This window comes from Lygodium microphyllum, chromosome 19 (assembly GCF_053477565.2).
Source record: "Lygodium microphyllum isolate KBCC chromosome 19, Lygodium_microphyllum_v1.1.10, whole genome shotgun sequence".
Taxonomy (NCBI): Eukaryota; Viridiplantae; Streptophyta; class Polypodiopsida; order Schizaeales; family Lygodiaceae; genus Lygodium; species Lygodium microphyllum.
This window is the reverse complement of record NC_141153.1, coordinates 129,219,074-130,372,506: the sequence shown is the minus strand read 5'-3', so window position 1 is coordinate 130,372,506 and position 1,153,433 is coordinate 129,219,074. Positions and strand designations below refer to the sequence as shown.

The 1,153,433-nt window shown below is 40.9% G+C and overlaps 1 protein-coding gene and 3 pseudogenes across 1 annotated transcript; 3 read left to right on the top strand and 1 right to left on the bottom strand.

Annotated features, from left to right (window-relative positions):
- The first annotated feature begins 283,977 nt into the window (after nucleotides 1-283,977).
- LOC148020379 (cytochrome P450 704C1 pseudogene) lies at nucleotides 283,978-285,127 on the top strand (annotated as a pseudogene).
- Nucleotides 285,128-349,730: 64,603 nt separating this feature from the next.
- Nucleotides 349,731-350,880, top strand: LOC148020378 (cytochrome P450 704C1 pseudogene; annotated as a pseudogene).
- Nucleotides 350,881-960,885: 610,005 nt separating this feature from the next.
- LOC148020377 (cytochrome P450 704B1 pseudogene) lies at nucleotides 960,886-962,089 on the bottom strand (annotated as a pseudogene).
- Nucleotides 962,090-1,039,477: 77,388 nt separating this feature from the next.
- LOC148020376 (cytochrome P450 704B1-like) lies at nucleotides 1,039,478-1,043,281 on the top strand. The gene is made up of 6 exons (XM_087699686.1): nucleotides 1,039,478-1,040,227; nucleotides 1,040,394-1,040,636; nucleotides 1,040,758-1,041,075; nucleotides 1,041,488-1,041,868; nucleotides 1,042,574-1,042,777; nucleotides 1,043,093-1,043,281. The coding sequence occupies exons 1-6, from the start codon at nucleotides 1,039,775-1,039,777 to the stop codon at nucleotides 1,043,279-1,043,281; spliced, it is 1,788 nt and encodes a 595-aa protein (XP_087555812.1). The 5' UTR covers nucleotides 1,039,478-1,039,774.
- The last annotated feature ends 110,152 nt before the right edge of the window (nucleotides 1,043,282-1,153,433 follow it).

The window sequence follows — 1,153,433 nt, the reverse complement described above, 5'->3', positions numbered from 1 at the left end:
CAGGTAGATTCAAGGAGAGGAGTAGACGGAAGAGAAGGGGTTTGAAGAGATTGAAGATGTAGAAGAATACTCCCAAAAAGAATTAGAAAATATAGAAGAATACTAACAGAGATCAAGCCTGTCAATTTCTTTCAGCATTATGAGAAAATTCAACTCTAATAGACAAACACATGTACAAAATAATACCTTCCTCTATGTTGCTCAGATCACTAATCTGATGCTTCCAATGACTTTGAAAGGGGGGTTAAATACCAGGACACCTCGCCAGAATCTTGCCAGATCACTCCTTCATCTCCCACTTTTGGAGTGTTGCTCACTGCCTGAAAACAGCGATTGCGTGTCGCACGATTTCGCTAGTCTCTTTTTTTACATAAAATCCTCTCAAATTGGCTGAAAACTACATGCTTTCTTTTACATGTTCTCCTAATCTAGAAGTTATCTATAGTTTTATGGATTTTTACAAGAGATAATATCTAGAATATCAAAAAATGACTAAAAACTTGTCCAAATAAATCTAATATTTTGAACCATGGACACTAATCCTAATGCCTTAAGTAGCATTGGCTCTCTAAATCCAAAAGGAAGCCTCACTTTAGATTTTTTAACACGGTGTGCACGTAGCGGCACGACAATGACATCATTATTAGAGAGAGTTATGGAATTACTTAGAGTGGAGCAAATTTTTTTGGATGAAGTTATGGGATTACTTACTTAGAATGGAGCACAATTAATGCACATGAATTACTTATTTCTAGGTGCTTCATTAGCACGGTACTCAATTAGTACATGAATAAATTATTTCATGTAGTTCATTTAGCATTGAATTATTTTACTTTTTAGGTGCTCTCTAATGCAAAGATATTGTATGTAGATAAAAATGACAATAGAGTCCCACTTGCTAGTACATATTATGAAGTCCCACTTGCTAGTACATAGAGTCCCACTTGCTAGTACATATTATGAAGTGGTGGCTGTAGGTTCAATGCATAGCAGGTGGATATCCTTTTTGGAGTGCTTCATGAAAACCTTGAAAGGCTTTGTGTGACATTGTGCTCTCCTCTAGAGGGTAACATGGCTGAAGGCTGTGGCTACTGTCAAAGGCCTTGGTACATATTTTTGAGGGGATTGTGATAGCGAATAGATGGACCCTCAAGGATGATAATAGACTAAGTGGAGACGTGGTAGTTGAAAATAGAATAGATAAGCGGATGGATGGAACAATGGAGAGGAAGATGAATCATTTTTCTGTATTGTAGCATTCAATAGAAATTACATGGTACAATAGACAAAATTTGAGCTAGGAGTAGAGAATACACACCAAGTATGAGAAGAAAAGAAATTTCTTTAATTTCAATTGAATGGATACAAAGATAGCCTTGTCCACATATGGGCCACCTGTGGGCTTCCATTGTGAAGCTTAGATGGAAATCCACATAGATGATAGGTGAAGAGCTTAAGGGTAGGTGAACAAACTTTGACTGGGTGAAAGATGGATTGGCCATGGCTTTGGAGGAGTCTTTCTTCTATAGCATGTAAAGGTAGTCTAGTTAGCTTGTCCACCCATACTATGAACATTTCCTAGTCAACTAAGGAATAATCCAAGGAATATTCTCTTTATTGTTGGGTTTGGGGTGTTGCCCTTAGATCCTCATCAAGAGGAGTGCTGTAATGAATGAAGCTGAGAGGAGAGAGAAGAAAGAACTAAAGAGAGAAAAAGAGAGCAAGAAGAAGAGAAAGGAGGACTAGAAGAGGAGAGAGAAAGACAAAAGAGGGAGGAAAAAGAAGGAGGAAGCCATGGAAGTTGAAGATGAAGATGAAGAGTATGTTCTTGATAATAATTGGTTATCCTAAATTGGGACTCTTACACATTATATACCTCGGTCAGTTTGACTGGGTGTCTAACCCATGGTTTCTATGTATCCCACTCATTACAATCCATTCCCACTTTGAAGGTTTTTTCCCTAAAAAACAAAGAGAACTGGAGGGAATTCATGGGTGGGCTTAGGGAGTGGGGTGTGGAGTACTACTGTGAGCCACATTACAATGAAAATGGATGGATAAAGACTAGGGATATCATGTTTTCCATGATAGGCTTGCTAAGGTAAAATTGTCATAACTTTTAATAGGCTACTCCAATTGGGACATGTAGTATGTCGAAACGAAGCTTATGACAAGTACTTTTAGCCACTAGGTAGGATGCACATTCCTAAGATTTGGGCAGGTACAAAATTTCTATAAAAGAGTGTGTAGTCTACATGTAGGGGGTGGTCAAATGGGGGCATAATTGGCTAGTCTTTAGCCCCTCTTTGAGGTGGGGAAACTCATTGACAATGGTGGCTAGTCTTTAGCCCCTCTTTGAGGTGGGGAAACTCATTGACAATGGTGGCTAGGTGCCACGAGGCTTCTTCCAAGGGTATGCCTTGCCATTTGATGAGGTAATCCTTAGTGGATTGAGATCTTAAGTGCTTATCTCATTGCCCAATGATTGCCTCAGGGATATACTGAATGATACCTTTTTTATCTATGGGGGAAAGTTCTTCCACATAGTCTAGTAAGATGCCAATGAAGGGTTTCAGCAACTAGTTAACATGAAACACATTGTGTATTTTGGTGGTAGGGGGAAGCTCTAATTGGTAGGCCAAGTCACCAACTCTCTTTAGGATCTGATATGGGCCATAGAAGTAGTGGGCCAGCTTGTTATTATTACCCTCTTTGAGAGTGGAGTAGCGAGACTTAGGAACTTTCAAGAGGACTACTTCCTCTTCCTAGAGTTCGAAATGCCTTCTTTTCTCATGAGCATCGGGTTTAATGTGAGTTTGTGACTTTTGAAGATTCACTTTGCAATGCTAAAATAGGGCTCCATGTGATCCAACTCCGCTTGACTTTGAGGGTTGATCTTATCATTGAATAAGACTATAGGGAGAGGGACCTTATACCCATATAATGCCTCAAAAGGGGAAACCCAATGCTAGAGTGGGTGGAGATATTATAGGCAAACTCAGCCAAGTGAAGCCAAGTATCCCATCTGTGTTGTACATCATGGCAAAAGTGCCACAAATATGTCTCAAGACATTTTTTTACTATTTTAGTATGGCCATTAGTCTGAGGGTGTATGCAATGGATGGAGAAAGCTTGGTACCCATAGATGTGAAAACTCTGTGCCAAAATTTTCTCATTTCAATCACTCAACCACTAATTTATTAACAAAACTACGAGTGCTACCACTATCCACAAGGATGAAGACATGCTTTCCATGGATACTACCTTGAATGCGCAGGGTGTTGGGGCTCCGAGAACCTGTCCAAGCATCTGAGGAGATGGAGCAAAGGGAAGTGGTGGTCAGGTGGGATGTTAGATCAAGTATTAGGGATGGACAACTTCTTAGATCAAAAGGAAACCCATCCTCTGGGTCATAGAACTGCTCCTCATCCATTTCCTCAACATGCTCCTCATGGTGAGCGGGTAGGTCATCCTCATCATTGTGCCAATATTCAATGACATACATGCTACTAACCTTGACCTTAGTTGTCTTGTAAGGGCACTTGCAGGTATGGTTGGTAGTGTACTAGTCTCCACATTTAAAGCATAGGCTTTTTTCCTTCCATTCCTTCACAACATCTGATGGAATGAAATGTTGGCTACTAGAGCCATGGCAAGGTAGTGCAGTGGACTGTTTATTTTTTGCATACTTACTCTCAGCATTAGAGCCAAATGTTGTCCCAAAAGTGCCCTATTTTCTTTTAGCATGGAAGATGGGGTAAGTGGGTATATTGGGGCTATTAGTAGGCATAGAATTGCCAAGAAAATCACTTCCATATTATGGGGCTAATCTTGAAGGCGTACAGGGTTGTCCATAACCTTGTTGAAAATTTTCATTCTTACAGTACTTCCTTGCATATCTCTCAACCAATTTAATTGCTTCAAATAGGGTGGTAGGCTTTTGGGCCATGACATCTTCCAATAGACTGGATTCCAACCCATATATATACTTATGAAATTTTGCATCATTTCTAATGCCCTCCACATACATGGTCAAGTTCATAAACTTATTTGTGTACTCATGCACAATTCGAGTACATTGGTCAAGAGTGTACCATCGTCTTGCCAACTGCTCTTTTTTCACAAGGGACACAAATACTTAAATCATATGCATTTTAAAGTCTTGCCAATCAATGAACTAATGATTCTCTTGATTGATATATCACTACCATGTGTGGGAAAATCCTTCCAGGTGGAGAGAGGCAAAGATAATTTTCTGATCATTACTATGGGGATAGATATTGAAGTAGGACTTCAGCTTGGATATCCATTCCTCCAAGTTTTATGGTGAGGGGGATTGCCAATTGTACTTAGTGAGAAGAATCTTGTCATGAAAACTATGAGGTCCTTCTTGCCCATGAAACCCTTAATGTCCATACATCCCATGATGTCCATACATACCTTGCTACCTATAGATACCATGTGGTGCATTTATCCCATGATGCCCATTATAGCCATGAGGACCTTCAAAGGGTGTTATACTTCCATAGTGATACATTTCAAGTGGTCAACCACTGATTTATTAACAAAACTACGAGTCCTACCACTATCCACAAGGATGAAGACATGCTTTCCATGGATACTACCTTGAATGCGCAGGGTGTTGAAATGAAATGTTGGCTACTAGAGCCATGGGAAGGTAGTGCAGTGGACTGTTTATTTTTTGCATACTTACTCTCAGCATTAGAGCCAAATGTTGGCCCAAAAGTGCCCTATTTTCTTTTAGCATGGAAGATGGGGTAAGTGGGTATATTGGGGCTATTAGTAGGCATAGAATTTCCAAGAAAATCACTTCCATATTATGGGGCTAATCTTGAAGCCGTACAGGGTTGTCCATAACCTTGTTGAAAATTTTCATTCTTACAGTACTTCCTTGCATATTTCTTAACCAATTTAATTGCTTCAAATAGGATGGTAGGCTTTTGGGCCATGACATCTTCCAATAGACTAGATTCCAACCCATATATATACTTATGAAATTTGACATCATTGCTAATGCCCTCCACATACATGGTCAAGTTCATAAACTTATTTGTGTACTCATGCACAGTGAGAGTACATTGGTCAAGAGTGTACCATCGTCTTTCCAACTGCTCTTTTTTCACAAGGGACACAAATACTTGAACCATATGCATTTTAAAGTCTTTCCAATCAACAAACTAATGATTATCTTGATTGATATATCACTAACATGTGTGAGAAAATCCTTCTAGGTGGAGAGAGGCAAAGATAATTTTCTGATCATTACTGCGGGGATAGATATTGAAGTAGGACTCCAACTTGGATATCCATTCCTCCAAGTTTGATGGTGAGGGGGATTGCCAATTGTACTTAGTGAGAAGAATCTTGTCATGCAAACCATGAGGGCCTTCTTGCCCATGAAACCCTTAATGTCCATACATCCCATGATGTCCATACATACCTTGCTACCTATAGATACCATATGGTGCATTTATCCCATGATGCCCATTATAGCCATGAGGACCTTCAAAGGGTGTTATACTTCCATAGTGATATATTTCAAGTGGTCAACCACTGATTTATTAACAAAACTATGAGTGATACCACTATCCACAAGGATGAAGACATGCTTTCCATGGATACTACCTTGAATGCGTAGGGTGTTGGGGCTCCGAGAACCCGTCCAAGCATCCAAGGAGATGGAGCAAAGAGAAGTGGTGGTGGGGTGGGATGTTTGATCAAGTATCAAGGATGGAAAAATTATTAGGTCAAAAGGAAACCCATCCTCCGGGTCATAGAACTGCTCCTCATCCATATCCTCAACATGCTCAACATGGTGAGCGGGTAGGTCATCCTCATCATTGTGCTAATATTCAATGACATACATGCTACTAACCTTGACCTTAGCTCTCTTGTAAGGGCACTTTCAGGCATGGTTGGTAATGTACTTATCCCCACATTTAAAGCATAGGCCTTTTTCCTTCTATTCCTTCACAACATCTAATGAAATGAAATGTTGGCTACTAGATCCATGCGAAGGTAATGCAATGGACTGTTTATTTTTAGCATACTTACTCTCACCATTAGAGCCAAATGTTGTCCCAAAAGTGCTCTATTTTCTTTCAGGATGAAAGATGGGGTAAGTGGGTATAATGGGGCTATTAGTAGGCATAGAATTTCCCAAAAATTCACTTCCATATTATGGGGCTTATCTTGAATGGATACGGGGTTGTCCATAACCTTGTTGAAAATCTTCATTCTTATGGTACTTCCTTGCATATCTCTCAACCAATTCAATTGCTTCAAATAGGGTGGTAGGCTTTTGGGCCATGATATCTTTCGATAGACTGGATTCCAACCCATATATATACTTATAAAATTTGGCATCATTGCTAATGCCCTCCACATACATGGTCAAGTTCATAAACTTATTTGTGTACTCACGCACAGTGAGAATACATTGGTCAAGAGTGTACCATCGTCTTGCGAACTACTCTTTTCCCGCAAGGGACACAAATACTTGAACCATATGCATTTTAAAGTGTTCCCAATCAATGAACTAATGATTCTCCTGATTGATATATCACTAGCATGTGTGGGAAAATCCTTCTAGGTGAAGAAAGGAAAATATACTTTTCTGATCATTACTGCAGGGATAGATATGGAAGTAGGACTCCAACTTGGACATCCATTCCTCCAAGTTTGATGGTGAGGGGGATTGCCCATTGTACTTAGTGAGAAGAATCTTGTCACGCAAAATCATAAGGGCCTTGTTGCCCATGAAACCCTTAATGTCCATACATCCCATGATGTCCATAGATACCTTGCTACCCATACATACCATGTGGTGCATTTATTCCATGTTGCCCATTATTGCCATGAGGACCTTCAAGGGATGGTGTTTTTCCATAGGGACACATTTCAACTGGTCAACCACTTATTTATTAACAAAACTATGAGTGCTACCACTATCCACAAGGATGAAGACATGCTTTCCATGGATAATACCTTGAATGTGTAGGGTGTTGGGGCTCTTAGAACCCATCTAAGCAACCAAGGAGATGGAGCAAAGGGAAGTGGTGGTTGGGTGGGATGTGAGATCAAGTATTTGGGATGCACAATTGCTTAGGTAAAAAGAAAACCTATCCTCCGGGTCATAGAACTGCTCCTCATCCATATTCTCAACATGCTCCACATGGTCAGCAGGTAGTTCATCCTCATCATTGTGCTAATATTCAATGACATACATGGTATGAACCTTCATCTTAGATCTCTTGTAAGGGCACTTGCAAGCATGGTCGGTAGTATACTTATCCCCACATTTAAAGCATAGGCCTTTTTCCTTCCGTTCCTTCACAACATTTGGTGAAATGAAATGTTGGCCACTAGAGCCATGGGAAGGTAATGTAATGGACTATTTATTTTCAGCATACTTACTCTCGACATTAGAGCCAAATGTTGTCCCAAAAGTACCCTATTTTCTTTCAGCATGGAAGATGGGGTAAGTGGGTATTTTGGGGCTGTTAGTATGCATAAAATTGCCAAGAGAACCACTTCCATATTATGGGGCTAATCTTGAACTGGTACAAGGGTATCCATAACCTTGTTGAAAACTTTCATTCTTACAGTACTTCCTTGCATATCTCTCAACAAATTCAATTGCTTAAAAAATGTCGGTAGGCTTTTGGACTGTGACATCTTCTGATAGACTCGATTCCAACCCATATATATACTTATGCAATTTGGCATCATCGCTAATGCTCTCCACATACATGGTCAAGTTCATAAACTTATTTGTGTACACATGCATAGTGAGAGTACATTGGTCAAGAGTGTACCATCGTCTTGCCAGCCACTCGTTTTCCACATGGGACACAAATACTTGAACCATATGCATTTTTAAGTATTCCCAATCAATGAACTAATGATTCTCTTGATTGATATATCACTACCATTGTGGGAAAATCCTTCCAGGTGGAGAGAGGCAAAGATAATTTTTTGATCATTAGTGTGGAGATAGATATTGAAGTAGGACTCCAACTTGGACATCCATTCCTCCAAGTCTGATGGTGAGGGGGATTGCCCATTGTACTTAGTGAGGAGAATCTTGTCATGCAAATCATGAGGGCCTTGTTGCCCATGAAATCCTTAATGTCCATACATCCCATGATGTCCATAGATACCTTGCCACCCATACATACCATGTGGTGCATTTATCCCATGATGCCCATTATAGCCATGAGGTCCTTCAAGGGGTGGTGTACTTCCGTAGGGATACATTTCAACCAGTCAACCATTGAATTATTTGCAAAATTGCGAGTGCTACCACTATCCACAAGGATGAAGACATGCTTTCCATGGATACTACCTTGAATGCACAGGGTGTTGGGGCTCTGAGAACCCATCCAATCATCCAAGGAGATGGAGCAAAGGGAAGTGGTGGTCGTGTGGGATGTCAAATCAAGTATCTAAGATATATTCTCTATATATAACGTGATGAGGGGGATTGCCCATTGTACTTAGTGAGGAGAATCTTATCACCAAATCATGAGGGCCTTGTTTCCCATGAATCCCTAATGTCCATACATCCCATGAGGTCCATAGATACCTTGCTACCCGTACATACCATGTGGTGCATTTATCCCATACTGCCCATTATAGCCATGTTGCCCATTATTTTTGTGCTGGTCATTACTACCATACTGTGTATGATGGGGATGATTCATATACGTTCCATTGGGACTCCTAGGGAGAGTGGGGGAGCCTATACCAATGGTAGGATAGGGCCTCAGTGGGGGGTTGGCTACATTGTTGATGGGGGAGCTCAACATGAGCTCGCATGCACATGAGAGGGTTCACCAACCTTATAGGTAGAAGGGGAAATTTATTTAGCTCCAAGGATGCCCTGTGGGTGATGTAGTGGCTCTAGTGGTGGTGGCCGTCTAGATTAGCACTTGCATTCATTTTCTTTTTCTTGGGATGAAGCTGTATCTAGCTAAGCAACAAGAGTGGTGAGTTGCTCCAAGGTTTGTTGGGTTTCTGAGTTTGATAGGGAAATTTTCGCAATTGCTTCATCAAACTTGGACATCATTTGGCAGTGGTTGGAGACCATGTCATTATGCCTTTCTATGTGAAGAAGCTCATGCTAACATAAGATGTGGTTGAGCAAGTTTTAGGGATATGTACCATGCATTTTCTCATGCATATCACCATGGTAATCTTGTGCCAAGATCCATTCATCATTCATGGAGGTCGTGGAATCTCTAATATCCCTCTCGAGTTCTTCATGGGCCTTGCTCTTTTGCCTTTCTAGCCAACCATCTGGATGTAGTCCATAAGACCCACTGCCAGTAAATGGGGTGTAGCTTTTGATAGGAAACTCTGTTTTGTGAGGATTTTGATTTAGATCGGAGGGGACAAAGCCTTCTTAAAGATGAACTATTCATTTTTGTGACAAAAAATGATCAGAATATTCTATAATAGGATTTTTGTGTCTTTGTCCTGGAGTGGTCTGTACCTTGTCCACAGTGACTCTAGTGCACAAAAATAGCATAACTTTCAAACCGTTGCTCTGATTTGGGTGATTTTTTATTCAAATTGGAGGTGACAAAGTCTTATTCATGATAAGCTAGGGTTTACTCCCAAATGCAATGCAAAATTTTCTGCAATTGGATCTTTATGACTGTCCTGCTTGATTGTGACAAAAAAACATTGTGTGTCCCTTAATGTAAAAAGCACAATATGAATGGCTCATATACTGAGGGACCTTAGCAACAACATGAATAAAATCTTGAGCATACCGATCAATATCCCAAGCATAATTTCATGTCCATTTGCTTTGTCATCACTGCATAAGTGAAGCTTATTGCCATACATCTCTTCTAACTGCATACACTTCAAATGTCATACATAGGTACCATCAGCATTGAAAGGGTGTCCAAGGGGGATCATTTCATTGGGAGAGGTAGTGGTCATGGGAGAGTACCTACATCTGCATACAAGTATCGGTCTTTGGATCCAAATTCAGATCATAGGGAGGTGGATAAAGTTTCCCCTAAGCTGGGTATACATTGCTTAGCATTGGCCTTTTTCCTCAATCGGAGTATACATGGCAGATATTTTTATTAAGCAATCATCATGAGATGCATTAGAAAGGAAACATTGGGTTGTTTCATGAGATGCAAGGATGAACAAGATCTTGGATAGGAATTACCTTCGCAGTCTAGTGACTCATTGGGCGGGGCTACTATTTACCCATTTACAAAGGTCTATTACTCACTTTGAGACTTATCCAAGGCACACAAGATAAAGATGGGTTAGTGTCAGCAATTACAATTGATTTAAGATTATTTATGATGCATTAGGAAGCAAACCTAATATTGATTTTAGTGGACATATGCATACAATGAGGGATTGAGCTAGTAAATCCTATGCAATCTTTAATCTCTCCAACAAAAGGATTTAGCTTAGCAAGTGAATAAATATGAGAGATTAAGATCAGATTGACATACCTCTTCTGTGTTTGGGAAAGATGGTTGAAGCATAATCCATCATGATACCAATTGCTCCATCAAGCAAGCCTGATTGGTTGGAGCACTCCAATGGATGAAGACTTCAAGCATTCAAATGCTTCCACTGATGATGGGGGCTCCCGTGTTTGTTGCATTGAGCTTGAACTTCAAAGATGGAAAGCTTCAAGATGGAGCTTTCATGGTTTCCCACAAGAATCCCATGCATGCTGAGCTCCATGTTGTCAATCCGGTTAGAAGGAGGCAAAAGGGGTGAGAGATCTCTTGAGGTCTAAGCTTCTAGAGGTTGTGGGATGAATCACGAGCTTGGGTTGAGCTTTAATGGCTGTCCTTCCTCAGTGTATAGCAGAATGCTTCATTAAGAAGTAGGCCACGATGAGGGGGGTTCAAGTATACCCAAAGGGGGGGTTGCATGCCCAGGGATCCCTGAACTAAAGCCGCTAGCAAGTAGGGAAGGAGGAAGGCTTGAGGAATAGGTAGCAATCAACTGAGCACAAAATGCGCCTCATTTTGCAAGCTGTTACCTACTATCCACCTGGGCTATTGCTTGGCCACTAAGGTACTTGCTAGGTGGAGAATCACCCTAGGGAGCTTGTGGAGGAGCTAGATGTTGAGGCTGAAGTCTGGTTGCAACAATAGGAGAAAGTGATTTGGGGCAGTAGTCCACCATGGAAGCTTCCAGAAGAAGAGAGAGAAGGAGGGTTGAGGCAAAAAGTAACTAGGGTTTTTTCCTCTTCTAACTCGTGGGTCTCTAAACTTGGCCTAGAACCCCTAAAATTTACATGAAAAGAAGTGGCAACCTACTAGTTTAGCCAATTTACCTCCAGACATATCTGAGTCTCTAGCCATAATTATGGTCCTTCCTATTATACATGTACTTGTAACGTGAGTAACTATAGGGATTTGGGATTGGAAAAGGGAGAAAGGGAAAAGAAGAAAATGACCAAAGCCTGATGTTTTGATACCACTTGTAATGAATGAAGCTGAGAGGAGAGAGGAGAAAGAATTGAAGAGAGAGAAAGAGAGCAAGAAGAAGACAAAGGAAGACTAAAAAAGGAGAGATAAAGACAAAAAAGGGGGGAGAAAGAAGAGAAAGCTATGGAAGCTGAATATGAAGGTGAAGAGTATGTTCTTGATAATAACTAGTTTCCCTCAACTGGGACTCTTACACCTTATATACCCCAGTCAGTGTGACAGGGTGTCTAATCCCTAGTATGTATCGTGCTCATTATAGCTGCTGTTGGCCCACCTAAGACCCCCCCAGCTAGCTGGATCTGCTTTGGTGGTCCCATGGATCCCAAAATAGGGGTCCTTAATAGCTCCTACACCTTAAAACTTGATGCATTGTGCATCAAATTGCTACCAACATTACTAATCTATCTAATCTAAAGACTAGATCCACAAACATCACCTTTTTTCCACCCAATCACATAGACCTAATCTGATATGCGGGTCATGCCCAACCAATATCTACGCTTACACACATAGCTTCTCCTCATAATGAGGACCTTACAACTTAGAGCACCATGGATCATTAGTGGCACCTTATGGGGGTGGGACATTGAGCATATCTAACACATGCATCAATGAAGATGTGGCTTTATAGGTACGAGGTTATTAATAGGCAACAAGGGGTAGTGTAGTTAGAATTTTAGTATAATACATATTAATGACTTTTTCGATATCCTAAGGCCTTGGAGGAGTTGCTACGATCATGCTTGGGAGGTGGTTGCATGACCCGTTGACAAGACCATCACATGAAAGTGAGATAGTCACAAGGGAGGAGTGGGAGTTCTCTAGGGGATGTAGTCCAAAAGTATACATGTGTTTTTTTCATTGTTGTATCCAATAAGTGTAAGTGAAAACTAATGTGAAAGTTTTAATATACACTACAAAGTCTACACCATGGCACAATGTTGCATGGAATATGCGTGGGAGTTCGTGACTGTTGCTCGCCCCTGCAAACAGGGACGCTTTGCAAGATAGAAGCCCTCCTTCATGAGAATCGCTTGTTGCAAGAACACTATGTAAGAAAATTTTCAAGAAGAAGTAGAGTAAGGAAAAGATCTCTTATTAAGATTCAAGATGCTTCTTCAAAGATTCAAGAAGCCTCTACAAAGATGCAAGAAGCCTCTACAAAGAATCAAGAAGCATTAGACGGAATAGGATCACACAAGACCTCCACTTTTACAAGAAGCTTCTCATCAAGATTCGAGAAGTTTTTTATACAAGGAATAGGATAGCCTTAAGACTCATATGTTGAGTTTTCTAAATACTCAGACGTTGAGTTTTGCTTTCCAAGGCATAAAGCTTTTATGCCTTTAGCTTTCCTTAAAAGCTAAAAGCTTTAACATTGAGGCCAAAGTTAAAAGCTTTAAGGATTTAATAGCTTAAAAGCTATTAAAGTCAACATTTTAAAATGCCTTCTTTCTTAAAAGACCATCTTTCTCGCGTTTTGAATGTCACCGTTCTGCGTAAATCAACAGTGGATCTACTAACTTCAATACATGATGATGCGCCATGTAGTTCTTCATCAACGAATGTCAAATCTCCTTGCGATTTGGATCCAGATTATGTCAGAATTTTCTACCATGATCCTTATTAGGTCCCCGTTTTGCCTGAATACCATCACCATACGAACCATTATTGCATGTGTATCCTTTCCAAAGCATGTATAGGGAGCGGCCCATCATCATTGATAATCACCATCCTTTCCCACGTGTCAAAGTGCCGCCTTGCTTCGAATAATGTTCGTCATCCTTCTTAACATTATGCCACCCGCTCTGTGGAATATGCCACCAAGAAAGGGATACTCAAGCTTTCATTTTGTTACTCACATATTGTTTGTTAGTCATTACCACCGCATGAAAAAGGAATCAAATAGTCTCGTAGCCAATATTCATATCTTGTGGTATATTCTTGAACTAAAGCTGCAAAAAGTGTTGAGGGATGCTCTAGCAAATTTTCTGGGCTATCCTATTTCTATAGCAAACCTTCCTCCATAACCATAACCTTGTCAACTGTCCATCATAGTTGGGATCCTATGTGCAATGCTTATTACTATACTTATTCTGAAACTCCTCCCTTAATATTCTCTACAACACTTCATATGTTTGTGCTTCTACGAATGCAGTGGACTCATCTAGAAAAAAAATCTGAATCTTTTTTAACAAAGCCCGGCTGTCCAAGACACAAGAGCTACCTCTGCCCCACACTCCAATTCTCCCCATCGTCAACCACTGCAGTACAAAATGAGAGTACTCCTGGCAGTCATTGGCTACTGCATCTAACTTGTCATTACTTGACTCAACAATATTAGCCACTTGACATTTTCTTAAGGCCTCCCAAATTTCCTCTTATGTATGGACACCTAAGGGGTCTATATTTGTTCTTATAGTACCTTCAAACAACACAGGATCTTGAGGAAATATCCCTAACCTTGATCTTAAATCATGGAGTCCCACATAAAAGTAATGTTGACTTCGTCAAAAGTGATTATCCCACTAGCAGGTTTGACAATACTAAAGAGAACTTGAATCAATGTTGATTTTCCACTCCCAGTTCTTCCTACAACACCCACTACAAGGAAAGAGAGGTATAGCGACGGCGGGTAGCGACACAGGAATAGCGGCGTTGCTATTTGCGTTGCATTTGCGACGCAAATAGCGACGCCCCAAAATATCTTCATTTTTAGCTATCATGTCATAAGTTTTTAGCTCCCTTTTTATATGACATAAATATTTTCTTTCAACCTTAGTCATGGCCGGAAGAGACTTATAACAGGCCATACTATTGGATGTATATATATACAAATTTGCTAGAGACACAATTTTTGTAGCATAAGGAGGTTCAATATTTTTACATGACGCACTACCATAGCCTCCTTTCATAGTAATGCAGCCCGAAAACCTTTGAATTCTCGGGCATTAGGAGGCACAGGATAATCACACAGTCGATCTCTGTTTCAATGATGGTTAACACACACAGTAAGAAATTGGATAGCTCGTTCATTATCCTTGCTTCGGATTCGAGCATAGGAAGAACCATCATCAAGAGATTTTGTTTCTGAGTGGGCTTCAGAAATGTAAGGTTTCCCAAGAATGATAGGGTAACTACAAGAGTCTTGAACAAAAAAGTGAAAATTGTATTTTATGTCTCCAATACTTACTTGCACATTAGGACATGTAGCATATACCTCTCCAGAAGAGTTGTTTGCAGCTCTCATTCTCCATCCTAGATCAACATCAATGGGCCATCTACCACTTTCATAGAGACTCCTTGCCATGACGTTTATCTTCGAGCCATGGTCTAAGAGTGCAATACATGGTGTTTCTTTTTCTCCAACTTTGACGACTATCTCCATTGTTGCTCTTGCCCAATGCATACGGGAGTAGTGACTACTTGAAATGAACCGAGCCTCTTCCTCCTCATGCATGTGCTATAGAGGGCCTTCTTTTTGAGAGGTGGACTGTCCAACTGGTTTGGACTAGCCAACCATTACATTTTCAGCTTTCACTTCTTTAATTTTTGCATTCATGTTTTCTTTATCTTCAGCTTCAATTGTTGCAATTAATTCTTTAACTACTTCAAGATGAATTCCTTGTGAAGTCAGCTTCTCTTCATCCGTGCATAGAGACCCAAGAGGAACACCAAGGAAAAAGGAATTATCTTGCAAGAAAATCTATCTTGTAACATCAACAAGCTTTTATTTCATTCTTTTGATCATCAAAACAAAGAAAACAACAATTCTTCATGCAGCATCATAGTAGATTTCTCCCACGAATTTGATAGAATCAACATAATCTTCAACATCTTCATAGAATCCATCAATATAACAAAGAACACAAAAGAATACACCATCTTTAAATGGAAATCAATCACATATTAATCATCTCCAATGTCTTCATAGTTCTCTCTCTCAATCTCTCATATACAGTTACACTGTTTTGATAGAATTGGCTATCTCTGGCTCTCTCTCTCTCTCTCTCTCCATCAATAGTATATAATATCCTCACTAGAATACTCTCTTAATAACCCTCAATAATCCTTCTTAGGTCATGGATGCAACTCCCAAGAGGTATGTCTAATATGAAGAGTCACTAGAGCCACTATAGTGTCTTTTCACAGCTCACTACTGTCATTGTCACTTAGTCTTCTCTTCAATCTTCAACAACTGCGTCTTCCACTTGTTTTAGCTCTTTTGAACTTAGATTCATCCTTTCCAAAGGTTAGAAAAATTTCCCAAAGTCACACATACATCCTATAGGACACTTACAGAAGGTCTATAGAACAGTTATAGTATAGTACCAAAGCAGCTACAGTACAGTTATAGTATAGAGACAGAGGCTCTACAGAAGGTTACAAAAGGTCGTCAGAATCTCATAACTCATACTCAAATCATTTCAAAATATAAAAAACTATTCAATAAGCTTTCAAAAGATCTCAATCTTCATAAATCATCAATCCATGCTTTATACAAAAGACAACCAGAACAAAACATAAGCTATACAAAAGGTATACAGAACCAATCAAAAGCTCAACAGAACCTCATAGAGCTTCATATCTCTACTAAAAATCATCATAAACTTCCAAAACTAATCAATACCATTCAAAACACTCTCAAATACTTCCTTTAACATCCATACATCACTCTAAATCCATAAAAAATCAATCACTCAGACCTCAAAAATAACAAAAATCAATAAAAAATTCAGTCTTTTTCCACTCTCAACATATCCCCACACTTAGAAAGGAAGCGTCCTCGCAACCTAAGGAAAAGAAGAATATAAGTTCACTAAAGAGCTCAATTTTATCTTCCATCAGATCTTCAATAATCTCTCCAAACCACGACCCCAACTTATCACCTGTATCTTTAGAAAAAACTACTAAAGGAAAACTCCCATTATTCAATAACTCATATGATTAATCATTTAAAAACCATAACAAATTTGTAAAGGATATGAGAGGTTCTCTTCAGCTTTTCACCATAGGCTTTTTATCCACCATCAATCTTTTGAAAAGAGCTCTCGAACAAGTTATTCTCAATCAGCACGAACTCATCACATACAATTATTACAACACACACACACACACAAACACTAACACAACCATCTGAATGACACCTCCAAAAAGAGATATATATCATTAAGAATCATCCAAGATACATTGCAAAGGCATCAATGAAGATGATCCCTTTTGAAGGCTTGGTGGTTTCGAAAGCGATCCATGGAGAAGGATTCATCTACAAATGTCTTTGGAGGATTTTCAAAGAATTGCAAGCAGCACATCCTTTCTAGCAAAACAAGGTATCTGCTAGGTAGACATAGGGCATGAAAATACAAGACATCCAACTGGTGGGAGTCAATGTTCACATTGATATTCATACAAAGTTTTGGAATGGTCTTTTGATCATTATGGGAATGCCTATTCATGTATGCTAGATACCAAGCAAAATGAGTTGTCAATCTCATCGAAGGATCTAGAGATAGTGAATATTGGTGAGCAAAATGAAGGTAGTTCTGGTATGCTTGACTAAAAGTTGTCCAATCCCCTGGAATTACTAGCTAGTTTATTAGGGGTCCAATAAGAGAATCAGTCGAGCTCCATCCTCTTCATCTAGGAATCTGCTGATCAAACCCTTCATATTCACTAACCAATTGAAGGGGTTGAGAAATAGAAGTGGCAGGAGAGAGAAGTGAAATAAATAAAAGTGGATGAAGAGATAGGTAGGAAAAATCATAAAAGGAGGAATGAGTTAAAGAAGGAGTGGCTGAAAATTTTAGGGAATCAGTTAGAAAAGGTGTTAATTGATAAACAGGAAAGGTAGAACGTACATGGATAGATGGAGAAGGGCATGGTGGAGAAGGGGAAAAAAATCTATCTTCGATAAAAGAGCAATATGTAAATATGGAAATTTGAGGAAAAGATTGAGGTTGGAAAAGAAGGGGTAAGATTGCTGTTGAATTGGTTTGATAAAGGGAAAGATAGGTATCATAACGATGAGCCATTTGTTGGTAGTACAATAGGCCAGGAACAGAGGGACCTAAGACAGATCTTCTCTGATAGGCATCAAAAAAAGTTGAATCAAATGGATGGTTTTTGGAAAGGTGAGCTAAGAGATCCACCCTCGGTTGGTTAGTGCTCTGTACATAGGTAGAAGCTGTGTTCTGACGTTTCAGGACCACAGAATCAATCATGGAGTGCTAGAAATTATCAGGGCAAGTAGCCACTTTTGAAGAGTAACTCTAGAATATGTCATCTATTCGCAACTCCAAATAGTTGACATACAAAAAAGCTTGTAAAACCACGTCTCCCACATACCAGGCCATATCTACTTCATCTGGAATTAACAAATCTCCCCGTAGATACATATATGACAGCAACATGGTATCTATCGTCACAGAATCTTCAAACACCATACGGACCACTTCTGTCAATAACTCAGGAGACCAAGCCTCACTCCAACCATCCTATGGAAGAGGAAGATCCATCATTGAAAGCTTCATGTAAAAGGCCAACTTCTGCAATTGATAGTGGACAAAGAAAGAATGGTCTGGAGGAACATATTCCTGGAAATGCTCAAATGTAGACCATAGCAGATCCATCCTGGACTACAATCTTTCCACTTTATCTTGGAATAAAGGACACAAGGTAGCTTGTCTCTGGAGAATTGCCAAGTCCTGCTTTGAGAGAGAAGGGATCAGGGGAACATTAGAGCTTCGAGGAACAGACTGTGACTATGCCATTTGGTCTTGCAACTGCTTGATTTGGGACGCTTGTGATTCCACTGTGTTATGAGCAGTCTGTAAGGCTGAGAGTTTTGCATCTAAAAGAGTTTGAAACTCTTGATCTTCTTTAGACATCCTCTCCTTCTCCTCTGAGACTTTAGTGACCTCTCATTGAGCCTCTGTTACTAAATCTTCAAAGAAGATATCTCTTCTCTTTGGGTCTCAATCAGTTGGGTTTGTTGTTCCATCTGCTTAAATAGATCTGCTAGTGTGTCTTTAGCAGAGGCTAACTTTGATGTTGCCTTATGCAACTGGTCTTTGGATTGCATTAGTTTTTCATAAAAGGAAGCATATAGCTGTTGAATACAAGCTGTCACACTGAAAGTTCAATTGAACTCTGAATGTCTTTATAGAGGAATGGAATGGCATCTCCTGACACTAGACTATTCAGTGAAGGGACTGATATGTCCAAGGAACCCTCTCTATGTGCTCTGAACAGGTTGTTACATGTGAGATAAGCAGGAAGGTCACTGCCAGATGTAGCAGGAATTGTGACTGAAGGAAGAACGGAAGGAGCTTTATCTGCCACCCGCTTCAAGCGTTTTCGTTGAATGACCAAGGGAGAAGGAGAATCCAGATCCTCTATATCAATAGGTTCTGACTCTTCTGAAGGTGGAGGGGGAGGTACTGGATCAGATGGAGGAGGTGGTAGCACACCCTTCTTTAGGCCTGAGTATGTCAAGAAAGCATACAGGTAGGAACCATAGGTGATATTTGTGACATTTTCTCTGGTTACTTTGACGAAATGTTGATCCATTTTTGTGAGTAGGTAAGTGCTCCAATCAGTAGTAGCTACTCCTTTTAACACCATCCTAGAAGCTATGAAGAGCTCTTTGGACAAGTAATGGGATGGTGTTTTGGCAGGCATAAACCTGTCTTGGAGGAACTGGCAGACCAACTTCCACAGAGGATCAGTGATCATGGAAAAAGAGACTCCTGAAGTGTTGATCAATTTCTTGACATCCAGAATTTCCTTGGTCTGCTTCTGTAACAACTTCAAAATCTCATCGTTGGAGAATAGTTGTCTAGCTGTAACAAAGGGCTCTCCTTTGTAGGGAAGAGACAAAGCCTTCCCTAACCCTCGCGGTGTCAATGTCATGGAAGTACCATGGACTTGTCCCGACTTCTTGCTGTATGAGGCAAGGAACTCATCACACATGGATGGATCTTCTGGAATCAAGGGGAATGAGGCAGCCACAAAAGTCGTGAGTCTTGCCTTCGCTATAGGCTCAAAAGTTAGTAGTGAAGAGTAATCCCTACTAACCAGTGGGACATACTGGATAGGGGGAGGAGCGGGAGGCGCCATTCAGATGGAAAACACACACACCACAAACACAGACAATCACAAAGAATGCCTGCAAAACAATCAAAATGCTATAAAAAAGAAATAAATCAAAAAGGACATACATACAGACATAGATATAACTAACCCATTTACCACCCCAGACAATACACATCCTAGAAGAAATTCAGCATGACCTCTACACATATGCAACCAAAAACTTCATGCAATGCAACAAACAAGCACCCAAAATCCCTGTATTAGGCAAGAAAGAAAGAACTACACACCGTTCCCATAATCGTAACACATAGACAAATCAGAATACCATAAAAATGTACCTCAAGACTTGACCATAACCTTGACCATCAGTGTCAACTAAAAGACTTTTACGCACCCATCCCACGAAGCGGGTTTATTAAAAAAAGGAAAAAAGTGCAGTGAGGGGGAATTATTTTAATGAAGGGTTCATATTAAGAAATTATTAACAATGGGTGACATTTTATTAGGTTATAAACCTTAATAAGAAAACGACGGTTTCTTCTTAAAAATTTTAATTACAAATTATTATGGTGAAACGGTGCTTTATCACAACTTGGACTACGATTCCTAGACTGGGTCTCTAAATGCAAATTCCTTAATTAAAAATTAATAGTAATGTGGAGCGCTTTTTTGCCAGCGCATGCTATTTAGTGCGACTGGTTCATTTTTATTACAAATTAAGGTACCTCTTAAGTGCATGTAGCGCGTGCAAAGTGAACGGTTGGTTGATTTTTAAAATTATTAAATTGTGTGTTTAGCGTGAATGCGCGTGGAAAATGTGGGTGAATAAATAGTTCATTTTAGCAATTAAGTGGGATTAAGGGAATAATGAAAATGAATAAAGCTCATAAAATAAATACTTGGTAGGGGTGTGTATGCAATGGCCTGAAGGCACACGGAGGAGTCCCCCAAAAGCAATGAATCCAGTCAAACAAACAATCAAAGACCACTGAGACTTATCAAAAAAGAAAACACCTTAGTGTGTTTGTTGATTTTTAATGTATTTGTAATTTGTTATTTTGTATTCTGTTTCTTGTGTATTGATTGTTTGGTTTGGTTGATTTGTTTTATTATTTGTTTTTGATTTGCTTTTTTTAAATGATTGTTTGTGTTTTTTTAATAATGATAATAATAATTAAATTAAGATATATAGCACATGGATATGTGATGAAGGGAAAAAATAAAATTTGAGAAATGTAGAAAATGTCAACAATTTAGGTTAATTCAACCAGGATTTTTAGAGGATTTGTAGGATTGAAAATGAATTTTTATGATGATTTTCGTGCTTTAAAAAAATATTTTGGCCTTTTATGAAAATATTTTGTAAGTGAAAAATTAGTAGAAAAAGGGCAGAGGGATGTGTGAAATTTTTGAGATTTTCTTGAATTTATTTCTGTATTTTTACTAATTTTAAATGAATTTCATCCATTTTTCAAGTAATGTTGAATGAATTTCAAAATTAAAATTTTCTACAATTTAGTTGGTTTAATTTCCACCTGACAAATATTTCAAAAATTTGCAAAAATATGGGAAAATTTTTAGAAAATTTTTGGTAATTTTTTTGAATTTAAATAAATTTTTAAAATTAACTAAATCAATTAAATGATGTAAATCAGGTTAGTTGGTTAAGTGAGGTCAAGTTAAGTCAACTAGGTCAAGTTAGTCTAAGTAAGTCAATTAAGTCAGGGTAAGTCAAGTCTGATCTAGTTAGGTTAGTCAGGGTTGATTAGGTTAGTCTAAGTTAGTCTAGGCTAGGTAGGTCAATTAGGTTAGTGTAAGTTAGTTAGTCAAGTCCTAACTAACCAAGATTTAGTTAGTAAAGGTGGAAACTAACTAGGGGTTAAGTTAGTGGGGGTAACTAACTGGGGTCAATTAACTAGGGTCAACGAACCCTAGGTTAGGGTAGTGGGGGATGGAACTAACTTGAGTTAGGTTAGTCATACTAACTACAGTTAGGTTAGTTAGGACTAACCCTAGTTAGGTTAGTTGGGATCTAACTACAGTTAGGTTAGTTGGGACTAATCCTAGTTAGGTTAGTTGCTAACTCTAGGTAGGTTAGGTTAATTGTAGTGGGGTTAGGGTAACTAAAGGGGGGTTTAGTAACTAAAGTTAGATTAATGTAACTAAAGTTAGGTTAGTTTAACTTAAGGTAGGTTAGTTTAACTAACCTGGCAGTTAGGTGGGGGGGGGGGGAGGTGGAGGAGGAGGTGGAGGAGGGGGAGGTGGCAGAGGGGGAAGAGGAGGAGGAATGTGGTGGTGGTGGAGGAGGGGGAGGGCGATGCTGCAGGAAGAGGTGGCGGCGAGGGAGCGCGTGGTGGCGGTGGCGGGGCGTCCAAGGCGGTAGACGAGGGAGCAGTAGGGCGATGGTGGGGCGGCCAAGGCGGTAGACGAGGGAGCAGTAGGGCGATGGTGGGGCGGCCAAGGTGGCAGACGAGGGAGCAACATGGCGATGGTGGGGCCGTGATCGACAGGGGGGAGAAAAAAGGAGGAGAAGGATGGAAGAGAAGGAAGAGGAGGAAGAAGAGGAGGGAGAGGAAGAGGATGGAGAAGAGGGGAGGATGGAAGAGAAGGAAGAGGAGGAAGAAGAGGGGAGGAGGAAGAGGCAAGCACGCGGGATCTAAACGGCCACAAGTATGTTTTTTTTTTCTCTCTCTTTCTTTTGTTTTGTTTATTTTTTCTTTTTCTTTTCTTTTTTCTTTGTTTGTGTGTCTTTCTTTTTTTCTTCTCTTTCTCTCGTTTTTTTTTTTGTGTTCTTGCAATGATGAAAACCTATTGTTGTTTCTTGTTTTTTTAAAAATTATTTTTTAAATATTATTTTTAAATTTTTATTTTTTATTTTTTAAATGTATTATTATGATTATATAGTTGAGTGGTTGTTTTTCGTGTTTTTGTTTTTTCTTGCTTCTTCGTATGGTAGCCGGGTTGTTTGTTTTTTCTTTTTCTTGTTTGAGGTAGGGTTTTTTTTTTCTTGCTATGTTGGTTGTTTTTTTTAAATGAAAAAAGAAAAAGAAAAATAAATAAAATAAAATAAAAATGGAAAATAGAGAGGCAAGGAACACACCCCCCGGCCCGCGCGCATGCGCAGAGTGCGCAAAACAATGTGTCCGACAACCCTATTACAAGAAAACACAGTTCCGATCGAGATAGGATGCGTTCATATGGAAATAACCCAAAAAATAGGCCTAAAAAGGGACTTGAAAATTAATACGGGAAGAACCGTGCATTGGAATAGTAGGTGGTAAAAAGGAAAAATGTCCAAAAAAAGGAATTCACAAGACTAATGCATCAAAACTCAGTTTAATGGGGAAAATTAGGAAGGGTTCACATGAAAAAACTATGAAAAATACATTAAAAACGCTCGAAAAAATTAATAACTAAAAATCCGGCAGACGAAAGAGGGGGGAGGGAAAAGGAAAAAGTGGGAGAAAGGTTGGCAGGGCACGGTGTTAAATAAAATTGGAATTCCGGTAAAAATAGGGTAGGTTCACATGGAAAAATGTAAAAAATAGGCACAAAAAAGGCCCCAAAACTCGAAAAAATTAATAACGGATGAACCATGTAGCAGAAGGACACGGAGTAAAAAGGAAAAATTCCAAGGGGAAGAGTTAAGATAGGGCTGGTGCATCAGATCAAGGTTCTGAAGCAATAATGATGCCAAGGGTGTTTCCACCTTTTCTTGGAACGAGGCCTGCTATGACAGGGAATTTCTTTCTTTTCTCCCGTAATAGTTTTGTTGTTTTTTTTCTTTTTCTTTTTCTTTTTTTTCCTTGTTTTTATTTGTTTGTTTGTTTATTTTTTTTCTTTTTTTTCTTTTGGTGAAAAAGAGAATGGTAGAAATACCATATGTTAGGACCAACCTCGCCACCGTTGTTAGATCAGACGAGAAGAGAACAATGTCGGGTTAAGATGTTTCTACGAGGGGGTAGTAGAATGAGACAGCCTCATGAGGAGAATCATAATGGCTATCAGAAGCACGACAAAAAGGACAGTGTAATGCCCAAAAGGAAAGGGGTAGGTCGACCGTGATTGTCAAGATCTCCAGGGAAGGAAATACTTTTTCAGGTGATAGCCATTGATGAGGAAAGGATCATCAGAGGCATCAACGGTTTGCACCTGAACTGAACTGTTAAGATTGACGACCAGTATTTTGTACGGGCCCATCCACCGTTGTTGAAGCTTGCTAGGAAACTTGCCAAATCTTGAATTGTAGGCTAGAACAAGATCACCTTCTTTGAACTCATTGTGCTTGATAAAACTATCATGATAGGCCTTGTGTCGTGCTTGAGTGGTTTCCATGCACTGTAGGGCCATCCGCCGTATCTCATCCAAGCATTCCAATTGTAGGAGACGGCGTTGCAGTGACTCGTCATCTCCCAAGCGTTTAACTGCCACCTGCAAAGAGGGCAATTCCAGCTCAACAGGAAAGACAGCTTCTATACCATACACTAGCTGGAAAGGGGTCTGTCCTGTTGCTGCCTTATGGAAGGTTCTATATGCCCAGAGGGCCTCTGTAAGTCGATTGTCCCAGTCGCGACAATGTGCGACAATCGTTCTTGTCAGAATCGAGCAAAGGATGCGATTGGTGACTTCAACTTGGCCATTGGCTCTGGGGTAATAGGGAGTGGACTTGCGATGGCAGATATTATACAGTTTCATCAACTCCTCCATAATTTTGTTAAGGAAATGAGTACCTCTGTCACTTACCAGCTCGAGGGGACTGCCAAAACGGGTGATAATATTCTCGTGCATGAACAGGGCTATGCTATTACCATCATTCCGCTTCAAGGATTTAGCTTCACACCACTTTCTGACATAATCCATACACACTAAGATATATCTGTTCTACTTTCGTCTTGTGGGTGGATCAATGGGACCCACAAAATCAATCCCCCACTTCTCGAATGGCTTTAGAGAAAGAACGGGTTGTAGTGGCATGGCACTTGTTTTAGTGGGCTTCCCCATTCACTAACAAGCATCACATCTCTTACAGTAATCATATGCATCCTTGTGGAGGGTCGGCCACTAGTATCCTGCTAATAGAGCCTTCCTGGCTATCGCTTCTCCTGCGAAGTGTCCACCACATGCTTTCAATACTATGCCGATTTCATCCCGTGCAACACATCTTCGTAGCACTTCATCTTTGCCTTTCTTGTACAGTGTACCGCCTAGCAAAGTGTAGGGAGCTGATTCTAACAGAAGCTTCTTCTTCTCATGGCCTGAGATGCCAGGAGGATACTGTTGAGTTGCCAAGAGGTTGGTTATGTCTACATACTAGGAAGTAACTATTTCAACTAGAAACAAAGAAGCATCAGGAAGGTCTGGATCATCCTTTTCCTCTTCTTCTGTTTGAGAGATCCGTGACAGATGATCGGCTAAGATATGGGAACGGCCAAGCTTAGTGACCACTTTAAAGTCGAACTTGTAGAGGTTCATTTTGTCATATTTTGATGTATGAAAAGCGATAAATCACAAACTTTGACAAGGAGATAGGGCAAACTGAGGCTAAACCTCATGCTTTGCCACTACCATACATCCACAAATAATCATTATATTTTCCTTATTTTTGTGAAGCGTATTTCTATTTTTTCCCTTATTTTTTCCATTTTCTTGATTTATTTGTTAATAAAATATGCTATTTTTTATTTTTCTTGTTACAATCAATTTAGCTAACAGAGCCTTCGTGGCTGTCGCTTCTCCTGCAAAGTGTCCACCACATGGTTTGTCATGGCATGCTTTCAATACTATGTCGATTTCGTCCCCTGTAACACATCTTCGCAGCACTTCATCTTTACCTTTCTTGTATAGTGCACTGCCTAGCAAAGTGTAGGGGGCTGATTCTAACAGAAGCTTCTTCTTCTCATGGCCTGAGATGCTAGGAGGATACTGTTGAGTTGCCAAGAGGTTGGCTATGTCTGCATACTAGGGAGTAACTGTTTCAACTAGAAACAAAGAAGCATCAGGAAGGTCTGGATCATCATTTTCCTCTTCTATTTGAGGGATCCGTGACAGATGATTAGCTTTGTTATGGGAACATCCCAGCTTAGTGACCACTCCAAAGTCGAACTCTTGGAATAGGAGCAACCATCTCATCAGTCGCCCTTTAACATCTGCTTTGTTCATCAAGAAGGACAAGGCTTCATGATCCACATAGAACTTGAAATGTATTGACAATAAATAGTGTCGAAACTTCTCCAGTGCAAACACCATTGCCAAGCACTCAAGCTCAGTCACTGTATAGTTCTATTCCCTATCAGTGACCTTTCGGCTTGCATAATAGATTGGTTGATCTAATTTAGAGAGGCCCTTTTGACATAGGACAACACCTAGCCCTTCAACTGATGCATCTGTGTGCACATGGAACTCCTTCGTCCAATCAAGAGGTTGTAAAATAGGTGCTTGGATAAGGCACTATTTTAGGGTATTAAAGGCTTCTTCACAGTTATCACTCCAAAGAAAATCTGCCTCTTTCCTTAGGAGTTTGTGCAGAGGAGCTGCCTTGGTTGCAAAATGTGCAATAAATCTTCTGTAGTAGCCCACATGGCCAAGAAATCCTCTCAATTGCTTGAGGTTTGTTGGTGCTATTAAGGCGGTAATCTTTTCAATCTTTGCCGGGTCTATTGCAATCTGATGGGACCTCAAATGGACCAACACTGGCTATGGCACTAGCCGGACCTCATGCTCATAACAGACAAACACACCCACACGGCCTCGCGGGCGAGGAGCGTCTATCTGCTGCTAAAGGACGAACTATCCTAAAGCCTAATCTATGCGTTTATAGTTTTGTAGTCAAATGTTTCTCTTTCTATAAACTCCACAGAGGGAGAACCCATACACATTGGCAATAAATGGCACGATAATCACATACATGGGAGGCAATCTCTCGGTGGAATCACCGCGGCCCCACTGTAGCTCTCCTACATCGTAGGGATTGGCCCCTTGATGCGCTGCTCAACATATAGAACAAACGAACAAACTCCAATCTTTCATTTTTAAAGTATTTCAGGAGATACCACGTGTCCTTACCAAATAATCCCCCAAGAAACAAACGTTTATCCTACGGCTTAGGTTGCCTTTCCACACTCAAGCATGGGTCATCATCATCGAAAATAGGTGTTATGCATCTAGTCCATTGCATTCTGATACCATGGTTGACATGCACATGCAAAAGTGGATGATCCTGAAGTGCTCAAACATAATTTTTAATCAATAACGTGCTGTGCACAACCATGCCTTCCAATGCTCATTCACTAACTCGTTGCGACGATGTAAGGATAGCACCGAGACAACACTCGTGCTACTATCCTCTTAATTAAAATACAACAAAATTTATATCATGATATGCATCAGAAAATCCGCAACAATCAGCATGCAAAACACACCATTCAAACATCACAACCCCCCTACGTTTAGGTATTGCTTTCATTGCATAGGTGTGGAGGTTCATTTTGTCATGTTTTGATGTATGAAAAGCGATAAATCACAAACTTTGATAAGGAGATAGGGCAAACTGAGGCTAAACCTCATGCTTTTCCACTACCATACATCCTCAAATAATCATTATATTTTTCTTATTTTTGTGAAGCGTATTTCTATTTTTCCCCTTATTTTTTTTATTTTTTGATTTATTTGCCAATAAAATATGCTATTTTTTTATTTTTCTTGTTACAATCACTTTAACGTACTAACATTCAATTTATTTTTCATTTTTCCCCCATAGGAATACATTTCACCCATCCAAAACGACAAAACTATCATTTTACCGCTTTAAAATCGCATTTCGGGTTTTATGGGAATTAAATAGCGCATGTAAATCATTGCCAAATCAAAATTTTCTGATAAACAGTAATTAATCATAATACAACCAGCACTCAAACAAATTTTCATTAGATAAGAACATCATTACCATCATAAAAAACCAAAAACTCTTTATTTTCTTCATAAAAATTGTCATACCATGGCTTTTCGAAACCCGAGACACATTAAATGACTGTGTGACTAGCAGACGGAGCCTCCATTACTCTCAATCCAATGGTGCACATCAATCTTCAGCATCTCCATCAATCTCTATTACTGTTTCCTTCAATCTCCCTCCCGATTCCTCCTTCAAGATAGTGCGCCATAGAGAGGAGAGAGAGGGAGAAGAGAGAAATACTAGATTCTGATATTTCCATTCAGTCAGCCATATCTCGTGTGAAGGGCGGCGATAGGATCAGGGAAGAAGGAGAATTTGCCTGCCATGATCTGTTAGATAGGTTGCTTTAATGCTCCATTTCGATTTGTGGGGGGGGGAGGGGGCAATTTTTTCGCGCCGTTGCTGATCATGGCGTGCTGCCGCCTGCCACGATAAAAAATGAGGGAGGGGGGGTGCCTCCTCCCAAAGGGCACCCCCTCTTTGCCTTAATTTTTGTTCACCTTTTCAAATTTGGCCAATTTTTGGCCTCTTCCACGTTCGGGCTCCGATTTGACCTTTGAAAAATCCTGCGCGTACGTCTCGGGGTCCCTCACTGACTGGTAGCTCCTGGAATCTTGCATGGTAGTCGAAAAAATTATAAAAAATCCACAAGTATCGCTCGAGCGCCTTTTAAAAACCGTCTTTCACTTGGTTCTTAAAATCGTCCTAGCTGCAGCCGCCACCTTTGATGTTGAAGATTGTTCCCCTAAATTCCAAAATTTTTGGCAAATTTTAGGCACATTCCGGGCTCAAAACTCCGCTCTCATTGGCAACCACGAGATAGGGCGACTCAGCGTCGAATCCCACAACAGATCTGCACAAAACAACCAAAAGAAGCATCAAGCTGATACAAAATAGATACATATTAAAACACATCACAATGCTCACCCTACCCCTGACAAAACCAAGGCATGAAATTCACGAGGAGTAGACCTAGCATAATCTGATAGAAGGTGATGCGAGGAGGCATATTTCACGGTGGATTCCATGAGGTTTTACGATGGATTCTGTAAACTTTGTTGAGACCATGGCTCATACACAAAGTGGATTCTTTGTGCGAGAAGTTGATGCGGACGCCTATCCTTTTCGGGCATTTCATTAATTTAGTGTGTACATGGGTGATTCCATAGCGGATGATTCCAACGCCTCAATAAATAGGTATCCAACGCCTCAATAAATAAATATCCAACGCCAACAAAAGACAAAATATAGGCGCCATGCCTAAGGTATTCTTCTTCTCCAAGACATTTTCTCACAGTCATCAACAGATAAGCCCATATCTTTCATAAAGCTTAAAATCTTGAGTTTAAAGCTTAGAAAGCTTAATAAGAAGCTTATAAAGCTTCAAATTTTTAAAACAGCGGCAGGGCGGCATGCATCCGTAAAAATCGGCGCAGAAAATACCCCCCTCCCCCCCAAAAAATCGTCTTTTGTTGGCAGACTAGCCATAAGCTAAGTTACCCAAGTTTCAAATCACACAAGGCTTCAAAGTTCATCAAGTTTCGTAAGTTCTGCAACTCCGTAAGTCCAGCAAGTCACCAGAAGTCAGAACTGACTTGTGCCCAAAACTCCCATAAGGACTGTTCCTGCGCAGAAGCACCGAACTACAAAGTTGTTCCCTAGAAGACTCTGTTCGCATACGTAGACTTGCTGAACTAGTTTCAGCACACACAGAAGGTCAAAACGAAGATTTTACAAAGATTTCAAATCTCAGAGTTGCCAAAGACGAAGACCATGAAAGCCAAACAAAAATATATAAGCCTTGTATACCCGATCTTGAGCTACGCTCATCCCGCTAATTGGATTTTGAGAGTGTGAGGTCTTTTGAAGTTTTGCAGGATGACAGAACAAAATATGGATGATTTAATGGCTGAAGGCGATCTTTCCTGAACCTACGGTGGAACAAAAGTTGGATTTAATTATGATGCAGTTGGACGAAGAACGAAGAGGCCGATAAGCATTGCAAGTTCAATTGGCCAATTTACAAAGATCGACTACCGACAAAGAGGAACCACAACCTAAAGATCTTATCCGACGAACCATCGATGCGACTCTCGAAGCTCAATCCATCCGCAAAGAAACAAAGATAAGTAAAAGAAATTTCAAATTCCGTACTTTCAATGGCACTTGAGATGGAAAAACTGTTCTTGCATTCATCAGTCAGTTTGATGATTATTTTCATGAGGAAACGTACGCTGAAAAAGATAAAATCAAGTGTGTCACTAATCATTTAGTGGATAGAGCATCTCTTTGGTGGATTGTGGTTCGTAAGAGCATAGATTGTCCCACTACCTGGGAGAGTTTCAAGAAGAAGTTTATGTAGAATTTCATTCCTCCACAATTTCATGAAAAAATCATAAAGTAATGGGACCTTCTTCAGCAAAGAGATCGTGAGCCTATTTCTCAGTACACCGAACGCTTTTGGAATGCCTTACTTCAATTATGCATGCTTGAAGACGTACCTGAAGCGACTCACAAGCGCAAGTATATGTCTGGATTACTTGGGCATTACTACGCTGAAGTCAATATGTTCAAGCCTGCAACTCTTGAAGATGCAATTTCTTTAGCTCATGACACTGAAGACAAGCTTCGAGGAAGAGACAAGTGTCCACAACAAATTCAAGCAAATGGTAACTATGGTTCTAAGCAATTCAATTTAAATTTTAGAAGATTCAACCAAAGTCGATTTCCTTCATCATCTTTCTGTAAGTCTTGGACAAAACCACCTGCTTTGCCATCGAATACCAATCAAAACCCTAAGCCATCTTCACAGCCAAATCCTAATATTCCTAGACTTTCTACCATTGCAAACAATGTATCTAAAGCCAAACCTATAGTGTGTTACAAATGCTATCAACCTGGACATCTAGCAGCCAATTGCCAATCGAAGAAGCCACCTGTCCATATCAACTATATTGGAGCAATGGAAGATGAAGAACATGAGGAAATGCCCGACCTTACGGAAGATGAGGACGACATTACTACTCCTTTGGATACTTTACCAGGTATGCCAACTCCACATTCTTTGTTGAGAATGAAATGTTTAGTGCATGGAAAAGAAAAGATTATTTTGCATGATGATGGTAGTACACATGATTTTATTTCTGCAAAGTTAGTGAAAGAATTGAAATTGCAAACTGTCCCTACGCATTATCGTATTAAAGCAGCATTCTTAGGCACAAGGTATAATGGAACACAAGAGGTGCATGATCTAGAAATTCAAATTGGTGAATACACTGAAAGAAGGAATTTTCTAGTTGTATCATTACAGTCCAGTGATATTATTTTAGGTATGCCTTGGCGTCATCAGCATAATCCTGATATAGATTATTCCACGCATTCAATTAATATTCATTTTCAAGGAAAAAACATTACATTGTATGGTATGCACGCATCTAATGCTTTTCCACTGCTGACTCATACTCAAGCTAAACGTGCATTACGCAAAAGTAATAAATCTTATCTAATTTGGGTGAATGAACTGTAAGCTAAAGAAAAACATATGCACCCTAGGCATAAAGAATTCATTGCACAATTTAAAGATTGTTTTGCTAAAGATCTACACCTGGACTACCTCCTTCACGTCCTGAAGACCACAAAATAGATTTAATTCGTGGTACACAACCATCTTGTAAAGCACCATATAGGCATAACCAGATAGAGCAAAAAGAAATTCAAAATCAAGTTGAGGAATTATTAAATAGAGGATTGATTAGACCTAGTAGTTCTCCATTTGGTGCACCTGTTTTGTTGGTAAAGAAGAAGAATAATACTTATCGTATGTGCATTGATTATCGTGCCCTAAATAAGATTACTGTAAAGAATAGATATCCAATTTCTAGGGTCGATGATCTTATGGATAAACTACAAGGTTCTGCCATATTTAGTAAAATAGATCTTAAATCTGGTTATCATCAGGTGAGATTAGATAAATCTGACATATTCAAGACTGCATTTAGAACACAATTTGGTCATAATGAATTTTTAGTGATGCCTTTTGGATTAACTAACGCACCTGCTACATTTAGTAGAATGATGAATCACACATTTTTGAAATATCAGCATTGTGTTATAGTATTCTTTGATGATATCTTGGTATTCAATAAAAATGAGAAAGAGCATTATGAACATCTGTCTTTGGTTTTCAAGTTGTTGAAAGATAATTAATTGTATGCTAATTCGGAAAAGAGTGAGTTCTTTCAAACAAAAAATATTGAATATTTAGGTCATATTGTGTCATCAGAAGGTATTAAGATTGACCCTAAGAAGATAGAAGCAATATTGAACTGGCCAATACCTAAAAATATGCATGAGTTACGTTCTTTTCCAGGTCTTGCTAGTTTTTACAGAAAATTTGTGCGAAATTTTTCATTACTTGCTTTGCCTTTGACTAAAATTTTAAAGAAAGGTATTGTTTATCATTGGTCTGATAATCAACAGAAATCTTTTGATTTATTGAAACATGCATTAACCCATGCTCCTGTATTACAACTACCTGATTTTAATAGAACATTCTTTTTAGTAGTTACTGATGCTAGCGGATTTGGAATAGGAGCTGTACTTATGCAAGATAATCATCCCATAGCCTATTCTAGTTGTAAATTGAAATCCTCCGAACTTAAATATTCCACATATGATAAAGAATTATTAGCTGTTGTACAAGCTTTAAAACAATGGAAACATTACTTAATGGGTTCTGAGTTTAAAATTAAAACTGATCAACAAAGTATCAGACATTTACTTAGTCAACCCCAAATATCTGACCGACATATCAAATGGGCATCTTTTATTCAGAGTTTTCATCCCCTTATCCAATATCAACCAGGTAAAGAAAATGTAGTGGCCGATGCATTAAGTAGAAGACCGACCATTCATAATATCTCTGTTATATCATTTGATTCTTAAGATACTTATCATCAGGACATTACTTTTCATGCTGATTGGAATAAATTAGTTGGAAATAACTGGATTCCTATTGATTCACTGTCTTACAATGATGGATTCATGTTTTATGAAAAGAGATTATGTGTTATAGTTCCATTTAGATCTTTTGTTTTGAATGAGATTCATTGTCCTCCATATCAAGGTCATAGAGGTATCATATCTACTTTACGTACATTGACTGAAGATTTTTATTGGCCACATATGGACATTGATATATCTAACTTTGTTTCTGAATGTTTGGTTTGTCAAAGAGTTAATAGACATCATGGTAAACAGTGTGGTTTACTTATGCCTTTATCTATTTCATCAAGACCATGGGAACAGATTTCTATGGATTTTATTACTGGTTTACCTAACACTAAAGCTAACCATGATATGATTTGGACTGTAGTAGACAGGTTTAGTAAACAAGCATATTTCATTCCATGTAAGAAAACTTTAACAGCATCTCAGGCAGCACAATTGTTTTTGAAAACTGTTTTCACTAATCATGGATTACCAAAAGTTATTATTTCTGACCGTGATTCTAGATTTTGTAACAACTTTTGGATTACTTTGTTTGCTAACCTAGGAACAAAGATTGACTTCTCATCTGCATTTCATCCTGAAACTAATGGACAAACACAAGCCACTAACAATACTATTTTAGATCTTTTACGTGCTTACACTATTTCTAAACCACAGACATGGGACACACATTTGCATTTACTGCAGTTTGCATATAACAATACACCACACACATCTACAAAGAAAGCATGGTTTGAAGTGATTTATGGTTATAGATTATCTACACCTGTTGCATCTTTATCAAATAGAATTTAGAGTGCTGATGATATTGCTAATATGCACACTACTATTTTTGATGAGGTTAAAGACATGATTGCCAAAGCCCAGCAATCGTATACAAAACAAGCCAATAAGAAAAGACAGGCCATGAATTTCAAAGTTGATGATTATGTTTGGTTGAGAATAGAAAAACGTAGATTACAAAGTGTAGATAAACACCTAGTTGTGAAATTAGCACCTAGATTCTATGGACCATTTAAGATCATTCACAAAATCAATGACAATGCATTCAAGTTAGAACTACCACCTCACTGGAAAATTCACAACACATTTCACATTAGTTTATTACGACCTTTAGAGGCCAATTACCTGTACACCCTGTTTATGAAAACCCACCTTTGTTAGATGAAGAGACTGAAATACTTGAACCTGAAGCTATCATAGATACTGACTTTATGACCACTAGAACTGGCCATAGATATTCTAGATATTTGGTCAAGTTTAAAAACCATCTTGTTGAAGAAGCCCAATGGATGCATGCTAGAGAACTAAATGCTTTCCCCACTCTGTTAGCTCCACATTGAGCTAATAGCAATTGAGGAAAATTGCTATCCCACCCCGAGGGTATGATGCCAGGAGGCATATTTCACGGTGGATTCCATGCCATGGTGGATGCCGTGAGGTTTTATGGTGGATTCCGTAAACTTTGTTGACCGGGGCTCATACACAAAGTGGATTCTTTGTGCAAGAAGTTGATGGGGACGCCTATCCTTTTTGGACGTTTCATTAATTTAGTGTGTACATGGGTGATTCCATAGCGGGTGATTCTGAAAAATACATATTAAATTAATAAACGTTTATGAGTTTAGAGTGCGCACTCGTGATAAATTAAGGTTAGGATTGATTTCTAACCAGTTGATTTATTTATGTAGTTGAAGACTGCTAGGTATTCACTTTTGTCGGTTTAATTGTATTATTTTACTAACGATTGTGAATGCTTCAGTTGATGTGTAGAGATAGTAGTAGTGGCAGAGGAAAGCATTGGAGGATAGCGTGTATTCGAGTTATCACTTATATTTTGATGGGCGCATACCTTAGGCATGGCGCCTATATTTTGTCGCCCCTATTTATTGAGGCATTGGATATTTATTTATTATTTTGTATGCGCATGGGCGCACGATTATGATATTTGTATTTGGACATTGTATTGGGTATGCGTGACTCTTTGGGCACCCGCCCATTAGCTTTATTTCTATTTTATGCTAAAGCAAACTCAAAAGCCAAAAGCGTACTATTTTGTAATTTGGGCTATTATTTGAGCTTGAAGATGATTAATACATAAAATACATGCTTTGTGGAGCGCTCACACAAGGCATGGGGGGAGATTGCACCCAATTGGTCTCTTGTTCATGTCGTGCATGCTTTCTATCTTGAGTTTTGTGCAAAAAGTAGAGTTCTTTTGTTCTTGGGGACCTTTCGGCGTTCACTACGCAAGCATACAGTATCCGATCTGTGCACCAGAAGGTCCAAAGCTAGTTACTAACCGACTGCTCCAACACGGCCAAACTAAAAAGAACTATCAAAGAGGTCGCCCTAAGTGGTAGTCTGAACTACCTACCTAACTAAGGATAACACACCCAAAAAGCTCCTACTAGGTGAGGACTCGTATAGCCTAATCATCAATAATTATTTTCGTTTAGCACATTTCTTCTTTTAGGCTTTTATTATTCCATACTCGGGCGTGTAAAAAGGAGGGAGCTGAGTGTAGTGACCCAAGGAGAATAGGGCATCGGCCTCGGGTCCTGTCTCGGTATCCAAGAACCTACCAAGCCCTTGCGAGGCGACACTTAATCCTTTTCTGACGCTCACTTTTATTTTCGCAGAAGCCTTCCTCAATTCCTTTTTTTCCAGCGAGACGCCATCCCTGGGAAGACAAGGCATCGGCCCTGGGTCTGACTCGTCCCCAGGAACCTACCAGGCTTTCGCAAGGCGATGATCAACTCCTTCTAAAATTTCCTTTTGTTATTCTTGTATAGGGGTTAGAACCCCTTTTTACACACCTTTGTATATATTTATTTTTGTTGAGATATTCGGGGGTTTTTTTGCCTTTTCTTCTCTCTATCATCATCATTTTTTTCCTCGGACAGGCTTCTCTAACTGCCTCACAACTAACAAGAACTCCTAGAATGGCTGCTTAGCAGGCTAGCAGAACAGGGTCACTAGAACTGCCTTCTAAAACAAGTCTTCCGATGCCTGGCAATGTCTTTACAGGAGGCAATGACTACTCATCCCTCCCTTAGACAGACCTAACCTAAACCTGGGACTTCATGCCTTGGACGCCGGTCCCCAACAAGAAAAGAAAATACCCTACAAGTACACAGCCACATATAGCATAAAAACACGGTACTCGTAAAGGAGAGATATCACCTGGATAGGGCCATGAGAAGCTTCTGCATGACATAGGCTCCTTCCAAGCTCTTCTTTGAACTTGTCTAGCACAGGACTAAAACAAGAAACCATTAACTGCACCTGTACTAAACAAATGACTGGCCCTCTTGGCCTAATGAAATAAAGCATTTCACTACAAAAACTGATTGGCCCTCTTGGCCTAATGAGATAAAGCACTAAAACCTTGCAAAATTGGCCCTCTTGGCCTAACGAGATCAAACAGAATAGCACCCACACATCCCTCCCCGAAATAGTACAGATATACAGTAATATGCTCCTTTCCAATGGAGGAAAAATAGGGCTCACAACCCTAAGCTAAATGCATAAGATTATGACCCATCCTTCTTGCATATATAGCAAGAGGCGTACGCATAACATGTTGTCTAATCAACCTATGGGTCCAGGATAACAATGGTAGATGGGTCTCGGCTACTCTTTGCATCACCCATATCAACCATCACCTACCATATATTGCATGCTCTGATAACATTCCCCACAAGCGACCGGGTCCTGTCTCATTATTGATAGCAATATCCAAACTATGACCATAGTTGAAGAAAATGTCTTCTTCATAAGCAAGGTTTGCCAGTGAATCCGCAAACTGATTCCAGTAATGTGGAATCACCTGAAGAGACTGATGCCAGGAGGCATATTCCACGGTGGATTCCGTGAGGTTTTACGGTGGATTCTGTAAACTTAGATGACCGGGGCTCATACGCAAAGAGGATTCTTTGTGCGAGAAGTTGATGGGGACGCCTGTCCTTTTCGGGCGTTTCATTAATTTAGTGTGTACATGGGTGATTCCATAGCGGGCGATTCCGCAAAATGCATATTAAATTAATAAACGTTTATGAGTTTAGAGTGCGCACTCGTAATAAATTAAGGTTAGGATTTATCTCTAACCAGTTGATTTATTTATGTAGCTGAAGACTGCTAGGTATTCACTTTTGTCGGTTTAATTGTGTTATTTTACTAACGATTGTGAATGCTTCAGTTGATGTGTAGAGATAGCAGCAGTGGCGGAGGAAAGCATTGGAGTCTAGCGGGTTTTCGACCTTTGGACTATATTTTGATAGGCGCCACGCCTATATTTTGTTATGTCTATAGAGACATTGATTATTTATTATTATTTTGTATGCGCTTATGCGCCTGGATATGTTATTTTTATTTGGACATTGAGATTGGGCGTGCCAGACACTATGGGCACCGTCCATTAGCTTTATTTTCTTATTTTTGGTAGAAAGCAAACTCAAAAGCTAAAAGCTTGTCATATTTTTGTAATTGGGCTATTTTTGAGCATAAAGATTGGAAATATACATTAAATACATGCTTTGTGAAGCGCTCACACAAGGCATGGGGGAGATTCAACCCAATTTGTCTCTTGTCTCATGTCGTGCTTGCTTTTACATTGGTTTTTGTGCTAAAAAGTAGAGTACTTTGTTCTTGGGGACCTTTGGGAATTCACTACGTGAGCTACCTGCGTCCGATCTACGCACCAGTGGTATCAGAGCGGAGCAGAGATCAAGGGCTTCCAATCGCTACCAATCTCGGGCGAAGGCGGAGCTCCAGGAACAAACGGCCTCTACAGTCAATCTCGTCGCGAACCGTCGATACAGGCAGACTTCTGGCGATCAAGAACCCCTATTTCCACTGTCAGATCGCGAAGGACCACTCTCTGTCGGCGAAGGACCACTCATCAATTCTCTTCATCAAGTCGTGATAAACAGTAAGAAGCCATATCTCTATCTTCAAAAAAGCTTAGTGTAAAAGCTTAATACAAAGCTTAAGAAGCTTAAAAAGCTTCTAATCATCAAATCGATCAAGAAGTGGAGCTCCGAAAATCAGGCGCAGTCAAAACGCCCCCCCCCCCCCACGATCAGAAAACGGCGCCTTCTTTTTCTTCTTAAGCTTATTAGCTTAAGCTTAACTAATTAAGCTTAAGTCCTTCCATACTCTGCAAGTCAGTGAAGGCAAATAAGTCTGCAAACTCCGGGTCTCGCACACCAGAAGACAAGTTCAGTAAGTCACTTGGAATCAAGTCCTACAAGTTCTGCAAATCGGCTAAGTTCAGCAAGTCAAAAACCCTGCAAGTCTGTTAAGTCTGCAACTCTGCAAGTCAGACTAAATCAGAACTGACTATTGCCTAAAACTCCTAGAAGACTTGTTCGTTTGCAAAAACTCTGAACTGGAAAGTTGTTCGCAGCAAGCTGTTTTACCTATCTACAAGTTTGTTGAAGTACTTTCAGCAAACGGAGACAGAAATATTTCAGAATTTCTGAAAATTGAAGAAGAAAATACCCAAAAATACATAGCCTTGTAACCCCAAATTTGAGCTACGCTCATCCCGCTAACTGATTTTGAGTGAGAAAGGTTTGTTGAGTTTTACAGGATGACTACCCCACATATGGATGATCCTATGGCTGAAGATGACCTACCCGAGCCTACCATGGAGCAAAAGCTGGATCTTATCATGTTACAATTGGACGAAGAGCGAAGAGCTAGGCAAGCCTTGCAAGCGCAATTGACAAAGCTACAAGGAGCATCCACTGATAAAGAAGAACCTCCATCTGAAGATTTGATTCGCCGTACCATCGACGCCACTCTTGAAGCACAAACCATTCGCAAGGAATCCAAGATAAGTAAACGAAGTTTCAAGTTTCGCACTTTCAATGGCATAAGAGAAGGAAAGACTGTTTTATCATTCATTAGCCAGTTTGATGACTATTTCCATGAGGAAACTTATCCTGAGAAAGATAAAATCAAGTGTGTTACTAATCATCTAATAGATAGAGCATCACTTTGGTGGACTGTAGTCCGCAAGAGTATAGAATGTCCTGCTACATGGGAAGATTTTAAGAAGAAGTTCATGCAAAATTTTCTACCACCGCAATTTCATGAGAAGGCTATCAAGCAATGGGATTTACTTCAACAGCGCGACCGTGAGCCTATTCCACAGTATACAGAGCGTTTTTGGAATGCACTCCTACAGCTACGCATGCTTGAAGACGTACCAGAGACGACACATAAGCGGAAGTACATGTCTGGACTTCTTAGACATTACTACGCTGAGGTGAATATGTTCAAGCCTGTTACCCTTGAAGATGCCATCTCCTTAGCTCACGACACTGAAGATAAGTTACGTGGAAGAGATCGACGACCACAATCATTCCAAGCAAACGGTAATTATGGATCTAAACAATTCAATTCAAATTTTAGAAGGTTTAATCCAGGTCATTTCTCATCACCATCTTTCCGCAAGAATTGGCCTAAACCACCTGCATTACCATCCACTGTCAATCCAAATCCTAAGCCTATTCCACAAGCAAATTCAAATATACCCAGACTCCCAGCCATTGCAAATAATGTGACCAAAGCCAAGCCCATCGTATGCTACAAGTGTCACCAGCCAGGCCATCTCACAGCAAATTGTCATTCAAAGAAGCCATCAGCACATATCAACTACCTTGGAGCTATGGACGAAGAAGAGCATGAGGATATGCCGGATTTCACTGAAGAAGAAGATGATCCTACTACTACTTCCGACACTTTACCAGGTATGCCTACTTTACATTCATTGTTGACTATGAAATGTATGGTACATGGAAAAGAAAGAATTATATTGCATGATGACGGTAGTACGCATGATTTTATTTCAGCAAAATTAGTAAAGGAATTGAAATTGCATACAGTACCTACGCATTATCGCATAAAAGCTGCATTTTTAGGTACTAGGTACAATGGCACACAAGAAGTTCAAGATTTAGAAATTCAAATTGGTCCATATATTGAAAGAAGAAATTTCTTAGTTGTCCCATTACAATCTAGCGACATTATTCTAGGAATGCCATGGAGACACCAACATAATCCCAATATAGATTATTCCACACACACAATGAATATTAATTTTCAAGGAAAATCTATTACATTATTTGGTATGCATGCATCTCATATGTTTCCACTGCTTTCGCATACTCAAGCAAAACGTGCACTACGCAAGAATACTAAATCATATCTCATTTGGGTGAATGAATTGCACGCAAAAGAAACTCATATGCACCCTAGACATAAGGAATTTCTTGCATATTTTAAGGACTGTTTTGCAGAAGACCTACCACCAGGTTTACCTCCATCACGTCCAGAAGACCATAAGATTGACCTAATACCTGGCACACAACCACCTTGCAAAGCCCCATATAGGCACAATCAAATAGAGCAAAAAGAAATCCAGACTCAAGTAGAAGAATTACTAAATAGAGGTTTAATTCGACCTAGCAGTTCTCCATTCGGTGCACCTGTGCTCTTAGTCAAGAAAAAGAATAATACTTATCGGATGTGTATTGACTACCGAGCATTAAACAAGATCACTGTAAAGAATAGGTATCCTATACCTAGAGTTGACGACCTTATGGATAAACTGCAAGGATCTTCTATATTTAGTAAAATTGACCTTAAATCTGGATATCATCAGGTGAGGTTAGATAGATCCGACATATTTAAGACTGCATTCAGGACACAGTTTGGCCATTACGAATTCTTAGTTATGCCATTCGGATTAACTAATGCACCTGCTACTTTTAGTAGAATGATGAACCGTATTTTTCTAAAATATCAGTATTGTGTGATTGTTTTCTTTGATGATATTTTAGTGTTCAGTCAAAGTGAAAAAGAGCATTATGAGCATTTATCATTAGTTTTTCAATTACTGAAAGAAAATCAATTGTTTGCAAATCCTGACAAGAGTGAATTCTTTAAGACAGAAATAGAATATCTAGGTCATATTGTATCAAAAGAAGGAATAAAAGTTGATCCTAAGAAAATTGACGCAATATTGCATTGGCCTATTCCTAAAAATGTACATGAATTACGCTCATTCCTTGGTCTTGCTAGTTTCTATAGGAAGTTTGTACGTAATTTCTCATTACTTGCTTTACCACTGACCAAACTTCTTAAGAAAGGTATTGTTTATCAATGGACTGAAAACCAGCAGAAATCCTTTGATTTACTTAAACGTGCATTGACCAATGCCCCTGTTCTACAATTGCCTGACTTTAACAGACCATTCTTTTTAGTTGTGACCGATGCTAGCGGATCAGGAATAGGAGCCGTGCTAATGCAAGACAACCATCCAATAGCATATTCTAGTTCTAAGCTGAAACCCTCTGAGCTTAAATATTCCACTTATGACAAGGAACTCTTAGCAGTTGTACAAGCATTGAAACAATGGAAGCATTATTTAATGGGTTCAGAATTCATGATAAAGACCGACCAGCAAAGCATTAGACATCTACTTAGCCAACCCCAAATTTCTGACCGCCATATCAAATGGGCTTCATTCATTCAAAGTTTCCATCCTATCATTCAATACCAACCTGGAAAAGAAAATGTAGTTGCCGATGCATTGAGTAGAAGACCTGCAATTCATAACATTTCTATCATATCTTTTGATTCTTTAATTGCTATAAAAGACACATATCACCAGGATATTACTTTTCATTCTGATTGGCAAAAATTAGTTCAAAATAATTTCATTCATGTTGATTCATTGTCATATAATGATGGATTTATGTTCTTTGAAAAGAGACTGTGTGTTACTATTCCATTCCGATCTTTTGTTTTGAATGAAATTCATTGTTCCCCATATCAAGGTCATAGAGGTATCATTTCTACATTACGCATGTTAACTGAAGATTTTTATTGGCCGCATATGGATGCAGATGTGTCTAATTTTGTTTCTGAATGTTTGATTTGTCAAAGAATAAAAAGACATCATGGTAAACAGTATGGGTTATTAATGCCTTTATCTATTCCATCTAAACCTTGGGAACATATATCTATGGATTTCATTACTGGCTTACCAAATACTAAATCTAACCATGACATGATTTGGACAATTGTAGATAGATTTAGTAAGCAAGCATATTTCATTGCATGTAAGAAAACTTTAACAGCATCACAAGCAGCACAGTTATTTTTGAAAACTGTTTTTACTAACCATGGATTGCCGAAAGTGATTATTTCAGATAGAGATTCTAGATTTTGTAATAATTTCTGGATTACACTGTTTGCAAATCTAGGCACAAAGATTGATTTCTCATCTGCATTTCATCCAGAAACAAATGGACAAACAGAAGCCATAAATAGCACTATTTTAGATCTTTTACGTGCATACACTATCTCTAAACCTCACACATGGGATACTCATTTACATTTATTACAGTTTTCTTACAATAATACACCGCACACATCTACAAAGAAAGCACCTTTTGAAGTTATTTATGGATATAGATTATCTACACCTGTTGCCTCTTTGTCTAATAGAATACAAAGTGCCGATGATATTGCTGTTATGCATAACACTATTTTTGATGAAGTCAAGGATATGATTGCTAAAGCCCAACAATCATATACCAAACAAGCCAACAAGAAAAGACAAGCCATGAATTTCAAAATTGATGATTATGTCTGGCTTAGAATAGAAAAGCGTAGACTGCAAAGTGTAGATAGACATCCAGTTGTTAAATTAGCCCCTAGATTCTACGGACCATTTAGAATCATTCATAAGATTAATGACAATGCATTCAAGTTAGAATTGCCATCTCATTGGAAAATTCATAATACATTTCATATTAGTTTATTGAGACCATTTAGAGGACAATTACCTATCCACCCTGTCTATGAAAATCCACCTTTACTAGAAGAAGAGACTGAAATACTTGAACCAGAAGCCATTATAGACACTGACTACATGACCACTAGAACTGGCCGAAGGTATTCTAGATATCTCGTAAAATTTAAGAACCATCCTGTAGAAGAAGCACAATGGATGCACGCTAGAGACCTAAATGCTTTCCCCACTCTGCTAGCTCCACATTGAGCTAATAGCAATTGAGGTCAATTGCTATCCCACCCCGGGGGTATGATGCCAGGAGGCATATTCCACGGTGGATTCCGTGAGGTTTTACGGTGGATTCCGTAAACTTAGATGACCGGGGCTCATACGCAAAGAGGATTCTTTGTGCGAGAAGTTGATGGGGACGCCTGTCCTTTTCGGGCGTTTGATTAATTTAGTGTGTACATGGGTGATTCCATAGCGGGTGATTCCGCAAAATGCATATTAAATTAATAAACGTTTATGAGTTTAGAGTGCGCACTCGTAATAAATTAAGGTTAGGATTTATCTCTAACCAGTTGATTTATTTATGTAGCTGAAGACTGCTAGGTATTCACTTTTGTCGGTTTAATTGTGTTATTTTACTAACGATTGTGAATGCTTCAGTTGATGTGTAGAGATAGCAGCAGTGGCGGAGGAAAGCATTGGAGTCTAGCGGGTTTTCGACCTTTGGACTATATTTTGATAGGCGCCACGCCTATATTTTGTTATGTCTATAGAGACATTGATTATTTATTATTATTTTGTATGCGCTTATGCGCCTGGATATGTTATTTTTATTTGGACATTGAGATTGGGCGTGCCAGACACTATGGGCACCGTCCATTAGCTTTATTTTCTTATTTTTGGTAGAAAGCAAACTCAAAAGCTAAAAGCTTGTCATATTTTTGTAATTGGGCTATTTTTGAGCATAAAGATTGGAAATATACATTAAATACATGCTTTGTGAAGCGCTCACACAAGGCATGGGGGAGATTCAACCCAATTTGTCTCTTGTCTCATGTCGTGCTTGCTTTTACATTGGTTTTTGTGCTAAAAAGTAGAGTACTTTGTTCTTGGGGACCTTTGGGAATTCACTACGTGAGCTACCTGCGTCCGATCTGCGCACCAGAGACACTCTCTCAAACTCCTCAAGTAGGGTCATGGCAGTTCGATGATACATACAAAGGATGGGATTCCGCACTGTGTATGTCCCATCTAGCTGACTCAAGATCAATTGGGAATCCCCTTTTACTAACAACCGCCGAATACCACCTTGCTTGGCAATATACAGTCCATAATCAAGGCTTTATACTCTGCCATGTTGTTAGTGAATCCTACCCCGAGATAAGCGGCTAACTTCATCGTAACTCTACGTCGGGGATCTTGGATTACTACTCCAACACTCCCTTTTTTATTAGGGCTCCTGGACGCTCCGTTAGAATATAATGTGTACGTCCGCAATGGGTTTACATAGCCTGCCATCACGAACTCCTCTATTCGTAATTATGATAGTCAAAATTTAGCATGTTTAGAGGATGAACTGACGGCTCCATCCCACCTTCTTCATTAAACTCAACAGGGATACTTGTCAACATTCGTAAGCAGTGATGGCAAAAGACTTTGATCTCCCACACAAAGGTTCCGTTTTCTTACTCAATCACTTTGTATCCATTGCTCCACCAGATAAGTTTCCCCTGATGGTATCTCTGATCTAGATATGGGTGCTCCAAATAAGGAATTAACCGCCCCATCAACCAGCTTTAAGCTCTTTTGCAGGTCTCAAATCAGCCCTAGCATGCAATGCATTTTTCCGTGTTAGCATACTTAGAAATAATAAGGTTTAATATTATTAAGATTAATCTTATTTTTAAATTCTACTCCCTGCAGATCAGCTAGTAGAGCTGTAGACCTATTTTTCCCTATCCTGACAATCTTGTAGGGACCATTCCATCTAGGTTCCAGCTTCCCTCAAAACAGCTCCCTACGCGCATCGTAGTATAGAACTAATTGCCCTTTTTTAAAGGTATACTTCTTTGCTTTAAGGTCGTGCAACTGCTTCATCTGACGTTTAGCTACCTCTTGGTGTAATAAGCTCTACAATTTCAGCTCATCCAGGTGGGCTATGGTCGTGAAACATTCAAAGAGTGCATCCTCGTCTCCCAAAGAGTGGTTAATTGCAAACGGTATGTTGGCAACTCGATTTCGAGGGGTAACACACACTCTTTCCCATAAACTAATTTAAATGGAGTATGGCCGGTAGCTCGCTTGAACGTTGTATTTTGTACGCCCATATTGCCACATACAACTTCCTGTCCCAGTCTCGTTTCTTCTCCGAGACTATTTTAGATAAGATATCCACAAGATGCTTATTAGTACTTTCGACTTGTCCGTTGGCTTACGGATTATAGGGGGTCGTTATTTTGTGCTTGATTTGCCAAGCTTTAGTTAGGTTTTTGATCACTTTATTCAAAAAAGGGGTTCCACGGTCCGACACTAGTTACTTCGGGAGACCGAAATGGAATATAATTTGCTCTAAGAGAAAACTTGCAGTCTCTTTTGCATTGTCGTGCCTCGTTGCCCGTGCTTCTGACCATTTTGTAAAATAATCAGTTGCTACTAGAATGTACCTCTTCTGAGTAGTAGACGATGGGGTGATAGGACCCACAAAGTCAATGCCCCACTTCTCAAATGGAAGGATAGCCATGATAGGCGTAAGTGGGCGTCTCCTATTTTCTTTGCTGTCATGTCTTTGACAGGTATCACATATCTTAACGTACTCAAAGGAATCTTGGAAGATGGACGGCCACCAATATCCAGCTCTCAAAGCTTTCTGTGCCATCAACCATCCAGCAAAATGCCCTCCACATGCAGAGTCATGGTACTCTTCCAAGATAAAAGGAACCTCGTCAGGCATCACACATCAGTGATAGATATCATCAACATCCTGTCGATATAGTGTTCGTGCGATCAAGGAAAACTTCAAAGCCTGTTGTTTGATTTTCCTCTTTTCAGATTTTGATAAACCAGCTCCAGTCTCTCCAAAAGGATTCCACAATACCCTGCAACCTCGGGGGTGACTCTTAATCTAATAATCGAGCTCCTGCAAAGTTATTAACCACTTTGCCAGATGATCAGGCAGTTGTAGATTGTTCATAAGCAATTTAAGCCCTTCTGCCTTCGTATAGAAAACTACCTTCTCATAGAGGATGTAGTGCCTAAATTTTTTAGTCGCAAAGACCATTGCAAGGCACAACTTCTCCATGTAGGTGTAGTTAATTTCTGATATGCCCAATTTTCGACTAGCAAAAGCTATCGGATGATATCACTTTTCCTCCCAGATTTGGGCTAAACAGCATAGCTGAAACTATGCATGGTGGCTGTTGAAAATATGTAAAATACCTCGCCTCTTTTAGGTGCTTTTAAAACTGGTGCTTTTACTGGCTCCTGTTTCACATCCTCGAAAGCTACCTTACAAGGGTCGCTCCATACAAATAGACAGCTAAAGGACAATAAGTTCATTAGTGGCAACGTCCTTTCTGCCAAGGCATTTATAAACCTCCGATAGTACCCTATCGATGATAGAAAGCTATGTACCTCTTTCGCAGTGCGTGGTGGACTCATAGCGACTATAACCTTGATCTTTTCAGGGTCAGTTGCGATCCCTACTAAACTGACCACATGGCCTAGCAATAGCCCATAAGGCACTCCAAAGACACACTTCCGTGGGTTAAGAGCAATACAAAATCGTCTGCAGCACTCAAAACACTTTCTTAAGATAATCAACATCCTTTCCCTTACAGTGGCTGCCCCCAGGTCATCAATAAATACTTTCAACTCATCTGGGGAGATGTCACCAAAGGTCTTGTCTGCTGTTCATTGCCAAGATCTAGGTGCATTGCACAATCCAAAGGCCATCACATGGTATGCAAAAGTACCAAAGACAGTAATGAAAGTCGTTTTCAACTTGTCCTCTTCTGCAATTGCCATCTAGTTGTATCCTGCAAAGCAATCCATAAACTAATATATTTCCCTATCCGCTAATTGATCCAAAAGTTGGTCAATAAATGGCAACGGGTAGTAATCCTTAACCGTCTACTTATTCAGCTCTCTAAAATCTACACATAGTTAGATCTGGTTGTTTTTCTTCTTCCTGATGACAACTGGTGAACACCATTCTGTGTGCTGTATAAGGAAGATTAAACCAGCTTTCCATAACTTCTGTAACTCCTCAAATAGCCCGTCCCTCAATTCAAAAGGCATAGGCCTTACTTCCTGATGCACAGGACGACTGCCTTCTTTTATAGGAATAGTATGAACAGCCAGGCTAGGAGGAATGCCTCTCAGCTTGTCATAACTCCAAGAAAAGACGTCGCGGAATTCTTGAATCAAGGACACATAGTCCTCCCTTTCTGCTGAAATGAGCGTGGAACCTAATTTAATTGGCCGCGAATCATTCGGCGTGCCAAGGTCCAACTCAATCACATCCGCGTCTCTTATTCTTTCTTGAGGCTCTATCGGCTCATTTAGAGTTATCACATAAATATCCTCTGTAGTGGACCTCTCTTTAGATTCATCGCTGGATGATGTCTCACTACCAGATGGATCATCTACTGTTTCTAATTCAGTAGAGGATAAAGGAGCTCTCTCACTTTGAGGAGACTCAGGGTAAGCATCGACTATTACTCGATTAGCACCTCCACCTAGAACCACTCGACCGATGGGTATATCGACTTGACAGTTTATTCGTAAGATCCAATGCCTGCCTAACAAGACTCGATAGCTAGGATGTCCTGCAAATCTTATCACCTTGAAGTCCAAGAAGCATTGTACACTTGCAACTGTAACATGGACTTTAGTAATGCAACCTTCTGGTTGCCTTAGACTATCATCAGCCATTCTAAGAAGGGTGGAGCCATCTTTTTGGATGCCTAGACCCAACCTCTCCATCAACTCTGAACTCATGATATTGACAAGGGACCCAGTGTCCACGATAGCATGCTCCACTAATATTCCATCCACGTATGCTCGAATCTTAGGGCAATTCTTTTCAACATGATCAAACCAATCTTCCCCTACTCATGCTATGCCCAAAGGTTCTACAATATACCCAATACACAGGATCTTCTTGAATTCCTTGCGTACGCATGGATATAATTTAATCAACTGTAAGAGGTCTACATCTGGTTTGAATTTGCAAAGAGAACTTGCTAAATCAAAATCATGATAGGTAGCCAAAGCTCTCTTTTCTCGCCAAACCATTCTTTCTTTTGGTCTCAAGGCCGGCTTTGGTGCTTCTTTTTTAGCTCTTGCCTTCTTTCTTGGCACTTCCTCATCCTTCTTAGGATCGATTTTTTTGTCAACAGGCCTTAGAGGTCCACCTTCCACGCCAGGATTCAGGACTTGCGTCCCCTTATCCCCTTGCTTAGGGTTTTCCCCGACCGGTTTTGCATTATGTTTATCACCCTCTTTAGCCTTTTGGCCTCTTGTCACGGCTCGTAGGTTAGAGGTTTCAGCGCCATTGATGCGTACAGCCTTGATAAGGCTGACTCCATTGCCTTGTGGCAACTCCTCTACAGTGGTCTTTCCCCTTTGCAGTATTTGTCTTGGTCCATGATTTTGCTAGAGGTTACTACCTTGCGCTCTATGATTAACTCGACCTGGCTATTTACTCCCTTGTTGGAGGGAACTAATCTTACTCCAACAGGTAGCGGCTAAGTGGCCTGACTTCCCACAAATATCACATTTAACATTTGGACAGTTTCTAGGGAAATGTTATCCGATGCTTTTGAATCTCTTTCGGCAGTTGGGAGATAGCATCAGCAACTATCGAAATGTTAAGTTTGGTTTAAAAGTGTCTAGGTCTTTGACCAAGTCATAATCTTTGATAGGATCCACAGGCTTTTCCAGCCTGCTGGGGGAAGGGGGCTACACCCATTTTCCTCTTTCTTCTAATAATTGCAACATCGGTACTTCTTCTGTTTTAGGAAGTGCTTTTGTATCATCTATCTCCTGGGCCTCTGGTCCTGTCTCTGGGACTGTCTCTGTAACTCTCTGTGGCACTGTAGTGCTCTGTACTGCACTATTTTGTTTTGTACTGCCATGTCCCTTTGTAGGTAGGTTGAACTTCACAATCTTGGCAGGAGAGTCATTTTCATTTTGAACTACTGGTTCCTTCTTCTTGGTGTGCGTAACAGCGGCAACTTCCAACTTGACCAAATTGGAGGCATGCTCTTGTACCTTTTGTTGGCTATCAGTGGAATTGGCCTTTCCAGGGGCTGGACTGGGATAGTCCTTTGCAGTGTGGCCTTCTCCTTTGCATCGACTACATAAGGGCCTGTAATCCATAGGTCATCTAGGGTTTGGACAATTCGAGGATATGTGTCCCTTTTCTCCGCACTTATAACATTCCACCTCTGATCTCTGACCACCGCCAGATTGTCGTCCTCTATAACTTTGAGAGGGAAACCCCCTTGGATCAAAATTAGGACCCAATTCCCTAGGCTTTGGTCCAATATCCTATGTTGTCATTTTAGATTCTAGCAAGTTGAATCTTGCATTTTCATCCTTCTGTCTTTGTTCATGCATCTCTTTCAGAGAGCAAATATCCTCTGTATGGTTCTTCTGCAAACAATAGGAACAAAAGGCTCTAGAAATGGTTGGTTTCTGGGTACATTCAGTGGCTAAATATTCCGCTTGATGACACTTTCCACACCATGTATTAGAGCTCATCACATCTCTTCCAGCTCTCATAGGAGTGGATATATTTGTATTATTCTCCAGAAGCTCTTTCTTGATACTTGCAACTAAGTTGGATAAGTAGTCCTTTAGATTTTCACCTCCTAAAGTGCTTGTAGTAGGGTTTTGGGAAGCGTCTGTAATTACTGCATAAACTGGTTGGGTCGATCCAGAAGGTCCTCTGTTTTGGCTCTAATTTAGAGCTTCCGTTGAGACTTGGGGTTGTTGATTCCATTTGGTAGGGTTCCATTGTTGTTGAGTTGCCATTGGAGAAACTGTTTGAGGCCACTGTTGTTGTGTTTGAACCATCATTTGAGGCACTATTGTCTGCGGTGACCACACTAGATTAGGTGCATTATACTGAGGCACTGTTTGCATCTAGGGATAGGGGTAGGGAACTTTCCTTGGGACTACATTTGGTGGGTATACCATTCCTGGCATGGGAGGAGGTAAGACTCCTCTTCCTGGAGTCATTGACAGTCTTGCTTCAACTTTGTCATACAATCTTGCACCTTCCACTGCAGCTTGCAGATTGACTGGTCTTCTCAATTCTACAAACTTGCGAACTTTTGGTTGTAGGGCCCTTAGAAATAGTCCTTTCTGGATACCTTCATCCAAGTGATGGTTAGTCCATCTCTTCAGGATGGATTCCATTCGCAAGACATAAGCTTCTACTCTTTCTCCAGAGGGCTGACTTAGGTTCATGAACTCCTCTTGCATCCGCTCTTCAAAACCTTCACGTTTGAATTTAGTGAGGAAGGCCAACTTCAGGTTGTCCCATGTGCCAAAAGTTCCTACTGCTTGTCTCTCATACCACTGAAACACCACACCCTTGAAAGTGGTGGGGAAGATTGCTAACCAATGCTCAGGGGTTCTCGCACTGTTAGCTACACATGCTACCATAAATTCTGCTACATGAAGATCAGGGTCTTCATTGTACTCTCCCTTAAAAACTGGCAATGGGACTACATTTGCTGGCCTGTCATCAATATTTCCAGGACGAATCTAACTAGGAAGGGGACCTTGAGTCACCATGGGGACTTCTGTAAAGAGTGCTTTTAAGGCATCAAAGGAGGCTTTTGCTACGAGCTAGTGCTCATCTTTGGTTTTTGTCTTCTCTCTTCTCACGTACCTTTGGACTCATTCTAACGCTTGCCTCTTTATTGCGTCATTCATCAGGGGGTTGGTTTCAACTAGTTGGTTTGGACTCAACAGGATAGTATCAGAGGAGGCTTCAGTCTCTGAGGGATTCTCTGGCCAATATCTCCTCTACTTCCTTCTTTTCAACATCTCTGAATTCAGCTTTCAAACCACTACAAAGGGGAAGATATTCTATTCTAAAAGTATCAAAACTCATTTTTCTTAAGATCGTTGTTGCGTCATTATTATAATATCAGATTCTGAGAGTTTCAACAGTGTATGTTGTGAAAAACACTCTGTCTACCAACTTCCAGTGGGTTGCTAATTGGAAAAACAGAAGATTATTAGTGCACCAAGCATCCCATGTATCTTGCTGTTGAGCATCCACAAACAAATTCCAACTCTTTTTCTTCTTGTCTTCGTGAACCTCCACAGACCACAACTCCTAAAGCTTCTTCACAATCTCCCACTTGATGATGTCTGGAAACTTCTCAATGAATGCCAAATCTTCCATGGATGGTCATTCTCTTTGTTTCTGCTCTTCAGTTTGTCCCCAAACAGTTTACCATCAAGATGCAAGTTTCTGTTGCTTCAACAGGAAGAGGAAACAGTCCACCACATAGAGCATGCATCATGATGGTGATATGTTTCCGCCATTGTGGGATGAACTTCTTGTTGAAAGTGGTTTTGATTATGATAAATTTCAAGTCTTAAGTGGAAGAAGGAACTTTACAAATATCCATTGAATTCTCCTCTTCTTGACAATGCCATTTCCTTCATTTTCAGCCTCTTCTGGTGCTTGTTGATGGCAAGTTTCCCCGGATGCGCACCAAAAACATGGAGCCCCAAGAGGAACACCAAGGAAAAGGGAATTCTCTTGTAAGAAAAACTATCTTGTAACATCAATAAGCTTTTATTTCATTCTTTTGATCATCAAAACAAAGAAAACAACAATTCTTCACGCAACATCATAGTAGATTTCTCCCACGGATTTGATAGAATCAACCATAATCTTCAACATCTTCATAGAATCCATCAATATAACAAAGAATACAAAAGAATACACCATCTTTGAATGGAAATCAATCACATATTATTCATCTTCAATGTCTTCATAGTTCTCTCTCTCAATCTCTCATATACAGTTACACTGTTTTGATAGAATTGGCTATCTCTGGCTCTCTCTCTCTCTCTCCATCAATAGTACATCATATCCTCACTACAATACTCTCTTAATAAACCTCAATAATCCTTCTTAGGTCTGGATGAACCTCCTAAGAGGTATGTCTGATATGAAGAGTCACCAGAGCCACTACAGTGTCTTTTCATAGCTCAGTATTGTCACAGTCACTTAGTCTTCTCTTCAGTCTTCAGCAGCTGCGTCTTCCACTTGTTTTAGCTCTTTTGAACTTAGATTCATCCTTTCCAAAGGTTAGAAAAATTTCCCAAAATCACACATACATTCTACAGAACACTTACAGAAGGTCTACAGAACAGTTACAGTACAATACCAAAGTAGCTACAGTACAGTTACAGCACAGAGACAGAGGCTCTATAGAAGGTCTACAGAAGGTTACAGAAGGTCATCAGAACCTCATAACTCATACTCAAATCATTCCAAACTATCAAAAACTATTCAATAAGCTTTCAAAAGATCTCAATCCTCATCAATCATCAATCCATGCTTCATACAGAAGACAATCAGAACAAAATAGAAGCTATAAAGAAGATATACAGAACTAATCAGAAGCTCAACAGAACCTCATAGAGCTTCATATCTCTACTAAAAATCATCATAAACTTCCAAAACATAATCAATACCATCCAAAACAGTCTCAAATACTTCCTTTAACAACCATACATCACTCTAAATCCATCAAAAATCAATCATTCAGACCTCAAAAACAACAAAAATCAGTCAAAAATTCAGTCTTTTTCCACTCTCAACACTGCACAAAAACTTGAAGAACTTGCAAAAAAGCATGCACTGTTTCTTCAGCTTCATCACCAACATATTGTCTTTTCCTTTTGATTACATTAATAATTACATTATGGAATTCACATTTGGCAATTCCAAGAATTTTGCCTAAGGTGAATTCAATTTTGCTTCCTAGAATTCGTTCTTCTAGGACTCGTTTGAGATTGGTTGGAGATTCAATGTCAGACTGCAATTTGTAGCCTAGCTACTTTCCTTTCTTATTTCCTTCGGTCTTCTTTGTTTGTGGTGCATCTTCCATCTCTTGACCTGGGGTTATATTTTTAGCAAGCTTTGGTTGTTCAGGCGATCTTCTAGTTACCCGTTTTAGAGGGCCAAAAGAGAAAGGCCCTAGTTCATCTTCTCTTTTCTTCAATCAAGAGTTCTTTATGATTGACATCAACCAAGTGTGCAAAGGCGGAAAAAGAATCTACCGGTTCTTTCCAACCAGTTATTCCTCGAATGCACTGACTGGCGTTAGCCAAATATTCTTTGGCTGCTTTACCACATTCCATTTGATCTAGTGTATACATCCATACTTTAGATTGCACATTAGCTTTACATGTTTTCAAACTTGATTTAGTTGGCTCAATTTGCAATCCATAGGTAGTTGCATCAATTGCTGCATAGGCATTCTTTATAGCTAAATCCTCTAATCTTTTCTTCATTCCACCATTGCCAAAATTTGGCTCCAGTGGAAGACCAGTTTCGGGTGCATAGATTTTTTCATCTTTCTAAAAGACGAGCTTCTGTGCTTCAGCCTCACGGAAGGCAGAACACTTCCTCTTGTCATGTTGTTGGCTGTCGTACCAAATACATTGCCTCTTAAAGCCTTCTCTCATGGGTCTTTGAGTTGATGATCTTCCTCGTTCTTCAACTTTGACATCTAGCTTCTCTACTTTGGAATTAATTTCTGTAAGATTCAAATGAAGGTCACACATGCTTATAATAAGTTCATCCATGACATCATTTTTAGAAGGAACACAAGAAGAAAGAGTTGGTTGATTAGTCAAAGGAATAAGGGATTTTGAAGGTGGAATAAGCTCCATCAATGGAGTTGTTGAAGTTGAAGTAGAACCCAATCTTAGTTGCATCCGCTCTCTTCGAGCAATCCATGTTAACTGCATCATTAACATCTGTCCATGTATTCTTGAATCCTAATTCGGAGGTAGCATCTTCTAGGCAATCAGCAAGCTTTTCTTGTAGAATGGGATCTGCAGCCTTAAGGAATAATTCAATCTTCTGACCTTCCATACTTTCTTGGTCTTAAGTATCAAGTTGTCCAAATTTACTTTCAAATTCATGGTATAGAGCTGTTGCAGCTAAACCTTTGTTGGGTTTTTCAACCCATTCAGTGAAACTTTTCTTCGTCATAAGGCCAGAGTCTTCTAAGAAGAATTCTTCGCGTAGGGCTTTTTTGAATGCAAGACAATCCACATCTTGTTGGAAAAGACCATGGATTCTTTCTTGAACACCATGCTTGGCTAGTCTGGCAAGAAAAGGCTCATTGCATGTTGCGATACACCAAAGAAGAGCATTTTCTCAACATATAAATGAATAAAAATAGAGACATTTTGACCATTAAATTGTTTTAATTCATGCCCAACTTCTTCTAGGGCCTTGATAGCTGTGGAATCAATCTTCTCTTCTTATTGCCTTTGTTGTTGTTGTAACATTTGGATTTGTTGTTGCTGAGTCTATTGCAGTATGCGCACCAATTGTTGTATAGTATCTCCTGAAGAATCCCCCATCTTGGAGTTGGAGGGGGGGTGTGAGGGGGGGAGAAAGTGATAATGGTTCCAAAAGGCATGAGAAGGGCCTTGGGAGATTTTTTTTGAACACAAGGAGAGGGGGGTGAAAGGGGGCTTGTTAAGCCCTTTGGAAGCTTCCCCCCAGGAAGCTTCCAAAAATTTCCCACGTGAGAGGGGAAACTTAATAGCGACAGCAGCGTGACGGTGGTGGGGCCTGCGACGGTAGGTAGTGGGCTGGGAAGACTGGCAGCGGACGGTAGAGTCAGACCGGCAGCAGACGGTAGAGTCAGACCGGCAGGAGACGGTAGAGTCAGGCGGCTGGTTCACGTTTTGCTGTAGCTCTTGGACATCCTTCCCTCTCTCAAGGCCTTCCCTTCTCACAGCCCGCTGAATTTCAGAATGCCCCCCTCTCACCTCACGATGCCTACAAAGAGCCGTCCCCCTACCTTAATCACAGTTGCCTCGTTGGGTTAAAGGTCACCACAAGGGTTTGGCAAGAGAAGAATGTATGGGGGTTCAAGAGCTTAAACTCCAGCGATGGTAGAGATAAGAGAAGGGTTGAAGGTTTCAAGCCAAGTTCTTGAAGATAAGTGATAACATGGTGAAGGTAGATTCAAGGAGAGGAGTAGACAGAAGAGAAGGGGTTCAAAGATATTGAAGATGTAGAAAAATACTTCAAAAAAGAATTAGAAAATATAGAAGAATACTAACAGAGATGAAGCATGTCAGTTTCTTTCAGCATTATGAGAAAATATAACTCTAATAGACAAAAACGTGTATAATACCTTCCTTTATACTGCTCAGATTGCCAATCTGATCCTTCTAATGGCTCCAAAAGGGGGGTTAAATACTAGGGCACCTGACCAGAATCCTGCCAGATCACTCCTTCTTCATCTCCCACTTTTGGAGTGCTATTCACTGCCTGAAAATAGTGATCGCGCGTCACACGATTTTGCTAATCTCTCTTTTTTAATAAAATCCTCTCAAATTAGCTGAAAGCTACATGCTTTCTTTTACATGTCATCCTAATCTAGAAGTTGTCTATAGTTTTGTAGAACTTTTTACAAGAGATAATATCTAGAATATTAAAAATTGACTAAAATCTAATATTTTTGAACCATGGATACTAAAACTAATGTCTAAAATGGCATTGGCTCTCTAAATCTAGAAGGAAGCCACACTCTAGATTTTTTTACACGGTGTGCGCGTAGCGGCACAACAACGTGCCACAACACCAACTGCAAAGGCTATATCTGGATGAGTAGCTATAATGGCATACATAAGACTACCCATTGCAGATGTATAGGGAATCTTGTCCATCTCGGCCCTCTACTCATGTGTATGTGGACAATCAGCATGTGATACCTTCACATAAGAAGGCAATGGACAACCAATAGACTTCACATCCTGCATGTAGAAGCGCTCAAGGACTTTATGAATGTACTCCCTCTATGACAAGTAGAGGAGTCCTTGATGCCTATCACATATAATGCACATACCAAGTATGTGAGAGGCCTATCCTAGATCCTTCATCTCAAAGGTCTTCTTGAGTTAAGCCTTAAGAGCATTTAGCTCATCATGAGCTTTCCCTACTATTAGCATGTCATCCACATAGAGAACCAAAATAAGCAAAGATCCATCACGAGCTTTCTTCATGCACAAGCACAGATCCATAGCACTACGGGTGTAGCCTTGTGACTGCATAAAAGCATCTAACTTATGGTACCATTCCCTAGGTGCCTGCTTCAAACCATAAAGACCTTTCTTCAACTTGCACACTAGGTACTCCATGCCAGGCTCTACAAAGCCTTTAGGCTGCTCCATGTAAATCTCTCATGCAAGTCTCCATGTAAGAAATCCATTTTGACATCCATCTAGTACAAGTCCAACTCAAGATGTGCAACCAAAGCCAAGACTAAGCGCAGGGTAGTTATCTTAACCACTGGAGAGAAGACCTCATCAAAGTCAATGCCATGCTTATGCTTAAAACCCTTTGCTACCAATCTACCCTTGTATGCCGGCTTGGGGTGTCCAGGGGTACTTTTCAGCTTGTACACCCACTTGCATGGTAAAGCCTTCTTACCACTAAGCAATGAAACCAAATCCCAAGTCTCATTCTTATGCAAGGTGTTTATCTCAGATTGCATAGCTCTCTCCCATGAGTGACTGTCACCCTTGCACATAGCCTCATCATAAGTGAAAGGCTCTCCTGTATCTGTAACCAATACATAATGCATCGAGGGCTAAAATTTTTCAGGGGGCATCTATCTCTAATAGAATGCCACACTGTAGGCTTTGTTGCCTGTCAACATTCTATCCAATACCTTGGCCATGAGTACCTGCTACTACTGCAAGCTGTCCAGCTGGCGGTATGGGAGCTCATGGCTCCTCCTGAAATATAACCCTGTATATCTCCACTATCTTCTAAGGCTACCTATGCATCTTGTATTATGGAAGACTACATCATGGTTGCAGATGACTTTCCATGCCTGTAGATCCCATAGATGGTAATCCATCTCTCCTGCATCTACATAGCCAAGTAATATGCATTTAACACTCTTAGGATCCAACTTGTTACACTTGTCCTTGGGCACATGGCAAAATGCCTCACATCCAAAGACACTTAAATGTGCATAAGAGAGAGGCTTTCCTATCCATACCTTCTCTGTAATTTGGAAATCAATGGCATTACAGGGCAATATATTAATGATATGCACAACAGTCGTAACTGCTTCAGCCCAAAAGTGCCGGGGTAGGTCTGCATGGCTAAGCATACTAGGAACCCTCTCCTAGATGGTCCTATTCATCTACTTAGCCCTACCATTGTGGGGAGGGGGGTAGGGGGCAGTCAAATAATGCTTAATACCCCTCTCATTCACATAGTTTCTCCAAAGCAGGTGAGACATACTCACCCCCATTATCTGCTCTTAGGCATTTAGCCTATGCCCAAACAGGTTTTCTGCCAAAGCAAGCCATCTCTGAAAAAATGCCAATATATCAGACTTTTGCTTTATGGGATAAGTCTATACTTTATGTTAAAAATCATCTATGAAAGTAATAAAATACTTCGCACCACCCATAGATTCACAGGGCATGGGTCCACAGACATTAGAATGAACCAAAGCCAAGGGCTCACTCATGCATGACATACCATACTTTTTATGCATAGACCTAGTCTACCTGCCATGAAAACAATGATCACAAGAATCAAAATGCGAATAGTCAAGGGACGGTAAGTACTGCAAACCAGAAAGCATTTTCATTCCCTTAGTGGACATGTGCCCCAAACGGGCATGCCAAAGAGATAAATGGGGTAAAGACCCTATAGACAAAGCATGATCAACTATAGATCCAAAAACAACTAAGCTGTTCAGAAACATGGCAGACCAAGAGCTGTCTCGAACACCGTCAGGCCGCTCTATTAGATCTACTTTGGCGTGATCTGATACTTCAGTTTTGAGCAGACAAGGTCAACACTCCAGAATTGGGCCAGACCGAGGGAGTGGTTTAGGGAGATGCTGCAGAGATCCGGATGTAGTGAGCCCACAGTCGGCTCGATATACAAGTGCTACTCCTCAATCTCATGGCGATTCGAGAGAGTGTGGCTCAAGTGGTTGCTGTGGAGGCATGAACGTGGTGTCTTATCGTTCTGCTAGAGTTGCGTCACCTCCGGGATTTGTTACACCTGTGGAAATGTCTACTCCACTCACTCCAGCCTTTGCTTAGTTGTCCATAGGTGGTACCCCTATGGGTGTTACTCCAATAGATACTACCTGAGTCGGTACACCAGATGTACAGGGGTCTCCTGGATATGCCCAGGAGCGTGGTCGTAGGTGGGAGAGGACGCATCTTAGGCATACCCCAGAGGGGTATGCCTACCTTGTGGATGATAGGTCAGGAGCCATCATCATGAATGATGAGGGGAGGAGGGTGATGGATCGCATGAGAGAGTTGTGCCAATAAGTTTTTCCGCATAATGTTTTGGATCATTGGAAGAACATACAGGAGGGGAGCAAGGACTACATAATAGCATCCTTGCATGAGGAGTTTCTGGTACCAGCCGCAATAGATAGGTTTTCTACGCTGGATGATGGAGTGCATGCATGCATATATGTCACACAGACGATCGGACGCACGCAAGGCACTCAAGAGTGGGGCTTCAAAGCGCGAGTGACTAGATGTGAACGACTAGCACCGACTTAGGGAGGAGGCTACAGATTCTCTAGGACGTTGGAGATAGCAGTGCGAGGCGGTGTCAAAGAGATCGTGCAAGAGCTGCAGAACACGGGGTTCAGGGCACAGCAATGGAAGAGGCTAACAAGAAGATCTCAAATATTGGAAGTCAAAGTACACTATATTTCTTGTCAAAATGAGTTACATGAAGCTCATGTTTAGAAAAATCTGAACATATTCAGTTTCCTGTTTGTGAAGAGATCTTTGCAAAGAATGCATCTAGAACCATATCCATAACCATTATAAGAGATAGGAGGATTAATGAAGGCTGAAGTTCCGTAGTCCAGATTGACATACAAGTAAGATCCTAGAAGTAAAATCTGATTCCTGTACCCAATGCTGTAACCAGGATAATGGCAAAAACTGAGAGGATGATGATTAAAGCCAGCTTAAGCTGACCCTGCACCATAGGTAGACACACCTATTTTTGTATATGGGCCCCTCTCAGAGATGAAGAAGCACTTTATAGTTGATTAATGCCACTTGTATTACCCAGATCTTTCTCTGCTTCACCAACTCTAAGAATGTTCTCAAGTCTCTCCAAACATACAGTTATGATACGAGGGTCTGCACAATTCTGAAGATCACACAAAGGTTTGATGCAGCCTTGACTCACAAGGTACTTGATTTGATCATGCGATCCACCAGATGTTGCATTTGATATAGCCCATGCAGCCTCTTTCTTGATCTCAAACTCAGCATTTACCAATACTGATATTAAAGGAGGTATTACATTCGCATCAATTACAGCCTGAATTTGCTCCTTGTTCCCTGCAGTTATGTTTGATATGGTCCAGCATGCTTCTTTCTTGATGCTCTTCTTATGGTTTTGTGTAAGAAGGTTAAGCAAGCAGGGTAGCACTTGGTGGTTGATGATAAACTGAGTTTGTGCATCATCTCTGTCGGCAGTCGCCAGAAGCACTTCAATCATCCAAACATCAGGATCAACAGCTCTGAGTTCACGCACCAATTCAACAATCCCAATCGCCACTCCACTAAATGCTCCATCTTTGTCTCGGCGTTGTAGTTCTTCTAATTTACGTGCTGCCTAAATTCGCCGCTCCTTAATCGAGACGACAAATAGTCGCCCAATTCGTGATCATGTCCACTCTCCATCTATCGCTCACACCTCGTCGATCAGCAACTCCAGATGCTCTCAGTCGAATCTTCGAATGCGGGGATTGAGTGCGATCATGCCACCAAGAAGTTGATTCATTCTCCTCACGAACCAGGAAGCCGCAAAACAATCTGTGTCTCTGTATCACGCCTTCCTCCTCATCGTGCACTCTCGTTTTTCCTCTGTTAAACCATGTTTGCCTTGCTGTTTGACCTGCAACCCCTACTATTCCTGGTTTCCAAAAACCAGCCCGCCTCTCTGATTCAGAGTGCCCAAGGAGACGTTTTCGGATTGTGTAGCCGAGGACATGAATACCCTGTTCCGATCATAATGCTCGCACTAAGAGAGCCTCTTGAAGGCAAAAGCAACTCTTCAAAGATGGAATGACATGGCCCCCAAAACTCCAGCGTCTCTGTTCTGTTCTGTCCTCTCCTCCCCCCCCCCTTGTCTGCTCAGAAAGCGAAAAGGAAGGGCCTTCCCCATTCCAATTCAGGCGTAGCCCGCCACTTTACCTTTTTCAAAAATATACCTCTTTCTCTTTTCTTAGCTTTTTCTTTCCTTAGAACTTCTTGCCTTTTGGATCCCTTAGAGAACATGTGCTTCACACGTCTTTAGGTGTTAGTAAAGATTAGGGTGACGACAATACATATCATCCCATTATTCCACATATCTCAGTCCAGAGAATTCTCATAGCTTAGACTTGCTTAGGACTGTGCAGAGGGCAGTACCAGGAACATAGCCTCCTAGAACAATAATAGAGATGCATCACCATGATAAATCACCAATACAACCCAGCCCTCTCTTACAGTGTCAATGAGCTTGCATACACCATGACCTTTGCCTCAGCTCTTGCCTCACGCACACAATAAAAATAGCCCTGTTTACAAGAGCAGAAGATTTAGGAGTCCATTCCTAATGATTTCTTGGATCCAAAGTGCAGGAAATATATACATTGGCTGCGGATTACTAAAATGCATCACACAAACAATAAATCACACGCAGAAATTAACACAAATGCACAACAAAAATGGAGGTGTTCACGGCTCAGATGCGCAGCAACACGACAGCGGCGAGGGCATGACTAGAGGCCGGAGTGGTCCATCATCTTGGGAGTGGCGGCCACAGGACATATCTGGAGGACTTTGTAAGTTTTTCTTTTGTTTTTCTTGCTTATTTCTTTGTAATATCCTTTGTACTGACAATCGTGTTTCTAATAGTTGTATTTTGTTTTCTTTGCAGCACTCCATTACAAATCGCGATCTCACCGGCCTTGAGACTCAATATGCAAAGAGGCACAGTCTCACTGCATTGATCGACCAATTGTATGGACGCCGTGGCCCTGTAAGTCACTCACCTTTCTTGTCCATAGTTACCATGTTTAATTAGAATGCATTATTGTATGGTGGACTAATGTGTAGTTGTTTCTTTTTTTGTAGAGTCTGTTTGATGCTTCTTTGCGGCAGGATGAGGTTTCAGATGGCGATGATCTATGGCTCTCCCTTGGATCCCTGGAGCTTACACATCCTTCTTTTTTGGTCATGTGATCTGTGTAGTCATTTTCTATGTAGTAGTAGTATCTTGCCATGATTGTACCGGTCACTTTCATTATGCGATCATGTATTTATTTCATGTACTAGTGTTATGATTTAAGTACACTTTGTCTTTATTTATATGAGCATTGTACACATTTCTAAAACTATTTTGTATGTCCCAAATAAAGCACACAGCTGCCTTGCCACAAAATTTTTTTCCTCATGTTACCGTCGCTATATTAGTGTCGAAAATTTACTGCATGCGTCACTATTAGCGTCGCAAAATGTGTCTCAAAGCGTTGTTATCAATGTCGTTATTTGCATCGGTATCAGTGTCTCATTTGCAACGTTGATACCGACGTAAACAGCGACACTAATAATGATGCTAATACCGACTGTTCTAGGGCATCGCCAATAACAACGATTTTTGCGACGATGGGGGAAAATTTCTTTATTAGCATTTTTGTCGCTTTTAACGTTGGTATAAGGCCTATATCTTGTAGTGAATGTCTTCTTGCAATAGGTGATGTGCGGCCAACATTTCACATTCTTGTGTCCTCCTTCCACTATAGTAGCCATGCTTGCTTCCTTTGCACTGTTGAGGCATCCCCCTTCATCCCCTAAGGACAATCGAATGTTGTATAGGACGAGGTGCCTTATACTTATGCAAAAAAGGTCCAACGAATAATCGCAAAAGACATTCTTGCCATTTAAACATCATATTGGGGAATATGGGAATTTCCCATAAGTTTGGGACAAGTGGTCAAATCTTTGGTTTTATTGTAACTTGAACACTATAACTCCAAATCGAGAGCTCTATAGCTCAATAGATTCCATTTTTCAAGTGCTTTCCAATGATAGGTCACATCATATGGTTTTGAGAAACTTATGGGCATATTATCCGGGTGCCACATTTTTGGTATTCAAAGAACGGGAATTGGGAGATTCCCAAACTCACTAATATTGTGTTTTTAGGGGATTACTAATGCCCTTGCCACACCATATCACAAGCAGGCCCTAGCCAGAGAAAGATTGACTTTAAATCTCATATTTCTTAGCTCAAGCAATGTGTCTAGGCTCAAAAGCGCCCTACTCCACTAATCCTAGTACTGTGAACTGCTATCTCAATAGTCCCTAGAGACACCCTAGCCTCCACCCTCACCTCTACCTAAGAACTTATCATTTCTATGGAGTTCTTCCCAAAGATTTCCTTGCATTGCCTCAAATATGTGGCAAAAGGTCTCCCAATACCACCAATTGCAGCAAAGTAGGTGCAATCCTTGCAAAGTGAAGTGCAGTAGTAGATGTGGCAAGACAACCAAGTTATTAGGGTTTAGGTTTAGTAGCAGTAGGAGGAGCTTTGTGAGTAGTGGCAGTGTTTCTATACCTATCATAAAGCCCACCAGTTGGATTGGTTGCTTGACTCCCTCTAGGACCAGTACCAACGAGCCATAGTGGAGTCTAGGGCTTGCATACTTGCTTCTATACAAACATATGGGATACTTGGAAAATTGCAAAGTGGAGATTTTAGGCTACCCTCTTGGAACCTTTCTTCCAATGGTCACCTCTATTGCGTTTGTGGACAATGATATTGATGTGGATGCCTAGTTGTAACCTTTGATCTAGCGAGTCCTCTCGACTCTTGCCCCTATTAACCATTATGCCACAACACCATCTATGTCCATCCCTATTGCCTCTCCTTTTGCCACTAGGCAGCCATGCTCTAGGAGCATGTTGTAACCTCCACCCCAACCCACATTCCCCAAGGTGTGCCCATGGAGCTTGACAAGATGCTATGGCACGAGTCTAGCAGCCCCTTCTCCCACTTGGGTTACCATAGATGTTGCAACTTGAGGCAAAGGGGACATCAAGCCCCTTCTCATCCCTAGAGTCCAATGACTCAAAGAGAGAAAGCATGCCTTACAAACACCTTTGCATGACCTTGAAACCATTTAGAGTCCAGATATAGTTGGCAAAGGGAAGACCATCATCAAAGAGGAGGTAATTCCCCTCAGTGATGATGAGAGTCACCCTACAAGCCATGTTGAATTTCCCACTGGCACTTCCTCTCAAGATCCCAAATGGCTAATGCTCATGGAGCACTATAAGGCTCTTGGGATAAGGCATGAGAATGTGTTGAAGTCTTGCAAAGTGACCATCACACCAACTCCCGTGGTTGATGTGTATGTCGAGGTCAAGTACCTCATGAAGCATATCCTACAAGCAATTCATGGATCGGGACCATACATTGAGGACACATACCTTGTGACCTAATCCCAAATCCCATACCCAAGCTTAGGTAGCTCTACTCTTTCCACAATCAAGAAAAAGTGTACCTTAATGGAGAAGTCCAAGGAGGATGCCAAATACCTGTTGAGATATCGAGCTCCACTCGTGATACGCCAGGGTGACCGTTGTGTATTTATGTCACCGACTTGTCAGTTGCAGACGTGGTTGGTACACCGCCCATGAATAATAGCTACATGATAGCTATCCTTATCTACTCTAGTTCGTGGCTCAGTTAGTATGCCACCTTAGTTAGTTGAGTTTGGTTTGAGACCCATATAGAGGGTTCTTCTATTTCTTTGTACTAGAGTTCTTTTGGCTTACACAACTAAGAAGAGGAAAACTGTTTTCAGCCTCCACCCTTGTGTGTCTTCCCCCATTGTGCAAGCAAGAAAGCTTCAAGCGAGACTCCTTCCTTCTCTCCCACAATCTTAACATGGTATCAGAGCCTTGTTCGTGGTAAGGAGCTCAAGAAAGCAAGCCAAGCTCGCGGTGGTCTGGTAAGAGGAGCAGTGTTGCTTTCATTTTCTGTTTTGGGAGCAGATCTCTGCAGGTAGCACAGCTGGAAAGTGCAGGAGTGCATTGTCTCAGGTTGAGACGCCCTTCGCGGTGAAGCAAGAGGGCAGTATATGCTGCGGGAGAGGGATTTAGCCCTTGGCGACCTTGTTTTTTTGATTTGAGGCCATTTCGGGGCCTGTTTTGGAGGCGGAAGTTTTCTGCACGCACTCAGGAAAAGGCCCAGTTTTATGCTGTGCAGCCACTGTTCTACAGGTCGGTGAATAGTTACTGTAAAAATTGCATTGTATGCTTGTGCGCAGAGACATTGGGAGTTACAGAATCATCCCTGTTGCCTGTTGATGCAAAATCGTCACTAGGAAGTGACTGTGTGGTCAAATACCACTTTCGCCAGTCTTGCAGATTTTCCCTTGTGAGGGTGAAGCTGTGTTCTTTGCAGTGACAGAATTTTTTGCAGTGTTCTGTAATGGCATCTGATTCTCTTTCACAGATTGTCACTGAAAAGCTTGACAAGAACAACTTCCAAGCATGGAAGTTTAGAATGACAAATTTCCTTATGGGAAAAGGATATTGGGAATTTGTTGCAGGAAATGAAGAAGAACCAGTTCTTCCTGATGTTCCCAATCAACAGCAAATGCAGGCATTTAAAGCATGGCATGAGAGAGCCAGGAAAGTTATGTATTGGCTGTCTATCAGCATTTCAGACTCTATGATTGTGCATATTCAGGATGCAAGTACGCCAAAGGAGGCATGGGATACTTTGTCAAAAATGTATAGCACAAATACGCAAGCCAGGAAAATGCAGCTCAAGCAAGAGTTGCACAATGTGCAAAGAGAAAATATGAGCATCAACGACTACCACATGAAGGTGAAGAAGATTGCAGATGCACTTGCTTCCATTGGGTCACCAGTGGAAGATGATGATTTAGTTTTTGTGACCTTGAATGGTCTAGGAAAGGATTATGCACAGTTTCGGACATCCATTTCAGTTCGTGAAAGATTTCCTGATTTTGAGGAGCAAAGAAATGGTGGTGCATCTTCTTCAGGAGGAACTTCAAAAGAAGCTGTCTTCTACTCAAATGCTGGAAGAGGTAGAGGCAGAGGTAGAGGAGGCCGATATGGAGGCCGTGGTAGAAATCAGAATATGCAGCAAACTCAAGAAAACCAGTCCTATGGAGGAGGACGTGGTAACTCTAGAGGCAGGGGGAGCCAAACAGGTCGTAGTGGATGGCAAAGAGGCCAAAATGCAAACAGCAACGTTGAATGCTACTATTGTGGTAAAATGGGTCATATGGCTAAAGACTGCTATAAAAAGCAAAATGACATCATGAATGGAAAACTGCAACAAGGAAATTATCCATCCTCTAGTAGACAGGGTGATGACAGAAATGAGCATCTGTTTATGGTGCAGCACATGAACAACTCTGTGACAAATGCTAAAGAAAGCAATGATGTATGGTATGTTGACTCAGGTGCATCAAACCACATGGCAGGTCATGCAGAATGGATGGAGGATGCAAGGAAAATGGAAAAACCAGGATTTGTGGAGACTGGTGATGATACTGCACATCCTATTGTGCAGATTGGAAAAATTCCCTTGTCTATGTAGGATGGGAAAAAGAAATACCTGTCCGATGTATTTCATGTCCCGAATATCACCAAGAATCTGGTTTCTGTTGGTCAAATGGTTGAACAGGGCTTGCAGGTCAGATTTAATCCTCATGGATGCTTTGTTGAGGATATGAAAAATAAAGGTCGCTTGATAGCAAAAGGAAAGAAGAAGGGTAGAATGTTAACATTGGATGCACACATATCTGAATTGAGTGCAGCAATGTTTGCACATGGGACCGGTGTAGTTGCAGATATTGATATCTGGCATAAACGCATTGGTCATGTTAATGTACAGTGACTTAAATCAATGCAGGCCCAAAATATTGTTGCAGGTTTGCCGAAATTCAAGGTTGCAGAAATGCATAAGGTATGTGAAGCCTGTCAATTTGGAAAACAGGCAAGGAAACCATTTCCTAGACATGTTCAAGAGAGTAAGAAGCCATTGGAATTAATCCACTCTGATGTGTGGACAACTAAAGCTGCATCTCTTGGAGGCTGTCATTATTTTGTCAGTTTTATTGATGACTATAGCAGAAATGTTTGGGTGTATTTTATGAAAAAGAAAAGTAAAAAATTTGGGCATTTCAAAACTCTTAAAGCTATGGTTGAAAACAAAACAGGCTTGCAGAGAAAATGCTTAAGGTCAGATGGAGGGGGAGAGTACCTCTCAAATGAGTTTGCAAGGTTCCTGCAGGAGCATGGCATAAAGCAGCAATATTCATGCAGTCATACCCCACAACAAAATGGAATTGTAGAAAGGAAAAACAGGCATATTGGAGAGGTATCTCGTGCCATGCTCAATGAAAAAGACTTGCCAGATTTTTATTGGGCTGAAGCAGTTGCTACAGCAGTCTACATAATGAACAGGACTCCCACTGCAGCAATACATGGAATGACTCCAGAGGAGAGGTATACTGGTAGGAAACCAGATATTTCTCATTTGAAAATTTTTGGTTGCATTGCCTATGTACATGTGCCAGATGAGTTGAGATCCAAGTTGGATCCAAAAGCTGAGAAGTGCATCTTTATTGGTTACTCTCTGCAGCAAAAAGGGTATAGATGCTATAACCCTTCTACTCGTAAGTTTACAGTGAGCAGAGATGTTCTTTTTTATGAGATGAGTAGCTGGTATAAACCAGTAAATGTGATTGATGATGTAGATGCACAAAAAGGTAATGCTGCACAGAATTCACAGCAGTAGTCACAAAATATTAGTGGACCTGGAGTGTCCTCTAGCAGTGGTTCACATTCTTCGCCATGGACAGGCAGATTGAGATCAGGAGAATCTTCTCAAAGTAATGCAGATAGTGGTATGCATGTATCACGAAAAGGAAAAGAGAAGGTTGATCAGCCCATGTTTGATGTGAATGTAGGTCACTCTTATGTGGATGGTGAATCCAGTGGCTGAGAACAGAGCATTGATGATGAGTTGGGTATTCCTTCTATTGTTACACCTGGAGTAAGGAAGAACAGGGATGTTTTGAGAGCACCTGGGAGTGAACCTACTTTGCACAGGTCTACGAGAGCTAGGTATCCTGTGGATAGGCTCAAATATGATGGATTTATAGCCATTCACTATGCATATATGGTTAAAGTGATACAGGAACCAGAACCCACTTCTTTTGAGGAAGCCATGGGAAAAGAAAAATGGGAGAAAGCCATGGATGAAGAAATGGATGCCTTGGAAGCTAATGCTACATGGGAATTGGTACATTTGCCTAAAGGTAAAAATGCACTTGGCTGTAAGTGGGTTTATAAGGTGAAGCACAATGCAGATGGTTCTGTGAACTGATACAAGGCAAGATTAGTAGTCAAGGGGTATGCACAAACATATGGTATTGACTATGAAGAAACATTCAGTCCGGTTGCAAGGATGGCAACCGTAAGAGCGGTCATTGCTATGGCTGCATCAAAGGGATGGTCTTTACATCAGATGGATGTAAAGAATGCCTTCTTGCATGGTGATTTGCAAGAAGAGGTCTATATGGAGCAGTCACCAGGTTATGTGCATGCTGTTCATCCTGAGTTTGTTTGCAGGTTGAAGAAAGCCTTGTATGGCTTGAAGCAAGCACCTAGGGCATGGTCTGACAAGATAGGACAGTATCTTGTCACTATTGGCTTTCAGATTTCCAAGGCAGATTTATCACTTTATGTGAGAAAAACAGAGAAAGGTATTATGCTACTTGTCATTTATGTTGATGATTTGATTATGACAGGTGACAGTGATGAAGATATCCTTCATGTAAAAATGCTATTGAAGCAGAAGTTTGAGATGAAGGATTTGGGAGAGCTGCGTTATTTCTTGGGCATTGAGGTGATTAGATCACCAAGTGGGATATAGCTCTTGCAGAGGCAGTATGGATTGGACATGCTGTCCAAATATGGGATGACAGGCTGTAAGCCTATTTCAGTTCCTTTGGAGCAGAATGTGAAGCTGAGCACAGATGCAGGTGAGCTTCTAGAAGACCCTACTATGTACAGACGCATAGTAGGAAGTTTGATTTATATGACTATTACCAGGCCAGATTTGAGCTATGCTGTTGGATTGGTAAGTCAGTTTATGCAGGCTCCAAGGAAACCACATTTGGATGCGGCTAGACGCATACTCAGGTATGTGAAGTCCACATTGCAGTATGGACTATTTTATGAGACTGGGGTTCAGATACAGTTGCATGGATACACTGATGCTGATTGGGCTGGTAGTATTTCTGATAGACGATCTACCAGTGGATATGTGTTCTCTTTTGGGAGTGCTGCAGTCACTTGGAGCAGCAAGAAACAGCCTACAGTTGCCTTGTCGAGCACAGAGGCTGAGTACAGGGGTGCAGCAATGGCTGCATGTGAGGTAGCTTGGTTGCATAAGCTACTTTATGATATGCATCAGTCTACAGATGGACGAGTTGTCATTTATTGTGACAACATGAGTAGTATACACTTGGCAAATAACCCAGTCTATCATGCTAGAACAAAGCAAATTGAGGTGCATTATCACTATGTGCGAGAGAGGGTTTTACTAGGTCTTATTGATCTAGTTTATGTCAGCACAGAGGATCAGGTAGCTGACATTTTTACGAAGGCATTGGGCGCAGAGAAGCTGCGCAAGTTCAGAGACCTGCTTGGTGTGCAGGAATTGGGATTGAGCTGGAGGGGGAGTGTTGAGATATCGAGCTCCACTCATGATACGCCAGGGTGACCGTTGTGTATTTATGTCACCGACTTGTCAGTTGCAGACGCGGTTGGTACACCGCCCATGAATAATAGCTACATGATAGCTATCCTTATCTACTCTAGTTCGTGGCTCAGTTAGTATGCCACCTTAGTTAGTTGAGTTTGGTTTGAGACCCATATAGAGGGTTCTTCTATTTCTTTGTACTAGAGTTCTTTTGGCTTACACAACTGAGAAGAGGAAAACTGTTTTCAGCCTCCACCCTTGTGTGTCTTCCCCCATTGTGCAAGCAAGAAAGCTTCAAGCGAGACTCCTTCCTTCTCTCCCACAATCTTAACAATACCAACATATAGAGACAAAGAAACCACTCAATACATAGAAGAAGAAGAGGTAGTAAATGCCATGAAGCTCCGTGCCGAACTGTATCAATTGAAGGGGAGAGTGATGTAGTCAAAAGTCCAGGTATTCGAGAGTATGATGCACATATACTTCCCCCAAGATGCTATGGGCTAGTAGGATGAATGAATTGAAACCTTGACGCGATAGCTCACAATATCAAGGATGGAGTGTAATTAGCTTTAACAAGATGCATGGCTTAATGCATATTACCTGGAAATCCTAGCAATCAAACTCTATGATCACCAAATCTTGTCACCTTTGCACTAGGTCCGCATGGACCTCTAGCTTTAGCACAATAGCCTCCATTACTCCCCACTCGTGGCACTCCCTCCAATTCCTCCTTGCCCATGCTGCATCCAATTTCACCCTCCATATCCAAAACTATATATTCCACCCACTTCACCACTACTGGCTCAACTAGACCTTATACCCAAACCCATGCCCATATCCCTTGACCCACACAAGATGTGCCCTTCTTGAAAAGACAAAGGTGCCATCAAAGAATGACACATGTGGGCTTGATTTCTCTATGCATGTTGTGTGTTAGGCTAGGACAATTAGCAACTCAAAATAGCATTTATGGAAAGGTAGTCAAAAGAGGTCATCAAATTTGATGGCAGTGGTGTAGTAATGCAAGGTGGTGGATTGGTTGAGAATTATAACATAAAGACTTTATGGTAGTATGGGTATTGCAAGATATAACAGGATTGAGAAAGAAGTGTTATGACTTAAAGAATTTATGGTAGTTTGGGTATTGCAAGCCATAAAAGGATCGAGAAAGAAGTGTTATGCCCTTCTCCTCCCCTATCTTCTGTATTCACTCTTTTGACTTCTCTAGTCATCTTTATGTAGACTCTCCCTTGGTTACCTTGAGCCTATCCCTCTACTCTTAACTTTGCACCTCTTTTCCTTACTCTTTACTTCCTCCTTTGATCCATTCCTAACCTTTTACCCTAATGAACACTTTGTAATCCTTTACTACTGTTGAGATGGCAAGCTCCACAAGTGTAGACATTGATGATCAACCACCTAGCTAGATGTCTATACTTAGCATGCCGTTGGTTATTATGATCCTCACATAGCCACTTACTTATCACTTATTATATTTAGTTTGTTGCACCTACCTACATCTAGTATAGTTATAGTACCAGTCAATTAGTATAGTTAGTTATGCACTGTTTGACTTAATATGCCACTTTTCTTTATGTTGTGTCTTATCTATACCTTGTATACATTGAATTGTGTGAGAGAGAAGAAGAAAAACTAGCAAGAAAACATTTTTGCCTCCATCTCCCTTCTCGTTGTCGTAGATTTCGTGTAAGGGCTGCTGAACACGGAGTTCAAGTTGCAACAAGAAAAGAGGCTAACAAGAAGAATTGCCTCATTTGATTCCACGATTTCCTGCACTTTTCTTGGAGATCATTATTGAAATTATCAACTTCATAATGTCCTTTGGCATCAGTTTTTCATATTTTTCTGTCACACATACAACATGCATACAAACTGAAACACACACAAACACAAACACACAAGTGGAGTATGTACATTGGATGCAGGTATTGAAAGGGCGGATTATCTTAATGCATCAATCACACACAATGAATCACACGCAAAAAGATAACAAAATTCACAACAAAAATGGAGGTGTTTATGGCTCGGATGCGCAGTAGCACGACATCGTGTTCTCGAGTGAGCCTCCTCTTTTGTGTATGGTATGTTTTGGGTGTACCAACTCAAGTAAGTCCCTCCACCATGCGATTCTTGACATGGTATCAAAGCGGCACCACAAAGAGAGGCTAGCTTTAAAGGTTGTAGTGAAGGATAATAAGTAAGGATTTGAGCATGCAAGCAATGGGTAAAAAGCTCTCCCATTCTTCCACTCTTTCTCTTGGAAAGTGCATGTGGATGCACTGAAAGCAGGGATATAGCGAAAATGTTAGACTACTGTGAGATCTAGATTTGATGTATGAGTAGAGCACTGCATATTCTATAGATAAGTCGTAGAGAGTCTTGCCGTCGCTTTTTTAAGTTATTTGAGGCCATTTTGGACCTCATTTTAGACCTACAAGGTTGCAAACAACAGTTTCAAGATATACTACTTTTTTGGCTATCTGAGGTTGTTTTATGCATCATTTTAGACTTATAAGGTTGCAAACAGTAGTTTCAAGATATATTGTAATTTTGATTGTGTTGATTGAAAGTGGTTGTATAGGTTACCGATATCAAATTTGTAAGTTCTGAGGTATTTGCCAAGAAGCAAACATAAGTGTTATCTACAAATATGTTACAAATTACATGTATTGTTAAGTAGTCAATGAAAAGAGCTTCTTGGTGTATTGATGTGTACTTGCTATGAAAAGTTGCAAAAGAATTGCTTTTTGTTTCATATCAAATTTGTGATAATGGTAAAGAATAATGAAAACCCCATCATTGAGAAGTTGGACAATAACAATTATCCATCATAAAATTTTCATGTGATGAACTTCCTTATTGGGAAAGGCCTTTATCAGTTCATTTCAAGTGACAAAAAAAAGAGTTAGATTTGAGTAATCCTGCGAGACTACAGATGAGATAAAGGTGTGAAAGGAATGGAATGGAAGGGACAAAAATGTGATGTATTGGCTATCTGTAGTTATTCACAATACTATGCTAGGGCATATCGGAATACAAAAATTTCGCTTGTAGCTTGGGCAATTTTTGAGAACATGTTTGTAGTTAATACAAAGGCACAGAAGATTTAAATCAAGCAAGAGAGTTGAATACTTTGAAGAAAGGGAAAATGTCTATCAATGAGCGGGGAATTCACTATATGTATACCCTCTATATCACATGCATTCAAGGTCTATTTATAAATATTCTTATTTTTTTAAAAAAATCTTAATAAAATATAACCATTTTCTATTCAATTTGTAAGTAATCCATTTATATGGAATCATTCTCTATGTAAAAAATGTGTAAAAATAGTATTTTAAAAATTCCTTATGCTGAATGCATGTGATACATATGTATATTTATGATTGATGTTGTTGGGAGATGCTTTGGCAAAAATTGATGTAATGCTTGATAATGATGATTTTATTTCATCTACCTTGGGTAGCCTTAATAATGAGATGGCCTAGAAATCATTTGTCACTTTTGTATATGTATGAAAGCCATTTCTAGATTTTTATGAGTTGATCTCTCTCATGATCACCGAAGAGATCAGTATGCATGGTGAATCATCTAAAAGAAGTGGTGATTAGGTCCAAGCATTTTACTCAAGTTTAGGAAGGGGACATGAAAAATCCTCTTTAAGAGACCGTGGTATGGACGTACTATTGAAAACCAACAAAACATGTTAAAATAGCAATTCAATGAAATGCATGTTTTAGGAGGCCGTGGAAACTTTAGAGGTAGGGGGAGCTCTAGAGGAAGAGATGAATGTGGAAGAATAGAGATTTTGGCGATTATGGTATGGTTTATAATTATTGTGGCAAAAGGAGTCATATTGCAACCCATTGGTTTGCAAAGAAGGATGATATCCACAATGAAAAATTATAGCAAGGAAACTTTACATTGTCCTCACATCAGAATGAAGACAAAAATGAGTGCATGTTTGTTATGCAGCATATAATGAATGCTATTATAAGAAAGGGAACACATGATGATGTATGGTTTATTAATTTAGGTGTATCTAATCACATGACCAATCATACTGAATGGTTATTTATAAAATCTAGGTTATGTGCAGATGGATGATGATTCATGCCACCCAATTTTACACATTGGAAAGCTTCCCTTGTCCTTGCATGATGGCCAGACAAAGAGTCCATCAAATGTAGTATATATGCCATCAATCACAAAGAATTTAGTGTATGTTAGCCAAATGGTAGTGCAAGGGTTGCATGTTTTATTTAATACAAAAGGTTATTTTGTAAAAGACTTTAATTATAAGTGTAGATTGTTTGCAAAAGGAAGTAGAGTTGGCCATATATTCACTTTAGATGCTAGAATTCTTACTATGAATATTGATATGGATACTAAAGGCAAAGCAGTAGTTGCAGACATTGAAATATGGCACAAACATATTAGACATGCTAATGTGTAAAGACTGAAATTAATACAGTCCAAAGGATTGGTAACATGATTGCCTACTTTAAGAGTTGCAAAATTTTATAAAGTGTCTGAAGTATATTAGTTTGGTAACCAGGCAAGATAGGCTTTTTTACATGACACAGATATGAGCAGAACTATACTTGATGTTATGCATAAAGATGTTTTGGGGCCTACACGACACAATCTCTTGGTTGCAACAATGACTTTGTCACATTTATTGATAATTGTGCAAGAAAGCTATGGGTATATTTCATGAAGAAAAAGAGTGATGCATTTGAGTACTTCAAAACTTTCAAGGTTGCTATTGAAATAGAAACATGCTTGAAAGTTAAAGCGGAAAAGTACCTCTCTAATGAGTTTAGTGACTTTTTGAGGTCTCGTGGGATAAAGAGATAATTTACTTGCATGTATGCCTCACAACAAAATGGATTTGTAGAAAGGAAAAATAGACATATTGTAGAAGTTGCATGGGCATATAGGGGTGGTTGAAAAGAATATGCAAAAATACTTTCAGTTTGAGGTTGTTCATAGTACTATCTATATTATAAATAGAACTTCCACATCTATAGTTCATGCGATGACTCGCAAAGAATACTTTATAAGTAAGAAATCCAATGTTTGGCTATATTGCATGTGTTCATGTGTCAGATGAGCTATAAAATAAGCTTAATCCAAAGACTAAAACATACATATCTATTGGATACTCTTTAGAGCAAAAAGAGTATCGTTATTATAACCCCATAAAGGTGAGTTCAGAGTGAGCAGCAGTGATGCTATTTTTTATGAGATGAGCAATTGGTATGCATCTAGTGGTGATGCATTGGATTATGATGATCATCATGATAGTGGTATTCAAAAAGAAAAGAAAAAATGATAGAGCCTTAGTGGACTAGAAACATCGTTCGATACTACATCTGTAGTTAGTCCCTGGTCTAGAGACTAAGGAGTAGCCCCACATCTTCAAGTGTATCTACAAGTGATGTAGGTAAAGACAAAGAGAAGAAGAAAGTGACAGATGGTAATGATGCATCTACTAGTCATTTTGGATTTGATGGAGATCCAAATGGTTTAGAGAGTTTTGAAAGTTTGGTATTTTTTCAGTCAGGACACCATGTGTAGAGAGAGCATATGGAAATACAAAGGCTTCACTGAGAGATAGATCTAGTCGTATGCTATCGCACAGAATATGTGTAGGAGTTCCTAAAAGTCACTCATTGTAGAGACGTTATACGAGATCGGAGTAAAGGATTATGAAGAGTACTCAACTCAAGGCAAATACATGGAGTAAGAAGAATGGTTAGGATACACATTCAATCAAATACATATGTGGGAAAGGTAAGACGAAGTGGAAATACAAGGAATACAATCTTCACAATACATCATTTCAACTTAGATGAGCTTGATCATGTTTAGGTATGAAGAGTTCATGACAAGGTTAATATGAGAAACGAAGGAGAGATTAGGATTAGCAATGCTCCAAATAAAGAAATGGAGTTGGTGGATCAAGGTAACCCTTGCATAGATCCTATGAACTTTCACAAGGAACTTTAGACACTAAACTAGATGGTAGATAACCTTATATCTAGTAAATACACAATTTTTTCTAGTTAGTAACTAGGGTTTTTTAAATTGGAACTAGGTTTTCAATTTTACTAGATAGATGTGAAGCTATAACTAGTAAAATAAGTGTCTATATGGTAAAGCTAGGCAACCGTTGTGTATTTATGTCACCGACTTGTCAGTTGCAGACGCGGTTGGTACACCGCCCATGAATAATAGTTACATGATAGCTATCCTTATCTACTCTAGTTCGTGGCTCAGTTAGTATGCCACCTTAGTTAGTTGAGTTTGGTTTGAGACCCATATATAGGGTTCTTCTATTTCTTTGTACTTGAGTTCTTTTGGCTTACACAACTAAGAAGAGGAAAACTGTTTTCAGCCTCCACCCTTGTGTGTATTCCCCCATTGTGCAAGCAAGAAAGCTTCAAGTGAGACTCCTTCCTTCTCTCCCACAATCTTGACATGGTATCAGAGCCTTGTTCGTGGTAAGGAGCTCAAGAAAGCAAGCCAAGCTCGCGGTGGTCTGGTAAGAGGAGCAGTGTTGCTTTCATTTTCTGTTTTGGGAGCAGATCTTTGCAGGTAGCACAGCCGGAAATTGCAGGAGTGCATTGTCTCAGGTTGAGACGCCCTTCGCGGTGAAGCAAGAGGGCAGTATATGCTGCGGGTAAGGGCTTTAGCCCTTGGCGACCCTGTTTTTTTGATTTGAGGCCATTTCGGGGCCTGTTTTGGAGGCGGAAGTTTTCTGCACTCACTCAGGAAAAGGCCCAGTTTTATGCTGTGCGACCACTAGAAATTGCATTGTATGCATGTGCGCACAAACATTGGGAGTTACAGAATCATCCCTGTTGCCTGTTGATGCAAAATCGTCACTAGGAAGTGACTGTGTGGTCAAATACCACTTTCGTCAATTTTGCAGATTTGCCCTTGTGAGGCTGAAGCTGTGTTCTTTGCAGTGACAGAATTTTTTGCAGTGTTCTGTAATGGCATTTGATTCTCTTTCACAGATTGTCACTGAAAAGCTTGACAAGAACAACTTCCAAGCATGGAAGTTTAGAATGACAAATTTCCTTATGGGAAAAGGATATTGGGAATTTGTTGCAGGAAATGAAGAAGAACCAGTTCTTCCTGATGTTCCCAATCAACAGCAAATGCAGGCATTCAAAACATGGCATGAGAGAGCCAGGAAAGTTATGTATTGGCTGTCTATCAGTATTTCAGACTCTATGATTGTGCATATTCAGGATGCAAGTACGCCAAAGGAGGCATGGGATACTTTATCAAAAATGTATAGCATAAATACGCAAGCCAGGAAAATGCAGCTCAAGCAAGAGTTGCATAATGTGCAAAGAGAAAGTATGAGCATCAACGACTACCACATGAAGGTGAAGAAGATTGCAGATGCACTTGCTTTCATTGGGTCGCCAGTGGAAGATGATGATTTAGTTTCCGTGACCTTGAATGGTCTAGGAAAGGATTATGCACAGTTCCGAACATCCATTTCTGTCCGTGAAAGATTTCCTGATTTTGAGGAGTTGATTGCTCTTCTAATTTCTGAGGAGCAGAGAAATGGTGGTGCATCTTCTTCAGGAGGAACTTTAAAAGAAGCTGTCTTCTACTCAAATGCTGGAAGAGGTAGAGGCAGAGGTAGAGGAGGCCGATTTGGAGGCCGTGGTAGAAATCAGAATATGCAGCAAACTCAAGAAAACCAGTCCTATGGAGGAGGACGTGGTAACTCTAGAGGCAGGGGGAGCCAAAGAGGTCGTGGTGGATGGCAAAGAGGCCAAAATGCAAACAGTAATGTTGAATGCTACTACTGTGGTAAAATGGGTCATATGGCTAAAGACTGCTATAAAAAGCAGAATGACATCATGAATGGAAAACTGCAACAAGGGAATTATGCATCTTCTAGTAGACAGGGTGATGAGAGAAATGAGCACTTGTTTATGGTGCAGCACATGAACAATTCTGTGACAAGTGCAGAAGAAAGCAATGATGTATGGTATGTTGACTCAGGTGCATCAAACCACATGACAGGTCATGCAGAATGGATGGAAGATGCAAGAAAAATGGAAAAACCAGGATTTGTGGAGACTAGTGATGATACTGCACATCCTATTGTGCAGATTGGAAAAATTCCCTTGTCTATGCAGGATGGGAAAAAGAAATACCTGTCCGATGTATTTCATGTCCCGAATATCACCAAGAATCTGGTTTCTGTTGGTCAAATGGTTGAACAGGGCTTGCAGGTCAGATTTAATCCTCATGGATGCTTTGTTGAGGATATGAAAAATAAAGGTCGCTTGATAGCAAAAGGAAAGAAGAAGGGCAGAATGTTTACATTGGATGCAGACATGTCTGAATTGAGTGCAGCAATGTTTGCACATGGGACTGGTGTAGTTGCAGATATTGATATTTGGCATAAACGCATTGGTCATGTTAATGTACAGCGACTTAAATCAATGCAGGCCCAAAATATTGTTGCAGGATTGCCAAAATTCAAGGTTGCAGAAATGCATAAGGTATGCGAAGCCTGTCAGTTTGGAAAACAGGCAAGGAAACCATTTCCTAGACATGTTCAAGAGAGTGAGAAGCCATTGGAATTAATCCACTCTGATGTGTGGACTACTAAAGCTGCATCTCTTGGAGGCTGTCATTATTTTGTCACTTTTATTGATGACTATAGCAGAAAAGTTTGGGTGTATTTTATGAAAAAGAAAAGTGAAGTTTTTGGGCATTTCAAAACCCTTAAAGCTATGGCTGAAAAAGAAATAAGTCTGCAAATAAAATGCCTAAGGTCAGATGGAGGGGGAGAGTACCTCTCAAATGAGTTTGCAAAGTTCTTGCAGGAGCATGGCATAAAGCAGCAATATTCATGCAGTTATACCCCACAACAAAATGGAATTGCAGAAAGGAAAAACAGGCATATTGGAGAGGTATCTCGTGCCATGCTCAATGAAAAAGACTTGCCAGATTCTTATTGGGCTGAAGCAGTTGCTACAGCAGTCTACATAATGAACAGGACTCCCACTGCAGCAATACATGGAATGACTCCAGAGGAGAGGTATACTGGTAGGAAACCAGATATTTCTCATTTGAAAATTTTTGGTTGCATTGCCTATGTACATGTGCCAGATGAGTTGAGATCCAAGTTGGATCCAAAAGCTGAGAAGTGCATCTTTATTGGTTACTCTCTGCAGCAAAAAGGGTATAGATGCTATAACCCTTCTACTCGTAAGTTTACAGTGAGCAGAGATGTTATTTTTTATGAGATGAGTAGCTGGTATAAACCAGTAAATGTGATTGATGATGTAGATGCACAAAATGGTAATGCTGCACAAAATTCACAGCAGCAGTCACAAAATATTAGTGGACCTGGAGCGTCCTCTAGTAGTGGTTCACATTCTTCACCATGGACAGGCAGATTGAGATCAAGAGAATCTTCTCAAAGTAATGCAGATAGTGGTATGCAGGTATCACGAAAAGGAAAAGAGAAGGTTGATCAGTCCATGTTTGATGTGAATGCAGGTCACTCTTATGTGGATGGTGAATCCAGTGGCTCAGAACAGAGCATTGATGATGAGTTGGGTATTCCTTCTATTGTTACACCTGGAGTAAGGAAGAACAGGGATGTTTTGAGAGCACCTGGGAGTGAACCTACTTTGCGCAGGTCTACGAGAGCTAGGTATCCTGTGGATAGGCTGAAATATGATGGATTTATAGCCATTCACTATGCATATATGGTTAAAGTGATACAGGAACCAGAACCCACTTCTTTTGAGGAAGCCATGGGAAAAGAAAAATGGGAGAAAGCCATGGATGAAGAAATGGATGCCTTGGAAGCAAATGCTACATGGGAATTGGTACCTTTGCCTAAAGGTAAAAATGCAATTGGCTGTAAGTGGGTTTATAAGGTGAAGCACAATGCAGATGGTTCTGTGAATAGATACAAGGCAAGATTAGTAGTCAAGGGGTATGCACAAACATATGGCATTGACTATGAAGAAACATTCAGTCCGGTTGCAAGGATGGCAACCGTAAGAGCAGTCATTGCTATGGCTGCATCAAAGGGATGGTCTTTACATCAGATGGATGTAAAGAATGCCTTCTTGCATGGTGATTTGCAAGAAGAGGTCTATATGGAGCAGCCACCAGGTTATGTGCATGCTGTTCATCCTGAGTTTGTTTGCAGGTTGAAGAAAGCCTTGTATGGCTTGAAGCAAGCACCTAGAGCATGGTCTGACAAGATAGGACAGTATCTTGTCACTATTGGCTTTCAGATTTCCAAGGCAGATTTCTCACTTTATGTGAGAAAAACAAAGAAAGGTATTATGCTACTTGTCATTTATGTTGATGATTTGATTATGACAGGTGACAGTGATGAAGATATTCTTCATGTGAAAATGCTATTGAAGCAGAAGTTTGAGATGAAGGATTTGGGAGAGCTGCGTTATTTCTTGGGCATTGAGGTGATTAGATCACCAAGTGGGATTCAGCTCTTGCAGAGGCAGTATGGATTGGACATGCTGTCCAAATATGGGATGACAGGCTGTAAGCCTATTTCAGTTCCTTGGGAGCAGAATGTGAAGCTGAGCACAGATGCAGGTGAGCTTCTAGAAGACCCTACTATGTACACACGCATAGTAGGAAGTTTGATTTATATGACTATTACCAGGCCAGATTTGAGCTATGCTATTGGATTGGTAAGTCAGTTTATGCAGGCTCCAAGGAAACCACATTTAGATGCGGCTAGACGCATACTCAGGTATGTGAAGTCCACATTGCAGTATGGACTATTTTATGAGACTGGGGTTCAGATACAGTTGCATGGATACACTGATGCTGATTGGGCTGGTAGTATTTCTGATAGACGATCTACCAGTGGATATGTGTTCTCTTTTGGGAGTGCTGCAGTCACTTGGAGCAGCAAGAAACAGCCTACAGTTGCCTTGTCAAGCACAGAGGCTGAGTACAGGGGTGCAGCAATGGCTGCATGTGAGGTAGCTTGGTTGCATAAGCTACTTTATGATATGCATCAGTCTACAGATGGACCAATTGTCATTTATTGTGACAACATGAGTAGTATACACTTGGCAAATAACCCAGTCTATCATGCTAGAACAAAGCACATTGAGGTGCATTATCACTATGTGCGAGAGAGGGTTTTACTAGGTCTTATTGATCTAGTTTATGTCAGCACAGAGGATGAGGTAGCTGACATATTCACGAAGGCATTGGGCGCAGAGAAGCTGCGCAAGTTCAGAGACCTGCTTGGTGTGCAGGAATTGGGATTGAGCTGGAGGGGGAGTGTTGAGATATCGAGCTCCACTCATGATACGCCAGGGTGACCGTTGTGTATTTATATCACCGACTTGTCAGTTGCAGACGTGGTTGGTACACCGCCCATGAATAATAGCTACATGATAGCTATCCTTATCTACTCTAGTTCGTGGCTCAGTTAGTATGCCACCTTAGTTAGTTGAGTTTGGTTTGAGACCCATATATAGGGTTCTTCTATTTCTTTGTACTTGAGTTCTTTTGGCTTACACAACTAAGAAGAGGAAAACTGTTTTCAGCCTCCACCCTTGTGTGTATTCCCCCATTGTGCAAGCAAGAAAGCTTCAAGTGAGACTCCTTCCTTCTGTCCCACAATCTTGACATAACATAGTCATGCTTATATAGTCATGTTAAGTAATACACGTCACAATCGATAGGCCTAACCATCAACCATGTAGTCAATCTCAAATAAGACAATGTCGATACACACTTGTAATGGATATGTTTGTATGTATCCAAAATGTACATGTGCTGTAAGATACATTTGTGCATTTTGATAACTTTTAATTCTTACTCACATAACACAAATAGTTTACATATCCACAAATAAAATATCATTTTTATCAATATAAATATTTCCTTGTGACATTAAAACAAAGAAGAATCTCATTCAATTCAACTCAATGCCATGGCTCTAAATCTTGAAATTCCCCTAAAATCCCCCCTTGAAGTGTGGGATATACTTAGCATCCATACAAGCACAAATAGTTATCAAAATTTATTTGAGCCCTTACAAACAAGAAGCATATCCATCCATTAGCAAAATAGAAATAGTTCAAATTGTAATAGCCTTTTGGTTAAATGAAAGACATAGAACCTCTTGAGTATGTGGAAACTTGAAGAGGGGAACTCCCAATAGATAGTCATGGCACATGGTTAATTAACTAGGGTAGCTGTATTAAGTTCATTAAAAAAGCAACATTTCCTATCAACATGTGGCATATACTCCCACTTTCATGCATGTAGCATATTCAAGGGGTGAACAAGGAGTAAGAGATGATGGAACACATAGCACAAACATAAAGCAATAGAAGCAAGACAATGGGATGGAGATGGATTATGCTAACATTGTCATTGCTAGCATGAACATGGAAGAGCTAGACAAGAAGATGTGGGGTGACAAAAAATATTTCAATGAGAATTAAAAGAGAGTCACAATAGAATTTGGGGAGCAAGTGCTATGTGCATGAGTGGTATCCTTGTTTCCATGCATCCGGCAAAGCAATGCTAAGTATTCTCTATGCAACATGTACATGTATTTTAAGGGAATGTCCCCCTTGAGGATGAGATTGCTAGATTGCTTTGGCTCATCTATGGATCAAAGTGGTGCTCGCATTGTTTTGCTTGCCATTAGACTTCTTTTGGGTCTTGCTTTCATCTAAAGCAAAAAGAGATTGGGTTTTGGGTTCACTTGTTTGGCTTAAGGTGAGCCTTCTTTACATGCTTCCATGGCATTATGATTTTATTCCTGAGGAGGTCTTGCAAATTGAATGCCTAATATGGGCTAGTTTTCATGGACTTCCTACTTTGCAAGATGGAGAAGTTAATGTGCTAGGTGGAGCGCTCTGTATAATACCAACTAGTGGAGCAAGTGGCCTCTCGTACTTTGGGATAAGAGGAAGAAGATCCTTGAGATGCTCTCGCTTTTTTATCCTAATGGGATTGAGTTGTTGGTCGATGTCAAATTCTCCCTCTTCTTGGACACATGCTTCAAATACAAAGAAGATAGGTGCTTTGCAAAGGAATGCCCAAAAAGGAATTGAGATAAGAATAAGCAAAGGAGAAAATAGTGGAGATAAGGAAAAACTTCAAAAGAAGCAAAAAGGGAAAAACATAGGTTGAGAAGGGTAAATTCAAAGAAACAAACAAGCCTCAAAAGGAGGAACCTAAGGAGCAACCTAATCATCAGTCGTGATCCTAGAGATGCTGAAGTTAAAGCGGGATGGAAACAAATAATTTCAACCACCAAATTCTTTGAAGTCTAATGGAGGTAAGAAATAAAAGCTTTCCCTTTAAAAGCTTCTTGCAAATGTTTTATTGACAAGGCTATTTTGCTATTTTGGATTATGGAGGTTCGAACAAATATATAATGTTAATTAGCTGGCTCACTATGATCTCTTAGACTGTGAGGTGCCTAGGAAGTCCATCCAAGAAGGATGTGTTTAGTAGGAGAAAGAAATGGAAGCCCCTCTCTCTTTCAACACCTCCTTTCTAGAAAGGGAAGGATTCAACCTATAGCGGAAGGATACTTAGAAACAAACCAACAATCCAATGGCTAATCCAACATAGAACTAGATGAGATCCATAGCTATTATAACTGAGATTACCAAGATGTATGTCAAAGATCAATTCCTTGTGTCGGGGCATGCCTTTCAACAGTTACTTGATTGATCCATTGATCCTATACGCTCAGTCACCTGCTCCCTTTCTGAAGCATATATTGACTTTAAGACCTGTGAACTCAGTTTTGTTTCCATTAATACACAAGTAAATATTTGTCCTTATGTATTTATTTTTGTAGCATGGTTTATGTTGGTGTATTTTCTAATCCCTTCTTTTGTTTTGCAGCTTTCATTGGAGTTTGATTGCTATTAATGGCAGACATGGAGGAAGTGCGAGTCGGTAAGAAGTCAGTGGATCACCGTGTCCTCGATGTTCTTTACCTGGATTCGTTAGATAAGGCAGATGCAAACCTGAAAACAAAAAGTTAAGAAACTTTTGAGGTGCTTCCCTGCAACTGCACACATTGGCAAGCGAAAGTGGCTGCATCAGGATGTGCCACTACAGGATTTGGGATCGATTGATTGTGGGTGGTTTACGCTTTATTGTATTATGGAGATTCTGTATTCAGGCGGCATGGATTCGGTTTGCTGTTTGGCTTTTTACCTGTGTTATTTTGCATTTAATGCCATGTGATGTACTGGAAATGCGGTGAGAGTTGTAAACTGATAGCATCAGCGATGCATGCTGGGCCGAACTGCAATTGAGTTGATGCCTTTGTTTCAAAGCAGCAGTCCGACTCTTTCCGAAAGAGTTGTTTTTGCTCTGCTTGAGTTGACACCTTCCCAACCTGAGTCAGGCTAAGCCCCTCTATCCTACGTTTCCAACCCTTAATCCATTCATGGTTAGATGTTTTCATTGAAGCTACTTTTGTAAGGTGATTTCAACCTAGTTCAGTGTTGTGCATGGATTAGCAATGTGGGATGAAAATAGTAGCAATGCCTAGAATGGTTATGTTTCAATTTGCGAGAGTGATTGATCCATCAGCTAGTACATTTTATAGCTCTTAGTGGGTTGAGGGTGTCGGAGCACAGATTTGACTCTTTTTGTACTAAAGGTATGTACTTAATTTAGTGCTTAAAGCTTTGACATCATAGCTGCAATAACTGCTTTCATTTAACTCTTTTTATAAGTGACGTTTTATTGCATACATTTTATGAGCAAGGTATCATAGCATCACATGGCACACCAATGGGCCATAGTTGTACTACCCTTACAACTTAGCAACTAGCTCACAACATACCCATTGACACGTAATTAGGCCATGTATCATGTACACATACTCACAAATACATAGTTACAAGTAGCACTCCATGTTTCTAACTAGAATTTTGAGGTTGATTTATTTTAATATTATTCCTAGTTATAGTTGATTCTAGTTTTCTCTACATGATTGTAGTTTTCTCTACATGATTGGGATGAGAGTTAAGCCTAATGTTCTATGAAACCTAAGCATATAGTACACCATATAGTGCTAGAATGTATGTTAGTCAACTAGAATCATTGTATAGTGTAGTGGCTAAGGACAATGAGATCATTGATATAAATGCAATCCATGAGAATGAGACATTACTTGTGACTTGTGAAATCATGACAGGTAACATTGGATAAGTACAAAGCTATTTACAACTCTATGGAAGCATTGGGTGATTAAATCACCATGGTGGAAGCTCATCAATCAAACATGGCACCATCCTGTCTAAGATCACTCTATACACATTCATAGAGAAGGAAATGGAGTGTCTTCTTAGAGTGAAAGCATAGTCTAAAACCCCTTCCTCAAGATTTTACACTAATAGACAAGCTCAAAGTTTTTCAACAGTTACACGATCACCAAATTTGAGTAGGGTAGGGTAGATAAAACCATGGATTATAGAGTGGTTTATGAAGTCCCTATTAATATATTTGATAGCAAAATGATAACTGAGAAGTATGTGCAACTAAAGGAATCAAAATGTGCTCGTCATAAAAACATCTTTTGTATAATGATCCATTGCAAATGTAATTCTTATTCGAAAATTGTCTACGAAGCAATGTAAAAAAAATGTGTAGTCTAAAGGCTCACATTAAAAAAATGTTAAAAGGGAAAGAGAGGTCAACACCTTTTGTCTCATGCTAAAATCAGAGGCCCTTTAGACCTTAGTCTATGTATACATTTTGAATTTTATAATATTATGAAAATGAGACTTATCGGGTGATTTGAGGAGGTGGGAGGTTGATGTGGTTAGAATATCTTTCTTCCTTTATCTTTTTCTTTCACGCTTCATTTCCCTCTCTCCCATTTTGGCACAACACTTGCCTTCTTGTTCTTGTCTCTTTCTCTTATAATTCATGCTCATTTTTATGGAGAGTGAGGAAGAAGAAGAGGGTGAGGATGGTTTGGATCTCTCAAATTTTTTGTGTTTCATCTCTTGTGTATTTGGAGGATATGGTTTCATGGTGAGGAGAGCTTTCTTGCAGGTTTTCATGGCCAACAATATATTTGCAGTCTCTACTTGGCTGGTTCGAGCTCCTCTCTATGCCGTGGCAGGGTGCAGTTCATTTGGTGCATTGGCCAGGAAAGAGGCGATCATGGAGCTTGCAAGAGGATTTGTAAAGTGGGGTGTGAAGATAGTTTGATGATCATCCATTACTAGAGTATACAAGGTTGATGAAGATGTCAAATAATTTCAAGGTGTGGTTCTTCACACATGGTGTCCTCTTTCACACTATCCTTCCCCGTGCTCCCTCTTGGGAAACCATATAAATGTGGCATGTTACTAATTTTGCTGGCATCACGGCCCAATAAACCCTAGCACATCCCAAACATCTCTTGATTTTCCCTTGCTCCATTCCAGAGGACTAATGTACATATCACTCTTCATTGTTGGAACCTAGAAAGGGCCGCCTTTCTCTCTTACTATGTGCTTTCTTTGAGCCGCACACCATGCCTCTGTGGCACCCGAATCCTTCCATTGCATTATTCGATCATATAGGTGGTTTTCAATCACTTCTCGAAGCGTAGCAGGATCAAAAACCTCCAGAGAAGGATTGGATTGGGAGGGGCGGTTCTTAGAATTCTTGAAAGCTCACCTTTTGCGTCCCATGGAGGAATCCTTATCTTTCATGAAACATTATCATAATCGGCCTTATATTTTTGCCTTATCCTCAAAGTTTAATTGAGAAATGAACATTAATATAAAACCATTTAATCTAAATAAACCATTTCCTCTATAATGCCTTGTTCGTATGGGTGGCTTTTATCTTCCTTATGCCCTTTCATCTCACTCAATATCAATTTCTATGCCCACTCTCATAACACAAGAGATTGCTTCTCTACTTTTTAGTTTTATTTTCAATAAAACCTACCCCTTTTTCCTTTTCAAATCTATCGGGTGGAAAACTTCATTGCAATAGCTTTTGTGAGGGTATGCACTACGGTTATAACTTTTTCGGGCTTTAATGAGCTTCATGATGTGGTTGTCATTTAATCCTTGGTTGAGTGTGTTGCTGTTTTTGTTTGCAACATTGTTGAAGAGCCCTATCTTTTGGGTTTTACTTGTGGTTTTATTTGGTGTGCTTGTAGACCTAGGCTCCCCATCCTAGTTGTGCTTTTTCTATTGGGTGCTATCTTTTTTCTCTATCCAATGGCAATTCAACGATAATGAAGACAAAGAATATCAAAGATGAAGATGAAGATTTTTCCAAGTGCTGATCATGGTTCTTCTCTAATTTGTTTGCGGGGACGCTTCACACATAAGTGTGGGAGGAATGATAACTGAGAAATATGTGCAAATAAAGGCACCAAAATGTGCTTGTCATAGAAACATATTTTGTATAATGATCCATTGCAAATGTAATTCTTATCCAAAAATTATCTATGAAGCAATATAAAAACAATGTGTAGTTTAAAGGCTCACATTAAACAAATGTTGAAAGGAAAAGAAAGGTCAACACCTTTTGTCTCATGCTAAAATGAGAGGCCCTTTAGACCTTAGTCTATGTATACATTTTGAATTTCATAACATCAAGAAAAGGAGACTTGTCGGGTGATTTGAGGAGGTGGAAGGTTGAGGTGGTTAGAATATCTCTCTTGCTTTATCATCTCCTTTCACATTTCATTTCTCTCTCTTCCATTTTGGCACAACACTTGCCTTCTTTTTCTTGTCTATTTCTCTTATGCTTCATGCTCATTTTTATAGAGAGTAAGGAAGAAGAGGGTGAGGATGGTTTGGATTTCTCAATTCCTTGTGTTTCATCTCTCTTGTGTGTTTGGAGGATATGGTTTCATGGTGAGAAAGATAGTTTTCTTGCAAGTTTTTATGGCCAACAATGTGTTTTCAACCTGTACTTGACCGGTTCGAGCTTCTCTTTGTGCTGTGGCAAGGTGCTATTCACAAAAGCATGACAAAGAAATTCCTCAAGATATGCTAAACTACCCATTATTAGAAAAAGTTTTATATGAAGGAGACCTTCACATTTCTAGTGAATTGGGGGAACTAACAATAGTTCCTTACATCCTCATATCATTGAACATTTTGTATATAAACTAGCTCTAATAGATGTGCTAGCGAAACTGTAGTAGTATAATGCAAGCATCTATTCATGGTTCTTCTACCAAAATGCAACTAGAAACCATCAAATACACATGTGGTACCCACATAGATAAATAACCTTATAATGCATTAGCCTTATAACATAGAGGTTAATTAGAGGTTGTTTGATGTGTATTTGTGATTAGTGGGAACTAGAATGTAATAGATATTGAGCTAACTTGATAACATTAACCATATTAGATGAGAAAGTTTTGTTGTTTTAGTGTCTCATGATGTATCCAATTCCATTTACATTTAGTTGAATGCCATCAATGTTGCATTACACAAGAAAAGCCCAAAACATAGTTATTTACTAGCCATAGTTGTTAGCTCATTTTGCTGATGCTTTCCTTAGAAAGCCAAGTGTTTTTATTTTTTGAATTGGCATTGGATTGTGCATGATTTTTTGATCTACTAGCCTCACAGGCTAACATGAACTTGATTGTTCATGAAGCAGATCTCATGTAAACCAATAAACATCTTTGTTTGCCGATATACTTTTAGTGTGTTAACCCACTCATCAAGGGATGATTTCTAGTAGATATCTATAGACCTACTAGATTAATGGGATTATATCTAAGCTGGGTTGAGTGTGGTTCGGTTTTGATAGGTGTGTGAGTTCAAACTCTAAACTTCACTTCTCTGATTGTATTATAAAGATCTATTCAGTGTGTAGACTAAGTAGATTTTCTATGAGCTTCACATTTCATTGTAAAGATATTTGATATAGATTGTGGAGGAAGCATGTGATGACTCAATTAAATCTAGCTTCATGTTTCTAGACATTTTTTAATGGAGTCAAGTTGGTTTCTTTCAATACATCCTTCACCTATGACTACTTACCACCTCAATCCATGGATCAAAACTTCAATGCTACCAACTATAGAAAATGGGATTCTAGCTTGAACATACCATGACTACCTATGGAGGCTTTGTATGGTGAGGGCTCATGGTATATATGTGATCTTTAATGATGTCTCTATCCTAAATAAAGTCCTCCATTTTAGAACAACATTCCAACAATTGGTTCTTACTATTGACCTTACATAAATGTTAGATTTAATATTTAAATTTTCCATCTCGAAGTCCTTGCAAATGTATGGTATTTTAATGAAAACAAGGAGTATAGACCAATACCCTAATAATTGGTGGTTAATGGTGATCTTAGATTAAATCTTAGAGTAGATGCTTCAGCCCCCCATCTCCTAGTCCTTCCAAATGTGTGTAATTCAAAGAAGACAAGTATAGCCTAAAAATTAGAAAATCATATTTTCTAGTTGTTTACAAGTTGGGGTATGACAATTCTACAAAAACACATTTGTTTGGTAGACCATTTTCTCAATCACTTACATAAAAATGTTTTTTTTTCCATGAGGCAACTAGTTGTAAAGTAATGGTGTCCTAGTAGGTCAGCTAAGCAAAGCCTTTCTTTGAGAAGAGAGCATTGATGCTCTAAGTGTTACATTACCATGGATATTTCTCACTTTTTGTCTCATAAGCAATCATAGGTACTAGTTATCTAAGGAGGAGATACATGGTGAAGGTGTAATAGATAGAAATTTTCTCAATATTAAGGAGCTAGTTGATATGAGGAAATACTACTCGTGAGTTAATACTAGGATCCATAAAGGATGATGGGGGTTGTAAAGAACAAGGTTCATAATAAACAAGCTAAATATAAATGTGGATATTTGTACGAGATAACATGTTTTCCATTATTCAATAGAACCATTTTCATGTGATCAAGTTTTTGTATGTTCAATATTATCTAGTGTTCTATGAAATTATTTGGATATGAATACAAGGTCAATATTTATATCAATATCGTTACTAACAATACTAAATAAAAATGTATTTTTGGTGATAAATCCCAAGCTTGGGAATTCAAGTACTTTTGTTTGCATATAATTAACTAGAATGATAACCGTTTTTCATAGGCTATATTAGTCAATGTTGCATTTTAGCTAGTCAGCATATTATTCATGGATTTCTATTGGCAAAAAAATTAGGGCTTACTAACTTATACTTTGTGATTTACTTTATTCATATTATTCTCCTTCCATTAACATAGTTGAATTTTATTTCATTCCATGGTTTTACTGCTTGAGCATGCACCTTTGTCAAGGGCATGTGAATAATAGGATTTGGAGATGTGTCCATTCTTATAGTTACTCTACCTCTGCTCACAAATTGGTCTTGGGTTGGTGCATTGGGCCAAGATGTTTTCATTCATCTTTACAACCCACACTTTTCCAATCACACAAATTTACAAGAACACACATAAAAAGCAAGGAAACTCAACATTATTTGAGGTTTGACACTTTAAAGTTACACTTTAGAGGTCTTTAAGACATCCCCAAGGTGCCATCCTGTAGTGCATTTCCTATGGCTTGCCTCATTTAGAACTTTTCTGACAATTTTGTATTTGTCCAAAAGTTAGGATGTCTATGTGATTAAAGAATGCCTTTTAGATGTCACGAATTTTATGCAAATGGTTTTTTAGACTTTTGTGTAAGTTGGAAAATGGTTTTATAGACTATTATGCAAAATTTGGGACATCTTTCATGGATTAAGAAGCGCCTTTGGTGTATTTAGTAAAATAAAAAGTGTGGTAAGGGTGGACTTAGATAAGTTTATCTTTGAGTTAATTCTATAGTTTTTTAAGAGCATCCACTATTACATTATTAAAATGTTTTAGTGCTCGTGGTGAAGAGATTGTAAAGAACAACTATTAGCTCATGGAGAATGTTGAAGGATTTTTGTTTGATTTTTGAAATACATTATTGACTAATGTGATATTTTCTTCATTTGTGGACATCAAAATGTTGTTTTTTAAATATCATTCTTAATCACATGATCTTTGCAAAGTTAGTCAACACTCTATTCATATTGGTGAAGTTTTGAATAGTATTTCACTTGAATCTTAATCAATCCGAGCTTAGGCATACTTTGGAAGAGCTACATATCCAAAAAAAAAAAACATTCTCTATTATAGAAGTATAATGGCTAGCACGTTGAGTACGATTAGAAACTATATGTTTTTAGGTAGAGAGATTTACCTAATGATAAATATTTTTGCATAATTATATTTTCTCAAAAAACACGTATTTTTGTACTCTTACTTGTAATATTTTAGTACTATTGAATTTGATTCTTACATAATTTAACACAAGTATTTTTCTATACGATAATTTGTAGCTAAGGAGTTATAGCTTTCTGTAAACTATGATATAATTGTCTACTTATATAGCAAAGTCTTAACAACTTGGCATAAAGAATAATAAGACTTAATGAAATCATAAAATGAACCATATTTGTCATAATATACTATAAGATTTACACTCCAATTAAATATCTAGGCATGGCTTGCTTCAAGTTTCATATTTAAGTCCTAGGCTTGTCCCAATCTATGTCTACATTGAGCATGGAGTTTAAGTCCCATGTCCTCATGGCTTGGCACTAAAGGGACACCATAATTAGTGTAGACATGCATTTGACTTAAGTGGCATTCTATTTTTTAAATAAGTCTCATAGAAAGTATTTATCAAATTGAATATAATTATTTTTTATTTAGATAAAAAATCACGTCATTTTTCAAAGTTTAAGATAAAAATTTCTTACATATTCTATACCATGAAATTAAATATAGATTCTTAAAGTGAACTCTCATATAGCATAAAAATATAATTCCTTAGTCTACTATACCAAAAAATGTGCCAAACTTGCACAAATTTTAAAACTAGTTGAAACTTCAAATTTTGCAAAAATTTACAAAACTACCCTACAAAAAACTTGCAAGTGCAAAATGGGGGTCAAAATAGTGAGCAATCATTTGAGGCTTATCTATGCGACTTAACACTCTCACACTCACCATATTTTGTCTCAATTTGAGAAAGTGATTGAACATGTACATGTAGCCTTGCCTAGATAAGGACCCTAGGAAGAAATGTAGCAAGCTATTGTACATATGACCTTTCCTACCTTTTCAATCTCTAGGAATTCCTGAAACCCTTTTTTGCTTCTTAGGATCTACTATTAACCCCAAGTCAAGAAGGCGGAAAAATGAATGAAAAAGCGAAAAAAGGATGGAAAAAGAGCAAAGACACACACGAGGCCTCTAAAGCTAAGCTGGGGCCAAAAGTGTAATTTTAAATGAAAGGTGCCTCAAAAAACTCCAAAAACTTGTGTAAAAGAGCCCCAGGCTCCCTCCTATGTCAAGTGTAAAATATTAGATGAGTGTAGACTAGAGACGTAAGGCTAGAAGAGGAAATAGAGAAAGGACCTTGCCACAATGGCCGGTCATGTAAGAAAAGGGATGGGTGCCCATGGGATTTTAGGGCTTATATATAATGTTCAAAAAGTGAATGGAAGCTCATTCTTTTGTGTGTGGCTAACAAGAGTTCTCTTCTTCTTCTCTTCTTCTCTTCTCCTTGCTTGTGTGTGCTCTTGAGAGAGGGAGTGTGAGAGTGTGAGAGAGTGAGTGTGTGTGGGAGTGAGGGATCAAGAGGGTGAAGCTCTTCACCATCTTCTCTTCTCTTCTCTTATGCATGAGGTTATGGTGGATGGAGCTTGGAGATGGAGGAGGCTTGAGGATGCTTGAGCTAGCATCTAGGATCGTGGAGCTACTGATGTGTGTGAGGGAGGAGGCAACTCGATTGACATGGAGGTAAGCTCACTACACTCTAAGGATCCACAGTGCGTCAGCTAGGTGAGAGATAGCCATTCGTGCTCGGATTGGAACACTTGAAATAATAAGGGATACGTGCGTCTTGGTGGTTGAGCGTGAGCTCCCATATTTTGGTTCCGTTTTGTCGAGACAAACGGATTCAAGCTTGAGCGCTTGCGCGCCTCATATCAAGCATCGAAGTAAGGGATTCATCCCCAAAACGGAGCTTGAGATAGGTAGGAAGTTTGGGTGTTTTGATCTTGGAAACATGTAAGTATTTTGGGTTAGTTACGTAGTTTGATGATTGGAAAACATGGAGAAATCATTTCAGTTTGTTGCTTTCGATTCTTGTTGTATTTAGCGTAGGATAGGATTAGGAAATCGAATTGGGAAAGGGTAGGGTTTACTGTTGCAAAACATGGCATAAATCATGCAAAAAATGACAAAAAGCTTGCTTGGGATGCTTAATGTCAGCAAGTGAGTGATTGGGAGTGTCAAAACCTTACCCAGGAAGGGGTTTAAGAGCCAAGAGGCCAAGGGAGAGCTCATTTGCAACCATTGCAGTGAGGGAGAGAGAGAGAGAGCCCCCACAAAGATTTGATTTGATCTCGTAATCAGAGAGCCTACTACTCACCTCAGGTATACCAATCACTTCCTTTGGCACCCTAGTTCGGATCTCGAAGTTTGTGTTTGGAGTGATTGTCTAAATCGTGAGATTTGATCGAAATCCTCGTCGCACTGCATTCATCGCGCCGCATTCAGCCCGTCCAAGTGGCCATTTCTGGGCCGAGTCCCAGAATTGGCCCTCCTTGTCATTCGGTCCACTCGACCCGAAAACCCTAATCAACCCTCGGCCCAAAGTCTACTCGGCTCATCTGAGTGACAGCACTCGGCCCTCTGCCCAAGAGCCAATTCGGCCCACTCGATTCGGATGCCCACCCCTCAGCCTGTCCGAGCAGTCCACGCAAAACTCGGCCCTCAGATAAACCTGATTTGGCCCTTGGTTCGTGTGCCTCGTCCCGTCCGAGTAGACTCACTCGGCCCGTCCAAATGACCCTGTCTGAGTCGTCCATTCAGCCCTCGGCCCCTGCAATTCGGACAAGTTGGGCCGAGTATGAATTTGTCTCAAATTTTCAAAAATTTGACCTGACTCGGCTAGAGCTTAGCAACACAAACTGTCGCAAGTCCTCATGACGCTCAAAACTTGATTCTAGCACACGGAATAGACAAAATCGTAAGGCGCAGCTGCTTAACAGCTTGAGTGAGTTATCGCAAGACCTAGAGACCTAGAGGCAACCCGCTGAGGCATAAAATCCTGATTGGACAAAAAAAAAAATGAGCAAGGCAATGTAATAGAAAAAAAACCCTAAACCCCATCAAGACGGCCAGATAATTGATCAACTGAGCTTATCAGGCCCAAAACGAATTGATCAACTGAGCCTATCAGGCCCAAAACGAAGTGAGAGTGTGTAAGATGCTTAGAGATTGTTAGCCGCACTCACCTTGAATTTTTACACTTGAAGTACACTTAAGAAAAACTGAAAGCTTGATTGAAAACAAGTGCACTAGAAAGAACACACACATTAAGTAGAGATAAATTGAGGATTGTGTTTAATAAGTCAAGGAACTCACTCAGATAAACCACTCAAGGATTCCACCAATAGGAGAGGACCCAAAGATGTAGACAAACCATCAACACGCAGAGTAGGACCAAGCAAGCGGCACCAACGAAGTGGATTTGACAAACCTACTCAACCTGATCGATAGCTTGGTAGAGCACGAGAACGCGACTATGGCAAAAGAAAGCTCAAACAGCAGGTCTAACGAGGAACTCGACTTACACGTCTTCCGAGAGGCTATTCAACAGCTGGTCAGGAGCTACGATGTGCATGCTCGGTATGAGCACTGCGGTAGGATAGCAGATACTATCATTGCAGAATTAGAAGAAGAGAGAAAGCTAGCCCACAAGGCATTGCAAAGCATAGTCGAATACAATAGAGACAAGCAGGCTAGGAGCCAAAGGCAAAGCACGGAGTTGCATGAGGTGCAGCAGGTGTTGAACTTAGCCGGTAGAAACTGAACGGATCACGAGAGAGCCCTAGATGGAGACTTAATGCTGAGCAAGCTTCTCATGAAGTGACTCCTAGACAACACTATTGTAGAGCAAAGTGCCGTAGCATTGGCGACATCACTATTGGCAGGATTAGGAGCAACCCAAGGCTTTAAGAGCCAGTCTAAAATCCCAATAGTTGCAAAGCAGCGTGACAAGTACCAACCCCACGATGACCCATACAGCTTTGTAGAGTAGTTCAAGCAAGTCTGCGAAGCCAACGGCCTTAGCGACCTGACTCAGCGCTCGCAAGCATTTGGCCTCTACTTAGGTGACAAGGGTAGGACTTGGTATACAAGCTTAGATGCCGTAGAGCGAGCCAACTTCAATGGCCTCAAGAATCTCTTCATCAAGAGATTTACTGAGTCTGGATACTCCGACAATCTGCTAGTATGACTGATGAATGTCAAGCAGAAAGAGGAGGACATTCGCGATTACATAACCCACGTGAGGAGTCTCTTCAAGAGAATCCCTACGGGCGAACGATCGACTGAAAGAGCAGTTTCAACGGTATTCATCAGCGCAATTCGAAACAAGGAATTGTATAAGGCTTTGGAAGGCAACTTGAGGTTGCAGCAAGACGTGCTAGCTAGGGTTTTTGAGGAAGGCATCAGAGTTGACGATCAGCTGAAAGAGCGGAGCTCCAGGAGCTCAAACTTAGAAGAAACCAACTTGTGAAGTTCAGAAATAGCGTCAGCCTCTAGTGAACGATTAGACCCATCATCCCAAGATAAGGGGAAAGCCACTGAGACAAAACCAAGACTTGGCTGATGTCAAGATGGAGATAGCCAAGCTGCAAGAGCAACCATATAGCCAGCCTTACCTAGCGAAAAGGCCGCAGTCACTCTTTGAAAGGGGAGCCCCATTGGCCCTTCCTGCACCTAATGACATTAAGTCGGTTGCTCCTAGGATGGACATAAACCCTACACGCATACCTAGACCGCCCGGTCCCTACATGACCCATCCACCGAGTGACACTCCAATCTACTACGTGGAAGAGACAAATGAGGAAGAGACTTACGTATACCCTTATGTCTCTCAGGACAACGAGGGAAACACAGTCCTTATGGACTATCGACCAATACTGGTGATGGCATTAGGGAGAGGACGAGGTAGATGCTTAGGAGGGTAGACGCAGGATCCAATCATCTGTTGGACTTGTGGTCACCCAGGTCATGTCTCATCACGCTGCCTTGAGAGAGATCAGCAGAATAGAGACAAAGCTGACCTAAGGTACATTGAGTGCGGAATTATCCATCTCTTCATCGATTGCCCAAAGCGAAAACCTTCTTCAATTTCAGCCAATGTATCATCTATCCCATTGGGGATGTTTGGTGTTGAGAACCTTGATGGGAAGGCCACACCTATCCCATTGCGGGTCATGACCCATGCCTAGACGAAGCAGGCCGGCATATCACTGCCAGGACCTAGCAATGTCGATGCATCCTCGATAGGGAAGAAGAGTCGTAGGCAGAGAAAGAAGAGGTTGGAAGCTAAGATTGCACTGAAAACTGATAGTGCTACAACTCTGCGTGTTGGAAAGAAGGTCACATATGCAGAGATAGAAACTTCAGCCCCTAAGATAGTCGAAAAGGAAAGTGCCAAGGTAGGGGAATACACGCATCCAAAGCGCCAGCTAGAGGCCATAGAGCAAGTAAATGATTGGGTGAAAGAGGCCCAAGAGCACTTAAGGGACGTTGAGCCCATCCTAGAGGACGAGATAGATGATCTCCCCAGCATAAGCATGCCAGTCTCACCCCCTCGACCAAAGTCAGGAGATGCAACCGCACCACAAGCAACACTGCTTAGGCCAAGCCTTGATGCTGTAGGACCATAAATCAGTCACGGTCATTAGCCAAGACAATCCAGTTTAGGAGAGAGACAAGCAGCCAACGACCTCCTTACCACGTTAGTGACTACCCCTGTGATCTTAAGCCTGGGAGACTTGCTTAAGCAGCATCCCACCCTTTGGAAAGACCTAAAGCGGTGGGTTGAGGGGTCATGAGAACAAGCTGCTGATATGCACAACCATGACGCACAAACACAAATACCGAGTCTAATACTGCACTCTGTACCAAAATCCTTGCACATTAATGCTTTCTGGGAAGGCATCGAGATGCAGTATTACAAGTCCTAGCCCTAGGCGACATGATGAGAAAGGGGATCGTAGACACGGGAGTTGGGGTTAGTGTGCTGAGCCATGCAGTACTTCAGACTTGGGAAAACCCACCTGTCGAGACCGCTTGATTTAATGTCACATTAGAAAACGGCATGAGAGTGAAGCCATTTGGGGTACTTAAAAACTGGCCAGTGAAAATCACGTGTCCAGTTCTCTGTTGACTTTATAGTCATGAAGGGAGTAGACTACGATATCCTAATATGCCGACCCTGGATGCACAATGCCAAAGTTATCGAAGATTGGGGTAATAGCTTGATCTTCCTCAGCAATAGAATGGAAGCTGTGAGGGTAGAGTTGGACACTTGGAAGACCTCACCAGTCAACTTGGATGCCATCTCCGCGATGCTCAAAGCTAACGCTCAAGCCAAGAAGTCTTATGGTCCCTTGACCAAGTATATCCCATGCCTAGAGGATGAGTGAGATTGGATGCATGTCCTTGCTACAGTCGACCTGCCGTTCTCAGATCAGGAGGCATATGAGCAAGCCATCAAGATGATGGGCAAGTCTAACAGCACGCCCTCCGTACCAGTTTGCATGATGGCAGGAACCCTTCGTGGGAGACCTAAGCCCGTCGCCTTCCAAGTGCCAAACAACAAAGGAGAACTCCAGGAGATTTTGGAATACTTAACAGAAAAGCTAGCTGACAATCCAGCAACAAACTTGAAACCACTCTAGGACCTCTTAGACGAATCCAAGAGGCAATGGACCAGGGTGTATGACTTAAACCTCATGTACAACTGGTCCCTAGTCTCTGATCAATGACAAGAGATATACCAAGCCCTAGGAGATGACGAGCAGTTTGACACAGAGGACTCTAATGACGAGTACGAAGATTGCCAATCCTTCAATGATGAAAGTGAGGCTGAGATAGATACTTTAGAATATGACACAGAGGACTCTAATGACGAGTACGAAGACTGCCAATCCTTCAATGACAAAAGTGAGGGTGAGATAGATACTTTAGAATATGACACTGAGGGACACGAAATAGAACAAATACGGGCAGACTCCAAGCCACAGAAAAAGAGTGTCTTCAGGATAGAGCGAGGGGTCATGCGCATGGATTGTGATCGCGCCTGGTTAGAACACATAGGAGCCATAGAATTTGAGCAAGCAAACCTAGCCCAACTAGGAACGACAGCAGTGCTTAGGAGAGAATCACCATCTGCACTGCGACCACTAGGGGAGACCACCTCTTCTAGCAAAGACGGCTAGTTCGACTCTAAGTCAGAGGTAAGTTCGAATAGTGACCCAGAAATTCCTAGGTCGCCCAAGACTTGAAGCACCACAGGGGACCTACTCCTCCATCTGAGGCATAGACGATTAAAGAAGGAAAGGGCGAAACAATCAAGGGACACATGAACAGACGAATAGCAAAAAATGCGGGACCTCCCTAAAAGATTTACGAAATTTAAGAAAGGAGATAGGGTAGTGATCCTGTTGGGTTCCAAATGGCAACGGCAAACGAGCGAACCAATTGAGGGACCAGCCAAGGTCAAGGAGGTGAACCTAGCCCAGGAAGGGGAGATAGCCCAACCAGCCTTCATTGCCGATGACTTGACTGAGCAAGAAGAAACGTGTCTTGTCGCTCTCTTGTGAGAGTACATAGACGTATTCGCTTGGTCCTTGGAAGAGCTTAAAGGGGTAGATCTGAGTGTAGTGACTCATAATATACCCATGATACCAGACACAACACCAGTGAAGCAGCGACCGTACCCTATGAATCCAAAACACACTCATGCTGTCAAGGAAGAGATTGATAAGCTAATGAGAGCGGGATTCATTTACGAAATTGAGCACACGGATTGGGTATCACCCATAGTCATCGTGATGAAGAAAAACGGAAAAATCAGAGTGTGCAGCAATTACAAGAAGGTAAACAGTGCTATTAAGAGGGACAATTACCCATTGCTGTACACCGAGCACATGCTTGAAAGAGTGGCGGGCAAGGAGGCCTACAGTTTTCTGGATGGCTTCTTAGGATACAATCAGGTGCAAGTGCATCCTGTCGACAGGCATAAGACTGCCTTCGCCACTCAATGGGGCATCTTTGCTTACATAGTTATGCCTTTCGGGTTGACTAATGCCCCTGCCACTTTCCAATGCCTCATGTGCACCATATTTAAAGACATGCTTCGCAAAGAGTTGGAAGTCTTTGTCGATGACCTCTACGTTCACTCGACCTGGATGAAACACTTATACAAAATCCAAGCAGTCTTTGAGCGGTGTCGCCTATATTGTCTCTCCTTGAACCCCTTAAAATGCTAGTTTTGGGTGAAGCATGGATGCATCCTCCTAGGCCACATGGCGTCGAAGAACGGCATTGCCACTCACTTCTCAAAAGTCAGGGTTATTGTTGACCTTCCACCCCCAAGCAACTATAAGGGAGTCCAATGCTTCTTAGGCCATACGGGATACTATCGACGGTTTGTGTTGAATTACGTATTGATGGCCAGACCTTTATACAAGCTGTTGATTGTCTTTGAATGGACTGAAGTATGCCAACAAGCATATGAAGAGTTGAAGAAGGCTCTAACCACAACACCAATTCTACGAGCCCTAGATTGGACAGTTACCTTCCATGTGTGTATCGATGCTTCTAAATTTGCTGTGGGGGTAGTGTTGTGCCAACCTCGTGAGAACAACCTAGACTATCCAATGAGCTTTGCTAGCAGACAACTCACTAAGACGGAAATGAACTACTTGACGATAGAAAGAGAGGGCTTGGCCATGGTGTTTGTTGTGAAGAAGTTCTGACATTATCTATTGGCTACACCCTTTACCTTTTTTGTAGACCATCAAGCCTTGCTATATCTAGTGAATAAACCTTGTGTTATAGGACGCATAGCTTGGTGGATCCTTCTACTTTTGGATTTTGACTTCTCCGTGGTTGTACGGAAGGGAAAACAACACTAGATGGCTGACCATATGTCACACATCCCCACCACAGGAGAAGCCACTGGAAAAGGCATTGCCAATGAATTTCCAGACGCCCATCTCTTTAACCTTTCCAACAAGAGAGATTTATTTAAGGCCGATCTAATGCCATATTAGACAGATGACATAGTCCAAGTGCTTGAGCATGGACTACCTGAGTGATCGATAGAGAAGGCAAGACTTAGACGACTCATTCTCAAGATCCAACCTACCAATTGTGATAGCAGGCCAGCTGTATTGCCTAGGGCGAGATGGATTGCTGTGCAGATGCCTGTGCGAGCATGAGATGCACAATATGCTCTCAGAGGCACATAGTAGAATTGCTCGTGGACACTTTAGTGGAGACACGACGGCTCGCAAGGTGTTGTAGTCTTAACTATGGTGGCCAATGCTATTTCATGATGGAGCACGATTTGTTAAGAATTGTGATGAGTGTTAGCAGAAAAATGTCCCGATTCGCAAGGATAAAATGGAGTTGACCCTAATCATTGCATGACAACCCTTCGAAAAATGGATAATCGACTTCATAGGACCCATCAGCCTTACTGCACAGTATTCGCAGGCTAAGTACATAATTGTGGCCACAGAATACGTAAAAAAAATGGGTAGAGGTGAGAGGAACATGAAAGAATGATGCTTGAACAACTGCCAAGTTCTTGTGGGAGCAGGTAATCTCACAATTTGACTTCCCCATAGAACTAGTGAGTGACCAGGGCACACACTTCATCAGTGAAGTGATAGCGCATCTCCTATCCACCTTACTAATTATCCATCAAAAATCCTCTCCATACTATTTTCAAGCAAACGGCCAGGCTGAATCCACGAGTAAGATTCTTGTCAACATCCTAACCAAGGTAGTCTCTACCTCGTGCAATGACTGGGATAACAAGCTGATGGTAGCCTTGTGGGCTTACCGCACCAGCTTGTAATTGTCAGCCAGACCCCCTTTAGGCTGACCTACAGAACCGAAGTAATTCTCCCTGCAGAATTATTCGTGCTTAGCCTGAAAATCGCACTTCAGGAACGATGGGAAGGAAAGGAGGCATGTACGCAATGTCTAGTTGAACTTGAACACCTCTCGGAGAATCGCCTTCTAGCCACTCATGTGCTCATATGTGAGAAGGCATGATGCAAGAGCTGGTTTGATAAGCACGTCAAGCAGCGTGACTTCGAATAGGGCGACTTAGTGCTCCTATACTTAGTTAAGGGGCATAAGCAAAAAATGAAGTTTAGAGGTCTTGGACCTTTCAAAGTTCGTGCAATCAGCCGAATGGGCAACGTCGAGCTCGAGACTCTAGACGATGAGGGAATAGGCTTCTTCAATGGCAGTCGTGTCAAGAAGTACTACCCTCCCACGCATCCTTTGCATGAGCCACCAATGTTGGAATTGCATGTCAAAGTACAAGTAGCCACAATCACTGAAATCTATGATGAGGATGAGGAAGCCATAGAGCCGGCATACCTGCACATCACGGTCACTGCCAAGCGAACATGTGCCTTCAATGCCTTGATCAATGAGGGAGCAGACTTCAATGTCTTGACTCACGATCATTCGACCCAACTTGGCAAACCTCCATTATAGCCCACTAATGCCAAATTAAGCCCATATGGCGGCCGCTCATACGGACTTCTCGGCAAGTGTAGAGCCGCCATTTCTATTGAGTTTGAGACTGTACCAATGATCTTCTATGTGTTGCCAAACGCTAAAGACACAGGCATGGAGTCGTTGCTAGGGCGAAGTTGCAGTGCATCCACCTCGCCATAGGCAGTGTTCGCATTGTTATAGTTTTCAGCAAGGGCTCTGTGACCTCATCACACTCCCCAAGGCCACCAGTAGAAGTATTAGCAGCCAAATCTAAGGAGGGGGTAGTGCTCAGCCCCCACCACCCACCAATTTTGAAGAACCAGTGCTCATAGCAGCAAAATCTAAGGCCCAATAGCCTAGGTTCCAGTGGAAGCCTAAACAGCTACAACCACCAACTAGGAGTTGACGCACACATCCTCATAAGACCCGAAACTCTAAACCTAGGAAACCAAGGCACAGTCACAGAAATCGACGCATGATCAAGCAAAGATGGGTCCCTAAAGCCCTCTTGCACGTGCAAGGCTACTATGAGGGAAATGGCAGGATATGGATCCCTAAAGCCCACACGGTCAAAGGCACCACTCGTACGCCACCCTCAAGCTTGATCACCCCATGTCCCATAGAACCTCAAAACCATATGCTGTAGCGCTTTCCAGACCCACATCCATCAAGTTCATTCACGCCCATGCCCAAGAGAGTCAAACAAGCCTATCGGCCCAAACGACAGACATTGTCACATGAGCCATCACCCCACTAGAGCCAATCTGACTACAATGATCCATTCTGAAAGCAGGAGTCCATCGGATGTAGCTACTACTTCCCCAGCCCTAATCTAGGAGGTCCAACTATAATCTCAAGAACACTCGCAATCGCAACTATTGATTGTCAAAGGCTCTAGTTCTATCAAACCCTAACCACCAGCACGTCTTAAACCCTCCTATGAGCGAAAATCATTTTTGACATTGGCCTCAGATCTAGCCAAAGATACGGGGGATGACATGGTTGATTACATTACATGACTAGATGCCACTTTCAGAGAGCTAGCTCTGAGCTATGACTGCTTGGACTTAGGCCTGTTGCCCGAACCCTTTGCAACCAAAGTTTGTACAATGCCTTGTTCTTGGGAGATGTTTGAACTTGCCTTTGCAAAAGCAGCTAACTCCACTGCTGAATTGCTCAATAGTGAGATCTCCAAAAAGCAAGCCCTCAAATAGCGCCTCATCACATCATATGATCACCAAACCACTTCTACCATCATTGACCAAAAAATTGCAAAATTATCAAAACTTGCTGATACTGAATCCCCGTTCTTGAGGCACTGGTACACTCTTAGGTTGCAATGGGCAATTGAAGGGTGCCAAGTCATGAAAAATGCTGAGCAGAGCCGCGCAATCAAAATAGCGGAGTACGACCCCACTTACGTCGCACCAACCTTGTATAGAGTGTTAACCATTATTTGTGGCCGACCCATGGAAGAGCATATCAAAGGACACCCTTACCTCGATCACCTATTGACTGAGGAAGAGTTGCATATTGCTAGCCCCGTCGCTTTTGGTGACTTTCTAACAGATGTTCTTACTTACATCACGCACGTGAGCATTCAACCTTTTGATCTAGACCGCAAAGCTCAGTTAGAGTACAACCCCAATTTCTACACTTGGTTCCTATGCCGGTAACTCCTATACCCATTGCAGAATGCCCTCGACCTCCTAACCTTTAATCCTCGAAATGATTCTTCTCAAGCTGGAAGGGGAGGGGGGTGAGGTGAATCAAATTAAAACCAAGGAAAATCAAGAAAAACACACAAACATGTAAAAAATGAGCGAGGTAGGAAAAATGGCATGAGAACTTTGAAATAAAGGGCAAAAATTTAAAGTCTGAAGGGAAGATTCTACATTGGATTAGATTTTAATGCTTTCATTCAATAAACATATAGAGTCTTTCTTTTTAATTATGACTTTTCTAGCAAATTATTATTTTGAAAGCACTAATGGAAACTTGGGATCATAACAGGGACAAAAAATGTCGCAGCAAGACCGCGCTCACCGACTTCTGTTCACGGAGGAGGAAAGAACGCAATACCACATCACCCTTGAAAGCTGTGCCTACAACCTGCTCAAGTTCCGAACCATTCATAACATAGAGGGTGTGGTGGCCAAGGAGGAAGTAACCAAGAGAGTCATCAAGTAGTGCAACCTCACCAAGTACCTTGAGAAATTAGTGCAAGAGACTAACCACATGAAGTGTGTGGAGTTTCTCAGGACATACGACCCTGACCATGAGTGCAGCATCGTGACGGTGGGAAGGGGAGAAAATGCGAAACATGTATAGGTTCACTTAAACCCAGCCTTAGTGGAGAAGGCATTGGGATTGGAGCCGAGGATAGAGAAAAAGAAGAAGAGGGATGTGTATGCCATGCTGAAAATGAAAAGGGAGGATGTGCTAACTAATGACGGCATTAGCATCCAAGACATTCCTGATGCGAAAGCTAGACTACAAGCGAAGCTAGTGCACACGCTCTTCTCCAGCCGCGCTACAACTCTTTAATGCATCAAATTAGCATGCTTGTGCTGGAGAATGTAGGAGTTCACACCTTGCATGAAGTCGATTGGAACGGATATGTACGCAAAACCATTAATCAGGCAGCTAAAGCACTAGCTTTAGGAAGTACACCAACAGGTGGGGAGTCTCCAGCTTCAAAGGCCACAGAAAGAAGGAAGGCCTCGCCCAAGGCCTCATTCATTGGATATGGAGCATTTTGATTGTGCTCATCCAGGAGGCAATGAAGGAGACACAAGGTGCACAAGAAGGAGAAGGAGAAACGCCTGACAGGTCACCCCCTCACCAGGACTAAGAGAGGTCTAGTGACAGGTCTAAGAGTGATAAGGAAGGGCAGGAACAAGAAGAACAATTGGACAAAAATTAGGCCAAGAAAACCAAGAAGAAGACGACACAAAAGAAAATAAGCAGGATGAAGGCCGCAAGAAGGAGAAAGAGGATTTGGAGAAGGCAAAAAGATCAGTATACCTCAAGGAAGTCGAGGAGAGGGAGAAGAAGAAGAAACAGGAGGAAGAAAAGGCAAAGGAAGAAGTCAACAAGGCTAAAAATGTGTCGAAATAGGAGGCCGAGAAGAGGAAAAGGAAAGAAAAAGAAGAAAAAGAGAAATTGGAGGAAGAGTGTAGGAAAATTGAAGAAGAAAGGCAAAGAAGAGTTGTTAAGGAAGAATAGGAACTGAGAAGGAAGGAGGAGGACTTGGCCGAAGCTACTTGCCGGTCAATCAAGTAGCAGAGCAGGGCCGATGATTTGGGAGCCTTGAGCTCGCTGAGGGAAGAAGGGCCTGGTTCTAGCATGCAGGTACCAGAAATCACACCGCCCACTGTCCTTGAAGGCAAAGGCAAGGCCCTTATCCACCCTATCCCTACCCTCATGGTGCCTCCCACCAAACCAACCACCCTCACCCCTAGTATCCCCACCAGCATAGAGGTTTGCAACTTCGTGGAATCGATGCAGTATTTAAACAAATGGCCCAGAGAAAGAGCATGGAGACCATGGCCACGGGGCAAAAGAGATCAACTGCAGAAGCTGAGTCGAGACAGGACCAAAAACGTCAGAAAGTGGAGACCTTGACCACTCCAATCCACACAACAGTGACGCCGCCAGTCAATTACGATGAGTACGTCGCTGAGCTGCTCTCCCAACTGCAGAAGGCTAACGAGGAAAATAAGATAGTTGTGGCTGAGTTGGTGGCGTAAAAGAAGTTGGTAGCTGCATTCCAACTTGAAAAGACCCGCATAATAGCCATGTAGCAAAGAGATATCTCCAATGTCAAACAGGAATTGAAGGCCAAAGAGGACATGGAGGAGAACTATAAGCAGCGCGTGGAGGATGAAAATCAAGAATTGGTGCATTTGCAGAGAGAGTATAAGCTCCTCCTGATGCAACATGGGGAATTGAAGGCAAAAACTGCCAACATTGAGCAAGATGGAGAAATTGAATGCCAAAGAAGAAGAGAGAAAGAAGAAGATGGATTAGCAACAAAAGGAGATCGAGTCTATGACCGATCAGCTACACTTGGGAAAGAAAGAGCAAGAGAACATGAGAAAGAAACTGAAAGACCAAGATTAGAAGCTCGTAACCCTGGTACAGAAGCAGGGAGAGAGGATGGAAGAGATAAACAAGAGAGCAAAGGAATGGGTAGTGCAGAACGAAAAGAGGGTGAAGACACTAGCATGGCACCTCGCTCTAGTAGAGAAAGAAAAGATCTTCGTAGAGAGCAAAGCGGAAGCCGCCCTGACAACCTTCAATGCCCAGAAAAAGGCCTTTATTGACACACTAATGGACACCACCCACCTGGAAGAAGGAAAGTCATTGGGGGTGGTACAGAAAAAACTCAGTATTGCAAATAGAGCTCTAGACGCAGGGTTGTAGATGCCACCCCAACTTGTGCATATTAGGCTGAGCCTAGAAGAGAAACAAAAATACTTGCTATTGGCCGGCCTAACCCCCTAGGAAATTGACGCAATGAGCTTCGCAGAAGGAGCACAACAAGGAGACCAGCAGGGGGAGGAGGCTGAGCTTGAATTCGATATGGGGAGATTCAGAGAAGAGGTGATCCCACAACCCCCCTCGTCGCATTCCCAAGAGCAACAACAGGTTGATCCATCTGCAGAGAGATAAGCCGCACTCAGGAAAAGACGAAGAAAGTTAGTCAAAGAAACCAGGAAGCAACTAAGGGCCAAACCAGTCGTGCAGCCATCGGCACCCCTCCCACCATGCCCTGATGACATTCCTGCTAGATTCCACGCAAAGCTGGTGATTTGGGAGTGGCAAGAAAGAGAAAAAGACCTATTCACCTTCAGCTTCCTCACGCCCAATAGCATGCGGAGGGTCTTACCGCTCAAGGTGATGTAGGAGGTGATCGCGACTGGCAGCCAACTAGAATAGAAGTGGCTGGAGGAAAGGGAGAAGACCCCCACTCTTTGGGGAAATGAAGAAGCTGAGTTTTGGCAAAACAAGGTGTTTGAAGTACTACATACCGTACAGGGATATAACTGCCAACCCCTATGGAGGAGGCGGGTGTGGGACATCAGCATGCTCACCTGGATGGCTTTTTGCAACACCCTACCCTACGAGAGGAACAACCCTACATTCATGGCGTACCCTCGTAGGGTAGGTGTGGATTTTGATGCCACCCTCCATGGACGTTATGATTTTCCTATCATCTACAACTCTAATGCTGTCTCCTTTGAACATGCCCTCCTTTTCAACTCCGGAAGCTTGGATGACTCCATGATGCGTTTTCTCATGGATTTCTCTTCATGCCCTGATCCAGCTTTTGTAACTACATGTAATTATCTTAGGTTACTTAAGTTATTACTTAAGCAGGACCTGACTCCACAAGAACGTGGCTTGCCTCCCCTCTACTTTGACCCTAACGCCATTGACAGCTGTGCCATGGCAAGTCTGATGATGAGGGCTAGTCTCCTCCCCTCTTTTTGCTTAGCTCTCCTAGAAGATATGAACGACAGCCAGTTCACTAGATGTAATCATCCTTTCCTCTCCACCACCTCCCTCCACGTTCGCATGAATTTGAAAGGATACATGTAAAGCTATCAAATTTTGAGCGAATCCATCCGACCCCCTTCTCCGCCTAATTTAGACGAGGAGAATTAGGCACTGGTTGTCATTCTACTAGTGTAACACTATTATATTATTATTTTATTTAAAAAAATTATGAAAGGAAAAGCAAGAAGAACATTACACACGGACTGGACAAAACAACTCACTTACAGAAGCACTTAGTATTACATAAAGCACAATCATTGCACCTAGGGGTCCTCAAGTTAGGCATGCCTGGTGGCTTTGGTCGGCTGGCTCTGCTCCTAACCCCCTAGCCCTTTTTGCTCCCCCCTTCACGCTTAGGGCCCATTAAGGGCAGGACATACCTAGGGAGGTAACACTCGCCTCTGGTTAGACCTATCACCCTAAGCTACTTACACCGCACCTCCCTTTGCACAAATGGGGTCCTCAAGTGTGGGACATCACCCAGGCTAGCTTGTGGTTAGACCCAACTCCCCATTCCACCATCACTAGCAGAATGCACTACACAATAAGATAGACACCCCCCTTAGGTAGAGCACCGCACCTTTTCCTTTCAGGCATCACAAAGGCAACAAACCATTGACTTTCGAAGGCCCCCGTCATCCACTTGCTATCCATTTGTCTTCTCCAGCAAACCTCATTACCAAGCTTCCACAAGCACCCGAGTTTACATGTGGCCCTACCCTCACACGACTACTTTGCCAACTGCCTATCAAACCCCAACAACACCCAAAAGTGCCATGGGACTGGCATCTATCTCTTAGAGGGGGTAATGTTAGCCCCAAGTTAAGAAAACGTAAAAATGAATGAAAAAGTGGAAAGAGGATGGAAAAAGAGCAAAGACACGCAGGCGGCCTCTAAAGCTAAGCTAGGGCCAAAAGCGTAATTTTAAAAGAAAGGCGCCTCAAAAGACTCCAAAAACTTGTGTAAAAGAGCGCCATGCTCCCTCCTGTGTCAAGTGTAAAATATTAGACGGGTGTAGACTAGAGACATAAGGATAGAAGAGGAAATAGAGAAGTGACCTTGCTACAACGGCCGGTTATGTAAAAAAAGGGATGGGTGCCCATGGGATTTTAGGGCTTGTATATAAAGTTCAAAAGTGAATGGAAGCTCATTCTTTTGTGTGTGGCTAACAAGAGTTCTCTTCTTCTTCTCTTCTTCTCTTCTCCTTGCTTGTGTCTGCTCTTTAGAGAGGGAGTGTGAGAGTGTGAGAGAGTGAGTGTGTGTGGGAGTGAGGGATCAAGAGGGTGAAGCTCTTCACCATCTCCTCTTCTCTTCGTCTCTTCTCTTCTCTTACACGTGCGGCTATGGTGGATAGAGCTTGGAGATGGAGGAGGCTTGAGGATGCTTGAGCTAGCATCTAGGATCGTGGAGCTACCGGCGTGTGCGAGGGAGGAGGAAACTCGATCGGCATGGAGGTAAGCTCACTACACTCTTAGGACCGACGGCATGTCGGCTAGGTGAGAGATAGCCATTAGTTCTCGACTTGGAATGCTTGAAACAATAAGCGATCCATGGGTCTTGGCAGTTGAGTGTGAGCTCCCACATCTACCACTATGCTAAAAGATAAGGGACGTGTGCTCCTTCATGTTGTGGCTTCCTCTCTCTCTCTCTCTCTCTCTCTCTATATATATATATATATATATATATATATATAAGAAGGTAAATCTCCCTCTCTCTCTCACTCTCAAACTAGGCCTTGAATGTAATGATAGTAAGTATTTACATATACTTAAACACCCCAAGAAGTATATTAGCACAAGAAAGGTAATCATACATTGCATTGTTACCTACCCTAGTGAGGGGCTAGAGAGGTAATGTTTAGTCATTTTTTGGATATCTATTTCAAGATGTGCTTCTCAAATTCCATGGAATATATGGACTTAGCCAATCAAGTAGCTTGTGGCTCTAACTCACAGGCAAAGCATTCAACTTCATCCATAAGGATCAACCTAGAGATTCCTAAATAATTTTTAGGTTTCTTAACAACACTCTAGGATTAAGTCTAGAGTGATACTAAGATGGTTTCTAAGACACAAATTTGAGAATAGTCATCATTCAACTCTATTTTCCTAACTACTTGAGAAGCCACCCAACTAATTAGGTCTGTTGGGGTAAATGCCAATATGGAAGGCTGCCAAACGTTCTATTGGTTCAACTTGTTAGGTATATGGATACTCAGGAAAAACCAAATTCCCAATACAAAACAAGTAAATTGGATTGATAAAATACTTTTGAAAAGGTGTAGATATAAGCTACTCAATGAAATATGCTCCATGAAAGAGGAGGAGATAAGAGATACATGTTGGAACATTGGAAAAAGAGAAATAGTAAGATGTAATGTGATTTCACAAATAAAAGGATATGTAAAACATACAAGGATTTCATGTTTAATTGAAAATATGGATATGGATGCTATTGCCACTAGATGGATCTCCAACATGATTGGCAATATGATACTAAGTTGGAATGCTAGTGACCCTAACTTCCAACAAGATTGCAATGTTAAGAAAATTCAAGCATGGGATGCATTATATATAGTCTAAGTAAGAGTTGCAGAATGTAAGTCCAATAGGAGCATCACTATGTCTATATTATGGGCTAACAAGATGGGGTATATAGATATTTCTAATGGATATAATTCTACCACTTCAATGGCATGACACAAAGTATAGGTCCTTCAAAGTAATTTTGCATGTATGTCTCATGTATACTCTACAATTGATTTGAGTGAAGATGAGATAATTCAAGGAGAACAATTAGAAAATGGTGTTTATGGTGGTGTTTTCAAATTGAAGGTTGTAGAAGTAGAATGATTTGATCACAATAAGATGTATGTAGGAAAATGCTATAAAGGAAAAGACTACACAAGGCAATTAGAGCAATGAAGAGATATAGTGATGCAAATCAAACATCGAGTACTAGTATGGGTGGTTTTAGCTATTGTAGAAGAGCCTTTATGGACCATCACACCATTTTTTAATGGTATATATATTTTAAGTTTCGTGGCTCAAATTTATTCATCTCGTGGGTGACTCACAAGATTGTTTCATACTTGGGGTACATGCAAAAGAATATGTGATGAAGAAACTCAATTGAGAAATAATGAGATAGTGCAAATAAATATATCTTGCAAATGTATCATGTCAATTATGCATGCATTAATTTTAGAAATGTGTCATTTGCACAAAGTAAGATGGTTACACACTGATTTATATCCTAGTAATATTGTGTTAAATTTTGTTGGTGATGTTTGTTGTGTGGGGATTATAGATTCGAGGGAAGAGCCTTGGATTTCTTGGAGAGAAAAAAAGTGTCTTCTAAGCAACATCAAGAGCATACTAATGATGACAAAGTGTATGTAAAAGAATTAGAACAATGTATACTAGACCATGCATGGAAAAAATGGTTAGCCCTTGAACTACAAGGTACCACATTGAAGGGTTGCTATAGCCCATAAATTGATGCTTATGCACTCTATTTAATACTATGATAGCTTGGTTACTTCTATGAATATGCTTCCGAATACTTTGATGTAGCTAAAGTATCTCTCCATCCTTGACATTGATTAAATATCTATTTGATGTTATTAAAGATCAAATGATGAATGCAAATTCATCAAAAGAAGTTTCATTTGATGAGATAAATGAGCATATTTATAAGTACCATGGTATGAATGGTGAATTGGCTATGCGTCCCTTAGAAGAAATAGAGCCAAGATTTATCTAAATACCTATTTATGTAATCAATGCCATATCACATGTCTTGTAACTCATTTTACTTGATGATCTATAAATATAATCCTTTTGAAAGCCTTTAGATACTAGAAGATGAACCCTTTATTTTGTACGTTTTATTTGAAAATGATGCTGCTATCTTTTTTGAATTTTTATAGGTAACCTGAATTTTTTAGTTTCACTTTGATCATATTAGGATTTTTCAATGAAATATCATTAGATGAAATATTGAAGCATAAGTTTACTCTTTTAAGATTTAGTTAGCTATGTAGATATAATTTTCAAGAAAAATAATTTTGAGATGGATATATTCTTATAAGGCTAATTTTCTCAAAGGTTTTGAAATGTACCATATGTATTGTCTCATATTTTTTATCATGGTATAGATTTAGCATTTTTAAGTCTTTTCTAGTTGGCAAATGTGAGACAATAATGACCAATCTAGTACATATAAAAAGTGAAACATAGATGACTAGACTAGCACATATAAGAAGCTATTAATAAATATATCTTGACATTTACATCCTAGCCATTCAATTGACTTAGAGTGCCTATTAAGTAAATAGAACAATTAGAAACTTTTGTTTTTCCATCCAATCGACTCATGTTTTAATAACACTTATAGGTTTGGTATTTGGGTTTCATGGGACAGTTTCACAAGATTCAAGATTCTCATTGATATTCGAGAAGATTTAGGACTTGTGAGATTGGGAAAGGAAGGGTCTAAACCTATTTCTTCTTAAATTCACAAACATATTGAGGGTGACGAGCTTATAGACGGATCTTTTGAGTTCATAAAGGATAACTATGTCATTAAGAAATGAGAAGAGGAGAAGTGGACTATGGGTGATAACTTTTGAGTTCATACTAAAAGGGATGCTAATATCACAAATCAACTTCCTCCATCAAATAAGAGATGATGTTTAGAACAAGTTAGAGAGGAATAAAATGCACTCAAAGCAATCATGCATCCAAGCTCAAGAGTAGGTTGTCAAGTCCAATCATTTTGGAGACTTTGAAACAATAATGTAGTAGAGTAAGAATAAAGTTAGAATAATCAATAATCCTAAGGGATGATAGGCTTGAGCTACACGGTAAAGATGTAAATGGAAAACATTGAATTCGAATTTGGTGTAATGAATGCAACTCACTGTATGGCAAATACACATTGGAAGGGAAGCATGCTGCATTTTCAACTTCATGACAACACACATTTTGGAAGGTAAATGACACAAAAAAAATTATCTTATGTTTTGAGGGCTTAAAAATGTGGATATAGAATATACAACAATGGAGCAACAATGGAATGGAATGAAAGAGATAGAGGCCTAAATAGAAAAGTTGAATTCTTACATGGAGAAACACTAAGGCATTCTTTTTCCCTCTTTTTTCAAATTTATAAAAAAAATTCTCTTTAAAAAAATGTATTAGATGAGGTTCTTTGATGTCAAACTTACTATATAGTATAAATTTACTTTTCATGTAGGTCAATGGAGCTACATTGCATGGCTTCAAAGACAAAAGCTTTGCTCATGTAAGGTGCAAGTATGATGATACATGGTTACATTTGTGTCCTTCAAGGTTCGATTTATATACCTTTTTGATTGAATGCACGAAGTCAATCTTGCATACAAATGCATTTTTGAAGGTGGAAAAATCTAATCCATTACATATAGGCTAACATGGACGTAGTTGAAAGGAAATGATGCATGATCTAAATAAAAAATATCTTAGCAAAAGTTTATTTTCTACAAATGGGTAAAGCCCAACCAATCCATTAACTTGGTCTTTTGATACCCACGAAGACAATAGAAATCCATTTATAAGTTTAAACTTGTTATGCTGTGGTTTATGGAGTCACATTTTTAAAGTAAACAAGGAGAAAATCAATGTGAAACCATTCTTAGATGATTAATGTGGTGGAAAACTTTGGTTCATAGAGCCTTTTACTAGGGTGCATCCGGATTATGAAAAGACATGCTTTCAAATAGATGGTTGATTTTTTCATGTTGATTTTCTGCATATTTCAATGAATAGAAAAAAATTCATAAACTTCACTTGTAGTCATTATAAAAGTATATACAAGCTTACTAACTTTAGAATGAGAATATAGATAGAGAAGTTAGTACAAGAGAAGAGAGGAAATAAGGGAATAGGATTTGGCAGAAGATTAGACTATCTTACTAAACACGAGCTTAGGCAAACAAAACTTGTTTTGCCAAATGACATGTAAGACATTACTCTCAAGTTATGAATGAGTAATTCTCAGCTTGCAGTTCTCTCGATGAAAATAAGGAGCTTGCATAAATCCAATATGGAGTCTATAAATTGAAAATATATTAAGATATTTTGTAACAATATAGTAGAAGCCCATAGATTGGGAAAATTTGGTGGAAATCTTGCTCTATAGGACTTCTTATAGAGGATACAACAAGAAATCAACATGGTAGGGTCAAAGGAGGGTCACTGATATAGTGCAAATACAAAAGCTTTATTTGAGGTTGCAAAGATGTCAGGTGGACCAGGGTTGCATGAATCCCTCATTCCTAATGTAAATGGGTCTTCACACTCAAGGACAAAGAGAGGCCATCCACAAGCCAGCCACTTGATCCTTGGGAGACACGTGTATATTTTTGGTATTATTATTGAAATATATCAAAAGGAAAAAGGAAAACATAACATTATAGGAAACATTCCTTTTACTTTGAAGAAGATGAGACTACCATAAAGAAGTGGATAAGGTAAACATACTTCAATATTTGTTCCTTTTCCTTGCAAAAAGCATTCTCAGTCAACTTTTCAAATTTTATAACATTTACTATTTTCATCGTAGGTGGAATCATAACAGTGGAGATAGTAAGCCTAGCATGCATGTGAGCATTGCTATTGGTGGCTGCCTTGCATTCAAGACAACTATGACATAATATATGAGTGGATTTGAATTCAATGTGCAAAGGGTCATTTGTAGTGGGTCATCACTTAAGGCAATAGCAGCGGTCATGCCCTAATTGAGAGAAACTCTAAAAATATTTATACTTATAAGGCTATGGGATGGGTGAATTGTAAGGTAAGTTACGAGATGATTCCATGGTAGCGTGTTTTGTATTATGCCTTTGAATCGATCACATATATCTTGCATTTTGCAATGTAGTTGGCTTGTCTTATTGTGGATTTGGAGAAGAAGTTTGGCATTTCTAAAAATGTGTTTCCTTTCCAAGTTCTGATCATTTGAAGAATTAAGGATTCCTTGTTCTATGTCAAGAGTGTTGGTGGATTGAGCTATGGAAGTACTATACCACTTGATCCTTCATCACTCGTAGTATCTACTAGCTAGTTTGGACCATGGTCGTTCTACTTTATGAATTTTTGGGTCATTGTGGAGAGGTTTGATTTCATAGTATGTTGAGGAGAATTAGTGATGGCTAGGAGATCGTCTAATACTTTTGCTAGCAGAAGGATTTCTCTTCTTTATGGAAAGTAGAATAGAAAAAGAAAGTTAGAATTCCTAGGTTTTGCTCATATATTGAGTATCATGAGCAAAGACTATACCTTTTTGTGATTTCAATGACATGCAAGTGCATAGTGTATAATTGGGCTTTCCATCCTTGAGAACACTTGTGAATGCTTAAAACAACTTGTAGCGCTTTTAACTAAGCAAGTCAACAATGATTGTGGTACATTTTACTTTTTTTTCTCTTGAGCTTTAGCCTCTCATGTTCCTTGTATCTCAGCTCTTTCTTTCCACAAGTCCTTGTGCTCTCTCTTTTGGTTTAGTATCCTCACCTGAGCCTCACCTTTAGGTTCACTTGCACAGAACAATGTGTGTATGTGCAATGGTGCGATATGACCTATATGTCCTAGATCTATATGTATGTGGATGTGAGATGCAAGGAAAATGTGTAGGTACATGAATCTTAGGATGGATGCATAGGTTAGCATGTGTGTGTGTAGCTACCAATGCCGAAGTGTGCACGTTGGGTTATTTGGACTCTAGGTCTTGTGTCAATTATCTAGTAGGAAACCTTCCATTTTCATATTCCCACCAATGATATCAATGAAATTCACCATACCAAGTGTCAATACACCCATTCTTTGTTCTCATTGATTTGTACTTGCATCCACAATATCACTCAATATTCATCCTATGTTACTCAGCAATGCCAAGCATGCAAAATGATGCTAAATTTATTATTGCTTCTTCACTTCCTCCAAGGTCTTTAAGAGGTGGACACATAGTGCCACAATATCACTACAAGATATAGGCCTTATATCGACGTTTAAAGCGACAAAGATGCAAACAATAAAATTTGCCCCCGTCATCGCAAAAAGCGTCATTATTGGTGATGCCATAGAACAATCGGTATTGGCGTCGCTATCAGCGTCGCAAAATGCTGATAGCGACGCCAATACTGACACTGATAGCGACCGTCTGCGACTCCTATAACGACGCTTATAGCGACGCAAGCAGTAAAATTTGCGACGCTAATAGCGACGGTAAAACATGTTTTTTTTTTTTGTGGCAAGGCAGCTCTGTGCTTTATGAGAGCCATACAAAATAGTTTCTGCACTACTGTGTACAATGTGCTTGCAAACAAAAACAATGTATACTGAAATCATAAAACTGATACATGAAATAAATACATGATCGCATAAAAAGCGATTGGTACAATCATGACAGGATATCACTAATCATAGAAAGTGTCTACATAGATCAGACGACTCAAAAATAAAGGTGTGTGAGCTCTAGCGATCTAAAGGCGAGCTACGCATCCTCATCCCCCGAAAGCTCGTCCCGCTACAAAGGAGCATCGAATGGACTCTGCAGAAAAAGAAACATGTAACGTGTCCACTAGTATCATCTAGGACATGTCTTAGCAATACATTGGAAAGGATGTCTAGAAAGCTCCGCCGGGCACTCCCGTGAAATGTTACGGGGTTTGTGATCTAGGGCTTTCCGCATCTGCCACGTAGTGTAAGTATTTCAGCCATTCCCACTTAGGATCGACTTGAATTAGGATTTTCCTGATTGGTCATTTCCTAACAGCAACTAGCGTCAGACCCAAGCGAACTACTTTACGCAGAAACGCCAGGTCCGAAGTGGATTCACGCTGCACTTGGTTCAAGGAGAATGGGAAATGAGATGGATGCGAAGCTTAACCTCTCTGCCATAAGGCATACTCCCATTCCGTTCCCCTAAAACAACGTAAATTGGGTTAAATCATAAGTCTAGGTCAACGCTTTTGTTGTTCGTGTCCTTTGACGATCATCCTGCTATTCCTCGTAATTTGAGAAAAGTTCCCGGCCAACCGGGACCACCCATCCGTAGGATGGACCTATGGCCCATCCTCTGCACTTTCCTCGGGTTGTTTTAGTTATTTAATTGTCTACCACATTAGTTGGACATGTATACCCAGCTTTTTTAATTGACCCGTTAGGCACTGGTTCCCTCACGTAATCTTATCACTTGACATAGAAAAACAATATTAGACAAGTTCCTTATTAACAGGCCATCATATTTATCTTCGAAATACAAAGAGTCCAGCCCGTAGGCTTATCCACAACGGTCCGAAGGCTATCCAGTAATCCACAGGGATCATTAATCCAAGTTTCCGCCCGTAGACTAGTATGCCGTGTCGTGCTGCTGTGCATCCGAGCCGTAAACACCTCCATTTCTGTTGTGCATTTGTGACATCTTTTCATGCGTGTTTCATTGTGTTTGATTGCTGCGCTATCTTTCCGTCCTTTTCTGTTCCCGCATCCAATGTACATACTCCACTTGTGTGTTTGTGTATGTGTGCGTGTTGTGTGTGTCAAAAAAATATGAAAAACTGATGCCAAATAATATAATCATGCTGTCAATTTCAATGAAGAACTCCAAGAAAAGTGCAGGAAAGCGTGGAATCAAAGGAAGCCATGTAGAAGCAGACATTTAAGCTATGAAGACAAAGGTTGCACGTGAACAAGATCCAACTCTATTCATGGGGGAAAAGCGTGCATTCTTGGCCCTACAGCTGACACTCGCCATCGTGACTTCACAAAGAGCTTGCTTTTTTTTGATGCGCTATATTGGGGATGAGGAGTTTTTCCTAGGGCTGTTTTTGTTGGGACCAAAAGGCAGCTGTTCATGGAGGGGTGGAAGCCATGTCGATCACTTGAGATTCAAGCAGCAGAAAAAGCCTCCCTCCTCGTAATGGGTGGTCCTAAGCCTTGCGTCCTCTTCGCTTAGTCCTTCGTCTAGCCTCGACTAGCCGAATACGTCGATGAAGTGCGCTTTACAGAACCTATCATTATTTGTGCCTGTGAATTCCTGGAACTGCATACATCATCCCTTTGCCCCACACTTTCCCTTAGGACTGCGACGCTGGTTTGAAGTTTTGTGTCGAGACATGAAAGGGGGGAATAGCTCACCAAGAAGCGAGACCACAGACAGGATTCATAGGGGGATGACATCAAGGCTTTCTTAGGATCTGAAGGCCCTGACACGACATGGAACTGTTAGATATGATCAATGCCCCACCCTCATTAGGTGCTACCAATGATCCATGGTGCTCAAAGTTGTAAGGCCCCCATTATGAGGAGAAGCCAAATGTGAGCCCGGACATTGGTTGAGTCCTGACTTGTATATCAGATGAGGTCTATGTGACCGGATGGCAAAAAGGTGACTGTTGTGGGTCTAATCTTTGGGTTAGACGGAGTGGTTAAGCTGGTAGCAACTCGAGGCACATTGCATTGAGTTGCGTGGTAAGGGAGTTAAAAGGGGCCCCTATTGTGGGGTCCGGGGGCCGCGGAAGCGGCCCCTGGCTGGGGGGTCCCAGGGGGGCCAGCGGCCCCCCTGGCGGGGGTCCGGGGGCAGCGCCCCCGGCCCGATGGTAAAGGGAATATTCCCTGGAATATTCCCTGGCCGACTAGTGGAGGCTCATATGGTAGGTCGGTCAGCAGGCCGACCTAACGACCTTCGCGGGCTATAAAAGCTAAACCCCTTCGCAGCCATCTTACACTCATCTTTCACCCAGTCAGAGTTGTTGTTCCAGCTAGCCTTAAGCTCTTCACCTATCTTCTGTCTAGATCGCCATCTAAGCTTCATTCATTGGAAGCGCACGGGTGGACAGAGCCATCTTTGTATCAGTTGTTTGGAGTTAAAGAATTTTACTGATTCTCCTCTTATCTGTTGTGTACTCTCTATCTCTTTCTCAGATTCTGTTCGCTGCGCCGTGTAATATTTTACATGGTATCAGAGCCCAGGGGGCTCTAGAGATCGGAGAGCGTGCAAGAGGCAAAGGCTTCAACAGCAAAGAGAAACGATGTCGACTCCAGGAAGCAGTTCTGGCGCATCAGGAAGCGGTGCAGGAGGTGGTGCTGCTGTACCGGCTATTCAAACACTGAGGATTCGTCCACCAACCTTCAGCGAAGGCAAGTTAGATGGTACAAACTACACCTTGTGGAAGTTCAAAATTACTACTATCCTTGATTCTTATGAGCTTCTGGAGACTGTGCTGGGGACTGACGCAGAACCACAGCCTACCCCCGACCCATCAAATCCTAGTGTGATGATTCCTCCGAATGCAGATCTTCTACGAGCTTGGAAACGAAGGAATGCAGATGCATTGTGTGCCTTAGTTACAAGCTGTTCTGACAGTGTTTTGACTCTGATTCAGCATACAACCAAAGCGTCAGAGGCTTGGAATGTACTAAGGAGTCAGTATGAAACACGAAACCAAACAAGGATTCAAAACTTGGAGAATCAACTAGCAGCGGAGAAGTTTGCTGAAGGAGAGACGGTTGAAGCATTCATCACTCGGATTAAGAATCTGCGCGACCAGATGGCTGGCGCTGGGATACAAAAGACTAGCGAAGAGCTAGCTCGGAGGTGTCTTCGGATTTGTCCACAAAAGTTTGATGGACTAGTAACTGCCCTTAATACTCAGGTGAGACCTCAAGCTTTGACTTTTGAGGAGTTTTGTGCATTATTAATGGAGGAGGAGTTAAGGCTGAAAGCCCGAGAAGGAAGCAACAATGGAGATGCTGCATTCTCTGCCAATGCAAAAGGCAAAGGTGTTTCCTCCACCAAAAATGATGGTGACAAAAAGAAAAAGGGCGGCAAGAAGAAGTTTCAAGGAGAGTGCTTCTACTGTAAGAAGAAAGGACATGCAATTGCAGATTGTCGTGTCAAGAAGGCAGATGAAAAGAATGGTACCCTTAAAACTAAAGGGAAAGAGACAGCCAATACGGCTGAAGCAGAGTTGGAATTATTCATGGCGACCATTGAGGAAGTGTGCTCCTCGGCGCAAGAAGAATCTACCACTGACTCTTGGGTGTTGGATAGTGGGGCCTCCCGTCACATGACCAACAAGAAAGGTCTATACAGTTCTATGCAGCCTCTACAAGAATCCATCACTGTGACGGTTGGAAATGATGCTAAATGCCCTGCTGCGGGCACAGGTACTATTTCTTTTGTTGCTGCAAATGGTGAAGTCAAAAAGCTTTCAAATGTGTTGTATGTTCCCGAAATCAGGAGAAATCTCTTATCAGTTGCTGCCATAACTGATCTTGGTCATGAAGTGAGGTTCAAGAAGACAGGTGCAGAAATTATTGATAGTGCTGGCACAATTGTTGGCAAAGGAGAAAGAAGGAACAACCTGTATGAGCTAAGTGCTCTTACAGCCACCGCTGGAGTGGGCACAAGTAAGCTTTGGCATGAAAGGTTTGGACACATCGGATTTGCAGTATTGAAGGAGATGCAAAAGCAAGGTATGGTTGCTCACCTACCTACAATAACTGAATTGAAGGAACCATGTGAAGCTTGTATGATGGGCAAGCAACAGAGAAAGGCATTTCCACAAGAAAGCAAGAATAGAGCACATGCTCCTCTAGAGTTGGTGCATGCTGACTTGTGTGGTAAGATGCCTACACAGGCCTTGGGGGGATCTTCTTATTTTATGTTGATTGTCGACGACTACAGTAGGAAGATGTGGGTGTACTTCCTTCGTGATAAGGCTCAAGCTTTTGGTAAGTTTAAAGAATGGCTAATACTTGTTGAGAATGAAACAGGGAAAAGTGTGAAGAAATTTAGAACAGATGGTGGTGGTGAGTTCAACTCAAAGGAGTTTGAAGGCTTTTGCAAGAGCAAAGGGATCAAGCGCCAATTGACGACGCCTCACACACCTCAGCAGAATGGTGTTGTGGAACGCAGGAATCGTACCATTGTGGAGATGGCAAGATGCATGCTAAAGGGCAAGGGATTGCCTAACCATTTTTGGGCTGAAGCTGTTAATACTGCAGTCTACATTCTAAATCGGAGCTACACAAAGGCTCTCAAGGGAAAAACACCTCATGAGGCTTACACTGGTAAGAAACCATCTGTTTCACATTTCAGAATTTTTGGATGTGAATGTTATGCACATGTTCCAGATGAGAAGAGAAACAAGTTACAACCAAAAAGCAGAAAATGTATCTTCTTGGGTTATAGTGATGAGCAGAAGGCTTACAAGTTATATGACCAAGAGGCAAAGAAGATCATCGCGAGCCGTGATGTGGTGTTCAAGGAGGAGCCGCATACAGTGGAGGAGGAGAAGGCAAGGTCTTCCACTTTATCATCAAGCGAAGAAGTAGTCCACTATGAACCTGTCCCGAGAGCTATCCCTATCCTTAAGGAGGAGGAAGCATCATCTTCAGATGATGAGGAAAAAGTTCACCAACCTGACATCACCCCACCGGAAAAGCCATTGCCGCGCTGGGTGAAGCAGCTCTATGACCACAATAATCCTATGCCTGCATCTGTTGAGGAGAAGGCAGACGGACCAAGGAGGTCTCAGAGAATAGAGGAGCAAAGGAGGGCTTCTGCTCACATAGTCAACATGGCCTTGATGGTTGAGATTATGAGAGAAGTAAAGGAGCCAACTGACTTAGAAGAAGCACTTGCAGATCCATCATGGAAGGCTGCTATGCAGGCGGAGTATGACAGCATAATGAAGAATGACACTTGGGAGCTAGTGGATCGGCCAGCAAAGCGGAAGATTATTGGCACCAAGTGGATCTGGAAGGTAAAGTACAAGGCTGATGGTACCTTAGAAAAGTACAAAGCTAGACTGGTTGCCCAAGGATTTTCACAAGTTGAAGGGTTTGATTTTCAAGAGTCATTTGCCCCAACTGCCAGAATGACCACTATTCGCACGGTACTTGCAGTGGCTGCCCACAAGAAGTGGCCAGTGTACCAAATGGATGTTAAGTCAGCGTTCTTAAATGGTGACCTCAAGGAGGAGGTGTACGTGGCTCAGCCACCAGGGTTTGAGGCCCCCCATTCTGAGAACAAAGTGTGTAAACTAAAGAAGGCATTGTATGGGCTGAAACAAGCCCCCAGAGCATGGTACCAGCGGATAGATAGGTTCTTTTTAAACCTAAACTTCAAAAGATGTGCCTCAGATGCTAACTTGTATGTTTACAGGGATGGTAAAAAGTCTGTAGTGATTGTCCTATATGTGGACGACCTTCTTATTACAGGTGACTATGAAGATATGATCAACCAAACTCGAAAGGCTTTGAGTTTTGAGTTTGAAATGACAGACTTGGGCTTGCTGCACTATTGTTTGGGGATTGAAGTCTGGCAAGAGCCAGGAAAGATCTTCATCTCTCAGAAGAAGTATGCATGGGAGATCTTGAAGGCATTTGGCATGACCGAGTGCAAGGAGATAGCTACACCTATGGAGGTGAATGTAAAGTTATCCGTTGAGGATACATCAGCACTAGCAGACATTGGGAGGTATAGGAGGTTGGTCGGCAGTCTAATCTACTTGTGTAACACCAGACCAGATATCAGTTTTGCTGTTGGTGTTTTGAGCAGGTTCTCAAACAAACCTCATGAGAGTCATTGGAATGCTGGGATGCGGGTGCTCAGATACTTGAAGAAAACTCTTGACTATGGTATCACATACAGTTTCGGAACTTCTCTTGTGGGGAACTGTGACTCAGATTGGGCAGGAGACATTGATTCCAGGAAGTCAGTTTCTGGTTATTGTTTCTCTTTGGGTTCAGGAATTTTCTCTTGGATTAGTAAGAAGCAACCAACAGTGGCATTGTCTTCTACCGAAGCAGAGTACAAGGCAGCTTGTTTTGCTGCATGTGAGGCCGTATGGTTGAGAAGGATTCTATGGCATATGGGAGTGCAGGATGAAGAACCAACTGTGCTGAGATGTGACAATCAGAGTTGCATCGCCATTGCCAAAAATCCAGTGTTTCATGCACGCACCAAACATATAGAGATCCAGTATCACTATGTGCGTGATTTGATGGAGGATGGGATAGTGGAATTGGTCTACTGTCCAACAGAGGAGAATGGAGCAGATATCTTCACCAAAGCACTTACGAAGGATCTGCTTCAAGTTCATCTTCAGAGACTCGGCATTGGGCCGAGGAGATAGTTCACCTATGGGTGGACATTGAGGGGGGGTGTTAGATATGATCAATGCCCCACCCTCATTAGGTGCTACCAATGATCCATGGTGCTCAAAGTTGTAAGGCCCCCATTATGAGGAGAAGCCAAATGTGAGCCCGGACATTGGTTGAGTCCTGACTTGTATATCAGATGAGGTCTATGTGACCGGATGGCAAAAAGGTGACTGTTGTGGGTCTAATCTTTGGGTTAGACGGAGTGGTTAAGCTGGTAGCAACTCGAGGCACATTGCATTGAGTTGCGTGGTAAGGGAGTTAAAAGGGGCCCCTATTGTGGGGTCCGGGGGCCGCGGAAGCGGCCCCTGGCTGGGGGGTCCCAGGGGGGCCAGCGGCCCCCCTGGCGGGGGTCCGGGGGCAGCGCCCCCGGCCCGATGGTAAAGGGAATATTCCCTGGAATATTCCCTGGCCGACTAGTGGAGGCTCATATGGTAGGTCGGTCAGCAGGCCGACCTAACGACCTTCGCGGGCTATAAAAGCTAAACCCCTTCGCAGCCATCTTACACTCATCTTTCACCCAGTCAGAGTTGTTGTTCCAGCTAGCCTTAAGCTCTTCACCTATCTTCTGTCTAGATCGCCATCTAAGCTTCATTCATTGGAAGCGCACGGGTGGACAGAGCCATCTTTGTATCAGTTGTTTGGAGTTAAAGAATTTTACTGATTCTCCTCTTATCTGTTGTGTACTCTCTATCTCTTTCTCAGATTCTGTTCGCTGCGCCGTGTAATATTTTACAGGAACTTCGAAACAACACCTGCCGAAAGCCAGCAAAATGCGCGTACAGCCAACGAACAGAAAATAGGAAGTGAGGCGGAGCCTCGGCCCTCTGCATAAGTTGGACAACGTTCAACCAAGAAGAAATCGAAGAAGCCACACAAGGACGGGGTTTCAATACCGGATACTGATCCGCTTCTGGATGCCAATGACAATACGGAAGAAAGAGATCCTATGAACTCTAGGACAGTATACGCAGGTGGAATACCATACTACTCTTTTGAGGATGACAAACTGTAGTTGGGGAATAGTGCAAAAGCTATGTCACCTAAATCCAGCCAACACGGCTGTTTGCTTGTATCGGAACTATGATTCCATTGTTCGTCGCATAATTCTTCACAGCGTGCCTGAATCTCAGCTCCTGAAGCCATGCAAAAGGGGAAGCTTTTCTTGGGGGCTTGCTTGCCAGATTGGTGGAGCTCTTCAAAAGTGCGAGACCGAGCTCTGATATAGGAAAAATTTCAAATTCCAGTCCGACGGAACATGTTCATGGCAGGTCACTAGATTTCTTCTTCATGGCACCTGAGCTGTTGGATTGGGACGGAACATGCCCAAATCTGAAGTGCAAGTTTATGGGGAAGCTTGTATTGCTGTGGAGAAGATCTACTCTCCAAATTGTGCAGACATAATGTCAGATAAGCAAAGGAGCTGAACTTGCTAGTCTTCTTGGATATACATGGAGATTACAAGCTATTTTTCTAAGGCAATGTGCCTATAACTGCAGCTTCTTATCAAGAGTAGTTGGCAGCTTCTTTGTTGTAATTCGTTTGGCAAGCAATATAGTGATCTTTGGTATAAAAAAATTAAGATCTTCTTGTTAGCCTCGTGCCTTGTAGCATCTTGAACCCCGTGTTCAGCAGCTCTTGCACGAACTCCACGACATTTTTGGTGAACCCGACGTGCAAGTGCTGCGTCGATTTCTAGCAAAATGGGAGACTCGCAAGAAGAGATGATGGACGAGAATGTCATGAAGCATCTGTTTGAGTTGTTTACATCCTATATGCAGCAGCAAGCACACGGAAACGCGATAGTGATGCCATGGATGCCTTGAAGGCTGTCCAATAGGAGATGAAGCAGTTCAACGGCCAACAAGTTTCAACTTACCTGCATTTGTATGAAGAAAAGATGAAGTTTTTTGGGGTTTCTCAAGACGTTTGGAGCCGCTACTTCTTGCGGGTCGTGGTTCCCGCGCTTGAGGTCCGAATTTCAGAAATTCAAGGAACACATGCTGGTTGGACAGAGTTTAAGAAGGCATTAAAAGATGAATATTTCTCAGAGGATACAGGTCTTATGAACCGCAGGAATTTCTTAGCATGGGTTTCTATGCCTAATAAGGGACTTTCAGTTACCGCCCTTCTGTGAGAGTTCGAGAGCCGCTATGATCAGTTGGATGGGACTGAGCAGCAAGCTTTGGAGATGCAGAAGGTGGAATTATTTTTACAAGATGCTGATGCTGATTCACAGGAAAAGTTGGATTATCTTTTGGAAGATCAAGCTACAGATTCAGGCTTAAAGACTGAGTGAAGACATGTCATTGATGCTGTGAATGCGCTTGTTAAGAAGCAACGCAGGAGAGTACGATTGCATCGTAATACAGGATCTGCTTCTGAAAAATCCTTGGAGACCTCTACTTCTATCCCTGCTGCAAGTTCTATGCCTAAGCCTACTCTTGTTGTAAATCCATCAGTTCATGCTGCTCCAGTGCCCTTTTCAGTAGATGATCTTATTAAAGGCTTGACAGATTTGACAATAGAGGCAGTCAAAGCTGAAGTTGGGAAGTTAAAAGAGCAACTTATGCCAGTATCTGCTGTAGCACCTGCTCCAACGACTGCTTTCCCAGTTGGCCAAAGAAAAGGGAGACGATGTATTTGGTGCGATAGTACAGAGCACAAACACTGCAGAGATTGTGATGCTTTTCAGGAAGCGCGTAAGAAGAACGTAGTGTTTTGGGGACAAAATGGGAAGATATGGCTGACAGAGACTGGTTCTCCTCTTGACACAAACTTTGGTAAGGGAGGCATGAAGAAGCTCGTTGATGATATGGCTGCGCGATCAGCTTATGTGAGTGCTAGAGGAGATGCTTCAGCTTATGGAGTCCAGCTTCAACAGAAATCAGATGGAGACTCTGCCTTATGGTCCTCTGCCTTAGAGATAGCGAGAAGAGGGAAAGTTCAGGCATCCACTATGACTTGTGTGGGTTCCAACATCCGTGGAGAAACGGGATGGGATTCTCCTGTTGACAGGTATTTTATTTTTTCTTATATGGCGAAAACACAGGGTTTAGATGCCATGGTTTAGGAAAATAGAAGAAGAGATGAGGAGGGTCTCAGCACCTCCAAAAAGACTAGAGGGGGTGACTTTGTTTCACCACCTGCTACAGCTCTACCTATGACGAGTTCTCCAGCACAATCAGGTCTTGAACAACCTATGGCAGACAAACAGATGAAAGAAAAGAGTCAACCAAGAAAGGAGCCAGGATTCAAGCTCTTGTCAGACCTTGACATGCAGATGAATATGAGTAAGATTTTTCATAAAAGAATTCTAAATAGTGAAGTCACTTTTACTGTTGGTGAAGCTCTTGGGATTGCTAGAAGAGAAATACAGGATCAGATGTAGGATCTTTTGCGGAGGAAATGACATGCAGTTGAAGGACCTACTTTAAAGGGATTATGGCATGGAGCTCTTGGGGAAGAGCAAGATGATGCAGTGATGGTTGAGAATGTCTCTGTCAACCCGCAGTTGGAGAAAATAGTTCAGCCTATGCAGTATGAGGATGATGACACCCCTATCCTCATTCTTCGCAGCCATTTTTCACGTAGTCATTGGGCTAGAGCAACCACTGAGACGGTGGTAAGGATTGGAGAGAAACAGATTCCTTTGGTCGCTTTAGTCGATCATGGTTCCGAGATTAATTTTATTACTCGAGGTGTTTATGAGAGTGGCAAGTGGCCTATGGATGCAGAGCATGGTTGGCGCATGAGAGCAGCCAATAATACTTTTGGTGATATGTATGCTGCTTGTCCGAGCATCAGAATTTCTATTAGCAATGTTGAAGAGGATTATCATTGCTTTGTTCAAGATTCTTGCTCTTATCCGATTATTCTTGGACAGCCTTTCATTATAGAAGGAAGAATGGAGACAAAAGTGATGGATGACGGCTCAGCCTATGCATGGATACGCAGTAAGGATGGTATGCGAGCTATTCAGTTTATGACTGTTGGAGTAAATCATCCGAGAAACAGGGACTCCTTGCGTGAGGCACCACTACTTGCGAAGGAGTTGGATTTTCATTAGGTATCGCTGTCTTGCGAGACGCCAGTGGTACAGAGTGGAGAAAAGAGGAGATCTCACCTCCTGGCAGCCAGTCTTTCTCCACTAATTTTTTTGGTTTTTCTTCAGATACTTCAGTGAGTTATCAGAAAATTTCAGATTTGTCTAGAGCTGCCAGGTAGTACATTGGTCGTAAGGAGAAAGAGTTGAAGACTGCAGGTATTTTGCAAGCAGAAGAGCATGTGGATGGGCTGTATGATGGAATATCTTATGCAGATACTTTGTCTTAGATGGAAAATATGCTGAAAACTGATGTATGTAAGGGTTCAAGGATCATACCTATGCAAACCTTGGATATGTATCAGGAAATTTCTGATTTTATGCTGAAGACAGAGTCAGAGGCTGAGAAAACTCAGCAAACCGAGTCTATGGCTGATCTTGATCAGCTTTCAGAGTCTATGGCTGATCTTGATCAGCTTTCAGAGTCAAACCTTTCAGCCAGCAGAGTTAAATGCTGAAATAGTTTAGCATACAGAGTATGAGGCTGTATCTTGGCAGTCCACAGAGCAGAGGGCTGAAACCTTTCAGCCAACAGAGTTTAATGCTGAAGAATTTCAGCATACAGAGTTTCAGGCTGCACCCACGTAGTCCATAGACTAAAGGGCTGAAATCTTTCAGCCAACAGAGTTGAGAGTTGCTGAAAAATTGTAGAAATTGCAGCAAAGAAGAGAGTGCCTGACTGATGCCAAGGTTGACACGAAGTATAAAACAGTTGATAAGAAGGTTAAGCCAGTTGCAGGGCCGCTTCCTCCTGATAGTGATGAGCAGATGGAAAAAGCTATGAAGCAGCCTATGTTGAGAGATCCTGCAAATATTGGCCATGAATTTTCAGCTGAAACTCTTGCAGAATTGAAGATTGGAAATGATGATTTCTTGCTTCCAGTGGAAAAGGAATGTTTTAGAGAGATGCTTGGACGACATGGTAAGGCATTTGCTTTCTTTCCTCATGAAATTGGCTGCATTAGTCCCGAATTGGTTGCGCCTATGGTCATCTTCACCATTCCTCATGTGCCATGGAATATACATCATATACCTGTGCCTAGAGTACACTTGCCAAAGCTGATAGAGTTGCTGAATGAGAAGATTAAGATGGGGATTTTGGAACCCTCTTCTGTGCCCTATTCTAACAAGTGGTTTACTGTTCCAAAGAAGAATGGAACCTTGAGATTTATTCAGGATATGTAGCCCATGATTAGAGTGACAATCAGGAAGTGGGAACAGGACCAGTTGTGGATGAGTTTGCCGAGGCTTTTGCAGGACGAGCCATCTATTCCCTAGGTGACTTGTATTCTGGTGATGACTAGTTTCATCTTGCCTTGGAAAGCAGGGATATTACCACTATTCGGACACCTATTGGTCTTGTGAGGATGTGTACCTTGCCTCAAGGTGCCACCAACTCAGTTGCTCATATGATGAATGCTATGTATAAAGTTTTGCGAGACTATATTCCGTAGTATACCATGCCTTTCTTAGATGATGTGCCTATTAAAGGCTGTGCAGAAGAAGAAAATAATGAGAGTCTTGATTTGCGAGGATGTAGACAGTTTGTGGCTGAACACTTGGTTGCTTGTGAGCAAATATTGACACGATTAGAGGAGGTGAATTTGATTATTTCAGGGCTGAAATCTGTCTTTGGTGTTAATGAAGTCATCACAGTTGGGCATATGGTTGGTTATTATGGCAGGAAGCCTTCACCTGCAAAGGTGGATGCCATAAGCAGGATTGCAGAGTATTTCTCGACTACTTCAGAGGTGCGGAGATTTGTGGGAGCTTGTGTATTTTACATGATTTGGATTCCTCATTTTGCTCACATAGCAGATGTTCTCTATCAGCTGCTTCGAAAGAGGCAGAAGTTTCATTGGGATGAGAAGCATTCGAAAGCCATGTGTAAACTCAAGAAGCTGTTGCAGTCAGCTCCTACTCTTCGCAAGGCGGATTATCAGTGTGGATGGCCAATCATGTTGACAGTTGATACCAACCCTATTGGCATAGGTTGGGCAGTGGGACAGGATGATGCTGATGGGAATAGATATGCAATCCGCTTTGGAGATAAAGTTCTTAATGAGCGGCAGAGAAGATATCCGCAGATTAAAAGAGAGTTGTGGGGAGTAGTCACTGCACTGAAGTGTGATACAGAGTATTTTATTGGTGCTCCAGTTGTTGTGGAAACAGATTGCTTGCCTTTGCTTGGCATGATTACTAGCTGTTCAACTAAAGATATAGCGATGCTTCGGTGGATTGCCTGCATCAAATCATTGAATCCAGAATTTTGACACATAGCAGGAAAAGATAATCCAGTGCTGACATGCTGTCTAGAGCGAGATATGAGGATGAGGAGTCGTTGCTTGCAAAAGATGATGCAGCTTCTGTCTTTGTTCGTGATTGTCATGTATCTACTGTTGAAGCCTTTATTGAAGAACTCTATGTTGGCGAGTGGCTACAAGTTGGTCAGTATCTGAGTTCATTGACTTGAAGAGCTGATTGGACAGATGATGCATTCAAGAAAATCAAAAGAAAGGCTTATGGGTATTTCTTGAAAGATGGTTTTCTTTGGAGGCACCCAAAGAAGAGAGGCGGCCTACCCTTGAGAGTAGTTTATGAGGCAGCGACGCACATATAGATTATGCGAGAGTTTCATGAGAGTTCTTGGGCTAGACACAGAGGTGTGTGGGCTACCTATGAGAAAATCAAAGAAAGATACTAGTGGAAAGGGATGTATAAGGATGTTTCCCACTTTGTGGAGACTTGCAGGGACGGTCAGCTCTACTCTTTAGTGCGGCATCGTGATGAGTTGCATCCGACCTATCCGCTATGTATGCATTATAAGTGGGTGGTTGACTTGGTTACTTTGCCAGTGGGACTTTGGCAGATTAGATATCTTGTCTTGGCCAGGGAGGATCTTACAAACTATGTTGAAGGCAGATCTTTGTGGACGAAGACCACCACTACAGTATGTAAATTATTGTTGAAAGAAATATTTTGCAGGTATAGATGTATAGGCCAGATTACTGCTGATCGTAGAGAGCTAGATGCACATGAAGCTAGAGAATTTTTCTTACGGCTTGAGATTAAGTTGGCTCTTACTACTGCCTATAATCCAGAGGGGAATGGCAAGAGCGAAAGAGGGCATCCACCGATAGTTAAGGCATTGGCAAAAGCTTGTAGAGGTCGGATTGGAGATTGGCCGAGATTACTACCTTTTGCGTTGTGGGCAGACCACTCTACACATAGCGTGACTATTGGATATATGCCTGCAGAGTTGATGTATGGGCAAAAACCTATCATGCCTATTGAAATTTGTGCTCTCACGTGCAGTGATCTTCCTTGGCATGAGAATTTATCAAGAGAGGAGCTTCTAGCTCTTCGGATTCGTCAACTAGAGAGAAGGGCAGAAGATGCGCAGCTAGCAGTTGATCGTTTGAAGGCAGCTCGACTCAGAAACAAGGACAGGTTTGATTTGAGGCATCGCTTGCAGTCTAGAGCCATAAAAGAGGGAGATTGGGTTCTAGTCTACGACAGTAGCCTAGAGAATCAGCATAGCAGCATGAGAAAAATGGTTCAAAGATGGTCTGGACCGTATGAGGTGAAACAGGTTTTTGACAATGCTACCTATGAGTTGGCTGAATTGGATGGGACGATATTGAGGGTGCCCATTGCTGGAAAACGAGTCAAGATTTTCAAGACAAGAGAAGATGAAGAGTACGCACTTGAAGCATTGGCAGAAGAAGAGCAGTCAGAAGAAATTCTAGCAGAAGAAGTAGAGAATATTGATGATGTAGCTGATGGAGAAACAGGTCTATCAGAAGCTGATGAAGAACTGGACGTGTTTGTGGACTTAGATGATCATGGATAATTGGCTCATCCGGAGACTGCGCAGGTTTAGAGGGGGTGGATGTCATGCTGCTGCGCATCCAAGCCGTAAACACCTCCATTTTTGTTGTGCATTTGTGATACCTTTTCATGTGTGTTTCATTGTGTTTGATTGCTACGTTATCTTTCGTTCTTTTCTGTTCCCGCATCCAATGTACATACTCCACTTGTGTGTTTGGGTTTGCGTGTGTTTGTGTTTGTGTGCGTGTTGTGTGTGTCAAAAAAATATGAAAAACTGATGCCAAATAATATAATCATGCTGTCAATTTCAATGAAGAACTCCAAGAAAAGTGCAGGAAAGTGTGGAATCAAAGGAAGCCATGTAGAAGCCGACATTTAAGCTATGAAGACAAAGGTTGCACGTGAACAAGATCCAACTCTATTCATGGGGGAAAAGCATGCATTCTTGGCCCTACAGCTGACACTCGCCATCGTGACTTCACAAAGAGCTTGCTTTTTTTTAATGCGCTATATTGGAGGTGAGGAGTTTTTCGTGGGGCTGTTTTTGTTGGGACCGACGGGCAGCTGTTCACGGGGGGAGGGGAAGCCATGTCGATCACTTGAGATTCAAGCAGCAGAAAAAGCCTCCCTCCTCGTAATGGGTGGTCCTAAGCCCTGCGTCCTCTTCGCTCAGTCCTTCATCCATCCTCGACTAGGCAAATACATCGATGAAGTGCGCTTTACAGAACCTGTCATTATTTGTGCTTGTGAATTCCTGGAACTGCATACATCATCCCTTTGCCCCACACTTTCCCTTAGGACTGCGACGCTGGTTTGAAGTTTTGTGTTGAGACATGAAAGGGGGGAATAGCTTGCCAAGAAGCGAGACCAGACAGGATTCATAGGGGGATGACATCAAGGCTTTCTTAGGATCTGAAGGCCTTGACACGACGTGGAACTTCGAAACAGCACCTGCCAAAAGCCAGCAAAATGCGCGTATAGCCGACGAACAGAAAATAGGAAGTGAGGCGGAGTCTCGGCCCTCTGCACAAGTTGGACAACGTTCAACCAAGAAGAAATCGAAGAAGCCACACAAGGACAGGGTTTCAATACCGGATATTGATCCGCTTCTGGATGCCAATGACAATACAGAAGAAAGAGATCCTATGAACTCTAGGACAGTATACGCAGGTGGAATACCATACTACTCTTCCGAGGATGACAAACTGTAGTTGGGGAATAGTGCAAAAGCTACGTCACCTAAATCCAGCCAACACGGCTGTTTGCTTGTATCGGAACTATGATTCCATCGTTCGTCGCATAATTCTTCACAGCGTGTCTGAATCTCAGCTTCCTGAAGCCATGCAAAAGGGGAAGCTTTTCCTGGGGGCTTGCTTGCCAGATTGGTGAAGCTCTTCAAAAGTGCGAGATCGAGCTCTGATATAGGAAAAATTTCAAATTCTAGTCCGATGAAACATGTTCGTGGAAGGATAGCATATTTCTTCTTCATGGCACCTGAGCTGTTGGATTGGGACGGAACATGCCCAAATCTGAACTGCAAATTTATGAGGAAGCTTGTATTGCCGTGGAGAAGATCTACTCTCCAAATTGTGCAGACGTAATGTCAGATAAGCAAAGGAGCTGAACTTGCCAGTCTTCTTGGATATACATGGAGATTACAAGCTATTTTTCTAAGGAAATATGCCTATAACTACAGTTTCTTGTCAAGAGTAGTTGGCAGCTTCTTTGTTGTAACTCGTTTGGCAAGCAATATAGTGATCTTTGGCTAAAAAATTGAGATCTTCTTGTTAGCCTCATGCCTTGCAGCATCTTGAACCCTGTGTTCAACAGCTCTTGCATAAACTCCATGACAGCGGGCCTCGAGATCCAAACCCGAGTCACGTTAGCCTCTTGTGTAGGACCCGGAAGGCGAGGGATTTACGGCTAGAGCCCCCTTGGCACCCAAGAGTCCTCCTGCTGCAAGTAGCGCTCTACAGAGAGACCTCTCGCGGTGGGTTTGGTCCGAGTTCCCGGCGCGGTCAACAACCCCCTTGGTTAGGGTCAGGCAGGCAGTCAAGGGTAACTGAAGCTGCCTGATGCTAGGAGGCATATTCCACGGTGGATTCCGTGAGGTTTTACGGTGGATTCCGTAAACTTAGATGACCGGGGCTCATACACAAAGAGGATTCTTTGTGCGAAAAGTTGATGGGGACGCCTATCCTTTTCGGGCGTTTCATTAATTTAGTGTGTACATGGGTGATTCCATAGCGGGTGATTTCGCAAAATGCATATTAAATTAATAAACGTTTATGAGTTTAGAGTGCGCACTCATAATAAATTAAGGTTAGGATTTATTTCTAACCAGTTGATTTATTTATGTAGCTGAAGACTGCTAGGTATTCACTTTTGTCGGTTTAATTGTATTATTTTATTAACGATTGTGAATGCTTCAGTTAATGTGTAGAGATAGCAGCAGTGGCGGAGGAAAGTATTGGAGTCTAACGAGTATTAGACCTTTGGAATATATTTTGATAGGCGCCACGCCTATATTTTGTTATGTCTATTGAGACATTGATTATTGATTATTATTTTGTATGCGCCTATGCGCCCGGATATGTTATTTCTATTTGGACATTGAGATTGGGCGTGCCAAACTCTATGGGCACCGTCCATTAGCTTTATTTTCCTATTTTTGTAGAAAGTAAACTCAAAAGCTAAAAGCTTGTCATATTTTTGTAAATTGGGCTATTATTGAGCATGAAGATTGAAATATACATAAAAATACATACTTTGTGAAGCGCACACACAAGGCATAGGGGAGATTGAACCCAATTTGTCTCTTGCCTCTTGTCGTGCATGCTTTTACATTGTTTTTTGTGCAAAAAAGTAGAGTTCATTGTTCTTGGGGACCTTCCGGGATTCACTACGTGAGTATACTGCGTTCGATCTGCACACCAGTGGTATCAGAGCGGAGCAGAGATCAAGAGCTTCCAATCGCTACTAATCTCGGGCGAAGGCGGAGCTCCAGGAATGATCGGGCTCTACAGTCAATCTCATCGCGAACCGTCGATACAGGCAGACTTCTGGCGATCAAGAACCCCTGTTTCTACTGTCAGATCGCGAAGGACCAGGCTCTGCAGGCGGAGGACCACGCATCCACCTCCTTCATCAAGTCGTTGAAAACCAGAGATAAGCTTCATTGTTTTTATCATTATTTCTTGCAATAAGCTTAAGAGAAAGCTTAAGAAGCTTACTAAGCTTCAAAATTTCACGTCGATCTGCAAGAGGAGCTTCCGAAAATTCCGCGCGGACAAAAAAAAACGGCCCCCCCCACGAAAATCAGACGACTGAGTAATTAAGCTATTAAGTTTAATCTCCTTAAGTCAAAGCTAAATCACTGTAGTCACACAGGGCAAACAAGTCCATAAACTTCAGGTCTTGCACCTCAAAAGTCAAGTTCAGTAAGTCAATTGGAATCAAGTTCTGTAAGTTCTACAAGTCGGCCTAAGTTCAGCAAGTCAGCAATCCTGTAAGTCTGCTAAGTCTGCAACTCTGCAAGTCAGACTAGTCAACTGGAGTCAGAACTGACTAGTGCTTAAAACTCATAGAAGACTTGTTCCTATGCAAAAACTCTGAACTGGAAAGTTGTTCGTGGCAAGGTGTTCTACGTATCTACAAGTTCGTTGAAGTACTTTCAGCAAATGAAGACAGAAATATTGCAGTTTTTCTGAAAATAGACAAAGAAATACCCAAAAATACATAGCCTTGTAACCCCAAATTTGAGCTACGCTCATCCCGCTAACCTGATTTTGAGTGAGAAAGGTTTATTGAGTTTTACAGGATGACTACCCCACATATGGATGATCCTATGGCTGAAGACGACCTACCTGAGCCTTCCATGGAACAAAAGCTGGATCTAATCATGCTACAACTGGAAGAAGAGCGAAGGGCTAGGCAAGCATTGCAAGTGCAATTGACAAAACTACAAAGAGCATCCACCGACAAAGAAGAACCTCAAGCTGAAGATTTGATTCGACGTACCATCGACGCCACTCTTGAAGCACAAACCATTCGCAAGGAATCCAAGATAAGTAAACAAAGTTTCAAATTTCGCACTTTCAGTGGCATACAAGAAGGAAAGACTGTTTTATCATTCATTAGCCAGTTTGATGACTATTTCCATGAGGAAACTTATCCATAAAAAGATAAAATCAAGTGTGTTACTAATCATCTGATAGACAGAGCATCACTATGGTGGACTGTAGTCCGCAAGAGCATAGAATGTCCTGCTACTTGGGAAGATTTCAAGAAGAAGTTCATGCAGAATTTTCTTCCACCGCAATTTCATGAGAAGGCTATCAAGCAATGGGATTTACTTCAACAACGGGATCGTGAGCCTATTCCACAGTATACAGAGCGTTTTTGGAATACACTCCTACAGCTACACATGCTTGAAGACGTACCAGAGACGACACATAAGCGGAAGTATATGTCTGGACTTCTTGGACATTACTACGCTGAAGTGAACATGTTCAAGCCTGCTACCCTTGAAGATGCCATCTCCTTAGCTCACGACACTGAAGATAAGTTACACAGAAGAGATAGACGACCATAGCAATTCCAAGCCAACGGTAATTATGGATCTAAACAATTCAATTCCAATTTTAGAAGGTTTAATCCATGTCGTTTCTCATCACCATCTTTCCGCAAGAATTGGCCTAAACCACTTGCATTACCATCCACTGTCAATCCAAATCCAAAGCCTATTCCACAAGCAAATCCAAATGTATCTAGACTTCCAGCCATTGCAAATAATGTAACCAAAGCCAAGCCAATGGTATGCTATAAGTGTCACCAGCCAGGGCATCTCGCAGCAAATTGTCATTCAAAGAAGCCACCAGCACATATCAACTACCTTGGAGCCATGGATGAAGACGAGCGTGAGGATATGCCAGATTTCACTGAAGATGAGGATGATCCTACTACTACTTCCGACACTTTACCAGGTATGCCTACTCCACATTCATTATTAACTATGAAATGTAAGGTGCATGGAAAGGAAAGAACTATTTTGCATGATGACGGTAGTACTCATGACTTTATTTCAGCAAAATTGGTAAAGGAATTAAAATTACATACAGTACCTACGCATTATCGCATAAAAGCTGCATTTTTAGGCACTAGGTACAATGGCACACAAGAAGTACAAAATTTAGAGATTCAAATTGGTGCATACATTGAAAGACGAAATTTCTTAGTTGTCCCATTACAGTCAAGCGACATTATTTTAGGAATGCTTTGGAGACACCAGCATAATCCAAATATAGATTATTCCACACACACAATGAATATTAATTTTCAAGGAAAATCTATTACATTATATGGTATTCATGAATCTCATATTTTTCCACTGCTTTCGCATACTCAAGCAAAACATGCACTACGCAAGAATACTAAATCATATCTCATTTGGGTGAATGAATTGCACGCAAAGGAAAATCATATGCACCCTAGGCATAAGGAATTTCTTGCATATTTTAAGGACTGTTTTGCAGAAGACCCACCACCAGGTTTACCACCTTCACATCTAGAAGACCATAAGATTGATTTAATTCCTGGCACACAACCACCTTGCAAAGCACCATATAGGCACAATCAAATAGAGCAAAAAGAAATCCAGATTCAAGTTGAAGAATTACTAAATAGAGACTTAATTCGACCTAGCAGTTCCCCATTCGGTGCACCTGTACTCTTAGTCAAGAAAAAGAATAATACCTATCGTATGTGTATTGACTACCGAGCATTAAATAAGATCACTGTAAAGAATAGGTATCCTATACCTAGAGTTGATGACCTTATGGACAAACTGCAAGGATCTTCTATATTTAGTAAAATTGACCTTAAGTCTGGATATCATCAGGTGAGGCTAGATAGATCCGACATATTTAAGACTGCATTCAGAACACAGTTTGGCCATTACGAATTCTTAGTCATGCCATTCGGATTAACTAATGCACCTGCTACTTTCAGTAGAATGATGAACCGTATCTTTTTGAAATATCAGTATTGTGTGATTATTTTCTTTGATGATATTTTGGTGTTTAGTCAAAGTGAAAAAGAGCATTATGAGCATTTATCATTAGTTTTTCAATTACTGAAAGAAAATCAATTGTTTGCAAATTCTGAAAAGAGTGAATTCTTTAAGACAGAAATAGAATATTTAGGTCATATTGTATCAAAAGAATGAATTAAAGTTGATCCTAAGAAAATTAATGCAATATTGCATTGGCCTGTTCCTAAAAATGTACATGAATTACGCTCATTCCTTGGTCTTGCTAGTTTCTATAGGAAGTTTGTACGTAATTTTTCATTACTTGCTTTACCATTAACAAAACTTCTCAAGAAAGGAATTGTTTATCAATGGACTGAAACTCAGCAGAAATCCTTTGATTTACTGAAACGTGCATTAACCAATGCCCCTGTTTTACAATTGCCTGACTTTAACAAACCATTCTTTCTAGTTGTGACCGATGCTAGCGGATCAGGAATAGGAGCCGTACTAATGCAAGATAATCATCCAATAACATATTCTAGTTCTAAGCTGAAACCCTCTGAGCTGAAATATTCCACTTATGACAAAGAACTATTAGCAGTTGTACAAGCATTAAAACAGTGGAAGCATTATTTAATGGGTTCAGAATTCATGATAAAGACCGACCAACAAAGCATTAGACATCTACTTAGCCAACCCCAAATTTCTGACCGTCATATCAAATGGGCTTCCTTCATTCAAAGTTTTCATCCTATCATTCAATACCAACCTGGAAAAGAAAATGTAGTTGCTGATGCATTGAGTAGAAGACCTGCAATTCATAATATTTCTATCATATCTTTTGATTCTTTGATTGCTATGAAAGATACATATCACCAGGATATTGCTTTTCATTCCGATTGGCAAAAATTAGTTTAAAATAATTTCATTCCTGTTGATTCATTGTCATATAATGATGGATTTATGTTTTTTGAAAAGAGATTGTGTGTTACTATTCCATTCCGATCTTTTGTTTTGAATGAAATTCATTGTCCCCCATATCAAGGTCATAGAGGTATTATATCTACATTACGCATGTTAACTGAAGATTTTTATTGGTCGCATATGGATGCAGATGTATCTAATTTCGTTTTTGAATGTTTGATTTGTCAAAGAATAAAGAGACATCACGGTAAATAGAATGGATTATTAATGCCTTTGTCTATTCCATCTAACCCTTGGGAACATATTTCTATGGATTTCATTACTGGTTTACCAAATACTAAATCTAACCATGGCATGATTTGGACAATTGTAGATAGATTTAGTAAGCAAGCATATTTCATTGCATGTAAGAAAACTTTAACAGCATCACAAGCAGCACAGTTATTTTTGAAAACTGTTTTTACTAACCATGGATTGCCAAAAGTGATTATTTCCGATCGAGATTTTAGATTTTGTAATAATTTTTGGATTACACTGTTTGCAAATTTAGGAACAAAGATTGATTTCTCATCAGCATTTCATCCAGAAACAAATGGACAAACAGAAGCCACAAATAGCACCATTCTAGATCTTTTACGTGCATATACTATCTCTAAACCTCAAACATGGGACACTCATTTGCATTTATTACAGTTTGCATACAATAATACACCGCACACATCTACAAAGAAAGCACCTTTTGAAGTTATTTATGGATATAGATTATCTACCCCTGTTGCATCTTTGTCTAATAGAATTCAGAGTACTAATGATATTGCTACTATGCATAACAGTATTTTTGATGAGGTTAAGGATATGATTGCTAAAGCCCAACAATCATATACCAAACAAGCCAACAAGAAAAGACAAGACATGAATTTCAAAGTTGATGATTATGTTTGGCTTAGAATAGAAAAGCGTAGACTGCAAAGTGTAGATAGACATCCAGTTGTCAAATTAGCTCCTAGACTCTATGGACCATTTAGAATTATTCACAAGATTAATGATAATGCATTCAAGTTAGAATTGCCATCTCATTGGAAAATTCATAATACATTTCACATTAGTTTATTGAGACCATTTAGAGGCCAATTACCTATCCACCCTGTTTATGAAAACCCACCTTTATTAGAGGAAGAGACTGAAATACTTGAACCAGAAGCCATCATAGACAATGACTACATGACCACTAGAACTGGCCGAAGGTATTCTAGATATCTAGTAAAATTTAAGAACCATCCTGTAGAAGAAGCACAATGGATGCACGCTAGAGACTTAAATGCTTTTCCCACTCTGTTAGCTCCACATTGAGCTAATAGCAATTGAGGTCAATTGCTATCCCACCCCGGGGGTATGATGCCAGGAGGCATATTCCACAGTGGATTCCGTGAGGTTTTACGGTGGATTCCGTAAACTTAGATGACCGGGGCTCATACACAAAGAGGATTCTTTGTGCGAAAAGTTGATGGGGACGCCTGTCCTTTTCGGGCGTTTCATTAATTTAGTGTGTACATGGGTGATTCCATACCGGGTGATTTCGCAAAATGCATATTAAATTAATAAACATTTATGAGTTTAGAGTGCGCACTCATAATAAATTAAGGTTAGGATTTATTTCTAACCAGTTGATTTATTTATGTAGCTGAAGACTGCTAGGTATTCACTTTTGTCGGTTTAATTGTATTATTTTACTAATGATTGTGAATGCTTCAGTTGATGTGTAGAGATAGCAGCAGTGGCGAAGGAAAGTATTGGAGTCTAGCGAGTATTCGACCTTTGGACTATATTTTGATAGGCGCCACGCCTATATTTTGTTATGTCTATTGAGACATTGATTATTGATTATTATTTTGTATGCGCCTATGCGCCCGGATATGTTATTTCTATTTGGACATTGAGATTGGGCGTGCCAGACTCTATGGGCACCGTCCATTAGCTTTATTTTCCTATTTTTGTAGAAAGTAAACTCAAAAGCTAAAAGCTTGTCATATTTTTGTAAATTGGGCTATTATTGAGCATGAAGATTGAAATATATATAAAAATACATGCTTTGTGAAGCGCACACACAAGGCATGGGGGAGATTGAACCCAATTTGTCTCTTACCTCTTGTCGTGCATGCTTTTACATTGTTTTTTGTGCAAAAAAGTAGAGTTCATTGTTCTTGGGAACTTTCCGAGATTCACTACGTGAGCATACTGCGTCCGATCTGCGCACCACTGCCTCTCCCTTCAGGACTTCAACTTGAAGTATAGATATCCATTTATCTTTTAATTTATTGATCAAACAAAGCCAAACAGTGCTCTAAAATCTATAGCAAGCACAAATATTTCCATTGATCATTTTTGTTGTTGGCAAATTGCTAAGGAATGAATCCTTCCTTTGGAATGCATCCAGCACTCGATCCGGGATGACTTGCAACTTGGCAAGATTCCCTGTATCCTGGGTTAGGGGGTACCCTATTAACCCAACTTGGTCAAACCTTAAGTTTATTGGGTACTTCAGTTTCTGGTCTTTAATTTCCAATTAATCTTCATTACTCAAGAAGGATACCAAAGTATTCATCCTCTTGCAAGATAACTTCCGTAAGGATCCGCCATCCTTGTTGCGAGAATTTGGCCTTTTTCTTGTGATCCAATCACAAGACCATATGACTCCGTACTTGTTGTGCAAGTTTTGCATCATACTATGCGACAATGGAGTCACGAAACAATTTGTTTCAGGTTTTTTTTAAGACTGATGTCGTTAGACCTAGGGTTTCCAAGTTTCATCTTTGTAGTTCATTTTATGACTACAATTCACAATCTCTACATTCAGTGAATGGGAGCAAGTATTTAAGGCGTATGCGTTTCCTAGAATTTAACTTATTCTAAGAACGAGTAATCTGCGGCTTAGGTGTTTAGGTTTTATGCCAATTTGGTTAACTTTAGAAGATAATTTTGAGATTACTTCCACATGATTCATTGACTATGCGTAAATTGATTTTTCAATCCTTAACTTATCGATTTGAGGTCAGGCATAGGTTAGGTTAATTTCAACTAATCTTCCCTTTTCTTTGCGATAAAATTCATACTAAATAAGCAACCTTTTTCTTACTAATTTATGCAGTTAACAACGATAATTTCATAGAGTGTATGCATCGTAAGAGTCATTTCATGATTTGCACTTTCCATGATGATTCATTGCAAAAAAAAGTAGGGTTTAATAGTGCGAGATGCAGTTTTGTACCTTTAGGCTTAACCGAAGTATACTATTTTAATGGATAACAATCTAGCTCATAATTCATTTCAATGCATAAAGCTATTTGCTAGAAATACGTTTATGCTTTATTTATTTTGCATGTTCCATTAAATGTATTAGTGATTAAGTTCCTTCATCGTGAACAACTAGGACAAAATATATCCTATTTCTAACAATTAACCTTGCATGATTGAATTACAATGATATAAAATAAAAATTAAGAAGGAAAACCTGGGTTTGGGGTGAGATATCCACATGGATACCGGGAGATGACCCTCCCGCGGCTGCGCCTTGGACTTTCTTAGGAGGCATCGCAATTGTAGTTTTTCGAACGTGGAAGTAGCTTTACAACTCCTCCTTGGAATTCCACCGTCGCTACCTTGCCCTTCAACACTCTTCTTCTCTTTTTCTAGTGGGGGAAAAAAACCAAAGTCCCAAGGGTATTTTGAAAAGGGCAAGGAACGGCTAAGGGGTTTAACCATGAGGAAGTGGGGTTAATAAGACCTTTTTAGGCCTTAATTCTTTTGGAAGGGGAAGGGGTGTTTCAACATTCATGGAAAAGGGTTAAGGGCTTGTGATGGTTTAAATCACGGGGGTGAGGGATTTTAAAACTTAGAGAAAGGGGCTTATGAAATTTAAGCACGAGGGGGGTTCCAAAATGGCACAAGGGAAGGGGGCCAAAGGTTTTAAACACGGGGGGGGGGGGGGGGGGGGGGGGGGCGAAATGAGGGTGGGTTTTAAACACAAGGAAAAAGGCCTTATAGGTTAAACACGGGGGGGTAGGGGGGGGTAATAATAGGCACAATTAGGGCCCTTGGAGGGTTTTACGATACGGGGATGAAAGGGGTTTCAAGGGATAAAACATGGGGGGAAAAAAGAGGGTTCAAATCCCATAAGAGGAGCCTTAAAGGTTTAAATCATAGGTGTAATAATACAAAGGGTTTTAAAACCCACAAGAAGGGGGGTGGAAGGGCTAAGGGTTTTGAAGCCCATAAGAAAGGGCTCAAGGCTAAATCAGGGAGTAATAAAAGGTTTTTAGAAGGCACATAAAAGGGGGTGAAATGTTTTTGAAAGGCTTATCAGGGGGGTGAAAGGGGTTTATACGGCCCAAGACAAAGGGCTATTGAGTTTAGCACCGGGGGGGGGGGGGGTAGGGAGAATTTGGTAAGGCACAAGAAGGGATGAAAGGCCCCTAAGATAATTAAAACCGGAGGGGGGGGGGGGGGGTATGAGGGGGGGAGAAAGTGATAATGGTTCCAAAAGGCATGAGAAGGGCCTTGGGAGATTTTTTTGAACACAGGAAGCTTCCAAAGTTTCCCTATGTGAGGGGGGAAACTTAACGGCGATGGCAGCGTGATGGACAAGTGGCCGGGCCTGGGACGGTAGGTAGCGGGCTGGGAAGACCGGATGGTAGAGTCAGGCAGCTGGTTGACGTTGTGCAGCAACTCTTGGACATCCTTCCCTCTCTCAAGGCCTTCCCTTCTCACAGCCCACCGAATTTCAGAATGCCCCCCTCTCACCTCACGACGCATGCAGAGAGCCATCCCCCTACCTTAATCACAGCTGCCTCGTCTGTTTAAATAGGGGAGGGGAGGGGAGGGGGATCCTCCCTCCCCTAACGTGTCGATGCGCCATGGTAGCTGGAAGCACCGAGCTCCACCAAGGAGCTTTGTCATTCTTTCTATTCCCCTCCCCTTTCAGCACGACAATCGGCTGGGGAGGGAAATAATAAAAAATTTGCCATTATTTCTTTTAAATGAATTATCCCCATAATTATCCTACCCTTAAGAGGGTTTCCTATGTGAATGGTATTTTCATTCTTGATGTCCTCATCTTGAGATAAACTGGGGATATTGATGTGGCTGAGTGTGCCTTCATCTATCCAAGTGGCATCCTCTTCAGGATAATCCTTCCATTAACAAGGCATTCTCTCAGGGTTCTGGATCTTAATTGTCTCTCCCTAACATCTAAGATCCTATCAAGCCTTAGTTCAAGGACTCCTTGACTAGGCATTACAACTTGTTGATCGTCAAGTACATGGTTAGGATTAGGTACATACTTTTTCAATAGGCTAATGTGGAATACATTGTGAACCTTTAGGTTCTCAGGAAGTTGCAATTTATAAGCATTAGGTCCTAGGCATTTGAGGATTTTTTATGGCCCACAATACCTTGGACTTAGCTTCTTGCAATCTCCTAAGGATAGGGAACTCTTTTTAGGGCATACGCGAATGAAGACCATGTCTCCTTCTTCGAAGGCTCTATCTTGACGCTTCAAATCTGCGTATGCCTTTTGTCTATCCTTGGCCGCTTGGATGTCCTGTCTTATTGACTTTACTTGGTCATCGATCTCTTCCAACATCTGCCTTGAAGCTTCAACCCTTAAGGTTGGATCTGAAAAGTTTAGGGGACTTCGACAGTCATGACATAGAATGGTTGGAGAGGGGTCATCTGAATGCTTTGCTGGTAAGAAGCATTGTATGCAAATTCAACCAAAGATAGGTATTGAATCCACCTCTTCGGCTCACAACAACAGTATGCCCTAAGCATATCCTCGATGACTTGATTTACTCGCTCTGTTTGGCCATCCATTTGGGGATGGTAGGCAGTGCTAAAACAGAGTTGAGTCCCAATAGCTTCAAAGATAGCTCTCCAAAAGTGTGATGTGAAGAGAGAATCATGATCACTAATGATTCTCCTAGGTAAACCATGTAGCTTGAATATCTCCTTGATAGACAATCTTGCAATGTCTAAGGCTTTATAGTTTTTCTTTACTGGAATAAGGTGTGCAACCTTAGTAAGCATGTCAACCACAACCATGATGGAGTTGTATCCTCCCTGGACTTGGGGTAGTCCTATAACAAAATCCATACTGATGAATTCCCATTTCATTTGGGGGATGTCAAGCGGTTGCAGTTTCCCTGGCATCATGACATGTTCGGCTTTGATACGTTGGCAAGACAAACACTCGGTGATATATTTGAGAACGTCACCTTTGAATCTCTCCCAATGGTAGCTCTTCCTAACTACATTAAGAGTCTAGCATAGCCAGGATATCCTGCAAAAGGAGAATCATGAGCTTCCCACAATATCTTCTACTTAAGCTGGCTTGCTGGTATACACAGCCTTGTTCTATACTAGACAAGTCCATTATTGATAGAAAATTCATGATACTTAGCATGCAACTTTTGATTCTGATCCTTGATAGAGATTTCCCTTAGAATTGTTTGGTAGGTTGGATCGTGGCATGCTTCCTCTCTAGCTAACTCAAGTATAGGGTTATTTGGCATAGATACTTTTGTAGCTAGAGATCTAACTGTTGATGGATTCTGCAGGATTAGAGAATTAAGGAATGCCTTGTGACTGAGTGCATCAGCAACTACATTCTCTTTTCTTGGTCTGTACTTGATTTCAAAGGCATACTCCTCCAACACTTAAATCTACCGATGTTGCCTCATGTTGAGCTCGTTCTGGGTAAAGATCCATTTGAGACTCTTATGGTCAGTTACTAGAGTAAACTTATTACCCAACAGGTAGTGTCTCCAAAGCTTTAGAGCATGGATGACAGCTAGCAATTTGAGATCATGCATAGCATAATTCTTTTCATGACTCTTCAATTTCCTTAAAGAGAATGCTACTGGATGACCTTCCTGCATAAGTACACACCCCAAGGCAAGAATGCTAGCATGAGTTACTACCTCGAACTCCTTATTGAGATCTGGATCTTTTAGAATAGGGGCTGATACTAAACTTTGCTTCAATCTGTCAAAGCTATTTTGTTCGGGAGTTGACCATACAATGGAAGTTTGCTTCTTCAATAAGTCCGTTAGAGGTGCTGCAATTAAAGCATAGTTTTTGATGAAGACCCTATACCATCCTATCAATCCAAGAAAGCTGCGTATCTCTTTGACGGATGTTGGTATTGGCCACTCAAGAACATCTCTCGATGACCTTGGTTGGGTCCACTGAGATTCCTTCTGCTGATACTATGAATCCCAGATATTCAATCTAACATTTGAAGAATGCACACTTCTTTATTTTAGCATATAGCTTATGTGACCTCATTGTCTCAAGGACAATCCAAAGTTGGGGTTCATGATCTTCCTCCTGTTTAGAATAGAATAAAGTGTCGTCAAAGAAGACAAGCACGAAATCATCAAGATATGGCCTAAAGATATCTTGCATTAACCTGTTGAAGGTGGCAGGTGCATTCGTAAGCCCGAATGACATAACTAGGAACTCAAAGTGTCCATATCTTGTATTGAAGGTTGTCTTTGGGATATCTTCTTCCTTGATCCTTATCTAATAGTAACCTGACCTGAGATCAATCTTGGAGAAGATCTTCGCACCCTGAAGACGATCAAGAAGCTCATCTATTCTAGGAATAGGGTACTTGTTCTTGATTGTTGATTGATTCAACCCACGGTAATCAATACATAGTCGAAGTGTCCCATCTTTCTTTTTCTGAAATAGTACTGGAGCTCCCCACGGTGAACTGCTAGGCCGGATGTAGCCCTGATTTAGTAGTTGCTTGAGTTGTTCCTTCAGCTCAATTGATTTTGGTATGGACATTCTATAAGGTCTCTTTGCAATTGGTGCAGCTCCTGGTACTAACTTAATCTCATGATCCACTTCTCTTTGAGGTGGGAGTTTAGTCAACTCTTCAGGGAATACGTCCACGTATTCCTTTAGCCAAGAAGGTCCCTCATTAGACTCTTGCTTTTGATCTAACTTGTTGAGTTTGATCAAATAAACATGTAATCCTTTTCTGACTCCTTTTATGATTTGAGATACTTTGGCCAATTGGATTCTTGGCACTCCAGCCTCACCTTGATTGTGACTAATTCCCTTTCACAGTTTCAAAAGGAAACTTGACCCTTTCCACAGTGAATGTGAGCGTCGTTAGGCTTAAGACAATCCATTCCGAGAAGACACTCATGGATACCTAAATTCATGACTTTGAATTTGACCGAAGTCTTCTTTCCTTCCAGAAAGAATTCCACCTTAGTAGTTTGCCTGATACAAGTAACCTCACGACCATTTGACAATTCCACAAGTAGGGTAGGTGCTTCTACTATGGCTATTCCTAATCTTTTTGCACATGTTGGTGAGATGAAGGAATGTGTACTGCCACAATAAATCAAGGTCTTGAAACTTTTATCTTGATAGTCCGACGGTGTCTGAATCACCGAGGACTAGGGATTCAGCCCTTTCTTGTGAAGAGCGGCATGGACTGTCGCTCTTTCAAATTCTGCTTCCATGGTCGGATCTTCTTCTTCTTCTTCTTCTTCTTCTCACATTTGTCTATTGGCAATGCAGGCGGTTCTTCCTTTGCCTCGGGAAGCAGCTCCTTGACCACGGCGTGTTCCTTGGAAAGGCACTTGGTGATGTCCTCCACCAAGCTTGGGACATTGCCTTTTGAAGTGACGGGGCTCGTTGCAGTGGAAACAATGGAGGTTTCGGCCATTGCTTTGAGTAGGAACAAAGTTGTTGACATTGTTAGTCCTTTCTTTCTTTCTTTGCCCTTGATTATGACCTTGAACTCTCTTCATTTGAGGTCTGAATGCTCCTCTGTTCGGGTCATTATAAGACCGAGTTTTGTTACCCCTTGGTCTAGCTTGCACCTCCTGAATTATAGGCGCCGCTCGAATGAGTGCGTCCTGAAGATCTGATGGACACATAGATTCGAGAAGGATATTGATTGGTGGATTTAAACCCGCACAAAATTTGGACACCTGCTGTGTCATGTCCATCTGCAGTGCATACTTAAGAAGTGAGACAAATTTAGAGTAGTATGCATCAAGCGTAAGCCCCAGCTGTTTTAGCTTGTAGAACTCATTCATTTTCTGCGTGCGATAAGCAGGTGGTAAATATCTTCCTTGCACATCTTTCTTCAGCTTCTCCCAGGTAACGGATCCCTTTATGATCCCTTGATCCCTGCACCATTGCTTCCACCAAAGCCTGGCTTCGCCAGTGAGCTTTAGCTTGGCGAGCATAGCCTGATTGGCAGGTGCAGTACTAGTTGCTTCGAAGTAATCCTCCATGGATTCAATCCAAATTTCAGCATCAGCTTGGATGAATCTGCCTCTCCCGTCAAACTCGGGTGGCTTAATCTGCTTGAGAAGGAACTTCTTCTCCTGGATCACATCAGTACTTGATGTAGGAGGCGAATTAGGAGCCTGTACCTAGGGTTGCGCCTGAATAAAGGTTTTCTTAACATTATTATACGATAATCATCGTTGATTTATATTACATCTTCAATTCTGCTATCATGTAAACAATGTAGCTTCTTAACTTTTTATCAACTCTTATGCACAATCAGACATTGATAAAAAGAAGTCTTTATTTGTATTTATATGGCCATAGCCCTTTCGAATACAACATTTCTTGCAATGATAAGCCAACTGTTACATTTAGTTTGGGGAGAACAACATTGTATTACATTTATCTACAGGAACTGTATAATAGTAAGGTTTCGGGTCATGGATTTTCAGGAATGGGTAAGTCATTGGAAGTTCAGGATATCCTTTCCATTGGAATCCATACTTCTCCTGGCGGCCCAACACTTTAATCCTATCAGCGGGGATTATACGTATTACTTCCTCATATACATATGAGTTCATCTCAACCCTCCGACCTCAAATATGTAAAGTTGAGTTTACGTGAGCTTCTACAAAAATGAACAGCTTCACGACTTTCAGGTCTTCCAACCACTTGATCCTATTTAGGTTGGTTTGTAGATAAGCAAACCGGTGGGCGGCTATATAGTAGATTCTTGAAGCACCCCTCCATCTTCGTTTCATGTACAAAGGTGATGGATTATAGATCTGCTCCAGGATGTTCATCATCCCAATCCTTTGTCTATAAAGCAGAGAATGCATTGCAGTCATAAACATGACTCGAAATACCAAGAACTTGTTCCATGCTTTGTAATTCTGCAAGACAACATTGAAGGTAAGGAAATGTTTGGACAACAACATTTTCTTTACTTCATCTTATTAAGATTTCATAAAAACAATTCCGTTGTTGATCGGCTCTGATACCAATTGTAACGTATCCACTAGTATTATCCAGGACACGTCTTAGCAGTCTATCGGAAAGGATGTCTAGAAAGCTCCGCCCGACACTCCCATGGAATGTTACGGGATTTGCCATCTAGGGCTTTCCACGTCTGCCACGTAGCGGAAGTATTCCGGACGTTTTCACTTAGGATCGACCTGAATTAGGGTTTTCCTAATTGGTCATTTCCTAATAGCAACTAACGTCGGACCCAAGCGAACTACTTTACGCAGAAATGCTAGGTCCAAAGCGGATTCATGCTGCACTTGGTTCAAGGAGAATGGGAAACGAGAGGGATGCAAAGCTCAACCTCTCTGTCATAAGGCATAGTCCCATTCCGTTCCCCTAAAACAACGTAAATCGGGTTAAATCATAACTCTAGGTCAACACTTTTGTTGTTCTGTCCTTTGATGATCATCCCGTTGTTCCTCCTGATTTGAGAAAAGTTCCTGGCCAACCGGGACCAACCATCCGTAGGACGGACCTATGGCCCATCCTTCGTACTTTTCTCGGGTTGTTTTAGTTATTTAATTGTCTAACACATTAGTGGGACATGTATACCCAGCTTCTTTAATTAACCCGTTATGCACTGGTTCCTTCGTGTAATCTTATCACTTGACATAGAAAAACAATATCAGACAAGTTCCTTATTAACAGGTCATCATATTTATCTTTGAAATACAAAGACTCCAGCCCGTAGGCTTATCCAAAATCCGCTCGAAGGCTATCCAGTAATCCACATGGATCACTAATCCAAGTTTCCGCCTGTAGACTAGTATACGGGCCTCGAGATCCAATCCCGAGTCACGTTAGCCTCTTGTGCAGGACCCGGAAGGCGAGGGATTTACGGCCAGAGCCCGCTTGGCACCCAAGCGTCCTCTTGCTCCAAGTAGCGCTCAACGGAGAGACCTCTCGCGGCGGGTTCGGTCCACGTTCCCGGCACGGTCAACAACCCCCTTGGTTAGGGTTAGGCAGGCAGTCGGGGGTAACTGAAGGTGCCTCTCCCTTCACGACTTCAACTTGAAGTATAGATATCCATTTATCTTTTAATTTATTGATCAAACAAAGCCAAACAGTGCTCTAAAATCTATAGCAAGCACAAACTTTTCCACTGATCATTTTTGTTGTTGGCAAATTGCTAAGGAATGAATCCTTACTTTCGAATGCATCCAGCACTTGATCCGGGATGACTTGCAACTTGGCAAGATTCCCTGTATCCTAGGTTAGGGCGTACCCTATTAACCCAACTTGGTCAAACCTTAAGTTTATTGAGTACTTCAGTTTCTGGTCTTTAATTTCCAATTAATCTTCATTACTCAAGAAGGATACCAAAGTATTCATCCTCTTGCAAGATAACTTGCATAAGGATCCGCCATCCTTGTTGCGAGAATTTGGCCTTTTTCTTGTGATCCAATCACAAGACCATATGACTCCGTACTTGCTGTGCAAGTGTTGCATCGTACTATGCGACAATGGAGTCACGAAACAATCTGTTTCAGGTTTTTTTTTAGACTGACATCGTTAGACCTAGGGATTCCAAGTTTCATCTTTGTAAGATTCCTAGGGACAAACCCTAGTTCATTTTATGATTACAATTCACTGTCCCTACATTCAGTAAATGCAGGCAAGTATTGAAGGTATAGGCGTTTCTTGGAATTTAACTTATTCTGAACGAGTAATCCGCGGTTTAGGTGTTTAGGTTTTATGCCAATTTGGTTAACTTTAGAAGATAATTTCGAGATTACTTCCATATGATTCGTTGACTATGCGTAAATTGATTTTTCAATCCTTAACTTATCGATTTGAGGTCAGGCATAGGTTAAGTTAATTTCAACTAATCTTCCCTTTTCTTTGCGACAAAATTCATGCTAAATAAGCAACCTTTTTCTTGCTAATTTATGCAGTTAACAATGATAATTTCATAGAGTTTATGCATCGTAAGAGTCATTTCATGACTTGCACTTTCCATGATGATTCATTGCAAAAAAAAGTAGGGTTTAATAGTGCGAGATGCAGTTTTATACCTTTAGGCTTAACCGAAGTATACTATTTTAATGGGTAATAATCTAGCTCATAATTCATTTCAATGCATAAAGCTATTTGCTAGAAATACGTTTATGCCTTATTTATCTTGCATGTTCCATTAAATGTATTAGTGATTAAGTTCCTTCATCGTGAACAACTAGGACAAAATATATCCTATTTCTAACAATTAACCTTGCATGATTGAATTACAACGATATAAAATAAAAATTAAGAAGGAAAACCTGGGTTTGGGGTGAGATATCCACATGGATACTGGGAGATGACCCTCCCGCGGCTGTGCCTTGGACTTTCTTAGGAGGAATCGCAATTGTAGTTTTTCGAACGTGGAAGCAGCTTTACAACTCCTCCTTGGAATTCCACTGTCGCTCCCTTGCACTTCAACACTCTTCTTCTCTTTTTTGAGTGGGGGAAAAAAACCAAAGTCCCAAGGATATTTTGAAAAGGGCAAGGAACGGCTAAGGGGTTTAACCACAAGGAAGGGGGATTAATAAGACCTTTTAAGGCCTTAATTCTTTTGGAAGGGGAAGGGGTGTTTCAACATTCATGGAAAAGGGTTAAGGGCTTGTGATGGTTTAAAACACAGGGGTGAGGGGTTTTAAAAACTAGAGAAAAGTGGCTTATGATGTTTAAGCACGAGGGGGGTTCCAAAATGGCACAAGGGAAGGGGGCCAAAGGTTTTAAACACCCGAGGGGGGGGGGGGGATGAGGGTGGGTTTTAAACACAAGGAAAAAGGCCTTATAGGTTAAAAATGGGGGGGCGGGGGGAGGGGGGTAATAATAGGCACAATTAGGGCCTTTGGAGGGTTTTACGATATGGGGATGAAAGGGGTTTCAAGGGATAAAAGATGGGGGAAAAAAAGAGGGTTCAAAGCCCATAAGAGGGGCCTTAAAGGTTTAAATCACGGCTATAATAATACAAAGGGCTTTAAAACCCACAAGAAGGGGGATGGAAGGGCTAAGGGTTTTGAAGCCCATAAGAAAGGGCTCAAGGCTAAATCAGGGAGTAATAAAAGGTTTTTAGAAGGCACATAAAAGGGGGTGAAAGGTTTTTGAAAGTCTCATCAGGGTGGTGAAAGGGGTTTATACGGCCCAAGACAAAGGGCTATTGAGTTTAGCACCGGGGGGGAGGATAGGGAGAATTTGGTGAGGCACAAGAAGGGATGAAAGGCCCCTAAGATAATTAAAATTGGAGGGGGGGTGTGAGGGGGGGAGAAAGTGATAATGGTTCCAAAAGGCATGAGAAGGGCCTTGGGAGATTTTTTTTGAACACGAGGGGGGGGGGGGGGGGGTGAAAGGGGGCTTGTTAAGCCCTTTGGAAGCTTCCCCCCGAGGAAGCTTCCAAAATTTTCCCACGTGAGGGGGGAAACTTAACGGCGACGACGGCGTGACGGTGGCGGGGCCTGCGACGATAGGTAGCGGGCTGGGAAGACTGGCAGCGGATGGTAGAGTCTGACCGGCAGCAGACGGTAGAGTCAGGCGGCTGGTTCACGTTCTGCTACAGCTCTTGGACATCCTTCCCTCTCTCAAGGCCTTCCCTTCTCATAGCCCACCGAATTTCAGAATGCCCCCCTCTCACCTCACGACGCCTACAGAGCCGTCCCCCTACCTTAATCACAGTTGCCTCGTCTATTTAAATAGGGGAGGGGAGGGGGATCCTCCCTCCCCTAACGTGTCGATGCGCCATGGCAGCTGGAAGCACCGAGCTCCACGAAGGAGCTTTGTCATTCTTTCTATTCCCCTCCCCTTCCAGCACGACAGTCAACTGGAGAGGGGAATAATAAAAAAATTTGCCGTTATTTCTTTTAAAGGAATTATCCCCATAATTATCCTACCCTTAAGAGGGTTTCCTATGTGAATGGTATTTTCATTCTTTTTGGAGTTGTTACAAAACAACACATTAGTCGACCATATAATAATGCATTCAAATATCTCATGGTAACTATGGACAAGAAAGATGAGTGACTTACAAGGCCGCCGCATCTATACAATCGGTCGATCAATGCCCTGAGATCGTGCCTCTCTACATATCGAGTCTCAAGGCCACTCGGATTGCGATTTGTAATGGAGTGCTGCAAAGAAAACAAAATGCTAACTGTTAGAAACATGATTGTCAGTACAAAGAATATTTCAAAAAAATAAACAAGCAAAACAAAAGAAAAACTTACAAAGTCCTTCAAATATGTACTGTGGCCGCCACTCCCAAGATGATGGACCACTTCGGCCTCGAGTCGTGCCCTCGCCGCCTCACGCTACTGACTCCAACGTCCTGGAGAATCTGTAGCCTCCTCCCTCAGTCGCCGCCAGTCATCTGCATCTAACCACTCGGGCTTTGCAGCCCCATTCTTGATTGCCTTGCATACGGTGGATCGTCTATGTGACATGTATGCACACAAGCAATCCATCATCCAACCCGTAGAGAATCTATCTACTGCGGGTGGCACCGGAAACTCCTCGTGCAAGGATGCTACTATGTAGTCCTTACTCCCCTCCGATATGTTCTTCCAATGATCCAAGACGTTGTGCCAAAAAACTTATTGGCACAACTCTCTCATGCGAGGCATCACCCTGCTCCCCTCATCATTCATGATGATGGCTCCTGACCTACTATCGACTAGATATCCATAACCCCTAGGAGTCTAACTAACATGGGTCCTCTCCCATCTGCGTCCACGCTCTTGGGCATATCCAGGAGACCCCTGTGCATGCGGTGTACAGACGAGGGCAATATCTCTCGGAGTGGCATCCACAGGGGTGCCACCTGCTAACAGCTGTGCAAAAGCTAGAGTAACTGGAGTAGACGTTCCCACAAATGTGACAAATCCTGGAGGTGACGCAGCTCCAGCTGAATGACGAGACAGAGACAGTGCATTCGTGTCTCCACAGCATCCACTTGAGCCACGAGAGAAAGGAGTCGCACCTGTATCCCGTGTCGACCGCGGGCTCACTGCCTCTGTATCTCTCCAACATCCCCCTAATCCCGATGTACTCCCTCCCTCTGGCCCAAGTCGTGAGCGTTGAGATTTTCTGCTCGAAGCCGAAGCATCCGATAGCGCTGAAGAAGATCTAGCAGAGCACCCTGACGAAGATCGAGACAGCTCCTGGTCTGCCATCTCTCTGAATCTGGCGATCTGGTCTGGAGACATGCGTGCAAAGATTTCTTGTAACTCCTCATCGCTCATCCCTCCACTCATCCTGAAAATGTCACCTGCACAGAAAAAAATGATGTTAGAATAATCAATTTAAATCATACAAAGCACAGTAATATAAATCATTTAAAAAAAATCTCACTTAAAATGCATATCTTATGTACCCTTATAAGCGATTGGTCAACGAATTGAGTAAGTGGATGCTCCAAGTATGAAGTATCCTATGGTCCCATGTTAATCTCCTGACACAACTTCGCATACACTAGAAGGTCGATAGACATGTCACCATAAAAGAATGAGTTCGCCTCATTCTCAAAGAATTCTTGGACTCCTGTATTTCCATCATTGTTAGCCGATGTTGGCTCCAAGCTTTTGACGGCCTCCACCCCTTGCAATATCGACCCCTCTATTTGCATATTATCTTCATCTATGCTCGAAACATCGCTTTGATCATATACTCTCACACTTCGGGGAGTTGAAGGTATAACATACCACCATCGAGGTTATCGGGGGTTTGGATAGAAGATTACCTGCTCACAAACACATACAAGAGAGTTCAAACCATTGTGACATAAACCAGGTCGTAATACAATTAGCAAGTAAATGAGTCCATGCACCTGTTCACAATGGGCTGGCAACACAAAGGTGTCGCACAAATCCGTCCATTTTTTTGGGAATCTATTTCGAGAAATCCAGATGGACCTTGTCGAACTATTGCTCCAACTCCTCCAAGTACCACTTTGAACCACTGCACATTGAATAGTATCATGGAGAAGCTACGGTAATCCACCGTAACAATACTTTGCAAGTTCCCAAAATACTCCATCTCATCCACAATCGTGTTTGGATCCGTTACTCATCGCCGGCTCTCTTGCTTGAACCTTGCCATGATACCACAGTTCATTGTGGAGTACATTTTGTCAATACGCTCCACGCGAAAATGCCATCCGCGCGACCATGCTGTACTATATATTTTGTACTATACATTGAAACACTCAAATTAGATGTCGCATATAAAATTTAGATATGACAGATTCTAAACCCCTCATCACCTTTGGACTACATCCCCTCGAGAATTCCCACTCCTCCATTGAGACCTCTGTCCCTTCGTGAGACGCTGCAGTCAAAGCTCCATGCAACCATGACGTTGACATAAACCGCGGCATCTCCTCCATGCCTTCGGGATATCGAATTGGTCAATGATGCGCACTACGTCGGAATTCAGCTTGCGCTTCCTCTCGATCATGGCTAGCGATCTGGTACTTGGTGAGCCACGTCTCCATAGAGGCATGGTGCAACATACAAAAGTGATTCACCTTCTCTTCCATTGAGGCATCCATTCTTTTTTCTACCCCATTTCCAACCACCACATCTCCAGTCAGTCTATCATCATTCTTCAGCGACCATAGCATTTCACTGTCTATTTCCACCATTGGTAGCCATTGTGAAATATGCACTGGCGCCTCAGACACCAACCAACCTTCAGCCATGCTACATTCTGGCTGAGTTCGTTGTCGCACAAAGCCTTTCAGGGTTTTCATGAAGCACTCCAAGAAGAACATCCATCGCGTATAGACAGGTCCAACAATCTCCACTTCATCCACAAGATGCACAAGAAGGTGGATTTGTATCGTGAGCATGCTGGTGGATAGGTATTTCTCAAAGAGACAGACCGTCTCGACAGCTCCCCGCCTCGCGGACTCAATAGAGGACATCTTAATCTCCTTCTGTGAGATCCATTGCACCAAAGTCGACAACTTGTAAATGGCCTTGCGTATTTCTGGAGTAAGACATCCTGGGATCACGATCGGTAGTACAAACTGCCACAAACGAGAAAGCATTATGAATAATGGCTACATTCCAAATAGCAAAATGCCCACGCTAATTACAATCCATTCGTAGTACAAACCTGACATATCTTATGCCAGTCATGGGATTTTAGCCCTGATAATTGGTCATCTTTAGAAAATGCGGACCTGAGAGAACGCATCATACCTGTCAGAGTGCGGATAGACTTGATTAATGCGGACCTGAGAGAACGCATCATACCTGTCAGAGTGCGGATAGACTTGATTACTTGCTTCACAATGCGCTCTTCTTTAGTGGATAAAACCCAAGGAGCGCGAGGAAGCTGTACGCGACCATCAACACTCGACTGCAGCCAAAGCGTCTCCATCTTACCTACCTCCTTTAAATCCATTCGTGCCCCTATAGTGACTCTCTTTCTTGTGATGTGGTCTCGTAATAAGCTGCGCACATTCTTGAAAATATGCATGGGATCCAACAAGTGGTTGACATGTAAGTGGGTCCAATATGGCAACTCATAGAAAACTGAGAACCACCACATTCCATTTGGATGTGATTCCGCGTGGACCATTTTCAGCTCGTACCAGCTTGCGGCATTCATACGTGTTGGAGGTCGTCCAAGGAAACCTTCCCTGAGTTCATGATTCCCCGGCAAGAAAGTAGTGTGTCCTTGATATACCATCTTCTTCATGGTTTGTGACCTTCGGGAGTCTAATTGTGGCCCGTACAATGGACATGCATGATAACCTGAGGTAACCAGACTTGTTCCAACACCACGACCTAGTGAATACTTGATTGAATGAGATAAAATATAGATATTACCAGTGCGAGAACGGAGGCCTGCTCACCAGAGCACTCTCCCAATCCCGAAAAGTCATGCATCGTCCACATGAGAATGGCTTGAATATTGGCTGACCGCCGACCATCGCCCCTGCTCATATCTTGCACAGTGACCCCCTCCTCCCACAAAATGTTAAGCTCATCGACTAATGGATGAAGATACATGTCCATATTTTTTACTTTGTAGCGGCCTAGGACGAGCAAGCTAAGGAGATGTCCTTTCTTCGTAGAAAGCCATGGAGGGATATTGTAGTTGACAAGGACTATAGACCACACACTGTAAGAAGTTGAGCATAGACCGAATGGGTTCATGCCATCCATTGCGAGACCAAGCCGAAGATTCCTTGGCTCTTGGGAAAAGCCTGGGAAGGTAGAGTCAATGTGGCTCCATGCATGCGAATTCGTTGATATTCATTGAACTCGATTCGTGGACCTATTTTGCACATGCCACATTGTCAAGCTCGCCATGCCGGACGTACGAAACATGTGGTTTATGCGGGGGATACGTGGAAAGTGTCCGAGAACTTTTTGAGGGATGGTTTGCCCTTGCAAGTCCTATCGATACGTGTGAGCACTACACTTTGGACATGTCTCCATAGTCTCGTATTCTCCTTGAAACAGACAGCAATTGTTGATACATACATGGATGTTATTGTAGTCCATGCCAAGCTTCCGTAAAACATGTCGTGCATCATCACAAGACTCAGGCATGGTATTTGCAGGTGGTAATATATGATATTTCAATAACCTGAAAAAATCATAAAACATCTTGAAAAAACACAAATGTTTGTAATTATAGTGCCGATTTTTTTTTTCAATGAAGCGTATGTACAAGGTACCTGAACGACTCGGTCACACTTGTATTGCTCCACCTGTATTTTGCTTGCACACTTAAGAGTGCAAGCAGTGTCTTCAGCCGAGATACTCGGCACCCATCATATAATGGTATGGATGCTTCCTCTCTAAGCAGATTAGAAGTCTCCACATCCATGGGAATCAATGCATCGATCATTGCCTCTATCTCAGGCTCGAAGATTATAGGTCTGTCTAGAAGGTCGCTTGTCTCCTCTGGCATTGACGGTATAGATTGGCCTTGCGAGTTGTGGATTGGCTCCTACACTCCATCCATCGCATGCCCATGTACTCTTCTAATTGGCCGCAAAGGGTGCACTCCCCCTTGGGACGAGACATCACCTCCCTGGATAGAAAATTTGCTAGCAAGACCCAATCTTATTGTATATGGTATTCAATTAGCTTGCGAGTACAATGCATGATTGATATTAACTTCAAATTACCGTTTGCTGAAAATCCACAATCGCCTGATCAATGATCTCAGATTGAAACTCGCCAAATTATCGTACGTGTTTTATAGACAATCGGTGTTTTTGTCTAATTGCCAACTTGCATTGAGAGCAAGGACATGGGACACGTTGATTAAGATACGCCTCGTGATCTTGAACAACAGGACCTTCTTCATTTTCCATCTTGTCTACATTACAACAAACAATTTAATGACTTGTAATACAATTTGGGAAAACCCTTCACTCATTGTTTATTGGAGGTCACTTATGCTTCTCGAGATGTCTATTTGATGTGAGATCACTTGGGATGCTATGTCAATGTCTTGGCATGCTATTGGACTAATTTGAGCACTCATTTACTCAATTTTATAGAGGTTTTTACTTCTGTAATAAGTAGCGTTGAATGCTATTTTGTCAAAGAAACTTCATGCTTATTGCTTGTTGATGCTCATTGATTACTTTGCATGCTACACTAATGTCTATGGTTGATGCCATATACTTGGCCATGCTTCTAGAATGCACTTGGATTGAGATTGAAGCTTAGTCTCATTGAGTTTGATTTTCACTTCTCACATCAAGCATTAATTTAAGACACTTCATGCCTCTTATCATTGGATGATACAAGTGGCAATACACTTTAGAAAATGAGGCAATACATGTGGTTGTTTGCTATCTTACTTATAACATGGATTGCACTTTAGAAAATGAGGCAATACATGTGGTTGTTTGCTATCTTACTTATAACATGTAATGAAGTCTCAATTCTTATGAGATAAATTTTCAACCTCCACTTATATATTAAACTTAATGGAGTGTGAGAACAATGTAAACAGTAAATGAATACCACATCTAACATGTGATTGCATGTGGGTAAATCTTATCTCTATGTGAAGTAGTTCAATTTGTATAAATATAGGGGTATATTTCCATTTTATTACACATCACAATGAAAGTAGAACCCTCTAAGCTCCAATAAACCACAAGTTTTTGTATAGGGTTATCTCATATACAATGCTCTTATAGATTTTATGAGTTCTCATTTTCTTCACCTCTATTTAAGATATGGTTTCCAATGAAGCAATATTGGAGAGAGAATACATATAAATAAATAAAATGGAAATTATTACATACAAATTATATACAAAAATAAATAAAAAAGAGAGAGAATACACTCTCCCTCTCTCATTCCCTCTCTCTCTTCCTCTCTTTCTCTCTCATTTCCTCCCCCTCCCTCTCCCATTTCCTCCCTCTCCCTCTCTTTAATTTCACTCTCTTTCTCCCTCTCCCTCTCTCTCATTTGTTCTTCCTCTCACATTATATAAAAATTATACAAAAATTAAATAAATAAGAGAGAGAATACACTCTCCCTCTCTCTCGTTCTCTCATTTCATCCCCCCTCCCTCTTCCATTTCCTCCCTCTCACTCTCCCTTCCTCCCCCTCTCCCTCCCTCCCCCATTTCCTCCTTCTCCCTCTCCCTCTCTCAATATATATACACAAATTATAAAAGAAAAAGGGAGAGGGAGAGAGAGAATGCACTCTCCCTCCCTCTCCCTCTCTCATTTCCTCCCCATCCCTCTCCCTCTCCCTCTCCCTCTCCCTCTCTTTCTCTTTCTCTCCCTCTCTCGTTTCCTCCCCCTCCCTCTCCCTCTCCCTCTCTTTCTCTTTCTCTTTCTCTTTCTCTCCCTCTTTCTCCCTCTCTCTCGTTCTCTCATTTCATCCCCCTCCCTCTTCTATTTCCTCCCTCTCCGTCCCTCTCCCTCTCCGTCCCTCCCCCTCCCCCTCCCTCTCCCTCTCTTTCTCTCTCATTTCCTCTCCCTCTCTCAATATTCACAAATTATAAAAGAAAAAGGGAGAGGGAGGGAGAATGCACTCTCCCTCCCTCTCCCTCTCCCTCTCCCTCTCCCTCTCCCTCTCCCTCTCCCTCTCCCTCTCCCTCTCTTTCTCTTTCTTTCCCTCTCTCATTTCCTCCCCCTCCCCCTCCCTCTCCCTCTCTTTCTCTTTCTCTTCTCTTTATCTCCCTCTCTCTTTCTCTTTCTCTCGCTCCCTCTCCCTCTCCCTTTCTTTCTCTCTCATTTCCTCTCCTAAACAAGCAAAAGAGAAAGAGAATTAAACCCTAAAAAAGCAAAAGAAAGAGAGAATAGACTCACCAATGAGATATGGTGAGGGTTTGGCGGCTCCTCTTCGGGATGAAGGCTCCTCCTCTCCTTCGCGAATGGCGGCGGCGGCGGCGGCGGTAAGCCTTCTTCCTCTCCCTCTCTCACGACGGTCGCTGTCTCTCTCGCTCTTGCTCTCAAAACAGTAGATGAAAAAATGGAAAATAAACCCGCACTCAGTTTTGGCCTATTTTTTTTCCCTTTGGGACATCGCTATTTGCATCGCAAATGCAACGCAAATAGTGACACCGCTACCTGCATCGCTACGCGCCATCGCTATAGGTTTAAATCCTTGTAGTGTATCCAGCCTCTCCAAACTTGCTCATCCCTCGGATGGGCCATAAATATGTAGTCACTTAGATCAACTGCTCATATAATCATCAACTCACCAAACATGTGCGTAAGCAACCATCCACTTGGATCAAGCACCCAAGTCACAAATATCTTTCAACATGCATAGCAACCCTAATTTCTCCCACCTAGATCATAAGGCATTATGAGTGCCTGACATCCTTTAATCATCAAACCCTCTGCAAATAGATCTATGAACTCACTCGATTCTCTAAGATCAAATGGCAACTCTAGTCCCATTACAACATTGGACCATTCTTCCCAACTATATCCTAGCATCATATACATCTTTTTCACTTTTTTGTACATAATACTAAGCTTTGTGGGCTAAAACCATTAGCCTTTCACTCTTTGGACTACCTAGAATCTACCTTATACTCTATTGGCCGAGATGGCTTAGCTCTCAAGAACTTTGGTAATTGAAAATGATGAGCCATATTTTCTTTTTGCTAAAATACTTCTATTCTCAACTCAGTTTTCTTAGATTCCTCAACCTCTAGCTCTCTTTGTTGCATAAAAATTGCAATCATCAAATACATGTCTAGGGACTGCACTAGTACAACACTAGAACTACTCAAATCTTTAGGTTTTTGCATATTCTCATTCTGTATCACAATATCCACACAATTAAAACCATTATGCATAGCATCTATGTGCATATAATTGTGTAGAATACATGTCTCCTTGCATGCTTTCACTCTCTTAGATATGTATTGTGTGGTAATCTAGCTAGACATATTTGAAATCCTCTAACAAGAAACAAAAGTATCAACACAAAGTCCAACAAAGCTAGAATAAAAACTTCATTACCAAGAGGTGAGAACAGATCCCACTCCCTATGTAATATTTCCATTGTGAGAATATTTCTAAACCCACGTGATAGTCATGCAAGGGAATTCCAACATCCAAAAATACGCTGATGGTGTGATTTTCGAATTACATACTACGTATCTTGATCTCCACTTGCATAAACGAGTTAAAAGAAAAAGAAAAAAAAAACCGTTTAGTTACGTGGGAACCTCCTCCTAGAAAGCCAAAAGGATAAGCTTTAGAATAAGGGAATTTTTTTTATTATTTTCCCCTTTTTTCCCCCAGCGACTGTCGTGCTGGAGGGGAGGGGAATAGCAAGGATGACTAAACATCCTTGTTGGAGGTCGTAGAGGGAATAAGCCCATGCACGAACCGCGTGGGGGAGGGGAGGTACCTCTCCCTCTCCCATATAAACCCCTGTGGGGGGAAGGGAAGGATGGGAGAGAAAAAAAGAGAGACAGGTAGCCATCGCTCTGCTGAAACCACGAGTCGAGGAAGGGAACGAGTTCTGTTGGTTGCCGAGGAGATCAAGAGGGAGGAGGAAGCACTGCGTGAGGCCGCGTCATCCACCAAGAGTGGAGGGAGGAGACGCGAAACTCCTGGTAGGCTGCTGTGGAGCCAGGAGAGGTCGCCGCCATCTTCAGTCTCGTCCTTCGCCGCCTGTCTAAGTAGCCACCAGGCTGGGCCGACAGCTGCCAGTCGACGATTCGTCCTTTATTCCCCCCACGTGCCTTCGTAAACCCTCTAGAAGGCCCTTGGAAGCTTCCAAGGGGCCTTCTTAAGCCCCTTTCCCACACCTTTGCTTGTTTTCCCCCCCTTCCCGGGGTTTTAAATCCCCCCCCCTAAGCCCCTTATTCTCCCCCCCTCCCGGGGTTTTAAATCCCCCCCCCCCCCCCTAAGCCCCTTATTCTCCCCCCCCTTCCGGGGTTTTTAAATCCCCCCCTAAGCCCCTTATTCTCCCCCCCTCCCAGGGTTCTTAAATCCCCCCCCTAAGCCCCTTATTCTCCCCCCCCTCCAGGGGTTTTAAACCCCTGTAAGGCCTTGTTTTTCCCCCCCCCCTCCTGGTATAATTCCCCCCTAAGCCTTGTTCTTTTTCCCTCCAGATTTTAATCCCCCAAAAGTCCTTATTAACCACCCCCCCCCCCCCCCCCCCCCCCCCGGGTTTAAATTTTCCCCCCTAAGCCCCCTTGTTTCCCTTTCCGGTTTTAATTTTTCCCCTAAGCCCTTGTTCTGTTTTTTTTTTTCCCCCTCTTAGCTCTTTTCACACCCATAGGCCCACCTTGTCCTTAGGCTACCTTGCGGACTTCCATCCTCTTGCATTAATTCCTTCACTCACTTTTAAATCTTTTTGTGCAAGTGCTCTCATAGTTGAGCTTTGTGTTCTTAGTCTTATCAAACAAGTCGGTGTCCACACACTCCCATGTCCTAAAAATCCAATTCATCATCATGGCTTCGTATGGTATCCCGTAAGGAGGAAGAGTGGGGAAAAAGGAAAAAGAAAAGGAAGGAGAAAATGGTGGAATTCCAAGAAGAAAAAGGAAAAGGCTATCTCACATTCGAACTACGATGCCGCCGAAGAAAGTCCAAGGTGTAGCTGCGGGAGGGTCATCTCCCGGTATCCATGTGGATATCTCACCTCAAAGCCAGGTTTTTCTTCTTGATGTTAATTCGGTTTTAAGACAATCATGCAAAGAAAAATTGTTAAGGAAAGATATATTTGTTCGAGTTATTTTTAACGAAGGAGTTAGCTTATGAATGACAATGTATATAAATTAGCTTTCTTCCAATTGCATCAAGCATTATAAAATTATAGGCAAGATTAACCATTTACTATAGTAATATATTCCTAAAGTGTAGAAATTATATCTTGCACCATTAGTCTTATTCCTTTCGTAACGAATCATGGTAAAATGGCTAAGTTCATGGAAGGTTTCTTCGATGCTCAAATTACTAGGGAGTTATCTTTGCTAGTTGCACATCTTAGCAAGGCAACTGTTGTTATTTGGCATGAGTTCATCTTTAAAGAAAACAAAAGTTAAATGTTAGGAATTAACAAGTATAAAAATTAGATATACAAACTCATTTGGAAAGAAAATGTAATGGGAAATTGCTGGATGACACTCTATTAATACTTTTCCCCTACTATTTGAGGACATGAAACTAATAAAGTGTGTATACACTAGATTCTCAGCTAGGCCTTTTGTCCCAAGGAGTATTGTCGCCTTTTGTATCATCTTGGCATTTATGCTATATGCCAAATTAAACTGTATTGATCGGGAAAGTTAATTGTCACAAGGATAGTAAAACCATGACAAGACAAGTAAGATTACCTTCCACAAGCTAACCGAACCAATCTAAACATAGAAACATTCATACCCTAACACTTGACTACCTTCCCTACCGTAAGGACAATAATTTCATAAAGATAAGAAACTAGGGTTTGTCCCTAAATGAAGAAACCCTAGGCCTGACATACGTCAGCCTAAAGAATCTAAACAGATTATTCCATCGTAGGACTTGTGTAACAGGTATGAAATCATTTTGTGATTGATTCACAAGGAAAAAAAGAAAGAATACTTCCTTAGGAGTTTGCCATACAACTAGGTTGATTAATGGAAGTATTTGTGCTTACTAGAGATTTTAGGGCTCTGTTTGAATTATGAATTACAAATTAAACAAGTACCTATACTTCAGGTTAAAGGCCTGAAGGGAGAGGCAGCTTCAGTTACCCCGGACTGCCTGCCTGACCCTAACCAAGGGGGTTGTTGACCGCGCCGGGAACATGGACCGAACCCGCCGCGAGAGGTCTCTCTGTTGAGTTCTACTTGGAGCAGGAGGACGCTTGGTGCCAAAGGGGGCTCTGGCCGTAAATCCCTCGCCTTCCGGGTCCTGCACAAGAGGCTAACGTGACTCGCGATTGGATCTCGAGGCCCGCATACTAGTTGACGGGCGGAAGCTTGGAATAGTGATCCCTATTAGCCTTCGGGCTGATTATGGACAAGCCTACGGGCGGAACTTCTTGTAATTCAAAGATAAAATGATGAGATGTTAAAAGAACTTGCTTGATATTGTTTTTATATGTCAAATTAATGTGTTAGATAATTACATAACTAAAACAAACCGAGGAAAGTGTGGAGGATGGGCCATGGGTCCATCCTACGGTTGGGTGGTCCCGGTTAGCAGGGAACTTTTCTCAAAAATCTCGAAGAACAGCGGAATGATCATCATCATCAAAAAGAATAACGAGAACGATGACCTAGAGTTACGTCTTACCCGATTTATGTTGTTTAAGGGGAACGGAATGGGACTATGCCTTATGGCAGAGAGGTTGAGCTTTGCATCCCTCTCGTTTCCCATTCTCCTTGAACCAAGTGCAACGTGAATCCGCTTCGGACCTGGCGTTTCTGCGTAAAGTAGTTCGCTCAGTTCTGACGCTAGTTGCTGTTAGCTAGTGACCCATTAGGAAAACCCTAATTCCGGTCGATCCTAAGTGGGAATGGCCAGGATACTTCCGCTACATGGCAGACGCGGGAAGAGCTAGATCGCAGAACCCGTAACATTGCATGGGAGTGTCGGGCAGAGCTTTCTAGACATCCTTTCCGATGGACTGCTAAGACGTGTCCTGGATGATACTAGGGGACACGTTACACCCTACCACTACCATCTCATAGAAAAGTGGTATCTAATGAAAATTCCAAATCTACTATAGGTAGAGGAGCATCCTATAAAGAATCCCTATTAATAGGATGGTTTACACACACTACATGAATTGAATAGCCCTCATCCCATCTCTACTACAAACTTGTGCATAAGTAGAGCCATCATCCATCACTTTTGTCTCCATCCATGCCTTTGTAATAAATGGTTGACCTAATATGATTTCATATGAGCAAGTGTCATACACAAATAAATGAAAATCCTATTGTACATCATCTATAGATATCATGATATTTGAGCATGTTCATGCAACTCCCTTAATGTATTGTTCGCAGATCTCATCCACCAATCATGATCCATGTCAACTAGACACTTTTCACTCTCATAGAATTCGCACACAATTACAATAAATTGAGACCCATGGTTAAGAAAAGTAATACATGAAGTAGCATGCTCACCTATTTTGACTAGTATCTTTGTAGTGGTGCGAGCCCAATCATGCCTAGGAAAGTGATTCCAAGAAACAAGGACAGGTGTGTCATCATCCACATAATACACTGGCTAGGCATTCTTAACAACATCTGGACATACAATAGTGTTCTCCTCATGAGTCTCATCTTGTATCTCATGAAGAAATTCCTCAATCTATATTGTCTATCCTTCTACAATTTGCACTATTTTCCTCTTTCTCTTTATGATGTTTATGATCTCCTCATGAAATTTCCTCTTAGCTACTCCCAAGATTTTACAACGTCTGAACTCCATTTTACTATTTAAAATTGGATCTTCAAGCACTCTCTTAGGGTTTGTAGCATTTTTAATGCCTAAAAAAGACTTATAGCCAGGCTTTTTCTTGGGTAACACATCGTACTTCTTCTCCATCTCTATGCATCGTGCATAAACTACTAGGAACAGGCCTAGGAGAGAGAGTACTAGACTTAGCTCCTCTAGTCTCTTTGATATACTAGGAAAATTATCATCGCATCTCCTCTTCTCGTCAATAAGTACCTCAATTCCCTAGGTCTTTGCAAGGTATACATAGATAGAGTAAGTATCCATTGGTGCCTATGGTATGCAAAATTCCATAGTTTTAACTTACTCTATGGTCCACTCAGAATCTGCATACCATAGGCAGAAGCATGATCTATAGCCACATATGAGGCCTCCATAGCCATATCGTCAAGAGTCTCCTTCATTCCTTCTTTGCCAAAGCTCAATGTCATAGGCATACCAGTCTCTGTTAAGCATATGTTATTTTCGGGCTCCTAAAATACCGAATTCTTTCTCATTGCATCATTAAAAAAATCACAATGCTTGCATTGATGCTCAAGATTGTCACACTAAATACATATCCTAACTTTGTCCCTTCTCGGAGGCACTTGTGATTAAGGTCTTGCTCTTTCATGCATAGTAGATGGGCATGCAAACCTCAAACATCAAGCTTTAGATCTCTTAAATTTTACCTTATCTCATCCATACCATTGTTCCAAAGTGGAAAAGACATAGATGATAGTGGCATAATCACAGCTTCTAGTAGCATAGGCTTCAACATAGACATAAGTATAGAGACGGATGTAGGTATAGAAGTAGAAATAGACAAGAGAGATGTAGGCATAACTTGTGTAGGCATAGAGACAAGAGCCAAGCTTGGCATAGTAGAAGCCATAGAAATAGGAGAAAACTTAGGAGATACAATATCATTCTATATCTAGACTTTCACATATGTCACATTATCAAAGTAGTGACAATGTCCTTTGTATCCTACTAATCAGTCTTGAGATCCATAGGTTGTAATTTGTCTTTCTCAAGAGCTCTCCTAGTTCACTTGAAGCACTAGATCTATTGCCTCTAAGATTAATTCTACCTTCTTGGCTCTAAGGACACTTGAATTGTAATATCCATCTCATTAAGCCTAAATTTAAACTCCTACAGTACCTCTATCACCACCAAGCCCTTGTTTGGCTTGTGTATCCACTCACAAAAGATGTGCCTCATATCCATCCCAATATCTTCCAAGAAGTATTTTTCCTTCTTGGCTTTCTTGAAGGTAGGCTAAATAGGACTCACAACATAGAGCTTATTGATGCATGGCTTTAGGGAAGAAGTTACTACTATACAAAGTACTAGCTCATCATATCCATAGGCACACCATAGAAATCCATCTTTAATTCATAAAGCTTAAGATAGCCTAAAACATTATGACCAGTCTTCTTTACATATAGCTCTAGTGTAAATACTAATTTTATAATGATGTATATATGGAGGTCCTGAGATTTTGTTTGAACTCGCATTGGAATACCACTCATTCTTTATAGTGGATTATGAGAAGGTAATAGAGGAAATGTGAAATGATCTTCTCCATCCTTTGTTTAAATTATGTAGGATTTGAGTAAAGAATGAAGATAACACAAAACGTAAATATGAGAAATATCTTTGACTTCTAACACATTGATATAAGATGGCTCTATCCACCTATGTGATTCCATTGTAAATTTTAGGTGGAAATCTAGATAGATGATAAGTGAAGATCATAAGGCTAACTGAAATATACCTAATTAGGAAAATTATTGAGCACCATGAACCATTAATAGCATCTTATGAGTGTGGGACATTAAGCATATCCACCACTGTTTATCTCCTTCTTCATTTTATCTATCTTCTTTCCTTGGAATTTGAGTAGAAGTGGTGTGGGTTTTGGAAGAGAGTGTGATGATGGTGTGAGGGTCTATATTTCAATTTTGAGACCGCTAATGAGCCACACTCATGATAATGAGTGTAAGAGGAGATCAAATTCAAGAGGACTTACAGTTTCAAAAATGGTATAGTCTAATGGTGAGATATAACTATTTTGTGTAGATTGATATTCTTATCTACTATCTTATTGCTTCCATTGCTTGAGCGTAAGGGAGAGAGAGAGTGACAATGAGAGTTGGGTAAGAGACTAGTAAGGCAAAATCTTAATCCTAATTCTTTGCTTCAATCTCTCTTTCCCATCTTACTTATATAGCTTGAAGGGTAGGAGGTTAAGTGTGTGAGAGAATTTGAGAAAGAGAGGGTGAAAGAGCAATTGTGAGAGAGGATATTTTCCATCGTATTTATCATCTTTTTCTTATTCTCTTAGCATTATATTAGCAGAGATGAGGATTTTTCCATTCTCTTAACCTTCTTTGTCTTCTTATCTTAGCATTGGATCAATAGTTGTGAGGATCTTAAGAGGGTGAGGAAAGGACTTGAGTAGCAACATGTGGATCAAGAGAGCACCAACAATCCCCTCACACATCTTGAATGACTAAAAATGGAGAAAAAAATTGTGGATGAAGTTATGGGATTACTTACTTAGAATGAAGCGCAATTAATGCACATGAATTACTTATTTCTAGGTGCTTCATTAGCAAAGTTTTCAATTAGCACAATAATAAATTATTTTGTATAGTTCATTAGCACTAAGTTATTGTATTTTTTAGGTGCTCCATAATGCAAAGATATTATATGCATAAAAAAATGAAATTTATTTATTTGGATGTAACCTTTATGCAAGTCCTAAAGGAATAGATTATTAGTTTTGGAAACCTTGGAACTTAGAGACAAGAGTTAGAAACTAATACGCCAAAAGTATCATGTTAAAAAAATAAAGAAAGATGCCCAAAAAAGGATGTTTTTTCAATTAATTTTGAGCACAAAAAGATAATACAAAATCCATTAATATATGCATGGGAGAGTTACTCATCCATGCATGGAGGGAATTTGTACTCAATAATTGTGTCATGCACTCTTTCTCTATTTTTAATGGGTTTTTGATTTGTGAGCTTTCTCAATTAACTTCCTCTTATAACTTATGAGTTTTCACAATTTTCTTATATTGAAGTTTATTATGTTGTGAAGGACTAGAATATTGGTATCAAATCCAAGCTATTTGTGTGCACATCAATAGTATAAGGGAGGCATACAATGAGCTTGGTAAGAAACATCATCTCCATCATCAAGTATCAACCTTTTATTTGCAAGACAAACGCTTTGAACAATGGATAATGGTGGCTAATATAAAACTTGATCCTACTATTCTTCATGTTCTTTGCTTCAATATTTCAATAAAGGAACCTATCCAAAGAAATATTTTCACCTAGCATTCTATAAAAACACACAGATCTCGAAAAGCACTCGATTGGTGGTTTTGGCTATTAGAGGTGGTTTTCTTGAAGAGGAATATAGAGAACAATAAGCAACTATACATTTCTTAGTGCCGCCTCCAAACCACATTCATATTCTCCAATTGTTACTGATTCCGCTCCTCCCACCATTGATGGCTCTCATCATTTATTCAACCCCAAATTTGATTCCGCTCCTCCCACCATCGATGGCTCTCATCATTTATTCAACCCCAAATTTGATGGAACAATTTTTCTCAATGATAAAATATTAAGGTTTTTAAAAATAGATCTTAGTAAGCTTTAAAATAAAGCATGACGAAGATTTACAAAACTAATTTTTAAAAATTAAGCACAACCATTGTTTTTTAGAAAAGGGAGTACCTTAATAAAAACCTCTTTAATAAGCCTATCATAAATTTTGGGGCTCCTCTTCCCTTTAGATGTAGGCCTATAATAGCCCTTTGTAAGCCTATTTTCCTATGCAACATCCCTTAAAAATCAAACAAGATTATCAACAAGCACTGATTCACATTAAGCAAATTTGAAGTCTAATATTCTTTGAGGAGCTTGTTCACACAAAGGAATTATTAGTTGATTCTAAATTATTCTAAAACCTTGTTCTTATACAATGATTATTAACTTGAAATATCTTGGGACCTGCTAATATGGATGAAGGCAATATAGAATCTCTACTTTTGGAGATTTCTCTACAATTACAAATTGATATTATTCATCTTAATTTGATCAAATTTACAGTGAGTCTTCAAGAGTAAACAAAAAAATGCAACTACCCAAGATGAGATTGATCACATTGATCCTATCCTACGAAGTGTATTTGAAGCACAACAAGCTAAGAAGGATAAAAAAATCAATTGCAAACGTTTCAATTTTCTATATTTGATGGTAAAAGGGGGGCGTATTTGGTCTTTGTTGAGTGAGTTAGATGACTACATTATTGACGAATATTTTTTTGAAAAAGATAAAGTTAAGTGCCCTACAACTATTTGATAGACAAAGCATTTCTTTGAGGAAAGATCCTTTGTCATAATATCAATGGGCCAAATATGTGAAATGAATTTATGAAAAATATCAAGTCCACCTTAGTTAAATCTTCATGGAGAGTGAAATTGAGCTAATCCATCCTCGCAAGAAAGTGGTACCATGGCTACCTATATGAAAATATATTAACATCTCTTTTTTGAAACATGTTGGAAAAAGGTTCTTGAGAGCATGCTACAACATATATATGAAGATGATGACTTCAAGCTAGCTCGACCTGTGTCCTATTCCCAACAAGAAGAGTTCATGGGCATACTATACAAGGATCATCTAAGAAAATGCATCCTCCAGAAGGTGCTTCCTCTAGTGTGACTCCATTGGAGAAGAGATTAGGGACCAAGTAGACCTCCCTCAGATATTTGAGCCTAAGATGGAAGAATTGATTGAGGCATTACTACCCATGGATGTTGAGTCCTTTGATCCATTCATAGACAAGGCTTCCCTACCAATGTATGACATTGCTTGGTATCCTATCTAAAGACACTTCTTGCATGTCAAGATTGTGGGAGAGAAGGAAGGAGTCTCACTTGTAGCTTTCTTGCTTGCACAATGGGGGAATACACACAAGGGTGGAGGCTGAAAATAGTTTTTCTCTTCTTAGTTGTGGAAGCCAAAAGAACTCAAGTACAAAGAAATAGAAGAACCCTCTATATGGGTCTCAAACCAAACTCAACTAACTACGGTGGCATACTAACTGAGCCGAACTAGAGTAGATAAGGATAGCTATCATGTAGCTATTATTCATGGGCGGTGTACCAACCGCGTCTGCAACTGACAAGTCGGTGACATAAATACACAACGGTCACCCTGGTGTATCACGAGTAGAGCTCGATATCTCAACACTCCCCCTCGAGCTCAATCCCAATTCCTGCACACCAAGCAGGTCTCTGAACTTGCGCAGCTTCTCTGCGCCCAATGCCTTCGTGAATATGTCAGCTACCTGATCCTTTGTGCTGACATAAACTAGATCAATAAGACCTAGTAAAACCCTCTCTCGCACATAGTGATAATGCACCTCAATGTGCTTTGTTCTAGCATGATAGACTGGGTTATTTGCCAAGTGTATACTACTCATGTTGTCACAATAAATGACAACTGGCCCATCTGTAGACTGATGCATATCATAAAGTAGCTTATGCAACCAAGCTACCTCACATGCAGCCATTGCTGCACCCTTGTACTCAGCCTCTGTGCTCGACAAGGCAACTGTAGGCTGTTTCTTGCTGCTCCAAGTGACTGCAGCACTCCCAAAAGAGAACACATATCCACTGGTAGATCGTTTATCAGAAATACTACCAGCCCAATCAGCATCAGTGTATCCATGCAACTGTATCTGAACCCCAGTCTCATAAAATAGTCCATACTGCAATGTGGACTTCACATACCTGAGTATGCGTCTAGCCGCATCCAAATGTGGTTTCCTTGGAGCCTGCATAAACTGACTTACCAATCCAACAGCATAGCTCAAATCTGGCCTAGTAATAGTCATATAAATCAAACTTCCTACTATGCGTCTATACATAGTAGGGTCTTCTAGAAGCTCACCTGCATCTGTGCTTAGCTTCATATTCTGCTCCAAAGGAACTGAAATAGGCTTACAGCTTGTCATCCCATATTTGGACAGCATGTCCAATCCATACTGCCTCTGCAAGAGCTGTATCCCACTTGGTGATCTAATCACCTCAATGCCCAAGAAATAACGCAGCTCTCCCAAATCCTTCATCTCAAACTTCTGCTTCAATAGCATTTTCACATGAAGGATATCTTCATCACTGTCACCTGTCATAATCAAATCATCAACATAAATGACAAGTAGCATAATACCTTTCTCTGTTTTTCTCACATAAAGTGAGAAATCTGCCTTGGAAATCTGAAAGCCAATAGTGACAAGATACTGTCCTATCTTATCAGACCATGCTCTAGGTGCTTGCTTCAAGCCATACAAGGCTTTCTTCAACCTGCAAACAAACTCAGGATGAACAGCATGCACATAACCTGGTGGCTGCTCCATATAGACCTCTTCTTGCAAATCACCATGCAAGAAGGCATTCTTTACATCCATCTGATGTAAAGACCATCCCTTTGATGCAACCATAGCAATGACTACTCTTACGGTTGCCATCCTTGCAACCAGACTGAATGTTTCTTCATAGTCAATGCCATATGTTTGTGCATACCCCTTGACTACTAATCTTGCCTTGTATCTGTTCACAGAACCATCTGCATTGTGCTTCACCTTATAAACCCACTTACAGCCAATTGCATTTTTACCTTTAGGCAAAGGTACCAATTCCCATGTAGCATTTGCTTCCAAGGCATCCATTTCTTCATCCATGGCTTTCTCCCATTTTTCTTTTCCCATGGCTTGCTCAAAAGAAGTGGGTTCTGGTTCCTGTATCACTTTGACCATATATGCATAGTGAATGGCTGTAAATCCATCATATTTCAGCCTATCCACAGGATACCTAGCTCTCGTAGACCTGCGCAAAGTAGGTTCACTCCCAGGTGCTCTCAAAACATCCCTGGTCTTCCTTACTCCAGGTGTAACAATAGAAGGAATACCCAACTCATCATCAATGCTCTGTTCTGAGCCACTGGATTCACCATCCACATAAGAGTGACCTGCATTCACATCAAACATGGGCTAATCAACCTTCTCTTTTCCTTTTCGTGATACCTGCATACCACTATCTGCATTGCTTTGAGAAGATTCTCCTGATCTCAATCTGCCTGTCCATGGCGAAGAATGTGAACCACTGCTAGAGGACGCTCCAGGTCCACTAATATTTTGTGACTGCTGCTGTGAATTTTGTGCAGCATTACCATTTTGTGCATCTACATCATCAATCACATTTACTAGTTTATACCAGCTACTCATCTCATAAAAAACAACATCTCTGCTCACTGTAAACTTACGAGTAGAAGGGTTATAGCATCTATACCCTTTTTGCTGCAGAGAGTAACCAATAAAGATGCACTTCTCAGCTTTTGGATCCAACTTGGATCTTAGCTCATCTGGCACATGTACATAGGCAATGCAACCAAAAATTTTCAAATGAGAAATATCTGGTTTCCTACCAGTATACCTCTCCTCTGGAGTCATTCCATGTATTGCTGCAGTGGGAGTCCTGTTCATTATGTAGACTGCTGTAGCAATTGCTTCAGCCCAATAAAAATCTGGCAAGTCTTTTTCATTGAGCATGGCACGAGATACCTCTCCAATATGCCTGTTTTTCCTTTCTGCAATTCCATTTTGTTGTGGGGTATAACTGCATGAATATTGCTGCTTAATGCCATGCTCCTGCAAGAACTTTGCAAACTCATTTGAGAGGTACTCTCCCCCTCCATCTGACCTTAGGCATTTTATTTGCAGACCTGTTTCTTTTTCAGCCATAGCTTTAAGGGTTTTGAAATGCCCAAAAACTTCACTTTTCTTTTTCATAAAATACACCCAAACTTTTCTGCTATAGTCATCAATAAAAGTGACAAAATAATGATAGCCTCCAAGAGATGCAGCTTTAGTAGTCCACACATCAGAGTGGATTAATTCCAATGGCTTCTCACTCTCTTGAACATGTCTAGGAAATGGTTTCCTTGCCTGTTTTCCAAACTGACAGGCTTCACATACCTTATGCATTTCTGCAACCTTGAATTTGGGCAATCCTGCAACAATATTTTGGGCCTGCATTGATTTAAGTCGCTGTACATTAACATGACCAATGCGTTTATGCCAGATATCAATATCTGCAACTACACCGGTCCCATGTGCAAACATTGCTGCACTCAATTCAGACATGTCTGCATCCAACGTAAACATTCTGCCCTTCTTCTTTCCTTTTGCTATCAAGCGACCTTTATTTTTCATATCCTCAACAAAGCATCCATGAGGATTAAATCTGACCTGCAAGCCCTGTTCAACCATTTGACCAACAGAAACCAGATTCTTGGTGATATTCGGGACATGAAATACATCGGATAGGTATTTCTTTTTCCCATCCTGCATAGACAAAGGAATTTTTCCAATCTGCACAATAGGATGTGCAGTATCATCACCAGTCTCCACAAATCCTGGTTTTTCCATTTTCCTTGCATCCTCCATCCATTCTGCATGACCTGTCATGTGGTTTGATGCACCTGAGTCAACATACCATACATCATTGCTTTCTTCTGCACTTGTCACAGAATTGTTCATGTGCTGCACCATAAACAAATGCTCATTTCTGTCATCAGTCTGTCTACTAGAAGATGCATAATTCCCTTGTTGCAGTTTTCCATTCATAATGTCATTCTGCTTTTTATAGCAGTCTTTAGCCATATGACCCATTTTACCACAGTAGTAGCATTCAACATTACTGTTTGCATTTTGGCCTCTTTGCCGTCCACCACGACCTCTTTGGCTCCCCCTGCCTCTAGAGTTACCACGTCCTCCTCCATAGGACTGATTTTCTTGAGTTTGCTGCATATTCTGATTTCTACCACGGCCTCCAAATTGGCCTCCTCTACCTCTGCCTCTACCTCTTCCAGCATTTGAGTAGAAGACAGCTTCTTTTGAAGTTCCTCCTGAAGAAGATGCACCACCATTTCTCTGCTCCTCAGAAATTAGAAGAGCAATCAACTCCTCAAAGTCAGGAAATCTTTCACGAACGGAAATGGATTTCGAAACTGTGCATAATCCTTTCCTAAACCATTCAAGGTCACGGAAACTAAATCATCATCTTCCACTGGTGACCCAATGGAAGCAAGTGCATCTGCAATCTTCTTCACCTTCATGTGGTAGTCATTGATGCTCATATTTTCTCTTTGCACATTATGCAACTCTTGCTTGAGCTGCATTTTCCTGGCTTGTGTATTTGTGCTATACATTTTTGACAGAGTATCCCATGCCTCCTTTGGCGTACTTGCATCCTGAATATGCATAATCATAGAGTCTGAAATGCTGATAGACAGCCAGTACATAACTTTCCTGGCTCTCTCATGCCATGCTTTGAATGCCTGCATTTGCTGTTGATTGGGAACATCAGGAAGAACTGGTTCTTCTTCATTTCTTGCAACAAATTCCCAATATCCTTTTTCCATAAGGAAATTCGTCATTCTAAACTTCCATGCCTGGAAGTTGTTCTTGTCAAGCTTTTCAGTGACAATCTGTGAAAGAGAATCAGACGCCATTACAGAATACTGCAAGAAATTCTGTCACTACAAAAAAACACAGCTTCACCCTCACAAGGGCAAATCTGGAAAACTGGCGAAAGTGGTATTTGACCACACAGTCACTTCCTAGTGACGATTTTGCATAAACAGGAACCAAGGATGATTCTGAAACTCCCAATGTCTCTGCGCACAAGCATACGATGCAATTTCTACAGTAACTTTTCACCGACCTGTAGAACAGTGGCTGCACAGCATAAAACTGAGCCTTTTTCTGAGTGCGTGCAGAAAACTTCCGTCTGCAAAACAGGCCCCGAAATGGCCTCAAATCAAAAAAGCAAGGTCGCCGAGGGCTAAAGCCCTCGCCCGCAGCATATACTACCCTCTTGCTTCACCGCGAAGGGCGTCTCAACCTGAGACAATGCACTCCTGCAATTTCCGGCTGTGCTACCTGCAGAGATCTGCTCCCAAAACAGAAAATGAAAGCAACACTGCTCCTCTTACCAGACCACCGCGAGCTTGGCTTGCTTTCTTGAGCTCCTTACCACGAACAAGGCTCTGATACCATGTCAAGATTGTGGGAGAGAAGGAAGGAGTCTCACTTGTAGCTTTCTTGCTTGCACAATGGGGGAATACACACAAGGGTGGAGGCTGAAAACAGTTTTTCTCTTCTTAGTTGTGGAAGCCAAAAGAACTCAAGTACAAAGAAATAGAAAAACCCTCTATATGGGTCTCAAACCAAACTCAACTAACTACGGTGGCATACTAACTGAGCCACGAACTAGAGTAGATAAGGATAGCTATCATGTAGCTATTATTCATGGGCGGTGTACCAACCGCGTCTGCAACTGACAAGTCGGTGACATAAATACAGAACGGTCACCCTGGCGTATCACGAGTAGAGCTCGATATCTCAACATTGCACACTTGAGTATACAAAGCCAAAGAGCTTTGGCAAGGGTAACTAAGTTGCTCAACTATATAATATATCTATTTTTTATTCTATAAAAAATACACTAATTTCTTTCATATTTTTCAAATTTTTTTTTTTTAAATTATTGAAATGTCACATATCACTATTTTAAAATATGATACTATAGTCTCATGATGACACAAGGCAAGTGTTGCGTAAGCTAGACATAGATTACAATAGAATAGATGCATGTGACAATATTTGTGTGCTTTTTTGAGAAGGATACAAGTCCATGGCCACATGTGTAAGGTGTGGCGATAATAGGCATTGACAAGACTTGTAAGATCAAAAGGTCCCTAAAAAACTTCCAAGACACTTTTCACTTATGTAGCGTGTCCATCACATGTTTCAAATGTCAAACATGGCAAGGTTGACAACATGACATGTACAAAATAGATCGATGGATGGCATCTAATGTATACCAACAAACTTTGCAAGCATGATATTACATTGATTCCACATTTTTGGACTTTGCAAGAGAGAAAAGAAATATTCAATTTGATCTTGCTATGGCTAGCCTGAATACATTCAAATTGCGCTTGACCTCTTATAGTGTGTGGCCAATATTCCTTGTTAGGATGAATTTATACAAAGAAAGGATACATGATCCTTAGCTTTCTGATTTTTAGATACTATAAATTCAAGAATATACATGTCTATCTCTATCCGTTAGTTGATGAGCTTAAGATGTTGTGGAAGGAGGGAATTATACTAGAACACATGAGCAAGCATTCTAATAAGTGCTCCACTAATATAAGAGCTACTCTTATGTGGACCATATATGAATTTTTGGGTTTTAGATAATGCCTGGGTAAATGACTCTCCATCATCATTGATTTCTTTAATATCATAGTTTTATGTTCATGTTGACTAGATACATCGGTTGTTGCAAGGATGGATACCTCAGGTTACCATATATGTCTCATGTGTGGACCAAAGCTAGTAGACTCTAGAAGGTCTCAAATGATGAATATGCTAGTTTATTAAGGAAATAAAAAATTCTTAGTAGGATAATGGAGAAGAAGATGAATCTATATTGCACCACGCAGTAGAGATTACGTGATATAGTATACAAAATTTGAGTAAGGAGTAGAGAATACACACCAAGTATGAGAAGAATGGAAATTAATTTAATCTCATATGAATTGATACAAAAATGGCCTTTTCCACCTATGGGCTTTCATTGTGAAGCTTAGATGGATATCTAGAAAAAATATAGGCGAAGAGCTTAAGGATAGCTAAAAGAAAGCTTGATATTGGGTGAAAGATAGATTGACCATGGCTTTGGAGGAGTCTTCCTTCTATAGCATGTAAATGTAGTCTACTTAGCTTGTCCAACCATATTATAAACATCCCTAGTCAACCAACGATAATTTTAGGAAATATTTTATTTACTATCGGGTTAGGCATATTGCCCTTAGACCCTCACCAAGACGGTTGCTCATCCACTTGAGACCCCCCCCCCTCCCCCCCCACCAGGGGCCGCTTCCGCAGTCCCCATTGGACCCTAAAATAGGGATTCATAATAGGTCCCACACCTAAAAAATTAATGCATTTTGTGTGGAGTTACTACTAGCATAAATAATCTAACTTGAAGACTAGATCCACAAAAGTCACCTTTTTGCCATTCGCTCACATAGACCTCATCTGACATACAAGTCATGCCCACAACCAATATTTGTGCTCACACATGGCTTCTCCTTATAATGGGGGACTTATAACTTAGAGCAACATGGATTATCAATGGCACCTTATAAGGTTTGGACATTGAGCATATCTAACACATGCATCAATGGAGATGCGGTTTTATAGGTACAAGGTTGCTAGTAAGCAGCAAGAGCTAGCATAGTCAGTATTTTAGTATAATGCATATTAGTGACTTCTTCGATATCCTAACACTACAAGATATAGACCTTATAGCGATGTTTAAAGCGACGAAAATACAAACAACAAAATTTGCCCCCGTCATCGCAAAAAGCGTCGTTATTGACGACGCCATAGAATCGTCGCTATATGCGTCGCAAATAGCGACGGTTACAGAGAATTTGCGATGCTCATAGCGATGCCAATAGCGATGCGAGCAGTAAATTTGTGACGCAAATAGAGATGGTAACAGAGAATTTTTTTTTTTGTGGCAGGGCAGCAAGCTGCCCTGCCACATATAGCACTGTGTGTTGTATGAGAGCCATACAAAATAGTTTTTGCACTACTGCATACAAAGTGTTTGTAAACAAAAAGAATGTATACTGAAATCATAAAACTGATACATGAAATAAATACATGATCGCATAAAATGCGATTGGTACAATCATGAAACGATATCACTAATACATAGAAAATGTCTACATAGATCAGGCGACTAAAAACTAAAGGTGTGTGAGCTCTAAGGATCCAAGGGCGAGCTACAAATCCTCGTCCCCCGAAAGCTCATCCCGCTACAAAGGAGCATCAAATGGATTTTGCAAAAAAAGAAACAACATATCAATCCACCATACAATAATGCATTCAAATATCTCATGGTAACTACGGACAAGAAAGATGAGTGACTTATAGGGCCGCCGCGTCTATACAATCGGTCGATTAATGCCTTGAGACCGTGCCTCTCTGCACATCGAGTCTCAAGGCCTTGCGGATCGCGATTTGTAACGGAGTGCTGCAAAGAAAACAAAATGCTAACTGTTAGAAACATGATTGTCAGTACAAAGAATATCTCAAAAAAATAAATAAGCAAAAAAAAAGAGAAACTTACAAAGTTCTCCAAATATGTCTTGTGGCCGCCACTCCCAAGATGATGCACCGATCCGGCCTCGATTCGTGCCCTCGCCGCCTCCCGCTGCTGACTCCAACGTCCTGGCGAATTTGTAGCCTCCTCCCTCAGTTGGCGCCAGTTGTCTGCATCTAACCACTCGGGCTTTGGAGCCCCACTCTTGATTGCCTTGCGTGCGTCGGATCGTCTATGTGACATGTATGCATGTATGCAATCCATCATCCAGCCCGTAGAGAATCTATCTACTGCAGCTGGCACCGGAAACTCCTTGTGCAAGGATGCTACTATGTAGTCCTTGCTCCCCTCCGGTATGTTTCTCCAATGATCCAGGACGTTGTGCCGAAAAACTTGTTGGCACAACTCCCTCATGCGAGCCATCACCCTCCTCCCCTCATCATTCATGATGATGGCTCCTGACCTACTATCGACTAGGTATCCATAACCCCTAGGAGTCTGCCTAAGATGGGCCCTCTCCCATCTCCGTCCACGCTCGTGGGCATATCCAGGAGACCCCTGTACATCCGGTGTACTGACGGGGGTACCCTCTCTCGGAGTGCCACTCAAAGGGGTGCCACCAAAGGGGGTGCCACCAAAAGGAGTGCCACCAAAAGGTGTGCCATCTGCCGATGGTTGCGCAAAAGCCGGAGTAACTGGAGTGGACGTCCCCACAGGTATGACAAATCCTGGAGGTGACGCAGCTCCAACTGAACGACGAGACGGAGACACCACGTCCATGTCTCCACAACAGCACCCCCGTGATCCTCCTGCAGTCGCAGTCCCTCCCTCTGGCCCAAGTCGCGAGCGTCAAGATCGTCTGCTCGAAGCTGAAGCATCTGATCGCGCTGAAGCTGATCTAGCAAAGCGCCCTGACGAAGAACGAGACAGCTCCTGGTCTGCCATCTCTCTGAATCTCGCGAGCTAATCTGGAGACATGCGTGCCATCATGTCCTGAAACTCCTCATCGCTCATCCCTCGACTCATCCTGAAAATGTCGATACTTGCACAGATAAAAAATGATGTTAGAATAATCAATTTAAACTATACAAAGCACATTAATATAAATCATTTTTGAAAAATCTCTCTTAAAATGCATATCTTATCTACCTTTATGGAAGATCTAAACAACGAATTGAGTAATTCAATTCTCCAAGAATGAAGTATTCTATGGTCCCATGTTAATCTCTTGACACAACTCTGCATACACTGGAAGGTCGATAGACATGTCATCACAAAAGAACGAGTCTGCCTCGTTCTCAAAAAATTCTACGACTTCTGTATTTCCATCATTGTTAGCCGATGCAGGCTTCAAGCTTGTGGTGGCCTCCACCCCTTGTAATATCGACCTCTCTATTTGCATATTTTCTTCATCTATGCCTGGAACATCGCTTTGATCATATACTCTCGCACCTCGAGGATTTGAAGGTATAACATACCACCATCGAGGTTGTCGGGGGTTTGGATGGAAGATTACCTGTTCACAAACACTTACAAAGCGAGTTCAAACCATTGTGACATAAACCATGTTGTATTACAATTAGCAAGCAAATGACTATTTGCACCTGTTCACAATGGGCCGGCAACACAAAGGTGTCGCGCAAATCCGTCCATTTTTTTTCGGAATCTATTTCAAGAAATCCAGATGGACCTCATCGAACTGTTGCTCTAGCTCCTCCAAGTACCACTTTGAACCACTGCACATCAAATAGTATCATGGAGAAGCTACGGTAATCCACCGTAATAATACTTTGCAAGTTCCCAAAATACTCCATCTCATCCACAACCGTGTTCGAATCTGTTGCTCGTCGCCGGCTCTCTTGCTCAAACCTTGCCATGACACCACAGTCCATTGTGGAGCGCATTTTGTCAATACGCTCCACCCGAAAATGCCGTCCGCGCGACCACGCTGCACTATATATTTTGTATTGCACATTGAAACACTCAAATTAGATATAGCAAGCAAATTTAGATACGACACATTCTAAACCCCTCATTACCTTTGGACTACATCCCCTCGAGAACTCCCACTCCTCCATTGAGACCTCTATCCCTTCGCTGGATGCTGCGGTCAAGGCTCCATGCAACCATCGTGTTAACATAAACCATGGCATATCCTCCATGCCTTCGGGATATTGAATCGGTCGGTGACGCGTACTACATCGGAATTCAGCTCGCGCTTCCTCTCGATCTTGCCTTGCAATCTGGTACTTGGCGAGCCACGTCTCCATGGAGGCATGGTGCAACATACAAAAGCGATTCACCTTCTCTTCCATTGAGGCATCCATTCTTTTTTCTACCCCATTTCCAACCACCACATCTCCAGTCAGCCTATCATCGTCCTTCAGCATCCATAGCATTTCATTGTCTGGTTCCACCGTTGGTAGCCATTGTGAGATATGCACTAACGCCTCTGACACCAACCAACCTTCCGCCATGCTACCTTCTGGACGAGCTCGTTGTCGCACAAAGCCTTTCAGGGTTTTCATGAAGCTCTCCAGGAAGAACATCCATCGCGTATGGACAGGTCCAGCAATCTCCACTTCGTCCACAAGATGCACAAGAAGGTGAACTTGTATCGTGAGCATGCTAGTGGGCAGGTATTTCTCAAAGAGACAGACCGTCTCAACTGCTCCCCGCCTTGCGGATTCAATAGAGGACGTCTTAATCTCTTTCTGTGAGATCCATTACACCAAAGTCGACAACTTGTAAATGGCCCCGTGAATTTCTGGAGTAAGGCATCTCGCGATCGCGATCGGTAGGACAAACTGCCATAAATGAGAAAGCATTAAGAATAATGGTCACTTTTCAAATTTCAAAATGTCCACACTAATTAAAATCCATTTTGTTCACAAACCTGACATATCTTATACCAATCATGGGATTTTAGCCCAGACATTTGGTCATCTTTAGAAAATGTGGACCTGAGAGAACGCATCATACCCGTCGGAGTGCGGATAGACTTGATTACTTGCTTCACAATGCACTCTTCTTTGGTACACAAAACCTAGTGAGCGCGAGGAAGCTGCACTCCCCCTTCAGCACTCGACTGCGGCCAAAGCGCCTCCATCTTACCTACCTCCTTTAAATCCATTCGTGACCCTATAGTGTCTCTCTTTCCTGTGATGTGGTCCCATAGCAAGCTGCCCACATTTTTGAAAATATGCATGGGATCCAACAAGTGGTTGACCTGTAAGTGGGTCCAATATGGCAACTCATAGAAAACTGAGAACCGTCGCATTCCATTTGGATGTGATTCCGGGTTTACCATTTTTAGCTCATACCAGCTTGCAACGTTCATACATGCTGGAGGTCGTCCAAGAAAACCTTCCCTGAGTTCATGATCCTCCGGCAAGAAAGCGGCGTGTCCTTGATATACCATCTTCTTCATGGTTCGTAACCTTTGGGAGTCTAACTGTGGCCCACACAATGGATATGCATAATAACCTGAGGTAACCAGACCTGCAAGGTGATCCATGACCTAGTGAATACTTGATTGAATAAAATAAAATATAGATATTACCAGCGAGAACAAAGGTCTGCTCACTTGAGCACTCTCCCAATCCCGGAAAGTCATGCATCGTCCACATGAGAATGGCTCGAATGTTGGCTGACCGCCGACAATCGCGCCTGCTCATATCTTGCACCGTGACCCCCTCCTCCCACAAAATCTTAAGCTCATCGACTAATGGACGAAGATACACGTCCATATTTTTTACTTTTTAGCGGCCCAGGACGAGCAAGCTAAGGATGAGATGTCCTTTCTTCGTAGAAAGCTATGGAGGGATGTTGTAGTTGACAAGCATTATAGGCCACACTCTGTAAGAAGTCGAGCGCAGACCGAATGGGTTCACACCATCCATGGCGAGACCGAGCCGAAGATTCCTTGGCTCTCGCGCAAAGCCTGGGAAGGTAGAGTCAATATGGCTCCATGCGCGCGAATCTGCTGATATTCGTTGAACTCCATCCGTGGACCTATTCTGCACATGCCACGTTGTCAAGCTTGCCATGGCAGGCGTGCGAAACATGTGGTTTATGCGGGGGATGAGCGAAAAGTGTCTGAGAATTTTTTGAGGTATGGTTTGCCCTTGCAAGTCCTGTCGATACCTGTGAGCACCACACTTTGGACATGTCTCCATAGTCTCGTATTCATCTCGAAACAATATGCAGTCGTTGATACATGCATGGATGTTATTGTAGTCCATGCCAAGCTTCCATAAAACATGTCGTGCATCATCACGAGACTCAGGCATGGTATTTGCAGGTGGCAATATATGATATTTCAATAACCTGAAAAAAATCATAAAACACCTTGAAAAAACACAAATCTTTGCAATAATACTGTTAAAGAAAAAATCAATGAAGCCTGTGTGCAAGGTACCTGAATAACTCAGTCACACTCGTATCGCTCCAACCGTATTTTTCTTGCACACTTAAGAGTGCAAGCAATGTCTTCAACTGAGATACTCGGCACCCATCATATAATGGTATGGATGCTTCCTCTCTAAGCGGGTCAGATGTCTCAACATCCATGGGAATCAATGCATCGATCATTGCCTCCATCTCAGGCTCCAAGATTGTAGGCAAGTCGGGAAGGTTGTCTGTCTCCTCTGGCATTGACGGTATAGATGGGCCTTGCGAGTGGTCGATTGGCTCCTGCAATCCATCCATCGCACGTCCATGAACTCTTCTAATTGGCTGCAAAGGGTGCACTCCCCCTTGGGTCGAGACATCACCCCCCTGAATAGAAAATTTGCCAACAAGACCCAATCTTATTGTGTATGGTTTTCAATTAGCTTGAGAGTACAATGCATGAAAAATGCTAACTTCAAATTACTGTTTGCTGAAAATCCGCAATCGCCTGATCAATGATCTCAGATTGAAACTCTCCAAATCGTCATACGTGTTCTATAGACAATCGGCGTTTTCATCTAATTGCCAACTTGCATTGAGAGCAAGGACATGGGACACGCTGATTAAGATACGTCTCGCAGTCTTGAACAATAAGACCTTCTTCGTTTTCCATCTTATCTACATTATAGCAAACGAGGCTTAAATGGATAGCTTTATGGAGATGTATGTCAAGTTTCAAGTTGACCATAAATCTTGCATTGTATATAGTAGTTGAGAGATTTTCCGATGTTATATCTCGGCCTTGTATCATGCTCAAGGATTTGTTTGTCCCGGTAGATAATTATTTGTTATATCTCGGCTTTGAGTATAAGTAATCCATTTTAAAATTAATGCGCGCCATCTATGAAATTTTATAACTATAGTAATAAAATTTATTTCAATCAACTCTACTCATAGTCATAAGACTTGAGAGAAATTATCCTATACTCAATTTAAGGGTTTCTTCTTCTATAACAATACTTTTGGGTTCATTTTGATGAAGTACCTTAATGACCATTAGCTAGGGTATCATTTTCTTTTAGTCCTTCCGTTGACTAGTTGGCATGATTTCTAATTTGGCATGCCTATAAAGTTAATACAAAAACAATGAATTATGCATATCACAATTAGATCCCCTACTTGGACTTCATGAAGGAATTGACCATTTTTAAGCCATCTTAAAGAGTTACCAATGTACGTGGCCCATGGCAAAGCACATTGCATACCATTATCAATAAGTCTATTATCTTAAATTTCCTTCCCCTCCCTCTCCCTCTCGTTCTCTTTCTCTCCCTCTCTCATTTCCTTCCCCTCCCTCTCCCTCTCCCTCTCTTTCTCTTTTTCTCCCTCTCCTTCTCTATCTCTCTTTCTCTCTCATTTCCTAAACAAGCAAAAAATAAAGTGATTTAAACATCCTCCAAGCAAAAGGGAGAGGGAGAGATACAATGCACTCTCCCTCTCTTTCTCTTTCTATCCCTCTCTCATTTCCTTCCCCTCCCTCTCCCTCTCGCTCTCTTTCTCTCTCATTTCCTCTCCTAAACAAGCAAAAGGGAGAGGGAGAGAGAGAATGCACTCTCCCTCCTTCTCCCTCTCTTTCTCTTTCTCTCCCTCTCTCATTTCCTCCCCCTCCCTCTCCCTCTCCCTCTATTTCTCTTTCTCTTTCTCTTTCTCTTTCTCTTTCTCTTTCTCTCCCTCTCCCTCTCCCTCTCCCTCTCCCTCTCTTTCTCTATTACTCTCTCATTTCCTTCCCCTCCCTCTCTCTCTCTCCTAAACAAGCAAAAAAGAAAGTGATTCAAACAACAAACAACCAAACCCGTCGTGAGAGAGAGAATCCACACTCTCTCTCTCACCCTCTCCCTCTCCCTCTCCCTCTCGTTCTCTTTCTCTCCATCTCTCATTTCCTTCCCCTCCCTCTCCCTCTCCCTCTCTATCTCTCTTTCTCTCTCATTTCCTAAACAAGCAAAAAATAAAGTGATTTAAACATCCTCCAAGCAAAAGGGAGAGGGAGAGATACAATGCACTCTCCCTCTCTTTCTCTTTCTATCCCTCTCTCATTTCCTTCCCCTCCCTCTCCCTCTCGCTCTCTTTCTCTCTCATTTCCTCTCCTAAACAAGCAAAAAATAAAGTGATTTAAACATTAAACAAGAAAAAGGGAGAGGGAGAGAGAGAATGCACTCTCCCTCCTTCTCCCTCTCTTTCTCTTTTTCTCCCTCTCTCATTTCCTCCCCCTCCCTCTCCCTCTCCCTCTATTTCTATTTCTATTTCTCTTTCTCTTTCTCTCCCTCTCCCTCTCCCTCTCCCTCTCCCTCTCCCTCTCTTTCTCTCTTACTCTCTCGTTTCCTCTCCTAAACAAGCAAAAAAGAAAGTAATTTAAACATTAAACAAGCAAAAGGGAGAGAGAGAGAGAGAATGCACTCTCCCTCTCTTTCTCTTTCTCTCCCTCTCCCTCTCCCTCTCCCTCTCTTTCTCTCCCTCTCTCTCCCTCTCTAAGCAAAAGAGAACGATTTAAACCTTCAACAAGCAAAAGAAAGAGAGAGGGAGACTCACCAATGAGATATGGCGAGCATGGGGCGGCTTCTCTTTGCAATGAGGGCTCCTCCTCTCCTTCGCGAACAACGGCGGCGGCGGCGGCAGCAAGTCTCTTCCTCTTCTTCTCTCACAAAGCCTTCTCTCTCTCCCTCGCTCTCGCTCTCAAAGGTCAAAGCAAAAGAAATTAAAACGGCACTCGGGTTTCGGTCGCGTTTTTTTTCCTGCGGCGTCGCTATTGGCGCCGCTATTTGCAAATAGCGATGCCAATAGCGACGCCGATATCCGCCGTCACTAATCGGCGTCACTAATTACCCAATTCCTTGTAGTGTAAGACCTTGGAGGAGTTGCTACATTCATGCCTGTGAGGTGGTTGCACGATGCATTGACAAGAGCATCACATGAAGGTGAGGTAGTTAGAAGGAAGGAGTAAGAGTTCTCTAGGAGATGTAGTGTCCAAAGGTAAATGTGCATGTTTGTCATTGTTATATCCAATAAGTGTAAGTGAAAACTAACCCAAAATTTCCAATGTACACTATAAAGTATACAACATGTCTTGGTCGCATGACTGATACTTTTTAGTAGAGCACATGGATAAATTACTCTCAACGATGGATTATGTTGTCATGGCAAAGTTTGAGCAAGAAAGTCAATAGTAGGCCACATATTCAAATATTATAATGGATAAGATAGAGTATTTTTGATTGTTTGGATTCTTGGAGGTAGATTCTGAGAAGAAATGGAATGATTTCCCATACATGTTTATCTTTTCAAGTCATTGTGATCAGTTTTATGTCTCTTTCTTTTAAAATTTAGCAAATTAAAGTCCACAAATACCTTTAATCGGTGATTAGTTCTTAATTGATTCCATACAAGTTATCTTCTACCCTAACCCATAACAATCTCATTGATTGTATGTTGTGTTTACAACACCTCCAACAACTCAAGTAAATGATGAAAGCCATATTTCTACCATGGATAAGGAGAGTATAAAGGTAGGGAAGAAATAAATATAAGAATTGGAGAAGGAGGAGGGCTTGCAGCATGTGGAGAAAACAAGCTCGAGAAATCTAGCACAACTAGTGAAGGAGATGGGTATACAAGAATTCTTTGAGAGCAAATTAGACTCTTCTTTTTGTAGGGACCTCTATATAGAATTTCTAGTGGAGAAGATGAGTATACAATAATTCTTTGAGAGAAAATTAGACTCTTCTTTTTGTGGAGATCTCTATATAGACTTGCTAGTGTATATAACTATGCCAAGATGAAGTTATGGAGCCATAGAAGTGATTGTGGTTTTATGATAGTTTGTTGTAAGAGTCATTGCCCCCCTTGCTTATGTTGTTACTTATTTAGATAACTTCTACTTTATCGACAAGTGTATATAATATATTATTATTGTATTTCACTTTTACCTCTATAATTAATTATTTAATATCTATTCATCACAACTAAGAAACTTGATGAGATTTTTACATGCATATCTCAAGTCTAGATGGTGCATTTCAAAGATAGAGTAGATGGTGAGTTATCTTGGTTGATATCCTTGCATTATGCCTCGGTACACTCCAGTGCATCGATCTCTAATAAACATAGTCGATGCTCTAGATTAGTTGTAGAGAGAGGTGGCTTAGGTCTCCTCACTCAACTAATGGAGTTGGTGGCTTTGGTGGATTCTATGGAGAGATGGAGCCTTCATGACTCCCCTCATCATACTAGGATTTCTGGTTGGTCTCTTAGTACTTCTCTCTCCCATTAAGGTTTTTCGAAAGGGCATCCTTGGTAGTTATTGTGGAGATATAGATGTAGTGTCCCCTACCATTGATTGAGTGGATGGCCACTAATACTCATGTCTCCCATTGAGGTCTTGGGAAGGGTGGCTTTGGTAGTTTCTCTAGAGATATAGATGAAGTGTCGCCTACCATCGATTGAGTGGATTCCTATTGTCATCTCTATTGGCTACACTCATAGGCTTTGCCACTCATATGACACCATATATACATGGATCTCTTAGTTATGCTCAGTGTGAGAGAGGATATACACTAGATATGATATGTCTTGAAACACAATACATTGAAATATATAGTTTGACTACACACATCAACAAGCTCTATGGTCTAATATATCATGTCTCTTTTCATAGTATATCAAATTTTTAGTTCTTGCAATGCATTGTCTAACTTGGATTGATCTTTGGTTATGTTGGAGAGCTCTTGAATGATTGCTTTCATTGATATGAGCTCTAAGATGGTGATTGGTTGATCGAGCTTGGATTCTGTGAAGGCACTTCTGTCTCTTCGCATTACACTCCATATATTTTGTTTTCCTTCATTATATACAACTTATTTTTACACACTTTTTCCTTTCCTTGTATGCAGCTCACATTGAGTGATATTTATAGAGAGTTTATCATATTGTTGTTCTATCTTATCACTCATTGGAGTTTTATGTTAGTCATATTTACATTGTACTTTTCTAGATATTAAGTCAATGGATTACTTGTTTTTGGTAACATGCTTATAGTTTATTAAATCGTGATGCACAATATTTTAAAATTAATGGTATGCTTGACCGTAAATACAATATAGCACATGCAACCATTATCAGAGATTAGACTTGAATCTCTATAATTATCAGTATTTTACTGTAAGCATCGCTATTAATATCACTAAATATCAATAATTATAGCAAAAGACTCTAGTCGATCACTAATAATGATGGTTTTTGTGACATTTGGGAAAGTTATCCATACACTAAAAATGCCACTAGGAATATTGCTATAGGTCCTATATGTTGTGAACAACCAAGTTTAGAAGATAATGAAGGAGTAGCTCTTTCTCTTGTCACTGGAAGAAGTAATCTGATCTTATCCAAGAAGTAATTTTATGCCAAGAATGGAACATGGCTCCATCAAACATTCCTGACAACCCTCCACTCAATGAATATGGTACTCTCCGGATTTTTCCCTACCTTCACCCAAGAAGGATATAGTCCTCAAGTGAATCATCTAGAATCTAAAAAGGTGAGATATACAATCCGAATCCTAAATATGTATTGTTTGTTCTAGGGTTAGATAAACCACCATGTTTTGTTAATATTTGAGTCGACACATCGCGATACATAGAAATCCATGCAAGTTGATCTACATATCAAATTTCACCTGTTTAACCTTATTTCCAATGTTATTAATATATAATCTCAACATCAATGATGTATTATTATTATGATATCACAAATATGTAATCAAGTAATTGAGATCCTTGAGCATACAATTGGCATATCCTTAGCTAATGTTTAAACTAAGGGTACATTTGGAGTAGCCCATGCGTATGCTAGCCTGCACTTTAGTATATGCGTAGCATATTCTAAGCCTATGTCTAGTGTATGCCTATTATCATAAATCTATTTAGCATTTAGTCTAAGATATGGAGTTACATGTAACCTATTTAATGTCTTCCATGTATAGATGCAAACCCAACGCCTAAGATATATTATCATTGGATTGATTCTCCTCTATGGAGAATCTAGTGCTTGTTTAGACAATTTTTGTAAGGAACGATGGAGATTAATATCTTGACTTTAAGGGGAGGGGATCATCCTAAAGCGCTTGACATTCTCTTCCCATAGAGCAAGCCCCACTCACCTCTAAGATGCACATAATATTGATAATTTGTAAAGAAATATGTAAAATACATAGTCCATGTACTTACTAGAGTTAAAGAACTCAGATATTGAATTTAGGGGCTGTATATGATATATGATTATCTTCATTGCATATTTTATTTTCTAAATGAATAAAATGCTTTTGTTAGCTTTTATGGTTTCTTTGTAATAAAACAACTAGTCCAGGTATAGTATGATAGCAAACATGGACATCATCACTACTGAATGCTTTCTCTACCTAATCATGTCAGTATATGCATTAGTACTATTCTTTGCATGCTTTGGGATCTTTGTCAAAATAAGTTTCAATGCCTAGCAACTACTGAATGCTTTCTCTACCTACTCATGTCAGTATATGCATTAGTACTATTCTTTGCATGCTTTGGAATCTTTGTTAGAATAAGTTTCAATGCCTAGCAACAATTGCTTTGACATCTATTCCATATCTTATTCTAGCACAAATCTTGACATATAGAGATTGTAGGTAATATGAATGCATATGTTGATGGGAGACCCTAACATTTAAAAATATTTTTTAAATATTGTTGCATCTTATATTTTACTATGGTATGCCCTTCATATACTGTAGTGTTAGTTAGTACCTAATTGTTTTCAATGTCCTTGGTGTAAATTATAATAAAGCATGATTACATAAATTAATTAAAGTTGCACTCACTATGTTGTGCTCTCGACTTTACTTCATAGAATGAGTTGCTACTTTAACTTACTAAAATAAAATAAATTCTTCTTGTTTTGATAATTTTGATATAATAGATTGTTTATTATATTTAAGAAAATAGCAAATAGCACCATATGTGCATAGTACACATTTCAGCTCTTTGTCATTCATTACACAAGATGACTCCTTCTTATGAACATGCACTCCTATTGGTACTTAGTTGTACCAACTTTGATAGCTATGTATGCTATTGATACGTTGCACTTTTCATTTTCTCTATTGTAGGTATAGTTTAGAGCTTGGTTGGGTGTGCGTATCAATGTTGTTTGAGAGAGATGCAAGAGACTAGTATTTGGTCATTCAATCAACCACATGTGTTGTGATTATCAAGCAATGTGAGCATTTCATATTGGGTCTCATATTGAGACCACTCTTCAGAAAAACATTTTTGGTAGTAGATACCAAAACCTTTAACTCAAAAATTTGGAGGTATTTATAAATCAAATTACATGTATTTGTCATTTTCATAACTTAAAACTTTTAAAGATTTCAAGTTTTTAACCTTTTTCTTTAAAATATGAAGTTCTTTTTAAAAATTTTGCCATTTACTTTATATTAAACCTTAGTTTTCATGAGCATTGGTTGAGAGACAAGTGCCATCCTTAGACTTAGTACTTATGAGTACTTATGAGGGAGCTTAGTACCTTGATAATGATAGTGTCATCCTACAGTTTGTACTTTTTCTCTCTTTACATTCAAATTTTTAGTGCAATCTCTCTCTCTCTCTCTCTCTCTCTCTCTCTCTCTCTCTCTCTGTGGTGTTTACCTATGTGCTCGCATTGTCATTCTCTTATAATGTACTCTAAATAGCATTTAAGGATTCTCCTTACATACACCCTATCTACTCTCTTTGTCTCTCTATGCCTTCTTTATTCTATTGCACCCTCTCTTTACACTTTGTGTACCCTTTCTTTCTATACTTCTACATGCATACTCCCTATAATTTACTCTCTATCCTCAGAATCTATACATAGTAGTGCTTAATGTACACTTTACAGTGATGTTTAGGGTGGTGGCTTACTAGTTAATCCATGGATGTTTAGGGTTGTGGTTGGCTAGCTAATCCATGGATATGAGAAGCAAACAACATAGTAGATGTAAGCACATGCTTTAATCACAATTGAATGCTGATGGATGATATAGTCTCAAGTAGAGCCTCTAATTCTCCAAGCTTGTCCACATGAATTTGGTTGTTTTTTAGATTTATGGTCCAATGGAGGATGTGTTTGATGTTCACCATTCTTTTCTTTGCATACAAAGCCACCAAACTAGAATTACAATTGCATTGTAGTTTTGTACCAAAAAGCTTGTATCACTACAAGGATACATAGGCATAGAGACAACGCTTTCCAATGCAAAATAGCAGCGTTGCTATTAGTGTTGCATCGCATTTGTGATGCTAATAGTGACACAAATAGCGACAGTGCTCAGATGAAAAAATGCGGGCCGAAACTGATCGCGTTATTTTGCGCGAATAAACGAAAGAGAGAGTGAAAGGGAGAGCAAACTCCATCTTGCATTTGAGAGGGAGAGGGAGAGAAAGAGAGAAAGAGGAAGAAGGAAAGCTTCTCACTGCCGTCGCCGTTCATGAAGAAGAGAAAGAAGTGTATTGGGGGTGAAGAGGAGCGGCCGTGTATTGAGGGTGAAGAGGAGCGGCCGTCACGAAGAGGAGTCACCGAATCCATCCTCGGGCCTTTACGGTGAGTGCATTGTTCCTTCTTGCTTTGTTTTTTTTTTCTCTTTTTCTTTTACTTGTTTTTATTAAAAATCATGTGTATTGAGAGAGGGAGAGGAAATGAGAGAGGGAGAGGAAGAGAGAAAGGAAAATAAAGAAAGAGAGAGGGAGAAAACATTAAACATAATAAGGAAAGAGAGAAAGAGAGAGAGAGGGAGAGGGAGGGAGAGAGAGAAGAAAGGAGAGGTTGTTGTTATTGTTGTTGTTGTTTTATTTTTTATTTTTTAAAAAAATTATTTGTTGTTGTTGTGGTAGTCATAGTAGTAGTAGTAGTAGTAGTAGTAGTAGTAGTAGTAGTAGTAGTAGTAGTAATAGTAATAGTAGTGGTAGTGGTAGTGGTAGTGGTAGTTGTTGTTTAATTTCTTATTTTCTTGTTTGTTATTTTTGTGGTGGTAGTGGTAGTTTAATTTCTTGTTTTCTTGTTTGTGGTAGTGGTAGTTGTTGTTTAATTTCTTATTTTCTTATTTTTTGTTGTTGTGGTAGTTATAGTAGTAGTAGTGGTAGTGGTAGTGATAGTAGTAGTTGTTGCTTAATTTCTTCTCTTTTAGTTTGTTGTTGTTGTGGTAGTCGTAGTCGTGGTCGTAGTCATCGTAGTTGTGATTGTAGTAGTAGTACTAGTAGTAGTAATAGTAGTTTTCTTGTTTGTTATAGTAGTAGTAGTAGTAGTTTTTTTCTTTTATTGTTTATTGTTGTTTAGTTTTCTTGTTTGTTGTTGTTGTGGTTTTTTCTTCTTTTCTTGTTTATTGTTATTGTCATAGTAGTAGTAGTAGTTGTTGTTGTTATTGTTTTCATTCTTTTCTTATTTATTGTAGTGGTAGTGGTGGTGGTGGTGGTGGTGGTGGTGGTGGTGGTTATTGTAGTAGTGGTAGTAGTAGTAGTTTTTTCTTCTTTTCTTGTTTGTTGTTGTTGTTGTTGTAGTAGTAGTAGTTATTATTGTTGTTGATTTTTCTTCTATTCTTGTTTATTGTAGTGATAGTGGTAGTGGTAGTGGTAGTGAGAGAGAGTTGTTGTAGTAGTCGTAGTCATGGTCGTACTCGTGATTGTAGTAGTAGTATTAGTATTAGTAATAATAGATTTTTTGTTTGTTGTTGTAGTAGTAGTAGTAGTTTTTTTTTCTTTTCTTGTTTATTGTTGTTGTTTTTTTTTTTTGTAGTATTAGTAGTAGTAGTTTTTTTTCTTTTCTTGTTTATTGTTGTTTAGTTTTCTTGTTTTTTTTTTGTAGTAGTAGTTTTTTCTTCTTTTCTTGTTTGTTGTTATTGTAGTAGTAGTAGTAGCTGTTGTTGTTACTTTTTTTTATTTTCTTGTTTATTATAGTGGTAGTGGTAGTGGTAGTGGTAATCATAGTCGTGGTCGTAGACGTAGTCGTGGTTGTAGTAGTAGTAGTTGGTTTTCTTGTTTGTTGTTGTTGTAGAAGTAATAGTTTTTTTGTTTTCTTATTTATTGTTGTTTAGTTTTCTTATTTGTTGTTGTTGTTGTAGTAGTGGTAGTAGTAGTAGTTTTTTCTTCTTTTCTTATTTTTTTTGTAGTAGTAGTAGTAGTTATTGTTGTTGTTTTTTCTTCTTTTCTTATTTATTATAGTGGTAGTGGTAGTGGTAGTGGTAGTGGTAGAGAGAGAGAGATGTTTTATTAAAGGAAATCCTCTCCATACTATCTTCAAGCAAACGGCCAAGCCGAATCCACGAGTAAGATTCTTGTCAACGTCCTAACCAAGGTAGTCTCTGCCTTGTGCAATGATTGGGATAACAAGCTTATGGCAGCCTTGTGGGCTTACCGCACCAGCTTATAAAACGATTGTCAGCCAGACCCCGTTTAGGTTGACCTACGAAACCGAAGTAAATTTCCATGTAGAATTATTCGTGCTTAGCCTGAAAATCGCACTTCAGGAACGATGGGAAGGAAAGGAGGCATGTACGCAATGTCTAGTTGAACTTGAACGCCTCTCGGAGAATCGCCTTCTAGCCACTCATGCGCTCATATGTGAGAAGGCACGACGCAAGAGCTGGTTTGATAAGCATGCCAAGCAGCGTGACTTCGAATAGGGTGACTTAGTACTCCTATACTTAGTTAAGGGGTATAAGCAAAAAATGAAGTTTAGAAGTCTTGGACCTTTCAAAGTTCGTGCAATCAGCCGAATGGGCAACGTCGAGCTCGAGACTCTAGACGATGAGGGAATAGGCTTCTTCAATGGCAGTGGTGTCAAGAAGTACTACCCTCCCACACATCCTTTGCATGAGCCACCAATGTTGGAACTGCATGCCAAAGTACAAGTAGCCACAATCACTGAAATCTATGATGAGGATGAGGAAGCCATAGAGCCGACATACTTGCACATCACGGTCACTGCCAAGCGAACATGCGCCTTCAATGCCTTGATCGATGAGGGAGCAGACTTCAATGTCCTGACTCATGATCATTCGACCCAACTTGGCAAACCACCATTATAGCCCACTAATGCCAAATTAAGCCCATATGGCGGCCGCTCATATGCACTTCCCGACAAGTGGAGAGCCGCCGTTTCTATTGAGTCTGAGACTGTACCAATGATCTTCTACGTGTTGCAAAATGCTAAAGACGCAGGCACGGAGTCGTTGCTAGGGCAAACCTTCAAAAAGAAAACTCATTGCAACGTCGATTATGAGTTTCAGTGCATCCACCTCGCCATAGGCAGTGTTCGCATTGTTACAATTTTCAGTAAGGGCTCTACGACCTCATCACAGTCCACAAGGCCACCGGTAGAAGTATTGGCAGCCAAATCTAAGGAGGGGGGTAGTGCTCAGCCACCACCCACCAATTCTAAAGATTCGCTGCTCATAGCAGCAAAATCTAAGGCCCAATAGCCTAGGTTCCAATGGAAGCCTAAACAACTGCAACCGCCACCTAGGAGTTGATGCAGATATCCTCATAAGACCCGAAACTCTAAACCTAGGAAACCAAGGCACAGTCACAGAAATCGAGCATGATCAAGAAAAGATGGGTCCCTAAATTCCTCTTGCACGTGCAAGGCTACTATGAGGGAAATGGTAGGATATGGATCCCTAAAGCCCACACAGCCAAAGGCACCACTCGTATGCCACCCTCAAGCTTGATCACCCCAAGTCCCATAGAACCTCAAAACCATAAGCCGTAGCGCTTTCTAGACCCACATCCATTAAGCTCATTCACGCCCATGCCCAAGAGAGTCAAACAAGCCTATGGGCCCAAACGACAGACATCGTCACACGAGCCATCACCCGCTAGAGCCAATCTGACTACAATGATCCATTCTGAATGCAGGAGTCCATCGGATGTAGCTACTACTATCCCAGCCCTAATCTAGGAGGTCCAACTGCAATCTCAAGAACACCCGCAATCGCAACTATTCATTGTCAAAGGCTCTAGTGCTATCAAACCCTAACCACCATCATGTCTTAAACCCTCCTATGACCAAAAATCATTTTTGACATTGGCCTCAGATCTAGCCGAAGATACGGGGGATGACGTGGTTGATTGCATTAGATGACTAGATGCCACTTTCAGAGAGCTAGCTCTGAGCTACGACTGCTTGGACTTAGGCCTGTTGCCCGAACCCTTTGCAACCAAAGTTTGTACAATGCCTTGTTCTTGGGAGATATTTGAACTTGCCTTCACAAAAGCAGCTAACTCCGCTGGCTGAATTGCTCAATAGTGAGATCTCCAAAAAGGAAGCCCTCAAATAGTGCCTCATCATGTCATATGATCACCGAACCACTTCTGCCATCATTGACCAAAAAATTGCAGAATTATCAAAACTTGCTGATACTGAATCCCCGTTCTTGAGGCACTGGTACACTCTTAGGTTGCAATGGGCAGTTGAAGGGTGCCAAGTCATGACAAATGCTGAGCAGTGCCGCGCAATCAAAACAACGGAGTACAACCCCACTTATGTCGCACCAACCTCATATAGAGTGTTAACCACTCTTTGTGGCCGACCCATGGAAGAGCACATCAAAGGATACCCTTACCTCGATCACCTATTGACTGAGGAAGAGTTGCATATTGGTAGCCGCGTCGCTTCTGGAAACTTTCTAACAGATGTTCTCACTTACATCACACACGTGGGATTCAACCTTTTGATCTAGACTGCAAAGCTCAGTTAGAGTACAACCCTGATTTCTACACTTGGTTCCTATGCCGGTAACTCCTATACCCATTGCAGAATGCCCTTGACCTCCTAACCTTCAATCCTCGGAAGGATTCTTCTCGAGCTGGAAGGGAAGGGGGGTGAGGTGAATCAAATTAAAACCACGGAAAATCAAGAAAAACACATAAACATGTAAACAATGAGTGAGGTAGGAAAAATGGCACGAGAACTTTGAAATAAAGGGCAAAAATTTAAAGTCTAAAGGGAAGATTCTACATTGGATTAGATTTTAATGCTTTCATTCAATAAACATATAGAGTCTTTCTTTTTAATTATGACTCTTCTAGCAAATTATTATTTTGAAAGCACTAATGGAAACTTGGGATCATGACAGGAACAAAAAATGTCGCAGCAAGACCGCACCCACCGACTTCCGTTCACGGAGGAGGAAAGAACGCAATACCATATCATCCTTAAAAGCTGCATCGACAACCTGCTCAAGTTCCGAACCATTCATAACATAGAGGGTGTGGTGGCCAAGGAGGAAGCAGCCAAGAGAGTCATCAAGCAGTGCAACCTCACCAAGTACCTTGAGAAATTAGTGCAAGAGACTGACCACATGAAGTATGTGGAGTTTCTCAGGACATACGACCCTGACCATGAGTGCAACATCGTGACGGTGGGAAGGGGAGAAAATGCTAAACATGTATAGGTTCACTTAAACCCAGCCTTAGTGGAGAAGGCGTTGGGATTGGAGCCGAGGATAGAGAAAAAGAAGAAGAGGGATGTGTATGCCATGCTGAAAATGAAAAGGGAGGATGTGCTAACTAATGACGGCATCAACATCCAAGACATTCCTAATGCGAAAGCCAAACTACAAGCGAAGCTAGTGCATGCGCTCTTCTCCAGCCAGCGCTAAACTCTTTAATGCATCAAATCAGCATGCTTGTGCTGGAGAATGTAGCAGCTCACACCTTGCATGAAGTCGACTGGAACGGATATGTACGAAAAATCATTAACCAAGCAGCTAAAGCACTAGCTTTAGGAAGTACACTAGCAGGGTGGAGAGTCCCCAGCTTCCAAGGCCACACAAAGAAGGAAGGCCTCTCCCAAGGCCTCATTCATTGGCTATGGAAGCATTTTGACTGTACTCATCTAGGAGGCAATGAAGAGACACAAGGTGCACAAGAAGGAGAAGGAGAAACGCCTGACAAGTCACCCCCTCATCAGGACTAAGAGAGGTCTAGTGACAGGACCGAGAGTGATAAGGAAGGGCAAGAACAAGAAGAACAATTGGACAAAAATCAAACCAAGAAACCCAAGAAGAAGATGGCACAAAAGAAAATAAGCAGGATGAAGGCCGCAAAAAGGAGAAAGAGGATTTGGAGAAGGAAAAAAGATCAGAATACCTCAAGGAGGTCGAGGAGAGGGAGAATAAGAAGAAACAAGAGGAAGAAAAGGCAAAGAAAGAAGTCAACAAGGCTAAAATGTGTCGAAATAGGAGGTCGAGAAGAGGAAAAGGAAAGAAAAGGAAGAAAAAGAGAAATTGGAGGAAGAGTGTAGGAAAATTGAAGAAGAAAGGAAAAGAAGAGCTGCTGAGGAAGAATAGGAACTGAGAAGGAAGGAGGAGGACTTGGCCGAAGCTACACGCCGGTCAATCGAGCAGCAGAGTAGGGCCGATGATCTGGGAGCCTTGAGCCCGCTGAGGGAAGAAGGGCCTGGTTCCAGCATGTAGATACCAGAAATCACACCGCCCACTGTCCTTGAAGGCAAAGGCAAGGCCCTTATCCACCCTATCCCTACCCTCATGGTGCCTCCCACCAAACCAACCACCCTCACCCCTAGTATCCCCACCAGCGCAGAGGTCTCCAACTTCGTGGAATGGATGCAGTATTCTATTAATAAAGAAATGGCCCAGAGAAAGAGCATGGAGACCATGGCCACGGGGCAAAAGAGACCAGCCGCAGAAGCTGAGTCGAGATAGGACCAGAAATGTCAGAAAGTGGAGGCCCTGACCACTCCAATCCACACAACAATGACGCCACCAGCCAATTACAACGAGTACGTCGCCGAGTTGCTCTCCCAACTGTAGAAGGCTAAGGAGGAAAATAAGATAGCTGTGGTAGCTGAGTTGGTGGCGGAAAAGAAGTCGGTAGCTGCATTCAAACTCGAAAAGACCCGCACAATAGCCATGTAGCAAAGTGAGATCTCCAATGTCAAACATGAATTGAAGGCCAAAGAGGACATGGAGGAGAGCTATAGGGAGTGCATGGAGGATGAAAATCAAGAATTTGTGCATATGTAGAGAGAGTATAAGCTCCTCCTGATGCAACATGGGGAATTGAAGGCAAAAACTACAAACATCGAGCAAGATGGAGGAATTGAATACCAAAGAAGAAGAGAGAAAACAGAAGATGGAGTAGCAACAAAAGGAGATCGAGCCTATGACCGATCAGCTACACTTGGGAAAGAAAGAGCAAGAGAACATGAGCAAGAAACTGAAAGACCAAGATTAGAAGCTCGTAACCTTGGTACAGAAGCAGGGAGAGAGCATGGAAGAGATAAACAAGAGAGCAGAGGAATGGGCAGTGCAGAATGAAAAGAGGGTGATGACACTAGACGGCACCTCGCTCTGGTAGAGAAAGAAAAGATCCTCGTAGAGAGCAAAGTGAAAGCCGCCCTGACAACCTTCAATGCCCAGAAAAAGGCCTTCACTGACACACTAATGGACACCACCCGCCTAGAAGAAGGAGAGTCATTGGGGGTGGTACAAAAAAAACTCAGTATCGCAAATAGCGCTCTGGACACAGGGTTGCAGATGCCACCCCAACCTGCGCAGATTAGGCTGAGCCTAGAAGAGCAACAAAAATACCTGCTACTGGCCGGCCTAACCCCCCAGGAAGTTGACACAATGAGCTTTGAAGAAGGAGCACAACAAGGAGACCGGCAGGGGGAGGAGGCTGAGCTTAAATTCGATATGGGGAGATTTAGAGAAGAGGTGATCCCACAACTCCCCTCGTTGCATTTCCAAGAGCAACAACAGGTTGATCCATCTGTAGAGAGATAAGCCCCACTCAGGAAAAGACAGAGAAAGTTATTCAAAGAAACCAGGAAGCAACTAAGGGCCAAACCAGTCGTACAGCCATCCGCACCCCTCCGACCATGCCCTGATGACATTCCTGCTAGATTCCACGCAGAGCTGGTGATTTGGGAGCGGCAAGAAAGAGAAAAAGACCTATTCACCTTCAGCTTCCTCAGGCCCAATAACCTACAGAGGATCTTACCTCTCAAGGTGATGTAGGAGGTGATTGCGACTGGCAGCCAACTAGAACAGAAGTGGCTGGAGGAAAGGGAGAAGACCTCCACTCTTTCGGGAAATGAAGAAGTTGAGTTTTGGCAAAACAAGGTGTTTGAAGTACCACATACCGTACAGGGATATAACTTCCAACCCCTATGGAGGAGGCGGGTGTGCGACATCAGCATGCTCGCCTGGATGGATTTTTGCAACACCCTGCCCTACGAGAGGAACAACCCCACATTCATGGCATACCCTTGTAGGGTAGGTGTGGATTTTGATGCCACCCTCCATGGGCATTATGATTTTCCTATCATCTACAACTCTAATGCTGTCTCCTTTGAACATGCCCTCCTCTTCAACTCGGGAAGCTTGGATGACTCCATGACGCGCCTCATGGATTTCTCTTCATGCCCCGATCCAGTTTTTGTAAATACATGTAATTTTGTTAGGTTACTTAAGTTATTACTTAAGTAGGACCTGACTCCACAAGAACGTGGCTTGCCTCCCCTCTACTTTGACCCTAACGCCATCGACAGTTGTGCCATGGCAATCTGATGATGAGGGCTAGCCTCCTCCCCTCTTTTTTCCTAGCTCCCCTAGAAGATATGAACGATAGCCAGTTCACTAGATGTAATTATCCTTTCCTCTCCACCACCTCCCTCCATGTCTGCATGAATTTGAAAGGATACATGTAAAGCTATCAATTTTTGAGCGAATCCATCCGACCCCCTCCTCCACCTAATTCGGACGAGGAGAATTAGGCAATGGCTATCATTCTACTAGTGTAATACTATTGTATTATTATTTTATTTAAAAAAAATATGAAAGGAAAAGCAAGAAGAACATTACATACGGACTGGACAAAACAACTCACTTACAGAAGCACTTAGCATTACATAAAGCACGATCATTGCACCTAGGGGTCCTCAAGTTAGGCATGCCCGGTGGCTTTGGTTGACTTGCTCTGCTCCTAACCCCCTAGACCTTTTTGCTCCCCCACTTCACGCTTAGGGCCCATTAAGGACAGGACATACCTAGGGAGGTAACACTCACCTCTGGCTAGACCTATCACCCTAAGCTACTTGCACCGCACCTCCCTTTGCACAAATGGGATCCTCAAGTGTGGAACATTACCCAGGCTAGCTTGTGGTTAGACCCAACTCCCCATTCCACCAGCACTAGCACAATGCACTACACAATAAGGTAGACACCCCCCTTAGGTAGAGCACAGCACCATTTCCTTTCAGGCATCACAAAGGCAACAAACCATCGACTTTCGGAGGCCCTCGTCATCCACTTGCTATCCATTTGTCTTCTACAGCAAACCTCATTACCAAGCTTCCACAAGCACCCGAGTTTACATGTGGCCCTACCCTCACACGACTACTTTGCAACCTGCCTATTAAACCCCAACAACACCCAAAAGTGCCATGGGATTGGCACCTGTCTCTTAGAGGGGGGTAATGTTAGCCCCAAGTTAAGAAGGCGTAAAAATGAATGAAAAAGTGGAAAGAGCATGGAAAAAGAGCAAAGACACGCAGTCGGCCTCTAAAGCTAAGCTGGGGCCAAAAGCGTAATTTTAAAAGAAAAGCGTCTCAAAAAACTCCAAAAACTTGTGTAAAAGAGCACCATGCTCCCTCGTGTGTCAAGTATAAAATATTAGACGGGTGTAGACTAGATGCATAAGGTTAGAAGAGGAAATAGAGAAATGACCTTGCCACAACGGCCGGTTATGTAAAAAAAGGGATGGGTGCCCATGGGATTTTAGGGCTTGTATATAAATTTTAAAAGTGAATGGAAGCTCATTCTTTTGTGTGTGGCTAACAAGAGTTCTCTTCTTCTTCTCTTCTTCTCTTGTCCTTGCTTGTGTGTGCTCTTTAGAGAGGGAGTGTGAGAGTGTGAGAGAGTGAGTGTGTGTGGGAGTGAGGGATCAAGAGGGTGAAGCTCTTCACCATCTCCTCTTCTCTTCGTCTCTTCTCTTCTCTTGCACGTGCGGCTATGGTGGATGGAGCTTGGAGATGGAGGAGGCTTGAGGATGCTTAAGCTAGCATCTAGGATCGTGGAGCTACCAGCATGTGCGAGGGAGGAGGAAACTTGATCGGCATGGAGGTAAGCTCACTACACTCTTAGGACTGACGGCATGTTGGCTAGGTGAGAGATAGCCATTAGTGCTTGACTTGGAAGCTTGAAACAATAAGCGATCCATGGGTCTTGGCGGTTGAGTGTGAGCTCCCACATCTACCACTATGCTAAAAGATAAGGGACATGTGCTCCTTCATGTTGTGGCTTTCTCTCTAGCTATATATATATATATATATATATATATATATATATATATATATAAGAAGGTCAATCTCTCTCTCTCTCTCTCTCTCTCCCTCTCTCTCTCTCTCAAACTAGGCCTTGAATGTAATGATAGTAAGTATTTACATATACTTAAACACCCCAAGAAATATATTAGCACAAGAAAGGTAATCATACATTGCATCGTTACCTACCCTAGTGAGGGGCTAGAGAGGTAATGTTTAGTCATTTTTTGGATATCTATTTCAAGATGTGCTTCTCAAATTCCATGGAATATATGGACTTAGCCAATCAATTAGCTTGTGGCTCTACCTCATAGGCAAAGCATTCAACTTCATCCATAAGGATCAACCTAGAGATTCCTAAATACTTTTTAGGTTTCTTAACAACACTCTAGGATTAAGTCTAGAGTGATACTAAGATGGTTTCTAAGACACAAATTTGAGAATAATCATCATTCAACTCTATTTTCCTAACTACTTGAGAAGCCACCCAACTAATTAGGTATGTTGGGGTAAATGCCAATATGGAAGGCTGCCAAACGTTCTATTGGTTCAACTTGTTAGGTATATGGATACTCATGAAAAACCAAATATCCAATGCAAAACAAGTAAATTGGATTGATAAAATACATTTGAAAAGGTGTAGATATAAGCTACTCAATGAAATATGCTCCATGAAAGAGGAGATAAGAGATACATGTTGGAACATTGGAAAAAAAGAAATACTAAGATGTAATGTGATTTCACAAATAAAGGGATATGTAAAACATACAAGGATTTCATGTTTAATTGAAAATATGGATATGGATGCTATTGCCACTAGATGGATCTCCAACATGATTGGCAATATGATACTAAGTTGGAATGCTAGTGACCCTAACTTCCAACAAGATTGCAATGTTAAGAAAATTCAAGCATGGGATGCATTATATATAGTCTAAGAAACAGTTGCAGAATGTAAGTCCAATAGGAGCATCACTATGTCTATATTATGGGCTAACAAGATGGGGTATATAGATATTTCTATTGGATATAATTCTACCACTTCAATGGCATGACACAAAGTATAAGTCCTTCAAAGTAATTTTGCATGTATGTCTCATGCATACTCTACAATTGATTTGAGTGAAGATGAGATAAATCGAGGAGAACAATTAGAAAATGGTGTTTATGGTGGTGTTTTCAAATTGAAGGTTGTAGAAGTAGAATGATTTGATCACAATAAGATGTATGTATGAAAATGCTATAAAGGAAAAGACTACACAAGGCAATTAGAGCAATGAAGAGATATAGTGATGCAAATCAAACATCGAGTACTAGTATGGGTGGTTTTAGCTATTGTAGAAGAGCCTTTATGGACCATCACACCATTTTTTAATGGTATATATCTTTTAAGTTTCGTGGCTCAAATTTCTTCATCTCGTGGGTGACTCACAAGATTGTTTCATACTTGGGGTACATGCAAAAGAATATGTGATGAAGAAACTCAATTGAGAAATAATGAGATAGTGTAAATAAATATATCTTGCAAATGTATCATGTCAATTATGCATGCATTAATTTTAGAAATGTGTCATTTGCACAAAGTAAGATGGTTACACACTGATTTATATCCTAGTAATATTGTGTTAAATTTTGGTGGTGATGTTTGTTGTGTGGGGATTATAGATTCGAGGGAAGAGCCTTGGATTTCTTGGAGAGAAAAAAAGTGTCTTCTAAGCAACATTAAGAGCATTATAATGATGACAAAGTGTATGCAAAAGAATTAGAACAATGTATACTAGACCATGCATGGAAAAAATGGTTAGCCCTTGAACTACAAGGTACCACATTGAAGGGTTGCTATAGCCCATAAATTGATGCTTATGCACTCTATTTAATACTGTGATAGCTTGGTAACTTCTATGAATATGCTTCCGAATACTTTGATGTAACTAAAGTATCTCTCCATCCTTGACATTGATTAAATATCTATTTGATGTTATTAAAGATCAAATGATGAATGCAAATTTATCAAAAGAAGTTTCATTTGATGAGATAAATGAGCATATTTATAAGTAACATGGTATGAATGGTGAATTGGCTATGCGTCCCTTAGAAGAAATAGAGCCAAGCTTTATCTAAATACCTATTTATGTAATCAATGCCATATCACATGCCCTGTAACTCATTTTACTTGATGATCTATAAATATAATCCTTTTGAAAGCCTTTAGATACTAGAAGATGAACTCTTTATTTTGTACGTTTTATTTGAAAATGATGCTGCTATCTTTTTTGAATTTTTATAGGTAACCTGAATTTTTTAGTTTCACTTTGATCATATTAGGATTTTTCAATGAAATATCATTAGATGAAATATTGAAGTATAAGTTTACTCTTTTAAGATTTAGTTAGTTATGTAGTTATAATTTTCAAGAAAAATAATTTTGAGATGAATATATTCTTATAAGGCTCAAAACAACTTTCTTGGTTGATAGTTTTCTCAGAGGTTTTGAAATGTACCATATGTATTGTCTCATATTTTTTATCATGGTATAGATTTAGCATTTTTAAGTCTTTTCTAGTTGGCAAATGTGTGACAATAATGACCAATCTAGTACATATAGAAAGTGAAACATAGATGACTAGACTAGCACATATAAGAAGCTATTAATAAATATATCTTGACATTTACATCCTAGCCATTCAATTGACTTAGAGTGCCTATTAAGTAAACAGAACAATTAGAAACATTTGTTTTTCCATCCAATCGACTCATGTTTTAATAACACCCATAGGTTTGGTATTTGGGTTTCATGGGACAGTTTCACAAGATTCAAGTGATTCTCAGTGATATTCGAGAAGATTTAGGACTTGTGATATTGGGAAAGGAAGGGTTTGAACCTATTTCTTCTTAAATTCACAAACATATTGAGGGTGACTAGCTTATAGACGGATCTTTTGAGTTCATAAAGGATAACTATGTCATTAAGAAATGAGAAGAGGAGAAGTGGACTATGGGTGATAACTTTTGCGTTCATACTAAGAGGGATGCTAATATCACAAATGAACTTCTTCCATCAAATAAGAGACGATGTTTAGAACAAGTTAGAGAGGAATAAAATGCACTCAAAGCAATCATGCATCCAAGCTCAAGAGTAGGTTGTTAAGTCCAATCATTCTTGAGACTTTGAAACAATAATGCAGTAGAGTAAGAATAAAGTTAGAATAATCAATAATCCTAAGGGATGATAGGATTGAGCTGCATGGTAAAGATGTAAATGGAAAACATTGAGTTCGAATTTGGTGTAATGAATGCAACTCATTGTATGGAAAATACACATTGGAAGGGAAGCATGCTGCATTTTCAACTTCATGAAAACACACATTTTGGAAGGTAAATGACACAAAAAAAATTATCTTATGTTTTGAGGGCTTAAAAATGTGGATATAGAATATACAACAATGGAGCAACAATGGAATGGAATGAAAGAGATAGAGGCCTAAATAGAAAAGTTGAATTCTTACACGGAGAAACATTAAGTATTCTTTTTCCCTCTTTCTCCAATTTTATAAAAAAAAATCTCTTTAAAAAAATGTATTAGATGAGGTTCTTTGATGTCAAACTTACTATATAGTATAAATTTACTTTTCATGTAGGTCAATGGAGCTACATTGCATGGCTTCAAAGACAAAAGCTTTGCTCATGTAAGGTGCAAGTATGATGATACATGGTTACATTTGTGTCCTTCAAGGTTCGATTTATATACCATTTTGATTGAATGCACGAAGTCAATCTTGCAAAAAAATGCATTTTTGAAGGTGGAAAAATCTAATCCATTACATATAGGCTAACATGGACGTAGTTGAAAGGAAATGATGCATGATCTAAATAAAAAATATCTTAGCAATTTTTTATTTTCTATAAATGGGTAAAGCCCAACCAATCCATTAACCTGGTCTTTTGATAGCCATGAAGACAATAGAAATCCATTTATAAGTTTAAACTTGTTATGATGTGGTTTATGGAGTCACATTTTTAAAGTAAACAAGGAGAAAATCAATGTGAAACCATTCTTAGATGATCAATGTGGTGGAAAACTTTGGTTCATAGAGCCTTTTACTAGGGTGCATCCGGATTATGAAAAGACATGCTTTCAAATAGATGGTTGATTTTTTCATGTTGATTTTTTTGCATATTTCAATGAATAGAAAAAAATTCATAAACTTCACTTGTAGTCATTATAAAAGTAGATACAAGCTTACTAACTTTAGAATGAGAATATAGATAGAGAAGTTAGCACAAGAGAAGAGAGGAAATAAGGGAATAGGATTTGGTAGAAGATTAGACTATCTTACTAAACACGAGCTTAGGCAAACAAAACTTGTTTTGCCAAATGACATGTAAGACATTACTCTCAAGTTATGAATGAGTAACTCTCAGCTTGCAGTTCTCTCGATGAAAATAAGGAGCTTGCATAAATCCAATATGGAGTCTATAAATTGAAAATATATTAAGATATTTTGTAATAATATAGTAGAAGCCCATAGATTGGGAAAATTTGGTGGAAATCTTGCTCTATAGGACTTCTTATAGAGGATACAACAAGAAAGAAACATGGTAGGGTCAAAGGAGGGTCATTGATATAGTGCAAATACAAAAGCTTTATTTGAGGCTGCAAAGATGTCGGGTGGACCAAGGTTGCATGAATCCCTCATTCCTAATGTAAATGGGTCTTCACACTCAAGGACAAAGAGAGGCCATCCACAAGCCAGTCACTTGATCCTTGGGAGACACATGTATATTTTTGATATTATTATTGAAATATATCAAAAGGAAAAAGGAAAACATAACATTATAGGAAACATTCCTTTTACTTTGAAGAAGATGAGACTACCATAAAGAAGTGGATAAGGTAAACATACTTCAATATTTGTTCCTTTTCCTTGCAAAAAGCATTCTCAATCAACTTTTCAAATTTTATAACATTTACTATTTTCATCGTAGGTGGAATCATAACAGTGGAGATAGCAAGCCTAGCATGCATGTGAGCATTGCTATTGGTGGGTGCCTTGCATTCAAGACAACTATGACATAATATATGAGTGGATTTGAATTCAATGTGCAAAGGGTCATTTGTAGTGGGTCATCACTTAAGGCAATAGCAGCTGTCATGCCCTAATTGAGAGAAACTCTAAAAATATTTATACTTATAAGGCTATGGGATGGGTGAATTGTAAGGTAGGTTACGAGATGATTCCATGGTAGTGCATTTTTTATTATGCCTTTGAATCGATCACATATATCTTGCATTTTGCAATGTAGTTGGCTTGTCTTATTGTGGATTTGGAGAAGAAGTTTGGCATTTCTAAAAATGTGTTTCCTTTTTAAGTTTTGATCATTTGAAGAATTAAGGATTCCTTGTTCTATGTCAAGAGTGTTGGTGGATTGAGCTATGGAAGTACTATACCACTTAATCCTTCATCACTTGCAGTATCTACTAGCCAGTTTGGACCATGGTCGTTCTACTTTATGAATTTTTGGGTCATTGTGGAGAGGTTTGATTTCATAGTATGTTGAGGAGAATTAGTGATGGCTAGGAAATCGTCCAATACTTTTGCTAGCAGAAGGATTTCTCTTCTTTATGGAAAGTAGAATAGAAAAAGAAAGTTAGAATTCCTAGGTTTTGCTCATATATTGAGTATCATGAGCAAAGGATATACCTTTTTGTGATTTCAATGACATGCAAGTGCATATTGTACAATTGGGCTTTCCATCCTTGAGAACACTTGTGAATGCTTAAAACAACTTGTAGCGCTTTTAACTAAGCAAGTCAACAATGATTGTGGTACATTTTACTTTTTTTTCTCTTGAGCTTTAGCCTCTCATGTTCCTTGTATCTCAGCTCTTTCTTTCCACAAGTCCTTGTGCTCTCTCTTTTGGTTTAGTATCCTCACCTGAGTCTCACCTTTAGGTTCACTTGCACACAACAATGTGTGTATGTGCAATGGTGTGATATGACCTATATGTATATGGATGTGAGATGCAAGGAAAATGTGTAGGTACATGAGTGCATGTTGGGTTATTTGGACTCTAGGTCTTGTGTCAATTATCTAGTAGAAAACCTTTCATTTTCATATTTCCACCAATGATACCAATGAAATTCACCATACCAAGTGTCAGTACACCCATTCTTTGTTCTCATTGATTTGTACTTGCATCCACAATATCACTCAATATTCATCCTATGTTACTCAGCAATGCCAAGCATGCAAAATGATGTTAAATTTATTATTGCTTCGTCACTTTCTCCAAGGTCTTTAAGAGGTGGACACATAGTGCCACAATATCACTACAAGATATAGGCCTTATACCAACATTTAAAGCGATGAAAATGCAAACAACAAAATTTGCCCCCGTCATCACAAAAAAAGTCGTTATTGGCAATGCCATATAACAGTCAGTATTGGCGTCGCTATCAGCGTCGCAAAATGCCACGCTGATAGCGACGGTCTGCGATGCCTATAACGACACTAATAGCGACGCGAGCAGTAAAATTTGCGACGCTAATAGCGATGGTAACAGGGAAAAAAAAATTTGTGGCAGGGCAGCAAGTGCCCTGCCACATATAGCACTGTGTGCTTTATGAGAGCCATACAAAATAGTTTCTGCACTACTGTGTACAATGCGCTTGCAAACAAAAACAATGTATACTGAAATCATAAAACTAATACATGAAATAAATACATGATCGCATAAAAAGTGATTGGTATAATCATGATAGGATATCACTAATACATAGAAAATGTCTACATAGATCAGGCGACTCAAAAATAAAGGTGTGTGAGCTCCAGGGATCCAAGGGCGAGCTATGCATCCTCGTCCCCCGAAAGCTCGTCCTGCCGCAAAGGAGCATTGAACGGACTCTGCAGAAAAAGAAACAATACATCAGTCCACCATACAATAATGCATTCAAATATCTCATGGTAACTACAGACAAGAAAGATGAGTGACTTACAAGGCCGCCGCGTCTATACAATCGGTCGATCAATTCCCTGAGACCGTGCCTCTCTGCATATCGAGTCTCAAGGCCACTCGGATCTCGATTTGTAATGGAGTGCTGCAAAGAAAACAAAATGCTAACTGTTAGAAACATGATTGTCAGTACAAAGAATATTTTAAAAAAAATAAACACGAAAAACAAAAGAAAAACTTAAAAAGTCCTCCAAATATGTCCTGTGGCCGCCACTCCCAAGATGATGAACCACTCTGGCCTCGAGTCGTGCCCTCGCCGCCTCGCACTGCTGACTCCAACGTCCTGGAGAATCTGTAGCCTCCTCCCTCAGTCGGCGCCAGTCGTCTGCATCTAACCACTCGGGCTTTGCAACCCCACTCTTGATTGCCTTGCGTGCATTGGATCGTCTATGTGACATGTATGCACACATCCAATCCATCATCCAATTCGTAGAGAATCTATCTACTGCGGCTGGCATCGAAAACTCCTCGTGCAAGGATGCTACTATGTAGTCCTTGCTCCCCTCAGGTATGTTCTTCGAATGATCCAAGATGTTGTGCCGAAAAACTTGTTGCACAACTCTCTCATGCGAGCCATCACCCTCCTCCCCTCATCATTCATGATGATGGCTCCTGACCTACTATTGACTAGATATCCATAACCCCTAGGAGTCTATCTAAGATGGGTCCTCTTCTATCTGCATCCACACTCCTGGGCATATCGAGGAGACCCCTGTGCATGCGGTGTACCGACGGGGGTAATATCTCTCGGAGTGGCATCCACAGGGATGCCACCTGTATGCTGACGGCTGCGAAAAGCCAGAGTAACTGGAGAAGACATCCCCATAGGTGTGACAAATCCTAGAGGTGACGCAGCTCCAGCTGAATGATGAGATGGAGACACTATGTTTGTGTCTCCACAGCATCCATCTGAGCCACGAGAGCGAGGAGTCACACCTGTATCTCGTGTCGACCGCAGGCTCACTGCCTCTGTATCTCTATAGCATCCCCCTAATCCCGATGCACTCCCTCCCTCTAGCCCAAGTCGTGAGCATCGAGATCATCTACTCGAAGCCGAAACATCTAATCGCGCTGAAGCAAATCTAGTAGAGCGCCCTGACGAAGACCGAGACAGCTCCTGGTCTGCCTTCTCTCTGAATCTGGCAATCTGGTCTAGAGACATGCGTGCGAGGATGTCTTATAACTCCTCATCGCTCATCCCTCGACTCATCCTAAAAATATCACCTGCACAGATAAAAAATGATGTTAGAATAATCAATTTAAATCATACAAAGCACAGTAATATAAATCATTTAAAAAAATCTCACTTAAAATGCATATCTTATGTACCCTTATAAGCGATTGGTCAACGAATTGAGTAAGTGGATGTCCAAGTATGAAGTATCCTATGGTCCCATTTTAATCTCCTGACACAACTCCGCATACACTGGAAGGTTGATAGACATGTCACCACAAAAGAATGAGTTCGCCTAGTTCTCAAAGAATTCTCGGACTCCTGTATTTCCATCATTGTTAGCCGATGCTGGCTCCAAGCTTTTGACGGCCTCCACCCCTTGCAATATCGACCCCTCTATTTGCGTATTATCTTCATCTATGCTCGGAACATTGCTTTGATCATATACTCTCGCACTTCGGGGAGTTGAAGGTATAACATACCACCATCGAGGTTGTTGGGGGTTTGGATAGAAGATTACCTATTCACAAACACGTACAAGAGAGTTCAAACCATTGTGACATAAACTAGGTCGTAATACAATTAGCAAGCAAATGAGTCTATGCACCTGTTCACAATGGGCCGGCAACACAAAGGTGTTGCGAAAATCTGTCCATTTTTTTTTGGAATCTATTTCGAGAAATCCAGATGGACCTCGTCGAACTGTTGCTCCAGCTTCTCCAAGTACCACTTTGAACCACTGCACATCAAATAGTATTATGGAGAAGCTACGGTAATCCACCGTAACAATACTTTGCAAGTTCCCAAAATACTCCATCTCATCTACAACTGTGTTTGGATCCGTTGCTCATCGCCGTCTCTCTTGCTCGAACCTTGCCATGATACCACAGTCCATTGTGGAGCGCATTTTGTCAATACGCTCCACGCAAAAATGCCGTCCCCGCGACCACGCTGCACTATATATTTTGTATTGTACATTGAAACACTCAAATTAGATGTCGCATATAAAATTTAGATACAACAGATTCTAAACCCCTCATCACCTTTGGACTACATCCCCTCGAGAATTCCCACTCCTCCATTGAGACCTCTGTCCCTTCGCGAGACGCTGCGGTCAAAGCTCCATGCAACCATCGCGTTGACATAAACCGCGGCATCTTCTCCATGCCTTCGGGATATCGAATCAATTGATGACGTGTACTACGTCAGAATTCAGCTCGTGCTTCCTCTCGATATTACCTAGCAATCTAGTACTTGGCGAGCCACGTCTCCATAGAGGCATGGTGCAACATACAAAAGCGATTCACCTTCTCTTCCATTGAGGCATCCATTCTTTTTTCTACCCCATTTCCAACCACCACATCTCCAGTTAGTCTATCATCGTCCTTCAGTGACCATAGCATTTCATTGTCTGGTTCCACCATTGGTAGCCATTGTGAAATATGCACTAGTGCCTCAGACACCAACCAACCTTCGGCCATGCTACCTTCTTGCCGAGCTTGTTGCCGCATAAAGTCATTCAAGGTTTTCATGAAGCGCTCCAAGAAGAACATCCATCGCGTATGGACAGGTCCAGCAATCTCCACTTCATCCACAAGATGCACAAGAAGGTGGATTTGTATTGTGAGCATGCTGGTGGTCAGATATTTCTCAAAGAGACAGACCGTCTCCACTGCTCCGCGCCTCGTGGTGTCGAAGGGTTTCGAAAGCAATGTCGTAACTTCAGAAGTCCTTAATAAATTTCAGGATAAAAGATTAATCAAGCGTGACATTTACAACCCTATTCAACTTCAATAGCTTCAGCTTCATAAAGGAAACAAATTTTGATTCATAAATTGGCTGCTCAAAAGCTGAAGTCCTTCACGTCCCTTTGATATGCCCTCAACTTTTTTTTTACAGTCTCCTTTGGTAGAACTCTTTTCAATTTTTTAACTAGAACAAAGTCTGATTAGCCATAGCACATTCTTCAGAGATTTGGTAAACATTTTGATGAGCAAGCAGCATGATAGAACATTTATGTTTGCTGGTGGAAAGTATTAGGACTTCATGTGGTGCTGTGAACATCCTCAGTCCTTCCAGACATGTTCAAACAAGTGTAATGTCCATGTTGCAACATTGATTGTTACAATACATTCAGATCCTCTTAAGAATTGTCTTTTAATGTGACTGAAATCAGTGGCCTTTGTTTATACAAGAACTGAAGTCTCAAAGTGTTGTTTTTGATATTAATTCTTCAATGGCACTCTTGATGAGCTTAAAGAGAAGATACAGAGAGCACTTGATAGAAAGTCTGGACTGTTTTTGAGCAATAATCATCAATCAAAATCTCTCATTTTCTCTTGTCATGATGTCATTCACAAGAGAAAAATTTTGTGTCTTTAGATTCCAGAAAGAGGTGTAGAAATTTGTGCTGGTTCTCTGTCTTTTGCAACTCCAGTCCTTTGTCAAAAATTGTATGGGGGGGGAAAGAGCACCATTATCCTGAGTGTGGAGGAGAACGATCCCAAATTGGCAATTCTGCTTTGGTGCGAGAAAGGTTCATTCAACTCCACGAAGGCAATCAGTGGAAGCTTCATACGCAGTGAAGAAGATGCCAATTCTATCTCTCTCTCTCTATAAGTGCTATTTTGTGTATGAAAACGAGATATGCAGACAGCAGTCGGTGAACATTTTCTGCTTCTGATTGAATGGACGAATAACCAGATGAAATCTCTCTCTCTCTCTATAAGAAGCCCAGTCTTTTCGATGCTTCAGAGGTATAACGACATGGTCGATATGCAGACAAAGTCAGTGAATTTCTCTTTCCCCCATTCTCCGAAATCTCCCTTCTGTTACGCAAATGGTTTGAATTTGGGCTCCAGTGTTCCTTCTTTTTCGCCTCTGGTTCCACGCAAATGGTCCGAATTTGGGCTCCAATGTTGTCCTTCGTTTTCACCTCAGTCGAGTTTTTGTTTTTCTGGTTCCCTGAATCGCTTTCCTCAAGTGTTGATTATCTTCACCGAGATCAAAATAATCATGGGCTTTTTCTACAATTTTGCTGGCTGATCCTTCATCAAGATAGCCATGGCTCATCCAATCAGAACCCCCCTAGTGCTTTCCTCCTTGTCGACAGAGAATAACATCCCCCCATCTTCGTTGAATTTGCCTCCATCCTCATCTTCCCCTTTATACTGCAATAGGTACATCACTCCTCAGTCCGCGGCCATCTTTCACATACTTTTGCTTTGTTCTGTTCCTCCTCTTCGACTGTAGGTCATCGTTGTTGGCTTCCCTTCTACTACATCGATGCAATCACGATCAGATTTATTCATGATGGCAAAAGGCTTCGCAAGATATAGTGAAGCCGAGCTCTTTCACACACTACTAGATATGCGAGGGCTCCACATGATCCATGTCCTCCTCTCCTTCAGTCCAAGCCCACTGCTCCTCGAAGTCGCCCAGAAAACCAATCCCCTGTTGAGCCACAGAGTCCCTTCTATTTCCCTTCCTTCCGATTGAAAAAGCTCCCTCCCCTGTTTCTTCCTCCCTCGTCAATTTTCCCTCTCTCACGATTCAAAAAAAACTCTTCCTTTTTTTCCCCCAAAAAAAAACCTCTTTTTCCTTCCTTTTCGTTCCACACCAAATTAGCGTCCCTCAGATTTGGCCTCATATTTAGCACAGCACCAATCAACAGACCACCTACACTTCTCCCATGGATACATAACTTGTCCTTAGCACCAAAATTGTGTGCCAATAGGTGTTCTGCTGAGGCAATAAAGTCAGTAAACGTGTTCTTCTTTTTCAATAGCTTCCCGTCTTCATACCATTTTCTTCCCATCTCTCCCCCTCCGCGTATGTGTGCAACAGCATACACAAATCCTCTATCAATCAGCGCTAATCTATTTGATCGAAATTCTGGCTCAATTGGATACTCATATGATCCATATCCATACAAACAGCATGGAATCTGTACCATCTAGTTTCACAAGATCCTTCCTGTAGAGAATAGAAATTGGTAGTTTTGTTCTATCAACTGCCGTTGCCCATTCACGAGTTGTCACATAATTCATACATGTCCACAAGCATTTCACCAACAATAGAGTCTCTTTCTAGGCCCCTTAGGATGATCTCAGCATGTATCTCTTGGCCCATTGGGAATGCTCCTATACTGCCACAGCTTTCAAACAAACCCTTGGTCACAATCAAAGTGGTCCATGAGATTGCATCTCAAGTTACCAGTCTACCAAAATTCCTTATTCTTCTCTGTCTTCAGCATAGAATGAAAGAGCAAACATAACAACTAAATATGTACAAAGTATCAAATCACACACACGACTTTTAGGTGGTTTTCACACCTCAAATGCACAGCAATACGACAACAGATTCAATAGAGGACGCCTTAATTTCCTTCTGTGAGATCCATTGCACCAAAGTCGACAACTTGTAAATGGCCCCGCATATTTCTAGAGTAAGACATCCTGCGATCGCGATCGGTAGTACAAACTACCACAAATGAGAAAGCATTATAAATAATGTCTACATTCCAAATAGCAAAATGCCCACGCTAATTACAATCCATTCGTAGAACAAACCTGACATATCTTATGCCAGTCATGGGATTTTAGCCTTGATAATTGGTCATCTTTAGAAAATGCGGACCTGAGAGAATGCATCATACCTGTCGAAGTGCGAATAGACTTGATTACTTGTTTCACAATGTGCTCTTCTTTAGTGGACAAAACCCAAGGAGCGTGAGGAAGCTGCACGCGACCATCAGCACTCGACTGTGGCCAAAGCGCCTCCATCTGACCTACCTCCTTCAAATCCATTCGTGCCCCTATAGTGTCTCTCTTTCCTGTGATGTGGTCCCATAATAAGCTGCCCACATTCTTGAAAATATGCATGGGATCCAACAAGTGGTTGACATGTAAGTGGGTCCAATATGGCAACTCGTAGAAAAGTGAGAACCGCCGCATTCCATTTGGATGTGATTCCACGTGGACCATTTTCAGCTCGTACCAGCTTGTGGCATTCATACGTGTTGGAGGTCGTCCAAGGAAACCTTCCCTGAGTTCATGATCCTCCGACAAGAAAGTAGCGTGTCCTTGATATACCATCTTCTTCATGGTTCGTGACCTTCGGGAGTCCGCACAATGGACATGCATGATAACCTGAGGTAACCAAACATGTTCCAACACCACGATCTAGTGAATACTTGATTGAACAAGATAAAATATAGATATTACTAGCGAGAACGGAGGCCTGCTCACCTGAGCACTCTTCCAATCTCGAAAAGTCATGCATCATCCACATGAGAATGGCTCGAATATTGGCTAACCGCCGACCATCGCGCCTGCTCATATCTTGCACAGTGACCCCCCCCTCCCTCAAAATCTTAAGCTCATCGACTAATGGACGAAGATACACGTCCATATTTTTTACTTTGTAGCGGCCTGGGACGAGCATGCTAAGGAGATGTCCTTTCTTCATAGAAAGCCATGGAGGGATATTGTAGTTGACAAGGACTATAGGCCACACACTGTAAGAAGTTGAGTGCAGACGGAATGGGTTTACGTCATCCATTGCGAGACCGAGCCAAAGATTCCTTGGCTCTCGGGAAAAGCCTGAGAAGGTAGAGTCAATGTGGGTCCATGCACGCGAATCCGCTAATATTCGTTGAACTCCATCCGTGGACCTATTCTGCGCATGCCACATTGTCAAGCTCGCCATGCCGGACATACGAAACATGTGGTTTATGCAGGGGATAAGCGGAAAGTGTCTGAAAACTTTTTGAGGGATGGTTTGCCCTTGCAAGTCCTATCGATACCTATGAGCACCACACTTTGGACATGTCTTCATAGTCTCGTATTCTCCTCGAAACAGACAACAATCGTTTATACATGCATGGATGTTATTGTAGTCTATGCCAAGCTTGCGTACTAAAACATGTCGTGCATCATCATGAGACTCAGGCATGGTATTTGTAGGTGGTAATATATGATATTTCAATAACGTGGAAAAAATCATAAAACACCTTGAAAAAGCACAAATGTTTGTAATAATAGTGCCGAAAAAAATTCAATGAAGCGTATGTACAAGGTACCTGAATGACTCGGTCACACTCGTATCGCTCCACCCGTATTTTGCTTGCACACTTAAGAGTGCAAGCAGTGTCTTCAGCCAAGATACTCAGCACCCATCATATAATGGTATCGATGCTTCCTCTCCAAGTGGATCAAAAGTCTCGACATCCATGGGAATCAATGCATCGATCATTGCCTCCATCTCAGGCTCAAAGATTGTAGGTAGGTCTGGAAGGTTGCCTGTCTCCTCTAGCATTGACAGTATAGATTGGCCTTGCGAGTGGTGGATTGGCTCCTACACCCCATCCATCACATGCGCACGTACTCTTCTAATTGGCCGCCTTCTAATTGGCCGCAAAGGGTGCACTCCCCTTTGGGACGAGACATCACCCCCTGGATAGAAAATTTGCTAGCAAGACCCAATCTTATTGTATATGGTATTCAATTAGCTTGCGAGTACAATGCATGATTGATATGAACTTCAAATTATCGTTTGCTGAAAATCTCCAATCACCTAATCAATGATCTTAGATTGAAACTCGCCAAATGGTCGTACGTGTTTTATAGACAATCGGTGTTTTCGTTTAATTGCCAACTTGCATTGAGAGCAAGGACATGGGACACGCTGATTAAGATACGCCTCGCGATCTTGAACAATAGGACCTTCTTCATTTTCCATCTTGTCTACGTTACAACAAACAATTTAATGACTTGTAATACAATTTGGGAAAACCCTTCACTCATTGTTTATTGGAGGTCACTTATGCTTCTCGAGATGTCTATTTGATGTGAGATCACTTGGGATGCTATGTCAATGTCTTGGCATGCTATTGGACTAATTTGAGCACTCATTTACTCAATTTTATAGAGGTTTTCACTTCTGTAATAAGTAGGGTTGAATGCTATTTTATCAGAGAAACTTCATGCTTATTGCTTGTTGATGCTTATTGATTACTTTGCATGCTACACTAATGTCTATGGTTGATGCCATATACTTGGCCATGCTTCTAGAACGCACTTGTATGGAGATTGAAGCTTATTCTCATTGAGTTTGAGTGTCACTTCTCAGATCAAGCATTAATTCAAGACACTTCATGCCTCTTATCATTGGATGATACAAGTGGCAATACACTTTAGAAAATGATGCAATACATGTGGTTGTTTGCTATCTTACTTATAACATGGATTACACTTTAGAAAATGAGGCAATACATGTGGTTGTTTGCTATCTTACTTATAACATGTAACGAAGTCTCAATTCTTATGAGATAAATTTTCAACCTCCACTTATATATTAAACTTAATGGAGTGTGAGAACAATGTAAACAGTAAATGAATACCACATCTAACATGTGATTGCATGTGGGTAAATCTTATCTCTATGTGAAGTAGTTCAATTTGTATAAATATAGGGGTATATTTCCATTTTATTGCACATCACAATGAAAGTAGAACCCTATAAGCTCCAAGAAACCACAAGTTTTGGTATAGGATTATCTCATATACAATGCTCTTATAGATTTTATGAGTTCTCATTTTCTTCACCTCTATTTAAGATATGGTTTCCAATGAAGCGATATTAGAGAGAGAATACATACAAATAAATAAAATGGAAATTATTACATACAAACTATATACAAAAATAAATAAAAAAGAGAGAATAAACTCTCCCTCTCTCATTCCCTCTCTCCCTCTCTCTCTTCCTCTCTTTCTCTCTCATTTCCTCCCCCTCCCTCTCCCATTTCCTCCCTCTCCCTCTCTTTAATTTCACTCTCTTTCTCCCTCTCCCTCTCCCTCATTTCTTCTCCCTCTCACATTATATATAAATTATAAAAAAATTAAATAAATAAGAGAGAGAATACACTCTCCCTCTCTCTCGTTCTCTCATTTCATCCCCCTCCCTCTTCCATTTCATCCCTCTCACTCTCCCTTCCTCCCCCTCTCCCTCCCTCCCCCATTTCCTCCCTCTCCCTCTCCCTCTCTTTCTCTCTCATTTCCTCTCCCTCTCTCAATATATATACACAAATTATAAAAGAAAAAGGGAGAGGGAGAGAGAGAATGCACTCTCCCTCCCTCTCCCTTTCTCATTTCCTCCCTCTCCCTCTCCCTCTCCCTCTCTTTCTCTTTCTCTCCCTCTCTCGTTTCCTCCCCCCTCCCTCTCCCTCTCCCTCTCCCTCTCCCTCTCTTTCTCTTTCTCTTTCTCTTTCTCTTTCTCTTTCTCTTTCTCTCCCTCTCTCTCCCTCTCTCTCGTTCTCTCATTTCATCCCCCTCCCTCTTCCATTTCCTCCCTCTCTGTCTCTCTCCCTCTCCCTCCCTCCCCCTCCCTCTCCCTCTCCCTCTCTTTCTCTCTCATTTCCTCTCCCTCTCTCAATATATATACACAAATTATAAAAGCAAAAGGGAGAGGGAGAGAGAGAATGCACTCTCCCTCCCTCTCCCTCTCCCTCTCTTTCTCTTTCTCTTTCTCTTTCTCTTTCTCTCCCTCTCTCATTTCCTCCCCCTCCCTCTCCCTCTATTTCTCTTTCTCTTCTCTTTCTCTCCCTCTCTCTTTCTCTTTCTCTCCCTCCCTCTCCCTCTCCCTCTCTTTCTCTCCCTCCCTCTCCCTCTCCCTCTCTTTCTCTCTCATTTCCTCTCCTAAACAAGCAAAAGAGAAAGAGAATTAAACCCTAAACAAGCAAAAGAAGGAGAGAATAGACTCACCGATGAGATATGGCGAGGGTTTGGAGGCTCCTCTTCGGGATGAAGGCTCCTCCTCTCCTTCGTGAACGACGACAGTGGCGGTGGCGGCGACGGCGACAAGTCTTCTTCCTCTCCCTCTCTCACGACGGTCGCTCTCTCTCTCTCTCTTGCTCTCAAAATAGTAGACAAAAAAATGGGAAATAAACCGGCGCTCAGTTTCGGCCTGTTTTTTTTCCCTGTGGGGCGTCGCTATTTGCATCGAATGCGACATAAATAGTGATGCTGCTACCTGCGTTGCTATGCGCCATCTCTATAGGTTTAAATCCTTGTAGTGTATCCAGACTCTCCAAACTTGCTCATCCCTCGGATGGGCCACAAATATGTAGTCACTTAGATCAACTGTCCATATAATAATCAACTCACCAAACATGTGCATAAGCAACCATCCACTTGGATCAAGCACCCAAGTCACAAATATCTTTCAACATGCATAGCAACCCCAATTTCTCCCACCTAGATCATAAGGCATTATGAGTGCCTGACATCCTTTAATCATCAAACCCTCCGCAAATAGATCTATGAACTCACTCGATTCTCTAAGATCAAATGGTAACTCTAGTCCCATTACAACATTGGACCATTCTTCCCAACTATATCCTAGCATCATATACATCTTTTTCACTTTTTTATACACCATTTTTACCTATTTTCAACCACCCTGGTCTCTTTTTTATACTCTAAAAAGTTCAAGTCATGATGTATATGCATAATACTAAGCTTTGTGGGCTGAAACCATTAGCCTTTCACTCTCTGGACTACCTAGAATCTACCTTATACTCTATTGGCCGAGATGCCTTAGCTCTCAAGAACTTTGGTAGTTGAAAATGATCAGCCATATTTTCTTTTTGCTAAAATACTTCTATTCTCAACTCAGTTTTCTTAGATTCCTCAACCTCTAGCTCTCTTTGTTGCATAAAAATTGCAATCATCGAATATATGTCTAGGGACTGCACTAGTACAACACTAGAACTACTCAAATCTTTAGGTTTTTGCATATTCTCATTCTGTATCACAATATCCACACAATTAACACCATTACGCATAGCATCTATGTGCATATAATTGTGTAGAATACATGTCTCCTTGCATGCTTTCACTCTCTTAGATATGTATTGTGTGGTAATCCAGCTAGGCATATTTGAAATCCTCTAATAAGAAACAGAAGTATCAACACAAAGTCCAACAAAGCTAGAATAAAAACTTCATTACCAAGAGGTGAGAACAGATCCCACTCCCTACCACTGCCATCTCATAGAAAAGTGGTATCTAATAAAAATTCCAAATCTACTATAGGTAGAGGAGCATCCTATAAAGAATCCCTATTAATAGGATGGTTTACACACACTATATGAATTGAATAGCCCTCATCCCATCTCTACTACAAACTTGCACATAAGTAGAGCCATCATCCATCACTTTTGTCTCCATCCATGCCTTTGTAATAAATGGTTGACCTAATATGATTTCATATGAGCAAGTGTCATACACAAATAAATGAAAATCCTATTGTACATCATCTATAGATATCATGATATTTGAGCATGTTCATGCAACTCCCTTAATGTATTGTTGGTAGATCTCATCCACCAATCATGATCCACGTCAACTAGACACTTTTCACTCTCATAGAATTCGCACACAATTACAATAAATTGAAACCCATGGTTAAGAAAAGTAATACATGAAGTAGCGTGCTCACCTATTTTGACTAGTATCTTTGTAGTGGTGCGAGCCCAATCATGCCTAGGAAAGTGATTCCAAGAAACAAGGATAGGTGTGTCATCATCCACATAATACATTGGCTAGGCATTCTTAACAACATCTAGACATACAATAGTGTTCTCCTCATGAGTCTCATCTTGTATCTCATGAAGAAATTCCTCAATCTGGATTGTCTATCCTTCTACAATTTGCACTATTTTCCTCTTTCTCTTTATGATGTTTATGATCTCCTCATGAAATTTCCTCTTAGCTACTCCCAAGATTTTACCACGTCTGAACTCCATTTTACGGTTTAAAATTGGATCTTCAAGCACTCTCTTAGGGTTTCTAGCATTTTTAATGCCTGAAAAAGACTTATAGCCAGGCTTTTTCTTGGGTAACACATCGTACTTCTTCTCCATCTCTATGCATCGTGCATAAACTACTAGGAACTGGCCTAGGAGAGAGAGTACTAGACTTAGCTCCTCTAGTCTCTTTGATATACTAGGAGCATTATCATCGCATCTCCTCTTCTCGCCAATAGTATGTCTGATAGAAGATCTACCAGCGGATACATGTTCTCTCTTGGTAGTGCAGCAGTTGCTTGGAGCAACAAAAAGCAATCTACAGTTGCTTTCTCGAGTACAGAGGCTGAGTATAGAGGTGTTGTTGTTGCAGCATGTGAGGTAGTATGGCTGCAAAAGTTAATGGCTGATTTGGATGTGCAGATGGAAGGTCCAGTTGTCATTTATTGTGACAACATCAGCAGTATACAATTGGCTAGGAACCCTATGTTCCATGCCAGGACAAAACATATTGAGGTACACTATCACTTTGTGAGGGAGAAGGTACTAGCAGGTGAGATTGACTTGGTGTATGTCAGCACACAGGATCAGATAGCGAAGGCATTGGGTACAGAGAAGCTTCAAAAGTTTCGAAGCTTACTTGGAGTTGCAGAGATGCAGTTGAGCTTGAGGGGGAGTGTTAAGATGACAAGCTCAACACATGCGGACATTGATGGTGGACCGCCTAGTTAGATGGGTCCACACGTCTACACTTAGCACGTTGGTGGTCATTATGACTCTCACATGGCCATTTACTCATTACTTATTATATTCAGGTTGTCACACCTATTTACAGCAGCTGGCATAGTTATAGTGCGAGTCGACTAGTGTAGTCGGTTATGCATTGTTTGACTTAGTAGGCCACTTTCCTTTATGTTGTATCTTATCTATACTTTGTGTACATTGTAAAGTGTGTGGAAGAAGAAGAAGAAACCAGCAAGAAAACGTTTTGGCTTCAATCTCTCTTCTTGTCTCTTGAGTGAGCTTCTCCTCATGCATTGTGTGTGTGTTCGGCGCAGCATCTTGAGCAAGTCCCCCCACCACGCGATTCTTGACAATGAGGAGTATGTAGCTTTTGGCTAAAATTGAGACATGGGAATTGGTTGAGTTGTCTGAATGCAAAGTCCCCATTGGCTGCAAATGGGTGTACAAGGTTAAGTACAAGTCAGATGGTTCGTTAGAACGCTATAAGGCTAGGCTGGTTACAAAAGGGTATGCCCAACAATATGGCCTTTACTATGATGAGACTTTTAGTCCAGTGGCTAAAATGTCAAGAGTCAGAACTGTCATTGCTGTGGTAGTATGCAAAGGCTGGAAATTATAGTAAATGGATGTCAAGAATGCTTTCTTGAACAGTGATTTGGTTGAGGAAGTATATATGGAGCCTGAAGGCTATGTTCACCCAAACTTTCCTACACATGTATGTAAGCTAAATAAAAGGCTTTATAAGGACTGAAACATGCACCTAGAGCATGGAATGTTCGGATCAACAATTATTTATAGCAACATGAATGTAGATTGGGTGATGCAGATCATAGTCTGTTCATGAAGAAAATAGTTCATGGATATGTGTTTCTAGTGGTTTATATAGATGATCTTATCATCACTGGAGATGATGAAGAGGGCATTGCTATAATTAAATCATGTTTACATGCTGAATTCAGATTCAAAGACCTTGGTGAACTAGATTATTTTCTTGGGATTGAGGTAGTCTCTATGCCTCAAGGTATATGTTGCTACATAAGTAGTATGCTCATGACATGTTACAGAAGTATGGTATGGCTGAATGCAAGCCTATGGAGACAACTCTTAATTAGAATGTCAAGCTGCAGATTGATATTGGGAATGACATAGAGAATGTGACCATGTATTGGCAGATGGTGGGCAGCTTGATATACTTGACTATTACCAATCTTGACTTATGTTATGCAATGGGGATGATTATTCAGTTCATGCAAAAGCCTCACAAACCACATTTAGATGCAGTTAGGAGGATCATGAGATATGTAAAGGGTAGTAGAGATTATGGGTTGTTTTATGCATATGGAAAATCTCTTGACTTGAAAGAGTTTACTAATGTTGATTGGGCTGGTCATGCCTATGACAGAAGGTCAACCAGTGGTTATGCATTTGGATTAGACAACAATATGATTAGTTGGCGGAGTAGCAAACATCCTACTGTTGCATTGCCTAGTACATAAGCTGAGTACAGGGGAGCTGCCTTAGCGGCTTGCGAACCAGTTTGGTTGATGAAACTACTGAAAGACTTGGGAATATAGCCGAAAAGCAGAGTGAGATTGCATTGTGATAACCTCAATAGTGTTATGTTGGCTAGCAATACTATCTACCATGTTAGGTCCAAACGTATTGAGGTTCACTACCATTTCATCAGAGAAATTGTTCTTACAAGGCAGATTGACTTGATTCATGTGAAGACTAAAGACCAGGTAGCAGATATATTTACCAAGGCTCCTTATAAAGAAAAGTTCATATACTTTAGACAACTACTTGGATTTTGTTAGATGGTTTGAGCTTGAGGGGGAGTGTTAGAATATCAAGCTCCTGTTACTCTTCAGCTAGTCTATCTTTATGTGTATGACCGACATTAGCTGGATACAACTATACGCATGTGTGACATTCAATAAGTTGGTGTAGTCAGTGACTTAACCACAATAAGTCTTGGTTAGTCATACCTATGTGTGTAAGTCTCTTTCAGTTTGTATGATGGAAGAATAATGAAAGAAGAAAAACAATGATCTGAGGCTCATCTTCTGCTCCACTCTGTCTCTCTTCCTCTCTTCCAACAAGGGATGAGATAGAAGATTTTTGTATGTATAGGAGGATATTAGGAAGTTTGATTTACATGGCTATCACAAGGCCACACTTGAGCTATGATGTTGGCCTTGACAATCAATTTATCTGAATACCTAGAAAGCCTCATTCGGATGCAGTAGACATATATTGAAGTATGTAAAGTACACCTTGTATTATGGAATCTTTTATGAGGTAGGTAAGTATATATAGGTGTTTGGATACACAGATGAAGATTGGACTGGTAGCAAGTATGATAGAAGATCTACCAATGGATTCATATTCTCCCTTGGTAGTGCAACAATTATGTATGGCACTACAAAGTAACCTACAGTTACTTTATGAAGTAAAAAGGTTGAGAACACAGATGTTGTTATGGTAGCATGCGAGGTGGTATGGTTATAAAAGTTATTTGGTGATTTGGATATGTAGGGAGATGGTCCAATTGTCATTTACTGTGACAACATGAGCACCATAAGTTAGCCAGGAACTCGTTGTTCCATGCTAGGATAAAACACATTGAGGTGCATAACTTCTTTGTGAGAGATAAGGTAATTGTATGAGAGATTGACTTTATATATGCCAGCACACAGGTTCGGATAGCTAACATTTTCACAAAGGTATTGGGTGCAAAGAAGCATAAAATTTTTTGAAGTTCACTTCGAGTTGTAGAGATACAATTGAGCTTAAGGGGATTTTTGAGATGCCAAGCTCAACATGTGCAGGTATTGATGAAGGACCACTTGGTTATATTGGCCTGCATATCCACAATTAGCATGTCCATGGTCAATATGATCCTCACATAGCAACTAACTTATCACTTATTATATTTTGTTTGTTGCACCTACCTATATGTGGCATAGTTATAGTGCTAGTCGATTAGTATAGTCAGTTATGCACTGTTTGACTTAGTAGGCCACTTTTCTTTATGTTATATCTTATCTATACTTTGTGTACATTGTATTGTGTGTGAAAGAAGAAAAAAAAACTTGCAAGAATATTTTTTGGCCTCCATCTCTCTTTTTGTGCTCTTGAGTGAGCTTCCTCTTGTTGTATGGTGTGTTTGATACACAACAACTCAGGAAAGTCCCTTCCCCGTGCGATTTATGATAGATCATGCTAAAGGTTAAGATATGTGCTACAAGCTATAGGATGTACATATTTAGAGAAGGATGGATGTCATGTGATTCTATATCGAATGGTTCAATACTCTAGAGAAGTTTCATAGTGAGATTATCTTAGTCGTGCACCTCTAGGATTGATGTGTATATGTTTGTGTTGTATTTACATTAGTTCTGTAACGTGTCCACTAGTATCATCCAAGACACGTCTTAGCAGTCCATCGGAAAGGATGTCTAAAAAGCTCAGCCCGGCAGTCCCATGGAATGTGACGGGGTTTGCGATCTAGGGCTTTCCGCGTCTCCCACGTAGCAGAAATATTCCAGCCGTTTCCACTTAGGATCGACCTGAACTAGGGTTTTCCTGATTTGTCATTTTCTAACAGCAACTAGTGTCGGACCCAAGCGAACTACTTTACGTAGAAATGCCAGGTCGGAAGCAGATTCACGCTGCACTTGGTTCAAGGAGAATGGGAAACGAGAGGGATGCAAAGCTCAACCTCTCTGCCATAAGGCATAGTCCCATTCCATTCCCCTAAAACAACATAAATCGGGTTAAATCATCACTCTAGGTCAACGCTTTTGTTGTTCATGTCCTTTGACGATCATCCCGCTGTTTCTCATGATTTGAGAAAAGTTCCCGGCCAACCGGGACCACCCATTCATAGGACGGACCTATGGTCCATCCTCCGCACTTTCCTTGGATTGTTTTAGTTATTTAATTACCTAACACATTAGTTGGACAGGTAACAGCCAGCTTCTTTAATTAACCCGTTAGGCACTGGTTCCTTCACGTAATCTTATCACTTGACATAGAAAAACAATATCAAAAAAGTTTCTTATTAACATGTCATCTTATTTATTTTTGAAATACAAAGAGTCCAGCCCATAGACTTATCCACAAATCGCTTGAAGGCTATCCAGCAATCCACAAGGATTACTTATTCCAAGTTTCCACCCGTAGACTAGTATGCGGGCCTCGAGATCCAATCCTAAGTCACATTAGCCTCTTCTGCAGGACCCGGAAGGCGAGGGATTTATGGCCAGAGCCCCCCCTAGCACCCAAGCGTCCTACTGCTCCAAGTAGCGCTTAACGGAGAGACCTCTCACAGCGATCCACTATCCCGGCGCGGTCAACAACCCCCTTGGTTAGGGTGAGGTAGGCAGTCAGGGGTAACTGAAACTGCCTCTCCGTTCAAGACTTTAATCTGAAGTATAGATATCCATTTATCTTTTAATTCATTGATCAAACAAAGCCAAACAGTGCTCTAAAATCTATAGCATGCTCACACATTTCCATTGATCGTTTTTGTTGTTGGCAAATTGCTAAGGAATGAATTCTTCCTTTCGAATGCGTCCAGCACTCGATCCGAGATGACTTGCAACTTGGCAAGATCCCCTATATCTTGGGTTAGGGCGTACCCTATTAACCCAACTTGGTCAAACCTTGAGTTCATTGGTTACTTCAGTCAATCGGTTGGTCTTTAGTTTCTAAACAATCTTCCTTACTCAAGAAGGATACTAAAGTGTTCATCCTTTTGCAAGATAACTTGCGTAAGGATCCGCCAACCCGATTGCAAGACTTTGGCCATTCTCTTGTGATCCAATCACAAGATCATATGACTCCGCATTTGCTACGCAAGCGTCGCATAGAACTATGGAGTCACGAAACAATCTGTTTTAGATTCTTTAAGCTGACGTCGTTAAACCTAGGGTTTCCAAGCTTCATCTTTGTAAGATTTTCAAGGACAAACCCTAGTTCTTTTACGATTACAATTCATTGTCCCTACATTCAGGGAATGTGGGCAAGTATTTAAGGTATAGGCGTTTCTTGGAATTTAACTTATTTCCAACAAATATTTCGCAGCATAGGTATTTTTAAGTTTATATCAATTTGGTTAACTCTAGAAGATAATTTCGAGATTACTTCCACATGATTTGTTATCTATGTGTAAATTGATTTTTCAATCCTAAACTTTATTGATTTGAGGTTAGGTTGATTCCAAATAATCTTCCTACACTTTGCGAACAAAATTCATGCTAAACAAGTAACCTTTTACTTGATAATTTATGTTGTTAATAAACGATATTTACCTAGAGTTTATGCATCGTAAGAATCATTTCATGCTTGCACCTTTCATGATGATTCATTGCAAAGAGGATATGGATTTAATAATACGAGATGCAGTTTATACTTCTAAGTTTAATCGAAGTATGCTATTTCAATGGATAATAATCTAACTTATAATTCATTTCAATACATACAGCTAATTGCTAGGAATGTGTTTATACTTTCTTTAATTTGCATGTTCCATTAAAAGTATTGATGACTAAGTTCCTTCGACGTGAACAACTAGGACGAAAATATATCCTATTTCTAACAATTAACCTTGCAAGATTGAATTACAACAATATCGAATTATAATTTAGAAAGGAAAACCTGGGTTTGGGGTGAGATATCCACGTGGATACCGGGAGATGATCCTCCCGCGGTTGCGCCTTGGACTTTCTTAGGAGGCATTGCAATTGTAGTCGTCCGGACGTGGAAGCAGCTTTGCAACTCTTCTTTGGAATTCACCATTGCTCCCCTTGCACCGTCCGTCGAAAGTAGGCTCCCTCCTTGAAGTCGGGAATTCGAAAGGGTGTTTCAGAATCTTTTGCCGATAGGACCTTTAACACTCTTCTTCTCTTTTACAAGTGCGGAAAAAGGAACAAAAGGCCCAAGGTATTTTGCATAGGGCAAGGAACGGCCTAAGGGGTTTAACCATGGGAGAAATGGGGAGTAATCCTCAAGTCCAAGAGAAAGGGCTTAAGGAATTTTATTAAGCACGAGGTTTTCAAAGCCCACGTAAGCATGGGAAGGTTAAGGGGGAAAAAGCCTTATGAGCTTCAAACATGAGGGAGGGTCTTCGATATGTCACAAGGGAAAGGGAATAAGGGGATTTTTCACACGGGGGGGTTTTCAATATGTCACGAAAAGGGGCTTAAGGGTTTAGACACGGGGTTCCAACACCCATGAAAAAAAAAAGCTAAAGGTTTATAAAACACGGAGAGGGTGGGTTCCAAGGCCCAAGAGGAAGGGGCTTATAGTTAAATCACAGGGGGGGGGTTTCCAAAATACCATAGAAAGATCTTGTAGGGGTTAAAACTGGGGTTCCACCACCCATGGGAGAAGGGAAAATAATGCTTTAGACACGGGGGGTGAAAGGCTTTCGAAAGGCACAACAGGGGGTGAAAGGGGTTTATACAGCCCAAGACAAAGGGCTATTGAGTTTAGCACCGAGGGGGGGGGGTGTGAGGGGGGGAGGGTTTAACCCCAAGGGGGAAAAAGGGGCTAAGATGGCCCCCCCCTTTGGAAGCTTCTATGCTTCTTGACTTGCACGTGGGGGGGGCGGGGGTAATTAGGTCATGTGTTGGTGGTGACTCGGCGGTTGGTGGCAGCTCACAGAAATTTCCCCTCCTGACCGTCGCAGCGCCTCCGTCAGTAGTTCGGAGTCCTCCCTCCTCGCAGCAAAGCAGGTGACAGCCTCTACCTCGTCCTCCCCGATCTCTGCTCCCCGTCTGCTCAGGACGGTGTTGAGGTGGCCTTACTCCCTCCTCTTCGACAGCAGTGGTAGCGCCGACACTAGCAGCCCTCCTCCTTTGTGATAGGCGGCAGCAACGTCCTCTCAATCACTGCCCTTCCCTCTCATTTTCTTTTTCCCTGTAACCCTCCCTCCCCTCAATTATATAGGGGAGGGGATAAGTTCCTCCTCACCCTTGCATGTCCGCATGCATGGCATTACCACCTGCGAGCCCCCACCGAGGAGCTTCAGCATGGTTACTATTCCCCTCCCCTTCCAGCACGACAGTTGTCTGGGGAGGGGAATAATGAAAACAAATTTGCATTATCCTTAAAAAAAATGCTATCTCATTATCCATTACCTGAAAGGGTTAGTTCATGCAAAGAGAAATTTAGAACTTTACAAGTTCTAATAATCTTTCGTGAGAACCAAGTTCATTTTACATCTCTATTGCTATGAAAAGTGTTAAGTAATTGTCATGGGAAAAAAAATGGACATTACTAATGACATTAAATAAAATTTAATAGAAAGTTTTAGGGTCAATGACCTTTAGGCTACTTCCATGATTTGTACCATGTTTGTCAAGTAGCATGAGGTGCCTACAATGATACAAAAAGTGGCAGGGGCAAAAGCTCTTAGTGGCATGATCAATTAGGAAGAAATCAAGGGGAAAGTCTAGAGAAGAAGAGGGTGAAGCTCTTGATAAGTGTAAGAGGACTAATATGGAAGCTTTATGACTATCGTAAACCATTCCAAATGGAGAACACATAATGTCTACTGCTATTCATGAAGATATTTCTCTAATCTATAGAAATATCTCTAATCTACCTTGAATTTGTGTTTGAATATTATTCTTGGTTGTCTTGAATAGGGGGAGATTGAGGGTTACGTTGATGTTTCTTGATCTATGTTTATAGAAGATTGAGAGATTGAACCTTGGGCTATAAAAATGGTATCTTTGAATATGTAGAAGAGTGTATTATGCTTTGTATGGCGGCATGCATTGATACCAGATTGTTCTAATGCATGTATGGGCCTAATTTTGAGCTGCAATAGGTATATTATTTGATGCTTAATCTCATGTATACCAGACTCCAGTGCATATGGGCTTAATGTAATTTGGTCTGATTGAGCCATATCCTTAGTCTACTGTCTTTATATTGATTTGTATGTTGTACAAGGATTAAGCACAAGTCTTATGCAATAAATACACGCTTGAAATGTGTTTCTTATCAATTGGATTTTTGTTGCCTTCAAATTCTACAAATGTTCTTTTCTTTGTGCTGCAAACTCTTTCTACTACTTGAGTCCTAGCTACTTTTTACCATAAATGATAAATGCCTCGATAATATGTTTGTTAAATTATATTCTTGCCCTACTAGATATACTCTGTAGGTATTCTTACTATAAGTCTTTATGTAGAGTCAACAACATAAATACATTGTTCAATGTGTTGTAAAATGCACAATCAAATGATCTAGTAAGTATACTCTTGGACATGTTATGTAGCACTATTTTTTAAAAAACTCTAGGAGATTTCCAAGGAGTAATTGATTGTAATTTTAAGATTGTTTTCTATATATTTTGTAAATCAATCTATGTTTTTGAACTCATAATTGGTATGAACATAAGATAGTACTCAATCTATGTTTTTCAACTCATAATTGGTATGAACATAAGATAATACTAAAATTTGTATTTTTGTATTGTGAGGGTCTAGCTTATGCCTAATTCAATTTTTAATTTTCATTAGTTTGGTTGGGTTTTGTATAAAGATGGACCAACATGTACCCATGTACATCGTAGCAAGTGCAATTTTCCTTTACATCACAATCTATTAAACTTATAATGCAAGAATGTCCCAAACCTGACATCGAGCCTACATGGCAAGCATATAGCGTATCCCCAACTTGGTTTTTTTTAAAAGTTCATTTCAAAAGGTTCCCCCCCCTCAAAATGATGGATGTAATTGCAACAGACGTGTCAATTTTGCACCAACTTTTTTTGGGGTAGCTTATGGGAGGGGAAGAGTTTTTAATGCTAACATGATTTTCTGTTGTGTCTTCTTTCTATCACATGCACTGTTTCTTCAACTCTCGGGTTGAGCGACAAGGCTTAGAAGAAGAAGAAGGGGGTAATATTACCTCTCTTTCCTTCTCTCTCTCCCAACCTATGGCCTCCAACTCCTCTGCCTGTGCATGGTGTGAGAGGGAATGCAACGGACTAATGACACCTATATGTGGATGCAGGTGTGCTTGGCAGGAGAGAGAATGGACATCTTCATTTGGAAGTCTTATCCATTCGAGCTCAACGAAGCTCTTGGATGATAAGCCCGCGCCCCTGATGCTATTATGTGAGGCTTATTATAGAATGAAAAAACTTCATATAGGATTTGAATTTACGATTTTAATAGTAAGTGTATATATCTTTTATTATAGAAAAGAGAATGCATCAAGATAATGGGAACTTTTAGACCATTTGTGTGTATGAGACTTTGGTAATGATTTCTAGTTTGTACATCATCATCTACATAGGATAGCAACACCAACCATATAACCCATTGCACATTTGTTAAGCACTCATATTTTGATTCATGTTTGAGTAAATATCAATAAACTATTTTTTTAATATGTTTACAATGTGCACAATATGCATATAGTAGTTGATGGCTAGCTTGTAGTGCATATAGCTACAAAATCGCATTCCCTTATTCCCCCCTAAGCTGGAAAAAAAATTGTACGTAGTGAATTCACTATTGATATCCCCTCTCTTTGAATAAAGTTGAGATGAATGGATCTTATACTATAAATATCCTCCATCACATAAGCCTTATTCCCATCAAGTACAAATATGCATAATACTGGGGGTGCAAATAATGTTTTTTTAAGGAGAGGGCTATGAAAATACTTTAGACATTTTGAAAGTTTGAGCTCCCAAGTAGCCACTTGATTATTCACATGTGAACTATATCATTTTGGTTGTAGGATTTAGATCTTTTAGGATTCTCTCACAAGCACTTTGATATCTAAGCCTAGGTTCAAATGGGGTGGTAGAAGAAGAGTAGAAAGGGGCATACATTTTACATGCTTGGTGGGGTTTATTTGTAAAACATTACTGAACTTTCAGACCCACAAAGACTTGGACAATGCCTCCTCCCCCTCGGTACAAGCCTGTTCCACCCTACATTTTAGGTTGGATGTATAGACCCCAACCTTCTAACCAATAAGTGTAGATCGTTTGGGTTTTCTCATTGGATGGATATAGAAATGTGAGAATTGGATACACAAGATTTCGCCATCCCTTGTGAACAAGTTAGGTTGGAAAAGGTTGAACAATAGTGGCTGCATTTGAACCCACTCGAAACTTACCATCTAGAAAAAAATTGAACACATTGTTCAACTACATATTGGATATGCCTAGCATGATGATGAAGATGACCACTACAAACCTTACCATTACTATTTTTTTGGTGTAGGCATTGACAAAGGTGATTAAAGATTACCAACAAGTAAGTTAGTGAAGAGGATGGGGTTGGGCAATGTAGATGTTCTATTTCTTGCTATTTTCTTTTAATATATGTGAATTGCAATATTCCTATATTTTATGTATGGTATATTTATGTATGGAAAATGTGAGATTTAGGTGTCTCTCTCTCTCTCTCTCTCTCTCTCTCTCTCTCTCCTGCCTACTACTAAGTTTGAATCTACAACGTAACATTGGCTATAAGACTCTTACAATTAGGTAAACTAGCTCTCCCTCCCTTCCTCCAATCCCCCCACCTACCTCTCTCTCTCTCTCTCTCTCTCTCTCTCTCTTTCTCTCTCTCTCTCTCTCTCTCTCTCTCTCTCTCTCTCTCTCTCTCTCTCCCCTTTAGTAACTTAGGATTATTCTTTAAGAAGCAACTATTAGATTCAACCCTAAAATGATATCCATGTATGGAGGGAGTGTACTTGGATATGGACTCCTTTTGCTCTAGGCCAATGACCTACAATGTAATGATCTTCGGATGAAAAACCTCTCTTCTTGGATTTCTTCCTTCCCTTTGACAAATTTTCCATGTTAACTTCAAGTTTCCTCATGGAATTATAGTGTACACATGTTGTGGGTTCGGTCCACCTTCCCGGCGTGGTTAACAACCCCCTTGGTTAGGGTTAGGCAGGCAATCAGGGGTAACTGAAGCTGCCTCTCCCTTCAGGCCTTCAACCTGAAGCATTAGATATCTTTTCATCCTTTAATTCTTTGAGCAAACAAAGCAAACAGTGCTCTTAAAATTGTTACAAGCACAATCATTTCTATTGGTCGTTATTTTTGGCCAACTGCTAAGGAGTGAATCATTCTTTCCGAATGCATCCAACACTCGATCCGGGGTCAATTTTGACTTGGCAAGATCCCCAAGGGTTTGTCTATTAACCCTTATATCCTTGTGTTAGAGCCGTACCCTATCAACCCAACTTAACCAATACCTTAGGTTCTATTAGCAGTAAATATGTTATTCCAATTTACTGATTGGTCTTTTACTTCCAAGCAAATATCTAATCCCTGTATTCTTGGCAGTAAATATGTTATTCCAATTTACTGATTGGTCTTTTGCTTCCAAGCAAATATCTAATCCCTGTATTCTTGGTCACTTTACCCAAGAAAGGTACTATATCACGACGATTATTCATCCTCTTGCAAGATAACTTGCATAAGAATCTACCAATCTCATTCTGGGGAATTGGCCATTCCCTTGTGATCAAATCACAAGATCATGTGACTCTCCAACTTGTTGCACAAGTGTCGCATCAAACTATTAGACTATTCTACCCATCAACTATATGTCTTCTAATCACGGTATCATGATTAGATATAACAATCCATTCCTGATTTCATTAGGCTGAAATTGTCGGTCCTAGGGTTCTAAGTTCAAACCGAGTTTCATCTTTTTAACGAGAGACCCTTAGGGTAGAAACCCTAGATCGTCTCTTGCAAGTGCGTCTTATTATCCCTACATTCTGTGAATGTGGTCAAGTCTTTTAGGTTTAAGAGTTTCAGCTTTAGCAATAAGAGCGATTAGGTAATGTCCTCAATGTGCTAACCCTAGTTAGCTTTTTGGGATATGTTGCATTGAATTAACCCTTCCTAGATGAGTATCTCGTGGTTTTAGGCGTTTAGGTTTAAACCAATTTAACTTGTCTATTTTTTGAAGATAATTACGCTATCATTTCCGTAACCGCATGACTCATTACCTACGTATAAGTTGATTTACAAACCCTAACTTTTCGGGTTAAGGTCAAAGCATAGGATAAGTTATAGCATAATTCCAATTTATCATCCTATAACATGCAACATGATTCATGCTACTAAGCTTTAGGATTTTATGTTTAAACAAGCAGCCTTTTTCTACTTTCATTTTCGAATGAATTTGTCATATGCTGAACTTACATAACCTTTCATTGAATTGAGTTTTTAGGCCACTTGCCTAGAGTTAAATCTTCTTCATGTAGCCCTAGTAATTTCCTACGGTTGCTAGTAACTTTCTTTGAGAATCATTTCTAAAAAGATGTTCAATAATGCGATATGCGGTTTATTCCTTCCATGCTTAATCGAAGTGTACTATCATAATTCCGTTTTGTAAAAATGGACATTAATTAATCTAATTTCATTACTTTGCAATGCGTAAAAATGACTTGCTAGAAATGCATAGAAATCTTATGCTCACTTTATTTTGTTTGTTTTATTGAAAAATACTAATGACCACATCCCTCAATTGTGATCTATTAGCCAAAGTATTTTCAATCGAAAAAACATGCATCCTTATTCCTCAAATGATCCATGCATGATTGAAATATTACGACACTAATCAAATTTAGGAAGAGGAACCTGGACTTGTGGTGAAATATCCACATGGATGTTAGGAGACGATCCACCTACAGTTGCACCTTGTGCCTTCTTAGGAGGCATTGCGAATGCGGCCTTTCCATCTTGGATGCAGATTTATGATCTTGGCCGATCTTCTTCGAATGTGAAACTCCCTTTGTGAGACTAATTGCCCCGTCTTTCAGAGTCGGCTTTAGAAGGCTTTATAGGTTTCTCCTCCTTAAATTTGGCTAAAGAGGAACTTTTGGGGAACCTAAGGGGAAAAATGGTATTTGTGAAGGCCAATAGCAAGGGGGGTCCTAAGGGACCCCGAGGTTAAGATGAACCCTTGTGTAAGAACGCGAGGGGGAAAAAAACTTAATGGGGCTTATAAAAGCTTGGATGGGACAACACAGAAAAGGAACTTTGAAGGAGGCCACAAGAAAGGATTAAGGGGCTTTAAAGGAGGTCCACAAGAAAAGATTAAGGGCCTTTGAATTCCAGGGTTGGGGAAAACCCACGGGGAGGGTTTTAAATCCCGGGGAGGCAGTTTTAAAATCTTTCGAGGGTAAGGCTTATTAAAGCCATGGGAAGGGGCTTAATGACCTTTTACAAGCTTGGATGGGACTCCACGGGAAAAAGGGGGGAAGCAAGGGGTGTGAAGGACCTTTTAAAGGAAGGCTTTAAAGAGGCCACATGAAGGGGGGCTTCCTAGGAGGCTTTAGAAGCTTCCTAAGAAGCTTCTGGGAGTTGTCGTGGAGGCCCACATGGTGAGAGAGAAGGAGATGATTACTGGCAGCAGCAATGGACAGTGCCGAGGCGGCCTCAGCTTCAGGCGGTGGCGTTCTAGTGACAGCTCTGTTGGCGGTGTTTATGGATTTTCCCTCCACTCTTGATGGCAGCGTGATGGCCTTCCTTTTCTCTCTTCACAATCCCACCATCAGCATCTCGATGCCACCTCCTCTCTCAATGGTAGCGTTGGCAGTGTGTCGACCCCTTCTTTTTTTTCCTACTCTCCTTCCACAACTTTTATAGCTGAGGGGAGGGAATCCTTCCTGCCCCCACGTGGCCATAATGCATGGCCTTCTCCCTTCAGCAAGCTCCAGCAAAGCTTGCTCACCCTTGCTATTCCCTTCTCCTCCAACACGACAGTCGGCTGGAGGAGAGAGGGATAATTATTTTTTAAAAAAAATTGGCCATTCTTCCCCTATGCATTATCCTTTTGGCCTCCTAGGAGGCGGTTCATATGAAGAATGCCTGATTTTAGAAAATCGCGAATGTTACAAATAGAGCGGCCTGATGGTGTCCGAGAGAGCTCCTGGTCCGCCATATCTCTGAATCTCACCATATGATCTTGTAACGTTCTAAATTTTCTTCGCGTGAACTACCTCTTATAGGAAAGGGGGATAATGATATAGCATTTTTGAGAATTTCCTAAGGATAATGCAATTTTTTTTTTCTTATTCCCCTCCCCAACTGACTATCGTGCTGGAGAGGGAGGGGAATAGAATGCATGGGAAAAGCTCCCTGGTGGAGCTCGCTGGTCATAAACTGCCATCGCGCTGACACGTTAGGAGAGGGAGGATCCCCCTCCCCTCCCCTATTTAAATAGGAGGAGGCACTGCCATAGGGGGTAGCTGAATACGTGAGGGAGAGAAGAGAGGGGAGATTCTCTGAGTGCGTGTGGGAGAGAAGGGAGGAGGGACTCTGCGCTGGCCGCCCTGTGGCAAAGGGACGCAACACTGCGAAGACGAATCCCTGTCATTAAGCCAGAGATGGCGTCGCCTCTGCTGTGAGGCCACGCCCACCCGTCAGAACGCCGCCTTTGGCGTTGGCTTTGACTCCCCCCCCTCCTGCCACGTATACTAAAGAAGCTGTAGAAGCTTCTGAGGGGAAGCTTCTAAGGGGGCTTATAAGCCCCCTTTCCCCCCAAAAGAATTAAGGTCTTAAAGGTCTTATTACCTTTTTGCCCGTGTGTTTAATCCCTTAAACCCCTATCCCTTGGCTTTGGGATCACCCCCCCCCATGTTTTAAAAATTTCTTTTAGCCCCTTTCCTTGTGCCATTTTGGAACCCCCGTGTTTTAACCCTTAAAGCCCCTTCCCTTTGGGCTTGAAAACCCCCTCGTGTTTAAAGCTCATAAGCCTTGTTTTCCCCTTAGCCCTTCCCATGCTTCCCGTGGGCTTTGAAATCCCCATGTTTTATAAATTTCCTTAAGACTTTTGGACTTTGGGATTACTTCCCATTCTCCTCCCCCCCTCCGCCCCCCCCCCCCCCCCCCCCCCCCCCCCGTGGTTAAACCTCTTAGCCCACTCCTTGCCCTATGCAAAATACCCTTGGCTTTGTTCTTTTTTCCCACTCCTAAAAGAGAAGAAGAGTGTTGAAGGTTTTTTTTACACCTCCCTTTCCCCCCTCAAAAACCCTCATAAGGGATTCCACACCTTGTTATTCCCCGATCGTGTGAGTCCTTACAAAGGCCATTAAGCCTTCCCCATGGCTTAATGGGTCTTAGTCATGAAAGATTCTGAAACACCCCTTTCAAATTCCCGACTCCAAGGAGGAAGCCTTCTATAACTTCTTTCGACGGACGGTGCAATTTATTGCAAAAGAGAGCGACGGTGGAATTCCAAAGAGGAATTGTAAAGCTACTTCCACGTCCGAAAGACTACAATTGTGATGCCTCTTAAGAAAGTCCAAGTCATAGCCGCGGGAGGGTCGTCTCCCAGCATCCACGTGGATATCTCACCCCAAACCCAAGTTTTCCTTCCTAATTTTTAAATGTTGAAATTCAATCATGCAAGGTTAATTGTTGGAAATAGGATATATTTTTGTCCTAGATGCTCACAACAGAGGATCTTAGTCATCAATACTTTTAAATGAAACATGCAAATTAATGAAAGCATAAACGCATTTCTAGCAAATAGCTTTATGCATTGAAATAAATTATAAACTAGATTATTGTCCATTAAAATAGTATACTTCGTTTAAGCCTAGAAGTATAAACTACATATCATACTATTAACCCATATCCTCTTCGCAATGAATCATCATGGAAAGTGCAAGCATGAAAAGATTCTTACGATGCATAAACTCTAGGAATTATCGTTTGTCAACTACATAGATTATCAAGAAAAAGACTGCTTGTTTAGCATAAATGTTATTCGCAAGTTATAGGAAGATTAGTTGAAATTAACCTTATCTATGCCTGACCTTAAATAGACAAGTTAGGGTTGAAAGAGCAATTTATGCATAGACAACGAGTCATATGTTTATGAAATGATAACATAGCTATCTTCTAGAGTTAAACAAATTGGCATAAACCTAAAAACTGCAGAGTACTCATTTAGAGTGGGTTAAATTCCAATAAATTCACTAGGAATTAATAGTAACCTAATCGCTATGTATTGCTAAATTTGAAACTCCTATACCTTAAATACTTGCCCACATTCACTGAATCTAGGGACAGTGAAAATGTAATTGGAAAGTGAGCTAGGGTTTGTCCCTAAGAATCTTATAAGATGAAACTTGGAAACCCTAGGTCTAAAGACGTCAGCCTAGCAACCTGAAACAGATTGTTTCGTGACTCCATTGTCTCATAGTTCGATGCGACACTTGCACAACAAGTGCGGAGTCATATGATCTTGTGATTGGATCACAAGGGAATGACCAAGTTCTCGCAATGAAGTTGGTATGTCCTTACGCAAGTTATCTTGCAAGAGGATGAATAATCGTCCTAATTTAGTGGTCTTTCTTGAGTAAAGAAGATTGATTAGAAACTAAAGACTAGCCGATAAACTAAAGTAACCAATGAACTTAAGGTTTGACCAAGTTGGGTTAATAGGGTATGCCCTAACCTAGTATATAGGGGATCTTGCCAAGTTGCAAGTCATCCCGGATCGAGTGCTGGATGCATTCGAAAGGAAGGATTCATTCCTTAGCAGTTTGCCAACAAAAACGATCAATGGAAATGTTTTTGCTTGCTATAGATTTTAGAGTACTGTTTGGCTTTGTTTGATCAATGAATTAAAAGATAAATGGATATCTATACCTCAGGTTGAAGGCCTGAAGGGAGAGGCAGCTTCAATTACCCCTGACTGCTTGCCTGACCCTAACCAAGGGAGTTGTTAACCGCGCCAAGAAAGTGGACCGAACCCGCCGCGATAGGTCTCTCCGTTGAGCGCTACTTGGAGTAGGAGGACGCTTGGGTGCCAAGGGGGGGTCTGGCCGTAAATTCCTCGCCTTCGAGGCCTTGCATGAGAGGCTAAAGTGACTCGGGATTGGATCTCGAGGCCCGCATACTAGTCTACGGATGGAAACTTGGATTAGTGATCCCTGTGGATTTCTGGATAGCCTTCGGGCAGATTGTGGATAAGCCTACGGGCTGGACTCTTTGTATTTCAAAGATAAATATGATAACCTGTTTTAATAAGGATCTTATCTGACATTGTTTTTCTATGTCAAGTGATAAGATTACGTGAAGGAACCAGTGCCTAACGGGTTAATTAAAGAAGCTGGTTGTTACATGTCCAACTAATGTGTTAGGTAATTAAATAACTAAAACAACCCGAGGAAAGTGTGGAGGATGGTCCATAGGTCCGTCCTACGGATGGGTGGTCCCGGTGTTCAAATCACGATGGACAGCTGGAAGATTGTCAAAGAACACGAACAACAAGAGCGTTGACCTAGAGTTATATTTGAACCCGATTTACGCTATTTTAGGGGAATGGAATGGGACAATGCCTTATGGTAGAGAGGTTGAGCTTTGCATCCCTCTCGTTTCCCATTCTCCTTGAACCAAGTACAGCATGAATCAGCCTCGGACCTGGCATTTCTGCGTAAAGTAGTTTTCTTGGGTCTGACGCTAGTTTCTGTTAGAAAACAACCAATCCAGAAAACCCTAATTCAGGTCGATCCTAGGTGGGAATGACCGAAATACTTCCGCTACGTGGCAGACGCAGAAAGCCCTAGATCACAAACCCCGTAACATTCCATGGGAGTGCTAGGCGAAGCTTTCTAGACATCCTTTCCGATGGACTGCTAAGACGTGTCCTGAAAATACAAATGGACACGTTACAGATTTGGAGACATATGCATGAAGATATCCTACAGCTCCTCGTCGCTTATCCTGACGATCTAAATATCCACAAAGGTCACCTGCACAGATTAAAAAAATGATGGTAGCATAATCAATATAAATCATACAAAGCATGGTAATATAAATTTTTAAAAAATGATCTTACTTAACATGTAAATCTTATGTACCCTTATAAGCGATTCGTCAAGGAATTGAGTCGGTGGATGCTCCAAGTAGGAATTATCCTATGGTCCCATGTCAATCTCCTGACACAACTTCGCATACACTAGAAGGTTGATAGACATGTCACCACAAAGGATGGGCCCACCTCGTTCTCAAAGAATTCTTGGACTCCTGTATTTCCATCATTCTTATCCGATGCTGGCTCCTCTACATGCTCCAAGCTTTCGGTGGCCTCCACCCCTTGCAATATCGACCTCTCTATTTGCATATTGTCATCATCTATGCTTAGAACATTGCTTTGATCATATACTCTCGCACTTCAGGGAGCTCAAGGTATAACATACCACCATCGAGATTGTCGAAGGTTTGGATAGAAAATTACATGTTCACAATCACGTACAAGAGAGATTTAACTATTGTGACATGTACCATGTCGTAATACAATTAAAAAACACATGATTTCATGCACCTGTTCACAATTGAGAGGCAACACAAACGTGTTGCGCAAATCCATCCATTTTTTTTTGGAATCTATTTTAAGAAATTCAGATGGACCTCGTCGAATTGTTGCTCCAACTCCTTCAAGTACCACTTTGAACCAGTGCACATCGAATAGGATCACGGAGAAGCTACGGTAATCCACTGTGACAATACTTTGCAAGCTCCCAAAATACTCCATCTCATCTATAACCATGTTTGGATCTGTTGCTCGTCGTCGACTCTCTTGCTTGAACATTGCCATGATACCACAATCTGTTATGGAGAGTATTTTGTCAATACGTTCCACGCAGAAATGCCGTCCGCACAACCATGCTGCACTATATATTTTGTACTATACATTAAAACACTCAATTAGTTGTCACATATAAAATATAGATACGATAAACCCTAAACACATCATCACCTTTGGACTATATCCCCTTGAGAATTCCCACTCCTTGGTTGAGACCTCCGCTCCTTCGCGAGGCGCTATGGTCAAAGCTCCATGCGATCATTGTGTTGACATAAACCGCAGCATCTCCTCCATGCCCTCGGGATATCGAATCAGTCGATGGCACATACTACGTCAAAATTCAGATCGCGCTTCCTCTTGATCTTTCCTAGCTTGCTGATACCTAGTGAGCCACGTCTCCATAGAGGCACGGTGCACCATACAAAAGCGATTCACTTTCTTCTCCATTGCAACATCCATTCTTTTTTCTACCCCATTTTTAACCACCACATCTCCGGTCAATCTATCATCGTCCTTCAGCGACCATAGCACACTGTTGTTTGAATCCACCATTGGTAGCCATTGTGAAATATGCACTAGTGCCTCAAACACTAACCAACCCTCAGCCATGCTACCTTTTGGCCGAGCTCATTGTCGCACAAAGCCTTTCAAGGTTTTCATGAAGCACTCTAAGAAGAACATCCATCACGTATGGACATGTCCAACAATGTCCACTTCATCTACAAGATACATAAGAAGGTGGATTTGTATCGTGAGCATGCTGGTTTCCACCTTGTGGATTCAATAGAGTACGTTTTAATCTCCTTCTATGAGATCCATTGCACTAAAGTTGACAATCTGTAAATTGCCCCACATATTTCTGGAGTAAGGCATCTTGCGATCGCGATCGGTAGTACAAACTATAACAAATGAGAAACCATTATGAACAACGACTACACTCCAAATAGCAAAATATGCACGCAACTTACAATCCATTCGTAGTACAAACTTGACATATCTTATGCCAATCATGGGATTTTAGCTCTGATAATTGATCATCTTTAGAAAATGCAAACCTGAGAGAACATATCATACCTGTAGGAATGTGGATAGACTTGAATATTTGCTTCACAATGCGCTCTTCTTTAGTGGAAAAAACCCAAGGAGCACGAGGTCACTGCAAGCGACCATTAGCACTCGACTATGGTCAAAGCACCTCCATCTTGCCTACCTCCTTCAAATCCATTCGTGCCCCTATAGTATCTCTCTTTCATGTGATGTGGTCCCATAGCAAGCTGCCCACATTCTTGAAAATATACATGGGATCCAACGAGTGGTTGATCTGTAAGTGGGTCCAATATGGCAACTTATAGAAAATTGAGAACCGTCACATTTCATTTGGATGTGACTCCGTGTGGACCATTTTTAGCTCGTACTAGCTTTGGGCATTCATATGTGTTGCAGTTCATCCAAGAAAACCTTCCTTGAGTTCATAACCCTTTGGTAAGAAAGCGGTGTGCCCTTCATATACCATCTTCTTCATGGTTTGTGATCTTCAGGAGTCTAATTGTGGCTCGCATAATGGGCATGCATGATAACCTAAGGTAACCAGACATGTCCCAACACCTCTATCCAATGAATACAAACTTGAATGAGCAATGATAGATATTAACAACGAGAATGGAAGCCTACTTATCTGAGCACTCTTTGAATCCTGGAAAGTCATTCGTCCACATGAGAATAACTAGAATATTGGCGGACCGTCGATCATTATACTTGCTCATATCTTCCATGGTGACCCCTCCTTCCACAAAATCTTAAGCTCATCCACTAATGGACGAAGATACACGTCCATATTTTTTACTTTGTAGCGGCTGGGAACGAGTAAGCTAAGGATGAGATGTCCTTTCTTCGTAAAAAGCCATGGTGGGATATTGTAGTTGACAAGGACTATAGGCCACACACTGTAAGAAGTTGAGCGCAGACTGGATGGGTGTCATCCATAGCAAGACCGAGGCAAAAATTCCTTGGCTTCCAGGCGAAGCCTCCGAAGGTAGAGTCAATGTGGCTCCATGCGCGTGAATCTGCTGATATTCGTTGAACTCCATCTATGGATCTATCTTGCACATGCCATGTTGTCAAGCTCGCTAGTATGCCGTACATATGAAACATGTGGTTTATGTCGGGGATAAGCGAAAAGTATCTAAGAACTTTTTGAGGAATGGTTTGCCCTTGCAAGTCCTGTCGATACCTGTGAGCACCACACTTTGAACATGTCTCCATAGTCTCATATTCTCCATGCAACAGTATGCAATCGTTGATACATGCATGGATGCTGTTGTAGTCTATGTCAAGCTTTCGTAAAACATGTCATGCATCATCATGAGACTCAGGCATGGTATTTGCAAGTGGTAATATATGATACTTCAGTAACCTGAAAAAAAATCATAAAACACCTTAAAAAAGCACAAATGTTTTTAATGATAGTGCCGAAAAGAAATCAACGAAGCGTACTTACAAGGTACCTGAACAACTCGGTCACACTCACATCGCTCTACCCGTATTTTGCTTACACACTTAGGAGTGGAAGCAGTGTCTTCACGTGAGATACTCGACACCCATCATATAATGGTATGGATGCTTTCTCTCTAAGCGAATAAGAAGTTTCGATATCCATGGGCATCAATGCATCGATCATGGCCTCCATCTCACGCCCCAAGATTGTAGGTAAATCTGGAAGGCTGCCTGTCTCCTCTGGTATTGACAGTATAGATTGGGTAGTACCTTCCAAGGGGTGGATTGGCTCACTCCATGATCCATCGCATACACACGAACTCTTCTAACTGCCCGCAAAGGGTGCACTCCTCCTTGGGATGAGACAACACCTCCCTGTATAGAAAATTTTCCAGCCACACCCAATGTTTTTGTATATGGTATTCAATTAGCTTGCGAATACAATGCATGATTGATATACACTTTTCTTACCGTTTGCTCAAAATTTGAGATCGTCTGATCAATGATCTCAGATTGAAACTCGCCAAAGCGTCGTAGGTGTTCTATAGACAATCGACGTTTTCGTCTAATTGCCAGCTTACATTGAGAGCAAGGACATGGGACACGCTGATTAAGATACGCCTTGCGATCTTGAATATCAGGATCTTCATCATTTTTTATTTTTTCTATGTTACGACAAACAATTTGTTTTTGTTATATTTCTTTTTTTCTTTCTTAAATTGTTTGAGAAGGGATTTTCTCTCTTGTAACTCAGCAAAATTAACGTATGTAAAGTCTCCACCCACCCACAAATTAACGTATGTCGGAGTGTTTCTTGTATCATGGTATTGCACCGAACCTAATCGGACCTTGCCACCCGTCTCTCTTTGTTTTTTATCCATTCATTCTCTCCTCTCCTTCCATCTCTCTCTCTTTTTCTCTTTCTTTATTAGGTTGTATGTTTATTCCGTCTCTCTCTTTCCTTCTTTCTTTTTCTCTTTCTCTCTCTCTCTCTCATTTCCTTTAACAAAACGTCTCTCTCTCTCTACTACCAATTTCCTTTAACAAAATATATCTCTCTATCTCTACCACTACCACTACCACTATAATAAACAAGAAAAGAAGAAGAAAAAAAAAACAACAACAACTACCACTACTACTACTACTACTACTACTACTACTACAAACAAGAAAATAAGAAAAAACTACTACTACCACTACTACTACAACAACAACAACAACAAACAAGAAAACTAAAGAACAATAAACAAGAAAACAAAAAAAACTATTACTACTATTACTACTACAATAACAACAATAAACAAGAAAACTACCACTACTACTATAACCATGACTACGACGTCTACAACTACGACTACAACCACTACCACTACCACTACCACAAGAATAGAAGTAGTTATGTTTGATGTTTGAAGTAGTTTCCCTCTTTCCCTATTATGTTTGATGTTTTCTCCCTCTCTCTCTTGTTCCTTCTTTCCTTTTCTCTCTTCCTCTCCCTCTATCAATACACATGATTTTTAACAAAAATAAGTAAAATAAAAAGATAAAAAACAAAAAAAAAGCAAGAAGGAACAATGCACTCACCATAAAGGCCCGAGGATGGATTCGGTGGCTCCTCTTCGCGATGACGGCTCCTCTTCGCCCTCCGTACGCTTCCTCCTATTCTTCCCGAATGGCGGCGGTGGTGGTGAGAAGCTTTCCTTCTCCCTCTTTCTCTCTTTCTCTTTCTCTCCCTCTCCCTCTCAAATGGAAAAGAGAGTTCGCTCTCTCTTTCGTTTGTTCGCGCAAAATAACGCAGCCAGGTTTCAGCCTGCGTTTTTTCGTCTCAGCACCGTCGCTATTTGCGACGCCACTATTTTGCGTCGAAAAGCGCCATCGCTATGCTTTCATATCCTTGTAGTGCATGAAGCTTCCTTCTCTCCATCAGTGCCATGTAGCTATACAATAGTTGCCTCTCCTTATTGTTCTTGATGCTAAGACACAAGGAACTTTTAATCATTCCCTATCTAAGAAAAAAAGAGAATTCTCCATGGAATTTCCAAGTTAGAAATACATATAAGTAGGGAATGTAAAAAATAGGGAAAGTGAAACATTTTCAAGTTAGAGGAACTCAAGAATCATATAAGAGATTCCCTATGTAGGAAAATTTCCCTATGTAGAAAATATTTCGTGCATACAAAAAAGGTTTGGAGTTGATTCCCTAGTTATTCTAAAGTTAGAAATTTACCACTTTTCCTAGTCTGTGCATATTTCTGCATATATTAATTCCAAACTAGGAATTTTATAGGAAATTACTTAGGAAATTACAATAGTGAAAATGGGTGGTAAAGAATGTCAAACTATATTTGATAATAGTTACTATTTACTTCTTTAATAAAATAAGAGGTTTCCTAACCAAGCTAGGCACATATTCTAGGAAGGATATTCTAGCTATTACCACACCTCTGGAGGCATAATCTAAGATGCATGAGAGCTTTTAGGATCATGACATGTGAATCGAGAAAGGGGAAAATGCTTCAACAAACATTGTAATAATACTAAAATCCAAAAACAAGAGAACCCCATTGCTAGCCAACCCTAACAAGCTAGGCTTGGCAACTACAAGAAGAGCACTTCCAAGTTGTAGACCATGGTTCTTGATACAATTGTAGATATAAGTTCTCAGCATCATTCATCCTTCCTTCAAAAAGCCGAAAGAAATTATCATTCTTATCTCATTCCTCCTATTCTAGAGTTGATAAGTTGCAATTCTCTGGTACTTCACAACAATATACATCAACTATGTCATTCACAATAGCTTCATGAGCTTGCTCTTAACCTTTAGAAATGGAAATGTGTATAGCATCTTGAATGTCTTTATCTTTTTGCTTTAGCTCACAGTCATTGGTATACTTCATCAATATTTCAAGATGCATTTGAGCAAGAGCTTAAATTACTAGACATGATTGAGCAAATGTTACTTGGATTTCCTGCATTGCACATAAAAAGGAGTAAATAGACTAAAAGCATGTATTTTAGTATATATGAGAGCTAATAAATTGCTACTTCTTGGTTCAATTACCTTTAAAACTAGAAAATAACTTAGGTCCATCAATAATACAATAGTCTTTGAGTTGGAAGCTCAATCTAGAACATACACTTGGACTAAACTATTGGGATTCATCCATGCTGGTGCAAGAAATCAATATGATGCATGCCTTATAAACAATAGTTTCATTGTTAGAAACTCATCAAAAAATAAAATCACCACTATGAGTAGTGCATTTGGTTCTCAATCCTAAAGAACGAATTGTAAGGTTAATTGTTTTACAATCACTACTAGAAATGAATATTTCAAAGCCTGTATAGTAGACCACACCTTACCATGCCACAATATTCATCATTTTGAACATTAGGGATTTGTTGATCCCCCTTGTAGCCCTCTTCATTCTTCCAAAAACTAATACTAAAAGCCCTCAAAGTTCTCAGTTCTTGTTCAATCAAGCACTAATCGCATGCATTTAGCTCTATTGATAATTGAAAGATGTGTATAATTGTCCTTCATACATCTTCATCCTTAACTGGAGAATCATAAGGTTCTTGTGTAGGTGCTCTAAATGGAGCTAAATAAAGGACATTCAGAAAGGCTAGTTATACTATTACCTTTTTGTTATGTTAATATCATTAGAAGGAACTTTGCTATGGTGAATGGGCATGCAATTTGCATTACATGGAAAATGCAACAAATAAGGAAGCCTTGAGGATGATTCTTCACCTTTTATGCTTTTCTTGTGACCTAGAGAGAGTAGTTATTGCTACTATAAGATTACCACCTTACCCATCACACCTACTATAACTAGTTCTTGAGTGCAGCCATTGTATCTAGTGGAATCCCATTTGCATAGTAGCAAACCTTTCATCATCTTTCTGTAGGTCGTTCCATTAAACAAAAGCATTGAACATTTAGATCTTCCATGAATAACCATTCTATGAGGCATAGTCCTGATCCAATCTTTCTACAAGCTCCTTCTCAAAGTGACTTAGCGACCCAACTTACCACATCATGTATGTTTAAGGTCCTAATGCTTGCTACTTTTTGGGCAATAAACCTATACATAGCTACCCTTTAGGAAGGGTATCAAACAAAGATTGTTGGCTCCCCATGACTCGTTAATGATAAGATTGTTGGCTCCACATGGCTTATCAATGATAATCTCCACACTTATTTTTTCCTTGTGAAATGATCTTGGAAAAAATTATATCTATTAGCTTCCCTTTCCTTCCATCTGAACCCCAACAATTGGACACATCACATGTACAAATATCAATTTTTTATAGCAGCATAATTAACACATTTGCTATTAACACAATGCACCTAATCCATAGTGGCCACAAACGACAATGCCTAAAATGATGGTTCAACCACAACAACAATGGCTCAAACAATTCCTCGAATGGTGACTCAACAACACTGGAATCCCACGCACTGGAATCAACATCCCCAATTCTCAACAGGAGCTCTCAATCAGAACCAGAAAAAAGGACCTCTTGGATCAACCTGTAATATTTCCGCGTATTCGTACCGTAAATATTAACCTTCCGCATACCATGTAAACCCTGTGTAAAAGGTATCTCTTGCATTGAAATTATTGACCGCATAAGGTGTGAGCCGCGCGCGTGAAATAGGGTCCTCCGTTTTGGTAAATCAAGACCGGGAGGGCAAAACCGCAAGAACCGCAAAAACACCCTCTTGGGAAGGGCAATTTAATTAAATTAATGCAAATTTTTTTTTATATTTATCCCTTCCCCCAGCCGATGCATGGCTGGAGGAAAGGGAGTGTGGAGGGGAGGATGGCAAAGTGGGGGTTGCATGGGGAAGCTCTCCACGTGGGTGGAGACCCCCTTCCCCACCCCCAAGGCCTATAAAAACACCCCCCATCAAGGGGGTGTGTTTAGGAGGAGAGAGGGAAGGAAGAGGTTGTGAGAAGGAGACTGTGAGGGAGGTGAAGTCATCGCCGTGAAGAGGCCGCCAGTCCGCCGCGCTGTCGCCCAGCCAACGCCATCGCCGCCGCCAGCTGCTGTCGAACCGCCACGCCTCGAGCGCCACCACCATCCTGACCACGGCCAGTTCAGGCCGCCCGCCGGGCTGACCACGATCCACACGAGCTTCTGTGAAGCTCAGAAGCTTCTTTGGAAGCTTCTTTTAGAAGCTTCCAAAGGGGGCCTCCATAACCCCCTTTCCCACCACCGTCCCGAAATACCCTTCCCACCACAATTCCGAATAGGCCATTAACACCCCTTTCCCGGGAATCGAAGAGGGCCATAAGGATCCCACTAGACCGTCGGAAAAGATCCCGCAATAAGTCTTTTAAAGGCTCTTCACCCACAAGCGACCTACCGTTACAGAATCTTCCGCCTACGAGGAGAGGAAAAGGCCGGAAGGTTGCTCGTCAAGGCAAAACAATCCGTAGACGACGAAAGCGAATTCAGAAACCGAACCTACGAGTATGATGGCCCCGAAAAGATCCCAAGAGGCGACCGCGGGAGGCTCATCTCCGAATATACAAGTGGACATCTCCCCGACTCCACAAGTCCAGGTTCTTCCGTGTTAATTCCGCATAAGGAAATGATTAGGCGCACTTAGCCCATAAAAGGAAATAGCATTTTTCGCTTAAATTTCAAAGCATATGAAAATTGGAAGGGAATACATCTCTTGAGCGTTAGGTAAGATTGAAATTGTCATGAATTTGAACGATTAGAAGGTTAGATGCATGTAGTTTTGGTACCGTTTCAAGGTAGTGAGTCTAAACCTAGGCAAAGAAAGGGAATTTATAAGTGCATTATCTTCGTCCTAGACATGCTAGAAATAAGCGTATACTGCACATTAGGTAACATACTTCTCATAATGATTTCATAGGAAAAAGGTTAGCATCATAAGGTATCATTCGGAAAGAATTAATAGAGTACTAAAGTGTACGTATGGACTTGCAAGTAGCTTGTAAGATGGAATAAATTAACACTAGTTTTGCAAGAGTTAATCGACTACTTCGTAGCTAGGAGAATGTTATAAATTGCGTAGTCGTCATGTGAAAAATGTCATTCATTAAGAGCCGCAATTAGGAGTCAAAGCATAAGATGCCAAAGTGTAGACAACAAGGTTGTAAGTACGACTATTGATGTAAGACCTAGTAGGTCCTAGGCAAAGTTAGTAGCCAGATTATCGTGCACCAAGGAAAGATAAAGTTATCATGAACCATGCGATACGTACAGGCAATCAATCGCATGTCTACGCGAATTGGAGGAGTTATAACTATTGATCCCGTTAGATTTAGTTATTACCCTTAAAAGGATCATCCTTGTCGCAAGACAAACCTAGTTGAATTGACTAAGTAATCCAAACCACAAGGATTCGTATAGACATGACTGAGTCAATATGATAGGAATCCTAAGTGTTAACTAGGGTTTAGTGCAATAATGATTCGACCTAGCTTTAGACAAGAACCGTGAATCTAAAGATCTTACACACATTCACAAATGTCGAAGCAATTGGTTGTTCATGCATGAAATGATCTAAGGTTTTATCCTAAGGATCATGATGAAACTCCGATGAAGTTGCATATTTCTAGAACCACGGGCCAACCTAATTAGGAATGATTTGGAGGATACCCAATAAAACCCTGTTACCCGATGGAGGTAAACTCCGAGATCGAGAAACGCTTAGTAATGGATAGAAGGATTCCGTGGAATAGATGCAATAATTGTGCACAAAGCCGCAACATTGTATAGTCTTGGAATTTGTCCACAAGAGAGTTTTTGTCATCTCTCGAAAATGAGGTTGGCAAGTTATTGAAAGAATTTAACTTACAAGAGGATGTCTAATCATCCTGTTACTCACTTTTGGAATAATTTGCCAAGGAAAAGGAAAGTTAAGTACTTGCCTTGAAGCAAATGACCAGACTATAAACCAAAGCGACATGGTCGCTGGAACCTACCACAACTAAACACTAAAGTATGGGTAGGGTATGACCCTAACCCAAGAATGATAGGAATCTTGCCAAGTTGCAATTGATTCCGGAACGAATGCGGATTGCATTCAGAGGAAAGGAGTCATTCCTTAACAGTTTGCCAGCTAAAAGACCACTGAAATTGATTGTGCTTGTAACAGTTTAGAAAGGACTGTTTGCATTGTTTGCTCAATGAACTAAAGGATGAAAATATATCTAAAGCTTCAGGTTGGTGCCTGAGAGGCAGCTTCAGTTACCCCCGACTGCCTGCCTGACCCTAACCAAGGGGGTTGTGAACCGCGCCGGGAACGTGGACCGAACCCGCCGTGAGAGGTCTCTCCGTTGAGTTATGCTTGGAGCAGGAGGACGCTTGGGTGCCAGAGGGGGCTCTGGCTGTAAATCCCTCGCCTTCCGGGCCCTGCACAAGAGACTAACGTGACTCGGGATTGGATCTCGAGGCCCGCATACTAGTCTACGGGCGGAAACTTGGGATAGTAATCACAGGAAGGATTACTGGATAGCCTTCGGGCGGATTATGAAAGCGCCTACGGGCGGGAACTCCTTGTATTTCAAAGATAAAAGGATAAAATGATAACAAAGAAGTTGTTTGACATTGTTTTCTTTATGTCATGTGATAAGATTACGTGAAGGAACCAGTGCATAACAGGGTTAATCAAAGAAGCTGTTTGTATGTGTCAAACTAATGTGGTAGGTAATTACATAACTAAAACAAACCGAGGAAAGTGCAGAGGATGGACCATGGGTCCGTCCTACGGATGGGTGGTCCCGGTTAGCCGGGAACTTTTCTCAAAACCTTTGACGAATAGAAGGACGATCGTCATCACCGAAACAAGCAAAGAGAACAATGACTTGGAAGTACCGATTACCCGATTCAGGCTGTTTTAGGGGAACGGAATGGGACTATGCCTTTTGGCAGAGAGGTCGAGCCTTGCATCCCTCTCGTTTCCCATTCTCCTTGAACCAAGTGCAGCATGAATCCGCTTCAGACCGGGCGTTCTGCGTAAAGTAGTTCGATCAGGTCTGACGCTAGTCGCTGTTAGTAAATGACCAACAATTCCAGCCGATCCTAAGTGGGAAACGGCCAGGACGCTTCCGTTACGTGGCAGACGCGGAAAGTCCTAGATGACAAAACCCGCAACATTCCATGGGAGTGCCGGGTGGAGTTTTCTGGACAACCTTTCCGATGGACTGCTAAGACGTGTCCTAGAGGGTTCCAGTGGACACGTTACACAACCCAATCAATGTATGCAATAATTACAGAAGCTTCCCGAAACCCTACTACAAGTACTCCAGGAAGTGAAAATCTAAAGGACTACCTATCCAATTCAGTGGCATGTATCAAGAAAGAGCTTATGGATGTAATTACAGAGCAGCTCTACAGATGTTGAAGGCACACATACACATTCAACACCAATCACAAGTTGTCCCTTGTTGCATCTTAGACACACATGCCAATAAAGTAGTGAAGAAATTTTACCTGGAGTGGACTAACATGTGTAATAAAAAATCATATTAGATATTTATTGGTCTAATATCCTTTAAGTCATGAGGATAAGGAAGTTAAGAATCAACTTTTATGAAGAAGTAAACTACCCAATTGACTCGATCAAAATAGTTTCTCTAGATAATACAAAAAAGAAATCAATTTTAACTAAGTAATAGCAAGAAAAATAATTTGCAACTAATCCTTGTTAGAAGTTGATTGTTGTTGGTGCAAACCCTCAATGATGTTCAAAGAGAGAGGAAGAGACATACAAAGGCATAAAGCTACAACAAAGAGCAATATACTCTCATTATTTTATCATTCAAACATTATTCTCAACTAAGTAATTGAACAAAGGTCTAAGTCACACATAAAAAATGAACAAGGTCACTAAAACTGATCGTACTATTGATTGCCATTGAGTTTGATTGACTCAGTTATTACAATACACATGGATAATGACAAGTAGGATTACATCTTTTTAGATAAAGTCAGTCATGTCTATGATACTGATGAGCTTGAATCTCAATACTCCCCCTCAAACGTAAGCTAACTGGTATACTCCAAGTAGCTCTCTAAATAGAATAAACTTATCTCTAGCAAGTGCTTTGGTAAAGATATCAGCAGCTACCTATTCTTTTTTCTCACATGAAGTAGATCAATCCGTCCTACAAGTATCATTTCCTTGATGAAATGATAATGAACTTCTATGTGTTTGGATCTAGTATGATAGACGGGATTGCTAGCCAATATCACACTACTCATATCATCACAATGCAATGTGACTTTTCTATCTAACTATATACCCAAGTCATGTAGCAATTTCACTACTCCAGCCGATCATACTACTACCCAGGCCAAAAGCATACTCTTCCATTCTTCCACTCTTTCTCTTAGATAGTGCATATGGAGGCACTGAGAGGAAGACAGAGCAACAATCTCAGATCGCTATGAGATTTAGTATGCAAGTAGAACACTATGGGTGTTTTGGCCATTGAGGGTTGTTTTGGGCCTTGTTTTAGACCCACAAGGTCGTGGATAATAGTTTCAAGGTATATTGCAATTTTGATTGTATTGATCAAAATTTGGTGTACACGTTATAGATTTTGAATCTATAGGTTTTGAGGTATTTTTCTAGAAGCAAACATAAGTTTTATTTATAACAAGTTGCAAATTACATGTACTATTGAGGAGTGAGTGAAAAAGGCTACTTGGTATGTTATTGTATACTTGTTGTAAAATAGTGCAAAAGACTTGCTTATTGTTTTGTATCAATTTTGTGATAATGAAAAATAACAATGGAAACATCATCATTACAAACTATTAGTGAATTTGGAAAATTTCCACAAGTTTAGGACTCGTGGTCAAGACTTTCTCTTTGCTATAGGCATATCATTGCTCCAAACTTATTGTTCAATAGTTCAATAGATTCCACTTTTCATAAGCTTTCCAATGATGCGTCACATGAGGGAAAAATTAAATATATCTTTTTGGAGTTCCAATATTCTAAATAATGAAGAATGAGACTTGAAAGATTTCCAATTTCACTAAAATTGTATTTCATTGAGAAACTAGATAAAAATAACTATCGTGGAAGTTTCGTATGACACTCTCTTATTGAAAAAGGCCTCTAGTGTTTCTTTCAAGTGAAACGAACTCATAAAGGCTTGAAAATCATTTGTTACTTCTATATATGAATGAAAGTCATTTTCAGTCTTTGATGAGTTGGCCTTTCTCATGATCACTGAAGTCATCAACATGCAGGGTGAATCGTTTGAAAGATATGATGAACAAGTCCAAGCATTTTATTCAAGTTTGGGAAGGGGATATAGAATATCCTCTTCATCAAGAGGTCAAGGTATAGGAAGTGCTAGTTTTAACTGAAAAAACAAGTTAAATTAACAGTTTGATAAAATACTATTTTCAAGAGGCTTGCAAAATTTAGAGGTAGGGGGAGTTGTAGAAAAAGAGGTGGATAGCAAAATAGAGGTTCTAGCAATTCTGGTATTATTTATCATTATTATGGAAAAATGGGTCATATTGCAGTCCAATGTTATGCTAAAAAGAATGATATCCACAATGGTAAATTGCAGCAAAGAAAACCAAGCATCATCTTTAGGACAAAATGAAAACAAAAGTGAGCATCTATTTGTTATTCAGGTGCATCTAATCATATGGTCAACCATGGTAAATGATATGAAGAGATGTAGTATTTACAAAATCTAAGTTATGTGTAGATGGGTGATGATTCAAGCCATCTAATTTTACATACTGAAAATTTTTCCTTGTCCTTGCATAATGGTCACTACCATGTGCTCTCTCTACACCGAGCCTCTTGACTGAAGGAATACCAAGGTTGTCATCCAAACTCTGTAAACCACTGGAATCTCCATCAAACTCCAAATGACTAGCAAATGCATCATTACCATATGACACTTTCTTCTTTTCTTTGTCTCTACTTGCAGCACTTGTAGATACACATGAAGATGTTGAGCTACTTCTTAGTATCCTAGACAAAGGGATAGCTATAGATATAGTACCAAATAATGTTTTTGGTCCATTAAGGCTAATGTAAATATTACTTTTCTTTCTACACATAACTATCATGATAATCATTGTCATCTAATGCATCAATAATAGATGCATACACCATTCTCATCTCGTAAAAAATAACATCCCTACTCACTCTTTAAACTCACCTATGAGAGGTTTATAATAGTGATACCCTTTTTTCTTTAAAGAGTATCAAATAAAATAAACTTTTCAGCTTTTGGATCAAACTTCCATCTTATCTCGTTTATCCTATAAACATATGCAATACAATAAAAAACTTTCAAGTGTGACACATCATGCTTCTTGCTTGGAAAAGCATTCTTCAAGGGTCATTTTATGAATTACAACTATGGGAGTTCTATTCATAATACAAACAACATTATGAATAGTTTTAGACAAAAAATATTTTGTCAAATTTCTTTTGGCCCATGAATGCTTATGCAACTTCTATAATATATATATATATATATTCCCTTGTGTAACCTCATTTAGTTGTGGGTTATGCCTACAAGTAAACTATCTCTTTATTCCATGATACCTCAAAAAGTAAGTCATTGAACTCATTAGAGAGGTACTCACCCTTCCATCTAACCTCAAGCCACTAAACTTTCAAGCTTGTCTTTTTTTCAACAACAGCCTTGAAAGTTTTGAGGTGCTCAAACACATCACTCTTTTCCTTCATGAAATACACTCATAGTTTTCTAGAATAATCATCAATAAATGTAACAATATATTTATTGCCACCAAAAGATATGTTTTGTGTAGGATCCCAAATATCCGTATGCACAGCATTAAGTATATTTCTGCTTACATCTCTATAATGCAAAAAGTATTGTCTTGTCTGCTTACCAAATTGATATGTTTTATACATTTTATGAAATTCTGCAACTCTAAAAGTAGATAACCATGTAACCAATCCTTTGGACCACATTAATTTGAGCTTTTACATATTTTTATGTCCAATACATTTGTGTCATATTTCAATGTCTACAACAACTACTTTTCCTTTTCCATCCATAAGAGAAAGTCTAGTATCTAAAGTAAACATGCGACCAACTCTACTTTCTTTTGTGATCAACCTACAATTATTATTAATGTCTTCTACAAAACATTCTTTTGCATTAAATCAAACTTATAGCCCTTGCTCTACCCTCTAGCCAATAGATACTAAATTCTTTGTGATGGATAGCACATGTAATACATCTGACAGACTCTTTATTTGACCATTATCAAAGGATAATGATACTTTTTCAATGTGTAAAATTCAATGGCATGAATCATCACCCATCTATACAAAACCTAGATTTTGTAAATATTACATCTCTTCGTACCATTTAACATGGTTGATCATATGATTAGATACACCTAAATAAACATACCATATATTATCTTGTGTCCCTTTTCTTATAAAAATATTTATCATATGTTGCATAACAAATAGATGCTCACTTTTTTTTTCATTTTATCTTGAAGGCGATGCTTAGCTTTCTTTGCTATAATTTACCGTGTGGCCAATAAATACTAAATTCTTTTTTATGGATGGCACATGCTCTTCTTTGGACATACGCAAATGAAGACCATGTCTCCTTCCTCGAAGATTCTATCTTGACGCTTCAAATTCGTGTATGCCTTCTGTCTATCCTTGGTGGCTTGGATGTCCTGTCTTGTTGACTTTATTTGGTCATCCATCTCTTCCAACATCTGCCTTGAAGCTTCAACCCTTAAGGTTGGATCTGAGAAGTTTAGGGGACTTCGACAATCATGACCATACAATGCTTGAAAAAGGGGTCATCTGAATGCTTTGTTGGTAAGAAGCATTGTAGGCAAATTCAACCAAAGGCAAGTATTGAATCCACCTTTTTGGCTCATGACAACAGTGTGCCCTAAGCATATCCTCGATAACTTGATTGACTTGCTCTGTTTGACCATCGGTTTGGGGATGGTAAGCTATGTTAAAATACAGTTGAGTCTCAATAGCTTCAAAGATAGCTCTCCAGAAGCGTGATGTGAAGAGAGAATCATGATCACTAATGATTCTTCTGGGTAACCCATATAGCTTGAATATCTCCTTGATAAACAACCTTGCAATGTCTGAGGCTTTATAGTTTGTCTTTACTGGAATAAGGTGTGCAACCTTAGTAAGCATGTCAACCACAACCATGATGGAGTTGTATCCTCCTTGAACTTGGGGTAGGCCAGCAACAAAATCCATACTGATGAATTCCCATTTCATTTGGGGAATTTCAAGTGGTTGCAACTTGCCTGGCATCTTGACATGTTCGGCTTTGATACGTTGACAAGACAAACACTTGGTGACATATTTGAGAATGTCACCTTTAAGCCTCTTCCAATGGTAGCTCTTCCTTACTGCATTGAGAGTCTTGACATAGCCAGGATGTCCTGAGAATGGGGAATCATGAGCTTCCCACAATATCTTCTGCTTAAGTGACTGGCTTTCCGGTATACACAACCTCTTTCTATAGTAGGCAAGTCCACTATTGATAGAGAATTCATGAAACTTAGCCTGTAGCTTTTGGTCCTGGTCCTTGATAGAGATCTCCCTTATCATCTTTTGATAGGTTGGATCATGGCATGCTTCCTCTCTAGCTAACTCAAGTATTGGGTTGTTTGGCATGGATACCTTTGTGGCTAGAGATCTAGCTAATGATGGATTTTGCAAGATTAAAGAATTAAGGAATGCCTTGCGACTAAGTGCATCAGCAACTACATTCTCTTTTCCTGGTTGGTACTTGATTTCAAAGTCATACTCCTCCAGCACTTCAATCCACCGACGTTGCCTCATGTTGAGCTCGTTCTGGGTAAAGATCCACTTGAGACTCTTATGATCAGTCACTAGAGTAAACTTGTTACCCAACAAGTAGTGTCTCCAAAGCTTTAGAGCATGGATGATAGCTAACAATTCTAGATCATGGGTAGCATAATTCTTCTCATGACTCTTCAGTTTCCTTGAAGAGTATGCTACAGGATGACGTTCCTGCATGAGCACACATCCTAAGGCAAGTGCGCTAGCATCAGTTACTACCTCGAACTCCTTGCTGAGGTCTGGAAGTTTTAGGATAGGTGCTGATACCAAACTTTGCTTCAATTTATCAAAGCTGGTTTATTTGGGAGTTAACCATGCAATGGATGTTTGCTTCTTTATTAAGTCCGTCAGAGGTGCTGCAATCAAGACATAGTTTTTTATGAAGACCCTATACCATCCTATCAATCCAAGAAAACTGCGTGTTTCTTTGACAGTTGTTGTTATTGGCCATTCTAGCACATCTCTGACCTTGGCTGGGTCCACTGAGATTCCTTCTGCTGATACGATGAATCCCATATATTCAATCTGACGTTTGAAGAATGCACATTTCTTCATCTTAGCATACAGCTTATGTGACCTCATTAAATCAAGGACCAATCCGAAGTTGGGTCTCATGATCTTCCTCCTGTTTGGAATAGACCAAAGTGTCATCAAAGAAGACAAGCACGAAGTCATCAAGATATGGCCTAAAGATATCCTACATTAACCTGTTGAAGGTAGCAGCAGGCACATTCGTAAGCCCGAATGACATAATTAGGAACTCAAAGTGTCCATATCTTGTGTTGAAGGCTGTCTTTGGGATATCTTCTTCCTTGATCCTTATCTGATAGTAACCAGATCTGAGGTGAATCTTGGAAAAGATCTTCGCACCCTAGAGGCAATCAAGCTCATCTATTCTAGGAATAGGGTACTTATTCTTGACAGTTGATTGATTCAACCCTCTGTAATCAATACATAGTCGAAGCGTTCCATCTTTCTTTTTCTGGAACAGTACTGGAGCTCCCCATGGTGAACTACTAGGACGGATGTAGCTCTGATAATAGTTGCTTGAGTTGTTCCTTCAACTCAATTACTTCCAGTATGGACATTCTATACGGTCTCTTTGCAATTGGCGCAGCTCCTGGCACTAGTTGAGGCGGGAGTTCTGTCAACTCTTTAGGAAATACGTCCGCATATTCCTTTAGCCATGAAGGCCCTTCACTAGACTCTTGCTTCTGATCTAACTTGTCGAGCTTAATCAAGTAAACAAGTAGTCCCTTTTTGACTCCCTTTATAATCCGAGATGCCTTGGCCAATTGAATTTTTGGCACTCCAGCCTCACCTTGAGTTGAGACTAAATCCCCTTCAAGGTTTTGAAAGAAAATTTGGCCCTTTCCACAATGAATGTGGGCGTCATTAGGCTTAAGCTAATCCATTCCGAGTAGATACTCTTGGATACCTAGATTCATGACTCTGAATTTGACTGAAGTCGTCTTTTCTCCCAGAAAGAATTCTATCTTAGCAGTTTTCCTAGTTCAAGAAACCTCACGACCATTTGCCAATTCTACAAGCAAGATATGTGCTTCTATTGTGGCTATTCCTAATCTTTTTGCACAAGCTGGTGAGATAAAGGAATGTGTACTGCCACAATCAATTAAGGTCTTGAAACCTTTACCTTGATAGTTCGACGGTGTCTGAATCACCGAGAACTGGCGATTTGGCCCTTTCTTGTGAAGAGCGGCATGGACTATCACCCTTTCAAACTCTGCTTCCATGGTCGGATCTTCTTCTTCTTTGCACATTTGCCTATTGGCAACACAGGCGGTTCTTCCTCTGCCTCGGGTAGCGGCTCCCTGACCATGGCCAGTTCCTTGGAAAGATGCTTGGAGATGTCCTCCTCCAAGCTTGGGACATTGCCTCTTGAAATGATGGGCCTCATTGCAGTGGAAATAACAGAGGTTTTGGCCATCACTTTGAGTAGAAACAAAGTTGTTGACATTATTAGTTCTTGCTTTCTTTCTTTGTCCCTGATTTTGACCTTGAACCCTCTTCATTTGAGGCCTAAATGTTCCTCTGTTTAGGTCATTATAAGACCAAGTTTTATTACCTCTTGGTCTAGCCTGCACCTCCTGAATTATAGGGGCAGCTCGAATGAGTGCGTCCTGAAGATCTGAATGGCGCATAGATTTGAGACGGGTATTCACTGGTGGATTTAAACCAGCACAAAAGTTTGACACCTGCTGTGTCATGTCCATCTGTGGCGCATACTTAAGAAGTGAGACGAATTTAGAGTAGTATGTGTCAAGAGTGAGTCCCAGTTGTTTTAGCTCATAGAACTCATTCATTTTCTGCGTGTGATACGCAGATAGTAAGTATATTTCCTGCACGGCTTTCTTCAGCTTCTCCCAGGTAACGGATCCTTCCGCGATCCCTTGATCTGTGCACCATTGCTTCCACTAAAGCCTGGCTTCGCCGGTGAGCTTCAGCTTGGCGAGCCTAGCTTGGTTAGTGGGTGCAGTACCGACTGCTTCAAAGTAATCCTCCAAGGATTCAATCCAAATTTCAGCATCTGCTTTGATGGACCTGCATCTCCCGTCAAATTCAAACTTCTTCTCCTGGATTATAGCAATACTTGATGTAGGAGGCGAACTGGGATTCTATACCTGGGGTTGTGCGTGGACAAAGGTTTCTTAATGTTATTACTCGTTAATCCTTATGATTTATATTTCATCTCCATTTCAGCTATATCAACCAAGCAATATAACCACTTAACTTCTTATCAATTCTCATGCACAAATAGACATTGAAAAAAAGAAGTCTTATTGTATTTATATGGGCGTAGCCCTTTCGGAATACAACATTTCTTGGGATGATAGGGCAACTGTTTACATTTAGTTTGGGAAGAATAATGTTGTATTACATTTATCTACAGGAATTGGATAATAGTATGGTTTCGTGTCATGGATCTTCAGGAATCAGTAAGTCATTGAAAGATCAGGATACCCTTTCCTTTGGAACCCATTCTTCTCATGGTGCCCCAACACCTTGATCCTATTGGCGGGGATTACACGGGTTACTTCCTCATATACATATGAGTTCAGCTCAACCCTCCGACCTCAAATATGTAAAGTTGAGTTCACGTGAGCCTCCACAAAAATAAACAGCTTCATGACTTTCAGGTCTTCCAACCACTTGATCCTCTTTAGGTTGGTTTGAAGGTATGCAAACCGGTGGGCAGCTATATAGTAGATTCTTGAGGCACCCATCCATCTTTGTTCCATGTACAAAGGTGATGGATTATAAATACGCTCTAGGATGTTCATCATCCCAACCCTTTGCTGATAATATGGGAAATGCATCACAGTCACAAACATGACTCGAAACATTAGGAACCTGTTCCATGCTTCATAATTCTGCAAGACAGCATTGAAAGTAAGGAAATGTTCGAAACAATAACATTTGCTTTGCTTCATCTTATTAATATTTCATTAAAACAAATCCTTCATTGGATCGGCTCTGATACCAACTATAACGTGTCCACTTGTTATCTTCAGGACACGTCTTAGCAGTCCATCGAAAAGGATATCTAGAAAGCTTTGCCCGGCACTCCCATGGAATGTTATGGGGTTTGCGATCTAGGACTTTCCCCATCTGCTACGTAGCGGAAGTATTCCGGCCGTTCCCACTTAGGACCTCGACTTGAATTAGCGTTTTTTCTATTGGTCATTTCCTAACGGCAACTAGCGTCGAACCCGAGCGAACTACTTTACACAGAAACGCCAAGTCCGAAGCGGATTCACGCTACACTTGGTTCAAGGAGAATGGAAAACGAGAGGGATGCGAACCTCAACCTCTCTGCCATAAGGCATAGTCCCATTCCATTCCCCTAAAGCAGTGTAAATCGGGATCATTTATAACTTAGACTCTAGGTCAATGCCCTTTTCCTGTTCGTATCCTTTGAAACAATCTTCTCGATGTCCATCATGATTGAGAAAAGTTTCCGGCCAACTGGGACCACCCATCCATAGGACGGACCCATGGCCACATGCTCTGCACTCTCCTTAGGTTGTTTTAGTTATTTAATTACCTAACACATTTAATTGGACATGTATCAATCAGCTTCCTTAATTAGCCCGTTAGGCACTGGTTCCTTCACGTAATCATAGCACTTGACATAGAAAAGCAATGTCAAACAAGTTCATTTTCAATCAGCTATCATATTTATCTTTGAAATACATAAAGTCCAGCCTGTAAGCTTATCCATAGTTTGCCCGAAGGCTATCCAGCAATCCACAAGGATTACTAATCCAAGATTCGGCCCATAGACTAGTATGTGGGCCTCGAGATCCAATCCCAAGTCACGTTGGCAACTTGTGCAGGGCCTGGTAGGCGAGGGATTTACGGCCAGAGCCCCCTCTGGCACCCAAGCGTCCTCCTGCTCCAAGTAGCACTCAACAAAGAGACCTCTTGCGGCGGGTTCAGTCCACCTTCCCGGTGCCGTTAACAACCTCCTTGGTTAGGGTTAGGCAGGCAGTCAGGGGTAATTGAAGGTGCCTCTCCCTTCAGGCCTTCAACCTTAAGCATTAGATATCTTTTCATTCTTTAATTCTTTGAGTAAACAAAGCAAAACAGTGCTCTTAAAACTGTTACAAGCACAATCATTTCCTTTGGTCGTTATTTTTGGCCAACTGCTAAGGAGTGAATCCTTATTTCCGAATGCATTAGCACTCAATCCGGGGTAAATTTTGACTTGGCAATATCCCCAAGGGTTTGTTTATTAACCCTTATATCCTTAGGTTAAAGCCGTATTCCATTAACCCAACTTAACCAATACCTTAGGTTCTATTAGTAGTAAATATGTTATTCCAATTTAGTGATTGGTCTTTTGCTTCCAAGAAAATATCTAATCCCCATATTCTTGGTCACTTTACCCAAGAAAGGTACTATATCAAGACGATTATTCATTCTCTTGCAAGATAACTTGCGTAAGAATCTGTCAATCTCATTCCGAGGAATTAGTCATTCCCTTTTGATCAAATCACAAGATCATGCGACTCTGCAACTTGTTGCACAAGTGTCGCATCAAACTATGGGACTATTCTACCCATCTTGCTTCCTATAGAGCTGGAACTATCCAGCTTACGTGTTTTAGTAGCCGGTCGAGAGAAGAATCGAGATAAGAAGTTAGAGGAAAGGATCTTGGATCTAGAGAGGCTGGAGTTAGACAGAGAAGCAGCAGTCCAACACTATTCCATGCAAGAAGCTGAAGAGAGGAGAAAGACATTTAATAAGAAGCTGGCTAGCAAACACATAAGGAAAGGATCACTTGTGCTACGCTATGATAACTGCTTTGATAATAGAAAGGATGCTAAACTTGTATTCAAGTGTGAAGTTTCATTCATGGTCATAAGGAGATATCCAAATGGTAGCTATAATCTAGGTGACATGGATGGGAGAGTTCACAAGACAAGGGTAAATGGATGGCGATTGAAGCCTTATTTTCAAAGAAATATGCACACTTTGGAGTAGTCATTCAAGAAGAGCCACCAATGAGGGGGTGCAGTCCTCCCTGCTCTATTGGACCATCATTAGCAAGCTAGAGGCATGAATGCCTCTAGCCTAAGGGGAGGGCTAATGATCCAGAATTTTTACAAACCGGATTGCTACCACAAAACTTGGCCAAAACCCCTATCAAGAGCCTTACCATATCACTTTGGGTTTACTCTTCAAGCACTAGGTATGCTACATTGCTTCTCGATTATGATAACTCTAGCAAATGGGGGGAGCAAGTTCTTAGGAGGAATGTCAATGTAAAGGGTAAAGGGATGGTTATCTTAGTGAATATGGAAATGGATTACACCTAGGAGATGAGTGAGTGCATAGATTTTTCAAAGGACTAGCCTCCAACTACATATGGGTTCCACCTACATCACTAAGATTTGGAATTATCTATCATTATCATTAGAGGACACCTCACCCTAGTACACAAGTCAATATCCACATCATGGTATCATTTGGATCTTACACAAAAGCTTACAAGCATGGACCCATTATGTCACATGCTTATATATATTTATATATATATATAAGGAATTAAAGTCAAAGCAGCTTTTGGAAGCCGTTTTTTATAATCTCAATAACTCCCAAGGAAAAGCAAATTTCAAGAAAATTCTCATGATGCCCGATCGGTTTCGACCTGGTCTACAAAGTTTGAAAAATGTTTGGACTAAAAGCTGAAACCTATGGAGTAGAAGGAGATTGTGCTTGGACTGCCTAAGTTCAAGCATCATGACTTTGGACATATATGTGATGCATGTCAGTTTGGAAAGCAATCATGGTTTTCATTTATGAGACATATATGGAATAGCTCACGACCCTTGCAGTTGGTATATTCAGATGTATGGGATTCATCTTATAATGCTTCGTTTGGTGGTGCTCGTTATTATGTATCCTTCATTGATTATTTCAACAGGTACATTTGGCTTTTCATACTGAAACATAAGGATGATGTGTTTGCTCCATTCAAGGATTTCAAGAAGAATGATGAGAATGAGTTGAGCTACAAAATTTCATGTCTTAGATTAGATGGAGGTGGAGAGTATGTCTCTAATTACTTTGACAGGTACCTTGCTAAATATGGGATCAGAAGATAGTTAACTTGAAGCTATACATCGTAGCAAAATGGTGTAGCAGAAAGGAAAAATAGGGTATTGATAGAATCGGCAAGAGCTATGCTGAATGTGAAGAGTTTGCCCAATGGTTATTGGGTTGAAGCAGTAGTGACTACTGTCTATGTGCTGAATAGAACACCTACAATAGGAATTCATGATGTAACTCCATATGAGAGGTTGTATGGTCATAAGCCTAACATTTCACACTTGAAGGTATTTGACAGCATTGCATATGTGCATGTTCCTAATGAAAAGAGGAAGAAATTGGATCCTAAAGCTATCAAGAGTGTGTTTCTTGGTTATGCACAAGACCAAAAAGCTTATAAGTATTATGTACCATCTACACATGAGACATTGATTAGCAGAGATGTTGTTTTTGATGAGCTGGCATCATGGTATGGTAATCCGATTGCAGTGGCTACTTATGGATTAGCCAACACTAGTAATGCTGAAAATACACCTACATTGAGTACATCTATGAGAGGTCCTATGGGTGATGGGTCACCTACAGTAAGTCCTTGGTCAGGACGCTTGCGAAGTCGTACTCCTACATCCACTGACACGAATATGTTAGTGATGGTGAGATTGGATAAGGGAAAAGAAAATATGCTTGAGGATGTGACAAGGTCCACTTACAACAGGTTATGAGTCATCTAACGGTGACAATTTGGATAGTGAGTTGGGCATTCTGTCTATTATGACACCTGGAGCACGGCAGAGTCGTTATGTACCACCTCATGAGAGGCAAGCTCAGAGTGAGCCAGAGGTATAGAGATTTGAGAGAGTCAGAAAACCAATTGACATATTTACATACACTGGTTATTCAGCCCACCATTATGCATGTATGGCTTTTGTGGAAGGATACAAAAAGAACCTACAAAGTTTGATGATGCAGTTTACAGATGATAAGTGGTGTGTTGCCATGGATGAGGAGTATGCAGCTTTGGCTGAACTTGAGACATGGGAATCGATTGAGTTACCTGAATGCAAAGTCCCCATTGGCTGCAAATGGGTGTACAAGGTTAAGTGCAAGTCAGATGGTTCGTTAGAACGCTATAAGGTTAGGTTGGTTACATAAGGATATGCACAACAATAATGGCCTTGACTATGAGAAGACTTTTAGTCCGGTGGCTAAAATGGCAAGAGTCAGAACATGCATTGCTGTAGTAGTATGCAAAGGCTGGAAATTATAGCAAATGGATGTCAAGAATGCTTTCTTGAACAATGATTTGGTTGAGGAAGTATATATGGAGCAGCCTGAAGGCTATGTTCACCCAAACTTTCCTACACATGTATGTAAGCTGAAAAAGGCTTTATAAGGACTAAAACAGGCACCTAGAGCATGGAGTGTTCTGATCAGCAATTATTTACAGTGTCGTATTGCTGCGCATTCGAGGTGCGAAAACCACCCAAAAATTGTGTGTGTAATTTGATATTTTGTATATACTCAGTTGTTGTGTTTACATTTATTTTCTGCGCATGAGTATAGTGAGGAGGAGTTAGAGGCATAGTGGTGAACAAGATGAGATGATTTCAGCCTATGTTGATACATGTTGCTGCAAAAAGGTCTGGAATCATTGCTTGCCAAAATCCATCAGCACTATTGCTCGTAGACTCAGCAGAGGGGAGCCATTGACTGTAGGACGGATTCACGGTTTGAGCTCAATGACTGAGGCTGCTCCATCATGTGGTTTTGGGTTTTCTACAGAGCGAAAGAGGATGGCCCTGTCCTCCTGGGTTTGCGGCATCCATGGGAGCACGGTGGCCATGGCTATGGGCACACACAGGTGCATGCACATGTGATTACACACGCCTCGGAGGAGAAGGAAGAAGCCAAGGCTCATCATTGAATTTGAAGAACAGATGAGTTGCGGACCATTGAAGGTGAAGAACTGATGAGTTGTGGTTTAACGCTGATCCTTGAATGTGAAGAATAGGTGATTTTCAAACTACAATTGTTGGAGATATGCAGTGTAGTCAAGAGCTTTTGTATAAGCTAAAACTTCTGCAAGCTCTGGAATAGATAATTTGAATTTGAACCAAAAATAATGTCATGTGAGCTATCGTGGGCAAAGGAGGGATTTTTTTTAAAAAGAGCTAAAGAGGGAGGGAAAAAAGGAGGTGTATGTGATAGAAAAAGAGGAGGAATGACGTGAATAGGGAGGAACAGAGCATGGCTTTTGGGGAAAAAAAGGAAAAGCATGGATTGGAGTGGAGGGAGTGGAGGAGCTCTGCAACTGGGGAATTGTGAGCCTGGACGTGTGCGACGAACTAGAAAGGCCTGTACGTTGTTGGGGTGGAAGGAGTCCACCAGAATTCGAGAAGAGGCTATTCCCCCTAGCTCTGGAAGACGCGGATCCCATCTGATCTGAGTCAACGAGACCAGCAGCCTGATCAAAGCTCTGTGGAGAACAGTTTAAGTGATATGGATTCCTTGCCTCAATTTGCTGTTAATATTGGGGAGTTTAAGAATTACGTTACTGGAAGCAGCAGATCATTGTGTTTCTATTGATTTTATTGAGATTTTACACCAGCAGCACCATAGATCACAGCTGAGAAACAAGGAACGTCGATAGGTTTATACCTCCAGACTGAAGAAGCCGTGGAGAAAAAGATAGAACCGCCTGACTTGAAACCTGAAGAAAAAAAAAACAAGGAGCAAAGGATTGGGCAGGCGAATCAAATTGACATAGCCAAAGAATCAAAAAAAAAAACAAGCACATAGTAATTGAAGTCTTATCGCGCTTCTCATAGAATTCGGCGCAGGAGGAAGAACCGGACGTAATGTCTACCAAAAGCTCGAGGAGAAAGAGGATCGAATGATGAGGTGGGAGAGAAAGCAAGAGAATTGGAAGAATTGAAGGAGCACATTGTGAAGACAAGCTTCGGTCCAATTTTTGTTTTTGTCTGTGGAGATCAACGCAAGCCGACACTCATAACTTGTCCAGACATCATTTTAAATTATATGTCGTGCTTCCAAGGGCTGTTCTTTTACCCTGCGGCACAATCTCTGCTGTTTCGTCATTTTTGTATTTATCACATTGACACTCCTGGGACGAGTTGGGAGCAGCAGCCTTATCATTTGAAGAGCCAGCATTGAGCGCGGTGGATTTGGATGATCAAATTGATGTTCTACTGGTTTATTTCGGTTTGCGAGAAGTGATCTGTATGGGGGTATCAGATTGTGTAGGGAATTTCTTCTCCCCCCCCCCCCCCTTGTTGCCTTGTCACAGGTGAACATGGTTGGACATCTTGAATTCGGACTCAGATGGTAGAAAGGCATGTCTGCTGAGCCTTACCCAGTCAGCCATAAATAGGAGATTCTGCTGAGCTTAAGCTTGTGATTCGGTGTTTGTTTCCATTTTGTAACTACTTGCCTGGCCAGCCATGTTTCCTGCGCAGATGCTCCTTGGTCTTGCAGCACTTGCTGAAGCCCTCCAGTTCATGCAGTTATCTTAATTTTAGAACAAACTGAGAGCAATACTCCCATCACACAGATCAGCCATACCTGGATGCAATGTATAAGAATACTGACGAACCTGACAGTTTTGTTAAAGGTTCTACACACGTGACAATGAAAGCCAAAAACCAATGATTAGTCAAACGATTGATGTGCATTATTTCTTCTTTATTAGCACTTATGGACTGAAAGAAAACAGAGAAACATTCAGTTGTTACAATTTTTATTGACAGTTATTTACTATACCTGCAAAGGAAATGTCTTATGTCTTTGTGGATAAGTAATCTATTTTCAGTGCATTGTAGTGGGTTCTGGATATACAGGCCTGGGTACAAAAAGTGAAGAAAGCTGTCTTATTTCAAAATCAAAGTCTCTTTGAGTATGTCTTTGTGAAGCCAGCACATGGTAAAAATTTGAAGATCTTTTGAGAATTGCAAGAGGTGTCAGTTCTTCTACATCATTGTGCTCTTTAGGAATGCATCCAAAGTAACTAAGATCTATGGAAATTGAGGATCAAAAACTATAGGAGGAAGCAGCTGCTGTATATCTGAGTGACTTTGACTATTGCTTGAGCTATAATGCCAATTCTGACAATTGTGAAAAGTCTTCAGCTATGAGAATTATGCAGATTGAGATAGACCTTCGGAATTGAGGAATCTTCTATCTTGGAGATTTTCAAGAACCTCTGTGGTCGCGACTTTGCTTTCAAAAATCCTTCGACATCTTTGGTGAACCCGACGTGAAAGCGTCGCAGAAATTTCAGGATGGGAGATACTTCAGCCTCTATTTCAGCTTCTTCTACAATTCCAGCTGCCTCTGCTTCAGCTCCATCTATGACTGCTGCGTCAAGTACTTCAACGGAGGATCTAAAACAGATTTTGCAGAATATGTCCATGTATATGCAGCTCCAAAATCAGCAAACACAAATGTATATGCAGCAGCAACAACAATTGCATCAACAGCAGTTGTCTCAGCAAAGGCAACTCTATTCGGAGCAGGAGAATGTAAACAGTGCGACTAAGGCTATTGAAGCAGTTGAGAGTGAGAAGAAGCTATTTGACGGGCATAATGTTTCAACATATTTGAAGACATATGAGATCAAGATGGGATTTTTTGGAGTTCCTGCTGGACTTATGAGTAAGTACTTCCTTCGTCTTGTCACACCTGCTTTGAGGACAAAAGTGACTGATCTTTTTATTCAAAATACACATTGGCAAGATTTTAAGAAGGCCTTGAAAGAAGAATACTTCCTTGAAGACTTTGGTATGGCTACTCGACGGTCATTCCGAGAGTGGGTCTACATGCCAAACAAAGGTCTCGCTGCTTTAGAGTTGATTCGAGAATTTGAGGAAATGTATAGTCAGCTTGATGCTATTGAGCAAAGAGCATTGGATGTTGAAAAAGTTGAGCTTTTCTTGCAAGCTGCAGATCCTGCTCTTCAAGAAGAATTGGGTGAGCTTCTTGAAGATCGTACGAAGCCTATGGGTCTTAAAACTGATTGGCAGGATGCTCAGGATGCAGTCTCGACTTTGACCAAGAGGAGGATATGAAAGACTCGTCTACAGAATGGTTCCATGACACCTACACCATCATCTACTCCTATGCCTACTTCTATCCCTGTTATTTCTTCTCCTCCTCAACCAGTTTCTTGGCCTATCCCAGTGCCTACTGTTTCTACTCCACCTATTCCTCCTGTTCCACGACCGATGCCTACACCTTCTGCTCCAAAACCATCCGCTCCATCGGTGCCTACTTCTCTTGATGATATAATCAAAGGCATCACAGATTTGACACTGGAATCAGTCAAAGCGGAGTTGGTGGGTAAGTTGAAGGAGCAGTTTGCTTCGACTGTGCCTACTACTTCTTCTAGTGCTCCTACTCCTCCTAGGAGTACTCCTAGTGCACCTAGGAGAGATCGGAGATGTATTTGGTGTGATAGTACGGAGCATCAACATTGCAGGGATTGTGACTCTTTCCAGGATGCAAGGAGGCAGAATTTGGTATACTGGGGGCAAGATGGTAAGATTTGGTTGACTGAGACAGGAGCTCCACTTGCAACCAACTTTGGTAAAGGTGGAATGAAGAAGTTAGTGGAGGACATGGCTATGCGTACTTCGTATGTGACAGCTAGAGGTGATGCTTCTGCATATGGAGTACAGATTGAGAAGGGATCAGAGACTCAGTCCGCACTATGGACTTATGCTATGGAGACTGCAAACAAGGGGGAAATTCAGCAAACTGTTTTGACTAGTGCAGGCTCTAGCATCAGATCAGAGACAGGTTGGGACTCGCCTGTTGACGGGTATTCTATTTATGCTTATTTGGCTAAGTCTCATGGTGTAGATGTATTTGTTGAGGAGAAATGTAAGAGGGATGAAGAAAATCCAAGTGCAGCTAAGAAGACTAGAGGGGGTGAGTTTGTTACTTCACCTACTGCAGGACCGTCTTCAAGACCAGGGCCAGATCGACAGATGGAGGATGCTCAAAAGAGAGAAAAGAGGCAAGAGCCTAGAGAGAGAAAGCAGCCAGGATTCAGATTGATGTCCGATATTGAGACATCTACAGACATGAAGAAAATCTTTAATGATAAGATACTTGGCAGTGAGGTGACTTTCACTATTTCTGAGATTTTGGGCATCTCAAAAAGAGAGTTTCAGGATCAGTTTCAGGAGGTCCTAAAGAGGAAAAGACATGCATTGGCTACCACTGATACACAAGGAGTTTTGATTGGAGAGTTGGATGAGGATGATGATGAGGTTATGGTTGATAATGCTTCTGTTTTGCCGCAGGTAGAGAAGAGGGTTCAGCCTATGCATTATGCTGAAATTGATGAGCCTGTTTTGATACCGCGTAGTCACTTTTCGCGGAGCCATTGGGCTAGGGCAACTAGAGAGACGATGGTAAAGATTGGAGAGAAACAGGTGCCTTATGTTGCATTGGTTGATCATGGTTCAGAGATTAATCTCATAGTTCGTGGAGTTTATGAGAGTAACAGATGGCCTATGGATGTAGAGCATGGGTGGCGTATGAGAGCCGCCAATAATACTGCAGGTGATTTATATGCTGCTTGCCCCAGTGTCAGGGTTTCTATTGGTAATGTAGAGGAGGATTTTCATTTCTTTATGCAAGATTCATGCTCTTATCCCATAATTCTTGGACAGCCATTCATTACAGAGATGCGTATGGAAACAAAGGTCATGGATGATGGATCTGCTTATGCACAGATTCGCAGTAAAGATGGTATGAGAGCAGTTCAGTTTATGACTGTATGTGTGAACCATGTTAGAAACAGGGATACTCTCAGAGATGCACCCTTACCCACTGTGAGGGATTCGGGTTTTCATTAGGTACCGCCGTTTCGTGAGACGACGGTGGTACAGAGGAGAGGAGATTGGAGTTCTCGCCTCCTGGCAACAGCGGTGTTTTCTCCTCCGGTTATGTTGGGATTTCAGCAAACAGTTCAATGAGTTATCAGAAGACTTCTAGGTTGCCTAGAGCTGCCAGGCAGTATATATGCAGGAAGGAGAAAAATTTGAAAAATGCAGGAATTTTGGAGGATGATGAGCACATAGATGGTATGTATGACAGTGTGATTTGTGCAGATACGATGGCAGAGATGGGAGATATGCTGAATTGCCATGGTAATGTATTAGTGCAATCCCTGGACATGTTTCATGAAATTGCAAATTTTGTGTCACAGATTGAGTCAGAGGTTGAGGAAACTCAGCAAAGAGTGTTGAATGCTGAAGAAATTCAGCAAACAGAGTTTCCAGCTAGTTATGATCAGCTTTCAGAGAGACAGAGGGCTGAAAATTTTCAGTCAACAGAGTTTACTACTAAAATATTTCAGCATTCAGAGTTTGGGGCTGTTTCTATGCATTCCATAGAGCAGAGGGCTGAGAATATTCAGCCATTAGAGTGCAGAATTGCTGATTTACAGCAAGGTTTATGTAATGCAGAAGAGCATAATGAAGCCAGGGTTGACACGAAATACAAAACCGTGGATAATAAGGTGAAGCCGGTTGCTGTACCGCTTCCACCTGACAGTGATCAGCAAATAGAGAGGGCTGCTAAACAGCAAATTTTAAGGAATCCGGAGCATATTGGTCATAAATTTTCAGCAGAGACACTTGCTGAATTGAAAATTGGAAATGGTGATTTTTTGTTACCCATGGAGAAGCAATGCTTTCAGGAGATGCTTGAGCGTCATGGAAGGGGATTTGCTTTTTTGCCACATGAGATTGGATGTGTGAATCCTGATATTGTTGCTCCTATGGTCATTTTTACTATTCCTCATATCCCATGGAATCTCTGACCTATTCCAGTGCCTAAAGCACACTTGCCAAAGCTGATTGATTTATTGAATGAGAAAATCAGGATGGGAATCCTTGAGCCGTCATCTGCACCAAACTCAAACAGGTGGTTTACAGTTCCAAAGAAGAATGGTACTCTTCGATTTATTCAGGACATGCAGCCAGTGAACAGAGTTACTATTAGGAATGTTGGTATAGGTCCAGTTGTGGATGAGTTTGCAGAGGCATTTGCTAGACGTGCCATCTATTCTTTGGGTGATTTGTATTCAGGATATGATCAGTTTCAGCTGGCTTTGGAAAGCAGGGACATAACCACCATGAGAACTCCCATTGGGCTTGTCAGGATGTGTACCTTGCCTCAAGGTGCCACTAATTGTGTTGCGCATATGATGAATGCCATGCATAAGGTCCTTCGTGATTACATACCTCAGCTTACTATGCCTTTCTTGGATGATGTGCCCATTAAGGGGTGTGCAGAAGAAGAGAAGAATGAGAGCCTAAATGAGCAGGGATGCAGATACTTTGTGGCTGATCATATTTCAGCATGTGAGAAGATTTTGGCCAGGTTAGAAGAAGTGAACTTGACACTTTCAGGGCAAAAATCTGTTTTTGGAGTGAATGAGGTTGTTATTGTTGGGCATATGTGTGGATATTATGGCAGGAAACCCTCACCTGATAAGGTGAATGCTATAGGCAAGATTGCAGAGTTTTGTTCTACTACTTCAGAGGTACGGAGATTCATTGGTGCTTGTGTGTTTTATATGATTTGGATACCTCATTTTGCACACATAGCAGATTGTTTGTATCAGCTGCTTCGAAAGGGGCAGAAATTTTATTGGGATGAGAGTCACACTAGAGCCATGCGGAAATTGAAGAAGTTATTGCAGAATGCTCCTACTCTCAGGAAAGCGGATTATAATTGTGATAGGCCTATTGTATTGACAGTTGACACTAGTCCAATTGGCATAGGTTGGGCTGTGGGTCAAGATGATGCAGATGGAAATAGGTATGCTATTCGGTTTGGGGCGAAAGTCCTAAACGAGAGACAGAGGAGATATCTGCAAATCAAGAGGGAGTTATTGGGAATTGTCACGGCTCTCAAATGTGACAAGGAGTACTTTATTGGAGCTTCAGTTGTGGTAGAGACAGATTGCTTGCCATTGATTGGTATGATCACGAGTTGCTCTACTCCGGATATAGCCATGTTGAGATGGATTGCATACATCAAATCATTAAATCCGGAATTTAAACACATAGCAGGGAAGGATAATCCAGTGGCAGATATGTTGTCTAGAGCCAGATATGATGATGAGGAGATTCTACTTGCAGAAGAGGATGATGCAGAAATTTCAGCCATTATGGTTGATCATGTTTGTCATGTCTATGATATTGTGGCTTTCACAGAAGAACTCTATGTTGGAGATTGGTTACAGATTGGCAGGTACCTTAGTACACTAAGCAAAAGAGATGAATGGACAGATGAAGAGTTCAAGAAGATTAGAAGGAAAGCCTTTGGTTATTTTCTCAAGGACGGATTTCTTTGGAAGCATCCGAAGAAAAGAGGCGGATTACCTTTGCGGGTTGTTTGCGATAGAGAGACACAGTTACAGGTGATGAGGGAGTTTCATGAGAGTCCTTGGGCTGGTCATAGAGGAGTATGGGCTACTTATGAGAAAATCAAGGAGAAATATTGGTGGAAAGGCATGTATAGAGATGTTTCTCACTTTGTTGAGACTTGCAGAGACTGCCAGATGTATTCAGTAGTGCGTCATCGAGATGAGCTTCATCCGACCTATCCACTATGCATTCATTATAAGTGGGTAGTTGATTTGGTTACCATGCCTATGGGTCTATGGCAGATGAGGTACATTGTTTTGGCTAGAGAGGATCTTACTAATCATGTTGAGGGCTGATCTTTGAGAACGAAGACCACTAGTGCAGTGTGTAAGTTCTTATTGGAGGAAATTTTCTGCAGGTATGGTTGTGTGGGTAAGATCACTGCGGATCGTGGTGAGTTGGATGCAGATGAAGCGAGGGAGTTTTTCTCTCAGCTAGGAATCAAGTTGGCTCTAACCACAGCTTACAATCCAGAGGGAAACGGAAAGAGTGAAAGAGGGCATCCGCCGATAGTGAAAGCATTAGCCAAAGCATGCAGAGGACAGATTGGAGAATAGCCAAGACTTCTACCATTTGCTTTATGGGCCGATCGTGCGACTCATAGTGTTACCACAGGATATATGCCTGCAGAGTTGATGTATGGTCAGAAACCTGTTATGCCGATTGAGACTTGTGCTTTGACTTGGTCAGTTTTACCTTGGCAGGAGGATTTGACGAGAGAGGAGCTCTTAGCTCTTCGGATACGACAGTTGGAGAGGAGACCAGAGGATATTCAGTTAGCTATTGACAGGTTGAAGGTTGCTAGACTAAGGAATAAGGACAGGTTTGATAGCAGGCATCACTTGCGGCCAAGAGCAATAGAAGAGGGAGATTGGGTATTGGTGTTTGATAGCAGTCTTGAAAATCAGCATACTGCACTTCGGAAGATGGTGAAAAGATGGTTTGGGCCGTACATAGTCAAACATGTCTTTGATAATGCAATATATGAGCTGACAGAATTGGATGGAACAGTGCTTAGAGTGCCTATTGCTGGAAAAAGAATTAAGATTTTCAAGAAAAGAGATGATGAGGATTATGCATTGGAAGAATTTTCAAGAGAAGAGCAATGACAACAAACTCCAATGGAAGAGACAGATGATATGACAGATAATCTTGTTGATCTACCGGAAATGCATAATGAAGAGATTGATCTGTTTGTGGATCTAGATGATAACGATCATGGGTAGTTGGCCCATCCGGAGAATGCGCAGGATTAGAGGGGGTGGATGTCGTATTGCTGCGCATTCGAGGTGCGAAAACCACCCAAAAATTGTGTGTGTAATTTGATATTTTGTATATACTCAGTTGTTGTGTTTACATTTATTTTCTGCGCATGAGTATAGTGAGGAGGAGTTAGAGGCATAGTGGTGAACAAGATGAGATGATTTCAGCCTATGTTGATACATGTTGCTGCAAAAAGGTCTGGAATCATTGCTTGCCAAAATCCATCAACACTATTGCTCGTAGACTCAGCAGAGGGGAGCCATTGACTGTAGGACGAATTCACGGTTTGAGCTCAATGACTGAGGCTGCTCCATCATGTGGTTTTGGGTTTTTGTACAGAGCGAAAGAGGATGGCCCTGTCCTCCTGGGTTTGCGGCATCCATGGGAGCACGGTGGCCATGGCTATGGGCACACACAGGTGCATGCACATGTGATTACACACGCCTCGGAGGAGAAGGAAGAAGCCAAGGCTCATCATTGAATTTGAAGAACAGATGAGTTGCGGACCATTGAAGGTGAAGAACTGATGAGTTGTGGTTTAACGCTGATCCTTGAATGTGAAGAATAGGTGATTTTCAAACTACAATTGTTGGAGATATGCAGTGTAGTCAAGAGCTTTTGTATAAGCTAAAACTTCTGCAAGCTCTGGAATAGATAATTTGAATTTGAACCAAAAATAATGTCATGTGAGCTATCGTGGGCAAAGGAGGGATTTTTTTTAAAAAGAGCTAAAGAGGGAGGGAAAAAAGGAGGCGTATGTGACAGAAAAAGAGGAGGAATGACGTGAATAGGGAGGAACAGAGCATGGCTTTTGGGGAAAAAAAGGAAAAGCATGGATTGGAGAAGAGGGAGTGGAGGAGCTCTGCAACTGGGGAATTGTGAGCCTGGACGTGTGCGACGAACTAGAAAGGCCTGTACGTTGTTGGGGTGGAAGGAGTCCACCAGAATTCGAGAAGAGGCTATTCCCCCTAGCTCTGGAAGACGCGGATCCCATCTGATCTGAGTCAACGAGACCAGCAGCCTGATCAAAGCTCTGTGGAGAACAGTTTAAGTGATATGGATTCCTTGCCTCAATTTGCTATTAATATTGGGGAGTTTAAGAATTACGTTACTGGAAGCAGCAGATCATTGTGTTTCTATTGATTTTATTGAGATTTTACACCAGCAGCACCATAGATCACAGCTGAGAAACAAGGAACGTCGATAGGTTTATACCTCCAGACTGAAGAAGCCGTGGAGAAAAAGATAGAACCGCCTGACTTGAAACCTGAAGAAAAAAAAAACAAGGAGCAAAGGATTGGGCAGGCGAATCAAATCGACATAGCCAAAGAATTTTTTTAAAAAAAACAAGCACATAGTAATTGAAGTCTTATCGCGCTTCTCACAGAATTCGGCACAGGAGGAAGAACCGGACGTAATGTCTACCAAAAGCTCGAGGAGAAAGAGGATCGAATGATGAGGTGGGAGAGAAAGCAAGAGAATTGGAAGAATTGAAGGAGCACATTGTGAAGACAAGCTTCGGTCCAATTTTTGTTTTTGTCTGTGGAGATCAACGCAAGCCGACACTCGTAACTTGTCCAGACATCATTTTAAATTATATGTCGTGCTTCCAAGGGCTGTTCTTTTACCCTGCGGCACAATCTTTGCTGTTTCGTCATTTTTGTATTTATCACATTGACACTCCTGGGACGAGTTGGGAGCAGCAGCCTTATCATTTGAAGAGCCAGCATTGAGCGCGGTGGATTTGGATGATCAAATTGATGTTCTACTGGTTTATTTCGGTTTGCGAGAAGTGATCTGTATGGGGGTATCAGATTGTGTAGGGAATTTCTTCTCCCCCCCCCCCCCTTGTTGCCTTGTCACAGGTGAACATGGTTGGACATCTTGAATTCGGACTCAGATGGTAGAAAAGCATGTCTGCTGAGCCTTACCCAGTCAGCCATAAAGAGGAGATTCTGCTGAGCTTAAGCTTGTGATTCGGTGTTTGTTTCCATTTTGTAACTACTTGCCTGGCCAGCCATGTTTCCTGCGTAGATGCTCCTTGGTCTTGCAGCACTTGCTGAAGCCCTCCAGTTCATGCAGTTATCTTAATTCTAGAACAAACTGAGAGCAATACTCCCATCACACAGATCAGCCATACCTGGATACAATGTATAAGAATACTGACGAACCTGACAGTTTTGTTAAAGGTTCTACACACGTGACAATGAAAGCCAAAAACCAATGATTAGTCAAACGATTGATGTGCATTATTTCTTCTTTATTAGCACTTATGGACTGAAAGAAAACAGAGAAACATTCAGTTGTTACAATTTTTATTGACAGTTATTTACTATACCTGCAAAGGAAATGTCTTATGTCTTTGTGGATAAGTAATCTATTTTCAGTGCATTGTAGTGGGTTCTGGATATACAGGCCTGGGTACAAAAAGTGAAGAAAGCTGTCTTATTTCAAAATCAAAGTCTCTTTGAGTATGTCTTTGTGAAGCCAGCACATGGTAAAAAATTGAAGATCTTTTGAGAATTGCAAGAGGTGTCAGTTCTTCTACATCATTGTGCTCTTTAGGAATGCACCCAAAGTAACTAAGATCTATGGAAATTGAGGATCAAAAACTATAGGAGGAAGCAGCTGCTATATATCTGAGTGACTTTGACTGTTGCTTGAGCTGTAATGCCAATTCTGACAATTGTGAAAAGTCTTCAGCTATGAGAATTATGCAGATTGAGATAGACCTTCGGAATTGAGGAATCTTCTATCTTGGAGATTTTCAAGAACCTCTGTGGTCGCGACTTTGCTTTCGAAAATCCTTCGACAACAGCAACATGAATTTAGATTGGGTGATGCAGATCACAGTTTGTTCACCAAGAAAATAGATCATGGATATGTGTTTCTAGTGGTTTATGTAGATGATCTTATCATCACTGGAGATGATGAAGCGGGCATTGCTAAAATTAAATCATGTTTACAGGCTAAATTCAGATTCAAAGACCTTGGCAGACTAGAGTATTTTCTTGGGATTGAGGTAGTCTCTACACCTCAAGGTATATTTTGCTACATAAGCATTATGCTCATGACATGTTACAGAAGTATGGTATGATTGAATGCAAGCCTATGGAGACACCTCTTGATTAGAATGTTAAGCTGCACATTGATATTGGGAATGACATAGAGAATGTGACCATGTATTGATAGATGGTGGGCAGCTTGATATACTTGACTATTACCAATCTTGACTTATGTTATGCAATGGGGATGATTATTCAGTTCACGCAAAAGCCTCGCAAACCACATTTAGATGCAGTTAGGATGATCATGAGATATGTAAAGGGTACTAGAGATTATGGGTTGTTTTATGCATATGGAAAATCTCTTGACTTGACAGAGTTTACTAATGTTGATTGGGCTGGTTATGCCTATGACAAGAGGTCAACCAGTGGTTATGCAATTGGATTAGACAACAGTATGATTAGTTGGCAGAGTAGAAAACATCCTATTGTTGCATTGTCTAGTACATAAGCTAAGTACAGAGAAGCTACCTTAGTGGCTTGCGAAGCAGTTTGGTTCATGAAACTGCTAAAAGACTTGGGAATATAGCCAAAAAGCAGAGTGAGATTGCATTGTGATAACCTCAATAGTGTTATGTTGGCTAGCAATCCTGTCTACCATGTTAGGTCCAAAAAAATTGAGGTTCACTACCATTTCATCAGAGAAATGGTTCTTACAGGGCAGATTGACTTGATTCATGTGAAGAATAAAGACCAGGTAGCAGATATATCTACCAAGGCTCCTTCTAAAGAAAAGTTTATATACTTTAGACAACTACTTGGAGTTTATTAGATGGTTTGAGCTTGAGGAGCAGTGTTAGAATATCAAGCTCCCGTTACTCTTCAGCTAGTCTATCTTTATGCGTGTGATCGACATTAGCTGGATACAACTATGCACATGTGTGACATTCAATAAGTTGGTGTAGTCAGTGACTTAACCATAGTTAGTTTTTGTTAGTCATACTTATGTGTGTAAGTCTCTTTCAGTTTGTATGATGGAAGAATAATGAAAGAAGAAAAACAATGATTTGAGGCTCATCTTCTGCTCCACTCTGTCTCTTTCCCTCTCTTCCAAGAGGGGATGAGATAGAAGATTTTTGTATGTGTAAGAGAATAGTAGGAAGTTTGATTTACATGGCTATCACAAGACCAAACTTGAGCTATGATGTTTGCCTTGATAATCAATTTATGTGAATACCTAGAAAGCCTCATTCGGATGCAGTAGACATATATTAAGGTATGTTAAGTCCACCTTGTATTATGGACTCTTTTATGAGGTAGGTAAGTATATATAGGTGTTTGGATACACAGATGTAGATTGGACTAGTAGCAAGTATGATAGAAGATCTACCAAGTATGATAAAAGATCTACCAATGGATTCATATTCTCCCTTGGTAGTGCAACAATTATGTATGGCACCACAAAGTAACCTATAGTTGCTTTATCAAGTAAAAAGGTTGAGAACACAGATGTTATTATGGTAGCATGCAAGGTGGTATGGTTATAAAAGTTATTTGGTGATTTGGATATATAGGGAGATGGTCCAGTTGTCATTTACTGTGACAAAATGAGCACCATAAGTTAGCTAGGAACCCATTGTATGAGAGATAAGGTAATTGTATGACTACTTTGTGAGAGATAAGGTAATTGTATGAGAGATTGACTTTATATATGCCAGCACTCAGGATTGGATAGCTAACATTTTCACAAAGGTATTGGGTGCAAAGAAGCATAAAAATTTTTGAAGTTCACTTCGAGTTGTAGAGATACAACTGAGCTTAAGGGGAGTTTTGAGATGCCAAGCTCAACATGTGTAGGTATTGATGAAGGACCACTTGGTTAGATTGGTCTGCATATCTACAATTAGCATGTCCACGGTCAATATGATCCTCACATAGCAACTAACTTATCACTTATTATATCTTGTTTGTTGCACCTACCTATATCTGGCATAGTTATAGTGCTAGTCGATTAGTGTAGTTAGTTATGCACTGTTTGACTTAGTAGACCAATTTTCTTTATGTTATATATTATCTATACTTTGTGTACATTGTATTGTGTGTGAAAGAAGAAGAAAAAACTTGCAAGAAAATTTTTTGGCCTCCATCTCTCTTTTTGTGTTCTTGAGTGAGCTTCCTCTTGTGTGTATGGTGTGTTTGGTGCACAGCAACTCAAGCAAGTCCTTTCCCCATGTGATTTGTGATAGATCATGCCAAAGGTTAAGATATGTGCTACAAGCTATAGGATGTGCATATTTAGAGAAGGATGGATGTCATGTGATTCTATATCGAATGGTTCAATACTCTAGAGAAGTTTCATAGTGAGATTATCTTAGTTGTGCACCTCTAGGATTGATGTGTATATGTTTGTGTTGTATTTACATTAGTTCTAATAATCTTTCATGAGAACCGTAGTTCATTTTACATCTATATTGCTATGAAAAGTGTTAGGTAATTGTCAGGGGGAAAAAAATGGACATTACTAATCACATTAAATACAATTTAATAGAAAGTTTTAGGGTGAATGACCTTTAGGCTACTTCCATGATTTGCACCATGTTTTTCAGGTAGCATGAGGTGCCTATAATGATACAAAAAGTGGCAGGGGAAAAAGCTCTTAGTGGCATGATCAATTAGGAAGAAATCAAGGGGAAAGTCTAGAGAAGAAGAGGGTGAAGCTCTTGATAAGTGTAAGAGGACTAATATGGAAGCTTTGTGACTACCGTAAACCATTCCAAATGGAAAACACATAATGTCTACTGCTATTCATGAAGATATTTCTCTAATCTATAGAAATATCTCTAATCTACCTTGAATTTGTGTTTGAATATTATTCTTGGTTGTCTTGAATAGGGGGAGATTGAGGGTTATGTTGATGTTTCTTGTTCTACGTTTATAGAAGATTGAGAGATTGAACCTTGGGCTAGAAATAGTGTATATTTGAATATGTAGAAGAGTGTATTATGCATTTGTGTGGCGGCATGCATTGATAACAGATTGTTCTAATGCATGTATGGGCCTGATTTTGAGCTGCAATAGGTATATTATTTGATGCTTAATCTCATGTATACCAGACTCCAGTGCATATGGGCTTAATATAATTTGGTCTGACTGAGCCATATCCTTAGTCTACAGTCTTTATATTGATTTGTATGTTGTACAACGATTAAGCACAAGTCTTACGCAATAAATATACGCTTGAAATTGTGTTTCTTATCAATTGGATTTTTGTTGCCTTCAAATTCTACAAATGTTCTTTTCTTTGTGCTGCAAACTCTTTCTACTACTTGAGTCCTAGCTACTTTTTGCCATAAATGATAAATGCCTTGATAATATGTTTGTTAAATTATATTCTTGCCCTACTAGATATACTCTGTAGGTATTCTTACTATAAGTTTTTATGTAGAGTCAACAACATAAATACATTGTTCAATGTGTTGTAAAATGCACAATCAAATGATCTAGTAAGTATACTCTTGGACATGTTATGTAGCACTATTTTTTAAAAAACTCTAGGAGATTGCCAAGGAGTAATTGATTGTAATTTTAAGATTTTTTAATGTGTATTTTGTAAATCAATCTATGTTTTTGAACTCATAATCAGTATGAACATAAGATAGTACTTAAATATATATTTTTGTATTGTGAGGGTCTAGCTTATGCCTAAGTCAATTTTTAATTTTCATTAGTTTGGTTGGGTTTTGTATATAGATGGACCAACATGTACCCATGTACATCGTAGCAAGTGCAATTTTCATTTACATCAAAATCTATTAAACTTATAATGCAAGAATGTCCCAAACCTGACATTGAGCCTACATGGCAAGCATATAGTGTATCCCCAACTTGGTTTTTTTCAAAAGTTCATTTCAAAAGGTTCCCCCCCTTCAAAATGATGGATGTAATTGCAACCGACATGTCGATTTTTGCACCAAATTTTTTTGGGGTAGCTTATGGGAGGGGAAGAGTTTTTTATTTTCTGTCGTGTCTTCTTTCTATCACATGCAGTGTTTCTTCAACTCTCGGGTTGAGAGAGAAGGCTTAGAAGAAGAAGAAGGGGGATATATTACCTCTCTTTCCTTCTCTCTCTCCCAACCTATGGACTCCAACTCCTCTACCTGTGCATGGTGCGAGAGGGAATGCAATAGACTAATGACACCTATATGTGGATGCAGGTGTGCATGGCAGGAGAGAGAATGGACATCTTCATTTGGAAGTCTTATCCATTGGAGCTCAACGAGGCTCTTGGAGGATAAGCCTGCGCCCCTGATGCTATTATGTGAGGCTTATTATAGAATGAAAAAACTTCATATAGGATTTGAATTTACGATATTAATAGTAAGTGTATATATCTTTTATTATAGAAAAGAGAATGCATCAAGATAATGGGAACTTTCTTTTCATTTGTGTGTATGAGACTTTGGTAATTAGTTCTAGTTTGTACATCATCATCTACATAAGATAGCAACACCAACCATATAACCCATTGCACATTTGTTAATCACTCATATTTTGATTCATGTTTGAGTAAATATCAATAAACTATTGGTTTTATATGTTTACAATGTGCACAATATGCATATAGTAGTTGATACCTAGCTTGTAGTGCATATAGCTACAAAATCGCATTCCCTTATTCCCCCCTAAGCTGGAAAAAAAGTGTACGCAGTGAATTCACTATTGATATCCCCTCTCTTTGAATAAAGTTGAGATCAATGGATCTTATACTATAAATATCCTCCATCACATAACCCTTATTCCCATCAAGTACAAATATGCATAATATTGGGGGTGCAAATAATGTTTTGTTAAGGAGAGGGCTATGAAAATACTTTAGACATTTTGAAAGTTTGAGCTCCCAAGTAGCCACTTGATTATTCACATGTGAACTATATCATTTTGGTTGTAGGACATAGATCTTTTAGGATTCTCTCACAAGCACTTTGATATCTAAGCCTAGGTTCAAATGGGGTGGTAGAAGAAGAGTAGAAAGGGGCATACACTTTACATGCTTGGTGGGGTTTATTTGTTAAACATTACTGAACTTTCAAACCCACAAAGACTTGGACAATGCCCCCTCCCCCTCAGTACAAGCCTGTTCCACCCTACATTTTAGGTTGGATGTATAGACCCCAACCTTCTAACCAATAAGTGTAGACCGTTTGGGTTTTCTCATTGGATGGATATAGAAATGTGAGAATTGGATACACAAGATTTCGCCATCCCTTGTGAACAAGTTAGGTTGGAAAAGGTTGAACAATAGTGGCTGCATTTGAACCCACTTGGAACTTACCATCTAGAAAAAAATTGAACACGTTGTTCAACTACATATTGGCTATGCCTAGCATGATGATGAAGATGACCACTACAAACCTTACCATTACTATTTTTTTGGTGTAGGCATTGACAAAGGTGAATAAAGATTACCAACATGTAAGTTAGTGAAGAGGATGGGGTTGGGGAATGTAGATGTTCTATTTCTTGCTATTTTCTTTTAATACATGTGAATTGCAATATTCCTATATTTTATGTATGGAAAATGTGAGATTTAGCTCTCTCTCTCTCTCTCTCTCTCTCTTTCTCTGTCTCTCTCTCTCTCCTGCCTACTACTAGGTTTGAATCTACAACGTAACATTGGCTATAAGACTTTTACAATTAGGCAAACTAGCTCTCCCTCCCTTCCTCCAATCCCCCCACCTACCTATCTCTCTCTCTCTCTCTCTCTCTCTCTCTCTCTCTCTCTCTCTCTCTCTCTCTCTCTCTCTCTCTCTCTCTCTCTCTCTCCTTTAGTAACTTAGCATTATTCTTTAAGAAGCAACTATTAGATTCAATCCTAAAATGATATCCATGTATGGAGGGAGTGTACTTGGATATGGACTCCTTTTGTTCTAGGCCAATGATCTACAATGTAATGATCTTCGGATGAAAAAGCTCTCTTCTTGGATTTCTTCCTTCCCTTTGACAAATTTTTCCTTGGTAACTTCAAGTTTCCTCATGGAATTATAGTGTACACATGTTGTGTGACTTAAGTGCACATGAAATTTTATTGTGAACCCATCATTGCTTAGTAACTTTGAGTTGCCAAACCCATTAAAGATAATGTGTATATTGCACCATAGTAGTAGCTACATAAAGTAAGGTGGTGTACCACATAGCATGTAACTACTTTTATAAGTGAACCAAAATTTAGTATTGTATTTCATTATGTGCATTGCATCAGCTTGGCACCCACTCCGACTTGGATGCTTGGAAGAGTTAATAGCACCCACTCGAACTTGGATGCTATAAACCTTAACAATATTCTCTTACAATATTAATATTTCTATCAACTTTTTCCGAGCAAAATGCAAAGCGAGCAAGGTGTAGTTGCGTGAGCTTTACAATGATTCATAGCACGCGAAGCATGGTATATTGGGTGTGGCCATGCTAGCTACTCATGTTGATGCTTTGTGAAGGTACTACAAGCACAAGTGAAGTCTAGCACATAAATAAGCACCATTGATGTGGAGAAAACTACGCTTTAAATTGGTAAAGCAACCATCTCATCATGAGTAGACCATCATGCTTATCTAGGACATGTAGTTTCCAAAGAGTAAAATCCACCCATACAAACATAGTGAGCCTTGAAGGAGTCCAAGACTTAATAGAAAAAGAGAGAAACAAAGTGGCAAAGGTTTTGCTCATGCCATAGGCTTGATTGAGGAGTCTTTCCTTGTCATGTTTTTAAAGTCTTGTGTTGTTTTCTCAAAGAACATTAAAAAAGGAGGTCCTTTTGTCACATTTTATGGTCCAACTTCCAAGGCTCATGTTGTTTTAAGGAGCATCATATATAAAGAGAGCAAGAGACAAGAAAGCAAATGAGGTATCAATGTGATGGTAAGGTCAATTGAAGAGGCTATCTTTGTCATGCTTTCTTTATTACATATGTTTGCTCTTTGCCATGTTTTTTAATATCATGTTGTTTTTTCCAAAGAGTAAGTATAATTTTCCAAGTGGTTGATTTGACACTTGAATGCATCGAGGCTCCTAGAGATTCTGAACATTCTAAGTGGTTCATAATGTGCTATTTTGGTAGCAAATGTATAAACCTTCAACCTCTTAAACTTTGAATAGATTGTTAAATCATGTTACACATAATTCGTGTTTTTTTAAAGACTGAAAGGTTTTGTAACTTTTGAGGTCTAAAACCTTCCTGTTCGTATTTTCAGGGGTTTTCGAGAAACTTTCTAAAATCGTGGAAAATACAAAGAAGAAGGGGCTTTATTAGTTTCAAAATGAGTAGGTGAGGCGATTTTTATGACAGTTGGGCTAAGTCCAACGTGCTATAATTTATGTAATGGCTGACGTGACGAGCGATGAAACAATACCAAAAGCTAGTAGCTTACTAGATAACTCGTTACTCATCTTCATCGTCTTCGTCACTGTAAGAACGTGTTATATGCTAACGTCATTAACGCGTGCGTACAGACATTATATTCCTTTGCGACGCAGATGTTCTATGGAATTCGCACACTACAGTGATCATCCAATGGTATAATTTATTACTGTGCATTGAAAACTGTTCTGGTTATCTCACCTTGCAAGCTCCTAATCAAACTCGTTCCTTGACTCGCAAGTCACGATTATTAAAACTCGTTCCTTGACTCGCAAACCTTGATTATCTCGCAGCGTACGGTTGATGGAAGGTTAATTATGTCTGTTGTGGTCAATGACAGATTGAGCGGGACTGGTCTGCAAGCAGCCGTCCGCAACAGTTCGTCTTCTGTTAACGTTTGTATCAGACGAACATTAGTCGATTGAATTCGTCGATGACAGTCTAATTTGCGAAATAGGTCCTGAATATATTTGTAAGCTCTGGTTCAGTGCCTGCTATGGAAGATGATACATCATTAGAAGGTAATAGAGTAGAACTGTTGTGTATTGCCAGCCACTCATGCACAGAACAGAGACAGACACACTCACGCACACGCACACACGCACACTCACACTCTCTGTCTGTTTGTGCGTATTTTCATGAACTATTTCGGTACAAACACATTCCTTGATTGGATTCCTAACCTACTTTGCATTAACCGATATATACACCACACTATGGTCAGCGATGTTTTCCGGCCAGCTCTAGCTGCTCAAGAAGGCTCTGGTTGCGCCCTCCTGTATCATCCGCAAGCCGGCGTGGAGGAAGAGGGAATTCCTGTACCAGGAGAGACAATCAATGCGTGCGCGCATTCCCTAGCGGGTGTTAATACGTCCTCTCCGCTACCAAATGTAGCGACGCTCGCTGCACTGCTTATAGCTGCATTGCTCTATGTAGCGTGGCATCGATGGTCGCAACGAGGTGGTCAAGATCCTAAGACATGGCCCATCCTTGGCTCTCAGCTCGAGGCCTCCAAGTACGACGACCGCCTGTATGACTGGATTACCAATTTCTTCAGTGATAGCCACAGGACTGTGAAGATATCTTCCCTGTCTCGTTGCACCTTTCTCACGGTGGATCCCGCGAAAATTGAATAGGCTAAGACTTGAAAAGTTGTGTCATGATTTACGACTGTATTATTGTATCCAGGGAGCGGAGGCACACGAGAGGATCCACGACATGCACGGGGAAGGTATACTGAACGTCGATGGAGAGACCTGGAGGACCCAGCGCAAGATTGCTAGCCTCGAGTTTTCTGTGAAGAAACTCAAGGTTCTCACAAGCACATCATACAAAGAGGGAGCTCTGAAACTGGCCCAAGCGTTGATGTCCAGCCTTGCAAGTTATGATGACCATGACTCGTCGAAATCGAGACCTACAGTGGATATTCATGTCTGGTACATCAAATTGTAATGATCATCAACCTTAATGCATCGGCCGATCAAGCCATGATTATCGCACTGGCTGGAAGATTGTTATAACGATCAGTTCTTTCTGTTGGTAATTATGGCAGGAGCTTTTCTCTTCGATGACATTTGAGACAATCTGCCAGCCGGTGCTGGGCAGGTCTGCACTAGATGCAAGTGCGGGCTCCCCGCCTGCAACGTCGATGCACGAGGTCGCGGCTGCCATCGATAATGCGCTGGAGATGATCACGCGGAGGCACAGGTTCCCGTGGTGAAGGCTGCAGCGCTTCTTCAACGTGGGGTTGAAGAGGTTCCTGCGGCAGGAGATGGGCAAGCTGGACTCGTTCTTTTCGGAGGTCATCCGGCGGCATAAGACGGAGGCGGCGGGGGCGGAGGCCGTGGGCGCATCACGACTGGTACGTACCTACGCGTAAAACGGCATTCAAGCCATGCCCAACACCGTGACGTGGCCGGATTCGCTGGCATGACCATGTGCACGAGATCAGATCAGGCTAGTGGGTGTCGACTCTCTAGAGTCGAGACTCAGACAACCCTTGCTAGCGAGGCTCAGCCGCGTTTGATTCATGGCATGCATAATAGTTTATATGGACTCAGATTCCATACCAGATCATAACGTAAAAACAAACTTTTCAAAACTGACAAAGTCGAGAACAGAAGAAATGGAAGTAGTATAAAAGAACATTTTGCCCACCCTTTTTCCTTTTGTATCTATAGGATTAATCGTAAGCATTCATTTTATAGGAAAGGTTTATAGTGATTGCTTTGGAAGTAAAATGGATGGAAGCAAAATAGATAACGGATGTTGTGTTGACGTTTGTTGACATTATAGGGAAGCAAAGATAATGTAGACCTACTATCATGCTTTCTAGGGTACCAGAGTCAAGCACCAGAACAAGACAACCCATGTAAGAAAGGGACGATGTGTGATGAGGAGGTGCGTGATGCTATGTTGAATTTGGTAATGGTTGGGAGGGACGCAACAACCAGTGTGCTCAGGTGGTTCATGTATTGTATGTGTTGCCACCCCCAAGAACAAGAGCGTGTGCACCGGGAGGCTGTTGCCATGGAAGAGCGGTTGCTACCCCATCGAGGTGATCAAATGACTTTGCAACCATTCAGAGAGCTTCTAAGCTACAAGTCTATGCAAGGATTGCATTATACACATGCTGCCTTAGCTGAGACCTTGCACTTGTATCCCCATGTTCCAAGAGTATGTTCCACTATTTTCTTAATGAAGGTCATATGCTAGGATCCAAGAGTACATACACACGATTTGTGAGGAGCTATAAATAGTTTTAAATTAAATGAACAAACAATTATTTAGCAAAGAAAAGAAAATGCTTGCCAATAGCTATCTAGCTAAATGCAACAATGTTATTTACCAACACACAAATGACAAGGTTGCATTGTTCTGAACTCGGTGTAGTTTCCATTTTGCCAATCTTGCATTTGTTGTGATAAGAGCACTCTACTACATCTAACATAAATTATGCTTCAAAGTGGATACTTTCCTAATACACATATCTTGCATTATCACTTATTTATAGCCCTCCTTTCTTAATAATTGCAATTACATTTGGCCAACATTTAACCTTTCCATATCATGGCCTTTCACCTTTTGATCAATATCATGTTGTCCCATCTGGTTGACACTCTTTGCACTCTGTCTATCAAATTTTAACTTACACAAGGTTAATACTTCTACATCCTTCCATTCCTTTCAATTAAAACAAAGAGAAACATTTGTGGAAGCTTCAAGATAACTTGGTCAAGTGATCCTTACCATTAGCCTTCCATTGAGTGTACAAGAATAAAAATGTTTCAGATAATTAACATCATATGTTCATTTGATATATTTCTGTAGGATAGGAAGGTTGCTTTGTAGGACGATGTTCTACTAGATGGCACAAGGCTAAAATAAGGCGACCAACTGGCGTACAATGGGGCACATGAAGTTCCTATGGGCTGAGGATGCGCTCCTCTTTAGGCCTGATAGGTGGCTTAACCACAATGGACACTTCCAACCCATGTCACCCTACAAGTTCTCTACCTTCCAAGTACATGAATAACATATTGCACAACCTTCATTTCATTATAAGTTCTTTGCCTTTCAAGTAGGTGAATAAAAAATTGAACAACTTGGGATCATTTCATTATACTACCCTTGGACCCTCGGTCCTTGCCCCCCCACCAACCCAAAAGAAGACAACCCTGCCATGGGAAGGGGTTCATTACCTCCTCCTGTGGAACCATCTAATCAACCCTTCAATTCTATTTATTTTCTTGGTGAGTGTTGACGCCAGATTACTATGTAGGTATTAATATCCTTCTTATGTGTTACAATATTGATACTATCATTAGGATGACACTATCATTATCAAGGTACTAAGCTCCCTCATAAGTACTAAGTCTAAGGATGGCACTTGTGTCTCAATCAGTGTTCATGAAAACTAAGGTCTAATATAAAGTAAATGGCAAAATCTTTAAAAAGAAAATATTTTAAAGAGAAAGGTTTAAAACCTTGAAATCTTTAAAATTTTTAAGTTATGAAAATGGCAAATACATGTAATTTGATTTCAAAATCCCTCCAAAATTTTGAGTTAGAGGTTTTGGTATCTACTACCAAAAATGTTTTTTGTGAAGAGTGGTCTCAATACAAGACCCAATATCAAATGCTCACATTGCTTCATAATCACAATACACGTGGTTGATTAAATGACCAAATGCTGGTCTCTTGCATCTCTCTCAAACAACATTGATACGTACACCCAACTGAGCTCTAAACTATACCTACAATAGAGAAAATGAAAAGTGTAACTTATCAATAGCATACATAGCTATCAAAGTTGGTACAACTAAGTACCAACAGGAGTGCATGCTCATGAGAAGAAGTCATCTTGTGTAATGAATGACAAAGAACCGAAATGGGTACTATGCACATATGGTGCTATTTGCTATTTGCTTCAATATAATAAACAATATATTGTATCAAAATTATCAAAATAAGAAGAATTTATTTTATTTTAGTAAGTTAAAGTAGCAACTCATTCTGTGAAGTAAAGTTGAGAGTACAACATAGTGAGTGCAACTTTAATTAGATTATGTAATCATGCTTTATTATAATTTACACCAAGGACATTGAAAACAATTAGGTACCAACTAACACTACAATATATGAAGGGTGTTATAAGATGAACAAATATTTTAAAAAAATTCAAATGTTAGGGTCTCCCATCACTATATGCGTTCATATTACCTACAATCTCTATATGTCAGGATTTGTGCTAGAATAAGATATGGAATAGATGTCAAAGCAATTGTGCTAAACATTGAAACTTTTTCTGACGAAGATTCCAAAGCATGCAAAGAATAGTACTGATGTATATGTTGACATGAGTAGGTAGAGAAAGCATTTGGTAGTGATCATGTTCATGTTTGCTATCCTGTTATACATGGACTAGTTGTTTTATTACAAAGCAACCTTGAAAGCTAACAAATGCATTTTTTTCATTTAAAAAATAATATATGCAATGATAATAATTATACATCATATACAGTCCCTAAATCCAATATCTGAGTTCTTTGACTCTAGTAAGTACACGGACTATGTATTTTACATATTTCTTTACAAATTATCGATATTATGTGTATCTTAGAGGCATTGTCGAAGCGTTTGGGATCGAAAGTCGACTGTGGGAGTAAAAGATATTAGGGTGAAGGGAGATTCAAGGAGAGGAGTAGATGGAAGAGAAGGGGTTCAAAGAGATAGAAGATGTAGAAGAAATACTCACATAGGTGAAGCTTGTCAATTTATTTTTGCATTATCTATATTTTAGACAAAAACACGCATAAAACAATAGCTTCCTCTATACTGCTCAAACTGTCAATCTAATGTTTCCATTGGTTTCGAAAGGGGATAAAATACACACCTTACTAGAATTTTTTCAAATCACTCCTTCTTCATCTCCCAGTTCGGAGTGCTGTTCATTGCCTGAAACTGTGATCGCATGTCATGCAATTTCACTAATCCTTCTTTTTACATAAAATCCGCTCAAAATGGCTAAAAGCTACCTACTTTTGTTTACATGTCATCCTAATCTAGAAGTTATATTTTATTTTATGGATTTTTACAATAGATAATATCTAAGATATAAAAAACGGCTAAACTTATCCAAAAATATAATATTTTTGAACTATCTACACTATGGACACTAACACTAATGTCTAAAATGGCATTGGCTCTCTAGATCAATAAGAAAGCCACATTGTAGAGGTTTTCACACGGTGTGTGCGTAGCGGCACGACATCCATCCTCTCCTAACCTACATATCCTTTGGCATTTGCCAAAGTCTTACGGATATGCAATGTTAGAAGAAGTATTTTCTACCATGTCAATTATGTCTTCATCTTATACCTCTTCTTCTTCTATATTCTCATGTTCATGCTCAACAAACTCTGGAATAACCTATTTTTCTGCCCTATTTTCAACATTAATTGCTATAGAAATTTCAGCCATTGTATCAACATCAACCAGCCATGAAATACCTTCATTTGTAGCCATCAAACCATATGTCATCAGCTCTTTTTCAGCCCATCCTACATATTTCTTTTCAGCCCTACACATGGCTGAAATATTCTTAAAACAGCCAAGACTACATGATGTCCATTCCTACAATCCAGACACAAACACAAATTTTCCCTCTCTTGGAGGCATAATTATCTTCCTAGAGGCATTGCCATAGCCTCCACTTACAGTAGTGTTATCTAAAAACCCTTAAACTCTCTTGTATTAGGTGGCATAGGATTATCACGTAGCCTATTGATCTGATTGTAGGGATGATTCACACAAATAGTGAGAAATTGTACTATCTTTGTATTGTCTTTACTCCGAACCCGAGTATATGAAGAACCATCATCCAATGATTTTTTTTCAAGCCTTGATTTTGAAATATAGGACTGCCCCAAAATCACCAGATAACTACATGAATCTTGCATTAAAAAATGATATTCATCCCTAACATCTCCAATAGTCACGGGTACATGCGGACAAGTTGCATAAAGATCCCTTGATAAATTGTTTGTTGCTTGCATGCACCATCTCGGACCTACATCGATCGGCCAACCTCCATTCTCATACAAACTATGTGCTATAACATTGATTTTGGAACCATGATCCAAGAGAGCTATGCAAGGTGTCTCTCTTTCTTCCACTTTAACAATTGTCTCTATTGTAGCACAAGCCCAATGTGTTCCTAAATAATGACTTCTTGGAATAAAATGAGTATCTTCTTCTTCATGTGCTTACTTGTGGATATCCCCATTATACATAGCCTTCTCTCTATTCTTAGTGTTGCCCATAATACCATTTTTAGACACAAGCTTGCTACCTACACTCCCATTTAGCCCATTTTCAACATCAGCATGTTCCAAAAAAGCATTACATGCATCATCATATTCTCTTTAAAGATGTTTCTCTATGTCTTTGTCAAGTTGCATGAATGGTTGCAAAACTTGACCATCAAATTCTCTTTTTCGTTTTAGCATATCAATGATTGCATCATGAAATTCACGCTTTGCGATTCCAAGAACGTTGCCACTTGTGAAATTCACTCTACTGCCAAGTATGCGATCTTCCAAGACTTTTTTAAGGTTTGTGGTAGTCTCTATATCTGATTGTAACGTGTAACTGGGCTGTTTACCCCTTTTCTTCCCTTCTTGTTTCTTCTCTTGAGATGCATCCTCCATAACATGCTCAGGTATGGCTTTTTCAGCCTCTTTCTACTGCTCCATTTTGCTTCGTGTTATGTGTTTCAATGGGCCTGAAGAGAAAGGACGAATAGTGGCCTCATCTCTTCTTCTCTTTTCTTCCATAAGAGCTTTTTGATTATGAACCTTAGCCAAATAAGAGTAGGCTGAAAATGAATCCACTAGTGCACTCCATCCTGTTCTCCCTCATATATTCTGAATTGTATCAGCCAATTCAAATTTTTTTGTTTTGCTATTTTCCATGCAACCTAATGCTTGCATCCAAACACAAGATTTTGCTTCAACCATGCCTCCTTTACGAGCTTTATCAGTCCTTTCAATTCTCAACCCATATGCGGCTGCATTTATGGCAACAAATGCTATCCTTGCAACCATATCTTCCAATGTCTTCTACATGTTACCATTTCCAAATATTGGCTCTATTGGAAGTCCAGTTTCTATTGCATATATTTCTCCATCTTTCCAAAAGACTAACCTTTTTGCTTCCACTTCAGAATAGGCTATACAATCTCACTTTTCATGCTGTAAATTGTCACACCAAATGTATCTCCTCTTGTATCCTTCTCTATATGGCCTATGGGCTATTACCCAACCCTTCTCTTCTACCTTGACATCCAACTTTTCGACCTTTGTATAGATTTTTGTTAAATTCAGCCTCAAATCACGCATACCTTTGATTAATTTATCCACAACATCACCCTTAAGAGCCAAACCAACATGTATAGCTGGTTGTTCCACCATAGCTATAAGCGTCTTGGCTGCAATTTCAGCCCGCTTCTGAGTAGTGGCAGGTGTGGTGCTTGTACCCCCTCTTAATTTCATATGCTCTCTCTTTACCAACATATACTTTGCCTTAGTTACATTAGCCTAATCTGACTTCAGTCCCATTTCAGAAGAGGCATCTTCTAAATGATCAGTTAGCTTCTCCTACAAAACAAGATCTGCAGCCTTAAAAAACAAATCAATTTTTTGACTCTCCAATGATTCCTGCTCATTGGCATCCAACTGCGCAATACCGACTTTCAAATTCATTGAGCAAAGCTTTAGTAGCCAACCCTTTATTGGGATTTTCAATCCAATCTATAAATGTCTTTTTAGTTACCAATCCTGCATCTTTCAAGAAAAACTCTTCTCTCAAAGCGTTCTTGAAAGTTGCCCAATCAACATCTCTTCTATGTAACTCATCAATCCGATCCTACAATGCATGCATGGCCAAACGAGAGAAATACCAACTCCATGCATACTGTGGTTCCCCATGAAACAACATATTTTCTTCATACAACCAAATGAAGGTCAAAAAATTTTGACCTTTAAACTACTTCAATTCTTGTCCCACTGCCTGCAATGCATTCATAGCTAAGGAATCAATTCTTTCTGCTTCCTGTTGAGTTTGCATTTGTTGTTGTAATAACAACAGTTGCTGTTGTTGTTGCTACAACAAAACAATCATCTATTGTAAAGCATCACCACCACTTGAACTTGCAAAATCCCCCATCTTTACACACCTCTGGTGTTGACTTTCACATCGCATTCACCACTATCGTAGCATTTGGGGTTGAAAGTCTACCGCGGGGGTAAGAAAAATTAGGGTGAAGGGAGATTCAAGGAGAGGAGTAGGTGGAAGGGAAGGGGTTCAAACAAATAGAAGATGTAGAAGAAATACTCATAGAGGTGAAGCCTGTCAATTTATTTTTGCATTATGAGAGTATAGATATTTTGTAGACAAAAATGTACATAAAACAATACATTTCTCTATGCTGCTCAGACTGCCAATTTGATGCTTCCATTCGTTCCAAACGGGGGTAAAATACAGGCATACCTGGCCATAATTCTGCCAAATCTCTCCTTCTTCATCTCCCATATGGGAGTGTTGTTCACTGCCAAAAAACTGTGATCGTGCGTTGCACGATTTTTTCAATCCTTCTTTTTACATAAAATCCTCTCAAAATGGCTGAAAGCTACCTACTTTCTTTTCCATGTCATTCTAATCTAGAAGTTGTCTATAATTTGATGGATTTTTACAAGTGATAATGTCTAAAATATCAAAAATCGGCTAAACTTGTCTAAAAATTTAATATTTTCACTACAAGGATATCAGGCCATAGCGATGCCGATTAGCGACGATAAATAGCGGCGTCACTAATAGCGACGCAAATAGTGACGCTCCACAAAGAAAAAAACGCAGGCCGAAACTCGAGCGTGTTTCATTTCACGCATTCACAAAAGTTTTCGAGAGAGATAGCGAGAGAGAGAGAGAGAGTGACTGTTTTGCTTAGAGGGAGAGGAAGAGAGAAAGAAGGCTTCTCACCGCCGCCGCCGTCGCGAAGAGAAGCCGTCATCGCGAAGCGGAGCGGCCAAACCCTCTCTTTCTCTCTTTTACTTGTTTAGGGTTTAATTTGTGTATAGTGAGAGAGGGAGAGGAAAGGAGAGAGAAAGAGAGGGAGAGGGAGAGAGAGGGGGAGGAAATGAGAGAGGGAGAGGGAAAGGGAGGAAATGGGAGAGGGAGGGGGAGGAAATAAGAGAGGGAGAGGGAGGGAGAGTGCATTCTCTCTATCTTTTACTTTTTTAAATATAATTTGTGTATATTGAGAGAGGGAGAGGAAATGAGAGAGAAAGAGAGGGCGAGGGAGAGGGAGAGGGAGGAAATGGGAGAGGGAGGGGAAGGAAATGAGAGAGGTAGAGGGAGGGAGAGAGAGAGAAAGAGAGGAAGAGGAAGAGGGAGGAAATGAGAGAGGGAGAGGGAGAGGGAGGGGGATGAAATGAGAGAGGGAGAGGGAGGGAGAGTGCATTCTCTCTCTCTTTTACTTTTTTTTGTATAATTTGTGAATATTGAGAGAGGGAGAGGAAATGAGAGAGAAAGAGAGGGAGAGGGAGAGGGAGAGGGAGGGGGAGAAAATGAGAGAGGGAGAGAGAGAGAAAGAGAGAAAGAGGGAGAGGGAGAGGGAGAGGGAGACATTAAACATAATAGGAAAATGAGAGAGAGGGAGAGGGAGAGGGAGAGGGAGAGGGAGACATTAAACATAATAGGAAAATGAGAGAGAGGGAGAGGGAGAGGGGGAGGAAATGGGAGAGGGAGAGGAAGGGAGAAGAAATGAGAGAAGGAGAGGAAGAGAGCAAAAGGAAATGAGAGAGAGAGAGGATGAGAGAGAAAAAGAGAGAAAAGATGTTAAACATAATAGGGAAAGAGAGCAAGAGAGGGTGAGGGTGAGGGTGAGGATGAGGGTGAGGGAGGGAGAGGAAATGAGACAGGGAGAGGAAGAGAGAAAAGGAAATGAGAGAGGGAGAGGAGAGAGAAAAAGAAATGAGAGAGAGAGAGAGGATGAGAGAGAAAAAGAGAGAAAAATCATTAAACCTAATAGGAAAAGAGAGAAAGAGAGGGTCAGGGTGAGGGAGGGAGAGGAAATGAGAGAGGGAGAGAAAGAGAGAAAAGGAAATGAGAGAGTGAGAGGAGAGAGAAAAAAATGAGAAAGGGAGAGGAGAGAGAAAAAGAGAAAAAATCATTAAACCTAATAGAGAAAGAGAGAAAGAGAGGGTGAGGGAAAATCATTAAACCTAATAGAGAAAGAGAGAAAGAGAGGGTGAGGGTGAGGGAGGGAGAGGAGAGAGAAAAAATGAGAGAGGAAGAGGAGAGAGAAAAAGAGAGAAAAATCATTAAACCTAATAGGGAAAGAGAGAAAGAGAGGGTGAGGGTGAGGGAGGGAGAGGAAATGAGAGAGGGAGAGAAAGAGAGAAAAGTATATAAGACCTTACAATAAGCTCATCCTAGGCTCATAGGGGTTAGGCCGATCCTCAACAAACCTAAGGGATATATGGCTAGAGAGCCCTAGTATATAATGTTCTTTCTGCAAAGAGACCTCTCATACATGAGGCTTGTCCTAGCCTCCACCACGCAAGTATACAATGAAGACAATCAGCCTATCAGTATGAAAAACATTTATTTTTCATAACATAAATCCAAAAATAACTTTGGATATTCCATAAAAATCAATCTCTTCTTAAAAAGACAAATACGAAAAACTAAAACAGCATCATTTATATGCTTCGCAAAACTAAAACAACATCACCACAAGATCTCTTAGGAAACTCATCCTCAACTATCAATTTTAATTAATAAATATAATATAAAATCACTTGCAAGGAAGGACACTCTTTTATCATTAACCCTCTTTTTTCCTTAGAATAGTCTTAGGAACAAATTTCTTCTCTAACAAGCATATATTTGAGCATAATAACTATTTTAAGGTTTATTCCACGAGTAGTAGTAGTATATATGCAACCATTAAGCTAGAGATCATGCTTTGGTATCTGTGGAGATCCCAATCTGATGCCCTCATAGATATTGTAGTGTGCAATAGTGTGGAGAGAAGGTGGGTGAGTTGTAAATGGTAAAGGAGAATTCTCTTGATGATGGAGAGAAGATGAGGTGAATCGCCAATTCTATTCTTAGTGAGTGCAACCTACCCACATGACCGATTGAAATGAATAAGACTTTGAAATCCTACCTCGAGTATTATAACTATTGTTTTGTGGTGGGGTTTTTTGCCATAATTCAATGCCAATTTGTGCTTGTGTTTTCCATGGTGTGTTCACTATGGGTATCAAATGCTCTAGTCGGATCTCTCTCTCTTTCTTCTCTCTCTTCTCTCAACTCTTGTCTCTCTCTTCATCTCTATATAAGTAGTCATAGTTATAGTCGTAGTCGTAGTCGTAGTCTTGGTCGTGGTCGTAGTCATGGTCATCGTGGTCGTGGTCATGGTCATAGTGGTGGTCGTGGTTGTCGTAGTCGTAGTTGTGGTCGTAGTCCTAGTCCTAATCATGGCCATGGTCATCGTAGTGGTAGTGGTAGTGGTAGTGGTAGTGGTAGTGGTAGTGGTAGTGGTAGTGGTAGTCGTGGTCGTGGTCGTGGTCCTGGTCCTGGTCATGGTCGTGGTCGTGGTCATGGTGTTAGTCATGGTTGTGGTGTTTGTGGTGTTCGTGGGTGGTTGTGGTCGTGGTTATGGTCGTGGTCGTGGTCATGGTCATAGTCATGGTCGTAGTTTAGTCATGGTCATGGTTATCGTAGTCGTGGTCGTGGGTCGTGGTCATGGTCGTTGTAGTCATAGTCATGGTCATGGTCATAGTCGTAGTCGTGGTCATGGTCGTGGTCGTGGTCGTGGTCGTGGTCATAGTCATACTCATATTCCTAGTCGTAGTCATGGTCGTGGTCATGGTCATGGTCGTGGTCGTAATCGTGGTTGTGGTCATGGGTCTGGGTCATGGTCGTCGTAGTCGTGGTCGTGGTCGTGGTCGTGGTCGTGGTCATGGTCATGGTCATGGTCCTGGTCGTAGTCATAGTCCTGGTCGTAGTCGTAGTCCTGGTCATCGTGGTCGTGGTGGTCGTGGTCGTAGTCATAGTCGTGGTGGTCTTGGTCATGATCGTGGTCATAGTCGTCATAGTCGTAGTCGTAGTCATGGTCATAGTCGTAGTCGTAGTCGTAGTCATAGTCATGGTCGTCGTGGTCGTGGTCGTGGTCGTAGTCATAGTCATAGTCATAGTCGTGGTCATCGTGGTTATGGTGGCCGTGGTCGTAGTCATAACGTAGAAAAAGAGAGAGAGATGGAAGGAGATGATAACAATTTAAGAAAGAAAAAAAGAATGATAACAAAAAAATATTGTTTGTCGTAACGTAGACAAAATGGAAAATGATAAAGGTCCTGTTGTTTAAAATCACGAGGTGTATCTTAATCAGCGTGTCCTATGTCCTTGCTCTCAATGCAAGCTGGCAATTAGACGAAAACGTCGATTGTCTATAAAACACATACGAGGATTGGGTGAGTTTCAATCTGAGCTCATTAATCAGGCAATTGCGGATTTTTCAACAAACGGTAAGAAAAGTTAATATCAATCATTCATTGTACTTGCAAGCTAATTGAATACCATATACAATAAGATTAGGTCAGACTGGCAAATTTTCTATCCAGGGAGGTGGTGTCTCGTCCCAAGGAGGAGTGCACCCTTTGTGGCCAATTAGAAGATTTTTTGGGTGTGCGATGGATGGAGTGCATGAGCCAATCCACCACTTGCAAGGCCAATCTATACCGTCAATTCCAAAGGAGACAGGCAGTCTTCCAAACCTACCTACAATCTTGGAGTCTAAGATGGAGGCAATGATCAATGCATTGATTCCCATGGATATCGAGACTTCTCATCCGCTTAGAGAGAAGGCATCCATACCATTATATGATGGGTGTCGAGTATCTCGCCTGAAGACACTGCTTGCACTCTTAAGTGTGTAAGCAAAATACAGATGGAGCGATGCGAGTGTGATCGAGTTGTTTAGGTACCTTGTACACACGCTTCGTTGATTTTTTTTCAGCACTATTATTAAAAACATTTGTGCTTTTTCAAGGTGTTTTATGATTTTTTTCAAGTTATTGAAATATCATATATTACCACCTACAAATACTATACTTGAGTCTCATGATGATGCACGACATGTTTTACGAAAGCTTGGTATGGACTACAACAACATCCATGCACGTATCAACGATTGCATACTGTTTCGAGGAGAATACGAGACTATGGAGACATGTCCAAAATGTGGTGCTCACAGGTATTGATAGGACTTGCAATGGAAAGCCATTATTGATAGGACTTGCAATGGAAAGCCATCCCTCAAAAAGTTCTCATTCACTTTCTGCTTATCCCCCACATAAACCACATCTTTTGTATGTCTGGCATGGTGAGCTTGACAATGTGGCATGCACAGAATAGGTCCACGGATGGAGTTCAATGAATATCAGTGGATTTACATGCATGGAGCCACATTGACTCTACCTTCCCAAGCTTTACACGAGAGCCAAGAAATCTTCGGCTCAGTCTTGGAATGGATGGCATGAACCCATTCGGTTTGCGCTCAACTTCTTACAATGTGTGGCCTATAGTCCTTGTCAACTACAATATCCCTCCATGGCTTTCTACGAAGAAAGGACATCTCATCCTTAGCTTACTCATCCGCGACCGCTACAAAGTCAAAAATATGGACGTGTATCTTCGTCCATCAGTCGATGAGCTTCAGATTTTGTGGGAGAAGGGGGTCACCATGCAAGATATGAGCAAGCACGATAGTCGGCGGTCTGCCAATATTCGAGCCATTCTCATGTGGACGATGCATGACTTTCCGGGATTGGGAGAGTGCTCAGGTAAATAGGCTTCCTTTCTCATTGGTAATATCTATATTTTATCTCGTTCAAGCTTCTACTCACTGGGTCGTGGTGTTGGAATAGGTCTGGTTTCCTCAGGTTATCATGCATGTCCATTGTGCGGGCCATAGTTAGACTCCCGAAGGTCACGAACCATGAAGAAGATGGTATATCAAGGACACGCCGCTTTCTTGTCAGAGGATCATGAACTCAAGGAAGGTTTTCTTGGACGACCTCCAACATGTATGAACATCGCAAGCTGGTACGAGCTGAAAATGGTCCACGCGGAGTCACATCCAAATGAAATGCAGCGGTTTTTAGTTTTCTATGAGTTGCCATATTGGACCCACTTACAGGTCAACCACTTGTTGGATCCCATGTATATTTTCAAGAATGTGGGCAACTTGCTATGGGACCATATCACAGGAAATAGAGACACTATAGGGGCATGAATGGATTTAAAGGAGGTAGGTAAGATGGAGGTTCTTTGGCCGCAGTTGAGTTCTTATGGTTGTGTGCAGCTACCTCGTGCTCCTTGGGTTTTGTCCACTAAAGAAGAGCGCATTGTGAAGCAAGTAGTCAAGTCTATCTACACTCCCTATCCGCACTCCGACGGGTATGATGTGTTCTCTCATGTTTGCATTTTCTAAAGACGACCAATTATTAGGACTAAAATCCCATGACTGGCAAAAGATATGTCAAGTTTGTACTACGAATGAATTGTAATTGGCATGCGCATTTTGCTGTTTGGAGTGTAGCCATTGTTCATAATGCTTTCTCATTTGTGGCACTTTGTACTACTGATCGCGATCGCACGATGTCTTACTCCAAAAATACGCGGGGCCATTTACAGGTTGTCCACTTTGGTGCAATGGATCTCACAGAAGGAGATTAAGACGTCCTCTATTGAATCCGTGAGGTAGGGAGCAGTGGAGACGGTTTGTCTCTTTGAGAAATACCTGTCTACCAACATGCTCACGATACAAATCAACCTTCTTATGCATCTTGTAGATGAAGTGGAGATCGCTAGACCTGTCCATACGCGATGGATGTTCTTCTTGGAGTGCTTCATGAAAACCCTGAAAGGCTTTGTGCGACAACGAGCTCAGTTAGAAGGTAGCATGGCTGAAGGTTGGTTGGTGTCTGAGGCGCTAGTACATATTTCACAATGGCTACTAATGGTGGATCCAGACAACGAAATGCTATGGTCGCTGAAGGACGATGATAGACTAACTAGAGATGTGGTGGTTGGAAATGGGGTAGAAAAAAGAATAGATGCTACAATGGAGAAGAATGTGAATCGCTTTTGTATGTTGAACCACGCCTCTATGGAGATATGGCTCGCCAAGGGCGAGCTACAAATCCTCGTCCCTCGAAAGCTCGTCCCGCCGCAAAGGAGCATCGAACGGATTCTGCAGAAAAAGAAACAGCATATCAATCCACCATATAATAATGCATTCAAATATCTCATGGTAACTACGAACAAGAAAGATAAGTGACTTACAGGGCTGCCGCGTCTATACAATCGATCGATCAATGCATTGAGACCGTGCCTCTCTGCATATTGAGTCTCAAGGCCTTGCATATTACGATTTGTAATGGAGTGCTGCAAAGAAAACAAAATGCTAACTGTTAGAAACATGATTGTCAGTACAAAGAATATTTAAAAAAAACAAACAAGCAAAAAAAAGAGAAACTTACAAAGTCCCCCAAATATGTCCTGTGGCCGCCACTCCCAAGATGATGGACCACTCCGGCCTCGCGTCGTGCCCTCGCCGCCTCCCGCTACTGACTCCAACGTCTTGGCGAATCTGTAGCCTCCTCCCTCAGTCGGAGCCAGTCGTCTGTATGTAACCACTCGGGCTTTGCAGCCCCACTCTTGATTGCCTTGCATGCGTCGGATCGTCTATGTGACATGTATGCACGTATGCAATCCATCATCCAGCCCATAGAGAATCTATCTACTGCGGCTGGCACCGGAAACTCCTCGTGCAAGGATGCTACTATGTAGTCCTTGCTCCCCTCTAGTATATTCTTCCAATGATCCAGGACGTTGTGCCGAAAAACTTGTTGGCACAACTCTCTCATGCGAGCCATCACCCTCCTCCCCTCATCATTCATGATGATGGCTCCTGACCTACTATCAACTAGGTATCCATAACCCCTAGGAGTCTGCCTAAGATGGGTCCTCTCCCATCTCCGTCCACGCTCCTGGGCATATCCAGGAGACCCCTCTACATTCGGTGTACCAATGGGGGTAACCTCTCTTGGAGTGGCACTCAAAGGGGTGCCACCAAAAGGGGTGCCACCTGCTGACGGCTACACAAAAGCCGGAGTAACTGGAGTAGACGTCCCCACACGTGTGACAAATCCTGGAGGTGACGCAGTTCCAGTTGAACGACGAGACGGAGACACCACATCCGTGTCTCCACAGCAGCATCCCCCTGATCCCGATGCAGTCCCTCCCTCTGGTCCAAGTCGTGAGTATCGAGATCGTCTGCTCGAAGTTGAAGCATCTGATAACGCTGAAGTAGATCTAGCAAAGCACCCTCACGAAGAACGAGACAGCTCTTGGTTTGCCATCTCTCTGAATCTCGCGAGCTGGTCTGGAGACATGCGTGCCAGCATGCCCTGAAACTCCTCATCGCTCATCCCTCCACTCATCCTGAAAATGTCACTTGCACAGATTAAAAATGGTGTTAGAATAATCAATTTAAACTATACAAAGCACAGTAATATAAATCATTTTTTAAAAATCTCTCTTAAAATGCATATCTTATGTACCTTTATGGAAGATCTAAACAACAAATTGAGTAAAACAATTCTCCAAGAATGAAGTATCCTATGGTCCCATGTTAATCTCCTGACACAACTCTGCATACACTGGAAGGTCGATAGACATGTCACCACAAAAGAATGAGTCTGCCTCGTTCTCAAAAAATTCTTGGACTCCTGTATTTCCATCATTGTTAGCCGATACGGGCTCCAAGCTTGCGGCGGCCTCCACCCCTTGTAATATCGACCTCTCTATTTGCATATTATCTTCATTTATGCCCGGAACATCGCTTTGATCATATACTCTCGCACTTGGAGGAGTTGAAGGTATAACATACTACCATCGAGTTGTCGGGGGTTTGGATAGAAGATTACCTGTTCACAAACACGTACAATGATGCCAGGAGGCATATTTCACGGTGGATTCCGTGAGGTTTTACGGTGGATTCCGTAAACTTTGATGGCAGGGGCTCATACACAAAGTGGATTCTTTGTGCGAGAAGTTGATGGAAACGCCTGTCCTTTTCAGACGTTTCATTAATTTAGTGTGTACATGGGTGATTCCATAGCGGGTGATTCTGCAAAATGCATATTAAATTAATAAACATTTATGAGTTTAAAGTGCGCACTCGTAATAAATTAAGGTTAGGATTTATTTCTAACTATTTGATTTACTTATGTAGCTGAAGATTTCTATGTATTTACTTTTGTCGATTTAATTGTATTATTTTACTAACGATTGTGAATGCTTCAGTGGATGTGTAAAGATAGCAGCAGTGGCGGAGGAAAGCATTGAAGGATAGCGAGTATTTGATTTATGGATTATATTTTGATGGGCACATACCTTAGGCATGGCACCTATATTTTGTCGCGCCTATTTATTGAGGTGTTGGATATTTATTATTATTTTGTATGCGCATGGGCGTACGATTATGTTATTTCTATTTGGACATTGTATTGGGCGTGCGAGACTCTTTGGGCACCATCCATTAGCTTTATTCCTATTTTTTATTAAAGCAAACTCAAAAGCTAAAAGCTTGCTATTTTGTAATTTGGGCTATTATTTGAGCTTGAAGATGAATAATACATAAAATACATGCTTTGTGGAGCACTCACACAAGCCATGGGGGGGAGATTGCACCCAATTGGTCTCTTGCTCTTGTTGTTCATGCTTTTTACCTTGTAATTTGTGCAAAAAGTAGAGTTCTATTGTTCTTGGGGACCTTCCGACATTCACTACGCGAACGTACATCATCCGATCTGCGCACCAGTGGTAGCAAAGCAAAGCTGAGATCAAGAGCTTCCAATCGCTACCCATCTCATGTGAAGGCGGAGCTCCTGGAACGATCGGGCTCTACGGTCAATCTCGTCGCGAATGGTCGATACAGGCAGATTCCTGGCGATCAAGAACCCCTGTTTCCATCATCAAACTGTGAGCGACCAGTCTACAGAGGCGGAGGACCACTCCCAACTCTCCTACATCAAGTCGTTTTATTTTCTAAGTTACAGTAAGCTCCATATCTTCATAAGCTTAAAAGCTTAAGTCAAAAGCTTAGTTAGAATCATTAAAAAAGCTTCAAGCAATTCAACTCGTCAAAAAATGGCGGCAGTATCCCAAAAATTACGGCGATAGAAAACGGCCCCCCCCCCCACGATTTGACGCTTTTGGTTATTAAGCTACTAAGCTTAATCACCTAAGCTTCAATCAGTCAAGTCATAACAAACTTCAAGTCACACACAACTAATCAGATTCAGCAAGTTTAGCAAGTCTATCAAGTTGAAGTACTGCAAGTTCCATAAAGTAAGCAAGTTCTGCAAGTCTACAAACTCTGCAAGTCACATTAGTCTGGTACTCTGCAAGTTAGACAAGTCAACTGGAGTCAAAACTGACTTCTATTCAAAACTCATAGAAGGGTTGTTACTGTGTAGAAACTCCGAACTGCAAAGTTGTTCATTGGAAGGTACTTTATACATACACAGGTTTGCTGAAGCATTTTCATACGAAGAAGGATAAAACACAGATTTTTTGAAGATTGTGAAAACCACACCCAAAAATACATAAGCCTTGTATTCCCGAACTTGAGCTACGCTCATCCCGCTAACTTGATTTTGAGAGAGAAAGGTCTTTTGAATTTTGCAGGATGAAGGAACCACATATGGATGATTTAATGGCTGAAGGTGACCTACCTGAACCTACGATGGAGCAAAAGCTGGACTTAATTATGATGCAATTGGATGAAGAACGACGAGCTAGGCAAGCATTGCAAGTTCAATTGGCAAATTTACAAAGATCGTCTACTGACAAAGAAGAACCTCAATCTGAAGATCTTATTCGACGTACCATTGACGCGACTCTCGAAGCTCAAACCATCCGCAAGGAATCAAAGATAAGTAAAAGAAATTTCAAATTCTGTACTTTCAATGGCATTCGAGAGGGAAAAACTGTTCTTGTATTCATTAGTTAGTTTGATAACTACTTTCATGAGGAAACCTACGCAGAAAAAGATAAAATCAAGTGTATCACTAATCATTTAGTGGATAGAGCATCTCTTTGGTGGACTGTAGTACGCAAGAGTATAGATTGTCCCGCTACCTGGGAGAATTTCAAGAAGAAGTTCATGCAGAATTTCCTTCCTTCACAATTTCATGAGAAAGCTATAAAGCAATGGGATCATGAGCCTATTCCTCAGTACACAGAGCGTTTTTGGAATGCACTACTCTAATTATGCATGCTTGAAGACGTACCTGAAGTGACACACAAGCGCAAGTATATGTCTGGACTCCTTAGGCATTACTACGCTGAAGTTAATATGTTCAAGCCTGCTACTCTTGAAGACGCCATGTCATTAGCTCATGACACTGAAGACAAGCTGCGAGGTAGAGACAGACGACCACAGCAATTTCAAGCCAATGGTAACTTTGGATCTAAGCAATTCAACTCAAATTTTAGAAGATTTCATCAAGGCCATTTCACTTCATCATCTTTCCGTAAAAATTGGGCAAAACCACCTGCTTTACCATCTAATGTCAATCCAAACCCTAAGCCTATTCCACAGCTAAATCCTAATGTCCCTAGACTTCCTGCCATTGCAAACAATGTAACCAAAGCCAAACCTATAGTATACTATAAATGCCACCAGCCTGGACATCTAGCAGCAAATTGCCATTCGAAGAAGCCACCTGCCCATATCAACTACCTTGGAGCAATGGACGATGAAGAACATGAAGATATGCCTGATTTCACAGAAGATGAGGACGACACTACTACTCCTTCGGATACTTTACCAGGTATGCCAACTCCACATTCTTTATTGACTATGAAATGTTTAGTGCATGGAAAGGAAAAGATTATTTTGCATGATAACGGTAGTACCCATGATTTTATTTCAGCAAAGCTAGTAAAAGAATTGAAGTTACAGACTGTACCTATGCATTATCGCATCAAAGCAGCATTCTTAGGCACTAGGTATAATGGTACACAGGAAGTACAAGACTTAGAGATTCAAATTGGTCAATACACTGAAAGAAGAAATTTTCTAGTTGTTCCACTACAGTCGAGTGACATTATTTTAGGTATGCCTTGGTGTCATCAGCATAACCCAGATATAGACTATTCCACACATTCAATGAATATTCAATTTCAAGGAAAACATATTACATTGTATGGTATGCATGCATCTAATGCTTTTCCACTGCTTTCGCATACTCAAGCTAAACGTGCATTATGTAAGAGTAGTAAATCCTATCTCATTTGGGTGAATGAACTGCAAGTCAAAGAAAATCATATGCATCTTAGGCATAAAGAATTTCTTGCACATTTTAAAGATTGTTTTGCCGAAGATCTACCACTTGGTTTACCTCCTTCACGTCCAGAAGACCATAAAATAGATTTGATTCCTGGCACACAACCACCTTGCAAAGCACCATATAGGCATAACTAGATAGAGCAAAAAGAAATTCAAAGTCAAGTTGAGGAATTACTAAATAGAGGATTGATTAGATCTAGTAGTTCTCCATTCAGTGCACCTATTCTGTTAGTCAAGAAAAAGAATAATACTTATTGTATGTGCATTGACTATCAAGCTTTAAATAAGATCACAGTAAAGAATAGGTATCCAATTCCTAGAGTTGACGACCTTATGGACAAACTGCAAGGATCTGCTATATTTAGTAAAATAGACTTTAAGTCTGGTTATCATCAGGTGAGACTAGATAAGTGAGACATATTCAAGACTGCATTTAGGACACAGTTTGGTCATTACAAATTTTTAGTGATGCCATTTGGATTGACTAATGCACCTGCTACATTTGGTAGAATGATGAACCGTATATTTTTTAAATATCAGTATTGTGTAATTGTCTTCTTTGATGATATTTTGGTGTTTAGTCAAAATGAGAAAGAACATTATGAGCATTTGTCATTGGTTTTTCAGTTATTAAAAGATAATCAACTGTATGCAAATCCTGAAAAGAGTGAATTCTTTAAAACAGAAATTGAGTGTTTAGGTCATATTGTATCATCTGATGGAATTAAAGTTGACCCTAAGAAAATAGATGCAATATTGAATTGGCCTGTACCTAAAAATGTGCATGAGTTACGCTCATTCCTTGGTCTTGCTAGTTTCTATAGGAAGTTTGTACGTAATTTTTCCTTACTTACTTTACCACTGACTAAACTTCTGAAGAAAGGCATTGTCTATCATTGGTCCGAAAATCAATAGAAATCCTCTGACTTATTGAAACATGCATTAACCCATGCCCCTGTCTTACAGTTGCTTGATTTTAATAGACCATTCTTTCTAGTAGTGACCGATGCTAGTGGATCAGGAATAGGAGCTGTACTAATGCAAGACAATCATCCTATAGCCTATTCTAGTTGTAAGCTGAAACCCTCTGAACTGAAATATTCCACATATGAGAAAGAACTATTAGCTGTTGTACAAGCATTAAGACAGTGGAAACACTACTTAATGGATTCAGAATTTATGATTAAGACCGATCAACAAAGTATTAGATATTTACTTAGCCAACCCCAAATATCTGACCGACATATCAAATGGACATCTTTTATCCAGAGTTTTCATCCTATCATTCAATATCAACCCGGTAAAGAAAATGTAGTGGCTGATGCATTAAGTAGAAGACCTACCATTCATAATATTTCTGTTATATCTTTTGATTCTTTGATTGCTATGAAAGATACTTATCATCAGGATATTACTTTTCATGCTGATTGGAATAAATTAGTTCAAAATAATTTGATTCCTATTGATTCATTATCATATAATGATGGATTTATGTTTTATGAAAAGAGATTGTGTGTTATAGTTCCATTCAGATATTTTGTTTTGAATGAGATTCATTGTCCTCCATATCAAGGTCATAGAGGTATCATATCTACTTTACGTACATTAACTGAAGATTTTTATTGGCCGCATATGGACAGTGATGTATCTAACTTTGTTTCTGAATGTTTGATTTGTCAAAGAGTTAAGTGACATCATGGTAAATAGTATGGATTACTTATGCCTTTGTCTATTCCATCTAAACCTTGGGAACAAATTTCTATGGATTTTATTACTGGTTTACCTAATACTAAATCTAACCATGATATGATTTGGATAGTAGTAGATAGGTTTAGTAAACAAGCATATTTCATTCCATGTAAGAAAACTTTAACAGCATCACAGGCAGCACAATTGTTTTTGAAAAGTGTTTTCACTAACCATGGATTGCCAAAAGTTATTATTTCAGATCGTGATCCTAGATTTTGTATAACAACTTTTGGATTACTCTATTTGCTAACCTAAGCACAAAGATTGATTTCTCATCTGCATTTCATCCTGAAACTAATGGACAAACAAAAGCCACTAATAGCACTATTCTAGATCTCTTATGTGCTTATACTATTTCTAAACCAAAGACATGGGACACACATTTGCATTTATTACAGTTTGCATATAACAATACACCACACACATCTACAAAGAAAGCACCATTTGAAGTGATTTATAGTTATAGATTGTCTATACCTGTTGCATCTTTGTCAAATAGAATTCAGAGTGCTGATGATATTGCTAGTATGCATAATACTATTTTTGATGAGGTTAAAGACATGATTGCTAAAGCCCAGCAATCATATACCAAACAAGCCAATAAGAAAAGACAAGCAATGAATTTTAAAGTTGATGACTATGTTTGGTCGAGAATAGAAAAATGTAGATTACAAAGTGTAGATAGACACCCAGTTGTTAAATTAGCCCCTAGATTCTGTGGACCATTTAGGATCATTCATAAAATTAATGATAATGCATTCAAGTTAGAATTACCACCTCACTGGAAAATTTACAACATATTTCACATTAGTTTATTAAGACCCTTTAGAGGCCAATTACCTGTACACCCAGTTTATGAAAATCCACCTTTGTTAGACGAAGAGACTGAAATACTTGAACCTGAAGCTATCATCGACACTGATTTTATGACCACTAGAACTGGCCAAAGATATTCTAGATATTTAGTTAAATTTAAGAACCATCCTCTAGAGGAAGCACAATGGATGCACGCTAGAGACTTAAATGCTTTCCCCACTCTATTAGCTCCACATTGAGGTAATAGCAATTGAGGTCAATTGCTATCTCACCCCGGGGGTATGATGCCAGGAGGCATATTTCACGGTGGATTCCATGCCACCCTGGATTCCCTGAGGTTTTACGGTGGATTCCGTAAACTTTGATGACCGGGGCTCATACACAAAGTGGATTCTTTGTGCGAGAAGTTGATGGGGACGCCTGTCCTTTTTGGATGTTTCATTAATTTAGTGTGTACATGGGTGATTCCATAGCGGGTGATTCAATAAAATGCATATTAAATTAATAAACATTTATGAGTTTAGAGTGCGCACTCGTAATAATTTAAGGTTAGGATTTATTTCTAACTATTTGATTTATTTATGTAGCTGAAGACTGCTAGGTATTCACTTTTGTTGGTTTAATTGTATTATTTTACTAACGATTGTGAATGCTTAAGTTGATGTGTAGAAATAGCAGCAGTGGCGGAGGAAAGCATCGAAAGATAGCGAGTATTCGATTTATGGATTATATTTTGATGGGCACATACCTTAGGCATGGCGCCTATATTTTGTTGCGCCTATTTATTGAGGCGTTGGATATTTATTATTATCTTGTATGCGCATGGGCGCACGATTATGTTATTTCTATTTGGACATTGTATTAGGCGTGCCAGACTCTTTGGGCACCGTCCATTAGCTTTATTCCTATTTTGTGTTAAAGCAAACTCAAAAGCTAAAAGCTTGCTATTTTGTAATTTGGGCTATTATTTGAGCTTGAAGATGAATAATACATAAAATACATGCTTTGTGGAGCGCTCACACAAGGCATGGAGGGAGATTGCACCCAATTGGTCTCTTGCTGTTGTCGTTCATGCTTTTTACCTTGTAATTTGTGCAAAAAGTAGAGTTCTATTGTTCTTGGGTCAAACCATTGTGACATAAACCATGTCGTATTACAATTAGCAAGCAAATGACTCTATGCACCTGTTCACAATGGGCCGGCAACACAAAGGTGTCGCGCAAATCCGTCCATTTTTTTTCGGAATCTATTTTGAGAAATCCAGATGGACCTCGTCGAACTGTTGCTCCAGCTCCTCCAAGTACCGCTTTGAACCACTGCACATCGAATAGTATCATGGAGAAGCTATGGTAATCCACCGTAATAATACTTTGCAAGTTTCCAAAATACTCCATCTCATCCACAACCGTGTTCGGATCCGTTGCTCGTCGCCAGCTCTCTTGCTCAAACCTTGCCATGACACCACAGTCCATTGTGGAGTGCATTTTGTCAATACGCTCCACGCGAAAATGCCGTCTGCGCGACCACGTTGCACTATATATTTTGTATTGTACATTGAAACACTCAAATTAGATGTCGCATATAAAATTTAGATACGACATATTCTAAACCCCTCATCACCTTTGGACTACATCCCCTCGAGAACTCCCACTCCTCCATTGAGACCTCTGTCCCTTTGCTGGATGCTATGGTCAAGGCTCCAAGCAACCATCGTGTTGACATAAACCGCGGCATCTCCTCCATGCCTTCGGGATATTGAATCGGTCGATGACGCGTACTGCGTCGGAATTCAACTCGCGCTTCCTCTCGATCTTGCCTTGCAATCTGGTACTTGGCGAGCCACGTCTCCATGGAGGCATGGTGCAACATACAAAAGCGATTCACCTTCTTTTCCATTGAGGCATCCATTCTTTTTTCTACCCCATTTCCAACCACCACATCTCCAGTCAGTCTATCATCGTCCTTCAACGTCCATAGCGTTTCATTGTCTGGTTCCACCATTGGTAGCCATTGTGAGATATGCACTAACGCCTCTGACACCAACCAACCTTCCACCATGCTACCTTCTGGCCGAGCTCTTTGTCACACAAAGCCTTTCAGGGTTTTCATGAAACGCTCCAGGAAGAACATCCATCGCGTATGGATAGGTCCAGCAATCTCCACTTCGTCCACAAGATGCACAAGAAGTTGGACTTGTATCGTGAGCATACTAGTGGGCAGGTATTTCTCAAAGAGACATACCGTCTCCACTGCTCCCCGCCTCGCGGATTCAATAGAGGACGTCTTAATCTCTTTCTGTGAGATCCATTGCACCAAAGTCGACAACTTGTAAATGGCCCCGCGAATTTCTGGAGTAAGGCATCTTGCGATCATGATCGGTAGGACAAACTGCCACAAATGAGAAAGCATTATGAATAATGGCCACTTTTCAAATTGCAAAATGGCCACGCTAATTACAATCCATTCTATTCACAAACCTGACATATCTTATGCCAATCATGGGATTTTAGCCCCGAAAATTAGTCATGTTTAGAAAATGCGGACCTGAGAGAACGCATCATACCCATCGGAGTGCACATAGACTTGATTACTTGCTTCACAATGCACTCTTCTTTGGTGGACAAAACCCAAGGAGCGCGAGGAAGCTGCACTCCCTCTTCAGCACTCGACTATGGCCAAAGCGCCTCCATCTTACCTACCTCCTTCAAATCCATTCGTGACCCTATAGTTTCTCTCTTTCCTATGATGTGGTCCCATAGAAAGCTGCCCACATTCTTGAAAATATGCATGGGATCCAACAAGTGGTTGACCTGTAAGTGGGTCCAATATGGCAACTCGTAGAAAACTGAGAACCGTCGCATTCCATTTGGATGTGATTCCGGGTTTACCATTTTTAGCTAGTATCAACTTGCGGCGTTCATACGTGTTGGAGGTCTTCCAAGAAAACCTTCCCTGAGTTCATGATCCTCCGACAAGAAAGCGGTGTGTCCTTGATATACCATCTTCTTCATGGTTCGTGACCTTCGGGTGTCTAATTGTGGCCCACACAATGGACATGCATGATAACCTGAGGTAACCAGACCTGTAAGGCGTGCCACGACCTAGTGAATACTTGATTGAATGAGATAAAATATAGATATTACCAACGAGAACGGAGGTTTGCTCACCTGAGCACTCTCCCAATCCCGAAAAGTCATGCATCGTCCACATGAGAATGGCTTGAATGTTGGCTGACCGCCGACCATCGCGCCTGCTCATATCTTGCACAGTGACCCCCTCCTCCCACAAAATCTTAAGCTCATCGACTAATGGATGAAGATACACGTCCATATTTTTTACTTTGTAGCGGCCCAGGACGAGCAAGCTAAGGATGAGATGTCCTTTCTTCGTAGAAAGCCATGGAGGGATGTTGTTGTTGACAAGCACTATAGGCCACACACTGTAAGAAGTCGAGCACAAACCAAATGGGTTCACACCATCCATGGCGAGACTGAGCCGAAGATTCCTTGCCTCTCGCGCAAAGCCTGGGAAGGTAGAGTCAATGTGGCTCCATGCGCGCAAATCCGCTGATATTCGTTGAACTCCATCTGTGGACCTATTCTGCACATGCCACGTTGTCAAGCTTGCCATGCCGGACGTGCGAAACATGTGGTTTATGCGGGGGATGAGCAGAAAGTGTCTGAGAACTTTTTGAGGGATGGTTTGTCCTTGTAAGTCCTGTCGATACCTGTGAGCACCACACTTTGGACATGTCTCCATAGTCTCATATTCATCTTGAAACAGTATGCAGTCGTTGATACATGCATGGATGTTATTGTAGTCCATGCCAAGCTTCCGTAAAACATATCGTGCATCATCACGAGACTCAGGCATGGTATTTGCAGGTGGTAATATATGATATTTCAATAACTTGAAAAAAATCATAAAACACCTTGGAAAAGCACAAATGTTTGCAATAATACTGTAAAAAATAATAATCAATGAAGCCTATGTGCAAGGTACCTAAATAACTCGATCACACTCGTATCGCTCCAACCATATTTTTCTTGCACACTTAAGAGTGCAAGCAATATCTTCAACCGAGATACTCGACACCCATCATATAATGGTATGGATGCTTCCTCTCTAAGCGGGTCAGATGTCTCAACATCCATGGGAATCAATGCATCGATCATTGCCTCCATCTCAGGCTCCAAGATTGTAGGCAGGTCGGGAAGGTTGTCTGTCTCCTCTGGCATTGACGGTATAGATGGGCCTTGCGAGTGGTCGATTGGCTCCTACAATCCATCCATCGCACGTCCACGAACTCTTCTAATTGGCCGCAAAGGGTGCACTCCCCCTTCGGTCGAGACATCACCCCCCTGGATTGAAAATTTGCCAACAAGACCCAATCTTATTGTGTATGGTTTTCAATTAGCTTGCGAGTACAATGCATGATTAATATTAACTTCAAATTATCGTTTGTTGAAAATCCGCAATCGCCTGATCAATGATCTCAGATTGAAACTCGTCAAATCGTTGTACGTGTTCTATAGACAATCGACGTTTTCGTCTAATTGCCAACTTGCATTGAGAGCAAGGACATGGGACACGTTGATTAAGATATGTCTCGCGATCTTGAACAATAAGACCTTCTTCGTTTTCCATCTTATCTACATTACAACAAAGGAGGCTTAAATGGATAGCTTTATGGAGATATACGTCAAGTTGCAAGTTGACCATAAATCTTGCATTGTACATAGTAGTTGAGAGATTTATTGATGTTATATCTCGGCCTTGTATCATGCTCAAGGATTTTTTTGTCCCGGTAGATAATTATTCGTTATTGTAAAAAACTGCACTAGAGGGCTTTGAGTATAAGTAATCCATTTATGAGCATCATTAAGGATCTCTTAGTCTAATAATAAATCAGTCTCAACAAAAAGCATATTGGAAATGTGGTTTTTTTGTCCTAGGATTGCGTATTAAAATTAATGCCATCTATGAAATTTATCAACTATAGTAATAAAATTTATTTCAATCAATTCTACTCATAGTCATAAGACCTGAGAGAAAATATCCTATACTCAATTTAAGGGATTCTTCTTCTATAGCAATACTTTTGGGTTCATTTTGATGAAGTAATGTAATGACCATTAGCTAGGGTATCATTTTCTTTTAGTGATGCCAGGAGGCATATTCCACGGTGGATTCCGTGAGGTTTTACGTTGGACTCCGTAAACTTTGATGACCGGGGCTTATACACAAAGTGGATTCTTTGTGCGAGAAGTTGATGGGGACGCCTGTCCTTTTCGGGCGTTTCATTAATTTAGTGTGTACATGGGTGATTCCATAGTGGGTGACTCCGCAAAATGCATATTAAATTAATAAACGTTTATGAGTTTAGAGTGCGCACTCGTAATAAATTAAGGTTAGGATTTATTTCTAACCAGTTGATTTATTTATGTAGCTGAAGACTGCTAGGTATTCACTTTTGTCGGTTTAATTGTATTATTTTACTAACGATTGTGAATGCTTTAGTTGATGTGTAGAGATAGCAGCAGTGGGGGAGGAAAGCATTAGAGTCTAGCGAGTATTCGACCTATGGATTATATTTTGATAGGCGTCATGCCTATATTTTGTCATGTCTATTGAGGCATCGATTATTCATTATTATTTTGTATGCGCCTATGCGCACGGATATGTTATTTCTATTTGGGACATTGTGTTGGGCGTGCCAGACTCTATGGGCACCGTCCATTAGCTTTATTTCCTATTTTTGTAAAAGCAAACTCAAAAGCTAAAAGCTTGTCATATTTTTGTAAATTGGGCTATTATTGAGCATGAAGATGGAAATATACATAAAATACATGCTTTGTGAAGCGCTCACACAAGGCATGGGGGGAGATTGAACCCAATTGGTCTCTTGCTCTTGTCGTTCATGCTTTTTACATTGTAATTTGTGCAAAAAGTAGAGTTCATTGTTCTTGGGGACCTTCTGGGATTCACTACGTGAGCATACTACGACCAATCTGTACACCAGTGGTATCAAAGCGGAGCTGAGATCAAGAGCTTCCAATCGCTACCCATCTCGTGCGAAGGCGGAGCTCCTGGAACGATCGGGCTCTACGATCAATCTCGTCGCTAACCGTCAATATAGGCAGACTTCTGGCAATCAAGAACCCGTGTTTCTGCTATCAAATCGCGAAGGACCAGGCTGTACAGGTGGAGGTCCACGCATTCATCTCCTTCACCAGTCGTGGATAAACAGAGTAACTTCTTGTCATCAAGCTCCAAAGCTTAATATTAATAATCAATAAGCTTATTAGAAGCTTAAGAAAGCTTCAATTCCAAAAATCGTGGCAAGCGGCAGCATCCTGAGAATCGCGGCGGCAAAAACGGCCCCCCCCACGATCTGCGCCGTTTTTCACAGATTAGCCCCCCCATTAAGCTTCATTCATTAAGTAATTCAAATCAAGTTAGATTACTTAAATCAAGTCAGACAAGACAAGCAAGTCAACAAACTCTAGGTCCTGCACTCCAGAAATCAAGTTCTGCAAGTCAACTGTGATCAGGTTCTGCAAGTTCACTAAGTCGGCTAAGTCTGCAACTCTGCAAGTCACCTAAGTCTGCAAGTCTGCAAGTCAGACTAGTCAACTGGAGTCAGAACTGACTTGTGCTCGAAACTCCTAGAAGGGTTGTTCCTGTGCAGAAACTTCAAACTGCAAAGTTGTTCGTGGCAGGGTATTCTACCCATACGTAGGTTCGCTGAAGTATTTTCAGCATATGAAGAAGGAAATATCGCAGATTTTTTGAAGATTGAGAAATAAATACCCAAAAACACATAGCCTTGTAACCCCGAATTTGAGCTACGCTCATCCCGCTAACCTGATTTTGAGTGAGAAAGGTCTTTTGAGTTTTACAAGATGACAGAACCACATATGGATGACCCTATGGCTGAAGACGACCTAGCTGAGCCTACGATGGAGCAAAAGCTGGACCTAATCATGATGCAATTGGAAGAAGAATAAAGGGCTAGGCAAGCATTGCAAGCGCAATTGGCAAAATTACAAAGAGCGTCTACCGACAAAGAAGAACCTCAAGCTGAAGATTTGATTCGACGTACCATCGACACCACTCTTGAAGCTCAAACCATTCGTAAGGAATCAAAGATAAGTAAACGAAGTTTCAAATTTCGCACTTTCAATGGCATACAAGAAGGAAAGACTGTTTTATCATTCATTAGTCAGTTTGATGACTATTTCCATGAGGAAACTTATCCAGAAAAAGATAAAATCAAGTGTGTTACTAATCATTTGGTACACAGAGCATCACTTTGGTGGACTGTAGTACGCAAGAGCATAGAATGTCTTGCTACTTGGGAAGATTTCAAGAAGAAGTTCATGCAGAATTTCCTTCCACTGCAATTTCATGAGAAGGCTATCAAGCAATGGGATCTACTTCAACAACGGGATCGTGAGCCTATACCACAATATACAGAGCATTTTTGAAATGCACTCCTACAGCTACGCATGCTTGAAGACGTACCAGAGACGATACATAAGCGGAAGTATATGTTTGGACTTCTTGGACATTACTACGCTGAAGTGAACATGTTCAAGCCTGCTACTCTTGAAGACGCCATTTCACTAGCTCACGACACTGAAGATAAGTTACGTGGTAGAGACAGACGACCACAATAATTCCAAGCCAATGGTAATTATGGATCTAAACAATTCAATTCCAATTTTAGAAGATTTAATCCAGGTCATTTCTCTTCATCATCTTTCCGCAAGAATTGGGCTAAACCACCTGCATTACCATCCAATGTCAATCCAAATCCTAAGCCTATTCCACAGCCAAATCCAAATGTACCTAGACTTCCCGCCATTGCAAATAATGTAACCAAAGCCAAGCCAATAGTATGCTATAAATGTCACCAGCCTAGACATCTCGCAACAAATTGTCATTCAAAGAAGCCACCAGCTCATATCAACTATCTTGGAGCCATGGACGAAGACGAACATGAGGATATGCCTGATTTCACTGAAGATGAGGACGACACCACTACTACTTCCGACACTTTACCAGGTATGCCTACTCCACATTCATTATTGACTATGAAATGTTTGGTGCATGGCAAGGAAAAGACTATTTTGCATGATGACGGTAGTACTCATGATTTTATTTCAGCAAAAATGGTAAAGGAATTGAAATTATAGACTGTACCTATGCATTATCGCATAAAAGCTGCATTTTTAGGTACTAGGTATAATGGTACACAAGAAGTCCAAGACTTAGAGATTCAAATTGGTTCATACACTGAAAGAAGAAATTTCTTAGTTGTTCCATTACAGTCGAGTGACATTATTTTAGGAATGCCTTGGCGACACCAGCATAACCCAGATATAGATTATTCTATACACATAATGAATATTAATTTTCAAGGAAAATCTATTACATTATATGGTATGCATACATCTAATGTTTTCCACTGCTTTCGCATACTCAAGCTAAACGTGCATTACACAAGAGTAGTAGATCCTATCTTATTTGGGTGAATGAATTGCAAGTAAAGGAAAGTCATATGCACCCTAGGCATAAGGAATTTCTTGCATATTTTAAGGACTGTTTTGCAGAAGACCTACCACCAGGTTTACCTCCTTCACGTCCAGAAGACCATAAGATTGATTTGATACCTGTCACACAACCACCTTGCAAAGCACCATATAGGCACAACCAGATAGAGCAAAAAGAAATCCAGAGTCAAGTTGAAGAATTACTAAATAGAGGTTTGATTCGACCTAGCAGTTCTCCATTTGGTGCACCTGCATTGTTAGTCAAGAAAAAGAATAATACTTATCGTATGTGTATTGACTACCGAGCTTTAAATAAGATCACTGTAAAGAATAGGTATCCTATTCCTAGAGTTGATGACCTTATGGACAAACTGCAAGGATCTTCTATATTTAGTAAAATTGACCTTAAGTCTGGTTATCATCAGGTGAGGCTAGATAAATCTGACATATTTAAGACTGCATTCAGAACACAGTTTGGCCATTACGAATTTTTAGTCATGCCATTCGGATTGACTAATGCACTTGCTACCTTTAGTAGAATGATGAACCGTATCTTTCTGAAATATCAGTACTGTGTGATTGTTTTCTTTGATGATATTTTGGTGTTTAGTCAAAATGAGAAAGAGCATTATGAGCATTTGTCATTGGTTTTTCAGTTATTGAAAGAAAATCAACTATTTGCAAATCCTGAAAAGAGTGAATTCTTTAAGACGAAAATTGAGTATTTAGGTCATATTGTATCATCTGAAGGAATTCAAGTTGATTCTAAGAAAATTGATGTAATACTGAATTGGCCTGTTCCTAAAAACGTGCATGAGTTACACTCATTCCTTGGTCTTGCTAGTTTCTATAGGAAGTTTGTACGTAATTTTTCATTACTTACTTTACCATTAACCAAACTTCTCAAGAAAGGAATTGTTTATCAATGGACTGAAAATCAGCAGAAATCCTTTGACTTACTAAAACATGCATTAACCAATGCCCCTGTTCTACAGTTGCCTGACTTTAATAGACCATTCTTTCTAGTTGTGACCGATGCTAGCTGATCAGGAATAGGAGCCGTACTTATGTAAGACAATCATCCTATAGCATATTCTAGTTGTAAGCTGAAACCCTCTGAGCTGAAATATTCCACATATGACAAAGAACTATTAGCAGTTGTAAAAGCATTAAGACAGTGGAAACACTACTTAATGGGTTTAGAATTTATGATAAAGACCGATCAGCAAAGTATTAGACATTTACTTAGCCAACCCCAAATCTCTGACTGACATATCAAATGGGCCTCCTTTATTCAAAGTTTTCATCCTATCATTCAATACCAACCTGGAAAAGAAAATGTAGTGGCTGATGCATTGAGTAGAAGACTCGCCATTCATAATATTTCTATCATATCTTTTGATTCTTTGATTGCTATGAAAGATACATATCACCAGGATATTACTTTTCATTCTAATTGGAACAAATTAGTTCAAAATAATTTCATTCATGTTGATTCATTGTCATATAATGATGGATTTATGTTTTATGAAAAGAGACTGTGTGTTACTATTCCATTCCGATCATTTGTTTTGAATGAAATTCATTATCCCCCATATCAAGGTCATAGAGGTATCATATCTACATTACGTATGTTAACTGAAGATTTTTATTGGCCGCATATGGATGCAGATGTATCTAACTTCGTTTCTGAATGTTTGATTTGTCAAAGAGTTAAGAGACATCATGGTAAACAATATGGATTACTTATGCCTTTGTCTATTCCATCTAAACCTTGGGAACAAATTTCTATGGATTTCATTACTAGTTTACCAAATACTAAATCTAACCATGATATGATTTGGACAGTTGTAGATAGATTTAGTAAACAAGCATATTTCATTCCATGTAAGAAAACTTTAACAGCATCACAGGCAGCACAATTGTTTTTGAAAACTGTTTTTACTAACCATGGATTGCCAAAAGTTATCATTTCAGATCGTGATTCTAGATTTTGTAATAATTTTTGGATTACACTGTTTGCTAATCTAGGCACAAAGATTGATTTCTCATCTGCATTTCATCCAGAAACTAATGGACAAATAGAAGCCACAAACAACACCATTCTAGATCTTTTATGTATATATATATCTCTAAACCTCAGACATGGGACACTCATTTGCATTTATTACAGTTTGCATATAACAATACACCGCACACATCTATCCCACCCCGGGGGTATGATGCCAAGAGGCATATTCCACGCTGGATTCCGTAAACTTTGATGACCAGGGCTCATACACAAAGTGGATTCTTTGTGCGAGAAGTTGATGGGGACGCCTGTCCTTTTCGGGCGTTTTATTAATTTAGTGTGTACATGGGTGATTCCATAGCGGGTGATTCTGCAAAATGCATATTAAATTAATAAACGTTTATGAGTTTAGAGTACGCACTCGTAATAAATTAAGGTTAAGATTTATTTCTAACCAGTTGATTTATTTATGTAGCTGAAGACTGCTAGGTATTCACTTTTGTCGGTTTAATTGTATTATTTTACTAATGATTGTGAATCCTTCAGTTGATGTGTAGCGATAGCAGCAGTGGCGGAGGAAAGCATTGGAGTCTAGCGAGTATTCGACCTATGGATTATATTTTGATAGGCGTCACGCCTATATTTTGTCTTGTCTATTGAGGTATCGATTATTCATTATTATTTTGTATGTGCCTATGCGCACGGATATGTTATTTCTATTTGAGACATTGTGTTGGGCGTGCCAGACTCTATGGGCACCGTCCATTAGCTTTATTTCCTATTTTTGTAAAATCAAACTCAAAAGCTAAAAGCTTGTCATATTTTTGTAAATTGGGCTATTATTGAGCATGAAGATGGAAATATACATAAGATACATGCTTTGTGAAGCGCTCACACAAGGCATGGGGGGAGATTGAACCCAATTGGTCTCTTGCTTTTGTCATTCATGCTTTTTACATTGTAATTTGTGCAAAAAGGTAGAGTTCATTGTTCTTGGGGACCTTCCGTGATTCACTACGTGAGCATACTGCGACCGATCTGCGCACCATTTAGTCCTTCCGTTGACTAGTTGGCATGATTTTTAATATGTTATGCCTATAAAGTTAATACAAAAACAATGAATTATGCATATCACAATTAGATCCCCTACTTGGACATTATGAAGGACATGACCAATTTTAAGCCATCTTAAAGAGTCACCAATGTACGTGGCCCATGGCAAAGCACATTGCATACCATTATCGATAAGTCTATTATCGTGCATCTTAAATCTCCTAATTAGACTTTATAAACGGTATGACTTTATAATTGAATCTCCGAATTAGACTTTATAAGTCTATTATCGATGTAATGGTACCCATAAAAAAAGTAAAGTGGATACCATTACCATAATCATGGATATGCTATCATTCCAATATATGTTATCTTTCTCTTTCTCTCCCTCTCTCTCCCTCTCTTTCTCTTTCTCTCGTATTTCCTCTCCCTCTCACAATATATCTTAGCACTCTCCAAAAGCAAAAGGGAGAGGGAGAGAGAGAATGCACTCTCCCTCCCTCTCCCTCTCGCTCTCTTTCTCTTTCTCTCCCTCTCTCATTTCCTTCCCCTCCCTCTCGCCCTCTTTCTCTCTCTCTCTCTATCTCTCCCTCTCTTTCTCTCTTTCTCTCTTTCTCTCTTTCTCTCTCATTTCCTCTCCTAAACAAGCAAAAAAGAAAGTGATTCAAACATTAAATAAGCAAAAGGGAGAGGGAGAGAGAGAATGCACTCTCCCTCCCTCTCCCTCTCCCTCTCCCTCTCCCTCTCCCTCTCCCTCTCTTTCTCTCCCTCTCTTTCTCTCTTTCTCTCTCATTTCCTAAACAAGCAAAAAATAAAGTGATTTAAACATTAAATAAGCAAAAGGGAGAGGGAGAGAGAGAATGCACTCTCCCTCCCTCTCCCTCTCCCTCTCTTTCTCTCTTTCTCTCTCATTTCCTCTCCTAAACAAGCAAAAAATAAAGTGATTTAAACATTAAACAAGCAAAAGGGAGAGGGAGAGAGAGAATGCACTCTCCCTCCCTCTTCCTCTCCCTCTCTTTCTCTTTCTCTTTCTCTCCCTCTCCCTCTCTCTCCCTCTCTCTCTCCCTCTCTTTCTCTTTTTCTCTCTCATTTCCTCTCCTAAACAAGCAAAAAAGAAAGTGATTTAAACATTAAACAAGCAAAAGGGAGAGGGAGAGAGAGAATGGACTCTCCCTCCCTCTCCCTCTCCCTCTCTTTCTCTTTCTCTCCCTCTCTCATTTCCTCCCCCTCCCTCTCCCTCTCTTTCTCTTTCTCTCGCTCTCTCCCTCTCCCTCTCCCTCTCTTTCTCTTTCTCTCCCTCTCTCTCCCTCTCCCTCTCTTTCTCTCTCATTTCCTCTCCTAAACAAGCAAAAGAGAAAGTGATTTAAACCTTAAACAAGCAAAAGAAAGAGAGAGGGAGACTCACCGATGAGATATGGCGAGTGTGGGGCAGCTCCTCTTTGCGATGAAGGCTCCTCCTCTCCTTCGCGAACAACGGTCGCGGCGGCAAGTCTTCTTCCTCTCCTTCTCTCACGACGGTCGCTCTCTCCCTCGCTCTCGCTCTCAAAACTCACAAGCCACATATGCGAAATGAAAACCGCGCTCGGTTTCGGCCGCTTTTTTTCCCTGTGGAGCATTATTAGCGACGCCAATAGCGATGCCAATAGTGACGCCGCTATCTGCCGTCGCTAATCAGCGTCGCTACTAGCTCAAATCCTTGTAGTGCACTTTCATTATGCCATCATGTATTTATTTCATGTATCAGTGTTATGATTTCAGTATACTTTTTTTTTGTTTACACGAGCATTGTACACAGTGCAGAAACTATTTTATATGACCCAAATAAAGCACACAGTGCTATATGTGGCAGGGCAGCTTGCTGCCCTGCCATGCCACAAATTTTTTTTTCCTGTTACTATCATTATTAACGTCGCAAATTTACTGCTTGCGTCATTATTGGCATAGTTATTATCGTCGCAGACCGTCGGTATCAGGGTCATTATTGACGTCGGTATCGACACTGATACCAATGCCAATAACGACGCTGATACCGACACTGATACCGACAGTTCTATGGCGTCGCCAATAACGACACTTTTTGCGACGACGGGGGCAAATTTTGTTATTTACATTTTCGTCGCTTTTAATGTTGGTATAAGGCCTATATCTTGTAGTGTTTTTAACCATCCATACTACGGTCACTAACACTAATGTCTAAAATGGCATTGGTTCTCTAAATCAATAAGAAATCCGCACTGTAGAGTTTTCCACACAGTGTATGCATAGCACCACGATAGCACATGGGGCTTTCTCTATGGGAAGAGAATGTCAAGTGCTTTAGGATCCCCTCCCCTTCAAGTCAAGATATTAATCTCCATTGTTCCTTACAAAAAACGTCTAAACAAGCACTAGATTCTCCACAAAGGAGAATCAATCCAATGATAATATATCTTAGGAGTTGGGTTTGTGTCCATACATGGAAGACATTAAATAGGTTACATGTAACTCCATATCTTGGACTAAATACTAAATGGATTTATGATAATAAGCATACACTAGACATAGGCTTAGTATATGTTAGGTATATACTAAAGCGCAAGCTAGCATACACATGGCCTACACAAAATGTACCCTTAGTTTAGCATATGTTAAACATTAGCTAAGGATATGCCAATTGTGTGCTCAAGGATCTCATTGACTTGATTACATTTTTCCGATCTCATAATAATAATACATCATTAATGCTGAGATTGTATATTAATAACATTGAAAATAAGGTTAAACACGTGAAATTTGCTATGCATATCAACTTGCATGGATTTCTATGTATCCCAATGTGTCGGCTCAAATATTAACAAAACATGGTGATTTATCTAACCCTAGAAAAAACACTACATATTTAGGATCCTGATTGTATTTCTCACCTTTTTAGATTGTAGGTGAGTCACTTGAGGATAGTATCCTTCTTGGGTGAACAATTCTTGTACAGGGAAAAATCCCAATAGTACCATATGCATTGAGTGGAGGGTTGTGAGGATTTTTGATGGAGCCATGTTCCATTGTTTGCATAAAATTACTTAAAAGCAAGAAACCAATGCATGTGTAAATAAGATAAAATTACTTCTTCCAGCGAGAAAAAGAGATAATCCTTGATTATCTTTTAGACTTGGTTTTTCACAACATATAGGACCTATAACAATATTCCTAGTTACATTTTTAGTGTACTGATAACTTTCCCCATTGTCACAAAAACCATCATTATTAGTGATAACATAGAGTCTTTCGCTATAATTATTGCTTTTTAGTGATATTAATAGCAGTGCTTATAGTAAAATACTATTAATTAAAGAGATTGAAGTCTAATTTCTGATAATGGTTGCATGTGCTATATTTTATTTACAATCAAGCATACCATTAATTTTAAAAGATTGTGCATCACGATTTAATAAACTATAAGCATGTTACCAAAAACAAGTAATCCATTGACTCAATATCTAGAAAATTACAATGTAAATATGACTAACATAAAACTCTAATGAGCAATAGGATAGAACAACACTATGATAAACTCTCTATAAATATCACTCAATGTGAGTTGCATACAAGGAAAAAGTGTGTAAAAATAAGTTGTATATAATGAAGGAAAACAAAATATATGGAGTGTAAGGCCAAAGAGAGAGAAGTGCCCTCATAGAATCCAAGCTCGGGCAACGAATCACCATCATAATCCAAGAGCTCTCCAACATAACCAAATATCAATCCAAGTTAGACAATGCATTATAAGAACTAAAAATTTGAGATATTATGAAAAGAGACATGATATATTAGACCATAGAGCTTGTCAATGAGTGTAGTCAAACTATATCTTCCAATGTATTGTGTTTCGAGACATATCATATCTAGTATATATCCTCTCTCACCTAGAGCACACTTTTTAGCATAACTAAGAGATCCATGTATAAATGGTGTCATATGAGTGGAAATGCTTATGAGTGTAGCCAATAGAGATGACAATAGGCATCCACTCAATCGATGGTAGGGGACACTGCATCTATATCTCCACAACAACTACCAAAGCCACCCTTTCCACGACGTCAATGGGAGAGAGGAGTATTGGTAGGCATCCACTCAATCAATGGTAGACCTGAATGGGAGAGAGGAGTTCTAAGCGACCAACAAGAAATCCTAGTATGATGAGGGGAGTGATGAAGTCTCCATCTCTCCATAGAATCCACCAAATCCACCACATCCATTAGTCGAGTGAGGAGACCTAAGCCACCTCTCTGCAACTAGTCTAGAGCATTGAGTATCTTTATTGGAGGTCAATGCATTGGAGTGTAGTGAGGCACAATGCAAGGATATCAACCAAGATAACTCACCATCTACTCTATCTTTGAAATGCACTATCTAGCCTTGAAAGATGTGCGTAAAAATCTATGAATTGAAGCAGCTTGGACTATCCCTTGATGCATATTATTCAAAGTTCGTCTCTCTCTTAAAGTACGCGCCACAAATGGATATGACACAACAGGTGTCAAAGTTTTGTGCTAGGTTAAATCCACCCATAAACACCCACTTGGAATCAATGCGCCCAAAAGACCTACAAGACGCACTCATTTGAGCTGCACCAATAATATAGGAGGTGCAGACCAAGCCAAGGAACAACAGGACTTGGCCTTACAGGGATCAGGACAAGGGAATGTATAGGGCTCAGTCTAAGAGAGTGCAAGGTCAAAATCAGGGACAAAGGAAGAAAGCTAGGACCAATGCTGTCAACAAGGGAATGCATAGCGCTTAGTCTAAGAGAGCACAAGGTCAAAATCAGGGACAAAGGAAGAAAGCTAGGACCAATGCTGTCAACAATTATGAGGCATATGAGTGAATATGAATTCAACACAGAGAGGGTCATTTGTAGTGAGTCATGTCTTAGGGAAATAGTAGTTTTCATGGCCTAATCGAGAGAAATTATCATAAGCCTTATGCTTATAAGGCTATGGGATGGGTGAATTGTAAGGTAAGTTGTGAGATGATTTGATGGCAGCTTTATTTTGTATTGCGCCCTTGAATGGGTTACATATATTTTGCATTTTGCAATGTAGTTGGCTAGTTGTCTTATTATGGAGTTGGAGAAGAAGTTTGGCATTTTTAGACATGTGTTCCCTTTCCAAGTTTTAGTCATTTGAATAATTAAGGGTTTCTTGTTCTATGTTAAGAGTGTTGGTGGATTTAGCTATGGAAGTATTAGAGCACTTGATTCTTCATCTCTCCTGGTATAATCTACTAGCTAGTTTGCACCATGGTTGTTTTTCTTTATGAGTTTTGGGGTCATTGTGGAGAGTTTTGATTTCATAGTATGTTGAGAAGAATTAATGATTGCTAGGAGATCATCCACTACTTTTCCTAGCACAAGGATTTCTCTTCTTTATGGAAAGTAGAATAGAAAAAGAAAGTTAGAATTCCTAGCTTTTCATCCTTGCAAACACTTGTGAATGCTTTAAAAAACTTGTAGTTCTTTTCAGGTATTTGTAAGTCAACAATGATTGTGGTACCTTTTGTTTTTTTGGCTCTTGAGCTTCTAGCCTCTTTGATTCCTTGTATCTTGGCTCTTTCTTTCCTCAAATCCTTGTGATCTTGCTTTTGGTTTAGTGTTCTCACCTTAACGTTCGCTTGTACAACAATGTCTACATGTGCAATGGTGCGATGTGACCTATATGCCCTAGACCTATATGTGTGTGGATTGAGATACATGGCAAATGTGTAGGTATGTGAATCTTAGAATGGATGCATAGGTTAGCATGTGTGAGTATATCTACCAATGTTGGAGTATGCAGGCTGGGTTATTTTGACTCTAGGTTTTGTGTCAATTATCCTATAGGAAACCTTTCATTTTCATATCCCCACCGATGACACCAATGAAATTTCACCATACCAAGTGTAGATACATCCATTCTTTGTTCTAATCAATTTGTACTTGCATCCACAATATCACTTGACACAAGGTAATCATGAACTATACTCCTTTCATTCCATGTCCCTCTATAACGTCTCAATGTACCTCTCCAAACCCATGGTCTTATTCATCCTCGTTGAAGAATGAAAAGTCTATACATCCTGTGCTACTTAACAATGCAAAGCATGCAAAATGATGCTAACTTTATTCTTGCTTCTTGACTCTCCTACTCACATCCTCTAAGGTCTTTTAGAGGTGGATGTATAGCATCACCACATCCACTTCCTCTAAACTTGCTCATCCCTATGATGGGCCACAAATATCTAGCTAATTAGATAAAATACCCATATAATCATTAACTCGTCAAACAAGTGCATAAGCAACTATCCATGTGGATCAAGCATCCCTATCTTCCAGGAAGTACTCTTCCTTCAAGGCTTTCTTGAAGGCAAGTCAAATAGGAATCACAAGATAGAGCTTGTTGATGCATGGCTTTAGGGAAGAAGTTACTAGTTGTGAAAAGTATTGGCTCATCATATTCATAGGTACACCAAAGCATTCCATCTTTGATTCATAAAGCTTTAGATAGCCTAAAATATTGTGACCTTCTCACATGATAAGAATAACTTCCTTTGAAATGTAATACTACACCTTATCTTCACTGGATTATAGATGGTTTGAAATTTATTCATGCCAATCTAGAAAGAGACATTGAGTGCATGGAATGAGTAGCTATCTCTTCTTTCCTTTATATTGACCGCATGCCTATGTATATGAGTATCCTTCCTATTCCTACAAGAACTCTTATTATTCCATGTAATGGTCAGGATTAGGAAGAGTTGAGACAACGTGACTTGTGCTAGGAATTCATGAGAAACCATATTGAGTTATTAGATTATGTATGAGGTTTGGATCCTTGGTTTTAGGGATTGACAATGATTCTATAACTCAAGATTCAATCATTGGAAACTACAACCTTAACATGTTATTTATCTTGCCTTTAATGGGACATGATGTCACAAATCAATACATAGTCTCTTACTCCAAGATAATCTTTATAGCCTTATGCAGACAATACTCTAGTTGACCTAACATCAATAGTAGTTTGCCTTTGCTACAATTGATGGCTATAGTATTTGCACACTTCCTCCCAATACATGCATGCTAAAATAGCTCCTCATATGAACACACTGCTAGTAGCCTTGAATCATGGTAATGCTTTTCTCTGCTTTGTGATGTATTGTCTTAGCCAAATCTTTTGAATTCCTTTCATGCAAGGGTCTTTTTTTTTCTCTTCCTTCATGCTTGCAAGTACAGCTCGTAAAGATAGCACTTATGATCACACTTAGACTTGGTTCATTAAATGTCTAATAATGCACCTCTAGTAGCATTAATTGCCTCTACCACATGAAATATTGCATTACTTATTCCCTAGTCTAGCAATCCTCACTACAAGATATAGGCCTTATATCGACGTGACAAGCGACGAAAATGTTTATAAAGAAATTTGCCCATGTCGTCGCATAAAGCGTCGTTATTGGTGATGCCATAGAACAGTCGGTATGAGCGTCATTATCAACGTCGCTATTTGTGTCGATATCCGACTGATAGATACCGACGCAAATAGCGACATTGATAACGACGCTTTGCGATACATTTTGTGACGCTAATAGTGACCCTTGTAGTAAATTTGCGATGCTAATAGTGACAGTGACAAGGAAAAAAAAATCATGTGTATAATGCTCGTGTAAATAAAGAAAAAGTGCACTTAAATCATAACACTGATACATAAAATAAATACATGATTACATAATGAAAGCGATCGGTATAATCATGGCAAGATACTACTACTACATAGAAAATGTCTACACATATCACGTGATCAAAAAAGAAGGGTATGTGAGCTCCAGCGATCCAAGGGCGAGCTATAGATCATCGCCATCTGAAACCTTGTCCCGCCGCAAAGATCGAGCATCGAACGGACTCTTTAAAAAAAAACAACTACACATTAGTCCACCATACAATAATACATTCTAATTAAACATGGTAACTACAGACAAGAAAGATGAGTGACTTACAGGGCTGGCACGTCCATACAATCAGTCGATCAATGTAGTGAGACCGTGCCTCTCTGCATATCGAGTCTCAAGGCCGGTGGGATTGCAATTTGTAATGGAGTGTTGCAAAGAAAAAAAAATACAACAGTTAGAAATACGATTGTCAGTACAAAGAATATTGCAAAAAAAAGAAGCAAGAAAAAAAATAAAAAATACAAAGTCCTCCAGATATATCCTGTGGCTGCCACTCCCAAGATGATGAACCACTCCGGCCTCTAGTCGTACCCTCGTCGCCTTGTGCTGTTGTCTCCAATGTCCTGGAGAATCTGTAGCCTCCTCCCTGAGTCGGCGCTAGTCGTTTGCATCTAGCCACTTGGGATTTGAAGCCCCACTCTTGAGTGCCTTGCGTATGTCCAATTGTCTGTATGACATATATGCATGCATACACTCCATCATCCAGCCCGTAGAAAACCTATCTGTTGTGGCTGGTACTGGAAACTCCTCATGCAAGGATGCTACTATGTAGTCCTTACTCCCCTCTGGTATGTTCTTCTAATGATCTAAGACATTGTGCAGAAAAACTTGTTGGCACAACTCTCTCATGCGAGCCATCACCTTTCTCCCCTCATCATTCATAATGATGGCTCATGACCTATCATCTACAAGGTAGGCATACCCCTCTGGGGTATGCCTAAGATGGGTCCTCTCCCACCTGCGACCATGCTCCTGGGCATATCCAGGAGGATCCTATACATTTGATGTACCTACCGGGTTAGTATCTATCGGAGTAGCACCCATAGGGGTGCCACCTGCGGACGACTGAGCAAAAGCCGAAGTGAGTGGAATAGACGTCCCCACAGGTGCAACAAACCTTGGAGGTGACACAACTCCAATAGAACGAAGAAACGGAGACACCGCATCCGTACCTCCACAGTAACCACTTGAGCCAGGCTCTCTCGAACCGCCACGAGAGTGAAGAGTAGCACCTATATCTTGAACCGACCGCGGGCTCACTACATTTAGATCTCTGCAGCATCCCCCTGAACCACTCCCTCCGTCTTGCCCAAGTCTAGAGCATCGACCTCGTCTACTAGAAACTAAAGTATCAGAGTGCACTGAAGTAGATCTAATAGTGTAACGTGTCCATCTGTTATCTTCAGGAGACGTCTTAGCAGTCCATCGGAAAGGATGTCTAGAAATCTTCGCCCGGTACTCCCATGGAATGTTATGGGGTTTGCGATCTAGGACTTTCCGCGTTTGCCACATAGAGGAAGTATTTCGGCCGTTCCCACTTAGGACCGACCTAAATTAGGGTTTTCCCTATTGGTCATTTCCTAATGGCAACTAGCGTCGAATCCGAGTGAACTACTTTATGTAGAAACGCCAGGTCCGAAGTGGATTCCACTACACCTGGTTCAAGGAGAATGGGAAACGAGAGGGATGCGAACCTCAACCTCTCTGTCATAAGGCATAGTCCCATTCTGTTTCCCTAAAACAACGTAAATCAAGATCATTTATAACTTAGACTCTAGGTCAATGCCCTTTTTCGGTTAATATCCTTTGAAATGATCTTCTCGCTGTCCATCATGATTAAGAAAAGTTCCCGACCAACCGGGACCACCCATCCGTAGGACGGACCCATGACCACATCCTTTGCACTTTCCTCAGGTTGTTTTAGTTATTTAATTACCTAACACATTTAGTTGGACATGTATCAATCAACTTCCTTAATTAGCACGTTAGGCACTGGTTCCTTCACGTAATCATAGAACTTGACATAGAAAAGCAATGTCAAACAGTTTATTTTCAACAGGTTATTATATTTATCTTTGAAATACATAAAGTCTAGCCCGTAGGCTTATCCATAGTCCGAGGCTATCCAGCAATCCACAGGGATTACTAATCCAAGATTCTGCCCATAGACTAGTATGCAGGCCTCGAGATCCAATCCCAAGTCACGTTGGCCTCTTGTGCAGAGCCTAGAAGGCGAGGGATTTACGGCCAGAGCCCCCTCTGGCACCAAGCGTCCTCCTGCTCCAAGTAGCACTCAACGGAGAGACCCCTTCCGGCGGGTTTGGTCCACCTTCCCAGTGCTGTTAACAACCCCCTTGGTTAGGGTTAGGCAGGCAGTCGGGGGTAACTGAAGCTACCTCTCCCTTCAGGCCTTCAACCTGAAGCATTAGATATCTTTTCATCCTTTAATTCTTTGAGCAAACAAAGCAAAACAATGCTCTTAAAACTGTTACAAGCACAATCATTTCCATTGGTCGTTATTTTTGGCCAACTGCTAAGGAGTGAATCCTTATTTCTGAATGCATCCAACACTCGATCCGGGGTCAATTTTGACTTGGAAATATCCCCAAGGGTTTGTTTATTAACCCCTATATCCTTGGGTTAGAGCCGTACCCCATTAACCCAACTTAACCAATACCTTAGATTCTATTAGCAATAAATATGTTATTCCAATTTACTGATTGGTCTTTTGGTTCCAAGCAAATATCTAATCCCCGTATTCTTGGTCACTTTACCCAAGAAAGGTACTATATTAGGACGATTATTCATCCTCTTGCAAGATAACTTGCGTAAGAATTTGCCAATCTCATTCCGAGGAATTGGCCATTCCCTTGTGATCAAATCACAAGATCATGCGTCTCTGCAACTTGTTGCACAAGTGTCGCATCAAACTATGGGACTATTCTACCCATCAACTGTGTCTTCTAATCACGGTATCATGATTAGATATAACAATCCGTTCCTGATTTCATTAGGCCGACATTGTCGGTCCTAGGGTTCTAAGTTCAAACCGAGTTTCATCTTTTTAACGAGAGACCCTTAGAGTAGAAACCCTAGATCATCTCTCGCAAGTGCGTCCTATTATCCCTACATTCCGTGAATGTGGTCAAGTCTTTTAGGTTTAAGAGTTTCAGCTTTAGTAATAAGAGCGATTAGGTAATGTCCTGAACGTGCTAACCCTAGTTAGCTTTTTGGGATATGTTGCATTGAATTAACCCTTCCTAAACGAGTACCTCATAGTTTTAGGTGTTTAGGTTTAAACAAATTTAACTTGTCTATTTTTTGAAGATAATTACGCTATCATTTCCGTAACCGTAGGATTCATTACCTACGTATAAGTTGATTTACAAACCCTAACTTTTCGGGTCAAGGTCAAAGCATAGGATAAGTTATAGCATAATTCCAATTTAACATCCTATAACATGCAACAAGATTCATGCTACTAAGCTTTAGGATTTTATGTTTAAACAAGTAGCCTTTTTCTACTTTCATTTTCGAATGAATTTGTCATATGCTGAACTTACATAACCTTTCGTTGAATTGAGTTTTTAGGCCACTTGCCTAGAGTTAAATCTTCTTCATGCAGCCCTAGTAATTTCCTACGGTTGCTAGTAACTTTCTTTAAGAATCATTTCAAAAAAGATGTTCAATAATGCGATATCCGGTTTATTCCTTCCATGCTTAATCGAAGTATACTATCATAATTCCATTTTGTAAAAATGGACATTAATTAATCTAATTTCATTACTTTGCAATGCATAAAAACGACTTGCTAGAAATGTATAGAAATCTTATGCTCACTTTATTTTGTTCATTTCATTGAAAAATACTAATGACCGCATTCCTCAATTGTGATCTATTAGCCAAAGTATTTTCAATCGAAAAAATATGCATCCTTGTTCCTCAAATGATCCATGCATAATTGAAATATTACGACATTAATCAAATTTAGGAAGAGGAACCTGGACTTGTGGTGAAATATCCACATGGATGTTAGGAGACGGTCCTCCTCCGATTGCGCCTTGTGCCTTCTTAGGAGCCATTGCGAATGCAGCCTTTCCATCTTGGATGCATATTTATGATCTTGGCCGATCTTCTTCGAACACAAAACTCCCTTTGTGATTGCCCCGTCTTTCAGAGGCGGATTTAGAAGGCTTTATAGGTTTTTCCTCCTTAAATTTGGCTAAAGGGGAACTTGTGGGGAACCTAAGGGGGAAAATGGTGTTTGTGAAGGCCAATAGCAAGGGGGGTTCTAAGGGACCTCGAGGTTAAGATGAACCCTTGTGTAAGAACGCGAGGTGGGAAAAAAACTTAATGGGGCTTATAAAAGCTTGAATGGGACAACACGGAAAAGGGGCTTTGAAGGAGGCCACAAGAAAGGATTAAGGGGCTTTGAAGGACGCCCACAAGAAAGGATGAAGGGCCTTTGAATTCGGAGGTTGGGGAAAACCGACGGGGAGGGTTTTAAATCCCGGGGAGGGGGTTTTAAAATCTTTTGAGGGTAAGGCTTATTAAAGCTACGGGAAGGGGCTTAATGGCCTTTTACAAGCTCCGATGGGACTCCACGGGAAAAAGGGGGGAAGCAAGGGGTGTGAAAGACCTTCTAAAGGAAGGCTTTAAAGAGGCCACATGAAGGGGGGACTTCATACGAGGCTTTAGAAGCTTCCCAACTCTGTTGGCGGCGTTTATGGCTCCTCCCTCCACTCTTGACAGCAGCGTGATGGCCTTCCTTTCTCTCTTCACAATCCCACCATCAGCGTCTCGATGCCACCTTCTCTCTCAATGGCAATGTTGGTACTGTGTCGGCCCCTTCTTTTTTTTTCTACTCTCCTGCCACAGCTTTTATAGCTGAGGGGAGGGAATCCTTCCTGCCCCTACGCAACCATAATGCATGGCCTTCTTCCTTCAGCAAGCTCCAACAAGGAGCTTGCTCACCCTTGCTATTTCCTTCTCCTCCAGCACGACAATCGACTGGAGGAGAGAGGGATAATTAATTTATTTATTTTTTTGTCATTGTTTCCCCATGCATTATCCTTTTGGCCTCCTAAGAGGTGGTTCATATGAAGAATGCGTGATTTTAGAAAATCGAGAATGTTACATTCTCTCCCCCTTAGAGGAATCAAGATGTCCTCATCTTGAGATAAACTGGGGATGTTGATGGTTGAGAGTGCTTTCATCAATCCACGTGGCATCATCCTCTGGATAATCTTTCCACTGTACGAGGCATTCTCTCAAGGTTCTAGATCTCAGTTGTCTCTCCCTGACATCTAAGATCATGTCAGGCCTTAGTTCAAGGACTCCTTGACTAGGCATTCCAACTTGTTGGTCATCAAGTATATGGTTAGGATTAGATACATACTTCTTCAATAGGCTGATATGGAATACATTATGAACCTTTAGGTTCTCCGAGAGTTGCAGTCTATAGGCATTAGGTCCTAGGAACTTGAGGATCTTGTATGGTCCACAGTACCTTGGACTTAGCTTCTTGCAATCTCCTAAGGATAGAGAACTCTTCTTTGGACATACGCGAATGAAGACCATGTCTCCTTCCTCGAAGATTCTATCTTGATGCTTCAAATCCGCATATGCCTTCTGTCTATCCTTGGTGTCTTGGATGTCCTGTCTTATTGACTTTATTTGGTCATCCATCTCTTCCAACATCTGCCTTGAAGCTTCAACCCTCAAGGTGGATCTGAGAAGTTTAGAGGACTTCGACAGTCATGACCATACAATGCTTGAAAAAGGGGTCATCTGAATGCTTTGTTGATAAGAAGCATTGTAGGCAAATTCAACCAAAGGCAAGTATTGAATCCACCTTTTTGGCTCATGACAGCAGTGTGCCCTAAGCATATCCTCGATAACTTGATTTACTTGCTCCGTTTGACCATCGGTTTGGGGATGGTAAGCTGTGCTAAAATAGAGTTGAGTCCCAATAGCTTCAAAGATAGCTCTCCAGAAGCGTGATGTGAAGAGAGAATCACGATCACTAATGATTCTTCTGGGTAACCCATGTAGCTTGAATATCTCCTTGATAAACAACCTTGCAATGTCTGAGGCTTTATAGTTTGTCTTTACTGGAATAAGGTGTGCAACCTTAGTAAGCATGTCAACCACAACCATGACGGAGTTGTATCCTCCCTGAACTTGGGGTAGGCCAACAACAAAATCCATACTGATGAATTCCCATTTCATTTGGGGAATGTCAAGTGGTTGCAACTTGCCTGGCATCTTGACATGTTCCAGTCTTGGCATAGCTAGGATGTCCTGAGAAAGGGGAATCATGAGCTTCCCACAATATCTTCTGCTTAAGTGACTGGCTTGCCAGTATACATAACCTCGTTCTATAGTAGGCAAGTCCACTATTGATAGAGAATTCATGAAACTTAGCATGTAGCTTTTGGTCCTGGTCCTTGATAGAGATCTCCCTTATCATCTTTTGATAGGCTGGATCATGGCATGCCTCCTCTCTAGCTAACTCAAGTATTGGGTTGTTTGGCATGGATACCTTTGTGGCTAGAGATCTAGCTAATGATGGATTTTGCAAGATTAGAGAATTAAGGAATGCCTTGCGACTGAGTGCATCAGCAACTACATTCTCTTTTCTTGGTTGGTACTTGATTTCAAAGTCATACTCCTCCAGCACTTCAATCCACCGATGTTGCCTCATGTTGAGCTCGTTCTGGGTAAAGATCCACTTGAGACTCTTATGATCAGTCACTAGAGTAAACTTGTTACCCAACAGGTAGTGTCTCCAAAGCTTTAGAGCATGGATGATAGCTAACAATTCTAGATCATGGGTAGCATAATTCTTCTCATGACTCTTCAGTTTCCTTGAAGAGTATGCTACAGGATGACCTTCCTACATAAGCACACATCCTAAGGCAAGTGCGCTAGCATCAGTTACTACCTCGAACTCCTTGCTGAGGTCTGGAAGTTTTAGGATAGGTGCTGATACCAAACTTTGCTTCAATTTATCAAAGCTAGTTTGTTTGGGAGTTAACCATGCAATGGATGTTTGCTTCTTTAGTAAGTTCGTCAGAGGTGCTGCAATCAAGACATAGTTTCTTATGAAGACCCTATACCATCCTGTCAATCCAAGAAAACTGCATGTTTCTTTGATAGTTGTTGGTATTGGCCATTCTAGCACATCTCTGACCTTGGCTGGGTCCATTGAGATTCCTTCTGCTGATACGATGAATCCCAGATATTCAATCTGACGTTTGAAGAATGCACATTTCTTCATCTTAGCATACAGCTTATGTGATCTCATTATCTCAAAGACAATCCGAAGTTGGGTCTCATGATCTTCCTTCTGTTTGGAATAGAATAAAGTGTCATCAAAGAAGACGAGCACGAAGTCATCAAGATATGGCCTAAAGATATCCCACATTAACCTGTTGAAGGTAGCATCAGGCACATTCGTAAGCCCGAATGACATAATTAGGAACTCAAAGTGTCCATATCTTGTGTTGAAGGCTGTCTTTGGGATATCTTCTTCCTTGATCCTTATCTGATAGTAACCAGATCTGAGGTCAATCTTGGAAAAGATCTTCGCACCCTAGAGGCAATCAAGAAGCTCATCTATTCTAAGAATAGGGTACTTATTCTTGACAATTGATTGATTCAACCCTCTGTAATCAATACATAGTCGAAGCATTCCATCTTTCTTTTTCTCGAACTATACTAGAGCTCCCCATGGTGAACTGCTAGGACGGATGTAGCTCTGATAGTAGTTGCTTGAGTTGTTCCTTTAGTTCAATTGCTTCCGGTATGGACATTCTATACGGTCTCTTTGCAATTGGCGCAGCTCCTGGTACTAGTTTGATCTCATGATCCACTTCTCTTTGAGGCGGGAGTTCTGTCAACTCTTTAGGAAATACATTCGCGTATTCCTTTAGCCATGAAGGTCCTTTACTAGACTCCTGCTTCTGATCTAACTTGTCAAGCTTAATCAAGTAGACAGGTAGTCCCTTTCTGACTCCCTTTATAATCCGAGATGCCTTGGCCAATTGAATTTTTGGCACTCCAGCCTGACCTTGAGTTGAGACTAAATCCCCTTCAGAGTTCCGAAAGGAAATTTGGCCCTTTCCATAATGAATGTGGGCGTCATTAGTCTTAAGCCAATCCATTCCGAGTAGACACTCATGGATACCTAGATTCATGACTCTAAATTTGACCGAAGTCGTCTTTCCTCCCAGAAAGAATTCTATCTTAGCAGTTTGCCTGGTTCAAGAAACCTAACGACCATTTGCCAATTCTACAAGCAAGATAGGTGCTTCTATTGTGGCTATTCCTAATCTTTTTGCACAAGCTGGTGAGATAAAGGAATGTGTACTACCACAATCAATTAAGGTCTTGAAACCTTTACCTTGATAGTTTGACGGTGTCTGAATCATCGAGAACTAGCGATTCGGCCCTTTCTTGTGAAGAGCGGCATGGACTATCGCCCTTTCAAACTCTGCTTCCATGGTCGGATTTTCTTCTTCTTCACACATTTGCCTATTGGCAACGCAGGCGGTTCTTCCTCTGCCTCGGGTAGCGGCTCCCTAACCACGGCCAATTCTTTGGAAAGATACTTGGACATGTCCTCCTCCAAGCTTGGGACATTGCCTCTTGAAATGAGGGGGCTCGTTGTAGTGGAAATAACGGAGGTTTCGGCCATCACTTTGAGTAGAAACAAAGTTGTTGACATTATTAGTTCTTGCTTTCTTTCTTTGTCCCTGATTTTGACCTTGAACTCTCTTCATTTGAGGCCTAAATGTTTCTGTGTTCGGGTCATTATAAGACCAAGTTTTATTACCTCTTGGTCTAGCCTGCACCTCCTGAATTATAGGGGCAAATTGAATGAGTGCGTCCTGAAGATCGGATGGGCACATAGATTTGAGACGGGTATTCACTGGTGGATTTAAACCAGCACAAAATTTTGACACCTGTTGTGTCATGTCCATCTGTGGCGCATACTTAAGAAGTGAGACGAATTTAGAGTAGTTTGTGTCAAGAGTGAGTCCCAGTTGTTTTAGCTCGTAGAACTCATTCATTTTCTGCGTGCGATACGCAGATGGTAAGTATCTTTCCTGCACGGCTTTCGCTTCTCCGAGGTAACAGATCCTTCCGCAATCCCTTGATCTCTGCACCATTGCTTCCACTAAAGCCTGGCTTCGTCGGTGAGCTTCAGCTTGGCGAGCATAGCTTGGTTAGCGGGTGCAGTATCGGCTGCTTCAAAGTAATCCTCCATGGATTCAATCCAAATTTCAGCATCTGCTTTGACGGACCTGCATCTCCCGTCAAATTCAAACTTCTTCTCCTGGATTACAGCAGTACTTGATGTAGGAGGCGAACTGGGATTCTGTACCTGGGGTTGTGCATGGACAAAGGTTTCTTAACGTTATTACTCGTTAATCCTTATGATTTATATTTCATCTCCATTTTAGCTATATCAACCAAGCAATCTAACCACTTAACTTCTTATCAATTCTCATGCACAAACAGACATTGAAAAAAAGAAGTCTTATTGTATTTATATGGGCATAGCCCTTTCGGAATACAACATTTCTTGAGATGATAGGGAAACTGTTTACATTTAGTTTGGGAAGAATAATATTGTATTACATTTATCTACAGGAACTGGATAATAGTATGGTTTCGTGTCATGGATCTTCAGGAATCAGTAAGTCATTGAAAGATCAGGATATCCTTTCCTTTGGAACCCATTCTTCTCATGGTGCCCCAACACCTTGATCCTGTTGGCGGGGATTACACGGGTCACTTCCTCATATACATATGAGTTCAGATCAACCCTCTGACCTCGAATATGTAAAGTTGAGTTCACGTGAGCCTCCAGAAAAATGAACAGCTTCACGACTTTCAGGTCTTCCAACCACTTGATCCTCTTTAGGTTGGTTTGAAGGTATGCAAACCGGTGGGCAGCTATATAGTAGATTCTTGAGGCACCCATCCATCTTTGTTCCATGTACAAAGGTGATGGATTATAAACACGCTCTAGGATGTTCATCATCCCAACCCTTTGCTGATAATACGGGGAATGCATCACACTCACAAACATGACTCGAAACATTAGGAACATGTTCCATGCTTCATAATTCTGCAAGACAGCATCGAAAGTAAGGAAATGTTCGAAACAACAACATTTTCTTTACTTCATCTTATTAAGATTTCATTAAAATAAATCCTTCGTTGGGTCGAATCTGATACCAACTGTAACGTGTCCACCTGTTATCTTCAGGACATGTCTTAGCAGTCCATCGGAAAGAATATCTAGAAAGCTTCGCCTGGCACTCCCATGGAATATTATGGGGTTTACGATCTAGGACTTTCCCCATCTGCCACGTAGCAGAAGTATTCCGGTTGTTCCCACTTAGGACCCCGACTTGAATTAGGGTTTTTCCTATTGGTCATTTCCTAACGGCAACTAGCGTCGAACCCGAGCGAACTAATTTACGTAGAAACGCTAGGTCCGAAGCCGATTCACGCTGCACTTGGTTCAAGGAGAATGGAAAACGAGAGGGATGCGAACCTCAACCTCTCTGCCATAAGGCATAGTCCCATTCCGTTCCCCTAAAACAGCGTAAATCGGGATCATTTATAACTTAGACTCTAGGTCAATGCCCTTTTCCTATTCGTATCCTTTGAAACAATCTTCTCGTTGTCCATCATGATTGAGAAAAGTTTCCGGCCAACCGGGACCACCCATCCATAGGACGGACCCATGGCCACATCCTCCGCACTCTCCTCAGGTTGTTTTAGTTATTTAATTACCTAACACATTTAGTTGGACATGTATCAATCAGCTTCCTTAATTAGCCCATTAGGCACTGGTTCCTTCACGTAATCATAGCACTTGACATAGAAAAGCAATGTCAAACAAGTTCATTTTCAACAGGCTATCATATTTATCTTTAAAATACATAAAGTCCAGCCTGTAGGCTTATCCATAGTTTGCCCGAAGGCTATCCAGCAATCCACAGGGATTATTAATCCAAGATTTGGCCCATAGACTAGTATGCGGGCTTCGAGATCCAATCCCAAGTCACGTTGGCCTCTTGTGCAGGGCGTGGTAGTTGAGGGATTTACAGCCAGAGCCCCCTCTGGCACCCAAGCGTCCTGTTGCTCCAAGTAGCACTCAACAAAGAGAACTCTTGTGACGGGTTCGGTCCACCTTCTCGATGCCGTTAACAACCTCCTTGGTTAGGGTTAGGCAGGCAGTCGGGGGTAACTGAAGCTGCCTCTCCCTTCAGACCTTCAACCTGAAGCATTAGATATCTTTTCATCCTTTAATTCTTTGAGCAAACAAAGCAAAACAGTGCTCTTAAAACTGTTACAAGCACAATCATTTCCATTGGTCGTTATTTTTGGCCAACTGCTAAGGAGTGAATCCTTATTTCCGAATGAATCCAGCACTCGATCCGGGGTCAATTTCGACTTGGCAATATCCCCAAGGGTTTGTTTATTAACCCTTATATCCTTGGGTTAGAGCCGTACCCCATTAACCCAACTTAACCAATACCTTAGGTTCTATTAGTAGTAAATATGTTATTCCAATTTAGTGGTTGGTCTTTTGCTTCCAAGCAAATATCTAATCCCCATATTCTTGGTCACTTTACCCAAGAAAGGTACTATATCAAGACGATTATTCATCCTCTTGCAAGATAACTTGCGTAAGAATCTATCAATCTCATTCCGAGGAATTAGTCATTCCCTTCTGATCAAATCACAAGATCATGCGACTCTCCAACTTGTTGCACAAGTGTCGCATCAAACTATGAGACTATTCTACCCATCTTGCTTCCTGTAGAGGTGGAACTATCCAGCTTACGTGTTTTAGTAGCCGGTCGAGAGAAGAATCGAGATAAGAAGTTAGACGAAAGGATATTGGATCTAGAGAGGCTGGAGTTAGACAGAGAAGCAGCAATCCAACACTATTCCATGCAAGCTGAAGAGAGGAGAAGGACATTTAATAAGAAGCTGGCTAGCAAACACATAAGGAAAGGATCACTTGTGCTACGCTATGATAACCGCTTTGATAATAGAAAGGATGCTAAACTTGTGTTTAAGTGTGAAGTTTCATTCATGGTCATAAGGAGATATCCAAATGGCAGATATAATCTAGGTGACATGGATGGGAGAGTTCACAAGACAAGGGTAAATGGATGGCGATTGAAGCCTTATTTTCAAAGAAATATGTACACTTTGGAGTAGTCATTCAAGAAGAGCCACCAATGAGGGGGTGCAGTCCTCCCTGCTCTATTGGACCATCATTAGCAAGCTAGAGGCAAGAATGCCTCTAGCCTAAGGGGAGGGCTAATGATCCGGAATTTTTACAAACCGGATTGCTACCACAAAACTTGGCCAAAACCCCTATCAAGAGCCTTACCATATCACTTTGGGTTTACTCTTCAAGCACTAGGTATGCTACATTGCTTCTCGATTATGATAACTCTAGCAAATGGGGAAAACAAGTTGTTAGGAGGAATGTCAATGTAAAGGGTAAAGGGATGGTTATCTTAGTGAATATGGAAATGGATTACACCTAGGAGATGAGTGAGTGCATAGATTTTTCAAAGGACTAGCCTCCAACTACATGTGGGTTCCGCCTACATCACTAAGATTTGGAATTATCTATCATTATCATTAGAGGACATCTCACCTTAGTACACAAGTCAATATCCACATCATGGTATCATTTGGATCTTACACAAAAGCTTACAAGCATGGACCCATTATGTCACATGCTTATATATATTTATATATATATATAAGGAATTAAAGTCAAAGCAGCTTTTGGAAGCCGTTTTCTATAATCTCAATAACTCCCAAGGAAAAGCAAATTTCAAGAAAATTCTCATGATGCCCGATCGGTTTCGACCTGATCTAGAAAGTTTGAAAAATGTTTGGACTGAAAGCTGAAACCTATGCAGTAGAAGGAGATTGTGCTTGGACTGCCTAAGTTCAAGCACCATGACTTTGGGCATGTATGTGATGCATGTTAGTTTGGAAAGCAATCATGGTTTTCATTTATGAGACATATATGGAATAGCTCACGACCCTTGCAGTTGGTACATTCAGATGTATGAGATCCATCTTATAATGCTTCGTTTGGTGGTGCTAGTTATTATGTATCATTCATTGATTATTTCAGCAGGTACATTTGGCTTTTCATACTGAAACATAAGGATGATGTGTTTGCTGCATTCAAGGATTTCAAGAAGCATGTTGAGAATGAGTTGAGCTACAAAATTTCATGTCTTAGATTAGATGGAGGTGGAGAATATGTCTCTAATCACTTTGACAGGTACCTTGCTAAATATGGGATCAGAAGACAGTTAAGTTGAAGCTATACACTGTAGCAAAATGGTGTAGCAGAAAGGAAAAATAGGGTATTGATAGAATCGGCAAGAGCTATGCTGAATGTGAAGAGTTTGCCCAATGGTTATTGGGTTGAAGCAGTAGTGACTAATGTCTATGTGCTGAATAGAACACCTACAATAGGGATTCATGATGTAACTCCATATGAGAGGTTGTATGGTCATAAGCCTAACATTTCACACTTGAAGGTATTTGGCAGCATTGCATATGTGCATGTTCCTGATGAAAAGAGGAAGAAATTGGATCCTAAAGCTATCAAGAGTGTGTTTCTTGGATATGCACAAGACCAAAAAGCTTATAAGTATTATGTACCATCTATACATGAGACATTAATTAGTAGAGATGTTGTTTTTGATGACCTGGCATCATGGTATGGTAATCCGATTGCAGTGGCTACTTATGGATTAGCCAACACTAGTAATGCTGAAAATACACCTACACTGAGTACATCTATGAGTGGTCCTATGGGTGATGGGTCACCTACAATAAGTCCTTGGTTAGGACGCTTGCAAAGTCGTACTCCTACATCCACTGACACGAATATGTCAGTGATGGTGCGATTGGATAAGGGAAAAGAAACGATGCTTGAGGATGTGACAAGGTCCACTTACAACAGGTTATGAGTCATCTAATGATGACAATTTGGATAGTGAGTTGGGCATTTTGTCTATTATGACACTTGGAGCACGGCAGAGTCGTTATGTACCACCTCATGAGAGGCAAGCTCAGAGTGAGCTAAAGGTATAGAGATTTGAGAGAGTCAGAAAACCAATTGACATATTTACATACATTGGTTATTCAACCCGCCATTATGCATATATGGCTACTATGGAAGGATACAAAAAGAACCTACAAAGTTTGATGATGTAGTTTACAGATGATAAGTGGTGTGTTGCCATGGATGAGGAGTATGCAGCTTTGGCTAAAAGTTAGACATGGGAATCGGTTGAGTTATCTCAATGCAAAGTCCCCATTGGCTGCAAATGGGTGTACAAGGTTAAGTGCAAGTCAGATGGTTCGTTAGAATGCTATAAGGTTAGGTTGGTTGCATAAGGATATGCATAACAATATGGCCTTGACTATGAGAAGACTTTTAGTCCGGTGGCTAAAATGGCAAGAGTCAGAACAGTCATTGTTGTGGCAGTATGCAAAGGCTGGAAATTATAGCAAATGGATGTCAAGAATGCTTTCTTGAACAGTGATTTGGTTGAGGAAGTATATATGGAGCAGCCTAAAGGCTATGTTCACCAAAACTTTCCTACACATGCATGTAAGCTGAAAAAGGCTTTATAAGGACTAAAATAGGCACCTAGAGCATGGAGTGTTCTGATCAACAAATATTTACAGCAACATGAATTTAGATTGGGTGATGCAGATCACAATCTGTTCACGAAGAAAATAGATCATGGATATGTGTTTCTAGTGGTTTATGTAGATGATCTTATCATCACTGGAGATGATGAAGCGGGCATTGCTAAAATTAAATCATGTTTACAGGCTGAATTCAGATTCAAAGACCTTGGTGAACTAGAGTATTTTCTTGGGATTGAGGTCGTCTCTACACCTCAAGGTATATGTTGCTACATAAGCATTATGCTCATGACATGTTACAGAAGTATGGTATGACTGAATGCAAGCCTATGGAGACACCTCTTGATTAGAATGTTAAGCTGCAGATTGATATTGGGAATGACATAGAGAATGTGACCATGTATCGACAGATGGTGGGCAGCTTGATATACTTGACTATTACCAATCTTGACTTATGTTATGCAATGGGGATGATTATTCTGTTCATACAAAAGCCTCGCAAACCACATTTAGATGCAGTTAGGATGATCATGAGATATGTAAAGGGTACTAGAGATTATGGGTTGTTTTATGCATATGGAAAATCTCTTGACTTGACAGAGTTTACTAATGTTGATTGGGCTGGTTATGCCTATGACAGGAGGTCAACCAGTGGTTATGCATTTGGATTAGACAACAGTATGATTAGTTGGAAGAGTAGAAAACATCCTATTGTTGCATTGTCTAGTACATAAGCTAAGTACAGAGGAGCTGCCTTAGCGGCTTGTGAAGCAGTTTGGTTCATGAAACTGCTAAAAGACTTGGGGAATATAGCCAAAAAGCAGAGTGAGATTGCATTGTGATAACCTCAATAGTGTTATGTTGTCTAGCAATCCTGTCTACCATGTTAGGTCCAAAAAAATTGAGGTTCACTACCATTTCATCAGAGAAATGGTTCTTACAGGGCAGATTGACTTGATTCATGTGAAGAATAAAGACCAAGTAGCAGATATATCTACCAAGGCTCCTTATAAAGAAAAGTTTATATACCTTAGACAACTACTTAGAGTTTATTAGATGGTTTGAGCTTGAGGGGCAATTTTAGAATATCAAGCTCCCGTTACTCTTCAGCTAGTCTATCTTTATGTGTGTGATCAACATTAGCTGGATACAACTATGCACATGTGTGACATTCAATAAGTTGGTGTAGTCAGTGACTTAACCACAGTTAGTTTTGGTTAGTCATACTTATGTGTGTAAGTCTCTTTCAGTTTGTATGATGGAAGAATAATGAAAGAAGAAAAACAATGATTTGAGGCTCATCTTCTGCTCCACTCTGTCTCTCTCCCTCTCTTCCAAGAGGGGATGAGATAGAAGATTTTTGTATGTGTAAGAGAATAGTAGGAAGTTTGATTTACATGGCTATCACAAGACCAAACTTGAGCTATGATGTTGGCCTTGACAATCAATTTATGTGAATACCTAGAAAGCCTCATTCGGATGCAGTAGACATATATTGAGGTATGTTAAGTCCACCTTGTATTATGGACTCTTTTATGAGGTAGGTAAGTATATATAGGTGTTTGGATACAAAGATGTAGATTGACTAGTAGCAAGTATGATAGAAGATCTACCAATGGATTCATATTCTCCCTTGGTAGTGCAACAATTATGTATGGCACCACAAAGTAACCTATAGTTGCTTTATCAAGTAAAAAGGTTGAAAACACAGATGTTATTATGGTAGCATGTAAGGTGGTATGGTTATAAAAGTTATTTGGTGATTTGGATATATAGGGAGATGGTCCAGTTGTCATTTACTGTGACAAAATGAACACCATAAGTTAGCTAGGAACCCATTGTTCCATGCTAGGATAAAACACATTGAGATGCGTAACTACTTTGTGAGAGATAAGGTAATTGTATGAGAGATTGACTTTATATATGCTAGCACACAGGATTGGATAGCTAACATTTTCACAAAGGTATTGGGTGCAAAGAAGCAAAAAAAAATTTGAAGTTCACTTCGAGTTGTAGAGATACAACTGAGCTTAAGGGGAGTTTTGAGATGCCAAGCTCAATATGTGCAGGTATTGATGAAGGACCACTTGGTTAGATTGGTTCGCATATCTACAATTAGCATGTCCATGGTCAATATGATCCTCACATAGCAACTAACTTATCACTTATTATATTTTGTTTGTTGCACCTACCTATATCTGGCATAGTTACAGTGCTAGTCGATTAGTGTAGTTAGTTATGAACTGTTTGACTTAGTAGACCAATTTTCTTTATGTTATATATTATCTATACTTTGTGTACATTGTATTGTGTGTGAAAGAAGAAGAAAAAACTTGCAAGAAATTTTTTTGGCCTCCATCTCTCTTTTTGTGTTCTTGAGTGAGCTTCCTCTTGTGTGTATGGTGTGTTTGGTGCACAGCAACTCAGGCAAGTCCCTTCCCCATGCGATTTGTGATAGATCATGCCAAAGGTTAAGATATGTGCTACAAGCTATAGGATGTGCATATTTAGAGAAGGATGGATGTCATGTGATTCTATATCGAATGGTTCAATACTCTAGAGAAGTCTCATAGTGAGATTATCTTAGTTGTGCACCTCTAGGATTGATGTGTATATGTTTGTGTTGTATTTACATTAGTTCTAATAATCTTTCATGAGAACCGTAGTTCATTTTACATCTCTATTGCTATGAAAAGTGTTAAGTAATTGTCAGGGGAAAAAAATGGACATTACTAATCACATTAAATAAAATTTAATAGAAAGTTTTAGGGTGAATGACCTTTAGGGTACTTCCATGATTTGCACCATGTTTTTCAGGTAGCGAGAGGTGCCTACAATGATACAAAAAGTGGCAGGCAAAAAAGCTCTTAGTGGCATGATCAATTAGGAAGAAATCAAGGGGAAAGTCTACAGAAGAAGAGGGTGAAGCTCTTGATAAGTGTAAGAGGACTAATATGGAAGCTTTGTGACTACCGTAAACCATTCCAAATGGAAAACACATAATGTCTACTGCTATTCATGAAGATATTTCTCTAATCTATAGAAATATCTGTAATCTACCTTGAATTTGTGTTTGAATATTATTCTTGGTTGTCTTGAATAGGGGGAGATTGAGGGTTACATTGATGTTTCTTGATCTACGTTTATAGAAGGTTGAGAGATTGAACCTTGGGCTATAAATAGTGTATATTTGAATATGTAGAAGAGTGTATTATGCATTTGTATGGCGGTATGCATTGATAACAGATTGTTCTAATGCATGTATGGGCTTGATTTTGAGCTGCAATAGGTATATTATTTGATGCTTAATCTCATGTATACCAGACTCCAGTGCATATGGGCTTAATATAATTTGGTATGACTGAGCCAGATCCTTAGTCTACAGTCTTTATATTGATTTGTATGTTGTACAACAATTAAGCACAAGTCTTATGCAATAAATATACGCTTGAAATTGTGTTTCTTATCAATTGGGTTTTTGTTGCCTTCAAATTCTACAAATGTTCTTTTCTCTGTGCTGCAAACTCTTTCTACTACTTGAGTCCTAGCTACTTTTTACCATAAATGATAAATGCCTTGATAATATGTTTGTTAAATTATATTCTTGCCCTACTAGATATACTCTGTAGGTATTCTTACTATAAGTCTTTATGTAGAGTCAACAACATAAATACATTGTTCAATGTGTTGTAAAATGGACAATCAAATGATCTAGTAAGTATACTATTGGACATGTTATGTAGCACTATTTTTTAAAAAACTCTAGGAGATTGCCAAGGAGTAGTTGATTGTAATTTTAAGATTGTTTTCTGTGTATTTTGTAAATTAATCTATGTGTTTGAACTCATAATCGGTATGAACATAAGATAGTACTTAAATATGTATTTTTGTATTGTGAGGGTCTAGCTTATGCCTAAGTCAATTTTTAATTTTCATTAGTTTGGTTGGGTTTTGTATATAGATGGACCAACATATACCCATGTACATCGTAGCAAGTGCAATTTTCCTTTACATCAAAATCTATTAAACTTATAATGCAAGAATGTCCCAAACCTGACATTGAGCCTACATGGCAAGCATATAGTGTATCCCCAACTTGGTTTTTTTCGAAAGTTCATTTCAAAAAGTTCCCCCCCCCTTCAATATGATGGATGTAATTGCAATAGACGTGTCGATTTTGCACCAACTTTTTTGGGGTAGCTTATGGGAGGGGAAGGGCTTTTGATTTTCTATCGTGTCTTCTTTCTATCACATGCACTGTTTCTTCAACTCTCGGGTTGAGCGAGAAGGCTTAGAAGAACAAGAAGGGGGGTATATTACCTCTCTTTCCTTCTCTCTCTCCCAACCTATGGACTCCAACCCCTCTGCCTGTGCATGGTGCGAAAGTGAATGCAACAGACTAATGACACCTATATGTGGATGCAGGTGTGCATGGCAGGAGAGAGAATGGACATCTTCATTTGGAAGTCTTATCCATTGGAGCTCAACGAAGCTCTTGGAGGATAAGCCTGCGCCCCTGATGCTATTATGTGAGGCTTATTATAGAATGAAAAAACTTCATATAGGATTTGAATTTATGGTTTTAATAGTAAGTGTATATATCTTTTATTATAGAAAAGAGAATGCATCAAGATAATGGGAACTTTCAGACCATTTGTGTGTATGAGACTTTGGTAATGAGTTCTAGTTTGTACATCATCATGTACATAGGATAGAAACACCAACCATATAACCCATTGCACATTTGTTAATCACTCATATTTTGATTCATGTTTGAGTAAATATCAATAAACTATTGGTTTTATATGTTTACAATGTGCACAATATGCATATAGTAGTTGATGCCTAGCTTGTAGTGCATATAGCTACAAAAGCGCATTCCCTTATTCCCACCTAAGCTGGAAAAAAAATTGTACGCAGTGAATTTACTATTGATATCCCCTCTCTTTGAATAAAGTTGAGATCAATGGATCTTATACTATAAATATCCTCCATCACATAACCCTTATTCCCATCAAGTACAAATATGCATAATATTGGGGGTGCAAATAATGTTTTGTTAAGGAGAGGGCTATGAAAATACTTTAGACATTTTGAAAGTTTGAGCTCCCAAGTAGCCACTTGATTATTCACATGTGAACTATATCATTTTGGTTGTAGGATATAGATCTTTAAGGATTCTCTCACAAGCACTTTGATATCTAAGCCTAGGTTCAAATGGGGTGGTAGAAGAAGAGTAGAAAGGGGCATACATTTTACATGCTTGGTGGGGTTTATTTGTAAAACATTACTGAACTTTCAGACCCACAAAGACTTGGACAATGCCCCCTCCCCCTCAGTACAAGCCTATTCCACCCTACATTTTAGGTTGGATGTATAGACCCCAACCTTCTAACCAATAAGTGTAGACTGTTTGGGTTTTCTCATTGGATGGATATAGAAATGTGAGAATTGGATACACAAGATTTCGCCATCCCTTGTGAACAAGTTAGGTTGGAAAAGGTTGAACAATAGTGGCTGCATTTGAACCCACTCGAAACTTACCATCTAGAAAAAAATTGAACACGTTGTTCAACTACATATTGGCTATGCCTAGCATGATGATGAAGATGACCACTACAAACCTTACCATTACTATTTTTTCGGTGTAGGCATTGACAAAGGTGAATAAAGATTACCAACAAGTAAGTTAGTGAAGAGGATGGGGTTGGGGAATGTAGATGTTCTATTTCTTGCTATTTTCTTTTAATACATGTGAATTGCAATATTCCTATATTTTATGTATGGAAAATGTGAGATTTAGCTCTCTGTCTCTCTCTCTCTCTCCTGCCTACTACTAAGTTTGAATCTACAACGTAACATTGGCTATAAGACTTTTACAATTAGGCAAACTAGCTCTCCCTCCCTTCCTCCAATCCCCCCACCTACCTCTCTCTCTCTCTCTCTCTCTCTCTCTCTCTCTCCCCTTTAGTAACTTAGCATTATTCTTTAAGAAGTAACTATTAGATTCAACCCTAAAATGATATCCATGTATGGAGGGAGTGTACTTGGATATGGACTCCTTTTGTTCTAGGTCAATGATCTGTCAAGATTGTGGGAGAGAAGGAAGGAGTCTCGCTTGAAGCTTTCTTGCTTGCACAATGGGGGAGGACACACAAGGGTGGAGGCTGAAAACAGTTTTCCTCTTCTTAGTTGTGTAAGCCAAAAGAACTCTAGTACAAAGAAATAGAAGAACCCTCTATATGGGTCTCAAACCAAACTCAACTAACTACGGTGGCATACTAACTGAGCCACAAACTAGAGTAGATAAGGATAGCTATCATGTAGCTATTATTCATGGGCGGTGTACCAACCGCGTCTGCAACTGACAAGTCGGTGACATAAATACACAACGGTCACCCTGGCGTATCACGAGTGGAGCTCGATATCTCAACATGATCTACAATGTAATGATCTTCGAATGAAAAAGCTCTCTTCTTGGATTTCTTCCTTCCCTTTGACAAATTTTTCCTTGGTAACTTCAAGTTTCCTCATGGAATTATAGTGTACACATGTTGTGTGACTTAAGTGCACATGTAATTTTATTGTGAACCCATCATTGCTTAGTAACTTTGAGTTGCCGAACCCATTAAAGATAATGTGTATATTGCACCATAGTAGTAGCTATATAAAGTAAGGTGGTGTACCACATAGCATGTAACTACTTTTATAAGTGAACCAAAATTTAGTATTGTATTTCATTATGTGCATTGCATCAGCTTGGCACCCACTCCGACTTGGATGCTTGGAAGAGTTAATAGCACCCACTCGAACTTGGATGCTATAAACCTTAACAATATTCTCTTACAATATTAATATTTCTATCAACTTTTTCCGAGCAAAATGCAAAGCGAGCAAGGTGTAGTTGCGTGAGCTTTGCAATGATTCATAGCATGCGAAGCATGGTATTGGGTGTGGCCATGCTAGCTAGTCATGTTTATGCTTTGTGAAGGTACTACAAGCACAAGTGAAGTCTAGCACATAAGTAAGCACCATTGATGTGGAGAAAACTACGCTTTAAATTGGTAAAGCAACCATCTCATCATGAGTAGACCATCATGCTTATCTAGGACATGTAGTTTCCAAAGAGTAAAACCCACCCATACAAACATAGTGAGGCTTGAAGGAGTCCAAGACTTAATAGAAAAAGAGAGAAACAAAGTGGCGAAGGTTTTGCTCATGCCATAGGCTTGATTGAGGAGTCTTTCCTTGTCATGTTTTTAAAGTCTTGTGTTGTTTTCTCAAAGTACATTAAAAAAGGAGGTCCTTTTGTCACATTTTATGGTCCAACTTCCAAGGCTCATGTTGTTTTAAGGAGCATCATATATAAAGAGAGTAAGAGACAAGAAAGCAAATGAGGTATCAATGTGATGGTAAGGTCAATTGAAGAGGCTATCTTTGTCATGCTTTCTTTATTACATATGTTTGCTCTTTGCCATGTTTTTTAATATCATGTTGTTTTTTCCAAAGAGTAAGTATAATTTTCCAAGTGGTTGATTTGACACTTGAATGCATCGAGGCTCCTAGAGATTCTGAAAATTCCAAGTGGTTCATAATGAGCTATTTTGGTAGCAAATGTATAAACCTTCAACCTCTTAAACTTTGAATAGATTGTTAAATCATGTTACACATAATTCGTGTTTTATTTAAGACTGAAAGGTTTTGACTTTTGAGGTCTAAAACCTTCCTGTTCGTATTTTCAGGGGTTTTCGAGAAACTTTCTAAAATCGTGGAAAATACAAAGAAGAAGGGGCTTTATTAGTTTCAAAATGAGTAGGTGAGGCGATTTTTATGACAGTTGGGCTCGGTCCAACGTGCTATAATTTATGTAATGGCTGACGTGACGAGCGATGAAACAATACCAAAAGCTAGTAGCATCTACGACAGTTTAGCGACTTGCATGATATGGGTCCAAGCACGAGAATGTTCAACCTACCAAAAGCTAGTAGCGTCTACGACAGTTTAGCGACTTGCATGATATGGGTCCAAGCACGAAAATGTTCAACCTACCCTTATATCCTTATAATATGCATGCAGAAGACTGGATGCATGCAAACAAAAACTAGATAACTCATCTTCATCGTCTTCGTCACTGTAAGAACGTGTGATATGCTAACGTCATTAACGCGTGCGTACAGACATCATATTCCTTTGCGACGCAGATGTTCTATGGAATTCGCACACTACAGTGATCATCCAATGGTATAATTTATTCCTGTGCATTGAAAACTGTTCTGGTTATCTCATCTTGCAAGCCCCTAATCAAACTCGTTCCTTGACTCGCAAGTCACGATTATTAAAACTCGTTCCTTGACTCGCAAACCTTGATTATCTCGCAGCGTACGGTTGATGGAAGGTTAATTATGTCTGTTGTGGTCAATGACAGATTGAGCGGGACTGGTCTGCAAGCAGCCGTCCGCAACAGTTCGTCTTCCGTTAACGTTTGTATCAGACGAACATTAGTCGATTGAATTCGTCGATGACAGTCTAATTTGCTAAATAGGTCCTGAATATATTTGTAAGCTCTGGTTCAGTGCCTGCTATGGAAGATGATACATCATTAGAAGGTAATAGAGTAGAACTGTTGTGTATTGCCAGCCACGCATGCACAGAACAGAGAGACACACTCACGCACACGCACACACGCACACTCACACTCTCTGTCTGTTTGTGCGTATTTTCATGAACCGTTTCGGTACAAACACATTCCTTGATTGGATTCCTAACCTACTTTGCATTAACCGATATATACACCACACTATGGTCAGCGATGTTTTCCGGCCAGCTCTAGCTGCTCAAGAAGGCTCTGGTTGCGCCCTCCTGTATCATCCGCAAGCCGGCGTGGAGGAAGAGAGAATTCCTGTACCAGGAGAGACAATCAATGCGTGCGCGCATTCCCTAGCGGGTGTTAATACGTCCTCTCCGCTACGAAATGTAGCGACGCTCGCTGCACTGCTTATAGCTGCATTGCTCTATGTAGCGTGGCATCGATGGTCGCAACGAGGTGGTCAAGATCCTAAGACATGGCCCATCCTTGGCTCTCAGCTCGAGGCCTCCAAGTACTACGACCGCCTGTATGACTGGATTACCAATTTCTTCAGTGATAGCCACAGGACTGTGAAGATATCTTCCCTGTCTCGTTGCACCTTTCTCACGGTGGATCCCGCGAAAATTGAATAGGCTAAGACTTGAAAAGTTGTGTCATGATTTACGACTGTATTATTGTATCCAGGGAGCAGAGGCACACGAGAGGCTCCACGACATGCACGGGGAAGGCATACTGAACGTCGATGGAGAGACCTGGAGGACCCAGCGCAAGATTGCTAGCCTCGAGTTTTCTGTGAAGAAACTCAAGGTTCTCACAAGCACATCATACAAAGAGGGAGCTCTGAAACTGACCCAAGCGTTGATGTCCAGCCTTGCAAGTTATGATGACCATGACTCGTCGAAATCGAAACCTACAGTGGATATTCATGTCTGGTACATCAAATTGTAATGATCATCAACCTTAATGCATCGGCCGATCAAGCCATGATTATCGCACTGGCTGGAAGATTGTTATAACGATCAGTTCTTTCTGTTGGTAATTATGGCAGGAGCTTTTCTCTTCGATGACATTTGAGACAATCTGCCAGCCGGTGCTGGGCAGGTCTGCACTAGATGCAAGTGCGGGCTCTCCGCCTGCAACGTCGATGCACGAGGTCGCGGCTGCCATCGATAATGCGCTGTAGATGATCACGCGGAGGCAAAGGTTCCCGTGGTGAAGGCTGCAGCGCTTCTTCAACGTGGGGTTGAAGAGGTTCCTGCGGCAGGAGATGGGCAAGCTGGACTCGTTCTTTTCGGAGGTCATCCGGCGGCATAAGACGGAGGCGGCGGGGGCGGTGGCGGCGGCGGCGGAGGCCGTGGGCGCATCACGACTGGTACGTACCTACGCGTAAAACGGCATTCAAGCCATGCCCAACACCGTGACGTGGCCGGATTCGCTGGCATGACCATGTGCACGAGATCAGATCAGGCTAATGGGTGTCGACTCTCGAGAGTCGAAACTCAGACGACCCTTGCTAGCGAGGCTCAGCCGCGTTTGATTCATGGCATGCATAATAGTTTATATGGACCCAGATTCCATACCAGATCATAACGTAAAAACAAACTTTTCAAAACTGACAAAGTCGAGAACAGAAGAAATGGAAGTTGTATAAAAGAACATTTTGCCCACCCTTTTTCCTTTTGTATCTATAGGATTAATCGTAAGCATTCATTTTATAGGAAAGGTTTATAGTGATTGCTTTGGAAGTAAAATGGATGGAAGCAAAATAGATAACGGATGTTGTGTTGACGTTTGTTGACATTATAGGGAAGCAAATATAATGTAGACCTACTATCATGCTTTCTAGGGTACCAGTGTCAAGCACCAGAACAAGACAACCCATGTAAGAAAGGGACGATGTGTGATGAGGAGGTGCGTGATGCTATGTTGAATTTGGTAATGGTTGGGAGGGACACAACAACCAGTGTGCTCAGGTGGTTCATGTATTGTATGTGTTGCCAGCCCCAAGAACAAGAGCGTGTGCACCGGGAGGCTGTTGCCATGGAAGAGCAGTTGCTACCCCATCGAGGTGATCAAATGACTTTGCAACCATTCAGAGAGCTTCTAAGCTACAAGTCTATGCAAGGATTGCATTATACACATGCTGCCTTAGCTGAGACCTTGCGCTTGTATCCCCATGTTCCAAGAGTATGTTCCAATATTTTCTTAATGAGGGTCATATGCTAGGATCCAAGAGTACATACACACGATTTGTGAGGAGCTATAAATAGTTTTAAATGAAATGAACAAACAATTATTTAGCAAAGAAAAGAAAATGCTTGCCAATAGCTATCTAGCTAAAAGCAACAATGTTATTTACCAACACACAAATGACAAGGTTGCATTGTTCTGAACTCGGTGTAGTTTCCATTTTGCCAATCTTGCATTTGTTGTGATATGAGCACTCTACTACATCTAACATAAATTATGCTTCAAAGTGGATACTTTCCTAGTGCACATATCTTGCATTATCACTTATTTATAGCCCTCCTTTCTTAATAATTGCAATTACATTTGGCCAACATTTAACCTTTCCATATCATGGCCTTTCACCTTTTGATCAATATCATGTTGTCCGATCTGGTTGACACTCTTTGCACTCTGTCTATCAAATTTTAACTTACACAAGGTTAATACTTCTACATCCTTCCATTCCTTTCAATTAAAACAAAGAGAAACATTTGTGGAAGCTTCAAGATAACTTGGTCAAGTGATCCTTACCATTAGCCTTCCATTGAGTGTACAAGAATATAAATGTTTCAGATAATTAACATCACATGTTCATTTGATATATTTCTGTAGGATAGGAAGATTACTTTGTAGCACGATGTTCTACCAGATGGCACAAGGCTAAAATAAGGTGACCAATTGGCGTACAATGGGGCACATGAAGTTCCTATGGGCTGAGGATGCGCTCCTCTTTAGGCCCGATAGGTGGCTTAACCACAATGGACACTTCCAACCCCTGTTACCCTACAAGTTCTCTACCTTCCAAGTACATGAATAACATATTGCACAACCTTCATTTCATTATAAGTTCTTTGCCTTTCAAGTAGGTGAATAAAAAATTGAACAACTTGGAATCATTTCATTATACTACCCTTGGACCCTCGGTCCTCGCCCCCCCACCAACCCAAAAGAAGACAACCCTGCCATGGGAAGGGGTTCATTACCTCCTCCTGTCGAACCATCTAATCAACCCTTCAATTCTATTTATTTTCTTGGTGAGTGTTGACGCCAGATTACTATGTAGGTATTAATATCCTTCTTATGTGTTACAATATTGATACTATCATTAGGATGACACTATCATTATCAAGGTACTAAGCTCCCTCATAAGTACTAAGTCTAAGGATGGCATGGTGCGCAGATCGATCGCAGATAGCTCACGTGGTGAATCCTGGAAGGTCCCCAAGAACAAAGTACTCTACTTTTTAGCACAAAAACCCATGTAAAAGCAAGCACGACAAGAGGCAAGAGACAAATTGGGTTCAATCTCCCCCATGCCTTGTGTGAGCGCTTCACAAAGCATGTATTTTATGTATATTTCCAATCTTCATGCTCAATAATAGCCCAATTACAAAAATATGACAAGCTTTTAGCTTTTGAGTTTGCTTTCTACAAAAATAGTAAAATAAAGCTAATGGACGGTGCCCATAGTGTCTAGCACGCCCAATCTCAATGTCCAAATAGAAATAACATATCCAGGCGCATAAGCGCATACAAAATAATAATAAATAATCGATGTCTCAATAGACATAACAAAATATAGGCGTGGCACCTATCAAAATCTAGTCCAAGAGTCGAAAACCCGCTAGACTCCAATGCTTTCCTCCACCACTACTGCTAACTCTACACATCAACTGAAGCATTCACAATCGTTAGTAAAATAATACAATTAAACCGACAAAAGTGAATACCTAGCAGTCTTCAGCTACATAAATAAATCAACTCGTTAGAAATAAATCCTAACCTTAATTTATTACGAGTGCGCACTCTAAACTCATAAATGTTTATTAATTTAATATGCATTTTGCGGAATCACCCATGTACACACTAAATTAATGAAACGTCCAAAAAAGACATGCGTCCCCATCAACTTCTCGCACAAAGAATCCTCTTTGTGTATGAGCCCCGGTCATCTAAGTTTATGGAATCCACCGTAAAACCTCACGGAATCCACCGTGGCACGGAATCCACCATGGAATATGCCTCCTGGCATCATACCCCCGGGGTGGGATAGCAATTGACCTCAATTTCTATTAGCTCAATGTGGAGCTAACAGAGTGGGGAAAGCATTTAAGTCTCTAGCGTGCATCCATTGTGCTTCCTCTACAGGATGGTTCTTAAATTTTACTAGATATCTAGAATACCTTCGGCCAGTTCTAGTGGTCATGTAGTCAGTGTCTATGATGGCTTCTGGTTCAAGTATTTCAGTCTCTTCTTCTAGTAAAGGTGGGTTTTCATAGACAGGGTGGATAGGTAATTGGCCTCTAAATGGTCTCAATAAATTAATATGAAATGTATTATGAATTTTCCAATGAGATGGCAGTTCTAACTTGAATGCATTGTCATTAATCTTATGAATGATTCTAAATGGTCCGTAGAATCTAGGAGCTAATTTGACAACTGGATGTCTATCTACACTTTGCAGTCTACGCTTTTCTATTCTAAGCCAAACATAATCATCAACTTTGAAATTCATAGCTTGTCTTTTCTTGTTGGCTTGTTTGGTATATGATTGTTGGGCTTTAGCAATCATATCCTTGACCTCATCAAAAATAGTGTTATGCATAACAGCAATATCATCAGCACTCTGAATTCTATTAGACAAAGATGCAACAGGGGTAGATAATCTATATCCATAAATAACTTCAAAAGGTGCTTTCTTTGTAGATGTGTGCGGTGTATTGTTATATGCAAACTGTAATAAATGTAAATGAGTATCCCATGTCTGAGGTTTAGAGATAGTGTATGCACGTAAAAGATCTAAAATGGTGCTATTTGTGACTTCTGTTTGTCCATTTGTTTCTGGATGAAATGCAGATGAGAAATCAATCTTTGTGCCTAGATTTGCAAACAGTGTAATCCAAAAATTATTACAAAATCTAGAATCTCTATCTGAAATAATCACTTTCGGCAATCCATGGTTAGTAAAAACAGTTTTCAAAAATAACTATGCTGCTTGTGATGCTGTTAAAGTTTTCTTACATGCAATGAAATATGCTTGCTTACTAAATCTATCTACAATTGTCCAAATCATGTCATGGTTAGATTTAGTATTTGGTAAACCTGTAATGAAATCCATAGATATATGTTCCCAAGGTTTAGATGGAATAGATAAAGGCATTAATAATCCATACTGTTTACCATGATGTCTCTTTATTCTTTGACAAATCAAACATTCAGAAACAAAATTAGATACATCTGCATCCATATGCGGCCAATAAAAATCTTCAGTTAACATGCGTAATGTAGAAATGATACCTCTATGACCTTGATATGGGGGACAATGAATTTCATTCAAAACAAAAGATCGGAATGGAATAGTAACACACAGTCTCTTTTCAAAGAACATAAATCCATCATTATATGACATTGAATCAACAGGAATGAAATTATTTTGAACTAATTTTTGCCAATCAAAATGAAAAGTAATATCCTGGTGATATGTATCTTTCATAGCAATCAAAGAATCAAAAGATATGATAGAAATGTTATGAATTGCAGGTCTTCTACTCAATGCATCAGCAACTACATTTTCTTTTCTAGGTTGGTATTGAATGATAGGATGGAAACTTTGAATGAATGAAGCCCATTTGATATGACGGTCAGAAATTTGGGGTTGGCTAAGTAGATGTCTAATGCTTTGCTGGTCGGTCTTTATCATGAATTCTGAACCCATTAAATAATGCTTCCATTGTTTTAATGCTTGTACAACTGCTAAGAGTTCCTTGTCATAAGTGGAATATTTGAGCTCAGAGAGTTTCAGCTTAGAACTAGAATATGCTATTGGATGGTTGTCTTGCATTAGCACGGCTCCTATTCCTGATCTGCTAGCATCGGTCACAACTAGAAAGAATGGTCTGTTAAAGTCAGGTAATTGTAGAACAGGGGCATTGGTTAATGCACGTTTGAGTAAGTCAAAGGATTTCTGCTGATTTTCAATCCATTGATAAACAATGCCTTTCTTAAGAAGTTTGGTCAATGGTAAAGCAAGTAATGAGAAATTACGTACAAACTTTCTATAGAAACTAGCAAGACCAAGAAATGAGCGTATTTCATGTACATTTTTAGGAACAGGTCAATGCAATATTGCGTCAATTTTCTTAGGATCAACTTTTATTCCTTCTTTTGATACAATATGACCTAGATATTCTATTTCTGTCTTAAAGAATTCACTCTTGTCAGGATTTGCAAACAATTGATTTTCTTTCAGTAATTGAAAAACTAATGATAAATGCTCATAATGCTCTTTTTCACTTTGACTGAACACTAAAATATCATCAAAGAAAACAATCACACAATACTGATATTTTAGAAAAATACGGTTCATCATTCTACTGAAAGTAGCAGGTGCATTAGTTAATCCAAATGGCATGACTAAGAATTTGTAATGGCCAAACTGTGTCCTGAATGCAGTCTTAAATATGTCGGATCTATCTAGCCTCACCTCATGATATCCAGACTTAAGGTCAATTTTACTAAATATAGAAGATCCTTGCAGTTTGTCCATAAGGTCATCAACTCTAGGTATAGGATACCTATTCTTTACAGTGATCTTGTTTAATGCTCGGTAGTCAATACACATCCGATAAGTATTATTCTTTTTCTTGACTAAGAGCACAGGTGCACCGAATGGAGAACTGCTAGGTCGAATTAAGCCTCTATTTAGTAATTCTTCAACTTGACTCTGGATTTCTTTTTGCTCTATTTGATTGTGCCTATATGGTGCTTTGCAAGGTGGTTGTGTGCCAGGTATTAGATCAATCTTATGGTCTTCTGGACGTGATGGAGGTAAACCTGGTGGTAGGTCTTCTGCAAAACAGTCCTTAAAATATGCGAGAAATTCCATATGCCTAGGGTGCATATGAGTTTCTTTTGCGTGTAATTCATTCACCCAAATGAGATATGATTTAGTATTCTTGCGTAGTGCACGTTTTGCTTGAGTATGCGAAAGCAGTGGAAACATATGAGATGCATGCATACCAAATAATGTAATAGATTTTCCTTGGAAATTTATATTCATTGTGTACGTAGAATAATCTATATTTGGATTATGCTGGTGTCTCCATGGCATTCCTAGAATAATGTCACTTGACTGTAATGGGACAACTAAGAAATTTCTTCTTTCAATATATGGACCAATTTGAATTTCTAAATCTTGAACTTCTTGTGTGCCATTGTACCTAGTGCCTAAAAATGCAGCTTTTATGCGATAGTGCGTAGGTACTGTATGCAATTTCAATTCCTTTACCAATTTTGCTGAAATAAAGTCATGGGTACTACCGTCATCATGCAATATAGTTCTTTCTTTTCCATGCACCATACATTTCATAGTCAACAATGAATGTGAAGTAGGCATACCTGGTAAAGTGTCGGAAGTAGTAGTAGGATCATCCTCATCTTCAGTGAAATCTGGCATATCCTCATGCTCGTCTTCGTCCATAGCTCCAAGGTAGTTGATATGTGATGATGGCTTCTTTGAATGACAATTTGCTGCGAGATGCCCTGGCTGGTGACACTTGTAGCATACGATGGGCTTGGCTTTGGTCACATTATTTGCAATGGCTGGGAGTCTGGGTACATTTGGATTTGCTTGTGGAATAGGTTTAGAATTTGGATTGACAGTGGATGGTAATGCAGGTGGTTTAGGCCAATTCTTGCGGAAAGATGGTGATGAGAAACGACCTGGATTAAACCTTCTGAAATTAGAATTGAATTGTTTAGATCCATAATTACCGTTTGCTTGGAATGGCTGTGGTCGTCGATCTCTTCCGCGTAACTTATCTTCAGTGTCGTGGGCTAAGGAGATGGCGTCTTCAAGGGTAGCAGGCTTGAACATGTTCACTTCAGCGTAGTAATGTCCAAGAAGTCCAGACATATACTTCCGCTTATGTGTCATCTCTGGTACGTCTTCAAGCATGCGTAACTGTAGAAGTGCATTCCAAAAACGCTCTGTATACTGTGGAATAGGCTCACGATCGCGCTGTTGAAGTAAATCCCATTGCTTAATAGCCTTCTCATGAAATTGCGGTGGTAGGAAATTTTGCATGAACTTCTTCTTGAAATCTTCCCATGTAGCAGGACATTCTATGCTCTTGCAGACTACAGTCCACCAAAGTGATGCTCTGTCTATCAGATGATTAGTAACACACTTGATTTTATCTTTTTCGGGATAAGTTTCCTCATGGAAATAGTCATCAAACTGGCTAATGAATGATAAAACAGTCTTTCCTTCTCTTATGCCATTGAAAGTGCGAAACTTGAAACTTCGTTTACTTATCTTGGATTCCTTGCGAATGGTTTGTGCTTCAAGAGTGGCGTTGATGGTACGGCGAATCAAATCTTTAGCTTGGGGTTCTTCTTTATCAGTGGACGCTCCTTGTAGCTTTGTCAATTGCGCTTGCAAGGCTTGTCTAGCTCTTCGCTCTTCTTCCAATTGCAGCATGATAAGGTCCAGCTTTTGTTCCATGGTAGGCTCGGGTAGATCGTCTTCAGCCATAGGATCATCCATATGTGGGGTAGTCATCCTGTAAAACTCAACAAACCTTTCTCACTCAAAATCAGTTAGCGGGATGAGCGTAGCTCAAATTTGGGGTTACAAGGCTATGTATTTTTGGGTATTTTCTTCTTCAATTTTCAGAAATTCTGCAATATTTCTGTCTCCGTTTGCTGAAAGTACTTCAACGAACTTGTAGATAGGTAGAACAGCTTGCTGCGAACAACTTTCCAGTTTAGAGTTTTTGCATACGAACAAGTCTTCTGTGAGTTTTAAGCACTAGTCAGTTCTGATTTAGTCTGACTTGCAGAGTTGCAGACTTAGCAGACTTGCAGAGTTGTTGACTTACTGGACTTAGGCCGACTTGCAGAACTTGATTACTGTCGACTTACGGAACTTGACTTCAGAAGTGCGAGACCCGGAGTTACTGAACTTGTCTGCCTAGTGTAACTTGCAGAGAATTGTGTGACTTAGCTTAAGAAATTAAGCTTAAACTTAATAAGCTTAATAGCTTAGACTTTGTGGAGATGAAGAGCTGTCAGAAAACGACACAATTCATGGAGGACAAGAGTATGTCTTTGATGACGACGCGGATTTTTCGGACGTCCTCAATTACCTCGATTTGAAATTTGAAGCTTATTAAGCTTCTTCTCTAAGCTTTATTGATTAATAATGTTAGGCTTTTAAGCTTGAAGAAAAGGAAATACTCTGATTATCCACGACTTGATGAAGGAATTGGATGCGTGGTCCTCCGCCTGCAGAGCCTGGTCCTTCGCGATCTGACAGTGGAAACAGGGGTTCTTGATCGCCAGAAGTCTGCCTGTATCAACGGTTCGCGATGAGATTGACTGTAGAGCCCATTTGTTCCTGGAGCTCCGCCTTCGCCCGAGATTGGTAGCGATTGGAAGCTCTTGATCTCTACTCCGCTCTGATACCACTGGTGCGCAGATCGGTCGCAGATAGCTCACGTGGTGAATCCCGGAAGGTCCCCAAGAACAAAGTACTCTACTTTTTAGCACAAAAACCCATGTAAAAGCAAGCACGACAAGAGGCAAGAGACAAATTGGGTTCAATCTCCCCCATGCCTTGTGTGAGCGCTTCACAAAGCATGTATTTTATGTATATTTCCAATCTTCATGCTCAATAATAGCCCAATTACAAAAATATGACAAGATTTTAGCTTTTGAGTTTGCTTTCTACAAAAATAGTAAAATAAAGCTAATGGACGGTGCCCATAGTGTCTGGCACGCCCAATCTCAATGTCCAAATAGAAATAACATATCCATGCGCATAAGCGCATACAAAATAATAATAAATAATCGATGTCTCAATAGACATAACAAAATATAGGCGTGGCGCCTATCAAAATCTAGTCCAAGAGTCGAAAACCCGCTAGACTCCAATGCTTTCCTCCGCCACTGCTGCTAACTCTACACATCAACTGAAGCATTCACAATCGTTAGTAAAATAATACAATTAAACCGACAAAAGTGAATACCTAGCAGTCTTCAGCTACATAAATAAATCAACTGGTTAGAAATAAATCCTAACCTTAATTTATTACGAGTGCGCACTCTAAACTCATAAACGTTTATTAATTTAATATGCATTTTGCGGAATCACCCGCTATGGAATCACCCATGTACACACTAAATTAATGAAACGCCCGAAAAGGATAGGCATCCCCATCAACTTCTCGCACAAAGGATCCTCTTTGTGTATGATCCACGGTCATCTAAGTTTACGGAATCCACCGTAAAACCTCACGGAATCCACCGTGGTACGAAATCCACCGTGGAATATGCCTCCTGGCATCATGGCACTTGTGTCTCAATCAGTGTTCATGAAAACTAAGGTCTAATATAAAGTAAATGGCAATTTTTTTAAAAAGAACATATTTTAAAGAAAAAGGTTTACAACCTTGAAATCTTTAAAATTTTTAAGTTATGAAAATGGCAAATACATGTAATTTGATTTCAAAATCCCTCCAAAATTTTGAGTTAGAGGTTTTGGTATCTACTACCAAAAATGTTTTTTGTGAAGAGTGATCTCAATACAAGACCCAATATCAAATGCTCACATTGCTTCATAATCACAATACATGTGGTTGATTAAATGACCAAATGCTGGTCTCTTGCATCTCTCTCAAACAACATTGATACGTACACCCAACTAAGCTCTAAACTATACCTACAATAGACAAAATGAAAAGTGTAACGTATCAATAGCATGCATACTGTCAAAGTTGGTACAACTAAGTACCAATAGGAGTGCATGCTCATGAGAAGAAGTCATCTTGTGTAATGAATGACAAAGAACCGAAATGGGTACTATGCACATATGGTGCTATTTGCTATTTGCTTCAATATAATAAACAATATATTATATCAAAATTATCAAAATAAGAAGAATTTATTTTATTTTAGTAAGTTAAAGTAGCAACTCATTCTATGAAGTAAAGTTGAGAGTACAACATAGTGAGTGCAACTTTAATTAGATTATGTAATCATGCTTTATTATAATTCACACCAAGGACATTGAAAACAATTAGGTACTAACTAACACTACAATATATGAAGGGTGTTATAAGATGCACAAATATTTTAAAAATTTTCAAATATTAGGGTCTCCCATCACTATATGCGTTCATATTACCTACAATCTCTATATGTCAGGATTTGTGCTAGAATAAGATATGGAATAGATGTCAAAGCAATTGTGCTAAACATTGAAACTTTTTCTGACGAAGATTCCAAAGAATCCAAAGAATAGTACTGATGCATATGTTGACATGAGTAGGTAGAGAAAGCATTTGGTAGTGATCATGTTCATGTTTGCTATCCTGTTATACATGGACTAGTTGTTTTATTACAAAGCAACCTTGAAAGCTAACAAATGCATTTTTTTCATTTAAAAAATAAAATATGCAATGATAATAATCATACATCATATACAGTCCCTAAATCCAATATCTGAGTTCTTTGACTCTAGTAAGTACATGGACTATGTATTTTACATATTTCTTTACAAATTATTGATATTATGTGCATCTTAGAGGCATCGTCGAAGCATTTGGGATCGAAAGTCTACTGCGGGGGTAAAAGATATTAGGGTGAAGGGAGATTCAAGGAGAGGAGTAGATGGAAGAGAAGGGGTTCAAAGAGATAGAAGATGTAGAAGAAATACTCACATAGGTGAAGCTTGTCAATTTATTTTTGCATTATCTATCTTGTAGACAAAAACACACATAAAACAATAGCTTCCTCTATACTGCTCAGACTGCCAATCTAATGCTTCCATTGGTTTCAAAAGGGGATAAAATACACACCTCACTAGAATTTTTCCAAATCACTCCTTCTTCATCTCCTAGTTCGAAGTGCTGTTCATTGCCTGAAACTGTGATCGCATGTCATGCAATTTCACTAATCCTTCTTTTTACATAAAATCCGCTCAAAATGGCTAAAAGCTACCTACTTTTGTTTACATGTCATCCTAATCTAGAAGTTGTCTTTTATTTTATGGATTTTTACAAGAGATAATATCTAAGATATAAAAAATGGCTAAACTTATCCAAAAATATAATATTTTTGAACTATCTACACTATGGACACTAACACTAATGTCTTAAATGGCATTGGCTCTCTAGATCAATAAGAAAGCCACACTGTAGAGGTTTTCACACGGTTTGTGCGTAGCGGCACGACATCCACCCCCTCCTAACCCACATATCCTTTGGCATTTGCCAAAGTCTTACGGATATGCAATGTTAGAAGAAATATTTTCTACCATATCAAATATGTCTTCATCTTATACCTCTTCTTCTTCTATATTCTCATGTTCATGCTCAACAAACTCTGGAATAACCTATTTTTCTGTCCTATTTTCAACATTAATTGCTATAGAAATTTCAACCATTGTATCAACATCAACCAGCCATGAAAATAGCCATGAAATACCTTCATTTGTAGCCATCAAACCATATGTCATCAGCTCTTTTTCAGCCCATCCTACATATTTCTTTTCAGCCCTACACATGGTTGAAATATTCTTAAAACGGCCAAGACTACATGATGTCCATTCCTACAATCCAGACAAACACAAATTTTCCCTCTCTTGGAGGCATAGTTATCTTCCTAAAGGCATTACCATAGCCTCCACTTATAGTAGTGTTATCTAAAAACCCTTAAACTCTCTTGTATTAGGTGGCATAGGATTATCACATAGCCTATTGATCTGATTGTAGGGACAATTCACACAAACAGTGAGAAATTGTACTATCTTTGTATTGTCTTTACTCCAAACCCGAGTATATGAAGAACCATCATCCAAGGATTTTTTTCAAGCCTTGATTTTGAAATATAGGACTGCCCCAAAATCACCAGATAACTACATGAATCTTGCATTAAAAATTTTTATTCATCCCTAACATCTCCAATAGTCACGGGTACATGCGGACAAGTTGCATAAAGATCCCCTGATAAATTGTTTCTTGCTTGCATGCACCATCTCAGACCTACATCAATGGGCCAACCTCCATTCTCATACAAACTATGTTCCATAACATTGATTTTGGAACCATGATCCAAGAGAGCTATGCAAGGTGTTTCTTTTTCTTCCACTTTAACAATTGTCTCTATTGTAGCACAAGCCCAATGTGTTCCTAGATAATGACTGCTTGGAATAAAATGAGTATCTTCTTCTTCATGTGCTTACTTGTGGACATCCCCATTATACATAGCCTTCTCTCTATGCTTAGTGCTGCCCATAATACCATTTTTAGACACAAGCTTGCTACCTACACTCCCATTTAGCCCATTTTCAACATCAGCATGTTCCAAAAGAGCATTACATGCATTATCATATTCTCTTTGAAGATGTTTCTCTATGTCTTTGTCAACTTGCATCAATGCTTGCAAAACTTGACCATCAAATTCTCTTTTTCGTTTTAGCATATCAATGATTGCATCATGAAATTCACGCTTTGCGATTCCAAGAACGTTGCCACTTGTGAAATTCACTCTACTGCCAAGTATGCGATCTTCCAAGACTTTTTAAAGGTTTGTGGCAGTCTCTATATCTGATTGTAACGTGTAACTGGGCTGTTTACCCCTTTTCTTCCCTTCTTGTTTCTTCTCTTGAGATGCATCCTCCATAACATGCTCAGGTATGACTTTTTTAGCCTCTTTCTACTGCTCCATTTTGCTTCGTGTTATGTGTTTCAATGGGCCTGAAGAGGAAGGACGAATAGTGTCCTCATCTCTTCTTCTCTTTTCTTCCATAAGAGCTTTTAGATTATGAACCTTAGTCAAATAAGAGTAGGTTGAAAATGAATCCACTAGTGCACTCCATCATGTTCTCCCTCATATATTCTGAATTGTATCAGCCAATTCAAACTTTTTTGTTTTGCTCTTTTCCATGCAACCTAATGCTTGCATCCAAACACAAGATTTTGCTTCAACCATGCCTCCTTTACGAGCTTTATCAATCCTTTCAATTCTCAACCCATATGTGGCTGCATTTATGGCAACAAATGCTATCCTTGCAACCATATCTTCCAACCTCTTCTACATGTCACCATTTCCAAATATTGGCTCTATTGGAAGTCCAGTTTATGTTGCATGTATTTCTCCATCTTTCCAAAAGACTAACCTTTTTGCTTCCACTTCACAATAGGCTAGACAATCTCACTTTTCATGCTGTAAATTGTCACACCAAATGTATCTCCTCTTGTATCCTTCTCTATACGGCCTATGGGCTATTACCCAACCCTTCTCTTCTACCTTGACATCCAACTTTTCGATCTTTGTATAGATTTTTGTTAAATTCAGCCTCAAATCACGCATGCCTTTGATTAATTCATCCACAACATCACCCTTAAGAGCCAAACCAACATGTATAGCTGGTTGTTCCACCATAGCTATAAGCATCTTTGCTGCAATTTCAGTCCACTTCTGAGCAGTGGCAGGTGTGGTGCTTGTACCCCCTCTTAATATCATCTGCTCTCTCTTTACCAACATATACTTTGCCTTAGTTACATTAGCCTAATCTGACATGAGTCCCATTTCAAAAGAGGCATCTTCTAAATGATCAGTTAGCTTCTCCTACAAAACAAGATCTGCAGCCTTAAAAAACAAATCAATTTTTTGGCTCTCCAATGATTCCTGCTCATTGGCATCCAACTGCACAATACCGACTTTCAAATTCATGGAGCAAAGATTTAGTAGCCAACCCTTTATTGGGATTTTCAATCCAATCTATAAAAGTATTTTTAGTTACCAATCCTGCATCTTTCAAGAAAAACTCTTCTCTCAAAGCTTTCTTGAAAGTTGCCCGATCAACATCTCTTCTATGTAACTCATCAATCCGATCCTGCAATGCATGCATGGCCAAATGAGAGAAATACCGACTCCATGCATATTGTAGTACCCCATGAAACAACATATTTTCTTCATATAACCAAATGAAGGTCAAAACATTTTGACCTTTAAATTGCTTCAATTCTTGTCCCACTGTCTGCAATGCATTCATAGCTAAGGAATCAATTCTTTCTGCTTCCTGTTGAGTTTGCATTTGTTGTTGTAATGACAACAGCTGCTGTTGTTGTTGCTACAACAAAACAATCATCTGTTGTAAAGCATCACCACCACTTGAACTTGCAAAATCCCCCATCTTTACACACCTCTGGTGTTGACTTTCACATCACATTCACCACTATCATAGCATTTGGGGTTGAAAGTCTACCACGAGGGTAAGAGAAATTAGGGTGAAGGGAGATTCAAGGAGAGGAGTAGATGGAAGGGAAGGGGTTCAAACAAATAGAAGATGTAGAAAAAATACTCATAGAGGTGAAGCCTGTCAATTTATTTTTGCATTATGAGAGTATAGATCTTTTGTAGACAAAAAAGTACATAAAATAATACCTTTCTCTATGCTTCTCAGACTGCCAATTTGATGCTTCCATTCGTTCCAAACGGAGGTAAAATACAGGCATACCTGGCCATAATTCTGCCAAATCTCTCCTTCTTCATCTCCCATATCGGAGTGTTGTTCACTACCAAAAAACTGTGATCGTGCATTGCATGATTTTTTCAATCCTTCTTTTTACATAAAATCCTCTCAAAATGGTTGAAAGCTACCTACTTTCTTTTCCATGTCATTCTAATCTAGAAGATGTCTACAATTTGATGGATTTTTACAAGTGATAATGTCTAAAATATCAAAAATTGGCTAAACTTGTCTAAAAATTTAATATTTTCACTACAAGGATATCAAGCCATAGCGGCGCCGATTAGCGACGATAAATAGCGGCATCACTAATAGCGACGCAAATAGTGATGCTCCACAAAGAAAAAAACGCGGGCCGAAACTCGAGCACGTTTCATTTCGCGCATTCACAAAAGTTTTCGAGAGGGATAGTGAGAGAGAGAGAGAGAGTGACCGTTTTGCTTAGAGGGAGAGAAAGAGAGAAAGAAGGCTTCTCACCACCGCCGCCGCCGTCGCGAAGAGAAGCCGTCATCGCGAAGCGGAGCCGCCAAACCCTCTCTTTCTCTCTTTTACCTATTTAGGGTTTAATTTGTGTATAGTGAGAGAGGGAGAGGAAATGAGAGAGAAAGAGAGGGAGAGGGAGAGAGAGGGGGAGGAAATGAGAGAGGGAGAGGGAGGGGGAGAAAATAAGAGAGGGAGAGGGAGGGAGAGTGCATTCTCTCTATCTTTTACTTTTTTAAATATAATTTGTGTATATTGAGAGAGGGAGAGGGAGAGGGAGAGGGAGAGGGAGACATTAAACATAATAGGAAAATGAGAGAGAGGGAGAGGGGGAGGAAATGGGAGAGGGAGAGGGAGGGAGAAGAAATGAGAGAAGGAGAGGAAGAGAGCAAAAGGAAATGAGAGAGAGAGGATGAGAGACAAAAAGAGAGAAAATATGTTAAACATAATAGGGAAAGAGAGAAAGAGAGGGTGAGGATGAGGGTGAGGGAGGGAGAGGAAGAGAGAAAAGGAAATGAGAGAGAGAGAGAGGAGAGAGAAAAAGAGAGAAAAATCATTAAACCTAATAGGAAAAGAGAGAAAGAGAGGGTCAGGGTGAGGGAGGGAGAGAAAATGAGAGAGGGAGAGAAAGAGAGAAAAGGAAATGAGAGAGTGAGAGGAGAGAGAAAAAATGAGAAAGGGAGAGGAGAGAGAAAAAGAGAAAAAATCATTAAACCTAATAGAGAAAGAGAGAAAGAGAGGGTGAGGGAAAATCATTAAACCTAATAGAGAAAGAGAGGGTGAGGGTGAGGGAGGGAGAGGAAATGAGAGAAGGAGAGAAAGAGAGAAAAGGAAATGAGAGAGGGAGAGGAGAGAGAAAAAAATGAGAGAGGGAGAGGAGAGAGAAAAAGAGAGAAAATTTATTAAACCTAATAGGAAAAGAGAGGGTGAGGGTGAGGGAGGGAGAGGAAATAAGAGAGGGAGAGAAAGAGAGAAAAGTAAATAAGACCTTACAATAAGCTCATCCTAGGCTCATAGGGGTTAGGCCGATCCTCAACAAACCTAAGGAATATATGGCTAGAGAGCCCTAGTATATAATGTTCTTTCTACAAAGAGACCTCTCATACATGAGGCTTGTCCTAGCCTCCACCACGCAAGTATACAATGAAGGCAATCAGCCTATCAGTATGAAAATAACGTAAATCCAAAAATAACTTTGGATATTCCATAAAAATCAATCTCTTCTTAAAAAGACAAATACGAAAAACTAAAACAGCATCATTTATATGCTTCGCAAAACTAAAACAACATCACCACAAGATCTCTTAGGAAACTCATCCTCAACTATCAATTTTAATTAATAAATATAATATAAAATCACTTGCAAGAAAGGACACTCTTTTATCATTAACCCTCTTTTTTCCTTAGAATAGTCTTAGGAACAAATTTCTGCTCTAACAAGCATATATTTGAGCATAATAACTATTTTAAGGTTTATTCCACGAGTAGTAGTAGTATATATGCAACCATTAAGCTAGAGATCATGCTTTCGTATCTGTGGAGATCCCAATCTCATGCCCTCATAGATATTGTAGTGTGCAATAGTGTGGAGAGAAGGTGGGTGAGTTGTAAATGGTAAATGAGAATTCTCTTGATGATGGAGAGAAAATGAGGTGAATCGCCAATTCTATTCTTAGTGAGTGCAACCTACCCATAGTATGTCACCCATGACCGATTGAAATGAATAAGACTTTGAAATCTTACCTCGAGTATTATAACTATTGTTTTGTGGTGGGTTTTTTGCCATAATTCAATGTCAATTTGTGCTTGTGTTTTCCATGGTGTGTTGACTATGGGTGTCAAATGCTCTAGTCGGATCTCTCTCTCTTCTCTCAACTCTTGTCTCTCTCTTCATCTCTATATAAGTGATCATAGTTATAGTCGTAGTCGTAGTCTTGGTCGTGATCGTAGTCATGGTCATCGTGGTCGTGGTCGTAGTGGTGGTCGTGGTTGTCGTAGTCGTGGTTGTGGTCATAGTCACAGTCCTAGTCGTGGCCATGGTCATCGTAGTGGTAGTGGTAGTGGTAGTGGTAGTGGTAGTGGTCGTGGTAGTGGTAGTCGTGGTCGTGGTCGTGGTCCTGGTCATGGTCGTGGTCATGGTCATGGTGGTGGTCGTGGTCGTGGTGTTCGTGGTGTTCGTGGGTGGTTGTGGTCGTGGTCGTGGTCGTGGTCATGGTCATAGTCATGGTCGTAGTCGTGGTCGTGATCGTCGTAGTCATGGTCATGGTCGTAGTCGTGGTCGTGATCGTCGTAGTCATGGTCATGGTTATCGTAGTTGTGGTCGTGGGTCGTGGTCATGGTCGTCGTAGTCATAGTCGTGGTCATGGTCATGGTCATGGTCATAGTCGTGGTCGTGGTCGTGGTCGTGGTCGTGGTCGTGGTCGTGGTCGTGGTCGTGATCATGGTCGTGGTCATAGTCATAGTCATATTCCTAGTTGTAGTTGTGGTCGTGGTCGTGGTCATGGTCGTGATCGTAATCATCGTCGTGGTCATTGTAGTCATGGTCGTGGTCATGGTCATGGGTCTGGGTCATGGTCGTCGTAGTCGTGGTCGTGGTCGTGGTCGTGGTCGTGGTCGTGGTCATGGTCGTGGTCGTAGTCATGGTCATGGTCATGGTCATGGTCATGGTCATAGTCATAGTCATAGTCATGGTCGTACTCGTAGTCCTGGTCATCGTGGTCATGGTGGTCATGGTCGTAGTCATAGTCATGGTGGTCTTGGTCGTGATCGTGGTCGTAGTCGTCGTAGTCGTAGTTGTAGTCGTAGTCGTAGTCATGGTCGTCGTGGTCGTGGTCATAGTCGTAGTCATAGTCATAGTCGTGGTCGTCGTGGTCATGGTGGCCGTGGTCATATTCATAATGTAGAAAAAGAGAGAGAGATGGAAGGAGATGATAACAATTTAAAAAAGAAAAAAAGAATGATAACAAAAAAATATTGTTTGTCGTAACTAGACAAAATGGAAAATGATGAAGGTCCTGTTGTTTAAGATCGCGAGGCATATCTTAATCAGCGTGTCCCATGTCCTTGCTCTCAATGCAAGCTGGCAATTAGACGAAAACCTCGATTGTCTATAAAACACATACGACGATTGGGTGAGTTTCAATCTGAGCTTATTAATCAGGCGATTGCAGATTTTTCAGCAAATGGTAAGAAAAGTTAATATCAATCATGCATTTTACTTGCAAGCTAATTGAATACCATATACAATAAGATTAGGTTTGACTGGTAAATTTTCTATCCAGGGAGGTGGCGTCTCGTCCCAAGGAGGAGTGCGCCCTTTGTGGCCAATTAGAAGAGTTTCTGGGTGTGCGATGGATGGAGTACATGAGCCAATCCACCACTTGCAAGGCCAATCTATACCGTCAATGCCAAAGGAGACAGGCAGCCTTCCAGACCTACCTACAATCTTGGAGTCTGAGATGGAGGCAATGATCAATGCATTGATTCCCATGGATATTGAGACTTCTCATCCACTTAGAGAGAAGGCATCCATACCATTATATGATGGGTGTCGAGTATCTCGCCTGAAGACACTGCTTGCACTCTTAAGTGTGCAAGCAAAATACGGATGGAGCGATGCGAGTGTGACCGAGTTGTTTAGGTACCTTGTACACACGCTTCGTTGATTTTTTTTCAGCACTATTATTAAAAACATTTGTGCTTTTTCAAGGTGTTTTATGATTTTTTCCAAGTTATTGAAATATCATATATTACCACATACAAATACCATGCTTCAGTCTCGTGATGATGCACGACATGTTTTACGAAAGCTTGGCATGGACTACAATAACATCTCTGCATGTATCAACGATTGCATACTGTTTTGAGGAGAATACGAGACTATGGAGACACGTCCAAAATGTGGTGCTCATAAGTATTGATAGGACTTGCAATGGCAAGCCATCCCTCAAAAAGTTCTCATTCACTTTCCGCTTATCCCCCACATAAACCACATCTTTTGTACGTCTGGCATGGTGAGCTTGACAACGTGGCATGTGCAGAATAGGTCCATGGATGGAGTTCAACGAATATCAGTGGATATACACGCATGGAGCCACATTGACTCTACCTTCCCAGGCTTTACCCGAGAGCTAAGAAATCTTCAGCTCAGTCTTGCAATAGATGGCGTGAACCCATTCAGTCTGCGCTCAACTTCTTACAATGTGTGGCCTATAGTCCTTGTCAACTACAATATCCCTCCATGGCTTTCTACGAAGAAAGGACATCTCATCCTTAGCTTACTCGTCCGCGATCGCTACAAAGTCAAAAATATGGACGTGTATCTTCGTCCATTAGTCGATGAGCTTTAGATTTTGTGGGAGGAGAGGGTCACCGTGCAAGATATGAGCAAGCGCAATGGTCGGCGGTCTGCCAATATTCGAGCCATTCTCATGTGGACGATGCATGACTTTCCGGGATTGGGAGAGTGCTTAGGTAAATAGACTTCCTTTCTCATTGGTAATATCTATATTTTATCTCGTTCAAGCTTCTACTCACTGGGTCGTGGTGTTGGAATAGGTTTGGTTTCCTCAGGTTATTATGCATGTCCATTGTGCGGGCCACAGTTAGACTCTCGAAGGTCATGAACCATGAAGAAGATGGTATATCAAGGACACGTCGTTTTCTTGTCAGAGGATCATGAACTCAAGGAAGGTTTTCTTGGACGACCTCCAACATGTATGAACGTCGCAAGCTCGTACGAGCTGAAAATGGTCCACGCGGAGTCACATCCAAAGGGAATGCAGCAGTTCTTAGTTTTCTACGAGTTGCCATATTGGACCCACTTACAGGTCAACCACTTATTGGATCCCATGCATATTTTCAAGAATGTGGGCAGCTTGCTATGGGACCATATCACAGGAAAGAGAGACACTATAGGGGCATGAATGGATTTAAAGGAGGTAGGTAAGATGGAGGTTCTTTGGCCGCAGTTGAGTTCTTACGGTTGTGTACAGCTACCTCGTGCTCCTTGGGTTTTTTCCACTAAAGAAGAGCACATTGTGAAGCAAGTAGTCAAGTCTATCTACACTCCCTATCCGCACTTCGATGGGTATGATGTGTTCTCTCATGTCTGCATTTTCTAAAGACAACCAATTATTAGGGCTAAAATCCCATGACTGGCAAAAGATATGTGAGGTTTGTACTACGAATGGATTGTAATTGGCATGCGCATTTTGCTATTTGGAGTGTAGCCATTGTTCATAATGCTTTCTCATTTATGGCAGTTTGTACTACTGATCACGATCGCAGGATGTCTTACTCCAGAAATATGCGGGGCCATTTACAGGTTGTGAACTTTGGTGCAATGGATCTCACAGAAGGAGATTAAGACATCCTCTATTGAATCCATGAGACAGGGAACAGTGGAGACGGTTTGTCTCTTTGAGATATACCTACCTACTAGCATGCTCACGATACAAATCCACCTTCTTGTGCATCTTATAGATGAAGTGGAGATCACTGGACCTGTCCATACGCGATGGATGTTCTTCTTGGAGTGCTTCATGAAAACTCTGAAAGGCTTTGTGCGACAACGAGCTCGGCTAGAAGGTAGCATGGCTGAAGGTTGGTTGGTGTCTGAGGCGCTAGTACATATTTCACAATGGCTACCAATGGTGGATCCAGACAACGAAATGCTATGGTCGCTAAAGGACGATGATAGACTAACTAGAGATGTGGTGGTTGGAAATGGGATAGAAAAAAGAATAGATGCTACAATGAAGAAGAATGTGAATCACTTTTGTATGTTCCACCATGCCTCTATGGAGATATGGCTCGCCAAGTACCAGATCGCTAGGCAAAATCGAGAGAAAGCGCGATCTAAATTCCAACATAGTACGCGCCATCGAACGATTTGATAACCCGAGGGCATGGATGAGGAGATGCCGCGGTTCATGTCAATGCGATGGTTTCATGGAGCTTTGACCGTAGCGTCTCGCGAAGGGGTAGAGGTCTCAATGAAGGAGTGGGAATTCTCGAGGGGATGTACTCTAATGGTGATGAGGTGTTTAGGATTTGTCATATCTATATTTTATATGCGATGTCTAATTTGAGTGTTTCAATGTACAATGCAAAATATATAGTGCAGTGTGGTCGCACAGATGGCAGTTTTGCATGGAGCGTATTGACAAAATGCGCTCCACAATGGACTGTGGTATCATGGCAAGGTTTGAGTAGGAGAGCCGGCAACGAGCAACGGATCCAAACACGGTTCTAGATGACATGGAGTATTTTGGAAACTTGCAAAGTATTGTTACAGTGGATTACCGTAGCTTCTCCATGATACTATTCGATGTGTAGTGGTTCAAAGTGGTACTTGAAGGAGCTGGAGCAACAGTTCGATGAGATCCATCTGGATTTCTCAAAATAGATTCCGAAAAAAAATGGACAGATTTACGCAATACCTTTGTGTTGCCCGCCCATTGTGAACAGGTGCATGGACTCATTTGTTTGTTAATTGTATTACGACATGGTACATGTCATAATAGTTTGAACTCTCTTGTACGTGTTTGTGAACTGGTAATCTTCTATCCAAACCCTCGACAACCTCAATCGTGGTATGTTATACCTTTAGCTCCCCGAAGTGCGAGAGTATATGATTAAAGCGATGTTCCGAGCATAGATGAAGACAATATGCAAATAGAGGGGTCGATATTGCAAGGGGTGGAGGCCACCGAAAGCTTGGAGCTAGCATCAACTAACAATGATGGAAATATAGGAGTCCAAGAATTCTTTGAGAACGAGGTGGACTCATCCTTTTGTGGTGACATATCTATCAACCTTCCAGTGTATATGGAGTTGTGTTAGGAGATTGACATGGAACCACAGGATACTTCATACTTGGAGCATCAACTTACTCAATTAGTTGACCAATCGCTTATAAGGGTACATAAGATATGCATTTTAAGTGAGATCATTTTTTTAGGATTTATATTACCAGGCTTTGTATGATTTAAATTAATTATTCTAACATCATTTTTTATTTGTACAAGCGACATTTTCAGGATGAGTCAAGGGATGAGCGATGAGGAATTGCAGGATATCTTCACGAGCATGTCTCAAGACCAGATTGCAAGATTCAGAGACATGGAAGACCAGGAGCTGTCTTGGACATCGTCAGGCCTCTTTGCTAGATCTACTTCAGCGCAGTTGGATGCTTCTACTTTGAGCAGATGAGGTCGATGCTCCAGACTTGGGCCAGAGGGAGGGAGTGCTTCAGGGTCAAAGGGATACTGCAGATATATAGAGGCAGTGAGCCCGCAGTCTGCACGGGATACAGGTGCGACTCGTCGCTCTCGTGGCGGTTCTAGGGAGTGTGGCTCAGGCTCAGGTGGATACTGTGGAGGCACGCACGCGATGTCTCTGTCTCGTCGTTCATTTGGAGTTGTGTCACCTCGAGGATTTTTCATACCTGTGGGGACGTCTACTCTAGTTACTCCGGCCTTTTCTCAGTCGTTTGCAGGTGGCATCCCTATGGGTGCCACTCCGACAGATATTACCCCGTTCGGTACACCGGATGTACATGGGTCTCCTGGATATGTCCAGGAGCATGGACACAGGTGGGAGAGGACCCATCTTGGGCATATCCCAGGGGGATATGCCTATCTAGTCGATGATAGGTCAAGAGCCATCATCATGAATGATGAGGGGAGGAGGGTGATGGCTCGCATGAGAGAGTTGTGCCAACAAGTTTTTCGGCACAACGTCTTAGATCATTAGAAGAACATACCGGAGGGGAGCAAGGACTACATAGTAGCATCCTTGCATGAGGAGTTTCCGATTTCAGCCTTAGTAGATAGATTTTCTATGGGCTGGATGATGGACTGCATGCGTGCATACACTACAACAAAAAGGCTCCATAGACGCACTTGTAGACGCAATATTTGAAGTATGAAAAAAAATGTCGAGCGTGTTTATTACCGCGTCTACTTCTGCGTCTACAGTATCGCATCTAAAAGCACGCTTATAGTCAGAGTTATATGCCCAGGTAGAAGCGCATATTGACGCGCTACGTAAATATATAATCATATTTATAAAAAAGTGAATATATTCATATTGTGCGTCTATACATGCATGTATCTACGTGTCTAAAAAAGCATTTACTCTGCAAGTTTTTGACGATAATAGACGTGCATTTATCCTGTAATTTAGACGCACTGATAGACGCGCAAAACAGAGGTATGAAAAAAAAACCAGAGAGCATGTGGCTTTGCAAGCCACATGCTCTCTAGTTTTTTTTCCCCCATCAACATCAAATTGTATGCTTAGGAAAAACAGAGAAAGATTATTTCGAAGATTGGATACTGAAAACAAAACAATATATGTAGAACACGAAATTTCATATATATAGATGAAACGTTTTTACATTATGAGTTCTAGTGCTTGTGATCTCAAGCATGGTCATGGTCGCAAGCACTAGCTGAAAGTAATACATATCAAAAATGAAAATTACAAGCCAAGGGGAGGCATGCATGCATGGGGCTACCACCACCGCTGCCTGTGCCGCTGCCATTACCACCACCGCTACTGCTAGTCCCCCCCTTCTCTATCCTCAACTGCATCAGGGTTTGCCTACACAAAGGATTAAGGTATATAAATACCATTACAAATAATAAATTAGAGTTATCTATACTTTTCATGTAAAAAATAAAACATACCTCTTCTGGTGGTGGAATCCTCATGGCGTGATTATATTGCTCCTCCGTGATGAGTCCCTCCTTGTAGAAATGCTGCCAAGTGGACGCCCGGTTATGACCTCGATGGTAGCCTACCTCTCTAGAAGTAGGCATCCTACCAACGATATGATACTACAAAACAATTTGAACATACAAGGTATTAAAACACACTACATAATGAAGTGAAACAAATTACAAAATTTAATTTTTTTTTAAAAATCAAATAATACTTACAAACTTAGCCTCCCACGACTCCCTGCCACCCGATCCATAATGCGACGATCCCATGGTTTCTATCTGGATACATCGCGCCTCTGCATGCTAGCGACTTGTCATTTTCTCCGCTACTCTCTTCTTGGCCTCTTTCCACTCCTTGCGGTGGCAATTGGGTGGTTGGCCATATCCATGGCGCTCTTGCTCTTGTCTCCGCAGTGACTCCTTGGCGCGCTTCATAAGGTGAGACCTCTTGTTATGAAGCGCATCTCTCACCTTTGACCGTCCCCAATCATTTGAGAATCATGAATTCTCGAGATTAGGGTACCTTCTGTGTACTGCCCGCCGCCACAGCACCTCTTGCCACAAACCATTTTTTTGGTGCTTGAAGGAAATCATGCAATCTTTGTATGTGGCATGCACGACACTCCTCAAGTAGGCTATCATTTCCCTCCCCTCAGAGTCATGCTAGATACCACCAACATCAGTGACAGAGTAGTACATTTGTGGAGGCTCACCTCTCTCATTTTCCGATGAGGGTGATCGAGAGCCACCACCTAGGCAACCCCCACAAAGCCCTGGACCTCCTCGTCCTCCCGCACGACTCTCCCTCCTTCCTCGACGGGCACTACCCTCTACCTCACTTGATACACGTGCTTCTGCAGATGCACGTGCTTTGGCCGATCCATGTACCTCAGCTGATCCCTGTGTAGGCAAAGATGTGATAGGTGTCCCAGACATCACACTGAAAACCTCCTCTACAGTGGGAGGGTGACCAAGATAATTGGTCATCTCCCCCATGAATTGCTCCTTGTTGAATGGGGTGCTGGAGAATCCAGGATTCCACATCTACACAAGAAAAATCATATTACCCTATGTAGATAAAAAATATTACATACTGCGTCTATATCTGTGTCTCTGTATGCATCTGTCAGTGCATCTATTTCTGTGTCTATACCTGCGTCTACACTGTCATCTGGATGCGCTGACAGACGCGCACAGTCGGACCATTTCTTTTTAAACTTGGTTAAAAAACGTGCAAAAGAACCTCCATAGATGACAAGTCGAGCATGTGAAGAGAGAGACAAACAGACAGAGAAAGAAAACAAGATTGAGAGAGAGAAGAAAAACTCACCTTCTTTGCTTGTTCCAACGGGTGGCGGCTAGGTTGCAAGCTCCTTGTCCTCCTTCTCCCTTCCCTTGGTAAGTTGCTTGAATCTTCTTCTCTTCCTTGTTGTTTGGCTCTTGTTCTTTACTCTTTGCCTCTTCTTTCCTCCTATCCTCTTTTTACTCTTATTTCCTTGCCTCATTGTCTTCATGAAGTGATAGATAGACATGAGTAGTGATGTTGAGCTTGAACTGCAGAAAACGCGCAAAAAACACAGGAAAGCACAGGTTTGAAAAGAAAGTCACAACTTTTTTTAAATTTTTTCTATACCTGCGTGGCGCGTCTGTAAGCACGTGTAATTGTGTGTGTATATGCGCAGATAATACCTATTACACACGCTTACAGACGTGCAGGAACAATTAAACTGATGAGATGCTAGCTTTTGGTTGTTTTTGGATCAACGCAACATGACTTTCCTAGTCTTTCAATATCAAAATGTTTGCCTCCATGTTGTAAGTATCAATGCATGCATTTAGGGAATCAATTGACCTATGTGGTGACATATATAACAAAGCTTGAGGATAAGAAATAACACATTGGCAAGTCAATTGGCACATATGTGGTGACTTATTAGACCATCCCACTTACAATTGCATGCAGGTATCAATAGGTGGATAAAGCACGAATGGTTTTTAGCTAGAGAGAGATAATGCAATGAAGGTGTATACGAAAGGGATAGAGAAATGCATATTATTCATCAATCAATCAAAGATATGTATATGAAGTGACTTGATATAGTAAATCTATTAGTTTTAGCCATGGCTAGGTTAAGTGTACAATAGATGTAACATGTGCATATATCAATCACTTCTATGATAACTATGTCGTATATACATCCAATCATCATGCCCTATCCAATCACATTTGTATACGGCATGATTGGATGTATACAGGGCATGAAATCACATATATATAATTAGCTTTGAATGATTGGATGTATATTTGTAATACTAAAAAAGAAGTAAAGTTGGTAATGTATATCATGTCCTATGCATGTATATGCCCTATACATGTATATCATGTCTGTATGATCCCATACATGTACATATATCATGTCCTAGCTTATGATCCAGATGTAATTATGTCATATATGCATCCAATCATGCCCTATTCAAACAAATACTAGCTGTTAAGAGCTTTGGTCATATTCAGGGACTTTATGAGAAATGAAAAATATGTGTGTTTATTTTCGCATTTATAAGCGCGTTTATAAACACGGATATATAGACGTGTTCTTTATACTAGCATGAATAGACGCGTTGATACACGCGCTTATAAACACGTCCGCTTTTTCGCGTGTACAGTGCGCGTCTATAGGGCTTTTCTCTTGTAGTGATATATGTCACACAGACGATTGGACACACGCAAGGCACTCAAGAGTGGGGCTACAAAGCCCAAGTGGCTAGATGCGCACGACTGGCGCTGACTGAGGGAGGAGGCTATAGATTCTCCACGACGTTGGAGTCAGTAGCACGAGGCAACGAGGACACGACTCGAAGCTAGAGTGGTCCATCATCTTGGGAGTGGCGGCCACAGGATATATTTGGAGGACTTTGTAAGTTTTTCTTTTGTTTTGCTTGTTTATTTTTTTGCAATATCCTTTGTATTGACAATCATGTTTCTAACTGTTAGTATTTTGTTTTCTTTGCAGCACTCCATTACAAATTGCGATCCGACTGGCCTTGAGACTCGATATGCAAAGAGACATGGTCTCACTGTATTGATCGACCGATTGTATAGACGTGGCGGCCTTGTAAGTCACTCATCTTTCTTGTCGGTAGTTACCATGTTTAATTAGAATGCATTATTGTATGGTGGTCTCATGTGTTGTTTCTTTTTTTGCAGAGTCCGTTCGATGCTCCTTTGCGGCGAGACGAGCTTTCGGATGGCGAGGATATATAGCTCGCCCTTGGATCCCTGGAGCTCACACACCTTTCTTTTTTGGTCGCCTGATCTGTGTAGACATTTTCTATGTAGTAGTGATATCTTGTCATGATTATACTAGTCACTTTCATTATGCCATCATGTATTTATTTCATGTATCAGTGTTATGATTTCAGTATACTTTTCTTTTTTTACACGAGCATTGTACACAGTGCAGAAACTATTTTATATGGCCCAAATAAAGCACACAGTGCTATATGTGCCATGCCACAAAATTTTTTTTCTTGTTACCATCGTTATTAACATCGCAAATTTACTGCTTGTGTCATTATTGGCATCGTTATTATCATCGCATACCGTCGGTATCAAGGTCGTTATTGGCATCGGTATCGACGCTGATACCAATGCCAATAACGACGCTGATACTGACACTGATACCGACAGTTCTATGGCGTTGCCAATAACGACGCTTTTTGCGACAACGGGGGCAAATTTTGTTATTTACATTTTCGTCGCTTTTAACGTTGGTATAAGGCCTATATCTTGTAGTGTTTTTAACCATCCACACTACAAACACTAACACTAATGTCTAAAATGGCATTGGTTCTCTAGATCAATAAGAAATCCGCACTGTAGAGTTTTCCACACAGTGTATGCGTAGCACCATGATAGCACATGGGGCTTGCTCTATGGGAAGAGAATGTCAAGTGCTTTAGGATCCCCTCCCCTTAAAGTCAAGATATTGATCTCCATTGTTCCTTACAAAAAACGTCTAAACAAGCACTAGATTCTCCACTGAGGAGAATCAATCCAATGATAATATATCTTAGGAGTTGGGTTTGTGTCCATACATGGAAGACATTAAATAGGTTACATATAACTCCATATCTTGGACTAAATACTAAATGGATTTATGATAATAAGCATACACTAGACATAGGCTTAATATATGTTAGGTATATACTAAAGCGCAAGCTAGCATACACATGGCCTACACCAAATGTACCCTTAGTTTAGCATATGTTAAACATTAGCTAAGGATATGCCAATTGTATGCTCAAGGATCTCAATGACTTGATTACATTTTTCTGATCTCATAATAATAATACATCATTAATGCTGAGATTGTATATTAATAACATTGAAAATAAGGTTAAACACGTGAAATTTGCTATGCATATCAACTTGCATGGATTTCTATGTATCCCAATGTGTCGGCTCAAATATTAACAAAACATGGTGGTTTATCTAACCCTAGAAAAAACACTACATATTTAGGATCCTGATTGTATTTCTCACCTTTTTAGATTGTAGGTGAGTCACTTGAGGATAGTATCCTTCTTGGGTGAACAATTCTTGTACAGGGAAAAATCCCAATAGTACCATATGCATTGAGTGGAGGGTTGTCAGGAATTTTTGATGGAGCCATGTTCCATTCTTTGCATAAAATTACTTAAAAGCAAGAAACCAATGCATGTGTAAATAAGATAAAATTACTTCTTCCAGCGAGAAAAAGAGATAATCCTTGATTATCTTCTAGACTTGATTCTTCACAACATATAGGACCTATAACAATATTCCTAGTTACATTTTTAGTGTACTGATAACTTTCCCCATTGTCACAAAAACCATCATTATTAGTGATAACATAGAGTCTTTCGCTATAATTATTGCTCTTTAGTGATACTAATAGCGATGCTTATAGTAAAATACTATTAATTAAAGAGATTGAAGTCTAATTTCTAATAATGGTTGCATATGCTATATTTTAATTTAAATCAAGCATACCATTAATTTTAAAAGATTGTGCATCACGATTTAATAAACTATAAGCATGTTACCAAAAACAAGTAATCCATTGACTCAATATCTAGAAAATTACAATGTAAATATGACTAACATATAACTCCAATGAGCAATAGGATAGAACAACACTATGATAAACTCTCTATAAATATCACTCAATGTGAGTTGCATACAAGGAAAAAGTGTGTAAAAATAAGTTGTATATAATGAAGGAAAACAAAATATATGGAGTGACCTCATAGAATCCAAGCTCGGGCAACAAATCACCATCATAATACAAGAGCTCTCCAACATAAACAAATATCAATCCAAGTTAGACAATGCATTATAAGAACTAAAAATTTGAGATATTATGAAAAGAGACATGATATATTAGACCATAGAGCTTGTCAATGAGTGTAGTCAAACTATATCTTCCAATGTATTGTGTTTCGAGACATATCATATCTAGTATATATCCTTTCTCACCTAGAGCACACTTTTTAGCATAACTAAGAGATCCATGTATAAATGGTGTCATATGAGTGGCAATGCTTATGAGTGTAGCCAATAGAGATGACAATAGGCATCCACTCAATCAATGGTAGGGGACACTGCATCTATATCTCCACAACAACTACCAAAGCCACCCTTCCCACGACCTCAATGGGAGAGAGGAGTATTGGTAGGCATCCACTTAATCAATGGTAGACCTAAATGGGAGAGAGGAGTTCTAAGCGACCAACAAGAAATCCTAGTATGATGAGGGGAGTGATGAAGTCTCCATCTCTCCATAGAATCCACCAAAGGTGCCACCACATCCATTAGTCGAGTGAGGAGACCTAAGCCACCTCTCTGCAACTAATCTAGAGCATTGAGTATCTTTATTGGAGGTCAATGCATTGGAGTGTACTGAGGCACAATGCAAGGATATCAACAAAGATAACTCACCATCTACTCTATCTTTGAAATGCACCATCTAGCCTTGAGAGATGTGCATAAAAATCTATGAATTGAAGCAACTTGGACTATCCCTTGATGCATATTATTCAAAGTTTGTCTCTCTTTTAAAGTACGCGCCACAAATGGATATGACACAACAGGTGTCAAAGTTTTGTTCTAGGTTAAATCCACCCATAAACACCCGCTTGGAATCAATGCGCCCAAAATACCTACAAGACGCACTCATTCGAGCTGCACCAATAATACAGGAGGTGCAAACCAAGCCAAGGAACAACAGGACTTGGCCTTACAGGGATTAGAACAAGGGAATGTATAGGGCTTAGTCTAAGAGAGTGCAAGGTCCAAATCAGGGACAAAGGAAGAAATCTAGGACCAATGCTGTCAACAAGGGAATGTATAGGGCTTAGTCTAAGAGAGCGCAAGGTCAAAATCAGGGACAAAGGAAGAAAGCTAGGACCAATGCTGTCAACAATTATGAGGCATATGAGTGAATATGAATTCAACGCAGAGAGGGTCATTTGTAGTGAGTCATGTCTTAGGGAAATAGTAGTTTTCATGGCCTAATCGAGAGAAATTATCATAAGCCTTATGCTTATAAGGCTATGGGATGGGTGAATTGTAAGGTAAGTTGTAAGATGATTTGATGGCAGCTTTATTTTGTATTGCGCCCTTGAATGGGTTACATATATTTTGCATTTTGCAATGTAGTTGGCTAGTTGTCTTATTATGGAGTTGGAGAAGAAGTTTGGCATTTTTAGACATGTGTTCCCTTTCCAAGTTTTAGTCATTTGAATAATTAAGGGTTTCTTGTTCTATGTTAACAGTGTTGGTGGATCTAGCTATGGAAGTATTAGAGCACTTGATTCTTCATCTCTCCTGGTATCTACTAGCTAGTTTGCACCATGGTTGTTTTTCTTTATGAGTTTTGGGGTCATTGTGGAGAGTTTTGATTTCATAGTATGTTGAGAAGAATTAATGATTGCTAGGAGATCATCCACTACTTTTCCTAGCACAAGGATTTCTCTTCTTTATGGAAAGTAGAATAGAAAAAGAAAGTTAGAATTCCTAGCTTTTCATCCTTGCAAACACTTGTGAATGCTTAAAAAAACTTGTAGTTCTTTTAAGGTATTTGTAAGTCAACAATGATTGTGGTACCTTTTGTTTTTTTGGCTCTTGAGCTTCTAGCCTCTTTGATTCCTTGTATCTTGGCTCTTTCTTTCCTCAAATCCTTGTGATCTTGCTTTTGGTTTAGTGTTCTCACCTTAACGTTCGCTTGTACAACAATGTCTACATGTGCAATGGTGCTATGTGACCTATATGCCCTAGACCTATATGTGTGTGGATGTGAGATGCAAGGCAAATGTGTAGGTATGTGAATCTTAGGATGGATGCATAGGTTAGCATGTGTGAGTATATCTACCAATGTTGGAGTATGTAGGCTGGGTTATTTTGACTCTAGGTTTTGTGTCAATTATCCTATAGGAAACCTTTCATTTTCATATTCCCACCGATGACACCAATGAAATTTCACCATACCAAGTGTAGATACATCCATTCTTTGTTCTAATCAATTTGTACTTGCATCCACAATATCACTTGACACAAGGTAATCATGAACTATACTCCTTTCATTCCATGTCTCTCTATAACGTCTCAATGTACCTCTCCAAACCCATGGTCTTATTCATCCTCATTGAAGAATGAAAAGTCTATACATCCTGTGTTACTTAACAATGCAAAGCATGCAAAATGATGCTAACTTTATTCTTGCTTCTTGACTCTCCTACTCACATCCTCTAAGGTCTTTTAGAGGTGGATGTATAGCATCACCACATCCACTTCCTCTAAACTTGCTCATCCCTATGATGGGCCACAAATATCTAGCCAATTAGATCAAATACCCATATAATCATTAACTTGTCAAACATGTGCATAAGCAACTATCCACGTGGATCAAGCATCCACGTCACAAATATCTTTTGACATGAATGACGACCCCAATTTTTCCCAGCTATCTCCTTGAATTCTTTCATCTTCTATCTCATTAAGAAACTCCTCATTCTAGATCCTCTATCCTTCTACAATTTACACTATTTGCCTCTTTCTCTTTATGATGTTTATGATCTCCTCGTGAAATTTCTTCTTAGCTACTTCCCAGATTTTTCCAAGAGTGAACTCCCCTTTACCATTTAAAATTTGATCTTCAAGCACTCTCTTAAGTTGTGTAGCATTTTCAATGCCTTGAAAAAATTTATAGCCAAGCTTTTTCTTAGGTCACTCGTCCTTCTTTTTCTCCTTTCTCTATGCGTCATCTATAACGTGTTTGGGAACTAGCCTAGCATAGTAGAAGTCATAAAAACATGAGGAATCTTAGGAGATATATTATCATTCTACACTCTACACTTTTACATATGTCACCTTACCAAAGTAGTGATGATAGTGCCCTTTTTATCTTGCTAATCAGTCTTAATATCCATAGGTTGCAATCTATGTTTCAAGGGCTCTCCTAATTAGACTTGAAGTGCTAGATTTTCTACCTCTAAGAATAATTCTACCGTCTTGGTCTCTAAGGCCACTTAACCTGCAACATCCATCTCATTAAACCTAAACTTAAAATCCTGCAGTAGCTCTATCACCAGCAAGCCCTTGTTTGGCTTGTGCATCCACCCACAAAAGTGACGCCTCACATCCATCCCAATATCTTCTAGGAAGTACTTTTCCTTCAAGGCTTTCTTGAAGGCAGGTCAAATAGGAATCACAAGATAGAGCTTGTTGATGCATGGCTTTAGGGAAAAAGTTACTAGTTGTGAAAAGTATTGGCTCATCATATTCATAGGTACACCAAAGCATTCCATCTTTGATTCATAAAGCTTAAGATAGCCTAAAATATTGTGACCTTCTCACATGATAAGAATAACTTCCTTTGAAATGTAATACTACACCTTATCTTCACTGAATTATAGATGGTTTGAAATTTATTTATGCCAATCTAGAAAGAGACATTGAGTGCATGGAATGAGTAGCTATCTCTTCTTTCCTTTATATTGACCACATGCCTATGTATATGAGTATCCTTCTTATTCCTACAAGAACTCTTATTATTCCATGTAATGGTTAGGATTAGGAAGAGTTGAGCCAATGTGACTTGTGCTAGGAATTCATGAGAAACCATATTGAGTTATTAGATTATGTATGAGGTTTGGATCCTTGGTTTTAGGGATTGACAATGATTCTATAACTCAAGATTCAATCATTGGAAACTACAACCTTAACATGTTATTTATCTTTCCTTTAATGGGACATGATGTCACAAATCAATACACTGTCTCTTACTCCAAAATAATCTTTATAGCCTTATGCAGACAATACTCTAGTTGACCTGACATCAATAGTAGTTTGCCTTTGCTACAATTGATGGCTATAGTATTTGCATACTTCCTCCCAATACATGCATGCTAAAATAGCTCCTCATATGAACACACGGCTAGTAGCCTTGAATCATGGTAATGCTTTTCTCTCCTTTTTGATGTATTGTCTTAGCCAAATCTTTTGAATTCCTTTCATGCAAGGGTCTTTTTTTTTCTCTTCCTTCATGCTCGCAAGTACAGCTCGTAAAGATAGCACTTATGATCACACTTAGACCTGGTTCATTAAATATCTAGTAATGCACCTCTAGTAGCATTAATTGCCTCTACCACATGAAATATTGCATTACGTATTCCCTAGTCTAGCAATCCTCACTACAAGATATAGGCCTTATATCGACGTGACAAGCGACGAAAATGTTTATAAAGAAATTTTCCCCTGTCATCGCATAAAGCGTCGTTATTGGTGATGCCATAGAACAGTCGGTATGAGCATCATTATCAATGTCACTATTTGTGTTGATATCCGACTGATAGATACCAACGCAAATAGCGACACTGATAACGACGCTTTGTGATACATTTTGCGACGCTAATAGTGACCCTTGCAGTAAATTTGCGACATTAATAGCGATGGTGACAAGGAAAAAAAAATCATGTGTATAATGCTCGTGTAAATAAAGAAAAAGTGTACTTAAATCATAACACTGATACATGAAATAAATACATGATTACATAATGAAAGCGACCGGTACAATCATGGCAAGATACTACTACTACATAGAAAATGTCTACACATATCACGTGATCAAAAAAGAAGGGTATGGGAGCTCCAGGGATCCAAGGGTGAGCTATAGATCATCGCCATCCGAAACCTCATCCCGCCGCAAAGATCGAGCATCGAACAGACTCTTTAAAAAAAAACAACTACACATCAGTCCACCATACAATAATACATTCTAATTAAACATGGTAACTACAGACAAGAAAGATGAGTGACTTACAGGGATGTCCGTGCAATCGGTCGATCAATGTAGTGAGACCATGCCTCTCTGCATTTCGAGTCTCAAGGCCGGTGGGATTGCAATTTGTAATGGAGTGCTGCAAAGAAAAAAAAAGACAATAGTTAGAAATACGATTGTCAGTACAAAGAATATTGCAAAAAAAAAAGCAAGAAAAACAAAAAAAAAAACTTTCAAAGTCCTCCAAATATATCCTGTGGCTACCACTCCCAAGATGATGGACCACTCCGGCCTCTAATCGTGCCCTCGTCGCCTTGCGCTGTTGCCTCCAACGTCCTGGATAATCTGTAGCCTCCTCCCTGAGTCGGCGCTAGTCATTTGCATCTAGCCACTTGGGATTTGAAGCCCCACTCTTGAGTGCCTTGCGTATGTCCAATCGTCTGTGTGACATATATGCATGCATACACTCCATCATCCTGCCCGTAGAAAACCTATCTGTTGCGGCTGGTACTGGAAACTCCTCATGCAAGGATGCTACTATGTAGTCCTTGCTCCCCTCTAGTATGTTCTTCTAATGATCCAAGACATTGTGCAGAAAAACTTGTTGGCACAACTCTCTCATGCGAGCCATGACCTTCCTCCCCTCATCATTCATAATGATGGCTCATGACCTATCATCTACAAGGTAGGCATACCCCTCTGGGGTATGCCTAAGATGGGTCCTCTCCCACCTGTGACCATGCTCCTGGGCATATCCAGGAGACCCCTATACATTTGGTGTACCTACCGGGGTAGTATCTATCGGAGTAGCATCCATAGGGGTGCCACCTGCGGACGACTGAGCAAAAGCCAAAGTGAGTGGAATAGACGTCCCCACAGGTGCAATAAATCCTGGAGGTGACACAACTCCAGTAGAATGAAGAAACGAAGACACCGCGTCCGTACCTCCACAGTAACCACTTGAGCCAGGCTCTCTCGAACCGCCACGAGAGCGAAGAGTAGCACCTGTATCTTGAGCCGACCGTGGGCTCACTGCATCCAGATCTCTGCAGCATCCCCCTGAACCACTCCCTCCGTCTTGCCCAAGTCTGGAGCATCAACCTCATCTGCTAGAAACTGAAGCATCAGAGTGCACCGAAGTAGATCTAATAGTGTAACGTGTCCACCTATTATCTTTAGGACACTCTTAGCAGTCCATCGGAAAGGATGTCTAGAAAGCTTTGCTCGGCACTCCCATGGAATGTTACGGGGTTCGTGATCTAGGACTTTCCGCGTTTGCCACATAGCGAAAGTATTTCGGCCGTTCTCACTTATGACCGACCTAAATTAGGGTTTTCCCTATTGGTCATTTCCTAACGGCAACTAGTGTCAAACCCGAGCGAACTAGTTTACGTAGAAACGCCAGGTCCGAAGCGGATTCACGCTGCACCTGGTTCAAGGAGAATGGGAAATGAGAGGGATGTGAACCTCAACCTCTCTGCCATAAGGCATAGTCCCATTTTGTTCCCCTAAAACAATGTAAATCGGGATCATTTATAACTTAAACTCTAGGCCAGTGCCCTTTTCTAGTTCATATCCTTTGAAATGATCTTCTCGCTGTCCATCATGATTAAGAAAAGTTCCCGACCAACCGGGACCACCCATCCATAGGACGGACCCATGACCACATCCTTTGCACTTTCCTCAGGTTGTTTTAGTTATTTAATTACCTAACACATTTAGTTGGACATGTATCAATCAGCTTCCTTAATTAGCCCGTTAGGCACTGGTTCCTTCACGTAATCATAACACTTGACATAGAAAAGCAATGTCAAACAAGTTTATTTTCAACAGGTTATTATATTTATCTTTGAACTACATAAAGTCTAGTCCGTAGGCTTATCCATAGTCCGAAGCTATCCAGCAATCCACAGGGATTACTAATCCAAGATTCCGCCCATAGACTAGTATGCGGGCCTCGAGATCCAATCCCAAGTCACGTTGGCCTCTTGTGCAGGGCCTAGAAGGCGAGGGATTTATGGCCAGAGCCCCCTCTAGCACCCAAGCGTCCTCCTGCTCCAAGTAGCGCTCAACGGAGAGACCCCTCGCGGCGGGTTCAGTCCACCTTCCCAGTGCTGTTAATAACCCCCTTGGTTAGGGTTAGGCAGACAATCGGGGGTAACTGAAGCTGCCTCTCCCTTCAGGCCTTCAACCTAAAGCATTAGATATCTTTTCATCCTTTAATTCTTTGAGCAAACAAAGCAAAACAATGCTCTTAAAACTGTTACAAGCACAATCATTTCCATTGGTCGTTATTTTTGGCCAACTGCTAAGGAGTGAATCCTTATTTTTGAATGCATCCAACACTCGATCCGGGGTCAATTTCGACTTGGCAATATCCCCAAGGGTTTGTTTATTAACCCCTATATCCTTGGGTTAGAGCCGTACCCCATTAACCCAACTTAACCAATACCTTAGATTCTATTAGTAGTAAATATGTTATTCCAATTTACCGATTGGTCTTTTGGTTCTAAGAAAATATCTAATCCCCGTATTCTTGGTCACTTTACCCAAGAAAGGTACTATATTAGGATGATTATTCATCCTCTTGTAAGATAAATTGCGTAAGAATCTGCCAATCTCATTCCGAGGAATTGGCCATTCCCTTGTGATCAAATCACAAGATCATGCGTCTCTGCAACTTGTTGCACAAGTGTCGCATCAAACTATGGGACTATTCTACGCATCAATTGTGTCTTCTAATCACGGTATCATGATTAGATATAACAATCCATTCCTGATTTCATTAGGCCGACATTGTCAGTCCTAGGGTTCTAAGTTCAAACCGAGTTTCATCTTTTTAACGAGAGACCCTTAGAGTAGAAACCCTAGATCATCTCTCGCAAGTGCGTCCTATTATCCCTACATTCCGTGAATGTGGTCAAGTCATTTAGGTTTAAGAGTTTCAGCTTTAGTAATAAGAGCGATTAGGTAATGTCCTCAACGTGCTAACCCTAGTTAGCTTTTTGGGATATGTTGCATTGAATTAACCCTTCCTAAACGAGTACCTCGCAGTTTTAGGTGTTTAGGTTTAAACCAATTTAACTTGTCTATTTTTTGAAGATAATTACGCTATCATTTCCGTAACCGTATGATTCCGTATAAGTTGATTTACAAACCCTAACTTTTCGGGTCAAGGTCAAAGCATAGGATAAGTTATAGCATAATTCCAATTTAACATCCTATAGCATGCAACAAGATTCATGCTACTAAGCTTTAGGATTTTATGTTTAAACAAGCAGCCTATTTCTACTTTCATTTTCGAATGAATTTGTCGTATGCTGAACTTACATAACCTTTCGTTGAATTGAGTTTTTAGGCCACTTGCCTAGAGTTAAATCTTCTTCATGTAGCCCTAGTAATTTCCTACGGTTGCTAGTAACTTTCTTTAAGAATCATTTCGAAAAAGATGTTCAATAATGCGATATGCGGTTTATTCCTTCCATGCTTAATGGAAGTATACTATCATAATTCCGTTTTGTAAAAATGGACATTATTTAATCTAATTTCATTACTTTGCAATGCATAAAAATGACTTGCTAGAAATGTATAGAAATCTTATGCTCACTTTATTTTGTTTGTTTTTTTGAAAAATACTAATGACTGTATCCCTCAATTGTGATCTATTAGCCAAAGTATTTTCAATCGAAAAAATATGCATCCTTATTCCTCAAATGATCCATGCATAATTGAAATATTACGACGTTAATCAAATTTAGGAAGGGGAACCTGGACTTGTGGTGAAATATGCATTAAGGGGCAGTTCTTTCATCTTGCTAAGAATCAGGATATGGCCTTCACATCAGGTTCACTAGCAATGTCAAAGGGTAGTTGCATCATGCCACAAATCGATAGAGGATAATGGAATAAGATAGATGAAGAAAGAGAACTAAAGAAAAGATAAATAACATGTTAAAGTTGTAGTTTCCAATTATTGAATCTTGAGTTATAGAATCATTGTCAGTCCCTAAAGCCAAGGATCCAAACCTCATACATAATCTAATAACTCAAGATGGTTTCTCATGAATTCCTAGCACAAGTCACATTAGCTCAACTCTTCCTAATCGTGACCATTACATGAAATAATAAGGGTTCTTGTAGGAATATTAAGGATATATACATATGCATGCACTCAATATATAAGAAAGCAGAGATAGCTACTCATTACATGCACTCAATGTCTTTTTATAGATTGGCATAAATTTCAAGCCATCTATAATCCACTGAAGATCAAGTGTAGTATTACATTTCAAAGGAAGTTATTCTTATCATGTGAGAAGGTCAAAATATTTCAGGCTATCTGAAGCTTTATGAATCAAATATGGAATTCTTTGGTGTACATATGAATATGATGAGCCAATACTTTGTACAACTAGTAACTTCTTCCCTGAAGCCATGCAGCAATAAGCTCTATGTTGTGATTTTGTTTTGGCCTGCCTTCAAGAAATCCTTGAAGGAAAAGTACTTCACGGAAGATATTGGGATGGATGTGAGGAGCTGCTTTTGTGGGTGGATGTACAAGCCAAACAAGGGCTCGCTGGCAACATAGCTACTGCAGGATTTTAAGTTTAGGTTTAATGAGATGGATGTTGCAGGTTAAGTGGCCTTAGAGACCAAGAAGGTAGAATTATTCTTAGAGGTAGCGAATCTAGCACTTCAAGTCTAATTAGGAGAGCTCTTGAAAGATATATTGCAACCTATGGATAATAAGATTGATTAGTAGGATACAAACATTAGGGCCAAAAATGCTTCAAAAAATGCACTTTTGTTAATCACGGGATTAAGGAAAGGGCCAAAGAGAGTTCGCCACGTGTTCTTATCTCCTCTTTTTTAGAGATAGTGGAGTCCATTTCGTGATTCTCTCTTCTTTTTTAGCCAAAATCCCTAAAGTCTGACATGTTTTGGAGTCCCAAAGACATTATTTACTTACAAATCTGACAAAATACGTGACAAAGATGTGATGAAATTAATAATGAGTTTTTTGAAAGTCGGGAGATCTTTCAATATTCTTTTTGGTGCCCAATACATACTCATTTGTGTTCTTGGCGCTACTTTTTAGTTCATTCACCCCTTTCCCTTGCCCTTTCCCTTGCTTGTGCCCTTGGCCATTGAAGTTTTGGGAGGAAGAGGGGAGTCAGAATCATATGGTGTGATTGCCTTGTCCAAAATCAGCTCAATGCATCTCTCCCTTATCCACCAAACATATGAATCAGGATAGTCTCTACACTGTAAGAATAAATGTTATAAGTTAGTGAAAAGAAATCATGATAAGGGTTACACAAAAATCATTGAAATTAACTTACATTCATTCCTTCTATTTGTAACAACTTTGAATCCACTGTTCTGCAAATATTTGATATAAATCTCCATCCACAAGAATGTGCATTGCTTTGCAATGGAACTTCTTGTAGAAGAAACGTATAAGGCTTTTGAGGATCAGCAAGATCCTCATATGTAGTATTCAAAAATGTAGAAGCAAGTCTACCATCACTACAAAAGGAAGCTTTGTAAGTTCAAAATATTTTTTGTGAATATAATCAAAGCAAGTAATTTTCTTTCAACATACATTCGTGCTTGGCCATGAACACCGCTGAGAGAGTTCATAAAGATAATTTCTCTAGTAAGACAATTAATATAGATGAGACTCCAATGCCCTCTGAAAATTCAAAATAGAGGAGAGCAGAAGGGTGAAAGCAAATGAATATAAATTTTCCTCTATAGAAAAGAAAAATACCTTTCTATATAAGGGAAAAAGATGTGGTAATTTGTCACACTATCAAAAGTACGAAAGAATGGGGAAATATTAGACCCAGATCTTGCAAATAGTTCCATAGAGAGAAGTGGATCAACAATATATATGGTTCTATGGATATCAAGAGTGAGAGAGGAGATGAATGCCCTGCAGTCAATAGCAAAAGCTATTTGAATCAATCAAAATCAATAAAAATTACATATAAAATATACTTGAACCTATAAGCCTTACCTTATGCAAAAAATATATATATATAAGCCTTACCTTATGCAACAAAAAACAACAGAGTCACATAGTTGGACATCCCTTTTCTCCAACATGGGCTTATCCTCGGGAGATATACTAAGGTATTCCTCCTCAGGTTCCGCAGAAACATTCACAAGTATTTGCCCATACACTTTACCCATCCTCTTGTTGTTGACGGGAGAAAGTGGTGCGGCTTTTCTCTTGTAAACTTCGTCTTCAGTTTCCAACACCTCCTGAATTTTTTCACTCAAGAAAGACTCCTGCTGGGTGGCACCCCTTGTAGAGTAAAGGTGAGTTACATCCTCAACCTTAAACTTTTTCCCTTTCCTGGGCAATTTCGGGGGAATGTTAAGGATTTCAAGGGCTTTTTGATCATTGGAGGGCAAGGGCCTCAACACTTTATCGAACCTATACCTGATTCTGCTGATGATGCTGAAATCTTTATTCATAAGGGTAATTCTATGAGCATGCGCAACAGCAATGTAAGCATCGTTCATGAAATCAATAACAAAATCTTCTGTGGCCTCTTGTAGAGCAAGAATGGCTGAGAGTTGCCACTTCTTATTTAGACCAGAGACAGTTGCCACTTGAGACAATCTATCAGAGATCTCTTTAACAACTCTTATGAAAGTAGCCTTTGGAATCATGTGCTTTATAGCTCTCTGGGCTTTTCTAATCTCACTGAAACACCTCTGCATGTAGAAGAACCGGGACTTCCTCTTTCTCTTTTGTGGCTTGGGAGGCTCAGTGGCTTCAACAGATGTAGGTTCAGGTGCAATTGGAGGGGATGAATCCTTCATAGGGCAAGTCTCACCCTTTGCTTCTTCAACATCAGGAGAAGAAACATTCACTTCACTGAAATACTTTAACTCCATGGAAGATGTTAGGCCAACACCTGGTGTAGGGGGGATTTCTATGGCAAAATGCTCTGGGGCCTCTGTTGGCCCAGCTTCAGCAATATTTGAAGAGGGCTCCTTCTCAGATTCATCAAATTGTAACTTTCTTCTACCCCCACTGTCCTTCCTATCCACATACACTCTTCTTGCAGTTTGCTTTGTCCTTGCCATACAGAGAAGAAAATAGAAGAGCTAGAAAGACAAAAAGTGATATAGGAAATTTCTCAAAAATCTGACAATGTATTAGGCCCAAGACGACGCGAGAAGGAACAAAAAAAACAAACGAATCGTCATGTTCGCGCCGTATCGGAGACGAGAACAAAAATGTCGATATGGCGCGAGATGGAAGTTCCGAAGACTATGAAAGGACGCCCTCACTCCGTATCGGAGACGAGGACAAGAAGGCTGATATGGCGCGAGATGGAGGTTATGATGACTACGGAAGGACGTATTCGCTCTGTATCGGTGCACCGACTGAAGACCACTGAAGTGAGGAAATCAGCAAAGAGACGGTAACCGATACGACGCGAGAGAACAAAAACGCAGTAGACGCAACACTTGGATCACACCGTATCGGCAAGCAAGGCACGAGAGCTTGAGAAATGTAAAGTGTACACATAAGCAAAATAACCCCTTATATACCCTCGTCAATCATGATGCGTGTCAGACATGTGTCTCGCACTGATTGTGCCACATGTCTGCCTATCGTCCATATGCTACGTGTCAACTAATGATCGGTCCACGTGTTTGCCACATGTTTGTGGGCCACGTGTTGGCCAACGGCTAGTGCCACGTGTCGAAGCCCAACGGCTACTGCCACATGTCGAAGTCCAACGGCTAGTGCCAAGTGGCATTATTGCACGCCTACATAAGGGGGTGTCCCTCATCCGTACGGCTTTTTTCGCTTTCTTTGTGGACCTCTGTTTCTTCTCCTAATATGGCGCGAGAGCGAATGTTTCTCTTTTGGTGCTTTCGTCTGTTCGCGTCGTTTTGGGCTTTCTTTTTCTCCAGAGTCTTCCTTCGGCGTGCCTCCTAAGCTGATAGTGCTTGAGGTCGTGTGATCACTGATTTTGGCTCTGCCTTCTCGCATCGTTACAATTGCGGCCCTTTGCTTAAAGTTGCTGGTTTCAATTACCGATACGGCGCGAGTACAAACATCCGTGTTTAGCGTTTGAGTCTTGTCACGCCATATCAAGCACAAGTTAGAAACATGTTTGAACCCACAGATTTTCTAGGCTCCAAGGTTTTGCCAGGAACTGGTAAAAGAAGAAGGCTTTCAAAAGGCTCAAGGGCTTCAACATGTGATGAGCCTGTGCATTCTATTTCTTCTCTATGCTCTGCCACCAGTGTCAGAATGCTAAGCACATCTCCAAGGAAGCGAAAGTCGGCAATGAGAGGACTTGGAGTATCAGAGCTTACTAATGTCACTCCATCAGAGAGGCTTCTTGATTTTATCCTTCAGAATGGCATGGATCTCTCTTTCTATGGAGTTGTGAAGAATGTCTTTAATCTTGATTGGGACCTTGACAGTGTTTTGAAATCTTGTAAAAAATATATTTTGGAGGACTTTTTGGAGTTTGAAAATCTAGCAGGTCCTTCTATTGAAGTTGGTACAAATGAATATGTCCATGTTCCCATTGGGTCAATAGGAAATGAAAAGTCATTGTTTACTAAGAAGTGTGGTGCCCACTCTCTGGACAGGTTTTATGCAAGAGACATATTGTGCTCCACTCATTCCAAAAATTGCAAGATGATGACAAAATCTGCTGCTTTTATTGTTTTCACCCTTGTCAAATATCCATTGAAAGCTGATGAGCAACAGTTGGAAGGAGCAAAGTCTACTAGCTTTTGCATGTTAGATGATTTGGCAGATGAAAAGGAAACAGAGGAGGTTGTAGATGCAGATTTTGAGGCTTCTATTTGCTGAGAATTTGGATGTTGCTCACTTCAAAGCTGAGACTATCATTGAGGAGAGCCAAGGAGATGCAAACCCTCCAACTGATGAGAGTTCTCACCATACTATTCCTTCTCTACCATCTATACCTTTCAAGGAGAAGGAGTACATTTGACTGTCAGATATTCAAAAACTTTTCAATCTCAGGGAAGAATATTGTCTAGCAATTATTGCAGAGGCTTCTGATGCTGCAAATGGGATAAGTGACACAGAGAATGAAACAAAGGAAGAGATACTCAAACTTGATAAAGAAACTCTAGACGATAAGTTTATTGATGCTGGTGAGGCCCTCTCTCTTTGTTTTGAAAAGGCCAAAGCAGCTAAGAAAGAGTTGAGTATTACTGATGAGGACTTCGATCGCATTCAAAGCCAACTTAGGATTTCCAATTTTGGAAGAGAGGAGTCTGAATATGTTAAAGAATTGATTAACACCAATGAGACATCATCATCAATAAATTTATGGAATCCAGTTAAATTGGAGTACGATGAAAACTAAGTGGTAAGATAATTTTGAATTTTCTTTTACACATTGATAGGTTTGCATTTCACGCTCATTCAGTATGGGTTTTATTTGCAGTTGGAGATTGCTGATACAGATAACTTCTTGGGACGTGGCAAAGGATCGAGAGCTGGTGGTAGTACATTGAAAGACATTGCACTCGGCTACTACTTGGCTAGGATTGACCCTAATTCATTTTTAGTACTTCATAGTAGTTTCTCAGAGGATGCAGCATGGCCCATACTTTGTATTAAAGCTCTTACAAGGCTTCTAGGTTTCTCAGGATTACAATATAATGCCCACAAAGTAATGTTTTTGGAAAAGACTGTAGCAATTAGGATTTTTGGCTACGGTCTAGGTTACTCTACTTCTAGAGTAGGATACTTTTTGGCGTTCACATCCTACGCCTTGGCTGCAAACCGAACTGATGTAAAATCTATAGCTGGCTATAAGAGAAAAAATTTTCTATGTTATAGAGGAAAGATTCTTGAGGAGGAAGAGAATGTGAGAGTTTTGGAAAGCTAGCTTTGTATATATTCTTTCTTATATATAAAAGTGCGAATGCTCATGTGTCATTGCCATCTTTTATCTGCATTCTTTGAAGTTGTCGTCGAAAAAACCAATTGAATAGCTCCTCCAAAGCATTTCTTTTTGTAACTCCTCCCCCATGCCTTGTGCTTCGAAAATAACTTGTGCGTGCTTGATAGTGGGATTTTTCCATGCCTTGGTTACTATAAGTTGCTAAGGGGCCATGCTCCTCCACAAAGTAAGGCCAATGAATATGAAGAATATGCTGCAATACAAAGTAATACTAATTTTATACTAATTGAAAACTTGTCAAAATAAACCCATATTAAATAATTGTTACTTTACCAGATAAAAAGTGATATATTTTTCTCCCCATGCCTCTTTTATCGCCTGAACAAGATTTGTGATTGATCTTTTGAACTCTTCCGCATATGTATATGTTGTCTTATGTTGCCTAAGGAGTTTCAAAAAAACATCAAGGTGTATCCAGACCTCCATTCTAAGAAACGCAAGCCTCGGCATGCTTGCAATATTTGTTGTGATCTCACATAGCTCTCTCCAACACTCCCAAGCCGCATTCACCTGCTTTCCTGAATGGTTTCCTAAGAATCGTCTAGCTTTTGAGCCTCCCATAGAGACATCGGCCAAGATATCTCTTGTTTTTCCTGAAAGTATTGGATCCTTTCTCAAGTGAACTTGGCCCCCATGAAATCCCATTTTCAATAGTAATGCCTCGCATTTATCAATACACTCATCTGATAAAGATAATGGCTTAATGGAATATGCGTAGTCAAGATGCAACCTAAGAAGCTTATTGATTAATCTAATCTCTGCATGTAAAGTACAAATATGAACATTCTTAAGAGAGATTGAAAGAATGGGATCCTAGATGTCTTCTATGTTTTTAAATTTACTCAAATCTATAGAGTCTCTATTTGGGGCTCTTCTTACTAGTTGCAAACTACTCCAATCTTTGGATCCAATACTTTCCATGCAATAAATGCAAGGATATTTTGCATTTGCACCATTACATATTCCAAGCATACATTTGATAGTTTTTAAATCAGCACTCATATGCCATTCCACATTAAAATTACCAACCCCATCAACTACCAACATTTTGCCTTCACTTTGAGACTTAATGATATTTGGAATACCTGTATGGTTGAACAACCATTTCAACATTTGATGATTTTCAATTGGTACCTGGGCTACACCAATCCACCAAATCTCCATCTTGGATTGGATCTTATGCAATGGAGCTTGGCCCTCACCATTGCTATGGTCCAATGCCATGTTCATGAGACAAATGCTAATTCTTTCCATCTTCTATCCCTTTTGAATCTGTGCTTAATCCAACTTCAAGGCAAACTTTAGAACACCATAACTTTCTTCTACTGTGATTTTATACATGTGAACCATTGCAATCTGCACCTTTTTTAGATCAACCCATATATTTTAAATGCATTGTAATCAAAAATTGCATTTTTTTGTTTTTCATAAGACATAGACCTTTCGATGTGAATGTAATCTCCAAAAACATGTGGAATCTTGTGATTCATGGCAATTCTTGCAGTCGAAACTGCAAGGGCTCGGGGCAATCCAAATATAGTTACCCTATTGCATTTAAGATTTTTAAACCATAATCCAGAGATATCACGATAACCTTTTCAACTTATACCCACAGTATCACATGTCTCTACAATTTCATTTGCTTTCACCGTACCTTTTAAGTCCTTCACTAACTCTTTGAGAGTTGGACCTCTCAAATCTGCATTTTTGGGTGACTTAAGAATCCTCAAAATATCTTTCTTATTCATGGTTTCCTTCAAAAGTTCGATTCTTTCCTCATTCTCTCGGATATTGATGCCTAATATGTTAGAGACATATTTCTTTGTAAGATTTAGTCTCCTTTTCTTTGCTCTCTCACACAAGTTGGTTATATTTTTTAATGGTCTCTTCCTCTCTCTAAATCCTACTAGAGTTTCTCTCAAGCACGTTAGCTTATCCTGCAATGACTTATTAACATTTTTCATAACATCAATCTGACTTTCAACTCTAAAATATTTGTTTGTGTAGTTTCTAGTGCTTTTTTCATTTCGTGCATTTGAGCTATATATGTGTAAGATGCAGAGTATAACCTCATACAGTAGCCAAGCATCCCATTGTAACCTTCTCCAACATATCTTATATAGTCATGGACATTGAAAAATGGAGGTGGTTTACCTATAGAAGGATCCCTGGCATAAATATTTCCGTCCACCCACAAATCTATATGCTTCATTCCTTGTGTTCGCAACCTGTTGGCTTCGATCTCATCTATCAATACTCGATGATGTATACTTCTCCAAGATGTGTAAATCGGATCTAGTTGAATAGTTAGCTTGTATTTATGTGTGCTTGTGCCTGTGTTATTTGAAGAGGTATTGCTAGACATTCTAGCAAATGAACCGAGCAAGAATCTCACAGTGATAGGAAGCAAGTGCAACAAAAAGAATGGCAAAAGAGAATAGTGTGTAAAAGGAAAACGCGGGAGTAAATAAATGCGAATTTCGTACAAAAATCTCAAAAATACAAAATCTCTCGAGTTCCAAGAGAAAAACGGCCGAAAAGGTGACCCTTGACTTGGATTAGAAGATGAGGGTAATTAATGGCCGACCTCTTCAATGAGTCAAATATTCTCTCATTAATGACATCTGGACAACCAAATTTAGAGGTTTTATTCTTCCTAAACCTCAACTAATTAGCAACTTAATCACTTTCTTACAAGTGTTGTTTTTGAAGCGTTTTTTGCCCTAATGGCACACTGTCATCACTACTTTGGTAAGGTGACATATGTAAAAGTCTAGAGTGTATAATGATAGTATACCTCCTAAGATTCCTCCTATTTCTATGCCTTCTACTATTCTAGTCTTGGCTCTTGTCTCTATGCCTACACGTGTTATGCCTACACTTGTCTTGTCTATTTCTACTTCCATACTTGCATCTGTCTCGATACCTATGTCTATGCTTAACAATGGTATGGATGAGATAATTAAAAGTTTAAGAGATCTAAAGCTTGATGTTTTGAGATTTGTAGGGCCAACCACTATGCCTGAAAGAGTAGGACCTTCACAAGTACCTCTAAGAAGGGACAATGTTAGGAGATGTATTTAGTGTGACAATCCTAGTGTCAGTGCTAGGGTTGCAATTTTTTTGAGAATGCAAGGAGAAGGATTTTAGTATTTTTGGGGCCTAAAAATAATATATGCTTGGCAGAGACTTTTATTCCTATGACATTAAGATTTGGCAAAGAAGGAATGAAGCAAACTCTTGAGGATATGGGTATGCAAGCCTCATATGTGGCTAGAGATGATAGCTGTGCCTATGGTATGTAGATTGTGAGGGGACCAGAGTAAGTTAGAACTATGGGCTTTTAGATACCATAGGCACCAATGGATGCTTTATCTATGCATAACTCGCAAAGATCTAGGGAACTCGGGTACTTATTGAGGAGAAGAGGAGATGTGATGATGATGCTCCTAGTGTATCTAAAAAGACTAGAGGAGGTGAGTCTCTTGCTCTCTCTCCTAGGCTAGTTCTTAAGCAGGTTATAGATGATGCATAGAGAAAGGAGAAAAAGAAGAATGTGTGACCCAAGAAAAAGCTTGGCTATAAGTTTTTTAAAGGCATTGAAAATGCTACACAATTTAAGAGAGTGCTTGAAGATCAAATTTTAAATCGTAAAGTGCAGTTCACTCTTGGAAAAATCTTGGGAGTAGTTAAGAAAAAGTTTCATGAGGAGATCATAAACATATAAAGAGAAAGAGGCAAATAGTGTAAATTGTAGAAGGATAGAGGATCTAGAATGAGGTGTTTCTTGATGAGACAGAAGATGAGACTCATGAGGAGAATACTACTATATGTTCAAATATTGTTACAAATGCCCATCTAGTGTATTATGTGGATGATGGCACACCTATCCTAGTTTCATACAATCACTTTTCTAGGCCTCATTAGGTTCACAACACTACGGACATACTAGTCAAAATAGGTGAGAACGCTACTTCATGTATTACTTTTCTTAACCATGGGTCTAAGATTATTGTAATTGTGTGCAAAGTCTATGAGAGTGCAAAGTATCCAATTGATGTGGATCACGATTTGTGGATGAGAGCTACCAAAATACATCGATGGAATTGTATGCTGCATGCACAAATATTAGGATATTTGTAGGTGATCTACAAGAGGATTTTTATTTATTTGTATATGACAATTGCTAATATGAAGTCATATTGGGTTAGCCATTTATTCTAGAGGTATGTACCCATGGAGACAATATTGATGGATAATGGCTCGACTTATGCATATGAGTTTGTAGCAGAGATGGAATGAGGGCTATTCAATTCATATAGTGTGTATAAACCATCCTATGAGTATGGATTATTTACAAGGTGCTCCTCCACCTGTAATAGATTTGGAATTTTCATTAGGCAACACTTTTCTATGAGACAATGGTGGTACAGAATGGGATTAGTTCTCACCTCCTGGTAATGGGGTTTTTTGTTCTAGCTTTATTGGACTTTGTGATGAGACTTCTATTTCTTATTAGAGGGTTTCAGATATGCCTAGGATTTCCAGGCAAGATATATGTAAGAGAATGAAAGCATTCAAGGAGATAGGTGGGAGAAATTGGGGTTTTCGTGCATGTCAAAAGATATTTGTGACGTGGGTGCTTGATTCACGTGGATAGTTGCTTATGCACATGTTTGGTGAGTTGATGATTATATGGGTATTTGATCTAATTGGCTAGATATTTGTGGCCCATCGTAGGAATGAGCAAGTTTAGAGGGAGTGGATGTTGTGGTGCTATACATCCACCTTTGAAAGACCTTGGCAGATGCGAGTAGAAGAGTCAAGAAGCAAGAATAAAATTAGCATCATTTGGCATGCTTTGCATCGTTGAGTAACATAGGATGTACATACTTTTCATTCTTCAACAAGGATGAATACAGACCATGGGTTTGGAGAGGTATATTGAGACATTATAGAGAGACATGGAGTGAAAGGAGTAGAGTTCATGATTATCTCGTGTCAAGTGATATTGTGGATGTAGATGATATCAAAGAATGGGTGTATCTACACTTGGTATGATGAAATTTCATCGATGTCATCAGTGGAAATATGAAAATGAAAGGTTTTCTACGAGATAATTAACACAAGACCTAGAGTCAAAATAACCCAGCCTGCATGCTCCAACATTGGTAGTTATGCTCACACATGCTAACCTATGCATCCATCCTAAGATTCATGTACCTACGCATTTTCCTTGCATCTCACATCCACACACATAGGTTTGGGGCATGTAGGTCACATCACACCATTACACATGTAGACATTGTTGTACAAGTAAACGTAAAGGTGAGAACACTAAACCTGCAAAAGCAAGAGCACAAGGATTTGAGGAAATAAAGAGCTAGGGTACAAGGAATCGGAGAGGCTAGAAGCTCAAGAGCCAAACAAGCAAAAGGTACCACAATCATTGTTGACTTACAAATAGCTTACTTAAAAGCACTACAAGTTGTTTTAAGCATTCACAAGTTTTTGCAAGGATGGAAATCCCAGTTGCACATTATGCAGTTACATGTAATTGAAATCATGAATAGGTGCAACCTTTGTGAGAGCAGAGTTTTGAGCCCAGGATGTACCTAAAATTTGCCAAAAAATTCAAAATTTAGGGGAAAAAGATTCGACATCGAAGGCAGCGGCTGCAGCTAGGAAGATTTTAAGCACCAAGCAAAAGACCAAAGGGGGGGTGCCCTGAAAAATCCTGCGCATCTGAAAAATCCTGCACAAATTTAAGACCAAAGGGGGGGTGCCCTTTTGGACTTGAACCCCCCCCCTCCTCCCCCTCAATTTTTTCAACAATTCATGGAGATATGGCGGCAGCAGCAATGCCGCGCAAATTTCGCCCCCCCCCCCCCCCCCCCCCCCCCACACATCATGATTATGGGCTGCAAAGAACCCATAGAACCGACAATACCCGGCAACTTCTCCCTCTTTGTTGATTCTATCGGCGGTCTTCGCGCGGGATATGGCTATCTGGAAGAAGAGATCAGAATCTAGTCTTTCTCTCCCCTCCCTCTCTCTCCCCTCTATGGGCTGTTCATGCGCATCATCTTCAAGAAGGAATCTGGAAGGGGATTGAAGAAAATTGTGATGGGGATTGATGGAGATGCTAAAGATTGATGTGCAGCATTGGATTGAGAGCAATGGAGGCTCCATCCGCTAGTCATGCAGTCATTTAAGGCATCTCAGGTTTCGTAAAAACACGGTATGATCATTTTTATGAAGAAAATGAAGGGTTTTGATAATTTATGATGATAGTTATATTTTTATTGGATGAAAATTTGTTTGTGCGCTGGTTGCATCATGATTAATTGCTATGTATCAGAAAATCTTTCTTTTGCAATGATTTACATGCTCTATTTAATTCCCGTAAACCTGAAATGTGGTTTTTAAGCGGTAAAATGGTAGTTTTTCCGTTTCGGGTGGGTGAAAGGTGTTCCCATGGGGGGGAAATGGAAGATAAATTGAGTGTTAGTATGCTGAAGTGATTGGAACAAGAAAAAACAGAAAATAGTATATTTTATTGCCAAATAAATCAAGAAAATAGGAAAATTAAGGGGGAAAATAGAAATACGGCTCACAAAAATAAGAAAAAATATAATGATTGTTTGTGGATGTATGGTAGTGACAAAGCATGAGGTTTAGCCTCAGTTTGCCCTGCCTCCTTGTCAAAGTTGGTGATTTATCGCTTTTCATACATCAAAATATGACAAAATGAACTTCTACACCTATGCAACGGAAGCAATACTTAACCATAGAGGGTTGGGATGTTTGAATGGTGCGATTTGCGTGTTGATTGTTGCTGATTTTATGATGCATATCATGACATAGAGTTCATTGTATTTTAATTAAGAGGATAGTAGCACGAGTGTTGTCTCGGTGCTATTCTTACATCGCCGCAACGGGTTAGTGAATGAGCATTGGAAAGCCCGGTTGTGCATCACATGTTTCTGATTTAAGATTATGCTTGAGCACTTTAGGATCATCCACTTTTGCATGTGCATGTCAACCATGGTATCAGAATACGAAGGACTGGATGCATAGCACCTGTTTTCGATTATGATGACCCATGCTTGAGTGAGGAGAGGCAACCTAAGCCGTAGGATAAACGTTCATTCTTGGGGGAATTATTTGGTAGGGTGACATGGTATTTCCTGGAATGCGTTCAAGATAAAAAAGTGGAGTTTGTTCGTTTGTTCTATATGTTGAGTAGCGCATCAAGGGGCCAATCTCTGCGATGTAGGAGAGCTGCAGTGAGGCCGCAGTGATTCCACCGAGAGGTTGCCTCCCATGTATGTGATTATCATGGCATTTATTGCCAATGTGTAAGGGTTCTCCCTCTGTGGGGTTTATAGAAAGGGAAATGTTGGACTACAAAACTATAAACGCATAGATTAGGCTTTAGGACAGTTCGTTCTTTAGCAGCAAATAGACGCTCCTGGCCCGTGAGGCCATGAGGGTGTGTTTGTCTATTATGAGTATGAGGTCCGGCTAGTGCCATAGCTAGTTCCAGCCCATTTGAGGTCCCATCAGTGGTGTGTCTGCCGGGAGTTGCAAGTGGTGGTTCTCAAATCTAGGGTTTTTAGGGACCAAAAAGTTTATTTATGTCCTCTGACAAGGACCGTCAAGCCGAAATACAAAAAGCAGAACGTGATAAGAGGGCTAGACGGTGGTTGGAGATTGTAAGTCGCTATTCTCCTCAAAGGAGTAGCCTGATACGCATAAAAGGAAGTGGTCTTAGTAACCTAACCGCTGCACATAGTCCTTTAGGTGCGAGAGGAAGCACAAGTTCTTCCTCTCTTCCACCAAGTCAACCCACTTCAAGTGGGGGTGTGATCCCATTAGTCCAAACTCCTATTGTCAATCCGATTGTCGTCATGGCACAACCCATTGCAATTCCTGCAGGGATGTCGGATCTGCCAGCTTTAGGAGTTCCTTTGCCCATTTTTAATGGGTTTGCTGAAGAAGATGCGGAGTTTCACATTTGTGAATTCCAAAGATTAATGTTTAATTACCGCATCCAAGATGAGGGACATCTTATGATGTTCTTTAATATAAATTAAAAGGAAGGGCTGTAGTATGGTATCATAGCATAGAGACTGGAATCATCACTACAATTGACCAATTTTATGTAGCTTTTCGAGGAGAATATGCCCCTAAAAGAGGTGGCCAATATTAGTTGTGTGTTTTGAATGTAACATGCCAAGACCCCCATGAGAATGTGAAAGCCTATGCCAAGAAGCTTAAGGAAGTATTTCCTAAGTTACAAACTTACATTCCTATTCCGCTGGCTGCCCAATTGCAATACTTCTTGCATGGATTGGATTTCAATATTCAGGTACAATTGAGCAGTGTGGCTTTCGCTGATATAGACACCACCATCATTCGGGCAGAAGGAGTAGAGTCACGATTACAAACGGCCTACTCCTCTCGAATAAATTTTAATGCAGGTTTAGTACTTGGAGGCAATTTACCATTGATGAATGGAAGCCAAGGGATGCCTATGAATAACCCTAATGGGAGAGGAAGCATGGTTCAAAATGTACATTTGCTACCAGCTCCTCCCAGTGTGACTATGCCTATGGCTAGTCAGTTGGCTCCACCAAATGTTGGAGGCCAAGCTTCGAACCCTTATGTTGTTCCTGTGAGTCAAAAATCAATGCCCAATCAAATTGTTAGGCTAATGGAACGATGGATAGATGATCAAGGCTATGAGTCGAGTGCCTCTAATGTCCTTGGCAAAGTTAAGGATATGATGAAGCACTACACTGACATGATTTCTGAACAATATCGGCAAATAGCTGTTGACGTCAATTTCCTAAAGAAGCAGCAGAATCCGATAGGGAGTTGATGCCTTGAAGAGGGTGGTCCCTCAAGATTCAGCTGTAAGTGGTGTGGCGGATAACATTTCCCTAGAAACTGTCCAAATGTTAAATGTGATATTTGTGGGAAGTCGGGCCACTTAGCCGCTACCTATTGGAGTAAGATTAGTTCCCTCCAACAAGGGAGTAAACAGCCAGGTCTAGTTAATCATAGAGCGCAAGGTAATAACCTCTAGCAAAATGATGGACCAAGACAAATATTGCACAGGGGAAAGACCACTATAGAGGAGTGGCCACAAGGCAATGGAGTCAGCCTTATCGAGGCTGTACGCGTCAAGGGTGCTGAAACCTCTAACCTACAAGTCGTGACAAGAGGCCAAAAGGCTAAAGAGGGTGATAAAGATAATGCAAAACCGGTCGAGGAAAACCCTAAGCAAGGGGATAAGGGGATGCAAGTCCTGAATCCTGGCATGGAAGGTGGACCTCTAAGGTCTGTTGATAGAAAAGTCGATCTTAAGAAGGATGAGGAAGTGCCAAAAAAGAAGGCAAGAGCTAAAAAAGAAGCACCAAAGACGGTCCCGAGACCAAAAGAGAGAATGGTTTGGCGAGAAAAGAGAGATTTGGCTACCTATCATGATTTTAATTTAGCAATTTCTCTTTGCAAAGTCAAACCAAATGTAAACCTCTTATAGTTGATTAAATTATCTTGACGAGTACGTAAGGAATTTAAGAAGATCCTGCGTATTGGGTATATTGTAGAACCTTTGGGCATAGCACGATTAGGGGAAGATTGGTTTGATCATGCTGAAAAGAATTGCCCTAGGGTTCCAGCATACGTGGATGGAATACTAGTGGAGCATGCTATCGTAGAAACTGGGTCCTCTGTCAATATCATGGGTTCAGAGTTGATGGAGAGGTTGGGTCTAGGTATCCAAAAAGATAGCTCCACCCTTCTTAGAATGGCTGATGATAGTCTAAGGCAACCAGAAGGTTGTGTTACTAAAGTCCATGTTACAGTTGCAAGCGTAGAATGCTTCCTAGACTTTAGGGTGATAAGATTTGCAGGACGTCCTAGCTATCGAGCCTTGCTAGGTAGGCCTTGGATTTTACAAACAGATTGTCAAGTCGATATACCCCCCAGTCGAGTAGTTCTAGGTAGAGGTGCTAATCAAGTAATAGTCAATGCTTACCCTGAGTCTCCACAGAGTGAGAGAGCTCCTTTATCCTCTACTGAATTAGAAATAGCTGATGATCCATCTGGTAGTGAGACATCATCCAGCGATGAATCTAAAGAGGGGTCCACTATAGAGAATATTTATCAGATAACTCTGAATGAGCTGATAGAGCCGCAAGATAGGATAAGAGACGCGGATGTGATTGAGTTGGACCTTGGCACGCCAAATGATTCGCGGCCAACTAAATTAGATTCCATACTCAGTTCAGCAGAAAGGGATGACTATGTGTCCTTGATTCAGGAATTCCGTGACATCTTTGCTTGGAGTTATGATGAGCTAAGAGGCATTCCTCCCAGCCTGGCTGTTCATACTATTCATGTAAAAGAAGGCAGTCGTCCTGTGTGTCAAAAAGTAAGGCATATGCCTTTTGAATTGAGGGACGAGCTATTTGAGGAGTTACAGAAGTTGCGGAAAGCTAGTTTAATCTTTCCTGTACAACACACAGAATATGTTCACCAGTTGTCATCAAGAAGAAGAAAAACAACCAGATCCGACTATGTGTAGATTTTAGAGAGCTGAATAAGCAGACGGTTAAGGATTACTACCCATTGCCATTTATTGACTAGATTTTGGATCAATTAGTGAGTAGGGAAATATATTCGTTTATGGATTGCTTCGCGGGTTATAACCAGATGGCAATTGCAGAAGAGGACAAGTTGAAAACAACTTTTATTACTGTCTTTGATACTTTTGCATACCATGTGATGGCCTTTGGTTTGTACAATGCACCTGGACCATGGCAACGAACAGCAAACAAGACCTTTGGTGACATCTCCCCAGATGAGTTGAAAGTATTTATCGATGACCTTGGGGCAGCCACTGTAAGGAAAAGGATGTTGATTATCTTAAGAAAGTGTTTTGAGCACTGCAAACAATTTTGTATCACTCTTAACCCACGGAAGTGTGTCTTTGGAGTGCCTTATGGGCTATTGCTAGGCCGTGTGGTCAGTTCAATAGGGATCACAACTGACCCTAAAAAGATCAAGGTTATAGTCGCTATGAGTCCACCACGTACTCCGAAAGAGATACATAGCTTTCATCGGTAGGGTACTATCAGAGTTTTTTTAAATGCCTTGGCAGAAAGGACATTGCCATTAATGAACTTATTATCCTTTAGCTGTCTATTTGTATGGAGTGACCCTTGTAAGGTAGCTTTCGAGGATGTGAAATAGGAGCTAGTAAAAGCACCAGTTTTAAAAGCACCTAAAAGAGACGAGGTATTTTACATATTTTCAACAACCACCATGTATAGTATCAGCTGTTATTTAGCCCAAATATGGGAGGAAAAGTGGTATCATCCGATAGCTTTTGCTAGTCGAAAATTGGGCATATCAGAAATTAACTACACCTATATGGAGAAGTTGTGCCTTGCGATGGTCTTTGCGACTAAAAAATTCAGGCACTACATCCTCTATGAGAAGGTAGTTTTCTATACAAAGATGGAAGGGCTTAGATTTCTTATGAACAAGCTGCAACCGCCTGATCATTTGGCAAAGTGGTTAATCACTTTGCAGGAGTTTGATTATGAGATTAAGAGTAAGCCACCGAGGTTGTAGGGGATTGTGGAATGCCTTGTGATTTCGGGGAGCCGAAAGAGACTTTGGCTGAAGGAAGTGATCTTGAAGAGATGTTTAAAAGTGATATAGCTTCTACTCCATCTTGGTATGCTGCTATCACGCATTATCTATCAACAGGAGAGACTACAACTGGTTTAGCAAAATCACAAAAGAGGAAAATCAGACAACATGCTTTAAAGTTTTCCTTGATCGCAGGAACACTATATTGGTAGGGTGTTGATGATATCTATCGCCGATGTGTGATGCCTGACGAGGTTCCTTTCATCTTGGAAGAGTGCCATGACTCTGCCTGTGGAGGGCACTTTGCTGGACGGTTGACGGCACAGAAAGCTTTAAGAGCTGGATATTGGTGGCCGTCCATCTTCCAAGATTCCTTTGAGTACGTTAAGAGATGTGATTCCTGTCAAAGACATGACAGCAAAGAGAATAGGAAATGCCCACTTACGCCTATTATGGCTATCCTTCCATTTGAGAAGTGGGGCATTGACTTTGTGGGTCCTATCACCCCGTCATCTACTACTTAGAAGAGGTACATTATAGTAGCAACTGATTATTTTACAAAATGGTCAGAAGCGCGGGTGATAAGGCAGGATAATGCAAAAGAGACTGCAAGTTTTCTCTTAGAGCAGATTATCTGTCGTTTCGGTCCACCGAAGGAACTAGTGTCGGACCGTCGAACCCACTTTTTGAATAAAAAGATTGAAAGCTTGACTAAAGCTTGGAAAATCAAGCATAACAAAACGACCCCCCTATAATCCGCAAGCCAATGGGCAAATCGAAAGTACTAGTAATCAGCTTGTGGGTATCTTGTCTAAAATAGTCTCGGAGAAGAAACGAGACTGGGACAGGAAGTTTTATGTGGCAGTACGGGCGTACAATACAATGTTCAAGCGAGCTACCGGCCATACTCCATTTAAATTAGTTTATGGGAAAGAGTGTGTATTGCCCCTCGAAATCGAGTTGCCAACCATATGGTTTGCAATTAACCACTCTTTGGGAGACGAGGATTCACTCTTTGAATGGTTCACGACCATAGCTCACCTAGATGAACTGAAATTGCAGAGCTTATTACACCAGAAGATAGCTAAATGTCGGATGAAACAGTTGCACGACCTTAAAGCAAAGAAGTATACCTTTAAAAAAGGACAATTAGTTCTGTACTACGATGCTCATAGGGAGCTGTTTCCAGGGAAACTGGAACCTAGATGGGATGGCCCGTATAAGATTGTTAGGATAGGGAAAAATAGGTCTACGGCTCTACTAGCTAATCTGCAAGGAGTAGAATTTAAAAATAAGGTTAATCTTAATAAGATTAAACCTTATTATTTCTAAGTATGCTAACACGGTGCAATGCATTACAGGTCCATGCTGGGGCTTTTTTGAGACCTGCAAAAGCTCTTACAGTTGGTTGATGGGGTGGTTAATTCCTTATTTGGAGCACCCATATTTGGAGGAGAGATACCATCAGGGGAAACTTATCTGGTGGAGCAAAGGATACAAAGTGATTGAGTAAGAAGACAGAACCTTTGTGTGGGAGATCAAAGTCTTCTGTCACTGTTTACGAATGTTGACAAGTATCCCTGTTGAGTTTAATGAAGAAGGTGGGATGGAGTCATCAGTTCATCCTCTAAACATGTTAAATTTTGAATATCATAATTATGAATAGAGGAGTTCGTGATGGCAGGCTGTGTAAACCCATTATGGATGTACACATTATATTTTGACGAAACGTCCAGGGGCCCTAATAAAAAAGGGAGTGTTGGAGTAGTAATCCAAGATCCCCAACGTAGAGTTACAATGAAGTTAGCTGCTTATCTTGGGGTAGGATTCACTAACAATATGAGGGAGTATAAAGCCTTGATTATGGGACTGCATATTGACAAATAAGGTGGTATTCGACGGTTGTTAGTAAAAGGGGATTCCCAGTTGATCTTGAATCAGCTAGATGGGACATACACAGTGCGGAATCCTATCCTTTGTATGTATCATCGAACTGCCATGACCCTACTTGAGGAGTTTAAGAGAGTGTCTCTTCAGCTGATTCCACGTTACTGGAATCAGTTTGCAGATTCACTGGCAAACCTTGCTTATGAAGAAGACATTTTCTTCAACTGTGGTCCTAGTTTGGATATTGCTATCAATAATGAGACAGGACCCAGTCGCTTGTGGGGAATGTTATCAGAGCATGCAATATATGGCAGGCGATGGTTGATATGGGTGATGCAAAGAGTAGCCGAGATCCATCTACCATTGTTATCCTAGACCCATAGGCTGATTAGACAACATGTTATGCGTACACCTCTTGTTATATATGCAAGAGGGATGGGTCATAATCTTATCCATTTAGCTTAGGGATGCGAGTTCTATTTTTCCTCTTTGAAAATGAGCATATTATTGTATATATGTACTATTTCAGGGAGGGATGTGTAGGTGCTATTCTGTTTGATCTCGTTAGGCCAAGAGGGCCAGTTTTGCGAGGTTTTAATGATTTATTTCATTAGGCCAAGAGGGCCGATCAGTTTTTGTAGTGAAATGTTTTATTTCATTAGGCCAAGAGGGCCAGTCGTCTGTTTAGTACGGGTGTGGTTAATGGTTTCTTGTTTTAGTCCTGTGCTAGACAGGTTCAAAGAAGAGCTTGGAAGGAGCCTATGTCGCATGGGAGCTTCTCGTGGCCCTATCCAGGTGATATCTCTCCTTTACGAGTATCGTATTTTTGTACTATATGTGTCTGTGTACTTGTAGGGGATTTTCTTTTCTTATTGGGGACCGGCGTCCAAGGCATGAAGTCCCAGGTTTAGATTAGGTATGTCTAAGGGAGGTCTGAGTAGTCGTTGCCTCCTCTAAAGACATTGCCAGGCATCGAAAGACCTGTTTCAGAAAGTAGTCCTAGTGACCCTGTTCTATTAGCCTGCTGGGCAGCCGTTCTAGGAGTTCTTGTTAGTTGTGAGGCAGTTAGAGAAGCCTATCGGAAGGAAAAAATGATGATGATAGAGAGGAAACAACCCTCAATATCTTAAAGAAAATAAATATATGCAAAGGAGTGTAAAAAGGGGTTCTAACCCCTATAAAAATAGAAAAGAAACAAAAGGAAAAATTTATAAGCAGTTGATCATCGCCTTGTGAAGGTCTAGTAGGTTCCTGGGGACGAGTCAGGCCCGGGGCCAATGCCTTGTCTTCTTAGGGGTGGTGTCTCGCTGGAAAAGATGAAAGTAAGGAAGGTTGGAGCGAAAATAAAAGTGAGCATCAGAAAAGGATTAAGTCTCGCCTCGCGAGGGCTTGGTAGATTCTTGGGTACCGAGACAGGACCCGAGGACGATGCCCTATTCTCCTTGGGTCACTACACTCAGCTCCCTCCTTTTTACATGCCCGAGTATGGGGGAATAAAAACCTAAAAGAAGAAATGTGCTAAAAGAAAATATTTCTTGATCAGGCTATAGGAGTCCTCACCTAGAAAGAGCTCCTGGTTGTGTTGTCCTTAGTTAGGTAGGTAGTTCAGACCGCCACTTCGGGCAACCTCTTTCATAGTTCTTTTTAGTTTGGCCGTGTTGGAGCAGTTGGTTAGTGACTAGCTTTGGCCCTTCTATCAGATTATGCTAGGCCTACTCCTTGTGGATTTCATGCCTTGCTTTTGTTAGGGGGTAGGGGGAGCATTGTGCTGTGTTTTACTATGTATCTACTTTGTATTAACTTGATGCTTCCTTTGATTGTTTTGTGCAGATCTGTTGTGGGATTCGACAGGCTGAGTCGCTCTATCCCGTGGTCACTAATGAGAGCGAAGTTTTGAGCCCGGGATGTGCCTAAAATTTGCCAAAAAATCTAGAATTTAGGGAAAAAATATTCGACATCGAAGGCAGCGGCTGCAGCTACGACAATTTTAAGCACCAAGCAAAAGACAACTTTTAAAAGGCGCCCGAGCGACACTTGTTGATTTTTCATCATTTTTTTGACTGTCTACGATGCCCTATTTAGCAACTTCTCTTGTGGGTATGCAAGTCATATGGTCTGCCATGTAATGCTACTTACCCTTGTGTGCAACCATGGAGAAGTCAAATTCTAGAAGTAGAAGTAATCATCTAGCTATGCGTCCTCTAGCACAAGGTTTGTTCACCAAATAAAGCAAAGCTTGATGGTCAACAAACAAGGTAAAGGGGGTAGCTAAAAGGTTAAGAAGGAACTTATTTACAACAAACACCAGAGCTAGGCCTTCCCTCTCCATTGTGAAGTAAATCATATTTACCAGTCAGTGCGGGATGACGAGACGGACACGCAGGATTTTTCAGAGGCTGAAACAGAGCCCGGACACCGAAGAGGCAAAAAATTGGCCAAGATTTGAAAGGATGGACAAATTTAAGACCAAAGGGGGGGTGCCCTTTGGGGCTTTAACCACCCCCCCCTCACACATCATAATTCTGGGCTGTAAAGAATCCATGGAACCGACAATACCCAGCAACTTCTCCCTCTTTGCTAATTCTATCGCCGGTCTTCGCACGGGATATGGCTGTTTGGTCGATGAAGAGATCAGAATCTAGTCTTTCTCTCTCCTTCCTCTTTCTCCCCTCTATGGGCTGTTCGTGCGCATCATCTTGAAGGAGGAATCGAGAAGGGGATTGAAGAAAATGGTGATGGAGATTGATGGAGATGCTGAAGATTAATGTGCAGCATTGGATTGAGAGCAATGGAGGTCCATCCTTGTTATACAGTCATTTAAGGCATCTTGGGTTTCGTAAAAACACGATATTACCATTTTTATGAAGAAAATGAAGGATTTTTTATAGTTTATGATGATAATTATGTTCTTATTGGATGAAAATTTATTTGTGTGCTGGTTGCATCATGATTAATTGCTGTGTATCAGAAAATCTTGATTTTGTAATGATTTGCATGCTCTATTTAATTCCCGTAAACCCGAAATGCAATTTTTAAGCGGTAAAATAGTTTTTCCGTTTCGGGTGGGTAAAAGGTGTTCCCATGGGGAAAAATGGAAGATAATTTAAATCTTAGTATGCTAAAGTGATTGGAATAAGAAAAATAAAAAAATAGCATATTTTAATGCCAAATAAATCAAGAAAATAAGAAAAATAAGGGGAAAAATAGAAATACGGCTCACAAAAATAAGAAAAAATATAATGATTGTTTGTGGATGTATGGTAGTGGCAAAGCATGAGGTTTAGCCTCAGTTTGCCCTATCTCCTTTTCAAAGTTGGTGATTTATCACTTTTCATGCATCAAAACATGACAAAATGAACCTCTACACCTATGCAACGGAAGCAATACCTAAACGTAGGGGATTGGGATGTTTGAATGGTGCGATTTGCGTGCTGATTATTGCTGATTTTCTTATGCATATCATGACATAGAGTTCTTTGTATTTTAATTAAGAGGATAATAGCACGAGTGTTGTCTTGGTGCTATTCTTACATCGATGCAACGGGTTAGTGAATGAGCATTGGAAAGCCTGGTTGTGCACCACATGTTTCTGATTTAAAATTATGGTTGAGCACTTTAGGATCATCCACTTTTGCATGTGCATGTCAACCATACTATCAGAATACAAAGGACTAGATGCATAGCACCTATTTTCGATTATAATGACCCACGCTTGAGTGAGGAGAGGCAACCTAAGCCGTAGGATAGAAGTTCGTTCTTGGGGAATTATTTGGTAAGGACACATAGTATTTCCTGGAATGCATTCAAGATGAAAGAGTTGAGTTTGTTTGTTTGTTCTATATGTTGAGCAGCACATCAAGGGGCCAATCCCTGCGATGTAAGAGAGCTGCAATGAGGCCGCAGTGATTCCACCGAGAGGTTGCTTCCCATGTATGTGATTATCATGGCATTTATTGCCAATGTGTAAGGGTTCTCCCTCTATGGGGTTTATAGAAAGGGAAACGTTGGACAACAAAACTATAAACGCATAGATTAGTTTTTAGGGCAGTTCGTCCTTTAGCAGTAGATAGACGCTCCTGGCCCACGAGGCCGTGAGGGTGTGTTTGTCTATTATGAGCATGAGGTCCGGCTAGTGCCATAGTCAGTGCCGGCCCATTAGAGGTCCCATCACTTTGGTACTTATAATTAAATTATCTTTAGTTATATATGATATAATAATTTCACATGTTTCATCTTTAACTAAATCATTAATATGATCTCAACAATGTACTAAGAACAATCAAGTGCTCTAATACTTCCATACCTAAATCCACCAATACTCTTGACATAGAACAAGGAACCCTTAATTCTTCAAATGACCAAAACCTGGAAAGGGAACACATATCTAAAAATGACAAACTTCTTCTCCAACTCCATAATAAGACAAGCCAACTACCTTGCAAAATGCAAAATATATGTGATCGATTCAATGGCACAATACAAACTGAAGTTGCCATCAAATCATATCACAACTTACCTTACAATTCACCCATCCCATAGCCTTATAAGCATAAGGCTTATGAGAATTGCTCTCAATCAAGCCATGACAACTACGATTTCCCTAAGCCATGACTCACTACAAATGACCCTCTTCACATTGAATTCAGATCCACTCATATATGTCATGATTGTCTTGAATGCAAGGCGCCTACCAATAGCAATTCTCACATGTATGCTAGGCCCGCTATCTCCACCATTAGGATTCCACCTACTATGAAAATAGTAAATGTTATAAAATATAAAAAGTTGATTGGGAAATACTTTTGCAAGTAAAAAGAACAAATATTGAAGTATTTTTACATAAGAATACTAAAAGAAAGGAATTAGAAAATGTAGAAGAATAGTAACAAAGATTAAGCCTGTCAGTTTCTTTTGGCATTATGAGAAGATATAACTCTAATAGACAAAAATGTATATAAAATAATACTTTCCTCTATACTGCTCAGATCGCCAATCTGATGCTTCCATTGTCTCCAAAAGGGAGGTAAAATACCAGCACACATGGCCAGAATTCTATCAGATCACTCCTTCTTCATCTCTCCCTTTGGAGTGTTATTGATTGCCTGAAAACATCGATTGTGCATCGCGCGATTTCATCAATCTCTCTTTTTACATAAAATCCTCTCAAATTGGTTGAAAGCTACATGCTTTCTTTTACATGTCATCCTAATCTAAAAGTTGTCTATAGTTTTATGGATTTTTACAAGAGATAATATTTAGAATATCAAAAATTGGCTAAAAACTTGTCCAAAAAATCCTAATATTTTTAACCATGGACACTAACACTAATGCCTAAAGTGGTATTCGCTCTCTAAATATAAAAGGAAGCCACACTCTAGATTTTTTTACACGGTGTGTGCATAGCGGCACAACATCCACCCCCTCCTAACCTGCACATCCTCTAGCATGTTTCAAAGTCCTACAGATTTGTAGTGTCAGAAGAAGTATCTTCTGCCATGTCAATGTATTCATCTTCTGCCTCTTCTTCTTCCTCTATATCTTCATGCTCTTGAATTATATTCAAGTCTTCTAACTCATATGTTGAACTTTCTCTTTATTTGAAGAGCTTGATTCTTTTTCCAGCTACGAGTATCGTTATGCTGGTCCCATCCAATTCAACCAATGAATGTGTGGCATTGTCATGAATGACTTTTATCACATACGGGCCAAACCAATGCTTTATCATCTTCTTAGAAGCACTGTATTGATTGTCTAGGCTACTGTCATAGACAAGCACCCAATCATTTTCTTGAATTGCTCTTGGCTGAAGTCGATGTCGCTTATCAAATCTTCTTTTGTTCTTTAGTCTTGCCATCTTTAGCTTCTCAATAGCTGCTTGAACATCTTCAAGCTTTCTTTCTAGCTACCATATGTGCAAAGTCAGCAACTCTTCTCGACTGATGCCTTCCCTCCAAGGTGGAAGAATCCATGTGAGAATAGATTCTTCAATTGGCATAATTGGTTGTTGTCCATGCATAAGTTCAGCTGGCTTATAGCGAGTCACTAAACTATGAGTAGTCCAATCAGCCCATAATGCAAAAGGTAGCATTTTAGGACATTCTTTGACCTTTTCTCTACAAGACTTTGCTAGAGCTTTAAGAATAGGTTGATGACCTCTCTCACTCTTTCCATTTCCTTCAGGATTGTAGGCTGATGTCAAAGCCAACTTGATAGCCAATTGAGCAAAGAAGTTGTGTGCCTCATCAAAATCCAATTCTCCTCTATTTGCAGTTACTTTACCCACACAACCATATCTGCAAAACATATCTTCAAGCAAAAAATGAGAAATATCTTGAGTAGTTTTGGCTGTTAAGGCTTTGCTTTCAACTTGATTGGTTAGATCCTCTCTTGCAAGCACTAAATATAGCATATTCCATATTCCTGTAGGCATAGTTACAAGATCAATAACCCACCTATAATGTATAGACAAGGGATAAGTCGGTTGTAACCCATCTCGATGCTGGACCAGAGAATACATCTGACACACATAACAGGTTTCAACAAAATGTGCTATGTCTTGATATATGTTTTGCCACCAATATTTTTATTTGACTTTACTAAAGGTTCCCTATATGCCTCTATGGCGAGCTCACAAGCTTTCATGAAATTCCTTCTTTACCTATTGTTGCAATCTTTTGTTACCTAAAACTCGAACAGGTGCTCCTTTCTTCTTCTTTGCATGCTTCCATAGATGTCCTTCTTTAAGAAAAAAGCCATAAGCTTTCCTCTTGATATGCTTGAACTCCTCATCAATCCAATTCTCCTTCTTCTTCATTGTGCTCAAATATTGGCCAATCTTCAGCCAATCTTCTTCAAGGAAATGAACTAGAACTTTAGCATGTTGGCTTCTAGTTGACCACCCTATTGTTTTCAGCTTTGGACTAGTATATGCAGTAACTAAAAATGTATTTTCAGCAGCCATGGAATGAAATTCAATAAGTATAGATTCTTTAGCTTCATCTTCTTCCATCAGCTCTTCTTCATTGTCATATCTTGCACATGATAGCATGTCAACAATTGGATTTTCCTTTCCTGCAATATGCTTTAATTCGGGGTTGAGAGATTTAATATATGCAATCCATCTTAGCATAGCAATGTCGGGTGTCGAGCAGTTGGAAATCATGCCGAAGAGTGGAAGACAATTAGTTTCTACCACTACAGAAGCACCTATAAAGTATTCGCGATCACACTTTAATGCTATTACAACTCCCCAAAATTTCCTTTTTACTTGTGCATACCTTCTTTGATGTTCATTGAGAACTTTTGCTCCAAAAGGAATTGCATACTTGTTACCTTCCAGATCCTCTTGGCCAACATCCCATCCTATCCCAATGGGACTTGTATCCATAGTAAGGATGATGGGTTGACCATTTAAATAATTAGCCCTTTTGAGAGTGGGGACTAAAATTAACAGCTTCTTTAATTTATGCATAGTGAGAGTATGCTCATTACCCCAAGAGAATCTTTGGCCTTTTCTTAATAATTGATAAAGATTTTCAGCTACATGAGAAAAATGTGGTTTCCATATGAGATAGAATATGCATACGCCAATAAATCTTCTTACTTTTGAAACATTTGTGCATTTTTCTTCCATTCTGTTGATGGCATCTATCTTGATTGGCGAAGGTTTGCATCCATAGGGGCCACATAGATGACTGACTACTAGGACTTCTTCTACTCCAAAAATCGACTTAGGTCCAGAAAGGGTAAGATGTACCTTTTCTAGCCTTGTTAAAATCCTCTCACAATTATAAATATGGTTAACCACAAATGTCCTGCAACCATCTTTGTCAAGCTCCTCATTATTTTCATTGACTTCACATCCCTTGATAGGTACATCATCAAGAAATGGAAGATTAAGTTGTGGAATAAAGTTCCTTAAGACTTTGTGCATGGCATTCATCATATGGGCTACCGATTTTGTTGCACCTTGTGGTAGAGTGCACATGCGGACCAATCCAAGAGTTGTATTCATTGTGGTAATGTCTCGGCTTTCTAATGAAAGCTGAAATTGGTCATATCTTGAATATAGGTCGCCCATAGAATAAATTTCTATACTTGCAAAAGCTTCACCAAATTCGTCAACAATTGGACCCAAACCAACATTTCAGATTGTGACACGATTAATAGGCTATAGATCTTGAATGAATTGTAAAGATCCATTTTTCTTGGGCACGGTAAACCATCAGTTTGAGTAAGGTGCTGAAGAAGGTTCTAAAATCTTCATTCTAATCTTCTCATTTAGAAGTTCCAATAATTTGGGCAAATGTGCCCTTGGAACAAGAATAGGTTTGAGGTTTCAAGGCACACGTGGGACCGTAAAAATGACCATATGAGCCACAATATTTGGATCCACCTATATCTTTAGGATCCCTTAAGCTTGGCTACCTTGACACTTTTTAATACAAACCCTCACTTTCTGGTGGAAGTGGCAAAGAAATTGGTTTCACCTTTTTGTCAACTGCCTTATAATTTGTCTCCACAAGTGCTTCAGTCCATTGTAATCCTTCCTGCTGAGCAAACAATGCTATAACATCATACATGTCCAAAGAACATACTGACAACACTTTGTTTTCAGTCTCATTTTTTGCATGTAAGATTGCTAAAATTTCAGCCATAGTGTCATTAGTATTCAGCCCATAAAAGATGCCTAAAATGCCTTCATTTTCAACTAACATCCCTAATGCTCTCAGTTCCTTAGTAGCTTGTTTCATAGATATGCATTCAGCCTTGCACATAGCTTCCATAGGCTTAAACCAACATGAACTGTTTGTTGTAAACTGAGAATAACCAATAGTAAATACATGCTTCATTCCATCAAGAGGCGAGTACATCCTCTGAACAGCACTACTATAGCCCCGCATTACTACAGTACTTAATGAAAATCTAGGTCTTCGAATTTCCTTGCATTTAGAGCCAAAGGAGACGTACTCTCGAAGCATATCATGATTTCTAGGATGATTAACACACGTAGAAATTGGACTGCTTTCCTCCCATCCTTGCTTCTAACTCTTGCATAAGCACAACTATCATCAAGTATCTCTCCATACGTACTCTTGTAATATATAGCTATCCCAAAATCACTGCATATGAGGAATTATCTTGCACAAAGAAGTGTTGCTCTGCTTGTACATCACCAATCGTTACCTTTACATTAGGACATGTAGCATAAAGCTCTCTTGAAGAATTATTTGTAGCCCTCATACACCAACCATGATCAGTATCTATAGACCATGCACCATTTTCATACAATCCACACTCAATGGCATTTATCTCAGACCCATGGTCAAGTAAAGCAACACAAAGAGTTTCACGTTCCCCTATTTTCACTATTATTTTAGTGGTAGCCCTAGCCCAATGATTTCTTGTGTAGTGACTTCGATGAATAAATCCTAGAGTCTCTTTCCCATATTCTTGCATCTACCTTACTCCACCATCCATATTGATACAAGACAATGCATTTTCAACCACTTTCTTCTCTTTTCCATGTGCTATCCATTGATTAGTAGCATCCTGCATAGATAATCTAGTACTTACTTCATGCTCATATTCAGCTTGAATACCCAACAAACCAGTTTCCTCTTCAAATTGCAGCAATGCACTAGTGGTACCACCAAGAAATTGACACTTTCTCTTAATTATGTCAATGATCTCATCATGAAATTCTTGCTTGGTGATGCGAAGAACCTGAATTCCACCCGACTATTTAAGATCCATTCTTCAAGAACCTTCTTCAGATCTGTGACTATCTCAATGTCAGATTGCAACTTATACCCTAGTTGCTTGCCCTTCTTTTTGCCCTCTTATTTGCTATCCTATTTTTTATCCCGACTGACCTCTTCCATAACATGCTCGGGAGGTTGCTAATTTGTAGCTTTAGGCTAATCCACACTTCTTCTTATCATTCTTTTAGATTTCCATGCATTATCTTCATCTCTCTTTCGTTTCTCTTCCACAAGTACATCCATGTTTTGTACCTTTGCTAAATATGCATACACTAAATATGCATCTATCGGTGATTCTCAACTAGTCATGTCATGAATGTCTTGCCTTACATGATACATTTCACAATCAGTAACCTTTCTCTTATCAACTGCATGTAAAGCATGTGTCTATATTTCAGTCTTTGGACCAACCATCACTTTGAAAGGGAGCGACGGATCGAAGGTTGGACTCGAGAGCTATGGCGGGAGAGCAAAAGCAAGAAAGAGAAATACTAGAAATGGGAACTCCAACAGTCAAAATGTGTGACCGGGCCTTCCTTTATTCAAATTGTCACTAAAGGAATAAAGAATAAAGTGATGGTGACGGGCGCCCACCACCTACAGTGTGCAGTGGCGGTGACTGTCAGTGTAGTAATATACAGGCGGCTAGGCAGAGACGACTTTACCTCCAACAACCTTCCACTTAAAGGCGGATTTTTCCCAGTGAGGAGTGAAAAGAAAAAGAAAAAAGACAATACAATATGTACACATGTACAACAGGATGAGGAAAGATGTCATCTCATCCCATGCCCATCAATCTCCTAAGGAAGGCAAAGCACTCTGTAGAGAGGCTTTTCTAAGCAGATCTGTAGGATTCTGGTCAGTAGAGATCTTGACAAGATCAACAGACTTGTCCTCAACGATCCCACATATGAAGTGATACCTCATCTCAATGTGTTTCGTCTTCGCATGGAAGACGGTATTCTTGGATAACTAAATAGCACTCATAGAATCTGAATGTAGTGTAGGGATAGCATTAATACCAACGTCAACAACTAAACGACCCAACCAAATGGCCTCCTTGAAAGCCTCAGTGGTTGCAACATACTCAGCCTTTGTAGTAGAAAGGGTTGTGCATTTTTGCACCCTGGGCATCCAAGAAATAGCACCTCCAGCATAGGTGAATACATAGCCGGAAGTGGACTTCCTACTATCCGCATGTCTTGCATAATCAGAGTCATTGTACCCCACGACTCCTGTATCCTGGCTACCATAGCATATGCACATATCTGCAGTGCTATTCAGGTACCTCATGATACCCTTCACGGCATCCAAATGCTTCTTGCCAAGTGTAGCCATATAGCGTGCCACAACACTAACTACAAATGCAATATTTGGACGAGTGGCTATCATGGCATATATAAGACTACCCACTACGGATGCATAGGGAATCTTGGCCATCTCGGCCCTCTGCTCATTTGTTTGCGGACAATCAGCCCCTCTGATGCCTTCATATAATAAGGAAATGGATAGCCAATAGGCTTTACATCCTAAATGTGGAAGCGCTCACTACAAGGATTTGAGCTGGTAGCGACGGCGATTAGCGACGGCCAGTATCGGCATCGCTATTTGAGTCGCTATTTGCGTCGGTATTTGCGTCGCAAATAACGATGCAAATAGCAATGGTCCACAGGGAAAAAAGCGGGCTGAAACCGAGCGCGGCTTTATTTCGGATTTTCGTGTTTTGTGATTTGAGAGCAAGAGCGAGGGAGAGAGCGACCGTCGTGAGAGAAGGAGAGGAAGAAGACTTGCCGCCGCCGCTATTTGCGAAGGAGAGGAGGAGCCTTCATCGCAAAGAGGAGCCATCCCACACTCGCCATATCTCATCAGTGAGTCTCCCTCTCTCCTTCTTTTGCTTGTTTAAGGTTTAAATCACTTTCTCTTTTGCTTGTTTAGGAGAGGAAATGAGAGAGAAAGAGAGGGAGAGGGAGAGAGAGGGAGAGAAAGAGAAAGAGAGGGAGAGGGAGAGGAAGGGGGGGAAATGATAGAGGGAGAGAAAGAGAAAGAGAGGGAGAGGGAGAGGGAGGGAGAGTGCATTCTCTCTCTCCCTCTCCCTTTTTCTTGTTTAAGGTTTAAATCACTTTCTCTTTTACTTGTTTAGGAGAGGAAATAAGAGAGAGAGAGAGAGAGAGAGAGAGAGAGAGAGGGAGAGAGAGGGAGAGGGAGAGGGAGAGGGAGGGAGGGATAGTGCATTCTCTCTCTCCCTCTCCCTTTTTCTTGTTTAAGGTTTAAATCACTTTCTCTTTTGCTTGTTTAGGAGAGAAAATGAGAGAGAAAGAGAGAAAGAGAGGGAGAGGGAGAGGGAGAGAGAGGGAGAGAAAGAGAAAGAGAAGGAGAGGGAGAGGGAGGGGGAGGAAATGAGAGAGGGAGAGAAAGAGAAAGAGAGGGAGAGGGAGAGGGAGAGGGAGGGAGAGTGCATTCTCTCTCTCCCTCTCCCTTTTGCTTTTGGAGAGTGTTAGGATATATTGTGAGAGGGAGAGAAAATGCAAGAGAAAGAGAGGGAGAGGGAGAGAGAGGGAGAGAAAGAGAAAGAGATGTATACTCAAATGGATAGCTTTATGGAGATGTATGTCTACTCAAATGGATAGCTTTTGTCTACTCAAGATGTAGTCCACTTGTGTGTGTATATATTGGAACGATAACATATCCATGATTATGGTAATGGTATGCACTCTGCTTTTTTTATAGGTACCATTACATCAACTCCTTAAGAGGGCTAAAAATTAGTCATACACTTTATAAAGTCTAATTAGGAGATTTAAGATGCATGATAATAGACTTATCGATAATGGTATGCAATGTGCTTTGCCATGGGCCACGTACATTGGTGACTCTTTAAGATGGCTTAAAATTGATCATATCCTTCATAATGTCCAAGTAGGGGACCTAATTGTGATATGCATAATTCATTGTTTTTGTATTAACTTTATAGGCATAGCAAATTAGTAATCATGCCAACTAGTCAACGGAAGGACTAAAAGAAAATGATACCCTAGCTAATGGTCATTATGGTACTTCATCAAAATGAACCCAAAAGTATTGCTATAGAAGAAGAATCCCTTAAATTGAGCATAGGATATTTTCTTCAAATGTTATGACTATGAGTAGAATTGATTGAAACAAATTTTATTACTATAGTTGATAAATTTCATAGATGGCATTAATTTTTATACATAGACCTAGGACAAAAAAACCACATTTCTAAGATGCTTTTTGTTGAGACTGATTTATTATTAGGCTAAGAGATCCTCAATGATGCTCATAAATGGATTACTTATACTCAAAGCCCTCTAGTGCAGTTGTATAAGTAATCCTAGTAGAGCCCCTCTAAGATACTCAAAGTACATAACCTAGAGACCGTAGCTAGGTATATAAGGTATAATGGTTATACAAGAAGACATCTCAATAATTGAATGATCACCACTAAATCCCAAAGAAGAATTGTGTTCCATCCCCTCAACTCTATATTCACCTCATGAAGAACTTCATTAATCATACCATCCTTATCACCAATCTTTTTGTTGCAATGATGAAGTAACATATTCATCACTTCTTCTTTTAGCATCTAAGGCATTATCCAATCTTTTAGTCAAGTCCAAACATTTAGTCTTCGACTCATGAACCTTAAACCAATGCTTTTTTTTTACAATAATGAATAATTATCTACTGGGACAAACAAATCCTTGAGCATGGTATATGGCCGAGATATAACATCAATAAATCTCTCAACTACTATGTCCAATGCATTCTTTACATTAATCAGTAATGCATTTCTTATATCTTGAAGTTTAGATTTCAACACCATGGATGCATCAATATCAACCTCAATGTTTTACAAAATTTTCTTCTCAAGCTCTTGCAGAGGCTAAAACCTCTCAAGCAAGAGCTTATAGTCAACTTGCAACTTGACATACATCTCCATAAAGCTATCCATTTGAGCCTCGTTTGTTGTAATGTAGACAAGATGGAAAACGATGAAGGTCTTATTGTTCAAGATCGCGAGGCGTATCTTAATCAGCGTGTCCCATATCCTTGCTCTCAATGCAAGTTGGCAATTAGACGAAAACACTGATTGTCTATAGAACACGTATGACGATTTGGCGAGTTTCAATCTGAGATCATTGATCAGGCGATTGCGGATTTTCAACAAACGGTAATTTGAAGTTAATATTAATCATGCATTATACTCGCAAGCTAATTGAAAACCATACACAATAAGATTGGGTCTTGTTGGCAAATTTTCTATCCAGGGAGGTGATGTCTCGTCCCAAGGGGGAGTGCACCCTTTGTGGCCAATTAGAAGAGTTTGTGGGCATGCGATGGATGGAGTGCAGGAGCCAATCCACCACTCGCAAGGCCAATCTATACCATCAATGCCACAGGAGATAGACAACCTTCCAGACCTACCTACAGTCTTGGAGCCTGAGATGGAGGCAATGATCGATGCATTGATTCCCATTGATGTCGAGACATTTGATCCGCTTAGAGAGGAAGCATCCATACCATTATATGATGGGTGCCGAGTATCTCGGTTGAAGACATTGCTTGCACTCTTAAGTGTGCAAACAAAATACGGGTGGAGCGATATGAGTGTGACCAAGTTATTCAGGTACCTTGCACATAGGCTTCATTGATTTTTTTTTTTGACACTATTATTACAAACATTTGTGCTTTTTCAAGGTGTTTTATGATTTTTTTCAGGTTATTGAAATATCATATATTACCACCTTCAAATACCATGCCTGAGTCTCGTGATGATGCACGACATGTTTTAGAGAAGCTTGGCATGGACTACAATAACATCCATGCATGTATCAATGAATGTTTCGAGAAGAATATGAGACTATGGAGACATGTCCAAATTGTGGTGCTCACAGGTATCGACAAGACTTGCAAGGGCAAACCATCCCTCAAAAAGTTCTCAGACACTTTTCCCTCATCCCCCGCATAAACCACATGTTTCTACGTCCGGCATGGCGAGCTTGACAACGTGGCATGTGCAGAATAGGTCCACGGATGGAGTTCAACGAATATCAATGGATTCACGCGCATGGAGCCACATTGACTCTACCTTCCGAGGCTTTGCGCGAGAGCCAAGGAATCTTCGGCTCGGTCTCGCAATGGATGACATGAACCCATTTGGTCTACGCTCAACTTCTTACAGTGTGTGGCCTATAGTCCTTGTCAACTACAACATCCCTCCATGGCTTTCTACGAAGAGAGGACATCTCATCCTTAGCTTGCTCGTCGCAGGCCGCTACAAAGTAAAAAATATGGATGTGTATCTTCGTCCATTAGTCGATGAGCTTAAGATTTTGTGGGAGGAGGGGGTCACTATGCAAGATATGAGCAGGTGCGATGGTCGACGATCAGCCAATATTCGAGCCATTCTCATGTGGACGATACATGACTTTCCAGGATTGGGAGAGTGCTCAAGTGAGCAGGCCTCCATTCTCGTTGGTAATATCTATATTTTATCTCATTCAATCAAGTATTCACTAGGTCATGGTGTCGGAACAGGTCTGGTTACCTCAGGTTATCATGCATGTCGATTGTGTGGGCCACAGTTAGACTCCCGAAGGTCACGAACCATGAAGAAGATGGTATATCAAGGACATGTCGTTTTCATGCCAGAGGATTATGAACTCAGGGAAGGTGCGGAATCATATCCAAATGGAATGCGACGGTTCTCAGTTTTCTACGAGTTGCCATATTGGACCCACTTACAAGTCAACCACTTGTTGGATCCCATGCATATTTTCAAGAATGTGGGCAGCTTGCTATGGGACCACATCACAGGAAAGAGAGACACTATAGGGGCATGAATGGATTTGAAGAAGGTAGGTAAGATGGAGATGCTTTGGCCGTAGTTGAGTGTTGATGGTCGCATGCAGCTTCCTCGCGCTCCTTGGGTTTTGTCCACTAAAGAAGAGTACATTGTGAAGCAAGTAATCAAGTCTATCCGCACTTCGACGGGTATGATGCGTTCTCTCAGGTCCGCATTTTCTAAAGACGACCAATTGTCGGGGCTAAAATCCCATGATTGGCATAAGATATGTTAGGTTTATGCTACGAATGGATTGTAATTAGCGTGGGCATTTTGCAATTTGGAAAGTGGCCATTATTCATAATGATTTCTCATTTGTGGCAGTTTTTCCTACCGATTGCGATCGCAGGATGCCTTACTCCAGAAATTCGCAGGGCCATTTACAAGTTGTCGAATTTGGTGCAATGGATCTTACAGAAAGAGATTAAGACATCCTCTATTGAATCCGTGAGGTGGGAAGTAGTGGAGACGGTATGTCTCTTTGAGAAATACCTGCCCACTAGCATGCTCACGATACAAATCCACCTTCTTGTGCATCTTGTGGACGAAGTGGAGATTGCTGGACCTATCTATATGCGATGGATGTTCTTCCTGGAGCACTTCATGAAAACCTTGAAAGGCTTTGTGCGACAACGAGCTCGGCCAGAAGGTAGCATGGCCGAAGGTTGTTTGGTGTCAAAGGCGTTAGTGCATATTTCACAATGGCTACCAACGGTGGAACCAGACAATGAAATGCTATGGACGCTGAAGGACGATGATAGACTGACTGGAGATGTGGTGGTTGGAAATGGGGTAGAAAAATGAATGGATGCCTCAATGGAAGAGAAGGTGAATCGCTTTTGTATGTTGCACCATGCCTCCATGGAGATGTGGCTCGCCAAGTACCAGATTGCAAGGTAAGATCGAGAGGAAGCGCGAGCTAAATTCCGACGTAGTACGCATCATTGACCGATTCGATATCCTGAAGGCATGGAGGAGATGCAGCGGTTTATGTCAAGGCGATGGTTGCATGGAGCCTTGACTACAGCATCCAGCGAAGGGACAGAGGTCTCAATGGAGGAGTGGGAATTCTCGAGGGGATGTAGTCCAAAGGTGATGAGAGGGGTTTAGAATCCGTCGTATCTAAATTTTATATGCGACATATAATTTGAGCGTTTCAATGTACAATACAAAATATATAGTGCAGCGTGGTCGCACGGACGGCATTTTCGCGTGGAGCGTATTGACAAAATGTGCTCCACAATGGACTGTGGTGTCATCGCAAGGTTTGAGCAAGAGAGCCGGTGACGAGCAACGGATCCAAACACAGTTGTGGATGAGATGGAGTATTTTGGGAACTTGCAAAGTATTATTACAGTGGATTACTGTAGCATCTCCATGATACTATTCGATGTGCAGTGGTTCAAAGTGGTACTTGGAGGAGCTGGAGCAACAGTTCGACGAGGTCCATCGGGATTTCTTGAAATAGATTCTGAAAAAAAATGGACGGATTAACGCGACACCTTTGTGTTGCTGGCCCATTGTAAACAGGTGCATGGAGTCATTTGCTTGCTAATTGTATTACGACATGGTTTATGTCACAATGGTTTGAACTCACTTTGTACCTGTTTATGAACATGTAATCTTCTATCCAAACCTCCGACAACCTCGATGGTGGTATGTTATACCTTCAACTCCCCGAAGTGCGAGAGTATATGATCAAAGCGATGTTCCGAGCATAGATGAAGATAATATGCAAATAGAGGGGTCGATATTACAAGGGGTGGAGGCTGTCGAAAGCTTGGAGCCAGCATCGGCTAACAATGATGGAAACACATGAGTCCAAGAATTTTTTGAGAACGAGGCGGACTCATTCTTTTGTAGTGACATGTCTATCAACCTTCCAGTGTATGCGGAGTTGTGTCAGGAGATTAACATGGGACCATAGGATACTTCATACTTGGAGCATCCACTTACTCAATTCGTTGACCAATCTCTTATAAAGGTACATAAGATATGCATTTTAAGAGAGATTTTTTAAAAATGATTTATATTACTGTGCTTTGTATAATTTAAATTGATTATTCTAACACCATTTTCTATTTGTGCATGTGACATTTTTAGGATGAGTCGAGGGATGAGTGATTAGGAGTTGCAGGACATCTTCGCACGCATGTGTCCAGACCAGCTCGCGAGATTCACAGAGATGGCAGACCAAGAGCTGTCTTGTTCTTTGTCAGAGCACTTTGCTAGATCTTCTTCAGCGCGATCGAATGCTTCGGCTTCAAACAGACGATCTCGACGCTCATGACTTGGGCCAGAGGGAGGGAGTGCATCGGGATCAGGGGGACGCTGCTGTGGAGACACGGATGTGGTGTCTCCATCTCGTCATTCAGCTGGAGCTGCGTCACCTCCAAGATTTGTTACACCTGTGGGGACGTCTACTCCAGTTACTCTGGCTTTTGTGCAGCCGCCAGTAGGTGGCACCCCTTTGGGTTCCACCCCTTTGGGTGCTACTCCAAGAGAGATTACCCCCGTCGGTATACCGAATGTAGAGGGGTCTCCTGGATATGCCCAGGAGCATGGACGCAGATGGGAGAGAACCCATCTTAGGCAGACTCCTAGGGGTTATGGATATCTGGTCGATAGTAGGTCAGGAGCCATCATCATGAATGATGAGGGGAGGAGGGTGATGGCTCGCATGAGAGAGTTGTGCCAACAAGTTTTTCAACACAACGTCTTGGATCGTTGGAAGAACATACCAAAGGGGAGCAAGGACTACATAGTAGCATCCTTGCACGAGGAGTTTCCGGTGCTAGCCACAGTAGATAAATTCTCTATGGGCTGGATGATGGATTGCATGCGTGCATACATGTCACATAGACGATCCGACACATGCAAGACAATCAAGAGTGGGGCTGCAAAGCCCGAGTGGTTAGATGCAGACGACTGGCGCCGACTGAGAGAGGAGGCTACAGATTCTCCAGGACGTTGGAGTCAGTAGCGCGAGGCGGCGAGGGCACGACTCGAGGCCGGAGTGGTCCATCATCTTGGGAGTGGTGGCCACAGGATATATTTGGAGGACTTTGTAAGTTTTTCTTGTTTGTTTTTTTGAAATATTCTTTGTAATGATAATCATGTTTCTAACAATTAGTATTTTGTTTTCTTTGCAGCACTCCATTACAAATCACAATCCGATAGGCCTTGAGACTCGATATGCAGAGAGGCACGATCTCAATGCATTGATCGATCGATTGTATAGACACGGCGGCCCTGTAAGTCACTCATCTTTCTTGTCCGTAGTTACCATGAGATATTTGAATGCATTATTGTATGGTGGATTGATGTGTTGTTTCTTTTTCTGCAGAGTCTGTTCGATGCTCCTTTGTAGCGAGACGAGCTTTCGGGGAACGAGGATTTGTATGGCTCTGTTACTGCTCGCGTCACTATTGCCGTCACTATGTGCGTCGCAAATTTACTGGTTGCGTCGCTATTGTCATCGCTATTAGCATCGCATTTGCGACGCTAATAGCGACGCCAATAGCGATGCTAATAGAGACATTTTTATGGCGTTGTTAATAACGACGCTTTTTGCGACAACGGGGAAAAATTTTGTTGTTTGTATTTTCGTCGCTTTAAACGTTGGTATAAGGTCTATATCTTGTAATGGCTCAAGGACATTATGAATGTACTCCCTTTGTGACAAGGAGAGGATTCCCTGATGCCTATCACATCTAATGCGCATACCAAGTATGTGAGTGGCATGTCCCAGATCTTTCATCTCAAAGCTCTTCTTGAGCTGAGCCTTAAGAGCATCTAGCTCATCGTGAGCTTTCCCTACTATTAGTATATCATCCACATAGAGTACCAAAATCAATAAAGAACCATCACGAGCTTTTTTCATGTAAAGACACGGATCCATAGCACTCCGGCTGTAGCCCTATTACTCCATAAAGGCGGCATCAAACTTATGATACCACTCCCTAGGTGCCTGTTTCAAGCCATAAATACTTTTCTTCAATTTGCACACTAGGTGCTCCTTGCCAAGTTCTACAAAGCCCTTAGATTTCTCCATATAAATCTCATCATGCAAATCCCTATGTAAGAAAGCCGTCCTAACATCCATCTGGTATAAATCCAAGTCAAGCTGAGCAACCAAAGCCAAGACTAAGTGCAGGGTGGTCATCTTAACCACAAGAGAAAAGACCTCGTCAAAGTCCACACCATGCTCTTGCTTAAAACCCTTTGCTACCAATCTAGCCTTGTATGCCAGCTTGGGGTGTCCAGGGGTACTTTTTAGATTGTACACCCACTTACATGGCAAAGCCTTCTTACTTGTAGGCAAGGAAACCAAATCGCAAGTGTCATTCTTATGCAGGGAGTCTATCTCAGACTGCATAGCCCTCTCCCTGGAGTGACTATCACCCCTGCGCATAGCCTCATCATAGATGAAAGGCTCTCCTGCATCTGTAACCAAGACATAATGCATCGATGGTGGCTAAAATCTATCAAGTGGACGTCTGTTTCTAGTAGACCATCTCACGGCAGGCTCTGCTACCTGCCTAGTTGCCTGTCCAACACCTTGACCATGAGTATCTGCTGCAGCTGTAGGCTGTCCAACTGGCTGTAAGGGAGCTATCGACTCCTCCTAAAATATGACCCTACGGATCTCAACAATTCTCTCAGGCTGCCTATGCATTTTGTCTTCATGGAAGACTACATCATGACTGCGGATGACTTTCCGTGCCTGCGGATCCTAGAGACAGTAATGCATCTCGCCTGCATCCCCATAACCAAAGAAAATGCATTTGACACTCTTGGGATCCAGCTTACTTTTCTTGTCCCTGGGCACATGGCAAAATGCCTCACATCCAAAGACACGGAGATGCGCATAAGAGGGAGGTTTTCCAGTCCATACCTCCTCTGCAACCTGGAAATCCAAACCACTAGAGGGTGATTTGTTTATGACATGCATAGTTGTACTAGCTACCACAGTCCAAAAGCTCTGTGGTAGGCCTACATAGCTAAGCATGCTGCGTACACACTCCTGGATGGTTCTATTCATCTGCTCAGCCAAACCATTCTAGGGGGGTGTATGGGGCGGTCAAATGACGCTTAATATCCCTCTCATCACATAACTGCTCAAAAGCACGTGAGACATACTCACCCCCATTATCTGTCCTTAGGCATTTTAGCCTATACCCAGACTAGTTCTCAACCAATACAAGTCATCTCTGAAACACAGCCAAGACATCGGATTTCTACTTAATGGGATCAGCCCAAACTTTTCGTGACAAATCATCTATGAATGTAACAAAATACTTTGCACCACCCATAGACTGACAAGGCATGGGTCCACAGACATCCGAATGTACCAATGCCAAGGGCTCACTCATGCGTGGCCTACCAGACTTCTTATGCGTAGACCTAGTCTGCCTACCATAAAGACAATGCTCACATGAATCAAAACATGCATAATCAAGGGCTGGTAAGTACTGAAAACTAGAAAACATTTTCATTCCCTTCAAAAACATATGGCCCAAACGGGCATGCCAAAGAGATACATGTGGGATAGAACCCATAGACAAAGCATGATCAAGGGAAGAAGCTGATACAATCAAGGGATAGAGACTGCCAGCCTTGGCACCTCTCGCAATCACAAGTCTGCCACGTAGATGATATCTTACGTCATCAAGCTGTCCAGCTGACATGAAACTGCGTGTCAAAGCAGGTACATGATGTATATCTTGCATAACAAAACTGCTGCCAGAAGGAAACTGTAGCCTAACATCACCAATGCCCACAATATCAAGAGAGTTATTATCACCCAAGCGCATAGAACCCGAAACAGTACAGTATGACTGAAACCACTCTCGACAAGGTGTCACATGAAAGGACGCACCTGAGTTCAAGAGCCAACACTGTGCATACATAGAGTGTATCTCTGTCATCTGTGAAGCACTAGAAGAAGCTGCTAGGATATAATCATCATCATCAACATTCTCAGGCTGCATAACATTGATCTCTTCAATTTTAACACTGGACTTTGCAGGTACTATGCTCCGATCAGAAGACTTATCCTGCACTTTGTCTTTCCCCTTATCTTTGCGCCTTTCATTGCACAATTCATGGCATTGTGGTCTAATATGGCCCTTTTTCCCACAATGGTGACAAGTAACATCTGCATTCCTACGATGGGATTTGCTAGGTGACTTCCCACAAGACTTAGACTGAGATTTCTAAGAATCCCATCCATGGCCACTACCACTGCCATGCTTTCCATATCCATCATTCCTGCCTCTAACTGTCATAGCATGAGACACACGAGAGACATTCAAATTCTTATGGTTAACCTCTTCCTGCAGAAGAGCACTCTCAACATCAGATAATTTCAAGGTAGTAGTAGAGGCACATAATGCAGTGCAGAATACATCCCATGACTCATTAAGAGTACCAAGCAAGAAAAGAGGAGTGACATCCTATGCAAAAGTGATGTCCTGCAAAGTCAAGTTCTTAAGTATAGCATGGAACTGGCTCAAGTGAGCAGACATAGTCACATTCTCCTTCATGCGCGCAGATCCATAAGCTGCTTTAGCCAATACATCTCACTCACTCGACTTTTCTTATCATAGAGATTTTTTATCTTTTTCTACAACTGCAATGCACTCTGTTCTTTCTCAAAGACATTATAGTGAACCTGTTCTATGAGAGACAAAACAATAGTGGACTTGTATAACTCATCAAGCTCAATCGATTCCTCATCTAGCATAGTTGCAGGCGGATGCCCGCCTAACCTCAAAGGTTTGATCTACGATTTCTGCACTAACACTTGCCAAATCTGGCTCTTCCAATAAGAGTAATTCGTACCATCAAGCTTAGTGATGTTGAAAATAGCATGATCAGTGGACGAACTCGCCACAACGCAGGCTGGAAGACTATAGATAGTTCAAAACTGCTTGCTATTGCAGAAAATGACAAAAAAATCACCAAAATCGAGGAAAAATGGCAAAGAAAGTGGAATCAAAGCTGCTGCCCACCAAGTACTAGTGAAAGTACATCATTTCAGAGTGTTTCACCATGAAAAATCCATGTCAGTCCAAACATATATGCTTATTGTAATAAATTTCATATTTCAGTAAAAGAGAGCTAACAGTGCCAAAATCGGATCCCAAGGCAGTCAGATACTGTCAAGACCAAAGTTGACATCATGCGGGCATAGCATAATCATATGAGGGTCGATAAGCATGAATCCAACACCCAAGTATGTTATACAAACATCTGCTAGTGAGTAGGCATATCCCTAGGCAACATGGCAAAGTGTTCCTGCCACTACCAAAACTTGACACAAGTAGATGTCAGTTCACAAAGATACAGATCCAAAACTGAGACTTTGCTCATAATCATATAGTAAGCCAAGACATATGATGTATCATCCCAAAAGTTAAGAAGTCCCAAAGTCTCAAGTGTCTGTAATGCTCAATAGCATGTAACGGCTCAACGCATAAAAGTACCACCTGTTCAATGTCTGATAAGCATTTAAGAATGCTCCCACTGGCACAAAAGCCATATGTACAAGCTCAAGAGCTCAAGCCAAGGCAAGACACAGTGCCAATGACATAAGTCCAAGACAATACATCAATAGTACATCCCAAACATGTAGACGGTAGAGCATCCGTATATGTAGCATCCATAAGCATGTAAGACATCAAGTACATCCCAAGATACAAATCTGGCAAAGCAAAAAATAGCTCAAGTAAGCTCCGAGAATCCAAGGTCAAGCCAAGACCAAGCTCCAGTAGCAATAGGCTCCAAACAATATAACTAGCATATAGTAATGGCATAGGCTAAGCATGGCAAGACTGGTCAGACATAAGCAACATACATGCCATACGTACATCCAAGAGGGAGCATCCAAATGCTTTGCAAAGTGAGCTCAAGCTCAATCAATGATTCTGAATCAAAAACAAGCTCTATGTCGAGCCCCAAGTGTCAATACATCACCATATATGTCCGAAACATAGCCTGAAAAGCATAGGCATAAGTATACATGAATAAAATGACTTCACCCCAAGTGTGTATAGCAGTGATTTGCCATTCAAAACTGAGAATTTCAGCACCAAAATCAGCTCCAAATGGTTGCCAAACAATAGGCATACATTCCCCTAGCATCTAGGCATCAAACAGAACCAATCGGACATCAAATGACAATGCCAAACAAGCTGTAGCATCAAATGTCAGTGTAACACTGTCATAAATTACATGTGGACTATTATGACAGTCTGAAAACAGTATTAAATTAGTCCAAATGCTATGCCAACACATCAACCATCAAAACCAAGCATCAAAGCATGTTCATATGCGCGAAATGGAGCCTTTCCAAGTGCCAATGGAGGGAGAGAGTTGTTGTTGTAACTGTCAATGCTGAAGACACATATGGGAGGGTTGCGTGATTCTGCCAACTATAAATGTTGGTCCTTGGCTGCAAAAAATGGTGGCCAAGCTTCGAAGGGTCCGGTTAAGGCCAAGAAAAGCCTCAAACAAGCTCCATCAAGTCTTGTTCAAAGGCAAGTGAGATATGAAGCAAGAGAGCTTTAATGGTGGCTGCCCCACTCTTGTTTACAGCCTATGAGACCTAAGAACTCAAGTAAACCTTGAAGAAAATGATCAAATACCTTTGATGTAATGCACTGAAGGTGCCCAACAATGCTGGGAAGGTGCTCGGGAAGCCAGGGAGTGACGGGAGCTCGAAGGAGTCGGATATGGCTGCCGAGAAGGAGACCCAATGCAAGTAGGGAGTCGATGGGATGCTGAGAATGCCACAAACCAAGCTCAAGAGTCAGAAAGCAAAGCTCTGATACCAGTTGAAAGGGAGCGATGGATCGAAGGTTGGACTCGAGAGTTATGGTGAGAGAGCAAGAGCAAGAAAGGGAGAGACTAGAAATGGGAACTCCAACAGTCACAATGTGTGACCGGGCCTTCCTTTATTCAAACTATCACTAAAAGAATAAAGAATAAAGCGACGGTGACGGTGATGGTGACGATGATGGGCCCCCGCCACCTGCAGTGTGCAGTGGCAGTGATTGTCAGTGTAATAATACACGAGCGGCTAGGCAGAGGCGCCTTTACCCCCAATACACCTAGCCATGCATTTTATCCAAATGTAGACCAAAAGTGGAAGCATGTACCGCCAAATAAGAATTTGGAACAGCCAAGTCTTCCAACAACTTCTGTATACCTTCCTTTCCAAAATTCAAAGATAGAGGCGATTCCCTTTCTTGTGCATGGATCTTGCCATCTTTTCAAAAGATGAGCTATCATTCCAAGGCCTCCTGATAGACAGCAAAATCCTTTCTCTCATGGTGCAAACTATGACACCACATACATCTTTTTCATGGCTTAGGAGCTACTGCCCGTCCCCTTTCCTCTTGTGGGAGCTTTCACTCAACCGCCAAGACCCACAGATCGCTTATTGTTTCAAGCATTCCAAGCGAGCTCTAATGGCTATCTCTCACCTAGCCGACGTGCCGTCGATCCGATGAGTGTAGTGAGCTTACCTTGATACTTGATGGAGTACCCTCGTCTCTCTCGCACTCCGGTAGCTCCACGATTCTTGATGCTAGCTCAAGCATCCTCAAGCCTCCTCCATCTCCAAGCTCCATCCTCCATAGCCGCGCGCGCAAGAGAAGAGAAGAGAAGAGAAGAGAAGAGGAGAAGAGGAGATGGTGAAGAGCTTCACCCCCTTGATCCCTCACTCCCACACACACTCACTCCCTCACACTCTCACACTCCCTCTCTCAAGAGCACACAAAAGCAAGAAGGAGAGAAGAAGAGAGGAAGAAGAAGACTCTTTTTGCCACACACCAAAGAATGAGCTTCTCATTCACTTTTCAACTTTATATACAAAGCCCTAAATCCTTTTTGGGCGGTCATCCCCTTTTCCCTTTTTTACATTGCCAGCCGTAGCCTAGGCCCTTTTTCCCATTTCCCACCATTCTAATTTATCCTATTCCCAACTAATGCATACACTTTGCACAAGAGCGAACCTGGCGCTCTTTTACAAGGATTTGGGGGCGCTTCCACATTTTAATGGTGCACCCTTTTACTCTTTTGTTGTCTTGGGGCGACACTGAGACTTTCTAGGGGTTGTGCCCGAACATTTAAATTTTTCAGGATCTAGTTACCGGTCAAGACGCCTTTTTTTTCTATTTCCTTTGTTTTTCCATTTTTCGCTCCTCTGTGCTGCGGAAAACCTGGTAACATTACCCCCTCCTAGCCAAGTGCCAGCCCCATGGCACTGTGGTGGGATGTAGTGGCTAGTTAGGTCGACTAGTAGGCGGAACAGGTAGGTGGATGACACTACTTCCAAGGTGGTTGTGTGAATGATAGGTGATGGAGTTTAATGACGATGACAAGGAGAGATTCCGGCGTGCGTTAGGCTCCATGAAGATGCTCGGCATCTTTCACACAGTTGTGGCATCCGTTATGTAGCTGGTCGCTCCTCGAGCATCAGAAATTCTTGAAGAAATAAGCAATCCCTTAGGAGGATGGTATTGGAGGGATTTATTCTGGAGAAGCCCCCTCGAACTCTGTCTCGACAAAAATATGGTTTGTCGTTGCATGGAAAATCTGTGTCGTTGATTTGAAGATCTTTGTCTTTGAGTTGAAGGTCTTCATCTTTGAGTTGAAGGTCTTTAGTATTGCATTGAAAATCTTCAACTCTGCATTGAAATTCTTCAGGCTTGTGGAATCAATAAGCGATCCGTAGATCTTGAGGCGTTGGGCATGCATCTTTGGAAGATGAGGTTCCAAGATCTATGCCAATGGCAAACGTATTGTGACTTGGTTCAATCATGGTAGCCATCAGCAAGCAGATGGCTGGACATTGGCACATGGAAAAATTTTTGGCCATTAAAGGATGCCATGGGTGATCCTCTTTATTGGAGTAGCCATTTCTTGAAACTTGACCTGCAAGAAAAGTTGTGCACTCCCTAAGGGTGTGTCTGCCTCTCTGTGTAGTGCGTGGTGTCCGTGGTAGTGGAACTAGGAGATGGGTCTAACCTTGGGCAAGCCCTTGGTAATGTCCCACACTTGAGAACCCAATTAGTATGTCGTTGGAGGTGCGGTGCAGGTCTTAGGGTGACAGGTCTGAAAGTCCTGCCCTTGATGTGCCCTAAGCGTGAAGTGGGGAAGGGGCTAGGGAGAACCCTAGGTGTAGTGACGGCAGTGCACAACGACGCGAAGGGGAATTGCAAGCGGATCTTGCGAAGGTCTCACTGCTTATCTTTGCTTAATGGTAGATGCATCCCTTGGCTTTGCTATGCTTTGGTATCGTCTCTTCTTTCCAGTTCACCCTTTTTTTGTTGTCTTGTGGCTTGCTTCTTCTTCTTCTTCCTTTTTTTTTTTTTAATAATAAATATAAAGAGGCTTATACATGGATACATGTGATACAAGGGCATGACGGGAGTTTACTCCTCGTCATTTGAATGGCGGGTAGGGGATGGCGGAGGGCGGGGGGCCTTGTTAAGGAATGTGCGACTCAATAAGTAGCCCTTGAGGTTGAGGCAGGTTCTGAGAGTGGTGGTGGAAAGGAAGGGGTGGTTGCACTGGGTGAATTTGCTATCACTCATATCTTCGAGCAGTGCAACACAAAAGGATGGAAAAAGAGAAGCGCGCATCATGAGGCGAGTCATGGTACTGCTATCTATGGTGTTGGGGTCAAAGTAGAGGGGTGGGAGGTGGCGTTCTTGAGGTGCGGGCTCTTGCTGGACTAGGAACCTAATTAGTCTAAGATAATTACAAGTGGCTATGAAGGCAGGGTCAGGATAGGAGGTGAACTCGCTAAGAAATCTATCTATAGAGCTGTACAAATCAAGGAGGGTAAAGAGAAGGGCGTCCCTATGGGGGGTGCTATTGGCATTATAGATAATGGGAAAGTCGAACCTGCCGTGGATGGACGGATTAAAGTTGACCCCTACCCTTTGAGGATACGGCATGAAAGTGGGGTCGTTTCTCTCAGAAGGGAGGGTGTTACAAAACGCCATCCATGCGTCAAGGTTGACGTAAAAAATGTGTCTTCTCAAGGTGGATTGGAAATTATAGCCTTCCAGCGATCTAGGCACCTGGAGGACTTTATCGTGCCAAAATTTGCGGTCCTCGACTCCCCAAGCAGTTGGGTTGGCCTCTCGCTCCGCTAGCCACTTGGCCTTGAGCCTTGCACCCATAGCAATTACGTCATTTACAAGTTGAATGGGCATTACTCTATTTAATGTAGCAGGAAACTCAAAGCTCAAGTTGAAGGGGTCGCGGTTACATTCCTGCTGTTCCCAGATAATCAATTCAGCATGAAATTCAGTAGGGTCTTGAGGGCACGGTAGGGGAGAGGCAGGCTATCTTGGAACAGGTCTGGCATTCAGCTTTTTCCTTGCCTTCTCTACCATTTCTTTCTTGCCATTAGCCTGGGCTGCTTTCCTCTCAACAAATGTGTCAGAGGGCTGCACTTCCTCTTGTTGTGGCTGAGGGGGTGGTGGGACGTATTCCTCCTTCTTAGGTCCTAGATCAAACTCCAATTTACCCCCTTTTGCTTGCACGTCGTCTTGTGCCCTTGCCTCTGTGAAGCCGAGTTTGTCTATTTCATGTGCCATTAGGCCTACCTATGCAAGATATCTTCTTTGCTCCTCTAGGCTCTACGGCGGGCCTTCTAGCTGCAGTGGAACATACATGCCTGTTGTTAGGGCTCTGCATGCAATGGCTAGCTTCTTTTGCCAGCTGATCATTGGCTTCGTTTCCTTCTAGTTTGGTGGAGTGGAGCAGTGTATTGAGGAAGGTGTGCTGCTGGGCTATCATGGAGAGCTGGGCCGCCTCTGCCTGATTCTCAGCCAGCACCCTATCTCCTTCGCCTTTGGCCAGTTGGCATGCCAAGTCCCGTATTCTCCCCTCATTGTGATCAGCCCATTCTTTTGCTCTTTTTTCGATATCTTCTAGGCTCTCCTCCTGATGGAGGGTCATAGCCATGAGTTGTTGTTGCTGGGCCTCGAGCTCGCGGTGCAGGCGGGACTGCTCTTGGCATTCATCGGTGATGTGTGCATTGAGCTAGCCCAGCTTCACCTGCATCCTTCGCACCTGCTCTTCTCTTAAATGGTCCAGCTTTGCAGCCTTCTCTCTGATCTTGTCAAGCTAGTTTTGTGCTTCCAGGTTGACTGTAGAGAGTTGGTCCTTCTTGCGCCGCAGGTGAGCATTGGTCTCCCTCTCTCTGTTGAGGCGCTCCATCAAGATTTTTCTCCTTTCTTCCCAAGCAGTGTCACATTCCTTCAGGGCCTTTGATTCCTTTGCATCCTTATTGCTGGCTTCCTCCCTGAGCACAACGATCTTCCTTTGGTATTCTGTTATCTGCTTTGTTTTCTCGAGCTCGAGAGCGGGTCGTGATTCTCGTTCTATTGCCAGCTCCTCCACGGCTGTTCTCCTTTCTTCCCTGGCCCTTTCTAGCTGCGAGAGTAGCTCCTTAACATATTCGTCATATTGGCCTGCTAGAGGTGGGGGGTGGGACATGGTAGTGGTGGTGGCAACGGCTTCTGCTTTCTGCCTCTTTACCTTCGGCCTTAGCTCCAGATCAGTCGTGGCTGCCCTTTTGACTCCTGATGCTGGGGTGGCCACGGCAGCTTCTCTTGCAAATTCCCGTTCCACCAGGAATTGCAGGAGTGACCACGTTGCTCTCATCGACTTTTGGGGTGGAGCCTTGGGTGGCAGTGACAGTGGGTGTTGTCATGATAAGAGTAGCGGGCGTGAAAGCTATGAAGAGGGGGAAGTTGGCATCATCGGTTCTTTGCCTTTTCCCTCTGTCGGGGTTGGGGGTGTGATTTCCGGCACACTGGTACTGGAACCAGGTGCCTCTGTTCGGTATGGGCTCTCTGCGCCTTCCTCGTCTCTTTTGTGCTACTCCTCAATGGAGCGACGGGTGGCCAATGCTATTTCTTTCTCTTCCTTCCTTCTCAACTCCTCTTTAGTCTTCTTTTTTCTCTTCTCCTCATCCCTGACTGACTCCCTTCGAGCCCTCTCCAGATCTTCCTTCTCTTTCTTCTTGCGCTCTTCTTCCCTCTTTCCATGCAAGGCTTTGGTTAGTTGTTATACGTGCCTCTGTGGGTTGCCCTGGGACTCTCCCTCTTCGTCTTCATCAGTCTCTGTTTCGTCAGGAGACCTACGCTGCTCTTCTGTGTGAGGCGGGGATTGTGACGGTGACTAGTCACTTCCCTCGTCGCCTCCCTCCTTGTTTTCTTATTCTCATCCTTGCCCTAGTGCTTCTTGGATTATGGCCGTAAGGATCCCTCCAAACCCTATGGTTGCAGCTTTGGAGGATGATGCATTGTGGGTTGATCGGGATGATGGGGATTCCCCTCCAGCGGCTCTTCCTCCTGTTGTGCTAGGGCCTTAGCCGAAGCCTCTATGGTTCTCCTCACAAACCCATTAAGGTTCACCTCCTCTAGCGATTGTGCCTCAATGCTGTCGAGCAGAGGTACGTTGATCCGGCTCATTATGCTGTTGTACCTCTGGCTTGAGAACAAAGCATGCACCATTTTTGCCTGCAGCTGGATTTCTGGGTTTGGGATGTCTGCCACGCTAATCCCATCATTGGTATGGACCTTCACCTTGTCCATTCCCAACATGGCATAGATGTCCCTCTTCAGCTTTCTTTCCACCTTATTCGGCAGCCCTAGTGTCCTTTCCACCAACTCCGGGGTCAGCTCGATCTGCACTTGCCTGGTGGCTTCATTCTCGCACACTGTGATGGTGCCTCTGTTCCTATTAAAGGTGCGCAAGAAGTCGGCGCACTAGGTGTAGTCCACCCTCTGGCCCACTGCGTCTAAATATGTCTGAGTGGCACTGATCTATGATTTGGCACACTATCGGCTCTTCGATGGCCACGTCTTCAAGGTTGAAGATGTGGCGAAACTTCAACTGGTTGAAGGCTCTCATCTCCACCGTGAGGCTGTACTTCGCTTGCTCCTCCTCCGAGAAGGGGAGCTTGCCTGCTTTGTCCTGGCTTGCCATGATCGCTACCTGCAAGTTCAGTTGTTTCCACTATTAGTGTTTTTGACAATTAACTTGCTGAAAGAAAAAAAGCATAGCAGATTTTATTGAGTATAGCCTTAGCTTTTCTTTTCAGACTTTTACCATTACATCTTAGCATGTATTTCAAATTTTATTGACATTTCATACTTGGTTTACTTTTTAGATTCCACCTTACCCCCTCCCCCTTTGGAACGAGAAGAATCCGTCCCAAGATTGGAGGTTGAGAGACCAAGGGCGTTCAGCATAACGAGCATGGGTCTATTTGTGCAGGAGCCAAGCATAGAAGTTGGGGTTATACTCTAGCTGAGCTTCCTTGTCTAATTCGAATGGGTGGATACCGACATGCGTGATATATGTCAAAACATTTGCTAGGAGATCGCCAGAATTGACCCGACTTGCAATGTGGAGCTCTTCCTTTGTTAAGAGGCGGTCAAGGTAGGGATGCCCCTTGATGTGCTCTTCCATGGGTTGGCCATGGAGAGTAGTTAATACTCAATGCAAGGTTGACACGACATAGGTGGGGTCGTACTCTACTGTTTTGATTGCGCGGCGTTGCTCAGCGTTGGTCATTATTCGGCACCCCTCCACTTCCCATTGCAGCCTAAGAGTGTACCAACGCTTCAAAAAAGTGGAGTCCATATCAACGAGCTTGGATAACTCGGTGATTTCCTGATCAGTGATAGCCAAAGGGGTTCGTTGATCGTAGGATGTGATGAGATATTGTTTAATGGCTTGCTCTTTGGAGATCTCGCTGCTGAGCAACTCAGCAGTAGAGCGAGAAGCTTTTGCAAATGCGAATTCAAAAGTTTCCCAAGAGCAAGGCATATTGCGCACTTCCGTTGCAAAGGGTTCTTCTAATAGACACAAGTCCAAGCGGTCATAGCTGAGGGCTAGCGACAGGAAGGTGGCATCGAGCCGTTTAATGCAGTTCACCACATCATCTCCGGTGTCCTCAGCAAGGTCAGTGGCTAGCGCTAGAAATGACTTCCGTTCATAGGAGGGCGTAAGGCCGGCGGGCAGTCGAGGTTTGCTAGAACTAGAGGCCTTGACAATACATAGTTGCGGTTGGGAGTTTCCTTGAGCCTGCAGTTGGGCTATTTGGGGGATGGGCGGATTAGGGTCAGTCACAGCAGCAGCTGGGCTACTGCAGTCAGCTTTGCTGTGGAGAGTCGGATTGACTTGGTCAGATGATGCCGCATGTGACGGTGATTGTTGCTTGGCCTGATAGGTTTGTGCAAATCTCTTGGGCTGAAGCGTAGATGAGTCGGATGGTTGGGGCTCTGGAGAGCACTGCAGCCTATGGTTTTGAGGTGTTGGGGGACGTGGGCTGATCAAGCTTGAGGGTGGCGCATGACTAGTGCCTTTGGTCATGGGGGCCTTAGGGATCCACAGTGAGGCATTTCCCTCATAGTATCCTTGCGCATGCAAGAGGGCTTTAGGGACCCATCTTTGCTTAATCATGCGGCTCTTCCTGTGATTGCATCTTGGCCTCCTAGGTTTAGAGTTCTGGGTCTTATGCGGATAGAAGCGTCGACTCCTAGGTGGTTGTTGCGGCTGTTTAGGCACCCATTGAAAGCGAGGCTGTTGGGCCCTTGCTTTGGTTGCTGCAGGCTGCAGTTTATGGAAGTCAGGGAGTGGCAGCCGTGTACTACCCCCCTCCTTAGTCTTGCCTACGGATGTTTCTACCGGTGGCTTTGCAGACGGTGATGGTGTCGTGCAGCCCTTGCTGAAAACTGTGACAATACCCACATTGCCTATTGCTAGGTGGATGCGTTGCGACTCATAATCAACAGTGCAATGAGTCTGCTTTTTGAAGGTTCACCCCAGCAGTGAATTTGTGCCTGTGTCTGGAGCACTTGGCAACATGTAAAAAAGCATTGGAACAGTCTCAGACTCGATAGAAATAGCAACTCTGCACTTGCCGAGAAGGGCATATGGTTGAGCCCCATATGGGTTTAATTTGGCAGTTGTGGGTTGAAGTAGTGGTTTGTCAAGTTGGATCCAATGATTGTGGGTTAAGACATTGAAGTCTGCTCCCTCCTCGATCAAGGCGTTGAAAGTGCATGTTTTCTTGGCAGTGACCGTGACATGGAGGTAAGCGGGTTCTATGGCTTCCTCATCATCTTCGTTGATTTCAGTGATTGTAGCTGCTCGTATTTTGACCGGCGGTTCTAACATTGGTGGCTCATGCAAAGAATGAGTGGAAGGGAAGTACTTCTTGACACGACTGCCATTGAAGAAGCTTATTCCTTCACCATCTAGGGTCTCAAGCTCGACATTGCTGGTTCGGCTGATTACCTGAATCTTGAAGGGTCCGAGACCTTTGAATTTCATTTTTTACTTATGCCCTTTAACTGAGTAAAGAAGCACTAAGTCACCCTGTTCAAACTCGCGCTACTTGACATGCTTGTCAAACCAGCTCTTGCATCGGGCTTTCTCACAGATAAGTGTGTGGGTGGCTAGAAGACGAGTTTTTGATAGGCGTTCTAGCTCGACCAGGCGTTGCGTCCATGCCTCCTTCCCTTCCCATAGTTCTTGAAGTGCTATTCTTAGGCTAGGAACGAAGAATTATAATGGTAGAATTGCCTTAGTCCCATAGGTCAGCCTAAAGGGGGTTTGGCCGATAGCTGTTTTATAAGCTATGCGGTAGGCCCACAAGGCTGCCATCAACTTGTTGTCCCAGTCGCTTCCTGAGGCTGAGACTACTTTAGTCAAAACGTTGATAAGAATCTTGTTAGTTGATTCTGCTTGGCCATTAGCCTGAGGGTAGTATGGTGAGGATTTGCGATGGATGATGAGAAAGGTGGATAGGAGATGTGCTATCACTTCATTGATGAAGTGTGTGCCTTGGTCGCTAACCAGTTCGATGGGGCAACCCAAGCGTGAGATCACTTGCTCCCATAAGAACTTGGCGGTTGTCCTAGCGTCATTTTTTTGTGTGGCTCTTGCCTCTGTCCATTTCGTAAGGTAATCTATGGCCACTACAATGTACTTGGCTTGTGAGTACTACGCTGCAGGACTGATGAGTCCTATGAAGTCAATTCGCCATTTTTTGAAGGGTTGGCGAGCAATAATTGGGGTCAACTCCATTTGATCTTTATGAATCGAGACTTTTGTCCATTGGCACTCGTCACAATGCTTGAGAAATCGCGTGGCGTGCTGTCATGTCTCCACTAAAGTGTCCTCCTGCAATGCCGCTGTGCGCCTCTGAGAGCACATCGTGCATCTCATGATCACACACGCACCTACGCAGCAATCCGTCTTGCCCTAGCCTATAGAGTTGGCCTACAATCAGCTGGTAGGGTTGGATCTTCACGATCAAGCACCTAAGTCGAGCCTTTTCTATTGGTTGCTTAGGTAATCCGTGCTCGAGCACTTGGACTATGTCGTCTGCCCAATATGGCATTAGATCAGCCTTAAATAAATCTCTCTCCCTAGACAGGTGGAATAAGTGGGTGTCAGGTAACTCATTAACGATGCCTTCTCCAGTGGCTTCTCCTATGCGGATGTGTGACATGTGATCAACCTGTTGAGATATCGAGCTCCACTCGTGATATGCCAGGGTGACCGTTGTGCATTTATGTCACCGACGTGTTAGTTGCAGATGCGGTTGGTACACCGTCCATGAATAATAGCTACATGACAGCTATCCTTATCTACTCTAGTTCGTGGCTTAGTTAGTATGCCACCTTAGTTAGTTGAGTTTGGTTTGAGACCCATATATAGGGTTCTTCTATTTCTTTATATAAGAGTTCTTTTTGGCTTACACAACTAAGAAGAGGAAAATTGTTTTCAGCCTCCATCTCTATGTGTATTCCCCCATTGTGCAAGCAAGAAAGCTTTAAGTGAGACTCCTTCCTTCTCTCCCACAATCTTGACATGGTATTAGAGCCTTGTTCGTGGTAAGGAGCTCAAGAAAGCAAGCCAACCTCGCGGTTTTCTGGTAAGAGGAGCAGTGTTGCTTTCATTTTCTGGTTTGGGAGCAGATCTCTGCAAGTAGCACAACGGGAAATTGCAAGAGTGCATTGTCTCAGGTTGAGACGCCCTTCGCGGTGAAGCAAGAGGGTAGTATATGCTGCGGGAAAGGCTTTAGCTCTTGGCAACCCTATTGTTTTGATTTGAGGCCATTTCGGGGCCTGTTTTGGAGGCGGAAGTTTTTTACACGCACTCAGGAAAAGACCCAATTTTATGCTGTGCGACCACTGTTCTACAGGTCGGTGAAAAGTTACCACAGGAATTGCATTGTATGCTTATGTGCAGAGACATTGGGAGTTACAGAATCATCCTTGGTTCTTGTTTATGCAAAAACACAGTGACTGAATTTTTGCAGTGTTCTATAATGGCGTGTGATTCTCTTTCACAGATTATAACTGAAAAGCTTGACAAGAACAACTTCCAAGCATGGAAGTTTAGAATGACGAATTTCCTTATGGAAAAAGGATATTGGGAATTTGTTACAGGAAATGAAGAAGAACCAGTTCTTCCTGATGTTCCCAATCAACAGCAAATGTAGGCATTCAAAGCATGGCATGAGAGAGCCAGGAAAGTTATGTACTGGCTGTCTATCAGTATTTCAGACTCTATGATTGTGCATATTCAGGATGCAAGTACACCAAAGGAGGCATGGGATACTTTGTCAAAAATGTATAGCACAAATACGCAAGCCAGGAAAATGCAGCTCAAGCAAGAGTTGCATAATGTGCAAAGAGAAAGTATGAGCATCAATGACTACCACATGAAGGTGAAGAAGATTGCAGATGCACTTGCTTCCATTGGGTCGCCAGTGGAAGATGATGATTTAGTTTATGTGACCTTGAATGGTCTAGGAAAGGATTATGCACAGTTTCGAACATCCATTTCAGTTCGTGAAAGATTTTCTAATTTTGAGGAGTTGATTGCTCTTCTAATTTCTGAGGAGCAGAGAAATGGTGGTGCATCTTCTTCAGGAGGAACTTAAAAAAAAACTGTCTTCTACTCAAATGCTGGAAGAGGTAGAGGCAAAGGTAGAGGAGGCCGATTTGGAGGCCATGGTAGAAATCAGAATATGCAGCAAACTCAAGAAAACCAGTCATATGGAGGAGGACGTGGTAACTCTAGAGGCAGGGGGAGCCAAAGAGGTCGTGGTGGATGGCAAAGAGGCCAAAATGCAAATAGCAATGTTGAATGCTACTACTGTGGTAAAATGGGTCATATGGCTAAAGACTCCTATAAAAAGCAAAATGACATCATGAATGGAAAACTGCAACAAGAAAATTATACATTTTCTAGTAGACAGGGTGATGACAGAAATGAGCATTTGTTTATGGTGCAGCACTTGAACAATTCTGTGACAAGTGCAGAAGAAAGTAACGATGTATGGTATGTTGACTCAGGTGCATCAAACCACATGACAGGTCATGCAGAATGGATGGAGGATGCAAGGAAAATGGAAAAACCAGGATTTGTGGAGACTGGTGATGATACTGCACATCCTATCGTGCAGATTGGGAAAATTCCTTTGTCTATGCAGGATGGGAAAAAGAAATACCTGTCCGATGTATTTCATGTCCCGAATATCACCAAGAATCTGGTTTCTGTTGGTCAAATGGTTGAGCAGGGCTTGCAGGTCAGATTTAATCCTCATGGATGCTTTGTTGAGGATATGAAAAATAAAGGTCGCTTGATAGCAAAAGGAAAGAAGAAGGGCAGAATGTTTACATTGGATGTAGACATGCGTGAATTGAGTGCAGCAATGTTTGCACATGGGACCAGTGTAGTTGCAGATATTGATATCTGGCATAAACGCATTGGTCATGTTAATGTATAGCAACTTAAATCAATGCAGGCCCAAAACATTATTGCAGGATTGCCTAAATTCAAGGTTGCAGAAATGCATAAGGTATGTGAAGCCTGTCAGTTTGGAAAACAAGCAAGGAAACCATTTTCTAGACATGTTCAAGAGAGTAAGAAGCCATTGGAATTAATCCACCCTGATGTGTGGACTACTAAAGATGCATCTCTTGGAGGTTGTCATTATTTTGTTACTTTTATTGATGACTATAGCAGAAAACTTTGGGTGTATTTTATGAAAAAGAAAAGTGAAGTTTTTGGTCATTTCAAAACTCTTAAAGCTATGGTTGAAAAAGAAATAGGCCTGCAAATAAAATGCCTAAGGTCAGATGGAGGGGGAGAGTACCTCTCAAATGAGTTTGCAAGGTTCTTGCAGGAGCATGGCATAAAGCAGCAATATTCGTGCAGTCATACCCCACAACAAAATGGAATTGCAGAAAGGAAAAACAGGCATATTGGAGAGGTATCTCGTGCCATGCTCAATGAAAAAGACCTGCCAGATTTTTATTGGGCTGAAGCAGTTGCTACAGCAGTCTACATAATGAACAGGACTCCCACTGCAGCAATACATGGAATGACTCCAGAGGAGAGGTATACTGGTAGGAAACCAGATACTTCTCATTTGAAAATCTTTGGTTGATATGCCAGATGAGTTGAGATTCAAGTTGGATCCAAAAGCTGAGAAGTGCATCTTTATTGGTTACTTTCTTCAGCAGAAAGGGTATAGATGCTATAACCCTTCTACTCGTAAGTTTATAGTGAGCAGAGATGTTGTTTTTTATGAGATGAGTAGCTGGTATAAACCAGTAAATGTGATTGATGATGTAGATGCACAAAATGGTAATGCTACACAGAATTCACAGCAGCAGTCACAAAATATTAGTGGACTTGGAATATCCTCTAGCAGTGGTTCACATTCTTCACCATGGACAGGCAGATTGAGATCAGGAGAATCTTCTCAAAGCAATGCAGATAGTGGTATGCAGGTTTCACGAAAAGGAAAAGAGAAGGTAGATCAGCCCATGTTTGATGTGAATGCAGGTCACTCTTATGTGGATGGTGAATCCAGTGGCTCAGAACAGAGCATTGATGATGAGTTGGGTATCCCCTCTATTGTTACACCTGGAGTAAGGAAGACTAGGGATGCTTTGAGAGCACCTGGAAGTGAGCCTACTTTGCATAGGTCTACCAGAGCTAGGTATCCTATGGATAGGTTGAAATATGATGGATTTACAGCCATCCACTATGCATATATGGTCAAAGTGATACATGAACCAGAACCCACTTCTTTTGAGCAAGCCATGGGAAAAGAAAAATGGGAGAAAGCCATGGATGAAGAAATGGATGCCTTGGAAGAAAATGCTACATGGGAGTTGGTACCTTTGCCTAAAGATAAGAATGCAATTGGCTGTAAGTGGGTTTATAAGGTGAAGCACAATGCAGATGGTTCTGTGAACAGATACAAGGCAAGAATAGTAGTCAAGGGGTATGCACAAACATATGGCATTGATTATGAAGAAACATTCAGCCCGGTTGCAAGGATGGCAACCGTAAGAGCAGTCATTGCTATGGCTACATCAAAGGGATGGTCTTTACATCAGATGGATGTAAAGAATGCCTTCTTGTATGGTGATTTGCAAGAAGAGGTCTATATGGAGCAGCCACCAGGTTATGTGCATGCTATTCATCCTGAGTTTGTTTGCAGGTTGAAGAAAGCCTTGTATGGCTTGAAGCAAGCACCTAGAGCATGGTCTGACAAGATAGGACAGTATCTTGTCACTATTGGCTTTCAGATTTCCAAGGCAGATTTTTCACTTTATGTGAGAAAAACAGAGAAAGGTATTATGCTGCTTGTCATTTATGTTGATGATTTGATTATGATAGGTGACAGTGATGAAGATATCCTTCATGTGAAAATGCTATTGAAGTAAAAGTTTGAGATGAAGGATTTGGGAGAGCTCTGTTATTTCTTGGGCATTGAGGTGATTACATCACCAAGTGGGATACAGCTCTTGCAGAGGCAGTATGGATTGGACATGCTATCCAAATATGGGATGACAGGCTGTAAGCCTATTTCAGTTCCTTTGGATCAGAATGTGAAGCTGAGCGCAGATGCAGGTGAGCTTATGGAAGACCCTCCTATGTACAGACGCATAGTAGGAAGCTTGATTTATATGACTATTACCAGGCCAGATTTGAGCTATGCTATTGGATTGGTAAGTCAGTTTATGCAGGCTCCAAGGAAACCGCATTTGGATGCGGCTAGACGCATACTCAGGTATGTGAAGTCCACATTGCAGTATGGACTATTTTATGAGATTGGGGTTCAGATACAGTTGCATGGATACACTGATGCTGATTGGGCTGGTAGCATTTCTAATAAACGATCTACTAGTGGATATGTGTTCTCTTTTGGGAGTGCTGCAGTCACTTGGAGCAGCAAGAAACAGCCTACAGTTGCCTTATCCAGCACAGAGGCTGAGTACAGGGGCGCAACAATGGCTACATGTGAGGTAGCTTGGTTACATAAGCTACTTCATGATATGCATCAGGCTATAGATGGGCCAGTTGTCATTTATTGTGACAACATGAGTAGTATACACTTGGCAAATAACCCAGTCTATCATGCTAGAAAAAAGCACATTGAGGTGCATTATCACTATGTGCGGGAGAGGGTTTTACTAGGTCTTATTGATCTAGTTTATGTCAACACAGAGGATCAGGTAGCTGACATATTTACGAAGGCATTGGGCACAGAGAAGCTGCGCAAGTTCAGAGACCTCCTTGGTGTGCAGGAATTGGGATTGAGCTCGAGGGGGAGTGTTGAGATATCGAGCTCCACTCGTGATATGCCAGGGTGACCGTTGTGCATTTATGTCACCGACGTGTTAGTTGCAGATGCGGTTGGTACACCGCCCATGAATAATAGCTACATGACAGCTATCCTTATCTACTCTAGTTCGTGGCTCAGTTAGTATGCCACCTTAGTTAGTTGAGTTTGGTTTGAGACCCATATATAGGGTTCTTCTATTTCTTTGTATAAGAGTTCTTTTTGGCTTACACAACTAAGAAGAGGAAAACTGTTTTCAGCCTCCATCTCTGTGTGTATTCCCCCATTGTGCAAGCAAGAAAGCTTCAAGTGAGACTCCTTCCTTCTCTCCCACAATCTTGACACAGCCATGTAATGCTGTTTTCCCTTTCGTACTACCACGGAGAAATCCAACTCTAGGAGCAGGAGGAGCCATCGAGCTATGCGCCCCGTAGCACAAGGTTTGTTCACTAAATAGAGCAGGGCTTGATGGTCCACGAAAAAGATGAAGGGTGTGGCCAATAGATAATGCCAAAATTTCTTCATAGCGAACACCATGGCTAATCCCTCCCTTTCTATCCTTTCTGTTGTAGAGTAAATCATCTCCGTCTCAATGAGTTGTCTGCTAGCAAAGCTCACTAGATAATCTAAGTTGTGCTCACCAAGTTGGCACAACACTGTCCCCACGGCAAACTTAGAAGCATCGATGTGCACGTGGAAGGTAATTGTCCATTTGGGGCTCGTAAAATTGGTGTTGTTGTTAGAGTCTTTTTCAATTCTTCATATGCCCATTGGCATGCCTCGGTTCACTCGAAGACAATCAGCAGCTTGTACAATGGTCTGGTGAGATCAGCACATAGTTTAGTACAAACCGCTGATAGTATCCTGTATGGCCTAAGAAGCATTGAACTCCCTTGTAATTAATTGGGGGTGGAAGGTCAACAATAACCCTGACCTTCGAGAAGTCAGTGGCAATGCCATTCTTCGACATCATGTATCCTAAGATGCATCCGTGCTTTACCCAAAACTGACACTTCATGGGGTTCAAGGAGAGACGATATAAGCGGCACCATTCAAAGACTGCGCAGAGTTTGTCTAAGTGTTTGGTCCAGGTCGAATGGACATACAGGTTGTCGACAAAGACCTCTAACTCCTTGCGAAGCATGTCCTTAAAGATAGTGCACATGAGACGTTGAAAAGTGGCGGGGGCATTAGTCAATCCAAAGGGCATGACTATGTATGCAAAGACGTCCCACTCCATGGCAAAGGCGGTCTTATGTCTTTATCTACAGGATGCACTTACACTTGGTGGTACCCTAAGAAGCCATCGAGAAAATTGTAGGCTTCCTTGCCTACCACCCTCTCAAGCATGTGCTCGGTGTATGGCAATGGATAGTTGTCTCTCTTCGTAGCAATGTTCACTTTCTTGTAATTGACGCACACTCAGATTTTTCCATTCTTCTTCATCACAATGACTATGGGTGATACCGAGTTTGTGTGCTCAATTTCGTAAATGAATCCAGCTCTCATCAGCTTGTCAATTTCCTCTTTGACAACATGAGTGTGTTTTGGATTCATAGGGTACGGTCGCTGCTTGATCGGCATTGCTTCCAACGTCATGGGTATGTTGTGAGTCACAACACTCGAATCTACCCCCTGTAGCTCCTCTAAGGACCAGGCAAACACGTCTATATACTCTCACAAGAGAGCGACAAGACTTGTTTCTTCTTCACCAGTCAGGTCGTCGGTAATGAATATTGGTGGGGGTGTTTCCCCTTCTTGGGCTAGGTCTACCTCCTTGACCTTGGCTAGTCCTTCGATTGGTTTGCTCGTCTGCCCTTAACGTTTGGCACCTAATAGAACTACTACCCTATCCCCTTTTTTGAATTTCATAAAGTGTTTAGGGAGGTCTTCTAGCTTTCACTGCTCTTCCGATCGTGTATCCCTAGGTTGCCTTGCCTTTTCCTGTTTTAACCGTCTGCGCCTCAGGTGGACGGGTAGGTTCCCCTTGGTGTGTCTGGTCATGGGCGGCCTAGGGATCTCTGGATCACTATCCGAAGTAACTTCTGATTCAGAGTCAAACCCTCCATCTTCGCTAGAAGAGGTGGTCTCCCCTGGTGGCCGCAGTTCAGATGGCGATTTGGTCCTAAATATTGATGTCGTTCCTGGCTGGGCTAGGCTTGCTTGCTTAAGGTCTATGGCTCCTATGCATTCCAACCAAGCACGATCACATTCCATGCACATGACTCCTTGCTCTATTCTAAGGGCCTGCCTTCCATACGGCTTGGCATCTGTTTGTATTTGCTCAATTTCTCGTCCTTTAATGTTTCATCCTACTGCTCGTCGTCTCCTAGGGCTTGGTATACCTGGTGTTGTTGGTCAGGAACTAGGGCCCAGTTATACATGAGGTTCAAATCTTGCATCCTGGTCCATTGCCACTTGGATTCCTTCAAGAGATCCTAGAGTGGTTTGAAATTTGCAGCTGGGTTGCCAGCTAGCCGGTTCGTTAGGCATTCCAGTATCTCTTGCAGTTCCCTTTTGTTGGAAGGTACATGGAAGGTGACGGGCTTAGGCTTTCCATGGAGGCTTGCTGCCATCATACAGACTGGTGTAGAGAGTGCTTCGTTGGTCTTGTCGATCCTTTTGATGGCTTGCTCATACGCCTCATGGTCTGAGAATGGCAGGTCGATTGTAGCAAGAACGTGCATGCAATCCCACTCATCCTCTGGGCATGGGATATACTTGGTCAAGGGGCCATAGGGCTTCTTAACCTAAGTGTTCCCATTGAGCATAGTAGAGATGGTGTCTAGGTCGACTGATGTGGTCTTCCAAGTGTCCATCTCTATTCTTACGGCATCCGTTCTATTGCCAAGGAAGATCAAACCGTTATCCCAATCTTCGATGACTCGAGCATTGCGCATCGAGGGTTAGCCTGATAGAACATCATAGTCCACTCCCTTCATGACTATAAAGTCGACAGAGAACTGGATACGTGCGATCTTCAATGGCCAATTTTTCAGTACCCCGAATGGCTTCACTCTCATACCGTTTGCTAGCATGACATTAAACCTAGCAGCTTCAACGGACGGGTTTCCCCAAGTCTGAAGCACTGCATGGCTAAGCACACTAACCCCAGCTCCCGTGTCTACGATTCCCTTTCTTGTTGTGTCACCCAGGGCTAGGTTCGGTAGGACCGTGTGCATCTCAGAGCCTTCCCAAAAGGTGTTGACGTGCAAGGATTTAGGCACGGAGTGCAGTGTCAAACTTGGCAATTGCGTTTCTGCATTGTGGTCTCGAGGGTCAGAGTGACCTGCTCTTGTAATCCTTCAATCCACTGCTTAAGGTCTTGCCATAGGGTAGGGTGCTGCTTAAGCAGATCTCCCAGGCTAAGTGTTACAGGGGTGGTCACTAGCGTGGTCAGGAGATCGTTAGATACTCGTCCTTCCCTTAGCCTATATTGTCCGTGCCAATGGCCACGGCTGATCTGCGGCTCTATCATGTCTAGGCTTGGTCTTAGCGGCACTGCTTGTGGCACAATTGCTTCTGCAAACTTAGGTTGAAGTGGTGATATTGGCGTGCTCACACTGGAGAGATCATCGATCTCGTCCTCTATGATGGGCTCAGCGTCTTTGAGATGCTGTTGAGCCTCCTTCACCCATTCCTTCACCTTTTCTATGGCCTCTAATTGTCGCTTCGGATGGGGGTATTCCCCTACCTTAGCGCTTCCTTTTTCGGCTGTCTTAGGGGCTGAAGTCTCTGCCTCCCCATGTGAAACCTTCTTTCCCGTTGAGTCTTTAGTGCGACCTTAGCTTCCAATCTCTTCTTTTTTCGCCTGCGACTTTTCTTTCCTATCGAGGTTGCATCAAGATTGCTAGGTCCTGGCAGAGAGATGCCGGCCTCCTTTGTTTGGGCTCGGGTCATAACCCGCAATGGAATAGGTGTGGCCTCCCCATCGGGATTTTCAACACCAAATAGCCCCAATGGGACGGAATATGGCAAGTTGGCTAAGCTAGAGGATGGCTTTCACTTTGGGCAGTCTATGAAAAGATGGGTGATTCCGCACTCCGCGCACCTTTGGTCAGCCTTGTCCCTATTTTGCTGCTCTCTTTCAGGGTAGCGTGATGAGACATGACCGGGGCGTCCACAAGTCCAACAAGTGACTGGATCCTGCAGCTGCCCTCCTAGGCCTCTACCTCGTCCTCGTCCTAACGCCATCACCGGCACGGGTCGATAATCCATAAGGACCACGTTGCCCTCGTCATCGTGCGAGACGTAAGGATATATGTAGGTCTCTTCATCAGTCGACTCCTCCACGTAGTGTACTGAAGCATCGCTCGGTGGGTGGGTCACGTAAGGACCAGGCGGTCTAGGAATGCCTGTAGGGTTTATGTCCATTCTAGGGATGGCTGGTTTCATATCGTTAGGCACGGGAAGAGCCAATGGGGTTCCCCTTCCCAAGAATGGCTGCGGCCTGTTAGTTAGATAAGGCTGGCCGTAGGATTGTGAGTATGGAAGTCTTCTTAGTAGTCTACAATGCGCGACATCATGGCCGAACCTAGTGCAGCTAGCACAAGGTCTTGACCTAGGGTCTTGACACTCGGCCGGCAAGTGGTTTCTGCCATAGTACATGCATTGGACGTGCGGATGCGTTTGTCGTCTCAATATGTCTTGTAACTTGGCCAATTCTATCTTGACCTCAGCCAATGTCTTGGTGGCCTTCCCCTTATCTTGGGATGATGGGATTGATCGCTCACTATAGGCTGACGTTCTCTTTGAGCTTCGCGGGTTGGTCTCTTCTAGATTTGAGCTCCTACAGCTCCGCTCTTTCAGCCTTATATAACTCCTCGTCTCGAATTCCGCTGATGAATACAGTCAAAAATGCTCTGTCAGTCGCTCGCTCGCCTAGAGGGATTCTCTTAAAGAGACTCCTCACATGGGTCACGTAGTCGCGGATATCCTCCTTCTCTTTCTGCTTGATGTTCATCAAGCGCATCAACAGGTTATCGGAGTATCCGGGCTCGGCGAATCTCTTGACGAAGAGATCCTTGAGATTATTGAAGTTGGCTCGCTCTACGGCATCCAGGCTTGTATATCACGTCCTACCCTTGTCGCCTAGGCAAAGCCCGAATGCGTGCGAACATTGAGTCTGGTCATTGAGGCCGTTGGCTTCACAGACTTGCTCAAACTGCTCAACAAAGCTGTAGGGGTCGTCATGAGGTTGGTATTTATCGAGTTGCTTGGCAACAATGGGTATTTTGGCTTGGCTCTTTGAGCCTTGGTTTGCCCCTAATCTTGCAAGCAGCAATGTCGCTAGTGCAGTGGCACTCTGCTCTACTGTGGTATTATCGAGCAGCCGTTTCATGAGGAGCTCGCTCAACATCAAGTCTCCCTCCAGTGCTCTCTCATGGTCCGTTCGGTTTCGGCCAGCCAAGTTCAGCACTCGCTGCACCTCATACAGCTCCATGCTTTGCCTTTGGCTCCTAGCCTGCTGATCCCTATTATAATCAGTTATTTCCTGCAATGCCTTGCGGACTAGCATTCTCTCCTTCTCTAGGTCTGCAATGATTGCGTCTGATGTCCTACCTCAGTGCTCGTACCGGGCGTGCGTGTCGTAACTGCTCACCAGCTGCTGCTGGATGGCGTCTGAAAATACACTCAAATCGAGTTCCTCATTAGACCGATGGTTTGAGCTCTCTTCTGTCATGGTCGAGTTCTTACGCTCCACTACATTGTCGATCAGGGTGAATAGACTTGACAGATCCTTGTCGTTGGCGCTCCTTGCTTGGTCCTACCCTATCGCTTCAATTGTTTGTCTATGTCTTGGGTCCTCTCCTATTAGTGGGTTCCTTGAGTGGTTTATCTGAGTGAGTTCCTTTGGTTATTGAATACAAACCTTAATTTATGGTCACTCGGTGAGTGTGTTGTTTCTCGTACACTTGTGCCCAATCAGGCTTTCAGCTTTCTTAAGTATACTTTAAGTGCGAAAATTCAATGTGAGTGCCGCGAGCAATTCCTCAGCGTCTTACACACTCTCGCTTGTTTCGGGGCTGATAAGCTTCGTTACTCAAGTCCTGGCCGTTCTAGCGGGTTCTAGGGTCTGCGCTGCTTCTTGCGGTTCACTAGGGAGTTGATCACAAGTCCTCCGATTGGATTTATGTTCTCAACGTATTAGGTCGCTAGGGAGTGCTCCAGCACTGTCCCCTTGTCCCTTGGTCTTGACTCCTACGTCGGGAACTGCCTACAAGGTGTTTGCCATGTTGTCCTAGAGCGGGTTGCACTTTCAGTAGATCATGGGGGTCAATTTTTTATGTTTTTTTCTTTTTTAAAATAAAAATAAAAATAAAAATAAACCTAAGGATGTGTCCAATTCTGAGAATCGGACGTCCAATTTACCAGTGGTCCGATTCTAGTGATCTGATTTACTAGTGGTCCGATTCTAGAAATCGGACCAGGTGGGTCCGAGTTTGAGCCGTCCGAGTCTCAGAATCGGACGGGGGTTAAGTGTCTGATTTTCAAAAATCAGACAAGTGGTCCAATCAGACCAGGCGTGTGGTCTGATGTTGATGTGTATTATTCATGAGTCCGATTTCCTCGATCGGATGATCGGGCTTAAAGTCCGAACGGACAGGGTTGGTCTGAGTGTCTGAATGTCCGAGTCCGAGTGGTCCGAGTGTCTGAGTCCGAGTGGTCCGAGTGCCCAAATCGAACGGGTTGGTCCGATCAGACGGTTGTCCGAACGTCCGATTCTGAGAATCGAATACTGAATTGGGTGTCCGATTCCGCCAGCCCGAACACACTTTCAAGCATAAATTCGTCCAAAATCTTAAGATATTGATGATTATAGACTACAAGATTCACCAGGAATGATGTTGGAGTGATGGGGGAGAGATCTATATACCTGGGGATTGCCGATAGCAATGTCACTCCTTGCCCTGATCGATCGAACGGGTCGCCCAAGATCTCTCTCTCTCTCAGCTGGTTGCAAATGAGGATTCCCTTGCCCTTCAAGAACTTATAACCCTACTGGATATTACTCGGATGTTACCGATCACTCTCCTTGTGATTCCTACACATTCAAATGTGCATTTCCTCCATTTTTTCCCTGTTTTACAGCAGCAAACCCCCTGCCTCTCGGGTGTGATTTCCTACTGTTAACATACTCTAAATGCAACACAAATTGAAAGCAAAAAACTGAACTAATTTCTCCATGTTTTCCAATCATCAAACAACAAGAATATCCCAAAATACTTACATGTTTTGAAGATCAAAAACACCCAAACTTCCTACCTATCTCAAGCTCTGTTTCAGGGATGAATATCCTACTTCGATGCTCGATATGAGGCGCGCAAGTGCTCAAGCTTGAATCCGTTGGTCGCGACAACGGAATCAAAATGTGGGAGCTTTCACTCAACCGCCAAGACCCACGGACCGCTCATTGTTTCAAGTGTTCCAAGCGAGCTCTAATGGCTATCTCTCACCTAGCCAACGCGTTGTCGATCCTACGACTGTAGTGAGCTTACCTTGATTCTTGATCGAGTACCCTCCTCTCTCTCGCACTCCGATAGCTCCACGATTCTTGATGCTAGCGTAAGCATCCTCAAGCCTCCTCCATCTCCAAGCTCCATCCTCCATAGCCGCGCGCGCAAGAGAAGAGAAGAGAAGAGAAGAGGAGAGGAGAAGAGGAGATGGTGAAGAGCTTCACCCCTTTGATCCCTCACTCCCACACACACTCACTCCCTCACACTCTCACACTCCCTCTCTCAAGAGCACACAAAAGCAAGAAGGAGAGAAGAAGAGAGGAAGAAGAAGACTCTTTTTGCCACACACCAAAGAATGAGCTTCTCATTCACTTTTCAACTTTATATACAAAGCCCTAAATCCTTTTTGGGCGGTCATCCCCTTTTCCCTTTTTTACATGGCCGGCCATAGCATAGCCCCTTTTTCCCATTTCCCACCATTCTAATTTATCATATTTCCAACTAATGCATACACTTTGCACAGGAGCGAGCCTGACGCTCTTTTACAAGGATTTGGGGGTGCTTCCACATTTTAATGGTGCGTCCTTTTACTCTTTTGTTGTCTCGGGGCGACACCGAGACTTTTTGAGGTTCGTTCCCGAACATTTAAATTTTTCAAGGTCTGATTACTGGTCAAGGAGCCTTTTTTTGCTATTTCCTTAGTTTTTTCATTTTTCGCTCCTCTATGCTGCGGAAAACCCGGTAACACCTCTGATCCTTTTTCATTAAATTTTACAACCTTCAATTGAAGATCCCACATGCCTTTGACAAATTCATCTAAGGCATCTTTCCTAACAGAGGAAACAATAGCAGGTATAGCCATAGGATTAGCCACAGAAGTGGGTGGCTTACTGGATACATCAACAGTCTTGCCCGTAACAGTGGGCAAGCTAGAGACATGCAAACTTTCTTTTCTTCTATGCTTCTTCACAAGTGCAATAACAGCTTCCTTGACATGTCTCCACTATGTTTTAAGACATGTCTGTGTAGTCTGATCCTCTAGCAAATCATCAAGCTTCTCTTGAAGCTCAGGATCAGCTACTTGTAGAAACAATTCAATTCTTTGACTTGCGAGAGCTTGTTGTTCTACAAGATCCAACTGCTCAAATCGACTTTCAAATTCTCTTAACAATTTTGTAGCCACAAGACTCTTATTAGGTTGTAAAACCCACTCCTGAAAAGTCTTGCTCGTAGTCAAACTACTATCTTCAATGGAAAATTCTTCCGTGAGTGTCTTCTTGAAAGCTACCCAGTCAGCATCCTACATATACAATTCAATAATCCACGCTTTCAGTTCATGTACAGTAACATGTACAAAATACTGGCACCATGCAAGTTGAGCCACCCTAAAGAATTCCATCTTCTGAGCATAGGTATATACATATACAGATGCATTCTTGCCATTGAATAACTTCATCTTATGCTCAACTTCTTGCAGAGCATTCATAACAACACTTTCTCTTTGAGTAGAAGCATGCATCACCTATTGTTGTTGTTGTACCTGCATAAGCATACTCATATTTTGCACCAACTCTTGCAAAACATCACTGGAGATTGTGTTTGAAGGTTCTCCCATCTTGTCTTTCCTTCTTCTGATGACCTTTCACGTCAGGTTTACCAATGTCGGAGGGGTTTTTGTCAAAAGGTTGAATCCACAGGGGATCAGAGGTAAAAGGAAGTAGAGATAGGAGATGGAAGAGAAGAAAAAGAGTACACAAGAGGTAAACACAATAATGACAAAGCACAATGAATTGAATCAATATGTATTGACAGAACCTGAAATCCTTTGTTTGGTACTACTCAGAAGCAATCTCCAGGCATTAGATCTCCTGGAGCTTCTTCGTAGAACGAAAACATGCATCAAAATAACAGCTCCTTCTGTGCTACTCAGAACCCAAATCTGATAGCTTCGTTGGCTTTGGAAGGAGGGTAAAACCCCAAGATAGGACACTTGGTCACGAATCTCCCAGATCACTTCTTCTTCTTATTCTAGTTCAAAGTGCACTTTTCAGCTTGCCAATGACGATCGCGACGTGCGCGATTTTACCAATCTGTATTTTTTGTGAAAAATCTCATAACTAGTTAAAAAACAACTTGCTTTTTGCATGCCATCCTAATCTAGAAGCTTTTCTAAATTTTTCAGATTTTTACAATAAATAATATAAAAATTGTCTAAAATTATCCAAAAATCTAGTATTTTTGTAAAATCCATGCCACTCACACTAGTACTAATGACTCAGATCACATTGACTCTCTTGATCAATAAGAAAGTTGAATGATGATGCACTCCAACGTTTTTCACATCCTGTTCGCATAGTGGCACGACAATGGGTTATTTGTGCGTGAGTACTACTTGATGAATACAATTTTAGAATGGAACCAAGCAATCAAATTTTCAAACTAACAATTCAAACTAAACGACAAATGAAAAGACAGACACAATGGAAAACAAATTCCTAATGACATTGACTAATGAGTTCAAATTCTTGGAAAAAAACTCCACCCTCAAGTTTGTTGTGGTGGACGCACAGTGTCACAACAACATAAACGCTTAGAGGGCACTTGAAAACCTATCATTAAATCTCTCTAGTGTACCAAGTGTAGTAATCAAAGTCATGGAGCTACCAAATACAATCTAAATTAGCAATGGTGTGGCACCTGCCATATCACTATACAAAATACTAAAGTATGCAATTATAATGCCCACAGTTAGATGGGAGATGTCGAGTCCTAGTAAGGTGTAGGAGATACATAGCTGGCCAATTGGAACAACCCTAAACCATCTACTGTCATGGCCCTAGTAGCAATGTCATGTTTACAACAAGAATATCCATCTCCCAATATAGGCCACAAATCACAAGGTAGATATTATGAAGGCAGAGGAGGATATTATCACTCCCAAAATAAAAAATGTTTATTTTGTATCTATCTAAGAATGCTAGTAGGGATTTGAATGTCTTGAAGTCGAGTAGTATGATGCTCAGAAGTAGCACAGTCAAAACTAGACTCCATTACTATCTATCAATATGATAGAATTAAAAAATCTTCTTGATCTGGAGGTCAATGTGATTACTTGGTCAAATAAGAAGCTATACGGAAAAGAGGAGAATCCTATAGGATTTTCTTGGGGTAAATAGGAGAAAATCAACCACCAAATGGCTACATGGATAGCAAAAGATTCGGGAGCACTTCGAAATTTATAGTCGTTGATAGTACCCAATTCAAGTCTTACAAGTGTGGAAGGGACCATAATAACATCGATACCATAGTAGAGACTCTTTGGTTCTAGGTTTAAAATTAATAACTTTGAGAGTGGAAGTGACCAATGGAGTACTTGCCACAATGTGGCATCTATAGTCAACTCATAGTCTTAGACAATCTACAAAGAGCAAAAGGAAATCAACTTGCTATCCAAGTTAAGGCTTCATCCTCTTGTACATGCAATTCAGACCAAACCGGTGACGTGCCGCTATGCAAACACCATGTAAAAAAATCTAGAGTGTGGCTTCCTTTTAGATTTAGAGAGCCAATGCCACTTTAGGCATTAATGTTAATGTCCATGGTTCAAAATATTAGATTTTTTTGGACAAGTTTTTAGTCAAATTTTTATATTCTAGATATTATCTCTTGTAAAAATCCATAAAACTATAGACAACTTCTAGATTAGGATGACATGTAAAAGAAAGCATGTAGCTTTCAACCAATTTGAGAGGATTTTATGTAAAAATGGAGATTGATGAAATCACGCAATGCACAATCGATGTTTTCACGCAATGAATAACACTCCAAAGGGGGAGATGAAGGAGTGATTTGATAGAATTCTGGCCATGTGTGCTGGTATTTTACCCCCCTTTTGGAGACAATGGAAGCATCAGATTGGCAATCTGAGCAGTATAGAGGAAAATACTATTTTATATACATTTTTGTCTATTAGAGTTATATCTTCTCATAATGCCAAAAGAAACTAACAGGCTTAATCTTTGTTAGTATTCTTCTACATTTTCTAATTCTTTTTTTGAGTATTCTTCTATGTCTTCAATTTCTTCAAACCCCTTCTCTTGCGTCTACTCCTCTCCTGGATCTACCTTCACCCTGTTATAGTATTTTACCCCCCTTTCGGAGCCAATGGAAGCATCAGATTGGCAATCTAAGTGACATAGAGGAAGGTATTATTTTATACACGTTTTTGTCTATTAGAGTTATATCTTCTCATAATGCCAAAAGAAATTGACATGCTTCATCTCTGTTAGTATTCTTTTATATTTTCTAATTCCTTTTCTGATTATGCTTCTACGCCTTCAATTTCTTCAAACCCCTTCTCTTGTGTCTACTCCTCTCCATGAATCTACCTTCACCTTGATGTCTGTTATCTTTAAGAACTTGGCTTGAAACCTTCAACCCTTCTCTTATCTCTACCATCCCCAAAGTCTAAGATCTTGAACCCCCATACATTCTTCTCTTGCCAAACCCCTGTGGTGACCTTCAACCCTATGTGTTGCAACATTGGTGAACCCGACGTGAAGGTTGGTGTAAGAGAACTCCGAGATAGGGGATTCTTCAGGAGATACTCTACAATAATTGGTGCGCATACTACAGCAGACTCAGCAACAACAAATCCAAATGTTACAACAACAATAATATTGGCAAGACAAAGAGAAGATTGATTCCACAGCTATCAAGGCCCTAGAGGAAGTTGGGTGGGAATTAGAAAAATTTAATGGTAAAAATGTCTCTACTTTTATTTGCTTGTATATTGAAAAAAATCTCTTCTTTGGTGTACCACAACGTGCATGGAGTCGCTATTTTTCCAGACTAGCCAATCATGGTCTTCAAGAGAGAATCCATGGTCTTTTTTAGCAAGATGCGGATTGGGCTGCATTCAAAAAAGCCCTACACAAAGAATTCTTCTTAGAAGACTCTGGCCTAATGACAAAGAAAAGTTTCACTGATTGGGTTGAGAAACCCAACAAAGGTTTAGCTGCACTAGCTTTATACCATGAATTTGAAAGTACAACTTGATGCTGAAGACTAAAAAAATATGGAAGGTTAGAAGATTGAATTATTCCTTAAGGCTGCAGATCCCATTTTGCAAGAGAAGCTTGCTGATTGCCTAGAAGATACTACCTCCAAATTAGGAGTCAAGACTGCATGGACAGATGTCACTAATGCAATTAACATGATTGCTCGAAGAGAGCGGATGCAACTAAGATTGGACTCTACTTCAACTTCCACTACTCCATTGATGGAGCTTGTTTCACCTTCAAAATCCCCTATTCCTTTGACTAATCAACCAACTCTTTCTTCTTCTGTTCCTTCTAAAAATGACGTCATGGATGAACTCATTAAAAGCATGCGTGAACTTCATCTGAATCTTACAGAAATTGGTTCCAAGGTGGAGAAGCTGGATGTCAAAGTTGAAGAACGAGGATGCTCATAAATTCAAAGACCCATGAGAGAAGGCTTTAAGAGGCGTTGTATTTGGTATGACAGCCAACAACATGACAATGCCTAAACCACCAAAGCTTACTGAAAATATAACCCTAGATCAAGAGATTGAAGATGCGCTCCAAACAAAGAAGAACGAAGGAAAGAAGAAAGGCAAGCAGCTAGGCTACAAATTGCAATCTGACATAGAATCTGCAACCGATCTCAAACAAGTCCTAGCAAAACGAATTCTGGGAAGAAAAATTGAAATCACCTTAGAAAAAATTCTTGGTATTGCCAAACGTGAATTCCATAATGTAATTATTAATGTAATCAAAAGGAAAAGACAATATGTTGGTGATGAAACTGAAGAAACAGTGTATGCTTTTTTGCAAGTTCTTCGAGTTTTTGTGCAGGCTGAAGAGAAGCTGACTTCCTAAGGAATTCATCTTGAAGCAGTTAAAGAATTAATTGCAACAATTGAAGCTGAAGATAAAGAAAGCATGAATACAAAAATTAAAGAAGTGAAAGCTGAAAATGTAATGGTCAGCTGGTCCAAACTAGTTGGGTAGTCCACCTCTCAAAAAGAAAGCTGTCTATAGCACATGCATGAGGAGGAAGAGGGTCGGTTCATTCCAAGCAGTCAACACTCATGTATGCATTGGGCAAGAGCAACGGAGACAATAGTCAAAATTGGAGAAAAAGAAATTATACCATGTATTACACTCTTAGACCATGGCTCGGAAATAAATGTCATGGCAAGGAGTCTCTATGAAAGTGGTGGATGGCCCATAGATGTTGATCTAGGTTGGTGAATGGGAGCTGCAAACAACTCTTCTGGAGAGTTATATACTGCATGTCCTAATGTGCAGGTAACCATTGGAGACATAAAAGACAATTTTCACTTTTTTGTTCAAGACTCTTATAGTTACCCTATCATTCTTGGGAAACCTTACATTTCTGAAGCCCGCTTGGAAACAAAGGCTCTTGATGATGGTTCTTCCTATGCTTGAATCCGAAGCAAGGATAATGAACGAGTTGTCCAATTTCTTACTATGTGTGTTAACCATCATCGAAATAGAGATCGACTACCTGATTATCTTGTGCCTTCTAATGCCCGAGAATTCAAGGGTTTTCGAGTTGCACTGCTATAAAAGGAGTCTATGGTAGTGCATCATGTAAAAAGATTGAACCTCCTTATGCTACAGAAACTGTGTCTCCAACAAATTTGTATGTATATACAGCTAATAGTATGGGTTGTTATAAGTCTCTTCCAGCCATGACTAAAGCTAAAAGAAAATACTTATTTCATGTAAAAAGGGAGCTGAAAACTTATGACATGATGGCTGAAAACGAAGATATTTCATGCTTTTTTTTTGGACTGATTACTACTAAGACATTAGCTGAAATATATGTAGCTACTCACATAGAAAGTTAGGCTGAAAATCAGTCCATAGAAGTATGTACATTGGATTTTTATCAAAAAATTCAAGAATTTGTTGAGCAAGAAGACATTGGTTTACTCAACAAGGCTGAAGTGCAAGTAGAGACAAAATACAAGACCGTGGATAAGAAAGTCAAGCCTGTGGTAGTCCCACTGCCTCCTAAAAGTGAAGGGCTGGCTGATAGGGTAGCAAATCATACAAGTCTTTGTGATCCTTCCAACATTGATCACAAGTTCACATCTAAAAGTATAAAAGAGCTCAAAATAGGTGAAATTTCTTTCCTTTCATCGGCGGCTGAAAAAATACTCTTTTATGCAAACGCTAATAAAATATGGAAAAGCTTTTACATTTCAATCAAGTGAAATAGGTTGTCATCAGTTTACATATGAAACATTACAAGAATTGAAAGTTGGCACATAAGAGTTTCTTTTGCTTGCTGAAAGACACTGTTTTATGCGGATGTTGACTAGGCATGGAAAGGCATTGGCATGGAAAGGCATTTGTATTTCAACCAAGTGAAATAGGTTGTGTGGATCCAAATGTTTCTCTCCTATGGTAATATCTACTATGCCACAAGTACCATGGAACTTGAGGCCTATTCTAGTGCCTAAAGCTTACTTGACAAAGCTGATGGATTTGCTAAATGAAAAGACTCACATGAAGATCTTGGAGCCTTCTTCAGTCCCGTACTCAAATTGTTGGTTTACTATGCCCAAAAAGAATGCAGCTTTGAGGTTTATTCAAGACATGCAACCATTCAATAAAGTGATCATAAGAAATGTGGGTGCAGTTCCTATGGTTGATGAATTTGCAGAGGCTTTTGCAGGCAGAGCGATATATTATTTGGGTGATCTTTACTCATGGTACGATCAGTTTCAGATTGCAATTGAAAGCAAGAATATCACAACCATGAAGACTCCTTTAGGGTTAGTTTGGATGTGTACTCTCCCCCAGGGTGCAACAAACTCAGTGGCACACATGACAAATGCTATGAATAGGGTATTCAGGGATTTTACACCACAATTGATAATGCCCTTCTTGGATGATGTTCCAATCAACGGGTGTGCACTGGATGAAAAGAATGAAGAGATGGATGCTCATGGATGTAGATAGTTTGTTGTACACCATATTATGGATTGTGAGAGGATTTTGACGCGTCTAGAAGAGGTGCATTTAACTCTTTCTGGACAAAAGTCTATCTTTGGAGTTGAAGAGGTTTTGATTGTTGGACATACGTGTGGGCCCTATGGGTGAAGACCATCACCAACAAAAATAGATGGGATTGATAAAATGGAATATGTATGCACGAATGTATCAGAGGTGCATAGATTCTTGGGAGCATGTGTGTTCTATTGGATATGGGTTCCTCACTTTGCACATGTAGCAGATGCTCTATATTAGCTTCTGAGGAAAGGCCAAAGATTTCATTGGGAAAGGAAGCATTAGAGAGTAATGAAGAAATTGAAGCAACTCTTAAATTCTGCTTTTACATTGAGAAAGATTGACTATTCACATGGAAAGCCTATCATTATTACTATTGATACAAGTCCAATCGGGATTGGATGGGAAATTGGGCAAGATGATGAGGAAGGGCAAAGATATGCAATTCTCTTTGGTGCTAAAGTATTGATTGAATGACAGAGAAGATATCCACAGGTTAAAAGAAAATTATGGGGAATTGTGATAGCCCTTAAATGTGATAAGGAGTATTTTATGGGTGCTCATATAGTCATTGAGACCGATTGTTTATTAGTATTAGGTATGATTACTAGTTGTGCTACTTAGGACATTGCAATGCTCCAATGGATTGCATACATCAAATCTTTGAACCTTGAATTTCAGAATATTTCACAAAGAGATAACCTAGTGGTAGACATGTTATCTCGGGCATGTTATGAGAATGAAGATGGGATGATGGATGAGGAGGAAGAATATGACTTTCTTGTGGCTGAAAATGATGTCGTAAGAGTGAATTTAACAATGCAAGGTGTTGCTACAGCATCAAAGAAGCTTGGGCAATAAAGAGTAGACACTTTAGATGTTTTGCATCTTGTGTAAAAGGGTTTCTAGAAGACAAATATATAGGAGAGTGGTTGAGAATTGGTCAATAGCTCAGTACATTAACAAAGAGAGATGAATGGTCAGATGAGGAGTTTGAGAAGATTATGAGAAAAGACTATGGGTTTTTCTTTAAATATGGATACTTATAGAAACATTCTAAAAAGAAACAGGGTATGCCATTGCGAGTTTTGGGTGACAGAGCTTCACAAGTAAATGTTATGCAAGAATTTCATGAAAGCTTATGGGCTGGTCATAGAGGTGTTTGGGGTACTTTTGCAAAGATCAAAGAAAGATATTGGTGGCAGTGGTATATATAAGGATGTTGCTCACTTTGTGGAAATATGTACGACTTGTCAAGTGTATTCATTTGTGAGACATTGGGATGGATTGCAACCCACATATCCATTGTCTCTTTATTTTAAGTGGGTGTTGGATTTGGTCACAATGCCTACAAGTCTTTGGCAAATGAGATATCTTGTGCTTGCTTGTAAAGACTTAACTAATCGAGTGGAAGGGAGAGCTCTACATACTAAGACAACAAATGTTGTGTGTACTTTTCTCTTAGAAGAGATCTTTTGTAGGTATGACTGTGTGGGAAAAATTATTGCAGATAGGGGGTGAGCGGGATGGAGATGAGGCTCATGATTTCTTTGCATGGTTGGGGATAAAGCTTGCTTTAACTTCATCCTATAACCCTGAAGGAAATGGCAAAAGTGAAAGAGGTCATCCACCTATTGTGAAGGCACTAGCAAAAGCATGTGGAGAGAAGGTAAAAGAGTGGCCACGATTGCTCCCTTATGCTTTGTGGGTTGACAGAAGAACACATAGTGCTGTTACAGGATATATGCCTGCTAAATTGATGTATGGTCAAAAACCGATCATGCCAATAGAAGAGATGACAGTCACATGGAGTGTGCTACCTTGAAAAGAGGAGTTGAATCGAGAGGAGTTGTTGGCCTTGTGCATTAGACAGTTGGAAAGAAAGTCAGAAGACATAGAGGCAGCAATTGCAAAATTAAGGGCAGCAAGGATACAGAACAAGAAACGGTTTGACAAAAGACATAGAGTGAGACCAAGAACCATACAAGATGGGGATTGGGTATTGGTTTATGATAGCAGTTTAGACAACTAGCATAGTGCCATGTGTAAAGTTTCCAAAAGATGTTTTGGACCCTATGTGGTAAGACATGTATTTGATAATGCTACTTATGCATTAAATGAGCTGGACGGGACAGCCATAAAACTTCGGTAGCAGGAAAAAGAATCAAATTATTCAAGAGGTGGGAATCTAATGCCAATGAGTTGCCACAATTGGAAGAAAATAGTGGCCATGATATAGGGGCTAGCCAAGAAGATATGGAAGATGAAGAAGTGAAGGATATGATTGCAAAAGATGAGGACTCAGAATCCAGTGTCAACTAGGATTTTGGCACATACCTGAGAATATGCAGATTCAGAAGGGGTGGATGTCGTGCCACTACGCAGACACGGTGTGAAAAACATTGGAGTGTATCATCATCTGACTTTCCTATTGATCAAGAGAGTCAATGTAATTTGAGTCATTAGTACTAGTATGAGTGGCATGGATTATCCAAAAATACTAGATTTTTAGATAATTTTAGACTATTTTTTATATTATTTATTGTAAAAATATGAAAAAGTTTGAAAAGCTTCTAAATTAGAATGGCATACAAAAAGCAAGTTACTTTTTCAGCCAGTTATGAGATTTTTCACAAAAAAGAAAGATTGGCAAAATCACACGCGTTGCGATTGGCTTTGGCAGGTCGAAAACTGCACTTTGAACTGGAAAAAGAAGAAGTGATCTAGGAGATCCCTAACCAAGTGTCCTATCCTAGGGTTTTACCCCCTTCCAAAGCCAACGAAGCCATCAGATTTGGGTTCCGAGTAGCAGAGAAGGAGTTGTTATTTTGATGCATGTTTTTGTTCTATGAAGAAGCTCCAAGAGATCTAATGCATGGAGATTGCTTCTGAGTAGTGCCAGACAAAGGATTTCAGGTTCTGTCAATACATATTGATTCAATTCATTGTGCTTTGTCATTATTGTGTTTACCTATTGTGTACTCTTTTCCTTCTCTTCCATTTCCTATTCTATTTCCTTCTACCTTTGATCCCTAGTGGATTCGACCTTTCGACAAAAACCCCTCTGATAGTGTGTGTATGTTTATGTGTATGGTAGCTCATATGAATGCTTGCTTGTGTGTCTATGTTGTTTATGTATCCAGAAACTTCCAAAATGTTTACATGGGTTTTTAGTGTATGTAGTTTAATGTCAAGACAAGCAGGAATGCCGGATTTGTACAGGATTCTTACGACCATACAAACTCTGTCTAATCCAAAGTCAAGAGGGCCTTACATTCTTGTGTTTGAAGCAATGGCTTTACTACAAATAGTTTATTTGCAATTCTCATATAACAATGCAAGGCAAAGCATGTAATGATGGCTTATTGAAAGGACAATGTATGTTAGGAGTCAGTCAAACTTTGGAGCTTGTACAAGCATTTCATGCTGATGCCCAAAGGAAGGGGTGAATTTAAGCCAGCAATTGCTTGTGCTTGCTTTTCAACCATGTTATATTGGTATAAACATGGAAGAATGTTGGATTCTTGGAAGTAGTGAAGGCATTACATGATGATGTTTGGAGAATGGGCTTCAGATCAAATGCTTTCCTTGGTAGCATTCTAGTGACTATGTATGGAAAGTACAGAAATATCGAAGAAGCAGAAAATGTCTTTGAGCAGTTACTAGAGCATGACATTGTGTCGTGGACTGCAATGTTCTCAGCATACATTGACAGCGCACAATTAGAGAAAGCTTTGTAGTTGTATAGACAGATGCAAGAGGAAGACCAAAGCAATGAGACAACATTTATCAGGCGGCAAATATGGTGACCTTATACGTAAGACAGAAAAATCGTGACCTTATACGTAAGACAGGTGGACAGTCCGTTAATTATGGGGTGATGAATTATTAGCGGCATTATTTGAAGAGTTGTGGTTTTAATAGCGTTAAGCTTTTTTTAAGGAAAAAGCTTGACAAAAAGCGGATGTTTTTCGAGAACAGGATCGACATCAAAATAGCCGGGGGCTTCAATGAAAAACCTGTTGCCGGATGATACGATGGAGGATAATGATTGCCTTTTGAAGGAACTGGCTTAAAAGGTCGATCATCACAAAATCAAGAGGGAGCCATGGCTGCATACTTACTTTCTGGAGGTGTATCTACCCGGATAATATGACGACGATAAACCTGACTTCGAAGTGAAAGGGAATTTCAAGAACTACAAGGTTCAGATCTTCCATGGGAAGAGGGAATACGATCTGATACATGGAGAGGAGGGTGCAATCATTGGAGACTATCATCAATATTTGGGAGGATCTATCGAAGAACAGTGATGCTGAAGCGTGAATCATCATCATCATCATGAATCACCAAAAGAGATAATGGACCAGGAGAGTAAAAACTATTTGAATCACAGAAGAGGAGATTTTGATCAAAATTGCAACACCCTCAAGTTTCGCCATCACTTCCTTCGCCATGAAGGTCCCCCAGATATGATAATGGAGGAGGCTCTCAAATACTCTTGCACGTGAGTCATATCTCAAAGATGGATTTTGGGTGAACTGTTTGTTGTGAATTAGACGTGCGAATGAGCAAGCTACATATAAATACATTCACTATGCATAAGCTTTTTTGCACTTGTGGCCCATCAAAAGGAGCCTCTCTAAAGAACACACGGTTTTACATGACTTAAAACCAAGGGGTGGTGTTGTTGAAGAGTGATCACCTTTTCTTTCTGATCTTCAGGGGGGGACAATATGTATTTCGCTTAATGGTGGAAGAAGAAATCTTGCTGCCTGTGGAAATGCAATTATCATAGAAAAAAAAGAAAGCTAAAACATTAATTGTTGTAGAGCACCTTCATAGAATTTTTAGAGGTGCTAACAAAAGATGGTCATTACCATAGGGCAAACATAACAATGTGTATCTATCCAACTGCTCAACATGGAGTTCTATGGGTTTGTCAAGATACGGCTATGATCAATTTTGTGAGTCTAGTTTACACCTTTTATTGCAGTATATGGAAGACAGATGCAGATCTGCATAGATGTGATCTTTTAGAATACCAAAATCATGGAGTTGCTCAAGCTAGCAGATTTGGCTGCATCTTTTGTAGCAAATGAAGAAATACTTGTGACAGCTAGCATCCACTCTACTTTTGACCGATTCCTCCCTTTTTTCAACTTCTCCTTGGATAGGAACATCTCAACACAGAGAGCATGTAGGTAGAAGTGATCCAAGTTGTTAATGGGTAGGTCTCCTATAGCTAAGGCTTTTCATATTTTCTTATTTAGGCCTTGTACATACAAAGAGTACGATATTTCACTATTGGGTTGAATGTTCTGGAGCATACATCCTCTCAAGTCTTTAAACCATGTTGTATAGTTGTGGATTGTGGCACTACCTTATTTTAGCCTACACAATCCTTCCAATTTCTAGGCTTTGATATGGTCTATCTAGAATCGTGAACCAAATGTTTTTTGCATTTTCAATTTTTTTTCATTGCAAGCCAAGTTTTCACCTCTTTCCACATTGATGAGTCAAGTAGGACCTTATGGGCGAGTTCTACTTGGGTGAGGAAATTTAATGCATATGCCACCTCGACTTGCCTAACAAAGGAATCTGAGTCCTTGTCTGATGAGCCAACAAAATTTGGAAATGAAACCCATTTCTAGGAAGCCATCTAAGTATTAACTGGGACACCACAAGGTGGAATGGGAAAAACCACTACTAGTTGAGGTGATGGCAAATAGTCACTCTACTAGCTTTAATGGCATGACATGTGAAATTGTTGAACCAGGGTTCACATCTTAAGGTTTGGTAATAGAGATTGAGAATTATTTCTTGGGTTATGAAATGCACTACTTCACTCAATGATCTTCATCATTGAGGAATGAAGTGCCCTCCAAAAAGGAAATCCGACACATTTCTCATGCCCATGGGCACTACTGTGAGAATATAGACTGGATGTCCTCTAGGGGACCCTATAAGCGTGTGTGCATGCAAACTCACATGTGTGGGAAAGATTAGTGTGGTTGCCATGTGTAATTGGATCTAAGTTTTGGTTGTGGCGCATAGGTGTAAACTAGTTTCACTAGCTCTGCAGGACAACAGAGCCTTATCATACCCAAACACAACACAAGGGTATGCTAGCATCATAAACTTAACAACATAGCATATCAATGGATTTAATAATCATTTTTACTATTGAGATAAACATTTAATCAAGAAGATAAAATGCTTATATATTCCATTAATAGTGTGCAAGGTTTGATAATAGTAAACATCGAAACATAGAGTACATCTCAAAAGATAACTACTTTGGAGAAATACATGACTATGGATTGGACTAACTCAACTACACTCTCAGTGTTACAGTATATTGAAATGTTACATGGCGATCGTCAAGGTTTAGCAAAGTTTGGGACCCAAATAGTAGGTCAAAGTAGGAAGTAAAGAGGAAAAAGGAAGGGTGAGGAGTCAAGAGGAGAGGGATGAGTGAGAGGTAATCAAAGAAGAGTCTAGAAGAGAACATAGCACTTCTTCTCCAATCCTTTTATAGCTTATGGTGCCTATGTTGTCATGAAGTCCTTCTACCATAATCCATTTCTAATTTTCCACCTTTTATTATTGCACCATTGCCATCAAAATTGATGGCCTCTTTTAGCCACCATCCCATGAATGCTATTTTGGGTCACCGATTAGGCTATTGTATGCCTAATAAAAAGAAAATAAAATCTCTCTCCTATTCTCTCGCTTATAATTGTGCTTTCTATTATATTTTGTTGTATTGTGGTCTCCTTTGAAGGTATCAAATCATGAGACACTCCAAGTAATATCTTAGTATAGGAAAATTAAACTTTTGTAGTAGAAAAGGAAAGAATGGATGCCAATTACTACTAGCTTCATCAATAGTAGTGGAGAAAGTAGCAATCTTACTAAACTAATGGATACCTTGAAAAAAATTGCACCCATATTCATGGAAGATAAACTTTATAAATTATTTTTTCCTTTTGAAAGGTCAAGATCAGTGTCATTTTGGCCTCATCTAATATCTTGAACATAGTGTTAGGGATGGATGCTTAACTAGCACTAGATCCAATAGATCCTACCAAAAAAATCCTTGCTTATCCAAGTCTTATTCATGCTTGCAAAGGAATAAATGAAAATGCACTATACCCCATCATTACTAGTGTATATGCTACTTTTTTACTCTCTAATTCAATATACATCCAAAGCTGGCACAAGGTGGGTTTTAATGAGAAAAAGCTAGACTAAGATTCAAACCCTAAGTATTAACTTCTCATAGACTAGATTTCACATGGAAAAGAAATGGAGATCTTCATCACACTAACTTCTCATAGACAAGATTTCACATGAAAAAGCATATGAATGGAGATCTTGATCACACTAACCTAGAATCTATAAGATCAGATGGGAAGCTTTTTGGGATAGCAAAGAGTTGACCAAAAGATGCATCCCTATTTTTCCCCACAAGAATGATGCCCTAGTTATTGAATTTAATAAAAAAATTAAAACTCTATGCACAACACAACTTGGAAAATTAAAATATTCTATGAAACACCACGAACCATGCAAGATGACTCACAATGAAAATATCAAAATCTTGACAACATTCAAGTAAACTATATTCTCATACCTGAATAGCCTTGATCCGAAGCTTTACACCACAAAGTCCATCTTCCTCCACTTCAACAATAGCATGTCCCAAAAAAAAATCTCACACTTTTGAGATGCTTAGAGCCATGTTACTAGGTGACGAGAAGATCCATGATGGAAGCAATGGTGAAGAAGCTACAATATTGGCAAACATTGAATCTAAAGGTGAGAAGAAAGGTGAATGGGAAAAAGAGGTTCAAAGAAAAATTACAAACATTGAATCTAAAGGTGAGAAGAAAGGTGAATGGGAAAAAGAGGTTCAAAGAAAAATGTCACTATTGTTAAAAGAGTGATCACATGATCAATGAATGCGAAAAGAAAGAAACTTATGAAAATAATGATACAACAAGGTCAACACCCCTAATGCTCTATTGTTCTTACTTATTGAAGAGGTTTGCTCCTTAGCTCAAACTTCAAAGAGAGATGAGTTCTCTAAGGCCTCTAAGATAACCCATTACTATGAAAGTTAAGAACAATGCAAAACATCTTGTGAAAGAAAGATGTGCCATTTCATTTCTAGCAATAAAGTGGCAAGTCTAACAAGTTGTTAAATGTGTTTCCTATGACTTAGATCAAGAGAAACTTGGTATCCATATCTTGACTAGTCAATTGTGACCTCAAAATTGTATTTGACAATATCAAGGAAGAGATTTATAATGGTGATGGTATCCATGTGATTGTTAAAGGAGCGAGGAAAGACAACCTATATGAGCTCAAAGGTCTTACCATCAATAGTCAAGAAGATATGGCTAGTAGCTTTAATATCAATAATTTGGCCACTTTGGCTTCACTATACTCAAAATAAATATAGAAGGAAACAATTGCACTCACCTAATGCAAAAGCTATATGACGCTTATTTGAAAGGTAGGAAACAAAGAAAGCTATTTTCAAGATAGAGTATATATTTTTAACAAAAAGTCCTCTAAAAGTAATGTGCGTTCATTCTTTAGTTTAGTTGCATGTGTTCATTCTTATGGTAAGATGACTAAAAATTGGGAGGATCTTCCTTAAGTAGGGGCATATCAAACTTTTTGCAAATGGACTCCAAACTTGTCTAAGATTGCATTTTTAGAACCTACTCTTCAATAACTTTTCGTTGACATACGGGCTATCTCAAGGTTTGGAAGTGGGACAATGATTTTATACCAAACATTCCTTTTTTTTAAAAGTAGATATTACTGTAAATTTTCCCTAGTAAAGAATGAATATTTGGTATAACTTAAAAATAGATATTACTGTAAATTTTCCCTAGTAAAGAATGAATATTTGGTATAACTTATTTGTCCCACTTCCAAACCTTAAAAACCCATATGTCAATAGAAAGCTCTTAAAAACTAGGTTCTAAAAATAAAGTCTCTGACAAATTTGAAATTCATTTGCAAAAAAATTTACTATGCCCCCATTTTTGTCAAACTTTCTTGCAATGACATTTTTTAACCTCAAATTTTTCCTAATGAATACATCTCATTTTCTATGATATAAAGCTAAAGCTTCTGGCAAGTTCAATCTATAATATGAGAGTGTGAATTCTAAAAGTGTCAATAAGGTGGAGAATTGACCTCAAATAAGTTTGTTTACTACTTTAATAATAGTGGTACACTAAGCAAACTCACTATATCCTATAAAATTTAACAAAATGGTATTGTGAAGTGCCACAATTATATTTTCACATTATGTATCCTAAAAGGGATAATTTTTTTTAAAAAATTTGGGGTGAAGCACTTAATGCTATAATATACATCTTAAATTAGAGCTACACTAAGTCACTCAAGAAAATGGCACCAAAAGAGTCCTAACCTTGTGAGAAGCCCTCTATTGTATGTTTTAGGACATCTCAATGTGACTATTATGTTTATATTCTAGATAAGAAAATGACCGAATCTAGAAGCCAAGAGAAAGAAACGTATCTTTCTCTTATAGGCAAGAATATAAAGTTTAATGACTCGATGACTAGGAGATTGAGAAGGTAATTATTAGCCATGATGTGGTGTCTATGAAGTAGCTACATGTAGTGGAAGAGAAAGGTTCCTCTATATTGATGTGTGAATGATGAATAGAAAAGGGCTACTCACAACCCAACGATGAGAATAAAAGCCATTGATGATGGATTGAATTAGACATGAAAACTCAAAGAACAATTTGACACAACAAGGAAATATAATGTTGAAATTATGCCTCTAGTATCTTGGGATATTGCTAAAAAAATGTTTTCTCTTTTCTCACCTCGCAATAAATGCATGCTCAAGTTCAATCTCTCTTTCAATGTTTGTGTTCAATTTAAAAACATTTTGCATATGCTCTTTCAATTTATCACAATCAATAGGGACAATATACAAAAACCAATTAATTGAATAAAACATTACAAGAACTAAACAATATTCTTTCATCTTTTTTCCAATTCATAGAAAAACAACACAAATTACTCTTTCATAATCTAGACTAGAAAAAAATGCATGCATTTGTTTTTTGCATTCACAACTTAGTAAACCCATCAAATTTATAATAATAAGAAGATTATTGTTAGATATACCAAATACTATACATCATACACTACACCAAAAGAAAAAATTGATAGTGAAGCTTCTTGGTTTTCTTCAAAATATCCCCTTTTGAGGGATACAGTAAGATATTGAATAACTAGTTCATTCTCATCATAGGAAAAGCATGTAATAAGAGATAACCGGTCTTGAGGCCCTAAAATGGGTTGGATACCTAAGAGACATAGAAAGGCCCTAATCCTAAAAATCATGGATAAAAAGGATGTGAATAAATAGAACAAGCTATTTATGTGTGTGCAAACTTTGTGCACTTGCCTTCCTACTTTATTGTGAGAGAGTGAGGGTGAGGGTGAGAGTGAGAGATTGAGGGTAAGAGAGTGAGAGAGTGAGGGTGAGGGACCAAGAGGTGAAGCTCTACTCATCTTCTCTCTAAGCACTCTCTTTTGCCCTACCCATGCTTCTCTTTTGTATGTGGAGGTCATAGAGGATTCAGAGTCAAAGAAGCACTCACTTGGATCGTGGAGTGTGCAAAGCGCATCCTTCATCATGGGGTTGAATGAAGGTAATGCCACTCATTACAAATGAATGGTTGCATATGAATGCAAGAGACTATGTGAGAGGTAGTCATTAATTCTCATGCATCGAACCTCTTGAAGGAATAGGGACATGTCCAACATCCCACCACGTTGAGCTTGTGTAGCACAACATTTTGTTTCGTTGCCAAGACTAGGACATGTTGACTACATGGTCGGTAGTGCATGTATAACAATGCAGAACAAGGGAGCATCCTGTTGCTAACCCCAAAACACGTTATCAAGTAGTTAGAATTTGATGCTTTTTGTTAGGTTAGTGAGAATGTTGATTTGCATAAGCATTGAAAAAAAATCATTTTACATATTCTCGCATGGATAGGATCATATTTTTTATTCTTGTTTATTTCTTTCAAAAAATAAAAATAACTTTTTGAAAAAAATAAGAATAACCAGTTGTTTTTTCAATGTCGGTTCCCGTGCTTTTGCCTTGAAGATAACAGCTGTAGGTTTTTATTATTGGAATTTTTTTATGATGACGAAAAAAGGGTTAGGGTTCCAACCCTTCCTCCCCTGTGGCCTACTGTCAGTGCTGCCATGTGGCTTACCGTGCTTACCCCAGTTTCCTGCCGTATCCTCGAAACCCGGCATCCGGCACCGTTGTCTGACGCATCCCAAATCTGCCCCTGTGTCATGTGCTCCTCTCGTGGCCTCCGTCGGCCACGTGCGATACCACCGCACTCCCTTGCACCGGCCCGGTTGGCTTACTTCCTTCTCCCTCTCCCAGACTGCGCTAGCTCACTGCCTCCTAGCCTAGGTGCGCACCGGCCGTGGCCACCGCCTTCAGGCCTACTAGCCATCAGTAGACCCACCCTCGCCTGTGGCCACCTGCTAGTCATCTTGTCCCCCCGTCCTACTGCACGCTCGTCGCCCCGGCACCACGCAACCACCCAGACGCCAATTCGCCCCCTTCTAGCCTCCTGTCTAACTCCCCTGGCAACTCCACCTTCCTGCAGGCCGCCGACGAAAGCCGGTTTGAGAATATACCAATGGAAACAGCTTCTATGTTATTAATGAAACTTCTAAGCTTTAATTAAGCTTAGTATTAAGCTTTTGAATTAAAAGCTTATGCAAATCATCAACAAACGGCTAGGACAAGAGGACGTTGATGCCACATTCAGTGCCATCCAGTACGTGTTGCCGCGTCGCTTGAATTATGGGCTTAAGCTTCTTTTTTCAAAGATTATTAAGCTTTAAGCTTCAAATAACTTACATCTCTTCTCTGCTACTCTAAGGAAAAAACGTGTTGAGGAAGGAGATTTGAAAGTAGTTCTCCGCTGTCTGGAAGTGGTCCTTCATGATCCAACAACACAGCAAGGGGAACTATCCAAACCCCCGACAACCTCAATGGTGGTATGCTATACCTTCAGCTCCCTGAAGTACGAGAGTATATGATCAAAATGATGTTCCGAGCATAGATGATGACAATATGCAAATAGAGGGGTTGATATTGCAAGGAGTGGAGGCCACTGAAAGCTTGGAGCATGTAGAGGAGCCAGCATCGGCTAACAATGATGGAAATACAAGAGTCCAAGAATTCTTTGAGAACAAGGTGGACTCATCCTTTTTTGGTGACATGTCTATCGACCTTTCTGTGTATGTGGAGTTGTGTCAAGAGATTGACATGGGACCATAGGATACTTCATACTTGGAGCATTCACTTACTCAATTCTTTGACTAATCGTTTATAAGGGTACATAAGATATGCATTTTAAGTAAGATCATTTTTTTAGGATTTATATTACCGTGCTTTATATGATTTAAATTGATTATACTAACATCATTTTTTTTCTGTGCAGGTGACCTTTTCAGGATGAGTCGAGGGATGAGCGATGAGGAGTTGCAGGATATCTTCACGCGCATGTCTCCAAATCAGATGGTGAGATTTAGAGACATGGCAGACCAGGAGTTGTCTCAGACATCGTCAGGCCGCTCTATTAGATCTACTTCGGCGCAATCAGATGCTCCAGCTTTGAGCAGACGAGGTCGACGCTCTAGACTTGGGCCAGAGGGAGGGAGTGCTTCAGGGTCAGGGGGATGCTGTACAGATACGGAGGCAGTGAGCCCATGGTCGGCACGGGATACAGGTGTGACTTCTCGCTCTCGTGGTGGTTCCAGGGAGCGTGGCTCAGGTGGTTGCTGTGGAGGCATGGACGCGGTGTCTTCGTCTCGACGTTCTGCTAGAGTTGCGTTCTTCTCCATCCTTTATTTAAATTATATAGGATTTGAGTAAAGAATGAAGATAACACAAAACGTAAAGATGAGAAATATCTTTAACTTCTAACATATTGATATAAGATGGCTCTATCCACCTATGTGATTCCATTGTAAATTTTAGGTGGAAATCTAGATAGATGATAAGTGAAGAACATAAGGTTAACTAAAATATATCTAAATAGGAAAATTATTGAGCACCATGAACCATTAGTAGCATCTTATGAGTGTGGGACATTAAGCATATCCACCACTCTTTATCTCCTTCTTCATTTTATCTATCTTCTTTCCTTGGAGTTGGAGTAGAAGTGGTGTGGGTTTTGGAAGAAAGTGTGATGATGGTGTGAGGGTCTATATTTCAATTTTGAGACCGGTCATGAGCCATACTCATGAAAATGAGTGTAAGAGGAGATCAAATTCAAGAGGACTTACAGTTTCAAAAATGGTATAGTCTAATGGTGAGATATAACTATTTTGTGCAGATTGATATTCTTATCTACTATCTTATTGCTTCCATTGCTTGAGTGCAAGGGAGAGAGAGAGTGACAATAAGAGTTGGGTAGATATTGCAAAAAAATAAGCAAGTTAAAAAAAAAAAAAACTTACAAAGTTCTCCAGATATGTCCTGTGGCCGCCACTCCCAAGATGATGGACCACTCTGGCCTCTAGTCGTGCCCTCTCCGCCTCGCGCTGCTGACTCCAACATCCTGGAGAATCTGTAGCCTCCTCCCTTAGTCGGCGCCTATCGTTCGCGTCTAGCCACTCGGGCTTTGCAGCCCCACTCTTGAGTGCCTTGCATGCATCCGATCATCTATGTTACATATATGCACGCATGCAATCCATCATCTAGTCCGTAGAAAATCTATATGCTGTGGCTGGAACCAAAAACTCCTCATGCAAGGATACTACTATGTAGTCCTTGCTCCCCTCTGGTATTTTTTTCCAATTATCTAAGACGTGCCAAAAAACTTGTTGGCACAACTCTCTCATGCGAGCCATCACCCTCCTCCCCTCATAATTCATGATGATGGCTCCTGACCTATCATCGATAAGATAGACATATCCCTCTAGGATATGCCTAAGATGGGTCCTCTCCCACCTACGTCCATGCTCTGGGCATATCTAGGAGACCCCTGTACATCCAATGTACCGACCGGGGTAGTATCTATTGGTGTAGCACCCATAGGGGTGCCACCTGTGCAGGTTGAGAAAAAGCCGGAGTAACTAGAGTAGACATCCCCACAGGTGTGACAAATTTTATTGACAATCATGTTTCTAACAGTTACTATTTTGTTTTCTTTGTAGCATTCCATTACAAATCGTGATCCGATCGACCTTGAGACTCAATATGCAGAGAAGCACGGTCTCACTGCATTGATCGACCGATTGTATAGATGTGGCGGCCCTATAAGTCACTCATCTTTCTTGTCCATAGTTATGTTTAATTAGAATGTATTATTATATGGTGGACTGATGTGTAGTTGTTTTTTTTTTTGCAGAGTCCGTTCAATGCTCCTTTGCAGCGGGATGAGCTTTTGGATAGTGAGGATGTATAGCTCACCCTTGGATCCCTGGAGCTCAAGCACCCTTTTTTTTTTGTCGCTTGATCTGTGTAGACATTTTCTATGTAGTAGTGATATCTTGTCATGATTGTACCAGTCACTTTCATTATGCGATCATGTATTTATTTCATGTATCAGTATTATGATTTAAGTACACTTTGTTTTTGTTTACATGAGCATTGTATACAGTGTAGAAACTATTTTGTATGGCCCAAATAAAGCACACAGTACTATATGTGGTAGGACAGCTTACTCCTGCCACAAATTTTTTTTTCCCTATTACCGTCACTATTAGCATCGCAAATTTACTTGCATGTGTCGTTATTAGCGTTGCTATTTGCATCGGTATCAGCGTCGCATACCGACTATTCTATGGCGTTGCCAATAACAATGCTTTTTGCGACGATAGGGGCAAATATTTTTATTTACATTTTCGTCGCTTTTAACATCGGTATAAGGCCTATATCTTGTAGTAAAAGTATCTTTTGTCACATTTAAGGGCTGTTACAATGTCCCAAAGCTCTCTCCTCACTTGTGGGTAGGTTTGATGTCTTTCATTTAAGACTTTTGTACCAAACTTGATAACATATCTCTACCCCTCTCATCATCATCCTACCGAATCACCTACAACCTATTTCTACTATGATGATTATAGGACTCCCTTTTGAATAATCTACCTTCCTCGATGGTGCTCTAGTGACTTCAATATTCTCTTCAATTTCTTCATAGCTTTGTGTGCTTTTGACCCCACTAGAACATATGTTCTTTCCTCAATAGTTGATGGAGATCATCGGCCACATGCACAAAATGAGATATCCATGTAAGGTAAAAGATACATACTTCTAAAGACCTTCTAACCTCTTAAAAATTTGCACAAATATCTTCCATCATGTAAATAATATCTATCTTTGCTAGTAAAGGCTTCCTACCATAGGATCGATAGATATGGCCCACAATCAAGATCTCCTCAACTCCAAACATAGATTTGTGCCCTTTGAAAGAGTCAAGTGTATTCCAAGCAAGCTAATATATTTCCACAATCAACTATATGTTTTGCAATAAACTTTCTACACCCATGAGCATCAAGTTCCTCATTTTTCTCATCCTTTCTTCAACCCTTGATTGGTACATCATTAAAAAAGGGCATAGTAAGCTGTGGTATGTAATCCTTGAGTGTCTTATTCATTGCCTTCATCATGTGTGCTACCCAGTTTGTTGCACCCTATGGAAGAGTACACATTCATACCAAGCCTAAGGGTATCTTCATGGTCATGATGTCTCTACTTTCTAGTGCCAACTGACATTGATCATAGCATCAGTATAATTTTTTTGAAGAATAAATAGCTCTTTTGATAAAAGTCCCTACAAACTTATGGAGTACAAGCCTTGTAACAACATTTCTTACAGTCACTTTTTTTATCAGATGTATATCTTGAATAAACCCCAATGCATCATTCTTCTGGGACATAGTAAACCACCAATTTGAGTATGGGGCTAAAGACAACTCTAATATTTTTGTGTGTATCTTTTCATTTAGAAACTCCCTTAACTCACGCAAATAAGACCAAGACATTAGAGTCAACCTTAAATTCCATGGCATATATGGAATTGCAAAAATCACCATTGGAGCCACAATATTTGGGTCCACATAGCCTATTTCAATAGGTTGAAATGAAATGCCTTTCCATGTCTGTCTAACATTAGATAATACACTTTCTTTAGCAATTAAGAGGCACGCCTCTCACACCCAATCTTGAACTCCTTTAACATTATATTAGGGAATTTGGAAATTTCCATGCAGTTCGAGAACCCCTAATACCTTTATTATTTGACCACATGGTCGAATCTTGTTGTCTTATTTAAAGGTGGAGTCTACCCTAAATACTATATAAGCTACCTTCCCAAATCCCACTTTTAAATATGGATCAAGATTTAACCACGTGGTGAAATATTTATCACTTATTTGAAACTAGGACTTGGAAAATTTTCAAATTCTCTAATATGGTGTTCTTTAGTATTTGAGTTGTAAGTTTATATCCTATACCACTACAAGGAAATAGGGAAATAGCCACGGTCAGTTGCGACAAAAATCAGCAGTGTTGCTATTTGCGACACAAATAGCGATGGCAATCAGAGAAAAAAAAGTGGCCGGAACCCAAGTGCGGAATTTTGCTACGAAGAGTGAAAAAGAGAGCGAAAGAGATCGTGCATTTCGGAGGTAGAGGAAGACAAAGAGAGAAAGAGAGAGAAGATAGAGAAGCAGAGCTTCTCATCACCACCGTTGCCGTCGTCAGTGTTCGTGAAGAAGGGGAGGAAGTGCACGAAGGGTGAAGAGGGATATTTGCAAAGAGGAGATGAAGAATCCATCCTCAGGCCTTTGTAATGAGTACATTGCTTCCTCTTGGTTTGTTCTTGTTCTTTCTTCTTTCCTTTTGTTTGTTTTTGTTGAGAATTAGGTGCATTGAGGGAGAAGAAAGAGAGGAAATGACAGAGGGAGAAGAAGAAAGGAAAAGAAAGAAAAAACAAGAGAGAGAGAGAATAAACATGAAACATAATAAAGAAAGAGAGAAAGAGAGAGAGGGAAGGAGAGAGAGGAGAATGAATGAGAAAACACGAGGGGGTAGAGAGAAACAAAGAGAGGGTTTGTTCTTGTTTTTTCTTCTTTTTTTGTTTTTTTAAAAAAAGAATGATGAGCGTTTAAGGAGAAAGAGAGGAAACGAGATAGGAAATGAGAGAGGGAGGAGAAGAAAGAAAAAGGAAGAGAGAATGAGAGAGAGAGAATAAACATGAAAGATAACAAAGAAAGAGAGAGAGGGAGGAAGGGAGAGAGGAGAATGAGTGAGAAAACATGAGAGGGTGGAGAGAAACAAAGAGAGGGCTTTCTTGAGAATGAAGTGTATTGAGGGAGAAAGATAAGAAATGAGAGAAGGAGAAGAAGAAAGGAAAATGAAGAGAGAACAAGAGAGAGAGAGAGAGAGAGAGAGAGAGAGAGAGAGAGAGAGAGAGAGAGAGAGAGAGAGAGAGAGAATAAACATGAAAGATAATAATGAAATGAGGAAAGAGAGAGAGAGATATAGGAAATGAGAGAGGGAGAGGAAGAAAGGAAAAGGAAGAGAGAACAAGAGAGAGAATAAACACGAAAGATAACAAAGAAATGGGGAAAGATAGAGAGAGAGAGAGGGAGGGAGAAAGAAAAATGAGTGAGAAAATATAAGGGGGTGGATAGAAAGAAAGAGAGGGGTAACAAAGAAAGAGAAAGAGATGGAGATGGAGTATTTTGGAAACTTGCAAAGTATTAACATGATGGATTACCGTAACTTCTCCATGATCATATTCATCAATGTGCAATGGTTCAAAGTGGTACTGTAAGAAGCCAGGGAAACAATTCAACGAGGTCCATCTGGATTTCTTGAAATAGATTTTGAAAAAAGATGGACGGATTTGTGCGATACGTTTGTCTTGCTGGCCGATTGTGAAAAGGTGCCTGAAATGTTTTTTTAAATTTGATTATAACATGGTATATGCCACAAATGTTAAGTCTCTCTTATATGTGATTTTGAATAGGTGATTTTCTATCCAAACCCTCGACAACCTCGATGGTGGTATGTTGTGCCTTTAGCTCCCCAAAGTGCGAGAGTATATGATGAAAGCAATGTTCCTAGTGTAATATTTGTGCATGAAATATTAATGATTTTTTATCCTACACGCCCTGCGCAAGAGCAGTTTAAAATAATCTCCTCGCGACTAGAAGAACCCAGGGCTAAATGCTCCATCCTTGCGCGTTAATAAACTCCAGCCGCGTTATGCAAAAGAGGCCGAGGCTAAAAAATTGTAGGCCGCATGAGAACACCCTTCACGGGAAAAGGTAAATGGATAATGATTAAATTTTGTGCAATTTTTTTTACTATTAACCCCTCCCCTTTAGCCATTGCATGGTGGGGGAGAGGGAGTGTGAGAGGAGTGGTGTGGAGTAGGAGAGCACGGGGGGAGGAGAAAGCATGCAATTAGCCATGTGTATGGCTATTCCCCCCCCTTAGCCCTATAAAACCACCCCCTCCCCAAGCTTGAGGGAGTGGAGAGAAAAAAGAGAGGATCGTGAGCTGCTGTGCTGTGCTGGCTGCCATCACCATCAATGCCGCCTGCTGCTGCTGCTGCGCCACTCCACGACCACCGTCATCATCATTATTGTCATCATCTTCATCATTATCATCATCATCATCTCCTCATCCATCCAATTCTTCTCTCCCCACGTCATCCTGTGGAACAAAAGCTCTTGGAAGCTTGTTTAGAAGCTTCTAAACAAGGCTTCCATAAGCCTTGCTTACACGGCTTTCCCCGGGTTTTTTTAAAAACCACGTCTTGTAAAGGCAATTCCTGCGCAAGGGGGGAGTAGGCAATTTTTGAGGCTAATTTGCCAAGCCTGGAGGGAGTTCAGAGATTGCATAAAGGCAAGGACAAGTTTTATGGAGCCAAGGATCTACATCATCAATGGCTCCAAAGCTAAAGTCACGAGGCGCACACGCGGGAGCCTCCAACCCAAGTTCACGCGTGGACAATGCTGCGAGTCCTCATATCCAAGTTCCAATTGTTTTCTCACATGAAATGGATGCGTTAAGCACGATGATTTTTAGGAAAATTTAAATGTAATTATCCACTCGTTTTACAAAGTTTAGTGCATGCCAATTAATTGAAATTACTCACACTCCCGTCAACAAGGGTAGTTGCAATCTTTTTGAATGATAACGCATAAACTAGAAGAGGATATCGTGCTAAGAAAGATAGAGCTTATATCGCATGTTGCACTTATGATTTTAATTCATGGACGTGATTCGTATAGAGGATAATCTTAGACGCCCACTGAATGTTGTCCAAGGAATTGCAATGCATGGAAAGGAAACTATGAACTTTGCCAGTGCATGCGAGGATGCTTGCATTTTAAGTTGGGTTAAGTGCTAAAGGAGGGATTAATTGAATGTCAGACTCATGGTATTTTCCCATGCATGATTTCTTTTATCGAAGTTTGTATTTATGAAAGGATGCATTTTCATATTAAGGCTTGAATTCAATGCATTAAACGAAGAGTTTACAAGCATAGTTCTTGATGTAAATCAACATAGGTTTTATACAAGTTAGTCCTAAATTGACAATCATTATAGTTTAGGCAAGGAAAATAAATGGTAATTGTACATCTTATAGTGGCTTAGAAGGAAAAAGTCTATGAATGGCATACTTGCATGGAATGTTGTATCTTGAATTTATTTATTTACATCTCTTAGAAAAAATATCTGCATCTCTTCTAAGGAATGATCACCTCTTGTCGCAAGACAATTAGATCGATTTAGGTAAATCGCTTGTAATGGCATAACCCACATGAGATTCATAAAATCATAAATAGTTAGTACGACGAAAACCTCGAAGTGCTAGGAAGGGTTCAGTTACGATAAAAATTTTGCCTAGTATCGCACTCACTTTCGATCCCAAAGATCCTACAAACATTCACGGAATATTAGGTTAGCTAAATGCCCATGCAACAACGATCTAGGGTTTTACCCTAAGGATCAATTGACCAAATACTAGACTTCCGTTTGTATTTAGAAACCCTAGGGCCAAACATCGGCCTGGTAAGGTTAGGGTTGGGTTGGGTCAAGAGGACATCCCAATCCGTACATTCTGACCAAATGTATTCTTGACCAAGTAATACCGTGTGATGGGAAAAATGATCCCACAAGATAGGAATGACACCTATGCAACAAGTTGCAACGTTGCATGGTTTTGTGTTAAATCACAAAAATAGAATTCACCCTTCCTTGAGGCTAGTTTGCCAGGTTAGGGAAGTTATGTATTGCCTAGCTAGGAATTGACCAATCAAGATAGGACAACGGGGTTATCCAGGATTTATTGACCTTAAATATAAGGAGCCCAAGGTGTTTGCTAATTTGGGTTAATAGGGTATAAATCCTAACCCAAGGAAAGAGGGTAAACTAGCAACACATCTTACGAAACCCTTGGGGATCAGCCAAGTCGCAAACTGATCCCGGATCAAATGCTGAATGCATTCGGAGAGAAGGATTCACACCTTAGCAATTGGCCAAACAAACAACCACTGGATTGATTGTGTTTGTACAGTTAGGAGCATTGTTTATACTTCTTTGCTCAACGAACTAAAGATGGAAAGATAATTAATGCTTCAAGTTGAAGGCCTGGAGGGAGAGGCAGCATTAGTTACCCCAGACTATCTGCCTAACCCTATCCAAGGGGGTTGTTAGCCGCGCTAGGTACGTGGACCGAACTCGCCACGAGAGGTCTCTCCATGGGTGCTACTTGGAGCAGGAGGAAGCTTGGGTGCCAGGGGGGCTCTGGCCGTAAATCCCTTGCCTCCAGGTCCTACAGTAGAGACTGACGTGACTCAGGATTGGATCTCAAGGCCCGCATACTAGTCTACGAGCAAAAACTTGGAATAGCGATCCCTGAGGATTGCTGGAATAGCCTTCGGGTGGATTATGGAATAGCATTCGGGCGGATTATGGAATTGCCTTCGGGCGGATTATGGAATAGCCTTCGGGCTCGATTATATGATGTATTCCAAAGACTGATAAATAAGATCAATTGTTAAAAAGGAACTTGCTTGACATTGTTTTTCTATGTTAGTTCTTAAGTTACGTGAAGGAACCAGTGATTAATTAGTTAATTAAGGAAGCTCTTTTTGCTTGTCAAACTAAATGTGATAGGTAATTAGACAACTAAAGCAACCCTGAGGAAAGTGCGGTGGATGTGACCATGGGTCAATCCTACGGAAGGGTGGTCTCGATTGGTTGGGAACTTTTCTCAATGGAATTGATAGTAAGGCAATGATGACCTAGAATCTAGAAAGCTAGAGATCCGATTTCTGATGTTTTAGGGGAACAAAATGGGACTATGCCTTATGGGCAAAGAGGTCAAGCTTCGCATCCGTCTCGTTTCCCATTCTCCTTGAACCAAGTGCAGTATGAATCCACTTTGACCCTGATATTTTTGCGTAAAGTAGTTCGCCTTCGATTGGCTGGGAACTTTTCTCAATGGAATTGACAGTAAGGTAACGATGACCTAGAATCTAGAAAGCTAGAGATCCGATTTTTGATGTTTTAGGGGAACAGAATGGGACTATGCCCTATGGGCAAAGAGATTGAGCTTCGCATCCCTCTCGCTTCCCATTCTCCTTGAACCAAGTGCAGTATGAATCTGCTTTGACCCTAACATTTTTGCGTAAAGTAGTTCGCTTGGGATTCGACGCTAGTTATCTCCGAGGAACTTGACCATTAGGGAAACCCTGATTCAAATCGATCCTAAGTGGGAATGGCTGGAATGCTTCCACTTCGTGGCAGACTCGGAAAGACCTAGATCGCAAGCCCCGTGACATTCTGTGGGAGTGCCGCGCAACGCTTTCTGGTCTCTTTTCCCGATGGGCTACTAAGACGTGTCCTGCAAGTCGACAGGTGGACACATTACAGTTGGTATCAGAGCGAACCAACAAGGATCTAATATTTATAAGGAAACTTAATGAGAAGAAGTAGAGCAAATGTTGTTGTTAAGAACATTTCCTTACCTACTTATCGATGCTGGCCTACAGAGTCTCGAAGCATGGAACAAATTCTTGGTGTTCCAAGTTATGTTTATGACTACGATGTGTGCTTCGGATTTTCGTCGAAGGCTAGATATGATGAATATCCTAGACCTCATCGACAATTCTTCACCCCTGTAGTACGTGGAACAGAGATGGACTAGTGATTCAAGAATTTATTACATAGCTGCCCACCGACTTGCATACCTTCGAACCAACTTGAAGAGAATCAAGTGGATGGAGGACCTAAAGATCGTGAAGCTGTTCATCTTTGTTGAGGCTCATGCAAACACAACCCTACATGTAGGCAGTCAAAAGATTAAGCAGAACAAGTATGCATACGAGAAAGTGACTCGAGTAATCCCTGCCGACTGAATCAAGGTGTTGGGATGTTATGAGAAGAACAGGTATCAAAGGAAAGGATACCCTAAGCTTCATATGACCTATCGATTCCTCAAAATCCATGACCCCAATCCATACTATTACTCAGTTCCCGTAGCTGAATGTAACACGATCTTATTCTCCTCGAGTTGATATGCCAATCAACTTGTTCCATCTTTCTTAAAAAAAATGTACTTGAAAGGGCTATGCCCCATATGAATGAAATAGACTTTTTTTAGCAATGACTGTCTTGGCTCTGAGTGTTGGTAAAGAAATTAAGTGATTAGGTCACTTGGCTAAAAGCTGAATTGGGCATGAAATATAGTGTGAGAAATGCCTAGTAAGTTTTTAACGTTAAGAATCTCAATGCCCAGGCACAACCTCAAGTGCAGATTCCTAGTCCAACCCCTACACCAAGTACGGCTATAATTCAAGAGAAGAAGTTCCTTCTCAAGCAGATCAAACCACCAGAATTTGATGGTAAGGGAAGGGCCGTCCAAACTGATGCCGAGATCTGGATTGAATCCATGGAGGATTATTTCGAAGCAGCAGGTACTGCACCCGCCAACCAAGCCATGCTCACCAAGCTGAAGCTTATTGGCGAAGCAAGACTTTGGTGGAAGCAATGGTGCAGAGACCAAGGGATCTCAAAAGGGTCAGTTACTTGGGAGAAGGTAAAAAGAGCTGTGCGAGGAAGATATCTGTAAAATATTATACGGTGCAGTGAACAGAATCTGAGAAAGAGATAGAGAATACACAACAGAAAAGAGGAGAATCAGTAAATTCTTTAACTCCAAACAACTGACACAAAGATGGCTCTGTCCACCCATGCACTTTCACTGTGTGAAGCTTAGATGGCGATCTAGACAGAAGATAGGTGAAGAGCTTAAGGCTAGCTGGAACAACAACTCTGACTAGGTGAAAGATGAGTGAGAGATGGCTGCGAAGGGGTTTAGCTTTTATAGCCCGCGAAGGTCGTTAGGTCGGCCTGCTGATCGACCTACCATATGAGCCTCCACTAGTCGGCCAAGGAATATTCCAGGGAATATTCCCTTTACCATCGGGCCGGGGGCGCTGCCCCGGACCCCACAATAGGGGCCCCTTTTAACTCCCTTACACCGCAACTCGATACAATGCGCCTCGAGTTGCTACCAGCTTAACCACTCCGTCTAACCCAAAGATTAGACCCACAACAGTCACCTTTTTGCCATCCGATCACATAGACCTCATCTGATATACAAGTTAGGACTCAACCAATGTCCGGGCTCACATTTGGCTTCTCCTCATAATGGGAGCCTTACAACTTTGAAAACCATGAATCATTGGTAGCACCTAATGAGGGTGGGGCATTGATCATATCTAACACCCCCCCTCACTGTCCGCCCATAGGTGAACTATCTCCTCGGCCCAATGCCAAGTCTCTGAAGATGAACTTGAAGTAGATCCTTCATAAGTGCTTTGGTGAAGATATCTGCTCCATTCTCCTCTGTTGGACAGTAGACCAGTTCCACTATCCCATCCTCCATCAAATCACGCACATAGTGATACTGGATCTCTATATGTTTGGTGTGTGCATGAAACACTGGATTTTTGGCAATGGCGATGCAACTCTGATTGTCACATCTCAGCATAGTTGGTTCTTCATCCTGCACTCCCATATGCCATAGAATCCTTCTCAAGCATACTGCTTCACATGCAGCAAAACAAGCTGCCTTGTACTCTGCTTCACTAGAAGATAATGCCACTGTTGGCTGCTTCTTACTAATCCAAGAGAAAATTCCTGAACCCAAAGAGAAACAATAACCAGAAACTGACTTCTTGGAATCAATGTCTCTTGCCCAATCTGAGTCACAGTTCCCCACAAGAGAAGTTCCAAAACTGTATGTGATACCATAGTCAAGAGTTTCCTTCAAGTATCTAAGCACCCGCATCCCAGCCTTCCAATGACTCTCATGAGGTTTGTTTGAGAACCTACTCAAAACACCAACAGCAAAACTGATATCTGGTCTGGTGTTACACAAGTAGATCAGACTGCCGACCAATCTCCTATACCTCCCAATGTCTGCTAGTGCTGATGTATCCTCGACGGACAACTTTGCATATCTATAGTTGTTATAGTAGACCCACTATAATACTCTTAACGCCTCAAGACCTACATTTTTTTACTAACAAGACAAATGTGAAGCTTCATTCACTAAAAGAAATGTCAAATTTTTACCACTCAAAACATGAGAAGCATGACAATACTTAAGAAATATAAGCCTAGTGAACACCAAAAAGGCCTACGATTTTGAAATGTTGCAATCACACTAAAACTTTAAACATTGGCATACATAAGAAGGTTCACCACCAGCAATATGAGACACCTACTTCTAACAAATAACTTTTAAAATTATAGACCTGCAAGCAAGTGCTAAATAATTTATTGATTCAAGAGAGTTGAGAGAAAAAGCATAAGAATTTGATTATTAGTACTAACAAAACAAGACCAATATCACCATGTAAAGCATGATATTACATACATAAGAGGATTCATCACTATCAACATGAGACACTTACTTGTAGCCAAACTTTTAATATTGTAGACACCAAGCAAGTACTAAATGATGTATTTATTCCACTGAGATCACAAAAAGAGCATAAGAATTTCATGATTAGTACTGACTGAGAGGACCAATATCACCATCTAAAGTATGATATACATACCAATGATAGATAGAATTTGAGATGAACCTGGCCTATTAGACAAAGTATCAACAACTATACTTATCCTCACAACTATAAATCGAGATGCTCATGCCTTGAGATGAATGTGGAGAATCCCAATCATGATAATCATGCAACCTCCAACTTTGATTTCTAATTATTGAAAACCAGGAGAAATTTAAAATTCTGATCACATTGATATGCATGGTACAACTTCTCCATGATGTCATCAAATATCTCTGTTAATTTCTCTTATGTCTTTGATGCTTCTCTAGTAACTTTTAATTTTACCACCGGAACAAGATTGTGACTAATGACCAACACTTGTAAGATATGGAAATGCTTAAGGCGATATAAACACATGTATATTCCACATAAATACCAAGTGTCATCTCTACAAGTATTTTGACATTTCTAGCAAGCTTACATAATCAACAACAAACATGTATCAAACATCATATATGGAAAATACAAGAAATGTTTTAGCCAAAAAGAAGTTGATCAATTTTTGAGAAATGCAACATTTAAAAACTAGCCTGACAGGCCCTCTCTATTCCTGAGCAACCCACTCTTTTTCAACTAGAGTTGCTACTATAGATGCAATTGAATCCATGTGTACAACCTCAAGGATTCATCCACATGTAAGCCTACAATAGTAACTTGCACAATTGTAGAAAGCTCATATTTAATGTAAGCAATTGTGTCATGCAATGCAACCTCTATATCATGTCCATAAGACCTCTAGAAACATCAACAAAACCTCTTGTGTGAATGACTATTTTCACAAGCTCAGACATTAGAAGAAGGTTTGCTATTATCGCTAACTTGTAGTACGAATCACAACATTTTGACAACTGGGTCATGAGCCTAAGCCCAACCTACCCCAAGACAACCCAAACACCTACCTTGGGGGAGTATGTGAGGCACTTGAATCACTTGTAGTAGTACAAAGAGTGAGGCCAGGATAGGATCGTTGCATGTCTTAAAGGTCTAGTGTTGTCAGTGGTTAGTTGAGTCAACTTGAGAAGAAGGTGATGGCAGTGGAATGATTCTGGTGGTAGAGCTTGGCTTCTCCTCCATAGTGTAGCCAAATTTAGTGATATATTTGATCTTTATGCTTGATACTCTTGTCCTTTCTGACTTGTGAGAGCCCTCAAAATTTGGACTCCTTTCATGAGAACCTTGTCGACTGTGTCTCCTTAACCTTGGAGGCCGGGAATGAGATCTGGACTTTCCCTGTTTGTGCATCATCCAAAAATATTAAGATCCAACCGCATGAACCCATTCCACAAGAAAAGCATCCTAGACAAAATGCAAAAGCAATCAACTAAGCACACACTTAATCTTGAGTAAGCTTCATATGTTGGACTGGCTCTTGGCTCCCTACATCAGTAACCACATTGAATTTATGAAAAGAAACCCTATTCCAATGTGAATATCCTGAGTGTCATGTTTCAATGTAGCCACTAACACAAAATACAAACTGTTGCAATATCCACTAGCAAACATGTATGGATCATGATATGAAAATCTACTTCCAATTAAGTGTATAGCTTCTTTTTCTCTCTCTTTCTTGTTGAGAAGCTTTGCACCTCTCCTTTTGGCTCAATTTTCTCTTTATATTGTAAAAGATGCTTGTGAATATACTTGGAAATCTATAAGAACAATGTTCTTTTGCAAGTTCTGGTTAGATATGATGTGTTGAGAATCTGCCAATCACACCCTATGTATGCCCCTTTGTATGGAACAGCTAGGCTAGGAAGATGTAGTCCATTCTATGAAGAGAGACAAAATCCCATATGCATAGTGGTTGTTAAAGTGCTACCAAAGAACTCTATATAATGATGTACTTGAACTGTCACTTTCATATGATGATAATGCAATAGTACTTGTCTCTTTCTATCAAGTGTCTGTGTCATTTTCAGTACTACATAAGAATGTTTTTATGAGTCCAAGTCTCAATCTTGGAACCTAATTCACTTGTGTAATAACAGTTGTCTTCTTTGTCAATGTCATCATGAGTTCTCTCTTCATCTTCCATCCTCCATAGCTTCCGCAGTTTTCCATGCTCTAGATCTCGCATCTCTAACATGGTATCAGAGCTGAGCTGAGCATGTCTTAGCTCTCCTCTACTCTCTCTCAGCTCAACTTAACCCCAGGTCAACTCAAGACCAGCTCATGGTTCCATTTCTCACATTTTTTCTCCATTTGACCTTGTGGTAGCCATAGCCACCCTGCACCTATCTTGTTTGAAGCTCTTAGATCTCTTCAAACAGACAAGATCTTGACAAGATTTCTTTTGGAGAAGTGTGGCTCTGCTCTTTGAAGCTCAACATTAGGCCATTTCAAGCTCAGCATTGTGATTCTTCACAGTTGCTGCCCTGTGTGTCTGCCATAGCCAATAGGACCCAGTGACATCGAAGCCTTTGGATCTCTTCAATCAGGCCTTCTCAGCTAAAGCCTCCTTCCTGGCATATCTTCTTGGCCTCCAGGCACTCCGTCCTAGCACTTCAAAGCTTGGCATTGGGTTCTCTATGTCCCAGCATTGCGTGAAGAGCTGCTCGCTGCCAAAAAAAGGTGTAGAGATGGTCGTACAGTCGATGTGATCAGTAGCTGCGTGCATCAACCTGTGATCATAGGGCTTCTCAAGCACCATATGTAATCTCTCTCTCCACCAAAGGGTTTGCCAAAATATCGTCTCTACGTGTTGCTGCAACAGAAAAATCAAAAGGGTCTGTTTAACCCTAAACCTCTCTCCATAGCCTTGAGCTCCAAAGCTTCAACTTCACTTCAAGTTCCAAGTTTCTCAAGTTAACCAAGTCATTGATTGTCAAATATACTTAGTGCCTCTTTCAAATCAGCAAGGGAAGGGAGAAATCAAGCAGCTCAAGCTCCTTTTCTGCTTCATTTTCTTACTCTTTTCACTCTACTGAGGTTCTACCACTTAGTTTGAGTTGCCACTCTAATTTGAGCTCCTAGCTCAGCTTCCAACAAAGATTCAAGTGTTTTACCAACAAGATTTTACCAACCAGGAGGGGACTTGAGCAATGGGATCAAGCATCAACATCAGACTCATTAAAAAAAATAGTATCTATTGATACTTATCAAGTGTTATTTCACTCTAATCTTCTTGTGTCCTTTGATACACTTAAGTACAACACTCTTACTGATTTATCTCAGATTTGAAGCTGATTCTTGGTCATATCAATGACAATCAAGAAGATTTCTATGTGGATACACTTCATGAAGAGTAACATGACTTGTGTTGCTTATTTACATGACATAGAAGATGTTCTTACTCTACCTGCAGAAGGAAATGGAGCTACCTACACCAAAGAGAAATCAATGAATCCATTCAAAGATTCTGAAGACATGTCTACCACTTTGCTTGAGGGGGACAACTGGAAGAGCAAACTCAAAAATGTTGCAAGCAAAGTCAATAAAGGAGTAGACCAAGAAGATCATGAAGAAGAGAAGAAAGACAAGAAGATTTTCCATGCTGACAAAGAAATAGCAGATGCTGAAAAAGACCACAGGGGCCTATCGGTCCTTGTCTCTCATTTTCTATTTTAAAAGCATTGTACATGCCTTAATGTTCCTTTCATAAGCTTGTAAAAACTCCTCATGTAGCCTTGTACTACAGCCTCTCTACACTTTCTGAGGCCCCTGTTACAGCCTCTGGATATCCACCATGTTTATGGTACCCACACTTAGCCCTTTCTATAACAGCCTCTGGTGTTTTGCCATGTTTGTGGTATGCCCACACTTTGCAGGTGTTGCTCTCACTAAAGCCTCTATACACTTTGTACTTTCAGGTCATGATTGAGGAGGGGTGTTGAGAATCTACCAATCACACCCTATGTATGCCCCTTTGTATGGAACAGCTAGGCTAGGAAGATGCAGTCCATTCTAAGAAGAGATACAAAATCCCATATGCATAGTGGATGTTAAAGTGCTGCCAAAAAACTCTATATAATGATATACTTGAACTATCGAATTAAACTTTTAAGAACCTGGGTATGAGGACTCGCAGTAATGTCCATGTGTAAACTTGGGTTCGAGGCTGTGTATCTTCGTCCATTAGTCGATGAGCCTAAGATTTTGTTGGAGGAGGGGGTCACCATGGAATATATGAGCAAGCGCGATGGTTGACGGTCCGCCAATATTCGAGCCATTCTCATGTGGACCATGCATGACTCTTTGGGATTCGAGGAGTGCTCAAGTAAGTAGGCTTCCGTTCTTGTTGGTAATATCTATCATAGCTCATTCAAGTTTGTATTCACTAGATAGAGGTATTGGGACAGGTTTGGTTATCTCAGGTTATCATGCATGTTCATTGTGTGGGCCACAATTAGACTTCCGAAGGTCATAAACCATGAAGAAGATGGTATATCAAGGGCACATTTTTTTCTTTCCGGACGATCATGAACTGAGGAAAGATTTTCTTGGATGACCTCCGATACGTATAAATGCCCAAAGCTGGTATGAGCTCAAAATGGTCCACAAGAGTCACATCCAAATGGAAAGTGACAGTTCTCAGTTTTCTGCGAGTTGCCATATTGGACCCACTTACAAATCAACCACTTGTTGGATCCCATGCATATTTTCAAGAATGTGGAAAGCTTACTATGGGACCACATCACATGAAAGAGAGACACTGCAATGTCATAAATGGATTTGAAGCAGGTAGGCAAGATGGAGGCGCTTTGGCCGCAATTAAGTGTTGATGGTCGCTTGTAGCTACCTCGCACTCCTTGGGTTTTTTCCACTAAAAAAGAGCACATTGTGAAGAAAATTTTGCATTTCCATGAGTACGATGCGTTCTCTCAGATCTCCATTTTCAAAAAATGTCCAATTATCAGGGCTAAAATCCCATGATTGGCATAAGATATGTCAGGTTTATACTATGAATGGATTGTAAGTGGCCTTTGTATTTTGCTATTTGGAGTGTAGTCGCTATTTGTAATGCTTCTTCATTTGTGGCAGTTTGTGCTACCGATTACAATCGCAGGATGCCTTACTCCAGAAATACATAGGACAATTTACAGGTTGTCAACTTTAGTGCAATGGGTCTCATAAAAGGAGATCAAGATATCATTTACTAAATCCGCAAGGCAGAGAGTAGTGGAGATGATCTGTCTCTTTGAGAAATACCTGCCCACCAACATGCTCATGATGCAAATCCACCTTCTTATGCATCTTGTAGATGAAGTGGAGATTGTTGGACTTGTCCATACGGGATGGATGTTCTTCTTGGAGCGCTTCATGAAAACCTTGAAAGGATTTGTGTGACAACAAGATCGGCCAGAAGGTAGCATGGCTGAAGGTTGGTTGGTATCTAAGGCACTAGTGCATATTTCATAGTGGCTACTAATGGTGGATTTAGACAACAATATGCTATGGTTGTTGAAGGACAATGATAGACTGATAGAATATGTGGTGGTTGGAAATGGGGTAGAAAAAAGAGTGGATGCTGCAATGGAGGAGAAAGTGAATCACTTTTGTATGTTGCACCATGCCTCCATAGAGACGTGGCTTGTACGAGCAAGCTAGGAAAGATAGGAAAGAAGTGTGATTTGAATTTTGACGTAGTACGTGCCATCGACCAATTTGATATCCAGAGGGTATGGAGGATATGTCACAGTTTATGTTAATGCGATGGTTGCATGGAGCTTTGACCGTAGCGTCTCGCAAAGGGGCAGAGGTCCCAATTGAAGAGTGTCATTTCTCGAGGGGATGTGGTGGTACTTGAAGGAGCTAGAGCAACAATTCGACGAGGTCCATCTGGATTTCTCGAAATAGATTTCAAAAAAAGATGGATAGATTTGGGCGACACGTTTGTATTTCCGGCCTATTGTGAACATGCACATAAACTCGTCATGCCTGGATTGCTGCTCAATGGACCTATGTGTGGCAAGGGCCATGTCTTCCTCCTCTTTTTTTCTCAACTCCTCCTCCTTCTCTTCCCACTTTCTCCTTCTTTCCTTCTCGGCCTTTTTGGACTCTCTGCATGCCTTTTGCATGTCTACATTTTCTTGTTTCCTCCTCTCCTCTTCCTGTTATTCTTATGCAATATGATGTAACTATCATTGGAAAGCGCTTGAAAAATGGAATCTATTGAGCTATAGAGTGCTCGATTTGGAGTTATAGTGTTCAAGTTATGATAAATCTAAAGATTTGACCACGTGTCCCAAACTTATGGAAAATTTTCATATTTTCCAATATGGTATTAACATCAATTTTTGTCTGTGCAGGTGACTTTTTTGGATATTTAGATCAGCGCGATGAGCCGAGGGATAAGTGACGAGGAGCTATAGGAGATCTTCACACATATGTCTCCAAATCAGATGGCTTGATTCAGAGATATGGCAGACCAGGAGCTGTCTCGGACACCATCAAGCCGTTCTGTTGGATCTACTTTGATGCACTCTGATGCTTTAGTTTCCAGTAGATGAGGTCGATGCTAAAATTGGGCTGACGGACGAAGGGAATGGTTCTGGAGGATACTGCAAAGACATGGATGTAGTGAGCCCCCGATCAGCTCGGGATACATGTGCTACTCCTCACTCTCATGCAGGTTCGAGAGAGCATGGCTCAGGTGGTTGTTGTGGAGATACCGATGGAGTGTCTCCATCTAATCATTCTACTGGAGTTGCATCACCTATGGGATTTGTCACACCTGTGGGGACGTCTACTCCAGTCACTCTACCTTTTGCTTAGTCGTCCGCAGGTAGCATCCCTATGGGTGCTATTCCAAGAGATACTACCCCCATAGGTACACCTGATGTACAGGGGTCTCGTGGATATGCCTAGGACCATGGTCACAGGTAAGATATATCTTAGGCATACCCCAGAGGGATATGGATACCTTGTAGATGATAGGATAGGAACCATCATCATGAATGATGAGGGGAGGAGGGTGATGGCTCATATGAGAGAGTGTTGCCAACAAGTTTTTCGACACAATCTCTTGGATCATTGGAAGAACATGTCGGAGAGGAGCAATGAATACATAGTAGCATCCTTGCATAAGGAGTTTCCGGTACCCACTGCAGCAGATATGTTTTCCACAGGCTGGATGATGGAGTGCATGCATGTGTACATGTCACACAAACAATTGAACTCATACAAGGCACTTAAGAGTGGGGCCTCAAAGCTCGAGTGTCTAGATGCGGATGACTTGCATTGACTCAAGGAGGAGGCTACAGATTCTCCAGGACATTGAAAACAGTTGTATGAGGCGGCGAGGGCATGACTGGAGATAGGAGTAGTCCATTATCTTAGGAGTGGCGGCCACAAGACTTATCTAGAGAACTTTGTAAAATTTTTTAAAATTTTGCTTGCGTTTTTTTTGCAATCATGTTTTTAACAACTGTATTTTTTATCTTTACAGCACTCCATTACAAAATGCAATCCCACCGGCCTAGAGACTCGATATGCAGAGAGACACGGTTTCACTGCATTGATTGATTGATTGTATGGACGCGGCGGCCTTGTAAGTCACTCATCTTTCTTGTCCATAGTTACTAATTTTAATTGGAGTGATGTGTAGTTGTTTCTTTTGTTGCAGAGTCCGTTTGATGCTCCTTTGCAATGGGACGAGCTTTCGGATGTGCACTATGTTATTATCATCCTTTGTATCTTGCCATGATTGTACCATCGCTTTCATTATGCGATCTTTATTTATTTTATGTATCAATCTTATGGATTCAAGTACACTTTTCCTTCATTTAGACGAGCATTGTACACATTACTAAAACTCTTTCGTATGGCCCAAATAAAGCACATAGTGCATGCCCTGCCACAAAAAAACAATCATGTTACCGTCACTATTAGTGTTGCAAATTTACTGCACACATCGCTATTAGCATCACAATGTACGTCACAAAGCATCGCTATTTGTATCGCTATTAGTGTCACATATGTGAGGCTCATACCGACACAAATAGCGACATTGATAGTGACGCTAATAGCAATTGTTCTATGGCGTCACTAATACCAACGTTTTTATGACGACAGGGGTAAATTTATTTATGAACATTTTCATCGCTTTGAATGGCAGTCTAAGGCATCTATCTTGTACTAAAGGATACTACTATGTAGTCCTTGATCCCCTCAGGTATGTTCTTCCAATGATCCAAGACATGCCGAAAAACTTATTGGCACAACTCTCTTATATACAAGCCATCACCCTCCTCCCCTCTTCATTCATGATGACGACTCCTATCCTATCATCTACAAGGTATCCATACCCCTTTGGGATATGTCTAAGATGTGTCCTCTTCCACGTGCGACTGTGCTCTTGGGCATATCCAAGAGACCCGTATACATCTGGTGTACCCACTGTTACAACTATATATATAATCTCTCACTTGACTTGGGTCTCACCTATATATACTAACTCTACATCAATATGAATCATTCTTTGGGAGCATGTCTTGTGTATCTCTCTCGTATTCTCTCTCTCTCTCTCAACACCCACGGGGATAGTATCTCTCGGAGTAGCACCCATAGGGGTACCACCTGCAGACGATTGGACAAAAACTGGAGTCACTGGAGTATATGTCCCCAGAGGTGTGACAAATCCTACAGGTGACACAACTCCACTAGAACAAGAAGATGGAGATGTTGCGTTGGTACTTCCACAACAACCACCTGAGTCATCCTCTCTCGAACCTGCATGAGAGTGAGGAATATCACATGTATCTCAAGCCGTTGATCGCAAGCTCACCGCATCCACATCTCAATAGCATCCCCCAGAACCATTCCCTCTATCCCCCCAAGTTTGGAGCAGTGACCTTATCTATTGGAAACTGAAGCATCAAAGTGTGCCGAAGTAGATCTAATGGAAAGGCATGATAGTGTTTGAGACAGTGGTCCACCGTATCTCTGAATCAAGCCATCTGATCTGGAGACATACGTTTGAAGATCTCATGCAACTCCTTGTCGCTCATCCCTGGACTCATTGTACTCTCCAAATATCACCAAAGGTCACCTGCACACAAAAAATTTGATGTTAGCATAATCAATATAAAGATTCAAGCAAAGCACGATAATATAACTCAAATTTTTTTAACTTAAAATGCATATTCTAGAGTACCATTATAAGTGATTCATCAATGACTTGAGTAGATGGATGCTACAGTATGATGTAGCGTATGGTCCCATGTCAATCTCCTGACACAACTCCGCATACACTGGAAGGTCGATAGAAAGGTCACTACACAAACATAAGTCCACCACGTTCTCAAAGAATTCCTGGCCTTCTGACTTTCCATCATCATTACCCAATTCTACCTCCTCTACATGCTCCAAGATTTGGGCGACCTCTACCCCTTGCAATATTGACACCTCTATCTACATAGTGTCATCATCTATGCGCTAGGTGTAATGTGTCCACCTATCAACTTATAGGACACGTCTTAGCAGCCCATCAGGAAGAGAGTCCAGAAAGCACCGCTCGGCACTCCCACAGAATGTCACGGGGTTTGCGATCTAGGTCTTCCCAAGTCTGCCACAAAGCGAAAGCATTCCGGCCGTTCCCACTTAGGATCAACCTGAATCAGAGTTTTCCTAATGGTCAAGTTCCTTGGAGGTAACTAGCGTCGAACCCCAGGCAAACTACTTTACGCAGAAACATCAAGGCCGAAGCGGATTCATACTGCACTTGGTTCAAGGAGAATGGGAAACGAGAGGGATGCGAAGCTCGACCTCTCTGCCCGTAAGGCATAGTCCCATTCTATTTCCCTAAAATAGCATAAATCCGGTCTCTAGATTTCTAGATTCTAGGTCATCATTACCTTACTATCAATTCCGTTGAGAAACGTTCCTGGCCAACCAGGACCACCCTTCCATAGGATGGACCCATGGTCACATCCATCGCACTTTCCTCAGGGTTGCTTTAGTTGTCTAATTACCTACCACATTTAGTTTGATAAGCAAAAATAGCTTCCTTAATTAGCCAAATAATCACCAATTCCTTCACATAACTTAAGCACTGACATAGAAAAACAATGTCAAGCAAGTTCCTTTTCAACAATTGATCTTATTTATCAATCTTTGGAATACATCATATAATCCAGCCCGAAGGCTATTCCATAATCCGCCCAAAGGCAATTCCATAATCTGCCCGAAGGCTATTCCATAATCTGCGCAAATGCTTTTCAAGCAATCCTCAGGGATCGCTATTCCAAGTTTCCACCCGTAGACTAGTATGAGGGCCTCGAGATCCAATCCTGAGTCATGTCAGCCTCTTGTGTAGGACCCAGAGGCAAGGGATTTACGGCCAGCACCCCCCGGCATCCAAGTGTCCTCCTGCTCCAAGTAGCACCCATGGAGAGACCTCTTGTGGCGGTGCAACTAACAACCCCCCTGGATAGGGTCAGGCAAATAGTTGGGGGTAATTGATGCTGCCTCTCCCTTCAAGCCTTCAACTTAAAGCATTAATTATCTTTCCATCTTTGAATCCTTCTCTTCGAATGCATTCAGCCTTCGATCCGGGATCAGTTTGCGACTTGGTAGATCCCCAAGGGTTTTGTAAGCTGTGTTGCTAGTTTATCCTCTTTCCTTGGGTTAGGGTTTATACCCTGTTAACCCAAATTAGCAAACACCTTGGGTTCCTTATATTTAAGGTAAATAAATCTTGGACAACCCCCTTGTCCTATCTTGATTGGTGAATTCCTAGCTAGGAAATACATAACTTTCCTAACCTGGAAAACTAGCCTCAAGGAAGGGTGATGTAGCAGGATGACTACTCATCCTCTTGCAAATTAGACTTGTACATATAGAACTCTCTAACCTTGTTCTAAGGAGTGGCAATTCTATTTTTGTGATTTAACACAAAACCATGCGACATTGCAACTTGTTGCATAGGTATTGCACCTATCTTGTGGGATCATTTTTCCCATCACACGGTATTACTTGGTCAAGAATACCTTTGGTTAGAATGTAGGGATTGGGGTGTCCTCTTGACCCAACCCAACCCTAACCTTACTAGGCTAACAACGTTTGGCCCTAGGGTTTCTAAATACAAACGGAAGTCTAGTATTTGGTCAATTGATCGTTAGGGTAAAACCCTTGATCATTGTTGCATGGGCGTTTAGCTAACCTAACATTCCGTGAATGTGGGTAGGATCTTTGGGATCGAAAGTGAGTGCGATACTAGGCAGAATTTTTATCGTAACTAAACCCTACCTAGAACTTTGACGTTTTTGTCGTACTAACTATTTATGCCTTCATGAATTCCATGTGGGTTATGCCATTACAAGCGATTTACCTAAATCGATCTAATTGTCTTGCGACAAGAGGTGATCTTTCCTTAGAAGAGATGCAGATACTTTTTCTAAGAGACGTAAATAAATAAATTCAAGATACAACATTCCATGCAAGTATGCCATTCATAGACTTTTTCCTTCTAAGCCACTATAAGATGTACAACTACCATTTCTTTTCCTTGCCTAAACTATAATGATTGTCAATTTAGGACTATCTCATATAAAAGCTATGTTGATTTACATCAAGAACTATGCTTATAAACTCTTCGTTTAATGCATTGAATTCAAGTCTTAATATGAAAATGCATCCTTTCATAAATACAAACTTCGATAAAAGAAGTCATGCATGGGCGAATACCATGATTCCGACATTTAATTAATCCCTCCTTTAGCACTTAACCCAACTTAAAATACAAGCATACTCGCATGCAGTGGCAAAGTTCATAATTTCCTTTCCATGCATTGCGATTCCTTGGACAACATTCAGTGGGCGTCTAAGATTATCCTCTATACAAATCACGTCCACGAATTAAAATCATAAGTGCAACATGCGATATAAGCTCTATCTTTCTTAGCACGATATCCTCTTCTAGTTTATGCATTATCATTCAAGAAGATTACAACTACCCTTGTTGACGAGAGTGCGAGCAATTCCAATTAGTCGGCATGCACTAAACTTTCTAAAACGAGTGGATAATTGCATTTAAATTTTCCTAAAAACCATCGTGCTTAACGCATCCATTTCATGCGAGAAAACAATTGGAACCTGGACATGAGGACTCGCAGCGTTGTCCACGTGTGAACTTGGATTGGAGGCTCCCGCGTGTGCGCCTTGCGTCTTTAGCTTTGGAGCCATCGATGACATAGATCCTTGGCTCCGCAAAACTTGTCCTTGCCTTTATGCAATCTCCGAACTCCCTCCAAGCTTGGCAAATCAACCTCAAAAACTGCCTACTCCCCCCTTGCACAGGAATTGCCTTTACAAGACGTGGTTTTTAAAAAAACCCGGGGAAAGCCGTGTAAACAAGGCTTATGGAAGCCTTATTTAGAAGCTTCTAAACAAGCTTCCAAGAGCTTCTGCTCCATAGGATGACGTGGGGAGAGAATAATTTGATGGAGGAGGAGATGATGATGAGGATAATGATGAAGATGATGGTAATAATGATGATGATGTTGATTGTGGAGTGGCACACTATGGCACAGCAGTAGTAGTAGGCGGCATTGATACCAATGGCGGCCAGCACGGCACGGCAGCTCACGATCCTCTCTTTCTTCTCTCCCCTCCCTCAAGCTTGGGGAGGGGGTAGTTTTAAAGGGCTAAGGGGGGGGGGGGGGGGGGGAATAGCCATACACATGGCTAATTGCATGCTTCCTCCTCCCTCGTGTTCTCCTACTCCACACCACTCCTCTCACACTCCCTCTCCCCCGCCATGCAACGGCTGAAGGGGAGGGGTTAATAGTGAAAAAATTTGGACAAAATTTAACGATTATCCATTTACCTTTTCTCGTGAAGGGTGTTCTCATATGGCCTACCGGTTTTTAATCTCAGCCTCTTTTGCATAATGCGACTGGAGTTTATTAACGCGCGAGGGTGGAGCATTTAGCCCAGGGTTCTTCTAGTCGCAGGGAGATTATTTTAGACTGCTCTTGCGCAGGGCTTGTAGGATCAAAAATCATTAATATTTCATGCAAAAATATTACATTCTCCCCCCCTTGGAGGAATCAAGATGTCCCATCTCGAGAAGAACTCGGGGTATTGTTGGTTGAGAGTACTTTCATCCATCCAAGTGGCATCCTCTTTGGGATAATCTTTCCACTAGTTGGATGAGGTATTCTCTCAAGGTTCTGGATCTCAAATGCCTCTCCCTAACATCTAAGATCCTGTCAGGTCGTAGCTCAAGGACTCCTTGGCTAGGCATTACAACTTGTTGATCATCAAGTACGCGAATAGGGTTAGGCACATACGTTTTCAATAGACTGATATGGAATACATTATGAACTTTTAGGTTCTCAGGGAGTTGAAGTCTGTAAGCATTAGGCCTTAGGCACTTGAGAATCTTGTAAGGTCCACAATACCTTGGACTTAGCTTTTTGCATTCACCCAAGGATAGGAAACCCTTCTTTGGACGTATACGAATGAAGGCCATGTCACCTTCAATGAAGGATCTATCTTGACATTTCAGGTCCGCGTAAGCCTTTTGCCTATCTTTGATAGCTTGGATGTCCTGTCTTATTGACTTGATTTGGTCATCCCTGTTTTCCAGCATCTGCTTTGAGACTTCAACCCTCAAGATTGGATCCGAAAAGCCTAAAGGACTATGACAGTCGTTTCCATACAATGCTTGAAAAGGGGTCATCTGAATGCTTTGTTGGTAGGAAGCATTGTAGGCAAACTCAACCAGTGGCAAATATTGAATGCACTTTTTGGGTTCACGGCAGCAGTGTGCCCTTAGCATATACTCAATGACTTGATTGACTCGCTCCGTTTGACCATCGATTTGGGGATGGTAAGCTGTACTGAAACAGAGCTGAGTCCCAATGGCCTTGAAGATAGCCCTCTAGAAATGTGATGTGAAGAGAGAGTCACGATCACTAATGATTCTTCTGGGTAATCCATGCCGTTTGAATATGGAGCCCCAAGAGGAACACCAAGGAAAAGTGAATTCTCTTGCAAGAAAATCTATATTGTAACATCAACAAGCTTGTTTATCATGCTTCATATGATCACAATGAAGAAAAGAACACCAGGCACAACAAATCTTCATACAACATCATGTAGATCTCCCACGGTTTTGATAGAATCAACCATATTCTTCAATATCTTCACAAAATCCATCAATAGAACAAAGAAAGCAAAGGAATACACCATCTTTGAATGGAAATACATCACATAGTATTCATCTTCAATATCTTCATAGTCTTCTCTCTCAATCTCTCATATACAATCACTCTGTTTGAGTAGAATTGGCTATCTTTGACTCTCTCTCTCTCTCTCTCCATCAATAATACATCATATCCTCACTATAATCTCTCAAAATCACTCTCAATAATCCTTCTTAGGTCGTGGATACCCCTCCCAAGAGGTATGTCTGATATGAAGAGTCACCAGAGCCACTACAGTGTCTTTTCATAGCTCACTACTGTCACTTCACTCCAGTCTTCACTTGAGTCTTTGGCAGCTACTTCTTCCACTTCTTTCAGCTCTTTTTCACTTGTATTCACCTCTTTCCAAGGCTAGAAAACTTTCCCAAAGTCACACATACATTCCACAGAACACATACAGAAGCATACAAAACAGTCACAGAACAGTACCAGAACAACTACAGTACAGAACAGAACAGAGACAGAAGCTCTACAGAAGACCTACAAAAGGTTATCAAAACCACATAACTCATTCTCAAATCATTCCAAACTCTCACAAACCATTAAATAAACTTTCTCAATATCTCAATCTTCATCAATCAATACTCCATCCCTCTTTACAGAAGACAATCAGAACAAAACAGACCAAAACAGAGCAAAACAAAAGGTATACAGAACCATTCAGAACCTATCAGAACATCACAGAACCACCAACAAACATCATGATCTTCCAAAACACCATCATTACCATCTAAAACATTCTCAAACCACTTCCAAACCAATCAATCATCTCATAAAATCAACCATTCAGCTCTCAAAAACAACAAAAATCAGCCAAAAAACAAGTCATTTCAACACTCAACAGAATATTTCCTTGATGAATAACCTTGCAATGTCTTAGGCTTTATAGTTTATCTTAACAGAAATAAGATGTGTAACCTTGGTAAGCATATCTACCACAACCATAATGGAGTTGTATCCTCCCTGAACTTGGGATAAGCCAACAATAAAGTCCATACTAATGAATTCCCATTTCATTTGGGGAATGTCAAGTGGTTGCAATTTCCTTGGCATTTTGGCATGTTCGGCCTTAATGCGTTGACAAGACAAACACTTCGTGACATATTTGAGAACGTCACCTTTAATCCTCTCCCAATAATAGATCTTTTTGACTACATTGAGGGTCTTGGCATAGCCAGGATGTCCTGAGAAAGGGGAGTCATGGGCTTCCCAAAGTATCTTCTGCTTGAGTGATTGGTTTTCCAGTATACATAATCTTGTTCTATAGTAGAAAAGTCCACCATTGATAGAGAATTCTAGATACTTTGCCTATAGTTTCAGGTCTTGATCCTTGACAGGGATCTCCCTTAGAAATTTTTGATAGGTTGGATCATGGCATGCCTCTTCTCTAGCTAGCTCAAGAATTGGGTTGTTTGGCAAGGATACCTTTGTGGCTAGAGATCTAGCTGTTGATGGATCTTGCAAAATCAGAGAATTCAGAAATGCCTTGCGACTGAGTGCATCGACAACTACATTCTCCTTTCCAGGCCGGTATTTGATTTCAAAATCATATTCCTCCAGCACTTCAATCCATCGACGTTGCCTCATATTAAGCTCATTCTGGGTAAAAATCCATTTGAGACTTTTATGATCTGTCACTAGGGTAAACTTGTTTCCCAACAAGTAGTGTCTCCAAATCTTGAGAGCATGGATGATAGCTAACAGTTCCAGATCGTGGGTAGCATAGTTTCTTTCATGGCTCTTCAGTTTCCTTGAAGAGTATGCTACAAGATGACCTTCTTGCATAAGCACACATCCTAAGGCAAGTGTGCTAGCATCAGTTATCACTTCAAACTCCTTACTAAGATCCGAAAGTTTTAGAATAGGTGCTGATACCAAGCTTTGCTTTAGTTTATCAAAGCTAGACTATTCAGCAGGTAACCATACAATTGATACTTGCTTCTTTAGTAGATCGGTCACAGGTGCTGCAAATCAAAGCATAGTTTTTTGATAAAGACCATGTACCATCCTATCGATCCAAGAAAACTATGTATTTCTTTGATAGTTCTTGGTGTTGGCCACTCCAGAACGTCTCGATCTACTGAAATTCCTTCTGCTGATACAATGAATCCTAGATATTCAATTTGTTGCTTGAAAAATGCACACTTCTTCTTTTTGGCATAAAACTTGTGTGCCCTCATTGTTTCAAGAACAATGTGAAGCTGGGGTTCATGATCTTCTTCCTGTTTGGAGTAGACTAGGGTATCGTCAAAGAAGACGAGCACAAAGTCATCAAGATAGGGCCTAAAGATATCCTGCATTAGCCTATTGAAGGTAGCAGGAGCATTTGTCAGCCCGAATGACATGACTAGGAACTCAAAGTGTCCATATCTTGTGCTAAATGTCGTCTTTGGGATATCCTCTTCCTTGATCCTTATCTGATAATATCCAGACCTGAGATCAAACTTGGAGAAGATCTTTGCACCTTGAAGATGGTCAAGAAGTTCATCTATTCTTGGAATGGGGTATTTGTTCTTAATGGTTGATTGGTTCAACCCTTTGTAGTCAATGCATAGCCGAAGCGTTCCATCTTTCTTCTTCTGGAACAGCACTAGAGCTCCCAATGGTGAACTACTAGGATGGATGTAGCCTTGGTCTAACAGTTGCTTGAGTTGCTCCTTCAGCTCAATCGCTTCCGGGATCGACATTCTATCTGGCCTGTTTGCGATTGGTGCAGCTCCTGGCACTAGCTTGATTTCATGATCGACTTCCCTTTGAGGAGAAAGTTCTGTCAGCTCTTCAAGAAAAACGTCTACGTACTCCTTTAGCCACGAAGGTTCTTCCCTAGACTCCGGATTCTGATCTAGCTTATTTACCTTAATTAAATAGACAAGTAGCCCCTTTCTAACTCCTTTTATTATCCAATATGCTTTGGCCAGTTAAATTTTTGGCTTCCCAACCTCTCCTTGAGTTGTTACCAATTCCCCTTCAGAATTTTGAAAGGAAACTTGGCCCTTTCCATAGTGGATGTGGGCATCATTAGGTTTAAGCAAATCCATTCCAAGCAAACACTCGTGGATACCTAGGTTCATGACCCTGAATCTGACCGAAGTCGACTTTCCTCCCAAAAGGAATTCCACCTTAGTAGTTTGCCTGGTACAAGTGACCTCATGACCATTTGCTAATTCCACAAGTAAGGTAGATGCATCTTTTGTGGCTATTCCTAATCTTCTTGCACAAAACTAGTGAAATGAAGGAATGTGTATTGCCACAATCAATCAAGGTTCTGAAGCCTTTACCTTGATAATCCGATGGATTTTGAATCACCGAGAATTGGCAATTCGGGCCTTTCTTGTGAAGAGCAGCATGAACTGTTGTCCTTTCAATGTTTGCTTCCATGGATGGGTCTTCTTCATCACACAGCTCCTTTTTGGCAACACTAAAGGTTCTCCCTTTGGCCCTGGCGGCGGCAGATCCAATTCCTTGGGATGGCCCTTGACGTTGTCCTCCATTAAGCTTGGGACACTACCTTTTAAAATGACTAGGCTCATTGCAATGGAAGCAACGGAGATTGTGGCTATTACCTTGGGTAGGAACGAAATTATTTATAGTGTTGGTCCTAGCTTTCTTCCTTTGTCCCGAATTTTGGCCCTACACTCTCTTCGCCTGGGACCTATACACTCCTTTGTTTTGATCCTTGTAAGACCAAGTCTTGTCATTTCTTGGCCGGGTCTGCACTTCCTATATTATGGGCGTAGCTCGAATGAGCGCACCTTGAAGGTTTGTTGGGCGCATTGATTCAAGGCGGGTGTTTATAGGTGGATTTAATCCAACACAAAACTTCGACACCTATTTTGTTATATCCATTTGTGGCACATACTTTAAAAGAGAGACGAATTTTGAATAGTATGCATCAAGGGATAGACCAACCTGCTTCAGTTCATAGAACTCATTCATCTTCTATGTGCTGTAGGTAGGTGGTAGATATTGTTAGATATGATCAATGCCCCACCCTCATTAGGTGCTACCAATGATCCATGGTGCTCAAAGTTGTAACGCCCCCATTATAAGGAGAAGCCAAATGTGAGCCCGGACATTGGTTGAGTCCTGACTTGTATATCAGATGAGGTCTATGTGATCGGATGGCAAAAAGGTGACTGTTGTGGGTCTAATCTTTGGGTTAGACGGAGTGGTTAAGCTGGTAGCAACTCGAGGCGCATTGTATCGAGTTGCGGTGTAAGGGAGTTAAAAGGGGCCCCTATTGTGGGGTCCGGGGGCAGCGCCCCCGGCCCGATGGTAAAGGGAATATTCCCTGGAATATTCCTTGGCCGACTAGTGGAGGCTCATATGGTAGGTCAGTCAGCAGGCCGACCTAACGACCTTCGCGGGCTATAAAAGCTAAATCCCTTCGCAGCCATCTCTCACTCATTTTTCACCCAGTCAGAGTTGCTGTTCCAGCTAGCCTTAAGCTCTTCACCTATCTTATGTCTAGATCGTCATCTAATCTTCACACATTGGAAGTGCACGAGTGGATAGAGCCATATTTGTATCAGTTGTTTGGAGTTAAAGAATATACTGATTCTCCTCTTTTCTGTTGTGTACTCTCTATCTTTTTCTCAGATTCTGTTCGCTACGCCGCGTAATATTTTACATGGTATCAGAGTCCAGGGGGCTCTAGAGATCGGAGAGTGTGCAAGAGGCAAAGGCTTCAACATCAAAGAGAAACTATGTCGACTTCCGGAAGCGGTTCTCGCGCATCAGGAAGCGGTGTAGGAGGTGGTGTTACTGTACCGGCTATTCAAACACCGAGGATTCATCCACCAACCTTCAGCGAAGGCAAGTTAGATGGTACAAACTACACCTTGTGGAAGTTCAAAATTACAACTATCCTTGATTCTTATGAGCTTCTAGAGATTGTGCTGGGGATTGACGCAGAACCACAGCCTACCCCCGACCCATCAAATCCTAGTGTGATAATTCCTCCGAATACAGATCTTCTACGAGCTTGGAAACGAAGGGATGCAGATGCATTGTGTGCCTTAGTTACAAGCTGTTCTCACAGTGTTCTGACTTTGATTCAGCATACAACCAAAGCGTTAGAGTCTTGGAATGTACTAAGGAGTCAGTATGAAACACGAAACCAAACGAGGATTCAAAACTTGGAGAAACAACTAGCAGCGGAGAAGTTTGCTGAAGGAGAGACGGTTGAAGCATTCATCACTCGGATTAAGAATCTGCGCGACCAGATGGCTGGCGCTGGGATACAAAAGACTAGCAAAGAGCTAGCTTGGAGGTGTCTTCGGATTTGTCCACAAAAGTTTGATGGACTAGTAACTGCCCTTAATACTCAGGTGAGACCTCAAGCTTTGACTTTTGAGGAGTTTTGTGCATTATTAATGGAGGAGGAGTTGAGGCTGAAAGCCCGAGAAGGAAGCAACAATGGAGATGCTACATTCTCTGCCAATGCAAAAGGCAAAGGTGGTTCCTTCACCAAAAATGATGGTGATAAAAAGAAGAAGGGCGGAAAGAAGAAGTTTCAAGGAGAGTGCTTCTACTGCAAGAAGAAAGGACATGCAATTGCAGATTGTCGTGTCAAGAAGGCAGATGAAAAGAATGGTACCCTTAAAAGTAAAGGGAAAGAGACAGCCAATACGGCTGAAGCAAAGCTAGAATTATTCATGGCGACCATTGAGGAAGTGTGCTCCTCAGCGCAAGAAGAATCTACCACTGACTCATGGGTGTTGGATAGTGGGGCCTCCCGTCACATGACCAACAAGAAAGGTCTATACAGTCCTATGCAGCTTCTACAAGAATCCATCACTGTAACGGTTGGAAATGATGCTAAATGCCCTGCTACGGGCACATGTACTATTTCTTTTGTTGCTGCAAATGGTGAAGTCAAAAAGCTTTCAAATGTGTTCTATGTTCCTGAAATCAAGAGAAATATATTATCAGTTGTTGCTGCCATAACTGATCTTGGTCATGAAGTGAGGTTCAAGAAGACAGGTGCAGAAATTATTGATAGTGCTGGTACAATTGTTGGCAAAGGAGAAAGAAGGAACAACCTGTATGAGCTAAGTGCTCTTACAGCCACCGCTGGAGTGGGCACAAGTAAGCTTTGGCATGAAAGGTTGGGACACATCGGATTTGCAGTATTGAAGGAGATGCAAAAGCAAGGTATGTTTGCTCACCTACCTACAATAACTGAATTGAAGGAACCATGTGAAGCTTGTATGATGGGCAAGTAACAGAGAAAGGCATTTCCACAAGAAAGAAAGAATAGAGCACAGGCTCCTCTAGAGTTGGTGCATGCTGACTTGTGTGGTAAGATGCCTACACAAGCCTTGGGGGGATCTTCTTAGTTTATGTTGATTGTCGACGAATACAGTAGGAAGATGTGGGTGTACTTCCTTCGTGATAAGGCTCAAGCTTTTGGTAAGTTTAAAGAATGGCTAATACTTGTTGAGAATGAAACAGGGAAAAGTGTGAAGAAATTTAGAACAGATGGTGGTGGTGAGTTCAACTCAAAGGAGTTTGAAGGCTTTTGTAAGAGCAAAGGGATCAAGCGTCAATTGACGACGCCTCACACACCTCAGCAGAACAGTGTTGTGGAATGCAGGAATCGCACCATTGTGGAGATGGCAAGATGCATACTAAAGGGCAAGGGATTGCCTAACCATTTTTGGGCTGAAGCTGTTAATACTGCAGTCTACATTTTAAATCGGAGCTATACAAAGGCTCTCAAGGGAAAAACACCTCATGAGGCTTACATTGGTAAGAAACCATCTGTCTCACATTTTAGAATTTTTGGATGTGAATGTTATGCACATGTTCCAGATGAGAAGAGAAACATGTTACAACCAAAAAGCAAAAAATGTATCTTCTTGGGTTATAGTGATGAGCAGAAGGCTTACAAGTTATATGACCAAGAGACAAAGAAGATCATCGTGAGTCGTGATGTGGTGTTCAAGGAGGAGCCGCATACAGTGGAGGAGGAGAAGGCAAGTTCTTCCACTTTATCATCAAGCGAAGAAGTAGTCCACTATGAACCTGTCCCGAGAGCTATCCCTATCCTTAAGGAGGAGGAAGCATCATCTTCAGATGATGAGGAAAAAGTTCACCAACTTGACATCACCCCACCGGAAAAGCCATTGCCACACTGGGTGAAGCAGCTCTATGACCACAATAATCCTATGCCTGCATCTATTGAGGAGAAGGCAGACGGACCAAGGAGGTCTCAGAGAATAGAGAAGCAAAGGAGGGCTTCTGCTCACATAGTCAATATGGCCTTGATGGTTGAGATTATGAGAGAAGTAAAGGAGCCAATTGACTTAGAAGAAGCACTTGCAGATCCATCATGGAAGGCTGCTATGTAGGCGGAGTATGACAACATAATGAAGAATGACACTTGGGAGCTAGTGGATTGACCAGCAAAGCAGAAGGTTATTGGCACCAAGTGGATCTGGAAGGTAAAGTACAAGGCTGATGGTACCTTAGAAAAGTACAAAGCTAGACTAGTTGCCAAAGGATTTTCACAAGTTGAAGGGTTTGATTTTCAAGAGTCATTTGCCCCAACTGCCAAAATGACCATTATTCGCACGGTACTTGCAGTGGCTGCCCACAAGAAGTGGCTAGTATAGCAAATGGATGTTAAGTCAGCGTTCTTAAATTGTGACCTCAAGGAGGAGGTGTACGTGGCTCAGCCACCAGGGTTTGAGGCCCCCCATTCTGAGAACAAAGTGTGTAAGCTGAAAAAGGCATTGTATGGGCTGAAACAAGCCCCCAGATCATGGTACCAGCGGATAGATAGGTTCTTCTTAAACCTAAACTTCAAAAGTTGTGCCTTAGATGCTAACTTGTATGTTTACAAGGATGGTAAAAAGTATGTAGTGATTGTCCTATATGTGGATGACCTTCTTATTACAGGTGACTATATTGATATGATCAACCAAACTCGAAAGGCTTTGAGTTTTGAGTTTGAAATGACAGACTTAGGCTTGCTGCACTATTGTTTGGGGATTGAAGTCTGGCAAGAGCCAGGAAAGATCTTCATCTCTCACAAGAAGTATGCATGGGAGATCTTGAAGGCATTTTGCATGACCGAGTGCAAGGAGATAGCTACACCTATGATCCATGGGATTCGCCATCCATAATAGCTATAGAGAGATTTCTCTAGCTTCTTTTTCCAATTCTAGCCCTCATGATAGCTATACACAAGGAACTTTTAATCGTTCCCTACATAGAACGAAACAAAGGAATTCCCTATTAATTTCCTAGTTAAGAATACATATAACTAGGGAAAGTAAATGATAGGGAGAATGGGAGATTTCCAAGTTAGAGAAAATTTTACATAGAGAAAATTCCCTATGTACGAAAATTCTTGAATAGGGAAAATTCCCTATGTATGAAATTTCCTACATAGGGAATTTTCCCTATGTCGAAAATTTCCTATGTGATTTCCTAATTTCTCTAATTAGGAAATGTTCTATTTTTTCTATCATTTAATTTCGCTAAATTATGTGTAGTTTTAACTCAAGAATTGATAGGAAATTCCATTTTTTTCCTATGTAGGGAATGATTAAAATTTCATTGTGATATAGACACATCATAATTCTTTCACAATCAACAATATGGTTTGCAACAAACTATCTGCACCCATGAGCATCCATCTCTTTATTCTTTTCATCCATTGAACACCCTTGGATTGGAACATCATCCAAGAAGGCCATTGTCAATTGTGGTATAAAATCATTGAGTACCCTATTCATAGCATTTGTCATATGTGCGACTAATTTTGTTGCACCGTGCAGGAGAATTCATGTCCATATTAAGCCCAAGGGAGTCTTCATGGTTGTGATATCCCTACTCTCAACTACAAGCTAAAACTAATCATAACCCAAGCAAAGATCACCCAAAGACTAGATCACTCAGCTTTGCAAAAGCCTCTACAAATTCATCAACCATAGGACGTGCACCCACATTTCTTATGGTTACTTTATTGACCCACTCAAATCTCAAAGTCCTATTCTTTTTTGGCACTGTACACAAACCATTTGAGTATAGGGCTAAAGAGGGCTTCTAGATCTTCATGCATATATTTTTGCTTAGCAAATCCATTAGCTTTCAAAAGTAAGCTTTAGGTACTGGAATAGGCTCAAGTTCCATGGTACATGTGGCACACTAAATATTGCCATAGGAGAGACAACATTTGGATCCACACAACCTATTTTAGCTAGCTAAAATGCAAATGCTTTCCCATGCCTAGCCAACATCTGCATAAAATGGTCTCTTTCAGCACAAGAAAAACAAACCCTTCTACACCAACTTTCAGTTCCTATAATGTTTCAACTGTAAATTGATCATCTATATCTTTAGGATTCCATAAACTTGGCTACCTTGATACTTTCTCATATAGACCCTTAGTGTCAGACATGTGGTGGAAGTGAAAACGTAATTGGTTTTACCTTTTTGTTAACAGTCTTATATTTAGTCTCCACAACTACTTCAGCCCATCGTAATCCTTGTTTCGAGCAAACAATGCTATAACATCATACATTTCCAAAGAACATACTGATAACACTCTATTTTCAGCCTCATTTTCTACATGTATTGTAGCTAAAATTTTAGCCATAGTTTCAATAATATTCAACTCATAAAAGAGACCTAAAATGCCTTCATTTTTGTTAGAAGTCAAGCTCACTTTAGTCCGCCTTTATGAGTGACCGACATCTGTGATAGCTAGTGTGTGTGTACAGCTTTCTCCATGTGACTACATTGAATAAGTCGGGTGACCTGACTAGAGTTAGTCAGTTAGGTCTACACCTAGTCTAGTTTTACTTTTACACTGTATTGTGTACTTCTCAGTTAGTTCTTGAATAATGAAGAAAACACAATGAGAGCCTGAAGTCTCATGGATATGGAGTATTCCCTCTCTCTCTCTCTCCCATCTTTGAACATGGTATCAGAGTAGGACTTGGTGGACTTCTTGGAGCAGGAGGCAGTGAAGATGACCTGCAAAAGCTGAAGCCTTAGGTCTTTTCAAAACAGGCAGGCTGCCATTGTCAATGGAGAGGTAGGCATTGTGTGATTGCTTATTCTATGGTTCAAGCTACTGTCTGTGTCTTGCTTAGAGTCTTGAGAAGGGAGTATTGAGGAATAATTAGTGCCTCATCATCAACATAATCATAAAAACGTACTGCATCAAGTTCTGGACAGGTTTGCGTGGTTGCGCCTACTGCCATAAAGGCCCTCCATGGATGGGATGCAGGGTATAGTGCATACTACAGTTGATAGGCAGCTTAGATACACACTTTGCAAGAGTTGTTGATGACTTTGAAGCCTATTACCTGACCGTGAACTTTGTTATGAGGTGCTGGAGTGATACATAGATCTGAATCTAAAGCAGATATGCTGGAATCTGTGATAGGACAGTATGTATGAGGTCTTGTTTGATACATTGAAGCTACATGAAATGTATTTTGGCTTCTATTAAAGGATTGATATGTCCAGGAAGGCTTATGTATCATCTCTCATGCTTATGGACTGAAGTTTTGCACAAAAAAGTATTCTGATCTGGCATGTTTTAATGGCTGAAAATTGTCATTAAATAGTGGACAACAAGCATCACCTTCCACTGAAGAATTACATGCTACCTTGGGCACCCGTCATCTACATGAGGTGACATATGTATGCTGAGTTCTTAAAGGATCAAAGAGAGCTTTGGATATTACTGAATGCTGAAGTTTTGGAGCAGAAGCAAATGCAATTTCATCTTCTTGGCTAAATATAGACTGTAAATGCAATGTATGACTTGGCTCATTGAAGGCAGGAAGCCTAGAGTTACCCGCATAGTCATGTATTGACTCTGTCACACTGGAGCAAATGTATGACATGATCTGAAGACATTTTGGAGCTGCTTAAAGCTTGTTATGCTAATTTTTGGTTGATTGCAACCTGCAACCAAATTAGTTGACACTTGTACTTGTTGTTTATGCATTGCTTTGTGCTTATAAAGACATATTTGGAGTGACATATGTACTAGTAGCTATCTGGGAAATTCTGGGACATGTATGACATGTATGCAAGTTGTTTTTGGACTTGAATTTGTTGCTATTTATACACATTCTACAATTTTCAGACTGCATCCTTGGTCCCTGGCAATGAGGTTGCAAGAGTTTAAACCGAAGCAAATACATAGCATATGTATTGACTATTTTACCTACGGGTTAGACCATTTGTTTTGGAACTATTTTGGGTTATTAGTGGATTGAAATACCTTGGTTTTTTACTGCAATTAGTTGCAAAAAACTTTCTTAAACTGTTGTTGACTGAACTTGGTCAATCATACTTATTCGTTTGCAGGTAGTTAAACATCTGACAGACAATCTATTGCATCATGGATAATGCACATGGGACTGATAATATCACTCAGATAGTTGGAGAGAAGTTAGACAACAAGAACTTTGCATTATGGAAATTCAGAATGAAGAAATTTCTAGTTGGTAGGGGTTATTGGGATCTATGTACAAGAGATGAGGGTGCTCCTGAGTTGCCTGCAACGAATCCAACTAATGAACATAAAAGAGCTCATAGGCTATGGAATGAGAGAGCATGCAAGGTGTTGCATTAGTTTTCTCTATGTATATCTGATGCTATGGTAATTCAAATCACTGGATGTAAGACTCCGAAGGATGCTTGGGACATACTGATGAAAAATTATGGAACCATGACACATGCACGAAAGATCCAGTTGAAACAGCAGTTCAATAACATGTCTCAGAATGGCAGGAGCATCCAGGTGTATACCACGAAGATTAAGACCATAGCTGATCAACTTGCTACCATTGGCTCAAGTGTATCAGAAGATGATATGATTGCTATTGCCTTGAATGGATTAGGGAAAGAGTACAAAGCTTTTGACACATCTATTTCTGTTAGAGAAGAGCCTCCTACCTGGGAAGAGCTAGTTGCTTTATTGCTGCATGAGAAGGTCAAACTTGGTTTGAATACAGGTTCCAGTGCATCTCAGAGTAGAGACACTGTGTTATACTCTAGCCAGCGTGGTAGAGGGTTTAGAGGTTGTGGTTCATTTCGAGGTCGTGGTGACACTCGTAATGCTTATGGACAGTAGCAACAATAGGGTAATTGGCATGGTGCAAATACAAAAGGCCAATGTGGGCGGGTTTAGAGGCAGCAGGAGATCACCCCGTGGTAGAGGTGGTGGATCTGGTTCATGGCAGTCATCTGATCAGTTCAACAGGGACAAGGATTGCCATTATTGTGGCAGGTATGGGCACATTGGAAAAGACTGTTATAAGAAGCAGGAAGATATGAAGGCAAAGGGCAGACAGCATGGGCACTATGCATCTTCCAATGGTGCTCATGATGAGCAAGTTGATAGACTCTTTGCCATGTAGCATGTATCCAAAAATGCATGGAGACATAATAGAGATGATAGATGGTACATTGACTCTGGAGCGTCAAACCACATGACACCACATGGAGAGTAGTTTGATGAGATGGTTGCAGGTACACATGGTCATATATGTACTGGAGATGACACCCAACATGACATAAAGCATAAAGGGATTGTTCCTCTCATGATGCCTAATGGCAAGAAGAAAGGCCTACATGATGTATTACATGTACTGACCATAACAAAGAATCTTTTGTCTGTGGGTCAAATGGCAGAACAGAATTTGCAAGTGAGATTTAACAAAGATGGATGTTTCATTGAGGAGTATGGAAATGGCTGCAAGTTAATTGCCAAGGGTAGAAGGGATGGCACGATGTTTACATTGGATGCGACCATTCCGGGACTTAAGGCAGCCATGTTTGCTCATGATGAGAGTGCCATTCGGGATGTAGAGATTTGGCACAAGCGGATTGGACATGTCAATGTAAAAAAGCTAAAGTCTATGTAGCAGAAGGAAGTAGTACTTGGATTACCCAAATTCAAGTATAATGACTTTGGTCATGTATGCCCTGCATGTCAGTTTGGGAAGCAGGCACGGTTTCGTTTCATGAGACATGTAAAAAATAGCACTAGGCCTTTACAGTTGGTGCACTCTGATGTCTGGGGTCCTTCACATAATGCTTCTTTTGGAGATGCACGGTATTATGTATCATTTATTGATGATTTCAGCAAGTACACTTGGCTTTATATTTTGAAGCATAAAGATGATGTGTTTGATGCATTCAAAGACTTCAAGAAGCATGCAAAAAATGAGGTGGGCTGCTACATATCCTGTTTGAGATCTGATGGAGGAGGTGAATATGTCTCTAATTACTTTGACAGGTATCTTGCTAAAGATGGGATTAGAAGACAGCTCACATGTAGCTATACACCACACCAAAACGGTATTATAGAGAGGAAAAACAGGGTCCTGATGGAATTAGCTAGAGCTATGCTGAATGAGAAATGTCTCCCAAATGGTTATTGGGCTGAAGCAGTGATGACTGTTGTCTGTGCTGAATCAAACCCCTACAACAGGGATTCATGATGTCACTCCATATGAGAGGCTGTATAGTCATAAACCTGATATTTCGCACTTGAAGGTATTTGGCAGCATTGCATATGTGCATATACAGGATGAGAAGAGGAAGAATTTGGACCCTAAGGTAGTGAAGAGTGTGTTTGTGGGATATGCACACGAACGGAAAGCTTATAAGTGTTATGTACCTTCTACGCATGAGACACTCATAAGCAAAGATGTGGTATTTAATGAGTTAGCATCCTGGTATGGGAATCCTATTGCAGTGCCTACTGATGGCTCACCCAGTATGAGTCGTGCTGAAAATACTCCTGCAGAGAGTATTTCCATGAGTGGTCAAACAGGTGATGTATCATCTACAGTGAGTCCTTGGACAGGACGATTGCGCAGTCACACTACTGCATCCACTGACATGGATATGTCAGTGAGAGGGAGAAGAGATAAGGGAAAAGAAAAGGTTTTTGAAGATGTAACAGGTCCACTGACTACAGGTTATGACTCATCTAGCAGTGATAGCTTAGATAGTGAATTGGGGATTCCGTCTGTTATGACACCAGGTGCTAGGCAGAGTCGTTATGTGCCGCCTCATGAGAGGCAAGCTCATAGTGAGCCATAACTCAGGAGATCAGAGAGGGTCAGACGACTTGTTGATAGATACACCTACACTGGATATTCAGCCCATCATTATGCTTATATGATGAAAGTAACAGGTTTTAGAGAACCAAGTAAGTTTGATGAGGCAATTGCAGATGAGGATGGGCGTGCTACTATGGATGAGGAATATTCAGCTTTGGCTGAAAATGGCACATGGGATTTGGTACAGTTGCTTAAGGGAAAAACACCTATTGGCTGCAAGTGGGTGTATAAGGTAAAATGTAAATCAGATGGATCATTGGAAAGATACAAGGCCAGGCTAGTTGCAAAAGGTTATGCACAGCAGTATGGTCTTGATTATGAGGAGACTTTTAGCGCTGTAGCAAAGATGGCTATAGTTAGAACTGTGATTGCTTTGGCATCAGCTAGAGGCTGGAAACTATGGCAGATGGGCATAAAGAATTCCTTTTTGAATGGAGAGCTACAGGAAGAAGTTTACATGGAACAGCCTGAAGGCTATGTGCATCCAGAATTTCTAGCACATGTATGTCGACTGAAAAAGGCATTATATGGGCTGAAACAGGCACCCAGAGCATGGAATGCTTGCATCAATAGTTATTTGCAACAACATGGTTTCCGACTGGGTGATGCTGATCATAGTTTGTTTGTGAAGAAGAAAAATCGTGGCTATGTATTCCTAGTTGTCTATGTTGATGACTTGATCATTACAGCAGATGATGAAAGCGGGATTGCTGAAGTAAAGTACTGCTGAGTTTAAGGTCAAGGACCTAGGAGAGCTGAAATATTTTTTGGGGATTGAGGTTGTCTCCACACCTCAAGGCATATGGCTACTACAAAAGCAGTATGCTCAAGACATGTTACAGAAATATGGTATGGCTGATTGCAAGCCTATGGATATGCCTTTAGAGTAGAATGTCAAGCTGAAGATTGATGTTGGGACAAAGATTGAGAATGTTACCATGTACAGATAGATGGTAGGCAGCTTGATCTATCTCACGATCACTAGACCTGACTTGAGTTATGCTGTGGGGCTGATCAGTCAGTTCATGCAGAAGCCTCGCAAACCACACTTGGATGCAGTCAGGAGAATTCTAAGATATGTAAAGAGTACCACAGATCATGGGCTGTTTTATGCATATGGGAGACCCCTTAACTTGATGGGGTATACTGATGCTGAATGGGATGGTTGCACTTATGATAGGAGGTCAACCAGCGGCTATGCATTTGGATTGGGTAGTAGCATGATCAGTTGGCAGAGTAAGAAACAGCCTACAGTTGCATTGTCCAGTACGGAAGCAGAGTATTGTGGTGCAGCCTTAGCAGCCTGTGAAGCTATGTGGTTACAGAAGTTGCTGAATGACTTGGGAGTACACTTGGACAGCAAAGTAAAGCTGTATTGTGACAATTTAAGCAGTGTCATGCTAGCAAGCAATCATGTTTATCATGCAAGATCGAAACACATTGAGGTTCACTACCATTTCATCAGGAAAATGGTTTTAGCATATCAGATTGACTTGGAGCATGTGAAGATTGAAGACCAGGTAGTAGACATCTTTACCAAATCACTTTGTAAAGATAAGTTCATTCACTTTAGACAGCTACTTGGAGTGATGCAGATGATTTGAGTTTTGTTTTGAGCTTGAGGGGGAGTGTTAGAAGTCAAGCTCACTTCAGTCCGTCCTTATGAGTGACTGACATCTGTGATAGCTAGTGTGTGTGTGCAGTTGTCTCCATGTGACTAGATTGAATAAGTCGAGTGTGTGTTAGTCAGTGACCTGACTAGAGTTAGTCAGTTAGGTCTACACCTAGTCTAGTCTTACTTTTACACTGTATTGTGTACTTCTCAGTTAGTTCTTGAATAATGAAGAAAACACAATGAGAGCCTAAAGGCTCATGGATATGGAGTATTCCCTATCTCTCTCTCCCATCTTTGAACAAATTTCAGCTAATAATCCCAATGCTCTCAGTTCCTTAGCAACATGTTTCACAGATATGCATTTAACCTTGCACATAGCTACCATAGGCTTAAATCAACCTGGACTCTTTGTTTTTGTAAACTAAGAATAACCAATAGCAAATACATGCTTTTTTCCAACATGAGGTAAGTACATTCTTTGAAAAACACTACTGTAGCCTTGCATTATAAGAGTGCTAAGTGACAATCTGGTTCTTTGAATTCCCTTGCATTTGGACGAAAAAAGACTCTCATAGTGTATTCCGATTCCTAGGATGATTAACACAAATGGTAAGAAATTGGATTGCTTTCCTCCCATCCTTGCTTCTAACTCTTGTATAACTAGAACCATTATCAAGCACCTTTGTTTCAATATGCACTCCTCTCATATAGGGTTGTCCCAAATCACTACATATGAGGAACTATCTTGCACAAAAAAGTAATGCTCTCCTTATACATCACCAATTGTTACTTTTGCATTAGGACATGCAGCATAGAGCTCCCCTCCTAAAGAATTATTTGTAGCCCTCGTATGCCAACCATGATCAACGTCCATAGGCCATGCTCTCAAACATGTGGTCAAGCAAAGCAATACAAGAAGTTTCATGCTCCCCTTTTCACAACCATTTTAGTGGTAGCACTTGCCTAGTGTTTTTTTGTGTAATGACTCCGAGGAATAAATATTGGAGTCTCCTTACCATATTGTTATATCTGACTGACTCCACAATGCATATTGCTACAAGATAATACATTTTGAGCCACTTTCTTCTCTTTTCCACATGTTGCCCACTGATTAGCAGCATCCTCCATTTGTAGACCAACACTTACATCATCCTCATATTTAGCTGCTCGAATGCCCAACAAACCAGTTTCCTCTTCAAATTGCAGTAATGCATTAGTAGTATCTTTAAGAAATTGACACTTTCTCTTAAGTATGTCAACAATTTTGTCATGAAATTCCTATTTGCTGATTCCAAGCACCTCTCCCAAGGTGAATTCCACTTGACTATTTAAAATCCATTCCTCAAGAATCTACTTGAGATCTGTGGGTGTCTTAATATCAGACTCTGTAGCTTATAGCGTGGCTACTTGCCCTTATTTTTGCCCTCCTATTTTCTATCCTAATGCTGCTCGTGCCCAACCTCTTCCATAACATGATTGGGATGTGGCTAATTTGTAGTTTTAGGTGCATTCACACTTCATATCACTCTCTTAGATATCCCTACATTATCTTTATCTCTCTTCCATTTCTCTTTCACAAGTACATTCTTCTTTTGCACTTTTGCTAAATATGCATCTACCAATGATTCCCAGCTAGTTATGTCACAAATGTCTTGCCTTGCTGCATGAGACATTTTACTATCAATAAGTCTTTTATTTTCAGCTACATGCAAAGCATACGTTCATATTGCAGCCTTTGGATCACTTGGCCACAGATTCTATCCAAGTATAGATCAAAAGTAGTAGCATGCAACTGCATAAGCATTTTGGATAGCCAAGTCTTCCAAAATCTTTTCCATATCTCTTATCCAAAATTCAAAGCAAGAGGAAATTCCATTTCTTGTGGATGAATCTTGCCATCTTTCCAAAAGATACGCTATCGTGTCAAGGCCCCCTGATAAGCAGCACAATCCTTCCTTTCATGCTACAAACTAGTACACCACATATATCTTTTTCCTAGTTTTGGGACTACTATCCGTCCCCTTTCCTCTTATCCATTTTCATCCAATTTTGTGATCTTCAATTGAAGATCCCACATGCCTTTAACCAATTCATCTAATATATGTTCCCTAATAGTGGGAACAGTAGGTGCATCCATAGGGTTAACCAGAAAAGTAGGTGGCTTACTGGATACATCAACTATTTTGCTCATAATAGTAGGCAAGCTAGATATATGCAATCTTTCTATTCTTCTATGCTTTTTACCAATGCAATAATAGCATCCTTAACATGCCTCCACTTTGTTTTAAGTGTTTTCTTGTAGTTTAATCCTCTAACAAATCATCAAGCTTCTCTTGAAGCTCAAGATCTACCGCTTGTAGAAACAATTCAAATTTTTGACTTGCAAAAGCTTGCTATTCTACAATATCTAATTCCTCAAATCGACTTTCAAATTCTCTTAATAACTCTCTAGCCATAAGATTGTTATGAGGTTTTAGAACCCACTCCTCAAAAGTCTTGTAGGTAGTCAAACTAGTGTCTTCAATGTAAAATTCTTCCTAAAGTGTCTTCTTGAAAGCTACCTAGTCAGCATCCTACATGTACAATTTAGTAACTCAAGCTTTCAACTCACATACAATGATCTGTACAAAATGTTGGCTCCATGCAAGTGCAGCCACCCCAAATAACTCAATCTTTGAGCATAGGTATGGAAATATGCAAAAATATTATTGCCATTAAACAACTTCCTCTCATGCTCTATTGGTGCGCAGATCGGTCGATGTATGCTCACGTAGTGAATCCCGAAAGGTCCCCAAGAACAATGAACTCTACCTTTTTGCACAAAAAACAATGTAAAAGCATGAACAACAAGAGCAAGAGACCAATTGGGTTCAATCTCCCCCCATGCCTTGTGTGACCGCTTCACAAAGCATGTATTTTATATATATTTCCATCTTCATGCTCAATAATAGCCCAATTTACAAAAATATGACAAGCTTTTAGCTTTTGAGTTTGCTTTCTAAAAAAATAGGAAATAAAGCTAATGGACGGTGCCCGTGGAGTCTGGCACGCCCAATCTCAATGTCCCAAATAGAAATAACATATCCGTGCGCATAGACGCATACAAAATAATAATAAATAATCGATGCCTCAATAGACATGACAAAATATAGGTGTGGCGCCTATCAAAATATAATCCATAGATCGAATACTCGCTAGACTCCAATGCTTTCCTCCGCCACTGCTGCTATCTCTATACATCAACTGAAGCATTCACAATCGTTAGTAAAATAATACAATTAAACCGACAAAAGTGAATACCTAGTAGTCTTCAGCTACATAAATAAATCAACTGGTTAGAAATAAATCCTAACCTTAATTTATTACGAGTGCGCACTCTAAAATCATAAACGTTTATTAATTTAATATGCATTTTGCGGAATCACCCGCTATGGAATCACCCATGTACACACTAAATTATGAAAGGCCCGAAAAGGACAGGCGTCCCCATCAACTTCTCGCACAAAGAATCCACTTTGTGTATGAGCCCCGGTCATCTAAGTTTACGGAATCCACCGTAAAACCTCACGAAATCCACCGTGGAATATGCCTCCTGGCATCATACCCCCGGGGTGGGATAGCAATTGACCTCAATTGATATTAGCTCAATGTGGAGCTAATAGAGTGGGGAAAGCATTTAAGTCTCTAGCGTGCATCCATTGTGCTTCCTCTACAGGATGGTTCTTAAATTTAACTAGATATCTAGAATACCTTTGGCCAGTTCTAGTGGTCATATAATCAGTGTCTATGATAGCTTCGAGTTCAAGTATTTCAGTCTCTTCCTCTAATAAAGGTGGGTTTTCATAAACAGGGTGGACTGGTAATTGGCCTCTAAATGGTCTCAATAAGCTAATGTGAAATGTATTGTGAATTTTCCAATGAGATGGTAATTCTAACTTGAATGCATTATCATTAATTTTATGAATGATTCTAAATGGTCCATAGAATCTAGGAGCTAATTTGACAACTGGATGTCTATCTACACTTTGCAGTCTACGTTTTTCTATTCTGAGCCAAACATAATCATCAACTTTGAAATTCATAGCTTGTCTTTTCTTGTTGGCTTGTTTGGTATATGATTGCTGGGCTTTAGCAATCATATCCTTAACCTCATCAAAAATATTGTTATGCATACTACCAATATCATTAGCACTCTAAATTCTATTAGACAAAGATGCAACAGGTGTAGATAATCTATATCCATAAATGACTTCAAAAGGTGCTTTCTTTGTAGATGTGTGCGGTGTATTGTTATATGCAAACTGTAATAAATGCAAATGAGTGTCCCATGTCTGAGGTTTAGAGATAGTATATGCACGTAAAAGATCTAGAATGGTGCTATTTGTGGCTTCTGTTTGTCCATTTGTTTCTGGATGAAATGCAGATGAGAAATCAATCTTTGTGCCTAGATTAGCAAACAGGGTAATCTAAAAATTGTTGCAAAATCTAGAATCACGATATGAAATAATCACTTTTGGCAATCCATGGTTAGTAAAAACAGTTCTAAAAAATAACTGTGCTGCTTGTGATGCTGTTAAAGTTTTCTTACATGGAATGAAATAAGCTTGCTTACTAAATCTATCTACAACAGTCCAAATCATATCATGGTTAGATTTAGTATTTGGTAAACCAGTAATGAAATCCATAGAAATTTGTTTCCAAGGTTTAGATGGAATAGACAAAGGCATTAGTAATCCATACTGTTTACCATGATGTCTCTTAATTCTTTGACAAATCAAACATTCAGAAACGAAATTAGATACATCTGCATCCATATGCGGCCAATAAAAATCTTCAGTTAACATACAGAAGGTAGATATGATACCTCTATGACCTTGATATGGGGGACAATGAATTTCATTCAAAACAAAAGATCGGAATGGAATAGTAACACACAGTCTCTTTTCATAAAACATAAATCCATCATTATATGACAATGAATCAACAGGAATGAAATTATTTTGTACTAATTTATTCCAATCAAAATGAAAAGTAATATCCTAGTGATATGTATCTTTCATAGCAATCAAAGAATCAAAAGATATGACAGAAATATTATGAATTGCTGGTCTTCTACTCAATGCATCAGCAACTACATTTTCTTTTCTAGGTTGGTATTGAATGATAGGATGAAAACTTTGAATAAAGGAAGCCCATTTGATATGACGGTCAGAAATTTGGGGTTGGCTAAGTAAATGTCTAATGCTTTGCTGATCGGTCTTTATCATGAATTCTGAACCCATTAAGTAGTGTTTCCACTGTCTTAATGTGTGTACAACTGCTAATAGTTCTTTGTCATATGTGGAATATTTCAGTTTAGAGGGTTTCAGCTTACAACTAGAATATGCTATAGGATGATTGTCTTGCATTAGTACTGCTCCTATTCCTGATCCGCTAGCATCAGTCACAACTAGAAAGAATGGTCTATTAAAGTCAGGCAACTGTAGAACAGGGGCATTGGTTAATGCATGTTTCAGTAAGTCAAAGGATTTCTGTTGAGTTTCAGTCCATTGATAAACAATTCCTTTCTTAAGAAGTTTGGTTAATGGTAAAGCAAGTAATGAGAAATTACGTACAAACTTCCTATAGAAACTAGCAAGACCAAGGAATGAGCGTAACTCATGCACGTTTTTAGGAACAGGCCAATTCAATATTGCATCAATTTTCTTAGGATCAACTTTAATTCCTTCATATGATACAATATGACCTAAATACTCAATTTTTGTCTTAAAGAATTCACTCTTTTCAGGGTTTGCAAACAGTTGATTTTCTTTCAATAATTGAAAAATTAATGATAAATGCTCATAATGTTATTTCTCATTTTGACTAAACACCAAAATATCATCAAAGAAAACAATCACACAGTATTGATATTTCAGAAAGATACAGTTTATCATTCTACTAAAAGTGGCAGGTGCATTAGTCAATCCGAATGGCATGACTAAGAATTCATAATGGCCAAACTGTGTTCTAAATACAGTCTTAAATATGTCAGATTTATCTAGCCTCACGTGATGATATCCAGACTTAAGGTCAATTTTACTAAATATAGAAGATCCTTGCAGTTTGTCCATAAGGTCATCAACTCTAGAAATAGGATACCTATTCTTTACAGTGATCTTATTTAAAGCTCGGTAGTCAATACACATACGATAGGTATTATTCTTTTTCTTGACTAAGAGTACAGGTGCACCGAATGGAGAACTACTACGTCGAATTAAACCTCTATTTAGTAATTCTTCAACTTGACTCTGGATTTCTTTTTGCTCTATCTGGTTGTGCCTATATGGTGCTTTGCAAGGTGGTTGTGTGCCAGGTATCAAATCAATCTTATGGTCTTCTGGACGTGAAGGAGGTAAACCTGGTGGTAGGTCTTTTGCAAAACAGTCCTTAAAATATGCAAGAAATTCCTTATGCCTAGGGTGCATATGATTTTCCTTTGCATACAATTCATTCACCCAAATGAGATATGATTTACTACTCTTGTGTAATGCACGTTTTGCTTGAGTATTCGAAAGCAGTGGAAAAACATTAGATGCATGCATACTATATAATGTAATAGATTTTCCTTGAAAATTAATATTCATTGTGTGTGTGGAATAATCTATATTTGGATTATGCTGGTGTCGCTAAGGCATTCCTAAAATAATGTCACTTGACTGTAATGGAACAACTAAGAAATTTCGTCTTTCAGTGTATGAACCAATTTGAATCTCTAGATCTTGGACTTCCTGTGTACCATTATACCTAGTGCCTAAAAATGCAGCTTTTATGCGATAATGCGTAGGTACAGTCTGTAATTTCAATTCCTTTACCAATTTTGCTGAAATAAAGTCATGAGTACTACCGTCATCATGCAAGATAGTCTTTTCCTTTCCATGCACCAAACATTTCATAGTCAATAATGAATGTGGAGTAGGCATACCTGGTAAAGTGTCGGAAGTAGTAGTAGTGTCGTCCTCATCTTCAGTGAAATCAAGCATATCCTCATGTTCGTCTTCGTCCATGGCTCCAAGATAGTTGATATGAGCTGGTGGCTTCTTTGAATGACAATTTGCTGCGAGATGTCCAGGCTGGTGACATTTATAGCATACTATTGGCTTGGCTTTGATTACATTATTTGCAATGGCTGGAAGTCTAGGTACATTTGGATTTGCTTGTGGAATAGGCTTAGGATTTGGATTGACATTGGATGGTAGTGCAAGTGGTTTAGCCCAATTCTTGCGGAAAGATGGTGAAGAGAAACGACCTGGATTAAACCTTCTAAAATTGGAATTGAATTGTTTAGATCCATAATTACCATTGGCTTGGAATTGCTGTGGTCGTCTGTCTCTACCGCGTAACTTATCTTCAGTGTCGTGATCTAGTGAGATGGCGTCTTCAAGGGTAGCAGGCTTGAACATGTTCACTTCAGCGTAGTAATGCCCAAGAAGTCCAGACATATACTTCCGCTTATGTGTCGTCTCTAGTACGTCTTCAAGCATGCGTAGCTGTAGGAGTGCATTCCAAAAACGCTCTGTATACTAAGGAATAGGCTCACGATCCCGTTGTTGGAGTAGATCCCATTGCTTGATAGCCTTCTCATGAAATTGCGGTGGTAAGAAATTCTGCATGAACTTCTTCTTGAAATCTTCCCAAGTAGCAGGAAATTCTATACTCTTGCGTACTACAGTCCACCAAAGTGATGCTTTGTCTACCAAATGATTAGTAACACACTTGATTTTATCTTTTTCTGGATAGGTTTCCTCATGGAAATAGTCATCAAACTGACTAATGAATGATAAAACAGTCTTTCCTTCTCGTATGCCATTGAAAGTGCGAAATTTGAAACTTCGTTTACTTATCTTTGATTCCTTGCGAATGGTTTGAGCTTCAAGAGTGGTGTCGATGGTACGTCGAATCAAATCTTCAGCTTGAGGTTCTTCTTTGTCGGTAGACGCTCTTTGTAATTTTATCAATTGCGCTTGCAATGCTTGCCTAGCCCTTCGTTCTTCTTCCAATTGCATCATGATTAGATCCAGCTTTTGTTCCATAGTAGGCTCATGTAGGTCGTCTTCAGCCATAGGATCATCCATATATGGTTCCGTCATCCTGTAAAACTCAAAAGACCTTTCTCACTCAAAATCAGGTTAGCGGGATGAGCGTAGCTCAAATTCGGGGTTACAAGGCTATGTGTTTTTGGATATTTCTTCAGAAAATCTGCAATATTTCCTTCTTCGTATGCTGAAAATACTTCAGCGGACCTGCATATGGGTAGATTACCTTGCCACGAACAACTTTGCAGTTCAGAGTTTCTGCGCAGGAACAGCCCTTCTAGGAGTTTTGAGCACTAGTCAGTTCTGACTCCAGTTGACTAGTCTGACTTGCAGAGTTGCAGACTTAGCCGACTTGCATAGTTGCAGACTTAGCCGACTTAGTGAACTTGCAGGACTTGATTACAGTCGACTTGCAGAACTTGATTTCTGGTGCGCAGGACCTGAAGTTTGTTGACTTGCTGGAGTTAAGAGCTTTGAATGACGTAGCTTAGTTATGGAACTTATGGCTTACTAAGCCAAATCTGATTTTCTGGTATCGCGGTATGTTGACGACGTAATTGAACTCGATGAGAATATACTGACGCCGCCCGAGATGAAATTTTCGTTGTTAAGCTTATTAAAGCTTATTACTAAGCTTTAATACTTTTGATTCTTAAGCTTTTAGGCTTGTAGTGATAAAACTTAGCTCTGTTTTTCGACGACTTGATGGAGGAGATGAATGCGTGGTCCTCTGCCTGTACGGCCTGGTCCTTCGCGATCTGAGAGTAGAAACAGGGGTTCTTGATCGCCAGAAGTCTGCCTGTATTGACAGTTTGCGACAAGATTGACTGTAGAGCCCGATCGTTCCAGGAGCTCCGCCTTCGCACGAGATGGGTAGCGATTGGAAGCTCTTGATCTCAGCTCCGCTCTGATACCACTGGTGCGCAGATCGGTCGTTGTATGCTCACGTAGTGAATCCCGGAAGGTCCCCAAGAACAATGAACTCTACCTTTTTGCACAAAAAACAATGTAAAAGCATGAACAACAAGAGTAAGAGACCAATTGGGTTCAATCTCCCCCCATGCCTTGTGTGAGCGCTTCACAAAGCATGTATTTTATATATATTTCCATCTTCATGCTCAATAATAGCCCAATTTACAAAAATATGACAAGCTTTTAGCTTTTGAGTTTGCTTTCTACAAAAATAGGAAATAAAGCTAATGGACGGTGCCCGTGGAGTCTTGCACGCCCAATCTCAATGTCCCAAATAGAAATAACATATCCATGCACATAGGCGCATACAAAATAATAATAAATAATCGATGCCTCAATAGACATGACAAAATATAGGCGTGGTGCCTATCAAAATATAATCCAAAGGTCGAATACTCGCTAGACTCCAATGCTTTCCTCCGCCACTGCTGCTATCTCTACACATCAACTGAAGCATTCACAATCGTTAGTAAAATAATACAATTAAACCGACAAAAGTGAATACCTAGTAGTCTTCAGCCACATAAATAAATCAACTGGTTAGAAATAAATCCTAACCTTAATTTATTACGAGTGCGCACTCTAAACTCATAAACGTTTATTAATTTAATATGCATTTTGTGGAATCACCTGCTATGGAATCACCCATGTACACACTAAATTAATGAAATGCCCGAAAAGGACAGGCATCCCCATCAACTTCTCGCACAAAGAATCCACTTTGTGTATGAGCCCCGATCATCTAAGTTTACGGAATCCACTGTAAAACCTCACGGAATCCACCGTGGAATATGCCTCCTGGCATCATCTATTGCTTATAGAGAATTCATCACAACAATTTCTATTTGAGTAGAAGCATGCATTACATGTTGTTGTTGTACGTGCATAAACATGTTCATATTCTACACTAAGTGCTACAAAAAATTACTAGAAATTGTTCTTGAAGGTTCTGTCATCCTAGCTTTCCTTTTGATGACCTTTCACGCCAGTTTCACCAATATTAGAGGGGTTTTAGCTGAAAGGTCAAATCCACCAGGAATTAGAGAGAGAAAGAAGTAGAGAATAGATGGAAGAGAAGAAAAAGAATAGGTAGGAGATTCAAATGAATTTGAAGAATGCTGAAAATCAAGCTCTCTTCAAGACATGTATATACATCATGAATTAGTTATAAACCCTTATACTAAGTCTACCAAAGCCTTTACACAATATAAAGACAAAGCTCAATGATTTGAAGCACTATGTATTGATAAAACTTGAGAAGGTAAACAAAATCATTGTATGGGACTCCAAATACACTTGAACTCTGTGTATTCTTGATTATTACAATAATCATAAACTATTTATTTAATGGCTAAGCACCAAGACAAATGGTTCTTGGATTATCTACACAATGTCTACTACAACTTGGAAGCAATCTCGAAGCATTAGATCTCCTAGAGCTCTGTGTTATACCAAAAATGCACACCAAACACTAGCTTCTTCTCTGTTTCTCAAACAGAAAATTTGATGGTATTATTGCCTCTGAAAGGGGGATAAAAATCTAGGGCACCTCCTCATAATTCTGGGATTGCTCCTATTTCTTTCCAATCTGGAGTATAGTTTGCTACTTGAAAATTGCGATTGCGCATTACGTGAATTCCAAAGCCCTTCTTTTTGGATCAAATCTCCCAAACTGGCTCAAAAGCAACTTGCTTTTTGCATGATATCCTATTCTAGAAGTTTACTATACCTTTTGATGGTATTTACAATAAATAATATCCAAAATATAAAAAATAGGCTAAAATTATCCAAAAATCTCGTATTTTGGAAGGATACTTGCACAAGTGTGACTAATATAACATTGACTCTCTAGATTAACAAGAAAGTAGGATGACGATGCACTCCAAGGTTATTCATACCGTGTCTGTGTAATAGCATGACAATAGGTATATTTTTTATACTATTGCTGAAATATATCAAAAGAAAAAAGGAAAACATAGCATTATAGAAAACATATGTCTTCAATTTCTTCAAACCCCTTCTCTTGCATCTACTCCTCTCCTTGAATCTACCTTCACCCTATTGCCTCCTATCTTCAAGAACTTGGCTTGAAACCTTCAACCCTTCTCTTATCTCTACCATCCCCGGAGTCTAAGCTCTTGAACCCCCATACATTCTTCTCTTGCCAAACCCCTGTGGTGACCTTCAACCCTACGTGTTGTGACACCAGTCACGCATGCTTCATGGGGTCCAATTTCAATTACCATTCTCCTACAAGACCTACTGAATCTAGTCCCAACATTCAAGGACCACTTGTTAAAGACAATCCAATCGAATCAGCCTATTCTACCACAACCTAAAGTTGTGGTCCTGACTACATCTACCTTGGAAGAAGAAGTTTGGAGGTGTAACAGGAGTCAATCCCATCAAGGGCATTGTTTGACCCTACCATTTTAATAATCTTTCCTGGGTTCTAAAATCAAGTGATCGATAATGTTCTATTGGATAGTGGATCTAGAGTAAACATCATCAAAGTGGCCACTTGCAAAGATTTTAGGCTAATGAATTAGGATGCAGCCCCATTCTTGGTCAAAATGGAGAATCAAAAAAGAGTGCAACTACTTGGCATAATCCAATCAATTATTATAGTGGTTGCTAGTATGTCATTCCTAATTTCCTTGGTTGTACTCAAGATGGTGGAGCATGTAGGTCAAGATTATCACTTATTTTTCAAATGTCCCTAATTGCATGAAGCATGGATCAGTTATAATCAGGATTGTGACTCAGCTAACGGCTTTCTGTCACAATAAAATTTGAATATTCTTAAACAAAAATTATGTCTCCATCAATAGCTTTCCAACTAGTAGTCGCCAAAAGAGTCAACATGGTGGATGGCCTAGAAGATGATGAAGAAGTTGTATTCTTAGCAGCTAATACCCACTTGAAAACAATGTCTGGTGGATGTGCTATAGATCAATCAATGGTACATGGATTTGTACTTTCCACTCAAACATCCCTAGGAGCTAGAATCAACCTAGGACTAGATTTTTGATGATCCAATAATCTAGACTATGGATGTCGAGACAGAAATGGATCAAGCCATGATTATAGTCGATTTTGAAAAGCCTATGGTATGCAAAAGTCCATAGTTTTAACTTACTCTATGGTCTGCTCACAATCTGCAGACCAGAGGCAGAAGCACGATCTCTAGCCACATATGATGCATCCATAGCCATATCCTCAAGAGTTTGCTTCATTCCTTCTTTGCCAAAAGCTCAATGTCATAGGCATACCAGTCTCTGCTAAACATTTGTTATTTTCAGGCCCTTAAAATACCAAATTCTTTCTCATTGCATCCTCAAAAAAATCACAACACTTGCATTCATTCTCAAGATTGTCACACTAAATACATCTCCTAACATTGTCCCTTCTCGAAGGCACCTATGAAGGTCTTGCTCTTTCAGACATAGTAGATGGCCATGCAAACCTCAAACATCAAGCTTTAGATCTCTTAAATTTTACCTTATCTCATCCATACCATTGTTCCAAAGTGGCAAAGCCGTAGACGCTAGTGGCATAATCACGGCTTCTAGTAGCATAGGTAGAAGGATAGACATAGGTATAGAGATGGATACATATATAGAAGCAGAAATGCAGAAGAGAAATTGTAGGCACAACCTATGTAGGCATAGAGACAAGAGCCAATCCTAGCATAGTAGAAGCCATAGAAATAAGCGAAAACTTAGGAGATACAATATCATTCTATATCTATAATTTCACATATGTCACTTTACCAAAGTAGTGGCAGTGTCCTTTGTATCCTACTAATCAGTCTTGAGATCCATAGGTTGCAATATTTCTTTCAAAATCTCTCGTAATTACACTTGAAGCACTAGATCTAATGCTTCTAAGATTAATACTACCTTCTTGGGCTCTAAGGACACTTGACTTGTAATATCCATCTCATTAAACCTAAGCTTAAACTCCTCCAATAGCTCTATCACCACCAAGCCCTTATTTGGCTTGTGTATGACTCACAAAAGATGCACCTCATATGCATCCCAATATCTTCCAAGAAGTACTTTTCCTTCTTGGCTTTCTTGAAAGTAGGCCAAATAGGACTCACAACATAGAGCTTATTGATGCATGGCTTTAGGGAAGAAGTTACTACTATACAAAGTACTGGCTCATCAGATCCATAGGCACACCAAAGAATTCCATTTTTAATTAATAAAACTTTAGATAGCCTGAAACATTGTGACCACTCTTCTTTACAGATAGTAATAGTGTAAATACTATTTTTATACTAATGTATATATGGAGGTCTTGAGATTTTGGTTGAACTCACATTGGAATACCACTCATTCTTTATAGTGGATTATGAGAGGGTAATAGAGGAAATTTGAAATGATATTCTCCATCCTTTGTTAAAATTATATGGGATTTAGTAAAGAATGAAGATAACAAAAAACGTAAAGACGAGAAACATCTTTAACTTCTAACACATTGATACAAGATGGCTCTATCCACCTATGTGTTTCCATTGTAAATCTTAGATGGAAATCTAGATAGATGATAAGTGAAGATCATAAGGAAAAATAGAAAATATCTAAATAGGAAAAGTATTGAGCACCATGAACCATTAGTGGCATCTTATGAGTGTGGGACATTAAGCATATCCACCACTCTTTATCTCCTTCTTCATTTTATCTATCTTCTTTCCTTGGAATTAGAGTAGAAGTGGTGTGGGCCTTGGAAGAGAGTGTACTGATGGTGTGAGGGTCTATATTTCAATTATGAGACCACTAATGAGCCACATTCATGACAATAAGAGTGTAAGAGGAGATCAAATTCAAGAGGACTTGGAGTTTCAACAAAGGTATAGTCTAATGGTGAGATATAACTCTTTTGTGTAGATTGATATTCTTATCTAGTATCTTATTGCTTCCATTGCTTGAGCGCAAAGGAGAGAGAGTGACGATGAGAGTTGGGTGAGAGACTAGTAGGTGAAAGTTTAATCCTAATTCTTTGCTTTAATCTCTCTTTCCCCTCTTACTTATATAGCTTGAAGGGTAAGAGGTTAGGTGAGAGTGATATTTTGAGAAAGAGAGGGTGAAAGAGCAATTGTGAGAGAGGATATTTTCCATCCTATTTATCATATTTTTCTTCTTCTCTTAGCATTAGATTATCAGAGGTGAGGATTTTTCCATTCTCTTCATCTTCTTTGTCGTCTTCTCTACTTAGCATTCGATCAACAATTGTGAGGATCTTAAGAGGGTGAGGAAAGGAATTGAGTAGCCACATGTGGATCATGAGAGCACCAACAATCCCCTCATGCATCTTGAATTACTTAGAGTGGAGCAAAATTTTGTGGATGAAGTTATGGGATTACTTACTTAGAATGGAGTGCAATTAATGCACATGAATAACTTATTTCTAGGTGCTTCATTAGCATAGTTTTCAATTAGCACAGGAATAAATTATTTCGTATAGTTCATTAGCACTATTAAGTTATTGTATTTTTTAGGTGCTCCCTAATGCAAAGATATTCTATGTACACATAAATGAAATTTATTTATTTGGATGTAACCTTTGTGCAAGTCCTAAATGAATAGATTATTAGGTTTGGAAACCTTGGAACTTATAGACAAGAGTTAGAAACTAATATGCCAAAAGTATCGTGTTAAGAAAAGAAATAAAGATGCCCAAAAAAGTATGTTTTTTCAATTAATTTTGAGCACAAAAGGATAATACAAAATCCATTAGTATATGCATGGGAGAGGTACTCATCCATGCATGGAGGGAACTTGTACTCAATAATTGTGTCATGCACTCTTTCTCTATTTTCTCTGGGTTTGCTTTGTGAGTTTTCTCAATTATCTTCCTCTTATAATTTATGAGTTTTCACAATTGTCTTATATTGAATTTTATTATGTCATGAAGGACTAGAATATTGGTATCAAATCCAAGGTATTGATGTGCACATCAATAGTATAAGGGAGGCATACAATCACCATAGTAAGGAACATCATCTCCATCATAAAGTATTAACCTTTTATTTGCAAGACAATGGATATTGGATAATTTAAAACTTGATGCTACTATTCTTCATGTTCTTTGTTTCAATCTTTCAATGAAAGAAACCTATCCAAAGAAATATTTTCACCTAGCATTCTATAAAAACACATAGATCTCGAAAAGCACTGGATTGGTGGTTTTGGCTACTAGAGGTGGTTTTCTTGAGGATGAATATAGAGAACAATAAGAAACTATATGTCTTCGCATTGCCACCTCCAAACCACATTTATCTTCTCCAATCATTTTACTGATTCCACTCCTCTCACCATGGATGGCTCTCATCATTTGTTCAACCCCAAATTTGATGGAATAGTTTGCGTGAATGATAAAACACCAAGATCTTAAAAAATAGAGCTTAATAAGCTTTAAAATAAAGCATGGTGAAGATTTACAAAACTAATTTTTTAAAAACTAGCACAACCATTATTTTTTAGAAAATGGAGTACCTTAATAAAAACCTCTTTAATAAGCCTATCATAAATTTTGGGGCTCCTCTTCTCTTTACATGTAGGCCTATAATAGCCCTTTGTAAGCCTATGTTCCTATGCAACATCCCTTAAAAATCAAATGAGATTATCAATGAGCACAGATTCACATTAGGCAAATTTGAAGTTTGATATTCTTTGGCGAGCTTGTTTACACAAAGGAATTATTATTTGATTCTACATTGTTCTAAAACCTTGTTTTTATACACTGATTATTAACTTGAAATATATTGGGACCTTCTAATATGAATGAAGGAAATATAGAATCTCTACTTCTTGAAATTTCTCTACAATAACAAAGTGATATTATTCAGCATAATTTGATTAAATTTACAAAGGGTTCTCAAGAGTAAACAACCAAATCCAACTACCCAAGATGAGACTGATCACATTGCTCCTATCTTATGAAGTGTCTTTGAATCACAACAAGCTAAGAAGGATCATAAAAGTAATCGCGAGCATTTCAATTTTCTATATTTGATGGTAAAGGGGGAGGGGTGTTTGGTCTTTGTTGAGTGAGCTAGATGAATACATTATTGAAGAAAGATTTTTTTTGAAAAAGGTAAAGTTAAGTGCCCTACAACTATTTGATAGACAACACATTTCTTCGATGTAAGATCCTTTGTCATAATACCAATGGGCCGAAGATGTGAAATGATTTTCTTAAAAATATCAAGTCCACCTTAGTTAAATCTTCATGTAGAGTGAAATTGAGCTAACCCATCCTAGCAAGAAAGTGGTGACTGCATTGGAGAAGAGATTAGGGACCAATTGGACCTCCCTCATATATTTGAGCCTAAGATGGAAGAATTGATTGAGGCATTACTACCCATGGATGTTGAGTCCTCTGATCCATTCATAGAGGAGGATTCCCTACCAATGTTTGACATTGTTGAGTATCCTACCTAAAGACACTTCTTGCACTCTTGAGTATACAAAGCCAAAGTATGGATGGAACTTTGGCAAGGGTGACTGAGTTGCTCAACTATACAATTCATCTATTTTTTATTCCATAAAAAATACACTAATTTCTTCCAAAAAGTTTCAATTTTTCAAAATTTTAAATTATTGAAATGTCATATATCACCATTTGAAAATATGATACCAAAGTCTCATGATGACACGAGGCAAGCATTGTGCAAGCTAGACATAAATTACAATAGCATACATGCATGTGACAATATTTCTGTGCTTTTTTTAGAAGGATACAAGTCCACGGCCACATGTCTAAAGTGTTGTATTAGTAGGCATTGATAAGGCCTGTAAGACCGAATGGTCCCTCAAAAACTTCAAAGACACTTTTCACTTATATAGCGTGTCCAGCACATGTTTTGAATGTCAAGCATGGCAAGCTTGACAACATGACATGTACAAAATAGATCGATGGATGGTATCTAATGTATACCAACAAACTTTGCAAGCATCACATCACATTGATTCCACATTTTTGTACTTTTTAAGAGAGACAATAAATATTCAATTTGATCTTGCTATGGATAGCTTGAATACATTCAAATTGTGCTTCACCTCTTATAGTGTGTGGCCAATAGTCCTTGTTAACCACAACATTCCTAGATGAATTTCTACAAAGAAAGGATACATGATCCTTAGCTTGCTTATGCTTGGATACTATAAAGTCAAGAATATACATGTCTATCTCTATGCATTAGTTGACGAGCTCAAGATGTTGTGGAAGGAGGGAATTATAGTAGAACACATGAGCAAGCATTCTAATAGGTGCTCAACTACTATTGTGGAAGGAGGGAATTATAGTAGAACACATGAGCAAGCATTCTAATAGGTGCTCAACTACTATAAGTTCTAGTCTTATGTGGATATATGACTTTTCGTGTTTTAGAGAATGCTTGGGTAAATGAGTATCCATCATCATTGCTTTCTTTAATATCATAGTTTTATGTTCATGTTGACTAGATATAGTGGTTGTTGCAAGGATGGTTACCTTAGGCTACAATATATGTCTCATGTGTGGACCAAAGCTACTTTGGAAGGTTGCAAATGATGAATATGATAGTTTATCAAGGAAATACACCATTCTTAGTAGGAGAATATTGGAGAAGAAGATGAGTCTATATTGCACCATGCAATAGAGATTACTTGATATAGTAGAAAAAATTTGAGCAAGAAGTAGAGAATACACACCAAGTATAAGAATAATGGAAATTGATTTAATCTCAAATGAATTGATACAAAGATAGCCTTTTCCACCTATAGGCTTCTATTGTGATCCTTGGATGGCTATCCAGACAAATGATAGGCGAAGAGCTTAAGGGTAGCTTTAAAAAGTTTTATATTTGGGTGAAAGATAGATTGACAATGGCTTTGGAGGAGTCTTCCTTTGATAGCATGTAAAGGTAGTCTAGTTAGCTTGTCCAACCATATTACGAACCTTCCTAGTCAGCCAATGAATATTTTAGGAAATATTTTCTTTACGGCCGTCAAGTTAGGCATATTACCCTTGCACCCTCACCAAGAGGGTTGCTCGTCCACTTGAGACCCCCCTAGCTACTTCCGTGGACCATTAAATCCATGTGATCTTGCTTTTGGTTTAGTGTTCTCACCTTAACGTTTGCTTGTACAACAATGTCTACATGTGCAATGGTGCGATGTGACCTATATGCCCCAGACCTATATGTGTGTGGATGTGAGTGTTGAGATATCGAGCTCGACTCGTGATACGCCAGGGTGACCGTTGTGTATTTATGTCACCGACTTGTCAGTTGCAGACGTGGTTGGTACATCGCCCATGAATAATAGCTACATGATAGCTATCCTTATCTACTCTAGTTCGTGGCTCAGTTAGTATGCCACCTTAGTTAGTTGAGTTTGGTTTGAGACCCATATATAGGGTTCTTCTATTTCTTTGTACTAGACTTCTTTTGGCTTACACAACTAAGAAGAGGAAAACTGTTTTCAGCCTCCACCTCTGTGTGTATTCCCCCATTGTGCAAGCAAGAAAGCTACAAGTGAGACTCCTTCCTTCTCTCCCACAATCTTGACATGGTATCAGAGCCTTGTTCGTGGTAAGGAGCTCAAGAAAGCAAGCCAAGCTCGCGGTGTTCTGGTAAGAGAAGCAATGTTGCTTTTATTTTTCTATTTTGGGAGCAGATCTCTGCAGTAGGTAGCACAGCCGGAAAGTGCAGGAGTGCATTGTCTCAGGTTGAAGCAAGAGGGCAGTTACCACAGAAATTGCATCGTATGCTTATGTGCAGAGACATTGGGAGTTACAGAATCATCCTTGGTTCCTGTTTATGCAAAATCGTCACTAGGAAGTGATTGTGTGGTCAAATACCACTTTCGCCAGTTTTGCAGATTTGCCCTTGTGAGGGTGAAACTGTGTTTTTTGCAGTGACAGAATTTTTTGCAGTATTCTGTAATGGCGTCTGATTCTCTGTCACAGATTGTAACTGAAAAGCTTGACAAGAACAACTTCCAAGCATGGAAGTTTAGAATGACGAATTTCCTTATGGGAAAAGGATATTGGGAATTTGTTGCAGGAAATGAAGAAGAACCAGTTCTTCCTGATATTCCCAATCAACAGCAAATGCAGGCATTTAAAGCATGGCATGAGAGAGCAAGGAAAGTTATGTACTGGCTGTCTATCAGCATTTCAGACTCTATGATTGTGCATATTCAAGATGCAAGTATGCCAAAGGAGGCATGGGATACTTTGTCAAAAATGTATAGCACAAATACACAAGCCAGGAAAATGCAGCTCAAGCAAGAGTTGCAGAATGTGCAAAGAGAAAGTATGAGCATCAATGACTACCACATGAAGGTGAAGAAGATTGCAGATGCACTTGCTTCCATTGGGTCGCCAGTGGAAGATGATGATTTAGTCTCAGTGACCTTGAATGGTCTAGGAAAGGACTATGCACAGTTCCGAACATCCATTTCCGTCCATGAAAGGTTTCCTGATTTTGAGGAGTTGATTGCTCTTCTAATTTCTGAGGAGCAGAGAAATGGTGGTGCATCTTGTTCAGGAGGAACTTCAAAAGAAGCTGTCTTCTACTCAAATGCTGGAAGAGGTAGAGGCAGAGGTAGAGGAGGCCAATATGGAGGCCGTAGTAGAAATCAGAATATGCAGCAAACTCAAGAAAACCAGTCCTATGGAGGAGGACGTGGTAACTCTAGAGGCAGGGGGAGCAAAAGAGGTCATGGTGGATGGCAAAGAGGCCAAAATGCAAATAGTAATATTGAATGCTACTATTGTGGTAAAATGGGTCATATGGCTAAGAACTGCTATAAAAAGCAGAATGACATCATGAATGGAAAACTGCAACAAGGGAATTATGCATCTTCTAGTAGACAGGGTGATGACAGAAATGAGCATTTGTTTATGGTGCAGCACATGAACAATTCTGTGACAAGTGCAGAAGAAAGCAATGATGTATGGTATGTTGACTCAGGTGCATCAAACCACATGACAGGTCATGCAGAATGGATGGAGGATGCAAGGAAAATGGAAAAACTAGGATTTGTGGAGTCTGGTGATGATACTGCACATCCTATTGTGCAGATTGGAAAAATTCCTTTGTCTATGCAGGATGAGAAAAAGAAATACCTGTCCGATGTATTTCATGTCCCGAATATCACCAAGAATCTGGTTTCTGTTGGTCAAATGGTTGAGCAGGGATTGCAGGTCAGATTTAATCCTCATGGATGCTTTGTTGAGGATATGAAAAATAAAGGTCACTTGATAGCAAAAGGAAAGAAGAAGGGCAGAATGTTTACGTTGGATGTAGACATGTTTGAATTAAGTGCAGCAATGTTTGCACATGGGACCGATGTAGTTGCAGATATTGATATCTGGCATAAACGCATTGGTCATGTTAATGTACAGCAACTTAAATCAATGTAGGTCCAAAATATTGTTGCAAGATTGCCCAAATTCAAGGTTGCAAAAATGCATAAGGTATGTGAAGCCTGTTAGTTTGGAAAACAGGCAAGGAAACCATTTCCTAGACATGTTCAAGAGAGTGAGAAGCCATTGGAATTAATCCACTCTGATGTGTGGACTACTAAAGCTGCATCTCTTGGAGGCCGTCATTATTTTGTCACTTTTATTGATGACTATAGCAGAAAAGTTTGGGTGTATTTTATGAAAAAGAAAAGTGAAGTTTTTGGGCATTTCAAAACTCTTAAAGCTATGGCTGAAAAAGAAACAGGTCTGCAGATAAAATGCCTAAGGTCAGATGGAGGGGGAGAGTACCTCTCAAATGAGTTTGCAAGGTTCCTGCAGGAGCATGGCATAAAGCAGCAATATTCATGCAGTCATACCCCACAATAAAATGGAATTGCAAAAAGAAAAAACAGGCATATGGGAGAGGTATCTCGTGCCATGCTCAATGAAAAAGACTTGCCAGATTTTTATTGGGCTGAAGCAGTTGCTACAGCAGTTTACATAATGAACAGGACTCCCACTGCAACAATACATGGAATGACTCCAGAGGAGAGATATACTAGTAGGAAACCAGATATTTCTCATTTGAAAATTTTTGGTTGCATTGCCTATGTACATGTGCCAGATGAGTTGAGATCCAAGTTGGATCCAAAAGCTGAGAAGTGCATCTTTATTGGTTACTCTCTGCAGCAAAAAGGGTATAGATGCTATAACCCTTCTACTCGTAAGTTTACAGTGAGCAGAGATGTTGTTTTTGATGAGATGAGTAGCTAGTATAAACCAGTAAATGTGATTGATGATGTAGATGCACAAAATGGTAATGCTGCATAGAATTCACAGTAGCAGTCAAAAAATATTAGTGGACCTGGAGCGTCCTCTAGCAGTGTTTCACATTCTTCGCCATGGACAGGCAGATTGAGATCAGGAGAATCTTCTCAAAGTAGTGCAAATAGTGGTATACAGGTATCACAAAAAGGAAAAGAGAAGGTTGATCAACCCATGTTTGATGTGAATGCAGGTCACTCTTATGTGGATGGTGAATCCAGTGGCTCAGAACAGAGCATTGATGATGAATTGGGTATTCCTTCTATTGTTACACCTGGAGTAAGGAAGACCAGGAATGTTTTGAGAGCACCTGGAAGTGAGCCTACTTTGCCTAGGTCTACCAGAGCTAGGTATCCTGTGGATAGGCTGAAATATGATGGATTTACAGCCATCCACTATGCATATATGGTCAAAGTGATACAGTAACCAGAACCCACTTTTTTTTAGCAAGCCATGGGAAAAGAAAAATGGGAGAAAGCCATGGATGAAGAAATGGATGCCTTGGAAGCAAATGCTACATGGGAATTGGTACCTTTGCCTAAAGGTAAGAATGCAATTGGCTGTAAGTGGGTTTATAAGGTGAAGCACAATGCAGATGGTTTTGTGAACAGATACAAGGAAAGATTAGTAGCCAAGGGGTATGCACAAACATATGGCATTGACTATGAAGAAACATTCAGTCCGGTTGCAAGGATGGCAACCGTAAGAGCAGTCATTGCTATGGCTGCATCAAAGGAATGGTCTTTACATCAGATGGATGTAAAGAATGCCTTCTTGGATGGTGATTTGCAAGAAGAGGTATATATGGAGCAGCCACCAAGTTATGTGCATGCTGTTCATCCTGAGTTTGTTTGCAGGTTGAAGAAAGCATTGTATGGCTTGAAGCAAGCACCTAGAGCATGGTCTGACAAGATAGGATAGTATCTTGTCACTATTGGCTTTCAGATTTCCGAGGCAGATTTCTCATTTTATGTGAGAAAAACAGAGAAAGGTATTATGTTGCTTGTCATTTATGTTGATGATTTGATTATGACAGGTGACAGTGATGAAGATATCCTTCATGTGAAAATGCTATTGAAGCAGAAGTTTGAGATGAAGGATTTGGGGGAGCTGCGTTATTTCTTGGGCATTGAGGTGATTAGATCACCAAGTGGGATACAGCTCTTGAAGAGGCAGTATGGATTGGACATGCTGTCCAAATATGGGATGACAGGCTGTAACTCTATTTCAGTTCCTTTGGAGCAAAATGTGAAGCTGAGCACAGATGCAGGTGAGCTTCTAGAAGACCCTACTATGTAAAGACGCATAGTAGGAAGTTTGATTTATATGACTATTACCAGGCTAGATTTGAGCTATGCTATTGGATTGGTAAGTCAGTTTATGCAGGCTCCAAGGAAACCACATTTGGATGCGGCTAGACGCATACTCAGGTATGTAAAGTCCACATTGCAGTATGGACTATTTTATGAGACTGGGGTTCAGATACAGTTGCATGGATACATTGATGCTAATTGGGCTGGTAGTATTTCTGATAGACGATCTACCAGTGGATATGTGTTCTCTTTTGGGAGTGCTGCAGTCACTTGGAGCAGCAAGAAATAGCCTACAATTGCCTTGTCGAGCACAGAGGCTGAGTACAGGGGTGCAGCAATGGCTGCATGTGAGGTAGCTTGGTTGCATAAGTTACTTTATGATATGCATCAGTCTACAGATGGGCCAGTTGTCATTTACTATGACAACATGAGTAGTATACACTTGGCAAATAACCCAGTCTATCATGCTAGAACAAAGCACATTGAGGTGCATTATCACTATGTGCGAGAGAGGGTTTTACTAGGTCTTATTGATCTAGTTTATGTCAGCACAGAGGATTAGGTAGCTGACATATTCACGAAGGCATTGGGCGCAGAGAAGTTGCGCAAGTTCAGAGACCTGCTTGGTGTGCAGGAATTGGGATTGAGCTCGAGGGGGAGTGTTGAGATATCGAGCTCCACTCGTGATACGCCAGGGTGACCGTTGTGTATTTATGTCACCGACTTGTCAGTTGCAGACGTGGTTGGTACACTGCCCATGAATAATAGCTACATGATAGCTATCCTTATCTACTCTAGTTCGTGGCTCAGTTAGTATGACACCTTAGTTAGTTGAGTTTGATTTGAGAACCATATATAGGGTTCTTCTATTTCTTTGTACTAGACTTCTTTTGGCTTACACAACTAAGAAGAGGAAAACTGTTTTCAGCCTCCACCTCTGTGTGTATTCTCCCATTGTGCAAGCAAGAAAGCTACAAGTGAGACTCCTTCCTTCTCTCCCACAATCTTGACAGTGAGATGCAAGGCAAATGTGTAGGTATGTGAATCTTAGGATGGATGCATAGGTTAGCATGTGTGAGTATATCTACCAATGTTGAAGTATGCAGGCTCGGTTAGTTTGACTCTAGGTTTTGTGTCAATTATCCTATATGAAACCTTTCATTTTCATATTTCCACCGATGACACCAATGAAATTTCACCATACCAAGTGTAGATACATCCATTCTTTGTTCTAATCAATTTGTACTTACATCCACAATATCACTTGACACAAGGTAATCATGAACTATACTCCTTTCATTCCATGTCTCTCTATAACGTCTCAATGTACCTCTCCAAACCCATGGTCTTATTCATCCTCCTTGAAGAATGAAAAATCTATACATCCTGTGTTACTTAATAACGCAAAGCATGCAAAATGATGCTAATTTTGTTCTTGCTTCTTGACTCTCCTACTCACATCCTCTAAGGTCTTTCAGAGGTGGATGTATAGCATTACCACATCCACTTCCTCTAAACTTGCTCATCCCTATGATGGGCCACAAATATCTAGCCAATTAGATCAAATACCCATATAATCATTAAATCATCAAACATGTGCATAAGCAACTATCCACCTGGATCAAGCATCCACGTCACAAATATCTTTTGACATGAATGACGACCCCAATTTCTCCCAGATGTCTCCTTGAATGCTTTCATCTTCTATCTCATTAAGAAACTCCTCATTCTAGATCCTCTATCCTTCTACAATTTACACTATTTGCCTCTTTCTCTTTATGATGTTTATGATCTCCTCATGAAATTTCTTCTTAGCTACTTCCCAAATTTTTGCAAGAGTGAACTCCCCTTTACCATTTAAAATTTGATCTTCAAGCACTCTCTTAAGTTGTGTAGCATTTTCAATGCCTTGAAAAAACTTATAGCCAAGTTTTTTCTTAGGTCACACGTCCTTCTTTTTCTCCTTTCTCTAGGCATAGTAGAAAACATAAAAACATGAGGAACCTTAGGAGATATAGTATCATTCTACACTCTAGACTTTTACATATGTCACCTTACCAAAGTAGTGATGATAGTGCCCTTTGTATCCTGCTAATCAGTCTTAATATCCATAGGTTGCAATCTATGTTTCAAGGGCTCTCCTAATTAGACTTGAAGTGCTAGATTTTCTACCTCTAAGAATAATTCTACCGTCTTGGTCTCTAAGGCCACTTAACCTACAACATCCATGTCATTAAACCTAAACTTAAAATCCTGCAGTAGCTCTATCACCAACAAGCCCTTGTTTGGCTTGTGCATCCATCCGCAAAAGTGACGCCTCACATCCATCCCAATATCTTCCAGGAAGTACTTTTCCTTCAAGGCTTTCTTGAAGGCAGGTCAAATAGGAATCACAACATAGAGCTTGTTGATGCATGGCTTTAGGGAAGAAGTTACTAGTTGTAAAAAGTATTGGCTCATCATATTCATAGGTACACCAAAGCATTCCATCTTTGATTCATAAAGCTTTAGACAACCTAAAATATTGTGACCTTCTCACATGATAAGAATAACTTCCTTTGAAATGTAATACTACACTTGATCTTCACTGGATTATAGATGGTTTGAAATTTATTTATGCCAATCTTGAAAAAGACATTGAGTACATGGAATGAGTGCATAGTCGGTATCAGCGTCGTTATCAGCGTCGCTATTTGTGTTGGTATCCAACTGATAGATATCGACGTAAATAGCGACGCTGATAACGACGCTTTGCGATACATTTTGCGACGCTAATAGTGACACTTGCAGTAAATTTGTGACGCTAATAGCGACGGTGATAGGGAAAAACAATGTGTATAATGCTCATGTAAATAAAGGAAAAGTGTACTTAAATCATAACACTGATACATGAAATAAATACATGATCGCATAATGAAAGCGATTGCTACAATCATGGCAGGATACTACTACTACATAGAAAATGTCCACACATTTCACGTGACCAAAAAAGAAGGGTATGTGAGCTCCAGGGATCCAAAGGTGAGCTATAGATCATCGCCATCCGAAACCTCGAAGAAGAAGAAGAAGAAGAAGAAGAAGAAGAAGAAGAAGAAGAGGGAGAGGGAGAGGGAGAAGAAGAGAGAGGGAGAAAGAGAGGAGTAGAAGAAGAGAAGATGAAGAAGAAGAGGAGGGAGAGAGAGAGAGAGAGAGAGAGAGAGAGAGAGAGACACTCTGAGGGTTCTCCTTCGTTTTGCCTCGTTAGAGGGTGACACACGTGTTTACCCCCCTCTATGTACAAGCCTAACCCCTCCCATCGCAGTAGAAGGAAGTCACCCCGCTTGCCATCTCTCCAACAAGATAAGGGGAGAAATAGAATACAATTTGAAGAATGGCCCCAAAACAGAGGATGACATGCACCAATGGGAATCCCATGTCCAACAATGGAGCCATTATTCTGGGAAATACCGTCAATTCGAATGCAATGTTGGGTATGGTTAAGCCATCTTCGAATACCCAGGTATTAATTGCCTTCTTCCCTATTCCTACGTCATAGGCTATATCATGTTGGTATGTGCAAATGTCTTGAACCTATTCCTATCATTATAATTTGGCATTTCGATTGTTCTTTTTAACCCAAATTAGTTGCATACTTTCTATTTGTTGATAGTGCAATTGCAAGGAGAAACTAGTCAAGGGTTGTGAACGGTATAGTCACTAAAAGAATGACACTAGAAGATTGTGCATGCGAGTGCTAAGTTAAAGCATAGTCAAGGTTTACAACTAGCATAATTGACAAAAGAGTATGATATTAAGATTTGAGAAATAGCAAGTTCTAGTTTAAAGTTTGGATACTTCAAAAGTACCTAGCCTAAGGGCCCAAATAACAAGGAACCCTAGATTCTAGTTCAATGCAAGGCCTGTTAGAGTCCAGTTTACCTAAACATATTCAATACATGGCAATAACTTCCTATTGCTTCATGGCTTGAGTAGGGGCTAGTACAAGAAATTAATCATGAGGGATTGGAACTGAGATGCCTTAAGATCCATATGTTAACTACGACTCCCACCAATCCAATTCAGGGTTGGGTTATCAAACAATGCAAGTGACCTATAGAAATTATGTCGTGTACAATGTTAAAACCCCTAGCATATGCCTTAGCCAAAAGAAGTGTGTGTTAAGTAAATTTTATGTAAAATCGCTCGTGATCCCAAGGGGGAGAGTAAATATGCGATGGAAAGTCGCAAAGATCGAGCATCAAACGGACTCTGTAAAAAAAAACAACTACACATCAGTCCACCATACAATAATACATTCTAATTAAACATGGTAACTACAAACAAGAAAGATGAGTGACTTATAGGGCCGCCATGTCCATACAATTGGTCAATCAATGTAGTGAGATCGTGCCTCTCAGCATATCGAGTCTCAAGGCCGGTGGGATTGCAATTTATAAAGGAGTGTTGCAAAGAAAACAAAATACAACAGTTAGAAATACGATTGTTAGTACAAAGAATATTGCAAAAAAATAAGCAACCTAAATATAAAAAAAACTTACAAAGTCCTCCAGATATATCGTGTGGCCGCCACTCCTAAGATGATGGACCACTCCGGCCTCTAGTCGTGCCCTCGTCACCTTGCGATGGTGTCTCCAACATCCTGGAGAACCTGTAGCCTCCTCCCTAAGTCGGCGCCAGTTGTTCGTATCTAGCCACTTGGGATTTGAAGTCCCACTCTTGAGTGCCTTGCGTATGTCCAATCATCTGTGTGACATATATGCATGCATACACTCCATCATCTAGCCCGTAGAAAACCTATCTGCTGCGTGGCTGGTATCTGAAACTCCTAATGCTAGAAGCTACTATTTAGTACTTGCTCCCCTCTCGTATGTTCTTCTAATGATCCAAGACATTATGCAGAAAAACTTGTTGGCACAACTCTCTCATACGAGCCATCACCTTCCTCCCCTCATCATTCATAATGATGGCTCATGACCTATCATGTACAAGGTAGGCATACCCCTCTGGAGTATGCCTAAGATGGGTCCTCTCCCACCTGCGACCACGCTCTTGGGCATATCCAGGAGACCCCTATACATTTGATGTACCTACGCGGGTAGTATCTATCAGAGTAGTACCCATAGAGGTGCCACCTGCGGATGGCTGAGCAAAAGCCAGAGTGAGTGGAATAGACGTCCCCACAGGTGCAACAAATCTTGGAGATGACACAACTCCAACAGAACGACGAAACGGAGATACCGCATCCATACCTCCACAGCAACCACTTGAGCCATGCTCTCTCGAACCACCACGAGAGTGAAGAGTAGCACCTATATCTTGAGCCAACTGCGGGCTCACTGCATCCGGATCTCTGCAGCATCCCCCTGAACCACTCTCTCCATCTTGCCCAAGTCTGGGGCATCGACCTTGTCTGCTAGAAACTGAAGCATCAGAGTGCGCCGAAGTAGATCTAATTGAGCAGCCTAACGGTGTTCGAGATAGCTCCTGGTTCGCCATATCTTTGAATCTCGCCATCTGTTCTAGAGACATATGCATGAAGATCTTCTGTAGCTCCTCGTCACTCATCATGATGATCTAAATATCCACAAAGATCACCTGCACAGAAAAAAAATGATGGTAGCATAATCAATATAAATCATACAAAGCATGGTAATATAAATCTTTAAAAAATGATCTTACTTAATAAGCATATCTTATATACCCTTATAAGTGATTCGTCAAGGAATTAAGTAGGTGGATGCTCCAAGTGGGAAGTATCCTATGGTCCCATGTCAATCTCCTGACACAACTCCGCATACACTGGAAGGTTGAAAAACATGTCACCACAAAAGGATGAGCCCACCTCATTCTCAAAGAATTCTTGGACTCCTGTATTTCCATCATTGTTACCCAATGCTAGCTCCTCTACATGCTCCAAGCTTTCGGTGGCCTCCACCCCTTGCAATATCGACCCCTCTATTTGTATATTGTCATCATCTATGCTCGAAACATCGCTTTGATCATATACTCTCGCACTTCAGGGAGCTGAAGGTATAACATACCACCATCAAGGTTGTTGGGGGTTTGGATAGAAAATTACATCTTCACAATCACGTACAAGAGAGATTTAACTATTGTGACATGTACCATGTCATAATACAATTTAAAAATACATGAGTTCATGCACCTGTTCACAATGGGCAGGCAACACAAACGTGTTGCGCAAATCCATCCATTTTTTTTTGGAATCTATTTTAAGAAATCCAGACGGACCTCGTCGAACTGTTGCTCCAACTCCTTCAAGTACCACTTTGAACCAATGCACATCTAATAGGATCACGGAGAAGCTACGGTAATCCACTGTGACAATACTTTGCAAGCTCCCAAAATACTCCATCTCATCTATAACCGTGTTTGGATCTGTTGCTCGTCATCGGCTCTCTTGCCTGAACCTTGCCATGATACCACAATCTGTTATGCAACGCATTTTGTCAATACGCTCCATGCGAAAATGTCGTCCGCGCGACCACACTGCACTATATATTTTGTATTGTACATTGAAACACTCAATTAGTTGTCGCATATAAAATATAGATATGATAAACCCTAAACACGTCATCACCTTTGGACTACATCCCCTCGAGAATTCCCACTCCTCGGTTGAGACCTTCGCCCCTTTGCGAGATGCTGCGGTCAAAGCTCCATGCAACCATCGTGTTGACATAAACCGCGGCATCTCCTCCATGCCCTCGGGATATCGAATCGATCGATGGTGCATACTACGTCAAAATTCAGATCGCGCTTCCTCTCGATCTTTCCTAGCTTGCTGGTACCTAGTGAGCCAAGTCTCCATAGAGGCATGGTGCAACATACAAAAGCTATTCACTTTCTTCTCCATTGCAGCATCCATTCTTTTTTCTATCCCATTTTCAACCACTACATCTCCGGTCAATCTATCATTGTTATTCAACGACGACCATAGCATACTGTTGTTTGAATCCACCATTGGTACCCATTGTGAAATATGCACTAGTGCCTCAGACACCAACCAACCCTCAGCCATGCTACCTTGTGGCTGAGCTCGTTGTCACACAAAGCCTTTCAAGGTTTTCATGAAGCACTCTAAGAAGAACATCCATCACATATGGACATGTCCAACAATCTCCACTTCATCTACAAGATATACAAGAAGGTGGATTTGTATCATGAGCATGCTGGTTCCCGCCTTGTGGATTCAATAGAGTATTTCTTAATCTCCTTCTATGAGATCCATTGCACTAAAGTTGACAATTTGTAATTTTCCCTGCATATTTCTGGAGTAAGGCACTACAACAGAAACGAGGCATAGACGCGTATGTTAGACGCGCAAAGTCGGGCGCGTCTATCATAGCGTCTATCACTGCGTGTAAATAGACGCGGATTGTGCGTCTATATATCCGCGCAAATAGACACTAATATAGATGCGCCAATAGACGCACAATTATTTAACCACCTAAAATTGCAATTCACATAATTAAAAAACCAAATTTAATAATTATTTAACCACCTGAAATTGATTCTTGAGCATGCACGTGTGCGCATGATAAAAACCATAGAATTAAGAAATATACACATTGAATCATTGAATTAAAAAAATAGAGTTAATGATTACTCGAAGTACCATTGGCATCCTCGAAGTGAGCAAGGACACAACAATCTTGGGTATTTATCTTTTCATCTTTACGTTGAGTTTGAAGATGTTTACCCTCACACCAAAGTGCATTGAATAATGTGCACTAGTCGTAAAAGATAAAAGATCAAACTAGACATGCTGGACCCTCACGAGGTGTTCAAATAACTAGATATGCTAGACCCTCACGAGGTGTCTGTAGCAAAATATACTGGGTAGATGAAAGAGCCCTTAAGCTACAGTACACTTACTTGGGCCTTAAAACAAAGATCAGCATTACTCCTACTCTAGACTTGGATAAAAGTGCCAGAGAAGACTCGAGCATTTTATGGCTCAAGAGTCAATCTATGAATGGAAAAACATCATGTCCACATCTAGGTTCTATCCCACCCTTCAAGTTCAAAAAGGGCATGGGGTTTGGAATTCTTGGCTTTTTTAAAGGCAAGCCAAAACCATTCAATAGTTTGATGGAAGGCCCTCCCTTTTTCTATTTTGAAAATGTTGAGAACGTTTCCAATTCAGAGTGGGAGACCATCAAACGGCATTTCAATGGCATAGATCCAGAGTTCACAAACTCTAGATTTTTTCAGCATGCTTTAGGCTGAGGTGGTTATGTTTATAACCTTCCAGTAGATGGAAGAAGGTTGATCCTTCCTCCTGCTCCCATGACAATCTTTGAGGTGCTTCAGAAAACAAAGAAGTATCGGCCCCCATGGGATGCGAGAGAGAAGCTGAATTGCATAAACACACGGGGTGCCCCTAGCACTATATGTGGATTGATTAAAAGAATATTTTCTTCCCACAAAGAAAGCTAGCAAGATACCTTCTTATCTTCAACATGAGATTGTCCTAGCATGCAAAATATGGAACTTGGTTTGGGTCAGCCCAAGCCAAGCTGCCCCACTTGAACCCCATGAGATTGAGCTGGTGCTTGGATATGATCGTGACCACACTTGAGGCTGCTCTACCCTTTCAGATCAGTATGATGCATTGGGCAACTCATTTCAGGTCAATACTATTGCGTACAGTCTTTCACCACTGAAAGAATTATATCCACAAGGTTTAACAGTTCTGTCCTTATTCCCGAGCCTTGGTGGGAAAGAAGTGGCATTGCACAAATTGGGTATAATTTTGAAGGCTATTGTTATTGTCGAGATCAATGATAAATGTAAAAACATAATAGCCAGCTGGTGGAACAAAACCTTCCCCACAGGCCGATTTCAAATGGAGGATGATGTTAGAGATCTTACTGATGATAAGTTGGCTGAGATTGTGGATGCAGTGGGAAAGATTGTGGATGCCAATTCATAGCATGAGTAAATTGATGTAAATCAGCTGGCTTGTGCATATGCAAGCTATTCCAATCATGTCAAGGTGCACTTATAGCTCACATTTCGTTGATTGATTGATGGATAATATGTCTTTCTCTATCTCTTTCGTATACACCTTCATTGCATTATCTTTCTCTTGCTAAAAACCATTCGTGCTTTATCCACCTATTGATACGTAAGTGGGATAATATGCAATTATAAGTGGGATGGTCTAGTAAGTCACTACATATATATGTGCCAATTGACTTGCCAATGTGTTATCTCTTATCCTCAAGCTTTGTTATATATGTCACCACATAGGTTAATTGATTCCCTAAATGTATGCATTGATTGGATAGGGCTTGATGATTGGATGTATGTATAAATCAAAGGTTGACTTGTGCATTTGCAATATGTCACCACATAGGTCAATTGATTCCCTAATTATGCATGCATTGATTCCTTAAATTGTTCCTGTACGTCTGTAAGCGTGTGTAACAGGAATTATCTGCACATATACATGCGCCATTACACGCGCTGACAGACACGCCACGAAAGTATAATTTTTTTTTAAAAAAGTTGTGGCTTTCTTTTCAAACCTGTGCTTTCCTGCATTTTTGCGTGTTTTCTGCAGTTCGAGCTCGACATCACTACTCCTGTCTATCTATCACTTCATGAAGACAATGAGGCAAGGAAGTAAGAGTAAAAAGAGGACAGGAGGAAAGAAGAGCCAAAGAGTAAAGAAGAAGAGCCAAACAGCAAGGAAGAGAACAAGATTGAAGCAACTTACCAAGCGAAGGGAGAAGGAGGACAAGGAGCTTGCAACCTAGCCCCCGCCACCTGTTGGAACAAGCAAAGAAGGCGAGTTCTTCTTCTCTCTCTCAATCTTGTTTGGTTTCTTTGTTTGTTTGTCTCTCTCTTCACATGTTGGATCTTGTCATCTATGGAGATTTTTTTGCTTTGTTTTTTAAACAAGTTTAAGAAGAAATGGTGTGACTGTGCGCGTCTGTCAGTGCGTTCAGATGACAATGTAGACGCGGCTGTAGATGCAAAAATAGACGTGCTGACAGACGCCCACAGAGACGCCCTGACAGACGAAGACAGAGACGCAAGTATAGACGCGCATAGAGACGCAGGTATAGATGATGTATATAATATGTTTTATCTACACAGGATAATATGATTTTTCTTGTGTAGATGTGGAATCCTGGATCCTCCAGCACCCCATTCAACAAGGAGCAATTCATGAGGGAGATGACCAATTATCTTGGTTACCCTCCCACTGCAGATGAGGTTTTCAGTGTGATGTCTGGGACACCTATCACATCTTTGCCTACACATGGATCAGCTGAGGTACATAGATCGGCCGAAGCACGTGCATCTCCAGAAGCACATGCATCTGTAGAAGCACGTGTATCGAGTGAGGCAGAGGGTAGTGCATGTCGAGGGAGGAGAGAGAGTGGTGCGGGAGGACAAGGGCTTTGTGGGGGTTGCCTAGGTGGTGGCTCTCGATCACCCTCATCGGAAAATGAGAGAGGTGAGCCTCCACAAATGTACTACTCTATCACTGATGTTGGTGGTATCTTGCATGACTTTGAGGGGAGGGAAGTGATAGCCTACTTGAGGAGTGTCGTGCATGCCACATACAAAGTTTACATGATTCCCTTCAAGCACCAAAAAATTGGTTTGTGGCAAGAGGTGCTATAGGCAGTACATAAAAGGTACCCTAATCCCGAGAATTCACGATTCTTAGATGATTGGGGATGGTCAAAGGTGAGAGACGCGCTTCATAACAAGAGGTCTCACCTTATGACGCACACCAAGGAGTCATTGCGGAGACAAGAGCAGGGGCGCCCTAGATATGGCCAACCACCGAATTTCCACCGCAAGGAGTGGAAAGAGGCGAAGAAGAGAGAAACGGAGAAAATGACAAGTTGCCAGCATGCAGAGGTGCGACGTATCCAGATGGCAACCATGGGATCGTCGCATTATGGGTCGGGTGGTAGGGAGTCATGGGAGGCTGAGTTTGTAAGTATTATTTGATTTCTTTTTTTGAATTAAATTTTGTAATTTGTTTCACTTCATTACGTAGTGTGTTTTAATACGTTGTATGTTCAAATTGTTTTGTAGTATCATATCGTTGGTAGGATGCCTACTCCTAGAGAGGTAGGCTACCATCAAGGTCATAACCGGGCATCCACTTGGCAAATTTCTACAAGGAGGGACTCATCACGGAGGAGCAATATAATCGCACCATGAGGATTCCACCACCCGAAGAGGTATGTTTTATTTTTTACATGAAAAGTATAGATAACTCTAATTTATTGTTTGTAATGTATTTATATACCTTAATCCTTTGTGTAGGTGAACCCTAATGCAGTTGAGGATAGCGAAGGGGAGACTAGCAGTAGCGGTGGCGGCAACGGCAGTGGCACAGGTAGCGGTGGTGGCAGCGATGATGATGCCTCTTCTGAGGAGATATAGAGGAGCCCCATGCATGCATGCCTCCCCTTGGCTTGTAATTTTCATTTTTGATATGTATTACTTTCAGCTAGTGCTTGCGACCATGACGTCACAAGCACTGGAACTCATAATGTAAAAATGTTTCATCTATATATATGAAATTTCGTGTGCTACATACATTGTTTTGTTTTCAGTATCCAATCTTCGAAATAATCTTTCTCTGTTTTCCCTAAGCATACAATTTGATGTTGATGGGGGGAAAAAAACCAGAGAGCATGTTGCTTGCAAAGCCATATGCTCTGTGGTTTTTTTTTCATACCTCTGTTTTGCGTGTCTATTAGCGCATCTAAATTGCATGATAAATGCGCATCTATTCTCGTCAAAAACTTTTAGAGTAAACACGGTTTTAGACGCATAGATACACGCTTGTATAGACACACAATATGAATATGCCCACTTTTTTATAAATATGATTATATATTTACATAGCGCGTTTATACGTGCGTCTATAGGTGCGTCAAAGTGTGTGTGCAACTCTGATCATAAGCGTGCTTTTAGACGCAATTTTGTAGACGCGAAAATAGACGCGCCCGACATTTTTTTTCACAATTCAAATATTGCGTCTACAAGCGCGTCTATGAACCCTTTTTGTTGTAGTGAGGCATCTTGCGATCGCGATCGGTAGTACAAACTACAACAAACGAGAAACCATTATGAACAACGACTACACTCCAAATAGCAAAATATGCAGGCCACTTACAATCCATTCGTAGTACAAACATGACATATCTTATGCCAATCATGGGATTTTAGCTCTAATAATTGGTCATCTTTAGAAAACGCAAACGTGAGAAAACGTATCATACCTATCAGAGTGTGGATAAACTTGACTATTTGCTTCACAATGCACTCTTCTTTAGTGGAAAAAACGCAAGGAGCACGAGGTAGATGCAAGTGACCATCAGCACTCGACTATGATCAAAGCACCTCCATCTTGCCTACCTCCTTCAAATCCATTCGTGCCCCTATAGTGTCTCTCTTTCTTGTAATGTGGTCTAATAGCAAGCTGCCCACATTCTTGAAAATATACGTGGGAACTAACGAGTGGTTGATCTGTAAGTGAGCCCAATCTGGCAACTTATAGAAAACTCAGAACTGTCACATTTCGTTTGGATGTGACTCCGTGTGGACCATTTTTAGCTCGTACCAACTTTGGGCATTCATACGTGTTGCAGGTCATCCAAGAAAACCTTCCCTGAGTTCATGACCCTTTGGCAAGAAAGCGGTGTGCCCTTGATATAGCATCTTCTTCATGGTTCCTGACCTTCAGGAGTCTAATTGTGACCCGCACAATGGACATGCATGATAACCTAAGGTAACCAGACCTGTTCCAATACCTCTATCCAGTGAATATAAACTTGAATGAGCAATGATAGATATTACCAACAAGAACGGAAGCCTACTTACTTGAGCACTCTTCGAAGCCCAGAAAGTCATTCGTCCACATGAGAATGGCTGGAATATTGGCGGACCGTCGACCATCGCGCTTGCTCATATCTTGCACGGTGACCCCCTCCTTCCACAAATCTTAAGCTCATCGACCAATGGACAAAGATACACGTCCATATTTTTGACTTTCTAGTGGCCGGGAACGAGTAAGCTAAGGATGAGATGTCCTTTCTTCATAAAAAGGCATGGAGGGATATTGTAGTTGACAAGGACTATAGGCCATACACTGTAAGAAGTTGAGCGCAGACTGGATGGGTGCCATCCATAGCAAGACCAAGGCAAAAATTCCTTGGCTTCCAGGCAAAACCTGCGAAGGTAGAGTCAATGTGGCTCCATGCGCGTGAATCCGTTGATATTCGTTGAACTCCATCTATGAATCTATCTTGCACATGCCACATTGTCAAGCTTGCTAGTATGCCGGATGTATGAAACATGTGGTTTATGTGGGGGATAAGCGGAAAGTATCTAAGAACTTTTTGAGGAATGGTTTGCCCTTGCAAGTCCTGTCGATACGTGTGAGCACCACACTTTGGACATGTCTCCATAGTCTCGTATTCTCCTCAAAACAGTATGCATCGTTGATACATGCATGGATGCTGTTGTAGTCTATGCCAAGCTTTCGTAAAACATGTCATGCATCATCACGAGACTCAGGCATGATATTTGTAAGTGGTAATATTTGATACTTCAGTAACTTGAAAAAAAATCATAAAACATCTTTAAAAAGCACAAATGTTTTTAATGATAATGCCAAAAAAAAATCAATGAAGCGTACGTACAAGGTACCTGAACAACTCGGTCACACTCGCATCGCTGTACCTGTATTTTGCTTACGCACTTAGGAGTGCAAGCAGTGTCTTCAGGCGAGATACTCGGCACCCATCATATAATGGTATGGATGCTTTCTTTCTAAGCGAATAAGAAGTCTCGACATCCATGGGTATCAATCCATCCAGCATAGCCTCCATCTCAGGCTCCAAGATTGTAGGTAAATCTGAAAGGCTAGCTGTCTCCTCTGGTATTGACGGTATAGATTGGGTAGTACCTTCCAAGTGGTGGATTGGCTCAGGCACTCCATGATCCATCGCACGCCCGTGAACACTTTTAACTGGCCGCAAAGGGTGCAATCCTCCTTGGGATCAGACAGCATCTCCCTGTATAGAAAATTTTCCAGTCACACCTAATGTTTTTGTATATGGTATTCAATTAGCTTGCGAATACAATGTATATTTGATATACACTTTTCTTACCCTTTGCTCGAAATTTGAGATCGTCTGATCAATGATCTCAGATTGAAACTCACCAAGGCATCGTACGTGTTCTATAGACAATCGACGTTTTCGTCTAATTTCTAGTTTACATTGAGAGCAAGGACATGGGACATGCTGATTAAGATACGCCTTGCGATCTTGAATATCATGAACTTCATCAATTTCCATTTTTTCTACGTTACAACAAACAATTTGTTTTTGTTATCATTATTTTTTTCTTTCTTAAATTGTTTGAGAAGGGATTTTTTCTCTTGTAACTCAGCAAAATTAACGTATGTAAAGTCTCCACCCACCCACAAATTAACGTATGTCGGAGTATTTCTCGTATTGTGGTATTGCACCAAACCTCATTGGACCTCGCCACCAATCTCTCTTTGTTTTTTATCCATTCATTCTCTCCTCTCCTTTCATCTCTCTCTCTTTTTCTCTTTCTTTATTAGGTTGTATGTTTATTCCCTCTCTCTCGTTCCTTCTTTCTTTTTCTCTTCCTCTCTCTCTCTCATTTCCTTTAACAAAAGATCTCTCTCTATCTCTACTACTACCACTACCACTACAATAAACAAGAAAAGAAGGAAAAAAAAACAACAACAATAGCAACTACTACTACTACAAGCAAGAAAAGAAGAAAAAAACTACGTCTACTACCACTACTACAACAACAACAACAAACAAGAAAACTAAACAACAATAAACAAGAAAACAAAAAAAAACTATTATTACTACTACTACTACTACAACAATAATAAACAAGAAAACCACTACTACTACTACAACCATGACTACGACGTCTACGACTACGACTACGACCACGACTACGACCATGACAAACCACTACCACTACCACTATAATAAACAAGAAAAGAAGAAAAAACAACAACAACAACAACAACTACTACTACTACTACTACAATTAAAACAAACAAGAAAAGAAGAAAAAACTACTACTACTACTACTACTACTACTACTACTACTACTACAAACAAGAAAATTAAACAACAATAAACAAGAAAAGAAAAGAAAAAACTACTACTACTACTACAACAAACAAGAAAACTACTAGTACTACTACTACAATCACGACTACGATGACTACGACCATGACTACGACTACCACAATAACTCTCTCTCTCTACCACTACCACTACCACTACAATAAACAAGAATAGAATAAAAATCAACAACAACAACAACAACAAATAAGAAAAGAAGAAAAAACTACTACTACTGCTAATACTACAACAACAACAAACAAGAAAACTAAACAACAGTAAACAAGAAAAGAAAAGAAAAAACTACTACTACTACTACAACAACAACAAACAAGAAAACCACTACTACCACTACTACTACCACTACAACAAAAAGGCTCCATAGATGTGCTTGTAGATGCAATATTTGAATTGTGTTTAAAAATGTCAGGCGCATTTATTACCGCGTCTATTAGTACGTTTACAATTTTGTGTCTACAAACGCGCTTATAGTGAAAACTACATACGCATATAGACACGCATATACACCCGAAGATAGACGCACTTATAGATGCACATATAGATGCGCACATACACGCGCATATACATGCGCACATACATGCGCATATACATGCACACATAGATGCGATTATAGACGCGAAAAACAGTGTATGAAAAAAAAACCTCAAAGGAGATGTGGTTGTTTAATGCGAGTGCGTCTACAAGCGCGTCTACTCTGTGGATCAGACGCACTCTTACACGCGCTAGGTCCACAAAACTCAAAAAAACCTATGAGGTTTTATGGATCTTCAACACTTGCGTGTCTACGAGAGCGTCTGCTCTGTATATCAGATGCGCTTGTAGACGCGAATTAGCAGTGAAGCACAAAATAAAACTAGGAAAAGCGAGCAACAACTAACATATCCAAAGCTAAGAAGGAACCAAAATACAACTCAAAGTATACACAGAGAGAGAGAGAGGGAGAGAGAGAGAGAGAGAGAGATAAGAGAAGAAGGACTCACCTTGAATATTTGTTGTGATGGGCAGTGGTACAACTACAAACTCCTTCTTCTCCTCCATCTCCTTGCTCTTTGGCTATTCTCCTCATCGCAACAAACATACCAAAAGCTTAAAAGGTAGCAAAATACAACTTAAAGCAAAGATAGAGAGAGAGGGAGGGAGGGAGGGAGGGAGGGAGGGAGGGAGAGGGAGAGAGAGTGAGAGTGAGTGAGTGAGTGAGAGAGACAAGAAGGACTCACCTTGAATCGGTGTTGTGATGGGCGGCGACAGGGCTACAAACTCCTTCTCCTCCCTCTCCTTTCTCTTTGCCTCTTGCTTCCTCCTCTCTTTACCCTTTCTTCTTTGCCTCTTCCTTTCTCCTCTCTTTGTGTCATGTGCCTGTCAAAAAAACCCAAAAGAAACGCAAGACAGGACTACTTTGAAAAGAATGACACACCAGCAATATTTTTTAAAATTTTAGTGCGCGTCTGTGCACGGGTCTATAAGTGCGTGTATATAGAGCACGAATTGCTTATAGACGCGCTTATATATGCACAGTTAAACGCACTTATAGATGCGCATATACACACGCTTGTAGATGCGCATATACATGTGCACATAGATGCGATTTCACATGCAAATTAGACGCAAATATAGACGTGCAATTGCATCTATATTTTTTAAAATTTTTTAAAATTGTAGTGCGCATCTGTGCGTGCGTCTATAACTGCTGCTCATTGTAGTGTACATGTCTGAAAACGCATCTATATTCGCGTCTATTTGCGCGGATAGATAGACGTAAAATTCACGTCTATTTACACACTCCTTTACACGCACATACAGACGCGATGATAGATGCACCCGACTTTGCGCGTCTATGCCTCGTTTCTATTGTAGTGTACTACTACTACTACAACCACGACTACTACGACTACCACAACAACAAACCACTACCACTACAATAAACAAGAAAAGAAGAAAAAACAACAACAACAACTACTACTACTACTACAATAACAACAAACAAGATAAGAAAAAAAATACAACAACAACAACAACAAACAAGAAAACTAAACAACAATAAATAAGAAAAGAAAAAAAACTACTACTACTACAATAACAACAAACAAGAAAACTACTATTACTACTATTAGTACTACTACTACAATCACAACTACGACGACTACGACCATGCTAGGACTATCATAACAACAACAAACTAGAAGAGAAGAAATTAAACAACAACTACTACTATCACTACCACTACCACTACCACTATCACTACCACAAAAACAACAAATAAGAAAATAAGAAATCAAACAATAACTATCACTACCGCTACTGCTAATGCTACGACTATTATGACTACCACAACAATAACAAATTTTTTTTAAAAAAAAGAAGAAATAAAACAACAACAACAATAACAAAAACCTCTCCCTCCCTCTCCCTCTCCCTCTCTTTCTCTCTTTCCCTATTATGTTTAATGTTTTCTCCCGCTCTCTCGTTTCTTCTTTCCTTTTCTCTCTTCCTCTCCCTTTCTCATTTCCTCTCCCTCTCTCAATACACATGATTTTTAACAAAAACAAGTAAAATAAAAAGATAAAAAACAAAAACAAAGCAAGAAGGAACAATGCACTCACCTTTGCGACGGTGGCTCCTCTTTGCGACGATGGCTCCTCTTCGCCCTCCATACACTTCCTCCTCTTCTTCCCGAATGGCGGCGGTGGTGCTGAGAGGGAGGGAGGGAGGGAGGGAGGGAGGGAGGGAGGGAGAGGGAGAGAGAGTGAGAGTGAGTGAGTGAGTGAGAGAGACAAGAAGGACTCACCTTGAATCGGTGTTGTGATGGGCGGCGACAGGGCTACAAACTCCTTCTCCTCCCTCTCCTTTCTCTTTGCCTCTTGCTTCCTCCTCTCTTTACCCTTTCTTCTTTGCCTCTTCCTTTCTCCTCTCTTTGTGTCGTGTGCCTGTCAAAAAAACCCAAAAGAAACGCAAGACAGGACTACTTTGAAAAGAATGACACACCAGCAATATTTTTTAAAATTTTAGTGCGCGTCTGTGCACGGGTCTATAAGCGCGTGTATATAGAGCACGAATTGCTTATAGACGCGCTTATATATGCACAGTTAAACGCACTTATAGATGCGCATATACACACGCTTGTAGATGCGCGTATACATGTGCACATAGATGCGATTTCACATGCAAATTAGACGCAAATATAGACGTGCAATTGCATCTATATTTTTTAAAATTTTTTAAAATTGTAGTGCGCATCTGTGCTTGCGTCTATAACTGCTGCTCGTTGTAGTGTACATGTCTGAAAACGCATCTATATTCGCGTCTATTTGCGTGGATAGATAGACGTAAAATTCACGTCTATTTACACACTCCTTTACACGCACATACAGACGCGATGATAGACGCACCCGACTTTGCGCGTCTATGCCTCGTTTCTATTGTAGTGTACTACTACTACTACAACCACGACTACTACGACTACCACAACAACAAACCACTACCACTACAATAAACAAGAAAAGAAGAAAAAACAACAACAACAACTACTACTACTACTACAATAACAACAAACAAGATAAGAAAAAAAATACAACAACAACAACAACAAACAAGAAAACTAAACAACAATAAATAAGAAAAGAAAAAAAACTACTACTACTACAATAACAACAAACAAGAAAACTACTATTACTACTATTAGTACTACTACTACAATCACAACTACGACGACTACGACCATGCTAGGACTATCATAACAACAACAAACTAGAAGAGAAGAAATGAAACAACAACTACTACTATCACTACCACTACCACTACCACTATCACTACCACAAAAACAACAAATAAGAAAATAAGAAATCAAACAATAACTATCACTACCGCTACTGCTAATGCTACGACTATTATGACTACCACAACAATAACAAATTTTTTTTAAAAAAAAGAAGAAATAAAACAACAACAACAATAACAAAAACCTCTCCCTCCCTCTCCCTCTCCCTCTCTTTCTCTCTTTCCCTATTATGTTTAATGTTTTCTCCCGCTCTCTCGTTTCTTCTTTCCTTTTCTCTCTTCCTTTCCCTTTCTCATTTCCTCTCCCTCTCTCAATACACATGATTTTTAACAAAAACAAGTAAAATAAAAAGATAAAAAACAAAAACAAAGCAAGAAGGAACAATGCACTCACCTTTGCGACGGTGGCTCCTCTTTGCGACGATGGCTCCTCTTCGCCCTCCATACACTTCCTCCTCTTCTTCCCGAATGGCGGCGGTGGTGCTGAGAGAGAGGGAGGGAGGGAGGGAGGGAGGGAGGGAGGGAGGGAGAGGGAGAGAGAGTGAGAGTGAGTGAGTGAGTGAGAGAGACAAGAAGGACTCACCTTGAATCGGTGTTGTGATGGGCGGCGACAGGGCTACAAACTCCTTCTCCTCCCTCTCCTTTCTCTTTGCCTCTTGCTTCCTCCTCTCTTTACCCTTTCTTCTTTGCCTCTTCCTTTCTCCTCTCTTTGTGTCGTGTGCCTGTCAAAAAAACCCAAAAGAAACGCAAGACAGGACTACTTTGAAAAGAATGACACACCAGCAATATTTTTTAAAATGTTAGTGCGCGTCTGTGCACGGGTCTATAAGCGCGTGTATATAGAGCACGAATTGCTTATAGACGCGCTTATATATGCACAGTTAAACGCACTTATAGATGCGCATATACACACGCTTGTAGATGCGCGTATACATGTGCACATAGATGCGATTTCACATGCAAATTAGACGCAAATATAGACGTGCAATTGCATCTATATTTTTTAAAAATTTTTAAAATTATAGTGCGCATCTATGCTTGCGTCTATAACTGCTGCTCGTTGTAGTGTACATGTCTGAAAACGCATCTATATTCGCGTCTATTTGCGCGGATAGATAGACGTAAAATTCACGTCTATTTACACACTCCTTTACACGCACATACAGACGCGATGATAGACGCACCCGACTTTGCGCGTCTATGCCTCGTTTCTATTGTAGTGTACTACTACTACTACAACCACGACTACTACGACTACCACAACAACAAACCACTACCACTACAATAAACAAGAAACGAAGAAAAAACAACAACAACAACTACTACTACTACTACAATAACAACAAACAAGATAAGAAAAAAAATACAACAACAACAACAACAAACAAGAAAACTAAACAACAATAAATAAGAAAAGAAAAAAAACTACTACTACTACAATAACAACAAACAAGAAAACTACTATTACTACTATTAGTACTACTACTACAATCACAACTACGACGACTACGACCATGCTAGGACTATCATAACAACAACAAACTAGAAGAGAAGAAATGAAACAACAACTACTACTATCACTATCACTACCACTACCACTATCACTACCACAAAAACAACAAATAAGAAAATAAGAAATCAAACAATAACTATCACTACCGCTACTGCTAATGCTACGACTATTATGACTACCACAACAATAACAAATTTTTTTTAAAAAAAAGAAGAAATAAAACAACAACAACAATAACAAAAACCTCTCCCTCCCTCTCCCTCTCCCTCTCTTTCTCTCTTTCCCTATTATGTTTAATGTTTTCTCCCGCTCTCTCGTTTCTTCTTTCCTTTTCTCTCTTCCTCTCCCTTTCTCATTTCCTCTCCCTCTCTCAATACACATGATTTTTAACAAAAACAAGTAAAATAAAAAGATAAAAAACAAAAACAAAGCAAGAAGGAACAATGCACTCACCTTTGCGACGGTGGCTCCTCTTTGCGACGATGGCTCCTCTTCGCCCTCCATACACTTCCTCCTCTTCTTCCCGAATGGCGGCGGTGGTGCTGAGAAGCTTTCCTTCTCCCTCTTTCTCTCTTTCTCTTTCTCTCCCTCTCCCTCTCAAATGAAAAATAGAGTTCGCTCTCTCTTTCATTTGTTCGCGCAAAATAACGCAGTCAGGTTTCGGCCCACATTTTTTCATCTGAGCACCCTCGCTACACCACTATTTTGCGTCGATAAGCGCCATCGCTATGCTTTCATATCCTTGTAGTTCATGAAGCTTCCTTCTCTCCATCAATGCCATGTAGCTATGCAATAGATGCCTCTCCTTATTGTTCTTGATGCTAAGACACAAGGAACTTTTAATCATTCCCTATCTAAGAAAAAAAGAGAATTCTCCATGGAATTCCCAAGTTAGAAATACATATAAGTAGGGAATGTAAATAATAGGGAAAGTGAAACATTTCCAAGTTAGAGGAACTCAAGAATCATGTAAGAGATTCCCTATGTAGGAAAATTTCCATATGTAGAAAATATTTCATGCATACGAAAAAGGTTTGGAGTTGAATCCCTAGTTATTCTAAAGAGAATTATTTAGAAAATTACAATAATGAAAATGGGTGGTAAAGAATGTCAAACTGTATTTGATAATAGTTACTATTTACTTCTTTAATAGAATAAGAGGTTTCATAACCAAGCTAGTCACATATTCTAGGAAGGATATTCTAGCTATTACCACACCTCTAGAGGCATAATCTAAGATGCATGAGAGCTTTTAGGATCATGACATGTGAATCGACAGTGAGGATGATGCTTCAACAAACATTGTAATAATACTAAAATCCAAAAACAAGAGAACCCCATTGCTAGCCAACCCTAACAAGCTAGGCTTGGAAACTACAAGAAGAGCACTTCCAAGTTGTAGACCATGGTTCTTGATACAATTGTAGATATAAGTTCTTAGCATCATTCATCCTTCCTTTAAAAAGCCAAAAGAAATTATCATTCTTATCTCATTCCTCCTATTCTAGATTTGATATGTTGCAATTCTCTGGTACTTCACAACAATATACATCAACTATGTCATTCACAATAGCTTCATGAGCTTGCTCTTAACCTTTAGAAATGGAAATGTGTATAGCATCTTGAATGTCTTTATCTTTTTGCTCTAGCTCACAGTCATTGGTATACTTCATCAATATTTCAAGATGCATTTGAGAAAGAGCTTAAATTACTAGACATTATTGAGCAAATGTTACTTGGATTCCCTACATTGCACATGAAAAGGAGTAAATAGACTAAAATGATGTATTTTAGTATATATGAGAGCTAATAAATTGCTAATTCTTGGTCCAATTACCTTTAAAACTAGAAAATAACTTAGGGCCATCAATAAGACAATAGTCTTTGAGTTGGAAGCTCAATCTAGAACATACACTTGGACTAAACTATTGGGATTCATCCATGCTGGTGCAAGAAATTAATATGATGCATGCCTTATAAGCAATAGTTTCATTGTCAGAAACTCATCAAAAAATAAAATCACCACTATGAGTAGTGCATTTGGTTCTCAATCCTAAAGAACAAATTATAAGGTTAATTGTTTTACAATCACTACTAGAAATGAATATTTCAAAGCCAGTATAGTAGACCATACCTTACTATGCCACAATATTCATCATTTTGAACATTAGGGATTTGTTGATCCCCCTTGTAGCCCTCTTCATTCTTCCAACAACTAATACTAAAAGCCCTCAAAGTTCTCAGTTCTTGTTCAATCAAGCACTAATCGCATGCATTTAGCTCTACTGATAATTGAAAGCTGAGTATAATTGTCCTTCATACGTCTTCATCCTTGACTGGAGAATCATAAGGTTCTTGTGTAGGTGCTCTAAATGGAGCTAAATAAAGGACAATCAGAAAGGCTAGTTGTACTATTACCTTTTTGTTATGTTAATATCATTAGAAGGAACTTTGCTATGGTGAATGGGCATGCAATTTGCATTACATGGAAAATGCGACAAATAAGGAAGACTTGAGGATGATTCTTCACCTTTTGTGCTTTTCTTGTGACCTAGAGAGAGTAGTTATTGCTACTATAAGATTACCACCTTACCCATCACACCTACTATAACTAGTTCTTGAGTGCAACCATTGTATCTAGTGGAATCCCATTTGCATTGTAGCAAACCTTTCATCATCTTTTTGTACATCATCCCATTAACCAAAAGCATTGAACATTTAGGTCTTCCATGAATAACCATTCTATGAGGCATAGTCCTGATCCAATCTTTCTACAAGCTCCTTCTCAAAGTGACTTAGCAACCCAACTTACCACATCATCTATATTTAAGGTCCTAATGCTTGCTACTTTTTGGGCAATAGACCTATACATAGCTACCCTTTAGGAAGGGTATCAAAGAAAGATTGTTGGCTCCCCATGACTCATTAATGATAAGATTGTTGGCTCCACATGGCTTATCAATGATAATTTCCACAATTATTTTTTCATTGTGAAATGATCCTAGAAAAAATTATATCTATTAGCTTCCCTTTCCTTCCATTTCAATCCCAATGATTGGACACATCACATGTACAATGATCTTTTTTTTATAGCAGGATAATGAACACATTTGCTATTAACACAATGCACCTAATCCATAGTGGCCACAAATGACAATGCCTCAAATGATGGTTCAACCACAACAACAGTGGCCTCAAACAATTCCTCCAATGGTGACTCAACAACACTGGAATCCCACCCACTGGAATCAACATCCCGAATTCTCAACAGGAGCTCTCAATCAGAACCAGAAAAAAGGACCTCTTGGATCAACCCAACCAATGTATGCATTAATTACAGAAGCTTCCCGAAACCCTACTACAAGTACTCCAGGAAGTGAAAATCTGAAGGACTACCTATCCAATTCAGTGGCATGTATCAAGAAAGAGCTTATATCATTGCTCCAAACTTATTGTTCAATAGCTCAATAGATTCCACTTTTCATAAGCTTTCCAATGATGTGTCACATGAGGGAAAACTTAAATATATATTTTTGGAGTTCTAATATTCTAAATAATGAAGAACGAGACTTGAAAGATTTCCAAATTCACTAAAATTGTATTTCATTGAGAAACTAGATAAAAATAACAATCATGGAAGTTTCGTATGACACTCTCTTATTGGAAAAGGCCTCTGGTGTTTCTTTCAAGTGAAACAAACTCATAGAGGCTTGAAAATCATTTGTTACTTCTATATATGTATGAAACTCATTTTTAGTCTTTGATGAGTTGGCCTTTCTCATGATCACTAAAGTCATCAACATGCAGGGTGAATCGTCTGAAAGATATAGTGAACAAGTCCAAGCATTTTATTCAAGTTTGGGAAGGGGACATAGCATATCCTCTTCATCAAGAGGTCAAGGTATAGGATGTGCTAGTTATAACTGGAAAAACAAGTTAAATTAACAGTTTGATAAAATACTATTTTCAAGAGGCTTGCAAAATTTAGAGGTAGGGGGAGTTGTAGAAAAAGAGATGGATAGCAAAATAGAGGTTCTAGCAATTCTGGTATTATTTATCATTTTTATGGAAAAACGGGTCATATTGCAGCCCAATGTTATGCTAAAACGAATGATATCCACAATGGTAAATTGTAGCAAAGAAAACTAAGCATCATCTTTAGGACAAAATGAAAACAAAAGTGAGCATCTATTTGTTATTCAGGTGCATCTAATCATATGATCAACCATGCTAAATGATATGAAGAGATGTAATATTTACAAAATCTAAGTTATGTGTAGATGGGTGATGATTCAAGCCATCTAATTTTACATACTGAAAAATTTTCCTTGTCCTTGCATAATGGTCAAATAAAGAGTCCGTCAGATGTATTACATGTGCCATCCATAGAAAAGAATTTAGTATTTATTGGCCACACGGTAAATTATAGCAAAGAAAGCTAAGCATCGCCTTCAAGATAAAATGAAAAAAAAAAGTGAGCATCTATTTGTTATGCAACATATGATAAATATTGTTATAAGAAAGAGGACACAATATAATATATGGTATGTTTATTTAGGTGTATCTAATCATATGATCAACCATGTTAAATGGTATGAAGAGATGTAATATTTACAAAATCTAGGTTTTGTATAGATGGGTGATGATTCATGCCATTGAATTTTACACATTGAAAAAGTATCATGATCCTTTGATAATGGTCAAATAAAGAGTCTATCAGATGTATTACATGTGCTATCCATCACAAAGAATTTAGTATCTATTGGCTAGAGGGTGGAGCAAGGGCTATAAGTTTGATTTAATATAAAGGAATGTTTTGTAGAAGACATTAATCATGATTGTAGGTTGATCACAAAAGGAAGTAGAGTTGGTCGCATGTTTACTTTAGATACTAGACTTCCTCTTATGGATGTAAAAGGAAAAATAGTTGTTGTAGACATTGAAATATGACACAAATATATTGGACATAAAAATATGTAAAAGCTCAAATTAATGTGGTCCAAAGGATTGGTTATATGGTTATCTACTTTTAGAGTTGCACAATTTCATAAAGTGTATAAAACATGTCAGTTTGGTAAGCAGACAAGACAACCCTTTTTGCATGAGAGAGATGTAAGTAGAAATATACTTAATGCTATGCATATGGATATTTGGGATCCTACACAAAACATATCTATTGGTGGAAATAAATATATTGTTACATTTATTGATGATTGCTCTAGAAAACTATGAGTGTATTTCATGAAGGAAAAGAGTGATGTGTTTGAGCACCTCAAAACATTCAAGGCTACTATTGAAAAAAAGACAAGCTTGAAAGTTTAGTGGCTTGAGGTTAGATGGAAGGGTGAGTACCTCTCTAATGAGTTCAATGACTCACTTTTTGAGGTATCATGGAATAAAGAGATAGTTTACTTGTAGGCATACCCCACAACTAAATGAGGTTACACAAGGGAATATATATATATATATATTATAGAAGTTGAATAAACATTCATGGGCCGAAAAAAATTTGACAAAATATTTTTCATCTAAAACTATTCATAATGTTGTTTGTATTATGAATAGAACTCCCATAGTTGTAATTCATAAAATGACCCTTGAAGAATGCTTTTCCAAGCAAGAAGCATGATATGTCACACTTGAAAGTTTTTTATTGTATTGCATATGTTTATAGGATAAAAAACGAGATTAGATGGAAGTTTGATCCAAAGGCTGAAAATTTTATTTTCATTTGATACTCTTCAAAGGAAAAAGGGTATCACTATTATAAACCTGTCATAGGTGAGTTTAAAGAGTGAGTAGGCATGTTATTTTTTATGAGATGAGAATGGTGTATGCATCTATTATTGATGCATTAGATGATAATGATTATCATGATAGTTATGTGTAGAAAGAAAAGTAAGATTTACATTAGCCTTAATGGACCAAAAACATTATTTGGTACTATATCTATAGCTATCCCTTTGTCTAGGAGACTAAGAAGTAGCTCAACATCTTCATGTGTATCTACAAGTGTTGCATGTAGAGACAAAGAAAAGAATAAAGTATCATATGGTAATGATGCATTTGCTAGTGATTTGGGGTTTGATGGAGATTCCAATGGTTTATAGAGTTTGGATGACAAGCTTGGTATTCCTTCAGTCAAGAGGCTAGGTATAGAGAGAGCACATGGCAATGTAAAGAATTTATTAAGTAATCCAATGATACACTGGTCTAGTAGGGTCAAATACCATGTTTAAAAATTTTATTTTGAAGGTTATGAAACTCACTATTATGCTTTTATGGTAAAGGTGTTTGAGGATGTTGATTCCACTTGTTTTGAGGATGTTGTTGATCATGCTCATTGGGATGTAGCAATGGATAAGGAGATGGATAAATTATAATCTAATAAGACTTGGGATCTAGTACCATTTCCAACTAAGGGCATGAAAGCTATTAGATATAAGTGAATCTATAAAATTAAGCATAATATAGATGGTTCTGTTAGCAAGTATAAAACCTAAGTTAATTGCAAAAGGATATACTCTAACATATGGCATAGATTATAGAGAGACGTTCAAACTAGTTGCTAGGATAGAAATTGTTAGATATGGATTACTTTGGCAAGAGCCAAAATTTGGATTTTGTAGCAAATAGATGTAAATAATAACTTCTTGCATGCTGAATCGCAAGAAGAGATGTATATGGATCAACCAACATGTAATGAGAATTAGATCATCCCACATATATGTACAAGTTAAAGAAGGTGCTCTATGAGCTAAAGCAAGCACGTAGAGCATGTTCTGAAAAGATTGAAGAGTATCTTATAAACATTGAATTTTATGTTTCCAATTGTGATCACTCACTTTCTATGAGAAAGGGAGATGTAGGTTTGGTCATCATAGTTATCTATGTGAATGACTTGATTATTACAAGTAACACTAAAACAGTGGGATTGCTAAAGTTAAGGACATTTTGAAGAAGAAGTTTGAGATGAAGGATTTGGGTAAAATTATGTAGTTTCTTCAAATTCAAGTGACTAGATATGATGATTGTATATAGATATCACAAATACAGTACGGCGTGGATGTATTAATTAAGTATGGTATGACAACGTCTAAGCCTCTTTTGGTACCATTGAAGAAAAATATAAAGTTGAGTACTAATGTTGGGGATGCTAGAATATCAAGCTCTCGTTCCTCTTCAGTCAGTCTATCTTTATGTGTGTGACCGACATTAGCTAGATACAGCTATACACGTGTGTGACATTCAAAAAGTCGGTGTAGTCAGTGCCTTAACCACTGTTAGTCTTGGTTAGTCATACCTATGTACGTAAGTCTCTGTCAGTTTATATGATGGAAGAATAATGAAAGAAGAACAACAATGAGCTGAGGCTCGTCTTCCGCTCCACACTACAAGATATAGGCCTTATACCGACGTTTAAAGCGACAAAAACACAAACAACAAAATTTTCCCCCGTCGTCGCAGAAAGCGTCGTTATTAACGATGCCACAGAAACATCGGTATTGGCATCGCTATCAACGTCGCTATTGGTGTTGCTATGCACATCTCAAACCGTCACTATCACCGTCGGTATTGGCGTCGCTATCAGCAAGCTGCCCTGCCACATATAGCACTGTGTGCTTTATGAGAGCCATATAAAATAGTTTCTGCACTACTGTGTACAATGCGCTTGCAAACAAAAACAATGTATACTAAAATCATAAAACTGATACATGAAATAAATACATGATCGCATAAAAAGCCATTGGTACAATCATGACAGGATATCACTAATACATAGAGCATGTCTACATAAATCAGGTGACTAAAACATAAAGGTGTGTGAGCTCCAGGGATCTAAGGGCGAGCTATGCATCCTCGTCCCCCGAAAGCTTGTCCCGTCGCAAAGGAGCATCAAACGGACTCTGCAAAAAAAGAAACAACACATCAGTCCACCATACAAAAATGCATTCAAATATCTCATGGTAACTATGGACAAGAAAGATGAGTGACTTACAGGGCTGCCGCGTCTATACAATCGGTCGATCAATGCATTGAGACCGTGCTTCTCTGCATATCGAGTCTCAAGGCTAGACGGATTGCAAATTTTAATGGAGTGCTGCAAAGAAAACAAAATGCTAATTGTTAGAAACATGATTGTCAGTACAAAGAATATTTAAAAAAAATAAGCAAGCAAAACAAAAGAAAAACTTACAAAGTCCTCCAAATATGTCCTGTGGCCGCCACTCCCAAGATGATGGACCACTCCGGCCTCGAGTCATGCCCTCGCCGCCTCGCGCTACTGACTCCAACGGCCTAGAGAATCTATAGCCTCCTCCCTTAGTCCATGCCAGTCATCTACATCTAACCACTCGGGCTTTGCAGCCCCACTCTTGATTACCTTGCATGCATCGGATCGTCTATGTGACATGTACGCATGCATGCAAACCATCATCGAGCCCATAGATAATCTATCTACTGCGGCTGGCACCGGAAACTCCTCGTGCAAAGATGCTACTATGTAGTCCTTACTTCCCTTCAGTATGTTCTTCCAATGATTCAAAGACGTTGTGCCGAAAAACTTATTGGCACAACTCTCTCATGCGAGCCATCACTCTCCTCCCCTCATCATTCATGATGATGGCTCCTGACCTACTATCGACCAGATATCCATAACCCCTAGGAGTATGCCTAAGATGGGTCCTCTCCCATCTGCGTCCACGCTCCTAGGCATATCCAGGAGACCCCTTTGCATCCCGTGTACCGACACGGGTAATCTCTCTTGGAGTGGCACCCAAAGGGGTGCCACCTGACGGCTGTGCAAAAGCCGGAGTAACTAGAGTAGACGTCCCCACAGGTGTGACAAATCCTGGAGGTGACGCAGCTCTAGCTGAACGATGAGACGGAGATATGGCGTCCGCGTCTCCACAACATGCACCTGAGCCACGAGAGCGAGGAGTCACACCTATATCCCGTGTCGACCACAGGCTCACTGCCTCTGTATCTCTACAGCATCCCCCTGACCCTGATCCTGATGCACTCCCTCCCTCTGGTCCAAGTCATGAGCGTCGAGATCGTCTGCTCGAAGCCAAAGCATCCGATCATGCTGAAGTAGATCTCGCAGAGTGCCCTAATGAAGAACGAGACAGCTCCTCGTCTACCATCTCTCTAAATCTAGCGATCTGGTTTGGAGACATGCGTGCGAAGATGTCATGTAACTCCTCATCGCTCATCCCTCGACTCATCCTGAAAATGTCACTTGCACAGACAAAAAATGATGTTAGAATAATCAATTTAAATCATACAAAGCACAGTAACATAAATCATTTTAAAAAAATCTCACTTAAAATACATATCTTATGTACCCTTATAAGCGATTAGTCAACAAATTGAGTAAGTGGATGCTCCAAGTATGAATTATCATATGGTTCCATGTTAATCTTCTGACACAGCTTCGCATACACTGGAAGATCGATAGACATGTCACCACAAAAGAATGAGTCCGCCTCATTCTCAAAGAATTCTTGGACTCCTGTATTTCCATCATTGTTAGCCGATGTTGGCTCCAAGCTTTTGACAGCCTCCACCCCTTGCAATATCGACCCCTCTATTTGCATATTATCTTCATCTATGCTCGGAACATCGCTTTGTCTTGCACTTCGGGGAGTTGAAGGTATAACATACCACCATCGAGGTTGTTGGGGATTTGGATAGAAGATTACCTGTTCACAAACACGTACAAGAGAGTTCAAACCATTGTGACATAAACCATGTCATAATACAATTAGCAAACAAATGACTCCATGGACCTGTTCACAATGGGCCGGCAACACAAAGGTGTCGTGCAAATCCGTCCATTTTTTTTCGAAATCTATTTGGAGAAATCCAGATGGACCTCGTCGAACTGTTGCTCCAGCTCCTCCAAGTACCACTTTGAACCATTGCACATCGAATAGTATCATGGAGAAGCTATAGTAATCCACCATAATAATACTTTGCAAGTTCCCAAAATACTCCATCTCATCCACATCCGTGTTTGGATACATTGCTCATCGCCGGCTCTCTTGCTCGAACCTTGCCATGACACCACAGTCCATTGTGGAGAGCATTTTGTCAATACCCTCCACACAAAAATGCCGTCCGCGCGACCACGCTACACTATATATTTTGTATTGTACATTGAAACGCTCAAATTAGATGTCACATATAAAATTTAGATACGACAGATTCTAAACCGCTCATCACCTTTGGACTATATCCCCTCGAGAATTTCCACTCCATTGAGACCTCTGTCCCTTCGCGAGATGCTGCGGTCAAGGCTCCATGCAACCATCGCGTTGACATAAACCGCAGCATCTCCTCCATGCCTTCAGGATATCGAATCAGTCGATGACGCATACTACATCGGAATTCAACTCGTGCTTCCTCTCGATCTTCCTAGAGATCTGGTACTTGGCGAGCCATGTCTCCATAGAGGCATGGTGCAACATACAGAAGCGATTCACCTTCTCTTCCATTGAGGCATCCATTCTTTTTTCTACCCCATTTCCAACCACCACATCTCGAGTCAGTCTATCATCGTCCTTCAGCGACCATAGCATTTCATTGTCTGGTTCCACCGTTTGTAGCCATTGTGAAATATGCACTAGTGCCTCAAACACCAACCAACCTTCGGCCATGCTACCTTCTGACCGAGCTAGTTGTCGCACAAAGCCTTTCAGGGTTTTCATGAAGTGCTCCAAGAAGAAAATCCATCACGTATGGACAGGTCCAGCAATCTCCACTTCATCCACAAGATGCACAAGAAGGTGGATTTGTATCGTGAGCATGCTGGTGGGCAGGTATTCCTCAAAGAGACGGACCGTCTCCACTGCTCCTCGCCTGTGGATTCAATAGAGGACGTCTTAATCTCCTTCTGTGAGATCCATTGCACTAAAGTCGACAACTTGTAAATGGCCCCGCGAATTTCTAGAGTAAGACGTTCTGCAATCGCGATCGGTAGTACAAACTGCCACAAATGAGAAAGCATTATGAACGATGGCCACATTCCAAATAGCAAAATGCCCACGCTAATTACAATCCATTCATAGTACAAACCTGACATATCTTATGCAAATCATGGGACTTTAGCCCTGATAATTTGTCGTCTTTAGAAAATGCGGACCTGAGAGAACGCATCATACCCGTCGGAGTGCGGATAGACTTGATTACTTGCTTCACAATGCGCTCTTCTTTAGTGGGCAAAACCCAAGGAGCGCAAGGAAGTTGCATGTGACCATCAACACTCGACTATGGCCAAAGCGCCTCCATCTTACCTACCTCCTTCAAATCCATTCGTGCCCCTATAGTGTCTCTCTTTCCTGTGATGTGGTCCCATAACAAGCTGCCCACATTCTTGAAAATATGCATGGGATCCAACAAGTGGTTGACCTGTAAGTAGGCCCAATATGGCGACTCGTAGAAAATTGAGAACCGTCGCATTCCATTTGGATGTGATTCCGTGTGGACCATTTTTAGCTCATACTAGCTTGCGACGTTCATACGTGTTGGAGCTCGTCCAAGGAAACCTTCCCTGAGTTCATGATCCTCCGACAAGAAAGCAGTGTGTCCTTGATATACCATCTTCTTCATGGTTCGTGACCTTCGAGAGTCTAAGTGTGGCCTGCACAATGGACATGCATGATAACATGAGGTAACCAGACCTATTCCAACACCACGACCTAGTGAATACTTGATTGAATGAGATAAAATATAGATACTACCAGCGAGAACGGAGGCCTGCTCACTTGAGCACTCTCCCAATCCCGAAAAGTCAAGCATCGTCCACATGAGAATGGCTCGAATATTGGCTGACCGCCGACCATCGCGCCTACTCATATCTTGCACAGTGACCCCCTCCTCCCACAAAATCTTAAGCTCATCGACTAATGGACAAAGATATACGTCCATATTTTTTACTTTGTAGCGGCCTGGGAGGAGCAAGCTAAGGATGAGATGTCCTTTCTTCGTAGAAAGCCATGGAGGGATGTTGTAGTTGACAAGGACTATATGCCACACATTGTAAGAAGTTGAGCGCAGACCGAATGGATTCACGCCATCCATTGTGAGACCGAGCCGAAGATTCCTTGGCTCTCACGCAAAGCCTGGGAAGGTAGAGTCAATGTGGCTCCATGCGCGCGAATCCGCTGATATTTGTTGAACTCCATCCGTGGACCTATTCTGCGCATGCCACGTTGTCAAGCTTGCCATGCCGGACGTATGAAGCATGTAGTTTATGCGGGGGATGAGGGGAAAGTGTCTGAGAAATTTTTGAGGATGGTTTGCCCTTGCAAGTCCTGTCGATACCTGTGAGCACCACACTTTGGACATATCTCCATAGTCTCGTATTCTCCTCGAAACAGACAGCAATCGTTGATACATGCATGGATGTTATTGTAGTCCATGCCAAGCTTCCGTAAAACATGTCGTGCATCATCACGAGACTCAAGCATGGTATTTGTAGGTGGTAATATATGATATTTCAATAACCTGAAAAAAATCATAAAACACCTTGAAAAAGCACAAATGTTTGTAATAATAGTGTTGAAAAAAAAATCAATGAAGAGTATGTACAAGGTACCTGAACAACTCGGTCACACTCGTATCGCTCCACCCGTATCTTGCTTGCACACTTAAGAGTGCAAGTAGTGTCTTCAGCCAAGATACTCAGCACCCATCATATAATGGTATGGATGCTTCCTCTCTAAGCTGATTAGAAGTCTCGATATCCATGGGAATCAATGCATCGATCATTGCCTCCATCTCAGGCTCCAAAATTGTAGGTAGGTCTGGAAGGTTGCTTGTCTCCTCTGGCATTGATGGTATAGGTTGGCCTTGCGAGTGGTGGATTGGCTCCTGCACTCCATCTATCGCACGCCCACGAAATCTTCTAATTGGCCGCAAAGGGTGCACTCCCCCTTGGAACGAGACATCACCTCCCTGGATAGAGAATTTGCCAGCAAGACCCAATCTTATTGTATATGGTATTCAATTAGCTTGTGAGTACAATGCATGATTAATATTAACTTCAAATTACCATTTTCTAAAAATCCGCAATCACCTGATCAATGATCTCAGATTGAAACTCACCAAATCGTCGTATGTGTTCTATAGACAATCAGCATTTTTGTCTAATTGCCAACTTGCATTGAGAGCAAGGACATGGGACATGCTGATTAAGATACGCCTCATGATCTTGAACAACAGGACCTTCTTTGTTTTCCATCTTGTCTACGTTACAACAAACAATTTAATGACTTGTAATACAATTTGGGAAAACGAGGCTCAAATGGATAGCTTTATGGAGATGTATGTCAAGTTGCAAGTTGACCATAAGCTCTTGCTTGAGCGGTTTTAGCCTCTGCAAGAGGTTGAGAAGCAAATTTTGAAAAACATTGAGGTTGATATTGATGCATCCATGGTGTTGAAATCTAAACTTCAAGATATAAGAAATGCTTTACTGATTGATGTAAAAAATGCATGGGACATAGTAGTTGAGAGATTTATTGATGTTATATCTCGGTCATATACCATGCTCAAGGATTTGTTTGTACTGGTAGATAATTATTCATTATTGTAGAAAAAAATGCATTGGTTCATAAGGTTCATGAGTTCGAGACTAAATGTTTGGACTTGACTAAAAGATTGGATAATGCCTTAGATGCTACTTCATCATTGCAACAAAAAGATTGGTGACAAGGATGCTATGATTAATGAAGTTCTTTACGAGGTGAATATAGAGTTGAAGGGGACGGAACATGATTCTTCTTTGGGACTTAGTGGTGATCAGTCAATTATTGAGGTGTCTTCTTGTGTAACGTGTCCACTAGAATCCTCTAGGACACGTCTTAGCAGTCCATCGGAAAGGTTGTCTAGAAAACTCCACCCGGCACTCCCACGGAATGTTGCGGGTTTTGCAATCTAGGACTTTCCGCGTCTGCCACGTAACGGAAGCGTCCTGGCCGTTCCCACTAGGATCGACTGGAATTGTTTGGTCATTGTACTAACAGCGACTAACGTCAGACCTGATCGAACTACTTTACGTAGAAACGCTAGGTCTGAAGCGGATTCATGCTGCACTTGGTTCAAGGAGAATGGGAAACGAGAGGGATGCAAGGCTCGACCTCTCTGCCAAAAGGCATAGTCCCATTCCGTTCCCCTAAAACAGCGTGAATCGGGTAATCGGTAATTCCAAGTCATCGTTCTCACTACCTGTTTCGGTGATGTTGATCATCCTTCTGTTCGTCGAAGACTTTGAGAAAAGTTTCCGGCTAACCGGGACCACCCATCCATAGGACGGACCCATGGTCCATCCTCCGCACTTTCCTCGGTTTGTTTTAGTTATGTAATTACCTACCACATTAGTTTGACATATACAAACAGCTTCTTTGAATTAACCCTGTTATGCACCGGTTCCTTCACGTAATCTTATCACAGGACATAAAGAAAACAATGCCAAACAACTTCTTTATTACCATTTTATCCTTTTATCTTTGAAATACAAGGAGTTTCGCCCGTAGGCATATTCATAATCCGTCGAAGGCTATCCAGTAATCCACCAGGGATCACTAATCCAAGTTTCCGCCCGTAGACTAGTATGCGGGCCTCGAGATCCAATCCCGAGTCACGTTAGTCTCTTGTGCAGGACCCGGAAGGCGAGGGATTTACAGCCAGAGCCCCCCCTGGCACCCAAGCGTCCTCCTGATCCAAGCAGAACTCAACGGAGAGACCTCTCACGGCGGGTTCGGTCCACGTTCCCGGCGTGGTTCACAACCCCCTTGGTTAGGGTTAGGCAGGCAGTCGGGGGTAACTGAAGCTGCCTCTCCCTTTAGGCTTCAACCTGAAGTATTTAGATATGTTTTCCTCCTTTAGTTCATTGAGCAAACAATGCAAACAGTGCTTTTCTAACGGTTACAAGCACAAACAAATTCCAATGGTCGTTGTGGCTGGCAAACTGTCAAGGAGTGACTTCCTTTCCTCCGAATGCAATCCGCATTCGTTCCGGAATCAATTGCAACTTGGCAAGATTCCTATCATTCTTGGGTTAGGGTCATACCCTACCCATACTTTAGTGTTTAGTTGTGGTAGGTTCCAGCGACCATGTCGCTTTGGTTTATAGTCTGGTCATTTGCTTCAAGGCAAATACTTAACTTTCCTTTTCCTTGGCAAATTATTCCAAAAGTGAGTAACAGGATGATTAGACATCCTCCAAATCATTCCTAATTAGGTTGGCCCATGGTTCTAGAAATATGCAACTCTGTCGGAGTTTCGTCATGATCCTTAGGATAACCTTAGATCATTTCATACATGAACATCCAATTGCTTCGACATTTTGTGAACGTGTGTAGGATCTTTAGATTCACGGTTTTTGTCTAAAGCTAGGTCGAATTATTATTGCACTAAGTTCTAGTTAGCACTTGGAATACCTTTCATTCCGACAGAGCCATACCCATGATTAGGTTACTTAGTCACTATCTTGCAACGAGGGTGATCCTTCTAAAGGTAATAACTAAATCTAACGGAGAGCAATAGATACAATTCCACCAAAACGCGTAAACATGCGATTGATTGCCTCTACGTATCACATGGTTCATGATAACATTATCTTTCCTTAGTAAGGTAAAATGCTTGCCAATCTGTATGCTAACTTTCCTAGGTCCTACTAGGATTTACCAATTAATCATGCCTACTACTTGTAGTCCATACTTTCGAATACTATGCTTTGACCCTAAATGCAACTCTTAACGATGGCATGACGACTACGCAATACTCAACGTTCTCCTAGCTACGAAGTAGATAATGAAGTTTATACAAACTAGTGTTTATTTATTCCATCTTACAAGCTATTTGCAAGTCCATACGTTCACTTTAGTACTCTATTCTTTCCGGAAAATACTTTATGGTGTTAACCCTTTTCCTATGAAGTCATTGCGAGAAGTATGTTGCCTAATGTGCAGCACACACTTATTCCTACCATGTCTAGGACGGAAGATAATGTACTTATAAATTCCATTTCTTTGCCTAAGTTTAGACTCATTACCTTGATGATGTACCAAAAACTACATGCAACTAGCCTTCTACTCGCTCAAATTCACGACATATATCAATCTTACCTAATGTTCAAGAGATGCCTTAACACATGTATTTCTTTCCAATTTCCGTATGCATTAAAATTAAACGTAAAAATGTGCAATTTCCTTTATGAGCTAAGCGCGCCTAATCATTTCCTTATGCGGAATTAACTCGAAGAAACCTGGACTTGAGGAGTCGGGGAGATGTCCACTTGTACATTCGGAGATGAGCCTTCCGCGGTCGCACCTTGCGATCTTTTTGGGGCCATCGTAGACGTAAATCCGACTTCCGATTCGCCTTTGGGATCTACGGAGTGACGGGTCTCGGAATGCGGCCTTCTGACTCTTGCCTTTATCCTTGTAGGCGGAAGATTTCTTTACGCGATGTTGCTTGTGGCAAAAGCTTTAGGAGTCTTTCAAGAAACTCGAATCGGCACGGAATTTAATCTCAATCGGCTTGCGGCTTTAAAAATCTATCTGTGAAATCCTTGTCGATGGGTCTCGTGGGGTCTTTACGATCCTCACCTCCTCCTCTTCAAAGTTCCGGGGAGGGTATGAAAAGGACTTCTTGGCAATGTGGTGGGAAGGGCCTTTGGGACAGGTGGTGGGAAGGGGGGTTAAGGAGGCCCCCCCTTAGAAGCTTCTGCTTCCACAGAAGCACGTGGGGGAAGGGGGGTCGTGATCCACGTGGCGGGGCGGCCTGAGCTGGCCGTGGTCAGGGCGGCAGCGGTGGCGGTTCGTGGCGTGGCTGGCGGACCAGCAGCTGGCGGCAGCGCGGCAGCTCCCGTTCGTTGGCGGCGACCTCCACCTCCACGGCCCGTCGTCTCCTTCAGCTCTTCTCCCACAGCTCCTCCCTTTCTCTCCCTCTCTCACAGGCCTCCCCTCTCTAGCACACCCCCTTGATGGGGGGTGTTTATAGAGGAATGGGGGTGGGGAAGAGGGTCTCCACCCACGTGGAGAACTTCCTCATGCAATCCCTCACTTGGCCATCCCCCCTCCACACTCCCTCTCCTCCAGCCATGCATCGGCTGGGGGAAGGGGTAATAGTAAAAAAATTTACCTTAATTTAATTAAATTGTCCCTCCCAAGAGGGTGTTTTTGCGGGTCTTGCGGTTTTGATCTCCCGGTCTTGATTTACCAAAGCGGAGGATCCCATTTCACGCGCGCTGGTCACACATTACACTGTCAATAATTTCAATGCAAGAGATACCCTTTGCACAAGGTTTACACGGTGTGCGGAAGGTTAATATTTACGGTACGGATACGCGGAAATATTACATTCTCTCCCCCTTAGAAGAATCGAGATGTCCTCATCTCGAGATAAACTGGGGATATTGAAGATTGAGAGAGCTTTCATCCATCCAGGTAGCATCCTCTTCGGGATAATCTTTCCACTGGACGAGGCATTCTCTCAAGGTTCTAGATCTCAACTGTCTCTCCCTGACATCTAAAATCTTTTCCGGCCTTAGTTCAAGGATTCCTTGGCTAGGCATTACAATTTGTTGGTCATCAAGTACATGATTTGGGTTGGGTACATACTTTTTTAAGAGACTAATATGGAATACATTGTGAACTTTTAGGTTATCAGGAAGTTGTAATTTATAAGCATTGGGTCCTAGGCATTTGAGGATTTTATACGGTCCACAGTACCTTGGACTTAGCTTCTTGCATTTACCTAGAGATAAAGAACTCTTTTTCGGCCGTACTCGAATGAAGACCATGTCTCCTTCTCCGAAGATCCGCTCTTGGCGCTTCAAATCTGCATATGCCTTTTGTCTATCTTTGGCTGCTTGTATGTCTTGTCTTATTGACCTTATTTGGTCATCCATGTCGTCCAACATTTGTCTTGAAGCTTCCACTCTCAGGGTAGGATCAGAAAAATTTAGAGGACTTCGACAATCATGACCATACAATGCCTGAAAAGGAGTCATTTGAATGCTCTGCTGATAAGAAGCATTGTAAGAAAATTCTACTAACGGCAAATATTGAATCCATCTCTTTGGCTCTCGACAGCAGTAGGCCCTAAGAATATCCTCAATGATTTGATTTACCCGCTCTGTTTGTCCATCTGTTTGGGGATGGTAGGCAGTGCTAAAACAGAGTTGAGTCCCAATAGCTTCAAAGATAGCTTTCCAGAAGTGAGAAGTGAAAAGAGAATCTCTATCGCTAATGATCCTTCTAGGTAAACCATGTAGCTTGAATATTTCTTTGATAAACACTGTTGCGATATCGGAGGCTTTATAGTTTGTCTTTACTGGAATCAGGTGTGCAACCTTAGTAAGCATGTCAACTACAACCATAATGGAGTTGTATCCTCCTTGGACTTGGGGTAAGCCCACCACAAAATCCATACTGATGAATTCCCATTTCATTTGGGGAATGTCAAGTGGTTGCAATTTTCCTGGCATCATGACATGTTCAGCCTTGATACGTTGGCAAGACAAACATTCGGTGACATATTTGAGGACGTCACCTTTGAGCCTCTCCCAATAATAGCTCTTCCTGACTGCATTAATAGTTTTTGCATAGCCAGGATGTCCGGCGAAAGGGGAATCATGAGCTTCCCACAATATCTTCTGCTTAAGTGACTGGCTTGCTGGTATACATAGCCTTGTTCTATAGTAAATAAGTCCATTGTCAATAGAAAACTCATGATACTTTGCTTGCAACTTCGGATTCTGATCCTTGGTAGATATTTCTTTTATCATTGCTTGGTAGGCTAAGTCATGGCATGCTTCCTCTCTAGCTAATTCGAGTACTGGGTTGCTTGGCATAGATACCTTTGTAGCCAGAGATCTGGCCGTTGATGGATCCTGCAAGATTAGGGAGTTTAGGAATGCCTTGCGACTGAGTGCATCAGCAACTACATTCTCTTTCCCTGGTCGATACTTGATTTCAAAATCATATTCCTCCAATACTTCAATCCATCGACGTTGCCTCATGTTGAGCTCGTTCTGGGTAAAAATCCATTTGAGACTCTTATGATCGGTTACTAGAGTGAACTTATTTCCCAACAGGTAGTGTCTCCAAAGCTTTAGAGCATGGATGACAGCTAATAACTCCAGATCATGAGTGGCATAATTCTTTTCGTGACTCTTCAATTTCCTTGAAGAATATGCTACTGGATGACCTTCCTGCATAAGAACACACCCCAATGCAAGAATGCTAGCATCAGTTACTACCTCGAACTCCTTATTGAGATCAGGAAGTCTCAGAATAGGTGCTGATACCAAACATTGCTTCAATTGATCGAAGCTATTTTGCTCGGGAGTTGACCATGTAATGGAAGTCTGCTTCTTTAGTAAGTCGGTAAGAGGTGTTGCAATCAAAGCATAGTTTTTGATAAAGACCCTATACCATCCTGTCAAGCCAAGAAAGCTACGTATCTCTTTGACAGATACTGGTATTGGCCATTCAAGCACATCTCTGACTTTGGCTGGATCTACTGATATTCCTTCTGATGATACTATGAATCCTAGATATTCAATCTGACGTTTGAAGAATGCACACTTCTTCATTTTTGCATACAGCTTATGAGACCTCATTGTCTCCAAAACAATCCGTAGTTGAGGTTCATGATCTTCTTCCTGTTTAGAATAGACTAAAATGTCGTCGAAGAAGACAAGTACGAAATCATCAAGATATGGCCTAAAAATATCCTGCATTAACCTATTGAAAGTGGCAGGTGCATTTGTAAGTCCGAATGACATAACCAAGAATTCAAAGTGCCCATATCTTGTATTGAAGGCCGTTTTTGGAATATCCTCATCCTTGATCCTGATTTGATAGTAGCCTGATCTGAGATCAATTTTGGAGAAGATCTTTGCACCTTGAAGGCGATCAAGAAGCTCATCTATTCTAGGAATAGGGTACTTGTTCTTGACTGTTGATTGATTCAACCCACGGTAATCAATACATAGTCGAAGTGTCCCATCTTTCTTTTTCTGGAATAGGACTGGAGCTCCCCATGGTGAATTGCTAGGCCGGATGTAGCCCTGATCTAACAGTTGCTTGAGTTGTTCCTTCAACCCAATAGCTTCCGGAATAGACATTCTATAAGGTCTCTTTACAATTGGCGCAGCTCCAGGTATTAGCCTTATTTCATGATCAACTTCTCTTGGAGGTGGAAGTTCAGTTAATTCCTCAAGGAATACGTCAGCATATTCTTTTAGCCAAGAGGGTCCCTCATGAGACTCTTGCTTTTGATCCAACTTGTTGAGTTTGATCAAGTAAACAGGTAATCCTTTCCTAACCCCTTTTATGATCTGCGATACCTTGGCTAGCTGGATTCTCGGCACTCCTGCCTCACCTTGAGTCGTAACAAACTCTCTGTCAGAGTTTCGAAAGGAAACTTGACCCTTTCCACAGTGGATGTGGGCGTCATTGGGCTTAAGCCAATCCATCCCGAGTAGACACTCATGGATGCCTAAGTTCATGACTCTGAATTTGACTGAGGTTTTCTTTCCTCCCAGATAGAACTCCTCCTTAGCAGTTTGCCTAGCACAAGTTACCTCACGACCGTTTGCCAATTCCACAAGCAGGGTAGGTGCTTCTACTGTGGCGATTCCTAATCTCTTAGCACACGCTGGTGAGATAAAGGAATGTGTACTGCCACAATCAATCAAGGTTTTGAACCCTTTACCTTGATAGTCCGACGGCGTTTGAATTACCGAGAACTGGCGATTCGGGCCCTTCCTGTGTAAAGCGGCATGGACTGTTGCTCTTTCGAATTCCGCTTCCATAGTCGGATCTTCCTCTTCTTCCGCATTACATCTTTGCCTAGTGGTAATGCAGGCAGCTCTTCCTCTACCACAGGTGGCGGCTCCCTGCCCGCGGCCAGCACCTTGATGGTGTCCCTCGCTAAGCTTGGGACATTCCTTTCTGAAGTGACCAAGTTCGTTGCAGTGGAAACATCGGAGGTTTCGGCCATTACTGTGAGTAGGAACAAAGCTGTTGACGTTATTTGTCCTTGCTTTCTTTCTTTGTCCCTGATTGTGGCCTTGAACTCTCTTAACCTGAGGTCTGAATGCTCCTCTGCTTGGGTTGCTATAAGTCCAGTTCTTAATACTCCTTGGTTTAGCTTGCACTTCCTGAATTATAGGTGCTGCTCGAATGAGTGCATCCTGAAGATCTGACGGTCTCATAGATTCGAGACGAGTATTTACAGGTGGATTTAAGCCTGCACAAAATTTGGACACCTGCTGTGTCGTGTCCATTTGTGGGGCATACTTCAAGAGTGAGACAAACTTAGAGTAGTATGCGTCAAGCGTGAGTCCTAACTGTTTTAGCTCATAGAACTCATTCAATTTCTGTGTACGATATGCGGGTGGTAAATATCTCCCTTGCACGGCTTGCTTTAACTTCTCCCAGGTAACGGATCCCTCTGAAATCCCTTGATCCCTGCACCATTGTTTCCACCATAGTCTGGCTTCACCGGTGAGTTTTAATTTGGCGAGCATGGCCTGATTAGCAGGTGCAGTGCCAGCGGCTTCGAAGTAGTCCTCCATAGATTCAATCCAAATCTCAGCGTCTGATTGGACGAATCTGCCTCTCCCGTCAAACTCAGGTGGCTTTATCTGTTTGAGGAGGAACTTCTTCTCCTGGATCACAGTCGTACTTGCTGTAGGGGGCGAATTTGGAACCTGTACCTGGGGTTGCGCCTGGGTAAAAGTTTTCTTAACATTATTATATAATAATTGACATTAGCTTATCCTTAGTTCAACTATTTCGTAACTCATGAAGTTACTTAACTTTTTTCAACAACTTTGATGCACAATCGGATAGTGATAAAAGAAGTCCTTATTTATATTTATATGGCGTAGCCCCATACAACATCTCCAGTCATTACATCTAGTTTGGGGAGAACAACATAGTATTGGATTTGTCTATAGGAACTGTGTAATAGTAGGGTTTTGGGTCATGTATCTTTAGGAATCGATAATTCATCGGAAGTTCGGGATATCCTTTCCGCTGGAAACCATACTTCCCATGGCGGCCCAATACCTTAACTCTATCAGCTGGAATTACACGGGTTACTTCCTCATAAACATATGAGTTTAATTCAACTCTACAACCTCGAATATGCAAAGTCGAATTCACGTGAGCTTCCACAAAAATGAACAGCTTCACGACTTTCAAATCTTCCAACCATTTGATCCTCTTCAGGTTGGTTTGTAGATAAGCGAACCGATGGGCAGCTATGTAGTAGATTCCTGAAGACCCAGTCCATCTTCGCTCTATATATAGAGGTGATGGGTTATAAATCTGCTCCAAGATGTTCATCATTTCAATTCTCTGCCTATAATGCGGAGAATGCATCGCAGTCATGAACATGATCCGGAACACCAAAAACTTGTTCCACGCCTTGTAATTCTGCAAGACAGTATCGAAGATGAGAAAATGTTTGGACATGAACAATTTCTTTACTTCACTTCTAATGAAATCTTATGAAAGCAATTCCATTGTAAGTCGGCTCTGATACCAACTGTAACGTGTCCACTAGAATCCTCTAGGACACGTCTTAGCAGTCCATCGGAAAGGTTGTCTAGAAAACTCCACCCGGCACTCCCACGGAATGTTGCGGGTTTTGCAATCTAGGACTTTCCACGTCTGCCACGTAACGGAAGCGTCCTGGCCGTTCCCACTAGGATCGACTGGAATTGTTTGGTCATTGTACTAACAGCGACTAGCGTTAGACCTGATCGAACTACTTTACGTAGAAACGCTAGGTCTGAAGCGGATTCATGCTGCACTTGGTTCAAGGAGAATGGGAAACGAGAGGGATGCAAGGCTCGACCTCTCTGCCAAAAGGCATAGTCCCATTCCGTTCCCCTAAAACAACGTGAATCGGGTAATCGGTAATTCCAAGTCATCGTTCTCACTACCTGTTTCGGTGATGTTGATCATCCTTCTGTTCGTCGAAGACTTTGAGAAAAGTTTCCGGCTAACCGGGACCACCCATCCATAGGACGGACCCATGGTCCATCCTCCGCACTTTCCTCGGTTTGTTTTAGTTATGTAATTACCTACCACATTAGTTTGACATATACAAACAGCTTCTTTGAATTAACCCTGTTATGCACCGGTTCCTTCACGTAATCTTATCACAGGACATAAATAAAACAATGCCAAACAACTTCTTTATTACCATTTTATCCTTTTATCTTTGAAATACAAGGAGTTCCGCCCGTAGGCATATTCATAATCCGCCGAAGGCTATCCAGTAATCCACCAGGGATCACTAATCCAAGTTTCCGCCCGTAGACTAGTATGCGGGCCTCGAGATCCAATCCCGAGTCACGTTAATCTCTTGTGCAGGACCCGGAAGGCGAGGGATTTACAGCCAGAGCCCCCCCTGGCACCCAAGCGTCCTCCTGCTCCAAGCAGAACTCAACGGAGAGACCTCTCACGGCGGGTTCGGTCCACGTTCCCGGCGCGGTTCACAACCCCCTTGGTTAGGGTTAGGCAGGCAGTCGAGGGTAACTGAAGCTGCCTCTCCCTTCAGGCTTCAACCTGAAGTATTTAGATATGTTTTCCTCCTTTAGTTCATTGAGCAAACAATGCAAATAGTGCTTTTCTAACGGTTACAAGTACAAACAAATTCCAATGGTCGTTGTGGCTGGCAAACTGTCAAGGAGTGACTTCCTTTCCTCCGAATGCAATCCGCATTCGTTCCGGAATCAATTGCAACTTGGCAAGATTCCTATCATTCTTGGGTTAGGGTCATACCCTACCCATACTTTAGTGTTTAGTTGTGGTAGGTTCCAGCGACCATGTCGCTTTGGTTTATAGTCTGGTCATTTGCTTCAAGGCAAATACTTAACTTTCCTTTTCCTTGGCAAATTATTCCAAAAGTGAGTAACAGGATGATTAGACATCCTCCAAATCATTCCTAATTAGGTTGGCCCATGGTTCTAGAAATATGCAACTCTGTCGGAGTTTCGTCATGATCCTTAGGATAACCTTAGATCATTTCATACATGAACATCCAATTGCTTCGACATTTTGTGAACGTGTGTAGGATCTTTAGATTCACGGTTTTTGTCTAGAGCTAGGTCGAATTATTATTGCACTAAGTTCTAGTTAGCACTTGGAATACCTTTCATTCCGACGGAGCCATACCCATGATTAGGTTACTTAGTCACTATCTTGCGACGAGGGTGATCCTTCTAAAGGTAATAACTAAATCTAACGGAGAGCAATAGATACAATTCCACCAAAACGCGTAAACATGCGATTGATTGCCTCTACGTATCACATGGTTCATGATAACATCATCTTTCCTTAGTAAGGTAAAATGCTTGCCAATCTGTACGCTAACTTTCCTAGGTCCTACTAGGATTTACCAATTAATCATGCCTACTACTTGTAGTCCATACTTTCGAATACTATGCTTTGACCCTAAATGCAACTCTTAATGATGGCATTACGACTACGCAATACTCAACGTTCTCCTAGCTACGAAGTAGATAATGAAGTTTATACAAACTAGTGTTAATTTATTCCATCTTACAAGCTATTTGCAAGTCCATACGTTCACTTTAGTACTCTATTCTTTCCGGAAAATACTTTATGGTGTTAACCCTTTTCCTATGAAGTCATTGCGAGAAGTATGTTGCCTAATGTGCAGCACACACTTATTCCTACCATGTCTAGGAGGGAAGATAATGTACTTATAAATTCCATTTCTTTGCCTAAGTTTAGACTCATTACCTTGATGATGTACCAAAAACTACATGCAACTAGCCTTCTACTCGCTCAAATTCACGACATATATCAATCTTACCTAATGTTCAAGAGATGCCTTAACACATGTATTTCTTTCCAATTTCCGTATGCATTAAAATTAAACGTAAAAATGTGCAATTTCCTTTATGAGCTAAGCGCGCCTAATCATTTCCTTATGCGGAATTAACTTGAAGAAACTTGGACTTGAGGAGTCGGGGAGATGTCCACTTGTACATTCGGAGATGAGCCTTCCGCGGTCGCACCTTGCGATCTTTTTGGGGCCATCGTAGACGTAAATCCGACTTCCGATTCGCCTTTGGGATCTACGGAGTGACGGGTCTCGGAATGCGGCCTTCCGACTCTTGCCTTTATCCTTGTAGGCGGAAGATTTCTTTACGCGATGTTGCTTGTGGCAAAAGCTTTAGGAGTCTTTCAAGAAACTCGAATCGGCACGGAATTTAATCTCGATCGGCTTGCGGCTTTAAAAATCTATCTGCGAAATCCTTGTCGATGGGTCTCGTGGGGTCTTTACGATCCTCACCTCCTCCTCTTCAAAGTTCCGGGGAGGGTATGAAAAGGACTTCTTGGCAATGTGGTGGGAAGGGCCTTTGGGACAGGTGGTGGGAAGGGGGGTTAAGGAGGCCCCCCCTTGGAAGCTTCTAAAGAAGCTTCTGCTTCCACAGAAGCACGTGGGGGAAGGGGGGTCGTGATCCATGTGGCGGGGCGGCCTGTGCTGGCCGTGGTCAGGGCGACAGCGGTGGCGGTTCGTGGCGTGGCTGGCGGACCAACAGCTGGCGGCAGCTCCCGTTCGTTGGCGGCGACCTCCACCTCCACGGCCCGTCGTCTCCTTCAGCTCTTCTCCCACAGCTCCTCCCTTTCTCTCCCTCTCTCACAGGCCTCCCCTCTCTAGCACACCCCCTTGATGGGGGGTGTTTATAGAGGAATGGGGGTGGGGAAGAGGGTCTCCACCCACGTGGAGAACTTCCTCATGCAATCCCTCACTTGGCCATCCCCCCTCCACACTCCCTCTCCTCTAGCCATGCATCAGCTGGGGGAAGGGGTAATAGTAAAAAAATTTGCCTTAATTTAATTAAATTGTCCCTCCCAAGAGGGTGTTTTTGCGGGTCTTGCGGTTTTGATCTCCCGGTCTTGATTTACCAAAGCGGAGGATCCCATTTCACACGCGCTGGTCACACATTACACTGTCAATAATTTCAATGCAAGAGATACCCTTTGCACAAGGTTTACACGGTGTGCGGAAGGTTAATATTTACGGTACGGATACGCGGAAATATTACATCTTGTATGGCCATTATACCTTATATACCTAGCTACGGTCTCTAGGTTATGTACTTTGAGTATCTTATCCATGCTCTACTAGGATTACTTATACAACTGCACTAGAGGGCTTTGAGTATAAGTAATCCTAGTCAACAAAATACAACTTTGTCAACAAATCCTAGTTGTATAAGTAATCCTATGTGCCATTGATGAATATCACTTTCCACTTCGTTTCATCATAGTTCTTTCTTAGTCTCATTTTGTTGACACCTAGGATTACTTATTCACCATAGTCTCTTTCTTAGTCTATTGAGGCCATGAAATAAACTAAAGAAAATAATCATCAATTAAAGAGAAATACAATAGGGAACATTCACATGATTAATTAAGTTCTTTACGAGGTGAATATAGAGTTGAAGGGGATGGAACATGATTTTTCTTTGGGACTTAGTGGTGATCAGTCAATTATTGAGGTGTCTTCTTATATGGCCATTATACCTTATATACCTAGCTACGGTCTCTACGTTATGTACTTTGAGTATCTTATCCATGCTCTACTAGGATTACTTATACAACTGCACTAGAGGGCTTTGAGTATAAGTAATCCTTGTCAACAAAATACAACTTTGTCAACAAATCCTAGTTGTATAAGTAATCCTATGTGCCATTGATGAATATCACTTTCCACTTCGTTTCATCATAGTTCTTTCTTAGTCTCATTTTGTTGACACCTAGGATTACTTATTCACCATAGTCTCTTTCTTAGTCTATTGAGGCCATGAAATAAACTAAAGAAAATAATCATCAATTAAAGAGAAATACAATAGGGAACATTCATACTCATCCCTCAAATGTTACATATATATCATAATATGCATTAATCATGCATGTGTGTGTGTGTGTGTGTGTGTGTGTGTGTATGTGTGTGTGTGTGTGTGCACGAGTGTGTGCATGTGCGTGTGCGTGTGCGTGTGTGTGTGTGTGTGAAGTAATATCATGAAGTAGCGATATGTGTCAGTGTACACCCTAGTTATGGGATATCAAGATGTCAAGTAAATTCTATATGCTTATGTACACTTACCCATATATTCATATATTCTTTCTAGCACAACATCAACATTGATGGTATAGAAAATTTATGAGTATCATTGAGGATCTCTTAGTCTAATAATAAACCAATCTCAACAAAAAGCATCTTAGTAATGTGGTTTTTTTGTCTAGGCCCATGTATAAAAATTAATGCCATCTATAAAATTTATCAACTTTTATTGTAATGATTGGAAGACATCAAATGCAACAATGTAATACAAGGTTAGCATGTCAAAGACAATATCAAATAGTAAAAATGTTTGTGCATGTGTGGGGTTGTGTGTGTGTGTACCATAGTTATAAAATTTGTTCCAATCAATTATACTCATAGTCATAATCTTTGAAGAAAATATCCTATGCTCAATTTAAGGGATTCTTCTTCTATGGCAACACTTTTGGGTTCATTTTGAGGAAGTACCATAATGACCATTAGCCAGGGGATCATTTTCTTTTAGTCCTTCCGTTGACTAGTTGGCATGATTACTAATTTCTTATGCCTATAAAGTTAATACAAAAACAAGGAATTATGCATATCACAATTAGATCTCCTACTTGGACATTATGAAGGAAATGACCAATTTTAAGCCATCTTAAAGAGTCATCAATGTACGTGGCCCATGGTAAAGCACATTGCATACCATTATCGTGCATCTTAAATCTCCAAATTAGAATTTATAAAGTGTATGACCAATTTTTAGCCCTCTTAAGGACTCATTGATGTAATAGCACCCATAAAAAAAGCAAAGTGCATACCATTACCATAATCATGGATATGTTATCGTTCCAATATATACACACACAGGTGGACTACATCTTGAGTAGACAAAAGCTATCCATTTGAGTAGACGTACATCTCCATAAAGCTATCCATTTGAGTATACATCTCTTTCTCTTTCTCTCCCTCTCTCATTTCCTCCCCCTCAGAGAATGGACTCTCCCTCCCTGTCTCATCTCCTCCTTCTCCCTCTCCCTCTCTTTCTCTCTCATTTCCTCTCCCTCTCACAATATATTCTAACACTCTCCAAAAGTAAAAGGGACAGAGAGAGAGAGAATGCACTCTCCCTCCCTCTACCTCTCCCTCTCCCTCTCCCCCTCACAATATATTCTAACACTCTCCAACAGAAAAAGGGAGAGGGAGAGAGAGAATGCACTGTCCCTCCCTCTCCCTCTCCCCCTCCCTCTCCCTCTCTTTCTCTTTCTCTTTCTCTTTCTCTTTCTCTCCCTGTCTCTTTCTCTTTATCTCCCTCCCTCTCCCTCTCCCTCTCTTTCTCTCTCATTTCCTCTCCTAAAAAAGCAGAAGAGAAAGTGATTTAAACCCTAAACAAGCAAAAGAAGGAGAGAGGGAGACTCAGCGATGAGATATGGCAACTGTGGGGCGGCTCCTCTTCGCGATGAAGGCTCCTCCTCTCCTTCGCAAATAACGGCGGCAGCAGCAGCGCGGCAAGACTTCTTCCTCTCCCTCTCTCACGATGGTCACTCTCTCTCTTGCTCTCACTCTCAAAACAAAAAACGCAAAAACGCGAAATAAACCTGCGCTCGATTTTGGCCTGTTTTTTTTCCGATGCAAATAGCGACGCTGGTACCCGCATCGCTACCCGGCGTTGCTATAGGCTTAAATCCTTGTAGTGCCACTCTGTCTCTCTCCCTCTCTTCCAACATGGTATCAAAGCTTGAATGCATGAAGCTTGAAGGCTTGGCAATGGCCATTTGACATCTAGACATCAGATCTGAAGAAGACGCCATCAAAGGAGACTGTGCTTGCAGCCCTTTTTTCGCAGAAGCTATATCTTACTACAGAAATGGTTTTTGGAGAAATGACCAGATAATCGTAATCGTTTTGGCATGGTCTACAACTTTGCAGAATAAAGTTTTTTCAAATTCTTCACAGATTTTGAGATATTCAGCACAGACCTATGCATAATGGATGTTTACTGCACTAAACAACAGGTGATTCTAGGGCATTGGTAGCTTTCATCCTAACAATATACATGCCCTCATTATCATGAATTTGAGCATGATATTGGAGTGTTAAATGCTCAAATTTGGAGCTTTTTTGCAGGCTGGAAACAATGAACTCATTGCTGTCTTGAATTTGGAAATAATATACCTATAGGGTTGAAGTATTGGTGATGCTTATTCGCTACTGACAAATGCTTGAATCATACCACTTGAATGGTAGATGCTTTTTAGAATATTGTGAGTATTGAATGTCCAAATTTTGGACTGATTTGTTGCTGGTTATAGCAGGTTATTGATTGGTTATTGTTTGTAGGAAGGATACCTATCATCTTCACTTGACATACATGCAATATATTCTAACCGGTTAAACATGTATCAACTCCTACATACAGTGGAAAATGAATGAGATATTTTGGGGCTATCTTGAGGTCTGAATACTCTTATTTTAATAGAGAAAATACTACTGGTTATAGCAGTGGGCTGGCTGTATTTAGTAGCGCTACTTGTATACATTACAAACATTGGTACTTGTATGGACATAGTTTGTTGCTGGGATGTTTTTCTACTACCATAGAATGTTTTGAACTGATTTGAGCTTAGTTTATGCTCAGTTGACTATGTTTTTTTCATTGTCAGAATACATTTTATAGCAAGTAGGTTGTCAGGAAAATTGTCTTGAATTGCAGGAAACTGTCTTGAATAGCAGAAAACTATTCTTGAACTGTAGGAAAAGAATTCAGATACTTACAGGTTGTATACATCACTGAATACCGAAGCTGAAACTATGAGGCTAAACCTCAAATGCATGATTGGATTCGACAAATGATCAAAAAAGGGCTGATAAGCTATGGACTGAGAGAGCATGCAAGGTGTTACATTGGTTTTCCTTATGTATATCAGATGCTATGGTTATATAGATTATTGGATGCAGTTCTCCAAAGGATGCATGGGACATGCTCATGAAGAATTATGGAAATGTAACACATGCAAGAAAGATTCAACTGAAGCAACAGTTCAATAACATGTCTAGGAATGACAGAATCATTCACGCCTATACTTTAGAGATCAAGAACATAGCAGATCAGCCTGCCACCATTGGATCTTCAGTGTCTGAGGATGATATGATTGCAATGATATTGAATGGACTTGGCAAAGAGTATAAAGCATTTGATATGTCTATTTTTGTGAGAGCTAAATCCACTGATTGGGATGAGATGAGTGCTTTGCTACTACATGAGGAAGTTAAGCTTGGACTGAATACAGGTTCTAGTACGTCTCAAAGTAGAGACACTGTTCTTTACTCTAGCCAACGTGGTAGAGGCGGCAAAGGCCATGGCTCTTTTTGATGTCGAGGAGACACTCAAAACACTTATGGATAGCATCAATAGAATGCCTGGCATGGCAAAAATACACAAGGCCAGCGTGGATTTGGCAGCTTTAGAGGTAGGGGGAGATCACCCCATGGAAGAGATGGTGGATCTAGTTCATGACACAGTCAAATGATCAGTCAAACAAAGATAAGGATTGTCATTATTGTGGCAGATATGGACACATTGCAAAGGATTGTTACAAGAAGCAGGGAGATATGAAGGCAAAGGGTAAACAACATGGGCACTATGCATCTTCTAGCAGTGCTCATGATGAGTAGGTTGACAAATTGTTTGCCATGCACCATGTGTCTAAGAATGCATCTAGGAAAAATATAGATGAGAGATGGTACATTCATTCAGGGGCTTCAAATTATATGACACCCCATGGAGAATGGTTTAATGAGACGGTTGTAGGTTTGCATGGATATGCTTGTACTGGGGATGATACCCATAATACTATTCACCATAAAGGAGTTGTACCTTTGTCAATGCTGCCTAATGGCAAGAAAAAGAGTATGCATGATGTACTACATGTAACTACAATAACCAAGAATCTTTTGTAAGTTGGATAGTTGGTAGAATAGAATTTGCAAGTGAGATTTAATAGAGATGGATGCTTTGTTAAAGAATATGGTAATGGTTGCAAATTGATTGCTAGAGACCGAAGAGATGGCAGAATGTTTACTCTTGATGCGTCAATTCCAGAATTGAAAGCAACCATGTTTGCACATGATGATGGTGCTATATGGGATGTTGAGATATAGCATAAGCGGATTGGCCATGTGAATGTACAAAAGCTGAAACCTATACAGTAGAAGGAGATTGTGCTTGGACTGCCTAAGTTCAAGCATCATGACTTTGGACATGTATGTGATGCATGTCAGTTTGGAAAGCAATAACAGTTTTCATTTATGAGACATATATGGAATAGCTCATGACCCTTGCAGTTGGTACATTCAGATGTATGGGATCCATCTTATAATACTTTGTTTGGTGGTGCTCGTTACTATGTATCCTTCATTGATCATTTCAACAGGTACATTTGGCTTTTCATATTGAAACATAAGGATGATGTGTTTGCTGCATTCAAGGATTTCAAGAAGCATGCTAAGAATGAGTTGAGCTATAAAATTTCATGTCTTAGATTAGATGGAGGTGGAGAATATGTCTCTAATTACTTTGACAGGTACCTTGCTAAATATGGGATTAGAAGGCAGTTAACTTGAAGCTATACATCATAGCAAAATGGTGTAGCAGAAAGGAAAAATAGGGTACTGATAGAATCAGCAAGAGCTATGCTGAATGTGAAGTGTTTGCGAAATGGTTATTGGGCTCAAGCAATAGTGACTACTATCTATGTGTTGAATAGAACACCTACAATAGGGATTCATGATGTAGCTCCATATGAGAGGTTGTATGGTCATAAGCCTGACATTTCACACTTGAAGGTATTTGGCAGCATTGCATATGTGCATGTTCCTGATGAAAAGAGGAAGAAATTGGATGGTTGTATGGTTATAAGCCTGACATTTCACACTTGAAGGTATTTGGCAGCATTGCATATGTGCATGTTCCTGATGAAAAGAGGAAGAAATTGGATGCTAAAGCTGTCAAGAGTGTGTTTCTTGGTTATGCACAAGACCAGAAAGCTTATAAGTATTATGTACCATCTACACATGAGACATTGATTAGGAGAGATGTTGTTTTTTATGAGCTGGCATCGTAGTATGGTAATCCAATTGCAGTGGCCACTTATGGATTAGCCAACACTAGTAATGCTGAAAATACACCTACACTGAGGACATCTATGAGTGGTCCTATGGGTGATGGGTCACCTACAATAAGTCCTTCGTCAGGACGCTTGCGAAGTCGTACTCTGTAATATATATCAAATATTTATTATTTCTTTTTCCTCGCAACGGCATGTCGTGCTGGAAGGGGATAGAGGAGCCAACAAGCTCCTCACTGGAGCTTGCTCGGCTCCACGGGCTTAAGGGTTTAAAAATCGGGGGGGTGAAAGGATAAAAGGGATATGAGGGGGGGTGAAAGGGGGCTTAATTAGCCCCCCCTTAAGAAGCTTCTACTAGGAAGCTTCTATGACGTGGCGGGGGGGTAACCAGCCGTCCGATGGCTACGAAGGCGGCAGCGGCGGCTCAACAGCTTCTTCCACGGCCTTCGGTAGTGACGCGATGCCTCCTCCTCTCTCCAGCGGCAGCATTCTGTCTCTCCCTCCCCAATGTCGGCCAGCAAAGTAGGGTGTCAGCTCCCTTCTCCAGACTTCTCCAACACGACCTCTCCACGGCCATCCAAAACTCACACCCTCCTCCCTCTCTCCTCTACGGCAATTCAGACGTAGCCTTTAAACCTCCCTCTCTCATTCTCTCCTAGCGGCGTCATGGCTCCTTTTTTTCCTCACCCAGCTAGCTCTCATGGCGAAGGTTTTATAGGGGGAGGGAGGGAATTCCTCCCTCACGGCGTGTCGCCCTGCATGCCCATGGAGCCGAGCAAGCTCCAGCAGGGAGCTTGCTGGCTCCTCTATCCCCTTCAAGCATGACATGTCGCTGCGAGGAAAAAGAAATAATAAATAGATCTTGGGACATTGCCTCTTGAAGTGACCGGATTCGTTGCAATGGAAACAACGGAGGTTTCAGCCATTACTTTGAGTAGGAACAAAGTTGTTGACATTATTCATCCTTGCTTTCTTTCTTTGTCCCTGATTATGACCTTGAACTCTCTTCATTTGAGGTTTGAATGCTCCTCTGTTCAGGTCATTATAAGACCAAGTTTTATTACCCCTTGGTCTAGCTTGTACCTCCTGAATTATAGGCGCCGCTCGAATGAGTACATCCTGAAGATCTGATGGACGCATAGATTTGAGACACGTATTTACAGGTGGATTTAAGCCCGCACAAAACTTGGACACCTGCTGTGTCATGTCCATCTGTGGCGCATACTTTAAAAGTGAGATGATTTTAGTGAACTACTTTACGTAGAAACACCACGTCCGAAGCGGATTCACGTTGCACTTGGTTCAAGGAGAATGGGAAACGAGAGGGATGTGAACCTCAACCTCTCTGCCATAAGGCATAGTCCCATTCTGTTCCCCTAAAACAACATAAATCATGATCATTTATAACTTAGACTCTAGGTCAGCGCCCTTTTCCTGTTTGTATCCTTTGAAATGATCTTCTCGCTGTCCATCATGATTAAGAAAAGTTCCCGACCAACCGGGACCACCCATCCATCACACGGACCCATGGCCACATCCTTCGCACTTTCCTCAGGTTGTTTTAGTTATTTAATTACCTAACACATTTAGTTGGACTTGTATCAATCAGCTTCCTTGATTAGCCTGTTAGGCACTGGTTCCTTCACGTAATCATACACCTGACATAGAAAAGCAATGTCGAACAAGTTTATTTTCAACAGGTTATCATATTTATCTTAAAAATACATAAGGTCCAGCCCGTAGTCTTATCCATAGTCCGAGGCTATCCAGCAATCCACAGGGATTACTAATCCAAGATTCCGCCCATAGACTAGTATGCAGGCCTCGAGATCCAATCCCAAGTCACGTTGGCCTCTTGTGCAGGGCCCGGAAGGCGAGGGATTTACGGCCAGAGCCCCCTTTGGCACCCAAGCGTCCTCCTGCTCCAAGTAGCACTCAACGGAGAGATCCCTCGCGGCAGGTTCGGTCCACCTTCCCAGTGCTGTTAACAACTCCCTTGATTAGGGTTAGGTAGGCAGTCAGGGGTAACTGAAGCTGCCTCTCCCTTCAGGCCTTCAACTTGAAGCATTAGATATCTCTTCATCCTTTAATTCTTTGAGCAAACAAAGAAAAACAATGCTCTTAAAACTGTTACAAGCACAATCATTTCCATTGGTCGTTATTTTTGGCAAACTGCTAAGGAGTGAATCCTTATTTCTGAAAGCATCCATCACTCGATCCGGGGTCAATTTCGACTTGGCAATATCCCCAAGGGTTTGTTTATTAACCTCTATATCCTTGGGTTAGAGCCGTACCCATTTACCCAACTTAACCAATACCTTAGGTTCTATTAGCAGTAAATATGTTATTCCAATTTACTGATTGGTCTTTTGGTTCCAAGCAAATATCTAATCCCCGTATTCTTGGTCACTTTACCCAAGAAAGGTACTATATTAGGACGATTATTCATCCTCTTGCAAGATAACTTGCGTAAGAATCTGCCAATCTCATTCCAAGGAATTGGCCATTCCCTTGTGATCAAATCACAAGATCATGCGACTCTGCAACTTGTTGCACAAGTGTCACATCAAACTATGCAACTATTCTACCCCATCAACTATGTCTTCTAATCACAGTATCATGATTAGATATAACAATCCGTTTCTGATTTTATTAGGCCGACATTGTCGGTCCTAGGATTCTAAGTTCAAACCGAGTTTCATCTTTTTAACGAGAGACCCTTAGAGTAGAAACCCTAGATCATCTCTCGGAAGTGTGTCCTATTATCCCTACATTCCGTGAAATGTGGTCAAGTCTTTTAGGTTTAAGAGTTGCAGCTTTAGTAATAAGAGCGATTAGGTAATGTCCTCAACATGCTAACCCTAGTTAGCTTTTTGGGATATGTTGCATTGAATTAACCCTTCGTAAACGAGTGCCTCGCGGTTCTAGGTGTTTAGATTTTAGGTGTTTAGGTTTAAACCAATTTAACTTGTCTATTTTTTGAAGATAATTACCTTATCATTTCCGTAACCATATGATTCATTACCTACGTATAAGTTGATTTACAAACCCTAACTTTTCGGGTCAAGGTCAAAGCATAGGATAAGTTATAGCATAATTCCAATTTATCATCCTATAACATGCAACAACATTCATGTTACTAAGCTTTAGGATTTTATGTTTAAATAAGCAGCCTTTTTCTACTTTCATTTTCGAATGAATTTGTCGTATGCTGAACTTACATAACCTTTCATTGAATTGAGTTTTTAGGCCACTTTCCTAGAGTTATGCAGCCCTAGTAATTTCCTACGGTTGCTAGTAACTTTCTTTAAGAATCATTTCGAAAAAGATGTTCAATAATGCGATATGCGGTTTATTCCTTCCATGCTTAATCGAAGTGTACTATCATAATTCCGTTTTGTAAAAATGGACATTAATTAATCTGATTTCATTACTTTGCAATGCATAAAAACAACTTGCTAGAAATGCATAATTCTGTCTTTCAGAGTCGGATTTAGAAGGCTTTATAATTTTTTCCTCCTTAAATTTGGCTAAAGGGAAACTTGTGGGGAACCTAAGGGGAAAAAGGGTGTTTGTGAAGGCCAATAGCAAGGGGGGTTCTAAGGGACCTCGAGGTTAAGATGAACCCTTGTGTAAGAACGCGAGGGGGGAAAAAAACTTAATGGGGCTTATAAAAGCTTGGATGGGACAATACGGAAAAGGGTCTTTGAAGGAGGCCACAAGAAAGGATTAAAGGGCTTTGAAGGAGGCCCACAAGAAAGGATTAAGGGCCTTTGAATTCCGGGGTTGGGGAAAAACCACGGGGAGGGTTTTAAATCCCGAGGAGGGGGTTTTAAAATCTTTTGAGGGTAAGGCTTATTAAAGCCACAGGAAGGGGCTTAATGGCCTTTTACAAGCTCGGATGGGACTCCACGGGAAAAAGGGGGGAAGCAAGCGGTGTGAAAGACGTTCTAAAGGAAGGATTTAAAGAGGCCACATGAAGGGGGGCTTCATAGAAGGCTTTAGAAGCTTCCCAGCTCTATTGGCGGCGTTTATGGCTCCTCCCTCCACTCTTGACGGCAGCGTGACGGCCTTCCTTTCTCTCTTCACAATCCTGTCATCAGCGTCTCGATGCCACCTCCTCTCTCAATGGCAACATTGGTAGTGTGTCGGCCCCTTCTTTTTTTTTCTACTCTCCTTCCACAGCTTTTATAGCTAAGGGGAGGGAATCCTTCCCGCCCCTACGCAACCATAATGCATGGCCTTCTCCCTTCAGCAAGCTCCAACAAGGAGCTTGCTCACCCTTGCTATTTCCTTCTCCTCCAGCACGACAGTCGGCTGGAGGAGAGAGGGATAATTTTTTTAAAAAAAAATTACCATTATTTCCCCATGCATTATCCTTTTGGCCTCCTAAGAGGTGGTTCATATGAAGAATGAGTGATTTTAGAAAATCAAGAATGTTACATTCTCTCCCCCTTGGAGGAATCAAGATGTCCTCATCTCGAGATTAATTGGGGATATTGATGGTTGAGAGTGCTTTCATCAATCCACGTGGCATCCTCCTCGGGATAATCTTTCCACTGGACGAGGCATTCTCTCAAGGTTCTGGATCTCAGTTGTCTCTCCCTGACATCTAAGATCATGTCAGGCCTTAGTTCAAGGACTCCTTGACATTACAACTTGTTGGTCATTAAGTATATGGTTAGGATTAGATACATACTTCTTCAATAGGCTAATATGGAATACATTATGAACCTTTAGGTTCTCTGGGAGTTGCAGTCTATAGGCATTAGGTCCTAGGCACTTGAGGATCTTATATGGTCCACAGTACCTTGGACTTAGCTTCTTGCAATCTCCTAAGGATAGAGAACTCTTCTTTGGACATACGCGAATCAAGACCATGTCTCCTTCCTCAAAGATTCTATCTTGACGCTTCAAATCCGCATATGCCTTCTGTCTATCCTTGGTGGCTTGGATGTCCTATCTTATTGACTTTATTTTGTCATCCATCTCTTCCAACATCTGCCTTGAAGCTTCAACCCTCAAGGTTGGATCTGAGAAGTTTAGGGGACTTTGACAGTCATGACCATACAATGCTTGAAAAAGGGGTCATCTGAATGCTTTGTTGGTAAGAAGCATTGTAGGCAAATTCAACCAAAGGCAAGTATTGAATCCACCTTTCTAGCTCACGACAACAGTGTGCCCTAAGCATATCCTCGATAACTTGATTGACTTGCTCCGTTTGACCATCGGTTTGGGGATGGTAAGCTGTTCTAAAATAGAGTTGAGTCCCAATAGCTTCAAAGATAGCTCTCCAGAAGTGTGATGTGAAGAGAGAATCACGATCACTAATGATTCTTCTAGGTAACCCATGTAGCTTGAATATCTCCTTGATAAACAACCTTGCAATGTCTGAGGCTTTATAGTTTGTCTTTACTGGAGTAAGGTGTGCAACCTTAGTAAGCATGTCAACCACAACCATGATGGAGTTGTATCCTCCCTGAACTTGGGGTAGGCCAACAACAAAATCCATACTGATGAATTCCCATTTCATTTGGGGAATGTCAAGTGGTTGCAACTTGCCTGGCATCTTGACATGTTCGGCTTTGATACATTGACAAGACAAACACTTGGTGACATATTTCAGAATGTCACCTTTAAGCCTCTCCCAATGGTAGCTCTTCCTAACTGCATTGAGAGTCTTGGCATAGCTAGGATGTCCTGAGAAAGGGGAATCATGAGCTTCCCACAATATCTTCTGCTTAAGTGACTGGCTTCTGCTTAAGTGACTGGCTTGCCGGTATACACAACCTCGTTCTATAGTAGGCAAGTCCACTATTGATAGAGAATTCATGAAACTTTGCCTGTAGCTTTTGGTCCTGATCCTTGATAGAGATCTTCCTTTTCATCTTTTGATAGGCTGGATCATGGCACGCTTTCTCTCTAGCTAACTCAAGTATTGGGTTGTTTGGCATGGATAGCTTTGTGGCTAGAGATCTAGCTGATTATGGATTTTGCAAGATTAGAGAACTAAGAAATGCCTTGTGACTGAGTGCATCAACAACTACATTCTCTTTTCCTGGTCGGTACTTGATTTCAAAGTCATACTCCTCCAGCACTTCAATCCACCGACGTTGCCTCATGTTGAGCTCGTTCTGGGTAAAGATCCACTTAAGACTCTTATGATCAGTTCACTAGAGTAAACTTGTTACCCAACAGGTAGTGTCTCCAAAGCTTTAGAGCATGGATGATAGCTAACAATTCTAGATCATGGATAGCATAATTCTTCTCATGACTCTTCTATTTCCTTGAAGAGTATGCTACAGGACGATCTTCCTGCATGAGCACACATCCTAAGGCAAGTGCGCTAGCATCAGTTACTAGCTCGAACTCCTTGCTGAGGTCTGGAAGTTTTAGGATAGGTGCTAATACCAAACTTTGCTTCAATTTATCAAAGCTAGTTTGTTTCGGGAGTTGACCATGCAATGGATGTTTGCTTCTTTAGAAAGTCCGTCAGAGGTGCTCCGTCAGAGGTGCGGCAATCAAGACATAGTTTTTGATGAAGACCCTATACCATCCTATCAATTGAAGAAAACTGTGTGTTTCTTTGACAGTTGTTGGTATTGGCCATTCTAGCACATCTCTGACCTTGGCTGGGTCCAGTGAGATTCCTTCTACTGATACGATGAATCCCAGATATTCAATTTGACGTTTGAAGAATGCACATTTCTTCATCTTAGCATATAGCTTATGCGACCTCATTGTCTCAAGGACAATCCAAAGTTGGGTCTCATGATCTTCCTCCTGTTTGGAATAGGCTAAAGTGTCATCAAAGAAGACGAGCATGAAGTCATCAAGATATGGCCTAAAGATATCCTGCATTAACCTGTTGAAAGTAGCAGCAGGCACATTCGTAAGCCCGAATGACATAACTAGGAACTCAAAGTGTCCATATCTTGTGTTGAAAGCTGTCTTTGGGATATCTTCTTCCTTGATCCTTATCTGATAGTAACTAGATCTGAGGTCAATCTTGGAAAAGTTCTACGCACCCTAGAGGCGATCAAGAAGCTCATCTATTCTAGGAATAGGGTACTTGTTCTTGACAGTTGATTGATTCAACTCTCTGTAATCAATACATAGTCGAAGCGTTCCATCTTTCTTTTTCTGGAACAGTATTGGAGCTCCCCATGGTGAACTACTAGGACGGATGTAGCTCTGATAGTAGTTGCTTGAGTTGTTCCTTGAGCTCAATTGCTTTCGGTATGGACATTCTATACGGTCTCTGTGCAATTGGTGTAGCTCCTGGTACTAGCTTGATCTCATGATCCACTTCTCTTTGAGGTGGGAGTTCTGTCAACTCTTTAGGAAATACGTCTATGTATTCCTTTAGCCATGAAGGTCCTTCACTAGACTCCTGCTTCAGATCTAACTTATTGAGCTTAATCAAGTAGACATGTAGTCCCTTTCTGACTCCCTTTATAATCCGAGATGCCTTGGCCAATTGAATTTTTGGCACTCCAGCCTCACCTTGAGTTGAGACTAAATCTCCTTCAGAGTTCCGAAAGGAAATTTGGCCCTTTCCACAATGAATGTGGGCCTCATTCGGGTTAAGCCAATCCATTCCGAGTGGACACTCATGGATACCTAGATTCATGACTCTGAATTTGACCGAAGTCATCTTTCCTCCCAGAAAGAATTCTACCTTAGCAGTTTGCCTAGTACAAGAAACCTCACGACCATTTGCAAATTCTACAAGTAAGATAGGTGCTTCTATTGTGGCTATTTCTAATCTTTTTGCACAAGCTGGTAAGATAAAGGAATGTGTACTGCCATAATCAATTAAGATCTTGAAACCTTTACCTTGATAGTCTGACGGTGTCTGAATCATCGAGAACTGGCGATTTGGCCCTTTCTTGTGAAGAGTGGCATGGACTATCGCCCTTTCAAACTCTGCTTCCATGGTCGGATCTTCTTCCTCTTTGCACATTTGCCTATTGGCAACACAGGCGCTTCTTCCTCTGCCTCGGGTAGCGGCTCCCTGACCACGGCCAGTTCCTTGGAAAGGTGCTTGGAGATGTCCTCCTCCAAGCTTGGGACATTGCCTCTTGAAATGACGGGGCTCGTTGCAGTGGAAATAACGGAGGTTTCGGCCATCACTTTGAGTAGAAACAAAGTTGTTGACATTATTAGTTCTTGCTTTCTTTCTTTGTCCCTGATTCTGACCTTGAACTCTCTTCATTTGAGGCTTAAATGTTCCTCTGTTCGGGTCATTATAAGACCAAGTTTTATTACCTCTTGGTCTAGCCTGCACCTCCTGAATTATAGGGGCAGCTCGAATGAGTGCATCCTGAAGATCTAATGGGCGCATAGATTTGAGACGGGTATTCACTGGTAGATTTTAACCAGCACAAAATTTTGACACCTTCTCTGTCATGTTCATCTGTGGCGCATACTTAAGAAGTGAGACGAATTTAGAGTAGTATGTGTCAACAGTGAGTCCTAGCTGTTTTAGCTCGTAGAACTCATTCATTTTCTGCGTGCGATATGCAGGTGGTAAGTATCTTTCCTGCATGGCTTTCTTCAGCTTCTCCCAAGTAACGAATCCTTTTGCCATCCCTTGATCTCTACACCATTGCTTCCACTAAAGCTTGGCTTCACCGGTGAGCTTCAGCTTGGTGAGCATAGCTTGCTTAGCGGGTGCAGTACCGGCTGCTTCAAAGTAATCCTCCATGGATTCAATCCAAATTTCAGCATCTGCTTTGACGGACCTGCCTGTCCCGTCAAATTCGAGTGGCTTAATCTGCTTGAGAAGAAACTTCTTCTCCTAAATTACAGCAGTACTTGATATAGGAGGCGAACTGGGATTCTGTACCTGGGGTTGTGCCTGGACAAAGGTTTCTTAACGTTATTACTCGTTAATCCTTATGATTTATATTTCATCTCCATTTCAGCTCTATCAACCAAGTAATCTAACCACTTAACTTCTTATCAATTCTCATACATAAACAGACATTGAAAAAAAGAAGTCTTATTGTATTTATATGGGCATAGCCCTTTCGGAATACAACATTTCTTGGGATGATAGGGCAACTGTTTACATTTAGTTTGGGGAGAATAATGTTGTATTACATTTATCTACAAGAACTGGATAATAGTATGGTTTTGTGTCATGGATCTTCAGGAATCGGTAAGTCATTGAAAGATCAGGATATCCTTTCCTTTGGAACCCATTCTTCTCATGGTGCCCCAACACCTTGATCCTATTGGCGGGGATTACACGGGTCACTTCCTCATATACATATGAGTTCAGCTCAACCCTCCGACCTCGAATATATAAAGTTGAGTTCATGTGAGTCTCCACAAAAATGAATAGCTTCATGACTTTCAGGTCTTCCAACCACTTGATCCTCTTTAGGTTGGTTTGAAGGTATGCAAACCAGTGGGCAGCTATATAGTAGATTCCTGAGGCACCCATCCATCTTTATTCCATGTACAAAGGCGATGGATTATAAATACGCTCTAGGATGTTCATCATCCCAACCCTTTGTGCTGATAATACAGGGAATGCATCACAGTCACAAACATGACTCGAAACATTAGGAACATATTCCATGCTTCATAATTCTGCAAGACAGCATCAAAAGTAAGGAAATGTTTGAAACAACAACATTTGCTTTACTTCGTCTTATTAAGATTTCATCAAAACAAATCCTTCGTTGGGTCAGCTCTGATACCAATTGTAACGTGTCCAGCTATTATCTTCAGGACACGTCTTAGCAGTCCATCAGAAAGGATGTCTAGAAAGCTTCGCCCGATACTCCCATGGAATGTTATGGGGTTTGCGATCTAGGACTTTCCGCATCTGCCACATAGCGAAAGTATTCCAGCCGTTCCCACTTAGGACCCCGACCTGAATTAGGGTTTTTCCTATTGTCATTTCCTAATGGCAACTAGCGTCGAACTCGAGAGAACTACTTTATGCAGAAATGCTAGGTCCGAAGCAGATTCAGGCTGCACTTTGTTCAAGGAGAATGGAAAACGAGAGGGATGCGAACCTCAACCTCTCTGCCATAGGGCATAGTCCCATTCCATTCCCCTAAAGCAGCATAAATTGGGATCATTTATAACTTAGACTCTAGGCCAGCGCCCTTTTCCTGTCCTTATCCTTTGAAACGATCTTCTCGCTGTCCATCATGATTAAGAAAATTTCTCGGCCAATCGGCACCACCCATCCATAGGACGGACCCATGGCCACATCCTCCGCACTTTCCTTAGATTGTTTTAATTATGTAACTACCTAACACATTTAGTTGGACATGTATCAATCAGCTTCCTTAATTAGCCCGTTAGGCATTGGTTCCTTCACGTAGTCATAGCACTTGACATAGAAAAGCAATGCCAAACAAGCTCATTTTCAACAGGTTATCATATTTATCTTTGAAATACATAAAGTCCAACCTGTAGGCTTATCCATAGTCCGCCCCAAGGCTATCCAGCAATCCACAGGGATTACTAATCCAAGATTCGGCCCATAGACTAGTATGCGGGCCTCGAGATCCAATCCCAAGTCACGTTGGCCTCTTGTGCAGGGCCTGGAAGACGAGGGATTTACGGCAAGAGCCCCCTCTGGCACCCAAGCGTCCTCCTGCTCCAAGTAGCGCTGAACAAAGAGACCTCTTGTGGCAGGTTTGGTCCACCTTCCCGGTGTTGTTAACAACCTCCTTGGTTAGGGTTAGGCAGGCAGTCGGGGGTAACCAAAGCTGCCTCTCCATTCAGGCCTTCAACCTGAAGCATTAGATATCTTTTCATCCTTTAATTCTTTGAGCAAACAAATCAAAACAGTGCTCTTAAAACTATTTCAAGCACAATCATTTCCATTGGTCGTTATTTTTGGCCAACTGCTAAGGAGTGAATCCTTATTTCCAAATGTATCCAGCACTCGATCCAGGGTCAATTTCGACTTGGCAATATCCCCAAGGGTTTGTTTATTAACCCTTATATCCTTGGGTTAGAGCCATACCCGATTAACCCAACTTAACCAATACCTTAGGTTCTATTAGCAGTAAATATGTTATTCCAATTTAGTGATTGGTCTTTTGCTTCCAAGCAAATATCTAATCCCCATATTCTTGGTCACTTTGGAGTTAGACAGAGACGATTATTCATCCTCTTGCAAGATAAATTGTATAAGAATCTGCCAATCTCATTCCGAGGAATTAGTCATTCCCTTGTGATCAAATCACAAGATCATGCGACTCTGCAACTTGTTGCACAAGTGTCGTATCGAACTATGGGACTATTCTACCCATCTTGCTTCCTATAGAGGTGGAACTATCCAGCTTACGTTTTTTAGTAGCCGATCGAGAGAAGAATCGATATAAGAAGTAAGAGGAAAGGATCTTGGATCTAGAGAGGCTGGAGTTAGACAGAGAAGCAGCAGTCCAACACTATTCCATGCAAGCTGAAGAGAGGAGAAAGACATTTAATAAGAAGCTGGCTAGCAAACACATAAGGAAAGGATCACTTATGTTACGCTATGATAACCGCTTTGATAATAGAAAGGATGCTAAACTTGTGTTCAAGTGTGAAGTTTCATTCATGGTCATAAGGAGATATCCAAATGGCAGCTATAATCGAGGTGACATGGATGGGAGAGTTCACAAGACAAGGGTAAATGGATGGTGATTGAAGCCTTATTTTCAAAGAAATATGCACACTTTGGAGTAGTCATTCAAGAAGAGCCACCAATGAGGGGGTGAAGTCCTCCCTGCTCTATTGGACCATCATTAGCAAGCTAGAGGCATGAATGCCTCTAGCCTAAGGGGAGGACTAATGATCCGGATTTTTAATAAACCAGATTGCTACCACAAAACTTGGCCAAAACCTCTATCAAGAGCCTTACCATATCACTTTGGGTTTACTCTTCAAGCACTAGGTATGCTACATTGCTTCTCGATTATGATAACTCTAGCAAATGGGTGGAACAAGTTCTTAGGAGGAATGTCAATGTAAAGGGTAAAGGGATGGTTATCTTAGTAAATATGGAAATGGATTACACCTAGGAGATGAGTGAGTGCATAGATTTTTCAAAGGACTAGCCTCCAACTACATGTGGGTTCCGCCTACATCACTAAGATTTGGAATTATCTATCATTATCATTAGAGGACACCTCACCCTAGTACACAAGTCAATATCCACATCATGGTATCATTTGGATCTTACACAAAAGCTTACAAGCATGGACCCATTATGTCACATGCTTATATGTATTTATATATATATATAAGGAACTAAAGTCAAAGTAGCTTTTGGAAGCCATTTTCTATAATCTCAATAACTCCCAAGGAAAAGCAAATTTCAAGAAAATTCTCACGATGCCCGATCGGTTTCGACCTAGTCTACAAAGTTTGAAAAATGTTGGAACTTTGAAAAAATAAGTGTGGAGATTGCGCAAAGGAACCTTTGAAAAAATAAGTGTGGAGATTATCATTGATGAGCCATGTGGAGCCAACAATCTTATCATTAATGAGTCATGGGGAGCCAATAATCTTTCTTTGATACCCTTCCTAAAGGGTAGCTATGTATAGGTCTACTGCCCAAAAAGTAGCAAGCATTAGGACCTTAAACATAGATGATGTAGTGAGCTGGGTTTCTAAGTCACTTTGAGAGGGAGCTTGTACAAATATTGGATTAGGACTGTGTCTCATAGAATGGTTATTCATGGAAGACCTTAGTGTTCAATGCTTTTGGTGAATGGAAGGAACTACAGAAAGATGATGAAAGGTTTGCTACAATGAAAATGGGATTCCACTAGATACAATGGTTGCACTCAAGAACTAGTAATTGTAGGTTGATGTGTAAGGTAGTAATATTCTAGTAGCAATACACTACTTTCTTTAGGTCACAAGAAAAGCAGAAAAGGTGAAGAATCATCCTCAAGACTTCTAGCTTATTTGTCGCATTTTCCGTGTAATACAGATTGCATGCCCATTCACCATAGCAAAGTTCCTTGTAATGATATTGACATAACAAGAAGTTAGTAGCATAACTAGCCTTTCTTAATGTCCTTTATTTAGCTTCATTTAGAGCACCTACACACGAACGTTATGATTTTCCTGTCAAGGATGAAGACATATCAAGGACAAGTATACACATCTTTCAATTATCAACAGAGCTCAAAAATTTGAAGGATTTTAATATTAGTTTTTGTAAGAAAGAAGAGGGCTATAAGAGGGATAAGCAAATCCCTAGTGTTCAAAAGGATGACTATTGTGGCGTGGTAAGGTGTGGTCTACTATACTGTCTTCAAAATATTCTTTTCTAGCAGTGGTTGTAAAATTATCAATCTTACAATTCTTTCTTAAGGATTGAGAACCAAATGCACTACTCATAGTGGCGATTTTCTTTTTTAACAAGTTTCTATCAATGAAAATGTTGTTTATAAGGCATGCATCATATTGATTTCTTGCACCAGTATAGATTGAATCCCAATAGTTTAGTACAAGTGTATGTTCTAGATTGAGCTTCCAACTCAAAGACTATTGTATTACTAATGGCCCTAAGTCCTTTTCTATTTTTAAAGGTAATTGGACCAAGAAGTAGCACATTATTAGCTCTCTCATATGCTGAAATACATGCTTTTAGTCTATTTACTCCTTTTCATGTGCAATGTGTGGAATTCCTTTATTTCACCAGCATGTGCAAAAAGATTAGGAATACCCTGCTTGTGGAATTGGAAAATGGTCGTGAGGTTACTTGTATCAGGCAAACTGTTAAGGTGGAATTATTTTTGGGAGGAAAGAAGACTTCGGTTAAATTCAGAGCCATGAATTTAGGTATCCATGAGTGTCTACTCGGAATGGATTGGCTTAAACCTAACGATGCCCACATTCACTGTGGAAAGGGTCAAGTTTCCTTTCGAAACTCTGAAAGGGAATTAGTCACAACTCAAGGTGAGGCTAGAGTGCCAAGAATCCAATTGGCCAAAATATCTCGGATCATAAAAGGAGTCAGAAAAGGATTACCTATTTACTTGATCAAACTCAACAAATTAGATCAAAAGCAAGAGTCTCATGAAGGACCTTCTTGGCTAAAGGAATACGCGGACGTATTCCCTGAAGAGTTGACTGAACTCCCACCTCAAAGAGAAGTGGATAATGAGATTAGGTTAGTACCTGGAGCTGCACCAATTGCCAAGAGACCTTATAGAATGTCCATACCAGAAGCAATTGAGCTGAAGGAACAACTCAAGCAACTATTAGATCAGGGCTACATTCGGCCTAGCAATTCACCATGGGGAGCTCCAGTACTATTCCAGAAAAAGAAAGATGGGACACTTCGACTATGTATTGATTACCGAGGGTTGAATCAATCAACAGTCACGAACAAGTATCCTATTCCTAGAATAGATGAGCTTCTTGATCATCTTTAGGGTGCAAAGATCCTCTGCAAGATTGATCTCAGGTCAGGTTACTATCATATAAGGATCAAGGAAGAAGATATCCCGAAGACGGCCTTCAATACAAGATATGGGCACTTTGAGTTCCTAGTTATGTCATTCGGGCTTATGAATCCACCTGCCACCTTCAATAGGTTAATGCAGGATATCTTTAGGCCATATCTTGATGATTTCGTGCTTGTCTTCTTCGACAACACTTTAGTCTATTCTAAACAGGAAGAAGATCATGAACCTCAACTTCGGATTGTCCTTGAGACAATGAGGTCACATAAGTTCTATGCAAAAATGAAGAAGTGTGCATTCTTCAAGCGTCAAATTGAATATCTGGGATTCATAGTATCATCAGAAAGAATATCAGTAGACCCACACAAGGTCAGAGATGTGCTTGAGTGGCCAATACCAGTATCCCTCAAAGAGATACATAGCTTTCTTGGATTGACAGGATGGTATAGGGTCTTCATAAAAAACTATGCTTTGATTACGGCACCTATGACGGACTTACTAAAGAAGCAGACTTCCATTACATGGTCAACTCCCGAACAAAATAGCTTCGATAGATTAAAGCAAAGTTGGTATCAGAGCCGACCAATAACGGAATTGTTTTTATGAAATCTCAAAGAAATGAAGTAAAGAAATTGTTGATGTCCAAACATTTCCTTACCTTCAATGCTGTCTTGCAGAATTACGAAGCGTGGAACAAGTTTTTGGTATTTCGGGTCATGTTTATGACTGCAATGCATTCTCCGCTTTATAGAAAAAGGATTGGGATGATGAACATCCTGGACCAGATCTATAATCCATCACCTTTGTACATGGAACGAAGATAGACGGGTGCTTCAAGAATCTACTATATAGCCGCCCACCAGTTTGCTTATCTACAGACCAACCTAAAAAGGATCAAGTGGTTGGAAGACTTGAAAGTCGTGAAACTGTTCGTTTTTGTGGAAGCTCACGTAAATTCGACTTTACATATTCGAGGTTGGAGGGTTGAAATGAACTCATACGTATATAAGGAAGTAACCCATGTAATCCCCGCGTATAAATTCCTATAGGGCCTTTTCTTTTAGGCTTTATCAATCTTTCACTCTCCGAAGAAGCTAAGACCTTAAAGGTCTTACTACCCCCTTCTCCTGGTCAATCCCTTAACAACTCCTTGCCTCGAAAGAGAGAAAAAGAGTATTGAAGAAGCGGTGGAATTCCGGAAAGGAGTGTAAAGTTGCCTTCACGTTTGAAGGATTACAACTGCGATGCCGCCTAAGAAAGTCCAAGGAGTAGCTGCGGGAGGGTCATCTCCCGGTATCCATGTGGATATCTCACCCCAAAACCAGGTATTTTCCCTCTTGGTTTTATATCGGTTTTAGTTCAATCATGCTAGATGAATTGTTAGGGACAAGATATACTTTGTCCTAGATATTTACGATGAAGGAATTCAGTTTAATTGAACATGAAAAATGGATAATGTATAAAACATAGTTTTCCTTCAAATAGCATTATGCATTGAAACGAATTATGAGCAAGATTATTTACCCACTAAAGTAGAATATTTCGTCTAAATCTTGAAGGTATAAGAACTGCATCTTGCACCATTGACCCCTTTTTTTTTTACGAATCATCATAGAAGATGAAATTCATGAAAGGTTTCTTACGTTACTTAAACTCTAGGAAGTTATCATTGCTAACTGCATAACTTAACAAGGAAAAGATTGTTTATTTGGCATGAGTTTTGTTTGCAAGGAAAAAGGAAGACTATTTGAATTTACCTAACCTCAAAGCATTAAAGTTTAGGACTTAAAAATCAATTGTTACATAGATAACAAATCGTGCCGAGGTGATCTCGATATTACCCTCTAAAAGTTAACCGAATTAATATAAACTTAGAAATACCTATGCTGCGAAATATGCATTGGGAATGATTTAAAATCCAAGAAACATTTATACTTGCCCACCTTCCCTGATTGTAGGGTCAATAAATCATTAGGGTTGTCCCTGAGGTTCTTAAAGAAAATAATAAAAGGAGACCCTAGGTCTGACAAACGTCAGCTTAAAGAAACTGAAATAGATTGTTTCATTGCATATTACGATGTAGGACTTGCACAGCAAGTAGGAAGTCAAATGGTCTTGTGATTGATGCACAAGAAGAAAGGTTAAATACCATCAACAAGGATGGTGGATCCTTACGCAAGTTATCTTGAAAAATGATGTATTCTTTGATATCCTTTTAAGTAAGGAAGGGTAAAAAAAAACCGGAAACTAAAGTATCCAATGAACTTTAGGGTTGACCAAGTTGGGTTAATAGGGTACGCCCTAACCCAGAATATAAGGGATCTTGCCAAGTTGCAAGACATCCTGGAATGAGTGCTAATGCATTCAAAAGGAAAAATTCCTTCCTTAGCAGTTTTCCAATAACAAGATCGATTAATGGAAATGTTTGTGCTTGCTAGAGATTTTAGAGCACCGTTTGATCAATGAATTAAAAGATAAATGGATATCTATACTTCATGTTGAAGGCCTGAAGGGAGAGGCAGCTTCAACTACCCCCAACTGCCTGCCTAACCCTAACCAAGGGGGTTGACCACGCCGGAAAAGTGGACCAGCCCACCGTGAGAGGTCTCTCCGTTGTGCGCTACTTGGAGCAGGAGGACGCTTGGGTTCCAGAGGGGGCTCTGGCTGTAAATCCCTCGCCTTCCGGGTTCTGCACAAGAGGCTAACATGACTCAGGATTGGATCTCAAGGCCCGCATACTAGTCTACGGGCGAAAGCTTGGAATAGCGATCTTTGTGGATTATGGACAAGCCTACGGGCGGAACTCCTTGTATTTCAAAGATAAATATGATGATATGTTAATAAACAACTTGTTTGATATTGTTTTTCTATGTCACGTGATAAGATTACGTGAAGGAACCAGTGCTTAACGATTTAATTAAAGAAAATGATTGTTACATGTCCAAATAACGTGTTAGATAATTACCTAACTAAAACAAACAGAGGAAAGTGCGGAGGAAGGACCATGGGTTCATCCTACGGTTAGGTGGTCCCGGTTGGCTGAGAACGTTTCTCAAATCTTGAAGAACAGTGGGATGATCGTCAAAGGACAGAATAACGAAAGCGATGACCTAGAGTTATGTCTTACCTGATTTACATTGTTTTAGGGGAACGGAATGGGACTATGCCTTATGGCAGAGAGGTTGAGCTTTGCATCCCTCTCGTTTTCCATTCTCCTTGAACCAAGTGCAGTGTGAATCCGCTTGGGACCTGGCATTTCTGTGTAAAGTAGTTCGCTTGGGTCCGACGCTAGTGGCTATTAGCTAATGACATCAGGAAAACCCTAATTCCGGTCGATCCTGAGTGGGAACGGCCATAATACTTCTGCTAGGTGGCTGACGCGGGAAGCCCTAGATCGCAAAAACCCGTAACATTCCATGGGAGTGCCGGACGGAGCTTTCTAGAAATCCTTTCCAATGGACTGCTAAGATGTGTCCTGGATGATACTAGTGGACACGTTACATACTCCTACATCCACTGACACGAATATGTCATTGACGGTGAGATTGGATAAGGGAAAAGAAAAGATGCTTGAGGATGTGACAAGGTCCACTTATAGCAGGTTATGAGTCATCTAACGGTGACAATTTGGATAGTGAGTTGGGCATTCCATCTATTATGGAACCTGGAGCATGGCAGAGTCGTTATGTACCACCTCATGAGAGGCAAGCTTAGAGTGAGCCACATGTACAAAGATTTGAGAGAGTCAAAAAACCAATTGACATATTTACATACCCCGCCATTATGCATATATGGCTACTGTGATAGGATACAAAAAGAACCTATAAATTTTGATCATGTAGTTTACAGATGATAAGTGGTGTGTTGCTATGGATGAGGAGTATGCAACTTTGGCTGAAATTGAGACATGGGAATCGGTTGAGTTGCCTGAACGCAAAGTCCCCATTGGCTCCAAATGGGTATACAAGGTTATGTGCAAGTCAGATTGTTCGTTAGAACGCTATAAGGCTAGGTTGGTTGCAAAAGGATATGCACAACGATATGGCATTGACTATGAGAAGACTTTTAGTTCGGTGGCTAAAATGGCAAGAGTCAGAACAGTCATTGCTGTTGCAGTATGCAAAGGCTGGAAATTATAGCAAATGGACGTCAAGAATGCTTTCTTGAACAGTGATTTGGTTGAGGAAGTATATATGGAGCAGCTTGAAGGCTATGTTCACCCAAACTTTCCTACACATGTATGTAAGCTAAAAAAGCTTTATAAGGACTGAAACATGCACCTAGAGCATGGAATGTTCCGATCAGTAATTATTTACAGCAACATGAATTTAGATTGGGTGATGCAAATCACAGTCTGTTCACGAAGAAAATAGATCATGGATATGTGTTTCTAGTGGTTTATGTAGATGATCTTATCATCACTGGAGATGATGAAGAGGGCATTGCTAAAATTAAATCATGTTTATAGGCTGAATTCAGATTCAAAGACCTTGGTAAACTAGAGTATTTTCTTGGGATTGAGGTAGTCTCTACACCTCAAGGTATATGTTGCTACATAAGTAGTATGCTCATGACATGTTACAGAAGTATGGTATGACTGAATGCAAGCCTATGGAGACACCTCTTGATTAGAATGTCAAGCTGTAGATTGATATTGGGAATGACATAGAGAATGTGACCATGTATCGACAGATGGTGGGCAGCTTGATATACTTGACTATTACCAATCTTGACTTATGTTATGCAATGGGGATGATTAGTCAGTTCATGCAAAAGCCTCGCAAACCACATTTAGATGCAGTCAGGATGATCATGAGATATGTAAAGGGTACTAGAGATTATGGGTTGTTTTATGCATATGGAAAAGCTCTTGACTTGACAGAGTTTACTGATGTTGATTGGGCTGGTTATGCCTATGACAGGAGGTCAACCAGTGGTTATGCATTTGGATTAGACAACAATATGATTAGTTGGCAGAGTAGGAAACATCCTATTGTTGCATTATCTAGTACATAAGCTAAGTACAGAGGAGCTGCCTTAGCGGCTTGCGAAGCAGTTTGGTTCATGAAACTGTTGAAAGACTTGGGAATATAGCTGAAAAGCAGAGTGAGATTGCATCGTGATAACCTCAATAGTGTTATGTTAGCTAGCAATCCTGTCTACCATGTTAGGTCCAAAAATTTTGAGGTTCACTAGCATTTCATCAGAGAAATGGTTCTTACAGGGTAGATTGACTTGATTCATGTGAAGAATAAAGACCAGGTAGGAAATATATTTACCAAAGCTCCTTATAAAGAAAACTTCATATACTTTAGACAACTACTTGGAGTTTATCAGATGGTTTGAGCTTGAGGGACAGTGTTAGAATATGAAGCTCCCGTTACTCTTCAGCTAGTCCATCTTTATGTGTGTGATAGACATTAGCTGGATACAACTATGCACATGTGTGACATTCAATAAGTTGGTGTAGTCAGTGACTTAACCACAGTTAGTCTTGGTTAGTCATACATATGTGTGTAAGTCTCTTTCAGTTTGTATGATGGAAGAATAATGAAAGAAAAAAAACAATGATTTGAGGCTCATCTTCTGCTCCACTCTGTCTCTCTCCCTCTCTTCCAAGAGGGGATGAGATAGAAGATTTTTGTATGTGTAAGAGAATAGTAGGAAGTTTGATTTACATGGCTATCACAAGGCCAAACTTGAGCTACGATGTTGGCCTTGACAGTCAATTTATGTGAATACCTAGAAAGCCTCATTCGGATGCAGTAGACATATATTGAGGTATGTAAAGTCCACCTTGTATTATGGACTCTTTTATGAGGTAGGTAAGTATATATAGGTGTTTGGATACACAGATGTAGATTGGACTAGTAGCAAGTATGATAGAAGATCTACCAATGGATTCATATTCTCCCTTAGTAGTACAACAATTATGTATGGCACCACAAAGTAACCTATAGTTGCTTTATCAAGTAAAAAGGTTGAGAACACAGATGTTGTTATGGTAGCATGCGAGGTGGTATGGTTATAAAAGTTATTTGGTGATTTGGATATATAAGGAGATGGTCCAGTTGTCATTTACTGTGACAAAATGAGCACCATAAGTTAGCTAGGAACCCATTGTTCCATGCTAGGATAAAACACATTGAGGTGCATAACTACTTGTGAGAGATAAGATAATTGTATGAGAGATTGACTTTATATATGCCAGCACACAAGATCGGATAGCTAACATTTTCACAAAGGTATTGGGTGCAAAGAAGCATAAAAATTTTTGAAGTTCACTTCAAATTGTAGAGATAGAACTCAGCTTAAGGGGAGTTTTGAGATGCCAAGCTCAACATGTGCAGGTATTGATGAAGGACCACTTGGTTAGATTGGTCTACATATCTACAATTAGCATGTCCATGGTCAATATGATCCTCACATAGCAACTAACTTATCACTTATTATATTTTGTTTGTTACACCTACCTATATCTGGCATAGTTATAGTGCTAGTCGATTAGTGTAGTCAGTTATGCACTGTTTGACTTAGTAGGCTAATTTTCTTTATGTTATATCTTATCTATACTTTGTGTACATTGTATTGTGTGTCAAAACTTGCAAGAAATTTTTTTGGCCTCCATCTCTCTTTTTGTGTTCTTGAGTGAGCTTCCTCTTGTGTGTATGGTGTGTTTGGTACACATCAACTCAGGCAAGTCCCTTCCCCATGTGATTTGTGATAAATCATGCCAAAGGTTAAGATATGTGCTACAAGCTATAGGATGTGCATATTTAGAGAAGGATGGATGTCATGTGATTCTATATCGAATGATTCAATACTCTAGAGAAGTTTCATAGTGAGATTATCTTAGTTGTGCACCTCTAGGATTGATGTGTATATGTTTGTGTTGTATTTACATTAGTTCTAATAATCTTTCATGAGAACCGTAGTTCATTTTACATCTCTATTGCTATGAAAAGTGTTAAGTAATTGTCATGGGAAAAAAATGGACATTACTAATCACATTAAATAAAATTTAATAGAAAGTTTTAGGGTCAATGACCTTTAGGCTACTTCCATGATTTGCACCATGTTTTTTAGGTAGCATGAGGTGCCTACAATGATACAAAAAGTAGCAGGGGCAAAAGCTCTTAGTGCGTGATCAATTAGGAAGAAATCAAGGGGAAAGTTTAGAGAAGAAGAGGGTGAAGCTCTTGATAAGTGTAAGAGGACTAATATGGAAGCTTTGTGACTACCTTAAACCATTCCAAATGGAGAACACATAATGTCTATTGCTATTCATGAAGATATTTCTCTAATCTATAGAAATATCTCTAATCTACCTTGAATTTGTGTCTGAATATTATTCTTGGTTGTCTTGAATAGGGGGAGATTGAGGGTTACGTTGATGTTTCTTGATCTACGTTTATAGAAGATTGAGAGATTGAACCTTGGGCTATAAAAAGTGTATATTTGAATATGTAGAAGAGTGTATTATGCATTTGTATGGCGGCATGCATTGATACTAGATTGTTCTAATGCATGTATGGGCCTGATTTTGAGCTGCAATAGGTATATTATTTGATGCTTAATCTCATGTATACCAAACTCCAATGCATATGGGCTTAATATAATTTGGTCTGACTGAGCCATATCCTTAGTCTACAGTCTTTATATTGATTTGTATGTTGTACAAGGATTAAGCACAAGTCTTATGCAATAAATATACCCTTGAAATTGTGTTTCTTATCAATTGGATTTTTGTTGCCTTCAAATTCTACAAATGTTATTTTCTTTGTGCTACAAACTCTTTCTACTACTTGAGTCCTGGCTACTTTTTACCATAAATGATAAATGCCTTGATAATATGTTTGTTAAATTATATTCTTTCCCTACTAGATATACTCTATAGGTATTCTTACTATAAGTCTTTATGTAGAGTCAACAACATAAATACATTGTTCAATGTGTTGTAAAATGCACAATCAAATGATCTAGTAAGTATACTCTTGGACATGTTATGTAGCACTATTTTTTAAAAAACTCTAGGAGATTGCCAAGTAGTAATTGATTGTAATTTTAAGATTGTTTTCTGTGTATTTGGTAAATCAATCTATGTTTTTGAACTCATAATTGGTATGAACATAAGATAGTACTTAAATATGTATTTTTTTATTGTGAGGGTCTAGCTTATGCCTAAGTCAATTTTTAATTTTCATTAGTTTGGTTGGGTTTTGTATATAGATGGACCAACATGTACCCATGTACATCGTAGCAAGTGCAATTTTCCTTTACATCAAAATCTATTAAACTTATAATGCAAGAATGTCCCAAACCTGACATCGAGCCTACATGGCAAGCATATAGTGTATCCCCAACTTGGTTTTTTTCGAAAGTTCATTTCAAAAGGTTCCCCCCCCTCAAAATGATGGATGTAATTGCAACACACGTGTCGATTTTGCACCAACTTTTTTGGGGGTAGCTTATGGGAGAGGAAGAGTTTTTAATACTAACATGATTTTTTGTCGTGTCTTCTTTCTATCACATGCACTGTTTCTTCAACTCTCAGGTTGAGCGAGACGCTTTAGAAGAAGAAGGGGGTATATTACCTCTCTTTCCTTCTCTCTCTCCCAACCTATGGCCTCCAACTCCTCTGCCTGTGCATGGTGCGAGAGGGAATGCAACGGACTAATGACACCTATATGTGGATGCAGGTGTGCATGGAAGGAGAGAGAATGGACATCTTCATTTGGAAGTCTTATCCATTGGAGCTCAACGAAGCTCTTGGAGGATAAGCCCGCGCCCCCGATCCTATTATGTGAGACTTATTATAGAATGAAAAAACTTCATACAGGATTTGAATTTGCGGTTGTAATAGTAAGTGTATATATCTTTTATTATAGAAAAGAGAATGCATCTAGATAATAGGAACTTTCATACCATTTGTGTGTATGAGACTTTGGTAATGAGTTCTAGTTTGTACATCATCATCTACATAGGATAGCAACACCAACCATATAACCATATTTTGATTCATGTTTGAGTAAATATCAATAAACTATTGGTTTTATATGTTTACAATGTGCACAATATGCATATAGTAGTTGATGCCTAGCTTGTAATGCATATAGCTACAAAATCGCATTCCCTTATTCCCCCCTAAGCTGGAAAAAAAATTGTACGTAGTGAATTCACTATTGATATCCCCTCTCTTTGAATAAAGTTGAGATCAATGGATCTTATACTATAAATATCCTCCATCACATAACCCTTATTCCCATCAAGTACAAATATGCATAATACTGGGGGTGCAAATAATGTTTTGTTAAGGAGAGGGCTATGAAAATACTTTAGACATTTTGAAGGTTTGAGCTCCCAAGTAGCCACTTGATTATTCACGTGTGAACTATATCATTTTGGTTGTAGGATATAGATCTTTTAGGATTCTGTCACAAGCACTTTGATATCTAAGCCTAGGTTCAAATGGGGTGGTAGAAGAAGAGTAGAAAGGGGCATACATTTTACATGCTTGGTGGGGTTTATTTGTAAAAAATTACTAAACTTTCAGACCCACAAAGACTTGGAAAACGCCCCCTCCCCCTCGGTACAAGCCTGTTCCACCCTACATTTTATGTTGGATGTATAGACCCCAACCTTCTAACCAATAAGTGTAGACTGTTTGGGTTTTCTCATTGGATGGATACAGAAATGTGAGAATTGGATACACAAGATTTCGCCATCCCTTGTGAACAAGTTATGTTGGAAAAGGTTGAACAATAGTGGCTGCATTTGAACCCACTCGAAACTTACCATCTAGAAAAAAATTGAACACATTGTTCAACTATATATTGGCTATGCCTAGGATGATGATGAAGATGACCACTACAAACCTTACCATTACTATTTTGTCGGTGTAGGCATTGACAAAGGTGAATAAAGATTACCAACAAGTAAGTTAGTGAAGAGGATGGGGTTGGGGCAATGTAGATGTTCTATTTCTTGCTATTTCTTTTAATACATGTGAATTGCAATATTCCTATATTTTATGTATGGAAAATGTGAGATTTAGGTCTCTCTCTCCCTCTCTCTCTCTCTCTCTCTCTCCTGCCTACTACTAAGTTTGAATCTACAACGTAACATTGGCTATAAGACTCTTACAATTAGGCAAACTAGCTCTCCCTCCCTTCCTCCAATCCCCCCACCCACCTCTCTCTCTCTCTCTCTCTCTCTCTCTTTGTCCTTTAGCAACTTAGCATTATTATTTAAGAAGCAATTATTAGATTCAACCCTAAAATGATATCCATGTATGGAGGGAGTGTACTTGGATATGGACTCCTTTTGTTCTAGGCCAATGACCTACAATGTAATGATCTTCGGATGAAAAAGCTCTCTTCTTGGATTTCTTCCTTCCCTTTGACAAACTTTTCCTTGGTAACTTCAAGTTTCCTCATGGAATTATAGTGTACATATGTTGTGTGACTTAAGTGCACATGAAAGTTTATTGTGAACCCATCATTGCTTAGTAACTTTGAGTTGCTGAACCCATTAAAGATAATGTGTATATTGTACCATAGTAGTAGCTAGATAAAGTAAGGTGGTATACCACATAGCATGTAACTACTTTTATAAGTGAACCAAAATTTAGTATTGTATTTCATTATGTGCATTGCATCAGCTTGGCACCCACTCTGACTTGGATGCTTGGAAGAGTTAATAGCACCCACTTGAACTTGGATGTTATAAACCTTAACAATATTCTATTACAATATTAATATTTCTATCAACTTTTTCCGAGCAAAATGCAAAGTGAGCAAGGTGTAGTTGCGTGAGCTTTGCAATGATTCATAGCATGCGAAGCATGGTATTGGGTGTGGCCATGCTAGCTAGTCATGTTTATGCTTTGTGAAGGTACTACAAGCACAAGTAAAGTCTAGCACATAAGTAAGCACCATTGATGTGGAGAAAACTACACTTTAAATTGGTAAAGCAACCATCTCATCATGAGTAGACAATCATGCTTATCTAGGACATGTAGTTTCCAAAGAGGAAAACCCACCCATACAAACATAGTGAGGCTTGAAGGAGTCCAAGACTTAATAGAAAAAGAGAGAAACAAAGTGGCAAAGATTTTGCTCATGCCATAGGCTTGATTGAGGAGTCTTTCCTTGTCATGTTTTTAAAGTCTTGTGTTGTTTTCTCAAAGTACATTAAAAAAGGAGGTCCTTTTGTCACATTTTATGGTCCAACTTCCAATGCTCATGTTGTTTTTAGGAGCATCATATATAAAGAGAGCAAGAGACACGAAAGCAAATGAGGTATCAATGTGATGGTAAGGTCAATTGAAGAGGCTATCTTTGTCATGCTTTCTTTATTACATATGTTTGCTCTTTGCCATGTTTTTTAATATCATGTTGTTTTTTCCAAAGAGTAAGTATAATTTTCCAAGTGGTGGATTTGACACTTGAATGCATCAAGGCTCCTAGAGATTCTGAAAATTCCAAGTGGTTCATAATGAGCTATTTTGGTAGCAAATGTATAAACCTTCAACCTCTTAAACTTTGAATAGATTGTTAAATCATGTTACACATAATTCGTGTTTTTTTTAAGACTGAAAGGTTAAGGTTTTGTAACTTTTGAGGTCTAAAACCTTCCTGTTCGTATTTTCAGGGGTTTTCGAGAAACTTTCTAAAATCGTGGAAAATACAAAGAAGAAGGGGCTTTGATACTAGGTGAGGCGATTTTTATGACAGTTGGGCTCGGTCCAACGTGCTATAATTTATGTAATGGCTGACGTGACGAGCGATGAAACGAGACCAAAAGCTAGTAGCATCTACGACAGTTTAGCGACTTGCATGATATGGGTCCAAGCACGAGAATGTTCAACCTACCCTTATATCCTTATGATATGCATGCAGAAGACTGGATGCATGCAAACAAAAACTAGATAACTCATCTTCATCGTCTTCGTCACTGTAAGAACGTGTGATATGCTAACGTCAACGCGTGCGTACAGACATCATATTCCTTTGCGACGCAGATGTTCTATGGAATTCGCACACTACAGTGATCATCCAATGGTATAATTTATTCCTGTGCATTGAAAACTGTTCTGGTTATCTCACCTTGCAAGCCCCTAATCAAACTCGTTCCTTGACTCGCAAGTCACGATTATTAAAACTCGTTCCTTGACTCGCAAACCTTGATTATCTCGCAGCGTACGGTTGAAGGAAGGTTAATTATGTCTGTTGTGGTCAATGACAGATTGAGCGGGACTGGTCTGCAAGCAGCCGTCCTCAAGAGTTCGTCTTCCGTTAACGTTTGTATCAGACAAACATTAGTCGATTGAATTCGTCGATGACAGTCTAATTTGCGAAATAGGTCCTGAATATATTTGTAAGCTCTGGTTCAGTGCCTGCTATAGAAGATGATACATCATTAGAAGGTAATAGAGTAGAACTGTTGTGTATTGCCAGCCACGCATGCACAGAACAGAGACAGACACATACGCACACTCACACTCTCTGTCTGTTTGTGCGTATTTTCATGAACTGTTTCGGTACAAACACATTCCTTGATTGGATTCCTAACCTACTTTGCATTAACCGATATATACACCACACTATGGTCAGCGATGCTTTCCGGCTAGCTCTAGCTGCTCAAGACGGCTCTGGTTGCGCGCTCCTGTATCATCCGCAAGCCGGCGTGGAGGAAGAGGGAATTCCTGTACCAGGAGAGACAATCAATGCGTGCGCGCATTCCCTAGCGGGTGTTAATACGTCCTCTCCGCTACCAAATGTAGCGACGCTCTCTGCACTGCTTATAGCTGCATTGCTCTATGTAGCGTGGCATCGATGGTCGCAACGAGGTGGTCAAGATCCTAAGACATGGCCCATCCTTGGCTCTCAACTCGAGGCCTCCAAGTACTACGACCGCCTGTATGACTGGACTACCAATTTCTTCAGTGATAGCCACAGGACTGTGAAGATATCTTCCCTGTCTCGTTGCACCTTTCTCACGGTGGATCCCGCGAACATTGAATAGGCTAAGACTGTTCAGACACACACAGACAGGGGACAGGATCTCAGAGACAGAGACAGGAGAGGCGAGAACGCTATATAGATTCATTGTTAGAAGAGGTATTAAATACAGCGTAGGATCAGTTAGGGATTCATCTGATCATCATGTGAAATGGGAGATACATCTTCATGTGAGAGTCATGTGAAGGTTACACGACTCAATTACTTTTGGGGCTTTCAATTTATTACTTCGCCACACACCCCCCTAAATTGATAAGGCCTATTACATGGATATTAGACCAAGCTGCCTGCAACTTTCAAGATGCTTTGCTTTTTCCAGTGGTTTGGTGAGGAAGTCTGCCCATTGTTGTTCTGTGCGAACATGATCAATTTGAATGCTCCCTTCATGAATCAGCTCCCTTATAAATTGCAACTTCATTGCTATGTGTTTGGTCTTCTCTGAGTGTTTCAAGTTCTGTGCGATGGTGATGGCAGACATGTTATCACAATGAAGAAGAAGTGGTTGCACAGAGAACAGGGTAGTTTCCACCAGCAGGTGCTTCAGCCATATGCCTTCCTTGAGAGCTAATGTCATAGAGACATACTCTGCTTCAGTTGATGACAAAGTCACTCTGTCTTGCTTCTTACTTTGCCATGCAATTGCAGCTCCTGAGAGTAGGAAGACATATCCCGATGTTGATTGTAGAGTAACTTGATCACCCCCCCAATCTGCATCGGAGTAACCTATGAGGTAAGGTGTTGGAAGGGGCATAGTAGCATGGTAGGAAAGACCAAAGGATTTGGTATGCTTTAGATAGCGCAGGAGGCGCTTGAGACTTTGAATGTGAGGAGTTCCAGGATGCTGCATAAAGCGGGAGAGAAGATTAGCAGCAAAGCATATGTCAAGGCAGGTACAAGTTACCAGATAACGGACACCGCCAATAATGTTGGAGTAGGGGAAGTCCTGCGGTTTTTCAGCTCATGGTTGAAGCTTTAGATTTGTGGACAGGGGTGTCTCCATGCCTTTGCAGTCTGCCATGTTGCACTTCTTGAGCAGGGACAGAATGTACGCCTCTTGAGAGAGGGTGATGGTGCCAGCAACTTGAGAAACCTGAATTCCAAGGCAATAGTGAAGAGGACCCATGTCCGTCATTGAGAAAGAAGCATGTAACTCTGCCTTAGCAGCATCAAGGGCTGCCAAAGTACTGCAAAGAAGTAGAATGTCATCGACATAAATTGCCAGGAGAAGAAAAATGCCTTTGGTGTGATGTGTATAGACATTCGGATCTGATTGTAGACGCTGGTAGCCCAGGTTGATCATGCACCCATGGAAACGCCTGTACCACTGAAGGGGGGATTGCTTCAGGCCGTAAAGGGATTTCAGTAGTTGGCACACATGAATAGGATGCTCCTGGGAAATGTAACCTGGGGGCTGCTGCATATAAATCAGATCGTCCAAATCTCCATTCAAGAAGGCTGTGCGTACATCCATTTGATGAAGCAAGAAACCAAACTGCGCAGTGATTGCAATCAGCACCCGAAAGGTGGCGATGCGTAAAACAGGAGAGAATGTTTCACTGTAATCAAGCCCAAGTACTTGAGAGAACCCACGAGCCACAAGGCGTGCCTTGTAGCGGGAAATAGTGCCATCAGCATGAAGCTTCTTCCTCAGCAGCCATTTGCAAGTAACTAGTTTTCTGTCAGGTGGAGCACGTACCAGCATCCAAGTGCGATTATCCATCAAGGATTGGAATTCTGAATCCATTGGTGCTTGCCATTTGGATGCATTAGCTCCAGACAGAGCTTCTTCCATAGAGATTGCATCAATTGGCTCAAGAGATAGTGGCAGCGCAGCGTGATCATCTTGAGGAACATGAACCTGAGAATTAAAAATGTTGAAGACCTGAGGGGAGGAGGGATTTTTCTCAGGAGCATCTAGGTGTAACAGATCACTTGAAGTGTCTAGCGAAAGGGACAAATTGCTGCTGTCATAAATCTCCCTCAGAGAGCGCATCTTTGGGGATAGGCAAGATCGAGCTTTTGGAGCACGGGCCCATACAGAAGGTTGATAGATGGATTCCACAGGGACATGAGTTTGAGCATGCCGCACGGAAGAAGGTGGACTGGGAATATCTGGGTGTATTGCTGTAGGGGATTGAGAGGCTATATTTGTAGAGCTTGAGGTTGGCAGGTCACTGAGTTCCTGAGCTTTACTTTTGAAAGGAGTGCTGCCCTTATACAGTGGATTTGGTGACTGAGGGAAGAGGTAAGATCCGGTCCTGCCTACAAGGGACCAAGGGGGAGCTCGAAGTGGAAGTGGAGTTCCGACCGGGTTGGGTGATTGAGGAGCTGGTGGATGTTGAGGGGCAGCTAGTTGGGGTACCAGTGGAGGAACATGCACCACTAAATCAAGTTCTTCCCATTCAATCTGAGGTGTAGAAATCGGCTCAGAAACTGAGGGGCATGGCAATGCTTCTTTAGGTGGTTCAAGAGGAGGAACAGACAGTCCACCAGCATGTTGAGGGGATATTAGAGAGTTTTCATCAAAATACACAGAGTGAGAGAATTGAAATTTCTACTGCTGAGGATCATACAACCTGTAGGCTTTCATCCCAAAACGGTCACCGTAGCCTACAAAGATCATCCGCTCACTTGTGTTGTCGAGCTTTTGGCGTAGAGAAACCGCCTTTACTGGGTAAGCCATGCACCCAAAGATGCGAAGCTGATACAAATTTGGAACTTTCCCGTACCAATGGAAATACGGTGTGTATCGTGGATCAATGGAGTGGGGTATCCGATTCTGCAGAAACCAGGCAGTCGCCACAGCTTCCTCCCAGTAAGATTTAGATAATCCAGCGGTAAGCAGCATAGCACGAGTAGATTGGACAAGGGTCCGATTCTTTCACTCGGAGACACCATTTTGCTATGGGGAATAGGGGACTGTAAATTGCTGCTGAATTCCTTCCTTTTGACAGAAATCTTGGAAAGCCTTCGATTTGTATTCACCTCCATTGTCTGAGCGGAGCACTTGAACAGGGAGGTCATGTGCTCTCAAAACTTGCTTACAATAAGCTTGAAAGCATGCAAGAACAAGAGACTTAAGCTTCAAGAAGTACACGGTGGTATATCTGTAAAAATCATCAACAAAGGTGAGAAAATAAAGAGAGCCTGTAAGTGATGTGGTTTCCATCGGGCCGCACAGATCGCTGTGGACAAGCTGGTTCACTTGTGTCGATCTAGTCTGGGACCGAGGAAAAGGTTTGTGACTAGCTTTTCCAAGGAGACATCCTCCACAGAGATCAATTTGAGAAAGGCTTTCAGGAAGACCTCGACAAAGATTTTTCTGCCTCATGTGGTGAAGGGTTTTAGAGTTAATGTGTCCCAGCCTGTAATACCACAGCAAAGTAGAGGAAGCTTTAGATAGATTTAAGGACAAAGTTGAAGTAGAGGCATTGAGGGTATGTGGGCTTTGCTGGGAAATTAGGAGTGGGTAAAGCCGGTTCTTCTGTTGAATCCTGATGGTTTCAAACTGGCCTGATGGAAGCTTAAAGTGCACTACACAGTAGTCGTGAAAGAACTCAATGGAGGATCCTGTTATCGTGGCAGCAGTAACAGAGAGGATATTGCGGCTAAGGCCCGGGACATGATACACATCATGTACCTTGACAGTGGTTCTGCTGGGCAAGATGGCAGGCATATAACCCAGGCCCACTGCACTGAGACTTCGATTGTCACCAAGGAAGACCTGCACACTTGTGGGAAAAGATTTGTAGCCACAAAACATGTGCTGATGAGGTGTCATGTGATGTGTCGCACCCGTATCAAGCAACCATTCTGATGCATCATTAAGTTGAACGTGCATTGAATTAAGAAGTGAATGGAAGAGCTGCAGCGAATCGATACCATAGTGACCAAGTGCATGGTCCGCCACTCGATGTAGATGAGATTGCGGCCGACGATCAATGCGCTGCTGATCCCGTCGCTTGGTGCGACAGTCACGCTCCACATGGCCATGCCGTTTGCAATATCCACACACGATGGTGAGTGGGGTGTTCGGTCTTGGCGGGTTTCTTGGGATTCTGCTTGACCTGCGGAAGGGCCTCCACCTGAAGTTTCCTGGAGCACGTTGCAAGTATTGTGCAGTATGTGGAACTGCAGCAGGGGTGTCTGTTGAAGAGGATCCACTCCTCATAGTATCCTCTTGGAGGATTCTTGCAATGAGGGTCTCAACAGTGAGACCGACCACAGAGGCTTGGGTGGTAATGAAAGGCCGCCAAGTTGATGGGAGGGCAGCGAGGAGGAGCATGGATTGGAGAGCATCATCCAATTGGAGGCCAGACATAAGGGCATTGTCAAGAAGAGTGCGCCACTCATCAACAAACTTTGGCATGTTTTGCTGCTCCATGAGGGTTGCGGTCAACAGTTTTTTGAGGGCTGTGACCCTTGTGATAAGGTCCTCATGATGGTAAGTTGAGCGTAAGAATGCCCATATTTCAGCAGATGTCTTACAGCATCTGACCATTTGGACTTGGCGGTCACCCAAGTGTAACATGAGTTCCGACTGTGCCTGCAGGTCATTCGTGGTCCAGTCATTGAGGTCAGGGCTATTAGCAGCGGGCTTGGCTTTAGTGCCATCAACAATCTCCCAGAGGGAGGCTCGTTTGAGCAGGAGGGTCACCCTGGTGGCCCACGTGAGATAGTTGGGACCTGCTAATTTGTCTAGGTGGTAGGCTCGCACAGTGGCAGGAATGAATGAGGAAGGCGCTGCTTGGGGCTGAGCCATGCTTGATGTCCGGATCACCAAGTATGGGCGCCTAAGCAGAGAATGTAGGGGAAGGGTGGTGGGTTGGCTAGCATGTGTGATGCTCTGATACCATGTTCAGACACACACACACAGGGGACAGGATCTCAGAGACAGAGACAGGAGAGGCGAGAACGCTATATAGATTCATTGTTAGAAGAGGTATTAAATACAGCTTAGGATCAGTTAGGGATTCATCTGATCATCATGTGAAATGGGAGATACATCTTCATGTGAGAGTCATGTGAAGGTTACACGACTCAATTACTTTTGGGGCTTTCAATTTATTACTTCGCCACAAAGACTTGAAAAGTTGTGTCATGATTTACGACTGTATTATTGTATCCAGGGAGCGGAGGCACACGAGAGGCTCCACGACATGCACGGGGAAGGTATACTGAACGTCGATGGAGAGACCTGGAGGACCCAGCGCAAGATTGCTAGCCTCGAGTTTTCTGTGAAGAAACTCAAGGTTCTCACAAGCACATCATACAGAGAGGGAGCTCTGAAACTGGCCCAAGCGTTGATGTCCAGCCTTGCAAGTTATGATGACCATGACTCGTCCAAATCGAGACCTACAGTGGATATTCATGTCTGGTACATCAAATCGTAATGATCATCAACCTTAATGCATCGGCCGATCAAGCCATGATTATCGCACTGGCTGGAAGATTGTTATAACGATCAGTTCTTTCTGTTGGTAATTATGGCAGAAGCTTTTCTCTTCGATGACATTTGAGACAATCTGCCAGGTGGTTCTGGGCAGGTCTGCACTAGATGCAAGTGCGGGCTCTCCGCCTGCAACGTCGATGCACGAGGTCGCGGCTGCCATCGATAATGCGCTGGAGATGATCACGCGGAGGCACAGGTTCCCGTGGTGAAGGCTGCAGCGCTTGTTCAACGTGGGGTTGAAGAGGTTCCTGCGGCAGGAGATGGGCAAGCTGGACTCGTTCTTTTCGGAGGTCATCCGGCGGCGTAAGACGGAGGCGGCGCGGGCGGTGGCGGTGGCGGCGGAGGCCGTGGGCGCATCAGGACTGGTACGTACCTACGCGTAAAACGGCATTCAAGCCATGCCCAACACCGTGACGTGGCCGGATTCGCTGGCATGACCATGTGCACGAGATCAGATCAGGCTAGTGGGTGTCGACTCTCGAGAGTCGAGACTCAGACGACCCTTGCTAGCGAGGCTTAGCCGCGTTTGATTCATGGCATGCATAATAGTTTATATGGACCCAGATTCCATACCAGATCATAACGTAAAAACAAACTTTTCAAAACTGACAAAGTCGAGAACAGAAGAAATGGAAGTAGTATAAAAGAACATTTTGCCCACCCTTTTTCCTTTTGTATCTATAGGATTAATCGTAAGCATTCATTTTATAGGAAAGGTTTATAGTGATTGCTTTGGAAGTAAAATGGATGGAAGCAAAATAGATAACGGATGTTGTGTTGATGTTTGTTGACATTATAGGGAAGCAAAGATAATGTAGACCTACTATCATGCTTTCTAGGGTACCAGTGTCAAGCACCAGAACAAGACAACCCATGTAAGAAAGGGACGATGTGTGATGAGGAGGTGCGTGATGCTATGTTGATAGAGTAGTTGCATCATGCCACAAATCGATAGAGGATAATGGAATAAGATAGATGAAGAAAGAGAACTAAAGAATAGATAAATAACATGTTAAAGTTTTAGTTTCCAATTATTGAATCTTGAGTTATAGAATCATTGTCAGTCCCTAAAGCCAAGGATCCAAACCTCATACATAATCTAATAACTCAAGATGGTTTCTCATGAATTCCTAGCACAAGTCACATTAGCTCAACTCTTCCTAATCATGACCATTACATGAAATAATAAGGGTTCTTGTAGGAATATTAAGGATATATACATATGCATGCACTCAATGTATAAGAAAGCAGAGATAGCTACTCATTACATGCACTCAATGTCTTTTTCTAGATTGGCATAAATTTCAAGCCATCTATAATCCAATGAAGATCAAGTGTAGTATTACATTTCAAAGGAAGTTATTCTTATCATGTGAGAAGGTCACAATATTTTAGGCTATCTGAAGCTTTATGAATCAAAGATGGAATTCTTTGGTGTACATATGAATATGATGAGCCAATACTTTGTACAACTAGTAACTTCTTTCCTAAATCCATGCATCAATAAGCTCTATGTTGTGATTCTGTTTTGGCCTACCTTCAAGAAATCCTTGAAGGAAAAGTACTTCACGAAAGATATTGGGATGGATGTGAGGAGCTACTTTTGTGGGTGGATGTACAAGCCAAACAAGGGCTCGTTTGGCAACATAGCTACTGCAAGATTTTAAGTTTAGGTTTAATGAGATGGATGTTGCAGGTTAAGTGGCCTTAGAGACCAAGAAGGTAGAATTATTCTTAGAGGTAGCGAATCTAGCACTTCAAGTCTAATTAGGAGAGCTCTTGAAAGATATATTGCAACCTATGGATATTAAGATTGATTAGCAGGATACAAAGGGCACTATCATCACTACTTTGGTAAGGTGACATATGTAAAAGTCTAGAGTGTATAATGATAGTATACCTCCTAAGATTCCTCCTATTTCTATGCGTTCTACTATTCTAGTCTTGGCTCTTGTCTCTATGCCTACATGTGTTATGCCTACACTTGTCTTGTCTATTTCTACTTCTATACTTGCATCTGTCTCAATACCTATGTCTATGCTTATGCCTATGCTAGTACCAGAAGCTATGATTATGCCACCATCTTCTATGGATTTTCCACTTTGGAACAATGGTATAGATGAGATAATTAAAAGTTTAAGAGATCTAAAGCTTGATGTTTTGAGATTTGTAGGGCCAACCACTATGCCTGAAAGAGTAGGACCTTCACAAGTACCTCTAAGAAGGGACAATGTTAGGAGATGTATTTAGTGTGATAATCTAGTGTCAGTGCAAGGGTTGCAATTTTTTTGAGGTTGCAAGGAGAAGGAATTTAGTATATTAGGGGCATAAAAATAATATATGCTTGGCAGAGACTTTTATTCCTATGACATTGAGCTTTGACAAAGAAGAAATGAAGCAAACTCTTGAGGATATGGGTATGCAAGCCTCATATGTGGCTAGAGATGATAGCTTTGCCTATGGTATGTAGATTGTGAGGGGACCAGATTAAGTTAGAACTATGGGCTTTTAGATACCATAGGCACCAATGGATGCTTTATCTATGCATAACTCGCAAAGATCTAGGGAACTCGGGTACTTATTGAGGAGAAGAGGAGATGTGATGATGATGCTCGTAGTGTATCTAAAAAGACTAAAGGAGGTGAGTCTCTTGCTTTCTCTCCTAGGCTAGTTCCTAAGCAGGTTATAGATGATGCATAGAGAAAGGAGAAAAAGAAGAATGTGTGACCCAAGAAAAAGCTTGGATATAAGTTTTTTTAAGGCATTGAAAATGCTACACAACTTAAGAGAGTGCTTGAAGATCAAATTTTAAATCGTAAAGTGCAGTTATTTCTTGGAAAAATCTTGGAGTAGTTAAGAAAAAGTTTCATGAGGAGATCATAAACATATAAAGAGAAAGAGGCAAATAGTGTAAATTGTAGATGGATAGAGGATCTAGAATGAGGTGTTTCTTGATGAGAGAGAAGATGAGGCTCATGAGGAGAATACTACTATATGTTCAAATATTGTTACAAATGCCCATCTAATGTATTATGTGGATGATGGCACATCTATTCTAGTTTCATACAATCACTTTTCTAGGCCTCATTAGGTTCACAGCACTACGGACATACTAGTCAAAATAGGTGAGAATGCTACTTCATGTATTACTTTTCTTAACCATGGGTCTAAGATTATTGTAATTGTGTGCAAAGTCTATGAGAGTGCAAAGTATCCAATTGATGTGGATCACGATTTGTGGATGAGAGCTGCCAAAATACATCGATGGAATTGTATGCTGCATGCACAAATATTAGGATATTTGTAGGTGATCTACAAGAGGATTTTTATTTATTTGTATATGACAATTGCTAATATGAAGTCATATTGGGTTAGCCATTTATTATAGAGGTATGTACCCATGGAGACAATATTGATGGATAATGGCTTGACTTATGCAAATGAGTTTGTAGCAGAGATGGAATGAGGGCTATTCAATTCATATAGTGTGTATAAACCATCCTATGAGTATGGATTATTTACAAGGTGCTCCTTTACCTGTAATAGATTTGGAATTTTCATTAGGCACCACTTTTCTATGAGACAATGGTGGTACGGAATGGGATTAGTTCTCATCTCCTGGTAATGGGGTTTTTTGTTCTAGCTTTATTGGACTTTGTGATGAGACTTCTATTTCTTATTAGAGGGTTTCAGATATGCCTAGGATTTCCAAGCAAGATATATGTAAGAGAATGAAAGCATTCAAGGAGATAGCTAGGAGAAATTGGGGTTGTCGTGCATGTCAAAAGATATTTGTGACGTGGGTGCTTGATTCACGTGGATAGTTGCTTATGCACATGTTTGGTGAGTTGATGATTATATGGTTGTTTGATCTAATTGGCTAGATATTTGTGGCCCATCGTACGAATGAGCAAGTTTAGAGGGAGTGGATGTTGTGGTGCTATAGATCCACCTTTGAAAGACCTTGGCGGATGCGAGTAGAAGAGTCAAGAAGCAAGAATAAAATTAGCATCATTTGGCATGCTTTGCATCGTTGAGTAACATAGGATGTACATACTTTTCATTCTTCAACAAGGATGAATAAGACCATGGGTTTGGAGAGGTATATTGAGACATTATAGAGAGACATGGAGTGAAAGGAGTAGAGTTCATGATTATCTCGTGTCAAGTGATATTGTGGATGCAGATGATATCAAAGAATGGGTGTATCTACACTTGGTATGATGAAATTTCATCGGTGTCATCAGTGGGAATATGAAAATGAAAGGTTTTCTACGAGATAATTGACACAAGACCTAGAGTCAAAATAATCCAGCCTACATACTCCAACATTGGTAGTTATGCTCACACATGCTAACCTATGCATCGATCCTAAGATTCATGTACCTACGCATTTTCCTTGCATCTCACATCCACACACATAGGTCTGGGGCATGTAGGTCACATCACACCATTGCACATGTAGACATTGTTGTACAAGTAAACGTAAAGGTGAGAATACTAAACCTGCAAAAGCAAGAGCACAAGGATTTGAGGAAATAAAGATCTAGGATACAAGGAATCGGAGAGGCTAGAAGCTCAAGAGCCAAACAAGCAAAAGGTACCACAATCATTGTTGACTTACAAATAGCTTACTTAAAAGCACTACAAGTTGTTTTAAGCATTCACAAGTTTTTGCAAGGATGGAAATCCCAGTTGCACACTATGCACTTACATGTAATTGAAATCATGAATAGGTGCAACCTTTGTGAGAGCGGAGTTTTGAGCCCATGATGTGCCTAAAATTTGCCACGAAATCAGGAATTTAGGGGAAAAATATTCGACATCGAAGGCGACGGCTGCCGCTAGGACGATTTTAAGCACCAAGCAAAAGACGACTTTTAAAAGGCGCCCAAGCGAAACTTGTGGATTTTTTATAATTTTTTCGACTACCGTATGGGATGTTGGGAGCTGCCGGTCAGTGCGGGATGACGAGATGGACGCGCAGGATTTTTCAGAGGCTCAAATGAAGCCCGGACGCAGAAGAGGCAAAAAATTGGCCAAGATTTGAAAGGGTGGACAAATTTAAGACCAAAGGGGGGGTGCCCTTTGGGACTTTAACTCCCCCCCCCCATTTTTATCAACAATTCATGGAGATATGGCGGTAGTAGCAACGCGGTGCAAATCCCCCCCCCCACACATCATGATTCTGGGCTGCAAAGAACCCATGGAACCGACAATACCCGGAAACTTCTCCTTCTTTGCTGATTCTATCGTTGGTCTTCGCGCGGGATATGGCTGTCTGGAAGAAGAGATCAGAATCTAGTCCTTCTCTCTCCTCCCTCTCTCTCCCCTCTATGGGATGTTCATGCACATCATCTTGAAGGAGGAATCATGAAGGGGATTGAAGAAAATTGTGATGGAGATTGATGGAGATGCTAAATATTGATGTGCAGCATTGGATTGAGAGCAATGGAGGCTCTGTCTATTGGTTATGTAGTCATTTAAGGCATCTCGGGTTTTGTAAAAACACGGTATTACCATTTTTATGAAGAAAATGAAGGATTTTTTATAATTTATGATGATAGTTATGTTCTTATTGGATGAAAATTTGTTTGTGTGTTGGTTGCATCATGATTAATTGCTATGTATCAGAAAATCTTGATTTTGCAATGATTTACATGCTCTATTTAATTCCCGTAAACCCGAAATGCGGTTTTTAAGCGGTAAAATGGTAGTTTTTCCGTTTCGGGTGGGTGAAAGGTGTTCCCATGGGGGGAAAATGGAAGATAAATTGAATGTTAGTATGCTAAGGTGATTGAAACAATAAAAATTAGAAAATAGCATATTTTATTACCAAATAAATCAAGAAAATAGAAAAAATAAGGGAAAAAATAGAAATACGACTCACAAAAATAAGAAAAAATATAATGATTGTTTGTGGATGTATGGTAGTGGCAAAGCATGAGGTTCAGCCTCATTTTGCCCTATCTCCTTGTCAAAGTTGGTGATTTATCGCTTTTCATACATCAAAACATGACAAAATGAACCTCTACACCTATGCAATGGAAGCAATACTTAAACATAAAGGGTTGGGATGTTTGAATGGTGCGATTTGCATGCTGATTGTTGCTGATTTTCTGATGCATATCATGACATAGAGTTCATTGTATTTTAATTAATAGGATAGTAGCACGAGTGTTGTCTCGGTGCTATTCTTACATCGCCGCAATGGGTTAGTGAATGAGCATTGGAAAGCCGGGTTGTGCGCCACATGTTTCTGATTTAAAATTATGTTTGAGTACTTTAGGATCATCCACTTTTGCATGTGCATGTCAACCATGGTATCAGAATACAAAGGACTGGATGCATAGCACCTGTTTTCGATTATGATGACCCATGCTTGAGTGAGGAGAGGCAACCTAAGCCGTAGGATAAAGGTTCATTCTTGGGAAATTTATTTGGTAGGGACATATGGTATTTCTTGGAATGCATTCAAGATGAAAAAGTGGAGTTTGTTCGTTTGTTCTATATGTTGAGCAGTGCATCAAGGGGCCAATCCCTGCGATGTAGGAGAGCTGCAGTGAGGCCGTGGTGATTCCACCGAGAGGTTGCCTCCCATGTATGTGATTATCGTGGCATTTATTGCTAATGTGTAAGGGTTCTCCCTCTATGGGGTTTATAGAAAGGGAAACGTTGGACTACAAAACTATAAACGCATAGATTAGGCTTTAGGACAGTTCATCCTTTAGCAGCAAATAGACGCTCTTGGCCCGCGAGGCCGTAAGGGTGTGTTTGTCTGTTATAAGCATGAGGTCCAGCTAGTGCCATAGCCAGTTCCGACCGATTTGAGGTTCCATCAGTGGTGCCTCTGCCGGGAGCTACGAACACGTGGTGGTTCTCGAATCTAGGGTTTTTAGGGACCAAAAAGTTTATTTATGTCCTCTGACAAGGACCGTCAAGCCGAAATACAAAAAGAAGAACGTGCTAAGAGGGCTAGACGGCGGTGTCGAAGAGTTCGTGAAAGTAGCAAAGTCGCATCCACAGAGGACTTTGAAAATTTCAGAATAGAAGACCAATCAAGTGAATATTGTGTGTATGTTTCAGACTTCAAAATAAAGAGTGGAATCTTGTAAATTCAAGTATTTGTCCAGTTCATCTTATGAGATAATTGGCAGCTGCAATTGAGGCTCCTATAACAGAAACACCAAGAAACAAGCCCGTTTTTGTTCCGAATATGATAGAACCTCCATTATTGCTTTCTTATCCACTGTTCAGGCTATAAAGGATGTGGTTGAGAAGTTGAACATGGATAAATACAAGATCTGAATACATAACTCAGAAGCTTCTAATTCACTCAAGAAGCCATGGCAATAACATTACAGAAATACAGCAAAGTTCACTGCCAAAATTCAGTAGCACTTCTGTCTTTGTTGAATTTAGCAATCTCTAGTTCACTGTTTGATCAAATCCAATCCTTGAATTAAAAGCAGTGTATAAACAAGCTATTAATAGAAGAGATCCTCTCTGATTTAAAGACTGGCGGTTCTAGCCAAAGTATATACAACATCCGATTGAAAATGCTGAGTACATTCTTTTTCATGGCAGGTCCGGTATGGACAAAATCTGTCTTTCTTTAGGTATTCAGAATAATGAATGAGATACTTTTCAGTAAATCGAGGTGATCAATGGTTCTTATTCAGTCATACAGGATCACAAGTTGATCCATCGGATTAATAAGAACAACATCACTGTGATGATAGAGAAGCTTTGTAGTAAAGGCGTCATCGGTAAAAAAAAAATCGATCCACCATTTCAGTGCATGCTCTGATTACTCGATACAGCTTCTGAGCCATTTCTGCATCCCCCCCCTTTGAAGAGCATTAAAATCAAGTTCTGCATCATTTTGTCCGCTCACTTTCTCAAGGTCTAGATCAACGGCAGGAGATGGTGCAGGAAGGCCTTTAGTTGTAGCTTCCCTCATAGCCAGTGAATCAATCAGAACAATTTTCCCGCTTCCACTTATTGTTCCTATCACTGCCATGGAAACCCTCTCACGTTGACAAATCTCTTGTAAGAACTTTTCACTTTCTGGGCGGATCAACAAGGCATCCTGCTCCTGGTACTCTGCACCCCATATCTCTAAATTGACAGTGTGTTATCGCCAACCACCATTGACCTTATATCTATCACTGCACCCTTGGGATAAATGATCTCCTTAACTACATTGCTTCAGAGGACAGAATAACCACTCAAATTGTTGTTCTAGCATTAACAATTTCTGAACCCGCTGATTGCAAAATGAATATCAGGAGTGATACGATGCAGCTGTACTCAAGATTTGGCAATTTTGGGCTTCCACAAATTTTGTCGATACATTTCGGTGTGGCGTAAAATCAGTTTCCTTTGTTGACATGGAACCCCAATCTTCTTGAGTCTCATTCTTCTGATTAGAACGAGCTCATCCAGTTCCGTAACTTCGTTAGCAATCTTGTCAGCATGAGCCTCAACTCCTATCCCTATGCTCTTGAGGAAGTCAGCCACTGTGATACCGTTGCGGAGGAGAAGAGGCGAGCCCCACCAAGCCAAGGGCGCACGCCTGCCATCCCCCCTCAAAATGCCTCCTTCTCAAAATAGCTCCAAAAGCTTCTCCTTTTTCCCCTCAAAGCACGGCTCTCCTTTTCCCTCCTTCTTTAGCCTTTCAAAATCCCCTCTTTAGCCTTTCAAAATCCCCTCTTTAGCCTTCGTAGCTCTATTTCCCAGTTACAAAGATCCGCCCTGTTTGTGATTCCCTTTTTCAAGTTAAACCACATTCCAAGCTACATGGGAAAGGTCATCATCGTTATTCTTGCAGCAAAGATACGATACTTGACTCGGAAAATCTATGTCATCGCATGATTCATGCATTCGACATGATGAAGCAAAAGATCACTACAGAATTATAACGAGGCCTTTCAAAAGTTGTGCATATCCTGTGATTAGGACATTCCATGTGTCTAGATCTCGATAAGGAAACATATCAAACACTGCTTGTGCCTCTGCCAGCCAGCCACATTTAGCATACATATCAATTAATGCAATGCCCACATCCACATTTGTCTTCAATAGCCCTATCTTATCAATCTCAGCATGTATTTCTTGGCCCTTGTTTATAGCTCCAGCCATGCCACAAGCTTTTAAGGTGCAGACAATTGTGATACTATCCAAAGAGATATCCTCCTCATGCATTTGTTTGAATAATTGTAATGTCTTGTCTCCTTGATCCTGTTCAACATAGACTGAAAGCAATCCTTCATACTCGCTACTATACTCATACGCAGAAAATAAATGTAATCACAACAACTAAATATGTACAAAGTACCAAATCCCATGCTCAACTTTTGGGTGGTTTACACACCTCGAATGCGCAGCAATACGACAACGGTTGGAGATTGTAAGTCGCTCTTCTCCTCAAAGGAGTAGCCCGATACGCATAAAAGGTAGTGGTCTTAGTAACCCAACTGCTGCACATAGTCCTTTAGGTGCAGGAGGAAGTGCAAGTTCTTTCTCTCTTCCATCATGTCAACCCACTTCAAGTGGGGGTGTGATCCCATTAGTCCAAACTCCTATTGTCAATCCGATTGCCATCATGGCACAACCCATTGCAATTCCTGTAGGACGCCGCATCTGCCAGCTTTAGGAGTTCCTTTGCCCATTTTTAATGGGTTAGCTGAAGAAGATGCGGAGTTTCACATTTGTTAATTCCAAAGATTAATGTTTAATTACCTCATCCAAGATGAGGGACATCTTATGATGTTCTTTAACATGACATTAAAAGGAAGGGCTGCAGTATGGTATCATAGCATAGAGACTGGAATCATCACTACAATTGACCAATTTTATGCACCTTTCCGAGGAGAATATGCCCCTAAAAGAGGTGGCCAATACTAGTTGCGTGTTTTGAATGTAACACGCCAAGACGCCCATGAGAATGTGAAAGTCTATGCCAAGAAGCTTAAGGAAGTATTTCCTAAGTTACAAACTTACATTCCCATTCTGCCGGTTGCCCAATTGCAATACTTCTTGCATGGATTGGATTTCAATATTCAGGTACAATTGAGCAGTGTGGATTTGGCTGATATAGACACCACCATAACGCGGGCAGAAGGAGTAGAGTTACGATTAGAAATGGCCTACTCCTCTCAAATAAATTTTAATGCGGGTTTAGTACCTGGAGGCAATTTACCATTGATAAATGGAAGCCAAGGGATGCCTATGAATAACCCTAATGGGAGAGGAAGCATGGTTCAAAATCTACCTTTGTTGCCAGCTCCTCCCAGTGTGACTATGCCTATGGCTAGTCAATTGGCTCCACCAAATGTTGGAGGCCAAGCTTCGAACCCTAATGTTGTTCCTGTGAGTCAACAACCAATGCCCAATCAAATTGTTAGGCTAATGGAACGACAGATAGATGATCAAGGCTATGAGTCGGGTGCCTCTAATGTCCTTGGCAAAGTTAAGGATATGATGAAGCACTACACCGACATGATTTCTGAACAATATCGGCAAATAGCTATTAACGTCAATTTCCTGAAGAAGCAACATAATCCGATAGGGAGTCGACGCCTTGAAGAGGGTGGTCCCTCAAGATTCAGCTGTAAGTGGTGTGGCGGACAATATTTCTCTAGAAACTGTCCAAATGTTAAATGTGATATTTGTGGGAAGTCAGGCCACTTAGCCGCTACCTGTTGGAGTAAGATTAGTTTCCTCCAGCAAGGGAGTAAACAGCCAGATCTAGTTAATCATAGAGCGCAAGGTAATAACCTCCAGCAAAATGATGGACCAAGACAAATATTGCAAAGGGGAAAGACCACTATAGAGGAGTAGCCACAAGGCAATGGAGTCAGCCTTATCGAGGTTGTACACATCAAGGGCGCTGAAACCTCTAACCTACAAGCCGTCACAAGAGGCCAAAAGGCTAAAGAGGGTGATAAAGATAATGCAAAACCAGTCGAGAAAAACCCTAAGCAAGGAGATAAGGGGAGGCAAGTCCTGAATCCTGGCATGGAAGGTGGACCTCTAAGGTCTATTGACAGAAAAGTCGATCTTAAGAAGGATGAGGAAGTGCCAAAAAAGAAGGCAAGAGCTAAAAAAGAAGCACCAAAGCTAGTCTCGAGACCAAAAGAGAGAATGGTTTGGCGAGAAAAGAGAGATTTGGCTACCTATCATGATTTTGATTTAGCAAGTTCTCTTTGCAAAGTCAAACCAGATGTAAACCTCTTAAAGTTGATTAAATTATCTCGAGGAGTATGCAAGGAATTTAAGAATATCCTGCGTATTGGGTATATTGTAGAACCTTTGGGCATAGCACGATTAGGGGAAGATTGGTTTGATCATGCTCAAAAGAATTGCCCTAGGTTTCCAGCATACGTGGATGGAATACTAGTGGAGCATGCTATCGTAGACACTAGGTCCTCTGTCAATATTATGAGTTCAAAGTTGATGGAGAGGTTGGGTCTAGGTATCCAAAAAGATAGCTCAACCCTTCTTAGAATTGCTGATGATAGTCTAAGGCAACCAAAAGGTTGCATTACTAAAGTCCATGTTATAGTTGCAAGTGTAGAATGCTTCCTGGACTTGACGGTGATAAGATTTGCAAGACATCCTAGCTATCGAGTCTTGCTAGGTAGGCCTTGGATTTTACAAACAGACTGTCAATTCGATATACCCCCCGGTCGAGTAGTTCTAGGTAGAGGTGCTAATCGAGTAATAGTCGATGCTTACCCTGAGTCTCCTCAGAGTGAGAAAGCTCCTTTATCCTCTACTAAATTCGAAACATCAGATGATCTATCTGGTAGTGAGACATCATCCAGCGATGAATCTAAAGAGGGGTCCACTACAGAGGATATTTATCAGATAACTGTGAATGAGCTGATAGACCCGCAAGATAGGATAAGAGACACAGATGTGATTGAGTTGGACCTTGGCACGCCAAATGATTCACGGCCAATTAAATTAGATTCCATGCTCAGTTCAGCAGAAAGGGAGGACTATATGTCCTTGATTCAAGAATTCCGCGATATCTTTGCTTGGAGTTATGATGAGCTGAGAGGCATTTCTCCCAGCTTGGCTGTTCATACTATTCATGTAAAAGAAGGCAGTCGTCCTATGCGTAAAAAAGTAAGGCGTATGCCTTTTGAATTGAGGGACGGGCTATTTGAGGAGCTACAGAAGTTGCGGAAAGATGGTTTAATCTTCCCTGTACAACACACAGAATGTGGTCACCAGTTGTCATCAAGAAGAAGAAAAACAACCAGATCCGACTATGTGTAGATTCTAGAGAGCTGAATAAGCAGATGGTTAAGGATTACTACCCGTTGCCATTTATTGACCAAATTTTGGATCAATTAGCAGGTAGGAAAATATATTCGTTTATGGATTGCTTTGCGGGTTATAACCAGATGGCAATTGCAGAAGAGGACAAGTTGAAAACAACTTTTATTACTGTCTTTGGTACTTTTGCATACCATGTGATGGCCTTTGGTTTGTGCAATGCACCTAGATCATGGCAACGAACAGTAGACAAGACCTTTGGTGACATCTCCCCAGATGAGTTGAAAGTATTTATCGATGACCTTGGGGCAGCCACTATAAGGAAAAGGATGTTGATTATCTTAAGAAAGTGTTTTGAGTGCTGCAGACAATTTTGTATCGCTCTTAACCCACCGAAGTGTATCTTTGGAGTGCCTTATGGGCTATTGCTAGGCCATGTGTTCAATTCAGTAGGGATTGCAACTGACCCTGAAAAGATCAAGGTTATAGTCGCTATGAGTCCACCACACACTCCGAAAGAGGTACATAGCTTTGTGTCATCGGTAGGGTACTATCAGAGGTTTATAAATACCTTGGCAGAAAGGACGTTGCCATTAACGAACTTATTATCCTTTAGCTGTCTATTTGTATGGAGCGACCCTTGTAAGGTAGCTTTCGAGGATGTGAAACAGAAGCTAGTAAAAGCACCAGTTTTAAAAGCACCTAAAAGAGACGAGGTATTTTACATATTTTCAGCAGCCACCATGTATAGTATCAGCTACTGTTTAGCCCAAATATGGGAGGAAAAGTGGTATCATCCGATAGCTTTTACTAGTCGAAAATTGGGCGTATCAGAAATTAACTACACCTATATGAAGAAGTTGTGCCTTGCGATGGTCTTTGCGACTAAAAAATTCAGGCACTACATCCTCTATGAGAAGGTAGTTTTCTATACGAAGACGGAAGGGCCTTATGAACAAGCTGTAACTGTCTGATCATTTGGAAAAGTGGTTAATCACTTTGTAGGAGTTTGATTATTAGATTAAGAGTAACCCACCGAGGTTGCAGGGGATTGTGGAATGCCTTGTGGATTTCGGGGAGCCGAAAGAGACTTTGGCTGAAGGAAGTGTTGAGATATCGAGCTCCACTCGTGATACGCCGGGGTGACCATTGTGTATTTATGTCACCGACTTGTCAGTTGCAGACATGGTTGGTACACCGCCCATGAATAATAGCTACATGATAGCTATCCTTATCTACTCTAGTTCTTGGCTCAGTTAGTATGCCACCTTAGTTAGTTGAGTTTGGTTTGAGACCCATATATAGGGTTCTTCTATTTCTTTGTACTAGAGTTCTTTTGGCTTACACAACTAAGAAGAGAAAAACTGTTTTCAGCCTCCATCTTTGTGTGTATTCCCCCATTGCGCAAGTAAGAAAGCTACAAGTGAGACTCCTTCCTTCTCTCCCACAATCTTGATAGGAAGTGATATCGAAGAGATGTTTAAAATTGATATAGCTTCTATTCCATCTTGGTATGCTGGCTATCACGCATTATCTATCAACAGGAGAGACTGGAGCTAGTTTATCAAAATCACAAAAGAGGAAAATCAAACAACAGGCTTTGAAGTTTTCCTTGATTGCAGGAACACTATATCGATAGGGTGTTGATGATATCTATCGCCGATGTGTGATGCCTGACGAGGTTCCTTTCATCTTGGAAGAGTGCCATGACTCTGCGTGTGGAGGGCACTTCGCTGGATGGTTGACGACAGAGAAAGCTTTAAGAGCTGGATATTGGTGGCCGTCCATCTTCCAAGATTCCTTTGAGTATGTTAAGAGATGTGATACCTGTCAAAGACATGACAGCAAAGAGAATAGGAAACGCCCACTTACGCCTATTATGGCTATCCTTCCATTTGAGAAGTGGGGCATTGACTTTGTGGGTCCTATCACCCCGTCATCTACTACTCAGAAGAGGTACATTATAATAGCAACTGATTATTTTACAAAATGGTTAGAAGCGTGGGCAACGAGGCAGGACAATGCAAAAGAGACTGCAAGTTTTCTCTTAGAGTAGATTATTTGCCGTTTCGGTCCACCGAAGAAGCTAGTGTTGGACCGTCAAACCCACTTTTTGAATAAAAAGATCAAAAGCTTGACTAAAGCTTGGCAAATAAAGCATAACAAAATGACCCCCTATAATCTGCAAGCCAATGGGCAAGTCGAAAGTACTAGTAATCAGCTTGTGGGTATCTTGTCTAAAATAGTCTCGAAGAAGAAACGAGACTAGGACATGAAGTTGTATGTGGCAGTGGGCGTACAATATAACGTTCAAGCGAGCTACCGGCCATACTCCATTTAAATTAGTTTATGGGAAAGAGTGTGTGTTACCCCTCGAAATCGAGTTGCCAACCATACGGTTTGCAATTAACCACTCTTTGGGAGACGAGGATTCACTCTTTGAATGGTTCACGATCATAGCTCACCTGGATGAACTGAAATTGCAGAGCTTATTACACCAGGAGGTAGCTAAATGTCAGATGAAGCAGTTGCACGACCTTAAAGCAAAGAAGTATACCTTTAAAAAAGGACAATTTGTTATGTACTACGATGCTCATAGGGAGCTGTTTCCAAGAAAACTGGAACCTAGATGGGATGGCCCCTACAAGATTGTTAGGATAGGGAAAAATAGATCTATGGCTCTACTAGCTAATCTGCAGGGAGTAGAATTTAAAAATAAGGTTAATATTAATAAGATTAAACCTTATTATTTCTAAGTATGCTAACACGACGCAATGCATTGCAGGTCCATGCTGGGGCTGATTTGAGACTTGCAAAAGCTCTTAAAGCTGGTTGATGGGGCGGTTAATTCATTATTTGGAGCACCTATATCTGGAGTAGAGATACCATCAAGGGAAACTTATCTGGTGGAGCAAAGGATACAAAGTGATTGAGTAAGAAGACAGAACCTTTGTGTGGGAGATCAAAGTCTTTTGCCATCACTGTTTACGAATGCTGACAAGTATCCCTGTTGAGTTTAATGAAGAAGGGGATGGAGCCATCAGTTCATCCTCTAAACATGTTAAATTTTGAATATCATAATTACGAATACAGAAGTTTGTGATGGCAGGCTGTGTAAACCCATTGTGGATGTACACATTATATTTTGACGGAGCGTCCAGGGGCCCTAATAAAAAAGGGAGTGTTGGAGTAGTAATCCGAGATCCCCGACGTAGAGTTACCATGAAGTTAGCTGCTTATCTCGGGGTAGGATTCACTAACAATATGACAGAGTATAAAGCCTTGATTATGGGACTGCATATTGCCAAATAAGGTGGTATTCGGCGGTTGTTAGTAAAAGGGGATTCTTAGTTGATCTTGAATCAGCTAGATGGAACATACACAGTGCGGAATCCCATCCTTTTTACGTATCATCGAACTGCCATGACCCTACTTGAGGAGTTTAAGAGAGTGTCTCTTCAGCTGATTCCACATTACTGGAATCAATTTGGGGATTCACTGGCAAACCTTGCTTATGAAGAATACATTTTCTTCAACTGTGGTCCTAGTTTGGATATTGCTATCAATAATGAGACAGGACCTGGTCGCTTGTGGGGAATGTTATCAGAGCATGCAATATATGGCAGGTCATGGTTGATATGGGTGCTGCAGAGAGTAGCCGAGACCCATCTACCATTGTTATCCTGGACCCATAAGCTGATTAGACAACATGTTATGATTACACCTCTTGCTATATATGCAGGAGGGATGGGTCATAATCTTATCCATTTAGCTTAGGGATGCGAGTCCTATTTTTTCTCTTTGAAAAGGAGCATATTATTGTATATCTGTACTATTTCGGGGAGGGATGTGTAGGTGCTATTCTGTTTGATCTTGTTAGGCCAAGACGGCCAGTTTTGCGAGGTTTTAATGATTTATTTTGTTAGGCCAAGAGGGCCGATCAGTTTTTGTAGTGAAATGTTTTATTTCATTAGGCCAAGAGGGCTAGTCGTCTGTTTAGTACGGGTGTGGTTAATGGTTTCTTGTTTTAGTCCTGTGCTAGACAGGTTCAAAGAAGAGTTTGGCAGGAGCCTATGTCACGTGGGAGCTTCTTGTGGCCCTATCCAAGTGATATCTCTCCTTTACGAGTATCGTGTTTTTGTACTATATGTGTCTATGTACTTGTAGGGGATTTTCTTTTCTTATTGGGGACCGGTGTCCAAGGCATGAAGTCCCGAGTTTAGGTTAGGTATGTCTAAGGGTGGTCTGAGTAGTTGTTACCTCCTGTAAAGACATTGCCAGGCATCGAAAGACCTGTTTCAGAAAGTAGTCCTAGTGACCCTGTTCTGCTAGCCTGCTAGGCATCCGTTCTAGGAGTTCTTATTAGTTGTGAGGCAGTTAGAAAAGCCTGTCGGAAGGAAAACATGATGATGATAGAGAGGAAACAACCCTAAATATCTCAAAGAAAATAAATATATACAAAGATGTGTAAAAAGAGTTTCTAACCCCTATAAAAATAGAAAAGAAACGAAAGGAAAAATTTATAAGAAATTGATCATCGCCTTGCGAAGGTTTGGTAGGTTCTTGGGGACGAGTCGGACCCAAGGCCAATGCCTTGTCTTCCTAGGGGTGGTGTCTCGCTGGAAAAGAAGAAAGTAAGGAAGGTTGGAGCGAAAATAAGAGTGAGCGTCAGAAAAGGATTAAGTGTCGCCTCGCGAGGGCTTGGTAGGTTCTTGGATACGGAGACAGGACCCGAGGCCGATGCCCCGTTCTCCTTGGGTCACTACGCTCAGCTCCCTCCTTTTTACACACCCAAGTATGGGGGAATAAAACCCTAAAAGAAGAAATGTGCTAAAAGAAAATACTTCTTGATCAGGCTATAGGAGTCCTCGCCTAGTAGGAGCTCCTGGTTGTGTTGTCCTTAGTTAGGTAGGTAGTTCAGACCGCCACTTCGGGCGACCTCTTTGATAGTTCTTTTTAGTTTGGCCGTGTCGGAGCAGTTGGTTAGTGACTAGCTTTGGCCCTTCTATCAGATTATGCTAGGCCTACTCCTTGTGGATTTCATGCCTTGGTTTTTTCAGGGGGTAGGGGGAGCATTCTGATGTGTTTTACTATGTATCTATTTTGTATCAGTTTGATTCTTCCTTTGATTGTTTTGTGCAGATCTGTTGTGGGATTCGATGGGCTGAGTCGCCCTATCCCGTGGTCGCCAATGAGAGCGAAGTTTTGAGCCCGCGATGTGCCTAAAATTTGCCAAAAAATCCAAAATTTAGGGGAAAAATATTCGACATCGAAGGCGGTGACTGTAGCTACAACGATTTTAAGCACCAAGTAAAAGACGGCTTTTAAAAGGCGTCTGAGCGACACTTGTGGATTTTTCATAATTTTTTCGACTGCCGTATGGGATGCTGGAAGCTGCCAGTCAGGGCGGGATGACGAGACAGACGCGCACAATTTTTCAGAGGCTGAAACGAAGCGCGGACGCGGAAGAGGCCAAAAATTGGCCAAGATTTGAAAGGGTGGACAAATTTAAGACCAAAGGGGAGGTGCCCTTTAGGACTTTAAATCCCCCCCCCCCCCCCCACACATCATGATTCTGGGCTGCAAAGAATCCATGGAACCGATAATACCCGGCAACTTCTCCCTCTTTGCTGATTCTATCGTCGGTCTTCGCACGGGATATGGCTATCTGGTCGATGAAGAGATCAGAATCTAGTCTTTCTCTCTCCTCCCTCTCTCTCCCCTCTATGGGCTGTTTATGCGCATCATCTTGAAGGAGGAATCGGGAAGGGGATTGAAGAAAATGGTGATGGAGATTGATGGAGATGCTGAAGATTGATGTGCAGCATTGGATTAAGAGCAATGGAGGCTCCATCTACTGGTTATGCAGTCATTTAAGGCATCTTGGGTTTCGTAAAAACACGCTATGACCATTTTTATGAAGAAAATGAAGGATTTTTTATAGTTTATGATGATAATTATATTCTTATTGGATGAAAATTTGTTTGTGTGCTAGTTGCATCATGATTAATTTCTATGTATCAGAAAATCTTCATTTTGCAATGATTTACATGCTCTAATTAATTCTCGTAAACCCGAAATGCGGTTTTTAAGCGGTAAAATGGTAGTTTTTCCGTTTTGGGTAGGTGAAAGGTGTTCCCATGGGGAGAAATGGAAGATAATTTAAATGTTAGTATGCTATAGTGATTGAAACAAGAAAAATCAAAAAATAGAATATTTTATTGCCAAATAAATCAAGAAAATAGAGAAAATAAGGGAAAAAATAGAAATACGGCTCACAAAAATAAGGAAAAATATAATGATTGTTTGTGGATGTATGGTAGTGACAAAGCATGAGGTTTAGCCTCAGTTTTCCCTATATCCTTATCAAAGTTGGTGATTTATTGCTTTTCATACATCAAAACAATGCAAAATAAACCTCTACACCTATGCAACTGAAGCAATACCTAAATGTAGGGGGTAGGGATGTTTGAATGGTGTGATTTGTATGCTGATTGTTGCTGATTTTCTCATGCATATCATGACATAGAGTTAGTTGTATTTTAATTAAGAGGATAGTAGCACGAGTGTTGACTTGGTGCTATTCTTACATTGCTGCAACGGGTTAGTGAATAAGCTTTGGAAAGCTTGGTTGTGCACCACATGTTTCTAATTTAAAATCATGTTTGAGCACTTTAGGATCATCCACTTTTGCATGTGCATGTCAACCATGGTATCAGAATACAAAGGACTGGATGCATAGCACCTGTTTTCGATTATGGTCAACCATGGTATCATAATTACAAAGGACTAGATGCATAGCACCTGTTTTCGATTATGATGACCCACGCTTGAGTGAGGAGAGGCAACCTAAGCTATAGGATAGACGTTCTTTCTTGGGGGAAGGGGAATTATTTGGTAAGGACACATCGTAACATGTCCACTAGTATCATCTAGGACATGTCTTAGCAGTCCATCGGAAAGGATGTCTAGAAAGCTCTGCTCGGCACTCCCATGGAATGTTACGAGATTTGAGATCGAGGGCTTCCGTGTCTGCCATGTAGCGGAGGTATTCCGGCTGTTCCCACTTAAGATCGACCTGAATTAGGGTTTTCCTGATTGGTCATTTCCTAACAGTAACTAGCGTCGAACCCAAGAGAACTACTTTACGCAGAAACGCCAGGTCTGAAGTGGATTCACACTGCACTTGGTTCAAGGAGAATGAAAAACGAGAGGGATGCAAAGCTCAACCTCTCTACCATAAGGCATAGTCCCATTCCGTTCCCCTAAAACAGCGTAAATCGGGTAAGACATAACTCTAGGTCAACGCTTTTGTTGTTCGTGTCCTTTGATGATCATCCCGCTATTCTTCGAGATTTGAGAAAAGTTCCCGGCCAACCAGGACCACCCAACCGTAGGACGGACCCATGGCTCATCCTCTGCACTTTCATCACTTTGTTTTAGTTATGTAATTATCTAACACATTAGTTGGACATGTAACAATCAGCTTCTTTAATTAATCCGTTAAGCACTGGTTCCTTCATGTAATCTTATCACGTGACACAGAAAAACAATATCAGACAAGTTTTTTATTAACATATCATCATATTTATCTTTGAAATACAAGGAGTTCTGCCCGTAGGCTTGTCCACAATCCACCCCAAGGCTATCTAGCAATCCACAGGGATCACTATTCCAAGTTTCCGCCCGTAGACTAGTATGCGGGCCTCGAGATCCAATCCCGAGTCATGTTAGCCTCTTGTGCACGACCCGGAAGGCGAGGGATTTACAGCCAGAGCCCCCCTGGCACCCAAGTGTCCTCCTGCTCCAAGTAGCGCTCAAGGAAGAGACCTCTCGCAGCGGGTTCGGGCCACGTTCCCGGCGCAGTCAACAACCCCCTTGGTTAGGGTCAGGCAGGCAGTCGAGGGTAACTGAAGCTCCCTCTCCCTTCAAGCCTTCAACCTGAAGTATAGATATTCATTTAATTTGTAGTTCATAAGTCAAACAATGCTCTAAAATCTCTAGCAAGCACAAACATTTCCTTTGATCATTTTTTTAAATTGTTGGCAAACTGCTAAGGAAGGAATCTTTCCTTCGAATGCATCGAGCACTCGATCCGGGGTGTCTTGCAACTTGGCAAGATCCCTTATATTCTGGGTTAGGACGTACCCTATTAACCCAACTTGGTCAAACCCTAAAGTTCTTGGATACTTCAGTTTTCGATTTTTTACCTTTCTTACTTAGAAGGATATCAAAGTATACATCCTCTTGCAAGATAACTTGCCTAAGGATCCACCATCCTTGTTGCAAGAATTTAGCATTTCTTCTTGTGAATCAATCACAAGACCATATGACTTCGTACTTGCCATGCAAGTCCTGCATCGTACTATGCAATAATGGGGTTACGAAACAATCCGTTTCAATTTCTTTAAGCTGACGTTTGTCAGACCTAGGGTTTCCTAGCTTTATTATTTTCTTTTAAGAAAATCAGGGACAAACCCTAGTTTCTTTTATGTTTACAATTTGCTGACCCTACAATCAGGGAATGTGGGCAAGTATTTAAGGTATAAACGTTTCTTGGATTTTAATTCATTTCAAATGAATATTTCGCAGCATAGGTATTTCTAAGTCTATATTAATTTGGTTAACTTTAGAGGGTAATATCGAGATCACCTCCACATGATTTTTTATCTATGTGACAATTTATTTTTCAATCCTAAACTTTATCGATTTGAGGTTAGGTTAATTCAATTAATCTTCCCTTTTCTTTGCGAACAAACTCATGCTAAATAAGCAACCTTTTCCTTGCTAAGTTAAGCGGTTAGCAACGATAATTTCCTAGAGTTTTATGCATCGTAAGAATCCTTTCATGATTTGCATTTTTCATGTATAAAGCTATTTGAAAAAAAAAAACTTTTATGCATGATTTATTTTGCAGGTTTCATTAAACTAAATTCCTTCGTTGTGACAACTAAGACAAAATGTATCCTATCCCTAACAATTCACCTTGCATGATTGAATTACAACAATATAAAATTAAGAAGGAAAAACCTGGGTTTGGGGTGAGATATCCACATGGATACCGGGAGATGACCCTCCCGCAGCTACTCCTTGGACTTTCTGAGGAGGCATCGCAGTTGTAGTCCTTCGAACGTGGAAGCAGCTTTACACTCCTTTTCAAAATTCCACCGTCGCTCCCTTGCACGTCAATACTCTTCTTCTCTTTTTCGAGTAGGGGATAATAAGACCTTTAAGGTCTTAGTTTCTTTGGGAGGGAAAGGCTTACAAAGCCTAAGGAAAAGGCCCTATAGGGGTTTATACACGGGGTTTATACACGGGAGGGAAAGGTTTAAATTATGGGATTCCAACACCCATGGGATGAGGGCCTTAAAACACGGGGGGGAAAAGGTGTGTGTGTGTGGTTCCAAAAGGCATAAGAAGGGGGCCTTGGGGACTTTTAGGACATGGGGTAATAATAAGGCTTTTGAAAAATACAATAAGGGGGAGAAAGGCCCTTAAGAGGGTAAAATCGAGAGGGGGTTTAATAAGACTTTCAATGACTTAGATCCTTTGGGGGAATGGGGCTTATGGAACTTCTTTTTTAGAAGCTTCTGGGCATGTGCAATCTATGTGGAAGAGGGGAGATGATAGTTACGTGGAGGGGAAAAAGGATGATACCCATGTGGAAACATGGGAAGGGCTAAGGTTTACACACGGGGGGGTGTGGTTCCAAGGGAAAAGGGCTTAAGGGGTAAGAATTTCCTGTGAGGGAATTAAATCCCGGGGGTTGGAAAAGGGTTTAAAAAAACCCTCTAGAGGAGGGCTTAAGAAAGCACAGGAAGGGGGGCTTAGATCCCTCCCCTTAGAAGCTTCCAAGAAGCTTCTTGGAAGCTTTTCTAAGCGGGTTTATAACACGTGGAGCAGAAAGAGGATGTTTTGACGGCGGCTTGCTAGCGGGCAGGGTCAATTGGTGGCCGTGATGGGTCTCGGCAACGCTCTTCCCTCAACCCCCTCTCTCGTTTAATCCTGGCGGCGTCCAATTTCTCCTTGAAATTGGCGGCCTCACGGCTCATGGCTCCCCCCTTCCAGCTCCCATGGAGATGGGTTTTATAGGGAGAGGGAGAGGTACCTCCCTCCCTCCACGTGCCATTTGCATGGCATTCACATTCCTCCTTGGCATCCAGCGTGATGCTGATTCAACCACATTTGCTCATCCATGACCTCCTTTGCAAGGCTTACATGCCCGTGCTTTACTCTCCCTCCTCCAGCACAACCTTCGGCTGGGGAGAAAAAAAAAGATTAAAAGAAATTTTTTTCCATAAATTCTCTCAATTTCCTCTTGACCTCCTCCCAAGAGGAGGTCCACACGGAAATATGCGGTTACAATAAACCATAGTTTCGGTTCTACAAATGGAGATTATGATACATCGTGTTTTAAATTCGCACTGCCCGTGACCCAATGCGAGCTTTGTCGTTTGCCTAGGGATTCACATGGCTTCGTAATATATCTTTAGCAGAAATATTACATTCTCTCCTCCTTAGAGGAATCAAGATGTCCTCATCTCGAGATAAATTGGGGATATTGACTGTGCCTTCATCTATCCAAGTGGCATCCTCTTCAGGATAATCCTTCCATTGGACGAGGCATTCTCTCAGGGTTCTGGATCTTAATTTTCTCTCCCTAACATCTCAGATCCTATCACGCCTTAGTTCAAGGACTCCTTGACTAGGCATTACAATTTGTTGATCGTCAAGTACATGGTTAGGATTAGGTATATACTTTTTCAATAGGCTAATGTGGAATACATTGTGAACCTTTAGGTTCTCAGGAAGTTGCAATTTATAAGCTTTAGGTCCTAGGCATTTGAGGATCTTGTATGGCCCACAATACCTTGGACTTAGCTTCTTGCAATCTCCTAAGGATAGAGAACTCTTTTTAGGGCGTACGTGAACGAAGACTATGTCTCCTTCTTGGAAGATCCTTTCTTGATGCTTCAAATCCGCATATGCCTTCTGTCTATCCTTGGCTGCTTGTATGTCCTGTCTTATTGACTTTATTTGGTCATCCATCTCTTCCAACATTAGACTTGAAGCTTCAACCCTTAAGGTTGGATCAGAAAAGTTTAGGGGACTTCGACAGTCATGACCATACAATGTTTGGAAAGGGGTCATCTAAATGCTCTGCTGGTAAGAAGCATTGTATGCAAATTCTACCAAAGGCAAGTATTGAATCCACCTCTTCGGCTCTCGACAGCAGTATGCCCTAAGCATATCTTTGATGACTTGATTTACTCTCTCTGTTTGGCCATCCGTTTGGGGATGGTAGGCGGTGCTAAAACAGAGTTCAGTCCCAATAGCTTCAAAGATAGCTCTCCAGAAGTATGATGTGAAGAGAGAATCATGGTCACTAATGATTCTTCTGGGTAAACCATGTAGCTTGAATATCTCCTTGATAAACAATCTTGCAATGTCTGAGGCTTTATAATTTGTCTTTACTGGAATAAGGTGTGCAACCTTAGTAAGCATGTCAACCACAACCATGATGGAGTTGTATCCTCCCTGGACTTGGGGTAGGCCTACAACAAAATCCATACTAATGAATTCCCATTTCATTTGGGGAATGTCAAGCGGTTGCAGTTTCCCTGGCATCATGACATGTTCAGCTTTGATACGTTGGCAAGACAAACACTCAGTGACATATTTGAGAGCATCACCTTTGAGCCTCTCCCAATCGTAGCTCTTTCTAACTGCATTAAGAGTTTTAGCATAGCCAGGATGTCATGCGAAAGGAGAATCGTGAGCTTCCCACAATATCTTCTACTTAAGTGACTAGCTTGCTGGTATACACAGCCTTGTTCTGTAGTAGACAAGTCCACTATTAATGGAAAATTCATGATACTTAGCCTACAACTTTTGGTTCTACTCCTTGATAGATATCTCCTTTAGCATTGATTGGTAGGCCAAATCATGGCATGCTTCCTCTCTAGCTAACTCAAGTATAGGGTTGTTTGGCATAGATACTTTTGTAGCTAGAGATCTGGCTGTTGATGGATTCTACAAGATTAGGGAATTTAGGAATGCCTTGTGACTAAGTGCATCGGCAACTACATTCTCTTTCCCTGGTCGGTACTTGATTTCAAAGTCATATTCTTCCAACACTTCAATCCACCGACATTGCCTCATGTTGAGCTCGTTCTGGGTAAAGATCCATTTGAGACTCTTATGGTCGGTTACTAGAGTAAACTTGTTACCCAACAGGTAGTGTCTCCAAAGCTTTAGAGCATGGATGACAGCTAGTAATTCTAGATCATGCGTAGCATAGTTCTTTTCATGACTCTTCAATTTCCTTGAAGAGTATGCTACTGGATGACCTTCCTGCATAAGTACACACCCCAAGGCAAGAATGCTAGCATCAGTTACTACCTCGAATTCCTTATTGAGGTTTGGAAGTATTAGAATAGGTGCTGATACCAAACTTTGCTTCAATCTGTCAAAGCTATTCTGTTCGGGAGTTGACCATGTAATGGAAGTTTGCTTCTTCAATAAGTCCGTCAGAGGTGCTGCAATCAAAGCATAGTTTTTTATGAAAACCCTATACCATCATGTCAATCCAAGAAAGCTACGTATCCCTTTGATGGATACTGGTATTGGCCACTGAAGCACATCTCTGACCTTGGCTGGGTCCACTGATATTTCTTCTACTGATACTATGAATCCTAGATATTCAATCTGACGCTTGAAGAATGCGCACTTCTTCATTTTAGCATACAACTTATGCGACCTCATTGTCTTAAGGACAATCCGAAGTTGAGGTTCATGATCTTCTTCTTGTTTAGAATAGACTAAAGTGTCATCGAAGAAGACAAGCACGAAATCATCAAGATATGGCCTAAAGATGTCCTGCATTAACCTATTGAAGGTGGCAGGTGCATTCATAAGCCCGAATGACATAATTAGGAACTCAAAGTGCCTATATCTTGTATTGAAGGCTGTTTTTGGGATATCTTCTTCCTTTATCCTTATCTGATAGTAACCTGACCTGAGATCAATCTTGGAGAATATCTTCACACCCTAAAGGCGATCAAGAAGCTCATCTATTCTAGGAATAGGATACTTGTTCTTGACTATTGATTGATTCAATCCACGGTAATCAATACATAGTCGAAGTGTCCCATCTTTCTTTTTCTGGAATAGTACTGGAGCTCCCCAGGGTGAATTGCTAGGCTGGATGTAGCCCTGATCTAATAGCTGCTTGAGTTGTTCCTTAAGCTCAATTGCTTCTGGTATGGACATTCTGTAAGGTATCTTTGCAATTGGCACAGCTCCTGGTATTAACTTAATCTCATGATCCACTTCTCTTTGAGGCGGGAATTCTGTCAACTCTTCAGGGAATACGTCCACGTATTCCTTTAGCCAAGAAGGTCCTTCATGAGACTCTTACTTCTGATGTAACTTATTGAGTTTGATCAAGTAAACAGGTAATCCTTTTCTGGCTCCTTTTATGATTTGAGATACTTTGGCCAATTGGATTCTTGGCACTCCAGTCTCACCTTGAGTTGTGTCTAATTCCCTTTTAGAGTTTCGAAAGGAAACTTGACCCTTTCCATAGTGAATGTGGGCGTCGTTAGGCTTAAGCCAATCCATTCCGAGTAGACGCTCATGGATACCGAAATTCATGACTCTGAATTTGACCGAAGTCTTCTTTCCACCTAGAAAGAATTCCACCTTAGCAGTTTGCGTGGTACAAGTAACCTCACGACCATTTGCCAATTCCACAAGCAGGGTAGGTGCTTCTACTGTGGTTATTTCTAATCTTTTTGTACATGCTGGTGAGATAAAGGAATGTGTACTGCCACAATCAATCAAGGTCTTGAAACCTTTACCTTGATAGTCCGACGGTGCCTGAATCACCGAGAACTGGCGATTCGGCCCTTTCTTGTGTAAAGCGGCATGGACTATCGCTCTTTCGAATTGTGCTTCCATGGTCGGATCTTCTTCTTCTCCTTCTTCGCACATTTGCCTATTGGCAATGCAGGCGGTTCTTCCTCTTCCTTAGGTAGCGGCTCCTTGACCACGGCATGTTCCTTGGAAAGGCGCTTGGCGATGTCCTCCACCAAGCTTGGGACATTGCCTCTTGAAGTGACCGGGTTCGTTGCAGTGGAAACAATGGAGATTTGGGCCATTACTTTGAGTATGAACAAAGTTGTTGACGTTATTCATCCTTGCTTTCTTTCTTTGTCCCTGATTATGACCTTGAGCTCTCTTAATTTGAGGTCTAAATGCTCCTCTGTTCGGGTCATTGTAAGACCAAGATTTGTTACCCCTTGGTCTAGACTGCACCTCCTGAATTATAGGCGCCGCTCGAATGAGTGCATCCTAAAGATCTAATGGACGCATAGATTCAAGGCAGGTATTTACTAGTGGATTTAAACTTGCACAAAATTTGGACACCTGCTGTGTCATGTCCATCTGTGGCGCATACTTTAAAAGTGAGACGAATTTAGAGTAGTATGCGTCAACAGTGAGTCCCAGCTGTTTTAGCTCGTAGAACTCATTCATCTTCTGAGTGCGATATGCAGGTGGCAAGTATCTTCCCTGCACGGCTTTCTTCAGCTTCTCCCAGGTAACGGATCCCTTTGTGATCCCTTAATCCCTACACCATTTCTTCCACCAAAGTCTGGCTTTGCCGGTGAGCTTTAACTTGGCGAGCATAGCCTGATTGGCGGGTGCAGTACCGGCTACTTCGAAGTAATCCTCCATGGATTCAATCCAAATTTCATCATCAGCTTGGAAGAATCTGCCTCTCACGTCAAACTCGGATGGCTTAATTTTCTTGAGAAGAAACTTCTTCTCTTGGATTACAGCAATACTTAATGTAGGAGGCGAATTAGGAACCTGTACTTGGGGTTGTGCCTGAATAAAAGTTTTCTTAACGTTATTATACAATAATCGACGTTAACTTATATTACATCTTCCATTCTGCTATCATGTAACCAATGTAGCTATTTAACTTTTTATCAACTCTTATGCACAATCAGACATAAAAAGAAGTCTTTATTTGTATTTATATGGGCATAGCCCTATTGAATACAACATTTCATGCGATGATAAGGCAATTGCTACATTTAGTTTGGAGAGAACAACGTTGTATTGCATTTATCTACAGGAACTATGTAATAGTAAGGTTTTGGGTCATGGATCTTCATGAATCGATAAGTCATTGGAAGTTCAGGATATCCTTTCCGTTGGAATCCATACTTCTCATGGCAGCCCAACACTTTAATCCTGTCGGCGCGGTTTATACGGGTTACTTCCTCATATACATATGAGTTCATCTCAACCTTCCGACCTTGAATATGTAAAGTTGAATTTACTTGAGCTTCCACAAAAACGAATAGCTTCATGACTTTTAGGTCTTCCAACCACTTGATCCTCTTTAGGTTGGTCTGTAGATAAGCAAACCGGTGGGCGGCTATATAGTAGATTCCTGAAGCACCCGTCCATCTTCGTTCCATGTACAAAGGTGATGGATTATAGATCTGCTCCAGGATGTTCATCATCCCAATCCTTTGTCTATAAAGCGGAGAATGCATTGCATTCATAAACATGCCTCGAAATACCAAGAACTTGTTCCACGCCTCGTAATTTTGCAAGACAGCATTGAAGGTAAGAAAATGTTTGGACAACAACATTTGCTTTGCTTCATTTTATTAAAATTTCATAAAAACAATTCCGTTGTTGGTCGGCTTTGATACCAATTGTAACGTGTCCACTAGTATCATCTAGGACACGCCTTAGCAGTCCATTGGAAAGGATGTCTAGAAATCTCCGCCCGGCACTCCCATGGAATGTTACAGGATTTGCGATGTATGGCTTCCGCATCTTCCACGTAGTGGAGGTATTACGGCCGTTCCCACTTAGGATCGACTTGAATTAGGGTTTTCCTGATTGGTCATTTCCTAACGGCAACTAGCGTCGGACCCAAGCGAACTACTTTACGCAGAAAGGCCAGGTCTAAAGCGGATTCACGCTGCACTTGGTTCAAGGAGAATGGGAAATGAGAGGGATGCAAAGCTCAACCTCTCTGCCATAAGGCATAGTCCCATTCCGTTCCCCTAAAACAGCGTAAATCCGGTAAGACATAACTCTAGGTCAACGCTTTTGTTGTCTATCCTTTGACCATCATCCCGCTATTCTTCGAGATTTGAGAAAAGTTCCCGGCCAATCGGGACTACCCAACCATAGGACGGACCCATGGCTTATCCTCCACACTTTCCTTAGTTTGTTTTAATTATGTAATTATCTAACACATTAGTTGGAGATGTAACAATTAGCTTCTTTAATTAATCCGTTAAGCACTGGTTCATTCACCTAATCTTATCACGCGACATAGAAAAACAATATCAAACAAGTTCTTTATTAACATATCATCATATTTATCTTTGAAATACAAGGAGTTCCGCCCGTAGGCTTGCCCACAATCCGCCCGAAGGCTATCCAACAATCCACAGGGATTACTATTCGAAGTTTTCGCCCGTAGACTAGTATGACGGTCTCGAGATCCAATCCCGAGTCACATTACCCTCTTGTGCAGGACTCGGAAGGTGAGGGATTTACGGCCAGAGCCCCCCTTGGCAACCAAGCATCCTCTTGCTCCAAGTAGCACTCAACGGAGAGACCTCTTGTGGCAAGTTCGGTCCAACGTTCCCGGCGCGGTCAACAACCCCCTTGGTTAGGGTCAGGCAGGCAGTCGGGGGTAACTGAAGCTGCCTCTCCCTTCAGGCCTTCAACAGAAAGTATAGATATTTATTTAATTTGTAGTTCATAAGTCAAACAGTGCTCTAAAATCTCTAGCAAGCACAAACATTTCCTTTGATCAGTTTTTTAAATTGTTGGCAAACTGCTAAGGAAGGAATCTTTCCTTCGAATGCATCCAGCACTCGATCCGGGATGTCTTGCAACTTGGCAAGATCCCTTATATTCTGGGTTAGGGCGTACCCTATTAACCCAACTTGGTCAAACCCTAAAGTTCATTGGATACTTCAGTTTCCGGTTTTTGACCTTCCTTACTTAGAAGGATATCAAAGTATACATCCTCTTGCAAGATAACTTGCGTAAGGATCCACCATCCTTGTTGCGAGAATTTAGCATTTCTTCTTGTGAATCAATCACAAGACCATATGACATCATACTTGCCGCGCAAGTCCTGCATCGTACTGTGCGATAATGGAGTTATGAAACAATCCGTTTCAATTTCTTTAAGCTCACGTTTGTCAGACCTAGGGTTTCTTAGCTTTATTATTTTCTTTTAAGAAACTCAAGGACAAACCCTAGTTTCTTTTACGTTTACAATTTGATGACCCTACAATTAGGGAATGTGGGCAAGTATTTAAGGTATAAATGTTTCTTGGATTTTAATTTATTTCAAATGAATATTTCGCAGCATAGGTATTTCTAAGTCTATATTAATTTGGTTAACTTTAGAGGGTAATATCGAGATCACCTCCGCATGATTTGTTATCTATGTGTCAATTTATTTTTCAATCCTAAACTTTATCGATTTGAGGTTAGGTTAATTCAATTAATCTTCCCTTTTCTTTGCGAACAAACTCATGCTAAATAAGCAACCTTTTCCTTGCTAAGTTAAGCGGTTAGCAACGATAAATTCCTAGAGTTTTATGCATCGTAAGACACCTTTCATGATTTGCATTTTTCATGCATAAAGCTATTTGAAAAAAAAAATACTTTTATGCATGATTTATTTTGCAGGTTTCATTAAACTAAAATCCTTCGTTGTGACAACTAAGACAAAATATATCCTATCCCTAACAATTCATCTTGCACGATTGAATTACAACGATATAAAATTCGTAAGCCAGAATGACATAACTAGGAACTCAAAGCGTCCATATCTTGTGTTGAAGGCTGTCTTTGGGATATCTTCTTCCTTGATCCTTATCTGATAGTAACCAGATCTGAGGTCAATTTTGGAAAAGATCTTCGCACCCTAGAGGCGATCAAGAAGCTCATCTATTCTAGGAATAGGGTACTTATTCTTGACAGTTGATTGATTCAACCCTCTGTAATGAATACATAGTCGAAGCGTTCCATCTTTCTTTTTCTGGAACAGTATTGGAGCTCCCCATGGTGAACTACTAGGACGGGTGTAGCTCTGATAGTAGTTGGTTGAGTTGTTCCTTCAGCTCAATTGCTTCCGGTATGGACATTCTATACGGTCTCTATGCAATTGATATAGCTCCTGGTACTAGCTTGATCTCATGATCCACTTCTCTTTGAGGTGGGAGTTCTGTCAACTCTTTAGGAAATACGTCTACGTATTCCTTTAGCCATGAAGGTCCTTCATTAGACTCCTGCTTCCGATCTAACTTATTGAGCTTAATCAAGTAGACAGGTAGTCCCTTTCTGACTCCCTTTATAATCCGAGATGCCTTGGCCAATTGAATTTTTGGCACTCCAGCCTCACCTTGAGTTGAGACTAAATCTCCTTCAGAGTTCCGAAAGGAAATTTGGCCCTTTGCACAATGAATGTGGGCGTCATTTGGGCTAAGCCAATCCATTCCGAGTGGACACTCATGGATACCTAGATTCATGACTCTAAATTTAACCGAAGTCATCTTTCCTCCCAGAAAGAATTCTACCTTAGCAGTTTGCCTGGTACAAGAAACCTCACGACCATTTGCCATTTGTACAAGTAAGATAGGTGCTTCTATTGTGGCTATTCCTAATCTTTTTGCACAAGCTGGTGTGATAAAGGAATGTGTACTGCCATAATCAATTAAGATCTTGAAACCTTTACCTTGATAGTCCGACGGTGTCTGAATCATCGAGAACTGGCGATTCGGCCCTTTCTTGTGAAGAGCGGCATGGACTATCGCCCTTTCAAACTCTGCTTCCATGGTCGGATCTTCTTCCTCTTTGCACATTTGCCTATTGGCAACAGAGGCGCTTCTTCCTCTGCCTCGGGTAGCGGCTCCCTGACCACGGCCAGTTCCTTGGAAAGGTGCTTGGAGATGTCCTCCTCCAAGCTTGGGACATTGCCTCTTGAAATGACGAGGCTCGTTGCAGTGGAAATAACGGAGGTTTCGGCCATCACTTTGAGTAGAAACAAAGTTGTTGACATTATTAGTTCTTGCTTTCTTTCTTTGTCCCTGATTTTGACCTTGAACTCTCTTCATTTGAGGCTTAAATGTTCCTCTATTCGGGTCATTATAAGACCAAGTTTTATTACCTCTTGGTCTAGCCTGCACCTCCTGAATTATAGGGGCAACTCGAATGAGTGCATCCTGAAGATCTGATGGGCGCATAGATTTGAGACAGGTATTCACTGGTAGATTTAAACCAGCACAAAATTTTGACACCTTCTCTGTCATGTTCATCTGTGGCGCATACTTAAGAAGTGAGACGAATTTAGAGTAGTATGTGTCAACAGTGAGTCCCAGCTGTTTTAGCTCATAGAACTCATTCATTTTCTGCGTGCGATACGCAGGTGGTAAGTATCTTTCTTGCATGGCTTTCTTCAGCTTCTCCCTGGTAATGGATGCTTTCGCGATCCCTTGATCTCTGCACCATTGCTTCTACTAAAGCCTGGCTTCACCGGTGAGCTTCAGCTTGGCGAGCATAGCTTGGTTAGCGGGTGCAGTACAGGCTGCTTCAAAGTAATCCTCCATGGATTCAATCCAAATTTTAGCATCTGCTTTGACGGACCTGCCTCTCCCGTCAAATTCGAGTGGCTTAATCTTCTTGAGAAGAAACTTCTTCTCCTGGATTAGAGCAGTACTTGATATTGGAGGCGAACTGGGATTCTGTACCTGGGGTTGTGCCTGGACAAAGGTTTCTTAACGTTATTACTCGTTAATCCTTATGATTTATATTTCATCTCCATTTCAGCTCTATCAACCAAGCAATCTAACTACTTAACTTCTTATCAATTCTCATGCACAAACAGATATTGAAAAAAAGAAGTCTTATTGTATTTATATGGGCATAGCCCTTTCAGAATACAACATTTCTTGGGATGATAGGGCAATTGTTTACATTTAGTTTGGGGAGAATAATGTTGTACTACATTTATCTACAGGAACTGGATAATAGTATGGTTTCGTGTCATAGATCTTCAGGAATCGGTAAGTCATTGAAAGATCAGGATATCCTTTCCTTTGGAACCCATTCTTCTCATGGTGCCCCAACACCTTGATCCTATTGGCGGGGATTACATGGGTCACTTCCTCATATACATATGAGTTCAGCTCAACCCTCCGACCTTGAATATATAAAGTTAAGTTCATGTGAGCCTCCACAAAAATGAACAGCTTCATGACTTTTAGGTCTTCCAACCACTTGATCCTCTTTAGGTTGGTTTGAAGGTATGCAAACCGGTGGGCAGCTATATAGTAGATTCCTGAGGCACCCATCCATCTTTGTTCCATGTACAAAGGCGATGGATTATAAATACGCTCTAGGATGTTCATCATCCCAACCCTTTGTGCTGATAATACAGGGAATGCATCACAGTCACAAACATGACTCGAAACATTAGGAACCTGTTCCATGCTTCATAATTCTGCAAGACAGCATCAAAAGTAAGGAAATGTTTGAAACAACAACATTTGCTTTACTTCATCTTATTAAGATTTCATTAAAACAAATCCTTCGTTGGGTGAGCTCTGATACCAACTGTAACGTGTCCACCTATTATCTTTAGGATACCTCTTAGTAGTCCATCGGAAAGGATGTCTAGAAAGCTTCGTCCGACACTCCCATGGAATGTTATGGGGTTTGCGATCTAGGACTTTCCGCATCTGCCACATAGCGAAAGTATTCCAACCGTTCCCACTTAGGACCCCAACCTGAATTAGGGTTTTTCCTATTGTCATTTCCTAATGGCAACTAGCGTCGAACCCGAGCGAACAACTTTATGCAAAAATGTCAGGTCCGAAGCAGATTCACGCTGCACTTGGTTCAAGGAGAATGGAAAACGAGAGGGATGCGAACCTCAATCTCTCTGCCATAGGGCATAGTCCCATTCCATTCCCCTAAAGCAGCGTAAATTGGGATCATTTATAACTTAGACTCTAGGCCAGTGCCCTTTTCCTGTCCTTATCCTTTGAAACGATCTTCTCGCTGTCCATCATGATTAAGAAAAGTTCCCGGCCAACCGGCACCACCCATCCATAGGACGGACCTATGGCCACATCCTCCGCACTTTCCTTAGGTTGTTTTAGTTATGTAATTACCTAACACATTTAGTTGGACATGTATCAATCAGCTTCCTTAATTAGCCCGTTAGGCACTGGTTCCTTCACGTAATCATAGCACTTGACATAGAAAAGCAATGCGAAACAAGCTCATTTTCAATAGGTTATCATATTTATCTTTGAAATACATAAAGTCCAACCCGTAGGCTTATCCATAGTCCGCCCGAAGGCTATCTAGCAATCCACAGGGATTACTAATCCAAGATTCGGCCCATAGACTAGTATGCGGGCCTCGAGATCCACTCCCAAGTCACGTTGGCCTCTTGTGCAGGGCCTAGAAGACGAGGGATTTACGGCAAGAGCCCCCTCTGGCACCCAAGCGTCCTCCTGCTCCAAGTAGCGCTGAACAAAGAGACCTCTTGCGGCAGGTTTGGTCCACCTTCCCGGTGCTGTTAACAACCTCCTTGGTTAGGGTTAAGCAGGCAGTCGGGGGTAACTGAAGCTGCCTCTCCCTTCAGGCCTTCAACGTGAAGCATTAGATATCTTTTCATCCTTTAATTCTTTGAGCAAACAAATCAAAACAGTTCTCTTAAAACTGTTACAAGCACAATCATTTCCATTGGTCGTTATTTTTGGCCAACTGCTAAGGAGTGAATCCTTATTTCCAAATGTATCCAGCACTCGATCCGGGGTCAATTTCGACTTGGCAATATCCCAAAGGGTTTGTTTATTAACCCTTATATCCTTGGGTTAGAGCCATACCCGATTAACCCAACTTAACCAATACCTTAGGTTCTATTAGCAGTAAATATGTTATTCCAATTTAGTGATTGGTCTTTTGCTTCCAAGCAAATATCTAATCCCCATATTCTTGGTCACTTTGGAGTTAGACAGAGACGATTATTCATCCTCTTGCAAGATAAATTTTATAAGAATCTGCCAATCTCATTCCGAGGAATTAGTCATTCCCTTGTGATCAAATCACAAGATCATGCGACTCTGCAACTTGTTGCACAAGTGTCGCATCAAACTATGGGACTATTCTACCCATCTTGCTTCCTATAGAGGTGGAACTATCTAGCTTACATGTTTTAGTAGCCGATCGAGAGAAGAATCGAGATAAGAAGTAAGAGGAAAGGATCTTGGATCTAGAGAGGCTGGAGTTAGACAGAGAAGTAGCAGTCCAACGCTATTCCATGCAAGCTTAAGAGAGGAGAAAGACATTTAATAAGAAGCTGGCTAGCAAACACATAAGGAAAGGATCACTTATGCTACGCTATGATAACCGCTTTGATAATAGAAAGGATGCTAAACTTGTGTTCAAGTGTGAAGTTTCATTCATGGTCATAAGGAGATATCCAAATGGCAACTATAATCTAGGTGACATGGATGGGAGAGTTCACAAGACAAGGGTAAATGGATAGTGATTGAAGCCTTATTTTCAAAGAAATATGCACACTTTGGAGTAGTCATTCAAGAAGAGCCACCAATGAGGGGGTGAAGTCCTCCCTGCTCTATTGGACCATCATTAGCAAGCTAGAGGCATGAATGCCTCTAGCCTAAGGGGAGGGCGAATGATCCGGATTTTTTACAAACTGGATTGCTACCACAAAACTTGGCCAAAACCCCTATCAAGAGCCTTACCATATCACTTTGGGTTTACTCTTCAAGCACTAGGTATGCTACATTGCTTCTCGATTATAATAACTCTAGAAAATGGGGGGAACAAGTTCTTAGGAGGAATGTCAATGTAAAGGGTAAAGGGATGGTTATCTTAGTGAATATGGAAATGGATTACACCTAGGAGATGAGTGAGTGCATAGATTTTTCAAAGGACTAGCCTCCAACTACATGTGGGTTCCGCCTACATCACTAAGATTTGGAATTATCTATCATTATCATTAGAGGACACCTCACCCTAGTACACAAGTCAATATCCACATCATGGTATCATTTGGATCTTACACAAAAGCTTACAAGCATGGACCCATTATGTCACATGCTTATATGTATTTATATATATATATAAGGAACTAAAGTCAAAGTAGCTTTTGGAAGCCGTTTTCTATAATCTCAATAACTCCCAAGGAAAAGTAAATTTCAAGAAAATTCTCACGATGCCCGATCGGTTTCGACCTAGTCTACAAAGTTTAAAAAATGTTTGGACTTTGAAAAAATAAGTGTGGAGATTATCATTGATGAGCCATGTGGAGCCAACAATCTTATCATTAATGAGTCATGGGGAGCCAATAATCTTTCTTTGATACCCTTCCTAAAGGGTAGCTATGTATAGGTCTACTGCCCAAAAAGTAGCAAGCATTAGGACCTTAAACATAGATGATGTGGTGAGCTGGGTTGCTAAGTCACTTTGAGAGGGAGCTTGTAGAAATATTGGATTAGGACTGTGTCTCATAGAATGGTTATTCATGGAAGACCTTAGTGTTCAATGCTTTTGGTGAATGGAAGGAACTACAGAAAGATGATGAAAGGTTTGCTACAATGAAAATGGGATTCCACTAGATACAATGGTTGCACTCAAGAACTAGTAATTGTAGGTTGATGTGTAAGGTAGTAATATTCTAGTAGCAATACACTACTTTCTTTAGGTCACAAGAAAAGCAGAAAAGGTGAAGAATCATCCTCAAGACTTCCAGCTTATTTGTCGCATTTTCCGTGTAATGCAGATTGCATGTCCATTCACCATAGCAAAGTTCCTTGTAATGATATTGACATAACAAGAAGTTAATAACATAACTAGCCTTTCTTAATGTCCTTTATTTAGCTTCATTTAGAGCACCTACACACGAATCTTATGATTTTCCTGTCAAGGATGAAGACATATCAAGGATAAGTATACATATCTTTCAATTATCAACAAAGCTCAAAAATTTGAAGGATTTTAATATTAGTTTTTGGAAGAAAGAAGAGGGCTATAAGGGGGATAAGCAAATCCCTAGTGTTCAAAAGGATGAATATTGTGGCATGGTAAGGCGTGGTCTACTATACTGTCTTCAAAATATTCTTTTCTAGCAGTGGTTGTAAAATTATCAACCTTACAATTCTTTCTTAAGGATTGAGAACCAAATGCACTACTCATAGTGGAGATTTTCTTTTTTAACAAGTTTCTATCAATGAAACTGTTGTTTATAAGGCATGCATCATATTGATTTCTCGCACCAGTATAGATTGAATCCCAATAGTTTAGTCCAAGTGTATGTTCTAGATTGAGCTTCCAACTCAAAGACTATTGTATTACTAATGGCCCTAAGTCCTTTTCTATTTTTAAAGGTAATTGGACCAAGAAGTAGCACATTATTAGCTCTCTCATATGCTAAAATACATGCTTTTAGTCTATTTACTCCTTTTCATGTGCAATGTGTGGAATTCCTTTATTTCACCAGCATGTGCAAAAAGATTAGGAATAGCCACAGTAGAACCACCTACCCTACTTGTGGAATTGAAAAATGGTGTGAGGTTACTTGTACTAGGCAAATTGTTAAGGTGGAATTCTTTCTGGGAGGAACGAAGACTTCGGTTAAATTCAGAGTCATGAATTTAGGTATCCATGAGTGTCTACTCGGAATGGATTAGCTTAAACCTAACGATGCCCACATTCACTGTGGAAAGGGTCAAGTTTCCTTTCGAAACTCTGAAAGGGAATTAGTCACAACTCAAGGTGAGGCTAGAGTGCCAAGAATCCAATTGGCCAAAATATCTCGGATCATAAAAGGAGTCAGAAAAGGATTACCTATTTACTTGATCAAACTCAACAACTTAGATCAAAAGCAAGAGTCTCATGAAGGACCTTCTTGGCTAAAGGAATACACGGACGTATTCCCTAAAGAGTTGACTAAACTTCCACCTCAAAGAGAAGTGGATCATGAGATTAGGTTAGTGCCTGGAGCTGAAGGAACAACTCAAGCAACTATTAGATCAGGGCTACATTCGGCCTAGCAATTCACCGTGGGGAGCTCCAGTACTATTCCAGAAAAAGAAAGATGGGACACTTCGACTATGTATTGATTACCGAGGGTTGAATCAATCAACAATCACGAACAAGTATCCTATTCCTAGAATAGATGAGCTTCTTGATCATCTTCAGGGTGCAAAGATCCTCTCCAAGATTGATCTCAGGTCAGGTTACTATCATATAAGGATTAAGGAAGAAGATATCCCGAAGACGGCCTTCAATACAAGATATGGGCACTTTGAGTTCCTAGTTATGTCATTCGGGCTTACGAATGCACCTGCCACCTTCCATAGGTTAATGCAGGATATCTTTAGGCCATATCTTGATGATTTCATGCTTGTCTTCTTCGACAACACTTTAGTCTATTCTAAACAGGAAGAAGATCATGAACCTCAACTTCGGATTGTCCTTGAGACAATGAGGTCACATAAGTTGTATGCAAAAATGAAGAAGTGTGCATTCTTCAAGCATCAGATTGAATATCTGGGATTCATAGTATCATCAGAAGGAATATCAGTAGACCCAGACAAGGTGAGAGATGTGCTTGAGTGGCCAATACCAGTATCCCTCAAAGAGATACGTAGCTTTCTTGGATTGACAGGATGGTATAGGGTCTTCATCAAAAACTATGCTTTGATTGCAGCACCTATGACGGACTTACTGAAGAAGCAGACTTCCATTACATGGTCAACTCCCGAACAAAATAGCTTTGATAGATTGAAGCAAAGTTGGTATCAGAGCCGACCAATAACGGAATTGTTTTTATGAAATCTCAAAGAAATGAAGTAAAGCAATTGTTGATGTCCAAACATTTCCTTACCTTCAATGTTATCTTGCCGAATTACGAAGCGTGGAACAAGTTTTTGGTATTTCGGGTCATGTTTATGATTGCAATGCATTCTCCGCTTTATAGAAAAAGGATATGGATGATGAACATCCTAGAGCAGATCTATAATCCATCACCTTTGTACATGGAATGAAGATAGACGGGTGCTTCAAGAATCTACTATATAGTTGCCCACCGGTTTGCTTATCTACAGACCAACCTAAAAAGGATCAAATGGTTGGAAGACTTGAAAGTCGTGAAACTATTCGTTTTTGTGGAAGCTCACGTAAATTCGACTTTACATATTCGAGGTCGGAGGGTTGAAATGAACTCATATGTATATGAGGAAGTAACCCGTGTAATCCCTGCATATAAATCCCTATAGGGCCTTTTCTTTTAGGCTTTATAAACCTTTCACTCTCCGAAGAAGCTAAGACCTTAAAGGTCTTACTACCCCCTTCTCCTGGTCAATCCCTTAACAACTCCTTGCCTCAAAAGAGAGAAAAAGAGTATTGAAGCAGCGGTGGAATTCCGGAAAGGAGTGTAAAGTTGCCTTCACGTTTGAAGGATTACAACTGCGATGCCGCCTAAGAAAGTCCAAGGAGTAGCTACAGGAGGGTCATCTCCTGGTATCCATGTGGATATCTCACCCCAAAACCAGGTATTTTCCCTCTTGGTTTTATATCGGTTTTAGTTCAATCATGCTAGATGAATTGTTAGGGACAAGATGTACTTTGTCCTAGATATTTACGATGAAGGAATTCAGTTTAATTGAACATGAAAAATGGATAATGTATAAAACATAGTTTTCCTTCAAATAGCATTATGCATTGAAACGAATTATGAGTAAGATTATTTACCCACTAAAGTAGAATATTTCGTCTAAATCTTGAAGGTATAAAAACTGCATCTTGCACCATTGACCCTCTAGGAAATGTTTCTTACGTTACTTAAACTCTAGGAAGTTATCATTGCTAACTGCATAACTTAGCAAGGAAAAGATTGTTTATTTGGCATGAGTTTTGTTTGCAAGGAAAAAGGAAGACTAATTGAATTTACCTAACCTCAAAGCATTAAAGTTTAGGACTTAAAAATCAATTGTTACATAGATAACAAATCATGCCGAGGTGATCTCGATATTACCCTCTAAAAGTTAACCGAATTAATATAAACTTAGAAATACCTATGCTGCGAAATATGCATTGGGAATGATTTAAAATCCAAGAAACGTTTATACTTGCCTACCTTCCCTGATTGTAGGGTCAATAAATCGTTAGGGTTGTCCCTGAGGTTCTTAAAGAAAATAATAAAAGGAGACCCTAGGTCTGACAAACGCCAACTTAAAGAAACTGAAATGGATTGTTTCATCGCATATTACGATGCAGGACTTGCACAGCAAGTACGAAGTCAAATGGTCTTGTGATTGATGCACAAGAAGAAAGGTTAAATACCATCAACAAGGATGGTGGATCCTTACGCAAGTTATCTTGAAAAATGATGTATTCTTTGATATCCTTCTAAGTAAGGAAGGGTAAAAAAAAACCGGAAACTAAAGTATCCAATGAACTTTAGGGTTGACCAAGTTGGGTTAATAGGGTACGCCCTAACCCAAAATATAAGGGATCTTGCCAAGTTGCAAGACATCCTGGAATGAGTGCTGATGCATTCAAAAGGAAAAATTCATTCCTTAGCAATTTTCCAACAACAAGATCGGTTAATGGAAATGTTTGTGCTTGCTAGAGATTTTAGAGCACCGTTTGATCAATGAATTAGAAGATAAATGGATATCTATACTTTAAGTTGAAGGCCTGAAGGGAGAGGCAGCTTCAACTACCCTCGACTGGCTGCCTAACCCTAACCAAGGGGGTTGACCACGCCGGAAAAGTGGACCGAAACCACCGCGAGAGGTCTCTCCGTTGAGCGCTACTTGGAGTAGGAGGACGCTTGGGTTCCAGGGGGGCTCTGGCTGTAAATCCCTCGCCTTCCGGGTTCTGCACAAGAGGCTAACGTGGCTCAGGATTGGATCTCGAGGCCCGTATACTAGTCTATAGGCGGAAGCTTGGAATAGTGATCTTTGTGGATTATGGACAAGCCTACGGGCGGAACTCCTTGTATTTCAAAGATAAATATGATGATATGTTAATAAAGAACTTGTTTGATATTGTTTTTCTATGTCACGTGATAAGATTACGTGAAGGAACCAGTGCTTAACGGTTTAATTAAAGAAACTAATTGTTACATGTCCAACTAACGTGTTAGATAATTACCTAACTAAAACAAACCGAGGAAAGTGCGGAGGAAGGACCATGGGTTCGTCCTACGGTTGGGTGGTCCCGGTTGGCCGAGAACTTTTCTCAAATCTTGAAGAACAGCGGGATGATCGTCAAAGGACACGAACAACGAAAGCAATGACCTACAGTTATGTCTTACCTGATTTACATTGTATTAGGGGAACGGAATGGGACTATGCCTTATGGCAGAGAGGTTGAGCTTTGCATCCCTCTCGTTTCCCATTCTCCTTGAACGAAGTGCAGTGTGAATCCGCTTGGGACCTGGTATTTCTGCGTAAAGTAGTTCGCTTGGGTCCGACGCTAGTTGCTGTTAGCTAATGACCAATCAGGAAAACCCTAATTCCGGTCGATCCTAAGTGGGAACGGCTAGAATACTTCCACTAGGTGGCAGACGCGGGAAGCCCTAGATCACAAAAACTCGTAACATTCCATGGGAGTGCCGGGCGGAGCTTTCTAGACATCCTTTCCAATGGACTGCTAAGACATGTCCTGGATGATACTAGTGGACACGTTACATACTCCTACATCCACTGACACGAATATGTCATTGACGGTGAGATTGGATAAGGGAAAAGAAAAGATGCTTGAGGATGTGACAAGGTCCACTTATAGCAGGTTATGAGTCATCTAACGGTGACAATTTGGATAGTGAGTTGGGCATTCCGTCTATTATGGAACCTGGAGCATGGCAGAGTCGTTATGTACCACCTCATGAGAGGCAAGCTTAGAGTGAGCCAGAGGTACAGAGATTTGAGAGAGTCAAAAAACCAATTGACATATTTACATACACGGGCTATTTAGCCCGCCATTATGCATATATGGCTACTGTGAGAGGATACAAAAAGAACCTACAAATTTTGATGATGTAGTTTACAGATGATAAGTGGTGTGTTGCTATGGACGAGGAGTATGCAACTTTGGCTGAAATTGAGATATGGGAATTGGTTGAGTTGCCTGAATGCAAAGTCCCCATTGGCTGCAAATGGGTATACAAGGTTATGTGCAAGTCAAATTGTTCGTTAGAACGCTATAAGGCTAGGTTGGTTGCAAAAGGATATGCACAACAATATGGCCTTGACTATGAGAAGACTTTTAGTTCGGTGGCTAAAATGGCAAGAGTCAGAACAGTCATTGCTGTTGCAGTATGCAAAGGCTGGAAATTATAGCAAATGGACGTCAAGAATGCTTTCTTGAACAGTGATTTGGTTGAGGAAGTATATATGGAGCAGCTTGAAGGCTATGCTCACCCAAACTTTCCTACACATGTATGTAAGCTAAAAAAGGCTTTATAAGGACTGAAATAGGCACCTAGAGCATGGAATGTTCCGATCAGTAATTATTTACAGCAACATGAATTAGATTGGGTGATGCAAATCACAGTCTGTTCACGAAGAAAATAGATCATGGATATGTGTTTCTAGTGGTTTATGTAGATGATCTTATCATCACTGGAGATGATGAAGAGGGCATTGCTGAAATTAAATCATGTTTATAGGCTGAATTCAGATTCAAAGACCTTGGTAAACCAGAGTATTTTCTTGGGATTGAGGTAGTCTCTACACCTCAAGGTATATGTTGCTACATAAGTAGTATGCTCATGACATGTTACAGAAGTATGGTATGACTGAATGCAAGCCTATGGAGACACCTCTTGATTAGAATGTCAAGCTGTAGATTGATATTGGGAATGACATAGAGAATGTGACCATGTATCGACAGATGGTGGGCAACTTGATATACTTGACTATTACCAATCTTGACTTATGTTATGCAATGGGGATGATTAGTCAGTTCATGTAAAAGCCTCACAAACCACATTTAGATGCAGTCAGGATGATCATGAGATATGTAAAGGGTACTAGAGATTATGGGTTGTTTTATGCATACGGAAAATCTCTTGACTTGACAGAGTTTACTGATGTTGATTGGGCTGGTTATGCCTATGACAGGAGGTCAACCAGTGGTTATGCATTTGGATTAGACAACAGTATGATTAGTTGGCAGAGTAGGAAACATCCTACTGTTGCATTGTCTAGTACATAAGCTAAGTACAGAGGAGCTGCCTTAGCGGCTTGCAAAGCAGTTTGGTTCATGAAACTGCTGAAAGACTTGGGAATATAGCTGAAAAGCAGAGTGAGATTGCATTGTGATAACCTCAATAGTGTTATGTTGGCTAGCAATCCTGTCTACCATGTTAGGTCCAAAAATTTTGAGGTTCACTAGCATTTTATCAGAGAAATGGTTCTTATAGGGCAGATTGACTTGATTCATGTAAAGAATAAAGACCAGGTAGCAAATATATTTACCAAAGCTCCTTATAAAGAAAAGTTCTTATACTTTAGACAACTACTTGGAGTTTATCAGATGGTTTGAGCTTGAGGTACAGTGTTAGAATATGAAGCTCCCGTTACTCTTCAGCTAGTCCATCTTTATGTGTGTGACCGACATTAGCTGGATATAACTATGCACATGTGTGACATTCAATAAGTTGGTGTAGTCAGTGACTTAACCACAGCTAGTCTTGGTTAGTCATACTTATGTGTGTAAGTCTCTTTCAGTTTGTATGATGGAAGAATAATGAAAGAAGAAAAACAATGATTTGAGGCTCATCTTTTGCTCCACTCTGTCTCTCTCCCTCTCTTCCAAGAGGGGATGAGATAGAAGATTTTTGTATGTGTAAGAGAATAGTAGGAAGTTTGATTTACATGGCTATCACAAGGCCACACTTGAGCTATGATGTTGGCCTTGACAATCAATTTATGTGAATACCTAGAAAGCCTCATTCGGATGCAGTAGACATATATTGAGGTATGTAAAGTCCACCTTGTATTATGGACCCTTTTATGAGGTAGGTAAGTATATATAGGTGTTTGGATACACAGATGTAGATTGGACTAGTAGCAAGTATGATAGAAGATCTACGAATGGATTCATGTTCTCCCTTGGTAGTACAACAATTATGTATGGCACCACAAAGTAACCTATAGTTGCTTTATCAAGTAAAAAGGTTGAGAACACAGATGTTGTTATGGTAGCATGCGAGGTGGTATGGTTATAAAAGTTATTTGGTGATTTGGATATATAAGGAGATGGTCTAGTTTTCATTTACTGTGACAAAATGAGCACCATAAGTTAGCTAGGAACCCATTGTTCCATGCTAGGATAAAACACATTGAGGTGCATAACTACTTGTGAGAGATAAGATAATTGTATGAGAGATTGACTTTATATATGCCAGCACATAGGATCGGATAGCTAACATTTTCACAAAGGTATTGGGTGCAAAGAAGCATAAAATTTTTTGAAGTTCACTTCGAGTTGTAGAGATACAACTGAGCTTAAGGGGAGTTTTGAGATGCCAAGCTCAACATGTGCAGGTATTGATGAAGGACCACTTGGTTAGATTGGTCTACATATCTACAATTAGCATGTCCATGGTCAATATGATCCTCACATAGCAACTAACTTATCACTTATTATATTTTGTTTGTTACACCTACCTATATCTGGCATAGTTATAGTGCTAGTCGATTAGTGTAGTCAGTTATGCATTGTTTCACTTAGTAGGCTAATTTTCTTTATGTTATATCTTATCTATACTTTGTGTACATTGTATTGTGTGTGAAAGAAGAAGAAAAAACTTGCAAGAAATTTTTTTGGCCTCCATCTCTCTTTTTGTGTTCTTGAGTGAGCTTCCTCTTGTGTGTATGGTGTGTTTGGTGCACATAAACTCAGGCAAGTCCCTTCCCCATGTGATTTGTGATAAATCATGCCAAAGGTTAAGATATGTGCTACAAGCTATAGGATGTGCATATTTAGAGAAGGATGGATGTCATGTGATTCTATATCGAATGGTTCAATACTCTAGAGAAGTTTCATAGTGAGATTATCTTAGTTGTGCACCTCTAGGATTGATGTGTATATGTTTGTGTTGTATTTACATTAGTTCAAATAATATTTCATGAGAACCGTAGTTCGTTTTACATCTCTATTGCTATGAAAAGTGTTAAGTAATTGTCATGGGAAAAAAAATGGACGTTACTAATCACATTAAATAAAATTTAATAGAAAGTTTTAGGGTCAATGACCTTTAGGCTACTTCCATGATTTGCACCATGTTTTTTAGGTAGCATGAGGTGCCTACAATGATACAAAAAGTAGCAGGGGCAAAAGCTCTTAGTGCGTGATCAATTAGGAAGAAATCAAGGGGAAAGTCTAGAGAAGAAGAGGGTGAAGCTCTTGATAAGTGTAAGAGGACTAATATGGAAGCTTTGTGACTACCTTAAACCATTCCAAATGGAGAACACATAATGTCTATTGCTATTCATGAAGATATTTCTCTAATCTATAGAAATATCTCTAATCTACCTTGAATTTGTGTCTGAATATTATTCTTGGTTGTCTTGAATAGGGGGAGATTGAGGGTTACGTTGATGTTTCTTGATCTACGTTTATAGAAGATTGAGAGATTGAACCTTGGGCTATAAAAAGTGTATATTTTAATATGTAGAAGAGTGTATTATGCATTTGTATGGCGGCATGCATTGATACTAGATTGCTCTAATGCATGTATGGGCCTGATTTTGAGCTGCAATAGGTATATTATTTGATGCTTAATCTCATGTATACCAGACTCTAATGCATATGGGCTTAATATAATTTGGTCTGACTGAGCCATATCCTTAGTCTACAGTCTTTATATTGATTTGTATGTTGTACAAGGATTAAGCACAAGTCTTATGCAATAAATATACCCTTGAAATTGTGTTTCTTATCAATTGGATTTTTGTTGCCTTCAAATTCTACAAATGTTCTTTTCTTTGTGCTGCAAACTCTTTCTACTACTTGAGTCCTGGCTACTTTTTACCATAAATGATAAATGCCTTGATAATATGTTTGTTAAATTATATTCTTTCCCTACTAGATATACTCTATAGGTATTCTTACTATAAGTCTTTATGTAGAGTCAACAACATAAATACATTGTTCAATGTGTTGTAAAATGCACAATCAAATGATCTAGTAAGTATACTCTTGGACATGTTATGTAGCACTATTTTTTTAAAAACTCTAGGAGATTGCCAAGCAGTAATTGATTGTAATTTTAAGATTGTTTTCTGTGTATTTGGTAAATCAATCTATGTTTTTGAACTCATAATTGGTATGAACATACGATAGTACTTAAATATGTATTTTTTTATTGTGAGGGTCTAGCTTATGCCTAAGTCAATTTTTAATTTTCATTAGTTTGGTTGGGTTTTCTATATAGATGGACCAACATGTACCCATGTACATCGTAGCAAGTGCAATTTTCCTTTACATCAAAATCTATTAAACTTATAATGCAAGAATGTCCCAAACCTGACATCGAGCCTACATGGCAAGCATATAGTGTATCCCCAACTTGGTTTTTTTCGAAAGTTCATTTCAAAAGGTTCCCCCCCCTCAAAATGATGGATGTAATTGCAACAAACGTGTCGATTTTGCACCAACTTTTTTGGGGGTAGCTTATGGGAGAGGAAGAGTTTTTAATGTTAACATGATTTTTTGTCGTGTCTTCTTTCTATCACATGCACTGTTTCTTCAACTCTCAGGTTGAACGAGACGCCTAAGAAGAAGAAGAAGGGGGTATATTACCTCTCTTTCCTTCTCTCTCTCCCAACCTATGGCCTCCAACTCCTCTGCCTGTGCATGGTGCGAGAGGGAATGCAACGGACTAATGACACCTATATGTGGATGCAGGTGTGCATAGCAGGAGAGAGAATGGACATCTTCATTTGGAAGTCTTATCCATTGGAGCTCAACGAAGCTCTTGGAGGATAAGCCCGCGCCCCCGATCCTATTATGTGAGACTTATTATAGAATGAAAAAACTTCATACAGGATTTGAATTTACAGTTGTAATAGTAAGTGTATATATCTTTTATTATAGAAAAGAGAATGCATCTAGATAATGGGAACTTTCAGACCATTTGTGTGTATGAGACTTTGGTAATGAGTTCTAGTTTGTACATCATCATCTACATAGGATAGCAACACCAACCATATAACCCATTGCACATTTGTTAAGCACTCATATTTTGATTCATGTTTGAGTAAATATCAATAAACTATTGGTTTTATATATTTACAATGTGCACAATATGCATATAGTAGTTGATGCCTAGCTTGTAATGCATATAGCTACAAAATCACATTCCCTTATTCCCCCCTAAGCTGGAAAAAAAATTGTACGTAGTGAATTCACTATTGATATCCCCTCTCTTTGAGTAAAGTTGAGATCAATGGATCTTATACTATAAATATCCTCCATCACATAACCCTTATTCCCATCAAGTACAAATATGCATAATATTGGGGGTGCAAATAATGTTTTGTTAAGGAGAGGGCTATGAAAATACTTTAGACATTTTGAAGGTTTGAGCTCCCAAGTAGCCACTTGATTATTCACGTGTGAACTATATCATTTTGGTTGTAGGATATAGATCTTTTAGGATTCTGTCACAAGCACTTTGATATCTAAGCCTAGGTTCAAATGGGGTGGTAGAAGAAGAGTAGAAAGGGGCATACATTTTACATGCTTGGTGGGGTTTATTTGTAAAAAATTACTAAACTTTCAGACCCACAAAGACTTGGAAAATGCCCCCTCCCCCTCGGTACAAGCCTGTTCCACCCTACATTTTACGTTGGATGTATAGACCCCAACCTTCTAACCAATAAGTGTAGACCGTTTGGGTTTTCTCATTGGATGGATATAGAAATGTGAGAATTGGATACACAAGATTTCGCCATCCCTTGTGAACAAGTTATGTTGGAAAAGGTTGAACAATAGTGGCTGCATTTGAACCCACTCGAAACTTACCATCTAGAAAAAAATTGAACACATTGTTCAACTACATATTGGCTATGCCTAGCATGATGATGAAGATGACCACTACAAACCTTACCATTACTATTTTGTCGGTGTAGGCATTGACAAAGGTGAATAAAGATTACCAACAAGTAAGTTAGTGAAGAGGATGGGGTGGGGGCAATGTAGATGTTCTATTTCTTGCTATTTTCTTTTAATACATGTGAATTGCAATATTCCTATATTTTATGTATGGAGAATGTGAGATTTAGGTCTCTCTCTCCCTCTCTCTCTCTCTCTCTCTCTCTCTCCTGCCTACTACTAAGTTTGAATCTACAACGTAACATTGGCTATAAGACTCTTACAATTAGGCAAACTAGCTCTCCCTCCCTTCCTCCAATCCCCCCACCTACCTCTCTCTCTCTCTCTCTCTCTCTCTCTCTCTGTCTCTCTCTCTCTCTCTCTCTCTCTCTCTCTCTCTCTCTCTTTGTCCTTTAGCAACTTAGCATTATTATTTAAGAAGCAACTATTAGATTCCACCCTAAAATGATATCCATGTATGGAGGGAGTGTACTTGGATATGGACTCCTTTTGTTCTAGGCCAATGACCTACAATGTAATGATCTTCGGATGAAAAAGCTCTCTTCTTGGATTTTTTCCTTCCCTTTGACAAGCTTTTCCTTGGTAACTTCAAGTTTCCTCATGGAATTATAGTGTACACATGTTGTGTGACTTAAGTGCACATGAAAGTTTATTGTGAACCCATCATTGCTTAGTAACTTTGAGTTGCTGAACCCATTAAAGATAATGTGTATATTGTACCATAGTAGTAGCTAGATAAAGTAAGGTGGTATACCACATAGCATGTAACTACTTTTATAAGTGAACCAAAATTTAGTATTGTATTTCATTATGTGCATTGCATCAGCTTGGCACCCACTCTGACTTGGATGCTTGGAAGAGTTAATAGCACCCACTCGAACTTGGATGTTATAAACCTTAACAATATTCTATTACAATATTAATATTTCTATCAACTTTTTCCGAGCAAAATGCAAAGCGAGCAAGGTGTAGTTGCGTGAGCTTTGCAATGATTCATAGCATGCGAAGCATGGTATTGGGTGTGGCCATGCTAGCTAGTCATGTTTATGCTTTGTGAAGGTACTACAAGCACAAGTAAAGTCTAGCACATAAGTAAGCACCATTGATGTGGAGAAAACTACGCTTTAAATTGGTAAAGCAACCATCTCATCATGAGTAGACCATCATGCTTATCTAGGACATGTAGTTTCCAAAGAGTAAAACCCACCCATACAAACATAGTGAGGCTTGAAGGAGTCCAAGACTTAATAGAAAAAGAGAGAAACAAAGTGGCAAAGATTTTGCTCATGCCATAGGCTTGATTGAGGAGTCTTTCCTTGTCATGTTTTTAAAGTCTTGTGTTGTTTTCTCAAAGTACATTAAAAAAGGAGGTCCTTTTGTCACATTTTATTGTCCAACTTCCAATGCTCATGTTGTTTTAAGGAGCATCATATATAAAGAGAGCAAGAGACACTAAAGCAAATGAGGTATCAATGTGATGGTAAGGTCAATTGAAGAGGCTATCTTTGTCATGCTTTCTTTATTACATATGTTTGCTCTTTGCCATGTTTTTTAATATCATGTTGTTTTTTCCAAAGAGTAAGTATAATTTCCAAGTGGTGGATTTGACACTTGAATGCATCGAGGCTCCTAGAGATTCTGAAAATTCCAAGTGGTTCATAATGAGCTATTTTGGTAGCAAATGTATAAACCTTCAACCTCTTAAACTTTGAATAGATTGTTAAATCATGTTACACATAATTCGTGTTTTTTTTAAGACTGAAAAGTTAAGGTTTTGTAACTTTTGAGGTCTAAAACCTTCCTGTTCGTATTTTCAGGGGTTTTCGAGAAACTTTCTAAAATCGTGGAAAATACAAAGAAGAAGGGGCTTATTAGTATCAAAATGAGTAGGTGAGGCGATTTTTATGACAGTTGGGCTCGGTCCAACGTGCTATAATTTATGTAATGACTGACGTGACGAGCGATGAAACGAGACCAAAAGCTAGTAGCATCTACGACAGTTTAGCGACTTGCATGGTATGGGTCCAAGCACGAGAATGTTCAACCTACCCTTATATCCTTATAATATGCATGCAGAAGACTGGATGCATGCAAACAAAAACTAGATAACTCATCTTCATCGTCTTCGTCACTGTAAGAACGTGTGATATTCTAACGTCAACGCGTGCGTACAGACATCATATTCCTTTGCGACGCAGATGCTCTATGGAATTCGCACACTACAGTGATCATCCAATGGTATAATTTATTCCTGTGCATTGAAAACTGTTCAGATTATCTCATCTTGCAAGCCCCTAATCAAACTCGTTCCTTGACTCGCAAGTCACGATTATTAAAACTCGTTCCTTGACTCGCAAACCTTGATTATCTCGCAGCGTACGGTTGAAGGAAGGTTAATTATGTCTGTTGTGGTCAATGACAGATTGAGCGGGACTGGTCTGCAAGCAGCCGTCCTCAAGAGTTCGTCTTCCGTTAACGTTTGTATCAGACAAACATTAGTCGATTGAATTCGTCGATGACAGTCTAATTTGCGAAATAGGTCCTGAATATATTTGTAAGCTCTGGTTCAGTGCCTGCTATAGAAGATGATACATCATTAGAAGGTAATAGAGTAGAACTGTTGTGTATTGCCAGCCACGCATGCACAGAACAGAGACAGACACACACGCACACGCACACACGCACACTCACACTCTCTGTCTGTTTGTGCGTATTTTCATGAACTGTTTCGGTACAAACACATTCCTTGATTGGATTCCTAACCTACTTTGCATTAACCGATATATACACCGCACTATGGTCAGCGATGCTTTCCGGCCAGCTCTAGCTGCTCAAGAAGGCTCTGGTTGCGCCCTCCTGTATCATCCGCAAGCCGGCGTGGAGGAAGAGGGAGTTCCTGTACCAGGAGAGACAATCAATGCGTGCGCGCATTCCCTAGCGGGTGTTAATACGTCCTCTCCGCTACCAAATGTAGCGACGCTCTCTGCACTGCTTATAGCTGCATTGCTCTATGTAGCGTGGCATCGATGGTCGCAACGAGGTGGTCAAGATCCTAAGACATGGCCCATCCTTGGCTCTCAGCTCGAGGCCTCCAAGTACTACGACCGCCTGTATGACTGGATTACCAATTTCTTCAGTGATAGCCACAGGACTGTGAAGATATCTTCCCTGTCTCGTTGCACCTTTCTCACGGTGGATCCCGCGAACATTGAATAGGCTAAGACTTGAAAAGTTGTGTCATGATTTACGACTGTATTATTGTATCCAGGGAGCGGAGGCACACGAGAGGCTCCACGACATGCACGGGGAAGGTATACTGAACGTCGATGGAGAGACCTGGAGGACCCAGCGCAAGATTGCTAGCCTCGAGTTTTCTGTGAAGAAACTCAAGGTTCTCACAAGCACATCATACAGAGAGGGAGCTCTGAAACTGGCCCAAGCGTTGATGTCCAGCCTTGCAAGTTATGATGACCATGACTCGTCCAAATCGAGACCTACAGTGGATATTCATGTCTGGTACATCAAATCGTAATGATCATCAACCTTAATGCATCGGCCGATCAAGCCATGATTATCGCACTGGCTGGAAGATTGTTATAACGATCAGTTCTTTCTGTTGGTAATTATGGCAGGAGCTTTTCTCTTCGATGACATTTGAGACAATCTGCCAGGTGGTGCTGGGCAGGTCTGCACTAGATGCAAGTGCGGGATCTCCGCCTGCAACGTCGATGCACGAGGTCGCGGCTGCCATCGATAATGCGCTGGAGATGATCACGCGGAGGCACAGGTTCCCGTGGTGAAGGCTGCAGCGCTTGTTCAACGTGGGGTTGAAGAGGTTCCTGCGGCAGGAGATGGGCAAGCTGGACTCGTTCTTTTCGGAGGTCATCCGGCGGCGTAAGACGGAGGCGGCGCGGGCGGTGGCGGTGGCGGCGGAGGCCGTGGGCGCATCAGGACTGGTACGTACCTACGCGTAAAACGGCATTCAAGCCATGCCCAACACCGTGACGTGGCCGGATTCGCTGGCATGACCATGTGCACGAGATCAGATCAGGCTAGTGGGTGTCGACTCTCGAGAGTCGAGACTCAGACGACCCTTGCTAGCGAGGCTTAGCCGCGTTTGATTCATGGCATGCATAATAGTTTATATGGACCCAGATTCCATACCAGATCATAACGTAAAAACAAACTTTTCAAAACTGACAAAGTCGAGAACAGAAGAAATGGAAGTAGTATAAAAGAACATTTTGCCCACCCTTTTTCCTTTTGTATCTATAGGATTAATCGTAAGCATTCATTTTATAGGAAAGGTTTATAGTGATTGCTTTGGAAGTAAAATGGATGGAAGCAAAATAGATAACGGATGTTGTGTTGACGTTTGTTGACATTATAGGGAAGCAAAGATAATGTAGACCTACTATCATGCTTTCTAGGGTACCAGTGTCAAGCACCAGAACAAGACAACCCATGTAAGAAAGGGACGATGTGTGATGAGGAGGTGCGTGATGCTATGTTGATAGAGTAGTTGCATCATGCCACAAATCGATAGAGGATAATGGAATAAGATAGATGAAGAAAGAGAACTAAAGAATAGATAAATAACATGTTAAAGTTTTAGTTTCCAATTATTGAATCTTGAGTTATAGAATCATTGTCAGTCCCTAAAGCCAAGGATCCAAACCTCATACATAATCTAATAACTCAATATGGTTTCTCATGAATTCCTAGCACAAGTCACATTAGCTCAACTCTTCCTAATCGTGACCATTACATGAAATAATAAGGGTTCTTGTAGGAATATTAAGGATATATACATATGCATGCACTCAATATATAAGAAAGCAGAGATAGCTACTCATTACATGCACTCAATGTCTTTTTCTAGATTGGCATAAATTTCAAGCCATCTATAATCCAATGAAGATCAAGTGTAGTATTACATTTCAAAGGAAGTTATTCTTATCATGTGAGAAGGTCACAATATTTCAGGCTATCTGAAGCTTTATGAATCAAAGATGGAATTCTTTGGTGTACATATGAATATGATGAGCCAATACTTTGTACAACTAGTAACTTCTTTCCTAAATCCATGCATCAATAAGCTCTATGTTGTGATTCTGTTTTGGCCTGCCTTCAAGAAATCCTTGAAGGAAAAGTACTTCACGAAAGATATTGGGATGGATTTGAGGAGCTACTTTTGTGGGTGGATGTACAAGCCAAACAAGGGCTCGTTTGGCAACATAGCTACTGCAAGATTTTAAGTTTAGGTTTAATGAGATGGATGTTGCATGTTAAGTGGCCTTAGAGACCAAGAAGGTAGAATTATTCTTAGAGGTAGCGAATCTAGCACTTCAAGTCTAATTAGGAGAGCTCTTGAAAGATATATTGCAACCTATGGATATTAAGATTGATTAGCAGGATACAAAGGGCATTGTCATCACTACTTTGGTAAGGTGACATATGTAAAAGTCTAGAGTGTATAATGATAGTATACCTCCTAAGATTCCTCCTATTTCTATGCCTTCTACTATTCTAGTCTTGGCTCTTGTCTCTATGCCTACACGTGTTATGCCTACACTTGTCTTGTCTATTTCTACTTCTATACTTGCATCTGTCTCGATACCTATGTCTATGCTTATGCCTATGCTAGTACCAGAAGCTATGATTATGCCACCATCTTCTATGGATTTTCCACTTTGGAACAATGGTATAGATGAGATAATTAAAAGTTTAAGAGATCTAAAGCTTGATGTTTTGAGATTTGTAGGGCCAACCACTATGCCTGAAAGAGTAGGACCTTCACAAGTACCTCTAAGAAGGGACAATGTTAGGAGATGTATTTAGTGTGATAATCTAGTGTCAGTGCAAGGGTTGCAATTTTTTTGAGGTTGCAAGGAGAAGGAATTTAGTATATTAGGGGCCTAAAAATAATATATGCTTGGCAAAGACTTTTATTCCTATGACATTGAGCTTTGGCAAAGAAGAAATGAAGCAAACTCTTGAGGATATGGGTATGCAAGCCTCATATGTGGCTAGAGATGATAGCTTTGCCTATGGTATGTAGATTGTGAGGGGACCAGATTAAGTTAGAACTATGGGCTTTTAGATACCATAGGCACCAATGGATGCTTTATCTATGCATAACTCGCAAAGATCTAGGGAACTCGGGTACTTATTGAGGAGAAGAGGAGATGTGATGATGATGCTCGTAGTGTATCTAAAAAGACTAGAGGAGGTGAGTCTCTTGCTTTCTCTCCTAGGCTAGTTCCTAAGCAGGTTATAGATGATGCATAGAGAAAGGAGAAAAAGAAGAATGTGTGACCCAAGAAAAAGCTTGGATATAAGTTTTTTTAAGGCATTGAAAATGCTACACAACTTAAGAGAGTGCTTGAAGATCAAATTTTAAATCGTAAAGTGCAGTTAACTCTTGGAAAAATCTTGGGAGTAGTTAAGAAAAAGTTTCATGAGGAGATCATAAACATATAAAGAGAAAGAGGCAAATAGTGTAAATTGTAGAAGGATAGAGGATCTAGAATGAGGTGTTTCTTGATGAGAGAGAAGATGAGGCTCATGAGGAGAATACTACTATATGTTCAAATATTGTTACAAATACCCATCTAGTGTATTATGTGGATGATGGCACATCTATTCTAGTTTCATACAATCACTTTTCTAGGCCTCATTAGGTTCATAGCACTGCGGACATACTAGTCAAAATAGGTGAGAATGCTACTTCATGTATTACTTTTCTTAACCATGGGTCTAAGATTATTGTAATTGTGTGCAAAGTCTATGAGAGTGCAAAGTATCCAATTGATGTGGATCACGATTTGTGGATGAGAGCTGCCAAAATACATCGATGGAATTGTATGCTGCATGCACAAATATTAGGATATTTGTAGGTGATCTACAAGAGGATTTTTATTTATTTGTATATGACAATTGCTAATATGAAGTCATATTGGGTTAGCCATTTATTATAGAGGTATGTACCCATGGAGACAATATTGATGGATAATGGCTTGACTTATGCAAATGAGTTTGTAGCAGAGATGGAATGAGGGCTATTCAATTCATATAGTGTGTATAAACCATCCTATGAGTATGGATTATTTACAAGGTGCTCCTTTACCTGTAATAGATTTGGAATTTTCATTAGGCACCACTTTTCTATGAGACAATGGTGGTACGGAATGGGATTAGTTCTCATCTCCTGGTAATGGGGTTTTTTGTTCTAGCTTTATTGGACTTTGTGATGAGACTTCTATTTCTTATTAGAGGGTTTCAGATATGCCTAGGATTTCCAGGCAAGATATATGGAAGAGAATGAAAACATTCAAGGAGATAGCTAGGAGAAATTGGGTTTGTCGTGCATGTCAAAAGATATTTGTGACGTGGGTGCTTGATTCACGTGGATAGTTGCTTATGCACATGTTTGGTGAGTTGATGATTATATGGTTATTTGATCTAATTGGCTAGATATTTGTGGCCCATCGTAGGAATGAGCAAGTTTAGAGGGAGTGGATGTTGTGGTGCTATACATCCACCTTTGAAAGACCTTGGCGGATGCGAGTAGAAGAGTCAAGAAGCAAGAATAAAATTAGCATCATTTGGCATGCTTTGCATCGTTGAGTAACATAGGATGTACATACTTTTCATTCTTCAACAAGGATGAATAAGACCATGGGTTTGGAGAGGTATATTGAGACATTATAGAGAGACATGGAGTGAAAGGAGTAGAGTTCATGATTATCTCGTGTCAAGTGATATTGTGGATGCAGATGATATCAAAGAATGGGTGTATCTACACTTGGTATGATGAAATTTCATCGGTGTCATCAGTGGGAATATGAAAATGAAAGGTTTTCTACGAGATAATTGACACAAGACCTAGAGTCAAAATAATCCAGCCTACATACTCCAACATTGGTAGTTATGCTCACACATGCTAACCTATGCATCGATCCTAAGATTCATGTACCTACGCATTTTCCTTGCATCTCACATCCACACACATAGGTCTGGGGCATGTAGGTCACATCACACCATTGCACATGTAGACATTGTTGTACAAGTAAACGTAAAGGTGAGAACACTAAACCTGCAAAAGCAAGAGCACAAGGATTTGAGGAAATAAAGATCTAGGATACAAGGAATCGGAGAGGCTAGAAGCTCAAGAGCCAAACAAGCAAAAGGTACCACAATCATTGTTGACTTACAAATAGCTTACTTAAAAGCACTACAAGTTGTTTTAAGCATTCACAAGTTTTTGCAAGGATGGAAATCCCAGTTGCACACTATGCACTTACATGTAATTGAAATCATGAATAGGTGCAACCTTTGTGAGAGCGGAGTTTTGAGCCCATGATGTGCCTAAAATTTGCCAAAAAATCAGGAATTTAGGGGAAAAATATTAGACATCGAAGGCGACGGCTGTAGCTAGGACGATTTTAAGCACCAAGCAAAAGACGACTTTTAAAAGGCACCCAAGCGAAACTTGTGGATTTTTTATAATTTTTTTGACTACCGTATGGGATGCCGGGAGCTGCCAGTCAGTGCGGGATGACGAGATGGACGCGCAGGATTTTTCAGAGGCTCAAATGGAGCCCGGACGTAGAAGAGGCAAAAAATTGGCCAAGATTTGAAAGGGTGGACAAATTTAAGACCAAAGGGGGGGTGCCCTTTGGGACTTTAACTCCCCCCCCCCATTTTTATCAACAATTCGTGGAGATATGGCGGTAGCAGCAACGCGGTGCAAATCCCCCCCCCCCCCCTCACACATCATGATTTTGGGCTGCAAAGAACCCATGGAACCGACAATACCCGGAAACTTCTCCCTCTTTGTTGATTCTATCGTTGGTCTTCACGCGGGATATGGCTGTCTGGAAGAAGAGATCAGGATCTAGTCCTTCTCTCTCCTCCCTCTCTCTCCCCTCTATGGGATGTTCATGCGCATCATCTTGAAGGAGGAATCATGAAGGGGATTGAAGAAAATTGTGATGGAGATTGATGGAGATGCTAAAGATTGATGTGCAGCATTGGATTGAGAGCAATGGAGGCTCTGTCTATTGGTTATGTAGTCATTTAAGGCATCTCGGGTTTTGTAAAAACATGGTATGACCATTTTTATGAAGAAAATGAAGGATTTTTTATAATTTATGATGATAGTTATGTTCTTATTGGATGAAAATTTGTTTGTGTACTGGTTGCATCATGATTAATTGCTATGTATCAGAAAATCTTGATTTTGCAATGATTTACATGCTCTATTTAATTCCCATAAACCCGAAATGCGGTTTTTAAGCGGTAAAATGGTAGTTTTTCCGTTTCGGGTGGGTGAAAGGTGTTCCCATGGGGGAAAAATAGAAGATATATTGAATGTTAGTATGCTGAGGTGATTGAAACAATAGAAATTAGAAAATAGCATATTTTATTACCAAATAAATCAAGAAAATAGAAAAAATAAGGGAAAAAATAGAAATGCGGCTCACAAAAATAAGAAAAAATATAATGATTGTTTGTGGATGTATGGTAGTGGCAAAGCATGAGGTTTAGCCTCATTTTGCCCTATATCCTTGTCAAAGTTGGTGATTTATCGCTTTTCATACATCAAAACATGACAAAATGAACCTCTACACCTATGCAACGGAAGCAATACTTAAACATAGAGGGTTGGGATGTTTGAATGGTGCGATTTGCGTGCTGATTGTTGCTGATTTTTTGATGCATATCATGACATAGAGTTCATTGTATTTTAATTAAGAGGATAGTAGCACGAGTGTTGTCTCGGTGCTATTCTTACATCGCCGCAATGGGTTAGTGAATGAGCATTGGAAAGCCCGATTGTGCGCCACATGTTTCTGATTTAAAATTATGTTTGAGCACTTTAGGATCATCCACTTTTGCATGTGCATATCAACCATGGTATCAGAATACAAAGGACTGGATGTATAGCACATGTTTTCGATTATGATGACCCACGCTTGAGTGAGGAGAGGCAACCTAAGCCGTAGGATAAATGTTCATTCTTGGAAAAATTATTTGGTAGGGACACATGGTATTTCTTGGAATGCGTTCAAGATGAAAAAGTGGAGTTTGTTCGTTTGTTCTATATGTTGAGCAGCGCATCAAGGGGCCAATCGCTGCGATGTAGGAGAGCTGCAGTGAGGCCGTGGTGATTCCACCGAGAGGTTGCCTCCCATGTATGTGATTATCGTGGCATTTATTGCCAATTTGTAAGGGTTCTCCCTCTATGGGATTTATAGAAAGGGAAACGTTGGACTACAAAACTATGAACGCATAGATTAGGCTTTAGGACAGTTCATCCTTTAGCAGCAAATAGACGCTCCTGGCCCGCGAGGCCGTAAGGGTGTGTTTGTCTGTTATGAGCATGAGGTCCGGCTAGTGCCATAGCCACTTCCGACTGATTTGAGGTCCCATCAGTGGTGCGTCTGCCGGGAGCTATGAACACGTGGTGGTTCTCGAATCTAGGGTTTTTAGGGACCAAAAAGTTGATTTATGTCCTTTGACAAGGACCGTCAAGCAGAAATACAAAAAGAAAAACGTGCTGAGAGGGCTAGACGGCGGTTGGAGATTGTAAGTCGCTATTCTCCTCAAAGGAGTAGCCCGATACACATAAAAGGTAGTGGTCTTAGTAACCCAACTGCTGCACATAGTCCTTTAGGTGCAGGAGGAAGTGTAAGTTCTTTCTGTCTTCCACCATGTCAACCCACTTCAAGTGGGGGTGTGATTCCATTAGTCCAAACTCCTATTGTCGATCCGATTGTCATCATGGCACAACCCATTGCAATTCCTGTAGGACACCGCATTTGCCAGCTTTAGGAGTTCCTTTGCCCATTTTTAATGGGTTCGCTGAAGAAGATGCGGAGTTTCACATTTGTGAATTCCAAAGATAAATGTTTAATTACCGCATCCAAGATGAGGGACATCTTATGATGTTCTTTAACATGACATTAAAAGGAAGGGCTGCAGTATGGTATCATAGCATAGAGACTGGAATCATCACTACAATTGACCAATTTTATGCAGCTTTCCAAGGAGAATATGCCCCTAAAAGAGGTGGCCAATACTAGTTGCGTGTTTTGAATGTAACACGCCAAGACCCCCATGAGAATGTGAAAGCCTATGCCAAGAAGCTTAAGGAAGTATTTCCTAAGTTACAAACTTACATTCCCATTCCGCCAGCTGCCCAATTGCAATACTTCTTGCATGGATTGGATTTCAATATCCAGGTACAATTGAGCAGTGTGGATTTGGCTGATATAGACACCACCATAACGCGGGCAGAAGGAGTAGAGTCACGATTAGAAATGGCCTACTCCTCTCGAATAAATTTTAATGCGGTTTTAGTACCTGGAGGCAATTTACCATTGATAAATGGAAGCCAAGGGATGCCTATGAATAACTCTAATGGGAGAGGAAACATGGTTCAAAATGTACCTTTGCTGCCAGCTCCTCCCAGTGTGACTATGCCTATGGCTAGTCAGTTGGCTCCACCAAATGTTGGAGGTCAAGCTTCGAACCCTAATGTTGTTCCTGTGAGTCAACAACCAATGCCCAATCAAATTGTTAGGCTAATGGAATGACAGATAGATGATCAAGGCTATGAGTCGAGTGCCTCTAATGTCCTTGGAAAAGTTAAGGATATGATGAAGCACTACACCGACATGATTTCTAAACAATATCGACACATAGCTGTTGACGTCAATTTCCTGAAGAAGCAACATAATCCGATAGGGAGTCGACACCTTGAAGAGGGTGGTCCCTCAAGATTCAGCTGTAAGTGGTGTGGCGGACAACATTTCTCTAGAAACTGTCCAAATGTTAAATGTGATATTTGTGGGAAGTCGGGCCACTTAGCCGATACCTGTTGGAGTAGGATTAGTTCCCTCTAGCAAGGGAGTAAACAGCCAGATCTAGTTAATCATAGAGCGCAAGGTAATAACCTCCAGCAAAATGATGGACCAAGACAAATATTGCAAAGGGGAAAGACCACTATAGAGGAGTGGCCACAAGGCAATGGAGTCAGCCTTATCGACGTTGTACACATCAAGGGCGCTGAAACCTCTAACCTACAAGCCGTGACAAGAGGCCAAAAGGCTAAAGAGGGTGATAAAGATAATGCAAATCCAGTCGAGAAAAACCCTAAGCAAGGAGATAAGGGGAGGCAAGTCCTGAATCCTGGCGTGGAAGGTGGACCTCTAAGGTCTATTGACAGAAAAGTCGATCTTAAGAAGGATGAGGAAGTGCCAAAAAAGAAGGCAAGAGCTAAAAAAGAAGCACCAAAGCTGGTCTCGAGACCAAAAGACAGAATGGTTTGGCGAGAAAAGAGAGATTTGGCTACCTATCGTGATTTTGATTTAGCAAGTTCTCTTTGAAAAGTCAAACCAGATGTAAACCTCTTAAAGTTGATTAAATTATCTTGAGGAATATGCAAGGAATTTAAGAATATCCTGCGTATTGGGTATATTGTAGAACCTTTGGGCATAGCACGATTAGGGGAAGATTGGTTTGATCATGCTGAAAAGAATTGCCCTAGGGTTCCAGCATACGTGGATGGAATACTAGTGGAGCATGCTATCGTAGACACTAGGTCCTCTGTCAATATTATGAGTTCAAAGTTGATGAAGAGGTTGGGTCTAGGTATCCAAAAAGATAGCTCCACCCTTCTTAGAATGGCTGATGATAGTCTAAGGCAACCAGAAGGTTGCATTACTAAAGTCCATGTTACAGTTGCAAGTGTAGAATGCTTCCTGGACTTTAGGGTGATAAGATTTGCAAGACATCCTAGCTATCGAGTCATGCTAGGTAGGCCTTGGATTTTTCAAACAGACTGTCAATTCGATATACCCCCCGGTCGAGTAGTTCTAGGTAGAGGTGCTAATCGAGTAATAGTCGATGCTTACCCTAAGTCTCCTCAGAGTGAGAGAGCTCCTTTATCCTCTACTGAATTAGAAACAACAGATGATCCATCTAGTAGTGAGACATCATCCAGCGATGAATCTAAAGAGGGGTCCACTACAGAGGATATTTATCAGATAACTCTGAATGAGCCGATAGAGCCGCAAGATAGGATAAGAGACGCCGATGTGATTGAGTTGGACCTTGGCACGCCGAATGATTCGCGGCCAATTAAATTAGATTCCATGCTCAGTTCAGCAGAAAGGGAGGACTATGTGTCCTTGATTCAAGAATTCCGCGACATCTTTGCTTGGAGTTATGATGAGCTGAGAGGCATTTCTCCCAGCTTGGCTGTTCATACTATTCATGTAAAAGAAGGCAGTCGTCCTATGCGTCAAAAAGTAAGGCGTATGCCTTTTGAATTGAGGGACGGGCTATTTGAGGAGTTACAAAAGTTGCGGAAAGTTGGTTTAATCTTCCCTGTACAACACACAGAATGTGGTCACCAGTTGTCATCAGGAAGAAGAAAAACAACCAGATCCGACTATGTGTAGATTTTAGAGAGCTGAATAAGCAGACGGTTAAGGATTACTACCCGTTGCCATTTATTGACCAGATTTTGGATCAATTAGCAGGTAGGGAAATATATTCGTTTATGGATTGCTTTGCGGGTTATAACCAGATGGCAATTGCAGAAGAGGACAAGTTGAAAACAACTTTTATTACTGTCTTTGGTACTTTTGCGTACCATGTGATGGCCTTTGGTTTGTGCAATGCACCTGGATCATGGCAACGAACAGCAGACAAGACCTTTGGTGACATCTCCCCAGATGAGTTGAAAGTATTTATCGATGACCTTGGGGCAGCCACTATAAGGAAAAGGATGTTGATTATCTTAAGAAAGTGTTTTGAGCGCTACAGACAATTTTGTATCGCTCTTAACCCACCGAAGTGTATCTTTGGAGTGCCTTATGGGCTATTGCTAGTTCATATGGTGAGTTCAGTAGGGATCGCAACTGACCCTGAAAAGATCAAGGTTATAGTCGCTATGAGTCCACCACACACTCTGAAAGAGGTACATAGATTTCTGTCATCGGTAGGGTACTATCAAAGGTTTATAAATACCTTGGCAGAAAGGACGTTGCCATTAACGAACTTATTATCCTTTAGCTGTCTATTTGTATGGAGCGACCCTTGTAAGGTAGCTTTCGAGGATGTGAAACAGAAGCTAGTAAAAGCACCAGTTTAAAAGCACCTAAAAGAGACGATGTATTTTACATATTTTCAGCAGCCACCATGTATAGTATCAGCTACTGTTTAGCCCAAATATGGGAGGAAAAGTGGTATCATCCGATAGCTTTTGCTAGTCAAAAATTGGGCGTATCAGAAATTAACTACACCTATATGGAGAAGTTGTGCCTTGCGATGGTCTTTGCGACTAAAAAATTCAGGCACTACATCCTCTATGAGAAGGTAGTTTTCTATACGAAGACGGAAGGGCCTTATGAACAAGCTGTAACTGTCTGATCATTTGGAAAAGTGGTTAATCACTTTGCAGGAGTTTGATTATTAGATTAAGAGTAACCCACCGAGGTTGCAGGGGATTGTGGAATGCCTTGTGGATTTCGGGGAGCCGAAAGAGACTTTGGCTGAAGGAAGTGATATCAAAGAGATGTTTAAAATTGATATAACTTCTATTCCATCTTGGTATGCTGGCGATCATGCATTATCTATCAACAGGAGAGACTGGAGCTGGTTTATCAAAATCACAAAAGAGAAAAATCAAACAACAGGCTTTGAAGTTTTCCTTGATCGCAGGAACACTATATCGATAGGGTGTTGATGATATCTATCGCCGATGTGTGATGCATGACGAGGTTCCTTTCATCTTGGAAGAGTGCCATGACTCTGTGTGTGGAGGGCACTTCGCTGGACGGTTGACGACACAGAAAGCTTTAAGAGCTGGATGTTGGTGGCCGTCCATCTTCCAAGATTCCTTTGAGTATGTTAAGAGATGTGATACCTGTCAAAGACATGACAGCAAAGAGAATAGGAAATGCCCACTTATGCCTATTATGGCTATCCTTCCATTTGAGAAGTGGGGCATTGACTTTGTGGGTCCTATCACCTCGTCATCTACTACTCAGAAGAGGTACATTATAGTAGCAACTGATTATTTTACAAAATGATTAGAAGCGTGGGCAATGAGGCAGGACAATGCAAAAGAGACTGTAAGTTTTCTCTTAGAGCAGATTATCTGCCGTTTCGGTCCACCGAAGGAGCTAGTGTCGAACCGTCAAATCCACTTTTTGAATAAAAAGATCAAAAGCCTGACTAAAGCTTGGCAAATAAAGCATAACAAAACGACCCCCTATAATCTGCAAGCCAATGGGCAAGTCGAAAGTACTAGTAATCAGCTTGTGGGTATCTTGTCTAAAATAGTCTCGGAGAAGAAACGAGACTTGGACAGGAAGTTGTATGTGGCAGTATGGGCGTACAATATAACGTTCAAGCGAGCTACCGGCCATACTCCATTTAAATTAGTTTATGGGAAAGAGTGCGTGTTACCCCTCGAAATCGAGTTGCCAACCATACGGTTTGCAATTAACCACTCTTTGGGAGACGAGGATTCACTCTTTGAATGGTTCGCGACCATAGCTCACCTAGTTGCACGACCTTAAAGCAAAGAAGTATACCTTTAAAAAAGGGCAATTAGTTATGCACTACGATGCTCATAGGGAGCTGTTTCCAAGAAAACAGGAACCTAGATGGGATGGCCCCTACAAGATTGTTAGGATAGGGAAAAATAGGTCTACGGCTCTACCAGCTAATCTGCAAGGAGTAGAATTTAAAAATAAGGTTAATATTAATAAGATTAAACCTTATTATTTCTAAGTATGCTAACACGGCGCAATGCATTGCAGGTCCATGCTGGGGCTGATTTGAGACTTGCAAAAGCTCTTAAAAATGGTTGATGGGGCGGTTAATTCATTATTTGGAGCACCCATATCTGGAGTAGAGATACCATCAGGGGAAACTTATCTGGTGGAGCAAAGGATACAAAGTGATTGAGTAAGAAGACGGAACCTTTGTATGGGAGATCAAAGTCTTTTGCCATCACTATTTACGAATGTTGACAAGTATCCCTGTTGAGTTTAATGAAGAAGGGGATGGAGCCATCAGTTCATCCTCTAAACATGTTAAATTTTGAATATCATAATTACGAATACAGGAGTTTGCGATGGTAGGCTGTGTAAACCCATTGTGGATGTACACATTATATTTTGACGGAGCGTCCAGGGGCCCTAATAAAAAAGGGAGTGTTGGAGTAGTAATCCGAGATCCCCGACGTAGAGTTGCAATGAAGTTAGCTGCTTATCTCGGGGTAGGATTCACTAACAATATGATGGAGTATAAAGTCTTGATTATGGGACTGCATATTGCCAAACAAGGTGGTATTCGGCGGTTGTTAGTAAAAGGGGATTCTCAGTTGATCTTGAATCAGCTAGATGGAACATACACAGTGCGGAATCCCATCCTTTTTATGTATCATCGAGCTGCCATGACCCTACTTGAGGAGTTTAAGAGAGTGTCTCTTCAGCTGATTTCACATTATTGGAATCAATTTGCGGATTCACTGGCAAACCTTGCTTATGAAGAAGACATTTTCTTCAACTGTGGTCCTAGTTTGGATATTGCTATCAATAATGCGACAGGACCTGGTCGCTTGTGGGGAATGTTATCAGAGCATGCAATATATGGCAGGTCATGGTTGATATGGGTGATGCAGAGAGTAGCCGAGACCCATCTACCATTGTTATCCTGGACCCATAAGCTGACTAGACAACATGTTATGCTTACACCTCTTGCTATATATGCAGGAGGGATGGGTCATAATCTTATCCATTTAGCTTAGGGACGCGAGTCCTATTTTTTCTCTTTGAAAAGGAGCATATTATTGTATATCTGTACTATTTCGGGGAAGGATGTGTAGGTGCTATTCTGTTTGATCTCGTTAGGCCAAGATGGCCAGTTTGGCGAGGTTTTAATGATTTATTTTGTTAGGCCAAGAGGGCCGATCAGTTTTTGTAGTAAAATGTTTTATTTCATTAGGCCAAGAGGGCCAGTCGTCTGTTTAGTACGGGTGCGGTTAATGGTTTCTTGTTTTAGTCCTGTGCTAGACAGGTTCAAAGAAGAGCTTGGCAGGAGCCTATGTCATGTGGTAGCTTCTTGTGGCCCTATCCAAGTGATATCTCTCTTTTACGAGTATCATGTTTTTGTACTATATGTGTCTGTGTACTTGTAGGGGATTTTCTTTTCTTATTGGGGACCGACGTCCAAGGCATGAAGTCCCAAGTTTAGGTTAGGTATATCTAAGGATGGTCTGAGTAGTTGTTGCCTCCTGTAAAGACATTGCCAGGCATCGAAAGACCTGTTTCAAAAAGTAGTCCTAGTGACCCTGTTCTGCTAGCCTGCTAGGCATCCGTTCTAGGAGTTCTTATTAGTTGTGAGGCAGTTAGAAAAGCCTATCGGAAGGAAAACATGATGATGATAGAGAGGAAACAACCCTGAATATCTCAAAGAAAATAAATATATACAAAGGTGTGTAAAAAGAGTTTCTAACCCCTATAAAAATAGAAAAGAAACGAAAGGAAAAATGTATAAGCAATTGATCATCGCCTTGCAAAGGTTTGGTAGGTTCTTGGGGACGAGTCAGACCCAGGGCCAATGCCTTGTCTTTCTAGGGGTGGTGTCTCGCTGGAAAAGAAGAAAGTAAGGAAGGTTGGAGCGAAAATAAGAATGAGCGTCAGAAAAGGATTAAGTGTCGCCTCGCGAGGGCTTGGTAGGTTCTTGGATACCGAGACAGGACCCGAGGCCGATGCCCTGTTCTCCTTGGGTCACTACGCTCAGCTCCCTCCTTTTTACACACCCGAGTATGGGGGAATAAAAACCTAAAAGAAGAAATGTGCTAAAAGAAAATACTTCTTGATCAGGCTATAGGAGTCCTCGCCTAGTAGGAGCTCCTGGTTGTGTTGTCCTTAGCTAGGTAGGTAGTTCAGACCACCACTTCGGGCAACCTCTTTGATACTTCGTTTTAGTTTGGCCATGTTGGAGCAGTTGGTTAGTGACTAGCTTTGGCCCTTCTATCAGACTATGCTAGGCCTACTCCTTGTGGATTTCATGCCTTGGTTTTTTCAGGGGGTAGGGGGAGCATTGTGATGTGTTTTACTATGTATCTATTTTGTATCAGCTTGATTCTTCCTTTGGTTGTTTTGTGCAAATCTGTTGTGGGATTCGACGGGTTGAGTCGCCCTATCCTGTGGTCACCAATGAGAGCGAAGTTTTGAGCCCGGGATGTGCCTAAAATTTGCCAAAAAATCCAAAATTTAGGGAAAAAATATTCGACATCGAAGGCGGTGGCTGCAGCTACAACGATTTTAAGCACCAAGCAAAAGACGGCTTTTAAAAGGCGTCCGAGCGACACTTGTGGATTTTTTATAATTTTTTCGACTGCCGTATGGGATGCTGGGAGCTGCCAGTTAGGGCAGGATGACGAGATAGACGCGCACGATTTTTCAGAGGCTGAAACGAAGCGCGGATGCGGAAGAGGCCAAAAATTGGCCAAGATTTGAAAGGGTGGACAAATTTAAGACCAAAGGGGAGGTGCCCTTTAGGACTTAAACCCCCCCCCCCCACACACATCATGATTCTGGGCTGCAAAGAATCCATGTAACCGATAATACCCGGCAATTTCCCCCTCTTTGCTGATTCTATCGTCGGTCTTCGCACGGGATATGGCTATCTAGTCAATGAAGAGATCAGAATCTAGTCTTTCTCTCTCCTCCCTCTCTCTCCCCTCTCTGGGCTGTTTATGCGGATCATCTTGAAGGAGGAATCGGGAAGGGGATTGAAGAAAATGGTGATGGAGATTGATGGAAATGCTGAAGATTGATGTGCAGCATTGGATTAAGAGCAATGGAGACTCCATCTGCTGGTTATGCAGTCATTTAAGGCATCTTGGGTTTTGTAAAAACACGGTATGACCATTTTTATGAAGAAAATGAAGGATTTTTGATAGTTTATGATGATAATTTTGTTCTTATTGGATGAAAATTTGTTTGTGTGCTAGTTGCATCATGATTAATTTCTATGGATAAAAAAATCTTCATTTTGCAATGATTTACATGCTCTATTTAATTCTCGTAAACCTGAAATGCAGTTTTTAAGCGGTAAAATGGTAGTTTTTCCGTTTCGGGTAGGTGAAAGGTGTTCCCATGGGTGAAAATGGAAGATAATTTAAATGTTAGTATGATAAAGTGATTGGAATAAGAAAAATCAGAAAATAGAATATTTTATTGCCAAATAAATCAAGAAAATAGAGAAAATAGGGGAAAAAATAGAAATACGGCTCACAAAAATAAGGAAAAATATAATGATTGTTTGTGGATGTATGGTAGTGGCAAAGCATGAGGTTTAGCCTCAGTTTTCCCTATCTCCTTATCAAAGTTGGTGATTTATCGCTTTTCATACATCAAAACATGCCAAAATAAACCTCTACACCTATGCAACGGAAGCAATACCTAAACGTAGGGGGTAGGGATGTTTGAATGGTGCGATTTGTATGCTGATTGTTGCTGATTTTCTCATGCATATCATGACATAGAGTTCGTTGTATTTTAATTAAGAGGATAGTAGCACGAGTGTTGTCTTGGCGCTATTCTTACATTGTTGCAACGGGTTAGTGAATAAGCATTGGAAAGCTTGGTTGTGCACCACATGTTTCTAATTTAAAATCATGTTTGAGCACTTTAGGATCATCCACTTTTACATGTGCATGTCAACCATGGTATCAGAATACAAAGGACTGGATGCATAGCACCTGTTTTCGATTATGGTCAACCATGGTATCAGAATTACAAAGGACTGGATGCATAGCACCTGTTTTCGATTATGATGACCCACGCTTGAGTGACGAGAGGCAACCTAAGCTGTAGGATAGACATTCTTTCTTGGGGGAATTATTTGGTAAGGACACATCGTAACGTGTCCACTAGTATCATCTAGGACATGTCTTAGCAGTCCATCGGAAAGGATGTCTAGAAAGCTCTGTCCGGCACTCCCATGGAATGTTACAAGATTTGCGATCTAGGGCTTCCCCGTCTGCCATGTAGCGGAGGTATTCTGGCCGTTCCCACTTAAGATCAACCTGAATTAGGGTTTTCCTGATTGGTCATTTCGTAACAGCAACTAGCGTCGGACCCAAGCGAACTACTTTACGTAGAAACGCTAGGTCTGAAGTGGATTCATGCTGCACTTGGTTCAAGGAGAATGAAAAACGAGAGGGATGCAAAGCTCAACCTCTCTACCATAAGGCATAGTCCCATTCCGTTCCCCTAAAACAGCGTAAATCGGGTAAGACATAACTCTAGGTTAACGCTTTTGTTGTTCGTGTCCTTTGACGATCATCCCGTTGTTCTTCGAGATTTGAGAAAAGTTCCCGGCCAACCGGGACCATCCAACCGTAGGACGGACCCATGGCTCATCCTCTGCACTTTCCTCGTTTGTTTTAGTTATGTAATTATCTAACACATTAGTTGGACATGTAATACTCAGCTTCTTTAATTAATCCGTTAAGCACTGGTTCCTTCATGTAATCTTATCACGTCACACAAAAAAACAATATCAGACAAGTTTTTTATTAACATATCATCATATTTATCTTTGAAATACAAGGAGTTCCGCCCGTAGGCTTGTCCACAATCCGCCCGAAGGCTATCTAGCAATCCACAGGGATCACTATTCCAAGTTTCTGCCCGTAGACTAGTATGCAGGCCTCGAGATCCAATCCCGAGTCATGTTAGCCTCTTGTGCACGACCCGGAAGGCGAGGGATTTACAGCCAGAGCCCCCTTGGCACCCAAGCGTCCTCCTGCTCCAAGTAGCGCTCAACGAAGAGACCTCTCGCAGTGGGTTCGGGCCATGTTCCCGGCGCGGTCAACAACCCCCTTGGTTAGGGTCAGGCAAGCAGTCGAGGGTAACTGAAGCTGCCTCTCCCTTCAGGCCTTCAACCTGAAGTATAGATATTTATTTAATTTGTAGTTCATAAGTCAAACAGTCCTCTAAAATCTCTAGCAAGTACAAACATTTCCTTTGATCATTTTTTTTAAATTGTTGGGAAACTGCTAAGGAAGGAATCTTTCCTTCGAATGCATCCAGCACTCGATCCGGAGTGTATTGCAACTTGGCAAGATCCCTTATATTCTGGGTTAGGGCGTACCCTATTAACCCAACTTGGTCAAACCCTAAAGTTCATTGGATACTTTAGTTTCCGATTTTTGACCTTTCTTACTTAGAAGGATATCAAAGTATACATCCTCTTGCAAGATAACTTGCGTAAGGATCCACCATCCTTGTTGCGAGAATTTAGCATTTCTTCTTGTGAATCAATCACAAGACCATATGACTTCGTACTTGCCACGCAAGTCCTGCATCGTACTATGCGATAATGGGGTTACGAAACAATCCGTTTCAATTTCTTTAAGCTGACGTTTGTCAGACCTAGGGTTTCCTAGCTTTATTATTTTCTTTTAAGAAACTCAGGGACAAACCCTAGTTTCTTTTATGTTTACAATTTGCTGACCCTACAATCAGGGAATGTGGGCAAGTATTTAAGGTATAAACGTTTCTTGGATTTTAATTCATTTCAAATGAATATTTCGCAGCATAGGTATTTCTAAGTCTATATTAATTTGGTTAACTTTAGAGGGTAATATCGAGATCACCTCCACATGATTTTTTATCTATGTGTCAATTTATTTTTCAATCCTAAACTTTATCGATTTGAGGTTAGGTTAATTCAATTAATCTTCCCTTTTCTTTGCGAACAAACTCATGCTAAATAAGCAACCTTTTCCTTGCTAAGTTAAGCGGTTAGCAACGATAAATTCCTAGAGTTTTATGCATCGTAAGAATCCTTTCATGATTTGCATTTTTCATGCATAAAGCTATTTGAAAAAAAAAATTACTTTTATGCATGATTTATTTTGCAGGTTTCATTAAACTAAAATCCTTCGTTGTGACAACTAAGACAAAATATATCATATCCCTAACAATTCATCTTGCACGATTGAATTACAACGATATAAAATTAAGAAGGAAAAACCTGGGTTTGGGGTGAGATATCCACATGGATACCGGGAGATGACCCTCCCGTAACTACTCCTTGGACTTTCTTAGGAGGCATTGCAATTGTAGTCCTTCGAACGTGGAAGTAGCTTTACACTCATTTTTAGAATTCCACCATCGCTCCCTTGCACATCAATACTCCTCTTCTCTTTTTCGAGTAAGGGATAATAAGACCTTTAAGGTCTTAGTTTCTTTTGGAGGGAAAGGCTTAAAAGCCTAAGGAAAAGGCCCTATAGTGGTTTATACATGGGGGGGAAGAGTAACGAGCCCAAAAGAAAGGGGCTTAAGGGTTAAATACGGGGGAAGAAAGGTTTAAATTATGGGGTTCCAACACCCATGGGATGAGGGCCTTAAAACACGGGGGGGAAAAGGTGTGTGTGTGGTTCCAAAAGGCATAAGAAGGGGGCCTTGGGCACTTTTAGGACATGGGGTAATAATAAGTCTTTTGAAAAATACAATAAGGGGGAGAAAGGCCCTTAAGAGGGTAAAACCGGGAGGGGGTTCAATAAGACTTTCAAGGACTTCGATCCTTGGGGGGAATGGGGCTTATGGAACTTCTTTTTTAGAAGCTTCTTAGAAGCTTCTCGGCATGTGCAATCTATGTGGAAGAGGGGAGATGATAGTTACGTGGAGGGGAAAAAGAATGATACCCATGTGGAAACATGGGAAGGGCTAAGGTTTACACACGGGGGGGTGTGGTTCCAAGGGAAAAGGGCTTAAGGGGTAAGAATTTCCTGTGAGGGAATTAAATCCCGGGGGTTGGAAAAGGGTTTTAAAAAAACCCTCTAGAGGAGGGCTTAAGAAAGCACAGGAAGGGGGGACTTAGATCCCTCCCCTTAGAAGCTTCCAAGAAGCTTCTTGGAAGCTTTTGTAAGCGGGTTTATAACACGTGGAGGAGAAAGAGGATGTTTCGACGGCGGCTTGCTGGCGGGCAGGGCCAATTGGTGGCCGTGATGGGTCTCGGCGGCACTCCTCCCTCAACCAGCAACTGCAGGCGGCGGCCGTGTGTGTGTGTGAGGTCGTCGAGCTCTCCCTCCCTTTTAGCATTCGGACGGCATTTAGCGTCGACTCCACCCCCTCTCTCGTTTAATCCTGGCGGCATCCGATTTCTCCCTGAAACTGGCGGCCTCACGGCTCATGGCTCCCCCCTTCCAGCTCCCATGGAGATGGGTTTTATAGGGAGAGGGAGAGGTACCTCCCTCCCTCCACGTGCCATTTTGCATGGCATTCACCTTCCTCCTTGGCATCTAGCGTGATGCTGATTCAACCACATTCGCTCATCCATGACCTCCTTTGCAAGGCTTACATGCCCATGCTTTACTGTCCCTCCTCCAGCACAACCTTCGGCTGGGGAGAAAAAAAAAGATTAAAAGAAAATTTTTTCCATAAATTCTCTCAATTTCCTCTTGACCTCCTCCCAAGAGGAGGTCCACACGGAAATATGCGGTTACAATAAACCATAGTTTCGGTTCTACAAATGGAGATTATGATACATCGTGTTTTAAATTCGCACTACCCGTGACCCAATGCCAGCTTTGTCGTTTGCCTAGGAATTCACATGGCTTCGTAATATATCTTTAGCAGAAATATTACATTCTCTCCTTCTTAGAGGAATCAAGATGTCCTCATCTCGAGATAAATTGGCGATATTAACTGTGCCTTCATCTATCCAAGTGGCATCCTCTTCAGGATAATCCTTCCATTGGACGACGCATTCTCTCAGGGTTCTCGATCTTAATTTTCTCTCCCTAACATCTCAGATCCTATTAGGCCTTAGTTCAAGGACTCCTTGACTAGGCATTACAATTTGTTGATCGTCAAGTACATGGTTAGGATTAGGTATATACTTTTTCAATAGGCTAATGTGGAATACATTGTGAACCTTTAGGTTCTCAGGAAGTTGCAATTTATAAGCATTAGGTCCTAGGCATTTGAGGATCTTGTATGGCCCACAATACCTTGGACTTAGCTTCTTGCAATCTCCCAAGGATAGAGAACTCTTTTTAGGGCGTACGTGAATGAAGATTATGTCTCCTTCTTGGAAGATCCTTTCTTGATGCTTCAAATCCGCATATGCCTTCTGTCTATCCTTGGCTGCTTGTATGTCCTGTCTTATTGACTTTATTTGGTCATCCATCTCTTCCAACATTAGACTTGAAGCTTCAACCCTTAAGGTTGGATAAAAAAAGTTTAGGGGACTTCGACAGTCATGACCATACAATGTTTGGAAAGGGGTCATCTAAATGCTCTACTGGTAAGAAGCATTGTATGCAAATTCTACCAAAGGCAAGTATTGAATCCACCTCTTCGGCTCTCGACAGTAGTATGCCCTAAGCATATCTTCGATGACTTGATTTACTCGCTCTGTTTGGCCATCCATTTGGGGATGGTAGGCGGTGCTAAAACATAGTTGAGTCCCAATAGCTTCAAAGATAGGTCTCCAGAAGTATGATGTGAAGAGAGAATCATGGTCACTAATGATTCTTCTGGGTAAACCATGTAGCTTGAATATCTCCTTGATAAACAATCTTGCAATGTCAGAGGCTTTATAATTTGTCTTTATTGGAATAAGGTGTGCAACCTTAGTAAGCATGTCAACCACAACCATGATGGAGTTGTATCCTCCCTGGACTTGGGGTAGGCCTACAACAAAATCCATACTGATGAATTCCCATTTCATTTGGGGAATGTCAAGAGGTTGCAGTTTCCCTGGCATCATGACATGTTCAGCTTTGATACGTTGGCAAGACAAACACTCAGTGACATATTTGAGAGCGTCACCTTTGAGCCTCTCCCAATGGTAGCTCTTTCTAACTGCATTAAGAGTTTTAGCATAGCTAGGATGTCATGCGAAAGGAGAATCGTGAGCTTCCCACAATATCTTCTACTTAAGTGACTAGCTTGCTGGTATACACAGCCTTGTTCTGTAGTAGACAAGTCCACTATTAGTGGAAAATTCCTAATACTTAGCCTACAACTTTTGGTTATGCTCCTTGATAGAGATCTCCTTTAGCATTGATTGGTAGGCCAAATCATGGCATGCTTCCTCTCTAGCTAACTCAAGTATAGGGTTGTTTGGCATAGATACTTTTGTAGCTAGAGATCTGGCCATTGATGGATTCTATAAGATTAGGGAATTTAGGAATGCCTTGCGACTAAGTGCATCGGCAACTACATTCTCTTTCCCTGGTCGGTACTTGATTTCAAAGTCATATTCTTCCAACACTTCAATCCACTAACATTGCCTCAAGTTGAGCTCGTTCTGGGTAAAGATCCATTTGAGACTCTTATGGTGGGTCACTAGAGTAATCTTGTTATACCCAACAGGTAGTGTCTCCAAAGCTTTAGAGCATGGATGACAGCTAGTAACTCCAGATCATGCGTAGCATAGTTCTTTTCATGACTCTTCAATTTCCTTGAAGAGTATGCTATTGGATGACCTTCCTGCATAAGTACACACCCCAAGGCAAGAATGCTAGCATCAGTTACTACATCGAATTCCTTATTGAGGTCTGGAAGTTTTAGAATAGGTGCTGATACCAAACTTTGCTTCAATCTATCGAAGCTATTCTGTTCGGGAGTTGACCATGTAATGGAAGTTTGCTTCTTCAGTAAGTCCGTGAGAGGTGCTGCAATCAAAGCATAGTTTTTTATGAAAACCCTATACCATCCTCTCAATCCAATAAAGCTACGTATCTCTTTGTTGGATACTGGTATTGGCCACTGAAGCACATCTCTGACCTTGGCTGGGTCCACTGATATTCCTTCTGCTGATACTATGAATCCGAGATATTCAATCTGACGCTTGAAGAATGCGCACTTCTTCATTTTAGCATACAGCTTATGCGACCTCATTGTCTCAAGGACAATCCGAAGTTGAGGTTCATGATCTTCTTCCTGTTTAGAATAGACTAAAGTGTCATCAAAGAAGACAAGCACGAAATCATCAAGATATGGCCTAAAGATGTCCTGCATTAACCTATTGAAGGTGGCAGGTGCATTCATAAGCCCGAATGACATAATTAGGAACTCAAAGTGCCTATATCTTGTATTGAAGGCTGTTTTTGGGATATCTTCTTCCTTTATCCTTATCTGATAGTAACCTGACCTGAGATCAATCTTGGAGAATATCTTCACACCCTGAAGACGATCAAGAAGCTCATCTATTCTAGGAATAGGATACTTGTTCTTGACTGTTGATTGATTCAATCCACGGTAATCAATACATAGTCGAAGTGTCCCATCTTTCTTTTTTTGGAATAGTACTGAAGCTCCCCAGGGTGAATTGCTAGGCCGGATGTAGCCCTGATCTAATAGTTGCTTGAGTTGTTCCTTCAGCTCAATTGCTTCTGGTACGGACATTCTATAAGGTATCTTTGCAATTGGCATAGCTCCTGGTATTAACTTAATCTCATGATCCACTTCTCTTTGAGGCGGGAGTTCTATCAACTCTTCAGGGAATACGTCCGCGTATTCCTTTAGCCAAGAAGGTCCTTCATGAGACTCTTGCTTCTGATGTAACTTATTGAGTTTGATCAAGTAAACAGGTAATCCTTTTCTGACTCCTTTTATGATTTGACATACTTTGGCCAATTGGATTCTTGGCACTCCAGCCTCACCTTGAGTGATGACTAATTCCCTTTTAGAGTTTCGAAAGGAAACTTGACCCTTTTCATAGTGAATGTGGGCGTCGTTAGGCTTAAGCCAATCCATTCCGAGTAGACACTCATGGATACCAAAATTCATGACTCTGAATTTGAGCGAAGTCTTCTTTCCACCCAGAAAGAATTCCACCTTAGCAGTTTGCCTGGTACAAGTAACGTCACGACCATTTGCCAATTCCACAAGCAGGGTACGTGCTTCTACTGTGGTTATTTCTAATCTTTTTGTACATGCTGGTGAGATAAAGGAATGTGTACTGCCACAATCAATCAAGGTCTTGAAACCTTTACCTTGATAGTCCGACGGTGTCTGAATCACCGAGAACTGGCGATTCAGCCCTTTCTTGTGTAAAGCGGCATGGACTATCGCTCTTTCGAATTGTGCTTCCATGGTCGGATCTTCTTCTTCTCCTTCTTCGCACATTTGCCTATTGGCAATGCAGGTGGTTCTTCCTCTTCCTCAGGTAGCGGCTCCTTGACTACGGCATGTTCCTTGGAAAGGCGCTTGGCGATGTCCTCCACCAAGCTTGGGACATTGCCTCTTGAAGTGACCGGGTTCGTTGCAGTGGAAACAACGGAGATTTCGGCCATTACTTTGAGTAGGAACAAAGTTGTTGACATTATTCGTGCTTGCTTTCTTTCTTTGTCCCTGATTATGACCTTGAGCTCTTTTAATTTGAGGTCTGAATGCTCCTCTGTTCGGGTCATTGTAAGACCAAGATTTGTTATCGCTTGGTCTAGACTGCACCTCCTGAATTATAGGCCCCGCTCGAATGAGTGCATCCTAAAGATCTGATGGACGCATAGATTCAAGGCAGGTATTTACTGGTGGATTTAAACTTGCACAAAATTTGGACACCTGCTGTGTCATGTCCATCTGTGGCGCATACTTTAAAAGTGAGACGAGTTTAGAGTAGTATGCGTCAAGAGTGAGTCCCAGCTGTTTTAGCTCGTAGAACTCATTCATCTTCTGAGTGTGATATGCAGGTGGCAAGTATCTTCCCTGCACGGCTTTCTTCAGCTTCTCCCAGGTAACGGATCCCTTTGTGATCCCTTAATCCCTACACCATTTCTTCCACCAAAGTCTAGCTTCGCCGGTGAGCTTTAACTTGGCGAGCATAGCCTGATTGGCGGGTGCAGTACCGGTTACTTCGAAGTAATCCTCCATGGATTCAATCCAAATTTCATCATCAGCTTGGAAGAATCTACCTCTCCCGTCAAACTCGGATGGCTTAATTTGCTTGAGAAGAAACTTCTTCTCTTGGATTACAGCAATACTTAATGTAGGAGGCGAATTAGGAACCTGTACCTGGGGTTGTGCCTGAATAAAAGTTTTCTTAACGTTATTATACAATAATCGACGTTAACTTATATTACATCTTCCATTCTGCTATCATGTAACCAATGTAGCTATTTAACTTTTTATCAACTCTTATGCACAATCAGACATAAAAAGAAGTCTTTATTTGTATTTATATGGGCATAGCCCTATTGAATACAACGTTTCATGCGATGATAAGCCAACTGCTACATTTAGTTTGGAGAGAACAACGTTGTATTGCATTTATCTACAGGAACTATGTAATAGTAAGGTTTTGGGTCATGGATCTTCATGAATCGATAAGTCATTGGAAGTTCAGGATATCCTTTCCGTTGGAATCCATACTTCTCACGGTGGCCCAACACTTTAATCCTGTCGGCGCGGTTTATACGGGTTACTTCCTCATATACATATGAGTTTATCTCAACCTTCCAACCTCGAATATGTAAAGTTGAATTTACGTGAGCTTCCACAAAAACGAATAGCTTCACGACTTTTAGGTCTTCCAACCACTTGATCCTCTTTAGGTTGGTCTGTAGATAAGCGAACCGGTGGACGGCTATATAGTAGATTCCTGAAGCACTCGTCCATCTTCGTTCCATGTACGAAGGTGATGGATTATAGATCTACTCCAGGATGTTCATCATCCCAATCCTTTGTCTATAAAGCGGAGAATGCATTGCAGTCATAAACATGCCTCGAAATACCAAGAACTTGTTCCACGCTTCGTAATTTTGCAAGACAGCATTGAAGGTAAGAAAATGTTTGGACAACAACATTTGCTTTGCTTTATTTTATTATAATTTCATAAAAACAATTCCGTTGTTGGTCGGCTCTGATACCAATTGTAACGTGTCCACTAGTATCATCCAGGATACGCCTTAGCAGTCCGTTGGAAAGGATGTCTAGAAAGCTCCGCCCGGTACTCCCATGGAATGTTACGGGATTTGCGATCTAGGGCTTCCGCATCTGCCACGTAGCGGAGGTATTACGGACGTTCCCACTTAGGATCGACCTGAATTAGGGTTTTCCTGATTGGTCATTTCCTAACAGCAACTAGGGTCGGACCCAAGCGAACTACTTTACGGAGAAAGGCCAGGTCTAAAGCAGATTCACGCTGCACTTGGTTCAAGGAGAATGGGAAATGAGAGGGATGCAAAGCTCAACCTCTCTACCATAAGGCATAGTCCCATTCCATTCCCATAAAACAACCTAAATCGGATAAGACATAACTCTAGGTCAACGCTTTTGTTGTTCGTATCCTTTGAGGATCATCCCGCTATTCTTCGAGATTTGAGAAAAGTTCCCGGCCAATCGGGACCACCCAACCATAGGACGGACCCATGGCTCATCCTCCACACTTTCCTCAGTTTGTTTTAATTATGTAATTATCTAACACATTAGTTGGACATGTAACAATTAGCTTCTTTAATTAATCTGTTAAGCACTGGTTCATTCACGTAATCTTATCATGTGACATAGAAAAACAATATCAAACAAGTTCTTTATTAACATATCATCATATTTATCTTTGAAATACAAGGAGTTCCACCCGTAGGCTTGTCCACAATCTGCCCGAAGGCTATCCAACAATCCGCAGGGATCACTATTCCAAGTTTTCGCCCCTAGACTAGTATGCCGGCCTCAAGATCCAATCCCGAGTCACGTTACCCTCTTGTGTAGGACCCGGAAGGTGAGGGATTTACGGCCAGAGCCCCCTTGGCAACCAGGCATCCTCTTGCTCCAAGTAGCGCTCAACGGAGAGACCTCTTGCGACGGGTTCAGTCCACGTTCCCGGTGCGGTCAACAACCCCCTTGGTTAGGGTCAGGCAGGCAGTCGGGGGTAACTGAAGCTGCCTCTCCCTTCAGGCCTTCAATCTGAAGTATAGATATTCATTTAATTTGTAGTTCATAAGTCAAACAGTGCTCTAAAATCTCTAGCAAGCACAAACATTTCCTTTGATCATTTTTTTAAATTGTTGGCAAACTGCTAAGGAAGGAATCTTTCCTTCGAATGTATCCAGCACTCGATCCGGGGTGTCTTGCAACTTGGCAAGATCCCTTATATTCTGGGTTAGGGCGTACCCTATTAACCCAACTTGGTCAAACCCTAAAGGTTATTGGATACTTCAGTTTCCGGTTTTTGACCTTCCTTACTTAGAAGGATATCAAAGTATACATCCTCTTGTAAGATAACTTGCGTAAGGATCCACCATCCTTGTTGCGAGAATTTAGCATTTCTTCTTGTGAATCAATCACAAGACCATATGACTTCGTACTTGCCGCGCAAGTCCTGCATCGTACTATGCGATAATGGAGTTACGAAACAATCCGTTTCAATTTCTTTAAGCTAACGTTTTTCAGACCTAGGGTTTCTTAGCTTTATTATTTTCTTTTAAGAAACTCAGGGACAAACCCTAGTTTCTTTTACGTTTACAATTTGCTGACCCTACAATTAGGGAATGTGGGCAAGTATTTAAGGTATAAATGTTTATTGGATTTTAATTCATTTCAAATGAATATTTCGCAGCATAGGTATTTCTAAGTCTATATTAATTTGGTTAACTTTAGAGGGTAATATCGAGATCACCTCCGCATGATTTGTTATCTATGTGTCAATTTATTTTTCAATCCCAAACTTTATCGATTTGAGGTTAGGTTAATTCAATTAATCTTCCCTTTTCTTTGCGAACAAACTCATGCTAAATAAGAAACCTTTTCCTTGCTAAGTTAAGCGGTTAGCAACGATAAATTCCTAGAGTTTTATGCATCGTAAGAATCCTTTCATGATTTGCATTTTTCATGCATAAAGCTATTTGAAAAAAAAAATTACTTTTATGCATGATTTATTTTGCAGGTTTCATTAAACTAAAATCCTTCATTGTGACAACTAAGACAAAATATATCCTATCCCTAACAATTCATCTTGCACGATTGAATTACAACGATATAAAATTAAGAAGGAAAAACCTGGGTTTGGGGTGAGATATCCACATGGATACCAGGAGATGACCCTCCCGTAGCTACTCCTTGGACTTTCTTAGGAGGCATCGTAATTGTAGTCCTTCGAACGTGGAAGTAGCTTTACACTCCTTTTCAGAATTCCACCATCGCTCCCTTGCACATCAATACTCCTCTTCTCTTTTTTGAGTAAGGGATAATAAGACCTTTAAGGTCTTAGTTTCTTTTGGAGGGAAAGGCTTACAAAGCCTAAGGAAAAGGCCCTATAGTGGTTTATACATGGGGGGGGAGAGTAACGAGCCCAAAAGAAAGGGGCTTAAGGGTTAAATACGGGGGAAGAAAGGTTTAAATTATGGGGTTCCAACACCCATGGGATGAGGGCCTTAAAACACGGGGGGGAAAGGGTGTGTGTGTGGTTCCAAAAGGCATAAGAAGGGGGCCTTGGGCACTTTTAGGACATGGGGTAATAATAAGTCTTTTGAAAAATACAATAAGGGGGAGAAAGGCCCTTAAGAGAGTAAAGCCGGGAGGGGGTTCAATAAGACTTTCAAGGACTTAGATCCTTGGGGGGAATGGGGCTTATGGAACTCCTTTTTTAGAAGCTTCTTAGAAGCTTCTCGGCATGTGAAATCTACGTGGAAGAGGGGAGATGATAGTTACGTGGAGGGGAAAAGGGATGATGCCCACGTGCAAAAATGGGAAGGGCTAAGGTTTACACACAAGGGGGGGGTGTGGTTCCAAGGGAAAAGGGCTTAAGGGGTAAGAATTTCCTGTGAGGGAATTAAATCTCGCGGGTTGGAAAAGGGTTTTTAAAAAACCCTCTAGAGGAGGGCTTAGGAAAGCATAGGAAGGGGGGCTTAGATCCCTCCCCTTAGAAGCTTCCAAGAAGCTTCTTGGAAGCTTTTGTAAGCAGGTTTATAACACGTGGAGGAGAAAGAGGATGTTTCGACGGTGGCTTGCTGGCGGGCAGGGCCAATTGGTGGCCGTGATGGGTCTCGGCGGCACTCCTCCCTCAACCAGCAACTCCAGTCGCGGCCATGTGTGTGGGAGGTCGTTGAGCTCTCCCTCCCTTTTGGAATTCGGACGACGTTTAGCATCGACTCCATCCCCTCTCTCGTTTAATCCTGGCGGCATCTGATTTCTCCTTGAAACTGGCGGCCTCACGGCTCATGGCTCCCCCCTTACAACTCCCATGGCGATGGGTTTTATAGGTCGAGGGAGGGGTACCTCCCTCCCTCCATGCGCCATTTGCATGGCATTCACCTTCCTCCTTGGCATCCAGGATGATGCTAATTCAACCACATTCGCTCATCCATGACCTCCTTTTCAAGGGTTACGTGCCCGTGCTTTACTCTCCCTCCTCTAGCACAACCTTCGGCTGGGGAGAAAAAAAAAGATTAAAAGAAATTTTTTTCCATAAATTCTCTCAATTTCCTCTTGACCTCCTCCCAAAAGGAGGTTCACACGAAAATATGCGGTTACAATAAACCATAGTTTTGGTTCTACAAATGGAGATTATGATACATCATGTTTTAAATTCGCACCGCCCGTGACCCAATGCCAGCTTTGTCTTTTGCCCAGGAATTCACATGGCTTCGTAATATATCTTTAGCAGAAATATTACACACACGGTATTTCCTGGAATGCATTCAAGATGAAAGAGTTGAGTTTGTTCGTTTGTTCTATATGTTGAGCAGCATATCAAGGGGCCAATCCCTGCGATGTAAGAGAGCTGCAATGAGGCCGCAGTGATTCCACCGAGAGGTTGCCTCCCATGTATGTGATTATCATGGCATTTATTGCCAATGTGTAAGGGTTCTCCCTCTATGGGGTTTATAGAAAGGGAAACATTGGACTACAAAACTATAACACATAGATTAGGTTTTAGGACAGTTCATCCTTTAGCAGTAGATAGATGCTCCTGGCCCACAAGGCCGTGAGGGTGTGTTTGTCTATTATGAGCATGAGGCCCGGCTAGTGCCATAGCCAGTGCCGGCCCATTTGAGGTCCCATCACTTTGGTACTTATAATTAAATTATCTTTAGTTATATATGATATAATAATTTCACATGTTTCATCTTTAACTAAATCATTAATATGATCTCAACAATGTACTACTAGTGCACATTGTTCAATGCTATTTGGTGTGAAGGCAAACATTTTCGAACTCAACGTATAGATGATAAGAGAAATACCCAGGATTGTGGTATCCTTGCAAACTTCCAGGATTCCAATGGCACCATGGAAGGTTATTGTGGCTTGATCCAAGATAATGGTCAACATATGATCAAAACCTAGGACTTCTTACTTTCATTTTCTATTATACTTTCCATAAAGAAGAGAAATCCTTGTGCTAGGAAAAGTAGTGGACAATCTCCTAGCGATCATTAGTTCTTCTCAACATACTATGAAATCAAACCTCTCCACAATGACCCCAAAACTCATAAAGCAGAACAACCATGGTGCAAACTGGCTAGTAGATACCACAAGAGATGAAGAATCAAGTGCTCTAATACTTCCATACCTAAATCCACCAATACTCTTGACATAGAACAAGGAACCCTTAATTCTTCAAATGACCAAAACCTGGAAAGGGAACACATGTCTAAAAATGACAAACTTCTTCTCCAACTCCACAATAAGACAAGCCAACTACCTTGCAAAATGGAAAATATATGTGATTGATTCAATGGCACAATACAAACTGAAGCTACCATCAAATCATACCACAACTTACCTTACAATTCACCCATCCCATAGCCTTATAAGCATAAGGCTTATGAGAATTGCTCTCAATCAGGCCATGACAACTACGATTTCCCTAAGCCATGACTCACTACAAATGACCTTCTTCACATTGAATTCAGATCCACTCATATATGTCATGATTGTCTTGAATGCAAGGCGCCTACCAATAGCAATTCTCACATGTATGCTAGGCCCGCTATCTCCACCATTAGGATTCCACCTACTATGAAAATAGTAAATGTTATAAAATATAAAAAGTTGATTGGGAAATACTTTTTGCAAGTAAAAAGAACAAATATTGAAGTATTTTTACCTTATCCATTTCCTTATGGTAGTCTCGTCTTCCACCAAAATAAAATGAATGTTTTCTATAATGCTATGTTTTCCTTTTTTCTTTTGATATATTTCAGCAATAGTATAAAAAATATACCTATTGTCATGCTACTACACAGACACAATATGAATAACCTTGGAGTGCATCGTCATCCTACTTTCTTATTAATCTAGAGAGTCAATTTCATATTAGTCACACTCGTGTAAGTATCCATAGTACGGATAGTTCCAAAATACGAGATTTTTGGATAATTTTAGCCTATTTTTTATATTATGGATATTATTTCTTGTAAATACCATCAAAAGGTATAGTAAAATTCTAGAATAGGATATCATGCAAAAAGCAAGTTGCTTTTGAGCTAGTTTGGGAGATTTGATCCAAAAAGAAGGGCTTTGGAATTCACGTGATGCGCAATCACAATTTTCAAGCAGCAAACAATACTCGAGATTGGAAAGAAACAGGAGTGATCCAAGAATTATGAGGAGGTGCCCTAGATTTTTATCCCCCTTTCAGAGGCAATAGAACCATCAAATTTTTTGTCTGAGAAACAAAGAAGAAGCTAGTGTTTGGTGTGCATTTTTGGTATAACACGGAGCTCTAGGAATGCTTCGAGATTGCTTACAAGTTGTAGTAGACATTGTGTAGATAATCCAAGAACCATTTGTCTTGGTGCTTAGCCATTAAATAAACAGTTTATGATTATTGTAATAATCAAGAATACACAGAGTTCAAGTGAATTTGGAGTCCCATACAACGATTTTGTTTACCTTCTCAAGTTTTATTAATACATAGTACTTTAAATCATTGAGCTTTGTCTTTATATTGTGTAAAGGCTTTGGTAGACTTAGTAGAAGGGTTTATAACTAATTCATGATGTATAGACATGTCTTGAAGAGAGCTTGATTTTCAGCATTCTTTGAATTCATTTGAATCTCTTGCCTATTCTTTTTCTTCTCTTCCATGTCCTATTCTCTACTTCTTTCTCTCTCTAATTCCTGGTGGATTTGACCTTTCAACTAAAACCCCTCTAATATTGGTGAAACTGGCATGAAAGGTCATCAAAAGGAAAGCTAGGATGAAAGAACCTTCAAGAACAATTTCTAGTAATTTTTTGTAGCACTTAGTGTAGAATATGAACATGTTTATGCACGTACAACAACAACTTGTAATGCATGCTTCTACTCAAATAGAAACTGTTGTGATGAGTTCTCTGCAAGCAATAGAGCATGAGAGGAAGTTGTTTAATGGCAATAATGTTTTTGCATATTTGCATATCTATGCTCAAAAGATGGAGTTCTTTGGGGTGGCTGCACTTGCATGGAGCCAACATTTTGTACAGATCACTGTACGTGAGTTGAAAGCTTGAGTTACTAAATTATACATGTAGGATGCTAACTAGGTAGCTTTCAAGAAGACACTTTAGGAAGAATTTTACATTGAAGACACTAGTTTGACTACCTACAAGACTTTTGAGGAGTGGGTTCTAAAACCTCATAATGATCTTATGGCTACAGAGTTATTAAGAGAATTTGAAAGTCGATTTGAGGAATTAGATATTGTAGAATAGCAAGCTTTTGCAAGTCAAAAATTTAAATTGTTTCTACAAGCGGTAGATCTTGAGCTTTAAGAGAAGCTTGATGATTTGTTAGAGGATTAGACTACAAGACAACACTTAAAGCAAAGTGGAGGCATGTTAAGGATGCTATTATTGCACTGGTAAAAAGCATAGAAGAATAGAAAGATTGCATATATCTAGCTTGCCTACTATTATGAGAAAAATAGTTGATGTATCCAGTAAGCCACCTACTTTTCTGGTTAATCCTATGGATGCACCTATTGTTCCCACTATTAGGGAACGTATATTAGATGAATTGGTTAAAGGCATGCGGGATCTTCAGCTGAAGATCACAAAATTGGATGAGAATGGATAAGAGGAAAGGGGACGGATAGTAGTCCCGAAACTAGGAAAAAGATGTATGTGGTATACTAGTTTGTAGCATGAAAGGAAGGATTGTGCTGCTTATCAGGGGGCCTTGACACAATAGCGTATCTTTTGGAAAGATGGCAAGATTCATCCACAAGAAATGGAATTTCCTATTGCTTTGAATTTTGGATAGGAGATATAAGATTTTGGAAGACTTGGCTATCCAAAATGCTTATGCAGTTGTACATACTACTACTTTTGATCTATACTTAGATAGAATGTGTGGCCAAGTGATGTGGCTGATCCAAAGGCCGCAATATGAATGCTATCCAAAATGCTTATGCAGTTGTACGTACTACTACTTTTGATCTATACTTGGATAGAATGTGTGGCCAAGTGATGTGGCTGATCCAAAGGCCGCAATATGAATGTATGCTTTGCATGTAGTTGAAGATAAAAGACTTACTGATAGTAAAATGTCTCATGCAGCAAGGCAAGACATTTGTGACATAACTAGCTGGGAATCATTGGTAGATGCATATTTAGCAAAAGTGCAAAAGAAGAATGTACTTGTGAAAGACTAATGGAAGAGAGATAAAGATAATGTAGGGATATCTAAGAGAGTGACATGAAGTGTGAATGAGCCAAAAACTACAAATCAGCCACATCCTGAGCATGTTATGGAAGAGATTGGGCACGAGTAGCATTATGATAGAAAATAGGAGGGCAAAAAGAAGGGCAAGTAACCACACTATAAGCTACAGAGTCTGATATTAAGACACCCACAGATCTCAAGTAGATTCTTGAGGAATGGATTTTAAATAGTCAAGTGGAATTCACCTTGGGAGAGGTGCTTGGCATCAGCAAATAGGAATTTCATGACAAAATTGTTGACATACTTAAGAGAAAGTGTCAATTTCTTAAAGATACTACTAATGCATTGCTGCAATTTGAAGAGGAAACTGGTTTGTTGGGCATTCGAGCGGCTGAATATGAGCATGATGTAAGTGTTGGTTTACGAATGGAGGATGCTGCTAATCAGTGGGCAACATGTGGAAAAGAGAAGAAAGTGGCTCAAAATGTATTATCTTGTAGCAATATGCATTGTGGATTCAGTCAGATATAACAATATGGGAAGGAGACTCCAATATTTATTCCTCGGAGCCATTACACAAAAAATCACTAGGCAAGTGCTACCACTAAAATGGTTGTGAAAATAGGGGAGCATGAAACTTCCTGTATTGCATTGCTTGACCACATGTTTGAGAGCATGGCCTATGGACGTTGATCATGGTTGGCATACGAGGGCTACAAATAATTCTTTAGGAGGGGAGCTCTATGCTGCATGTCCTAATGCAAAAGTAACGATTGGTGATGTATAAGAAGAGCATTACTTTTTTGTGCAAGATAGTTCCTCATATGTAGTGATTTGGGACAACCCTATATGAGAGGAGTGCATATTGAAACAAAGGTTCTTGATAATGGTTCTAGTTATGCAAGAGTTAGAAGCAAGGATGGGAGGAAACCAATCCAATTTCTTACCATTTGTGTTAATCATCCTAGGAATCAGAATACACTTTGAGAGTCTTTTTTCGTCCAAATGCAAGGGAATTCAAAGAACCGGATTGTCACTTAGCACTACTATAATGCAAGGCTACATTGGTGTTTTTCAAAGAATGTACTTACCTCATGTTGGAAAAAAGCATGTATTTGCTATTGGTTATTCTTAGTTTACAACAACAAAGAGTCCATGTTGATTTAAGCCTATGGTAGCTATGTGCAAGGTTAAATGCATATCTATGAAACACGTTGCTAAGGAACTGAGAGCATTGGGATTATTAGCTAAAATTTGTTCAAAGATGGGAGAGAGAGACAGAGAATACTCCATATCCATGAGCCTTCAGGCTCTCATTGTGTTTTCTTTATTATTCAAGAACTAACTGAGAAGTACACAATACAGTGTAAAAGTAAGACTAGACTAGGTGTAGACCTAACTGACTAACTCTAGTTAGGTCACTGACTAACACACACCCGACTTATTCAATGTAGTCACATGGAGACAGCTGTACACACACACTAGCTGTCACAGATGTCGGTCACTCATAAAGACGGACTGAAGTGATCTTGACTTCTAACACTCCCCCTCAAGCTCAAAACAAAACTCAAATCATCTGCATCACTCCAAGTAGCTGTCTAAAGTGAATGAACTTATCTTTACCAAGTGATTTGGTAAAGATGTCTACTACCTTGTCTTCAGTCTTCACATGCTCCAAGTCAATCTGATCTGCTAAAACCATTTTCCTGATGAAATGGTAGTGAACCTCAATGTGTTTCGATCTTGCATGATAAACATGATTGCTTGCTAACATGACATTGCTTAAATTGTCACAATACAACCTTACTTTGCTGTCCTACTGTACTTCCAAGTCATTCAGCAACTTCTCTAACCACATAGCTTCACAGGCCGCTAAGGCCACACCACGATACTCTGCTTTCGTACTGGACAGTGCAACTGTAGGCTGTTTCTTACTCTGCCAACGACTGATCATGCTACTACCCAATCCAAATGCATAGCCACTGGTTGACCTCCTGTCATAAGTGCAACCAGCCCAGTCAGCATGAGTATACCCCATCAAGTTAAGGGGTCTCCCATATGCATAAAACAGCCCATGATCTGTGGTACTCTTTACATATCTCAGAATTCTCCTGATGACTGCATCCAAGTGTGGTTTGCGAGGCTTCTGCATGAACTAACTGATCAGCCCCACAGCATAACTCAAGTCAGGTCTAGTGATCGTGAGATAGATCAAGTTGCCTACCATCTGTCTGTACATGGTAACATTCTCAATCTTTGTCCCAACATCAATCTGCAGCTTCTACTCTAAAGGCATATCCATAGGCTTGCAATCAGTCATACCATATTTTTGTAACATGTCTTGAGCATACTGCTTTTGTAGCAGCCATATGCCTTGAGGTGTAGAGACAACCTCAATCCCCAAAAAATATTTCAGCTCTCCTAGGTCCTTGACCTTAAACTCAGCCTGTAAACATGTCTTTACTTCAGCAATCCCGCTTTCATCATCTCCTGTAATGATCAAGTCATCAACACAGACAACTAGGAATACATAGCCACGATCTGTCTTCTTCACAAACAAACTATGATTAGCATCACCCAATCGGAAACCATGTTGTTGCAAATAACTATTGATGCGAGCATTCCATGCTATGGGTGCTTGTTTCAGCCCATATAATGCCTTTTTCAGTCGGCATACATGTGCTAGAAATTCTGGATGCACATAGCCTTCAAGCTGTTCCATGTAAACCTCTTCTTGTAACTCTCCATTCAGAAAGGCATTCTTTACGTCCATCTGCCATAGTTTCCAGCTTCTAGCTACTACCAAAGCAATCACAGTTCTAACTGTAGCCATCTTTGCTACAGGACTGAAAGTCTCCTCATAATCAAGACCATATTGCTGCGCATACCCTTTTGCAACCAGCCTGGCCTTGTATCTTTCCAATGATCCATCTGATTTACATTTTACCTTATACACCCACTTGCAGCCAATAGGTGTTTTGCCCTCAGGCAACTGTACCAAATCCCATGTGCCATTTTCAGCCAAAGCTGAATATTCCTCATCCATAGCAGCACGCCCATCCTCATTTGCAACTGCCTCATCAAACTTACTTGATTCTCGAAAACTTGTTACTTTCGTTATATAAGCATAATGATGGGCTGAATATCCAGTGTAGATGTACCTATCAACAGGTCGTCTGACCCTCTTTGATCTCCTGAGCTATGGCTCACTGTGAGCTTGCCTCTCATGAGGCGGCACATAACGACTCTGCCTAGCACCTGGCGTCATAACAGACGGAATCCCCAATTCACTGTCTAAGCTGTCACTGCTAGATGAGTCATAACCTGTAGTGAGTGGACCTGTTACATCTTCAAAAACCTTTTCTTTTCCCTTATCTGTTCTCCCTCTCACTGACATATCCACGTACTACTTCCTTCTGCTACATAGACTTCAGCTTTTGTACATTGACATGTCCAATCCGCTTGTGCCAAATCTCTACATCCTGAATGGCACTCTCATCATGAGCAAACATGGCTGCCTTAAGTCCTGGAATGGTCGTATCCAATGTAAACATCGTGCCATCCCTTCTGTCCTTGGCAATTAACTTGCAGCCATTTCCATACTCCTCAATGAAACATCCATCTTTGTTAAATCTCACTTGCAGATTCTGTTCTGCCATTTGACCCACAGACAAAAGATTCTTTGTTATGCTCGGTACATGTAATACATCATGCAGGCCTTTCTTCTTGCCATCAGGCATCATGAGAGGAGCAATCCCTTTATACTTTATGTCATATTGGGTGTCATCCCCAGTACATACATGACCATGTGTACCTGCAACCATCTCATCAAACCACTCTCCATGCGGTGTCATGTGGTTTGATGCTCCAGAGTCAATGTACCATCTATCATCTCTATTATGTCTCGATGCATTTTTGGATACATGCTGCATGGCAAAGAGTCTATCAACTTGCTCATCATGAGCACCACTTGAAGATGCATAGGGCCCATGTTGTCTACCCTTTGCCTTCATATCTCCCTGCTTCTTATAATAGTCTTTTGCAATGTGCCCATACCTGCCACAATAATGGCAATCCTTGTCCCTGTTGAACTGATAAGATGACTGTCATGAACCAGATCCACCACCTCTACCACGGGGTGATCTCCCGTTGCCTCTAAACCTGCCCACGCTGGCCTTGTGTATTTGCACCATGCCAATTACCCTGCTGCTGCTGCTGTCCATAAGCATTACGAGTGTCACCACGACCTCGAAATGAACCACAACCTCTAAATCCTCTACCACGCTCGCTAGAGTATAACACAGTGTCTCTACTCTGAGATGCATTGGAACTTGTATTCAAACCAAGTTTGACCTCCTCATGCAGCAACAACACAACTAGCTCTTCCCAGGTGGGAGACTCTTCTTTAATAGAAATAGATGTGTCAAAAGCTTTGTACTCTTTCCCTAATCCATTAAAGGCAACAGTAATCATATCATCTTCTGATACACTTGAGCCAATGGTAGCAAGTTGATGAGCTATGGTCTTAATCTCCGTGGTATACACCTGGATGCTCCTGCCATTCCGAGACATGTTGTTGAACTGTTGTTTCAACTGCATCTTTCGTGTATGTGTCATGGTTCCATAATTTTTCATCAGTATGTCCCAAGCATCCTTCGGAGTCTCACATCAAGTGATTTGAATTACCATAGCATCAGATATACATAGAGAAAACTAATGCAGCACCTTGCATGCTCTCTCATTCCATAGCCTATGAGCTCTTTTCTGTTCATTAGTTGGATTCGTTGCAGGCAACTCAGGAGCAGCCTCATCTCTTGTACATAGATCCCAATAACCCCTGCCAACTAGAAAGTTCTTCATTCTGAATTTCCATAATGCAAAGTTCTTGTTGTCTAACTTCTCTCCAACTATCTGAGTGATATTATCAGTCCCATGTGCATTAGCCATGATGTAATAGATTGTCTGTCAGATGTTTAACTACCTGCAAACCAATAAGTATGATTGACCAAGTTCAGTCAACAACAGTTTATGACAGTTTTCTACAACTAATTGCAGTAAAAAACCAGGGTATTTCAGCCCACTGATAACCCAAAACAGTCCCAAAACAAATGGTCTAACCCGTAGGTAAAACAATCAATACATATGCTATGTATTTGCTTCGGTTTAAACTCTTGCAACCTCACTGCCAAGGACCAAGGATGCAGTCTGAAAACTGTAGACTGTGTATAACCAGCAACAAATTCAATTCCAAAAACAACATGCATACATGTCATACATGTCCCAGAATTTCCCAGATAGCTGCTAGTACATATGTCACTCCAAATATGTCTTTATAAGCATAAAGCAGTGCATAAACAACAAGTACAAGTGTCAACTAATTTGGTTGCAGGTTGTAGTCAACCAAAAATCAGCATAACAAGCTTTAAGTAGGTCCAAAATGTCTTCAAATCATGTCATACATTTGCTCCAGTGTGACAAAGTCAATACATGACTATGCAGGTAACTCTAGGCTTCCTGCCTTCAATGAGCCAAGTCATACATTGCATTTACAGTCTATATTTAGCCAAGAAGATGAAATTGCATTTGCTTCAGCTCCAAAACTTCAGCATTCAGTAATATCCAAAGCTCTCTTTGATCCTCTAAGAACTGAGCATACATATGCCACCTCATGTAGATGACGGGTGCCCAAGGTAGCATGTAATGCTTCAGTGGAAGGTGATGCTTGTTGTCCACTATTTAATGACAGTTTTCAGCCATTCAAACATGCCAGATCTGAATTCTTTTTTGTGTCAAACTTCAGTCCATAAGCATGAGAGATGATACGTAAGCCTTCCTGGACATATCAATGCTTTAATAGAAGCCAAAATACATTTCATGTAGCTTCAGTGTATCAAACAAGACCTCATACATACAGTCCTGTCACAGATTCCAACATATTTGCTTCAGATTCAGATCTATGTATCAATCCAGCAACTCATAACAGAGTTCACAGTCACATATTAGGCTTCAAAGTCATCAACAGCTCTTGCAAAGTGTGTATCTAAGTTGCCTATCAACTGTAGTATGCACTATACCCTGCATCCCAGCCATGGAGGGCCTTTATGGCAGTAGAGGCGCAACCACGCAAACCTGTCCAGAACTTGCTGCAGTACGTTTTGATGATTATGTTGATGATGAGGCACTAATTAGTGCTCAATAATCCCTTCTCAAGACTCTAAGCAAGCCACAGACAGTAGCTTGAACCACAAAATGAGCAATCACACAATGCCTACCTTTCCATTGACAATGGCAGCCTGCCTGTTTTGAAAAGACTTAAGGCTTCAGCTTCTGCAGGTCATCTTCATTGCCTCCTGCTCCAAGAAGTCCACCAAGTCCTTCTCTGATACGATGTTCAAAGATGGGAGAGAGAAAGAGGGAATACTCCATATCCATGAGCCTTTAGGCTCTCATTGTGTTTTCTTCATTATTCAAGAGCTAACTGAGAAGTACACAATACATTGTAAAAGTAAAACTAGACTAGGTGTAGACCTAATTGACTAACTCTAGTCAGGTCACTTACTAACACACACCCTCAATGTAATCACATGGAGAAAGCTGTACACACACACTAGCTGTTACAGATGTTGGTCACTCATAAAGACGGACTAAAGTGAGCTTGACTTCTAACAAAAATGAAGGAATTTTAGGTCTCTTTTATGAGTTGAATATTATTGAAACTATGGCTAAAATTTCAGCTACAATACATGTAGAAAATGAGGCTGAAAATAGAGTGTTATCAGTATGTTCTTTGGAAATGTATGATGTTATAGCATTGTTTGCTCGAAAGAAGGATTACAATGGGCTGAAGTAGTTGTGGAGACTAAATATAAGACTGTTAACAAAAAGGTAAAACCAATTACTTTTTCACTTCCACCACCTGTCTGACACTAAGGGTCTATATGAGAAAGTATCAAGGTAGCCAAGTTTATGAAATCCTAAAGATATAGATCATCAATTTACAGTTGAAACATTATAAGAACTGAAAGTTGATGCAAAAGGGTTTGTTTTTCTTGTGCTGAAAGAGACCATTTTATGCAGATGTTGGTTAGGCATGGGAAAGCATTTGCATTTTAGCTAGCTAAAATAGGTTGTGTGGATCCGAATGTTGTCTCTCCTATGGAAATATTTACTGTGCCACATGTACCATGGAACTTGAGCCTATTCCAGTACCTAAAGCTTACTTTTTAAAGCTTACTTTTTAAAGAACATAGCAGATCAGCCTGCCACCATTGGATCTTCAGTGTCTGAGGATGATATGATTGCAATGATATTGAATGGACTTGGCAAAGAGTATAAAGCATTTGATATGTCTATTTTTGTGAGAGCTAAATCCATTGATTGGGATGAGATGAGTGCTTTGCTACTACATGAGGAAGTTAAGCTTGGACTGAATACAGGTTCTAGTACGTCTCAAAGTAGAGACACTGTTCTTTACTCTAGCCAACGTGGTAGAGGCGGCAAAGGCATGGCTCTTTTTGATGTCGAGGAGACACTCAAAACACTTATGGATAGCATCAATAGAATGCCTGGCATGGCAAAAATACACAAGGCCAGCGTGGATTTGGCAGCTTTAGAGGTAGGGGGAGATCACCCCATGGAAGAGGTGGTGGATCTAGTTCATGACACAGTCAAATGATCAGTCAAACAAAGATAAGGATTGTCATTATTGTGGCTGATATGGACACATTGCAAAGGATTGTTACAAGAAGCAGGGAGATATGAAGGCAAAGGGTAAACAACATGGGCACTATGCATCTTCTAGCAGTGCTCATGATGAGTAGGTTGACAAATTGTTTGCCATGCACCATGTGTCTAAGAATGCATCTAGGAAAAATATAGATGAGAGATGGTACATTCATTCAGGGGCTTCAAATTATATGACACCCCATGGAGAATGGTTTAATGAGATGGTTGTAGGTTTGCATGGATATGCTTGTACTAGGGATGATACCCATAATACTATTCACCATAAAGGAGTTGTACCTTTGTCAATGCTGCCTAATGGCAAGAAAAAGAGTATGCATGATGTACTACATGTAACTACAATAACCAAGAATCTTTTGTAAGTTGGATAGTTGGTAGAACAGAATTTGCAAGTGAGATTTAATAGAGATGGATGCTTTGTTAAAGAATATGGTAATGGTTGCAAATTGATTGCTAGAGACCGAAGAGATGGCAGAATGTTTACTCTTGATGCGTCAATTCTAGAATTGAAAGCAACCATGTTTGCACATGATGATGGTGCTATATGGGATGTTGAGATATAGCATAAGCGGATTGGCCATGTGAATGTACAAAAGCTGAAACCTATACAGTAGAAGGAGATTGTGCTTGGACTGCCTAAGTTCAAGCATCATGACTTTGGACATGTATGTGATGCATGTCAGTTTGGAAAGCAATAACAGTTTTCATTTATGAGACATATATGGAATAGCTCATGACCCTTGCAGTTGGTACATTCAGATGTATGGGATCCATCTTATAATACTTTGTTTGGTGGTGCTCGTTACTATGTATCCTTCATTGATTATTTCAACAGGTACATTTGGCTTTTCATATTGAAACATAAGGATGATGTGTTTGCTGCATTCAAGGATTTCAAGAAGCATGCTAAGAATGAGTTGAGCTATAAAATTTCATGTCTTAGATTAGATGGAGGTGGAGAATATGTCTCTAATTACTTTGACAGGTACCTTGCTAAATATGGGATTAGAAGGCAGTTAACTTGAAGCTATACATCATAGCAAAATGGTGTAGCAGAAAGGAAAAATAGGGTACTGATAGAATCAGCAAGAGCTATGCTGAATGTGAAGTGTTTGCGAAATGGTTATTGGGCTGAAGCAATAGTGACTACTGTCTATGTGTTGAATAGAACACCTACAATAGGGATTCATGATGTAGCTCCATATGAGAGGTTGTATGGTCATAAGCCTGACATTTCACACTTGAAGGTATTTGGCAGCATTGCATATGTGCATGTTCCTGATGAAAAGAGGAAGAAATTGGATGGTTGTATGGTTATAAGCCTGACATTTCACACTTGAAGGTATTTGGCAGCATTGCATATGTGCATGTTCCTGATGAAAAGAGGAAGAAATTGGATGCTAAAGCTGTCAAGAGTGTGTTTCTTGGTTATGCACAAGACCAGAAAGCTTATAAGTATTATGTACCATCTACACATGAGACATTGATTAGGAGAGATGTTGTTTTTTATGAGCTGGCATCGTAGTATGGTAATCCAATTGCAGTGGCCACTTATGGATTAGCCAACACTAGTAATGCTGAAAATACACCTACACTGAGGACATCTATGAGTGGTCCTATGGGTGATGGGTCACCTACAATAAGTCCTTCGTCAGGACGCTTGCGAAGTCGTACTCTGTAATATATATCAAATATTTATTATTTCTTTTTCCTCGCAACGGCGTGTCGTGCTGGAAGGGGATAGAGGAGCCAGCAAGCTCCTCGCTGGAGCTTGCTCGGCTCCACGGGCTTAAGGGTTTAAAAATCGGGGGGGTGAAAGGATAAAAGGGATATGACGGGGGGTGAAAGGGGGCTTAATTAGCCCCCCCTTAAGAAGCTTCTACTAGGAAGCTTCTATGACGTGGTGGGGGGGTAACCAGCCGTCCGATGGCTACGAAGGCGACAGCGGCGGCTCAACAGCTTCTTGCACGGCCTTCGGTAGTGACGCGATGCCTCCTCCTCTCTCCAGCGGCAGCATTCTGTCTCTCCCTCCCCAATGTCGGCCAGCAAAGTAGGGTGTCAGCTCCCTTCTCCAGACTTCTCCAACACGACCTCTCCACGGCCATCCAAAACTCACACCCTCCTCCCTCTCTCCTCTACGGCAATTCAGACGTAGCCTTTAAACCTCCCTCTCTCATTCTCTCCTAGCGGCGTCATGGCTCCTTTTTTTCCTCACCCAGCTAGCTCTCATGGCGAAGGTTTTATAGGGGGAGGGAGGGAATTCCTCCCTCACGGCGTGTCGCCCTGCATGCCCATGGAGCCAAGCAAGCTCGAGCAGGGAGCTTGCTGGCTCCTCTATCCCCTTCAAGCATGACATGTCGCTGCGAGGAAAAAGAAATAATAAATAGATCTTGGGACATTGCCTCTTGAAGTGACCGGATTCGTTGCAATGGAAACAACGGAGGTTTCAGCCATTACTTTGAGTAGGAACAAAGTTGTTGACATTATTCATCCTTGCTTTCTTTCTTTGTCCCTGATTATGACCTTGAACTCTCTTCATTTGAGGTTTGAATGCTCCTCTGTTCAGGTCATTATAAGACCAAGTTTTATTACCCCTTGGTCTAGCTTGTACCTCCTGAATTATAGGCGCCGCTCGAATGAGTGCATCCTGAAGATCCGATGGACGCATAGATTCGAGACACGTATTTACAGGTGGATTTAAGCCCGCACAAAACTTGGACACCTGCTGTGTCATGTCCATCTGTGGCGCATACTTTAAAAGTGAGACGAATTTAGTGAACTACTTTACGTAGAAACACCACGTCCGAAGCGGATTCACGTTGCACTTGGTTCAAGGAGAATGGGAAACGAGAGGGATGCAAACCTCAACCTCTCTGCCATAAGGCATAGTCCCATTCTGTTCCCCTAAAACAACATAAATCAGGATCATTTATAACTTAGACTCTAGGTCAGCACCCTTTTCCTGTTCGTATCCTTTGAAATGATCTTCTCGCTGTCCATCATGATTAAGAAAAGTTCCCGACCAACCGGGACCACCCATCCATCACACGGACCCATGGCCACATCCTTCGCACTTTCCTTAGGTTGTTTTAGTTATTTAATTACCTAACACATTTAGTTGGACATGTATCAATCAGCTTCCTTGATTAGCCTGTTAGGCACTGGTTCCTTCACGTAATCATAACACCTGACATAGAAAAGCAATGTCGAACAAGTTTATTTTCAACATGTTATCATATTTATCTTAAAAATACATAAGGTCCAGCCCGTAGTCTTATCCATAGTCCGAGGCTATCTAGCAATCCACAGGGATTACTAATCCAAGATTCCGCCCATAGACTAGTATGCAGGCCTCGAGATCCAATCCCAAGTCACGTTGGCCTCTTGTGCAGGGCCCGGAAGGCGAGGGATTTACGGCCAGAGCCCCCTTTGGCACCCAAGCGTCCTCCTGCTCCAAGTAGCACTCAACGGAGAGACCCCTCGCGGCGGGTTCGGTCCACCTTCCCAGTGCTGTTAACAACCCCCTTGATTAGGGTTATGTAGGCAGTCAGGGGTAACTGAAGTTGCCTCTCCCTTCAGGCCTTCAACTTGAAGCATTAGATATCTCTTCATCCTTTAATTCTTTGAGCAAACAAAGAAAAACAATGCTCTTAAAACTGTTACAAGCACAATCATTTCCATTGGTCGTTATTTTTGGCAAACTGCTAAGGAGTGAATCCTTATTTCTGAAAGCATCCAGCACTCGATCCGGGGTCAATTTCGACTTGGCAATATCCCCAAGGGTTTGTTTATTAACCTCTATATCCTTGGGTTAGAGCCGTACCCATTTACCCAACTTAACCAATACCTTAGGTTCTATTAGCAGTAAATATGTTATTCCAATTTACTGATTGGTCATTTGGTTCCAAGCAAATATCTAATCCCCGTATTCTTGGTCACTTTACCCAAGAAAGGTACTATATTAGGACGATTATTCATCCTCTTGCAAGATAACTTGCGTAAGAATCTGCCAATCTCATTCCAAGGAATTGGCCATTCCCTTGTGATCAAATCACAAGATCATGCGACTCTGCAACTTGTTGCACAAGTGTCGCATCAAACTATGCAACTATTCTACCCCATCAACTATGTCTTCTAATCACAGTATCATGATTAGATATAACAATCCGTTTCTGATTTTATTAGGCCGACATTGTCGGTCCTAGGATTCTAAGTTCAAACCGAGTTTCATCTTTTTAACGAGAGACCCTTAGAGTAGAAACCCTAGATCATCTCTCGGAAGTGTGTCCTATTATCCCTACATTCCGTGAAATGTGGTCAAGTCTTTTAGGTTTAAGAGTTGCAGCTTTAGTAATAAGAGCGATTAGGTAATGTCCTCAACATGCTAACCCTAGTTAGCTTTTTGGGATATGTTGCATTGAATTAACCCTTCGTAAACGAGTGCCTCGCGGTTCTAGGTGTTTAGATTTTAGGTGTTTAGGTTTAAACCAATTTAACTTGTCTATTTTTTGAAGATAATTACCTTATCATTTTCGTAACCATATGATTCATTACCTACGTATAAGTTGATTTACAAACCCTAACTTTTCGGGTCAAGGTCAAAGCATAGGATAAGTTATAGCATAATTCCAATTTATCATCCTATAACATGCAACAACATTCATGTTACTAAGCTTTAGGATTTTATGTTTAAATAAGCAGCCTTTTTCTACTTTCATTTTCGAATGAATTTGTCGTATGCTGAACTTACATAACCTTTCGTTGAATTGAGTTTTTAGGCCACTTTCCTAGAGTTATGCAGCCCTAGTAATTTCCTACGGTTGCTAGTAACTTTCTTTAAGAATCATTTCGAAAAAGATGTTCAATAATGCGATATGCGGTTTATTCCTTCCATGCTTAATCGAAGTGTACTATCATAATTCCGTTTTGTAAAAATGGACATTAATTAATCTGATTTCATTACTTTGCAATGCATAAAAACAACTTGCTAGAAATGCATAATTCTGTGTTTCAGAGTCGGCTTTAGAAGGCTTTATAGGTTTTTTCTCCTTAAATTTGGCTAAAGGGAAACTTGTGGGGAACCTAAGGGGAAAAAGGGTGTTTGTGAAGGCCAATAGCAAGGGGGGTTCTAAGGGACCTCGAGGTTAAGATGAACCCTTGTGTAAGAACGCGAGGGGGGAAAAAAACTTAATGGGGCTTATAAAAGCTTGGATGGGACAATACGGAAAAGGGTCTTTGAAGGAGGCCACAAGAAAGGATTAAAGGGCTTTGAAGGAGGCCCACAAGAAAGGATTAAGGGCCTTTGAATTCCGGGGTTGGGGAAAAACCACGGGGAGGGTTTTAAATCCCGAGGAGGGGGTTTTAAAATCTTTTGAGGGTAAGGCTTATTAAAGCCACAGGAAGGGGCTTAATGGCCTTTTACAAGCTCGGATGGGACTCCACGGGAAAAAGGGGGGAAGCAAGCGGTGTGAAAGATGTTCTAAATGAAGGATTTAAAGAGGCCACATGAAGGGGGGCTTCATAGAAGGCTTTAGAAGCTTCCCAGCTCTATTGGCGGCGTTTATGGCTCCTCCCTCCACTCTTGACGGCAGCGTGACGGCCTTCCTTTCTCTCTTCACAATCCTGTCATCAGCGTCTCGATGCCACCTCCTCTCTCAATGGCAACATTGGTAGTGTGTCGGCCCCTTCTTTTTTTTTCTACTCTCCTTCCACAGCTTTTATAGCTAAGGGGAGGGAATCCTTCCCGCCCCTACGCAACCATAATGCATGGCCTTCTCCCTTCAGCAAGCTCCAACAAGGAGCTTGCTCACCCTTGCTATTTCCTTCTCCTCCAGCACGACAGTCGGCTGGAGGAGAGAGGGATAATTTTTTTTAAAAAAAATTACCATTATTTCCCCATGCATTATCCTTTTGGCCTCCTAAGAGGTGGTTCATATGAAGAATGAGTGATTTTAGAAAATCAAGAATGTTACATTCTCTCCCCCTTGGAGGAATCAAGATGTCCTCATCTCGAGATTAATTGGGGATATTGATGGTTGAGAGTGCTTTCATCAATCCACGTGGCATCCTCCTCGGGATAATCTTTCCACTGGACGAGGCATTCTCTCAAGGTTCTGGATCTCAGTTGTCTCTCCCTGACATCTAAGATCATGTCAGGCCTTAGTTCAAGGACTCCTTGACATTACAACTTGTTGGTCATTAAGTATATGGTTAGGATTAGATACATACTTCTTCAATAGGCTAATATGGAATACATTATGAACCTTTAGGTTCTCTGGGAGTTGCAGTCTATAGGCATTAGGTCCTAGGCACTTGAGGATCTTATATGGTCCACAGTACCTTGGACTTAGCTTCTTGCAATCTCCTAAGGATAGAGAACTCTTCTTTGGACATACGCGAATCAAGACCATGTCTCCTTCCTCAAAGATTCTATCTTGACGCTTCAAATCCGCATATGCCTTCTGTCTATCCTTGGTGGCTTGGATGTCCTATCTTATTGACTTTATTTTGTCATCCATCTCTTCCAACATCTGCCTTGAAGCTTCAACCCTCAAGGTTGGATCTGAGAAGTTTAGGGGACTTTGACAGTCATGACCATACAATGCTTGAAAAAGGGGTCATCTGAATGCTTTGTTGGTAAGAAGCATTGTAGGCAAATTCAACCAAAGGCAAGTATTGAATCCACCTTTCTAGCTCACGACAACAGTGTGCCCTAAGCATATCCTCGATAACTTGATTGACTTGCTCCGTTTGACCATCGGTTTGGGGATGGTAAGCTGTTCTAAAATAGAGTTGAGTCCCAATAGCTTCAAAGATAGCTCTCCAGAAGTGTGATGTGAAGAGAGAATCACGATCACTAATGATTCTTCTAGGTAACCCATGTAGCTTGAATATCTCCTTGATAAACAACCTTGCAATGTCTGAGGCTTTATAGTTTGTCTTTACTGGAGTAAGGTGTGCAACCTTAGTAAGCATGTCAACCACAACCATGATGGAGTTGTATCCTCCCTGAACTTGGGGTAGGCCAACAACAAAATCCATACTGATGAATTCCCATTTCATTTGGGGAATGTCAAGTGGTTGCAACTTGCCTGGCATCTTGACATGTTCGGCTTTGATACATTGACAAGACAAACACTTGGTGACATATTTCAGAATGTCACCTTTAAGCCTCTCCCAATGGTAGCTCTTCCTAACTGCATTGAGAGTCTTGGCATAGCTAGGATGTCCTGAGAAAGGGGAATCATGAGCTTCCCACAATATCTTCTGCTTAAGTGACTGGCTTCTGCTTAAGTGACTGGCTTGCCGGTATACACAACCTCGTTCTATAGTAGGCAAGTCCACTATTGATAGAGAATTCATGAAACTTTGCCTGTAGCTTTTGGTCCTGATCCTTGATAGAGATCTTCCTTTTCATCTTTTGATAGGCTGGATCATGGCACGCTTTCTCTCTAGCTAACTCAAGTATTGGGTTCTTTGGCATGGATAGCTTTGTGGCTAGAGATCTAGCTGATTATGGATTTTGCAAGATTAGAGAACTAAGAAATGCCTTGTGACTGAGTGCATCAACAACTACATTCTCTTTTCCTGGTCGGTACTTGATTTCAAAGTCATACTCCTCCAGCACTTCAATCCACCGACGTTGCCTCATGTTGAGCTCGTTCTGGGTAAAGATCCACTTAAGACTCTTATGATCAGTTCACTAGAGTAAACTTGTTACCCAACAGGTAGTGTCTCCAAAGCTTTAGAGCATGGATGATAGCTAACAATTCTAGATCATGGATAGCATAATTCTTCTCATGACTCTTCTATTTCCTTGAAGAGTATGCTACAGGACGATCTTCCTGCATGAGCACACATCCTAAGGCAAGTGCGCTAGCATCAGTTACTAGCTCGAACTCCTTGCTGAGGTCTGGAAGTTTTAGGATAGGTGCTGATACCAAACTTTGCTTCAATTTATCAAAGCTAGTTTGTTTCGGGAGTTGACCATGCAATGGATGTTTGCTTCTTTAGAAAGTCCGTCAGAGGTGCTCCGTCAGAGGTACGGCAATCAAGACATAGTTTTTGATGAAGACCCTATACCATCCTATCAATTGAAGAAAACTGTGTGTTTCTTTGACAGTTGTTGGTATTGGCCATTCTAGCACATCTCTGACCTTGGCTGGGTCCAGTGAGATTCCTTCTACTGATACAATGAATCCCAGATATTCAATTTGACGTTTGAAGAATGCACATTTCTTCATCTTAGCATATAGCTTATGCGACCTCATTGTCTCAAGGACAATCCAAAGTTGGGTCTCATGATCTTCCTCCTGTTTGGAATAGGCTAAAGTGTCATCAAAGAAGACGAGCATGAAGTCATCAAGATATGGCCTAAAGATATCCTGCATTAACCTGTTGAAAGTAGCAGCAGGCACATTCGTAAGCCCGAATGACATAACTAGGAACTCAAAGTGTCCATATCTTGTGTTGAAAGCTGTCTTTGGGATATCTTCTTCCTTGATCCTTACTAGATCTGAGGTCAATCTTGGAAAAGTTCTTCGCACCCTAGAGGCGATCAAGAAGCTCATCTATTCTAGGAATAGGGTACTTGTTCTTGACAGTTGATTGATTCAACTCTCTGTAATCAATACATAGTCGAAGCGTTCCATCTTTCTTTTTCTGGAACAGTATTGGAGCTCCCCATGGTGAACTACTAGGACGGATGTAGCTCTGATAGTAGTTGCTTGAGTTGTTCCTTCAGCTCAATTGCTTTCGGTATGGACATTCTATACGGTCTCTGTGCAATTGGTGTAGCTCCTGGTACTAGCTTGATCTCATGATCCACTTCTCTTTGAGGTGGGAGTTCTGTCAACTCTGTAGGAAATACGTCTATGTATTCCTTTAGCCATGAAGGTCCTTCACTAGACTCCTGCTTCAGATCTAACTTATTGAGCTTAATCAAGTAGACAGGTAGTCCCTTTCTGACTCCCTTTATAATCCGAGATGCCTTGGCCAATTGAATTTTTGGCACTCCAGCCTCACCTTGAGTTGAGACTAAATCTCCTTCAGAGTTCCGAAAGGAAATTTGGCCCTTTCCACAATGAATGTGGGCCTCATTCGGGTTAAGCCAATCCATTCCGAGTGGACACTCATGGATACCTAGATTCATGACTCTGAATTTGACCGAAGTCATCTTTCCTCCCAGAAAGAATTCTACCTTAGCAGTTTGCCTAGTACAAGAAACCTCACGACCATTTGCCAATTCTACAAGTAAGATAGGTGCTTCTATTGTGGCTATTTCTAATCTTTTTGCACAAGCCGGTAAGATAAAGGAATGTGTACTGCCATAATCAATTAAGATCTTGAAACCTTTACCTTGATAGTCTGACGGTGTCTGAATCATCGAGAACTGGCGATTTGGCCCTTTCTTGTGAAGAGTGGCATGGACTATCGCCCTTTCAAACTCTGCTTCCATGGTCGGATCTTCTTCCTCTTTGCACATTTGCCTATTGGCAACACAGGCGCTTCTTCCTCTGCCTCGGGTAGCGGCTCCCTGACCACGGCCAGTTCCTTGGAAAGGTGCTTGGAGATGTCCTCCTCCAAGCTTGGGACATTGCCTCTTGAAATGACGGGGCTCGTTGCAGTGGAAATAACGGAGGTTTCGGCCATCACTTTGAGTAGAAACAAAGTTGTTGACATTATTAGTTCTTGCTTTCTTTCTTTGTCCCTGATTCTGACCTTGAACTCTCTTCATTTGAGGCTTAAATGTTCCTCTGTTCGGGTCATTATAAGACCAAGTTTTATTACCTCTTGGTCTAGCCTGCACCTCCTGAATTATAGGGGCAGCTCGAATGAGTGCATCCTGAAGATCTAATGGGCGCATAGATTTGAGACGGGTATTCATTGGTAGATTTAAACCAGCACAAAATTTTGACACCTTCTCTGTCATGTTCATCTGTGGCGCATACTTAAGAAGTGAGACGAATTTAGAGTAGTATGTGTCAACAGTGAGTCCCAGCTGTTTTAGCTCGTAGAACTCATTCATTTTCTGCGTGCGATATGCAGGTGGTAAGTATCTTTCCTGCATGGCTTTCTTCAGCTTCTCCCAAGTAACGAATCCTTTTGCCATCCCTTGATCTCTACACCATTGCTTCCACTAAAGCTTGGCTTCACCGGTGAGCTTCAGCTTGGTGAGCATAGCTTGCTTAGCGGGTGCAGTACCGGCTGCTTCAAAGTAATCCTCCATGGATTCAATCCAAATTTCAGCATCTGCTTTGACGGACCTGCCTGTCCCGTCAAATTCGAGTGGCTTAATCTGCTTGAGAAGAAACTTCTTCTCCTAAATTACAGCAGTACTTGATATAGGAGGCGAACTGGGATTCTGTACCTGGGGTTGTGCCTGGACAAAGGTTTCTTAACGTTATTACTCGTTAATCCTTATGATTTATATTTCATCTCCATTTTAGCTCTATCAACCAAGTAATCTAACCACTTAACTTCTTATCAATTCTCATACATAAACAGACATTGAAAAAAAGAAGTCTTATTGTATTTATATGGGCATAGCCCTTTCGGAATACAACATTTCTTGGGATGATAGGGCAACTGTTTACATTTAGTTTGGGGAGAATAATGTTGTATTACATTTATCTACAAGAACTGGATAATAGTATGGTTTTGTGTCATGGATCTTCAGGAATCGGTAAGTCATTGAAAGATCAGGATATCCTTTCCTTTGGAACCCATTCTTCTCATGGTGTCCCAACACCTTGATCCTATTGGCGGGGATTACACGGGTCACTTCCTCATATACATATGAGTTCAGCTCAACCCTCCGACCTCGAATATATAAAGTTGAGTTCATGTGAGCCTCCACAAAAATGAATAGCTTCATGACTTTCAGGTCTTCCAACCACTTGATCCTCTTTAGGTTGGTTTGAAGGTATGCAAACCAGTGGGCAGCTATATAGTAGATTCCTGAGGCACCCATCCATCTTTATTCCATGTACAAAGGCGATGGATTATAAATACGCTCTAGGATGTTCATCATCCCAACCCTTTGTGCTGATAATACAGGGAATGCATCACAGTCACAAACATGACTCGAAACATTAGGAACATATTCCATGCTTCATAATTCTGCAAGACAGCATCAAAAGTAAGGAAATGTTTGAAACAACAACATTTGCTTTACTTCGTCTTATTAAGATTTCATCAAAACAAATCCTTCGTTGGGTCAGCTCTGATACCAATTGTAACGTGTCCAGCTATTATCTTCAGGACACGTCTTAGCAGTCCATCAGAAAGGATGTCTAGAAAGCTTCGCCCGATACTCCCATGGAATGTTATGGGGTTTGCGATCTAGGACTTTCCGCATCTGCCACATAGCGAAAGTATTCCAGCCGTTCCCACTTAGGACCCCGACCTGAATTAGGGTTTTTCCTATTGTCATTTCCTAATGGCAATTAGCGTCGAACTCGAGAGAACTACTTTATGCAGAAATGCTAGGTCCGAAGCAGATTCAGGCTGCACTTTGTTCAAGGAGAATGGAAAACGAGAGGGATGCGAACCTCAACCTCTCTGCCATAGGGCATAGTCCCATTCCATTCCCCTAAAGTAGCATAAATTGGGATCATTTATAACTTAGACTCTAGGCCAGCGCCCTTTTCCTGTCCTTATCCTTTGAAACGATCTTCTCGCTATCCATCATGATTAAGAAAAGTTCTCGGCCAATCGGCACCACCCATCCATAGGACGGACCCATGGCCACATCCTCCGCACTTTCCTTAGATTGTTTTAATTATGTAACTACCTAACACATTTAGTTGGACATGTATCAATCAGCTTCCTTAATTAGCCCGTTAGGCATTGGTTCCTTCACGTAGTCATAGCACTTGACATAGAAAAGCAATGCCAAACAAGCTCATTTTCAACAGGTTATCATATTTATCTTTGAAATACATAAAGTCCAACCTGTAGGCTTATCCATAGTCCGCCCCAAGGCTATCCAGCAATCCACAGGGATTACTAATCCAAGATTCGGCCCATAGACTAGTATGCGGGCCTCGAGATCCAATCCCAAGTCACGTTGGCCTCTTGTGCAGGGCCTGGAAGACGAGGGATTTACGGCAAGAGCCCCCTCTGGCACCCAAGCGTCCTCCTGCTCCAAGTAGCGCTGAACAAAGAGACCTCTTGTGGCAGGTTTGGTCCACCTTCCCGGTGTTGTTAACAACCTCCTTGGTTAGGGTTAGGCAGGCAGTCGGGGGTAACCAAAGCTGCCTCTCCATTCAGGCCTTCAACCTGAAGCATTAGATATCTTTTCATCCTTTAATTCTTTGAGCAAACAAATCAAAACAGTGCTCTTAAAACTATTTCAAGCACAATCATTTCCATTGGTCGTTATTTTTGGCCAACTGCTAAGGAGTGAATCCTTATTTCCAAATGTATCCAGCACTCGATCCAGGGTCAATTTCGACTTGGCAATATCCCCAAGGGTTTGTTTATTAACCCTTATATCCTTGGGTTAGAGCCATACCCGATTAACCCAACTTAACCAATACCTTAGGTTCTATTAGCAGTAAATATGTTATTCCAATTTAGTGATTGGTCTTTTGCTTCCAAGCAAATATCTAATCCCCATATTCTTGGTCACTTTGGAGTTAGACAGAGACGATTATTCATCCTCTTGCAAGATAAATTGTATAAGAATCTGCCAATCTCATTCCGAGGAATTAGTCATTCCCTTGTGATCAAATCACAAGATCATGCGACTCTGCAACTTGTTGCACAAGTGTCGTATCAAACTATGGGACTATTCTACCCATCTTGCTTCCTATAGAGATGGAACTATCCAGCTTACGTGTTTTAGTAGCCGATCGAGAGAAGAATCGATATAAGAAGTAAGAGGAAAGGATCTTGGATCTAGAGAGGCTGGAGTTAGACAGAGAAGCAGCAGTCCAACACTATTCCATGCAAGCTGAAGAGAGGAGAAAGACATTTAATAAGAAGCTGGCTAGCAAACACATAAGGAAAGGATCACTTATGTTACGCTATGATAACCGCTTTGATAATAGAAAGGATGCTAAACTTGTGTTCAAGTGTGAAGTTTCATTCATGGTCATAAGGAGATATCCAAATGGCAGCTATAATCGAGGTGACATGGATGGGAGAGTTCACAAGACAAGGGTAAATGGATGGTGATTGAAGCCTTATTTTCAAAGAAATATGCACACTTTGGAGTAGTCATTCAAGAAGAGCCACCAATGAGGGGGTGAAGTCCTCCCTGCTCTATTGGACCATCATTAGCAAGCTAGAGGCATGAATGCCTCTAGCCTAAGGGGAGGACTAATGATCCGGATTTTTAACAAACCAGATTGCTACCACAAAACTTGGCCAAAACCTCTATCAAGAGCCTTACCATATCACTTTGGGTTTACTCTTCAAGCACTAGGTATGCTACATTGCTTCTCGATTATGATAACTCTAGCAAATGGGTGGAACAAGTTCTTAGGAGGAATGTCAATGTAAAGGGTAAAGGGATGGTTATCTTAGTAAATATGGAAATGGATTACACCTAGGAGATGAGTGAGTGCATAGATTTTTCAAAGGACTAGCCTCCAACTACATGTGGGTTCCGCCTACATCACTAAGATTTGGAATTATCTATCATTATCATTAGAGGACACCTCACCCTAGTACACAAGTCAATATCCACATCATGGTATCATTTGGATCTTACACAAAAGCTTACAAGCATGGACCCATTATGTCACATGCTTATATGTATTTATATATATATATAAGGAACTAAAGTCAAAGTAGCTTTTGGAAGCCATTTTCTATAATCTCAATAACTCCCAAGGAAAAGCAAATTTCAAGAAAATTCTCACGATGCCCGATCGGTTTCGACCTAGTCTACAAAGTTTGAAAAATGTTGGAACTTTGAAAAAATAAGTGTGGAGATTGCGCAAAGGAACCTTTGAAAAAATAAGTGTGGAGATTATCATTGATGAGCCATGTGGAGCCAGCAATCTTATCATTAATGAGTCATGGGGAGCCAATAATCTTTCTTTGATACCCTTCCTAAAGGGTAGCTATGTATAGGTCTACTGCCCAAAAAGTAGCAAGCATTAGGACCTTAAACATAGATGATGTGGTGAGCTGGGTTTCTAAGTCACTTTGAGAGGGAGCTTGTACAAATATTGGATTAGGACTGTGTCTCATAGAATGGTTATTCATGGAAGACCTTAGTGTTCAATGCTTTTGGTGAATGGAAGGAACTACAGAAAGATGATGAAAGGTTTGCTACAATGAAAATGGGATTCCACTAGATACAATGGTTGCACTCAAGAACTAGTAATTGTAGGTTGATGTGTAAGGTAGTAATATTCTAGTAGCAATACACTACTTTCTTTAGGTCACAAGAAAAGCAGAAAAGGTGAAGAATCATCCTCAAGACTTCTAGCTTATTTGTCGCATTTTCCGTGTAATACAGATTGCATGCCCATTCACCATAGCAAAGTTCCTTGTAATGATATTGACATAACAAGAAGTTAGTAGCATAACTAGCCTTTCTTAATGTCCTTTATTTAGCTTCATTTAGAGCACCTACACACGAACGTTATGATTTTCCTGTCAAGGATGAAGACATATCAAGGACAAGTATACACATCTTTCAATTATCAACAGAGCTCAAAAATTTGAAGGATTTTAATATTAGTTTTTGGAAGAAAGAAGAGGGCTATAAGAGGGATAAGCAAATCCCTAGTGTTCAAAAGGATGACTATTGTGGCGTGGTAAGGTGTGGTCTACTATACTGTCTTCAAAATATTCTTTTCTAGCAGTGGTTGTAAAATTATCAATCTTACAATTCTTTCTTAAGGATTGAGAACCAAATGCACTACTCATAGTGGCGATTTTCTTTTTTAACAAGTTTCTATCAATGAAAATGTTGTTTATAAGGCATGCATCATATTGATTTCTTGCACCAGTATAGATTGAATCCCAATAGTTTAGTACAAGTGTATGTTCTAGATTGAGCTTCCAACTCAAAGACTATTGTATTACTAATGGCCCTAAGTCCTTTTCTATTTTTAAAGGTAATTGGACCAAGAAGTAGCACATTATTAGCTCTCTCATATGCTGAAATACATGCTTTTAGTCTATTTACTCCTTTTCATGTGCAATGTGTGGAATTCCTTTATTTCACCAGCATGTGCAAAAAGATTAGGAATACCCTGCTTGTGGAATTGGAAAATGGTTGTGAGGTTACTTGTATCAGGCAAACTGTTAAGGTGGAATTATTTTTGGGAGGAAAGAAGACTTCGGTTAAATTCAGAGTCATGAATTTAGGTATCCATGAGTGTCTACTCGGAATGGATTGGCTTAAACCTAACGATGCCCACATTCACTGTGGAAAGGGTCAAGTTTCCTTTCGAAACTCTGAAAGGGAATTAGTCACAACTCAAGGTGAGGCTAGAGTGCCAAGAATCCAATTGGCCAAAATATCTCGGATCATAAAAGGAGTCAGAAAAGGATTACCTATTTACTTGATCAAACTCAACAAATTAGATCAAAAGCAAGAGTCTCATGAAGGACCTTCTTGGCTAAAGGAATACGCGGACGTATTCCCTGAAGAGTTGACTGAAATCCCACCTCAAAGAGAAGTGGATCATGAGATTAGGTTAGTACCTGGAGCTGCACCAATTGCCAAGAGACCTTATAGAATGTCCATACCAGAAGCAATTGAGCTGAAGGAACAACTCAAGCAACTATTAGATCAGGGCTACATTCGGCCTAGCAATTCACCATGGGGAGCTCCAGTACTATTCCAGAAAAAGAAAGATGGGACACTTCGACTATGTATTGATTACCGAGGGTTGAATCAATCAACAGTCACGAACAAGTATCCTATTCCTAGAATAGATGAGCTTCTTGATCATCTTTAGGGTGCAAAGATCCTCTGCAAGATTGATCTCAGGTCAGGTTACTATCATATAAGGATCAAGGAAGAAGATATCCCGAAGACGGCCTTCAATACAAGATATGGGCACTTTGAGTTCCTAGTTATGTCATTCGGGCTTATGAATCCACTTGCCACCTTCAATAGATTAATGCAGGATATCTTTAGGCCATATCTTGATGATTTCGTGCTTGTCTTCTTCGACAACACTTTAGTCTATTCTAAACAGGAAGAAGATCATGAACCTCAACTTCGGATTGTCCTTGAGACAATGAGGTCACATAAGTTCTATGCAAAAATGAAGAAGTGTGCATTCTTCAAGCGTCAAATTGAATATCTGGGATTCATAGTATCATCAGAAAGAATATCAGTAGACCCACACAAGGTCAGAGATGTGCTTGAGTGGCCAATACCAGTATCCCTCAAAGAGATACATAGCTTTCTTGGATTGACAGGATGGTATAGGGTCTTCATAAAAAACTATGCTTTGATTACGGCACCTATGACGGACTTACTAAAGAAGCAGACTTCCATTACATGGTCAACTCCCGAACAAAATAGCTTCGATAGATTGAAGCAAAGTTGGTATCAGAGCCGACCAATAACGGAATTGTTTTTATGAAATCTCAAAGAAATGAAGTAAAGAAATTGTTGATGTCCAAACATTTCCTTACCTTCAATGCTGTCTTGCAGAATTACGAAGCGTGGAACAAGTTTTTGGTATTTCGGGTCATGTTTATGACTGCAATGCATTCTCCGCTTTATAGAAAAAGGATTGGGATGATGAACATCCTGGACCAGATCTATAATCCATCACCTTTGTACATGGAACGAAGATAGACGGGTGCTTCAAGAATCTACTATATAGCCGCCCACCAGTTTGCTTATCTACAGACCAACCTAAAAAGGATCAAGTGGTTGGAAGACTTGAAAGTCGTGAAACTGTTCGTTTTTGTGGAAGCTCACGTAAATTCGACTTTACATATTCGAGGTTGGAGGGTTGAAATGAACTCATACGTATATAAGGAAGTAACCCATGTAATCCCCGCGTATAAATTCCTATAGGGCCTTTTCTTTTAGGCTTTATCAATCTTTCACTCTCCGAAGAAGCTAAGACCTTAAAGGTCTTACTACCCCCTTCTCCTGGTCAATCCCTTAACAACTCCTTGCCTCGAAAGAGAGAAAAAGAGTATTGAAGAAGCGGTGGAATTCCGGAAAGGAGTGTAAAGTTGCCTTCACATTTGAAGGATTACAACTGCGATGCCACCTAAGAAAGTCCAAGGAGTAGCTGCGGGAGGGTCATCTCCCGGTATCCATGTGGATATCTCACCCCAAAACCAGGTATTTTCCCTCTTGGTTTTATATCGGTTTTAGTTCAATCATGCTAGATGAATTGTTAGGGACAAGATATACTTTGTCCTAGATATTTACGATGAAGGAATTCAGTTTAATTGAACATGAAAAATGGATAATGTATAAAACATAGTTTTCCTTCAAATAGCATTATGCATTGAAATGAATTATGAGCAAGATTATTTACCCACTAAAGTAGAATATTTCGTCTAAATCTTGAAGGTATAAGAACTGCATCTTGCACCATTGACCCCTTTTTTTTTTACGAATCATCATAGAAGATGAAATTCATGAAAGGTTTCTTACGTTACTTTAACTCTAGGAAGTTATCATTGCTAACTACATAACTTAACAAGGAAAAGATTGTTTATTTGGCATGAGTTTTGTTTGCAAGGAAAAAGGAAGACTATTTGAATTTACCTAACCTCAAAGCATTAAAGTTTAGGACTTAAAAATCAATTGTTACATAGATAACAAATCGTGCCGAGGTGATCTCGATATTACCCTCTAAAAGTTAACCGAATTAATATAAACTTAGAAATACCTATGCTGCGAAATATGCATTGGGAATGATTTAAAATCCAAGAAACGTTTATACTTGCCCACCTTCCCTGATTGTAGGGTCAATAAATCATTAGGGTTGTCCCTGAGGTTCTTAAAGAAAATAATAAAAGGAGACCCTAGGTCTGACAAACGTCAGCTTAAAGAAACTGAAATAGATTGTTTCATTGCATATTACGATGCAGGACTTGCACAGCAAGTAGGAAGTCAAATGGTCTTGTGATTGATGCACAAGAAGAAAGGTTAAATACCATCAACAAGGATGGTGGATCCTTACGCAAGTTATCTTGAAAAATGATGTATTCTTTGATATCCTTTTAAGTAAGGAAGGGTAAAAAAAAACCGGAAACTAAAGTATCCAATGAACTTTAGGGTTGACCAAGTTGGGTTAATAGGGTACGCCCTAACCCAGAATATAAGGGATCTTGCCAAGTTGCAAGACATCCTGGAATGAGTGCTGATGCATTCAAAAGGAAAAATTCCTTCCTTAGCAGTTTTCCAATAACAAGATCGATTAATGGAAATGTTTGTGCTTGCTAGAGATTTTAGAGCACCGTTTGATCAATGAATTAAAAGATAAATGGATATCTATACTTCATGTTGAAGGCCTGAAGGGAGAGGCAGCTTCAACTACCCCCAACTGCCTGCCTAACCCTAACCAAGGGGGTTGACCACGCCGGAAAAGTGGACCAGCCCACCGTGAGAGGTCTCTCCGTTGTGCGCTACTTGGAGCAGGAGGACGCTTGGGTTCCAGAGGGGGCTCTGGCTATAAATCCCTCGCCTTCCGGGTTCTGCACAAGAGGCTAACATGACTCAGGATTGGATCTCAAGGCCCGCATACTAGTCTACGGGCGAAAGCTTGGAATAGCGATCTTTGTGGATTATGGACAAGCCTACGGGCGGAACTCCTTGTATTTCAAAGATAAATATGATGATATGTTAATAAACAACTTGTTTGATATTGTTTTTCTATGTCACGTGATAAGATTACGTGAAGGAACCAGTGCTTAACGATTTAATTAAAGAAAATGATTGTTACATGTCCAAATAACGTGTTAGATAATTACCTAACTAAAACAAACAGAGGAAAGTGCGGAGGAAGGACCATGGGTTCCACTACAAGGGACTGGGGCAATAGCGACGCCGATTAGCGACGGCGTTTATCGGCGTCGCTATTGGCGTCGCTATTTGCGTCGCATTTAGCGACGCATATAGCGACGCCGCAGGGAAAAAAAGCGTGGCCGAAACCAGAGCGCCGTTTTCATTTTGTTTTCTTCGCCTTTTGAGAGCGAGAGCGAGGGAGAGAGCCAAGGCTTTGTGAAAGAAGAGGAGGAAGAGACTTGTTGCCGCCGCCGCCGCCACCGCCACCGCCACCGTCGTTGTTCGCGAAGGAGAGGAGGAGCCCTCGTTGCAAAGAGAAGCCGCCCACGCTCGCCATATCTCATTGGTGAGTCTCCCTCTCTCTTTCTTTTACTTGTTGAAGGTTTAAATCGTTCTCTTTTGTTTATTTAGGATAGGAAAAGAAAGAGAAGGAGAGGGAGAGGAAGAGAGAGGGAGAGAAAGAGAGGGAGAGGGAGAGAAAGAGAGTGAGAGTGCATTCTCTCTCTCTCTCTCTCCCTTTTGCTTGTTTAATGTTTAAATTACTTTCTTCTTTGCTTGTTTAGGAGAGGAAACGAGAGAGTAAGAGAGAAAGAGAGGGAGAGGGAGAGGGAAAGGGAAAGAAAGAGAAATAGAAATAGAGGGAGAGGGAGAGGGAGGGGGAGGAAATAAGAGAGGGAGAGAAAGAAAAAGAGAGGGAGAAGGAGGGAGAGTGCATTCTCTCTCTCCCTCCCTCTCCCTTTTGCTTGTTTAATGTTTGAATCACTTTATTTTTTTCTTGTTTAGGAGAGGAAATGAGAGAGAAAGAGAGTGAGAGGGATAGGAAGGGGAAGGAAATGAGAGAGGGATAGAAAGAGAAAGAGAGGGAGAGTGCATTGTATCTCTCCCTCTCCCTTTTGCTTGGAGGATGTTTAAATCACTTTATTTTTTGCTTGTTTAGGAAATGAGAGAGAAAGAGAGATAGAGAGGGAGAGGGAGAGGGAGAGGGAGAGGGAGAGGGAGGGGGAGGGGAAGGAAATGAGAGAGGGAGAGAAAGAGGGAGGGGGAGGGAGAGGGAGCGAGGGAGTGAGGGAGAGGGAGAGGGAGAAAGAGGGAGAAAGAGGGAGAGGGAGGAGGAGGGAGGAAATGAGAGAGGGAGAGAAAGAGAACGAGAGGGTGAGGGAGAGGGTGAGAGAAAGAGAGGGAGAGGGTGAGGGAGAGGGAGAGGGAGAGGGAAGGGAATGAAATTTAAGATAATATACGTATCGATAATGGTATGCAATGTGCTTTGCATACGGCCACGTACTTCATCAAAATTAACCCAAAATTATTGTTATAGAAGTGGAGATCCCTTAAATTGAGTATAGGATAATTTCTCTCAGGTCTTATGACTATGAGTAGAATTGATTGAAATAAATTTTATTACTATAGTTGTAAAATTTCATAGATGGCGCGCATTAATTTTAAAATGGATTACTTATACTCAAAGCCGAGATATAACAAAAAATTATCTACCGGGACAAACAAATCGTTGAGCATGATACAAGGCCGAGATATAACATCGGAAAATCTCTCGACTACTATATACAATGCAAGGTTTATGGTCAACTTGCAAGTTGACGTACATCTCCAAAAAGCTATCCATTTAAGCCTCGTTTGCTGTAATGTAGATAAGATGGCAAACGAAGAAGGTCCTATTGTTCAAGACCGCGAGTCGTATCTTAATCAACGTGTCCCATGTCCTTGCTCTCAATGCAAGTTGGCAATTAGACGAAAACGCCGATTGTCTATAGAACACGTACGACGATTTGGCGAGTTTCAACCTGAGATTATTGATCAGGCGATTGCAGATTTTCAGCAAACGGTATTTTCAAGTTAGCATTTTTCATGCAGTGTACTCTCAAGCTAATTGAAAACCATACACAATAAGATTGGGTCTTGTTGGCAAATTTTGTGTCCAGGGGGGTGATGTCTCGACCCAAGGGGGAGTGCACCCTTTGCGGCCAATTAGAAGAGTTCGTGGACGTGAGATGGATGGATGGCAGGAGCCAATAGACCACTCGCAAGGCCCATCTATATCGTCAATGCCAGAGGAGACAGACAACCTTCCCGACTTGCCTACAATCTTGGAGCCTGAGATGGAGGCAATGATCGATGCATTGATTCCCATGGATGTTGAGACATCTGACCCGCTTAGAGAGGAAGCATCCATACCATTATATGATGGGTGCCGAGTATCTCGGTTGAAGACATTGCTTGCACTCTTAAGTGTGCAAGCGAAATACGGTTGGAGCGATACGAGTGTGACTGAGTTATTCAGGTACCTTGCATACAGACTTCATTGTTTTTTTTAAAACAGTATTATTGTAAATATGGATGGATTTTTCAAGGTGTTTTATGATGTTTTCAGGTTATTGAAATATCATATATTGCCACCTGCAAACACCATGCCTGAGTCTCGTGATGATGCACGACATGTTTTACGGAAGCTTGGCATGGACTACAATAACATCCATGCATGTATCAACGACTGCATATTGTTTCGAGATGAATACGAGACTATGGAGACATGTCCAAAGTGTGGTGCTCACAGGTATCGACAGGACTTGCAAGGGCAGACCATCCCTCAAAAAGTCCTCAGACACTTTCCGCTCATCCCCCGCATAAACCACATGTTTCGCACGTCTGCCATGGCAAGCTTGACAACGTGGCATGTGCAGAATAGGTCTACGGATGGAGTGCAACGAATATCAGCAGATTCGCGCGCATGGAGCCACATTGACTCTACCTTCCCAGGCTTTGCGCGAGAGCCAAGGAATCTTCGGCTCGGTCTCACCATGGATGGTGTGAACCCATTCGGTCTGCGCTCGACTTCTTACAGTGTGTGGCCTATAGTGCTTGTCAACTACAACATTCCTCCATGGCTTTCTACGAAGAAAGGACATCTCATCCTTAGCTTGCTCGTCCCGGGCCGCTACAAAGTAAAAAATATGGACGTGTATCTTCGTCCATTAGTCGATGAGCTTAAGATTTTGTGGGAGGAGGGGGTCACGGTGCAAGATATGAGCAGGCGCGATGGTCGGCGGTCAGCCAACATTCGAGCCATTCTCATGTGGACGATGCATGACTTTCCGGGATTGGGAGAGTGCTCAGGTGAGCAGACCTTTGTTCACGCCGGTAATATCTATATTTTATTTCATTCAATCAAGTATTCACTAGGTCGTGGATCGCCTTGCAGGTCTCGTTACCTCAGGTTATCATGCATGTCCATTGTGTGGGCCACAGTTAGACTCCCGAAGGTCACGAACCATGAAGAAGATGGTATATCAAGGACACGCCACTTTCTTGCCGGAGGATCATGAACTCAGGGAAGGTTTTCTTGGACGACCTCCAGCACGTATGAACGCTGCAAGCTGGTACGAGCTGAAAATGGTAAACCCGGAATCACATCCAAATGGAATGCGACGGTTCTCAGTTTTCTACGAGTTGCCATATTGGACCCACTTACAGGTCAACCACTTGTTGGATCCCATGCATATTTTCAAAAATGTGGGCAGCTTGCTATGGGACCACATCACAGGAAAGAGAGACACTATAGGGTCACGAATGGATTTAAAGGAGGTAGGTAAGATGGAGGCGCTTTGGCCGCAGTCGAGTGCTGAAGGGGGAGTGCAGCTTCCTCGCGCTCCCTGGGTTTTGTCTACCAAAGAAGAGCGCATTGTGAAGCAAGTAATCAAGTCTATCCGCACTCCGACGGGTATGATGCGTTCTCTCAGGTCCGCATTTTCTAAAGATGACCAAATGTCTGGGCTAAAATCCCATGATTGGCATAAGATATGTCAGGTTTGTGAACAGAATGGATTTTAATAAGCGTGGACATTTTGAAATTTGAAAAGTGACCATTATTCTTAATGCTTTCTCATTTGTGGCAGTTTGTCCTACCGATCGCGATCGCGGGATGCCTAACTCCAGAAATTCGCGGGGCCATTTACAAGCTGTCGACTTTGGTGCAATGGATCTCACAGAAAGAGATTAAGACATCCTCTATTGAATCCGCAAGGCGGGGAGCAGTTGAGACGGTCTGTCTCTTTGAGAAATACCTGCCCACTAGCATGCTCACGATACAAGTTCACCTTCTTGTGTATCTTGTGGACGAAGTGGAGATTGCCGGACCTGTCCATACGCGATGGATGTTCTTCCTGGAGCGCTTCATGAAAACCCTGAAAGGCTTTGTGCGACAACGAGCTCGTCCGGAAGGTAGCATGGCGGAGGGTTGGTTGGTGTCAGAGGCATTAGTGCATATCTCACAATGGCTACCAACGGTGGAACCAGACAATGAAATGCTATGGATGCTCAAGGACGATGACAGGCTGACTGGAGATGTGGTGGTTGGAAATGGGGTAGAAAAAAGAATGGATGCCTCAATGGAAGAGAAAGTGAATCGCTTTTGTATGTTGCACCATGCCTCCATGGAGACGTGGCTCGCCAAGTACCAGATTGCAAGGCAAGATCGAGAGGAAGCGCGAGCTGAATTCCGACGCAGTAAGCGTCACCGACCGATTCGATATCCCGAAGGCATGGAGGAGATGCCGCGGTTTATGTCAACACGATGGTTGCATGGAGCCTTGATCGCAGCATCCAGCGAAGGGGCAGAGGTCTCAATGGAGGAGTGGGAGTTCTCGAGGGGATGTAGTCCAAAGGTAATGAGGGGTTTAGAATGTGTCGTATCTGAATTTGTTTGCTACATCTAATTTGAGTGTTTCAATGTGCAGTACAAAATATATAGTGCAGCGTGGTCGCGCGGACGGCATTTTCGGGTGGAGCGTATTGACAAAATGCGCTCCACAATGGACTGTGGTGGCACTCCTTTTGGTGGCACCCCCTCTGGTGGCACCCCTTTCAGTGGCACTCCGGGAGAGGGTACCCCCGTCGGTACACCGGATGTTCAGGGGTCTCCTGGATATGCCCAGGAGCGTGGACGGAGATGGGAGAGGGCCCATACGAGGCACACTCCTAGGGATTATGGATACCTAGTGGATGGCAGGTCAGGAGCTATCATCATGAATGATGAGGGGAGGAGGGTGATAGCTCGCATGAGGGAGTTGTGCCAACAAGTTTTTCGGCACAACGTCCTGGATCATTGGAGGAACATACCGGAGGGGAGCAAGGAGTACATAGTAGCATCCTTGCATGAGGAGTTCCCGGTGCCAGCCGCAGTGGATAGATTCTCTACGGGCTGGATGATGGATTGCATGCGTGCATACATGTCACATAGACGATCCGACGCACGCAAGGCAATCAAGAGTGGGGCTCCAAAGCCCGAGTGGTTAGATGTAGAGGACTGGCGCCGACTGAGGGAGGAGGCTACAAATTCGCCAGGACGTTGGAGTCAGCAGCGGGAGGCGGCGAGGGCACGAATCGAGGCCGGATCGGTACATCATCTTGGGAGTGGCGGCCACAGGACATATTTGGAGGACTTTGTAAGTTTCTCTTTTGTTTTGCTTATTTGTTTTTTTGAGATATTATTTGTACTGACAATCATATTTCTAACAGTTAGCATTTTGTTTTCTTTGCAGCACTCCATTACAAATCGTGATCCGCAAGGCCTTGAGACTCAATATGCAGAGAGGCACGGTCTCAGATCATTGATCGACCGATTGTACAGACGCGGCGGCCCAGTAAGTCTCTCATCTTTCATGTCCGTAGTTACCATGAGATATTTGAATGCATTATTGTATGGTGGATTGATATGTTGTTTCTTTTTCTGCAGAATCCGTTTGATGCTCCTTTGCAGAGGGACGAGCTTTCGGGGGACGACGATTTGTAGCTCGCCCTCGGATCCTTAGCGCTCACATACCTTTAGTTTTTAGTCGCCCGATCTATGTAGACATTTTCTATGTATTAGTGATATTGTTTTATGATTGTACCAATCGCATTTTATGCGATATCATGTATTTATTTCATCTATCAGTTTTATGATTTCAGTATAGATTCTTTTTGTTTGCAAACGCTTTGTATGCAGCAGTGCAGAAACTATTTTGTATGGCTCTCATACAGCACACAGTGCTATATGTGGCAGGGCAGCTTGCTGCCCTGCCACAAAATTTTTTTTTCCTCTGTTACCGTCGCTATTTGCGTCGCAAATTTACTGCAGGCGTCGCTATTGTCGTCGCTATCAGCGACGCAAATAGCGACGATTCCATGGCGTCGTCAATAACGACGCTTTTTGCGACGACGGGGGCAAATTTTGTTGTTTGTATTTTCGTCGCTTTAAACGTCGCTATAAGGTCTATATCTTGTAGTGTTCATCCTACGGTTAGGTGGTCTTGGTTGGCTGAGAAAGTTTCTCAAATCTTGAAGAACAGTGGGATGATCGTCAAAGGACAGAACAACGAAAGCGATGACCTAGAGTTATGTCTTACCTGATTTACATTGTTTTAGGGGAACGGAATGGGACTATGCCTTATGGCAGAGAGGTTGAGCTTTGCATCCCTCTCGTTTTCCATTCTCCTTGAACCAAGTGCAGTGTGAATCCGCTTGGGACCTGGCATTTCTGTGTAAAGTAGTTCGCTTGGGTCCGACGCTAGTGGCTATTAGCTAATGACATCAGGAAAACCCTAATTCCGGTCGATCCTGAGTGGGAACGGCCATAATACTTCTGCTAGGTGGCTGACGCGGGAAGCCCTAGATCGCAAAAACCCGTAACATTCCATGGGAGTGCCGGACGGAGCTTTCTAGAAATCCTTTCCAATGGACTGCTAAGACGTGTCCTGGATGATACTAGTGGACACGTTACATACTCCTACATCCACTGACACGAATATGTCATTGACGGTGAGATTGGATAAGGGAAAAGAAAAGATGCTTGAGGATGTGACAAGGTCCACTTATAGCAGGTTATGAGTCATCTAATGGTGACAATTTGGATAGTGAGTTGGGCATTCCATCTATTATGGAACCTGGAGCATGGCAGAGTCGTTATGTACCACCTCATGAGAGGCAAGCTTAGAGTGAGCCACATGTACAAAGATTTGAGAGAGTCAAAAAACCAATTGACATATTTACATACACGGGCTATTTAGCCCGCCATTATGCATATATGGCTACTGTGATAGGATACAAAAAGAACCTACAAATTTTGATCATGTAGTTTACAGATGATAAGTGGTGTGTTGCTATGGATGAGGAGTATGCAACTTTGGCTGAAATTGAGACATGGGAATCGGTTGAGTTGCCTGAACGCAAAGTCCCCATTGGCTCCAAATGGGTATACAAGGTTATGTGCAAGTCAGATTGTTCGTTAGAACGCTATAAGGCTAGGTTGGTTGCAAAAGGATATGCACAACGATATGGCATTGACTATGAGAAGACTTTTAGTTCGGTGGCTAAAATGGCAAGAGTCAGAACAGTCATTGCTGTTGCAGTATGCAAAGGCTGGAAATTATAGCAAATGGACGTCAAGAATGCTTTCTTGAACAGTGATTTGGTTGAGGAAGTATATATGGAGCAGCTTGAAGGCTATGTTCACCCAAACTTTCCTACACATGTATGTAAGCTAAAAAAGCTTTATAAGGACTGAAACATGCACCTAGAGCATGGAATGTTCCGATCAGTAATTATTTACAGCAACATGAATTTAGATTGGGTGATGCAAATCACAGTCTGTTCACGAAGAAAATAGATCATGGATATGTGTTTCTAGTGGTTTATGTAGATGATCTTATCATCACTGGAGATGATGAAGAGGGCATTGCTAAAATTAAATCATGTTTATAGGCTGAATTCAGATTCAAAGACCTTGGTAAACTAGAGTATTTTCTTGGGATTGAGGTAGTCTCTACACCTCAAGGTATATGTTGCTACATAAGTAGTATGCTCATGACATGTTACAGAAGTATGGTATGACTGAATGCAAGCCTATGGAGACACCTCTTGATTAGAATGTCAAGCTGTAGATTGATATTGGGAATGACATAGAGAATGTGACCATGTATCGACAGATGGTGGGCAGCTTGATATACTTGACTATTACCAATCTTGACTTATGTTATGCAATGGGGATGATTAGTCAGTTCATGCAAAAGCCTCGCAAACCACATTTAGATGCAGTCAGGATGATCATGAGATATGTAAAGGGTACTAGAGATTATGGGTTGTTTTATGCATATGGAAAAGCTCTTGACTTGACAGAGTTTACTGATGTTGATTGGGCTGGTTATGCCTATGACAGGAGGTCAACCAGTGGTTATGCATTTGGATTAGACAACAATATGATTAGTTGGCAGAGTAGGAAACATCCTATTGTTGCATTATCTAGTACATAAGCTAAGTACAGAGGAGCTGCCTTAGCGGCTTGCGAAGCAGTTTGGTTCATGAAACTGTTGAAAGACTTGGGAATATAGCTGAAAAGCAGAGTGAGATTGCATCGTGATAACCTCAATAGTGTTATGTTAGCTAGCAATCCTGTCTACCATGTTAGGTCCAAAAATTTTGAGGTTCACTAGCATTTCATCAGAGAAATGGTTCTTACAGGGTAGATTGACTTGATTCATGTGAAGAATAAAGACCAGGTAGGAAATATATTTACCAAAGCTCCTTATAAAGAAAACTTCATATACTTTAGACAACTACTTGGAGTTTATCAGATGGTTTGAGCTTGAGGGACAGTGTTAGAATATGAAGCTCCCGTTACTCTTCAGCTAGTCCATCTTTATGTGTGTGATAGACATTAGCTGGATACAACTATGCACATGTGTGACATTCAATAAGTTGGTGTAGTCAGTGACTTAACCACAGTTAGTCTTGGTTAGTCATACATATGTGTGTAAGTCTCTTTCAGTTTGTATGATGGAAGAATAATGAAAGAAAAAAAACAATGATTTGAGGCTCATCTTCTGCTCCACTCTGTCTCTCTCCCTCTCTTCCAAGAGGGGATGAGATAGAAGATTTTTGTATGTGTAAGAGAATAGTAGGAAGTTTGATTTACATGGCTATCACAAGGCCAGACTTGAGCTACGATGTTGGCCTTGACAGTCAATTTATGTGAATACCTAGAAAGCCTCATTCGGATGCAGTAGACATATATTGAGGTATGTAAAGTCCACCTTGTATTATGGACTCTTTTATGAGGTAGGTAAGTATATATAGGTGTTTGGATACACAGATGTAGATTGGACTAGTAGCAAGTATGATAGAAGATCTACCAATGGATTCATATTCTCCCTTAGTAGTACAACAATTATGTATGGCACCACAAAGTAACCTATAGTTGCTTTATCAAGTAAAAAGGTTGAGAACACAGATGTTGTTATGGTAGCATGCGAGGTGGTATGGTTATAAAAGTTATTTGGTGATTTGGATATATAAGGAGATGGTCCAGTTGTCATTTACTGTGACAAAATGAGCACCATAAGTTAGCTAGGAACCCATTGTTCCATGCTAGGATAAAACACATTGAGGTGCATAACTACTTGTGAGAGATAAGATAATTGTATGAGAGATTGACTTTATATATGCCAGCACACAAGATCGGATAGCTAACATTTTCACAAAGGTATTGGGTGCAAAGAAGCATAAAAATTTTTGAAGTTCACTTCAAATTGTAGAGATAGAACTCAGCTTAAGGGGAGTTTTGAGATGCCAAGCTCAACATGTGCAGGTATTGATGAAGGACCACTTGGTTAGATTGGTCTACATATCTACAATTAGCATGTCCATGGTCAATATGATCCTCACATAGCAACTAACTTATCACTTATTATATTTTGTTTGTTACACCTACCTATATCTGGCATAGTTATAGTGCTAGTCGATTAGTGTAGTCAGTTATGCACTGTTTGACTTAGTAGGCTAATTTTCTTTATGTTATATCTTATCTATACTTTGTGTACATTGTATTGTGTGTCAAAACTTGCAAGAAATTTTTTTGGCCTCCATCTCTCTTTTTGTGTTCTTGAGTGAGCTTCCTCTTGTGTGTATGGTGTGTTTGGTACACATCAACTCAGGCAAGTCCCTTCCCCATGTGATTTGTGATAAATCATGCCAAAGGTTAAGATATGTGCTACAAGCTATAGGATGTGCATATTTAGAGAAGGATGGATGTCATGTGATTCTATATCGAATGATTCAATACTCTAGAGAAGTTTCATAGTGAGATTATCTTAGTTGTGCACCTCTAGGATTGATGTGTATATGTTTGTGTTGTATTTACATTAGTTCTAATAATCTTTCATGAGAACCGTAGTTCATTTTACATCTCTATTGCTATGAAAAGTGTTAAGTAATTGTCATGGGAAAAAAATGGACATTACTAATCACATTAAATAAAATTTAATAGAAAGTTTTAGGGTCAATGACCTTTAGGCTACTTCCATGATTTGCACCATGTTTTTTAGGTAGCATGAGGTGCCTACAATGATACAAAAAGTAGCAGGGGCAAAAGCTCTTAGTGCGTGATCAATTAGGAAGAAATCAAGGGGAAAGTTTAGAGAAGAAGAGGGTGAAGCTCTTGATAAGTGTAAGAGGACTAATATGGAAGCTTTGTGACTACCTTAAACCATTCCAAATGGAGAACACATAATGTCTATTGCTATTCATGAAGATATTTCTCTAATCTATAGAAATATCTCTAATCTACCTTGAATTTGTGTCTGAATATTATTCTTGGTTGTCTTGAATAGGGGGAGATTGAGGGTTACGTTGATGTTTCTTGATCTATGTTTATAGAAGATTGAGAGATTGAACCTTGGGCTATAAAAAGTGTATATTTGAATATGTAGAAGAGTGTATTATGCATTTGTATGGCGGCATGCATTGATACTAGATTGTTCTAATGCATGTATGGGCCTGATTTTGAGCTGCAATAGGTATATTATTTGATGCTTAATCTCATGTATACCAAACTCCAATGCATATGGGCTTAATATAATTTGGTCTGACTGAGCCATATCCTTAGTCTACAGTCTTTATATTGATTTGTATGTTGTACAAGGATTAAGCACAAGTCTTATGCAATAAATATACCCTTGAAATTGTGTTTCTTATCAATTGGATTTTTGTTGCCTTCAAATTCTACAAATGTTATTTTCTTTGTGCTACAAACTCTTTCTACTACTTGAGTCCTGGCTACTTTTTACCATAAATGATAAATGCCTTGATAATATGTTTGTTAAATTATATTCTTTCCCTACTAGATATACTCTATAGGTATTCTTACTATAAGTCTTTATGTAGAGTCAACAACATAAATACATTGTTCAATGTGTTGTAAAATGCACAATCAAATGATCTAGTAAGTATACTCTTGGACATGTTATGTAGCACTATTTTTTAAAAAACTCTAGGAGATTGCCAAGTAGTAATTGATTGTAATTTTAAGATTGTTTTCTGTGTATTTGGTAAATCAATCTATGTTTTTGAACTCATAATTGGTATGAACATAAGATAGTACTTAAATATGTATTTTTTTATTGTGAGGGTCTAGCTTATGCCTAAGTCAATTTTTAATTTTCATTAGTTTGGTTGGGTTTTGTATATAGATGGACCAACATGTACCCATGTACATCGTAGCAAGTGCAATTTTCCTTTACATCAAAATCTATTAAACTTATAATGCAAGAATGTCCCAAACCTGACATCGAGCCTACATGGCAAGCATATAGTGTATCCCCAACTTGGTTTTTTTCGAAAGTTCATTTCAAAAGGTTCCCCCCCCTCAAAATGATGGATGTAATTGCAACACACGTGTCGATTTTGCACCAACTTTTTTGGGGGTAGCTTATGGGAGAGGAAGAGTTTTTAATACTAACATGATTTTTTGTCGTGTCTTCTTTCTATCACATGCACTGTTTCTTCAACTCTCAGGTTGAGCGAGACGCTTTAGAAGAAGAAGGGGGTATATTACCTCTCTTTCCTTCTCTCTCTCCCAACCTATGGCCTCCAACTCCTCTGCCTGTGCATGGTGCGAGAGGGAATGCAACGGACTAATGACACCTATATGTGGATGCAGGTGTGCATGGAAGGAGAGAGAATGGACATCTTCATTTGGAAGTCTTATCCATTGGAGCTCAACGAAGCTCTTGGAGGATAAGCCCGCGCCCCCGATCCTATTATGTGAGACTTATTATAGAATGAAAAAACTTCATATAGGATTTGAATTTACGGTTGTAATAGTAAGTGTATATATCTTTTATTATAGAAAAGAGAATGCATCTAGATAATAGGAACTTTCAGACCATTTGTGTGTATGAGACTTTGGTAATGAGTTCTAGTTTGTACATCATCATCTACATAGGATAGCAACACCAACCATATAACCATATTTTGATTCATGTTTGAGTAAATATCAATAAACTATTGGTTTTATATGTTTACAATGTAGATCTTTTAGGATTCTGTCACAAGCACTTTGATATCTAAGCCTAGGTTCAAATGGGGTGGTAGAAGAAGAGTAGAAAGGGGCATACATTTTACATGCTTGGTGGGGTTTATTTGTAAAAAATTACTAAACTTTCAGACCCACAAAGACTTGGAAAACGCCCCCTCCCCCTCGGTACAAGCCTGTTCCACCCTACATTTTATGTTGGATGTATAGACCCCAACCTTCTAACCAATAAGTGTAGACTGTTTGGGTTTTCTCATTGGATGGATACAGAAATGTGAGAATTGGATACACAAGATTTCGCCATCCCTTGTGAACAAGTTATGTTGGAAAAGGTTGAACAATAGTGGCTGCATTTGAACCCACTCGAAACTTACCATCTAGAAAAAAATTGAACACATTGTTCAACTATATATTGGCTATGCCTAGGATGATGATGAAGATGACCACTACAAACCTTACCATTACTATTTTGTCGGTGTAGGCATTGACAAAGGTGAATAAAGATTACCAACAAGTAAGTTAGTGAAGAGGATGGGGTTGGGGCAATGTAGATGTTCTATTTCTTGCTATTTCTTTTAATACATGTGAATTGCAATATTCCTATATTTTATGTATGGAAAATGCGAGATTTAGGTCTCTCTCTCCCTCTCTCTCTCTCTCTCTCTCTCCTGCCTACTACTAAGTTTGAATCTACAACGTAACATTGGCTATAAGACTCTTACAATTAGGCAAACTAGCTCTCCCTCCCTTCCTCCAATCCCCCCACCCACCTCTCTCTCTCTCTCTCTCTCTCTCTCTCTCTCTCTCTCTCTCTCTCTCTCTCTCTTTGTCCTTTAGCAACTTAGCATTATTATTTAAGAAGCAACTATTAGATTCAACCCTAAAATGATATCCATGTATGGAGGGAGTGTACTTGGATATGGACTCCTTTTGTTCTAGGCCAATGACCTACAATGTAATGATCTTCGGATGAAAAAGCTCTCTTCTTGGATTTCTTCCTTCCCTTTGACAAACTTTTCCTTGGTAACTTCAAGTTTCCTCATGGAATTATAGTGTACACATGTTGTGTGACTTAAGTGCACATGAAAGTTTATTGTGAACCCATCATTGCTTAGTAACTTTGAGTTGCTGAACCCATTAAAGATAATGTGTATATTGTACCATAGTAGTAGCTAGATAAAGTAAGGTGGTATACCACATAGCATGTAACTACTTTTATAAGTGAACCAAAATTTAGTATTGTATTTCATTATGTGCATTGCATCAGCTTGGCACCCACTCTGACTTGGATGCTTGGAAGAGTTAATAGCACCCACTTGAACTTGGATGTTATAAACCTTAACAATATTCTATTACAATATTAATATTTCTATCAACTTTTTCCGAGCAAAATGCAAAGCGAGCAAGGTGTAGTTGCGTGAGCTTTGCAATGATTCATAGCATGCGAAGCATGGTATTGGGTGTGGCCATGCTAGCTAGTCATGTTTATGCTTTGTGAAGGTACTACAAGCACAAGTAAAGTCTAGCACATAAGTAAGCACCATTGATGTGGAGAAAACTACGCTTTAAATTGGTAAAGCAACCATCTCATCATGAGTAGACAATCATGCTTATCTAGGACATGTAGTTTCCAAAGAGTAAAACCCACCCATACAAACATAGTGAGGCTTGAAGGAGTCCAAGACTTAATAGAAAAAGAGAGAAACAAAGTGGCAAAGATTTTGCTCATGCCATAGGCTTGATTGAGGAGTCTTTCCTTGTCATGTTTTTAAAGTCTTGTGTTGTTTTCTCAAAGTACATTAAAAAAGGAGGTCCTTTTGTCACATTTTATGGTCCAACTTCCAATGCTCATGTTGTTTTTAGGAGCATCATATATAAAGAGAGCAAGAGACACGAAAGCAAATGAGGTATCAATGTGATGGTAAGGTCAATTGAAGAGGCTATCTTTGTCATGCTTTCTTTATTACATATGTTTGCTCTTTGCCATGGTTTTTAATATCATGTTGTTTTTTCCAAAGAGTAAGTATAATTTTCCAAGTGGTGGATTTGACACTTGAATGCATCAAGGCTCCTAGAGATTCTGAAAATTCCAAGTGGTTCATAATGAGCTATTTTGGTAGCAAATGTATAAACCTTCAACCTCTTAAACTTTGAATAGATTGTTAAATCATGTTACACATAATTCGTGTTTTTTTTAAGACTGAAAGGTTAAGGTTTTGTAACTTTTGAGGTCTAAAACCTTCCTGTTCGTATTTTCAGGGGTTTTCGAGAAACTTTCTAAAATCGTGGAAAATACAAAGAAGAAGGGGCTTTGATACTAGGTGAGGCGATTTTTATGACAGTTGGGCTCGGTCCAACGTGCTATAATTTATGTAATGGCTGACGTGACGAGCGATGAAACGAGACCAAAAGCTAGTAGCATCTACGACAGTTTAGCGACTTGCATGATATGGGTCCAAGCACGAGAATGTTCAACCTACCCTTATATCCTTATAATATGCATGCAGAAGACTGGATGCATGCAAACAAAAACTAGATAACTCATCTTCATCGTCTTCGTCACTGTAAGAACGTGTGATATGCTAACGTCAACGCGTGCGTACAGACATCATATTCCTTTGCGACGCAGATGTTCTATGGAATTCGCACACTACAGTGATCATCCAATGGTATAATTTATTCCTGTGCATTGAAAACTGTTCTGGTTATCTCACCTTGCAAGCCCCTAATCAAACTCGTTCCTTGACTCGCAAGTCACGATTATTAAAACTCGTTCCTTGACTCGCAAACCTTGATTATCTCGCAGCGTACGGTTGAAGGAAGGTTAATTATGTCTGTTGTGGTCAATGACAGATTGAGCGGGACTGGTCTGCAAGCAGCCGTCCTCAAGAGTTCGTCTTCCGTTAACGTTTGTATCAGACAAACATTAGTCGATTGAATTCGTCGATGACAGTCTAATTTGCGAAATAGGTCCTGAATATATTTGTAAGCTCTGGTTCAGTGCCTGCTATAGAAGATGATACATCATTAGAAGGTAATAGAGTAGAACTGTTGTGTATTGCCAGCCACGCATGCACAGAACAGAGACAGACACATACGCACACTCACACTCTCTGTCTGTTTGTGCGTATTTTCATGAACTGTTTCGGTACAAACACATTCCTTGATTGGATTCCTAACCTACTTTGCATTAACCGATATATACACCACACTATGGTCAGCGATGCTTTCCGGCTAGCTCTAGCTGCTCAAGACGGCTCTGGTTGCGCGCTCCTGTATCATCCGCAAGCCGGCGTGGAGGAAGAGGGAATTCCTGTACCAGGAGAGACAATCAATGCGTGCGCGCATTCCCTAGCGGGTGTTAATACGTCCTCTCCGCTACCAAATGTAGCGACGCTCTCTGCACTGCTTATAGCTGCATTGCTCTATGTAGCGTGGCATCGATGGTCGCAACGAGGTGGTCAAGATCCTAAGACATGGCCCATCCTTGGCTCTCAACTCGAGGCCTCCAAGTACTACGACCGCCTGTATGACTGGATTACCAATTTCTTCAGTGATAGCCACAGGACTGTGAAGATATCTTCCCTGTCTCGTTGCACCTTTCTCACGGTGGATCCCGCGAACATTGAATAGGCTAAGACTGTTCAGACACACACAGACAGGGGACAGGATCTCAGAGACAGAGACAGGAGAGGCGAGAACGCTATATAGATTCATTGTTAGAAGAGGTATTAAATACAGCGTAGGATCAGTTAGGGATTCATCTGATCATCATGTGAAATGGGAGATACATCTTCATGTGAGAGTCATGTGAAGGTTACACGACTCAATTACTTTTGGGGCTTTCAATTTATTACTTCGCCACACACCCCCCTAAATTGATAAGGCCTATTACATGGATATTAGACCAAGCTGCCTGCAACTTTCAAGATGCTTTGCTTTTTCCAGTGGTTTGGTGAGGAAGTCTGCCCATTGTTGTTCTGTGCGAACATGATCAATTTGAATGCTCCCTTCATGAATCAGCTCCCTTATAAATTGCAACTTCATTGCTATGTGTTTGGTCTTCTCTGAGTGTTTCAAGTTCTGTGCGATGGTGATGGCAGACATGTTATCACAATGAAGAAGAAGTGGTTGCACAGAGAACAGGGTAGTTTCCACCAGCAGGTGCTTCAGCCATATGCCTTCCTTGAGAGCTAATGTCATAGAGACATACTCTGCTTCAGTTGATGACAAAGTCACTCTGTCTTGCTTCTTACTTTGCCATGCAATTGCAGCTCCTGAGAGTAGGAAGACATATCCCGATGTTGATTGTAGAGTAACTTGATCACCCCCCCAATCTGCATCGGAGTAACCTATGAGGTAAGGTGTTGGAAGGGGCGTAGTAGCATGGTAGGAAAGACCAAAGGATTTGGTATGCTTTAGATAGCGCAGGAGGCGCTTGAGACTTTGAATGTGAGGAGTTCCAGGATGCTGCATAAAGCGGGAGAGAAGATTAGCAGCAAAGCATATGTCAAGGCAGGTACAAGTTACCAGATAATGGACACCGCCAATAATGTTGGAGTAGGGGAAGTCCTGCGGTTTTTCAGCTCATGGTTGAAGCTTTAGATTTGTGGACAGGGGTGTCTCCATGCCTTTGCAGTCTGCCATGTTGAACTTCTTGAGCAGGGACAGAATGTACGCCTCTTGAGAGAGGGTGATGGTGCCAGCAACTTGAGAAACCTGAATTCCAAGGCAATAGTGAAGAGGACCCATGTCCGTCATTTAGAAAGAAGCATGTAACTCTGCCTTAGCAGCATCAAGGGCTGCCAAAGTACTGCAAAGAAGTAGAATGTCATCGACATAAATTGCCAGGAGAAGAAAAATGCCTTTGGTGTGATGTGTATAGACATTCGGATCTGATTGTAGACGCTGGTAGCCCAGGTTGATCATGCACCCATGGAAACGCCTGTACCACTGAAGGGGGGATTGCTTCAGGCCGTAAAGGGATTTCAGTAGTTGGCACACATGAATAGGATGCTCCTGGGAAATGTAACCTGGGGGCTGCTGCATATAAATCAGATCGTCCAAATCTCCATTCAAGAAGGCTGTGCGTACATCCATTTGATGAAGCAAGAAACCAAACTGCGCAGTGATTGCAATCAGCACCCGAAAGGTGGCGATGCGTAAAACAAGAGAGAATGTTTCACTGTAATCAAGCCCAAGTACTTGAGAGAACCCACGAGCCACAAGGCGTGCCTTGTAGCGGGAAATAGTGCCATCAGCATGAAGCTTCTTCCTCAGCAGCCATTTGCAAGTAACTAGTTTTCTGTCAGGTGGAGCAGGTACCAGCATCCAAGTGCGATTATCCATCAAGGATTGGAATTCTGAATCCATTGGTGCTTGCCATTTGGATGCATTAGCTCCAGACAGAGCTTCTTCCATAGAGATTGCATCAATTGGCTCAAGAGATAGTGGCAACGCAGCGTGATCATCTTGAGGAACATGAACCTGAGAATTAAAAATGTTGAAGACCTGAGGGGAGGAGGGATTTTTCTCAGGAGCATCTAGGTGTAACAGATCACTTGAAGTGTCTAGCGAAAGGGACAAATTGCTGCTGTCATAAATCTCCCTCAGAGAGCGCATCTTTGGGGATAGGCAAGATCGAGCTTTTGGAGCACGGGCCCATACAGAAGGTTGATAGATGGATTCCACAGGGACATGAGTTTGAGCATGCCGCACGGAAGAAGGTGGACTGGGAATATCTGGGTGTATTGCTGTAGGGGATTGAGAGGCTATATTTGTAGAGCTTGAGGTTGGCAGGTCACTGAGTTCCTGAGCTTTACTTTTGAAAGGAGTGCTGCCCTTATACAGTGGATTTGGTGACTGAGGGAAGAGGTAAGATCCGGTCCTGCCTACAAGGGACCAAGGGGGAGCTCGAAGTGGAAGTGGAGTTCCGACCGGGTTGGGTGATTGAGGAGCTGGTGGATGTTGAGGGGCAGCTAGTTGGGGTACCAGTGGAGGAACATGCACCACTAAATCAAGTTCTTCCCATTCAATCTGAGGTGTAGAAATCGGCTCAGAAACTGAGGGGCATGGCAATGCTTCTTTAGGTGGTTCAAGAGGAGGAACAGACAGTCCACCAGCATGTTGAGGGGATATTAGAGAGTTTTCATCAAAATACACAGAGTGAGAGAATTGAAATTTCTACTGCTGAGGATCATACAACCTGTAGGCTTTCATCCCAAAACGGTCACCGTAGCCTACAAAGATCATCCGCTCACTTGTGTTGTCGAGCTTTTGGCGTAGAGAAACCGCCTTTACTGGGTAAGCCATGCACCCAAAGATGCGAAGCTGATACAAATTTGGAACTTTCCCGTACCAATGGAAATACGGTGTGTATCGTGGATCAATGGAGTGGGGTATCCGATTCTGCAGAAACCAGGCAGTCGCCACAGCTTCCTCCCAGTAAGATTTAGATAATCCAGCGGTAAGCAGCATAGCACGAGTAGATTGGACAAGGGTCCGATTCTTTCGCTCGGAGACACCATTTTGCTGTGGGGAATAGGGGACTGTAAATTGCTGCTGAATTCCTTCCTTTTGACAGAAATCTTGGAAAGCCTTCGATTTGTATTCACCTCCATTGTCTGAGCGGAGCACTTGAACAGGGAGGTCATGTGCTCTCAAAACTTGCTTACAATAAGCTTGAAAGCATGCAAGAACAAGAGACTTAAGCTTCAAGAAGTACACGGTGGTATATCTGTAAAAATCATCAACAAAGGTGAGAAAATAAAGAGAGCCTGTAAGTGATGTGGTTTCCATCGGGCCGCATAGATCGCTGTGGACAAGCTGGTTCACTTGTGTCGATCTAGTCTGGGACCGAGGAAAAGGTTTGTGACTAGCTTTTCCAAGGAGACATCCTTCACAGAGATCAATTTGAGAAAGGCTTTCAGGAAGACCTCGACAAAGATTTTTCTGCCTCATGTGGTGAAGGGTTTTAGAGTTAATGTGTCCCAGCCTGTAATACCACAGCAAAGTAGAGGAAGCTTTAGATAGATTTAAGGACAAAGTTGAAGTAGAGGCATTGAGGGTATGTGGGCTTTGCTGGGAAATTAGGAGTGGGTAAAGCCGGTTCTTCTGTTGAATCCTGATGGTTTCAAACTGGCCTGATGGAAGCTTAAAGTGCACTACACAGTAGTCATGAAAGAACTCAATGGAGGATCCTGTTATCGTGGCAGCAGTAACAGAGAGGATATTGCGGCTAAGGCCCGGGACATGATACACATCATGTACCTTGACAGTGGTTCCGCTGGGCAAGATGGCAGGCATATAACCCAGGCCCACTGCACTGAGACTTCGATTGTCACCAAGGAAGACCTGCACACTTGTGGGAAAAGATTTGTAGCCACAAAACATGTGCTGATGAGGTGTCATGTGATGTGTCGCACCCGTATCAAGCAACCATTCTGATGCATCATTAAGTTGAACGTGCATTGAATTAAGAAGTGAATGGAAGAGCTGCAGCGAATCGATACCATAGTGACCAAGTGCATGGTCCGCCACTCGATGTAGATGAGATTGCGGCCGACGATCAATGCGCTGCTGATCCCGTCGCTTGGTGCGACAGTCACGCTCCACATGGCCATGCCGTTTGCAATATCCACACACGATGGTGAGTGGGGTGTTCGGTCTTGGCGGGTTTCTTGGGATTCTGCTTGACGTGCGGAAGGGCCTCCGCCTGAAGTTTCCTGGAGCACGTTGCAAGTATTGTGCAGTATGTGGAACTGCACCAGGGGTGTCTGTTGAAGAGGATCCACTCCTCCTAGTATCCTCTTGGAGGATTCTTGCAATGAGGGTCTCAACAGTGAGACCGACCACAGAGGCTTGGGTGGTAATGAAAGGCCGCCAAGTTGATGGGAGGGCAGCGAGGAGGAGCATGGATTGGAGAGCATCATCCAATTGGAGGCCAGACATAAGGGCATTGTCAAGAAGAGTGCGCCACTCATCAACAAACTTTGGCATGTTTTGCTGCTCCATGAGGGTTGCGGTCAACAGTTTTTTGAGGGCTGTGACCCTTGTGATAAGGTCCTCATGATGGTAAGTTGAGCGTAAGAATGCCCATATTTCAGCAGATGTCTTACAGCATCTGACCATTTGGACTTGGCGGTCACCCAAGTGTAACATGAGTTCCGACTGTGCCTGCAGGTCATTCGTGGTCCAGTCATTGAGGTCAGGGCTATTAGCAGCGGGCTTGGCTTTAGTGCCATCAACAATCTCCCAGAGGGAGGCTCGTTTGAGCAGGAGGGTCACCCTGGTGGCCCACGTGAGATAGTTGGGACCTGCTAATTTGTCTAGGTGGTAGGCTCGCACAGTGGCAGGAATGAATGAGGAAGGCGCTGCTTGGGGCTGAGCCATGCTTGATGTCCGGATCACCAAGTATGGGCGCCTAAGCAGAGAATGTAGGGGAAGGGTGGTGGGTTGGCTAGCATGTGTGATGCTCTGATACCATGTTCAGACACACACACACAGGGGACAGGATCTCAGAGACAGAGACAGGAGAGGCGAGAACGCTATATAGATTCATTGTTAGAAGAGGTATTAAATACAGCTTAGGATCAGTTAGGGATTCATCTGATCATCATGTGAAATGGGAGATACATCTTCATGTGAGAGTCATGTGAAGGTTACACGACTCAATTACTTTTGGGGCTTTCAATTTATTACTTCGCCACAAAGACTTGAAAAGTTGTGTCATGGTTTACGACTGTATTATTGTATCCAGGGAGCGGAGGCACACGAGAGGCTCCACGACATGCACGGGGAAGGTATACTGAACGTCGATGGAGAGACCTGGAGGACCCAGCGCAAGATTGCTAGCCTCGAGTTTTCTGTGAAGAAACTCAAGGTTCTCACAAGCACATCATACAGAGAGGGAGCTCTGAAACTGGCCCAAGCGTTGATGTCCAGCCTTGCAAGTTATGATGACCATGACTCGTCCAAATCGAGACCTACAGTGGATATTCATGTCTGGTACATCAAACCGTAATGATCATCAACCTTAATGCATCGGCCGATCAAGCCATGATTATCGCACTGGCTGGAAGATTGTTATAACGATCAGTTCTTTCTGTTGGTAATTATGGCAGAAGCTTTTCTCTTCGATGACATTTGAGACAATCTGCCAGGTGGTGCTGGGCAGGTCTGCACTAGATGCAAGTGCGGGCTCTCCGCCTGCAACGTCGATGCACGAGGTCGCGGCTGCCATCGATAATGCGCTGGAGATGATCACGCGGAGGCACAGGTTCCCGTGGTGAAGGCTGCAGCGCTTGTTCAACGTGGGGTTGAAGAGGTTCCTGCGGCAGGAGATGGGCAAGCTGGACTCGTTCTTTTCGGAGGTCATCCGGCGGCGTAAGACGGAGGCGGCGCGGGCGGTGGCGGTGGCGGTGGCGGCGGAGGCCGTGGGCGCATCAGGACTGGTACGTACCTATGCGTAAAACGGCATTCAAGCCATGCCCAACACCGTGACGTGGCCGGATTCGCTGGCATGACCATGTGCACGAGATCAGATCAGGCTAGTGGGTGTCGACTCTCGAGAGTCGAGACTCAGACGACCCTTGCTAGCGAGGCTTAGCCGCGTTTGATTCATGGCATGCATAATAGTTTATATGGACCCAGATTCCATACCAGATCATAACGTAAAAACAAACTTTTCAAAACTGACAAAGTCGAGAACAGAAGAAATGGAAGTAGTATAAAAGAACATTTTGCCCACCCTTTTTCCTTTTGTATCTATAGGATTAATCGTAAGCATTCATTTTATAGGAAAGGTTTATAGTGATTGCTTTGGAAGTAAAATGGATGGAAGCAAAATAGATAACGGATGTTGTGTTGACGTTTGTTGACATTATAGGGAAGCAAAGATAATGTAGACCTACTATCATGCTTTCTAGGGTACCAGTGTCAAGCACCAGAACAAGACAACCCATGTAAGAAAGGGACGATGTGTGATGAGGAGGTGCGTGATGCTATGTTGATAGAGTAGTTGCATCATGCCACAAATCGATAGAGGATAATGGAATAAGATAGATGAAGAAAGAGAACTAAAGAATAGATAAATAACATGTTAAAGTTTTAGTTTCCAATTATTGAATCTTGAGTTATAGAATCATTGTCAGTCCCTAAAGCCAAGGATCCAAACCTCATACATAATCTAATAACTCAAGATGGTTTCTCATGAATTCCTAGCACAAGTCACATTAGCTCAACTCTTCCTAATCGTGACCATTACATGAAATAATAAGGGTTCTTGTAGGAATATTAAGGATATATACATATGCATGCACTCAATGTATAAGAAAGCAGAGATAGCTACTCATTACATGCACTCAATGTCTTTTTCTAGATTGGCATAAATTTCAAGCCATCTATAATCCAATGAAGATCAAGTGTAGTATTACATTTCAAAGGAAGTTATTCTTATCATGTGAGAAGGTCACAATATTTTAGGCTATCTGAAGCTTTATGAATCAAAGATGGAATTCTTTGGTGTAGATATGAATATGATGAGCCAATACTTTGTACAACTAGTAACTTCTTTCCTAAATCCATGCATCAATAAGCTCTATGTTGTGATTCTGTTTTGGCCTACCTTCAAGAAATCCTTGAAGGAAAAGTACTTCACGAAAGATATTGGGATGGATGTGAGGAGCTAATTTTGTGGGTGGATGTACAAGCCAAACAAGGGCTCGTTTGGCAACATAGCTATTGCAAGATTTTAAGTTTAGGTTTAATGAGATGGATGTTGCAGGTTAAGTGGCCTTAGAGACCAACAAGGTAGAATTATTCTTAGAGGTAGCGAATCTAGCACTTCAAGTCTAATTAGGAGAGCTCTTGAAAGATATATTGCAACCTATGGATATTAAGATTGATTAGCAGGATACAAAGGGCACTGTCATCACTACTTTGGTAAGGTGACATATGTAAAAGTCTAGAGTGTATAATGATAGTATACCTCCTAAGATTCCTCCTATTTCTATGCGTTCTACTATTCTAGTCTTGGCTCTTGTCTCTATGCCTACATGTGTTATGCCTACACTTGTCTTGTCTATTTCTACTTCTATACTTGCATCTGTCTCAATACCTATGTCTATGCTTATGCCTATGCTAGTACCAGAAGCTATGATTATGCCACCATCTTCTATGGATTTTCCACTTTGGAACAATGGTATAGATGAGATAATTAAAAGTTTAAGAGATCTAAAGCTTGATGTTTTGAGATTTGTAGGGCCAACCACTATGCCTGAAAGAGTAGGACCTTCACAAGTACCTCTAAGAAGGGACAATGTTAGGAGATGTATTTAGTGTGATAATCTAGTGTCAGTGCAAGGGTTGCAATTTTTTTGAGGTTGCAAGGAGAAGGAATTTAGTATATTAGGGGCATAAAAATAATATATGCTTGGCAGAGACTTTTATTCCTATGACATTGAGCTTTGGCAAAGAAGAAATGAAGCAAACTCTTGAGGATATGGGTATGCAAGCCTCATATGTGGCTAGAGATGATAGCTTTGCCTATGGTATGTAGATTGTGAGGGGACCAGATTAAGTTAGAACTATGGGCTTTTAGATACCATAGGCACCAATGGATGCTTTATCTATGCATAACTCGCAAAGATCTAGGGAACTCGGGTACTTATTGAGGAGAAGAGGAGATGTGATGATGATGCTCGTAGTGTATCTAAAAAGACTAGAGGAGGTGAGTCTCTTGCTTTCTCTCCTAGGCTAGTTCCTAAGCAGGTTATAGATGATGCATAGAGAAAGGAGAAAAAGAAGAATGTGTGACCCAAGAAAAAGCTTGGATATAAGTTTTTTTAAGGCATTGAAAATGCTACACAACTTAAGAGAGTGCTTGAAGATCAAATTTTAAATCGTAAAGTGCAGTTATTTCTTGGAAAAATCTTGGAGTAGTTAAGAAAAAGTTTCATGAGGAGATCATAAACATATAAAGAGAAAGAGGCAAATAGTGTAAATTGTAGATGGATAGAGGATCTAGAATGAGGTGTTTCTTGATGAGAGAGAAGATGAGGCTCATGAGGAGAATACTACTATATGTTCAAATATTGTTACAAATGCCCATCTAGTGTATTATGTGGATGATGGCACATCTATTCTAGTTTCATACAATCACTTTTCTAGGCCTCATTAGGTTCACAGCACTACGGACATACTAGTCAAAATAGGTGAGAATGCTACTTCATGTATTACTTTTCTTAACCATGGGTCTAAGATTATTGTAATTGTGTGCAAAGTCTATGAGAGTGCAAAGTATCCAATTGATGTGGATCACGATTTGTGGATGAGAGCTGCCAAAATACATCGATGGAATTGTATGCTGCATGCACAAATATTAGGATATTTGTAGGTGATCTACAAGAGGATTTTTATTTATTTGTATATGACAATTGCTAATATGAAGTCATATTGGGTTAGCCATTTATTATAGAGGTATGTACCCATGGAGACAATATTGATGGATAATGGCTTGACTTATGCAAATGAGTTTGTAGCAGAGATGGAATGAGGGCTATTCAATTCATATAGTGTGTATAAACCATCCTATGAGTATGGATTATTTACAAGGTGCTCCTTTACCTGTAATAGATTTGGAATTTTCATTAGGCACCACTTTTCTATGAGACAATGGTGGTACGGAATGGGATTAGTTCTCATCTCCTGGTAATGGGGTTTTTTGTTCTAGCTTTATTGGACTTTGTGATGAGACTTCTATTTCTTATTAGAGGGTTTCAGATATGCCTAGGATTTCCAAGCAAGATATATGTAAGAGAATGAAAGCATTCAAGGAGATAGCTAGGAGAAATTGGGGTTGTCGTGCATGTCAAAAGATATTTGTGACGTGGGTGCTTGATTCACGTGGATAGTTGCTTATGCACATGTTTGGTGAGTTGATGATTATATGGTTGTTTGATCTAATTGGCTAGATATTTGTGGCCCATCGTACGAATGAGCAAGTTTAGAGGGAGTGGATGTTGTGGTGCTATAGATCCACCTTTGAAAGACCTTGGCGGATGCGAGTAGAAGAGTCAAGAAGCAAGAATAAAATTAGCATCATTTGGCATGCTTTGCATCGTTGAGTAACATAGGATGTACATACTTTTCATTCTTCAACAAGGATGAATAAGACCATGGGTTTGGAGAGGTATATTGAGACATTATAGAGAGACATGGAGTGAAAGGAGTAGAGTTCATGATTATCTCGTGTCAAGTGATATTGTGGATGCAGATGATATCAAAGAATGGGTGTATCTACACTTGGTATGATGAAATTTCATCGGTGTCATCAGTGGGAATATGAAAATGAAAGGTTTTCTACGAGATAATTGACACAAGACCTAGAGTCAAAATAATCCAGCCTACATACTCCAACATTGGTAGTTATGCTCACACATGCTAACCTATGCATCGATCCTAAGATTCATGTACCTACGCATTTTCCTTGCATCTCACATCCACACACATAGGTCTGGGGCATGTAGGTCACATCACACCATTGCACATGTAGACATTGTTGTACAAGTAAACGTAAAGGTGAGAACACTAAACCTGCAAAAGCAAGAGCACAAGGATTTGAGGAAATAAAGATCTAGGATACAAGGAATCGGAGAGGCTAGAAGCTCAAGAGCCAAACAAGCAAAAGGTACCACAATCATTGTTGACTTACAAATAGCTTACTTAAAAGCACTACAAGTTGTTTTAAGCATTCACAAGTTTTTGCAAGGATGGAAATCCCAGTTGCACACTATGCACTTACATGTAATTGAAATCATGAATAGGTGCAACCTTTGTGAGAGCGGAGTTTTGAGCCCATGATGTGCCTAAAATTTGCCACGAAATCAGGAATTTAGGGGAAAAATATTCGACATCGAAGGCGACGGCTGCCGCTAGGACGATTTTAAGCACCAAGCAAAAGACGACTTTTAAAAGGCGCCCAAGCGAAACTTGTGGATTTTTTATAATTTTTTCGACTACCGTATGGGATGTTGGGAGCTGCCGGTCAGTGCGGGATGATGAGATGGACGCGCAGGATTTTTCAGAGGCTCAAATGAAGCCCGGATGCAGAAGAGGCAAAAAATTGGCCAAGATTTGAAAGGGTGGACAAATTTAAGACCAAAGGGGGGGTGCCCTTTGGGACTTTAACTCCCCCCCCCCATTTTTATCAACAATTCATGGAGATATGGCGGTAGCAGCAACGCGGTGCAAATCCCCCCCCCCACACATCATGATTCTGGGCTGCAAAGAACCCATGGAACCGACAATACCCGGAAACTTCTCCCTCTTTGCTGATTCTATCGTTGGTCTTCGCGCGGGATATGGCTGTCTGGAAGAAGAGATCAGAATCTAGTCCTTCTCTCTCCTCCCTCTCTCTCCCCTCTATGGGATGTTCATGCACATCATCTTGAAGGAGGAATCATGAAGGGGATTGAAGAAAATTGTGATGGAGATTGATGGAGATGCTAAATATTGATGTGCAGCATTGGATTGAGAGCAATGGAGGCTCTGTCTATTGGTTATGTAGTCATTTAAGGCATCTCGGGTTTTGTAAAAACACGGTATTACCATTTTTATGAAGAAAATGAAGGATTTTTTTTAATTTATGATGATAGTTATGTTCTTATTGGATGAAAATTTGTTTGTGTGCTGGTTGCATCATGATTAATTGCTATGTATCAGAAAATCTTGATTTTGCAATGATTTACATGCTCTATTTAATTCCCGTAAACCCGAAATGCGGTTTTTAAGCGGTAAATGGTAGTTTTTCCGTTTCGGGTGGGTGAAAGGTGTTCCCATGGGGGGAAAATGGAAGATAAATTGAATGTTAGTATGCTAAGGTGATTGAAACAATAAAAATTAGAAAATAGCATATTTTATTACCAAATAAATCAAGAAAATAGAAAAAATAAGGGAAAAAATAGAAATACGACTCACAAAAATAAGAAAAAATATAATGATTGTTTGTGGATGTATGGTAGTGGCAAAGCATGAGGTTCAGCCTCATTTTGCCCTATCTCCTTGTCAAAGTTGGTGATTTATCGCTTTTCATACATCAAAACATGACAAAATGAACCTCTACACCTATGCAATGGAAGCAATACTTAAACATAAAGGGTTGGGATGTTTGAATGGTGCGATTTGCATGCTGATTGTTGCTGATTTTCTGATGCATATCATGACATAGAGTTCATTGTATTTTAATTAATAGGATAGTAGCACGAGTGTTGTCTCGGTGCTATTCTTACATCGCCGCAATGGGTTAGTGAATGAGCATTGGAAAGCCGGGTTGTGCGCCACATGTTTCTGATTTAAAATTATGTTTGAGTACTTTAGGATCATCCACTTTTGCATGTGCATGTCAACCATGGTATCAGAATACAAAGGACTGGATGCATAGCACCTGTTTTCGATTATGATGACCCATGCTTGAGTGAGGAGAGGCAACCTAAGCCGTAGGATAAAGGTTCATTCTTGGGAAATTTATTTGGTAGGGACATATGGTATTTCTTGGAATGCATTCAAGATGAAAAAGTGGAGTTTGTTCGTTTGTTCTATATGTTGAGCAGTGCATCAAGGGGCCAATCCCTGCGATGTAGGAGAGCTGCAGTGAGGCCGTGGTGATTCCACCGAGAGGTTGCCTCCCATGTATGTGATTATCGTGGCATTTATTGCTAATGTGTAAGGGTTCTCCCTCTATGGGGTTTATAGAAAGGGAAACGTTGGACTACAAAACTATAAACGCATAGATTAGGCTTTAGGACAGTTCATCCTTTAGCAGCAAATAGACGCTCTTGGCCCGCGAGGCCGTAAGGGTGTGTTTGTCTGTTATGAGCATGAGGTCCAGCTAGTGCCATAGCCAGTTCCGACCGATTTGAGGTTCCATCAGTGGTGCCTCTGCCGGGAGCTACGAACACGTGGTGGTTCTCGAATCTAGGGTTTTTAGGGACCAAAAAGTTTATTTATGTCCTCTGACAAGGACCGTCAAGCCGAAATACAAAAAGAAGAACGTGCTAAGAGGGCTAGACGGCGGTGTCGAAGAGTTCGTGAAAGTAGCAAAGTCGCATCCACAGAGGACTTTGAAAATTTCAGAATAGAAGACCAATCAAGTGAATATTGTGTGTATGTTTCAGACTTCAAAATAAAGAGTGGAATCTTGTAAATTCAAGTATTTGTCCAGTTCATCTTATGAGATAATTGGCAGCTGCAATTGAGGCTCCTATAACAGAAACACCAAGAAACAAGCCCGTTTTTGTTCCGAATATGATAGAACCTCCATTATTGCTTTCTTATCCACTGTTCAGGCTATAAAGGATGTGGTTGAGAAGTTGAACATGGATAAATACAAGATCTGAATACATAACTCAGAAGCTTCTAATTCACTCAAGAAGCCATGGCAATAACATTACAGAAATACAGCAAAGTTCACTGCCAAAATTCAGTAGCACTTCTGTCTTTGTTGAATTTAGCAATCTCTAGTTCACTGTTTGATCAAATCCAATCCTTGAATTAAAAGCAGTGTATAAACAAGCTATTAATAGAAGAGATCCTCTCTGATTTAAAGACTGGCGGTTCTAGCCAAAGTATATACAACATCCGATTGAAAATGCTGAGTACATTCTTTTTCATGGCAGGTCCGGTATGGACAAAATCTGTCTTTCTTTAGGTATTCAGAATAATGAATGAGATACTTTTCAGTAAATCGAGGTGATCAATGGTTCTTATTCAGTCATACAGGATCACAAGTTGATCCATCGGATTAATAAGAACAACATCACTGTGATGATAGAGAAGCTTTGTAGTAAAGGCGTCATCGGTAAAAAAAAAATCGATCCACCATTTCAGTGCATGCTCTGATTACTCGATACAGCTTCTGAGCCATTTCTGCATCCCCCCCCTTTGAAGAGCATTAAAATCAAGTTCTGCATCATTTTGTCCGCTCACTTTCTCAAGGTCTAGATCAACGGCAGGAGATGGTGCAGGAAGGCCTTTAGCTGTAGCTTCCCTCATAGCCAGTGAATCAATCAGAACAATTTTCCCGCTTCCACTTATTGTTCCTATCACTGCCATGGAAACCCTCTCACGTTGACAAATCTCTTGTAAGAACTTTTCACTTTCTAGGCGGATCAACAAGGCATCCTGCTCCTGGTACTCTGCACCCCATATCTCTAAATTGACAGTGTGTTATCGCCAACCACCATTGACCTTATATCTATCACTGCACCCTTGGGATAAATGATCTCCTTAACTACATTGCTTCAGAGGACAGAATAACCACTCAAATTGTTGTTCTAGCATTAACAATTTCTGAACCCGCTGATTGCAAAATGAATATCAGGAGTGATACGATGCAGCTGTACTCAAGATTTGGCAATTTTGGGCTTCCACAAATTTTGTCGATACATTTCGGTGTGGCGTAAAATCAGTTTCCTTTGTTGACATGGAACCCCAATCTTCTTGAGTCTCATTCTTTTGATTAGAACGAGCTCATCCAATTCCGTAACTTCGTTAGCAATCTTGTCAGCATGAGCCTCAACTCCTATCCCTATGCTCTTGAGGAAGTCAGCCACTGTGATACCGTTGCGGAGGAGAAGAGGCGAGCCCCACCAAGCCAAGGGCGCACGCCTGCCATCCCCCCTCAAAATGCCTCCTTCTCAAAATAGCTCCAAAAGCTTCTCCTTTTTCCCCTCAAAGCACGGCTCTCCTTTTCCCTCCTTCTTTAGCCTTTCAAAATCCCCTCTTTAGCCTTTCAAAATCCCCTCTTTAGCCTTCGTAGCTCTATTTCCCAGTTACAGAGATCCGCCCTGTTTGTGATTCCCTTTTTCAAGTTAAACCACATTCCAAGCTACATGGGAAAGGTCATCATCGTTATTCTTGCAGCAAAGATACGATACTTGACTCGGAAAATCTATGTCATCGCATGATTCATGCATTCGACATGATGAAGCAAAAGATCACTACAGAATTATAACGAGGCCTTTCAAAAGTTGTGCATATCCTGTGATTAGGACATTCCATGTGTCTAGATCTCGATAAGGAAACATATCAAACACTGCTTGTGCCTCTGCCAGCCAGCCACATTTAGCATACATATCAATTAATGCAATGCCCACATCCACATTTGTCTTCAATAGCCCTATCTTATCAATCTCAGCATGTATTTCTTGGCCCTTGTTTATAGCTCCAGCCATGCCACAAGCTTTTAAGGTGCAGACAATTGTGATACTATCCAAAGAGATATCCTCCTCATGCATTTGTTTGAATAATTGTAATGTCTTGTCTCCTTGATCCTGTTCAACATAGACTGAAAGCAATCCTTCATACTCGCTACTATACTCATACGCAGAAAATAAATGTAATCACAACAACTAAATATGTACAAAGTACCAAATCCCATGATCAACTTTTGGGTGGTTTACACACCTCGAATGCGCAGCAATATGACAACGGTTGGAGATTGTAAGTCGCTCTTCTCCTCAAAGGAGTAGCCCGATACGCATAAAAGGTAGTGGTCTTAGTAACCCAACTGCTGCACATAGTCCTTTAGGTGCAGGAGGAAGTGCAAGTTCTTTCTCTCTTCCATCATGTCAACCCACTTCAAGTGGGGGTGCGATCCCATTAGTCCAAACTCCTATTGTCAATCTGATTGCCATCATGGCACAACCCATTGCAATTCCTGTAGGACGCCGCATCTGCCAGCTTTAGGAGTTCCTTTGCCCATTTTTAATGGGTTAGCTGAAGAAGATGCGGAGTTTCACATTTGTTAATTCCAAAGATTAATGTTTAATTACCTCATCCAAGATGAGGGACATCTTATGATGTTCTTTAACATGACATTAAAAGGAAGGGCTGCAGTATGGTATCATAGCATAGAGACTGGAATCATCACTACAATTGACCAATTTTATGCACCTTTCCGAGGAGAATATGCCCCTAAAAGAGGTGGCCAATACTAGTTGCGTGTTTTGAATGTAACACGCCAAGACGCCCATGAGAATGTGAAAGTCTATGCCAAGAAGCTTAAGGAAGTATTTCCTAAGTTACAAACTTACATTCCCATTCCGCCGGTTGCCCAATTGCAATACTTCTTGCATGGATTGGATTTCAATATTCAGGTACAATTGAGCAGTGTGGATTTGGCTGATATAGACACCACCATAACACGGGCAGAAGGAGTAGAGTCACGATTAGAAATGGCCTACTCCTCTCAAATAAATTTTAATGCGGGTTTAGTACCTGGAGGCAATTTACCATTGATAAATGGAAGCCAAGGGATGCCTATGAATAACCCTAATGGGAGAGGAAGCATGGTTCAAAATCTACCTTTGTTGCCAGCTCCTCCCAGTGTGACTATGCCTATGGCTAGTCAATTGGCTCCACCAAATGTTGGAGGCCAAGCTTCGAACCCTAATGTTGTTCTTGTGAGTCAACAACCAATGCCCAATCAAATTGTTAGGCTAATGGAACGACAGATAGATAATCAAGGCTATGAGTCGGGTGCCTCTAATGTCCTTGGCAAAGTTAAGGATATGATGAAGCACTACACCGACATGATTTCTAAACAATATCGGCAAATAGCTATTAACGTCAATTTCCTGAAGAAGCAACATAATCCGATAGGGAGTCGACGCCTTGAAGAGGGTGGTCCCTCAAGATTCAGCTGTAAGTGGTGTGGCGGACAATATTTCTCTAGAAACTGTCCAAATGTTAAATGTGATATTTGTGGGAAGTCAGGCCACTTAGCCGCTACCTGTTGGAGTAAGATTAGTTTCCTCCAGCAAGGGAGTAAACAGCCAGATCTAGTTAATCATAGAGCGCAAGGTAATAACCTCCAGCAAAATGATGGACCAAGACAAATATTGCAAAGGGGAAAGACCACTATAGAGGAGTAGCCACAAGGCAATGGAGTCAGCCTTATCGAGGTTGTACACATCAAGGGCGCTGAAACCTCTAACCTACAAGCCGTCACAAGAGGCCAAAAGGCTAAAGAGGGTGATAAAGATAATGCAAAACCAGTCGAGAAAAACCCTAAGCAAGGAGATAAGGGGAGGCAAGTCCTGAATCCTGGCATGGAAGGTGGACCTCTAAGGTCTATTGACAGAAAAGTCGATCTTAAGAAGGATGAGGAAGTGCCAAAAAAGAAGGCAAGAGCTAAAAAAGAAGCACCAAAGCTAGTCTCGAGACCAAAAGAGAGAATGGTTTGGCGAGAAAAGAGAGATTTGGCTACCTATCATGATTTTGATTTAGCAAGTTCTCTTTGCAAAGTCAAACCAGATGTAAACCTCTTAAAGTTGATTAAATTATCTCGAGGAGTATGCAAGGAATTTAAGAATATCCTGCGTATTGGGTATATTGTAGAACCTTTGGGCATAGCACGATTAGGGGAAGATTGGTTTGATCATGCTGAAAAGAATTGCCCTAGGTTTCCAGCATACGTGGATGGAATACTAGTGGAGCATGCTATCGTAGACACTAGGTCCTCTGTCAATATTATGAGTTCAAAGTTGATGGAGAGGTTGGGTCTAGGTATCCAAAAAGATAGCTCAACCCTTCTTAGAATTGCTGATGATAGTCTAAGGCAACCAAAAGGTTGCATTACTAAAGTCCATGTTATATTTGCAAGTGTAGAATGCTTCCTGGACTTTACGGTGATAAGATTTGCAAGACATCCTAGCTATCGAGTCTTGCTAGGTAGGCCTTGGATTTTACAAACAGACTGTCAATTCGATATACCCCCCGGTCGAGTAGTTCTAGGTAGAGGTGCTAATCGAGTAATAGTCGATGCTTACCCTGAGTCTCCTCAGAGTGAGAAAGCTCCTTTATCCTCTACTAAATTCGAAACATCAGATGATCTATCTGGTAGTGAGACATCATCCAGCGATGAATCTAAAGAGGGGTCCACTACAGAGGATATTTATCAGATAACTGTGAATGAGCTGATAGAGCCGCAAGATAGGATAAGAGACACAGATGTGATTGAGTTGGACCTTGGCATGCCGAATGATTCGCGGCCAATTAAATTAGATTCCATGCTCAGTTCAGCAGAAAGGGAGGACTATATGTCCTTGATTCAAGAATTCCGCGATATCTTTGCTTGGAGTTATGATGAGCTGAGAGGCATTTCTCCCAGCTTGGCTGTTCATACTATTCATGTAAAAGAAGGCAGTCGTCCTATGCGTAAAAAAGTAAGGCGTATGCCTTTTGAATTGAGGGACGGGCTATTTGAGGAGCTACAGAAGTTGCGGAAAGATGGTTTAATCTTCCCTGTACAACACACAGAATGTGGTCACCAGTTGTCATCAAGAAGAAGAAAAACAACCAGATCCGACTATGTGTAGATTCTAGAGAGCTGAATAAGCAGATGGTTAAGGATTACTACCCGTTGCCATTTATTGACCAAATTTTGGATCAATTAGCAGGTAGGAAAATATATTCGTTTATGGATTGCTTTGCGGGTTATAACCAGATGGCAATTGCAGAAGAGGACAAGTTGAAAACAACTTTTATTACTGTCTTTGGTACTTTTGCATACCATGTGATGGCCTTTGGTTTGTGCAATGCACCTAGATCATGGCAACGAACAGTAGACAAGACCTTTGGTGACATCTCCCCAGATGAGTTGAAAGTATTTATCGATGACCTTGGGGCAGCCACTATAAGGAAAAGGATGTTGATTATCTTAAGAAAGTGTTTTGAGTGCTGCAGACAATTTTGTATCGCTCTTAACCCACCGAAGTGTATCTTTGGAGTGCCTTATGGGCTATTGCTAGGCCATGTGTTCAATTCAGTAGGGATTGCAACTGACCCTGAAAAGATCAAGGTTATAGTCGCTATGAGTCCACCACACACTCCGAAAGAGGTACATAGCTTTGTGTCATCGGTAGGGTACTATCAGAGGTTTATAAATACCTTGGCAGAAAGGACGTTGCCATTAACGAACTTATTATCCTTTAGCTGTCTATTTGTATGGAGCGACCCTTGTAAGGTAGCTTTCGAGGATGTGAAACAGAAGCTAGTAAAAGCACCAGTTTTAAAAGCACCTAAAAGAGACGAGGTATTTTACATATTTTCAGCAGCCACCATGTATAGTATCAGCTACTGTTTAGCCCAAATATGGGAGGAAAAGTGGTATCATCCGATAGCTTTTACTAGTCGAAAATTGGGCGTATCAGAAATTAACTACACCTATATGAAGAAGTTGTGCCTTGCGATGGTCTTTGCGACTAAAAAATTCAGGCACTACATCCTCTATGAGAAGGTAGTTTTCTATACGAAGACGGAAGGGCCTTATGAACAAGCTGTAACTGTCTGATCATTTGGAAAAGTGGTTAATCACTTTGTAGGAGTTTGATTATTAGATTAAGAGTAACCCACCGAGGTTGCAGGGGATTGTGGAATGCCTTGTGGATTTCGGGGAGCCGAAAGAGACTTTGGCTGAAGGAAGTGTTGAGATATCGAGCTCCACTCGTGATATGCCGGGGTGACCATTGTGTATTTATGTCACCGACTTGTCAGTTGCAGACATGGTTGGTACACCGCCCATGAATAATAGCTACATGATAGCTATCCTTATCTACTCTAGTTCTTGGCTCAGTTAGTATGCCACCTTAGTTAGTTGAGTTTGGTTTGAGACCCATATATAGGGTTCTTCTATTTCTTTGTACTAGAGTTCTTTTGGCTTACACAACTAAGAAGAGAAAAACTGTTTTCAGCCTCCATCTTTGTGTGTATTCCCCCATTGCGCAAGTAAGAAAGCTACAAGTGAGACTCCTTCCTTCTCTCCCACAATCTTGATAGGAAGTGATATCGAAGAGATGTTTAAAATTGATATAGCTTCTATTCCATCTTGGTATGCTGGCTATCACGCATTATCTATCAACAGGAGAGACTGGAGCTGGTTTATCAAAATCACAAAAGAGGAAAATCAAACAACAGGCTTTGAAGTTTTCCTTGATTACAGGAACACTATATCGATAGGGTGTTGATGATATCTATCGCCGATGTGTGATGCCTAATGAGGTTCCTTTCATCTTGGAAGAGTGCCATGACTCTGCGTGTGGAGGGCACTTCGTTGGATGGTTGACGACACAGAAAGCTTTAAGAGCTGGATATTGGTGGCCGTCCATCTTCCAAGATTCCTTTGAGTATGTTAAGAGATGTGATACCTGTCAAAGACATGACAGCAAAGAGAATAGGAAACGCCCACTTACGCCTATTATGGCTATCCTTCCATTTGAGAAGTGGGGCATTGACTTTGTGGGTCCTATCACCCCGTCATCTACTACTCAGAAGAGGTACATTATAATAGCAACTGATTATTTTACAAAATGGTTAGAAGCGTGGGCAACGAGGCAGGACAATGCAAAAGAGACTGCAAGTTTTCTCTTAGAGTAGATTATTTGCCGTTTCGGTCCACCGAAGAAGCTAGTGTTGGACCGTCAAACCCACTTTTTGAATAAAAAGATCAAAAGCTTGACTAAAGCTTGGCAAATAAAGCATAACAAAATGACCCCCTATAATCTGCAAGCCAATGGGCAAGTCGAAAGTACTAGTAATCAGCTTGTGGGTATCTTGTCTAAAATAGTCTCGAAGAAGAAACGAGACTAGGACATGAAGTTGTATGTGGCAGTGGGCGTACAATATAACGTTCAAGCGAGCTACTGGCCATACTCCATTTAAATTAGTTTATGGGAAAGAGTGTGTGTTACCCCTCGAAATCGAGTTGCCAACCATACGGTTTGCAATTAACCACTCTTTGGGAGACGAGGATTCACTCTTTGAATGGTTCACGATCATAGCTCACCTGGATGAACTGAAATTGCAGAGCTTATTACACCAGGAGGTAGCTAAATGTCAGATGAAGCAGTTGCACGACCTTAAAGCAAAGAAGTATACCTTTAAAAAAGGGCAATTTGTTATGTACTACGATGCTCATAGGGAGCTGTTTCCAAGAAAACTGGAACCTAGATGGGATGGCCCCTACAAGATTGTTAGGATAGGGAAAAATAGATCTATGGCTCTACTAGCTAATCTGCAGGGAGTAGAATTTAAAAATAAGGTTAATATTAATAAGATTAAACCTTATTATTTCTAAGTATGCTAACACGACGCAATGCATTGCAGGTCCATGCTGGGGCTGATTTGAGACTTGTAAAAGCTCTTAAAGCTGGTTGATGGGGCGGTTAATTCATTATTTGGAGCACCTATATCTGGAGTAGAGATACCATCAGGGGAAACTTATCTGGTGGAGCAAAGGATACAAAGTGATTGAGTAAGAAGACAGAACCTTTGTGTGGGAGATCAAAGTCTTTTGCCATCACTGTTTACGAATGCTGACAAGTATCCCTGTTGAGTTTAATGAAGAAGGGGATGGAGCCATCAGTTCATCCTCTAAACATGTTAAATTTTGAATATCATAATTACGAATACAGAAGTTTGTGATGGCAGGCTGTGTAAACCCATTGTGGATGTACACATTATATTTTGACGGAGCGTCCAGGGGCCCTAATAAAAAAGGGAGTGTTGGAGTAGTAATCCGAGATCCCCGACGTAGAGTTACCATGAAGTTAGCTGCTTATCTCGGGGTAGGATTCACTAACAATATGACAGAGTATAAATCCTTGATTATGGGACTGCATATTGCCAAATAAGGTGGTATTCGGCGGTTGTTAGTAAAAGGGGATTCTTAGTTGATCTTGAATCAGCTAGATGGAACATACACAGTGCGGAATCCCATCCTTTTTACGTATCATCGAACTGCCATGACCCTACTTGAGGAGTTTAAGAGAGTGTCTCTTCAGTTGATTCCACATTACTGGAATCAATTTGGGGATTCACTGGCAAACCTTGCTTATGAAGAATACATTTTCTTCAACTGTGGTCCTAGTTTGGATATTGCTATCAATAATGAGACAGGACCTGGTCGCTTGTGGGGAATGTTATCAGAGCATGCAATATATGGCAGGTCATGGTTGATATGGGTGCTGCAGAGAGTAGCCGAGACCCATCTACCATTGTTATCCTGGACCCATAAGCTGATTAGACAACATATTATGCTTACACCTCTTGCTATATATGCAGGAGGGATGGGTCATAATCTTATCCATTTAGCTTAGGGATGCGAGTCCTATTTTTTCTCTTTGAAAAGGAGCATATTATTGTATATCTGTACTATTTCGGGGAGGGATGTGTAGGTGCTATTCTGTTTGATCTCGTTAGGCCAAGACGGCCAGTTTTGCGAGGTTTTAATGATTTATTTTGTTAGGCCAAGAGGGCCGATCAGTTTTTGTAGTGAAATGTTTTATTTCATTAGGCCAAGAGGGCTAGTCGTCTGTTTAGTACGGGTGTGGTTAATGGTTTCTTGTTTTAGTCCTGTGCTAGACAGGTTCAAAGAAGAGTTTGGCAGGAGCCTATGTCACGTGGGAGCTTCTTGTGGCCCTATCCAAGTGATATCTCTCCTTTACGAGTATCGTGTTTTTGTACTATATGTGTCTATGTACTTGTAGGGGATTTTCTTTTCTTATTGGGGACCGGTGTCCAAGGCATGAAGTCCCGAGTTTAGGTTAGGTATGTCTAAGGGTGGTCTGAGTAGTTGTTACCTCCTGTAAAGACATTGCCAGGCATCGAAAGACCTGTTTCAGAAAGTAGTCCTAGTGACCCTGTTCTGCTAGCCTGCTAGGCATCCGTTCTAGGAGTTCTTATTAGTTGTGAGGCAGTTAGAAAAGCCTGTCGGAAGGAAAACATGATGATGATAGAGAGGAAACAACCCTAAATATCTCAAAGAAAATAAATATATACAAAGATGTGTAAAAAGAGTTTCTAACCCCTATAAAAATAGAAAAGAAACGAAAGGAAAAATTTATAAGAAATTGATCATCGCCTTGCGAAGGTTTGGTAGGTTCTTGGGGACGAGTCGGACCCAAGGCCAATGCCTTGTCTTCCTAGGGGTGGTGTCTCGCTGGAAAAGAAGAAAGTAAGGAAGGTTGGAGCGAAAATAAGAGTGAGCGTCAGAAAAGGATTAAGTGTCGCCTCGCGAGGGCTTGGTAGGTTCTTGGATACGGAGACAGGACCCGAGGCCGATGCCCCGTTCTCCTTGGGTCACTACGCTCAGCTCCCTCCTTTTTACACACCCAAGTATGGGGGAATAAAACCCTAAAAGAAGAAATGTGCTAAAAGAAAATACTTCTTGATCAGGCTATAGGAGTCCTCGCCTAGTAGGAGCTCCTGGTTGTGTTGTCCTTAGTTAGGTAGGTAGTTCAGACCGCCACTTCGGGCGACCTCTTTGATAGTTCTTTTTAGTTTGGCCATGTCGGAGCAGTTGGTTAGTGACTAGCTTTGGCCCTTCTATCAGATTATGCTAGGCCTACTCCTTGTGGATTTCATGCCTTGGTTTTTTCAGGGGGTAGGGGGAGCATTCTGATGTGTTTTACTATGTATCTATTTTGTATCAGTTTGATTCTTCCTTTGATTGTTTTGTGCAGATCTGTTGTGGGATTCGATGGGCTGAGTCGCCCTATCCCGTGGTCGCCAATGAGAGCGAAGTTTTGAGCCCGCGATGTGCCTAAAATTTGCCAAAAAATCCAAAATTTAGGGGAAAAATATTCGACATCGTAGGCGGTGACTGCAGCTACAACGATTTTAAGCACCAAGTAAAAGACGGCTTTTAAAAGGCGTCTGAGCGACACTTGTGGATTTTTCATAATTTTTTCGACTGCCGTATGGGATGCTGGAAGCTGCCAGTCAGGGCGGGATGACGAGACAGACGCGCACAATTTTTCAGAGGCTGAAACGAAGCGCGGACGCGGAAGAGGCCAAAAATTGGCCAAGATTTGAAAGGGTGGACAAATTTAAGACCAAAGGGGAGGTGCCCTTTAGGACTTTAAATCCCCCCCCCCCCCCACACATCATGATTCTGGGCTGCAAAGAATCCATGGAACCGATAATACCCGGCAACTTCTCCCTCTTTGCTGATTCTATCGTCGGTCTTCGCACGGGATATGGCTATCTGGTCGATGAAGAGATCAGAATCTAGTCTTTCTCTCTCCTCCCTCTCTCTCCCCTCTATGGGCTGTTTATGCGCATCATCTTGAAGGAGGAATCGGGAAGGGGATTGAAGAAAATGGTGATGGAGATTGATGGAGATGCTGAAGATTGATGTGCAGCATTGGATTAACAGCAATGGAGGCTCCATCTACTGGTTATGCAGTCATTTAAGGCATCTTGGGTTTCGTAAAAACACGCTATGACCATTTTTATGAAGAAAATGAAGGATTTTTTATAGTTTATGATGATAATTATATTCTTATTGGATGAAAATTTGTTTGTGTGCTAGTTGCATCATGATTAATTTCTATGTATCAGAAAATCTTCATTTTGCAATGATTTACATGCTCTAATTAATTCTCGTAAACCCGAAATGCGGTTTTTAAGCGGTAAAATGGTAGTTTTTCCGTTTTGGGTAGGTGAAAGGTGTTCCCATGGGGAGAAATGGAAGATAATTTAAATGTTAGTATGCTATAGTGATTGAAACAAGAAAAATCAAAAAATAGAATATTTTATTGCCAAATAAATCAAGAAAATAGAGAAAATAAGGGAAAAAATAGAAATACGGCTCACAAAAATAAGGAAAAATATAATGATTGTTTGTGGATGTATGGTAGTGACAAAGCATGAGGTTTAGCCTCAGTTTTCCCTATATCCTTATCAAAGTTGGTGATTTATCGCTTTTCATACATCAAAACATGACAAAATAAACCTCTACACCTATGCAACTGAAGCAATACCTAAATGTAGGGGGTAGGGATGTTTGAATGGTGTGATTTGTATGCTGATTGTTGCTGATTTTCTCATGCATATCATGACATAGAGTTAGTTGTATTTTAATTAAGAGGATAGTAGCACGAGTGTTGACTTGGTGCTATTCTTACATTGCTGCAACGGGTTAGTGAATAAGCTTTGGAAAGCTTGGTTGTGCACCACATGTTTCTAATTTAAAATCATGTTTGAGCACTTTAGGATCATCCACTTTTGCATGTGCATGTCAACCATGGTATCAGAATACAAAGGACTGGATGCATAGCACCTGTTTTCGATTATGGTCAACCATGGTATCATAATTACAAAGGACTAGATGCATAGCACCTGTTTTCGATTATGATGACCCACGCTTGAGTGAGGAGAGGCAACCTAAGCTATAGGATAGACGTTCTTTCTTGGGGGAAGGGGAATTATTTGGTAAGGACACATCGTAACATGTCCACTAGTATCATCTAGGACATGTCTTAGCAGTCCATCGGAAAGGATGTCTAGAAAGCTCTGCTCGGCACTCCCATGGAATGTTACGAGATTTGAGATCGAGGGCTTCCGTATCTGCCATGTAGCGGAGGTATTCCGGCTGTTCCCACTTAAGATCGACCTGAATTAGGGTTTTCCTGATTGGTCATTTCCTAACAGTAACTAGCGTCGAACCCAAGAGAACTACTTTACGCAGAAACGCCAGGTCTGAAGTGGATTCACACTGCACTTGGTTCAAGGAGAATGAAAAACGAGAGGGATGCAAAGCTCAACCTCTCTACCATAAGGCATAGTCCCATTCCGTTCCCCTAAAACAGCGTAAATCGGGTAAGACATAACTCTAGGTCAACGCTTTTGTTGTTCGTGTCCTTTGATGATCATCCCGCTATTCTTCGAGATTTGAGAAAAGTTCCCGGCCAACCAGGACCACCCAACCGTAGGACGGACCCATGGCTCATCCTCCGCACTTTCATCACTTTGTTTTAGTTATGTAATTATCTAACACATTAGTTGGACATGTAACAATCAGCTTCTTTAATTAATCCGTTAAGCACTGGTTCCTTCATGTAATCTTATCACGTGACACAGAAAAACAATATCAGACAAGTTTTTTATTAACATATCATCATATTTATCTTTGAAATACAAGGAGTTCCGCCCGTAGGCTTGTCCACAATCCACCCCAAGGCTATCTAGCAATCCACAGGGATCACTATTCCAAGTTTCCGCCCGTAGACTAGTATGCGGGCCTCGAGATCCAATCCCGAGTCATGTTAGCCTCTTGTGCACGACCCGGAAGGTGAGGGATTTAGAGCCAGAGCCCCCCTGGCACCCAAGTGTCCTCCTGCTCCAAGTAGCGCTCAAGGAAGAGACCTCTCGCAGCGGGTTCGGGCCACGTTCCCGGCGCAGTCAACAACCCCCTTGGTTAGGGTCAGGCAGGCAGTCGAGGGTAACTGAAGCTCCCTCTCCCTTCAAGCCTTCAACCTGAAGTATAGATATTCATTTAATTTGTAGTTCATAAGTCAAACAATGCTCTAAAATCTCTAGCAAGCACAAACATTTCCTTTGATCATTTTTTTAAATTGTTGGCAAACTGCTAAGGAAGGAATCTTTCCTTCGAATGCATCGAGCACTCGATCCGGGGTGTCTTGCAACTTGGCAAGATCCCTTATATTCTGGGTTAGGACGTACCCTATTAACCCAACTTGGTCAAACCCTAAAGTTCTTGGATACTTCAGTTTCCGATTTTTTACCTTTCTTACTTAGAAGGATATCAAAGTATACATCCTCTTGCAAGATAACTTGCCTAAGGATCCACCATCCTTGTTGCAAGAATTTAGCATTTCTTCTTGTGAATCAATCACAAGACCATATGACTTCGTACTTGCCATGCAAGTCCTGCATCGTACTATGCAATAATGGGGTTACGAAACAATCCGTTTCAATTTCTTTAAGCTGACGTTTGTCAGACCTAGGGTTTCCTAGCTTTATTATTTTCTTTTAAGAAAATCAGGGACAAACCCTAGTTTCTTTTATGTTTACAATTTGCTGACCCTACAATCAGGGAATGTGGGCAAGTATTTAAGGTATAAACGTTTCTTGGATTTTAATTCATTTCAAATGAATATTTCGCAGCATAGGTATTTCTAAGTCTATATTAATTTGGTTAACTTTAGAGGGTAATATCGAGATCACCTCCACATGATTTTTTATCTATGTGACAATTTATTTTTCAATCCTAAACTTTATCGATTTGAGGTTAGGTTAATTCAATTAATCTTCCCTTTTCTTTGCGAACAAACTCATGCTAAATAAGCAACCTTTTCCTTGCTAAGTTAAGCGGTTAGCAACGATAATTTCCTAGAGTTTTATGCATCGTAAGAATCCTTTCATGATTTGCATTTTTCATGTATAAAGCTATTTGAAAAAAAGAAAACTTTTATGCATGATTTATTTTGCAGGTTTCATTAAACTAAATTCCTTCGTTGTGACAACTAAGACAAAATGTATCCTATCCCTAACAATTCACCTTGCATGATTGAATTACAACAATATAAAATTAAGAAGGAAAAACCTGGGTTTGGGGTGAGATATCCACATGGATACCGGGAGATGACCCTCCCGCAGCTACTCCTTGGACTTTCTGAGGAGGCATCGCAGTTGTAGTCCTTCGAACGTGGAAGCAGCTTTACACTCCTTTTCAAAATTCCACCGTCGCTCCCTTGCACGTCAATACTCTTCTTCTCTTTTTCGAGTAGGGGATAATAAGACCTTTAAGGTCTTAGTTTCTTTGGGAGGGAAAGGCTTACAAAGCCTAAGGAAAAGGCCCTATAGGGGTTTATACACGGGGTTTATACACGGGAGGGAAAGGTTTAAATTATGGGATTCCAACACCCATGGGATGAGGGCCTTAAAACACGGGGGGGGAAAGGTGTGTGTGTGTGGTTCCAAAAGGCATAAGAAGGGGGCCTTGGGGACTTTTAGGACATGGGGTAATAATAAGGCTTTTGAAAAATACAATAAGGGGGAGAAAGGCCCTTAAGAGGGTAAAATCGAGAGGGGGTTTAATAAGACTTTCAATGACTTGGATCCTTTGGGGGAATGGGGCTTATGGAACTTCTTTTTTAGAAGCTTCTGGGCATGTGCAATCTATGTGGAAGAGGGGAGATGATAGTTACGTGGAGGGGAAAAATGATGATACCCATGTGGAAACATGGGAAGGGCTAAGGTTTACACACGGGGGGGTGTGGTTCCAAGGGAAAAGGGCTTAAGGGGTAAGAATTTCCTGTGAGGGAATTAAATCCCGGGGGTTGGAAAAGGGTAAAAAAAAACCCTCTAGAGGAGGGCTTAAGAAAGCACAGGAAGGGGGGGTTAGATCCCTCCCCTTAGAAGCTTCCAAGAAGCTTCTTGGAAGCTTTTCTAAGCGGGTTTATAACACGTGGAGGAGAAAGAGGATGTTTTGACGGCGGCTTGCTGGCGGGCAGGGTCAATTGGTGGCCGTGATGGGTCTCGGCAACGCTCCTCCCTCAACCAGCAACTGCAGGCGATGGCCGTGTGTGTGTGTGTGTGAGGTCGTCGAGCTCTCCCTCCCTTTTAGCATTCGGATGGCATTTAGCGTGGACTCCACCCCCTCTCTCGTTTAATCCTGGCGGCGTCCAATTTCTCCTTGAAATTGGCAGCCTCACGGCTCATGGCTCCCCCCTTCCAGCTCCCATGGAGATGGGTTTTATAGGGAGAGGGAGAGGTACCTCCCTCCCTCCACGTGCCATTTGCATGGCATTCACCTTCCTCCTTGGCATCCAGCGTGATGCTGATTCAACCACATTTGCTCATCCATGACCTCCTTTGCAAGGCTTACATGCCCGTGCTTTACTCTCCCTCCTCCAGCACAACCTTCGGCTGGGGAGAAAAAAAAAGATTAAAAGAAATTTTTTTCCATAAATTCTCTCAATTTCCTCTTGACCTCCTCCCAAGAGGAGGTCCACACGGAAATATGCGGTTACAATAAACCATAGTTTCGGTTCTACAAATGGAGATTATGATACATCGTGTTTTAAATTCGCATTGCCCGTGACCCAATGCCAGCTTTGTCGTTTGCCTAGGGATTCACATGGCTTCGTAATATATCTTTAGTAGAAATATTACATTCTCTCCTCCTTAGAGGAATCAAGATGTCCTCATCTCGAGATAAATTGGGGATATTGACTGTGCCTTCATCTATCCAAGTGGCATCCTCTTCAGGATAATCCTTCCATTGGACGAGGCATTCTCTCAGGGTTCTGGATCTTAATTTTCTCTCCCTAACATCTCAGATCCTATCACGCCTTAGTTCAAGGACTCCTTGACTAGGCATTACAATTTGTTGATCGTCAAGTACATGGTTAGGATTAGGTATATACTTTTTCAATAGGCTAATGTGGAATACATTGTGAACCTTTAGGTTCTCAGGAAGTTGCAATTTATAAGCATTAGGTCCTAGGCATTTGAGGATCTTGTATGGCCCACAATACCTTGGACTTAGCTTCTTGCAATCTCCTAAGGATAGAGAACTCTTTTTAGGGCGTACGTGAATGAAGACTATGTCTCCTTCTTGGAAGATCCTTTCTTGATGCTTCAAATCCGCATATGCCTTCTGTCTATCCTTGGCTGCTTGTATGTCCTGTCTTATTGACTTTATTTGGTCATCCATCTCTTCCAACATTAGACTTGAAGCTTCAACCCTTAAGGTTGGATCAGAAAAGTTTAGGGGACTTCGACAGTCATGACCATACAATGTTTGGAAAGGGGTCATCTAAATGCTCTGCTGGTAAGAAGCATTGTATGCAAATTCTACCAAAGGCAAGTATTGAATCCACCTCTTCGGCTCTCGACAGCAGTATGCCCTAAGCATATCTTTGATGACTTGATTTACTCTCTCTGTTTGGCCATCCGTTTGGGGATGGTAGGCGGTGCTAAAACAGAGTTCAGTCCCAATAGCTTCAAAGATAGCTCTCCAGAAGTATGATGTGAAGAGAGAATCATGGTCACTAATGATTCTTCTGGGTAAACCATGTAGCTTGAATATCTCCTTGATAAACAATCTTGCAATGTCTGAGGCTTTATAATTTGTCTTTACTGGAATAAGGTGTGCAACCTTAGTAAGCATGTCAACCACAACCATGATGGAGTTGTATCCTCCCTGGACTTGGGGTAGGCCTACAACAAAATCCATACTAATGAATTCCCATTTCATTTGGGGAATGTCAAGCGGTTGCAGTTTCCCTGGCATCATGACATGTTCAGCTTTGATACGTTGGCAAGACAAACACTCAGTGACATATTTGAGAGCATCACCTTTGAGCCTCTCCCAATCGTAGCTCTTTCTAACTGCATTAAGAGTTTTAGCATAGCCAGGATGTCATGCGAAAGGAGAATCGTGAGCTTCCCACAATATCTTCTACTTAAGTGACTAGCTTGCTGGTATACACAGCCTTGTTCTGTAGTAGACAAGTCCACTATTAATGGAAAATTCATGATACTTAGCCTACAACTTTTGGTTCTACTCCTTGATAGATATCTCCTTTAGCATTGATTGGTAGGCCAAATCATGGCATGCTTCCTCTCTAGCTAACTCAAGTATAGGGTTGTTTGGCATAGATACTTTTGTAGCTAGAGATCTGGCTGTTGATGGATTCTACAAGATTAGGGAATTTAGGAATGCCTTGTGACTAAGTGCATCGGCAACTACATTCTCTTTCCCTGGTCGGTACTTGATTTCAAAGTCATATTCTTCCAACACTTCAATCCACCGACATTGCCTCATGTTGAGCTCGTTCTGGGTAAAGATCCATTTGAGACTCTTATGGTCGGTTACTAGAGTAAACTTGTTACCCAACAGGTAGTGTCTCCAAAGCTTTAGAGCATGGATGACAGCTAGTAATTCTAGATCATGCGTAGCATAGTTCTTTTCATGACTCTTCAATTTCCTTGAAGAGTATGCTACTGGATGACCTTCCTGCATAAGTACACACCCCAAGGCAAGAATGCTAGCATCAGTTACTACCTCGAATTCCTTATTGAGGTTTGGAAGTTTTAGAATAGGTGCTGATACCAAACTTTGCTTCAATCTGTCAAAGCTATTCTGTTCGGGAGTTGACCATGTAATGGAAGTTTGCTTCTTCAATAAGTCCGTCAGAGGTGCTGCAATCAAAGCATAGTTTTTTATGAAAACCCTATACCATCATGTCAATCCAAGAAAGCTACGTATCCCTTTGATGGATACTGGTATTGGCCACTGAAGCACATCTCTGACCTTGGCTGGGTCCACTGATATTTCTTCTACTGATACTATGAATCCTAGATATTCAATCTGACGCTTGAAGAATGCGCACTTCTTCATTTTAGCATACAACTTATGCGACCTCATTGTCTTAAGGACAATCCAAAGTTGAGGTTCATGATCTTCTTCTTGTTTAGAATAGACTAAAGTATCATCGAAGAAGACAAGCACGAAATCATCAAGATATGGCCTAAAGATGTCCTGCATTAACCTATTGAAGGTGGCAGGTGCATTCATAAGCCCGAATGACATAATTAGGAACTCAAAGTGCCTATATCTTGTATTGAAGGCTGTTTTTGGGATATCTTCTTCCTTTATCCTTATCTGATAGTAACCTGACCTGAGATCAATCTTGGAGAATATCTTCACACCCTGAAGGCGATCAAGAAGCTCATCTATTCTAGGAATAGGATACTTGTTCTTGACTATTGATTGATTCAATCCACGGTAATCAATACATAGTCGAAGTGTCCCATCTTTCTTTTTCTGGAATAGTACTGGAGCTCCCCAGGGTGAATTGCTAGGCTGGATGTAGCCCTGATCTAATAGCTGCTTGAGTTGTTCCTTAAGCTCAATTGCTTCTGGTATGGACATTCTGTAAGGTATCTTTGCAATTGGCACAGCTCCTGGTATTAACTTAATCTCATGATCCACTTCTCTTTGAGGCGGGAATTCTGTCAACTCTTCAGGGAATACGTCCACGTATTCCTTTAGCCAAGAAGGTCCTTCATGAGACTCTTACTTCTGATGTAACTTATTGAGTTTGATCAAGTAAACAGGTAATCCTTTTCTGGCTCCTTTTATGATTTGAGATACTTTGGCCAATTGGATTCTTGGCACTCCAGTCTCACCTTGAGTTGTGTCTAATTCCCTTTTAGTGTTTCGAAAGGAAACTTGACCCTTTCCATAGTGAATGTGGGCGTCGTTAGGCTTAAGCCAATCCATTCCGAGTAGACACTCATGGATACCGAAATTCATGACTCTGAATTTGACCGAAGTCTTCTTTCCACCTAGAAAGAATTCCACCTTAGCAGTTTGCCTGGTACAAGTAACCTCACGACCATTTGCCAATTCCACAAGCAGGGTAGGTGCTTCTACTGTGGTTATTTCTAATCTTTTTGTACATGCTGGTGAGATAAAGGAATGTGTACTGCCACAATCAATCAAGGTCTTGAAACCTTTACCTTGATAGTCCGACGGTGCCTGAATCACCGAGAACTGGCGATTCGGCCCTTTCTTGTGTAAAGCGGCATGGACTATCGCTCTTTCGAATTGTGCTTCCATGGTCGGATCTTCTTCTTCTCCTTCTTCGCACATTTGCCTATTAGCAATGCAGGCGGTTCTTCCTCTTCCTTAGGTAGCGGCTCCTTGACCACGGCATGTTCCTTGGAAAGGCGCTTGGCGATGTCCTCCACCAAGCTTGGGACATTGCCTCTTGAAGTGACCGGGTTCGTTGCAGTGGAAACAATGGAGATTTGGGCCATTACTTTGAGTATGAACAAAGTTGTTGACGTTATTCATCCTTGCTTTCTTTCTTTGTCCCTGATTATGACCTTGAGCTCTCTTAATTTGAGGTCTAAATGCTCCTCTGTTCGGGTCATTGTAAGACCAAGATTTGTTACCCCTTGGTCTAGACTGCACCTCCTGAATTATAGGCGCCGCTCGAATGAGTGCATCCTAAAGATCTAATGGACGCATAGATTCAAGGCAGGTATTTACTAGTGGATTTAAACTTGCACAAAATTTGGACACCTGCTGTGTCATGTCCATCTGTGGCGCATACTTTAAAAGTGAGACGAATTTAGAGTAGTATGCGTCAAGAGTGAGTCCCAACTGTTTTAGCTCGTAGAACTCATTCATCTTCTGAGTGCGATATGCAGGTGGCAAGTATCTTCCCTGCACGGCTTTCTTCAGCTTCCCCCAGGTAACGGATCCCTTTGTGATCCCTTAATCCCTACACCATTTCTTCCACCAAAGTCTGGCTTTGCCGGTGAGCTTTAACTTGGCGAGCATAGCCTGATTGGCGGGTGCAGTACCGGCTACTTCGAAGTAATCCTCCATGGATTCAATCCAAATTTCATCATCAGCTTGGAAGAATCTGCCTCTCACGTCAAACTCGGATGGCTTAATTTTCTTGAGAAGAAACTTCTTCTCTTGGATTACAGCAATACTTAATGTAGGAGGCGAATTAGGAACCTGTACCTGGGGTTGTGCCTGAATAAAAGTTTTCTTAACGTTATTATACAATAATCGACGTTAACTTATATTACATCTTCCATTCTGCTATCATGTAACCAATGTAGCTATTTAACTTTTTATCAACTCTTATGCACAATCAGACATAAAAAGAAGTCTTTATTTGTATTTATATGGGCATAGCCCTATTGAATACAACATTTCATGCGATGATAAGGCAATTGCTACATTTAGTTTGGAGAGAACAACGTTGTATTGCATTTATCTACAGGAACTATGTAATAGTAAGGTTTTGGGTCATGGATCTTCATGAATCGATAAGTCATTGGAAGTTCAGGATATCCTTTCCGTTGGAATCCATACTTCTCATGGCGGCCCAACACTTTAATCCTGTCGGTGCGGTTTATACGGGTTACTTCCTCATATACATATGAGTTCATCTCAACCTTCCGACCTTGAATATGTAAAGTTGAATTTACTTGAGCTTCCACAAAAACGAATAGCTTCATGACTTTTAGGTCTTCCAACCACTTGATCCTCTTTAGGTTGGTCTGTAGATAAGCGAACCGGTGGGCGGCTATATAGTAGATTCCTGAAGCACCCGTCCATCTTCGTTCCATGTACAAAGGTGATGGATTATAGATCTGCTCCAGGATGTTCATCATCCCAATCCTTTGTCTATAAAGCGGAGAATGCATTGCATTCATAAACATGCCTCGAAATACCAAGAACTTGTTCCACGCTTCGTAATTTTGCAAGACAGCATTGAAGGTAAGAAAATGTTTGGACAACAACATTTGCTTTGCTTCATTTTATTAAAATTTCATAAAAACAATTCCGTTGTTGGTCGGCTTTGATACCAATTGTAACGTGTCCACTAGTATCATCCAGGACACGCCTTAGCAGTCCATTGGAAAGGATGTCTAGAAATCTCCGCCCGGCACTCCCATGGAATGTTACAGGATTTGCGATGTATGGCTTCCGCATCTGCCACGTAGTGGAGGTATTACGGCCGTTCCCACTTAGGATGGACCTGAATTAGGGTTTTCCTGATTGGTCATTTCCTAACGGCAACTAGCGTCGGACCCAAGCGAACTACTTTACGCAGAAAGTCCAGGTCTAAAGCGGATTCACGCTGCACTTGGTTCAAGGAGAATGGGAAATGAGAGGGATGCAAAGCTCAACCTCTCTGCCATAAGGCATAGTCCCATTCCGTTCCCCTAAAACAGCGTAAATCCGGTAAGACATAACTCTAGGTCAACGCTTTTGTTGTCTATCCTTTGACCATCATCCCGCTATTCTTCGAGATTTGAGAAAAGTTCCCGGCCAATCGGGACTACCCAACCATAGGACGGACCCATGGCTTATCCTCCACACTTTCCTTAGTTTGTTTTAATTATGTAATTATCTAACACATTAGTTGGAGATGTAACAATTAGCTTCTTTAATTAATCCGTTAAGCACTGGTTCATTCACCTAATCTTATCACGCGACATAGAAAAACAATATCAAACAAGTTCTTTATTAACATATCATCATATTTATCTTTGAAATACAAGGAGTTCCGCCCGTAGGCTTGCCCACAATCCGCCCAAAGGCTATCCAACAATCCACAGGGATTACTATTCGAAGTTTTCGCCCGTAGACTAGTATGACGGTCTCGAGATCCAATCCCGAGTCACATTACCCTCTTGTGCAGGACTCGGAAGGTGAGGGATTTACAGCCAGAGCCCCCCTTGGCAACCAAGCATCCTCTTGCTCCAAGTAGCACTCAATGGAGAGACCTCTTGTGGCAAGTTCGGTCCAACGTTCCCAGCGCGGTCAACAACCCCCTTGGTTAGGGTCAGGCAGGCAGTCGGGGGTAACTGAAGCTGCCTCTCCCTTCAGGCCTTCAACCGAAAGTATAGATATTTATTTAATTTGTAGTTCATAAGTCAAACAGTGCTCTAAAATCTCTAGCAAGCACAAACATTTCCTTTGATCATTTTTTTAAATTGTTGGCAAACTGCTAAGGAAGGAATCTTTCCTTCGAATGCATCCAGCACTCGATCCGGGATGTCTTGCAACTTGGCAAGATCCCTTATATTCTGGGTTAGGGCGTACCCTATTAACCCAACTTGGTCAAACCCTAAAGTTCATTGGATACTTCAGTTTCCGGTTTTTGACCTTCCTTACTTAGAAGGATATCAAAGTATACATCCTCTTGCAAGATAACTTGCGTAAGGATCCACCATCCTTGTTGCGAGAATTTAGCATTTCTTCTTGTGAATCAATCACAAGACCATATGACATCATACTTGCCGCGCAAGTCCTGCATCGTACTGTGCGATAATGGAGTTATGAAACAATCCGTTTCAATTTCTTTAAGCTCACGTTTGTCAGACCTAGGGTTTCTTAGCTTTATTATTTTCTTTTAAGAAACTCAAGGACAAACCCTAGTTTCTTTTACGTTTACAATTTGATGACCCTACAATTAGGGAATGTGGGCAAGTATTTAAGGTATAAATGTTTCTTGGATTTTAATTTATTTCAAATGAATATTTCGCAGCATAGGTATTTCTAAGTCTATATTAATTTGGTTAACTTTAGAGGGTAATATCGAGATCACCTCCGCATGATTTGTTATCTATGTGTCAATTTATTTTTCAATCCTAAACTTTATCGATTTGAGGTTAGGTTAATTCAATTAATCTTCCCTTTTCTTTGCGAACAAACTCATGCTAAATAAGCAACCTTTTCCTTGCTAAGTTAAGCGGTTAGCAACGATAAATTCCTAGAGTTTTATGCATCGTAAGAATCCTTTCATGATTTGCATTTTTCATGCATAAAGCTATTTGAAAAAAAAAATACTTTTATGCATGATTTATTTTGCAGGTTTCATTAAACTAAAATCCTTCGTTGTGACAACTAAGACAAAATATATCCTATCCCTAACAATTCATCTTGCACGATTGAATTACAACGATATAAAATTCGTAAGCCAGAATGACATAACTAGGAACTCAAAGCGTCCATATCTTGTGTTGAAGGCTGTCTTTGGGATATCTTCTTCCTTGATCCTTATCTGATAGTAACCAGATCTGAGGTCAATTTTGGAAAAGATCTTCGCACCCTAGAGGCGATCAAGAAGCTCATCTATTCTAGGAATAGGGTACTTATTCTTGACAGTTGATTGATTCAACCCTCTGTAATGAATACATAGTCGAAGCGTTCCATCTTTCTTTTTCTGGAACAGTATTGGAGCTCCCCATGGTGAACTACTAGGACGGATGTAGCTCTGATAGTAGTTGGTTGAGTTGTTCCTTCAGCTCAATTGCTTCCGGTATGGACATTCTATACGATCTCTATGCAATTGATATAGCTCCTGGTACTAGCTTGATCTCATGATCCACTTCTCTTTGAGGTGGGAGTTCTGTCAACTCTTTAGGAAATACGTCTACGTATTCCTTTAGCCATGAAGGTCCTTCACTAGACTCCTGCTTCCGATCTAACTTATTGAGCTTAATCAAGTAGACAGGTAGTCCCTTTCTGACTCCCTTTATAATCCGAGATGCCTTGGCCAATTGAATTTTTGGCACTCCAGCCTCACCTTGAGTTGAGACTAAATCTCCTTCAGAGTTCCGAAAGGAAATTTGGCCCTTTGCACAATGAATGTGGGTGTCATTTGGGCTAAGCCAATCCATTCCGAGTGGACACTCATGGATACCTAGATTCATGACTCTAAATTTAACCGAAGTCATCTTTCCTCCCAGAAAGAATTCTACCTTAGCAGTTTGCCTGGTACAAGAAACCTCACGACCATTTGCCATTTGTACAAGTAAGATAGGTGCTTCTATTGTGGCTATTCCTAATCTTTTTGCACAAGCTGGTGTGATAAAGGAATGTGTACTGCCATAATCAATTAAGATCTTGAAACCTTTACCTTGATAGTCCGACGGTGTCTGAATCATCGAGAACTGGCGATTCGGCCCTTTCTTGTGAAGAGCGGCATGGACTATCACCCTTTCAAACTCTGCTTCCATGGTCGGATCTTCTTCCTCTTTGCACATTTGCCTATTGGCAACAGAGGCGCTTCTTCCTCTGCCTCGGGTAGCGGCTCCCTGACCACGGCCAGTTCCTTGGAAAGGTGCTTGGAGATGTCCTCCTCCAAGCTTGGGACATTGCCTCTTGAAATGATGAGGCTCGTTGCAGTGGAAATAACGGAGGTTTCGGCCATCACTTTGAGTAGAAACAAAGTTGTTGACATTATTAGTTCTTGCTTTCTTTCTTTGTCCCTGATTTTGACCTTGAACTCTCTTCATTTGAGGGTTAAATGTTCCTCTATTCGGGTCATTATAAGACCAAGTTTTATTACCTCTTGGTCTAGCCTGCACCTCCTGAATTATAGGGGCAACTCGAATGAGTGCATCCTGAAGATCTGATGGGCGCATAGATTTGAGACAGGTATTCACTGGTAGATTTAAACCAGCACAAAATTTTGACACCTGCTCTGTCATGTTCATCTGTGGCGCATACTTAAGAAGTGAGACGAATTTAGAGTAGTATGTGTCAACAGTGAGTCCCAGCTGTTTTAGCTCATAGAACTCATTCATTTTCTGCGTGCGATACGCAGGTGGTAAGTATCTTTCTTGCATGGCTTTCTTCAGCTTCTCCCTGGTAATGGATGCTTTCGCGATCCCTTGATCTCTGCACCATTGCTTCCACTAAAGCCTGGCTTCACCGGTGAGCTTCAGCTTGGCGAGCATAGCTTGGTTAGCGGGTGCAGTACAGGCTGCTTCAAAGTAATCCTCCATGGATTCAATCCAAATTTTAGCATCTGCTTTGACGGACCTGCCTCTCCCGTCAAATTCGAGTGGCTTAATCTGCTTGAGAAGAAACTTCTTCTCCTGGATTAGAGTAGTACTTGATATTGGAGGCGAACTGGGATTCTGTACCTGGGGTTGTGCCTGGACAAAGGTTTCTTAACGTTATTACTCGTTAATCCTTATGATTTATATTTCATCTCCATTTCAGCTCTATCAACCAAGCAATCTAACTACTTAACTTCTTATCAATTCTCATGCACAAACAGATATTGAAAAAAAGAAGTCTTATTGTATTTATATGGGCATAGCCCTTTCAGAATACAACATTTCTTGGGATGATAGGGCAATTGTTTACATTTAGTTTGGGGAGAATAATGTTGTACTACATTTATCTACAGGAACTGGATAATAGTATGGTTTCGTGTCATAGATCTTCAGGAATCGGTAAGTCATTGAAAGATCAGGATATCCTTTCCTTTGGAACCCATTCTTCTCATGGTGCCCCAACACCTTGATCCTATTGGCGGGGATTACATGGGTCACTTCCTCATATACATATGAGTTCAGCTCAACCCTCCGACCTTGAATATATAAAGTTAAGTTCATGTGAGCCTCCACAAAAATGAACAGCTTCATGACTTTCAGGTCTTCCAACCACTTGATCCTCTTTAGGTTGGTTTGAAGGTATGCAAACCGGTGGGCAGCTATATAGTAGATTCCTGAGGCACCCATCCATCTTTGTTCCATGTACAAAGGCGATGGATTATAAATACGCTCTAGGATGTTCATCATCCCAACCCTTTGTGCTGATAATACAGGGAATGCATCACAGTCACAAACATGACTCGAAACATTAGGAACCTGTTCCATGCTTCATAATTCTGCAAGACAGCATCAAAAGTAAGGAAATGTTTGAAACAACAACATTTGCTTTACTTCATCTTATTAAGATTTCATTAAAACAAATCCTTCATTGGGTGAGCTCTGATACCAACTGTAACGTGTCCACCTATTATCTTTAGGACACCTCTTAGTAGTCCATCGGAAAGGATGTCTAGAAAGCTTCGTCCGACACTCCCATGGAATGTTATGGGGTTTGCGATCTAGGACTTTCCGCATCTGCCACATAGCGAAAGTATTCCAACCGTTCCCACTTAGGACCCCAACCTGAATTAGGGTTTTTCCTATTGTCATTTCCTAATGGCAACTAGCGTCGAACCCGAGCGAACAACTTTATGCAAAAATGTCAGGTCCGAAGCAGATTCACGCTGCACTTGGTTCAAGGAGAATGGAAAATGAGAGGGATGCGAACCTCAACCTCTCTGCCATAGGGCATAGTCCCATTCCATTCCCCTAAAGCAGCGTAAATTGGGATCATTTATAACTTAGACTCTAGGCCAGTGCCCTTTTCCTGTCCTTATCCTTTGAAACGATCTTCTCGCTGTCCATCATGATTAAGAAAAGTTCCCGGCCAACCGGCACCACCCATCCATAGGACGGACCCATGGCCACATCCTCCGCACTTTCCTTAGGTTGTTTTAGTTATGTAATTACCTAACACATTTAGTTGGACATGTATCAATCAGCTTCCTTAATTAGCCCGTTAGGCACTGGTTCCTTCACGTAATCATAGCACTTGACATAGAAAAGCAATGTGAAACAAGCTCATTTTCAATAGGTTATCATATTTATCTTTGAAATACATAAAGTCCAACCCGTAGGCTTATCCATAGTCCGCCCGAAGGCTATCTAGCAATCCACAGGGATTACTAATCCAAGATTCGGCCCATAGACTAGTATGCGGGCCTCGAGATCCACTCCCAAGTCACGTTGGCCTCTTGTGCAGGGCCTAGAAGACGAGGGATTTACGGCAAGAGCCCCCTCTGGCACCCAAGCGTCCTCCTGCTCCAAGTAGCGCTGAACAAAGAGACCTCTTGCGGCAGGTTTGGTCCACCTTCCCGGTGCTGTTAACAACCTCCTTGGTTAGGGTTAAGCAGGCAGTCGGGGGTAACTGAAGCTGCCTCTCCCTTCAGGCCTTCAACCTGAAGCATTAGATATCTTTTCATCCTTTAATTCTTTGAGCAAACAAATCAAAACAGTTCTCTTAAAACTGTTACAAGCACAATCATTTCCATTGGTCGTTATTTTTGGCCAACTGCTAAGGAGTGAATCCTTATTTCCAAATGTATCCAGCACTCGATCCGGGGTCAATTTCGACTTGGCAATATCCCAAAGGGTTTGTTTATTAACCCTTATATCCTTGGGTTAGAGCCATACCCGATTAACCCAACTTAACCAATACCTTAGGTTCTATTAGCAGTAAATATGTTATTCCAATTTAGTGATTGGTCTTTTGCTTCCAAGCAAATATCTAATCCCCATATTCTTGGTCACTTTGGAGTTAGACAGAGACGATTATTCATCCTCTTGCAAGATAAATTTTATAAGAATCTGCCAATCTCATTCCGAGGAATTAGTCATTCCCTTGTGATCAAATCACAAGATCATGCGACTCTGCAACTTGTTGCACAAGTGTCGCATCAAACTATGGGACTATTCTACCCATCTTGCTTCCTATAGAGGTGGAACTATCTAGCTTACATGTTTTAGTAGCCGATCGAGAGAAGAATCGAGATCAGAAGTAAGAGGAAAGGATCTTGGATCTAGAGAGGCTGGAGTTAGACAGAGAAGTAGCAGTCCAACGCTATTCCATGCAAGCTTAAGAGAGGAGAAAGACATTTAATAAGAAGCTGGCTAGCAAACACATAAGGAAAGGATCACTTATGCTACGCTATGATAACCGCTTTGATAATAGAAAGGATGCTAAACTTGTGTTCAAGTGTGAAGTTTCATTCATGGTCATAAGGAGATATCCAAATGGCAACTATAATCTAGGTGACATGGATGGGAGAGTTCACAAGACAAGGGTAAATGGATAGTGATTGAAGCCTTATTTTCAAAGAAATATGCACACTTTGGAGTAGTCATTCAAGAAGAGCCACCAATGAGGGGGTGAAGTCCTCCCTGCTCTATTGGACCATCATTAGCAAGCTAGAGGCATGAATGCCTCTAGCCTAAGGGGAGGGCGAATGATCCGGATTTTTTACAAACTGGATTGCTACCACAAAACTTGGCCAAAACCCCTATCAAGAGCCTTACCATATCACTTTGGGTTTACTCTTCAAGCACTAGGTATGCTACATTGCTTCTCGATTATAATAACTCTAGAAAATAGGGGGAACAAGTTCTTAGGAGGAATGTCAATGTAAAGGGTAAAGGGATGGTTATCTTAGTGAATATGGAAATGGATTACACCTAGGAGATGAGTGAGTGCATAGATTTTTCAAAGGACTAGCCTCCAACTACATGTGGGTTCCGCCTACATCACTAAGATTTGGAATTATCTATCATTATCATTAGAGGACACCTCACCCTAGTACACAAGTCAATATCCACATCATGGTATCATTTGGATCTTACACAAAAGCTTACAAGCATGGACCCATTATGTCACATGCTTATATGTATTTATATATATATATAAGGAACTAAAGTCAAAGTAGCTTTTGGAAGCCGTTTTCTATAATCTCAATAACTCCCAAGGAAAAGTAAATTTCAAGAAAATTCTCACGATGCCCGATCGGTTTCGACCTAGTCTACAAAGTTTAAAAAATGTTTGGACTTTGAAAAAATAAGTGTGGAGATTATCATTGATGAGCCATGTGGAGCCAACAATCTTATCATTAATGAGTCATGGGGAGCCAATAATCTTTCTTTGATACCCTTCCTAAAGGGTAGCTATGTATAGGTCTACTGCCCAAAAAGTAGCAAGCATTAGGACCTTAAACATAGATGATGTGGTGAGCTGGGTTGCTAAGTCACTTTGAGAGGGAGCTTGTAGAAATATTGGATTAGGACTGTGTCTCATAGAATGGTTATTCATGGAAGACCTTAGTGTTCAATGCTTTTGGTGAATGGAAGGAACTACAGAAAGATGATGAAAGGTTTGCTACAATGAAAATGGGATTCCACTAGATACAATGGTTGCACTCAAGAACTAGTAATTGTAGGTTGATGTGTAAGGTATTAATATTCTAGTAGCAATACACTACTTTCTTTAGGTCACAAGAAAAGCAGAAAAGGTGAAGAATCATCCTCAAGACTTCCAGCTTATTTGTCGCATTTTCCGTGTAATGCAGATTGCATGTCCATTCACCATAGCAAAGTTCCTTGTAATGATATTGACATAACAAGAAGTTAATAACATAACTAGCCTTTCTTAATGTCCTTTATTTAGCTTCATTTAGAGCACCTACACACGAATCTTATGATTTTCCTGTCAAGGATGAAGACATATCAAGGATAAGTATACATATCTTTCAATTATCAACAAAGCTCAAAAATTTGAAGGATTTTAATATTAGTTTTTGGAAGAAAGAAGAGGGCTATAAGGGGGATAAGCAAATCCCTAGTGTTCAAAAGGATGAATATTGTGGCATGGTAAGGTGTGGTCTACTATACTGTCTTCAAAATATTCTTTTCTAGCAGTGGTTGTAAAATTATCAACCTTACAATTCTTTCTTAAGGATTGAGAACCAAATGCACTACTCATAGTGGAGATTTTCTTTTTTAACAAGTTTCTATCAATGAAACTGTTGTTTATAAGGCATGCATCATATTGATTTCTCGCAACAGTATAGATTGAATCCCAATAGTTTAGTCCAAGTGTATGTTCTAGATTGAGCTTCCAACTCAAAGACTATTGTATTACTAATGGCCCTAAGTCCTTTTCTATTTTTAAAGGTAATTGGACCAAGAAGTAGCACATTATTAGCTCTCTCATATGCTAAAATACATGCTTTTAGTCTATTTACTCCTTTTCATGTGCAATGTGTGGAATTCCTTTATTTCACCAGCATGTGCAAAAAGATTAGGAATAGCCACAGTAGAACCACCTACCCTGCTTGTGGAATTGAAAAATGGTGTGAGGTTACTTGTACTAGGCAAATTGTTAAGGTGGAATTCTTTCTGGGAGGAACGAAGACTTCGGTTAAATTCAGAGTCATGAATTTAGGTATCCATGAGTGTCTACTCGGAATGGATTAGCTTAAACCTAACGATGCCCACATTCACTGTGGAAAGGGTCAAGTTTCCTTTCGAAACTCTGAAAGGGAATTAGTCACAACTCAAGGTGAGGCTAGAGTGCCAAGAATCCAATTGGCCAAAATATCTCGGATCATAAAAGGAGTCAGAAAAGGATTACCTATTTACTTGATCAAACTCAACAACTTAGATCAAAAGCAAGAGTCTCATGAAGGACCTTCTTGGCTAAAGGAATACACGGACGTATTCCCTAAAGAGTTGACTAAACTTCCACCTCAAAGAGAAGTGGATCATGAGATTAGGTTAGTGCCTGGAGCTGAAGGAACAACTCAAGCAACTATTAGATCAGGGCTACATTCGGCCTAGCAATTCACCGTGGGGAGCTCCAGTACTATTCCAGAAAAAGAAAGATGGGACACTTCGACTATGTATTGATTACCGAGGGTTGAATCAATCAACAATCACGAACAAGTATCCTATTCCTAGAATAGATGAGCTTCTTGATCATCTTCAGGGTGCAAAGATCCTCTCCAAGATTGATCTCAGGTCAGGTTACTATCATATAAGGATTAAGGAAGAAGATATCCCGAAGACGGCCTTCAATACAAGATATGGGCACTTTGAGTTCCTAGTTATGTCATTCGGGCTTACGAATGCACCTGCCACCTTCCATAGGTTAATGCAGGATATCTTTAGGCCATATCTTGATGATTTCATGCTTGTCTTCTTCGACAACACTTTAGTCTATTCTAAACAGGAAGAAGATCATGAACCTCAACTTCGGATTGTCCTTGAGACAATGAGGTCACATAAGTTGTATGCAAAAATGAAGAAGTGTGCATTCTTCAAGCATCAGATTGAATATCTGGGATTCATAGTATCATCAGAAGGAATATCAGTAGACCCAGACAAGGTCAGAGATGTGCTTGAGTGGCCAATACCAGTATCCCTCAAAGAGATACGTAGCTTTCTTGGATTGACAGGATGGTATAGGGTCTTCATCAAAAACTATGCTTTGATTGCAGCACCTATGACGGACTTACTGAAGAAGCAGACTTCCATTACATGGTCAACTCCCGAACAAAATAGCTTTGATAGATTGAAGCAAAGTTGGTATCAGAGCCGACCAATAACGGAATTGTTTTTATGAAATCTCAAAGAAATGAAGTAAAGCAATTGTTGATGTCCAAACATTTCCTTACCTTCAATGTTATCTTGCAGAATTACGAAGCGTGGAACAAGTTTTTGGTATTTCGGGTCATGTTTATGATTGCAATGCATTCTCCACTTTATAGAAAAAGGATTGGGATGATGAACATCCTAGAGCAGATCTATAATCCATCACCTTTGTACATGGAATGAAGATAGACGGGTGCTTCAAGAATCTACTATATAGTTGCCCACCGGTTTGCTTATCTACAGACCAACCTAAAAAGGATCAAATGGTTGGAAGACTTGAAAGTCGTGAAACTATTCGTTTTTGTGGAAGCTCACGTAAATTCGACTTTACATATTCGAGGTCGGAGGGTTGAAATGAACTCATATGTATATGAGGAAGTAACCCGTGTAATCCCTGCATATAAATCCCTATAGGGCCTTTTCTTTTAGGCTTTATAAACCTTTCACTCTCCGAAGAAGCTAAGACCTTAAAGGTCTTACTACCCCCTTCTCCTGGTCAATCCCTTAACAACTCCTTGCCTCAAAAGAGAGAAAAAGAGTATTGAAGCAGCGGTGGAATTCCGGAAAGGAGTGTAAAGTTGCCTTCACGTTTGAAGGATTACAACTGCGATGCTGCCTAAGAAAGTCCAAGGAGTAGCTACAGGAGGGTCATCTCCTGGTATCCATGTGGATATCTCACCCCAAAACCAGGTATTTTCCCTCTTGGTTTTATATCGGTTTTAGTTCAATCATGCTAGATGAATTGTTAGGGACAAGATGTACTTTGTCCTAGATATTTACGATGAAGGAATTCAGTTTAATTGAACATGAAAAATGGATAATGTATAAAACATAGTTTTCCTTCAAATAGCATTATGCATTGAAACGAATTATGAGTAAGATTATTTACCCACTAAAGTAGAATATTTCGTCTAAATCTTGAAGGTATAAAAACTGCATCTTGCACCATTGACCCTCTAGGAAATGTTTCTTACGTTACTTAAACTCTAGGAAGTTATCATTGCTAACTGCATAACTTAGCAAGGAAAAGATTGTTTATTTGGCATGAGTTTTGTTTGCAAGGAAAAAGGAAGACTAATTGAATTTACCTAACCTCAAAGCATTAAAGTTTAGGACTTAAAAATCAATTGTTACATAGATAACAAATCATGCCGAGGTGATCTCGATATTACCCTCTAAAAGTTAACTGAATTAATATAAACTTAGAAATACCTATGCTGCGAAATATGCATTGGGAATGATTTAAAATCCAAGAAACGTTTATACTTGCCTACCTTCCCTGATTGTAGGGTCAATAAATCGTTAGGGTTGTCCCTGAGGTTCTTAAAGAAAATAATAAAAGGAGACCCTAGGTCTGACAAACGCCAACTTAAAGAAACTGAAATGGATTGTTTCATCGCATATTACGATGCAGGACTTGCACAGCAAGTATGAAGTCAAATGGTCTTGTGATTGATGCACAAGAAGAAAGGTTAAATACCATCAACAAGGATGGTGGATCCTTACGCAAGTTATCTTGAAAAATGATGTATTCTTTGATATCCTTCTAAGTAAGGAAGGGTAAAAAAAAACCGGAAACTAAAGTATCCAATGAACTTTAGGGTTGACCAAGTTGGGTTAATAGGGTACGCCCTAACCCAAAATATAAGGGATCTTGCCAAGTTGCAAGACATCCTGGAATGAGTGCTGATGCATTCAAAAGGAAAAATTCCTTCCTTAGCAATTTTCCAACAACAAGATCGGTTAATGGAAATGTTTGTGCTTGCTAGAGATTTTAGAGCACCGTTTGATCAATGAATTAGAAGATAAATGGATATCTATACTTTAAGTTGAAGGCCTGAAGGGAGAGGCAGCTTCAACTACCCTCGACTGCCTGCCTAACCCTAACCAAGGGGGTTGACCACGCCGGAAAAGTGGATCGAAACCACCGCGAGAGGTCTCTCCGTTGAGCGCTACTTGGAGTAGGAGGACGCTTGGGTTCCAGGGGGGCTCTGGCTGTAAATCCCTCGCCTTCCGGGTTCTGCACAAGAGGCTAACGTGGCTCAGGATTGGATCTCGAGGCCCGTATACTAGTCTATAGGCGGAAGCTTGGAATAGTGATCTTTGTGGATTATGGACAAGCCTACGGGCGGAACTCCTTGTATTTCAAAGATAAATATGATGATATGTTAATAAAGAACTTGTTTGATATTGTTTTTCTATGTCACGTGATAAGATTACGTGAAGGAACCAGTGCTTAACGGTTTAATTAAAGAAACTAATTGTTACATGTCCAACTAACGTATTAGATAATTACCTAACTAAAACAAACCGAGGAAAGTGCGGAGGAAGGACCATGGGTTCGTCCTACGGTTGGGTGGTCCCGGTTGGCCGAGAACTTTTCTCAAATCTTGAAGAACAGCGGGATGATCGTCAAAGGACACGAACAACGAAAGCAATGACCTAGAGTTATGTCTTACCTGATTTACATTGTATTAGGGGAACGGAATGGGACTATGCCTTATGGCAGAGAGGTTGAGCTTTGCATCCCTCTCGTTTCCCATTCTCCTTGAACGAAGTGCAGTGTGAATCCGCTTGGGACCTGGCATTTCTGCGTAAAGTAGTTCGCTTGGGTCCGACGCTAGTTGCTGTTAGCTAATGACCAATCAGGAAAACCCTAATTCCGGTCGATCCTAAGTGGGAACGGCTAGAATACTTCCACTAGGTGGCAGACGCGGGAAGCCCTAGATCACAAAAACCCGTAACATTCCATGGGAGTGCCAGGCGGAGCTTTCTAGACATCCTTTCCAATGGACTGCTAAGACATGTCCTGGATGATACTAGTGGACACGTTACATACTCCTACATCCACTGACACGAATATGTCATTGACGGTGAGATTGGATAAGGGAAAAGAAAAGATGCTTGAGGATGTGACAAGGTCCACTTATAGCAGGTTATGAGTCATCTAACGGTGACAATTTGGATAGTGAGTTGGGCATTCCGTCTATTATGGAACCTGGAGCATGGCAGAGTCGTTATGTACCACCTCATGAGAGGCAAGCTTAGAGTGAGCCAGAGGTACAGAGATTTGAGAGAGTCAAAAAACCAATTGACATATTTACATACACGGGCTATTTAGCCCGCCATTATGCATATATGGCTACTGTGAGAGGATACAAAAAGAACCTACAAATTTTGATGATGTAGTTTACAGATGATAAGTGGTGTGTTGCTATGGACGAGGAGTATGCAACTTTGGCTGAAATTGAGATATGGGAATTGGTTGAGTTGCCTGAATGCAAAGTCCCCATTGGCTGCAAATGGGTATACAAGGTTATGTGCAAGTCAAATTGTTCGTTAGAACGCTATAAGGCTAGGTTGGTTGCAAAAGGATATGCACAACAATATGGCCTTGACTATGAGAAGACTTTTAGTTCGGTGGCTAAAATGGCAAGAGTCAGAACAGTCATTGCTGTTGCAGTATGCAAAGGCTGGAAATTATAGCAAATGGACGTCAAGAATGCTTTCTTGAACAGTGATTTGGTTGAGGAAGTATATATGGAGCAGCTTGAAGGCTATGCTCACCCAAACTTTCCTACACATGTATGTAAGCTAAAAAAGGCTTTATAAGGACTGAAATAGGCACCTAGAGCATGGAATGTTCCGATCAGTAATTATTTACAGCAACATGAATTAGATTGAGTGATGCAAATCACAGTCTGTTCACGAAGAAAATAGATCATGGATATGTGTTTCTAGTGGTTTATGTAGATGATCTTATCATCACTGGAGATGATGAAGAGGGCATTGCTGAAATTAAATCATGTTTATAGGCTGAATTCAGATTCAAAGACCTTGGTAAACCATAGTATTTTCTTGGGATTGAGGTAGTCTCTACACCTCAAGGTATATGTTGCTACATAAGTAGTATGCTCATGACATGTTACAGAAGTATGGTATGACTGAATGCAAGCCTATGGAGACACCTCTTGATTAGAATGTCAAGCTGTAGATTGATATTGGGAATGACATAGAGAATGTGACCATGTATCGACAGATGGTGGGCAACTTGATATACTTGACTATTACCAATCTTGACTTATGTTATGCAATGGGGATGATTAGTCAGTTCATGTAAAAGCCTCACAAACCACATTTAGATGCAGTCAGGATGATCATGAGATATGTAAAGGGTACTAGAGATTATGGGTTGTTTTATGCATACGGAAAATCTCTTGACTTGACAGAGTTTACTGATGTTGATTGGGCTGGTTATGCCTATGACAGGAGGTCAACCAGTGGTTATGCATTTGGATTAGACAACAGTATGATTAGTTGGCAGAGTAGGAAACATCCTACTGTTGCATTGTCTAGTACATAAGCTAAGTACAGAGGAGCTGCCTTAGCGGCTTGCAAAGCAGTTTGGTTCATGAAACTGCTGAAAGACTTGGGAATATAGCTGAAAAGCAGAGTGAGATTGCATTGTGATAACCTCAATAGTGTTATGTTGGCTAGCAATCCTGTCTACCATGTTAGGTCCAAAAATTTTGAGGTTCACTAGCATTTCATCAGAGAAATGGTTCTTATAGGGCAGATTGACTTGATTCATGTAAAGAATAAAGACCAGGTAGCAAATATATTTACCAAAGCTCCTTATAAAGAAAAGTTCTTATACTTTAGACAACTACTTGGAGTTTATCAGATGGTTTGAGCTTGAGGTACAATGTTAGAATATGAAGCTCCCGTTACTCTTCAGCTAGTCCATCTTTATGTGTGTGACCGACATTAGCTGGATATAACTATGCACATGTGTGACATTCAATAAGTTGGTGTAGTCAGTGACTTAACCACAGCTAGTCTTGGTTAGTCATACTTATGTGTGTAAGTCTCTTTTAGTTTGTATGATGGAAGAATAATGAAAGAAGAAAAACAATGATTTGAGGCTCATCTTTTGCTCCACTCTGTCTCTCTCCCTCTCTTCCAAGAGGGGATGAGATAGAAGATTTTTGTATGTGTAAGAGAATAGTAGGAAGTTTGATTTACATGGCTATCACAAGGCCACACTTGAGCTATGATGTTGGCCTTGACAATCAATTTATGTGAATACCTAGAAAGCCTCATTCGGATGCAGTAGACATATATTGAGGTATGTAAAGTCCACCTTGTATTATGGACCCTTTTATGAGGTAGGTAAGTATATATAGGTGTTTGGATACACAGATGTAGATTGGACTAGTAGCAAGTATGATAGAAGATCTACGAATGGATTCATGTTCTCCCTTGGTAGTACAACAATTATGTATGGCACCACAAAGTAACCTATAGTTGCTTTATCAAGTAAAAAGGTTGAGAACACAGATGTTGTTATGGTAGCATGCGAGGTGGTATGGTTATAAAAGTTATTTGGTGATTTGGATATATAAGGAGATGGTCTAGTTTTCATTTACTGTGACAAAATGAGCACCATAAGTTAGCTAGGAACCCATTGTTCCATGCTAGGATAAAACACATTGAGGTGCATAACTACTTGTGAGAGATAAGATAATTTTATGAGAGATTGACTTTATATATGCCAGCACATAGGATCGGATAGCTAACATTTTCACAAAGGTATTGGGTGCAAAGAAGCATAAAATTTTTTGAAGTTCACTTCGAGTTGTAGAGATACAACTGAGCTTAAGGGGAGTTTTGAGATGCCAAGCTCAACATGTGCAGGTATTGATGAAGGACCACTTGGTTAGATTGGTCTACATATCTACAATTAGCATGTCCATGGTCAATATGATCCTCACATAGCAACTAACTTATCACTTATTATATTTTGTTTGTTACACCTACCTATATCTGGCATAGTTATAGTGCTAGTCGATTAGTGTAGTCAGTTATGCATTGTTTCACTTAGTAGGCTAATTTTCTTTATGTTATATCTTATCTATACTTTGTGTACATTGTATTGTGTGTGAAAGAAGAAGAAAAAACTTGCAAGAAATTTTTTTGGCCTCCATCTCTCTTTTTGTGTTCTTGAGTGAGCTTCCTCTTGTGTGTATGGTGTGTTTGGTGCACATAAACTCAGGCAAGTCCCTTCCCCATGTGATTTGTGATAAATCATGCCAAAGGTTAAGATATGTGCTACAAGCTATAGGATGTGCATATTTAGAGAAGGATGGATGTCATGTGATTCTATATCGAATGGTTCAATACTCTAGAGAAGTTTCATAGTGAGATTATCTTAGTTGTGCACCTCTAGGATTGATGTGTATATGTTTGTGTTGTATTTACATTAGTTCAAATAATATTTCATGAGAACCGTAGTTCGTTTTACATCTCTATTGCTATGAAAAGTGTTAAGTAATTGTCATGGGAAAAAAAATGGACGTTACTAATCACATTAAATAAAATTTAATAGAAATTTTTAGGGTCAATGACCTTTAGGCTACTTCCATGATTTGCACCATGTTTTTTAGGTAGCATGAGGTGCCTACAATGATACAAAAAGTAGCATGGGCAAAAGCTCTTAGTGCGTGATCAATTAGGAAGAAATCAAGGGGAAAGTCTAGAGAAGAAGAGGGTGAAGCTCTTGATAAGTGTAAGAGGACTAATATGGAAGCTTTGTGACTACCTTAAACCATTCCAAATGGAGAACACATAATGTCTATTGCTATTCATGAAGATATTTCTCTAATCTATAGAAATATCTCTAATCTACCTTGAATTTGTGTCTGAATATTATTCTTGGTTGTCTTGAATAGGGGGAGATTGAGGGTTACGTTGATGTTTCTTGATCTACGTTTATAGAAGATTGAGAGATTGAACCTTGGGCTATAAAAAGTGTATATTTTAATATGTAGAAGAGTGTATTATGCATTTGTATGGCGGCATGCATTGATACTAGATTGCTCTAATGCATGTATGGGCCTGATTTTGAGCTGCAATAGGTATATTATTTGATGCTTAATCTCATGTATACCAGACTCTAATGCATATGGGCTTAATATAATTTGGTCTGACTGAGCCATATCCTTAGTCTACAGTCTTTATATTGATTTGTATGTTGTACAAGGATTAAGCACAAGTCTTATGCAATAAATATACCCTTGAAATTGTGTTTCTTATCAATTGGATTTTTGTTGCCTTCAAATTCTACAAATGTTCTTTTCTTTGTGCTGCAAACTCTTTCTACTACTTGAGTCCTGGCTACTTTTTACCATAAATGATAAATGCCTTGATAATATGTTTGTTAAATTATATTCTTTCCCTACTAGATATACTCTATAGGTATTCTTACTATAAGTCTTTATGTAGAGTCAACAACATAAATACATTGTTCAATGTGTTGTAAAATGCACAATCAAATGATCTAGTAAGTATACTCTTGGACATGTTATGTAGCACTATTTTTTAAAAAACTCTAGGAGATTGCCAAGCAGTAATTGATTGTAATTTTAAGATTGTTTTCTGTGTATTTGGTAAATCAATCTATGTTTTTGAACTCATAATTGGTATGAACATACGATAGTACTTAAATATGTATTTTTTTATTGTGAGGGTCTAGCTTATGCCTAAGTCAATTTTTAATTTTCATTAGTTTGGTTGGGTTTTGTATATAGATGGACCAACATGTACCCATGTACATCGTAGCAAGTGCAATTTTCCTTTACATCAAAATCTATTAAACTTATAATGCAAGAATGTCCCAAACCTGACATCGAGCCTACATGGCAAGCATATAGTGTATCCCCAACTTGGTTTTTTTCGAAAGTTCATTTCAAAAGGTTCCCCCCCCCTCAAAATGATGGATGTAATTGCAACAAACGTGTCGATTTTGCACCAACTTTTTTGGGGGTAGCTTATGGGAGAGGAAGAGTTTTTAATGTTAACATGATTTTTTGTCGTGTCTTCTTTCTATCACATGCACTGTTTCTTCAACTCTCAGGTTGAGCGAGACGCCTAAGAAGAAGAAGAAGGGGGTATATTACCTCTCTTTCCTTCTCTCTCTCCCAACCTATGGCCTCCAACTCCTCTGCCTGTGCATGGTGCGAGAGGGAATGCAACGGACTAATGACACCTATATGTGGATGCAGGTGTGCATAGCAGGAGAGAGAATGGACATCTTCATTTGGAAGTCTTATCCATTGGAGCTCAACGAAGCTCTTGGAGGATAAGCCCGCGCCCCCGATCCTATTATGTGAGACTTATTATAGAATGAAAAAACTTCATACAGGATTTGAATTTACAGTTGTAATAGTAAGTGTATATATCTTTTATTATAGAAAAGAGAATGCATCTAGATAATGGGAACTTTCAGACCATTTGTGTGTATGAGACTTTGGTAATGAGTTCTAGTTTGTACATCATCATCTACATAGGATAGCAACACCAACCATATAACCCATTGCACATTTGTTAAGCACTCATATTTTGATTCATGTTTGAGTAAATATCAATAAACTATTGGTTTTATATATTTACAATGTGCACAATATGCATATAGTAGTTGATGCCTAGCTTGTAATGCATATAGCTACAAAATCGCATTCCCTTATTCCCCCCTAAGCTGGAAAAAAAATTGTACGTAGTGAATTCACTATTGATATCCCCTCTCTTTGAGTAAAGTTGAGATCAATGGATCTTATACTATAAATATCCTCCATCACATAACCCTTATTCCCATCAAGTACAAATATGCATAATATTGGGGGTGCAAATAATGTTTTGTTAAGGAGAGGGCTATGAAAATACTTTAGACATTTTGAAGGTTTGAGCTCCCAAGTAGCCACTTGATTATTCACGTGTGAACTATATCATTTTGGTTGTAGGATATAGATCTTTTAGGATTCTGTCACAAGCACTTTGATATTTAAGCCTAGGTTCAAATGGGGTGGTAGAAGAAGAGTAGAAAGGGGCATACATTTTACATGCTTGGTGGGGTTTATTTGTAAAAAATTACTAAACTTTCAGACCCACAAAGACTTGGAAAATGCCCCCTCCCCCTCGGTACAAGCCTGTTCCACCCTACATTTTACGTTGGATGTATAGACCCCAACCTTCTAACCAATAAGTGTAGACCGTTTGGGTTTTCTCATTGGATGGATATAGAAATGTGAGAATTGGATACACAAGATTTCGCCATCCCTTGTGAACAAGTTATGTTGGAAAAGGTTGAACAATAGTGGCTGCATTTGAACCCACTCGAAACTTACCATCTAGAAAAAAATTGAACACATTGTTCAACTACATATTGGCTATGCCTAGCATGATGATGAAGATGACCACTACAAACCTTACCATTACTATTTTGTCGGTGTAGGCATTGACAAAGGTGAATAAAGATTACCAACAAGTAAGTTAGTGAAGGGGATGGGGTGGGGGCAATGTAGATGTTCTATTTCTTGCTATTTTCTTTTAATACATGTGAATTGCAATATTCCTATATTTTATGTATGGAGAATGTGAGATTTAGGTCTCTCTCTCCCTCTCTCTCTCTCTCTCTCTCTCTCTCTCTCCTGCCTACTACTAAGTTTGAATCTACAACGTAACATTGGCTATAAGACTCTTACAATTAGGCAAACTAGCTCTCCCTCCCTTCCTCCAATCCCCCCACCTACCTCTCTCTCTCTCTCTCTCTCTCTCTGTCTGTCTCTCTCTCTCTCTCTCTCTCTCTCTCTTTGTCCTTTAGCAACTTAGCATTATTATTTAAGAAGCAACTATTAGATTCCACCCTAAAATGATATCCATGTATGGAGGGAGTGTACTTGGATATGGACTCCTTTTGTTCTAGGCCAATGACCTACAATGTAATGATCTTCGGATGAAAAAGCTCTCTTCTTGGATTTTTTCCTTCCCTTTGACAAGCTTTTCCTTGGTAACTTCAAGTTTCCTCATGGAATTATAGTGTACACATGTTGTGTGACTTAAGTGCACATGAAAGTTTATTGTGAACCCATCATTGCTTAGTAACTTTGAGTTGCTGAACCCATTAAAGATAATGTGTATATTGTACCATAGTAGTAGCTAGATAAAGTAAGGTGGTATACCACATAGCATGTAACTACTTTTATAAGTGAACCAAAATTTAGTATTGTATTTCATTATGTGCATTGCATCAGCTTGGCACCCACTCTGACTTGGATGCTTGGAAGAGTTAATAGCACCCACTCGAACTTGGATGTTATAAACCTTAACAATATTCTATTACAATATTAATATTTCTATCAACTTTTTCCGAGCAAAATGCAAAGCGAGCAAGGTGTAGTTGCGTGAGCTTTGCAATGATTCATAGCATGCGAAGCATGGTATTGGGTGTGGCCATGCTAGCTAGTCATGTTTATGCTTTGTGAAGGTACTACAAGCACAAGTAAAGTCTAGCACATAAGTAAGCACCATTGATGTGGAGAAAACTACGCTTTAAATTGGTAAAGCAACCATCTCATCATGAGTAGACCATCATGCTTATCTAGGACATGTAGTTTCCAAAGAGTAAAACCCACCCATACAAACATAGTGAGGCTTGAAGGAGTCCAAGACTTAATAGAAAAAGAGAGAAACAAAGTGGCAAAGATTTTGCTCATGCCATAGGCTTGATTGAGGAGTCTTTCCTTGTCATGTTTTTAAAGTCTTGTGTTGTTTTCTCAAAGTACATTAAAAAAGGAGGTCCTTTTGTCACATTTTATTGTCCAACTTCCAATGCTCATGTTGTTTTAAGGAGCATCATATATAAAGAGAGCAAGAGACACTAAAGCAAATGAGGTATCAATGTGATGGTAAGGTCAATTGAAGAGGCTATCTTTGTCATGCTTTCTTTATTACATATGTTTGCTCTTTGCCATGTTTTTTAATATCATGTTGTTTTTTCCAAAGAGTAAGTATAATTTCCAAGTGGTGGATTTGACACTTGAATGCATCGAGGCTCCTAGAGATTCTGAAAATTCCAAGTGGTTCATAATGAGCTATTTTGGTAGCAAATGTATAAACCTTCAACCTCTTAAACTTTGAATAGATTGTTAAATCATGTTACACATAATTCGTGTTTTTTTTAAGACTGAAAAGTTAAGGTTTTGTAACTTTTGAGGTCTAAAACCTTCCTGTTCGTATTTTCAGGGGTTTTCGAGAAACTTTCTAAAATCGTGGAAAATACAAAGAAGAAGGGGCTTATTAGTATCAAAATGAGTAGGTGAGGCGATTTTTATGACAGTTGGGCTCGGTCCAACGTGCTATAATTTATGTAATGACTGACGTGACGAGCGATGAAACGAGACCAAAAGCTAGTAGCATCTACGACAGTTTAGCGACTTGCATGGTATGGGTCCAAGCACGAGAATGTTCAACCTACCCTTATATCCTTATAATATGCATGCAGAAGACTGGATGCATGCAAACAAAAACTAGATAACTCATCTTCATCGTCTTCGTCACTGTAAGAACGTGTGATATTCTAACGTCAACGCGTGCGTACAGACATCATATTCCTTTGCGACGCAGATGCTCTATGGAATTCGCACACTACAGTGATCATCCAATGGTATAATTTATTCCTGTGCATTGAAAACTGTTCAGATTATCTCATCTTGCAAGCCCCTAATCAAACTCGTTCCTTGACTCGCAAGTCACGATTATTAAAACTAGTTCCTTGACTCGCAAACCTTGATTATCTCGCAGCGTACGGTTGAAGGAAGGTTAATTATGTCTGTTGTGGTCAATGACAGATTGAGCGGGACTGGTCTGCAAGCAGCCGTCCTCAAGAGTTCGTCTTCCGTTAACGTTTGTATCAGACAAACATTAGTCGATTGAATTCGTCGATGACAGTCTAATTTGCGAAATAGGTCCTGAATATATTTGTAAGCTCTGGTTCAGTGCCTGCTATAGAAGATGATACATCATTAGAAGGTAATAGAGTAGAACTGTTGTGTATTGCCAGCCACGCATGCACAGAACAGAGACAGACACACACGCACACGCACACACGCACACTCACACTCTCTGTCTGTTTGTGCGTATTTTCATGAACTGTTTCGGTACAAACACATTCCTTGATTGGATTCCTAACCTACTTTGCATTAACCGATATATACACCGCACTATGGTCAGCGATGCTTTCCGGCCAGCTCTAGCTGCTCAAGAAGGCTCTGGTTGCGCCCTCCTGTATCATCCGCAAGCCGGCGTGGAGGAAGAGGGAGTTCCTGTACCAGGAGAGACAATCAATGCGTGCGCGCATTCCCTAGCGGGTGTTAATACGTCCTCTCCGCTACCAAATGTAGCGACGCTCTCTGCACTGCTTATAGCTGCATTGCTCTATGTAGCGTGGCATCGATGGTCGCAACGAGGTGGTCAAGATCCTAAGACATGGCCCATCCTTGGCTCTCAGCTCGAGGCCTCCAAGTACTACGACCGCCTGTATGACTGGATTACCAATTTCTTCAGTGATAGCCACAGGACTGTGAAGATATCTTCCCTGTCTCGTTGCACCTTTCTCACGGTGGATCCCGCGAACATTGAATAGGCTAAGACTTGAAAAGTTGTGTCATGATTTACGACTGTATTATTGTATCCAGGGAGCGGAGGCACACGAGAGGCTCCACGACATGCACGGGGAAGGTATACTGAACGTCGATGGAGAGACCTGGAGGACCCAGCGCAAGATTGCTAGCCTCGAGTTTTCTGTGAAGAAACTCAAGGTTCTCACAAGCACATCATACAGAGAGGGAGCTCTGAAACTGGCCCAAGCGTTGATGTCCAGCCTTGCAAGTTATGATGACCATGACTCGTCCAAATCGAGACCTACAGTGGATATTCATGTCTGGTACATCAAATCGTAATGATCATCAACCTTAATGCATCGGCCGATCAAGCCATGATTATCGCACTGGCTGGAAGATTGTTATAACGATCAGTTCTTTCTGTTGGTAATTATGGCAGGAGCTTTTCTCTTCGATGACATTTGAGACAATCTGCCAGGTGGTGCTGGGCAGGTCTGCACTAGATGCAAGTGCGGGATCTCCCCCTGCAACGTCGATGCACGAGGTCGCGGCTGCCATCGATAATGCGCTGGAGATGATCACGCGGAGGCACAGGTTCCCGTGGTGAAGGCTGCAGCGCTTGTTCAACGTGGGGTTGAAGAGGTTCCTGCGGCAGGAGATGGGCAAGCTGGACTCGTTCTTTTCGGAGGTCATCCGGCGGCGTAAGACGGAGGCGGCGCGGGCGGTGGCGGTGGCGGCGGAGGCCGTGGGCGCATCAGGACTGGTACGTACCTACGCGTAAAACGGCATTCAAGCCATGCCCAACACCGTGACGTGGCCGGATTCGCTGGCATGACCATGTGCACGAGATCAGATCAGGCTAGTGGGTGTCGACTCTCGAGAGTCGAGACTCAGACGACCCTTGCTAGCGAGGCTTAGCCGCGTTTGATTCATGGCATGCATAATAGTTTATATGGACCCAGATTCCATACCAGATCATAACGTAAAAACAAACTTTTCAAAACTGACAAAGTCGAGAACAGAAGAAATGGAAGTAGTATAAAAGAACATTTTGCCCACCCTTTTTCCTTTTGTATCTATAGGATTAATCGTAAGCATTCATTTTATAGGAAAGGTTTATAGTGATTGCTTTGGAAGTAAAATGGATGGAAGCAAAATAGATAACGGATGTTGTGTTGACGTTTGTTGACATTATAGGGAAGCAAAGATAATGTAGACCTACTATCATGCTTTCTAGGGTACCAGTGTCAAGCACCAGAACAAGACAACCCATGTAAGAAAGGGACGATGTGTGATGAGGAGGTGCGTGATGCTATGTTGATAGAGTAGTTGCATCATGCCACAAATCGATAGAGGATAATGGAATAAGATAGATGAAGAAAGAGAACTAAAGAATAGATAAATAACATGTTAAAGTTTTAGTTTCCAATTATTGAATCTTGAGTTATAGAATCATTGTCAGTCCCTAAAGCCAAGGATCCAAACCTCATACATAATCTAATAACTCAATATGGTTTCTCATGAATTCCTAGCACAAGTCACATTAGCTCAACTCTTCCTAATCGTGACCATTACATGAAATAATAAGGGTTCTTGTAGGAATATTAAGGATATATACATATGCATGCACTCAATATATAAGAAAGCAGAGATAGCTACTCATTACATGCACTCAATGTCTTTTTCTAGATTGGCATAAATTTCAAGCCATCTATAATCCAATGAAGATCAAGTGTAGTATTACATTTCAAAGGAAGTTATTCTTATCATGTGAGAAGGTCACAATATTTCAGGCTATCTGAAGCTTTATGAATCAAAGATGGAATTCTTTGGTGTACATATGAATATGATGAGCCAATACTTTGTACAACTAGTAACTTCTTTTCTAGATCCATGCATCAATAAGCTCTATGTTGTGATTCTGTTTTGGCCTGCCTTCAAGAAATCCTTGAAGGAAAAGTACTTCACGAAAGATATTGGGATGGATTTGAGGAGCTACTTTTGTGGGTGGATGTACAAGCCAAACAAGGGCTCGTTTGGCAAGATAGCTACTGCAAGATTTTAAGTTTAGGTTTAATGAGATGGATGTTGCAGGTTAAGTGGCCTTAGAGACCAAGAAGGTAGAATTATTCTTAGAGGTAGCGAATCTAGCACTTCAAGTCTAATTAGGAGAGCTCTTGAAAGATATATTGCAACCTATGGATATTAAGATTGATTAGCAGGATACAAAGGGCATTGTCATCACTACTTTGGTAAGGTGACATATGTAAAAGTCTAGAGTGTATAATGATAGTATACCTCCTAAGATTCCTCCTATTTCTATGCCTTCTACTATTCTAGTCTTGGCTCTTGTCTCTATGCCTACACGTGTTATGCCTACACTTGTCTTGTCTATTTCTACTTCTATACTTGCATCTGTCTCGATACCTATGTCTATGCTTATGCCTATGCTAGTACCAGAAGCTATGATTATGCCACCATCTTCTATGGATTTTCCACTTTGGAACAATGGTATAGATGAGATAATTAAAAGTTTAAGAGATCTAAAGCTTGATGTTTTGAGATTTGTAGGGCCAACCACTATGCCTGAAAGAGTAGGACCTTCACAAGTACCTCTAAGAAGGGACAATGTTAGGAGATGTATTTAGTGTGATAATCTAGTGTCAGTGCAAGGGTTGCAATTTTTTTGAGGTTGCAAGGAGAAGGAATTTAGTATATTAGGGGCCTAAAAATAATATATGCTTGGCAAAGACTTTTATTCCTATGACATTGAGCTTTGGCAAAGAAGAAATGAAGCAAACTCTTGAGGATATGGGTATGCAAGCCTCATATGTGGCTAGAGATGATAGCTTTGCCTATGGTATGTAGATTGTGAGGGGACCAGATTAAGTTAGAACTATGGGCTTTTAGATACCATAGGCACCAATGGATGCTTTATCTATGCATAACTCGCAAAGATCTAGGGAACTCGGGTACTTATTGAGGAGAAGAGGAGATGTGATGATGATGCTCGTAGTGTATCTAAAAAGACTAGAGGAGGTGAGTCTCTTGCTTTCTCTCCTAGGCTAGTTCCTAAGCAGGTTATAGATGATGCATAGAGAAAGGAGAAAAAGAAGAATGTGTGACCCAAGAAAAAGCTTGGATATAAGTTTTTTTAAGGCATTGAAAATGCTACACAACTTAAGAGAGTGCTTGAAGATCAAATTTTAAATCGTAAAGTGCAGTTAACTCTTGGAAAAATCTTGGGAGTAGTTAAGAAAAAGTTTCATGAGGAGATCATAAACATATAAAGAGAAAGAGGCAAATAGTGTAAATTGTAGAAGGATAGAGGATCTAGAATGAGGTGTTTCTTGATGAGAGAGAAGATGAGGCTCATGAGGAGAATACTACTATATGTTCAAATATTGTTACAAATGCCCATCTAGTGTATTATGTGGATGATGGCACATCTATTCTAGTTTCATACAATCACTTTTCTAGGCCTCATTAGGTTCATAGCACTGCGGACATACTAGTCAAAATAGGTGAGAATGCTACTTCATGTATTACTTTTCTTAACCATGGGTCTAAGATTATTGTAATTGTGTGCAAAGTCTATGAGAGTGCAAAGTATCCAATTGATGTGGATCACGATTTGTGGATGAGAGCTGCCAAAATACATCGATGGAATTGTATGCTGCATGCACAAATATTAGGATATTTGTAGGTGATCTACAAGAGGATTTTTATTTATTTGTATATGACAATTGCTAATATGAAGTCATATTGGGTTAGCCATTTATTATAGAGGTATGTACCCATGGAGACAATATTGATGGATAATGGCTTGACTTATGCAAATGAGTTTGTAGCAGAGATGGAATGAGGGCTATTCAATTCATATAGTGTGTATAAACCATCCTATGAGTATGGATTATTTACAAGGTGCTCCTTTACCTGTAATAGATTTGGAATTTTCATTAGGCACCACTTTTCTATGAGACAATGGTGGTACGGAATGGGATTAGTTCTCATCTCCTGGTAATGGGGTTTTTTGTTCTAGCTTTATTGGACTTTGTGATGAGACTTCTATTTCCTATTAGAGGGTTTCAGATATGCCTAGGATTTCCAGGCAAGATATATGGAAGAGAATGAAAACCTTCAAGCAGATAGCTAGGAGAAATTGGGTTTGTCGTGCATGTCAAAAGATATTTGTGACGTGGGTGCTTGATTCACGTGGATAGTTGCTTATGCACATGTTTGGTGAGTTGATGATTATATGGTTATTTGATCTAATTGGCTAGATATTTGTGGCCCATCGTAGGAACGAGCAAGTTTAGAGGGAGTGGATGTTGTGGTGCTATACATCCACCTTTGAAAGACCTTGGCGGATGCGAGTAGAAGAGTCAAGAAGCAAGAATAAAATTAGCATCATTTGGCATGCTTTGCATCGTTGAGTAACATAGGATGTACATACTTTTCATTCTTCAACAAGGATGAATAAGACCATGGGTTTGGAGAGGTATATTGAGACATTATAGAGAGACATGGAGTGAAAGGAGTAGAGTTCATGATTATCTCGTGTCAAGTGATATTGTGGATGCAGATGATATCAAAGAATGGGTGTATCTACACTTGGTATGATGAAATTTCATCGGTGTCATCAGTGGGAATATGAAAATGAAAGGTTTTCTACGAGATAATTGACACAAGACCTAGAGTCAAAATAATCCAGCCTACATACTCCAACATTGGTAGTTATGCTCACACATGCTAACCTATGCATCGATCCTAAGATTCATGTACCTACGCATTTTCCTTGCATCTCACATCCACACACATAGGTCTGGGGCATGTAGGTCACATCACACCATTGCACATGTAGACATTGTTGTACAAGTAAACGTAAAGGTGAGAACACTAAACCTGCAAAAGCAAGAGCACAAGGATTTGAGGAAATAAAGATCTAGGATACAAGGAATCGGAGAGGCTAGAAGCTCAAGAGCCAAACAAGCAAAAGGTACCACAATCATTGTTGACTTACAAATAGCTTACTTAAAAGCACTACAAGTTGTTTTAAGCATTCACAAGTTTTTGCAAGGATGGAAATCCCAGTTGCACACTATGCACTTACATGTAATTGAAATCATGAATAGGTGCAACCTTTGTGAGAGCGGAGTTTTGAGCCCATGATGTGCCTAAAATTTGCCAAAAAATCAGGAATTTAGGGGAAAAATATTAGACATCGAAGGCGACGGCTGTAGCTAGGACGATTTTAAGCACCAAGCAAAAGACGACTTTTAAAAGGCACCCAAGCGAAACTTGTGGATTTTTTATAATTTTTTTGACTACCGTATGGGATGCCGGGAGCTGCCAGTCAGTGCGGGATGACGAGATGGACGTGCAGGATTTTTCAGAGGCTCAAATGGAGCCCGGACGTAGAAGAGGCAAAAAATTGGCCAAGATTTGAAAGGGTGGACAAATTTAAGACCAAAGGGGGGGTGCCCTTTGGGACTTTAACTCCCCCCCCCCCCCCATTTTTATCAACAATTCGTGGAGATATGGCGGTAGCAGCAACGCGGTGCAAATCCCCCCCCCCCCCCTCACACATCATGATTTTGGGCTGCAAAGAACCCATGGAACCGACAATACCCGGAAACTTCTCCCTCTTTGTTGATTCTATCGTTGGTCTTCACGCGGGATATGGCTGTCTGGAAGAAGAGATCAGGATCTAGTCCTTCTCTCTCCTCCCTCTCTCTCCCCTCTATGGGATGTTCATGCGCATCATCTTGAAGGAGGAATCATGAAGGGGATTGAAGAAAATTGTGATGGAGATTGATGGAGATGCTAAAGATTGATGTGCAGCATTGGATTGAGAGCAATGGAGGCTCTGTCTATTGGTTATGTAGTCATTTAAGGCATCTCGGGTTTTGTAAAAACATGGTATGACCATTTTTATGAAGAAAATGAAGGATTTTTTATAATTTATGATGATAGTTATGTTCTTATTGGATGAAAATTTGTTTGTGTGCTGGTTGCATCATGATTAATTGCTATGTATCAGAAAATCTTGATTTTGCAATGATTTACATGCTCTATTTAATTCCCATAAACCCGAAATGCGGTTTTTAAGCGGTAAAATGGTAGTTTTTCCGTTTCGGGTGGGTGAAAGGTGTTCCCATGGGGGAAAAATAGAAGATATATTGAATGTTAGTATGCTGAGGTGATTGAAACAATAGAAATTAGAAAATAGCATATTTTATTACCAAATAAATCAAGAAAATAGAAAAAATAAGGGAAAAAATAGAAATACGGCTCACAAAAATAAGAAAAAATATAATGATTGTTTGTGGATGTATGGTAGTGGCAAAGCATGAGGTTTAGCCTCATTTTGCCCTATATCCTTGTCAAAGTTGGTGATTTATCGCTTTTCATACATCAAAACATGACAAAATGAACCTCTACACCTATGCAACCGAAGCAATACTTAAACATAGAGGGTTGGGATGTTTGAATGGTGCGATTTGCGTGCTGATTGTTGCTGATTTTTTGATGCATATCATGACATAGAGTTCATTGTATTTTAATTAAGAGGATAGTAGTACGAGTGTTGTCTCGGTGCTATTCTTACATCGCCGCAATGGGTTAGTGAATGAGCATTGGAAAGCCCGGTTGTGCGCCACATGTTTCTGATTTAAAATTATGTTTGAGCACTTTAGGATCATCCACTTTTGCATGTGCATATCAACCATGGTATCAGAATACAAAGGACTGGATGTATAGCACATGTTTTCGATTATGATGACCCACGCTTGAGTGAGGAGAGGCAACCTAAGCCGTAGGATAAATGTTCATTCTTGGAAAAATTATTTGGTAGGGACACATGGTATTTCTTGGAATGCGTTCAAGATGAAAAAGTGGAGTTTGTTCGTTTGTTCTATATGTTGAGCAGCGCATCAAGGGGCCAATCGCTGCGATGTAGGAGAGCTGCAGTGAGGCCGTGGTGATTCCACCGAGAGGTTGCCTCCCATGTATGTGATTATCGTGGCATTTATTGCCAATTTGTAAGGGTTCTCCCTCTATGGGATTTATAGAAAGGGAAACGTTGGACTACAAAACTATGAACGCATAGATTAGGCTTTAGGACAGTTCATCCTTTAGCAGCAAATAGACGCTCCTGGCCCGCGAGGCCGTAAGGGTGTGTTTGTCTGTTATGAGCATGAGGTCCGGCTAGTGCCATAGCCAGTTCCGGCTGATTTGAGGTCCCATCAGTGGTGCGTCTGCCGGGAGCTATGAACACGTGGTGGTTCTCGAATCTAGGGTTTTTAGGGACCAAAAAGTTGATTTATGTCCTTTGACAAGGACCGTCAAGCAGAAATACAAAAATAAAAACGTACTGAGAGGGCTAGATGGCGGTTGGAGATTGTAAGTCGCTATTCTCCTCAAAGGAGTAGCCCGATACACATAAAAGGTAGTGGTCTTAGTAACCCAACTGCTGCACATAGTCCTTTAGGTGCAGGAGGAAGTGTAAGTTCTTTCTGTCTTCCACCATGTCAACCCACTTCAAGTGGGGGTGTGATTCCATTAGTCCAAACTCCTATTGTCGATCCGATTGTCATCATGGCACAACCCATTGCAATTCCTGTAGGACACCGCATCTGCCAGCTTTAGGAGTTCCTTTGCCCATTTTTAATGGGTTCGCTGAAGAAGATGCGGAGTTTCACATTTGTGAATTCCAAAGATAAATGTTTAATTACCGCATCCAAGATGAGGGACATCTTATGATGTTCTTTAACATGACATTAAAAGGAAGGGCTGCAGTATGGTATCATAGCATAGAGACTAGAATCATCACTACAATTGACCAATTTTATGCAGCTTTCCAAGGAGAATATGCCCCTAAAAGAGGTGGCCAATACTAGTTGCGTGTTTTGAATGTAACACGCCAAGACCCCCATGAGAATGTGAAAGCCTATGCCAAGAAGCTTAAGGAAGTATTTCCTAAGTTACAAACTTACATTCCCATTCCGCCAGCTGCCCAATTGTAATACTTCTTGCATGGATTGGATTTCAATATCCAGGTACAATTGAGCAGTGTGGATTTGGCTGATATAGACACCACCATAACGCGGGCAGAAGGAGTAGAGTCACGATTAGAAATGGCCTACTCCTCTCGAATAAATTTTAATGCGGGTTTAGTACCTGGAGGCAATTTACCATTGATAAATGGAAGCCAAGGGATGCCTATGAATAACTCTAATGGGAGAGGAAACATGGTTCAAAATGTACCTTTGCTGCCAGCTCCTCCCAGTGTGACTATGCCTATGGCTAGTCAGTTGGCTCCACCAAATGTTGGAGGCCAAGCTTCGAACCCTAATGTTGTTCCTGTGAGTCAACAACCAATGCCCAATCAAATTGTTAGGCTAATGGAATGACAGATAGATGATCAAGGCTATGAGTCGAGTGCCTCTAATGTCCTTGGAAAAGTTAAGGATATGATGAAGCACTACACCGACATGATTTCTAAACAATATCGGCACATAGCTGTTGACGTCAATTTCCTGAAGAAGCAACATAATCCGATAGGGAGTCGACACCTTGAAGAGGGTGGTCCCTCAAGATTCAGCTGTAAGTGGTGTGGCGGACAACATTTCTCTAGAAACTGTCCAAATGTTAAATGTGATATTTGTGGGAAGTCGGGCCACTTAGCCGATACCTGTTGGAGTAGGATTAGTTCCCTCTAGCAAGGGAGTAAACAACCAGATCTAGTTAATCATAGAGCGCAAGGTAATAACCTCCAGCAAAATGATGGACCAAGACAAATATTGCAAAGGGGAAAGACCACTATAGAGGAGTGGCCACAAGGCAATGGAGTCAGCCTTATCGAGGTTGTACACATCAAGGGCGCTGAAACCTCTAACCTACAAGCCGTGACAAGAGGCCAAAAGGCTAAAGAGGGTGATAAAGATAATGCAAAACCAGTCGAGAAAAACCCTAAGCAAGGAGATAAGGGGAGGCAAGTCCTGAATCCTGGCGTGGAAGGTGGACCTCTAAGGTCTATTGACAGAAAAGTCGATCTTAAGAAGGATGAGGAAGTGCCAAAAAAGAAGGCAAGAGCTAAAAAAGAAGCACCAAAGCTGGTCTCGAGACCAAAAGAGAGAATGGTTTGGCGAGAAAAGAGAGATTTGGCTACCTATCGTGATTTTGATTTAGCAAGTTCTCTTTGAAAAGTCAAACCAGATGTAAACCTCTTAAAGTTGATTAAATTATCTTGAGGAATATGCAAGGAATTTAAGAATATCCTGCGTATTGGGTATATTGTAGAACCTTTGGGCATAGCACGATTAGGGGAAGATTGGTTTGATCATGCTGAAAAGAATTGCCCTAGGGTTCCAGCATACGTGGATGGAATACTAGTGGAGCATGCTATCGTAGACACTAGGTCCTCTGTCAATATTATGAGTTCAAAGTTGATGGAGAGGTTGGGTCTAGGTATCCAAAAAGATAGCTCCACCCTTCTTAGAATGGCTGATGATAGTCTAAGGCAACCAGAAGGTTGCATTACTAAAGTCCATGTTACAGTTGCAAGTGTAGAATGCTTCCTGGACTTTAGGGTGATAAGATTTGCAAGACATCCTAGCTATCGAGTCATGCTAGGTAGGCCTTGGATTTTTCAAACAGACTGTCAATTCGATATACCCCCCGGTCGAGTAGTTCTAGGTAGAGGTGCTAATCGAGTAATAGTCGATGCTTACCCTAAGTCTCCTCAGAGTGAGAGAGCTCCTTTATCCTCTACTGAATTAGAAACAGCAGATGATCCATCTAGTAGTGAGACATCATCCAGCGATGAATCTAAAGAGGGGTCCACTACAGAGGATATTTATCAGATAACTCTGAATGAGCCGATAGAGCCGCAAGATAGGATAAGAGACGCCGATGTGATTGAGTTGGACCTTGGCACGCCGAATGATTCGCGGCCAATTAAATTAGATTCCATGCTCAGTTCAGCAGAAAGGGAGGACTATGTGTCCTTGATTCAAGAATTCCGCGACATCTTTGCTTGGAGTTATGATGAGCTGAGAGGCATTTCTCCCAGCTTGGCTGTTCACACTATTCATGTAAAAGAAGGCAGTCGTCCTATGCGTCAAAAAGTAAGGCGTATGCCTTTTGAATTGAGGAACGGGCTATTTGAGGAGTTACAAAAGTTGCGGAAAGTTGGTTTAATCTTCCCTGTACAACATACAGAATGTGGTCACCAGTTGTCATCAGGAAGAAGAAAAACAACCAGATCCGACTATGTGTAGATTTTAGAGAGCTGAATAAGCAGACGGTTAAGGATTACTACCCGTTGCCATTTATTGACCAGATTTTGGATCAATTAGCAGGTAGGGAAATATATTCGTTTATGGATTGCTTTGCGGGTTATAACCAGATGGCAATTGCAGAAGAGGACAAGTTGAAAACAACTTTTATTACTGTCTTTGGTACTTTTGCGTACCATGTGATGGCCTTTGGTTTGTGCAATGCACCTGGATCATGGCAACGAACAGCAGACAAGACCTTTGGTGACATCTCCCCAGATGAGTTGAAAGTATTTATCGATGACCTTGGGGCAGCCACTATAAGGAAAAGGATGTTGATTATCTTAAGAAAGTGTTTTGAGCGCTACAGACAATTTTGTATCGCTCTTAACCCACCGAAGTGTATCTTTGGAGTGCCTTATGGGCTATTGCTAGTTCATGTGGTGAGTTCAGTAGGGATCGCAACTGACCCTGAAAAGATCAAGGTTATAGTCGCTATGAGTCCACCACACACTCCGAAAGAGGTACATAGATTTCTGTCATCGGTAGGGTACTATCAAAGGTTTATAAATACCTTGGCAGAAAAGACGTTGCCATTAACGAACTTATTATCCTTTAGCTGTCTATTTGTATGGAGCGACCCTTGTAAGGTAGCTTTCGAGGATGTGAAACAGAAGCTAGTAAAAGCACCAGTTTAAAAGCACCTAAAAGAGACGATGTATTTTACATATTTTCAGCAGCCACCATGTATAGTATCAGCTACTGTTTAGCCCAAATATGGGAGGAAAAGTGGTATCATCCGATAGCTTTTGCTAGTCAAAAATTGGGCGTATCAGAAATTAACTACACCTATATGGAGAAGTTGTGCCTTGCGATGGTCTTTGCGACTAAAAAATTCAGGCACTACATCCTCTATGAGAAGGTAGTTTTCTATACGAAGACGGAAGGGCCTTATGAACAAGCTGTAACTGTCTGATCATTTGGAAAAGTGGTTAATCACTTTGCAGGAGTTTGATTATTAGATTAAGAGTAACCCACCGAGGTTGCAGGGGATTGTGGAATGCCTTGTGGATTTCGGGGAGCCGAAAGAGACTTTGGCTGAAGGAAGTGATATTGGTGGCCGTCCATCTTCCAAGATTCCTTTGAGTATGTTAAGAGATGTGATACCTGTCAAAGACATGACAGCAAAGAGAATAGGAAATGCCCACTTATGCCTATTATGGCTATCCTTCCATTTGAGAAGTGGGGCATTGACTTTGTGGGTCCTATCACCTCGTCATCTACTACTCAGAAGAGGTACATTATAGTAGCAACTGATTATTTTACAAAATGATTAGAAGCGTGGGCAACGAGGCAGGACAATGCAAAAGAGACTGTAAGTTTTCTCTTAGAGCAGATTATCTGCCGTTTCGGTCCACCGAAGGAGCTAGTGTCGGACCGTCAAATCCACTTTTTGAATAAAAAGATCAAAAGCCTGACTAAAGCTTGGCAAATAAAGCATAACAAAACGACCCCCTATAATCTGCAAGCCAATGGGCAAGTCGAAAGTACTAGTAATCAGCTTGTGGGTATCTTGTCTAAAATAGTCTTGGAGAAGAAACGAGACTTGGACAGGAAGTTGTATGTGGCAGTATGGGCGTACAATATAACGTTCAAGCGAGCTACCGGCCATATTCCATTTAAATTAGTTTATGGGAAAGAGTGTGTGTTACCCCTCGAAATCGAGTTGCCAACCATACGGTTTGCAATTAACCACTCTTTGGGAGACGAGGATTCACTCTTTGAATGGTTCGCGACCATAGCTCACCTAGTTGCACGACCTTAAAGCAAAGAAGTATACCTTTAAAAAAGGGCAATTAGTTATGCACTACGATGCTCATAGGGAGCTGTTTCCAAGAAAACAGGAACCTAGATGGGATGGCCCCTACAAGATTGTTAGGATAGGGAAAAATAGGTCTACGGCTCTACCAGCTAATCTGCAGGGAGTAGAATTTAAAAATAAGGTTAATATTAATAAGATTAAACCTTATTATTTCTAAGTATGCTAACACGGTGCAATGCATTGCAGGTCCATGCTGGGGCTGATTTGAGACTTGCAAAAGCTCTTAAAAATGGTTGATGGGGCGGTTAATTCATTATTTGGAGCACCCATATCTGGAGTAGAGATACCATCAGGGGAAACTTATCTAGTGGAGCAAAGGATACAAAGTGATTGAGTAAGAAGACGGAACCTTTGTATGGGAGATCAAAGTCTTTTGCCATCACTATTTACGAATGTTGACAAGTATCCCTATTGAGTTTAATGAAGAAGGGGATGGAGCCATCAGTTCATCCTCTAAACATGTTAAATTTTGAATATCATAATTACGAATACAGGAGTTTGCGATGGTAGGCTGTGTAAACCCATTGTGGATGTACACATTATATTTTGACGGAGCGTCCAGGGGCCCTAATAAAAAAGGGAGTGTTGGAGTAGTAATCCGAGATCCCCGACGTAGAGTTACAATGAAGTTAGCTGCTTATCTCGGGGTAGGATTCACTAACAATATGATGGAGTATAAAGTCTTGATTATGGGACTGCATATTGCCAAACAAGGTGGTATTCGGCGGTTGTTAGTAAAAGGGGATTCTCAGTTGATCTTGAATCAGCTAGATGGAACATACACAGTGCGGAATCCCATCCTTTTTATGTATCATCGAGCTGCCATGACCCTACTTGAGGAGTTTAAGAGAGTGTCTCTTCAGCTAATTTCACATTACTGGAATCAATTTGCGGATTCACTGGCAAACCTTGCTTATGAAGAAGACATTTTCTTCAACTGTGGTCCTAGTTTGGATATTGCTATCAATAATGCGACAGGACCTGGTCGCTTGTGGGGAATGTTATCAGAGCATGCAATATATGGCAGGTCATGATTGATATGGGTGATGCAGAGAGTAGCCGAGACCCATCTACCATTGTTATCTTGGACCCATAAGCTGATTAGACAACATGTTATGCTTACACCTCTTGCTATATATGCAGGAGGGATGGGTCATAATCTTATCCATTTAGCTTAGGGACGCGAGTTCTATTTTTTCTCTTTGAAAAGGAGCATATTATTGTATATCTGTACTATTTCGGGGAGGGATGTGTAGGTGCTATTCTGTTTGATCTCATTAGGCCAAGACGGCCAGTTTGGCGAGGTTTTAATGATTTATTTTGTTAGGCCAAGAGGGCCGATCAGTTTTTGTAGTAAAATGTTTTATTTCATTAGGCCAAGAGGGCCAGTCGTCTGTTTAGTACGGGTGCGGTTAATGGTTTCTTGTTTTAGTCCTGTGCTAGACAGGTTCAAAGAAGAGCTTGGCAGGAGCCTATGTCATGTGGTAGCTTCTTGTGGCCCTATCCAAGTGATATCTCTCCTTTACGAGTATCATGTTTTTGTACTATATGTGTCTGTGTACTTGTAGGGGATTTTCTTTTTTTATTGGGGACCGACGTCCAAGGCATGAAGTCCCAAGTTTAGGTTAGGTATATCTAAGGATGGTCTGAGTAGTTGTTGCCTCCTGTAAAGACATTGCCAGGCATCGAAAGACCTGTTTCAGAAAGTAGTCCTAGTGACCCTGTTCTACTAGCCTGCTAGGCATCCGTTCTAGGAGTTCTTATTAGTTGTGAGGCAGTTAGAAAAGCCTGTCGGAAGGAAAACATGATGATGATAGAGAGGAAACAACCCTGAATATCTCAAAGAAAATAAATATATACAAAGGTGTGTAAAAAGAGTTTCTAACCCCTATAAAAATAGAAAAGAAACGAAAGGAAAAATGTATAAGAAATTGATCATCGCCTTGCAAAGGTTTGGTAGGTTCTTGGGGACGAGTCAGACCCAGGGCCAATGCCTTGTCTTTCTAGGGGTGGTGTCTCGCTGGAAAAGAAGAAAGTAAGGAAGGTTGGAGCGAAAATAAGAATGAGCGTCAGAAAAGGATTAAGTGTCGCCTCGCGAGGGCTTGGTAGGTTCTTGGATACCGAGATAGGACCCGAGGCCGATGCCCTGTTCTCCTTGGGTCACTACGCTCAGCTCCCTCCTTTTTACACACCCGAGTATGGGGGAATAAAAACCTAAAAGAAGAAATGTGCTAAAAGAAAATACTTCTTGATCAGGCTATAGGAGTCCTCGCCTAGTAGGAGCTCCTGGTTGTGTTGTCCTTAGCTAGGTAGGTAGTTCAGACCACCACTTCGGGCAACCTCTTTGATACTTCGTTTTAGTTTGGCCATGTTGGAGCAGTTGGTTAGTGACTAGCTTTGGCCCTTCTATCAGACTATGCTAGGCCTACTCCTTGTGGATTTCATGCCTTGGTTTTTTCAGGGGGTAGGGGGAGCATTGTGATGTGTTTTACTATGTATCTATTTTGTATCAGCTTGATTCTTCCTTTGGTTGTTTTGTGCAAATCTGTTGTGGGATTCGACGGGTTGAGTCGCCCTATCCTGTGGTCACCAATGAGAGCGAAGTTTTGAGCCCGGGATGTGCCTAAAATTTGCCAAAAAATCCAAAATTTAGGGAAAAAATATTCGACATCGAAGGCGGTGGCTGCAGCTACAACGATTTTAAGCACCAAGCAAAAGACGGCTTTTAAAAGGCGTCCGAGCGACACTTGTGGATTTTTTATAATTTTTTCGACTGCCGTATGGGATGCTGGGAGCTGCCAGTCAGGGCAGGATGACGAGACAGACGCGCACGATTTTTCAGAGGCTGAAACGAAGCGCGGATGCGGAAGAGGACAAAAATTGGCCAAGATTTGAAAGGGTGGACAAATTTAAGACCAAAGGGGAGGTGCCCTTTAGGACTTAAACCCCCCCCCCCACACACATCATGATTCTGGGCTGCAAAGAATCCATGTAACCGATAATACCCGGCAACTTCCCCCTCTTTGCTGATTCTATCGTCGGTCTTCGCACGGGATATGGCTATCTAGTCAATGAAGAGATCAGAATCTAGTCTTTCTCTCTCCTCCCTCTCTCTCCCCTCTCTGGGCTGTTTATGCGGATCATCTTGAAGGAGGAATCGGGAAGGGGATTGAAGAAAATGGTGATGGAGATTGATGGAAATGCTGAAGATTGATGTGCAGCATTGGATTAAGAGCAATGGAGACTCCATCTGCTGGTTATGCAGTCATTTAAGGCATCTTGGGTTTTGTAAAAACACGGTATGACAATTTTTATGAAGAAAATGAAGGATTTTTGATAGTTTATGATGATAATTTTGTTCTTATTGGATGAAAATTTGTTTGTGTGCTAGTTGCATCATGATTAATTTCTATGGATCAAAAAATCTTCATTTTGCAATGATTTACATGCTCTATTTAATTCTCGTAAACCTGAAATGCAGTTTTTAAGCGGTAAAATGGTAGTTTTTCCGTTTCGGGTAGGTGAAAGGTGTTCCCATGGGTGAAAATGGAAGATAATTTAAATGTTAGTATGATAAAGTGATTGGAATAAGAAAAATCAGAAAATAGAATATTTTATTGCCAAATAAATCAAGAAAATAGAGAAAATAAGGGAAAAAATAGAAATACGGCTCACAAAAATAAGGAAAAATATAATGATTGTTTGTGGATGTATGGTAGTGGCAAAGCATGAGGTTTAGCCTCAGTTTTCCCTATCTCCTTATCAAAGTTGGTGATTTATCGCTTTTCATACATCAAAACATGCCAAAATAAACCTCTACACCTATGCAACGGAAGCAATACCTAAACGTAGGGGGTAGGGATGTTTGAATGGTGCGATTTGTATGCTGATTGTTGCTGATTTTCTCATGCATATCATGACATAGAGTTCGTTGTATTTTAATTAAGAGGATAGTAGCACGAGTGTTGTCTTGGCGCTATTCTTACATTGCTGCAACGGGTTAGTGAATAAGCATTGGAAAGCTTGGTTGTGCACCACATGTTTCTAATTTAAAATCATGTTTGAGCACTTTAGGATCATCCACTTTTACATGTGCATGTCAACCATGGTATCAGAATACAAAGGACTGGATGCATAGCACCTGTTTTCGATTATGGTCAACCATGGTATCAGAATTACAAAGGACTGGATGCATAGCACCTGTTTTCGATTATGATGACCCACGCTTGAGTGACGAGAGGCAACCTAAGCTGTAGGATAGACATTCTTTCTTGGGGGAATTATTTGGTAAGGACACATCGTAACGTGTCCACTAGTATCATCTAGGACATGTCTTAGCAGTCCATCGGAAAGGATGTCTAGAAAGCTCTGTCTGGGACTCCCATGGAATGTTACAAGATTTGCGATCTAGGGCTTCCGCGTCTGCCATGTAGCGGAGGTATTCTGGCCGTTCCCACTTAAGATCAACCTGAATTAGGGTTTTCCTGATTGGTCATTTCGTAACAGCAACTAGCGTCGGACCCAAGCGAACTACTTTACGCAGAAACGCTAGGTCTGAAGTGGATTCATGCTGCACTTGGTTCAAGGAGAATGAAAAACGAGAGGGATGCAAAGCTCAACCTCTCTACCATAAGGCATAGTCCCATTCTGTTCCCCTAAAACAGCGTAAATCGGGTAAGACATAACTCTAGGTTAACGCTTTTGTTGTTCGTGTCCTTTGACGATCATCCCGTTGTTCTTCGAGATTTGAGAAAAGTTCCCGGCCAACCGGGACCATCCAACCGTAGGACGGACCCATGGCTCATCCTCTGCACTTTCCTCGGTTTGTTTTAGTTATGTAATTATCTAACACATTAGTTGGACATGTAATACTCAGCTTCTTTAATTAATCCGTTAAGCACTGGTTCCTTCATGTAATCTTATCATGTCACACAAAAAAACAATATCAGACAAGTTTTTTATTAACATATCATCATATTTATCTTTGAAATACAAGGAGTTCCGCCCGTAGGCTTGTCCACAATCCGCCCGAAGGCTATCTAGCAATCCACAGGGATCACTATTCCAAGTTTCTGCCCGTAGACTAGTATGCAGGCCTCGAGATCCAATCCCGAGTCATGTTAGCCTCTTGTGCACGACCCGGAAGGCGAGGGATTTACAGCCAGAGCCCCCTTGGCACCCAAGCGTCCTCCTGCTCCAAGTAGCGCTCAACGAAGAGACCTCTCGCAGTGGGTTCGGGCCATGTTCCCGGCGCGGTCAACAACCCCCTTGGTTAGGGTCAGGCAGGCAGTCGAGGGTAGCTGAAGCTGCCTCTCCCTTCAGGCCTTCAACCTGAAGTATAGATATTTATTTAATTTGTAGTTCATAAGTCAAACAGTCCTCTAAAATCTCTAGCAAGCACAAACATTTCCTTTGATCATTTTTTTTAAATTGTTGGGAAACTGCTAAGGAAGGAATCTTTCCTTCGAATGCATCCAGCACTCGATCCGGAGTGTATTGCAACTTGGCAAGATCCCTTATATTCTGGGTTAGGGCGTACCCTATTAACCCAACTTGGTCAAACCCTAAAGTTCATTGGATACTTTAGTTTCCGATTTTTGACCTTTCTTACTTAGAAGGATATCAAAGTATACATCCTCTTGCAAGATAACTTGCGTAAGGATCCACCATCCTTGTTGCGAGAATTTAGCATTTCTTCTTGTGAATCAATCACAAGACCATATGACTTCGTACTTGCCACGCAAGTCCTGCATCGTACTATGCGATAATGGAGTTACGAAACAATCCGTTTTAATTTCTTTAAGCTGACGTTTGTCAGACCTAGGGTTTCCTAGCTTTATTATTTTCTTTTAAGAAACTCAGGGACAAACCCTAGTTTCTTTTATGTTTACAATTTGCTGACCCTACAATCAGGGAATGTGGGCAAGTATTTAAGGTATAAACGTTTCTTGGATTTTAATTCATTTCAAATGAATATTTCGCAGCATAGGTATTTCTAAGTCTATATTAATTTGGTTAACTTTAGAGGGTAATATCGAGATCACCTCCACATGATTTTTTATCTATGTGTCAATTTATTTTTCAATCCTAAACTTTATCGATTTGAGGTTAGGTTAATTCAATTAATCTTCCCTTTTCTTTGCGAACAAACTCATGCTAAATAAGCAACCTTTTCCTTGCTAAGTTAAGCGGTTAGCAACGATAAATTCCTAGAGTTTTATGCATCGTAAGAATCCTTTCATGATTTGCATTTTTCATGCATAAAGCTATTTGAAAAAAAAAAATTACTTTTATGCATGATTTATTTTGCAGGTTTCATTAAACTAAAATCCTTCGTTGTGACAACTAAGACAAAATATATCATATCCCTAACAATTCATCTTGCACGATTGAATTACAACGATATAAAATTAAGAAGGAAAAACCTGGGTTTGGGGTGAGATATCCACATGGATACCGGGAGATGACCCTCCCGTAACTACTCCTTGGACTTTCTTAGGAGGCATTGCAATTGTAGTCCTTCGAACGTGGAAGTAGCTTTACACTCATTTTTAGAATTCCACCATCGCTCCCTTGCACATCAATACTCCTCTTCTCTTTTTCGAGTAAGGGATAATAAGACCTTTAAGGTCTTAGTTTCTTTTGGAGGGAAAGGCTTAAAAGCCTAAGGAAAAGGCCCTATAGTGGTTTATACATGGGGGGGAAGAGTAACGAGCCCAAAAGAAAGGGGCTTAAGGGTTAAATACGGGGGAAGAAAGGTTTAAATTATGGGGTTCCAACACCCATGGGATGAGGGCCTTAAAACACGGGGGGGAAAAGGTGTGTGTGTGGTTCCAAAAGGCATAAGAAGGGGGCCTTGGGCACTTTTAGGACATGGGGTAATAATAAGTCTTTTGAAAAATACAATAAGGGGGAGAAAGGCCCTTAAGAGGGTAAAACCGGGAGGGGGTTCAATAAGACTTTCAAGGACTTCGATCCTTGGGGGGAATGGGGCTTATGGAACTTCTTTTTTAGAAGCTTCTTAGAAGCTTCTCGGCATGTGCAATCTATGTGGAAGAGGGGAGATGATAGTTACGTGGAGGGGAAAAAGGATGATACCCATGTGGAAACATGGGAAGGGCTAAGGTTTACACACGGGGGGGTGTGGTTCCAAGGGAAAAGGGCTTAAGGGGTAAGAATTTCCTGTGAGGGAATTAAATCCCGGGGGTTAGAAAAGGGTTTTAAAAAAACCCTCTAGAGGAGGGCTTAAGAAAGCACAGGAAGGGGGGACTTAGATCCCTCCCCTTAGAAGCTTCCAAGAAGCTTCTTGGAAGCTTTTGTAAGCGGGTTTATAACACGTGGAGGAGAAAGAGGATGTTTCGACGGCGGCTTGCTGGCGGGCAGGGCCAATTGGTGGCCGTGATGGGTCTCGGCGGCACTCCTCCCTCAACCAGCAACTGCAGGCGGCGGCCGTGTGTGTGTGTGAGGTCGTCGAGCTCTCCCTCCCTTTTAGCATTCGGACGGCATTTAGCGTCGACTCCACCCCCTCTCTCGTTTAATCCTGGCGGCGTCCGATTTCTCCCTAAAACTGGCGGCCTCACGGCTCATGGCTCCCCCCTTCCAGCTCCCATGGAGATGGGTTTTATAGGGAGAGGGAGAGGTACCTCCCTCCCTCCACTTGCCATTTGCATGGCATTCACCTTCCTCCTTGGCATCCAGCGTGATGCTGATTCAACCACATTCGCTCATCCATGACCTCCTTTGCAAGGCTTACATGCCCGTGCTTTACTGTCCCTCCTCCAGCACAACCTTTGGCTGGGGAGAAAAAAAAAGATTAAAAGAAAATTTTTTCCATAAATTCTCTCAATTTCCTCTTGACCTCCTCCCAAGAGGAGGTCCACACGGAAATATGCGGTTACAATAAACCATAGTTTCGGTTCTACAAATGGAGATTATGATACATCGTGTTTTAAATTCGCACTACCCGTGACCCAATGCCAGCTTTGTCGTTTGCCTAGGAATTCACATGGCTTCGTAATATATCTTTAGCAGAAATATTACATTCTCTCCTTCTTAGAGGAATCAAGATGTCCTCATCTCGAGATAAATTGGCGATATTAACTGTGCCTTCATCTATCCAAGTGGCATGCTCTTCAGGATAATCCTTCCATTGGACGACGCATTCTCTCAGGGTTCTCGATCTTAATTTTCTCTCCCTAACATCTCAGATCCTATTAGGCCTTAGTTCAAGGACTCCTTGACTAGGCATTACAATTTGTTGATCGTCAAGTACATGGTTAGGATTAGGTATATACTTTTTCAATAGGCTAATGTGGAATACATTGTGAACCTTTAGGTTCTCAGGAAGTTGCAATTTATAAGCATTAGGTCCTAGGCATTTGAGGATCTTGTATGGCCCACAATACCTTGGACTTAGCTTCTTGCAATCTCCCAAGGATAGAGAACTCTTTTTAGGGCGTACGTGAATGAAGATTATGTCTCCTTCTTGGAAGATCCTTTCTTGATGCTTCAAATCCGCATATGCCTTCTGTCTATCCTTGGCTGCTTGTATGTCCTGTCTTATTGACTTTATTTGGTCATCCATCTCTTCCAACATTAGACTTGAAGCTTCAACCCTTAAGGTTGGATAAAAAAAGTTTAGGGGACTTCGACAGTCATGACCATACAATGTTTGGAAAGGGGTCATCTAAATGCTCTACTGGTAAGAAGCATTGTATGCAAATTCTACCAAAGGCAAGTATTGAATCCACCTCTTCGGCTCTCGACAGTAGTATGCCCTAAGCATATCTTCGATGACTTGATTTACTCGCTCTGTTTGGCCATCCGTTTGGGGATGGTAGGCGGTGCTAAAACATAGTTGAGTCCCAATAGCTTCAAAGATAGGTCTCCAGAAGTATGATGTGAAGAGAGAATCATGGTCACTAATGATTCTTCTGGGTAAACCATGTAGCTTGAATATCTCCTTGATAAACAATCTTGCAATGTCAGAGGCTTTATAATTTGTCTTTATTGGAATAAGGTGTGCAACCTTAGTAAGCATGTCAACCACAACCATGATGGAGTTGTATCCTCCCTGGACATGGGGTAGGCCTACAACAAAATCCATACTGATGAATTCCCATTTCATTTGGGGAATGTCAAGCGGTTGCAGTTTCCCTGGCATCATGACATGTTCAGCTTTGATACGTTGGCAAGACAAACACTCAGTGACATATTTGAGAGCGTCACCTTTGAGCCTCTCCCAATGGTAGCTCTTTCTAACTGCATTAAGAGTTTTAGCATAGCTAGGATGTCATGCAAAAGGAGAATCGTGAGCTTCCCACAATATCTTCTACTTAAGTGACTAGCTTGCTGGTATACACAGCCTTGTTCTGTAGTAGACAAGTCCACTATTAGTGGAAAATTCCTAATACTTAGCCTACAACTTTTGGTTATGCTCCTTGATAGAGATCTCCTTTAGCATTGATTGGTAGGCCAAATCATGGCATGCTTCCTCTCTAGCTAACTCAAGTATAGGGTTGTTTGGCATAGATACTTTTGTAGCTAGAGATCTGGCCATTGATGGATTCTATAAGATTAGGGAATTTAGGAATGCCTTGCGACTAAGTGCATCGGCAACTACATTCTCTTTCCCTGGTCGGTACTTGATTTCAAAGTCATATTCTTCCAACACTTCAATCCACTGACATTGCCTCAAGTTGAGCTCGTTCTGGGTAAAGATCCATTTGAGACTCTTATGGTGGGTCACTAGAGTAATCTTGTTATACCCAACAGGTAGTGTCTCCAAAGCTTTAGAGCATGGATGACAGCTAGTAACTCCAGATCATGCGTAGCATAGTTCTTTTCATGACTCTTCAATTTCCTTGAAGAGTATGCTATTGGATGACCTTCCTGCATAAGTACACACCCCAAGGCAAGAATGCTAGCATCAGTTACTACCTCGAATTCCTTATTGAGGTCTGGAAGTTTTAGAATAGGTGTTGATACCAAACTTTGCTTCAATCTATCGAAGCTATTCTGTTCGGGAGTTGACCATGTAATGGAAGTTTGCTTCTTCAGTAAGTCCGTGAGAGGTGCTGCAATCAAAGCATAGTTTTTTATGAAAACCCTATACCATCCTCTCAATCCAATAAAGCTACGTATCTCTTTGTTGGATACTGGTATTGGCCACTGAAGCACATCTCTGACCTTGGCTGGGTCCACTGATATTCCTTCTGCTGATACTATGAATCCCAGATATTCAATCTGACGCTTGAAGAATGCGCACTTCTTCATTTTAGCATACAGCTTATGCGACCTCATTGTCTCAAGGACAATCCGAAGTTGAGGTTCATGATCTTCTTCCTGTTTAGAATAGACTAAAGTGTCATCAAAGAAGACAAGCACGAAATCATCAAGATATGGCCTAAAGATGTCCTGCATTAACCTATTGAAGGTGGCAGGTGCATTCATAAGCCCGAATGACATAATTAGGAACTCAAAGTGCCTATATCTTGTATTGAAGGCTGTTTTTGGGATATCTTCTTCCTTTATCCTTATCTGATAGTAACCTGACCTGAGATCAATCTTGGAGAATATCTTCACACCCTGAAGACGATCAAGAAGCTCATCTATTCTAGGAATAGGATACTTGTTCTTGACTGTTGATTGATTCAATCCACGGTAATCAATACATAGTCGAAGTGTCCCATCTTTCTTTTTTTGGAATAGTACTGGAGCTCCCCAGGGTGAATTGCTAGGCCGGATGTAGCCCTGATCTAATAGTTGCTTGAGTTGTTCCTTCAGCTCAATTGCTTCTGGTACGGACATTCTATAAGGTATCTTTGCAATTGGCACAGCTCCTGGTATTAACTTAATCTCATGATCCACTTCTCTTTGAGGCGGGAGTTCTGTCAACTCTTCAGGGAATACGTCCGCGTATTCCTTTAGCCAAGAAGGTCCTTCATGAGACTCTTGCTTCTGATGTAACTTATTGAGTTTGATCAAGTAAACAGGTAATCCTTTTCTGACTCCTTTTATGATTTGACATACTTTGGCCAATTGGATTCTTGGCACTCCAGCCTCACCTTGAGTGATGACTAATTCCCTTTTAGAGTTTCGAAAGGAAACTTGACCCTTTTCATAGTGAATGTGGGCGTCGTTAGGCTTAAGCCAATCCATTCCGAGTAGACACTCATGGATACCGAAATTCATGACTCTGAATTTGAGCGAAGTCTTCTTTCCACCCAGAAAGAATTCCACCTTAGCAGTTTGCCTGGTACAAGTAACCTCACGACCATTTGCCAATTCCACAAGCAGGGTACGTGCTTCTACTGTGGTTATTTCTAATCTTTTTGTACATGCTGGTGAGATAAAGGAATGTGTACTGCCACAATCAATCAAGGTCTTGAAACCTTTACCTTGATAGTCCGACGGTGTCTGAATCACCGAGAACTGGCGATTCAGCCCTTTCTTGTGTAAAGCGGCATGGACTATCGCTCTTTCGAATTGTGCTTCCATGGTCGGATCTTCTTCTTCTCCTTCTTCGCACATTTGCCTATTGGCAATGCAGGTGGTTCTTCCTCTTCCTCAGGTAGCGGCTCCTTGACTACGGCATGTTCCTTGGAAAGGCGCTTGGCGATGTCCTCCACCAAGCTTGGGACATTGCCTCTTGAAGTGACCGGGTTCGTTGCAGTGGAAACAACGGAGATTTCGGCCATTACTTTGAGTAGGAACAAAGTTGTTGACATTATTCGTCCTTGCTTTCTTTCTTTATCCCTGATTATGACCTTGAGCTCTCTTAATTTGAGGTCTGAATGCTCCTCTGTTCGGGTCATTGTAAGACCAAGATTTGTTACCGCTTGGTCTAGACTGCACCTCCTGAATTATAGGCCCCGCTCGAATGAGTGCATCCTAAAGATCTGATGGACGCATAGATTCAAGGCAGGTATTTACTGGTGGATTTAAACTTGCACAAAATTTGGACACCTGCTGTGTCATGGCCATCTGTGGCGCATACTTTAAAAGTGAGACGAATTTAGAGTAGTATGCGTCAAGAGTGAGTCCCAGCTGTTTTAGCTCGTAGAACTCATTCATCTTCTGAGTGTGATATGCAAGTCGCAAGTATCTTCCCTGCACGGCTTTCTTCAGCTTCTCCCAGGTAACGGATCCCTTTGTGATCCCTTAATCCCTACACCATTTCTTCCACCAAAGTCTAGCTTCGCCGGTGAGCTTTAACTTGGCGAGCATAGCCTGATTGGCGGGTGCAGTACCGGTTACCTCGAAGTAATCCTCCATGGATTCAATCCAAATTTCATCATCAGCTTGGAAGAATCTGCCTCTCCCGTCAAACTCGGATGGCTTAATTTGCTTGAGAAGAAACTTCTTCTCTTGGATTACAGCAATACTTAATGTAGGAGGCGAATTAGGAACCTGTACCTGGGGTTGTGCCTGAATAAAAGTTTTCTTAACGTTATTATACAATAATCGACGTTAACTTATATTACATCTTCCATTCTGCTATCATGTAACCAATGTAGCTATTTAACTTTTTATCAACTCTTATGCACAATCAGACATAAAAAGAAGTCTTTATTTGTATTTATATGGGCATAGCCCTATTGAATACAACGTTTCATGCGATGATAAGCCAACTGCTACATTTAGTTTGGAGAGAACAACGTTGTATTGCATTTATCTACAGGAACTATGTAATAGTAAGGTTTTGGGTCATGGATCTTCATGAATCGATAAGTCATTGGAAGTTCAGGATATCCTTTCCGTTGGAATCCATACTTCTCACGGCGGCCCAACACTTTAATCCTGTCGGCGCGGTTTATACGGGTTACTTCCTCATATACATATGAGTTTATCTCAACCTTCCGACCTCGAATATGTAAAGTTGAATTTACGTGAGCTTCCACAAAAACGAATAGCTTCACGACTTTTAGGTCTTCCAACCACTTGATCCTCTTTAGGTTGGTCTGTAGATAAGCGAACCGGTGGACGGCTATATAGTAGATTCCTGAAGCACCCGTCCATCTTCGTTCCATGTACGAAGGTGATGGATTATAGATCTACTCTAGGATGTTCATCATCCCAATCCTTTGTCTATAAAGCGGAGAATGCATTGCAGTCATAAACATGCCTCGAAATACCAAGAACTTGTTCCACGCTTCGTAATTTTGCAAGACAGCATTGAAGGTAAGAAAATGTTTGGACAACAACATTTGCTTTGCTTTATTTTATTATAATTTCATAAAAACAATTCCGTTGTTGGTCGGCTCTGATACCAATTGTAACGTGTCCACTAGTATCATCCAGGATACGCCTTAGCAGTCCATTGGAAAGGATGTCTAGAAAGCTCCGCCTGGTACTCCCATGGAATGTTACGGGATTTGCGATCTAGGGCTTCCGCATCTGCCACGTAGCGGAGGTATTACGGACGTTCCCACTTAGGATCGACCTGAATTAGGGTTTTCCTGATTGGTCATTTCCTAACAGCAACTAGGGTCGGACCCAAGCGAACTACTTTACGCAGAAAGGCCAGGTCTAAAGCAGATTCACGCTGCACTTGGTTCAAGGAGAATGGGAAATGAGAGGGATGCAAAGCTCAACCTCTCTACCATAAGGCATAGTCCCATTCCATTCCCATAAAACAACCTAAATCGGATAAGACATAACTCTAGGTCAACGCTTTTGTTGTTCGTATCCTTTGAGGATCATCCCGCTATTCTTCGAGATTTGAGAAAAGTTCCCGGCCAATCGGAACCACCCAACCATAGGACGGACCCATGGCTCATCCTCCACACTTTCCTCAGTTTGTTTTAATTATATAATTATCTAACACATTAGTTGGACATGTAACAATTAGCTTCTTTAATTAATCTGTTAAGCACTGGTTCATTCACGTAATCTTATCATGTGACATAGAAAAACAATATCAAACAAGTTCTTTATTAACATATCATCATATTTATCTTTGAAATACAAGGAGTTCCACCCGTAGGCTTGTCCACAATTTGCCCGAAGGCTATCCAACAATCCGCAGGGATCACTATTCCAAGTTTTCGCCCGTAGACTAGTATGCCGGCCTCAAGATCCAATCCCGAGTCACGTTACCCTCTTGTGTAGGACCCGGAAGGTGAGGGATTTACGGCCAGAGCCCCCTTGGCAACCAGGCATCCTCTTGCTCCAAGCAGCGCTCAACGGAAAGACCTCTTGCGACGGGTTCGGTCCACGTTCCCGGTGCGGTCAACAACCCCCTTGGTTAGGGTCAGGCAGGCAATCGGGGGTAACTGAAGCTGCCTCTCCCTTCAGGCCTTCAACCTGAAGTATAGATATTCATTTAATTTGTAGTTCATAAGTGAAACAGTGCTCTAAAATCTCTAGCAAGCACAAACATTTCCTTTGATCATTTTTTTAAATTGTTGGCAAACTGCTAAGGAAGGAATCTTTCCTTCGAATGTATCCAGCACTCGATCCGGGGTGTCTTGCAACTTGGCAAGATCCCTTATATTCTGGGTTAGGGCGTACCCTATTAACCCAACTTGGTCAAACCCTAAAGGTTATTGGATACTTCAGTTTCCGGTTTTTGACCTTCCTTACTTAGAAGGATATCAAAGTATACATCCTCTTGTAAGATAACTTGCGTAAGGATCCACCATCCTTGTTGCGAGAATTTAGCATTTCTTCTTGTGAATCAATCACAAGACCATATGACTTCGTACTTGCCGCGCAAGTCCTGCATCGTACTATGCAATAATGGAGTTACGAAACAATCCGTTTCAATTTCTTTAAGCTAACGTTTTTCAGACCTAAGGTTTCTTAGCTTTATTATTTTCTTTTAAGAAACTCAGGGACAAACCCTAGTTTCTTTTACGTTTACAATTTGCTGACCCTACAATTAGGGAATGTGGGCAAGTATTTAAGGTATAAATGTTTATTGGATTTTAATTCATTTCAAATGAATATTTCGCAGCATAGGTATTTCTAAGTCTATATTAATTTGGTTAACTTTAGAGGGTAATATCGAGATCACCTCCGCATGATTTGTTATCTATGTGTCAATTTATTTTTCAATCCCAAACTTTATCGATTTGAGGTTAGGTTAATTCAATTAATCTTCCCTTTTCTTTGCGAACAAACTCATGCTAAATAAGAAACCTTTTCCTTGCTAAGTTAAGCGGTTAGCAACGATAAATTCCTAGAGTTTTATGCATCGTAAGAATCCTTTCATGATTTGCATTTTTCATGCATAAAGCTATTTGAAAAAAAAAATTACTTTTATGCATGATTTATTTTGCAGGTTTCATTAAACTAAAATCCTTCGTTGTGACAACTAAGACAAAATATATCCTATCCCTAACAATTCATCTTGCACGATTGAATTACAACGATATAAAATTAAGAAGGAAAAACCTGGGTTTGGGGTGAGATATCCACATGGATACCAGGAGATGACCCTCCTGTAGCTACTCCTTGGACTTTCTTAGGAGGCATCGTAATTGTAGTCCTTCGAACGTGGAAGTAGCTTTACACTCCTTTTCAGAATTCCACCATCGCTCCCTTGCACATCAATACTCCTCTTCTCTTTTTCGAGTAAGGGATAATAAGACCTTTAAGGTCTTAGTTTCTTTTGGAGGGAAAGGCTTACAAAGTCTAAGGAAAAGGCCCTATAGTGGTTTATACATGGGGGGGGAGAGTAACGAGCCCAAAAGAAACGGGCTTAAGGGTTAAATACGGGGGAAGAAAGGTTTAAATTATGGGGTTCCAACACCCATGGGATGAGGGCCTTAAAACACGGGGGGGAAAGGGTGTGTGTGTGGTTCCAAAAGGCATAAGAAGGGGGCCTTGGGCACTTTTAGGACATGGGGTAATAATAAGTCTTTTGAAAAATACAATAAGGGGGAGAAAGGCCCTTAAGAGAGTAAAACCGGGAGGGGGTTCAATAAGACTTTCAAGGACTTAGATCCTTGGGGGGAATGGGGCTTATGGAACTCCTTTTTTAGAAGCTTCTTAGAAGCTTCTCGGCATGTGAAATCTACGTGGAAGAGGGGAGATGATAGTTACGTGGAGGGGAAAAGGGATGATGCCCACGTGCAAAAATGGGAAGGGCTAAGGTTTACACACAAGGGGGGGGTGTGGTTCCAAGGGAAAAGGGCTTAAGGGGTAAGAATTTCCTGTGAGGGAATTAAATCTCGCGGGTTGGAAAAGGGTTTTAAAAAAACCCTCTAGAGGAGGGCTTAGGAAAGCATAGGAAGGGGGGCTTAGATCCCTCCCCTTAGAAGCTTCCAAGAAGCTTCTTGGAAGCTTTTGTAAGCAGGTTTATAACACGTGGAGGAGAAAGAGGATGTTTCGACGGTGGCTTGCTGACAAGCAGGGCCAATTGGTGGCCGTGATGGGTCTCGGCGGCACTCCTCCCTCAACCAGCAACTCCAGTCGCGGCCATGTGTGTGGGAGGTCGTTGAGCTCTCCGTCCCTTTTGGAATTCGGACGACGTTTAGCATCGACTCCATCCCCTCTCTCGTTTAATCCTGGCGGCATCTGATTTCTCCTTGAAACTGGCGGCCTCACGGCTCATGGCTCCCCCCTTACAACTCCCATGGCGATGGGTTTTATAGGTCGAGGGAGGGGTACCTCCCTCCCTCCATGCGCCATTTGCATGGCATTCACCTTCCTCCTTGGCATCCAGGGTGATGCTAATTCAACCACATTCGCTCATCCATGACCTCCTTTTCAAGGCTTACGTGCCCGTGCTTTACTCTCCCTCCTCTAGCACAACCTTCGGCTGGGGAGAAAAAAAAAGATTAAAAGAAATTTTTTTCCATAAATTCTCTCAATTTCCTCTTGACCTCCTCCCAAAAGGAGGTTCACACGAAAATATGCGGTTACAATAAACCATAGTTTTGGTTCTACAAATGGAGATTATGATACATCATGTTTTAAATTCGCACCGCCCGTGACCCAATGCCAGCTTTGTCTTTTGCCCAGGAATTCACATGGCTTCGTAATATATCTTTAGCAGAAATATTACACACACGGTATTTCCTGGAATGCATTCAAGATGAAAGAGTTGAGTTTGTTCGTTTGTTCTATATGTTGAGCAGCATATCAAGGGGCCAATCCCTGCGATGTAAGAGAGCTGCAATGAGGCCGCAGTGATTCCACCGAGAGGTTGCCTCCCATGTATGTGATTATCATGGCATTTATTGCCAATGTGTAAGGGTTCTCCCTCTATGGGGTTTATAGAAAGGGAAACATTGGACTACAAAACTATAACACATAGATTAGGTTTTAGGACAGTTCATCCTTTAGCAGTAGATAGATGCTCCTGGCCCACAAGGCCGTGAGGGTGTGTTTGTCTATTATGAGCATGAGGCCCGGCTAGTGCCATAGCCAGTGCCGGCCCATTTGAGGTCCCATCACTTTGGTACTTATAATTAAATTATCTTTAGTTATATATGATATAATAATTTCACATGTTTCATCTTTAACTAAATCATTAATATGATCTCAACAATGTACTACTAGTGCACATTGTTCAATGCTATTTGGTGTGAAGGCAAACATTTTCGAACTCAACGTATAGATGATAAGAGAAATACCCAGGATTGTGGTATCCTTGCAAACTTCCAGGATTCCAATGGCACCATGGAAGGTTATTGTGGCTTGATCCAAGATAATGGTCAACATATGATCAAAACCTAGGACTTCTTACTTTCATTTTCTATTATACTTTCCATAAAGAAGAGAAATCCTTGTGCTAGGAAAAGTAGTGGACAATCTCCTAGCGATCATTAGTTCTTCTCAACATACTATGAAATCAAACCTCTCCACAATGACCCCAAAACTCATAAAGCAGAACAACCATGGTGCAAACTGGCTAGTAGATACCACAAGAGATGAAGAATCAAGTGCTCTAATACTTCCATACCTAAATCCACCAATACTCTTGACATAGAACAAGGAACCCTTAATTCTTCAAATGACCAAAACCTGGAAAGGGAACACATGTCTAAAAATGACAAACTTCTTCTCCAACTCCACAATAAGACAAGCCAACTACCTTGCAAAATGGAAAATATATGTGATTGATTCAATGGCACAATACAAACTGAAGCTGCCATCAAATCATACCACAACTTACCTTACAATTCACCCATCCCATAGCCTTATAAGCATAAGGCTTATGAGAATTGCTCTCAATCAGGCCATGACAACTACGATTTCCCTAAGCCATGACTCACTACAAATGACCTTCTTCACATTGAATTCAGATCCACTCATATATGTCATGATTGTCTTGAATGCAAGGCGCCTACCAATAGCAATTCTCACATGTATGCTAGGCCCGCTATCTCCACCATTAGGATTCCACCTACTATGAAAATAGTAAATGTTATAAAATATAAAAAGTTGATTGGGAAATACTTTTTGCAAGTAAAAAGAACAAATATTGAAGTATTTTTACCTTATCCATTTCCTTATGGTAGTCTCGTCTTCCACCAAAATAAAATGAATGTTTTCTATAATGCTATGTTTTCCTTTTTTCTTTTGATATATTTCAGCAATAGTATAAAAAATATACCTATTGTCATGCTACTACACAGACACAATATGAATAACCTTGGAGTGCATCGTCATCCTACTTTCTTATTAATCTAGAGAGTCAATGTCATATTAGTCACACTCGTGTAAGTATCCATAGTACGGATAGTTCCAAAATACGAGATTTTTGGATAATTTTAGCCTATTTTTTATATTATGGATATTATTTCTTGTAAATACCATCAAAAGGTATAGTAAAATTCTAGAATAGGATATCATGCAAAAAGCAAGTTGCTTTTGAGCTAGTTTGGGAGATTTGATCCAAAAAGAAGGGCTTTGGAATTCACGTGATGCGCAATCACAATTTTCAAGCAGCAAACAATACTCGAGATTGGAAAGAAACAGGAGTGATCCAAGAATTATGAGGAGGTGCCCTAGATTTTTATCCCCCTTTCAGAGGCAATAGAACCATCAAATTTTTTGTCTGAGAAACAAAGAAGAAGCTAGTGTTTGGTGTGCATTTTTGGTATAACACGGAGCTCTAGGAATGCTTCGAGATTGCTTACAAGTTGTAGTAGACATTGTGTAGATAATCCAAGAACCATTTGTCTTGGTGCTTAGCCATTAAATAAACAGTTTATGATTATTGTAATAATCAAGAATACACAGAGTTCAAGTGAATTTGGAGTCCCATACAACGATTTTGTTTACCTTCTCAAGTTTTATTAATACATAGTACTTTAAATCATTGAGCTTTGTCTTTATATTGTGTAAAGGCTTTGGTAGACTTAGTAGAAGGGTTTATAACTAATTCATGATGTATAGACATGTCTTGAAGAGAGCTTGATTTTCAGCATTCTTTGAATTCATTTGAATCTCTTGCCTATTCTTTTTCTTCTCTTCCATGTCCTATTCTCTACTTCTTTCTCTCTCTAATTCCTGGTGGATTTGACCTTTCAACTAAAACCCCTCTAATATTGGTGAAACTGGCATGAAAGGTCATCAAAAGGAAAGCTAGGATGAAAGAACCTTCAAGAACAATTTCTAGTAATTTTTTGTAGCACTTAGTGTAGAATATGAACATGTTTATGCACGTACAACAACAACTTGTAATGCATGCTTCTACTCAAATAGAAACTGTTGTGATGAGTTCTCTGCAAGCAATAGAGCATGAGAGGAAGTTGTTTAATGGCAATAATGTTTTTGCATATTTGCATATCTATGCTCAAAAGATGGAGTTCTTTGGGGTGGCTGCACTTGCATGGAGCCAACATTTTGTACAGATCACTGTACGTGAGTTGAAAGCTTGAGTTACTAAATTATACATGTAGGATGCTAACTAGGTAGCTTTCAAGAAGACACTTTAGGAAGAATTTTACATTGAAGACACTAGTTTGACTACCTACAAGACTTTTGAGGAGTGGGTTCTAAAACCTCATAATGATCTTATGGCTACAGAGTTATTAAGAGAATTTGAAAGTCGATTTGAGGAATTAGATATTGTAGAATAGCAAGCTTTTGCAAGTCAAAAATTTAAATTGTTTCTACAAGCGGTAGATCTTGAGCTTTAAGAGAAGCTTGATGATTTGTTAGAGGATTAGACTACAAGACAACACTTAAAGCAAAGTGGAGGCATGTTAAGGATGCTATTATTGCACTGGTAAAAAGCATAGAAGAATAGAAAGATTGCATATATCTAGCTTGCCTACTATTATGAGAAAAATAGTTGATGTATCCAGTAAGCCACCTACTTTTCTGGTTAATCCTATGGATGCACCTATTGTTCCCACTATTAGGGAACGTATATTAGATGAATTGGTTAAAGGCATGCGGGATCTTCAGCTGAAGATCACAAAATTGGATGAGAATGGATAAGAGGAAAGGGGACGGATAGTAGTCCCGAAACTAGGAAAAAGATGTATGTGGTATACTAGTTTGTAGCATGAAAGGAAGGATTGTGCTGCTTATCAGGGGGCCTTGACACAATAGCGTATCTTTTGGAAAGATGGCAAGATTCATCCACAAGAAATGGAATTTCCTATTGCTTTGAATTTTGGATAGGAGATATAAGATTTTGGAAGACTTGGCTATCCAAAATGCTTATGCAGTTGTACATACTACTACTTTTGATCTATACTTAGATAGAATGTGTGGCCAAGTGATGTGGCTGATCCAAAGGCCGCAATATGAATGCTATCCAAAATGCTTATGCAGTTGTACGTACTACTACTTTTGATCTATACTTGGATAGAATGTGTGGCCAAGTGATGTGGCTGATCCAAAGGCCGCAATATGAATGTATGCTTTGCATGTAGTTGAAGATAAAAGACTTACTGATAGTAAAATGTCTCATGCAGCAAGGCAAGACATTTGTGACATAACTAGCTGGGAATCATTGGTAGATGCATATTTAGCAAAAGTGCAAAAGAAGAATGTACTTGTGAAAGACTAATGGAAGAGAGATAAAGATAATGTAGGGATATCTAAGAGAGTGACATGAAGTGTGAATGAGCCAAAAACTACAAATCAGCCACATCCTGAGCATGTTATGGAAGAGATTGGGCACGAGTAGCATTATGATAGAAAATAGGAGGGCAAAAAGAAGGGCAAGTAACCACACTATAAGCTACAGAGTCTGATATTAAGACACCCACAGATCTCAAGTAGATTCTTGAGGAATGGATTTTAAATAGTCAAGTGGAATTCACCTTGGGAGAGGTGCTTGGCATCAGCAAATAGGAATTTCATGACAAAATTGTTGACATACTTAAGAGAAAGTGTCAATTTCTTAAAGATACTACTAATGCATTGCTGCAATTTGAAGAGGAAACTGGTTTGTTGGGCATTCGAGCGGCTGAATATGAGCATGATGTAAGTGTTGGTTTACGAATGGAGGATGCTGCTAATCAATGGGCAACATGTGGAAAAGAGAAGAAAGTGGCTCAAAATGCATTATCTTGTAGCAATATGCATTGTGGATTCAGTCAGATATAACAATATGGGAAGGAGACTCCAATATTTATTCCTCGGAGCCATTACACAAAAAATCACTAGGCAAGTGCTACCACTAAAATGGTTGTGAAAATAGGGGAGCATGAAACTTCCTGTATTGCATTGCTTGACCACATGTTTGAGAGCATGGCCTATGGACGTTGATCATGGTTGGCATACGAGGGCTACAAATAATTCTTTAGGAGGGGAGCTCTATGCTGCATGTCCTAATGCAAAAGTAACGATTGGTGATGTATAAGAAGAGCATTACTTTTTTGTGCAAGATAGTTCCTCATATGTAGTGATTTGGGACAACCCTATATGAGAGGAGTGCATATTGAAACAAAGGTTCTTGATAATGGTTCTAGTTATGCAAGAGTTAGAAGCAAGGATGGGAGGAAACCAATCCAATTTCTTACCATTTGTGTTAATCATCCTAGGAATCGGAATACACTTTGAGAGTCTTTTTTCGTCCAAATGCAAGGGAATTCAAAGAACCGGATTGTCACTTAGCACTACTATAATGCAAGGCTACATTAGTGTTTTTCAAAGAATGTACTTACCTCATGTTGGAAAAAAGCATGTATTTGCTATTGGTTATTCTTAGTTTACAACAACAAAGAGTCCATGTTGATTTAAGCCTATGGTAGCTATGTGCAAGGTTAAATGCATATCTATGAAACATGTTGCTAAGGAACTGAGAGCATTGGGATTATTAGCTAAAATTTGTTCAAAGATGGGAGAGAGAGACAGAGAATACTCCATATCCATGAGCCTTCAGGCTCTCATTGTGTTTTCTTTATTATTCAAGAACTAACTGAGAAGTACACAATACAGTGTAAAAGTAAGACTAGACTAGGTGTAGACCTAACTGACTAACTCTAGTTAGGTCACTGACTAACACACACCCGACTTATTCAATGTAGTCACATGGAGACAGCTGTACACACACACTAGCTGTCACAGATGTCGGTCACTCATAAAGACGGACTGAAGTGATCTTGACTTCTAACACTCCCCCTCAAGCTCAAAACAAAACTCAAATCATCTGCATCACTCCAAGTAGCTGTCTAAAGTGAATGAACTTATCTTTACCAAGTGATTTGGTAAAGATGTCTACTACCTTGTCTTCAGTCTTCACATGCTCCAAGTCAATCTGATCTGCTAAAACCATTTTCCTGATGAAATGGTAGTGAACCTCAATGTGTTTCGATCTTGCATGATAAACATGATTGCTTGCTAACATGACATTGCTTAAATTGTCACAATACAGCCTTACTTTGCTGTCCAACTGTACTTCCAAGTCATTCAGCAACTTCTCTAACCACATAGCTTCACAGGCCGCTAAGGCCGCACCACGATACTCTGCTTTCGTACTGGACAGTGCAACTGTAGGCTGTTTCTTACTCTGCCAACGACTGATCATGCTACTACCCAATCCAAATGCATAGCCACTGGTTGACCTCCTGTCATAAGTGCAACCAGCCCAGTCAGCATGAGTATACCCCATCAAGTTAAGGGGTCTCCCATATGCATAAAACAGCCCATGATCTGTGGTACTCTTTACATATCTCAGAATTCTCCTGATGACTGCATCCAAGTGTGGTTTGCGAGGCTTCTGCATGAACTAACTGATCAGCCCCACAGCATAACTCAAGTCAGGTCTAGTGATCGTGAGATAGATCAAGTTGCCTACCATCTGTCTGTACATGGTAACATTCTCAATCTTTGTCCCAACATCAATCTGCAGCTTCTACTCTAAAGGCATATCCATAGGCTTGCAATCAGTCATACCATATTTTTGTAACATGTCTTGAGCATACTGCTTTTGTAGCAGCCATATGCCTTGAGGTGTAGAGACAACCTCAATCCCCAAAAAATATTTCAGCTCTCCTAGGTCCTTGACCTTAAACTCAGCCTGTAAACATGTCTTTACTTCAGCAATCCCGCTTTCATCATCTCCTGTAATGATCAAGTCATCAACACAGACAACTAGGAATACATAGCCACGATCTGTCTTCTTCACAAACAAACTATGATCAGCATCACCCAATCGGAAACCATGTTGTTGCAAATAACTATTGATGCGAGCATTCCATGCTATGGGTGCTTGTTTCAGCCCATATAATGTCTTTTTCAGTCGGCATACATGTGCTAGAAATTCTGGATGCACATAGCCTTCAAGCTGTTCCATGTAAACCTCTTCTTGTAACTCTCCATTCAGAAAGGCATTCTTTACGTCCATCTGCCATAGTTTCCAGCCTCTAGCTACTACCAAAGCAATCACAGTTCTAACTGTAGCCATCTTTGCTACAGGGCTGAAAGTCTCCTCATAATCAAGACCATATTGCTGCGCATACCCTTTTGCAACCAGCCTGGCCTTGTATCTTTCCAATGATCCATCTGATTTACATTTTACCTTATACACCCACTTGCAGCCAATAGGTGTTTTGCCCTCAGGCAACTGTACCAAATCCCATGTGCCATTTTCAGCCAAAGCTGAATATTCCTCATCCATAGCAGCACGCCCATCCTCATTTGCAACTGCCTCATCAAACTTACTTGATTCTCGAAAACTTGTTACTTTCGTTATATAAGCATAATGATGGGCTGAATATCCAGTGTAGATGTACCTATCAACAGGTCGTCTGACCCTCTTTGATCTCCTGAGCTATGGCTCACTGTGAGCTTGCCTCTCATGAGGCGGCACATAACGACTCTGCCTAGCACCTAGCGTCATAACAGACGGAATCCCCAATTCACTGTCTAAGCTGTCACTGCTAGATGAGTCATAACCTGTAGTGAGTGGACCTGTTACATCTTCAAAAACCTTTTCTTTTCCCTTATCTGTTCTCCCTCTCACTGACATATCCAAGTACTACTTCCTTCTGCTACATAGACTTCAGCTTTTGTACATTGACATGTCCAATCCACTTGTGCCAAATCTCTACATCCTGAATGGCACTCTCATCATGAGCAAACATGGCTGCCTTAAGTCCTGGAATGGTCGTATCCAATGTAAACATCGTGCCATCCCTTCTGTCCTTGGCAATTAACTTGCAGCCATTTCCATACTCCTCAATGAAACATCCATCTTTGTTAAATCTCACTTGCAGATTCTGTTCTGCCATTTGACCCACAGACAAAAGATTCTTTGTTATGCTCGGTACATGTAATACATCATGCAGGCCTTTCTTCTTGCCATCAGGCATCATGAGAGGAGCAATCCCTTTATACTTTATGTCATATTGGGTGTCATCCCCAGTACATACATGACCATGTGTACCTGCAACCATCTCATCAAACCACTCTCCATGCGGTGTCATGTGGTTTGATGCTCCAGAGTCAATGTACCATCTATCATCTCTATTATGTCTCGATGCATTTTTGGATACATGCTGCATGGCAAAGAGTCTATCAACTTGCTCATCATGAGCACCACTTGAAGATGCATAGGGCCCATGTTGTCTACCCTTTGCCTTCATATCTCCCTGCTTCTTATAATAGTCTTTTGCAATGTGCCCATACCTGCCACAATAATGGCAATCCTTGTCCCTGTTGAACTGATAAGATGACTGTCATGAACCAGATCCACCACCTCTACCACGGGGTGATCTCCCATTGCCTCTAAACCTGCCCACGCTGGCCTTGTGTATTTGCACCATGCCAATTACCCTGCTTTTGCTGCTGTCCATAAGCATTACGAGTGTCACCACGACCTCGAAATGAACCACAACCTCTAAATCCTCTACCACGCTCGCTAGAGTATAACACAGTGTCTCTACTCTGAGATGCATTGGAACTTGTATTCAAACCAAGTTTGACCTCCTCATGCAGCAACAACACAACTAGCTCTTCCCAGGTGGGAGACTCTTCTTTAATAGAAATAGATGTGTCAAAATCTTTGTACTCTTTCCCTAATCCATTAAAGGCAACAGTAATCATATCATCTTCTGATACACTTGAGCCAATGGTAGCAAGTTGATGAGCTATGGTCTTAATCTCCGTGGTATACACCTGGATGCTCCTGCCATTCCGAGACATGTTGTTGAACTGTTGTTTCAACTGCATCTTTCGTGTATGTGTCATGGTTCCATAATTTTTCATCAGTATGTCCCAAGCATCCTTCGGAGTCTCACATCAAGTGATTTGAATTACCATAGCATCAGATATACATAGAGAAAACTAATGCAGCACCTTGCATGCTCTCTCATTCCATAGCCTATGAGCTCTTTTCTGTTCATTAGTTGGATTCGTTGCAGGCAACTCAGGAGCAGGCTCATCTCTTGTACATAGATCCCAATAACCCCTGCCAACTAGAAAGTTCTTCATTCTGAATTTCCATAATGCAAAGTTCTTGTTGTCTAACTTCTCTCCAACTATCTGAGTGATATTATCAGTCCCATGTGCATTAGCCATGATGTAATAGATTGTCTGTCAGATGTTTAACTACCTGCAAACCAATAAGTATGATTGACCAAGTTCAGTCAACAACAGTTTATGACAGTTTTCTACAACTAATTGCAGTAAAAAACCAGGGTATTTCAGCCCACTGATAACCCAAAACAGTCCCAAAACAAATTGTCTAACCCGTAGGTAAAACAATCAATACATATGCTATGTATTTGCTTCGGTTTAAACTCTTGCAACCTCACTACCAAGGACCAAGGATGCAGTCTGAAAACTGTAGACTGTGTATAACCAGCAACAAATTCAATTCCAAAAACAACATGCATACATGTCATACATGTCCCAGAATTTCCCAGATAGCTGCTAGTACATATGTCACTCCAAATATGTCTTTATAAGCATAAAGCAGTGCATAAACAACAAGTACAAGTGTCAACTAATTTGGTTGCAGGTTGTAGTCAACCAAAAATCAGCATAACAAGCTTTAAGTAGGTCCAAAATGTCTTCAAATCATGTCATACATTTGCTCCAGTGTGACAAAGTCAATACATGACTATGCAGGTAACTCTAGGCTTCCTGCCTTCAATGAGCCAAGTCATACATTGCATTTACAGTCTATATTTAGCCAAGAAGATGAAATTGCATTTGCTTCAGCTCCAAAACTTCAGCATTCAGTAATATCCAAAGCTCTCTTTAATCCTCTAAGAACTGAGCATACATATGCCACCTCATGTAGATGACGGGTGCCCAAGGTAGCATGTAATGCTTCAGTGGAAGGTGATGCTTGTTGTCCACTATTTAATGACAGTTTTCAGCCATTCAAACATGCCAGATCTGAATTCTTTTTTGTGTCAAACTTCAGTCCATAAGCATGAGAGATGATACGTAAGCCTTCCTGGACATATCAATGCTTTAATAGAAGCCAAAATACATTTCATGTAGCTTCAGTGTATCAAACAAGACCTCATACATACAGTCTTGTCACAGATTCCAACATATTTGCTTTAGATTCAGATCTATGTATCAATCCAGCAACTCATAACAGAGTTCACAGTCACATATTAGGCTTCAAAGTCATCAACAGCTCTTGCAAAGTGTGTATCTAAGCTGCCTATCAACTGTAGTATGCACTATACCCTGCATCCCAGCCATGGAGGGCCTTTATGGCAGTAGAGGCGCAACCACGCAAACCTGTCCAGAACTTGCTGCAGTACGTTTTGATGATTATGTTGATGATGAGGCACTAATTAGTGCTCAATAATCCCTTCTCAAGACTCTAAGCAAGCCACAGACAGTAGCTTGAACCACAAAATGAGCAATCACACAATGCCTACCTTTCCATTGACAATGGCAGCCTGCCTGTTTTGAAAAGACTTAAGGCTTCAGCTTCTGCAGGTCATCTTCACTGCCTCCTGCTCCAAGAAGTCCACCAAGTCCTTCTCTGATACGATGTTCAAAGATGGGAGAGAGAAAGAGGGAATACTCCATATCCATGAGCCTTTAGGCTCTCATTGTGTTTTCTTCATTATTCAAGAGCTAACTGAGAAGTACACAATACATTGTAAAAGTAAAACTAGACTAGGTGTAGACCTAATTGACTAACTCTAGTCAGGTCACTTACTAACACACACCCTCAATGTAATCACATGGAGAAAGCTGTACACACACACTAGCTGTTACAGATGTTGGTCACTCATAAAGACGGACTAAAGTGAGCTTGACTTCTAACAAAAATGAAGGAATTTTAGGTCTCTTTTATGAGTTGAATATTATTGAAACTATGGCTAAAATTTCAGCTACAATACATGTAGAAAATGAGGCTGAAAATAGAGTGTTATCAGTATGTTCTTTGGAAATGTATGATGTTATAGCATTGTTTGCTCGAAAGAAGGATTACAATGGGCTGAAGTAGTTGTGGAGACTAAATATAAGACTGTTAACAAAAAGGTAAAACCAATTACTTTTTCACTTCCACCACCTGTCTGACACTAAGGGTCTATATGAGAAAGTATCAAGGTAGCCAAGTTTATGAAATCCTAAAGATATAGATCATCAATTTACAGTTGAAACATTATAAGAACTGAAAGTTGATGCAAAAGGGTTTGTTTTTCTTGTGCTGAAAGAGACCATTTTATGGAGATGTTGGTTAGGCATGGGAAAGCATTTGCATTTTAGCTAGCTAAAATAGGTTGTGTGGATCCGAATGTTGTCTCTCCTATGGAAATATTTACTGTGCCACATGTACCATGGAACTTGAGCCTATTCCAGTACCTAAAGCTTACTTTTTAAAGCTAATGGAATTGCTAAACAAAAAGATATGCATGAAGATCTAGAAGCCCTCTTTAGCCCTATACTCAAATGGTTTGTGTACTGTGCCAAAAAAGAATAGGACTTTGAGATTTGAGTGGGTAAATAAAGTAACCATAAGAAATGTGGGTGCATGTCCTATGGTTGATGAATTTGTAGAGGCTTTTGCAAGTTGAGTGATCTAGTCTTTGGGTGATCTTTGCTTGGGTTATGATTGGTTTTAGCTTGCAGTTGAGAGTAGGGATATCACAACCATGAAGAATCCCTTGGGCTTACTATGGACATGTATTCTCCTGCACGGTGCAACAAACTTAGTCGCATATATGACAAATGCTATGAATAGGGTACTCAAGGATTTTATACCACAATTGACAATGGCCTTCTTGGATGATGTTCCAATCAAAGGGTGTTCAATGGATGAAAAGAATAAAGAGATGGATGCTCATGGGTGCAGATAGTTTGTTGCAAACCATATTGTTGATTGTGAAAGAATTTTGATGCGTCTATATCACAATGAAATTTTAATCATTCCCTACATAGGAAAAAAAATGGAATTTCCTATCAATTCTTGAGTTAAAACTACACATACATAGGGAAATTAAATGATAGAAAAAATAGAACATTTCCTAATTAGAGAAATTAAGAAATCACATAGGAAATTTTCGACATAGGGAAAATTCCCTATGTAGGAAATTTCATACATAGGGAATTTTCCCTATTCAAGAATTTTCGTACATAGGGAATTTTCTCTATGTAGAAATTTTCTCTAACTTGGAAATCTCCCATTCTCCCTAACATTTACTTTCCCTAGTTATATGTATTCTTAACTAGGAAATTAATAGGGAATTCCTTTGTTTCGTTCTATGTAGGGAACGATTAAAAGTTCATTGTGTATAGCTATCATGAGGGCTAGAATTGGAAAAAGAAGCTAGAGAAATCTCTCTATAGCTATTATGGATGGAGAATGCCATGGATCAAGAGAGCAACTTATATATAGTTGTTATAGTAGACCCACTATAATACTCTTAATGCCTCAAGACCTACATTTTTTGACTAATAAGACAAATGTGAAGCTTCATTCACTAAAAGAAATGTCAAATTTTTACCACTCAAAGCATGAGAAGCATGACAATACTTAAGAAATATAAGCCTAGTGAACACCAAAAAGGCCTAAAATTTTGAAATGTTTCAATCACACTAAAACTTTAAACATTGGCATACATAAGGAGGTTCACCACCAGCAATATGAGACACCTACTTCTAACAAATAACTTTTAAAATTATTGACCTGCAAGCAAGTGCTAAATAATTTATTGATTCAAGAGAGTTGAGAGAAAAAGCATAAGAATTTGATTATTAGTACTAACAAAACAAGACCAATATCACCATGTAAAGCATGATATAACATACATAAGAGGATTCATCACTATCAACATGAGACACTTACTTGTAGCCAAACTTTTAATATTGTAGACACCAAGCAAGTACTAAATGATGTATTTATTCCACTGAGATCACAAAAAGAGCATAAGAATTTCATGATTAGTGCTGACTAAGAGGACCAATATCACCATCTAAAGTATGATATACATACCAATGATGGATAGAATTTGAGATGAACCTGGCCTATTAGACAAAGGATTAACAACTATACTTATCCTCACAACTATAAATCGAGATGCTCATGCCTTGAGATGAATGTGGAGAATCCAAATCATGATAATCATGCAACCTCCAACTTTGATTTCTAATTATTGAAAACCAGGACAAATTTAAAATTCTGATCACATTGATATGCATGGTACATCCTCTCCATGATGTCATCAAATATCTCTGTTAATTTCTCTTATGTCTTTGATACTTTTGTAGCAACTTTTAATTTTACCACCGGAACAAGATTGTGACTAATGACCAACACTTGTAAGATATGGAAATGCTTGAGGTGATATAAACACATGTATATTCCACATAAATACCAAGTGTCATCTCTACAAGTATTTTGACATTTCTAGCAAGCTTACATAATCAACAACAAACATGTATCAAACATCATATATGGAAAATACAAGAAATGTTTTAGCCAAAAAGAAGTTGATCAAATTTTGAGAAATCCAACATTTAAAAACTAGCCTGACAGGCCCTCTCTGTTCCTGAGAAACCCTCTCTTTTTCAACTAGAGTTGCTACTACAGATGCAATTGAATCCATGTGTACAACCTCAAGGATTCATCCACATGTAAGCCTACAATAGTAACTTGCACAATTGTAGAAAGTTCATATTTAATGTAAGCAATTGTGTCATGCAATGCAACCTCTATATCATGTCCATAAGACCTCTAGAAACATCAGCAAAACCTCTTGTGTGAATGACTATTTTCACAAGCTCAGACATTAGAAGAAGGTTTGCTATTATCACTAACTTGTAGTATGAATCACAACATTTTGACATGAGCCTAAGCCCAACCTACCCCAAGACAACCCAAACACCTACCTTGGGCGAGTAGGTGAGGCACTTGAATCACTTGTAGTAGTACAAAGAGTGAGGCCAGGATAGGATCGTTGCATGTCTTAAAGGTCTAGTGTTGTCAGTGGTTAGTTGAGTCAACTTGAGAAGAAGGTGATGGCAGTGGAATGATTCTGGTGGTAGAGCTTGGCTTCTCCTCCATAGTGCAGCCAAATTTAGTGATATATTTGATCTTTATGCTTGATACTCTTGTCCTTTATGACTTGTGAGAGCCCTCAAAATTTGGACTCCATTCATGAGAACCTTGTCGACTGTGTCTCCTTAACCTTGGAGGTCGGGAAAGAGATCTAGACCTTTCCTAGTTTGTGCATCATCCAAAAATATTAAGATCCAACCGCATGAACCCATTCCACAAGAAAAGCATCCTAGACAAAATGCAAAAGCAATCAACTAAGCACATACTTAATCTTGAGTAAGCTTCATATGTTGGACTGCCTCTTGGCTCCCTACATCAATAACCACATTGAATTTATGAAAAGAAACCCTATTCCAATGTGAATATCCTGAGTGTCATGTTTCAATGTAGCCACTAACACAAAACACAAACTGTTGCAATATCCACTAGCAAACATGTATGGATCATGATATGAAAATCTACTTCCAACTAAGTGTATAGCTTCTTTTTCTCTCTCTTTCTTGTTGAGAAGCTTTGCACCTCTCCTTTTGGCTCAATTTTCTCTTTATATTCTAAAAGATGCTTGTGAATATACTTGGAAATCTGTAAGAACAATGTTCTTTTGCAAGTTCTGGTTAGATATGATGTGTTGAGAATCTACCAATCATGCCCTATGTATGCCCCTTTGTATGGAACAGCTAGGCTAGGAAGATGTAGTCCATTCTATGAAGAGAGACAAAATCCCATATGCACAGTGAATGTTAAAGTGCCACCAAAGAACTCTATATAATGATGTACTTGAACTGTCACTTTCATATGATGATAATGCAATAGTACTTGTCTCTTTCTATCAAGTGTCTATGTCATTTTCAGTACTACACAAGAATGTCTTTATGAGTCCAAGTCTCGATCTTGGAACCTAATTCACTTGTGTAATAATAGTTGTCTTCTTTGTCAATGTCATCATGAGTTCTCTCTTCATCTTCCATCCTCCATAGCTTCCGCAGTTTGCCATGCTCTAGATCCCGCATCTCTAACATGGTATCAGAGCTCAGCTGAGCATGTCTTAGCTCTCCTCTACTCTCTCTCAGCTCAACTTAACCCCAGGTCAACTCAAGACCAGCTCATGGTTGCATTTCTCACCTTTTTTCTTCATTTGACCTTGTGGTAGCCATAGCCACCATGCACCTATCTTGCTTGAAGCTCTTAGATCTCTTCAACCAGAAAAGATCTTGACAAGCTTTCTTTTGGAGAAGTGTGGCTCTGCTCTTGGAGCTCAACATTAGGCCATTTCAAGCTCAGCATTGTGATTCTTCACAGTTGCTGCCCTGTGTGTCTGCCATAGCCACCAAGACCCAGTCACATCGGAGCCTTTGGATCTCTTTAATCAGGCCTTCTCAGCTAAATCCTCCTTCCTGGCATATCTTCTTGGCCTCCAGTCACTCCGTCCTAGCACTTCAAAGCTTGACATTTTGTCCTCTATGTCCCAGCATTGCGTGAAGAGCTGCTCGCTGCCAAGAAAAGGCGTAGAGATGGTCATACAGTCGATGTGATCAGTACGCTATGTGCATCAACCTGTGATCATAGGGCTTCTCAAGCACCATATGTAATCTCTCTCTCTCCACCAAAGGGTTTGCCAAAATATCGTCTCTACATGTTGCTGCAACAGGAAAATCAAAAGGGTCTGTTTAACCCTAAACCTACTCCATAGCCTTGAGCTCCAAAGCTTCAACTTCACTTCAAGTTCCAAGTTTCTCAAATTAACCAAGTCATTGATTGTTAAATATACTTAGTGCCTCTTTCAAATCAGCAAGGGAAGGGAGAAATCAAGCAGCTCAAGCTCCTTTTCTACTTCATTTTCTTAGTCTTTTCACTGTATTGAGGTTCTACCACTTAGTTTGAGTTGCCACTCTAATTTGAGCTCCCAGCTCAGCTTCCAACAAAGATTCAAGTGTTTTACCAATAAGATTTTACGAGCCAGGAGGGGACTTGAGCAACGAGATCAAGCATCAGCATCAAACTCATTTAAAAAAAAGTATCTATTGATACTTATCAAGTGTTATTTGACACTAATCTTCTTGTGTCCTTTGATACACTTAAGTATAATACTCTTACTGATTTATCTCAGATTTGAAGCTGATTCTTGGTCATATCAATGACAATCAAGAAGATTTCTATGTGGATACACTTCATGAAGAGTAACATGACTTGTGTTGCTTATTTACATGACATAGAAGATGTTCTTACTCTACCTGCAGAGGAAATGGAGCTGCCTACACCAAAGAGAAATCAATGAATCCATTTGAAGATTCTGAAGACATGTCTACCACTTTGCTTGAGGGGGACAAGTGAAAGAGCAAACTCAAAAATGCTGCAAGCAAAGTCAATAAAGGAGCAGACCAAGAAGATCATGAAGAAGCGAAGAAAGACAAGAAGATTTTCGATGCTGACAAAGAAATAGCAGATGCTGAAAAAGACCACAAGGGCCTATCGGTCCTTGTCTCTCATTTTCTGTTTTAAAAGCATTGTACCTGCCTTAATGTTCCTTTCATAAGCTTGTAAAAACTCCTCATGTAGCCTTGTACTACAGCCTCTCTACACTTTGTGAGGCCCTTGTTATATCGCCTCTGGATGTCCACCATGTTTATGTTAGCCTTTTCTACGACAGCCTCTGGTGTTTTGCCAAGTTTGTGGTATGCCCACACTTTGTAGGTGTTGCTCTCACTAAAGCCTCTATACACTTTGTACTTTCAGGTCATGATTGAGGAGGGGTGTTGAGAATCTACCAATCACACCCTATGTATGCCCCTTTGTATGGAACAGCTAGGCTAGGAAGATGCAATCCATTCTAAGAAGAGAGACAAAATCCCATATACATAGTGGATGTTAAAGTGTTGCCAAAGAACTCTATATAATGATGTACTTGAACTATCACTTTCATATGATGATAATGCAATAGTACTTGTCTCTTTCTATCAAGTGTCTGTGTCATTGTTAGTACTACACAAGAATGTCTTTATGAGTCCAAGTCTCAATCTTGGAACCTAATTCACTTGTGTAATAGCAGTTGTCTTCTTTGTCAATGTCATCATGAGTTCTCTCTTCATCTTCCATCCTCCATAGCTTCCGCAGTTTGCCATGCTTTAGATCCTGCATCTCTAGCATGATGGTTATTCCAAAAAACATTGGCCTAAATAGAGGACACACATGCACACACACATATGTGTGTACTTCTAGTAAAGCCATCATTTTCTTCCAAGTATATAAAAAGAGAAAACCCACCAATATATGTCGAGCTTGGCGAGCTTGACAACATGGCATGCACAAAATAGATCCATAGATGGAGTCCAATGGATATCTGGACACGTTATAATACTAATGACCGAAATTGTCCGTCGTAAGCTAATTCTTTTAAATTAATCAAAGTATTCAAGACGGAAATTGCATCCTATCTCCAAAAATTATCTACACATGATTGAATTATAACAACAAAAAATAAAAATTAGGAAGAAGAACCTGGATTTGTGGTGAGATGTCCACATGGATGCTAGGAGACGATCCTCCTGCGGTTGCGCCTTGGGCTTTCTAAGGAGGCATCGTGAATGCAGCCTTTTTGCCTTGGGCACGGAGTTACAATCTTATCCGTCTCCTTTGTATGCGAACACGAAAAGGAAATTAGGTGGGCTTTACACGAAATTGGGTGGAAGAATCCCGAAGGGGGGGAAAACAAAGGGTATGAAGGGCTTTAAGAAGGACTTTTTTTGTATGGGAAAAAAAAACTTAAGGCCACATGAAGGCCCCTTCAAGTCGAATTTCTGGGGGGGGAGGAGGGGAAGCTTATGGAGCTCCAAGGTTTGGGGGGGAAAGGGGCTTATAGGGATCCAAAGTTTTTGGGGGGGCGGAAAGGGGCTTATAGGGCTCCAAGGTTTGGGGGGAAAAGGGCTTATAGGGTTCCAAGTTTGGGGGGAAAAGGGCTTATAGGGTACCAAGGGGGGAAATTTGAGGGGGGGGAAAAGGGCCTAAGGGAGCCCTTAGAGGAAATTTTCAAGGGGGGGTAGTCTTAAGGCCACAGGAGGGGGGGCTTAGGAAGCCACCCTTGGAAGCTTCCAAGGGCTTCCAGAAGCCTTAGAAAGGCCACGTGGGGGAAGGATAACTCCCCAACCGTTTACGATGGCTAGGAGGTGGCCGCGGTGGACTGGTGCGACAGTTCTGAGCGGCCCCCTTCTCTCCTAGCCCAGCTCTTCAATGGTGCAGAGTGGCGGAGATCAGACTCCTCCACGACGGCGTACGGCTTCAGGCGGTGCTGCAATCTGACGGCCTTCGGTCTCTCTCTTCCTCGTGATGCCCACCCAAAGCCTCCACCCTCTTAGTTTAAATAGGGGAGGGGATAAGATCCTCCCTCCCCCATGCGTCGAGGCACATGCACCATAGCCTAAGCAAGCTCCATGTTGGAGCTTGCTTTCACATGTTATTCCCCTCTTCCTAGGAGAGGGGAATAATTAAAAAAATTTGCCTTTATCCAAAATAAATTATCCTTACAAAAAGAGGGTTCGCGCGTGCTATTGGTAGTATGGCATGTACAATATTTATAGTGTAAGATCCATTGATCTCAACTTTATTCAAAGAGAGGGGATATCAATAGTGAATTCACTACATACAATTTTTTTTCCAGCTTAGGGGGGAATAAGGGAATGCGATTTTGTAGCTATATGCACTACAAGCTAGGCATCATCTACTATATGCATATTGTGCACATTGTAAACATATAAAACCAATAGTTTATTGATATTTACTCAAACATGAATCAAAATATGCTTAACAAATGTGCAATGGGTTATATGGTTGGTGTTGCTATCCCATGTAGATGATGATGTACAAACTAGAACTCATTACTAAAGTCTCATACACACAAATGGTCTGAAAGTTCCCATTATCTTGATGCATTCTCTTTCTATAATAAAAGATATATACACTTACTATTACAATTGTAAATTCAAATCCGATATGAAGTTTTTTCATTCTATAATAAGTCTCACATAATAGGATCAGGGGCGGGCTTATCCTCCAAGAGCTTCGGTAAGCTCCAATGGATAAGACTTCCAAATGAAGATGTCCATTCTCTCTCCTGCCATGCACACCTGCATCCACATATAGGTGTCATTAGTCTGTTGCATTCCCTCTCGCACCATGCACAAGCAGAGGAGTTGGAGGACATAGGTTGGGAGAGAGAGAAGGAAAGAGAGGTAATATACCCCCCTTCTTCTTCTTCTAAGCCTTCTCGCTCAACCTGAGAGTTGAAGAAACTGTGCATGTGATAGAAAGAAGACACGACAGAAAATCATGTTAGCATTAAAAACTCTTCCCCTCCCATAAGCTACCCCCAAAAAATTTGGTGCAAAATCGACACGTTTGTTGCAATTACATCCATCATTTTGGGGAGGGGGAACCTTTTGAAATGAACTTTCGAAAAAAACCAAGTTGGGGATACACTATATGCTTGCCATGTAGGCTCGATGTCAGGTTTGGGACATTCTTGCATTATAAGTTTAATAGATTTTGATGTAAAGGAAAATTGCACTTGCTACGATGTACATGGGTACATGTTGGTCCATCTATATACAAAACCCAACCAAACTAATGAAAATTAAAAATTGACTTAGGCATAAGCTAGACCCTCACAATACAAAAATACATATTTAAGTACTATCTTATGTTCATACCAATTATGAGTTCAAAAACATAGATTGATTTACAAAATACATAGAAAAAAATCTTAAAATTACAATCAATTACTCCTTGGCAATCTTCTAGAGTTTTTTAAAAAATAGTGCTACATAACATGTCCAAGAGTATACTTACTAGATCATTTGATTGTGCATTTTACAACACATTGAACAATGTATTTATGTTGTTGACTCTACATAAAGACTTATAGTAAGAATACCTACTGCAGAGTATATCTAGTAGGGCAAGAATATAATTTAACAAACATATTATCAAGGCATTTATAATTTGTGGTAAAAAGTAGCTAGGACTCAATAGTAGAAAGAGTTTGCAGCACAAAGAAAAGAACATTTGTAGAATTTGAAGGCAACAAAAATCCAATTGATAAGAAACACAATTTCAAGAGTATATTTATTGCATAAGACTTGTGCTTAATCCTTGTACAACATAAAAATCAATATAAAGACCGTAGACTAAGGATCTGGCTCAGTCAGACCAAATTATATTAAGCCCATATGCACTAGAGTCTCGTATACATGAGATTAAGCATCAAATAATATACCTATTGCAGCTCAAAATTAGGCCCATACATGCATTAGAACAATCTGGTATCAAAGCATGCCGCCATACAAATGCATAATACACTCTTCTACATATTCAAATATACACTTTTTATAGCCCAAGGTTCAATTTCTCAATCTTCTATAAATGTAGATCAAGAAACATCAACATAACCCTCAATCTCCCCCTATTCAAGACAACCAAGAGTAATATTCAAACACAAATTCAAGGTAGATTAGAGATATTTCTATAGATTAGAGAAATATCTTCATGAATAGCAGTAGACATTACGTGTTCTCCATTTGGAATGGTTTACGGTAGTCACAAAGCTTCCATATTAGTCCTCTTACACTTATCAAGAGCTTCACCCTCTTCGTCTCTAGACTTTCCCCTTGATTTCTTCCTAATTGATCATGCCACTAAGACATTTTGCCCCTACCACTTTTTGTATCATTGTAGGCACCTCATGCTACCTCAAAAACATGGTGCAAATCATGGAAGTAGCCTAAAGGTCATTCACCCTAAAACTTTCTATTAAATTTTATTTAATGTGATTAGTAATGTCCATTTTTTTTCCCATGACAATTACTTAACACTTTTCATAGCAATAGAGATGTAAAATGAACTATGGTTCTCATGAAAGATTATTAGAACTAATGTGAATACAACACAAACATATACACATCAATCCTAGAGGTGCACAACTAAGATAATCTCACTATGAAACTTCTCTAGAGTATTGAACCATTCGATATAGAATCACATGACACGCATGGGGAAGGGACTTGCCTGAGTTGCTGTGCACCAAACACACCATACACACAAGAAGAAGCTCACTCAAGAACATAAAAAGAGAGATGGAGGCCAAAAAAATTTCTTGCAAGTTTTTTCTTCTTCTTTCACACACAATACAATGTACACAAAGTATAGATAAGATATAGCATAAAGAAAATTGGCCTACTAAGTCAAACAGTGCATAACTGACTACACTAATCGACTTGCACTATAACTATGCCAGATATAGGTAGGTGCAACAAACAAAATATAATAAGTGATAAGTTAGTTGCTATGTGAGGATCATATTGACCATGGACATGCTAATTGTAGATATGTAGACCAATCTAACCAAGTGGTCCTTCATTAATACCTGCACATGTTGAGCTTGGCATCTCAAAACTCCCCTTAAGCTCAGTTGTATCTCTACAACTCAAAGTGAACTTCAAAAGTTTTTATGCTTCTTTGCACCCAATACCTTTGTGAAAATGTTAGCTATCCGATCCTGTGTGCTCGCATATATTAAGTCAATCTCTCATACAATTACCTTATCTCTCACAAAGTAGCTATGCACCTCAATGTGTTTTATCCTAGCATGGAACAATTGGTTCCTAGCTAACTTATGGTGCTCATTTTGTCATAGTAAATGACAACTGGACCATCTCCCTATATATCCAAATCACCAAATAACTTTTATAACCATACCACCTCGCATGCTACCATAACAACATCTGTGTTCTCAACCTTTTTACTTGATAAATCAACTATAGGTTACTTTGTGATGCAGTACATAATTGTTGCACTACCAAGGGAGAATATGAATCCATTGGTAGATCTTCTATCATACTTGCTACTAGTCCAATCTACATCTGTATATCCAAACACCTATATATACTTACCTACCTCATAAAAGAGTCCATAATACAAGGTGGACTTTACATACCTCAATATAGGTCTACTGCATCTGAATGAGGCTTTCTAGGTATTCACATAAATTGATTGTCAAGGCCAACATCATAGCTCATGTTTGGCCTTGCGATAGCCATGTAAATCAAACCTCCTACTATTCTCTTACACATACAAAAATCTTCTATAGCATCCCCTCTTGGAAGAGAGGGAGAGAGACAGAGTGGAGCACAAGATGAGCCTCAAATCATTGTTTTTCTTCTTTCATTATTCTTCCATCATACAAACTAAAAGAGATTTACACACATAAGTATGACTAACCAAGACTAACTGTGGTTAAGTCACTGACTACACCAACTTATTGAATGTCACACATGTGCATAGTTATATCCAACTAATGTCAATCACACACATAAAGATAGACTAGCTGAAGAGTAACAGGAGCTTGATATTCTAACACTGCCCCTCAAGCTCAAACCATCTGTTAAACTCCAAGTAGTTGTCTAAAGTATATGAACTTTTCTTTATAAGGAGCCTTGGTAAATATATATGCTAGCTGGTCTTTATTCTTCACATGAATCAAGTCAATCTGCCCTGTAAGAACCATTTCTCTGATGAAATGGTAGTGAACCTCAATTTGTTTGGACCTAACATGGTAGACAGGATTGCTAGCCAACATAACACTATTGAGGTTATCACAATGCAATCTCACTCGGATTTTCGGCTATATTCCCAAGTCTTTCAGCAGTTTCATGAACCAAACTGCTTTGCAAGCTGCTAAGGAAGCTCCTCTGTACTTAGCTTATGTACTAGACAATACAACATTAGGATGTTTCCTGCTCTGCCAACTAATCATACTGTTGTCTAATCCAAATGCATAACCACTGGTTGACCTCCTGTCTTAGGCATAACTAGCCCAATCAACATCAATAAACTCTGTTAAGTCAAGAGATTTTCCATATATATAAAACAACCCATAATCTCTAGTACCCACATGGTTTGCGAGGCTTTTGCATGAACTGACTAATCATCCCCATTGCATAACATAAGTCAAGATTGGTAATAGTCAAGTATATCAAGCTGCCCACCATCTGTCGATACATGGTCACATTCTCTATGTCATTCCCAATATCAATCTGCAGCTTGACAATCTAATCAAGAGGTGTCTCCATAGGCTTGCATTCAGTCATACCATACTTCTGTAACATGTCATGAGCATACTGCTTATGTAGCAACATATACCTTGAGGCGTAGAGACTACCTCAATCCCAAGAAAATACTATAGTTCACCAAGGTCTTTGAATCTAAATTCAGCCTATAAACATGATTTAATTTCAGCAATGCCCTCTTTATCATCTCCAGTGATGATAAGATCATCTACATAAACCACTAGAAACACATATCCATGATCTATTTTCTTCGTGAACAGACTGTGATCTGCATCACCCAATCTAAATTCATGTTGCTATAAATAATTGCTAATCCGAACATTCCATGCTCTAGGTGCCTGTTTTCAGTCCTTATAAAGCCTTTTTCAGCTTACATACATGTGTAGGAAAGTTTGGGTGAACATAGCCTTCAGGTTGCTCCATATATACTTCCTCAACCAAATCACTGTTCAAGAAAGCATTCTTGATGTCCATTTGCTATAATTTCTAGCATTTTCATACTGCCACAGCAATGACTATTCTGACTCTTGCCATTTTAGCCACCGGACTAAAAGTCTTCTCATAGTCAAGGCCATATTGTTGTGCATATCTTTATGCAACCAACCTAGCCTTATAGCATTCTAACGAACCATCCGACTTGCACTTAAACTTGTACACCCATTTGCAGCCAATGGGGACTTTGCGTTCAGGCAACTCAACTGATTCCCATGTCTCAATTTCACCCAAAGCTACATACTCCTCATCCATGGCAACACACCACTTATCATCTGTAAACTGCATTATCAAACTTTGTAGGTTCTTTTTGTATCCTGTCATAGTAGCCATATATGCATAATGGTGGGCTGAATAACGAGTGTATGTAAATATGTCAATTGGTTTTCTGACTCTCTGAAATCTCTGTACCTGTGGCTCACTCTGAGCTTGCCTCTCATGAGGTGGTATATAACGACTCTGCGGTGCTCCAAGTGTCATAATAGACGGAATGCCCAACTCACTATCCAAATTGTCAGCGTTAGATGACTCATAACCTGCTATAAGTGGACCTTGTCACATCCTCAAGCATCTTTTCTTTTCCCTTATCCAATCTCACCGTCAGTGACATATTCGTGTTAGTGGATGTAGGAGTACGACTTCACAAGTGTCCTGGCCAAGGACTTACTATAGGTGACCCATCACCCATAGGACCACTCATACATGTACTCAGTGTAGGTGTATTTTCAGCATTACTAGTGTTGGCTAATCCATAATTAGCCACTGGAATCCGATTACCATACCATGATGCTAGCTCATCAAAGACAACATCTCTGCTAATCAATGTCTCATGTGTAGATGGTACATAATACTTATAAGCTTTTTGGTCTTGTGCATAACCAAGAAACACACTCTTAACAGCTTTAGGATCCAATTTCTTCCTCGTTTCATCAGGAACATGCACATATGCAATGCTGTCAAATATCTTCAAGTGTGAAATGTCAGGCTTATGACCATACAATCTCTCATATGAAGTTACATCATGAATCCCTATTGTAGGTGTTTTATTCAGCACATAGACAGCAGTCACTACTGCTTTAGCCCAATAACCATTTGGCAAACTCTTCACATTCAGCATAGCTCTTGCCGATTCTATCAGTACCCTATTTTTCCTTTTTGCTACACCATTTGGATACGGTGTATAGCTTCAAGTTAATTGTCTTTTGATTCCATATTTAGCAAGGTACCTGTCAAAGTAATTAGAGACATATTCTCCACCTCCATCTAATCTAAGACATGAAATTTTATAGCTCAACTCATTCTCAGCATACTTCTTGAAATTCTTGAATGCAGCAAACACATCATCCTTATGTTTCAGTATGAAAAGCCAAATGTACATGTGCTGCTGAAATAATCAATGAAGGATACATAGTAACGAGCACCACCAAACGAAGCATTATAAGATGGATCCCATACATTTGAATGTACGAACTGCAAGGGTCGTGAGCTGTTCCATATATGTCTCATAAATGAAAACCGTGATTGCTTTCCAAACTAACATGCATCACATACATGTCCAAAGTCATGATGCTTGAACTTAGGCAGTCCAAGCACAATCTCCTTCTACTACATAGGTTTCAGCTTTTGTACATTCACATGGCCAATCCACTTATGTTATATCTCAACATTCCGTAGAGCACCATCATCATGTGCAAACATGGTTGCTTTCAATTCTGGAATTGACGCATCAAGAGTAAACATTCTGCCATCTCTTCGGCCTCTAGCAATCAATTTGCAACCATTATCATATTCTTCAACAAAGCATCCATCTCTATTAAATCTCACTTGCAAATTCTGTTCTACCAACTATCCAACTTACAAAAGATTCTTGGTTATTGTAGTTACATGTAGTACATCATGCAGACTCTTTTTCTTGCCATTAGGCAGCATTGACAAAGGTATAACTCCTTTATGGTGAATAGTATGCTGGGTGTCATACCCAGTACAAGCATGTTCATGCCAACCTATAACCATCTCATTAAACCATTCTCCATGGGGTGTCATATGATTTTAAGCCCCTGAATCAATGTACCATCTCTCATCTATGTTTTGCGTAGATGCATTCTTAGACACATGCTGCATGGCAAACAATTTGTCAACCTACTCATCATGAGCACTGCTAGAAGATGTATATACCCATGTTGTTTGCCCTTTGCCTTCATATCTCCCTGCTTCTTGTAACAATCCTTTGCAATGTGTCCATATCTGCCGCAATAATGACAATCCTTATCTCTATTTGACTGATCATTTGACTGTCATGAACCAGATCCACCACCTCTTCCATGGGGTGATCTCCTCCTATCTCTAAAGTTGCCAGATCCACGCTGGCCTTGTGTATTTTTGCCATACCAGGCATTCTATTGATGCAATCCATAAGTGTTTTGAGTGTCTCCTGGACCTCAAAAAGAGCCATGGCCTTTGCCGTCTCTACCACGTTGGCTAGAGTAAAGAACAGTGTCTCTACTTTGAGACGTACTAGAACCTATATTCAGCCTAAGCTTAACTTTCTCATGTAGTAGCAAAGCAATCAGCTCATCCCAATCAGGGGATTTAGCTCTCACAAAAATAGACGTATCAAATGCTTTATACTCTTTTCCAAGTCCATTCAATATCATTGCAATCATATCATCCTCAAACACTAAACATCCAATGGTGGCAGGCCGATCTGCTATGTTCTTGATCCCTATAGTGTAGGGGTGAATGCTTCTATCATTCCTAGATATGTTATTGAACTGTTTCTTTAGTTGAATCTTTCTTGCATGTGTTACATTTCCATAATTCTTCATGAGCATGTCCCATGCATCCTTTGAAGAACTGCATCCAGTAATCTATATAACCATAGCATCTGATATACATAAGGAAAACCAATGTAACACCTTGCATGCTCTCTCAATCCATAGCTTATAAGCCCTTTTTTTATCATTTGTCAAATTCCAATCATGCATTTGAGGTTTAGCCTCATCACATGTACATAAGTCCCAATAACCTCTGCCAACCAAAAAATTATTCATATGGAACTTCCATAAGGAAAATTTTTTGTTGTCTATCTTTTCTCCCACAATATGAGTGATATTGTCACTGCCTTGAGCATTTTCCATAGTTACAGCTTAGGTATTCAGTGATGTATACAACCTGTAAGTATTTGACTCATTTTCCTATAGTTCAAAAACAATTTCCTGCAATTCAATACAGTTTTCCTGACAACCTACTTGCTATAAAATGTATTCCGACAATGAAAAAAACACAGTCAACTGAGCATAAACCAAGCTCAAATTAGTTCAAAACATTCTATGGTAGTAGAAAAACATCCCAGCAACAAACTATGTCCATACAAGTACCAATGTTTGTAATGTATGCAAGTAGTGGTACTAAATACAGCCAGCCCACTGCTATAACTAGTAGCATTTTGTCTATTAAAACAAGAGTATGCATACCTCAAAATAGCCCCAAAACATCTCATTCATTTTCCACTGTATGCAGGAGTTGATACATGTCTAACCGGTCAGAATATATTGCATGTATGTCAAGTGAAGATGATAGGTATTCTTCCTACAAACAATAACCAATCAATACCCTGGTATAACTAGCAACAAATTAGTCCAAACTTTGGACTTTCAGCACTCACAATATCCCAAAAACCATCTATCATTCAAGTGGTATGATTCAAGCATTTGTCAGTAGCAAATAAGCATCACCGATACTTCAACCCTATAAGTATATTGTTTCCAAATTTAGGACAGCAATGAGTTCATTGTTTCCAGCCTGCAAATAAGCTCCAAAATTGAGCATTTAACACTCCAATATCATGCTCAAATGCATGATAATAAGGGCATGTATATTATTAGGATGAAAGCCACCAGTGCCCTGGAATCACCTGTTGTTTAGTGCATTAAATAGCCACTCTGCACAGGTCTATGCTGAATATCTCAAAATCTGTGAAGAATTTGAAAAAACTTTATTCTACAAAGTTGTAGATCACGCCAAAGCGATTACGATTATCTGGCCATTTCTCCAAAAACCATTTTTGTAGTAAGATATAGCTTCTGCAAAAAAAGGGCTGCAAGCACAGTCTCCTTTGATGGCATCTTCTTCAAATCTGATGTCTAGGTGTCAAATGGCCACTGCGAAGCCTTCAAGCTTCATGCATTCAAGCTCTGATACCATGTTGAAAGAGAGGGAGAGAGATAGAATGGAGCGGAAGATGAGCCTCAGCTCATTGTTGTTCCTCTTTCATTATTCTTCCATCATATAAACTGAAAGAGACTTACACACATAGGTATGACTAACCAAGACTAACTGTGGATAAGTCACTGACTACACCGACTTTTTGAATGTGACACACGTGTATAGCTGTATCTAGCTAATGTCAGTCACACACATAAAAATAGACTGACTAAAGAGTAACGAGAGCTTGATATTCTAATATCCCCAACATTAGTACTCAACTTTATATTTTTCTTCAATGGTACCAAAAGAGGCTTAGACACTGTCATACCATACTTAAACAATACATCCACATCGTACTGTATTTGTGATAGCTATATACAATCATCATATCTAATCACCTCAATTTGAAGAAACTACCTCATTTTACCCAAATCCTTCATCTCAAACTTCTCCTTCAAAAGGTCCTTAACTTTAGCAATCCCACTGTTAGTGTTACTTGTAATAATCAAGTCATCCACATAGATAACTATGATGACCAAACCTACATCTCCCTTTCTCATAGAAAGTGAGTGATCACAATTGGAAACATAAAAGTCAATGTTGATAAGATATTCTTCGATCTTTTCAGAACATGCTCTACGTGCTTGCTTTAGCTCATAGAGCACCTTCTTTAACTTGTACATATATGTGGGATGCTCTAATCCTCATAACATGTTGGTTGATCCATATACATCTCTTCTTGCGATTCAGCATGCAAGAATGTATTATTTACATCTATTTGCTACAAACTCCAAATTTTGGCTTTTGCCAAAGTAATCCATATTTAACAATTTCTATCCTAGCAACTAGATTGAACGTCTCTCTATAATCTATGCCATATGTTAGAGTATATCCTTTTGCAATTAACTTACGTTTTATACTTGCTAACAGAACCATCAATATTATGCTTAATTTTATAGATTCACTTATGTCTAATAGCTTTCATGTCCTTAGTTGGAAATGGTACTAGATCCCAAGTCTTATTAGATTATCATTTATCCATCTCCTTATCCATTGCTACATCCCAATGAGCATGATCAACAACATCCTCAAAACAAGTGGAATCAACATCTTCAAACACCTTTACCAGAAAAGCATAATAGTGAGTTGCATAACCTGCAAAATCAAATCTTTTAACACGGTATTTGACCCTACTAGACATGCATATCATTGGATTACTTAATAAAGTCTTTACATTACCATGTGCTCTCTCTACACCTGGCCTCTTGATTGAAGGAATACCAAGCTTGTCATCCAAACTCTGTAAACCATTGGAATCTCCATCAAACCCCAAATGACTAGCAAATGCATCATTACCATATGACACTTTCTTCTTTTCTTTGTCTCTACATGCAACACTTGTAGATACACATGAAGATGTTGAGCTACTTCTTAGTCTCCTAGACAAAGGGATAGCTATAGATATAGTACCAAATAATGTTTTTGGTCCATTAACGCTAATGTAAATCTTACTTTTCTTTCTACACATAACTATCATGATAATCATTATCATCTAATGCATCAATAATAGATGCATAAACCATTCTCATCTCATAAAAAATAACATCCCTGCTCACTCTTTAAACTCACCTATGGCAGGTTTATAATAGTGATACCCTTTTTTCTTTAAAGAGTATCAAATGAAAATAAAATTTTCAGCCTTTGGATCAAACTTCCATTTTATCTCGTTTATCCTATAAACATATGCAATACAATAAAAAACTTTCAAGTGTGACACATCATGCTTCTTGCTTGGAAAAGCATTCTTCAAGGGTCATTTCATGAATTACAACTATGGGAGTTCTATTCATAATACGAACAACATTATGAATAGTTTTAGACGAAAAATATTTTGTCAAAATTTTTTTGGCCCGTGAATGCTTATGCAACTTCTATAATATATATATATATATATATATATATATATATATATATATATATATATATATATATATAAACACAATATTAGTGAGTTTGGGAATCTCCCAATTCCCATTTTTTGAATACCAAAAGGTGGCACCCAGATAACATGCACATAAGTTTCTCAAAACTATATGATATGACCTATCATTGGAAAGCGCTTGAAAAATGGAATCTATTGAGTTATAGAGCGCTCAATTTGGAGTTATAGTGTTCAAGTTATGACAAATCCAAAGATTTAACCATGTGTCCCAAACTTATGGGAAATTCCCATATTCCCCAATATGGTGTTTATTCCCTTGTGTAAGCTCATTTAGTTGTGGGGTATGCCTACAAGTAAACTATCTCTTTATTCCATGATACCTCAAAAAGTAAGTCATTGAATTCTTAAGAGAGGTACTCACCCTTCCATCTAACCTCAAGCCACTAAACTTTCAAGCTTGTCTTTTTTTCAACAACAGCCTTGAAAGTTTTGAGGTGCTCAAACACATCACTCTTTTCCTTCATGAAATACACTCATAGTTTTCTAAAACAATCATCAATAAATGTAACAATATATTTCTTTCCACCAATTGATATGTTTTGTGTAGGATTCCAAAGATCCATATGCACAGCATTAAGTATATTTTTGCTTACATCTCTATCATGCAAAAAGGGTTGTCTTATCTACTTACCAAACTGACATGTCTTATACACTTTATGAAATTTTGCAACTCTAAAAGTTGATAACCATGTAACCAATCCTTTGGACCACATTAATTTGAGCTCTTACATATTTGTATGTCCAATACATTTGTGTCATATTTCAATGTCTACAACAACTACTTTTCCTTTTACATCCATAAGAGGAAGTCTAGTATCTAAAGTAAACATGCGACCAACTCTACTTCCTTTTGTGATCAACCTACAACTATTATTAATGTCTTCTACAAAACATTCTTTTGCATTAAATCAAACTTATAGCCCTTGCTCTACCCTCTAGCCAATAGATACTAAATTCTTTGTGATGGATAACACATGTAATATATCTGACAGACTCTTTATTTGATGTAACGTGTCCACTAGCATCAACCAGGACACGTCTTAGCAGTCCATTGGAAAAGATGTCTAGAAAGCTCCACCCGGCACTCCCATGGAATGTTACACGATTTGCGATCTAGGACTTTCCGCGTCTGCCACGTAGCGGAAGTATTCTGGCCGTTCCCACTTAGGATCGATCGGAATTAGGGTTTTCCTGATTGGTCATTTCCTGACAGTAAACTAGCGTTGGACCCAAGCGAACTACTTTACGCAGAAACGCCAGGTCCGAAGCGGATTCACGCCGCACTTGGTTCAAAGAAAATGGGAAACGAGAGGGATGCAAAGCTCAACCTCTCTGCCATAAGGCATAGTCCCATTCTGTTCCCCTAAAACAGCGTAAATCGCTTAAGACATAACTCTAGGTCAACGCTTTCATTGTTCGTCCCCTTGACAATCATCCCGCTGTTCTTAGAGATTTGAGAAAAGTTCCCGGCCAATCGGGACAACCTACCGTAGGACGGACCCATGGCCCATCCTCCGCACTTTCCTCGGTTTATTTTAGTTATGTGATTATCTAACACATTAATTTGGACATGTAACAATCAGCTTCTCGAATTAAACCGTTAAGCACTGGTTCCTTCACGTAATCTTATCACGTGACATAGAAAAACAATATCAAACAAGTTCTTTATTAACATATCATCATATTTATCTTTGAAATACAAGGAGATCCGCTCGTAGGCTTGTCCATAATCTGCCCAAAGGCTATCCAGTAATCCACAGGGATCACTATTCCAAGCTTCCGCCCATAAACTAGTATGCGGGCCTCGAGATCCAATCCCGAGTCACGTTAGCCTCTTGTGCAGGAGACCCGAAAGGGGAGGGATTTACGGCGAGAGCCCCCCTAGCACCCAAGTGTCCTCCTGCTCCAAGTAGAGCTCAATGGAGAGACCTCTCGCGGCACGTTCAGTCCACGTTCCCGGCACGGTCAACAACCCCCTTGGTTAGGGTCAGGCAAGCAGTCGGGGGTAACTGAATCTGCCTATCCCTTCAGGTCTTCAACCTGAAGTATGGATATTCATTTAATTTGTAATTCACAAATCAAACAGTGCTCTAAAATCTGTAGCAAGCACAAACATTTCCATTAATCGATCTTAATATTTGCAAACTGCTAAGGAAGGAATCTTTCCTTTTGAATGCATTCAGCACTCGATCCGGGGTACCTTGCAACTTGGCAAGATCCTTTATATTCTGGGTTAGGGCATACCCTATTAACCCAACTTGGTCAACCCTAAAGTTCATTGGATACTTTGCTTTCAGGTTTTAACCTTCCTTACTTAGAAGGATATCAAAGAATACATCCTTTTTGCAAGATAACTTGCGTAAGGATCTGCCATCCTTGTTGAGGGTATTTCACTTTTCTTCTTGTGAATCAATCACAAGACCATATGACCTTGTACTTGCTGCGCAAGTCCTACATCGTAATATACAATGAAACAATCCGTTTTAGTTTCTTTAAGCTGACATTTGTCAGACCTAGGATCTTCTTTTAAGAACCTCAGGGACAAACCCTAGTTCTTTTACATTTACAATTTATTGACCCTACAATCAGGGAAGGTAGGCAAGTATTTACGGTATAAACGTTTCTTGGATTTTTAGTTCATTCCCAATGCATATTTTGCAGCATAGGTATTTCTAAGTTTATATTAATTCGGTTAACTTTTAGAAGGTAATATCGAGATCACCTTGGCACGATTTTTTATCTATGTGACAATTGATTTTTCAGTCCTAAACTTTATTGCTTTGAGGTTAGGTAAATTCAATTAAACTTCATTTTTCCTTGCGAACAAAACTCATGTCAAATAAACAATCTTTTCATTGCTAAGATATGCAGTTAGCAATGATAACTTCCTAGAGTTTAAGCAACGTAAGAAACCTTTCATGAATTTCACCTTCTATGATGATTCGTTGCAAAAAAAAGAATAGGGGTTAATGGTGCAAGATGTAGTTTTTATACCTTCAAGATTTGACTGAAATATACTACTATAGTGGGTAGATAATCTTACTCGTAATTCATTTCAATGCATAATGCTATTTGAAGGAAAACTATGTTTTATACTTTATCCATTTTTGCACGTTCAATTAAACTAAATTCCTTCATCATAAATACTAGGACAAAATATATCTTGTCCCTAACAATTCATCTTGCATGATTGAATTAAAACCGATATAAAACCAAGAAGGAAAAACCTGGTTTTGGGGTGAGATATCCACATGGATACCGGGAGATGACCCTCCCGCAGCTACTCCTTGGACTTTCTTAGGCGGCATCGCAGTTGTAATCCTTCGAACGTGAAGGCGGTTTTACACTCCTTTTCAGAATTCCACCGTCGCTTCAATACTCTTCTTCTCTCTTTCGAGGCAAGGAGCCGTTAAGGAATTGACCACGAGAAGGGGGTAATAAGACCTTTAAGGTCTTAGCTTCTTCGGGAGGGAAAGGTTTATAAAGCCTAAAAAGAAAAGGCCCTATGGGGATTTATATGGGGTGAAGATGGTGTGTATGAGTGTGGTTTCAAAAAACCCTATGAAGGGGCCTTGGGAGATCTTTGGGCTTGGGAGTAAAAAAGTATAGGAAAGGGGATCTTGAAGGGATTTTTTTGGACACGGGGGTAAGTTTCACACCAAGGAAAAGGTGAAGGGTGAAAGGGCTTTATAAAGGTGAAACACGGGGGTGAGAGGGGGAAATTTTAACACCAGGGGGTAAAAGGTGTGTAAAAAGAAAAGGCACGAGGGGGGGAATTTGTGGTTTTTGGAGGCCAAGGGGAGTGGGGGTTTTAATGGCCCCACGGGAAGGGGTTAAGGGTTTAAGGCCGGGGGGGGGGGGGGGGGGGGGTGAAAGGATTCGAAGGGGATAAAACCGGGAGAGGGGGTGAAAGGATTCTAAGGGAAGGGTATAGGAAGGGGGACTTAAGGAGCCCCCCCTTAGAAGCTTCAAGAAGCTTCTTGAAGCTTCTGTGGGAGTCAGAAGCCACGTGGGGTGGGGATTCTGACGGCGACGATGGGGGGGTGAAAATCTACAGGCGGCGACGAAATGGCTATCCCTCCCTCCTTCCACAGATCGCAGGGCCACAGCACAGCATTCGGCAGCTCTCAACGCTCTCTCTCATTCTCTCCTAGCGGCATCACGGCTCCTTCTTTTCCTCCCCCCAACTAGCTATCATGGCGAAGGTTGTATAGGGGGAGGGAGGGGATTCCTCCCTCACGGCATGTCGTTGTGCATGCCCGTGGAGCCGAGCAAGCTCCAACGAGGAGGTTGCTGGCTCCTCTATCCCCTTCCAGCACGATGTTGTCGAAGGGTTTCGAAAGCAATGTCGCAACTTCAGAAGTCCTTGATAAATTTCAGGATAGAAGATCAATCAAGTGTGACATTTACAACCTTATTCAACATCAACAGCTTCAGCTTCACAAAGGAAACAAATATGATTTATAAACTAGCTATTCAAAAACTGAAGTTCTTCATGTCCCTTCTTGCTATTTCAGAAAGAAATCCGCTGGTTAGTACTGTATAAGAAGCACCAATATAATTTGTATGCAGAAGACTAGACTCTTGATATTTTAGAGAGGAATAGCATTCCTATTCAGGTAGGATAGCATTCCAATTCTGTAATCAAACTGTCATCAAGTTTTCTATATGTTTGCAAGTAGCTTCAGAGTTTTACAAAAGATTCGTGGTTCATAATTCAGCATCAATCCAGATAGGCATTGGGTCATTGATCCTTAGTTGATGGAGAAGTTTACAAAGAAGAGCTCAATGGATTCCTGAAAGCTCGTCTTTCTCTGCCTAATAAACATTTGAAAGCTCATGTTTTGAATTCTACACTGCCTGAATTCTGTACACGAGAATCTCTGTTCAATCCTTTGTCGTTATCAGCAAACGCACATCCGATTCAATGCTTCGAATTCAGTAGGACGCACAGGTCCTCTCAGGACAAGAAACCTTTTTCATCCCTGTAACTTAGGCTTCCCCCCATGGCACCGGATCAGGTCAGGCTAGTCGTAGCAATTGGAGCATAGACCTTCGATGTAGTGGAGCAAGACAATGTGTTTCAAGATGTCGCGATAGTGCTGGGAGATGTGATACACGTGTGGCTGCTGTGATGATCAAGATCTGAAGCTCCTTCCCCTCGTCTTCTCCATCTTTATGTTCTCTGAATTGACATACTTTCCATTACGACAATCAGGGAGCTACCTATGGCAAAGAATAGATTGATTCTTCTTCTGTTTGTTCTGCAGGCCGAATCTAAACACTCTCTTTGCAGTATTTAGAAGAGAAGATATCACTAACAGCAAGCATAACTAGCCGCCTCCAAAAGAACAATACTCATGCTTTAATTGTTAGCCTGGTGTTAGCCACATAATATAAACGGTAAGAAACGTCGATGCTTTGGATCACGACAATGACGTCCTGTCAGTCGGCAGAAAGCTCTCTCCCAACCCACCCAGAATGCGCCGTCGAGCAGCCTTCAAACCCTTCTGGATAATGAAATCATCTTTTCAATCCTTCTTTTTCCCCGAAACTATTGTTGCCACCCTCCGTTGCCGTTTTTACTGATCTTCCTCTTTATCACCTTCCGCCTTGTCTTGTTCCTGCAATCGTGTTCGCTGATGCCCTCTTCGAAATTCCAGAGCTTTTTCCTCTTTTTCCTCCAACTCAGTTGTTGCAGAGATCCTCTCCGATTGCAAAAAAAAAATCCCCTGTTTTCTGTGTATTCTTTCCCTTAATCGTCTTCCCTCCGATTACCTCCACTTGATCTGTCCTCCTCTTCTGTTTTTCCCATCACCACCTTCATCCTGCATCCTTTCGTTCCTTCCTCTCCCCGTTTTCTTCCGCGTCCTCTGTTCTTGATCATCCCCCTTTCAAAAATAGTGTTCTTTTTCTTTCCCCCCAAAAAAGCTCTTTCAAAAATAGTTCTCTTTTGCTTTCTTCCCCAGCACCCCAGTTGATACAACCACTGGCAGCTCACACATAAAAAAAAAAACCTGAGAACTTTGTACCAAGACTGCCCCACCACTTTGCTTGACTTCATCTATGAAAGCAAAGCACTCATCAACGTGCTCCTCCATGTTAACATCTGCACAAAAAAATCTGAAGGATAACACGGCTCGATCGTGTTTGCAACTGTAAGGATATGTCATTTCTAATCTTAGCAATTCCTCTTTATTGTAAGCTACTCCAATCGATCCAACGTACAACCCCTCAATGATTTTGTAGTGCAGACTATCATCTCTCCTATATTTGGTTACCAAATAATCCTGCAAGATCCTCTCAATTCTATGTTTGTAAATGACCTCCATCATATCACTCAATATATATCATTTGTTGGCAAAGCATTCACATTCATTTCTTGTCACCACTATGGCCACCAACCATGAATCATTGCTCAACTTGATTTGTTGATGTGAATGTATCTAAGGTATTTGTCCTGCAACCTGCTATGGTGGAGATGGCTCCCCATTTGATTCCGTGATGGTGGCGGACTTTTCGTATACCCGGATACAGTGAACCACTGCTTAACATAGACTAAAAGCATCCCTTCATGCTCACCACTATGCCTCCAAACTCCTCCCCACTATACTCATACACAGAAAATAAATGTAAACACAACAACTAAGTATGTACAAACTATCAAATCACACACACAACTTTTGGGTGGTTTTCACACCTCGAATGCGCAGTAATACGACATCCACCCCCTCTAATCCTGCGCATCCTGCGGATGGGCCAACTACCCATGATCATTATCATCAAGATCCACAAACAGATCAATCTCTTCATTATGCATTTCCGGTATATCAACAAGATTATCTGTCATATCATCTGTCTCTTCCATTGGAGTTTCTTCTCGTTGCTCTTCTCTTGAAAATTCTTCCAATGCATAAGCTTCATCATCTCTTTTCTTGAAAATCTTGATTCTTTTTCCAGCAATAGGCACTCTAGGCACTGTCCCATCAAATTCTATCAACTCATATGTTGCATTATCAAAAACATGTCTGACTATGTACGGCCCAAACCATCTTTTCACCATCTTCCAAAGTGCAGTATGCTGATTTTCAAGGCTGCTATCAAAGACCAATACCCAATCTCCCTCTTCTATTGCTCTAGGCCGCAATCGATGCCTGCTGTTAAACCTGTCCTTATTTCTTAGTCTAGCAACCTTCAACCTGTCAATAGCTAGCTAAATATCCTCTGGTCTCCTCTCCAACTATCGAATTCGAAGTGCTAAGAGCTCCTCTCTTGCTCCTGCCAAGGTAAAACTGACCAAGTCAAAGTACAAGTCTCAGTCGGCATAACAGGTTTCTGACCATACATCAACTCTGCGGGCATATATCCTGTGGTAACACTGTGAGTCGTACGATCAGCCCACAAAGCAAATGGTAGAAGCCTCGACCATTCTCCAATCCGTCCTCTGCATGCTTTGGCTAATGCTTTCACTATCGGCGGATGCCGTCTTTCACTCTTCCCATTTCCCTCTGGATTATATGTTGTAGTTAGAGCCAACTTGATTCCTAGCTGAGAGAAAAACTCCCTAGCTTCATCTGCATCCAATTCACCACGATCCGCAGTGATCTTACCCACACAACCATACCTGTAGAAAATTTCCTCCAATAAGAACTTACACACTGCACTAGTGGTCTTCGTTCTCAAAGATCTGCCCTCAACATGATTGGTAAGATCCTCTCTAGCCAAAACAATATACCTCATCTGCCATAGACCCATAGGCATAGAAACCAAATCAACTACCCACTTATAATGAACACATAACGGATAGGTCGGATGAAGCTCATCTCGATGACGCACTACTGAATACATCTGGCAGTCTCTGCAAGTCTCAACAAAGTGAGAAACATCTCTATACATGCCTTTCCACCAATATTTCTCCTTGATTTTCTCATAAGTAGCCCACACTCCTCTATGACTAGCCCAAGGACTCTCATGAAACTCCCTCATCACCTGTAACTGTGTCTCTCTATCGCAGACAACCCGCAAAGGTAATCCGCCTCTTTTCTTTCAGATGCTTCCAAAGAAATCCGTCCTTGAGAAAATAACCATAAGCTTTCCTTCTAATCTTCTTGAACTCTTCATCTGTCCATTCATCTCTTTTGCTTAGTGTACTAAGATACCTACCAATCTGCAACCAATCTCCAACATAGAGTTCTTCTATAAAAGCCACAATATCATAGACATGACAAACATGATCAACCATAGTGGCTGAAATTTCTGCATCATCCTCTTCTGCAAGTAGAGTCTCCTCATCATCATATCTGGCTCTAGACAACATATCTGCCACTGGATTATCCTTCCCTGCTATGTGTTTAAATTCCGGATTTAATGACTTGATGTATGCAATCCATCTCAGCATAGCTATATCCGGAGTAGAGCAACTCGTGATCATACCAATCAATGGCAAGCAATCTGTCTCTACCACAACTGAAGCTCCAATAAAGTACTCCTTGTCACATTTGAGAGCCGTGACAATCCCCAGTAGCTCCCTCTTGATTTGCGGATATCTCCTCTGTCTCTCGTTTAGGACTTTTGCCCCAAACCGAATAGCATACCTGTTTCCATCTGCATCATCTTGACCCACAGTCCAACCTATGCTAATTGGACTAGTGTCAACTGTCAATACAATAGGCCTTCCACAATTATAATCCGCTTTCCTGAGAGTAGGAGCATCTTGCAATAGCTTCTTCAATTTCCGCATGGCTCTAGTGTGGCTCTCATCCCAATAGAATTTCTGCCCCTTTCGAAGCAGCTGATACAAACAATCTGCTATGTGTGCAAAATGAGGTATCCAAATCATATAAAACACACAAGCTTCAATGAATCTCCGTACCTCTGAAGTGGTATAATAGTACTCGCAATCTTGCCTATAGCATTCACCTTATCAGGTGAGGGTTTCTTGCCATAATATCCACAAATATGTCCAACAATGACAACCTCATTCACTCCAAAAACAGATTTTTGCCCTGAAAGTGCCAAGTTCACTTCTTCTAACCTGGCCAAAATCTTCTCACATGCTGAAATATGATCAGCCACAAAGTATCTGCATCCCTGCTCATTTAGACTCTCATTCTTCTCTTCTTCTGCACATCCCTTAATGGGCACATCATCCAAGAAAGGCATGGTAAGCTGAGGTATGTAATCACGAAGGACCTTATGCATGGCATTCATCATATGCGCAACAGAATTAGTGGCACCTTGAGGCAAGGTACACATCCTGACAAGCCCAATAGGAGTTCTCATGGTGATTATGTCCCTGCTTTCCAAAGCCAGCTGAAACTGATCATATCCTAAATACAAATCACCTAAAGAATAGATGGCACGTCCAGCAAATGCTTCTGCAAACTCATCCACAACTGGACCTATACCAATATTCCTGATAGTGACTCTGTTCACTGGCTGCATATCCTGAATAAATCGGAGAGTTCCATTCTTCTTTGGAACTGTAAACCACCTGTTTGAGTATGGTGCAGATGAAGGCTCAAGAATTTCCATCCCGATTTTCTCATTCAGTAAATCAATCAGCTTTGGCAAGTGTGCTTTAGGCACTGGAATAGGTCGGAGATTCCATGGAATATGAGGAATAGTAAAAATGACCTTAGGAGTAACAATATCAGGATTCACACATCCAATCTCATGTGGGAAAAAAACAAATCCCCTTTCATGTCGCTCAAGCATCTCCTGAAAGCATTGCTTCTCTATGGGTAGCAAGAAATCACCATTTCCAATTTTCAATTCAGCAAGAGTCTCTGTTGAAAATTTATGACCAATATGCTCTGGATTCCTCAAAATTGGCTATTTAGCAGCCCTCTCTATTTGCTGATCACTGTCAGGTGGAAGCAGTACAGCTACCGGCTTCACCTTCTTATCCATAGTTTTGTATTTCGTGTCAACCCTGGCTTCATTATGCTCTTCTGCATTACTCAAATCTTGTTGTAAATCAGCAATTCTGCACTCCAATGGCTGAATATCCTCAGCCCTCTGCTCTATGGACTGCATAGAAACAGCCCTAAACTTTGGATGCTGAAATATCTCAGCAGTAAACTCTGTTGGCTGAAAGTTTTCAGCCCTCTGTGTCTCTGAAAGCTGATCATAACTAGCTGGAAACTCTGTTTACTGAATTTCTTCAGCACTCAACACTTTTTGCTGAGCCACCTCAGCCTCTGACTCAATCTGTGACACAAAATCTGCAATTTCATGAAACATGTCCAGGGACTGCACTAATACATTACTGTGACAACTCTGCATATAAGTTTTCAGCATATTTCCCATCTCTTCCATCGTATCTACACAAATCATACTATCATACATCCCATCTATGTGCTCATTATCCTCCAAAATGCCTGCATTTTTCAAATTTTTCTCCTTCTTGCATATATATTTCCTGGTAGCTCTAGGCAACCTAGAAGCCTTCTGATAGCTCATCGACCTGTTTACTGAAATCCCAACAAAACCGGAGGAGAAAACACTGCTGCCAGGAGGCGAGAACTCCAATCTCCTTTGCTCTGTACCACCGTCGTCTCGCGAAACGGCGGTACCTAATGAAAACCCGAATCCCTCACAGTGGGCAAAGGTGCATCTCTGAGAGTATCCCTGTTTCTAATATGGTTCACACACAAAGTCATAAATTGAACTGCTCTCATACCATCTTTACTGCGAATCCGTGCATAAGCAGATCCATCATCCATTACCTTTGTTTCCATGCGCATCTCTGTGATGAATGGCTGTCCAAGAATCATGGGATAAGAGCATGAATTCTGCACAAAGAAATGAAAATCCTCCTCTACATCACCAATAGAAACCCTAACACTGGGATATGCAACATACAAATCACCTGCAGTGTTATTGGCGGCTGTCATACGCCACCCATGCTCTACATCCATAGGCCATCTGTTACTCTCATAAACTCCACGAACTATAAGATTAATCTCTGAACCATGATCCACCAATGGAACATAAGGCACCTGTTTCTCTCCAATCTTTACCATCGTCTCTGTAGTTGCCCTAGCCCAATGGCTCCGCGAAAAGTGACTACGCGGTATCAAGATAGGCTCATCAATTTCAGCATAATGCATAGGCTGAACCCTTTTGTCTACTTGCGTAAAAACAAAAGCATTCTCAACCATAACCTCATCCTCATCCTCATCCAACTCCCCAATCAAAACTCCCTGTGTATCAGTGGTAGACAATGCATGTCTTTTCCTCTTCAGGACCTCCTGAAACTGATCCTGAAACTCTCTTTTCGAGATGCCCAAAACCTCAAAAATAGTGAAAGTCACCTCACTGCCAAGTATCTTGTCATTAAAGATTTTCTTCATGTCCGTAGATGTCTCAATATCGGACATCAATCTAAACCCTGGCTGCTTTCTCTCTCTAGGCTCTTGCCTCTTTTCTCTCTTTTGAGCATCTTCCATCTGTCGATCTGGCCCTGGTCTTGAAGATGGTCCTGCAGTAGGTGGAGTAACAAACTCACCCCCTCTAGTCTTTTTAGCTGCACTTGGATTTTCTTCATCCCTCTTACGCTTCTCCTCAACAAGTACATCTGCTCCCTGAGACTTATCCAAATAAGCATAAATAGAGTACCTGTCAACAGGCGAATCCCAACCTGTCTCTGATCTGATGCTAGAGCCTGCACTAGTCAAAACAGTTTGCTGAATTTTTCCCTTGTTTGCAGTTTCCATAGCATAAGTCCATAGTGCTGACTGAGTCTCTGATCCCTTCTCAATCTGGACTCCATATGCAGAAGCATCACCTCTAGCTATCACATAAGAAGTACGCGCAGCCATGTCATCCACTAACTTCTTCATTCCACCTTTACCAAAGTTGGTAGCAAGTGGAGCTCCTGTCTCAGTCAACCAAATCTTACCATCTTATCCCCAATATACCACATTCTTCCTCCTTGCATCCTGAAAAGATTCACAATCCCTGCAATGCTGATGGTCCGTACTATCGCACCAAATACATCTCCGATCTCTCCTAGGTGCAATAGGAGCACTCCTAGGTGCAGTAGGAGCACCAGAAGAAGTAGTAGGCGCAATCGAAGCAAACTGCTCTTTCAATTTTTCCACCAACTCCGCTTTAACTGACTCCAGTGTCAAATCCGTTATGCCTTTGATTATGTCATCAAGAGAGGTAGGCACCGATGGAGTGGATGGTTTCGGAGCAGAAGGTGTAGGCATCGGTCATGGAACAGGAGGGATAGGTGGAGTGGAAACAGTAGGCATTGGCATAGGCCAAGAAATTGGCTGAGGAGGAGAAGAAATAACAGGGATAGAGGCAGGCATAGGAGCAGATGATGGTGTAGGTGTCATGGAACCATTTTGTAGGCAAGTCTTCCATATCCTCCTCTTGGTCAAAGTCGAGACTGCATCCTGAGCATGCTGCCAATCCGTTTTAAGACCCATAGGCTTCGTGAAATCCTCAAGAAGCTCACCCAATTCTTCTTGAAGAGCAGGATCTACAGCTTGCAAGAAAAGCTCAACTTTTTCAATATCCAGTGCTCTTTGTTCAATGGCATCAAGCTGACTATACCTTTCTTCAAATTCTCGAATCAACTCTGAAGTAGCTAGACCTTTGTTTGGCATGTAGACCCACTCTTAGAATGACCGCCGAGTAGCCATACCAAAGTCCTCAAGGAAATATTCTTCTTTTAAGGCCTTCTTAAAATCTTGCCAATGTGTATTTTGAATAAAAAGATCAGTCACTTTTGCCCTCAAAGAGGGTGTGACAAGACGAAGAAAATACTTACTCATAAGTCCAGCTGGAACTCCAAAAAACCCCATCTTGATCTCATACGTCTTCAAATATGCTAAAACATTACGGCCATCAAATAGCTTCTTCTCATTCTCAACTGCTTCAATAGCCTTAGTCGTGCTGTTTGCATTCTCTTGCTCCGAATAGAGTTGCCTTTGTTGAGACAACTGTTGTTGATGCAATTGTTGCTGCTGCTGCATATACAATTGTGTCTGCTGATTTTGGAGCTGTATATACATGGAAATATTCTGCAAAATTTGCTTTAGATCCTTTGTTGAAGTACTGGACGCAGCAGTCATTGATGGAGCTGAAGTAGACGCAGCTGGAATTGTAGAAGAGGCTGAAGTATCTCCCATCCTGTAATTTCTGCGACGCTTTCACGTCAGGTTCACCAAAGATGTCGAAGGGTTTCGAAAGCAATGTCGCAACTTCAGAAGTCCTTGATAAATTTCAGGATAGAAGATCAATCAAGCGTGACATTTACAATCTTATTCAACATCAACAGCTTCAACTTCACAAAGGAAACAAATCTGATTTATAAACTAGCTATTCAAAAACTGAAGTTCTTCACATCCCTTCTTGCTATTTCAGAAAGAAATCCGCTGGTTAGTACTGTATAAGAAGCACCAATATAATTTGTATGCAGAAGACTTGACTCGATATTTTAGAGAGGAATAGCATTCCTATTCAGGTAGGATAGCATTCCAATTCTGTAATCAAACTGTCATCAAGTTTTCTATATGTTTGCAAGTAGCTTCATAGTTTTACAAAAGATTCATGGTTCATAATTCAGCATCAATCCAGATAGGCATTGGGTCATTGATCCTTAGTCGATGGAGAAGTTTACAAAGAAGAGCTCAATGGATTCCTGAAAGTTCGTCTTTCTCTGCCTAATAAACATTTGAAAGCTCATGTTTTGAATTTTGCATAGCCTGAATTGTGTACACCAGAATCTCTGTTCAATCCTTTGTCGTTATCAACAAACGCACATCTGATTCAATGCTTCGAATTTAGCAGGATGCGCAGGTCCTCTCAGGACAGGAAATCTTTTTCATCCCTGTAACTTAGGCTTCCACCCATGGCACCCGATCAGGTCAGGCTAGTCGTAGCAATTGGAGCATAGGCCTTCGACGTAGTGGAGCGAGACAATGTGTTTCAGGATGTCGCGATAGTGCTGGGAGATGTGATACACGTGTGGCTACTATGATGATCAAGATCTGAAGCTCCTTCCCCTCGTCTTCTCCATCTTTATGTTCTCTGAATTGACATACTTTCCGTTATGACAATCAGGGAGCTACCTATGGCACAGAATAGATTGCCACTGGCAGCTCACACATTTACAAAAAAAAAACCTGAGAACTTTGTACCAAGACTGCCCCACCACTTTGCCTGACTTCATCTATGAAAGCAAAGCACTCATCAACGTGCTCCTCCATGTTAACATCCGCATTATCAAGCACACTGATTTGCTTGTACTTGAAATAGAAAGGATAACGCGGATCAATCGTGTTTGCAACTGTAAGGATGTGTCATTTCTAATCTTAGCAATTTCTCTTTATTGTAAGCTGCTCCAATCGATCCAATGTACAACCCCTCAATGATTTTGCAGTGCAGACTATCATCTCTCCTATATTTGGTTACCAAATAATCCTGCAAGATCCTCTCCCTTCTATGTTTGCAAATGACCTCCATCATATCACTCAATATATATCATTTGTTGGCAAAGCATTCACATTCATTTTTTGTCACCACTATGGCCACCAACCATGAATCATTGCTCAACTTGATTTGTTGATGTGAATGTATCTAAGGTATTTTTCCTGCAACTTGCTATGGTGGAGATGGCTCCCCATTTGATTCCGTGATGGTGGCAGACTTTTCTTATACCCGGATACAGTGAACCACTGCTTAACATAGACTGAAAGCATCCCTTCATCCTGACCACTATGCCTCCAAACTCCTCCCCACTATACTTATACGCAGAAAATAAATGTAAACACAACTAAGTATGTACAAAGTATCAAATCACACACACAACTTTTGGGTGGTTTTCACACCTCGAATGCGCAGCAATACGACAATGCATCATGTCGAGGGGGAAAACAATAATAATAATAATAAATATTTGATATATATTACATTCTCTCCCCCTTAGAGGAATCGAGATGTCCTCATCTCGAGATAAACTGGGGATATTGATGGTTGTGAGTGCCTTCATCTACCCAAGTGGCATCCTCTTCGGGATAATCTTTCCATTGGACGAGGCATTCTCTCAAGGTTCTAGATCTTAACTGTCTCTCCCTAACATCTAAGATCCTATCCGGCCTTAGTTCAAGGACTCCTTGACTAGGCATTACAATTTGTTGGTCATCAAGTACATGGTTAGGGTTGGGTACATATTTTTTCAATAGGCTGATATGGAATACGTTGTGAACCTTTAGGTTCTCAAGGAGTTGCAATCTATAAGCATTGGGTCCTAGGCATTTGAGGATTTTGTACGGCCCACAATACGTTTGGACTTAGCTTCTTGCAATCTCCTAGGGATAGAGAACTCTTTTTAGGGCGTACGCGAATGAAGACCATGTCTCCTTCTTCAAAGACTCTTTCTTGATGCTTCAAATCTGTATATGCCTTCTGTCTATCCTTGGCCGCTTGGATGTCCTATCTTATTGACTTTATTTGATCATCCATGTCTTCCAACATCTGTCTTGAAGCTTCAACCCTTAAGGTTGGATCGGAAAAATTTAGGGGACTTCGACAATCATGACCATACAATGCTTGGAAAGGGGTCATCTGAATGCTTTGCTGGTAAGAAGCATTGTAGGCAAATTCTACCAAAGGCAAGGCATTCCTAAATTCGCTAATCTTGCAGAATCCATCAACAGCTAGATCTCTAGCTACAAAAGTATCTATGCCAAACAACCCTATACTTGAGTTAGCTAGAGAGGAAGCACGCCATGATTTGGCCTACCAAACAATGCTAAAGGAGATCTCTACCAAGGAGCAGAATCAAAAGTTGTAAGCTAAGTATCATGAATTTTCCATTGATAATGGACTTGTCTACTAAAGAACAAGGTTGTGTATACGAGCAAGCCAGTCACTTAAGCAGAAAATAATGTTGGAAGCTCATGATTCCCCTTTCGCAGGACATTCTGGCTATGCTAAGACTCTTAATGTAGTTAGGAAGAGCTACCATTGGGAGAGACTCAAAGGTGACGTTCTCAAATATGTCACTGAGTGTTTGTCTTGCCAACGTATCAAAGTTGAATGTGTCATGATGCCAGGGAAACTGCAACCGCTTGACATCCCCCAAATGAAATGGGAATTCATCAGTATGGATTTTGTTGTAGGCTTACCCCAAGTCCAAGGAGGATACAACTCTATCATGGTTGTGGTTGACATGCTTACCAAGGTTGCACATCTTATTCCGGTAAAGACAAACTATAAAGCCTCCGACATTGCAAGATTGTTTATCAAAGAGATATTCAAACTACATGGATTACCCAGAAGAATCATTAGTGATTGAAATCCTCTCTTCTTATCACACTTCTAGAGAGTTATCTTTGAAGCTATTGGGACTCAACTCTGTTTTAGCACCGCCTACCATCCCCAAACGGATGGCCAAACAGAGCGAGTAAATCAAGTCATCAAGTTAATTTTGCTGAGTTACAAGAGAAAAAATCCCTTCTCAAACAATTTAAGAAAGAAAAAAAGAATGATAACAAAAACAAATTGTTTGTTGTAACGTAGAAAAAATAGAAAATGATGAAGATCATGATATTCAAGATCGCAAGGCGTATCTTAATCAATGTGTCCCATGTCCTTGCTCTCAATGTAAGCTGGCAATTAGATGAAAACGTCGATTGTCTATAGAATACGTACGATGCTTTGGCAAGTTTCAATCTGAGATTTGGACATTTATCTTCGTCCATTAGTCGATGAGTTTAAGATTTTGTGGAAGGAGGGGGTCACTGTGCAAGATATGAGCAAGCGCAATGGTCGACGGTCCGCCAATATTCCAGCCATTCTCATGTGGACGAATGACTTTCCGAGATTCGAAGAGTGCTCAGGTAAGTAGGCTTCCGTTCTTGTTGGTAATATCTAACATTGCTCATTCAAGTTTGTATTCACTGGATAGAGGTGTTGGGACAGGTCTGGTTACCTTAGGTTATCATGCATGTCCATTGTGCAGGCCACAATTAGACTCTTGAAGGTCACGAACCATGAAGAAGATGGTATATCACAGGCACACTGATTTCTTGCCAAAGGGTTATGAACTCAGGGAAGGTTTTCTTGGATGACCTGCAACACGTATGAATGCCCAAAGCTGGTACGAGCTAAAAATGGTCCACACAGAGTCACATCCAAATAAAATGCGACGGTTCTCAGTTTTCTATAAGTTGCCATATTAGACCCACTTACAGATCAACCACTTGTTGGATCCTATGTATATTTTCAAGAATGTGGGCAGCTTACTATGGGACCACATCACAAGAAAGAGAGATACTATAGGGGCACGAATGGATTTGAAGGAGGTAGGCAAGATGGAGGTGCTTTGACCATAGTCAAGTGCATCATGATGGTCACTTGCATCTACTTCGTGCTCCTTGGGTTTTTTCCACTAAAGAAAAGCGCATTCTGAAGCAAATAGTCAAGTCTATCCACACTCTAACAGGTATGATACGTTCTCTCAGGTTTGCGTTTTCTAAAGATGACCAATTATCAGAGCTAAAATCCCATGATTGGCATAAGATATATCAGGTTTGTACTACAAATGGATTGTAAGTGGACTAGGTATTTTGCTATTTGGAGTGTAGTTGTTGTTCATAATGGTTTCTCGTTTGTTGCAGTTTGTACTACTGATCGCAATCGCAAGATGCCTTACTCCAGAGATACGCAGGGTAATTTACAGATTGTCAACTTTAGTGCATTGGATCTCACAGAAGGAGATTAAAACATACTCTATTGAATCCACAAGGCGGGAACCAGCATGCTCACGATACAAATCCATCTTCTTGTGTATCTTTTAGATGAAGTGAAGATTGTTGGACATGTCCATACATGATGGATGTTCTTCTTAGAGTGCTTCATGAAAACCTTGAAAGGCTTTGTGCAACAATGAGCTCGGCCAGAAGGTAGCATGGCTGAGGGTTGGTTGGTGTCTGAGGCACTAGTGTATATTTCACAATGGCTACCAACGGTGGATTCAAACAATAGTATGGTATGGTCGCTGAAAGACGATGATAGACTGACAGGAGATGTGGTGGTTGAAAATGGGGTAGAAAAAAGAATGGATGTTGCAATGGAGAAGAAAGTGAATCACTTTTGTATATTGCACCATGCCTCTATGGAGACGTGGCTCACTAGGTACCAGCAAGCTAGGAAAGATCGAGAGGAAGCGCAATCTGAATTTTGACATAGTATGCGGCATCAACCGATTCAATATCTCTAGGGCATGGAGGAGATGTTGCGGTTTATGTCAACACGATGGTTGCATGGAGCTTTGACTGCAGCACCTCACGAAGGGGGCGGAGGTCTCAACCGAGGAGTGGGAATTCTCGAGGGGATGTAGTCCAAAGGTGATGACGTGTTTAGGGTTTATCATATCTATATTTTATATGTGACAACTAATTGAGTGTTTCAATGTACAGTACACAATATATAGTGTAGTGTGGTCACACGGACGACATTTTTGCGTGGAACGTATTGACAAAATGCGCTTCATAACAGATTGTGGTATCATGGCAAGGTTCAAGCAAGAGAGCCGATGACGAGCAACAGATCCAAACATGGTTATAGATGAGATGGAGTATTTTGGGAGCTTGTAAAGTATTATCACAGTGGATTACCGTAGATTCTCCGTGATCCTATTCGATGTGCACTAGTTCAAAGTGGTACTTGAAGGAGTTGGAGCAACAGTTCGATGAGGTCCATCTAGATTTCTTAAAATAGATTCAAAAAAAAAAAGGATGGATTTGCGCAACACGTTTGTGTTGCCTGCCCATTGTGAACAGGTGCATGAATTCATGTGTTTTTTAATTGTATTACAATATGGTACGTGTCACAATAGTTAAATCTCTCTTGTACGTGATTGTGAACATGTAATTTTCTATCCAAACCCCCGACAACCTCGATGGTGGTATGTTATACCTTTAGCTCCCTCAAGTACGAGAGTATATGATCAAAGCGATGTTTTGAGCATAGATGATGACAATATGCAAATAGAGAGGTCGATATTGCAAGGGGTGGAGGCCACCGAAAGCTTGGAACATCTAGAGGAGCCAGCATCGGGTAACAATGATGGAAATACAGGAGTCCAAGAATTCTTTGAGAACGTGGTGGGCTCATTCTTTTGTGGTGACATGTCTATCAACCTTCCAGTGTATGCGGAGTTGTGTCAGGAGATTGACATGGGACCATAGGATACTTCCTACTTGGAGCGTCCACCTACTCAATTCCTTGACGAATCGCTTATAAGGGTACATAAGATATGCATGTTAAGTAAGATCTTTTTTAAAGATTTATATTACCGTGCTTTGTATGATTTATATTGATTATGCTACAATTATTTTTTACCTGTGCAGGTGACCTTTGTGGATATTTAGATCGTTAGGATGAGCGACGAGGAGCTGTAGGAGATCTTCATATATATGTCTCCAGATTAGATTGCGAGATTTAGAGATATGGCAGACCAAGAGCTATCTCGGACACCGTCAGGCCGCTCTATTTATAACATTTCTGATTTTCTAAAATCACGCATTCTTCATATGAACCGCCTCTTAGGAGGCCAAAAGGATAATACATGGGAGAATAATGGCAAATTTTTTTAAATTAATTATCCCTCTCTCCTCCAGCCGACTATCGTGCTGGAGGAGAAGGGAATAGCAAGGGTGAGCAAGCTTCTTACTGGAGCTTGCTCAAGGGAGAAGGCCATGCATTATGGCCGCGTGGGGGCGGGAAGGATTCCCTCCCCTCAGCTATAAAAGTTGTGGGTGGAGAGTAGGAAAAAAAAGAAGGGGCTGACACACTGCCGACGCTGCCATTGAGAGAGGAGGTGGCATCGAGTCGCTGATGGTGGGATTGTGAAGAGAGAAAGGAAGGCCGTCACGCTGCCATCAAGAGTGGAGGAAGGAGCCATAAACGCCGCCAATAGAGCTGTCACCAGAATGTCGCCGCCTGAAGCTGAGGCCGCCCCATCGTTGTCCACTACTGCTGCCAGTAATCATCTCCTTCTCTCTCACCACGTGGGCCTCCACAGCAACTCCTACAAGCTTTAGAAGCTTCTTAGGAAGCTTCGAAATACTCCTAGGAAGCCCCCCTTCATGTGGCCTCTTTAAAGCCTTTCTTTAGAATGATGCCAGGAGGCATATTCCACGGTGGATTCCGTGAGGTTTTACGGTGGATTCCGTAAACTTAGATGACCGAGGCTCATACGCAAAGAGGATTATTTGTGCGAGAAGTTGATGGGGACGCCTGTCCTTTTCGGGCGTTTCATTAATTTAGTGTGTACATGGGTGATTCCATAGCGGGTGATTCCGCAAAATGCATATTAAATTAATAAACGTTTATGAGTTTAGAGTGCGCACTCGTAATAAATTAAGGTTAGGATTTATTTCTAACCAGTTGATTTATTTATGTAGCTGAAGACTGCTAGGTATTCACTTTTGTCGGTTTAATTGTGTTATTTTACTAAGGATTGTGAATGCTTCAGTTGATGTGTAGAGATAGCAGCAGTGGCGGAGGAAAGCATTGGAGTCTAGCGGGTTTTCGACCTTTGGACTATATTTTGATAGGCGTCACGCCTATATTTTGATTATGTCTATAGAGACATCGATTATTTATTGTTATTTTGTATGCGCTTATGCGCTTGGATATGTTATTTTTATTTGGACATTGAGATTGGGCGTGCCAGACTCTTTGGGCACCGTCCATTAGCTTTATTTTCCTATTTTTTGTAGAAAGCAAACTCAAAAGCTAAAAGCTTGTCATATTTTTGTAATTGGGCTATTTTTGAGCAAAAAGATTGGAAATATATATTAAATACATGCTTTGTGAAGCGCTCACACAAGGCATGGGGGAGATTCAACCCAATTTGTCTCTTGTTTCATGTCGTGCTTGTTTTTACATTGGTTTTTGTGCTAAAAAGTAGAGTGCTTTGTTCTTGGGGACCTTTGGGAATTCACTACGTGAGCTACCTGCATCCGATCTGCGCACCAGTGGTATCAGAGCGGAGCAGAGATCAAGGGCTTCCAATCGCTACCAATCTCGGGCGAAGGCGGAGCTCTAGGAACAAACGGCCTCTACAGTCAATCTCGTCGCGAACCGTCGATACAGGCAGACTTCTGGCGATCAAGAACCCCTATTTCTACTGTCAGATCGCGAAGGACCACTCTCTGTCGGCGGAGGACCACTCTCTCAACTCCATGAACAAGTCGTGATCAAACAGTGAGAAATTTCTAATCTTCTTCATTAAAAAAGCTTAGTTTTAAGCTTAAGAAGCTTATAAGCTTCATAAACTTCAAATCGTTGGCAAGAAGATCAGCCCCGAAAATCGCGGAATCAAAAACGCCCCCCCCCCCCCCCCCCCACGATTCAAAAACGGCGGCCTGCTAGTCCACCAATTAAGCTCTTAAGCTTAATCACCAAGCCTAATTAAGCCAAATCATACAAATCTCTGCAAGTCACACAGATCTGACAAGTCAAAATACTCCAGGTCTCGCACTACAGAAGTCAAGTTCAGCAAGTCACTTGGAATCAAGTCCTGCAAGTTCTGCAAGTCAGCTAAGTTCAGCAAGTTCACAACCCTGCAAGTCTGTTAAGTTTGCAACTCTGCAAGTCAGACTAAATCAGAACTGACTAACGCTTGAAACTCCTAGAAGACTTGTTCGTTTGCAAAAACTCAGAACTGGAAAGTTGTTCGCAGCAAGCTGTTTTACCTATCTGCAAGTTCGTTGAAGTACTTTCAGCAAACGGAGACAGAAATATTTCAGAATTTCTAAAAATTGAAGAAGAAAATACCCAAAAATACATAGCCTTGTAACCCCAAATTTGAGCTACGCTCATCCCGCTAACTGATTTTGAGTGAGAAAGGTTTGTTGAGTTTTACAGGATGACTACCCCACATATGGATAATCCTATGGCTGAAGACGATCTACCTGAGCCTACCATGGAACAAAAGCTGGATCTTATCATGTTGCAATTGGACGAAGAGCGAAGAGCTAGGCAAGCCTTGCAAGCGCAATTGACAAAGCTACAAGGAGCGTCCACTGATAAAGAAGAACCTCAAGCTGAAGATTTGATACGCCGTACCATCGACGCCACTCTTGAAGCACAAACCATTCGCAAGGAATCCAAGATAAGTAAACGAAGTTTCAAGTTTCGCACTTTCAATGGCATAAGAGAAGGAAAGACTGTTTTATCATTCATTAGCCAGTTTGATGACTATTTCCATGAGGAAACTTATCCTGAGAAAGATAAAATCAAGTGTGTTACTAATCATCTGATAGATAGAGCATCACTTTGGTGGACTGTCGTCCGCAAGAGCATAGAATGTCCTGCTACATGGGAAGATTTCAAGAAGAACATGCAAAATTTCCTACCACCGCAATTTCATGAGAAGGCTATCAAGCAATGGGATTTACTCCAACAACGCGACCGTGAGCCTATTCCACAGTATACAGAGCGTTTTTGGAATGCACTTCTACAGCTACGCATGCTTGAAGACGTACCAGAGACGACACATAAGCGGAAGTACATGTCTGGACTTCTTGGACATTACTACGCTGAGGTGAATATGTTCAAGCCTGCTACCCTTGAAGATGCTATCTCCTTAGCTCACGACACTGAAGATAAGTTACGTGGAAGAGATCGACGACCGCAGTCATTCCAAGCAAACGGTAATTATGGATCTAAACAATTCAATTCAAATTTCAGAAGGTTTAATCCAGGTCGTTTTTCATCACCATCTTTCCGCAAGAATTGGCCTAAACCACCCGCATTACCATCCACTGTCAATCCAAATCCTAAGCCTATCCAACAAGCAAATCCAAATATACCCAGACTCCCAGCCATTGCAAATAATGTGACCAAAGCCAAGCCCATCGTATGTTACAAGTGTCACCAGCCAGGCCATCTCGCAGCAAATTGTCATTCAAAGAAGCCATCAGCACATATCAACTACCTTGGAGCTATGGACGAGGACGAGCATGAGGATATGCCGGACTTCACTGAAGAAGAAGATGATTCTACTACTATTTCCGACACTTTACCAGGTATGCCTACTTTACATTCATTGTTGACTATGAAATGTATGGTGCATGGAAAAGAAAGAACTGTATTGCATGATGACGGTAGTACGCATGACTTTATTTCAGCAAAATTGGTAAAGGAATTGAAATTGCATACTGTACCTACGCACTATCGCATAAAAGCTGCATTTTTAGGTACTAGGTACAATGGCACACAAGAAGTTCAAAATTTAGAAATTCAAATTGGTCCATATATTGAAAGAAGAAATTTCTTAGTTGTCCCATTACAGTCTAGCGACATTATCCTAGGAATGCCATGGAGACACCAACATAATCCCAATATAGATTATTCCACACACACAATGAATATTAATTTTCAAGGAAAATCTATTACATTATTTGGTATGCATGCATCTCATATGTTTCCATTGCTTTCGCATACTCAAGCAAAACGTGCACTACGTAAGAATACTAAATCATATCTCATTTGGGTAAATGAATTACACGCAAAAGAAACTCATATGCACCCTAGACATAAGGAATTTCTTGCATATTTTAAGGATTGTTTTGCAGAAGACCTACCACCAGGTTTACCTCCATCACGTCCAGAAGACCATAAGATTGACCTAATACCTGGCACACAACCACCTTGCAAAGCCCCACATAGGCACAATCAAATAGAGCAAAAAGAAATCCAGAGTCAAGTAGAAGAATTACTAAATAGAGGCTTAATTCGACCTAGCATTTCCCCATTCGGTGCACCTGTGCTCTTAGTCAAGAAAAAGAATAATACTTATCGGATGTGTATTGACTACCGAGCATTAAACAAGATCACTGTAAAGAATAGGTATCCTATACCTAGAGTTGATGACCTTATGGACAAACTGCAAGGATCTTCTATATTTAGTAAAATTGACCTTAAATCTGGATATCATCAGGTGAGGCTAGATAGATCCGACATATTTAAGACTGCATTCAGGACACAGTTTGGCCATTACGAATTCTTAGTTATGCCATTCGGATTAACTAATGCACCTGCCACTTTCAGTAGAATGATGAATCGTATTTTTCTAAAATATCAGTATTGTGTGATTGTTTTCTTTGATGATATTTTAGTGTTCAGTCAAAGTGAAAAAGAGCATTACGAGCATTTATCAATAGTTTTTCAATTACTGAAAGAAAATCAATTGTTTGCAAATCCTGACAAGAGTGAATTCTTTAAGACAGAAATAGAATATCTAGGTCATATTGTATCAGAAGAAGGAATAAAAGTTGATCCTAAGAAAATTGACGCAATATTGCATTGGCCTATTCCTAAAAATGTACATAAACTACGCTCATTCCTTGGTCTTGCTAGTTTCTATAGGAAGTTTGTACGTAATTTCTCATTACTTGCTTTACCACTGACCAAACTTCTTAAGAAAGGCATTGTTTATCAATGGACTGAAAACCAGCAGAAATCCTTTGATTTACTTAAACGTGCATTGACCAATGCCCCTGTCCTACAATTGCCTGACTTTAATAGACCATTCTTTCTAGTTGTGACCGATGCTAGCGGATCAGGAATAGGAGCCGTGTTAATGCAAGATAACCATCCAATAGCATATTCTAGTTCTAAGCTGAAACCCTCTGAGCTTAAATATTCCACCTATGACAAGGAACTCTTAGCAGTTGCCCAAGCATTGAAACAATGGAAGCATTATTTAATGGGTTCAGAATTCATGATAAAGACCGACCAGCAAAGCATTAGACATCTACTTAGCCAACCCCAAATTTCTGACCGCCATATCAAATGGGCTTCATTCATTCAAAGTTTCCATCCTATCATTCAATACCAACCTGGAAAAGAAAATGTAGTTGCCGATGCATTAAGTAGAAGACCTGCAATTCATAACATTTCTATCATATCTTTTGATTCTTTGATTGCTATGAAAGACACATATCACCAGGATATTACTTTTCATTCTGATTGGCAAAAAATAGTTCAAAATAATTTCATTCCTGTTGATTCATTGTCATATAATGATGGATTTATGTTCTTTGAAAAGAGACTGTGTGTTACTATTCCATTCCGATCTTTTGTTTTGAATGAAATTCATTGTCCCCCATATCAAGGTCATAGAGGTATCATTTCTACATTACGCATGTTAACTGAAGATTTTTATTGGCCGCATATGGATGCAGATGTGTCTAATTTTGTTTCTGAATGTCTGATTTGTCAAAGAATAAAAAGACATCATGGTAAACAATATGGGTTATTAATGCCTTTATCTATTCCATCTAAACCTTGGGAACATATATCTATGGATTTCATTACTGGCTTACCAAATACTAAATCTAACCATGACATGATTTGGACAATTGTAGATAGATTTAGTAAGCAAGCATATTTCATTGCATGTAAGAAAACTTTAACAGCATCACAAGCAGCACAGTTATTTTTGAAAACTATTTTTACTAACCATGGATTGCCGAAAGTGATTATTTCAGATAGAGATTCTAGATTTTGTAATAATTTCTGGATTACACTGTTTGCAAATCTAGGCACAAATATTGATTTCTCATCTGCATTTCATCCAGAAACAAATGGACAAACAGAAGCCACAAATAGCACTATTTTAGATCTTTTACGTGCATACACTATTTCTAAACCTCACACATGGGATACTCATTTACATTTATTACAATTTGCATATAACAATACACCGCACACATCTACAAAGAAAGCACCTTTTGAAGTTATTTATGGATATAGATTATCTACACCTGTTGCATCTTTGTCTAATAGAATACAAAGTGCCGATGATATTGCTGTTATGCATAACACTATTTTTGATGAGGTAAAGGATATGATTGCTAAAGCCCAACAATCATATACCAAACAAGCCAACAAGAAAAGACAAGCCATGAATTTCAAAGTTGATGATTATGTTTGGCTTAGAATAGAAAAGTGTAGACTGCAAAGTGTAGATAGACATCCAGTTGTCAAATTAGCCCCTAGATTCTACGGACCATTTAGAATCATTCATAAGATAATGACAATGCATTCAAGTTAGAACTGCCATCACATTGGAAAATTCATAATACATTTCATATTAGTTTATTGAGACCATTTAGAGGACAATTACCTATCAACCCTGTCTATGAAAACCCACCTTTACTAGAAGAAGAGACTGAAATCCTTGAACCAGAAGCCATCATAGACACTGATTACATGACCACTAGAACTGGCCGAAGGTACTCTAGATATCTCGTGAAATTTAAGAACCATCCTGTAGAAGAAGCACAATGGATGCACGCTAGAGACCTAAATGCTTTCCCCACTCTGTTAGCTCCACATTGAGCTAATAGCAATTGAGGTCAATTGCTATCCCACCCCGGGGGTATGATGCCAGGAGGCATATTCCACGGTGGATTCCGTGAGGTTTTACGGTGGATTCCGTAAACTTAGATGACCGGGGCTCATACGCAAAGAGGATTCTTTGTGCGAGAAGTTGATGGGGACGCCTGTCCTTTTCGGGCGTTTCATTAATTTAGTGTGTACATGGGTGATTCCATAGCGGGTGATTCCGCAAAATGCATATTAAATTAATAAACGTTTATGAGTTTAGAGTGCGCACTCGTAATAAATTAAGGTTAGGATTTATTTCTAACCAGTTGATTTATTTATGTAGCTGAAGACTGCTAGGTATTCACTTTTGTCGGTTTAATTGTGTTATTTTACTAACGATTGTGAATGCTTCAGTTGATGTGTAGAGATAGCAGCAGTGGCGGAGGAAAGCATTGGAGTCTAGCGGGTTTTCGACCTTTGGACTATATTTTGATAGGCGTCACGCCTATATTTTGATTATGTCTATAGAGACATCGATTATTTATTGTTATTTTGTATGCGCTTATGCGCTTGGATATGTTATTTTTATTTGGACATTGAGATTGGGCGTGCCAGACTCTTTGGGCACCGTCCATTAGCTTTATTTTCCTATTTTTGGTAGAAAGCAAACTCAAAAGCTAAAAGCTTGTCATATTTTTGTAATTGGGCTATTTTTGAGCAAAAAGATTGGAAATATATATTAAATACATGCTTTGTGAAGCGCTCACACAAGGCATGGGGGAGATTCAACCCAATTTGTCTCTTGTTTCATGTCGTGCTTGTTTTTACATTGGTTTTTGTGCTAAAAAGTAGAGTGCTTTGTTCTTGGGGACCTTTGGGAATTCACTACGTGAGCTACCTGCGTCCGATCTGCACACCATAGAAGGTCTTTCACACCCCTTGCTTCCCCCCTTTTTCCCGTGGAGTCCCATTCGAGCTTGTAAAAGGCCATTAAGCCCCTTCCCGTGGCTTAATAAGCCTTACCCTCAAAAGATTTTAAAACCCCCTCCCGGGGATTTAAAACCGTCCCCGTGGGTTTTCCCCAACCCCGGAATTCAAAGGCCCTTAATCCTTTCTTGTGGGCCTCCTTCAAAGCCCCATAATCCTTTCTTGTGGCCTCCTTGAAAGCCCCTTTTCCGTGTTGTCCCATCCAAGCTTTTATAAGCCCCATTAAGCTTTTTTTTCCCCCCTCGCATTCTGACACAAGGGTTCATCTTAACCTTGGGGTCCCTTAGAACCCCCCTTGCTATTAGCCTTCACAAACACCCTTTTTCCCCTTAGGTTCCCCACAAGTTCCCCTTTAGCCAAATTTAAGGAGGAAAAACCTATAAAGCCTTCTAAAGCTGACTTTGAAAGACCGGGCAATCAGTCACAAAGGGAGTTTCGTGTTCGAAGAAGATCGGCCAAGATCATAAATCTGCATCGAAGACGGAAAGGGTGCATTTGCGATGGCTCCTAAGAAGGCATAAGGCACAACCGCAGGAGGATCATCTTCTAACATGCATGTGGATATTTCACCACAAGTCCAGGTTCCTCTTCCTAAATTTGATTAACATCGTAATATTTCAATTATGCATGGATCATTTGAGGAATAAGGATGCATGTGCTTTGGCTAATAGATCACATGTGAGGGATGCAGTCATTAGTATTTTTCAATAAAACGAACAAAATAAAGTGAGCATAAGATTTCTATGCATTTCTAGCAAATCGTTTTTATGCATTGAAAAGTAATGAATTTAGATTAATTAATGTCCATTTTTACAAAATGAAATTATGATAGTACACTTCGATTAAGCATGGAAGGAATAAACCGCATATCGCATTATTGAATATCTTTTTCAAAATGATTCTTAAAGAAAGTTACTAACAACCGCAGGAAATTACTAGGGCTGCATGAAGAAGATTTAACTTTAGGCAAGTGGCCTAAAAACTCAATTCAATGAAAGGTTATGTAAGTTCAGCATACGACAAATTCATTCGGAAATGAAAGTAGAAAAAGACTGCTTGTTTAAACATAAAATCCTAAAGCTTAGTAGCGTGAATCTTGTTGCATGTTATAGGATGATAAATTGGAATTATGCTATAACTTATCCTATGCTTTGACCTTGACCCGAAAAGTTAGGGTTTGTAAATCAACTTATACATAGGTAATGAATCATGCGGCTACGAAAATGATAGCGTAATTATCTTCAAAAAATAGACAAGTTAAATTGGTTTAAACCTAAACACCTAAAATTGTGAGGTTGCTAAAGCTAAAACTCTTAAACCTAAAAGAATTGACCACATTCACGGAATGTAGGGATAATAGGATGCACTTGCGAGAGACGATCTAGGGTTTCTACTCTAAGGGTCTCTCGTTAAAAAGATGAAACTCGGTTTGAACTTAGAACCCTAGGACCGACAATGTCAACCTAATGAAATCAAGAATGGATTGTTATATCTAATCATGATACTGTGATTAGAAGACACAAAGTATAACCAAGTGAGGTTCTGAATGAAGTCATGTAGGCCCAAAGAGCTACACTCAATTTTTTATCCCAATGCTTGGGGTGCATGTGTACTTGCTTGGTAATGATCTTACAAATCAGCCCATTCACTTTTTCAACCAAACAATTACACTATGGGTAGTAGGGAGTAGAATGCCTGTGCTTGACTTTTAGCCTTTCCATTAGCTCCCCTACTAGATTGACCCTAAAACTAGGACCCTGGTTAGAGACAATTTTCAAAGGTGTGCCAAACCTGTAACAAATGTTTTCAAACACAAATTTCCCCACTTCTTAGGTTGTGATCCTACTAGTTGGCTGAAGCCTCTACCCACCTCGTCATATAGTCCACACCCATTATGATGTATTCCTTGCCAGGCTGAGTTTGTTAGAGTGGCCCTATTGCATCAATCCCCCATTTCTCAAATGGGTCATATGTAGTTATGGGATTTTGTTCCTCATGCACTAGCTTCCTTGGTCCGGCCTTTTGGCAATCATCATAAGTGCGCCACCAATGTTGTACATCTCGATGTAGACTAGGCCACATAAAACCGGCTTGGAGAATCTTTCTGCTAATTATTTCTTGAGCAAAATGTCCGCCACAAACCCCCTCATGGCAACTCTTAATCACATCCATAATCTCCTTTGCTCTTGGCATCCTTCTAAGCACTGCATCATTTCCTTTGCAATACAACACATCATTTATCAAGCGGTATTTAGTGGCCTTAGTAGCCAGCCACCTTTTCTCACTCTTACTCATATGTGTAGGTGCCTCACCATGCTCAAGAAAATAAATCACATCTTGTAGTTGAAAGTTACCCTGAAACAAGGGAAGCTTTACTGCAATAATGCCCACCATTACCTCTTTCAAATTTTCAGCTGCTAGAACATCTACATCACCATTTGTGCGTCTTGGCACAAAGCAGATTTGGGCTTTCTGTAGCTTTGTCATGAGAGTTTTAGCTTCTCTCATTTTCACTGCTAAGTTATCATTTTTACAAGCTCAGATTCCTTTTATTTGCGTAACAATTAGCATAGAATCCCCAAAAACATTAAGTCGAGTGACGCCATGTGAGAGACACCACCTCAAACCTAAAAGCAAGGCTTGATATTCTGCCTCATTGTTAGAATGGACATTCTCCAAGCTGTTACCTTCTCCATAAAGTTTTTCACCTTCGGGACTGAACACCACTATTCCTACTGCCGCTCTATCCTTAATACGCTTGTGGGCCCCATCAAAGTAGAGGGCATGGACATTCTCCACCCATGGCCGGTCCTCAAGAGGAGGTGTCTCCTTTTTTACCTTTCCCTTCTCTTATTCCTTCTTTTGATGGCATCTATGGGTCAACAAATCAGCTAGGCAGGCCCGAGTAGAGTCCTCCACCTTGAAGATGTAGTCAAACTCTTGGAGTTGTATTACCCACTTAGCAATTCTTGCTAAAACATCCACATGTTGTAAGGCATAGGGAAAATGCTCTTCTATCATGATCACTGTGAACGGCCTAGGGAGAAGATAAGGAAGAAACTTTCTTACAACAAACATTAGAGACAAAACCATCACCTCCACCATCTTGTACCCTCGTTCTGATGCTATCATTACTCTGCTAGAAAAGTAAACCGGCCTCATGAGGCCAGTTTTAGCATCCTTTTGTATTAGTGCTGCCCCTAGAGCATCTTTCCCAAAACTCTGGTTGACAAAAAAATATTGATCCTAGCAAGGCTATAAAATTATGGGAAGGGTGCTAAGAGCCTTCTTCACCTCGTGAAAGCACCTTTTGCTTTCGTCACTCCATAGGAGCTCCTTAGAGTGGGTCAACTATTGTAGTGGAAATACTAATTGGGAGAGGAGATGAATGAACTGCCCCATATATCGCACCTTCTGAATGTAAGAGGTTAGTTGCTTCACAAAAGGTGGTGATGGCACCACCAATAGGATCTTAACTTTGTTTGGATCCTCTTCAATGCCCCTCTCACTTATGACATGCCCTAACAAAGTTACACTTATGACATGCCCTTAACTTTGTTTGGATCCTCTTCAATGCCCCGCTCACTGATGAGATGCCCTAACAAAGTTACACTACTTTTGCCAATGTGACACTTCTTATGGTTTAACTACCCCTCCCATTTGTGCGAGGTGGTTAAAAAGCTTCATCCACCTTTCCTAGATATAGAGCCTTAGAGTTATAAATACAAAATCATCAATAAAGACGATGGACGTACCAAAATATGATTAGAAGACATAATTCATGAATCATTAGAAGGTAGTCGGGGCATTTCTTAATCCAAATGGCATTACTTTATAAGCAAAACACCCTTAAGGCGTGATGAAGGTGGTTTTCTATTGATCCTCCTCAGCTATTCAAATCTGAAAATAACCTGAATACCCATCACAAACAATATATCTCTCATGCCCGGTCACCTCGTTGAGTATTTCATCTTGAAAGGGAAGAGGAAAGTGATCTCTCTTTGTTGCAGCATTTAGCAGCTTGTAGTCTACACAAATCCTCCATTTTCCATTCTTCTTGGGTGTTACCACTACAGGTGAAACCCACTCTGAGTCCCCTATTGGATAGATGAAACTTGCCTTCAAAAGTCGCTGCACCTCAGTGAGTAGAGAGTTTTGTTGAACTACTCCCAACCATCGTAATCACTGCACCACTGGCCTTGCTCCCTCTTTTAGATTAATGTGATGTTGTACTGCTATCACACCTGTGATGTTTTATCACCACTTTCATGTAGACTGCCTTCTCCTCAAGTGATAGATCCTTAGCCAACATTTTTCTAACTCCTCCTTCTCGACCTTTAGAAGCTGTTGCAGAATTTCACTACTAGAAGACCCTTTTAATGTAATCCCTATCACTTCTAGAGAGCTTTCTTCCTCCTCATTAGAAGACTCTCCCTCTATCATAGATTACCAACCCTCGTTGGTCATCAACAATGGTCTCTAGCACAAGATCCTCCTATCAACCCTCCTTCATGTTGTAGATAGTGCTCTTCCATTTTTTTTGCAGCCCCTTCTGTGGCCTTAGCTCTAAAGCCCCTGTCTCCCAATCTTGTTTGTCTTTCATTCCCATTAGCCATAGTCACCCGAGAATGAGTGGATAGCCGTCTCCCTTCACTGGAATTGCATACATGTCAAGCTCCAATTGCACTCCATACACCTTCACCTTGACTTTCTTTATAACTCCCAAACAATTTATTACTACATTGTTAGCCATTTTGGCCTCGAATTTAGTAGTTTCATTTACCTCTAATCCCAAACGATGCATCAACTTTTCTGTCATGACACAAATCTCTGTACCTCTATCCACATATGTCTTTGACACTCTCTGCCCATTGATTTTGTCTTCCACTGCACAATATCTTTCATCTTTCTAGCATGGATTGCTTTCATAATGCTATTCTTGATGGGTCTAATGCTTACCATCTTTGACCATTGTCGCCACACTGTTGGAGATAGATGTAGTAATTGTGGCCATGAAATTTTTGGCCCTTGATCCCTCTCATCAGCAAGAAAATCATAAGCTTTAGTACCTTTACCAAAGGAAAAATCATATGGTTCAATGTGTCGGCGCGAGCGAGCCCTCCTCTTTTTACTGCTGTGTGTCTTTGCAGCCTTTAAAGACTTTGTCTCCTCTTCCATATTTTCAACCTCCTTTGGTGGTACAGGCTCCATCCTCTCAATTCTACGGGCTTTCTTCACAGGCATTGCTTCAACCTCTGCTACTTTGGCCTTCCCTTTGACATCACTCTCATCCAAACTGATCATCCTGACGTCACGATTCTTTGGTAGCTGGACAGGCAAGGGCAACACCTCTGCAAGTGGTCGAGGATACTCGAGAACTTGAACCGATGGTGGAAGCCCTGGACTCGATGGAACAAGCCTCTGTCTAAGTGGTGTCCCTTGTTGTCCTCTCCTTGGTTGGAACCCATTTCCTAGAAAACGCCTGGGATGAGGACAAAAGTACATACCATGGCCAGTCTCCCCACAATTATAGCAAACATACTCTCTTTTTTGTCTCCTTGGACCTCGATTGCCTTCATTTGTGAGGGGAGGGGGCCATACTCCTTGTACCAAATTCAATGAAAGGCTTTCAAGTTGATTAATAATGCATTGTAGGAGCTCTTGCTGTGGTATCTCTGGTTCGGGTGGGGCCTCTGCTATTTCTCTAGGCCTTGGCATGGTTGGTAAAATATGCATGGGCTCAACTCCCCCTTTCAACTGGGCTTGATACTTCAATTTTCTATCTTTCTCCCTTGCATAAGTGACTGATACTTCATGGGATGTGGGAAACTTTCCTTTGATCTTCTCCCTTAGTAGAGGGTGGAGTCTAGCCAAAAAACAATCTTTCTTAAGGCAATTAGGTACTCTCTCTCCCTCGGCTAAGGAGGATGTCCTTTTATCCCGCAATTTTATAAACATGCCTTCATATGCTTGGTACTTCCCTAGTAAGGTTTGGCGAAGATCTAGGAGCTGTCTCCAAATATCTTTAGGAGGCTCTATAACTTGGTACTCATGCATGAATGCGATCTTGAGATCCTCCCAATTACCCCTTGTAGCCTCCGGGAGAGCTTGATACCACACTCGAGTATCACCATTTAGAACTAAAGAGAAGGCCCGTACTTTGGTTGCTTCATCGTCTCCACCTATGACTAGGAAGGGCATTTTTAAGTCATCTAGAAAGTCTAGAGCTTTCTCCTCTTTTTGCCCAAAAAAACTTAGAAAGACCATGATAGGAAGATGTTGATCTAGCTCAATACAAAATAAAGATGAACACGTCTATACCCAAGTCATATCTTATTAAGGATAGAATAAATGGATTCAGAGATGCATTAATCTCAGCAAGACGATGAGGGCCCAATAAGCCCCTTATGATATTTTGAAACCTGAGCTTTGTGCTAACTATTATATGTACTGTTTGCCTAGTAAGTGGATGGATAGGTCCGTAAAAATCCTTATGGTTCATGGGATATACTTAGAGTAGAATAAATATGTGTACATTAAAGGAGATGTTATAATCCAAAATAGGAAATATTATGGAATTAGGGGACAACAAGATCTCTCTCGACCTCTCAGCTCCAAAATAGAAGACCAACCTTTGCTGAAAATGCATCTTTCTACTAATGCACACATCCACCCGAATATTTTGAACAGATTGAAAGTTATAGAAATTAGGAGTAGTCATTTATGCATTAACTACAAATTTTCACTACAAACTTTCATGAAGCGTGTTATTGAAGCTCTAGCCTCTTAGATCCCATCATTCGAGAGATGTGAAGGATTTTCTCACCACTGATTTTAGCGTAGCTTTGGTGTGACCATCATCAGCCTTGTAAAGTTCATAGGCTTCGATAGCTATCTTCTCAATTACTTTGAGTTTTCTGCTAGTAGTAGTTGAAGCGCATCACCATATGTAGCCTCTCACCAATACCGCACACCATTGATGTGTAACTTCCCCTCCAAAAACTTGTTAATCCCCGAATTTGAAAGCGCCTTCACCACTTGAAGACGAGGCTCCTTAGGGAGTGTCTTTACACTAAACAACAAGCACTCAACACAATGCCTTGACCTAGAGGCTTGATGAGAGCAAGATTTCTCTTGAAGCAAAGAAGGGTGTGTGTAATTAACTTGCTTTACCTGCATATGTGCCATTTGCCGATAAAGATTCTTCTTCTCTTGAGCTTCTTTTGGAAATCATAGTGGTACTCTTGAGTAATGAATTCCTTGAATAGGGTTTGATGAAGATTCCTCCTTAGTGATCCCTTGACAAACACTTGTTGAAGAAGAGGACAACTCCTTAGATATTTCTTCCTTCATAGAAGTTGTAGAGCGTAGATTGAGAACTCCTCAGTGGGGGCACAAAAAATGAGGGCTGAGATGATGAATGGGTTGCCTCTTACCCATCCAACCTCCAATCCTCACTAAGAGAACTAAAGAGAGGCATCACCTAGCCAAAGGGAGGATGGGCTAGGACATCCCTTTTCTCAAAGAGAATCAAAAGAACCAAGACACAACTTCACAAGAGTGAATATATGTACTAGACACCATATTAGAACATGAGAGAGAGAGAGAGAGAGAGAGAGAGAGAAGAGGAGAGGGAGACAAGAGGAGAAGAGATAGAGGAAGCTTGCCATTATGTATTCATGGAATGAGAAGTTGAGAAGAGAGGGAGACAAGAGGAGAAGAGGTAGAGGAAGCTTGTCATTATGCTACATAATAAAAGAACTCACTCATAGCTTACCTCAAAGAGATGCACTAGCATGAGGGTATTCTAGAGTGCTCTCATGTGCTTGTCATTGTCATTCTTTACATCTCCATGGGCTCCTTATATAGCCTCCATGAGGGATTAGATTAAGCTAATCTTATTGATTAACATAATCCTAGATGATGTATAGCATCTTTCAAAATATGGAGAACAGTGGATGGAACAAGTCCCCAACTTGGTCATCATGCAAGAAGCCAAGGGTCGTAGTAGACAAAATAGAGAAATGGATCTAGATTACAAGAGGTGGGTGCCCAAAGCACATTATTATAATATATTTACAAGAAGGATAGAATGGAAAGTTGATGTGGTGAAAGAGAGAAGAAAATTGCATGTAGCCAGCAATATGCGCTTTCGTAACTTCAAATCGGTGAAGAATCTGAAAAATATTTCTTTTGCAACTTTGTAGACCAGGTCGAAACCGATTGGAGATAGCGAGAATTTTCTTGAAATTCGCTTTTCCTTGGGAGTTATTGAGATTATAGAAAATGGCTTCCAAAAGCTACTTTAACTTTAGTTCCTTATATATATATAAATACATATAAGCATGTGACATAAGGGGTGCATGCTTGTAAGCTTTTGTCTAAGATCCAAATGACACTATGATCTGGATATTGACTTGTGTACTAGGGTGAGGTGTCCTCTAATGATGGTGATAGATTTCAAATCTTAGTGATGCAGATGGAACCCACGTGTAGTTGGAGGCTAGTCCTTTGAAAAACCTATGCACTCACTCATCTCCTAGGTGCAATCCATTTCCATATTCACTAAGATAACCACCCCTTTTACCCTTTACATTGATATCTCTCCTAAGAAATCGTTCCCCCCATTTGCTAGAGTTATCATAATCGAGAAGCAATGTAGCATACCTACTGCTTGAAGAGTAAACCCAAAGTGATATGGTAAGGCTCTTGATAGGGATTTTGGCTAAATTTTGTGGTAGCAATCCGGTTTGTAAAAAACCCGGATCACTAATATAACCACAAATTTGACACAAGATCAAGAGAAGGCCGAAACTACACAACGTACAGTATGAAGCTTTGTCGAGAGTCTTTCCCTCACAGTATCATCACATGGTGGTAGTGTCAACTCTATATAAGATTTTAGGGCCTCAAGTGCAAATGGTGCATCTTTAGAGGACTTCAAAGTAGGTCCAAGTGAAGCCCTTGAACAATGCATCAAGGTAATAACATCAATCATGGAAGAGAGGCCTATAATACCACTGATCATCTCTATAAACGCTCCAAATCTCAAGGAGGGTGGCTCTCTGGTGGTCAAGAAAAATGGAGCATAGGGAAGTTGTCATAGCTCTTTCCATAAATCTTGCATCTTGCTCCATAATCCAACCACTATCCATTGAAAGTACACTTGAATATTTCATTTCACCATTTGATATCCCTACCCAAAATGTAAATTCAAGAGCAATCTCTTTCAAAGATAGACAAACTAACACCCCAAATGAAGTAATATTTCTCTTGCATTTGAAGCATGGCTCATAGTTTGCATAAAATTTATCTTATACTTGGTGTAGGCCTCATACATTGCATTTAATAGACTTCTCAACCATAGAAAATGACTCAAAATATCCTCACAAGAATACACATTGGACTTGCCATGTTGCAATTTGGTTAAAAATAGCTCTTAGGTGGAGATACATCAAAGATGCCTCCAACTAGGTCAAAATTAAATAGAGAATTTCCTTCAACACATGCCTTCTTGTCTAGACCATAGGTAATCACTAATCTTTTCAATTTTATGTTTCTATTGTACAAATGGTATAGCAAGTGTGACTACGACTAGACCAAATTTTGAAAATGTTAGGAAAACACATGGACACATAGGGAAATATGAAAAATGAAATATTTGACCTAAGAGAAGGTAAAGATTTTCATCGAGGTGTGACCTCCATGAGTATGAAGCACTTGTCAGGAAAGTAGAGGCCAATAGTGCTCAAGAGTAAGTCGAGGATATTAAAGTAGCATAGTTTAGCAATGGTGGCTTAATCTTGCTAAGAGTGAAATAAGATGTCTTCTCTATGTAGACTTGGAATGGAGCCTTAGTTCATTAAGACTCTTTTTCTTTGAGTATGTGTGTCTTTGATATAGATTTGACCTTCCAAGTCAAAGTCCTCACAAATGCACATATAAACTTTATGTAATCAAGATAAAGTCTAACACATGAGTATACATAAATATGCAAATGTACATGTACAAAGAACATTGAAACACACCAACATACATACATACAGATACATAGATGCATATGAAGATGCACACACATGCTTGTTTGTTTACTACCACTAACATGACTCACTTGCCTAGGGACTTGCATTGTAGCGTGTCCACCTGTTCGCTTGCAGGACACGTCTTAGCAGCCCATTGGGAAGAGAGTCTAGAAAGCGCCGCCCAGCACTCCCACAGAATGTCACGGGGTTTGCGATCTAGGTCCTCCCGAGTCTACCATGAAGTAGAAGCATTCCGGTCGTTCCCACTTAGGACCGACCTGAATCAGGGTTCTCCTAATGGTCAAATTCCTAGAATGGTAGCTAGCATCGAACCCCAGGTGAACTACTTTACACAGAAGCATCAGGGTCGAAGCAGATCCATGCTACACTTGGTTCAAGGAGAACTCTAGGTCTTGTCCGAATGTGTACGCTTCCTCAAGGAGCTACTAATTTGGTTTCCCATATGATGAATGGGATGAACAAGGTTCTACGAGATTTTATTCCTGAGCTTACTATGCCTTTCATTGATGACTTACCTATCAAGGGTTGTTTGGAAGAATGAAAAGAAGATTCTTTAGATGACCATGGATGCAGATTCTTTGTGGCTTCACATATTAGAGATGTTGAGAGGATTCTTTGCAGATTGGAAGAAGTGAATTTGACCTTGTTAGGGTTGAAGTCTATTTTTGGATCCAGAGAAGTTTTGATTGTTGGTCATATGTGTGGATATTATGGCAGGAAGCCTTCTCCTGTGAAGGTTGATGCCATAGAGAAGATTGTGGAGACTTGCTCTTCTACTTCGGAGATTCACATATTTCTTAGAGCTTGTGTGTTTTTATCTTATTTGGAATCCTCATTTTGCTCATATTGCATATGATCTCTACCAGCTCTTAAGGAAAGGGCAACCTTTTTCTTGGGAGATAAAACATACTAAGGCCATGCAAAAACTGAAGAAATTATTGAGAGATTCTCTGACTCTTCGAAAGGCAGATTATGAGTGTGGGAGACTTATTGTTCTTATTGTTGATACTAGTCCTATCGTCCTTAGATGGGTTCTTGGCCAAGACAATGTAGATGGGAATAGGTATGCTATTTGGTTTGGGGCAAAAGTCCTAAGCGAGCGTCAACGAAGGTATCCACAAGTTAAAAGAGAGCTCTTGGGAGTTGTCACAACTCTCAAGAATGACAAAGAGTACTTGATTGGAGCTGTTGTGGTAGTCGAGACTAATTTTTTGCCTCTTCTAGGTATGATCACGAGTTGTTCTACTCTAGATATTGCCATGCTTAGATGGATTGGGTATATAAAATCCATGAATCTTGAGTTCAGGCACATAGCAGGTAAAGAGAACCCAGTAGCCAATATGCTTTCATGAGCAAGATATGGTGATATGGATTTTTCTGCATTGATGGGGCTGATCTTTCAGCCATGCATGCTGATCATTTTTTTAATGTGTCTACTTTGGAAAGCTTTGATGATCTTTGTATACAGGAGAGTATTTGCAGATTGGTCACTATTTGAGTACTATGTCTAGACAGGATGGATGGACTAATGCAAACTTCAAGAAGATTAGAAGAAAAGCTTATGGTTTCTTCTTGCAAAGTGGGCTGATTTGGAAGCATCCACGAAAGTGAGGAGGACAGCCCTTAAGAGTTGTTTGTGAAAGAGCTTCACAAGTGCAAATCATGAAAGAATTCCATGAAATCCAAGTCTTTGGGCTAGGAATCAAGTTGTTTGGGCGACCTATGAGAAGATTAAAGAATGCTATTGGTGGAGAGAGATGAGCTTCATCCTACCTACCTACTATGTATTCATTACAAGAGGGTTCTGGATTTGATTACTATGCCTATTGGTTAATGAAAAATGCGCTATATTGTTTTGGCATTATAACATCTCATAAATCAAGTAGAAGGAAGAGCATTACGAATGAAATCCACTTCAGTGGTTTGTCAGTTTCTATTGGAGGATGTTATTTGCATGTATGGATGTATTGGAAAAGTTACTAAAGATTGAGCTGAGTTGCATGCTGATGAGGCTAGGAAAGGGAGTTTTTCTCTTGCCTTGGCATTAAACTTTCTTTGACTTTAGCATATAATTCACAAGGCAACAGAAAGAGCGAAAGAGGCCATTTGCTAATTATGAAAGCCTTGGCCAAAGCATGCGGTGGACGAGTTTGGGAGTGGCCTAGGTCACTCCCTTATGCCTTATGGGCCAATCGAACTACTCGTAGTGTGACTTCAGGATATATGCCAGGTGAGTTAATGTACGGGCAAAAGCCAATCATACCTAGAGAGACTTGAACACTTACTTGGAGTGCTTTACCATGGCAATAAGAAGAGGTGATTAGAGAAGATCTTTTGGCTCTTCGTATTCGTCAGTTGGAGAGAAGACTTGAAGATATTAAGAGAGCAATTCAGAATCTCAAAGAGGCTAGGATTCGCAACAAAGACCACTTTGATAGCAGACACGGATTGAGGCCTAAAGTGATTAAGGAAGGAGATCGGGTATTGGTCTATGACAACAGTCTAGAAAACTAGTATAGTGCTATCCGCAAGGTTTCCAAACGATGGTTTGGACCCTATTTAGTGCACCATGTCCATGAAAATGCTATATATTCCTTAGTAGAGCTTGATGGTATGGCCTTGCGCATTCCGATTGCAGGGAAGAGAATCAAACTATTCAAATGAAGAGATGATGTAGCCTATGTAGTCGAGGAGTTGGATGATGCGATTTATGATGGGCTTGAGCCAAGAGATGATGAAGATGAAGATGTGGTCATTGCAGATACTTTTGCAAAAGATGAAGAGATTGCATTGACCGTCGAGCTTGGCGGTGATGAGGATGGATAGCTGTGGCCCATCCAGAGGTCTTGCCAAAATTTTGGACTCTTTAGTCAGCATCATTATGAGTTTATTTTCCATTGTGTGTCTTTTGTGTTTGCATTTGCATGACACATGGGTACATGTAGTTAGGCTAAGCACAAATTCTTCAATGCATTCATATTTTTTTGTGTGGCAGCATCACTCCATTGATTGCATAGCATGGATTCTAATTTGCAAACTCCAAGAGTGATTGGGAACAAAGTTCTTTTTCAAAACATATTCTCGATAGGGCACACTGCATGGAAAAATAGAGAACTCTTTTGAAGGCTCAAGGATCCAAGGAAAAGATCATCTTGGTTTTAGATTTTGCTTGTGTGTTAGCACTTTGGAGAGACTGAACTCTTGGTACTCAAAGAGCTTGTAAGATACTTTGACTAGCTTCACCAATGGGGAAATACTTTCTAAAAGAAAACAAACAATAAGCTTTGAATATGGAAGTCATGCATTTGAGGCAATTAGGTTTTCACCTTGAAATAGAGGATTTACCAGAGAATAAGCAAACAGAGTTTTTGTCAACTTTTTTGGTGCCACTATGTATCCAAGTGGATTCACTGCTTCTCAACCCTTCCATTTTCATTGTTGGCAACTGATTTTGGTGTTGATATAACATATGGTGAAGAGATCGTGAACCATAAATTGTTCAATGTAACCATCAAGCAAACGGTGTGCTTGAAATTGTTGATTTTATAAAACATCAAAAGAGGTTGTTTTCAGAACTTTGGAAGTGGAAAACATTGAGTTGTCTATCAGATTGGAACAACAGATACAACAAGAGCTTTATTTGCGTCTCAAATTGTGTGTTAAGATGATGACCACTCTCACAATATAAGTGCAAGACATCCAAATCAGATGAGTTATTAGTAGAGGAGGTTGGGTTATTAAACAAAAAAGGAAAGTTATTGTAGCTCAGTTTTGTGTCATGCCCAAAGCAAATCTTTCTCTATGTGCCTTCTCCACCGATGATCTAATGCAACTGTATGGGACTCTTACCCTTGTAAGAAAAACTTTGAATGTTATTTCATCAACGCTCTATGATAATCTTCATGATAAGGCGCATGGACCTTCAATGTTCACTCAGTATGCCTCACTTTTTGGTGGCCACCTACATCATTCTACTTATTCATTAGAAATTGACGTTATTATTGGAAGGGCTGGCAATGATGTTCACAGACTACGTGAAGATACTTATGCGGATTGTAGGGCCTGGTTAGCGACTATTGTTGAAACGATCTAAGGATGACGTAGTCTCTGACGTCAAAAGAGGATGCTTTCCTTCGACGTCTCAAATAGAGGAAGCAATTAATGTCACCGTAATGCTTTTTTTTTTTGCTTTCATTGTTTTTTTCAAGGTGATGAACAGTTATAAATGACAATGAGGGGGAAGCTCAAGGGGGAACGAAGAGAGATCATCAGGAAAGGCTGCTATGACAGAGGTGATGCAAAGGAGGGAGTTGACGGCATTGAACAGGAGGAAATGAAGTCGACGATGGTATTGCTACGATGACAGCAAAAGAACGAGTGAAAGCAGAATAATCGAGCTTATTTCTGATGAAAACGAAAAGACAACTTCAGCGAGCTCTGCTGCAACAATACGATCGGGTGAGGACGGTCAAGCAGAGGAAGTAGCATGAAGGGATGGAAAGTGGCGTAGTAGGAGACGAGGGACTGAGGTGCGAAGAAGGCTGGTGCCAAAAAGATCCCGCTCTTCGACGAAGGCGAGAATCCTCTCAATGGTGCAATAGATAAAGAAAAGGCGATAAATCTGCAGAAGACATACTGATGGTGATGGAGACGAAGTTGTCGAAGGCCTGGCGCGAGATGAATTTATTGTCGAGCTTTCTATAATAGGTGTTAGAGTCAGAGAAGTGGCACTCCAGCCACTTGGATAAGTTGCCCGGGTAGATATCCCGGACGCCTTTGCCAGACGCGGTGTAGTTGGACCTTGATTGGTTACCACAAACATAAACATCGAGAAGCAGAAGAGTCTATCAGTTGTGTTTTTTATATGATTTGGACAGAACTCTCTGCGGAGGCTTCTTTTAACTAGTCACAAATTTCCAATATTGTTTTAACATCTATATGATTGATCTAGTCTACTGTAGTTCGTTGACTCTCAGCAGACGAACAGTCTTGCAATGTGGAAAAGAAAGTCGACAAACGTATTAGAGCATCAAGGCTCGTCTTATCATGCAACTGTGCTCATGCAAAAGGGTTATCATTTATGAAATAGAAGAAGACAAAGTACTAAGCGTTATCTTATTGGATGAATATGTCTAAATCTTACACTTGGCAATGGAACCTTGTAATCCAAGACTTGGAATCGATCTTTATTGGATGAATATGTCTAAATCTTACACTTGGCAATGGAGCCTTCGAATCCAAGACTTTGTATCGATGTTCCACTACAACACTTCTTTCACTTATGATGAAAACTCCAAGATTTGCTTCCTTGTATCATCAAAGGCTTTAAAGGAAACAATCACTTCTTTTTTCATGCAAATCCATGATATACAAAACTCTCATGTGACCAAATTTGGAAATTCTTTTGAAAACTGATCGAAGTATGAGAACATATTGTGAAGATTGAAATCTTTGTAATCCCACTTTTCCTTATTATGCCAACATATGTAATTGATGAAAAGAGAATCCTAATCGCTCTTTACTCCACGAATTTATCTTGCTTTGAGTACTCTTCATTAGCTCTTGCTCCCATCTTGCAAAGTGTCCCTGCGACGAGTGATGCCACAAACCATTGTACATCAAATATGATCATAGACAAGCTGTGGCAATTCACCGAGATAATACATTTTTGCAAGTTTCCAAGATACTTCATCTCATCTACTATGGTACTGAGGTCCGTGGCCTACCATCGGCTCTCTTGCTCAAACTTTGCCATGACACCACAATCCATTGTGAGAGCACATTTTGTTAATGCGCTCAACATGGAAATGTCACCCGTGCAACCATGCCACACTGTAGATTTTGTACTATACAATGAAACTGTTAGATTAGTTCTTGCATATACAATCTAGATACAATAGCTTATCAAACATGCGATCACATTCAAACTGCTTCTCCTCAAGAATTCCCACTCCTCAATAGAGACCCCTATCGCTTTGCGAGAAGCTGTGAGATCAAAGCTCCATGTAACCACGACATAGATATAAATCGTGGCATCTCCTCCATGCCCTTAGGATATCATATTAGTCGATGGCATGTGTACTGCATTGAAATTTCAATCATGCTTCTTCCGGATCTTTTCTAGTCTACTCGTACCTAGCGAGTCACTTCTCCATGGATATATGATGCAACATACAAAAATAATTCACTTTCTCCTCCATGGTAGCATCCATCTAGTTTTCTACTTCATTTCCAACCACCACACCTTTGGTCAATCTATCATTGCCCTTCAATGACCATAGCATGTTGTTGTTTGAATCCACCGTTGGTAGCCACTTTAAAATATGTACTAATGCCTTCGACACCAGCTAACCTTCAGCCATGCCACCTTCTGGTCGAGCTTGTCATTACATAAAGCCCTTTAGGATTTTCATGAAGAGCTCCAAGAAGAACATCCATCGTATATGGATAGGTCTCACAATCTCCACTTCATCTATGAGATGCACCAAGACGCGAGTTTGTATTTTGAGCATACTTGTGGGCAAGTACTTCTCAAAGAGACAAACCATCTCAACTACTCCTCACCTTGTGGATTCTATAGATGATGTTTTGATCTTCTTCTGTAAGTTCCATTAGACTAAATTTGACAATCTATAAAATCACCTCATATATTTTTGGAGTGAGGCATCCCACGATCGTGATTGGTAGTACAAATTGTCACAAATAAAGAAGCATTAAGAACATGGAGTAGACACTAAAATGTAAAATATTAAGGCTACTTGCAACCAAGGTCAAGACAAATGTGACATATCTTATATCAATCATCGGATTTTAGTCCTCATAAGTTGGCCATCTTTAGAGAAAGTGGACATGAGGGAACACATCATACCTATGGATAAACCTAATAATTTACTTCACAATGCACTCTTTCTTAGTGGATAGGATCCAAGGAGCATGAGGTAGTTGTAAGTGACCATTAGTGCTTGACTATGGCCAAAGCACCTCCATCTTGCCTACCTCCTTCAAATCCATTTGTGATCGTGCAATGTCTCTCTTCCTTGTGATGCGGTCCCATAATAAGCTACCCACATTCTTGAAAATATATATAGGATCTAACAAATGGTTGATTTGTCAACTCGTGGAAAATCGAGAATTGTCACATTCTATTTGGATCTGACTCCTTGTGGACCATTTTATACTAGTACCTAATTCTTTGGGTATTCATTCGTGCTAGAGGTCGTGTCCTTGATATATCATCATCTTCATGGTCCATGACCTTCGAGAGTCTAACTGTGACCCACAAAATGGACATGCATGATAATCTAAGGTAACTAGACCTGTCACAACACCCCTATTTAGTCAATATAAACTTGAATGAGCTATATTAGATATCACAAGATGAGAATGGAAGCCCACTTACTCGAGCACTCACTAAATCCTAGAAAGTCATGAATGATCCATATGAGAATGGCTCATATATTAGCAGACCATCGACCATCATGCTTGCTCATGTCTTCCATAGAGAGGCCCCTTCCTTCCACAAAATCTTGAGCTTGGAGGTAGATGTCCATCTTCTTGACTTTGTAGTGCCTAGGAATGAGCAAGCTAATGATCAAGTGTCCTTTCTTCGTGGAAAGCCATGGTGGGATGTTGTAGTTAACAATGATTACATGCCACACACTATAAGAAGTTGAGTGGAGACCAAATGGATTCACGCCATTCATAGCAAGACCGGGCCCAAGATTCCTTGGCTCTCATTCAAAGCTTGGAAAGGTGGAGTCAATGTGGCTCCATGTGCATGATTCTATTGATATTTATTGGGCTCCATCTATGGATCTATTATGCATATGTCACATTGTCAAGTTTGCTGTTCTAGACGTACAAAGCATGCGACATATACGCTATATAAGTGGAAAGTATCTAAGAACCTTTTAACAAATGGTTTTCCCTTGCGTCCCTTTTTCTCCCCCTCTCTCTCTAGCTCTCTCTCTTTTTTTCACTCTCCTTTCTCTTTTTGCCTCACCCTTTTATCCACCTCTTCCTTCACTCTCCATTTCGTTTTCTCTCCCCCCTCTTTTTCTTTTTCTCTTTCTTTTCTTTGTTGCCTCTCTCTTTGTTTCTCTCCTCCCCTCATTGTTTCTCTCACTCATTTTCATCTCTCTCTCCCTTCATGTCTCATTTGTCTCTTCCTCTCTCTTTGTTACCCTTCCCTCCTTTCTCTCTCTCTTTCTCTCTTTTTTTGTTACCTTTTCTCTTTTTCTCTCTCTCATTCTCTCTTTCTCTTTCTTCCTTCTCTCCCTCTTTTCCTCTCTTTCTCTCTCTATTTTAATGCATGTCATTACGAAGAAAAATTAAAAAAAATAAAAGAAGAAAACACAAGAACAAAGCAAGAAGAGGCAATATACCTACCACAAAGGCCCAAGGATGGATTCTTCACCTTCTCTTTGTGACGTCCCTTCTTTCTCCCTTGTGCACTTCTCCCTCTTCTTCACATACGGCCACCGCCACCACCGCACTGCTATAGTGATTGAGAAGCTCTTGTTCTCTCTTTCCCTCTTCCTCTCCCTCTCCCTCTCAAGGCAATGATCTCTCTTTCTCTCTCTTTCACTCTCTCTCCAAAATGTTTGTGGCAAACGCCACACTCAAGTTTTTGGCTCTTTTTTTCTCACATGAGCTTCACTACTAATGTCACTATCAATGTTGCTAAAAGTGATGCCACTATTTTATGTCACAAAATACCATCACTATTTTCCCATTTCCTTGTAGTGGCTATCTACATCGTAGATAGCAAAGTATTGTGACACAAATAGCAATGCAAATAGTGATGCATGTAGGTTATTTCTGATGCCAATAGCAATGGTTGTATAGAAAAATAAAAATGGGTGGCAAGGTTACATGTGGTACCACCCTTCAAGCCACGTGTTAAAGAATATTCTATAAATCATTTACAATTTGAGTATATAACTATTATCAAAACACATACATTTTTAGATACTAAGAAGAAAGGGTTGATGGATTCAATTTTCAAAGAAGTACAATATTGATGATGACATCTCATAAAACTACATGGACTGATAGGAAGGAGAATAAAAAATAAATAAATATATCCATAAATATTACAAAATGCAAGTCCATACAAAGGATGAGGGATATATATAAGAAAGACTATATAAAAAGAGTATGCATGGACCATAGAACCAAGAAAACAAGGACTATGTGCTTCACAAATCCAAGCAACTGCTATAACTCCTCACGATTTGAGATCTCATCTTGATACAATGGAGTATCGGGCGAGCTCTACAATATAAAGAACCAAATATTAATCTACAATACACAATGTATCATAAAAAAACTAGCAATTGGAAATAGTAAATATGCATGACTTATTGAAACACTGCATGCATATAATCTATTAATTAGTATAGTGCGACCCTATCTCTCTATATACCAAGTCTCCAAACCTATGGGATTGTGGTCTCATGATCAAGTGTTGCAAGAAAAATAAAGTAGCGTTGTTGGAAATAAGGTTATTAATACAAGCAGTATACCAAATAAAAAAGTGAACATAACCAAAAGAAAACTTATTAAATCCTCCAAATATGTCCTATGACCACCCTTCCTAAGGTAATACACAACAACCACCTCTCGCTATGTCCTCGCTACCTCCCGCTAGTGTCTCTATCATCATGGAGAGTCTATGGTCTCCTCCCTAAGTCTCCACATAATCCTCTACCACTTAGGATTTGGAGTGCCAGTGTTGACTGGCTTGTGTGCATTTGACTATTTATGTGATATATATGCATGCATACAATCTATTGCCCATCTAGTGAAAATTTGATCTATCACTATAGGTACCAGAAACTTCTCATGTAAGGATACTACCATATTGTCCTCCTTGCTCTCCTCCCTTTTAGAATGTTGTGTCTAAATACTTACTGGGATAACTCTATCATGTGTACCATCACCTTTCTCCCCTCCCCATTCATGAACACAACATCTGTTTTCTCATCTACCAAGTACCAATACCTTGGTGGGGTGCATCTAAGATACACCCTCTCCCACCTACAACCATGCTTCTGGGCATAACCAACAGACCCTTGTTTATCTCTTATATCTTTAGGATAGTGTATCTTAGAGTAGCACCCATAGGAGTGCCACCCATGGACAGCTGAGAAAAACCTAGAGTCAAGGGAATAAATGTCCTTATAGGTGTAGCAAATCTTGGAGGTGGTAAGTGTCCAATTGACTGATAGGATGTGGATAGTACATCAGTGTCTCACAATAGGTAGCTAAGCTACTCTCTCTAGAGTCAACATGATAGCAAGGAGTATTAATGAGCCATGTGGTCACAACATTTGTATCTTCGTAGTACTATAGAGGCGAGCTCATGTTCAACTACCAAGACCCACGAACTGCTTATTATTTCAAGCATTTCAAGAAAGAACCTATGGCTACCTCTCACCTAGCCAACACACCTTCGATCCTATTGAGGTGTAGTGAGCTTAGCTTGATGCCCAAATGAGTTGCCTTCTCCCTCAAGCACTCTAGTAGATATATGATTTATGATGCAAGCTCAAGAGTGCTCAAGTCTCCTCCTCCAAGCTCCATTCTCCATAACCACACATGAGATGAGAGGAGAGAAGAGAAGTAAAGAAAAATAGAGGAGATGATGGAGAGCTTCACCTCCAAGACCCCTCACCCTCACTCACTCTCTCACTCATTCACACACTCTCTCTCAAGCACTCACAAGCAAGCAAATAGAATAGGAGAGAAGAGGATGAGTCCACTTTTTCCACATACTCAAGAATAAGCTCTTCATTCGCTTTTCAACTTTATATACAAAACCTTAAATCATTTTTCTATGGTCATACCCTTATCCCCTTTTTTACATGGTCGGCCCCATGGCCTAGGCCCTCCTTCCCATTGTTGTCCTATTCTCCTAGCTTCCTTTCTACTACCCATCTACTTTTACAATGTGCACAGAAGAGAGCCTAATGCTCTTTTACAAAAATTTTAGGGATGCCTTGCATTAAAAAAAGTGTCGTTGCCTTTGAATTGATTTTTGAGGCCACCCTTGCGCTTTTAGTCATTCTCCCTTCCTACCTCTTCTGTTGATTTCCTCCTAGGCCACCTCTTTTAGGTCCAGACTTTGTGCTTTTCCACTTTTTCTCACTTTCTTCTTGTGGTGAAGTTAACATTACTCCCCTCTTAGCATAGTTCCAATCCCATGGCACTAATGTGTAGTAGTTAGAAGGTGGGATGGGTGTAGCCAGAAGGCTTTTTTGAGTTTGTATACAAGCCCTTGGGGGGGATGGTATTCGATGGATTGGCCCTTGAAATTGAATATCATGTTGGAGGAATCCGTGCTTGGAGAATGGCGAGTGGAGGGATTTTTCTTTGAAATTCACGATGGTGTTGGACGGATCCCTTTTCTTGCCATCCGCCATTTCTATGATGCAATCGCAGCATGGCTTTTCTCCCAATCCCATCAAGTTGCCTTAGCCCTTCACCTATGTTCGTCTAGAGTTCACCACTTACACAAGAGAAAACATGTGACTTATAAAATGAATTACATTGTACCTCATGCTTTCCTTGTGAGAGCATTCAGAGGTTCTCCCTCATCCTTGAGAGAACCTTGCTAGAATATCTGGTGCTTACCTCCATCCTTGACAGAGCATCATTTATCCTTGACAAGACCTCCCTCATCCTTGAGAGGATCTAACCAAATTAGTTAGAGCTCCCTCTATTTTTGAGCCTGCCTTTTCCTACATTGTTTGAAGTGAGCTTCTTCATTCAATTTTTGACTGGGGGCTGTTTTGTTCTACATCTGCCTTGTTTTGTTGTATGGTGATATGTTGCATAAGATGACCCCTCTCCTAGATGGGTGCTAGTTCTACGTCACTTGCGATTTTGAGTTGATGAAGGTTCAATGATTAGAAAGGGTGGTCATGTGAGTCGCTGATGATGGGGTCTCAGAGAAATTGATATTGGGAATAAATGGATCAACCGATTGCGCATTGCATGGATGATAGGGCCTCCAAAGTTGGGGATTGGAGCCTTTGTTTGTACGTAAAAAGATGAGAATGCGCACTACCTCAAGGTGTACCTACTTTGGCATGTGGTGCATTGTGCTTATGCTACTGGAATTGGGAGTTGAGTCAAAGCATGGGTGTTGTCCCTCACTTGAGGACCTAGTTTGTGCATAAGGGCGATGTAGTGCATGTAGCTTAGGGTGATAGTTTAACCCATAGGCGAGTATTATCTCCCAAGGTATGTCTTGCCCCTGATGTGTCCTAAGCGTGAAGTGGAGAATCAAAATGAGGCTAGGGGGTTAGGGATAGAGTGGGCCCACTAAAGCCACCAGACATGTCTAACTTGAGGACCTCTAGATGCAATGCTTGTGGTCTACGTGAAGTGAGGTGGTACAGCTGCTTCCTTGTGAGGTGCTTCTCTTTTCCTCTTGTTCTTGTGATTTTTCTTATTTTTCTTTTTCCTTGACCTTTGAGGAGGGTAGTATGAAATAGAGGATCTATTTCTCTAGGTCTTGAGTGTGAGATGGGGAGGTAGGGGGATTCAATGATTTACTAAGGAAGTTCCTACTTAGCATGTACCCTTTTGGCCAATCCTAACATGAAGAGGAGTGGTGGAAAAAAATGGATGGCTATAGTTGGTAAAACGGTTGTTGATCATGTCCTCAAGGAGGACCATGAAAGATGACAAGAGCAGAGCGGCACCGCAGCATCAGCCAAGTCATGGTGCATCCATCTATTCATGTATTAATGTAAAAAAAGAGCAACGAGAGATGGTACTTTGCTAGTGCCAAGGGTTTCCTAAGTAATCTAATATAGTTACATGTTGTTACAAAGGTAGGGTATGGGCAGGAGGAGAATTCCATCAAGAAGTAAGCCATGGAGTCCCATAGATCCTATTCTGAGAAAGTGAGTGCTTCCTTAGGCTTTGAGGTGTAGATCTTCAGGAAGTCATATCGACCATGGATGTTAGGGTTAAAATCTACTCCTACCCTTTGAGGATATGGTAGATAGGTCGGATCATTTTCCTAGAAGGGCAAGGAGTAGCAAAACGTTATCCATGCATCCACATTGTTGTTCCAAACTCTTCTCCTCCATTTAGATTGGGATTCTTAGCCTTTCACCGTGTGGAGTACCTCCTCAACCTTGTTTTCCCCATAATTTGGAGATTTCATCCCCCAAGCTGTTGGATTCTTCTCTCTTTTGGTGAGCCATTGGTCATCAAGCCTTCTTCCCATGGTGATTACTTCTATTACCACTTCAATGGATAACACTTTGCTCAAGGCCACTGGGTATCGAAAGGTGAAATGAAAGGGTTGGAAGTGATTTTCCAACTTCTCCCATACTGATAGCTCCGTGTTACAGCTCATGGGTAACTAGTCCCTCTTTGGTGGGATGGGAGGCTCTAGGACTGCAAGCAATTGTGCTTTTTCCCTTTTATGTGCTTATTCAGGCATTCTAGCCCTCTTCATTTTAGATTTTTCTTTCCTTTTTTCTGTGGCATCTTGCACTTGAGGAAGTTCTGGATGTGGTGTGAGGGAGGTGGTGGAACCCACTCCTCACTCGTTCTACCCCATCATGGCTTGACCCTCCCACTGCTTCTTGTGGTTGTTCTTCTAGGAGTCCCAATGCGTCAACCTCCTACGGCATCAAGCCCGCTCTTAACATATTTTCTCACTAATCTTGCCAAATTATATTGAGGCTTGTGTCTTGGATTTGGGAGCACAACCCTTGTTTAATTGCCTTGTGAGCTATTTCTAGTTTTCTTTTCAGCACATCGAGTGCCTCCTCCTCTTCAGAGAGTGTGATATCTAAGATTGTGTTGAGGAAGGCATGTTATTGGGCTTCTAGATTGGCCTAAGGGACACCTTCCCTACTTTTTACTAGTATTCTGCTTCCTTCCACAAGGGCCAAACGACTTACTAGGTCCTTTACTTTTTTCTCGCTGGAGTGATGCTTGCAAAGTATCTTTTGACAATGTGAAGTAGGATCTTGCCAAAGCATCTATTTTAAAAGCACCTAAAAGTGGAAAAATGCTCTATATCGTTTCAGCAGCAACCATGTATAGTATCAGCTCTGCTGCTTATCTCTAATTTGGGAGGAGAAGTCACTACAAGGATATGGAGGTATAGCGACGACGGTTTGCGACGCAAAATAGCGGCGTCACTATTTGTGTGCCAAATAGCGATGCAAATAGCAATAGTACTCATACGAAAAAAACGCGGGCCAAAACTCGAGCGTGTTATTTTGTGTGGATACACGAAAGATAGAGTGAACATCTTGCATTTGAGAGAAAGAGGTAGAGAAAGAGAGAAAGAGGGAGAAAGAAAGCTTCTCATCGCTGCCGCCACCATTCGTAAAGAAGAGGAGGAGGTGTACGGAAGGCGAAGAGGAGCCGTCGTTGCAAAGAGAAGCCGCCAAACCCTTCTTCAAGCCTTTACGGTGAGTGCATTGTTCCTTCTTGCTTTTCTTTTGTGTTTTATCTTTCTCTTTTACTTGTTTTTGTTAAAATTCATGTGTATTGAGAGAGGGAGAGGAAATGAGAGAGAAAGAGAGGGAGAGGGAGAGGGAGGGAGAGGAAATGAGAGAGGGAGAGGGAGAGGGAGAGGGAGAGGGAGAGGGAGAGGGAGGAAGAGGAAGAGAGGGAAACATTCAACATAATAGGAAAAGAGAGGGAGAGAGAGAGAGAGAGAGAGAGAGGAAATGAGAGGTAGAGAAAGAGAGGGAAACATTAAACATAATAGGGAAACAGAGGGAGAGGGAGAGGGAGAGGGAGAGAGAGAGAGAGGAAATGAGAGAGGGAGGGAGAGGATAGAAAGGGAAACATTAAACATAATAGGAAAAGAGATAAAGAGAGGGAGAGGAAATGAGAGAGGGAGAGGAAGAGAGAAAAAGTATTAAACATAATTAGGAAAAACATTAAACATAATAGGGAAAGGGAGAAAGAGAGGGAGAGCGAGAGCGAGAGCAAGGGAGAGGAAATGAGAGAGGGAGAGCAAGAGAGAAAAAACATTAAACATAATAGGGAAAGAGAGAAAGAGAGGGAGAGAAAGAGTGAGAGGGTGGGAGAGGAAAGAGAGAGAAAAATCAAACATAATAGGGAAAGAGAGAGGGAGAGGAAGAGAGAAAAAACATTAAACATAATAGGGAAAGAGAGAAAGTGAGGGAGAGGGTGAGGGAGGGAGAGGAAATGAGAGAGAGAGAGGAAGGAAAAAACATTAAACATAATAGGAAAAGAGAGAATGAGAGGGAGAGGGAGAGGGAGGGAGAGGAAGAGAGAAAAGAAAATGACAGAGGGAGAGGAGAGAGAAAAAGCATTAAACATAATAGGGAAAGAGAGAAAGAGAGGGAGAGGGTGATGGAGGGAGAGGAAATGAGAGAGGGAGAGGAAGAGAGAAAAGGAAATGAGAGAGGGAGAGGAGATAAGAGAAAAAACATTAAACATAATAGGGAAAGAGAGAAAGAGTGGGAGAGAAATGAGAGAGGGATCGAGGGAGGGAGAGGGAGGGGGGAAGGGAGAGGGAGGGGGAGAAATGAGAGAGGGAGAGGAAAAGAGAAAAGGAAATGAGAGAGGGAGAGGAGATAATAGAAAAAACATTAAACATAATAGGGAAAGAGAGAGAGAGAGGGAGAGGGAGAGGGAGGGAGAGGAAATGAGAGAGGGAGAGGAAGAGAGAAAAGGAAAGAAAGAATGACAGAGAGAGGGGGAGAAAACATTAAACATAATAGGGAAAGAGTGAAAGAGAGGGAGAGGGAGAGGAAGGGAGAGAGAGGAGGGAGAGGTTGCTGTTTTCTTGTTTGTAGTAGTAGTAGTAGTAGTTTTTTTGTTTTCTTATTTATTGTTATTTAGTTTTCTTGTTTTTTGTTGTAGTAGTGTTTTTTTCTTGTTTGTAGTAGTAGTAGTAGTAGTAATAGTAGTAGTTTTTTCTTATTTTCTTATTTATTGTAGTAGTAGTAGTAGTAGTTTTTTCTTATTTTCTTATTTATTGTAGCAATAGTAGTAGTAGTAGTAGCAACAGCAGCAACAGTAGTAGTAGTAGTAGTAGTGGTAGTGGTAGTGGTAGTGGTAGTGGTAGTGGTAGTGGTAGTGGTAGTAGTTGTTGTTGTTGTTGTTGTGGCCATGGTCATGGTCGTGGTCATCGTAGTGATGGTTGTAGTAGTAGTAGTGGTTTTCTTGTTTGTTGTTGTAGTAATGGTTTTTTTTGTTTTCTTAGTTATTTTTATCTAGTTTTCTTATTTGTTGTTGTTGTTGTAGTAATGGTAGTAATAGTAGTTTTTTTTTCTTTTTTCTTTTTTGTAGTAGTAGTAGTAGGAGTATTAGTAGTAGTTGTAGTAGTAGAGAGAGAAAAATATGTTTTGTTTAAAAAAATGAGAGAGGGGGAGGAAGAGAAAAAAGAAGAAGGAATAAGAGAGAGGGAATAAACATAAAGCATAATAAAGAAAGAGAAAAGGAGAGAAAGATGGAAGGAGAGGAGATAATGAATGGATAAAAAACAAAGAGAGAGTGGTGGTGAGGTCTAGTGAGGTTCGGTGCAACACCACGAGACGGGAAACACTCCGACATACGTTAATTTGTGGGTGGGTGGGTGGACACTTTATATACGTTAATTTTTGCTGAGTTACAAGAGAAGAAATCCCTTCTCAAACAATTTAAGAAAAAAAGAATGATAACAAAAACAAATTGTTTGTCGTAACGTAGACAAAATGGAAAACGATGAAGGTCTTGATGTTCAAGATCACGAGGCGTATCTTAATCAACGTATTCCATGTCCTTGCTCTCAATGCAAGCTGGCAATTAGACGAAAACGTTGATTGTCTATAGAACACATACGACGCTTCGGCGAGTTTTAATCTGAGATCATTGATCAGGCGATCTTGGATTTTTAGCAAATGGTAAGAAAGGTTAATATCAATCATGCATTGTACTTGAGATCTTGGATTTTTAGCAAACGGTATCGGGGGGTTTTTGTCGAAAGGTCGAATCCACCGGGGATTAGAGGTAGAAGGAAGTAGAGATAGGAGATGGAAGAGAAGATAGTGAATACCCAAGTGGTAAATACTACAAAAACAAATCACAATGAATTCAATCAATATGTATTGAAAGAACCTTGAATCTTTGCACTACTCAGAAGCAATCTCCAGGCATTAGATCTCGTGGAACTTCTTTGTAGAACAAAACGTGCATAAAAATTATAGCTCCTTCTTTACTACTCGGAACCAAAATCTGATGGCTTCGTTGGCTCCGAAAGGAGGGTAAAACTCCAGGACACCTTATCATGGATCTCCCAGATCACTCCTTTCTGTTTAATCTGCAGTTTTCAGCCTGTTTACAACGATCGCGACCCGCGCGATTTCGTCAATCTGTCTTTTTTATGAAAAATCTCCTAACTAGTTGAAAAAGCAACTTGCTTTTTGCATGCCATCCTAATCTAGAAGCTTTTCTAACTTTTTCGGATTTTTACAATAAATAATATCAAATATAGGCCAAAATTATCCAAAAATCTAGTATTTTTGGATAATCCATTCAACTCACACTAATACTAATGACTCAGACCACATTGACTCTCTTGATTAATAAGAAGTCGGATGATGATGCATTCCATACTTTTTCACATTGTGTCCTCATAACATCATGACATCCATCCCCTCTAAACCTACACATCCTCCGGTATGTGCCAAAATTCTAGTTGTCACCGAATTCTGAGTCTTTCTCATCCTCTGCAACCATATCCTTTGCTTCTTCATCTTCCATATCTTCCTGGCTAGCCCCTATATCATGGCCACTATTTTCTTCCAAATCTAGCAACTCATAGGTAGTAGATTCCCACCTTTTGAATAATTTGATTATTTTCTCTGCTACTAGAAGTTTTATGATTGTCCCATCCAGCTCATTTAATGCATAAGTAGCATTATCAAACACATGTCTTATCACATAGGGTCCAAACCATCTTTTGAAAACCTTACACATCGCACTATGCTGGTTATCTAAACTGCTATCATAAACCAATACCCAATCCCCATCTTGTATGGTTCTTGGTCTCAGTCTATGTCTTTTGTCAAACCATTTCCTGTTATGTATCTTTGCTGGCCTTAACTTTGCAGTTGTTGCCTCTATGTCTTCTGAATTTCTTTTTAATTGTCTAATGCATAAGGCCAACAACTCCTCTCAATTCAAATCCTCCTCCCAAGGTAACACACTCCATGTGACTATCATCTCTTCTATCGGCATGATAGGTTTTTGACCATACATCAATTCTGCATGCATAAATCCTGTAACACCACTATGAGTTGTTTTGTCGGCCCACAAAGCATAAGGGAGCAATCCTAGCCACTCTTTTACCTTCTCTCCACATGCTTTTGCCAATGCCTTCACAATAGGTGGGTGACCTCTTTCACTTTTTCCATTTCCTTCAAGGTTATAGGCTGAAGTTAAAGCAAGCTTTATCCCCAACCGTGTAAAGAAATCATGAGCTTCATTTGCATTCAACTCACCCCTATCTGCTATAATTTTTCCCACACATCCATATCAATAAAAGATCTCTTCTAAGATAAAAGTGCATATGACATTTGTTGTCTTAGTACGTAGAGCTCTCCCTTCCACTTGATTAGTCAAGTCTTCACGAGCAAGCACAAGATACCTCATTTTCCAAAGACCTGTAAGCATTGTGATCAAATCCACTACCCACTTAAAATGAAGAGACAATGGATATGTGGATTGCAATCCATCCTGATGTCTCACAATTGAATACATTTGACATGTCATACATGTTTCCACAAAGTGAGCAACATCCTTATACACACCTTGCCACCAATATATTTCTTTGGTCTTTGTAAAAGTATCCCAAACACCTCTATGACCAGCCCACAAGCTTTCATGAAATTCTTGCATTACGTTTACTTGTATAGCAATGTCCAGAGTAGCACAACTAGTAATCATACCCAATACTGACAAACAATCAGTCTCAATGACTACATGAGTACCCATAAAATACTCCTTATCACATTTAAGGGCTGTCACAATTCCCCATAATTCTCTTTTAACCTGTGGATAACTTCTCTATTGTTCAATCAATACTTTAGCACCAAAGTGAATTGCATATCTTTTCCCTTCCTCATCATCTTGCCCAATTGCCCATCCAATCCCGATTGGGCCTGTATCAACAGTAATAATGATAGGATTTCCATATGAATAGTCAGCCTTTCTCAATGTAGGAGCTGATTTTAAGAGTTGCTTCAATTTCTTCATTGCTTTCTGATGCTTCCTTTCCCAATGAAATTTCTGACCTATTCTTAGAAACTAATAAAGAGCATCGGCTACATGTGCAAAGTGAGGAATCCATATCAAATAGAGCACACATGTACCCAAGAATCTACGCACCTCTAATACATTCGTGCATACATCTTGCATTCTATCAATCCCATCTATTTTTGTTGGTGATGGCCTTCGCCCATAAGGCCCATACATATGCCCAACAATAAAAACCTCCTCAACTCCAAAGTTAGAATTTTGTCTAGAAAGAGTTAAATGCACCTCTTCCAGACATGTCAAAATCCTCTCACAATCCACAGTATGGTCTGCAACAAACTGTCTGCATCCATGACCATCCATCTCTTCATTCTTTTCATCCAGTGCACACCCTTTGATTGAAACATCATCTAAGAAGGGCATTGTCAATTGTGGTATAAAATCCCTGAGTACCCTATTCATAGCATTTGTCATGTGTGCCACTGAGTTTGTTACACCCTGTGGGAGAGTACATATCCGTACTAACCCCAACGGAGTCTTCTTGGTTGTGATATCCCTGCTTTCAATTGCAAGCTGAAACTGATCATAACCCGAGTAAAGATCCCCCAAAGAATAGATCGCTCTCCCTGCAAAAGCCTCTGCAAATTCATCAACCACAGGACCTGCACCCACATTTCTTATGGTCACTTTATTGACCGGTTACATGTCTTGAATAAATCTCAAAGCCCCATTCTTTTTGGGCACAGTAAACCAACGATTTGAGTACGGGGCTGAAGAAAGCTCCAAGATCTTCATGCGAATCTTTCCATTTAACAAATCCATCAGCTTTGGCAAGTAAGCTTTAGGCACTAGAATAGTCCTCAAGTTCCATGGTACATGTGGCACAGTAAATATGACCATAAGAGAGACAACATTTGGATCCACACAGCCTATTTCACTTGGCTGAAATGCAAATGCCTTCCCATGTCTAGCCAACATCCGCATAAAAAAATCTCTCTCAGCAGGGCAGAAACTCTTTTGCACCAACTTTCAATTCTTGTAATGTTTCAGATGTAAACTGATGACCTATATTTTTAGGATCCCTTAAGCTTGGCTGCCTTGACACTTTTTCATACATACCCTCACTCTCTGGTGGAAGTGGCAAAGCAATTGGTTTCACCTTTTTGTCAACTATCTTGTACTTTGTCTCCACAAGTGCTTCAGCCCATTGTAATCCTTCTTACTGAGAAAACAATGCTATAACATCATACATATCCAAAGAACATACTGATAATCCTCGTCGGTACACTAGATGTACATGGGTCTCCTGGATATGCCTAGGAGCATGGTCAGAGGTGGGAGAGGACCCATCATAGGCATACCCCAGAGGGGTATGTCTATCTTGTAGATGATAGGTCAAGAGCCATCATCATGAATGATGAGGGGAGGAGGGTGATGGCTCGCATGAGAGAGTTGTGCCAACAAGTTTTTCGGCACAACATCTTTGATCATTGGAAAAACATACCGAAGGGGAGTAAGGAATACATAGTAGCATCCTTGCATGAGGAGTTTCTGGTTCCAACCACAGCAGATAGGTTTTCTACGGGCTAGATGATGGAGTGCATGCATGCATATATGTCACACAGACGATCGAACGCATGCAAGGCACTCAAGAGTGGAACTGCAAAGCCGGAGTGGCTAGATGCCGTGATTGGCGCCGACTGATGGAGGAGGATATAGATTCTCCAAGATGTTGGAGTCAGTGTAGCACGAGGCAGCGAGGGCACGACTAGAGGCCGGAGTGGACCATCATCTTGGGAGTAGCGGCCACAGGACATATTTGGAGGACTTTGTAAGTTTTTCTTTTCTTTTTCTTGCTTATTTTTTTGCAATATCCTTTGTACTAACAATCATATTTCTAACAGTTAGTATTTTGTTTCCTTTGTAGCACTCCATTACAAATCGCGATGCGACTCGCCATGACACTTGATATGCAGCGAGGCACAGTCTCACTGTATTGATTGACCAATTGTATAGACGCAGCAGCCCTGTAAGTCACTCATCTTTCTTGTCCGTAGTTACCATGTTTAATTCAAATGCATTATTGTATGGTGGACTGATGTGTAGTTGTTTCTTTTTTTGCAGAGTCCGTTTGATGCTCCTTTGTGGTGGGACGAGCTTTCAGATAGCGAAGATGTATAGCTTGCTCTTGGATCCCTGGAGCTCACACACCCTTCTTTTTTGGTCACCTGATCTATGTAGACATTTTCTATGTAGTAGTGATATCTTGCCATGATTGTACCAGTCACTTTCATTATGCAATCATGTATTTATTTCATGCCCTACCACAATTTTTTTTTCTTGTTACCGTCGGTATTAGCATCACAAATTTACCTACACATGTCGTTATTGGCATCGTTATTAGTGTCGCAAAGCATCCTTATTAGTGTCATTATTTGTGTCGGTATGAGCGTCGCAAATGCAATAACTGATAATGACACAAATAGCGACGCTGATACCGACTATTCTATAGCATCGCCAATAACAACGTTTTTTGCGACGATGGGAAAATTTTTCTTTATTTACATTTTTTTCACTTTTAACGTCGTTATAAGGCCTATATCTTGTAGTGAGAGTGGTACCATCCGATAGCTTTTGCTAGTTGAAAATTGGGCATATCGGAAATTAACTACACCTATATGGAGAAGTTGTGCCTTGCGATGGTATTTGCGACCAAAAATTTTAGGCACTATATTCTTTATGAGAAGGTGGTTTTTTATACGAAGGTGGAAGGGCTTCGATTGTTGTTGAATAAGTTACAGCCGCCTGATTAGTTAGCAAAGTGGTTAATCACTTTGCAAAAATTTAATTACGAGATTAAGAGCAAGCCGCTGAAGCTTTAGGGCATTGTAGAGTGTCTTATGGATTTTGAAGAGCCAAAAGAGGTCTTGGTTGAAGGAAGTGATATGGAAACTTTTTTCAAGATTGATATGGCGTCTATTCCCTCCTGATATGCTACTATAACACACTATCTTTCTATGGGAGAGACTGGAGCTACTTTATCAAAATTGGAGAAGAGAAAAATTAAATAGCAGGCATTGAAATTTTCATTGATCGTAGGAACACTATATTGGCAGGGTGTTGATGATATCTATCGCCGATGTGTGAGGCCTGACGACATTCCATTTATATTGGAAGAGTGCCATGACTCCGCTTATGGAGGGCACTTTGCTGGGCAGTTAATGGCACATAAGGCTTTAAGAGCTAGATATTGGTGGCCATCCATATTCCAAGATTCATTTTACTATGTTAAGAGATGTGATACATGTCAAAGACATGACAGTAGAGAGAATAGGAAGCGTCCACTTACGTCAATTATGGCTACCCTTCCATTTGAGAAGTGAGGCATATGGTAAACTTCTTAGAGAAGTTTAATGAGTTGAAGCTTCTATTAGTAAGGTCATCCTAATAGAAAACTTCTTTCTTCAACTAGTTAGCTAAAGAAGCTACTATAATCACATTATGTTTTATGAACTTACAGTAGAAGGAAGATAGAGCAATAAATCCTCTAAGAGAAGTAGTAGTGGTAGATATTGGCTAGCCTCTCACACATTACACCTTCTTAGAATCATCCTAGATCCCTTTCTCATCTCTGACAATGTGGTTTAAACGATCCACCTTTTTTTTCATAAGTGAACACTTTTTCTCCTTAGCAAAGAGTGGGTGGTGCCTTAACACATAAAATATATTTCTCATATATAATAAATGGCTCTCAAATGTCTTGATGTAAATGAGTATGTCATCGAAGAACACTAGAATAACCTTGAAGAGGAAAGGATACAAAATATTATTCATCAAACTTTGGAAGGTGGCTAGTTAGCCCAAATGGCATCATCAATAATTGACCTATTACCCCGTCATCTACTACTCAGAAAAGATACATTATAGTAGCAATTGATTACTTTACAAAGTGGTCAGAAGCACGGGCGACGAGGCAGGACAATGCAAAAGAGACTGTTAGTTTCCTACTTGAGCAGATCATTTGTCGTTTTGGTCCACCAAAGGAAATATATCAGACCGTGGAACCCATTTTTTGAACAAGGTGATTAAAAGCTTGAATGAAGCATGGAAAATTAAGCATAATAGGATAACCCCCTGTAATCAGCAAGCCAATGGACAAGTTGAAAGTACCAATAAGCACTTTGTGGGTATCCTATCTAAAATAGTCTCCGAAAAGAAGCGGGACTGGGATACCAAGTTATATGTGGCGATATGGGTGTATAATACGATGTTCAAACAAGCCACTAGCCATACCCCTTTCAAATTAGTTTATGGGGAGGAGTATGTCTTGCCCTTAGAAATTGAGTTTCCGACCATAAGATTCACAATCAATCATTCTTTGGGTGATGAAGATGCCCTATTTGAGTAGTTTACGACTATAGCCCACTTGGATGAACTTAAATTGTAGAGTCTGTTGCACAAGGAGGTGGCTAAATGTTGGATGAAGTGGTTGCATGATCTAAAAGTGAAGAAATATACCTTTAAGAAAGGGCACTTAGTTCTATACTACAATGCACGTAGGGAGCTATTTTCAAGAAAGTTGGAACAACCTAGATGGGATGGCCCTTACAAGATAGTTCGGTTAGGTAAAAATTAGTCCATGACTTTATTAGCTGATGTATAGGGAGTGAAATTTAAGAATAAGGAGCTTAATCTTAATAATATTAAACCTTATTATTTGTAAATATGCTAACGCGCTAAATGCATTGCAAGTGTATGCTGGGGTTGATTTGAGACCTGCAGGAGAGCTTAAAGTAGTTGATGGGGTGGTTAATCCCTTACCTAGAGCACCCATATCTCGAGCAAAGATATCATCAGGGGAAGCTTATCTGGTGGAGCAAGGGATACAACGTGATTGAGCAAGAATAAGGTATCTTTGTGTGGGAGATCAAAGTTTTATGCCATCACTGTTTACAAATTTTGACAAGTATCCCTATTGAGTTTAATGAAGAAGGTGGGATGGAGCCATCAGTTCATCCTCTAAATATGTTGAATTTTGACTATCATAATTACGAATAGGGGAGTTCTTGATGGCTGATTGTGTAAACCCATTATGGACATACACCTTATACTTTGATGAAGTGTCCCGGGGGCCTAATAGAAAAGGGAGTGTTGGAGTAGTTATCCGAGATTCCCGACGTAGGGTTGCAATGAAATTAACTGTTTATCTCAAGGTAGGATTCACTAACAACATGGCAGAGTATAAAACCTTGATTGCTAAGAAAGGTAGTATTCGGCGGTTGTTAGTAAAAGGGAATTCCCAGCTGATCTTAAATCAACTCAATGGGACATATACAATCCAGAATCCCATCCTTCGTATGTATCATCACAGTGCTATAACTCTACTTGATGAATTTGAGAGTGTATCTCTACAACTCATTCCACGTTATTGGTGTTGAGAATCTGCCCCTTTGTATGGAACAGCTAGGCTAGGAAGATGCAGTCCATTCTAAGAAGAGAGACAAAATCCCATATGCATAGTGGATGTTAAGTGCTACCAAAGAACTCTATATAATGATGCACTTGAACTATCACTTACATATGAGATGAATACAATATCATGATGCTTTCCTCTTTTAGTTAGTGTCATTTTCATTGTCTGTCTAATATACAAAAATGTGTTTATGAATTCAAGTCTCAATCTTGAAACCTAATTCACTTGTGTAACAGTCTTGTCTTCTTTGTCTATGTCATCATGAGGTTTATCTCTACCTTCCAACCTCCATAGCTTTTGTCATGCTCTAGATCTCGTGTTTCTCAACATGGTATCAGAGCCCAGTCGAGCATGGCACTACTCCTCCAGCTACAATTCATACTCTCTCAACTTTGCTTGATCTCTCCCCAACTCAGGTTGAAGGCATCACCTCATTTCTTCACCTGAATCTCATAGCCACTGCTTGTCTGCCATAGCCTACAGGACCCTGCCTCCTTGGAGCTTCTTGATCTCCTTAGCCAGTCAATATCTTAACCCGCTTTCTTCTAAATATTTGTTCCCCACTTCAGGGCGCTTCAACCAAGCACATCAACCCCTGACATTGGTCGCTCCTATCTGTGGCATTGTGATTTTTTGTCCTCGCTGTCCAAAACATGCTGGTTGCTAGTCATATGTCTCGATCTGCGTCTGTGCTCTGCAGTTTTTCCTGTGAGTATAGAGCAAAGAAAGGCCAATATCCAAGCTCTCTTCTCATGAAAGGGTTCGTCAAATAATTACTTCTATGAGCTGCGCCAAGGCAAAAACCAGTCGGGAGTTGTAATCCCTAAGAGCTCCACCATAGCTATTTTGTTTCAAGCTTTCATTTCACTTGATTTTCCTCATTGGGTTGACTCAAGCTAAACCCTGCCACTCTGATTCACTGATTTTATCAGTCTCCAACAACATTTGTCCATCAAATCAAGGAGGGGAGATATCTAAAGCACTTAAAGACCCATTGAATATTTGAAGACCTCTCATAGCCTTGAGCTCCAAAGCTTCAACTTCACTTCAAGTTCCAAGTTTCTCAAATTAACCAAGTCATTGATTGTCAAATCTACTTAGTGCCTCTTTCAAATCAGAAAGAGAAGGGAGAAATCAAGCAGCTCAAGCTCCTTTTCTGTTTCATTTTCTTACTCTTTTCACTCTACTGAGGTTCTACCACTTAGTTTGAGTTGCCACTCTAATTTGAGCTCCCAGCTCAACTTCCAACAAAGATTCAAGTGTTTTTACGAGCAAGATTTTACTAGCCAAGAGGGGACTTGAGCAAGAGGATCAAGCATTAGCATCAGACTCATTAAAAAAAAAGTATCTATTGATACTTATCAAGTGTTATTTGACACTAATCTTCTTGTATCCTTTGATACACTTAAGTACAACACTCTTACTGATTTATCTCAGATTTGAAGCTGATTCTTGGTCGTATCAGTGACAATCAATAAGATTTCTACGTGGATACACTTCATAAAGAGTAACATGACTTGTGTTGCTTATTTACATGACATAGAAGATGTTCTTACTCTACCTGCAGAAGGAAATGGATCTGCCTACACCAAAGAGAAATCAATGAATCCATTTGAAGATTCTGAAGACATGTCTACCACTTTGCTTGAGGGGGACAACTAGAAGAGAAAACTCAAAAATACTGCAAGCAAAGTCAATAAAGGAGCACACCAAGAAGATCATGAAGAAGAGAAGAAAGACAAGAAGATTTTCCATGCTGACAAAGAAATAGCAGATGTTGAAAAAGACCACAAGGGCCTGTCAGTCCTTGTCTCTCATTTTCTGGTTTAAAAGCATTGTACTTGCCTTAATGTTCCTTTCATAAGCTTGTAAAAACTCCTCATGTAGCCTTGTACAACAGCCTCTGTACACTTTGTGAGGCCCCTGTTACAGCCTCTCGATGTCCACCATGTTTATGGTACCCACACTTAGCCTTTTCTGCGACAGCCTCTGGTGTTTTACCATGTTTGTGGTATGCCCACACTTTGTAGGTGTTGCTCTCACTAAAGCCTCTATACACTTTGTACTTTTAGGTCGTATAACAATACTTCTATCACTTTGATAGCCACAAAATGAGTGAGCTACATTTCCAACATAAGAACCAATAGATTCAAGATACTATACTATCTTACATTGTTGTGTTCTCAATACTTGTTTCAGCCCATATAAGGCTTTACTTAGCCTACACGCATCATTGGAGTGAACCATGCTCTTATAACCCTATGGCCACTCCATATATACTTCTTCTTGCAATTCACTATGAAAAAATGCATTCTTGATATCAATAGGTGCAAGACCTAACATTTTGTTGTAGCCACTGTAATGATAGCTTTGATAGTTTCCATCTTTGCTCATGGAGCAAATGTCTTCTCATTATCAATCCTATAAATCTAAGGATAACCTTTGGCAATAGGTCTTGTTTTATACCTACTCACACTTCCATTTGCATTATGTTTCACTTTGTAAATTTATAATTGGGTCCAAATAAAAGGTGTGGTCAACAAATGCAAACTGGTTGTACTAGCTGTATAGAATAATAGAGCCTTATCATACCCAGATCGTCACAAGGGTATGATAGCATTGTGGTCTTTAACTACAAATCATACTAATAAAGATAAGTACCATTCTAAGATCTAAGATATAAAATTCATGTTAAAAAGTGAACGCTCATATATTCCATCAATGGTATACAAGGAACTGATGAGAGACATCAGGTATGAAGTTCACCTATGGAGTAATCTACTCACATAAAAAATACATGATAATATACTAGATTGCTTGATCGCTTACAGTAGTTATCAAGAATTGTGTAATGGAAAAATTGCTTGTGCTACACACACCATACACACAAGAGAAAGCTCACTCAAGAACACAAGAAGAGAGATGGAGGCCAAAATGTTTTATTTCTCGTCTTTCTTCTTCTCTCTCACACAATATAATATACATAAAGTATAGATAAGATACAACATCAAGAAAAGTGGCATACTAAGTGAAATGGTATATAACTGACTATACTAATTGACTAGTGCTACAACTATCCCAGGTACATGTAGGTACAACAAACTAAATATAATAACTGATAATTCAGTGACCATGTGAGGATCATAATGACCACCAATGTGCTAAGTGTAGATGTGCATATCCATCTAGCCAAGTGGTCTATCATCAATGTTCGCACGTGTTGAGCTTGCCATCTCAACACTCCCCCTGAAGCTCAATCACATCTCTAGAACTCCAAGTAATCTTCAAAACTTTCAAAGCTTTAGTACATCCAATGCATTTGTTAAAATTTTAGCTATCTAATCCTGTGTGCTGACAAATACGAAGTCAACCTCTCCTGTAAATACCTTCTCTCTCAAAAGTGGTAATGCATCTCAATGTATTTTGTCCTGGCATGAAACACTGGGTTCCTAGCTAGCTTTATGTTGCTCATTTTATCACAGTGAATGACAATTGGACCATCTTCCTGCACATCCAAATCACCCCAATAACGTTTGCACTGATACCATCTCACATGCTACCATAGCAACACCTCTATACTTAGCCTCTATACTCAATAAAGCAACTATAGGTTGCTTTTTACTACTCCATCTAACTATTGTACTACCAAGGGAAAACATGAATCTGCTGGTAGATCTTCTATTAGACATGCTACCATTCCAATTTGCAATTTTGTATCCAAATACATGTACATACTTACCTACCTCATTAAAAAGTCCATAATGCAATGCAAAGTGAACTTCAAATACCTCAATATGCGTCTAGCTACATACAAATGAGACTTTCTAGGCATCTGCATAAACTAATTGGCAAGGCCAATAGCATGGCATTGTGATAGTCATGTAAATCAAACTTCCTACTATCCTCCTAAACATTGAAGGGTCTTCTATCTCATCCCTAACATTAGTACTCAAATTTATATTTTGCTCCAATGGCACTGAAAGATATTTGGATAATATATCCAAGCCATATTACCTTTGAGACAACCATATACCATCGTCATATGATCACATCAATACCAAGAAAATACCTTAGCTCACCCAAATCTTTCATCTCAAAATTCTTTTTAAAAAAGTCTTTAACTATTGCTATGGTGACCTATAATAATCAATTCATCCACATAGATGACTATGATGACCAAGCTTGCATCTCTCTTTCTCACATAAAGTGAGTGGTTAGTACCCAAAAAACATGAAAGTCAATTTTGACAAGATTCTCTTCAATCTTGTCAGACCATGCTCTAGGTGCTTGTTTTAGTCCATAGAGCACTTTCTTTAACTTGCAAAGATATGTGGGATGCTCTAAATTCTCAGAACCTATTGGCTACTCCATAACACATCTTATTACAATTCACCATGCAAGAAAGCATTCTTAACATCCGTTTGCTGCAATCTCCAATCAATCACACATTTAACCATTTCCATTTTAGCAATTAGATTTAATATCTCTTTATAATATACGCCATATGTTTGAGCATAGCCTTTTGTATGCAGCCTAGCCTTATACCTACTAACATAACCATTTGCATTATGCTTGATTTTATAAACCCACATTCATCCAATGGCTTTCTTGCCCTTAGGCAAAGGTAGTAGATCCCAAGTCTTATTAGTTGTGCTAATGCAACCATCTCCTTATCCATTGCTACAATGTCCCAATGAGCATGACCAACAACATCCTCAAAACAAGTGGGCTCAACACCCTCAACCACATTTACCATATAAAAGTAATAGTGAGTTGCATAACTTCAAAACTAAATCTGTTAATAAGGTATCTAATCCTGCTAGACCTGCGTTGTCGCTACAAGTCCACCACTGTGAACTTGAGGGTGGAGTTTTTCGCCAAGAATATGAAATCATTAGTCAACATCATTAGAAATTTGTTTTCTGTTTCATGTCTTTTTGTTGCCGTTTAGTTTGTACTGTCAGTTTAAAAATTTGATTACTTGATTCCATCTTAAATTTATTTGTATTCACTGAGTAGTACTCAAGTGCAAATAGCACGCTCTCGTGATGCTATGCAGACACAGTGTGAAAAACCATGGAATGCACCATCATCGGACTTCTTATTAATCAAGAGAGTCAATGTGATCTGAGTCATTAGTATTAGTGTGACTTGCATGGATTATCCAAAAATACTAGATTTTTGGATAATTTTAGCATGTTTATTATATTATTTATTGTAAAAAATCCAAAAAAGTTAAAAAAGATTCTAGATTAGGATGGCATGCAAAAGCAAGTTGCTTTTTCAGCCAGTTATGAGATTTTTCACAAAAAAAGACAAATGGACAAAATCGCGTGCGTCGCAATCACTGTAAACAGGCTGAAAACTGCACTTTCAACTGAAAGAAGAAGAAGTGATCTAAGAGATCCGTGAGCAGGTGTTCTTTTACCCCCCCTCTCAGAGCCAACGGAGCCATCAGATTTGGGTTCCGAGCAGCAGAGAAGGAACTCTAATTTTGATGCACATTTTGTTTTATGAAGAGGCTCTAGGAGATCTAATGCCTGGAGATTGCTTTTGAGTAGTGCAAGGATTCCGGGTTCTTTTAATACATATTGATTCAGTTCATTGTGCTTTGTCTTTGTCATGTTTACCTCTTGTCTATTCTCTTTCTTCTCTTCCATCTCCTATCTCTACTTCCTTCTACCTCTGATCCCCGGTGGATTTGACTTTTCGACAAAAACACCTCTGACAGCACTAAACCCGACATGAAAGGTCACAAGAAGAAGGAAAGACAAGATGGGAGAACCTTTGCACACAATCTCTAATGATGTTTTGCAACAGTTGGTGCAAAATATGAATATGCTTATGCAGGTACAACTTCTACTCAAACAAAAAGTGTTGTGATGAATGATTTGCAAGCAGTTGAGCATGAGGTGAAGTTATTCAATGGGTATCTGCATATGTACATTGAGGATACCAGTTTGATTATGCGAAATACTTTTCAGGAGTGGCTTTTACAACCCAATAAGGGTCTTGTAGCTACAGAATTGCTAAGAGAAGTTGAAAGTCGATTTGAGTAGTTGGATCTTGCAAAACAACAAGCTCTTGCAAGTCAGAAAATTAAATTGTTTCTATAGGCAGCTGATCCTGAGCTTCAAGAGAAGCTTGATGATTTGCTTGAGGATCATACTACAAAGACAGGTTTAAAAACAGAGTGGATACATGTAAAGGAAGCTATTATTGCACTTGTCAAGGAGTTTGTAGCATGAGAGAAAGGATTGTGCTGCCTATCAGGAGGCCTTGGCACGACGACTCATATTATGGAAAGATTGCAAGATCCATGCACAAGAAACAAGATTGTCTCTTGCTTTGAATTTTGAAAAGGGAGCTATACAAAAGTTATTGGAAGACTTGGTTGTCCGAAATGCTTATGCGGTGGTACATGCTTCTACTTTTGGTCTACAGTTGGGTAGAATGCATGGCCAAGTGATGGTTGGTCCAAAGGCTGAAATATGGACACATGCTTTACATGTAGCTAAAATGAGAAAGGTTACTAATTGTGAAATTTCTCATGCAAGGCAAGACATTCATGACATAACTGGATGGGAATCACTAGTAGATGCATATTCAATATATGCATATTTAGCAAAGGCACAAAACACGGATGTACTTGTGGAAGAAAAACAAAAAAGAGATGAATATATTACATGGAAATCTAAAAGAATGACAAGAAGAATGTGAATTAGCCTAAAACTGCAAATTAGCCACCTCCGGAGCATGTTATGGAAGAGATCAGTCAGGAGAAAAAACAAGATAACAAACAAGAGGGAAAAAAGAAGGTCAAGTAGTCAGGATATAAGTTGCAGTCTAACATTGAGATAGCCACAGATCTTAAGAAGGTTCTTGAAGAACGGATCTTAAACAATCGGGTGGAATTCACTTTGGGAGAGATGCTTGGCATTGCCAAGGAAGAATTTCATGATGATATCATTGACATAATTAAGAGGAAGCGCCAGTTTCTTGGTGATACCACTAGTGCATTGCTACAATTTGAAGAGAAAAATGGTTTGTTGGGTATTCGGGCTGAATATGAGCATGAAGTAAGTATAGGACTATCTATGCAGGATGTTACTAATCAGTGGACAACATGTGGAAAAGAGAAGAAAGTGGTTCAAAATGCATTGTCTTGTAGCAATATGCATGGTGGAGTAAGGCAGATGCAACAATATGGGGAAGAGACTCTAGGATTTATTCCTCGAAGTCACTACATAAGAAATCATTGGGCTAGGGCTACCACTAAAATGGTAGTGACAATAGGAGAACGTGAAACTCCTTGTGTTGCTTTACTTGACCATGGGTCTGAGATAAATGCCATTGAGCATGGATTGTATGAAATTGGTGCATGGCCTGTAGATACTAATCGTGGTTGGCCTATGAGGGCTGCAAATTATTATTCGAGAGAGCTTTATGCTCCATGTCCTAATGTAAAAGTGACAATTGGTGATGTACAAGAAGAGCAACACTTCTTTGTGCAAGATAATTCCTCATATGCAGTGATTTTGGGACAACCCTATATTACAGGAGTGCGTATGGAAACAAAGGTGCTTGATGATGGTTCTGCTTATGTAAGAGTCAAAAGCAAGGATGGGAGGAAAGCAATCCAATTTCTTACTATTTGTGTTAATCATCCTAGAAATCAGGATACACTTCGAGAGTCTCATTTGGCTCCAAATGCAAGGGAATTCAAAGACCAGGATTTTCATTAAGCATCGCTGTCGTAGATTTCATGTAAGGGCTGCTCAACACAGAGTTCAAGTTGCAACAAGTGAAGAGACTAACAAGAAGAAATCGAATTTTTTATGCCAAAGTTTACTATATTCCTTGTCAAGTGAGTTACATGAGGTCCATGTTCAGAAAAAGCTGTACATATCCAACTTTACATTCAGATGTTCGAGTTCAGTTTTGCCATTGGCACATAGACTTGTTAAATTTTGCTGGGTAATAATTCCTATGAACAAATTTTCAGGATTCCATACAAAGTCAAAACAAAGGAGTTCTGTAGGCAGCAACCCCTATGTACATAAAACAAAGGAGTTCTGTGGCAGCAAAAGATATAGGTCCAGCCAAGCACAAATGAGGAACAATTTGTTTGTATCATGAAAAAGCCTGTTCAAACCCTTGACAAGGTTGCTAATCTGGGTAAAAACTAAAACTGTTGCGATCATGTGTTGTCACATCTCCAAAGCCAAAGCAGGGTACTAATTTGTCTTCATCAAAAGGTGAGAGTATTCTGCCAATAAAATATATTGCCTATTCATAAGAGCTGAACAATTTGGGAATGGACAGTAGACCCTTTCAGCTTCAGGCATCCTTGCCTCTATTAGTCGCTTGTTATAGAGGTCATACCATTTCTGAGAGAGGATAGGCAGGCACTCATCAAGACCAAGTGTTTGAATACACCCAAATTGAGGACAACGAATAGGAACTTGACCTGATTGCACCTTAACCTCTAAATGCTGGATAATACATACATGGCAAAAACTGTGCAGACACCCAGAAACCACGAACATATCTGCATGGCACTTCCATTCCAAGCATATTGTACAGAAACTATTCACTTCTGAAATTATTTTGCTTGTGCCACCTCTCTCCTTGGGCAGATGCCTATTGACAACTTCCCTTGCCAATCTGACAGCATGGTTATTCTCATTATGGGGATCCAAAAATTAAATTGAACTGTTGCATCTTCCTTACATGAACCAGCATTTGTGACAGAAGTTCTTTATGTTTACCAGAGCGTGCTCTCCATCTCCTTAGAACCTGGTTATATACAAGAGAAAAGATACAAAATGAATCACTATTTCACTACCTCCATGCATAAAGCTGCACTCTATTTCCAAAGCTGGTAATTCCGTTCCTTTTGTTACGTTTACATTCATGTGTAAAACCTCGAGTGGTTTTTCATTCTGCTCTTCAGGATCTTCATCTTCGTCTTGGTATTCACTCTCCACCAAGCACGTAATTGCAATCTGCTCATTAGCAAAATTTCTTTTCAATATGACTTCCTCTGTGCCTGGTTTAACTAGCACCTCGAATGGTTTAGCTGATCCCTTCAAAGAAGCTTGCTTGCGAGGCTCTTCATGAAGCTCGTGTTCGATTTCGGGCTTTGAGGAGCTCGACGTGGTGGCTGTCGGCAGAGCCTCGCGTGGTGTATCTACACAGGGGGTAGGTATAATAGGGGAAGTAGAGGCTACTGCTTCTTTCTTGCAGAGGATGATGATGATGACGAATACCCGCCCACCTGGCGGCGATAGCACCACGCATCGACCGGCGTGCTTGTGCCTGCGAGCACAAGAAAGCAGAGGAAGCCATGCACAGAAGGTGGTGAGAAGACCTATGGAGCAAGATCACAAACTATTCTCATTGAAGATTCATGCCCAATTTCCCCAAATTAGTGAATGGAAAAGCCTCCTCCCATTCCTTGTTCGCAGACATCTTCCAGACAGTGTAGTCCTCCCTTCTCTCCATCATATCGCTATTAGGACGCCACAGAATAGTTCCCCTTGATAGATGTACCAGTCCAAATTAGTCTCCCCTTCTCCTCTTTTAGCTGAGCGAAAAAAAACTCCTCTTTGACAAGAATAGCTCTAGTTTCTTTACACCAACAGGAGATCTACGCACAAACTTTGATTTTGGCCTTAAGGACGGACTTAGGGTATCTTTGGAGTCATCAATTGCCCCATTAACAGACAGCTTTGTGATGGGTGATCTACGCACAAACTTCGGCTTCGACCTTGAGGACTGGGTGGCAAAATGCTCTCTCGGTGCTTCACTAGTGCTGTCAATAGCCCCATTGAAGGATTCCTGAGAGTCCTTGAGAGATGGTTCAAACCTTGCTTATTGATGACTGAAGAAGCTGCTGAGCCTGAGTTTTCGCATCCTTTTAGAATGATATCACTAATATGTACATTTACTCGCTTAAGCAGATTTTGAGAGACTTCCTTCAACTCTATTTCATTAGATGATCGGCTTCCACAAAGCTTCCTTTGATTCCACAATTCCGTGCACTTTTCTTAGAGATCATCATTGAAATTATCAGCTTGATCATGTCCTTTGGCATCAGTTTTTTTTATATTTTTCTAACACACACACATCATGCATACAAACAGAAACACACACACTAGCGGAATATATACATTGGATGCAGGTACTGAAAGGACGGATTATCGTAATGCATCAATCACACATAATGAATCACACGCGGAAAAATAACACAAATGCACAACAAAAAAAATGGAGGTTTATACGGCTCGGATGCGCAGCAGCATGACATCCATCCCCTCTAAACCTACGCATCCTCCGGATGAGCCAACTATCCAGGATCATTCAAGTCCACAAACAGGTCGAGTCCTTCATCAGTTTCTAGTGGACCTATTTCTCCATCAGCTTCATTATCCATATTCTCTGCTTCTTATGCTTGTCTTTCTTCTACCTGCTCTTCTTCTGCCAAATTCTTCAAGTGAATATTCTTTATCTTCTCTTCTTTTGAAAATCTTGACCCGTTTTCCAGCAATGGGCACCCTCAATACTGTTCCATCTAATTCAGCCAGCTCATAGGTACCATTGTCAAAAACCTGTTTTACCTCATACGGTCCAAACCATCTTTGAACCATTTTTCTCATGCTACTATGTTGATTCTCTAGACTACTGTCGTAGACTAGAACCCAATCTCCTTCTTTTATGGCTATAGGCCTCAAGCGATGCCTCAAATCAAATCTGTCCTTGTTTCTGAGTCGGGCTGCCCTCAAACGATCAACTGCTAGCTGCACATCTTCTATCCTTCTCTCTAGTTGACGAATCCGAAGAGCTAGAAGCTCCTCCCTTGATAAATTCTCTTTCCATGGAAGAGCACTCCACGTGAGAGCACAGATTTCTGTAGGCATGACAGGTTTTTGCCCATACATCAACTCTGCAGGCATATATCCAGTAGTCACACTATGTGTAGAGCGATCTGCCCACAATGCAAAAGGTAGTAATCTCGGCCAATCTCCAATCCGACCTCTACAAGCTTTTGCCAATGCCTTAACTATCGACGGATGTCCTCTTTCGCTCTTCCCATTTCCCTCTAGATTATAGGCAGTAGTAAGAGCCAACTTAATCCCAAGCCGTGATAAAAATTCTCTAGCTTCATCTACATCTAGCTCTCCACGATCAGCTGTAATCTTGTCTATACATCCATACCTGCAAAATATTTCTTCCAACAAGAATTTACATACTGTAGTGGTGGTCTTCGTCCGCAAAGATCTGGTTGAGAGATATGCAAGGAAGTACCATAAGAATGAAAAATTTTAACAAGGTTATGGACAGCCCCGTACCCCTTCAAGATAATCCCCATAATATGGAAGTGATTTTATTGGCAATTCTATGCCTACTAATAGCCCCAATATACCCACTTACCCCATCTTCCATGCTAAAAGAAAATATGGCACTTTTGGGACAACATTTGTCTCTAATGGTGAGAGTAAGTATGCTAAAAATAAATAGTCCACTACATTACCTTCCCATGGCTCTAGTAGCCAGCATTTCATTTCATTAGATGTTGTGAAGGAATGGAAGGAAAAATGCCTATGCTTTAAATGTGGGGATAAGTACACTACCAACCATGCCTAGAAGTGCCCTTATAAGATAGCTAAGGTCAAGGTTAGTAGCATGTATGTCATTGAATAGTGGCACAATGATGAGGATGACCTACCCACTGACCATGTGGAGCATGTTGAGGATATGGATGAGGAGTAGTTCTATGACTCGAAGGATGGGTTTCCTTTTGACCTAAGAAGTTTTCCATCCTTCATACTTGATCTAACATCCCACTTGACCACCACTTCCCTTTGCTCCATCTCCTTGGATGCTTGGACGGGTTCTTGGAGTCCCAACACCTTGCGCATTCAAGGTAGCATCCAAGAAAAGCATGTCTTCATCCTTGTGGATAGTGGTAGCACTCCCAGTTTTGTGAATAAATCAATGGTTGACCTCTTGAAATGTATCACGATGGAAGTACAACACCCTTGGGTATAATGGGCATCATGGGATAAATGCACCACATGGTATCTATAGGTAGCAAGGTATGTATGGACATTAAGGGTTTCATGGGCAACAAGGCCCTCATGGTTTGCGCATGACATGTTGTATACTTTATAGTGCACATTGAAACTTCTGGGTTGGTTTTCACTTATAGTTGTTGGATACAATAATGACAAATGCACACATTTTCCTTTGGACTATATCTCATAGAGAACTCTTACTCGTCCCTTTTGACTACCTCACCTTCATGTGATGCTCTTGTCAATGCATCGTGCAACCACCTCACAAGCATGAATGTAACAAATCCTCCAAGGACTTAGGACATCGAACAAGTCACTAATATGCATTATACTAATTTTCTAACTACACTACCTATTGTTGCTTACTAGCAACCTCATACCCATAAAGCCGCATCTCCATGATGCATGTGTTAGATATGCTCAATGTCCCACCCTCATAAGGTGCCATTGATAATCCATGGTGCTCTAAGTTATAAGGCCCTCATTATGAGGAGAACCCATGTGTGAGCACAAATATTAGTTGGGCCTAGCTTGTATGTCATATGAGCTCTATGTGAGCGAATGGCAAAAAGGTGACATTAGTGGATCTAATCTTCATGTTAGATAGATTATTTATGCTAGTAGCAACTCCACACACAATGCATTAAGTTTTGAGGTGTGGGACCTTTTACAATGAATCCCTATTCGTAACCCTAGTAGAAAAGTAGGGAGAGAGCATGGAAGAGATGAACAAGAGAGCAGAGCAATGGGTAGTACAGAACGAAAAAAGGATGAAGACACAGGTGTGATGCCTTGCTCTGGTAGAGAAAGAAAAGATCCTCGTAGAGAGCAAAGTAGAAGCCACCCAGACAGCCTTTAGTGCCAAGCAAAAGGCCTTCATTAACACACTAATGGACACCACCTGCCCAGAAGAAGGAGAGTCATTGGAGCTGGTACCAAAAAAACTCAGTATCGCATGTAGAGCTTTGTACGCAGGGCTGCAGATGCCACCCCAACCTGCGGAGGTTAGGCTAAGCCTAGAAGAGCAACGAAAGTACCTGTTACTAGTCGGCCTAACCCCCCCAGGAAATTGATGCAATGGGCTTTGAAGGAAGAGCCAAGATACAAGGAATCAAAGAGGCTAGAAGCTCAAGAGCCAAAAAAAAAAGGGTACCACAATCATTGTTGGCTTACAAATACCTTAAAAGAACTACAAGTTTTTTTAAGCATTCACAAGTGTTTGCAAGGATGAAAAGCTAAGACTTCTAACTTTATTTTTCCATTCTACTTTCCATAAAGAAGAGAAATCCTTGTGCTAGGAAAAGTAGTGGACGATCTCCTAGCAATCATTAATTCTTCTCAACATACTATGAAATCAAAACTCTCCACAATGACCCCAAAACTCATAAAGCAAAACAACCATGGTGCAAACTAGCTAGTAGATACCGGGAGAGATGAAGAATCAAGTACTCTAATACTTCCATAGCTAAATCCACCAACACTCTTAACATAGAACAAGGAACCCTTAATTCTTTAAATGACTAAAACTTGGAAATGGAACACATGTTTAAAAATGCCAAACTTCTTCTCCAACTCCATAATAAGACAAGCCAACTACATTGCAAAATGCAAAATATATGTAACCGATTCAAGGGCGCAATACAAAATAAAGCTGCCACCAAATCATCTCACAACTTACCTTACAATTCACCCATCCCATAGCCTTATAAGCATAAGGCTTATGATAATTTCTCTCAATTAGGCCATGAAAACTACTATTTTCCTAAGACATGACTCACTACAAATGACCCTCTCTGCATTGAATTCATATTCTCTCATATGCCTCATAATTGTTGACAGCATTGGTCCTAGCTTTCTTCCTTTGTCCCTGATTTTGACCTTGCACTCTCTTAGACTGAACCCTATGCATTTCCCTTAATGACAGCATTGGTCCTAGCTTTCTTCCTTTGTCCCTGATTTTGACCTTGCGCTCTCTTAGACTGAGCCCTATACATTCCCTTGTTCTGATCCCTGTAAGGCCAAGTCCTGTTATTCCTTGGCTTGGTCTGCACCTCCCGTATTATTGGTGCAGCTCGAATGAGTGCGTCTTGTAGGTCTTTTGGGCGCATTGATTCCAAGTGGGTGTTTATGGGTGGATTTAACCTAGCACAAAACTTTGACACCTATTGTGTCATATCCATTTGTGGCGTGTACTTTAAGAGAGAGACGAACTTTGAATAATAGAGTTCTAAGCGACCAACAAGAAATCCTAGTATGAATAATAGATTTGTGGCGTGTAGCTTTAATTCATAGATTTTTACGCGCATCTCTCAAGGCTAGCTGGTGCATTTCAAAGATAGAGTAGATATGAGTTATCTTGGTTGATATCCTTGCATTGTGCCTCAGTACACTCCAATGCATTGATCTCCAATAAAGATACTCAATGCTCTAGATTAGTTGCAGAGAGGTGGCTTAGGTCTTCTCACTTGACTAATGGATGTGGTGGCTTTGGTGGATTCTATGGAGAGATGGAGACTTCATGATTTCCCTCATCATACTAGGATTTCTTGTTGGTCGCTTAGAACTCCTCTCTCCCATTCAGGTCTACCATTGATTGAGTGGATGCCTACCAATACTACTCTCTCCCATTGAGGTCTTGGGAAGGGTGGCTTTGGTAGTTGTTGTGGAGATATAGATGCAGTGTCCCCTACCATCGATTGAGTGGATGCCTATTGTCATCTCTATTGGCTACACTCATAAGCATTGCCACTCATATGACACCATATATACATGGATCTCTTAGTTATGCTAAAAAGTGTGCTCTAGGTGAGAGAGGATATATACTAGGTATGATATGTCTAGAAACACAATACATTGAAAGACATATGCCTACCTCTCTAGGAGTAGGCATCCTACCAACGATATGATACTACAAAACAATTTGAACATACAACGTATTAAAACACACTACATAATGAAGTGAAACAAATTACAAAATTTAATTTAAAAGAAGAAATCAAATAATACTTACAAACTCAGCCTCCCATGACTCCCTGCCACCCGATCCATAATGCGACGATCCCATGGTTGCCATCTGGATACGTCGCGTCTCTGCATGCTGGCGACTTGTCATTTTCTCCGCTGCTCTCTTCTTGGCCTCTTTCCACTCCTTGCGGTGGCAATTGGGTGGTTGGCCATATCCAGGGCGCCCCTGCTCTTGTCTCCGCAATGACTCCTTGGCACGCGTCATAAGGTGAGACCTCTTGTTATGAAGCACATCTCTCACCTTTGACCGTCCCCAATCATCTGAGAATTGTGAATTCTTGGGATTAGGGTACCTTTTATGTACTGCCCGCAGCACCTCTTGCCACAAACCATTTTTTTGGTGCTTGAAGGGAATCATGCAATCTTTGTATGTGGCATACACACCACTCCTCAAGTAGGCTATCACTTCCCTCCCCTCAAAGTCATGCAAGATACCACCAACATCAGTGATAGAGTAGTACATTTGTGGAGGCTCACCTCTCTCATTTTCGAGTGAGGGTGATCGAGAGCCACCACCTAGGCAACCCCCACAAAGCCCTCGACCTCCTCGTCCTCCCGCACCACTCTCCCTCCTCCCTCGACTTGGACTACCCTCTACCTCACTCGATACACATGCTTCTGTAGATGTACGTGCTTCGGCCGATCCATGTACCTCAGTTGATCGCTGTGTAGGCAAAGATATGATAGGTGTCCCAGACATTACACTGAAAACCTCATCTACAATGGGAGGGCGACCAAGATAATCGGTCATCTTACCCATGAATTGCTCCTTGTTGAATGAGGTGCTAGAGGATCTAGGATTCCACATCTACACAAGAAAAATCATATTACCCTGTGTAGATAAAACATATTACATACAGCGTCTATACCTGCGTCTCTATGCGCGTCTGTTAGCGTGTGTATCATTGTGTGTACATTGCAGAGCACACGCGCTCAAAGATGCGCCCTCAAAGAAACATTTTTTGCCTCTATATCTGCGTCTACACTGAGATGTAGACGCGCTATCAGACGTACTCGGTCGGTTGATTTTAGGCCGATGATGCCATTGATGATTTACAAAATGCAATACATAATGGAATCACAAATCCTAAATACACAGACAGAGCAGAGAGAGAAAGAGAGAAACAAAGAGAGAGAGAGAGAGAGAGAAAGAGAGAGAGAGAGAGAGAGAGAGACACCTTGGGTGTTTGGTGTGGCGGGTGGTGGCGCTTCTTCCTTCTCCTTCTTCCTCTCCTTGGTAAGTTACCCTCCCTTGATGCTTGCTTGCTATTTCTTCTTGTTCTCCTCTCTCTTGTTCTCTCTTTCTTCCTCTACTTGGCTTTCCTTTTTCCCTTCTTGTGTGTTTGAAATGAAAGAAGAGGTGAGTCATGAGGAGGTGAGGCATGAAGAGACTAGGTGAGGCATGAAGAGAATGCATGTCGCCTAAACTCAAGCTTCAGAACCGCAAAAAACGCAGGAAAGGAAAGGCGTAGTTTGAAAAGAAATTATTTAAGTATTATTAGAATTTTGACGTTTGCATCTATTTTTGCGTGTATATGTGCGTCTATTGTTCATGTAGACGTGATTATAGACGCGAAGATAGATGCGGAAATAGATGCGGAATGAGAGAGGGAGAGGGAGAGGGAGAGGGAGAGGGGGAGAGAAGAAAACATAATATGGAAAGGAGAGAGAGAGAGGAAGGAAGAAGAAATGAGAGAAGGAGAGGAAGATAGCCAAAGGAAATGAGAGAGGAAGAGGAGAGAGAGAAAAAAGAGAGAATGAGAGGAGAAAGAAAAAGAGATAAGATGTTAAACATAATAGGCAAATAGAGCAAGAGAGGATATGGCCCCTGCACGACATCCACATTTGTGCACGACATTAACCGCAACTGGCCCCTGCAGCATGAGGCCTCCTCTATGCCCTACTGCAAAACACAAACCAGATTGCCATCAAGATGATTGTTGCATGCATGCAATCGCTTCCTTGTGGAAGTACTTTCATGAGTGGTTTCAAGTTATATCTAACAGAACAATCTCCTTACAAAGGTCAATCCAAATCGAAGCCTCTTCCTCAAGGCCTTTCAATTGAGTCTCTCATCATCGACTACCTCAAGAAAGTATCACAATTTATCTTGCATTACCTGAGGGACAGGTATGGTGGGCAATTCATGATGAAGGATATTCAATGGTGTCTTTCCGCGCCAGCAATATGGGCAGAAGCTGCCAAGCAAAAGATAAGTAAATGTGCTCAGGAAGCTGGTATAGTCAAGGGAGTGTCAAGCAGAACATGCTCAGAGGATGCTAGCCCTCATCTATTAAGAGTAGTTTTGGAGCCAGAGGTTGCATCTTTGCATTGTCTCCAAAATGCTAGATTCCTATCCATCAGAGAAGGAGAAAAGTTTGTTGTGGTTGATGTGGGAGGAGCCACTATTGATTTGCTGGTGGGTAAGGATTTGCAAAAATCTGAGGCTGATGCTGCAGCGTTAGACGCGACCTTATTGTGGCTTCAAAACTAATGAATGATCTGCATTTTCATGATTATCCTTGGACCTAATGCCAGTCCGGTTGTCCAGCTCACTTGTGAAATGGTCTTGGTCCAAGTTGCTTATATTGTAAGCCCATGCCAGTACCCAAAAAGTGTCACCTAATTGATAGCTATCTTTTTATAGACTCCTCTACCCTGTAGTGTTCTGACTTTTCATTGTAAGCCTTGTGTATTCCAACCTCCCTCCTTGTGTATTCCAACCTCCCATGCCAATGAGAGAGGGAGAGGAGAGAGAAAAAGGAATGGTCGATGACGCATACTACGTCAAAATTCAGATCACGCTTCCTCTCAATCTTGCCTAGCGATCTGGTACTTGGAGAGCCACGTCTCCATAGAGGCATCGTGCAACATACAAAAGCAATTCACCTTCTCCTCCATTGTAGCATCTATTTTTTTTTCTATCCCATTTCCAACCACCACATCTCCAGTCAGTCTATCATCGTCCTTCAGCGACCATAGCATTTTGTTGTCTGGATCCACCGTTGGTAGCCATTGTGAAATATGTAGTAGCGCCTCAGACACCAACCAACCTTCAGCCATGCTACCTTCTGGCCGAGCTCATTGTCACACAAAGCCTTTCAAGGTTTTTATGAAGCGCTCGAAGAAGAACATCCATCGCGTATGGACAGGTCCAGCAATCTCCACTTCATCTACAAGATGCACAAGAAGATGGATTTGTATCGTGAGCATGCTGTTAGGCAAGTATTTCTTAAAGAGACAAACTGTCTCCACTGCTCCCCGCCTCGCGGATTTAATAGAGAATGGCTTAATCTCCTTCTGTGAGATCCATTCCACCAAAGTCAACAACCTATAAATGGCCCCGCGTATTTCTAGAGTAAGACATTCTGCGATCGCGATTAGTAGTAAAAACTGCCACAAATGAGAAAGCATTATGAACAATGGCTACACTCCAAATAGCAAAATACGCACGCCAATTACAATCCATTCGTAGTACAAACCTAAGATATCTTTTGCCAATCATGGGATTTTAGCCCTAATAATTGGTCGTCTATAGAAAATGGAGACATGAGAGAATGCATCATACTTGTCAGAGTGCAGATAGACTTGACTACTTGCTTCACAATGTACTCTTCTTTAGTGGACAAAACCCAAGGAGCGCGAGATAGCTACACGCAACCATCAGAACTCGACTGCCGCCAAAGCGCCTCCATCTTACCTACCTCCTTCAAATCCATTCGTACCCCTATAGTGTCTCTCTTTCTTGTGATATGGTCCCATAGCAAGATTCCCACATTCTTGAAAATATGCATGGGATCCAACAAGTGGTTGACGTGTAAGTGGGTCCAATATGGCAACTCGTAGAAAACTGAGAACCGTCGCATTCCGTTTGAATGTGATTCCGCGTGGACCATTTTCAGCTCGTATCAGCTTGCGGCATTCATATGTCTTGGAGGTCGTCCAAGAAAACCTTCCCTGAGTTCATGATCCTCTAACAAGAAAGTGGCGTGTCCTTGATATACCATCTTCTTCCTAGTTCGTGAACTTCGGGAGTCTAATTGTGGCCCGCAATATGGACATGCATGATAACATGAGGAAACCAGACCTGTTCCAACACCACGACCCAGTGAGTAGAAGCTTCAACAAGATAAAATATAGAAATTACCAACGAGAATGGAAGCCTATTTACCTGAGCACTCTCTGAATCCCGGAAAGTCATGCATCGTCCACATGAGAATGGCTCGAATATTGGTAGACCGCCGACTATCGCGCTTGCTCATATCTTGCACGGTGACTCCCTTCTCCCACAAAATCTTAAGCTCATCGACTAATGGACGAAGATACATGTCCATATTTTTTACTTTGCACAAATGTTTTTAATAATAGTGCTGAAAAAAAATCAACGAAGCGTGTGTACAAGGTACCTGAAAAACTCGGTCACACTCGCATCGCTCCATCCGTATTTTTCTTGCATACTTAAGAGTGCAAGCAGTGTCTTCAAGCGAGATACTTGGCACCCATCATATAATGGTAAGGATGCTTCCTCTCTAAGCGGATGAGAAGTCTCGACATCCAAGGGAATCAATGCACTGATCATTGCCTCCATCTCAGGATCCAAGATTGTAGGTAGGTCTCAAAGGCTGCCTATCTCCTTTGGCATTGACGGTATAGATTGGCCTTGCATGTGGTGGATTGGCTCATGTACTCCATCCATCGCACACCCAGAAACTCTTCTAATTGGCCACAAAGGGTGCACTCCTCCTTGGGATGAGACGCCACCTCCCTGGATAGAAAATTTGCCAGACAAACCTAATCTTATTGTATATGGTATTGAATTAGCTTGCGAGTACAATGCATGATTGATATTAACTTTTCTTACCGTTTGCTAAAAAATCCGTAATCGCCTGATCAATGAGCTCAGATTGAAACTCGCCAAATCGTCGTACATGTTTTATAGAGAATCGACGTTTTCGTCTAATTGCCAGCTTGCATTGAGAGCAAGGACATGGGACACGCTCATTAAGATACGCCTCGTGATCTTGAACAACAGGACCTTCATCCACTACAACAAAAAGGGTTCATAGACGCGCTTGTAGACGCAATATTTGAATTGTGAAAAAAAATGTCGGGTGCGTTTATTAATGCGTCTATTTGCGCATCTACAAAATTGTGTCTAAAAGCACGCTTATGATCAGCGTTACACACACATTTAGACGCGCGTATAAACGTGCTACGTAAATATATAATCATATTTTTTAAAAAGTGGATATATTCATATTGTGCGTCTATACAGGCACGTATCTTCCGTCTAAAACCGCATTTACTCTGAAAGTTTTTGACGAAAATAGACGCGCATTTATCCTGCAATTTAGACGCGCTGATAGACGCACAAAACAGAGGTATGAAAAAAAAACCACATAGCATGTAGCTTGCAAAGCCACATGCTCTTTGGTTTTTTTCCCCCCATCAACATCAAATTGTATGCTTAGGGATAACAGAGAAAGATTATTTCGAAGATTGGATACTAAAAAAAAAACAATGTATGTAGCACACAAAATTTCATATATATAGATGAAACGTTTTTACATTATGAGTTATAGTGCTTGTGACGTCATGGTCGCAAGCACTAGCTGAAAGTAATACATATCAAAAATGAAAATTACAAGCCAAGGGGAGGCATGCATGCATGGGGCTCCTCTATATCTCCTCAGAAGAGGCATCATCATCGCTACCACCACTGCTGCTTGTGCCGCTGTCGTTGCCGCCACCGCTATTGCTAGTCCCCCCTTTGCTATCCTCAACTACATCAGGGTTCACCTACGCAAAGGATTAAGGTATATAAATACCATTACAAACAATAAATTAAAGTTATCTATACTTTTCATGTAAAAAATAAAACATACCTCTTCTGGTGGTGGAATCCTCATGGCGCAATTATATTGCTCCTCCGTGATGAGCCCCTCCTCGTAGAAATGCTGCCAAGTGGACGCCCGGTTATGACCTCGATGGTAGCCTACCTCTCTAGGAGTAGGCATCCTACCAACGATATGATACTACAAAACAATTTGAACATACAACGTATTAAAACACACTACATAATGAAGTGAAACAAATTACAAAATTTAATTTAAAAAAAGAAATCAAATAATACTTACAAACTCAGCCTCCCATGACTCCCTGCCACCCGATCCATAATGCGACGATCCCATGGTTGCCATCTCGATACATCGCGCCTCTGCATGCTAGCAACTTATCATTTTCTCCGCTACTCTCTTCTCGGCCTCTTTCCACTCCTTGCGGTGGCAATTGGGTGGTTGGCCATATCCAGGGCGCCCCTGCTCTTGTCTCCGCAATGACTCATAAGGTGAGACCTCTTGTTATGAAGCGCATCTCTCACCTTTGACCGTCCCCAATCATCTGAGAATCGTGAATTCTCGGGATTACGGTACCTTTTATGTACTGCCCGCAGCACCTGTTGCCACAAACCATTTTTATGGTGCTTGAAGGGAATCATGCAGTCTTTGTATGTGGCATGCATGACACTCCTCAAGTAGGCTATCACTTCCCTCCCTTCAAAGTCATGCAAGATACCACCAACATCAGTGATAGAGTAGTACATTTGTGGAGGCTCACCTCTCTCATTTTCCGGTGAGGGTGATCGAGAGCCACCATCGAGCCAACCCCCACAAAGCCCTCGATCTCCTCGTCCTCCCACACCACTCTCCCTCCTCCCTCGACGTGCACTACCCTCTACCTCACTTGATACACGTGCTTCTGCAAATACACGTGCTTCTGCAGATGCACGTGCTTCGGCCGATCCATGTACCTCAGCTGATCCCTATGTAGGCAAAGATGTGATAGGTGTCCCACACATCACACTGAAAACCTCATCTGCAGGAGGGCAACTAAGATAATTGGTCATCTCCCCCATGAATTGCTTCTTGTTAAATGGGGTGCTGGAAGAGCTAGGATTCCACATCTACACAAGAAAAATCATATTACCCTGTACAGATAAAACATATTACATGCAACATCTATACCTGTGTCTTTGTGTGCGTCTATACCTGCGTCTCTGTCTTCGTCTGTCAGGGCGTCTGTGTGGGCATCTGTCAGCGCATCTATTTCCGTGTCTACAACCGTGTCTACACTATCATCTGGATGGGCTGACAGACGCGCACAGTCGCACCATTTCTTCTTAAACTTGTTTAAAAAACAAAGCTAAAAAACCTCCATAGATGATAAGATCTAGCATGTGAAGAGAGAGACAAACAAATAGAGAAACCAAACAAGATTGAGAGAGAGACGAAGAACTCACCTTCTTTACTTGTTCCAACGGGTGGCGCCGGCTAGGTTGCAAGCTCCTTGTCCTCCTTCTCCCTTCCCTTGGTAAGTTGCTTCAATCTTGTTCTCAGTCAACTTATCATCAGTAAGATCTCTAACATCATCCTCCATTTGAAATCAGCCTGTGGGGAAGGTTTTGTTCCACTAGCTGGCTATTATGTTTTTACATTTATTATTGATCTCCACAATAACAACAGCCTTCAAAATTATACCCAATTTGTGCAATGCCACTTCTTTCCCACCAAGGCTTGAGAATAAGGACAGAACTGCTAAACCTTGCGGAGATAATTCTTTCATTGGTGAAAGACTATACGCAACAGTATTGACTTGAAATGAGTTTCCCAATGCATGTTGAAGATAAGAAGGTATCTTGCTTTCTTTGTGGGAAGAAAATATTTTTCTGATCAATCCACATATAGTGCTAGGGGCACCCCGTGTGTTTATGCAATTCAGCTTCTCTCTCGGATCCTATGGGGGCCAATACTTCTTTGTTTTCTGAAGCACCTCAAAGATTGTCATGGGAGCAGGGTGAAGGATCAACCTTCTTCTATCTACTGGAAGGTTATAAACATAACCACCTCAGCCTAAAGCATGCTGAAAAATATCTAGAGTCTGTGAACTCTGGATCTATGCCATTAAAATGCCATTTGATGGTCTCCCACTCTGAATTGGAAACGTTCTCAACATTTTCAAAATAGAAAAAGGAAGGGCCTTCCATCAAACTATTCAATGGTTTTGGCTTGCCTTTAAAAAAGCCAGGAATTCCAAACCCCATGCCCTTTTTGAACATGAAGGGTGGGATAGAGCCTAGATGTAGACGTGATGTTTTTCCATTCATAGATTAAGTCTCGAGCCATAAAACACTCGAGTCTTCACTGGCACTTTTATCCAAGTCTAGACTAGAAGTAATGCTGATCACAACCACAACCATGATCACAACCACCACGACCACGACTACAACTAAGAATACGACTATGACCACGATTATGACTATGACTACGACCACGACCACGTCGACCACGACCACGACTACCACTACGACTACGACCACCACGACCACGACTACGACGACCATGACCATGACTACTACCACGACCACGACCACGACCACGACCACGATGACCACAACCAGGACTACGACCACAATCACGACTACAACTATGACTACGACTACTTATATAGAGATGAAGAGAGAGACAAGAGTTGAGACAAGAGAGAGAAGAAAGATCGAGAGAGAGATCCGACTAGAGCATTTGACACCCATAGTCAACACACCGTGGAAAACACAAGCACAAATTGACATTGAATTATGGCAAGAAAACCCACCACAAAACAATGGTTATAATACTCGAGGTAAGATTTCAAAGTCTTATTCATTTCAATCAGTCATGGGTGCCATACTATGGGTAGATTGCACTCACTAAGAATAGAATTGGCGATTCACCTCATCTTCTCTCCATCATCAAGAGAATTCTCCTTTACCATTTACAACTCACCCACCTTCTCTCCACACTGTTGCACACTACAATCTCTATGAGGGCATGAGATTGGGATATCCACAGATACCAAAGCATGATCTCTAGCTTAATGGTTGCATATATACTACTACTACTCGCGGAATAAACCGTAAAATAGTTATTATGCTCAAATATATGCTTGTTAGAGCAGAAATTTGTTCCTAAGACTATTCTAAGCAAGAAAGAGGGTTAATGATAAAAGAGTGTCATTCCTTGCAAGTGATTTTATATTATATTTATTAATTAAAATTGATAGTTGAGGATGAGTTTCCTAAGAGATCTTGTGGTGATGCTGTTTTAGTTTTGCGAAGCATATAAATGATGCTGTTTTAGTTTTTTGTATTTGTCTTTTTTAGAAGAGATTGATTTTTATGGAATATCCAAAGTTATTTTTGGATTTACGTTATAAAAAATGAATGTTTTTCATAGTGATATACTGATTGCCTTTGTTGTATACTTGCGTGGTGGAGGCTAGGACAAGCCCCATGTATGAGAGGTCTCTTTGCAGGAAGAACATTATGCTAGGAGGCACAAGTATGCTAGGGCTCTCTAGCCATATATCCCTTAGGTTTGTTGAGGATCAGCCTAACCCCTATGAGCCTAGGATGAGCTTATTGTAAGGTCTTATTTACTTTTCTCTCCCTCTCTCATTTCCTCTCTCTCCCTCACCCTGACCCTCTCTTTCTCTCTTTCCCTATTAGGTTTAATTATTTTTCTCTCTTTTTCTCTCTCCTCTCTCTCTCTCTCTCATTTCTTTTTCTCTCTCCTCTCATTCTCTCATTTTCTTTTCTCTCTTCCTCTCCCTCTCTCATTTCCTCTCCCTCCCTCACCCTCACCCTCTCTTTCTGTCTTTTCCTATTATGTTTAATATCTTTTCTCTCTTTTTCTCTCTCCTTTTATTCTCTCATTTTTCTCTCTCCTCTCTCTCTCTCATTTCCTTTTGCTCTCTTCCTCTCCTTCTCTCATTTCTTCTCTCTCCCTCTCCCTCTCCCTCTCCCTCTCTCATTTTCCTATTATGTTTAATGTCTCACTCCCTCTCTCTCTCCCTCTCTCTCATTTCTTCTCCCTCCCTCTCCCTCCCCCTATCTTTCTCTCTCCCTCCCTCTTCCTTTCCCATTTCCTCCCCTTCTTCCTCTTCCTCTCTATCTCTCTCTCCCTCCCTCTCCCTCTCCATCTCCCTCTCTTTCTCTCTCATTTCCTCTCCCTCTCTCAATATACACAAATTATATTTAAAAAAGTAAAAGAGAGAGAGAATACACTCTCCCTCCCTCTCCCTCTCTCATTTCATCCCCCTCCCTCTCCCTCTCTCATTTCCTCCCTCTCTCTCTTCCTCTCTTTCTCTCTCTCTCCCTCCCTCTACCTTTCTCATTTCCTCCCCCTCCCTCTCCCTCTTCTTCTCCCTCTCTTTCTCTCTCATTTCCTCTCCCTCTCTCAATATACACAAATTATATTTAAAAAAGTAAAAGATAGAGAGAAGGCACTCTCCCTCCCTCTCCCTCTCTTATTTCCTCCCCCTCCCTCTTCCAATTCCTCCCTCTCCCTCTCCCTCTCTTTCTCTTTCTCTCCCTCCCTCTCCCTCTTTCATTTCCTCCCCCTCTCTCTCCCTCTCCCTCTCTTTCTCTTTCTCTCCCTCCCTCTCCCCCTCTCATTTCCTCCCCCTCTTTCTCCCTCTCTCTCCCTTTCTCTCTCATGTCTTCTCCCTCTCTCAATATACACAAATTAAACCCTAAACAAGTAAAAGAGAGAGAGAATGGACTCACCATAAAGATTCGAAGAAGGGTTTGGCGGCTCCTCTTCGCGATGGCAGCTCCTCTTTGCGACGGTGGCTCCTCCTCTTCTTCGCGAATGATGGTGGCGGCAATGGTGGCGGTGGCGGTGGTGAGAAGCCTTCTTTCTCTCTTTCTCTCCCTCTAAGCAAAACGGTCGTTCTCTCCCTCTCTCTCTCTCTCTCTCTCGCTCTCTCTCTCACAAACTTTTGTGAATGTGCAAAATGAAACGCACTCAGGTTTCGGCCCGCGTTTTTTCTATGTGGAGTGTCACTATTAGCGACGCCACTATTTATCGTCGCTAATTGGCATCGCTATGGCCTGATATCCTTGTATTGAAAATATTAGATTTTTAGACAAGTTTAGCCAATTTTTGATATTTTAGATATTATCACTTCTAAAAATCCATCAAATTGTAGACAACTTCTAGATTAGAATGACATGGAAAAGAAAGTATGTAGCTTTCAGCCATTTTGAGAGAATTTTATGTAAAAAGAAGGATTGACAAAATCGTGCGATGCGCGATCACAATTTTTAGATAGTAAACAACACTCCGATATGGGAGATGAAGAAGAAGTGATTTGGCAAAATTATGGCTAGGTATGCTAGTATTTTACCCCCGTTTCGGAATGAATGGAAGCATCAAATTGGTAGTCTGAGCAGCATAGAGAAAGGTATTGTTTTATGTATGTTTTTCTCTACAAAAGATCTATCTTCTCATAATGCAAAAATAAATTGACAGGCTTCACCTCTGTGAGTATTTCTTCTACATCTTCTATTTGTTTGAACCCCTTCCCTTCCACCTACTCCTCTCCTTGAATCTCCCTTCAACGTGATTTCTCTTATCCTCGCGGTAGACTCTCAACTCCAAGTGCTACAATAGTGGTGAATGCGATGTGAAAGTCAACACCAGAGGTGTGTAAAGATGGGAGAACTTGCAAGTTCAAGTGGTGGTGATGCTTTACAACAAATGATTGTTTTGTTGTAGCAACAACAACAACAACTGTTGTTATTACAACAACAAATGCAAACTCAATAGGAAGCAGAAAGAATTGATTCCTTAGCTATGAATGCATTGTAGGCAGTGGGACAAGAATTGAAGCAGTTTAAAGGTCAAAATGTTTTGACCTTCATTTGGTTGTATGAAGAAAATATGTTGTTTCATGGGATACCACAGTATGCATGGAGTCGGTATTTCTCTCGTTTGGCCATGCATGCATTGCAGGATTGGATTGATGAGTTACATAGAAGAGATGTTGATCGGGCAACTTTCAAGAAAGCTTTGAGAGAAGAGTTTTTCTTGAAAGATGCAGGATTGGTAATTAAAAAGACATTTATAGATTGGATTGAAACCCCCAATAAAGGGTTGGCTGCTACAGCTTTGCTACATGAATTTGAAAGTCGGTATGCGCAGTTGGATGCCGATGAGCAGGAATCATTGGAGAGTCAAAAAATTGATTTGTTTTTTAAGGCTGCAGATCTTGTTTTACAGGAGAAGCTAACTGATCATTTGAGAGATGCCTCTTCTGAAATGGGACTAAAGTCAAATTGGGCTAATGTAATTAAGGCAAAGTATATGTTGGTAAAGAGAGAGCAGATGAAATTAAGATGGGGTACAAGCACCACACCTGCCACTACTTAGAAGCGGGCTGAAATTGCAGCCAAGATGCTTATAGTTGTTGTGGAACAACCAGCTATACCTGTTGGTTTGGCTCCTAACGGTGATGCTGTGGATAAAATAATCAAAGGCATGCGTGATTTGAGGCTGAATTTAACAGAAATCTATAGAAAGGTCAAAAATTTGGATGTCAAGGTAGAAGAGAAGGGTTGGATAATAGCCCATAGGCCGTATAGAGAAGGATATAAGAGGAGATACATTTGGTGTGACAATTTATAGCATGAAAAGTGAGATTGTATAGCCTATTGTGAAGTGGAAGCAAAAAGGTTAGTCTTTTGAAAAGATGGAGAAATACATGCAACAAAAACTGGTGTTCCAATAGAGCCAATATTTGGAAATGGTGACATGTAGAAGAGGTTGGAAGATATGGTTGCAATGCTAGCATTTGTTGCCATAAATGCAGCCCTATATGGGTTGAGAATTGAAAGGACTAATAAAGCTTGTAAAGGAGGCATGGTTGAAGCAAAATCTTATGCTTGGATGCAAGCATTAGGTTGCGTAGAAAAGAGCAAAACAACAAAGTTTGAATTGGCTGATGCAATTCAGAATATATGAGGGAGAACAGGATGGAGTGCACTAATGGATTCATTTGCAGCCTATTCTTATTTAGCTAAGGTTCATAATCAAAAAGCTCTTATGGAAGAAAAGAGAAGAAGAGATGAGGACACTATTGGTCCTTCCTCTTCAGGCCCATCGAAACAATAGCACGAAGTAAAATGGAGCAGTAGAAAGAGGCTGAAAAAGCCATACTTGAGCATGTTATGGAGGATGCATCTCAAGAGAAGAAACAAGAAGGGAAGAAAAGGGGTAAATAGCCAAGTTACACGTTAGAATCAGATCTTGAGACTGCCACAAACCTTAAAAAAGTCTTGGAAGATCGCATACTTGGCAGTAGAGTGAATTTCACAAGTGGCAACGTACTTGGAATCGCAAAGCATGAATTTCATGATGCAATCATTGATATGCTAAAACGAAAAAGAGAATTTGATGGTCAAGTTTTGCAAGCATTGATGCAGGTTGACAAAGACATAGAGAAACATCTTCAAAGAGAATATGATGATGCATGTAATGCACTTTTGGAACACGCTGATGTTGAAAATGGGCTAAATGGGAGTGTAGATAGCAAGCTTGTGGCTAAAAATGGTATTATGGGTGGCACTAAGCATAGAGAGAAGGCTATGTATAATGGGGATGTCCACAAGCAAGCACATGAAGAAGAAGATACTCATTTTATTCCAAGCAGTCATTATTTAGGAACACATTGGGCTTGTGCTACAATAGAGATAATTGTTAAAGTGGAAGAAAGAGAGATGCCTTGCATAGCTCTCTTGGATCATGGTTCCAAAATCAATGTTATGGCACACAGTTTGTATGAGAATGGAGGTTGGCCGATTGATGTAGATCCAGGATTGTGCATGCAAGCAACAAACAACTAATTATGAGGGGATCTTTATGCAGCTTGTCCGAATGTACCCTTGACTATTGGAGATGTTAGGCATGAATATCATTTTTTAATGCAAGATTCATGTAGTTATCTGGTGATTTTGGGGCAGCCCTATATTTTAAAATCAAGGCTCGAAGCAAAATCCTTGGATAATGGTTCTTCATATACTCAGGTTCGGAGTAAAGACAATACAAAGATAGTACAATTTCTCACTGTTTGTGTAAATCCTCCCTACAATCGGATCAATAGGTTGTGTGATAATCCTATGCCACCTAATACATGAGAGTTTAAGGGTTTTTAGATAGCACTACTGTAAGTGGAGGCTATGGCAATGTCTCTAGGAAGATAATTATGATTCCAAGAGAGGGAAAATTTGTGTTTGTGTAGTCTGGATTGCAGGAATGGACATCATGTAGTCTTGGAAATTTTTAAAAATATTTCAATCATGTCTAGGGCTGAAAACAAATATGTAGGATGGGCTGAAAAAGAGCTGAAGACATGGTTTGATGGCTACAAATGAAGGTATTTCATAGCTATTTTCATGGCTGGTTGATGTTGATACAATGGCTGAAATTTCTATAGCAGTTAATGTTGAAAATAGGGCAGAAAAATAGGTTATTCAAGAGTTTGTTGAGCATGAACATGAGAATATAGAAGAAGAAGAGGTATAAGATGAAGACATATTTGACATGGTAGAAAATACTTCTTCTGACACTGCATATCCGTAATATTTTGGCAAATGCCAAAGGATATGTAGGTTAGGAGGGGGTGGATGTCGTGCCGCTACGCACACACCCTATGAGAACCTCTAGAGTGTGGCTTTCTTATTGATCTAGAGAGCCAATGCCATTTTAGACATTAGTGTTAGTGTCCATAGTGTGGATAGTTCAAAAATATTAGATTTTTGGATAAGTTTAGCCATTTTTTTTATTTTAGATATTATCTCTTGTAAAAATCCACAAAATAATAGATAACTTCTAGATTAGGATGACATGTAAACAAAAGTAGGTAGCTTTTAGCCATTTTGAGCGAATTTTATGTAAAAAGAAGGATTATGAAATTGCACGACATGCGATCATAGTTTTCAGGCAATGAACAGCACTTCGAACTAGGAGATGAAGAAGGAGTGATTTGGAAAAATTCTAGTGAGGTGTGTATTTTATCCCCTTTCGAAACCAATGAAAGCATTAGATTGGCAGCTTGAGCAATATAGAGGAAGCTATTGTTTTATGTGTGTTTTTGTCTACAAGATAGATAATGCAGAAATGAATTGACAAGCTTCACCTATGTGAGTATTTTTTCTACATCTTCTATCTCTTTGAACCCCTTCTCTTCCATCTACTCCTCTCCTTGAATCTCCCTTCACCCTAATATCTTTTACTCCCGCAGTAGACTTTCGACCCCAAGTGCTTAGACGACGTCTCTAAGATGCACATAATATCGATAATTTGTAAAGAAATATGTAAAATACATAGTCCATGTACTTACTAGAGTCAAAGAACTCAGATATTGGATTTAGGGACTATATATGATGTATGATTATTATCATTGCATATTTTATTTTTTAAATGAATAAAATGCATTTGTTAGCTTTCAAGGTTGCTTTGTAATAAAACAACTAGTCCATGTATAACAGGATACCAAACATGAACATCATCACTACCAAATGCTTTCTCTACCTACTCATGTCAGCATATGCATCAGTACTATTCTTTGCATGCTTTGGAATCTTCGTCAGAATAAGTTTCAATATTTAGCACAATTGATTTGACATCTATTCCATATCTTATTCTAGCACAAATCCTGACATATAGAGATTGTAGGTAATATGAACGCATATAATGATGGGAGACCCTAACATTTGAATTTTTTTTAAATATTTGTGCATCTTATAACACCCTTCATATATTGTAGTGTTAGTTAGTACCTAATTGTTTTCAATGTCCTTGGTGTAAATTATAATAAAGCATGATTACATAATCTAATTAAAGTTGCACTCACTATGTTGTACTCTCAACTTTACTTCATATAATGAGTTGCTACTTTAACTTACTAAAATACAATAAATCCTTCTTGTTTTGATAATTTTGATATAATATATTGTTTATTATATTGAAGCAAATAGAAAATAGCACCATATGTGCATAGTAGCCATTTTCGTTCTTTGTCATTCATTACACAAGATGACTCCTTCTCATGAGCATGCACTCCTGTTGGTACTTAGTTGTACCAACTTTGACAGCTATGTATGCTATTGATACGTTACACTTTTCATTTTCTCTATCGTAGGTATAGTTTAGAGCTTAGTTAGGTGTATGTATCAATGTTGTTTGAGAGAGATGCAAGAGACCAGCATTTGATCATTTAATCAACCACGTGTATTGTGATTATGAAGCAATGTGAGCATTTGATATTGGGTCTTGTATTGAGACCACTCTTCACAAAAAACATTTTTGGTAGTAGATACTAAAACCTCTAACTCAAAATTTTGGAGGGATTTTGAAATCAAATTACATGTATTTGCCATTTTCATAACTGAAAAGTTTTAAAGATTTCAAGGTTTTAAACCTTTTTCTTTAAAATATGTTCTTTTTAAAAAATTTGCCATTTACTTTATATTAGACCTTAGTTTTCATGAACACTGATTGAGACACAAGTGCCATCCTTAGACTTAGTACTTATGAGGGAGCTTAGTACCTTGATAATGATAGTGTCATCCTAATGATAGTATCAATATTGTAACACATAAGAAGGATATTAATACCTACATAGTAATCTAGCATCAACACTCACCAAGAAAATAAATAGAATTGAAGGGTTGATTAGATGGTTCCATAGGAGGGGGTAATGAACCCCTTCCCATGGCAGGGTTGTCTTCTTTTGGGTTGGTGGGGGGGCGAGGACCGAGGGTCCAAGGGTAGTATAATGAAATGATCCCAAGTTGTTCAATTTTTTATTCACGTACTTGGAAGGCAAAGAACTTATAATGAAATGAAGGTTGTGCAATATGTTATTCATGTACTTGGAAGGTAGAGAACTTGTAGGGTGACAGGGGTTGGAAGTGTCCATTGTGGTCAAGCCACCTATCGGGCCTAAAGAGGAGCGCATCCTCAGCCCATACGAACTTCATGTGCCCCATTGTACGCCACTTGGTTGCCTTATTTTTGCCTTGTGCCATCTGGTAGAACATCCTCCTACAAAGCAACCTTTCGATCCTACAGAAATATATCAAATGAACATATGATGTTAATTATCTGAAACATTTATATTCTTGTACACTCAATGGAAGGCTAATGGTAAGGATCACTTGACGAAGTTATTTTGAAGCTTCCACAAATGTTTCTCTTTGTTTTAATTGAAAGGAATGGAAGGACGTAGAAGTATTAACCTTGTGTTAGTTAAAATTTGATAGACAGAGTGCAAAGAGTGTCAACCTGATGGGCCAACATGATATTGATCAAAAGGTGAAAGGCCATGATATGGAAATGTTAAATGTTGGCCAAATGTAATTGCAATTATTAAGAAAGGAGGGCTATAAATAAGTGATAAGTCAAGATATGTGCACTAGGAAAGTATCCACTTTGAAGCATAATTTATATAAGATGTAGTAGAGTGCTCATATCACAACAAATGCAAGATTGGCAAAATGGAAACTACACTGAGTTCAGAACAATGCAACCTTGTCATTTGTGTGCTGGTAAATAACAAAACAAAATGCAAAACAAATATTATACTTCTTGTCTGCCCCATTAAAATGAACATTGTTGCTTTTAGCTAGATAGCTATTGGCAAGCATTTTCTTTTCTTTGCTAAATAATTGTTTGTTCATTTCATTTAAAACTATTTATAGCTCCTCACAAATCGTGTGTATGTACTCTTGGATCCTAGCATATGAACTTCATTAAGAAAATAGTGGAACATACTCTTGGAACATGGGGATACAAGCGCAAGGTCTCAGCTAAGGCAGCACGTGTATAATGCAATCCTTGCATAGACTTGTAGCTTAGAAGCTCTCTGAATGGTTGCAAAGTCATTTGATCACCTCGATGGGATAGCAACCGCTCCTCCATGGCAACAGCCTCTCGATGCACACGCTCTTGTCCTTAGGGGTGGCAACACATACAATACATGAACCACGTGAGCACACTGGTTGTTGTGTCCCTCCCAACCATTACCAAATTCATCATAGCATCACGCACCTCCTCATCACACATCGTCCCTTTCTTACATGGGTTGTCTTGTTCTGGTGCTTGACACTGGTACTCTAGAAAGCATGATAGTAGGTCTACATTATCTTTGCTTCCCTATAATGTCAACAAACGTCAACACAACATCCGTTATCTATTTTGCTTCCATCCATTTTACTTCCAAAGCAATCACTATAAACCTTTCCTATAAAATGAATGCTTACGATTAATCCTATAGATACAAAAGGAAAAAGGGTGGGCAAAATGTTCTTTTATACTACTTCCATTTCTTCTGTTCTCGCCTTTGTCAGTTTTGAAAGGTTTGTTTTTACGTTATGATTTGGTATGGAATCTGGGTCCGTATAAACTATTATGCATGCCATGAATCAAACGCTGCTGAGCCTCGCTAGCAAGGGTCGTCTGAGTCTCGACTCTCGAGAGTCGACACCCACTAGCCTGATCTGATCTCGTGCACATGGTCATGCCAGCGAATCCGGCCACGTCACTGTGTTGGGCATGGCTTGAATGCCGTTTTACGCGTAGGTACGTACCAGTCGTGATGCGCCCACGGCCTCCGCCGCCACCGCCACCGCCCCCGCCGCCTCCGTCTTACGCCGCCGGATGACCTCCGAAAAGAACGAGTCCAGCTTGCCCATCTCCTGCCGCAGGAACCTCTTCAACCCCACGCTGAAGAAGAGCTGCAGCCTTCACCACGGGAACCTGTGCCTCCGCGTGATCATCTCCAGCGCATTATCGATGACAGCCGCGACCTCGTGCATCGACATTGCAGGCGGAGAGCCCGCACTTGCATCTAGTGCAGACCTGCCCAGCACCACCTGGCAGATTGTCTCAAATGTCATCGAAGAGAAAAGCTCCTTCCATAATTACCAACAGAAAGAACTGATCGTTATAACAATCTTCCAGCCAGTGCGATAATCATGGCTCGATCGGCCGATGCATTAAGGTTGATGATCATTACAATTTGATGTACCAGACATGAATATCCACTGTAGGTCTCGATTTCGACGAGTCATGGTCATCATAACTTGCAAGGTTGGACATCAATGCTTGGGCCAGTTTCAGAGCTCCCTCTCTGTATGATGTGCTTGTGAGAACCTTTAGTTTCTTCACAGAAAAGTCGAGGCTAGCAATCTTGCGCTGGGTCCTCCAGGTCTCTCCATCGACGTTCAGTATACCTTCCCCGTGCATGTCGTGGAGCCTCTTCTGTGCCTCCGCTCCCTGGATACAATAATACAGTCGTAAATCATGACACAACTTTTCAAGTCTTAGCCCATTCAATGTTCGCGGGATCCACCGTGAGAAAGGTGCAACGAGACAGGGAAGATATCTTCACAGTCCTGTGGCTATCACTGAAGAAATTGGTAATCCAGTCATACAGGCGGTCGTAGTACTTGGAGGCCTCGAGCTGAGAGCCAAGGATGGGCCATGTCTTACGATCTTGACCACCTCGTTGCGACCATCAATGCCACGCTACATAGAGCAATGCAGCTATAAGCAGTGCAGCGAGCGTCGCTACATTTGGTAGCGGAGAGGACGTATTAACACCCGCTAGGGAATGCGCGCACGCATTGATTGTCTCTCCTGGTACAGGAATTCCCTCTTCCTCCGCGCCGGCTTGCGGATGATACAGGAGGGCGCAACCAGAGCCTTCTTGAGCAGCTAGAGCTGGCCGGAAAACATCGCTGACCATAGTGTGGTGTATATATCGGTTAATGCAAAGTAGGTTAGGAATCCAATCAAGGAATGTGTTTGTACCGAAACAGTTCATGAAAATACGCACAAACAGACAGAAAGTGTGAGTGTGCGTGTGTGCGTGTGCGTGAGTGTGTCTGTCTCTGTTCTGTGCATGCGTGGCTGGCAATACACAACAGGTCTACTCTATTACCTTCTAATGATGTATCATCTTCTATAGCAGGCACTGAACCAGAGCTTACAAATATATTCAGGACCTATTTCGCAAATTAGACTGTCATCGACGAATTCAATCAACTAATGTTCGTCTGATACAAACGTTAACGGAAGACGAACTGTTGCGGACGGCTGCTTGCAGACCAGTCCCGCTCAATCTGTCATTGACCACAACAGACATAATTAACCTTCCATCAACCGTACGCTGCGAGATAATCAAGGTTTGCGAGTCAAGGAACGAGTTTTAATAATCGTGACTTGCGAGTCAAGGAACGAGTTTGATTAGGGGCTTGCAAGGTGAGATAACCAGAACAGTTTTCAATGCACAGGAATAAATTATACCATTGGATGATCACTGTAGTGTGCGAATTCCATAGAACATCTGCGTCACAAAGGAATATGATGTCTGTACGCACGCGTTGACGTTAGCATATTACACGTTCTTACAGTGACGAAGACGATGAAGATGAGTTATCTAGTTTTTGTTTGCATGCATCCAGTCTTCTGCATGAATATTATAAGGAATATATAAGGGTAGGTTGAACATTCTCGTGCTTGGACCCATATCATGCAAGTCGCTAAACTGTCGTAGATGCTACTAGCTTTTGGTCTTGTTTCATCGCTCGTCACGTCAGCCATTACATAAATTATAGCACGTTGGACCGAGCCCAACTGTCATAAAAATCGTCTCACCTACTCATTTTGAAACTAATAAGCCCCATCTTCTTTGTATTTTCCACGATTTTAGAAAGTTTCTCGAAAACCCCTGAAAATACGAACAGGAAGGTTTTAGAACTCAAAAGTTACAAAACCTTTCAGTCTTAAAAAAAACACGAATTATGTGTAACATGATTTAACAATCTATTCAAAGTTTAAGAGGTTGAAGGTTTATACATTTGCTACCAAAATAGCTCATTATGAACCACTTGGTATTTTCAGAATCTCTAGGAGCCTCGATGCATTCAAGTGTCAAATCAACCACTTGGAAAATTATACTTACTCTTTGGAAAAAACAACATGATATAAAAAAACATGGCAAAGAGCAGACATATGTAATAAAGAAAGCATGATAAAGATAGCCTCTTCAATTGACCTTACCATCACATTGATACCTCATTTGCTTTCTTGTCTCTTGCTCTCTTTATATATGATGGTCCTTAAAACAACATGAGCCTTGGAAGTTGGACCATAAAATGTGACAAAAGGACCTCCTTTTTTAATGTACTTTGAGAAAACAACACAAGACTTTAAAAACATAACAAGGAAAGACTCCTCAATCAAGCCTATGGCATGAGCAAAACCTTTGCCATTTTGTTTCTCTCTTTTTCTATTAAGTCTTGGACTCCTTCAAGCCTCACTATGTTTGTATGGGTGGGTTTTACTCTTTGAAAACTACATGTCCTAGATAAGCATGATGGTCTACTCATGATGAGATGGTTGCTTTACCAATTTAAAGCGTAGTTTTCTCCACATCGATGGTGCTTACTTATGTGCTAGACTTCACTTGTGCTTGTAGTACCTTCAGAAAGCATAAACATGACTAGCTAGCATGGCCACACCCAATACCATGCTTCGCGTGCAATGAATCATTGCAAAGCTCACACAACTACACCTTGCTCGCTTTGCATTTTGCTCGGAAAAAGTTGATAGAAATATTAATATTGTAAGAGAATATTGTTAAGGTTTATAGCATCCAAGTTCGAGTGGGTGCTATTAACTCTTCCAAGCATCCAAGTCGGAGTGGGTGCCAAGCTAATGCAATGCACATAATGAAATACAATACTAAATTTTGGTTCGCTTATAAAAGTAGTTACATGCTATGTGGTGCACCACGTTTATCTAGCTACTACTATGGTGCAATATACACATTATCTTTAATGGGTTTGGCAACTCAAAGTTACTAAGCAATGATGGGTTCACAATAAAATTTCATGTGCACTTAAGTCACACAACATGTGTACACTATAATTCAATGAGGAAACTTGAAGTTACCAAGGAAAAGTAATTTGTCAAAGGGAAGAAAGAAATCCAAGAAGAGAGCTTTTTCATCGGAACATCGTTACATTGTAGGTCATTGGCCTAGAACAAAAGGAGTCCATATCCAAGTACACTCCCTCCATACATGGATATCATTTTAGGGTTGAATCTAATAGTTGCTTCTTAAAAAATAATGCTAAGTTGCTAAAGGACACAGAGAGAGAGAGAGAGAGAGAGAGAGAGAGAGGGGTAGGTGGGGGGATTGGAGGAAGGGAGGGAGAGCTAGTTTTCCTAATTGTAAGAGTCTTATAGCCAATGTTACGTTGTAGATTTAAACTTAGTAGTAGGCAGGAGAGAGAGAGAGAGAGAGAGAGGGAGAGAGAGACCTAAATCTCACATTTTCCATACATAAAATATAGGAATATTGCAATTCACATGTATTAACAGAAAATAGCAAGAAATAGAACATCTACATTGTCCAACCCCATCCTCTTCACTAACTTACTTGTTGGTAATCTTTATTCACCTTTGTCAATGCCTACACTGACAAAATAGTAATGGTAAGGTTTGTAGTGGTCATCTTCATCATCATGCTAGGCATAGCCAATATGTAGTTGAACAATGTGTTCAATTTTTTTCTAGATGGTAAGTTTCGAGTGGGTTCAAATGCAGCCACTATTGTTCAACCTTTTCCAACATAACTTGTTCACAAGGGATGGCGAAATCTTGTGTATCCAATTCTCACATTTCTATATCCATCCAATGAGAAAACTCAAACGGTCTACACTTATTGGTTAGAAGGTTGAGGTCTATACATCCAACCTAAAATGTAGGGTGGAACAGGCTTGTACCAAGGGGGAGGGGGCATTGTCCAAGTCTTTGTGGGTCTGAAAGTTCAATAATGTTTTACAAATAAACCCCACCAAGCATGTAAAATGTATGCCCCTTTATATTATTCTTCTACCACCCCATTTGAACCTAGGCTTAGATATCAAAGTGCTTGTGAGAGAATCCTAAAAGATCTATATCCTACAACCAAAATGATATAGTTCACATGTGAATAATCAAGTGGCTACTTGGGAGCTCAAATTTTCAAAATGTCTAAAGTATTTTCATAGCTCTCTCCTTAACAAAACATTATTTGCACCCCCAGTATTATGCATATTTGTACTTGATGGGAATAACGGTTATGTGATGGAGGATACTTATAGTATAAGATCCATTGATCTCAACTTTATTCAAAGAGAGGGGATATCAATAGTGAATTCACTACGTACAATTTTTTTTCCACCTTAGGGGGGAATCACGGAATGCGATTTTGTAGCTATATGCACTACAAGCTAGGCATCAACTACTATATGAATATTGTGCACATTGTAAACATATAAAACCAATAGTTTATTGATATTTACTCAAACATGAATCAAAATATGAGTGCTTAACAAATGTGCAATGGGTTATATGGTTGGTGTTGCTATCCTATGTAGATGATGATGTACAAACTAGAACTCATTACCAAAGTCTCATACACACAAATGGTCTGAAAGTTCCCATTATCTTGATGCATTCTCTTTTCTATAATAAAAGATATATACACTTACTATTAAAACTGTAAATTCAAATCCTATATGAAGTTTTTTCATTCTATAATAAGCCTCACATAATAGCATCACGGGCGCAGGCTTATCCTCCAAGATCTTCATTGAGCTCCAATGGACAAGACTTCCAAATGAAGATGTCCATTCTCTCTCCTGCCATGCACACCTGCATCCACATATAGGTGTCATTAGTCCGTTGCATTCCCTCTCGCACCATGCACAAGCAGAGGAGTTGGAGTCCATAGGTTGGGAGAGAGAGAAGGAAAGAGAGGTAATATACCCCCTTCTTCTTCTTCTAAGCCTTCTCGCTCAACCCGAGAGTTGAAGAAACAGTGCATGTGATAGAAACAAGACATGACAGAAAATCATGTTAGCATTAAAAACTCTTCCCCTCCCATAAGCTACCCCCAAAAAATTTGGTGCAAAATCGACACGTTTATTGCAATTACATCCATCATTTTGAGGGGGGGGAACCTTTTGAAATGAACTTTCTAAAAAAACCAAGTTGGGGATACACTATATGCTTGCCATGTAAGCTCGATGTCAGGTTTGGGACATTCTTGCATTATAAGTTTAATAGATTTTGATGTAAAGGAAAATTGCACTTGCTACGATGTACATGGGTACATGTTGGTCCATCTATATACAAAACCCAACCAAACTAATGAAAATTAAAAATTGACTTAGGCATAAGCTAGACCCTCACAATAGAAAAATACATATTTAAGTACTATCTTATGTTCATACCAATTATGAGTTCAAAAACATAGATTGATTTACCAAATACACAGAAAACAATCTTAAAATTACAATCAATTACTTCTTGGCAATCTCCTAGAGTTTTTTAAAAAATAGTGCTACATAACATGTACAAGAGTATACTTACTAGATCATTTGATTATGCATTTTACAACACATTGAACAATGTATTTATGTTGTTGACTCTACATAAATACTTATAGTAAGAATACCTACAGAGTATATCTAGTAGGGCAAGAATATAATTTAACAAACATATTATCAAGGCATTTATCATTTATGGTAAAAAGTAGCTAGGACTCAAGTAGTAGAAAGAGTTTGCAGCACAAAGAAAAGAACATTTGTAGAATTTGAAGGCAAAAAAAATCCAATTGATAAGAAACACAATTTCAAGAGTATATTTATTGCATAAGACTTGTGCTTAATCCTTGTACAACATACAAATCAATATAAAGACCGTAGACTAAGGATATGGCTCAGTCAGACCAAATTATATTAAGCCCATATGCACTGGAGTCTGGTATACATGAGATTAAGCATCAAATAATATACCTATTGCAGCTCAAAATCAAGCCCATACATGCATTAGAACAATCTGGTATCAATGCATGCCACCATAGAAATGCATAATACACTCTTCTACATATTCAAATATACACTTTTTATAGCCCAAGGTTCAATCTCTCAATCTTCTATAAACATAGATCAAGAAACATCAACGTAACCCTCAATCTCCCCCTATTCAAGACAACCAAGAATAATATTCAAACACAAATTCAAGGTAGATTAGAGATATTTCAATAGATTAGAGAAATATCTTCATGAATAGCAACTTACATTATGTGTTCTCCATTTGGAATGGTTTATGGTAGTCACAAAGCTTCCATATTAGTCCTCTTACACTTATTAAGAGCTTCACTCTCTTCTTCTCTAGACTTTCCCCTTGATTTCTTCCTAATTGATCATGCCACTAAGAGCTTTTGCCCCTACCACTTTTTGTATCATTGTAGGCACCTCATGCTACCTGAAAAACATGGTGCAAATCATGGAAGTAGCCTAAAGGTCATTCACCATAAAACTTTCTATTAAATTTTATTTAATGTGATTAGTAATGTCCATTTTTTTTCCTATGACAATTACTTAACACTTTTCATAGCAATAGAGATGTAAAATGAACTACGGTTCTCATGAAAGATTATTAGAACTAATGTAAATACAACACAAACATATACACATCAATCCTAGTGGTGCACAACTAAGATAATCTCACTATGAAACTTCTCTAGAGTATTGAACCATTCGATATAGAATCACATGACATCCATCCTTCTCTAAATATGCACATCCTATATCTTGTAGCACATATCTTAACCTTTGGCATGATCTATCACAAATCGCATGGGGAAGGGACTTGCTTGAGTTGCTGTGCACCAAACACACCATACACACAAGAGGAAGCTCACTCAAGAACACAATAAGAGAGATGGAGGCCAAAAAAATTTCTTGCAAGTTTTTTCTTCTTCTTTCACACACAATACAATGTACACAAAGTATAGATAAGATATAACATAAAGAAAATTGGCCTACTAAGTCAAAGAGTGCATAACTGACTACACTAATCGACTAGCACTATAACTATGCTAGATATAGGTAGGTGCAACAAACAAAATATAATAAGTGATAAGTTAGTTGCTATGTGAGGATCATATTGACCATGGACATGCTAATTGTAGATATGCAGACCAATCTAACCAAGTGGTCCTTCATCAATACCTGCACATGTTGAGCTTGGCATCTCAAAACTCCCCTTAAGCTCAGTTGTATCTCTACAACTCGAAGTGAACTTCAAAATTTTTTATGCTTCTTTGCACCCAATACCTTTGTGAAAATGTTAGCTATCTGAACCTGTGTGCTGGCATATATAAAGTCAATCTCTCATACAATTACCTTATCTCTCACAAAGTAGTTATGCACCTCAATGTGTTTTATCCTAGCATGGAACAATGGGTTCCTAGCTAACTTATGGTGCTCATTTTGTCACAGTAAATGACAACTGGACCATCTCCCTATATATCCAAATCACCAAATAACTTTTATAACCATACCACCTCGCATGCTACCATAATAACATTTGTGTTCTCAACCTTTTTACTTGATAAAGCAACTATAGGTTACTTTGTGGATACATAATTGTTGCACTACCAAGGGAGAATATGAATCCATTGGTAGATCTTCTATCATACTTGCTACTAGTCCAATCTACATCTGTGTATCCAAACACCTATATATACTTACCTACCTCATAAAAGAGTCCATAATACAATGTGGACGTAACATACCTCAATATATGTCTACTGCATCCGAATGAGGCTTTCTAGGTATTCACATAAATTGACTGTCAAGGCCAACATCATAGCTCAAGTCTAGCCTTGTGATAGCCATGTAAATCAAACTTCCTACTATTCTCTTACACATACAAAAATCTTCTATCTCATCCCCTCTTGCAAGAGAGGGAGAGAGACAGAGTGGAGCAGAAGATGAGCCTCAAATCATTGTTTCTCTTCTTTCATTATTCTTTCATCATACAAACTGAAAGAGACTTACACACATAAGTATGACTAACCAAAACTAACTGTGGTTAAGTCAATGACTACACCAACTTATCGAATGTCACACATGTGCATAGTTGTATCCAGCTAATGTCGGTCACACACATAAAGATAGGCTAGCTTAAGAGTAACGGGAGCTTGATATTCTAACACTGTCCCTCAAGCTTAAACCATCTGAGAAACTCCTCTAGGTGCCTATTTTAGTTCTTATAAAGCCTTTTTCAGCTTACATACATGTGTAGGAAAGTTTGGGTGAACATAGCCTTCAAGTTGCTCCATATATACTTCCTCAACCAAATCACTGTTTAAGAAAGCATTCTTGACGTCCATTTGCTATGATTTCCAGCCTTTGCATACTGCCACAGCAATGACTGTTCTAACTCTTGCCATTTTAGCCACCGAACTAGAAGTCTTCTCATAGTCAAGGCCATATTGTTGTGCATATCCTTATGCAACCAACCTAGCCTTATAACATTCTAATGAACCATCTGACTTGCACTTAACCTTGTACACCCATTTTCATCCAATGGGGACTTTGCGTTCAGGCAACTCAACCCATTCCCATGTCTCAATTTCATCCAAAGCTGCATACTCCTCATCCATGGCAACACACCACTTATCATCTATAAACAGCATCATCAAACTTTGTAGGTTCTTTTTGTATCTTGCCACAGTAGCCATATATGCATAAGGGCAGGCTGAATAACCAATGTATGTAAATATGTCAATTGGTTTTCTGACTATCTCAAATCTCTGTACTTGTGGCTCACTCTGAGCTTGCCTCTCATGAGGTGGTACATAACGACTTTGCCGTGCTCCAGGTGTCATAATAGACGGAATGCCCAACTCACTATCCAAATTGTCACCGTTAGATGACTCATAACCTGTTGTAAGTGGACCTTGTCACATCCTCAAGCATCTTTTCTTTTCCCTTATCCAATCTCACCGTCACTGACATATTCGTGTCAATGGATGTAGGAGTACGACTTTGCAAGCATCTTGACCAAGGACTTACTGTAGGTGACCCATCACCGATAGGACCACTCATAGATGTACTCAGTGTAGGTGTATTTTCAGCATTACTAGTGTTGGCTAATCCATAAGTAAACACTGCAATCGGATTACCACATCACGATGCTATCTCATAAAAAACAACATCTCTACTAATCAATGTCTCATGTGTAGATGGCACATAATACTTATAATCTTTCTAGTCTTGTGCATAACCAAGAAACACACTCTTGATAGCTTTAGGATCCAATTTCTTCCGCTTTTCATCAGGAACATGCACATATGCAATGCTGCCAAATACCTTCAAGTATGAAATGTCAGGCTTATGACCATACAACCTCTCATATGGAGTTATATCATGAATCCCTATTGTAGGTGTTCTATTCAGCACATAGACAGTAGTCACTACTACTTCAGCCCAATAACCATTTGGCAAACTCTTCACATTCAGCATAGCTCTTGCTGATTCTATCAGTACCCTATTTTTCCTTGTTGCTAAACCATTTCGCTATGGTGTATAGTTTCAAGCTAACTGTCTTCTGATCCCATATTTAGCAAGGTACCTGTCAAAGTAAATAGAGGCATATTCTCCACCTCCATCTAATCTAAGACATGAAATTTTATAGCTCAACTCATTCTCAGCATGCTTCTTGAAATCCTTAAATACAGCAAACACATCATCCTTACGTTTCAGTATGAAAAGCCAAATGTACCTGCTGAAATAATCAATGAAGGATACATGGTAACGAGCACCACCAAATGAAGCATTATAAGATGGATCCCATACATCTGAATGTACCAACTACAAGGATCGTGAGCTATTCTATATATGTCCCATAAATGAAAACCGTGATTACCTTCCAAACTGACATGCATATTTGATATTGTTTTGGGTGACTTGTCTTGCCGAGTTCAACCTATTGATGTGATGAATGACAATTCTCTGATTACTGATGGCCCATTATTTGAACAATGGAAAATTGATCATACTGATTGGATTCATTGTGACAAAGCGGCTCGTCGTTTTATATTGTCTGCACTTCCTGACTTACTTATGTTGGATGTCTTTCATCTGGAAACCTCACATGTTGTTGGGAGTATCTTATCTCAATGTTTGAGAATAAATCAGTCACCGAAATTTTATATCTCCAAACTCATTTCAAGAATCTTCAATATAAGGTTGGTGCTTCTATGCACTGTCATATCGAGGCTTTTAAAGACATTATCAATCATCTTGGTGCTTCCAGCGCTCCTGTTGCTAAAAATCAGATTGTTACTCAACTTCTTCATACCATCAAAGATCCTTTATATGACAATATCATCACTATTTTGTCTAACAAGTATAATATTCACTTTGACAAAGCATGTATATCTCTTATTGAATATTCTCAACATCATGAAAATCATTTGAAAAAATCTAATGTTGTTTTGGTCACTTGCGAACAAAGGGATTTTGATGCTGCTTTTGTTGCTTGCAAGCATCTCGCTTCACGTTTCAGCAGGGTGGACGCCCTAATCAAGGTAGTAAATCTCCTAGTCTTTCTTATTCTAACAAACATTGTTCTTATTGTGATAAGAAAGGCCATGTGGCTTCTGATTGCTGGGCACGTCAATATGATGAGGAGCATGGAGTTACTACAAAGCAACCTTGCTTGTCCAAAAGTTTTCCTCCTTGTGATTATTGTGCACATACAGATCATCCATCTCGTCGTTGTTATAAACACAAATATGATGAAGAATGTTCTCGAGCTTATATTGTTCAACAAACTACAACTAATGATGATCATACTCATCAGGAGCTCAATTTCGTCCATCATGATATCTCTCCAGAAAAGGTACTTCATGTTCATGATGGTTCTCTATTCATCGTTGATTCAGGTGCCACTGGAAACATGACATACCAATCGCAGTAGCTTCACAATTCTCATTCTCTTCCTGTCAAGAAGTTTGTTTACCTTGCGGATGATACGACTTGTCAAGTCAAAGGAGTTGGTGATTTATATCTGGGATTGTTTGATCCACTAGAATATTAAGAGGAGTTCTTCATGTTCCAGATTTGCAAAGAAATCTTCTTTCTATTGCTCGTCTAGTTGATCTTGGTTTGTTTGTTGGCTCTGATCATAATCAATGTCGTATACTAGAGAAAGACGGACATACTATAGCAGTGGCTCCTCGACATGGTAATCTATTTGAGCTATCATTGAACGATACGGTTGCAAATGTTGTTACTGCCCCTGGAGATGCAGATTGCAAATTATGGCATCAACGATTTGCACACTCTGATTTTTCCAAAATTCTTGATCTTCATCATCATGGTCTTATGCAAGGTATGGATCTTAAATCTCATCCATGTATGGGAATATGTGAGTACTGTGCACTTGGAAAACACCATCATTCACCTTTCCACACTTCTACTTCATCACATTCAGGTGCTCTCTTGGATTTGGTTCATACCGATATTTGCGGTCCTTTTCCTACCTCAAAGTCTCAATATCGATATTTTATAACTTTCATTGATGATTTCTCACGGTACACACATGTCTATCTTCTTCGACATAAGTCTGAGGCTTTATCTATATTTAAACAATACAAGATAAGTGTGGAGCTTCAAAGTGGATTCTCTATAAAGACTCTTCACAGTGACAATGGTGGTGAATATGTATCTAATCTATTTGATGACTTCTGTAAGGATCAAGGTATTCATCATGAGTTTACATTTCCTTATTCTCCTCAGCAAAATGGTGTTGCTGAGCGCAAAAATCGCAGTATTCTTAATGCTATATGTTGCATGCTTATATACTCTAGTTTGTCTCGAAAGTTTTGGACTGAAGCACTTCTAACAGCCGTTTTTATTCAAAATCATCTTCCAACAACTACACCTGCTTGTAAAATTTCTATAACAATCTGGACAGGGAAGACACCTTCAGTCTCTCACTTTCGCACATTTGGTTGCATTGCTTATATTCATGTGCCCAAGGACACTTGACATAAGTTGGATCCTCCAGGTTTGAAGGTTATTTTTCTTGGTTATTCAGATCATCCAAAGGTTACAAATTTTATGATCCTTCTACTCAAAAGGTTATCATTAGTGGTAATGCTATATTTTATGAGAAGACTATGGGTGGCACATGGTCATCAGATGTTTCAGATGATACACAGTCTTTGCTTAGTGCATTTTCTTGCTTTGTGAGTCTACTAATTTTGATTATCATAAACCTCCTTCACCTCCAAAGAAGATTAATGAAAATTTAGAGATATTTTTCGATCTTCCTATTGAGATAGAGCATGGATTCTATTCTATTGAATATGATGTATTTGATGATGCTATGTCTATCCAAGAGGATCCAATATTGTATATGGAAGCTATCAATTCATCTCAAAGGGATCAATGGCAAGAAGCTATGCAAGATGAGTACGATTCTTTAATCTCCAAAGGTACATGGATTCTTACTGAACTCCCCCCAAATCGTGTTCCTATCAAATGTAAATGGGTTTATAAAACCAAGAACAAAGCTGATGGCTTGTTTGATAAGTTCAAAGCACGACTTGTTGCAAAAGATTATACACAGATTGCAAGACTAGATTATCAAGAAACATTTTCTCCCGTTGTGCACTCCACAACTGTTTGTATGCTTTTGGCTTTTGAAACACTATTTGATCTAGAAATTCACCAAATGGATGTTAAAACGGCTTTTCTCAATGGAGATCTTGAAGAAGAAATCTATATGGAGCAACCTGAGGGTTTTATGATTGCAGGAAAGGAGCATCTTGTATGCCAGCTTCATCATACATTATATGGATTGAAGCAAGCCTCTCATGCTTGCTATATTAAGATTGATCAGTTCCTCACATCTAAAGGTTTTGTTGCATGTTTTGCTGACCCAAATCTTTACATCAAAAGGGAGGACAATGTTTTATTATTCTTGCTCTATATATTCATGATACTATTCTTGTGTCAAATAATATTGCTTTCTTGGATGCTATGAATAAGCTTTTATCGACTGCATTTGAAATGGTGGATCTTGGTGAGATACATTCTTGTTTGGGTATTCAAGTTCAACGACACCGACAACAAGGCATTCTTCTTCTTCGCTAGACAAAGTTTATTAATGATATTGTTAAGAAGTTTGGGTTGACAAATGCGCACTCTACCAACACTCCCATTCTTTCGAGCTCTACCAAGGATGTTGATTGGGCAAGTTCACATTTATCCATGCGATCTACAAGTGGGAATTGTTTCTTTGTAAATGGATGTTTAGTTTCTTGGTCCAGCAAGAAACAAGGATGTGTTGCAGTTTCTACAACTAAGGCCGAATATGTTGTTGAATCATTAGTAGCTCGCAAGCTAGTTTGGCTTCGACAACTACTTGCAGATTTGGGACATCCTTCATCATCTAGTATACCTCTTCGATGTGACAACCAAAGTGCTATTAGTCTTACCAAAGACTATATACAACATAGTAAATGAAAGCATATTGCTATTCATTATCATTATGTTCGACATGAAGTCAAGAAAGGTTCCATTATGGTGGAGCATTGTCCCAGTGATCAAATGGTTGCAGACATCTTCACAAAAGCTCTTAGTGAAGCTCGCTTTAGTTCATTAAGACATGCACTTGGTATTGTTCCAAGTTCTTGTCTCACTGATTGAGGCATGTATCATTGTATTCAAGAAAACTTTATACTAAATCATTTTTGTATCATAGGTATGTATAGGGGCTCGGGTTTTTCCCTTGTTCTCCCCAAGGGTTTTTGCACTCGCAGCCAAAGACCTTTGTTTGAGTGGGGATGTTACAACTATACATATCATCTCTCACTTGACTTGGGTCTCACCTATATATACTAACTCTACATCAATATGAATCATTCTTTGGGAGCATGTCTTGTGTATCTCTCTCATACTCTCTCTCTCTCTCTCTCAACACCGATGAGGTTCGGTGCAATACCACGATACGAGAAATACTACGACATACGTTAACTTGTGGGTAGGTGGAGACTTTACATACCTTAGTTTTGCTGAGTTACAAGAGAAAAAATCCCTTCTCAAACAATTTAAGAAAGAAAAAAAGAAATATAGCAAAAAAAATTATTTTTCATAATGTAGAAAAAATGGAAAACGATGAAGGTCGTGATATTCAAGATCGCAAGGCATATCTTAATCAGTGTGTCCCATGTCCTTGCTCTCAATGTAAGCTGGCAATTAGACGAAAACGTCAATTGTCTATAGAACACGTACGACGCTTTGGCGAGTTTCAATCTAAGATCATTGATCAGGCGATCTCAAATTTTGAGCAAATGGTAAGAAAAGTGTATATCAATCATGCATTGTATTCGCAAGCTAATTGAATACCATATACAAAAACATTGGGTGTGGCTGGAAAATTTTCTATACAGGGAGGTGCTGTCTCATCCCAAGGAGGAGTGCACCCTTTGCAGCTAGTTAGAAGAGTTCGTGTGCGTGCGATGGATCATGGAGTGCCTGAGCCAATCCACCACTTGGAAGATACTACCCAATCTATATTGTCAATACCAGAGGAGGCAGGCAGCCTTTCAGATTTACATACAATCTTGGAGCTTGAGATGGAGGCCATGATCGATGCATTGATACCCATGGATATCAAGACTTCTTATCCGCTTAGAGAGAAAGCATCCATACCATTATATGATGGGTGCCGAGTATTTCGCCTGAAGACACTGCTTGCACTCCTAAGTGTGTAAGCAAAATACAGGTAGAGTGATGCGAGTGTGACCGAGTTGTTCAGGTACCTTGTACGTACGCTTCGTTGATTTCTTTTTGGCACTATCATTAAAAACATTTGTGCTTTTTTAAGGTCTCTTATGATTTTTTTAAAGGTTACTGAAGTATCATATATTACCACTTGCAAATACCATGCCTGAGTCTCGTGATGATGCATGACATGTTTTACGAAAGCTTCGCATAGACTACAACAACATCCATGCATGTATCAACGATTGCATACTGTTTCGAGGAGAATACGAGACTATGGAGACATGTCCAAAGTGTGGTGCTCACAGGTATTGACAGGACTTGCAAGGGAAAACCATTCCTCAAAAAGTTATTAGATACTTTCTGCTTATCACCCACATAAACCACATGTTTCATACGTCTGGCATACTAGCAAACTTGACAATGTGGCATGTGCAAGATAGATCCATAGATGGAGTTCAACGAATATAAGTGGATTCATGCGTATGGAGCCACATTGACTCTACCTTCGCAGGCTTTATCTAGAATCCAATGAATTTTTGCCTCGGTCTTGCTATGGATGGCACCCATTCGGTCTGCACTCAACTTCTTACAGTGTGTGGCCTATAGTCCTTGTCAACTACAATATCCCACCATGGCTTTTTATGAAGAAAGGACATCTCATCCTTAGCTTACTCGTTCCCGGCCGCTACGAAGTCAAAAATATGGACGTGTATCTTCATCTATTAGTCGATGAGCTTAAGATTTTGTGGAAGGAGGGGGTCACCATGCAAGATATGAGCAAGCATGATGTTCGACGGTCCGCCAATATTTCAGCCATTCTCATGTGGACGAATGACTTTTCGGGATTTGAAGAGTGCTCAGGTAAGTAGGCTTCCATTCTCATTGGTAATATCTATCATTACTCATTCAAGTTTATATTCACTGGATAGAGGTGTTGGGACAGGTCTGGTTACCTTAGGTTATCATGCATATCCATTGTGCGGGCCACAATTAGACTCCTGAAGGTCACGAACCATGAAGAAGATGGTATATCAAGGGCACACCGCTTTCTTGCCAAAGGGTTATGAACTCAGGAAAGGTTTTCTTGGATGACCTGCAACATGTATGAATGCCCAAAGCTAGTACGAGCTAAAAATGGTTCACACGGAGTCACATCCAAACGAAATGTGATGGTTTCCAGTTTTCTATAAGTTGCCATATTGGACCCACTTACAGATCAACCACTCATTGGATCCCATGTATATTTTCAAGAACATGGGCAGCTTGCTATGGGACCACATCACAAGAAAAAGAGACACTATAGGGGCACGAATGGATTTAAAGGAGGTAGGCAAGATGGAGGTGCTTTGACTATAGTCGAGTGCTGATGGTCACTTGCATCTACCTCGTGCTCCTTGGATTTTTTCCACTAAAGAAAAGCGATTGTGAAGCAAATAGTCAAGTCTATCCACACTCCGACAGGTATAATACGTTCTCTTAGGTTTGTGTTTTCTAAATATGGCCAATTATCAGAGCTAAAATCCCATGATTGGCATAAGATATGTCAAGTTTGTACTACGAATGGATTGTAAGTGGCCTGCGTATTTTGCTATTTGGAGTGTAGTTGTTGTTCATAATGGTTTCTCATTTATTGCAGTTTGTACTACCGATCGCGATTGTAAGATGCCTTACTCTAGAAATACGCGGGGAAATTTACAGATTGTCAACTTTAGTGCAATGGATCTCACAGAAGCAGATTAAAACGTACTCTATTGAATCCACAAGGCGAGAACCAGCATGCTCACGATACAAATCCACCTTCTTGTGTATCTTGTAGATGAAGTGGAGATTGTTGGACATGTCTATACGTGATGGATGTTCTTCTTAGAGTGCTTCATGAAAAACTTGAAAGGCTTTGTGCGACAACAAGCTTGGCCAGAAGGTAGCATGGCTGAGGGTTGGTTGGTGTCTAAGTCACTAGTGCATATTTCACAATGGCTATCAACAGTGGATTCAAACAGCAGTATGCTATGGTCTGAAGGACGATGATAGACTGACCGGAGATGTGGTGGTGGAAAATGGGGTAGAAAAAAGAATGGATGCTGCAATGGAGAAGAAAGTGATTCGCTTTTGTATGTTGCACCATGCCTCTATGGAGACGTGGCTCACTAGGCACCAATAAGCTAGGAAAGATCGAGAGGAAGCGCGATCTGAATTTTGACGTAGTACGTGCCATCGATAGATTCGATATCCCAAGGGCATGGAGGAGATGCCGAGGTTTATGTCAACACGATGGTTGCATGGATCTTTGACCGCATCGCCTCGTGAAGGGGTAGAGGTCTCAACCGAGGAGTGGGAATTGTCGAGGGGATGTAGTCCAAAGGTGATGACGTGTTTAGGGTTTATCGTATCTATATTTTATATGCGACAACTAATTGAGTGTTTCAATGTATAGTACAAAATATAAAGTGCAGCATGGTCACGCAGACGGCATTTTTGCGTGGAGCGTATTGACAAAATGCATTCCATAATAGATTGTGGTATTAAGGTAAGGTTCAAGCAAGAGAGCCAATGACGAGCAACAGAACCAAACACGGTTATAGATGAGATGGAGTATTTTGGGAGCTTGCAAAGTATTGTCACAGTGGATTACCGTAGCTTCTCCGTGATCCTATTCGATGTGCACTGGTTCAAAGTACTACTTGAAGGAGTTGGAGCAACAATTCGACGAGGTCCATCTTGATTTCTTAAAATAGATTTCGAAAAAAATGGATGGATTTGCGCAACACGTTTGTGTTGCCTGCCCATTGTGAACAGGTGCATGAACTCATGTGTTTTTTAATTGTATTACGACATGATACATGTCACAATAGTTAAATCTCTCTTGTACGCGATTGTGAACATGTAATTTTCTATCCAAACCCCCGACAACCTCGATGGTGGTATGTTATACCTTCAGCTCCCTGAAGTGCGAGAGTATATAATCAAAGCGATGTTTCGAGCATAGATGATGACAATATACAAATAGAGAGGTCGATATTGCAAGGGGTGGAGGCCACTGAAAACTTGGAGCATGTAGAGGAGCCAGCATCAGGTAAAAATGATGGAAATATAGGAGTCCAAGAATTCTCTAAGAACGAGGTGGGCTCATCCTTTTGTGGTGACATGTCAATCGACCTTCCAGTGTATGCGGAGTTGTGTTAGGAGATTGATATGGGACCATAGGATACTTCCTACTTGGAGCATCCACCTACTCAATTCCTTGACGAATCGCTTATAAGGATACATAAGATATGCATGTTAAATAAGATTATTTTTTAAAGATTTATATTACCATGCTTTGTATGATTTATATCGATTATGCTACCATCATTTTTTTTTTCTGTGCAGGTGACCATTGTGGATATTTAGATTGTCAAGATGAGCGATGAGGAGCTGCAGGAGATCTTCATGCATATGTCTCCAGATCAGATGGCAAGATTCAAAGATATGGCGGACCAGGAGCTATCTCGGACACCGTCAGGCCGCTCTATTTTTAACATTCCCGATTTTCTAAAATTACGCATTCTTCATATGAACCACCTCTTAGGAGGCCAAAAGGATAATTCATGGGGGAATAATGGCAAAATTTTTAAAAATTTAATTATCCCTCTCTCCTCTAGCCGACTGTTGTGCTGGAGGAGAAGGGAATAGCAAGGGTGAGCAAGCTCCTTACTGGAGCTTGCTGAAGGGAGAAGGCCATGCATCATGACTGCGTGGGGGTAGGAAGGATTCCCTCCCCTCAGCTATAAAAGCTATGAGAGGAGAGTAGGAAAAAAAAGAAGGGGCCGACACACTGCCAACGCTACCATTGAGAGAGGAGGTGGCATCGAGACGCTGATGGTGGGATTGTGAAGAGAGAAAAGGAAGGCCGTCACACTGCTGTCAAGAGTGGAGGGAGGATCCATAAACACTGCCAACAAAGTTGTCACTAGAACGCCGTTGCCTAAAGCTGAGGCCGCCCCGGCGTTGTCCAGTGCTACCGCCAGTAATCATCTCCTTCTCTCTCACCACATGGGCCTCCATGGCAACTCCCAGAAGCTTTAGAAGCTTCTTAGGAAGCTTCTAAAGCCTCCTAGGAAGCCCCCCTTCATGTGTCCTCTTTAAAGCCTTCCTTTAGAAGGTCTTTCACACCCCTTGCTTCGCCCCTTTTTCCCGTGGAGTCCCATCCGAGCTTGTAAAAGGCCATTAAGCCCCTTCCCGTGGCTTTAATAAGCCTTACCCTCGAAAGATTTTAAAACCCCCTCCCCAAGATTTAAAACCCTCCCCGTGGGTTTTTCCCAACCCCGGAATTCAAAGGCCCTTAATCTTTTCTTGTGGGCCTCCTTCAAAGCCCCTTAATCCTTTCTTGTGGCCTCCTTCAAAGCCCTTTTCCGTGTTGTCCCATCCAAGCTTTTATAAGTCCCATTAAGTTTTTTTCCCCCCTTGCATTCTTACACAAGGGTTCATCTTAACCTTGGGGTCCCTTAGAAAACCCCCCTTCCTATTGGCCTTCACAAACACCATTTTTCCCCTTAGGTTCCCCACAAGTTCCCCTTTAGCCAAATTTAAGGAGGAAAAACTGATAAAGCCTTCTAAAGCCGACTCTGAAAGACAGGGCAATCAGTCACAAAGGGAGTTTCGTGTTCGAAGAAGATCGGCCAAGATCATAAATCTGCATCCAAGACGGAAAGGCCGCATTTGCAATGGCTCCTAAGAAGGCACAAGGCGCAACCGCAGGAGGATCGTCTCCTAACATCCATGTGGATATTTCACCACAAGTCCAGGTTCCTCTTCCTAAATTTGATTAACATCGTAATATTTCAATTATGCATGGATCATTTGAGGAATAAGGATGCATGTTTTTTCGATTGAAAATACTTTGGCTAATAGATCACAATTGAGGGATGCGGTGTCGAAGGGTTTCGAAAGCAATGTCGCAACTTCAGAAGTCCTTGATAAATTTCAGGCTAGAAGATCAAGCAAGAGAATGAAGTCAAATCTGTTATGACTGCAAAAACTTCCTGTGATGTTGTTCAGTTGGAAAGATCAAAAATGTTCATGATCATATAGAATTCTTTGTATTGAATGAACCACCTTCAAAAACATAGAAGAGTTCTGCATAGTATATATCATGTGTATTTTGGTGATAAATAAATGTGCTTTGGTGATGGAGTAGATGGGGTGAAAAAGTGGCATATGGATGAGATGTTATCAAGAAGGGCTTGTTGATTCTGACTAAATCTTCTATTTCTGCACACTTCCACAGAGCAGCACTCTATCCACTATTTGATAGTTCTAGCTCCTTGACATGTGACTGAAGGCCAGCTGCTACAGCTTCAATTTCTGCTAGATAGTTTCTCATGGTTTCAGTTTCTTGTACACTGTCCAATCGCAATCTCGTCTGCACTTGGTAGGATTGAATTAAAGACATCACTTTGAATGAGCATCTTCCCTTCTTCGTTAGACCATCTATTTATCGTTCCTTTCTGTTATGCTTCATACTGAACTAAGCTGCCAACATCTATAAGACTTGCCCTCACTGAAATAGGACTTTCCTTCCTTGATTTGATTGTTGCATCTGAGCATGGAACAGTTGATAATATGTAATCTCCATTTGCATCAGGCCTATTTGGAGATGTCCTAAGCGAGTTGGTTGCAATGACTTCAGGACACCCTGTATTCTTTTGAGCATTCAAAGGGACTCCATCCTCTTGTCCAACTCCATAGTTGCCTCAATAAAGTCTATAAGAACAAAAGGAGAGCTGCTTTTTCCACAAGCTTTAATTGCAGTGGCCACCAGTTCAGGAGGAAAACCCATCTCTTGTAATTCAGTCAATGGATCAATCTCTGAATTGTCAATTATCTCTTTTGAATCCAATCCTTCTTGTTTATCACATACATCCTCATAAGGTCGCAAATATGACTCCTCAATCGTAGAGTATTTGAGTTTCTTTGGGGTATGTGATACAAGCTCTGACTCGATGCTACTGTCATCACTATCATAGCTTACGAGGCTTTGCATGAAGAAAGAAAGGTAACAGCCTAATCAATTCCCAATTTTAGCAAGAGTATGGATACCCAAAGAAGAAGTGATTATGAAAGTATTCCTTGTCATTCAGATATGCTAAGACTCAACCAATGAAGAACTTGGAAAAGTCATCCAAGCTACCACCAGCAAACTTCATTCTCAGACTTGGATTTCTCTTCAGATTGCTGAACATCATTTATAAGGTGCTCCAAGAGATCATCAAAATCAATGCTTCCACATGCTTCTGATGCATTTTGAACAGTAGTGGGATTGAACCCCATACTTTCTAATCTCTTTATTGGTGTGGTATTGCTTTCAATATGTTCACTGGTGGTCCTCGCCTCGCAACATTCCAACTGTGATTGCAAAGTGCTTCCTTCCAGTTTAGCTGCCTGTAAAATCTCCTATGCAGCCTTCTGTAAGTATGCTTGCAGTAGCCACACAAGTGCAGGAATATTAGCTTGCCTTTGCCAAAGTGTAGGGCGTGGTTATCATTGATGAAGCCTCATCACAAGTCGACAGACTTCTCCTCTTTAGATTAGCATCGCTTTAATTCCTCGTAGTCCAGTTCATCACAATCCAATAAAGAAAGCTTCCACTCTGCTGGTTCATCCTCCTTCCAATTCCTCAACTGCCGCTTCTAAATCCTTATTACTTCCCTCTTCTTCGTCAATCCTCGACCTCCCTTCTCGATGCCTCCTCTCTGCAGCCTTTTCTCCCATTTTTCCTCTTGAACCAGAAAAAGCCCCTTTTTTTTTAGCCACACCTCTTTTCTCATACACATGCAGTGTTTACCTATCGAAAAGCGGCCTCCACCTTTAGCCAATATAAATGGAGAGCGACAAGAATAGCTTCACCTGGTTGCCAGTGGTTAGTACCTTCCATTTACTGGTTGTGCATAACTCTCTCGCACTGTGAATGTGGGGAAGCTGCAGTCCTCAATGCGACAATCGCAGGGGTGCGAAGGAATAGACAGCATGGTAGGCTAAATCTTCTTTAAACAGAAGACTTACAACAGAATCTCCATTCAACTGCAACCACAAAACGAGCGTTCTTGTCCGAAAAGTCCAAGCCCTCAGAAACCTTGCCTCTACAGACAGCAAGAAATGCTGCCCCACCCTTCGACTGTTGACTCAAGCATATATTGATATGCTGCTCCTTTGCACTTCTTTTACGACTTTGGAAAAGTTTTGACTTTGAACTCTGATCCATATTTTTCGGTTTTCCAGTTATTGCTATGTAATAGTCATCCAGCATTGTTTCAAAAGTTTCCATCTTGCCTCGAGGTTCAATAAACAGCTTCTTCAATTGAGAAAGCCGATCCCATTGACCAGTAGACTGCCAATGATCACAAAGCTTTTCCAAAAGCTTGTAGCTTGGGAAGAATACCAAAGCACCATCAGGAGAAACTTTAAAAACTTCCTCCAACTTCCCAAAGCATCCTAGAAAGCATAACCATCTGCATGTTTGTAGCTCGCATTCAGTGGTACATTTCCTGGTCCTTTGGCAACTGATGCTGCCCATACCTCAAACCTTCCAAAAAATGATCGTAGCCCTTTGAGAGAGAGTCCAAAACTCTCCACTTGTTGGATAGAATTTCGTAACCATTTAGACATGTACTCTGAATTGCCTGCTCTCTTATATCTCTCATCCAATAGCAATATAGCACCATAATCATTGCGATGCCTAATGCAGCGTCTCACTGCTTGATTAAGTGCTCGGAAAGCCTGGTAACAGTACCATTGATCACCACTGAGAAGATTTTTCGAGGATTTATACTGAGAATTGTATTGATTCTTCATATTAATCTGAAGATCTTTCTGGTTTGGAAATGGAATTCCAACAACTATCATAAAGAATGACAACATCAGCCGTTGCCATATTAATTTCCAATCCTCTAGCCCTTGTAGATAGTAAGACAATGAACTTGTCACTGCCTGGTTGATTTAAAGAATCAGTAGCACTTTCCCAATCTTCCCCACTTGTGTCTCCATCAATATGACAGTACTGTTAGTCTCTGAAAACACAATAATCTTCCAGAATATCTAGCAGTTGTGTCATCTACATTTTGGATCAGATGTTCCCCTGTTTGAAAGTCTGTCAAATACTTGATAAGATTCTGCAGCCCAACCACAACTGTTATACATGTCCACAAGTGTATTGCCAACATGAAACTCATTATCTAGTCCCCTTTTGTATATCTCTACATGGAGTTCTCGGCTTGTATCTAAAGCTCCTATGATGCTATATGATTTTAGGATGTAAACAAATGTACTAGCATTAGCAGAAATACCATCCAGTTGTAGATGTTGGAAACATCCTCACAAAGCCCATAATCGGCATATCTTGAAATAAGTGTAGCCCATAAGATTGCATCTCGAGTTACCAGACTACCAAAAACTCCCTGTTCTTCTCCGTTTTCAGCATAGAATGAAAGACCAAACATAACAACTAAGTATGTACAAAGTATCAAATCACACGCACAACTTTTGGGTGGTTTTCACACCTCGAATGCGCAGCAATACGACAGCGGTCATTAGTATTTTTCAATAAAACGAAAAAAATAAAGTGAGCATAAGATTTCTATGCATTTCTAGCAAGTCATTTTTATGCATTGCAAAGTAATGAAATTAGATTAATTAATGTCTATTTTTACAAAATGGAATTATGATAGTACACTTCGATTAAGCATGGAAGGAATAAACCGCATATCGCATTATTGAACATCTTTTTCGAAATGATTCTTAAAGAAAGTTACTAGCAACTGTAGGAAATTACTAGGGCTGCATGAAGAAGATTTAACTCTAGGCAAGTGGCCTAAAAACTCAATTCAAAGAAAGGTTATGTAAGTTCAACATAGGACAAATACATTCGGAAATGAAAGTAGAAAAAGGTTGCTTGTTTAAACATAAAATCCTAAAGCTTAGTAGCATGAATCTTCTTGCATGTTATAGGATGATAAATTGGAATTATGCTATAACTTATCCTATGCTTTGACCTTGATCCAAAAAGTTAGGGTTTGTAAATCAACTTATACATAGGTAATGAATCATGCAGTTATGGAAATGATAGTGTAATTATCTTCAAAAAATAGACAAGTTAAATCGGTTTAAATCTAAATACCTAAAACCGCAAGGTACTTGTTTAGGAAGGGTTAATTCAATGCAACATATCCCAAAAAGCTAACTAGGGTTAGCACGTTGAGGACATTACCTAATCGCTCTTATTACTAAAGCTGAAACTCTTAAACCTAAAAGACTTGACCACATTCACGGAATGTAGGGATAATAGGACGCATTTGCGAGAGACGATCTCGGGTTTCTACTCTAAGGGTCTCTCGTTAAAAAGATAAAACTCAGTTTGAACTTAGAATCTTAGGACCGACAATGTCGGCCTAATGAAATCAGGAACGGATTGTTATATCTAATCATGATACCATGATTAGAAGATACAGTTGATGGGTAGAATAGTCCCATAGTTTGATGCGACACTTGTGCAACAAGTTGCAGAGTCGCATGATCTTGTGATTTGATCACAAGGGAATGGCCAATTCCTCGGGATGAGATTGGCAGATTCTTACGCAAGTTATCTTGCAAGAGGATGAATAATCATCCTGATATATTACCTTTCTTGGGTAAAGTGACCAAGAATACGGGGATTAGATATTTGCTTGGAAGAAAAAGACCAATCAGTAAATTGGAATAACATATTTACTGCTAATAGAACCTAAGGTATTAGTTAAGTTGGGTTAATGGGGTACGGCTCTAACCCAAGGATATAAGGGTTAATAAACAAACCCTTGGGGATATTGCCAAGTCGAAATTGACCCCGGATCGAGTGCTGGATGCATTTGGAAAGAAGGATTCACTCCTTAGCAGTTGGCCAAAAATAACGACCAATGAAAATGATTGTGCTTGTAGCAGTTTTAAGAGCATTGTTTTTCTTTGTTTGCTCAAAGAATTAAAGGATGAAAAGATATCTAATGCTTCAGGTTGAAGGCCTGAAGGGAGAGGCAGCTTCAGTTGTCCCCGACTGCCTCCCTAACCCTAACCAAGGGGGTTGTTAACAGCACTGGGAATGTGGACCGAACCCGCCATGAGAGGTCTCTCCATTGAGCGCTACTTGGAGCAGGAGGACGCTTGGGTGCCAGAGGGGGCTCTGGCCGTAAATCCCTCGCCTTCTAGGCCTTGCACAAGAGGCCAACGTGACTCGGGGTTGGATCTCGAGGCCCGCATACTAGTCTACGGACGGAATCTTGGATTAGTAATCTGTGTGGATTGCTGGATAGCCTTCGGGCAGACTATGGATAAGCCTTTACGGGCTGGACTTTATGTATTTCAAAGATAAATATGATAACCTGTTAAAAAGGAACTTGTGACATTGCTTTTCTATGTCAAGTGCTATGATTATGTGAAGGAACCAGTGCCCGTTTCCCATTCTCCTTGAACCAAGTGCAGCGTGAATCCGCTTCGGACCTGGCGTTTCTGCGAAAAGTAATTCACTCGGGTTCGATGCTAGTTGCCGTTAGGAAATGACCAATAGGAAAAATCCTAATTGAGGTCGGTCCTAAGTGGGAACGGCCAGAATACTTCTACTACGTGGCAGACACGGAAAGTCCTAGATTGCAAACCCCGTAACATTCCATGGGAGTGTCAGGCGAAGCTTTCTAGACATTCTTTCCAATGGACTGCTAAGACGTGTCTTGAAGATAACATGTGAACATGTTACACTATTAGATCTACTTCAGCGTACTCTGATGCTTCAGTTTCTAGCAGACGAGGTCGATGCTGTAGACTTGGAAAAGATAGAGGGAGTGGTTCAGGGGGATGCTGCAGAGATCCAAATACAGTGAGCCCACGGTCGGCGGATCAGGATATGGGTGCTATTCTTCGCTCTCGTGGCAATTCGAGAGAGCATGGATGAAGTGGTTGCTGTGGAGATACGGACGCGGTGTCTCCGTTTCATCGTTTTGCTGGAGTTGTGTCACCTCCAGGATTTGTTGCACCTATGGGGACGTCTATTCCACTCACTCCGACTTTTGCTTAGCTATCCGCACATGGCACCCCTATGGGTGCTACTCTGATAGATACTACCCTGGTAGGTACACCAGATGTATAGGGGTCTCCTGGATATGCCCAGGAGCGTGGTCACAGGAGGCAAAGGACCCATCTTAGGCATACCCCAGAGAGGTATGCCTACCTTGTAGATGATAGGTCATGAGCCATCATTATGAATGATGAGGGGAGAAAGGTGATGGCTCGCATGAGAGAGTTGTGCCAACAAGTTTTTCTGTACAATGTCTTCGATCATTAGAAGAACATTGTCACATTCCCGATTTCTAAGCACGCGTTCTTCACATGAACCTCCTCTTAATACGAGGTCATGAGAATAATAAATTGAAAATAAGGAAAAAAAAAATATTTTTCCCCTTTTTCCCCCAGTGACTGTCGTTCTGGAAGGGAGGGGAATAGCAAGGATGACTGAGCATCCTTGCTGGATGCCTGAGGGGGGGTGAACCCATGCAGGATGCCGCATGGGGGGGGGAGGATCCCCTCCCCTCACCTATATAAATCGTGTGGAGTGAGCAGAGGAAGGAGGCGGAGCTAGATCGCTGCCAATGTGCCGTGATGTGCCGTGAGGAGAGAGGGAACAGCACCACTCTATTGGCCAAGAGGGAGGAGACAACGTAACGCTGCCAATTGAGTGAGGGTGGGAGAGCTATAACACAGCAGAGTGACGATCGACGCTGTCACAATCGGGTGAAGGGGAAGATTCTGAGGGTAAGGGAGCCATCACGCTGCGAATTAAGAGAGAGAGAAATCACTTGAAAGAAAAGAGGAGCTGAAGGCATCGTGTTGTTGCGCAAGTTGCCGCCTGGGAATCGCAAGCTGCTGCCAACAGTCGTCTTCCTCTCCTCCACGTGTGGAAGCCATGGCCTTAGAAGCTCCCAAAAGCTTCTTGGGAAGCTTCTAAAGGCCCTTAGGAAGCCCCCCCCATCCTGTGGGCTTCCTTGAGCCTTCTTTTTGTGGTTTTTATATACACCCCCCTGCGGGATTTAAGAACCGCTTCCCGTGGGGTTCTACTAAAGCCTTTAAGTTCACCTTGCCTTGAGGTGTAAAGTCCCCCCCCCCCTCCCATGGATTCCCCACCCAAATCCCTATAAAGTCCCCCCTTCTCGTGGATTCCCCACACAAGTCCATATTACCCCCACGGGTTCCTTTTAAACCCCCTTTCCCATTGCAACTCCCACAATAATTTTTACCCTCGGTTTTCTTTTAAAGGCCCTACTCGTGGAGACTCTATAAAGTTTGTTATAACCCAAGATTTTTAAAGGCCCTTTCCTTTTGGAACCCTCCGAGAGCCCAAATCTTTTTTCCCTCTTAAGCTTCGAAATGGAAGCCTATAAGGTCTTCCCAATAGTTCCCTAATACACCTTTCCGAGGCTTTGAAGGAGACGGAGCTACAAGCCCCTTCCCACCAATCACCCACAAGCCCCCCTAGCCCGGGCTTTGAAGAGAAGAAGGGGAAGCCTACAAGCCCCTTCCCAACAATCACCCACAAGGCCGGCCCTAGGATTTTAGGGAAGGAGAAGAAGAACTCTTAAAGCCTCCATTCTTGCAAGGCCCATTCGCAAGAGCCCTTTCCGCGAACACCCTTGTAACACCTCAATTTTTGAAACTCCATTCATAAAATCCCCATTTCCAAGAATTTTGTAGGAGCCCCATTTCCACAAACCAAGCTCCAACCCCATAAGGCCTCCCATAAGGCCAAATTCCGCAAGCCGGTATTCTCAAGGATCTACACTTTGGAAGGGATCTCCTGCGTACGAGGGAGAAGGGCAAGATCTTGAGGCTGCGTACCAAGGCAAGTAAATTCATCGATCGGGTAAGGGTAAAGGCAAATCGAAAGTCCATAATTACGCCAACGATGGCCCCTAAAAAGTCACAAGGTGCGCCTGCGGGAGGTTCTTCTCCTAATATTCACGTGGATATCTTCCCAAGCCCACAAGTCCAGGTTTTTACTAATTTTGATTCCATGCAAAAGCATTGCATTAATCACGATAACTTCATGGATTAGGAAGCACCTATGCATGCTCAAAATCACCTAGTCAAGTTAAATGCAACTGGAAATAAATCGACTATTCGAACAATGATTAGAATTAGTTCATGACATGAAATTAGATCGTTGGTATTTTCCATATAAAGAAATTGTCTATCCATTTAACGTCCTTAATAGTATGTTGCCTTGTCGTGCATGTCAAAGTGACGGCCTAGAACACCTATTGCCTATCATTATAAGGTTGAAATTATTAAAGTGCACCTTTGACTAAGCATGGAAAGATTAAATCGCACGTCACATTTTTAGACAAATATTCATTGAATGATTCATTAGGGAAAGTCATTAACCTCGTGAGAAATAGAAGAGCATGGAAATGAATCTAGGAATTTGCGTGTTTACATGAATTGTGAGATGTTACAACTAGCTTTCTCCTTTAAGATCAAGTTAACATCTCTAGGGATGGTTCGTCCTTGTCACAAGACAAATATGTCAAATTATCTAAATCACCTAACCTGCAAGGGGTTCACATAGGATGGCTCAACTGATACGATAAATAACCCAAGTGCTAACTAGGGTTTAGCACGTTAAGAACTCGACCTAGTTTTGCACTTGTTGCCAAGACAAAACCCTTGAACCAAAGGTCCTACCCACATTCATGGAATGTAGGGAAAATTGGACGCTCATGCATAAAACAATCTAAGGTTTCTACCCTAAGGATCACTCGTTCAAATGATGAAACTCGAATTGAGTTGGAATCCCTAGGACTCGAACATTGTCGGCCTAGTGTAATTAGGAATGGGTTGGGTAAGAAGACACCCTAAACCCTGCTTCTTGTTTGGAGATAATTCCGTGACCAGAAAATGCCATTTAATGAGTGAAATGATCCCATGGAATAGTTGCGACACTTGTGCAACAAGTTGCAACGTCGCATGGACTTGTGGTTTGTTCACAAGAGAGAGTTTTGCCATTTCTTAGAATGAGGTTGGCAGGTTCTTGCACAAGTTTAACTTGCAAGAGGATGAGTAGTCATCCTGTTATATCACCTTTCTTGGGAAAAATTGCCAAGTAAAGGGAAGTTAGGTATTTGCTTGGAAGCAAATGATCAATCAATAAATTGGAGCGACATGGTCGCCAGGATTTACTGTTAATAAAACCTAAGGTATTGGTTAACTTGGGTTAACAGGGTATGGCCCTAACCCAAGGAAAAAAGGGTGAACAAACAAACCCTTGGGGATCTTGCCAAGTCGCAATTGATCCCGGATCGAATGCTGGATGCATTCGGAGAGAAGGATTCACTCCTTAACAGTTGGCCAAATAAATGACCACTGGAATTGATTGTGCTTGTAACAGTTTAGAAAGCACTGTTTGCATTGTTTGCTCAAAGAATTAAAGGATGAAATGATATCTAATGCTTCAGGTTGACGGCCTGAAGGGAGAGGCAGCTTCAGTTACCCCCGACTGCCTGCCTAATTCTAACCAAGGGGGTTGTTCACCGCGACGGAAACGTGGACCGAACCCGCCGTGAGAGGTCTTTCCGTTGAGCTCTACTTGGAGTAGGAGGATGCTTGGGTGCCAGGGGGGGCTCTGGCCGTAAATCCCTCACCTTTCGGGTCCTGCACAAGAGGCTAACGTGACTCGGGATTGGATCTCGAGGCCCGCATACTAGTTTACGGGCGGAAGCTTGGAATAGTGATCCCTGAGGATCACTGGATAGCCTTCGGGCGGACTATGGACAAGCCTACAGGCGAAACTCCTTGTATTTCAAAGATAAAATGATGAAATTATAATAAAGAATTTGCTTGATATTGTTTTTCTATGTCACGTGATAAGATTACGTGAAGGAACTAGTGCTTAACAGGATCAATTAAAGAAGCTGATTGTTATGTGTCAAATTAATGTTTTAGATAATTACATAACTAAAACAAACCGAGGAAAGTGCGGAGGATGGGCCATGGGTCCGTCCTACGGTTGGGTGGTACCGGTTAGCCGGGAAGTTTTCTCAAAAATCTCCAAGGACAGCGGGATAACCATCGTCAAAGAAAACGAATAACGAAAGCAATGACCTAGAGTTATGTCTTAACTGATTTACGCTATTTTAGGGGAACAGAATGGGACTATGCCTTATGGCAGAGAGGTTGAGCTTTGCATCCCCCTCGTTTCCCATTCTCCTTGAACCAAGTGCAGCATAAATCCGCTTCGGAACTGGCGTTTCTGCGTAAAGTAGTACGCTTGGGTTCGACGCTAGTTGTTGCTAGATAATGACCAATCAGGATAACCTTAATTCAGGTCGATCCTAAGTGGGAACGGCCAGAATACTTCCGCTACGTGGCAGACGCGGAAAGACCTAGATCGCAAATCCCATAACATTCCATGGGAATGCCGGGTGGAGCTTTCTAGACAGCCTTTCCGATGGACTGCTAAGACGTGTCCTAGATGATTCTAGTGGACACGTTATAATTAGTATCAGAGCGAACCAATAAAGGACTTGTTTTTAAGAAATTTTAATAAGAAAAAGTAAAGCAAATGTTACTGTCCCAAACATTTCCTTACTTTCAATGCTGTCTTGCAGAATTATGAAGCATGGAACAGGTTCTTAGTGTTCCGAGTCATGTTTATGACCGCGATGCATTCCACGGATTATCGACAAAAGGTTGAGATGATGAACATCCTAGACCGCATTTATAATCCATTGCCTGTGTACGTGGAATGGAGATGGATGGGTGTTTCAGGGATCTATTATATAACTGCCCATCGACCTGCGTACCTTCAAATTAACTTGAAGAGAATCAAGTGGATGGAAGATTTGAAGATCGTGAAGCTGTTCGTCTTTGTTGAGGCTCACACAAACGCGACCCTACAGGTCGAAGGTCAAAGGGTTAACCAGAATAAGTATGTGTACGGTGAAGTGATTCAAAGAATCCCTGCCGACCGAATCAAGGTTTTGGGATGTCATGAGAAGAATGGATATCAAGGGAAAAGATACCCTAATCTTCCAATGAACTATCGATTCCTGAAAATCGATGACCCCAAGCCGTACTACTACTCAGTTCCTGTAACTGAATGGAACAACATCTTATTCTCCTCGAATTAATGTATCAACTTGTTCCATCGCCCCAAGAAATAATTGTACCTCGAAAGGGCTATGCTGATATGAATGGAATAAAACTTTTTTTTAAATCAACGATTGTCTTGACTGTGAATATTGATAACAAAGAAAGGTGATTTGATCACTTGGCTAAAAGCTGAAGTAGATATGTGATGTAATGTGGAATTCTTATTAGGAGAAAAAGTTGACTTCGATCAGATTCGGGATCATGAACCTAGGTATCCATGAGTGTCTACTCGGAATGGATTGGCTTAAATCTAATGATGCACACATTCATTGTGAAAAGGGCCAAGTTCTTTTCCAAACTCTGACGGGAAATTGGTTACAAACTCCAGGAGAGGCTGGAAAGCCAAAAATTCAATTCACTAAAAGCATCTCGGATTAAAAAGGGAGTTAGAAAGGGACTACCTGTCTACTTAATTAAGCTCAATAAGTTAGGTTAGAAGTAGGAGTCTAGTAAAGAACCTTCATGGCTAAAGGTATACATGGATGTAATTCCTGAAGAGCTAACAGAACTCCCGCTTCAAAAAGAAGTAGATCATGAGATCAAGCTAGTAATAGGAGCTGTGCCAATTGCGAAGAAACCCTATAGAATGTCTATATCGGAAGAAATTGAGCTGAAGGAACAACTCAAGCAACTGCTAGATCAGGGCTACATCCGTCACCATGGGGAGCTCCAGTACTGTTCCAGAAAAAGAAAGATGGAACACTTCAACTATGTATTGATTACAGAGGGTTGAATCAATCAACAGTCAAAGAACAAATATCATATTCCTAGAATAGATGAGCTTCTTGATAGTCTTCAGGGTGCCAAGATCTTCTCCAAGATTATCTTAGGTCTGGTTACTATCAAATAAGAATCAAGGAAGAAGATATCCCAAAGACGACCTTCAACACTAGATATGGACACTTTGAGTTCTAGTTATGTCATTAGGGCTTACGAATGCGCCTGCCACCTTCAATAGGGTAATGCTGGATATCTTTAGACCATATCTTGATAACTTCGTGCTCGTTTTCTTTGATGACACTCTAGTCTATTCCAAACAGGAAGGAGATCATGAACCCCAACTTCGGATTTTCCTTGAGACAAGGAGGTCACACAAGCTAAGATGACGAAATGTGCATTCCTCAAACATCAGATTGGTTATCTGGGATTCATCATATCGGCAGAAGGAATCTTAGTGGAGCCGGCCTAAGTCAGAAATGTTCTAGGACGGCCAAATACCAACAACTGTCAAAGAAATAAGCAGCTTTCTTGGATTGACAAGATGGTATAGGGTCTTCATCAAAAACTATGCTTTGATTGCAGCACCTTTGACAGACTTACTGAAGAAGCAAACATTGCATGATCAACTGCCGAACAAACTAGCTTTGATAAGTTGAAGCAAAGTTTGGTATCAGCACTGATCCTAAAACTTCTAGACCACTGTAAGGAGTTTGAGGTAGTAACTGATACTAGCATGCTTGCCTTAGGATGTGTGCTCATGCAAGAAAGATATCTTGTAGCATACTCTTCAAGGAAATTGAAGAGCCATGAGAAGAATTATGCTACCCATGATCTAGAACTGTTAGCTGTCATCCATGCTTTAAAGCTTTGGAGACACTACCTGTTGGGTAACAAGTTTACTCTAGTGACTGATCATAAAAGTCTCAAGTGGATCTTTATCCAGAACGAGCTCAACATGAGGCAATGTCGGTGGATTGAAGTGCTGGAGGAGTATGATTTTGAAATCAAATACCGACTGGGAAAGGAGAATGTAGTTGTCGACGCACTCAGTTGCAAGGTATTTCTTAATTCTCTAATCTTGCAAAATCCATCAATAGCTAGATCTCTAGATACAAAGGTGTCCATGCCAAACAACCCAATACTTGAGCTAGCTAGAGAAGAAGCATGCCATGATCTAGCCTATCAAAATATGCTAAGGGAAATCTCTATCAAGGACCAGGAACAAAAGCTACAGGCTAAGTGTCATGAATTCTCTGTCAATAGTGGACTTGTCTACTATAGAATGAGAGCATGTATACCGGCAAGCTAGTCACTTAAGTAGAAGATATTGTGTGAAGCTCATGATTTCCCTTTCTCGAGACATCCAAGCTACAAAGGATAGACAAAAGGCATATGCGGATTTGAAGTAGGAGACATGTTCTTCATTCACATATGCCCAAAGAAGAGTTCTCTATCCTTAGGAGATTGCAAGAAGCTAAGTCCAAGGTATTGTGGACCATACAAGATTCTCAAGTGCTTAAGACCTAATGCGTATAGACTGCAACTCCCTGAGAACCTAAGGGTTCATAATGCATTCCATATCAGTCTATTGAAGAACTATATACCTAATACTAACCATTTACTTGATGACCAATAAGTTGTAATGCCTAGTCAAGGAGTCCTTGAACTAAGACCTGATAGGATCCTAGATGTTAGGAAGAGATAACTGAGATCCAGAACCTTGAGAGAATGCCTCATCTAGTGGAAAGATTATCTCGAGGAGGATGCCACTTGGGTAGATGAGGGCACTCTCAACCACCAATATCCCAGTTTATCTCGAGATGAGGACATCTCGATTCCTCCAAGGGGAGAGAATGTGACATTCCCGATTTCTAAGCACGTGTTCTTCACATGAACCTCCTCTTAATAGGAGGTCATGAGAGTAATAAATTGAAAATAAGGGAAATTTTTTTATTTTTCCCCTTTTTCCCCTAGCGATTGTCGTGCTGGAGGGGAGGGAAATAGCAAGGATGACTGAGCATCCTTGCTGGATGCCTGAGGGGGGGTAAACCCATGCAAGATGCCGCGTGGGGAAGGGAGGATCCCTCCCCTCACCTATATAAATCGTGTGGAGTGAGCGGAGGAAGGAGGCGGAGCTAGATCGCTGCCAATGTGCCGTGATGCGCCGTGAGGAGAGAGGGAACGGCGCCACTCTGTTGGCCGAGAGGGAGGAGACAACGTAACGCTGCCAATTGAGTGAGGGTGGGAGAGCTATAACACAGCAGAGTGAGGATCGACACTGCCACAATCGAGTGAAGGGGAAGATTCTGAGGATAAGGGAGCCATCACGCTGCGAATTAAGAGAGAGAGAAATCACTTGAAAGAAAAGAGGAGCTGAAGGCATCGTGTTGCTGTGTGCAAGTTGTCACCTGGGAATCCCAAGCTACTGCCAACAATCGTCTTCCTCTCCTCCACGTGTGGAAGCCACGGCCCTAGAAGCTCCCAAAAGCTTCTTGGGAAGCTTCTAAAGGCCCTTAGGAAGCCCCCCCATCCTGTGGGCTTCCTTGAGCCTTCTTTTTGTGGTTTTTATATACACCCCCCTACGGGATTTAAGAACCCCTTCCCATGGGGTTCTACTAAAGCCTTTAAGTTCACCTTGCCTTGAGGTATAAAGTGCCCCCCCCCCACCTTCCCATGGATTCCCCACCCAAATCCCTATAAGTCCCCCCTTCTCGTGGCTTCCCCACACAAGTCCATATTACCCCCACGGGTTCCTTTTAAACCGCCTTTTCCATTGCAACTCCCACAAGCCTTTTTACCCTTGGTTTTCTTTTAAAGGCCCTACTCATGGACACCCTATAAAGTCTGTTATAACCCAAGATTTTTAAAGGCCCTTTCCTTTTGGAACCCTCCGAGAGCCCAAATCTTTTTTCCCTCTTAAGCTTCGAAGTGGAAGCCTATAAGGTCTTCCCAATAGTTCCCTAATACACCTTTCCGGGGCTTTGAAGGAGAGGGAGCTACAAGCCCCTTCCCACCAATCACCCACAAGCCCCCCTAGCCCGGGCTTTGAAGAGAAGAAGGGGAAGCCTACAAGCCCCTTCTCACCAATCACCCACAAGGCCGGCCCTAGGATTTTAGGGAAGGAAAAGAAGAACTCTTAAAGCCTCCATTTTTGCAAGGCCCATTCGCAAGAGCTCTTTCCGCGAACACCCTCGTAAGGCCTCAATTTTTGAAACTCCATTCATAAAATCCCTATTTCCAAGAACTTTGTAGAAGCCCCATTTCCACAAACCAAGCTCCAACCCCACAAGGCCTCCCATAAGGCCAAATTCCGCAAGCCGGTATTCTCAAGGATCTACACTTCGGAAGGGATCTCCTACGTACGAGGGAGAAGGGCAAGATCTTGAGGCTGCGTACCAAGGCAAGTAAATTCACCGATCAGGTAAGGGTAAAGGCAAATCAGAAGTCCGTAATTACGCCTACGATGGCCTCTAAAAAGTCACAAGGTGCGCCTATGGGAGGTTCTTCTCCTAATATTCACGTGGATATCTTCCCAAGCCCACAAGTCCACGTTTTTACTAATTTTGATTCCATGCAAAAGCATTGCATTAATCACGATAACTTCATGGATTAGGAAGCACCTATGCATGCTCAAAATCACCTAGTCAAGTTAAATGCAACTGGAAATAAATCGACTATTCGAACAATGATTAGAATTAGTTCATGACATGAAATTAGATCGTTGGTATTTTCCATATAAAGAAACTGTCTATCCATTTAACGTCCTTAATAGTATGTTGCCTTGTCGTGCATGTCAAAGTGACAGCCTAGAACACCTATTGCCTATCATTATAAGGTTGAAATTATTAAAGTGCACCTTTGACTAAGCATGGAAAGATTAAATCGCACGTCACATTTTTAGACAAATATTCATTGAATGATTCATTAGGGAAAGTCATTAACCTCGTGAGAAATAGAAGAGCATGGAAATGAATCTAGGAATTTGCGTGTTTACATGAATTGTGAGATGTTACAACTAGCTTTCTCCTTTAAGATCAAGTTAACATCTCTAGGGATGGTTCGTCCTTGTCACAAGACAAATATGTCAAATTATCTAAATCACCTAACCTGCAAGGGGTTCACATAGGATGGCTCAACTGATACGATAAATAACCCAAGTGCTAACTAGGGTTTAGCACGTTAAGAACTCGACCTAGTTTTGCACTTGTTGCCAAGACAAAACCCTTGAACCAAAGGTCCTACCCACATTCATGGAATGTAGGGAAAATTGGACGCTCGTGCATAAAACAATCTAAGGTTTCTACCCTAAGGATCACTCGTTCAAATGATGAAACTCGGATTGAGTTGGAATCTCTAGGACCCGAACATTGTCGGCCTAGTGTAATTAGGAATGGGTTGGGTAAGAAGACACCCTAAACCCTGCTTCTTGTTTGGAGATAATTCCGTGACCAGAAAATGCCGTTTAATGAGTGAAATGATCCCATGGAATAGATGCGACACTTGTGCAACAAGTTGCAACGTCGCATGGACTTGTGGTTTGTTCACAAGAGAGAGTTTTGCCATTCCTTAGAATGAGGTTGGCAGGTTCTTGCACAAGTTTAACTTGCAAGAGGATGAGTAGTCATCTTGTTATATCACCTTTCTTGGGAAAAATTGCCAAGTAAAGGGAAGTTAGGTATTTTCTTGGAAGCAAATGATCAATCACTAAATTGGAGCGACATGGTCGCCATGATTTACTGTTAATAAAACCTAAGGTATTGGTTAAGTTGGGTTAACAGGGTATGGCCCTAACCCAAGGACAAAAGGGTGAACAAACAAACCCTTGGGGATCTTGCCAAGTCGCAATTGATCCCGGATCGAATGCTGGATGCATTCGGAGAGAAGGATTCACTCCTTAACAGTTGGCCAAATAAACGACCACTGGAATTGATTGTGCTTGTAACAGTTTAGAAAGCACTGTTTGCATTGTTTGCTCAAAGAACTAAAGGATGAAATGATATCTAATGCTTCAGGTTGAAGGCCTAAAGGGAGAGGCAGCTTCAGTTACCCTCGACTACCTGCCTGACCCTAACCAAGGGGGTTGTTGACCGCGCCGGGAACATGGACCGAACCCGCCGCGAGAGGTCTTTCCATTGAGCTCTAGTTGGAGTAGGCGGACGCTTCGGTGCCAGGGGGCTCTGGCCGTAAATCCCTCGCCTTCCGGGTCCTGCACAAGAGGCTAACGTGACTCGGGATTGGATCTCGAGGCCCGCATACTAGTTTACGGGCGGAAGCTTGGAATAGTGATCCCTGAGGATCACTGGATAGCCTTCGGGCGGATTATGGACAAGCCTACGGGCGGAACTCCTTGTATTTCAAAGATAAAATGATGAAATGATAATAAAGAATTTGCTTGATATTGTTTTTCTATGTCACGTGATAAGATTATATGAAGGATCCAGTGCTTAACAGGATTAATTAAAGAAGCTGATTGTTATGTGTCAAATTAATGTGTTAGATAATTACATAACTAAAACAAACCAAGGAAAGTGCGGAGGATGGGCCATGGGTCCGTCCTACGGTTTGGTAGTTCCGATTAGCCGGGAACTTTTCTCAAAAATCTTGAAGGACAACAGGATAACCATCGTCAAAGAAAACGAATAACGAAAGAAATTACCTAGAGTTATGTCTTAACCGATTTACATTGTTTTAGGGGAACGGAATGGGACTATGCCTTATGCAGAGAGGTTGAGCTTTACATCCCCCTCGTTTCCCATTCTCCTTGAACCAAGTGCAGCATAAATCCGCTTCGGAACTGGCGTTTCTGCGTAAAGTAGTATGCTTGGGTCCGACGCTAGTTGCTGCTAGATAATGACCAATCATGATAACCTTAATTCAGGTCGATCCCAAGTGGGAACGGCCTGAATACTTCCGCTATGTGGCAAACGCGGGAAGACCTAGATCGCAAATCCCGTAACATTCCATGGGAATGCCGGGTGGAGCTTTCTAGATATCCTTTTCGATGGACTGCTAAGACGTATCCTGGATGATTCTAGTGGACACGTTACAAACATACCAGAGGGGTGCAAGGACTACATAGTAGCATCCTTGTATGAGGAGTTTTGGGTACCAGCCACCGCAGTAGATAGGTTTTCTACGGGCTGGATGATGGAGTGTATGCATGCATATATGTCACACAGACGATTGGACATACGCAAGGCACTCAAGAGTAGGGCTTGAAATCCCAAGTGGCTAGACACGAACGACTGGCGCCGACTCAGGGAGCACGCTACAGGTTCTCCAGGACGTTGGAGGCAGCAGCGCAAGGGGACGAGGGCACGACTAGAGGCCAGAGTGGTCCATCATCTTGGGAGTGGCAACCACAGGATATATCTGGAGAACTTTGTAAGTTTTTTTTTTATTTTGCATGCTTATTTTTTTGCAATATTCTTTGTACTGACAATCGTATTTCTAACTGTTGTATTTTGTTTTCTTTGCAGCACTCCATTACAAATTGTAATCCCACTGGCCTTGAGACTCGATATGCAGAGAGGCACGGTCTCACTACATTGATTGATCGATTGTATGGACGTGGCGGCCCTGTAAGTCACTCATTTTTCACTACAACAAAAATGAGGCATAGACGCGCATTTTAGATGCGCAAAGTCACCCGCGTCTATCGCAGCGTCTATAAGCGCGTGTAAATATGCGTGTAAATAGACACGATTTTTGTGTCTATATATCCACGCAAATAGATGCGCTTATACACACAAAAATAGACGCACACGTCAAAATTCAAATCATACTTAAATCATTTCTTTTCAAACTACGCCTTTCCTTTCCTACGTTTTTTGCGGTTCTGAAGCTTGAGTTTAGCCAACATGCAGTCTCTTCATGCCTTACCTAGTCTTTTCATGCCTCACCTCCTCATGACTCACCTCTTCTTTCATTTCAAATACACAAGAAGAGAAAAAGGAAAGCCAAGGAGAGAAAGAAAGAGAGAACAAGAGAGAGGAGAACAAGAAGAAGCAGCAAGCAAGGAAGCAAGCATCAAGGGAGGGTAACTTACCAAGAAGAGGAAGAAGGAGAAGGAAGAAGCGCTACCACCCGCCACACCAAACACCCAAGGTGAGTCTCTCTCTCTCTCTCTCTCTCTCTTTCTTTCTATCTTCCACTCTCTGCTCTGTCTGTGTATTTAGGATTTGTGATTTCATTATGTATTGCATTTTGTAAATCAATAATGACGGTTGTGTGCTAAAATCATCCGACCAAGCGCGTCCGATAGCGCATCTACATCTCAGTGTAGATGCAAATATAGATGCCGAAAACATTTCTTTGGGGGCGCATCTTTGAGCGCGTGTGCAGGCGCGTGTGCTCTGCAGTGTACACGCGAGGATACACGCGCTGACAGACGCTCACAGAGATGTAGGTATAGATACACACAGAGACGCAGGTATAGACACTGTATGTAATATGTTTTATCTACACAGGGTAATATGATTTTTTTTTTTGTAGATGTGGAATCGTGGATCCTCCAGCACCCCATTCAACAAGGAGCAATTCATGGGGGAGATGACCAATTATCTTGGTCACCCTCCCACTGCAGATGAGGTTTTCAGTGTGATGTCTGGGACACCTATCACATCTTTGCCTATACAGGGATCAGCTGAGATACATGGATCGGCCGAAGCATGTACATATGCAGAGGCACGTGTATCGAGTGAGGTAGAGGGTAGTGCACGTCGAGGAAGGAGGGAGAGTGGTGCGGGAGGACGAGGAGGTCGAGGGCTTTGTGGGGGTTGCCTAGGTGGTGGCTCTCGATCACCCTCACCGGAAAATGAGAGAGGTGAGCCTCCACAAATGTACTACTCTATCACTGATGTTGGTGGTATCTTGCATGACTTGGAGGGGAGGGAAGTGATATCCTACTTGAGGAGTGTCGTGCATGCCACATACAAATATTGCATGATTCCCTTCAAGCACCAAAAAAATGGTTTGTGGCAAGAGGTGCTGCGGACAGTACATAAAAGGTACCCTAATCCCGAGAATTCACGATTCTCAGATGATTGGGGACGGTCAAAGGTGAGAGACGTGCTTCATAACAAGAGGTCTCACCTTATGACACCCGCCAAGGAGTCATTGCGGAGACAAGAGCAGGGGCGCCCTGGATATGGCCAACCACCCAATTTCCACCGCAAGGAGTGGAAAGAGGCCAAGAAGAGAGCAACGGAGAAAATGACAAGTCGCCAGCATGCAGAGGCGCGATGTATCTAGATGGCAACCATGGGATCGTCGCATTATGGATCGGGTGGCAAGGAGTCATGGGAGGCTGAGTTTGTAAGTATTATTTGATTTTTTAAAAAATTAAATTTTGTAATTTGTTTCACTTCATTATGTAGTGTGTTTTAATACGTTGTATGTTCAAATTGTTTTGTAGTTCCATATCGTTGGTAGGATGCCTACTCCTAGAGAGGTAGGCTACCATCGAGGTCATAACCGGGCATCCACTTGGCAGCATTTCTACGAGGAGGGACTCATCACGGAGGAGAAATATAATCGCGCCATGAGGATTCCCCCACCAGAAGAGGTATGTTTTATTTTTTACATGAAAAGTATAGATCAATATGATTTATTGTTTGTAATGGTATTTATATACTTTAATCCTTTGTGTAGGCAAACCGTGATGCAGTTGAGGATAGCGAAGGGGGGACTAGCAGTAGCGGTGGCAGCAACGGCAGCGGCACAGGCAGCGGTGGTGGTAGCGATGATGATGCCTCTTCTGAGGAGATATAGAGGAGCCCCATGCATGCATGCCTCCCCTTGGCTTGTAATTTTCATTTTTGATATGTATTACTTTCAGCTAGTGCTTGCGATCATGACGTCACAAGCACTAGAACTCATAATGTAAAAACGTTTCATCTATATATATGAAATTTTGTGTGCTACATACATTGTTTTGTTTTCAATATCCAATCTTTGAAATAATCTTTCTCTGTTTTCCCTAAGTATACAATTTGATGTTGATGGGGGGAAAAAAACCAGAGAGCATGTGACCTGCAAGGCCACATGCTCTCTGGTTTTTTTTTCATACCTCTGTTTTGCGCGTCTATCAACGCATCTAAATTGCAGGATAAATGCACGTCTATTCTCGTCAAAAACTTTCAGAGTAAACGCAGTATTAGACGCGTAGATACACGCGTGTATAGACACACAATATGAATATATCCACTTTCTTTTAAATATGATTATATATTTACGTAGCGCATTTATACCTGTGTCTATAGGCGCATCTAAATGTGCGTCTACTTTTGCCTATAAGCGCGCTTTTAGACGCGATTTTGTAGACGCGTTAATAAACACGCCCGACTTTTTTTTTCACAATTCAAATATTGCGTCTACAAGCGGGTCTATGGAGTCTTTTTGTTGTAGTGTTTATTGTCTGTAGTTACCATGTTTAATTAGAATGTATTATTGTATGGTGGACTGATCTGCAGTTTTTTGTTTTTACAAAGTCCGTTCGATGCTCAATCTTTGCAACGGGATGAGGTTTCAGATGGTGATGATCTATAGCTCGCCCTTGGATCCCTGGAGCTCACATACCCTTCATTTTTGGTCACGTGATATGTGTAGACATTTTCTATGTAGTAGTAGTATCTTGCCATGATTGTACCGACCGCTTTCATTATGCGATCATGTATTTATTTCATGTATCAGTGTTATGATTTAAGTACACTTTTTCTTTATTTACACGAGCATTATACACTTATTTTTTTTTTCCCTGTCACCGTTGCTATTAGCGTCGCAAATTTACTGCAAGCGTCACTATTAGCATCGCAAAATGTATCGCAAAGCATTGGTATTAGCATCTCTATTTGCATCGGTATCTATCAGTCGGATACCGACATAAATAGCGACGCTGATGCCAACTGTTCTATGGCATCACCAATAACGACGCTTTTTGCGACGACAGGGGCAAATTTCTTTATAAACATTTTCGTGGCTTGTCACGTCACTATAAGGCCTATATCTTGTAGTGATGATTGCTAGACTAGGAAATAAGTAATGCAATATTTCATGTGGTAGAGGCAATTAATGCTACTAGAGGTGCATTACTAGACATTTAATGAACCAGGACTAAGTGTGATCATCAGTGCTATCTTTACGAGCTGTACTTAGCGAGCATGAAGGAAGAGAAAAAAAAAAGACCCTTGCATGAAAGGAATTCAAAAGATTTGGCTAAGACAATACATCACAAAGGAGAGAAAAGCATTACCATGATTCAAGGCTACTAGTAGTGTGTTCATATGAGGAGCTATTTTAGCATGCATGTGTTGGGAGGAAGTGTGCAAATACTATAGCCATCAATTGTAGCAAAGGCAAACTACTATTGATGTCAGGTCAACTAGAGTATTGTCTGCATAAGGCTATAAATATTATTTTGGAGTAAGAGATAGTGTATTGATTTGTGACATCATGTCCCATTAAAGGCAAGATAAATAACATGTTAAGGTTGTAGTTTCCAATGATTGAATCTTGAGTTATAGAATCATTGTCAATCCCTAAAACCAAGGATCCAATCCTCATACATAATCTAATAACTCAATATGGTTTCTCATGAATTCCTAGCACAAGTCACATTGGCTCAACTCTTCCTAATCCTGACCATTACATGGAATAATAAGGGTTCTTGTACGAATAGGAAGGATACTCATATACATAGGCATGAGGTCAATATAAAGGAAAGAAGAGATAGCTACTCATTACATGCACTCAATGTCTTTTTCTAGATTGGCATAAATAAATCTCAAACCATCTATAATCCAGTGAAGATCAAGTGTAGTATTGCATTTCAAAGGAAGTTATTCTTATCATGTGAGAAGGTCACAATATTTTAGGCTATCTAAAGCTTTATGAATCAAAGATGGAATTCTTTGGTGCACCTATGAATATGATGAGCCAATACTTTTTACAACTAGTAACTTCTTCCCTAAAGCCATGCATCAACAAGCTCTATGTTGTGATTCCTATTTGACCTACCTTCAAGAAAGCCTTGAAGGAAAAGTACTTCCTGGAAGATATTGGGATGGATGTGAGGTGTCACTTTTGTGGGTGGATGTACAAGACAAACAAGGGCTTGCTGGCGATAGAGCTACTGCAGGATTTTGAGTTTAGGTTTAATGAGATGGATGTTGCAGGTTAAGTGGCCTTAGAGACCAAGACGGTAGAATTTCTCTTAGAGGTAGAAAATCTAGCACTTCAAGTCTAATTAGGAGAGCCCTTGAAACATAGATTGCAACCTCTGGATATTAAGACTGATTAGCAGGATACCAAGGGCACTATCATCACTACTTTGGTAAGGTGACATATGTAAAAGTCTAGAGTGTAGAATGATACTATATCTCCTAAGTTTCCTCATGTTTTTATGACTTCTACTATGCTAGGCTTGGCTCTTTTCTCTATGCCTTCACATGTTATGCCTACACCTGTCTTGTCTATTTCTACTTCTATACTTGCATCTGTCTCTATACTTATGTCTATGCTTATGCCTTTGATAGTATCGGAAGTTGTGATTATGCCATCATTTTCTATGGCTTTTCCACTTTGGAACAATGGTATGGATGAGATAATTAAAATTTTAAGAGATCTAGAGCTTGATGTTTTGAGATTTGTAGGGCCAACTACTATGCTTGAAATAGTAGGACCTTCACAAGTACCTCTAAGAAGGGACAATGTTAGGAGATGTATTTAGTGTGACAATCCTTGGTGTCATGCAAGGGTTGTGATTTTTTCGAGGATGCAAGGAGAAAGAATTTAGTATTTTATTGGCCTAAAAATAATATATGCTTGGTAGAGACTCATATGCCTATGACATTGAGCTTTGGCAAACAAGGAATGAAGCAAACTCTTGAGGATATGGCTATGCAGGCCTCATATGTGGCTAGAGATGACAATTTTGTATATGGTATGTAGATTGTGAGGGGACCATAGAGTAAGATAGAACTATGGGCTTTTACATACCATAGGCACCAATTGATACTTTATCTATGCATAACTCGCAAAGATATAGGGAACTGGGGTACTTATTGAGGAGAGGAGGAGATGTTATGATGATGCTCTTAGTGTATCTAAAAAGACTAGAGGAGGTGAGACTATTTCTATCTCTCCTAGGCTAGTTCCCAAACACGTTATAGATGATGCATAGAGAAAGGAGAAAAAGAAGGACGTGTGACCTAGGAAAAAGCTTGGCTATAAGTTTTTTCAAGGCATTGAAAATGCTACACAACTTAAGAGAGTGCTTGAAGATCAAATTTTAAATGGTAAAGGGGAGTTCACTCTTGGAAAAATATGGGAAGTAGCTAAGAAGAAATTTCATGAGGAGATCATAAACATCATAAAGAGAAAGAGGCAAATAGTGTAAATTGTAGAAGGATAGAGGATCTAGAATGAGGAGTTTCTTAATGAGATAGAAGATGAAAGCATTCAAGGAGACAGCTGGGAGAAATTGGGGTCGTCATTCATGTCAAAAGATATTTGTGACGTGGATGCTTGATCCAGGTGGATAGTTGCTTATGCACATGTTTGATGAGTTAATGATTATATGGGTATTTGATCTAATTGGCTAGATATTTGTGGCCCATCATAGGGATGAGCAAGTTTAGAGGAAGTGGATGTGGTGATGCTATACATCCACCTCTAAAAGACCTTAGAGGATGTGAGTAGGAGAGTCAAGAAGCAAGAATAAAATTAGCATCATTTTTCATGCTTTGGATTGTTAAGTAACACAAGATGTATAGACTTTTCATTCTTCAACGAGGATGAATAAGACCATGGGTTTGGAGAGGTACATTGAGACGTTATAGAGAGACATGGAATGAAAGGAGTATAGTTCATGATTACCTTGTGTCAAGTGATATTGTGGATGCAAGTACAAATTGATTAGAACAAATAATGGATGTATCTACACTTGGTATGGTGAAATTTCATTGGTGTCATCAGTGGGAATATGAAAATGAAAGGTTTCCTATAGGATAATTGACACAAAACCTAGAGTCAAAATAACCCAGCCTGCATACTCCAACATTGGTAGATATACTCACACATGCTAACCTATGCATCCATCCTAAGATTCACATACCTACACATTTTCCTTGCATCTCACATCCACACACATATAGGTCTGGGGCATATAGGTCACATTGCACCATTGCACATGTAGACATTGTTGTACAAGCGAACGTTAAGGTGAGAACACTAAACCAAAAGCAAGATCACAAGGATTTGAGGAAAGAAAGAGCCAAGATACAAGGAATCAAAAAGAGGCTAGAAGCTGAAGAGCCAAAAAAACAAAAGGTACCACAATCATTGTTGACTTACAAATACCTTAAAAGAACTACAAGTTTTTTTAAGCATTCACAAGTGTTTGCACGGTTGAAAAGCTAGGAGTTCTAACTTTCTTTTTCTATTCTACTTTCCATAAAGAAGAGAAATCCTTGTGCTAGGAAAAGTAGTGGATGATCTCCTAGCAATCATTAATTCTTCTCAACATACTATGAAATCAAAACTCTCCACAATGACCCCAAAACTCATAAATCCAAACAACCATGATGCAAACTAGCTAGTAGATACCAGGAGAGATGAAGAATCAAGTGCTCTAATACTTCCATAGCTAAATCCACCAACACTCTTAACATAGAACAAGGAACATCGTCTATAGAATACATACGACGATTTGGTGAGTTTCAATCTGAGATCATTGATCAGGCGATTGTGGATTTTCAATAAACGGTAAGAAAATTTAATATCAATCATTCATTTTACTTGCAAGCTAATTGAATACTATATACAATTAGATTGGATCTCGCTAGCAAATTTTCTATCTAGGGAGGTGATGTCTCGGCCAAAGGAGGACTGCACCCTTTGTGGCTAATTAGAAGAGTTCGTGGGCGTGCGATGGATGGAGTGCAGGAGCCAATCCACCACTTGCAAGGCCAAACTATACCGTCAATGCTAGAGGAGACAAGCAACCTTCCAGACCTACCTACAATCTTGGAGCCTGAGATGGAGGCAATGATTGATGCATTGATTCCCATGGATGTCGAGACTTTTGATCTCTTACTCTCTTGGATGAGAGATGAATCAAACAACTCATAGGGAGCAAGAGTCAAGCACAAACCAGTATCAATAAGAACATCAAGGTAAAATTGGAATTTACCAGATGAGCAGAGTCTAAGATTTACAATAGGGATAGGTCCACCACCTTCAAGTTGGTTCAGAATATGAGCATGCACAGAATGTTTAGAAGAAGTCACCCAGATAGGGTTGATGGGATAAACCTCTACATGAAAAGAAGTTGTGAGTTCTCTCAATACCTCAGTTATGGCTTGAGAAATATGTTTCTATGTTCTGACTTACTTTTTCAACTTTTACACAAACATTGGAATTGTATCTGCATTGCTTGAAACGCATTCATCATTTCTAGGCCACACATTGTACGAAGTCGAGCGCGGACCGAATGGGTTCACACCATCCATGGCAGGACCGAGCCGAAGATTCCTTGGCTCTCGCGCAAAGCCTGGGAAGGTAGAGTCAATGTGGCTCCATGCGCGCGAATCTGCTGATATTCGTTGAACTCCATCCGTGGACCTATTCTGCACATGCCACGTTGTCAAGCTTGCCATGTCAGACGTGCGAAACATGTGGTTTATGCGGGGGATGAGCGGAAAGTGTCTGAGAACTTTTTGAGGGATGGTCTGCCCTTGCAAGTCCTGTTGATACCTGTGAGCACCACACTTTGGACATGTCTCCATAGTCTCGTATTCATCTCGAAACAATATGCAGTCGTTGATACATGCATGGATGTTATTGTAGTCCATGCCAAGCTTCCGTAAAACATGTCATGCATCATCACGAGACTCAGGCATGGTGTTCGCAGGTGGCAATATATGATATTTCAATAACCTGAAAAAAATCATAAAACACCTAAAGCTTGGCATGGACTACAATAACATCCATGCATGTATCAAAACGATTGCATACTGTTTCGAGGAGAATACGAGACTATGGAGACATGTTCAAAGTGTGGTGCTCACAGGTATCAACAGGACTTGCAAGGGCAAACCATCCCTCAAAAAGTTCTCAGACACTTTCCGCTTATCCCCCGCATAAACCACATGTTTTGTACGTCCGGCATGGCGAACTTGACAACGTGGCATGTGCAGAATAGGTCCACAGATGGAGTTCAATGAATAACAATGGATTCACGTGCATGGAGCCACATTGACTCTACCTTCCCAGGCTTTGCCTGAGAACCAAGGAATCTTCGGCTCAATCTTGCAATGAATGGCATGAACCCATGTTGAGATATCGAGCTCCACTCGTGATATGCCAGGGTGACCGTTGTGCATTTATTTCACCGACTTGTCAGTTTGCATATGCGGTTGGTACACCGCCCATGAATAATAGCTAGATGATAGCTATCCTTATCTACTCTAGTTCGTGGCTCAATTAGTATGCCACCTTAGTTAGTTGAGTTTGATTTTGAGACCCATATATAGGGTTCTTCTATTTCTATGTACTAGAGTTCTTTTTGGCTTACACAACTAAGAAGAGGAAAATTGTTTTCAGCCTCCACCTTTGTGTGTATTCCCCCATTGTGCAAGCAAGAAAGCTACAAGTGAGACTCCTTCCTTCTGTGCCACAATCCTGACATGGTATCAGAGCCCAGTTCGTGGTAAGGAGCTCAAGAAAGCAAACCAAGTTTGTGGTGTTCTCGTAAGAGAACCAGTGTTGCTTTAATTTTTTTGTTTTGGGAGCAAGTCTCTGCACAGCAAGTAGCACAGCCGGAAAGTGCAAGAGTGCATTGTCTTAGATTGAGTCGCCCTTCGCGGTGTAGTAAGAGGACAGTATGTGCATTTCGGGGCCTGTTTTGGAGGCCATTTCAGGGCCTGTTTTGGAGGCGGAAGTTTTCTGCACGCACTCAGGAAAAGACCTTGTTTTATGATGTGCGACCACTATTCTACAGGTCGGTGAAAAGATACTGTAGAAATTGCATCGTATGCCTATGCGCAGAGACATTGGGAGTTACAGAATCATCCTTGTTGCTTGTTGATGCAAAATCGTCACTAGGAAGTGACTGTGTGGTCAAATACCACTTTCGTCAATTTTGTAGATTTGCCCTTGTGAGGCTGAAGCTGTGTTCTTTATAGTGACAAAAAATTTTGCAGTGTTCTGTAATGGTATCTAATTCTCTTTCACAGATTGTCACTGAAAAGCTTGACAAGAACAACTTCCAAGCATGGAAGTTCAGAATAACGAATTTCCTTATGGGAAAAGGATATTGGAAATTTGTTGCAGGAAATGAAAAAGAACTAGTTCTTTGTTTTTTATGAGATGAGTAGTTGCTATAAACCAGTAAATGTGATTGATAATGTAGATGCACAAAATGGTAATGCTGCACAGAATTCACAGCAGCAGTCACAAGATATTAGTGGACCTAGAGCGTCCTCTAGCAGTGGTTCACATTCTTCGCCATGGACAAGTAGATTGAGATTAGGAGAATCTTCTCAAAGCAATGCAGATAGTGGTATGCACGTATCACGAAAAGGAAAAGAGAAGGTAGATCAGCCCATGTTTGATGTGAATGCAGGTCACTCTTATGTGGATGGTGAATTCAGTGGGTCAGAACAGAGCATTGATGATGAGTTGGGTATTCCTTCTATTGTTACACCTGGATTAAGGAAGACCAGGGATGTTTTGAGAGCACCTGGGAGTGAACCTACTTTGCGTAGGTCTACCAGAGCTAGGTATCCTGTGGATAGGATGAAATATGATGGATTTACAGTCATTCACTATGCCTATATGGTCAAAGTGATACAGGAACCATAACCCACTTCTTTTGAGCAAGCCATAGAAAAAGAAAAATGGGAGAAAGCTATGGATGAAGAAATGGATGCCTTGGAAGCAAATGCTACATGGGAATTGGTATCTTTGCCTGAAGATAAGAATGCAATTGATTGTAAGTGGGTTTATAAGGTGAAGCACAATGCAGATGATTCTGTGAATAGATACAAGGCAAGATTAGTAGTCAGGGGGTATGCACAAACATATGGCATTGATTATGAAGAAACACTCAGTTTGATTGCAAGGATGGCAACTGTAACAGCAGTCATTGCTATGGCTGCATCAAAGGAATAGTCTTTACATCAGATGGATGTAAAGAATGCCTTCTTGCATGGTGATTTGCAAGAAGAGGTATATATGGAACAACCACCAGGTTATGTGCATGTTGTTCATCCTGAGTTTATTTGTAGGTTGAAGAAAGCCTCAATATGGCTTGAAGCAAGCACCTAGAGCATGGTCTGACAAGATAGGACAGTATCTTGTCACTATTCGCTTTCAGATTTCCAAGGCAGATTTCTCACTTTATGTGAGAAAAATAGAGAAAGGTATTATGCTACTTGTCATTTATGTTGATGATTTGATTATGACAGGTGACAGTGATGAAGATATCCTTCATGTGAAAATGCTATTGAAGCTGAAGTTTGAGATGAAGGATTTGGGAGAGCTGCGTTATTTCTTGGGCATTGAGGTGATTAGATCACTAAGTGGGATACGGCTCTTGCTGAGGCAGTATGGATTGGACATGCTATCCAAATATGGGATGACAGGTTGTAAGCCTATTTCAGTTCCTTTGGAGCAGAATGTGAAGCTGAGAGTAGATGCAGGTGAGCTTCTAGAAGACCCTACTATGTATAGACACATAGTAGGAAGTTTGATTTATATGACTATTACCAGGCCAGATTTGAGCTATGTTGTTAGATTGGTAAGTCAGTTTATTTTGGCTCCAAGGAAACCGCATTTGGATGCGACTAGACGCATACTCAGGTATGTGAAGTCCACATTGCAATATGGACTACTTTATGAGACTGAGGTTCAGATACAGTTGTATGGATACATTGATGCTGATTGGGCTTGTAATATTTTTTATAGACGATCTACCAGTGGATATGTGTTCTCTTTTGGGAGTGCTGCAGTCACTTGGAGCAGCAAAAAACAGCCTATAGTTGCCTTGTCGAGCACAGAGGCTGAGTACAGGGATGCAGTAATGGCTACATGTGAGGTAGCTTGGTTGCATAAGCTACTTTATGATATGCATCAGCCTACAAATGGGCCAATTGTCATTTATTGTGACAATATGAGTAGTATAAACTTGGCAAATAACCCAGTCTATCATGCTAGAACAAAGCACATTGAGGTGCATTATCACTATGTGCAGGAGACTAGGTCTTATTGATCTAGTTTATGCCAGCACAGAGGATCAGGTAGCTGACATATTCACAAAGGCATTGGGTGCAGAGAAGCTGCGCAAGTTCAGAGACCTACTTGGTGTGCAGGAATTGGGATTGAGCTTGAGGGGGAGTGTTGAGATATCAAGCTGCACTCGTGATATGCCAGGGTGACCGTTGTGCATTTATGTCACCGACTTGTCAGTTGCAGATGCGGTTGGTACACCGCCCATGAATAATAGCTAGAGGACAGCTATCCTTATCTACTCTAGTTCGTGGCTCAGTTAGTATGCCATCTTAGTTAGTTGAGTTTGGTTGAGACCCATATATAGGGTTCTTCTATTTCTATGTACTAGAGTTCTTTTTGGCTTACACAACTAAGAAGAGGAAAACTGTTTTCAGCCTCCACCTTTGTGTGTATTCCCCCATTGTGCAAGAAAGAAAGCTTGAGACTCCTTCCTTCTCTCCCACAATCTTGACAACCCATTCGGTCTGCGCTCAACTTCTTATAGTGTGTGGCCTATAGTCCTTGTCAACTACAATAACCCTCCAGGGCTTTCTACGAAGAAAGGACATCTCATCCTTAGCTTACTCGTCCTCGGCTGCTACAAAGTCAAAAATATGGACGTGTATCTTCATCCATTAGTCGATGAGCTTAAGATTTTGTGGGAGGAGAGGGTCACCGTGCAAGATATGAGCAGGCGCGATGGTCGACGATCAGCCAATATTCGAGCCATTCTCATGTGGACAATGCATGACTTTCCAGGATTCAGAGAGTGCTCAGGTGAATAGGCATCCGTTCTCATTGGTAATATTTATATTTTATCTCTTCAAGCAAGTATTCACTGGGTCGTGGTGTTGGAATAGGTTTGGTTACCTCAGGTTATCATGCATGTCCATTGTGCGGGCCACAGTTAGACTCCCAAAGGTCATGAACCATGAAGAAGATGGTATATCAAGGACACGTTGCTTTCTTGCTAGAGGATCATCAGGGAAGGTTTCATTGGACGACCTCCAACACGTATGAACGCCGCAAGCAGGTACGAACTAAAAATGGTCCACGCGGAATCACATCCAAACGGAATGCAGCAGTTCTCAATTTTCTATGAGTTTCCATACTGGACCCACTTACAAGTCAACCACTTGTTGGATCCCATGCATATTTTCAAGAATGTGGGTAGGTTGCTATGGGACCACATCACAGGAAAGAGAGACACTATAGGGGTACGAATGAATTTGAAAGAGGTAGGTAAGATGGAGGTGTTTTGACCGCAGTCGAGTGCTGATGGTCGCGTGCAGCTTCCTCATGCTCCTTGGGTTTTATCCACTAAAGAAGAGTGCATTGTGAAGCAAGTAGTCAAGTCTATCCACACTCCGACGGGTATGATGCGTTCTCTCAGATCTGCATTTTCTAAAGACGACCAATTATCAGGGCTAAAATCCCATGGCTGGCATAATATATGTCAGGTTTGTACTATGAATGGATTGTAATTGGCGTGCACATTTTGCTATTTGGAGTATAGCCATTATTCATAATGCTTTCTCATTTGTGGCAGTTTATACTACCGATCACGATCGTAGGATGTCTTACTCCAGAAATATGCGGGGCCATTTACAAGTTGTCAACTTTGGTGCAATGGATCTCACAGAAGGAGATTAAGACATCCTCTATTGAATCTGCAAGACGGGGAGCAGTGGGAGACGGTCTGTCTCTTTGAGAAATACCTGCCCACCAGTATGCTCACGATGCAAATCCACCTTCTTGTGCATCTCGTAGATGAAGTGAAGATTGTTGGACTTGTCCATACGCGATGGATGTTCTTCTTGGAGCACTTCATGAAAACCCTGAAAGGCTTTGTGCGACAACAAGCTCGGCTAGAAGGTAGCATGGCTGAAGGTTGGTTGGTGTCTAAGGCACTAGTGCATATTTCACAATGGCTACCAATGGTGGATCCAGACAATGAAATGCTATGGTCGCACTGAAGGACGATGATAGACTGACTGGAGATGTGGTGGTTGGAAATGGAGTAGAAAAAAGAATGGATGCCTCAATGGAGGAGAAGGTGAATCGCTTTTGTATGTTGCACCATGCCTCTAATTAAATAAGCTGATTGTTATATGTCAAAATTAATGTGTTAGATAATTACATAACTAAAACAAATCGAGGAAGTGCGGAGGATGGGCCATGGGTTCGTCCTACCGTTGGGTGGTCCCGGTTAGCCGCGAACTTTTCTCAAAATCTCGAAGAACAGTGGGATGATCGTCAAAGAAAACAAATAACGAAAGCGATGACCTAGAGTTATGTCTTAACCGATTTACGCTATTTAGGGGAACGGAATGGGACTATGCCTTATGGCAAAGAGGTTGAGCTTTGCATCTCTCTCGTTTTCCATTCTCCTTTAACCAAGTGCAGCATAAATCCACTTCGGATCTGGCGTTTCTGCGTAAACTACTACGCTTGGGTCCGATGCTAGTTGCCGTTAGATAATGACCAATCAGGATAACCCTAATTCCGATCGATCCTAAGTGGGAACGGACAGGATACTTCCGCTACGTGGCAAACGCGGAAAGACCTAGATCGCAAATCCCATAACATTCCATGGGAGTGCCGGGCGGAGCTTTCTAGACATCCTTTCCGATGGACTGCTAAGACGTGTCCTGTATGATTCTAGTGGACACGTTACAAGTCTCCCGCCAAGCTCTAGCCCCTAGACCCAAACCCACCAAGAGTGCTCACAAGGCCAAGGCATCTAAGCTTATATGGGTGCCAAAGCGGCAAAGACCACCTCCGGGTAGACCACCCAAACATGCTTCTAAACGCCAAAACAATCAGCCATCATGGCTTAAGAGGAAATTTGGACGCTATCCACACAGGCACACAACAACGCCACGATGGATCCCCAAGGATCTCTTGCGGGCACATGGCTACCATGACGACAACCCCTGGATTTGGGTGCCTAAGAAGGGCAAGTCTAAAGGCTCACGTCCAAGCAACCTCGCTCCAGTGAAAGAGGCTTGCAAACATAGCGCCCGATCCATAGTTAGCAAACCACTGCCGGCTGTGACTCCTAAGTCCAGCTAACTTATCGACCCAAGCAATCGCTAAAAGCCGCAAGTTTACCTCACTCAAAGGAATTGAATACTTCCGTGACTGTGCACTCAGAATCCAACACAACTTCCATGCCATCAAAGCTTTCTACAGCACTTCAAAGTGCTGCAGACTTCAAAGCCACACCCGTGATGCCAGCAATGGAGTCACTAATGTACAGCTCAATTGCACCATCACCACCCACAGGTCTTAGGCCTTCCTATGCGGTGTGCTCTTTTCTTTCCTTCGCTAAAGACCTTATTGAAACTTCACGAGATGACCTTGTCACCTGTATTAAGGTGTTAGACCACACCTTCACCACATTTGCAAGGAGTTATGAGCGCTTGGACCTAGGTCTTCTTGATGAACCACTTGCTTCCGATGTTTGTGCATTACCATGCACTTGGGAGGAATATGAGTCTATGCCCGTTAAATTTCCCAATATTGCTGCTGAACTAATAGCAAATAGAGAGATCTCAAAGGAGCAAGCTGGTCTCAGGTGACTAATCACCTCATACCGGAGGCATCCTCGTTCTGCTCCCGAACAAGAATTACATGAGCTCACGCAACTTGCAAGCTCAACTTCCTCGTTCTTGCAGCAATGGTTTACTCTGCGGACCCAATGGGAAAAGAAAGGCTGTCGTATCATGACAAATGTTGAACAAAGGAGGGCAATTAAAACCATAGAGTACGATCCTACTTATGTGGCACCTCTTTCATTTAGAGTTTTGGCCATTAGCCGGAACCAACACTTAGAGGACCAGGTCCTAGCCCCCATCCTTACATTGACCAATTCCTCACGGAAATAGATTTGCACGTTGCAAGCCACCTTAATACCGGAGATATTTTTCACGATGTCTTGACCTATATCTCCCAAGTTTCTGTACAACCCTGTGAAGTCGATCGTCATGCTCAACTTGAGTACAAACCTGCATTTTATGAGTGCCTGTTGGCTAGAACACCCCATCACAATCACCTTTGATATTCGCACCACTTTGTTCAAATCCTAGGAAGGATTTTCATCTTTCCAAGGGGGAGGAAGGCCAAGAAAGGCATAAATAATTGTTGAAAGGTTGAACTCAGTAGTGATCAAAATAAAAATTAGTGAGCAAAATTTTTCAAGTCCTTTGCATGCCTGTTTGCGTAATTTTCATGCTTAGCTTCATTTAGCCATGTTTTCCTTTTCCACTTGTGATTAATGAAAAGTATTTTTGCTGGGCAGGAACCCAAGATGGCTCATCACGATCGCACTCATAAGCTTCCCTTCAAGGAAGAAGAAAAGAAAAAATACATGCTGAATCTGGAAATTCAAGCTTATGAACCGCTGAATTTCCGAACGGTCCACAACCTATCCAGGGTCGTGGAAATGGAGGAAGCAGCTAAGCATGTCATAGAAAAGTGCAAAATGACTAGGTATGTGGAGAAGGCAGAGCAAAGGGTGGATCATGCAAGGTGTGTCGAGTTCTTACGAACTTTTGACTCTGCCTTCAAGAGTGCCACGGTGACCGTAGGAAGGGGGGATGCGGCCAGGCAAGTCAGGGTGCCTTTAAGCAAGGAACTGGTAGAAAAGGCACTGGGCATGGAATCAAGGGCCGTAAAGAGACCAAAAAGGGATGTCTTCGCCATGCTAAAAATGGACAGGAAGACGGAGTCAACATCCAAGACATCCCCGATGACGAAGTCCGCATGCATGCCAAAGTCATGCACACCCTCTTCTCCAGCCACATCGATACACTGCCTATATGGGCAGAATAAATGTGCATGTGCTCGAAAGCCTCGTGGCCAATGCACTAGAAGAGGTTGATTGGACTGAGTATATAAGACACACAATCGAGAAGGCCGCCGTAGCGCTGGACCTGGGAAGCCAACGTGCTGGAGGTGAATCCCCAGCAGAGCAAGGGACAGGAAGAAGGCCACCTCCAAAGCATCATTCATTGGATATGGAGGTGCACTAACCGCCCTCATTGAGGAAGTGGTTAAGGAGGTAGGAGCAACAGAGGAGAAGCAGGAGAGACTGCCACACTATGAAGAATCCTTTGGATCTGATGAGGAAATAGAAACAGATGAGAGTGGCGATGAGGAAGAAAAGCAGGAAGAACAGCATCGTAGCAGCAAAGAGAGCAACACACTAAGCGCTTCCAACAGCAAAGGGAAGAAGAAAGGATGAAGAAAGAGAAAGAAGAACTGCAAAAAGCACAAAGAGTGTCAAGAACCCAGGAAGCAGAGAGGAAAATGAAAGAAAAAGAGGATGCGCAAAGAATGAAAGGGGAATCTAGAAAGGCCAAAGAGGAGAGGAAAAGAAGGGCTGAGGAGGAGGAAGAAGCCTTGAGGAGGAAGGAACAAGAGGATGTGGAACTTGCAATTTTCCTATCTGTGGAGCAACATCAACGGCAAGGAAAGCAAACCATGCCCCAGGAGGATGAGAACCTAGCCATGAGCTTGAACGTGTCAGATCCCATCCCGCTGCCCGTCATAGAGGGCAAGGGCAAGGAGGCCATCATGCCTGTCCCCACCAGTTTCGTGCCAACTAGCCCTGCTGCTTCCGTGATAACCATCCCCGCCCCAGGAACTTCGCCAAAGGTCGATGAGAGCAATATGGTCACATGGCTGCAGTTCCTGGTGGAGAGGGAGTTGGCAAGAGAAGTGGGCGTGGCCACCCGAGTGCCATGAGTGAAGAGGCAGCCACGGGTGATGTGGAGCTAAGGCCAGAGCTTAAAAGACAGAAAACAAAAGCCACCATTACTGCCACCACCATGTCCCATCCCCTACCTCCAGCAAGCCAATACGATGAATACGTTAAGGAGCTTCTCTTGCTGCTAGAAAAGACGAAGGAAGAAAAGAGAACTGTCATGGAAGAGTTGGAAACAAAGCGAGAATCAAGAGCCACTCTCCAGCTGGAGAAAACTAAGAAGATAGCAGAATACCAAAGGGAGATTGCTGTGCTAAAGGAGGAAGCCAGCAATAAAGATGCAGAAGAAGCAAAAGCCCTGAAGGAACGTGATGCTACCTGGGAGGGAAGAAGAAAAAACTTAATGGATCGCCTCAATAGAGAGAGGGAGACCATTGCTCACCTATGGCGCAAGAACGGCCAGCTCACTGCAGTCAACCTGGAGGCACAAAACCAGCTTAAGAAGATCAGACAGGAGACTGGAGAGCTAGACCAGCTAAGAGGAGAGCAGGTGCAAAGGATGCAGGTGAAGTTGGATCAGCTCAATGCACACATCAGCAATGAACACTAGGAGCAGTCCGGCCTACACCGCGAGCTCGTGGACTAGGAGCAACGACTCATGGCTATGACCCTCCATCAGGGGGAGAGCCTGGAAGATATGGAAAAGAGAGCGAAGGAATGGGTTGACCACAACAAAAGGAGGGTATGAGACCTCGCACGCCGACTGGCCAAAGCAGAAGGAGATAGAGTGTTGGCTAAAAATCAGGCAGAGGCTGCCCAGCTCTCTATGATAGCCCAACAGCACACCTTCCTCAATACGCTACTCCACTCCACCAAAACGGAAGAAAACGAGGCCAATGATCAGCTATAGAAGAAGCTAGCCATTGCACGCAGAGCCCTAATAGCAGGCCTGCATGTACCACTACAACTAGGAGGCCCGCCGCAGAGCCTGGAGGAGCAAAGAAAATACCTTACACAGGTAGGCCTGACGGTGCAAGAAATTGACGAACTCGGCTTCACAGAAGAGAAGACGCAAGAAGACGTGCATACAGAAGGGGGTGAACCAGAGTTTGATCTGGGACCTCAGGAGGAGAACTACGTCCCACCACCCCCTCCTCCACTACAAGATGAAGTGCAACCCACTGACACATCTGTTGAGAGGAAAGCAGCCCTAGCTAAGTGCAGAGGAGAAATGGTGGAAAAGGCAAGGAAGAAGTTGAACATTAGACCTGTCCTAAGACAACCTGCCCCTCTCCCACCGCACCCTGAGGACCTCCCCGCTGGATTCCATGCAGAGCTGATCATCTGGGAACAGCAAGAGTGTGCCCGTATCCCCTTTGACTTGAGCTTTGAGCTTCCCACTATACTAAATAGAGTAATGCCCATTGAGCTTGTAAACGATGTAATCGCTATGGGTGCAAGGCTCAAGGACAAGTGGCTAGTGGAGCGAGAGGCCAACCCAACTGCTTGGGGAGCTGAGGACCGCGAATTTTGGCATGATAAAGTCCTCCAGGTGCTTAGATCGGTGGAGGGCTATAATTGCCAACCCACCTGGAGAAGACACATTTTTTATGTCAACCTTGACACTTGGATGGCGTTTTGTAACAGCCTCCCTTCTGAGAGAAAGACCCCACTTTCATGCTGTAACCTCGAAGGGTAGACGTGGACTTTAATCCTTCCATCCACGGTAGGTTCGACTTCCCTATCATCTATAACGCCAATAGCACCTCCTATAAGGATGTCCTTGTATTTACCCTCCCTAATTTGTACAGTTCCATAGATAGATTCCTTAGTGAGTTCACATCTTGTCCTGACCCCGCCTTCATAACAACTTGTAATTATCTTAGACTAATTAGGGTCCTAATCCACCAAGAGCCTGCACCTCAAGAATGCCACCTCCCACTCCTCTACGTCGACCCCAATGCCATAGATATCAGCACCATGACTCACCTCATGATGTGTGCTACTCTTTTGCCATCCTTTTGTGTTGCACTGCTTGAGGATATGAGTGATAGCAAATTCACACAGTGCATCCACCCTTTCCTTTCCACCACCACTCTCAAAACCTGCCTCAATCTCAAGGGCTACTTGCTGAGTTGCAGATTCCTTAACAAAGCCCCCTGCCTCCCACAATCCCCTACCTAATTCGGATGACGAGGATTAAATTCTCGTCATGCCCTTGTATCACATGCATCGATGTATAGCCTCTTCAAAAAAAAAAAAGGCCACAAGGCAACGAAAGAAAATGTGAACTGGAAAGAAGAAGACACCAGCAAAGAATAGCAAAGCCAAGGGATGAATCTACTACTAAGCGAAGATAAGAGAAAGAGAACTTCACAAGATGCACTTGCAACTTCCCTTCACTTTGTTGTGCACCACAATCACTGCACCTAGGGTTCTCCCTAGCCCCTTCCCCACTTCACACTTACGGCACATCAAGGACAGGACTTTCAGACTTGTCACCCTAAGACTTGCACCGCACCTCCAACAACACACGAACTGGGTCCTCAAGTATGGGCCTGCTGACTACCATGATTGAACCAAATCGAGCAAAAGGAGTACTCAATAATAGATCTGCCATTGGCATAGATCTTGGACCCTCATCTTCCAAAGATGCATGCCTAACGCCTCAAGATCTATGGATCGCTTATTGATTCCACAAGCCTGAAGATTTTCAATGTAAGGGTGAAGATCTTCAGCGCAACACTCAAGATCTTGAAATCAAAGACAAGGATCTTCAAATCAAAGACACAGATCTTCAATACGCAGACAAAAATATCTTTCTCAAAGCAAACTTCGGGGGGTTCCTTCAAAATAAATCCCTCCAATACCATCCTCTTAAGGGATTGCTTATTGATCAAGCGTTTTTGATGCTCGAGGGACGACCGGCTACATATTCTTCACCAGCCAATTGGATAACCTATCAGCCGTTCGCTGAATGGAAGCCACAACTGTGTGAGAAATGCCGAGCCCCTTCATGAAGCCTAAAGCATGCCGAAATCTCTCCTAGCCATCGTCATTCAACTCCATCACCTCTCATTCACACCCTCACCTTTGAATCCGTATCATCTACCCACCAGTTCCGCTTAGCGACAACCCAACTATCCCACTACTTTCCACTGCAATGCCATGGGACTGGCACTTGGCTAGGAGGGGGCAATGTTTACCGCATTTACTGCAGCATAGAGGAGCGGGAAAATGAAAAAAAAAGGTGCAGGATAAAATAAGGAAAAGGCGGCTTGAAAATTTAAATGTTCGGGCACGACCCCCGAAAAGTCTCAGTGTCGCCCCGAGACACAAAAAGAGTAAAAGGTGCACCATTAAGTGTGGAAGCGCTCCCGAATCCTTGTAAAAGAGTGCCAGGCTCGCTCCTGTGCAAATTGTATGCATTAGTTGGGAATAGGATAAGTTAGAATGGTGGAAAATGAGAAATGGGCTTAGGCCCATGGTCGGCCTTGTAAAAAAGGGGATGACTGCCCAAAAAAGGGAGGGCATGTATATAAAGTTCAAAAGTGAATGAGAAATTTATTCTTGGGTGTGGCAAAAAGTGGCTCTCTTCTTCTTCTCTTCTTCTTCTTCTTGCTTGTGTGTGCTCTTGAGAGAGAGTGTGTGAGAGTGTGAGGGAGTGAGTGTGTGGGAGTGAGGGATCAAGAGAGTGAAGCTCTTTACCATCTCCTCTTGAACTCTTCTTCTCTTCTCTTCTCTTCTGTTTTCTTCTCTTGCGCATGCGGTTATGGAAGATGGAGCTCATGGGAGAGGGATTGAGGTTGCTTGAGCTAGCATCAAGGATCGCAAATCTACCGATGTGCAAGAGAGAGGAGGGTACTCGATCGAGCATCAAGGTAAGCTCACTACACTCGTAAGATAGGCATGGCACGTCGGCTATGTGAGAGGTAGCCATGGCCGCTCGGCTTGAAACGCTTGATCGATAAGCGGTCCGTAGGTCTCGGGGTAGAGCTCCTAGCTCCCCTTCAACCAAGATCTGTTCATTTCTCTCAAACCCCTGATCTTTTTGGCCAATAATCACCTGGAACATATCCCTTTCTTCATGAGCTTCAGAATGAGCATAAGATTGCCCCATCTTGGCTCAGCCAAGCAGCCAGGAACAGTTTCAAAAATTGTGGCACAATTTTCCGACTGATTCCAGCCTACTTCCTGCTCTGGTTGCTTCTTCCTCAGGCCTTGGCACTCTCTCTGATCTTTTGCAAGCACAAATCATCAGTGAAATGGAGATATTCAACCCTATTCAAGGTTCTTCAGCTTCTTCCTAAACCCTAGGTGAACAGTCCATGGCAGCCATGAAAGCTTCAGCCCGCGACCTTCCAATTTTCAACAATTTCTTGAAGATTCTTCATCCTTTTAGCCCATGGGATCATCTCAACAAGGATTCTTCAACAAATTGCAAGGATTAAGCATGAAATGGCTAAAGATTGAAGATCAAGAGCTTCCATGGACCAAAAATTTGGGGGAAACGGGTTTAATGCTTCAATTTCAAGCATTTGAAGCTTCAAGATTGTTCCTAAGTACTAAATACACAAGCCTTGGGGATTATTTTACCAACATTGGACAACCGGAGGCTCTATCAAGCATATGAAGATTGATCAAGTCATCATCATCCATGTCAAAGGTACTCTTCTTCAATTCTTAATCTCTCTCATTAATCCAATTGCTGAGCTTAATCCATTTGATTGAGAGATCAAAGAATTGAATAATATCCATCAAATTTTCGGCCAACCTTTGCTTGAATCAATCCATTCATGAATGCAATGCTTGCTTTATGCATACTAGTTCTAATCAGTGAATTAGAGGCTTCAATCTGAAATTTCTAGCATAAAAATTGAATCCCATTGATTGATGAACTTGTTTACTCTAATCCATTGATTGGTTGAACTTATTTTACCCAAGCTGAAATATTGTAAAAGGGTAAATACTAGCAATCATTGAGTCATTGAATCGCATTGGTAAGACCCTTCTCCAATCCAAATTTTCAAGATTCCATTCAATTGCATCTCATTAAAGGCTGAATGAATATTTCAGAAATGCTTCTCATGCTGATTGATTAGAATACTAGCCTCTGCCATGCTGATATACCCGCCGAGGAAAAAGGTGGATACCGGGGGAGATAGTGGGACAAAAGAGAGGTGACCCTCCCTCACTATCAAAGATCCCGAAGGGGTGCAACCAACCGACCCGGGGGGAACTTTGCCCACCTCCTGGTGATTCGGAGCCCGTGTAGGGAGCCTCTCATACCGTTTTATCCCTCACACAGGTACAGTGAGTGGAGAATTGAAGATTGAAGACTTTCCAAAGGCTCAAGTACTTACAGGTCCAAAACAGGGTAAAACAGGGAATTTACAGGGCACTTACACAGTACTTACAGGTAGTTATAGGTACACCTTTCATTACTAAAGTATAGGTGCAAGTACTACAAGATACCACAGGTCCTATACACCCTTTTACAGGGTTTGGTAACCATTTGGGGTTACTATCTTGCACTATAGAGTCAAAACAGGGCACTTACCGGTCTAAACAGGGTAAGGACTGGACAGTTCAGACTCAGAAATCCAACTACAGAATTCTTTGACCTAAACCTGTTATAGCGTGCTATAGCTCATCTTGAAGATGGCATTCTTAGCTTCGATTTGAACTAAAAAGTTCTGAAATCAGAGTCCCCTAGCAAAAATTATAGCCATTTTTCTTATAGGGGTACTGCAGGACTGCACTATTATGGTAGAATATAAAGGAAAAAATAAGGTCCATGAAGATTATGCTCAGCAAATCAGGGATTCCATGCTAGATAATACACTTCAAGAGAGCCTTGAAGAGCTTCAACAACAAGGAGAAGTCAGTATACTTAATAATACTTTGTGTGCCCATGAACAAAGACATAGGGAACGACATGAGGCCATCTTGTCAAGAATGGAGCAAATGATTTTATCTACTAATCAAATGAAGTCTTCCATTGATAAGTTGGTGGATTCAACGACTCAAACCAAGTCTTATATTGATAAGTTGGTGGAATCTAATGCTCAACTTATGGCACAATTTTCTCAATTAATGCAATTGCAAATGGGATCAAGAGAAGCTAATGAGAAAGCTTGTTCAAACAGTGGCCCGTCAGTCCCACTTCAGCCATCTAACCAAAATGGTCATGGATATGGGATTATTGGAAGAAGAGGCATTCCAAATAGTTAGTATGAAGTAGGATAGGCTTCACAGAGGCATGATGACTATTTGGGTAGTTTGAATGGACCCAATCCTCAAGCTTTTGGACTAAATACTCAAAATTCTAGGGGTTCTCTACCAACATGAAGATTGCATAGTAATTCTCAGCCACCTGTTGGAAGATTTCCATCTCAATTTGGAGGTTCCATACATGGTAATCATGATCACCCAATTTTGGGACAGCAACCCTTTCATGAAAGAGAGCTTAAGGAAAAAATTGTTCTAGCCAAATTTAATGGTCAGTCATCTTCACCATCTGATTTAGAGGAGTGGACCTCTAAGATGGAGTCCTACTTTGACATATTCCCTAAAATTGATGACATGAAAACTCACTTTTCTTCCTTGCATTTGGAGGGATTTGCCCATACTTGGTGGAGGTATATTAAAAAAGAAAACATACTTGTAGAGAATTGGGAAGCTTTCAAGGCACTTATGGCTGAAGTATTTGTTTCTCCTCTTGAGAAAGAGAAATTAGCACGGGTGGTATGGTTTGGAACAAAGGGGCCTAAGTGTAAGAGAGTAAACTAACCAATTCCTCAACCTGACCATGTATGTGGAAAGCATCAGTGATGAGGCTAAGCTTCATAAGTTTATGTATGGTTTGGAGCCATCTTTATTAGCTAATGTTATGGGACAAAATCCTACTTCACTCTTTAAGGCTATTAAGCTTGCGAAGCGCTAGGGAAGAAAGTATAGAAAAGAATCTTCATTTCAGCCTGGTTTTGGATAGCCAACGATTGTTTTAAAGCAGGGGCAAATTGGTAACACTTATGGTAGTAATCATGTGCCAAATGGGAGCTTACGGGTACCAACGTATCCTCCATTCAATTCTTCTAGACCTCAAAGTAATTTTAGGACAGCAAACAGACCAAGAGTTGATTTCAAACAGGGGGACAGCAAGTCTAAGTCTATCTCAGCCAATACAAATCCTAAATCTATTTCTATGGATCTTTATAAAGAAAGGACAAAGGCTTATGTTTCAAGTGTGGAAAAAAGTATACACCTCACCATGCCTCAAAGTGTGTATACAAAAATATCAAATCCAAGCTTCAGAGTATGTTGGTTTTTGAGGATTTTGAGGATGATATAGATGAAGCTAATGCAATGGCACTTAATGCTGAAAATGAAGATCTTGAGGAGGAAGTTGGACAGGAGTATTTTTATGATCCTGTCGACTCTTTTCCTTTTGATCTAGGTGAAAGTGTTCCGTTTGATCCAAGTGGGACTTGTGATGAGTCGCTTGCTGCCACTAATTATTCTATCTCTATGGATGCTTGCACAGGATCTAAGAGCCCTAATACACTCTGTATGAAGGGAAGTGTATGTGGAAAGCCAATGTTCATCCTGATAGACAGTGGCAGTACTCATAGTTTTGTGAATAAGTCCATCATTGACAAGCTAAATTGTGTTCCCACAGATTTACAACAGCCCATTAGAGTTCAAGTGGCTAATGATGAAGAGGAAATCAGTACACAGATATGCCGACTGGTTTCTTTACAGTTGGCTGAAAATTTTGAAGCCAAGGTAAACCTAATCACTTTGGAAATGGGGCCTATAGATATTGTACTTGGTTGTGATTGGTTGATGACACTAGGCAGGATTACTATGGATTTCTCACAGTTATATATGGAGTTTATCTCCAATGGACAGCTTATCCATTTATAGGGAGTTCCTAGTAGATCAGATTTTCAGCTTATCACCATTCAACAACTCAAAAGAGAGTACAAGAAGCGCTCACAAATATTTGTTTTGCATCTGAATAAAGAAACACAGGATCAGCCCAATAATTCAGCAAACCATCCAGCCTTGACAGCTCTTCTTGAGGAGTATAGAGATCTGTTTGAGGTACCTACTTCATTGCCTCCTAAGATAGCAGTGGATCACCCCATTGATTTGGAGCCCAACTCAAAGACAATCAATAAGCCACCTTATAGATTATCAAAGTGTGAACGAGAGGAAGTAGCCAAGCAAATCAAGGAACTTCTTGAAATGGGATTCATTGAACCAAGTTCTTCACCTTATGCATCCCCAGTTCTGTTAGTAAAAAAGAAAGATGGATCTTTCAGAATGTGCATTGACTATAGGGATCTCAATAAGATCACAGTGAAGAACAAGTATCCTATACCCAGGATTGATGATTTGCTTGATAAGCTTAAGGGGGCTCGATTTTTTACAAAGATTGACTTGAGGTCAGAGTATCATCAGATTCGCATGCGAGAGGGTGATGAAGTCAAGACTGCTTTCAGGACTAATCATGGGCTCTATCATTTCTTAGTGATGCTATTTGGGCTTACAAATGCTCCAGCTACCTTCCAAAGCTTGATGAATAAGATTTTACAACCTTTCCTCTTTCAATTTGTCTTGGTGTTCTTTGACGACATTTTGATCTATAGCAAGACTTTACACGATCACTTGGCACATATGAGGAGGGTTTTTGATGTATTGAGACATCATAGGCTTTTTGCTAAGGAGCAGAAGTGTTCTTTCATGCAGACTGAAGTAGAATACTAGGAACATATTGTCAGTGAAAAAGGAATACAGGCTAATCCCAAGAAGGTGCAATGTATAAAAGATTGGCCAACGCCTACTATACTATCTCTCTTAGAGGATTCCTTGGTTTATCTTCATTCTATCGTCGATTTATTAAGCATTATGCGGCAACTGCAGCTCCTTTGAGACTGATAGGTTGAAGAAGAAGGCTTTCTTTTGGGATGCTCTTGCAGATAGCAACTTCAACTAGTTAAAGGAACTTCTTACCTCTGCTCCTATCTTAGTATGCCTGGACCTCTCCAAAGAATTTACTATACAATGTGATGCTAGTGGCCGTAGCATTGGGGCTGTTTTGCTTCAAGAGCATGGAGTAATTGCATTTGAGAGCCGTAAGCTTACAGATAAAGAAATGGCCATGAATGTTTATGACTAGGAGATGTTGGCTATCTTGCATTCAATCAAAAAGTAGCACCATTACTTATATGGTAGCCGATTCAGAGTACATAGTGATCATAGGGTACTTAAGTACTTCCTTACTCAATCCAATCTTACTCTAAAGCAACGTCATTGGGTAGCTACATTACAGAATTATGATTTTGACATCACTCATACAAGGGGCAAAGATAACATAGTGGCTGATTCTCTTTCTCGTATGTGGGCCTACAAAGTTTCAGCTATGACAGAATTACATAATGACTGGATTGAAGAATTACAGAAGGCCTATCTTCTAGATGAGGAATTCAGCCAAATTTTTTAGAAATTACAGCAAGGTCTTATGGAAGAAAACTCGCATTACCAGCTCAAAAATGCTCTTATTTGGTTTAAAGGCAAGATTGTTATTCCCTCTACTTCTTCTTTTAAGCAAAAAATTATGGAGGAGCTACATTCTTCGCCTCTAGCTAGACATTTAGGAGTTTTCAAGATCTATGAAGTTTATGCCTTGTCAACAGAATAAGGACAGCACCTATAAGCCAGGAGGTTTGTTACAGCCATTGCCTATTCCTACTGGTAAATGGACTCATATTACTATGGATTTCATTATTGGCTTACCTACTACCAAGAAGGGATGAAATAGTATTTATAAGGTAGTAGACAGACTCACCAAGGCAGCCCATTTTATTCCAACCAAGATTTAGTTTACTGCTTCTCAAGTGGCCAGTTAGTTCATGGAGCAGATTTTTAGACTACATGGATTACCGCAGGTGATTGTCCATGATAGAGACACAAAGTTTATGAGTAACTTTTGGCAAGCAGTATTTACATCTATGGGCACTAAATTGGCTCCATCTACAGCTTATCATCCTCAAACTGATGGATAGACAGACAGAGTTAATAAATGGTTGGAGACATATCTTCGCCATTTTTGCTATGATGTCCAAACCTCATGGGATTCTTGGTTACACTTGGCTGAGTTTGCTTATAACAATTCTACTCATGCGAGCATAGGAGTTTTACCCTTTGAGGCTTTGTATGGTTACAAGGTGCCCTTATCCACAGTCATCTTTAATGAAAAGATCAATCTCCATGGGAAGGAAGAGTTGGAAAGAATGCAGACCCTTCTTCAGCAATGTAAGGTGAATCTAAGTAAGGCTCAAGATCAAATGAAGATGTATGCTGATGAGAAAAGGAGGCCCTTAGAGTTCCAAGAAGGAGAGATGGTTTTGTTGAAGGTGCCCAAATCCAAGTACTCTACATTAAAAGATGGATCTAGTAATAAGCTTGGCCACAGGTTTTATGGCACTTACCGCATCCTTAAGCAAATTGGAGATTTGGCATATAGATTAGAGCTTCCCTCTTCTACAAAGATTCATAATGTCTTCCATATTACTGAGCTCAAGCCCTATTATGGTGATCCACTGGATATAGTTGATGAGCTGCCACCTATTGATGAAGATGGTCTTATTCAATACATCCGAGAGACTGTTATAGGTCAGCGTGAAAAGAAGCTTCGATCATGTTCTATTGTGGAATATTTGATCAAATGGAGAGGTTTACCACCTAAAGAAGCTTCTTGGATACATGATTCTATATTGGATGAGTTTCCTTTCTTGAGGGATACATTGGTGGCTGAAGCCTATTGCTTATGGAGCTAGTAATGATGCAGAGTAGTTCAGGACAGCACGCTGTTTTAGAGCAATTTTATCGTGTTTAATTTTCAGAATTAAGCTATCTACATGGGCTTAAATTACTCTTCAAGAGTTTCGTTTTGATATATGGTATGTCCCATTTGGACACTTCTACTAGAAGTTATGGCAGATATGGTCCACTAGGGTCTGTTTACACAGCAAGCTGTCTACTTTGTTTTGAGATTATTTGTTGAAGACTTTATGGCTCTATATGCTTCTGAAGTACTCCAAATCATGTATATAGCTGGGGCTTACTTCCGTTCTTCAATTTTAGCTCATGTAGTTGGTCATACTTCATTCATTTCCCATTTGTAAAGCTGTAAAAATAGAGTAGTACTTTATTCTATCCATCTTTTTCTAGTTATTTCCAGGTTTGCTTTTTAGGGCAAAAACTTTTGGGAAGGAATGGATTGTAAGAAGCTAGGAATAAGGAATTAGTGTAAATAACATTGATATTATGCCATGTCACACTGACATTGGTATAAAAGGAGAGGACATGTAATTTTTCACATCTTTTTGACACATTAATATAATTATAGTCTTTCTCTCCCATCTTGCTCACAGTTTCTATGGCTTCTCCCTCTTTCTTGTCTTTCTCTCTCTAAATATAGTATTTATCTCTCCTCATCGCTCTTCTTCTCTCTCTTTCTGCAGTCTTTCTCTCTCTTTTGCAATCTTCTCTCTCATGTTTCTCCCTCCCTAGTTCTCTCTCTGACAACAACATGCAATCATTGACACATGCATGGATTTTAACATAATCGAGACCTCCAAGAGATGTCAAGAAACGCCTTGCTTGCTCCCTTCTAGTTGGTAATTTATTTCCATTTGGAAGCATTTGTGACAATAACCTGCATATATTGTGCAAACAAAGTTAACAAACCGCGAATATTGTCTAGAAGCATTTATGAATTAATATCAAATTATACATACTTTAATAATGCATTCAAGCTAGCATTACTCCATCCATAAATGGTTTGTAAGTTCAGTATCTCGAGAAATGCACGTAGAACAGAGTAGGTGCAACCTTCGTACAATGGAGTTTTTAACGCTGTGTGTAGCGGGTCATTTGTCTCTCTAGTGGCGCCCTCTCCCCGAACCTCATGGGAAAGTAAAGCGTGCACCATGTTGTCCAAAATCTCTTCCTCCAAAACTTGATGGGGCATTTGAAGAGGGCTACTATCGTCGTCATCAGTCTCTACTCTTCCTAAGGACTCTGCCTCCTCGCGTCGATGCTTCGCAGCCTCTAGATGCCCTGGAGGGACCATTTGAAGATGTGGTACCGCATCCTACTCAATAAAAAAAAGGAGGTTTTGTTTAATGGTGAAGACGCAACATAGACCAATAATATTTGTGCAAATAAAGCAGGAAAAATTAGTGGGTCTTTTTCTTGGTCCCACTCTCCGTACATGCTGAGGTGTGACATTGTGATTCAACGTGCTCGAAAAAAACATCCTCGACAACAATCACGCATACATTTGATTTTCCGTCGTAGCCAAGCATCTCGATTGTGAAGACGGAATGTCTCATCCTCACTGGAAGATGTACTATTTGTTGACTGAGCATGTCCCATACTAGTAGAAGATGGCGACATAATTACATATGAATCATAAGGACATATATGATTTCATTTGTATATATGTCGTATTCCCTAAATGCATTGATACTTACAACACGGAGGCAAATATTTTGATATTGAAAGACTAGGAAAGTCATGTGGATCCAAAAACAACCAAAAGCTAGCATCTAATCAGTTTAATTGTAATTGTGCGTCTATCAGCACATGTAATATGTCTTATCTGCGCAATTACACGCGCTTACAGATGCGTCACGCAAATATTAAAAAAATTTAAAAAATTTTGTGGCTTTCTTTTCAAACCACTGCTTTCCTGCGTTTTTTGCGCGTTTTCTACAGTTCGAGCTCGACATCACTAATCATGTCTATCTATCACTTCATGAAGACAATGAGGGAAGGAAATAAGAGTAAAAAGAGGACATGAGGAAGAAAGAGTCAAAGAGTAAAGAACAAGAGCCAAACAGCAAGGAGAGAAGAAGAATCAAGCAACCTACCAAGGGAAGGGAGAAGGAGGACAAGGAGCTTGCAACCTAGCCGCCATCTATCAGAACAAGCAAAGAATGTGAGTTCTTCTTCTCTCTCTCAACCTTTTTTGCTTTCTCTGTCTGTTTCTCTTTCTCTCTGTCTCTCTCTCTCTCTCTGTTTACATGCTATAGACTATTATCTATGGAGGATTTTTTGCACGTTTTTTATAACAGTTTGCAAAATATGGTCTGACTGTGTGTATCTGTCAACGCGTCTAGATGATAGTGTAGACGCAGGTATACATGCAGGAATAAACGCGCTAACAGATGTGGGTATAGACACATGTATAGATGCAGCATGTAATATGTTTTATTTGCGCAAGGTAGTAATGGATTTTTGCTTGTGTAGATGTGGAATCATGGATCTTCTAGCATTGATCCTGAGTTGGAACGCATGAACAACACCTTACTAGCGAAGTTTTCTAGAGGTGTTAGTAGCTTTTTCGGAGGTTTTTAAAAGAAGGAGCAATTCATGGGGGAGATGACCAGTTATCTTGGTCACCCTCCCACTACAAAGGAGGTTTTTAGTGTCATGTCAAGGACACCTATCACATCTTTCCCTAGCACTACCACACAAACACCAAACCTTGGTACACCTCTACTAATACGTACTCCACGCACTATGCATACACACAGATCAGCTAATGCACAAGGATCGGTTGAAGTAGATGGATCGGCTGAAGCACGTGCATCTGCAGAAGCATGTGCATCGAGTGAGATAGAGGGTAGTGCCCATTGAGGGAGGAGGGAGAGTCGTGCGGGAGGACGAGGAGGTCAAGGGCTTTGTGGGGGTTGCCTAGGAGGTGGCTCTCGATCACCAATGAGAGATGTGAACCTTGTACTACTCTGTCCATTGATGTTGGTGGTACCTTGCATAACCTTGAGGGGAGGGAAGTGATAGCCTACTTGAGGAGTGTTGTGCATGCCACATACAAAGATTGTATGATTCCCTTCAAGCACCAAAAAAATGGTTTGTGGCAAGAGGTGCTGCGGGCAGTACATAAAAGGTACCCTAATCCCGAGAATTCATGATTCTCAAATGATTGGGGATAGTCAAAGGTGAGAGACGGGCTTCATAACAAGAGGTCTCACCTTATGACGCGCACCAAGGAGAGCAGGGGCACCCTAGATATGGCCAACCATCCAATTGCCACCATAGGGAGTGGAAAGAGGCCAAGAAGAGAGCAGTAGAGAAAAGGACAAGTCGCCAGCATGCAGAGGCGCGATGTATCCAGATGGCAACCATGGGATCGTTGCATTATGGATTGAGTGGCAGGGAGTCATGGGAGGCTAAGTTTGTAAGTATTTTTTTATTTCTTTTTTTAATTAAATTTTGTAATTTGTTTCAATTCATTATGTAGTGTGTTTTAATACGTTGTATGTTCAAATTGTTTTGTAGTATCATATTGTTGGTAGGATGCACTACAACAAAAAGGCTCCATAGACGCGCTTGTAGACACAATATTTGAATTGTGAAAAAAAATATCGGGCGCGTTTATTAACACGTCTATTTTCGCATCTACAAAATCATGTCTAAAAGCGCACTTATGATCAGAGTTACACGCACACTTAGACCCGCCTATAGACACGCGTATAAAGGCGCTACGTAAATATATAATCATATTTATAAAAAAGTGGATATATTCATATTGTGCGTCTATACACGCGTGTATTTATGTGTCTAAAACCACGTTTATTCTGAAAGTTTTTGACGAGAATGGACGCGCATTTATCCTGCAATTTAGACGCGCTGATAGACGCGCAAAACAGAGGTCAACATCAAATTGTATGCTTAGGGAAAACAGAGAAAGATTATTTCGAAGATTGGATACTGAAAACAAAACAATGTATGTAGCACACGAAATTTCATATATATAGATGAAACGTTTTTACATTAGTGCTTGTGACGTCATGGTCGCAAGCACTAGCTGAAAGTAATACATATCAAAAATAAAAATTACAAGCCAAGGGGAGGCATCCATGCATGGGGCTCCTCTATATCTCCTCAGAAGAGGCATCATCATCGCTACCACCACCGCTGCCTGTGCCGCTGCCATTGCCACCACCGCTACTGCTAGTCCCCCCTTCGCTATCCTCAACTGCATCAGGGTTCACCTACACAAAAGATTAAGGTATACAAATACCATTACAAACAATAAATTAGAGTTATCTATACTTTTCATGTAAAAAATAAAACATACCTCAGTTGAATCCTCATGGCACAATTATATTGCTCCTCCGTGATGAGTCCCTCCTCGTAGAAATTCTGCCAAGTGGACGCCCGGTTATGACCTCGATGGTAGCCTACCTCTCTAGGAGTAGGCATCCTACCAACGATATGATACTACAAAATAATTTGAACATATAATGTATTAAAACACACTACATAATGAAGTGAAACAAATTACAAAATTTAATTTAAAAAAAGAAATCAAATAATACTTACAAACTCAGTCTCCCATGACTCCCTGCCACCCGATCCATAATGCGACGATCCCATGGTTGCCATCTAGATACGTCGCATCTCTACATGCTGGAAACTTGTCATTTTCTCCGCTGCTCTCTTCTTGGCCTCTTTCCACTCCTTGCGGTGGCAATTGGGTGGTTGGCCATATCCAGGGCGCCCCTGCTCTTGTCTCCGCAATGACTCCTTGGCGCACGTCATAAGGTGAGACCTCTTGTTATGAAGCACGTCTCTCACCTTTGACCGTCCCCAATCATCTGAGAATCGTGAATTCTCGGGATTAGGGTACCTTTTATGTACTGCCCGCAGCACCTCTTGCCACAAACCATTTTTTTGGTGCTTCAAGGGAATCATGCAATCTTTGTATGTGGCATGTACGACACTCCTCAAGTAGGCTATCACTTCCCTCCCCTCAAAGTCATGCAAGATACCACCAACATCAGTGATAGAGTAGTACATTTGTGGAGGCTCACCTCTCTCATTTTCCGGTGAGGGTGATCGAGAGCCACCACCTAGGTAACCCCCACAAAGTCCTCGACCTCCTCGTCCTCCCGCACCACTCTCCCTCCTCCCTCGACGTGCACTACCCTCTACCTCACTCGATACAAGTGCTTCTGCAGATGTACATGCTTCGGCCGATCCATGTACCTCAACTGATCCCTGTGTAGGCAAAGATGTGATAGGTGTCCCAGACATCACACTGAAAACCTCATCTACAGTGGGACGGCGACCAAGATAATTGGTCATCTCCTCCATGAATTGCTCCTTGTTGAATGGGGTGCTGGAGGATCCACGATTCCACATCGACACAAGAAAAATCATATTACCCTGTGTAGATAAAACATATTATATACAGTGTCTATACGTGTGTCTCTGTGTGCGTCTATACCTGCGTCTCTGCGGGCGTCTATGAGCGCGTGTATCATCGCACGTACACTGCAGAGTACATGCGCCATCACACGCGCTCTAAGACACGCCCTCAGAGAAACATTTTTCACGTCTATATCTGTGTCTACACTGAGATGTAGACGCGCTATCAGACGTGCTCGGTCGGCTGATTTTAGATTAACGACCGCTATTGATGATTTACAAAATGCAATACATAATGGAATCACAAATCCTAAATACATAGACAGAGCAGAGAGAGGAAGAGAGAAACAGAAAGAGAGAGAGAGAGAGAGAGAGAGAGAGAGAGAGAGAGAGAGAGAGAGAGAGAGAGAGAGACTCACCTTGGGTGTTTGGTGTGGCGGGTGGTGGCGCTTCTTCCTCTCCTTGGTAAGTTACCCTCCCTTGATGCTTGCTTGTTGCTTCTTCTTGTTCTCCTCTCTCTTGTTCTCTCTTTCTTCCTCTCCTTGGCTTTCCTTTTTCCCTTCTTGTATGTTTGAAATGAAAGAAGAGGTAAGTCATGAGGAGGTGAGGCATGAAGAGACTGCATGTCGGCTAAACTCCAGCTTCAGAACCACAAAAAACGCAGGAAAGGAAATGCGTAGTTTGAAAAGAAATGATTTAAGTATAATTTGAATTTTGACGTGTGCATTTATTTTTGCGTGTATATACGCGTCTATTGTTCAGGTAGACGCGAGTATAGACGCGAACATAGACGCGGAATGAGAGAGGGAGAGGGAGAGGGAGAAGGGAAGAGAAGAAAACATAATAGGGAAATGAGAGAGAGGGAGGGAGGGAGAAGAAATGAGAGAAGGAGAGGAAGAGAGCCAAAGGAAATGAAGAGGAAGAGGAGAGAGAAAAAAAGAGAGAATAAGAGGAGAGAGAAAAAGAGATAAGATGTTAAACATAATAGGCAAATAGAGCAAGAGAGGGTATGGCCCCTGCACGACATCAACCGTGACTGGCCCCTACAGCATGAGGCCTCCTTTGTGCCCTATTGCAAAACACAAACCAGATTGCCATCAAGACGATTGTTACTACTTTCATGAGTGGTTTCAAGTTATATCTAGCAGAACAAGCTCCTTACAAAGGTCAATCCAAATCGAAGGCTCTTCCTCAAGGCCTTTCAATTGAGTCTCTCATCGTCAACTACCTCAAGAAAGTATCACAATTTATCTTGCATTACTTGAGGGACAGGTATGGTAGGCAATTGATGATGAAGGATATTCAATGGTGTCTTTCCGCGCCAGCAATATGGGTAGAAGCTGCCAAGCAAAAGATGAGGAAATGTGCTCAGGAAGCTGGTATGGTCAAGGGAGTGTCAAGCAGAACATGCTCAGAGGATGCTAGCCCTCATCTATTAAGAGTAGTTCTGGAGCCAGAGGTTGCATCTTTGCATTGTCTCCAAAATGTTTGATTCCTATCCATCAGAGAAGGAGAAAAGTTTGTTGGGGTTGATGTGGGCAGAGCCACTATTGATTTGCTGGTGGGTGAGGATTTGCAAAAATCTGAGGCTGATGCTGCAGCGTTAGATGCGACCTTATTGTGGCTTCAAATCTAATGAATGATCTGCATTTTAATAATTATCCTTAGACCTAATGCCAGTCCGGTTATCCAGATTTCTTTAGTATATTTAGGGTAAAGGAGCCAATAAAGTGATACTTAACATTAATAAGGCAATAGCTCACTTGTGAAATGGTCTTGGTCCAAGTTGCTTATATTGTTAGCCCATGCTAGTACCCAAAAAGTGTCATCTGATTGATAGCTGTCTTTTTACGGACTCCTCTACCCTATAGTGTTCTGACTTTGCATTGTAAGCCTTGTGTATTCCAACCTCCCTCCTTGTGTATTCCAACCTCCCATGCCAATGAGAGAGGGAGAGGAGAGAGAAAAAAGAATGAGAGAGGGCAAGGAAGGTAGAGGAATGAGAGAGAGAGGAGAGAGAAAAAATAGAGAGCAAAGGAGAGGAATGAGAGGGAGAGGAGAGAGAAAAGGAAATGAGAGAGGGAGAGGAGAGAGAAAAAGGAATGAGAGAGAGAGAGAGGAGAGAGAAAAAGGAATGAGAGAGGGCAAGGGAGGGAGAGGAATGAGAGAGAGAGGAGAGAGAAAAAGAGAGAGGGAGGGAGAGGAATGAGAGGGAGAGGAGAGAAAAAAGGAAATGAGAGAGAGAGAAGAGAGAGAAAAAGAGAGAGCGATGAGATAATTTGCTTATTGATTCAATGTGTATTCCTAATTCTATGGTTTTTATCATGCGCACACGTGCATACTCAAGAATCAATAGTCAATTTTAAAGCTAAATTGAATTTTCCATAATAAAAAGGAATTATATTTTATCATCTTCAAGTACGTAGAGAAATTACGAGATACATATTGCAATGCTTGCTACTAATTGTAAGGTTTCTATTGCTTGCTGCTAATTACTTATATCAGGCTTGTCAACTGGAGGAACTGCCATTCATTAGAGAGCAATGAAAAAGTAATTATTAACTCTATTTTTTTAATTCAATGATTCAATGTGTATTCTTAATTCTATGATTTTTATCATGCGCACATGTGCATGCTCAAGAATCAATGTCAAGTGGTTAAATAATTATTAACTTTGGTTTTTTAATTATGTGATTTGCTAATTTTAGGTGGTTAAATAATTGTGTGTCTACTGGCGCATCTATATTGGCATCTATTTGCGCGGATATATAAACACAAAATCCGCGTCTATTTACACGCACGTTTACACGCACTTATAGACGCTGTAATAGAGGCACCCGACTTTGCGCGTCTAACATGCGTGTCTATGCCTCGTTTCTGTTGTAGTGATGCCTACTCCTAGAGAGGTAGGCTACCATCGAGGTCATAACCGGGCGTCCACTTGGCAGCATTTCTACGAGGAGGGACTCAACACGGAGGAGCAATATAATCGTGCCATGAGGATTCCACAACCAAAAGAGATATGTTTTATTTTTTAGATGAAAAGTATATGTTACTCTAATTTATTGTTTGTAATGGTATTTATATACCTTAATCCTTTGTGTAAGCGGATCCTGATGCACTTGAGGATAGCGAAGGGGGGACTAGCAGTAGTGGTGGTGGCACCGGCACCGGTGGTGGTAGTGACAATGATGCCTCTTCTGAGGAGATGTAGAGGAGCCCCATGCATGCATGCCTCCCCTTGGCTTGTAGTTTTCATTTTTTATATGTATTACTTTCAGCTAGTGCTTGCGACCATGACCATGCTTGAGGTCACAAGCACTAGAACCCCAGCCATAAGAACATAGTGAGGCTTGAAGGAGTCCAAGACTTAATAGAAAAAGAGATAAAGAATGTGGCTAAGGTGTTGCTCACGCATAGGCTTGATTGAGGAGCCTTTCCTTATCATGTTTTTAAAGTCTTGTGTTGTTTTCTCGAAGTACATTAAAGAAGGATGTCCTTTTGTCACATTTTATGGTCCAACTTCCAAGACTCATGTTGTTTTAAGGAGGATCATATGTAAAGAGAGCAAGAGACAAGAAAACAAATGAGGTATCAATGTGATGGTAAGATCAAATAAAGAGGTTATATTTGTCATGCTTTCTTTATTACATATGTTTGCTCTTTGCAAGGTTTTTTAATATCATGTTATTTTTTCCACAAGGTAAGTATAATTTTCCAAGTGGTTGATTTGACACTTGAATGCGAAGAGGCTCCTAGAGATTCTGAAAATGGCCTAAGGCTAACTAGGTGTTCATAATGAGCTCTTTTGGTAGCAAATGTATAAACCTTCAACCTCTTAAACTTTGAATTGATTTCTAATCATGCTACATATAGTTCTCTTTTTTCTTTGGAAACTGAAAGGTTTTGTAACTTTTGAGGTCTAAAACTTTCCTCTTCGTATTTTGAGGGGTTTTCGAAAAACTTTCTAAACTCGTGTAAAATACGTATATTAGTTTATTAGTTTCAAAATGAGTAAGGCGATTTTCAAAAGGCTTATATGACAGTCGGGCTCGGTCCAACGTGCTATAATTTATGTAATAGCTGACGTGACGAGCGATGAAACAAGACTAAAAGCTAGTAGCGCCTACGACAGTTCGGCGACTCTACAGAATGACATCGACGTCCTCGTTGTACTGAATTATAAAGTAAGCGTGCATCATATGGGTCAAGCACGAGAATGTTGAACCTACAATATATCCTTATAATATGCATGCAGAAGACTCGATGCATGCAAACAAAAACTAGATAGCTCATATTCATCGTCACTCTAAGAACGTGTGATATGCCAACGTCAACGCGTGCGTACATACATCATATTCCTTTGCGACCCAGATGTCCTATGGAATTCGCACACTACAGAGATCATCGAATGGTTCTGATTATCGCACCTTGCAAGCCCCTAATTGAACTCGTTCCTCGACTCGCAAGTCACGATTATTAAAACTCGTTCCTTGACTCGCAAGCCACGATTATCTCGCAGCGTACGGTTGACGGAAGATTAATTATGTCTGCTCTGGTCAATTACAGATTGAGCGGGACTGGTCTACAAGCAACCGTCCCCAACAGTTCTTCTTCTGTTAACTTTTGTATTAGACGAACATTAGTCGATTGAATTCGTCGATGACAGTCTAATTTGCGAAATAGGTCCTGAATATATTTGTAAGCTCTGGCTCGGTGCCTGCTATAGAAGATGATACATCATTAGAAGGTAATAGAGTAGAACTGTTGTGTATTGCCAGCCACGCACACAGAACAGAGACAGACACTCACACGCACACTCAGACGCACACACTCACACTCTCTCTCTGTTTGTGCGTATTTCCATGAACGGTTTCGGCACCAACAAACACATTCCTTGATTGGATTCCTAACCTACTTTGCATTAACCGATATATACACCACACTATGGTCAGCGGTGTTTTCCGGCCAGCTCTAGTTGCTCAACAAGGCTCTGGTTGCGCCCTCCTGTATCATCCGCAAGCCCGCGTGGAGGACGAGGGACTTCCTGTACCAGGAGAGATAATCAATGCGTGCGCGCATTCCCCAGCGGGTGTTAATACGTCCTCTCCGCTACCAAATGTAGCGACGCTCGCTGTACTGCTTATAGCTGCATTGCTCTATGTAGCGTGGCATCGATGGTCGCAACGAGATGGTCAAGATCCCAAGACATGGCCCATCCTTGGCTCTCAGCTCGAGGCCTCCAAGCACTACGACCGACTGTATGACTGGATTACCAATTTCTTCAGTGATAGCCACAGGACTGTGAAGATATCTTCCCTGTCTCGTTGCACCTTTCTCACGGTAGATCCCGCGAACATTGAATACATTCTCAAGACCAACTTCGCCAACTATCCAAAAGTAAGTTTGCGCGCAAATTTTTTTCAGAATTAATTAGGAATGCTGATTACATTGTTTGGGTGCAATATGACCACGCAAAACAGAACATGAATGGGGTTTTGAAGACCTACATAGGCAAAGACTTGAAAAGCTGTGTCATGATTTACGACCGTATTATTGTATCCAGGGAGCGGAGGCACACGAGAGGCTCCACGACATGCACGGGGAAGGTATACTGAACGTCGATGGAGAGACCTGGAGGACCCAGCGCAAGATCGCTAGCCTCGACTTTTCTGTGAAGAAACTCAAGGTTCTCACGAGCACATCATACAGAGAGGGAGCTCTGAAATTGGCCCAAGCGTTGATGTCCAGCCTTGCAAGTTATGATGACCATGATTCGTCGACATCGAGACCTACAGTGGATATTCAGGTCTAGTACATCAAACTGCAATGATCATCAACCTTAATGCATCGGCCGATCGAGCCATGATTATCGCACCGTCTGGAAGATTGTTATAACGATCAGTTCTTACTGTTGAAAATTATGGCAGGAGCTTTTCTCTTCGATGACATTTGAGACAATCTGCCAGGTGGTGCTGGGCAGGTCTGCACTAGATGCAAGTGCGGGCTCTCCGACTGCAACGTCGATGCACGAGGTCGCGGCTGCCATCGATAATGCGCTGGAGATGATCACGCGGAGGCACATGTTCCCGTGGTGGAGGCTGCAGCGCTTCTTCAACGTGGGGTCAGAGAGGCTCCTGCGGCAGGAGATGGGCAAGCTGGACTCGTTCTTTTCGGAGGTCATTCGGCGGCGTAAGACGGAGGCGGCGGGGGCGGTGGCGACGGAGGCCGTGGGCGCATCACGACTGGTACGTACGTACGCATAAAACGGCATTCAAGCCATGCCCAACACAGTGACGTGGCCGGATCCCCTGGCATGACCATTTGGACCACTGTGCACACGGCCAGATCAGGCTAGTGGGTGTCGAGACTCGGACGACCCTTGCTAGCGAGGCTCAGCCGCGTTTGATACATGGCAGGCATAATAGTTTATATCGACCCAGATTCCATACCAAATCATAACGTAAAAACAAACCTTTCAAAACTGAGAAAGTCGATAACCGAAGAAATGGTAGTTTAAAAGAACATTTTGCCCACCCTTTTTCCTTTTGTATCTACAGGATTAATCGAAAGCATTAGTATTAAAGGAAAGGTTTAAAGTGATTGCTTTGGAAGTAAAATGGATAATGGATGTTGTGTTGATGTTTGTTGACATTATAGGGAACCAAAGACAATGTAGACCTACTATCACGCTTCCTAGAGTACCAGTGTCAAGCACTAGAACAAGACAACCCATGTCAAAAAGCGACGATGAGTGATAAGGAGGTGCGTGATGCTATGTTGAACTTGGTAATGGCTGGGAGGGACACGACAGCGAGTGCGCTCACGTGGTTCATGTATTGTATGTGCTCCCACCCCCAAGAACAAGAGCGTGTGCATCGGGAGGCCATCGCCATGGAAGAGCGCTTGCTACCCCATCGAGGTGATCAAATGACTTTGCAAGCATTCGGAGAGCTTCTAAGCTACGAGTCTATGCAAGGATTGGATTATACGCATGCTGCCTTGGCTGAGACCCTGCGCTTGTATCCCCCTGTTCCAAGAGTATGTTCCTCTATTTTCTTAACAAAGGTCATATGCTAGGATCCAAGACATGCACACTATTTGCGAGGAGCTATTAAATAATTTTGAATGAAATGAACAAACAATTATTTAGCAAAGAAAAGAAAATGCTTGCAATAGCTATCTAGCTAAAAGCAACAATGTTCATTTTAATGGGGCAGACAAGAAGTATAATATTTATTTATTTTTTTGTTTTGTTATTTACCATTACACAAATGACAAGGTTGCATTGTTCTGAACTGGGTGTAGTTTTCATTTTGCCAATCTTGCATTTGTTGTGCTATAGGCACTCTACTACATCGAACATAAATTATGCTTCAAAGTGGATACTTTCTTGGTGCACATATATTGCCTTATCACTTCTTTATAGCCCTCCTTTCTTAATTATCTTTGCAATTACATTTTGCCAACATTTAACATTTCCTTATCATGGCCTTTCACCTTTTGATCAATATCATGTTGGCCCATCTTGTTCACACTCATTGCACTCAGTCTATGAATTTTTAACTAACAGAAGGTTAATACTTCATCCTTCCATTCTTTTCAATTAAAACAAAAAGAAAAATTTGTGGAAGCTTCAAGATAACTTGGTCAAGTGATCATTACCATTAGCCTTCCATTGAGTGTATAAGAATATAAATGTTTTAGATAATTAACATTGTATGTTCATTTGATATATTTCTGCAGGATGGGAAGGTTGCTTTGCAGGACGATGTTCTACCAGATGGCACAAGGCTAAAATCAGGTGACCAAGTGGCATATATGCCCTATGCAATGGGGCGCATGAAGTTCATATGGGGTGAAGATGCCCTCCTCTTTAGGCCCGACAGGTGGCTTGACCACAATGGACACTTCCAATCCCAGTCACCCTACAAGTTCTCTGCCTTCCAAGTACGTGAATGACATATTGAACAACCTAGGTTCATTTCATTACAAGTTCTTTGCCTTCCAAGTACCTAAATAAAAAATTGAACAACTTGGTATCATTTCACTATACTACCCTTGGACCCTCGGTCCTCGCCCCCCCCCCCCCCCCCCCAAAAAAAAAAGACAACCTCGCCATCGGAAGAGGTTTATTAACCCCTCCTGTGGAACGATCTAATCAACCCTTCAATTCTATTTGTTTTCTTGGTGAGTGTTGACGCTAGATTACTATGTAGGTATTAATATCCTTCTTATGTGTTACAATATTGATACTATATGCAGGCTGGGTCTCGTATTTGTCTTGGTCGAGATGCTTCCTTCTTGCAGATGAAAGCCACTGCTACCTTATTACTTCGGTTTTTCCACTTCGAGCTCATCCATGAACACCCTGTCCACTATCGTATGATGATGATCCTTACAATGAAGTATGGACTCCATGTGGCCTTCAAACCCCGATACAACATTCTATAAATAGTTATGATTGTATCCTCAATTAGACCCTTAGTACTAGCCACTTGATCAATATTGGGGAAATACCCCAATACATTGAAGAATGTAATTTTCTCACCTAAACGTTTGAGAAGTAAGCATCCAATGTTATAAGAAACAAAGTTTGAAACAATGATTAAGAACTTAATTGTTACTATTTCTACTACCCCTCTACTAGATTGCTCACCAATATGCAAAACTTGTCTGGATCCAGATATTCTCACTATTCTAATACCCAAAATTGAGGGATATACTACAAGATATAGGCCTTATACCGACGTTAAAAGTGACGAAAATGTTCATAAAGAAATTTGCCCCCCTCGTCGCAAAAAGTGTCGTTATTGGCGATGCTATAGAACATTCGGTATTAGCATCGTTATCAGCGTCGGTATTAGTGTCGTTATCAATATCGATATGTGCATGGTTATTTGCGATGCTGATACCGACGCAAATAATGACGCTAATAACAACGCTTTGCGACGAATTTTGCAATGCTAATAGCGACGCATGCAATAAATTTGCGACGCTAATAGCGATGGTAACATGGAAGTAAGCTGCCATGTCACATATAGCACTGTGTGCTTTATTTGGGCCATACAAAATAGTTTCATAAATGTGTACAATGCTCGTGTAAATAAAGACAAAGTGTATTGAAATCATAACACTGATACATGAAATAAATACATGATCGCATAATGAAAGCGACTGGTACAATCATGGCAAGATACTACTACTACATAGAAAATATCTACACAGATCACATGACCAAAAAAGAAGGGTGTGTGAGCTCCAGGGATCCAAGGGCGAGCTATAGATCATTGCCATCTGAAATCTTGTCCCGCCGCAAAGGAGCATTGAAGGGACTTTGCAAAAAAAGAAACAACTACACATCATTCCACCATATAATAATGCATTCTAATTAAACATGGTAACTACGAACAAGAAAGATAAGTAACTTACAGGGCCGCCGCGTCCATACAATCGGTTGATCAATGCAATGAGAGCATACCTCTCTGCATAGCGAGTCTCAAGGCACGTGGGATCGTGATTTGTAATGGAGTTCTGCAAAGAAAACAAAATACAACTGTTAGAAACACGATTGTCAATACAAAGGATATTGCAAAAAATAAGCAAGCAAAAAAAAAGAAAAACGTACAAAGTCCTCCAGATATGTCCTGTGGCTGCCACTCCCAAGATGATGGGCCACTCCGTCCTCTAGTCATCCCCTCACCACCTCGCGCTGCTGTCTTCAATATCCTGGAGAATCTGTAGCCTCCTCCTTGAGTCGGCACCAGTCGTCCACATCTAGCCACTCGGGCTTTGAAGCCCCACTCTTGAGTGCCTTGCATGTGTTCGATCGTCTGTGTGATATATATGCATGCATGCACTCCATCATCCAGCCGGTAGAAAACCTATATACTATGGCTGGTACCGGAAACTCCTAATACAATGAGGCTACTATGTAGTCATTGCTACCCTCCGCTATGTTCTTCCAATGATCCAAGACGTTGTGTCGAAAAACTTGTCGGCACAACTCTCTCATGCAAGCCATCACCTTCCTCCCCTCATCATTCATGACGATGGCTCCTGACCTATCATCTACAAACACTACAATAGAAATGAGGCATAGACGCGCACGTTAGATGCGCAAAGTCGGGTGTGTCTATCAGAGCGTCTATAAATGCGTGTAAATAGACGCGAATTTTGCGTCTATATATCCGCGCAAATAGACGCTGATATAGACGCGCCAGCAGACACACAATTATTTAACCACCTAAAATTAGCAATTCACATAATTGAAAAACCAAAGTTAATAATTATTTAACCACCTGAAATTGACTCTTGAGCATGCACATGTGCGCATGATAAAAACCATAGAATTAAGAATACACATTGAATCATTGAATTAAACAAATAGAGTTAATAATTACTTTTTCATTGCTCTCTAATAAATGGCACTTCCTCCAGTTAACAAGCCTAATATAAGTAATTAGCCGCAAGCGACAGAAACCTTACAATTAGTAGCAAGCATTGCAATATGTATCTCGTAATTTCTCTATGTACTTGAAGATGATAAAAGATACTTCCTTTTTATTATGGAAAATTCAATGCTTGCTTTAAAATTGACTATTGATTCTTAAGTATGCACATGTGCACATGATAAAAAGCATAGAATTAGGAATACACATTGAATCAATAAGAAAATTAAGTATGTTACAGTGAATGATCCATCTCATCTTCAATGAGATCAACCCTTGCTAAACTATCTACTTCTAGGTCTATGTTACCAAGAGGTAACGAAACAAATAAGTCTATTCCACTATCAGATGTGTTGCTATATTGCTCAATAACTTCATCAATATCATTGACAATCACATTATTGTCTTCTTCTGCGTTTCCTTGAACATTCTCGCGAGGTTCATCTTGTACTATATCACGCATATCATCCATTATGGTGTCATCATGCACATCATCATTAATTGTTGGATTGTCATCTGCTATCTCCATGTCGGTAATATTACCATATATTGGTTTTGAACTATTAGATATAGGGATGACATACCACCATCGGTTATTGTTTATCATTGGATGATACACAACCTGTATTTAAAAAACAAAAGCAAAAAACTTAAGTACTTATTATATTGTGTATATGTATCACATGTATACATATTAAAAAATTAGCCTTTGCATATATACCTGCTCGCATTGTTGAGGTAGTACTAATGTGTCATTCTTGTTTTGGTGAAATTTTGTAGAGTCAATGATTACAAAACCACTTGGATGACGTCTGATTGTGCAATCCTCACCATTTGTTACCACTTCTTTAAACCACTTCACATCGAGTACATATATAAAGAATTGTCTGAAGTCAAGCTTCAGAATATCTTGGATCAAGCCACAATAACCTTCCATGGCACCATTGGCAGCCTCGAAGTCAGCAAGGACACTTGAACATAAGTTTTATGCGTGGAACAATAGGAAAATGTCGCAAAACCTTACGAGGCGCATCCATTGACTTCATCTCCACTTCGTATCTTGATTCGCCACAAACAGGACACTCTCGTGCGAACTCATGAATCCTACGAAATAAGACACAATCATTGATACATGCATGGATCTTGACATAATCGAGGCCTCCCAAAGATGTCAAGTAATGTCTTGCTTGCTCTCTCTTAGTTGGCAATTGTAATGTGTCCCCTAGTATCATCCAGGACACGTCTTAGCAGTCCATCGGAAATGATGTCTAGAAAGCTCCGGTCGGCACTCCCATGGAATGTTACGGGTTTTGCGATCTAGTTCTTCCCACGTCTGCCACGTAGCGGAAGTATCCTGGCCGTTCCCACTTAGGATCGATCGAAATTTAGGGTTTTCCTAATGGATCATTAGCTAACAGCAACTAGCGTCAGACCCGAGCGAACTACTTTACGCAGAAACGCCAGGTCCGAAGTGGATTCACGCTGCACTTGGTTCAAGGAGAATGGGAAACGAGAGGGATGCAAAGCTCAACCTCTCTGCCATAAGGCATAGTCCCATTCCGTTCCCCTAAAACAACGTAAATCAGGTAAGACGTAACTCTAGGTCATCGTTCTCGTTATTCTTTTTGATGATGATGATCATTTCGCAGTTCTTCGAGATTTTTGAGAAAAGTTCCCGGCTAACCGGGACCACCCAACCGTAGGACGGACCCATGGCCCATCCTCCGCACTTTTCTCGGCTTGTTTAAGTTAAGTATTTATCTAACACATTAATTTGACATATAACAATCAGTTTCTTTAATTAACCTTGTTAAGCACTGGTTCCTTCACGTAATCTTATCACGTGACATAGAAAAACAACATCAAGCAAGTTCTTTTAACATTTCATCATTTTATCTTTGAAATACAAGGAGTTCCGCCCGTAGGCTTTCCCATAATCTGCCCGAAGGCTAACCAGTAATCTCCAGGGATCACTATTCCAAGCTTCCGCCCGTCAACTAGTATGCGGGCCTCGACATCCAATCCCAAGTCACGTTAGCCTCTTGTGCAGGACCCGGAAGGCGAGGGATTTACGGCCAAAGCCCCCCCTGGCACCCAAGCATCCTCCTGCTCCAGGTAGAACTCAACGGAGAGACCTCTCGTGGCGGTTTCGGTCCACGTTCCCGGCACGGTCAACAACCCCCTTGGTTAGGGTCAGGCAGGCAGTCGGGGGTAACTGAAGCTGCCCCTCCCTTCAGGCCTTTAACCTGAAGTATAGGTACTTATTTAATTTGTAATTCATAATTCAAACAAAGCCCTAAAATCTCTAGCAAGCACAAACATTTCCATTAATCAACCCAATTGTATGGCAAACTGCTAAGGAAGTGTTCTTTCCTTTTTGAGTGTATTACACTCGTTCCCAAGGTGTCTTGTAACTTGGCAAGATCTCTTATATTCCGATATAGGGCATACCCAACTTGGTTAACCCTAAGGTACCTTAGATATGCTAGTTTCTGGTTTACAACTTTCCTTATTTAGAAGGATATCCAAAAATACGTCTTTTTGTAAGATAACTTGCGTAAGGATCTGCTGTCCTTGATGAGGGTTTTTTCCCTTTTTTCCTTGTGAATCAATCACAAAATGATTTCATACATGTTACGCAAGTCCTGCGATGGAATAATCTGTCTAGATTCTTTAAGCCGACGAATGTCAGGCCTAGGGTTTCTTCATTTAAGAAGCTTAGGGACAAACCCTAGTTTCTTATCTTTATGAATTTATTGTCCCTATGGTAAGGAAAGTAGTCAAGTGGTTTAGGGTATGAATGTTTCTATGTTTAGATTGGTTCAGTTATCTTTTGGAAGGTAATATTAATCGTCTTGTCACGATTTTACTATCCTTGTGACAATTTACTTTCCCAATCAATACAGTTTAATTTGGAATATAGCATAATGCCAAGGTGATATAAAGAGCGACAATACTCCTTGGAACAAAAAGGCCTAGCTGTGAAATTGGTGTATACACTCTTTATTAGTCCCAAGTCCTCAAATAGCAGGGGAAAAGTGTTAATAGAGTGTCATCCAGCAGTCCCCTTTTACATTTTCTTTCCAAATGAGTTCGTATATCTAATTATTACATTTGTTAATTCCTAACATTTAACTTCCATTTTTTTTAAAGATGAACTCATGCCAAATAACAACAATTTCCTTGCTAAGATGTGCAACTAGCAAAGATAACTCCCTAGTAATTTGAGCATCGAAAGAAACCTTTCTTGAATTTAGCTATTCACCATGAATCGTTGCGAAAGGAATAAGACTAATGGTGCAAGATATAATTTCTACACTTTAGGAATATATTACTATAGTAAATGGTTAATCTTGCTTATAATTTTATAATGCTTGATGCAATTTGAAGAAAGCTAATTTGTATACATTGTCATTCATAAGCTAACTCCTTCGTTAAAAATAACTCCAACAAATATATCCTATCCTTAACAATTTTTCTTTGCATGATCGACTTAAAACCGAATTAACACCAAGAAGAAAAAACCTGGCTTTGAGGTGAGATATCCACATGGATACTCGGAGATGACCCTCCCGCAGCTACACCTTGGACTTTCTTCGGCGGCATCGTAGTTTGAATGTGAGATAGCCTTTTCCTTTTTCTTCTTGGAATTCCACCGTCTTCTCCTTCCTTTTCTTTTACCTTTTTCCCACTCTTCCTCCTTCACTCCCTTTTTTCACCCCCTCTACTTCCCTCCCTATCTTTTATCTCACGGCTATTTCTTCCTTATGGGATACCATACGAGGCCATGATGATGAATTGGATTTTTAGGACGTGGGAGTGTGTGGACACCGGCTTGTCTAATAAAACTAAGAACACAAAGCTCAACTAAGAGAGCACTTGCACAAAAAGTTCTAAAAAGTGAGTGAAGGAATTAATGCAAGAGAATGGAAGTCCGCACGGTAGCCTAAGGACAAAGTAGGCCTATGAGTGTGACCTGAATAGCCTAAAGAGTTAAGAGGGGGGGAAAAGAACAAGAGCTTAGGGGGGAATTAAATACCCGGGAGGGGGGGGGGGGGGGGGGAAGGGGAACAAGGGCTTAAGGGAGAATTAAAACCTGGGAGGGGGGGGAAACAAGGGCTTAAGGGAAAGGGGGAATTTGAAATCCTAGGGGGGGGGGGGGGGGGGGGGGGGGGGGGGGGTTGCTGGTTCCCAAGGCCAAGGAAGGGCTTAAAGGGGGGGGGGGGAAAGGGGCTTAAGGGTAAACACAGGGGAGGGGGGGAAAAAAAAAGTTTTTTTTTAAAAAAGCATAAGAAGGGGGGGTGAAAGGGGGCTTAGGAGGCCCCTTAGAAGCTTCCCCCTAGAAGCTTCTAAGGCTTCACGCCACGTGAGCTGGGGGGGGGCTTCAGCGTTGCCCGTCGACAGCTATGCCCAGGTGGCAAAAATTCGTGGCGGCTCCTCACCAACAGGCGCACCTATGTCCCTCGGCTTCTCCCTCCTTCAGGCCCTCTCTCTCTGCAACGTTATGGCGGCACTCCCTCCCTCCTTTCGTCATGGCAGCAGCACAGGGTATTTGGCAGCCCTTCCTTACTTCCCTCGGCCGTATCCTGGCTCTCCCCTCTTCCCCACCCCCTCACGAAATCACGGCAGCTTCCCTCTTGATCTTCCGGCCCCCCCTTCTGTGTGTCGACCCTGATTAAAATAGGGGAGGGGAGGGGGATCTTCCCTCCCTGCGTGTCGACACGCATGTCCTCCCTCCCTCCAAAGGTTCCACCAAGGAGCTTAGTAACTCCTTCTATTCCCCTCCCCCTCCAGCTCGTCAGTCGGCTGGAGGGATAAGGGGGGAATAAAAAATTTTCCATTAACTAATTTATTTTTTTATTAACGTGGGATATTACATTCTCTCCCCCTTGGAGGAATCGAGATGTCCTCATCTCGAGATAAACTGGGGATATTGATGGTTGAGAGAGCTTTCATCTATCCAAGTGGCATCCTCTTCGGGATAATCTTTCCACTGGACAAGGCATTCTTTCAAGGTTCTAGATCTTAACTGTCTTTCCCTAACATCTAAGATCCTTTCTGGCCTTAGTTCAAGGACTCCTTGACTAGGCATTACAATTTGTTGGTCATCAAGTACATGATTAGGATTGGGTATATTTTCTTTTAATAGGCTGATATGAAATACATTCTGAACCTTTAGGTTCTCAGGGAGTTGCAATCTATAAGCATTGGGTCCTAGGCATTTGAGGATTTTATATGGCCCACAATACCTTGGACTAAGCTTCTTGCATTCTCCTAGGGATAGAGAACTCTTTTTAGGGCGTACCCGAATGAAGACAACATCTCCTTCTTTGAAGACTCTATCTTGATGTTTCAAATCAGAGTACGCCTTTTGCCTATCCTTGGCCGCTTGTATGTCTTGTCTTATTGACCTTATTTGATCATCCATGTCCTCCAACATTTGTCTTGAAGCTTCAACTCTTAGGGTTGGATCAGAAAAGTTTAGGGGACTTCGACAATCATGACCATACAATGCTTGGAAAGGGGTCATTTGAATGCTCTGCTGGTAAGAAGCATTGTAGGCAAATTCAACTAATGGCAAGTATTGAATCCACCTCTTCTGCTCTCGACAGCAGTATGCCCTAAGCATATCCTCAATGACTTGATTTACTCGCTCTGTTTGATCATTTGTTTGGGGATGGTAGGCAGTGCTAAAGCAGAGTTGAGTCCCAATAGCTTCAAAGATAGCTCTCCAGAAGTGTGATGTGAAGAGAGAATCTCGATCGCTAATGATTCTTCTAGGTAACCCATGTAGCTTGAATATCTCCTTGATAAACAATCTTGCAATGTCGGAGGCTTTATAGTTTGTTTTTACTGGGATCAGGTGTGCAACCTTGGTAAGCATGTCAACCACAACCATAATGGAATTGTATCCTCCTTGGACTTGTGGTAAGCCCACAACAAAATCCATACTGATGAATTCCCATTTCATTTGGGGAATGTCAAGCGGTTGCAGTTTCCCTGGCATCATGACATGTTCGGTCTTTATACGTTGGCAAGACAAACATTTAGTGACATACTTGAGAACGTCACCTTTAAGCCTTTCCCAATGGTAGCTCTTTCTAACTGCATTAAGAGTCTTAGCATAGCCAGGATGTCCTGAAAAAGGAGAATCATGAGCTTTCCATAATATCTTCTGCTTAAGTGACTGTCTTGTTGGTATACACAGCCTTGTTCTGTAGTAGACAAGTCCATTATCAATGGAAAATTCTTGATACTTAGCTTGCAACTTCTGATTCTGCTCCTTGGTAGATATTTCTTTTATCATTGTTTGGTAGGCCAAATCATGGCATGCTTCCTCTCTAGCTAGTTCAAGTATAGGGTTGTTTGGCATAGATACCTTTGTAGCCAGAAATCTGGCCGTTGATGGATTTTGCAAGATTAGGGAATTTAGGAATGCCTTGCGACTGAGTGCATCGGCAACTACATTCTCCTTCCCTGGTCGGTACTTGATTTCAAAATCATATTCCTCTAATACTTCAATCCACCGACGTTGCCTCATATTAAGCTCGTTTTGGGTAAAAATCCATTTGAGACTCTTATGATCGGTTGCTAGAGTAAACTTGTTACCCAACAGGTAGTGTCTCCAAAGCTTTAGAGCATGGATGACAGCTAATAATTCCAGATCATGCGTGGCATAATTCTTTTCATGACTCTTCAATTTCCTTGAAGAGTATGCTACTGGATGACCTTCCTGCATAAGTACACACCCCAAGGCAAGAATGCTGGCATCAGTTACTACCTCGAACTCTTTATTGAGATCAGGGAGTTTTAGAATAGGTTTTGATACCAAACTTTGCTTCAATTTATCGAAGCTATTTTGTTCAGAAGTTGACCATGTAATAGAAGTCTGCTTCTTTAGTAAGTCTGTAAGAGGTGCTGCAATCAAAGCATAGTTTTTTATAAAGACCCTATACCATCCTGTCAATCCAAGAAAGCTACGTATTTCTTTGACGGATACTGGTATTGGCCATTCAAGCACATCTCTGACTTTGGCTGGGTCTACTGATATTCCTTCTGATGATACTATGAATCCCAGATATTCAATCTGACGCTTGAAGAATGCACACTTCTTCATTTTTGCATACAGCTTATGGGACCTCATTGTCTCAAGGACAATCCGAAGTTGAGGTTCATGATCTTCTTCCTATTTAGAATAGACTAAAGTGTCATCGAAGAAGACGAGCACGAAATCATCAAGATATGGTCTAAAAATATCCTGCATTAATCTATTGAAGGTGGCAGGTGCATTTGTAAGCCCGAATGACATAACCAAGAACTCAAAGTGCCCATATCTTGTATTGAAGGCCGTTTTTGGAATATCTTCTTCCTTGATCCTTATCTGATAGTAACCTGACCTGAGATCAATCTTGGAGAAGATCTTTGCACCTTGAAGTCGATCAAGAAGCTCATCGATTCTAGGAATAGGGTACTTGTTCTTGACCGTTGATTGATTCAACCCTCGGTAATCAATACATAGTCGAAGTGTCCCATCTTTCTTTTTCTGGAATAGTACTGGAGCTCCCCACGGTGAGTTTCTAGGCCGGATGTAACCCTGATCCAACAGTTGCTTGAGCTGTTCCTTCAACTCAATTGCTTCAGGTATGGACATTCTATAAGGTCTCTTTGCAATTGGTGCAGCTCCAGGCACTAGCCTAATTTCATGATCTACTTCTCTTGGAGGCGGAAGTTCAATCAATTCCTCAGGGAATACGTCAGCGTATTCCTTTAGCCAAGAAGGTCCTTCATGAGACTCTTGCTTTTGATCTAACTTGTTGAGTTTGATCAGGTAAACGGGTAATCCTTTTCTGACTCTTTTTATGATCCGAGCTACTTTGGCTAATTGGATTCTTGGCAGCTTGGCACTCCTGCCTCACCTTGAGTTGTGACAAATTCCCTTTCAGAGTTTCGAAAGGAAACTTGACCCTTACCACAATGAATGTGGGCGTCATTAGGCTTAAGCCAATCCATCCCGAGTAGACACTCATGGATACCTAAATTCATGACTCTGAATTTGACTAAAGTCTTCTTTCCTCCTAGAAAGAATTCCACCTTAGCAGTTTGCCTGGTACAAGTTACCTCACAACCGTTTGCCAATTCCACAAGCAGGGTAGGTGCTTCTACTGTGGCTATTCCTAATCTTTTTGCACATGCTGGTGAGATAAAGGAATGTGCACTGCCACAATCAATCAAGGTTTTGAAACATTTACCTTGATAGTCCAACGGTGTTTGAATCACCGAGAACTGGCGATTCGGCCCTTTCTTGTGTAAAGCGGCGTGGACTGTCGCTCTTTCGAATTCTACTTCCATAGTCGGATCTTCCTCTTCTTCTTCTTCGCATCTTTGCCTATTGGCAATGCAAGTGGTCCTTCCTCGTCCACGGGTGGCGGCTCCTTGACCGCGGCCTGCACCTTGGAAAGGTGTTTGACGATGTCCCCCGCTGAGCTTGGGACATTGCCTCTTGAAGTGACTGGGTTCGTTGCAGTGGAAACAACGGAGGTTTCGGCCATTACTTTGAGTAGGAACAAGTTGTTGACGTTATTTGTCCTTGCTTTCTTCCTTTGTCCCTGATTGTGACCTTGAACTCTCTTTACTTGAGGTCTGAATGCTCCTCTGCTCGGGTCACTATAGGCCCAAGTTTTATTACCCCTTGGTCTAGCTTGCACCTCCTGAATTATAGGTGCCGCTCGAATGAGTGCATCCTGAAGATCTGATGGATGTATAGATTCGAGACGGGTATTTACGGGTGGATTTAAGCCCGCACAAAATTTGGACACCTGCTGTGTTGTGTCCATCTGTGGCGCATACTTTAAGAGTGAGACAAATTTAGAGTAGTATGCGTCAAGGGTGAGTTCTAGCTGTTTTAGCTCGTAGAACTCATTCATTTTCTGTGTACGATATGCAGGTGGCAAATATCTCCCCTGCACGGCTTTCTTTAACTTCTCCCAGGTAACGGACCCCTCTGAAGTCCCTTGATCCCTGCACCATTGTTTCCACCAAAGTCTAGCTTCGCCGGTGAGTTTTAACTTGGCGAGCATGGCCTGATTGGTAGGTGCAGTACCAGCTGCTTCAAAGTAATCCTCCATAGATTCAATCCAAATTTCAGCATCAGACTGGATGAATCTGCCTCTCCCGTCAAACTCGGGTGGCTTTATCTGCTTGAGGAGGAACTTCTTCTCCTGGGTCACAGCAGTACTTGATGTAGGGGGCGAATTCGGAACATGTACCTGGGGTTGTGCCTAGATAAAAGTTTTCTTAACGTTATTATATGATAATTAACATTAGCTTATCTTTAGTTCAGCTATCTCATAAATAATGAAGCTAATTAACTTTTTAACAACTCTGATGCACAGCCAGATATTGATAAAAGAAATCTTTATTTATATTTACATGGGCATAACCTTATACAACGTCTCGTGTGATGATAATCCAATCATTACATTCAGTTTGGGGAGAACAACGTTGTATTGCATTTGTCTACAGGAACTGTGTAATAGTAGGGTTTTGGGTCATGGATCTTTAGGAATCGATAATTCATTGGAAGTTCAGGATACCCTTTTCGTTGGAATCCATACTTCTCATGGCGGCCCAACACTTTAATCCTGTCAGCTGGGACTACACGGGTTACTTCCTCATATACATATGAGTTCATTTCAACCCTCCAACCTTGAATATGTAAAGTCAAATTTACGTGAGCTTCCACAAAAATGAACAGCTTCACGACTTTCAAGTCTTCCAGCCACTTGATCCTCTTTAGGTTGGTCTGTAGATAAGCAAACCGGTGGGCGGCTATGTAGTAGATTCCTGAAGACCCCGTCCATCTTCGTTCTATGTATAAAGGTGATGGATTATAAATCTGCTCCAGGATGTTCATCATCCCAATTCTTTGTCTATAAAGTGGGGAATGCATTGCAGTCATAAACATGACCCAAAACACCAAAAACTTGTTCCACGCTTCATAGTTCTCCAAGACAGTATTGAAGATGAGGAAATGTTTGGACAACAACAATTTCTTTATTTCATTTTATTGAGATCTCATAAAAACAATTCCGTTGTTGGTTGGCTCTGATACCAACTGTAACGTGTCCCCTAGTATCATCCAGGACACGTCTTAGCAGTCCATCGGAAAGGATGTCTAGAAAGCTCCGCCCGGCACTCCCATGGAATGTTACGGGTTTTGCGATCTAGTTCTTCCCGCGTCTGCCACGTAGCGGAAGTATCCTGGCCGTTTCCACTAAGGATCGACCAGAATTTAGGGTTTTCCTAATGGGTCATTAGCTAACAGCAACTAGCATCAGACCCGAGTGAACTACTTTACACAGAAATGCCAGGTCCGAAGTGGATTCACGCTGCACTTGGTTCAAGGAGAATGGAAAACGAGAGGAATGCAAAGCTCAACCTCTCTCCCATAACGCGTAGTCCCATTCCGTTCCCCTAAAACAGCGTAAATCGGGTAAGACGTAACTCTAGGTCATCGTTCTCATTATTTTTTTTGATGATGATGATCATTCCGTTGTTCTTCGAGATTTTTGAGAAAAGTTCCCGACTAACCAGGACCACCCAACCGTAGGACGGACCCATGGCCCATCCTCCGCACTTTCCTCGGCTTGTTTTAGTTAAGTAATTATCTAACACATTAATTTGACATATAACAATCAGCTTCTTTAATTAACCTTGTTAAGCACTGGTTCCTTCACGTAATCTTATCACGTGACATAGAAAAACAACATCAAGCAAGTTCTTTTAACATTTCATCATTTTATCTTTGAAATACAAGGAGTTCCGCCCGTAGGCTTTCCCATAATCTGCCCAAAGGCTAACCAGTAATCTCCAGGGATCACTATTTCAAGCTTCCGCCCGTCAACTAGTATGCGGGCCTCGAGATCCAATCCCAAGTCACGTTAGCCTCTTGTGCAGGACCCGGAAGGCGAGGGATTTACGGCTAGAGCCCCCCCTGGCACCCAAGCGTCCTCGTGCTCCAAGTAGAACTCAACGGAGAGACCTCTCGCGGCGGGTTCGGTCCACATTCCCGACACGGTCAACAAGCCCCTTGGTTAGGGTCAGGCAGGCAGTCGGGGGTAACTGAAGCTGCCCCTCCCTTCAGGCCTTCAACTTGAAGTATACTTACTTATTTAATTTGTAATTCATAATTCAAACAAAGCCCTAAAATCTCTAGCAAGCACAAACATTTCCATTAATCAACCTAGTTGTATGACAAACTGCGAAGGAAGTGTTCTTTCATTTTTGAGTGTATCAGCACTCGTTCCCAAGGTGTCTTGTAACTTGGCAAGATCTCTTATATTCCGATGTAGGGCATACCCAACTTGGTTAACCCTAAGGTACCTTAGATATGCTAGTTTCTAGTTTACAACTTTCCTTATTTAGAAGGATATCCAAAAATACGTCTTTTTGCAAGATAACTTGCGTAAGGATCTGTCGTCCTTGATGAGGGTTTTTTCCCTTTTTTCCTTGTGAATCAATCACAAAATGATCATACATGTTGTGCAAGTCCTGCGATGGAATAATCTGTCTAGATTCTTTAAGCCGACGAATGTCAGGCCTAGGGTTTCTTCATTTAAGAAGCTTAGGGACAAACCCTAGTTTCTTATCTTTATGAATTTATTGTCCCTATGGTAAGGAAAGTAGTCAAGTGGTTTAGGGTATGAATGTTTCTATGTTTAGATTGGTTCAGTTATCTTTTGGAAGGTAATATTAATCATCTTGTCACGGTTTTACTATCCTTGTGACAATTTACTTTCCCAATCAATACAGTTTAATTTGGAATATAGTATAATGCTAAGGTGATACAAAGAGCGACAATACTCCTTGGAACAAAAAGGCCTAGCTGTGAAATTGGTGTATACACTCTTTATTAGTCCCAAGTCCTCAAATAGCAGGGGAAAAGTGTTAATAGAGTGTCATCCAGCAGTCCCCTTTTACATTTTCTTTCCAAATGAGTTTGTATATCTAATTTTTATACTTGTTAATTCCTAACATTTAACTTCTGTTTTCTTTAAAGATGAACTCATGCCAAATAACAACAATTTCCTTGCTAAGATGTGCAACTAGCAAAGATAACTCCCTAATAATTTGAGCATCGAAAGAAACCTTTCTTGAATTTAACTATTTACCATGAATCGTTGCGAAAGGAATAAGACTAATGGTGCAAGATATAATTTCTACACTTTAGGAATATATTACTATAGTAAATGGTTAATCTTGCTTATAATTTTATAATGCTTGATGCAATTTGAAGAAAGCTAATTTGTATACATTGTCATTCATAAGCTAACTCCTTCGTTAAAAATAACTCGAACAAATATATCCTATCCTTAACAATTTTTCTTTGCATGATCGACTTAAAACCGAATTAACACCAAGAAGAAAAAACCTGGCTTTGAGGTGAGATATCCACATGGATACCGGGAGATGACCCTCCCGCAGCTACACCTTGGATTTTCTTCGGCGGCATCATAGTTCGAATGTGAGATAGCCTTTTCCTTTTTCTTCTTGGAATTCCACCGTCTCCTCCTTCCTTTTCTTTCACCTTTTTCCCACTCTTCCTCCTTCACTCCTTTTTTTCACCCCCTCTACTTCCCTCCCTATCTTTTATCTCACGGCTATTTCTTCCTTACGGGATACCATACGAGGCCATGATGATGAATTGGATTTTTAGGATGTGGGAGTGTGTGGACACCGGCTTGTCTGATAAAACTAAGAACACAAAGCTCAACTAAGAGAGCACTTGCACAAAAAGATCTAAAAAGTGAGTGAAGGAATTAATGCAAGAGAATGGAAGTCCGCACGGTAGCCTAAGGACAAAGTAGGCCTATGAGTGTGACTTGAATAGTCTAAAGAGCTAATAGGGGGGGAAAAGAACAATGGCTTAGGGGGGAATTAAATACCCGGGAGGGGGGGGCGGGGGGGAAACAAGGGCTTAAGGGAGAATTAAAACCCTGGAGGGGGGGAAACAAGGGCTTAAGGGAAAGGGGGAATTTGAAATCCTAGGGGGGGGGGGGGGGGGGGGGGTGTGGTTCCAAAAACCATGGGAAGGGCTAAGGGGCTTTTTGAAACCCCGGGGAGGGGGGGGGGGGGGGGGAGGGGCTTAAGGGTTAACACAGGGGAGGGGGGGGAAAAAAAAGTTTTTTTCAAAAAAAACATAAGAAGGGGGGGGTGAAAGGGGCCTTAGGAGGCCCCTTAGAAGCTTCCCCCTAGAAGCTTCTAAGGCTTCACGCCACGTGAGCTGGGGGGGGCTTCAAGGCTGCCCGTTGACAGCTATGCCCAGGTGGCAAAAATTCGTGGCGGCTCCTCACCAACAGGCACGCCTATGTCCCTCGGCTTCTCCCTCCTTCAGGCCCTCTCTCTCTGCGACGTTATGGCGGCACTCCCTCCCTCCTTTCGTCATGGCAGCAGCACAGGGTATTTGGCAGCCCTTCCTTACTTCCCTCGGCCGTATCCTGGCTCTCCCCTCTTCCCCACCACCTCACGAAACCACAGCAGCTTCCCTCTTCATCTTCCGGCCCCCCCTTCTGTGTGTCGACCCTGATTCAAATAGGGGAGGGGAGGGGGATCTTCCCTCCCTGCGTGTCGACACGCATGTCCTCCCTCCCTCCAAAGGTTCCACCAAGGAGCTTAGTAACTCCTTCTATTCCCCTCCCCCTCCAGCTCGTCAGTCGGCTGGAGGGATAAGGGGGTAATAAAAAATTTTCCATTAAATAATTTATTTTTTTATTAACGCGGGGTATTACATTCTCTCCCCCTTGGAGGAATCGAGATGTCCTCATCTCGAGATAAACTGGGGATATTGATGGTTGAGAGAGCTTTCATCTATCCAAGTGGCATCCTCTTCGGGATAATCTTTCCACTGGACAAGGCATTCTTTCAAGGTTCTAGATCTTAACTGTCTTTCCCTAACATCTAAGATCCTTTCTGGCCTTAGTTCAAGGACTCCTTGACTAGGCATTACAATTTGTTGGTCATCAAGTACATGATTAGGATTGGGTATATTTTCTTTTAATAGGCTGATATGAAATACATTCTGAACCTTTAGGTTCTCAGGGAGTTGCAATCTATAAGCATTGGGTCCTAGGCATTTGAGGATTTTATATGGCCCACAATACCTTGGACTAAGCTTCTTGCATTCTCCTAGGGATAGAGAACTCTTTTTAGGGCGTACCCGAATGAAGACAACGTCTCCTTCTTTGAAGACTCTATCTTGACGTTTCAAATCAGCGTATGCCTTTTGCCTATCCTTGGCCGCTTGTATGTATTGTCTTATTGACCTTATTTGATCATCCATGTCCTCCAACATTTGTCTTGAAGCTTCAACTCTTAGGGTTGGATCAGAAAAGTTTAGGGGACTTCAACAATCATGACCATACAATGCCTGGAAAGGGGTCATTTGAATGCTCTGCTGGTAAGAAGCATTGTAGGCAAATTCAACTAATGGCAAGTATTGAATCCACCTCTTCGGCTCTCGATAGCAGTATGCCCTAAGCATATCCTCAATGACTTGATTTACTCGCTCTGTTTGGCCATTTGTTTGGGGATGGTAGGTGGTGCTAAAGCAGAGTTGAGTCCCAATAGCTTCAAAGATAGCTCTCCAGAAGTGTGATGTGAAGAGAGAATCTCGATCGCTAATGATTCTTCTAGGTAACCCATGTAGCTTGAATATCTCCTTGATAAACAATCTTGCAATGTCGGAGGCTTTATAGTTTGTTTGTACTGGGATCAGGTGTGCAACCTTGGTAAGCATGTCAACCACAACCATAATGGAATTGTATCCTCCTTGGACTTGTGGTAAGCCCACAACAAAATCCATACTGATGAATTCCCATTTCATTTGGGGAATGTCAAGCGGTTGCAGTTTCCCTGGCATCATGACATGTTCGATCTTTATACGTTGGCAAGACAAACATTCAGTGACATACTTGAGAACGTCACCTTTAAGCCTTTCCCAATGGTAGCTCTTTCTAACTGCATTAAGAGTCTTAGCATAGCCAGGATGTCCTGAAAAAGGATAATCATGAGCTTCCCATAATATCTTCTGCTTAAGTGACTGGCTTGTTGGTATACATAGCCTTGTTCTGTAGTAGACAAGTCCATTATCAATGGAAAATTCTTGATACTTAGCTTGCAACTTTTGATACTGCTCCTTGGTAGATATTTCTTTTATCATTGTTTGGTAGGCCAAATCATGGCATGCTTCCTCTCTAGCTAGTTCAAGTATAGGGTTGTTTGGCATAGATACCTTTGTAGCCAGAGATCTGGCCGTTGATGGATTCTGCAAGATTAGGGAATTTAGGAATGCCTTGCGACTGAGTGCATCGGCAACTACATTCTCCTTCCCTGGTCGATACTTGATTTCAAAATCATATTCCTCCAATACTTCAATCCACCGACGTTGCCTCATGTTAAGCTCGTTCTGGGTAAAAATCCATTTGAGACTGTTATGATCTGTTACTAGAGTAAACTTGTTACCCAACAGGTAGTGTCTCCAAAGCTTTAGAGCATGGATGACAGCTAATAATTCTAGATCATGCGTGGCATAATTCTTTTCATGACTCTTCAATTTCCTTGAAGAGTATGCTACTGGATGACCTTCCTGCATAAGTACACACCCCAAGGCAAGAATGCTAGCATCAGTTACTACCTCGAACTCTTTATTGAGATCAGGGAGTTTTAGAATAGGTGCTGATACCAAACTTTGCTTCAATTTGTCGAAGCTATTTTGTTCGGAAGTTGACCATGTAATAGAAGTCTGCTTCTTTAGTAAGTCTGTAAGAGGTGCTGCAATCAAAGCATAGTTTTTGATAAAGACCCTATACCATCCTGTCAATCCAAGAAAGCTACGTATTTCTTTGACGGATACTGGTATTGGCCATTCAAGCACATCTCTGACTTTGGCTGGGTCTACTGATATTCCTTCTGATGATACTATGAATCCCAGATATTCAATCTGATGCTTGAAGAATGCACACCCGAAGTTGACGTTCATGATCTTCTTCCTATTTAGAATAGACTAAAGTGTCATCGAAGAAGACAAGCACGAAATCATCAAGATATGGTCTAAAAATATCTTGCATTAATCTATTGAAGGTGGCAGGTGCATTTGTAAGCCCGAATGACATAATCAAGAACTCAAAGTGCCCATATCTTGTATTGAAGGCCGTTTTTGGAATATCTTCTTCCTTGATCCTTATCTGATAGTAACCTAACCTGAGATCAATCTTGGAGAAGATCTTTGCACCTTGAAGACGATCAAGAAGCTCATCTATTCTAGGAATAGGATACTTGTTCTTGACTGTTGATTGATTCAACCCTCGGTAATCAATACATAGTCGAAGTGTCCCATCTTTCTTTTTCTGGAGTAGTACTGGAGCTCCCCACGGTGAGTTTCTAGGCCGGATGTAACCCTGATCCAACAGTTGCTTGAGTTGTTCCTTCAACTCAATTGCTTCAGGTATGGACATTCTATAAGGTCTCTTTGCAATTGGTGCAGCTCCAGGCACTAGCCTAATTTCATGTTCTACTTCTCTTGGAGGCAGAAGTTCAATCAATTCCTCAGGGAATACGTCAGCGTATTCCTTTAGCCAAGAAGGTCCTTCATGAGACTCTTGCTTTTGATCTAACTTGTTGAGTTTGATCAGGTAAACGGGTAATCCTTTTCTGACTCCTTTTATGATCCGAGCTACTTTGGCTAATTGGATTCTTGGCAGCTTGGCACTCCTGCCTCACCTTGAGTTGTGACAAATTCCCTTTCAGAGTTTCGAAAGGAAACTTGACCCATTCCACAATGAATGTGGGTGTCATTAGGCTTAAGCCAATCCATCCCGAGTAGACACTCATGGATACCTAAATTCATGACTCTGAATTTGACTAAAGTCTTCTTTCCTCCCAGAAAGAACTCCACCTTAGCAGTTTGCCTGGTACAAGTTACCTCACGACCGTTTGCTAATTCCACAAGCAGGGTAGGTGCTTCTACTGTGGCTATTCCTAATCTTTTTGCACATGCTGGTGAGATAAAGAAATGTGTACTGCCACAATCAATCAAGGTTTTGAAACCTTTACCTTGATAGTCCGACGGTGTTTGAATCACCGAGAACTGGCGATTCGGCCCTTTCTTGTGTAAAGCGGCATGGACTGTCGCTCTTTCGAATTCTGCTTCCATAGTCGGATCTTCCTCTTCTTCTTCTTCGCATATTTGCCTATTGGCAATGCAAGCGGTCCTTCCTCTTCCACAGGTGGCGGCTCCTTGACCACGGCCTGCACCTTGGAAAGGCGTTTGACGATGTCCCCCACTGAGCTTGGGACATTGCCTCTTGAAGTGACCGGGTTCGTTGCAGTGGAAACAACGGAGGTTTCGGCCATTACTTTGAGTAGGAACAAGTTGTTGACGTTATTTGTCCTTGCTTTCTTCCTTTGTCCCTGATTGTGACCTTGGACTCTCTTTACTTAAGGTCTGAATGCTCCTCTGCTCAGGTCACTATAGGCCCAAGTTTTATTACCCCTTGGTCTAGCTTACACCTCCTGAATTATAGATGCCGCTCGAATGAGTGCATCCTGAAGATCTGATAGACGTATAGATTCGAGACGGGTATTTACGGGTGGATTTAAGCCCGCACAAAATTTGGACACCTGCTGTGTCATGTCCATCTGTGGCGCATGCTTTAAGAGTGAGACAAATTTAGAGTAGTATGCGTCAAGGGTGAGTCCTAGCTGTTTTAGCTCGTAGAACTCATTCATTTTCTGTGTACGATATGCAGGTGGCAAATATCTCCCCTGCACGGCTTTCTTTAACTTCTCCCAGGTAACGGACCCCTCTGAAGTCCCTTGATCCTTGCACCATTGTTTCCACCAAAGTCTGGCTTCGCCGGTGAGTTTTAACTTGGCGAGCATGGCCTGATTGGTAGATGCAGTACCAGCTACTTCAAAGTAATCCTCCATAGATTCACTCCAAATTTCAGCATTAGACTGGATGAATCTGCCTCTCCCGTCAAACTCGGGTGGCTTTATCTGCTTGAGGAGGAACTTCTTCTCCTGGGTCACAGCAGTACTTGATGTAGGGGGCGAATTTGGAACCTGTACCTAGGGTTGTGCCTAGATAAAAGTTTTCTTAACGTTATTATATGATAATTAACGTTAGCTTATCTTTAGTTCAGCTATCTCGTAAATAATGAAGCTAATTAACTTTTTAACAACTCTGATGCACAGCCAGATATTGATAAAAGAAATCTTTATTTATATTTACATGGGCATAACCTTATACAACGTCTCGTGTGATGATAATCCAATCATTTCATTCAGTTTGGGGAGAACAACGTTGTATTGCATTTGTCGACAGGAACTGTGTAATAGTAGGGTTTTGGGTCATGGATCTTTAGGAATCGATAATTCATTGGAAGTTCAGGATACCCTTTTCGTTGGAATCCATACTTCTCATGGCGGCCCAACACTTTAATCCTGTTGGCTGGGACTACACGGGTTACTTCCTCATATACATACGAGTTCATTTTAACCCTCCGACCTTGAATATGTAAAGTCAAATTTATGTGAGCTTCCACAAAAATGAACAGCTTCACGAAATTCAAGTCTTCCAGCCACTTGATCCTCTTTAGGTTGGTCTGTAGATAAGCAAGCCAGTGGGCAGCTATGTAGTAGATTCCTGAAGACCCCATCCATCTTCGTTCTATGTATAAAGGTGATGGATTATAAATCTGCTCCAGGATGTTCATCATCCCAATTCTTTGTCTATAAAGTGGAGAATGCATTGCAGTCATAAACATGACCCGAAACTTGTTCCACACTTCACAGTTCTGCAAGACAGTATTGAAGATGAGGAAATGTTTGGACAGCAACAATTTCTTTATTTCATTTTATTGAGATCTCATAAAAACAATTCCGTTGTTGGACGGCTCTGATACCAACTGTAACGTGTCCCCTAGTATCATCCAAGACACATCTTAGCAGTCCATCGGAAAGGATGTCTAGAAAGCTCCGCCCGGCACTCCCATGGAATGTTACGGGTTTTGCGATCTAGTTCTTCCCGCGTCTGCCACGTAGCGGAAGTATCCTGGCCGTTCCCACTTAGGATCGACCGGAATTTAGGGTTTTCCAAATGGGTCATTAGCTAACAGCAACTAGCGTCAGACCCAAGCAAACTACTTTACACAGAAACGCCAGGTCCGGAGTGGATTCACGCTGCACTTGGTTCAAGGAGAATGGGAAACGAGAGGGATGCAAAGCTCAACCTCTCTGCCATAAGGCATAGTACCATTCCGTTCCCCTAAAACAGCGTAAATCGGGTAAGACGTAACTCTAGGTCATCGTTCTCATTATTTTTTTTGATGATGATGATCATTCCGTTTTTCTTCGAGATTTTTGAGAAAAGTTCGTGACTAACCGGAACCACCCAACCGTAGGACGGACCCATGGCCCATCCTCCGCACTTTCCTCGGCTTGTTTTAGTTAAGTAATTATCTAACACATTAATTTGACATATAACAATCAGCTTCTTTAATTAACCTTGTTAAGCACTGGTTCCTTCACGTAATCTTATCACGTGACATAGAAAAACAACATCAAGCAAGTTCTTTTAACATTTCATCATTTTATCTTTGAAATACAAGGAGTTCCGCCCGTAGGCTTTCCCATAATCTGCCCGAAGGCTAACCAGTAATCTCCAGGGATCACTATTCCAAGCTTCCGCCCGTCAACTAGTATGCGGGCCTCGACATCCAATCCCAAGTCACGTTAGCCTCTTGTGCAGGACCCGGAAGGCGAGGGATTTACGGCCAAAGCCCCCCCTGGCACCCAAGCATCCTCCTGCTCCAGGTAGAACTCAACGGAGAGACCTCTCGTGGCGGTTTCGGTCCACGTTCCCGGCACGGTCAACAACCCCCTTGGTTAGGGTCAGGCAGGCAGTCGGGGGTAACTGAAGCTGCCCCTCCCTTCAGGCCTTTAACTTGAAGTATAGGTACTTATTTAATTTGTAATTCATAATTCAAACAGAGCCCTAAAATCTCTAGCAAGCACAAACATTTCCATTAATCAACCCAGTTGTATGGCAAACTGCTAAGGAAGTGTTCTTTCCTTTTTGAGTGTATCAGCACTCGTTCCCAAGGTGTCTTGTAACTTGGCAAGATCTCTTATATTCCGATGTAGGGCATACCCAACTTGGTTAACCCTAAGGTACCTTAGATATGCTAGTTTCTGGTTTACAACTTTCCTTATTTAGAAGGATATCCAAAAATATGTCTTTTTGCAAGATAACTTGCGTAAGGATCTGTCGTCCTTGATGAGGGTTTTCTCCCTTTTTTCCTTGTGAATCAATCACAAAATGATTTCATACATGTTGTGCAAGTCCTGCGATGTAATAATCTGTCTAGATTCTTTAAGCCGACGAACGTCAGGCCTAGGGTTTCTTCATTTAAGAAGCTTAGGGACAAACCCTAGTTTCTTATCTTTATGAATTTATTGTCCCTATGGTAAGGAAAATAGTCAAGTGGTTTAGGGTATGAATGTTTCTATGTTTAGATTGGTTCAGTTATCTTTTGGAAGGTAATATTAATCGTCTTGTCACGGTTTTACTATCCTTGTGACAATTTGCTTTTCCAATCAATACAGTTTAATTTGGAATATAGCATAATGCCAAGGTGATACAAAGAGCGACAATACTCCTTGGAACAAAAAGGCCTAGCTGTGAAATTGGTGTATACACTCTTTATTAGTCCCAAGTCCTCAAATAGCAGGGGAAAAGTGTTAATAGAGTGTCATCCAGCAGTCCCCTTTTACATTTTCTTTCCAAATGAGTTTGTATATCTAATTTTTATACTTGTTAATTCCTAACATTTAACTTCTGTTTTCTTTAAAGATGAACTCATGCCAAATAACAACAATTTCCTTGCTAAGATGTGCAACTAGCAAAGATAACTCCCTAGTAATTTGAGCGTCGAAAGAAACCTTTCTTGAATTTAGCTATTTACCATGAATCGTTGCGAAAGGAATAAGACTAATGGTGCAAGATATAATTTCTACACTTTAGGAATATATTACTATAGTAAATGGTTAATCTTGCTTATAATTTTATAATGCTTGATGCAATTTGAAGAAAGCTAATTTGTATACATTGTCATTCATAAGCTAACTCCTTCGTTAAAAATAACTCGAACAAATATATCCTATCCTTAACATTTTTTTTTTGCATGATCGACTTAAAACTGAATTAACACCAAGAAGAAAAAACCTAGCTTTGAGGTGAGATATCCACATGGATATCGGGAGATGACCCTCCCACAGCTACACCTTGGACTTTCTTCGGCGGCATCATAGTTCGAATGTGAGATAGCCTTTTCCTTTTTCTTCTTGGAATTCCACCATCTTCTCCTTCCTTTTCTTTTACCTTTTTCCCACTCTTCCTCCTTCACTCCTTTTTTTCACCCCCTCTATTTCCCTCCCTATCTTTTATCTCACGGCTATTTCTTCCTTACGGGATACCATACGAGGCCATGATGATGAATTGGATTTTTAGGACGTGGGAGTGTGTGGACACCGGCTTGTCTGATAAAACTAAGAACACAAAGCTCAACTAAGAGAGCACTTGCACAAAAAGATCTAAAAAGTGAGTGAAGGAATTAATGCAAGAGAATGGAAGTCCGCACGGTAGCCTAAGGACAAAGTAGGCCTATGAGTGTGACTTGAATAGTCTAAAGAGCTAAGAGGGGGGAAAAAGAACAAGGGCTTAGGGGGGAATTAAATACCCGGGAGGGGGGGGAAACAAGGGCTTAAGGAAAAGGGGGAATTTGAAATCCTAGGGAGGGGGGGGGGGGGTGGTTCCAAAAACCATGGGAAGGGCTAAGGGGCTTTTTGAAACCCCAGGGGGGGGGGGGGGGGGGGGTGTTGGTTCCCAAGGCCAAGGAAGGGCTTAAAGGGGGGGGGGGCTTAAGGGTTAACACGGGGGAGGGGGGAAAAAAAAAAAGTTTTTTAAAAAAAGCATAAGAAGGGGGGGGTGAAAGGGGGCTTAGGAGGCCCCTTAGAAGCTTCCCCCTGGAAGCTTCTAAGGCTTCACGCCACGTGAGCTGGGGGGGCTTCAGGGCTGCCCGTCGACGGCTATGCCCAGGTGGCAAAAATTCGTGGCGGCTCCTCACCAACAGGCGCGCCTATGTCCCTCGGCTTCTCCCTCCTTCAGGCCCTCTCTCTCTGCAACGTTATGGTGGCACTCCCTCCCTCCTTTCATCATGGCAACAGCAGAGGGTATTTGGCAGCCCTCCCTTACTTCCCTCGGCCGTATCCTAGCTCTCCCCTCTTCACGACCCCCTCACGAAATCACGGCAGCTTCCCTCTTGATCTTTCGGCCCCCCCTTCTGTGTGTCGACCCTGATTAAAATAGGGGAGGGGAGGGGGATCTTCCCTCCCTGCGTGTCGACACGCATGTCCTCCCTCCCTCCAAAGGCTCCACCAAGGAGCTTAGTAGCTCCTTCTATTCCCCTCCCCCTCCAGCTCATCAGTCGGCTGGAGGGATAAGGGGGGAATTAAAAAATTTCCATTAACTAATTTATTTTTTTATTAACGCAGGATATTACAGCAATTTGTTTCCTTTTGGAAGCATTTGTGATAATAACCTACATATATTTTTAAAAGTGAGTTAAAAAACCACCAACATATATTTCTGTTTGATTTCAAAATAGAATTAACAATTAATATTATGATTCATATATAAGCCAAAATGAATTGATACATACTTCAATAACGCATCCAAACTGACATTACTCCATCCATAAATTGTTTGCAAGTTAAGTATCTCGAGGGATGCACGAAGAACGGAGTACGTACAACCTTCATACAACGGAGTAGATGATGCTACATATAGTGGATCATCTGGCTTCGTAGAGTGACCTTCTCCCTGAACCGGTTGCGGAAATGGATGGTGTACCATGTTGTCCAAAATCTCATCCTCTACGACCTGATGGGGCATTTCATGAGGACTACTATCATGGTCGTCAGTCTCTACTCTTCTTGAGGACTCTATCTCCTCGCGTCGACGTTTTGCAGCCTCTCGACGCCCGGGAGGGAGCATCTGAGGATGTGGCACCGCATCTTGCTCAACCACAAAATGGAGTTTCATGTGAGTTGATATGTAATTCCCGTAACATAGACATGCAATCTTAGTGGTAAAAAAAAACTATGAATACCGATGATTTTTCTCGTTCCCATTCTCCATACAAGCTGAGGTGTGACATTGCAATTCGGCGTGCTCGAAAAATACACCCTCGACAACGATCACACATGCATTTAATTTTTCGACGTAGCCATGCATCTTGATTATGAAGACGCAATGTTTCATCCTCACTTGAGGATGTGCTCATTGACTCACCAGCTTGCACCGCACTAGGTGATGATGACGTCGACATGATTAAACCTAATTCATGACAACATCGAAATATTTGTCATTCATATGTTTACATAAGATCTTAATTTTAAATACACAAAAATCATCATAAATACATTAAAACTTATGATAAGAATTCAGTATCAAAACTTATCTTAAAAACAAAAAATTATGATAAATCCCAAATGCGCGTCTATATCCGCATTTAACTACGCGTCTATATTCGCGTCTATACTCGCGTCTACCTGAACAATAGACGCACATATATACGTGAAAATAGACGCACACGTCAAAATTCAAACCATACTTAAATCATTTCTTTTCAAACTGTGCCTTTTCTTTCCTGCGTTTTTTGTGGTTCTGAAGCTTGAGTTTAGCCGACATGCAGTCTCTTCATGCCTCACCTCCTCATGACTCACCTCTTCTTTCATTTCAAACACACAAGAACGGAAAAAGGAAAGCCAAGGAGAGGAAGAAAGAGAGAACAAGAAAGAGGAGATCAAGAAGAAGCAGCAAGCAAGCAAACAAGCATCAAGGGAGGGTAACTTACCAAGGAGAGGAAGAAGGAGAATGAGAAGTGCCACCACCCGCCACACCAAACACCCAAGGTGAGTCTCTCTATCTCTCTCTCTCTCTCTCTCCCTCTCTCTCTCCTTGTTTCTCTCTTCCTCTCTCTGCTCTGTTTGTGTATTTAGGATTTGTGATTCCTAAATGTATTGCATTTTGTAAATCATCAATGGCGGTCGTCGGCCTAAAATCGGCCAACCGAGCGCGTCTGCAAGCGCGTCTACATCTCAGTGTAGACGCAGACATAGATGCAAAAAAATATTTTCTCTCAGAGCATCTAAGGCCGCGTCTTCAAGCACGTGTGCTGGCGCGTGTGCTCTGCAGTGTACACGCAATGATACATGCACTGCAGAGAAGGTTGACCTGCAGTCTACACGCAATTATACATGCGCATTGACCTGGGATGCGCGTCTGTGCTGCATGTTAGATGTGCAGATAGACGCGCTGGACAGAAATTGACCTGGGATGCACATCTGGCAACGCGTCTGTGTTGCATGTTAGATGCGCAGATAGACGCGCTGTACAGAAGGTTCACTCTCGAGCGCGTCTGAGAGCGCGTCTAACCTACAATGTAGACGCGGGGATACACGAGCCAGGTCTCCCAGTTCTAATATTAAACAATATATTTTTGCAATGATGAATGTGACCAATCCCATGTTTGTGTTTATCAGTTTTCTTGTTTAAGAGAAGCATTAGCACTTAAGTGTTATGCTCAATGTCTAAAGAAAGCTCTTTGAAAATGTAGGTAATATATGATTTTTTGTATGCAAATAAATTTGACTTTTTCATGTGTTTTTTTGCAGATGTCGTATCCTGGTTCATCTAGCAATGACCTAGATGTGGATCGCATGAATGATACATTGGCCTCCTTTGGCAGGGGGGTCAATGCATTTTTTGGAGGTTTTCCTAGTAGGGAAGACTTTATGGGAGAGATGACCAGACACCTTGGCCGCTCTCCCACAGCGGACGAGGTGTTCAGTGTCATGTCTGGGACACCTCTGGCATCTTTGCCTGGCACTACTTCCCAGACTCCACATGCAGGTACTCCATATGCAGGTACTCCATTTGCAGGTACTCCACATGCTCCACGTGCATCGGCTAAAGCACAAGCATCTACAGAAGCACGTGCATCTGCAGAAGCTCGTGCGTCTAGTGAGGCAGAGGGTAGTCGACAGAGAGGGAGGATGGAGAGTCGAGGGGGAGGACGAGGGTTGTGTGGGGGTTGCCTAGGAGGTGGCAAGTGATCACCCTCACCATAGATCATGTAGAGGAGGTTGTGCACCAGTATTATAGAGTTACAGATGCTGGTGGCATCTTTCATGATGATGAGGAAAGGGATGTAATGGCGTACATGAGGGGCGTTGTGCATGCGATCTATAAAGATTGTTTCATTGCCTTCAAAAATCAGAAAAGCGGCTTGTGGCAGGAGGTGTTGAGGGCAGTCCATAGGAGGTACCCAAATCCTGAGGGTCAGCGATTCTCGGATGATTGGGGACATACAAAAGTGAGGGATATGCTTCACAACAAAAGATCCCACCTCATGACACGGGCCAGGGACTCACTGCGGAGGCTGGAGGAGGGGTGTGGAGCCTACAGCCAACCACCTATGTGCCACCGCGTAGAATGGAAGAAAGCCAAGAAGAAAGCAGCTGAGAAAGTGAAGAGTCGCCACCACGCAGAGGCGCAACGGATCCAAATGGAAACAACGGGATTGTCGCATTACGGATCGGGCGGCAGAGAGTCGTGGGAGGCAGAGTTTGTAAGTATATTTTGATTTCTAGTTTTTTTAAATTTATATTTCTTTCAATTCTTTATATATTTTAGTCTAATATATTGTGACATCTAATTGTTTGTATATCTCTTAATGTTTTGCAGACTACCATCCTTGGTAGGACACCTATCCCTAGAGAGGTAGGTTACCATCGAGGCCATAACCGCGCAGCGACATGGCTTCACTTTTATGAGGAGGGTCTCATCACTGAGGACCAATACAACCGAGCCATGAGGATTTGACAGCCAGAGGAGGTATGTTTTTCTTACTTTCCTATTAAAAGTATAACTAATTATAACTTTTTCTCCACCTTGTCTATGTAAGCAACCCTGATCTTTTGTGTGTGTAGGCAAACCCGGATGTGGAGCATAGCGAGGAGGGGGATAGCGACGCTAGTAGCCATGGTGGTACTAGCGAGGATGTTTCCTCTTCAAATTTGTAGAGGAGTACCATACCTCCTCATGAGGCCTTCTTTTCTTGTATATGTATGATATCTCTTTGAGCCTACTGCTTGCGGCCATGCTTTAAGTCGCAAGCACTCAAAACTTCCCTTGTAAATGCTTTGATATATAATGAATACATGGACTTTTACTTTCAATTCTCGTGCCCATAAGATACATTGTCTTTTTCCCAAATACACAATCTGATGTATGGGAGGGGGTTTTTTTTTCCAGTTCTGTTTTGCGCGTCTATCAGCGCGTCTAAATTGCAGATAATTCACATTTATTCGCGCGTCTATAATGCAGACTACACGCGCTTATACATACGCTTCATAATTCAAATTTAAAAAACAAATTAAATATCTTTTTTTTTAAATGATATTTTTTGTTTTCCATTCACGTCTATAAGTGCTTGTAAAAGCTCGTCTACCACCGTGTCTATATACGTGTGTATATGTGCGTCTATTGCGCGTCTATTTGTGCGTGTAAATTCGTTGATACATGCATTATAGACGCGGAATGATAGACGCGCAAATAGACGGGCAGATAGACGCGCCCGTAAGTTTTTCTCTGTATTCAAAAATCGCGTCTAAATGTGCATCTATGAGGCCTTTTTGTTGTAGTGAAAGTAGGCATACCCCTCTGGGATATGCCTAAGATGGGTCCTCTCCCACCTGCGACCATGCTCTTGGGCATATCCAAGAGACCCTTGCACATCTGGTGTACCTACCGTCCCATCTCGTGGTATTGCACCAAACCTCACCGGACCTCGCCACCACTCTCTCTTTGTTTTTTATCCATTCATTCTCTCCTCTCCTTCTATCTCTCTCTCTTTTTATCTTTCTTTATTATGTTGTATGTTTATTCCCTCTCTCTGGTTCCTTCTTCCTTTTTCTCTTCCTCCCCCTCTCTCATTTCCTTTAACAAAATATATATCTCTCTCTACTACCAATTTCCTTTAACAAAACATCTCTCTACCACTACCACTACCACTACCACTACCACTACCACTACCACTACCACTACCACTACCACTACCACTACCACTACCACTACCACTACCACTACCATTACCACTTCAATAAACAAGAAAAGAAGAAAAAACAACAACTACTACTATTACAACAATAACAAACAAGAAAAGAAAGGAAAAACTACTACTACTACCACTACAACAATAACAACAACAAACAAGAAAACTAAACAATAATAAACAAGAAAACAAAAAAAAACTATTACTGCAATAACAACAATAACAAACAAGAAAACAACAACTACTACTACAACCAGGACTACGACAACTATGACTACGTCTACGACCATGACTATGATTACCACTACCACCACCACTACCACTACCACTACCACTACCACTACCACTATAATAAACAAGAAAAGAAGAAAAAGTAACAACAACAACAACAACTACTACTACTACTACTACAATAACAACAAATAAGAAAAGAAGAAAACACTACAACAGAAACGAGGTATAGACGCGCATGTTAGACACAAAAAGTCGAGCGCGTCTATCATAGCATCTATTAGTACGTGTAAACTGCATGTAAATAGACGTGAATTGTGCGTCTATATATTCGCGCAAATAGACGCTAATATAGACGCGCTAGCAGACGCACAATTATTTAACCACCTAAAATTGCTATTCACATGATTAAAAAACCAAATTTAATAATTATTTAACCACCTGAAATTGATTATTGAGCATGCACATGTGCGCATGATAAAAACCATAGAATTAAGAATACACATTGAATCGTTGAATTAAAAAAATAGAGTTAATAATTACTCGAAGTACCATTGGCATCCTCGAAGTGAGCAAGGACACCACAATCTTGGGTTTCTCTTTTCATCTATACATTGAGTTCGAAGATGTTTACCCTCACACCAAAGTGCATTGAATAATGTGCACTAGTCGTAAAAGATAAAAGATCAAACTAGATATGCTGGACCCTCACGAGGTGTTCAAATAACTAGACATGATGGACCCTCATGAGGTGTCTGTAGCAAAATATACTGGGTAGATGAAAGAGCCCTTAAGCTATGGTACACTTACTTGGGCCTTAAAACAAAGATCAACATTACTCCTACTCTAGACTTGGATAAAAGTGCCAGTGAAGAATCGAGTGTTTTATGGCTTGAGACTCAATCTATGAATGGAAAGACATCACGTCCACATCTAGGTTCTATCCCACCCTTCAAGTTCAAAAAGGGCATGGGGTTTGGAATTCCTAGCTTTTTTAAAGGCAAGCCAAAACCATTGAATAGTTTGATGGAAGGCCCTCCCTTTTTCTATTTTGAAAATGTTGAGAACGTTCCCAATTCAGAGTGGGAGACCATCAAATGGCATTTTAATGGCATAGATCCAGAGTTCACAGACTCTAGATATTTTTCAGCATGCTTTAGGCTGAGGTGGTTATGTTTATAACCTTCCAGTAGATGGAAGAAGATTGATCATTCCCCCTGTTCCCATGACAATCTTTGAGGTGCTTTCGAAAACAAAGAAGTATTGGCCCCCATGGGATCCGAGAGAGAAGCTGAATTGCATAAACACATGGGGTGCCCCTAGCACTATATGTGGATTGATCAAAAAAATATTTTCTTCCCACAAAGACAGCAAGATACCTTCTTATCTTCAAGATTGTCCTAGCATGCAAAATATGGAACTTGGTTTGGGTCAGCCCAGGCCAAGCTACCCCACTTGAACCCCATGAGATTGAGCTGGTGCTTGGATATGATCATGACCACACTTGAGGCTGCTCTATCCTTTGAGATCGGTATGATGCATTGGGAAACTCATTTCAGGTCAATACTATTGTGTACTGTCTTTCACCACTGAAAGAATTATATCCGCAAGGTTTAACAGTTCTGTCCTTATTCTCGAGCCTTGGTGGGAAAGAAGTGGCATTGCACAAATTGGGTATAATTTTGAAGGCTGTTTTTATTGTGGAGATCAATGATAAATGTAAAAACATAATAGCCAGCTAGTGGAACAAAACCTTCCAAACATGCCGATTTCAAATGGAGGATGATGTTAGAGATCTTACTGATGATAAGTTGGCTGAGATTGTGGATGCAGTGGGAAAGATTGACCTCATAATTGGGGGAAGCCCCTGCAACAATCTCTCAGGCAACAATAGAGTAAGCAGGGTAGGCTTGGGTGGCAAAGAATCCTATCTTTTCTTTAAATTTCCCAAGATTCTAAGTAGTTTAAAACATATCATGCAAGCAAGAGGTTACCTGAATATGACCAAACCTCTTAATAGCTAGTATTTTTTTGAATAGGGCATGATTGGATGTATATACGACATAATTACACCTGGATCATACGCTAGGACATGATATACATGTATATACGGCATGATATACATGTATAGGGCATATACATGCATAGAACATGATATACATTATCAACTTTACTTCTTTCTGAGTACTACAAATATACATCCAATCATGCCCTATACAAATGTGATTGGATAGGGCATGATGATTGGATGTATATATAAATCAAAGGTTGACTTGTGCATTTGCAATACATATATATATATATATAGAGAGAGAGAGAGAGAGAGAGAGAGAACTGATCAATACACTCACATGTCTCATTTAATGTTGTGCACTTAACCTAGCCATGCATGCCAATTCATAGCATGAGTAGATTGATATAAATCAGTTGGCTTGTGCATATTCAAGCTATTCCAATCATGTCAAGGTGCACTTATAGCTCACATATCTATGATTGATTGATGGATAATATGCATTTCTCTATCTCTTTCATGTACACCTTCATTGCATTATCTTTCTCTAGCTAAAAACCATTCGTGCTTTATCCACCTATTGTTACGTAAGTGGGATAATATGCAATTGTAAGTGGGATGGTCTAGTAAGTCACTACATATATATGTGCCAATTGACTTGCCAATGTGTTATCTCTTATCCTCAAGCTTTGTTATATATGTCACCACATAGGTCAATTGATTCCCTAAATGCATGCATTGATTTCTTAAATTGTTTCTGCACGTCTGTAAGCATGTGTAACAGGAATTATCTGCGCATATACATGCGCTATTACACACGCTAAGAGACGCGCCACGCAAGTATAGAAAAATGTTAAAAAAGTTGTGGCTTTCTTTTCAAACCTGTGCTTTCCTACCTATTTTGCGCGTTTTCTGCAGTTCAAGCTCGACATCACTACTCGTGTCTATCTATCACTTCATGAAGACAATGAGGCAAGGAAATAAGAGTAAAAAGAGGACAGGAGAAAATAAGAGCCAAAGAGTAAAGAACAAGAGCCAAACAGCAAGGAAGAGAACAAGATTGAAGCAACTTACCAAGGGAAGGGAGAAGGAGGACAAGGAGCTTGCAACCTAGCCGCCGCCACCCATTGGAATAAGCAAAGAAGGTGAGTTCTTCTTCTCTCTCTCAATCTTGTTTGGTTTCTCTGTTTGTTTGTCTCTCTCTTCTCTCTCTTCACATGCTGGATCTTGTCATCTATGGAGGTTTTTTAGCTTTGTTTTTTAAGCAAGTTTAAGAGGAAATGGTGCGACTGTGCACGTTTGTCAGCGCGTCCAGATGACAGTGTAGACGCGGCTATAGACGCGGAAATAGATGCACTGACAAACGCCCACATAGACGCGCTGACAGACGCTCACAAAGACGCAGGTATAGACGTGCACAGAGACACAAGTATAGATGCTGTATGTAATATGTTTTATCTACACAGGGTAATATGATTTTTCTTATGTAGATGTGGAATCCTAGATCCTCCAGCACCCCATTCAACAAGGAGCAATTCATGGGGGAGATGACCAATTATCTTGGTCACCCTCCCACTGCAGATGAGGTTTTCAGTGTGATGTCTGGGACACCTATCACATATTTGCCTACACAGGGATCAGCTGAGGTACATGGATCGGCCGAAGCATGTACATCTGTAGAAGCACGTGTATCGAGTGAGGTAGAGGGTAGTGCACATCGAGGGAGGAGGGAGAGTGGTGTAGGAGGACGAGGAGGTCGAGGGCTTTGTGGGGGTTGCCTAGGTGGTGGCTCTCGATCACCCTCACCGGAAAATGAGAGAGGTGAGCCTCCACAAATGTACTACTCTATCACTGATGTTGGTGGTATCTTGCATGACTTTGAGGGGAGGGAAGTGATAGCCTACTTGAGAAGTGTCATGCATGCCACATACAAAGATTGCATGATTCCCTTCAAGCACCAAAAAAATGGTTTGTGGTAAGAGGTGCTGCGGGCAGTACATAGAAGGTACCCTAATCTCGAGAATTCACGATTCTCAGATGATTGGAGACGGTCAAAGGTGAGAGACATGCTTCATAACAAGAGGTCTCACCTTATGACGCGTGCCGAGTCATTGCGGAGACAAGAGCAGGGGTGCCCTGGATATGACCAACCACCCAATTGCCACCGCAAGGAGTGGAAAGAGGCCAAGAAGAGAGCAACGGAGAAAATGACAAGTCGCCAGCATGCAGAGGCGCGACGTATCCAGATGGCAACCATGGGATCGTCACATTATGGATCGGGTGGTAGGGAGTCATGGGAGGCTAAGTTTGTAAGTATTATTTGATTTCTTTTTTTAAATTAAATTTTGTAATTTGTTTCACTTCATTATATAGTGTGTTTTAATACGTTCTATATTCAAATTGTTTTGTAGTATCATATCATTGGTAGGATGCCTACTCCTAGAGAGGTAGGCTACCATCAAGGTCATAACCGGGCGTCCACTTGGCAACATTTCTACGAGGAGGGACTCATCACGGAGGAGCAATATAATCGTGCCATGAGGATTCCACCACCAGAAGAGATATGTTTTATTTTTTACATGAAAAGTATAGATAACTCTAATTTATTGTTTGTAATGGTATTTATATACCTTAATCCTTTGTGTAGACGAACCCTGATGCAGTTGAGGATAGTGAAGGGGGGACTAGCAGTAGCGGTGATGGCAACAGTAGTTGCACATACAGTGGTGGTGGTAGCGATGATGATGCCTCTTTTGAGGAGATATAGAGGAGCCCCATGCATGCATGCCTCCCCTTGGCTTGTAAATTTCATTTTTGATATGTATTACTTTCAGCTAGTGCTTGCAACCATGATGTCACAATCACTAGAACTCATAATGTAAAAACGTTTCATCTATATATATGAAATTTCGTGTGCTACATACATTGTTTTGTTTTCAGTATCCAATCTTTGAAATAATATTTCTCTATTTTCCCTAAGCATACAATTTGATGTTGATGGGGGAAAAAAAACCAGAGAGCATGTGACTTGCAAAGCCACATGCTCTCTGGTTTTTTTTTCATACCTCTGTTTTGCTCGTCTATCAGCGTGTCTAAATTGCAGGATAAATGCGCGTCTATTCTCATCAAAAACTTTCAGAGTAAACGTGGTTTTAGATGCGTAGATACACGCTTGTATAGACGCACAATATGAATATGTCCACTTTTTTATAAATATGATTATATATTTACGTAGCGCGTTTATACGCGCGTCTATAGGTGTGTCTAAGTGTGCGTGTAACTCTGATCATAAGCGCGCTTTTAGACGCGCAAATAGACGCATTAATAAATACGCCTGACATTTTTTTTCACAATTCAAATATTGTGTCTACAAGCACGTCTATGAACCCTTTTTGTTGTAGTGAAAAACTACTACTACCAAAAAAAAACAAAAACAAAAAAACTAAACAACAATAAACAAGAAAAGGAAAAAAAAAACTACTACTACTACTACTGCAAACAAGAAAACTACTATTACTACTACTAGTACTACTACTACAATCACAACTACGACAACTACAACCCTGACTACGACTACCACAACAACTCTCTCTCTCTACTACTACCACTACCATTACCACTACCACTACAATAAATAAGAATAGAAGAAAAATCAACAACAACAACAAACAAGAAAAGTAAATAACAATAAACAAGAAAATAAAAGGGAAAAAAAAAAAACAACAACAACAAACAAGAAAACTACTACTACTACTACTACTACTACTACTACTACTACTATCACCACCACCACCACGACTACGACTATGACTATGACTACCACAACAACAAACCACTACCACTACAATAAACAAGAAAAGAAGAAAAATAATAACAACAACAACTACTACTACTACTACAATAACAACAAACAAGAAAAGAAGAAAAAAAAAAACAACAACAACAAACAAGAAAACTACTATTACTACTACTAGTACTACTACTACAATCACAACTACGACAACTACGACCATGACTATGACTACCACAATGACAACAAACTAGAAGAGAAGAAATTAAACAAGAACTACTACTATCACTACCACTACCATTACTACTACTACAACTATCACAACAACAACAAACAAGAAAATAAGAAATTAAACAACAACTACCACTACCGCTACCACTACCACTACCACTACCACTACCACTACCACTACCACTACCACTACCACTACCACTACCACTACCACCACCACCACCACCACCACTACCACTACCACTACCACTACCACTACCACTACCACTACCACAACAACAAAAAATAATAATAATAAAATAAAGAAATAAAACAACAACCACAATAACAACAACCTCTCCCTCCTTCTCTCTCTCCCTCCCTCTCCCTCTCTCTCTTTCTCTCTTTTCCTATTATGTTTAATGTTTTCTCCCTCTCTCTCTCGTTCTTTCTTTTCTTTTCTCTCTTCCTCTCCCTCTCTCATTTCCTCTCCGTCTCTCAATACACATGATTTTTAATAAAAACAAATAAAAGAAAAAGAGAAAAAACAAAAACAAAGCAAGAAGGAACAATGCAGTCACCCTAAAGACCCGAGGATGGATTTGGCGGCTCCTCGTCACAACGGCTGCTCCTCTTCGCCCTCCATACACTTCCTCCTCTTCTTCGCGAACGATGGCGGCGTCAATGAGAAGCTTTTCTTCTCCCTTTTTCTCTCTTTCTCTCCCTCTTCCTCTCAAATGCAAGATGGAGTTTGCTCTCCCCTTCACTCTCTCTTTTATTTGTTCGCGCAAAATAACGCGCTCGAGTTTCGGCCCGCGTTTTTTCCTCTAAGCACCGTCGCCATTAGTGTCGCAAATGTGCTGCAACACTAATAGCAATGCCGCTATTTTGTGTTGGAAAGCGCCGTCGCTATGCCTTCGTATCCTTGTAGTGATACAAGCTGTTTGGTACAAAACTACAATGCAATTGTAATTCTAGTTTGGTGGCTATGTATGCAAAGACAAGAATGGTGAACATCAAACACATTCTCCATTGGACCATAAATCGAAAAAACAACCAAATTCATGTGGACAAGCTTGAAGAGTTAGAAGCTCTACTTGAGGCTACATCATCCATCAACATTCAATTGTGATTAAAACATGTGCTTACATCTACTACGTTGTTTGCTTCTCATATCCATGGATTAGATAGCCAACCACAACCCTAAACATTCATTGATTAGCTAATAAGCCACCACCCTAAACATCACTGTAAAGTGTACATTAAGCACTACTATGTATAGATTCTGAGGATAGAGAGTAAATTATAGGGAGTATGCATGCAGAAGTATAGAGAGAAAGGGTACACATAAAGTGTAAAGAGAGGGTGCAATAGAATAAAGAAGGCATAGAGAGACAAAGAGAGTAGATAAGGTGTATGTAAGGAGAATCCTTAAATGCTATTTAGAGTACATTATAAGATAATGACAATGCGAGCACATAGATAAACACCACAGAGAGAGAGAGAGAGAGAGAGAGAGATTGCACTAAAAATTTGAATGTAAAGAGAAAAAAGTACAAGTAGTAGGATGACACTATCATTATCAAGGTACTAAGCTCCCTCATAAGTACTCATAAGTACTAAGTCTGAGGATGGCATTTGTCTCTCAACCAATGCTCATGAAAACTAAGGTCTAATATAAAGTAAATGGTTAAATTTTTAAAAAGAACTTCACATTTTAAAGAAAAATGTTAAAACCTTGAAATTTTTAAATTTTTTAAGCTACGAAAATGGCAAATACATGTAATTTTATTTACAAATACCTCAAAAATTTTCAGTTAAAGGTTTTGATATCTACTACCAAAAATGTTTTTCTGAAGAGTGGTCTCAATACAAGACCCAATATGAAATGCTCACATTGCTTGATAATCACAACACATGTGGTTGATTGAATGACCAAATTCTAGTCTCTTGCATCTCTCTCAAACAACATTGATACGCACACCCAACCAAGCTCTAAACTATACCTACAATAGAGAAAATGAAAAGTACAATGTATCAATAGCATACATAGCTATCAAAGTTGGTACAACTAAGTACCAACAGGAGTGCATGCTCATGAGAAGGAGTCATCTTGTGTAATGGATGACAAAGAGCTGAAATGCGTACTATGCACATATGGTGTTATTTGCTATTTGCTTCAATATAATAAACAATCTATTATATCAAAATTATCAAAACAAGAAGAATTTATTTTATTTTAGTAAGTTAAAGTAGCAACTCATTCTATGAAGTAAAGTCGAGAGCACAACATAGTGAGTGCAACTTTAATTAGTTTATGTAATCATGCTTTATTATAATTTACACCAAGGACATTGAAAACAATTAGGTACTAACTAACACAACATTATATGAAGGGTATACCATAGTAAAATATAAGATGCAAAAATATTTAAACATATTTTCAAATGTTAGGGTCTCCCATCAATATATGCGTTCATATTACCTACAATCTCTATATGTCAATATTTGTGCTAGAATAAGATATGGAATAGATGTCAAAGAAATTGTTGCTAGGAATTGAAACTTATTTTGACAAATATTCCAAAGCGTGCAAAGAATAGTACTGATGCATATACTGACATGAGTACGTAGAGAAAGCATTCAGTAGTTGCTAGGCATTGAAACTTATTTTGACGAATATCCCAAAGCATGCAAAGAATAGTACTAATGCATATACTGGCATGAGTAGGTAGAGAATATCCCAAAGCATGCAAAGAATAGTACTAATGCATATATGACATGAGTAGGTAGAGAAAGCATTTAGTAGTGATGACGTCCATATTTGCTATCATGCTATACCTGGACTAGTTGTTTTATTACAAATCAACCTGAAAATCTAACAAAAGCATTTTATTCATTTAGAAAATAAAATATTCAATGAAGATAATCATACATTATATACAACCCCTAAATCCAATATCTGAGTTTTTTGACTCTAGTAAGTACATGGACTATGTATTTTACATATTTCTTTACAAATTATCAATATTATGTGCATCTTAGAGGTGTGTGGAGCTCGCTCTATGGGAAGAGAATGTCAAGTGCTTTAGGATGATCCCCTCCCCTTAAAATCAAGATATTAATCTCCATCGTTCCTTACAAAAATTGTCTAAACAAGCACTAAATTCTCCATAGAGGAGAATCAATCCAATGATGATATATCTTAGGAGTTGGGTTTGCATCTATACATGGAAGACATTAAATAGGCTACATATAACTCCATATCTTAGACTAAATGCTAAATAGATTTATGATAATAAGCATACACTAGACATAAGCTTAGAATACACTACACATATACTAAAGTGCAGGCTAGCATACACATGGGCTACTCCAAATGTACCCTTAGTTTAAACATTAGCTAAGGATATGCCAATTGTATGCTCAAGGATCTCAATGACTTGATTACATATTTTTGATATCATAATAATAATACATCATTAATGTTGAGATTGTATATTAATAACATTGAAAATAAGGTTAAACATGTGAAATTTGATATGTAGATCAACTTGCATGGATTTCTATGTATCGTGATGTGTCGACTCAAATATTAACAAAACATGGTGGTTTGTCTAACCCTAGAGCAAACAATACATATTTAGGATCCAGATTGTGTATCTCACATTTTTAGATTCTAGATGATTCACTTGAGGACTATATCCTTCTTGGGTGAAGGTAGGGGAAAATCCGAATAGTTCCATACGCATTGAGTGGAGGGTTGTTAGGAATGTTTGATGGAGCTATGTTCTATTCTTTGCATAAAATTACTTATTGGATAAGATCAGATTACTTCTTCTAGTGACGAGAGAAAGAGCTAATCCTTCATTATCTTCTAGACTTGGTTGTTCACAATATATAGGACCTATAGCAATATTCCTAGTGGCATTTTTAGTGTATGGATAACTTTCCCAATTGTCACAAAAACCATCATTATTAGTGATAGCATAGAGTCTTTCGCTATAAGTATTGATATTTAGTGATATTAATAGGAATCCTTATAGTAAAATAGTGATAATTATAGAGATTGAAGTCTAATCTCTGATAATGGTTGCATGTGCTATATTGTATTTATGATCAAGCATACCATTAATTTTAAAATATTGTGCATCACAATTTAATAAACTATAAGCATGTTACCAAAAACAAGTAATCCATTGACTTAATATCTAGAAAAGTACAATGTAAATATGACTAACATAAAACTCCAATGAGCGATAAGATAGAACAACACTATGATAAACTCTCTATAAATATCACTCAATGTGGGCTGCATACAAGGAAAGGAAAAAGTGTGTAAAAATAAGTTGTATATAATAAAGGAAAACAATATATATAGAGTGCAAGGCGAAGAGACAGAAGTGCTTCACAGAATCCAAGCTCGGGCAACCAATCACCATCTCAAAGCTCATCTTAATGAAAGCAATCACCCAAGAGCTCTCCAACATAACCAAAGATCAATATTCCAAGTTAGACAATGCATTGCAAGAACTTAAAATTTGATATACTATGAAAAGAGACATGATATATTAGACCATAGAGGTTGTTGATGAGTGTAGTCAAACTATATCTTTCAATGTATTGTGTTTCAAGACATATCATATCTAGTGTATCTCACACCTAGAGCACACTTGTAACGTGTCCACCTGTTCCCTTTAGGACTCGTCTTAGTAGTCCATTGAAAAGACATCTAGAAAGCTCCACCCGGCACTCCCATAAAATGTTACGGGGTTTGCAATCTAGGACCTTCTGCGTCTGCCACGTAGCGGAAGTATTCTGGCCTTTTCCACTTAGGACGAACCTGAATCAGGGTTTTCCCTAATGGTCATTTCCTAAACGGTAACTAGCGTCGAACCCTGAGTGAACTGCTTTATGCAGAAATGCCAAGGCCGAAGCGGATTCACGTTGCATTTGGTTCAAGAAGAATGGGAAATGAGAGCGATGCAAAGCTCAACCTCTCTACCATAAGGCATAGCCACATTCCATTCCCCTTATAAAAAAACGTAAATAGGGATTATTATAACTTAGAATCTAGGTCAGCGCCCTTGCTATTCGTGTCCTTTGAAACGATATACTTGCTGTCATTTATGATTGAGAAATGTTCCCAGCCAATCGGGACCACCCATCCGTAGGACGGACCCATGGCCACATCCACCGCACTTTCCTGAGGTTGTTTTAGTTTTCTAATTACCTACCACATTTAGTTGGACATGCATCAAACAACTTCCTTAATTAGTTCATTAGGCACCGGTTCCTTCACGTAATCATAGCACTTGACATAGAAAAGCAGTGTCAAACAAGTTCCTTTTCAACAGGTTTTCATATTTATCTTTGAAATACATTTATAAAGTCCAACCCGTAGGCTTATCCATAATCCGCTCGAAGGCTATCCAGCAATCCACAGGGATTACTAATCCAAGATTCCACCCATAGACTAGTATGCGGGCCTCGAGATCGAATCCCGAGTCATGTTGGCCTCTTGTGCAGGGCCCAAAAGGTGAGGGATTTACGGCCAGAGCCCCCCCTGGCACCCAAGCGTCCTCCTACTCCAAGTAGCGCTCAACGCAGAGACCTCATGCAGTGGGTTCAGTCCATCTTCCCGGGCAGTTAACAACCCCCTTGGTTAGGGTCAGGTAGAAAGTCGGGGGTAGCTGAGGCTGCCTCTCCCTTCAGGCCTTCAATCTGAAGCATTAGATATCTTTTTAACCTTTAATTCCTTGAGCAAACAAAGCAAACAGTGCTCTTTAAAATTGTTACAAGCACAATCATTTCCAGTGTTCGTTATTTGGCCAACTGCTAAGGAGTGTCTCTCCGAATGCATCCAACACTCGATCCAGGATCAATTACGACTTGGCAAGATCCCCAAGGGTTTGTTTGTTAACCCTTATGTCCTTGGGTTAGGGTGGTACCCTATTAACCCAACTTAACCAATACCTTAAGTTCTATTAGCAGTAACTATGTTATTCCAAATTACTGATTGATCTTTTGCTTCCAAGCAATTTATCTAGTCCCCTTATCTTGGTCACTTTTTCCAAGAAATGTACTATATCAGGACGATTATTCATCCTCTTACAAGATAAACTTGCGCAAGAATCTGTCAATCTCATTCCGAGGAATCGGCCATTCCCTTGTGATCAAATCACAAGATCATGCGACTCTGCAACTTGTTGCACAAGTGTCGCACCTAATCCATGGGACTTTTTTACCCATCAAACGGTGTCTTCTAATCACGGAATCATGATTACATAGGAAACAAGGTTAGAGTGTCTTCATATCCAATCCATTCCTGATTGCACTAGGCCGACATTGTTGGTCCTAGGGTTCCAATTCAAACCGAGTTTCATCCTTCGAGCGATCCTTAGGGTAAAAACCCTAGATCGTTCTCGCAAGTATGTCCTATTGTCCCTACATTCCCTGAATGTGGGCGGGTCTTTAGGGTATGAGAGTTTCAGCTTGGCAATAAGAGCGACTAGGTCACGTCCTCAACGTGCACTACAACAAAAAGGTCTCATAGACGCACATTTAGACGCGATTTTTGAATATAGAGAAAATCTTACAGGCGCATCTATCCGCCCGTCTATTTGCACACCTACCATTTCGCGTCTATAATTGCATGTATCAACGAATTTACATGCACAAATAGACGCGCAATAGACGCACATATACATGCGCATATAGACACGCTGGTAGACGCACTTTTACAAGCACTGATAGACGCGAACAGAAAATAAAAAATGTCATTTTTTTTAAAAAGATAGTTAATTTATTTTTTAAATTTGAATTATGAAGCGCGTGTATAAGCGCGTGTAGTCTGCATTATAGACGTGCATAGAAACGTGAATTATCTGCAATTTAGATACGCTAATAGACGCGCAAAACAGACACGAAAAAAAAAACCAGAGAGCATGTGGTTGCAAACCACATGCTCTCTTGTTTTTTTTTTCCTCCTCCCATACATCACATTGTGTATTTGAGAAAAATACAATGTATCTTACGGGCATGAGAATTGAAAATAAAAGTCCATGTATTCATTATATATCAAAAGCATTTACAAGGGAAGTTTTGAGTGCTTGCGACTTAAAGCATGGCCGCAAGCAGTAGGCTCAAAGAGATATCATACATATACAAGAAAAGAAGGCCTCATGAGGAGGTATGGTGCTCCTCTACGAATCTGAAGAGGAAACATCTTCACTAGTACCACCATGGCTACTAGCGTCGCTATCCCCCCTCCTCGCTATGCTCCACATCTGGGTTCGCCTACACACACAAAAGATCAGGGTTGCTTACATAGACAAGGTGGAGAAAAAGTTATAATTAGTTATACTTTGAATAGGAAAGTAAGAAAAACATACCTCCTCTGGCTGTCGAATCCTCATGGCCCGGTTGTATTGGTCCTCAGTGATGAGACCCTCCTCATAAAAGTGAAGCCATGTCGCTGCGCGGTTATGGCCTCGATGGTAACCTACCTCTCTAGGAGTAGGTGTCCTACCAACGATGGTAGTCTATAAAACATTTAGAGATATACAAACAATTATGAGTCACAATATATTAGACTAAAATATATAAAAAATTGAAAGAAATATAAATTTAAAAAAACTAGAAATCAAAATATACTTACAAACTCTGCCTCCCACGACTCTCTGCCACCCGATCCGTAATGCGACGATCCCATTGTTTCCATTTGGATCCGTCGCACCTCTGCGTGTTGGCAACTCTTCTTTTTCTCAGCTGCTTTCTTCTCGGCTTTCTTCCACTCTATGCGGTGGCACATAGGTGGTTGGCTATAGGTTCCACGCCCCTCCTCTAGCCTCCGCAGTGAGTCCCTGGCCCGTGTCATGAGGTGGGATCTTTTGTTGTGAAGCATATCCCTCACTTTTGTACGTCCCCAATCATCCGAGAATCGCTGACCCTCAGGATTTGGGTACCTCCTATGGACTGCCCTCAACACCTCTTGCCACAAGCCGCTTTTCTAATTTTTGAAGGCAATGAAACAATCTTTATACATTGCATGCACGACGCTCCTCATGTACGCCATTACATCCCTTCCCTCATCATCATGAAAGATGCCACCAGCATCTGTAACTCTATAGTACTAGCGTACAATCTCCTCTACGTGATCTACTGGTGAGGGTGATCGCTCGCCACCTCCTAGGCAACCCCCACACAAGCCTCGTCCTCCCCCTCGACTCTCCCTCCTCCCTCTCTATCGACTACCCTTTGCCTCGCTAGACGCACGAGCTTCTGCAGATGCACGTGCTTCTGCAGATGCTTGTGCTTCAATCGATGCATGTGGAGCACATTGAGTACCTGCATATGGAGTACCTGTATGTGGAGTACCTGCATGTGGAGTCTGGGAAGTAGTGCCAGGAAAAGACGCCAGAGGCATCCCAGACATGACACTGAACACCTCGTCCGCTGTGGGAGAGCGGCCAAGGTGTCTGGTCATCTCTCCCATGAAGTCTTCCCTACTAGGAAAACCTCCAAAAAATGCATTGACCCCCCTGCCAAAGGAGGCCAATGTATCATTCATGCGATCCACATCTAGGTCATTGCTAGATGAACCAGGATACGACATCTGCAAACAAAACACAAGAAAAAGACAAATTTATTTGCATACAAAAAATCATATATTACCTATATTTTCAAAGAGCTTTATTTAGACATTGAGCATAATACTTAAGTGCTAATGCTTTTCTTAAACAAGAAAACTGATAAACACAAACATGGGATTGTTCACATTCATCATTGCAAAAATATATTATTTACTATCAGAACTGGGAGACCTGGCGCGTGTATCCCTGCATCTACATTGCAGGTTAGATGTGCCCTCAGACATTTTTCCTCGATCCATTTTGACTACTCAATTACATTTACTCGTACATTTGATTGATGAGATCGCACTTTGTGGGGCAGTTCCTGTAAGGTGGATGTTTTTTCTTGAGCGCTTCATGAAAACCTTGAAAGATTTTGTGAGGCAAAAAGCACGGCCTGAGGGAAGCATGGCTGAGGGTTGGTTAGTGCAATCATCCCTTGTTTATATCTCTGAATATCTTGCTGAAGTGGATCCCTCTTAACCACGACTATGGAAAGATGATGAAGACTTGAGGATGACCTCTATAGTACCTCAAGGAAAAGGAATGAGTAAAGTGCTAACAAAAGAAGAACTTCGTAAGTTAAATAGTTTTTGTGTGCTCAATAGTGATGTAATGAGCAAATGGGTGACACTATATAATGAAGCAAGGGCAAGAAGAAAAAGTGAAAGACAAGAATTTCGCACTAGATATGGACGTAATGTCTCATTTTCGGATCATCTAAATGCGTTCCCACATCATATTGATATAGATTGGTTACATGAGGAAATGCATAGAATGAAAAAAGATGAGGAAATTAATATATCTCAAGAAGAGTGGGAATATGCACGAGGTTGCTTATCAAAGGTGAGACATACTATCAATTAATTTGTTTCTATAAGTTTTATTTTATATAAATAATTGATATGTTTGATCTTTTATCGTTTACTACTAATGCACATTATTCAATGCACTTTGGTGTGAGGGTAAACATCTTCGAACTCAACGTATAAATGAAAAGAGAAATACCCAAGATTATGGTGTCCTTACTCACTTTGAGGATGCCAATGGTACCATGGAAGGTTATTGTGGCTTGATCCAAGATATTCTGAAGCTTGACTTCAGACGATTCTTTATATATATACTGGATGTGAAGTGGTTTAAAGAAGTGGTAACAAATGGTGAGCATTGCACAATCAGATGTCATCCAAGTGGTTTTGTAATCATTGACTCTACAAAATTTCACCAAAACAAGAATGACACATTAGTACTACCTCAACAATGCGAGCAGGTATATATGCAAAGGCTAATTTTTTTATATGTATACATGTGATACATATACACAATATAATAAGTACTTAAGTTTTTTGCTTTTGTTTTTCAAATACAGGTTGTGTATCATCCAATGGTAAACAATAACCGATGGTGGTATGTCATCCCTATATCTAATCGTTCAAAACCAGTATATGGTAATATTACCGACATGGAGATAGCAGATGAAATCCAACAATTAATGATGATGTGCATGATGACACCATAATGGATGATATGTGTGATATAGTACAAGATGAACCTCGCGAGGATGTTCAAGGAAACACAGAAGAAGACAATAATGTGATTGTCGATGATATTGATGAAGTTATTGAGCAATATAGCAACACATCTAATAGTGGGATAGACTTATTTGTTTCGTTACCTCTTGGTAACATAGACCTAGAAGTAGATAGTTTAGCAAGGGCTGATCTCATTGAAGATGAGATGGATCATTCACTGTAACATACTTAATTTGCTTATTGTTTCAATGTGTATTCCTAATTCTATGCTTTTTATCATGCACACACGTGCATACTCAAGAATCAATAGTTAATTTTAAAGCTAAATTGAATTTTTCATAATAAAAAGGAAGTATCTTTTATCATTTTCAAGTACGTAGAGAAATTACGAGATACATATTGCAATGCTTGCTACTAATTGTAAGGTTTCTGTTGCTTGCCGTTAATTACTTATATCAGGCTCGTCAACTGGAGGAACTGCCATTCATTAGAGAGTAATGAAAAAGTAATTATTAACTCTATTTTTTTAATTCAATGATTCAATGTGTATTCTTTATTCTATGGTTTTTATCATGCACACATGTGCATACTCAAGAATCAATTTCAGGTGGTTAAATAATTATTAACACTGGTTTTTTAATTATGTGAATTGCTAATTTTAGGTGGTTAAATAATTGTGTGTCCTATTGGTGTGTCTATATTAGCATCTATTTGCGCGGATATATAGACGTAAAATTCGCGTCTATTTACACGCACGTTTACACGCACTTATAGACGCTCTGATAGATGCGCCCGACTTTGCGCGTCTAACGTGCGCATCTATGCCTCGTTTCTCTTGTAGTGGTGCTAAATCCTAGTTAGCACTTGGGATATGTTGCATCGATAAAACCATTCCTAAGAGAGTCCCTTGCTGTTTAGGTGTTTAGGGTAAACCAATTTACTTATCTATTCTTGAATATATTTATAATACCATTCTCGTAATCACATGATTCATTGCCTACGTATGATTAGATTTACAAACCCTAACTTTTCGAGTTAAGATCAAAGCATATGCCAAGTTATGGCATAATTTCTATTGATCCCTCTAGAACATGCATTCAAGATTCATGCTACTAAGCTTTTGGGTTTTATGTTTAAAATGAACCATGTAGCCTTTTCTAACTACTATGCAGTTGAACGAGACTTATGCCAATTGCCTAGAGTTTAATCTACTTCATGCAGCCCTAGAATCATTTCCAAGCCTTGCAAATTCCTACGGTTGTTGCAACCTTTTTTTAATGAATCATTGCAAAGAAGAGATGTCTAATAATGCGACATATGATTTAATCTTTCCATGCGTAATCGAAGTGTACTACAATAATTTCGATTTGTAAAGATGATCATTAGTTGATCTAAATTCATTACTTTGCAATGCATAAAAACAACCTGCTAAGAATGCATAGACGTCTTATGTCCTTCATTCATTTGTTTCTTTAAAACATACAAATGACTGATTCATCAATTGTGAGTTATTTCCCCTAAGATAGCCAATGTTTTTCAATCGTAAAAGTGCATCCTAGTTTCGTGAATTAACCATGCATAATTACAATATTACGTCATAAATCAAAAATAGGAAGAAACCTGGACTTATGGTGAAATGTCTACATGGATGTTAGGAGATGATCCTCTTGCAGTTGTGCCTTGTGCCTTTTTAGGGGCCATCGCGTAATTGACCTTCTTGCCTTGGCCGCAGACTTATGATCTTGGCTCTTCTCCCTCACATGCACAATTCCCTTTTTGAAATAGGGCTTCCTTGACCAATGCACCTTCTTGCAGAATTTGTGCTTTGGAAATGGGAACCTATGAACTCCCCTTCTTTTCGTAGACGTTCTGGGAATACAATTGATCTTCACGGAAAGGGGGCTTAAGAAAAACCCCGAGTAAAATGGCTTGTGGGAGTTGAAATGGAAAAGGGGTTAAAACCCAACTAATATGGCTTTATGTGAGACCATCAGAAGAGCTTTTTAAAAAAGCCAAGGGATAAAGTGGACTTAAGGAGATTCAGTGGGAAAAGGGGGCTTAAAACCGACTAGTGTGGGAATCCACGAAAAGGAGAAAAATAGCTTTGTAGTATGCAAGAGGGGGGGGGGGGGGGGGGGGGGGGGGGGGGGTTTAAATGGCTTTATGAAACATGTGGGGGAAAGCCATGGGAATGGCTTTGTGCAAATGCTAAGGGGAGGGCTTTGAAAACTGGCTAAGGTGGCTTTTATAGAGACTAGGGTGGAGAATCCACGGGAAGGGTTTAAAATCGGGGTAAATGGATTCTTGGGGATGAAAAAGGGGAAGTGCTCAATTCTCGAGGATGTAAAGGAAGAAAAGGGGGCTTAAACTCCAGGGGGGAAACAAGGGAAAAGGGTTTTGAGGAAACTCAGGAGTTAAAAAGGACTTGCGTGGGAATTTCAATGAGAAAGGGGCTTAGAGAGCCCCCTTAGAAGCTTCCCAAGAAGCTTTTGGGAAGCATCTGTAGCCATGACTACTCCACGTGTAGGAGGAGGTGACTAACTTTCTGACGGTTAGTTGGCGATGGAAGTCGAATGATGGTAGCACGGTAGTACCTGGCGGCTCTTCTACGGAATTCCTCCCCCCTCATGGTGCACTCAGAGGCGATGTTGCTCTCCTCTTTCTCTCAGACTGGCAGTGTCATGACCCTTCTTTTCTTCCCCTTCTTCACCCCATAGAGGGGGTATTTATAGGGTAGGGAGAGGAGACCTCTCTCCCTACGCGGCTAATTGCATGGCCCTTCTCCCTTCCACAACCTCCAGCAAGAGAGCTGAGTCATCCCCGCCTACTCCCTCTCCTCCAGCACAGCCTTGGGCTGGGGGAAAGAAGGGTTAATTTTTTTTTCCATAAATTAATCAATTTCCTCTTAACCTCCTCCCAAGAGGAGGTTCACATGAATATATGCGGTTTCTTTTACTTTGGTCTCGTTTCTACTACGTCGTGTATAATCGCACCGTCCGTATTTTCAATATCGGAATTTTCATTGCATGAGACTCATGCATGCACATAATATTTTTCAGCAGAAATATTACATTCTCTCTCCCTTGGAGGAATCAAGATGTCCTCATCTCGAGATAAACTGGGGATATTGATGGTTGAGAGTGCTTTCATCTATCCAAGTGGCATCCTCCTCAGGATAATCTTGCCACTGAACGAGGCATTCTCTCAAGGTTTTGGATCTCAGTTGTAGGTGCTGATACCAAACTTTGCTTCAATCTATCAAAGCTAGTTTGTTCGGTAGTTGACCATGCAATGGATGTTTGCTTCTTTAGTAAGTCCGTCATAGGTGCTGCAATCAAAGCATAGTTTTTTATGAAGACCCTATACCATCCTGTCAATCCAAGAAAACTGCATATTTCTTTGATAGTTGTTGGTATTGGCCATTCTACAACATCTCTGACTTTGGTCGGATCCACTGAGATTCCTTCCGCTGATATGATGAATCCCAAATACTCAATCTGACACTTGAAGAATGCACACTTCTTCATCTTAGCATAGAGCTTATGTGCTCTCATTGTCTCAAGGACAATCCGAAGTTGGGGTTCATGATCTTCCTCCTGTTTGGAATAGAATAAAGTGTCATCGAAGAAGATGAGTATGAAGTCATCAAGATATGGCCTAAAGATATCCTGCATTAACTTGTTGAAGGTGGCAGGCGCATTCGTAAGCCCGAATGACTTAACTAGAAACTCAAAGTGTCCATATCTTGTGTTGAAGGCCGTCTTTGGGATATCTTCTTCCTTGATCCTTATTTGATAGTAACCATACTTGAGATCAATCTTGGAGAAGATCTTCACACCCTGAAGAGGATCAAGAAGCTCATATATTCTAGGAATAGGGTACTTGTTCTTGACAATTGATTGATTCAACCCTCTATAATCAATACACAGTCGAAGTGTTCCATCTTTCTTTTTCTGGAACAGTACTAGAGCTCCCCATGGAACTGCTAGGACAAATGTAGCCCTGATCTAGAAATTGCTTGAGTTGTTCCTTCAGATCAATTGCTTCCAAGATGGACATTCTATAAGGTCTCTTCGCAATCGGCGTAGCTCCTGACACTAGCTTGATCTCATGATCCACTTCTCTTTGAGGCGGGAGTTCTGTCAGCTCTTCAGGAAATACGTCCGCATATTCCTTTAGCCATGAAGGTTCTTCACTAGACTCCTGCTTCTGATCTAACTTATTGAGCTTAATCAAGTAGACAAGTAGTCCCTTTCTAAACCCCTTTATAATCCGAGATGCTTTGGCCAATTGAATTTTTGGCTTTCCAGCCTCTCCTTGAGTTGTGACCAATTCCCCTTTAGAGTTCGGAAAGGAAATTTGGCCCTTTCCACAATGAATGTGGGCGTCATTAGGTTTAAGCCAATCCATTCCGAGTAGACACTCATGGATGCCTAAGTTCATGACTTTGAATTGGACCGAAGTCGTCTTTCCTCCCAGAAAGAATTCCACCTTAGCAGTTTGCCTAGTACAAGTGACCTCATGACCATTTGCTAATTCCACAAGCAAGGTAGGTGCTTCTACTATGGCTATTCCTAATCTTCTTGCACAAATTGGTGAGATAAAGAAATGTGTACTGGCACAATCAATCAAGGTCTTGAAACCTTTACCTTGATAGTCCGACGGTGTCTGGATCATCGAGAACTGGCGATTCAGGCCTTTTTTTTGTAGAGCAGCATGGACTGTCACCATTTCAAACTCTGCTTCCATGGTCGGATCTTCTTCTTCACACATTTTCATGTTGGCAACGCAGGCAATTCTCCCTCTGCCTCGCGTAGTGTCTCCCTGGCCACAGCCAGTTCCTTGGAAAGGTTCCTGGCGATGTCCTCCTCCAAGCTTGGGACATTGCCTCTTGAAATGACTAGGCTCGTTGCAGTGAAAACATCGGAGGTTTCGGCCATTGCTTTGGATAGGGACAAAGTTGTTGATATTATTAGTCCTTGCTTTCTTTCTTTGTCCCCAATTCTGACCTTGAACTCTCTTCATTTGAGGCCTATATGCTCCTCTGTTCGGGTCATTATAAGACCAAGTTTTGTTACTTCTTGGCCTAGCCTGCACCTCCTAAATTATAGGTGCGGCTTGAATGAGTGCGTCCTGTAGATCTGATGGGCGCATAGATTCGAGACAGGTATTCACTCTGGTGGGTTTAAACTAGCACAAAAATTTGACACATGCTGCGTCATGTCCATCTGTGGCGCATACTTAAGAAGTGAGACAAATTAGAGTAGTATGCGTCAAGAGTGAGTCCCAGCTGTTTCATCTCGTAGAACTCATTCATTTTTTGCGTGCGATACGCAGGTGTTAAGTATCTTCCTTGCACCACTTTCTTCAGCTTTTCCTAGGTAACGGATCCTTTTGCGATCCCTTGATCTCTGCACCATTGCTTCCAGCAAAGCCTGGCTTTGCCGGTGAGCTTCGGCTTGGCGAGCATAGCCTGGTTGGCGAGTACAGTACCGGTTACTTCAAAGTAATCCTCCATAGACTCTATCCAAATTTCAGCATCCGCTTGGATAGTTCTACTTTTCACGTCAAATTCAGGTGGCTTAATCTGCTTGAGAAGAAACTTCTTCTCATGGATTACGGCAGTACTTGATGTAGGAGGCGAACTAGGAATCTGTACTTGGGGTTGTGCCTGATTAAAGGATTCTTAATGTTATAACTCGCTAATCGTTATGATTTATATTTCATACCCAATTCAGCTATCAACCAAGAATCCTTAACTTTTTATCAATTCTCATGGACAAGACAGACATTGATAAAAAGAAGTCTTATTACATTTATATGGGCATAGCCTTTTCGGAGTACAACATTTCCTGATATAATAGAGCAACCATTACATTTATTTTGGGGAGAATAATGTTGTATTACATTTATCTACGGGAACTAGATAATAGTATGGTTTTGGGTCGTGGATCTTCAAGAATCGGTAAGTCATCGGAAGATTAAGGTATCCTTTCCTTTGGAACCCATTCTTCTCATAGCGCCCCAATACCTGGATCTTGTCAGCGGGGATTACACGGGTCACTTCCTCATATACATATGAGTTCACCTCAACCCTCCGACCTTGAATATGTAAAGTTGAGTTTACGTGAGCCTCCACAAAAATGAACAGCTTCACAATCTTCAGGTCTTCCAACCACTTGATCCTCTTTAGGTTGGTTTGAAGGTATGCAAACCGGTGGGCAGCTATGTAGTAGATTCCTGAGTCACCCGTTCATCTTCATTCCACGTACAAAGGCAATGGATTATAAATACGCTCTAGGATGTTCATCATCTCAACCCTTTATCGATAATCCGGGGAATGCATCGTAGTCATAAACATGACTCGGAACACTAAGAACCCATTCCATGCTTCATAATTCTGCAAGACAACATCGAAAGTAAGGAAATGTTCTGAACATCAACATTTGCTTTACTTCTTCTTATTACGACTTCTTAAAAACAAATCCTTCGTTGGTTGGCTCTGATACCAACTGTAACATGTCCACCTGTTCCCTTTAGGACACATCTTAGCAGTCCATCGGAAAGAGATCTAGAAAGCTCTGCCCGGCACTCCCATGGAATGTTACGGGATCTGCGATCTAGGACCTTTTGCGTCTACCACGTAGCGGAAGTATTCTGGCCGTTCCCACTTAGGACCGACCTGAATCAGGGTTTCCCCTACTAATGGTCATTTCCTAAATAGCAAGTAGCGTCGAACCGCGAGTGAACTACATTATGCAGAAGCGCCAGGGCCGAAGCGGATTCACACTCCACTTAGGTCAAGGAGAATGGGAAACGAGAGGGATGCAAAGCTCAACCTCTCTGCCATAAGGCATAGCCCCATTCCATTTCCCTAAAACAGCATAAATCGGGATTATTATAACTTAGACTCTAGGTCAATGCCCTTGCTGTTTGTGTCCTTTGAAACGATGTTCTTGTTGTCATTTATGATTGATAAAATTTCTCGGCCAACCAGGACCACCCATCCATAGGACGGACCCATGCCCACATCCACCGCACTTTCCTCAGGTTGTTCTAGTTGTCTAATTACCTACTACATTTAGTTGGACATGCATCAAACAACTTCCTTAATTAGTCCGCTAGGCACCAATTCCTTCACGTAATCATAGCACTTGACATAGAAAAGCAGTGTCAAACAAGTTTCTTTTCAACAAGTTATCATATTTATCTTTGAAATACATTTATAAAGTCCATCCCGTAGGCTTATCATAATCCGCCCGAAGGCTATCCAGCAATCCATAGGGATTACTAATCCAAGATTTTGCCCATAGACTAGTATGTCGGCCTCAAGATCCAATCCCGAGTCACGTTGGCCTCTTGTGTAGGGCTCGGAAGGTGGCGGATTTAGAGCCAGAGCCCCCCTTGGCACCCAAGTTTCCTCCTGCTCCAAGTAGCACTCAACAGAGAGACCTCACGTGGTGGGTTTGGTCCACCTTCCAGGCGCGGTTAACAACCCCCTTGGTTAGGGTCAAGCAGACAGTCGGGGGTAACTGAGGCTGCCTCTCCCTTCAGGCCTTCAACCTAAGTCATTAGATATCTTTTTAACCTTTAATTCCTTGAGCAAACAAAGCAAACAGCGCTCTTTAAAACTGTTACAAGCACAATCATTTCCAGTGATCGTTATTTGGCCAACTGCTAAGGAGTATCTCTCCGAATGCATCCAGCACTCGATTCGGGATCAATTACAACTTGGCAAGATCCCCAAGGGTTTGTTTGTTAACCCTTATGTCCTTGGGTTAGGGTGGTACCCTATTAATCCAACTTAACCAATACCTTAAGTTCTATTAGCAATAACTATGTTATTCCAAATTACTGATTGGTCTTTTGCTTCCAAGCAATTTATCTAGTCCCCTTATCTTGGTCACCTTTCCCAAGAAAGGTACTATATCAGGACGACTACTCATCCTCTTGCAAGATAAACTTGCGCAAGAATCTGCCAATCTCGTTCCGAGGAATTGGCCATTCCCTTGTGATCAAATTACAATATCATGCGACTCTGCAACTTGTTGCACAAGTGTCGCACCTAATCCATGGGACTTTTTTACCCATCGAATGGCATCTTCTAATCACGGAATCATGATTAGAAACAGGGTTAGGGTGTCTTCATATCCAATCCGTTCCTGATTGCACTACGCCGACATTGTCGGTCCTAGGGTTCCAATTCAAACCGAGTTTCATCCTTCGAGCCATCCTTAGGGTAAAAACCCTAGATCGTTTCTCGCAAGTATGTCCTATTGTCCCTACATTCCCTGAATGTGGGCAGGTCTTTAGGGTATGAGAGTTTCAGCTTGGCAATAAGAGCGATTAGGTCAGGTCCTCAACGTGCTAAATCCTAGTTAGCACTTGGGATATGTTGCATCAATTTAACCATTCCTAAGCGAGTCCCTCGCGATTTAGGTGTTTAGGGTAAACCAATTTACTTGTCTATTCTTGAAGATATTTACGATACCATTCTCTAATCACATGATTCATTGCCTACGTATGATCAGATTTACAAACCCTAACTTTTCAAGTTAAGATAAAAGCATATGCCAAGTTATGGCATAATTTATATTGATCCCTCTAGAACATGCATTCAAGATTCATGCTACTAAGCTTTTGGGTTTTATGTTTAAAATGAACCATGCAGCCTTTTCTAACTACTATGCAGTTGAACGAGAATTATGCCAATTGCCTAGAGTTTAATCTACTTCATGCAGCCCTAGAATCATTTCCATGCCTTGCAAATTCCTACGGTTGTTGCAACCTTTTTTTAATGAATCATTGTGAAGAAGAGATGTCTAATAATGCAACATGCGATTTAATATTTCCATTCATAATCGAAGTGTACTACAATAATTTTGATTTGTAAAGATGATCATTAGTTGATCTAAATTCGTTACTTTGCAATGCATAAAATCAACTTGCTAAGAATGCATAGACGTCTTATGTCCTTCTTTCATTCGTTTCTTTGAAACATACAAATGACCGATTCATCAATTGTGAGTTATTTCCCCTAAGATAGCCAATGTTTTTCAATAGCAAAAGTGCATTCTACTTTCGTGAACTAACCATGCATAATTACAATATTATGACGTAAATCAAAAATAGGAAGAAAACCTGGACTTGTGGTGAAATGTCCACATGGATGTTAGGAGATGATCCTCCTGCGGTTGCGCCTTGTGCCTTTTTAGGGGCCATCGCATAATTGACCTTCTTGCCTTGACCGCAGACTTATGATCTTGGCTCTTCTCCCTCACATGCGCAATTCCCTTTTTGAAATAGGGCTTCCTTTACCAATGCACCTTCTTGCGAAATTTGGGCTTTGGAAATGGAAACTTATGAACTCCCCTTCTTTTCGTAGATGTTCCGAGAATACAATTGATCTTCACGAAAATGGGAAAGGGGTTAAAAGTGGCTAATATGGCTTTATGTGAGACCACCGGAAGGACTTTAAAAGAAAGCTGAGGGATAAAGTGGACTTAAGAAGATTCAGTGGGAAAAGGGGGCTTAAAACTGGCTAGTGTGGGAATCCACGAAAAGGAGAAAAATAGCTTTGTAGTATGCAAGGGTGGGAAAGGGTGCTCAAATCCTGAGGGGGGGGGGTGTAGGGGGGTTATAAAAACCGCTTGGAAAGGGTTTATGAAAGTCCACAGGAAAGGGAGGGGGTTTAAAGGGCTTTACGAAACTTGTGGGGGAAAGCCACGGGAATGGCTTTGTGGAAATGCTAAGGGGAGGGCTTTGAAAACTGGCTAAGGTGGCTTTTATAGAGACTAGGGTGGAGAATCCACAGGAAGGGTTTAAAACTGGGGTAAATGGATTCTTGGGGGATGCAAAAGGGGAAGTGCTCAATTCCCGAGGATGTAAAGGAAGAAAAGGGGGTTTAAAGTCCAGGGGGGAAGTAAGGGAAAAGGGTTTTGAACAAACCCGGTAGTTAAAAAGGACTTGCATAGGAATTTCAATGAGAAAGGGGCTTAGAGAGCCTCCTTAGAAGCTTCCCAAGAAGCTTCTGGGAAGCTTCTATAGCCGTGACTACTCCACGTGTAGGAGGAGGCGACTAACTTTCTGACGGTTAGTTGGCGACGTAAGTCGAATGATGGTAGCGCGGCAGTAGCTAGTGGCTCTTCTGCGGAATTCCTCCCCCCTCACAACGCACTCAGAGGCGATGTTGCTCTCCTCTTTCTCTCAGACTGGCGGCGTCACGACCCTTCTTTTCTTCCCCTTCTTCACCCCATAGAGGGGGTATTTATAGGGTAGGGAGAGGAGACCTCTCTCCCTACGTAGCCAATTGCATGGCTTTTCTCCCTTCCACGACCTCTAGCAAGAGAGCTGAGTCATCCCCGCCTACTCCCTCTCATAGCCTTCACCTGGGGGAAAGAAGGGTTAAAAAGATTTGCCATAAATTAATCAATTTCCTCTTGGCCTCCTCCCAAGAGGAGGTTCACATGAATATATGCGGTTTCTTTTACTTTGGTCTCGTTTCTGCTAATCATGATACATCGTGTATAATAGCACCGTCTGTATTTTCAATGCCGGCATTGTCATTGCATGAGACTCACACGTGCACGTAATATTTTTCAGCAGAAATATTACAACACTTTTGAGCATAACTAAGAGATCCATGTAGATATGGTGTCATTTGAGTGGCAAAGCCTATGAATGTAGCCAATAGAGATGACAATAGGAATCCACTCAATCGATGGTAGGTGACACTTCATCTATATCTCCAGAGAAACTACCAAAGCCACCCTTCCGAAGACCTCAATGGGAGACAAGAGTATTAGTGGGCACCCACTGAATCAATGTAGGGGACACTACATCTATATCTCCACAATAACTACCAAGGGTGCCCTTTCGAAAAGCCTTAATGGGAGAGAGGAGTACTAAGCAACCAACCAAAAATCCTAGTATGATGAGGGGAGTCATGAAGGCTCCATCTCTCCATAGAATCCACCAAGGCCACCAAATCCATTAGTCGAGTGAGGAGACCTAAGCCACCTCTCTGTACAACTAATCTAGAGTATTGACTATGTTTATTGGAGATCGATGCATTGGAGTGTACCGAGGCATAATGCAAGGATATCAACCAAGATAACTCACCATCTACTCTATCTTTGTAATGCACCATCTAGCCTTGAGAGATGCGTGTAAAAATCTCATCAAGTTTCTTAGTTGTGATGAATAGATATTAAATAATTAATTATATAGATAAAAGTGAAATACAATAATAATATATTATGTACACCTGTAGAGAAAGTAGAAAATATCTAAATAAGTAACAACATAAGCAAGGGGGTAATGACTCTTACAACAAACTATCATAAAACCACAATCACTTCTATGGCTTCATAACTTCATCTTGGCATAGTTATATACACTAGCAAGTCTATATAGAGATCTCCACAAAAATAAGAGTCTAATTTGCTCTCAAAGATTTCTTGTATACTCATCTCCTCCAGTAGAAAGTCTATGTAGAGGTCCCTACAAAAAAAAGAGTCTAATTTGCTCTCAAAGAATTCTTGTATACCCATCTCCTCCACTAGTTGTGCTAGATTTCTCGAGCTTGTTTTCTCCACATGCTGCAAGCCCTCCTCTTTCTCCAATTCCTATATTCTTTCTTCCCTACCTTTATACTCTCCTTATCCATGGTAGAAATATTGCTTTCATCATTTACTTGAGTTTTTGGAGGTGTTGTAAACACAACATACAATCAATGAGATTGTTATGGGTTAAGGTAGAAGATAACTTGTATGGAACCAATTAAGAACTAATCACTAATGAAAGGTATTTGTGGACTTTAATTTGCTAAATTTTAAAAGTAAGAGACATAAAATTGATCACAATGACTTGAAAAGATAATATGGGAAATCATTCCATTTCTTCTCAGAATCTACCTCCGATAATCCAAACAATCCAGAATACTCTATCTTATCCATTATAATATTTGAGTATGTGGCTTACTATTGACTTTCTTGCTCGAACTTTGCCATGACAACATAATCCATCGTTGAGAGTAATTTATCCATGTGCTCTACTAAAAAGTATCAATAATGTGACCATGACATGTTGTATACTTTATAGTGCACATTGAAACTTTTGGGTTAGTTTTCACTTACACTTATTGGATACAACAATGACAAACATGCACATTTACCTTTGGACACTACATCTCCTAGAGAACTCTTACTCCTCCCTTCTAACTACCTCACCTTCATGTGATTCTCTTGTCAATGCATCGTGCAAGCACATCACAGGCATGAATGTAACAACTCCTCCAAGGTCTTAGGATATCGAAGAAGTCACTAATATGCATTATACTAAAATACTAACTATGCTAGCTCTTGCTACTTACTAGCAACCTCGTACCTATAAAACCGCATCTCCATTGATGCATGTGTTAGATATGCTCAATGTCCCACCCTTATAAGGTGCCATTTATAATCCATGTTGCTCTAAGTTATAAGGCCCTCATTGTAAGGAGAAGCCATGTGTGAGCACAAATATTGGTTGTGGGCATGACTTGTATGTCAAATGAGGTCTATGTGAGCGAATGGCAAAAAGGTGACTTTTGTGGATCTAGTCTTCAAGTTAGATTATTTATGCTAGTAGAAACTCCACGCAAAATGCATTAATTTTTTAGGAATGGAACCTATTATGAATCCCTATTTTAGGGTCCAACGGGGACCACGGAAGCGGCCCCTGGCTAGGGGGGTCTCAAGTGGGTCTTGGTGAGGGTCTAAGGGCAACATGCCTAACTGGATAGTAAAGAAAATATTTCCTAAAATTTTCATTGGTTGACTAGGGAGGTTTATAATATGGTTGGACAAGCTAAGTAAACTACCTTTACATGCTATAGAAGGAAGACTCCTCCGAAGCCATGGTCAATCTATCTTTCACCCAATATCAAGCTTTTTTTTAGCTACCCTTAAGCTCTTCACCTATCTTTTTTCTAGATAGCCATCTAAGCTTCACAATGAAAGCCCATAGGTGGAAAAGGCCATCATTCTATCAATTCATTTGAGATTAAATTAATTTCCATTCTTCTCATACTTGGTGTGTATTCTCTACTCCTTACTCAAATTTTGTATACTATATCATGTAATCTGTACTGCATGGTGCAATATAGATTCATCTTCTTCTCCATTATCCTACTAAGAATTTTGTATTTCTTTAATAAAATAGCATATTCATCATTTGAGACCTTCCAAAGTCTACTAGCTTTGGTCCACACATGAGACATATATGGTAACCTGAGGTAACCATCCTTGCAACAACCGATGTATCTAGTCAACATGAATATAAAACTATGATATTAAAGAAAGCAATGATGATGGAGAGTCATTTACCCAAGCATTATCTAAACCCCAAAAAGTCATTTATGGTCCACATAAGAGTAGCCCTTATATTAGTGGAGCACTTATTAGAATGCTTGCTCATGTGTTCTACTATAATTCCCTCCTTCCACAACATCTTAAGCTCATCAAGTAACGGATAGAGATAGACATGTATATTCTTATCTTCATAGTATCCAAACATAAGAAAGCTAAGGATCATGTATCCTTTCTTTGTAGAAATTCATCCTAACAAGGACTATTGATCACACATTGTAAGAGGTCAAGTGCAATTTGAATGTATTCAAGCTAGCCATAGCAAGATCAAATTGAATATTTCTTGTCTCTCTTGCAAAGTCCAAAAATGTGGAAACAATGTAATATCATGCTTGCAAAGTTTGTTGGTATACGTTAGATACCATCCATCGATCTATTTTGTACATGTCATGTTGTCAACCTTGCCATGCTTGACATTCGAAATATGTGATGAACACACTATATAAGTGAAAAGTGTCTTGGAAGTTTTTGAGGGACCTTTTTATCGTACAAGTCTTATCAATGCATATTATTACCACACCTCAGACATGTGGCCATGGACTTGTATCCTTCTCAAAAAAGCACACAAATATTGTCACATGCATCTCACTACAAGGATATGAGGGTATAGCGATGCCCATTAGCGACGACAAATAGCAGCGTCGCTATTTGCATCGCTATTAGCATTGCACATGTGACGCTAATAGTGACGCAAATAGCAATGGTACGCAGAGGAAAAAAACATGGGCCAAAACCCGAGCGCGTCATTTTTCCCCCATTCACAAAAGAGAGAGTGAAAGGGAGAGTGAGAGAGAGAGAGCGAGCATCTTGCTGAGAGGGAGAGAAAGAGAGAAAGAAGGGGAAAGAAGGCTTCTCAATACCGCCGCCGCCGCCGCCGCAGACATTCGCGAAGAAGAGGAGAAGGTGTACGGAGGGCGAAGAGGAGCCACCGTCGCAAAGAGGAGCTGCCAAATCCTTCTTCAAGCCTTTACGGGGAGTGCATTGTCCATTCTTGCTTTGCTTTTGTGTTTTGTCTCTCTCTTTTACTTGTTTTTTGTATAAATTGTGTCTATTGAGAGAGGGAGAGGAAATGAGAGAGAAAGAGAGGGAGAGGGAGAGGGAGAGGGAGGGAGAGGAAATGAGAGAGGGAGAGAGAGAGGGAGAAGGAGGGAGAGAAAATGAGAGAGGGAGAGAGAGAGGGAGAGGGAGAGAGAAGGAGAGAGAAAGAGAGGAAGAGGGAGAGGGAGAGGGGGAGGGGGAAGAAGAGAAAATGAGAGTCTAGGGAGAGGGAGTTTTCTCTCTCTCTTTTACTTGTTTTTGGTATAATTCATGTATATTGAGAGAGGGAGAGGAAATGAGAGAGAAAGAGAGGGAGAGGGAGAGGGAGTTTTCTCTCTCTCTTTTACTTGTTTTTTGGTATAATTCATGTGTATTGAGAGAGGGAGAGGAAATGAGAGAGAAAGAGAGGGAGAGGGAGAGGGAGAGGGAGAGGGAGTGAGAGGGAGAGGGAGAGGGAGGGGGATGAAATGGAAGAGGGAGAGGGAGAGGGAGAGGGAGGGGGATGAAATGGGAGAGGGAGAGGGAGAGGGAGGGAGAGAGAAAGAGAGGGGGAGGGAAAGGAAATGAGAGAGGGAGAGGGAGGGAGAGGGAAACATTGAAAGAGAGAAAGAGAGGGCGAGGGAGAGGGAGGGAGAGAGAAAGAGGGGGAGGGAGAGGAAAAGAGAGAAAAAACATTAAACATAATAGGGAAAGAGAGTTCAAAGAGAGGGAGAGGGTGAGGGAGGGAGAAGAAATGAGAGAGGGAGAGGAAGAGAGCAAAAGGAAATGAGAGAGGGAGAGGAGATTAAAAAATGAGAGAAGGAAAGGAGAGAGAAAAAGAGAGAAAATATGTTAAACATAATAGAGAAAGAGAGAAAGAGAGGGTGAGGGTGAGGGTGAGGGAGGGAGAGGAAATGAGAGAGGGAGAGGAAGAAATAAAAGGAAATGAGAGAGGGAGAGGAGAGAGAAAAAGACAAAACAAACATTAAACCTAATAGGGAAATAGAGAAAAGGAGGGAGAGGGTGAGGCAGGGAGAGCGAGTGAGAGAGGGAGAGGAAGAGAGAAAAGGAAATGAGAGAGGGAGAGGAGAGAGAAAAAACATTAAACATAATAGGGAAAGAGAGAAAGAGAGGGAGAGGGTGAGGCAGGGAGAGGAAATGAGAGAGAGAGAGAAAGAGAAAAAAAATGAGAGAAAGAGAGAAAAAAATGAGAGATGAATAAAAAATGAGAGAAAGAGAGAAAAAAATGAGAGAGGGATAAAAAATGAGAGAAAGAGAGAAAAAAAATGAGAGAGGGAGAGGAGAGAGAACAATAGAGAAAAAGAGAAAAAACATTAAACCTGATAGGGAAAGAGAGAAAGAGAGGGAGAGAGTGAGGGAGGGAGCGTATACGAGAGAGGAAGAGAAAGAGAGAAAAGGAAATGAGAGAGAGAGAGAGAAGAGAGAAAAAAATGAGAGAGGAAGAGGAGAGAGAAAAAGAGAGAAAAGACCCATATACCTAATAGGGAAAGAGAGAAAGAGAGAGAGGGTGAGGGAGGGAGAAAAAGAGAGAAAAGGAAATGAGAGAGGGGGAGGAGAGAGAAAAAAATGAGAGAGGGAGAGGAGAGAGAAAAAAAATAGAAAAAATATTAAACCTAATAGGAAAAGAGAGAAAGAGAGGGAGAGGATGAGGGAGGGAGAGGGAACGAGAGAGGGAGAGAAAGAGATAAAAGGAAATGAGAGAGGGAGAGGAGAGAGAAAAAAATGAGAAAGGGAGAGGGGAGAGAAAAAGAGAGAAAAAACATTAAACCTAATAGAGAAAGAGAGAAAGAGAGGGAGAGGGTGAGGCAGGGAGAGGAAATGAGAGAGGGAGAGGAATAGAGAAAAGGAAATGAGAGAGGGAGAGGAGAGAGAAAATGCACTAAACATAACAGGGAAAGAGAGAAAGAGAGAGTGAGGGTGAGGGAGGGAGAGGAAATGAGAGAGGGAGAGAAAGAGAGAAAAGGAAATGAGAGAGAGAGAGAGGAGAGAGAAAAAAAATGAGAGATGGAGAGGAGAGAGAAAAAGAGAGAAAAAACATTAAACATGATAGGGAAAGAGAGAAAGAGAGGGAGAGGGTGAGGGAGGGGAAGGGGGAGAAAAAGAGAGAGGGAGAGGAAGAGAGAAAAGGAAATTAGTTATTGTTGTTTGTAGTAGTAGTAGTAGTAGTAGTAGTAGTAGTAGTAGTAGTTTTTTCTTTTCTTTTATTGTTTATTGTTGTTTAGTTTTCTTGTTTGTTGTAGTAGTAGTAGTAGTAGTAGTAGTGGTGGTAGTTTTTTCTTTTTTTCTTGTTTATTGTAGTAGTAGTAGTAGTTGTTGTTGTTGTTGTTGTTGTTGTTGTTTTCTTCTTCTTTTCTTGTTTATTATAGTGGTCATAGTCGTGGTAGTGGTAGTGGTAATGGTAGGTGTGGTGGTCATAGTCGTGGTAGTGGTAGTGGTAGTCGTGGTCATGGTCGTGATCGTGGTCGTGGTCATCATCCTGGTCATAGTCGTGGTAGTAGTAGTGGTAGTGATAGTGGTAGTGGTAGTCGTGGTCGTGGTCGTGGTTGTCATAGTCGTGGTAGTGGTCATGGTCATCGTAGTCGTAGTCGTAGTCGTAGTCGTAGTCGTAGTTGTGGTCATAGTCGTAGTCATGGTCATAGCCATGGTCGTGATCATCGTAATCATAGTCATAGTCCTAGTCGTAGTCGTAGTCGTGGTCGTAGTTTTGGTCATGGTCGTCGTAGTCATAGTCGTAGTTGTAGTCGTGGTCATGGTCGTGGTCGTGGTCGTGGTCATGGTCGTAGTTGTAATCGTGGTCCTGGTTGTGGTCGTAGTCATAGTCATAGTCGTAGTTGTAGTCGTGGTCATGGTCATCGTAGTCGTAGTCATAGTTGTGGTTGTGGTCATGGTTATAGTCGTAGCCATAGTCGTGGTCGTGGTCGTGGTCGTGGTCTTCGTCGTAGTCATAGCCATGATCGTTAAAGAAAATGAGAGAGGCGAAGGAAGAGAAAAAGAAGAAGGAACGAGAGAGACTTTACATATGTTAATTTTTAATGAGTTACAACACTACAATAAAAAGGCTCCATAGACACGCTTGTAGATGCAATATTTGAACTGTGTTAAAAAATATTGGGGGTGTTTATTACCGCATCTACTGCCACGTCTGAAATTTCATGTCTAAAAGCACACTTATAGTGAAACCTACATGCGCATATAGATGCGCCTATTGACGTGCTCCGTAAATATATAACCATATTTGTAAAAGGTAGATATATTCATATTCTACATCTATACATGCGTGTAACGACGCATCTACAAAGGCGTGTACTCTGTAAATTTTTTATGATAATAGACGCGCATTTTTCCTGCAATTTAGACGCGCTGATAGATGCACAAAACAGAGGTATGAAAAAAAACCACATGCTCTCTAGTTTTTTTCCCCCCATCAACATCAAATTGTATGCTTAGGGAAAACAGAGAAAGATTATTTCAAAGATTTTTATACTGAAAACAAAACAATGTATGTAGAACACGAAATTTCATATATATAGATAAAACGTTTTTACATGATGAGTTCTAGTGCTTGTGACCTCAAGCATGGTCATGGTCGCAAGCACTAGCTGAAATTAATACATATAAAAAATGAAAACTACAAGCCAAGGGGAGGCATGCATGCATGAGAATCCTCTACATCTCCTCAGAAGAGGCATCATCATCGCTACCACCACCGCTACCAGTGTCGCTGCCGCTGCCACCACCGCTACTGCTAGTCCCCCCTTCACTATCCTCAACTGCATCAGGGTTCGCCTACACAAAGGATTAAGGTATATAAATACCATTATAAACAATAAATTAGAGTTACTTATACTTTTCATGTAAAAAATAAAACATATCTCTTTTGGTTGTGGAATCCTCATGGAACGATTATATTGCTCCTCTGTGATGAGTCTCTCCTCGTAGAAATGCTGCCAAGTGGACGCCCGGTTATGACCTCGATGGTAGTCTACCTCTCTAGGAGTAGGCATCCTACCAATGATATGATACTACAAAACAATTTGAACTTACAACGTATTAGAACACACTACATAATGAATTGAAACAAATTAAAAAATTTAATTTTAAAAAAGAAATCAAATAATACTTACAAACTCAGCCTCCCATGACTCCCTGCCACCCGATGCATAATGCGACGATCCCATGGTTGCCATCTAGATACGTCGCACCTTTGCATACTCGCGACTTGTCCTTTTCTCTACTACTCTCTTCTTGGCCTCTTTCCACTCCCTACGGTGGCAATTGGGTGGTTGGTTATATCCAGGGCACCCTTTCTCTTGTCTCCACAGTGAATCCTTGGCGCGCGTCATAAGGTGAGACCTCTTGTTATTAAGCGCGTCTCTCACCTTTGACCATCCCCAATCATCTGAGAATCGTGAATTCTTGGGATTAGGGTACCTTCTATGTACTACCCGCAGCACCTCTTGCCACAAACCATTTTTTTGGTGCTTGAAGGAATCATACAATCTTTGTATGTGGCATGCACAACACTCCTCAAGTAGGCTATCACTTCCCTCCCCTCAGGGTTATGCAAGATACCACCAATATCAGTGACAAAGTAGTACATTTGTGGAGGCTCACCTCTCTCATTTTTCGATGAGGGTGATCGAGAGCCATCTCCTAGGCAACCCCCACAAAGCCCTCGACCTCCTCATCCTCCCGTACGACTCTCCCTCCTCCCTCAATGGGCACTACCCTCTACCTCACTCGATGCACGTGCTTCTGCATATGCACATGCTTCGATCGATCCATGTACTTCACCTGATCCCTGTGCATCAGCTGATTTGTGTATATGCATAGTGCGTGGAGTACCTGTTAGTAGAGGTGTACCAAGGTTTGGTGTTTGTGCGGCAGTGCTAGGTAAAGGTGTGATAGGTGTCCCAGACATGACACTAAAAACCTCCTCTGCAGTGGGAGGGCGACCAAGATAACTGGTCATCTCCCCCATGAATTGCTCCTTATTCAAAAAACCTCCAAAAAAGCTACTAACACCTCTAGAAAACTCTGCTAAGGTGTTGTTCATGCATTCCAACTCAGGATCATGGCTGGATCCAGGATTCCACATCTACACAAGCAAAAATCCATTACTACCCTGTGCAGATAAAACATATTACATGTTGCGTCTATATATGCATTTATACTCGCGTCTCTCAACGCATCTATTCCTGCGTCTATACCTGCATCTACACTATCATCTAGATGCGCTGACAGACGCGCACAATCGGACCATATTTTACAAATTGTTATAAAAAACGTGCAAAAAAACCTCCATAGATGACAGTCTATAGTATGTAAAGAGAGTGAGAGAGAGACAAACAAACAGAGAAAGCAAACAAGATTGAGAGAGAGAAGAAGAACTCACCTTCTTTGCTTCTTCGGATGGGTGGCAGCTAGGTTGCATGCTCCTTGTCCTCCTTCTCTCTTCCCTCAGTAAGTTGCTTGAATCTTCTTCTCTTCCTTGCTGTTTGGCTCTTGTTCTTTACTCTTTGGCTCTTTCTTCCTCCTATCCTCTTTTCACTCTTATTTCCTTCCCTCATTGTCTTCATGAAGTAGTAGATAGACATGATTAGTGATGTCGAGCTCGAACTGCAGAAAACATGCAAAAAACGCAGGAAAGCACTGGTTTGAAAAGAAAGCCACAACTTTTTTCAAATTTTTTTTATATTTGTGTGGCGCGTATGTAAGCGCTTGTATATGCACAGATAAGACATATTACACGCGCTGATAGACATGACAATATCAAAATGTTTACCTCCATGTTGTAAGTATCAATGCATTTAGGGAATATGACATATATACCAAATGAAATCATATATGTTCTTATGATTCAGGTGTAATTATGTTGTCATCTTCTACTAGTATGGGACATGGTGAGTCAACAAACAGTACATCCTCCAGTGAGGATGAGACATTGTATCTTCACAATCGAGATGCTTGGCTATGACGGAAAATCAAATGTATATGTGATTGTTGTCAAGGATGTTTTTTTTCGAGCACGTCGAATCACAATGTCACACCTAAGCATGTACGGAGAGTGGGACCAAGAAAAAGACCAGTAATTTTTATTGCTTTATTTGCACAAATGTTATTGGTCTATGTTGCGTCTTCACCATTAAACAAAACCTCCTTTTTTTTTATTGCGTAGGATGTAGTACCACATCCTCAAATGGTCCCTTCAGGGCATCGAGAGGCTGCGAAGCGTCGACGCGAGGAGACAGAGTCCTCAAGAAGAGTAGAGATTGATGACGACGATAGCAGCCCTCCTCAAATGCCCCATCAAGTTTTGGAGGAAGAGATTTTGGACTACATGGTGCACGATTTATTTTCCCATGAGATTCGGGGGGAGAGCGCCATTAGAGAGACAGATGACCCGCTGCACATAGCGTCGAAAACTCCATTGTAGGAAGGTTGCACCTACTCTGTTCTAGGTGCATCTCTCGAGATATTGAACTTACAAACCATTTATGGATAGAGTAATGCTAACTTGAATGCATTATTGAAGTATGCATCACTTGATATTAATTCATAAATGCTTCTAGACAATATTCGCAATTTGTTAACTCTATTTGCATAATATATGCAGGTTATTGTCACAAATGCTTCCAAATGGAAATAAATTACCAACTAGAAGGGAGCAAGCAAGGCATTTCTTGACATCTCTTGGAGGTCTCGATTACGTTAAAATCCATGCATGTGTCAATGATTGCATCTTGTTTCGTGTGGGGATCATGCATTTGCATGATAGTGTCCTATTTGTGGTAAACCAAGATACAACCAGGAGATGAAATCAATGGATGTGCCTCGTAAGGTTTTGCAAGATTTTCATATTATTCCATGTATTCAACTTATTTTTAAGTATGAATATATTGCGAGACTCATGTCATGGCATGCTAGTCACCATTCAAGTGATGAAAAGTGGAGAATTCCTTCAGACACACCAGCTTGGCAACACGTAGACAATTTGTGGCCTACTTTCAAAGAAGAGCCTAGAAATTTGCGATTTGGTCTAGGATTAGATGGAATAAATCCATTTGGCATCAAAAGCACCTCATATAGTGTATGGTGAGTGGTATTGGTGAACTATAGTATCCCTCCGTCCATGGCAATAAAAAAAGGACATGTAATGTTGTCCCTTTTGATTCCTGGAAAATACAAAGTAAAAAACATGGACGTTTACTTAGAGCCTTTGATCAAGAAGCTAGAAATGCCATGGAGAGGTATCGAGGTGCAAGATGTGAGTGCATCATTGTCCTCTAGATATTTCACTTTAAAGGGCATGTTGTTGTGGACCATGCATGACTTTCCAAGCTATGGAGAGTGTTCAAGTAGTTGCATACTGTATTTTATTCATTCTTACCCTTAATCAAATATATGTCATCATTAACCCACTTGTTTTTACAGGTTTAACTACATCAGGATATCATGCATGTCTAATTTGCGGTCCCTCTTTGGTTTCTTCTAGACTAACACACTTGAAGAAGGTTATTTAATGATAGTCATCATCATTTTCTTCCTATTGACCACCCTAAATATGCACCCCCCACTAATGGAAGAACTCCACAATCTCTGACCATTCAAGATTGGAAGGACACTTGGACACACGCCAATGATCATCCTCCACTTGGCATGAGTCCGTAACTAGTTTACTTCTTTTGTTTGTCTTTAAAGTACACTTCATTATGCGAACAAGAAATAATATATTGTTTGTGCCTTAGATTCTCTATATTTTTTCGTCTCCCATATTGGACTGAACTCAAGATCAATCACCTATTGGACCCCATGCATATATTCAAGAATGTTGCCTCAAGATTGGACCCCATGCATATATTCAAGAATGTTGTCTCTACATTATGGGATCACTTAATCGGGGCTCGTGATTCTATCAATGTAAGGTAGGATTTACGTAGCATTGGACGTATGAGATGAGCTTGGCCATGCATCAGACCCAGAGGAAAGATCGAGTTACCGCGTGCACCTTGGATATTGTCGAAGACCGAAGAAAAGATGGTGAAGCAACAGATATGTAGCTTTCGAACTCACACAGGACATATGAGATGCCTCAAGGGAGCCTTCATAAAGAAAAAGAAAAGAGGTGTGGAGCAACTATCCGGTTTAAAGTCTCACGATTGGCACAAAATGATTCAGGTAAGGATTTTTATAGCCATAAATATATTAATTAGTAGAGTAACTATGTAGACTAATTAATAATATATGAATATTTACATACAGTTCATCCATAGCTTCAGCTCTTCTCCAGTTACAGTCAGGCTGTGCAGCCCGCATTTTGCGCCGAAAAATGCAGGCTGCTCCCTGCTTATGCCCAGGTCACTTTTTGACCTACTCAGGTCACTTGCTGGTTACATTATTCTATTACTTCAGGTCCTCTGTGAACCTAGTGGACTTTTGGCAACTTTTGGCATTTTTCTTGAGTTCTAACCATATTTTTACACTTGAATCAATGTGATTTATCCTGCAGTCTATCAATTACTTCCAGCTGACCAAGTTGTAGGTTCCCATAGACTTATTTTTCATCAATATACATGGTACAACTAAAAATTATATGCTAAATACAAAAGAACTTATGTAACTAAGTTGGTTATTGGGTAACAATGTCTGAATTTTGTATGCAAATTCCTCATATAACTCCCAGTGAAGTTCTTCTGTGTTCATAAGAATCCCATGATTTATATTATGAACAATAAACTCTTTGACAACGTTATATAGAGGATATATATATAGTGAACCCCCCGAGGTTTTCGGTTCCAGCCACAACAGATAGATTTTCTATGGGTTGGATGATGGACTGCATGCATGCATATATGTCACACAGATGATCGGACACACGCAAGGCACTCAAGAGTGGGGCTGCAAAGCCGGAGTGGCTAGACACGGATGACTGGTGCCGACTGAGGGAGGAGGCTACAGATTCTCTAGGACGATGGAGTCAGCAAGGCGAGGTGGAGAGGGCACGACTAGAGGCCAGAGTGGTCCATCATCTTGGGAGTGGCAGCCACAGGACATATCTGGAGGAGTTTGTAAGTTTTTATTTTGTTTTGCTTGCTTATTTTTTTGCAATATCCTTTGTACTGACAATCATGTTTCTAACATTCTAACAATTAGTATTTTTTTTTCTTTGCAGCATTCCATTACAAATTGCGATCCGACCGGCCTTAAGACTCGATATGCAAAGAGACACGGTCTCACTGCATTGATCGACCGATTGTATAGACACAGCGGCCCTGTAAGTCACTCATCTTTCTTGTCCGTAGTTACCATGTGTAATTACAATGCATTATTGTATGGTGGACTGATGTGTAGTTGTTTCTTTTTTTGCAGAGTCCACTTGATGCTCCTTTGCGGCGAGAGGAGCTTTCAGATGGCGAGGATATGTAGCTCGCCCTTGGATCCCTAGAGCTCACACACCCTTCTTTTTTTGTCACCCGATCTATGTAGACATTTTCTATGTAGTAGTGATATATTGTCATGATTGTATCAGTCACTTTCATTATGTGATCATATATTTATTTCATGTATCAGTGTTATGATTTAAGTACACTTTGTTTTTGTTTACACGAGCATTGTACACAATGCAGAAACTATTTTATATGGCCCAAATAAAGCACACAGTGCTATATGTGTTGCCCTGCCACCAAAAAAAAAATTCCCTGTTACCGTCGCTATTAGCATCGCAAATTTACTTACACGTGCCGTTATTAGCATTGCGGAGCATCGTTATCAGCGTCGCTATTTGTGTCGATATTGACGTTGATACCGATGCAAATAGCAATGCTGATAACGATGCTAATACCGACTGTTCTATGGCGTCGCCAATAATGACGCTTTTTGCGACGATGCGGGAAACTTTTGCTATTTACATTTTCGTCGCTTTTAACGTCGGTATAAGGCCTATATCTTGTAGTGTCTATTCTATTGTAATCTATGTCTAGCTTATGCAACACTTGCCTTGTGTCATCATGAGACTCTAGTATCATATTTTAAAATAGTGATATGTGACATTTTAATAATTTAAAAAATTTTGAAATTTTGAAAAATATGAAAGAAATTAGTATATTTTTTATAGAATAAAAAATAGATGTATTATATAGTTGAGCAACTTAGTTACCCTTGCCAAAGCTCCATCCATACTTTGGCTTTGTATACTCAAGTGTGCAAGAAGTGTCTTTAGGTAGGATACCTAGCAATGTCATACATTGGTAGGGAAGCCTCATCTATGAATGGATCAGAGGACTCAACATCCATGGGTAGTATTGCCTCAATCAGTTCTTCCATCTTAGGCTCAAATATCTGAGGGAGGTCTACTTGGTCCCTAATCTCTTCTCCAATGGAGGCACACTAGAGGAAGCACCTTCTGTGGAGGATGCATTTTCTTGGATGATCCTTGTAATAGTATGCCCATGAACTCTTCTTGTTGGGAATAGGACACAGGTCGAGCTAGCTTGAATTCATCATCTTCATATATATGTTGTAGTATACTCTCAAGAACCTTTTTCCAACATGTTTCAAAAAAGAGATGTTAATATATTTTCATATAGGTAGCCATGGTACCACTTTCTTGCGAGGATGGATTAGCTCAATTTCACTCTACATGAAGATTTAACTAAGGTGGACTTGATATTTTTAATAAATTCATTTCACATATTTGGCCCATTGATATTATGACAAAGGATCTTACATCAAAGAAATGCTTTGTCTATCAAATAGTTGTAGGGCACTTAACTTTATCTTTTTCAAAAAAAACTTCTTCAATAATGTAGTCATCTAACTTACTCAACAAAGACCAAACACCCTCCCCCCCTTTTACCATCAAACATAGAAAATTGAAACTCTTGCAATTGATTTTTTGATCCTTCTTAGCTTGTTGTGCTTCAAAGACACTTCGTAGGATAGGAGCAATGTGATCAGTCTCATCTTGGGTAGTTGCATTTTGTTGTTTACTCTTGACGACTCTCCGTAAATTTGATCAAATTAAGATGAATAATATCAATTTGTTATTGTAGAGAAATCTCAAGAAGTAGAGATTCTATATTGCCTTCATCCATATTAGCAGGTCCCAAGATATTTCAAGTTAATAATCATTGTATAAGAACAAGGTTTTAGAATAATGTAGAATCAACTAATAATTCCTTTGTGTGAACAAGCTCCTCAAAGAATATTAGACTTCAAATTTGCTTAATGTGAATCAGTGCTTGTTGATAATCTCGTTTGATTTTTAAGGGATGTTGCATAGGAAAATAGGCTTACAAAGGGCTATTATAGGCCTACATGTAAAGGGAAGAGGAGCCCCAAAATTTATGATAAGCTTATTAAAGAGGTTTTTATTAAGGTACTCCCTTTTCTAAAAAACAATGGTTGTGCTACTTTTTTAAAAATTAGTTTTGTAAAGCTTTATCATGCTTTAGTTTAAAGCTTACTAAGATCTATTTTTAAAAACCTTATTCTTTTATCATTGAGGAAAATTGTTCCATCAAATTTGGGGTTGAATAAATGATGAGAGCCATCGATGGTGGGAGGAGCGGAATTAGTAACGATTGGAGAATATGAATGTGGTTTGGAGGCGGCACTGAGAAGATGTATAGTTGCTCATTGTTCTCTATATTCCTCTTCAAGAAAACCACCTCTAATAGCGAAAACCACCAATCGAGTGCTTTTCGAGATCTGTGTGTTTTTATAGAATGCTAGGTGAAAATATTTCTTTGGATAGGTTCCTTTCATTGAAATATTGAAGCAAAGAACATGAAGAATAGTAGGATCAAGTTTTATATCAGCCACCAATATCCATTTTCCAAAGCTTTTGTCTTGCAAATAAAAGGTAGATACTTGATGATGGAGATGATGTTCCTTACCAAGCTCATTGTATCCCTCCCTTATAATATTGATGTGCACACCAATAGCTTGGATTTGATACCAATATTCTAGTCCTTCACAACATAATAAACTTCAATATAGGAAAATTTTGAAAACTCATAAATTATAAGAGGAAGATAATTGAGAAAGCTCACAAATCGCAAACCCATAAAAAATAGAGAAAGAGTGCATGACACAATTATTGAGTACAAATTCCCTCCATGCATGGATGAGTAACTCTCCCATGCATATATTAATGGATTTTGTATTATCTTTTTGTGCTCAAAATTAATTGAGAAAACATCCTTTTTTGGGCATCTTTCTTTATTTTTTTAACATGATATTTTTGGCATATTAGTTTCTAACTCTTGTCTACAAGTTCCAAGGTTTCCAAAACTAATAATCTATTCCCTTAGGACTTGCATAAAGGTTACATCCAAATAAATAAATTTCATTTTTGTGTGCATATAATATCTTTGCATTATGGAGCACCTAAAAAATGCAATAACTTAGTTCTAATGAACTATACAAAATAATTTATTCTTGTGCTAATTGAAAAGTTTGCTAATGAAGCACCTAGAAATAAGTAATTCATGTGCATTAATTGCGCTTCATTCTAAGTAAGTAATCCCATAACTTCATCCACAATTTTTTTCTCCACTTTTAGTCATTCAAGATGCGTGAGGGGATTGTTGGTGCTCTCATGATCCACATGTTGCTACTCAAGTCCTTTCCTCACCCTCTTAAGATCCTCACAACTATTGAGAAAATGCTAAGATAAGAAGACAAAGAAGGTGAAGAGAATGGAAAAATCCTCACCTCTGCTAATCTAATGCTAAGAGAAGAAGAAAAAGATGATAAATAGGATGGAAAATATCCTCTCTCACAATTGCTCTTTCACCCTCTCTTTCTCAAATTCTCTCTCTCACTTAACCTCCTACCCTTCAAGCTATATAATTAAGAGGGGAAAGAGAGATTAAAGCAAAGAATTAGGATTAAGATTTCCCCTTACTAGTCTCTTGCCCAACTCTCATTGTCACTCTCTCTCTCTCCCTTGCGCTCAAGCAATGGAAGCAATAAGATAGTAGATAAGAATATCAATCTACACAAAATAGTTATATCTCACCATTAGACTATACCATTTTTGAAACTGTAAGTCCTCTTGAATTTGATCTCCTCTTACACTCATTTTCATGAGTGTGGCTCCTGAGTGGTCTCAAAATTGAAATATAGACCCTCACACCATCATCACACTCTCTTCCAAAACCCACACCACTTCTACTACAACTCCAAGGAAAGAAGATAGATAAAATGAAGAAGGAGATAAAGAGTGGTGGATATGCTTAATGTCCCACACTCATAAGATGCTACTAATGGTTCATGGTGCTCAATAATTTTCCTATTTAGATATATTTCAGTTAGCCTTATGATCTTCGCTTATCATCTATCTAGATTTCCACCTAAAATTTACAATGGAATCACATAGGTGGATAGAACCATCTTATATCAATACGTTACAAGTTAAAGATATTTCTCAACTTTACGTTTTGTGTTATCTTCATTCTTTACTCAAATCCTACATAATTTAAACAAAGGATGGAGAAGATCATTTCACATTTCCTCTATTACCTTCTCATAATCCACTATAAAGAATGAGTGGTATTCTGATGCAAGTTCAAACAAAATCTCAGGACCTCCATATATACATCATTATCAAATTAGTATTTACACTAGAACTATCTATAAAGAAGAGTGGTCACAATGTTTTAGGCTATCGTAAGCTTTATGAATGAAAGATGGATTTCTATGGTGTGCCCATGGATATGATGAGCCAGTACTTTGTATAGTAGTAACTTCTTCCCTAAAGCCATGCATCAATAAGCTCTATGTTGTGAGTCCTATTTGGCCTACCTTCAAGAAAGCCAAGAAGGAAAAATACTTCTTGGAAGATATTGGGATGGATATGAGGCACATATTTTTGTGAGTGGATACACAAGCCAAACAAGGGCTTGGTGGTGATAGAGGTGTTGAGGAGTTTAAATTTAGGCTTAATGAGATGGATATTACAAGTCAAGTGTCCTTAGAGCCAAGAAGGTAGAATTAATCTTAGAGGCAGTAGATCTAGTGCTTCAAGTGAACTAGGAGAGCTCTTGAGAAAGACAGATTGCAACCTATGGATCTCAAGACTAATTAGTAGGATAGAAAGGACATTGTCACTACTTTGGTAATGGACATATGTGAAAGTCTAGATATAGAATGATATTGTATCTCCTAAGTTTTCTCCTATTTCTATGGCTTCTACTAGCTCTTGTCTCTATGCCTACACAAGTTATGCCTAAATCTCTCTTGTCTATTTCTACTTCTATACATGCATCTGTCCCTATACTTATGTCTATGCTTCTGCCTATGCTACTAGAAGTTGTGATTATGCCATTAGCATCTATGTCTTTTCCACTTTGGAACAATGGTATGGATGAGATAAGGTAAAATTTAAGAGATCTAAAGCTTGATGTTTGAGGTTTGCATGGCCATCTACTATGCGTGAAAGAGAAAGACCTTAATCACAGGTGCCTCCGAGAAGGGACAATGTTAGGAGATGTATTTAGTATGACAATCTTGAGCATCAATGCAAGCGTTGTGATTTTTTTAATGATGCAATGAGAAAGAATTTGGTATTTTAGGAGCCCAAAAATAACGTATGCTTACTAGAGACTGGTATGCCTATGACATTGAGCTTTGGCAAAGAAGGAATGAAGGAAACTCTTGACGATATGGCTATGGAGGCCTCATATTTGACTAGAGATCATGCTTCTACCTATGGTATGCAGATTGTGAGCGGACCATAGAGTAAGTTAAAACTATGGAATTTTGTATACCATAGGCACCAATGGATACTTACTCTATCTATGTATACCTTGCAAAGACCTAGGGAATTGAGGTACTTATTGACGAGAAGAGGAGATGTGATGATAATGCTCCTAGTATATCAAAGAGAATAGAGGAGCTAAGTCTATTTTTCTCTCTCCTAGGCCAATTCCTAGTTGGTTATGCATGATGCATAGAGATGGAGAAGAAGTACAATGTGTTGCCCAAGAAAAAGCGTGGCTATAAGTTTTTTTCAGGGATTAAAAATGCTACAAACCCTAAGAGAGTGCTTGAAGATCCAATTTTAAACAATAAAATGGAGTTCAGACGTGGCAAAATCTTGGGAGTAACTAAGAGGAAATTTCATGAGGAGATCATAAACATCATAAAGAGAAAGAGGCAAATAGTGCAAATTGTAGAAGGATAGACAATCCAAAATGAGGAATTTCTTGATGAGATACAAGATGAGACTCATGAGGAGAACACTATTGTATGTCCAGATGTTGTTAAGAATGCCTAGCCAGTGTATTATGGATGATGACACACCTATCCTTGTTTCTTGGAATCACTTTCCTAGGCATGATTGGGCTTGCACCACTACAAAAATACTAGTCAAAATAGGTGAGCATGCTACTTCATGTATTACTTTTCTTTACCATGGGTCTCAATTTATTGTAATTGTGTGCAAATTCTATGAGAGTGAAAAGTGTCTAGTTGACGTGGATCATGATTGGTGGATGAGATCTGCCAACAATACATTAAGGGAGTTGTATGAACATGCTCAAATATCATGATATCTATACATGATGTACAAGAGGATTTTCATTTATTTGTGTATGACACTTGCTCATATGAAATCATATTAGGTCAACCATTTATTATAAAGGCATGGATGGAGACAAAAGTGATGGATGATGGCTCTACTTATGCGCAAGTTTGTAGTAGAGATGGGATGAGGGCTATTCAATTCATATAGTGTGTGTAAACCATCCTATTAATAGGGATTCTTCATAGGATGCTCCTCTACCTATAGTAGATTTGGAATCTTCATTAGATACCACTTTTTTATGAGATGGCAGTGGTAGGGGGTGGGATCTGTTCTCACCTCTTCGTAATGAAGTTTTTATTCTAGCTTTGTTGGACTTTGTGTTGATACTTCTGTTCTTATTAGAGGATTTCAAATATGCCTAGCTGGACTACCATACAATACATATCCAAGAGAGTGAAAGCATGCAAGGAGACATGTATTTTGCACAATTATATGCACATAGATGCTATGTGTAATGGTTTTAATTGTGTAGATATTGTGATAGAGAATGAGAATATGCAAAAATCTAAAGATTTGAGTAGTTCTAGTGTTGTACTAGTGTAGTCCCTAGACATGTATTTGATGATTGCAATTTTTATGCAACAAAGAGAGCTAGAGGTTGAGGAATCTAAGAAGACAAAGTTGAGAATAGAAGTATTTTAGCAAAAAGAAAATATGGCTGATCATTTTCAACTACCAAAGTTCTTGACAGCTAAGGCATCTCGGCCAATAGAGTATAAGGTAGATTCTAGGTAGTCCAAAGAGTGAAAGGCTAATGGTTTCAGCCCACAAAGCTTAGTATTATGCATATACATCATGACTTGAGTTTTTTAGAGTAGAAAAAAGAGACCAAGGTGGTTGAAATTAGGTAAAAATGGTGTATAAAAAAGTGAAAAAGATGTATATGATGCTAGGATACAGTTGGGAAGAATGGTCCAATGTTGTAATGGGACTAGAGTTTCCATTTGATCTTAGAGAATCGAGTGAGTTCATAGATCTATTTGCAGAGGGTTTGATTATTAAAGGATGTCAGGCACTCATAATGCCTTATGATCTAGGTGGGAGAAATTGGGGTTGCTATGCATGTCGAAAGATATTTGTGACTTGGGTGCTTGATCCAAGTGGATGGTTGCTTATGCACATGTTTGGTGAGTTGATGATTATATGGGTATTTGATCTAAGTGACTACATATTTGTGGCCCATCCAAGGGATGAGAAAGTTTGGAGAGTCTGGATATTGTGGCACTATGTGTCCACCTCTTAAAGACCTTGGAGGAAGTCAAGAAGCAATAATCAATTTAGCATCATCTTGCATGCTTGGCATTGTTGAGTAACATAGGACGAATATTGAGTGATATTGTGGATGTAAATACAAATCAATGAGAACAAAGAATGGGTGCATTGACACTTCGCATGGTGAATTTCATTGGTATCATTGGTGGGAATATGAAAATGAAAGGTTTCCTACTAGATAATTGACACAAGACCTAGAGTCCAAATAACCCAACGTGCACACTTTGGCATTGGTAGCTACACACACACATGCTAACCTATGCATCCATCCTAAGATTCATGTACCTACACATTTTCCTTGCATCTCACATCCACATACATATAGATCTAGGACATATAGGTCATATCACACCATTGCACATATACACATTGTTGTGTGCAAGTGAACCTAAAGGTGAGGCTCAGGTGAGGATACTAAACCAAAAGAGAGAGCACAAGGACTTGTGGAAAGAAAGAGATGAGATACAAGGAACATGAGAGGCTAAAGCTCAAGAGCCAAAAAAGTAAAATGTACCACAATCATGTTGACTTGCTTAGGTAAAAGCACTACAAGTTGTTTTAAGCATTCATAAGTGTTCTCAAGGATGGAAAGCCCAATTGTGCACTATGCACTTGCATGTCATTGAAGTCACAAAAAGGTATAGTCTTTGCTCATGATACTCAACATATGAGCAAAACCTAGGACTTCTAACTTTCTTTTTCTATTCTATTTTCCATAAAGAAGAGAAATCCTTGTGCTAGCAAAAGTATTGGACAATCTCCTAGCCATTATTAATTCTCCTCAACATACTATGAGATCAAACCTCTCCAGAATGACCCAAAAATTCATAAAGTAGAACAACCATGGTCCAAACTGGCTAGTAGATACTGCGAGTGATGAAGGATCAAGTGGTATAGTACTTCGATAGCTCAATCCACCAACACTCTTGACATAGAACAAGGAATCCTTAATTCTTCAAATGATCAAAACTTGAAAAGGAAACACATTTTTAGAAATACCAAACTTCTTCTCCAAATCCACAATAAGACAAGCCAACTACATTGCAAAATGCAAGATATGTGTGATCAATTCAAGGGCATAATAAAAAACGAGCTACCATGGAATCATCTCATAACTTACCTTACAATTCACCCATCCCATAGCCTTATAAGTATAAATATTTTTAGAATTTCTCTCAATTAGTCCATGACAGCTACTATTTCCTTAAGCAATGACCCACTACAAATGACCCTTTGCACATTGAATTCAAATCCACTCATATATTGTGTCATAGTTGTCTTGAATGCAAGGCACCCACCAATAGCAATGCTCACATGCATGCTAGGCTTGCTATCTCCACTGTTATGATTCCACCTACGATGAAAATAGTAAATGTTATAAAATTTGAAAAGTTGATTGAGAATGCTTTTTGCAAGGAAAAAGAACAAATATTGAAGTATGTTTACCTTATCCACTTCTTTATGGTAGTCTCATCTTCTTCAAAATAAAAGGAATGTTTCCTATAATGTTATGTTTTCCTTTTTCCTTTTGATATATTTCAACAATAATATCAAAAATATACACGTGTCTCCCAAGGATCAAGTGGCTGGCTGGTGGATGGCCTCTCTTTGTCCTTGAGTGTGAAGACCCATTTACACTAGGAATGAGGGATTCATGCAACCTTGGTCCACCCGACATCTTTGCAACCTCAAATAAAGCTTTTGTATTTGCACTATATAAGTGACCTTCCTTTGACCCTACCATGTTTCTTTCTTGTTGTATCCTCTGTAGGAAGTCCTATAGAGCAAGATTTCCACCAAATTTTCCCAATCTATGGAATTCTACTATATTGTTACAAAATATCTTAATATCTTTTCAATTTATAGACTCCATATTGGATTTATGCAAGCTCCTTATTTTCATCGAGAGAACTGCAAGCTGAGAGTTACTCATTCATAACTTGAGAGTAATATGTCTTACATGTCATTTGGCAAAACAAGTTTTGTTTGCCTAAGCTCGTGTTTAGTAGATAGTCTAATCTTCTACCAAATCCTATTCCCTTATTTCCTCTCTTCTCTTGTACTAACTTCTCTATCTATATTCTCATTCTAAAGTTAGTAAGCTTGTATATAATTTTATAATGACTACAAGTGAAGTTTATGAATGTTTTTTTGTTCATTGAAATATGCAGACAATCAACATGAAAAAATCAACCATCTATTTGAAAGCATGTCTTTTCATAATCCAAATGCACCCTAGTAAAGAGCTCTATGAACCAAAGTTTTCCACCACATTGATCATCTAAGAATGGTTTCACATTGATTTTCTCCTTGTTTACTTTAAAAATGTGACTCCATAAACCACAGCATAACAAGTTTAAACTTATAAATGGATTTCTATTGTCTTCATGGCTATCAAAAGACCAGGTTAATGGATTGGTTGGGCTTTACCCATTTGTAGAAAATAAAAATTTGCTAAGAGATTTTTTATTTAGATCATGCATCATTCCCTTTCAACTGCATCCATGTTAGCCTATAAGTAATGGATTAGATTTTTCCACCTTCAAAAATGCATTTGTATGCAAGATTGACTTCGTGCATTCAATCAAAATGGTATATAAATCGAACCTTGAAGGACACAAATGTAACCATGTATCATCATACTTGCACCTTACATGAGCAAAGCTTTTGTCTTTGAAGCCATGCAATGTAGCTCCATTGACCTACATGAAAAGTAAACTTATATTATATAGTAAGTTTGACATCAAAGAACCTCATCTAATACATTTTTTTAAAGAGAAAAAATGTTATAAAATTGAAAAAAGAGGGAAAAAGAATACCTTAATGTTTCTCCATGTAAGAATTCAACTTTTCTATTTAGGCCTCTATCTCTTTCATTCCATTCGATTGTTGCTCCATTGTTGTATATTCTATGTTCACATTTTTAAGCCCTCAAAACATAAGATAATTTTTTTTGTGTCATTTACCTTCCAAAATGTTTGTTGTCATGAAGTTGAAAATGCAGTATGCTTCCCTTCCAATGTGTATTTGCCATACAATGAGTTGCATTCATTACACCAAATTTGAATTCAATGTTTTCCATTTACATCTTCACCATGCAGCTCAAGCCTATCATCCCTTGGGATTATTGATTATTCTAACTTTATTCTTACTCTACTTCATTATTGTTTCAAAGTCTCAAGAATGATTGGACCTAACAACCTACTCTTGAGCTTGGATGCATGATTGCTTTGAGTGCATTTTATTCATGTCTAACTTGTTCTAATATGAACTCAATATGAACTCATTTGTGATATTAGCATCCCTCTTAATATGAACTCAAAAGTTATCACCCATAGTCCACTTCTGCTCTTCTCATTTCTTAACGACATAGTTATCCTTTATGAACTCAAAAGATCCGTCTATAAGCTCGTCATCCTCAATATGTTTGTGAATTTTAGAAAAAATAGGTTCAGACCCATCCTTTCCCAATCTCACAAGTCCTAAATCTTCTTGAATATCACTGAGAATCACTTGAATCTTGTGAAACTATCCCATGAAGCCCAAATACCAAACCTATGGGTGTTATTAAAACATGAGTCGATTGGATGGAAAAACCAATGTTTCTAATTGTTTTGTTTACTTAATAGGCACTCTAAGTCAATTGAATGGCTAGGATGTAAATGTCAAGAGATATTTATTAATAGCTTCTTATATGTGCTAGTCTAGTCATCTATGTTTCACTTTTTATATGTACTAGCACTACAACAGAAACAAGGCATAGACGTGCATGTTAGACGCGCAAAGTCGGGCACGTCTATCAAAGTGTCTATAAGTGCGTGTAAACGTGCGTGTAAATAGACGCGAATTTTGCGTCTATATATCCGCGCAAATAGACGCTAATATAGACGCGCTAGCAGATGCACAATTATTTAACCACCTAAAATTAGCAATTCACATAACTAAAAAACCAAAGTTAATAATTATTTAACCACCTGAAATTGATTCTTGAGCATGCACATGTGCACATGATAAAAACCATAGAATTAAGAATATACATTGAATCATTGAATTAAAAAAATAGAGTTAATAATTACTTTTTCATTGCTCTCTAATGAATGGCGGTTCCTCCAATTGACAAGCCTCATATAAGTAATTAGCGGCAAGCGACAGAAACCTTACATTTAGTAGCAAGCATTGCAATATGTATCTCGTAATTTCTCTACGTACTTGAAGATGATAAAAGATACTTCCTTTTTATTATAGAAAATTCAATTTAGCTTTAAAATTAACTATTGATTCTTGAGTATGCACGTGTGCGCATGATAAAAAGCATAGAATTAGGAATACACATTGAATCAATAAGCAAATTAAGTATGTTACAGTGAATGATCCATCTCATCTTCAATGAGATCAGCCCTTGCTAAACTATCTACTTCTAGGTCTATGTTACCAAGAGGTAATGAAACAAATAAGTCTATCCCACTATCAGATGTGTTGCTATATTGCTCAATAACTTCATCAATATCATCGACAATCACATTATTGTCTTCTTCTGCGTTTCCTTGAACATCCTCGCGAGGTTCATCTTGTACTATATCACGCATATCATCCATTATGGTGTCATCATGCACATCATCATTGATTGTTGGATTGTCATATGCTATCTCCATGTCGGTAATATTACCATATATTGGTTTTGAACGATTAGATATAGGGATGACATACCACCATCGGTTATTGTTTACCATTGGATGATACACAACCTGTATTTGAAAAACAAAAGCAAAAAACTTAAGTACTTATTATATTGGGTATATGTATCACATATATATATATATATATAAATTAGCCTTTGCATATATACCTACTCGCATTGTTGAGGTAGTACTAATGTGTCATTCTTGTTTTGGTGAAATTTTGTAGAGTCAATGATTACAAAACCACTTGGATGACGTCTGATTGTGCAATGCTCACCATTTGTTACCACTTCTTTAAACCACTTCACATCCAGTACATATATAGAGAATCGTCTGAAGTCAAGCTTCAGAATATCTTGGATCAAGCCACAATAACCTTCCATGGTACCATTGGCAACCTCGAAGTGAGCAAGGACACCACAATCTTGGGTATTTCTCTTTTCATCTATACGTTGAGTTCGAAGATGTTTACCCTCACACCAAAGTGCACTGAATAATGTGCACTAGTAGTAAAAGGTAAAAGATCACATGTTCCTTTTTAATTGCCATGGATGGAGGAATATTATAGTTCACCAATACCACTGGCCATACACTGTATGATGTGTTTTTGATGCCAAATGGATTGATTCCATCCAAACCTAAACCAAATCTCAAATTTCTTGGCTCTTCTTTGAAAAGGAGCCACAAATTATCTATATGTTTCCATGCGGGTGTGTCTGCAGGGATCCTCCATTTTCCATCACTTGAACGATGACTAGCATGCCATGACATGAGCTTTCTAATAGACTCACACTTGAACATAAGTTTTATACGTGGAACAATCGGAAAATATCGCAAAACCTTACGAGGCACATTCATTGACTTCATCTCCACTTCGTATCTTGATTCGCCACAAACAAGACACTCTCGTGCGAACTCATGAATCCCACGAAATAAGACACAATCATTGACACATGCATGGATCTTGACATAATCAAGGCCTCCCAGAGATGCCAAGTAATGTCTTGCTTGCTCTCTCTTAGTTGGCAATTTGTTTCCTTTTGGAAGCATTTGTGATAATAACCTACATATATTTTTAAAAGTGAGTTAAAAAACCACCAACATATATTTTTGTCTGATTTCAAAATAGAATTAACAATTAATATTATGATTCATATATAAGCCAAACTGAATTGATACCTACTTCAATAATGCATCCAAACTGACATTACTCCATCCATAAATTGTTTGCAAGTTAAGTATCTCGAGGAACGCACGAAGAACGGAGTACGTACAACCTTCATACAACGGAGTAGATGATGCTACATATAGTGGATCATCTGGCTTCGTAGAGTGACCTTCTCCTTGAACCGGTTGCGAAAATAGATGGCGTACCATGTTGTCCAAAATCTCATCCTCTACGACTTGATGGGGCATTTCATGAGGGCTACTATCATGGTCGTCAGTCTCTACTCTTCTTGAAGACTCTGCCTCCTCGCGTCAACATTTTGCAGCATCTCGACGCCCGGGAGGGAGCATCTGAGGATGTAGCACTGCATCCTGCTCAACCACAAAAGGAAGTTTCATGTACATTGATATATAATTCCCGTATAAACATAGACATGCAATCTTAGTGGTAAAAAAAAATAATGAATACCGGTGATTTTTCTCGGTCGTATTCTGCATACAAGCTGTGTGACATTGCAATTCGATGTGCTCGAAAAATACACCCTTGACAACGATCACACATGCATTTAATTTTTCGTCATAGCCATGCATCTCGATTATGAAGACGCAATGTTTCATCCTCACTTGAGGATGTGCTCATTGACTCACCAGCTGGCACCGCACTAGGTGATGACGACGTCGACATGATTAAACCTAATTCATGACAACATCAAAATATTTGTCATTCATATGTTTACATAAGATCTTAATTTTAAATACACAAAAATCATCATAAATACATTAAAACTTATGATAAGAATTTACTATCAAAACTTATCTTAAAAACAAAAAATTATGATAAATCAAATGCGCGTCTATATCGGCATTTAACTACACGTCTATATTCGCGTCTATCTAAACAATAGACGCACATATACACGCGAAAATAGACGCACACGTCAAAATTCAAACCATACTTAAATCATTTCTTTTCAAACTGTGCCTTTCCTTTCTTGCGTTTTTTGCAGTTCTGAAGCTTGAGTTTAGCCGACATGCGGTCTCTTCATGCCTCACCTCCTCATGACTCACCTCTTCTTTCATTTCAAACACACAAGAAGGGAAAAATGAAAGCCAAGGAGAGGAAGAAAGAGGAGAACAAGAAGAAGCAGCAAGCAAGCAAGCAAGCATCAAGGGAGGGTAACTTACCAAGGAGAGGAAGGAGAAGGAAGAAGCGTCACCACCCGCCACACCAAACACCCAAGGTGTCTCTCTCTCTCTCTCTCTCTCTCTCTCTCTCTCTCTCTCTCTCTCTCTCTCTCTCTCTCTCTTTGTTTCTCTCTTTCTCTCTCTGCTCTGTCTATGTATTTAGTATTTGTGATTCCATTATGTATTACATTTTGTAAATCATCAATGGCAATCGTCGGCCTAAAATCAGCCGACCAAGCGCGTCTAATAGCGCATCTACATCTCAGTGTAGACGCAGATATAGATGCAAAAAAATTTTCATCTCATAGCGTCTGAGGGTGCGTCTTAGTGCGCGTGTGCTGGCGCGTGTGCTCTGCAGTGTACACGCGATGATACACGCGCTACACAGAAGGTTGACCTGCAGTCTACACGCGATTATACACGCGCATTGACCTAGAATGTGCGTCTGACAGTGCATCTGTGCTGCATCTTAGATGCGCAGATAGACGCACTGGACAGAAGGTTCACTCTGGAGCGCGTCTGAGGGCGCGCCTAACCTGCAATTTAGACGCGGGGATACACGCGCCAGGTCTCCCAGTTCTGATAGTAAACAATATATTTTTGCAATGATGAATGTGACCAATCCCATGTTTGTGTTTATCAATTTTCTTGTTTAAGAGAAGCATTAACACTTAAGTGCTATACTCAATGTCTAAAGAAAGCTCTTTGAAAATGTAGGTAATATATGATTTTTTGTATGCAAATAAATTTACCTTTTTCCTGTGTTTTTTTTGCAGATGTTGTATCCTGGTTCATCTAGCAATGACCCAGATGTGGATCACATGAATGATACATTGGCCTCCTTTGGCAGGGGGGTCAATGCATTTTTTGGAGGTTTTCCTAGTAGGGAAGACTTCATGGGAGAGATGACCAGACACCTTCGCCACTCTCCCACAGCGGACGAGGTGTTGAGTGTCATGTCTGGGACGCCTCTGGCGTCTTTGCCTGGCACTACTTCCCAGACTCCACATGCAGGTACTCCACATACATGTACTCCATATGCAGGTACTCCACGTGCTCCACGTGCATCGGCTGAAGCACAAGCATCTGCAGAAGCACGTGCATCTGCAGAAGCTCGTGCGTCCAGCGAGGCAGAGGGCAGTCGACAGAGGGGGAGGAGGGAGAGTCGAGGGGGAGGACGAGGGTTGTGTGGGGGTTGCCTAGGAGGTGGCGAGCGATCACCCTCACCAGTAGATCACGTAGAGGAGGTTGTACGCCAGTACTATAGAGTTACAGATGCTAGTGGCATCTCTCAAGATGATGAGGGAAGGGATGTAATGGCATACATTACAAGCGTCGTGCATGCGACGTATAAAGATTGTTTCATTGCCTTCAAAAATCAGAAAAGCAGCTTGTGGCAGGAGGTGTTGAGGGCAGTCCATAGGAGGTACCCAAATCCTGAGGATCAATGATTCTCGGATGATTGGGGACGTACAAAAGTGAGGGATATGCTTCACAACAAAAGATTCCACCTCATGACACGGGCCAGGGACTCACTGTGGAGGCTAGAGGAGGGGCCTGGAGCCTACAGCCAACCACCTATGGGCCACTGTGTAGAGTGGAAGAAAGCTAAGAAGAAAGCAGCTGAGAAAGTGAAGAGTCGCCAGCACGCAGAGACGCGACGGATCCAAATGGAAACAATGGGATTGTCACATTACGGATCGGGCAGTAGAGAGTCGTGGGAGGCAGAGTTTGTAAGTATATTTTGATTTCTAGTTTCTTTAAATTTATATTTCTTTCAATTCTTTATATATTTTAGTCTAATATATTGTGACTCATAATTGTTTGTATATCTCTAAATGTTTTGCAGACTACCATCGTTGGTAGGATACCTACTCCTAGAGAGGTAGGTTACCATCGAGGCCATAACCGCGCAGCGACATGGCTTCACTTTTATGAGGAGGGTCTCATCACTGAGGACCAATACAACCGGGCCATGAGGATTCGACAGCCAGTGGAGGTATGTTTTTCTTACTTTCCTATTAAAAGTATAACTAATTATAACTTTTTCTCCACCTTGTCTATGTAAGCAGCCCTGATCTTTTGTGTGTGTAGACGAACCCGGATGTGGAGCATAGCGAGGAGGGGGATAGCGACGCTAGTAGCCATGGTGGTACTAGCGAGGATGTTTCCTCTTCAGATTCATAGAGGAGCACCATACTTCCTCATGAGGCCTTCTTTTCTTGTATATGTATGATATCTCTTTGAGCCTACTGCTTGCAGACACGCTTTAGGTCACAAGCACTTAAACTTCCCTTGTAAATGCTTTGATATATAATGAATACATGGACTTTTATTTTCAATTTTCGTGCCCGTAAGATACATTGTCTTTTTCCCAAATACACAATCTGATCTATGGGAGGGGGAAAAAAAAACCAAAGAGCATGTGGTGGCTTTGACATGCACATGCTCTCTAGTTTTTTTTTCCAGTTCTGTTTTGCGCATCTATTAGCGCGTCTAAATTACAGATAATTCGTGTTTATTCGCGCGTCTATAATGTAGACTACACGCGCTTCATAATTCAAATTAAAAAAAGAAATCAAATATCTTTTTTTTTAAAGGACATTTTTTGTTTTCCGTTTGCGTCTATCAGTGCTTGTAAAAGTGCGTCTACCAGCGTGTCTATATGCGCATGTATATGTACGTCTATTGCGCATCTATTTGTGTGTGTAAATTCGTTGATACATGCGATTATAGATGCGAAATGATAGACACGCAAATAGACGGGCGGATAGATGCGCCCGTAAGTTTTTCTCTATATTCAAAAATCACGTCTAAATGTGCGTCTATGAGGCCTTTTTGTTGTAGTGTAGATTGGTCATTATTGTCTCACATTTGCCAACTAGAAAAGACTTAAAAATGCTAAATCTATACCATGATAAAAAATATGAGACAATACATATGGTACATTTCAAAGTCTTTGAGAAAAATATCAACCAAGAAAGTTGTTTTGAGCCTTATAAGAATATATCCATCTCAAAATTATTTTTCTTGAAAATTATAACTACATAACTAACTAAATCTTAAAAGAGTAAACTTATGCTTCAATATTTCATCTAATGATATTTCATTGAAAAATCCTAGCATGATCAAAGTGAAACTAAAAAATTCAAGTTACCTATAAAAATTCAAATAACTATAGTCCAACTTTTAAAAAAAACTTACTTTGCAAAAAAGATAGCAGCATCATTTTCAAATAAAACGTAAAAAATAAAGATTTCATCTTCTAGTATCTAAAGGCTTTCGGAAGGATTATATTTATAGATCATCAAGTAAAATGAGTTACAAGGCATGTGATATGGCATTGATTACATAAATAGGTATTTAGATAAAGCTTGGCTCTATTTCTTCTAAGGGACGCATAGCCAATTTATCATTCATACCATGGTACTTATAAATATGCTCATTTATCTCGTCAAATAAAACTTCTTTTGATGAATTTGGATTCATCATTTGATCTCTAATAACATCAAATAGATATTGAATCAATGTCAAGGATGGAGAGATACTTTAGTTACATCAAAGTATTCGGAAGCATATTCATAGAAGTAACCAAGCTATCACAATATCAAATAGAGTGCATAAGCATCAATTTATGGGCTATAGCAACCCTTCAATGTGATACCTTGTAGTTCAAGGGCTAACCATTTTTTCCATGCATGGTCTAGTATACATTGTTCTAATTCTTTTGCATACACTTTGTCATCATTAGTATGCTCTTGATGTTGCTTAGAAGACACCTTTTTTTCTCTCCAAGAAATTCAAGGCTCTTCCCCCGAATCTATAATCCCCACACAACAAACATCACCAACAAAATCTAATACAATATTACTAGGATATAAATCAGTGTGTAACCATCTTGCTTTGTGCAAATGACACATTTCTAAAATTAATGCATGCATAATTGACATGATACATTTGCAATATATATTTATTTGCACTATCTCATTATTTCTCAATTGAGTTTCTTCATCACATATTCTTTTGCATGTACCCCAAGTATGAAACAATCTTGTGAGTCACCCACGCAATGAAGAAATTTGAGCCATGAAACTTAAAAGATATATACCACTAAAAAATAGTGTGATGGTCCATAAAGGCTCTTCTACAATAGCTAAAACCACCCATAATAGTACTCGATGTTTGATTTGCATCACTATATCTCTTCATTGCTCTAATTGCCTTGTGTAGTCTTTTCCTTTATAGCATTTTCCTGCATACATCTTATTGTGATCAAATCCTTCTACTTCTACAACCATCAATTTGAAAACACCACCATAAACTGTCAAGATTGTGGGAGAGAAGGAAGGAGTCTCGCTTGAAGCTTTCTTGCTTGCACAATGGGGGAAGACACACAAGGGTGGAGGCTGAAAACAGTTTTCCTCTTCTTAGTTGTGTAAGTCAAAAGAACTCGAGTACAAAGAAAAATAGAAGAACCCTCTATATGGGTCTCAAACCAAACTCAACTAACTACGGTGGCATACTAACTGAGCCACAAACTAGAGTAGATAAGGATAGCTATCATGTAGCTATTATTCATGGGCGGTGTACCAACCGCGTCTGCAACTGACAAGTCGGTGACATAAATACACAACGGTCACCCTGGCATATCACGAGTGGAGCTCGATATCTCAACACTCCCCCTCGAGCTCAATCCCAATTCCTGCACACCAAGCAGGTCTCTGAACTTGCGCAGCTTCTCTGCGCCCAATGCCTTCGTGAATATGTCAGCTACCTGATCCTCTGTGCTGACATAAACTAGATCAATAAGACCTAGTAAAACCCTCTCTCGCACATAGTGATAATGCACCTCTATGTGCTTGGTTCTAGCATGATAGACTGGGTTATTTGCCAAGTGTATACTACTCATGTTGTCACAATAAATGACAACCGGTCCATCTGTAGACTGATGCATATCATAAAGTAGCTTATGCAACCAAGCTACCTCACATGCAGCCATTGCTGCACCCCTGTACTCAGCCTCTATGCTCGACAAGGCAACTGTAGGCTGTTTCTTACTGCTCCAAGTGACTGCAGCACTCCCAAAAGAGAACACATATCCACTGGTAGATCGTCTATCAGAAATACTACCAGCCCAATCAGCATCAGTGTATCCATGCAACTGTATCTGAACCCCAGTCTCATAAAATAGTCCATACTGCAATGTGGACTTCACATACCTGAGTATGCGTCTAGCCGCATCCAAATGTGGTTTCCTTGGAGCCTGCATAAACTGACTTACCAATCCAACAGCATAGCTCAAATCTGGCCTGGTAATAGTCATATAAATCAAACTTCCTACTATGCGTCTGTACATAGTAGGGTCTTCTAGAAGCTCACCTGCATCTGTGCTCAGCTTCACATTTTGCTCCAAAGGAACTGAAATAGGCTTACAGCCTGTCATCCCATATTTGGACAGCATGTCCAATCCATACTGCCTCTGCAAGAGCTATATCCCACTTGGTGATCTAATCACCTCAATGCCCAAGAAATAACGCAGCTCTCCCAAATCCTTCATCTCAAACTTCTGCTTCAATAGCATTTTCACATGAAGGATATCTTCATCACTGTCACCTGTCATAATCAAATCATCAACATAAATGACAAGTAGCATAATACCTTTCTCTGTTTTCCTCACATAAAGTGAGAAATCTGCCTTGGAAATCTGAAAGCCAATAGTGACAAGATACTGTCCTATCTTGTCAGACCATGCTCTAGGTGCTTGCTTCAAGCCATACAAGGCTTTCTTTAACCTGCAAACAAACTCAGGATGAACAGCATGCACATAACCTGGTGGCTGCTCCATATAGACCTCTTCTTGCAAATCACCATGCAAGAAGGCATTCTTTACATCCATCTTATGTAAAGACCATCCCTTTGACACAGCCATAGCAATGACTGCTCTTACGGTTGCCATCCTTGCAACAGGACTGAATGTTTCTTCATAGTCAATGCCATATGTTTGTGCATACCCCTTGACTACTAATCTTGCCTTGTATCTGTTCACAGAACCATCAGCATTGTGCTTCACCTTATAAACCCACTTACAGCCAATTGCATTCTTACCTTTAGGCAAAGGTACCAATTCCCATGTAGCATTTGCTTCCAAGGCATCCATTTCTTCATCCATGGCTTTCTCCCATTTTTCTTTTCCCATGGCTTCCTCAAAAGAAGTGGGTTCTGGTTCATGTATCACTTTAACCATATATGCATAGTGAATGGCTGTAAATCCATCATATTTCAGCCTATCCACAGGATACCTAGCTCTCGTAGACCTGCGCAAAGTAGGTTCACTCCCAGGTGCTCTCAAAACATCCCTGGTCTTCCTTACTCCAGGTGTAACAATAGAAGGAATACCCAACTCGTCATCAATGCTCTGTTCTGAGCCACTGGATTCACCATCCACATAAGAGTGACCTGCATTGACATCAAACATGGGCTGATCAACCTTCTCTTTTCCTTTTCGTGATACCTGCATACCACTATCTGCATTGCTTTGAGAAGATTCTCCTGATCTCAATCTGCCTATCCACGGCGAAGAATGTGAACCACTGCTAGAGGACGCTCCAGGTCCACTAATATTTTGTGACTGCTGCTGTGAATTCTGTGCAGCATTACCATTTTGTGCATCTACATCATCAATCACATTTACTGGTTTATACTAGCTACTCATCTCATCAAAAACAACATCTCTGCTCACTGTAAACTTACGAGTAGAAGGGCTTTAGCATCTATACCCTTTTTGCTGCAGAGAGTAACCAATAAAGATGCACTTCTCAGCTTTTGGATCCAACTTGGATCTCAACTCATCTGGCACATGTACATAGGCAATGCAACCAAAAATTTTCAAATGAGAAATATCTGGTTTCCTACCAGTATACCTCTCCTCTGGAGTCATTCCATGTATTGCTGCAATGGGACTCCTGTTCATTATGTAGACTGCTGTAGCAACTGCTTCAGCCCAATAAAAATCCGGCAAGTCTTTTTCATTGAGCATGGCACGAGATACCTCTCCAATATGCCTGTTTTTTCTTTCTGCAATTCCATTTTGTTGTGGGGTATGACTGCATGAATATTGCTGCTTTATGCCATGCTCCTGCAGGAACCTTGCAAACTCATTTGAGAGGTACTCTCCCCCTCCATCTGACCTTAGGCATTTTATCTGCAAGCCTGTTTCTTTTTCAACCATAGCTTTAAGAGTTTTGAAATGCCCAAAAACTTCACTTTTCTTTTTCATAAAATACACCCAAACTTTTCTGCTATAGTCATCAATAAAACTGACAAAATAATGACAGCCTCCAAGAGATGCAACTTTAGTTGTCCACACATCAGAGTGGATTAATTCCAATGGCTTCTCACTCTCTTGAACATGTCTGGGAAATGGTTTCCTTGCCTGTTTTCCAAACTGATAGGCTTCACATACCTTATGCATTTCTGCAACCTTGAATTTGGGCAATCCTGCAACAATATTTTGGGCCTGCATTGATTTAAGTCGCTGTACATTAACATGACCAATGCGTTTATGCCAGATATCAATATCTGCAACTACACCGGTCCCATGTGCAAACATTGCTGCACTCAATTCAGACATGTCTGCATCCAATGTAAACATTCTGCCCTTCTTCTTTCCTTTTGCTATCAAGTGACCTTTATTTTTCATATCCTCAACAAAGCATCCATGAGGATTAAATCTGACCTGCAAGCCCTGCTCAACCATTTGACCAACAGAAACCAGATTCTTGGTGATATTCGGGACATGAAATACATCGGAGAGGTATTTCTTTTTCCCATCCTGCATAGACAAAGGAATTTTTCCAATCTGCACAATAGGATGTGCAGTATCATCACCAGTCTCCACAAATCCTGGTTTTTCCATTTTTCTTGCATCCTCCATCCATTCTGCATGACCTGTCATGTGGTTTGATGCACCTGAGTCAACATACCATACATCGTTGCTTTCTTCTGCACTTGTCACAGAATTGTTCATGTGCTGCACCATAAACAAGTGCTCGTTTCTGTCATCACCCTGTCTACTAGAAGATGCATAATTCCCTTGTTGCAGCTTTCCATTCATGATGTCATTCTGCTTTTTATAGCAGTCTTTAGCCATATGACCCATTTTACCACAGTAGTAGCATTCAACATTACTGTTTGCATTTTGACCTCTTTGCCATCCACCACGACCTCTTTGGCTCCCCCTGCCTCTAGAGTTACCACGTCCTCCTCCATAGGACTGGTTTTCTTGAGTTTGCTGCATATTCTGATTTCTACCACGGCCTCCATATTGGCCTCCTCTACCTCTGCCTCTACCTCTTCCAGCATTTGAGTAGAAGACAGCTTCTTTTGAAGTTCCTCCTGAAGAAGATGCACCACCATTTCTCTGTTCCTCAGAAATTAGAAGAGCAATCAACTCCTCAAAATCAGGAAATCTTTCACGAACTGAAATGGATGTCCGAAACTGTGCATAATCCTTTCCTAGACCATTCAAGGTCACAGAAACTAAATCATCATCTTCCACTGGCGACCCAATGGAAGCAAGTGCATCTGCAATCTTCTTCACCTTCATGTGGTAGTCGTTGATGCTCATATTTTCTCTTTGCACATTGTGCAACTCTTGCTTGAGCTGCATTTTCCTGTCTTGCGTATTTGTACTATACATTTTTGACAAAGTATCCCATGCCTCCTTTGGCGTACTTGCATCCTGAATATGCACAATCATAGAGTCTGAAATGCTAATAGACAGCCAGTACATAACTTTCCTGGCTCTCTCATGCCATGCTTTGAATGCCTGCATTTGCTGTTGATTGGGAACATCAGGAAGAACTGGTTCTTCTTCATTTCCTGCAACAAATTCCCAATATCCTTTTCCCATAAGGAAATTCATCATTCTAAACTTCCATGCTTGGAAGTTGTTCTTGTCAAGCTTTTCAGTGACAATCTGTGAGAGAGAATCAGACGCCATTACAGAACACTGCGAAAAATTCTGTCACTGCAAAAACTCAGCTTCACCCTCACAAGGGCAAATCTGCAAAACTGGCGAAAGTGGTATTTCACCACACAGTCACTTCCTAGTGACAATTTTGCATCAACAGGCAACAGGGATGATTCTGTAACTCCCAATGTCTCTGCGCACAAGCATACGATGCGATTTCTACAGTAACTTTTCACTGACCTATAGAACAGTGGTTGCACAACATAAAATAGGGCTTTTTCCTGAGTGCGTGTAGAAAACTTCCGCCTCCAAAACAGGCCCTGAAATGACCTCAAATCAAAAAAACAGGGTCGCCGAGAGCTAAAGCTACATCCCGTAGCATATACTGCCCTCTTGCTTCACCGCGAAGGGCGTCTCAACCTGAGACAATGCACTCCTGCACTTTCCGGCTGTGCTACCTGCAGAGATCTGCTCCCAAAACAGAAAATGAAAGCAACACTGCTCCTCTTACCAGAACACCGCGAGCTTGGCTTGCTTTGTTGAGCTCCTTACCATGAACAAGGCTCTGATACCATGTCAAGATTGTGGGAGAGAAGGAAGGAGTCTCGCTTGAAGCTTTCTTGCTTGCACAATGGGGGAAGACACACAAGGGTGGAGGCTGAAAACAGTTTTCCTCTTCTTAGTTGTGTAAGTCAAAAGAACTCGAGTACAAAGAAAAATAGAAGAACCCTCTATATGGGTCTCAAACCAAACTCAACTAACTACGGTGGCATACTAACTGAGCCACAAACTAGAGTAGATAAGGATAGCTATCATGTAGCTATTATTCATGGGTGGTGTACCAACCGCGTCTGCAACTGACAAGTTGGTGACATAAATACACAACGGTCACCCTGGCATATCACGAGTGGAGCTCGATATCTCAACATAAACACCATTTTCCAATTGTTCTCCTTGAATTATCTCATCTTCACTCAAATCAATTGTAGAGTATACATGAGACATACATGCGAAATTACTTTGAAGGACCTATACTTTGTGTCATGCCATTGAAGTGGTAGAATTATATCCAATAGAAATATCTATATACCCCATCTTGTTAGCCCATAATATAGACATGGTGATGCTCCTATTGGACTTACATTCTACAACTCTTACTTAGACTATATATAATGCATCCCATGCTTGAATTTTCTTAACATTGCAATCTTCTTGGAAGTTAGGGTTAGTAGCATTCCAACTTAATATCATATTGCCAATCATGTTGGAGATTCATCTAGTGGCAATAGCATCCATATCCATATTTTCAATTAAACATGAAATACTTGTATGTTTTACATACTCTTTTATTTGTGAAATCACATTACATCTTAGTATTTCTCTTTTTCCAATGTTCCAACATGTATCTCTTATCTCCTCCTCTTTCATGGAGCATATTTCATTGAGTAGATTATATCTACACCTTTTCAGAAGTATTTTATCAATCCAATTTACTTATGTTGGATTGGGAATTTGCTTTTTCTTGAGTATCCATATACCTAACAAGTTGAGCCAATAGAACATTTGGCAGCCTTCCATATTGGCATTTACCCAAGCAAACCTAATTAGTTGGGTGGCTTCTCAAGTAGTTAGGAAAATAGAGCTGAATGATGACTATCCTTAAACTTGTGTCTTAGAAACCATCTTAGTATCACTCTAGACTCAATCCTAGAGTGTTGTTAAGAAACCTAAAAAATATTTAGGAATCTCTAGGTTGATCCTTATGGATGAAGTTGAATGCTTTGCCTATGAGGTAGAGCCACAAGCTACTTGATTGGCTAAGTCCATATATTCCATGGAATTTGAGAAGCGCATCTTGAAATAGATATCCAAAAAATGACTAAACATTACCTCTTTATGATGTCAGGAGGCATATTTCATGCTAGATTCCGTGTCGCGGTGGATTCTGTGAGGTTTTACTGTGGATTCCGTAAACTTTGTTGACCGGGGCTCATACACAAAGTGGATTCTTTGTGCAAAAAGTTGATGGGGATGCCTATCCTTTTCGAGCGTTTCATTAATTTAGTGTGTACATGGGTGATTCCATAGCGGGTGATTCCGAAAAAATATATATTAAATTAATAAACGTTTATGAGTTTAGAGTGTGCACTCATGATAAATTAAGGTTAGGATTGATTTCTAACTAGTTGATTTATTTATGTAGCTGAAGACTGCTAGGTATTCACTTTTCTCGGTTTAATTGTATTATTTTACTAACGATTGTGAATGCTTCAGTTGATGTGTAGAGATAGCAGCAGTGGCGGAGGAAAGCATTGGAGGATAGCGTGTATTCGAGTTATCACTTATATTTTGATGGGCACATACCTTAGGCATGGCACCTATATTTTGTCGCACCTATTTATTGAGGCGTTGGATATTTATTTATTATTTTGTATGCGCATGGACGCACGATTATGATATCTGTATTTGGACATTGTATTGGGTATGCCTGACTCTTTGGGCACCTGCCCATTAGCTTTATTTCTATTTTGTGCTAAAGCAAACTCAAAAGCCAAAAGAGTGCTATTTTGTAATTTGGGCTATTATTTGAGCTTGAAGATGATTAATACATAAAATACATGCTTTGTGGAGCGCTCACATAAGGCATGGGGGGGGAGATTGCACCCAATTGGTCTCTTGTTTATGTCGTGCATGCTTTCTACCTTGAGTTTTGTGCAAAAAGTAGAGTTCTTTTGTTCTTGGGGACCTTTCGACGTTCTCTACGTGAGTATACAGCATCCGATCTGCGCACCAGTGGTATCAGAGCGAAGCTGAGATCGAGAGCTTCCAATCGCTACCCATCTTGTGCGAAGGTAGAGCTCCTGGAACAATCGAGCTCTACGGTCAGTCTCATCGCGAACGGTCGATACGGGTGGATTCCTGGCGGTCAAGAACCTCTATTTACAGCCTCTGATCGTGAAGGACTGGCATGTAACGGCGGAGGACCACGTCAACATCTCCCTACTCAAGTCGTTTCTTCTCAGACAAAACAGAGATAAGCTTCATCTTTCATCTTCAAAGTTTAAAGCTTAAAAACTTAAAAACTAAGCTTTTAAAAATCTTAGCATTATAAATCATCAAAACAGCGGCAGGGCGGCAGCATCCCGTGAAATTCGGCGTCAGAAAACGCCCCCCTTAAAATTTGACTTTTTATTCAGCTTAGCTTTAAGCTAAGTCAATCAAGTCCTAAGTTACAAAAATCTTCAAAGTCTACAAGTTCAGATTCTGCAAGTCTAAATTTACTTACCCAGTAAGTCAATCAAGTCACCAGAAGTCAGAACTGACTTGTGCCAAAAACTCCCATAAGGATTGTTCCTGCGCAGAAGCACCGAACTGCAAAGTTGTTTCCTGGAAGACTCTGTTCACATATGCAGACTTGCTGAACCAGTTTCAGCACATGCAGAAGGTCATATGCAGATTTCACGAAGATTTCAAAACCCCGCAACTGCAAAAGTCAAAGACCGTGAAAGTCAAACAAAGATCTATAAGCCTTGTACACCCGATTTTGAGCCACGCTCATCCCGCTAATTGGATTTTGAGAGTGTGAGGTCTTTTGAATTTTTACAGGATGACGTTGCACTTGTGAGTCGCTTCAGGTACGTCTTCAAGCATGCGTAGTTGGAGTAAGGCATTCCAAAGGCGTTTGGTGTACTGAGAAATAGGCTCATGATCTCTTTGCTGAAGAAGGTCCCATTGCTTTATGGATTTTTCATGGAATTTGGAGGAAGGAAATTCTGCATAAACTTCTTCTTGAAACTCTCCCAAGTTGTGGGACAATCTATGCTCTTCCGAACGACGGTCCACCAAAGAGATGCTCGATCCACTAAATGATTAGTGACACACTTAATTTTATCTTTTTTAGCGTATGTCTCTTCATGAAAGTAATCGTCAAACTGACTGATGAATGCAAGAACAGTCTTTCCATCCTGAGTTCCATTGAAAGTACGGAATTTGAAATTTCTTTTACTTATCTTTGTTTCTTTGCAGATGGATTGAGCTTCGAGAGTCGCATCGATGGTTCGTCGAATAAGATCTTCGAGTTGTGGTTCCTCTTTCTCGGTAGTCGATCTTTGTAAATTGGCCAATTGAACTTGCAAGGCTTGCCGGGCTCTTCGTTCTTCGTCCAACTACATCATAATTAAATCCAACTTTTGTTCCACTGTAGATTCAGGTAGATCACCTTCAGCCATTAAATCATCCATATTTTATCTTCCATGATGATGGTAGTACACATGATTTTATTTCTGCAAAGTTAGTGAAAAATTTGAAATTAAAAACTGTTTTTATATATTATCGCATTAAAGCAACATTCTTAAGCACAAGGTATAATGGAACATAAGAGGTGCATAATCTAGAAATTCAAATTGGTGAATATACTGAAAGAAGGAATTTTCCAGTTGTACCATTACAGTCTAGTGATATAATCCTAGGTATGCCTTGGCGTCATCACCATAATCCTGACATAGATTATTCCACGCATTCAATTATAATTCATTTTCAAGGAAAAAACATTACATTGTATGGTATGCACGCATCTAATGCTTTTTCACTGCTTACTCATACTCAAGCTAAGCGTGCATTACGTAAAAGTAATACATCTTATCTAATTTGGGTGAATGAACTTCAAGCTAAAGAAAAACATATGCACCCTAGGCATAAAGAATTCCTTGCACAATTTAAAGATTGTTTTGCTAAAGATCTACCACCTGGATTACCTCCTTCACGTCCTGAAGACCACAAAATAGATTTAATTCTTCGTACACAACCACCTTGTAAAGCACCATATAGGCATAACCAGATAGAGCAGAAAGAAATTCAAAATCAAATTAAGGAATTATTAAACAAAGGATTAATTAGACCTAGTAGTTCTCCATTTGGCGCACCTGTTTTGTTGGTAAAGAAGAATAATAATACTTATCGTATGTGCATTGATTATCGTGTCCTAAATAAGATTACTATAAAGAATAGATACCCAATTCCTAGGGTAGATGATCTTATGGATAAACTACAAGGTTCTGCCATATTTAGTAAAATAGATCTTAAATCTGGTTATCATCAGGTGAGATTAGATAAATCTGACATATTTAAGACTGCATTTAGAACACAATTTGGTCATTAAGAATTTCTAGTGATGCCTTTTGGATTGACTAATGCACCTGCTACATTTAGTAGAATGATGAATCGCATATTTCTAAAATATCAGCATTGTGTTATAGTATTCTTTGACGATATCTTAGTATTCAGTAAAAATGAGAAAGAGCATTATGAACATCTGTCTTTGGTTTTCAAGTTGTTGAAAGATGATCAATTGTATGCTAATCCGAAAAAGAGTGAGTTCTTTCAAACAGAAATTGAATATCTAGGTCATATTGTGTCATCAAAAGGTATTAAGGTTGACCCTAAGAAGATAGAAGCAATATTGAACTGGTCTATACCTAAAAATGTGCATGAGTTACGTTCTTTTCTAGGTCTTGCTAGTTTTTATAGGAAATTTGTGCGAAATTTTTCATTACTTGCTTTGCCTTTGACTAAACTTTTAAAGAAATGTATTGTTTATCATTGGTCTGATAATCAACAGAAATCTTTTGATTTATTGAAACATGCATTAACCCATGCTCCTGTATTACAACTACCTGATTTCAATAGACCATTCTTTTTAGTAGTTACTGATGCTAGCGGATCTGGAATAGGAGCCATACTTATGCAAGATAATAATCCCATAGCCTATTCTAGCTGTAAATTGAAACCATCCGAACTTAAATATTCCACATATGATAAAGAATTGTTAGCTATTGTACAAGCTTTAAGACAATGGAAACATTACTTAATGGGTTCTAAGTTTATAATTAAGACTGATCAACAAAGTATTACACATTTACTTAGTCAACCTCAAATATCTGACTGACATATCAAATGGGCAGCTTTTATTCAGAGTTTTCATCCCCTTATTCAATATCAACCAGGTAAAGAAAATGTAGTGGCCGATGCATTAAGTAGAAGAGCGACCATTCATAATATCTCTGTTATATCATTTGATTCTCTAACCCCTATGAAAGATACTTATCATCAGGACATTACTTTTCAATCTGATTGGAATAAATTTGTTGGAAATAAGTGGATTCCTATTGATTCACTGTCTTACAATGATGGATTAATGTTTTATAAAAAGAGATTATGTGTTACAGTTCCATTTAGATCTTTTGTTTTGAATGAGATTCATTGTCCTCCATATCAAGGTCATAGAGGTATCATATCTACTTTACGTACATAACTGAAGATTTTTATTGGTCACATATGGACACTGATGTATCTAACTTTGTTTTTGAATGTTTGGTTTTTCAAAGAGTTAAGAGACGTCATGGTAAACAGTATGGTTTACTTATGCCTTTATCTATTCCATCAAGACCATGGGAACAAATTTCTATGGATTTTATTACTGGTTTACCTAATACTAAAGCTAACCATGACATGATTTGGACTATTGTAGACAGGTTTAGTAAACAAGCATATTTCATTCCATGTAAGAAAACTTTAACAGCATCTTAGACATCATAATTGTTTTTGAAAACTGTTTTCACTAATAATGGATTACAAAAGTTATTATTTCTAACCGTGATTCTAGATTTTGTAATAACTTTTGGATTACTTTTTTTGCTAACCTAGGAACAAAGATTGATTTCGCATTTGCATTTCATCCTGAAACTAATGGACAAATAGAAGTCACTAACAGTACTATTTTAGATCTTTTACGTGCTTACATTATTTCTAAACCACAGACATGGGACACACATTTACATTTACTGCAGTTTACATATAACAATACACCACACACACATCTACAAAGAAAGCACCGTTTGAAGTGATTTATGGTTATAGATTGTCTACACATGTTGCATCTTTATCAAATAGAATTCAGAGTGCTGATGATATTGCTAACATGCACGCTATTATTTTTGATGAAGTTAAAGACATGATTGCTAAAGCCTAGCAATCATATACAAAACAAGCCAATAAGAAAAGACAGGCCATGAATTTCAAAGTTGATGACTATGTTTGGTTAAGAATAGAAAAACGTAGATTACAAAGTGTAGATAAACACCCAGTTGTGAAATTAGCATCTAGATTCTATGGACCATTTAAGATCATTCACAAAGTCAATGACAATGCATTCAAGTTAGAACTACCACCTCACTGGAAAATTCACAACACATTTCACATTAGTTTATTACGACCCTTTAGAGGCCAATTACCTATACACCCTGTTTATGAAAACCCACCTTTGTTAGATGAAGAGACTGAAATACTTGAACCTGAAGCTATCATAAATACTGACTTTATGACCACTAGAACTGGTCGTAGATATTCTAGATATTTGGTCAAGTTTAAAAACCATCCTATTGAAGAGGCCCAATGGATGCACGCTAGAGACTTAAATGCTTTCCCCACTCTGTTAGCTCCACATTGAGCTAATAGCAATTGAGGACAATTGCTATCCCACCCCGGGGCTATGATGTCAGGAGGCATATTTCATGGTGGATTCCGTGCCGCGGTGGATCTCGTGAGGTTTTACAGTGGATTCCGTAAACTTTTTTGACCGGGGCTCATACACAAAGTGGATTCTTTGTGTGAGAAGTTGATGGGGACGCCTATCCTTTTCGGGTGTTTCATTAATTTAGTGTGTACATGGGTGATTCCATAGTGGGTGATTCCGCAAAATACATATTAAATTAATAAACGTTTATGAGTTTAGAGTGTGCACTCTTGATAAATTAAGGTTAGGATTGATTTCTAACCAGTTGATTTATTTATGTAGCTGAAGACTGCTAGGTATTCACTTTTCTCGGTTTAATTGTATTATTTTACTAACGATTGTGAATGCTTCAGTTGATGTGTAGAGATAGCAGCAGTGGCGGAGGAAAGCATTGGAGAATAGCGTATATTCGAGTTATCACTTATATTTTGATGGGCACATATCTTAGGCATGGCACCTATATTTTTTCGTGCCTATTTATTGAGGCGTTAGATATTTATTTATTATTTTGTATGCGCATGGGCGCACGATTATATATTTGTATTTGGACATTGTATTGGGTATGCTTGACTCTTTGGGCGTCTTTCCATTAGCTTTATTTCTATTTTGTGCTAAAGCAAACTCAAAAGCCAAAAGCGTGCTATTTTGTAATTTGGGCTATTATTTGAGCTTGAAGATGATTAATACATAAAATACATGCTTTGTGGAGCGGTCACACAAGGCATGGGGGGGGGGGGGGGGGGAATGCACCCAATTGGTCTCTTGTTCATGTCGTGCATGCTTTCTACCTTGAGTTTTGTGCAAAAAGTAGAGTTCTTTTGTTCTTGGGGATCTTTCGGCGTTCACTACGTGAGCATACAGCATCCGATCTGTGTACCACTTTAGCCCCTCACTAGGGTAGATAACGATACAATGTATTATTACCTTTCTTGTGCTAATATATTTCTTGGGGTGTTTAAGTATATGTAATACTTACTATCATTACATTCAAGGCCTAGTTTGAGAGAGAGAGAGAAAGAGAGAGAAAGAGAGAGAAAGAGAGAGATTGATCTCATATTCTTACTTATATATATATATATATATATATATATATAGCTTTCTAGAGAGAAAGCCACAACATGAAGGAGCATGCATCCCTTATCTTTTAGCATAGTCGTAGATGTGGGAGCTCACGCTCAACCGCCAAGAACCATGGATCACTTATTGTTTCAAGCATTCCAAGCCGAGCACTAATTGCTATATCTCACCTAGTCAACGCGCCGTTGATCCTAAGAGTGTAGTGAGCTTACCTCTATGCTGATCCAGTTGCCTCCTCCCTCGCACACATTGGTAGCTCCATGATCCTAGATGCTAGCTCAAGCATTCTCAAGCCTCCTCCATCTCCAAGCTCCATCCACCATAGTCGCGCACGCAAGAGAAGAGAAGAGACAAAGAGAAGAGGAGATGGTGAAGAGTTTCACCCTCTTGATCCCTCACTCCCACATACACTCACTCTCTCACACTCTCACACTCCCTCTCTCAAGAGCACACACAAGCAAGGAGAAGAGAAGAAGAGAACTCTTGTTAGCCACACATAAAAGAATGAGCTTCCATTCACTTTTTGAACTTTATATACAAGCCCTAAAATCCCAATGGCACACATCTCTTTTTTTACATGATCGACCGTTATGGCAAGGTCATTTCTCTATTTCCTCTTCTAGACTTATGCCTCTAGTCTACACCCGTCTAATATTTTACACTTGACATAGGAGGGAGCCTTGCGCTCTTTTACACAAGTTTTTACAGTTTTTTGAGGCACCTTTCATTTAAAATTATGCTTTTGGCCCCAGTTTAGCTTTAGAGGCTGCCTGTGTGTCTTTGCTCTTTTTCCATCATCTTTCCACTTTTTCATTCATTTTTCCGCCTTGTTGACTTGGGGTTAACATTACCCCCCTCCGACACGGGTGCCAATCCCATAGCACTTTTAGCTGCTGTTGGGGTTTAATATGCAGGTTGCAAAGTAGTCGTGTGAGGGTAGGGCCACGTGTAAACTCGAGTGCTTATGGAAGCTTGGTAATGAGGTTTGTTGGGGAAGCCAAATGGATAGCAAGTGGATGACGGGGGCCTCGTTGTCTTTGTGATGCCTGAAAGGAAAAGGTACGGTGCTCTACCTAAGGGGAGTGTCTACCTTATTGTATAGTGCATTGTGCTCGTGCTAGTGGAATGGGAAGTTGGGTCTAACCATAGGCTAGCCTGGGTGATGTCCCACACTTGAGGACCCCATTTGTGCAAAGGGAGATGCGGTGCAAGTAGCTTAGGGTGACAGGTCTAACCAGAGGCGAGTGTCACCTCCCTAGGTATGTCCTGCCCTTAATGGGCCCTAAGCGTGAAGTGGGGGAGCAAAAAGGGATAGGAGGTTAGGAGCGGAGTCAACCGACCGAAGCCACTAGGCATGCCTAACTTTAGGACCCCTAGGTGCAATGATTGTACTTTATGTGGTGCTAAGTGCTTCTGCAAGTGAGTTGTTTTGTCCAGTCCATGTGTAATGTTCTTCTTACTTTTCTGTTCATGTTTTTTTAAATAAAATAATAATATAATAGTATTACACTAGTAGAATGACAGCTAGTGCCTAGTTCTCCTCGTCTGAATTAGGCGGGGGAGGGGGTCGGATGGATTTGCTCAAAAATTGATAGCTTTGCATGTATCCTTTCAAATTCATTCGGATGTGGAGGGAGATGGTGGAGAGGAAATGATGATTACATCTAGTGAACTGGCTCTCATTCATATCTTCTAGGAGAGCTAGGAAAAAAAGAGGGAAGGAGGCTAGCCCTCATCATCAGACTTGCCATGGCACAGTTGTCGATGGCGTTAGGGTCAAAGTAGAGGGGAGGTAGGCCATGTTCTTGTGGAGTTGGGTCCTCCTTAAGTAATAACTTTAGTAACCTAAGATAATTACATGTAGTTACAAAAGCTGGATCGGGGTATGAAGAGAAATCCACGAGGAAATGCGTCATGGAGTCATCCAAGCTTCCCAAGTTGAAGAGGAGAGCATGTTTGAAGGAGACAACATTAGAGTTGTAAATGATAGGAAAATCATAACGCCCATGGAGGGTGGCAACAAAATCCACACCTACCCTCAAGGGTACACCATGAACGTGGTGTTGTTCCTCTCGTAGGGCAGGGTGTTACAAAAAGCCATCCAGGTGAGCATGCTGATGTCGCACACCTGCCTCCTTCATAGGGGTTGGCAGTTATATCCCTGTACGATATGTGGTACTTCAAACACCTTGTTTTGCCAAAACCCAGCTTCTTCATTTTCCCAAAGAGTGGGGTCTTCTCCCTTTCCTCCAGCCACTTCTGTCCAAGTCGGTTGCCAGTTGCGATCACCTCCTCCATATCACCTTGAGTGGTAAGACCCTCCACAAGCTATTGGGCATGAGGAAGCTGAAGGTGAATGGGTATTTTTCTCTTTCCTGCCGCTCCCAAATCACCAGCTTTGCATGGAATCCAGCGGGAATGTCATCAGGGCATGGTGGGAGAGGTGTGGACAGCTACACAACTAGTTTGGCCCTTAGTTGCTTCCTGGATTCTTCGACTAACTTTCTCTGTCTTTCCCTGAGTGCGGCTTATCTCTCCGCAGATGGATCAACCTGTTGTTGCTCTTGGGAATGTGGTGAGGGGGGTTTTGGGATCACCTCTTCTCTGAATCTCCCCATATCAAATTCAAGCTCAGTCTCCTCCCCCTATTGGTGTCCTTGTTGTGCTCCTTCTTCAAAGCCCATTGCATCAATTTCCTGGGGGGGTTAGGCCGGCCAGTAGTAGGTATTTTTGTTGCTCTTCTAGGCTTAGCCTAACCTCTGCAGGTTGGGGTGGCATCTGCAACCTTGCATCCAAAGCTTTGCATGAGATACTGAGTTTTTTTTTGTACCACCCCCAATGACTCTCCTTTTTCTGGGCGAGTGGTGTCCATTAGTGTGTCAATGAAGGCCTTTTGCTGGGCATTGAAGGCTGTCAGGGTGACTTCTGCTTTGCTCTCTACGAGGATCTTTTCTTTCTCTACCAGAGCGAAGTGCCGTGCTAGTGTCTTCACCCTCTTTTTGTTGTGCACTGCCCATTCCTCTGCTCTCTTGTTCATCTCTTCCATGCTCTCTCCCTGCTTCTGTACTAGGGTTACGAGCTTCTGCTCTTGGTCTTTCAGTTCCTTACTCATATTCTCTTTCTCTTTCTTTCCCAAGTGTAGCTGATCGATCATAGACTCGATCTCCTTTTGTTGCTGCTGCATCTTCTGCTTTCTCTCTTCTTCTTTGGCATTCAATTCCTCCATCATTTGCTCGATGTTGGCAGTTTTTCCCTCCAATTCCCCATGTTGCATCAAGAGGAGCTTATACTCTCTCTACATCTGCACCAATTCTTGATTTTCATCCTCCACGCACTGCTTATATCTCTCCTCCATGTCCTCGTTGGCCTTCAATTCCTGTTTGAGATCGGAGATCTCTCTTTGCTACATGGCTATTGTGCCGGTCTTTTTGACTTGGAATGCAGCTACCGACTCCTTTTCCGCCACCAACTCAGCCACAGCTATCTTCTTTTCCTCCTTAGCCTTCTCCAGTTGGAAGAGCAACTCGACGATGTACTCATTGTAATTGATTGGTGGCAACACTGTTGTGTGGATTGGAGTGGTCAAGGCCTCCACTTTCTGACGTTTCTGGTCCTATCTCAGCATCTGTGGGGCTGGCCTCTTTTGCCCCATGGCCATGGTCTCCATGCTCTTTCCCTAGGCCATTTCTTTATTAATAAAATACTGCATCCATGCCACGAAGTTGGAGACCTCTACGTTGGTGGGGATGCTAGGGGTGAGAGTGATTGGTTCGGTGGGAGGCACCATGAGGGTAGGGATAGGGGGGATAAGGGCCTTGCCTTTGCCTTCAAGGACAGCGAGCGGTGTGATTTCTGGTACCTACGTGCTGGAACTGGGCCCTTCTTCCCTCAGAGGGCTCAAGGTCCCAGATCATATGCCCTGCTCTATTGCTCCATTGACCGGCGTGTAGCTTCGACTAAGTCCTCCTCCTCCTTCCTTCTCAATTCCTCTTCTTCCTCAACAGCTCTTCTTTGCCTTTCTTCTTCAATTTTCCTGCACTCTTCCTCAAATTTCTCTTTTTTTTTCTTTTCTTTCCTTTTCCTCTTCTCGGCCTCCTGTTGTTTCGATACCTTTTTAGCCTTGTTCACTTCTTTCTTTGCCTTTTCTTTTTCCTGTTTCTTCTTCTTCTCCCTCTCTTCAACCTCCTTGAGGGATTCTCTTTTTGCCTTCTGCAAATCCTCTTTCTCCCTCTTGCGACCTTCATCCTGCTTATTTTTCTTTTGTACCATCTTCTTCTTGGGTTTCTTGGCCTGATTTTTGCTCGATTGTTCTTCTTGTTCCTACCCTTCCTTATCACTCTCCATCCTGTCACACTGGACCTCTCTTGGTCTTGGTGAGGGGGTGACATGTCAGGCGTTTCTCCTTCAGGTCCTTCTTCTGTACCTTGTGTCTCCTTCACTGCCTCCTGGAGGATGAGCGCAGTCAAAATGCTTCCATAGCCAATGAATGAGGCCTTGAACGAGGCCTTTCTTCTTTCTGTGGCCTTGGAAGCTGGGGACTTCCCACCTACTGGTGTACTTCCTAAAGCTAGTCCTTTAGCCGCTTGGTCAATGGTTTTGTGTACATATCCGTTCCAGTCGACTTCATGCAAGATGTGAGCTGCTACATTCTCCAGCACAGGCATGTTGATTCAATGCATTAAGGAGTTGTAGTGCTGGCTGGAGAAGAGTGTGTGCACTAGCTTTACTTGTAGTCTGGCTTCCACATCAGGAATGTATTGGATGCTGATGCCATCATTAGTTAGCACATCCTCCCTTTTCATTTTCAGCATGGTATACACATCCCTCTTTTGCTTTTTCTCTATCCTCGGCTCCAATCCCAACACCTTCTCCACCAAGCCTAGGTTTAAGTGAACTTGCACCTATTTAGCATTTTCTCCCCTTCCCACCGTCACAGTGCCGCACTCATGGTTAGGGTCGTATGTCCTGAGAAACTCCACACACTTCGTGTGGTCAGGCTCTTGCACAAATTTCTCAAGGTACTTGGTGAGGTTGCACTACTGCTTGATGACTCTCTTGGTCGCTTCCACCTTGGCCACCACACCCTCTATGTTATGAATGGTTTGAAACTTGAGCTGGTTGTAGGCACGACTTTCAAGGGTGATGCAGTATTGCGTTCTTTCCTCCTCCGTGAACGGAAGTCGGTGAGCGTGGTCTTGCTACGACATCTTTTGTTCCTATCATGATCCCAAGTTTCCATTAGTGCTTTCAAAATAATAATTTGTTGGAAAAGTCATAATTAAAAAGAAAAACTCTATATGTTTATTGAATGAAAGCATTAAAATCCAATCCAATGTAGAATCTTCCCTTCAGACTTTAACTTTTTGCCCTTCATTTCAAAGTTCTCGTGCCATTTTTCCTACCTCACTCATTGTTTACATGTTTATGCGTTTTTCTTGATTTTCCTTGGTTTTAATTTGATTCACCTCACCCCCCTCCCCTTCCAGATCGAGAAGAATCCTTCCAAGGATTGAAGGTTAGGAGGCCGAGGGCATTCTACAATGGGCTTAGGAGTTACCGACGTAGGAACCAAGTGTAGAAATCAGGGTTGTACTCTAACTCAGCTTCATGGTTTAGATCAAAAGGTTGAATGCCCACATGTGTGATGTAAGTGAGAACATCTGTTAGAAAGTCACCAAAAGTGATGCGGCTAGCAATATGCAACTCTTCCTCAGTCAATAGGCAATCGAGGTAAGGGTGTCCTTTGATGTGCTCTTCCATGGGTCGACCACGAAGAGTGGGTAACACTCTATACAAGGTTGGCACGATGTAAGTGAGGTCGTACTCCGCTGTTTTGATTGTTCGGTGCTGCTCAGCGTTTGTCATGACTTGGCACCCTTCAACTGCCCATTGCAACCTAAGAGTGTACCACTGCCTCAAGAACGGGGATTCAGTATGAGCAAGTTTTGATAATTCTGCAATTTCTTAGTCAGTGATGGTAGAAGTGGTTCGGTGATCATATGACTTCATGAGGCGATGTTTGAGGGCTTGCTTTTTGGAGATCTTGCTATTGAGAAATTCAGCAGCGGAGTTAGCTGCTTTTGCGAAGGCAAGTTCAAACGTCTCCCAGGAACAAGGCATTGTACAAACTTTGGTTGCAAAGGGTTCGGGCAACAAGCATAAGTCCAAGCGATTGTAGCTTAGAGCTAGCTCTCTTAAAGTGGCATTTAGTCGTCTAATGCAATCAACCACGTCATCCCCCGTATCTTCGCCTAGATCTGAGGACAATGTCAAAAATGGTTTTTGCTCATAGGAGGGTTTAAGACGTGCTGGTGGTTAGGGTTTGATAGCACTAGAGCCTTTGACAATGAATAGTTGCGGTTGTGAGTGTTCTTAAGATTGCGGTTAGACCTCGTGGATTAGGGCTGGGGAAGTAGCACCTACATCCAATGGACTACTTCCTTCAGAATGGATCATTGTAGTCGGATTGGCTCTAGTGGGTGATGGCTCATGTGACGATGTCTATCGTTTGGGCCGATAGGCTTGTTCAACTGTCTTGGGCATGGGCGTGGATGAGCTTTATGGATGTGGGTCTAGAAAGCGTTGTAGCTTATGGTTTTGAGGTTCTATGGGACTTGGGGTGATCAAGCTTGAGGGCGGTGTACGAGTGGTGCCTTTGGCCGTGTGGGCTTTAGGGATCCATATCCTGACATTTCCCTCATAGTAGCCTTGCACGTGCAAGAGGGCTTTAGGGACCCATCTTTTGCTTGATCATGCGTCAATTTTTCTGCGAGACTGCCCCTTGGTTTCCTAGTGAGGGCTGAAATGATGAACGGGTTGCCTCTTACCCATCCAACCTCCAATCCTCACTAAGAGAACTAAAGAGGGGCACCACCTAGCCAAAGGGAGGATGGGCTAGGACATCCCTTTTCTCAAAGAGAATCAAGAGAACCAAGACACAAATTTACAAGAGAGAATATATGTACTAGACACCATATTGGAATATAAGAGAGAGAGATGAGAGGAGAGGGAGACAAGAGGAGAAGAGGTAGAAGAAACTTGCCATTATGCTACATGGAATGAGAAGATGAGAAGAGAGGGAGATAATAGGAGAAGAGGTAGAGGAAGCTTGCCATTATACTACATAATAAAAGAACTTACTCATAGCTTACCTCAAAGAGATGAGGATATTCTAGAATGCTCTCATGGACTTGTCATTGTCCTTCCTCTCCCCCCTTCTTCATTCCCCATGGGCTCTTTATATAGCCTCCATGAGGGATTAGATTTAGCTAATCTTTTTTATTAACATAATCCTAGATGATGTATGGCATCTTTGAAAATATGGAGCATAGTGAATGGGACAAGTCCCCACCTTGGTCATCATGCAAGAAGCCAAGGGTGGTGGTAGACAACATAGAGAAATGGAGCTAGATTATAAGAGGTGGGTGCCCAAAGCACATTATTATAATATATTTACAAAAAGGATAGAGTGGAAAGTTGGTGTGGTGAAATAGAGAAGAAAATTGCATGTAGCCAGCAGTCTGCGCCTTCGTAACTTCAAATCCGTGAGGAATTTGAAAAAAGTTTCTTCTGCAACTTTGTAGACCAGGTCAAAACCGATTGGGCTGCACGGGAATTTTCTTGAAATTCGCTTTTTCTTGGGAGTTATTGAGATTATAAAAAATAGCTTCTAAAAGTTGCTTTGACTTTAGTCCCCCATATGTATATGAATACATATAAGCATGTGACAAAAGGGGTCCATGCTTGTAAGCTTTTGTGCAAGATCCAAATGACACCATGATGTAGATATTGACTTATGTACAAGGGTGAGGTGTCCTCTAATGATGGTGATAGATTCCAAATCTTAGTGATGCAGACGGAGCCCATGTGTAGTTGGAGGCTAGTCCTTTGAAAAATCTATGCATTCACTCAACTCCTAGGTGTAATCCATTTTCATCTTCACTAAGATAACCATCCCTTTTACCCTTTACATTGGCATACCTTCTAAGAACTTGTTCCCTCCATTTGCTAGAGTTATCATAATCGAGAAGCAATGTAGCATACCTAGTGCCTCAAGAGTAAACCCAAAGTGATATGGTAAGCTCTTGATAGGGGCTTTGGCCAAAATTTTGTGGTAATAATCCGGGTTGTAAAAAACCCGGATCATTAGCCCTCCCCTTAGGCTAGAGGTATTCATGCCTCTAGCTTGAGAATGATGGTCCAATAGAGCAAGGAGGACTGCACCCCCTCATTGGTGGCTCTTCATTGAATGACTGCTCCAAAGTGTTCATATTTCTTTGAAAATAAGGCTTCAGTCGCCATCCATTTACCCTTGTCTTGTGAACCTTCCCATCCATGTCACCTAGCTTATAGCTGCCATTTGGATATCTCCTTATGACCATGAATGGCCCTTCCCACTTGAACACAAGTTTAGCATCCTTTTTGTTATCAAAGCGGTTATCATAGCATAGCACAAGTGATCCTTCCCTTATGTGTTTGCTAGCCAGTTTCTTATTAAAGGTCTTCCTCCTCTCTTCAGCCTGCATGGAATAGTGTTGGACTGCTGCTTCTCT

What these genes read in the sequence shown, in the direction of transcription:
- LOC148020376 (XM_087699686.1), top strand. Translation starts at nt 1,039,775, where the DNA reads ATGGTCAGCGGTGTTTTCCGGCCAGCTCTAGTTGCTCAACAAGGCTCT. An exon ending in ACTTCGCCAACTATCCAAAA is followed by an intron (nt 1,040,228 to 1,040,393) that starts GTAAGTTTGCGC and finishes TATTGTATCCAG; the next exon opens with GGAGCGGAGGCACACGAGAG. An exon ending in ACAAGTTCTCTGCCTTCCAA is followed by an intron (nt 1,042,778 to 1,043,092) that starts GTACGTGAATGA and finishes TACTATATGCAG; the next exon opens with GCTGGGTCTCGTATTTGTCT.